Raw genomic sequence first — 1153433 nt, 5'->3', positions numbered from 1 at the left:
CATCCTCTGTCTGAGGCCTAGCACATAGGCAGTAATACTTGCTGGCTCAAAGGAAGGAACACTCTTCAGACCCTTCTTAATCAGGACCACAGTGCATCTGACAGGATGACCATAAAGTAACTCAAAGGGACAAAAGCCCACTTCAGCTTGAGGAACTCTGTAGACCAAAGGAAGGCATGCAGAAGAAGGTCCCACTTTCTTCTAAGTGGTTCTTCCAAAGTTCCAATCATGCTCTTCATTGTTCTATTAAACCTCTCTACCAACCCATTTGCCTGACGGTGGAAGGCAGTTGAGAACTTGTAGGTGACCCGACAGATTTTCCACATGGCTTGCATGTAGTGGGACATACAATTTGACCCCCTGTCAGATACAATCCCCTAAGGAAATCCTACTCTGGTAAGAAAAAACAAGTAGGGCCCTAGCCACTGCCTGAGTAGTAAACGTTCTCATTGGAATAGCTTCAGGGTACCTGGTGGCATAGTCCACTACAATCAATATAAATCAGTTAGTTAAAGTTGGAGGGTCTAGGGGACCAACAATGTCAATTCCCACGCGCTCAAAAGGACCTCCCACAACTGGGAGGGGCACTAAAAATACCACATTCTTGGCTCCACTTTAATCAGATAACTAGCATGTGTGGCAACTCCTACAATGTTTCTCAATTTCTGCACCCATCTTGGGACAGTAAAAGCACAATGATATCCTCTCCTTTGTCTTCTTGTGACCAGTGAGGGGGACTACATGTGCCAACTGTAGGAATATGGATCTCAATTCTTGGGGTACCACCAGTCTCCTGAGGTCCCCTGGAATAGTCCCCAAAAGCCCACTGTAGAGGAGTCCATCCTCCCAGTATAGCCTATGCTTCCCAGGGTCTTGCCCTTCACTCTGGGAAGATGCCTGCTGACGCAGACCTTCTAGAGAGGGACCCTCTCTCTGGCCCCTACTGAAAACTGTCCTTGAGGGTCTACCTTCTGCAAGCAAAGTCTGTAGCTCAGGATGGTCTCTTGGATCCAGATCTTCTAGGCAGGGTTGAATCTCCTCCACATCTGACTCATTAGGAGATGGTTGTTCTGGTGATTCTTCTGCCACCAACTCAGCCTCAGCTGGTGGTGGGGTCATAGGTGTGACCTCTAGGTTTTCTACAGGAACCTTTTTCCTTGATGAAGGTTTGGGCTTCGGGCCCTTCTTTCCTTTGCAGACTCCGGGTTTCCTCTTGGTCTCAGTCGGAAGGTCTCTTAAGGTTGCCTCACTTACTTTCCTGGTTAGCTCTCTTCTCATTTTGGAAGGAGGCTTTGGGATGCTGGAAACTACACCCATGGCCTTCAAGTCATGGCCTAAGAGTACCTTCCCTGGCACTTCAGACTGGACACGTACAGTGATTTTAACAGTCATGTCATTACATTTCATGTTAGCTGGCAGTATGGGACACATTTGGACTGGACCTCCTGCTGACTTGGTAAGCCTTTTGGGAGCCTTAGCAGCTTCCTCAGGTTGAAGGAAACTTTCATCTACCACAGTTATACTGGCCCCCGTGTCTCTAATGGCAGGGGTGTCCTGACCATTTACAAGTACACTGTCTTTATAATACTCAGTATTATCAGGAATGGAATTTTAGACCTCAATGTTTTGTTGTTCCCACAGTCCCAGAGATACTAAAAATACTCTAGCTTGAACACCAGAGGGTTCTTCAACTCGAGGGTGAATGCTAGCCCCTGTCATTGCTAAATCCATATCATGTGTGAATGCTAAGCTGATGGAGGGGATCCCTGAAGGTTTACCCTTAAATCTGGGATCTCTTTTCACATGTTAACCAGACCCACAAAGCACACATTTCCCAAATATCGTTTGGAATGGGGGTTTCTGGTAACCCCCCCTGGTTTGGGCCCAGAGGTTTCACTAGCCCTGTAAGGTTGTTTAGGGGGATAGTTATCCTTGTTATGTGTGTGGCCCTCTTTTGGTGGGGGATTTTTGGAATAATCCTTCTCATCCATCTTATGCTTCTTCCCATCCTCTTTCTTGTGAGGAGCCCCAGAATCCTTGTGAGTTGCCCCGTTGGCCACCCACAAGCCAGCAGCCACTGCTAGCTTCTTGGGTCCAGTTCCTTTAGTCAGCAAGGTGCTGTCTCAGCTCTGGGGAACAGGCATAAAAAATACTTTCCAGCATAAAGAGACACCTCATGACTTCATAAGAGCTCACCTTGTAGCCCTTAATCCAGCCATCTATGTTTTTCAGGCTTTCACGCACCCAAGTGTCCCACAAGTTACCATCTCTCTTCTTGTGGTCCCTAAACTTTTGCAGGTATTGGGAAGGGGTCTTCCCCGAAATTGATATGAGAGCAGTGTTTACCAACTGGTAATCTTGTCTATCAACATCATTCAACTACATCACAGCATCACAGTCACTCTGGGGGAGCCTAGAAAGTACCCATTGAATAAACCCACTTTATCAAATAGCTTGCACCTTACATGTAAATTCAAATGTAACCAGCCAGTCAAGAATATCAGTTTTTGCATCATACTGACTCACCAAATCTTTGGGGAGACAAGGCTTCCTGCTCCTGAAGTGGTCTGGTAGAGAGGACTCTGAAACAGAAGTGGAATCAAGGGACACATTTTTCATGTCTAGCTCATGCTGCATCTCTTTTTCCGAGAGTTGCAGTTCCTTTATCATTTCTTTGTCTCTCATCTCAGACTGAATCTCCAGTTTCCTTAATTCAAACTGCATTTTCATTTTTTCTATCTCTAGACCAGCTCAGCTGGCATGCTAGATAGAGATAGAGGTGAGGTCAGAGGATTGGAAGGTGGATCAAGAATCACATAACATCCATATCATCATCTGTCTCACTTTCTGGAAGTTGAGGGCTAAGGATTAAACTTGACCATCATTATTTTCCAGATCAATTCCGGGGGGCTACAGGCCTACTCACAGTTTGGTTATCCAACAAGTCTGGGAATAACTCTGCTTTTTTTCATTTAATACTAAGACATTTATCCTTACACATTTCTTTCAGTTTTTCAACAGTAAGATATTTAAGAGCTTCTGCCTCATAGTTTTCCTTAGTGGGCATGGTCCAGTACTTTACAGTATAGTAGCCTTGAGGATGGATTATTTGGAAATACAATACAACCAGGAGTCAATGTAATACAACCTGCACAAATCCCACCAGCTGTAACAACAGTCTTAGAGGAGCTTTCCTAAAGTCCTACTTGGCGGTAAGACTTTAGTAAGCTATCCTATTGGTTTGTAGATCCCCAACTCTTAGTATCAGTCTCTACTACACAGAGACATTGGTAGAGTGGCAGAGCAGTCAAGCTAATCTTAAAAGGAAGATGTAAACTGTAGGTAAGTACACTGCACCTAGCTAGTAATGCACCTCAAAGAAACACTTACACATACATTTATATTAAAATATAGATGTATTATATTTACACAAGATTCACTGTTAAATACTTAGCACAATATTCCAACACATATATGACTTTACAATACTTTCAAAATGCCACTTTTTAGTTGGTAATTGCTGAAAGCACACAATTGGTACAGGAGTTTTACAGGTCTACCGTAGTACTATCGGTAATAAAGTGCACTCACAAAGTAATAAAGTAATTGCATTTAGTCAGCACACACATATAAAATAGTGGTTTTTGGGAAGGAAAACTGTTGGTTAGTGTTATCCTAATAGAGCTTCAGGTTCTAGATGTTCTTTCCCTGCACAGCAAGTCTTTTTAAGTCCAAAACGCAACCCAGGCTAAAAAGCAGTTTGGAAAGGTCTTGAAAAGTAGCAGAAATCAAAAGCTCCTGTGGATACTTTCTAGTCTCTAGGAAGGAAGATACAAGAAGGCTTGACCAATGTTTGAGACCCTGTTAAAGGACTTGCTAAAGGGACACAAGCAGCAGCTTGAGTCAGAGTTAAGAGGGGGCTGCCCCGGACACCTCTATGTGCACTCCAATCCTCTGGAGCGACTTTCTGGAATAAGATAAGCAATATATTTTTTCCCACAGAAACTTAGGTTTGAAGAAAACATTTGTGGTGGATGCTCCGCGATGATGCAGCTCTGGACCCGGCCTCCAGATTACTTGGTCGGATGATGAAATGCAGGACACTGGACGGGATCTCTCATCAGCAGTCTCGAGGGAGAACCTGTGGCACGGCTTTCATCAACTTCTTTGGTCACTGTGCAGTTTTGGCACCTTTTCTGCAACACCATCAAAGGACACGATTCACCAGGTCAATCTTCTTTGGTTCCTGCAGTCCCACATGGGGTCTGAATGAGTTGGATTGTGTTTCTGGAATGTCCTTCAGGGCTCAGCAAAGACTTGGATGGATTCAGCCTTTCCACGATGATGCATTCAAAACATGCAGCAGGTCTCTTGGTATAGGTGCTACGCAGCTCTGGAAACTCAAAGGACCTCGGGAGATGGCTCAAATCAAAGTTTGTCTTGAGGCTGGTAGTTCCACCACTCAAAGCAAAACATAAAATAAGCGCTATTGCATCGCAATTCACTATACAATAATGATTAATTGGTTATCATTTTATTAATCATGTTGCCATGAATGCAATGTGATTTCAGGGAAGATTAACAAGTTTATTATTCTGTGCACTAAGCTTCAAAACAGCACAGGGGCTATGCAAAGGAGAGCAGAGATCCAAGCTGCAGGCTGATCCGTAAGCATACTTTTAAATGAGCACTTTGGCAGATGGAAACTGCAGATAATGGAGACTGCTCTGCGGGGAGCTTGTCTTGGTGTGCTATAAATATTGGGAGGGAGCTGCCGTCAGGATGGCACTAAATGAGTTAACCAGTGCTCCAGATAAGATTTTGAAGTGTGAGTATTTTACTCCCTATTTTTTAAAGTTGGGAGTAAAATTATTTTTTTAAGGGTGTAAAAATGAAAGTCCAATTCCCAAAGGGAGTATTTTACAAGTGAGTAAAATTATGTTTTAACTGGGAAACGGAACTGTTTTTGTAATAATGACTCCTTTGTACCTAGTTATTCATACACATGAAAAGATGTGTGCGCGCATCTGAAAGCATGTGGAGTGCATCTTTGTGAAAGGCTGAGTGTGCACATGTGAATCTCTGGTGCGCATGGATGTGAAAGGCTACAGTGTGCGAATGAAAATCCATGCTACATGTGAAAAGCTGGGTGTGTACATGTAAGGCTGAAGTCTGTGTGTATGTGAAAGTGTACATTGATCGTGCAAAGCTGCAGTGCCGTGGTATGTGTTGCTGCGGTTATTGTACATGTTACCATTTGGGCACCATCTTAATTCAATTATAGCACCAAAAGCTAAGATTATGGTCAACCCTGCTATTGCAAGGTTCTACAGTCCGGACCAAGCGTGCAAGGAATAGGCTAGTCTTTTTTTATTAATGTACATGCCATAGGATAGGAACGTGATAGAAAAAGACGTGCATGCTGACATCTAACTTTCATGCCAAATGTGAACTTCGATTTCCATTGAAAGTTGCCAGGTTTATACTTTGTGTGGCAGTGCAAAAAATGTATTAAGCCTACCCTAATTTGCATGATACCACAGAACATTACCTCCTATGTAGTCAGTGCTACTCAATGGGATGATGGTAAATTGCATTACAAAATATCTCTATAAATAAGCAAAGAGACAAATGGCTTTTGATGTTCAGACTAACAAGCAGCATTATCATTATTATTTATGATGTAGTACCGTGTGTGAGATTTTTTGTGTAGGGTAAAAATGTGAGCTGAATAGCTTGGGGCAGTTCTCATTTTGGCAGATAACATACAGTGAAATAAAATTATTTGCCATGGATCACACACTTTAGTTAATTGTGAAGCCGGGATTTTCGACCAGTGTGCAACTAAGGCGCTTAACCAGATCTCTTACCAGCTTTAGTTGGTTGAAATAGTTCCTTGGTTTTAAAGAATACTGTGTTTTGTGGAGATGTCTTGAAGCTTACAAAAAATAATCAACCAAGCTGAAAAATATATAAATCCAAATAGAAATATGTTAAGAACAAATAATTTGGCCATAGCTTTATTTTCCCACTCTTGAATGGAAAACTACAATAACTAGAATGCAAAGTAATGTGAAGATAAATATCCGGCGTATTTGGGAAGTGTACATTCAAGACTTAGACACACATCAAAACGTATTGCAAGGTACGGTCACCTTCTTGTAGTCATTGTTTGACAGACTCATGCTTGCGATTACATATCATGTGAAGGAAAAGTGAAGTGAACACTTGTCAGAAACAATTATTAATCAGTGAACTATCACTGATAAGGAGCTTCTCGTTTAAATACTCTGCCGATAACATAGGGTGTTAACGGTTTGTGAGGCCCTAGTGGAAACCCTGTTGAATTTGCAAGGGTAACGGTGTCCGATCACATGTCGAAGAAAAGGCATCCTCGCATCGTAGCAACTGTGGCGAAGCAAGCCTGCGAAATGCTAGACCTTCTGCTGCCGTCTAGGGGGCACATTTCTTGCACTGGCCCTAATTGAAAGAAAGGCTATACAAATTTGCTAATCATATACATTGGATTGCTAATCAAAATATTTTTGCGTAGCAGTCTCGACTAATGGGTTTTGCACAACTAATTTATTCCTTGCAAAGGGAAGGAGTCGTCCTTTTCAGAGTTCATCTGCCGCACAGAAAACGGGGTCAGGACAGCAGTGGTCGCTTCACGGTATTGAAAAGGGTCTGCAGGCATCACTGGTCGTCTTCTTCTTCGGTTACTTCAGCTTTCTTTTTTTTAAAAAAACTTTCTTTATTGAATTTCAAAGTAAAACAACATACACCTCAACATCCCCTCAACTCTCCCCACCCCACTACCCCCCTACCCCCCAAAAGTAATCGACTTGCACTAACAACACATGTCCCAGCCTCAGATACCATCCATAGCGATGAAAGATGCCAGTATAACAGTTTACCGACAGCACCCTGTACTGCCAAGTCACAAGTAACCATGGAGAGAGGATCCCAGCAGCGGTAAATCACAAATGACTGTCCATCCTTGTAACCGAGTGAGGAGATCCAACCTCTTTTTCAGCTAAATACGTTCGAAATGGGGGCCAGTAGTCGAATGGGCGACTTGAAGAAGGCATGGTAGTAGCATATCTAGTCGCCCTCTGTTCACACATTTTCATACACTTTAGCCAAGCATTACAAGTCGGAGGGTTCGTCCTATACCATTTTCTGGCCACCAGATGTCTGGCCAGGCCAGCTGCCAGCCCAAGCAATTTCCGTTCTGTTTGAGATCCACCCTCAGCCAAGGCCAACAGGCCCACCGCAGGTGGTATACCCATGGCGTAGGAAGCATCTTACACACCGCCTCTTCAATCTTACTCCAGAAAGTTCTAATGCACGGACACTCCCACGCCACATGAAAAAAATCAGCAGGTTCCCCACCACATCTCCTGCACCCCGGGGAGCTGCACTTGTATATTCTGCTCATCTTCAAAGGGGAATAGTAAACTCGATGCAAGAATTTAAAATGAGTCAACCTGTAGCGACCATTCAGGGAGATTTTACGGGTCTGAGTACATATGAGTTGCCATTGCGTATTACTCAGGTCGAAGCCCAGAGATGCAGTCCAAGCAGTTCTGTAAACCCTCCGTTTAGCAACTATTGCACTCCTAATCCCTTTATAGATGGAGGAAACTAATTTGCAGGGAGTTGCAGGATTGACAATGAGTTGTTGTACCGCGTTGGGGACTGGGGCCTGCGGAAAGTGGGGCCACTTAGCCTTTCATACCACCCTAATTCTATAATACAGGAACAGGGACACTGCACTATGCTCCCCTCTACCTCGCAATTCTTCCCATTGTATAAACCGCTGTTCATGTACCTGCACACCTAATTTACACAAGTGCTCTTAAAGACCTTTTCATGTGTAAGCGGTATGCCTGTGACACTATATATTGGCCAGTCTGGATGGAAACAGGGCGTGGCACCCGAGAGCCGACTCACCTGTTCCCAGGCCCTACACGTCACGCTTACTGGCTGAACTTCCCCCCTCATGATCGCCTCTCTATCGCCCCACAACATTCCCATTAAGCTGTTTGGATATGAGACTGCCTTAGCCGCCATTACGTGCGGATGGGCTGAGCTTGGGGAGTTCCAACCCATTACAACTGCGACGCCAAGTAGTACCACTGCATATCAGGAACTTCCAGCCCACCCTGCCCATAGGCTAGCGTCAGAGTATCGTATGCAATGCAAGCATGTTTACCAGCCCACACTAGTCTAGACATCATTGTCCTAACGCGGGATCAGTAGGGACCAGGAGGCCATAAGGGGACATTATTGAAAACATACAACAGTTTGGGCAAAATAACCATCTTACCCAGGGCCACTCGTGCTGCCTGCGAAATGGGGAGGCGGATCCATGATTCCACTCTCTGCCTTAAAACCTCAAGTACATTAATATATATCCCGGTATAAGGACTTCACGTCCGTAGAGACCATGATGCCCAAATATCTCAACCCATCAGGGCACCAACGGAATTCCTTGCCCACGTCAGCCTGTGCTACCCCGGGAGTCAAAGGGAGGATTTCGGATTTGTTCTAATTAATGTTAAGGCCCGACAGCTCCCCAAATGTCATGATCTCTGCTTCCAAAAGATCAGGACTTGCCCGACTCCCTTGGAAGCAGACCCATAACCCCGGTTCCGAGTGCCAGCCAGTCCCAATTAGGACCTTTTGGACCCTGTCCTGGCGCCAGTGGCACCAGGCTCATAAAGATGCCCAGTCCCAGCGCTGGAAGCGCCGGGCTCATAATGCTTGGGTGGACTTACCTGCAGCAGACCATGCTGCTTACTTACCTGCCAGTTGAACCCCTGATCCTCTTCTGTTTGGGACTACTTTTCCTGTTGGGTGGGGCAGGAGCCACTCCCTAGGTTCAGAATACTGGAACTCTTCTGGAAAGCAGGAACTCTTTTCTTACCTAGGCGTGGCTGTGGAAGGAGACACCTAAGCACTACAGGAGGCTATTTAAACCACACCCGATGGATGAATCTTGCTTTGTGTTATTCTGCATTCTCTGCAGCAGAACGCTCATCGTGTCTTCTGCTTCTGATCCTGGGCCTAAGGGAACAAAGGCTTACCATCCTGGAATCCAGTCTTCAGCAGCACCTATAAAGACAAAGAAAGAACAGGTTAGCACTACGGTCTTCAGTGGCAGCGCATTTCTTACCTGGTCCATCGGCTGTCACCAACGCCTCGCGCTGCATTCCGGCATCTGAAAGACAAAGGCTTACCTACTCTTCGCATGCTCCGGAGGTCTTCGCACTGCATTCCGGCATCTGAAAGACAAAAGCTTACCAGCTCTTCGCACGCTCCGGAGGCCTTCGGCGCTGCATCCCGCATCTGAAAGACAAAAGAAGATGCGTTTAAAGACATTGGGCAACTTTATTACTCACGTGCCATTACTCCTTCCCACTCCGAATCCAGTGGGTATTCCAGCACCCTTCAGCTTCTCTAAAGCTCCGAACTTGTACCTGCAAGATAAAAGGGACAGTTAGTGCGCATCGTGAAGGAGGCTACAAGCGCTTACTTACGTGCTTCCAGGCGCTTCTATTCCTCACGCGGGTTCGATCCTCAACTCTCATCAGCCCGCCATCCGCCATCGCCGGAACCCTGCAAAACAAGAGATATCATTACAAAAGACTTTTAAGACATTTGAAGTGCCCAGAACTTACCGTTCGTGCAGTTAACGACGGACAGCAGTCCTCTGAGGTCAAGAGGCCTGCACCCTTATCCAGTGAAGAAACTGGTTACGGCACCCTGCCCCGAGGCAGATGGAGAGCTCGGCGTTCACTTACCTAAGACATCTTACTCTTCGAGTCAGACATACAGTGCACAGAGGTCCAGCCCAAAGAGCCAACCGTGTGTTACACATCACCTTTGAAGATACGGCATTCACCCAGTCAAGACCGGCGCCTCTGCGGGAATCAGGTGAGCGTTACACCAAACCTGATCACCTCCTGAGTGAACGGAAAAAATTCTGTTTTGGATGTTTAACATACAGGAGAACATCATCTGCGTAAAGCGATATTATAGCTCGGTGCGCACTTATGCAGATGCCCCGGTGGGGATGCAGTTCCCGGACGTGACAAGCCAAAGGCTCCATAGCCAAGGCGAACAGGATTGGGGAAAAAGGGCACCCATGTCTTGTCCCGCGCGTGGGGAAGAGGAACTCAGAGATCACTCTGCATGTATATACAGCGGCACGTGGGGCTGTAAAAAGCAGCTTGACCCAGATGATATAGGTAAAACCAAGTCCGGATCGCCTCAGCACCTCAAAAAGAAACGGCCACTCAACCGAGTCGAACGACTTTTCGGCGTCGAGCGCTACCAGTGCTATGGGTACCTCAGGATTGACATTGTGCATCAGGGTAAACAAACGCCTTAGGTTATATTGGGTAGATCGGCCTGGTATGAAGCCGGCCTGGTCAGGAAGGACCAGGGCAGGCATGTGTGGTAATAATCGCCTTGTTAATACTTTTGCCAATATTTTATTGTTGGCGTTAATCAATGATAGCGGCCTGTAAGACGCTAACAGTCGGGGATCCTTCCCTGGCTTGGAAAGCACTGTCACTAGGGCCGTTCTCGTTGACTCAGGGAGCGTTCCTCTAGACTACGCATCCTCGAACATGCCCAGCAAGTGTGGTGTAACAATGTCGACATAAGCCTAATAAAATTCGGCTATAATGCCGTCCACCCCCGGCGCCTTGTTATTGGGAAGCGATTTTATAGCTTCTCGGACCTCCTCATCTGTAATGGGGGCATTTAGTGCACCGCCCTGCTCGCCATCCAGCAACCCCAGCGCAACTTCGTCAAGGTATTCAGACAATTTATCCCGCCCACCTGTATAGCGCGAAGCATATAACTGCTCATAATAGTTATAGAACTCCTCATTTATCCCACGCACATCTTTGATGGCCTCACCATCTGCTCCCACAATCTCCGCTATGGGGGTAATTTGTCTCTCCCTTCTGATAGCCCAGGCCAGAGTTCTGCTCGGGTGATCTCCCTCCCCATACCTCGTAGCCATAATAGGGTCCCCCAAGTATTTTTCTTCACTCTCCACCAGTTGATGATATTCCTCCCGGCGCAGCCTAAGCTCTTCCTGCACCGCTAGCTCCCGGGAGTAACTCTGCTTGTTTTCTAAATCGCAAATAGCACCTTCCAACCTTCTCATGGACCCCCGCAGTGCCTTTAATATCCCCCCTCTCTCGATATACAGCAACCTCTTACATAAACCTTAAACGCCTCCCATATTGTACTTTGACTAGGCCCAGAGCCAACATTAGCCTGGAAGTATGTTCGGATATCTTGCTCTATACCAGCGTGGAAGGCCACGTCTTCCAGAGATGCAGCCCTAAAACGCCACCAAGGCGCCGCTGGGGCATCCTCAATATTATTAATATGGACCAGAACGGGGGAGTGATCTGAAAGAGTACATGGTCGTATCCTAGCCCCTACAGCACTCCTAGCAATGGTGGCAGACGCCATAATATAATCGATCCTGGAGGAACTATTGTGTACCCCTGAGAAAAACATGTACTCTCTTGTAGTTGGATGCTCCTCCCGCCATAGGTCACAGAGATTATGATATGCAGCAATTGAGGCCCAAGCCCTAGCTGCTTGCGGGAGAGCCTGCTGCAATGTGGCCGACCTATCCAGCTCCAGCATCAGGGCTAAGTTGAAATCACCCGTCCAGAGAATTTCATAGGTTGGGAATTTATGTATATGCCTAGCACATTGGTGAAAAAAATCCGGGCTATCTGTGTTAGGGGCATATACGTTTATAATTAGGATTTTTGCGCCACCGATTTCTCCTGCCAGAAGTATATAACGGCCTTCCTCATCCTTGATTTGCTCGTCTAGCCTGTCCTGAAGGGATTTGTATATGTATATTGCCACCCCTCTGGCATGTGAGGAGTAGGATGAGCAGTACCTATGAATGCCCCATCCCGGTAGCTTAGGGAGAAGCGTATCATTAGCCAAGTGAGTTTCTTGTAAGCAGAGCACTTTGACTCTGTGATTCCTGCTAAAATTAGCTATGAGGCGAGATTTATTTTTATTCGTGAACCCTCTAACATTCCACGACATTATCGTGAGCAACCTACCCTGCCCATCGCTCATCCCCCCCTGCTACCATACTGTACTGATTGCTATGTCACCCATCCTTCCACCATTTCAAGCATATACTGTATTAGGGACCAGGACCCAAAAAGGATAGCATTTGAACTGACGCGCATGCAGGCCGATAAAGCAGTGTTGCCAATGCACTTCCCCGATAACTGTGAGCACCCCACCTCCCATCCACCCATCTAGCACCCCCATTCCCACCCACGCCAGCAACCACAACCTACCGGCTCACTGCCCACCCTCTGCCCCCCCCATTCCAACCATGGACGTAAACTTCAACCAAACAAAGCCGCGGTACCCGCAGCAAATGGGGCCTCTGAGGGCAGCTCTAGCTCTAGCGCTCCATATGGCCACAGCTGACACTGACCACTCCTCTCTCCCCCTCACTCTCAACACCCCGTGTTTCGCAAACAAAAGCTAACATTGCCCCGAGCCTCCATTCCCCCCTGTCAAAGGGTATCAATACTCGGTCGAGAAGGATGCTGGGGCCAGCCCCCCGGCCGGGGTGTATTCCTAGCAAATTGCTCTGCTGCATCCGGGGCTGTAAAAAAAAAAAGCCTTCCCTTTATGCTGCACCCGGAGCTTGGCTGGGTATATCATGGAATATCTTACTCCTTTACTCCGGAGGATGCTTTTGGCCGTTTGGAAGGTTTTCCTTTGGACCTGGACGGCCGCGCTGAAATCAGGGAACAGACGTATATTGTAACCTTCCCATTTTAACTCCTTCTTTTCCCTAGCTACCCGTAGTAGCAAAACTACCGATCCCGGTAGCAAAAAATCCTTGCAATAATAGGGCACCCGGAGGTGGCCTGGGAGCCAGCGAGCGATGCCCACGTTCCACCATGTACATGCTAGACAGGGGAGGCTTATCCTCCACATCCACCAACAGCTTCTCAATAAAACTTTCCATGTTATCTATGTTGGTGGACTCAGCAACCCCTGTGATCCTAACGTTATTCCGCCTAGAGCGCCCCTCCAAGTCCTTGTTATTCACAGCTATTGTCTTGACCAGCTGCTGTAGAGCAGAGACTTTGCGCCGCAGCGAGGTGATGTTGTCCTCTGTAGCTCCAATCCTCTGCTCCGCCTCTTCCATACGACCGCAGAGTTTTTCTATTTGGACCACAGAAACATCAACCTTGCAAGTGAGGGTGTCTATTTTCACCCCAAGTGTATCTGTACTTCCCTTCAGCGCAAGTAGCGTCTGGTTTAGTGCCGCAATGTCCACTTGTTCCGCTACAGGAGCCTGCAGGGGTGCCGCCTGAGATTGAGCCTGCTCCGAGCAGGCAAACTGCTCCATCCTTGCCTGCTTCTTCTGGTTACCCATTGATCTGAGAGAGGCAAAATGACGAGCCAGCCACACCGGCCCGGTCGGCGCCAGCAGAAATACGGCCCCCCGGAGTGCCGCAAACGATTGACAGTCCAGCAGTTTAAACAACGACGGCCCACCTCATCTAACATAGTCAAGCAGCAGAGACTTCAGCAGGGCATCAGTGCAAATCTGCTTCCAGGCATGCAGCTCTGTCGTAGTGGTCGCATGCGTCAAACCGGCAGCCAGCAGTGCCCCGGAGTTATACTCCCTTCTTCGCCAGAAGCACTAACGGACGCCCCACACCCGTACAATTTGCGGGTTCGGCGAATAACACCACACCTTTACTAGCTGGACCGCTCCGCTAACACATACACTTCAGCTCAGTATCTTCTCCTTCGCAGGCAGGGGGTCCACAAGTGCCTTTTCCACCACCGCAGCCCCTGCTATCTACTTCAGAGCTGCACCAGTTCTTGGCCCCCACAGAGTCTTCAACAGATATTCACCCAACAGGCAATGGCAAACCCTGTGATCCCCATTGACAGCAGGCGCGCGTGGTACCAGGGAAGTACTTACATAAGTTGTATACTTTAATGGAGGCACATTTCACAGACGCCGACTGGACAACATGTCCATTAATGCATAGCCCCCACTGCAAAGTTGTGCTTGTGGCCAGGGCAGCCTGCAGGCAGAAATGATCCGGTGGTTTATTCAGCGCTGTACAGCTGTTATGCTCCAAGCTCCTCGTACCAGTCTTCACACAGCGACCAATGCCGCTTCCCTTTCCCTCCTCGTGTGACGCCAGAGCCTGCCGAGGGTTCCGGCCCTGCCAGGGCGCCCCAGGAATCGCTGTCTCAGCCCCACAGATACAAGGAGGGGGGGGGAGGGTCACGGCAACACAAGCCGCCAGCCAGCTCCCCCAGACGCTCCGGCTCACCCAAGGCGCTCTGCCTCCTCCTCGCGTCCAGCGATGGTCCCACAAAGGCTGGGGGGGAAATCGCACCGCAAGCCTCCAAATGCCGTGCCCAAGGCCGCAGGTGCCCCGAAGGTCGGCTTGCTCCACAGCCCGCCACAGCCAAGCTCCACCGCAGGGGCTTGCCGACACGGACACAGGCGCGCAGCTCACCACGCCAGCAGCCGCTCCTCCCTCACACTCCCCTGGCCGCGGGCACTCTCCGTTATTGTGTCTCCGGGCGCAGCACACAAACTCGCAAGCCTCGCCGGGGGTTCCACCAATATTGCTGCTTCTCTACAGCAACTGTCAAGGGTGTAGAGGCAGGAATGACAGGATAAATGTAGGATTTTCGTGTCAGCCGTTGCCGGAGCTTTCAGGCAGCGGCCATCTTGATCCGCTGCGCAACAGCGGCCCGGTTACTTCAGCTTTCAATGGTCGACTTGCCACTCCAGGAGCCTCACCTTGTAAACAGTTCCAGCGCTCACTCCTCTGCATTTTGCAGAAAGCAGCGTTTGGCTGTCCAATCAGGACAGCCAGACCCCCAGTGGGAGCTGGTCCCATTCAGGCACTGTGGCAGACAAATGACGGGGGTGGAAAACTCGTACCCCACTTCCTGCTTGCCCAGACACTCTGGAGCCTAGGCGGGGACACCCAGGGGTTCCCGTCAAAGGCAAAAACACACCTAGGCCTTCTCCTTGTAGAATGGTAGAAGAAGGGCTGACCAAGAACAACCACAGTAGTAATGGTGAAAGAAGAAGGGAGGTCCCAAGTTAGTACTTGGGTGACCCTATTGTGCACTACCAGGGCTATGGACATAGCATGCAGTGGGAAAATTAGGCAATAGTTGGCAGAACACGCCCACTGCCACCAGCCATAACTAGGAGATTGTCTATTTGACTACAAACTCATAGGAGCAGAGAGAAGGGGGATGCTAGGTATCCATTTGGCACTCCACATAAGGTGGTGTGTGGCAATCTCCCAGTCTATAAAGTTTTAGGAGATATACTAAGTATCTCTCTATCTTTAAGAACTGTATTACTCTAAGATAATGGAAAAGAATCTCAAAAGGAGGAACCTAAGAGTCCCAGCAACATTGCCCATAAGGAACTGTGTGCTGCAATAGTAAAATACAGATGCCTTTAAGAGTTATGGAGGAAAATAGATTCCATAGGATAGGTACAATACAAAGAACAGAGTTCCAAAAGACAGAGCCGAGAATAATGATGGAGTGTAAAAAGGCTCCACTCATTCAGGATTTCAGAAAAGGTCCAGAAGTCCAGCAAAAAGTGCTGGGAGTCTCACTAGGAGAGGAGATGAAGCATAAACATGATGAATTTCCCTAACAACCAGAAAACTCTATTTACTGAAATTATGGGGGGAGTGTTCCAATTGGGGAAAAGGGCTCAATATTGTGATGGTTACAATAACTGAGGAAAAAGGTAGAGTTAAATTTGTTAGCTAGGATGCATAATATGAGCAACTTGGTTACTATCTGCTGGATGAATATGCCTTAAACTGTTTTCCAGCCTACCTGGAGTCCCTCCCTAATAGTCTGATGCAATCTGAATATATGAGGGTCAAATTCAATGCTATTCTCACATCTCACTTATATAATATGGGGAGCACGCACAGGTATTCCCCGTAATAATAGGACGTGTAGATTTTGTGACAGCATAGAAATTGAAACTGCAAAACATCTTTTACTGTATTGTTCCAACTTTAAGGTTTGGTCAAACATTTGTGATAGTTCCAAGGGATGTTAAATGAATCAGAAGCTGAACGTACCACTATAAGTTGTGTTGGAAGCACAATGTCTCCTTATCCAAAGCATAATGTAGTAACACAGGATTCGTCGAGCAGCGTTCCTCAGCCGAACAGCACTCGGCAGAAGCACTCATGTACTTATAATTTAGAATATAACAGTGCATGATGACTTCCTATATACAAGAGTATTGCTAACTATTTCCAACAGATTGATTGTGGTTAAATAAGACTAATTGATCATTTTTAACCTTAAAGAAATGTCGAAAAATAGGACAACCTAGTTGGTTTGCATATATTTCATACTTGATTATTTATTTAAACTTTTTTTTTGTTTTTCTTTTTCTAAAAAAGGTTTTTTATGGCCCAGAAGAAGCTCATCAATGTGCGAAACATGTTAAACCCATTTTTGTGAAACACCTGTTGGACGCAGTCGTGAAAACGATGAGCATACCCTACACATTTTTCATGAGTTTTAAGTTGTATGTCTAGAATAGGAACCAAAGCATTACATTTTCTTCCTTGGCAAGAGGGATTAAATGAAATTAGTAATGTAAATTAATATATTCATTTGAATTTGAAAACAAATTACACATATAATTGACATGATAGTGTGCTGATTGATATGAGATGTAATTTCATGCAGACATTAACAGGTGAAATGTCTAGGCACTCTGCCAATCTCTGAGGCAATTCATGTAAACTTTGATAGCAAAGATAGCATCCATCTGAGTGAATAATGTATATAAAGGTGCAAGTGACTCTGAACTCCACTGTACCTTTAGCACATTATTACATAATTGTGGGTCCTCTTCAGATGATATCCTTACACATGTTTTTTTAGGAACATTGGAGATTCCTTAGATATTTGTGAAAACAATATGAATTTGAATATGTTGTGATGAAAGAACTTGCTAATATGGCAGTGACACATGTTTCATGAGATGTAACGGTATTAAAAACCTAAAGTATTACACGGACATTGAAAATGAACATTATTGTTAGAGTCAAAGGGTTCAAACAAATAAAGATTTTGGTTAAATGGCAGCATTATTGGGCTGACTTGGAACTGTATCTAACAGATTAGTAACTTTCTCTAAATGAAACTAGTGCATGCAGTATTACAAATGATGTAAGATGTAATACTTATTGATTTTAAGGGGCTATTAAATTACAACACATTGATACACCAAAGAAAATAAGCGAAGGTTGCAGAGAGATGGTAGCTTTAAAAAATAAAAGTGCAACTAATGATGTAGATAAAAACTCTAAGTGAAAACAATTCAATTAATGCACCCTCATATGTACCAGAAATGCAATAGTCTTAGAAACTAGACTCCCCGTTTTCTCAATAATACAGGAGCCCATTTTTATGCTACTGTCACATTTCGTGCACTCCTTGATACAACACCTTTGAAATGTAAATTCCTTCAGTACATGGGGTTAGCTTAGCTATAAATACACGTTTTACTGCTAAGCCTGGCAAAGCCCATTCATGTAATTTTCGTGTAACTGATCATCACTATCAGCAGGAAATGTTTACAAACCAGGAACAACAAGAACCATATGAACTGGTACTGGCTATTTTTCAAGCATTGCAACTGAACAAAAGTATTATAAACTACATAATTGGAGTCAGCTATCCATACCGTGCCCTCTGTGCACAGTAAAGAAACAGCAGCACACCAATGAAGAAAATACTGCACTAATCCCTATACCAAGCAATACAACAATACGTGGGCAGTCCCAGCCCTACACAACTTCATAGTTCAAAACCTTAGACTTCTAAGGGGCCCGCAAGCAGGGCAATGTCATAGTCATAATGTTCTGGAGGACACTTGTTGCATCCGGTTTAGCAGGGTAGCAGACATACGCTTCATAATATAACTGTCAAGCAGTACTCAGGCCACTGAATCTCGTTGACGAGGAGTCTCAAATGTCCCTAAGGGGCTTGAGTGCGGCCATCGGGAAACCGCCAATGGTCGCAACCGCAGCATCACACTCCTCCCTGGCAAAACTCTGCCACGTTTTGGGGATGCCCCCCCCCCGCTGCCTCCAATGCCCACACACAACAAACTCCTATTTACCAATGGTTCAGCTGCAACCTGCCTTCATCAGGGCCCCTAGAATAGCTGTGAGGAACAGATCATTCCCCTTAGTACTTTCCACTTTTGTCCCTCCCTACTGCACTTTCCCCCTTCCCTCTCCCCTGCACTTCCACGTTCTCAATGTCACTGGGCCTAGTAAGATCGGTGTTTTTGTTCTCCCTTGTTCCCCTCCCCTGTCTAATCACGCTCTGAAACACTTATGTATGAGCTTGATACAAATACAATATGAATATCAATATCAATACATCCATTATTATTATTTTTAACTGTTCTCGAATACTTCATGTCGAGAAGTGTGCCCAATGAAGAACACCAATACAAAAAAAGTACTAAGATAACTAATGAAAGCAATTACTTAATATTCATGTTATAGGACCAGTGGAGTTAAACTCCAGATATTAATTAGCAATTACACTCAAAACAAGTCTCAATATCTGGAAAACACTACAATACACAAGTAATATATATCATCATGGGAAGTCAAAAAACAATGATCACTACGTTCTCTGCCTACATATGAAGAAACATCTTATGGTATAAACGCAATGATAACACCATAACTATTAAACAAAGACACCATGGGCCTCCTTACGAGGTTGGAGGTAGCCATGGTGCTGTTATCACCATGGCTACCCCCTTACCGCATTCCGGGTCTGGGTTCTCGGAATAGGGACCTACTGGGTTATTCCAACCTTGGAGAACCCGGTAAGTCCCCATTCTGAGAACCATTCCCCATTCCCATTCGAGCCCCTATAGGGCTCAATGGGAATGGGGATGGAGCTAATAACAAGCCCGCTAATGGCGGGCCCGTTATTAGCTCCCTGGTCCCTTAGCGGGTCCCACTAAGGGCGCCTGGTAAAACCTCGTAAAGCAGCGGTAAGGGGTTAACAGCAACGGCACCCTTACCATTGCCATTAACCCCTTACAGCCGACCTCGTAATGAGGCCCCATGTAACAAACACATATGTGATATTGCGTCAAAGTTCAGAAATGTGTTACGAAAATAACTAAATTGAAGTACAAAAGTGGCACAGTGTAAGAACATGACAATACAATCATAAAAATGACAAAGGCGTGTGCACGTAATGACAAAATGGAGGGCACACCATAATGCACAGATTATGCAGTTAATCAATTCTGGATTGTAATATCTAAACAGTGTTATTGAAATTGAAAAGAAAATACTGTTAAAAGTATCCAGGCAGATGAAAATAAATACATCAACGAGAACGCCTACATTGTACAGCCCCAGAAAATGTGAAATGTAATGTGCAAATCTTAGTGCCTGCCTCTAGCATTCAATTGTTGATTTGCCTGTATGTGTTGGTTACTGTTAATGTTCTTTTTCTGTTTCATAGTAGGTTTAACCTTAACGCTGGCATGTTCAACCTTTATAGTCTCTACCTTTTATTGGTTGGAACCTTAACTTTAAAAAAGAAAATCACAAAGAGATATTGATATACATTAAACACATAGACACATTTGTTAATTTGTGTTCATGTCACGTAGGAACATAATTTGGCACCTTGCGGCCACACGTCAGAGAAAAAGGTTTTGATTAATAATGTTTTAACATCTGAAAGCATACAGAACATATTAACCACAAATTAAGTTATATGCTGCGCTACCTCACATCACAGACACCTTGTCCTCTGATGGCACAGAAATCTCAGTTTCGTGACACAATCTCAGATTTGAGGTAAATACTATTACAGAAAATGGGGAAAAGGAAATGGAGACATTTTCATGTTCACACCACATGCGATTCATACATATAATAATAAACACATAAGAAGTGATGCATAACTTCTTAAGCTGTTACTAATCAGTCCTCAAAAAAGGTGTTTAAAAAAAGAAAGGACATTACAGTTAGCTTACCCTTCAAATGAAAAGAATGTCCATTTAAATATCATGAGAAGGATTGCTGTCTGGACACACCACCTATAAAACAAGAAGACAATGACAGTCGGCACAAAATACATCTAATAATTCTTAATAAAGAATGTCTCAAACATTTTAGTTACTTGACTACTACTTTAAAATTTCCCAGAAGTGATAAATGGGCATGAGCTATCTAAAAAGGCAATGTTACCTCTGGTATAAAGCAGAATAGGTTTAGTGGCTATATTGGAAACTGTGACAGCAAGCGAGCTGGATGTTGACCTAGACTAAGGTTTCCCCACTTGATTATATTTTGTGATCCTGGACTGCTCGCTTCACTTGCTTTGTGGTTTCCTGCCACAATTGGGAGTGGTTTGAACCTGGCCAAATGCCTGAAATAAATCCCTTAAGAAAAGAATATGTAGATTCGAATTTACATTTTGACAAAAAGTAAATCGCTCACACTATGAATGTCCATCATTGGAGAACCACCACAATATTGCCTCAATTGTGTTGCTCTGCAGTAATATTGAATACATTTGCATTTTTTCTCTCAGATTCTTATGATCCATAATGACCTTTTTTGACCAAACTCATGACCCCATAATTTTTTAGGTTTGACGAACCCCACTCATTTTTAAATAGCTGTGGTTTTAAATTTGATTTAGATTCCTGACAGACTTGGTCGAGAAAAGTAGTGGTGGGAGTAGTGGGGTAGGTGAAAGCTGCGAGTGTTGGTTACATTGCAAATTGTATGGATCTGAATGTACCAGTTCAACCATCTCCTGTTTATTTAAAGAGAGGGACAGACCTTCTGTGAAAGCCACCCAGACATCTGTGAACAGCACATAGACGAGAATATGATGCTAGCTGATGGTACATGGTCTCCAAGAGGGAAAAGGACGGGAAGCATGAACATGAATAAACAGAAAGGACTGAAATACAGCAAGAGGAGAGGGCAGGAAGAGCAGGCATGCATTGGTGAGGGACGCCATCCCATAAAGAGTGAAAGAGTTGTGGTGCACCTCATTTTCAGCATGTTTAATAAGTGTAGCAAGCAACAGCCAATGACCGAAGAGTAAGGGGGGCACAGAATTCAGCAATTATTAAACAAGCAGGAACAATAAGACTTCTTCTGTGGAGCTGTCCTGAAGCAGAAAAAGAGCAAGCCAACTGAATTGAATAGCATGGAGTCACAGATGGCATTCACAATGCCCCTCCTTTATACAGCTTTGCGTCCTCACAACACCTTGCTGATCTTACATGGCGCTCTGCCAGAATACACTAACCTAAATACCACATTGACCACAAACCCCATCTGCATATCTGGTTCTGACCACAGGATCCAACATTTGAGAATACATTATTTGATAGTGCCGTGGCACTTTGTATCAAATAGAAAATTAGCTTAAGTCTTTGTTTTCAGCTGAAAATGGAATCCTTCAAATAAAGCCTCAACTGCAGAAAATCAGTGTTTTACAGGCCTTTGATATCACGTACGATAGTAATATTACCAACCACAATAATATGAATTAAAGCGAAAGAGGGATGAATGACTAGGGGTCGAAATTAGGATTTGTTGGCCAGGGGCAAAAAGTAGCTCCTGGGTATAAGGCATTACCGGATGGACAGGAGCTACCTTTGAGTAACCAGGAGCTAGTGCAGAGCAAATCGATCTTGTGCGCATGATGCATACTACCTTTTTTGCTATTATATATTATGGAATACGCTTCAAATGTCCCTTAGGTGAGTCCTTTATTCTTTTTTATACATATTTCCTAACCCTCACAGTTCGTATCACATTGTTATGTTTGTATAGCACAACTTGCCTGTGGAGTCAAACGTAGCTTCTGGTAGCTGCTGATTTCAAGCTAACCAGGCTCCCCTGGTCTATAACCGGGAGCTAAATAGCTCCCAGTTCTTGGCAATTTGGAACCCTGAATGACTGCACCATGCATGCCTGGCATATGGCTGATACTGCCTCGGCTCTATCAGCCTTCTTCGAAGTAAGCGCCTGCCATGAGTGGAGTGCCTGCCATACACTCTTCTTTTTGGAAAATGTATTATTATTTTTTTTAATGTTTTATTTTGGTTGGCTGATAAATCAACCTTTCAAAATTGACAAAATTTACAAACAAAGAAGCATTTTACACATTTACAACATTAATCAACTAATTTAAAATTTTACATTAGTCGGTACAAGCAACATAAAAAGGAGAACACACAGATACCAACACAGTTTCCCCTGGTTTCCCAATCGAGGCAATGACTCCCTTTCATCTCCCCATAATCATCCGATGTTCACTTCAAAAAGCAACCAGCGGGCAGCTTATTAACCACCAGCGATTGTCCCCTTCGATGCCCCGCAATATTTTTTCACCTCTAGAGAGCAGATCAGAAGGCAAACACCGTGCAACTCAAATTAGCTGAGATGGAATTACAGCATTGACAAATTGTACCAAAGCAATCTGTATTGCAGTCTGTGTATTGGTTATTAGGTATGTCCATATTTCCTCGCTAGAGCGTAGCGATAGGAACTGACAACACATATTAAACAATTTATTCCGAATTAATGACAGATCAGGACAGTCAACAACCAAATGGCACAGTGTTTCGGGCTGGAATTGATCCTTACAGTATCTGTAATATGATAACATTGTAACATTACAAACCTCACTATTACTCTTGTAAGGGATCTCAGAAGGATGAGAGATTGCATTATACAAATGTAATGTGCAGCTCACTCTGACCAGCCCCTATTGCCTTACAGATCTAATTTCCTGCATTAACTTGCACTATTGTAATATTGCCATTCTCAATGGCAATCATGTAAACAGCCTCTGAAGGCTGTAAGGCTACATCAAACATACTGGACATGTAGCTGAATTTGCCCTCGCATTACAGCATATTCAGTAGCATAATCCTACTGTAATTTTACACACCTAAATGATATGCATAATATTGCTCGCCGAAATATGAAGAGCAAATGCAGGCATGTTTGGCATGCAATTGAATTTGTCTGAGTCCCACACAGGTGCAGAACTGACATAAAATCTCACAATTGTCCATTTTAATTATACTTAACTAGCAAAAAGTACACATACTCTGCACGGGTTCTGTAGACAGACAGGATAACACTCTCATCAATTGTTAACAATCAATGATGCTTTAGGTCCCTGTTGTGAGTCGCTTATGGAAATCAATGGTCCTGTAGGCCCCTGTTCCGAGTCGCTTTTCGTTTGATGTGCGTTGCACTCTAAAGTTAACTGCACTGGGAATGGGCATATGTGGCTGGCTTTCATACCCCGGAGCAGACGTGGAGTTAAGGTGAGGGTTGGCATGCTGCAAAATAATGGGACCTTCTGTGCGCACTCCCCATCTTTCACCTCACCCCGGTCTGGTGCAATGCTTTGCAGTGCCGATATCTCAGAAACATCGTGCCCTAGGGCCTTGAAATGTGGTTTGGAGGTCCCATAGATACCTCCGAGCTTTGTTCCTGGTGTCAAGACATTTACAATGAGCTTTGTACGGTCCTTCCATGACCACACTGATGTTTCATATGTTGTGGTGCAAATATCTTAGAAATGGTGCGTCTTATATCCTTGAAACGTGGTTTTCATGGTCCGGACCTTTCAGCTTTGTTCCTCGCAACCACACGCTTTAAATAAGCTCTGTCTGGTCCTTCTGCGACCACCATGATGTTTCGCCGCTTCCAGGCAAGTGCCTCATGTGTGCAGGGTCTAAGATTCGGGGAACGGTGTGGGGTGTTCACATGTAATGTAGCCAGCAGAGTCCAGAGGGTCCGAACAGGTAACTATGCAAAATTTGGTGCAGATTGTTGGAACGGTCTGGAATTGTATGAGGAACAAACAGATTTTCACTCTGTCTCTTAAATCTATACTTAGCAGATTTGATTCTTTTGATGCAAACAGGTACTTCCCCCCCTAGGATTGGTCAACTCTCATTTGCATCTCTGTTCTTCGCTGACGACATTATGGTCCTTGACAAGACGCCAATAGGGCTGCAACAACCGTTAAATGGATCAGAAGCCTACACACATGAAAACCATGTGTTGATTAACATCAACAAATCATCTGTGATGATAGGACAGGAGATAAGAAATCGGTTCCATATAATAATGTCCCCGCAAAAATATCGCCATGCAAAAAACATCGCCGAAAAATGGCCGTTTTTTGTAGGGACATTATTACATGGAACATGCGGGGGGACACCCCCGTAAGCCCCAAACCTTTGTTTTTTCTTCATGGGGAGAGGGGGACACCCCCGCAACCCCCGCTGCGCCTGTCCCCATATATATGGTCACCCAAATAATATCGCCACGACTTTTTCCCGGCGATATTATTTACGGCGACCATATATATGGGGATAATATTACCTGATACCAAGAAATCAACCAATTACAGCTTGTAGTTATATCAACAACAAAACAATGAAAATAAGAGAGCATATTGTTTATCTAGGTTTCCTGCTCTTCTCTAAAACAATGCCGATAAGTAGTATGGCCAGGCTAAGGAGTTAGTCGTCCCTCCTTTATTTATTTATTTTATTACTTGAACATTTTTATAGGCCTATAAAGCAGAAAGTGTTCAGACACCACAAGACTAAGGGGGAAGGGAACAGAGGAGGATAAAAACAACAATAAATTATCCTACTGGGCCTTGTGACATTCAGATTGTGTAAGTGCAGCAACAGGAAGTGCAGGGGGGGTGGAGGGGAAGAGCGAGGGGAAGGTAAGTGGAGGGGAAGGGCGAGGGGAAGGTAAGGGGAAGGCAGTGGGATGCAGGATGGAAGGGGGCACAGAGCTGTGTAAGTGCTAGGGGAGGCAGGGTGGCAAGTACCAGGTGAGGCCTGGAGGGCAAGTGCTATGAAGTATGGGGTGAGGGTCAGGTAGTGTGAGGAGTGGGGGGTGTACCAGACTCAGGAGTCTCATCAGGGATAGGTGCTTAAAGGCAAGTGCAGGGTGCTGAGGCAGACTGGGGGCAGGCAGCCATGTGTATCACCGGAAAGGCATTAGCAAGGAAGGGGGAGAGGGAAGGAGGAGAAGAGGAAGGTCTTGAGAAGCTTCCGAAACTTAAGGATATCCGGCTCAAGTCCGAGAGGGGCAGGGAGGCCTTTCCAGTGGGAAGCACCTGTCGAAGAAATAGATCTACCCCACACTTTCAGCTTGGAGAAACTTCTGACCTGCAGAGAGTTAGAGTTGGAGGACCGAAGGACTCTAGCAGGGCAGTATTTAGTGAGAGAAAGTTGAATGTACCACGGTCCCAGGTCCCAGAAAGCCTTGTGGATGATGCAGAGAGTCTTGAATTTGATCCTTGCATTCACCGGGAGCCCGTAGAGAGCTTTTAGGGCTGGAGAGATGCAGTCCCTGGGCTTGAGGCCAAGGATAAGTCTTGCACTCCTATTCTGGTTTAGTTGAAGAGGGCGAAGAGCGGAAAGAGGTAGATTAAGGAAGAGGCTGTTACACTAATCCATCGTGGTGAGAATCAGAGCTCTAGAGACATTGAGTTTCTGGGGGAAGGTGAGGAAAGGGAGAATGCCTCTGAGGAGGTGAAGCTGAAAGTGAGCCTCCCGTTGGCAAGGTCAGCAATATGGGGTGATAAGGTGAGAGAGGAGTCAAAGATGACCCCCAGGATTTTTGCCACTCAAGAGGAGGAGGGCAGGCACAAGGAGGGGGGTCAGAGGGTTGGGGGGGAGAGAGGAGGGGATGTGCCAATGAGAAGAACCTTGGTCTTTCTGGCATTAAGACAGAGATAATTAGTAGCACACCATGCCTGAATAGCAGTCAGGCAGTCGGGAATGAGAGGAAGGAGAGGAGGTATAGGAGGGAAGCTTAAAGGAGTGCTGAGTGTCAAGTGAGGAGAGAAGGTGGAGATCAGATGGGTAAGGGGAGCAAGGTAAATATTAAACAGCCACGGCGATAGGATAGAGACCTGAGGGACGCCACAGGTAGAGAGTGAGGTAGAGGAGAGAAAAGGGCCCATTTGAACCTGGGAGGGCGGATTATAGCGCAGATGGGGAACATTTACATAAAATACTGCACATTTGCCATCCAATCTTTGATCAAGTTTTATAAGGTTAAGATTATACCAACTTGGAGGGACTTGTTCGGATAAAAACTTTTTTTTGAATCCAGCCAAAAAATCCCTCTTTGAAGATCTGCAGAAAGCTTGTTTGACTGGTGCAACTTTGGAACTCACTAAAATGTATATGGAATATTTGACCAATTTGGAGAAGATCAATTCTAATGTTGATGAGCTACTTGTTCAACCCCAATAAAATAAAATCCCAAACTGCTCTTTGGGATTGGATTGAGCAGCACGACACTTTGTGGAAATACAAGGTGTATACACATTATAAATATATAATAAGAAAATAGAACATCTTACCACATTATTTAATAATTTTTCAAAAAGGTCTGCATGACATGCTACGGTTACGTTTTAACATTTTATGTACATTAGATGTCATGCCAGCCCTTAGATGTATTGCTCGCAGTAGTAGAATTTGGCGACTTTGTAAAACATTAGATAAAAAGGAAAATTAGAAACACATTCTGCTGGAGTGTGAGGAAACCTACCTAGTTAGATGTTGTTGGTTGGAAAGATTAATTCCCAATTTAGATATAATAACAAAATGATATGGGAGGCCTTTTGGCTGGTAACCAAACGTCTCTTATTTTGGTGCTGGTGCAAATAATTAAAGTGATATATAATATGTTGGGTGAAATCTTCATTTCAGGATACTCATTTTTAGGCTAGTGTATTAGTATTAGAAAGGAGCGTTCAGATTAGTATTAATAACATTATTGTCTTTGTATGAATTAAATATATAATGTGGATGCACAGAGTTTGATTGTGCTCAATGTTGGTACATTTTGATAATTTGATATTCAATGTGTAAGGTTATATACATATATATATGAGATACATTACTCACCGTAATCGTATTTCTGATGCTTGTATCTGCTTAGATTCACATGCTGTGCATAGGCAGGTGGCTTGAGGCGCCGACGATGCGGACGCCTCAGTGAAAGCTCCGTGGAACGCCCGGCTTAATATCACCAAATGCTCACCAAATAACTTAAACTGCGGCATGGAGAAATCCAAATAGGCAGCGAAACACCCCAGGAGGCTGCAGCTCGACCATGGGCCGGAATAGGATCGGGGAAGTCCCCGTTTCGCTGATTGAGGAGACCCAACCCAGGAACAGGATCTCTTCCCCAAGATGGCAGCCGCGGGGAGATGCAGACCTGGGGTGGTGGGGTCGGCCATGGCGGCCCCTGCAACCTGACATTGAACCTACACCCAGCTCACCAACGCAGACCACAACAGCAAGGGGCCCCGGACAGCCGCAGCAACACAGCAACACCAGTGGGGCGGCTGCGTGCCTGATCGGCCCCGTCAGCCTGCGGACGGTGACAGGGGGAGAGCCAAATCTAGAGAGGTGAGGAGCCGGAGCGCTGTGGCGGCCCCAGGACTGGGACCCAGCCGTGTGGGACACCTGACCCCTCCTCTGCCTCTGGAACTCGGGGCAGTGGAGTGCTGCGAGGGTCCCCCGGCCCGCGCGCATCCTACTGCGGGCCCAGCATCGCCTGGGACCGGCCCTCCCCCTAGCCCGCATCACACCCCACTTCTCTTCAAGCAACGGGCCCGTCGGCCCCAACGCCTGCCGGGGCTGCCTGAGGGCAGCCCAGCCTGGGATCCCCCATCCGCAGTGACGGGCCGGCGGGGCCCTCCTCCACCGCGGTTCCCGCAGAGTAGACAGATCATCTGGAGAGTCCCCTCTTCCCTCCATGCATCAGCAGGACCCACAAGGACGCGGCTCCAACCCAATGCTCCACCTCGTGGGCTCCAGGACTCTGGGGTGATGCAGAGAGCCCTCGGCCAGCCCACCTGCCTCACTATTGCATTCCCAACATCGACCGGGGCTGGCCCTCCCACTGACCCGCATTCCGCCCCTCCACCTACAACAGACCCACCGGCACCAGCACATACCAGGGGAGGCTTGAGACAGCCCAACTTGGGAACTCTTCCACTTGCAGTGACGGCCTCTCGGGGCCCCCTTCACCTCGGTCCCTGGGGACCCCGCTGGATGCTTTGGGTGCCCCTCCCCCTAACACACTTCACCCGGAACCTGTAGCGGCTTGGCACCAGCCCTAACTCACCGCCTCGACCTGGGCCGGCTTTACCCTGGAGACAGCCTAGACCCTGCCACTCGCTCAGCAATCTGGCGGAAGGGTCCCTGACCCACACAGTAGACGACCCCAGAGAACATTGCGACGGCCCCAGAGGACATCGCACTCTCCACCGGTGGTGACCAGGCGGCTCCCTTTGCCAAGGTGGGGTCCTCTACCAGAGCGCTTTGCCGAGACCTGCGCACCCTGCTAAAGTGAAGCGGGATGCCCATCCAGCACCTGCTCCCCACTTTTCGGTGTTCCCCCTCCAGCAACAGCCCCCGGACAACACCAATCTGAACAAACGGCCATCCCGATACCAAAATGTCCAAGCACAAAGGTCCAATATCTGTGGACATAGCTACCCTATTGCAGCTGAAGGAGAAATCCAAGCAGCAGGACTCCCCCTCAACCCAACCCTTATCGCCCACAAGACCTCAGGGACAATGGGCTACGAAAGACGATATCCAGTCCCTCTTAGCTGACATCAAGGTGGAGTTCCGCAACTGTATGGCAGAGGTCACGACCAAGATAGAGGGCCTGGATAACTGTGTTGAGGAGGTGGAACACAGGGTCGGAGACACAGAAGACCAAGTCCTGGAACACTCGGCGCAGATTGCAGAGCTAAAATGGAAACTCCAGTCGTTGGAGGATAACTGTGAAAGTATGCATCGCAAACAGGAAGATTTGGAAAACAGGGCCCGCAGGAACAACATCCGCATCAGAGGGGTCTTCCAAACTCTCCTCCCGGACTCTGATAAATCATTGCTCTTACTGGACCGCACCCATAGACTACGTGGTCACAGAAATGCCCCGACACCCGCCACCCCTGAGGTGATCACGACAGTCAATTTTTACACCACGAAACAAGAAATCAAGGTGACAAGCCACTCACAAGGTGAACTTACCTACCAGGGAGCCACAATTCAGCTTTTCCAAGACATGGCCGCCTCCACAGTCCAACGGCGGAAAGCCCTCTGGCCCCTAACAACTTTCTTGCAAGATCAAAAAGTCAAATATCGATGGCTCTACCCGGCCTCGCTCCAGTTCACATTTGAGGGTCAGACATGGGTGATCCACGCTCTCGAAGAAGCCTGCGGCATCATGAGGGGCGAACCCTTTACCCCTGAGGTGGATTCCTTCACCTCTCCGACGGATCAAATCCGGAGCTCGACACCGAGGCCTCAGCACAGCCGCTGGATGAAAGTCCTGAAAGGAGGGAAACCCCCCACCACACACGAATTGCAACCAACCATCGACTCTCCATGCCGGAACGCACACTCTCGGCTTCCGGGCGTCCCACGTAATGCCTCAGCTGAGTGGATGGACACTCACTCTGGCCCGAGGCCCTCCAGGCCTCAACTAGTTAATTTTGTTTTGTTTTTCTTTTTGCCGGGCTGGGATCCCCCAGCCCTCCTGGTTGTTGGGCCACCCTTCCCGGCCCTTTAAGTTACCGGGCCACGTTTGGCCCTGGTTGGTTTAATGTTGAAACCTGTTACAGCGGACCTGCAACTACAGCCCTCTTCGGAAGTCTCCCGCCAGCGACCGATCAGCCCCCCACCACTGCCCACCTGACCACTGAAGGCGACCAGCACTCTCCCCCCCCGCCACATACCAAGCTACGCTATATCTCCTTGAATGTTTGGGGCCTGAACTCCCCCAGAAAACGCAAATCCACCCTCCGCCGCCGACAGGACCTCCAAGCTTCGGTAGCGTTCCTCCAAGAAACACACCTCCTAGCGGAAGAACTACCCTAGGCTACAATGCCGGGCATTCCCAACTCAATACCTGGCATCAAGACCCAACAAAAAAGGAGGCACAACGATTCTGCTGGCGAGGGGTGTCCCCTTTAAGGAGAAAGGGACCCTGCAGAGCCCAGATGGTAGATTTGTGTCGGTTAAGGGGGTTCTCTATGGCCAGCTTCACACACAGATCGCGGTCTATGCGCCAAACAATGGTCAGGAGACCTTCTTCATAGAGCTGGAGTCATCTCTTCTCCCTTTTCTCGAGGGCCAGGTGGTCCTAGGTGGGTACTTCAATGGGGTCCCCAACCCCCTGCTGGACAGAACGGGCGCTCCATTACCCAGGGATTTCAAGATTGCTTTGAGCCTTTGCCATCTGTTCAGAACCCTGGGTTTGGTGGACACCTGGAGGGTCCTTCATCCGGACACAACAGACTACTCCTTTTCCTCCCATGTCCACCACTCCTCATCCCAAATTGACCTGATCCTGGCAAGCCCACAGCTCCTACAGTTCACAGATGAAGTGGTAACTGGCACAAGGGTTTTCTCTGACCACTCCCCTATCCTTCTTACCGCAAGGATCTTTGATCCGGACCCCCTTGAAAGACATCGATGGACCCTATACGAGCCGATGTTGCACGATTTGGCGGTCCGCGATGCTATATCCAAAGCGATCAAATGCTATTTTAAGGAGAACCCCCCTGAACTCACCTAGCAGCCAAGATCACAGTGTTGCATGAACGGAAAACACAAGAGGGCCCCATACTGCCCCTCTGGTGGATAAAAGTCTGGGAAATACTAGTGGCTGAGAAAGTCACAACAGCAAGAGAGGGGGCCCTCCATCGCTTCACCGACTGTTGGGCTCCAGTGTTGGATTACCATAGCAGCGCCTGGTGACAAACTTTTTAGGGCCCCAGAACCCCAATGGATCCCCAGACCGTCGGAGCAGTATGGACATAGGGGTGGGAGCGATGGGAGCCACCAAAGGAGACTGAACATATTTCATGCATATCGCTAATGATGGGAGCTATTCCACTATGAATAACTTGTTTGTTATGCTGTAACCAACATAAACAAAAGTTGCTAAAAAAATAGCATTTACAGATGCTCATTTCTTTTTCCTCTTGCTAATCTACCTAAATGGTTAAGCATTCAACATGGGGACTCGGACTCAGTGACCAGGCGGAAGCGGTAAGTACAAAATGAAAGTTTGTTCTTTGATCTTTAGTTGCATGTTAAGACAAAGACAGAAAGAGAGGGAGTTTGCATCTTAACAGCTCTAGTCCCATGCTGAAGCCCCCTTTACTCAAAAGTTGACAATACTCCCACTTGGAGATTTACAGAGAGTGGCAAATCACTTTTGAAATATTTGTTCAGAATGTATCACTAGCCACTGTAAAAATGTTGATACACAAGCTTCATCTATTTTTTGTATGGAGAAAATGGCAGGCCTTCCGCATAGCCACTGTGCTCTCTCTGATATAAATGCAAAGATTAATAGAAATCCCACTGTAGCGGAAGGCTAGGGAAAAAGTCCAAAAGGGAAAAACATGTAGGATCTTGAAAAGAACCTAACTGGGGTTATGTGAAGACAAAGATAAGGAAAAACAGGCGAGGAGTCAGCAGAAATAACAAGAGTTGTGCTGCACCTTTCCCATAACCAACTGCATATATACATATACTCTACCAAAACCGAGTGGCAGTAAGAGGGGAAATGCAAATTCTACAACATACCAGTGCAGAAACAGATAACATAACAGTATGCACTCAGGCATATTGGACTAGACTCCCAGCCAAGCTGGACCTGATAACTTGGGTCACCAAGCAGGCCCCAGACTCTCGGGCCGCTGTGCTTGTAACAATGCGACCCCAATACCCCATTGTGGACCCAAGGTCTTACATGGAAAGTACATCCCTTTGGCAAAGTCATTAGTTTAGGGTTTAAAAGCAGGCAGGAAAGTGTGCCCATCATAGATCTCAAGCTGTGCTGGCAGCACCTTATTCTAAAATGTACTGATAACCTCCCACACAGAACCATTTTATTGATAATGATTCCCTGAGGGGGACCATGAAAACGAAATACATCAGTATGAAACAAAGCCAACCCAACCAGTTGTAGGTATGAAGATGTATTTGCAGTACATACTGGACAATAAAATATGCACATACAAAGACAAAGTCAGGAACAAAAATGTAGTCCAATCAAATCCAAAATAGCTTTAACGTATATGTGCCCATCAGGAGCAGTATCATGACACAACCGTAGAATGAACCTTGACCTACAATTTTGTACTAGGTGCAAACAACGAAGACCACAAAATTGCACCACATCCTTCTTATCAACTCTACAGTAGAAGGTAAGATAGACAACTTCAGGCTCTGAAAATAAATTATTTTGCAGTCGAGAATGAAAAGGAAATTCTAATCTAATAATCTGCAAGTATTGTCTGAGGTAGTACAACGTCATGGGCCAACTCATGTACTGTCTAGAAAATATCAGTTTTAGAATTGTGTAGTAAACTATGCCTCCTTCCCAATCAGGATCACCAGAAGGTAAGTAGTTTACATGTAGGTTTATTTCTCTTGTTTATAAGTAGAGAAAGCACTGGGACATCCATCCAGCCCAGCACATTAGGACCAACTGGCACCAGTAGAACCCAGCACTCTAAACATCCATCAACACTCCACCTAGAATCCCAGTGACATCACCACACCAGCACCCCACCTAGAATGTCGGTGACATCACCAGACCATCATAACACTCATAGCCATAATCAGGCCCCAACACAGATTATGACACATCTCCCTCTCTTCCACTAACCAACACTACACCCATAGTAGAGACCCATCACAATAGCAATATTACCCCAAAAAGAATGACATATACATAACTCATACCACACCCAAAACTAACCCACTCACCTTCTAAACCCCACACAGACATGTGGCCACCATGTCTATGTCCAACTCCAAAAGACTATAACCAAAACTTGATCCTACCACCAAACTTCATAACAACACACTATCCCCATCTTTTACCTAGACAGCACCTAACTGCCCCTTAACAAAACATAGGTAACACCTCACTGCCACTTAACCAAAACACAGACAGCACCTCGCTTCCCCTTAAAATGACCAGACAGCACCTCACTGCCCACAAAACAGCACCTCACTGCCCCATAAAAACACCAGACAGCACCTCACTGCCCCTAACAACTATCAAACAGCACCTTACTGCCCCAAAAAAACTACCAGACAGCACCTCACTGCCACTAACAACTACCAGACAGCCCCTCGCAGCCCCTTAAAACCACCTGACAGCACCTCACTGCCCCTAAAAACTACCAGGCAACACCTCACTACCACTTTAAAATTCAAGGCAGCACCTCACTACCCCTTAAAATCACTGGCATCATCCACACATAACCAGGGGACATGCCCCTATGAACAACAAACAAACACCACAGGACAACATATAAACCCTGCAAGAACCAAACCAGATCAAGTCTATGGTGCCAAAGTCCCTGCGCCAACCCCAAACCCACATGACCGTGAAATACAAGCAAGTAAATGCAAAATGACATGGCGCTAAAGTCTCCGCGCCATCCCCACACTCCCATGTCCAATTCAAACATCCTGAAAAAAAAATTGTAAAAAAAATATTACAAATGTCCACAGGCCCCACTCCCACGAGTCCATAATAGAAACCCAGTAAGAGTATCCTAACAGCAGGCCACCAACATATACACGACAGCAGTAATAAAGCTGAACAGGCCTTAAAATACTAACATTGACCCAGGACCCAAACCATATCTGTACTAATCCCAGAGGCCACAACATAAACACAAACGTTTAACATCAGAACCGGCCTCCCCAAACACCTACCTCTATTTAGTCTTCCTCTTCTATGCATGCTTCATCCTGTATGTACCCCCAAGAATCTGGATCCAGCGCTCGCCGCCTTGCCAATCTTCTCGTCTGTTCACCTACTTGTGGCCTCCACCGTCTTCCAACGCACACATTGTAGATGCCCATAATTCCAGAACCAGCCACCGCGCTTGCCAGCAGCAACAATAATAAATGTCTTCTTGCAGACACTTCCTCCGTGCTCTCCAATCGTGCCGAAATATCACTTATTCCAGGATTGCCCGGTCGATTTGCCTCAGCATGTGTCTCAATCCCACAGTTGTGCTTCTCTGGAAAGCAATACCTTCCGCTTCCAGCGCCGGCATAACATTCGTGAAGGACGTTGCGTTCCAAAGGAACGTTGCTGCAGCAGTCAACGTTGCGTGCCAGCTGATAATGCTGGAACGCCTGCCTTTCTCTAATAGACGCCAGCCCTCCTACAGCCGACGTCATCAAAATAAACAACAGCACCAAAGGGGCAAGATCCTGGTCATCAACTGCAGCGTCCTCCACGCCGCTCATCCTTCACTGCGCAGCTCTCAATCCCACTTCTAAGAGTCCACAGTGAAGCGGGCCCCTCCGTGTCCGAGCCCCTTTAACAGTCCTATGCACACCCGTGCGACCGCATCCGGCACCTCCACTTCACCTGCATCCGCCCGGCTTGCAGGGCAAAACGGCCGCAATGTATGACCAGATAGACCTGACCCTTCATCTTCCGCTGCTCCTGCACCAGCCGCACCAAGTTACACACGCCAATTACCTCCAGCCAATGTAGAGCTGGACTCCAATGGACTACACAGGCATCCGCTGCTCCTGCGCCAGCTGCCTTGTGCTACACAGGCTAATTTCCTCTAGCCAATGTAGAGCTGGACCCATTGGACTTCTGCTGCTCCTGCGCCACCTGACAGGATATTCACAGCCACAACCTCTGGCCACCTGGAAACCGGACTCTCAGGATCCCCAACCTGCACCCTGGTTTAGACTTCTGCACCGCCCGGCCTGCAGGATACCTCTGCTGGATGGATGTCTCCCTGGAAGGCAGCGCTTCTCACCTGCTGCCTCTTCCCCGCAGCAAGGAAGACATCCTCGTCACCAGTGTAGTAAACTATGCCTCCTTCCCAATCAAGATCACCAGAAGGTAAGTAGTTTACATGTAGGTTTATTTCTCTTGTTCATAAGTAGAGAAAGCACTGGGACATCCAACCAGTCCAGCACATTAGGGCCAACTGACACCAGTAGAACCCAGCACTCCAAACATCCATCAACACTCCACCTAGAATCCCAGTGACATCACCACACCAGCACTCCACCTAGAATGTTGGTGACATCACCAGACCATCATAACACTCATAGCCATAATTAGGCCCCAACACAGATCATGACAAATTGCTTGAAGCTACAATATAGGTCATTACAAAGGTACGAAATCCTTTAGTCGCTGGATTTTTTTCACTGGGTTTTTACGGCGATTTTTTTTTTAAACCCATCGAATTATTTTAGAAATTGGGGGGGTTGGAAGGGGGGAACCCCCCCAAAAATAATGACAAAAAATTCGATGGGTTTTTTCATTAAAAAATAAATCGCGGTATAAAACCCAGCGAAAAAACATCCCGCGATGAAATGACATGGAAGCCATTACAAAATAACACAGACGAAATAAGTAAGACCATCCTGCTTGATGACTATTCATTGCACTTGATGTAGCACTTGTAGATTGCAATGATCTGTTTGAACCTCAAAGGGCAGTGTTCAACCAACAATAAATGACTCCACTCAGTGCAGGTAACCTCTATCACCAGCGGCTTACGTCAAAAACAGAATGGATTGTTTCACAAAGGTAGAGGTAGAATATAGCATGTTCTGCTAAGTCATCACCCTAAACTTTACACAGAACGGCTTCAATTAGATCAGTCTCAAGAATGAACAGTTACGATGTATTGGAATGGTGCGAAACAGGACCAGGAGTGAAGGCTTCTTTAAGCAACTTAAATCCCTTCTCTGCTCCATCATTCCCTTGGAAATCCTTAACAAAATGCTGCACGAACACGCACACCCACAAACACATATCATGAGAGAACAGGCAATACAAATTTGAAACCCAAGAAGTCAATGGTTTACTGAAAAGGCTTCACCAGAACAGTTGTCATAATGTTCTTTTGATCCACAGACCACACAACTGAAGAAAGAATGAAACCTAAATATTCAACCCTCTTCTTTTTGATTAAAGCTCATGTTAATACACATAGCCCCAGAGAAGTGCTGCTAACCATGCATACAGGCAAATGGGCTTGACACAGACAAAGCCAACAGATTTCACAGAGTCGGACTGGGTGATTGGTAGGTCATGTTGGCTACTTTTCACCTGCACGTTTCACTCTGCTTATGTTCATGCTGTGAAGATTGACTCCTTGCCATAACATGCTAGGAGTCTCATTTCTTTTCTGACTAAGCCTGCTGTTGGATGCAAATGTGCATATATGAAGAGGATACTTTCATAATCTGGGTTTATGCACACTTTATATGTTACTGCCCAGCTGATTCCACTATATTGCTCATGCTCATTATATTTTTGTTTTTAAGTGGGGGTCTTCCCCCAACCCCTCTCTAACCCACTCCCCACCACTTCACCCTGCCACAAACCACTGCCAATCGCCTACCCCAAACGCACAACACATATATCTATTTTAAACAAAAATGTAGTGAAAACGGCACAGTGAAAACTCCACAGGGAAAATAACGTGTGAAACAGTCGCAACGAAAACACGATAAGCTGAAGTTCAAAATCTTTAATAAACAGGTTGAGTTGGGAGAACGTCTTTGGGACCTAGGACACTTCACTAAACTAAAAAGGGACACCTTGGGCTAACTCCGTCAGGATGGAGGCTGAGCAAAACAAGTGTAGGAGCTTTCTGAATGTACTATAAACATTTCCAGGGTTGTAGTGCCAAAACTGCCTTCTTTCCTTCACTCACAGCCCCAAGTGTATAGTGCACAACATGCTTCTTTGGGTGCTCTCCTGCTTCTTCCTGGCTTAGATATTGTTACCTTCTGGCCACGGGACATCTTCCAGGGTCTTTGGCATAGAAAAAGTGACGCCTTGCCTTAGTGATTATTATTCACACTTGCTTTAGGGGATATCTTAGCTACAAGTATTTCATCCCCGTTCCGGGTTTGTTGTCAGACTGAAGTTGTTATTATCCCTCAGACAAGGTTTGTTCTTCTGTGCCCTAACCTTCACCGGGCTCTGGCTTTCTCCTTCTGGACGCCTGCTAATCACTACAATGAAGCCCTCAGTGGGTTCTTTGCTTCCATTCTTCTGGTTCCTGTCTCCTGCAGTGTTTAGGTTATAATCCCCAGCAGACCGTGCAGATTTCTCCCCTCACGCTCTTACTTGGGTCAGTAATTGACCTATAGCTCTCAGTAAGGTGCGGCTTTTCCCCTTCTCTTCTCTGAATACACCTTCTCACTGGACTGCTGTCCCAACTCATTTTAACCCGGTTTCCTCCTGCCTCCTTTTATATTGCTCAGCGCTTTCTAAATTAGCCAATAAGAGAGGGGCTTGGCTGGGCAATCTGAGTTGCTGGTTTGGTCAAGGTGCGTTTTCTCTGCTCCACACCATGTATTGCCCTTCCCCTATTATTCTTCTCCTCAGGTGTTGTGGCTCTTCCTACCGTATATTGAATGACCATCTGACCAACTCGGGTAGAGGATTTAAAGACACCCTCAACTATATTGCAGTAACGCAGACCTATCATGGTGCCTGAGCGGGTCTGTATCCTGACTGCCTCTGAAGGTGGTAAACAGCGTGCGACTCATTCAATGTGAATGGGTTGCTCACAAGCCATCATCTTCTCTGCATGAATCCTTTGGTGAGCGCCTCTTCTTTAGAGCAAGAAGGTTTGTTAGCTACTCGCCGGATTTACAGGGAACAATTGTCCTAGCCGACTTCTCTGCCATTGCAATCCATCAACTGCTGGCAGCAATATCCAATGCCTTCAGCCAGTGATATCTGTGCTATGTTACTGAGGGTCACCTTTCTGAATAGATACACTGGACAATTCTATACTTCAGGGATCCTCATTAAGCGATCTGTGGCCCAATTGTGGCCCTTCATATTGTTTGCTGTAGCCCAACTGACATCAAATCTGCTCTGGCTCTGCTATCACGCCAGGCACAGCAGTGATGGAGCAGCTAATGAGCTGCATACAGAGTTTAGCATTTTTTTAACATTCAATGGGCCCGATGCATGGAATGATTTGAGCGGAAAATAGGGGGCATGCGCGCGACATCGCACGTAAGCGCCAGTTAGTGTATTCATGGAACACAATGCGCAGGGCTCACCAGCGACTTGCGAGGAATTTGCGCCGGTACAACACGTCACTGCGACACTACGAACACCTTGCGCAAGACTCGTAGCGAAGGGGGGTCGGGTTCTGCGGAGTCACTTAAAAAGGGGGTGGAACATGTGGAATGGGGAACAACAAGCGAAAATATGGGCGTAACGAGGGATGTACCAAAGTGAAATCCTCACAACGCCCATACGCATGCTAAAATTCTGTATTCATGGAATTGAACATGGCTCTCCGTCGTGCAAAAAAGACGCGCAAATCTGGAAACACATACGCCACGCGAAAGCTGCCATAAGCATCACCGCACACTAAAACAAATGCATAAAAAGTGCACGCGAACAACAAATGCATGTATACAGCTACCATGAATGTACCATTTTTCGCAGCAGTGATCGTGGGACACCACAGGAGGAGGAGGATGGCCAGGGTCTGGATTTTTCTACCTAGGACCAGCCTTTTTGGGATGCCTGATGACCAGCTCTATGGCAGGTGTAGGTTTCCACCTCATATCATATTAGACCTGTCACGGAGTGGGAAGATGACCTTACAGGTGCTCAATGTTATGCATTTTTTGGCCACTGGGTCATTTCAGCGGACAACTGCCATAGTTGGGCACATTTCACAGCCCACGCAGTCACGCTGCCTACACCACATGTTGGCAATCATGACTTCATGCCCCTCAGTCCGCAAGCACATCTACATGCCCAAAACACCTGCAGAAATGCAGGCCGTGGTCCAGGAATTTAATGGGGTAGTGCACTTCCCTAAAGTGCTTGGTGCGATTGATTGCACCCATGTGGCTCTATGTCCACCTAGAGCCACAGAGCACATCTATCGCAATCGAAAGCACTGGCATTCCATCAACGTGTAGGTTGTATGTGATGCCAAGGGTATCATTACTTCTGCATATGCAAACTATTCAGGGTCCACCCATGATTGCTTCATATTCAGAATGCCACCCCTACACCGGACCCTGGAAGCTGGGAGGCATGGCAACACTTGGCTCATTGGTGAGTATAAATGCCTGTGCACATGCATGCATGTCACACAGACAAATACACAGCAATGACAAATGACAAACAGTATTGCCTATACAGGGGACAGTGCCTAATATGATGACGCCAATACGGAACCCTGCCACACCACCCCAGGTAAGATACAACACAGCCCATATTGCAACTTGAGGCATAGTGCAGCGCACATTCGGAGTGCTCAAGTCACGGTTCCGCTCCCTTGACCACTCTGGTGGTGAGTTGCTATATGCACCACCACTAGTTGCAGGATCATTGTGGCAGCATGTGTCCTGCACAATGCTGCAACACGGCGCAGTGTACCGGTGGGCATGGTGGTGCCCCCACATCCCCAACCACATGCACGTCGCTTGCGCATGGTAGGGCAAAGGGCACGTGGCGAGGCTGCAGGTACCCAGCTTGTGGCACAATCTTTCACCTAAATTCCAACCTCGGTGGATTGCACAAAGCCCTGGCACATTCCAGGTGCCATCCAATGATGACAAAGGGCCAATCATCTGGGCACACCAAATTACCCTGAGAATGTGTCCTTGGAAGTGCTACATTATGTGCATCCCTTAGAACTAAAAGTAAAATGTTTATGGCTTTCCAAAACAAACACATAGATGAGGGAGTATGCCACTATCACCACACCAAACTAGACATGCAATGTCCTGTGTGTCACATAAACCGTCCCATATTTATTTTAAAAATAATTTGCATAGATAAAGCGCACAACAGGCCTTGGCCATGAGAGCGCTGTTACAGAAGGCTCACTCAGTTACATAAGTGCTTGTCAAAACATACATGTTGCATAGCCCCATGTTGCAGGGTGGCAGCAGCATACAAATGCAGAAAGTAATTCCAGGTGGCCGTGGCTAGGAGGAGAGGGAAGAGGGGAGGGGGAGGACAACGAGAGGGGTCGTGCGGGGCTTACACATCACAGGCTACAATGGGGTTGGGGGAGTGGCGGACACACACACAGTGCCCCGTTCCCATGCAAACACCACCGAAGTGTCAGCAAATGCCATGATCTCACCTGTCCGTGGAACTCACCTGCCTTAAATACGATGCACGTCATTGTGAGACTCACTACCTACATGGAATGAAATGCAGAGTAACAGGAACAAATACATGCACATACATGATCCCAGTGTACACCCGAAAGAAAATATGCATACAACACAGAGTGCAGGAGCAACACAAGGTGAATGGCCATTGACATTGATATGTACAGGAGTACAGTGTATCATACCAGAGAGAGAGAGTGGCACAGAGAATTAATAACAAGGAAATGACAGATCAAGGAGTCCATGGCCTGGTTTACCGATGAACAATGACATGCTGCACAGCACAGTCAGTGCGCCCATTGAGGCATCCACATAGGTTGCCAACACAGTGACATTAGCTCCATAGAAATGATCACACTTCCATGTGAGCATGCAAAGCACATATAAGAGAACCGACACATGCATCAAAGATGACCAACAGTGAAGGATGCACAACATACAAGACAGTGCAAATGCTTACCAAATAACTGGGTCTGAATGTTGTAAATCCCACATTACCTTCACCAGTAAGTGTGTTTCTTAATTTGTGAAAAGAACGGCATTGTCTGGTGGAGGGCATGAGGAGTGTGGACTTCGAATGGTGCAGGATGTCTCAGCCGGCACAGCAGTCACCGCCACATCATGGATTACTGGAACAACATGGCTGAACATATTGAAACATACATTGTGCAGGATAATTGACACAGCAGACACGTGCCATGGAAAAACAAAGGTATCATTAACTGCACATGCAACCCGGTGCAACCCATGCAAACATGCTAGAGGAGGCCATTAGGCATGCCTGCACGTGCTACGCTGCACATGTATAGTCCCTGAGGAGTTAATGGCACACCTCAAGGGAAATCAATGCAACAAAAAAAACTAAGACCACAACCAGGAAAGGGCTAAACAAAATATGACATGCCAACATCTGGTCAGGGGGGGTGGAAAAAAGAAAAAAAATGTCCATCTTGGACCGGAGGGTGGGTCCAGCCAGGAGGGGAGAGGAACAGGGTGCACATCAACACCCACATGTGTGGAAGATGAAAAGCAATTCCCTCCATGGGTACATGGACCACACAGCTATCATAGAATGCGAAGGTGGTAGTGGTAAGGGAGGTTGACCACGCATGGCCCTGGCCTGGTCCTCCATGGCAGTGGCCATGCGGGACACAGAGGAATGCATCTGGAACATGAAGCCTCGGAGGTCCCCATGCAACACCTCACGGGATGCACAGAGTTACTCTGAGATAGTATGAGTCACCAGTTCCATCTGCTGTTGGCACTGTGTACTGCGGGCTGCCTCTCGTACTTCCATAGAAGCTCTGAGGGCCAGTAGCCCTTGCCTCAGGGCTGCCCTTTATGCCCAACCCTCTGCAAGCAGGGGGTCTGCAGAGCCCTCAGTTCGGCCCGTCGGCTCCTGTTGCTGGCCTCCATGTGCAGCCTGTGTGAGCAGCATTTGGGCCACAATGCCTGCAGCTGGCGTGCTACCTGTGTTTCTCGTGAGAACGTGGAATTGGCCACCCTATCCATGCCCTGAGCCAACATCTCATAGGAAGCACCATGTTGCTGTGCAACACGCAATATTTACTGCTCCCACACATTCAGCCCAGCCACACCACGTCCGCCACGTATGCATGCCCCAAGGCTGCCAGACCCAAGGGAGCGTGGCCCTTGACGTGAAGCCGCTGTCTGTGGCTGCAAGACTGCATCCCTTCCTTGGTCATCTATCCAAGGACCGGAAGCCAATACAGTGGAGCGTGGCCTTGCAGCCTTAACCACCACAGACGCACGTGGCAACCCTGACCGGCCCAGTGAGGGGACGTTACCCACATGCAGACGCACAGGCTACATCAGCACCATCATCTGATGCACTCACCTCCGACAGCATCGAGGATTGGACATCCTATTCACCACCAGATCCACTGGTATCATTGGAGGTGGACTCATATTGTGTCAAGGCCTAGGTGAACTGTAGCACCAGTGCATTTTCATGGGCTGGCACAACACGTCCTCCACCGGAGATCTGTTGGGGTTCAGCCTCCCGTTCCTCCTCTACCTCCTCCCTTGATTCTGGTGGATCATCACCTGCAGATGGACACATAAAGAATCATGTTAATTGCATCTATTACATACATTGTCATCACAATGCTGTCCTGCAACACATTTACATGCATGAAGTCCCTGGCCATGTAAGCACTGCAGACATTGCCAAAAGACATGTGTGGAGTTGCAGCTGTGTGATGTGGATAGAGTGATGACATGTGCTGAGAGATAGGAAGAGGGGACAGTGACACACAAGAGGTGAACTGTAGCACCAGTGGAATTTCATGGGCTGGCACAACACATCCTCCACTGGTGCTTTGTTGGGGTTCAGCCTCCCGTTCCTCCTCTACCTCCTCCCTTGATTCTGGTGGATCATCATCTGCAGATGGACACAAAGAATCATGTTAATTGCATCCTCTACATACATTGTCATCACAATGCTGTCCTGCAACACATTTACATGCATGGAAGTCCCTGACCATGTAAGCACTGCAGACATTGCCAAAAGACATGTGTGGAGTTGCAGCTGTGTGATGTGGAGAGAGTGATGACATGTGCTGGGAGATAGGAAGAGGGGACAGTGACACACAAGAGGGACAGGACCATGCACCCATGGGGGAGGTGTTGGTGTGGGTGGTCAACATGGATGACTCCAGACACATTTCTTACAAAGGGGTCAGTGCCATAGGTGCGGCAGGGGTTGACACAGTGTAGTAAAATGCTATGTCAGTAATGGCACAATGTCACGCCTGCTGCCATTGTGCTTGGAAGGCATGGGTAGAATGAAACTACCTATGGACATGTGTTGGTTGAATTTGGACTACATGCAGTGCATGATGTGTAGCACATGTTTCACAGACAAGCCCATGGCTGGCATAGCTGAGTCACTGACATATCTGATGTACATAGCAAGATGACACATTGTGTTGGCATGCCGGGAATGTATTTCAATATCTGACAGTTGTGGATGACTACTGTCCCAAAGACATGTAGTACCTATGTGCAGCAAATGGGTTGTATGTACTCTGCAGTACACTAAGCACATGTCAGTACACCATGACATGGTTCACCCATTTCAGTCATACAAATGCAGGCAGAAGTGCTACACAATCATACACATTTATTCAATCTACATACACATAATCGGGATGCACACGCTTTATCACTCACCTGACGTTTCCTTGTAATTTTCCAGGCCTCCCATGCCTTGCACCTGATCCACACAAATAAACTCGCTCATAGCCTCTTCATGTGGCATGAGATCCTGCTCCTGTGGTGACTCACCTCCAGTCACCAGAGCAGAAGTGAGGTTGGCACCCAGCTTACCTTTCGTTCGATGGTGGAGGTCATTCCACCACTTCATGATGTCACGAGCGGTGCGCCTCTCATTCCCCAAGGTGTTGATAAGATCTGTGACTCGCTGCCAGTAGACCATATGGTTAGCAGGCGTATGTGTGTGCCCTGTGTGCACATGTCACGGTAGTTTTCGCACACATCGTCCACAAGGATGTTCAGTTCTTCTTTATTGAAGCTCCTCTTCCTCGATGTGGCGGTCACCTTTGCCTTGCTTTGGGATTGAGCCTTTCCCTGTTCTGCACGCTTTTGCCTCTTGGAAGGTGGTGCAGACCCAGACTGGCTGTGACCACTCAGGCCAGTAGGGGCTGAACCAATAGTGGCCTGGGACATGCCATCACCCATTGATGTTGGGTCAGTATGTGGCCCTGCAGGTCCCTCAACCTGGAAGCTGGAGCCAGGTACTTGGACTGTACGTTCCTTCCCCTTGGACGCACAGACAGAAATTGCCACTGCGTGTACATGAACCGGGGTGGGGGGCCACAGACCCTTTTCTAGCTCCCTGACCCAGGCGGCTGTGGACAGCAGATAGCTCTGCAGGTGCCTCAACCTGGGTGCTTGGAAGAGCAGATGACCCTGCATCTCCCGGGCCCAGGGAGCTGGTGTCATGTGTCTAGCATGGACGTCCCTTCACCTTGGACGCACGGCCATCAGCTGCTCCTGTACCTCTGTGTTCCTGGTCAAGAACCACTACAGACGTTTCTGCAGTTCCCTGACCCTGGGTGTTGGGGTCAGCAGCTGCCCCTCCAACTTCATGGCCCTGGGTGATGGTGAGAGCAGAGAATCTGCATCTCCAGGACCCTGTTGCTGGTGGGGCATAGCTCCCTTTGCATGTCCCCGACCCTGGCCACCTCTGCCACCTCTGCCACCTTTCCTTCTTGTGCCCTTCCCACTCATGGTACAGATGGATTTGTACAATGGGAGTGCAATTGTCATGGGCAATTGTAGTGAGGGGGCAGGGTACGTGTTGTAAAACGTACTACTATGGTCTAGCAAGGCTCAATATTACCCCTAGTAATAGGATTAACGGGACATGTAACGCACAGGCACCCCAAATACCACAAAGCGTGTATGCGACCCCTCGGTAGCTCACGTGAAAAGAAAAAGCGTTACGCGGTACGCTGTGGCACCCAGCAACACAAAAAAAGTATACGCGAAGCCCAGGAAAGCCACTGTGATGTTAACAATGTCGGTACGCGATACACAGGGGCACCCAGAGTATGAATAATGCGTGTACATGACTCATTGTTAGCCTCAGAATAAAAAAAAATACATGGGCAAATCCCCCACCAAAATAAGAAGTACGCTTTGTCACAGTAGTGAACAAAATGCGTGGCACCACAAAATTCTCTGAAGTTCACACATCCGTCCGCTCAAACTCGCACAAGACGTTTGATGTTCTCCTACACACTCCTTTATCCCGAAGAACACCAACGGCCAGCGCGTGTCACGTAACTTACGTAATTAGGCCCTTTCCTCTGATTTCACGTGTATGCGCTAATTTTGCACACGCAAAGTAACCGTCACTCTGTTTCCGGCGGCCTACGCGAGTAACACGGAAGACCCACGCCTGCCTACGAGCCATTTTACCTTCTTCCTACTGCTCTGAGCTGCCTCCTACGAGCCATCTGCTGCTGCTTGCCCACTGTGCGTGTCTGCTGCCCACATGCCCTGCAATTTGAGTGCATGCCGTACAGCCATTGCCAGTGCTCCTGTCATCGGCCCTGTGACCACCTCAGCTGATTTTGAAGACTCCCAACATGCCAGACCACCACTCCACAGCCCAGCCCCAGGACCACATTGCCCACCCACACCTGCCTCGGAGGTTGCCATGTCTGAGCAAACATCTCCAGAGGCAAGTGGCAACACCATGGCAGCGAGGCAGAGGGCTGTCAACTTCACAGCCAGAGAAGTTGACATCCTCGTGGAGCATGTCCTGAGGCATTATGATGCCCTCTTCAACCACACAACGCAACGCGGCAAGGAAGGACGGAAGCTGATCTGGGAGCAGATCGTGGGTACCATCAACGCGGAGGGGGTGGCACCCCGTGACCACCAAGGGGGGGGGGGGGCTGGGCCCGTTTCATTACCACCAGCATGCAGGGGTCCTGGAGAGATTTTACCCGGCACTGCACACCCATGGTCAGAGCACCGTCTGGAGTCGTTCGGTGAGTGTCAATGTGTTGCTGTCCTCCACTGTGCATGTTAATGTATGGTGGGAGTGTGCACCTTGGCCTTACAGCAAGTATGCCTCTTGTACGGATGTCTGTGTGCATGTCCCAGACAGCGCTGCATATGTGTTCATTGAAGCATGCATGATTCCAACGGTGTTACTTTTGATATGTGTGTTGTACTGCAGCATATTATGACGTGCACATGGTTTCTTACATGTTTCTGAGACGTGCCTGTGTGAGAGGTGTGACACATGGGTGTTGTCGTCAACATCATGAACAGGCATGGTGTACATGTGTAGGTGTCTGAGATGTGACTGTGTGACTGGCCATCACTCCTGGATGGATGTAACTGGTGCATTTCTATGTGTGCACTACTCTTTCTGCCTGATTGACGTTTAGGGGACTCTGATGTGATAGCTCAGTGCACTGCTTCAGGACTGTCAGGTGATGTGTGTGCATGACATGTGTACGTCCCATGATGCATGTGTGTGTAGCATGCATAATTTGTAGGTGGTGACAGAGCCATGTCCAAGGATGTGATTGTTGTGAAGGAAAGACATGTATCTACATGTATGTACATTGCATGTACCTGTGTGTTGTGGAGGATGATGATGATGGTTGTGACCTTTGGCAGTGTACTTCATGTGCCTATGTTTTTTGCCAAACACTAATAGGTACAGTACCCTGATGTTTGTGTTTTATGTCTCCTTATCCACAGCAGCGTTGGAAGAAGAGGGCGGAGAAGGTGCTGTGGAGCAAGGCAGCAGGGATGGCTCCACCGGGCAGGGATGTAAAACCCAGTCACGCCCCCTGCCATCAACATCATCTGGTAGCGAGGCGATTGGTGCCGTGTCTAAAACATCAGCAGCAGGGGGGGGGAGGACAGGTGAGCTCACACAGGGGAAATCCACCGCGGAAGATGCTGAGGAGTCATCCAGGTTGGTGGGGGAGGAGGAGGAGGAGAAGGCCACATCAGCCCAGTCCATGAGGTCCGGCAGGAGTGATGAGGTGGGTGTGACTGGTGCAGTCCAGACTCAGGGGCAGGAGGCAGTGCAGATCGCCGTGGAGGTGCCTGTGCCAAATCCTGCCCCTGGGCCTGGGCCTACGCCTGCACCAGTATGCACCTGCCGGCATGCCCCAGGCTGGACCCATCTGCAGGTGCTGGATGTTTCCACACAAACCTACACACCAATGTGGATCTCGCCATTCGAGACAGGGTGCAACCGCTGCTAGCTGGTATCACGAGGCGTACAGCCGTCATTCGTGATGATGTGCAGGCTTACAATCGTGGGCTTGCAGATCATCACAATGCGGTCTGGCATCTCCTGAACTGGCTAGCTACGTTTCTGGCCTCGAATTGGGTGTGTGGGTTAGCCACTTATGGGACTCCCTCCTTGTCATCCTCCTCTGTCTGCCAGTCGTCCTCCCTGGTGCCTTCTGGCCCAGATACCACCAGGGTCCCCTGTGTTCTTGTCCCACCCACGTTAGCCCGTCTGGTGGAGATCACATCCCTGCCTGAGTTGGGAGTCAACGTTGGATCCGCCGAGGTGGTCACCATGCCGATCCAGGCTACAACAGGAGCTGTGGCAATGGAGGGAGAACAGGCACCCAGGAGCAGGGCACGTGTCAGACACCCCCGGGTAATTTCATCAGCCCGGAGGCTGGCCAGGCAACGCAGGCACCGGGCAATAAGGCAGCAGCAGGCTCCGAGTAGGAGGCTTTGTGACTCAGGGCATACCATCGAAAGGGGGCAGGCATCCAGGGTCAGGCAGGACGCAAAAATGGACCTTCGTATAAGGATGTCTTCCGTGTTGGAGCGGTATGGGCAGCAAATCGGGGGGAAAGAGAGGCAGCAGGCTCGAGAGGCGAGACTCACCATAGCCAAGGCAGAGATAGCACTGCGTCGGGCAGAGAGGCAGGCTGAGGTCCTCGAGGAGACTTGCAGGGAGTGGGAGGGGATGGAGAGAACCATGCTGGAGTCCTTGCAAGCCCTCGAGGTGAGAGCGGAGGCCCGCCTAGGTGAATTGGACACAGTGTACGATGATGCCCTAGACGAAACATTGAGGGAGAATGGTGCGGAGAAGGACAAGCCCACTGCCTTTATAAATAGTTATTTAGAAATAAGTTTCTGTTGGTTTTATTTATTATTTGGAGCTTTAGGACATTACTCCATGTTTTTTTTGTACATAGTTCACTTGGGTTTTCTTATTTTGTGTTCACCATGCAGTAATTTTTTTTATCATTTTGCTGCTATTGTATACAACTTCTATGGACATGGAAATGTTTGCATTCTTTTGATTTATTCATGTACATATTTTGAACTATGATTTACAGAATCATGAGCAGAATACAAATGTACAATATAATGTATTTTCTTAACTCACAGTCATTGTTTCTCTGATATTTCTTTTGCAGTGTGCCACTTTGTTAGTCCTTTTAGTGTCTCTGGTACTGACCATCGTTGGTCATGTGTGTGTGCTTACTTGCATGCATGTGTCATGTTTGCTATCCATTTGCGTGGTGAATAAACACATGTGGCCGACCAGTGGAGGAGTGTGAAGGGGGAGTTTTGGGTATGCACGGGCAAGTGGCATTTGCATTCACATGTGCAGCATCACTGTGTATTGGGCCTCACTGTGCTTGTGAGGAAGCTGGGTGGGGTGACTGTGGAGTGTTACATGTTCACGATATTTGCACATGATTTGCTTGATGCTGTGTAACACACATGTCATGCTTCTCCCGTCACCAGCATGTGTTTGTGCAGATAAAAATTGTCTCTGGTGTTGCTCTGCATCTTACATTGTCATGCAATATAGGCATTACTTTGGTTTTACACATCAGCAGACCAATGAAGCAGTCTCAGTGTGTTGCGCACTGTCTGATTGCCATGTACTCAATCAGAACTAAAGTCATTCCTCTTCGCTTGTGCTTTCTGTCCTCCTCTACCCTGCTGAACTCCTGTATGAATATGCACTGGTCACCTGGCTACCCTCTGACCTCGGCCCAATGTCCCCTCGCCCGCCACTTGCACACCTGCACTGCCTCCCTGGCATCTGCCGCACTTGGACTGTTTTTCTATATTCCTACAGCCCCCCCACCTGTACTTGACACCTGATGTCTGCACTTAGCCTTACACTTAAGTCTCTCTCTTCACTCTGTTTCCCCTCCCCGGACTCATTGCGGCTTCAGACACTTGTGTGTAGGCGCATTATGAATGCCATGTCATTTGGTATGATTTCATATCATGTCCTTCACACATGGGAGGAACAGTGATGTGTTCAGTAGGATACTGTTCTGGTAATGGCAGCTCATTGAGGCTCACGCCTGGGCAATGTCTATTCAAATGGCACACATTGAGGCTGCTTTTTATTCTGTCATTGTGTGACTATTTCTCCATGGGGATTAGTGACATGACATTGTGAAATGGCCAGCAGGGCCTCACTTTACCATTAACTTGTCAGATGTGTATGTTGGGAGATGGTTGCAGACAGCAATTGTGTTTGAGCAGCTGCCACACTCAAGGATGTGGCCCTTTTGTATGCTTTTATTTGTGTTTTCAGGATACATTTTGCTGTGGATGTTCAGGGTGGTATCACAACACGGCAGTCAAGGTGCACGACACGCCATCAATGGAGTGCTCATGTGTCACTATGTCAGTGTCTAACTTGCAGGTGATGTCCATTCTGGAGGGGGCTGCCTGCAGGCTGGGGCGATGGTGGCTGTAGTGTCCCATGTGGTGGGGGCTGCCTGCAGGCTGGGGTGATGGCGGCAGGTGTGTTCCATGTGGTGGGGGCTGCCTGCAGGGTGGCGTCATGGGTGATGGGGACTGGGGTGTCCCATGTGGAGTGGGCTGCCTGCAGGGTGGCATCACAGGTGATGGGGGGCTGGGGTGTCTCATGTGGTGGGGGCTGCCTGCAGGCTGGGGTTATGGGGGCTGAGGTGTCTCATGTGGTGGGGGCTGCCTTCAGGGTGGCGTCATGAATGATGGGGCCTGGGGTGTTCCATGTGTTGGGGGCTGCCTGCAGGCTGGGGTGATGGGGGCTGGGGTGTCTCATGTGGTGGGGGCTGCCTTCAGGGTGGCGTCATGAATGATGGGGCCTGGGGTGCCCCAATGTGGAGGTGGCTGCATGCAGGGTGGCGTCACAGTTGATGTGGGCTGGGGTGTCCCATGTGGTGTGGGCTGCCTGCAGGTTGGCGTCACGGGTGATGGGGCTGGGGTGTCCCATGTGAAGGGGGCTGCCTGCAGGGTGGCGTCACGGGTGATGGGGGCTGGGTGTCCCATCGGGGGGGGGCTGCTTCAGATTTCACAATTTGGCTGGGGTGCGGTCAGGGAATGCGCTGAGTTTTCACGCGATTTGGCTGGGGGGCACCCAGGGATTGCGAGGTGTTTTTGCGCGATTACTCTGGGGTGCAGCCGGGGAACGTGTGGAGTTTTCACACGATTTAGCTGGGGTGCGGCCACAGTACGCACATAGTTTTCACACGATTTGGCTGTGGTGCGGCCAAGGATCGCACAGAGCATTCCTTTCTGAGTAGGTGGCCCTCGCCTCCTCTCTCCTTGCCTCTACTGCTCAATTTCTCCTACTCTCAGACCTCAACATCCACCTGGATGCTTCATGTCCTTCTTCTGGACTCTTTCACAACCTCTGTGACTCTCTCTCTCTCTCTCTCTATATTCACTCTATATTCACTCCTCTGGCCGATTCACTCTGCAGGGCACATCTGTTCTGATCTACTCAGACCTACCCCTATCTAACCCTCTCGCCACTCCTCTCTCGTGGAGTGATCACTTTCTCCTTTCCTCTCATCTCTCTCTCTCTACCCGTCAGACCAAGTCTACTCCAGCTCCGACCCATGAAGCGTGTGTCAATTGAGGCTTTCCCTGCCACTTTCTCTCCTCCCTCTGCAACTTTGGCTGACTCGCACCCTGACACAGCCCTCTCTAACCTTCACTGCTCTATCTCTGACACTCTTAATGTACTTGCCCTTGTCATGAGGATCCGCCTGAAACCCACATCCAAGTGCAACTCTTGGTACAACTCAGACCTCGTCACCCTTAGTTCACCCCAGACAATGTTTTAGACAAGTCCGATCTATGAAAGTCTAATCAAAACAGGTTCTTCCCTGTTCTTCCAAAACCATCAAGGACCTCACTGACACCCTCGCTCCAGCCTTGGCCGATTTCTGCAATCACTCTTTCACCACTGGAACCTTCCCCTCCCCTCTGAAGCGCACCCTTGTGCACCCCCTTCTTGAGAAACCTTCTGCTGATCCCCACCTGTCCGGCCAACTACTGCCCGATCTCCATTACTCCTTTCCTGGGCAAACTCCTGGAAAAGTTGGCTATCTCCCAGCTTAACCTTCACACTGAATCAGAAGGTTGTCTTCATGACCATCAGTCTGGCTTCAGAGCCTCCAGAAGCACGGAAACTGCTCTCCTGAACATCTGTGAAGGCCTGCTTTCAAACCTCGATTGTAACCTTCCTTCTGTCCTCTTTCTCCCTGATCTGTTCTCTGCTTTCGATACGGTCAACCATGCCATCCTGCTCAACCGGCTCTGTGATAACCTGGGTATCACTAATGAGGCCCTGGCATGGCTGACCTCCTTTCTCACTGATCGACCCTCCTTGGTCCTTCATCTCCTCTATCTCTCCCTCTCTACCCGTGGTGTTCCCCAGAGGTCTAATCTATCTCCCTGGCTGTACAACCAATACCTGGCCCCTCTTGCCCACCGTATAGCGGCCCTCTGTTCCAACTTCCAGTGCTATGCGGATGACACTCTCCTTCAGGTTCCCCTCAGCTACCTCTACTCCTTCTCTCATTCCAGACTGTCTTTCTGCAATCCAGGAGTGGTGTGTCGCCAATGATCTCTGCCTTAATGCCAGTAAGACTGAGATCCTCCTCATCGGAACACCAGCTCCCTCTGTTCCTTTCACTCACTAGCCGCCCACCCTGGGCCCTCTTCCCTCTCCTACCTATGAAGCTAAGAACCTCAGGGTCATCTTCGACTCAACACTTTCCTTCTCTCCTCACATCTCCGACGTCTCTAAGTAGGGAAACTACCAGCTGCACCTCCTCAGAGGTATTCTTCCCTTCCTCACTTTCCCCAGAAGCTCACTGTCTTGAGAGTTCTGGTTCTCTCTAGGCTGGACTACTGCAACAGCTTCTTTCTAAATCTTCCTGCCTCCATTCTCCATCCTCTTCAACTCATACAGAACAGAACTGTGAGACTTCCCTTGGCCTCAAGTCCAGGCATCGTATCTCTCCAGCTCTGAAATCCCTTCACAGGCTCCCAGTGGTGGCAAGTATCAAGTTCAAGACCCTTTACATTGCCCACTTTCTGGGGCCTGGGACCACACTACCTCCAACTCTCTCTTCCTAAATATCTGCCTACTCGAGCTATCCTCTCTTCAACCCCCAACTCTCTGAGGGTCAGACACTTCTCCAAGCAAAGAGTTTGGGGCAGATCTCTTTCTTCGGATGGGGCCTCCCTCTGGAACAGCCTCCATGCTTCTCTGAAACTTGAGCAGAACCATCTCCGGTTCCGGAAGCAACTCAAGACCTTTCTCTTTGCCTCTGCCTCCTCTGTTCCTCTTCCAAGCTGATCACCTGCCTGATCCATCCAGCACTGGTCACCTTCTGCCTGTCCAGCTGCAATCCTGCCATGCCCCCTGGCTCCTCTGTACTTGTGGTCTGTATCTGTAACCCTACAATCCTCTCCCTTGCACTTATTGCCACCCGCTGGCTGCAGTCTTGATTTCTTCTTTGTCGTGCACTTCTCCATCCTCCCCCTGCACGTCTCCCCTCCTCCCTTCCCTGCTCTTGCGCGATCTGAATGACACAAGGCCTAGTAAGATTGTTGTTTTGCCCTCCTTTTTGTTTCCCTCTCCTTGTCTTGTCATGCCTAAAAACACTTGTGTACAGGTGCGTTATAAATGCTATATCATATCATATCATTAGTCAAGCAGTAATTGGTGGGAACAGATACAATTATTAAAATTAAATAGATTAAGATAAGTATTGAAAAATTAAGAATTGATAAAGCCATATGATCTGGCTTTTTAACATGAAAATGGTTGTGTGTCGTTTCCAAACTTTGTTTTCTAAAGATGAAGCCTTACATGGGCAGATGTTATGATTGTATGATTCAGTCTCCCAATGCATGATTTATTTTATTTCCTGTGATTTGATAAACATAAAACCTTTAACAAGAAAAATAAAGACCTCTCATATATATTACATTACATTAATTAGTTAACTGTAGAATCATCAACCGCATGGTCAAAATCCGAAAAACAATCAGAATTTGATACATTCAGATACATGAGCAATGTCATCAATGCCAGGTAATGCCACTTTGAAAATAAGCTTGGTGTCGTCCGGATAGTTCTAGGATGTTGGTCCATTAATTTTTATAAGCTTCATTAGGGGGGCATTTAAATATTGAAGAGAAGTGGGTAGGGGCTTGATCCTTGTGGTATGTGGCAGTTGATGTTATTAGTGTTTGATGTAAAGAGTGGTAGGTAGGTTCTATCCATGAGGAAAGATTTCAGCCACTGTAGTGCAGAGTTTTGAATACCGGATTCTTCCAGTCTCTATTGGTTTGAGTGCTGTTGTCCACTTTCATCTTTAGGTCGTCCCATATAGAAAGGAGTGCTGATTCGGTTCCTTTCATGGGTCTGAAACCGACCAGGGATTGGTTCTGTAATCCGCGGGCACCCACATGGTTGAGCAGTTCTTTGTACATGTGGTTCTCCAAGATTTGTGTTGGGTCGGGTAGGTTTGATGTAGGCCTGTGGTTGGCTGGATCATCTGTTTTTCCTGTCTCTTTCAGAGATAGGTTCATTACTAGTTGGATGTAGAGGGTTGGTGTTTTATGGGTAGGAGTTGTTTAGAGGAGTGTGTCCGGTGGGCATATGTCACTGTTGATTCTTTTAGATGGTTGGGGAAAGTTTTCTCGCATGTTAGTTTGAATTGGATGAATGTTGCGCTGACCGTAGTGGTTCTGGTTTTTAGGAGGGTGTCATTTGTGGTCCTATCAGATGTTTCTATGGCTTGTTGGATTGAGTGTGCTTTTGCTCTAAGGTGGTCCGCTATGCTGTCACGTAGCAGTTGCTATGGTTGCTTTGCTATAAAAGGTGCAGTTTTGTTGCTGCATGAGGATGGACATTTTATATCCTTGATAATTTTGCACATTTCTTTTTGTGGGATTCTTGCTGATTACATTCTTGCAGCATAGTGTGCTTTCTTAATTTTCAAACCTGCCAATTTGTTTACGCGAATTGTTGCTGGTAGATAATTCTGTGCAATTGGTTGTAGTTTCGTCCTCCATGTCTTTTCTAGCTTGCGGTTTGCTTTCTTGAGTTCTCTCAGTTCCTCTTTGAACCACCTCGACGCAACTTTTTTCAGTGTGTGTTTGAAAGATTGGTGTAGCTGTGACCCAGGTGTGGAAGTTCTCTTCAACGGTGTCTGGCGTCATTTAGTTTATTTGGGAGGTATTGGATTTGGTGGTTTATAGTAGTTGTGTTTAGAGTTTTTAGATCAAGTCTTTTACAGTTTCTTTTGTTAGCCGTCGGATACTTTATGTTTGTGAGTATCGTGTGGATTGTGGTTTTAAAGGTGAATGGGATCGCTGCAAATGATTGGTACCGGTGGAGCAGCAGCCAAGAGTCCATCCTTGCAGGAGATTGCGTCGAGGGTGTGTCCAGCTCGAATCCCTTGGCGGAAAACCTCATTGAGCGGAATCCTGTCTTCGAAGCTGCCCGTTGCTTGTATCCAACGGGCGTCGAGGAACTCTTGTAGAGGACGCATCTGTAGCCTGCAGAGGCGCACCAGGTAGATGCATGTGGACATCATTCCGAGCATGGACTTCATGGATCTCACCCTGGCCACGCCCGTGGTCAGCAGGCGCTGCACCTTGTCCTCGATGACCTTCATCCTCTCCTCCGACAGCGAGGCCAATCGCGCCACTGTATCGAGCTTGGCTCCCAGAAACAGTGCGACCTGCGACGGGATTAGGTGGGATTTCGAGTAGTTGATGGAGAAGCCCAGATCTGTGAGAAGTTGGACGGTCTCCGCTGTGTGTTCGACGGCGAGTTCTCTTGTCCTTGCACGGATGAGCCAATCATCCAGGTAGGGGTAGACGTGGATCCCCGCAGGCGCAGCCGTGCCGCCACTGGTGCGAGGCACTTGGTAAACACCCTGGGTGCCGACTTCAGCCCGAATGGCAGGGCCTTGAATTGGTAGTGCCACCTTGGACTACGAATCTGAGAAACTTTTGGTGTCCTTTTAGAATGGGGATGTAGAAGTAAGCCTCCTCCAAGTCCAGCGACGATAGGAAGTCACCCTCCTCCAGCTGTCCCAGCACGTGCTCGAGGGTGACAATCCTCAACTTTTGTGCCTTGATGTATTTGTTTAGCCGCCACAGGTCCAGGATGGGACGCCAACCGCCTGTCTTCTTTCTGATGAGGAAGTACCTTGAGTATACTCCGGAGCCCCGGAGCCTCTTCGCGACGAGCTCGATGGCACCCTTCTTGAGCATCGCCCTTACTTCTAACAGCAGTTGAGGGATGTGATTTGCCTTCCTGGCCACGGGAGGAATGCGGGGGCACTTTCTTTGAAATTTGAGAGTGTGCCCGTGGGCCAGGGCATCCAGCACCCAACGGTCGGTGGAGATGGACTCCCACACGCTGACAAACTTTGCCAGCCGGCCTCCCACCGGGGTGCTCCACGTGCGTCTTGTCTTCGTGAAGGCAGTAGAGACATCTCAATGCTCATCCTCCTTGAAAACATTCTATAATCCACATCCAGGGCAGTTCCTTGGATCCGGCCTTGGATCCGGGTGTCGGGCTTCCCTTGTCCTGGGCCATGTCCACGAGGTCGGCCTCAGATCTTCTGGAATCCTCCAAGCGTAACTCGACGAAAACTTCGCCCTTGAGTGGCGTAGAAAATTCCAGAACGGGTCCCCGTTGATCGGAAGTAGAAACGGTGGAGCATGAGGCTCGACTGACTGGAAAAATTAGATTAAACTCCTTGAAAAAAATGGCAAAACGCAGTAAAACCTCGAGAGCTATAGCAGGAGGACTCCCAACACTTGAACGTGCGGTAAAAATCTCAGGATGGCTGCCAGGGGCGGGGCTTAGGGAGAGGGCAGTCATTGGCTGGGGGCAGTATGACCCAGAGACCAGTGATTGGTTACTACTAAGAAAGGCAGATCAGAAACGAAACTGATACTGATTTCTTTTCTTTACCGAGGATTCCCAGCCTGACGACAGGAAATATTCATGAGCATGTGAATCCATGCCAGACCCCATGCTGGAGAATTGTATCTTTCCACCTCTGGTTCGATGGGAGCTGCTTTCACCCATCTGCCTCGAGTGTATAGGCACTGTCCTGTTCTTCCAGGTCACGTGTGTATGGACCATGAAATGGAGTTCTCCTGCTTGTAATTATGGGAATTATAAGCTATATTCCATGCAGGTCTCTTATCGCCTCGGTAAACTGGAAACTTTCCGTCTCTGCTTGTCCTTGGGGAGGATGTGCATTGTGTCTGCGCTGGAAGCTCTGTCTGTTGCTTTTAGCTGAATAAGGCTGTCAACCTTTCCCTGTATTTTGAAGTTCACCTTGTTTCCCCATTCACTTCAATGCATCTATGGCTTCCATTTTTGTTCTTATGGAGGTTCACATTTAGTCGCAATTAAGCATGAGCAAGCTAATTGTATGTATTCTTGGCCTCTTGCTATTTCCTCGTAGTTAAAGATTTATTGGCGTAAGTGGGTCGGTCCTTTAATTATCATGAGTCATAAGCATTTGTTTCGTGTCTATCAGCAATAAACTAAAGTGTTCATGGAGCTTTGTGCATGGATGCCTATCTGCTTCATGTCTAACGCATCTACGTCATGATGTCAGGTGTGACATCATCACCTTTTCGAGGTTCTAGTTATTCAACTTGTTCAATCGATGACAACTGTATTTCCTCCATTTTGTCAGTAGGGTATGGCTTGAATGGCTACCTGAGCGAGCAGCGTTTCTCACATCTGCGATACATCAATGATGGCGATGAAGGGACCAGCAGTGATGTACATCTCTCATTTCTCTGCCTTTGGGCTGCGAGTCGGGTGGGGGTCATGAGAACCACATTTAGATAATCCACTTCACATTGGTCTAATCTGATGCAAGAATGACCAGTCTACGAGCACTAGCGTGGTCATAAATAATGTTATCTTTTTCTTCGACAAAGGGTTTACATTTCTGGATTCATGGTGCATCTCCTACCATGGAACATACTTTATTTGTGGGGGTCAATTCCTGGTTACCCATGAACTGGAGTTGTTTTATGAGCTGCCCATGAACTGGAGTTGTTTTATGAGCTGCTATCAGACACTCTCCAAAAGGTTCAGAAGCTTACATTGACAGCATGGGATATAGAATGCCTGGTGTTGGTGTTAAGCCGAAAAGGTATATAGAAATCACCAAATGATCTCTATTGTTAGAGAGAGCGGTTAAGTTAAATTGACCTGCTATGAGCATCAATGCTGCTTAGAATCAGTGGCAGAGGCAGCTTTTGATGCCGGGGGGCGGATATTAGGGTGCCAGCAGGAGGTTGGGGGTGCACTGGGCACCAGTGGGATATGGGGGGGGCTGCCCCCTCGACCCCCACGGTGGCTCTGGCTCTGCGACTGCTTGGAATATTGTTAGTATTTGTAGTTCTGCTATATTGGCTATTTCTTTTAGATAAATGTGTGTTTGCCTGTGTGGGAAAAGAAAATGAAAATACATTGAAAGTATCAGGCATACTGCTTCGGATTAAGACGTCTGAGAAATTATTCAGTTGAGACCTGGTAATATTTGACTTATTTTCCCAGAAAGAGACTAGTGAGATTGTCTCATAAGGGAGCTTTATTGGGGGAAAGAAAACGAAAACGGACTCACAGGATATTTGTTGAAACTTCTAATGTTGGTATTGTTCCTCCGCACTATTATCAAAATGCAGAGGAAATGCCTATAAACCCTATACAATACAAGCTCACTAATCCTTAGTATACTGTCGGAAGGCGCGCCGATTTCAGGAGGTTTTAACACAGAGGCTGCAGCCTCCAGGCACAAGTTAGGGTTGAGTGCAGTAATAGATGGGCTAAGGTGGGGGGGTTTTACGGTATACATAGCCCTGTTTGGGAGGGCAATGAGGGTGGGGGTAAAGGAGGAAAGCTGGGGGTTGGAAAGTTGGGGGGAAAATTGTCAGACAATAACAAAGCTTATAATTACATGTTTATGTGTATCGAAAGTAATACCTGGATTCGCTCACTAGTGGTATACCTTTGTTATTTGCAACGGTCCGGGGACGCTTAATCTTTTAAGCTGGAATTTGCAGGGTTTTGGTAACTTTACTAAAGCAAGAAGGGTGATATCCTACATTAATCGCCATGATGCCCAGATTTTATTCTTGCAAGAAACTCACATGAAGGGAGGAGTGATAATTATGTTTGCAAAGAAATGGGGCCCAAATAGTTTCTTTACCAATTACTCTTCACAATCCAGAGGTGTGCTGATGCTTCTTCATAGAGAAGTGGCTTTCACTCTGTCACACTTGTACACTGACCCAGAGGGTAGATATGCTATAGTTCACTGCAAAATACGTAACAGAGAAACACTATTAGTGAATTCATACGGGCCCAATCTAGACGACCGGAATTATTACCGGACACTGGCCGACATCATTATAGGCTACCAACTGATTGCAGTGATATGGGTGGTGAGACCTGAATGAAATCCTTAACCTAGAGCTGGACCGCACAGAGCGAATGCCCAGACCATTATCAAAGCTGGCTTGCTGCATTATAGACTTGTTGAATACATTTGGTCTACAAGATATATGATGTCTACAACACCCAGCCGAGAGGGGCTACACATACTACTCCACCGTACATGATATGTCATCCAGAATAGATGTATTCTTCATATCGGACTGACTGGTGGGATGGACGGCAGAGGCTAGTATCCTACCCCGCACCTACTTTGACCACTCCCCAATCGGGCTGTCCCTACAATGGGACGATGTTGTTCGTACCCGATAGCCATGGAGGTTTCAGCCACTAGCTCTTCAGGACAGATTTACCAAAATGACATACATAGATATTTCTCTCTGAATGACAATGGGGTAGCGATGCAGGCTATGCTTTTGGCAAGCGGTTAAAGTTTATATCAGGGGAATGGCCATGTCGCGCGAATTTTGGGTGCTGCGAGATATACGCAGAGATCTAGTGAAAAGTGAGAGCGAGCTCCAGAAATGAGAGACTGAGTATGCAGAAAATCAGACCGCACTAAACTAACAGAGATTAAAATGCAATTAGAGGCCTATAGGCAACTAGCGGATAGGGAAGTGAGATACGTTGCTAAACCTGCTATGGCCAGACGCTATGGTGACGGCAAGAGACCGGGAAGGGTGCCATCCGCGTCCGTTAAATTTGGTAAAGGGAGCAGACACATAGTGGCAACCAAAGATAAACATCATACACCACGGTACTCTGATGTAGAGATCAATGAGGAATTCACAACATTCTACACAGAGCTATATCAGGCACAAAATCCAGAAAGCTGACCGGAGCTTGAGACACTACTCAACTCCATTCCGCTATCCGAGCTATCGGTGGAAGCAGAACTCAAATTGGTGCCCCATTTACGAGAGAGGAAATATTTCGGGTGATAAAAGAACTGCCGAAACATAAGCCTGAGGCCTGGATGGCCTCACAACTGAAGTTTATGTGGAGTATGGTACCTACCTGGCACCTCATTTACTAAAGTTGTGGGAAGAGGCAGTTGTGGATGGACAACTCATGCAAGCTCTCTGAGAAGCGGTCATAACGGTCCTGCTTAAACCGAATAAAATACGCGATGAGTGCAGCTCCTACAGACCACCGTCGCTGATGAACGTAGACACTAAAATCTAGGCAAAGATATTAGCTAATAGACTACTGCCACCGATGCCCGCATTAATACATCAGGATCAAGCCGGCTTTATACCTGGGACAGCGACATCCCTTGTTTAATGTTATGGCTCGCATATCCCCGAGACCCACGCAGTAGCTGTAGCTTTAGACACCCAGAAGGCATTCGATATGGTGTCTTGGCCGTTCTTCAAAAGCAGAAAGGAGCAGGGAAACTCTGTAACCTGGACCAGAGTAGTATTGTGAACCACAAATATGGAAAAAGTGTCCAGAGAGCAAAACTGTGTTGCTTACAAAAATGTATCAACATTTTTTTACCATGATACTAAAAATATAAAAAATAGTCAATTAATGGCACATTACTTTAAATACCATCATACTATCACATAACACGACAACAGGGGTAAACATAACACATGGCTAAAATTAGTCCATGATCAAAACCATTCATAGTGCAGTATTCAAACCATACATCATTCATAGTGACATTCAACCAAACAACATTAGCTACAAATAACACAAATGATTAACAATCGGGAGTGAGGTACACATTCCCCACATACAGTCTAGTTATTTTAATATTTAAAAATTGATTAACATACAACAATAGAAACAGTAAAAACAATCTATCACAAGGGTGGATCCGAGAAGAAAGGTGTTGTATAGATCACATCCCTGGTCCATGAACTCAACCGGTTTCGACGTAGAATGTATATTGCACAACGTCTTCTTCAGGAGATAACAGGCGAAAGACTCATATGATTAGCCAATCGCATACACGATGAACAAGAAGGGTCAATGGGCTGGAATCTGACCCCACTAGAGACTGCAGCTGTTCAAGAACTGGAAATGGGGGAGTACTGCTCTTAGTAGCCCCCTACAGAGGTAAATATGATGCAAAAACCTCCTGGATGGTGGATGCAGCAAGGAAGGTTGTGTCATCAGAGAAATGCCCGGTAAGTTCATAAACAGTTCATGGACAATAGGGCAGCGGTAGTAAATTAGAGTAACCCGCTCGCGAATCGAACCGCAGTCACCGTACTGCATTGTAGATGGAAAGGCTGAATGGGTCTCTGCCCGTGATCAAAGTTTACGTCTCTTCGAAAATGTGGACTGGGCAAGGTTTTCATTGACTATGTCAAAATATTATATACTAAACCCATAGCTTCTATCCTAACCAATACAACACAGCCAGCCCCATTTGAACTGGGCAGAGGGACACGCCAAGGGTGCCCATTGTCCCCACTACTCTTTGCTATAGCAATAGAATCCATGGCAGACCTAATCCGGGCCAGGCATACGAATAGGGAGATCATTTCATTGTATGCGGATAGCGTCATGCTGTATGTTAGAAACCTGCAACAAAAGTCGGAAAGGTTTCCCCTCACAGAGGCTACGCCTCGGCCTCAGACACAGACCCCGTTAAAATCGACACCAGATAAACTGGCATATCTAGGAATAACAGTTTCTGGATCTAAAGATGTGCTGTTAACGGAGAACCATGCTGCCCTGATGAAATATGTGAATCCAAAAATATCTGCATGGTTGCAGATCCCCCTCTCAGTAGTAGGCAGACTCCCGGTCATTAAAATGATATTATTACCCAAAATACTATACACATTTGTAAATGTGCCTATCTGGCCAGGCGCCCGCTTGTTCGTAGAACTGTATAATACCGTGGCTAGGTTCTTGTGGCATTCTGTAGGAACTAATAGCACTGCTGCATACTAATGACGGGTTGAACTGACCCAACATAGAGATCTACTAGATGGTGCCTCAAGCACAATTTGCATCCTACTGGTACTATTTGGGAGAAACTCCACCACATGTTAGGCTAGAAAGATCAGCGGTGGAAGGGCTGGGAATGAGGACACTCATAATGGATAACACAAACAGAGATGACTGCCCTTATGACCCTGTCTCCACTACACTAAATGCCTGGAAACTAATCTTTCATAGAACAGAAGTGAAAAATCCATACTATCCCTGGCTACCACTGTGGGACTTTCCACACTATTCCCCTACGCAAGATGTTACTATTCGCAGGCGGTGGGAATCCATGGGGTATAAATGTATAGGCGGCCTGTTCCCTGAGGGGAAGTTCTTGACGACTGAGGGACTCAAAGCAAAGCATGGAGACACACAAGTGGGACTACTACAATATTATAGATTGTGTGCAGCAATCCGGGCTAGATGGGACCTTTATCCTACTAAACCACCTAAAAACAAGCTACTAATTTACATATCAAATTCTAGCAGCTGTAGAGATATACTTGCTACTTTATACAAGGAGATATTACTTGGAACACCGACACAGGGAGACCCCTTTCAGGAGAAATGGATGAAGGAATTAAACCAAGAAATAAATGATGCACAATGGGGGGGAAATGTGTTAGTTTACTATGCCAGTCTCTATGAATGACCGATTGAAACTAATTCAATATAAAATATTACATGTGCTACATTATACGCCATACAGACTTTTCCCTGATCATGATCATGATCATAATGGTCTGTGCCCGAGATGTGGAGCAATGGAAGCAGGATGCCCACTCATGTTTTGGTCCTGCCCAAACCTGTCACACTATTGGACACACATATACAAGGTAATTTCTGAAATAATTGGAAGGCACCTAGATGCTACTCTGATGTCTGCATTGTTTGGGAAATGGCAAGACCTATTGGAAAACAAAACCAGAACCTTCTAAAATGTCTGTAATATAGTAGCGAAAATATGTATACTGCGGAAATGGAAAGCTAGCTGCCCCCCCATCTGTACAGGAATGGTTGAAGGACTTAATTTAGGTGAGTGAAAATGAGGAACTATATATATCACTGACTCTGCGCATGTCCTAACATAAAGATATTTGGGGAGAGTTCAGAACCCATTTGGCTAAGGACTAAATTGTAATGTGAACTGTATGAGAGAACTTATCATTCTAATATCCACATTTCTACTATACTACGCATTGAGATAATGTATGCTTGGTTAATGCACTGGAAATCCTTTTGTTTTTCACTTTTGTGTTTAATTTGTGATTGCTCATCTGAAGAAAAGAAAAGTACACTTTAAAAAAAAGGAAAAATGGTGAACCTACTATATTCCTTTAGCCTAGGTTATGTAATCCTTCATCGGCCTAGTTAGGTAGTTAGTTGCCTACAATATGTGTTTCTGTTCTTAATGCTGTGCAGTAACATTCTTTTGCTCACTAAAGCTACTCAACAGTGCTTTGTTTTTCTAAACTATCTAAATTTACTACCCAATAATGGCTACTCTGCTTCCAAATGAAACCCGATAATGGTTGTAAATCTATTATAATAAGCATGCATCTGCACAATAACTTGTGGGATGGCTAGAAAGGGTCCAGAGAAAGCTACAAATGTATTGCTTGTCTGAAGTCCCTCTGAAGACAGGTTGCCAACTAACAAAGTACCTCCTTACATTAAGTCATTCATTTGGAATTCCGAAATACATTCATGGGTTTTATGTACCAATAAAGGTATATAAACCAAGGCACTGATGAGGAGCACACGGAATGAATTTGTCTGTTTGAAGCAGTCCTGTCGTATTGTTCTTTTTTGTGTCACATAAATGCTTTCCATTGCTTTTCTTGCTGCTATTAAAGATTTGCCTTTTCTACCTCATCCACAATTGGACTCTGGCTAGGGATTATTTTCCTCTACGTGGGGCACCCCAGAAATGTTGTGTATTATACTGGCCAATAACAAGAAGGCACACAGAGAAGGATTTAGACCATGGTCCATAAAGCCCGGGATTAAAATGGGAGAACAAAGGTTGTCTGTCCTGCAGCCTCTTCTTTTCAGGCTGTTTATAGCAGGAATACGGTTGCCTACTGTTACATCACTACAGCTCACTGGGAATTAGTAAAGAATACAGCAGTGGAACCTAGGATCAAAAGCATTACATGTTACTTCCTTAGCTAATCCCTCTGGTGTAATCGAAGTGGCACCCGACTTAACAAATTATGATGAGCTGCCAGATAAGAGACATTGTAGGGAATTACCCTGGATCAACCTGGACGATTTCCTCCTGTATGTGCTTGTATTCTGCGTTCCCACCAATGTCAGGAGTGCACAGGGTAATAGACATATGTTGGAGTACACACTGTAGTTTTGGGGTGATTCAGGAGGTAACACTTAGCATATAACAGTGACACAGAGAGAAAGAGAAGGCAGGCAAATTGTCATGATTCCTGCCCCTCATGTCCCCAGCCCTCCAAGATGTCAGGCTGGAGCAAGGCCACGATCACCTCCATGGCCCTCAAGGGCCTCTCCATCCCTCCAAAGACCCACTTGGAGTCAGACTTGGCGCTTGTGGCACCAAACTCAATCACTCCCATAGGATAACAGTGGGGATTGGACGTGTAGTGCATTGATGGGGACAAGATGGATGCCCCTACATATTTCGGTTCCCAGAACTGCATGTGCAGTCTAGTCTTTTGGGTGTGGTTCAGCCCAGAGACACCTGGGATACCCAGAGACTATTTAAGCCACGCCCAGGCTGAGAAACATGCTTTGTGTTTTCTGCAGCGTGACACTCACCGTGTTCGGATCGGTCTCCAGTAGGCCTGCATCTTTCTTCTACGCTCAGCTCCTGCAAGAACAAGAACACAGTTAGGAACAGCCTTTCGTTGCGGTGCTTCTGCCCATCATTCATCGCTCCTTCTGTTCTGTGGGCATCTTCGGCGGTTTCATTCCCATCCCAGCACGCCGCTCCCTAAGGAAAAAGGAAAAGGACAGAAAAAAGGCATTAGTAAGCATTCAGCAAATCTTCGCTTATTTTTTTAAAGACTGTACGAGCTTCAAACACTTACCTGAATCCCAGCCGCTCTGGGGGAACTCTGCTCCGGAACTTCTCATCCATCTGCAAGAGGGAAAAGACACTCCAGGTTAGCGTGGAAACATCTAGAGGCGCCGCATACCGCGCTTACTCACCGCATTTCTTCTTCATAACCGGCATCCACGCTGAAAACATTGCAGCACCTAAAAGACACAGAAAAAGAACTCAGTTCAATACAAATACGAAAGGGTCGCATCGCGCATCACGCTCTCACTCACCTTCAGCACTACTCATCTCAGCAGCACGTCGCCATCCCCGGACGCCGGCCATCATCTAAGGAAGGAAAGGAACGAAGTTAGAGAACTGTTCAAAAGACACATTATACTTACCTGTCGGACTCTTGCCAGTGAAGTAACTAGGCAGCAACCAGCCCGCATCAATCAACGCCCCCCTGCGCTGAAAGTAGGACGGAGAGCACACTTTCCAAGAAAACAAAGTGAGCTGTGGATCAAAGGGAAGGGTTGGACCCCGGGGAAGAAGGGGTTCAAGCACACAGAGACAATAGGGAGTTAAACTCTACCAATCCTGTGTTTCAGGCCCAGTCTCCAGTCGAGTAGACTCCAGGGAAGGGTTCAAGGTCGTAAGAGGTCAGAACAGGCTGAGTGACGTCCCCGTGGATACCAGGTGAGCGTTACACAAATATACTGGGTAACACGGATTGATCAGAATAAAGGGTGAACTGAATGGAATATGTTACAGGGTCTTTTGAGAGATTAGGAAAAGCCCTTGGGATCCGTACCAGCAGATTACTCTTAAACACAATCATGCAGCAATGTCATGGGTAGGACGTGCTGATGAGATGGTTGAACTCAGTGTAAGGGTAAAGCTGGAGACCATATACTGAGACAGGTAAAACTCCAAAAAACTAGATTAGGCAACAAAAGTCTTTAACAGAAACCAACCCAGGGGTCGCACGGTATAAGGATACAAAGCTGACACATAACAGTGAACCAATTTGTAATCAAGACAGAAAAGCAGAGTAGATAGAAATAACCAAGTACAGGATAGGCAAAGAAAAGAAGCAAAGGACAGAAACTGAAGACAGAGGCTGTAGACGGAAGCTATAGAAGCACAGAGGAAATCATGGACCAAGAATCAGGTGTCAGGGACTTAGGTAAGGAAGGTTACCACACGTAAACTTGGAAACCTAGTGCTCTAGGAATATCATGAAACTTAAAGCATTATTCATAGGAAAGGAAGTAGGCCACTGTCATCTCAGTGAATACATGGTTCAGGAAACTCAGTGCACTAGTCACAGAGAAGACAAGAGGTTGCTACAAACTCAGCAAATACGTGGTTCAGAAAAATAAGTATACAAATAAGTACTCGAAAGAGCAGGTTCTTGGACAGAAGTCCAGTAATATAGCAAGGGAGAAATACACATGAAAGCAGATACAATTCAGGCTGCTTCTAACTTAGAAATTACTATTGGAAAACAGGAAAAAAATGCATTAAACATGAAAGTTGAATTGCAGAGATAAAAAGGGGGGTGGTCACACAAATCAAGGTTTTGAAGTAAGTCCGAAAGGCAGCACAAATACCATCAGATACATGATTAGCTTTAACAGCAAACAGGACAGAAGCAGGAAAACAGCTACAGCTGGTAACATTCAGTAGTCAAAGGTAAGAAAGCATGGAAAGGATCAAAACCCACTCATAGCAGGAACTCCACACACTTGCTACTCCTCAGAGTGAGCTTGTGAAATCCCTCCCATCCCACAGCCCAACAGGGTAGAGCTGATTTCAGTCTCAGGTAGCCCTGTCCAATTAAGTACAGTCAAGGCTTCAGCAGCTTGCATAAGTGGATAGTAAATAAGGCCTATCCAGCTCTTTGTAGCTTAGCCTGCAGTAGCTTGCAACTGGTGAATGTAATCAGGGTATCTTTAGCTCGTAGCTGCTTGTTGCAAGCAAATGTATTTAGTATGCGCCCCCAGTCCTCTGACTTTTGGACAGCATACATTTACCAGAATGCATTAGCTGGTTTAACCCAAAACCTGGAATGGAAAATGAAATTAGTTTGGTCCAAAACTGCAGCAGTACAGCAGGTAAACAAATGCCATGGCCGTTTGTGGGTTTGAACATGGTAGTTTTAGCTCTGAACAAAGTTTATTAATGAGTGCATACAGCAGTGATTTGTAGAAGGCAGATAGATTCCTAACAATCAAACAAAGAAATAAGATTATAGGAATGCTGTGACCTAGGGGACATAATTGTTACCCAGTAAAAAATAACTCAGCAAACATTAAGAATACTAAAAATAGAAAGGTAAGAACAACTTGCAATGCAACTATGCTACCACTGACGAAAGAAAAAATACTTTTAATATTTAATTTTAAAATATCATACAATAGATCAAAACAAAATCTTGCCTGCCGATGAGCAGCATGGTTTTGAAAAGGTGAAGAGGATGAAGAAGGGTTTGAGTGGTGCTTGTGCTACATTGGTCGCCGCTATTTTGAATGTTTAATTGCACACATAGAAACAGGTAAGTACAAATGAAAGAGTACTAAATTTAAATGGGTGGAAGACAGGGGTTTCCGCTTCAATTAATGAACCAACAGAAACCAAATTACAATATATATATATATTATAGGTCGGCAACAGCCGCCGTTAAGGTGATACCCTTGAGTCATAGGAAATCTGAAAATTCTATTAGTAATAACATTTGACTTGCAGGAGAGATATAGCTGATATTTTCCAGACAAAAGGTTTGTCACTGGCCCGCACAGATTGAACATTTGGGGGAAGATCTGTTAAAAAACGATAAAGTTATTAAGAAAGGGAAAAAACACTGTTTTCAACCTACTCCCATAACAAGTCAACATTTGGTAAAGCCGAAGCGCAAAAACTGCTGGGTGGATTTGGACCAAATTAAGAAACAACTTGCGCATGAAGCGTTGACTTAATTTCCCGTACACATTTGGAGTTATTCCATACAGGGATTTTTTAAATATTCGTCGGGAAGGGGTGCTCCTTGCTCCCAAAAAATAGCTATATCTCCCATGGTGCTATGCAGCAGAGAGCCTTTTGAAAAATGAAAATCAGCATTTTGTTTTTTGCTCGAAGCGAGTGATTGCCGGGGTAATACTGGGGTAATGCGAAAACAGAAAGACTCATGAAGCTATTTAGAGGAGGGAAAAGAATGCAATAGCATTAGGCTAGATGTGGGGAGGGGGAAACCATGTGAAATTGGAGTGTTGGGTGTGGTCTGGGGAGTCAGTTACAGTTTGAACGTGTGTGGCTTATCAGGCGAATTCTAGGGGAATCTCGTGAGATTCCAGCAGCTACAATGGAAGACCTGCTCGGAAAAGAAAATACATCACACGAACTTAAGAGTGAAAGGGGGTAATGGGAGATGTGCCATAGAGGAGGGAAAAGGCAGCTGAGGGAAGTGGGGGGACCATGGAGAGAGGAGGGGGAACATGGTGAGTGCCTGAGAGGACTGAGAAGAGTGAGAAGAGTTTTCAATTTTCTAAGGTTTTCTGACTAACATGGGAATGCCGGCAGAATACCGCGGGAATGTTTAGTTAATTGCCGTTGTATGTGTAGTTCATTGCCATTATCGGGGGAATCCTGCTGAAATTGGCAGAGAGTGAAACAAAGGATAGGTTACACCTACAGTGATCAAATCTACTAGGCGGGGGTTAATGGTGAGGCTTCGTGCTACTGGCAATGGCCAAAGGCCACGGCTAGTGGACCCCAAAGACATGTATTAGTGCAACATGTACAGTGGCAATGGCTGAAGGCATGTTTACTGGGCCCCAAAGAAACCTATTAGTTCAGCATGTACAGTGGGAATGGCTGAAAACAATGCCAGGTGGACCCCAAATCTATGGTGCAACATGTACAGTGAGCATGGCTGTAGGCCATGGCTAGTGGGCCCCAAAGAAACCTATTGGTGCAACATGTACAGTGGCCATGGCCAAAGGCCAGGGATAATAGGCCCCAAAGAAACCTATCAGTTCAGCATGTACAGTGGGCATAGCTGAAAACCATGGCTAGTGGACCCCAAATCTATTGGTGCAACATGTACAGTGAGTATGGCCGTAGGCCAGGGATAATGGGCCTCAAGGAAACCTATTGGTGTAACATGTACAGTGGCCTGGCCGATGGCCATGGCTAGTGGGCCCCAAATAAATGTATTGGTGCAAAATGTACAGTGTGCACGGACGAAGGCTATGGCCATGGCCGAAAGCCAGGGCTAGTGGGCCCCAAAGAAACCTATCGGTGCAGCGTGTACAGTGGCCACGAACGAAGGCCATGTCTAATGGGCTCCAAAGAAATCTATTGGTGCAAAATGTACAGTGGCCATGGCCGAAATACTAGAACAAAAAAAGTAAATAAGTTGTGTTATTACCACAGAAGCAAGTAGTATCAGGAACTCAAGACATTTGTATTAGCATGTCAGTCCAGTTGCTTGGTACCAGCACTCAAGGAAGGACTGGGGAAGCTGAAACTCGCTTCAGCAAGAATGGTTTGTTTCACAGTTGTCATGAGGCCAAACGTCATCTTACTTGAGGCTTGGTTAAACAGTATAAATAACTAGTTCTGAAATAAAGTGAAAGCCTGCTTTAAGGCTTCACTAATGACCTTATGTGTGGGGTGCACAGCAATCCTACTTCGAAGAAATTCGGCTGAAAAGGATATATTCAGCTTTCATCATTTCCGTTTTGCTTTTTCTACTCGAAGCAGAATACATTGTTCTGCTTCAGCAAGCGTGTGCTATGTTTATTGCGTGCTTGTGGTACAGGGAGTGGAGAACGTGACCGCACAGAGATCAGTGTGTAACTTGGAGGTCAATTGTTCCAAATTGATTAATATCGCAAAGTGTCATACTGTTCCTGTTGCAGAGATCTGCAGTTAACTTGCAGATGACAGTTTTCAAAAAACCCGGGGTCAGCTCAACCTTTCACACGTCCAATGTTATCAAAATTCTGAAATGGGTACAAGTAACAGCTGCAACTACAGGACTTGGATTCCCCAGAGTGTGTAGGCATTGGAAAACAAGCAATTATTTTAATCAAACATGGCTTCCTTTTCACCTATGTTAATTCGGGAGGTCGAGGTTTTGGGGTATTTTATGGTCTCCCTATACCATTATCTAACAGTACAGCAGTACAGAACATGTTTTCCAAAATTCTAGGATAGAAAAGAGGGTGCATGTGGACACTACAGAGGAACAAGTTAATTTAACCAATTGAAACACATTAGATGTACGAGTTGAAAGAAGTATAAAACATATGAAGGGGGAGGCGTGGGTTGCAGAGGGTTTTTTGGGGTATCCCACTCCTTCCAGTATTGAGCTGGGTTTCTGATGCTCTGTTGGGTTTGGGAGGTTCTGTTCGGATATGTGTGAGCTTATCAATGGCTCACCTGGAGAGCAGTCATGACTTCAGTATCCCCACATTAAAGATTATTGCTGTCTACAAGTCATCTTCAGTGACCCTTTTACATGTGTGCTATGCCAACTGTATTTCAAAGCCATATTCTCACCAGCACTGGTAGTTGAATAATTTACAGAGCAAAAGGCATGATAAGGGATTCAAGATGGCCGCCTGCAGGGAGTAGATGTGCTGGCAGAGCTCCCGCACCCCAGACCTGGGATTGTGCCCACCACCTGGTCTGTGAGCCGTGATTTGCGGGGCCAAGTGGCGCGGAGGGGCCCTGGTGCACTGGCACACTGAGTGACACAGAGAAAACACCCACGCGCTGCCGATTGCAGGGGGCCGTCATGTCGGCCTGAAACGAACTTGGGGCGAGAGTAGTGCCCGAGGCCTGGCAGGTGTGGCTGGCTAGCCCGCGGCTGAGGAGGAGTGCCCGCGGCGGGAGGCAGTGTGATACCAGCTGCGGGGGGACTGCGGCGGCCAAGTGGCTCCGGAGTAAGCCGGAGGGTGCGTGCCTCGGACTGGCCTGGGGGCTGCCACGGCTGGGCAGCTCCGACGCTGGGGACCTGTGTAAGTGCAGCATAGCAGCGGCGTGGGCGGGCGGATCCCCAACCTGCCCCCGCCTGCAAAGGAGTGGCGGCGCCTGGCGTAGCGGCTGGCCGGCTGGAGACGGTGAGTGGCTGGCCACGGGAAGGAGGGACTGCTGCGGGAGCGCCCACACGAGGAGAAGGAGGTGGTGTGGGGCTTGCTTGGCTCGGCAGACAGCTGCAGAGGAGGGCCTGCGCCCATTTAGGAACCACATCTCCCTGGAAGTAGCACGAACGGCTACGGGGCCAGGAGCGTGGCTCGGAAGGGCCAGGTGAGGAGGCCCTTGGGGGAGTCGACCTGGTGAAGGTTGGCTCCCCGGAACCTGCAGGTGGCGGCTGGGGTCGGTGCTGGAGGTGCGCCCCACCGACAGAAAACAAGGCCAGGAAGGAGTGTGGCCTCTGGGGTGGGACCCTGTTTTGCGCCCTGTGGGGGTCTCACTCAACGTGGTGGAAGGGACAAGTGGGCAGTCTGATCCAGGCACTGGGCCCACGGTGGGGGATTCCCTCAGCAGCTAGGATTCCAAGTGACATGCAGTGGTGAGAGGAGCACCTCCTCGGCTGTCTGGGTGCTGCGCCGGGAGGTACCCACGTCTGAGAGGCGCTGGATCACAGAATAGGTGCTGTCTGACGGGGAAGCTCGAGAGGCCAAGGGAACCCTAAGGGGGGCGCGGCAGGAGGTGGAACAAGCGCCCAGGTACAGGCGGTGACGAAAGCAGGCCAGCGGGAGACAGGACGCCTGGTCCTCTGGGGTGGTTGCGCCCGGCCTCAAGGAGGCAACCAACGGTGTGCGTTGGTGAGATCCCCGTACTTGAAACCCACACTGGGATGGCTACCAAACATAAAGGAAAGAGCGGGAGAGCATTGCAGACCTTGGTGGATGTTTCGGGCACTCTCGCCACTATCTGCCTTCTGCAGGAGAGAAGAGAGAGGACCAAAAGTGTGCGGGACGGCACGGTAGACACAGACATGCCGCTTGAAGGGGAAATGGCAGCCATGTTATCAAGGCAAGACATTAGGGGAGAGATGCTCGCCCTGCAAACCAGCCTGATGAAAACGTTCCAGGAACAGTTTCAACTCCTGCATTCAGATCTCAATTCGGCCCTAAGGGAGATTAAGCAGGAGCACAGTACAGTACAATGAACACGATATCGCCTTGTTCCAGGAGTTGGTGAGCAGCACTCTGCTAAAGAGACGCCAAATGGGCCCGGTCCTTAAGGAACTCAATGGCAAGGGGATTAAATACAAATGGACCTTCCCCTTTGGTGTGGTGTTCGAGTGGGAGGGGGCTCAAAAACGCATACTACACTGCAAGAAGGTGTGGACATCCTCCGCCTGGATCTTGAGGAGGCTTCTACTAGTGCGGGGAGAGGGCCCGCGTGCGTGGGGGCGGAGCTAAAACCCTGGCTGTGGTCGACGGTGGGGGAAAAGAGAAGGGGGGCGAGGTTGAGCGAGAAGCCGACCAAGGAGAGGAACATAAGCAGTCTGAATTAGGAGGGGAGGAGTGTTCAGGTGGAAACATAAGCCAAAGGGAGTTACGTGGAAACATAAGCCAAAGGGAGTTACTAGGGTGGTGGGCCTCTAAAGGAGTAAATGGCAAGGGGGGTGGGGGTGGGCGATCATCTATGAATCGGGAAGGGTGGGTATACCCGAGAAGAAGGGTAGGAGGGGGCGGGAAGGGCATGCACTTCGGGGGGCTAGGGGAGGACAGTTAGCTGGGGGTTCTTGGGGGTGGGTGTTGGGGGGGACGTGGAAGAGGGGGGTAGGCAGCAGTGGCTCAACTCGGACCTCAGGCCCGGGGAGGTGGCCTATCGTACCATTGCAGGAGGAGGCAGGAGGGCTCGCGCAAAGACAAGGTAAGCTCCATGCTCGGTGGATCTGGTGTTCGGGGGGAAAGGGGGATGGGAGCGGATTGGTGGGCTGGGGCGGTATGAGTAATATTCAAGTGGCTGACGGATAACGTGAGGGAATTAAATACCCCTCTCAAGAGGAAGAAATTGGAGCAATTTACACGAAAGGAGGGACCAGATCTTCTTGCCCTACAGGAGATGCATCTTAGGCAAAAAGACCAGGGGCGTCTAAAATTGAGGTGGTTTGGCCAGATCCTACATGCCTCGGGGAGCAGTAAGTCGAGGGGGGGATTGCCCTGGCTATTAGAGACTCGGTGGACTTTAGGGTAACTGAAACTATAAAGGACAAGGAGGGAAGGTATATCATAGTTAAGGGATCTCTCCAAAATGACCCATACACACTAGCAGTGGTATATGCCCCAAACTCGGGCCAGGAGCAGTTTTTGAAGCGGGTGTTGGGGGTTTTGGAAGATAAGGCCTGGGGGCAAATAGTTCTGCTGGGTGACCTTAACAAAGCTTGGGAGAGGGATAGGGACAGGTCGGGGGTCCCCGCGAGAGGAGGGCCGCTGTGATGTCATCAGGCCTTAAGGAGAAAATAGGTGGAATAGGTCTACGGGACGTATGGCAGGAATTGAAGGGGGAAAAGGAAGGCTATACTTTTCTATCTGGGGTCCATGGGTCTCAATCTAGGATCGCCTATATATGGGTCTCCTCTAGTCTGGTGGGCAGGATTGGGGAGGTTGTAACGGACCCCATTGGCATGTGGATGCCCTTAGGCCATAGAGAGAAGGGGGTGTGGTCCTGGAAGTACCCGAGATATCTCCTCAGAGATCCCATTATCCGGCAAGAAATGGAAGAAAAGATCAAGGCTTATTTCGAGCTTAATAAGAGGGGAGACACGAGGGAAGGGATGAGATGGGATGCCTTTAAGGCCACGCTGAGGGGGGAGCTCATAGCAGCTGCGGCGCAGAGGAAGAGGCAACTAGCGGTGCTCGAGGCACAGTTAGAGGGGGAAGTCGAGAAGGGTAGGCAACAGGCGGGAGCTACCCCAACCAGGGTGGCTATGAGGGAGTACCGAAGAGCTTTGGGGCAGCTGGAACTTCTCCGCACTAAAAAGGCTGAAGGGGCGCTACTTCGCGTCCGCCGGAAATTTTATGCTAAAGCGAATAAGGCAGATGTACTCCTTGCATGGCTGCTGAGAGGAGCCCAGTCTAGAAACGCAATCACGGCCCTGAAGACGGGCGCAGGGGAGCGGGTGACGTGGTTGGGGGAGATGCAGGAAGTGTTGGTACAATTCTACGAGTCCCTTTACACATCGCAGGGGCCCCGGGCCGACGCACAGGTAGAGTTTTTGGATAGAATGGAGCTGGGGAAGATCGGGAAGGAGGAGATTGACCTGCTTAACTGGGAAATCTCAGAGGAGGAAGTGAGAAAAGTAATCTGTGCCCTGCCACCGAACAAGGCACCGGGTCCAGATGGTTATACTGCAGCTTTCTATAAAACCTTTGCACCCATACTTGTCCCACATTTGACTCCCCTTTTTAACATGTTTAGATCAACGGGGAGAATATCCCCGTCCATGGAGGAGGCGAGACTGACCCTCATTCTGAAGCCGAATATAGACCCTGAAGAGAGGGCATCCTATAGGCCCATAGCGCTAATCAACATTGACGCCAAAATATTCACGAAGATATTGGCCAATAGGAGGGAGGGCCTTCTCCCAGGGTTGATCCATCCGGACCAAGCAGGGTTTATTAAGGGCCGGTAAACCGCGGATAACATCAGGAGGGTGGCCCATTTAGTTGAAAAGGCCGAAAGGACAGGAACTCCCGTGGTACTGTTATCATTGGACGCAGAAAAAGCATTTGACCGCATGGAGTGGTCCTTTCTGTTCAGGACAATGCAAAAAATGGGCATTGATGGAGAGTTCCTGCGTATGGTCCGGGCCAACTATCAGGTACCAACCATGAGAATAGCGGTGAACAGGGTCATGTTGCGGTCTTTTATACAGAGCAGGGGTACTAAGCAGGGCTGTCCCCAATGCTTTACGCAATTTATCTTGAGCCTCTACTGCAGGCAATTAGGGAAACCCGGGTGATAAAGGGCATTTCATTTGGAGGGAGGGAACAGAAAGTCGCAGCATTTGCTGATGACCTGCTACTGCCGCTGACAGTTCCTCTGGAGTCGATCCAAGCAAGCAGGGTTTAATTGGAGGAATTTGGGGAAGCCTCTGGCTTGAAGATCAATCTTGGCAAATCAGAGCTCTTGAACTTGACTCTAAACCCAGGGGACCAGGAGGCGCTTAGAGCGGTTACCCCTTTCCTATGAAGCCCGGGCGGCATTAAATACCTGGGAGTGAAAATTACGCCAACTTTAGCTGACTGGTATCAAGCTAACTATCCACCACTGTTGAGGGAGATTAAGGGGGATTATCGTAGGTGGAGGGCTCTCCGTGTGTCGTGGTTGGGCAGAGTGGCTGCGGTTAAAATGGTGACCTTGCCGCACCTCCTGTCCCTTTTTCAGGCAATACTGCAGGCAGTACCTGTGGGCTTCTTTAAGGAGCTGGGAACCCTGACCGGCGAATTTTTGTGGCCAAGAAGGAAAGCACGAGTTAGCAGGCAGCTGATGATGGCACCCAGACGGGAGGGGGCCTTGCATTACCGAATTTTCAACAGTATTATGAAGCTGCGCAGCTGTGACTAATTAGAGAGTGACTTCGAGAAGGGGGGCTACACGGGACAAACAATGGGTGAAAATGGACAGAGCGGTGGCGCACCATACTCTGGCGGAAGTTCTGTGGCTCCCTAAGCAGCTAAGGCCTCGGCAGCTTTATGAAAGCTCTATAACGAAATTGATGGCAGAGAATTGGGACAAGCTAGTGAGAACAAAGGGGATCACGACCTTCCCGTCTCCTTTCACGCCTTTGTTTGGTAATGGGGATTTCACACCGGGGCTGGAGATGGGCGCGTTTACGCAGTGGCAGGAGGGGGGATGTACGCGGCTAGGCAAGTTATTCTGTGGGGAAAGAATCCTTTCATTTGAGGAGTGCAAGAGGGAATATGGCGTAACTGAAGGGGACAGGCTCAGATACGCGCAGCTGCAGCATTGGGCACTGAACCCAGCGAAAAGGCAGGCGGCAACAAGAGAAAAGGCGAGCTTTGAGAGGTTTCTTCTGTCTAATGATGGGTCCAAGGGGCTGAAATCTAATTTATACAGAATCCTGGACGATGCCACCATTAGAGGCCAATGGCGTTACATGGGTAGGTGGGAGCAAAACATAGGTAGGGAAATCGAACGTGAGGACTGGGAGCGGCTATGGAGGAAAATCCCCAAGTTGGCGAGGGCGTCCCAAATTCAGGAAACGTGGTATAAGATTTTGTTTGGGTGGCATTATACTCCTGCACGTCTTCGGGAGCTTTATCCTGACACTTCGGGGAGGTGCTGGAGGGGTTGCAGTCTGGAGGGCACGGCGCAACACATTTGGTGGGACTGTCTTGCAATCAGACCCATTTGGCAGGAAGCTGGGGAGGCTCAGGAGCAGGCATTTGGGGTGGGGGGCAGCAGACCACCAGAGCTATCCCTCTTGGGGTTGGGAGGGGGAACTGTCCAGTGGGAGCCAAAATCTAGGGAGAAGGCAAGGGTGATTCTCATTCTCACGGCTATGACAGTAATAGCGCAACGATGGAGGAGTGCTGAGGTACCCCTCCTGAGGGACTTGTTGCAGAAGCTCTGGGAAATTATAGCCCTTGAATGGGCAATGTACGCAATGGACGATAAACTCCCTTCTTTTGCAACGGATTGGGAGGAAATTATGGTGTTTCTCAAGGACGATTTCCGAATTGGGTGGCGCCCTCAGCGTTTGCGGCTCCTGGACTTGCAGTAGACTTTTGTGTGTTACCCGTGGAGGTGTTGGGTTAGGGGCAAATGAGGAGGGGAAGAGGGGGCAATCGGGGGGTCGAGCTCGGGGTTGTTTCAATATTACGAACTCATTTGATTGACTTAGGGTGTTACGGCTCGAGGACTGGCTAATGCTGCTTGCGGGGGGAGGGGGGAGTTGGGGCTATTTTACTTGTTTTCCTTGTACTTTTTTTGAAAATAAATAAAAAGAGTTAAAAAAGGCATGATAATAAATTATTGCAAAACAAAGCTTTTCAGTCTGTTTTAAAATAAAAAAGTACCACTTTGTGGAAATGAACACTTTATCACAAAATGTGCAACAAGCCAAATGCCTATTTCAAACAAAGATAAAAGCAAGTAATAACTTTGTACAGACAAATAAAGATGGGATGGATTGAGATATAGACTACTGCTTCAATTGCAAAAGGGCACACAAGAAACATGGGCACAAATCCTGGCTAAAATATGCGATCAACAGAAAACTCTCTGCCTTATTTCCCTTGGCTGTCAATCTGTTAGGTTATGTTAATTGGCTTTTATTCTGTGCACATGACCACCATAATGGGGATCATCTAGAAGTGATTGTCTTTAAAGTATTATTATTATTATTATTATTATTATTATTATTATTAATGTGTAATGCAGTGCAAACCTCGAAGAGGCACCAAAGCGCAGAATAGCTGATACACAATGAGTAGATACATAAAAACGAAATCAGAACAGAACCAGGCAGTCAGGCAAAACATAGCAAAGGATCAAGACAAAGGAAACACCATCATCAGAAAAGGGACATAAGATTAGTGTCCCTCAGATAATTATATGATGGTCCACGTTATGGAGCCCCATTTTGGATTGGGAAAGTGTCACGTATTTGTAAGCAATAACGTGACTATGAGAACAAATTGGATCCTAGTATTAATGGAGAGAAACCTATTAGGCTAATCAATTATAGTACTTTCGTGAGCATGTCATTTATAATTGGAAATAAATGTATTATTTGGAGATAAATGCATTTTTTAGATTTCTGGAAAGTTAAAAAATGCGCTCGGCAATCGAATGCTCATAACCAAAGAAAGTGAACCAAGTGAGCATGGATATGCTCTTGTTTGAAAACAAAACTTTTCTTAGTGCTGAATACAAGATATTTTGTTTTTGTGAACTACCTGATTTTATAAAGATAGACATTTTTCTAATTGTTGGACTGATAAACCATAATACTATTCATAAACATTTTTTGATTAGATGTACACAGTAGTTTAAGAATAATAGGATTACAAGAAATGTCCCAGTTCTGAATCCGAGTTTAGATCTATGTGCCAGCAGTCTAGAGAGCATATCCAAAATGCTTCCCTTTGTCTTCATTTTTTTTTCAATGTTAGCACTTCTGGATGTTATTTCTACTTTTTCCAATCCAAAAAATTAGATTTTGTGCATTTGAGTTTCCACATTATCAGTTAAGAAGTGTAGGCCAAGTGGGAATCTGAGATCTTTATTGATGATGGTTCTTAGATGTTCCAAAATTATTGTTTTTAGCATCCGAATGGTGCCACTCACATAAAGTTTGGAGCATTGGCATTTTAAAGCATACACAATATATTTGCTTTTGCAATTGATAAAGGTATTAGGTTCATCTCTACTTATGATCGAATGTAACCTGCTTATGAAGGTATATTATTATTTTGTACTAATAACGGTTATCTGCCCGATCCAAAATAGCGACTCAGAACGTCATAACACACTGCTGCTATTTCGCACAAACTAAAAATAAAGCAATGATGACAAACTCTAATTTGCTTGAACATATTACGGGGCACTAACAAACTATTCCTAGACCGTAAGGATTCCGCAAGAAGTTCAAAACCTTCTTGTTATGCCAAACAAGGTGAGAATGCTCAAAAGTAGAATCTCTATCATTAACCGATTTCAATCATATTAATGAGTATAATTATCATAGATGTCCCATACACAGTATAAACAGGATCAGCCACAAAATATAATCAACTGAGTTTTTCTTCAATTGAAATGTTCAAATCGTTTTTTTTATATTGTTACATAAGTACACCCATTTGTTTCCAAAAATTATTTTTTGCTCTTTGTGCATGCATCTCTATACATTATATTGAAGGAATTACAATGGAATGCAATTACTATTGTGACAACCTCCTGATGAACCAATGAAATTGGGGAAACACATGTTGAGGGAAACAATTGAAATACCGAATAAATAAATATCTTTTCACCATGAATCAAGTTTCATGAATATCATTAAATATGTGTGAGGACACACTGAAAGTGCGTGTGATTTAGTGACTAGTAACTTCTAACCTTTCTCTATTTCTGATACACTCAGCAGTCTTAGTGGTACTAGTCATCTCTAAGCAGCACCCAACATATCACCAAACAATTGACAATTCTTTATAAAGACCAGCTCACCATCAATTGTATTAAAGACTGCGAAGATAAATAAACTATGCTCTTGCAATAGATAGGAAACTTATTTTTCCATGTCTCGTCTGAGCAGGTACTCGAGTTTGAACAAGAGTAAATAAGGTTTCTGCGAGGGACGGCAGTGTGCCCTACTTCGCAGGGCTCTTGTCAGCTTTTAGCCATTGAAGTTTGCCAAAAATTGCTTACATAGTTTGTATGTTCCAGCAACCTCAAACCGCCTGAAATTGGAGTGGTTTGACAGTCACTCAAACTGGTTCCAGCATGAATAATTATGACGGAGAATAGATCCTGCACATGTAGAGCAACATAATGGAAGACCTGAAGGCACAGCAATTGTAGTAGGATATTGATTTATTCAAGTTACAGTTATATAAAAATGTGCAGGTTCCCGACTCGTTGCACTATCCATTTTAGTTGCTCATGCCCTATTGCTTGTTGGGAATTCTCACAATCCCACTGCGCTAACTGCTCACAATCCCACTGCTGTTAGATCTATCTGCAGCATTCGACCTTGTGGATCATGATAAACTATGTAGTACACTAACTAATGATTTTAGCTTTTCTAAAAATCCCACCCTTTGGGTGAAATCCTTTCTAGCCGAATGCACGTCCAGAGTTTCCATTGGTAAAGAAGCTGTTGACCCCATACCAGTCCCCATTGGGGTTCCCCAAGGGTAATGTCTCTCACAAAATCTGTATAATGCATATACGAAGCTTCTCTTCTCGGCATTAGACGACATGGATGTCATCTACACCGACTTCGCAGATGACACCCAGATCCTCATACCAATCTCAGGGTTTATGGTCTTTCCATCTAATTCTTTGCATCGAGGGACATTTCCATCTATTTTTTTGCATCTACAAAATGTGCATAGAATGCATTTTTAACCCTTTACCCCCCAAAAACATGTGTTCGATGCATATTTTTTCGATGCAAATCCCTTGATACAAATGCATTTCATGGAAAGGTATTTGATGCAAAGTCCAGATACCCAATCTCAGGGAACTTTGACCAGGATACCCTGACCATCAACAAAATGTATGCCATAATTTGAAATTGGATGGCTTTGAACAGCCTTTGCCTAAACGGTGAGAACACGGAGATGCTCATCGTGGGCTCCCACACCAAAATGTGCGCCCTCCACTCGGACTATTCTTCAATCAACATCAATGGCACAGTGATTCCAATAATTAAACAGGTAAAAACTCTAGGAGTGTACCTAGATGCCAATCTTACCATGGCTTAACACATAAGTGCACTCTCGTCATCTGTTAGGCAGAATCATATGCAGTACTCTTTGGGAACACCACACACAATTAAGACAACAAGTGCAAGTACAAATTCACCTTTGGTACAAGCCTGTACTACACAGTAAAGTGGTAGCGATGGCTGAGCAGCCAGACTTATCTCAAGAGTAAAGTGAGCATTATCAGAAGTTACACAAAGGACAGTAGATACTGTGGTTCAAACAAACACTGACTCAGGGTTTCTGAGTAAAAGAATATACATTTATTTACACATTCATTTGTATAACAGTTCACTAAGTAAAGCAGGAGAAAAATCACAATCTTAATATACTACACAACACCCCATCAATTCTGGACAAGTTAAGCTCAAAATGAAGTGTGAGCAAAATGGCACTCCAGCAATTTAAAAAGAGAGGGAAATACAAGGTTATACAAAATTAAGCAGCACCAACAAGTAAGTAGGCAGGGCAATCTAGAAAAGGCTTACTACAATGAGGATTTAAATCAATAGGCCTGGGCCAATGTTAATGGTTAAGACTCTTTGCAGAGGATCACACAGTTCAGAGTTGTTCGCGGTTAAGTCTTTGCCAAGAGTTCAAAACTAAGTTGGTCGGAAGAAAAGTTACTTAAATGAGTAGAGAAGGACAAGCCCTCGTATTGGGGAAAGATTTAAAACACTTTCACCGTGGTCGGACGGAACAAACAACAGGGTTTGAACAGTACCTTCAGAAGAAGAAGCATGCTGTAGCTGAGGCAGAAGTTCCTGGCAGATCCTGCAGGCTCACAGTTCCTGAAGCGACTGTCGGACTGACACGAAGGAGGAAGACTAGAGGGTCCTGCACTGCCCAGGGCAGAAACCAGCAGCAGAGCAAAGCAACGAATAAAAGGTGCACTCCTTAAAATCCAAACAGGGTTCGGTCCTCCTGGTTATCCGGTTCACTGCAGCTGTGCACAGAAAATTCGACCAGGGGAGGGAGGCCTTGCTAGAAATGTGGCAAACTGGTTGGTCCCACCAGCTCAAGGGAAGAAGATTCCTTGCAGATCTTCTCTGTCGTCGAAGTTTAGGAGATTTGGACCTGCAGCAGGGCTTCACCGGGATGTTCAGTCGTGGTAGTGGTCCTCTTCCTTCAGCTTCTCTTCGGTTCTATCGATCCAGTGGCGACTCTGCCTTCCAAGTCCCAGAGACCTGCTTTTTATGCAGTTTTCCCCCATTCACAAAGCCTGACTGTCAATCACACAGCAAGGTGGCTTTCCTGGCAGGACAGTCATCTAGCCAATCAAACAAGAGTGGAACTTAGGTTTCCAAGGGAACCCTCTAAAGGGGTCCTAAAACCCCTCCCTCACATCCTGTCTACCCAGACTCTCAGGCGCCTAAGGAGGGCTTCTGTGCAGAAGCCTGCCAAAGGACGGTGAACAAAGGAACCAAACCTGGTTTGGCGCGCAGAGTAAAACACGAGAAAGACCTTTATAAAAAGAAATGGTGAATAAACCCAGCTGGAACCAAATAAAAGTAAATGGGGTCCAGCGGATTTAAGTTCGAAGTCGAGGCTACTAGCATAGCCTAAAACAGTAACACGTCTATTTTCATAGACCGTGGTAGGAAAAATATGGTAGATACCACTGCCACCAGCCAAATCTTAAAGAAAGGGGAACAAAATAATGTTCCATGAGAGACAGACAAAAAGGAATAACTATTAATCCTTTCCAGTACTCTATGTAAGATAGTTTGTACTGGGTCTGTGAATTTAAAAAGACTAATAAAGTCAATGGCAACTTTACATGTTCAGGGAGACAGTAGTCAGTCCCAGAAAATGGAGTTTAAAGTGGAAAGTCGGAAAAAGACAACCCTGCGTCACTGCACTAAAGCCGCTGTGTGACACACAGTAAAAAGATGATGCCTATGGAGTAGGCGAGGCTCCACAGTCTATGAACACAAAAATGTTAAACACACAGCAAAACACATGTAAGAGTGGGAAAAAAGGCTCACACTCTTACCAGGTTAAAAAAATAAATCCTAGAACCCAGCAAAGCTGCTGAGGGACTCAGTAGGTAAGGGAAATTGGCCATTCTGGAGAATTTTCCCTAACACTCGCCCCCTCCCACTCCCAGACTAAGGGACAGGAGGATTTAATCCACTCCTGGATGAATCTCTTCACTCTAGCCGGTTATAAACATCCTACAGAGACCAGTCACATTTATTGTAAAGGTGGGGCTACTTTGAAGCTCTCCCCCAAAGTTCCAGGATACTAAAGTTTTAATGCTGTTCACACCCAAAATTATCACATTTTCAACAAGGGATGATGAATATAAGAGGCATGAGATCAGGGACAAGTGAAAATATATCAATCAATTTACCAAAAACAAGAGAGGAAAAAGAGGAGGAACGCAAAAACAAAGAAGGTGGACAAAAAGGAATGCTAGCCAGATCACAAGACAAAAGGACCAAGTGAATTTAGTAATACATTTAACTGGACAAGAAGTGGACAAAACAACTAACATAGTATTAAATAAAGGACTAAATTACAGCCCATCAAACAAAGCGTAATACTTTCATACACAAGTGGATCTGTTCAAATTTTGCAGAAAATTGAAACTGAAAAAATATTTTGCTGAAGTAATGAACAAAAAAGAAAAAAAGAAAGAACAAGAAATCTCTTCACTTACGGTTGATATTGTAGAAGGAACATTGAACATCATGAATCTTACTGAGGAAAATTATACTACAGAAATGTTTCTAGAAGAACAAAATATGAATCCTTTTCAAACAGAAGAATCCAATTTGAAGTTGAAATCAAAATTTATTCCAAAAATGACAGAAAACAATGTGATAGATGTTTTTCAAAAAATGGTCAGTGAAGACCTGAGACAAAATTATCTAAAAAATAAACCAACAAAGTTTAAACATAATATATCAATCAAAGAATCAAAAGCTATTGACACCATTGCCAAAAACAAACAATGGGTTACCAAATCGGCCGATAAAGGAGGAAATATTGTGCTCATGCAAAGAAAAGATTATGTAATTGAAGGAAACAGACATTTGAGTGACAGGAATTGCTACTCTATACTCCGAAGAAATCCAATCAAAGAACTTCAGACCCAATGGCATCTGATGATTAAAAACTGGGAAGAAATGGGCTTACTGTCAGAAGATGAATATAACTATCTAGACAACACCCACCCAATAATGCCCATAGTATATTTCTCAACGAAAATTCATGAAACATTTGATCAATTTCCAGCAGGCAGACCGATAATAAATGGCATAGGCTCACTAACAGAGAGAGCCTCACAATATATCGATCTTCATTTACAGCCATTAACAATCAATTTAGCATCGTATTTGAGAGACAGCAAACATGTAATACAGCAGATGGAAGAGATACCCTGGGAAAAAAGTTTTCTTTTCGTGACATTAGATGTGGTGTCCCTCTATACAAGCATTGAACATCTCAAAGGTTTAGAAACAACTGAATTTTTCTTAAAATGAAGATCAGTTTCATTTTTGGAACAAAACAAAATGATTCTAGAAATGCTGCATTTTTCTTTAACTAATAATATTTTCATGTTCAATCAAACAATTTACAGACAGGAACAGGGTACGGTGATGGGGGCAAAGTTTACACCCTCATATGCTAACCTGTTCATGGGACATTTTGAGATTAATCATGCATGGCAACATCTAGCATTTACAGACAGATACATCGTCTAATGGGGACGTTACATTGACAATGTATTAATGATATTGTAACGCTCACCTGATTCCCGCAGAGGCGCCGGTCTTGACTGGGTGAATGCCGTATCTTCAAAGGTGATGTGTAACACACGGTTGGCTCTTTGGGCTGGACCTCTGTGCACTGTATGTCTGACTCGAAGAGTAAGATGTCTGCAGATAGAAAATATGGGATTAATGAACTGGGGTTATTGGGTGCCTCTCTCCTCTTCCCTTTCTCTTCTCCTGTAGAACCCCAAAGGTTAACATCCTCACCTTAGGTAAGTGAACGCCGGGCTCTCCATCTGCCTCGGGGCAGGGTGCCGTAACCAGTTTCTTCACTGGATAAGGGTGCAGGCCTCTTGACCTCAGAGGACTGCTGTCCGTCGTTAACTGCACGAACGGTAAGTTCTGGGCACTTCAAATGTCTTAAAAGTCTTTTGTAATGATATCTCTTGTTTTGCAGGATTCCGGCGATGGCGGATGGCGGGCTGATGAGAGTTGAGGATCGAACCCGCGTGAGGAATAGAAGCGCCTGGAAGCACGTAAGTAAGCGCTTGTAGCCTGCTTCACGATGCGCACTAACTGTCCCTTTTATCTTGCAGGTACAAGTTCGGAGCTTTAGAGAAGCTGAAGGGTGCTGGAATACCCACTGGATTCGGCGTGGGAAGGAGTAATGGCACGTGAGTAATAAAGTTGCCCAATGTCTTTAAACGCACCTTCTTTTGTCTTTCAGATGCGGGATGCAGCGCCGAAGGCCTCCGGAGCGTGCGAAGAGCTGGTAAGCTTTTGTCTTTCAGATGCCGGAATGCAGTGCGAAGACCTCCGGAGCATGCGAAGAGTAGGTAAGCCTTTGTCTTTCAGATGCCGGAATGCAGCGCGAGGCGTTGGTTACAGCCGATGGACCAGGTAAGAGATGCGCTGCCACTGAAGACCGTAGTGCTAACCGGTTCTTTCTTTGTCTTTACAGGTGCTGCTGAAGACTGGATTCCAGGATGGTAAGCCTTTGTTCCCTTAGGCCCCGGATCAGAAGCAGAAGACACGATGAGCGTTCTGCTGCAGAGAATGCAGAATAACGCAAAGCAAGATTCATCCATCGGGTGTGGTTTAAATAGCCTCCTGTAGTGCTTAGGTGTCTCCTTCCACAGCCACGCCTAGGTAAGAAAAGAGTTCCTGCTTTCCAGAAGAGTTCCAGTGTTCTGAACCTAGGGAGTGGCTCCTGCCCCACCCAACAGGAAAAGTAGTCCCAAACAGAAGAGGATCAGGGGTTCAACTGGCAGGTAAGTAAGCAGCATGGTCTGCTGCAGGTAAGTCCACCCAAGCATTATGAGCCCGGCGCTTCCAGCGCTGGGACTGGGCATCTTTATGAGCCTGGTGCCACTGGCGCCAGGACAGGGTCCAAAAGGTCCCAATTGGGACTGGCTGGCACTCGGAACCGGGGTTATGGGTCTGCTTCCAAGGGAGTCGGGCAAGTCCTGATCTTTTGGAAGCAGAGATCATGACAGATATGGAATGGTGATGAAAGGAAACTACATGAATACATTGGACACCTGATCACAAATGATTATAACATCAAATTCACAGAAAAACTAAGCTCAGAGAGCATAGAATTTTTGGATTTACTAATTTATACAGATGGAGACAAAATCTTGACTGACCTGTATATAAAACTGACAGCGGTAAACAAAGTGTTACATGCAGAAAGTAACCATGTGAACCATATAATTAAAAACATACCTTATGGTGAAATTCTAAGAATAAAACGGAATTGCAGCTCTAAAGAAAAATATGAAGAACATGTCTCATCTCTCAAAGAAAAGTTTATAACCAGAGGCTACAAAATTGAAGAAGTTGAAAGATCTATAAAACGAGCTGAAAAAATATCCAGAACTGAATTGCTGAAAGATAAACCAAAATTGAAAAACAAAGAATCAAAGGTAGACTTTATTACTACTTACAATAGTGAGGCATACATTCTAAAGAAGCTTCTGAAAAAACATTGGAATATCCTGCAAAGCGACGATACTATTAAACACCATATAGAAGCCAAACCAAAGATTATCTATCGAAGAGCTCCAACATTGAAGCAAGAAATCAGCCCAAGTCATCTCAAAGAAGAAAAAACAGAGACTCTCAGTCAATTCCTTAAAGTGCCGGCACCAACAGGAACCTACAGCTGTGGGAATTGTGCAATCTGTAATCAAATGGAGAATGGAACTAAAGAAATAAGACTACCAAATAGAAGATATCAAAAAATTAAACAATACATTAATTGTAACACAAAATATGTGATTTATGCGATTACATGCGTTTGCAAAAAAAGATATGTGGGAAGCACTATCAGAACATTGAAAATCAGACTTCAAGAACATCTAAGAGCCATTAAGAATAATGATATAAGATACCCCATGGCAGTGCACTATAATCAAGATCATGAAATATCTGAAATAAAAGAAATTTAATTTTTAGGCATTGAAAGAGTTGACACAATGGAAAGAGGTGGAAATAGAGAGCTCCAGATAAGAAGAAGAGAAGCCAAATGGATTTGTATTCTGGACACGTGTCACTATGGCCTGAATTTGGAACATGAGATGGCCTATTGGCTATAGAAAGCTGAATTATGAAAATAGAATGCAAGGCTGTCCAAAATGTATCCAATAAGTTTCAAGCACTATCATGTTTTGATGTATCTTCTTTTGATCATGTATTATGAAAATATGTGTTGAATTGCAGTAAAATTGCTTACTTTTTATTTTTTCCTAAAAAAATGCCTTTTACCTTATGGTTATAATTTGAAATAAGTCTCTTCTCAAATTTGCTCTATTGATCCTTTTCTTTCCTGGCTTTCCCTTGTTTTTTCACTTTGATCTGAAATAATGGATCCGTTTGATATTACTCGGAAAAAAGGATCCATAGGAAGGATACATTCGAACTAGACAAACGTTATAAAAAGGAATCACTATGGTTTCATGGCAGAAATAGAGAAACAAAATGGCCGCCGTCATCGCGTAACATGCTGCGGTGACGTCACACGTTACGCGATCGCGGCCTTTATAAAGGTTAGAAAAAAGCACTGAAAGGTAGCGTGGACTATGGCGAACTGAAGGCAATCGTACCTAGTAAAAATAAAAGGTAATTCAATTTAATTTATTTTAATTTCTTTGAGATAATTTTGGGTGTGAACAACATTTTAAAACTTTAGTATCCTGGAACTTTGGGGGAGAGCTTCACAGTAGCCCCACCTTTACAATAAATGTGACTGCTCTAAAGAGGGCATTTGAATAAAGTTTGAAAAATGATACAAAGAGTCAGGTTAAACTGATGTTACCCTCTCTCATTGTTTACAGAAATGTACTAATAAAAGAAATCATAAAACAGAGAGACAAAATGAAAGACGAATTATTAATCAGAGATATGTTTACTCAATAAGGAACTTAGGTGGGTACAACTATTAGGCTAATATAATCATAGTTGCTCACCCAACACACCACCACTACTTAATTATTAAAACAATTTTAAAAATAACTCATTCATTTTTTTCTTACTTTCTTTCATATTCTTTTTTTAGCATCTCTCCTGATGAACCACGAGCATAAGACGTGGGGTAAGACGTGGGGAAACACGTGTTGAGAGGCAAAAAAACTATCAGTTTGTGAATTAATGTTTGGAAAAAAGGATATTGCATGCTATTAATGCAAAAAATAAATATTACTTAAAAAGTGAACTTGCTGGTGTGACGGATATATTATTTTGCCAGAAGCGAGCGCAATGCACATAAGTGTTTTCCAAAAAGAAAATTTGAATAAATATAGCAGCAGCCGCAATACTCACTTAAGGGTGCAGCATCCAGGCAAACAACAGTTTACTATTTGCACTTAGAAATCGCCCAAAGAGGAAGTAAAAGCCGAAAAGGACTGCAAACAGTTAAACAAAAATCCTAGAGAGACCATCAGCATTTTGGTGGTAACATCATGACCTGTGCTCAATGGTGAGCAGGCAGATTGACCATCTTAGAGGTTTTGGGTTCTACCCTTTCATTTGCATTAACCATCTCATGGGTTGGTGGTCTGTCTGAATCACAAATGTAGATCCATACAAGTATGGTCTAAACTTCTTCAGAGACCACACACTGGCAAAACACTCACGCTCTATGGTTGCCCACCTTGTTTCTGGTTTACTTCAGTTTCCTACTGATGCTCCCTACCTTTCTCATCCAGTTGACTAAGGAATGCACCTATACCTGTATTGGATGCATCTGTCTGCACAATGAAGGGTTGGTGATAATCAGGAGCTCTTAGGACTGGAGCTTGACAAAGGGCTTTCTTCAGGTTTTCAAAGGCTTGAGGGCACGCCTCATTCCATCTAACCTTTTTAGGGAATTTTGGAGAGGAGACTACATTCAAAGGAGAAGCTATGGACCCATAGTTCTCAATGAAATCACTGGAGTACCTAGTGAGACCTAGGAAGGCTCTCACTTGGGTTTGAGTAGTAGGGGTGGCCCAGTTTTGTACAGCTTGCACTTTGCTAGGCAATGGCCTTATTTCACCACCTCCTACCTCATGACCAAGGTAGACCACTTTGCTCTGATCAATTTGACATTTGCTTGCCTTTATGGTCAGATGGGCCTGCTCAAGAGCCTGCAAAGCATATCCTAAGTGATCAACACATTCTTTCCAAGTAGGGCTGAACACTGCAATGTCATCCAAGTATTCCATGCAGAAGTCCTCCATCCCATTCAGAACTTGATTGACCATCCTTTGGAATGTAGCAGGTGCATTCTTTAATCCAAAAGGCATAACCTTAAACTGGTAGAGGCCTGCTGGGGTTGAAAATGCAGTTTTCTCCTTAGCACGGTCTGGCAGGGCTATTTGCCAATAGCCCGATGTCAGATCAAATGTACCGAGGTACTTGGCTGCACCAAGTTTATCCACCAGTTCATATCTGTCCTTGGTAAAGGATGGGCATCCGTCTTAGTGACTGCATTTAGAGCTCTATAGTCCACATATAATCACAACTCCTTGGATCCTGCCATTGATACTAGAACAACTGGACTAGACCATGGACTTTTAGATGGCTCTATAACCCCGAGATCAAGCATCTTGTTGACCTCTCCTTTTACGTGGGATCTTACATGTTCTGACATTCTGTAACCTCTGCTTTTCAAAGGTAAACAGTCACCAGTGAGAATATCATGCTGAAAGGGGCCCCTAGGGGTCCCTCGTGCTATGGAAACAAGGCAATGACCATACACGAAAAGATGCGCCAGACACGAATTCCCAATGCTAGGGTTTATTGCAAGCAAAGGATAGTATCAATTGGCCAATTCTGATCTCACGCCCTGCGACGTGAGTTTCCTAGACCTAGAGGGACGCAAGAGAGCGAATTACGTACATCAGTTACATATATACAAAATGCATATCATACAATCAGCAAAGTCATGTTCAACACCCCTCTGTATTAAGTTCCTTTGAACTCGGGATGACGATGGACATATCCGACGAGTATGACGATCATAATGCTTTCGATGTCTATTCTAGTAACAATGTGCAATTTAGAAAGTGCGGAGGGATCTTTTAGAACACGGTGGTTCTGGTCTTGGAAGCAATCTGTACACGGGGGAAGAGCCACATTCCAAGCTTTGCTATCTATGAGGTACTATTCGTGTCCTGGGAGCCGACACGTTCTAAGGGGTTTTGCTAAGGGGGGCCGTAAGAGAAGCATAATTCAAGCCTTTAACTGTATTATTCTAACATATTCTACCATCGTACGAGACTGGCTGGCAGCTGTGAAGTGATTAAATGCCCTGCAGCTTCCTCCCAAGGCTACAGAGAGGGAGCGTGGGCATTCCTTTCTGGGCTACTCATGAGGAGTTCAGCAAACTCTTCAGTCCCCCGACCTTGTCCTTTCATATTCAGACAACAATGTTTAACAGTTGAGCAGAGTAAGCAGAATCCGCAAGAATTGCAAACTGCAAAGCAGTTTTTAGACAGAAAGCAATGAGCAATGGTTAATAAGCAAAATGGCGATTCTGCTACATTTAAAATGGCCGCTTTTTGGTCAAGCATAACAGTCTATATTTCTATAATTCGGTGCATAAAACGGTTGGCCCACGGCCATCAAGTTACGTCTGTCATTCAAATGAAGGGTATTCATTTTTCCAGATTGACAAACCCTCCTTTTGGCCATGTGCCAAACGTCTTATTTATTCAATGTATCCTCCTCTTTGGAGGAGGAGTCTGGGGTATCTGCATCTGAATCATCTCCATCATTAATGTCTATCGCCATGAATTGTTTTACTATTTTTGTTTCCTCAGTGTCTCTGTTATTCCGACCATGTGTTTGTTTTCCTCTCAACACCATGTGCATACATCCCTTAGTACATCCATCAGTTATTTCAGTGCATATTACTGGTAAGCATTGTATGCAACAACAGCATGTTATGAATATCCCAAGTACCATCATTAGTATTGAAATTAACTTCCATCCCCAAGACCGCAATAATCCCCATAACCAGGATTCTATCCTCCAACCCCCTGCTTCAGTAGAGAGTGTGGAACTTATGACATATAATTTCCGGATTGCTTTAAATATCGTAGGGGAGTAATCATCGATATACACACAGCATGCAGTTTTTACGAGCTTGCAAACTCCCCCACGATCAACTAATATTATATCGAGAGCCATCCTGTTTTGAAGTGCCATCAGTCTTATTCCTTTTTCTTCTAACGTCATATTCAATAAAATATCCATTGTGGAATCTATTGTTTTTTGTAATATTCCAGACAGTGTTCTTATATTGTAAGAGTTTTCTATTTGGGACAAGAACGGTATAAATGATTTGGCTATATCCATTGCTATAATTCCATCCTCACTACTCCTTTGAGTTCTACCTTTTGTTCGTCTGGCTACTTCTGCTGTCTCCAAGAGGAACACTCCTGGAAGCAGCAGACCTAGTTAGCATGTGCCTCCACAGTTCCTAGGTAACCATGGATATGCTTTTTCTCCACATATAAAATAAACAAGGTCTCCCACGTACACGGGTTCTATTTCATGTTTTAAAACCACTGTGTTCAGGCAGTTACTAAACGTTCCTACTTTATAGGAACCCTTTTTCTGTAGACATAGGGGAGCAGTTTTGGGGCAGTGATCCACTGCATAGGCAGGGGGCACAGCATCTTTGTTCCATTCATCCCTCATCCGAAATGTCATTACTGATGCTCTTTCTGCTGGCGGGGTTGGTCTATTCTGCCTATGTAATCTATCTAGTCTTGTTATTTTTCGTGTATTCTTTCTCACGGGTTCTAGTGCAAATACGCGAGCTTTTTGGAATATGGAACAAACCACAGGTCTCGTGATTACTTCCTCAAATTCATTCATATTGGTCTCATCCAGCTGACCCGTATTACTCTTGTTCCATTTCCCAAAGAACATTGCACTTAATGTTACTTCACAGGAATAAATCAATGGCAATGGTTGTGCATACCATCCTATCCCTTTCCCACCGTGCTGTGGTAAATGGGCGCAAACCCAGCAATCTTTTTTCTTTAACACCGCATGGGTCATGTTCATGATGAGCAACAATGTATTGTTGTCGTAACCTTCTCTATGTCTTTCTTCCATTGGGGACAAGGTACCAGTGATTACATGAACCAGGCTTTCAGTAGCTGTTTTTTGCAAAAGTGTTTCTAATGGGTGTACGTACTCCAGGAACCATAATGTAATAGCTGTTATTGTTGGTACTATCATACTTAAGAAACATAGGACCAATGTCCAAATTAGTACCTTATTCTTCTCATCATGCTTTTTCCCTAAATTTACAGTCTCTAAATCTATTATCTTTTCAGCAGGGGTGCAGGAGGAGGCTGAAACCGGTCTTGACTTGTTCTTCATCGTCCTTCTTCTTGCTAGCGAAGTTCGTTGTGAATGTCTCTCGTTCTTGATGCCAGAAAAGTTCAACGAAAAATATCACAGTTCAATTCTCCCAGCCTTTTCACAGCCTGGATCATTTATCCATTCCCGAGCAAGATTAGTTGTTCTTTCTCCCACTGCTAAGACGATTTCTGAACAGTTCTTTATTGATAGAGTACCATGTGCATCCAGCTTGTCCCGCTCTGGCTTAGGACACAGGTACTCTGATAAGCGCACTGAGGAGCCGTGAGTTTTGAATTGTCCAACTTGCACAATTCTCACACTTCTCTCCTCTACGCCCCTGGTTCCTACTCCATCCGTGAGTAGAACCAAAGGCCAAAAAGAAAAGCACCAAAGATCTGTAGATCACTTTGCCTGTCGAGGCCGCAGATTATATCGATTCACTCCTGGTATTGTATGATCCGTGGATTGTGCCCTTGCATTTCCAGTGTCAGGCTCAGTGTCAGCCTGTGGCACAATGATGGACAGCGATGGGCGTCGTGGAAATGATGTATTTTCTTTCTCTGGCTTTGGTGCATTCGCGAGAACTGGTGGGCGCCAAAGAGGTACACGCGTTGTTTCTGCTCGTGTTTGCAATGCAAGGTTTGTGTCGCTCTGCAGTGATGTTGTTTCCGCTGAGCAACGTTGGGGCACTTTTTGCCCTTCCCCCTTACTGGCAGCCTCCTCAAACTCTGTTTCGAGTTTCACTTCTCGTTTGCGCTTTGTTTCAACTTTCACTTCTCGCTCAGGCTGATGCTGTGGCACTGGACTGGCAATAGTTTCTTTCGTTCCAGAGACCGTTGTCTTTTCCTCGTCGTCTGGATCAGGCAAAGTTTTCAGTAACGCTGGGAACCTTTTGGCATGGGTAGCATGGATCCATGCCTTACGTCCGTCCACTCGGATGGCCGTCTGTGTTGCCAAAAGTACTTGATAGGGGCCACGCCACCTGGGTGCTAGTGCTGTCTTCATTTCAAAGTTCTTGATTAGCACCCAGCTCCCAGGCTTCAGTGAGTGTCCTGGTCCTGTATATCGCATCGGCAACGCCTCCTGCACCTGCTGATGAATCAAACGCAACTTTTGTATTAAAAGTCCACAGTAAGTGCTTAACATAGGATGCTCGACCTCACATAATTTTCTAGGCTGCGGTGCGCACCATACATTTGCTGGTCTCCCCATTATAATCTCATAAGGGGAGAGCCCAGTCTTAGCCTGCACAGACGTGCGCATAAACAACAGCGCTAGGGGTAATGCATCCACCCAACTCAACTTGCTCCCAACGCAAATTTTCGCTATCTTTGACTTCAGGATTCTGTTGTGTCTCTCCACAAGCCCGGCAGAACTGGGATGCCTGGAACTGTGGAATCGCTTCTCTATTTGCAAACCTGCACAGATCTGTAGCACTACTGCGCCCACAAAGTGGGGGCCGTTGTCTGACCACAGGACACGAGGCAACCCAAACCGGGAGAAATACTCCTTCAGCATTACTTTTGCTGTGGACATGGCAGTACAGTCTTTTAAAGGATATGCCTTCACCCACTTGCTGAATGCACAGATTACCACTAACACGTACTTGTAATTCTGGCACCTTTCCATTTCTATGAAATCAAAATGGACCACCTCAAACGGCATAGAGGGTGGGCCGAAACTACCTGCTGGAGTCACGGTTCCCTTTCCTACATTGTGTTGCAGGCACGTGATGCAATTCTGCACTAGCCTTTCTGCATTCTTTTTTATGTGCTCATTCTTCAATACTGTGGATAAATGCTGTACCATTTTCTTTGCGCAAATGTGGCTAGGGCTATGCGCCATTATAACCATTGCAGTTACGTAACAATTTGGCAACATCCAGTTCTTTGTTTCCTTGTCCACCCAACATCCTTCCAAATCTAACTCAGCAGAGCCCTTGGCCCACCCCTGAATCTCTTCGGTCGTGGCCTCAGCCTGCATTTCTTTGACTGTGGCAACTCCATTCTCTATCATACAAGGTACTTCCTCAGTCTGTACTGTCATCATTTTATTCCTCAAATCTGTGGCTGTTTTCTTTGCAATCCTGTCTGCAAACGCGTTTCCCTCTCCCACTCTGCATGTTACCTTCTTATGCGCCTCGCACTTTACTATAGCTAGGCGTTTTGGAAACGTGAGCGCAGACAACAATCGCACAATCAAAGGGCCATGCTGAATCCTGGCTCCATGTGATGTCAAGAAACCCCTCTCAGCCCAAAGTCGGCCAAAATTGTGAACCACGCCAAAGGCGTACTGTACTGGCTGTCAGTATAAATATTTACGTTCAGATTCTCAGAGAGTTCACAGGCTCAGGTCAGTGCTATTATTTCTGCGGCTTGTGCCGAATTGTAGGGGATCCTTCTGCTCTCTACAACTCTCTTTAGGGTCGTAATTGCATATGCAGCCGTTGATGTGCCATCAGGTAATTTAAAACAAGAGCCATCGCAAAATAACTCCCCATCTGGCTCTTTTTGCGGGATATCGCTCAAATCAATCCTTCCCTTTGTTTCTTCTTCAGTGATCATTAAACAATCATGGGGTGGTGATTCGTTGTCACCAATTTCTACTATGGGCAGTGGCATTAATTCTGCAGGATTCAATGCGCTACACCTCATAATTTGGATGTGGGGTGCAAACAAGATGAGCTCATATCTTGTCAGTCTAGCTGAGGTAAGGTGTTGCGTCTGCGTCCTATTTAATAGAACGTCTATAGCATGTGGCACCATCAGAATTAAAGTGTGCCCCAATACCATTCCTTCCGTTTGTTTCACTGACGCAGCAGCCGCTGCGACGGATCGCAAACATCGTGGTAGTGTGCACGCTACACGGTCCAGTGTGCAAGAAAAATAGCCGCACGGCCTATTTCTTCCACCTTGTTCCTGTGTCAAAACCGCCAATGCACATCCTTCACTCTCACTCACAAATAGTCTGAAGATCTTTTTATAGTTAGGAGTCCCTAAAACTGGCGCAGCACACAATGCAGCTTTCAATTGCTCAAACGCTTTCTGACATTCCTCATCCCACAAGCAACTCTTTTGACATAAATTCCGTCCCTGGTGCATCGTGAGGCCACATCGTGAGGAACACCCCGTCTGCCGTACAATGTATGACTGCCCCCAATTTTCTCAACAAATTTAATCCTAGCAAGTTCTCTCCACAATTCTCTGTCAAAAGAAATGGACACTGTTCCGTAAATGGTCCTATTGTAATTGGGACAGCTTCGGACATGGGGTTAATTACTGGTGTACCTGCGAACCCTAAAGAAACATTCTTCTGTCCAGACAGTGGTATCTCCGGAACCAAGTGGTGGTCTATCGAACATTTCTGTGCCCCTGTATCTACAAGGAAACGGTGCTCCTTATTCACGACTTTCATTTCTACTTAGGGTCCTCTCTGATTCACGGGAATAGACACTGGTTCCGACCCCTGTCGCGGGCTGTCCTATCGCGAAAATAACACATTGTCCGATGTGTAGTCACCGCTAATGCTATAATACGTGTTTGGTTGTGTATCAAAAATATTCCCCCTCAATGTCCTCCACTCTGATCATTTCTCTGTTGGCCCTGCTAGCCCTGATTTTGGTTTCAAACGCTTTGGTTCAATGTCTGATTCTGCTGTGCTTGGTTTTGGCCATATGATTGGGTTTGAGTACCTCCATTGGTATATCCCTGCTGCTGCTGCATGTTACTTCTGCTTGGGCCATTCAACCCCTGATGTCCTCTATGAGGCCTTCTCTGACCAAACCCACTTCTATTCTGTAGGTGGGCATTGCGCTCGCCAGTGTCCTTCCTCCTTACAGTACGCACATTGATTTAATCCCAATGACAGCCCGTGCATATTATTCAAATTTCCCCGGCCTTGTGCATTACCTCTACCTCTATTGTATCCAATGACCTGCTGCAGCAACACCCCTACTATTGTTTGCATTGCTTCCTTCCTCATCTCCAATGGGTACCCATTACATATCTCACTTACTTCTTTTACTGACGTTCTTTTGTTCGACATCCATCCCATTGTTTCCCCTACCCATACCTGCAATCTTTGTTTATCGCCTATCTGTCGCGGTATCGGCAAATGCTTTGTACCACCTGGAAAAACTCTCGGCCATGATTTTTTCATACTCAACCTTGACGCCTCCTTCCTACCTTTCTTAATAAACTCTCTACTATACTCAGGTATAGCAAACATTTCAGCATATCTGTCTTCCATTTCATTCTTTACTTCAATCAGTTTGTGCACATGTTCTCTTACATCCTCATCTCTTTGCTCACTGCGTGCTAACTTATTCAAATCTAACAACCGCTGTGGCGAAAATTCCCAAGTATCTTTTTCCACTCTCCCACCAGAATCTCCCCCATGCATTCCAACACTACATGTCTCTCGTCTCCTCTTCGGTACCCATACAATGAGGCCAATGCTGCCGTCTCATCATTTCCTTCTATGTACATTTCTGCCTTTTGCCGTAATTCAATCTTTCTCTCTTTGCTGATCGCGCTTTGAGTTACCCGTCCAAATCCTGTTCCTTCAGCCCCGCCTCTCGCCTCCCCAGTCTCAATCTCGACTTCGGGAGGGGCGGATGGTGCTGAATCTGTCTCTAGAGCGGGAGGTGCGGATGGGACGGGGAGTGCTTGTGCTGTGGGCGGGGCTTGGGTTAACGCTTGCGTGAGGGGAAGTGCTCGGGCTGCGGGAGAGGGTATGAGAGCTATTGGTTGGGCCCGCGCAGTCACTGCTGGCGTGTTTGGTTTCGATTCTGGTTTTGGGCCTCGACCCGTGTTAGTTAACAAATGTTCCATTAATTCATCTGCTATGTGTAGTTCCCGCTGCGGGTATATTCTGTCTATGTTCATCTGGTCCCGTCTCCCTTCCCATCTTAGACTCTCAGTCCACTCCTCCTCTTCCTTCTCTTCTGCTATCTCAAGCTTCGTTTTATGCCTAGGCGCATGCTTCTCTCTACTCCTTAATCGGAGCATCGCTTCCCTCCTCCAATCTTTGACGGTCTCAAAAGCTGCAGGTCGCGCTTTCTTTCTAATCAGCACCCTCTCTAGGTTATCTATCCTCCCCATCTCAAAACTACCATTAATCGGCCACTGATGGTCGGGTTGCTTTCTAGTTTGCATATGCCAAATTTCACAAAATATTATCGCACCCACACCATATTTCGCATACATATCATAAGCTGGCGTTCCCCCAGGCGGTGCACTTTGGCCATATTCCAAGGACTGTCTACCGCAGCTGAAAAGCCCCGCTACAGTGGACAGTACTCCAGGCATGTTTCTTTAACCTTCCCCTTTGGTTAGCCAACTTTACCTGGACGTTTGAGTTTGCAAAATCAACACTCTACCAAAAATCAGGGTTCTCTTTGAATCGGGAAATGACTCACCTGATAAAACAAGTCGCCTGTTCTAACGCACCCTCTCCCCACGTCGTGTCTGCGCTTCTCTGGCTTCTGCCTCATCTCGGGACCCTCGCCTCCTTTGCCCTCTGACCCGGTACGTCGATCAGGGATCAGATGTGTGCAGATCTGTGGAAGGAATCTCTCCTCTCTTCTACAGGGCGCCCCGTACACTTCTTGATCCCGGCTCGACCGTCCCGTCCTCGCCGTTCTTCCGCCTTTACTCCATTACAACGTATACGATGGGGCAAGTGGGGGAGGGTCCCTATTCTGGCGCCATCTTGAAAGGGGCCCCTAGGGGTCCCTCGTGCTATGGAAACAAGGCAATGACCATACACGAAAAGATGCGCCAGACACAAGGTTTCAAATTCCCAATGCTAGGGTTTACTGCAAGCAAAAGATAGTATCAATTGGCCAATTCTGATCTCACGCCCTGCGACATGAGTTTCCTAGACCTCGAGGGACGCAAGAGAGCGAATTACGTACATCAGTTACATATATACAAAATGCATATCATACAATCAGCAAAGTCATATTCAACACCCCTCTGTATTGAGTTCCTTTGAACTCGGGATGACGATGGACATATCCGACGAGTATGACGATCATAATGTTTTCGATGTCTATTCTAGTAACAATGTGCAATTTAGAAAGTGCGGAGGGATCTTTTAGAACATGGTGGTTCTGTTCTTGGAAGCAATCTGTACACGGGGGAAGAGCCACATTCCAAGCTTTGCTATCTATGAGGTACTATTTGTGTCCTGGGAGCCGACAAGTTCTAAGGGGTTTTGCGAAGGGGGGCCGTAAGAGAAGCATAATTCAAGCCTTTAACTGTATTATTCTAACATATTCTACTATCGTACGAGACTGGCTGGAAGCTGTGAAGTGATTAAATGCCCTGCAGCTTCCTCCCAAGGCTACAGAGAGGGAGCGTGGGCATTCCTTTCTGGGCTACTGTCACAATCACTCCCTGGGTCAATCGACTCCTCACCACTATCCAAAGTGACCCTTATGCCCTCCTGCTCACCTGCCGTCTTCTGTTTGGAGTCCAAATCTCCTTCTTCTCAAAGCCTCTTCTCTGGAATGCAGATGGGGTCTGCCTCGAGAGGAAGCCACCCTGCCCCTCTGACTCGGGGCCTAGGGGGGCCCCCGAAACGGGGCAGACCAATGAAGGGGAAAAAGCCAAAAGGCACAAAAAACCCCTCTTGGTTGAGTACGATGACAGGATGCCAGGCCGAAATGATTGGAATGAGAGGACCCAACAGAATGAAAAGCCTACCCAATGAGGGTAGGATGGGAGTGGTGAGTAACAATCAGACAGGGAAAGAAAGGGAAGAAATGTTGGAGCTAAAATTGTAGCGAAGACGGAAGGACTGCAGAGGAAGAGGGAAGCCAGAGAGGAACGGGAGTAGCCGAGATGGCAAGGCTGGACGGCACAAAACCACAGGAGACAGTAACGGGAGAAGGGCCGAACACAGAGGAAAGGACTGGAGCGTACCAACCCGGAAGCCTAACGCGAGTAGGTTGCAATGCGCGGGCTTCCGGGTTGGCGCTCGTAATAAAGTGCGCCGCTGGTCCGACAGCGGAAAGCTGGACCGCGGCTGGAGAACGTGCAGCGGCATAACGGCCATTTCAATGGCCGCTCCAGCGCCAGCGTCTCCACAACTGCCAGCGGCCGCGGCCGCCGTGCGTGACAGTATGCCCCCCTCCAGATCCGAACCCTCCGGGCTTCCCCGGATGTGTTCGGTGAAAACTCTTAAGCAGTCGAGGAGCATGTACATATGACCTGGGTTCCCAATAATCCTCTGAACTGGGATAGTTCTTCCACGAAACAAGGTATTCCAATCTGCCTCTACGATATCTGGAATCTAAGATAGCAGACACCTCATATTCTTCTGGTATAGACTTGGGATTACTCACTATACTTGTAGCTTTTCTAGCAGGGGTGCTTGAATCAACTGGACGGAGGAGGGAGGAGTGAAAGACGGGGTGTATCCGAGACATGGACTTGGGAAGTTGTAATCTATAAGCCACTGGGTTAATTCTCTTGATTATTTTGAAAGGTCTGATAAACCGGGGGGTTAGTTTGGTCGGGTGTACCCATCTAGGCAAATATCTAGTGGACAACCAGACCCGCTCCCCCTCCTTCCAATCAGGACCTGGTAAACGACCTCGATCAGACAAATCCTTATACCTGCGTCTGGCAGATACCAAACTTTGTTGGGCGGTAGTGTGGGCTGTGGTTATTTGATCTAAGGTGGATTCGATGGTGGGTATATTAGTGGGTGAGGAGAAAACCGGTAGAATACCGCAAGGGTGGAAACCATAAGAACAAAAAAAGGGGCTGAGTCCCGTTGCCGAGTGAACAGCGTTGTTATACGCGAATTCGGCGGTGGGCAGAAGACTCACCCAATTGTCCTGATTCTTATTGACATAACATCGAAGGTATTGCTCCAGGGAGGCATTAAGGCGTTCTGTCTGACCATTAGTCTGAGGATGGAAACCGGATGACAAGGCCCTCTCTATACCTAACCGTTGACATAGGGCGCCCCAAAATCGAGAGGTATATTGAGTGCCCCGGTCAGAAATGATCTTATCAGGCAGACCGTGGAGCCTAAATATGTCCCTAAGGAAAACTTCGGCCATTTCAGTAGTGGATGGCACTCCTTGCAGCGCTGAGAAATGAGCCAGCTTGGTAAATGTATCGATGGTAACCATAAGACATGTCAACCCCTGGGATCGGGGCAGGTCTACTATAAAGTCTGTGGATATTTGGGACCATGGCCGGCTTAGCAAGTCCGGTTGCATCAGCAACCCATAGGGCTTGTGAGTGGAGTTCTTATTTCGGGCGCACACCATACACGACTTACAATGTTGCTTCACGTCGTGAGAAAGAGAAGGCCAAAAAAAAGAGCGAGAAATCAACTCTAATGTACCTTTGACACCTCTATGTCCAGCGGTAACATGGTTGTGACCCCATTCCAGAACCTTCAGTTGTAAGGACTTAGAGGGAATGTACAAACGCTGTCCCACCAGTAAAAGACCTTCAGACCAACGAAGTTGAGGATGTAAGCCACCCGGCACAGTGGTTGCCAATTTAGGTTGGGTTGCTGTCTTAACCTCTTGAAGGAATGACGAGATTATCCCCACTATTCGGTTCTGGGGAAACATAGTATGACTAAGTGAAGAAGAGTGATATTCGGAAGACTGACACCTCGACAGGGCGTCCGCCAAGCTGTTTTGGGTGCCTGGAATGTAGGTGATAGAAAAGTTATACTGGCTGAAGAAATGAGCCCAGCGCACCTGCCTTGAGTTGACACATTCCATATTTCAGAGAATTTTCAAATTCTTATGATCAGTACGTAAAGTGAATGGATGTGAACCGCCTTGAAGCAGGTGTCTCCACTCTTCACATGCCACCTTGAGAGCCAGAAGTTCCTTTTCAATAACAGAGTAATTCTGTTGACTTGTAGATAGAGTCTTAGAAAGATATGCGATAGGATGTTCCAGTCCATCCTTGAGTTGAAGAAGTACTGCTCCTAAGGTGCTAGCAGAAGCATCAGCCTCTACTACAAAGGGCTGATTCTGATCAGGTTGGGATAGAATGGGTGCGGAACAGAATCTCCCCTTTAAATCAATAAAGGCTTGATTGGCTGTTTCCGACCATTGAAATGGCTTGGCATCTTTCTTAAGTAATGAAGTAATGGGCAGCACTATCTGCGAAAAATGTCCGATAAACTTCCTATAGAAGTTGGCTAGTCCCAAGAACCGTTGGACATCTTTCAAAGACGTGGGTGGAGGCCAGTCCAAGATGGCAGACACCTTCCTGGGATCCATGGTTATGCCTTCATGGGATAAGATATAACCCAAATAAGGAACAGAAGACATATAAAAAAGGCACTTCTCAGGTTTAATCAATAGGTGTTGAGATTGTAGCCGATGCAACACTGTCTGAAGATGCGATGTATGTTCGGAGGAGGATTTTGAAAAAACCAAGATGTCATCAAGGTAAACTATGATACAGATGAATAATAGGTCAGAAAACAGGCGATCCATGAAACGCTGGAATATGGCCGGAGCGTTAACCAAGCCAAATGGCATCACTCGATATTCAAAAAGGCCAAACGGTGTCCGAAAGGCAGTCTTCCATTCATCCCCATCTCTTATCCGGAGAAGGTGGTAGGCACTCCGGAGATCTAATTTAGAGAAGATGGTTGAGCCCTGTACAGCTTCCAATATGTCTGCTATCAAAGGCATTGGATAACGGTCGCGTACTGTGACCTTGTTCAGACCCCGATAGTCAATACATGGCCTTAATTCTGAGGAATCCTTTTTTGGTATGAAAAATAAAGAGGCTCCAGCCGGTGATTTGGAGGGACGAATGAGGCCATTGGTCAGATGAGAGTCCAAGTAATTTCGAAGCACCCTCTTCTCCAATAGAGACAAGGAAAACATGCGACTAAACGGAACCAGGGCATCTGGCACCAGCTCGATGGTGCAGTCTTCCGGCCGATGCGAGGGAGATCCAAGACAGGTTTGTCTTTAAAAACTCCTTTGAACTTATCCAATTCTGAGGGAATTTTACAAACTTCATGTACTCCTTCTTGTTGGGGGGTAAGGACTTGTACCAAATCTTCTGAGGAATGGAGTAAACAGTTCTGTTTACAATATGAGGAGGTAAAAGCCAGGGTGTTCTGTGCCCAATCGATGAGCGGGTTATGCCTCCTTAGCCAGGGAATTCCGAGGATAACTGGGAAATGGGCTGCTCGAATTAGGTCAAATTGTATCTGTTCCGAATGCTGGAGAATGCACGCCTTCAAGGAAACAGTGGAATGGGTGATAGGCCCCGATGACAGGGGAGAACCATCAACTCCTTCTACCTTCTGGACCTCTTCCAGTTGCAGCAGAGGGAGACCATGTTTGTGTGCCCACTCGGTATCCATAAATACTCCTGCGGCGCCACAATCCAATAGCGCCATGGTGGTGAAGGCTTTTGTCGGGGTTTCCAACAGGATGGGAACAGCCATAAGGCGAGAGTCCATGGTGGTGGAATGAGAAGCTACAGTCACCGTAACATAGGGACTTGTGGTCGGACCTCGGGTACTCGTCCCCTTCAGTTCCGAGGTCGATCGTTTCCCGAGCGTCTAGGCGGGACTTCAGTACAATTCCGAAGCAAGTGGGAATCGGATCCACAATACATGCAGAGGCCCGCATCCCTCCGACGTCTTCTTTCTTCGGGTGTCAAAGAGGATCGTGCGGACCCAACTTGCATTGGTTCCTCCTTATTACTGGTGTGAGACAGTGAGGGCAGTGGGTAGGCACTAGGTAGAGGGGTGACCGACGCTTTCTGCTTCTTCTTTTCAGCCTTGCGTTCACTAAGGCGGTAGTCGATCTGTGTTACAATGGAGAATAAGTCCGACAGGGTAGTAGGACGGGCTATCCTGGCCAGCTCATCCTTTATCTCCTCCTTCAATCCTCGACGGAAAATTGTATACTGGGCCCTTTCTGGCCAACCTGCCTCAGAGGCCAAACGTTTAAAGGTGGAGAGGCATGTCAGCAGGTCACTGGAACCCTGTTGCACATCCAATAGTTCTTCTGCCGCCACATGTGTTATCTCGGGTTGTTCAAAAGTCTGGCGCAGTAAGGTCAGAAAACCCCCATAATCTCTGATAATAGGGTTATTGTTGGTCACAAATGGGGTGGCCCAAGCCAAGGCATTTCCGATCATGTTAGATATCATATACCCCACTTTGGCTTGATCATTAGAGAACATCAGAGGTCTGAAGGCAAAATAAATGGAACAGGCTTCCAAGAATTCTTTTAAGCGCTTTGGGGTGCCGTCATATTTGCCTGCGGATAAGGTCATAGGCGGTAAATCGGAATCTCTAGCTTCCCGATTAGAGATCATCTGCCTCAGGACCGCATTATCTGCCTTTACGTTCTGCAATTCAACATTCATGGCCTGGACCGCAGCCACTAATTCTTGTATCTGCTCGGGGGAGGCCATACTTCTTCTTTGGCGTTGCAAACTGTCACAATCACTCCCTGGGTCAATCGACTCCTCACCACTATCCAAAGTGACCCTTATGCCCTCCTGCTCACCTGCCGTCTCTTCTTCTGTTTGGAGTCCAAATCTCCTTCTTCTCAAAGCCTCTTCTCTGGAATGCAGATGGGGTCTGCCTCGAGAGGAAGCCACCCTGCCCCTCTGACTCGGGGCCTAGGGGGGCCCCCGAAACGGGGCAGACCAATGAAGGGGAAAAAGCCAAGGCACAAAAAACCCCTCTTGGTTGAGTACGATGACAGGATGCCAGGCCGAAATGATTGGAATGAGAGGACCCAACAGAATGAAAAGCCTACCCAATGAGGGTAGGATGGGAGTGGTGAGTAACAATCAGACAGGGAAAGAAAGGGAAGAAATGTTGGAGCTAAAATTGTAGCGAAGACGGAAGGACTGCAGAGGAAGCGGGAAGCCAGAGAGGAACGGGAGTAGCCGAGATGGCAAGGCTGGACGGCACAAAACCACAGGAGAAGGTAACGGGAGAAGGGCCGAACACAGAGGAAAGGACTGGAGCGTACCAACCCGGAAGCCTAACGCGAGTAGGTTGCAACGCGCGGGCTTCCGGGTTGGCGCTCGTAATAAAGTGCGCCGCTGGTCCGACAGCGGAAAGCTGGACCGCGGCTGGAGAACGTGCAGCGGCGTAACGGCCATTTCAATGGCCGCTCCAGCGCCAGCGTCTCCACAACTGCCAGCGGCCGCGGCCGCCGTGCGTGACAGCTACTCATGAGGAGTTCAGCAAACTCTTCAGTCCCCCGACCTTGTCCTTTCATATTCAGACAACAATGTTAACAGTTGAGCAGAGTAAGCAGAATCCGCAAGAATTGCAAGCTGCAAAGCAGTTTTTAGACAGAAAGCAATGGTTAACAAGCAAAATGGTGATTCTGCTACGTTTAAAATGGCCGCTTGTTGGTCAAGCATGACAGTCTATATTTCTATAATTCGGTGCATAAGACGGTTGGCCCACGGCCATCAAGTTACGTCTGTCATTCAAATGAAGGGTATTCATTTTTCCAGATTGACAATGCTGGCCCCAAGGGGTCAGTGAAAGTGAAAACAGGGAGGCAAACTGATTTAACATAAACTTGCACCCATTCTGTTGTTCAGATGTCAGATTAGAAGAGAGATTAACTCCTCCTTCTCATCTAAAGGTTGGCCTCTGAATAGGTCAGGTAGAGGTTCACTCTCCTCCTCCTCTTGAGCTGAAGCTAGAAGCAATGCTCCCACTTCTGCTCTCGAGACATATGCCTTCAAACGGTTGGTGTGAAGGTCCACCAGATAGTTCACCTTTCCAAGTTTGCCCACAACCTTGAAGGGTCCTATCCATCTGTCCTGCAAGGCCCTCTGCCTTGTTGGCACCATAACTAGTAAAAGCTGGTTTTGAGTAAACTCAACCATGTTGGCCTTCTGGTCATGCCAATGTTTGACCAGAGCCTGACCTGCTTTCAAGTTATCACTTTCTTCTGCCATCATGTGTGACATTCTCCTACGGAGACCTATCACATAGTCAGCCACTCTGACTGGCTTGCTTGGGGGAAGGAGCACTCTCCAACCCCTCCTTAATCAGGGCCAATGGACCTCTGACTGGATGGCAGTTCAAAGTTCAGAGAAGAGAAGTTCAAAGGGACTGTAACCAACTCCCCCCTGAGGGACTTCTCTATAAGCAAAGAGGTGGCATGGCAGTAGAAGGTCCCACTTTCTTTTAAGGGGTTCCTCTAAAGCACCTATCATGCATAGTATGATTAAACCTCTCTACCAGTCCATTTGTCTGTGGATGGTAGGCTGTACAGAACTTGTAAGTGGCACCACAGTTTTTCCACATGGCTTGCATGTAGTGGGACATAAAATTGGATCCCGTGTCGATTATCACTTCCTTAGGAAACCATACTCTGGTAAAAAATACCAAGTAGAGCCTTAGCCACAGCCTGAGCCGTAACAGTCCTCATAGGTATTGCTTCAGGATACCTAGTAGCATGGTCTACTACAACCAGGATAAACCTGCTTCCTGAAGACGTGGGAGGGTCAAGGGGACCAACAATGTCGATGCCCACCCTCTCCAAAGGAACTCCCACCACTGGGAGAGGCACCAAGGTGCCACATTCTTGGCTCCACTCCTGCCAAACGTTTGGCAAGTGTGACAGTTCCTACAGAATTTGTCAACTTCTGAACCCATTTTAGGCCAATAGAAGTATAAAGAGAGCCTTTCCTTGGTCTTTTTGAAGCTCAAATGACCAACCAAAGGTATCTCATGGGCCAACTGTAGGAACTGGAGTCTGTTTTCTAGGGGCACTACAAGTCTTATGCAGCCCCCAGGGATAGACTCGGTCAGTTCACTGTAGAAGAGGCCATCTTCCCAGTGCAACCTATGCTTTCCAGCTTCTTGCCCATAAAGCTGAGAAGCTGCCTGTAGGCGAAGACCTTCAAGAGTAGGACACTCTCTTTGTCCTCTGCTGAAGTCTGGCCTGTTGGGTTCACCTTCTGTCAGTAAAGACTGTAGCTCAGGATGGTTAACAGGATCCAGATCTCCAACTAGAGTTATGTCTTCTTCCAGATCTGACTCTTCAGAAGCTGGCTCAACCACACAGGGTTGTACCTCAAACTCAGCCTCAGCAGGTGAAGGAGTCAGAGGTGTGATTTTGGACAATCTTGGGGATGTCCTTGTTGGTAGCACAGGGGTGCTATCTGCTTTCTTCTTGGAGGTCTTGGGTTTCCACTTTGCCTCTTTCTTTCCTGAAATAGCAGTGAGCAATTCCTGTGGACTGAGGGTGATAGCCTTCTCTATCAATTCCCCTGGAAAGCCTCTCAAGGTTTTACTGGGAGGCCTGGGGGTACTGGACACAACTCCAAGAGTTTCCAGGTCATTTCCCAACAGGACTCTCCCAGGCACTTCACTCTGCACACGAACAGGTATCTTGACAGTCATGTCATTGCACTGGATGAGAGCTGGTAACTGGGGAAGCATTTGCACAAGGCCTCCAGCTAACTTGGTTAGGTGTTTGGGTGCCTTAGCAACATCCTCTACCTTGAAAAATGATTCATCAACTACAGTTATGCTGGCTCCAGTGTCTCAGATTGCAGGGGTCCCCTGGCCATTCACAAGAACACTATCTTTATAAAAGCTGCTGAGGGACTCAGTAGGTAAGGGAAATTAGCCATTCTGGAGAATTCTCTCTAACATCATCCACATCATATACATCTAAATTAATTGCCTTAAGCTGCCAGTTCCTCACACCCACAAATGCATTACTTTGGCTAGGGCCTTGATTTTATTGAAGTTGGACTGTTGCAACGCTCTCTTACTAGGGACGTCCAACACCAATCTAAGTAAACTACAATTAATGCAAAATAAAGCATTACATGCAGCGTTAGGAATAAAAAAGTCTGACCATATTTCCAACATCAGGAGGGAGACCCACTGGCCACCTATTAAGGCCAGAATCATCTTTAAAACATTATGTGTCACCTACAAATGCTTTGCCAAAAAAGCCCCTGTCTACATGAATAACGCCATAAGCAAAAAAAAATCCATCAGAACGCTTAAATCCAATAATAACTCACTCCTTGTGGTTCCTCGCTACAAAAGTACTAGAGCAGGGCGTAGCAGCTTCCAAGTTATGGCCCCCAAAAACTGGAATTACCTCCCATTAAGCATCAAAAAGGAGGAATCCTTCCATTGCTTCAAAAAACAACTAAAAACCTGGTTATTTAACCAATTTTAGCTAACTGACACAATGACCAACATCTGTCTGCCTCCTTAGGTCTAGATAGACGCCTACCGAACAGAGGCTCGCTCCAGAATATGTAAATAATGAGGACTCCTGTATTGTTTTATTCTATGTATGCTAAAAGTCTATACAACAATATCTTTTTCTATCACTGTCCATCGTGGGCGTAGGAAATGGGGGGGGGGTACAGGGAGGACAAATCCCCCCGCACAATTTTAAACAGGGGGGATATAATGTCATGTATCCCCCCCACACAATCTTTCCACAGTTAAAATTGAGGGTAAAGCAGGGGTTTATTGTTCCTAGTGAAGCAGGGCAGACGGCCCACCACCACATGTCCTGGGAGGGGGCCCCACTTGAAGTAAAAAAAAAAAAAAAAAATACAAAAATAAAATTGTTTTCACATTTTATTTTAAATGTTTCTTTTTTAATTCACTCTGCATTCATAAAGAAATTATTTCTGTATTTTTGTCTTACTGAGCCTTCAGCCCCAGGTTGAGAAGGTTCCTTCTGTACAGAAATAATTTCTTTATGAAGGCAGAGTGAATGCAAAAAGAAACTTTCTTTTTGAAGTGTGGGGGCTACATGAAGACCGTAGGCTGGAGGCCTCCATGTCATGGGGTGGGGGAGCCCTATGACTTGTTATGGTTCGGTCCTTTACGGAAATAAATTTTTTTATGAAGTCAGAGTAACTTCAAAAAGAACAATTTCTTTTTTTTTTTTTTTAGTATTATGGCTCCGCTCAACCCCATGACGTGTGCGTCTGTGAGTGTATGGTGAAAGGGTGCAAACTTAAATATATAGGTGGCTGCTTGTGTGCGAGTATGGTGATGGGTGCACACAAATGTATGGGTGGCTGGGTGTGCGTGTACGGTGAAAGGGTGCACACTAAAATGTACAGGTGGCTGCCTGTGTGAGTGTATGGTATAAGGGTGCACACTTAAATGAATGGGTGGCAGCCTAGGTGTGTGTGCCTGTATGGTGAAAGGGTGCACACTTGTATGGGTGGCTGCCTGGGTGTGCCTGTATGGTGAAAGAGTGCACACCTAAATGTAAGGATGGCTGGGTGTGCGTGTATATATATGGTGAAAGGTGTGTGTGCTTGTGTTCAGGGGCGCAACGAAACCTACATTTCCGGGGGCTAACCCTTCAAATGTTGGGAGAGGCGCTAACTTCACATGCAGTGGGGGAGGAGCAAACATATTTGTTTGGGGGCATCTAACTTCTTTACGCATTTTAATTAGACTATTCTAGTGCAGCTTCAATGTTACAAGCAGTTAACTCTCTCTTTTAAGTATGAAAGCACCCACTTATGGACTGATGTGAGAATGACCGGCCTCCTGTTGCCTCTCTACACTTCCAATCACTCCCCTGGCATGCAAGTACTAAACCCACATCATGATTTCAATTGCCTAAAAAATGTGGCATTTGAATGCAGTGAAAAGTTAGTAATTGCTGGGCCGGGCCCTTGTTTACAGCAAAACCCAGGTGCCGTTTAACATATGTGTCCTTTTCTGTCCAGCAACTGCTCTGTAGGTCAGCCAGGTCGAGTCAACATAGCCCACAATTTCAGGGAGGGGGAGCGCTAAAGCCCAGTCAGCTCAATGGTGTTGCGGCACTACTTGTGTTTAATGCCTTGATTACCTATTGGTAATCTTCATTACTCATATCCCTATTCTTCCTCATCCCAGAACTTGTGTATGAGGCAAACCTTGTGCACTCTGCCTCATACACACAAGTACTGGGATGAGGTAGAGGTACATGGAGGTAATGCCTTACTTAGCTACCTGTAATCTTCAATACTCCTCATCCCACTCTTCCTCATCCCAGTACTTACCTATGAGGCAAAGAGCCTCATACGTAAGCACTGTGACAAAGAAGAGGGACATGGAGGTAATTCTGGGCAAGGAGCTGATTTTGGAGGTTGGGGTAGGGGATGGGAGGGAGAGTGTGGAGGGGTGGGATTGTGCAATAAATCATAATTGTTCATCCATGTCCAGGCTAAGCAGGCATGATATGTGGTATTAGTGGCTAGAGAGGCATTTTGGTGCAGCTAGTCTAGTCATTCCCCAGTTTGGTATGACTTTTTTTTTAACTGGGCATTTCTGATAAAGCAGTACTGCTAAGTGTAATTACCTGGCTAGACTGGCATTTGGGTTCTGCCAGTCTAGCCGTTTCTTACTGTGGCATTGTATATTTTTCTGGGCATCTGTGATAAAATTATATGACAAGTCATATATAACGTGCCTATACACAAGTGTTTCTAGGCGTGACAAGAGGGAGGACAAGACAAACGATTTTACTAGGCCTTGTGTCATTCAGATTGTGCAAGTGCGAGAACGACAAGTGCAAGCAGGGACCGGGGAAGTGCAAGGGTAACTGATCAAGAAAGAGCCTGGACTCAGTGAGACTGAGGGTAGCCAAGCAACCCGTTGGTACAGCAGTTGGGTAGGTCAGCAGGGGATGGAGAGAGAGAAAGCAGAGGAGAAGAGGGACATTTTGAGCTGCTTCCGGAACTTGAGGCTGTCCGGCTCAAGTTTGAGAGGGGTGGGGAGGCCATTCCAGAGGGAGGCACCTGCAGAGGAGAGAGATCTAACCTCCACTCTCTGCCTGGAGAAGCATCTAAAGCTTAGGGCTTGAGAAAGAAGGTATTTTGGAAGAGAGCGTTGGATGTAGTGCGGGTCCCGGCCCCAGAAAACCTTGTGGACAATGCAAAGGGTCTTGAACTTGATTCTTGCAGCCACCGGGAGCCAGTGGAGAGATTTCATGGCTGGAGAGATACAGTCCCTGGGAATGAAGTCAAGGATAAGTCTTGCAGTCATGTTCTGGATTAGTAGCAGAGGGCAGAGAGTAGAGGAAGGCAACTTGAGAACGAGGCTGTTGCAGTAGTCCAGCCTAGAGAGAACAAGGGCTCTGGAGAAAGTGAGCTTCTGGGGAAAAAGTGACAAAGGGAAGAGTCCCTTTGAAGAGGTGCAGTTGGTAGTGGGATTTCTTGGCGACGTCCAAGATTTGAGGAGAGAAAGAGAGAAGGATTTTTGCCTCACAGGAAGAAGGAAGAGGGCCCGATGCGGGTGGCCAGAGTGAGAGAGGGGAAAACAGGCGCAGGGGTCCCAATGAGAAGAAGCTCCGTCTTACTGGCATTAAGGCAGACATTGTTGGAGGCGCACCAATCCTGAATCGTGGATAGACAGTCAGGAATGAGCGAGAGAGGAGAGGAGGCTGAGGAGAGCCTGAAGAAAAGCGTAGTGTCATCCGCATAACACTGAAAGTTAGAGGAGAAGGTAGTGATCAGGTGGACCAAAGGGGCCAAGTAGAGGTTGAAAAACCAGGGTGAGAGGATAACGCCCTGGGGAACACCACAGATAGAGAGGTGACAGAGAGAAACGACCAAGTTGAACCTAGGAGGGGCAGTCCAAAAGGAAGGAGGTCAGCTACTCCAGAGTTTGGCCTTGTTGTTAGAGGCTGCAGAGACGCAGGCTTGAATGTGTGCTCTTTTCTTGATGAGTGTTATTGATTCGACTGGCATTTTGGTGCAACCAGCCTAGGTATGTCTAAATGTGGCCTGGCATGTTTTACTGTAATAGATTTATTACATGTCGAGACTGGTACATTGTGCAGCCAGTTGTACATGTTTTCATTGTGGCATGGCATTTTTAATAGCAAAGCATTAATGTTCCTGTGCACTGTTAGCCAATGTTTCTCAGAAAGTGTGCTGTATATTGCATCAAAACACATAATTATATCTTTCTCCTAGTGCAGTGTGCGGCATATCCCTTCAGCAGCATGTTTGTATGTATTGCGTAAGCGTGGTAATCTAGGCCGGCCCAGAGTGTGGTGCGACCCGTGATTTGTGGCTGGGTTGGGGGGGGGCTCAGCATTGGTCGCAGGGGCCCCCCCCATTTTGTGTTATACCATTGAATGGGGCCTCTTTTTGTGGAGAAGGATACATGAATGAGCTATGGTTGGCTGCGCTTGCATTCTGTGATCACATTTTTCTTGTTGTTCGTCGTGTTGCCTAATTGAATAATAAACATTCAACTAATGGCCTTGACTTGCCCAGCCCACTTCCTCACTCACTCTCTTCTTAAGCTTATTCAGGCCTGCACAAAAATGCTTGCCCTGGACAGGGTGTCATTATGCCAGCACCTGCGCATTCCATTGGAGCATTTGGACGCACATGCCGTGGCTGACTGTTCTAACAATGCTCAGGCGCTGCTCTTGGCCCATGAGCTGCAGCCTTCTCGAGACGAGACATATGTGACAGGTAGTGGAAGGAGAGCTTTTCTCAGCGATGAAAGTTTGAGGTGAGTCAGGTGACATATAGCTGATCTGGTCATCTATTCTCTCTGTGTGTGAAGCAGAGCTAAAGACATGGTTTCTGCCTTATACTACATGTGAAGACAGAATTATAAGGCAGAACTTTATACATTATGAGAAGTACAATGAATGAGAAGACAACATGGGTAAAACACTCAAACTCTGAATGTTTCATCGTCCAAGCCATTTCGTTTTGGTTCTCAAAGTGCTTGTTTATAATAAAACGTAGTAACTGGCCTGCAGTTCAAAAAAATAAAATGTGTAATTCTGCTTTTGCCAACTGTGGTAGTTCAAGACCGGCGAGACAGTTGCAGGCAATGTGTGTGTTTAGCACTCTCCCACAAACACGTGCAGAAAATTGCAACATGTCATCAAATGTCTGGTTATTATGAGGGGCCCGATTGTGCAGGCGAGTGTCCATGTAGAGCAAGGCTCTTGTGGAGTCGTTGGGAAGTTAAAGTCTATAGCTGGTAACATAAATATTTTCTTTCAGATAGTTAACAAACTTCTTTGAAATATTTAGATGTTTATAGAGTTGCATAATTAATTTTAAAGAGTACTACTGTCGAGTAGTGGTGGGTGTCCATCGCCCAAACAAATTAAATAGGTAGTAGCACAATATGGTAAATTGAAAGGGTGAAAAATCTGAAAGTTAAAAAGTAAACGTTTGTGAAATGGCCACACGTTTACTCTACTTAGCACCTTATTACTTGGTGACATCCGATAACGACATTTCAAGTAACACAATCCACATTGTTTAAAACTTTTGTCTACGCTACCAACAAGTACCACATTTCAATTCTTCTAAAACCGTGATAAACTCAACATGGCACATGTGGTGGACATGACATCATGTTTGCACTGCCTCTTTGACATGTTAGGTCTGCACATCAACTGAGTCCCCGTTTACTGAATCAAATCAGCCACCTCGCATTACATAAAGTTACTTATGCAGCTGTTAACAACTTATTCTTGCCTGCTTCTGTGCTCATGGCAAACTTATGACTCCCACAGGGCAATTATTGTCAGCAATCAGAAAACTCTGTAAGTCCTGGGCAGATGTGCCTACCTTCAAATACATAGGGGACTCAAAGTAGCCACAGCTGGGACCAGCACAAACAATACAAACAAAACACATGTTTGTAGGCTGGATAGTAAAATTGTATACATCTAAACTACTAGAAACATTAATTCAGGGAAAAATGTCATGTTCGAAAGATAGTGGGTCCACAGAGTTCATGCACATGACAGTGTAGCACAGTTAGTGTAAATCTGTAACAATACAAATCTTTTTATATCACAGCAAAATACCTCTGTCACAAATGCTTTGTCCTGTTTTGCTTTTGTCAGTGTGATGCAGCTGAACTGCGTTAAAAGTTATGAAGCTCAATTGATGTAGCAGGTAAAACAAAATAAAAGACCCTGCCATCCACTTTCACAAGCGATGGAAAAGATGCATTCACTCGTAACAATCTTTTCACTCATACAACTGTCTGTCTGCATGGAGCCCTTTACTGGGGATCCCACCATCAATAAAGTGCGAGCAGTGGCAATGACAACAGTTTTGGCATATTTATAGGCATTGCATATGCATTTGCCAAGCACAGCCATACTGGTACTACCTATCAATAACACAGCAACCGCTGGCAAATGGTCTCAGTACCTGGACATATTATAGTGTCTGGCAAACGGCTAGTTAATGCCTATAAAAGAGCCAAAGTTGGTGGCTTTTCCAGAGCTTGTTTTAAGAGGGATTTAGTGCCTGGAATAGATGAAAGAATGTGCCAATTTGTTTATAAATCAAGTGACTGTAAGCACGTTAGGTTAAGGCATTTGTATTACATTGAGATCCAATGTACAGCTCCCATTATGCCAGTAGCTCTCAGAGGACTGACTGATTGGATTAAACAACGGCAGCCCAGTAAAAGCCCATAGTTTGATTTTACTGAGCAATAGAGCTAAAAGTGATCCCAGGAGGATGTGTTTTGTGCAGTGAGGGTAGTGTAGTCAGTGGGAATGACCAGAGGAAATGAGTCTATACTACCCCCCTAGGCGCTTTAAGGTGAGGCACATCCTGTATGAAGTTATGTGGTGTACAAGGGGGGAGAGAACCGCGCTGTGAAACTCAGCACAGATTTAATATTGTGAGAACGATAGCTGCATAGAGTCAGTGTGCGCATAGAAAGAAACACCATTTTGTAGTTGTGGTGGATGCATAGCCTGGCAGGGCCGCGCAGCACAACTTCAGCTCCCTGGAAGGACTCAACTAGGCCCATATCATTAAGACGAGATGTCTGCATAGCCAGTTCTCACTGAAGCTTCCCCTTGTCCCTTCATTGTTGCAATTACTTAGTATCATTCATCACAGCCAAGCTGCCAACAGACCTCTAACCCACCACCCAACCTACTCAGAGCCATGGCCCACACCACTGACCCTATCCTCACACCCCTGCATTCTATTATAGCGAGTGACCCCAGTCATAAACCAAATGGTCATAAAAGATCCAAGCATGTGCGACTGTTTCACCTCTCCGCATAAATACGTCCTTTGTAACACGAGGTACAGGGAAGGATAAATTATAGATCAAAAAGAGGGTGGAGGCCTTGGGTCCAAGGGGTACGGTATCAACAAAGCACAGAATGTGTGGGTCAGTATGACTGTATTTCTTCCTCCCTTCCCCATGGCACTAGTCCTCGAGACTCCCAGGTGCATGCCACAGTGATGTAGTAGTAGGCTTAGTGTATCATAGCGACTTTTGATAATGTAACTTATGAGAGACCTGACCTTCACTCTGCAGAGAGATGCACCCAGCTGACCCACGTGGGGACTGACAGACGGCGAAGTGAACCAATTGTAGCCTGGCATCCCCTATGGAGCAGGCCCATGTATATGGTCTCGCCAATCAGTGATGCCAGTGTTTACTGTATACAAATGACATTTTCTCCCCTTTTAAACCACTGCTTGTACTACGTGAAGCCAGAACGTTCTCGAGCAGCAGAGTCCTTTGTATTTTGTACAATTAAACCCTGTTATCCTTGCCAGCCATTTCTTGGCCTTGTTTCCCTAGAGAGTTGTATTCATTCTGGTATGAGCGTAAACAGGGACTTGCCTTCAGGGATAAGCATTTGCATGGTGGTCAATAGGTGGGTAAAGAGTTGCACAAAATGTACTAGCTTTCTGTCCTTCCTCACATTCCATTGCCCTCCTTTCTCTACTGGTATGCCAATAGTGTTGACTTTACACAGATAAAATGATAATTTTATTCTCAATGTGGCACAAACACTTTTTTACAATTTGTAAAGTCCAGCATCCAATTCTCTGTATTAAGACAGTGTCAGAGTCTGCAACCTGTGGATCCACAGATGTTTTGGACTATAACTCCCATGATTCCTCGCCATTGACTATACTGGCAAGGGTTGATGAGAGATGTGGACCAAAACATCATAAGAGAGAAAGGTTGCAGACACCTGGTTATTACTTTGCCAGCTAAGGACAAGCATCTAAAAAATATTCAGCATTCACAGACATTTTACTCTGCCTGGAACTCATTAGTGTGCTGGAGTTATCAATGAACAAGAAACCAAACCTTTATTCCAGATAAAATCACAAAGTTCCCTACTCTAAAGGCAGTATGTATTCCCTGAGACTGTATAGAATCCGGTTCTGCCCCAACTAGACTCTACTTTCATTCACCATGTCCTTTCCAGCTCTAGCTTGAACTGATAGCTCCTTCTCTATCACTTGCATGCTCTTTCTCCCTGTCACAGACCCTGCTACCCATCACTACCCACCTCCTTCCCAAATGGTCATATGACATCCTTTCAGTATATTTTGCCCCTCCAGTCTCTTGCTTAGTGTCTGTGCATTCTCCCTTTCCTCCTCAGTTTTTCCATTTTACGTTCCTTATCTCCTTCTCTTTGTTTTTTCATTGTATCTCCACAGTTCCTAATGTTTCCCCACCTATCTGCTCATGCCCAGGTTTTCTTGGCTTTCCTTTCCATCTACTGTTGTTACTTTTTCTGTGGGTATTTACTCCCTCCCCTTTTATGCACTAATCAGATACCTCCCATTGAGGTTTTTTGCTGCTTCATCTTCTATGCCAGTGAAAGGATCTTCCATGAACTATCACATTACTTTTTTTCAAACATACATTTTCTTGTATAGCTCACACTACTAATTAAATCACTTCTAGACACTTTAGTTATTTTTACATTGCTGTTTCACTTCTGTGCATGTTTAGTTTAAGTTTCTACATGTTTCCAGATTGAGGAATAGCAATATTCAAAACATGTTATCAAAAACTGTCTTTACAGAGGTCATTTATTTTTCTAGTGATGTCATTTCCTGCGGTGTCATCATATACACATTAGAGGCGTCCCACACTTGAATTGCTGCACTTGGCCCCACAAATCATAGGAAGGGTCCTACATGCAGGGACATAGAAACCACATCTTTCTGGGAAGCCACTCACACATATAACACACATTGACATATACTATCAGGGTAATTTATGGAATTAAATGTGCGCTGAAAACGGTGGCGCAAGCGTGAAAATAGCAATGCATGCGTGCAAAAGCCACGCAAGCAGCCATTTGTCGATTCATGGAAGGCGCTGCGCGTGGCTTACCTGAGATCTGCGCTGAATCCACGTGTGGCACACACATCATTGCGACATCCCAAAGGCTGAGCGCGATATGGCCAGTGAATGCGCACACAGGGCAGCACACACACATAAAAGGGGGCGGAATACGCAGAATGGGGAACAGCACGTGAAAATGTGGGTGTTACGGGGGAAGTACCACTGCTAAATCCTTGCAATGCCCACACCCGCGCTAACAACATGTATGCGTGGAATCGAACAGGGCAAACCTGCACGCCACAAAAGACGTGATAATCCGGAAACACGTACGGCAGGCGGAAGCAGGCGGAAGCGTCCCCGCTCAGCATAAAAGTGTGCGCAAACAACAAACAAGCTCATACGCTACGATGAATATACCGTTCCTCGCAGCAGTGGTCGTGGGACACCGCAGGAGGAGGAGGCTAGCCAGGCCCTGCATTTTTTTTAACCCAGGACCAGCCTTTTTGGGTCTATGGCAGGTACAGGTTTCCGCACCATATCCTAGACCTGGTTGCTGAGTGGGAGGATGACCTCACATCACCCACCCTCTGCTCCCAAGCACTGAGCCCCTTGGAAAAGGTGCTCAATGTACTGCATTTCTTGGCCACTGGGTCATTTCAGCGGACAAGTGCAATAGTTGGGGTGTTTCACAGGCCACGCAGTCACGCTGCCTACACAAGGTGTTGGCGATCATGACTGCACGCCCCTCAGTCCGCAGGCACATATACATGCCAGAACACCCGCAGAAAGGCAGGCCGTGGTCCAGGACTTTTACGGGGTGGCACACTTCGCCAAAGTGCTAGGTGCCATTGATTGCACCCATGTGGCTCTACATCCTCCTAGGGCCACTGAGCACTTCTATCGCAACCGCAAGCACTGGCATCCCATCAACGTGCAGGTTGTATGTGATGCCAAGGGAATCATCATCTCTGTATATGCCAACTATCCGTGGTCCAGCCATGCTAGTTTCCTATTCAGAATGTCACCCCTAAACCAGGACCTGGAAGCTGAGAGGCATGGCAACACATGGGTCATTGGTGAGTACAAATGCCTCTGCACATTCATGCATGTCACACGCGGAGAAATGGCAAAACCCAACTAATGAGAACCATTATCAACTCCCCAAGGGACAGTGCCTACCCTCTGAGCACCTACATGATGACGCCCATACGGAACTCCACCACACTACCCGAGGTAAGATACAGCGCAGCCCATATTGCAACCTGGGGCATAGTGGAGTGCACATTCAGAGTGCTGAAGTCACGTTTCCGCTCCCTTGACCACTCTGGCCGCCAGCTGCTGTATGCGCCCCAAGTAGTGTGCAGGATTATAGTGGCAGCATGTGTCCTGCACAACATTGCAACCCGGTGGGGCGTGCCGGTGGACATGGTGGTGCCCCCACATCCCCAACCACATGCACGGCCGCTGCGCATGGGAGGGGAAAGGGCACGTGGTGAGGTAGCCCGTATCCAGCTTGTGGCAACATTTGTCACCTAAAATCCCACCCCTGCGGAATGCACACAGGTCTGGCACATACCAGCTGACAATTGATGACAAAGGGACAGTCAACTGTCACAACAATACCACCCTGAGATTGTTTCCCTGGAAGTGGTACATTGTGTGCATCCCTAGCTACTTAAACAGACCCAATGCTGTGTCAGTAAAAGGCACACATTCATGCTGCATGAAGGACTACCCCCTTGCAAAACATCACACCCAAATACTGGTATGTCACCCAACCCCTCCCAAACCCCATCTCACCCGCCCAAGACACCATGGCATGGCATGCAATGTGAAAGCAACCAAATTAATGCACAACACATTACACAACTGTCACAAAGTGCACCGTCACAAATGGACCAGGCCACAGTCAAATCCCTCTCACCTATGAAAAAGAAACAGCACACATGGACATATACTTACCAGCATGACAAAACATGAATACAGGACCCAACAGTGGCAAAGTCTGACAGTAACCAATCACAATAGGGCAAGTGTGACAACCTGACAAAGGCAGCACTTCGACGCCTTCCATCTCCAGTGTGTTGCTGGTAGGTAAATGTGGCAGGGTACTGCATACAACATGAACTGCAATGGAGACAGGCAAGGTAAGACAGGAAGAAGCTACATGCAAATATGCATAATGAGCAATATGGAATACAATATACAAATCAACCATGCAGTGGAGAAATCATCAGTAATCCCCACTAGGGGTGTATACACAGTTTGGACTACAGACTGGCCACACAACTGATGGAAGCCCAATGCCTCTGTGTAAGCTACTGTCACACGGTGCCACCCTTGCGAGCCCATGGAAATGGGAAGCAGGAGTGGCATATGTGTCTGGACCCCAAGCTTCAAACACAAACACAAGACAAGCCTGCATGGGCCCAGCTGGAACACACACTGGATGCCTACGGGTGCCACAGAAAGCAACACACTGTAACATGAATGCACATTAGGCAAAAAAAGAGGAAAAAAATAAAATTAAAATTAAAATCTAAATCTAAAAAGCCATGGGTCGACCAGGGGGTGGGGGAGACCACCCAGGAGGGAGGAGGTACATGCGTGGATGTTGAGAAAAAGAAAATACACTCCATGGGCTCATGGCCTGCACGGCTACCCGGTAGTGGGAGAACTGCAGTCGCTGTCGTCACCCTCTGGTGCTACATTAGAAGGTGTGCGTGGTATTGGAGGCAGACCACGCAAAGCCCTGGCATGCTCCGCCATGGCAGCAAGCATGCAGGTTTGAAAGGTTTGGTTCTGCAGGATGATGTTCCGGTTACCCCCATGCAGCACCTCACAGGTAGCACGGTCTTCTGCCTGCAAGGTCTCACGTGATACATGGATCTCCTCACGGGTTAAATGGAGCTCAGCTGAGATTGTGCGTGTTGGCTGCTCCAGCTGCTGTTCTGACCTTGTACTCTGGGACACCGCAAGTGCTTCCAGAGTAGTTCTGAGGGAGCGGTTTTCTTCAGGGCATGCCTGTGGGCCCCTGCCTCTGCCGATATGGCTGTGCGCAGAGCTTCCAGTTCAGCCCATCGGTCCCTGTTGGCGGCCAACATGTCCTCCCTGTGTGAGCGGCACGTGGCCTCTGGTGCCTGCAGCTCCACCTGCCTTTCAGGCGGGCGGGGGGGGAGAATGGAAGTGGCCACCCTAGCCACGGCCTGAACCATTATCTCACATGATGCCCTCTGTTGTGCTGCAATTGCATAAATGGAGTTCTCCCACACAGTATTGCCCGGTGGCGCACGGCCACCGTGTTGCCGGACACGACACCTGTTGACCCCAAGGTGATGTGCACCTTGCTGTGCTGGCACTGCCTGAGGCTGCAGGACTACATTCCTCCTTTGATCTGCTGCCCCAGGAACAGGAGCAAATATTGGGGAGTGTGACCCTGCATCTGTAACCTACACAGGCGGACATTTCAACACTGAATGGGCCATTGAGTGGTCTACCCCCAGTGCAGGTGCGTTGGACAGAACAGCATCCCTGCCAGAAACACTCACCTGCGACGGGACATTTGTCTCAATGTCTGATTCAGCACCTGAGCCATAGAGATCATCGGAGGTGTACCCAGAGACACACGTGGACAGGATGGTATGTAGGACAAATGGATTTTCGTGCACCACCACCCCACGTCATCCAGTGGTGCTTGGTTGGGGCTCTGAGTACTCCTGCCCCTGCGCCATCTCCTCCTCCACAGCATCTAGTGCCTCATCACCTGCACAAAATGAAAAGAAAAGTAATGAAGACACGCATGAAAAGCATAGCCGACACAAAGGCATCACAATGTACACATCCAATACATTAATCGGACATGTCAAACGACACAAACTCAGTCATGCATGCAGTGGCAATGAAGTGGAAGGGGACCCTGAAAGCAGACACTCATGACTCCAAAATGGAAAAGCAACACATGTGCTGCATGGTGCATAGCACCTGCATCACACATTAGCCTGTGAGTGGCATGGACCATCCACAAACATGACACATGCAGCACGCAGATGGCACATAGCATAGCTATGCGAGAACTGACAAGGACACCCAGATGGGAGTTCATCACTACTGTCCCCCATCCATATCAAACGCATATCATCAAACAGAACAGGCAAAAGAGTGGGACAAAGCACACGTGTCACACGCTGCAACAACGCCAGTGTGTTCAAATACAGTGATGGGAGGCACATGGATACATCAATGGTAGGTCACTTGGACATGACACATGTCAATTGTCACGTTCAATATTCAAACAGGGCTCAGAAGTGATCGGGTGCAGTGCATGTGTAGGTGCACAGCAGTCAATCAGCCTGATTGAAGAAATCATTTGTGTAAAAAGTAACATATGTGGGGCTTTGTGGGATTAAATCCCTGTCTGAAGTATGGTGATTTTGGGGCCGAACGGAACACAAATCTGCATTTATCATGCAAATGGTTCCATCAATCAGGCAGAATAAAAAGAAAAACTGTATTAACAATGTGTGGCATGATGGCAGTTTAAGGGCAAGTGCAGTCATCATGTGCAAAGTGTTTGCAGCGTTTGGTAGGGATACAGTGAAACCCAAACCCAAGGGCGGGGGATGTGTTGGAGGAACTACATGGGTCACATATAGCAGTTATGACTACACAGCCTGACCTGGCACTCAATCAGAACACATCACCCAAGCAACATACACATGGTCTGGGCACACACGCATGGGCACTCACCGGACATGCTCTCAAGATCTGGTAGGTCTCCCACGCCTTGCATCTGATCCTCTGCGATGAAACCTCCAGCAGTTGCCTCATGTTCTGTGAGTTCATCCTCCTCTGGTGGTGGCCCACCGCCAGTCACCAGAGTAGAGGCGGAATTGGAAGCCAGCTTGGTTTTGCTCTGCGTTTGAGGTCATTCCAACGCTTTGAGCAATCATCAGCTGTGCGCTTCACAAATCCAAAGGAACTAATCTGGTCCACGATGCACTGTCAGTGGGCCCTACGCTGAGCAGTCATAGTCTTGCACCCTGCCGTCACCATCATGTCGCGGCCATGTGCCCACATGTAGTCCACAAGGGCGCCTAGTTCCACATCATTGAAACTCTGCTTCCTTGATGTGCCGGAGGGGCGAGCCGTGTCTGGGGTCCTAGCCTGTTCCGCAAGAGCATGCTTCTTCCTCCTGAGAGGTGGTGCGGACCCTGAGTGGCTTACGCCGCTCTGGTCTGTAGGGGCTGAAGCGCAGGTGGACTGGCTACTGGAAGCAGGCAATGGCACGATTACCAAAGGTCTCACTGAAGGCATTGGCTGCTGGGTGCTGTTGCCAGGACCAAGCAGCACAACTGCCTTGGTGTGAGGGTCCGGGACCAACACTCTCCCGGCTGGGTGACTCAGAGCCGGGGTGGAGTGAGCTGCAGCTGCCCCTGCAGCCTCCTGACCCTGGCTACTCGGGGCAGCAGATGACATTGCTGCCCCAGATCCACATGGCCTGGTGACAGCAACTTTCACTGCCACACATGGCTTGGACTTCGTGACACGGAAGTCGGCCTGTGAGTCATCCCGTGCCAGTTTGGTGACCAATCCGGGCTGGGCTAGCAGGGCCCGAGCTGGGATGGTGTCAGATGCATCTCCCTGACCCACTAGGGGGGGGGGGGCATAGGTGTCCCTGAATGGTCCTGGACACACTGCCCTCTTGGGCCACCCTGCCCACGTTGGCCACCACTGCCACCTTGGCCACTCTGCTCATCCTGGCCCCGTCCCCTACCGTGGCCACCTCTTGGAGGTCGGCCACCTTTTCCTCCCTTACTACTTGGTCACCTCCCAACCATGGCACTGATGTTCTTGTGTGAATGGGAGGTGCAGAAAACAATTGTCCTGGGCAATTGGGGTGAAGAGGGCAGGGTACTAGATGGAATACGTACCCCTGTGCTCTCGCAAGGCTGTCTGTGATGTGTCACGCAACGTTCAGGCACCCCAAAAACAAAAACAAACGTGCACACAACACCTCGGTAGCCCACATGTGTGGAATGAAGGACCCGCAGTACGCTGTGGCACCCAGAAACACAATAAATGCGTATGCGTGGTACACGCAGGCTACAATGACCTCTGAATGGGTACGCGACACACGGGGGCAACCACAGTGGAAAAAAACATGCGCGACTCACCGTCTTCCTCAAAAATGAACAAAAAAAGGACGCGCGTGTGTGCGTTGGCAACACCCCCGCCAAAAGAAGAATTGAGCTCTGCCTCAGTAAACAAGGAGTACGCACTGTAACCGTTGTGAAGTAATCGCGTGTGAACCGACAAGGTGTACAAGAATCACTTGCTCGCTCTCCACAAAAAGTACGTACAAGAGAATGGCGTCCTACACTGACCTTTAACCCCTGCGCACAGCAACGCCTATGTGTGCCATGTCAGTTACGCGCTTAAGGCCTTTCCTCGATTTTCATGCAAACGTGCAGAATTCTTCACATGCGGATTCACTTTGCATCAAGCTGGCCACGCGACAACACACGGAAGACCACACTCCTGCCCAGAAGGCCATTTTCCTGCCCTCCAGAGCCCTGAGCAGCTTCCCACGAGCCACCTGCTGCTGCCTGCCTGCTGGCCACGTGCCCCGCTATTTGGTGCCTGCACATCAGCCATCTGCAGGGGTCCAGTTGCTGCGACCACCCCTGTTGGAACAGAAGACTCCCAACTGCTGTTCCATCGCTCCACAGCCCACCCCAGGACCCAGTTGCACACCCACACCTGCCTCAGAGGTTGCCATGTCGGGGCAAACACCATCTGAGACCACTGGCAACCCCCAGCCAGATAGGCAGAGGGCTGTCAGCTTCTCAGCCACAGAAGTCGGCATCCTTTTGGAGCAAGTCCTGGGGCATTATGATGCCCTGTTCAGATGACCGTGCCCCGACAAGGATAGACAGAAGAGGACCTGGTTGGACAGCGTGGTTGCCATCAACGCGGAGGGCGTGGCAACCCGTGACTTCAAACACGTCCAGAAGTGCTGGGAGGACTTCAGATCCAGGACCCTCATGAAGGCCCTGAGCCTCTTGCGTGCCTTCGGATGCATGGGGGCGCCAGGTCCAACTTTCCATCGACCAGATGAGGGTCCTGGAACGCATCGACCCAGTGCTTCACCACCAGGTCCTGGAGAGGCAGACCCATCTGGAGTCGAGCAGTGAGTGTCTGGCCTATCCCATTACACACAGTGCATGTTGAGGTGTGGCAGGAGTGTGCAGCTTGGACATATGTCTGACATGGCCCATGTATGGATGTGTGTGTGTGCAGGGACATGCCCGTCCTGCATGTGAGTGCAGTTATGTGTGATTCACATCAATGGTGTATGTGTTCCAATGCATGATGCCCAACTGCATGTGGAGGTCACACATGTTTGCATTTCTGTGTATGTACTATGTACTAATATGTTGGGGTGTGACACATGGATGTTGGTTCCACCTTCATGTACGTGCACGGTGTACATGTGCGTGTGTGTGTTTGACATGTGTGCCGGTGTTCTATCTCTCCCTGTCTGCAGCATCGACTGATGAAGAGGGTGGAGACGGTGCTGTGGAGCACAGCAGCAGGAAAGCCACCGTCAGCCAGAGACGCAAGACCCAGCTCCCCTCCCAGGTACCGATATCTTCCGGAAGTAAGGAGTCTGGTGCCGCATCCACGGCCACAGCTGCCGAGGGAAGGTCCAAGAGGCGGAGGTTGGAGGTGACTCCTCGGCAGCGGAAGGGGCAGCTGGGCCCCCACAGGGCCCTATGGAGGAAGACGGCACAGAGTCTTCCAGGTTGGTGGTGGGTTTGGTTGAGGAGGAGGCCGTGACAGCCCCACGCACAGGGCCTGGAAGGGGGAATTCCACTGTTGCTAGTGGTGCAGTCCAGGGGCAGGGACAGGAGGCAGCACAGGCCGCCGCTGAGGTGCCTATGTGTAATCCTGTCCTCGATCATGTGACTGCATCATCCGGCACCAGAAGGGATGCCTTCATCCAGACCCGTTTTCAGGGAGGGGATGCGTGAACAACAACTGGCCTTCTTCTCCCTGCGGATGTGGCAATCAGTGACCGGTTTGAGCCTGTCCTAGCTGGTTTGGCGTTGCGCGCACGTGGTATTCGGGGTGACGTGCAGGGTTCTCGTCAGGACAATGCACGTCATTTTGAATACCTGTTCGGGCACGTCAAACTACTAGGACAGGTCATCGGCACTGGGTTTCTCCGTGTGCTGGATCTTCTTGCGACCCCCTCCTCAACCGAACCCCCTATATGCCAGTCATCCTTCGTGCCATCTTCCCGCCCAAGTATCACCTGGGCCCCCTGTGGAGTTGCCCCTGAGCCAGCGGCCAGGCTGGTAGAGGACAGATCCCTACCACAGTCGGGAGTCGGAGGTCCAGCAGAGGTGGCCACCCCACCAACTGGACCCCAGGCATCAACAAGCAGGGCACGTGTACAGCTGCACCAGAGGATTCCATCAGCCTGGATGCTGTTGTGGTGCCAGAGGCAGTTGCATTGGAGGCAGCAGCAGGCTCAGCGTGGGAGCCATCATGGCTCAGGCCCATCAACATCCCGGGGGCAGGCATCGGCCGGCGGGCAGGAGGACCCAGGATTGGGAGTGTCTTCCGTGTGGCAGCAGTTGGGCCAGATGCAGAGCGGTGGCAGGCAGAGAGGGCACGGCTCACAATGGCCAGGGCGGAGAACTCCATGCACCGGTGTAACGCTCACCTGATTCCCGTAGAGGCGCCGGTCTTGACTGGGCGTATACCGTATCTTCAAAGGTGATGTGTAACACACGGCTGGCTCTTTGGGCTGGACCTCTGTGCACTGTATGTCTGGCTCGAAGGGTAAGATGTCTGCAGATAGAAAATGTGGGATTAATGAACTGGGTTATTGAATGTCTCTCTCTTCTTCCCTTTCTCTTCTCCTGTAGAACCCCAAAGGTTAACGCTCTCACCTTAGGTAAGTGAACGCCGTGCTCTCCATCTGCCTCGAGGCAGGGTGCTGTAACCAGTTTCTTCACTGGATAAGGGGAGCAGGCCTCTTGACTTCAGAGGACTGCTGTCCGTCGTTTACTGCACGAACGGTAAGTTTCGAGTAATTCTAATGTCTTTAAAGTCTTTAGTAATGATGTCTCTTGTTTTGCAGGGTTCCGGCGATGGCGGATGGCGGGCTGAAGTGAGTTGAAGATGGAGCCCGTGTGATGAATAGAAGCGCCTGGAAGCACGTAAGTAAGCGCTTGTTGCCTGCTTCACGATGCGCTCTAACTGTCTTTTAATTTTGCAGGTACAAGTTCGGGGCGGCTGCAGGGTGCCGGAATACCCACTGGGTTAGATGTGGAAAGGAGTAATGGCACGTGAGTATTAAAGTTCCCCAATGTCTTTAAACGCACCTTGTTTTGTCTTTCAGATGCGGGATGCAGCGCCGAAGGCCTCCGGAGCGTGCAAAGAGTTGGTAAGCTTTTGTCTTTCAGATGCCGGAATGCAGTGTGAAGACCTCCGGAGCGCACGAAGAGTAGGTAAGCCTTTGTCTTTCAGATGCCGGAATGCAGCGCGAGGCGTTGGTGACAGCCGATGGACCAGGCAAGTGAAGAGCTGTCACTGAAGACCGTAATGCTAACCTGTTCTTTCTTGTCTTTATAGGTGTTGCTGAAGACTGGATTCAGAATGGTAAGCCTTTTTCCTTAGGCCCAGGATCAGATGTAGAAGACACGATGAGCGTTCTGCTGCTGAGGATGCAGAATAACGCAAAGCAAGATTCATCCATCGGGTGTGGTTTAAATAGCCTCCTGTAGTGCTTAGGTGTCTCCTTCCACAGCCACGCCTAGGTAAGAAAAGAGTTCCTGCTTTCCAGAAGAGTTCCATTGTTCTGAATCTAGGGAGTGGCTCCTGCCCCACCCAACAGGAAAAGTAGTTCCAAACAGAAGAGGATCAGAGACTCAACTGGCAGGCAAGTAAGCAGCATGGTCTGCTGCAGGTAAGTCCACCCAAGCATTATGAGCCCGGCGCTTCCAGCGCTGGGACTGGGCATATTTATGAGCCTGGTGCCACTGGCGCCAGGACTGGGTCCAAAAGGTCCCAATTGGGACTGGTTGGCACTCGGAACCTGGGTTATGGATCTGCTTCCAAGGGAGTTGGGAAAACCCTGACCTTTTGGAAGCAGAGATCATGACAGTACCCCCCCTCAAGGCCCCTCCCAAACCGGGCTTCTCCGGGGGTTTTGGCTTGTCAGGAAATGTTCGGTGAAATCTTTTGATTAGGCGAGGAGCGTGGACATATTCAGCAGGTTCCCAGGATCTCTCTTGGGGGCCGTAGCCTTTCCAGTCAATTAGGTAGAATAGTTTAGATTTGGAGATCTTGGAGTCCAGAATGCTTTTGACTTCAAACTCGAGTTCTCCATCAACTAGGATAGGTTTTGGAGATTTGGTTAGTCGGGTTTGAGGTTGCACGGGTTTTAATAGAGAGACGTGGAAGACCGGATGTATCTTGATGTGCGGGGGCAAGTCCAACTTGACCGCTACTGGGTTTACTATGGTAGTGATGGAATAGGGACCAAGGTATCTTGGGTTGAATGTGCGTGGCCCTTTTAGAGGTAGATATTTGGTGGATAACCAGACTTGATCCCCTACTTGATATTGAGGGGCTTCCTTCCGATGTTGATCTGCTCCTTTCTTGTATTGTTCTTTAGCCCTTTGAAGGTGAGAAACAGCTTCCTTAAAGGCTTGGGTGATTGTAGAATGCAGGTAGTCTACTGCTGGTGTTTCAAGATCTTGGAGGGGATCCAACTCCGAGGGTGACTGCCGTACAAAAGAAAAAACGGGGTTTTCCCAGTTCCCGAATGGACAGAGTTATTGTAGGCATATTCGGCTATCCAAAGGATGTCTTTCCAAGTTTTTTCAGTTTGTTGCAGCATGCAGCGTAAATACTGTTCCAGAGTTTGATTGGTCCTCTCGGTTTGTCCGTCGGTCTGAGGGTGGTGACTGGTCGATAGTCTCACATCAATTTGAGCCGACCGACAGCAACTTCGCCAAAAATGAGAAATAAATTGACTACCTCGATCCGAAATTAGAACCGAAGGAAAACCGTGCAGTCGGACGATGTTTTCGAGAAATTCTCGGGCCAGAGTTGCTGCTGTTGGCAAGCCTTTGAGCGGAATGAAATGCGCCATCTTGGAGAATAAGTCCACGATTACTAGAATCGTATTGTATCCGGAGCATGGAGGTAGATCGGTGATGAAGTCCATAGAAAGCGTATGCCAAGGGCGAGGTGGGATGTCAATAGGGCGTAAGAGGCCTGCTGGTCTTTCCTTTTGACTCTTGTTTTGGGCGCATACTCCACAGGACATTATAAAGTCTCTGATATCTTTTTTCCAAGACGGCCACCAGAAGTAGCGCTTGATCTTTTCTGAGGTCTTGGCCATACCGGGATGTCCTTCCATTAAAGAATCGTGATAACAAGAGATTACTTTTTTCTGTAAATCTGTGCTGGGTAGGTATAATCGTTCTTGGAAATACAATAAGTTGTCCTTTACTGCAAAGTCCTTTCCCTGCAGATGCCAATTCTGTATGTCTGCTGGAGTTACAAGTTGCCTGGCTTTATCCTTAACTTCCTCTATGGATTCTGTGGCGATTACACCCAGAATTCTTTGTTCGGGAATGATTGGTACAGGTTTAGGGTTGATCAAGTGTTCTTCCACTCCCATCCGAGAAAGGGCATCAGCTTTACTGTTTTTTGTACCAGGTCGATAGGTAATTATGAAGTCAAACTCGGCAAAGAATAATGCCCAACGGAGTTGTCTAGAGGATTGGGCTTTTGCGGTTTTCAAATATTGCAGGTTTCGGTGATCCGTAATCACAGTAACGGTGTGTTGGGCCCCCAGCAGATAATGCCGCCAAGCCTTAAAGGCAGACTTGATAGCCAGAAGTTCCTTGTCAGTAATCGTGTAATTGATTTCAGGAGGCGAGAATTTGCGGGACCAAAATGCCACGGGATGCAACTGATTGGTTACCGGGTCCTTTTGTGATAGAACTGCCCCCATGGCAAGGCTTGAAGCATCAGTTTCCACGATGTAGGGGAGTTCGGGGCGAGGGTGTTTTAAGATTGGTGCAGAGATAAATTTAGTCTTCAAATCCTGGAAAGCTTGTTCCGCCTCGGTAGACCATTCAAAACGTTTGTTTTTCTTTAACAAGGCAGTGATGGGCTGGACTATTCGAGAGAATTCGGGGATAAACCTGCGGTAAAAGTTAGCGAAGCCTAACATGCTTTGCACACCTTTTACGGAGGATGGTGATGGCCATTTGAGAACTGCATCGACCTTCTTTGAATCCATACGCACTCCGCCAGGTGATAATATGAATCCCAAGAATTCAACTTCAGTCACGTTGAAAACACATTTTTCCAACTTAGCGAAAAGTTTGTGTTGACGCAATCTTTCGAGGACCATTTTCACGTGTTTCCGATGTTCAGATTCCGATGAAGAATAAACGAGGATGTCGTCAATGTAAACAACAACACACACATCTATGAGCTCTCTGAGGACATCGTTCATAAAATATTGAAAGGCGGCCGGGGCATTACAAAGTCCGAAGGGCATGACCTGATATTCAAATAGCCCATACTTGGTGCGGAAGGCCGTCTTCCATTCATCGCCCTCTTTTACTCGTACCAAGTGGTAAGCTCCTCTAAGATCCAGCTTTGTATATATGCATGCTTTTCTGACTTGGTCCAGGAGTTCAGGGATCAAAGGTAACGGATATCTATTCTTAACGGTGATCTGGTTCAGGGAGCGATAATCTATACAAGTTCTAAGGTCTCCTTCCTTTTTTGGAACGAAGAACAAAGCTGAAGAAGCAGGGGACTTGGAAGGACGAATAAACCCATTTGCCAGGTATTGATCCAGGTATTTTCGAAGGTGAAGGTTCTCAGGCTCGGTGAGGGCATAAATTCTACTACAAGGAGGAGTAGATCCAGGTATCAGGTCGATCTGGCAGTCATAAGACCTATGAGGAGGTAGAGAGTTAGCCTGATCCTTCCGGAAAACATCTTGGTATTCTAGGTATTCGGGAGGTAACTGGGGAGTCTCTGAAGAAATTGCTGCCAGTGCAACACCAGGTGGAGGGTGACAAGTAGAGACACATTCTGGAAACTGGACCGTTCTTGCTCGCCAATCGATTAGAGGATTGTGTTCCTCTAACCAAGGTATTCCTAGAATAATCTGAAACTGAGGGGCCTTGATCACATCGAACACAATCTTCTCATGGTGTCCATCTTGACTTACTAGCGTCACTTCTTGAGTGGTATGCGTTACTGGCCCGGAGGCTATCTCCGTACCATCCACCGTAGTAATGACGTCCTTTACAGCCTTGGGACAAAGAGTTAGATTCATCCTCAAAACCATTTCATGATCCACATAATTGCCGATGGCACCGCTGTCGACGTAAGCTTCAATTGCATGTAATCGATCCGGATTATCAGGGCTAATGAGGACCGTAGGTATCACGAAATGCAAGGTCACGGAACTGGTTTTCACGCTCGGCAAGAGGACCTCTATTCTTGTCGGGTGAGGTCGTTTCCCTGCTCAGAGTTTGTAACTTTGGTAACTGCAGCTCCTACTGCCTTCTTGGCAGGTTTCACCCGACAGTCTCGAAGAAAGTGCCCTGAGTTTCCGCAATAGAGGCATAATTGCAACTGTTTTCTCCTTTCCCACTCCTTTTGTGTTAGAGGACCTTTCAGACCCCCTATTTGCATGGGTTCCCCGGAGTCTACTCCTTTGGAAGGAGTTGGCGGTTTGGAAAATACTCGAGCATCAAACTTGGAACGATCGGCCTTCCTGTTCTGCAGTCTGTGATCTATTTGAACGACTAAGTCTATATAGTCCGAACAATCTTGTGGGGGATTCACTACTTGGGCTAACACATCTTTGAGCTCTCCGCGTAGACCTCTATAAAACAGCGTAATCCTTTTGTCCTCAGGCCAGTGAGTTTCCACTACCAGTCTGTTGAAAGACGCAATATAAGCCAAAAGGTCTTGATTACCTTGTCGCAACGAAAGAAGCTCATTGTCCAAGGCCTGCCCCTGTGAATGTCGTGCGAACAGTTTTTCCATACTGAGCTGAAAAGCTTGAAAATCATGGAGGACCGGATCGTCTTGATTTACTAGAGGGATCGACCAGTCTGCCGCATTGCCACTAAGGTACGAAAGCACGAAAGCTACTTTAGCTTGATCAGTTGGAAAGGCTGCTGGCCGGCATAAGAAGTGCAACCGGCACTGATTGATAAATACTCCAAACCTCTTTGGGTCACCAGAAAATCGTTCGGGCGGAGCCAGAGGTACATTCCCAGGTAGGTTGATCTGCACTGGATTCATAGAGGATGTAGAAGGAAGATTTCCCCAGATGCGGGTAACGGGGTCTGTCCGGCTTGTGACTGTAGCAATTGTCTAGCGAGGTCATCTGTTCGCTCCTTGGAAATAATCAGTTCCCTTCTTAGAGCGTTCGTTTCCTGACGAGCTGCATGCACTTCTGCCCTTAGTTCCCCAAGTAACTGGGCTAGCTGGTCGGTATCCGAGGTTTCCATAGCGCCTGGACGGGAGTTTTGTGGTAGGCTTTGCGTTCTGTAACGCTCACCTGATTCCCGTAGAGGCGCCGGTCTTGACTGGGCGTATACCGTATCTTCAAAGGTGATGTGTAACACACGGCTGGCTCTTTGGGCTGGACCTCTGTGCACTGTATGTCTGGCTCGAAGGGTAAGATGTCTGCAGATAGAAAATGTGGGATTAATGAACTGGGTTATTGAATGTCTCTCTCTTCTTCCCTTTCTCTTCTCCTGTAGAACCCCAAAGGTTAACGCTCTCACCTTAGGTAAGTGAACGCCGTGCTCTCCATCTGCCTCGAGGCAGGGTGCTGTAACCAGTTTCTTCACTGGATAAGGGGAGCAGGCCTCTTGACTTCAGAGGACTGCTGTCCGTCGTTTACTGCACGAACGGTAAGTTTCGAGTAATTCTAATGTCTTTAAAGTCTTTAGTAATGATGTCTCTTGTTTTGCAGGGTTCCGGCGATGGCGGATGGCGGGCTGAAGTGAGTTGAAGATGGAGCCCGTGTGATGAATAGAAGCGCCTGGAAGCACGTAAGTAAGCGCTTGTTGCCTGCTTCACAATGCGCTCTAACTGTCTTTTTATTTTGCAGGTACAAGTTCGGGGCGGCTGCAGGGTGCCGGAATACCCACTGGGTTATATGTGGAAAGGAGTAATGGCACGTGAGTATTAAAGTTCCCCAATGTCTTTAAACGCACCTTGTTTTGTCTTTCAGATGCGGGATGCAGTGCCGAAGGCCTCCGGAGCGTGCGAAGAGTTGGTAAGCTTTTGTCTTTCAGATGCCGGAATGCAGTGTGAAGACCTCCGGAGCGCACGAAGAGTAGGTAAGCCTTTGTCTTTCAGATGCCAGAATGCAGCGCGAGGCGTTGGTGACAGCCGATGGACCAGGCAAGTGAAGAGCTGTCACTGAAGACCGTAATGCTAACCTGTTCTTTCTTGTCTTTATAGGTGTTGCTGAAGACTGGATTCAGAATGGTAAGCCTTTTTCCTTAGGCCCAGGATCAGATGCAGAAGACACGATGAGCGTTCTGCTGCTGAGGATGCAGAATAACGCAAAGCAAGATTCATCCATCGGGTGTGGTTTAAATAGCCTCCTGTAGTGCTTAGGTGTCTCCTTCCACAGCCACGCCTAGGTAAGAAAAGAGTTCCTGCTTTCCAGAAGAGTTCCAGTGTTCTGAATCTAGGGAGTGGCTCCTGCCCCACCCAACAGGAAAAGTAGTTCCAAACAGAAGAGGATCAGAGACTCAACTGGCAGGCAAGTAAGCAGCATGGTCTGCTGCAGGTAAGTCCACCCAAGCATTATGAGCCCGGCGCTTCCAGCGCTGGGACTGGGCATATTTATGAGCCTGGTGCCACTGGCGCCAGGACTGGGTCCAAAAGGTCCCAATTGGGACTGGTTGGCACTCTGAACCTGGGTTATGGATCTGCTTCCAAGGGAGTTGGGAAAACCCTGACCTTTTGGAAGCAGAGATCATGACAACCGGGCTTTGAGGGTGGCTGAGTGCCCGCCTCTGGAACATCGACATGGACCATGGACCACCCTGACCATGCCCTGCAGGCAGCCCACACCACGGGGGACCACCCTACACCCCTGGGAATGCCCCGCAGGCAGCCCACACCACAGGGGCCCCCCTACACCTCTGTCCATGCCCTGTAGCCAGCCCATCACCCCTGACCATGCCCTGCAGGCAACCCACACCACACGGGACCACCCTACACCCCTGATCATGACCCGCAGGCAGCCCACACCACAGGGAGGACTTTTTCCACGCAATTTGCCTGGCGCAGGCAGAGTACGTGTATTCTAGGGGGTGCGCAAGTTGATTTTCACGTGTTATGTCAGCCGCGAGCAGGGGACGCGTATTGAAGGGGGTACGCAGGGAGATTTTCACGCATTTTGTCTTTAGCGAGCGGCGTACGCATAGTTATTCATGCGATTACAGTGTAGGGCACCTGTAAGCTGGTCCAGGGTTAGCGTGGCCTTTTGCGCCATATTGGGGATTTCTATGGCTTTTCCTTGCGCAAGGGGCGTAACTGGCGCTGCGGGATGTTCGCTGCACCACGGCTGGAAATGGCTTGGGAAATCAATGAATGCGCAGTGCGCCAGAATGCACGCTCCCTCTCTGCGCTGCCCGCGTGTGCTACTTCTGCGCTGAATTCTATGAATTACACCCTATATGTTTATGGTCCTAAAAGAAATAGATCAACCTCTCTGTGCGAGTGTATGTTTTTGTCTAACACTGTTCTGATAAAAACGTGTTTATAATCAGCTTCACATTTTGTGGCATATTTGAGAAATCTGCAACTTGTTAGAAGCGTGACAGTTTTTAAAACTGCCCTTATTGCAGGGGTTTTCTTTTAAAATGTATCAAACATATGTGTTTATCAGAGATATAAGGCTTCAGCACTCGGCTGGCCTTGCCTTATGTTAGTTTGAATATGGATTGGTTTGTGTCTGTAGCAAAGTCCCCAAGGTGTCTGCTGTCCCCCCAGATTGTATGTGTCTCCTACGCCCCTGCTGTCCATTCACATGTATGTACTTGTATTCCTAATCTATGCCAAAATGTCTGTAACTACGCAGTGATACCCCAGGGTTTGGGCGTGTAACAAATGTAATAAATAAATAAATGAATAACATTTAAGGGGAAGCTACGCCTATGCATATGAGCATGCCAATTAAACATTTAAAATCAGGACTGTGCCTCCCAAAGTGGTTCAGCTGAGGGGTATGAACAAGTATATGGAGGGAAAGTGAGATACACCACAAAAATACAAGGATGGTTTCACGTTTTTTTCCTTGGCTTTCATCACCCAAAACAACACAAAAGCTAGCTTTGCCCAAAAGACAAACAGTACAAAAAGAGTATGCGCACAACTGGAATATTAATGGGAGCACTTTTGTAATCCAAACCATTAGAAATTCCTAGTCAGCAAAAGTAAGGAAAAAATCAAACAGAGCTGCAAAGAGTGCCTTCGCAGGAGTGGCAATTCCTATTCAGCGAGACAAACGAAAATCAAAAAGAAAAGGAAGACGAGCTCAGTTGAGAAAAAATAGACCTCGCGTTTTCTGGATCATGGTTCTTATATTACAATAGTTGCAAATGACTCAATTACAGAAATAGGTATAAAATGGAATGAACATATCTGGTTAAAAATGACACTTTTCCTGCAGCCCACCCCAGATAGTTTATTATTATTTTTTTAGCTCTAAATGACGTACTAGAGGGGTCATTTATAAGTGTACTCACATGCTCCTTACTGCGAAGTTGACTCTCCAAGTGCACAGTTCAAATCCTGGCTCTCTTTGTTTCTCCTCTAATCTAAGACAGACAGGTACATTGCGGTCTCTGCTGCCTCTTAGCTGAACACTGTGCTCCAGGTGGCAACTGGCTAAGTCATTGGCAGATCTTCAGCCTTTGGAAACACAACCTTTTTTACTGCGTGCACTTTCGTGATTTATACGCTCTAACCACACACCTTGTGCTTTGTATTGTATCAACAATACCAGGCTTTAAGGGATCTCTAAGTTTCAAGTTTAATGCCAGGAAACGTGTCGAGTTTAGATGCCACGTCACCAGCAGTACTTACCTTCGATTCTATGTCAAGACGGAGGCGAGCATCATAAACAAAAAGAGCTGGAGGGCTGTGACAACGCTAACCCATTTGCAAATAGGTACAACAGTAAAATGGTTGGAAGGTCCTTCTAAAATTGTATTTTAATTTTAATGGATTTGTTGCATAGAGTTTAATACTGCTAAATGGCTGATAGAAAGTGGCTAGTCTGCAGACAGGCATTGCTTCAAGATGTACCATCCTTTTATTGATTCAGGACTACAGCGGTAGGGAATAAGAATCTCCAGGTGCCAGACCCTAGAATATAGGGAGAAATAGGATTGCTGGACCCACTTGATAGTAGCAGGGCCGCTACTCCATTTTTAACAGTTACTTTAGGTTCTCGTACCTCCAGTGTATACTTTGCATCATTTGGAGACAAGCAGTGAGTGGCCATGTCGACACGGGCAATCCTGAAGGATCCAATGTATTGCGGGCTGTATCGGCCTGTTGCATGCACCCAATACCACCGGCGAGGGGAGGATCGTGTAGTGTCCAAACAGTCTATCTCTGGCGAGGCGGAGGGCACCATCCTTATCCATTGATAGTGCTAATGCCTACTACCACAGTGTGTTAGCAACTGCACAACTTGCTTCTTTTGGGCCATTATCGGTCCTCTGTCAATAGCCTGGCATCCAAACAAGCTATTTTTCAGCTTCTGCAATGCCAGTGTGGAACACATGCAGCCATTGTAGATTGTGTGCAGATAGCAGGCACAGCCTGCTCTTTCCTTAGCCCTTCGCCAACACCATTTCAAAACCATGGACCCATCCACAGTATCAGCACTTAACTCCTTAGACATGCAAATCCTGCTCAAGACTACACTGCTGCACCACCAGCCTCAAGAGTCCAGCATGTGAGCCTTAACACATGTCCTTCTGTTCCTGGTCTTGGAGATTGTGATGTCAGAGAGAGGCCTGGCAGCATGCATCATCATCATCATCTGTTTTTTTCTGATATCGGAATAGTCAACAAAGTGGTAGTCAGTAATCTTCAGTAGGCACTAGTCTGCAAGGCTGCACAGATTTCAGAAGAGAGTTACAGGCGAGTGATAATGTTGTTAGCCCCATCACAGTCCACCCAATACATTCCTATGACAATCAGGAAATTACTCTGTATTTATTTAAGTGCAGGCAGTGATGGTTCAATCAACAGAAAACTTCCTTGCAACATGAGGGGAACTGGCAATTCCCTGGACTGAATGCAGGGAATACTGGAAAAGCTGTCTCAATGTCGTGGATCAAGAAACGTAACACTCAGGAAGAAAAAGCCACTGTTCTTGCACAGGCTAGACTCAGAGGAGCAAAGGAAATACTGCAAGACCCCATCTTTGAGAAGAGCTAAATTAGCTGGTGGGAAAGTAAACGTACTTAATAAAGCTTCGAAAACTAGATAATTACTATTTTCCCAAGATCAACATGGCTATCAATTATCACAATTTCTATTCTATGATGGTAAATGTGTAGAGGATGATGGTGGCGGCAGTGCAGTAATTGGCTGTCTCATGTCATTTTCTATCTTGATGAACTTGTCAGGGATCGAGTAATTGTCTATTGAAACTGCAGGGTTTTGATGTAGAAATAATTATGCTTTTGTGTTCCCCCTAAAAGATAATTACAGAAAAGTTAAAGGAGGATCAACAAAGAAGAGGTTTAAAGGAACATTAGAAGAAACCAGACCATAACATTCTAGGAGGGATTAACAAAGTTACTCACAATAGTGACCACCTTACTCCTAGTCCATAGTCCCCTTTCCTCTATACTTTTGTGACATTCCGTCCATCAGTGCGGGACTGGAGCACTTTCGAAGCATCAAAAATTATTTTTTTGTCCTTATTATTCTTATGCGGGGCCACCACACGTGACCATAGCCACGCCTTCCTGAGCTCCAACCCACGCATCCCCCTTCAGTCCAAATAGAGTATATTTATTAGAGACGAGAGCAGGTGGGCATATGGAGGAAAGGGCACTATGGACTAGGGGTAAGGTAGTCACTACAGCAAGTAACTTTGTTATACTCCTATGTCCCGTCCCCTTTCCTCCATACTTTGGGAGATTCCCAAGCACTGACCAAAGAAACAGGAGTATGGAAATTTCCCTTACTGAAACAGGTAGTTAACAGGTAGTTAAGAACTGCCTGGCCCAACTGTGCATCAATAGTGTCTGCAAAAAGCCGATGGGGAAGCCCACATAGAGGCCTTGGCTATGGACTTCCAAGGGACTTATTTCTGGAAGGCAACAGCGACTGCTTTGCCACAAACCAAATGTGCATGAATGCATTTTGGGGGCTGAAGGCCTAAAATTGTGTAGGCCTCTGAGATGCATGAAGCGATCCAGCGTGAGATGACGTCTTCGAAGCCGGTCTGCCTTTTGGGTCACCAAAAGTAACAAAGAGTTGTGAAGAACTTCTAAGTTCACGAGTTCTGTCAAGGTAAAATTTCAGAGCGCGTCTGACGTCTAGGTTATGAATAACCCTCTCTGTATCCGACACCGGATTCAGAAAGAAAACCGGCAAGGATATGAATTGATTCATGTGGAACTCAAGAGACAAATTCTGGGTGGAAAGAAGGATGAGAGCGAAGCACAACCTTATCCTTGTGGAAAGTTAAGAACGGATGTTCAATAAAACGAGCTTGAAGCGCACTTATTTTTCTCGCATTTGTTGCCGCACTCAAGAAGAGCACTTTCCAAGAAAGGAACTTGAGCTCGGTAGTGGCCATAGGTGCAAATGGCTTGTGACACAAAGCGGTAAGCAGAAGAAGAGGAGTGTAGGGGTGCACTGGCTTGTCTGGTCTCAAATTGAGAAACTTGTATAGCTCTGTAAATATTTGGGATGCTAACATTAAATTAAACATGTGTGTGGCATACAGTATCCACTTCCGGTGCAGACGGCTATAGTCACAAGGCCACTTGGGACAATGAGTAGGACAGAAACAGAATTATGTATCACTACACAGTAGGCCCATGTACTCTTAGGGGACAATAGTCCCAATATGGTTAGGTAGAAATGAGAATAGGATACCTCACTATAGGTGAGGACAATACTTAACATTAGTAATAATTTAGTTTCAATTTAAGCAAGGTTAAACTTCAATACATGTTTATCTATAGTTATTCAATAACAAATCACTGTCAGCATTGCAGTTGACAACAGCATTTATTGTCGATCACACAAGGTTTTGAATGTCCATCCCCCCAATTGAACCATCCAATTGGAGTCAAGGACAATAGGGTAATCATACATTATCAACCATCTACATTGTTATCACAAATTTCCTTGTTCATGTATGATGTTATCACAAATGTCCTCATTCGTGATGGGGTATAATCTGAAACAACAATTGCATCAAAGTATGTACAGGTTCATGTGTGTCTCAGTATTAACACATCAACTTTCCACATTATATCATACAGTCCTTGTAGCTTGTAGCTCCAAAAATAGCTCAATAGCGGTGTTTTCTTTCACCAACGCATTTCGGATCCTAGATCCATCCCCAGGGTGTGAGCTACATGTTCCTGGTTATCATGAATTTCATTGGAGTGGCCTTATAGGGTAATCCAGAATAAACACTTAGTCTCGGAATCAGTAAGGTCCTAATAGTGAACTTCTAGAAAAAAGAAAGGTAACACTAACCTCTACAATTCTTTACACAGAACCAACTTCAAAACCTGTAAGGGTAAACAAATATAGTATAGCCATGAAGGCGCTAAAGTACTAGCTGACATTTGCTCAAAGCTAAGGGCAGAGAGAGACTCACCCAGTCCTCAGTGAGAGTCAAGAGGGGATGCTGGGCACAGTGGAGGTGCGGTCCCAAGATAGTCTATAACACAATAGAGAGGCGGTGTAGGTCACGAGGATGTTAGTAACTGTCAACTATCTCAGAGGTAAAGTGAACTAGGTACTCCTAACTATAGCTCCTGTAGAGCAGTGATTCATAGGTATATCTGTGTTACAAAAAGCGTGCTGCTACCCATGAAAATACAGAAAGAGGTATCATAACTTCTTAATCTAGGCGTAATCTCAACCATTGAGTCAAGCCAGTCTGAAGTCTGGATGGAAAAAATGTATATACGACTTAACGGGAGTCGAATCAACAAAGAATATTCAACCAGCAGTATGTGATTTAAATATGTGCATCCGCACTTCGCGTGTAACCAGCAAGCAATTAACCTACATATTAAAACACATGTAGCAGCATACCGTGTGTGTCCAGCATATACTAAAGTGCATATTGGTATTAAGATATATCAAACCGGCACTACCTATGCAGCAGATGTCCTTGTGAATCCGACCGCACAAACACTGGCGGCTTGACTGACGAGCTGTTAGTAACGGTGCCGTGGTGATCGTGCGCATGCGCGCAACACACCACGGCCGCGTCATCCATGTTGGTGTGAGCCTCGGCATAACATTGCCAAGGCAACCTCCCCGGAGTCAGGAATCGCCAAGTGAGAGACCGATTCAACTAATAGAGGGGAAGGGGGGGGAATAAGGGGCAAATATAGTGGAAAATACTGAGCTGAGGAGCAAGACTGGGGGCACAACCACGGTCAAAAATTTGCTGTGGTGTGCCCCCATATCTACGCTCTCAAGCTGAATTAATGTTGTTAATTGTGACACATGCCTAATGTCTGGTCCACTGGTGGGGAGACCTGAGTGTTCACTCTGCACCACTCTGCAGGGTAAGATAAACCGCTCAATGGGTTACAATGATGCCACAGAGGGGACATCACCATTGTCACAATAGACCTCATTCATGACAAATACAAAATATTTTGACCGCAATATAGAGGTGAATACAGTGAAGACAAAGAGTGGGTCACAATTTGATATAGTTTGGATAGATGGTGTATCACAGAGCATAAAGTTTAAACAAAACACATAAGGTCCAAATCAGTATTCATGCCCCTTGGGCTTAAGGAGTCCAGTAGATCTACCCACAAGATTTCTCGCTGCAGTAATTTCCGTAGTATGTCACCACCCCTGCTGCCTAATGATACCTGTTCGAGAATAACACATTTTAATTGTGCGATGGTATGTTGCGCTTCCAAAAAGTGCATAGACACAGATGATTTTTGATTTTTAGTACGTTTGTCGGACTTGTTTTTTTGTCCATCTTATCTTGGCCTTCCTGGTGGTCATCCCTACATAATAGTACCCACACGGGCACTTCAATGCATAGACAACATTTTGTGCATCGCATGTGCATGAATGCATCAATTGAATTGGTTTCCCTGAGTGGAGGTGTGTGATACTATTCCCCACAATGACATTACCACAGTGTTGGCAGTTATGACATGGTATCGTGCCTTTGTACTGAATCGAGACTGGGGGTGGTAGCACTTCAGCTTTCACTAGGCTCTTGCGCAATGATCTTCTGTTTCGATACGCAAAAGTCGGGAGTTTTGGAAATAATTGTTGTAGTTGTGGGTCCATTCCCAACATCGGCCAGTTCTTTTGTATGACCTTCTTAATCCTCATGTGCTGTACCATGTGCGTTGTGACATACACCAAGGAATCACTGGGTTTTGGTGGTTTTGGTACAAGAAGTGTCTCACGGTCGACATGTCTTACTTTCTCCGCAACCTCCGAGGTGAGGGTGGGACTGTAGCCTCTGGATGTGAATTTGGTCCGTAGCAAGGATGATTGACGTTCATACTCAGAATTGTCGGAAATATTCCTTCTGTAGCATAAGAACTGACTGAGTGGGAAACTACCAATTGTTCTTTGCGGGTGGAAACTGGTTACCAGTAATAAGCTATTCCAATCAGTTTGTTTGGTATAAATTCTTGATTCTAATGAATGCTCCACTGCTTATATCTCCACATCCGTTCAGATCCTAATTCAGGTGAGGAGGCCTAACCGGCGGAAATAGGTGAAAAGTGGCTCTTGATTACTTGTTTGCCAGTCAGAAAGAGCAACTGTCTGTAGACAAATAAGCTGCAATGGCTGATAGGTATGTTCTGCACGATAGAATGTGAATGCCAGAGGCCTCCAGGTAAGATATAAAAGACAAAATACAGTCAATAGAAGCCTGTCGAGGATGAAGCTGTTTAGCTAGACACCAATGACAAAACCAAAGCCATTTACCTTTGTACTGAGCCCTCGTAGAAGGTTTATGTGCCACCTGAATTATGCGCATGTTATCCTCTGAAAGATTAAACTGCGCTAAGGACCTGAACTCAGGTACCAGGCCGCCAAGCTGAAGGATTGTGGGGAGGGGTACCACACCCTGGTGATTGCTCTGGTGGAGGAGGTCGGGAATCTGCGGCAACCTGATCGGGTTGCAAATTGAGATGTGCTGCAGCTCCGATAACCAAAACCTGGCTGGCCACCAAGGAGCTATGAAGAGGAGGCTGCAGGTGTAAGCGCTCCTGAGTTTCCAGAGCGACCAATGAATCAACGGCAAAGGCAGGAAGGCATAAGCCTACATTTAGTCCCAAGGAATCTCAAGGGCATCCCCTAAAGAAGATGCTCCGAGACCGTCCCTGGAAGCATAAAGAGGCAGTTTCCTCTTCGTTGACGTCGCAAACAGGTCCACCATTGGAGAACCCAATTGCTGGAACATCTTGGTAGGAACATTGCTGTTCATCTCCCACTTGTAACTCACCACAGACTGGCGGCTCAGGGAATCTGCTGCAACAATGATCTGACCCGGAATGTGCACGGCCTGTAGCCAGACATTGTGCTGGACTGCCCAATTCCAAATCTGGATAGCTAGATCCACCAGAGGAGGGGACCTGGTGCACCCCTGCTTGTTGATGTAGAACATTGCTACGGAATTGTCTTTGAGAAATCGCACCACTCTGTTGATGATAGAGGGCTGGAAAGCATTCAATGATAGAAAAACTGCCAGGAGTTCAAGGTAATTGATATGAGAAATTCTGTCCTGGGGCATCCACAGATCGAAAACAGTGAAAACGTTAGGCTTTCATCTAGATTCAGCCTTGTCTCTAAAGAAACAAGTAAACTCACTAGCATCCTCTACCTCCTACACATGCAAGCTAATCAGGGCAAGTAGAGCTTTCCTCACCCAAGCTAGCTGCATCATCATCGCTAATGGCCTAATACTCTCCACTGTAGAAAAAGGGGGGTGAATTCAGGCTACCTCTTCTTCTGAGACACTTACAGGTGTCGCACAACCATACATGTGAACAGATCCTAATACATGAGATCTGTGTTTTAGTTATAGTAGAACACAAACTTTTCAAGGGTGCACAAACTTATTTATTTACACACAAAAAATGGTTTCTTTTTCTTAACATATAGACATCAAAACTAAAAGTCCATGTTTACATTTTTCGTTTGCATTATATTGTATCATCATATAATGTAGATTATCTCATAGACATAAGCAAAGTGATTGTTAGTACAACATGATTGAGAGTGCAATGTTACTCCACATGCACCTATCGAGGCACCTGAAAGTGTCTCGGAGGAAGAGGTAGCCTGAATTCACCCCCCTTTTTTTACAGTATAGATTCCTCCTCCAGATTCAGGCCCCTCTATAAAACAAAAAGAAGTAACCCCCTTTCCCTCCCTTTACAAACCTAATACTCTCCAGACTTCATTATTGTAATGCCATGTACCTAGGAGCCAACAAATACATAACCGACAAACTTCAGACACTACAAAACAACGCACTCAGAACAGCCCTTAACCTACCTTCCAAGGAACACATCTCCAACAAAAGAAGAGAACACAAATGGCTCAAAGTCTGTGACCGCATCTCACTCAAAACGGCATCACTCACTTTCAAATGTTTAAACAATGCAGCCCCCCCTATCTTGCAGCCAGAATAGTCAAAAAAAAAACTCCACCCGCCCCACCAGAATGATTAACTCTTACTGCCTGCAGGTACCCAAATTCAGACAAAAGAAAGCCGGCGGCAGTAGCTTCCCTGTCATGGCAGCCCAACACTGGAACGCCCTCCCACTCAACATCAGGACAGACAAATCCTACTACAGCTTTAGGCGAAACACCCTCACCTGGCTACGATCCAATGATCCCCATGACTAAACCATGCCATCTCACAATAACAGACCATAGCCAACCTGACTGCATTTATGTACACCATTAACTGACCGTCCGAAATGTAATTAACTGTATGTATATATATATAAATATGTCCTTTCACCAGATACTACGTAATGTAATGCTATGCGAAATGTAATTAACTTTATGTATATATGTAACATGCCCTCTCATCAGATTCTATGTAATGTAATGCTATGCTTTATACTCATGTGTTCCTTATCCTGCAACTAAGTATTTATGTAATCTTACCTTCCTGTTCTCTGTTGCGCCCTGTTACCTCTGGGTTTTGCGCGCCATACTAAATAAATAAACAAAACAAACAAACAAACCTCGAGGCAACGCAGAGTCGCACCCCACCCTAGGAGGGAGGAGTCTGTTGTAACCGTAACCTGTGGGCACGGCTCCTGGAAGGAGGTTCCCACTGAAAGTTTGCTGGCGGATGACCACCATTGAAGATCCGCCATCATGGAGGATGGAATCGGAATCATTTTGGATTCCGGGTCCACAGCCTGGGACCAGTAGTCCCAAAGAGCAAGTTGGGTGCGTCTCATCTTCAGTCTCGCAAAGGAGTAGGGCTAACATGCATGAAGCTATCAAGCCCAGGAGGATCTGGAACCACCAGGCCGACATGTGGGAGGATTCCAGGAAAAGCTGGCATGTGGCCGATAAATCTGCAATTCTGTCCTCCATTAGGAACACTCTGGCATTGACAGTGTCCCAACGGAAACCTAGAAAAATCAGGTCCTGAGCAACCGTCATAGACCATTTCCACCAGTTCACTGACAGTCCCATTTAGAACAGAAGCTGGAGGAGTGACTGAAGATTGGACGTTGCAGCCCATGGGCAAGCACTCAGCAGAAGCCAATCGTCCAAATATGGATAGACATGAACTCTTTGCAGTCTGAGGAATGCTACTAGGACCGCCATCATCTCCGTAAAGACACGCAGTGTCGGGCTGAGACTAAACGGCAGCACGGATACTGGAAGTGTCAGTTCCCACGGAAAACCGAAGGTATTTCCGATGTTGGCCCCAGACCAAGATATGCATGTAAGCGTCCTGAAAATCTAACACACTGAGCCAATCACCCTTCCGGAGAGGGGACCTTATCTGGCTGTGCGTGATCATCTTGAATTTCTCTTGGGATAGGAAAAGATTGAAGTTGGAGAGGTCGAGGATAGTGCGCAGACCAGCCGGTTGGGTTTGAGCACTGTAAACAGACGGGAGTAATTTCCCACCCCTGGCTGCCGCAAGGGAACAGGTTCCACCACTCTGTGAGGTCCATACGTTTCTGTAGCTCGGCTCTGCAGGAGGGTGACCCCATCTGCGTAAGAGGAGGGTGAGAGGGTGGATTGTGAGGGAGGGACAAGCAAAAGCCCACTTGGAAGACAGACAAAACCCATCAGTCTGATGAGATGGTCTGCCACGCCTGCAGTTGAGATCAAATTCGTCCTCCCACCGGAGTCTTAAGAGACAGAAGAAAAACATCATTTAGATAGTTTGTCAGCAGCAGGACCACCTGTTGTCGAAGAGGAGGCTGATGACAGAGAGAAAAACCAGCCACTTTGCCGTTGCTGCTTGCAGCAAGGTCCACCAGAGGAACCTTCTGCCCGGCATGCACTGCACTGCTGGACCATCTGAAACCTGAGAAGGACCTTCTCTGGGTCCACAACCTCTGCGTATAGGTCACTTTAGCTGGGGGTTTGGCAAGGACCGACCAAGATTTCACCGTTTGGGTGCTTGCCCTTTGTTTTATTGAGTTCCTCATCAGTGGAGGAGTGGAACAGCTCGTTACCTCCGAAGGGAAGATCAAGTACTTTGCCCTGAACCTCCAATGAGAACTTTGTAGCATTCAACCACGATTGGTGGGAAATGTCTACTCCAACCATAAGGTCCGAGCAGAAGTATCTACATGATGGGCCGCAGCCTCCAGCAGGTCCTGAGCCAGCACTGGTATACATTCCTGGAATTCAGAAAGCTCCTTCCACAGCTTGAGATTTGCTGCTGCAAGAATGACTTTGGTATTCGCCTGGCGCAGCAGAAGAGCAGAATTGGAAAATACTTCTTTCCCAATGATGTCAAGAAGTTTGTCCTCTTTGGACAGGACCTGAGATGCAGCCATAGAGGATGTTGAGGACAGCTTAGACTGGAGCATAGCTGCTTCCACCATTGTGGACGAGAGGAGGGGACATGGAGTCAAAGGTATGTATTCTGACGAGTGTAGCTCGTAGCGAGCGTCAATTTTCCCATTTACGTGCTGCCCGGAATGAGGTTTTTCCCAGACCTTTCAGGTTTCAGATAGCACATCCTTTTGAAGGAAAAGGCCTGTGTGCACCTGTGTCGAAAGTGTTAAGGCTCCTGAAAGAACACCTTCATGTGGAGCTGGAGGCCCGGGTATCGGAATATCCAGCAACGCCATCATATCCACGCCCGGTCAAGAAAGGCTCTGACAGAGTGGGGAGGGTCCTCGCTATCCTGGTCTGCTTGGTGTTCGTGCGCTGTGGCAGGAACACAAAACTGATCCACCGCACGTGGGACCTCAGACCCTGTGGGCATACTTGACTGCATAACGGGCATCTTAAGCACAGGTGAAAGTGGAGGCAGTGGTGGCAGTGTAGGAGGGGGCCCCACGGGAAGAGGATGGGGCGGCACTACCGAAACCTGCTGAGGGGTTGTAGGAGTAGACTACATCTCGAGAAGCTTAGGATACATTTCTTTGAATAGATCCTTAAAGTATGCCTTCATCGGGTCAGAGTGCAAAAGGGCCGGTAATTTGCCAAAGAACACGTCCTCAGAGGAAGGTCTAAACAGAGGAATGGGTAGAGGCCGCTCTGGAGGGGCATACCCCCAGGATCGTAAAGAGGCTGGTTGCCAGGATGGCCCTCCACCAACTGGATCCCCATAGACTAAGGGAACAAATGCAGGAGGGAGCGAGACTGTGTGTGGCAGCGGAAACCGAGCATGCCAATCCATTGGAGGGCGGAAAGGATTCATATTGTCCACATTCCGTGGAAAATGCTGCTCGGCCCCAAATATAGGCCCCGTTGAGAACGTTGGTGTGAAAGAGCTCGTCAAAATGGCCACCTCAGACCACGTCGGTTGAACCGCCATTTTGCCACTGTCACAGGTGTCAGTGAGGCCATAGTCACCACAGGCGTTTTAGGTTTTTTCAAATCCATTTTAGCCTTGTGACAGGGAACCTCGGCAGAGCCGGTACTGGCAGATTTAGAGAGCTTTTGAGCTCCTTTGTATTCTGCAGAAGAATTAGCCCTCAGGGAGGGAACCTTGGCAGGGCCGGTACTTGAAGACTTGGGGCCTTTGCCCTCCTTCTTTGTCCCCTCAGCAGGATCGGTTCGACGACAAGACTGTTTGTGGGAAGGCTTAGGGTCACCCCCCCGTAGCCAGAGCCCTCGGAGGAGGCCACTCGATCTTGCCGGTTTTAAGTATGGTCCTTATTGGGGATCCTCAGGAATAACCCCAGTGCCTATAGTCACTGTACAGGAAACCTCGAGACTAGGCTCGGTATGTTTAGTTCCAGACTTGGAAACCTCAGCAATAACCCCAGTCAAAACAGCCCCAGAAATGTTGGGCTTAACCTTAGCCCCCAGATGGGGAACCTCTGAATAATATCCGGTCTTGACAGGGGGCCTGTGAGCACATTCTGGAATCCAGGTTATATCCCTTTCGGGACACCTCAAGGAGAACCCTGGTACCAGAGCCCTTGGGCCCCTCCTAGAACCAGAAGACTGTGGGAAGGAGTCTTCTGAAGGGGGTGCCCTAAAAAGGAAGGAACTTACCGGACGCTTCCTTTTTTTAGTCAATGAACTGTAAATGTGGAGGAGGAATACATTGCAGCACCTCCTCCCACCTGACGAGCTGACGCAGGAGTGCCCGAACGGAGAGGGAGTTGAAGTAGAAGCAAGAGTCCCATCGATGTTCCAGGCCCAAGCACTCCAGACAGAGAGAATGGGGATCCGCCCATTCACATGAAGAAAAGGACAAGATTCCCAGACGCTCTGGCATAGAAGAACCGGAGCAGGAAGATGAAGGACAAAGGAACAAAAAATAAAATTTCCCTACAATGCAAGTGCGTCCGACCCAGACCTCATGGAGAAAAGGACTGAAGGGTGATCCGTGGGGCAGAGCCCAGGAAGGCAGGGCTACAGTGACGTGCGGTGGCCCCGCGTAAAATTAAAAGAAGGACAGAAGAAATATTTTTGATGCTTCTAAAGTGCTCCTGATGGACGGAATGTCCCAAAAATATGGAGGACAGGGGACGGGACGTAGGAGCATGAAAGGTCTAAAATTATAATTCTGGGTCACCCCCAAGCAATGATGGTGTTTAAGGGACGCATGGCTATAGCGATAATACTGTGGGTGGAGGGATCAGGCAAGACAGAACATTAAACTGGACCCTAGCAGTGAAGAACAAGTACAGTGCTGGCCATACATCCATCAAAGTAAGGAAGGGAAGTACCTAGAAATGTTCAGCAATAAGATTGGCATGATGAAGGGGTATGTTCACAGGATTATCTTAAGGGAAGGGGGTTTGTATGTAAGTCAAGTAAGAGTTTTTCCTCTTGCCATGAAGAAAGCAGGTGACAAAAAATTTGAACGATTGGTGAATGAAGGGATTTTTGAACAGGCAGAGTCTGCAGCATGGGTGAGTTTCATTGTGGGGGTGCATAAAGTAATGGCAAGTTCAGGGTCTGTGTAGATTCCAGGGATGTGAATAAGCACTTTATATCAGATTCAGGCCTTGCCCTGCTTTTCTTTGTATGCAGAAAACTGAAGAGGTAAGGCCGTCCTTTGTCCATAGTCACCTTGTCTTCCCAGGTATCACTGGATGATAGGCCGCTAGAGCCAAGGCTGCCTCAGGGAAAACAAATAGAATGGTGAAAACCCCACATGTAAGATAGGGAACAGCCAATAGAAGGGAAGTTCCATAGTAGCTGGCGAGTGCTCAAGCTGTTAATCGAGGAAAGTTGAAAGCCAGGATCCGAGTTGGAGTCAGCAGCGAGACAAGAAATTAAGAGAACAGGATCAAGGCAAAGAAATAAGAAGCAACAGGAATGGAGCAAGAAAGGAAGCAGGCAGGTAGAAGCAAAACCAGGAGAGAAGAAACAAGGAGCCAGAGAAATAGGCAGTAAGAAAGCGTCCACATTGGGAAGGCTTACTGGCTACTTTGTGATGCAGAGACAACAAAAACTCAGTAACAGAAAAGGACTTCAATTTGCGCGCAGGAGACAACACTAGACTGCTATTGCAAGCAGAGCTAATGCGGGTTGGTTCAGCACTGCCTCCACCTTCCTGCTGCACGCCGCCAGCGTCTCCACAAGAGATGCCCGACAGTATGCCCTCCTCCAAGTGGTTGAGGTGCCGGCTTTCAGGGCTCAAGCCTGCAAAAGCGACGAAGAATAAGAGCATGAATGTGCAACACTAGTTCACATATACGATTGCAGTATCCTTTCCAGTGAACCAGGTACTGCAGCTTCCCCCTATGATAACGTGAATCACAAATCCTTCCCACTTCATGCTCATGTCCAGCATCTCCCAAAACCGGAGGTGGCGGGGCAGACACCCTGCTAGGAAAACAGCCAGGAACATGTTGCTTTAAAAGGGACAGATGGAATACAGGGCAAATCATGTGCTATGATTGAAAAAGAAGCAACTTCTCTTTGTACACAGAGCAGTGAAGAGGTAAGGCCGGCCTTTGTTCGTAGCCACCTTGTCTTCCCACGTATCACAGGATGTTAAGCCGCTACAGCCAAGGCTGCCTAAAGGAAAAAAATGAGGATGTGGAAAAACCCAGAAGATAAGGATGTCAACACAGAAGTGGTGGGGTCTGAACCAGGTAATGGGGGCGCTTGGGTTGTTAATCAGAGTGTTACAACAGTGAGAGATGGGAACAGCTGCAGACCCTGGCACCAATTAGGCTAACCCCTGCCTAAGACTTTGAACAAGTTTACAAAACACATGTCAAGTTCAAATGCACTTGTTCCAAATTGAGAAGTACATTGATATTGCCACATTATACAAGAAAACAGTAGGTTATTTAAGTGTTAACCTATTTTATTACACACATTCCTGGTTACTCCAGTTTGCCAACACGTGTTTCGACCAGCTCTGTCTTTGTCAACGACGAAATTCTTAAAGTAACCGAATGACCTAATCAGACAGAAGGGAGGCAGGGGGGGAAAAGGGAGGGATATCCTTCTTGTCATTGCAGCAAGAGGAAGGAGAGGAAGCAGAGATGGTGGAGTACATCTGCGCCTATTGTAGGAGAGCCTGAGAGAAGAACAGCCAAGAGAGAGAGAGAGAGCGAAAAGGACCCCAGGTCCAGGACATTGGGAAATGGGTGCATCCGCAATGCTGTAAACGTGGCCGTCCTGACTCATGTAATAAACAGACCATGACCAGAGAGGTGTGGAGTGATCATTACTGACACAAAGCGCTACAAGTGGTGTCAGAAGTTGGATTGCGACAAAGCCATGGAGAACCTGATAAAGACACTCACAGGGGGCCAAAAGCAACTCCAACAGGATTTTCAGCTGCGAAACCAGCAAGCCAAAGCTGACCGAGAGGCCTTACAATGAGCCAAGAAATTGCAGCAGGCACAACTGTTGGATGCCACGACCTTAAGAAGACAATCACAAGTGCCTACTACGGTTTTGCAGAGGTACAGCTAGGGCGAAGACCCATCAAACTTCTTTGAAAGGATGGAACGGAATGCGCTATGGCCACCGGAGAGATGGGTACAGTATATAGCACCAATGATGACCGTAGAGATGCAGAGCGCCTACTACATGTGTGTAATGTGAGAAAGTTACCTTTTTGGTCTGAGTGCATGTTAAATTGTTTGACCTGTGTGTATACTGCCATATTGATTGTGCATTGTATTTGGAGCATTTTGAACATCTAATTTTGTTCTGTGTGTAAACTGCCATATTGTTTATTCACTGTACCCTGAGCATTTTGTACATCTAATTCTGTTAATCTGCACTGTTGGGCAGTTGCAGCATTTCTAAACCTTTTTAGTGATCGCCAGACTGAATGGTCAGCAGCAGCAGCAAAACGCTGCTTGCCTTACATCTGTCAACAAAGAAATCATCATATCCATCTAGATACGAATTATAGTCAGATCACTTGATCAGCTTACCATCTACTTCAGTAACTGACTATTCACACGCATTTATTCTGTTCTTTACTGAACGCAATTCATCTGCGTCTTGATTCACACACTTAGTATCCTCGTGCTTCTGTAGTTAATTGGAACTAAAAGTCCTGGCACAACCAGCCTTAAACGACGTCTAGCGCTGGCCCGTTTGCAATGCCGGTTATCACCGGTTTGCATCAGGGTTGCCAGGGCAGACATCTCCTCCAACAAAGGTACAACCTGGCTGATATTGGCATATATCTTACGCCTTAGCGATGCAAGTGGTCATGAGCACCTTCAAAAAAATACTTATTACAAACAAATATCCACAACACAGGCTGACTCGGAGCGTGAGTGTCATTATAGACCACACACTAGGGGTTGGACCTGTTTCTCTGATCAGTTGGCTATCAGTGGGCTACAGGGTCTCTGAGTCATTTGGCCCTGTGCAAATGTCTGAGATCTTACCCACTTGCATGGGTGAAATGACCAGCACTGAAAGGCCCTGCCAATTGTTAGTGATGAACAACATCCTGACATCACAGAAGTCATGCCGGGTCTAATTAAAATGGATTTAAACATGGCTCATTTCCCTCTGATTTGTACATATATAACCCCCGAAGATCTGGTAAATAGCGGTACTACTGGCTCTACTGGAAATTCCATTACGCTCAACGATGTCGTGTACTCACTACTCATGATTGCCCCCATTATCTCCCCCAACTTCCACACACAAGAAAAGACGGTATGTCTACCAACTAAGCGCTCCAAAGACCAGCTAACTACCAGTACCATCATTATTGGTTCTAGTCAGCAGGTTTCTACAGAGAACTCTCGAAATCTAGATTTAGATTATTACATCCCTGGTCAGTCTGGTACATCCACAGTCAGTGGTGTGGAAAATCTGGAGGAAGGAAAACAGGTAAAAGTGCTCACATACTTACTACTAAACACTAGATCACTATTAAAACACTTGACTGAAGTCGCTGACTTCTTGATTGAGCACAATATTGACATCTGCGCCATAACACATTCATGGCTACAATATGCAGCAGAGCCCTCCTTGATGCTTGCCCTTCCCCAGGACTATATACAATATTAAGAGCAGACAGACCCTCTGGAAGGGAGGAGGCGTGGCGTTCATCTTCCGCAAGTCTCTGAACATCTGCCTTATTAATACCTTGGGTATTGTAGACTGCAAAACTTTGCATACGAAAATGCTGACTGATCCTAATACTACGGTTAATATCTTCTTGATATACCACCCCCCACCCATAGCGTGCCAGACTTTTTAACCCAATTCAGTGATTGGATTTCAGCATCACTGAAACCTCAATCGAATATGGGGTTTAATGACCCTAACAGCCTCTCAGCAAGATCTATGCAAGCGAACCTCAAAGGGTTGAATTTCCTGCAACACATTCTGCAACCATCCCATATTGGTGGTAGAATTCTAGACTGGGTGGCATCCCATGGTTTATCAGTGGATAATGTTACTATTAATCCCTGTCCATGGTCTGACCACGCCCTCATTTTTTTCAGCTGCCCAAGTTAATGCCTCCTGAAAAAAAGAGAAGTACTGTTAGGCAGAAACCTGTGCAGTTCCCTTGGGGAACACTGCAAAAGATTTAAGACTACAGGTAGAGCAGTAAACCCCTTTGGTAGCAGTCTGTACCACCCAGATTTACCTGGTAGCTGTGGCTGAGCAGTCAGACCTCTCTCAAGAAGAGTTAGGCAGTATGTAAAGTATACACAATATGTACCAAAACACAATAGCACAAGCAAACACTGACCAGAGCTTGGTTTCAAAAGTATATAGTTATTTATTTAAAATACACATAAGTTAAAAACACTCTAGCAAAAATATAGTAAAAGTACTTCAACACAGTTATAATGAAAGTAGATTCAATCCTTTCTCCTATCTAGACAACTCTAGGTAAAACACCACTTAATTAAAACAGAGGTGAGTGCTTAACGTTAGATGACACTCTAGTAGTTTCCAAGAAAGGGAGAGAAAAAGTAGAAATGGGTTAGACACACCACTCTAAGGTCCAGAGCACTTGCAATAGGCTTACAGAAGAATAAAGTCACAGGTGAGCAAAAGTCACTAGGCAGGGCCCACTCTTAGAGTAGCCGGAGCGAAAATGTGCCCAAGATCACACTGTTAGTTAGAGATTCAAAGTCTTGCAAAGAGTCAAAAAGAGGTTAGAGTGGCTCAGAAAGTTTAGCCAAAGTGTCCCAGGCACTCCCAGGTTCGAAAGCCGGGGACTAAATCTACCCCGTACAGTCGGTAGCAAGGGAAGCCAGGCAGAACACAGTACCTTAAGCGGAAAGGATCCTCCAGCGGTGGCAGTTGTTCCAGGCAGTGGCAGCAGGGCTCGACGTCGGTCAGGGGAGAAGAAGTTCTCGCTGAAGAGCAGAAGAAGAGGGTCGTTGCACTGCCCGGGAAGAAACCAGCCGCGGAGTCCTCCGGTTAAAGGGTTGGTGCCGACTTTCGCGGTATGGGGGTAAAGTGTGGTATTCCGGTTGCCGGGGTGCTTGGCACAGGCAAGGCGGCCACGAGATACCTCAAAGAACGGAAAGAAGGCGAAAACTGGTTGTCCCCACCAGTCAAGGGAAGGAGCCACTCCGTTAAGAGTTCTCCTCGGTCGTCGGGAAAAAGTGGTGAGACGGTTCAGCAGGGCTCCACCGGGTGGTGTCGTCGAAGCAGGTCGGCTCAGCTCTTCCCTCGTCGGATTCTTGGTCCTGTGGCGACTTCTGAAGTCCCAGTCCCCAAAGCCCTGCTTTTATGCAACAAGCCCCCATTCACCCAGCCTAGCTGTCACTCAAACATGCTAAGTGGTGAGCCGGGCGGCTCACCACTTGGGCCAATCAGGACGGAGTGCGACTTGAGTTACCAAGGTAACTCAGTCCAGGGTGCCTAAATCCCCCTCCACCCCTCCTAAGTACCCCAGACAGAGTGGCACCACTTTGGAGGGCTTCTGTGGAGAAGCCCGCCAAAAGTGGAACAAAGGGCTCCACTTTGGGTCAGAGTTACAGAGGCGAACACCAACGCCATTTTAGAATCAAGTTTTGGCAAAAAGTCCCAACCGGAGTTATAAAAATAAATATATAAACCGGTGGTATGTTTAAGGCTACCGTAAATAAATAATTAAATGTGTTAGCCTAAAACAATGGGAAATCCCATAGGGAAATATTCGCGGTCGAATATAAAAAGTAGTTTCCACTGCCACCAGCCAAAACTCGATCAGGGGGGACGGAGACGTGCCCCCTCGACTAACAGACCCTGGGGCAATCGAATTGCCCCAGCCAGTACGTCCACAATATGATGGTTTGTACTGGTTCTGTTCAGGATTCAAGACTAGCAAAGTCTTTGGTGACTTTACATGCCCTGGGAGACAGTAGTCAGTCCCAGGGTATGGAGTCTATGTTGGGGAGTCCCTAGGACACCCCTGGGTCACGGCACAGAGGGTGCTGTGTGACCCACATCACAAAAATACATGAGGCCCTATGGAGTAAAAGACCCCATAGCCCATTCAACACAAGGTTTAACCAAGAAAACACACTTCAACATGTCCAAGAGTGAGGGTAAAAGAGTCTCACTCTTGGCAGGAGAAAAAAATTAAACCCCAGAAATCCAGCAAAGCTGCTGGGGGACTCACTAGGTAGGGAAATTCAGCCTAAACAGAGAATTCTCCCTAACACTCGCCCCCCCCAGACTAAGGGACAGGAGGATTTAATCCACTCCTGGATGAACCTCATACCTCTAGTCGATGATATACATCCTAGAGAGTCCATCAGCATTTTGATGGTGACACCTTGACCTATGTTCAATGGAGAACTCAAAGGTTTTCTTTTGCAAGCTAACGGACCTACAGACCCTTTGAGGAACATCAGTCTTTTTGTTATAGGGGATCTGGTTGACCAGTCCCTCAGAAGTTGGTACAACTTCTGAACCTATGTTAGGCTTTTTCAAGGGGTCCTTATAAAGGATTCCCTGAGATCTAGAGGGGCCTCCAAGGTTCCTCACCACCTCTCTTGTGGGAGCAGGTTGGGTCTTAGGCCTCTTGGTTGGAGGGGTTGGGGTTAGGCAATGTACCTGCTTCCCCTTCCTCTTAGATCTACCCTTACCTATTTTAGGAGTTTCCCCCCTAATATTAGGATTTGAGTTGGGGTCTTCAGTAGAAGGTCCAACAGTCTGAAGGTTTTTGGCCTTAGACTTTTCTTTTCTGGTTTTCCACCAGCACTGAGAATTACCAGTTCTCTCAGGTCCAGATAGGGGCCTAGTTGGTCTATCCACCTCTTCCTCAGAAGCAGGGGGAGTCAGAGACTCTGAGACTAGGGGAACAATGATGGAGCTTGGTTGGGGCGCCCATGTTCCTAGCATACTATCCTGAAATGTGCCTGGGTTAGAGGTCAACTTACTAACACCAGGGCTTGTAGTGGGGTTCTCAGTAGAGGGTCCCACAGGCTTAGAAGGGTCCTTCAAGGTAGCCTGTCTAGCCAATTTGGTTAAGTTCTGCTTCTCCATACTGGGAGGCCTGGGGGTATGTGACACTACTCCTAGAGTTCTTAGGTCATTCCCTAACAGGACCTTCCCAGGTACCTCAGTCTGAACACTGACAGGGATCCTCACTGTCATGTTGTTACACTGAATGAGGGCTGGTAGGATAGGAACCATTTGGACAGGGCCTCCAGACATCTTAGTGGGACCTTTGGGTGCTTTGGCCACATCCTCAGGTTGAAAGAAGCTTTCATCCACTACTGTTCTGCTGGCCCCAGTGTCTCTCCTGGCAGGAGTATCCTGGCCATTGACAAGAACACTGTCCACATAATACACCTTAGAGTTAACAGGTAGGGAGTTATACACAACCCTATTCTGGGGACTAACCAGACCCATAGGCTCTAAGTTTACAGTTGCTTGAAGACCCAAGGGTTCTTCAGCAAAGAGTTCAAAGTGGGCACTAGCCATCTGTACTTCATCCTCAGGAGTGAAGGCTAAGGAGACTGTGCTGATCCCTGCAGGTTTACCCTTGCACTTGGGATCTCCTTTGATATGGTCAGTACCCTGACAGACATAGCATTGTCCAAATGCTCTCTGGAAGGGTGGCTTGTTCTGACCTCCTTCTGGCTTGTGGCCAGAAGGTACAGTAGCCTGACTAGGTTTCCCATGTGGCTTACCCTGGTTATTTTGTGGTTTGGGGCCCTCTTTGGGATAGGAATTATTAGAATTCTCTTTGGAGTCCTTTTTGGGCTGTTTCTCCCCATCCTTCTTCTGAGTGACCCCAGAATCCTTGTGAGTGGCCCTGTTGGCAACCCACAAGTCAGCAGCCTTAGCTAGTTTCCGGGAATCTAATTCCCTGGAATCAGCCAAGTGTTGTCTGAGCTCAGGAGAGCAGGCATCATAAATAGTCTCCAACATAAACAAATTCTTCATACCTTCATAAGTGTTCACCTTGTAACCCTTAATCCATCCCTCTAAGTTTTTCAAACATTCACTCACCCAGGTAGCCCAAGGGGTACCATCATGCTTTTTGAGGCTCCTAAACCTCTTAAGATACTGGGAAGGGGTCTTCCCAAACCTAGCTATCAAAGCTAGTTTCACACATTCATAGTCCTTCCTATCCTCCTCCCCCATCTCCATTACCACATCAGTTGCAACAGGGGGAAGCCTAGAGAACAACCAGGTGAGTAAGTCATTTCCTGTGATGTTCTGGAGCCCATGATTATATTCAAACAGAGACAACCAATCCAACACATCCAACTTAGGCTCATACATACCAACCAATTCTTTAGGCATCCGGGGTCTTTTAGGACTGGAACTTCTAGAGGAGCCAGAGAGAGAAACATTCTCAACAGATAATTTCTTCATTTCTAAGTCATACTTGAGCTCCATTTCCCTTAGCCTTAGTTCTTTGTCAGTTTGAGCATTAAGTTTCTTATACTCCAATTCTAGCTTCATTTTCTCCAGTTCAAAGTACTGAGGACTAAATGTGGGACCTGGTAAAGGTCCAGTAGGTACAGCAGGTAGAGCAGGCAGAGGCCTAGGGGGGACAGTTACAACAGCCTCACCCTCCTCTTCTGACTCTTCCTCAGAAACATCAACATTTTGCTCCATGTTAACTTCAACACTGTCATCTACAGTCGCTGGAGTGGTAGGTTCCTCTGAACCATCACCCAGACTTTGGTTAGCTAACAATCTTTCAATCAGCTCCATTTTCTTGCCCTTAGTCAGGAGATCCTTATGTTTACAGAGCACTCTTAAACAATCAGCAGTTTTGGCTGCAAGGGACTCTTGACTATAGCTTTCTATAACTGACATGTTAGAGGTTTTACTTTTTCAGTGCTAAGCTTTGTGGTTAGTTGCACTAAGGTATCTAAAGCACAATAAAATGTATACTCAATACAAATCCCACCGCTGTACACCAGTGTTAGGCAGAAACCTGTGCAGTTCCCTTGGGGAACACTGCAAAAGATTTAAGACTACAGGTAGAGCAGTAAACCCCTTTGGTAGCAGTCTGTACCACCCAGATTTACCTGGTAGCTGTGGCTGAGCAGTCAGACCTCTCTCAAGAAGAGTTAGGCAGTATGTAAAGTATACACAATATGTACCAAAACACAATAGCACAAGCAAACACTGACCAGAGCTTGGTTTCAAAAGTATATAGTTATTTATTTAAAATACACATAAGTTAAAAACACTCTAGCAAAAATATAGTAAAAGTACTTCAACACAGTTATAATGAAAGTAGATTCAATCCTTTCTCCTATCTAGACAACTCTAGGTAAAACACCACTTAATTAAAACAGAGGTGAGTGCTTAACGTTAGATGACACTCTAGTAGTTTCCAAGAAAGGGAGAGAAAAAGTAGAAATGGGTTAGACACACCACTCTAAGGTCCAGAGCACTTGCAATAGGCTTACAGAAGAATAAAGTCACAGGTGAGCAAAAGTCACTAGGCAGGGCCCACTCTTAGAGTAGCCGGAGCGAAAATGTGCCCAAGATCACACTGTTAGTTAGAGATTCAAAGTCTTGCAAAGAGTCAAAAAGAGGTTAGAGTGGCTCAGAAAGTTTAGCCAAAGTGTCCCAGGCACTCCCAGGTTCGAAAGCCGGGGACTAAATCTACCCCGTACAGTCGGTAGCAAGGGAAGCCAGGCAGAACACAGTACCTTAAGCGGAAAGGATCCTCCAGCGGTGGCAGTTGTTCCAGGCAGTGGCAGCAGGGCTCGACGTCGGTCAGGGGAGAAGAAGTTCTCGCTGAAGAGCAGAAGAAGAGGGTCGTTGCACTGCCCGGGAAGAAACCAGCCGCGGAGTCCTCCGGTTAAAGGGTTGGTGCCGACTTTCGCGGTATGGGGGTAAAGTGTGGTATTCCGGTTGCCGGGGTGCTTGGCACAGGCAAGGCGGCCACGAGATACCTCAAAGAACGGAAAGAAGGCGAAAACTGGTTGTCCCCACCAGTCAAGGGAAGGAGCCACTCCGTTAAGAGTTCTCCTCGGTCGTCGGGAAAAAGTGGTGAGACGGTTCAGCAGGGCTCCACCGGGTGGTGTCGTCGAAGCAGGTCGGCTCAGCTCTTCCCTCGTCGGATTCTTGGTCCTGTGGCGACTTCTGAAGTCCCAGTCCCCAAAGCCCTGCTTTTATGCAACAAGCCCCCATTCACCCAGCCTAGCTGTCACTCAAACATGCTAAGTGGTGAGCCGGGCGGCTCACCACTTGGGCCAATCAGGACGGAGTGCGACTTGAGTTACCAAGGTAACTCAGTCCAGGGTGCCTAAATCCCCCTCCACCCCTCCTAAGTACCCCAGACAGAGTGGCACCACTTTGGAGGGCTTCTGTGGAGAAGCCCGCCAAAAGTGGAACAAAGGGCTCCACTTTGGGTCAGAGTTACAGAGGCGAACACCAACGCCATTTTAGAATCAAGTTTTGGCAAAAAGTCCCAACCGGAGTTATAAAAATAAATATATAAACCGGTGGTATGTTTAAGGCTACCGTAAATAAATAATTAAATGTGTTAGCCTAAAACAATGGGAAATCCCATAGGGAAATATTCGCGGTCGAATATAAAAAGTAGTTTCCACTGCCACCAGCCAAAACTCGATCAGGGGGGACGGAGACGTGCCCCCTCGACTAACAGACCCTGGGGCAATCGAATTGCCCCAGCCAGTACGTCCACAATATGATGGTTTGTACTGGTTCTGTTCAGGATTCAAGACTAGCAAAGTCTTTGGTGACTTTACATGCCCTGGGAGACAGTAGTCAGTCCCAGGGTATGGAGTCTATGTTGGGGAGTCCCTAGGACACCCCTGGGTCACGGCACAGAGGGTGCTGTGTGACCCACATCACAAAAATACATGAGGCCCTATGGAGTAAAAGACCCCATAGCCCATTCAACACAAGGTTTAACCAAGAAAACACACTTCAACATGTCCAAGAGTGAGGGTAAAAGAGTCTCACTCTTGGCAGGAGAAAAAAATTAAACCCCAGAAATCCAGCAAAGCTGCTGGGGGACTCACTAGGTAGGGAAATTCAGCCTAAACAGAGAATTCTCCCTAACAAGTACACCAGTGAAGATTCTGTGCCGCAATCTGCGCAAACTGACCCCGTGCTCATTGCGCCCCTTCTTCACCCCATAGAGGACAATCTCTCGTATTTTGTCTCTGCATCAAAACTTGCGGCAGCCTGTGAAAATATGATGTCATAGGCAGTTAACAGATTGGCACCTCTCAAGCAAAGGCTGGTAACGGCTCAGATGTCTAAACCATGGTACTCTGTGGAGATCCATAAACTAAAAGCTGTGAAACAAAGCGTTTAAAAGATGGCAAAAATCTCCCACTCTAGAAAATAAGGATAGCTACATAGTTGCAGTTAAAATAGCTATTTGTGTAGCAAAGAAGCGGTTCTATGAGAAAAGGATTAAAAGGGGCCTCCTCTAACTCTTGGAGCTGTTTAGGATCCTAAGAGAATTAAAGGATCCATGCCTACCTTCCTCTTCACTCAAGAAAGACGCACAGTGGTCTCTGAACATACAAAACACCATGCGCCTGAAGGTCGAAAATACTAAAACCGATATTGCAGCTAATCTGACTTCCATACTGGAATATACTCCCGCATGTAGATCTGAAAAACAAACTGTGCATCCACCTCGATTTGATTTTTCTGAAGTGACTGATGCTGTAGTAGTAGAAACACTAGAAAAATAGAAGCCGACCAATTGCAAGGATGACATCTGCCCTGCGGCGACTGTCAAATCCTGTGCTAGTCTCCTTCCCCATGATCACTAAATGTTTTCATCTATCCTTCAAACAAAGCTATGCTCCCATGTCCATTAAACAGGCTTAGATTGCCCCTTTGCTAAAAATAAACCTCCCTGGATCCAACGGTGGATAGCAAATATCACCCCATAACCAACACGCCCATTCTTCTGAAAATCCTGGATAAAATTGCTCACCAACAAATCCAAGATTTTTTGGCCCGCTGTAACATCTTAGGCCCAAAACAGTCAGGGTTCAGAAGCCATCATAGCACGGAATCCACCTTGTTGGACCTGAAAACAACTATCTTGCAACATCTTGCTAAAGGTCACACCACCCTTCTGATGCTTCTGTACCTAACAGCAGCATTTGATCTGGTTGATCATGCTACACTAGTAACCAGACTGCAAGAATCCACCTCTTTTTCCTATGAAGCCTCGAGCTGTGTTCTGCATTTCCTGTCTGATCGAACAGCCAAGGTGTACAGTGACAAGGCAACTGCAGAAGGCTTTGTGCTTACCTGTGGTGTCCCACAGGGATCATGCATGTCACCTATGCCTTTTAAAAAAATATATATATATTTTACTTGATTCAATTGACAGAGATTTTTACAAGAAAATGTTCACAAAATCCTCTTCCGATTAGTAAAACCCTCCTTTTACCGAAAGTATCGTCATCTCCAGAAGAATCACCAACTTTCAAACGAATTAACGAGTCCCGGTCAGGGAAGGAATAAGTGGAGCGGAAGAAAGGGGAGGAGGCCGTAACGATCCTCTTGGTCGCGGCTTGAATAGTGAAGTGCAGGATGGAGCAAGGAGAGGAAGGAAGGCAAGAGGGGAGATAGTAACGACATATGCCTGGATCCTACTAGATGTCCACACACTCGTTAAGCGATGTCAAAAGGATTCTTCCGTTTCAGTTTTTGTCCTGAAGCTTGTGAGACCGCTATTGTGTACAAGGTGTTATCTCCCTCGATTAGGCGGCGCCACCAGTCATCTTCATCACATATCCTCAAGTCTGTGAATATGTGGCCGATGTAAGTCGTTCTTAGCACAGTCAGTACCGTGCATGACAACAGGAGGTGTCTAATTGTCTCTTGTTGTTCTTTACTTCTGCAAAAATGACAGGAATTATCAGTTGTTAGCTTTCTTATGGCTCTGATCTCGTTGGTCATTAGTAAATTCCGTCAAATTCGTAGGAAAGTATTTCTCAGAGACTTATTAGGGAATTTTGCCATGTACATTGGTAGTTCATTTAGTCCCCTTGTTGTCGGTGGCAGATGAGTAGTTTGCTTCTTGTATTTAAGGAGATTGTCTGGATCCAGTCCCATTCACTCAGTTTTTGTTTAGATTTTGTTAGGGTTTTGAATGAGTTCCTCCTCTGAGCTAACTATTTCTTTCAAAGATTTCTAGTTTCTTTGAAACCAGTTTGTCAATAAATTACTTTTTTCCCCCTTGATTTCAGTGTGAATGATAGTCATCACATGTATTCGGTTACTGGTAATTATTTTCCTGTAGAGCATCATTGTGTTGCTAACAACCATGGATTGTAGTGTCAATCTGGAAAAGTGAATACCCTTCATTTGAATGACAGACGTATCTTGATGGCCGAAGGCCAACCGTCTTATGCACAGAATTATAGAAATACAGACTGCTATGCTTGACGAACAAGCGGCCATTTTAAACGTAGCAAGAATCGCCATTTTGCTTGTTAACCATTGCTCATTGCTTTCTGTCTAAAACTGCTTTGCAGCTTGCAATTCTTGCGAATTCTGCTTACTCTGCTCAACTGTTAACATTGTTGTCTGAATATGAAAGGGCAAGGTCGCGGGACTGAGGAGTTCGTTGAAACTCCTCATGAGTAGCCCAGAAAGGAATGCCCACGCTCCCTCTCTGTAGCCTTGAGGGAGAGCTGCAGGGCATTTAATCATTTCACAGCTGCCAGCCAGTCTCGTACTGTGGTAGAATATGTTAGAATAAAGCAGCTAAAAGCTTGAATTATGCTCTTCTTACGGCCCCCCTCACAAAACCCCTTTAGAGCGTGTCGGCTCCCAGGACACGAATAGCACCTCATAGATAGGAAAGCTTGGAATGTGGCTCTTCCCCCGTGTGCAGCTTGCTTCCAAGAACAGAAGCACCGTGTTCTGTTCAACAACTAGAAGATGCCTCCGCAGTTTCTAAATTGCACATTGTTACTAGAATAGACATCGAAAGTGTCATAATTGTCATACTCGTCGGAAATGTCCATCATCATCCCGAGTTCAAAGAAACTTAATAAAAGGGGGGTGTTAAACATGACATAGCTGATTGTATGATATGCATTTTGTATATATGTAACTGATGTACGTAATTCGCTCTCTTGCGTCCCTCGAGGTCTAGAAAACTCACGTCGCGGGGCGTGAGACCACAGTTGGCCAATTGGGACTATTTTGCTTGCAATAAACCGTAGCATTGGGAATTTGAACCTTGTGTCTGGCGCATCCTTTCGTGTATGGTTATTGCCTTGTTTCCATATCGCGAGGGACCCCTAGGGAACCCTTTCAGTAGTGACTGGAGGCACAATTCATGGCATATTGATGATGCTGGTGTTGACGCCAGCAGGTTCAACGTTATTCTCCAAAAGAGACCTTCTAGGCGTTGCCAACAAGATGCTGGCAGCGTCGGCAATGCATCTGCACCCTAGATTAGAGAGGGTACCACCTTTCCTTTGTAAAATTGTACAAGTGGTATTGTTGTGAAACAGCAGTACTTTCTGTCTATGGCTCTTGCCTGTAGTGCTATTCTCTTTGTTCTTTCCATCAAATAGTTTTGCATGGGGCTTTTTTGTTTGTAGTTGCTTAGAATCACCCCCAGGTATTTAGATTATTTGACCTGATCAATCTTGTATCCTTCCAAGGTCCAACAAAAGGTCTCCTGTCATTTTGTTTGTGTTTCCATAATCATAACCTTTGTTTTTGCCTTTTTAATTTGAGGTTGCTTTTCTTAATGTAGACTACCAGTTCGTTTAATTACAGCTGCAGGCCAATTGGGGTGTAATCCAGCAGAATTAGGTAATCTGCATAGAGGAGTCTCGAAATCGCTGTCTTGCCTACAGTTGGAGGAAACGATCGGACTTTCAGTCTGAGTCTTTGATATCCCACAGATAAGAGTTGAACAGAGTAGGTGCAAGGGGGCACCCCTGTTTGACTCCTCTGGCTGTTGGAATTTGGTCTGACAGCATGCCCCCTCTATTTAAACGGACCCTTACTGATGTGTCTTGATGAAGGGCTCTAATTGGCCCCAATATAATTTCCAGGCAATTCCATGCTGTTAGTTTCTCCCACAGTATTTCCCGGTTGACCTGGTCGAAAGCCTGGACCAGGTCAACAAATGCGAGGTAAATTTTAGGACTGCCTTCATGTATCTTGCCCTTTAGAGTACTCAGTAAGAGGATGTTTGGCGATGTTCCTGCATCTTTAACAAATCCAGATTGTATAGGATCTTCGAGTCTGGTGGTTCTTGCCCAGTTTAGAAAGTTGTCAAGTAAAAGTGACCCAAAGACTTTCCCGATGACGCCTAATAGTGCTATCGGGCGGTAGTTTTTGGCTTGGTCTCTTGGGCCGCTTTTGTAAATAGGCACGATTGTTGCTGTTGTCCATGAAGTGGGTATTGCTCTTGCATCCATGCAGTTAGTTATTACTTCATGTCTGAACGCTGCCCATTCTAGTGGATGTTCCTTGAGATCCGCGTTTGTGATGCCATCAGGGCCCGGAGCCTAGAGGTATTCAGGTGCAATATTTTCTTTTTGATATGTTCCATATCCCAGTTTGGAGTCCATGGGTTGTTTAAGTTAATCTGGTTAACAAAGATCTCGTCTCCGGGTTTCTGAAATAGAAAAGTTAAGTAATCAGTCCATACTCTTTCTCCCACATTGTTATTTATGGGATTGTTCTGATTTCGAGATGTGCTTTTGATTAGGGTCCAAAATTCTCTGGATTTTCTGCTACACACTATCCTTAGCATTGCAGCAGCATCAGCCTGATATAAAATTGCTCTTGCTATCTTATAGGTCTTTGTTGCTGCTTTTGCCTGTTCCATGAGCACACAGGAGTTAAACTTTTTCGCTTGCCGTTTTATCTTTCTTAGTTTTTTCCTAGAGTTTGTTGAATTCGTGTTGGTGAGTTTTTAAATCACAGTTGGTCCAGTCTTTTTTTTTGGTTTTGTATATTGTTAGAAGTGGTTGGTAATCAATGGCACATTTCGTGCCTGGGTCTTGAGTTTTTTACAGATGTCGCTGTAAGTACCAGTCAGTTCCACAATTGATTTTGAGTCAATCTGAGTTTGGTGCCCCCTTTGGAGGCCTCCACCTCTGCAGCTATTCTGGACCTGGTCCCCTAAATTGAGGACCACGTTACCTTTAAGCGATTATTGTCGCTGTTATTTGTTCTAATTATCTCAAAGTCAATCACGTTCTCCAACATCTCTCTCGAGACGTAAATGTGATCCAAGTTTGCTCTTTGGTTATTTCTTTCCCAAGTTGGAATTATGAGGGTAGGATTGGATACTGATGTTTGTAGATTTTGTAGGTCCCGAGAGGCCATCAACGACATTCATAGGTGTCCACGGACCATATTCAGCAGGATATTTTTGGGGATTTCCTTGAAATCTTTAGTTTTAGGACAAACAGCATTCAGGTTATGATAAATTTCAGACGGCAGTCTGCATATCCTTCTTCTAAGATGTTTTCTGCTATTTTCAGATAATCCTCCTTTGTAATTACTGCGGGGTTCCAGCATGTGTTCATCAAAATCATGGCATCGCCCTTGTCTTTTTTGTTTTCTGGGTGTTGCTGGATCCAGTTCAAGAGAGACACTTGGAGGTCGATATTCGCTGTCAATGGTTTTATGCATTGAAATTCACTTGCAGATCTAATGGCAGTCAGCAGGCCTGAGAAAGGACATCTTCTCCCACCCCATACTGCCGGTGAGAGATGGGTTTCAAAACCATTCAGGAGTGGCTTTTTAGTGAGCCACGTCTCCTGGAGACATAGGATGTCAAAAGCTCCCAAATTGACATCACTTAGTTCCAGGAGGTGACCAAAGCCTCTTGTATGGGTGTATCCTCTCCTTTGTCGATAGGCCCTTTAAGTGGCTAACTTTTTGTGGCTAGGGCTTTCGAGAACCATGTCCATCTAGAATGGTCGTTTTTTTCACTTTCTCCAGTTTTCCTCGATACCAGCTCCTTGGTTTCTGTGTCTGAATCCTCTCGAGCAAAGGTGATTGTCAACTTCTGGAGAGGGTCTGTCGGGACGCGTCCAATGTCCAGAGGGTCCAAGTATGTGTTCCCATCTTTCCCCACAGGTTCTGCCTCTGGCCTTTGCTCCATCCTCTGTAGACTTCGGTGTGTCTCAGTGTCCAAGAACCCGTCCCCATTTAGTTATTCTTCGTCGTATAGAGGGTTCTTTGGTGCGGTCCGTCGCTGGAGGTCGTTTTGACCTAGGGATGTCCCCGAGTTCCAATCAGTTCTTTAACATTTCTTTCCTATGGTTTTAATTGGAATTCTTTTCTCTGGGCACCACCCCTCCTCCCGTACAACAATCAAGCAAGTCATATCCCATCATTTGGAAACTTTCCTGGTCTGTAATCAGCATGGTTCGAATTATTGGTGATGGAATATGTACGTACATGCAATTCTTTTTGCCACTGGTTCTGAATTCCACAATTTTGATATCTTCCGAGCAGATCTGCCTTAGGTTGGGAATACAGTGGATCAGGGCAATTATGTTTTTTCTGTTCAAGATCAACTTGTCTTGAACATCACCTACACATTCCAGTTTGAAAGTCCTCTCGCTGCCCAGCTTTTTACTGTAGGGAATGTAAGTGTCCTTTTCATTTTCATAGTTTTGACTGCACCCTTCTTTGGAGTTCCAGCCAGTTCTAGTGTTGGATTGGTTTTTCATCCTGTACTCAGGTTCTCAGAGGTTGGATTTGGGTCTTTCTTCGGGCTTGGTTGCCTTTGTGTTCCTTTTCTATGTGGATGGTCTACCCTTGTTGTTTGGAGTGTGAGGAAATGACTTTTTTCAAAAAATTCCTTTTCCTCCACTACTCGTTCTGGTAGGTACTTGCTGTCCATGGCTCTCGAATGAGAATACCTTAATACTTTCTTTCGTCTGTCTTTTAAAGTCCAGTAATGGCTTTCTTGCTTCCCCTCAACGTTTTTCCGTTTTTTTGGAGGTGTTTCCTTGCTCGGCCTCTCTGACGAGTGTGGTAATGGCACGAGTTCTGATTCCGAGTTTTTCTCTGAGTACTCCGACATTTCCATAAGATCAATGCTGGGTTCGGAGTCCTCAATCACAATTTGTTGTTGGTCTAGTGGAGCGTTCTGTCGTGGATTCTCTGGGAGACTCAGCTCTAAGATTGTTACAATCCGCTTTCTGTGGTGAGCTTTTGAGCTCCCTTCATTAACCCTGTTGTTCTTGTTCTTGTTTGGCTCGTGATAATTTTGTGGAGCATCTATTGTTATGACTCTGTTCCCTTCCTTTCTATTTTGCCTCTTTCCATTTGCAAAGAGTGGGTACACCACCGACTCCTTGCCCTGAGAGCAGTTGTGTTTTAAGCGGGGCGGCATAGCAATTGGTTTCCCCTTCGTCCCGCTCTGTGTTTCTTCAAGGGAGCCAGCTTTATGCAGAGGCCGGGCTTGGAATGTCATCTTCGAAAGTCAGGACCACACAGCTGTTTGTTGGTTTTCTTTTTGTTGGTTTCTGTGGATGCTCGGTTAGTGCTTTTGATGGTTTTTGTAGGTTGTCCTCCTAGTTTACACTGACTTTCAGTTTTGTGGGGTTTGGCTATCTGAGGAGCTTGATGGCTCCCTTCCCTTTGTGCTACCCCCTGTAACAGGAAGACTGGGGGGAGTTTTAAGTCCTCGTCAGTCTGGGAGGCAATCAAGACGTTTTTCGGTGGTCCACAGGTTGCTCTTGTTGTTGACTTACTTCTGGTTCCTTTGGTTCGTTTGATCGATTTATATAGTTTACTAAAAGGCGCCAGGGCTATTGTTACAGCCGACATTATAGCAAAAATGTCAGGTTTCTTCAATGGAGTCTCTTTCTCATTGTTAGAAAAGAGAGTCGAAGATCTTCTATTCTGTGGTGGTGATCGCGTGGGAGGGAAATCCATGCGACTTGTTGGGATCTTCTTGCACTTGGTTGGCCTTTCAGCAAATTCCCCACTTGTTCGTAACTCTTTTTCTGGTGGAATCCTTAATTCGTGTTCCACGATGGAAGCCTCATGTGGTACATCCAGCACGTTATTCCCGTTTTGTGATGGGATAGTTTCAGGGAAGGTAGGTGAAATGACTTCACAAAAAGTGGGAGGCGGAATTGACTCTTGATGTATTCCCTTATTTTTTACCATACTTGCTCCATTAAGAATCTGAGGGTTCAGTTGCAGCTCTTTAACTTGACTGTCCTTTTCCAGAGTTGAACACTCTCTAGGCTTATCAGGTGTTAGTGAGCTCAGATTGGCCAGTTTCAAATTGTCCTCCTGGAGAGGTTGGTCCGGGTCTTTAAAGTACCGGATTCCAGTCTTTACCATGGCGAGAGGTGTATTTACTCTCAGGCCCGACCAGGTAAACCTGTGGCACGCTTGGGGACTCCTATGTGTGGATAGAGCTGGTCCTTCCAATAGTTCAGCATCTGAGAGTTCGTCTATCGACGGTTGCTCCAAGGCTGATGATTTTTGAAAAAAGCGAGCCACAGAGTTTGACAGTGTTAATTTCGTAAGTTTTCCTGAGATTATCTTTCGTATTACTCTTTTTTCTGGTTGAGGTTTACAAGTAGTCAGATTTGTTTTTTTTTTAACGTGCATTGATTGCATTTTGATTTCTGCACCTTTGTTTCCTTGAGGCGTGTTTTAATCTGCCTCTTGCCGACGGACTCGGTTCTATTGCCTTTCCCCCTGCGAGATCCGGTGGTAATGCATCGCTTGGGAGACAAACCGTATGGCTGATAGATTGTTCCAGAAGGAGGTCCTTTTGGATCTCTATGTCGTCTTCGACAGAGCTGTTTTGGTCTAGAAATCCCGAAATGTTTGTAGTTTGAGTAATGCGTATTGACTCTGAATTCGTAGGGCTCTTCAAATCCGGCCCCATCATTATTGAGTGTATCTCTATAACAAGTTGTTGGGTGGAGTGAATGTTTGGTATAGGAGCCAGTGTAATTAGAGGGCTGCCTTTGTAGTTTGTGAGGGAGGGGGGGGCCGGGACTTACAAGTCATCTCCAACCACCCCAATTTTGGGATGGTTTTGGCCGGTGTTTTGCAGGGCTTCAATTAAGGGTTCCTCAATTCCATTTGCACAAGAGTCCACGGGGTGAGGTGGGTCTGCAGGGCCCAAAGTGGGCCCACATCGCACCTCGGGGGGCCCTCCGGTTAGAAATTATCCAGTTGTTCTCAGTCTGTCGAGGGCACGGTCCGAACCTGTTGACCGGGCACAGCCTCCATCTCCAGCACGAGCACTGGTATTTGGGAGGGGGCCCTGCGTGTCGGACTTCCATCTTGTTTCAGTTCCGAGCGACTCGCCCCGGCAGAATCTTCAGGAGCTCAGAAGTCATCTCCTCAATTCTGCTCGTCCCATCACGTCTTCATCAGCGGTAACAAATCGGCTGCTCCCGCCTCCCCCAGTACCCCTTCCAGATGGTGAGTGGTTCATTAGTAGATCAAGGATGTTATGATTGATGCCGGCACAAGGTGGTGGTGGGGGGGGGGCAGTTACGGGATTCTCGTTGTTTTCGTTCTCTGGGGAATCTATTACCGGACGTGAGAGGGGTAGTAAGGGATGTATGTTGTTGGATATGCATAAGGTTTGCAGCTTGTTAGAATGTACAAGAACACACAAACCCGTACCTGCCTCCGTTGTTGTTGCGTTGCTCGAGTACGCCGGAGCAGATGCAAATCTCTTTTGGCGATAGGAGTTTTTCAAAAGGCTCCGCAGGTCCATGCCCGTATCCTCACGGGATGCCCGCTGACTCCGGAGGCGTCTTCCCATCTCCTCCATTCTAACTTTTTCGCTCCGCTGCCCGGACGGCTGCGGAATGCTGCAGACTGCTTCCACCTCAGCTTCCAGCTTCGCGGCCGCTCCGCAGCGTGAATGACGTTTTAAAGGCTTTCTCCTCCCACAGGCAGCAGAGAGGCAGCAATGAAGGTAGCAATCAGACTACCAGGCACCAGTACACCAGGGACTGCTGCAGACTGCTTCTACCTCAGCTTCACCTTCACTTCATCTTCACTTTCCGCTGTTTGAAATGCTGGACTCAAAAGGAGTAATTTACGCAAACTATGGAGATGACACCCAGTGTCTTATTCCCCTTAAGGGTAACTATGCAAATGACTCCAGGACTATCAACACCACCTATAGCCATATACACAAATGGATGTTGTTAAATGGGCTAGCACTTAACAATTCAAAAACTGAAATTATGATTGTGGGCACAACACATAGGCTTTGTAATCTAGACCCAGCATAACAATCCTTCAAAGGGGCTGAATGCTTACTTAAATGCCTACCTAGATTCAAGACCTTCGGTGTTTCTTAGATTAGGAGCTCAGCATGAAAGCTCATGTTAGTCATCTAGTCTCATGCGCTTCATAATACCTGAAGCTCTTAGCTCTAATTCGTCCTTTTCTGAACACAAGCAGTTTTGCCACGGTGGCTGGAGCCATTATCGGGTCACGCCTAGATTACTATTTAAACCTATTGCAGGGCTTGGGTCAGGGAGAACTTCATTGTCTCCAGGTGGTCCAAAACAATGCAGTTCGCATGGTTTGTGGATTGCAAATATCTGATCACATATCTATGGCTAGGAAGTCCATGCATTGGCTCCCCATTGGGAAACAAATTATGTTTCGTACCCTCCGTATCGCGCATTCCTGTCTCATTGGGAAGAGTCCTGTTCATCTCTCCTCTCTGCTGGATTGGCTCCCAGTGAGATGCACTTAGGTCTACCAAGTCGGCTAAACTTTCACTTGTACTAGAAGGATGTTTTCCAATGACAGCCTCTTACCTCTGTAATGCATTAGCACCAGATTTGAAGTCCAGCCCCTCATTAGCGTCTTTTAAATGCAAACTCAAGACCTTTCTGTTCGAATGAATTGTTTTTTTCCAACTGACTCTCCCTGAAGATTAGTTCTTGATGACAATTCCACTCTGTGTTACTTGTTGTATGTCCTGTCCTGCGCTTTTATGGCCAAGGGTTATGTTCCAGCGCGTTACAAATAAAAAATAAAAAGAATTTTTAAAAAATAATCCCGCGGGTGACACGCCTATTTTGATATAAACAGGCGGACCTGGAGCAATTAGGGTATTGTAATAAAGATGCAAGTTCAACGCGGGATAAAGGTACGCACTTGTCAGCTGCAAGAGTGGCAGTGTAAAAGGGGAGAGGGTTCTTTTTTATATCTGTGAAATAAAATGCTTAATAAAACAAATCCATAAATACAGGGGCATAGGTAAGTATAATCAAACTTAGTGGTAAAACGAAACACGGAAAATAGGCCTTAAAAGCTTGCTTCCACAGAAAACATGTTTTCGCATTTTGTGTACGGCAAAAGCAGCTGTGGCTGGCGATTTAGTGCACAGTCTGCGATCCCAGGCCAGTGCTGAAAGAAGTATATAGTGGTTGTTATTTTTCGAGGTCACAGATTAGAGCTCAAAGGTTCCGCCAACGAATAATGAATACATGATCATTTCATAATTCAGAATCATCTATGAAATACGATTTTCTAATGAAGCCGAAAAGAACCACAGCGGTTTCAAATTGTCCAGTAGAACATTTTCCCTGGGAAAAGGGTTAGAGTGTCCTCGATATGCAACATTTGTATAGCAGTAGGCCCGTGTTTCAAGGCTCGGGCGGTGACATGGTGGTAAGATATTCCCATGAGAATCAGGATGAGGGGACCAGGGCAGTTGATTAAAGCTCCGCTGGTCGTCTCAAATATTACAATGACTTAATGTTGCAATGTCTGAATTGGGGGTGGATTGTGACGTCACAAGTTGTAATTGAGGGCATTGTGGGAAGGTTTGTGAAACCAATTATTTAATGCAATTTATGCTTTTTTATAAGGGTTCAAATTGCAAAATCCAATCAGCTTTGTGCGGGGAGTTTTTTTCATGTAACACGATCACGAATACTAATTACTTGCATTGCATAAAAGTTCTAACTTTAGGGGCGTTTCTTTGACAGCGCCTTTTAATGCAGTTCTGTTCTGCAATCTGTTTAAATGTGCTGTTCCAGTTGTGACTGGAGCCCTGAATAAAACTGTGTTACTTCTTGTAACGGCGTACACTCCCTTTTGACTACTTTTGGAATATTTTGGTGAGTTTTTCGAGGCAACCCCCGATACATTTTTGGGGTCCCCAGCGAGATATCTCTGCCGTTCGACCAAGGCGTGGGAATTCCAGCTGTGTTTCCTCAGGAGTGCAGGACAGCGTCCGTTGGCCAGTACTAAGAGCTTGAGCCAGAAAAGGTCCACGGATGAGAAAGCATTGAAATATTATATGGAGACATCCTTAAACTCCCAGCACCAGACTGTTGCTACAGAGACTTATACTGGAAGAATCTCCTGAAACGTTTTAGAAAGCATCCAGAGCCTGAGCAGGGCATGAAGAGGTTTCAAATAAATGCTAGATCCTGACAGGGGCATTGAGAGGTTTCATGAAGTGCCTAGAAATTTAAATGACACAGACAACTTGATATGGGCATTGAGAAGTTTTTGAAAATGCTTAAAGTATGAGATGAGGCATAGAAGTCCGAAATATGGCTAGAGCCAGAAATGGTTGATGTGAAGTTTAAATGAAGCGTAGATCCGAAGAGATTTGCTGAGAAGCCTGAAAGTATCTGACCCAGAGAAGGACTAAGAATTGTGAAAGATTGTGAAACCAACCTGAGATTGACAATAGCCAAGAAAAAGAGGTGGAAGAGCAGACTGAGAAAATAACTAATACAAACAGAGCAAGTAGGCACATAACTATATGCGAGAATCTTGGATTTATTAATAAAAAAAAGAACACATTGAGACTAAGTAGCAATGTTGTTAATACCACTGCCACAGGACCCGCACATGCATAAGATTTTCAGTCATGGAAAGTGCCGTTTGGGGCTGTACTGTCCCATCACATGTGTGTTCATGTATGCACTAGGCTACTTGAGATCCTAATGTAGGCAATGAAGCTTTAGTCTGATGTAAAATGCACATTATACTGTGTTACAAATGTACTCTAGCGTCTTCTTTTTCACAGTTCCTCGCCGATATCCGACCAGTTAGGTATGACCTGCCTTTTCAGCAAAATTCCAATTGTATACTGTGTAAGATACTACATAGTTCCCTTCCGTATTAAATTAAACAGCACCCTCCACATGATAACGAAAGCAACTTTTGACCTTGTCGTATGCACTGCCATTCTGCCTATGCATTCCAAGGCATTTCATTGTCACACTTGCTGATGACATCTACAGAGCACTGTTAATTCAACCACTCCTGTAGAGACACACATTAGTCCTCCTGACAATGAATAGACAAACACTGACCTGCTCACTAGTTGTTCCCATGTTCTTTGTTCTTCAAGGAATTAAGGGACCAAAAATCAAAATTAAGATTGTTCGAAAGTGAAGGGCAGGAGAGACTACTACAGACACAAAATCAAACTATTTGTTAGGCCTGTGCAGTTACAAAAAAATAATCTGACAAGTGAAAAAACAATTCTATTGAGAAAGCATTACTAAACAGCCTCAGAAGCCTCTGCTGGATAATATTGAAGCAGCTGGTGGAGTCACTCACATGGAAAAAACTAATTTATCACAATTCTCAGACTCTCCCAATAACTCATGTGAACTAACACATTAAAAATGTCTAGTTGCAAAGACAGCTTCCTTGATTAGACAAGCAATTAATCATTCATAGCAGGAAGACACACTTCATAATCCTGTAAGCAGTGACTAAATCACTTTTAAAAAAAATATATTGGATTGGAATATCTATTAGATTTTCTTTCACCAAAATAACTGAAAAGGAGGTTCTTGTTTAACTGTGAACTAAAATAAAGATCATGAAATGTTGGTACCCCTACAGGGAGGATTTCATCGGGTTGGTGGAATTGAAACAGTAGTACTAGCCATTCTGGATGACATCAGACAGTATCTGGACAGGGAAAGTATTGCCACCCTGATCATATTAGACTTGTTGGCAGCATTCGACATAGTACAACATGACATACTTCTTTTTACTCAGATTACAACAAATGGGAATTGAAAATGTAGCTCTAATCTGTTGTCAATCATTTCTGTCTGATCAGTCAGTGGGGATGCCCCCTACTCAACTACACTTTCCTCAACTAGGTGCAGTGTTCCTCAGGGAGCATCTCTGTTCACGCTCCTTTTTAATGTATACATCCTAACTTTGAGCCCAATAATTTCATCCCACGGGCTTGCTTTTCAGAATTACACAGATGAAACTTAAATCCTAATAAGTCTTCAAGGCTCATGAACAACACCCCAGAATCAATAATAAACTGCCTATGTTATGTAGGCCAATGGATTACCATACATTTGTTAAAACGTAACCCTAATAAAACCCAGGTCATAACTTTTTCTAATGAAGCCCAGCAATAAATGCCTGAATACTGGCCAATATCATTAAAGCAAATCCCTGTTCCAAAGGGTAATGTAAGGAAACTAGGTTTAATCATCAACAGTAAATTGTCCTTTAAGCCCCAGATAACTAAAGTAGTACAAACTTGTTGGTCTTATTGTTGGTACTTTAAACACATTTTTAAATACACAGATACACCTCAATGCATTATACCTATTAAAGCACTGGTTGACTCCCGAATAAACTATGCCAATGGAATATATTTAGGACTCCCCAACTATGCAACAGCCAGATTGCAGGGAGTACAATTTGCAAGAACATTTTCCTTAATCAACCCCCATTAAGTGATGCCCCCATCACTTAAGAACTCAACACACTTAATTTGCTTCCTATTAAGAAACTGGCCGTTTTAGGATGTCCCTTTTCATGGGAGATCAATTTAATCAGTATGTACCAATGTGATCTCTTTGATCGTCAAACAGAGACTTTACTTGTAATTCCTACAGTCAAACTCTCACTCTGGAGGAAGAGTGCTCTCCTGTCTAGGGAAAATGACCTGAAAGTCCCAACCAACAGAACTTACAACATTCACTACCTACCTGACATCACAGAAAAAAGTAAAGACTTACTGGTAAACAAAAATATTTTCTAAAACTCATGCTGTGACTTGGGCCACAGATACAAGTGCCAAAATACCCATATTTGGTGATTATTGTCCTTTAGAGGTTCATGGTAACATAACATAACAATATAATAAGCAACACCCTTATTCTTCCACTGTGAACGTAGACAGTAGAGGTTTAGCCTTTGTCTTCATAGCATTTTGGGGGGGAAACCATGGTGGTGGACCTCAAAAGCAGCGAGAGGCTACACGGCAGGATTATACAGACATGCACTTTTTTATTTTGTGTACTCAGCATGATGCAGGATGTGGGGTTTCGGCAAGGTCTGCTTCACAATGATATATGTCTAGATGTTTCATGATTTTCATGGCCAAACAATGGGCCCTATTTTTAATCTTCATCATGTCTGTCTCCCAGCGCAGAAAGAAAACAGACAGCATTTGATGTATTTGTAAATTTTATTTACAACGATTGACTCATTAATGTTACAATAAATAAAGAAATAACATTGCCATTGCTTTAAAACAGCTAAAATCAGTGGGTTTTGTGATGAATCCAGTGGAGCCATCACAAATTCTCTGGCGGTAACCTCCTCCCATATGGCCAGGAGACGGCAGCCGCTACCTTATCCTGACTCTGGTGGTGGCTTTATGATGGAGGATCACATTGGAGGAAACAACTAGCAGGGAGATGTTATGGCTTCATTGGATGAGGCACGGTATTCCCTCTTTACCCATGAGGAAGAACCCCTGATACCCAATATCCTAATGGCCTATTCTCATGTGTTTGTTCCCTCCTGCTGGAAGAATAAAGTCACCAACAAAACCCTTTTCACCTCTGTTGTCCCTTTATGTGGAACTGATCTTTCATGTGGAATCATTGAGAGAAGTTCTTCAAAAGTTGTGCATCAAGTGACATCAATAAACTCCAACTCCCACAACCATGTAAGTACTGAGACGAGGAGGATGAAGGAATTGGTGCAAAGCAACAGGAGCCTCACGCTCAATGAGCATACTAGTTATTTAATGAAAACACCTGTTTGCGGGACATTTAAAAATGGCAACCGCACTGTGAGAAATGGTTCAGGAGAAGACACAGAGGTCAGCAAACACTGGAGGCACGAACCTGTGTGGCAGAGCAGTTGAGCTCACCAGCAGAGAATGAGGGTTCCAGGGCAGCAGCTCGAAGAGGAAGCAGGAAGCACGTCCTGAAGGGAAGCAGCCGTGCAAGAGCGCAGCCACGAGGGAAGCCAGAGAGACGTTTGAGCCACCTAGTGTGGGAAGCAAGCGGCAGAGCTACAGCGCGTAAGCCTGAGCAAGACCAAAGACGCTACACAGAGCCAGTGAGTCAGCCCAAATCCAGTGGGGACCCTAGGCATTTCAGCGACCATGCCAACTCAAAACTGAACATTTTGAGATTGCCAAGACAGAAACAATAAAAAGATTGTTTGAAAGTAAAGAGGGCAGAATGCACACTCAAACCCCAATAGCATATGAGTGCATGAAATGCAAGTACAGGGAAAAGCTTGAACGAATATTGAAACAGACAGAGATGCCGTACCAAGAGCGGTATATGCAATTTTGGATATAAAGAGGCACTGTAACAGAAGAGGGAAGTCCTAGCAAGAGAAATATACCAGTCAGTTGAAATCACATGGGAAGTCCTGGCAAGAGAAAATATACCAGGCAGTTGAAGTGCAAGAGAAGTCCTGGCAGGAGAGTGCACCTGGCAGTTGCAAGTGCATAAAGAGTCCTTGCAGGGGAGTATACTAGTCAAATTGCAAACATCCAATGACACTTAGCTGGACCTCCCCCTCCCACATAGACACTAGATATCTGCAACCAGCTGAATGACATCCGATCAACTAGACTTAACCCTAGCTCCGCACTTTTCCCCTTTTTCTTTTTTTCTTCTTTTCCCGTTGCTTTCTCACTATACCTACCGTTGATCTAAGGTGAACTGTATAAACTGCACTTTCATGATTTAACTGCGAATGTATAACGTGTATTTCTCCTGTAACTAAGTTCTTAAGCAACCTTGTACTGTTTGCGCCCAGCTACCCCTTCGGGTTTGGTTCTGCGCTATACCAAATAAACAAACAAACAAACAAACAAACAAGAAATGTTAAAGGAGAGTGTTTGTTAAACAAAGCAGGAATTTGTGTTAAAGAAAGATCACTACAGGACTTTATACCCAACAGGATTGTTGTGGGCCAAGGAGAGACACAATGAATTGTTAGACGAAGAGACACTGCCATCCTATTGCAGAATACAGAGGAAGGGGACCACCCTCTCTCTGGATCCAAGGTCTTTTCATCTTGGTGAACATTTTCGTTCAAGCACTTCTAATTTTCCTCTATGAACACTTTTTTTTGCCAATACCAGGTTAAAGACATTTCCCTTCTCACAGCTTTTGATTTCTGAAATCCTGACACAGACAGATTCTTAGTTTTTGTTTTTTAGGTAGGGAAACTCCTCTTTAGAATAGGGTCAGAGAGGCATTTCCCCAACCCATTTCAGTTAAATAAAAGTCTTTAACCACAAACAAGACAATTTTGTGTCCGGCTTTCATTTCTGACCCCCTCACAGTTTGTTCAGTTGGTAGAATGCTAATTTGTGCTATAACAGTAATGTTGAGGTAGTCTTTGAATATTGGAGGTATTTGAGTAAAACAGAGGTGAATGAGGCAAAATCTGGCCCGAATAATTGAAGAAAGAGTCAAGGATTCCACCTCCCCATCCTCAATAACTCATTTTTCTTATTCTTGCATGGCTGGGTGTTTTCACCTATTAAGGTTGACTGGAAAAGTACAGAATTATCTTCAGTGCATCAGACAGCAGAGATGCCTTGTTAATGGTCTATCACATGTAGCCTTTTGGAACAATTGTGAATTCTGTTTGAAACAAACCAAATGTTTAATCTCACCCAGTGTGCATTTGTAGATGCCAACAATGATCTGCTCATTTTTTGCAATAACAGCTCTCTTTGGGTAGATGGTTAATGGGACATTTGTGCTCTTCTTCACTGGAACAATGGAGCACTTCGCTCCTCCACCCACAACTCCCTCATGGTTAGTCGCTTCTCCCAAGCAACAAGTTGGTGATTGATGTTTCTTCTGCGGGTGCCTCACTCTGGAACAGCTTCCGAGCCTCTATCATATCATTTCAGTAACACCATGGATAGTCGACCCTATCCGTTGTCCCGTGACGCTCTGGTAGAAATCACATAGTGTAATGAACTGGACAATACATTTTTCTGATCTAGTGATACTCATGTACCACATACAGTACAAACCTATAACTTTTAATCTGGATAACAGTCATTCTCTGGAAGTTGGACCTTTGGGTGAAATATTACGCTTGCTATTCGGTTGACAGACTAGGTGAAGCAATTACTGCAACTTAGTATAGGCTAACACAGTTACACTTGAGATAAGTAAAACCGATACTTTAAACAAATTAAATGCAGGTGTAACCTAAGACTCTTTTTGTGGCTGTCTAAAACAGACCATGCAAAGCAAAACCCAGTCTAACATTGTATAAATGGTCCAAGGTTATGTCGGCATCAGCAAAGGCAGACTTTATCTCGACAGCCTAACAGAATGTCAGAGGAAGCAAGACCAAGAATAATAAACTGAAACCAACAACATTCATTTTGTGGAAGAGGCACAAACAACTCACATGTGGGGAAAATCATCTCATGTATATGTTGGAAAATAGCATAACATTTCAAAAGGTAACTAAAGTAAACTTGTATACACTTTGCAGAAAGGTGGGAGCATGATTTCTGGTGATGCAAGGACAGTTTGAATCCTCTTTTGAAGTTTTGGTGGCCCTTTCATATCATTTGAATTTTTCATCAAATTACTGTCAATTAATTGCAAAAGAGGATACTTTTGAACAGACAATATGGACCCTAAGGAGAGCTATGTACTCACACCCCATAAAAGACTAAAAAAACTCTGAGAGTGTGTAAAATGGTTCCCACTGAAAGAGGTGTTTGAACAACTAATACACCTGTAAAGCAAAATGTTATTGAAGTAATGGGTGTGACACCCGTCAGGCATTTTTTGTCATTAATATGTAAATCTTACCTACCATAGGCCATCATCGCCAGTGCCAAGCTATGCATGTGTGGATGTGGTTCGGGCCTAGCAAAGGGTTTGTCAGACACCAAGCCTCAGTGTACCTTTGACTGATGGCAAATATCCATTTACATATCAGTGTTTATGCCACTAAAATGGGCAGTGCAGCACTGCTGTACTAGGGACATTCTATTCTGAATTTTAGTACCAATAGCAGCCACAGACATGTGTCTATTCTCGATAGAGGACCAGTAATGAAAATGAATGGAAGGTAAAAGATATACATTAATGAATAGTCCACCCGATCAAATCAGCATAATTAAAAACGTTTTAATACTTTCTTTTGCATTAAAGCTGAGAGTGTAATAGCATTCCATTGTTTATGTACAATGTGCAGAAAAATGGGGATCGTTTTACATGTTATTGCGAGCAGATTATGAAGTCAGCCACAAATCATTTAAATCTGGAAGTCAACCTTTCAACAAGTTCTGCTTTAGGTGGACAGGGCTCACTTGCAGTGTTTTGTGGCATTGTATGAGTCCTAGGAACAAAATCTGTATTGTTTCCATGAGTATGCATGGCCAACACAGTCAATGTAAGATCTTTCACAAATTCGAATTCCACTTCCTGGTATATTGGCTTGGCCACCCATTGTTTGCCTCGTTTTGTAAGGGCCATGAGGTAACGAGGCATCCCGAAGGTTCCTGCAGTTTTTGCGTGTTTCCTCCCAACGTCCTCGTTGTGCGCAAGTACAGCTAGTCTTGTTCTGCCTCCATACCGTCTATGCTAAAATGCAACCTTTTGGGCCTGTACTTTAGGCACATATTATGGAACACCTCCAAATCTCCGGTATGACAAAATTCTGCGATCCCTTCAGGTCTCTTGAAAGTATTTTATCGTACACAATCTTCTCAAGTGCTTTGTGTGGAGGGGAACATGTCACCAACCACTTCTTCTTGTGTTCCTGCTCCTTCGATAACGGTCCATGTGCACATTCCTGGAAATCTTGGTTTTCAGTCCATGAGTGTACGTTGGAACAATGATGCATCAATGAACACCATTTTTCAATTATAATTTCTACTAATCCATCACAAGTTTTACAGCTCCACCAAAGATGATTGCTGATTTGGAAACGTGCCATACATCAAATTGATGCCTAATATGTGGCAACCTTTCTCGCATGACCTTGGCTATTGAAAGGTGCCTGTCGGTGGCTATCAGGTCTATTTGCATTCCCCTGGATTCAAGATGTTCGACGGATTGGATGAAACCATGTTTCTCCATGGCCACAGAAGATGTACATTCAGACCTGCACGATCACTGAACTCACAATTTTTGTTACTATCCATGTCTTGAAAGTGGTATGTGCAGTACTTTGAGGAAAATCCAGGAATGTCACACTTTCCGCCGCCAGCTAGCCTGAAATGTTTGCCAGAGAATGTACTTTCCATTGACATCTGTTTGATTTCCCAGGCTTGACTAATAGCGGGGAATAAGAGTTCCCTTTGAAATTTCTAGTACTGGGTTTTAGCAATGAACTCAACTCCCACAAATTGACAGAAACGGGACATTTTACTGAAAGTGGACCCGCTGAAAAGTAAAGCTGCTGAACACAGTATATTTCCAGCAGGCACCTTGCCCAGCATCGGTTGAGCGAACCATGAAAATGTATTATGGTGGTGGACACAGCTGGCATGGATTTTCATGTTAGTGCCTTGTAATACGCAAGATGCATTCACCAATGGCTCCCCATATATGTTCCCTTTTAAAGTATGGACACATTTCAGCATTTGTACAATCTCGAGTAGACCCCTTGCTCACTATTCTTAGAGTGGCACAGCTCCACCCTACTGATGAGGTCCAACCAGACGGAAACACGTGTCTGGGGTTGCTGTTGGTACTCTTCTTCAGAGGAGAATTGCCTAGCAATTCGGTGCTGGACTGCCCCAGGGCAGGGCAAAGACTGATATGTTTGGGATATTTCTCCTCTGTGAAAGATAGTGAGCTAAAGACTCTGGGTAAGGCTCACGTAACCAGGACTAATGTCTGGCAGAGAGACTCCCAGGATCCCCCCTGTTATTTGAATGTTTCAGACCTGCCATACCCGCCCATCCTGCCCCCTTGTGAGCGCACTAGAATCGCCTTGCTCCTACAGCCGATAGGGCAATAGGCCTAGGGTTTAAACACTAACGCTAAATGCTTGTGTTGGTCTTTTATTGTTTTTGACGGTTGCCTACTTTTTTGGGCCATGTGTGCCAGTTTGTTGAGTTACTACATGAATCAGCTAGTAGTAGTTAACACTGCTGGAGGAACACACACTTATGTGGATTGCAGGGGTGGGGACTTGAAGAGGGGAGTCTGGAGACACTGGGTCTGGGGAGGCCGTGTTAAAAATGGTCCTTGTGCGGAAGATACCTTAGAAGTGTACGTGGGGTTTGGAACCCTGTCCGTTTCCATCCTCCCAGCCCCCCTTGTGAGCGCATGGCCAGAGGTGCGAACTGCCATTGATACTGGAGGGGGGATGGATGGGCATGGGGCGGGCGCAAAAGGCCACAAACACTTCTGGAGGGACAAACACTTATGAGGATGGTAGGGGCGGGGTCTTGAAGAGGGGAGTCTGGAGACACTAGGTTGGGGGAGGACATGTGAACAATGGTCCCTGTGCGGATGATACCTTTGAAGCGTACATGGGGGTTGACACCTTGTCCTTTGACACCCACCCACTCAGTACTGGAGAGGGTTATAATGGAGGGGGGATGGTTTGTTGAGGAGGAGGTGAGCGTAAAAGGGCACCAACCATACTTTCATGTCCCTCATAGAGAAGTGAGCGTGTGCTTGATTCACAGAAAAATTTAAACTATTTGTATAAGCGCATTTGTATTTTATTTGGTTGGTGATGTTGATGGCACATATAAACTACAAATTGTATACTTGAGGTTGCAGCACATCGTGTGTAAGTCCCCTGTACTGTCCGCTGTCACTGGGGAATTTGGCGTGAATAGCTCCAACGACACAGGCGGGTATTACTCGTCGAACGCGGAATCCAAGCCTCCTATGAAGCCACCATGTAAACGAACGGTAGGCCACCAGCCTATACCACCCTAACTGTAAAAAGCACTCTGAATTATATGGAATACTTGTCCTTAAAAAAATTACTTCATGGATAAATGATTTCAGGCTTTGAAGTCTCGACACATTACAACAGTGAACACCAATTCAACTTATAACGGTTTGGGCCACAGAGAAATATTGTTTTTGGTTTAAAGTGAAAGTCACATAAGCGATGAACACTCGTCATAGCTTGCGCACAGAGAACGTTGACACGAGACGTGCATTGGCGTTGTGAAAAGAGCCGTACATGTCTGGCGATGTCAGCTTCAGGGGCGGGCGATATGTATTCTTGCTGCAAGCGCCCTTGTAGTAAATGCGATGCATCAACTGATAAGATTATCACAAGATGGCCGGATGTAAAAGTGAGGAAAACTAAGGTAAAATTAATAGGAAAAAATGGTAAGATCGATTCCCGTATGCTTAAAAAAACATGCCCAAACGATCGGACAATAACATTTTTGAGAGCACTTCCCCTTTAACTGTTTTTCTCCTCTGAGTTCAGCATGAGTGGCGTGAGGTGTTGTGACATTAATACGCGCGTGACCTTCTCTTCACATCCCGTAGAAGCACAGCATGAAAAGAGGTAAAGCACTGGCAGCTACAGCGGGCAGGTTGCAGAGTGATGGGCCAAGAGAAAGCAAAGCACAACATGGAAATGTAAGCCATTTCAAACAGTCAATGGCCTCATTACATGGATGGCGGTATTAGCACATGGACCAAGGTGCTATTAGCACCTTGGTCCATGCCGGTAAAATACCGGCACCGCCTTGGTGGAAAGGGGAATTACCGCCCCATTCCAAGGTTGGCGGGGCGGTAATTCCCCCTTCCACCACTGCCCTTCCCCATTCCCATTTTTGCCCCATAGGGCATAATGGGAATGGAGAAGGTGCTAATTACGGCACCGCAATTTTGCGGTGCCGTAATTAGCACCAAGGTCCCTTAGCGGGTTGGTTTTTAACGCCTGCAAAAAGCAGGCGTTAAAGCACCAACCCGCTAAGGGACCTCGTAGTAAGGCGGTAATGGTTAACGGTCACCGTTACCATTAACGGTGACCGTTAACCATTACCGCCATCCGTGTAATGAGGCCCATTGACTCTCTCATCCAAATCATTTATCCTTCGTATTAGTATATTCATATTAATATACATGGCTAGTGCTTACAAAGGTTTTGTTTGGGTGACTTTTTAATTAAATGAGTACCAAGCTCGTTTTTTTTTAATATTTTGGATGCAATCATACACTCCTTTTTATCAATTACTTATTTGAAATAAAGATATGTGGTCATTCCCAAATTCCCCAAATGCTCTTTGATTTTATGCAAAGCAGCAAAGCACGCTCATTCATTAGTTCTATTTTCCCCTCTCTGTCCCCTTTCTCTCTTTTTAATCAACATGCATGTAGTCTGTGCTGTGCAATTGCTTTGCACACACAAACGTTCATGTTCAAATATAAATGACATTATTTTAAAAAGCAGGATTTTCCTTTCAGAAAACAAAAGGTAAAAAAACGATGCATCATTTTACAATATTAAAAACACGCGTATGCTTCAATCAAATGCAAAGTGGTTCTAAAGGTAGGTTCTAAAGTGGTGTTTAGAAGCAAGCACTACTTTCCCTTGCCACATTTCGAAGGTCTGTGGCTACCCAGAAGATGCAATAATTAAACAGATTGTGTACAAGTTAAAAGGCAAATAGAAAATCTGATAGCACCAAGAAGCATGAAAAATGATACGCAAAGCCACAAACAATATTTCAAAGCAGTCCGAAGACGAGCAGTCTGAAGTTACCTGTCAAGAGATCATTCATCTTTACAGATGCCTATTGCTAAGCATGCACATTATATCCTTGCTGGGTTTATGTTCAGCTGCACTGCACAGTACTATAAGGAGAAGACTGGAAACATTTGCCAGACAATACACAACAGTTATGAACATAAGCAACCCTTGTATGAAATAGTAAAGGCTACAGATTACATTACAAGGTGGGGATTTTACCCTCAAACGGTAGCCCAAATGACAGCAGGAATGTTATATCTGTTTATATAGTCAGTGAAAACTTTAGTTAAAACACAGTTAAGAGTATCACAGCAAAATCCATGAAATTCGGCAGTTGTGGGAGGGGATATCCTCTTAACTCTGATCCCTACCCAAGGTGTCATTTTTTTGCATTTCAATGTTGATCCCTGTTGCAATCTCATATGTGCTCATGGGTGGACTTTAAGGTAAGAAGGTTGTCTGTCACTTCGCACACCTATGGCATGTTATGGGTTTTGCTCCTATAAATCGGATCATTCCAATTTTTGTTAAGCTATCTTTTCAGGGCCCACTGGCTGTGGCCTCAGCCATGGCCACTGTCCATGTTGCCCCAATTATTGAAGGCAAAGGCCCACTGACAGTGGGCCAGCAGACCTATCCTATGGCCGAGGCCCACCCTCCTCCTCCTCTCCCCGTGCCTATTAACTAACCAGAACCCACCAGTCATGGCAAACTCTGGGCATCACAGACAACATTAAATAAATAATCACTTGCTTGAACTAATAAAAGGAGGGAAATAACTGTCTAATCCCCTCAGCCTGAAAAGACATCCTTATGTAACTGTGGAGCCAAACTGTGAACAGAGTTTGGATTTGATGCATAAGGAGAGCATGCCTCTATAACATAGGACTCTTAGACTTTGTTTTGGTCCTTAGTAAAAAACGAAAAAACGCCAAAAAACAGGTAGAACGTATATGTAAAGGTAAATAATGCCAGATTTGTGGCACCAACAAAACGAGGGACCAGAAATGAGATTGGGCACCAGGGGGGCAAAGGACAACAAGAGGAGATTGATATGCAGAACAAAGAGTGCTGGAAGGAGACTATAGAGAGATCGAAGGGGAAAGATAAGGAGGAAACAAAGCCATGAATACCTTTAAACACTATAAATAGAAAATGAAAAAGAATATGATAATGAAACAGAAGCATATGGAGAGAAATAAAAGATGAAGTTACAGATGCTATAGATGAACAATATAAACTAAGTAAAAGACAAGAGCATATGCTGGAAAACTGATCAGTAATCAGTTTTGAAAAAGTGGTAATGAGATATTTAGTATCAAAGAAGGAAAGGGACCATCTAATTCTGGAGATATTATATAAGCAGAAATGTGCCGTCCATGCAGAAAAAAGATAACATGAAAGAGGCCCCCAAATTGTGAAGAGACGTAGAAAGGGAAGGAGAAAAGGCTGAAAGAAAACTGATGTAGGATGAGACAAAGAATATGAAAAAGAAGCAGCAAAGTACAACATGCCCATCATAGATCGGTTAAGTTGTAAAGATTGAGCAAGCATCCGTTTCTGGATGGCCAAAGGACAAGATAAGAGCACTCTCTGGAGCAAGTCAGTGAAAGTAGGAAAAGAAAATACATGTTGAGAGTAATCTGCAAAGAAATGACAAGATAAATTAAAAGAAGCAACACATATCAAAAAGTGATGAGGTTTATAGAGAATTAAGTAAAGCACACAGCCCTGAGGCTCCCCATACCGGAAAGGATAGAAAGAGGATCATTTTCCAACCTAAAATACAGATTAACTTTGTTCAGAGAAATACTAAGAAAACCAAAGAAGGCCAGTAGCATTTAGTACCAATGAGGAAAGAATAGACAAGAAAAAAGAATGTCGAAAGAAGCAAAAAGATCCAATAGCAGAAATAAAGAGGATTGCTAGGCATGGTGGACAGAAAGAGAAATCGTTACATGAAGAACATATGCAGCAGAAGGAAGGAAATGGAAAGCCTAACTGAACAATAGGAAGAAAATAAAGGAGATCAAGCTAGGAAGATAATTAGAGTAAACTATAGTTCCAGAATGTTTTAAAGAAAAGTTAGAAGAGTAATAGTACAGACATTAGAAGGCATTGAATTACCAAGATAAGGCTTCTTTAAAAAAAAATAGGAATGATAGTAGCATGTTTTTAGGCAGAAGGGAAAGTGCCAGAAGAAAGAAAAAGATTACAAATACTGTCAGATTACAAAGGTAATCCTCATTACTCCTGGTTCTCCAGACTCGTCACAGCCCTTACCTCTTGAAAACCTGCATCTTCCCAGACAGATCCCTTGCATATCTCACATGCTGTTCTAACCTCTTGGGAAGTAAGACCCACCCCCTTATCTCCTGTGTTTTGCAGACCATGAATGGCCATGCCACTGAAGAGGAAAGTGGGTGGGAATCGGTAGGACTGTGCTGAGTCGGGAGAACGGCAGTAAATGAGGATTACCTATGTAATCTGGCAATACCTCCCACTCACCCATCCTCATCACAGTCCTTACCTCCTGACAATATAACAGCAGTGTCAGACATAAGTCACAGCAAATACTTCAGGACACTCGGGATACGGGCCAAAAAAGTATTTATAGATCATACTGAACAAGCCTGTAGAACCCTTGACCCAAAATCAGCTGACAAGGATCCACTGGCTGCCTCCTTGTAATGGCGGATTAAAACCCACGATACTGCACTGCAGATATCTTGAACTGATGCTCCTTGCACTGCTGCCCAAGATGCAGACACTCTCCTTGTTGAGCGGCCTTGGACAACTCCCAGGGGAGACCTACCAGCATCTTGGTAGGAGACGACAATGGAGTCTTTAATCCAGTGACTGGAGGTTGCAGTGGAAGATGCTTTTTTTCCCCATCGATGATCAACCCATGGAGACAAATAGGGCATATGTAGTTCGAAATGACAAGTTCTTTCCAGGTAAATCTCAGGACCCTGCCGAGGCCCAGTGACTGGGACATTTCCATTGTCTTTGAGGATAGCAGTGGCAGCACTACCTCCTGATTGAGGTGAAAGTGAGAACGCTTCTAAGTAGTGAATGAAGGGCCAGTTCGTAGAATCACCATATCGGTTCTGAATCTCAGGTATCACTTTGCACAAGAGAGCTCCTAGCACCCACACCCTTTGGGCCTAAGTAATTGCCACCAAAAAGAGGGTCTTCCAAGATACAAACTTAAGTGCCACTGTGTCCAACGGTTCAAAGGGAGGGAGCTTACAGCTGGCAGAGAATAAGAGGAACATCCCATTCTGGCAGGATGGACTTTCTCTGAAGTTTCCGTAATGAATGCAAAACTATGAAGCAGGTGATTTACCATAGGTTCAAATGCTGATAAGGCTGAGAGAGGGTCCCTAAAGGCTCTTATGACTACCCATTGTGTTTGAAGGGTGCTCTAAACAAGTCGTAAGATAAAGCCATCTGCCAAGAAGTCCAGAATTCACCAGAAACCCCTGATGTGGGAGCAAGATGTCTGGATGCACAGCATTTGCAGAATGTGTCTTGTTTGCCTCAAGGTCACTGGTCTACGGGACCTGTGAAGTTCTCCGGCAAAAGCCTCTGATATCCCCATTGACAGAACTATCAGAGAGGTTCGAATTGGAAGGCAGAGAATGTTTGCCATACTCATTGTATGGAAAAGAGGAAACCATTAAAAAAAATCAAATCCTGCTCCCCTTCTGACGCCGTCCCCCCCGACAGTCATGAAGAAGATCTCACCAGACCTCCTCATAGAGATCACGGTGGCTATTAACGACTCATGTCAGTCAGGGTTGGTTCCACAGGAATTGAAGGCGGCGAGGGTGATTCCCCTTTTGAAGAAGCCAACTTTGGACCCGGCTGTTCTGTCTAATTTCCGGCCTTTCTCGCTTTTTTCTTTTCTTTCGAAGCTTCTGGAGTCACTTGTGTCACCCCTGCTCCCTATGTTTCTTGAATCATCTCTTCTGTTACATTCTGCACAGTCGGGTTTTAGACCTGGTAGAGGCACTGAGAGCATACTGGTCGCTGTCCAGGATGACATGGTCAGGCTGGTGGACACAGGTGGAGTAGGTGCCCTGATTTTGTTAGACCTATCAGCGGCATTCGACACGGTCGACCACCCCATCTTGCTGTGCTGTCCCGTCTTGCCCAGATGGGAATATCTGGGCAGGTACTAGCCTGGTTCACCTCATTGCTGGCGGATCGTACCAAGACCCTCTATATGCCCCCTTTTCTTTCTGCTCCATGCCACCTCAGTTGTGGAGTCCCACAAGGCTCCTCCATATCTCCGATCCTATTTAATATCTATATTTGGGCCCTTGTGTGTTTGATACGCTCCTTCAGAGTCAGATGCTACTCATACGCCAACGACACTCAGATTCTGATCCGATTAGATCTCAATCAGTCTGAGGTGTCGTCGTGCCTGCGGAAGTGTCTGATGGATGTGGGGGAGTGGATGAACCGCAATTGGCTCAAACTGAACGGAGACAAAACTGAGGTGATGGTGGTGGGCTGCCCCCCTGATCTCACACTTTGGGTGTCCTCTTTCTTTCTGGCCCTCATTCTTGTGTCCTCTCCCCGTGCCGGTGAGCAAGGTGAAAAATCTAGGTGTAGTCCTAAATGCCTCATTATCCATCGACAAGCAAGTTACCACTGTGTGCCAATCCGGCCACTTCCAGCTTAAGGTATTAAAGAAAGTAATCCCCATGAACCCTGCCCCTTTGCGTCCCCGAGTGGTGACAGCCATGGTGATATCCCAGCTGTATTACTGCCACTCCCTCCATTTGGCACTACCGAAGGGTTTGATTCAAAGGCTGCAACGACTGCAAAGCTTAGCTGCGCGCGTGGCAACAGGCACACCCTATGGAGCTCACATATCTCCGATGCTTCGAGCCTTGCATTGGCTCCCGGTCACCCAATGTGTTGACTTGTTCACCGTCCCTCCATGACCAGGGTGCTGAATACCTCCAAACTAAGTTCTCCCGGTACCTTACCAGCCATAGGCTGAGCTCTGCCTCACCCGACTGGCTGGTGGTTCCTATCTATCAACGGGTACGGGTTGGAGGATGAGCTTTCTCCATAGCAGCTGCGGTGCTGTGGAACAAACTCCCACTGACCATTAAGAAAATATCTAACCAAAACATACCTATTTTAGGCTCAGGCCTTCCTATGGTCCTGGCTGCGGACCCTCTCTTTCAGCGCCAAAATACCTCAGGGTGATCGTGCGCTTTAGAAGTTGCCTTAACATAACATAACATGTCATCCTGGTCCAAAATGGCACCATCAACATCAATCGAGCTGATTCCTTGAGCATTTTCTTGAATACTAAGTGAAGCAGTGGAAAAGGGGGGGCAAGGCGTAGAGCAATTCCCTTGGCCATGGTCTTGAGAGCATCCACGAACTGTAACCTGGGGCACAGATAGACGGCTGCACAACAAGGAAGGAGGTGGTTCTCTTCAGACGCGAAGGGGTCGGACATCGGACACCCCCACTGATTCACAATCCAATGGAAGATGCATGCACATAGGCAAAAGCTCACTGATGAGGGGAAAGCCCTGCTTAGACAACATGCAGTTTGTTTCAGTTTCCCAGGGAGATAGGTCGTCCTCATGTCCATCTAATGAATCTCCGACCAGAAGAATATCAGGTTCGCTACCTAAAACCGGGATTGGCATTTGGATCCGCTGTGGCGATTGGCATGAGTCTGCGCCCCCCGATTGTCCGTCCTGACTAGCTTTCAAGATTGCCATTAGCTCCCTCCAGTTCAAAATTCACTGAGTCTCCTTTGGGGAACAACTTTCCTGACCTGTCATATTCATCCGGGTTGCTCCCCACCCTGTATTACTGACTTCCATTGTCAGTAGGACTTGGGCTTCTGGATGTAATGGCACACCTTTCAACAAATTGGTGTTGCTGGTCCACCAGGCAAGATGGTGTATGAGGTCTGTAGATACTGGAATGGTCGTCCTCATAGTATCCAACATTGGTTGTCAAAATCTCTGTAAATGGTATAATAATGGCTTCAGAAAGAAACGTGCCCATTGCTCAGTCGCTGTGCATGCATCATATCTCCCTGCAATCAAAGCCAGGTCCTTGCTGACATGGAGAGATGTTTCTTGAGAATGGTTTTCTTGCTAGAGGCAACATCGCCTGTCAGATGTGCGTCCAGATGATTACCCCAATAAACAGGAGGTCTTGCGATGGATTCAAGGAAGACTTAGTTCAGTTTATGTGGACCCATGTTTCTGTTGGTGTGAAGCCGAGAGATATATTGAGAGGGGACTTGGACTAGCCCATCGCAGAGATAAGGAAAGATTGCAATTCCCTTTGCATGCAGGAGACCCACCACTAGGGCTAGAACCGTGGTGAAAATCTTGGGCGTCGATGCCAACCCAAATGGAAGCAATTGAGCTTGCTGCCCACCAGGAATCAGAGGCTGATTGGAATGTGAAGATAAGCATCTTCCAGATCCAATGATGTTAACCAGTCTGGTATAGGATGGTGGAAATTACCACCCGAAAGTGATGAAACAGTATGAAGTGGTTGAGCCCCTTTAAGTCCAACACTAGTCTGAAATCCCCATGGCTTCCTGACCTGGAAAAGTAGGGAGAGAAAACCAGACACCTGGATTTCCATAATAGCCTTTTTTGGAGCAACTGGTTGATCCCTGATAGCAATTCCCGCTTTCTCAAGGGGTTCCTTGGAATTGGGGTCCGCATTGTGATGCCCTCGGGGGGTGATGAGTGAATTCCAAAGCATATCCTTTATGAACGACCTCCAATACCCAGCTGTCTTGTACATCCTTCCATGCCTTTGTGAAAAGCAGCAGGAGACCTACCGCAGCGGAAGGCCTTCCAGATAGTCATGCCTATGGAGGGGCTGGAGGGGGCGTCGCTGAACTGGTGGTGTGGCTTCTAGTGGCTGAGAATCATTATCATCTACCCCCAAAGGAAGGCTTTGGTAATTGTAATGGAGGTGGAGCTGGCATGCTCCTGGCTCCTGGTCACGCTGTGAAGGAGTGTCGCCCGCCTCTGTAGAATAAGACATGTTTCTGATCATCAAAGGATTTTTCCAGGAAGGAATACAGCGGAGTCTTCTTGCTGAGATGGATGAACTGCCACCTGATGTTGCCCCTCTCATAACATTGTAACTGACGTCTGTTATATACGCACCAGACGTTCCATCATTTCTAGGAATGGGTAAAGATCTCCCTCCTCATAGGCAGAATATAATTTCTGAATATTGAGTAGGAGGGATTGGCCACATACCCACAATAGGTACCTGCTAGAATAATTAGGTTGACTGCGGAATAAGTTCCCCATCAATCTTCTTATCAGCGGCGTCTGGCCGCGTGGCCTCATCCAGCGTGACATTGTGTTGGCCTATTAATTTTCTGAATTAGTCATCCAATTTCACATTTCCCAGATATTTGGAATCAAATCTACCATTGGGTAATGTTTGCACAGACATCTAGAGAAAGATGGACATTCTATGTCCTTCCATTCTTTCTTTAGGAGGTTTTCCATATCTGCATGGAATGGGAAGGCCATTGAAGGGAAGTTCTTGAACTGCCTGAACAGTTTCTTTTCCGTCTGTGGGAGGAGTCGCAGCAAAATCTAGGTTTTGCCTAACGTGTTCTAGAGCTGCCTTTAAATCTTGTTTTTTGTTGTATTTTCCTGCGAAAACTGCCTTCATTTCTTCCTCCACCCCCTCGGGTACTGCAAAGTCCTTATCTATGTCCGAGGTCCCTTTAGCCTTGTCCTCCTGTAATTGCTCAACCCCTAAAGTTCTTTCAGGAAAGGCGGCTGGAGCCATCACAATGCTTCTGGGTAATGGCCTGGCTGGGACGGCCAGAGCCATAGGAGCCATGTTGGCCTTGATGGCTTCTGCTACCGAAGTCTGAACTAGCTGCACTATTTCAGCTTCTGACATCAATTTGGGAGAAACAGATCGTCTTGCCCTGGGGGATGAGGGACTCGAAGAGCCAGAAGATTAGGATGGAGAAACATGCTACCGCTTCTCTGAGGCCTTCATTAACTCCATGGTCTCTAGACTGCAGGATACAAGAAGGCAAGTAGGCACTCCTTTTATATAGGCCCCAACATGTGGAACCAATCACTTAAGACCCAGCAACGTCCCTCCTCTTTCTCCTTGATTAGGGGAGGCTATCCCTGCCTCTTCCCCTTTGCAAATACATAAATATTCTTAGATATACCCATTTTCCCCCCCCTTTAAAAAAAATGAAAAATGAGAAGGTGGACCTCTATGCCCATATGCTCCCACATTAGCATTAGGCTTTGTGAGGACAACCCTCCCGGCACTGACACCCGCAATAGTGCAGCATTGCAGCCCCAGGACAACCTTGTTTAACTGGACTCTCCCATGCCTAACGTCTGCAACAGTTTCAAAAAAGGTAGCAGGCGCTCCTCTCCAGAAAGAACATGGCATGATAACCTGTTCTGAGATGAGAGTTTGCAGCACACGCTTTTTGCTCACTGTACCTTTCACAGATGGGAAATATCCATTTGCATATTAGTCCTTGTCCCGCCCACATGGGCAGTCCAGCACCGAAATGCTATGGCAATTCCTCTCTGTACATGAGTACCAACAGCAACCCCATACACATGTTTCAGCCTTGTTGGGCCTCATCAGTGAGGTGAAGCTGTGCCTCTCTGAGCACAGTGAGCAGGGAGTCCACGTCTGGTTGCCTCCAGGTAACTCAGGGTGACCAACCCCAGGTTCCTTGCAAATATTTCAAAAAAGGTAGCAGGCACTCCTCTCCAGAAAGAACATGTCCCTGCTCACTGTGCTCTGAGAGGCACAGCTTCACCTCACTGATCAGGCCCAACAAGGCTGAAACACGTCTATGGGGGTGCTGTTGGTACTCTTGTTCAGAGAGGAATTGCAATGGTGCAACGACATCCAACATGCACTGCTCAACAAAATGGACCAAAATCAAAGCCAACCTCAACAACATACCCACTGCCATGCTCCCAATACATAACGATCCAGAACCAGTCTTACCCACACCTCAAAACCTACAACAACCAACACCTTTTACTTTTAGGGAGGTAACCATACCTTAGGTCCTTCTAATCATGAAACGCATAAAACCATCACTGTGCAAGGGTGACATCTGCCCAGCAAGTGTAGTCAAAGACTGTGCAGCAACATTACCGCCATCATTAATCACAGCCTTCATTAACGCCTCCTTCACCTCTGGCATTGTACCCGCCTCCCTGAAGGAAGCCTGGGTCCGGCCTCTCCTGAAAAAACCTACACTAGACCCAGACTCCCCAAACAACTACATGCCAATCCCCACGGTGCCTTTCTTGTTGAAGATCTTGGACAAGGCGGCATACCTACAAATTCAGTCCTACCTTGAAATGCATAACATTTTAGGAAAAAGGCAATCTGGCTTTCGCCCACGGCACAGCACAGAGTCAGCTCTACTAGACCTACAAAATCAACTTTTAGAAAACATGGACAAAGGCAAGGCCCACTCCTCCTGCTCCTCGACCTCTCTGCAGCATTTGACCTGGTCGACCATGAGATCCTAGATAGACACCTCAGACACTCTGCCCACTTCTCCCAAGAAGCCACCATCTGGATTACATCCTTTCTGGAAGGTCGGGCCATGAGGGTTTTCTCAGACCAGGCCTCAGCCAACCCATCCCCTATTGGGTGTGGAGTGCCACAAGGCTCGTGCACCTCTCCCACACTCTACAACCTCTTCACTCTAACACTATTCAAGTACTTAGAAGAATTCGGCATAACCTTCACCAATTATGCTGACGATACACAAATTCTTCTCCCTCTTACAGGTGACTATGAGCAAGACTTGAAAACCCTACAGCATATCCACGCTATCATCCAGGCTTGGATGGCAGCTAACGGCCTCTGTCTCAATGGGGACAAAACAGAAATCTTACTAGTTGGCCCCAATGAGACCTTAAAAAAACTAGACACCAAATACTGTAACTTCCAAATTGAAACTGCTATAATCCCTGCTTCAACCGCGGTAAAAACTCTAGGCATCTTCCTGGACTCCACCCTCTCCATAGGCAGACAAGTTAGCTATATCTCGTCCTCAGCATCATTCACAACTAAAATCATCAATGCCATCAAACCTCACCTCTCATCCAAAAACTGCCTCAATATTGCAAGAGCTACCATAGAGGCAGAATTGGACTACTACAATGTCCTCCTCCTAGGTACTTCCACCAAAAACATTAATAAACTACAAATATCCAAAAACAATGCCCTCAGAGCCGCGCTCAGTATCCCTAAGAGAGAGCATATCTCTCAGGCTAGGCAAGATGCCCACTGGCTCCCTATCAAAAAGCGCATTCTTTTCAAGGCTTTCACAATCACCCACAAATGCCTATCACAAGGTGCACCCCCTTATCTAACCGAACGAATACACCAAGCACCTTCCACCAAACCCAAACGTGACCTATACTCACACCAACTCATAATCCCCGCCTTTAACAGAGCCAAAGCAGGAGGCTCTAGTTTTGAAGTGCTCGCACCTAAATCATGGAATGCACTCCCGCTTAAACTTAGGAAAGGATTATCTCTCATGGCCTTCAGAAAGGCCTTGAAGACCATTCTTTTTAAGTAGACCATGCTCTCTCAGCTGCTATGCCTTATAACCTTACCTTACTGTTTATCTACTTACCTTACTATGTACCGTATAACTACCGCCTTACTGTATAACATGTATGCCAACCAACAATGTACCCAACATGTAAACGCATGTATGTAACAACTACACTGTGTTATGACTTGATGGTTGTGAAGATTATGGGGCCTATTTCCACAAGTTCCACTCAGAAAGATACAAATAACTTCCTGAGCAATCCTTGAGGCCACAGGTTTTTTGAGTGCCGAAGAACGCCAGGAACCAGGAACACACGGTGACCCCTCGACCGCTGTAAAGCAAGCAATGGGTCAGTACAATGGCAAACAATACACTGAATAGCGAGGTAACAAATATCAAGGGGCTTACCAAGGGTTTGGGGACAGGAAGAACAAAGATGAGAATGGAGGTGTTCCGTGTGACTGCAGAGTGTAGCAAGCGGCAGCGGGTAGGCATAGATTGTTGTAGGCACTGCAAGACCTGTATGGAAAGGGTACTCCAAAAGGTAATAGAAGAGGAAATCCGAAAACAGTCCGTTAAGAGTTCCAAGGACAAAAGCCAGCCAAGTTCGTCGTAACCAGGGGGTAATCCAAGGAATCCAAAAATACAGTTCAAAGGTCCTGAAACAGCAGAGCAAAACAGTATCCAAGGGCTTCACAGAGGAATCCAAGAAGAACAGTCCGTAGTCCAGGTTCAAGATGTGGAGACAGGAAGACGCCGAACAGTGCCTAATTGGGTCAGCTGTGAAGCACTGAATGAGAGTTCCCTCTCCGGTTTTAAAGGGGCCTAGGAGTGTCACATGACCAATTACGTGACCGATGATGTAGCACGTTTCCTTGTCACATGACCCAAGTTTTTAAAACGCTGCCTGTCTTCCTGAGGGCGTGACGAAGCAAAGGAAAAAGCCGGCGTCTCCGTCGACTGTCTCCAAGACGCCAGGGCAGCTGCCAACGTTGCAATGGGTGAATATGACCATAGTGCGTTAGATGCCCTCGTGTGCACCGCTGCCGTGCAGCTTGAAGGAGTGAGGACATGAGGTCAGAAGGGGAAAGCAGATCAGGACCTGAGATGGAGGGCTTAGTGACTGCACGGGTATTCGTGTGCGTAAGGTGACCAGTGGATGGTGTAACAGAGCTCCCCCCCAAAGGCCCACGACCCCGTGGGCAAGCAGGGAAATCCCGGTGAAACTGGGCCACCAAACGATGGGCATGCACATCCCGGGCAGGATCCCAAGAGCGCTCCTCAGGATCGCAACCCAACCAATCCACGAGATACTGGAGCTGCCCCCGGAAGGAAGAGACGAGAGCCCAGAATACCCCCAACCTTATAAACATCAGGGTCATCCAGTGACACAGGGGCAGGGCGAGAGACCAGGCGCGTAGGACCAGGGCATGGTTTCAGGAGGGAAGTATGAAAAACTGGATGGACCTTCTAAGTCAAAGGAAGGGATAGGCGATAAGCCACAGGACTCAGGACACCAGACACCCGAAAAGGACCAACAAACTTGGGAAGCAATTTGCGACAGCCAGGCTTTTGTAGATAACGGGACGACAGCCAAACTCGGTCCCCCACACGGTAAACAGGAGCAGCAACCCGTTTCTTATTGGTTGAAGCTTTCATGGCCAACTGAGCTTCCTGCAGATGGGCAAGAGTCTGAGCATGAACCATGGCCATGTCGCGAACACAAGATGAGGCAGCAGGAGCACAAGAGGATGCATAATCGGGAATGGGCAATGTACAGGGGTGTTGGCCATAAAGGGAGTAGAACGGAGAAAAGCCAGTAGAAGGGTGCAAGGAGTTGTTATCGGCGAATTCAGCGAGATGTAGCAGGTGTACCCATGATTTCTGATTTTGTAGTGAAAGACAGCGTAAATATTGTTCCATGGCCTGATTTACCCTTTCTGTCTGGCCGTCAGTTTCCGGATGGTAAGCAGAGGAAAATCGTGCATCAATACCCAATAATTTAGTGAGCGCACGCCAGAAACGGGACGTGAATTGTGAACCTCTGTCAGAAACCAAGACCGTAGGGAGCCCAAACAAACAAAAAATGGACTTGAAAAACAGATTTGCCAATGTAGGTGCAGAGGGTATACCAGAACAAGGAATAAAGCGAGCCATCTTTGTGTAGGCGTCTACTACAACCCATACTGTATCATAACTCTGTGAACGAGGGAGATCAGTCACAAAATCCATTGTAAGGGTATTCCAGGGTCTGAGGGGAATCGGCAAGGGCTGTAGAAGACCCAAAGAGCGGCCTCTACGGGACTTACACTGGGCACAAACTGAGCAGGTGTTGACATAATTCTCAACGTCACGCCGCATCGAAGGCCACCAGCACCAGCGTTTAAGTAGATCTAGAGTATGCGGTTGTCCTGGGTGGCCATGGATGGCAGCATCATGAGACCATTCCATAGCTAGATTTTGAGTGTCTGTTAGGCAGAAACCTGTCCAGTTGCCTTAGGGACCACTGCAAAAGATTTAAGACTACAGGTGTTGGTAGTAAACCCACTTGGTAGCAGTCTGCACCACCCAGATTTACCTGGTAGCAGTGGCTGAGCAGTCAGACTTCCCTCAAGAAGAGTTAGGCAGTATGCAAAGTATACTCAATAGGCACTCAGATACAATAATACAAGCGAACACTGACCAAAGCTTTGGTATCAAAGTATATAATTATTTATTTAAAAACACACAGTTGAAACACTCCAGCACTCTTATTGTAAAATATTCTAAACACAGTTACTATTATGATATATACACACCCCTTTTTCCCTATTAGAAAATCACAGTAAAACACCACTTATTTTCATACAGAGGTGAGCGCTTAACTAGATTGCACTCTAATAAGTTTGTGAAAAAGGGAGGGAAAAAGACAGAATAAGCAGAGGTACACCACTCTACGATTCCAGAACACTGTTAGCAAGGCAGAGAGCAAAAAGTCACTGGTGAGCCAAAGTCCAAAGGCTGAGCCCACTCTTAGAGAGAGCACAGCACAAATGCGCCCAAGATCACACAGTTACACTAGGCTTAGAAAGTCTTGCAGAGGGTTCAGCAAAGCGTTTAGAGAGGCTTAGAAAAGTTTAGCCAAGGTGTCCCAGGCTAACCCAGGGTCGAAAGCCGGGGGCTAAATCTACCCCGTACAGAAGCCAGGCGGGACACGGTACCTTAAGTGGGAAGGATCCTCCAGCTGTGGCAGTTGTTCCTGGTAGTGGGTGCAAGTTGCGTCGTTGTCCAGGGGAAGAGAAGATCTCGAATTGGAGGAAAGATGAAGGTCGTTGCACTACCAGGGCAGAAACCAGCCGCAGAGTTTTCCGGTTAAAAGGTGGTACCTTGGTTTCGCGGTCGTGGTAAAACGTGGTATCCCGGTTGCTGGGGTGCTTGGCACGGGCAAGGCGGCCACGAGATATGTCGGGAAAGCGAAAAGACGGTGAAACTGGTTATCCCCACCAGTCAAAGGAAGAAGACTCTCCGGCGGGAGATCTCTGTCGTTGGGAAAAGTGGTGAGGCAGTCCAGCAGGGCTCCACCGGTGGTGGTGTCGTGGCAGGTCGGCTCAGCTTCTCCCTCGTCGGATTCTTAGGTCCTGTGGCGACTTCAGAAGTTCCAGTCCCCAAAGCCCTGCTTTTATGCAGCAAACCCCCATTCACTCAGCCTAGCTGTCACTCAAACATGCTAAGTGGTGAGACGGCCGGCTCACCATTTGGGCCAATCAGGACGGAGTGCGACTTGAGTTGCCTAAGCAACTCAGTCCAGGGTGCCTAAATTCCCCTCCACCCCTCCTAAGTACCCCAGACAGAGTGGCACCACTTTGGAGGGCTTCTGTGGAGAAGCCCGTCAAAAAGTGGAACAAAGGGCTCGACTTGGGTTGGAGTCACAGAAGAGAACACAAACGCCATTTTAGAATCAAGTTTTGGCCAAAAATACCAACCGGAGAATTAATATTAATTAAATAAACCGGCGGTATGTTCGAGGCTACCGTAAATAATTAAATAAAGGTAGTAGCCTAAAACAATGGGAAATCCCATAGGAAAATATTCGCGGTTGAATATAAAAAGTAGTATCCACTGCCACCAGCCAAAACTCGATCAGGGGGGACGGAGACGTGCCCCCTCGACTCTCAGACCCCGGGGCAATTGAATTGCCCCAGCCAGTACGTCCACAATATGATAGTTACTGGTTCTGTTCAGAGTTTAAGACTAGTAAAGTCAATGGTGACTTTACATGCCCTGGGAGACAGTAGTCAGTCCCAGGGTATGGAGTCTATACTGGGGGGTCACTATGACACCCCTGTGTTACTGCACTGAGGGTGCTGTGTAACACACATCACAAAAACACATGAAGCCCTATGGGGTAAAAGACCCCATAGCCCATTAAACACATCTAGATTCAAAGAAACACACTCAAATCATGTCCAAGAGTGAGGGTAAAAGAGTCTCACTCTTGGCAGGAGAAAAAAATAAACCCCAAAAATCCAGCAAAGCTGCTGGGGGACTCACTAGGTTAGGAAATTCAGCCTAAACAGAGAATTCTCCCTAACAGTGTCACTAGAGGGTAGGAACAACCTGTTGTGAACAAAAGGTAGACCATCGTGATAAACGGGATCCCATTCTGCTAACTGTTGTGGATGTTGGGAAACCCATGTGCGTATGGCTGACAACAGAGGAGGAAAAGGGGTGCATAAGCATACTACATGCCCGTGGTCAAGCACCGTTTCTGGGAAGACCGAAAGTGACACCCCTCCAGGAGAGCGGGATAGAGCGTCTGCTTTACCATGAGACAGACCAGCACGGTGTTTCACAACAAAGTCAAAGGCTGCGAAGAATAAGTGCCAACGCACCTGACGACTGTTGACGCACTTGAGGGATGCGAGATCCTGCAAAGTCCTATGATCAGTGAAAACTGTGACTTGATGTTTGGCCCCCATCAAATGGTGTCTCCATACCTGAAATGCGTCTTTAATCGCCAGGAGTTCCTTTTCGGTAACTGTATAATGGGATTCAGTAGATGTAAACTTGCGTGAATGATACACTACAGGGTGTAAATGACCAGAGGTTGGGCAAGGTTGTGACAATACCGCTCCCAAAGCAAAGGATGATGCGTCTGCCTCGACAATGAATGGCAACTCCGGATCCGGTTGTTGTAGGACCGGAGCTGAGGTAAACGCAGATTTCAAGGACTCGAAAGCGGCTTGATGTTCGGGGGTCCAGATAAATGGGGCACGTGGACTGGACAATTTAGTTAATGGTGCCACTATAGTAGAAAAACCAGGGATGAACCGCCTATAGGACTGTAAAGACTTCAAGTTTACCGGGACCGGCCATTCCAAAACGGCTCGTACTTTCGACTGATTCATAGTCAACCCACCTGGTGAAATGTGCAAACCCAGAAATTCTACTTCTTTGGTATGAAACTTGCACTTCTCAGGCTTGGCAAATAGCGCATTCTTGCGCAATCGGGATAGGACTTCTTGGACGTGAAGGATGTGTTTGTCTAAAGAGGAGGAAAAGATCAGAATGTCGTCCAAAATAGACCACCAAATAATTGTCCAGAATGTCCCCAAAGACCTCATTCATAAACGGCCGGAAGGTGGCAGGGGCGTTGCACAAACCGAAGGGCATTGCTAGGTATTCAAATAAACCCTGTCGGGTGCAAAACGCTGTCTTCCACTCATCCCCTTTGCGGACACGTATCAAATTGTATGCTCCCCGAAGATCTAATTTGGTGTAGATGGAGGCGTGTGTTAGTCTATCCAAGAGTGGAGAGATGAGAGGTATGGGGTATCTATCTTTGATAGTGATGGCGTTCAAACGTCAGTAGTTTACACAGGGGTGAAGATCCTCCTCTTTCTTTGGAACGAAGAAGATAGGGCATGCAGCAGGCGAGGAGGAGGGCCGAATATGGCCTAAACGTAATGCCTCCTGCAAGTATTCTTTCAAGGCTTTATCCTGTACTGGTGATAAAGAATAGATTCGGCCCTTGGGGATCTGAGCGTCAGGGACCAGATCTATGGGGCAATCGTAGGGTCTGTGTGGAGGTAAACTCTCTGCGGTGCCCTTGTCGAAGACTGACAAAAACTTGTGATAAACTGGAGGTATGTTGGAAAAGACAGCACCACCATGTGCGAAGTGGAAGAGTGATGTTCATCAGTCTCGGATAGGGTCAGATGTGCTACTGCACCCAACGCTGCAACAGGTGTATCGATTACCTCCTCTCTCTCGATAAGACAAAAATGTTGACAGACTTCGGATTCAAAACAGACCTGGCCAGTACCCCAATTGTTAGCGGATTATGTTTTTTTAACCAAGGGATGCCGAGAATGATACGAAACTGAGGGATGGTTATGAGGTCAAAGGCAAGTGTTTCCCTATGTGTTTCCTGGATGACTACTTCCATGGGAGCAGTCTGTTGTCGAATAGGTCCAGAAGCAAGGGAAGTCCCGTCCACAGCCTGTACAGGCTCAGGAAACTCCTTGGTAACTAGTGGAAGGTTCAAGGCATAAGCCATTTGTATGTCGATAAAGCAGCCAGTGGCCCTGGAATCAATGATAATCTGAACGGGGTGCATTGTATCAGGAGCAGGCTTTAATAAGGGGTGGACTGTGACTGGTCTAATAGGCCCAAATGCCGGAAGAGAAGAAGAGGGGGACTGTGGAGAACACGTCCTGGCCTACATATTCAGGGACAAGCAGTCGGAAAACCCGGATTCTTTTGCTTTGGGTGGCGTGGACAAGTCTTGACGTAATGTCCATTAAGTCCACAATAAAAGCAAGCGTTGTCGGTTCTCCACCTTTCTCATTCCGTCATAGTTATAGGGCTACGTATTCCACCCACTTGCATGGGTTCACTGGCTACATCAGGAGAGACCGACAACTGTGTACCTGAGAATCTGACTTCTGCCTTGCGCTCGGTGCGTCAAGCGTCTAACTGGAGTGTGAGATCAACCAGATCAGAGTACTGAGTCGGAAGCGACGGCACCACTGCCAAAGCGTCCTTAAAGGAGCCACTTAGACCTCTGTAAAACACTTCAGCCTTCTTGTTTTCGGGCCAGGATGTTTCTGCCGCTAACTGATTGAATCGTGTTATGTATTCTATAAGGGTGCTTTTCTCCTGAGTGAGATCTAGTAATTCCAAATCTCTGGATTGAGCTTTGTGTCTAGTGTCAAAAACCTTAGAAATTTCAGTCACTAGTAGGTCAAAGTCATAAAGGGCTGGATGATTGTTTTCAAGTAATGGGTTGGCCCATGTGGCGGCGACGCCAGACAAATAGGAAAGCAAAAACGCAGCCTTGGCAGGTGCATCAGGGAACACTGAAGGTCTACAAAGGAAATGTAATTTACATTGATTCAAAAATGTACGGAATTTCCTGGGGTCTCCCTGGAATCTCTCGGGGGGTGCTAAGGGAAACGGAGTGGAAGCAATTACTGGTGTGATGATGGAAGGGGTGGAAGTGGTGGCAGAAGGTACAGGGGTTGGAGGTGTGGGGTCCCCAAATTCGGAATCAGAAGGTAGGGGATGGCGAGCACTCTGAAGGGAGTCAAGGTGGTGGTCTAACGCTGTGGTGGCTGCGGCCATATCGGCCCTCAAGGTAGTAACTGCTTGCAGTAGAGCGGCCACGGGGTCCCCAGCTGACGCCTCCATAATCTGAACACCTGTCGGCTTCACAGTCTGTTATGACTTGATGGTTGTGAAGATTATGCGGCCTCTGTCCACAAGTTCCACTCAGAAAGATACAAATAACTTCCTGAGCAATCCTTGAGGCCACAGGTTTTTTGAGTGGCGAAGAACGCCAGGAACCAGGAACAGTGGTGACCCCACGACCGCTGTAAAGCAAGCAATGGGTCAGTACAATGGCAAACAATACACTGAATAGCGAGGTAACAAATATCAAGGGGCTTGCCAAGGGTCTGGGGACAGGAAGAACAAAGATGAGAATGGAGGTGTTCCGTGTGGCTGCAGAGTGTAGCAAGTGGCAGCGGGTAGGCGTAGATTTTTGTAGGCTCTGCAAGACCTGCATGGAAAGGGTACTCCAGAAGGTAACAGAACAGGAAATCCGAAAACAGTCTGTTATGAGTTCCAAGGTCAAAAGCCAGCCAAGTTCGTCGTAACCAGGGGGTAATCCAAAGGAATCCAAAAATACAGTTCAAAGGTCCTGAAACAGCAGAGCAAAACAGTATCCAAGGGCTTGACAGAGGAATCCAAGAAGAACAGTCCGTAGTCCAGGTTCAAGATGTGGAGACAGGAAGATGCCGAACAGTGCCTAATTGGGTCAGCTGTGAAGCACTGAATGAGCGTTCCCTCTCCGGTTTTAAAGGGGCCTAGGAGTGTCACATGACCCATCACGTGACTGATGATGTAGCACGTTTCCTTGTCACATGACCCAAGTTTTTAAAACGCTGCCGGGTCTTCCTGAGGGCGTGACGAAGCAAAGGAAAAAGCCGGCGTCTCCGTCGACTGTCTCCAAGACGCCAGGGCAGCTGCCAACGTTGCAATGGATGAATATGACCATAGCGCGTTAGATGCCCTTGTGTGCGCCACTGCCGTGCTGCTTGAGGGAGTGAGGACATGAGGTCAGAAGGGGAAGGCAGATCAGGACCTGAGATGGAGGGCTTAGTGACTGCACGGGTATTTGTGTGCGTAAGGTGACCAGTAGATGGTGTAACACACTGTAACTTAGCACCAAGACTTTCTCCTATGTAACCAGCACCTAAGCAAATATTCTTGTAACAGCGCCATGTTGCATGAGGGCCGTTGTGCGCTTTTTAAATGTAAATAAATAAATAAATACATGAATAAATAAATAAATAAATAAATAAGGTAAGCCTTCAGTTTAGCACATGACTTTGGCAGTTGTGGAAACAGAGGGGCTCTCATGTCATTATGTTCGCCAATACAAAATCTTAAGTATATGCCTGAGCTTTTAGGTGCCATAATATTACCAAACAATTAGCAATTGTAAAATGTGCAGCACGCCAACCACTTCATTATGAGATTTTCAGAGCAAATGCGTTAGCATATGCAGCTGCTAAACAGATGGCTGTTTCCGGCTCCAATGCTGAATATGTGTTAAAAGTAAAGAGTCAGATACAAACCCCTCATTTCTCTTTGTTGCAGGAGATTGCACTTAATCAAGACACTGCCCTTGAATCAGAAAACGGGTCCTGGTCTGGGATACACTCTTGCATGTACTCTGAAATCTTTTGGCAGGATGGACATGGGTGCTTACTCGCACCAATGGTACTATTATCCCAAGTGGCTCATATTTATCACTGGCTTACCCATGCAGGAAAAGGGGTATAGTTGCCACTCTCAACAAGGATCTATATGCACCAGACTTTTCTGATAGGGCAGGAACTTATTGTAAACAGTGTATTATCTGCCAGCAAAAAATATTGTAAAGACTATCAAACTGTCCCTAAGAGCCCATCCACACACCGGCCCCCCGAGAGCTGTGCATTAATGTTCAGATAGACTTTTACAACTCCCAAAATGCAGTGGATACCAATTTGTTTTAGTAATTGCACATGGGGCACATATTCAAGTTGCAAGCTACTAACAAGCCATAAAAGAGTCACTTGTCCCCTCAATGCTATATAAGCACACAGCACAACATGTCTTACTCGTCAAGAGACAAATATCACTAGCCAGTGGCTAGTGAAGAGAGCAAATGTTGCACCCTGATTGCAGACATCTTCTCAGGATGGGTGGAGGCTATGACAAATCCAGGGGGTTTATCCCTTGTTCTCTTGGGGGAGCCACCCCCTTTGGGACTAGGGAGGTGACCATGCTAAGCTGATTCCTAACTAGGGTTAAGGGCAAGCAGGATCTCATTGGGGTGACCCCCCCCGTTTTGGGGACAAGGAATGCCTGAACAGAAACAACATACCCCCTCCCCTCACTTCAAAGTCTGACCTATTTTTGGAACATGGAAACTAACCAGGCTAACTATGAAAAGGGCCAGCCAAATTGGAGGCTTGGTTTCCGACCTGTACCTGTTCCCGTTTTTTGATGTAAGCAGGACCAATCACATTCTTCCTTCTATCCCTGGGAAGAACTTAAAAAGCAATGAATGTTCTGAACAGGGGTGTCTGTCTGCCAGGAGGAAGAGGCGCAGGCATTCAGAGCCACATAGAGGAGGAGTCAGGTCTAAAGAACCCCATAGCCCAGAAGGGGCAAACTGAAGAATCAACCCGAAAGGGGGCCAACAAAACCGAAGTACCGACAAGGCTAAAGAAGCCCAGGAAGGGCTATTGTAAGGAGTAACCCACAGAGGGTTGAATAAACCAGAGTACTATATAGGGGTAAACATGTCCATCGTCCACCCAGGGCTGCAAAGAATAGGAGAAACCGAACTGGGCTGGAGAAGTTCACTGCCAACCTAAGGCCAGTCCACAAGATAACCAAGGAAGGTTCAGGGGGAAGTATAATTAGTATAATTGGACTTGGGAATACCGAGCACCACAGGTCATGTTGCCTTATCCATGGAGACGGGATAAAAACCAAAAGCAGAGACTGTTTTGAGAGACATTTTAAAGACATTTTCTTTTTGGAGAAATCACAACCTTTTCTTTGAACTTTGAGACATTTTCTTTTTGCTTTGGGAAAACCCATACCCTCCCAGAGACTTTAAGCGTCATTCAGAAAACAATCATCGCTAAGTTCCATCTTTGAAGAAACCCTAAACTAAGCACAAGGCCAGCATAGGATTTGGACAGAGGACTGGACGGGTGTTTTGTTAGCCATCCTGACGAGAACCCTTTTACTGTTTTTTAGCGTAGGGAAAACATCTTAGTGATAGGGCTTAGATGAGGTTTTTCCTTTGAGTTTTCCAATAAGATCTGGTTCAAACTATGTCTTTGTGTCCATCTCCCATCTCTCACTTACCACAAGGCCTAACCACATCAAAAGAAAGACACTGGGCCTCATTACAAGTATGCCGGTGTAGTCTGAGTATCGAAGCCGGTAACACTGATCGCCAGGGACCCTCCGCGTCCGGCAACACCGTTGCTGGTATCTGCGGAGACACGCGGCAGCCGTGCCAGTGATATTGGCATGGCTTAAGTAAGTTCACATTCAGAGGTGCACGGACACGCAACCACCGGCATGGACATGCCAGTAACAACCTGAAAATGATGCCGGAAACACCAGCATCGCGGACCAGGCGTTAAGTGGATTCTGGTGTGTAGAAAACTTCCACAGATGCTCATAATCAGCACAAGTGAACCCAATGGGCTGTGCCACAGCACAAAATGACCACTCCCACACTCACACCCCTTCCAAAAACAAAATGCTACCATTACCAATAGCAGTAGTGGAGCTGGTGGACATGCCTGCAGAGCTACTGATTGAAGAGGCAGTGAGGAGGAAGACGCTGCAGAGGCGCATGAGGAGAAGGAGGCCCATCATGGCCAGCAGATCCCCAATGTGCAGCAGGTTGTACCCCACAGGCAGCCACCAATCACTCGCCTAAGGGCCACCCCATTCAAGCTCACCCCCGGTCAGGTGCACACCATGTACCGGATAGACAGAGACACCATCACCGCTATAGTGGACCCGATACATGGTGACCTGGTGAGCCGCATACATAACTTCCTCGACACAGGCACATATCAGAACACAGTGGGGCAGCTGCATGGTATCTCCCAACCCTGTTTCTCCTGTGTGCTCTTCCAAGTGCTAGATGCACTCCTGTTTCACGTACGTGACCACATAAGCTTACCACGGACTGCGGAGGAGGTAAATGCCACTTGCAGGCATGCCTAATGTAATTGGTGTGATAGACTGCACACATGTGAAGCTGGTGGTCAGGCATGCTGTGGAGGTAGTGTACCGCAACAGGAAGCTGTACCATTCCCTCAACATACAGATGGTGTGTGATGCCCGCCAGCTCATCATGCATTGCTGTGCAAGATTTCCTAGCACTACACATGACTCCATGTTGCCCCGCTACATTGGACGGCACGCTGGACTTTGTACCTGGCTGCTGGGTGAATCTAACTACAAAGCCATGTCGACTGTTGAATTGGGGGGGGCAGTAATCAGCATAGCAAATCTGACTGCTCGGTGAGTCTAACTACAAGGCCATGTGGACTGTTGAATTGGGGGGGCACTAATCAGCATAGCAAATCTGGCTGCTGGGTAAGTCTAACTACAAGGCCATGTCGACTGTTGAAATATGGCCAGGTATGAGATGCATAACCAGTGAATGTGCACACTACATGCATTAATCCATCATTACTCCTACTGCAATTTCCTGTAAATTTCCTGTAACCTTTACCAAACCCCCGTGAAAGTGCACAGAGGCCGGATAGGTCATTAAAAGGCAAAGGTAGATGAGGAATAAGTGCAAGAACCCTTATTACCCACAATCTGCACAATAATAAACCTCACATATTGAACAGGATATGACCCTACTCTGCCTTGTGAGGGCTTGAAATGTGCAAGTGTGTAGGTGTAACGGAAGGTGCAGCACAGTAGTAGCATGCCAAAGTGCAAGGCCTTGACAGCCAGGTCTCCATGTATGTAATACATACAGTGCATACATAACTTTATCTATTTTGGCCAGCAATAAACCAAAACCACATGTACCAGAATGAACCACACCATAGTGACAATGACAAACAAAAACACAGTTAAGGAAACACACAAGTCATGATGCTCAGCCAGAGAATGAAGCTGCCGCACAAAAATAGTTTGTGACTGCACACACATTTCACAGGTACACTGCCCGTTAGTACCCGTGTCATGTCTCCTTAAGGAACACCTTTAAATTGAAAAAATACTTAACTAAAACTAATACATGATTTTAAGGATGCGGCGTAACCCAATTCAGCGTTTCCCATCCCTAAATACACTCCTCCACCCTTATTGCAATTATGTGACCCTTTACCCCTCACACACACATATTCGATCAATAGGTTTTTTTGTCATACGGGTTACGATAAATAAGGATGTCTAGAAGAAGGATTGCTAATAAAGACTGCATTCTGTTACAACCACTAAATCACAAATGCAAATCATTCAAATGCTAAAAGTACCGTTGTACAGGGACAGTCGATTTTTATTTGTGACACATTAATGACAGTCACATCCATTCAGGTTAGTTGTATGAAAATTCTTAGGAGGTCTTGTTGTCTGTGAATGGTCCATGTGAAAGCCACTGCACACCACACCCCCCACACGCATGCTGACAATGTACCCTACGGGTTTCACGAAAAAGAACAGATGCTATGTAAACAAATTTTTGCCTGTGCATGTTAGTCTTCTGAAATGAACACGATATAGCCTGTGTCAACATGAAATGCCCAGGAAATTGACATGTACTCTTTCTCTTGCTCCCTTGCAGGTGATGCTGGGTATCCCCTGATGCCATGGCTAATGACCCCATCAGGCAACCCCACAACAGGCACGAACAGGCGTACAACCATGCCCATGTACGCACTCACTGCACCATTGAGCAGACTTTTGGCCTGTTGGCCTCAGCAGATCTGGGGGAGCCCTCATGTACAGCCCGGTGAAGGTGGCCAGAATTGTGCTGGCATGTGCCATGTTGCGCAACATTTGCATCCGGCGTAACCCCCCCTGACCATCGACATGGACATGCTGGCACCAGAGGCTGAGGACGAGACGGATGAAGAGGAGGATAATACACAGCGACGTAATGGCAATGATGGACATGCCACGCGGCAAGAACTTATACACCACTACTTTTGAGCACCTATTAACACACGGCACTGGACATGAAGCCCATTGGGCACTGGACATGGATCACTCTGGGAACACGACACTGTACATGAATATCTGTACTCACACTGAAAGATCAATGCCGAGTCATGTTTCTTTTTGCAACACCAGATATATTGTGACAAGAAAAACTATTTGCAATTGTGATTGGCCTTCAATACCGCTACGATTCCATCCAACTATCCCCACAGCCCCTCCCTGACTATCCCTCCCCACACCTGTCCCCAACTATACCTCCCGACAGCCCCTCCACAACTATCCCTCCCCACACCCCCTCCCCAACTATCCCTCCCCACAACCCCTCCAACTATCCCTCCCCACAACCCTTCCAACTATCCCTCCCCACACCCTCTCCCCAACTATCCCTCCCCACACCCCCTCCCCAACTATCCCTTCCCACACACACCCAATCCTTGTCCTATTTTCATCCCCTTTTAGTCGGAGGGGGGTGGAGGCCGAGTCAGCCGCTGCAATCTACACAAAGGGCTGCTTGGCAGGGAACTTGTGGGAGTCGTACTGGAGGATGGTGCCAGTGGTAAGATTATGTGACGTTCCGAAATTGCCTGCACCAACACGCCATTGGACTCCACCAGGGTTGAAATTGATCCATTCCCCTCCCTCACACGCCGTGCCAGATGGTAAACTTCCTCTGTGGCTCTGCCCAGCATCCGTGCAGTGTTCCTAGAGGTGTCCTGTAGTGTCTGCCACATGAGCTGGGCCTCGGCCAGGTATTGTTGCACCATTGTGTGCATGGCTTGCTGTCATTCCTCCATCCTAGAGAGGCGCCCCTCAATGTCACGTGCATTGCGTAGGGGTGGTGGTTGTCTGTGTGGGGGCGCCAAGGGCCCACAGGCCTGAAACCAGCAGTATCCGCATAGCTCTGGTTGCTGAGTATTTTGTCGACTCCACCGTCGTCCCCAATGTTGTCCGGTCCACCGCCTTGCGGAAGGGGTGCAGGTCATCCTGCTGGCGGGGTGGGTAGCAGGTGCCTCCTGCTGGAGGGGTGGCTGGGCAGCAGGTGCCTCCTGCTAGAGGGGTGGCTGAGTGGCAGGAGTAGTTGCCCGCTCCCGTCTGCTGGTGGATGCGTTGGTATCCTGGGTGGAGGTGCTGGTTGTCCGTTAGCGGGGCCATGCCCTGGTGTCCCTGGATGTGATTGGCTGTTCGCCGTCATTGCCAGGTGATGTGCCTGTGTGGGACAGTAAGGCAGGGTATCAGTATGGGTATGGATTCATCAGACATAATTGCTAGTACTTTCAAATGTATGTGCATTGTCATGGACATGGTGGTGGCTATGGCATGGTGCACACAGGCATGTGTCGGGATGCTGTGTGGGCGCATGTGTGGTGTGCTGGCATGGTGTGAGCAGTGTCTGTTGCCTGGGGTACTAGTGTTTTCCGGTTTGGGTGTTATTAGTGTGCCACACAAGCTGTATGACATGGTGGTGTGTCTGATTGTGACAAGGATGTGTTTCACATGTAACTGCTGCTATGGCAGTTGCTGCATTGATGGTGATTTAGCGGGATGGGACATGGTGAGTGGGACAAGTGTGCCACATGTATCATTGATGCGTGCATCTTGTCCTCTGCTGGTGGTGGGGGTACGTGACACTGTGGTAGCACAGCAGAAACAACAGCAGCTATGCAGTGTCAGGGGGATGTGTGTCTGAGTGCCTGCAGATGCAACTTGTGGGGGCAATACAGGGGACCTGTGCAAGTGTTGCAGGCAAGTAGGATGTGCATGTGTGTAACGAGGTTGACGGTGGGTGGACTGCCAGCAGGGCCATACTGTCCTCGGGTACAACATACTTGACATATTGGCCTACTCATTGGCATTGGGGCTACAAGGTGTGTGATGTGACATTGGCCTTACGGGGACTCACCAGCCTCATTGGATGTGACCTCTCCAGCCTCCACATCTACAACTCCCTCGATCGCCTCCATGTGCATTATACTGCTGCATGTTTCCTCCCAAGCCTGCAGTTTTATTGGAGATGGTGGTCCCCCTCCTGTGCCGTGCCTTGGGCACGCTGTGCGGCAAGGAGGTTCTGCACATGCAGATGTAGATCGTCCCACCTCTTTTTGCAGTGCCTAACTGTTCTGGGAGTTGTCCCCACTATCGACACCTTCCTGGCAACCTCCAGCCAGATGGCCTTCTTCCTAATTTATGTTTGGCCCTGTAGGTCATTGCAGAAGACTTCTGCAGAGTTCTCGGCCAGCGTGTCTGCCAACATGTTAAGTTCTGGTTCACTGAGCTTTGGCTTGCGCCTCCGTATGGCAGGTTGTCTTGAGGACATATCCGTGTATGTCCTTAAGTGCACAGATTGTGCCTCTGACTCCTGTAAACTGAGGATTGCAATGGATTGTGTTTTTATAATGGCTGCCAGTACATTTCCTGTTCCGGCGATAATGTTATTTCCAAACACGGTAATACCAGTAACATCGGTACCGGTAGGTCTGTGTATGCGAAGCCGGAATCGCAGTCAACATCAGCGAGGATGCTGGTATGGGGGGCGGGGGCGGTTTGGGGCCTTTTGATGGAATTACTGCCATGCCGTAGCTCCCATTTCTGACATGCCAGGTTGTGCGTGCACGCTTACTCAGAATTCCCCCGTTGATTCTGGCAGCAATGCAACACGGGCTCAGTTGCAGCGGCAGGGACAGTACAGAGTAATAATGTAAATACCCAGGTTAAATTAGCCAAGTTGTGTGCTGACAAAGGCTAGACGTGGCCGGAAGCACAGTAGTGTCAAACTTATTTTAGTCACCATGAGATACTGAAGTGATGTCGGATCACGTTAAATTTAAATTGCTGCAAGAAGTTCATATTTTTCATAAAGTGACTTGATATGTAGGTCAAAGAGGTGTTCTGCCAGAAGAAGTATGCCATTCCTTGAAGCCAGGGGACTTCATCTACATCAAAGTGCATCAGAGGAAAATAATGTTGGCACCCAAAGGGATGCATGTTTGCCCATTGTAAAACGGGTGTTGTCCCAGAAAATAAAGTACAGAAAGATAATATTTAATTAATTCATCTTTTATGATAATTGCTGAATACCAGAGACCAGTCTATTAGCGCGGATCAGGATTCAAACCTGTGTTGCTCTTGAGTTGTCTTGCTTCCAAGACAAACGCGTTGCCCCGAGCTGTTCTCACAGGCTTAGGATTCTTTTGGGTCTTTGTGACTTTGATGAATGATGGAAAGGAGAAATTCAATTAGAGAAATGTCATTACCACGCCCAAAATGACGAGCTTGCCAAGGTACGAACAATAGAACGTTATGGCATGATAAGGAAGGGGTTGTGCTTTCCTCTGCGCCTGTCATCGTTGTGTAGATTTTATATGGGGGTTTATTCTACCTGCAGCGAAATGAAATGAGGGATAGGTTATGCCTCCTTGTTAGGCTCTCCCAAATGGATAGGAGATGAGGAATATGCTTTGCAAAGGCACTAGCTGCTACCACTGTCAATATTCTGCTCTGCAAATAAGTCCAATTGTCTGTGCGACTATTTAAAGGACTACTTTTGTACTAGATGAACTTAGATGACCCAAGCCCTTACATGTTAGAGACCTGGTTTTGTATTGTGCTGCTAACTTGTCTGATAGGTTGGTAGCAGCACATATTGTGTTTGCGTGGTGCTTCATATGCCCCATCACTGCGGTTAGGTATTCCTCAAGTACGGGATGAGGAAAATAGCCAAGGAGGTAATGATCAAAGTACATACAGGTAATCCTCATTACTCATAGTCCTACCCTTCCTCATCACAGTACTGAAGACCCTCCTCACCATCCCAAAAGTGGATGATAGAGCATGATTGCATATGGAAAACAGCTGTGGATAGGTGGTGGATGTAGCTGTTATATCGTTATGCAGTGATTTTAACGAATTGAAAACGAAGAATGAACATTTTAACGAATCAAAAAACATTGAATTACAATATATACATATATACACACGTGTGCGTGTGTGTGTGTGTGTGTGTGGGGGGGTAACACGTTAAATCTGGTGAGGGGGGGTTTAAATAAGGGGATATGTTTTCGTTGCTTTGAATTCGTAGAAAAAAATGCATTCTTCTTTTTTAGTTCGTTAAAATCACATGCAACCTTACATCTGCAGGAGGAAGGAGCAGATCACTGAAATTGAAAAGGTTGCCCTCATGGAGGTTGGTGCCTCGAAAGTAAAACATAGCTGCCAAATGACCCCTGACTCAAGGTTTTGGCACGCAATAAAACACCAAACAGGGTGAAGAAGTGTTGTGAAACCTACTAGCAGTGCATGTGAAAAAACAAGGTACCCTTTTAGATGGAAAGCAAGCCTGCTGACAGTGGCATTGGGGAGGTCTGCTTATCTTCTGACAGTCACAGGGCTTTGCTGTCTTCGGGATTTGACCTTCTCAGTGTTGCAGACTTTGCAGCCCAAAAGCGTCTCATAGCTCACATTAGAAAGAAAAGGGGAGTTTGTCACAGGTGGAGGAAAACAGGTTTTAGAAGAGGCGTTTGAGATCAGAATTTGGAAAAAGGTGGATTCAAGCACAGTTGGTGGCCCGCCCATTAATCAGAATAACAAGTGCTGTTGAGCTGTCCGTCTACACCTCTCCCTGGCTGAGCTGTTGGAAGATTCAACTTGTGGTGGCCCCGCCCTTTACCACGAACCACCAACAAAAGCACCAGCATGTGCGCATTTAGCAAATGCTCTACAAGTGCTGTTGAGATGTCTGTCTACACCTCTCCCTGGCTGAGCTGTGGGAAGATTCAACTTGGTATACAGCATTTTAGTTGACTCCCACCTTATTATTGGACTCCGAGCTAAATGTCATTGTATATTTCATTCAAACCACCATACGCTGACAATATACATTTTGTTTTTCTTCTATTTCTTTGTTTTTAGTGGTGGCCCTGCCCATTACCCAGAACCACCTACAAAAGCACCAGCACGCGCGCATTTAGCAAGTGCTTTACAAGTGATTTTGAGCTGTTTAGCTGCTTTCAACTTCAAAAGAGTAACAATTTGGGTGAGCTTGTAGATGTGCATCTTGTTTTAAAATTACACCTCTTGGGCTCCGCAAAAAAAAAAAATGCGTGATTACTGTATTTGTCATCTTTTTTTGACTATTTCAATAGCTGCAAACAATCTACATGTCTGCCATTTATACTCTCACTACGGGAATACAGCCGCTTAAGGAGACAACTAATGCGATTGACAAAACAAAAGAAACGCCTAAACAAACCTCGCATACTTTGCAGCTAACCCGTAGTGGGACAAAACTCTTACAACCATGCTCAGCTGTACTTACCGCGACTTTTGCAAAGGGTCTCGATCGAAACCGAGCATGGCGAACGCTGACGCACATCAGCACACGACGACTACCGGCCGCATACACCCCAGGCCCAGCCGACGGAACCACCGGGCTGAGGCTGCCAACAGCACATCACTGCAATCTTGCACTTTTCCAGCCTCCACCCACTAACCCACCCCTCCCTCCCTCTTTCAGAGCCGCCAGAGCGCCAGGGGACCACTCCGGTGGTGATAGTGCGCGGTACAAATGACCTTTAACATTAACATTAACATTAACTTGTAACCAAGCTGACACCCGATACAGAGCCATGTAGCTCTATCAAGAGCTGTGTTGTTGATCTTTGCATCCCGTCAGACTCCTTGGTCGATGCAGGTGTTTCCTTGTCCGAGACAACACCAAATGCCTCGAACACAACCACGTCCGTCCCCCAGACAATGGTAGTTTCAGCCCAGATTTGCACGGATGCCATAAAGGCTGCCTGCATTACCAGTCAGGCGGATTTATCACATAATAACACAGATGGACCGCATAATAAATCCAACAGTGATATTGATAAAAGCCTTGATGACCCTGCACTAGCAACCCCCGCGATTTCGGCAAACAACAAATCATGCCATTTGCCACCAATCTCACCCCTTCCTCTTCCTAATCCTTCTACTTTATCCCAATCACCAATTATGTTTAGTAATTCTCTACAGGAATGCTCTGTGCTATCCATATCATTCACCCAACCTACCCCGAGAAGAATAATTCCAGCTCTCCCATCGTCTCCCACCTCGCCTAAACCAATCGCACCACCATTTATCGAAATCACGATGCAGGCTATAAATACCGCTCTATTCTCTTTGACCAAACTTTAAGAAGCTTTGGATTCAGAGATTGAACCCACAAACACACATGTTTACACAACTCTTAAGTGCTCAAACAGCTGAGGCATCAAACAAGTGCTGCCACTGTCGAAGTACAAGGAAGTCTTCTGCTGTCACCATGACCGACTCTTTGCAAGAATTCAAAATCACTTCCTAACCAGATTATAGAACTTGGACATCTTAAACAAATAGAAAGCTACGAATTGCAACATGATCAGCAAACTAATCTGCCACCAGAGACAACCATTATGAACAACCTTCTCTTTCCAGAGCCAAACGTGGAACGACCAATAGCTCTGATTGACTCAAAACAAACTTTCAAGATTTTCACTAAATCTAAAAAAAAAATCTCTAATACAACCCCACTACCTAAAAAGACTAAGAATATGAAACAAATTTCTTCAACCAACCGATCAACCTCACGTTATTTTATACACTCCTTAGTCTCACAGAAAAACTCTTCTCAAACGGCCTCAGCTGCAGTGACAAAGAAATACTCCAAGTTAGCACAACAGAAAAAAGGATTGTACCAAAATTTGAAAAACAGCACTGATCCACAAGTCAAAGCAAATGACTTATGTTATCAGCCTCTAGATCACTTGATGAATGAGGTAGAACATACACAATATCTATGTTCTGTAAAATCTATACCTTATATTGACTCCAAAGCGAATATAACAGAGCCTAAACCTCTAGTGGCACAAACACAAGACTATCATTTCCTCACCTTAGAAGAAAGACATGCGGAAATTGCTAAATCAGTTGTCGTATTTGCTGCTAATTCATGTACTCACAAAAACGCCTGTCCTCTGAATCTGGTAGGAACCTCTAAACCGATTAATCAAAGCTCTAAATCCTCTTCTTGGAGAACCACAGCCACAAGCTCTACTTCACCAGCCCAAGCACAATCATTACTCCTTGAAGATCAAGCTCAAATACTAAAAACAAAACGTGGGTTGCCTCTTTTACAAGCTCATCACTATTTAACCTTGCAAAGCAGAGGTGGCAGTTTCCCTATCTAGGATTTAAATAGAACAAGCGTCCTGAACATATTAGGAGATATCCCTCTATTGGAAGATCTTCTATCTTCAGCCATAGCCCAGATAGAGTTTTTAAATGATAGAGGCTCTGTCCCACTGCAGATTTTGCAAAAAGAATGCCACAAATGAAACACTCTTCCATCTCTTCATGGAATGCTCCTCTCTAGATGAAACACAGAGAATCTTTGCAAACATGCTCCCACAAGAACAAACCTTCAAAGACGTAAATAAAAGATGGGAACAGGTCACAAGTGGACCCTCTTTCCCACTCATCTTTAGAACTATGCAATTCTGGGAACACATAGCAAAACAGACACCAAGTTAAACCGGAATCAGAACCAGAATTTGTACTGCACTTGCTAATAAAACACTATTAGACATTCGTACCACTCTCATCAAATATGCTAAAAGTTTGTGACCAAACTACGCAGCATTAAAAAAAAAGAAAAAAAAATGATAGAGACTCTTCCATTGTAAGATTGTGGATGCAGTTGGGGATTGTGATGAACACAATATGGCTAGCCCGAGAAGCCTTATATGATCTAGGCTTCCTGCTATCCCACGAACCCGAATCTCCTTGAAACAAGAGCGCTTAAAACACAATCATATAGAACTGAACCTTCTATCTCAGAAAGGTGCCCATTAAAAATAACCTGCATGAAAGGAGCTTTTGAAACATATCGACAATGATAATTAGACAATCCAAACCCCAAACCCAATATCAGAAATACCAATCCAACACGACTGACATCGATCACTGCTCACTCGCTGGAATACAAGAGGACATAATCATCTTGCACCAACCCTTTCTATCCCACTAAATTCTTTTGATATAGTTGCGCTACAAGAAGTGTGGTTTTTAGAACCACCTGTGTGGGATAATCACACACTGTCTTTATTGCCAGCCAAAGCTCAAAAAAGACAAAGACACATGGCAGGTCTTCTTGTCACGGTTAAGATCTCAACTGGTCTACGATTATATCCGTGGTTCAGCCCCAACATGTATATATAATTGGTGAAAATCAACAACATATATTGGAACCACAGAGATATCCAAGACAATTTTTTATACATGATCTTGAGATGACATTAGATCTCATATCAGAAGACAAGACTGTTGATACGACCATTCTGGCGGGAGACTGAAATATGAACTGCTTAACTGGAAATCTATGCAAATATCCGCTTCTGTCAAAGCGATGAAGAACACTTATGAATGATAGGCAATTTAGCATGGTTTAGCATGTTGAATGGACCAACAACAACGGACAATCCTCCCTTATGCACCCGGAAAAGAAGCCAATTAACCGCTCATATAGATTACATCTAAACTGATCGCAACCTATTCGCTAAAATCAGTAACTTCCAAATTATTCCACAAAATACAAGTGATCATGAGTTATTATCGCTAACATGGTCATGGACCTGCCCTTTTTCTCTACAGTCTCTGGGTTTCTACAGTCTCCACATGGCCATTTCCAACATCAAAAACGGTCTAAAATGGACCCCAAATCAATTGGCAAAATTAAAGTTCCAACTAGAATATCCGAAAGATATCTTAAATCCAGAATTAGTACGGTCCGACAGGCTTTATGTAGCTGCCTTACAGCCCTTCAAGACCTCAAGCACAACAGGCCTACGACATAAAAAACTTTTACATGCCTATGATAATAACTTACACACTAAAAGAACTGCCTATCGAGCGGCCAGAAGAGCTCTAGTGAGCCTTCCCCTTGCAGCGAGATAAGAGAGAATGAGGCAGCTTACAACCAAGTATAAGAACTGGGTTAAATCGAGAAAAGTCATAATCACTCAACGTGATGCAGAATTAATGCTCAGAGCTATTGCTTCCAAGAACTCTGCCCTAATATGGTGTCTCTTGAAAAAGCTAACAATGTCACTCAAAGCCCCACATAAATTAATGCGGTCCCTGAAGAAATCTGGGTCCTATATTATCACTCCTTATACGCAACTACTCTGTTATATAATTTTTATGAAGCTCACCATGCTGATAGTAGTTGTGACATAGCTTTTGACGTGAAAGATATTATCTTCTACGTTTCAAAACTCAGTTCTTCGAGAGCCCCAGGGCCTGATGGTCCCAGCAATGAAATGCTCAAACGACATCCCGAAGCATGGGCAAAATTCTTGACCAATGTATTTAAGAAGACCATAAGAGCTCACCAAATACCTCCTTCCTGGCGTTAATCCGTTATTGTCCACATTTATAAAAAAGGAGACAGACCTCCACTCACCAGAAAATGACAGGCCCATCGCCCTATTCGATGTCCCAGGCCCTTTTTTCACACGTCTTTTACTAAAACACTTTAACTAATGGATGCTTACAAAAAAACTTCACGATCCTAACCAAACAGGATTTTTCCTGGTCTGGGTACTTCTATCAACCTCCAGATTCTGTATATAATTAAAGCACATGAGTTCCAGTTAAAACAACCCCTATACCTGTCCTTCATAGATTTTAAAACAGCCTATGACTCCATATCTAGAGAGCTCCTTATGTCTGAACTTAAAGACGCTGCCTGACCTGCTAATATACAATTCTGGATATGGCAATTCCATAAAAATACATTCATACAGATATGTCTAACCTTGGATGGAAGGTAAACTGATCCCATCTTGACATTTCGAGGCCTCAAACAAGGTTTGACCTTGGCCTCAGCTTTATTTAACTTTTTTTATTTCTGATATGTGACACGATGCACCAAAGGTAGGAACCCATCCTATACCGTGGGTTTTCTATGCTGATGACCTTATTTTGATGGCAAAAACTCCTTAAGGGTTACAGCAATTGTTGATTCAACTGGGCACGTATGCTGATACAAATCTTCTTACAATCAACCTAAATAAAATAAAAATGATATCAGCAACCAAGCAAACCATCAAAAAGATATATTTTAGATGGACGTTGCAAGGAAAAAAGGTGAATGAATATAAATATCTAGGCCTCAATACAAACAACGACAAATCTGAACGCCGTTACCTTCAAGATCTGACTAAAAAAATGCACACAGCATCTGGACAAGCCTCTATCATAAATGCCAAATTTGGCAAAATTCTCTATCCTCCCGGTTCTGTCCTTTAACAGAGCAGAAACTAGAGCTTGGTGCTCCAAACTGTATTGGAGTGTTAAACAGTAATTATATAGTGCCTCCTTAGTATTTATATTGGCCTAAGCCTATTCGAGCTACACGGAAAACCACATTGCAAAGTTCTGATTTTTTTATTTAAACTTTGCCGCCATTTTAAGATTCATCCACCATTTTGATTTCCACTCGTGTGTTCTACCTTCTAAAATGGTGGACTATGTTTTCCACTTGCAGCCAAGCCTTCCGGCCTTTGAGTTCTGTTAATGTTTAGGTTGTCCAAGAGTCGACTGTTTAGACCAAGGAAAGAGACCTTGTGCTTCATATGAACTGTCATTCAAGTGTTGTCTGCGCTCACAAGCCTAATCCTTGTATAAACATTGGGACAACAAACCTCGAGCGTATGCTTTAGCTGAACTACATTGTAAAGTAACTTGGAATAAGGCTTACCGAGGGATCCGAGAACATACATCACCATTGTGTCTTCATGGAAATACAAACCTATGTACTTCTTCGCAGGATATTGTAAAATCTGTATGTGAACTAGGCATGAACTCTAGACCACAAATTATTAACATGAAGAGAGGCTGGACAATATTACATGAATTGTATAAATACGTGAGTGTTTAGATGTTCAGCACTCTCTCACCTCTCCTTGTCGTCTGGTACACACTGGGAGGTGTTGGGAGCCAAATAGCTATCTGTTTTGCTTTGTAAACTGTACAGTTATAAAAAGATCTGTGAATCTTTTTAGCCTGTGATTGGTGTATTTCCTTTGTGGTACTCAGCCTCAATATTTCTTTGTTCTTTCAGATGGCGCCCGAGTAGGGACCCTCAAGATAGATGCCACCTCGTTGAAGAGTAGACGCGGCTATTGGGCCGGGAGGTGAGAAAAAGAGGACCCCTTTTGGATGAGACGCGACACTGCAACAGTACTGCACGATCCGATCCCTGGACGGTGAGCACGCGGTCCGAGATGGCATCTTGACGAGGGTCCATATATCGAGGCAGGCAGTTTCGCTGAAATCACCAACCACGAGGGTCCTTTGTAATCCGATCAGACCTCCCTTTGTCCTTTGAATCAGGTGAGTCATGCCTCGATTCCTAAGTATCCTGATATTTGGTTGTAGAATTGTACTCGCAAGCACAATCAATGGCAGGTAACACCAGTAATCGGACATGCCTGGGAAATTGTCTGCCTGTTTCATGGCGTTATTTCGCAGAGACAGACAATCTTTGGAATGTGGCCGACTGGCACCACAGATGGGGTTGCCGGCATGTACTATGTACTATAAGTACGGCATTGGTAGTATAGTGTTCAACGATATTTGGCACAGACAAACTAGACATTCTTCCGAACTTCAGTGGCCAGTCAATGGTAGTTTTGAGATTGCCCGAATAGACTATTTAGAATCCATATTGTTAAAGAAAAAAGCTAGACCTGCAGCATTTGATGTAGTACAAAATTGGAAAAAGGAAGCTATGCAGCAATTTAAGAGTAAAGAGAAGCATGCACGTTGTCATATGTCAAATTCCGAAAAGTCAGAGTCTGTTAGAAACATGGATAGAGCTTTCCAACTTGGTATACAGAAAATATATCTGTCTAAAGATTTTCATGCCTCAGATGAGCTAATTGATAAACTCTTAAATGAACGTAGGTCTGGTGCCACTGCACCACCTCCTTATGTTCCTCTTCCTGCTGTCTTACCTCTTCCTGCTGTCGTTCCTCCTCCCGTAGCAATTCCTGTTCTTCCTGTTGCTCCTCCGCCACCAGTTATTGCTCCGCTTCCTGTTGTTGTTCCTCCGCCTGTACCTCCACCTTTACCGACTGTTACTGTTCCAGTAAATCCATCCTTGTTGTCAGTGGTAGTGTCTCCACTACCTGTTGTACAGGATTTGTCTACTCTCTCTTTCCCAAGCGGTTCTGCTCTGCTTGTAGCTGATAAAGGGGCGAGTGCTGAATCAAAAGTTGTAACGCGGAACACAGTTTCCAAAGAGAAGAGATTTGAATGCATGGGCTAAGCAATGTATAGAGAAAGGTGAAAAATCTACTGTTTTAGCTACACTCCTTAATCTAGAAATTGTTCCCGATCAGAATGTCTTTACTGAGGGGCTGGAGATACATTTAGCTGCAATGTGGAATTGTTTGACGGACACAGATGTCCCACAAGGGTTAAGGGATTTGAATGTTTGGCTTATTTAAGGGATACTGCGGAGAAAGTGCATGATGACTAATGTTTTTGTAATGAAGGATATTACCGTCAATGATTTGATGGCAATCGATATATCTGATGAATGTGATTCAGGATGTACGGACACTGAAACGTGGAGTTACGAGTAAAGCGAATATTTTTGGTAAGGCTCTTGGCTTAGGCCAAAAGGAGGGTTTGTTAGACTGTAATTATATAGTGCCTCGTTAGTATTTATATTGGCCTAAGCCTATTCACGCTACACGGAAAACCGCATTGCAAAGTTCCGATTTTTTGAGTTAAACTTCGCCGCCATTTTAAGATTCAACCGCCATTTTGATTTCCCCTTGTGTGTTCTACCTTCTAAAATGGTGGACTATGTTTTCGACTTCTTGCAGCCAAGCCTTCCGACCTTTGAGTTCTGTTAATGTTTAGGTTGTCCGAGAGCCTACTGTTTAGACCAAGCAAAGAGACCTTGTGCTTCATATGAACTGTCATTCAAGTGTTGTCTGCGCTCACAAGCCTCATCCTTGTATAAACATTGGGACAATGAAGAACAAACCTCGAGCGTATGTTTTAGCTGAACTACATTGTGAAGTAACTTGGAAAAAGGCTTACAGTGGGATCCGAGAACATACATCACCATTGTGTCTTCATGGAAATACAAACCTATGTAATCCTTTGCATGATATTGCATGATATTGTAAAATCTGTATGTGAACTAGGCATGAACTCTAGACCACACATTATTAACATGAAGAGATGCTGGACAATATTACATGAATTGTATAAATACGCGAGTGTTTAGATGTTCAGTACTCTCTCACCTCTCCTTGTCAGCTGGTACACACTACGAGGTGTTGGGAGCCAGATAGCTATCTGTTTTGCTTTGAAAACTTTACAGTAATAAAAGATCTGTGAATCTTTTTAGCCAGTGATTGGTGTATTTCCTTTGTGGTACTCAGCCTCAATATTTCTTTGTTCTTTCAGGAGAAATTTTTTTTTTAAGCAATTATTATTATTACCACAAAGTCAACCAGTGTGTGGGTTACAGCATGGATTAGGATTGATAGCTCTGTATAGCCAATACATGTGGAAAGTGTTGTCAGTATACAGGAAATTTTTATTGCCATCTTATGAAGGATCATTAATTAACATTTTATCCATTTATGTAAATACTACTGACCACAAATTGATGCTAATCTGGAAACAGAAGATAGCAATCCTAATGAATCAGGCAGACATAACAGTTGAACTGTTGAAACAAAATCCAAGTAGAGCAAAACAAAAATTGTGGAGATATGATTGGGTCTGTACTAGAAACCAATGCATGGAATACAAATATTTCCAACATTTAAAATTTCTTTGCAAAAGTCTCCACTCCATCGAAACATAATTAGCGAAATTTCCATCGGCTAAATATAGAAACCTGTTTCTTCCATTCCACCTCAATTTGTGGAAAACAAATGTCTTTGCGACTCGCAGAATAATTCATATAAAAGAGAATGTATGTAGATTCTGTGTAGATAAAAAACAACAAGAAACTCTCAAACATTTAACTGCTTGCTCAGCCCTATTACCTAATCGTAAGATGTTCTTCCAACGACTATTTGAAGACTATGTAAATGTCATACAGGAATCCTTGTGGATCAAGTTATTTAACTTTGTACGTACTGTGGTGTCCTCACACTCTCATGTCACGTGGGAGCGACCACAGGGAGGCGGGAAGGGGAGGAGCCAAGGGAACAGGGGAATGTTCAGTTCCAGTATTGATGGCTATCAATAAAGACGTGTTGCACCCCAGCTCCTGTGTCCGCCCCTTATTCAGAGTGAGAGTGTGGATTGTAAGTTGAACGTGAGGCGGTCCACAAGGGACTGTACACTGGTGACGAGGCGTGTACGAGAATCCACATGCTGCCCACTGTGCCCGCTGGAGAGGCCGTGATCGCAACGGTGTTGCAGGCCCCAGCGAAGTGTCACGCGGGAGATCACAGTGCAGGCAGAGAGTCCTGCAAGAGGTTCAGCGCAGCGAGCGGTGGAGGCGGAGCCATCCTGCTCAGCAGTACTGGCGAACCAACTACGGGTAAGGGAGCGAACGCGCTCCCCGTTTTCCCCACGCCGGGTGGTAGGAGAAGTCGTCTCCCGCCCACAGGGAACCACAGCGACCGAAAAGGTTAGGCCAGAAGAAAAAACAGGAAAGCTCCCGCCCACCGGCAACACAGGCCCAAACACGCAGGGCCCAATGAGAAGGTGGAAAAGCTTCTGCCCACCAGCATCATAGGCCCGTACACATCAGCCCCCCCTGGGCCCAAGGAAATTTTAAAAAAAAAGAATAAATAAATAAAACAACGTCCACATGCATGGCAATTACTAGAAGAGGCAGAACTGAGACAGAGGACATCAAGACATCCACATGTCCCAAGAGAGCATATCAGGGGAAGACTCACTGACTGTTCCAGTAACCCCTGCAAGAATACTCCCACAGAAAATGTCGGACAGCCTGGTTTATAGTGACATTTTCGAACGTCACATTTTCAAAATGCCATTTTGTCGACACAAAAATGGCGAAAAAAATACATTTCGAATGGTTTTATTTTTTTAATGGGGGTCCCCCCCAACCTCCTGTTTTTTTTATTGACACTTTTTTTTTTTTTACTAACGAAACCAAAATAAGACATATAAAATAAAAAATAATACTAATATAATTTTCTTTTCCGGCATTTTTGTTTTGACAAAATGGCATTTCGAAAATGCGTTTTTGAAAATTTAACTGGATACCAGAGAGTCTATTGTCTCAATTACCCTCAAACTTCAACCTTAGCGACACCAGCACCCTAGGCTCACGGTGGAAGAGGGGGCTAAGGGACTTCGAGGTATGCCTCAAGGCCGTCGGACCCATTGAGGAGGAACAGAAGCATAGCCTACTCAAACATGCAGTGGGCTCAAATGTGAGAGACATATTAGACAAGGTCCCAGAAAGCGACAGACACTTACGCTAACCTGAAAACCACACTCACTGACTATTTCACGCCACATACAAATGTGGACTACGAAAGGCATATCTTCCACACCACCAAACAAACCAAAGATGAGACCATGGACGCATTCGTAATGAGGCTCAGATTAAAAATGAAACACTGTAACTTCAACAACTACTATGATCTGTGACCGAAGGGCTTCTTCATTTGAGCCCTTCGGTCACAGATCATAGTAGGGTGTGAAAGTGCAGATTTCAGGAGACGGCTACTGCAGAAGTCACAAAACCTGGAGGAAATGCTACGGCTGGCGCGTTCAGACGCTGCGCTGGCGGCACAAGTGGAAGGTCTCAATGACATCAAGATCACACACGGAAAACATGAAATACTCAACAAACTTGAGGGCGCCTCAAGAAATAATGCCGACCCATTCTGCTACAGGTGCGGCCACGAATACCCGCATGAAGGACAATGCCCTGCCACGGGCCAAAGATGCTCCGCCTGTGGAGGGGAAAACCACTACAAGGCAGTTTGCTTCATCTTTCGAAGAAAAATGAAGGGAGCTGGAAGAAGCGGCCGGCCAACACCAGAACAGGAGCAGAGGCAATCAAGCCCATTCCAAGCAGCACACCAACCCCTTGAACCTGTACGTTGTAGACACCGAGATGAGCAACCAGACAGGAGATCAGGCAGAAGTGAGTGGAGAGACAACAAGGCTCCCGCCTCCAGACAAAGGAGGAGACCCCGAAGGTACGTCAGGTACCTGGTGGAGCAATCACAGTTTGACAGTGCATCAAGCGCCTCGTCGGAGGACAATGCCCGAAGAGCCATGGAAAAAGGGATACCTGTACGCATTAGGAAACCCCATCGCGAAGGAACAAAGCCCCATGCTGATGATCCAAGTCAATCAAACAGCGGCAGAATTTCTAATCGACACTGGGGCCACCGGTAATGTGATTAGCGAGGAGGTATACAAACGCATACCCAATGCACCCCACCTGGAGCCAGCCCGAGCGCTCATATTCCCGTACGGCGCCACAACACCCCTGGCCTGCAAAGGGTTCTTCATAGCGTCATGTCGATACAAAGACCATGCAAAAGACATACCCATGCACGTCCTGGAAGCCGCCACAGACAGCGGCTGCATCCTCAGCTACAAGGCGGCCATTGAAATGGGACTAGTACACATCCTCTGCCGACTCATGATGCACACACATCTGGACCCCACCGCGAACATCGAATAAGTCTTCCCTGCACTGTTCAAAGGTCTGGGAAAACTGAAAAACCGGCAAATAGAGTTGCACATTGACACCAGCATCCCACCAGTGGCAAAGCACTACAGAGGAATACCCATCAATATACAAAAGCAGGTAGAAAACAAACTAATGAAACTATTTGAAGCAGACATTATAGAACAAGCAGAAGGTCCCACGCCATAGGTTCCCCCATAGTGCCTTTGCCCAAGAGAGATTCATCTGACATCTGTATATGTATGGACATGAGAAGACCTAATGAAGCCATCATGAGAGAACGGCACCAGGCCCCACACATCACCGACATGGTCCACCTGTTGAACGGGGCCACTGTATTCTCAAAACTGGACCTTAACAAAGGTTATCACCAATAGGAACTCAGCAAAAAGTCCAGATACATAACTACATTTGTCACACACCTCGGCCTATACAGATATAAGCGACTGAGCTTCGGAGTCTCGTCAGCTGCATAAATATTTCAATCGGAAATCCACAACATAATAAAACATGTACCAAATTGTCTAAATTACAGTGATGACATCCTCGTATTTGGACAGACACAAGAACAGCACGACGACACGCTCATGAGAATGTGCATGGCCCTAGAGGAAGTTCAACTCACACTGAACAAAGAAAAATGTGAATTCCGCAAGAGAAGCCTCTGTTTCTTTGGTCACATTTTCTCCGAGAAGGGAATGACGCCAGACCCGGAAAAAGTCAGCGCACTCACAAACGCAGAGGCACCAAACTCAACCTCAGATCGTTCTTAGGCCTAGCGAGTTACTGCACATGATACATCAGAGACTTCACTTCTGTCAGCGAACCACTTAGGGCACCCACCAAATTCAATGCCGAATTCATCTGGTCCACCAAGTGCCAAGAAGCATTCCAACTCATCAACGGACCGCATTGCAGATGCCAAAAACATGGCCTACTTTGACCCTAGGAAACCCACAGAACTAGTTGTGGATGTGAGTCCAGTAGGCCTATGGGACATTCTAACTCAACTAGACGAAAGAGAAGGACGCGACAAACACATAGTGTCGTACGCAAGCCGGAGCCTGTCAAAGACTGAGCCGGCCTACTCTGAAGCTGAAAAGGAAGGCCTTGCCGTAGTTTGGGCCTGCAAACACTTTCACCTCTTTCTCTACGGCAAACCATTCACGGTCATCACGGACCACCAGGCACTGACTTTCATCTATGGCAACCCCCAAGCCAAAATGTCACCTAGAATAGCGAGGTGGGCACTACGCCTCCAAGACTATAGTTCAACATAGTTCACAGACCGGGGAAAGAGCAAAACCCAGCGGATTATCTCTCAAGACACCCACGGATTGAACACAGATCTGACTGGTCAATAGCAGACCAGTACATCCGGTACATTGTTCAAGGTAACACCCCCCAGGATCCCAATACAGACCAAATTGCTCGAGAATCCAACGCCGACCAGGGTCTGAAAATCATCTTGAGATGCCTGGAGACAGGTCGATGGAAGCAGGCAAAACACCTCAAGGAAACTGTATGTGAAGACGTAAAGCAAGATATCACATATTTTCTAAACGTCAAAGATGAACTTGCAAAATCAGACAAAGGGCTGCTACTCAAGGGCACAAAACTTGTGATACCACGCACTCTCTGGAAAAAGGTCCTCGAGCTGGCTCACGAAGGACATCAGGGCATAGTGTCCACAAAAAGAATGTTGCGACAAAAGCTGTGGTTTCCCTACCTCGACTCACTGGTAGAGGAACTGCTCAAGAACTGTCCCACCTGCGCAGTCATTAACCCACATACCTGGCCAGAGCCACTATGCATGACCGCTCTTCCAGAAGGAGCCTGGGAAGAGATAGTGGTGGACTACTTTGGACCACTAGAAGGAGGGGAAGACATACTGGTGGCAGTCGACGAGTACTCGCGTTTCCCAGACCTGCAAATAGTGCCGTCCACATCAGCATATCACGCCATTCCAGCCCTAGACAGACTGTTCGTCACATATGGCGTCCCAAAAATTGTGAAGACAGACAATGGGCCACCCTTCACGGGGCAGGACGTCAAAACCTTTGCAGAATACATGGGCTTTCAACATCGCAAAGTAACACCCCTGTGGCCCCAAGCCAATGGGACCGTAGAAAGATTTCTGAGCAACATCAAGCGCACAACCCAAATAGCATGACTCATCAGAGAACCTGTAGAGAAGCTGTTGTATCAACTGATGCGAGACTACAGGAACACCCTGCACAGCACCACAGGGAAAGCACCCTCCGAAGTGATGTTCGGCAGAACTGTCAGGACAAGACTTCCACACGTCGCAGCCGATGAAGACAGATACAAGGATGACCCAGAAATGCGAAGGAGAGACACCCTCATGAAATATGACATGAAAAGGGCCGCTGACACAAGAAGGAGAGCCCAGGAACATGATCTGGCACCAGGCGACGTGGTTGTCGTCAAAGAACACCAAGGAAGCAAGAACATGGCAGCATTCAATGAGGAACCCCTCACAGTTGTCAAGACACAGGGTTCACTGGTCAACGCTGAAAACCACAAATCCACAACAAGGAGAATGCCTGGGATCATCATTGCAGCAGAGAATCCATCACCAGAAAACAGACAAGCTTGAGACGCACCCTACAAAGGAGACAGAGAAGACAATGATAGTGAAATGCTACCATGGGCCTCTCGAGAACCAGCTGACAGAACAGACCTGCGACCTCAGAGAGTTCGGATGAAACCCCACCGACTCATAGAAGAAATGCCGTAAAACAGGACTTCATATTTAGTACCGGGGGCGTGTGGTGTCGTCACAATCATGTCACGTGGGGGGGGAACCACTGGGAGGCAGGAAGGGGAGGAGCTAAGGGAACGGGGGAATATTCAGTTCCAGTATTGATGGCTATCAATAAAGACGTGTTGCACCCTAGCTCCTGTGTCCGCCTCTTATTCAGAGTGAGAGTGCGGATTGTAACCTGAGCGTGAGGCGGTCCACGAGGGACTGTACACGTAGTCCTATTAGAATTGCATTTATAAATTATTTGATCTCTCTGAATATAGAATAAGCCATTTTTGGCGAGCCAAACAAAATGTGTGTGGGGAAATCTATCTTTTTCAATTTTAAGAATGTTATGTAATCACATGATATTACAGGGATTTGTTGTATTTATTTGCTTTTTATGATTGCTTAACTGGATATTCTTAACTCGATGTTATGATGACTAATGGAATGCCAATTCCACCTTACGTTTTATTTCATTGTTATTCCACATTACATGACAATGTTTACATGTTTTTAAAGTTTTTTCTTTAAAAAATGTATTGAAAGGTTGATTTCACTCAACTATATCAATAAAAAAAATTTGATGTAAGTGTCTCTCAAGTTATTGGTGGCGTCACGGTTAAAAATAAAGCAAATTTCTCAAAACAACACAAGTAAACAAGCACTGGGGAACCAGGTATACAACGGTTTACAATTTGCTTAATTGTAAGCACAGTTGTGTTTGCTCTGTTACTACAAATATCAATTAACAATGTTTCAATAAGTCCAAAGATAATGAGATTCTAGAACAGTATTGCCCAAGATCACAAGGCATTTCATTTAATTGCAATTACACTTCTTCTCAACCCCGATTTAAAGGTAACTTATACTCCATTGTGTGATGAAACAAGATTAGCTCGCAGGTCAAACCACTAAGGAATTGTCCATCTATTGGGTACAACTAGTTATGTCCCAAAATTATTCCAAAAGGGTAAATGAAAATGTACTGTGCTGGTTTCTGATTCTAATGAAAGTGTCCTCAATGTGGTGAATTTACGGCTCAGTGTGTCCTCTAAGAGTGGTGGGTGGGGCTATACGAATTAACAACATATCCACATTTTGGGAGGACAAGTCACGGGAGCAACACACAAGTAACATTTGAGCCTAATAGTACTGTGACGAGGAAGAGTAAGACTACTAGTAATGTGGATTACGGTAAGGAATGTGATTAATAAACCTAATAGATTTCGACATAAATCTCAGAGCTGTAAGCTTACCCCTCTAACCAATTTTATAATACTAGACGGAATAACCATGGTGAGGTTCACAGACCATAAGGAACTTCCGTTGCCATGGAGACCATGTCACCCTTCACCCTGAATGTAACCCGATGATAAATCCTAGACTTACAAACGACAGAATTTCCGCGCTCGTCTCATCGTTCAATCAGTGTTGTTTTCATCCGTCCGCCCCAGGAAATGCCTTAGAGCACGGGTTTTCAGTTTCAGCAAAATCCTCCGAAAGTGAAAGCTAGAACAACCATGACATAAAAAGCAAAGTCTATCCTCCTATATTAGAAGATATCGTGTCGCTATCTTAAATGTACAAACCTATATGCTCTCCACAGCGGACATCTGCAACAAATTCTCCGTAATAAAATCATTTGGCATAGTCATGTACAGTCATGTTTTCTGGTACATTTGCCTTTACCCCGCTGATAAACACAGCCACTTCAAGATGGTAACCGTCGTTAGCATTCATCAGAAGAACCAATGCCGTTTCTACTTAGATAGGTTGTGAAACAGTCCCGTCGTCGTCGTCTTCCGCCCATAGGTTTCAATGGCGCTGGGAGTCTCCCGCAAAAGTACAACCTTTTTTCACCTGTCTTTTCATTTGAAAAGGTAGATCATTATGAGATGTAGCCTAGGCCATAGGCATACATGAGCCGGTAATCTTCATTACTCCTAGTGCTACCTTTCCTCGTCACAGTAGTTACTCATACATGTAAACATTCCGACGCACATGGGAGGGTGATTTCGTCAGAGAAATCAGGAGACAACACTGTCTGTTGCCATAGGAATGCATGGGGAAAGAATTATTTTAGGCATGATAACGTGAAAAATAGGAATATTTGTCTCTGTAAAATCAGGAGTCCCCTGAGGCCCTGAGCACTCTGGGCCCCAAACCTGGAGACCAACGGCTCAAATCCAGAACTGAGAACCCACGGCTCTCTGAAAGCCTGGACCATCACCCACTGGGCCTTATGAGAGGCCACCGTGTGACCCAAGTCCCAGCCATCCTGCAGAAACTACAACATCAAAGGCATAGCTCTCAACCATTTGTGTTGCAAAGGTGGGTGAAATCCCCCGATTTTGTTTTTGGCGGGTGGGACGCCCATTGGAATGAATGAGTGTGTAGGAGGCTTGGCGGGTGACACCCGCCAAAAGCGTGTGAGTTGAGAGCTATGTCAAAGGTATGGAACAGCCCAGAGCACGCACCGACTTCATATCGCACCACTGTGCAAAGTTTTTCCAATGCGTCTTGTACACCTTCAGCATCGAGGGACACCTGGACTTCTGAATAGCCAACGCCAATTGTGGAGTTAAGCCGTGTCTGCGTAATCCCTGCCTCTCAACCTCCAAACCCCCCCCAAAGTTGGAATCCGAGAGACAGGAGGGCCCACCCCATACAAAGTGGGCATAGGACGGAGGGCAGTAACCATCTCGGAGCCACAGCCAGGTTGAGAAGAAGAGGGTACCAAGAGTGCCTTGGCCACACTGGCGCCACCAGAATCACCTCTGACCCGGAGTCTCAAATCTTCAGCAGCGACTTCGGGAGCAGCATGATTGGAGGGAAGGCATAAAGAAGCCCACAGTACCATTCCAGTGTCAAGGCATCCACACAAGCCCCCATAGACAGGAACCTGGAGCAAAACCTGAGCAGTTGAGCATTCTTCAGTGATGCAAACAGGTCCAGCACCAGTGATCCAAACTTCTGACAGATCATGCAACACATTGACCTGCACAAGATCCAATCGGACGATGGGAAAATCCTGCTCAGTACATCGGCCTGGTTGATGTCCACACTCTGAGATAAATTGCTTGCAAAGAATGCAGTTTGCACTCCACTAAAACATCTAAACTGGAACCACAGAGATTCCAGGTGATGCAACTTCGTACCACCCTGTCGATTCACATACGCCAATGCTGACGTATTGTCCGTCCCGACTAGAACTGCTGACCCCTGCATGGCACAGGAAAACATTTGTAGGGAAAAGAATATCACCGCCCTCTCCCTCCAATTGGACGATTGAGATGCCTGCATTGGCACCTAGTGCCCCTGAGCACTCTGGCCCCAAACACTGGCCCCAAACACTGCCCCTCACCCGAGGCCACTGACATCAGAAGTAACAATGCTCTGTAAGGGGTGAACCAATGGAAACCCCTGTAACAGATTTTCCAGATCCACTGTAGCTGAACCCTCAGATCTGGAAGAATGGCAATCTGTGACTCGTACATCTGAGAATCCATCCTCCAAGAGGGGTGTAAGTGGGACACCAGCTGTTGCATGTGCAGACGAGCCCACAGGATTACAAAGACACACGCTGCCATGTGACCCTGTATCTGGAGAACTTCCCTGGCCGTAACCCAGTCCTTGCTCAGCAGAAGCATCAACAGACGCTGCAGGCAGACTGCCCAGTTCAGTGGCAGCCAAACTTGCCCCTCCGTGGTCCAGAAATGGGCCCCTATATATATTGTAGATCCTGAGAAGACTCCAAACAAAGATTTGTCCCAGTTTATCAGGAACCCCAGAGATTTCAACACTCCACAGAAAATGATTAACTGCTCCATCAACAGCTCCCTGGAGGAAGCTTGAGTAACCTGTCATCCAGGTACAGAAACACCTGTATCACCTTGGCATGACATGGGTAATATAGCTCAGTGGCAACGCGCTCGTCTTGGAAGCAAAACAACGCAGAGCAACCCATGTTCGAATCCGGGGCTGCGCTTAGAAATCTCTTCGATATTAAGCGCATTATAAATAACCAATTATAATGCTAATAATGAAGGAGTGCCACCACCGGACCCAACACTTTCGTAAACACCCAGGAGCTGTCTTTGGACAGAAGGGAAGGGCCCAGATCTGAAAATGCCTGCCCAAAAAAAGAAATTGCAGATACCTCCGATGTGATTCTGAATGGGTACATAAATGTATGTGTCCTGGAGCTCCAGGGAGGCCAAAAAGTCTAAATCATCGATCAACAGAATGATCCGCTGCAGACTCTCCATCTTGAAATGCAGAGTCTGCACGACTCTGCATTTCAGCCTCTTCAGGTCCATGATCAGCAGGAACTTGCCATTGGGTTTGGGCATTACAAATATAACAGATTAGAACCCCTGACCCTCCCCATCCTGGGAACCTCCTGGATTACTCCTTTCTTCAAAAGTTCTAGGACACTCTGGGTCATGGCCAAACTGTACTCTGCCCTCTTGGGTAGCAGAGTCGTGAATACTCCCAAGCAAGGGGTGGGGAAACAAATGCGATCTGATACCCCCACCGAACAATCCTGTTCACCCACATGTCGGAAGATACAGCATTCAAGGTTGACCAGAACCAACAGAGCCAGGCCCCAACACATTTGGCATCAGGATTTATGGGAAGGTGCCGGAACAAAGGGTTTGCCAAACTTATGCGGCGCTCTTGACCGACTTCCACCAGGAGGCTTATGGAAATTTCCCATGGCCACCACATGATTCCAAAACGTCTTACGGCCATCCGAAGCCCAGCCAAGGGCTTAGCCTCAAAGCGCCAACAATGTTTGTCAGTGTGTTAATCCGCCTTGAAGACACGATTCACCCTGTCATGCAGAGAATCACCAAACATCTTGCCATCTATTGGGATTTTCAAGGCCACTGCCTTTTGATGCCCAGCAGAATGCCAGTGCCAGAGGTGAAAGTGACGTTGGACTGATACATTAGCACCCATGGTAACCACTGCAGCACAAACCCCATCATAGGCCAATTCTGATAGAAGCTCCACCTGCGACTGCATAGCTTGCAACAGGGTAGCACAGTCTGCTCCTTCCTTCATGAGCCGGGCAAACAGCCGAAAAACACTGAAAGCAGTTTTAGCCGTGTAGGAGGCATACGTTGCATCCCAAAAGGCCATGTGTGCCCCTGTGTAAGACCTTTTCGGGGCCGAATCCACTTTTTTAATCGACTGGATCCAGAATGGCCGTCTCCTCAGCCAACATTGACGAGTGATCCACCAGACTCGACAATATAGAATCTACCTGAAGCACTTGAGGAAGTGAACCCTCGTCCCCATATAGGTGATAAAGTTCAGCCATAAAGTGAGGAACCGTCATTTCTTTAGGCTCCCGCCAGTCCTTGAGAACTTCCTCCCGAATCTCAGGACACAATAGCAGGCCCGCCCTGATAGTATGTTTAAACTGGCGTGGAGGAGGCCTGGATCCAGATGACACATCAGGCACAGGGGGCGGTTGATGAAACCCCATGTATTCCGCTACATGCAGCAACACAGCAGCCAACGCCTCCTTATCCAGATACTTCCTTTTAGGATCGTCTGCATCAGCCTGCACCGCAGAGGAAGACGAAGAGGATTGCCTGTCAGAAGATAAAGCGATGACCGCACCAGAGATTTGGAGTGCCCAGACTTTATCCGCTCATCAGTCTCCCTCCTTTTTGTAAATGCAGACCAACAACTTATCCGACAGCACAGGAGTCCACAGAATGCGAAAGGATGTCTGGTGAACTACACCCAGGATAGCCTAAGAAGAGGAAATATGCTGGTGCCCAGGGATATGCCACTGACTTCCTATCCCTTAATATCACTTGGCTTGACAAATTATGACAAGGAGGGAGACTTGGTGAAAGTTAAAAACCAAAAAGGAGATTTTCTCTTCAAAACACAATTTCTAAGATTGCATGAAGATTATTAGTTTGGAAAAAGTATCTGTAGACAACACAAACTATTTAAAAATATAATAAAATGTTCTAGAGGCTTTACTGGTTAGGGCAATACAAGGTGGCTAAGTAGACTTCAACAACCCCAAATACAATCTCTCGGTGGGTGGAGCCTTCGATAATTTTAATGGAACAAAATACCAACTGAGAGAGCAACATTGTAGAAGCCTAAATATGCATCCTTCCTTAATTTCCTGCTGAACTAGGAAGGAGGTATGCTGGTCCGAGTTCATAGAGGAAGACAGGGAACCTGCTGTATCGCCCTCCACATGCTTCAGCTCACACCACCTTTTTCCAGGAGCCATGGCTGCCAGGTAGAACAGAAAGAAACAGCAGGCAACCACCAGCAAACAGACCCACAAAGCGGCAGCAGAGACCAACACAAACTGCTAAGTAGTTGAAAGTAAAAGCACTCCAGTTATTATCACCTTCAATTGGTGCCTCAATTGTTTCTCCCAGTCCGGGATATTTAATTCACAAATAAACAGCAGGGCGCCCTGCTGGTCAATGAGACAATGGTTTCGCTCCTAGGTTCAACACCTCTAGGTTGCCCATGCACTTTATACTTTTAAATTGTAATTGTATGTAACTTGCAATGTGAGGTTTTGAATTGTTACTTCATTCAATTCCAAGGTCCAATTTCTTTCTCTATGCTCCTTTTATTTTAGATATTCATCATAACGAAACATCCAAATGTGTTTTAACAACAATTTCACATGTCACAGCTACTACATGCACATGTTTCGATCTGTTAGGATCATCATCGGGTGGCTAGAAGTAAAACAATAAAAAATAAATCTCACCCTTATAACAATCATATTCGCCAAAATCCGTATGGGCTGCAGTAACACTTCATGCACTGAATGCGCCTATATTACATACTGTTGCTGATAATCTTACGTGTGTTAGAGAAAACACAAGTGCACACAACAACAAACTCATCCCAGCCAAGGCTCTCAGTTGGTAATGTTTGACGAGCAGCCAGGCTGAGACTCTCAGGAGGTGATGGAGGCTGGTTCTTAAGTACAGTGAATCCCCAAGCCCCCACAAAGAAATGTCCACACACTTGGCCATATGCTACCTCAGATGCTTTATATAAAACTAAGGTTCAGATAAATATATACATCAATAAATAACTCACTTTGTACTCGGGTAACACTATCCTAATAATAGTAAATGTATACCCATCTATGTGGTACCACAATATACTTTAGATTCAATTCAGAATGCACCAACTGTTGACTGTGATTAAAAAGCATAGGAATCATAAAGCATTGGATAATGGCATAGACACTACGGTAGAAAGGCAATATAGATAAGCAACAATGGCAGAATGCTTTCCTTAAAGCCCCCTCACCTGGGCAATCTATAAGGGAAATGTTAAGGAGCAGCTTGTCTTGCATATTACAGCCAAGTCCAAATATGTTCAATAATGCTCTGCTTCTTTTTCGACAGGACCCACTGCCCCAAAGTACCTGGAAAGGCACAAGAGAACAGGATCCAAGGCGAATCTGGGACCCCTGATTGATTCCTGAGGATGAAAGATGCTCTTCCTTGTCACAGTACCTTGGGTGCCTTGGCAGGAGAAGTGGTGGAGTTTCTTGGCCTTACTCGACGAGACCCCTTGAAGATGGAACCCCTTTGGAAGAAGGAGTCGCTGGGATGTCAATGGCGAGAAGAAGAAATGAACCAAGCCGTGTCGGAAAGGCAGCACCTTCAGTCTTAGCAGTGGTCTCCATTGGCGGGTTGTTACTTCGGCTGTGGATGTCCCACGAGGGTCAAACTTGTTGTGGACCTCGAGAAAACCTGGCTGAAGAAGATGGCCTTGGATGACTTTCGGTTGTTACTGGTGCAGTGGCAGAAGCAGGTGTCGGGTTTTGGGATTTAATGGTTTACTGCCTTTCAGTTCTATGGTGCAGCAGCCGCTTCTGGCAACCTGGACATGGTCACTGGACTCAACTGCAGACCCTCACCAAGTCTGGACACTCAGGACGTCTTCTCTGGATTTTGGTGGTGGGAAACCCACTGGCAGACACTTCACCGCAGGCAGCGACCCTGGACCTTCTCCAGCATGGACAAGTGGACAGATGTTATGGCAGGGATGCCTCCTTAAGGATTCTTCAAAGATTTGGAAGTTTTGCTGCTCTGGGTGACAAGCAGCAGTATGCCAAGGTACCCCCTCTTCTGGGCGATACTCATCAACCTGGCTTCCTGCGGTCACAAACACTCCTCTGTACCTGGGAAACACAGAAGGACTTCTTGGCTTCAAGAGATTCAGGCACTCCTCTTCTGGACCCACGAATATCCCTTCTCCGGATAGCAGGCACACAGGACTGGCTTCCAGGACACTTCAGGTGAAGAACTGCAGTTGCATGATGTTACCTCGTAGCTTGGGAATAGTGTAGTGACCTAGCACCTCGCAGGATGTTTAATGCATATGAGTATGTGCTGAGCGGATGTGTATTTGGGTGCATGTCTTGATGTTGTTATGCAGGTATAGCGATATATGCATAAAGTTGTAGAAGTTGCATTTTTGTGTTAACGTGTGTGCATGTTATGTAGTGACATACATGAAGTAAGTTGTTTTGAATCCTAAGTGGATAGGGGATTAGTTACATGGGACACTAGGGTAAAGTGTCTTCTGAGATTTTTATGGAGACTGGTCAAATGTATTTTGGCGTGTCATGTGTGGGATGGGCCCCGTGCAGTAGAAAAGATGTGTGGCAGGTGCCCACATCTGTCTCCAGTGTTAGTTGTGGAATATAGTGTTGTTGTAGGATTGATGGTTGTAGCTCCTATTTGAGGTCTGTGTTGCCAGATTCTGCCTATTGAGTGGTAGGGAATAGTTTCCTTGGCACACATCATGTCGCAGAAACCCCGGAGCAGGAGCTCATTCATCTTCTGTGAGCTGCTGGAGCAGCTCATCAACTTCAACCGTCCTGCAGTACCATCAAGGTAAGCCCGTTGGCTTTACTGTAGCACCTGCCGTATTTCACAACGCACTACGATCCACAATCCTGCCTCAACCCTTACATCTGATAAGTATCGACCTTCAAACTGGCCGCTTCACAAGCGTGTTAGGTTACATCTTGAAGTGCCTTTTGTAATAAGCTTTATATCAGCTTTAAGCAAACCGCGAGGTTTGCACATTTTAAGATGGCCGCCACTCCGCATTTTACACTTCCAGAGCAGTAAATGTGCCTCTGGATCCTGATTGGCCAGCCCACTCCCCTTAACCAATCCAGTGCGACAGGCAGGCACAAACCGGCCCACGACAAAGGCACACGATCAAGGCTACTGGCTGAGCTGACTTCACATCACGTCGCAGAAACCCGGGAGCAGGAGCTCCTTCATCCTCTGTGAGCTGCTGGAGCAGCTCATCAGCTTCAACCGTCCTGCAGTACCATCAAGGTAAGCCCGTTGGCTTTACTGTAGCACCTGCCCTACTTCACAACGCACTACGATCCACGATCCTGCCTCAACGCTTACATCCGATAAATATCGACCTTCAATCTGGCCGCTTCACATGCATGTTAGATTACATCTTGAAGTTCCTTTTGTAATAAGCTTTATATCAGCTTTAAGCAAACCGCGAGGTTTGCACGTTTTAAGATGGCGCTGCTGCGCATTTCACACTTCCAGAGCAGTAAATGTACCTCTGGATCCTGATTGGCCAGCCCACTCCCCTTAACCCATTCAGTGCCACCGGCACTGGTGAGGTGTCCGTTGTGGATGATGGGGTCTCCAAAGGTGTGCTTGGAGTTGACGAGTGTGGTGTCAAAGAAGCGGGGATTGCGGGGTGAGATCAAAGCTTTGGGTCAGGCATATGTGGCAGAGAAAGAAGGGTGCAGGGTGTTCACGGATGGTTCAAAGGATCCGGTATCTGGAAGAGTGGGAATGGCGTATTATTTGGAAAGCACTGGGGAGTATAAAGTGGGGCGTCTGACGGATGATGTGTCAATTTGTACGGCTGAGTTGGTGGCGATTGCAATGCGATTGAAAGGGTATACGAGTTGAGGTTTGAGAAAGTAGTGGTATTTTCAGATTCATTGAGTGGATTGAAGGCGATTGTGGCAGGGGATGGTGATAGGAAGGATGTGATTTTGGATATCAGGAGAAAGATTGATCGGTGTGTGCGTGGGGGGATGGATCTGGAGTTGGCGTGGGTCCCCAGTCATAGCGGCATTCTGGGAAATGCGTTAGTGGATCTGGCGGCGGGTGAGGGTATGAGAAGGGAAGCGGTTGATGTAAGGTTGCCTTTGAGTGTGGATGAGATGAAGGCAGTGATGGTGAGGCGGGTCATGGATGAGTGGCAGGAGAAATGGGTGAGTGGGGTGAAAGGCAGGTGGATGTTTGGTATTCGTGAGAAAGTGTCAGTAAAGGTGGATCCGGGAAGTCTAGAATGGAGGAGGGGGGAGGAGGTGATGCTGAATCGATTGAGAATAGGGCATATGGGGCTGAATGACTGTCTGTTTAGAGTGGGGAAGCGAGAGTCGAGGGACTGTGCGGTGTGTGGAGTGTCTGAGACTGTGGAACATTTTCTGTTTAGGTGTGAGAGACATGCTGTAGAGAGAGAATTGATGAGGGTTCGATTGTCTGCGCAGGGTGTGGCCGAGTTGAGTGGGAAGGCTTTGTTGGGAGGTGACGGGGTGAGTGGCAGGAGGAGGAGCAGTGTGTTGTTGGATTTTGTGAGGCAGACAGTGCGGTGGGAGGAAATGTGAGTTTTACGTGGGTTGAATGCTGAATGGTGGATAGGTGCACATCATCCAATTGGATGGGGAAGCGCCTGCGTGGGTCCGCCCACGCCTACACTAATTTAAAGAAAAAGAAAAAAGGCAGGCGCAAGCCAGCCCATGACAAAGGCACACGATCAAGGCTACTGACTGAGCTGACCAAGCGGAACGAGCTTCGAGCAAGCAATTCCCCTAATTCCTCTGCTCTACGCTTCCATTCCACACCCTAACACATCCTGTGGCCCTTCACCATTTGCACCTGACGTACAATCTGCAGAACCAGCCTCGACCCGAGAGGACTTCCTACACCGGCTCGAAAACCTCCAGCAACATGCCAACTTACCTCAGAATGTACTTCTCTGCATCTGCACAGTGAAACTCACACTCTTCACTGACTTTTATGTTCTGTATCTCGCTTCTCCATCTGACTTACTTTCGAACTCGCATGCTGCACACACCCAGTGCTTCCATGCTAACGGTCGCACCAGCCTTTAAGCTCTGCTCCACCTCCAACATTGATTTACGCATCCTGCTTACCTCTCCCTCTAGTCATTGCCACATAATTTCGATACCGACCAGCAACACAGTATCTTGCCCATTAATGTGCTGAGGTGATACGTTGCTCTCTATCCAACTGACCCTATTAAGAAATTTTACCCTGCATAACCCAATGCCATTGTTGATTATCATATTGTACCCAACTTACTCAACAGGGAAATTGCATATTGCTTTATTCCATGACATTGCTGCTACTTGCATCTTATCCAACCCTCCCCAACAGGGAAATTGCACACTGTTTTACTCTTTGCCATTATATTTTACTTAACTATAGAGGAATTGCATACAGCATCACTCTATGCCACTGTTCATTTTACCTTGTACCTCTGACCAAATAGGGAAATTGTAACCTGTTTTACTCCTTGCCATTTTTGTTACTTGCATCTTTCTAACACAGCCTAATAGGGAAACTGTACTTGTACCTAACTCTGCCCAATTGAGAAATTGCATACTGCATCACTCTATGCCACTGTTCATTTTACCTTGTACCTCTGACCAAATAGGGAAATTGTAACCTGTTTTACTCCTTGCCATTTTTGTTACTTGCATCTTTCTAACACAGCCTAATAGGGAAACTGTACTTGTACCTAACTCTGCCCAATTGAGAAATTGCATACTGCATCACGCTATGCCACTGCTCATTTTACATTGTGCCTCTGCCCAATAGGGAAATTGCAACCTGTTTTACTCTTTTTGCCATTGTTGATTATCATATTGCCAACCACACAAAGAGAGGTAGAGGGAAAGAACGACCCACTGCTAACCTACCCTCAATAAGGTCAACAACCGTTAGTACAACACATTAGGGTTAGGTGGGCATCAAACTCTGATTTGAATAAGTAACACCGCGGAAGAAAGCAAGGTGCTTATGAGAGGGACTGCCTCCTATTGAATTAAATTATGAGGCAGTACAACAGATTCTTAGAAAAATATATAAATGCAATTTTTATTAATGTACACAAGAAAACATATTTAAACCAAAACACAGTGCAAGAAATATGTGTTACTAGCATTAAATGCAGGTAGACAAATTCAGATGTAGAGGAGCATAATTTAGTTACACTAAACTGATATACTCCTGAATATCTGCTCAACTATAAAAAAAACAGTGCAGGACTAGCAAGAGAGTAATTAAGTTGGAATACAGGGCTCACTAATGTGTAGCCCTCTAATGTCTGTGGTGTCAGAAAAGTGTTGTATGCTTGTGTAAATACGCAATTTTGTTTTTGTTAAAAAAAGAATTTTACATACAACATTTCACTCACTCTCACCATAACCACTTCATACACATACTCTCAACACAACTCATCCAACATGTTTTTTTCAAACAAGGAAAAGTGAACAATAAGTGCAGGGAAATTCGTCAGGAAACTGTCCAGGGTAGTCAAGTCAAGTCAATAACACAAAATACACTGTAAAGAGCAGTAAGCACCAAAACATCTGCTTTACAAAACATACAGCCCATTTTAGTGGCTGCTTCAATTCTACAATTTGGCAATCAGCATCAATGCAAAAAGCAAAAGGAAACACGACAGCAAAAAGAAGCTGATAGTGTTAGGTTGATGGCGCGTCCACGACGCAACACCTTGTGATCTCACATGTTACCTACAAAAGGGGAGAGAGAAAGAAAGACAATAAGGAACACTGTCCGGATGTCTAGCCAATCGCTGTTTAAATTACTTAATAGCCTTGGGTTGTTTAAAGTAAGTGTATCTTAATTAGCACTCAGGCAAGATGAGGAAATTACAGGAAATGGGGGAAAAAACACTTCTAGGGCACTTCCCCTAGTTACATTTTGCAAAAGCGAGTCTGAGTATGTTCCAAATCTGGACACGCTATATCTAAACATTCTAGTTATGGTATCTTTTAACATGAAGACACTAGACTACGTCCCCAAAAACCACGAAGAGGACACATTACCAATGTCTCAAAAAGAGCGAGGCTTACCCACTGGTTAGTAGTATGTGGAACTATGCCTGCTGGAGAGGCTCAAGGTATTTTAAAGCGGGTTTCACTTATTCTCTCTTATGGTAGAGGCCGAGGGTATCTAACGATACAGCATCCATTGTGGATCTTTCTAAAGAGAAAAAGAGCACACACAGAAAAAGAAGGGGGTTATTTTGATGTATTATCTAGCTGTTTTAACTTGTTCACACCGTTCACTCATTGTAAAAGAAAATGGTGGGGGAAAAAAAGCAAGAGAGAGAGAAAAGGGGAAAAAGAAAAAAACAATTTCCTAGGAGTCTCAGTCGCCCTTCTATATCTCGCTAGTAAGGTTATTATTTTGAATCTTAAGCACGATATCCGGTATGGCTCACAGGTCCCGCGATCCTGAAGCCAGAGTGTAAAACTGACGTTGACAGGCCAGCAAATGTCGTGAGGTTAGTTATCTAAAGATTAGCACTGGTCTTCCAGTCACTGTAAGCGTCGCATCGGTAGTGTGGCCGGCGTTTGGGAGCAGCGTAATGCTACGTGGGAGAGGCAAACACAGAATGGGTATTAGGAGTGCTCGGTGCGCCTGCTATTCAGAGCGAGGAGATGTGGCACAGGAAAGGCTGTCTCACACCTACCCGGCATACACCGTGTGGTCTTGATGCAGTTACTCAAGAGATTCCTTCTCTCTTACCCGGTTTTGCTGCTATCGTCCTCGCGTGTACCGTCTTCTAGAGTGGGCGTGGTCCCAGGATGTAGGGATCATGTGATTGTGGCGCCCTCCTAAAATATGGAAGAGCGCCACACTGGCCTGTTCGTGATAGGGAGGTTCGGGGAAGGTAACGTGATGTAGGGGGTTCTTCCTCTTCTGTCAACAAAGATGTGTTGCCTTATTCGGTGGGAGGTTCTTAGTAAAAGTAGTTTATGGCAAAATAGAAATATATTTTTGTGTTATTTCTCGCCTGGGTTATTTTTGGAATTCGTTGTAATTGTAAAAACAACTAAACAACAAAAATAAGAGCACAACAGGTGAGGTCTATTTCACAAAAGTAAAAGTCAGGTTAAAAGCCTTTTTGCAGTCTCAATTAGTCATGGCTGGGGGTGGATTTCATATTGTCAGTAGCGTTCTGCCAGCATGAGATTATTAGCCATGCAGGATAAGCTCATTATACTGGGTTGTTACACGCTGCTCGGCTGTTATATACTGAGCGAATCCATTTTTTCATTTAGACCCAAAATGGCGCTTTTGGTCAGGAAAATCATCTGTTGTTCTTTTCGTATTAGGCATTTATCTCTATTGGTGTCTGTACTCGGCAAGAGTTTATAAAGGACAGTCCATTTAATATCTTCAGCCGTATGCATGTATTCCACCCAATGGTCAACGAGTGGAGCATTGGTGGTTCTGTTCTTCAGGCAGCTCTTGTGCTCGCCAATTCTGAGTTTAACCTTCCTATCGGTTTTGCCGATATAGAGTTTTTTGCATGGACACCTGTATACTGAGTTAATGCCTCCTCCCAATGAAAGAGCGGGTGAAAAAGAATTCCCCCATGATTGTTTAATGGTTACTGAGCAAGAAACGAAAGGAAGAATTGATCTAACAGATACCCCACAGAAAGAGCCAGATGGAGAACTGTTTTGTGACGGTTCTTGTTTTAAATTACCCGATGGTACATCAACTGCTGCATTTGCCATCACGACACTGAAGAGTATTGTAGAAAGCAAAAGAATCCCATACAATTCAGCACAGGCTGCAGAGATAATAGCGTTAACCAGAGCATGTGACATTTCTGAGAACCTAAATGTAAACATATATACTGACAATTTTGGTCGACTATGGGCTGAAAGGGGTTTTCTGACATCATGCAGAACCAAAATCCAACATGGCACTTTGATAGTGAGATTGTTGTCCGGCCTTGCACTTCCCAAACGATTAGCAATAATGAAATGCAAAGCGCATAAAAAGGTAACATGTAACGTCGGGAAGGGAAATGCATTTGCAGACAAAATTACGAAACAAACTGCCACTGATTTACTTGCAAAAATGTATATTGAGAAGTGGAAAGAGGTACCCTGCATGGTAGAAAATGGAATTGCCACAGTTAAAGAGATGCAAACAGAAGCAACTGCAGACGAAATAAAGTCATGGTCTGAGGGCACCGCAGAATTAGACATAGAAGGTTGCTGGGTGGACAAAAAGAATAAAACATGGATGTTGCTAAATGCCTATGTAAAAGCGATGGTCATTATGGCCCATAGCCCAACACACATATCTGCTAAGAAAATGATCCAGCATCTAGACACAGTATGGCAGAATCCACACATTAGAAAAACTGCTGACAGGCTAGTTCAAAAATGCATGACTTGTTTACAACATAACATTGGAAAAGGAACAGCGACTCCAGTGGGTAGTTTTGCCCCCCACCTCTATGCCATTTGAAGTGATCCATTTTGATGTTATAGAAATGGAAAGGTGTCAAAATTACAAGTACGTCCTTGTAGTGGTCTGTGCATTTAGCAAATAGGTGGAGGCCTATCCCCTTAAAGACTGTACAGCGATGAGCACAGCGAAAGTTATGCTAAAAGAGTATTTTTCCCGTTTTGGCTTGCCTCTTGTCATATGGTCAGAAAATGGCCTGCATTTTATTGCAGCCGTGATACTACAGATTTGCGCAGGCCTCCAGATTGAGAAGAGATTCCACTCGGCCAGACACCCGATGAGTGCCAGTCTTGTGGAACGCCAAAACGGTATTCTGAAGAATAAGCTCAGTAAAATATGTACAGGGAGTCAGTTGAAGTGGCCTGATGCGTTGCCATTGGCTTTATTCTGTATAAGAACATCTGTGCAGGCAAAGACTGGACTGTATGAGATCGTAATGGGGAGACCAGCAAATGTTTGGAGTGCCCCACAGCCTAAGCAGTTACGAGAGATTGAACACCCTTTGCTCATTACTTACTGTAAACTGTTAACTCAAAACCTGCGTTTAATTCATCAGCAGGTGCAGGAGGCTCTTCCTGTCAGATATATCGGTCCAGGGCATTGTCTGCAGCCTGGAGACTGGATCCTCACCAAACACCTCATAATTTGAATATTCGGAATTTCTACCTGGAGAAAACAGATAAGTTCATCCTCCGAATGAGGAAGATCTCAGGTAAATTTTGTAAATTCTCTATCACTCCTCTGATTAGGTTTTATAACCTGAAAATTGTTCCAAAACTGATATACAGCATGGAAATCTTACCGTTTGAAATATATCGTTTGGTACAGAAAATGGAATTGAAGATCTGGCGAAAAATCATTTTTTATCTGCCCCAATGTGTTCCGATACCTGCAATCTGCTACGAATTAGGCCTTATCTCATTAAACATGAGAGTAAAATGGAAAAAAATGGCATTATATTGGAATTTAATGATATCTAAAAATAATTCCCTTTATACTCTATTGGACGGTAGATTAAGAGGGGGATCCAGTGATTCAGTATGGATGCGAAATTTACAAAAAGACTGTGTAAACCTCCTCAATACCATAGATGTTTCCCATGAAATGCTATTCACTAATCCAATGGAAGTGAAAAAACGGCTGCAGTGGTCAGACTGGGCCATCACCACGGAAAAAGTGCTCTCCTCAAAGATCTATAAACATCTGGTCACTGAGGGGAAAAAGCTAGGCACTTTGGAATCCTATTTAACCAAATTCCCTGACCCTGTAAGGCAGTGGTCTTCAAACTTTTTTGGCTCGGGCCCCCCCTGAGCCAAGTTTAGGCAGGCCGGGCCCCCCTTAAAGTGCTGGATGCACAGTATGTAGAAATCGCTATGAACTTTTGCGTGCCGTCACCGCACCCTACTCCCAGTACAGACCCTGGGCTCTCCCCCGCCCTACTCCCACCACTATCCCAGTGCTGCCGCCCATCCTGCTCCCACCACAGTCCCATAACACATACATACACACATCCATACACATTTAAATAAAAAATAAATCACCATAAACGTACCTTCTGCAGGGGCCTGCGCGTGGTTGCTATAATGCCCCGCTCCAGGTTGCTCTGCCCATATGTGCGAGGAGGCGCAGGAGCACCCCCTCGCACATACATACATGCAGTGCCCCAGCCAGCATTTCCAATGAGCTATGCAAGGCTGGCGAAGCAAAACGCCCCCAACGTTGCATGGCTCAGTGGTCATGTGCGGCTGGGGAAATTAACTGTCAAAGGCAAACAGTGTTTCCCTTTGACAGTTCAGCTGGCCCAGGAGCACTCCCTCAGCTGGATAAAGCAGCTGAGGGAGTGCTCAGTGTTTCACTGCGCTGGCTCCTCAGCTCCTCCATAATGGGTGAGGTGGCCAGTGGGTGGATGCCTCCTCACCCATTATGGATGAGTCGGGAGGCTTGGACTGGTCTATAGGGCAATAGGGCGATGACTGTACCAAAAAATGCAAAATGCTAGTGTAGGCCAATCAAAATGGGCCACTTTTTTGGCCAATGTGGGCCAGTTTGAGGAGTTGCTTCACTATGCATCTAGTAGTTTTGACCATTGTTGCTGAATAAATATTCTTTAAATATCACAATTTGTTTACATTTGAATAAAAAACAACCCCTTGGGTACTATTCAGTCTGTGACTAAAGGACTGAATATCCATTTGCAACTGCTGGCCATGTTTTCATTGGCGCCTAAGACCGTTTTATGATCCATGCGATCTTCCCCCTCCCATTTCCTCCAATCTAAAAAAAAAAAAATTTTTTTTTTTTTTACCCATTTCATGCTGGGCTCTGGCGCCCCCCCAGGAGGTGGCCGCGCCCCCCTGGGGGGGCGTGCCCCACAGTCTGAAGACCTCTGCTGTAAGGAGAGCAATCGCTTCAATGTGCTCCCTACTGGGGAAATCCTCGAGATTAGATCTGCCATGAGCCTAAAAATTCCCTGTCACTTTTGTCGTTGTGCTGACATGACCGAATCACTTGAACATCTTCTTTTAAACTGTGCAATGATAGCACAACAGAGGATACACGTGTTTGGAAAATTTGTTCATGACCCCTCTAGGGTCCACACTGAATTAATATGGTGGTACATGTTACACAGAAAGTCAAACACACTAAAGCTAGCAGTGGTCACCTTCCTAGTAGAAGTGTGTGGTTTGGCTACCCTAGAAAGAACAAATTAATAATCTAAAATTTACGCTAGAATTTTAATTACTCACTAAAGGACAAACAAGGCCTTTCTTTTTCTTTTTGATGTTCGACTGTTATTTACGAAGTCTGAAAGATGGAAATGTCGTGTGATCTTCTCTTATATTTCGTCTCTGTTTTTATGGTCTGTAATATGAACTGTATAATATGATTAATGAGTTTTACATTTGGAATAATGTTGTAACTGTATTCTCTTTTTTCTTTGTAATATTGTGAAAAATTCTATTTTAAAATTTTGTGAAGGTTTTAACTTTGTTTAAACCAGATACAAATAAAAAAAAAAATAATAATATTCGGTGCAAATAGAACTATTTCATACCTCATCAGCCTGGCTGATAAGATGTAAGGTGTTGCGTCTGCGTTCTATTTAAAAGAACATCTACTGTGTGGGGTACCATGACGGTTAAAGTGTGACCTAAAACCAGACCCTTGGTTTGTTTTACTGACGCGGCAGCCGCAGCAACAGCTCGCAAACAGAACGGGAAAGCGCATGCAATAGGATCCAGTGCGGAAGAAAAATAACTGCATGGTCTATTTCTCCCTCCTTGTTCCTGGGTCAAGACAGCCAAAGCACAACCATTGTTTGGTGTGCCCAAAACTGGAGCTGAACACAATGCAGCTTTGAGTAGGTCAAATGCTTCTTGACATTCCATGCTCCATGGCAAAGGCAGGGCAACATCCTTCCTTGTCAGTGCCACTATTGGTTTCACAATCACAGCGAAATTTGCGATCCACTGCCTACAATATGAAGCCATGCCAATTATAGCCCTTCTGCGTCCTTCTGCTTTTTCGGAATAGGCATACCAGAGATGCTTTCTATCCTTTCTGGTCAGTCTTCTTCCCTCCTTCGAAAGGAGGTAGCCCAAGTAGGCCACTTCCTTTCGACAATACTGGAATTATTAATGAAGCTTTGTGTCCATGTGCTGCTAAATGTGTCGATAGTGCAACTGTGCTCTCTTTACAAATTTCTTCTGTTTCTGCCGCAATCAGTAAATCGTCAATGTACTGTAAGAATACACAACCTGTTGGTAGCTCTAACATGTCTAGTTGTTCCTTTAATGCTCGACTATAAATACTCAGACTTTCAGTGTAACCCTGCGGAATTCGTGTGAATGTAAATGAACGTCCTCGTAGAGTAAAAGCAAATATATATCTGCTATCGTGATGTACTGGAATGCTGAAAAACGCATTCTTCAAATCTACAACACTAAAATACGATGCAAATGCTGGAATCATAGTCAAAATTGTAGTCACATCCGGGACTAATAGAAATTGCCGATTAACAACTTTATTCAATCTGCGCAAATTTTATGAATCGGTATGGTATGTCATTACCTCCTTTCTTATAAACCGAAAGAATTGGACTATTGCAAGTGCTACCTGAAATCTTTTCAATTACGTTCCTTTTAATCAAATCTGACACAATGCATTTCAATGCTTTCTCTCCTTCTGCCGAGATTTTATATTGAGGAATAATACGCAGCAACGTAATTCCTTTGTTCAACACAATTGTTACTGGCTCTACCTTTAAACAACCAACATCATTATCATTTACTGCCCATATACAAGTTGGTACTCTACTCAATTCAGTCGGTAATGGTTTAGATAAGAATTGTGATACAGGAGTTTTTTGTGGTGATATTGTCAAATATAGGAAGTGAATGAGTGAATAAGGTCATTAGAGGTTGTAAAATAACTTTTTCATTGTAATTAGAAGATCAAGTGGAGAGCTAATTGGAAACTACCATTTTTTGTATACACTACTACTTTATCTACTAGCTGTTTAATAACACAAATGTTCTACAAAACTGTGAACTGCACAAATGAAATGATGGAATAAACTCTCTTTTTTATTGATAAAAAAAGTAGAATTGGTTTGCTGTCTGTAATAGAAATGTATCGAGTACAGGTGTCAGCACGCTTAATGATAAACGGCTGTACACTACTAGATGTTACAATGACGGACACTGGTTATGACACTAAACTACACATGGTTCTACAATGCATGACCTAAAGGAATATTTTGGTTTTTGTATTCTCGTTATATTTTAGGGGGATTATTTCTTTTGGGTCGTTAAATTACCCTCTAGTTTCCACATGTTATTCGGGATTGTCAAATACACTCCATCAGGGGAACAATGAATAACCGCATTCAATTTCTTCAACAAATTTAAACCCAACACATTTTCACCACAATTTTTTGTCAAATGAAATGGGCAAGACTCAGTGAATGGACCTAGTGTTATAGGAACTGACTGTGACACTGAACTAACTACTGGTGTACCTGCAAACCTACTGAGACATTATTCTGCCCTGACAGTGGTATATCTGGAACCTGGTGATGGTCAATTGAACATTTATGTGCACCTGTATCCACTAGAAAAGTGTGCTTCCTATTTCCAACCTTCATTTCTACGTAGGGCCCTTTCTGGTCTACGGGACTAGACACTGGTTCCAACCCCTGTCTTAGGCTGTCCTGGTAAAACAATACATCATCAGATGTAAAGTCGCCAGAGTAAATATGCATTGGACTGATTATCAAAAACAATTCCGTCCCCCGTGCTATTCTGCTGTTGCTGGTTTTGGTTCTGATTCTGGTTGTGATTACCCTGGTTGTTCTGAACTTGTGGCGCTCTTTGGTTTCTATTCTGTCCTTGTGTTCCCGGGCAACCTCTATTCTGTCTTCTTGGGAAAGTTCCATTCCGATTCTGTATCTGCGGGCATTGTGCTTGCCAATAGGCACATTGATTAATCCTAATTGGACCACCTTGCATGTTGGAAAAATAAGCTCTCGTTTGTGCGTTCCCGCCACCTCTGTTATTGTTTGCTACTTGCTGCATTAATACCCTTGTTTTTAAATTCCCTTTGTCCCTTATTTCTTTCTCCTTCTCTGCATTTACTCTATTCTCATAATATTGGGCCCTGTGCAATACTTCACTCTGTGATTTTGCTTGCCATGCACTTTCAGATGTCATTATTACATTTTGAATTTTCAGTAACAACTCTCGGACGAACTTATCAACAAACAACCTCTTCCCGGGTTCAGTACTCAAATCTTGGCCACTGAAATCTGCAAATACTTCTCCAAATCGATTAAAATAACCTGTCGCAGCTTCATCTTTACCTTTAAGCAAGCCGTTAATTTATCCCAAACAATTATTTTCTCGGGTATCAAAATTTTCAATTTTGTACTATTCGCGCTGGTAAGGCCAACATGACCAGCAGTGGTTTTTCTCCCACTTTTCTCTCTGTATCAATCCTGGCTAAATTCTCCCATGTATCCCCCAAAATATCTATGTCAGTTATATTCCTAACCTGTTTCCATATGTCTACAGGAAGAATGACAGGAAACATAGATCAATATCACTCATTGTAAAAACAGAGGAACTCAAAACAGACTCAATTTCCTTATAGAACCGTGCCAGATTTTTCCTAAGATCAGGGAACGTCTGCTTAATATTATTATTATTACGTATATTGTATTATTATATTTCACCTAACTGTGCCCAATAGAGTAATTTCATACTGCACTACTCTATCCCATTATTGTTATTTGCATATCCCCAACACTGCCTAGTAGGGAAACTGCTCGCTGTGCATCTCCAGCCCATTGCTGAATGTTAATCCTCACTGAGCCTAGCGCCAACTAGATACATTTACCTTGCCCAACTCGGTGCTAATGCTCAATGCTATCCCGCACCCATTCCTAGGTCAACCTGCACGAGTACCCAGGCCTGCAGATGAATTCACCAGGAAGTAAACCATGCTCATGCTTGTTAGGGAGAATTCTCAAGAATGTGCTAATTTCCCTTACCTTTTGAGACCCCCAGCAACTTTGCTGGATTTCTAGGATTTTAATTTTTACCTGGAAAAAGTGTGAGCCTTTTTTCCCACTCGTTCATGTATTTTGATGTGTGTTTTACTTTTGTGTCCTTTGGATATGGAGTTTTAAACAACTCCATAGGCATCATCTTTTTCTTGTGTGTCACACAGCACCTTCAGTGCAGTGGCACAGGGGTGTCTTTCAGACTCCCCAAGGTTTAAATACCTTCTCTGGTACTGACTACCGTCTCCCAAAGCATGTAAAGTTAAATTGACTTTGCTAGTCTTTATAAATTCATAGACCCAGCACACACTATTTTCCTATAGAGTGCTGGAGGGGTTGCCTAGCATCCCCTGTGTCTAAACACTCATGTAACTGTCGAATGTTACCCTTTTCACTTGAAATGGCGGGTGGTAGTGGTTTTAGAACGAACTACCATGATTTTTCCCGACCGCGAACACCGGTAGCTAAAAATCGGGTCAGCCATGTTCTTCAATATGGTGCCCATGACCCCTCTGTAAAAACAGACTCTGGTCATCTTCTTTCGCTGTTTCTTTTAGGAAAGGTTCTTCTTGTGTTTAACTCTGTGCGCCAAACCAGGTTTGGTCCTTTGTTCGATGCCCTTTGGCGGGTTCAGTGCTGAAGCCCTCCTCGGCACCTGAGTGTCTGGTGTGGACAGTATGTAAGGGAGGTGCCCGAAACTCCCTGTGCTTAGTCTCCTAGGAGACCTGAATGCACTCTGTTGTGATTGGCTGGCTGAATGTCCGGCAAGGACAGCCACCCTGCTGGGTGACTGACAACTAGGCTGGAATGAATGGGAGAAAACTGTTTAAAAGGCGAGTCTCCAGGAATGGAAGGCAGAGTCGACCACTGGAACGAAAGAACCAAAGACGCGCTGAAGGAAGACGACTGCTGCAACTCCTGGACCGTTGGTTTGCCCTGTGAAGTCCTGCTGCAGGTCTGAATTGCCTGAAACTCCATCAACAGAGAAGCCCCTTCAATGACGACTTCTTCCCTTGAGCTGGTGGGAACAACCAACTCGTAAGCCACCTGGACACCGTCTCGATACTGGTCGAATTTTCATCAGAGTGCTGTTGAAAACCGGATAGCCAGTGAGAAGGATATCAGTTTGTGGACTTTAAGGCACTCACACCTTAAAACTGATGTTTTGCCAAGCTTGTGGCCTCTACCCTGGGCATTGCAGGAACCTCCTGACATCTTCCTTCTTGTCTCCACGACTGAAGCTCAGGAAGCGCGAGATCTGCAGGAACTGCCAGGAACTACTGCCTCAGCTACAGCTTTTCTTCATACTTAAGGTACTGTGCAAATGCGGTGTGGAAATCCTTTCTGCCGCAGTGAAAGTTTGTGAAACTTTCCCAGCTTTGGAGTCTTGTTTGCTCCTAATCCGACATATAACTCTTTCTCTGGCAAACTACTTCTAAGAACATTGGCAAAGACTCTCACATTACTACCACAACTGTGCTATCCTATCCAAGACACTGAACCATTCACTTTGGCCCAGGCCTATGATATGATAGGTTATTTATGACGCGATTAATACCTAGAGGTTTCTAAGCGCGGACCAGGGGATCGAGCCTCTGTTGCTCCGCGTCGTCTTGCGTCCAAGGCGAGCACGTTACTCCTGAGCTATCCTCCCGAGACGATTGAATTGAATTGCCTGTTATAGTGAACTGAAACTACTTGCCCTGCCTATGAAAGTAATTGTGCTTTAATTCTTTTAACCTTTGTCTTTCGACCCCTTTTGAAAGTTACTGAAGTGCCATTTTGCTCCTACTTCAAGGCAGCCTAACTTGTTCAGAAACTTATTGGTTGTGTACTGTAGTGTATTATAGTGTGATATTGAGCTGCTTCTTACTAGTGGAATGTTTTTCAACTGACTGTGTAAATAAGGAACAAGTTACTTACCTGTAACTGTTGTTCTCCAGCATGGGTCTGGCATGGATTCACATGCTCATGAATATTCCCCGTCGTCAGGCTGGGAATCCTCGGTAAAGAAAAAACCAGTATCAGTTTCGTTTCTGATCTGTCTTTCTTAGTAGCAACCAATCACTGATCTCTGGGTCATACTGCCCCCAGCCAATGACTGCCCTCTCCCTAAGCCCCGCCTCTGGCAGCCATCCTCAGATTTGGTAGCACGCAAAGTGGCAGTATGGCCAAGTGAAGAGCCGCAGAGGGGTAGGCGGGAGGGTTCGCATGTGAATCCATGCCAGACCCATGCTGGAGAACAACAGTTACATGTAAGTAACTTGTTCCTTCTCCAGCATGGGGTCTGGCATGGATTCACATGCTCATGAATAAAGAATACATAGCAGTATACACATGCACAACCACGGGAGGTGGCAAAAGCTCAACATTAAGCATTACATCCAAAACTCAACATTAAGCACTTCTTACCTCCTCACCAGGCTCACCTTAGGCGAACAGGTTGCGCAGCACTGCTTGGCCGACCCTGGACTCCTCCCTGGAGTCCCGATCGACGCAGTAGAATCTTGTGAAGGTGTGTGTCGACCTCCACGTAGCAGCCCTAGAGATGTCCAGCAGGGGCACACCAGACAGGAACGCCGTAGTAGCAGCGATCGCTCTGGTCGAATGGGCTCTCGGACGGCCGGGCACCGGTCGGTTTGCCAACCGGTGACAGTGCATGATGCAGCCGGAGAGCCATCTGGAAATGAAAGTCTTCGAGAGAGCCTTCCCTTGATTCACAGGTCCAAAGTTCACAAACAGCTGGGATGTCTTCCGAAAACTCTTTGTGCGGTCCACGTAGAACTTCAGCGCTCTAGCTACATCCAGCGAGTGCAAAGTCCTCTCGGCCGGAGACGAAGGCGGCGGGAAGAAAACTGGCAACACCAAGGGCTCGTTGAGGTGGAAGTCCGATGGCAACTTGGGCATAAAGGAGGGGTGCGTCCTCAGCACCACCCTCGTGTCGTGAAAAGTCAAGTATGGAGGCTTGCAAGATAGGGCCTGAATCTCTCCCACTCGTCGTGCAGAGGTGATGGCCACGAGGAACGCTGTCTTCCATGACAGGAACTTCAAAGGCGCTGAATGCATAGGCTCGAATGGGGCTCCCATGAGTCTGGTCAGCACCACATTAAGTTCCCACGCTGGCGCAGGGGACTTCATCGGCGGGAATGATCGGAATAGTCCCTTCATAAATTCTTTTACCAGGCGATGAGACCACAAGGACGCCCGTCCCGTAGTCCTGGTATATCGGGAGATGGCAGCCAGATGTATTTTTATGGAGGCGTGAGCCAGTCCAGCTTTGGCCAGCAACAGTAAGTACGGCAGCACTTGAGGGGCCGTAATCCGCAGAGGGTTAATCTTCTGTGCACGGCACCAGACAGAGAACCTCTTCCATTTATGAGCGTAACACTTGAGAGTTGAGGACGCCCTGGCCTTTGCAAGAACCTCTCTGCAATCAGCCGGGATATCGTACCCTCCAAACTCTAGTGCTGCAGGAGCCAGGCCTGCAAGTTCAGCGACTGTGGGTCGTGGTGTAGAATGGCGCCTCCTTCTCTGGAGAGAAGATCCGCGTCCGCCGGCAGCCTGACTGGTGGGGACGTTGACAAGTCCAGAAGGTCTGGGAACCAGAGCTGCCTTGGCCACGCCGGTGCGACGAGGATCATCCTGCACCTGGACTTCTTGAGCTGGTTGATGAGGCGGAGCAGCAACGGCAATGGAGGGAACGCGTATAGAAACAGGCCGTCCCAAGGGAACGAGAAAGCATCGCCCATGCTCCTCGGCTGTGGGAACCTGCTGGCGAACCACTGGCACTTGTAGTTCGTCGCTGTCGCGAACTGGTCGATCTGGGGTTTGCCCCATCATTGGAAGAGTCGATCCACTTGATCCTGGCGCAGTTCCCACTCGTGGCACAAGTGTAGCTCCCTGCTGAGTGAGTCAGAGATGGTGTTTTTTATTCCTGCCAGCTGGAAGGGAACCAGAAACATCCCCTGGGTGACGGCCCAGTGCCACAGATCCTGGGCCTCCTTGGATAGGGCTGGGGATCTGGTGCCCCACTGCTTCTGTATGTAGAACATTGTGGTGGTGTTGTCGGTGAAGATCCTCACCACTTAGTCCTTGAGGGACGGGAGGAACGACTTGAGCGCCCAGAACACTGCACGGAGCTCCAAGATGTTGATGTGAAGAGACCTCTCCTCCGGGAGCTAAAGGCCTCTTGCGTGGAGATCTCCGGTGTGGGCCCCCCAACCCTCCAGAGAGGCGTCCGTAGTCACCGTCTCCTGAAACCCCGGGGTTTGAAAGTCTGTGCCCTTTGTGAGGTAAGCCCGGGTGCCCCACCATAGGATCGCCCGACGGAACTCCTCGTCGAGGGGGATCCTGTCCTCGAAGCAGCCCCCGCCTGAAACCAGCGGGCGTCGAGGAACTCCGAAGTCTGCAAAGGGGTACAAGGTAGATGCATGAGGACATCATCCCGAGAAGGGACTTGATGGACCTCACCCTGGCCAGGTCCGTGGCTAACAGTCGGCGTACCTTGCCCAGGATGGTTTTGGTCCTCTCCTCTGAAGGGGAGGCCAATTGCTCCACTGTATCGAGCTTCGTCCCCAAAAACAGTGCTACTTGCCACGGAACCAGGTGGGATTTGGGGTGGTTGATGGAGAACCCCAGCTCCGTGAGCAACAGGACGGTCCTCGCCGTATGATCGACGGCGAGTTCCCTTGACCTTGCCCGGATTAGCCAGTCGTCCAGGTAGGGGTAGACGTGGATCCCCTGCAGGCGCAGCCGCGCCGCCACTGGTGCCAGGCACTTGGTGAAAACCCTGGGTGCCGACATTAATCCGAACGGTAGGGCTCTGAATTGGTAGTGGCGTCCTTGAACCACGAACCTGAGGAACTTCCTGTGCCTTCTTAGAATGGGGATGTGGAAGTAAGCATCCTCCAGGTCCAGCGACGATAGGAAGTCGCCTTCCTCCATCCTTTGGAGGCACCCTGTCTGCCTCCAGAGCTCCGAAAGGGTTGTCGCTGCTGAAGCACCCCAAGGGCCCGGGCCGTCTCCGAGTCGGTCTTGATGGCCTGTAGAGACTCATCCACCGCCTTACCAAAGAGGTTGTTGCCGTCGAACGGCATGTCCAACACTCTGGTCTGGACGTCCTGGCGAAAGTCTGTCGCCTTGAGCCATCCTTGTCATCAGAGGCAAACTCCATTGCCCAGTTGGCGAAATCCGGTATCGGCAATGTCCGTTGCCACCGTAATGGCGTGATCCGACGCCACCTCGCCCTTCTGCAGAATTTCTAGGGCCTCCGCCCTTTTGTCATCAGGCAGGAAATCTAGCAGGGGAGCTATCTTGAACCAGAGCTCCCTGTCGTAGCGGGCCACGATCGCTAAGGCATTGGCCGCCTCGTCGTCGGCGCCGACGAGATGACTCGTCGTCCCATAGAGTCCAACTTCTTACCCTCGCTGTCCGGCGGGGAGGTGGAAGTTGAAGCTGTCGCGCCCGCTGCCTTCTTCTTAGCCGCTGCCGAGACGACCGAGTCCGGCGTGGGCTGGGCCCTGAGGCACAAGGGGGCAGCATCGGGGACTCGGTACTTCTTCTCGTACCTGTCCCTCTTGGCGGGTGTCATGGCAGGGTTCTTGAGGACAGCAAGCCCCTCGTCCCAGATGTCGTCGAGTAAAGGCACCGCAAGGACTGTCTTCCTCTTAGCCTCTCGTCGCTGGTACAGAAACCCCTCCTTTTTCTGTTCTTCAGGGCAGAGCTGGAAGAGCTCGGATGCCCTGGTTATCATGGTGTGGAAAGAGCCAACCTCGTCGGCTGGGGACGCTCGCGGGGGGGTGACGACGGGATGTCCGCTGTGTCATCGCCGCCGTCTTCGTCCGTCCCTGTCGCCGTATCCGTCGCCGTATCCTCTCGCGGCGAGGGGGATGAGGGGTCCACCGGTCTCGCAGGCACGAAGGGTGGAGCGCGGTGGACTCTCCTCCTCTTGTTTGGAGGGCTTCCCGACGGGCTTGGTTCTGGCTCCTCCGTCGGGGTGCATGGTAATCTCGTCCTTATCTCGGTACATAAGGATTGGATTGCCAACAAAATGGCCGCCGAGCTATCCTGGGGCTCGGGCAATGGCTGCGACGGACGGGATGGCCGCTCCAGTGGGCCCTGTTCGTCGTCCTCGTCGCTATCATCGATCACCTCAGCAGGGACTGCCCCCTGGGATCGAAACTTCTCGAACCTCTCGTTGAGGTTTATGAACCTCTCGTTGAGGCCTATGGACCTTTCGTTGAGGCCCCTCTTGGTCTCCACCAGTTACTCCTCAGAGGCTGATTCCGAGTCTGTGACGGCCACCACCCCCCCTCTTTTTTAGCTGGGGGCTTCACGGGGGTCTTAGCGATGGGCTGGAAAGAGGATTCCCTCCGCGGCGGCAGGGATACTCTGGGCCCAGAGGCCGTTTCCATTGGTGTAGTCTCAGCCGGCTCCACCAGGGTCGCAGAGACCACTTCGGTAGAGGCCTTAGCCGGGTGGATCAAGGCCCTCACCACCTTAGGTGCGTCCTGGGCCTTCGCCTTGGCGGCAGGGTCAACGCCTTGCTCCCCCTTCGAGATCGACCGGGTCCGCTCCAGCAGCCTACCCGGGTTCTCGGACTTCCTCTTCCCCGACCCAGAGCGCTGGCTCGTGGTCGAACGTGCCGGGGAAGTAGCACCCTGCTTGGCAACCGAAGAGCCCGACCTTTCGGCGCTCCCGGAGCCCACGGACTTGCGGTGCTTGGCCTTCTGTTGGGCCCCCGTCACCGGGGTGCCCTCAAAGGACTTAGAAGCCCGCTCAGACTTCTTCTTCGCCTTCTCACTTGCTGTGCCCTTCTCCAGCCAGGTGGCGAGGCGGGAACGACGATCTTGTTTGGTCCGTTCCGAAAGGTTCTTGCAGAACACACAGTCCTTCTCCACGTGCGTCTTGTCCCCATGGAGGCAGTAGAGACATCGCGAATGCTCGTCCTCCTTGAAAACGTTATATAATCCGCATTCAGGGCAGTTCCTGAACAGCTTGGATCCGGGCGTCGAGCTCACTTTGTCCTGGGCCATGTCTTGAGGTAGGCCGCAGATCTTCTGGAATCCTCCAAGAAGTGTAAACTCGACGAAAACCTCACCCTTGAGGGGCGTAGAAGAATTCCGAAACGGGTCCCCGTTATCGGAAGTAGAAACGGTGGAGCTTGAGGCTCGATTAAACCGAAAAAATGATAAATTCTCCTGAAAAAACGTGAAAACGCAGTAAAAAACTCGAGAGCTAAACACGAGGACTCCCAACACTTGAGCGTGCGGTAAAAATCTGAGGATGGCTGCCAGAGGCGGGGCTCAGGGGGAGGGCAGTCCTTGGCTGGGGACAGTATGACCCAGAGATCAGTTATTGGTTACTACTAAGAAAGACAGATCAGAAACAAAACTGATACTGTTTTTTTCTTTACCAAGGATTCCCAGCCTGACGACGGGGAATATTCATGAGCATGTGAATCCATGCCAGACCCCATGCTGGAGAAATGTATATTCTTTTACCAAGAAACCTTGAATAGTGTTTGTTTGAACTACTGTGATTGGAAGTCCTTTGTGTAACATCTTGTCCTGCTCACATTCCTCTTGTGATAAGTCTGGCTGCTCAGCCACTGCTACCATATAACTGTGTAGTACAGGCTTGTACGAAAGGTGAGATTGTGCTTACACCTGTAGTCTTAATTGTGTGTAGTGTTCCCAAAGGGTACTGCATGTAATTCTTCCTAACAATGCTCTACACTATTACCATCTACCTTCACATTGCATTGAGTTAATTAATCCATCACACCATGTCCTCATGTGATACCAGCCATCACCTCCCGCTGCCCTTTACTAACAACAACAGCAACGCAAGTATCTTGAATATTCATCAAACTAAGTCTAGGAGGCTATCAGTCTTAGATTGTGTACCACCCACTCCATTCCTACCCCAATTCCTACTTGCAGCCTCTAAACCATCACCTACTTTATTAGAATGCCTAAACACTCCACACCTGAACTCACCCGACCTATGGATTAAACAATTTACAAAAAGACCCACACCTAACCAACCTTGCTCACTAATAAGAAGAAATGAAAGGCTTGGCTCCTGAACTGCCTTTGCACAGCCTTTACTTAAACACAAAACCTCTATGAACTTGCCAGACCCCACCACCAGAACCAAGAATACTCCCAATAATTCCACAACCATAATCAAGGGCGCTCTGATCAATGCCAGATCCCTACCAGCACATGCCCTAGATATTGCAGATACTATAACATCCCTTGACCTTGAATTCTTGGCAGCCACAGGGACGTGGCTGAATGCTGCAGCTGGACCCTCTCTCTCACTCGCCATCCCAGATAAATACCCCATCACCAGACTTGATAGAGACACTAATCGAGCCAACGGCGGAGGAATCGTCTTCATCTCTAAAACAGGCCTTAGGCCCATACCCAACCAATATCTCTCTTCAGCTGAGCTACTGTCTGTCTAACTACCCATATCTGCCTCCCGAACAATCACCATCCACCTTGTATAGAGACCACTAGGGTCAGCATCCACCTTCGAAGAAGATATCACGCTTCTCCTCTCAAACAACACCAAGCTCAACTCACAAATCATCCTATTAAGCAACCTCAAACTAGAATTCCAAGATGAGAAAGATTCCAACTGTTGCTAATTCAATCACTGAACTAGGCTTCACTCGCCGCATCTCTGAAGCTACCCACAATAAAGGCAGGATCATAGACTGGCTAGCTGACCTTAACTGCAATATTAACATCCTCTCAAATACACCTTGTGCCTGGACTGACCATCACCTGATATCGTTCGCGATAAAGGATGATGGTAATCAAACCAACCCCCATAACCTCGCCCCTCCTACCCAAACTAGGAACATGCGCAACATTACAGTGGAAAAACTGCTTCCACTAATGCAACCAATGATCAATGCCACCAATACTAAACACTCAGACCCCACGGTCCTAGTGGACCTGTTCAACCGCAGTATACTTAAGGCCATAAATACCATCGCCGCTCTCAAATTGTGCAAAGCAAAACCTTGCATGCATCTGAACTCGTGGTTCACCCCACACCTCAAATCACTATGCACATCTAAAAGAAATGCTAAAGCACTCGGGAAGAGTCATCCAACAGACACCAACAAAGATACCTTTCTAATAACCTCCCTTAATTATAAAGAAGCAATTCTACAGTCTAAAAAAGATACCTACAATAGCTGCATCTCTCAAGCCAAATCAAACACCAAATAACTCTTTAAGGTACTGAGAGAGATGGAGTCCCCAGCACCACCCCAGAGTTATGCATTAAACTCACCACATGGTGCTCCAAAATTCAGTCAGCTTTGCTGAGCAAAATAACCATGCTCCAAAACAAAATCAATAAAAAAAAACTCATGGTCTTGGATATCGCCTCCAAACCTAGGACACCCTGCCTCCTCCACAAAACTCAGAAACCATTCAACTTCTCTCCTCTCACTACCAAAGAGGTTGAAGACATTATGTCCAAGTGAAAACCATCAAGATTCCAGGGAGACATTTTCCCTGCACCCATCATTAAAGAGGCAGCCAAGGAACTGGCTCCCTTCATCACTTGCTTAATAAATAGTTCATTCAAAACAGACATAGTGCCCAATAACCTTAAAGATGCCTGGGTCCTCCCGCTACTTAAGAAGCCCACTCTAGACCCCAACATCCCCACGTACTACAGACCTATTACTACGATCCCTTTTCTCCTGAAAATTATTGACAGAACAGCTTATCTGCAGATTCAAGAGCATCTTGAAACCAACAACCTCCTTGGCCTCAGACAATCAGGCTTCAGGCCAAAGCACGGTACTGAAACGTCTTTAATAGACCTAAAAACCCAAATCGAGGCGTTAAAGGACAAAGGCAAACTTGCCCTCCTTCTACTACTTGATCTGTCGGCTGCATTCGACTTAGTAGACCACAAGTCCTATTCTCACACCTAACATCAGCAGCACTCTTCTCCGATAAAGCCAATACCTGGATCCAGTCCTTCCTGGATAATAGATCAATGAGAGTGTTCTCCCCATAGCTTCGGCCGAACCTGCACCAGTCACATGCAGTGTACCGCAAGGCTCCTGCGTGTCCCGACCTTATACAACGTATTCACTAAGTGTTTGTTCGATGACCTTGACTATCTGGGTGTCACCTACACTAATTATGCGGATGACACCCATATACTCATGCCTGTCACCTGAGACTATGACACTGATACCAAAGTACTCAATGACATTACAGCTTCACCCAGCCTTGGATGGCTAAAGACAGACTTTGTCTCAATGACGAGACGAGAAAACCGAGCTTCTCCTCCTTGGCACTAAGTTCAAACTAAATAAACTAGACAAACAATTTGACTCCTTTAATATAGATGGTAACTCTATAAAGGTTTCTAAGGATGTAAAAACCCTTGGCATCTACATCGACTCATCTCTAAACCAATCGAGGCAGGTTAACGTGTCAGCCTCTGTAACAGCATACACATGCAAGCTAATTACAGCCTGCAGACCATTCCTCTCACATCCAACTGCATCTCTATTGCTAGAGCGCTAGTACTATCCAAGTTAGACTACTGTAACACACTCTATCTTGGAACCAGTCAACAGAACATGAAAAAGATGCAAGTTCTTCAAAACAATGCCATCAGGGCAGCTCTGAATATCCCTCGATCACAATATATATCTGAGGTAAGGCGCAATCTGAATTGGCTCTCGATTAAGCAAAGGATTTCCTTCAAAACACTTTCACTTATCCACAAATGCCTCGCTAACTTAGCACCAGGTTTATGACTAAGAAATTCTCACGAAATACCTCAGATCGCCCGTCGAAATCAGCGCAGGCACATTGCCTCAAAATCCCAAGCTTCAAGCACCAAAAGGCTTGAAGTAGTAGTTTCCCCGTCCTCACAGCCAAATTATGGAACACTCTTCCGCCACCTCTTAAGATCTGAACCCACCTACCACCCTTTCAGGAGAGATGCCAGAATGTGGCTCCTCGCACAAGAATCCTAGACACCCTGCCACACAACCTCTACCTTCAGTAGTCTTAGACATGTAGATATTTAAGAAATTTCACTATAATTATTAATCTCATTTTGTAAACAATGTAAACTTTATCATGCCCAAATGTATATTTCTGTATGTATATTGTTGTATATTGCGTATCATTATTCTTGTCACTGTACCTTCTGTAATTGGTCTATGTAAGAAAATGCACCCAGATGCCCTTGGGGTTGGAGCACTATACAAATAAACAAAATACAAAAACAAATACACTGTAATTGATAATTAGTTGAGCAAGTTTTGGGGCACACAGGTTGATATGCCAGTGTAATTGAGTGTCTTGAGTTGAGCTGTGTTAGGTGATGTTGTAGTCATGTTGTGACCAGTTGAAGCTACAGACACTGGCAAGTGATTTAGTGGATTATCCATTTATTTTTTGATTTTTTTTAAAAATGTCATTTTTATCAAGCACTAATTTTTCAGCTTGCGTGCAGTCTTGGCACAGGATTTGCCTGAGCATATCCCACGCTCCACGCCTTTTGTGGTTGCGTTATTGTTTTCTTGTGCTTTTTCTTTTGTGAGTCACTTTTCTATAATTTAAATTATTTTTGTGCGTTGGAGAGGTGGTGTTGGTGGCTAGCAGTGTTGGTGCTAATTGGTCTTGTCAAAAGGGGTCCGTTATTTTGAAACCTCTACGTGGACCTCCATGTGTTGTATTGAGTTATTTGTGAAGGAACATTAAGGATTTTTGGACGATAGAGTGCTTGCTTGCACTGCAGAGACTGGGGTGCTCTGTACTGTGGGTGAGGTTGTGCCTGGACGTGGCAGGTCTAGGGTTTGGGTGTGGCAGGCCCTTGCGGAAGGAGCAATGTTTTTTTATAGGTGGTCGAGTTAGCAAAGTCTAATTGCTCATAGAGAGTAGTCAGTGCTTGGGGGTGGCAGCCCTGTGGTCCTGTGGGGCAGACCAGGACAGAAGGAGTTTTAGTTCCTCAGTATGTTAGTTATCCTTGTGCACATGTGGAGAGTTTTCAATTATCTTCTTTTGAAGAAGGAGATGTGTAGTGACCTAGCACCTCACAGGATGGGGGGGGGGGGGGGGGGTGTGTGTGTGTGTGTGTGTGTGTGTGTGTGTGTGTGTGTGTGTGTGTGTGTGTGTGTGTGTGTGTGTGTGTGTGTGTGTGTGTGTGTGTGTGTGTGTGTGTGTGTGTGTGTGTGTGTGTGTGTGTGTGTGTGTGTGTGTGTGTGTGTGTGTGTGTGTGTGTGTGTGTGTGTGTGTGTGTGTGTGTGTGTGTGTGTGTGTGTGTGTGTGTGTGTGTGTGTGTGTGTGTGTGTGTGTGTGTGTGTGTGTGTGTGTGTGTGTGTGTGTGTGTGTGTGTGTGTGTGTGTGTGTGTGTGTGTGTGTGTGTGTGTGTGTGTGTGTGTGTGTGTGTGTGTGTAGTGGAGCTTGGAATGTGGTGTGAGGTCTGGAACCTAGGGTTCATGAGAGTTTGATGGAATGACGATTGGAGAGGCAGAGAGAGAGCCAGAGGGAGTAGAAGTTAGTTACCTGCTCTCCTTACTTACCTTCCTACCTGCAACTGTAACAATAAAGCAAGCTTACCTTTTATACATACCTGGCTCTGGAGTGGTACCTGTGTCCTGCCTGAAGTTAATGCCAATCCAAGATACTACAAAGAGGTTGCCAATCAAGGTCCTCTCTGGTTCAGTCCTTGAGTCAGCACAGCAGTTTTCAGATTGCTTAAAGATTTGCAGCCACAGGCATTTTCCTCCAGCTACACTCCAGGATGCAAGCTTAACCCTTGAAGTGGCATTGGTTTTTCCCCCCAGTGCCAAGGCCTTTTTTGGTGATTTCGGTATGTCGCCATTCAATGCCTTGTAACTTTTTTGTTACATGAGATATCTCGGGCAAATTTGGCCCTTTTTTCCCCACATATAGGCAGTCGTAATGCCACCTAGGAACTCTAGGCTGCTGTAGGGGGTGAGAGAAAATAAGCAAAAAGGGTGAAACCTTTGGGTTTTTTCAAAAAATGGCAATAAAATAATGTACAAAGAAGTCTGTGGTTTTTTCCATGAAAGAGTTGGGAACAAATGGTTTGCTGTGCTGAATTCCCCAATTTCCTGGCTTTCAGGAACAGATAGAGTGGAAACTAAAAAAAAGTATTTTGATGTAGCTATCAACCGTTTTGTGAGAGGTAGAAGATTTTGGCAATTTTTGCCAACTGGACATGCGTGGACGGAATGGAACAAAAGGGTAGGAAAGCCGAATTGGAGGACAGAAAGGCCTACATTTCTGTAAAGTAGACACAATTCCAAGTTTAGGAAGGGGTGATTTGCGCAAGTCAGGCAACAACTAGGTTGGGGAAAATTGCATAGTTTGGGGAAAAAGAGGGAAAATGACCCAAAAAAAAGTATGTGGTGGACATAGTTGGCTTGGTACGGCAATGGCTTCTATGAATTTTGAGAAAAACAATGCTCCGCTACATTCCCCCGACTCTTGCAGTTAGGAAATCACAAATGTTTTGTAGTGTTTCACAAAACAAGCACTACCAGAAGCCAAACACTGAGCCATGGTACACAGGAGTTTTATGCTTATGGCCTCCACAGACGTACTTTGCATGTGTAAATCAGGAAAACCAATGTGGTGAGGAACGGCAAGCATACATTTTTTGAAAGAGCACAGGCAGACCTTTTCAAGGGTAGGTGACTTGTGCAGGTTACAAAAGTGTATGGTGCCTAAAGCAGCGACTAAATGTCGGGCACATGTCGGGCACATTTGGGAAATTAAAGGGTTGTTATGTTATGTTATGTACCTACTTATTACGCGCCGATAGCCCGCAGGCAATAAATGACACCAACAAATGGGTGGAAATGTTATGAAAACCGCACAAACACAACAAATGTCATACCTTCCCGAAATGAGGCGAAAAAAAACCAATTTCCACACATTTCACTAGGCTCATCCACAGAAACACGCCGCCAACAACACATGGCCTACCTTCCCGCGTTCCCACACGTGTCCCAATGAAAACGGTACCTCAAATATGTGGGTGCACCTACGTGGGAGCCAACGGGAAAGCCTAAAACACGGCTAACCCCAAGTCTTTTCTGACAGCTGAACTTCCCGAATTTTTCAGAAGGGCACACAATAAAACAGGGAACCCATGCATTTCTGAAAAGAGGACACCCGTGGGAATCCGCAGAGGTCCGACTTGCGCAAATCAGCCCAGAATTTATTATCCAGAAAGCCTGGCAAAGTCCGAAATGTGGCAAAAAAACACCAATTTCCACACATTTCACTCGGCTCACTGTTACGCTCACCTGGTATCCACAGGGACGCCACCCAGCTGGGTTACTCGCTGGTATGCTTCTCAGCTTTGCCCTGATGTGGTCTGCGGGGAAGGTTCTGCCTGAAAATACAGAAGGACTGAGGACTGTGTTCAAGACTGACCGACTGGGGTAAGTATGCTTTCAGTCCCTTTGGCGCCCTCTCCTCACCTTGTGGTGGAATTAGGCGGGCTCTCCATCCTGCCTTCTTTGCAGGGGCGCGTTGTCTTTCATGGGCGAGTGCGGTCCAGTTACTTCACTGACGCCGGCCCGTTTGATATTGTTCAGGTAGGTCTTATTGCTGTTCTTTAGTTTTGTTGCTATCCTGCATGCATTTCTTTGTTTAAAATGTCTCTTTATTCTCCCTTAGGTATGCAGAGCTTCAGCGCGGCGAACTGGCTTGGTTGAGCCCCGCTGGTAAATGATGGCGCATTAAGAGCGCTATGATGCGGTAAGTAAGCGCTATGCGCAGCGCTGCAAAGTCTTGCCTTTGCTAACCTGTGTTTTCCTTACTTGTAGGTCGCGGTGTTCTTCAGCACGAGTGGAATGTCCGGAGTGGTGCCAGCCGAGAGGCGGCCAGCCAGGTAAGCCTTTTAAGCAGTTCGTAATTTGTAAATGTCTCTACAGCTTTCTTTAATGTTGCCTCTATCTTCCTCTGTCAGGTCATTCTGTCCGGGAGGCGTGCAGATTCGAGGAAGCTGTTCTCAGTAGCTGCGAGTGTTTAAAGATGAAGACTGCAGGTAAGATGCTGCTGCTAATGATGTTCCTTTTGTCTCCTTGCAGGTTCTGCTTCTCCGAGGTTCGAGGGAATAGCTGGACACGGTGAGCGTCACGTTGCAAGCTGCAAAGTAACACGAAGCATGTTCTGCAGTCAGGGTGTGGTTTATATAGCCCAGGTAAAGAAGTACCAGGGAAAGTAGTTCCAGGCCTGCCACACCCAAAACACTAGACCGCATAGCTTGGATCTTAGGAACCAAGCTATGTGGATGCCTCCATGTTGGCCGACAATACAATAAAGTAGTTCCCAAGCACATTGTTGTTCATGATGTATGAGCCTGGCGCCATAGGCGCCAGGACTGGCCCCATGAGGGCTTTTGAAGAGGATGCCAGGCTCTAGAGGCCCGAGTCCTGACTCCACCTGGCCAATGGGTTTGCCAGAGGGGGTTTTGGGCGAGGGTCGTGACACTCACCCACCGAAACGCGCCGCCAACAACACATGGCTTACCTTCCCGCATTCCCACATGTGTCCCGCCAAAAACGTTACGTCATATGTGTGGGTGCACCTACTTGGGCGCCAAGGGGAAAGCCTAAAACACGGCTAACCCCAAGTCTTTTCCGACAGCTGAATTTCAAATATTTTTTCAGAAGGGCACACCATACAGATATGGGCCTAGGGAGTCCAAGCCACCAAGGAAAACAGGGAACCCCATGCATTTCCGATAAGAGGACACCCGTTGGAATCCGCAGAGGTCTGACTTGCGCAAATTGACCCAGAATGTATTACCCAGAAAGCCCGACAAAGTCTGAAATGTGGCGAAAAAAACAAATTTCCGCACATTTCACTCGGCTCACCCACTGAAACACGCTGCCAACAAAACATGGCCTACCCTCCCGCGTTCCCACGCTTGTCTCGACGAAAACAGTACCTCACATGTGTGGATGCACCTACCTGGCGCCAAGGGGAAAGCCTAAAACACGGCTAACCCCAAGTCTTTTCGGACAGCTGAAATTCACGATTTTTTCAGAAGGACGCATCATACAGATATGGATCCTAGGGTGTCCAATCCACCAAGGAAAACAGGAAGCCCATGCATTTGCGAAAAGAGGACACCGGTGGGAATCCGCAGAGGTCTGACTTGTGCAAATTTGGCCAGAATTTATTACCTATTTTTGGGGGCTGAGGGGCTGGGGGCAGATAAAGGGGGGGGCTGTTAAGCACTCCTCCCTGGGGTCAGGTGCCCCTTCCTAGGAGCAGATATCTTCCCCCAGGGAGGACTGCATGACATGGCCCCCACTCCATTGTGGGTGGAGGGGAGATGGCCACCACCCCTTCCCATTAGAAAATTCCCCGTCGGTTTGGGGTGCCCCACAGCCCCCCCCTAAAATGCTGTCTACCATTTTCCCTTGGCGCAGATGGCCCAATAGTGTGTCATTCTGCCCCCAGGATGGTGACCCTCTCCCCCTTCACCCCAAATGGGTGCCAGGGGCCCCTCATGCAGGCCTCCCTGGGCCTAGTACAAACGGCCACGTGAGGTACACCCGCCCTCCATTTGGGGTGGGGGAGCAGAAGGCCACCAAAACATTTTGCCCAGGCCCCCCAGTGAGTGGGGCAGTAAGGTTTGGTCACCCTGGGGGCAGATTGGCACACTAATGTGCCCATCTGCGCCAAGGGAAGTTTGGTAAACAAAGAAATACATTGAAAATGGTACACTACACTTTAGGGCGGGCTGAGGGGCATCCTAAACCTCTGGGGAATTTTCCAATGTAAAGGGAGGTGGCCCTCTCCCCCCCACGCCAAATGAAAGGGGGGCCATCTCAATCAGCGCTCGCATGGGGCAGATAAGAGCGGGCATCTCATGCAGCCCTCCCTGGAGTCAGATGCCCCTTTCTAGGAGCAGATATCGGCCCCCCAGGGAGGGCTACAAGGGGTGCCCCCATTTCCCCTTGGGGTGAGGGGGAGAGGGCCACCTCCCTTTTCCATTAAATAAAACTCTGGTGGCTAGTGGTCCCCCCACCCAAATCTCCCTTTTGTTCTTTTTAATTTTCATTTTGCCCCCTTCCCTGGGGGCAGATGATCAGCCATCTGCCCCCAGGGGGGGCCCTAACCTGCAGGCCCCATCCTTTGGGTGGCCTGCACACTTATTCTTGGTGGCCCTCCCCAATTGGCCCTCCTCCAATTGGATGGGGGGCCACCTCATGTACTCCTGCCTGGGGGCAGAAATCTGCCCCCAGGGAGGGCTACAAGGGGTGGCCCCCTTTCAACTTGGTGTGGGAGGGGGGGGCCAGAAATATCCCTGGTGCCTAGTGGCCCCTCCACCCCCGCCCCCATTGCATTTGTTTATTTTTTTATTTGCCCCCTTCCCTGGAGACAGATGATCAGCCATCTGCCCCCAGGGTTATCCATATGTGCCCCCATGCTTTGGGGGACGGGGGGAGAGGAGCAGCCCCCACCTTCCCCTCGAATTCAAAAGACATCCTTGTTGTCTAATAGCATTGCTAGCCACGGACCGAGCGCTCTGCGCCCGATCCGTGACCACCAATGCTGTCTCACAAGGTGTCCTTGGAAAGGGGAGATTCTCCCCTTTCCAACGACACCTCCCTCGATCTCCGGCTTGAAATACTGCTGGAGATCGAGGGAGAGGGAGAAGGGAGCTTACCTTCTCTTTTCACCGTGGCAGCCTGAAATGGCTGCCGGAGTGTAATTACTTTCACTGTCACGTCGGCGTGCTATACGCACTCAGACATGAAATAGAAGGTAATCCAGCCCCCTGGCAGTGAAGGGGGACCTCCCCCTCACATAGCCCGGGGGTTGGATTACAGTTTTGAACGATCCCTGCTTGCAGGGATCGCTCAAAACAAGGTGCCAAAAGGACGAGCTATCTCGTCCTTGGCACCCTGGAGGTAATCCCAAGGACGAGATACCTCGTCCTTGGCACTTAAGGGGTTAAGATGACTTCAGTTTCAGGTTAGCTTCTAACAAGGAGGTGAGTGTAAGGCTCCCTATTATACTAAGGATTCCCCATTCACTCAGGGTGAGCAAGGCTGAGCCAGCCAGTCACACACAAGTGCATTCATGCAGGCAACAACCAAGCATGCTCACAGGCATTTAGGCTATTCACCAGAAACCAGACACCGACAACAGAGGATATGGATAGGTGCTACCCCCGAGCCTTTCAGTGCACCACACTGCATTCCTTCCAGTTTCATTCAGGGCTGGCTCAGGCATTGTCACACAACCAAAACTAGACACTCACAACACAAATTGAATATTGACTACTCACTCCATTCAGTTAGGCTCCACACCAAGGGTGTACCGACAGCAAGCAGTCCATGGGAAGGCTCCAGTCAGTCTGGCAGGGGCGGCACCAGAGTCATATATGACCTTCCACCCAAGAACCATTCAGGGAAAGGGAACATAGCCAGTGTTTCTCAGGACTTTGAGAAACAAGGGGGAAAGGCAAAGGAAACCAAGAGGCCACCAGTGGTCATCTTGCCTTTGTGTAGGAATCCATTGATTCCTATGGCAGGGCCTGGCTATCCCAAAAATGGAGGATACCTAGAGCCACTGTCACATCAGCATGTAGCTGCCACCAGCCCATGCCCTGCTCTGTGGGTAACACACATGTGCCCAAAAACATACACTACGGGTACAGGGTTGTACCTCTACCCATGGGTACCCCCTCTTCTGGGCGATACTCATCAACCTGGCTTCAAGCAGTCAAGAACACACCTCTGTACATGGGCGACACATATGGACTTCTTGGCTTCAAGAGGCAAAGGCACTCTGTTATGTAGTGTATGTAGTTTGTGTCATGTAAGAGTTGCTCAGTGGAACATCCAGAGCATGGAGACGCCTATTTTGTAGTGAGTACTACTTCCAATTTGTGGTTATTGATGATTCAGGTTTTAATGTTTGTTGTACAGTGAATCACAGAAAGGGGATTGACTCATTCTTCGATCAAATTTTATTCAATTTCTTATTTTTTCAGATGGTCTTTATTCTTTAAAATAACAGAGGCTCTTGCAGATGCATTTCGGACTGTGTCCTTCCTCAGGGCAGGCTCTAGAAAAACATTAACAGTATGGTGTTAACTTCACCCCTGGTTCCTTGAAATTCAAATAAACATAGTGCATCTAAACATTCACATTGCAGAAATCATTATCCATTACAACATAAAGTGACGCATATCTGCCATTGAATTGTATGCTATGCTCCTTGAAATTCAAACAAACATAGTGCAACTGAACATTCACATTGCAGCAATCGTTATTCATTACAACATAAAGTGACGCATACCTGCCATTGAGTTGTGTGCTATATTCCTTGGACAATCTTTCTATTCCCAGTTATATGCAACAATCTGAGTTGCTTCCAAACCAACGTGTCTAGCATTGCATGTGCTGCTTCTGCTGAACCTCATCAGTTTTTTGTTTAGGCCGTTAAGGCACTAAATACGGGGGTGATATCCAACAAAAAAATCAATCAAAATGCCCATGCTTTAAAATCATGTCATATGCCTCCTTGTTTAACTGCTTGCACGGTGCTGTACCCAGTGATTTCAGTGTATTAGCTTACCTATACTTGAAGAGCGTTGGCAGCACTAGTTCATGTTTCAATTAATGGAAACATGTTGTCATTCATGGTAAATCCCTGTTCCGTTTGAAAACACGGAAGGGACCGTAATTCAGTAATGAGCAATCTGACTCGAGTAATCTACAGTGAATCTATAGATTCGGCATGCAGTATTCACTTACTTTGTGCTGGCGTATAGACCTGCTCCGAGGGTCCGCGGCGTTGTAGTTTCCAGGGTAACCGCAGTTCCCCCTGGCAACAGAGCGTCGTGACCCACGAGCAAACATTATATGTAAGACGTCATCACGTGTCAATGCGGACGCGCGTTGGCTATGGTGCTGGGTATAGTTTGTGAAATGCGACATATTGTATAAAGCTTTACAGTACACATGGAACCCACTCAATGGAATCTGCAGCATCTGTGACATCAGTAAGAACTGCTGGAGGTGTTGGAATGTTATCTTTATAAGGGTAGTCAGTTAAGAGCTGATCAAGGGAGAAGGAAGCTGCAGCCCATTTTGTGTGAACTTATTAAAGATTGTTCACTTACACGATTTTGTGTTGGACTCCTTAATATTGGTGAGGAGGAGCAAAGCTGCTGCTTAGGCTGCAGAGAATAAAGATAGCCGTGTGTTTGACCCACAACTCTCTGTGACTTGCTGGGAGTGAAGGACGAGCCCAGGAGTCCCGCTGGGAAGGAGCGCCTCAAGCCTTGCCTGGAGTTGAAGTGAGCCGTGACGTTGTAGTTGGTTTTGAGCCGCTTGACTCCTATGTACATTCAAGCCATTGATGCAGATTGCGAGAGAGTAACAGTGTGGGCCCAGCACACGAACCATGTCGGGGTTTCAGTGTTGCACAGGAGACCAAAATTCACGAGCCCAGCGTGCATGGACGGAGGCTCACTCACAGCAGGCCCAGGGCTTCTGCTGTCTGTGCACAATCGCCTTAGAAATAAGCACCTTAGAGCGTGCCCGACGTGGGGCCATCTTTTATATACGCCGTTGCCATAGTCAGGGACATGGTGCTCACATACACAGAAACACAGAGATACCAATAGCACTGATAACCCTTGCTTCCTTGTACCTGTGAAGGAAGCGAGATAAAAAAAAGAAAGGAGGGGCACTAAAGCGGTGACATGGAACGTAGTGCACACAGAAAGTAGCAAAAGCCAAAGACCTTCAAGAGTCATTATAATAAAGGTAGATCTTAGACAAGTCAGCAAAAATATTGTTACAGAAAGGTTTCATTAACAAAACTGTATGAAAGGTTTACAGATTTGAATGGATCCAGGGTGTATTTGCTGTTGGACCACAAATCTGCCTATCACCAGAATCCAATGCATCCTGCTTCTCGTGATATTCTTACCTTCATTACGCACTGGGGTCTGTTCAAATGTGTCAGAATGCCGTTTGGGCTGATATCAGCTGCCAGTGTCTTTCAACTTGTTATGCACAATATTTTGGGTGGTGTGAGTGGCAGACGATTCTACCAAGATGACATATTAGTATGGGGGAAAGACAGTGAAAAGCATGATGCTACACTAAAGCAAATTTTGAAGAAATTGAAAAGTGTTGGTTTGACTTTGACATTGGAAAAGTGCAAGTTTGGTAGGGCACAGTTCGATTACTTGGGCTATTGTATTTGAGGAGATGGAGTTGGTGGCGATCTTTAACAGAAAGGGTTTGGATGGAGGTTCTAAAAGGATTTCTAAATGGATTACAAGGTTGCAAGGGTTAGAATTTATTGTGGAGCATGTGCATGGTAAGAATAATGTGGTGGCTGATGCGTTATCCAGGCGCCCACTTGTGGAGGATGATGAGTTTGATATACAGACAGATGAGGGCATCAAGGACATTTTTATGGTGGAAGTGTCGCTACAGGAGAATGACTAGAGGCTTGTCAGGATGATAGCTTGAACCCAGAAGTGAGGTGGATGATACAAGAGGGGTGGAATTGTAGTGTTGATCAAAGGTGAAGTGACCAACTCAAGGAGTAAAACAAAGTCAAACCTAAGTTGTGTGTGGTTGATGGACTGGTGTGTAGAGGTCAGAGATTGTTTGTCCCAATGGGTAGGCGTGAAAATGTTGTGGATTTAGGGCATAAGGTAAATATCAAAATTGGTAGAACCAAAGCCCTCATAAAAATGGATTTCTGGTAGCCAGGAATGGAGAGGTGTATTGAGATAAGGATCAAGGAGTGTGAGCAGTTTAAAAACAGTGATAAGGTGTTTGAAATGAGAACTCCCACCCCTCATTGTGATACCTCAGGCACACAGGGTTCACTGGGATGCCATTGTCATAGATTTGGTAGGGCCGTTGAAATTTCGAGGTGCCAAAGACTCCTATGTAGTTGTGGTTATGGATTTGCTTACCAAGTAGCCGGAAGTGGGAGTAATTAAAGATATCATGTGGGAGAATGTGATCAGGTTCCCCATGGGTATCATCTGGGGGGAACGGTGGCCAGCAGTATTGGTCAGTGCCAATGGTCCCCAGTTTATCTCCAAAGAGTTTCAAGATTGGGTGGTGGAGAATGATATTAAACAGAAGAAGAAGAAAACGGCATTGTACCACCCACGGAGTAATGGATGCGTTGAGCGATTTATCAGAGCGCTCATGGATGGAATTCGCTTGTCGGTACAGGTGGGTGGAGATTGGCAACAGGAACTACTATGGAGAGTGTTTCAATACAGGAGTACTCCTCATCCTGTTAGTGGTGTCACTCCACTTGAGCTGATGCAAGTTTGCAAACCCAACACGTTGCTAGTGCCGGGTTGGATGGGCCACGCCAAAATGGTAGACATTGATGTTAAGGTGATCCATGAGAGGATGAAGCTGAAAAGTGAGTGATCAAAGTAATGGTATGATATAAAGCATGGATGTAAATCAGTGAATATGGGGAGAGGTGATGAGGTCAAAATAAGGCTTCCCAGATGGAGCAGGAAAACAGATATTTATGTGCCAAAACTGTATGGGAGGATTATGGGAATGCGGTACAGTTGGAGGGAGGTAAAGTGTGGAATAAGGAGCGAGTAGCTAAGAGATAGTTTTGTACTTCTTAGAGGAAATGGATTCCACAAGCTTCTTTTAGTGCTCGCCTTATGAGGTTTGTGTTATCGCATGTTTGTTATTTAGCAAGTTGGTGTCATCACATGTTTGTCATGTCACAAGCACACCTCACCTTTCTCTTTCATTTATTTGGAAGGGAATGAGCTGTGTTATGTAGTGTGTATAGTTTGTGTCATGGAACATATAGTGTAAAGTTTTACAGTATACATATAACCCACAACATGGAATCTGCAGCATCTGTGACATCAATAAGAACTCCTGGAGGTCTTGGAATGCTATCTTTAGAAGGGGAGTCAGTTAAGAGCTGATCAAGGGAGAAGGAGGCTGCAGCCAATTTTATGTGAACTTATTAGAGAGTGTACACTTACATGATATCGTGTTGGACTCCTAAATACAGTTCTGGATCTGCAAAGATCCCTTCTCTGGACGGTAGGCACACAGGAGCCAGGCAGGGGTCGCTCGGCTGGCCGATTCCACTTTAACAGATCCTACCAGGACAGAACACAGTGGCGAGATCAGGAGGATCAAAGAGGATCGAAGACAAACCCCTTTCTTCTCATCAAGGGGCAGAGAAAGGAGCAGAAGCTGGCGACATGGAGAGCATCAACAAAACAACCCAGGTGAGAGCAAACAACCCACACTTAATTACCCCAGAAGTAGGGGGGAGGATAGCAGAATTTATCCAAAATTGGCTCACTATATTAGGGGATACCTGGATAATAGAAACTGTATAAGGTTTTCACATAGACTTTCTAGAGACACCTCATCAGGAGAACCTGCCAAGGGGTTTAGAACTAAACAGGGAAGACAAATTATTGCTCGAAAAAGAGCTGAGCAGACTAGAAAGCAAAAAGGCCATAAAACCAGTAACAGATTAATCAAAGGGGTATATAAGCAATATGTTTCTCGTGAAAGGGAAACAGAAGGTAAGACCAATTATAAACTTGAAAGGTTTAAACGAATACATGGTGTACAGACACTTCAAGATGGAAGGGATACACCTGTTAAGAGATTCCTTAATTCAAGGGGATTGGCTAGCCAGAATAGGTTTAAAGGATACATATCTGACCATACCCATAGCAGAGGAACATTGCAGATTCCTGAGTTTCATCTGGGGAGAATCGACATGGGAGTTTCGATGTCTGCCCTTCGGCCTGGCATCAGCACCATGGTGTTTCACCAAGATGATGAAACCAGTAGTGACGCATCTCAGGAATCAGGGGATAATACTTATAATGTACCTTGACGACATATGTCTGATGTGTCAAGAGAAAGAAACCTTACTAGTACAAGTGCAGACGACAATAAAATTGTTAGAGGACTTGGGGTTCCTAATAAATTAGGAAAAATCCAAAATAGTACCGGAACAGTCATTAGAATTTCTGGGATTCATAGTGGACTTGGTTCAGGGATCTCTCAGTCTACCCGTTCCCAAGGTGAACAATATCAGAAAGCAGTTAAGACACACTCTAGCGAAGAGAGAACTGTCACTGAGGGACATTGCAAGGTTAGTGGGCCGCCTAGCGTCATCAATCCAAGCGATATTTCCAGGGCCACTACATTACAGGGCACTCCAGAGGTTAAAGATCAGATTCCTCAAGAGGGGCGCTTCTTACGAAACAAATGTTGCCATCTCCCAAGAAGTCAGGGAAGAGTTGGAATGGTGGCTACACCACATGGGTGCATGGAACGGGAGGGCCATATTTGGCTCTTCACTGGACCTGATCATCGAATCCAACGCCAGCAGATGGGGCTGGGGAGCCTGATACGGGAACCTGTCGACAGGGTGCAGGTGGTCGGATCAGGAGACGACTCTCCATATCAACTGCCTGGAGTTGCTAGCAGTGTCCTTCGCAGTGAAATGCTGGACTCAAGAGAGGGCACAATGTTGTGTCCTGCTAAAGATGGACAATGTCTCGGCAGTCAGGTACATAAACAGACTGGGCGGGACAAGATCCAGACTACTGGCAGCACTGACAAAAGATTTCTGGGAACTCTGTCTTCAGAGAGAAGTGACAGTGACACGGAGTACCTGCTGGGCCATCAGAACGAGGTGGCTGATTGGAACCCCAGATACCTCAGCGATGCCAGCGATTGGAAGCTGGATGAGGAAGTGTTCCAAAATCTAATGCAATGAGGGCCATGTCAAGTCGACTTATTTGCATCGAGACTAAACAAAAAGTTACCCCGGTTCTTCAGCTGGAGACCGGACCCAGAGCCAGAAGCGACAGATCCCTTCATACAGCCATGGGGTCACCAAACAAACTACACATTTCCTCCTTTCTCTATGATAGGGAGGACGCTAGCCCAGGTTAGGCGCCAGAAAGCATCCCTAGTACTAGTTACGCCAGACTGGAGGGGGCAAGTGTGGTTCCCCAGTTTACTGGAGTTATCACACCACAACCCAGTGCAGCTACTCGACGACAAATTCATTGTTGAGACCCCAGGGATCTCAGCCATCCAATAGTGAGGTCAGGCAGACTCAACCTAATCGCATGGGCGATTTCAGGAGATCTTGGGTTAGGCCAGGACTATCGAATGAGGCTGAAAACATAATTAACAAATCCTGGGCCCCAGGAACACACAGAGCTTATAAATCTGCATGGGCTAGATGGAGTAGCTGGTGTTTTTCAGAGGAATATTCATCCCAATGGAACGGATGTAGTACGCGTAGCCAATTTCTGAGCGCAGTTAGCAGCCCAGCGGAAGGCACACAGAACTATTAACACGGTCAGGTCCGCGATATCGGCAGGACACCCTAGGATAGAATGTATAGCAATAGGTGAACATCCCTTGATCTATAGATTAGTAAAGGGAGTACAAATGACTAGACCTCCTAGTGAAAAACACACTCAATTGTGGGATGTAGACACAGTGTTGAGATTATTTCTATCATGGCCAGATAATCAGGATCTATCCAGGAAGGCTAATTCAGGGAAACTAGCCATGCTACTATGTCTTTTAGCTTGTAAGAGATCATCAGACGTTAGAGCACTAGAAATCAACAGTAAGGGTGTTTCACCTAACAGAGTGACCTTTCTCATAACGAGAAGGACCAAGACAGGTTTGAGATCCATATCTAACTAATCTTTTCCGGGACAACCAAAATTATGCCCGGTCAGATACTTAACAGCATATGAGGATATGACAAGGGAAGTAAGGCCCCCAGGAGTGCCTCAATTACTGATAGCAATTTGTAAACCCTTCAAAACCATAGATCCGGCTACTATAGCCAGATGGCTTAGATGGGTAATGGAACAGGCAGGCATTGATGTAGTAAAATATGGCGCTCACTCAGCTAGAGGAGCAATGGCTACCAAGGCTTTCAACATAGGTGCCAGAGTAGAGGACATTATGAGGTCGGCAGATTGGTCGAATTAATCGACTTTTAAAACTTTCTATTTTAAACCAACTGAAGGTGTGGCATCAGTGGTGAGTAAGCTTTGAACAAGCATAATCCAAGCCTCCGGTCTTGACATAGAATTCAGATTTTCAACACATTCGTTCCAGAAAGTCATAATTCTATTAAAGACACGGAGGCGAAGGATTATCTCACCCTATCAATCGTAAGAATGTAATGTAATGAAAAAGTACTGAAATTTTTACATGCTTTTCTATTACTACTGAAATTATGCATGATATGTACAATAAGATGGTACAGTTTTGTGAAATGCACAAAAGGATAATATTGATACATTGTGGTTGTATTTACGACTGTCCCACCCTCTTTCGGTTTATAGTCACCATTTTACTTTGTTTTCTATAGGTACGGTGGTGGACAACAAACCATCTGGAAATTGAACTCTTATCGACATGGAACGGACGGAATTACAAAAGTTCAATGGACGCACCCTCGGCTGGACGAAGAAAGAATAATAGTAGAAGGACAAGGTGATTTATGGACAAGGAACAATATGATTGGTTGAAAGTATCAAATGGTCAGTTTGAGGACCGATAAGAACAGAACTACAAAGACTCTAAAAACCATGGTTATTGTAGTTGTTAATTGAGTTTTGTGTTTCATGTTTCATTGGTTATACTTTGCTGCTGATCAGTAAATATGGAAGAGAAACATAATCCTTCGCCTCCATGTCTTTAATAGAATTATGACTTTCTGTAACGAATATGTTGGAAATCTGAACTGTTCTCTAAACCTCAAAACTGATTTACCCCTGTGGATTACAGAAATTATCCCACTGCCCATTCCTCTTTCATCCCGAGTGGGTACATTGTCTGTATTTTGAAAAACCTAAAAGCTTCATGTTGTAATAGTCGTCTTTCTCAACGGCCCCCTCTTGGATGTGGGGCTATCGTTTCTCAAATTCTAATTGTGTCACCTGATGTCCCATCTCTATGGAATTTCTCGCCACTGGCATTTCATATTGAAGTTCCCGATGTCCCTGTTATGTTCAGCAATTGTCTCCTTGGTCATACTTGTGGTTTCTCCAATGTACATCTTTCCGCACTGACATTTTATGCTGTATATGGCGTACTTAGTTATACAGGTGGTATACTGTCTTAAGCTGATATTGTTGCCAGTTTGTGGATGACGAATAATCCTTTGGATGACATTGGGCTTCATTCCGGGTTTGGAGCTAACCATGGAGTAATTAGCTCCATGGTTGCCTCCGAAACCGTCCCAAATCCGGCATGGTGAATGGAGTAATTACCGGTCCATTCCAGGGTTGGAGGGACCGGTAATTCCCCATTCACCTTTTGCCCTTCCCCATTCCCATTTCTGCCCCATAGGGCTCAATGGGAATGGGGAAGGAGGTAATTACGGCACCGTAAATTACGGTAATGTAATTACCTCCAAGGTACCTTTGCGGGTCCCATACTTAACTCCTGCTAAAAGCAGGAGGTAAGGAAGGACCCGCAAAGGGAACTCGGAATACGGAGGTAAGGGATTACCGGCATCAGCACCCTTACCGGTGCCGGTAATCCCTTACCTCCAACCTTGTAATGACCCCCGTTGTTACAATGTATGCAATTAAGACATGGGAAAGTTCCTGATTTAAGTGTCTGTAAGTAGGTTTGTTTTGACACTTTACTCCCAATAGCTGCATGTATCAGTTGTCTCTTAGGTTCTATTGTCTCTTATAAGCAATTTGAGGAAACCTTTACAAATATTGCTCAAAGCCGGATCAGTTTGTAAAATTGGCCAGTGTTTTTTCAAGGATTTGATTAACTTAGTTGTGGTAGGTCCAGATGTAAGTGGTCATATACGTTTGTCGGAGGATTCTTTTGGATGTTCATGGTATGTCAATAGTTATGTGCGACTGTTACATCATGCCTTCTACTTTGCCGTCTTGATTACCTCGTCCGGGTATCTTTATTGTAATAATTTTATCTGTGGCACAGTGGCTTCTTTATCAAAATCCTTTTCTTTTGAACTGATTTTTTGTAATCTTAAGAAAAAATGAACAAAACCTGCAGCAGGGCAGGACGAGCATAACACCAGCACAGCAAAAGACCAGAGGCCAAATGAACTGAAGCAGCGCCCGTTAAAATTAGACAGCAAGGACCACCAGGTACAACCAATTTCAAGCAGGCCAGCCCATGCCATAGCCGCTTCCTCCATGCATCAGGGCCACCATGTGATCAGCTAGCCACGTCAGGTAGCACTGAATCGTGCAAGGGCTCTCCAGCAAGAATCCCGGTAAAACTGGCTACTGTCCTGTCTGCTCACAGCCAAATGCACGGGAGGGCCAAAATGTACATATTATTTGTATATCCTATGTGTGGTGCTGCCCCTTTAAGGGATCAGCACGCGGCGGAGTGACGTTGCATTCCGCCGCGTGCACTATAAATAAAAGGGGCTTTTTCCGTCCGCGTCAGTACGACCGGGGATCCCGAGCCTGAAACATGTCTCTGCTGTGAATCTATGCCACTGGGGGGCTGGCGGCTCACGGGACATCTCTGGGGGTGATCAGGGATTCCCCCACAACAGTGGCGATGAGGCTGGTGACAAACCCAGACCCGGCGGTGATTAAAATCTGCAATTTCTTTTTACATGAACGAGGGACAGATTCCTCTTGCTCCACGCTTGGGGGAGGGTGCGGCCCACGGGGCGGTGGCCATTTTGTCCCTCCTAACGCGGATGTTTCACAGCGCTCCGGAGGGGCCCCTGAATGCCATCCAGGCACAATTTTTGGAAACATGAGTAGCTGATTGCTATTCCTATATGGACATACCTGGAATTTTCATATTTGTGCAATTTTTGAGGTAGAAATCACTGAGTGACGGTGAGGCACTGGCTATTCTGAGACATCTACCCTAGGCCTCCCTGGCTCAATTTTTGGACACTCCTCATTGGACTGGCAGGCTTGGTGACTTGTCACTGGACAACTACCCTTATTGTACTTTCTGGTGGGTGCTTTGGGCAATGGAGCTGCACTGGTGGGGATTTTTGAAGATCAAGGAGGCCTGCAAGGCTGTGGTCCTGGTGTGAAAAGTGGAAGATCAAGGTGGCTGTGAGGAGAAGAACCAAGCTGGGTGAGTTGCGGCCCCTGTACAATCCAGGAGGGGTGCTTGTGCGTTTGACCCATGAGTGATCCAGCGAGCCAGGACGGGGGGCAGGCAGCTGCACAACAGCAAGGAGTGCCCCCACCTCCACTTCCAGCAATGGCCCAGATGAGGGCCCCGGCGGCCCTTCCACCGATCCCCGAGTTGGATATGTCTGGCCCCCCATCCGGCCTAGGTGGAGGTGATGGGTTGATCGCCTTGACATGTACTTTCGGGCAACGATGGAAACCAGTGATGACACAACGCTGGCCACGTTATTGTATGCCACAGGACTGGCCGTGCATGAGATTATTGACTCCCTCCAGTCTGCAGATGGAACCTATGCCGCAGCAAAGACCGCTCTGCACAATTACTTCCTTCCCCTGGCCAACGCGGATTACGAGCGTTTCATCATGCTATCCACTCGACAGAAAGAAGATGAAACACTGGACACTTTCTACGGCGCACTTGGGGGGCTGTCAGTGGCATGCGCATGGGACAACCAGCTCAACCAAGGGTGCTCCTCAGGAAAATTAAGGAGACAAGTGCTGAGAGAACCAGGGATCACCCTTACTAGCATTTTGGAGCTGGCCCGCTGCCAGGAGATATCCGAGGTACGTGCATAAAGGATGGAAGCGGGCTCCCGCACAACCAAATGAGAGGAGGTCTGTGCTGTGGGGGGGTGGCACCAGGGGTGCCAGGAGACTGGCTGGAAACTTCCGCGACAGGGGCGGAAAGCCAGGAAAGGCATGTCTAAAGTGTGGGTACGACCTGCCCCACCCTGATGAATGCCCAGCAGCTGGGAGAAAGTGTGGGCGGTGCAGCCTGGCAGATCACTTTGCACGGGTGTGCAGAGCTTGCCTGCCGGTAATGGTGCCGAGGGGCCCACTGCGGTCTGGGTTCTTCAGACAGTCTTGCCTTCCCAATGTCGCCCAGGTAGACCAGGGGGAGCAAGGCGCTCAACCCGATGAGGAGGAGGAAGAAGAGGAAAACTTTTTCTTCATGTCAAGGATTAACGCCCTCCAGTCCAGGGGCCGAAGACAGCCGAGGTGCACCGTGGCAGTTAATGACTCTCCCGTTTTGGTGCTGGTGGACACCGGGGCGTTGGTCAATGTCATGGCCCGCGAACACTATAATGACATGCACTGCCACCCCAAACTATCAACCCCGAAGGCTCAAATTTTCACATTTGGGGGTTCACATCCTATTCCCATGGACGGTGCATTTGTAGCTCAAGTGGGGATCAAAGCACGATTCTATGTGACCCCCGTCAGCACCAACACCTTACTAAGCTACACTGCGGCTGAAGCCCTCGGACTAGTGAGTTTTGCATACTCCGTGTATGTGGAGGACATACAAACTCTACAGTAGAAATATGCGGGACTGTTCCCAGGGATTGGACGCATGACTGGTGACCCGGTGAGGCTGCACAATGATGAGTCTGTGTAGCCCATTGCCCTAAAGCATTGTAGGGTGCCCTTCAACCTGAGGGAGTTGGTGGACAAGGAGTTGGACAGTTTGGTAAACCTCGACATCATCGAGAAGCTGGAAGGTCCGACACCCTGGGTGTCACCAATTGTGGTTGCCAAGAAACCCAAGCAACCCGATTCGGTAAGAATCTGTGTGGACATGAGGCTACCCAACAAGGCGATCAGGAGGGAGCGCCAGCTCACACCAACGATTGATGACATTATTGCAGAGCTGCAAGGGGCTCGCTTCTTTTCGAAGCTTGACCTCAGGGCAGGATATCACCAAGTCCTCTATCATCCAGAGTCGATATATATTACAATATTCACGACTCACTGGGGCCTGTACCGGTACAAGCAACTCAGTTTCGGAGTGTCCTCCGCGGCTGAGGTCTTTCAGAACATTATCAGGGGTGCACTGGCAGACCTGGTGGACGTGCTGAACATCAGCGACGACATTCTTGTGTTCGCCAGGTCGGAGGTGGACCTCCTGCCGAGACTTTCCAAGATATTTGAGAGACTTCAGTCCTTGGTCTGACGCTCCACCGCGAAAAATGTGAGTTCCTGAGGACGAACATCGAGCTCTTCGGATTCATGTTCAACGAGGGAGGGGTGTCTCCAGACCCTAGAAAGGTAAAAGACATTACTGACGCAAGACCTCCCAAAAATGTGTCTGAAATCCAAAGCTTCTTGGGCATGGTTACATACTGTGGCCGCTTTATCAAAAATCTGGCGTCCAGGTCCGAGCCTTTACGGGCCCTCACTGAGAAAGAGACAGTGTGGCAGTGGGGACCGTTGGAGTAGGCATCATTCGAGGAAATTAAGAGTGCCCTCACAGAGGAAGACACAATGGCCTTCTTCGACCCTGCTCTCCAGTCTGAAATCATTGTGGACGCCAGCCAGTTTGGCCTGGGAGCAGTATTAACACAGGTGGGGCCAGACTCCAGCATTCGCCCCGTGGCCTATGCCAGCAAGGCTCTGTCCGAGACGGAGCAGCGTTACTCTCAGATAGAGTGAGAGGCGTTGGCCATTCTCGGGGGGTGCAGACACTTCTGGCTGTACATCCTGGGGAGACCGGTGACCGTAGTGACAGACCACAAGCCCCTGCTGCCGATCTTAACCGGCTCCTCCTCAAAACCACCAGCGAGGATTGAGAGGTGGATGCTGGCGCTTCTCGAATATGGGGTCTCGTTGGTTTATCGGCCTGGCTCCAACAATGCCGCAGACTACCTCTCTCGCCATCCGGGTGGTCGCCAAGACGGCGAGGTTGATGCCTGTGCAGAGGAGGCCGATGATCACATACAGCTGGTGGTCGAGGCGGCTACCCCAAATGCCCTGCCACTCGAAGAACTGGAGGTGGCAGCCGCACAGGACGAGTGCTTCTGCATCCTCAGAGCGGCATTACAACAAGGGTCATGGAAGAGTGTACTGGAGTCACTTGCAGGGCGCACGCAGCATGCTAAGGTGGTGCTCGAGCAGGTATGGATGGTGCGGGAAGAACTGTCGTTCTCAGCAAAAGGACTGTTACTGAGAGGAGATTGGATTGTGGTCCCGTAGGCCAAAGTCCAAGAGGTGATTGGCCTAGCCCATCAAGGTCATCAGGATGCCGCAAAGACCAAGGCCCGACTACCCTCAAGGTATGGTTCCCTGAACTAGAGCGACATGTGTGTGGTGCCAGGCAGCCTCGCCGGCCCAGAGGGAGCCCGTCATCGAAGCCATGCCCCACGACACACGTCCCTGGGAGGTTGTCCATGCTGACTTTGGGTCCACGTCGCAAGGTACTAACTTCCTGGTGGTGGTGGATGAGTATTCCAGATACCCGGAGGTGGAGTTCATCCAGTTGGTGGCCTTCGAACACGTGGTGGTGGCGATGGAGAAGGTGTTTGCGGCTCATGACCTACCCACAACACTCTGTTCCGACAATGGGGCTCCCTTCCAAAGTGAGCGGTTCGCTGCCCTGATGGAAGACTATGGGGTGCAACATAGGAGGGTCACCCCACTCTGGCCAAGGGCCAATGGAGAGGCCGAGAGGCTGATGCGCACGCTGCACAAAGTCTTCCGTATTGCGCAAGGTCAAGGGCAGTGCTTGGAGAGGGCCCTCTATCAGTTCCTGTGTAGTCTACCGGACAACCCCGCACACCTCGACGGGGGTGGCCCCAGCAGAAGCCCTGTTCAAGCGGTGCCCGAGAGGTCTGCTGCCGGAGGTTGGTGAGAAGGAGCCGGGAGTCATCAATGACCAGCAGGTGGAGCAGGAGCGGCGGCTGCGAATTGAGCAGGAGAATGTGAGGAGAGGCCTTCAGCCTCAACAACTTGTGCCCAGGGACGAGGTGCTAATAAGAAACAGGCACACCCGCAAGAAGCTTTCGTTAACATATGAACTGGAGCCGCTGGACGTCATCGCAGCCAAAGGGTCAATGGTGACTGCCTCGGATGGCCGGGCTTCGGTCACAAGGAACGTTAGTTTGTTTAACAAGCTGGGGGAGCCCAGGACTGAGGCGCCCCTGGATCAGGACGTTGTGGACATACCCGATGAGGGTAGGGGGACGGAACCCCAACCTCGGTCTCCTGAGAGCACAGCGGCCAACAGTGGAACTCCCATCCCCGAGGCGAGCAGGAGGTACCCTCTGAGGACAGGGCGAGGGAAACCTATTTGTCTCAGTGACTATGTCTTGGAGCCATGACTGTGTCTGACCCCGGACGGGTCCACCAAGCGTAGGGTGGGAGGGCCAGTGGGTGGCAGTGAATAAAGGGGCTTATTGTGTACTGTAGTGTTTGTTTACTAGTGTTAGTGTGTTTTGGGGGTTAACCGTAGTTATGTAAGTTTGGGTTTCGTATTTGTTGTCCTTATGAAAAAGGAGGAGTGTGGTGCTGCTCCTTTAAGGGATCTACACGCGGCGGAGTGACGTTGCACTCTGCCGCGTGCACTATAAATAAAAGGGGCATTCACGGCCGCGTCAGTGCAACCGGGAAGCCTGAGTCTGAAACATGTCTCCGCTGTGAGTCTATGCCGCTCGGGTCTGGGGGCTCACGGGACATCGCTGGGGAGTCAGGGATTCCACCACAACACTATGCACGGTCTGCCAGCGGGGGCCCATGGCAACACACAATGGACATACCATATGCGTGTGTGAGCCCCATTTCAAACAAGCTGCATATACATTTATCCAGAAAGCAAGAACTTTGCAGATATACCAGGCCTCGCCTGGACCTTGCGAGTTCCAGCAACAATGCGACCGCCCGTAGAGGCATTCGCATCCACCGGAGCCCCATCACTGTCTCTGCAGAACCGAAAGCAGCGACAGAGACAGGTTCGGAGCAGTCCGGCACCAAAGAGGGCAGGAAGACCAACCCACACATCATATCGGTGCCAAGGGCCCCGCCCCCAGCTCCCACTCACCAACGCCTAGGCCCAGAGCGACTCTCCATCCCATCAGACGAGACCAGTGAGGCCATCCACGCCGGACCTCCAGCATGAGACAGCTCAACCAGGGCCCCTGCTCTGCAAGAGTGCATGGGAGACTAACATCCCACCCCCAAGAACCCCAAAGCCCTCCACCAAGTGCAGGGACAGGGGAAGTTACAGGTGCCCCTCCAAGTCTAGCATGGAGAGGAAACAAAGGAGCAGCAGGTGGCCCAGCCACCCATTCAAGATCCTGACAGGTAGGCAGGAAAAAAACAACTTACATGTTGTGGGGTTGGGGGGTATGAGGGGTCGGGCAGGTATGGTTGTTAGAAAAATGATGAAATGGATTTCTGAGATGGAGGTTGGGAACTACACAAGTAAGCACTGGGACGAGGAAGAGGGACATGGAGAGAATGTATTCTTCCGATGCTGTTACAGCTAATCTTCATTATTGTAAGTCCTCATCTCAGCCCCGTATTTCTCAACCCTTTAGCCTTCAAAGGCGAGTGAAAGCAGATGATTTAGTTTTGGGTGGGTGACAGCCCATTCAATTATATGGGGATTTGGCGTGTGACTGAGCTATTTCCATGGCGGGGGCACCCGCCAAAAGCATGTGAGTTAGGAGCTATACCACATGAGGATGTACCAAACTCAACTTGAACTATGATGACCAACCACTGCAGCAATGTTAACACATAATGACGTCAAAAAGATTGAACAGTGGGGAGGCGCTGTTGAGCAGCCCATAAAATGGCTGTGCTTTGCCAGAGCTCGCTGCTACCAACGCCTTCCGGCCCCAAGCACTCGTTCATTCATCCATATTTCACAGCCTGCCCTGGCGGGCGCCCGAGCTGCTAGGGTCCTGTCTGCACCACCTGATTACTGTGTTGTCTGTTAGGGAGACCCGGCTACTGGCCCCGTCCTCGTACTGCCTGCCGGCCCCAACATCCGATAGTCTTGTGCAGGCAGGATCCCTCCCTCGGGGCCTGGTGTGGCCTCTGTTCTCACCTTGACTGGTCCAGACATGTGAATCTGCATCCTCGCTGGCCTGTGCAGTAAGCAGAGGCCGTCCTTTCCTGGGAGTGGCCAAAACATGGTGTGAGTGTGCCCGATGTCGGCGCTGGATTGGACGCCATATTAGAGGTCCTCCTCTAATGAAATGTATGCATCAGGCGCAACTCTTGCTTGCAATAGGTGCTGCACAGGCTGCGGTGGTTGAGTGGTTCTGCACTGATCCTGGTAGTGCCACCGGTCTTACACATACATCTTGTGAACGTTCAGTGTTGTGAACGTTCCGCTTCATAAGACTAAGGGCAGTGGTACTGGCAAGAGGCAAGGGAAAATAGATGCCTACACCAAGCAGACCCCTAAAGTCAGTGTACTAAGTGGTGGTGCTGAAGGTGGCGATGACCAGCCCCATGATCAAGAAACATCCAGTGCACAGGTCCTGTTGGATTGTATGCAAGCTGGCTTTGCTTCTGTCAACAGTAAACTTGAAATTAATGGAAACATCCACACATTGCAGGCCATACTTGAAAGAAAGATGGCGAGAATCACTGAAGCTGAGGGCAGGATCAGCTTGGTGCAGGATGATGTAGGTATCATGAAGGCAGGTTACACCAAACTTTCGAATGATTTCTGATACACTATGGCGAAGTATGATGAACTTGAATCCCGTTTTTGCTGCGATAATATTTATATGTTGGGGGTCCAGGACAATGCTATGGGGGGGGGGCAGATGGAAGATTTATTTTAGAAGCTCATTCTTGGTCTGCTATGCGACCTGATATTATCACCACATTTCACAGTGGAGCGTGCCCATAGAGCCCTTGCATCTAGACCGAAGCCGGTGTGCCTTTGAGGCCGATAGTGGCCTGAATGTTCAACTCCTTGGACCGTGCCAAAATATTATGCCAAGCTAGGGTGACGGGTGATCCACGATAGGAATCTTCGAAAATATTAATTTCCCCCGACTTCACAGCTGCAGGGCAGGCAGAGCGAAAATCCTTTTATGGAGTTAAAGGATCAGTGACATATGCAATGCTGTTTTCAGCAAAGCTTTGTTTTCACTTCAAAGGCAAGGTCTATTTTCTTACACTTTTAGAGGAGGCAGCTTCATTCATTGAGGCCAACATCCCGTTTTCCGAAGAACGATGCTAACAAATGTGTTGATCTGAATGCTGGTACCAGCGGGCAAGAGTGAACAGCCCCTGATCACATTTTTACTGATCCGCAGTGGACTTTTTTCTGTCTTTCACAAAGACATTCCTACAGGTTCTCATGTGCATTTAGTTTGGGAGAAATTCTTACTGATGCCTGGGAGGCTATAGTGTAGTCGGAGCCCAGTCAGCTACCCCATACAAGTTTGCAGGTGTTCTTATATTTGTTGGTTGTTTAAGGTTCTGATTTGGGTAGACACTGCAGTGATTGGAATGGTGGTGAGGGTGGGCTGAGAGGTGGGGGAAAGGGGGGATGAAGTCAAAATCGCTTGGTTGCTTGTGCATAATACTGTTACTATTGACAAATGTATCCACTTGGTCAATAATCGGGGCAATCGCAGTCCGGGGAAAATGTGCGTAGTGTTGATAGATGCAGGCTGATGTACTAATACTAAGCTGGAATGTAAGGGGCTTGGGGAACCCGGTGAAAGCTACAAAGCTGCTGGCGCATGTGGAAAGGCATAGGGCGAACGTCCTTCTTTTACAGGAGACGCATGTTACAACAGCAACCAATCTCGCCTTTGCTAGATCTTGTGGGAATCATATTCGATGCAATTGAGATGGGTTTTGAATTTAAATCCACAAATCACTGCAGTTCAAACTCATTAAAGAGTGGGTTGATCACTTGGGCCATTATGTGGTTGGTGGTCCTTGGTTTGCTGCAAAACACTGAGGTACTGCTGGTGAATATATATGGTTCAAACATCGATGACCACTCCTTCTAAAGCACCATTATTGATATTTTCAGTTTACACTCAAACATGGCGATGGTGTAGGGCGGGGACATGAATACTGTTTTGGATCTGGGCTTTGATTGCACTAGTGCCTCTAGCAGATCACTGTTTAAGGCATTCGCTATTATATTGTCAGGTATGTATGAGTTAGAACTCACTGATGTCTGGAGAGCTCTGTACCCCTGGAACAAGCCTATGCATATTACTCGTCAGTTCATGATATGTTGTCCAGGATTGATCTATTCTTAATATCGACCTCACTTCTACATAAGGTTCAATCAGTGAATATTCTACCCCGCACAACATATTTGCACCACTCCCCAGTAATCCTGCAGATGATCTTTCACTTGACTGAGAACCCTGGCTGGCAATGAAAATGTAAATCTAAGGCGCTTAGAGACATAGGGCCTCATTACGAGTCCGCCAGTCTGGAATATGTTGTTTCCATGACCGCGGTGACACTGTTACCGCGTCTGCAAGCATGTGGCAATAAGGTGCGATTACGGTTTGTCGGTCACGTGCAGCAGATCATCGTGGAAACAATGAAACCGCCGGTACGGAAACACCCATGGACAAGGTTACACCGCAAACCAAAGCAGTGGTATATCCGTATCCACCTCTGCCATCACGGAAATGGAAATTCTGGTTCCGGAAACACTGTGATCACGAAAACCGGAAGGACAGTGGTGGCCATTACTTAAACCACAATCCACTGCCATCCTCTGAGACCACAGGGCCTACTACCTCTGGGAATTGCTACAATCAACCAGTCCGATGGCATTGCGCATCCCAGCCACCCGACAGCAGAAGCCACGCTTCAGTGAGCCCGAGTTGACTGTTCTCGTGGAGCACCTTGTGGAACATGCCCCTATGCTCTTCAGCGCTGACCAAAGGCGCAGCGCCACAAGGACATCTCGGCGGAAGCAGCACAAAAGTGTACCGCTGTTGGAGTGACTGTGCGCACTGTAAAGGATTGCCACAAGCAGTGGGCCGATCTCCGGCTACGAGTGCACAACCTAATTGCAGCACACTGCCGGCACAGCACTGCTACAGGTGGGAGGCCTGCATCACCCCTGGAGCTCCAGTCATGGTAGGAGAGGTGTAGCAGTGTCCTGCACCTTGAAGGAATCCATGGCGTAGGCGATGCAGAGGCCGGAGTCAGCCCAACTGGCGATGCTGGTAAGTACACAGAGTTGAAATCCATGAGTGTGATTGTTCCCCCCCACCCCCAGCCAGGCCCCGAGTGACCCCATGCATCCACCAATGACCCACTCACCCCCCGCCCCCAGCCAGGCCCCGAGGGACCCCACTCATCCACCAATGACCCACTCACACTCCCTCAGCCAGGCCCGGAGCGACCCCACGCATCCACCAATGACCAATGTGGCGGCACTCTCATCTGTAGCAGGGCAGTATCAGACAGACTCACGGTAGGGGGCCACACGGCCCTGCCCTCCTCCGTGTAGTTCAATCAGCTGCAGCGTCGACGTTTCAGACAGTTGCCGCTCCCCTCCCATACCCCGGATCTGTCCAAAAATGAGTCCACAAGTTCACAGGACCTTTGTGACCACTCGGCTAGTAGCTGTTATTCATATGTGCAGGCACAAACGGATTTATTAACACTTTGGATTTTGCGAGGCTGGAGCACCTCGTTCAGGCGGCCATCACGTTCGGCTGATCAACAGCACCCCCCCCCCTGATGCCTTTATTTAGGCTACATTATTACAGGCTAAGAGCTGTGTTGAGAACAAGATGGACCTCTTTTCCTGCTGAGCACCTTGATGATCCATTCCTTGCATATATCGCTAAATCTCAAGGCTGCAGGCATATGTTTATGACGTTGTGTAATTTATTGCAAACTGCTTCATCAAGAGCTCTGGTCAAACTGAGAAGTAAGTGGGAAATAGACCTGTAAGTGACGACGTAGATTGGCAAAATATGTGTGGGCTCACGAGTAACGTATCCCCCAATTCTAGATTCCGAATCATGCAGTTCAAAAATGTCACAACGGCTATTGTCAGAGCAGTGTTTCTCCCACTAATTAAAGAGTATCAGAATTCATCTGTGTGTAATCAGTTTTGTACATTTACACATTTTGTGACCATTGCCAACCTTTGAGTTTGTAGAGCCGGGTATTTTATCATAATGTGATAAAGGGTCTCTATTTCATTCTTGGTTACACAGAATCTGCAGGTGTTATGTACCTCAATCTTACTAAAGCAATTTATCTCTCTGGTTGCAATAAGATTTAATCTTAGAAAGATATTCCAATGTTGTGCATCAGGGAATTTCTCCAAGTAAGGTGGAACAACCCCATATTGCTTATTTTCACATGCAATATCTTTGTATAATTTATATTGGTCCCTAAAATCATCACAAGTATTACACCAGTCTCACTTATACAATTTGGTTTTGACAGAAACTCGGTACATGCTAATATCATTATATGTTAGTTTTAAGAATCCTAAAATCTTTCCACATTTTTCCTTAAAAACATTCATAATGCCAGGATTGTGATTTTCCAACTGCCGTAATAAATCATGATGTAGTGCATTTTTCAAAGAGATAATATTTCTCAAGAGTTAGCACCCCTCACAGTTAAATAGTATATAACGAGAGCAATCCTAATTCATACTGCAATATTGTAATAGGCACAGTTTGGTAACGTCAGCGCCTTGTGTGAAATATTTCCCTCGAAGCGTGCAAAATGAATTTCATCTGACAATGAACAGACCTCCAGACCATACATAATGGCTGGAATCACTTTTGTGCAGTGAAATGTAATCAGAAGGATTATTAAGAATCAACAGTATTTTCGATCAAAAAATTTGATTTGGATTCCAAATTGATCTGCTCTCTTATCAAGTCTATGCAACATAGCAGACTTGCACGATTTGTTCGTTATGATGAAACCCAGATATTTTATTTTGCTCATAATGCTCAATTTCTCATTCCCTAATTTCGAACAAAACTTTGGTCCTAATTTATGACAGGGAAAATATATGATGTTTATTTTAAGCGTGTTAATCTTTAATTCCTTTTCCTCTGCATAATCTTGGAATGCGTTTATGAGGTATTGCAGCCCCACTTGTTTATGGTCAACAAAGATTATGTTGTCCGCATATGCGAGCCAGCAGACATTACAGCCATTAATCTGAGATGAAATAAATGCATCATTTTTAAGATAATCTCCTATGTCTGAAACAGTTAAAGAGACAGGGTGCCAGCACACAGCCCTGTCCTGATCATTTGTTTGTGTTTATTTCCCTGGATAATGTCCCTTTGTAATACATTCTAACTCTTAGGTGTTATTATGTAAATTAATCACAATTTTTAGAAGGTTGTCAGGGAAATTACTGTTTTTTAATTTCATTCATAATCGAGATCGACTAACCATAGCAAAGGCCTCTAAAAGATCTATGGTGGCGATATATAAAGATGGAGTTTTCTTTTCATGGTGGTGCTCCCCCTTTTCCTGAATCCTGTTCGTTGCTTTGAAAGTCTGTCTGTAAATTCTTCCCACACTACAATTGCTTTCAAAATGAGTGACAAAAAGATTTTACTGCATGCGTCCAAAAGTGTTATTGGGCGGTAACCACGTTTTAGCTCACTGTAGTTTTCACAGAGGAGAAATAACCATTTGCATATCAGTCTGGTCCCACTCACTTTGTCAATCCAGCACCAAAATGCTAGGGAATTCTCTTCTGAACAAGAGTACCAACAGCAACCCCAGTCACGTGTTTCAGCCTAGTCGGCCTCATCAGTGAGGCAAAGCTGTGCCTCTCTAAGCACAGTGAGAAAGGGGTCCACATCTGGATTGGACTGGGAGACCCTCTACCTAGAACAAACACAGCCAAATAACCTGTCCTATGGTAAGTTTCCCACTTGGGAGGGTCTACAACCACGTTTTAGTTCACTCTTCTTTTCACAGAGGAGAAATGTCCCTTTGCATATCAGTCTGATCCCACTCACTTAGTGTCATGATGGGGACCCCCAGGCCCTTCCTGTTACCCTCTGATAGCAGGCACATCTCGCACATGGGGACCAGGAAACATGAGGGACCTACACACAAGCAGCATGAAAAGGAATGGACCATCCTAGTGCATGGATGGCATCAGGTACTCCACTCCTAGATGGCCACAACTAAGGCAACAAGATCCAGCAGATCCCAAAGCACACATGACTTGCTCAAACTCGGATTCATGCTGACTGGCAAGACTATTTAAGCCCCCATATATGCTCTCATGATCAGCGTTCCAACTAACAATGCTGCAACAGTATCTAGGAGCTGCTCTGCTTGAGACTGAAACTTACCTCACCTTTATCTTCCTGCAACGACTCCTTGGCTCCAGTTCTTATCACCCGCAACCTAGGAAGAAGAGCAAAACCCACAGTATTATCTGGTTCAGCTAAAAACCTCCTCTGAGCATCCTGACCCTCTCTTGGTTCCTGAAAATACTCACTGTGCTTTCTGCTACAGTTGATTCCCGCGGCCTCCATCTCTTTTGGCACATTACAGCCTATGGGCCTGCTAGGACACAACTGCATGCACATTGGCCGCATCCCGGACCTGCAAGGACCAAAAGACACAAAGGGGGTCATTACGACCTTGGCAGTAAGGGGTTAACGGCATCGGTGATGGAGTCGTCAACCCCTTATTGCCCCATTACGAGTCTGCTCGCAGGACCCGCAAAGGGCACCTTGTAAAACCAGGTGCCCTTAGCGGGTCCCGCTAGCAGACCATGGAGCTAACAACGGGCCCGTTATTAACGGGCCCGTTGTTAGCTCCTCCCCATTCCTATTGAGCCCTATGGGAGCTCGAATGGGCATGGGGATGTACCGGGTCCGGGTTCCTTGAATGAGGAATTACCGGGTTCTCCAACGTTGTAATGGGCTGGTAATTCCTCATTGAAGGAACTCGGTACCCGGTAAGGGGGTACCCATGCCGCAAATTGCCACATCGTTACCTCCAAGGTCGTAATGACCCCCAAAGTTAACCACGGATTGGACATTTGCTGCAGTAAAGACATCGGCAAAGACATTGGGCATCATTACGGGTCTGGCGGTTACCCTCCGGGTGCTAATGGCGGGTTGCCATCTGACCCGCAGTATTTTACCGGCGCCTGACTTCCCAGTGCCACCAGCTAATTACAAGTCCGGCGGCCCGGGAAGTCAGGCGCTGGTAAATTGTAAGTCCCCATTCCCACAGAGTCCTATGGGAGTGGGGACACAGAAGCACCGGCACTGTTGCTAACGATGCCGGTGCTTCCGTGACAGGTCTGCCTACTGTGGCCGCTGCGCCCGGCAGGGTCAGATCCGTCAGGCACAGCAGCCACGGCAGGCAGGCTAGGAATTTGCTGATCCGGAAACAAGGGTGCCGGTGAGATTACCGGAACCCTTGTTTTTGGACCGGCAAACTCCTGATGGTCTGAGCTGTTGGATCAGTGATGTAACTGATTCATGAAGCATCTTCCAAGCCGCCACCATGCACTACGGTGAGTCATCCGCCCAAGGGTCAGGTTTCTTGTGGGTTGTTGGGGGATGTAAGGAGCTATTGGTGGCAACAGTAAAGGCAAACACAAGTGATCACAGTTCAATGGTATTTATTAAACTGTTAATGCAGAGTGGAAAAACGCCTAAACTAAACGTAAAACGAAGATGGGAGCAAGCGTCAACCATCAAATGAAAATAAGGCAGTCCCAGTGGCGTAGTGTCAAAATAAAGGGGCCTATGCTAAGAAAACCTATTGCCAATTCCTTACGCTAAATACAAAAGAGTGTGGGATAGGGTATTCAAAATAAAGCAGAAAAGTGTTCACAAATAATAAGTCAGGATGCAATTGCTTTGAGGTCTCCCTTCCCCACGTTTTTAGCATTGGACAAGGAGGGACTTTGGAGCACAGGCTCGAGCCTTCCCAGCATGAGCTAACAGTTCCCTATCAGCTATCAGGTTCTTCGATGGTTAAGTCTCTTTGTAATGAAAAGTCTCTTGCCATCGAGGCCTGATTCTCTCACAAACAAAAACAAAGTTATTATTCTATGCACAAGTTGGGTGATGGCTTCACCTCTGGGTCCCCCTATTCTGGACGCAGACCCCTCGCAAGTCGAGTTCAACAACTTTATAAAAACTGTTCCTTTCTCAATGAGCTCTAGGTGGTGACTTTCCACCCCTGGATCTCCCTCAGCCGGGCTCGGACCCCAAATAACAAGGGGGACACTTTCCTTCCCTTTGTTTTGCAATGCTTCTTGCTTTCACAAATCTTCACCAACAATTCCTCATGGGCCTTTTAGACTTCGCCCCTTTCCATTAGCATCGCTCGGCCTCGTTCACTCTTGCTAATCTTCACAAAACACAGTTCATGTGCTAATCTTTCACCATGAGGGATTCACTTCCCTTAACTTTCACAATGATCTGTCGGTCAAAGACTTTCGATGGTACAGAGGATTTTGCAAGACCCCTCTATGACCACTTTGACCTATTTTCGCCTCTTCCCAAGGCCTTCTGGTTATGGTAGTGGGAGTGATATTTTCTTCTATCATCTCCTCTGGAGAGCCTCTCAAGGTTCTCTCCCTTGCAGACCTTGTGAGCTCCTGTTTCCTTTTGCTGGGAGACGTGAGACGTGGGGGTGCTTGACACAACTCTAAGAGCTTTAAGGTCATTACCCAACAGGACTCTCCCAGTCACTTCACTCTGCACACTAACAGGTATCTTGACGGTCATATCATTACACTGGATTAGAGCTGGTAACTGGGGAAGCATTTGCACAGGGCCTCCAGCTAAATTGGTGAGGTGTTTGGGTGCCTTAGCAACATCCTCCACCTTGAAAAATGATTCATCCACCACAGTTATGCTGGCTCCAGTGGCAGGGGTTTCCTGACCATTCACAAGAACACTATCTTTATAATACTCTTTAGTATTATCTGGGATGGAATTATAGACATCTAACTTCTGTTGTTCCCACAAGACCACGGACACTAAAGAAACACTGGCTGAGCGTCTCATGGGTTCTTCAGCCAGTAGGTGAAAGTTTCCACTTGTCATAGGTACTTCTTCCTCTGGGCAGAAGGCTAAGGAGACAGTGTGGACCCCAGAAGGTTTACCCTTACATCTGGGAGCCCCTTTCACATGGTCACTTGACCCACAAACATAACATTTCCCAAATGTTTTGATGAATGGGGGTTTGTTCTGACCTCCATCTGGTTTGGGTCCAGATGGTGCACTAGCCTGATTTGGTTTCCCTTGTGGTTTACCCTTATGCTGCTGTTTGTGGCCCTCTTTTGGATTGGAGATATTAGAATTCTCTTTGTTGTCTTTCTTTGGTTGTTTCCCCTCATCCTTTTTCTGAGTAGCCCCAGAATCCTTGTGAGTAGCCCTGTTGGCAACCCACAACTCAGCAGCCTTAGCTAGCTTCTTTGGATCTGTCTCCTTAGAATCAGCCAAGTGCTGTCTGAGCTCAGGAGAGCAGATATCAAAAATCGACTCCAATATAACAAGATTTCTCATTCCTTCATAAGTGTTTACTCTGTAACCCTTAATCCAACCATCTAAGTGTTTCAAACATTCACATACCCAGGTAGCCCAAGGGGCACCATCATGCTTTTTTAGGGTCCTAAACCTCCTAAGGTACTGGGAAGTGGTCTTCCAAAATCTAGCAATTAAAGCTAGCTTCACACACTCATAATCCATCCTTTCCACCTCCCCCAACTCCATTAGAACATCAGATGCAACAGTGGGTAGCCTACAGAAGAGCCAGGCAAGCAATTGATTCCCTGTGAGACCTTGAATCCCATGGTTATATTGAAACATTGCCAACCAATCTAAAATATCAAACTTAACCTCGTACATACCCACAATTTATTTAGGCATACAGGGTCTCTTAGGACTGGAAGAGCTAGAAGACTCTGGGAGAGAAGCATTTTCAAGAGACAATCTTTTCATTTCAAGTTCATGATTGAACTCCATTTCTCTGAGCTTAAGTTCTTGTTGTTTTTGTTCAGTTTGAGCATTTAAACGTTTGAATTCCAGTTCAAGCCCCATTTTCTCTAGAGCAATGAATTGAGGATTGAGTGTAGGACCTGTGGGGGTCCCAGTGGACAAGGGTTGAGATTGCTGAGCAGGCAAGGGGCCAGGGAGGCCTACATTAATAGACCCATCTTCCTCTTCCAGCTCCTCATTAAATTAATAATTAATAGACATAGTATCATTCGCAATACTTTCCACATTTGCTAGAGAGTCAGGTATTTCAGATCCACTCCCTAGACTTTGGTTCTTTAACAACTTTTCAACTAATACAATCTTTTTGCCTTTGGCAGAGAGTTTCCTTTCTTTACACATGTTTCTTAAATAATCAACAGTGTAACTCAGGAGGGTCTCCTGACTGTGGCTTTCCATATCAGACATGATTAATATTGCTTTTTAGTGATGTTAGCCTTGTGGTTAGTTGATCCAAGGTAATAGCAGCACTCTAAGTGTAATTACTATACTTTTATCCTCACCGCTGTGCACCAGCGTTAGACAGAATTATATGCAGTACCCTTTGGGAACACTACACACAATTAAGACTACAAGTGACAGTACAATTTCACCTTGGGTACAAGCCTGTACTACACAGTTATAGTGGTAGTGGTAGCAGTAGCGGAGCAGCCAGACGTATCTCAATAGTAAGTGAGCAGTACAAATAGTGAAACAAAGGACAGCAATCACTATGATTCAGGCAAACACTGACTCAAGGTTTCTAAGTAAAAGAATATATATTTATTTACTTAACAGTTGTATCACATTTCACTATTCTAAGCAAGATCAAAATCACAATCATAAATACACCACACCACTTCCCTTAAATTCCAGACAAGTTAAGCTCACAAAATGAAGTGGGAGCAAAATGGCCCTCCAGCAATTTAAAAGGGAGGGAAACACAAAGTTATTAGAAATTAGGCAAAACCAACAGGTAAATACTCTCGGCAATTGAGCAAGAGAGACTACAGTGAGGAGATCAGCTAGAAAAGGCTTAAGGCCAAAGTCAGTGGGTCAAAAGTCTTTTGCTCAGGATTACCCAGTTCAGGGTAGTTCACGGTAAAGTTCGTGACACAGATTCCGGACGAGGTTGGTTGGTAGAAAAGTTAGTTCAAAGAGAAGAGAAGGACAAGCCCTCGGATTGGAGAAAGATTTCAAACACTTTCATCGCGGCTGAGCGAAACGCACAACCGGATTTGCACAGTACCTTAAAACGGAAAGAGGGCTGTAGCTGAGGCAGACGTTCCTGGTAGTTCCTGCAGGCTCACGGTTCCTGAAGCGACTGTCAGACTGATCAGAAGTAGGAAGACTGGATGATCTTGTACTACGCAGGGAAGAAACTAGCAGCAGTGCCAAACAACGAATAAAAGATACACTCCTCAAAACGCAAGCAGGGTCTGACCTTCCTGGCTATCCGGCCCACTGTAGCTCTGTACAGCGAATTCGACCAAAGGAGGGGTCCTGGCTTGTAGTTTGGGCGAACTGGTTGGTCCCACCAGCTCAAGGGAAGAAGTTTCCTGGAGGATCTTCTCTGTCGTCGGATTTGGAGATTCTGACCTGCAGCAGGGCTTCACTGGACGGTCCAGTCGTTGTAGGGGTCCTCTTCTTTCAGTTCCTCGTTGGGTCTTTCGTTCCAGTGGCGACTCTGCTCTTCCAGTCCCAGAGACCTGCTTTTTATGCAGTTGTCCCCCATTCATACAGCCTGGCTGTCAATCACACAGCAGGGTGGCTGGCCTGGCAAGGCCAGTCCCCTTAGCCAATCAGACAAGAGTGCGACTTGGGTTACCAAGGGAACCCATGGCAGGGGTCCGAAGATCCCTCCCTCACATCCTGCCTACCTAGACTATCAGGCGCCTTAAGGAGGGCTTCTGTGCAGAAGGCCGCGAAAAGACAGCGAACAAAGGAGTCATCCCCGGTTTGGCGCGCAGAGAAAAACACAAGAAAGACTTTAACAAAAAGAAATGGTGACTAAACCCAGCCGGAACCAAAATAAAATGTATTTGGTCAAGCAGGTTTATGTTCGAGGCTAATATAATAGCCTAAAACATCACCACGTTTATATAAAATAATCGCAGTAGAAAAGGTAGGGTAGATACTACTGCCACCAGCCAAGTCTTAATGTTAAGGGAGTGAAACAAGGCTCCAAGAGGCACAGACAAAAAGGGATACGAGTTAACCTTTTCCAATACTCCATGTAAGATGGGGTGTACTGGGTCTGTGGTTTAAAGTGACTATATAAAGTTAATGGCAACTTTACCTGTTTCTGGGGGACAGTAGTCAGCCCCAGAAAAATGGAGTCAGGGGGAAGTCTCAAAAACAACCCTGTGTCACTGCACTGAAGGTGCTGTGTAACACACACAAAAAGTGGTGCACATGGAGTAGGTGAGGCTCCAGTGCCCAAGATCACACAGAAAGTAGAAATACACATAGCAAAACACATGTAAGAGTGGGAAAAAAGGCTCACACTCTTACCAGGTGAAAAAAATAAATCCTAGAAATCCAGCAAAACTGCTGGGGGACTCTTTAGGTAAGGGAAATCAACCATGTATGAGAATTCTCCCTAACACCAGCCACTGCACTAGTTACCTGAAGGGACAACGGAATGTCGAACTAACAGAGAGCGAGAGACAGACGGCAGCGAGAAGGAACTGGTGAACAAACCAAACGAGAGAGAAGGTCCAGAGCAAGTTCAGGCCCCAGCGACGTTCCCCTGTGATAAAAGTAGTAACAGAGAGAAGGGGAGGACTGGGAGGCTGAACGGGACTCATTATGTAATCTGAGAAGCTTGTCCCAGTGAAATTGAGGAAATCCAGGAAAACCTAGTCCAGAAGAATATACAAGGCCGGATACCTGAATCAACGGATCAAATAAAGTTCACGAAAAAGGCACCTGGAGAGCAACCCCTAAGCATAAGGGAAACCCCAGAAACATTACATTGGAGTTACAAGCCTTGATACCGCAGGTGACCAAAGATGATCACCCCTATGGCGCTGTGACCGATGGTCTGATCCTCATGAAAATCGCAGGTTCTCAGGCCCTTCCCCCTGTCATTACCAGCACCCCCCATTGCATTGCCTTGCGGGCCCCTGCCTGGTGGCCCCACATACCATGTCTGAGAGCTGGTTGTACTAGCACTTAGCCTGAGGTGCTCCTCCTGGCTCCCCTTAGCACTTCCCTCTTGGGCCCTCTTCAAGCACTTTTCCACTCCTCTGCTCCCCCTTTCCATCTCCCTCTGCCACACCTCTCTTCAATGCACTTGCACAGCCGAATTCCACAAGGCCTAGTAGGACCATGACTGTATATATATATTATTGTTGCTTTTGTTTCTTACCACTATTATCTCCCCTATTCCCGTCCCATTTAGCCTTGTGGCGCTTTGAAACACAATTCTGTTGTATAAAGCGCCGTACAAATGATCAATAAATAAAATAAATATGAAGCCATCCTTCAAATGTTACCACTTGCCACTGAACGTTAATCAATTCTCTCTGAGAAAATGGTGTAATGAGGCACCAAAAGAGTCTGCTTTATTAACAATCCATATAAAGCAGGGACAGCAAAAAGTGCACAAGTCTCAAAAGCTCTCTGTTAATTCAATGCAGAGCAACAAGTTTTAACTGAGAAACACGTGTTAATTGACTTCACATCACATTCTTAATCACAAAAACCTACACGGTTGAGGGATTGGTTAGGGGAATTCTCTACATATAGTTTGTATATGGGTTAGTCATTCATTGGATATACCTATCTGATGGCCCCACCTTGGAACATACCAAAATTGATGAAGGTAAGGAAGACATAATTTTAGCAACAATTAATGGGCTAATGCAACAGTAATGGAGCAGCTGTATCATATTGGCAGTTGAGATTGGTTGGCAGTGGTTTTACCAACCTTGGACACTTGGCAGGTCCTCAGCACATGACAGAAATAGTGGTAGGAGGGGTGACACCCAGAAACTGCGTCTTCCAATTAAATAAGTAGCAATCCCTTATTTCCTAGGCCACAAGCCAGGGCATCTATCTTTGAACTTGGCCTTGTCCGGTGTCTCTTGTTCTGAGAATCTGTGGGAAGTGTAGCCTGTCTGTGCCTGGAGTTAATGAATGGACAGTCATCCAGTTATAAATCACGTGTGAGCAGACCACGTTTCGACTTATTTTGCCCTGCTATTACTGTGATTTTAGCTCCTATTAATACAGGTGCTGTTACCCTCGCTGGCCACTGGAGACTTGGGCGATCCATTCTTCATACAGTATTAATCTTCTAATTAATAGGCACCTGGCATTCAAAGGCTGTTTTTTCTCTATTTACGGGGTAATTCATAGATTTCAGCGCAGAGGCAGGGCACGCGAGCAGCGCAGAGAAGGAGCGTGCGCCAGCCGTGTGTGCTAAACAGCATTCTGGCGCACCGTGTATTCATGGAATTGCCAAGCCATTTTGAGCGCTGGCGCAGAGAACATCCCGCAGCGCCATTTACACCCCCAACAATGCCCCTTGTGCAAGGAAAAACCATTGAAATCCCCAATGCAGCACAAAGGGCCGCACTAACCCTGGACCGGCTAACAGGGCCGCTACACTGCAACTGCGCGAGCGGGGAACGAGTATTCCTGGGGTGCGCGGGAAGTTTCACACGCGATAGACCTTGTGCGAGTGGGGTACGTGTATTTCTGGGGTGCGCGGGAAGTTTCACACGCGATTTCGCTGTCTGAGCGGGGTACGTGTATTCTGAGGGGTGCGCGGGTACTTTCACATGCGATTCTGCTTGCAGAGCGGGGTATGTGTATCCAGTGGGGTGCGTGGGGAGTCCCACACGCGATAGGCCTTGGGCGAGCGGGGTACGTGTATTTCTGGGGTGCACGGGAAGTTTTGCACGCGATTTTGCTGTCTGAGTGGGGTACGTGTATTCTGAAGGGTGCGCGGGTACTTACACACGCGATTTTGCTGTCTGAGTGGGGTACGTGTATTCTGAGGGGTGTGCGGGTACTTACACACGCGATTTCGCTGTCTGTGCGGGGTACGCGTATTCTGAGGGGTGCGCGGGTACTTTCACATGCAATTCCGCTTGCAGAGCGGGGTACATGTATCCAGTGGGGTGCGTGGGGAGTCTCACATGCGATAGGACTTGGGCGAGCGGGGCACGTGTATTTCTGTGGTGCACGGGGAGTCTCACACGCGATATGCCTTGGGCGAGCGGGGTACGTGTATTTCTGGGGTGTGCGGGGAGTATCACATGCGATTTCGCTTGCAGAGCGGGGTACGTGTATCCAGTGGGGTGCGCGGGGAGTTTCACACACACGATACGCCTTGGGCGAGCAGGGTACGTGTATTCCTGGGGTGCGCGGGGAGTTTCACACGCGAATCTGTTTGCAGAGCGGGGTACAGGTATTCTGAGGGGTGCGTGGGCACTTTCACACACGATTTCACTTGCAGAGCGGGGTACGTGTATCCAGTGGGGTGCGCAGGGAGTCTCACACGCGACAGGCCTTGTGCGAGCGGGGTACGTGTATTTCTGGGGTGCGCGGGAAGTTTCACGCACGATTTTGCTTGCAGAGCGGGGTACGTGAATTCAGTGGGGTGCGCGGGGTGTTTCACACGTGAATTGGCAGTGTGGGTCCTCCGAGGTGTGCCTTCTACCCCCTCCCCAGCCCCTGCAGGCAGCCCACACCACAGAGGACTACCCTGCACCCCTGGTCATGTCCCGCAAGAAGCCCATCCACCATGTCACCTTGCACTAGTGATCACCACCTCATGTCCCCCTGCACCCCCACCCACCCAGCATTGATGGTAATGGCCCGACTCATGTCCCCCTGCACACCCACCCACCGAGCATTGACGGGCACCTGCCAGCAGGCCCCGACTCATGTCCCCCTGCACCCACACCCACCCAGCATTGACAGGCACCTGCCAGCAGGCCCCGACTCATGTCCCCCTGCACTCCCACCCACCCAGCATTGACGGGCACCTGCCAGCAGGCCTACACTCATGCCCCCTGCACCCCCACCCACCCAGCATTGACGGGCACCTGCCAGCAGGCCCTGACTCATGTCCCCCTGCACCCCCACCCACCCAGCATTGAAGGACACCTGCCAGCAGGCCCCCACTCATGTCCCCCTGCACCCCCACCCACCCAGCATTGACGGTTATGGCCCAACTCATGTCCCCCTGCACCCCCACCCACCCAGCATTGACTGGCAACTGCCAACAGGCCCCCACTCATGTCCCCCTGCACCCCCACCCACCCAGCATTGACGGGCACCTGCCAGCAGGCCCTGACTCATGTCCCCCTGCACCCCCACCCACATAGCATTGACGGGCACCTGCCAGCAGGCCCCGACTCATGTCCCCCCAACACGTCATAAAGATGCACAATCATGGGCCTCATGTCCACCAAAATCCCACAACACGCCACCCCAGTCTTGAGAGGCAATCAAGTCCTCAATCCACCCCACACTGAAATGCCTATTTCATGACACAAACCGAAAGTCAACTATGCACATCAATACATGTCCATCACACACACACTGGGTGCCAGTGATTGTGTACATCCACTTTTTCTCATGCAGTAACCCAATGAGCGAATACCACACATGGAAGTAAGAAATCAAAATGTATTATGAACAAAATGAATGAAATGAAATGAAAGCATGAAAAATATTTCAAACATGAAATGAAATGTATGTCCAAAACAGAATAAAAAAACATATGAAGAACCAATCCAAAGTGATCCAAAAGAAAATGTGTCCAAACTCTCGGTCCGGATATACCGTTACTTCGGATTTACGCGGCTACCCCGGTTGTTTGATGGAAGATAGACACTGAGAATTCGGTATTTTTATGATCACGACTAACTTTGTTGCCGTGGTCTATACCAATGGATTAGAAATGTTCTACCTTGATACGGTTGAGACTCATGCAGAGACTGAAAGGAGTTTGATTACTCTATATAGGTATCAAGTTGCCATCTTTCCTGTACTGAACACAGGTTGAGGCTTTTCCTTCCAAAAATCGGTGCTTGGACGCCGGGTGAATTTTTTGGTGATACGATGCCCCCACTATTGTGATTTTGTGGGTTACCCCTGTCCGGGTTCTCCCACCACATAATTACAGGAGACGTAATGTGTGCTCTGTTGGTGTATTCGACATATTTCCTCCTTTTCCATGTACAATCCATCTGACTCTGCTGGACCATAGTACCCCTGAAGAATTTCTGTCTACTGGATGTCATACAGAAAGAAACATGTCGGGTTGGGGATGTTTTGTTATTTGTGAACAAAATTAGCAGTCAAATCCACCCGAGCCAGGCTCTTAGGTGTTATATTGATGGTCCGCACTAACAATGGATCAGATATTGTATAATTGACGTTTTAGATTGTTGGATGTTTTATTGAGGATAAATTGTTTTATCATTGTACGGATTATGAATGATTTTTTGAATGACTTGTGTATGTATGTGGTATGGTTGTAGTGTGGTTGGATGTGATTTATGGATGAGAAGGGTGTATCGGATCAGTCCAAGAATGAATTAGAGGGATTGATCCACATGAAATATTGTTGATAATATTGTTGATACCAATGTTGTTGCATGTTTTTTTATTAAAATACGACTTTTTCTAGTGATTTATTTAATAAATGTTAATAAATAATAAACACTGAATTGTTTGAGCGTCTACAGGGCTGAATTTAATTGTTTCACCTCATAGAATTGTTACATCATGATAGACGCAGATACTTTATTGTTGTTGTGAGCATTCTAAATTCAGCATGAGTATGTAGGTTGTGTTACTACACCAACAATAGCCACCTGAACACTTTATTACTCTGACCTCTGATGTTAATTTTGTGCATGTTCTATCCAGGCCAGGTCACAGTATTTGGATATTCCTGGTATCCCCTGTTACTCTAGTTTTTGGCAAACTCTCGGTCCACCAAATCAAATCCAAAGGAAACGTAAATTGTAAAATCCATTGATCCATGGTGAGTAAGAAAATCAAATTCTCTCATAAATCCACTGTTCAACTATGTAGACCGATTTCATCCAGGGTCCATGAGTCCAACGAAAGAAATGAAACCTATCAAAAAAACTACCTAAGAAAAGAACTGTATACAAAAGTGTGGGGCATAGTCCAATCACCCCAAAATAAAGGAAAAGGAAAATGAAACCTAACACTACAAACTATATACAATGGGGGCAGGCTAGTCCGACGGGTCACTTTCCGATTTTCCGGGCCAGGGCATCATCGAACTACCGGTCTATGTACTGGAGGCGGGCCTCTTCCATGTCCCAGAGGTTTCGCAGGGACGATGCCATGTTCAACTCCAACTCCCTGTGATTTGCCTCGAGGCACTCGGCCCGCCTCAGCGCCCTGCGCATGGAATACTCCGCCCTGACCATTGTGAGCCGTGCCTCTTCCACCTGCCCCCGCTCTGCATCTATGGCCTGGCTCAACCGCTGCCACACAGAAGACACTTGCAAACCAGGGTCCTCCTGCCCTCTGGCCGATGCCTGCCCCTCTGATGTTGTTGGCCCTGAGACATCATCGCTCCCACCTTGAGCCTGCTGCTGCCGTGCATGTGCCCTGCTCGTTGTTGCCTGCATGTCATCCACCTGCTGGGGTCCAGTTGTTGGGGTGGCTACCCCTGCTGGACCTCCGACTCCCAACTGTGGCAGGGATGTGTCCTCCACCAGCCTGGCCGCTGGGGTCAGGGACAGCTTGAGTGGAAGCGCCCCCAAGTTAGCACGATCCTCCCCGCAATGGGAGACAATAATGGACACTCCCGTAATGGGAATAAGGCCAAGACAGAGTGCGGGTGAGCGTAAGTGGGAGTTTATCCAAAGAATATGGCATGCAAAGAACTCTGCAACCTCCGAGAGCTCTTCTGCCTGACAATCGCAAAGGCAGGCGTATTTCTAATACAAAAAACGTCATCAGAACCTACACACTATAGGGGGCACAAGTTAATTGGGATTGGGTGGCGTCGACTAACTATAGGTGTTGCTGCAGCATGGTTGGTCCGGGTGAGATGTCGTCACTGGTCAGCCTCGTGGGTTGGGTTGGGCCTGGCAGGCCGGCTTGAGGTCATCCGGGCGGTGTTGGTACGCTGGGGCAGCCTGTGACAAAGATGAATGCCTTCCCTGACTTAGGTGCCCTAGATCATGCACATTGCAGTTACTTAAAACCCCATATCTAACTTCTACAGTAAATCTTTCAATCAATACAACACAGGAGGAATGCACCTTGTGAGGGGTCTGGTGGTCATCTGTTGGATTTACCGGTGTTCTGACGTCTGGTATTTCAGGTCGAGGGGCTGGGCTCTGGGGGGCTTGTGCCGGGTGGTACATGTTTTATTACTACGTTAGAAGCTACTATGAAGGGGGCTCTGTGTCTTGTCCCATTGTCGGGGGTCTCCTTGGGGTGGTCTGGGAGATTGTGGGATTTACGAGAGGGTGCTGGTAGATCAGTGGATTCAAACGTGAGTTTATTACTGTGCTGTAAATAACGCAGGTGGCGGCCGGTGGCCTTGGATGCTGTGTTGGGGCCTCTGACTCTCTGAAGCGGTTCCAGCTTGGTCGGGGGAGGTGGGGGAGCACGGCACAGGCCTTAGCTTTTTTCTACTTGGCAGGCTTCGTAGGATAGGAGGGAGAATGGCCTTGCATATATTCACAAAAGGTATTTTCCTCGTGTGTTGTCTAATTTTGAATACAAAACTTTTATATCATTGGTCTTCTTTAAACTACTATACCATACATATATACTACGAGTTCATTAAACATTTCGTTACTATATTCAGTCTGAGTACCTTATCGTTATCTAACATTACATTTACTACAGAGGTTGATTATTTTATGTACATTAGACGTTACATGAGGTAGTTCTAGGTTATGGCCTACAGAGATTGATACTCGCCGCTTGGGGTGATTAAGAAAACATATACGAGTTCAGGTTTCTACATAAAATTGAAAACACACTTATACAGGTAAAGGTTATACGTTTGGTCGACATCTTTCTCTGTGGTTATAGCAGCACTAGTCCAGACCTGGGGTGGCATCATATAACGTTACATCTTTATGGTTGATTCACAGTTTGCAGAATCTGTTTAAACAGAGGTAGTTCGTTAATACCAATACTTGAATTATTTTCTACTTTCTTCAGATAGTGATGCTTCAGCTTTTTCCCCGTCACCCCGGCCTCGCGGACCAGGTCATGCGGGGTACAGTATTACATTGTGAACGATAAAATGTTGCAGTATTGGCATCTCGGGTTTAGCTCATACCCGACTTTCTCATGGGAACGCGCTCGCAGCGGATCTACCAGGGCTACTGCGGCAGGGATACTTGGAAAGCCCTCCAAAGGTGGGGGCCGCGCTGCAGCACGCTGAACTCACGCCATCTTTGCTGGGCAAGAAGGCTTCTGGGCCTGTCTAAACGTTAGTGTGTGTGTATGATGGATACGTGGGGGCAATGTCATCGGCGGGCAAGCCCTCCTCCACCTGGGCCCGGGTGGCATGAGGGGATGCTCAGCGGGCCATGGTCCTCACCTGGGGAGAATAATGCAGGAGAGGGGGGCCTTTAAGGCCTGTCCTCCCCTACATTTCCCCCCTTTCGTTACTTAAAGTAACGAATTCTTTAGGTCTTCCAACCTTCTGCATTCTTGTTCCTCTACTATCGCGTCATCCCATGCAGGTGTTCCCTTGATGGGCATCCATGCCCTACACACCCCCCTTAAGCTCTCTCCTCTTCTAGCATATTCGTCTGGTGTGCACGTTAAATATATACAGTCACCACTTCCCTCCAAATCTACCCAGACCTCTGTGTACCACTCTAATTCCACGGTTCGGGGCTCCTTGATAGTGGTATGCCATAGCTTGTCTACTATGTCCTTGTCACGGTACATAGGCACTAACTGGTACTGGGGGGTGTTATCTATTCCTGTCTGCACATATACTTCTTGTGTTGCCCTCATTGTACCACCAGAGTTGCCCATTGTCACCATCATCATTGCGCCGTTAGGGACCACATTTGCACAACATCGGAGGCCCATCTGGCACAGGCAGAACGCCACGAGGAGGAACACCACAGCTGGTACCAGAAATTTCATCGTCATTCCAAGCCAAGAGGGAACCCAGGAGAAGATATTGTCGAACCACGTGCTGGCTTCTACTCCACCTTCCATCTTCATCTTCTCTCCCAAATTATGTACTGCTTCGATCACGTGGGATAAGGAACCATTTTCCGCGTCTTCAGAAGGTACGAAAGTGCAGCAGGCACTTCCTATTTTTCGGCAAACACCTCCGTCAATCGCTGTCAGTAGGTCCAGAACATACCTGTTCTGCATGGTCATCAGGCGTAGAGCTCGCAGTTCTACTTTTATTATGTTAAACCCTTCTTCAGTGTCATTGGCTAACTGAATCAGTTCCCACCGTGTTATCTGGAGCCATTTTGCATTCGCCCTTGCTTGGACACTTGAAATTAGCGAGGCAAAGAATGTTTCTACAGAGCTGAACAGTCGGTACCTGTCTGGGATCTGTGCCAATAAATCAGACGAAGCTTGAGATATGTAATTTGATGCCCGTCTGTTCCGTGATAGCTCTTCTCCCTTCTCTCCGGAGGACAGGACATAGAGGTGTGATGTTGCAGTGGGAGGAACCACACCCTGGTGCATGTTCCCTGGCATCCTTTTATTTTCGTCAACGTGGCTTTCTGGAATCACCATTAGGGCCGAGTGCAGAGTGGCCATCGAGCAGCTGCCGCTCCATGCCTGGGGAAGGTGCAAGTAGGCCTGGTTCCCACATACCCAGTATGTGTCCATCAATGCGGCTGTTCCTTTTCTCATCTCTGGGATGGTGAGGGTTTTGTTGCAGTTTTTATTCGTCCCTACTGTCACTTTTCCTTCTCCCTTAAAACATAGTTCGTTCTTGATCTCACTTTGTAGCTTGAAGGGCTTTTCCATTGCTGTTACCCATGTCAGTTTGGAAATGTGCTCCTTCCATACTGGTGTGCATGTTTCTTCCATCCATTGCAGTTTGGCTGGTTGGACACCTCTCAGTGCTTCCGCTTTGCACAGTACTTCTTCATCTTTCCATTTGTTTTCTGAAAACAGTGTCCCTTGTATCGCAAAAAATGGTTCTTTGAAACATACCACTCCAGCTGCTTTTGGGTAGCACGTTTTTTCAGTCTGTATAATCTTGAAAGTGACGTTGTGTGCCTGGAAGGTGTTTTTTATACGGCATAGAGTGAGATGAAGGAGACACTGGGCATCTATAATGGGCAATTCTCTGGGCAACAACACTTTAGGTGTGCCTGATGCATGGGGAATGAGCGAGCAGACATAACAGCTCTCATTTGTAGTTTGTTTGGCTGTGGCACTCATATCGGCATACCATTTATTTGCTTGGTGGGGGTGCCGAGGGTCTTCCATTCTGTCTAGACCTAACCCATAGTACTCGTCATACCCCCTCCTGCTTGTCTCTCTTCTCCACCTACTATCCTTGCTTCTCCTTTGTCTGCTGTTTTTGATAGATGAAAAAATGGGCCCCCCTTCCTCCTTCCCACCCCCCTTGTCAAAGTTCTGATATGTTTCCTTATGTTCTTTAATAGTTATAATATTCCCATCTTCCTCAATAAACAACAAGTCGCTCTCTTCAGATGGGGTGGGGAGGGTGTTGGGGCTGTTATATAGTTCAGGTATGGACGTTGTGTTGTTTTCCATTTCTGTTTGTATACCTCTTAAATCAGACCGGGCGACAGTAGGTGGTTCAGTGTAAAAACCCCATACAAAGTGTGATCCATCCCATACCAGAAAATCACCATCTTTGATATTTACACTTGTGGTTGTATTGCTCCCAGGAGCTCGAGTGATGTTACTCCCCCCTCCCCCCTCGGTCATCTCGATAGAGATGAGCGCTATAAACCAATATGTTACCAGGCAAAACATTGATAGGAAAAATGCAATAACATAAATTGACAATCCGCATTCGTATGAATATGTAAGTCTATCTATTACCATTTCTTTAATTCTAACAAATCTATTAGTTGCAGGCTGCCCATTAGATGCCATGGTAATTCCTGTTTGAGATACAAAAGTGCATTAAGTACAGACATGTAAACATTTCCAACGTTGGAAGCTCTTTTTTTTTTTTTTTTTCATAAAACATGGACGTGGGTGGGGGAAGGGTTTGTTTCCACAGACACGGGTATTTACAATCAATACTTTTAGATCATTCTATATCATATAGAAAAAACTTCTTCAACAGAAAGAGAAATTTCAAAAAATGAGAGAACAACAAAAAAAAACATTCAATTAAAGGAGCAAAAATATATTCCTTTTTTTTTTTTTTTTTTTTTCGTACCAATGCCATGTCATCAGTTGCATTCATTGTCAATCGCTGCACATACAGAAAATCACCTTCACTCATTCTGCACAACTCCACTGTCCGCTGTTGCCTGTGCCTCATCCTGTACCTCACCTTCCACGGCGCTATAGGCTCTGCGTACGTCTGTCAAATGCACCCAGTATTTTAGGCCCTTCACCTTTACTGCCGTGGGCGTGCAAAACACTACCTCATAAGGGCCATGGAAACGTGGCGCATTCCACCTTCGCACAAAACTTCTGACATATATAAAGTCTCCGGGCATTAGCTGTAATGGTTTGTCAGGCAGTGTTACTAATTCTGTTGTATTCCCCTCCTCTCTTGTAGAGGGGGGGGCTAGTTGCTTCGCTATTATACGCGCTGCCCGTGTCAGTTTTTTCAAGTACTCTGTGAACTCCTCTCCCAATACCGCTGCGCTTCTGTGTGCATCCGAACGTTCACGGAGGGGTGAATGTGTTGTGTTCATTCTCCTTCCCGTGACGATCTCATGCGGGGACAAATGGTGATCTTTACTTGGCTGATTGCGCAATTCGAACAGGGCCAGAGGTAGACAGTACATCCAGGTCTTTTTGAGGGAAAAACATAATTTTGACAATCTGCCTTTTAACAGGCCGTTCATCTTTTCCACTACGCCATTACTTTGAGGATGATAAATTGAGCATAATTTGTGCTTTATTCCCAATAACGTAGTCACTTCTTTGAATAGTTCATTAACAAAATGTGTGCCGTTGTCTGAGCGAATAACTTCGCAAATTCCCCAGCGCGGAAATACTTCCCGCACTAGGAACTTCGCGGCGCCCTTCGCATCAGGGCGCGCACAGGGACCTGCCTCCACCCACCTCGAAAATGGACATACAACCACAATCATGTAGCGAGCTCCATTACATCTTTCTCCCATGACTACATAATCAATGTGGAGCTCTCTGAATGGGCCATTTGGTTTTGGTATCGTACCTCTTAGTGTGCGCAATGTCATACCTGAGTTATAAATTTGACATGTTGTGCATTCCAATGCTAACCTTGTTATGTGTTCATGGAGGCAAGGTGCAAACCAATCTTCTTGTATCTCTGCCATTATGTGTTGCTTTGCGTTATGTGCGGGAAAGTGTAGTTGTTGAAATGCTATTTCTAACAATGTGACTGGCATCACCGCTTTTCCTGAACTTTCTTGTCGCCACAATAAATCAGTCGGTGATTTGCTGCATCCCCTCTTAATCCACAGCAATTTTTCTTCTGCACTAGCTCCCTCTTGCAGCTCTATTATTTCCTGTGTGGGCATCATGTTGTATCCTGTGGGGACCTCTTGGCTTGCTGTGTGGTGCAACATGTACTCTCCTACTTCACCTTTCTGCAAATATGAAGCTTCTTTGGCAGCGGCGTCTGCTGCCGCGTTCCCCAAAGATATAAAATCTGTATTTGTGGTGTGGGCTTGGCATTTTACGATGGCCACTGCCGTGGGGTCTTGCAGGGCCTCAATCAGTTCTTTCAATAATTCTGCATGTTGAACCGGTGTCCCATCTGCTCGTCGAAACCCTCTCCGCCCCCACCGTGCCAGGCCGCCGTGTACTGTGGTTGTCATGTATGCTGAGTCTGTATATATTGTCACGGCGCACCCCTTGGCGGCATGCAATGCTTCTATTAGCGCTATTAGTTCTGCTGCTTGGGCTGAATAGTGTGATGGGAGGCGGTGTTGCACTAGTGTTTCGTATTCATCTTCCTCTAATCGTACCACTGCCATACCCACATGTTTCTCTCCTGTCTCCATGTCTATTGATGCTGACCCGTCCACGAAATACACCTCTCCTTCGTTCAGGGCATTCTCAAAAACCACCTGGTCCTGACCTTCGTCACCTGTGTGCGTTGCGCAGTTGTGGTTCTGCATGTCTTCTATGGTGCACGCCTCTGTGATGAATGTGGCTGGGTTCACTGTTTTACATCTCACTATATGGATGTTTGCACTGGACAATATTATTTCATATGCTGTGGCGCGTTGTGTTGTCAATGTGCTCTTTGATCGCTCTAATATTGCAAAGAGTGAGTGTTCCACAAATAGTGTCACAGGACAGCCCATTACTATCGTGGCACTTTTTTCAATAGCGAACGCAGCTGCAGCTAGGGATTGCTCGCACGCGAAATGACCTTGCATTACTGCGTCTAGGGTGCCACTATAGTAAGCCAGTGGCTTGTGCCCTAACGATGTCTTTTGTGTCAGTACTGCTGTCATCAGTGTCCCTTTGCAGTGTGAAAATAAGAAGAATTCGCGCCCATAATCTGGATTCGCCAGTACTGGGGCGCTTGATATCAGCTCTTTCAGTGAGTTAAATGATGTGTTCATTTCTTCTGTCCATTCTATGTGTTTGTTTACCTGCTGGGCCTCTTTCAGTGCCTGCAATAAGGGCCTTGTGTATGCTGCATAATCCAATATCCATGCACGGCAGTAGTTGCACATACCCAGGAATTTCTGCATCTCTTTTACTGTTTTGGGCTCCCCAACTGCTCTAATCGCCTGTGCCCTGTCTGGTATGATCCTCTTGCCATCCTTTGATATCAGCTGTCCCAAGTATAGGACCTCTGTCAGACAGTATTGTAACTTTTCCTTCTCCACCTTGTACCCTTTATTGGCCAATAGTGTCAGGAGTGTTATTGAGTCCTTTCTACACTCCTCCTCAGTTTGTGCACACACCAATAAATCATCCACGTACTGAATCACTGTGCTTTCTACAGGCAAATTCCCCAGATCCTCATGTAATATCCTGTTGAAAATGCTTGGGCTCTCACAATATCCTTGCGGTAGTCTGCAATGTTCGAACCTCCTCCCCCCTAGTGTAAACGCTGTTAAGTACCTGCTCTCTTCTGCTAAGGGAATCGAGAAAAATGCATTTTTCAAGTCAATGACCGTGAAGTGGGACGCTGTTTTTGGAATATTGCATAGTATTGTCGCCGGGTTCGGCACTAGAGGGAACTCTTTCTGAATCACATCATTAAGTGGGCGTAAATCTTGTATCATCCTCCAGGAACCTCCCTTCGCCTTTTTAATCGGGTAAATGCATGTGTTGCATGGGGAGTTTGAGGGCACTATTATTCCTTGTGCTAGCAGTGCATCTATTGTCTCTTTGATCCCTTCTTCTGCTTCGCGTGACAATGGATATTGTTTTACCCGGGGTAGAATTGCTCCCTGTTTCAATTTTATTACCACAGGCTGAACCCCATGTAATAACCCCACATCGTGGGGGCCATTTGTCCATACGTTAGTGGGTACTAACCTCATGTCATCATCAAAAAATGTATGTGGTGCTCCTACCACTGCCATTAATTCAACTTCAGCTTTTCTGGCTGTAACTACAATGTCGCACGGCATTGCTAGTTCCATCACTATTTCGCCATCCGTCTCAGTGTCAAAAAATAGCTCCTCGTCCGATAGCTCCCGCAGTGGGATATTTGCATTTGTACACAGCACTGTGCGCCACTCACATCCTTCCATGTCAACGCCAATCACACATATTCTGTTTGCTGACACGTGTACTGCGTGTAAATCCAATGATAGCACTGACCCGGGAGCAGTGTCAGGGCTCACTATGGGGCGGAAAAGGAATTCGGCTGGGATTCTCCAATCCGTCCTTTTTAGTTCTGGTACTATGATAGCCAATGTTCTCATACCCTCAACAAACATCTCCTCGTTTCTTGGTAACCCTCTGATCTCTTGCATGATTGTGTGGCCGTGTACTACTGCTAGTATGCGGAGGGGACATATGCCTGGTGTTGAACATACGATACCGCTTTCTGTGAATGATATTGTCATATTTAGTTTGCTTAAGAGATCCCTCCCCAGCAAATTAATGGGAGAGCGTTCATAGTACAGTAAGGGTGCTTTCACTGTTTTACCCCCCACTGTCACATCCAATGCCTCTGTGTAAGGAACTTCAATTACAGCCCCAGAGAACCCCTGCGTCTCTAACGTTCTATTAGATAACGGGAACCGGCCCTCTCTGATACATGATTTCTCCGCTCCCGAATCCACCATGAATATGAATTGCTTGTCTCCTATCTGCGCTCCTATCAATGTTTCCTCTGATGCATTGTGGGTCGTAGATAGTACTGGACACGCAAGTGTTCTCTGTGGGCTGTCCTATGTGGGGTGTCTCATTGCCCCCCCTTGATCAAAAATGTTCCCCGAAACTACCGACACCTCGCTATAAGGTGCGGGGGCAGGCGCTCCATTAGCTACTGTGGCGAAAGTGTTACCTGGCGTGTATTGCATATTGTCATTATTCTGTGGGTGGTTTTGTGTTCTGTACTGATGTCCGTGTAGTTGTGCGTTACTTCTTTGCCCTGCATTTCCTGGTTGCTGGTATTGTCCCATGGGGAGGCCGTATGGGCTTCCTGGGTGGGGGTGACCGTACTGCTCTGTCTCCTGGAACCCGTTGTTTTGTCCGCTCCTGCACTCCCTTGAGTAATGCCCCCATCTCCCACAATTCCAGCAGCTCCCCTGTGGACCTCTGGGACCCTGCCACCCATTTCCTCCCATTCCTCCATACCCTTGTCCTCCTCTTCGGCCCCTGTACCCACCTCTTCCCCCTCTTGGGGCCCACTCTTGCCTCGCCAGACCTCCGTTCTGCTCTTGCTCGTTCCACTGTCGCTGGCCTTGTCCGGCCCAATTAGCTGCTATTCTCCCTTGTATTGCTATCTGCCCCTCCTCTCCTTCGTCTCCCTCCCTCATGAGTGGGAGTCCGGCTACCGCTGCTGCAACCTTCACTAACTTTGACTGTACCAACTTCGCTTCGTCTGCCAACCTTTTCTGTGCTACTTCCCTCTCTCTTTCTTTTATTCTTTTGCAATGGTGCACTATTATGCTTTGGATCTCCGGCCACCCCTTCGCCTCGACACCTGCTATTTTGTCGAGTGCCTTCTGCACCTCTTTTGGGAGCCCTCTCTTGATGATAAAGTAAAACAGAGACGTTGACTGATGCCAGGGCGTACCCGTTTCCGCTCTCCACATCTCCTGCACCCGGAGAATGTAATCCATAGCATCCTCCCCGTCATTCATTGTACATTGCATTACTGACTGTAAATCAGGGGTATCTGGGAACGTCTCCCGCAGTGCGTCCCACACCCTTGCTCGCACTGTATTAAATGAAGCCCCGTCATGGCGATCACAATTCAACGCCACGCCTGGGAAACCAGCCTTAGCCCATACTCTGTCCGCTTGATCTCCTACTGCGGATACTAGTAGGCTTTTCACATCACCTACTGCCAACGGTATGCCGGCGGTATGTTTCTCAAATGCATATATCCACTTGCTCGCCCCTCCTGACAACGGGGGCAATAATTTCATTAAATTAGCCTTGTCCATCTGGGCCCACGGTATATAGTTTGGTCTCCCCCCCCCTCTGTGTATCAACGGAAGTTGTAACTTCCCTTTTGCAGTTGCACCCTCCCCTACCTTAGTCGCTGCTGACTCCAATGACGCCATCTTCCCCACTCTATTTCTTAATCGTCCCATCCATTCATCATCTATAGTCCCTAGCGAACATGCACCGTCCATCTCCTCGCTTTCCCCTCCTACTGCCATACTCAACCTATCACTCTCATCCAACCCTCCTCTGACATCACATAACAAGTCCTCTCTGATCCCTCTCTCTCGTGATACATCACCAATGCTCCCTTCTACTGCTCCTACCTCTATTATTCGTGTCGGCTCTTCCTCAATTCTGAACAGTATTTCCCCCTTTTTCCATCCTTCCTCAATTTGTCTACTTTCGCTTGACGCTCTAGACGTGCGTCCTGATTGTGTAGGGGCGCACGCTGTGCGCTCACATATGTCTTTTATTCTTGAGAGTTCATCCCTTGCCACAGAAAGCCTCGACTCTAAGTCACTCGTTAGCTTTTCTATATTCACCCTCTGTGTGCTTCCCTGGGCGCGCTCTCTAGTGCTTTCGTATGGCGGGGGGGCTGTTGGTCTCGGTGGTGTAACAGTTGTGGGGGGAGGCACATAAGTAGGGTCGCTATATCCTGCTGCGGGGACTGGTTTGTTCAATATTGGGTACAAGCTAATCACCTCCGTAGGTTGTTCTGTATTTAACTGGTCCTTTTCCCCCCTTGGAATCATGAGTGGGTTGTCTGTTGTGGGCGGCAGATCGACAGTTGGTGCCGGATCTTTGGGTGGGGGTACTTCCTCAAACAATCTCCAGAGGTCTAATATCTCCTTCCTGTTTTGCCATTGTTTTCCCTTATACTTGAGGCTAATGCATGCTCGTACCATATCAAGAACGCTTTTGTCAAAAGATCCTCCCTCTGGCCAAATCTGGGGCAATCCCTCCCCTTTCAATTCTGTTACCCATTGATCGTGATATTTATTTATTCGTTCAGCGTACCCCGGTAAGCTCTTACAAATATGCGACAAGGGAGTTTCTGCCCCCATATTCTAAATCACTAGCAACGACCGTGTCCACCTCCTCTACTTTTAGTTAGGTGTAGATATATTTATCTATATCTTTATGGCACAGACAAGAGCGGACGTCTCAATGATATCACCCAAAGTTATTCACTGCACAAATCCTTTCTTACTCACCACAACTCATCCCCTTCCCATTCCCATAAATTCTCATGTAATTTCACTTACAACCAATCAACTACTAGTTATGACCAACACTCTCTAGCACCCCCTCGCGGTCAACCGTTCCTCTCCACTACTCACACGGTGCGCGCACCCCTCACAATACTTTCCCACTCACACCTCTTCTTTTATCCTCCCTTTCCTCCCTGGCCAGCTGTCCCTGTTTTTCTGCTAAGGTTACTGTGTTCACGTCTGTACGTGCCACTACTTAATCTCACTCCTAAAAAGTGCTCCCTATTTTATAGTTCTTCTACAAGTATGTTTACCTTATACCCTTTTCGCGTTCACCCCTTGCCCCGTGGACTGGAAAAAAAGAAATAGAAAGAGTAGCAATCACTAACAGTATCCTAAGTGTCTCCCTTTGCCAGACACCAATAACTTATTTTTTACTTCTTCATATATTCCCAGTACTAGTTTAGATAGTACTATGCGGCGCCGCCTTCCACCCCCTCTCGGAGCTAGGTTTCCGTCACTTCTACCTCTTCACTTACTTCTTACTCCTAATGGCCATATGCAAAGAAAAGATAAAGAAAGTTTTAAGACCTGTCTTTAGTAGACACCCGCAATTCTCTCCCCTACCTGCCCACGTTCTCCTATTCACAAGTTCCCCTCCCTCCCCCTTTATGATCGCTCGCACTCGGTACTCACGTGCCCGTCTTGAACCGATAGTCTCCGAAACTGGGTCCGTCCAGGCGGTGTCGCCTTTCTGCTCAACAGTCAGCCCCGGCTCCGGCGAGCGGTACTCAAAGGGGATTTTGCAACCGGGATCCCGTACCCCATCTAGTTTGAGTGCGCACTTCTAAGCGTACCGGTCGCCGTTGGCGGGTAGCTTCCTGGAGCCGGCTCACCGTGCGTTTCCCTTTCTGACCGGAGATTCTCGTGCCAAAAGGGGGTCGTTAAAAGGAGTTCAGGAAAAATAAATGTGGAAATATCACGCTATCGGGGTCACCACTGAGTGGAAGCGCCCCCAAGTTAGCACGATCCTCCCCGCAATGGGAGACAATAATGGACACTCCCGTAATGGGAATAAGGCCAAGACAGAGTGCGGGTGAGCGTAAGTGGGAGTTTATCCAAAGAATATGGCATGCAAAGAACTCTGCAACCTCCGAGAGCGCTCTGCCTGACAATCGCAAAGGCAGGCGTATTTCTAATACAAAAAACGTCATCAGAACCTACACACTATAGGGGGCACAAGTTAATTGGGATTGGGTGGCGTCGACTAACTATAGGTGTTGCTGCAGCATGGTTGGTCCGGGTGAGATGTCGTCACTGGTCAGCCTCGTGGGTTGGGTTGGGCCTGGCAGGCCGGCTTGAGGTCATCCGGGCGGTGTTGGTACGCTGGGGCAGCCTGTGACAAAGATGAATGCCTTCCCTGACTTAGGTGCCCTAGATCATGCACATTGCAGTTACTTAAAACCCCATATCTAACTTCTACAGTAAATCTTTCAATCAATACAACACAGGAGGAATGCACCTTGTGAGGGGTCTGGTGGTCATCTGTTGGATTTACCGGTGTTCTGACGTCTGGTATTTCAGGTCGAGGGGCTGGGCTCTGGGGGGCTTGTGCCGGGTGGTACATGTTTTATTACTACGTTAGAAGCTACTATGAAGGGGGCTCTGTGTCTTGTCCCATTGTCGGGGGTCTCCTTGGGGTGGTCTGGGAGATTGTGGGATTTACGAGAGGGTGCTGGTAGATCAGTGGATTCAAACGTGAGTTTATTACTGTGCTGTAAATAACGCAGGTGGCGGCCGGTGGCCTTGGATGCTGTGTTGGGGCCTCTGACTCTCTGAAGCGGTTCCAGCTTGGTCGGGGGAGGTGGGGGAGCACGGCACAGGCCTTAGCTTTTTTCTACTTGTCAGGCTTCGTAGGATAGGAGGGAGAATGGCCTTGCATATATTCACAAAAGGTATTTTCCTCGTGTGTTGTCTAATTTTGAATACAAAACTTTTATATCATTGGTCTTCTTTAAACTACTATACCATACATATATACTACGAGTTCATTAAACATTTCGTTACTATATTCAGTCTGAGTACCTTATCGTTATCTAACATTACATTTACTACAGAGGTTGATTATTTTATGTACATTAGACGTTACATGAGGTAGTTCTAGGTTATGGCCTACAGAGATTGATACTCGCCGCTTGGGGTGATTAAGAAAACATATACGAGTTCAGGTTTCTACATAAAATTGAAAACACACTTATACAGGTAAAGGTTATACGTTTGGTCGACATCTTTCTCTGTGGTTATAGCAGCACTAGTCCAGACCTGGGGTGGCATCATATAACGTTACATCTTTATGGTTGATTCACAGTTTGCAGAATCTGTTTAAACAGAGGTAGTTCGTTAATACCAATACTTGAATTATTTTCTACTTTCTTCAGATAGTGATGCTTCAGCTTTTTCCCCGTCACCCCGGCCTCGCGGACCAGGTCATGCGGGGTACAGTATTACATTGTGAACGATAAAATGTTGCAGTATTGGCATCTCGGGTTTAGCTCATACCCGACTTTCTCATGGGAACGCGCTTGCAGCGGATCTACCAGGGCTACTGCGGCAGGGATACTTGGAAAGCCCTCCAAAGGTGGGGGCCGCGCTGCAGCGCGCTGAACTCACGCCATCGTTGCTGGGCAAGAAGGCTTCTGGGCCTGTCTAAACGTTAGTGTGTGTGTATGATGGATACGTGGGGGCAATGTCATCGGCGGGCAAGCCCTCCTCCACCTGGGCCCGGGTGGCATGAGGGGATGCTCGGCGGGCCATGGTCCTCACCTGGGGAGAATAATGCAGGAGAGGGGGGCCTTTAAGGCCTGTCCTCCCCTACAAGCTCTACAGGGTGCCCGGGTGACACTTGGGCAGGAAGATGGCACGGAGGACGACCGGCGCATAGGGAGTTCAGTTGAGGAGGGGGTCGGCAGAAGCTCCAGCACACGGAGGAACCCAGCACTAGTGACCCCGCCCAGTAGGTTGACGCGGTCTTCGAGACATTCGAAATGACATGCGCTGTCTTCGCGAGAACCCCGCACGTCATTCCGAATGTCACAAACACGCAATGCCATCCCACCCAGGACAGGCTGAAGCCGGTCCCGGATTGCCACGTCTGCAGGGAGAGGAAGGCCAGTTGTTGTGCGGCTATCCCCTCCCTGAAAGCGGGTCTGGACGAAGGCATCCCTGCTGGTGCCGGATGATGCAGTCACAGGATCGGGAACAGGATTACACACAGGCACCTCCGCGGTGGCCTGTGCTGCTTCCTGTCCCTGCTCCTGGACTGCACCAGTGGAATCCCCTCCTCCAGGCCCCATGTGTGTGACTTCCACGGCCTCCTCATCAACCAAACCCCCCACAAACCTGGATGACTCCGTGCCATCTTCCTCCATAGGCCCCTGTGGGGTCTCAGCTGCCCCTTCTGCTGCCGAGGAGTCCACCTCCAACCTCCGCCTCTTGGACCTACCCCCAGCAGCTGCGGCTGCGGAGGCGGCACCAGACTCCTCACTAACTGATGAGATGGCAACCTGGGAGGGGAGCTGGGCCTTGCCTCTCCGGCTGGTGGTGGGATCCCTGCCTGTGTGCTCCACAGCACCGTCTCCGCCCTCTTCATCAGTTGACGCTGCAGACAGGGAGAGACAGAACACAGGCATCAGGGAACTGTACAATGGTCTGATACACACATGACAGTTGCAGATGAGTGGCAGTCTCAAACTTCACACATGGAATCACACTCCCCAACACACATATAATTTCTAGCGAAACACACGTGCAAATGAACGGGAATGTTGCAGCAGCCAGCACCATCCATACACATACAACACCATGACCATCCGAATGTTGGCATGAAGTCATATGCAACACAGGGATTGGCAAGCACATGCACACACGGCACCAGACGTACATGCATCTGTACATCTACACCACCTGTTGCAGTGAAATCCTCAGCATCCATGTCACATCTGCCAATCAGCCTCCTACATGTCAGTGTCACATGCATCCATGGTGTATCACAGTGGCACACATGTCAAATAGCCTCACACACACATGTACACCATGCACGTACATGAAGGTCGAACCCGCATCCATGTGTCACACCCCAACCATGCCATGGTACATACGCAGATATGTAAACATGTGTGCACCCCAACATGCATTTGGCCATAATGCTTTTGTACACATACACCGTTGATGTGCCTCACACATGACTGGACTCTCATGTGGCAGGCTCATGTCCCTGTACATATACATCCATACATGGGCCTTCCAAGACATATTTGCAACCTGCATAGACCTGCCACACCTCAACATGCACAGCATCCAATCAGTACGCATGCACACTTACCGTTCGACTCCGGAGGGGTCTGCCTCCCAAGGACCTAGAGTTGGAGCGCTGGGTGTATGCGTTTCAGGACCCTCATCTGCATGTTGGTAAGGCGGACCCGGCGCCCCTTTGCATGCTTTGCCTTCAGGAGACGCCGGGCCTTGCTGAGGGTCCTGGACCTGAAGTCCTCCCAGCGCTTCCAGACGTGTTGCAAGTCGCGGGCTGCCACCTCCTCTACGTTGATGGCAGCCACGATGTCCGTCCAGATCCTCTTCCGTCCTTCATTGCCGGCGCGTGAACTTCCAAAGAGGGCATCATAATGCCCCAGGACTTGCTCCACCAGGATACCAACTTCTGCAGCACTGAAGCTGACAGCCCTCTGCCTCTCTGGCTGGGGGTTGCCAGTGGTGCCAGATGGTGTTGTGTCCGACATGGCAACCCCAGAGGCAGGTGTGGGTGGGCAACTGGGTCCTGGGGCTGGGCTGTGGAGCAAGATGGTACTCCAGTCGGGAGTCTTCTGTTCCAGCAGGGGTGGTCCCAGCAACTGGACCCCTGCAGATGGCTGACGTGCAGGAACCAAATAGCAGGGCACGTAGCCAGCAGGCAGGCAGGCAGCAGCAGATGGCAGGTGGGAGCGTGCTCAGGGCTCTGGGGGGCAGTAATTTGGCCTTCTGGGCAGGAGCATGGTCTTCAGTGTGTTGTTGCGTGGCCAGCTTGATACGGAGTGATTTGGCACGTGAAAAAACAGCACGTTAGCGTGTAATTCGAGGAAAGGCCCTTAGCGCGTAAGCGCGCCTGTGACGTTACACGCACAGGCATTTCCCACAACACGGGTGCATGTTTATTGTGCACGTGAAAAAACTGCACGTCAGGTGTCACTGCGTGTGATAGGAGGAAAGGCCCTTAGCGCGTAGGCGCCTAAGTGATGTTGCACGTGTGGGCTGGCTTAAAAGGTACGTGTAGGACGCCATTTTCTTGTATGTGCTTTTTGTGGAGAGCGAGCGGGTGATTCTTGTACTTCTTGTCGGTTCACACGCGATTACTTCACAACGGTTCTAGTTCGTACTCCCTGTTTCCTCAGACTGCGTTCATTTCTTCTTTTGGCGGAGGTGTTGCCAAAGCGCACACGCGCGTCTTTTTCACGTTCTTTTTCCAGGCAGACGGTGAGTCGCGCATGTATTTAGCAACTGTGGTTGCCCCCGTGTGTCGCATACCCCTTCAGAGGTCATTGTAGGCTGCGTGTAACACGTGTACACTTATTTTTGTGTTTCTGGGTGTCACAGCGTAGTGCGGGTTCATTTTTCCACGCACGTGATCTACCAGGGGTTGCGTGCACGTTTACTTTTGTTTTTGGGGTGCCTGTGGGTTGCATGACCCGTCATCTTCCCCCAGGGGTCACAGACAGCCTTGCTAGAGCACTAGGGTTCGAATTCCATCTAGTACCCGACCCCTTTCATCTCAATTGCCCAGGACAATTGTTTACTGTAACTCCCATACGCACAACAACATCAGTGCCATGGTTGGGAGGCGACCAAGCAGTAAGGGAGGGAAAGGTGGCCGACCTCCAAAAGGTGGGCGCGGTAGGGGATGTGGCCAGGATGTGCATGGTGCCCCAAGAGGCCAGTGTGTGGAGGACCAATCGGGGCCACCTATGCCCCCCTCAATGGTTGTGGGAAATTTAGCTGACACCATCCCAGCTCAACCCTTCTTAAACCCACCCATATTGTCAACTGAACCGGCACAGGATGACTCCCAGGCTGACTTCCAGGTCACCAAGTCTAAGCCACGTGTGGCGTTGAAAGTTGCTGTCACCAGGCCACGTGGATCTGGGCCAGCAATGTCATCTGCTGTCCCAAGTAGCCAGGGTGAGGAGGCTGCAGGGGCAGCTGCAGCTCAATCCACCCCAGCTCCGAGTCTCCCAGCTGGGACAGTGTCGGTCCAAGTCCATCCCACCGACGTTGGTCCTGCCAACATCACCCTGCAGCCAATGCCTGCATCGAGACCTTTGGTCATTGTGCCTTTGCAAACTTACAGTACCCAGTCCACCTGCGCTTCTGCCCCTACCAACCAGAGCGGCATAAGCCACTCAGGATCCGCACCACCTTCCAAGAAGAAGGGTGCTCTTGCACTACAGGCTGGGACCCCATACACGGCTACACACTCCAGCACGTGAAGGAAGCCTAGCTTCAATGATGCCGAACTAAATGCACTTGTGGCCTATGTGTTGGCACATAGCCGCGAAATGGTGGTGACTGCAGGGTGCAAGACTACGCCTGCTCAATGTAGGGCCCACTGGCAGACCATCGCGGACCACATTAGTGCCCTTGGATTTGTGAGGCGCACAGCTGATGATTGCTACAAGCGGTGGAATGACCTGAAACGCAGAGCAAAGAAGAAGCTGGCTTCCAATCATGCCCTTTACTCCGGTGACTGGCGGTGGGTCTCCACCAGAGGACGACCAACTCACTGAACATGAGTCTGTCGCTGGAACCTTCGTCACAGAGGAACAGATCCGAGGCGTGGGAGACCTACCAGATCTTGAAGCATTGTCCGGTGAGTGCCCATGCATGTGTGTGTAATCCATGTGTATGTTGCTTGGGTGATGTGTTCTGATTGAGTGCCAGGTGAGGGTGTGTAGCCATGACAGGTATGGGTCACCCATGTTGTTCCTCCAAACCATTCCCCGGCCTTGGTTTTGGGTATAACAGTATCCCTTCTGACCACAGTAGCCAACTTGCACCAGATTACTGCAGTTGCCCATCAACTGTCATCTTGCAACATTGTTAAAAATGTTTTCATGTTCATTCAGCCTGATTGTTTCAATCCTTGCATTTTTACGACACATTTTTCTACCCTACTGCCACATATGTGACATGCTTCTGTCATATATTACACCCCACAATGGCCCACATTTATTACCTTGTTATCGGAATGATTTAACCATTCAGGCTGATTGAGTAATGGCCTGCACACAATCATTTTTGGGCCCTGTTTCAATGTAGAACATGACTGTTGTTTTCTGTCATGTTGAAGTGACCAACCATTGATGTATCCATCTGCCTGCCATCACTGTGTAATTGAACACTAGATGTGTTGCAGCGTGTGGCACATGCGTATTTTGTCACACTATTTTGCATGTTTCATCTCATCATCTCCATCTCACATGGATGGGTGACAGTACTCATTCACTACTATATGGCTGTAGTTGTCAAATGTACCATGGCAATGCTACGTGACATCTGTGTGATGGCATGTGTCATGTATGTGTATTGGACATGCCACTCACAGGCTAATGTGGGCTGCCAGTGCCATCCAGCATGCTGCACATGTGTTGTCTTTCCATCTTGGAGTCCTCAGTGTGTGCTTTTTGCCTCTCCTTCCAACTCATTGACAGTGCATGCATGCCAGAGTTATATTCATGTGGGACATATGCAATTTATGTACTGGATCTCTGTCTCGTCAGGCCTATGTGTGTGCTATGGTGCTCATGCCTGTTTCCATTTGTTGTCTTTCATGTTTTTGCAGGTGATAAGGCATTTGATGCTGTTGAGGAGGAGGGGCTGGTGCACACCCAGGAGGGATCTCAGCCACAACCGGGCACCAGTGGAGGACGTGGGGTGGTGGTGGGTGAAAACCCAATCCTCCTGCAGACCATACTGTCCACGGGTGTCTCTGGGTACACCTCCGGAGACCTCTATGAATCAGGTGCTGAATCGGACAGTGAGACATATGTGCCATGGCAGGTGAGTGTTTCTGGCAGGGATGCTGTTCTGTCCAACCCACCTGCACCGGGGGTAGACCCCTCTATGGGGATGTCAGTGTTGGAAAGTCCGCCTGTGGCAGTTACGGATGCAGGGTCACACTCCACAATATTTGCTCGTGTTCCTGGGCCAGCAGATCAAAGGAGGAATGCAGTCCTGCAGCCTCAGGCAGTGCCAGCACAGCAAGGTGTAGATCGCCTTGCCCCAAACAGGTGTGGTGCCTGTCAACGCGGTGGCCGTGCGCCAACAGGCAATACTGTGTGGGAGAACTCCATCTACAGTATTGCAGCACAACAGGGAGCATTGTGTGAAATGATGGCTCAGGCAATGGATAGGGTGGCCACTTCCATTCTCCCCCCTGAAAGGCAGGTGGAGCTCCAGCAGCAGGCAACAGACTCCATTTGCCACTCACACAGGGAGGACATGTTGATGTCCAACAGGGACAGACGGGCTGGACTGGAGGCTCTGCACGAAGCCATATCTGTAGAGTCACAGGCCCACAGGGAAGCCCTGAGGTTAGAACACGGGTTCCTCAGAGATACTCTGGGTGAACTTGAGGCTTCCCGGAATTTTAGGTCAGAACAGCAGCTGGAGCAGCTCACACTGTGTATTCCAGCTGGACACATGCAGGCTTGTCCTGTCTTTGGGTTAGATGCTTGGTGTGTACATCCCTAGTGGGGATTGTTGTTGGATTCTACAATGCATGGTGTATTGATATGTGCTTGTGCATCCATGTCATTCTCCTTATATACATGTAGGTTCTTCATGTCTTCAGAAGGCCGTCTCCTTTACAGATGCAGTTCATGTTGTATGCAGTACACTGACACATTTGCCTGACAGCTACACTCGGCAGTTGGAAGGGGTCCATGTGCTGCCTTGGTCAGGTTGTGAGACTTGCACTACTTACATTTTTTCCTGTTTTGAAACATCTCTTTATTGATTTTGATAATACAGAAAACAAACCAACAAAACCCCCACTTCCCCTTTCCCCCCTCCAGGGAGCCCGTATCCCTACAACCCCCCCCCTCCCCTACCGTTCCCTTCCAACAATTAAACAGACAGGTCCAGGAGTCTCAGTCTGTGAGGGCGCCATTGCTCCCGGACCTCGCCCGTCAAGAAGTCCAAAGTTTCTCCCCATTCCGCGGCAAAGCGGCTCAAATTGTCAGCGGCCGCGAACGAAGCCCATTCCAATGATACAACCTCCCACAACTTTCTCAACCAGTCTTGCTCTGTTGGGACCACTGAACTTTTCCACCTTTGGGCATGGAGAGACATAGCCGTCAGGATGAAGATTACCGCCGCCTTGCGCGGTCCCCCCTACCCGCCTCCCCGACTCCCTCCACCTCCCCGCCAGAATCTCCCGGGGGTCTTGACCCGCACCTCTTCCGAATGCCTGGTCCAGCGCACAAGAAATACTCTTCCAGAAGGGGCTAATGCTGGGACAATCCCACCAAATATGGGCTTCCGTACCCGCCTCCCCACCTCCCCTCCAACAAGCCCCAGAAGCTGTCGGGAAAAACGCCCGAAGGCGCGCTGAGGTATAGTGCCAACCCATTAGATATTTATACCAGGCCTCCTGTAGCTGGGGCGCCTTAGCCACCTTCGGAATCAGTCTCCATAGCCTCTCCCATTCCTCCCGTTCCATCTCCCTTCCCAGGAGCCCCTCCCATCTAGACATGTATGGCCACTTTATGGTGGGGCCGGCGCTTCCTAGAAGCTTATATATATTCGATATCAGCCCTCTGGAACCCTCATTTGTCAAGAGGAACTGTTCGAACTGAGTCCAATGCCGCATTGCCGCCCTTCTTATCTCCCCGGACAACACCCAATGCCTGATCTGGCAATATCGAAGCCGCTCTCCCTCACCCACTCCGAACTCTCGCTTGCAATCCTCAAACGATTTCACTTCATGCCCCCGAAATAGGTCTCTGATGACCCTACACCCTCCACTTTCCCATTTCCGAAAAGCCCCCTTATCCAGCCCTGGGGTAAAGTCACCATTATTAAAAATGGGGGTGAAAGGCGACGGGAAAGAACTGATCCCCAACTTTTCCACCGCCCAATCCCAGATATCAACCAGTCCCTTGGTTATGACACTGAAGTACAGGTGAGCCGGCCTCAGCCTGCGAGGGAGCCAAAGTGCCTCGCCCAAGTGGTGTTGCGCCACCGCTCTATCCATCTTCACCCAATGCTTGTTGTATTCCTCAAAGAACCACTCACGGATCATCCTGAGTTGCGCCGCTCTATAGTAGCGCCTAAAGTCCGGCAATGCTAAACCCCCTACCCCCTTGGAAGCTGTCATAAGTCCTTTCGCCAAGCGCAGCGTCCTGCCCTCCCATATGAATTCCTTCGCCGCCTTATCTAGCTCTTTGAAAAAGGATGCAGGAACGGGCAACGGGACCGCCTGAAAAAGATAGAGTAAGCGCGGGAGGGTCACCATCTTAAGGGCCGCCCATCTTCCCAACCACAATATCTTTAGAGTGCTCCACTTCCTAAGGCCCCTTTTGATAGATGCGAGAGCAGGGGTATAATTCGCTCCATACCATCCTGATAGCCGAGGGGTAACCCAGATCCCCAGATAGCGAATCCCACCAGGACTCCACTTGAACTGAGAAGAGGCTCTCAAGGCCCTTAACTCTTCACCCTGCAGCGACAAATTCATGATTTCGGATTTATGCACGTTCACCCTCAGACCGGAGACCTCCCCGAAGGTGGACAACAAGGTAGTGCATCCCACCAGCGACACCGACGGGTGCGTCAGGGTGAGGAGCATATCGTCGGCAAAAGCCGCCACCTTATGCTGCGTCCCTCCAAAGGGGATTCCCTGAATATCTTTTGCTTCCCGAATTGCCACGAGCAGGGGCTCTAAATATATAGCGAACAGAAGCGGAGACAGGGGGCACCCCTGCCTCGTGCCACGTCCAAGCCTAAAGGGCTGGGACATTGCACCGTTAATAAGCAGCCGCGCGGAGGGGGCTCTATAAATCGCGCAAATCATATCGATAAACCTATGCCCAAGACCCATTCGCTCCATCACCCGGAACAGAAAGGACCACTCCGCCCGGTCGAACGCCTTCTCGGCATCCAGGGCTAAAAGAATCGCTGGAGTGGGGGCCTTCTGTACCTTTTTGACCAAATGGGCAACTCTCCTAATATTATCGGCTGTTTGTCGTCCCTGCACGGCCCCAGACTGATCTTGCTGGATCAGTTCTGGTAGGCGAGTTTCTAGACGCTTAGCCAAAAGTTTTGTGTAGCTCTTCGCATCGGAATTAATAAGAGCGATAGGTCTATACGAGGTACATTCCTTTGGATCTTTGCCCACCTTATGTATAAGCGTGATTTTGGCTTCTTCCATGGAGGGGGTGATACCACTCAAAGGGTCGAATGAGTTAAAGAGTTGGGTTAGATGTGGGACCAATATGGTGGAAAAGGACCGGTAAAAGGAGACCGGGAAGCCATCGGGACCCGAAGCTTTGTTGGCAGGGAGAGTAGCAATGACAGCCTGCACCTCATCTTCCGTGATTGGCTTTCCCAGGTCCTCCCCCTCTTCCCCAGACAGACGCGGTAAAGGCAGGCCCTCCAAGAACTTCTCCTGCAACTGGGCGGTAGGGCCCTGGGACGTGTACAGGGCCTCATAGAACTCGGTTAGACGGTCCCTGATTCCCTCCGAACTAGTGAGCCGCTACCCCCCTTCCCCTTTCAGCGCTGCTATCGCATTTCGTCCCCTGATGCCCCTCAGTAAACGCACCAGCAGGGAGTCCGCCTTGTTGGCCTTAGCATATAGCTTCTGTCTGACCCTCAATAATGCACCCTCCGCCTTCTTAGTCCTGAGGATTCTCAATTGCCCCTCAGCTAACCTGTACTCCCTATATGTTTTCCTTGAGGGGTCTCCTTTAAGCTTGACCCTCGCTGTCTCTACCTCGCCCTCAAACTGGGCCTCTAAAAGCCACAGCTCTCTATTCCTCTCTGCCTTAAGGGCGATGAGGTCCCCCCTCAATGTGGCTTTGAATGCGTCCCATCTCGTGCTAAGACTTGTGTCGATCTCATTGTTTCTAACAAAGAAGGCTTTGATTGCATTCTCTATCTCTTCCCTAATCACCCTATCCCTCAGGAGGTCCCCGGGAAAATGCCAGCTCCATACCCCCGGCCCGCGCCTGCCCAAGCGCATATTCATTTGCACCGCCTTGTGTCAGCGATTCCCATAGGGCCGGTCTCTATCCCCTCTACGCCCCCAGTAAACTAGCCGACACCAAGATATAATAAATCCGGGATTGAGTTCGGTGAACATCCGAGAGATAAGTAAATCCCTCTCCCTCTCCCCTGAGTATCCTCCACACATCTTTCAAGCCTGCCTCCTGGAACCGCTGCTTCAGTCGCGGGGAAGCCACCCCACCTGCGTGCTGTGTCCGATCTAACCTCTTATCCCAGGCTAGGTTGAAATCCCCCATTAAAATGACCTACCCTCTTGCAAAGTCTCCCAGCGTAGTCAGTGTCTCCCTCATAAAGTGATCTTGCCCCGCGTTTGGACCATACACCGAAGCGATCGTGTAGGTGGCACCTATGCATTCCACCCTCACCATGATAAACCTCCCGTTTTTATCCCTCCGAATATCCTGGATTCTAAAATCCATGCCATTTCTAAATGCCACTGCCACGCCCCCCTTCTTTGAAGGACCTGACGCAAAGAGAACTTAAGAGTAGCCCCTCAGGCTTAGACGACGTTGATCTACGCACAACAAGTGAGTCTCCTGTAGCGCTAGGACATCCGGAGCGTGCGTATGGGTGAAGTGTTCTAATTTCACCCTTTTGAGAGGAGAATTTAGTCCTCTCACATTAAGCGTCAGCCACTTGAAGCCGAAAGAAGGAGATATCCAGCCTCTGCAAACCCACCTCTCAGCGACCCTCCCGACTCCCCGTAGTTCCCCCAGCGTCCCCGACCCACCCCACTATACATATGGGCTCCTACCCCCACCCGGTCTCCCTCCCCTCCCCCCGCCCGGACTCCCCAACTTCGGGCAAAAACTAAAACTCCCCCCTCCCGCTCCTACCCACCCCCTTGTCCCCCCCACTAGTCCCATTACAACTCGATCCAACATGTTTAACTCCTTCCCCCTGGCTCCATACGCAGCTCTATAGACCACCACCCCCCTGAAAGAGATAGAAAGACGATGGCCCAACTAGGGTCACCCCTCCCACCCGCATGTTGGCCCCCTTCCCCCGGGGAGCCCCGCACAGCCACCCCCCCACCTCCAAGGCCCCGCATGGCCCTCCTTCTCCTACCTCGCTCTCCTCCTGAGGCCCATTCCCAAGGTCTGCTCCCCTCCCTCAGCTCTCCACCGGGTCCCGAGGCCCCCGCATGTGCCCCCGCCTCCACCTCCACATCCAAGCCAACAATACTGGCTGCTTCCTGAACCGAGGTCACCCTTTTCTGTACCCCTTTCCATTAAAAAACCAGGCCAAATGGGAAGGACCACCTGTATTTGATCCCTTTCTTGGACAGCTCTTTCAGGACAGGACCCATGGCCCTTCTTTTCACCAGGGTGCTCGTGGCCAGATCCTGGAACAACAAGATCTCCCACCCTCTATAGAGAACGGGCTCACTTTGCCTGGACGCCCGCAACAACGCTTCCTTCTGGCCGTAACTGGCAAAAGCAACCACCACTTCCCGGGGCCTGGCTTTCGGACCCAGTGGAGCTCGACCAACTCTGTGGGCCCTGTCCAATGTTATTGAGCTCGAGTCCCCCACCCCCAAGAGCTCCGCGAAGATGTGTTGGCATTCCTCTTTCAGCAACTTGTCCGATACCGACTCAGGAAGCTCCTTTATCCGAATGTTACTCCTCCGGGACCTATTTTCTAAGTCCTCTAACATCGTCTCCATGTTCCTAGTGGCAATATCCAGGCGGTCGATGGCCTTGCTATTAGCTGTAGTGTCCTTCACAGTGTCCTGGAGGCCTCTCTCCAACAAATCGTCTCTTTCCCCGAGTTGTACTACTTCATGCCTAATTTCACCCAACGCTGTATTGAGGTCCGACCGCATGAGCTGAAACTGATCTTGGAAGGTTTGCGCTAGGGACTCCCTCAGGGCTTGTAATTCCCCCCTGAAGTCCTGTCTGGTCATCCGCTCTCCCTCCTCCTCTAGCGCCGCTCTCCTGTTCTCCCTGGGCTGGCCTCCACTCAATTTATCGTAATCCTTGCTCCCCATCGTGGGCCAAAGCAGCGACAGCGATCCCTGGGTCGCCTTGGGAGAGGATCCAGGCTTGCCCGATTTCCGCTTTTGTCTGGAAGACATCCGTGAAGGGCCCAGGAGCGGCCCCCAATGCATCCGGGTAGGAAACCGTTGCACCAGTCGCAACCAAGGAATGCCCGGGGGGCCCCAACCCCAGCCCGGTGCGCACCCACACAGTGGGGGATACTCGTTGCCTCAGAGATTATACAGTGCCGGGCTCTTCTGCGCTTTTAGGTTCCAACATGGGGCCGCACTGTGGGGGAAAACCGAGGCTTCACCACCCCCGCAGGCAGACCTCAGGGCGGGCCCCAGCCCAAGGGTGACAGTCACTGGCGCTCGCTCTCTTGCAGCACCGGGAACAGGACTCGTCCAGCTTCCGCCTCAGGGAAAAGATCCAAGGAGCGGCGCCTCCAGGCCCACCGCTCAGAATGCCCCCCCCAGATCATGGGCACCGGGGGGGAGCCCCCGCGTAGCAGCTCCCAAAATCACACGCTGGGGGTGCGGGGGGGAGCCAGGCGCCGCCAGGTCCTCCTGCGCACCTCCTGCCCGGTGTCGGGCCGATGCCAGCTGCCCACGTCCCCCCGATAGTTCATGCACACTGGGGGGAGGTAAGATGTACGCCTGCTCCCCCTTTGATGCCGATCCAGATAAGGGCTCCACCCTGGCACAACCGGCACAATCCTGCCGGGCTAACACATCAGGGCCAGCCGCTCCACTAATCTTGTGGCGCCGAAGCCTCAGGCTGCCCCGGCGCCTGCCGAATCCACTCCCGGAGGGAGGCCGCCCAGCGAATCCCAAACCATGTCGAGGGGGGGGGCAACCACCTCCACGGCCGACCCCCCGGGCCTCTGGAGGCCGCGAGGTCCCGCCCGACCCCCGCCGGCAGGCAGGAAAGACTAGCGCCGGGGGCGACTCGGCTCCTCCTGCGACGTGGACAGGCCCGCCTCCGATCCTGATGGTGCGTGTTACTCCCGCGAGGGGGGGGCACCAGGGATTCACCGCTTCGCTCCTAGGTCTCCACCGCCGCTCCAACACGACACCGGAGCCAGCCCGCCGAGGGGGTGGTGGAGCCTTCAGCAAGTCTGGGCCCGGGGTCTCGGAGCAGCCGTCGGCACGTCAGTCGTTGCCGGCGGCCATCTTGGAAGTCCGACGGCCATCTTGGAAGTCCCTTCCTGTCTTATATTGCCACGCTTTCTTCCTGTACTGATGTTTTGTGTTGCTGGTAAGTATTTGTTCATGTGTGGTGTTTCTTATTGATTGCTGAGAGCATATTGTCTGTGGACTGTTTACATTAAGAACATTGCACTTTGTGACACTTGTGTCATGTGTTGTGCATTCATTTAATTGCTTTCACATTGAATGCCATGCCATGGTGTGTTGGGTAGGTGAGATGGGGAGGGGTTGGGTGACATGGCACTATTTTGATGTGGTATTTTGCAAGGGGGTAATCTTTCCTGCTGCATGAATGTGTGTCTTTTTGTGACACAGCATTGGGTGTCTTTGAGTAGGTAGGGATGCACACAATGTAACACTTCCAGGTGAACAATCTCAGGCTGGTATGGTTGTGACCGTTGACTGTCCCTTTTGCCATCATCATTGATTGTCAGCTGGTATGTGCCAGGGCTGTGTGCACTCCGCAGGGGTGTGATTTTAGGTGAAGTAATTTGCCACAAGCTGGGTACGGGCTGCCTCACCACGTGCCCTTTCACCTCCCATGCGCAGCAGCCGTGCATGTGGTTGGGGATGTGGGGGCACCACCATGTCCACCGGCACGCGCCGGCGTGTTGCAACATTGTGCAGGACACATGCTGCCACTATGATCCTGCACACTACTGGGGGCGCGTATAGCAGCTGCCCACCAGAGCGGTCAAGGGAGCGAAAGTGTGACTTAAGCACTCCGAATGTGCGCTCCACTATGCCCCGGGTTGCAATATGGGCTGTGTTGTATCTTACCTCAGGTGGTGTGGTGGGGTTCCGAATTGGCGTCATCATATAGGTGCTCAGAGGGTAGGCACTGTCCCCTGGGGAAGTGATAATGGTTCTCATTAGTGGGGTCTTCCAATTTCTCAGTTTCTGATATGCATGCATGTGCAGAGGCATTTATACTCACCATTAGCCATGTGTCTCCATGCCGCCCAGCTTCCAGGTCCCGGTTTAGGGGTGACATTCTGAAAATGAAACTATCATGGCTTGACCCTGGATAGTTGGCATATACTGAAGTGATTATTCCCTTGGCATCACATACAACCTGCACGTTGATTGAATGCCAGTGCTTGCGGTTTCAATCTATGTGCTCAGTGGCCCTGGGAGGACGTAGAGCCACATGGGTGCAATCAATGTCACGTAGCACGTTGGGGAAGTGTGCCACCCCGTAAAAGTCCTGGATCACGGCCTGCGTTTCTGCAGGCTTTCTGGGCATGTATATGTGCCTGCGCACTGAGGGGCGTGTAGTCATGATGGCCAACACCTGGTGTAGGCAGCGTGACTGCGTGGCCTGTGACACACCCCCCACTATGGCACTTGTCTGCTGAAATGACCCAGCAGCCAAGAAGTGCAGTACATTGAGCACCTTTTCCTGACCAGTTCTAGGATTATGTGTGGTGGAAACCTGTACCTCCCATACACCTGGTCATCAGGCATCCTAAAAAGGCTGGTTCTGGGTAAAAAAAATGCAGGCCTGGATATCCTCCTCCTCCTGCGGTGTTCCACGACCACTGCTGCGAGGAACGGTATATTCATCGTAGCGTCTGAGCTTGTTTGTTGTTTGCGCGCACTTTTATGCTGCACGGGGCCGCTTATGCCTGCTTCCTGCTGGCGTACGTGTTTCCGGATTAGCGCGTCTTTTTTGGCGCACGCCTTTCCCCGTTCGATTCCATGAATACGTGTTGTTGGCGCACGTGTGGGCGTTGCGAGCATTTATCTTGTACTTCCCCCATAACGCCCACATTTTCGTGTGTTGTTCCCCATTCTGCGTGTCACGCCCCGTGTTCCGCCCACTTTTGTTGTGTGCGCTGCGCTATGTGCGCTTTCCCTGTGCGCGTAGCGCATGCCGTTTAATGACGTGTGCGCCCGCATGCGCCAACCACGATTTTAGCGCACATCCCAGGATTTACACGCACACTGAATTCCATGAATCGATGTGCGCGGCTTTGGCACGCGTGGGCTGCGATTTTCACGTTTGCGCTGCGATTTTCCCGCTTGCGCTCCCCTTTTCGGCGCACATTTATTCCATGAATCAGCCCGTATATATTTATATTGGTCGTGCCGCGTTTCAACGTACACATTGATTATGTCGCGTTCTTCATGTCTGTCTGGTGCAGGTAATATTCTTCATGTCTAAATGCACGTTTGACCTACTGTTTGTGTTTTTTCTAGGGGAGTGCATATCTGCGTCACGTCTGTTGTACTCTCATGTGTCAGTATGGCAGTGAGGTCACTTGCTCTTGTCATCTTCAGCTGCAGCATGTTCATTTCTATTTGAGTTTGCAGGTTTATTCCATCTTCTATTGTTCCAGGATAAGATCGGAATGGATGCCTTAGTGAATAGTGTTTCACATATTTGTGGTATAGAGGTGGGAAAGGGGCAGACGCCATGAATGATGTGCTCATCTGCCTCTCGCCATTACCCTCTCTGGTCGTGCCCTGGACCACAACTCTTTTAGGGCCCTCACCCCATTAAGGTGCCTTGCAGGTCCATATCTTGGTGACCCCCGTCAGGTCACCTGAATTTTTTTGTATGCTCAGTCACACTCCAGGTCATATAGCAGCACTCCCCATCTGATTTGAAGTAAACCCAGTGTCCCATGTAATTACGACGGTCTCGGGGACAACAAAATGTTGATCCAGGCGGGACGATAGGGATTTGTCTTATATCAATATGAGGTAGATCATCGTTTTTTGTGCATTCATGAATTTTAGTGTCCATGTTATCACTATTTTCATTCCTATTGCCTTTCTAGCAGTCGTCTTACATTGGTTTATGGCTATTCTCAGGATGTAGAATCCTATTAGCACTAATACTAGTATGGCTATTAGTATTTTGAATGCATTAGCCAGCCAGGAAGGGATCCAGGAGAATAGGTAAGAGAGCCTTTTGTAATTTAGGATTTTGTCCACCTCCTCTGTTATTTTAGTCTGTAGATCTGTTAACAAGGTTATGGCCTCTGTGAGGGTCTCATTTTCTTCATCTCGAGCAGGTAGTATGTGCGGCAAGACAGGCCAATTTCTGCGCACATGCCACCATCAATGACCTCTAGCAGATAAAGGACATACCTATTTTGGAGGATCATCAGTCTTATTGCCCTTAGTTCTTCCCTTGTGGCATTATAGCCCTTAACTGTTGTGTTCATTGTTTGCAACAACTTGCATCTCGTAATTTTGAACCATTTCACCTTTGCAGCGGTCTGTATATCAGGGTGGAAAATAGTAGAAACGATCACTGCTGTTTTGGGAAACAATGTATGTTCATCTGGTATGTCGTAATAAACATCCTCTGATTTCGCTGAGAAATAATTTTCCCTTTTCCGGCGGGTAAGGGTGATGGACCTTATCTTTCTCAAATGTACATCCATTTTAGGGAAGAAAGCAATCTGTATATCACTACCAGAGTGGGTATGTTTATTAGCACTATGGAACATACGTCTCCCCAGTATGAGGGCAGCTTCATATATGCTTTGGATCCACAAGCCCAATAGTGTTCCATCAATACTACTGTTGCTGTCTTCATGCCTGGTACATCAAAGATGCGTTTACACCCAGTATTTATCCCACATTTACTGTACCATTATTTCAGAAGCATAGGGTAGCATTTCTCAGGGGTATTATCTGTACTGTCCCCCATCATCATCGACCCATTTCAGTAGCTTTGGTATTTTAGGGTAAAGATCTCCCCATTGATCCAACACTGCTAGTACCTTACATACCACTAGTGCGTCAGTCCACCCCTCAGGTGTGAGTACAGGTCCCTTTATTTGTAATTGGCCTCATTCCAAACATCCAGGTATTTCGTTCCCTTTCTTGTCCTTACAGTGCAGCATTTTATTTTCCTCTATTGTAATCCCTGCTATATTTGTCCCAGGTTGCTCATGTCTTATTACCTTATGCTTTGTGTCAGTTCTTGCCATATACTTAAGATCTTGTATATAATTAACTTCTTGCTGAGATTTAGCTTTATTTACCCACACTAGTGAAGCAGTCTGGCCTTGGAATTGTTCTCTGCTTAGACAGAGTGCAAGGTGCATCAGGTAATGTGTCTTTTTTATACCGTGGATTCGCCCAAAGTGTAGGGAATGAGGGAGCACACATAGCAGCTCTCATCAGATGTCCCTCTCCCTACTTTGCTCATGTGCTGGTACCACCTATTATAAGTCACCTGGACAGAATCAGTGATGTACACATTTATGTGTTGGAAGTCATCTCTCACACTTCTTTTTAATCTTTTCATCTGTTTAGTGGCAGCAGAAAATTAGTGAGTTGCTAATTCATTTGTTATAGTAACTGGAGTTACATTAGGGTACACTGATTTGGATACATTGTAGAGAACCATCTCGCGCAATCCTAGGAGAATAATAAAGTACAGACCGTAAAATGTGAAAAAAGTAGATACAAGCATAATTGCCAATGTATTAACATTTTGTAAATAAGCACGTGCATCAGGTTGTCTGCGGGCCAAAAGCGTATATCTAACAAAATGGAAAAGGCGCCTCTTCTTCTTTTCACTGGATTTTTCATGTTATTTTCAAAATGGTAGTCTCTATGAGAAAAACTGCACAATTATCACAAGAAGAACTCTTTCAAGAATAAAACAAGTTTTTGGGTTTCCTAAAAGAGTGACAAGAGTTGCGGTCCTGACTTGCAAAACATGTAAGAGAATATTGCGAATAACAGCGTTTGTGAAGGCAGCATTGAATGTCTGTATTTTTCTCCTTGTAAAAGTGTTTATCTTTTTATTCATGCATGTAAAATCTTTAGAAGAAATTATTTTGTATTCAGTTTATATCACTTTTCGATAGGAAGATTGGAACTGATTTCTCAGTTGCAGGGCCTAGACTCTGGAATTCATTGCCGGAAAGGTTGAGGAAAATCGAGGATTTCATATCTTTCAAAATTTGGAACCTTTCCTTTTCAGATAAATTCTGCCTCACACGTTTACCTCTGATTTCTTACATCTGTCTTGTTACCGGTTGTTTTAAGTGCCATGATGCCTTGGGTGAAAGAGTGCTATATAAATAGCTGATTGATTGATTGAATTATCAATTGTATTGTCTGTTTCAGTCTGCTGGTTGCTGTCTGCTACTGGTAGCTGATCGTGTCTGCATCCGCGTCAGTTCTTCACCTTCAGATTCAGGGATTTGCGGCAGGGGGGTTTCTCATTTGTAAGGTTTGACGTCACTAAGGTGTAGCCAGGCCTTTCTTACTTGGACTCTTACTGTAGTGGGAGAAATATCCTCGACAAGGTATTGTCCATCAAAATTCATTCATTCGAATTTGGTCACCTGGATACAATACGAGCCAATTTAGTAAAATCTGTGGATTCATTTGTTCGCTGTATTCATTGACCTCCCCTGCCAGGCTCGAAGCTGGTGTTACATAAAAGCCACACTTACTGTCATGGCAGCCAAGTATTCATGCATTTCAGAACCAAGCACATCAGAATGGGCATCAGTTTGCGCTCGAGGAGGAGAAAGAGGTGTCTACATACAGTGTCTCATCACCAGCTTGTGAGGAGTCAGCTGATGGTCTGAGCTGGGCTGATTGCGTAGTGGAAATAGGACTAAAGGTAGGCAATGGAGCCATCCTTTTTTCAGGGTCCCTTTTAATGTAGTAATCCGTTCCTTGAGAAGGCTGTTGAGGCACTCACAAATCTCATTTGCCTGATAAGCGGAAGAAATTGTATGCTTAATACCGAATAGGATTGTGAAGCTGTCCATTATTAGACCGAAGGACTTCGCCCACTCCCCACTTTGGGAAGACCTCATGTACGAGGAACTTCACAGCATATGTGGCTTCAGGATGTGTGCATGGACCGGCCTCCATCCACCAAGAGAAAGGACATACGACTACTAGCATGTAGCCGTTACAAACTTGGGTCATATCTCCATAATCGAGTTGTGAATCCTGGAAGGGTCCAGTGGGACGGGGTATTGCTCCTCTCACTGTTCGCAGTGTGTGCCCTGCAGTTCATTTCTGACAAATTAGGCAATTTGTGACAAAAGCAGCAACGTGCTCCGACAGGTTAGGCACAAGCCACTCTTCCGATATCAGGGCTGCAAGACTCATGTTGTGTGTGCTGGGTAAAGCAGCTGGTCTAGTGCTATGTAAGTAACCCAAGGGGCACCGGTTTTCCGGTATTGTCCTGTCACCCCAGTGCATCAGTGGGGAACAATGAGCACCCCCTGCGCTTCCATAAGTCCTGCTCTTCTGGTTGAGTGCGTCCCTGTTATTCTGGTATCAGTGTAATGGACAATTTATTAAAGACTTCTTTCATTACTATGCTGCGTGTGTATATGTATTTATTAGGTGCTGTGTCAAATTCAGATATATTGGGAAAATACACAGCTTTTTTGGCCTCTATGTTGGCTGCTTCATTGCTGCAGAAAATTAAATATGCACCCTTAGTAGAGGCTGTGCACTTCACCTCAGCAATGGCCGATGGTAGTTGTTCATTTATGAGCCTGCCCAATAATGGAGCATGCTGCACAGGTGTACCATCTGCGCGTAGGAAGCCCCACCTCTTCCAACGTGACAGTCCGCATAGCAAGCCTTGCCTCTTACAACGTGACAGACTTGTGTGTACTGTTGACATCACCTAGTGTGAGGAAAAAGGGTCCAGCTCTAGTAAAACGGCAGCTAATCGGAGCTGTTAGCAGGAAAATGACTGAAAAACTACATTTCTCTATGAGCCTCCTGCCAGTTGGTACAGGCGTGTGTAATTATGAGGGCACTTAAGCCTCTCCCCGGCCCGTGCTGCTTGTTGGTGATTTTGTATGCAGGCACACGTCAGAGGAGGCAGGCTTTGACTTTCATGAGGAAGACTTGGAACTTCGGGCCCGGCAGTGACAGCGTGTTGCTTTATCCCTCATGAGGGATCAGTATCGTCACGCCAACGTTACTGAGGCCAGGCCCGGGCAGTGAAGGACGTTTCCTTCTCACATGGCCTCTCGAAGCATGGAGGCACAAGCAGCGGCAACGCCGCCAACGCTGGTTTTCAAATTGCCTGTGTGGTGCTGCCCCTTTAAGGGATGAAAAATGCGGCGGAGTGACGTTGCACTCCACCTCGTGCACTATAAATAAAGGGGGCGTACCCGGCCGCGGTAGTGCGACCGGGGAGCCTGAACACTAAGGACGTCTGCAGGCTGAGTCTGTGAAGGGTTTTGGGGGCTCACAGGCATCGCGATTGGGGGCACAGACAGACCCCCAACAGTGGCGACGAGTCCGGTATGTCGCCCGGGCCCGGCGGTGATAATTGAATAATTTCGGAAAACGAAGCGGATGAGGAGGCTCGTTCGTTCCATGCCGCGAGCTGGGTGGATACCACACGGCAGGCGGCCATTTTGCAAATCAGGCAGTGGATGATCACAGCGCTCCGGGGGGGCCTGTGATTGCCATCCAGGCCCAATTTTTGGATATTATGATAGCGGGCAGCTATCTCTGCCCACACATGCCCAAATTTAGAATTTTTTCAAATTTTTGGACGAATTACACCGAGTGAAGGTGAGGCGGTGGGGGAAGACTGCTGATGACTGCTTTGTCCCTGGACCTCCCTGGCTCAATTTCTGGGACACACTTGTTGGACTGTGGCCCATCTGCACAGTTCTGCAGCTGGAGATATTAATCTTCATCATCCTCATCATCATGATCAGCTGCTGAGCTCAAGTCAGACTTTCCTGGACTGGTGGACCTTGTGGCCTGCAGGGCTTGCTGGAAATCATCATCATCATCATCATCATCATCATCATCAGGTCTGGCTGCTGGGCTTTGGGTGAATTGTTGGACTGGTGTACTTCAAAGCCTGGGAAGCCTTTTCTGGCTGGGTGAGTTGCGGCCCCTGCTTCTTTCAGCTGGGGTTCCTGTGCGCTTAACCCATGAGTGCACCTGGTGACCAAGACGGGGGACAACCTGCAGACCAGCAATTACCTCAAGTTCAGCCTCCTCCTGTGGCCCAACCAATCATTCAACTGGTGCCTCAAGTCATGGCACAAATGCGGGCCCCTGCGGTGCTCCAGCCCATCCCTGAGTTTGATGTCTCGGGCCCTCCGTCCAGTCTGGGGCCCAGATGGAAGCGGTGGGTCGACCGTCTCGACATGTACTTCAGGGCCACCATGGAGACCAACGAGGACAGTAAGTTGGCGATGCTGCTATATGCTGCAGGGCCTGCGGTGCAAGACATTTTTGAGTCACTCCAGACTGCCGATGCCTCGTACGATGCAGCCAAGACAGCTCTCTGCAATCACTTCATCCCCTTAGCCATCGTAGACTATGAGCGCTTTGTAATGCTGTCGGCTCACCAGAAGGAGGATGAAACTCTGGACACTTTTTATGGTTGTCTCAAATGCCTGTCTCTGGCGTGTGCATGGGGTCACCCCGATGACATGATCAGGACCCTCCTAATCCAGGTGTGCTAGTCAGGGAAGCTACGACGACAGGTGCTGAGGGAACCAGGGACCACCCTTGCTCACATCCTGGAGTGGAAGCGTTGTCACGAAGGATGGAGGCAGGTACATGTCCCATGAAAACAGAGGAGGTGTTTGCAGTGGGGCGCGGCAGTAGAGGTGCCAGGAGACCCAGCGGCAACTTCCGTGACAGGGGCGGTAGAGCTGTAGAAGGGTGGCAGAAGTGCGGCTACGACCTGCCCCACCCTGTAGAGTGTCCAGCGATGGGAAGAACCTGTGGGTGGTGCTGCCTTGCTGACCACTATGCACGGGTGTGCAAAACATCTCTGCCAGAAATGGTGCCCAGAGGCCCGGTGCGGTCTCGCTTCCTTCGCCAGTCTCACCCTCCCAATGTGGCCCAAGTCGACCAAAGGGAGGAAGGCGCACAGGTGGATGAGGAAGAGGAAGAAGAGGAGGAGAACATCTTTGTATCAAGTGTGGAGGCCCTCAAGTCAAAAAGCAGACGACAACCACGGTGCATTGTAGCAGTGAACAAGTCTCCCGTCACGGTGCTGGTGGATACGGGTGCGTCTGTCAACGTGATGGCCCGAGGACATTATGATGCGATGGGCAGTCCACCAAAGCTGGTCACCCCCAGAGCTCGCATATTTACATTTCGGAGGGTCCGAACCAATCCCCCTGGATGGGGCGTTTGTGGCCAAGGTAGAGCATGCTGGGTCAAGGATCACAGCACGATTCTATGTGACACCAGTCAGCACCAAGACGCTGCTGAGCTGCGCGGCGGCAGAGTTAGTGCAGCCCATCATTCTGAATCTGTCATGATTCCTGCCCCTCATGTCCCCAGCCCTCCAAGATGTCAGGCTGGAGCCAGGCCACGATCACCTACATGGCCCTCAAGGGCCTCTCCATCCCTCCAAAGACCCACTTGGAGTCAGACTTGGCGCTTGTGGCACCAGACTCACTCACACCCATAGGATAACATTGGGGATTGGATTTGTAGTGCATTGATGCGGACAAGATGGATGCCCCCACATATTTCGGTTCCCAGAACTGCATGTGCGGTCTAGTCTTTTGGGTGTGGTTCAGCCCAGAGGCACCTGGGATACCCAGAGACTATTTAAGTTACACCCAGGCTGAGAAACATGCTTTGCGTTTTCTGCACCTGCAGCGTGACACTCACTGTGTTCGGATCGGTCTCCAGTAGGCCTGCATCTTTCTTCTGTGCTCAGCTCCTGCAAGAACAAGAACACCATTAGGAACAGCCTTACCTTGCGGCACTTCTGCCCATCAGTCATTGCTCCTTCTGTTCTGCAGGCATCTTCGGCGGTGTCATTGCCATCCCGGCACACCGCTTCCTAAGGAAAAGGGAAAAGAACAGAAAAAAGGCATTAGTAAGCATTCTGCAAATCGCTTATTTTTAAATACTGTACGAGCTTCAAACGCTTACCTGAATCCCAGCCGCTCCGGGGGAACTCTATCTCCGGGACTTCTCATCCATCCGCAAGAGGGAAAAGAGACACTCCAGGTTAGCGTGGAAACATCTAGAGGCGCCGCATACCGCGCTTACCCCAGTGGTCGAAGTGAGCGGGAGCGCCTGGGAGCGGTGCTCCTCTACTTTTTTCAATTACCTTTTACAGCTCCTATACTTTAATTTAAAAAAGAAACCGTTCCGGAATGGTTTCGTTTTAAAATAAAAGTGTAGGAAGAAGTTGAAACTTGCACTTGCAGTGCACTGCACTGAACGTTCCCTTAAACAACAGGTGCAAGTGTTTGGGTGTGTGTATTTTGTGTGGGAGGGGACGTGGTGATGGGGTTTGTGGGGAGTGGGTGCAGGCCAGCAGGGAACATAGTTCCACTACTTCTTTTCGTACACTTCGACCACTGGCTTACCCACCGCATTTGTTCTTCATAACCGGCATCCACGCTAAAGCGTTGCGGCACCTAAAAGACACAGAAAAAGAACTCAGTTCAATGCAAATACGAAAGGGGTGCATCGCACATTGCGCTCTCACTCGCCTTCAGCGCTACTCATCTCAGCAGCACGCCGCCATCCCCGGACGCTGGCCATCATCTAAGGAAGGAAAGGAAAGAAGTTGGAGAACTGTTCAAAAGACTCATTATACTTACCTGTCGGACTCTTGCCAGTGAAGTAACTAGGCAGCAACAAGCCCGCAACAATCAACGCGCCCCTGCGCTGAAGGCAGGACGGAGAGCACACGATCCAAGAAAACAAGGTGAGCTGTGGATCAAACGGAAGGGTTGGACCCGGGGGAAAAAGGGGTTCAAGCACACAGAGACAATAGGGAGTTAAACTCTACCAATCCTGTGTTTCAGGCCCAGTCTCCAGTCGAATAACCTTCAGGGAAGGGTTCGGGGTCGTAAGAGGTCAAAACAGGCTGAGTGATGTCCCCGTGGATACCAGGTGAGCGTTACAGAATCACCATATAGAGTGCCCTTCCACCCGAGAGAACTAGTGGACAAGGAGCTGGACAATTTATTAAACCTGGACATCATCAAAAAGGTTGAAGGTCCCACACCGTGGGTGTCCCCTATCGTGGTTGCTAGGAAACCCAAACCACCCGACTCAGTAAGGATTTGCGTCGACATGAGGCTCCCTAACAAGGCCATACGGAGGGAGCGCCACCTAACACCGACCATCAATGACATTATCACGGAGCTACAGGGAGCTTGCTTCTTCTCGAAGCTTGACCTCAGGGCCGGATATCACTAGGTTGTTCTGCACCCAGAGACGAGATACATCACGACCTTCACCACCCACAGAGGCTTATATAGGTACAAGAGAGTCCGTTTTGGGGTGTCATCGGCAGCCCAGGTATTTCAAAATATCATCAGAGGGGCCCTGGCTGACCTGTATGGGGTATTGCATATCAGCGACGACATCCTGGTATTTGCAAAGACTGAGGTAGACCATTTACGCAAGCTAGCCAAGACCTTTGAGTGCCTGCAGTCGCTGGGCCTTACCCTCCACAGGGAAAAATGTGAATTCTTACCATCGAATTCTTTGGCTTCATGTTCAAAGAGGGTGATGTGTCACCGGACTCACGGAAGGTGAAAGATATCAAAGAGGCCCAGCCCCCGGAGAATGTGTCTGAGGTGAGGAGTTTCCTACGGATGACATACTGCAGACGATTCATTAAGAACTTGGCATCCAGGTCGGAGCCCCTGAGAGCCCTCACTAAGAAAGACGGTGTGGCAGTGGGGCCCTCTCGAGCAGGTGGCGTTTGAAGACATCAAAGGCACTCTCACGGCAGAGGACACAATGGCGTTCTTCGACCCTGCACTCCAGTCTGTGATAATCGTGGTTGCCAGCCTGTTTGGCCAGGGGGCCGTGCTAACGCAGATCGTCCCTGATGACAGCATCCGTCCAGTGGCATATACAAGCAAGGCGCTATCGGACACCGAATAGCGCAACTCCCAGATCGAGCGGGAGGCCCTTGACGTCCTGTGGGCGTGCACGCACTTCAGGCTGTACGTCCTGGACCGGCCGGTGACTGTTGTGACTGACCATAAGCTGCTGCTCCCCATTCTGTCTGGATCCTCATCAAAACCACCGGGGAGAATTGAACGATGGATGCTCGCACGTCTCGAGTATGGGGTCTTGCTGGTGTACAGACCCGGCTCCAACAACACAGCGGACTACTTGTCCTGCCACCCGGGGAGCAGCAGCAGAGACGCACCGGATGCATGTGCAGAGGAAGCGGACGACCACGTGCAGATGGTGGTGGAAGCAGCAACCCCGAACGCTCTGCCGCTAGAGGATCTGGAGGCGGCAGCGGGCCAGGATGAATGCTTTCGCATCCTGAAGTCTGCCATGCAACAAGGATCATGGAGGAGTGTGCTTGAATCCCTGGCCGGACGCACGCAAGAAGCGACAGGGGTGTTGGAACAGCTGTGGAAGGTGAGGGAAGAACTATCATTCTCCACCACAGGTCTCTTGCTGAGGGGCGACCAAATTATTATCCCCCAGACCAAGGTGCAGGAAGTGATAAGTCTGGCCCATCAGGGACATCAAGGGGCCGCGAAGACCAGGGCCCAACTGCGCCTCAAAGTGTGGTTCCCCCAACTGGAGCAGCGGGTGGATGAGCATGTGGCCGCATGCGTCTGGTGCCAGGCGGCTTCCCCGCACAGCGAGAGCCCACTATCGAGGCAATACCCAGAGGTACGCGCCCGTGGGAGGTGGTACACACGGATTTTGGGTCCACCATGCAGAGCACCCACTTCCTGATGGTGGTGGACAAATACTCTCGATATCCGGAGGTTGAATTCATTGATTCGGTGGCCTTTGAACATGTGGTGGTGGCCCTAGAGAAAGTCTTGGCCTCTCACGGTTTTTCCTATACCCTGTGCTCGGACAATGGGGCGCCCTTCCAGGGCGTGGGATTCGCAGAATTAATGGACGGATATGGAGTTCAACATCGGAAGATCACCCCGCTCCGGCTAAGAGCCAACGGGGAGGCGAAAAGACTCATGCGGACTCTGAACAAGACATTCCGCATAGCGCAAGGCCAAGGCAGGTGTCTGAGAAGAGCGCTTTACCAATTCCGGAGGGTCTACCGGTTGACTCCCCATACCTCGACGGGGGTGGCACCGGCGGAAGCCCAGTTCAAGCGGTGCCCAAGGGGATTGCTGCCAGAGGTCGTGGAAAAAGAACCAGGGGTCATTGACAACCAACAAGTGGACTGAGCAAGAGAACGCAAGGAGAGGCCTCCGCATCCAACACCTGACGCCCGGTGAGATTCGAAATAGGCACCCCCATGGGAAGCTGTCCCTCCCCTATGAACCTGAGTTGCTGGATGTTGTAGCTGTGAAAGGCTCGATGGTGACAGCATCCGATGGCAAATCATCAGTCACCTGGAACGTGAGCTTTTTCAAGAGACTGGGGGACACGAGAACTGATACACCCCAGGAGCAGGACAGTGTGGAGGTACCCGACGAGGGTGGAGGTGCTGGACCATTCCCTCTGTCTCCCGCTGAGGGGACGCTGGCCGATGGGTCTACTGTGCCGAGGCGAGCAGGAGGTACCCCCTGAGGACAGGGCGAGGGAAACCTGTTCGCCTCAGCGACTATGTGATAGGACATGTATCCTGAATGACCCAGAGGTCGTCGCAGTCAAGGCGGCTGTGATTAAAGGGGTACCGCTGGGTGATGTGTTTTCATTACATTGTTTGAAGTGTTTGGTTGTTGTGTGATCTTGTTAACGCAAAGTTGTTGTCCTCATGACTTTAAGGGATGAAGCATGTGGCGGAGTGACATTGCAGTCTGCTTTGTGCACTAGGAATAAAGGGGGCGTTCCCGGCCGCGGTAGTGCGACCAGGTAGCGCGAACACTAAGGCTGAGTCTGTGGGGGGTGTTGGGGGCTCACGGGCATCGCGATTGAGGGCACAGACAGACCCCCAACAGCATGGGGAGGAACTAGCAAGCCCCCCAGGCCTCAGTTAAGTGGGAATGTATTTCTTTGGAGTTCGTGATCACATTTCTTGTCAGGTGCGGATGCACCGTTCCTATTTCTTATTTTGCATAAACTGTGCCACACTGTTAGTGTGGGAGACAATTAAGGGCTACGTAAAGGAGCATGTGCATGTGCAGTCTTCATACTATTGACCTTGCTGGGCAGGTCCCGACCTGTTGTTTGAATACTCCATAACAGCACATGCTGATTGAACTTAGTCACGGAGAAAATGGGGCTTGCTGAATTGTTTGTGGCTGCTTGCTTTTGTTGTAAATGTTTTGTGACCAAGTCAGTTCTGTGCAACTTACAAGCACCTTCTGCTGGCTGACATGGCAAGAGGGAGATGCTGGTTATTCATTTGCTCATTGAGCTCAAGTGATGTGCTGTGACCAGGCCTATGTTGTATGTTTTCTATGTTGTTGTTGCACGTTATCCATGGCCATCAATAACGTTCCATGTGCTTATGTTTGTGGCTATGTCAGGGGTATCTAGGAATACAGGAGGCAGGTTGAATCCTAACTAAGAAGGATTCCGATTCAGGTTATGCAAGATATATGTGTATGTATGTCTTTTTCCCCTACTACCCTTCCCCATCCTCATGCAAGCTCCCTAACCCTCTATCCGGTGACCCTAACACCCCCTACCTATCCACAACCCCTCCCTAACCCTCTTCCCCCCTTTCGGCTGCCTCGTGGTACCTGTATTATCAAGATCAGGACCACGTGCAAACCAAGGTGGGAGGGGTCTACTTCATTTGGCTTCTGTGGTTAGGCAGGAGTTGTGCGATACTCCAGGTGTGTGACATAGGAAGAGTCAGAATACACTGTTACTTCCTACTAATTCTGCTGCTTGTGCTGAAAAATGTAAAGGCAATCTCGTACTTGCCACTGTCTCAAAGTTGCCATTTAGTTTTACTTTTATCACTGTGGTCCCCGTGTGCCTTTCTCCTGTGCTCTGGTCAATCATCGAAGAACCGTCAATGAAGAGGACTCCCCCCAATGCATTTTCTTTCACATGGAGTATATCGTCATAATATTCAGTGTACTTGGTGAAGTCATGCACGTAATCTCCTTCCTCCACTGGCTCTGCTATGAATGTTGCTTGATTCACTACTCTGCATCTGACAATTTTGATCGCTGGGTTTGAAATGATCACCTCATACCCAGATGTTCTCTGTGTGGTCAATATGCTTTTGGGTTTCTCAAGAATGACGAACGGGGCATGCTCCATATATAGAATACTGAACAGCCCATTGTAATGCTAGCAGATATCTCAATTGCAAAGGTTGCTGCTGCCAATGATTGTTCACAGGGCTAATGGCGTCTCATTATTGGATCTAAAATCCCACTGGATCCAAAATCCCACTTTAGTAGGCTAGTGGTTTGTGTCCTAAAATAGTCCTAACATAGTCTTTTGTATGAGGACTGCTGTCATTACCACTTCATTTGAATAAGAGACATGGTCGGATTGGGACAAGAAATAGGCCCGGACACCCAAAAAAAAGTGGCCTACCCATCACCTCAAAAAAGTGGCCCACCCCTCGCTTCAAAAAAGTAGCCCACCCCATGCCTTAAAAAAAGTGGCCCTCAAACCATCATCTGACCGTGAATTGTGTCAATTCATGACTTTACAGAAAATCCTACTTATGGAGGGCTTGTGTGTCTGTTACATTACAACACAACTCATAAAATAACATAACGCTGCATACAGTTCTGTGACAGGGTACACATCTCCGAGACGCAGGAGTGGCATGAACACGACCCTTCACCCCTTGATAAAACAGGAAGTGGCATCAAATAGCATTGTTCCTAAGTACACTACGAAAAATAAGTTATGATTTCACTAATGTGATATACATTTTATACAAGAATGGATCACCATATGTAGCATTAATATCTGTGTGTATAGATGCATATTGTCAAATTACTGTGAATGCAAGCAGATGTCCAAGGCCAAATGATAATATGTTATTGTATAGCACTTACGCTTAACTCTTTTTTTATAGAACAAATAAACATGCAATATCACCCAACCTGTGTTGGTACTCATTTATCGACCTCAGAAGGATGGAAGGCTGAGATGGTTCGAACCTGCAACCTGCAGATCTCACACTCGTCACAGCAGCGAGTGCTCAACCCAATGAGCTATCATAACGGATATAGTAAAATGAGCAAAGGTCTTGATATTCTGAGGCACCAACAGGCAGAATTAGCCCAAGACTAATCTATACAGAATTCCTTCCACTGATAAGAGAAATGGAGTGGTGGATTGAGACTTCAGGAGCAATGTCATTGTCCTGCTTAACAATGGATCTGACCAATGTCCTGTAGAAAGGGCAACCCAATCCCCAATTGCTAGCCTGTGTCACCACACATACAGCACACAACGGGTGTAACTATACACACGGAAATGGCCCCGGTTTCCATATCGTATCTGCATCCAATAACAAAACAAACGGTAAATGTGCTTGCTAGAAATGTGAATAGCAGGTGGCATTGATAAACGTACTTATGGAATATGCCTCTTTTTTCATGTATAAAAACAAACAAGTGGGTATTCAGTTGTGACTCGAGCATCACCACCAGCAATAAAATCCATGAAGGCTGAAATGCATGCGAATTTGCTGCACAGAGGATTTGGAGACAGATGCATACTTTACCACTGCACCCAGCTCCATGCTGAAAAGGCACGAAAGTCCCTCGATTCATAAAGTACCCCTCCGCCTGGATCAAAATAAGCAGCTGTAAGCCTATATATGCGCTGCCCTTCTGACAACAGCATTAAGCAAATAAGCACACATTATTTGTGATGCCAACTATCGCTTAAGAACAGTTATTAAATGCAATCATTTTCAACAATATCCAACAGAAAGCACTGCAGTGGAGGTAGGCCTGGCACATTGCATATATTTTTGTGGTGTGAATGTGAATGCTCATAAAATCAGTGTAAATCAGAAAATGTGGGCTTAGCATAAGTACTGGTACCAACACACATTTCTGCCAAAGCCCTACATTCTGACTTAGAGCACTATCAGGAGGGCCCACGTACAGCTTCTGAAATTCACTGCACTCCTGAACTGAACCTATGCTATTTCAGCACTAACAATTACACACAATTCTCAGAACAATGACACATCAAATATGTATGTGAATAAGCGCAACACAAAACGCTGCAAATGCATCCCAATACTGATGGCATTACGTCATGCTATTCTAATACTAGGACCTGCACAGAGCTCTGTGAATACACCTCAGCCATGATCTACAGGCTACAGCATTCCCACTAATCCAGTATTGGGACCCAGAAAACACAAACATCTGTCAGTGCACCTCCATCCCGACCATTAGCACATGTGTCATCAGGCTCTATTCCACTCACGGTGTATAATACACCAGTCCACTATTGTCTTTACTTTGCATTCTGGTATTTGCAGTCCTTGATTTTAGGGCGACTACAAAATCCCAAATTGCAAAGTAAAAACATGCATGCCAACATTATCCATTACAAGTGGTCATTCATAGCCTGGTCTTGTTTTAACCTTGATTCTGGGATTTGTAAGGGGGGGGACATATTGTCATGTATGCTTGTATACATCCATTCTAGGACAAAGACTACACACAGCACTGCCAGTGCCCCTCAATCCAAACCTGCAACAGGCCTTGCGATTCCAATTAGGAAAACAACCTCCAATTGAATGAGAAGGTAACAGGAATTGGATGTGAAAGCAGCAGAAACAAACAGGACTCGAAAATATGCTTTTTCCTCTTGTTGCCTGCTGTTAGATTTTTTTGTTTGAATGTATGTTAGCAACAGTCCCTCTCCAATGTACGGCTCCATGGTCCCGCCCTTCCCACAACAACACACGCATACACACGCGCTTAGGCCGCTACCTCCCACACTGCGCTGCTCCTTACCTGTCACGGAAGGAGGGCTCTAATGGGGATAAACCCTCAGACCTCCTGCACTCACACACCCCCATGGTCCACGTCGGAGGTCTGCTCGAAGCAGATCCTCATCTAGTAAGTTCTCTAGGGGAGAAGTGCGAGGGGATTCATGCTGCGAAGCACAGGGAAAGGGAGGGGGGTTTACACTGAGGGACTTGACAGTGAGACGGGCTGTGCAGTGAGAGGGGTTATTATTGTAGGCGGTGGGGCACGCAGTTGCGAGCAGTTGCAGGATGTGTTACTTTTTTACCAAAAACTGGGAGCGGGCCGGGCTGACCTCAGCCCGGCCCGCTCCTAGTGTTTTGTAAAAAAAGTAACACTTCCTTCACTTGCAAAGTGGCGACTGGCGCCATGGTGTCTCTCGTGCTGACTCACTGCCTGCAGGCCCTGCTCATGCAGAGCAGATCAGAGTAGGCAGGGCCTGCAGGCAGCCCTGAGCCGGCGCGTGACTGGCCCAGGCGTAGGCTGGAAACTGGCCCCTCACCCGACGCCCCCCTCCAAATAATTTCAACCCGGCCACGGGCTGATGGGCCTATCGAACCCTGATTATGTCATGCCAAATGATTGTAGTATTTCATGTAAATACTAAACCACATTTTTATAATGATCATTTTTTTTTTAAAAACAGCCGATAATTAAAAACAAAACGGCCCCTCGGGGGAAAAAACTGGCCCCCAGTTCCCAAAGGTCATCGGCCACTGGCCGATGGACCGATACGACCAGTCCAGCCCTGATAAGAGAATAGGAACAATTCTGCACTGTAATCAGGGATCCCTAGAACAGATGCTGTGCATATTGCCCTTTTTAATTCATTGCATGTTTCGGCCATTTCACCTGCCCACACTATGTCACTGTCATCTTTCTGAGCTTCCTAAAGTCCTTTTAAGAGGGGTCTGGCATATGCACTAGATTCAAAGACTCATACCCTGCAGTAATTGCAAAGGCCCAGAAATTGTTGCACCTCTCTCACTGTCTTTCGTAGGGGTGTCTTCATGATTGCGTCTGCTCTCTCAGGGGTCACTTTTCTTCCCTCTTGAGATATCAACTGTCTGATGTACAAGATTTCTTCCTGGTAATATTGTAATTTTTCCTTGTCTACTTTGTACCCCTTCTCTGCCAAGACTGTCATAAATTGTATTGAGTCTTTTCTGCACTGTTCTGCTGTCTCACTGCATACCAAAATGTCGTCTACATACTGGATCACTGTACTATCAAGGTGTACGTTCCCTAAGTTCCATATGGAGGACCGATTGAATATTGAAGGGGACTCACAGTACCCTGGCAGTAAACAAGTATTTTTCCACTTTTGATTTCTATACGAGAACAAAGTCAAGTCTTGTGACTCCTCATGAAGGGGAATTGAAAAAAGGGCATTGTTTAAATCCATCTTTATAAATTATTTAGCTTTGGATGGAATATTACACAATATTGGGGCTGCGTTCCAGACCAATGGAAATTATGCTTCAACCATATTGTTTAGGGAGCATAGATCCTGAATAAATCTGCACAATTCCCTGTTGCTTTTTTCACTGGGTACACCGCTGTGTTACATGGGGGTTCTAATGGCACTAATAGTTCCTGTTGCACTAGAGTAGAAAAAGTATCATAGATGCCTTCATCTGCTTCTTTTGACATTGGGTACTGTCTCAGTTGTGGCAAAATAGCTCCTGGCTTCAGTTTAATTTTAACTTCCCCTACGCCTTTCAATAGTGTGATGCTGGAAATGCATCGAAGGGACAGGGCCTCTGTATCCTTGTCCTTTACTGCCTTTTATCATGTGTTCTGTCATGTTTTCGACGCAGGAGTTCATGTGGCGGTGCAGCTCTCTTTTTTAGTTTTGGTGAACAGACCCATGGGGTACCCTTATGGCACCCATGGGTAGGAGTGCAACCCTGTGCCCCTAGTGTATGTTTTTGGGCACCTCTGGGTGGCCTACAGAGCAGGGTATGGGCTGGTGGCAGCTCCGTGCTGAATTGATTGGAGCCCTGAGCGTCCTCCATTTTGGGGATGCCCAGGCCCTGTCATTGGAATCAGTAGATTCCTGATCGAGACAAAATGGCCCCTGTGGCCTCTTGCCTTCCATCGCCTGTTACCTTGATCTTCCCGAAGTCCCGGGAAGCCCTGACTCTGTCCCTTCCCGCTGATTGGCTGTTGGGTGGAAGTTCCATATATGGTAGTATGGGGAAGTGCTGACCAGACTGGCTGGAGCCTTCCCAACAACCGTATGTTGTGGGTACGCCTGTTGGGGGGACCTGGGTGAATGGAGTGTGTGACGAATACGCATTCTGTGTTATGGGTGTCTAGTATCTGGTGTTTGACACAATGACTGAGACAGCCCTGCCCGAAACCGGTATGGATGAGGTGTGGAGTGTTGAATGGCTGGGTACTTGTCCCAATACACATAACTTGTTGTGAGTGTCTGGAGAGAAGTGAATGGCCTGAATGCACCATGTGCCTGATTGGCTGCCTGCCTGCATGAATGCCCTTCACCGTGATTGGATGCTTGAGTATGACCTAGCGGAATGAATGGGAGATCAACAGTATATCTGGGGACCTCTCACTGCTAGGAATCGTGTTCAGAAGCTGAAGTCCACTACGACGAGTAACTGGAGTGAAGCTTGATCTTGAAGCCCTGCTGGACGAGAAGAATTGCGGTTGCTCTCCTTCACAATCTAAAAGCTGCTGTGTCTCCAAGGACTGACCCAGGACCTGTAAGGCGCCCTCTTCCCGAGCTACGAGGGACCATCGTGCACCAACAGATCTTTGCCAAAGCTCCCTAGTAGACAGACCTTCAACAGGCTGCCGACTTGAGACGGGGACTGCCGCGGAATCCCAAAGAGAAGTGCCCGGAGGTTGTCCGCCACTGTCGACGACCGCTGTCGCGACCGGAGCCGCCGTGCTCCCGTTTGCCTAAGAACTTTCAGATCCAAGGACGCTCTCATCCACATCGCTGGCGCTTTTTCCTGCTGGAGAAGGCCTGACCGTCGACGCGCCGAAGAGCATCTACCGGCGGGTTTCCCGCCACCCAAAGACCACAGAGACGCTGACGACTTGACGCCCTTGCTGGGCCACAGTTCTTCAAACTCTTTGCGGTCCAGGACTATCAACACCGAGGTGCCCCGCACGCCTCTTTCTTGCAGGACGTTTACGCTTCCCCGTCAACAAGCACCGTTAGGAACGAAGCTGCTACTTCACCGTCGTAGCTCACCCTGTTCTCCATCGGACGTTTGACGACCCGTGACTCCTGCTTTAAAAGGAGGACACTCAAGAAGGGCCGTCGATTCCCTGACGAGGAACGCTACAACGCCAGGTACTTGGGGTTGCAGAACTATTGGGAAGTCTTTTGTGAACAATATATGGACTGGGCTTGCGATATATCTTTATTCTAAAGGTTGCCCATGTGGGGGGATCTCCACACAGAGCTGTGTTTAACGGTAGTGACAGTATTTCTGACAATTGTTCTTATCAACTGCTTTCCTCTTTTCTCTACTGTTGGTTTCCTTTACGACTTGATTTGTGTGCCATTTAACCGTACTTGTTGATGCACTTTAAAGAGATCTAATAGTAATTGTGGTACCACGTAGAACTGTATATTTGCCACTATAGATAACCAAGCACAAAGTGCGTTATCGTGATATTGAATATAACCTTGAATATTAATTATATAAAGACTGTGTTTAACCGATACAGTGTGCGGACATTCCTTTGTGGGTGCTTGGGGACTACACTGTACTTAAGAACCAGCAGGCATCACCTTCCTGAGAAGCTAGGCCTTGATTGCTCGACCACGTACCATAATAGAGAATCTTGGCTGGGGTCCTCAGTGCCTCTCCTCTAACATATAGAGAGCAGAAGTACAGACACCCACCTCCAGTCTTTACAAATAGGCCAATGTCATATGGGCTGTTGGTCCACAATAGCTTGGAACTTGTGCCAAATCTTCCCGAATAAATGATGATGTCTTTTTTATCAATGCCATTCTCTATGCCACTTCTATGCTCTCAATTTTTACCCAATAAGTGAGGCTTATGAAGAACACTACCTTATCATCCGAATCATCATCTCTAAACAGTTCCTCATCTATCAAAACAGTCAGTCTGTGTCCTACATCCAGAGCTTTCACTTCTCTCCATGCTTTTCCCTCATCATCAGTCCTATGAATAATCACTCTCTCCTCTCTCACTATGACTGCTTCTAGTTCTATGGGAATCACCTGTCCTTCCTCCTCATGCATGGGTACTTCTGGTCTGAACAAAAATTCTGCAGGTAGTCACAATGTTTTACCCCTTATCCCAGGAAGCCATGCTAACAGGATCTGTACCCCGTAAAGAAATACTTCTGGATCTAGTGGTGTACTCCACTTTGCTTTCTGGTCTAAAAATGCTAATATGAATTCTCATGCATTTACATAGTGAATTTGTGGAGTGGAGCGTACTCTCCCATGGTCAGTGAAGGATATGGTCATGTTTAACTTACTCATCAAGTCCCTCCACAATATTTTAACTGGTGTTTTGCGGGAATACAATAATGGCATAAAAAAGGTGATGTTCTCCTATAGTGATAGGTATGTCGTCAGTAAAGGGAACTGTGAGAAACCTGAGGGTGTTCTCACTTGTAGACCCCGGGCATCCTTTGTTCAGGTGGCCACGTAATGGCCATCGTACTTGGATACCAACACTGGGGGCGGACAAGCAAGGGAGGATCATCTGGGCAGGAGGTCCTCAGGGATTGCGGGAGGAACACCCTTGGGAGAGACATGGTATCCCCACCTTTTCGACACCTCCCACCCGACCTTTCCTCCACGTTTATAGATTATTGGAAGTCTTGTCCCGTTGCTCCCTCCCATGTTCCAACAGGTACCAACACCAAAGGGAAGCGTAGAAGAACCAGGAAAAGGAGAACAACCACAGCACCCCATATTTTACAACAAGATCATTCCCCTTCTGCTGAGAATATTCGTCCTCCTTTTCCTATCACCACTCAGGAATACTAAAAATCCCATTATTCTTCCCCACTCTTTTCCCCCAAAACCACTGGGACGAGGAAGAGGCAGACTGGAGCATTGAACATTACCCATAGGAATCAATGTGCTATGAATTCCTATGGGCAGTCTCCATCTTGTCCCATTAACAAGGACAGGCAGAGTCAGGCAGGGCTGGGCAACCACTCTCACCTGATTCTGGTTAACTCTCCCAGCTAGTATAAAAGGTGGATCACACAGACCCACTTTGAGTGAGCTGGGAATGCTGGAGGAAGCACAGAAGCCAGGAGTGAAGAATCAGAGCTGGAGGAACCCTGGAAGACCTGGAGCAAGGAGGACTGCCAAATTACTGAGCCTGTAAGTACAGAGGAGGCTGCAGTATGGTGAGGGAGCTCTGACACCAGGGAGCCAAACCAGGGGCAGCTGGGTTCACCTGGCAGTGCCCAAGCCACAGCACCTCCCATGGGCCAGACAGGAAAGCCCAGGCCTTTGAGGGGCAGGTGGTGAGACCCTGACCTCATAAAGCATGCCGTTTACAACCTTGCAGCTCCCAAAACCACTGGAATGTTGTTTTAGGGGAGCTGGTGAAGTGGGAGCAAAATAACAACACTGCATTGTGGGACTTGAAGTCCAAAGATATTTTTTTGGTTGAATGTTTGCGCAAGGTAGTGCACGAGAAAGAGCAGTTCCTCTAGAGGTATGGTGCACCGGGTGAAGGAGAGTGACACACCGAGGGGTTGAACCGAAGGGGCAGGAAGCCAGAGACCCCCTGGCGAGAGAGATAATTATATCTGAAAGGCTGTGAGGATAGCGCACGACAGCCCAGCCTGAAGGGTGATACAGTCTTCCGAGTGCTGCAAGGTTACAAGCCACCCTCTCGGGTGAACAACAGAGATGGGGAGGTGCAGAAGTGGCAGCGGTAACAACCTTGACTCTTACATCAAAGACGGAAAGCATCTTAACACACCCAGTGAGTTGAGGGAAGCAAAGAAAGCCTGGTCTGTGTTTAATTGAAATGTTTGTGACAGTATTCCGAGGGATGAAGGTTATGCGAGTGCCGATAAGCTGCAAGAGAAAGTGAATCCATTGTTAAGAGCTGTGAATACAAAATACAAAGTAGCACAGTGGTCAGGCGAAGTGAGATTGCCCAGTCCAAAGTCTCTGTGAAATGTATTAAAGCTACAGAGGCAGCGTGAAGTGAGCGAAAGAAAGTAACCACAAAACCGCATGAAAGAAAAGTTTGAAAGACTTCTAGGAGCGATTGATATGAAAGCAAATCACACGTAGCAAGTACACTTTCCAAGAGACATTGGAACTAAAGGAAAATATGTAAAATCGAGGTAAAGAAAGAAAGGAGGGTCGAAGTGGTCATGTGGAGGTGAGAGCAAAAATCATCCCAGTTTCAAAAGTCTTCAATGGCTAAAATGTGAAGAGAGTCCGAGCCTGTCTTAGGGAGACCCGTGTAAGAAGTGAAAGTTAAAGGTTTGAGCCCGATTGAGGGGAACATATAGTGTGGAATGTGGAGAAATCTTGGGGAAGGGAACCACACCCACCAAGGAAAAAAGGTTGGAGCCTGACTGGGGGGAACCTATAGTGAACTGCGACCAAATACTATACTTAGAAACCTTTTGTTAAAACGTTGTAGAAGCTTGAAGGGTGACCTGGACTTGGGTGATGGGTACCCAAGAGGTTAAACCTGTGAACTTGTGACTCAGACTTGAATGGCAAAGAAGGCTTGGGAGGGCAGAGCCAGCTACCTAACTGTGTTTGCAAGCCAAATTGTGTTCATCCATCAAGTGTTCCATCTAACCCTGTGCTATACAATGTGGAGACGAGAATTAATACTGATTTATATTGCAAATCTGACATTTCTTTTTACCACTGATTTTTTTTTAGATACATATCTCTGTCACATTACTTTGTATTAGAGTAAGGGCAGGCATTAGGTTTTTGTTAGTATAGGCCTTTGTTTGACTTAGACAGACTGTGACTGTTTCGTTAGTATTTGATGGTCGATTACTCCCACCTTAGTTATAGGGCCAGACAGGAGTTTTTCCAACCCCCTTGAATCTAACAATAAAGGTTTTGAAACTTGCAACTCTTGTATCAGTGTCTACTTGTGATACCATGCCTCCCTTACATAACCACACTTGTAGCCCTGGAAAAACCCTGTGCATTCATGGCAATGCCTGACATTGGGTACTTCCCCTCCCTAACATAGGACCTTGTTGCCCCTGTATCTAGAATGAAGGAAAATGTCTTATCACCTATGTTCACCCCAACCTGTGGTTCCTCTGTGGGTATAGGTTAATCTCTGTCCCAGTAAAAGGGTTTCCTCCCACCACAGTCACATTCCCTATTCCGATGTAGGTGTCTGCGATCCTGCACTTGCGTTCCACGTTGCCATAGTATTCTGTTGTACAGGTACTTGTGTACTTGTGGTTGCATATGTGTTTGTTGTGTCTGCATGTGGGCTTGCTGTGCTTGCATTGGTGCCTGTTGTCCAGGTTGTATTTGCTGTGCATATGTCTGAGACTGTGTGTGATCCTGGGCATAATATTCAGGTGGCTGTGCACTATACAGTGAAGGGTATGCTGCCCCCCCTTGCATCCTGCCAATTTTGCTGCATCCCTCCCATGTTTCTGCATGCTTGAGAAATGTGCCCCATTTTTCCACACGTTCAACACTGTTGAGGCTGTCCTCCGAATCTGGGCTGTCCCCCATTAAACTCTCTTACTTGTGGATTCTGAAATCAGATCCTTCTACCGCTGTGTGCACCCCCACTTTCTCCCGGCCAATAATTGCATTCTCTCCTTCCAGTGAAATTCCCTCCAGCCATTGGATGTGCCTGCTATGTGTCTTGTGTAGCCACTCCATCACCACCCATCAACACAGCGCCTTCCATGAAAACGGACAACTTTTTCTGAAATAACTTTGCTTCCTCCAGCTTTCTTTCCTCAAGTTTCTTTTGAGCTTTCTCTTGCCTTAATCAGCGATGGTGAACTGTAGTTAATTGAATCTCTGGCCATGGTTTCGCTTCCATTCCCACTCATTTTTTGTTTTGGCTATTAGGTGGTGCTGAAAGCACTACCTTTAGGTCGAAACTATTGTCATTAGAATAAGAGCTTTAACATAAGAGCTTCAAATAGGGGCTTTGAATGAGGGTCTCTAATGCTTTTCAAATGCAGATGACATATGAGGATGGATTTGTGTTGTTTGGCTATGTGTCCCACCCATTTTACTCCCATCTTTAAGTCAAATCTATATGATTTTCCTCCCATTCCCTCCCATCTGCACCTAAAACCATACCCCTTGTTGCACTCTTTACCTGCATTTGTATTGTGGGCTCAATTTGCCAGTCATTTTCACTTCCAAAATGGGGGCCACCATGTGTTAATTAATAAAAAGTTATTTGACTTGTTTGATGCTTTAAAGCATATTTACTAGCATTTTTAAGCAATGACATACATTCTAATGTATTTTGTATTAAAAATAATCAACTTACTGTTACAGATACTTTTCGCTGAAAATGGCCATCTATGTCACACTCATGGAGTATCTTGCAACTCCTTCCTGACCCGAAAACCAAATGCAGTTGACCCCTCCCACCTTGGTTGGCACGGGCTCCTGAATAGTATTCACAGGTAACCACGAGGCAGCCAATGGGGGGAAGAGGGTTAGGGAGAAGTTGTGGATGAGTAGGGGGTGTTAGGATAACCAGAAAGAGGGTTAGGGTTTCATGGATTGGATAGGTACAGAGAGTAAGGGGTACCCTTACCGGTGACCGTTAACCCTTACCGCCTTCGGTGTAATGAGGCCCATAGTGTCCCTGACACCTCAAAACATTTGTACTGCCTGAATCTCCACTCTCAGTTCATGAAGACTTAGCCTTTTGTTCTGAAACGCACGTGGCAGCAAGCAGTATACTGTACTTCCAATCTCTGTGACTTTCACTCATGAGTTTGTAAAAATACAACGTTGTTAAGCAGTAAGCACGTAGCATCACACACACGATGCAAGCGTCCCCTGTTCCTTCCAACACCCCGTGTGCACTTAGGGGGGGGAACGGCACTTCCCCAGGCCATCCAGTTTCAGCGTTGAGTGGCCAAGCCGCATTCACCATGTCGTTTCTGTGCCCCCCCTTGAGGGAGTCGTAGCTCCTAGGACTCCAGCAGGATCTGCTCCTCCCTTCTCCTCACCACTGTGGGCCTGGGTCCGCCAGCTCACCATCCTGTTCTCTCCGGCCCATGCCTGTATGCCAACAATCACCAACAAGCAGCACAGGCTGGGGAGGAGTTTAAATAGCATGCGATGGCGTGCGCACACTCGCGCACACAATCTCCTATGTCCTCGTAGGAAATGTAGTTTCTGGGCTCTCTTAGCCCACAACCAGGACCACCGAGCTCCGAACAAGCTGCTTTTCCTCACTTTACCCCCTCCGCTAAGACCCTTCCCAGGCCCTGGCTTAGCACGATGAAACAGTCTTGCCAATCGAGCTGCATGCACTGCCTCCGACGGTTCCCAAGAATCCTCCTCCGGACCACAAGCCATCCAGGAAATCAAATACCAGAGTTTCTTGCCACGCCACTTTAGAGTCCAAGATATGCGGCACCTCAAATTCCTCTTGACCATTCTGCATCACAATCGGAGCCTTCCGTGTCATTACACCAGGAGCTGCGGGTTTAACCAAAGAAACATGACACACAGGATGGATTCTCAGATGCGAAAGCAGACACAACTGCACCGCAGTCTCTGATACACATTTCACAATCGTATGTGGCCCAATGAAATGGGGCAGAAATTTACGAGAACCAAACAACTTGATATGCTGAGTGGACAACCACACTTGATTCCCCGTCACATACTTGGGACTGACTCGTCTTTTTCCGGTCTGCCTGCTTCTTATAGGTCTCCTTGGCTCTGTCCAGATTTTGGCGTGCCTTCTCTCGTATACCGAGAAGCTCCTGAGTATGTTCCGTCACAGCTGGAATCTCATTAAACTCAGTAACCTCCTCCGGCAACATTTTATAATTTTGTCCATACAAGCAGAAATGGAGGGGGGCATACCCAGCAAATCATGTTTGTCATTGTTATAACAAAATTCTGTCAGCCACAAAGACTGGACCCAAGAGGATTTGTCCTCAGCCAGATATTGCTCCACAGTCTGATTAACCCTCATGCCAACATTTCATCCAAATATTCCTGTAAATATCGAGTCTCCTTCGCTGACAATGCATACACCCGACTACAGGGTAACCTAGCATTTGCCTCCGATCAAAAGTAATAGTCTCCTCATGGCCCTCCCCACACCACATTTTCATCTCCTGGTTCTGCCTGGTAACAGGACCAGGAGTCAAACATGACCCATCTACTGCCTATACCAACTCACTCTCCTTATTTAATTGAGAGGGAAGCCCTAACTTTGTTGCCAATGCGATGTCAATGAAATTTCCGGAAGCCTCAGAATCCACCATTGCCGACACCATCTGCTTACTATTAGCAATAATCAGGGTCACCAGAAGATAGATTTGAGGGGCTTTGACCTGTATTGTGTTAGCCACCGCTGATGGGAACTCCGCCTCCTTAAGGCTCGGTGTAGTTGTTCCCCTACTTACCGATCCCCCTCTTTTCCTGCTTCCACCTTTTTCTTATCCAAGGTTCGTACTGGGGAGTTTTTAAGACAGTTCTGAATGTAATGCCCTAACTTCCCACAATAAAGACACAAATTGTTAGTTCTCCTCTTCTCCTTCTCTTCAGCTGACAATGGTCCCCGTATACTCCCAAACTGCATGGGCTCCCCCTTCTCCCCTGTTAGGGAGAATTCTCTTATAAGGCTAATTTCCCAAACCTAGTGAGTCCCCCAGCAGCTTTGCTGGATTTTTTTTTTCTCCTGCTAAGAGTAAGACTCTTTTACTCCCACTCTTAGGCATGATTTGAGATATGTCTCTGACTATTTGTGTGATTTTGGGCTATGGGGTCTTTTACTCCATAGGGTAGGATCTGTTTTTTTATGTATGTGTTACACTGCACCCTCAGTGCAGTAACACAGGGGTGTCATAATGACCTCCAAACATAGACTCCATACCCTGGGACTGACTACTGTCTCCCAGGGCATGTAAAGTCACCATTGACTTTACTAGTCCTAAATCATGAACAGAACCAGTACAAACCATCATATTGTGGAAGTACTGGAAGGGGTTAATTATATTGACCCTCGGTCTGTTTGTCGGGTCCTCCCTTGTCGAGTTTCTGGCTGATGGCAGTGGTTACCACGCAAAATATTCCACCGGAATATTCTCTATGGGATTTTCCCATTGATTTTAAACGCACCACTTTTTGGTGCAATGTTAAAGATACCGCCGGTTTATTTATTTAATATTAAATTCACGGTTGGGTCTTTTTGCCAGAACTCTTTTCTAAAATGGTGTTTGTGTCCGTCTCTGGAACTCTGACCAAGGTCGAGCCCTTTGTTCCACTTTTTGGCGGGCTTCTCCACCTAAGCCCTCCAAATGGTGCCACTCTGTCTGGGTTCCACAAGATGTGTGTGGAGGGGAATTGGCACCCTGGACTGCGTTGCCTTAGCAACTCAAGTCGTACTCTATTCTGATTAGGCCAGTGGTGAGTCGCCCGGCTCACCACTTAGCATGTTTGAGTGACAGCTAGGCTTTTGAATGGGGGTTTTTCTACATAAAAGCAGGGCTTTTGGGACTGAAACTTCAGAAGTCGCCACAGGACCTAAGAATCCGAAGAGGGAAGAAGCTGAGCCATCTGCAACAACGACACCACCGGTGGAGCCCTGCTGCAACGACCTCACCACTTTCCCGACGACAAGAGGAGCTCTTCTGCTGGAAGAGTCTTCTCCCTCTTCTCCCTCTGAGCTGGTGGGATCAACCAGTTCGCCCCTTTCGCCTTCCAAAGACATATCTTGGTCGACTCGCCCATGCCAAGTACCCCGGCGACCAGATAGCCAAGCTTCACCACTTTGACTGCGAACTTTGCGGCTGGTCTCTTCCTTGGGCAGTGCAACGACTACAAAGTTCCTCCTCGACGAGATCTTCTCTGACTTGCCCATGACTTGCATCCACTGCCAGGAACAACTGCTGCCACTGGAGCTTCCCCTCCCTTTCTTCGGATTGCTAAAGGTGACCCTTAAATCCTTGGCTTTCTAACTGGGTTGGCTCCAGACCTTCTAACTTTCCTTTCCGAATCACCCCAACCTCATTTGACACTCTGCAAAGACTTTTAGTGCATTTTAAACCGTTTGATCCTGGCCATATTTCGCTTTGCTTCATTTAAAGTGGGCCTGGCCTATGAACTTTGGCTCTACAGTGTATACTGCCTTCACTGACTTGCTTTGGACTTATAAAAGTCTTGGGAACTGTTTTATTTTTATGCTCTGCCTTTTTCTCTCCCTTTAATCTAACTATTGGAGTGCTATCTAGGTTACGCGCTCACATGTGTTTTAACAAATAGTGGTGTTTTAACTCTGACTTGTCTAATAGTTATCAAGGGAGGTGTTTATGCTTTATCTGACTGTGTTTGAACTTGCTTTTGATTTAGAGTGTTAGTGTATTACCTAAAGTGTGTTTTAAATAAATAATTATATACTGTTGATACAAAACTCTGGTCAGTGTTTGCTTGTTCCACTGTGTTTTTGGCCCTATTGTGTATACTCTATATACTGCCTTACTCTTCTTGAGAGAAGTCTGACTGCTCAGCCACAGCTACCAGGTAAATCTGGGTGGTACAGATTGCTACCAATTGGGTTTACTGCTTACTCCTGTAGTCTTAATCTTTTTGCAGTGTTCCCCAAGGGAACTGCACAGGATTCTGCCTAACATCCCCTCCTGTGCATCCCCTTACCCCCTCACTTCTATCTAGGTGTACGAATAGTACCCCAACAATCCTCCTTTTTCCCCCTTTGCGCTCACTGAATCTGTGATCTAACCGCTAAATCAATCAATACACTACATGACTCTGGTTGTGGTTCCACATGAGCTATCACATCCTTCAACTCCTTTCTCAACCCCTGATAAAACAAAACTGCTTGTTTTGGTTCAAGCCACGTCATCTCTGCCACCAAGTGATTAAACTCTGTCACACAGGTCACCAAATTCTTCGTGCCCTGTCTAAGACGATCAAAAAATAGTGCAAATTCCAGTGAAAATCCCCCCCAGTCATACAGTATGGGATCATCCTTCTGAACTAAAGAGAACTAAAGGGATCGCCCAAGCTGCAAGCATCCCCTGACAAGTCGAGATAACAAATGCTGTCCGAGCTTGGTCGGACTCAAATGCCGTAGACTTACACAAACAATGTAGTTTACACTGGGTTAAAAAGGTGGCAAACTTTCTAGGATCCCCGACAAACCTTTCTGGCGCTGCCAGCGGAACTCCTAAATGTTGTTGCACTACCACTGTACTTGATCGGCCTGATGGCCCAGAGGTAGAAGCCGCCGCGGCATCTCCCTGAAGCAGCATACCTTGCGCAATTAACCAACTAACCTGCATCTTCAATGTGGTGATTTCCTGCCCGAGACTGGACCAATTCTGCCTGAATATCTTGAAGTGCTTTGAACACTTCAGTTAAGGGTGGAGAGGACTCCATATGGCTTAGGTGGCATTATTTTTTCCCACTTCAGGGGTTGGTGATTATGTCACACCCCTGGAGTATCTCGCAACTCCTTCCTGACCACCGAAGCCAAATGCAGTTGACCCCTCCCACCTTTGTTGGCACACGCTCCTGAATAGTATTCACAGGTAAACACGAGGCAGCCAATGGGGGGAAGAGCATTAGGGAGAAGCTGTGGATAGGTAGGGGGTGTTAGAATAACCAGAATGATGGTTAGGGTTTCTTGGATTGGATAGGTACGGTGAGTAAGGGGAAAAACATACATGACATGAAACACATCAAGGTAATTAACTTCCTTAATTTGTGAGTTACTAGATCACCTGAAAACCTTCACCTACTACCAGTGCTACATCCTTCCAGTTTTAGAACATTGCCTCCTAGGACCCCTAGTTCAAACCGTCATTCCCTAAACAAGCGACTAACATAAGCATATGAGTGCTCAGGGATATCTCCTGAGCAGCAATTGCAACACAACATGAAACGAGACATAAACAGGCAATTCAATATGATGCATAACATATATCAGCAGCACCCCAATTGTTCTCCAGGGTACCCCTTCTCACTACTGCCAAGCAGTGATGTCTTCCAGTAAGTGCACCTGTGGCAGGTAAGGTGGTAGAACATGCTCCTTACAGACTCCTGACAAGAGCAAGCAGCACAAACAACATATAGCGTCCCTGATATCTCAAAATGTTTATATTCCCTGAATCTCCACTGTCAGTGGCTCAAGGATTAGAGTTCATGAAGACTTAGTGTTTCATTCGGAAATGAACGTGGCAGCAAGCAATATACTGTACTTCTGCTCTCTGACTTTCACTCATGAGTTCGTAAGAATACAATGTTGTTAAGCAGTAAGCACATAGCGTCACACACACAATGCACAGCCCCCCCTGTTCCTTCCAACACCCCGTGTGCACTTAATGGAGGCCTGGAGAGGCCAACAGCACCTCAGGCAATCCAGTTCCAGTATTCAGCGGCCGAGCCGCATTCACTTTGTTGTTCCTGCGCCCCCCTGTGAGGGACACAGAAAGTGTCGTAGCTCCTAGGACTCCAGCAGGATCTGCTCCTCCCTTCTCCTCAACACCGAGGGCCTGGGTCCACCAGCTCACTGTCCTGTTCTCCTCTGGCCCTGATCTGAACAATCACCAACAAGCAGCATGGCCTGGGGAGTAGTTTAAATAGCATGTGACACAAATGTTGGGGTCTCTTCATACCTGCACTAAGGAAGGTGGGTCCCTTGGAGTCTGCCGGGCCTTCCAGTCCCTGGAGCCCTCTTGAGGCTTGTTCTTTGCACTGATTTATATTATGCCCTCCCAGAAAGGGGAAGTCTCTGTTCCACAGTTTTCAGCCCCACAAGCAGATGGGCCCTTAGGGAAGTTTGCGATAATCCGGACAGGTAGGTAAGTGCTGCACCCGAAAGGCAAGGAGGGTTGGGGAGATTCAGCCAAAGCTTCTTGACACAAAGCTCCCTATGTCCAGGCCTTTCAGAGCACATCTCCCTGCTGGAAAGTTATATTTTTGTACATGGTGCATCACTACCCCATTCTCGGCCCCAGTCTACATTACTTCTAGCTGCACACCAACCCGTAATGCAATCAGACCCACGGGGGCCAAATCAGGGGCATGTTCCAGCTCTCACACTGCAATGCCTGGACACCATACATTTCACTGAGGAACGCTGGGGAGGTGTGTCCTCCTGCCAGGAGGTAATCACAACTAAAACAGGAGCAACTAAGAAGGTTTTAAACATTGAACTTGGTGCTTTCACTATGTTTTTTTTCTAAGGTTCAGTTTGTGTTTCATTGCAAAACGCTGTTGTTCATATCAATTGGTGTGTATGTGCCCACTTTACAATTAAACGTGTGATTTTAAGAAAAATACATTTTGGATCAGCTGCCTATAGTTTAGTCACCACCATATGCCACAACCAAAACCTGTCTTTTGGTGGCAAGTGCCTACTTTTCAACAAGATGTGTGAGAATTCCATCTGTATCGCCATGCCCATAAAAGCACACCCCGTCCTAAATGTTCACACCAGCTGTGATCTTAAACAATTTCATACATGCTACATACTAATACCAACCTATGCCCTCTATTCCCCCATCCACCTACCTTACCTCTTCCCTCTACCCCCTCTCATCTCATCATTCCTCTCTTACTCTCCCTTTATTTCTCACCCTCTCACTCTCACTTTTCACTCATACTTTCTCTTGCTCATTATCATTATCAATGGCACCTTCTATCAATGTCTTTCTCCCTTGCTCTATTCCCCTTCTCATTTTCATGCACACCTGCACAACCCTTATCGGATCCTCCTTGAAAACACTATCCGCATTGCACCCTGGTGTCTATAAATGCATAATGCAAAGAACAACAGTAACGCCAAAACTATTGGCATTGCCAATGTGTGTTTCAATTCTCTCTGTACTTGCTCAGGTAGACTCAATATGTGATACAACATAGATATATTTTTATCCCACGGATCCCTCATCTCAAGACACCGTCTCTCTTGAATCTCTTGAAAGTAAGCAACTGGGTCTTCATCATCCCGCATTTTGCGGGTCATGATTGCACTCATGTCTGACATATTGGGATATTGCACTCTGAGTGCTTTCCATAATTCTGCCCTACAATGATTAAATGGTGCTCCGTCGTGAGTGGTATTCTGAGCTGTCACCCTGGGATATCCTGCTCGCTTCCAAACGTCATCAGCCCTTTCCCCAATGGCGGCACCAAGTAAGATTTTTATGTCACCCACTGCTATCATCATCCCTGCTGTCATTCTTTCTAATTCTTAAATCCACTTGTCTGCTCTCGTTGTCAGAGATGGTAAATTATCCTTATCCATTTGTGGCCATGGTATATATTGCAGCCCTCCTCCCCCTTTTCTAATAATGGGAATTGCGTGAACTCTGTAGTTTGCCTAGTCGCAGTCAGTTCCTGTTTTTTGGGTATTGCCCCTGTAACGTCAGCTTTCTTTAGTCCTGTTAAATCTCTCAATCTATACTAGTGTTAGAGTGGGCACCGCTGCAGTATTTTTTCTTTTTTATAACCACATCTTTATTCGCTCAACATTGTTTACATATATAATTAGCTTCGTCGTTCCTTGTAATATTTTGCATAGCACATTTTCAATCAACATTGTATACTGTATCAACTGCAACACCCCCCTTCTCCCCGGCCCCCCCACCAGTTCCTACAGGGGGCCCCTTAAGTCCTGTTACTTGCGGCACAGTCCTCTTCTTCCTCTAATATACCCAGTACCCTCAGTCTCTTCGGGATGTATAGGTGTGTGATGTCCTTGAATGCGTAATTTATGAAGGGTAACCAAACTTTTCTGAATTGCCTCATTGACCCCCGTATTGTCGCTGTCATCTTTTCCACATCTATCGTGTCCCATATTGCATATTACCATTGTAGAATGGATGGTGGCTCCTTGTATTTCCATTGTTTAACTATACATCTCTTTGCGGCCATCATTGAGTTTGCCCATAACGTTCCAGCACTCCCACCCATATTTCGTTGTCCCTCAGGCATAGTGCACAGGAGCACAGCCACTCCATCCAACTCCATGTACACTCCCATTATTTCAAGCACCTTTGATTTCACCTCCTGCCTGAAATGTTTCCCCACCGGATGTGTTCCACTGTTCCTGCTTCCTCACACCCCCTCCAACACGCAGCTGACATTGAGGGGAACATTTTATGAAGTCTCTCTGGGGTGTAGTGCCACTGGTGTAACAGCTTGTATTGTAGTTCATCATTCTTTAATTTTTTTTTATTTTTTATCATTTTTAAAGCGCTCACACAGCCCACAGGCATCGAGGCGCTGTTACAGGAATTGTTTATTTTTTTAATTGAGTAATTGTTTCTTTTGTCTTAGCTGCGTTACTTATAACGCGCTTAAATGCCCTGAGGTTTCTATGCACGGACCCGGGGATCGAACCTGTGTTGCTTCGAGTCGTCTTGCTTCCAAGGTGCCCACGTTGCTGCTGAGCTATCCTCCCAGGGTAATGCTGTACCGAAGTGTATGAGGTGTACCAGCCCTTTAGTGCTTCGTCCCATTCCTTGTCTGTGAGCGCCCTTACCTTACCCCATTTGTGCCTCAGGGCCCCATCTCCCCCTTTCTCCCCAATTAACAAGATCTTATAGATCGCTGATATCAGTCCCTTGTTACTCTCTGTAGATGACATTAGCTTTTCCCACTCTGTATATTCCCTTGTGGTCCCTTCCATCATTGCAGGGGTTCCCGCCCAATACCTTAGTTGTTGATATGCAAACAGGTCCTCTTTCTTTAAGCCCAGTTCCCTTCTGCAGTCTGTAAATTACCTGAATTGGGTTCCCTCATACAGATCACAACCTCCCTTATCCCTCCTTCCCTCCACCCACCGTTTAAACCTGTTATATTCCCTTCCTGGTGGGAAGGCAGGGTTTAAAAAAATGGGTGTCCGTATCGATGGCCAATGAGATAATTTAAACCTCTTGTTCGCCTGTTCCCAAATCTTCAGGGTATTCCTTGTGATTGGATTTCCCAGTAACCCCTCTGGCCTGTCCACCTTTCTCATCCCTGACACTTTCCAAAGGTGCTCTCCCGCCACTACTTGCTCAATGCACACCCAGTGCTTCTGATTCTCTGCCCTCTCCCACTCTGCCATTGCTCTCAGTTGTGCCGTCTGGTAATATTTCATTATATTGGGGCAGGCCCCTCCTCCCTGAGCCTTGCTCCTGAATAAAATGTTCCTCCCTATCCTCTGCTTTTTCCCTCCCAAGATAAACACCATGATGCACTCCTGAATGTCCTTCATCAATCTCCCTGGGACGGCCAGGGGAATCGCCTGGAAAAGATACAGGGGTCGAGGGGTTACGTTCATTTTGACAGCGGCTATCCTTCCAAACCATGATATGTACAACCCCCTCCATCTTGCTAGGTCCGCGTTTATTTGTTTCAGCAGCGGCGGGTAGTTTAACCCCACTATTTGTTTTATGCAAGTTGTCAAGTTCACCACCAAATATCGGACTGGTCCCGATGACCACCTGAATGGGTTGCTGTTTTCCATCTGGCCCCTTTCCCTCTCCCATATAGATACATTTAGAATCTCTGACTTTCCAAAATTCATTTTAAAGCCTGACTCTGCAGAGAAAGCCCTTATCTCCTCCATTATTGCCGGTAGCAAACTCTCTGTCTTGGTGATCATTAGGACCACATCATTGGCAAACAGGCCTATTTTGTGCTGCGTCTTCGCCCACTTGACCGCTTGGATCTCCCTATTCTCCCTTATCCGATGCGCAAAGTGTTCCATCACCAGGACGAAAAGGAGAGGGGAGAGTTGGCATCCTTGCTTTGTTCCTCTTCTTATTGAGAATGGATTGGTCAAACTCCTGTTCACTCTAATCTTAGCTTGGGGATTCTGGTAGTTAGCCTGTATCATTCTAAAGAAATGTGGTCCTATTCCCACCTTTCTAATTATTTGCTCTATGAAGGCCCAGTTGACGCGGTCCAACGCCTTCTCTGCATCTAACATTCCTTTCATCTCCTGCTGTCCCCTCTGCCGCCCCCGCCTACCTTGCCCGCTCTTCCCCCCTCTTCTGCCTCACCTTGGGCTCCTTCTTCAACTCTGCAGGGCAAACCTCTGATTTGTACCCCTCCCTGGAAGGCCTTTAAGGCTGACAACCTTCTTCATCTTAACAAAAATGAGTTGGCGAGAGTGCACAGCTTATTTGTATGATAATCGGCTATGGTACTGCCTTTTAATAGTTTAGTTTTAATGATAGTTAATAGGGTGCATCCCACTACAAAGTGCCACCGTGCAGGGCAATAGAGTTAACTAATGCGAAAAGAGAGACCTAGGCTAATTTAACCCACGGTGTGGGCTGCACATCCTTGTTACCCACTTCAGGTTAAACCATTTTCTTGAGTCTGTGTATTGATTATAAGCAAACTGTAACGTGTTTCAAATTCCTTTATTCATCCAAACAGGTTTATATTTGCTTAAAAGGATCTTGGTAATTGGTTCTACTTCACCAATTAGGCTAGCGCTGAAATTAGGGCAAACAATAACCCTATGGCTAATGCATTTCGGAACAATTCCTTCCTCAGAGCCGGGTTATATATGCACTGCTAATACTGTAACCATATGTCGTGTCAATACATTTCAATTGACATGGTACCATTCAATTCCAAAAGTTAATTCAAAAACATAATTCAAGAAGGCAATAATTCAAATGCACAGGGTGCCCACATGTAGAGACAAACAGTTAACACAAAAATAGAGAAAGAAAAAGAAAATATAATAAATTCACTTGTTCTTAATTATCACCATAGTTCAACTGCTTATTGACCTGTGGCGTTCAGCAATGTGTTATTATCTGTGCGGCATTCACATATGTCTAATGCTTTTAAATAAGCTCCAGATAATCAGGGTGACACCATTTATAAAAGGCAAGATATAATCATTAGTCTGTTAGCAACCCATGATCAATGTGTCCTCTTCCCATTGCCTAACGCTCTGTTACGGTGCTTTGGTGCTTACATATTCGTGCTGGATACTTTGTTTCAAATTATGAATGTAAGTGCAGTGACATCTCATATCCCAGTGCACCGCTTGTGTCTAATGTTGATGACTAACCTGTCTGCCATAGTAATCCCTATACGGGAGTGAGAAGTCTCATCAGTTTGCTTTGTTGTAATCTTCATCTTGCCACTCTCAACTCTCACTCGGCTGTCAAACTCTGACATCTGCCACCTCCTGGAAGAACTTGAACTCGATGTCCTCGGTCTCACCGAGACATGGTTCACGGCCAGCTCTGTCACGAGCTTTGACACTCTCCTCTCTGACGGCTAGCCCTGATCTTCCCTGAGTGGATTCCCACCTCTATTATTCCCACGCAGACATACTCCTCTTTCGAATGCCTTGTCTACAGTCTTTCTCTCTTTCCAGGCCAGTCTCTTACCGTGGCTACTATCTGTCAGCCTCCTGGTCAGATCACCTCATTTGTCTCATGGCCTCAACCACTCAACTCCTCCTTCTTGGTGACCTCAATATCCATCTTGACTCTCCCTGTTCCTCCTCTGTACTCTTCCTTGACCTCTGCGATTCCCTCTCCCTCTCTATCTTCCCCTCTTGCCCCGACTCATTCTGCAAGGCACACACTTGATGTTTCGATCTCCTCTGACTTCCCCCTCTCTATCCCTCTGACCACTCCTATCTCCTGGAGTGATCACTCACTCTTCTCCTCCCATCTCTCCCTCTCTACCCGCGAGGCCAAGCAATACCCCAACACTGCCACCTACCTTCTCGGACATCCGGCCAATGAAGCGGGTGTCAGTTGAGGCTTTCGCTGCCACCTTCTCCCCCCCCTCCGCCTATGGCTGACTCACATCCTGACACAGCCCTTTCCATGCTCTACTCTTCTTTCTCCGATACTCTTGATGCTCTTGACGCACTTGCTCTTGTCATGAGGATCCGTTTGAAGCCCATAGCCAAGTGCATTTCTTGGTATGACTCGGACATAGCTACCATCAAATGTAAGTGCAGGGTGGCTGAGGGGAAAGGGAGGGCTTCTTGTTCATCCTCTGACAAACTGGCCTGCCGCCTGCTCCAAAGGCAATACAGACTCTCTGTCCATACTAAGAAGAGAGCCCACATCCAAGCCCTTGTCTCAGCAGCATCTAACAACAAAGCTGAATTCTTCAAAATCTTCCAGGAGCTGGCCAACACTGCTGCAGTCTCTACCTCTTCTGTCGCCTGCCAAGCCCTTTTCACGGCCCTTGCCTCTCGCTTCATCTCAAAAACCCAGGATATCCTGTCCACCATCTCGTTCCCTTTCCCTCTTCTCCCTTCTCCTTCTGCAAACTCTGGCCCTCCTGCAGCCGCCCCCCTCACCCTCCTTCTCGTCCTTTCCCCTTTTCTCCCCTGACGAAGTCTCTAGACAAGTCTGATCTATGAAAGTCTTGTCAAAACAGGCTCTTCCCTGTCCTTCCAAAACCCCCAAGGACCACATTGACACTGTTGCAAACCTGGCGGAGTTCTGCAACCTTTCCTTTGCTTCAGGGGCCTTCCCCTCACCTCTGAAGCACTCTCTGGTGCCCCCTCTTCTCAAGAAACTCACAGATGACCCTTCTTGCCCGACAAACTATCGCCCGATCTCCATCACTCCTTACCTGGCCAGACTCCTGGAAATTCTGGCCATCTCGCAGCTCAACCTTCACTCCAACTCTGTTGGTTGTCTCCACGACCATCAGTCTTGCTTTAGAGCTGACAGAAGCATGGAAACTGCTCTCCTGAACATGCGTGAAGATCTGCTCTCCAACCTTGATTCTAACATCCCCTCTGTCGTCATCCTACTTGATCTCTCTTCTGCCTTCGACACGGTCAACCATACCATCCTGCTCAACCGTCTCGGTGACAACCTGGGTATCACTGATCAGGCCCTGACCTGGTTGACCTCTTTCCTCTCTGATCGACCCTCCCAAGTCCTACTTGGGTCCTTCCTTTCCTCTATCTCCTGTTCTGTTCCCCAGGGGTCTAACCTCTCTCCCTGGCTGTTCAACCAATACCTGGCAACTCTCGCCCATTGCATTGCCATTTTCAACTCATTTTCAGGCTTCCCTCATGCTCCCTCTTCTCCTTCTCTCATCTCTGATTGCTTGTCTGCTATTCAGGAGTGGTGTGCCACCAACGATCTCTGCCTGAAGGCCAGCAAGACAGAGATCCTCCTAATCGGCTTCACTCTCCTTTCCTGTCACTCTCTGGCCAGCCTCCCTTGGCCCTCCTCCTACCCCCACCTGCGAGGTTAAGAACCTCAGGGTCATCTTCGACTCCATGCTTTCTTTTCCGCCCACATCTCTGATGTTTCAAAAAATTGAAATTTCCAACTGCACCTCCCCAGAGGTATTCTTCATTTCCTCTCCTTCCCCCAGAAGCTCACAGTGTCTCGAGCCCTGGTTCTCTCTAGGTTGGATTACTGCCACAGCCTCTTTCTTAATCTACCGGCTTCTGCTCTGCACCCTTTGCAACTCATCTAAAACAGGACTGCGAGAATTCTCCTTGGACTCAAGCCCTGGGATTGTATCTCTCCAGCCCTAAAATCTCTTCATTGGCTCCCAGTGGCTGCAAGGATAACATTTTTGTATTGTCCACAAGGCTTTCTGGGGCCTGGGTCCAAAATACCTTCAACTATCCCTCCGTAAACACCTTCCCTCTTGAGCCCTTCGCTCCTCCACCTCCAACTCCCTCATGGTCAGTCGCTTCTCAAAGAAATGAGCTGGAGGTAGATCGTTGTCTTTGTCTGGGGCATCCCTCTGGAATAGCCTCCCTGCCACTCTGAAACTGGAGGAGAACCATCTCCGGTTACAGAAGCACATGAAGAACGTCCTCTTTGCTTCTGCCTTCGCGCCTCCTCTCCCCTGCTGATCTGTTATGCTTCGGCATCGTGCACCTAGTTACCCTCTGTTTTCAGGCCCAAGTACTTGCTCAGCCTGCAATACAACCGCACTGCCTCCTGGCAACCCTTGCACTTGGGTCTGTATCTGTAACCCTACAGTCCATGCCTTTTCTGCACTTATAAAACACACCCTGTCTGGGCCTTGAACCTAGCACTTGCAACTTGATGGCTGAACTACCACTGCTGTTGCTTTGTATTCCTTTGCTCAGCACTTTCCACCTCTTCCCCACCGCCCCTGCATTTTCCCCCTTCCCTCTCCCCTACACTTGCATGTTCTCAATGCCACTGGGCCTATTAAGATGTTTTGTTCTCCCTTGCCTCGTCGTGCTCTGAAACACTTGTGTAAGAGCGCGATACAAATAAACTATCAATATCAAGAAGCGGGCAGGTGCGCCACCCCCCCTCTTCCAGCCTTGTCAATGATATGTAGGACCCTTCTTATATTGTCAAACGTGTTCCGTCCTTGAATAAACCCTGTTTGGTCCTGCATCACCAGACCCGGCAAAATCCCTTCTAACCTCACAGCTAGTACCCTCGTATATAGTTTAGCGTTCACATTGATGAGCGCTATAGGGCGGTATGAGGAGCATAGGTGTGGATTCTTCCCTGGCTTTGGGATGAGAGTGATGTGTGCCATGTTCATGGATGTGGATATCTCCCCCTTCTGTCGAAAGTAATTAAATATTTCCGTAAGGGCTTTGGCGAGTGGCTCCCTGAATGTTGTGTAAAATGTTAGTCCCTCTTCCCCCGGTCATTTGTTTACCTTTAATCATGATATTGTTCTTTGGACCTCTTCGCATGTTATGGGTTTCTCTAGTTGGTCTTTTTGCTCGGGGGCCAGTCTTGGCCCTGTTAGGGTAATATTCTGGAGGTCGGCAGGGCCACACCCGGAGTCCGCGGACCTCCAGCTGTGGGAAGGCGCTAACTCCTTCCGTGTCCCAAAGAAGTAGAAGGCCCACACAAGAGCAATAGGTTACTGCTGTTTATTGTACAAAACAGACAGGGACAGGTTCACGGAGCGTAGGTTCCCAAAAACTTCTCGTCGCAAGTAGGCTCGCGGACCCCTTTTGTAATTGAGTCACGTAACAATGTGCATCATCTGTGAAAGTTCAGCCTCAAACATACCGCTACTCCGGGTTGGCTCCCCGAGTGGTAGGGTCAGTATAGGACAGTATATGGTAAAGGGTTATTGGTAGAGAAGAGGTCAGATGGTACTCTTGGGTTGTCCCTAAAAATTGCTACTTGAAAATAGTTACATGAAGAGAGTTAGTGATTGTTTGTGTTGTGGTGCCGTCGGTGATTAGCCCCCATGTCTTGATTGGTCCATCCACGAGCCCACAAGCCTGGGACCAGCGTCGTTCCCAGCTCGCGATGTACCTGGTGTTGGCAACAATGTGTGACTATGTGTCAGTAGAAGGCAATGGACAGGTCATGTTACTTATTAGAACGCCCCTTTCCCACTACCGCCGGGGTTTGAGTTGTTACTCTTTTGTTGCAAGCTGGGTCCCAAACGTGGGAACCCAGTGCTCCTTCAGTCCTTGAGGCTTGGCATCATATCAGGTCAGCTTGGTCACGTGTGGAAAGACCGTGTTAAAGGCAGAATTATGGGGATTTCATTTGTATTTTGCCTTCTGGCCGCTACACCGGTGGCAGGTGTAACCTTGGCTGGGGGAGCCCAAAATGTGGGTTGTAACGTTGCAAGCTTGGCTGTGGCAGCTCCAGTTTAGGGCCGGTTTTGTGTGCTCAGCATTTCGTGACTCTGTGTCAGCTGATCCAGGCCTGCCGATTCTGGTTTTGAGGCCTACTTTGGCTTTGTTATATCTAGCGGTATGAGGTCCATAAGGCGAGGGGTGTGGGAGTGCGGTGCAGCTTTTTGTGCATTGGTCCATACGGTTGTGTCTTCAGGGTTAGTTGCATAAAGCGTCTGAAAGCATGTACACAAACTCTTCTGACGTCTTGCGTTTCTGCGATGCGGTTGGTGACCTATATGAAAAATAATAACGATGCATGTCTGTGAGTGTGTATGGTCCTCTATGTCGTAGCACTGAGCATGTTCTTCATGTGATTTTGGTGTGTCTGATCCAGGTGTACGGCAACATGCGTGTTTCGGTCCGTTGTGGCTATGTCGTTGTGTCATCTCTAACAATGGTAGGCGTATGTTTGTGGCATTTAGCCGAGCTGGTCCATGAGATCGGTTTCAGCTCCATTGTGGTTCCAACCTTGTGTTCTGGGTGGGAAGCGGCCAGGATTTGCAGGTGGAGCAGGGTCACGGTGGATGTGGACATCCGGGGCAGTGGACAGAGGTGCAAACTCTTCCCGCGGAGGGTGCTTGGGTCGTGACGTCTTCGGCCATAGTTTGTACATGGGTCGGGGGAAGGGACCGTCCCATTTTCCCTCTTCAGTCCTGCCTCTGGTCGACTTGTCGACCAAAAAATTATCCACTCTCCTGTGCACTCGCCAAACCTTTGTAATACCAGCCAGGTGTCCGTACCGGTCCACGTGATCTTCAAACGACCAGTACATATACACACATCCACCGCCGGGTTTACAATAAACTCATTTCCCAACGTAGCTCTTCGGATTCTGTGGATTTTCAACCTTTATTGATGGGGGGCTACAAGTTTGCTTACACTATCTGTTGGCGTAGCCGTTTGCGTTCCTTGATGATGTCTGTGTGTATTTCGTCTTCTGCTGGCATTAGTATGTGCATGCCGATAATTTATTCTGCTGTGCGGTTTGACATCGCCATCTATAACTTTATCCCCATTAGAGATGCCATTCCCAGTACCATGCATCCTGCCAATACCTTGAGACCATCTGCCAGCCATGACGGCATCCATGACCAGATGTAGGAGAACCAGCTGCCATCCTACCATCCTTTTTTGTCCCCTTTGCTTCTTCTTCCATCTTTGCGTGTATCTTGGCCAATTGCGATACCGCTTCTGAAAGAGTACCGTTATCTTCATTGTTCGCGGGAATGAACATACAGCAGGAACTTCCAATCTTCGCGCAAACTCCTCCTTCCATCACTGTAAGAAGGTCCAGCACGTATCTGTTCTGTAAGGCCACCATTCTTATTGCCCTTAGTTCTTCTTTTATTGCGTTGAATCCGTTCACCGTGGAGTTTATTGTCATCATCAGCTCCCATCTTGTAATTTGCAGCCATTTTGCATTTGCATACTCCTGTACTCCGGGATGTATTACTGAGGAAAAGAACATGGCTGCTCTACTGAACAATCTGTGAGCCGGTGGGATGTCGCTGAGGGCTGTTTCTGACTTTCCCCATAGGTGGTTCCCCATCAGTGGTTCTCCTTGCCTCTTGACCCTAGTCAGCATTCTTCCGGTGGGGGTGGCACCCCACGATGTGCTAGCCGTTTGTTTCGTTGATCTTTTCCTTCTCTTGTTTCCTTCATCCATTTTGGGGAAGTTTTCCATTTTAACATGCTTCTGTGGGACCACTAGGGAGGGAACATTTACATGTACCAGGCTACATACTCTGCCCTATGATTGTGGTAGGCTGTGGTATGCTTTTGTTCCACAGGCCCAGTAGTGGTCCATTAGTACTGCAGTTCCAGCTCCCCCCCCTCAGGTAACTTCACTATCCGTTTGCATTCTTCATTCGTCCCTACAGCAGTTTCTCCATTATGCTGGTAACATAACGTGGGGGATTTTACTGGGATAATCATCAATGGTTCCTCCTCCTTGTCCAACTAGGCCAGTAGTCCTGTGCTCTTCCCCCATTCCTTGTAGCATCTGTCATTTTCTTCCTGAACCTTCATTACTGGAATCTTTGCCAATGTTAGTATCTTGCTTCCCACTACTCCGTCCACCTATCCGTTCTTCGTGTATACCTTGCCATATACTAGTAACAGTGGTCTCTCCCAGCATCCAGGCTCACCTCCTACCTCACTTGCTCTCCATTTACACAGCAGATAATCCAGTGTCACTTCTTTCGTTTCTCCTTTGTCTGGTCCGTCCGTCATGTACCGTAGCCCTTGTGTGAGTTGCCAGCAGTTATCATACATAGGTAATGTTTTAATGAAGTTATCTTCGTATGGGTATGTTGACCTTGATTGCCACCGCAGTGTCGCCATTTTCCCTTGGAATCGTCCTCATGTCTGAAACAGTGCTAGATAGAGAAGGCATTCCGCTGTGGGCGCCTGCACTTCAGTTGCCACAAACTTTCTGGAGGCGCTCATGGCGTACAGAATCAACAAGCAACAGTTGTCCTTTGTTGTATCCTTACCAATTTTGAACATATGTTTATACCACATGTTGTTCGAAACGTGTGCGGACTCTGTAAAATATGTGTCAGCCACATGTACATCAAGGGAAATACTACATTTATCTCTCCTTACATTTTGTCCCATGCTACTCGTACCACCTGACATAGTGCTCCTTGCGGTAGGGGAAATGTCAGTATTGACCTTTGCAGTTGCATGCAAAGCATAGAAGGCCTGCCAAACAGCGGCAGCTATCAGTACAGTGGTAAAGAATACCCCTAACATTTTTATTACAGTTGTTAAAACCACTGGCATATTGACTTTACCTTATGCTGCCGTCCTGCAGCTACTTTAGTTCGGATGATATAGGTGCCCGCCTGAAAATGTCTAAATTTTGCGTAGTTAACTGTTAGTATTTGATAATTAAGCCCTGCGTATCAGATGTCGTTCACTGCCCATGAGAAAAGCTCCTCCCACATCCGCCTTACTGTCCTGTCTCTCAGAGCAGGTAAGGGCGCCTGGAGGTGTGGGTATGAGCGCAATATTAGTAGCAAATATGCGTTGTAGTAAACGCGTAGCCGTCTGGTTCTTAAGTACTTTGGCCTCTTAATTATATATACAAATTGGTGTGATAATGCTTCTGGGTGGTCGTCGGAAGGTAGCATTTAAGCCTGGGCAGTGACAGATGTTTTTTATCAGATATTTGCATACAATAATCACAGTGTGCAATACCTGCATGTGTGAGACAAAAAGAGAGAAGAGAACATGCACGTGTTTACACAGTGTTGTGCTTATTGCTGATATCCTTGTCGGGGTTACTTCGGTAGACATTTTGTTGGATATGTTTTAATTCACACTCTACTGTTTTACTCCGTTATCACTTATCACGGTCAAGGTTTTATAAGTAGGGCAGTGGGGACATTTTGTGTTTGAGATTTCGTTACCATGGGGTGTGCTATGGGCTGTTGTTAAGTTTATGTCCTTTGGTGTATCTGATGCCTGTGCGGTGTCCTTTCCGTTGTCTGTTGTTGGTGTTGCCGAAATGTTGGCCCTGTCGCTGTGGTGGTGGGGGTTGGTCTGTGCTTTGTAGGGCTTGATGTCGTGGATATGTGTCCAAACGTCCTTGTCGGTCAATTTGACCACTCTGGGTGCCACCTTTTTCGACGATGTGCGGACCCGTAAATCTAGGGGCGTTCCACTTTCTACGGTAGTTCCTAAGGAGAACTGTGTCTTCTTCTTTCACCGCCCACTGTCCAGTTTGTTCCTTGTTGTCGGTCGTGTCCTGTGGGTTGTTCTCTGAGCGGCCCTGTGTCCGCTGTATCTGTCGAGAGATAAATGAGGCACTAGTAACGAAAGACGTGACATATTCATACATTTCCTGACCAAATATATTATTTGTTCCTTCACAGTCATACATTGCCCTTGTGGGTGGAGTTAGTGGGAGGTGCATTTGGCATCCAGTCACCATCTCGTGGGGTGTGAGGCGGTGGTCCGAACCAGGTTTATTCCTCAACTCAAACAGAGCCAGACCATAAAGCCAACTCTTTTGGTGGTCTGCTGCGTCTTTGCAATTGCTTCTTTTAAGAGGCCGTTGAGGCACTCACAGATGCCATTGGCTTGTGGGTGGTATGCACAGGCAAACTTATGTTTAATCGCAAGCAGGGCAGTGACGTGCTGGATAATTTGCTCACAAAGTGAGGGCCGTTATCTGATCTCAATACTTCACACACCCCCCACCTTGGGAAGACCTTCCTTACCAGGAATTTTACGACCCTAAGTGCATCTGCATGGGAGCACGGACCAGCCTCGATCCATCTCGAGAAGGGGCAGACTACTACAATCATGTATCGGTAGCCTTGGCATACGTTTATCATGTCAACGTAGTAAATGTGCAGGTGCAAGAAGGGTCCTTCAGGCCGTGGTATCGTACCTTTGATCACTTGCAATGTGTAACCGGCCGTAAATTGCTGGCAGGTAAGGCAATTGCTAATAAAGTTTGTGACGTGTGAATTTAGTTCGGGACAAAACATGACTCTTTTGTGCTGAGATTGCTTCCTTTCCTGTATGGGTGGGATGGTTTAGTTGAGCCAGCACTGTTTTAGTAGGGCCATGGGTTACTACTTTGCCTGCGTTATTTTGTCTCCATAGTGCATCTGTTGGGGACATAGTGCATCCTCTTTTTACCCACAGCTCCTTTTCTGTCATTGGGGCTTCCGCTTGTAGTTCCATAATCTGTGTTTCTGGAATTTGTGTGTAACCCTCTTTCAATATCATCTGTCTTGCCCCCCCCCTTCTTTTGTTTTTCTTGGAGGTCCCACATTCTTGTGTGCCTGACATTTGACCAGTGCTAACTTGTGTGGGTATGTTATTCATTCTATCAGTTCACCCAGGAGGAGAGCATGTTGCACTAGAATACCGTCCGCTCTCCTAAATCCCCTTCTGAGTCATTTTATTAATCCTGAGTGTACCGTAGACGGTGACATAGGTGCTGTCAGAATATAATTTTACTCTTTTGCCGTTGCTTTCTTCTAAAGCCAATATGAGTGCTACCAGTTCTGCTGCTAGTGCTGAATATTGTTGGGGTATTTTGACACATTTTACTGGTACATACGTCCAATCTGCCCTTAATCGAACTACAGCTGCACCTGTCCTTCTTACTCCATCACTTTGATGAATTGTTGAGGACCCATCAATGTACAGAACTTTACCTCCCTCTAGGGCCATTTCCTCTACCTTGCGCGTGGATGAATAGTACTCAATGGCATGGGTACAAACCTGTGCATATTCGCCCTCTGTTACTTCTTCAGCTATGAACTGTGCTGGGTTAACATTGGAGCATCTCACCATTTTGAACTCAGATCTTGACAAAATAATCTCATATCCTGTTGCTCTCTGGGTAGTGAGTGTGCTTTTTGGCTTATGCAAAATGGCAAAAAGGGTGTGTTCAACGTACAGCATGGTGGAGCAACCCGTAGTGATGGAAGATTTTTCTACTGCGAATGCTGCAGCAGCCAGGTGTTGTTCGCAAGGGAAGTCTCCCATCATTACTGGGTCTAGGTGCCCGCTGTAAAATGGGAGAGGTTTGTGTCCCATGCTTGTCTTTTTTGTTAGCACAGCTTTCATTACTGCTATATCGCAATGCGAAAACAATTTAAAAATCCCTCTTGTAGTTGGCAGTACCCAGAACTGGTGCTGTTGCTATTGCCTCTTTTAGACCATTGAATGCTTCAATCATTTCTCTTGTCCATTCCAGTTTTCTTCGCCCTCTCTGCGCTTCTTTGAGAGCTGCCAACAGGGGCCGTGTGTATGTGCTGTAGTCAAATACCCATGCTCTGCAGTAATTAAAATAGGCTTAGAAATTGTTGCAATTCTCATATTGTTTGTGACTGTAGTGTATTCATTATAGTTTGTGCTCTCTGTGGTGCAATGTTTCTCCCTTTTTGTGAAATGATCTGTCCTATGTATAGTACTTGTTCCTGGCAATATTATAGTTTTGCTTTGTCAACCTTGTACCCATTCTCAGCCAGCACTGTGAGCATCTTTACCGAGTCCTTTCTACATTCTTCTTAGGTGGTGCTGCTGATGAGAATATCATCTACATACTGCAAAACCGTGCTTTCTACCTCGACATTCCCCAGGTCCATATGTATAACCCTGTTAAAGATGGATGGTGACTCGCAGTAACCCTGGGGTAGCCTAGTGTGTTTCCATTTTGTGTTGTGGTATGTGAAGCTGGTCAGGACTTGTGAGTCAGGGTGCAGTGGTATTGACAAGTACGCATTCTTGAGGTCGATCACAGTGAACCATGATGCCTCTGCTGGTATTCCACACAATATTGTGGCGGGGTTAGCTGCTATAGGGTATTCTGCCTCTACAATGTTGTTGAGTGATCTCAAATCTTGTATGAAACGCCAAGACCCTCCCTTTGCCTTGCACATCAGGTAAACCGCAGTATTGCATGGTGATTCTGATGGTACCAATATACCCCTTTCCACTAGGGCGCTTATTGTCTCATAGATCCCTTCATCAGCTTCTTTTGACAATGGGTATTGCTTCACTCTGGCCAGTATTGCTCCCCTTTTTAGTTTTATTTTTACCCCTCCAATGCTCTTTATGCATCCCACATCATAGGGACTAGTAGTCCATAGGGACGCGGGCACAGGGGCCAAATCTTCCTCACAGAAGTCATATTGGCTTCTAGCGCCATTGCCATTTTCTGTGCAACCTCCTTGTGTGTCACTTTTAACCACACGTAGACGCTCATCTGGAACACCATCTCTCCATCTCCTTTTTTGTCTGAGAACAGCTCCTCATCTGACACCTGTGTTAGCCTGCATCCTTCTGCCAATGTTATCACCGCCCTCCATGCCTTTCCATCCCCTTCCTGGGCGTGAACTGCAATCCAGTCTTTGTTAGCTACAATAACTTCAATGTCTACTGATATTATTGCCCCTTCTTCCTCACTTGTGGGTGTTTCTGGCCTAAAAAGGTAGGTGGCGGGCCTCCTCCATACCTTACCCTCAATTCCCGGTAGCCATGCTATTGCCATGTATGTCCCGTACTGGAAGATCTCAGCGTCAACTGGTTCTGCCCTCGCCACTGTCTGGCCACAGTAAGCCTGAAGTATGTGTCTTGCCGTGAGCATGTGTATGCCTGGTATTGAGCATATTATTCCTTTGTCAGTGAAGGAGATGGTCATATTTAACCTGCTCATGATATCCCGCCCTAGTATATTTGCTGGTGATTGTTTCGAATATCACAAGGGCAAAGATAAATCGTGATCTCCAACAGATAAAGAGATGTTATCAGTAAAAGGAACCACTCCTCGAGCCCCAGAAAATCCTTGAGTGGGCATGGCATTGCCTGAGAATTTGAACTTCCCTTCCCTAATACAGGATCTAGTGGCCCCTGTGTCAACTAGGAAGGAAATTGTTTTGTCGCCTATCGCCACCTTTATGCATGGTTCCTCCGCAGGGTTAGGTGTTACCAACAGGATGGGACACAACAAGGAAGTCTGTGGGCTGTCCTATTGGTGGTACAATGATTGTCCCTTACCTGTGTAGAGGTTATGTCCCAATATTGTTACCCCCCGTTCGTAGTTGATACTGTCGTGTCCATGGGTTGTTGCAAGTTGCCTTGTACTTGTGTTAGTTGCTGTACTGTGTGGACATGTTGTTGTTGTGCCGTTGTCATTTGTTATTGTGTTTGTTGTTGGGCGGGTTCGTGTCATACCTGGTGTGTAGTGGGCATCATGTTTGGTTGCTGTTGTTGTTCTCCAGGGGAACTTAACCAGCCAACTATCTTCCGCAATCTGAGACAAACTCTAGCTACCTCCTGCGGAATACTTCATCTATTCACTGAGCTGAAACACTCAATTTATAGGGATCCTCATCTATTCACCGAACTACAATGCCGACTCATAAGAATACCACAACCCCATACATGTGTTCGCTATCCAGACCAATCAGTGCAGCACTCCGTTCAACACGTGGGGACTCCTTGCCCCATCCACTACGCTCAATAACACAAGAAGGGACTACCTCCGCTCTGTTCCTTACTACAAGTCGCGTGCTGACCACCACCGAAGACCAAATTTTGTGACAATACAAAATCCGCCCACCACCCTATTTTACAATACCTCCCTCCACCCGCACAACATAATTTTGCTGGTTCTGTGGACCATACTCACATCGGGCTTACAACTGCCGGTGCCGCTTGGCTGCAAATTCCCCTCCTAATCAGCTTACCGCCTCCCCTCGTCTGGACCGCGTCTAGACACACGCCAACCGCAGGCGGGATACTTCTGAAGTCGACTACCGATGGCCAATCTCTGGATTGCACAGTCCGGTCGTCTCGCAGTTCCGCGATGGTCATGCAGCCCTCCAAAGGGGGCAACGGCAGAGGGGGCCACGTTGCCGGGCCACCTTGTCGCAAACAGTCTTGCTGTGATCTATCTCAGGATCTCAGCAGTGCCTCCAACATGTTAGGGTAATTTTCTGGAGGTCGGCAGGGCCGCAACTGGAGTCCGCGGACCTCCAGCTGTGGGAAGGACCTAACTCCTTCCGTGTCCCAAAGAAGTAGAAGGCCCACACAAAAGCAATAGGTTACTGCTGTTTATTGTACAAAACAGACAGGGACAGGTTCATGGAGCGTAGGTTCCCGAAAACCTCTTGTCGCAAGTGGGCTCACAGGCCCCTTTTGTAACTGAGTGACATAACAATGTGCGTCATCTGTGAAAGTTCATCCCCAAACCTACCGCTACTCTGGGTTGGCTCCCCGAGTGGTAGGGTCAGTATAGGGCAGTATATGGGAAAGGGTTATTGGTAGAGAAGAGGTCAGGTGGTATGCTAGCGTTGTCCCTAAAAATTGCTTCTTGAAAATAGTTACATGAAGAGAGTTAGTGATTAGTTGTGTTGTGGTGCAGTCAGTGATTAGCCCCCCGTGTCTTGATTGGTCCATCTGCGAGCCCCCAAGCCTGGAACCATCATCGTTCCCAGCTCGTGATGTACCTGGTGTTGGCAACAATGTGTGACTATTTGTTAGTAGAAAGCAATTGACAGGTGATGTTACTTGCCATTAGAGCGCCCCTTTCCCACTACCGCTGGGGTTTGAGTTGTTACTCTTTTGTTGAAAGCTGGGTCCCAAATGTGGGACCCCAGTGCTCCTTCAGTCCTTGAGGCTTGGCATCATTTCAGGTCGGCTTGGTCACGTGTTGAGAGACTGTGTTTAGGGCAGAATTACAGGGATTTGATTTGTATTTTGCCTTCTGGCAGCTGCAGTGGTGGCAGGTGTAACCTTGGCTGGGAGAGCTCGAAATGTGGGTTGTAACGTTGCAACCTTGGCTGCGGTCGCTCCAGTTTAGGGGCGGTTTTGTGTGCTCAGCACTTCGTGACTTCGTGTGAGCTGATCCAGGCCTGCCGATTCTGGTTTTGAGGCCTACTTTGGCTTTGTTATATGTAGCGGTATAAGGTCCATAAGGTGAGGGGAGTGGGAGTGTGGTGTGGCTCTTTGTGAATTGGTCCATATGGTCGTGTCTTCAGGCTTAGTTGCATAAAGTGTCTGCAAGCATGTACACAAACTCTTCTGACGTCTTGCGTTTCTGTGATGCGGTTGCTGACCTGCATGAAAAATAATAATGATACATGTCTGTGAGTGTGTATGGTCCTCTATGTCGTAGCACTGAGCGTGTTCTTCGTGTGGTTTTGGTGTGCTTCTGATCCAGATGTATGGCGGCACGCGTGTTTCGGTCCATTGTGGCTATGTCGTTGTGTCATCTCTAACGATGATATGCGTATGTTTGGGACGTTTAGTCGAGCTGGTCCATGAGATCGCTTTCAGCTCCATTGTGGTTCCCTCCTTGTGTTCTGGGTGGGAAGAGGCCAGGATTTGCAGGTGGAGCAGGGTCACGGTGGATGTGGACATCCGGGGCAGTGGACAGAGGTGTGAACTCTTCCCGCTACGGGTGCTTGGGTCGTGACGTTGTCGGCCATAGTTTGTACATTGGTCGGGGGAAGGCACCGTCCCATTTTCCCCTCTTCAGGCCTTCCCCACCTGCTAGGTATGCCACTTGCCCTTCCTCATCCGTTGGCTCCTCCCCATACAGATCTGCATAGAACTCTCTTACAATCCTTCGCCCTCACTTGTTTGCCCCCCATCCTCCAAGTGTCTATGAACGATTTCTGTTCTCTGGCCCTTATCTGCCGCGCCAAGGCTGTCCCCACTTTGTTACCTTGCTCATAGAACTTCTTCCTGCTCCTTAGGAGGTTGCTATCCACCGACCTGTCAGTCAGCTGTATATGTTGCCCTCTCACGTGCGCTAGTCTCCTGGCCTCCTTATTTGTTCCAGTCTCCTCATGCATCCTCTCAAGTTCCTGTATCTCTCTCTCTAATGCCCCTCTGCCTCTCTCCTTACCTTGCGGCTCTTCTTTGAAGCTCTTATGAAATACTCTTTAATGTGCTGCTTAAAGGCATCCCATCTCTCCCCCGGACTGTTCCCCTCACCCCTCATCCTTCACAAATTTGCGTATCTCATTCTCTGTTGCCTCACCTCCCGATCTCTGAGAAGATATTCCTCTAGTCTCCGTCTCCCAGTCTCCCCCGCATGTGTCTTCCATCCCACTCTATTGAGATCAGAGCATGGTCTGATATTGTCATGCTTCCAACATGTACTCTGCTGGTTGATTGGACCACCACTCAAGTTCCCATAATATAATCTATTCGGGAGTAGGTCTTGCAGACATGTGAATAAAAAGAGTAGTCTCTCTCTTGTGGGTGGTGTGTTCTCCACACATCATTGACCCCCTCTTCTTTAAACCTTCTTAGCAGGGGTTTGGACATTGTCCCCGTTGCATGCCACCTCAGACCTTCTGACCTATCCCAGACGGGGTTCGCTGCTAGGTTAAAATCCCCAGAAATGATAATTTCCCCCCTCCCCGAACTTGCACAGTTCTTCTAAGAACCTTTCAAAGAACCCTTCCTGCCCCTGATCCCCTGATTGGGGGCATAAACTGACGCCTCATAGCCACCCATTTTCCCTTTCTCCATCACATAGGGGAAGCTAGCACAGAAAACCACCCCAGAGAGGCATCGGGTGAGGCACGATCGGGGCCTCAAGGGTGGACCACGAAAAAGGCAAAGAAGTCATGAAGAAAGACAATGGGATCCAGGTAGAGGCTCACTAAAAAAGTACTAAAGAACTAGAATATAGCGTGATGCAGGGTAAGGAATTGGGAAACTGATGGGCGGGGGGGGCCAATACCACGTTAAAATGCTTGAAATTGGGCTTTAATATGCTCTGTCACTGTCACTTTCTTTCACATTGTATCTTTCACCCCTTGAATTGCCTGGGAAGATAATTCCTGTTTTAACTGTCTGGCTAACAGTCTGTCTGCTTTATTTGCTTTTACATATATCCACTGCTTTAGATATAATAAGTTTTGTCTGCGTGTTTAGTTTGTAGTAAATCTAATTTACCCTTTGCTGTTCGATATTGTCTATAAAGACTCAGGGATGTGTCTGATTTCATTTGTTTTAAGATTTCATTTACTTCAGCTCCCAACTCTTATTCCATATTACGCCTGACCCTCCCCCTGTATGCAAGTATCGCGATAAGTTCTCCCCAAAGGGTTGCTTTAAAAGCGTCCCAAACCACTTTTAAGCTTACATTCCCATTCAAATTGGAGTCAAAATATTCCACAATTTTCCCCTCTATTTCTTCACATACAACTGGGCCTGATATCAAATCTTTCGGGAATTTCCAGCTCCAGAGTGTGGGTCTGGCTACAATAACATTAAGATCCATAGTCAGAGGGGCGTGATCTGAAATAGTTCACACTTCCTATCAGCCCAATTGAAGCCCAAAAGTTATCTATCCTGGAAAAGGAATTGTGAACATGGGGGAAAAAAAGTGTACGACAGTTCATCTCCGTTCAGGGTTCACCACACATCCTTAAGGGCCAACTGATCAAATTTCTGTCTAAGGGCTAACGAGGGTGGGGTCGAGCATATATAGTGTTGGAGCTTCTATCGCATGTTGGATCCCAAGCAATATTGAATCCCCCATCACTCTAATTTTGCCCCTGCTCAAACTGTTCCAGGTTAGATAAAGCCGACTTCAGGAAGCCCTCCTGACCTGTATTTGGCGTGTATAAGGCTGCCAGAGTTAAAGACATCAAGCCCATTTGTACTATAATGTATAAGAAACAACCCTCCTTATCAGCCAGCACCTTCCTAATAGAGACATGTACATTTGTCTTAAAGGCAATGAGTACCCCTGCTGTCTTCCCCTTTGCATTGTCCTGTCTAATTATCGGGTATTGCTTTATTTTCAACTTATGCCGATCCTGATGTCTAATGTACGTCTCCTATAAATCTATAAAATCAGGCTGATGCGTATTTAATAATCGTTCCAATTTCCTCCTCTTCACGGGGGTATTCAGCCCCCTTATATTAAGTGTCCAACACCTGAATGTAAAACCTGTACAGCCTGACCTCGCCCATTAATATGCAGTTCCATTCGCCCCTTTCTTTCCCAATGATAATGATACTGTGCACCGTCTGTCCCCCCCTCCCACAACTCCCTCTATCACCCTCCTAATAATGCCCTCCCCAAAAATCCCCCAACCTGTTCCCCTTCTCTCTGATGTAGACCATCTTTGCTATTCTTTCTTTGGACTCCATCCTTAGAGATGGTCCACCACTTACGCCAGGGATATGTGCAGGGTATCCTAAAACACCTATTTTTGTCTTTAGAGAGTTCCAAGATGAGCAATCACCGGGCCCCAACTGTTAGATCAAACAACCTTATTCTGTGAGAAAAAAGTACCTTATTTCTCCTTAACATCCATAATCACATAAGTCTCAAACCTTCAAAATTCTGGAGGATTCTCCAGAGGAGGAGGGCCTTTCTGTTTCCTTATCCGGGTCTTTTGAAAAGATGTCCATTCCCAATATCTTGGTCCTCGGGGGGCGTGTGGTTGCATCCCAGTACTGGGGTCTGGTTGATCTTCCTGGTCCATTCGCAGGATTCGGGCCCCCTCCTCCTTCATTGTAATCTGATATTGCTTACCTTCCCAAGTAAACATAAGGCCAAAGGGGAAAGTCCTTCTATATGATATCTTGTGGGTTTGTAAATGTTGTAGGATCTCACGCATATCTCATCTCCTTTGTAGTGTCCTTCGGGACAGATCCTGGTATAATTGAATATAATTTCCATTAAGTGTAATTTGTGTTGCTTTCCTGGCTTTCCTAAGAATCAGTTCCTTCTGCGGATAGTTTGCCCGTGCCACCAATATGTCTCTAGGACGGGGCCCTGGGTCTTGACGCTTCGGGCCAACTCTATGAATTCTATCCATGGGAATTGTTATTTCCTCATCGTTATTTAGTAAACCTTTAAAGACACCAGTAACTTCCTCTTTCAATGTTGAGTCCTGGATTGATTCAGGAATGATTTGTATGCAAATATTGGAACGCCTGGATCTGTTCTTCAAATCCGTGTATTGCTGCTCCACTATTATGTGTTGTCTGCATTAATTGTTCCAATAGCACCTCAGACTTTGTAGATTCCTGTGCAAGGCCCTGTATTGCCTGCTCATTCGTATCCGTTATCTCCTCCAAAGATGCGCTATCTTTCCTTCTATCCGCCAGGGCGGATTTCAATTCTGCAGTAGAATTGTCAAATTGTGTTTGTTGGGAGGCAGCCAGTTTGCCCTGAAAAACTTGAAAACATTGCTCTATATCTTCTTTGGAGGCCGCCATCGTAATGATTTGGTTATCCTATTGTGCTTTGTCTCGCACTACCTTGTGTTGCAGATTCTTTACTGGTCCACCCGACCTGAGCCTGGAACTACGTATTGGATTAACTCCTTCCCACCCCCTTGGAGTGGGAAGGAGTGAAGCGATACGCGCTTTCCTTCTGCCCTTAGGATCTGACATTGACTGAATGCGTGTCCAGAATTGTCTTGCTGCTGATACCGAAGACCTATTATCCTTTGCTTCAAAGTTCTCACCACTCCCTTAGATTTCCAGGAGATTGCTGTATTAATGATATCTTTGCCTTTAGGTTTGCCCAAGCTAAATGAGAGGATTGCCTCTTCCACAAGAGTTACTCATCAAAGTTCCAAGCTTCTCCTTCCTCCGGCGTTATTGTTTCAGGTGGATCTTTGTGATTAGATCAGAGGGAGTGGGGCGGTTGATATGTGGAATTGTCATATCAGTTGCCACATTGGGCCCTGGCAAACTCTCCCAGCGTAATTTCTAATATGCTCACTAGCTCTCCCGGAGTCCAAACCCCACATGCTGCACTGTGCACTGTCAGTGAGTAATTCGTCACTCCAGCCTCACTGTTTCACTCCTACCTGGTGTTCTGCTTCAGAGAGGCCCATATAAAACTTGCTGTCACAGAGGATTAAACTAGGGTAGCGGTGCAGGTTGCTTATGATTCGGAACTCTGCCGGTTGTGTAATAGTTGGCTGTGTCTTGAGGGAGGAGTTTTGAAGCTTCAAAATGTGCCGGTTAGGGGATTGAGCAAGATGTGTCCCTGAACCATTACCTTAACTATCCTAGCCGGAACCCAAGCAGTCCATGAAACTCCCTGAGCTCCCTCCAGCACAGCAGGCACAGCATGGGCGTTGTCCTTCAGACTCTGCACCATCGTAATTGGGAAGCTCGATCTTCCCCTTGCTCTGCAATTATCCTCCCTGTGATGCCGGTGGCATGCAGGGTTATGCCTGGATCATGCGGGAGGCCGCCGTAGCTGCGGTCACCCAGCACAATAAACACTAAAAAGCTTCATTTGGGGCACATAGCTCAATCTCCCTTGTCCTCACAGCTTGGCGGCCATCTTAGATTCCTTATATGCATATTTCAAAGTGTTACTTTAGAAAAAATTTCTTTATTGTTAATATGAACACATGAAAATATGAAAGATTTAATGGAACAACCCAAACAAATGTCTCTATAAATCTCTCAACCTATTCACATAAGGTATGCCTCCATCTAAACATTTTAATCACATTTTCACAGTCTAGGAGCTTTTAACAAGCTCTGTCGTTGCATGTGCTCCTTCTATACTCATCCACATTCTCTCTTTGCCTGCTGTTAAGTCTGTCGAAGGGACTTGTGTGTCCTCTTCCTCATTTTCACCTTAATTTCTTTCCTTGTCTGAAAACATTGTGTCCCAACTTCCTTCATCTTCTCTGTCTTCAAAATCTAATCTTTTCAGGGGTCTCATCCCATGCAATCCCTTCATAGCTTTTCTCCTCTCTTTAGAGATGCTACTAGACGCCTCCTTATTTTACAGACTTTACTCAGCAGCGCCGTCAGGAGGAGAGGGAAGGAGCCTTCTCTTCCACAAACCTACAGCGAGAGAAGGGAAGCGCCAGCGACTACATCCACAACCACGGTGAGATGTGGCTGCGACCCTGTATCTGCCAACAAAACGTCTGACAATTATTGTATTTGCACCTGCATACTGCCGTGCAAGTTACCGTCATCTTTATCCACCTAAATTTGAAACCTACGTGATTCCAGCTATTTGCCCCATTGCTGAAAGTACGTTCAATGGCCGCCATGTCCTTTGCACACCCACCGCCCTGTTTGCCTTGACCACCCGCCCTCGGCACTGGATTGGCCGATCGCATCTATTTCTGCCGACCGACCCCATCGATAGGTGGAAGGCGGAGTGCAGAAGAAGCTCCTCGTCTAAGGGCCGAGTACAAGGGCCTGTCTGTGCCTGAGAGCACTCAGCAGCGTCGGCGGTAGGAGAGGGCAGGAGCCTTCTCTTCCACAAACCTACAGCGAGAGAAGGGAAGCACCCGCGACTACATCCACAACCACGATGAGATGTGGCTGTGACCCTGTATCTGCCAACAAAACGTCTGACAATTATTGTACTTGCACCTGCATGCTGACGTGCAAGTTACTGTCATCTTTATCCACCTAAATTTGTTATTTTTTTTTTTTAATTCCAGCTATTTGCCACCATTGCTGAAAGCACGTCCAATGGCCGCCACGTCCTTTGCACACCCACTGCCCCATTTGCCTTGACCACCCGCCCTCGGCACTGGATTGGCCGATCGCATCTATTTCTGCCGACCGACCCCATCGATAGGTGGAAGGCGGAGTGCAGAAGAAGCTCCTCGTCTAAGGGCCGAGTACAAGGGCCTGTCCGTGCCTGTCTGATGTCGTGTGGGCCGTCGGCCAGGAACCCTGCACAAATTACCTGCTGAGCATCAGCCTGTAAGTACATTTGGCCCCTGGGAACTATATGAAATTTCCGCTGCCGTAACATGCATTGCTTAGCCTGGCCGCATTCACGCTAACAAGCACAACTAGTCCACCAAAGACTATGCCGGACTAATCCCCCATATTCTATGTGTATTGCACTGATTGTGTATGCCACTGCCAGCCACCAGCGGCTTTTCCATTGTTTATTACATTTATTACGTAGCCCCTAGCGGCTTTCTCCATTGTGCATATCCTTGCTAGCCACCAGCGGCTTTTCCATTGTTTATTACGTATACTCCTGCTAGCCCCTAGCGGCTTTCTCCATGGTGCATGTCCTTGCCAGCACCTAACGGCCCGTGATTGCGTATGCATTTACTAGCCTCTAGCGGTCGATTGCCCCACTGACACCATACTAGTGGACCTGCCCAACTAGCATTGCACTAGCACTATACAGCATTGTTTTCAAATGCATTCCTCAGTTACCCACCCCACAGCGCTTACACCTCTCCTCTCCCCTTCCTCCATTTTCCTCATTACTTTCTCTCTCTGGGCCTCCCGCAGCTTGCTCCCTGCACACACAGACCTTACACCACCACCTAACATCATGCCCCACTCTACCTCATCCACAACACCACACAACACACTTAACCACTGCGCTTTTAACCCACCCGGTACCTCCTTAGGCGTTACAGACTAAGAACCCGCACCAAACCTTCTTTATCGCTCCGCAGCTCCCCACCATCTACTCACAGCAGGAACCACAAGCTTAGCTATCGCATCCACACAACATTCTCACTCTCTCACCTTCATGTCCACGCACACATCCCCCACGCCCCTGTGCCCAAACATACACCCCAACCTCCCTCTCTCATAGGTGCCCCCACCACCTCGCATACTTCAAACACCAGCGCTCATGACCCATTACCAGCAAATCTGAACCTAAAAAGCGCACTCATTAATGCACACTCCATCCACGCCCAGGCTATTGAGATCAACGACCTCATCACCACGCACAAACTAGACATACTAGCAATATCCGAAACTTGGCTCCATGAGGCATCTAACCCAGCCATACATCTTGCCCTCCCTCAGTATTACACCATCCTTAGACAGGACCGGAAAACCTCTAAAGGTGGGGGCGTCGCCCTAATCTATAAAAATTCACTTGCCATCAGGTTGTGTAACCAACAATGGGATAACAACGCTGACCTCCTCTATGCTAAACTAGCTCTCTCCCCTAATTGCACCATTAACCTCTTAGTCACATACAGACCACCAGGCTCTCCTCCAGACTACCAAAAGCAACTCCTCCAAATCATAGGCAACAACCTTAAAAGCTCCACTAAAACCATTCTACTTGGTGACCTTAACCTTGTCTTAGATGACCCCAAAGATAATATTGCCACACACTTAGCCAAGGATCTCTCCCACATGGGGTTTGAACATAAAATCACCAGACCAACTCACTGCAAAGGCCGGTCCATCGACTGGTTAGCAGATCATAACTGCTCATCGACCATCACCTCCATCGCAGCCCTTCCTTGGACGGATCACTAGCTCATCCAATTTTCCATCCCTACCACACCCACTCAAGCTCCAAAAAACTCACTGTGACCAACCTCGCTCCTCTTCTTCATATCCCTGAACTCCAGCATCCCTTTAACCAAGATTCCATCTCTCTCGCCAACATCTATAACAATGCCCTCACCCAAGCCATTGATTCAATTGCCCCGCTGGAAGAAAAGAAAGAAAAAAAATCCATGCACCTAATTCCTGGTTCTCAGAAGAACTACCTGCCCTGCGCATCAAGAAATGTAAGGCCCTATCCAACTGGCAATCTACGCCTAACCAGTCCTCTCTCAACGAGTTGAAAGAAATTTCACGGACCTACAAAAATGCCATTTTCCAAGCCAAATCCAAATCATATAATCGGAGAATTACCAAAGCCAGCTCCAAATCAAGAGAAATCTTCTCTATATTCAAATAACTCACTACGCCCGAGTCCGGCCCCGACAAAATTATCAAGGATGAAGCATGGCGCACAGGCATTCAAACAGCCCTCCTTAACAAAGTCAAAATGCTCCAAGACAAAATAGCATCCCAACGCACATCGCCCCAGATTTTATTACCCAGATAGCCCCGCAAAGTCCGAAATGTCGGGAAAAAAACGCCTTTTCTGCACATTTCGCTCGACGCACCCATCGAAACACGCCCCCAACAACACATGGCCTACCGTCACGCGTTCCCACACGTGTCCCGATGAAAACGGTACCTCACATGTGTGGGGGCACCTACCGGGGGCGCAAAAGGAAAAGGGTAACCGACTGGGAACCCCAAGCCATTCGCCACTGCCCATTTTGTTCATGTGGGCAACCTACAGATTTGGGCCTAGGGTGTCGAAGCCAGCAAGGGAAACAGGGAACCCCATGCATTTCCCAAAAGAGGACACCCGTGGGAATCCACAGAGGTCTGCCTTGCGCAAATTGCCCCAGTTTTTATTAGCCGCAATCCCTGACAAAGTGTGATATTTGGTGGGGAAAAAACACAATGTTCACTTTGTCTGGGGTTCTGGGTAATAAATTCTGGCCCGCTTCGCGCAAATCAGACCTCTGTGCATTCCCATGGGTGTCCTCTTTTGGGAAATGCATGGGGTTCCCTGTTTTCCTTGCTGGCTTCGACACCCTAGGCCCAAATCTGTAGGTTGCCCACATGAACAAATTGTGCTGTGGCAAAAGGCTTGGGGTTACCAGCGGGTTACCCTTTTCCTTTTGCGCCCCCGGTAGGTGCACCCACACATGCAAGGTACCTTTTTCGTCGGGACACCTGTGGGAACACGAGAAGGTATGACATCTGCTGTTGGCGACGTGTTTCGGTGAGTGTACACAGGGAAATGTCTCTGAAATTGGCCGGAAATGAAGACAATTCTCAGACATTTCGCTCTGGCCACCCACCGAAACACACCGCCAACAACACGTGGCCTACCTTCCCGCGTCCCCACACGTGTCCCGATGTAAACGGTACCTCACATGTGTGGGTGCACCTACCGGGGGCGCAAAAGGAAAAGGGTAACCCACTGGGAACCCCAAGCCTTTCGCCACTGCCCATTTTGATCATGTGGGCAACCTACAGATTTGGGCCTAGGGTGTCGGAGCCAGCAAGGAAAACAAGGAACCCCATGCATTTCCCAAAAGAGGACACCCGTGGGAATCCACAGAGGTCTGACTTACGCAAATCGGCCCAGAATGTAATACCCAGAACCACCAGCAAAGACTCACATGGGAGAAGGGTGCCCAAGGCCAGGGATATTACCGCCGACTTTGCTGGAGCCCTGGCTGCCCTGCGTTACAGCTTCTCCCCACCAAGGAGTCTCGGCCGTGTGCCAATACCTCCCCGAAGGGAAAAGCTGTAATGCAGCCCAGCCGCAACTCCAGGACAGTTGGAGGTGATCTGCCCAGACGGGCCATTCCCACCCACACCACCAACAATCCAGCCCCAGTCTTACCCACCCCACTGACAGTGGGCCCTAACCATAGAATAATGAAAAACAGTACTCACATAACGTTGCAGCTGCTCGGGTAGAAAAAGCTGTAAACAAAACAAAGAACATGTGTTACCTATGGTCACACCAGCAAAATGTAGCCCTCCCCGGGGGCAGATAAAGGGGGGGGCTGTCCTGCACTCCTCCCTGGGCTCAGGCGTCCGTTCCTAGGAGCAGATATCTGGTCCCAGGGAGGGCTGCATGACTTGGCACCCACTCCATTGCAGGTGGGGGGGAGGGGGTCAACGCCCCATCCCATTAGAAAATTCCCTGACCCTTTGGGGTGCCCCACCACCCCCCCTAATAATTGTTCCACCATTTTCATTTTTTTCCTTTGGTAACCCAACTCCCCTTGGTGCAGAGGGTCACATTGGTGTGCCAATCTGGCCCCGGGGTGCCCAAACCTTACTGCCCCACCCACTGGGGGGGGCCTGTCCCACCATTTTTGGGGGCCCTCTCCCCCCCCTCACCCCAAATGGCTGGCGGGGCCACCTCATGCAGGCCTCCCCGGGCCTCCTACAAACAGCTGTGTGAGGTACACCCCACCTCCATTTGGGGTGAGGGGGGGGAGAGGGCCACCACAAAAGGTGGGGCAGGACCCCCAATAGATGGGGCAGTAGGGTTTGGACACCCTGGGGGCAGATTGCCACACTAATGTGGCCATCTGCACCAAGCGAAGTTGGGTAAACAAAAAAAATAATACAAATTCATAGGCTGCTTTTTAGGGGGGGCTGAGGGGCACCCTAAATTGGCAGCGAATGATGCACTGCAACGGGGGGTGGCCCTCAGCCCCCCCACCCCAAATGGAGGGCCCCACCTCATGCAACCCTCCCTGGGGGCTGATATCTGCTCCTAGGAAGGGGCATCTGACCCCAGGCAGGGATCCAAGAGGTGGGCCCCCCCCCTATCTGCCGCCAGGAAGGGTTGCATGAGGTGGGGCCCTCCATTTGGGGTGCGGGGGGGCTGAGGGCCACCCCCCGTCGCAGTACATCATTCGCTGCCAATTTAGGGTGCCCCTCAGCCCCCCCTAAAAAGCAGCCTATGATTTTGTATTAGTTTTTTTGTTTACCCAACTTCGCTTGGTGCAGATGGCCACATTAGTGTGGCAGTCTGCCCCCAGGGTACCCAAACCCTACTGCCCCATCTATTGGGGGTCCTGCCCCACCTTTTGTGGTGGCCCTCTCCCCCCCACCCCAAATGGGTGGCAGGGACACCTCATGCAGGCCTCCCTGGGCCTCCTACAAACGGCTGCGTGAGGTACACCCCACCTCCATTTGGGGTGGTGGGGGGGGAGGGCCACCATAAAAGGTGGGGCAGGACCCCCAATAGATGGGGCAGTAGGGTTTGGGCACCCTGGGGGCAGATTGCCACACTAATGTGGCCATCTGCACCAAGCGAAGTTGGGTAAACAAAAAAAATAATACAAATTCATAGGCTGCTTTTTAGGGGGGGCTGAGGGGCACCCTAAATTGGCAGCGAATGATGTACTGCAACGGGGGGTGGCCCTCAGCCCCCCCACCCCAAATGGAGGGCCCCACCTCATGCACCTCCTTGCTCAATGGTCCATGTGCACATTCATGGAAATGTTTGTTTTCTTGCCACTAGTGTAAGTTAGAACAATGGCGCATCACTGAATGCCATTTTTCAAGCATAATATCAACCGATCCTTGACAAGTTTTTGAGCTCCACCAAAAATGGTTACTTACAGACTGTGACCAATTAAAAATGTTTTCTGTGGCCTTTTTTTCCAGCAGCTGTAATATCTCTTTTAATGGATTTTGCGACATGCCATACATCATATTGATGCTTTATGGCTGGGAACTGCTCTCGCATGGCCTTGGTAATTGAAACGTGCCTGTCAGTGGCTATCAGATCTATGTGCATTCCTCTCGATTACAGAAGTTGAATGGATTTGATGAAGCCATATTTTTCCATGGCAACAGAAGATGTGCATTCAGCTACTTGCACAACCTCAGAACTCACAATTCTTTTGGTTTCCATGACCTGGAAGTGGAAAGTGCAGTATTTAGCAGAAAAAACAGGACTGCTGCACTGTCCATCACCAGCAAGCCAGAGCTGTTTTGCCAGCAAGAGCATTGTCCATTGACAACTGTTGGAGTGTCCATGCTTGGCTAATAGCGGGAAACAAGAAATCCTTCTAATATTTGTAGAATTGGGTTTTTGAAAGGAACTGGAGTCCCACAAAGTTAGAAAAACTTGAATGTGTACTGAACGTTGATCCGCTAAACAATTAAGATGAACAAAGCAAATTTCCAGCCGGCACTTTTCCAATCATAGGTTGAGCAGACCATGCAAATTAGTTATGGGGGTGTACACAGCTACCCTTGATCTGCACCTTGATGCCTTTAACTACATGAGTAAACTCCACCAAGGGATCCCCCCCAAATCCTCCCATGTAATTTATGATCACATTTAGCCTTTTCATAATCTCAATCAGGCGGCAGTCGAATACAATGGGCCTCATTACGACTCCGGCGCTGGACCATGGTGCTATTAGCACCACGGTCCATGCCGAAGTCCGGCATGGTGGATGGCGGAATTACCGCCCCATTCCAAGGTGAGTGGGGCGGTAATTCCCCATTCACCATTTGCCCTTCCCCATTCCCATTTTTGCCCGATAGGGCATAATGGGGATGGGGAAGGCGCTAATTACGGCACCGTAAATTACGGTGCCGTAATTAGCACCAAGGTCGCTTAGCGCCTTGGACTTTAACGCCTGCAAAAAGCAGGCGTTAAAGTGTGAATCAGGCGTTAAGGGTGCCGATGGCGCCGTTAAACCCTTAACGCCTGACTTGTAACGAGGACCAATGTATTTTGGTTCCTTTAGTAGCCAATCGTCCAGAGGTACAGTGATTACGATTCCATTGTGGATAAGTCCTTAACACTAGGAAATGTGAAGTCCTCATCATGAGCACTATCGTCAATTAATGGCGAAGATGCTTCAGTTATTTCTGTGTGTGATACTTCTGATATGTCCACATGTATTGGGGAAACAGTGAACATTTTCAGGTTCCTAGAAATAATGTGTTTATAAGGTGTTGAATGTGTGGGCGGTTCTGCAAGCAATTCAGAAACATTTGCTGTGTTGTCTGTCTCTTCTGGGTGACGCTGTGTGGTGTAACAATGACGCATGCGTACTTTCCATGGGTCACTGCTGACATTTAATTCAAATTCTGGCCACTGCGCTGCTGCATCTCGACATTGAATCTTGTGTGAACCATGCTCAGCCTCAACATGTAGCTGCTCCCAAGTCACATCTGTTTGGCAGCTGACATCATTGGTTAGTGTAGTTGTCTGAGTCTTTTTGTTCCTCTTCATCCTAGGCCTCTAATTTAAGAGAAAAAACATGCTTAATTTTTAGCACACATACAGAATAGATCAATTACAACTTGAAAATGTAATATCAATGGAGTAAATCCTAAAATAATAATTCTTTTGAAAAAACATTGTTATGTTCCCTTGTTTTGCGGATTTTCCTTGAAACTGTCACATTGGATTTGCCGACCACCAGACCAAGCTGAAAAACAACATTTTGAAATTGTATAAACCTTATAATTTGCTCTTCCACTTAAAGAATCATATATCCCTATATCCAAATATAACTAGATGTCACTACTCAAGCAACTAAAACATATTAAATATTGCATTACTGTTAAATGGATGATAATTGATATTTTACAATATGTTTTGTATGCCTCTTGTCCATGTGTCTCTTCAATTATGGTCACTTCAGTAGCACAGTCCTTGAACATAATAAATTCAAATGACCATTGAATACATTTTTAAACAATGGGCCTCATTCTGAGTGTGCCGGTCCGGTAACAACGGTGCAGGTAAGCCTCCAGGCACTGTTGTAACCGGACCGGCACACTACGACTATGCGGGCGGGTGTCACCCCACCCAACAGGGTCTGACCTATCAGACTCAATGGGAATGGGAATTTACATTTACTGGCGCCTGAATTCTCGGAACTCCGGGGTCGTAATACCTCAGTGTTACTGGGAAGTCAGGCACCAGTAAGTATTGCAAGTCCAGTGGTAACCCGCCGGTAGCACCGGCAGGGTTACCGCCAGACTTGTAATGAGGCTGAGTGTGATGTTAAAAGCTTTCAATCTCACAAAGTACATCTTGAGAAATTGGTTGTAATGATTGTCGACCTAGCAATATGAGTTAAACTATCTAAATAATTAAGTTTCTTACTCCAATTAACATTTTTAAATTAATAATAACAGAGTTGAACACTGTGTCTATGTGTAACTTTTTAAAAAGACATATATGGTAACCTTCAGAGATGTTGCAGGGAGTGGGTTCGAGTTCACCCTGGAAAACATATTAATTAAATTGTATCCCCTTTAATGCGTTGTAATGTTATTTTGTTTAACCTATTCCATTTTTCGCTAAGCAGCTAAAACAAACACAATTAATGTGATGAAAAGGCTATGTTATTCAGTGACAAAGTACATTTTTCAGAAGTTTTACTTTCATTGTTGCTTGTCTTTCTGCGATAAATACATCAAGGTTGTTGATATAATGCTTTACAATTTGCTGACAGTATTGCACATCACCCCAAAAAATGGCAACTTAAATGTACATTTTTTTAAATCTATATCCATTAGTATAAAGCAGTGCATTTTCACTTCTCTTACCTCATCCTCTGGACCAGTTGCAGTAGAAGAATAGTACGTTGCAAAGTTACAGGCTCCTATTTAATGGTAATTGAAATAAGAAAAATGTAAAAGCAACATTAAAAAAAGAATTACATTAAAAAGGTCGGTATTGACAAAGAAGCCTAAATGTTAACATTATGCATAACAATAATAAATATGCTTTAGATGGAAATTGAACAAATACATATTTTGTGTAGTTGCATCTGAAGGATTATTCTAAAAAATGTACGTGAGTGAGGTCGCTGTTGACTCTCGAATAGATGTTGATGTAGCATCCTGGTCCTTTAATTGATGCAAATAGTCAGAACATAGTTCGTTAGAAAATATACATTGGTATTATAACTTAGACCACATCAAAAACAAATAAAAAGAAGTTTCTGTGCTAGTCGCTTGGCCTCACCATTAGGATGTTGGACGTGTGTGTGTGGTTTCCTCCTGGGTAATGGTCTGTGCTTCCATCTGTGCGGTCTACGTAAAGACAGACATGGTAATTTACAAAAAAAGATTACATCATTTTTATAAGACGCTATGGGAGTGTTTGGTAAGGCTCCCATTGCTCAGAGCTATTTGAGTATCTCACAAAGTAATCTGAAGTTAGAAATGTATAAACCAAAGAAGATTGCGTCAAGAAGAAAAGACATGCAACGAAATATCAATGGAATTATTGCCCAAAAACTGAAAACCGTTATTTATGGTACCTGCCCACAGACTATTTCCATATGAGTGTTCACTTCAAAGACGTATTATACATGCAAAGTCAGAAAATGGTAAAATACATTTAAACATTTAGCGTCCACTACTCACCTGGGTTAGCATGTGCTGGAATTCAGTTGGAACTGCATTGGCCAGTAGTTTTCCAAGTACTGTGGGGCAACGCTTTTTGGTGTACTGTGATTGCTTGTACATATCTTCTGAGAAGTGCATAGTTGAAACGCGGAATCGATAGCCCCTCACGTCGTCGAAGACATCCTTTGCTCTGCTTTCAGTTTCGGACACTGGAAATCTGCATTTCAAGAGCAATTTTCTGATTAAATTTAAATCCTTTGGAAAAACATGAAGGACTGTACTATCACTTTTAGCATGGCTGGTATTACTGCAACCGAAAACGATACAAGAAGGCATTGTTCGATTGCCCTTATGATCTGTTAAAGAACATATAAAAAATGATTACTATTAAAGTATTACAGTGAGTAAACCACTAAGACTAACACCGAGGACGACACAGATAACATCACAAATGCCATGGATGACATCACTGATAACATGGGATATTAAATGAATTTTGATGAGAAGTCTCTACAAGGGGTTGTGTTTACAATGTCGGTAAGAAGCTGTAAGGGGTTATTGGGAGACCTAACATGAACTACTTAATGCATTACAAAATGTACTGATCTAAACAAAACATTTTATTGGAGTGTTGTTAATACAGGAACCTAATCATACATATACATAGGCAATTGCTGCAGCATGCACCATAGAAGGGAAATATTTTTAATCTGGTAATTTTGGCTAGTAAAATAATGAATGTTACCCTATGACAGTTTTCAGTAATGTTAACATGGATTAAATAGCTAACAAGTCAAGACTTACTGCCTCCTTGTGTTACTACAAAAAATACATATGAAGACCCACAATGCATAACAATCAGAGGCACACACAAGAAAATTAAAATAAAGAAGAAAGGAACACCATCACCAGAAAATGCTGATAACATTAAAGTTGATCATCATGTATAAAAATGAATTGTGTGTTTGAGGCCTGTTTATAATCTGCATATATCTGCGCCATGAGTTGAGACCATTACCCCAAGGAAAGTACTCTAAGAACATATGAGAAGGTTAACGTCTAGATAAATAGCACCTTTTCAATTTTAATGTCAGTGACCAAAAACAACTAGCCTAAATATGTTAGTGAACAAAAACGAGTGGCCTAGATATCTGATTTCATCAGAGATGTCATCAATGACATTTGTGATATCATTGATGACATTTGTGATGTCAACTTTGATGTCCTGGGCGTTAGTCTTAGCAGTGCACAGTGGTGGCGCGCGTTATGGTTGTTTAGCTTACCATAACTGGTGAATTTATGGGGGTTTTCGGTTTTACTTGTAACCATAATGTCCCTTTAACCAACAAATGGGACTGAATTTCATTGGTTTTTATTAGTGCAACTTAACCATAAGGTCCCTTTAACAACTTTTAACTGAATATATATATATATATATATATATATTACATGGCCCGCGTTAGCGGCCTTGTAGTTATAGTTAAGTTGCTAAAGAACACTTTTTGGGCAGCTTATAACTTTGTTCCCCCTGGACGAATCCTCACCAGACTTTGTATATGGCCCGCTCTGAATTCATTTGCAAAGTTTGGTGAGATTTCGTCCAGGGGGGGCAAAGTTAGAGGGGGGTCCCACATTTTTTGTTTTTTCCACTAAAGAACACTTTTTGGGCAGCTTATAACTTTGTTCCCCCTGGACGAATCCTCACCAAACTTTGTATATGGCCCGCTCTGAATTCATTTGCAAAGTTTGGTGAGATTTCGTCCAGGGGGGGCAAAGTTAGAGGGGGGTCCCACATTTTTTGTTTTTTCCATAGACTGAATGGAGAAAAATTTTGCTCATGCCTACAGCTGAAACCGCAGGACGGATTTTCACCAAATTTGCGGCAGGAGCGGCGGTTTGGTCCTTTTGTAAATTTGGTGGAAATCCGTCCAGCTGTTTTTTTTAAAACAACCAAAATGTAGATTCAAAAATATTAGTGATATCTGGGTCCGCTCCCTGTTCGCTCTGCGGAGAGGACACAGATTGGCCAATGGGCTTACGTCATATCCGCTGACAAACAATGTGTTCACTGATTGGTTGGAGTGAAGCGTGAGGTGCGTCACATTTTCCTAATGTGCCCTTCCTCCTCTCCAATTAAGGGCCCTCGACGCTTCAGTAGCACCTGTGCTGCTATCCATTCGTCTGGTCCTATATTTGCTAAGTCTAGCTGCACCCTTTTCCGCCTCCGGTGCTTACCTGTGTTTGTTTCGTATCTGCTGCACTTCTCACGCCCACCCCCTTTTGGTAATTGTCTGCCGGCGCTTAGGGTGGTGGGCTGTATGCAGGGTTGGAATATCCCTCGGCTGCTGTTAGTTGGACTTGTGTTGCTTCTCTCAACTCTCTGTGGATACAGCCCCTCTGTTTCTTTCTTTCTTTATTTCTTTGTTTGTGGGTGTCACTTCCTCACTTTCCTTCTTCACCTTTGTGACCACGAACGATTCTTCTGATTCCTCCTCACTCTCCTCAGCACTGGGTTTTTTCCCGAGTGCGCTGCTACCACCCTCTTCACTCACCTCCTCCTCCTTTACTCCCTGCATTGTGAACATTCCTTGTACTCCTGGTGCATACCTCTGGAACATTTTCCAGAGGCCAAAAACTTCTAGGTGGCTCGCCAACTTCTTCCCCTTGTATGTGTTATGTAAATACACTAGTAGTGAATGTTGGGTGGTCATATCAAAACTGCTGTTGGGTGGCCATGGTATCCTTATTTTGTTATCTGACCCTTGTGTCCATTCGATGCTGTGCTTTACTATTTTATCTCTGTGCGGTGTTAGTGTTGCGCAGATATGTTGGAGTGGTGTTGTTAAGTTGCTGGCCCTATACCCTGCCCCTATCCCATAATATGCAGGCATTTTTAAAACTTTACTTTCTCAGCACCACCGTTACCTGGCCCCGTAAACTGGGGTCTTCCGATTTTCCGCTGCAATGAAAACAATTGTATTACAATGCTTTTGTGCTGGGCGTCACCGCCCTCGTTATTCCTACAGCAGTGTCACCTTCTTTTATGCTTCTCCTTCTGGAGCTAGGGCCCCCTTCGACCCGTGGCGTACCCGCCCCCTGCGGCTGCGTGCTCCGCGCAGCATGCTTCTGAGCTGCCCCGCCTTTACTGTGCCACCGCTACTTGGCACACCTGCAACGTACTTCTAACTCTTCCTCCTCTTCCTCTGTCCTCACTGTCTGCACAGTGTACACTCTTCTGACCCCCCCACCCCCGTAGTCGAGCGCGTACTGGCGTTCTCCATGTGCGGTCGCCTCACCCCCTTCACCCCTCCCTTACCGCGTATTCCAGCCCCGATCCCCGACCACTTTGGAGAAAGAAGACCGCGGTATCCTATGCAAGCCCTATGGGTGACATCACCAACCACTACAAAGGGTTCTCGGTACGTACAATTACAACAAAAGGATGAATGCGTGCCATATTTGACAAACTTGTTCCCCATTATCCCCACATCTGTCTTCGCACCACACCTGGAGTGGAGTATCTGTCAATTATTTTGTTATTATAATCAGACTGCGCACGCTGCGTCGCCTCGCGTGTGATACACCCCCTCTCTAGGGGAGCTTAACCAGCCAATTATCTTCCACACTGAGAAACAATCTAGCTACCTCCTGCGGGAATACATCATCTATTCACAGAGTTAAAACACTCAATCAATAGGAATCTCCATCTATTCATTGATCTATAACGCCAACTCATAGTTATGCCACACCCCCTTATACAGGTGTCCGCGATCTCGACCAATCAGCGTAATCCGCTAGTCACACGTGGGAGCTTGAAGCCCCACCCAGCCTACTCTGCAACGCTAGAGGGGACGGCCCTCGTGCCAGTCCCCGTTACACCTTACACACCGATTGCCACTCAATGGCCAAAATCTTATCTTAACACCCTGTAAAAGCCACCCGCCACCCTCTTTACAGTTCCTCCCACCACCCGCACAACATTGTATTGCTGGTTGTGTGTGCCATACTCACATCGAGTTCTCGCCTGCCGGTGCCGCTTGACTGCTGGCACCCCTCCCAATCAGCTCGCCGCCTCCCCTCGTCTGGACCACGTCTGGACACTCGCCAACCATGGGCGGGATACTTCTCAATTTGACTCCCGACGGTCACTCTCCGGATTGCGCTGTCCATTCGTCTCGCAGTTCCGTGATGGTCCTGTAGTCCTCCAAAGGGGGCAACGGCAGAGAGGGCCGCGTTGCTGGGCCACCTCGATGCAAGCGGCCTCGCTGTAATCTCACCCAGTCTCAGCAGATCTCGGCAGTGCCACCAACTTGTCGGGGTAGTTTTTCCAAGGGCCGGCAGGGCCGTCCGCGGACCTCCGGGGTTGGGGAGGCTCCAACTCCTCCCGCGTCCCAACAGAGTATGAGGCACAAACAAGAGCAAAGAGTTACTGCTGTTTATTGCACAAAACAGGCAGGGACGGGCTCACAGGCCGTAGACATCCGAGGCCCTTTTTCTAGCTGTATGGCGCGGTTACGTACGTCACCTGAGAACTAGCCCCCAAACCTAACGCCACCTCGGATTGGCTCTCCGAGTGGTGGGTTTAGTATAGGAACATATAGGAAGGATAGTTAGTGGTGGAGAAAGGGTCAGGTGGTACGCTTGGGCCGTCCCTAATAATCGTTACAAGTGTATTGTTACAAGGGGACGATTAGTGATTGGTTAAATTATAATGGCGTCAGTGGTGTGCCCCTCGTATTCTGATTGGTTCACTCGCGAGCCCCCAAGCCTGGGACCATCGTTGTTCCCAGCTTGCGTTGTACCTGATGCTGGCAACCAAGTATGACTATGTGTCAGTGGCAGACAATGGACAGGTCTGACTATTGGCTGGTGTGCATGTCTTTCCCATCGCTGTCGGTGTCCAATTTTGTCACTTCATTGTTGCAGTCTGTGTCCCAGACATGGGACCCCAGCGCTTCTCTGGTCCCTGGGCTTGGCATCGTATCAGGTCGGCCTGGTCACGTGTTGCAGGACTGTGGCTGGAGCAGAATTATGAGCATTTGATTTGTAGTTCGGCTCTGAGGAGCGCCTAGCAGTGGCAGGTGTAACCTTGGTGCGGGGAGCACGGCATGTAGATTGCAACATTGCGGCCCTGGCTGGGGGCTCTTGTCGAGGCCTTGTTCTGCACGATCAGCACCTTGCAGCCTTGTCTGAGCTGCTATGGCCTGGGCACTCTGGTATTGCGGCCTACCACGGCCTGGCTTATAGGTGGCGGTACATCATCCATAATATAGGGGTCGCGAGAGGCGACGGAGATTCATATGCATTAGTCCATATGCAGTGGTTACGTCTTCAGGGTTTTAGTGGCAAGGAAGCATCTGCAAGCATTTACACAAGCTCTTCTGGCATCTTGCGTTTCTGCGCTGACGTGGGTGGCCTATGAAAAACATAACAACGATGCATGTGTGGGTGTACGTGGTCGTCTATGTCATAGCACTGAGTATGTTCTTCATGTGGGTTAGTGTGTAGGTGTCCAATGTGCTTGGTGGCACATGTTTTTGTGTCCACTGGCTATATCGTCATGGCATCTCTAACAATGGCGGTATTTGTGGTTGCTGTCTAGTCGAGTTGATCCATACGGTCGATGTCGGTTCCACCTGAGGTTCCCGCACGTGGTTCCATTAACTGGCAGGCTCCCTGGCCATGTGGGGCATGGCCACAGTGGATCTTGATGTCTGGTGCGGCAGTGAGCGGGTCAAATTCCTGTCGCGGGGGGGGTGTGGGTCATGACGTCCTGGCCCGTGGTCTGGATGAGAATCAGGGAAAGGGATTCTCCATTTTCCCTCTTCACCATCCACCCTGACCATGCCCCGCAGGAAGCCCATCCACTCTCCCCATGCCCCGCAGGCAGCCCATCCTCCCTGACCATGCACCGCAGGCAGCCCATCCACCCTCCCCATGCCCCGCAGGCAGCCCATCCACCCTCCCCATGCCCTGCAGGCAGGCCACATGGCACCATTCACTTGGGACCCCAGACTCATGTTCCCCCCACGCACCCCCCATTGACGGGCACCTGCCAGCAGGCCCCGACTCATGTCCCCCCCACGGACCCCCCATTGACGGGCACCTGCCAGCAGGCCCGACTCATGTTCACCCCACCCACCCCCCATAGACGGGCACCTGCCAGCAGGCCCGACTCATGTCTGATCCACCCACCCCCCATAGACGGGCACCTGCCAGCAGGCCCCGACGCATGTCATCCCACCCACCCCACCCCATTGACGGGCACTGCCCGACTCATGTCCCCACAAACACCACGCCGTAACTATACAGACCCATGGCCCTAATGCCAATCCAAAATCCACCCCCCCACCCCCCAGTGCAAACACCCAACGATCCACTGCACCCACTCCCTAGTAAATTTCCCATTCCATGATAGTCTGAAAAGAACCAGCATGCCGATCAACAAATGTCCTACAGAGCCACACAGTGGCAACACATGACTGAGCCAATGCTCATGGAGACATGCACAAAAGAAATCATAGTACACCACTCCAATAATGTTGAAATATGAAATGTATTAAAAAGTAAAACAAATGACAAAATGAAAACCACACATGCAAATGAAGAAATAATCAGTGCAATAAGAAAAAGAAAGTCAAATCCAAGGAAAAAAAACAAATCCAAAACATGAAAAAATATAAGTGGTCCATACCCAAAGTCCATATAAAAAAATCATAAGTTGAAAAGCATAAAAAAACATTAATCCATGTGAACATCTAAAAAAGAATGTATGTACATGTCCGGAAAAATTGTAAACGAACATCTGAAGGGTCCATTATCCCAAAACAAAATGAAACCTACCTAAAACCCTATCTAAAATACAACTATATACAAAAAGTGGAGTAAAGTCCATGAACTCCAAATCATAATAAAAACCAAATGAAACCTAAACCTAAATAACTATATACAAAGGCAGCGAGCTAGTCCGATGGCTCACTTATTGATGTCCCAGGCCAGGGCATCATTGAACTCCATGTCGATGTTCAGGAGGCGGGCCTGTTCCCTGACCTCGAGGTCTCACAGGGATGCAGCCATGGCATCCTCTAACTCCCTGTGAGTTGCCTCGAGGCACTCAGCCCGCCTCAAAGCCCGGTGCATGGAGTTCTCCGCCCTGACCATTGTAAGCCGTGCCCTCTCCGCTCGCCGCGGCTCCGCACCTATTTGCTGGCCCAACCGCTGCCACACGGAAGACACTCCCAACCTTGGGTCCTCCTGCCCGCCGGATGATGCATGCCTGCCCAGATGATGTAGAGGGCCCTGAGGCCGCATGCCTCCTACGCCGAGCTTGCCGCCGCCTCTCTGCTGCCTGCCGCCGCCACCACGACTGCCTCCGGGTAGATGGCAACATCCGGGGCCGTCATGTAGATGCCCTGCTTGTATGTGGCTGCACATCGTCCGTTGCCAGGGGTGCAGTTGCTGGAGTGACCACCTGTGCTGGAGTTCCGACTCCCGACTGTGGCAGGGATGGGATCTCCCCTAGCCTGGCTGCGTTGGTTGGGGCAGGTCCACAGGGGGCCCTGGTGGCATCTGGGCTGGAAGACGGCACCGAGCACGACTGGCGTATAGTGTGCACCTAGGAGGAGAGGGCTGCAAGACAGTGCGACACATGGAGGAAACCCCCGACCATGAGCCCTCCCCACTGGGCCATGTTGGCCCACATCTCTTCATGATGACGTGTGTGGACACCCAGGAAGCACGCACGTCATCACGAATGTCATGTGTGCGCAACGTGACACCAATCAGGACGGACTCAATCCTGTCACGGGTCCCCACGTCCGCAGGTAGAGGAGTGCCAGATGACGTGGACCTCCCCCCTACCTGCGGACGGGCCAGGGACGGGGTATCCCTGCTGGTGCATGGTGATGCAGTCACAGTGTCAGGGACAGTGACATGCACAGGCCCCTCCGCGGCGACCTGTGCTGCCTCCTGCCCCTGTCCCTGGACTGCACCACTTTTACCAGTGGTACCACCCCCACCAGGCCCCATGTGCGGCTCTGAAGCGGCCTCCTCCTCCTCCGTACACACCACCAACCTGGATGGCTCTGCACCGTCTTCTGCCGTCGGCAGCCCCTCTGGGGGCTCACCCGCCCCTTCCGCTGCAGCCGTAGTGGCGTACGCGGCACCAGTCCCCTCGCTCCCGGATGATATAATTACCTGGGAGGGAGACGGCCTTGCGTCGCCGTCCGGTGGAGGCATCCCTGCCGCTTTCCTCCACAGCGCCATCTCCGCCCTCTTCTTCACTCGCCGCTGTGTAAAGAGAGACATTGAACACAAGCATCAGGGTACTGTACAATAGTTCCCTAGACACAAAGCAATAGCACATGAGTGGCACTGTGAAATGTCACTTCCATCATGTCCCTCCAGAACACATGGATCAGTGCAGGCAACACACATGCAGAAGCAGGCCTGGCACATGCAAAAGGCATTTGCATCCATGTCCAAGGCATCGTAGAAATATCCAATGGTGGGCTGAAACTCACATGCATCATGGGACATGCTGATCACATGCACACACATCACCAGAGGGTCATGCATCTGGCCCCGTATACCCCCAGAAACAGTGGATACAAGGATGACTAGGCTGTATCAGTGAATCAACACATTGTCACGGACATGTGTCATGCATCCATGGCGTTTACCAGTCACTAACACACTACTCAGACACACAGAGATGTACACCATGCATGTCCATGACAGCAGCGCCCATCTCTCACACACCAAACATGTCCAAGTACAGACACAGGCATGCATACATGTGTGCATTCCGCATGCTGCTCCGCATGATGCATTGTAACACATACACCATCCATGTGGGTCACGCCTGACTGGACTCACATGCAGCACCATCATGTCCCTGCACACACACATCCATACATGACCCATGTCACACATACAGCCAAGTAGCTAACTACCACCACACTGCAACATGCACTGTTTTAAACAGGAATGCATGGACACTTACCGCTCAACTCCAGACGGGCCTGCATCCTGAGGATCTGGTGGTGAAGCACTGGGAAAATGTGCTCCAGGACCCTCATCTGCTGGGTGGTAAGGTGGACCCGGTGCCCCACTGCATCCGCTGTGTCCAAGAGGTGCCGGGCCTTCTTGAAGGTCCTGGACTTGTAGTCCTCCCAGCACTTCTGGATGTGTTTGATGTCACGGGGTGCCACCCCCTCCGCGTTGATAGCACCCACTATGTACTTCCAGATCCTCATCCGTCCTTCCTTGTCGGCACGCAAAGGTGTGAAGAGGGCATCATAATGCCCCAGGACTTGCTCCACCAGGATGCCAACTTCCTTTTCACTGAAGCTGGCAGCCCTCTGCCTCTCTGCTAGGGGGTTGTCACTGGTGCCGGATGGTATTGCGTTGGACATGGCAACCCCCGATGCAGGTGTGGGTGGGCAACTGGGTCCTGGGGCTGGGATGTGGAGCGACGGAACACCAGTCGGAAGTCTTCTATTCCAGCAGGGGTGGTCACAGCAACTGGACCCCTGCAGATGGCTGATGTGCAGGCACCAAATGGCAGGGTACTGTTAGCAGCAGGCAGGCAGGCAGCAGCAGATGGCTTGTAGGAGGCTCCCCAAGGGTCTGGGGGGCAGGAAAATGGCCTTCTGGGCAGGAGCGTGATCTTCCCTGTGTTGTGCAGAGCCCCCGTGGCCAGCTTGATGCAGAGTGAATTGGCACATGAAAAACCAGCACGTCAGCGTGTAATTCGAAGAAAGGGCCTTAGCGCATAAGCGCGTAAGTGACGTAATGCGCGCAGGCCTTTCCTTCTGCATGTGTTAATGGTCCACGCGGGTCTGCAGCGTGCTGTACGTGCTTTCAGTGGAGACCGACGCGTGTGTTTTTCCTACTTTGGGGTTCACACGTGATTACTTCACAGCGGTTACAGTGCCTTTGCGTATTTCTTTTCCACGCAAGGCAGACAGTGAGTCGCCCACGCTATTGCATGCTATTTTTCCCACTGCGGGTGCCCCTGTTTGTCACGTACCCCATTTATTGAGGTCATAGTAGCCCACGTGTTAATCGCTTTTTTGTGTTCCTGGGGGGCACAGCGTACTGAGTGAGGTTTGTTTACACGCACGTGGGCTACAGGGTTTGCGTATACTTTTTCCTTGTATTTTTGGGGTGCCTGAGCGTTGCGTGACCGTCATTTATCCCCATGGTCCACAGGCAGCCTAGCAGGAGCAGAGGGGTGCGTCTACCATCATGTATCCTGCCCCTTTCAACCCAATTGACCAGGACAATTGTTCAGTGCACCTCCCATTGGCATTAGTACATCCGTGCCATGGTTGGGAGGCCACCAAAGGTTAAGGGGGGCTCAGCTGGGTGTCCTACCAGTGTTGGAGTGGTCGGGCATGTGGCAGGGGTGACCAGGTAGTACGTGGAGTCCAGGGTGGCCAAGGTGGCCGTAGAGCGGGAGGAGGCAGGGGTGCACCACAGGGGCAGGATATCCAGCCACGTGCTGGTGCAGCCATGCCACCACCCCCTGCGGCTCCAGGTGATGCTGCTGTTGCATCTGACCCTGGCACCCTTGCGACCAACAGTAAGTAACATGTGCTGACACGGGCCCACCAGGTGCAGCTGTGGCAACCACCACACAGCCCGCCACCCGGCAGTGATACTCGTAATATGGCGGTATATTATGGACGGTGCCAGTGACGTACCGGCACCGTCTGTGGCGTACCGCCATACTCATAATGACCCCCTTTTTATATGTGGGAGATTTTTGCCAAGTGAGTTTATCAGGTTCCATGTCAGGTGTGAATGTCTCATACCTGTTTACATTTCTCACGTTGCACTTAATGAGGATAGTGTCATGTGTTGTGCATTTGGTTGGCTGTTTAGCTGTTGCATGCCATGGCATGGCATGGAGGACAGGGGTCATGGGGGTTGGGAGGGTTTGGGTGACATACCAGTGATTAACATGGCCTGTTTTGCAGGGGGGTGGTGGGACATGCACTTTGCATGTGTTCCTTTTGGTTACACCAGATTGGTTATGTTTAAGTAGCTAGGGATGCAGACAATGTGGCACTTCCATGGAAACATTCTCAGGGTGGTAAGGTTGTGACAGTTGACTGTCTCTTTGTCAACATCGATTGTCACCTGGTATGTGCCAGGCCTGTGTGTACTCCGCAGGGGTGGGAGTTTAGGTGAAAAATGTGGCCACAAGCTTGGTACGGGCTGCCTCGCCACATACCCTTTCCCCTCGCATGAGCAGCGCCTGTGCATGTGGTTGGGGATGTGGGGGCACAACCATGTCCACCGGTACGCCCCGCTGTGTTGCGACATTGTGCAGGGCACATGCTGCCACAATGATCCTGCACACTACTGGGGGTGCATATAGTAGCTGGCTGCCAGAGCGGTCAAGGGAGCGTAAGCGTGACTTGAGCATTCCAAATGTGTGCTCCACTATGGCCCTGGTTGCAATATGGGCTGCGTTGTATCTTACCTGGGGTGGTGTGGTGGGGTTCCGTATTGGCGTCATCATGTGGGTGTTCAGAGGGTAGGCACTGTCCCCTGGGGAGGTGATGATGGTTGTCGTTTGTTGGGTTTGGGTATTTGTCTGTGTGTGACATGCATGCATATGCACAGACATTTGTACTCACCTATGAGCCATGTGTCGCCATGCTTCCCAGCTTCCAGGGCCCGGCTCAGGGCGGACATTCTGTACATGAAACTGTCATGGGTGGACCCTGGATACTTTGCATAGACAGAGGTGATGATTCCCTTGGTATCGCATACAACCTACACGTTGATGGAATGCCAGTGCTGGCGGTTGTGGTAGATGTTTTCAGTGCCCTAGGTGGACGTAGGGCCATATGGGTGCAATCTATGGAACCAAGCACTTTGGGGAAGTGTGCCACCCTGTAGAAGTCCAGGACCACGGTCTGCCTTTCTGCGGGTGTTCTGGGCATGTATATGTGCCTGCGGACTGAGGGCCCGCAGTGATGATTGCCAACACCTGGTGTAGGCAATGTGACTACGTGGACTGTGAGACGCCCCCCACTATGGCAGTTGTCCGCTGAAATGACCCAGTGGCCAAAAAAATGCAGTACATTGAGCACTTTCTCCAAGGGGCTCAATGCTTGGGAGCACAGTGTGGGTGATGTGAGTTCATCCTCCCACTCAGTGACCAGGTCTAGGATGATATGAGGTGGAAACCTATACCTACCATAGACCTGGTCATCAGGCATCCCAAAAAGGCTGGTCCTGGTCTAAAAAATGTGGGCCCTGGCTATTCTCTTCCTCCTGCGGTGTCCCACGATCACTGCTGCCAGAAATGGGACATTCATCGTAGCTGTACAAACGTGTTTGTTGTTTGCGCGCAATTTTATACTGCACGGGGACGCTTCCACCTGCCTTCGTGTGGCGCTTGTGTTTACGCCTGTGCGTGTCTTTTGGTGTGTGCAGGTTTCCCCTATTCGATTCCATGAATACGTGTTGTTCGTGAGTGTGTGGGCGTTCCGTGTATTTCCCAGCAGTTATGTCCTAATTTTTACGCGTTGTTCCCCATTCCGTGTGTTCCGCCCCTTTTGGTGTGTGCGTTACACGTTGAGTGCTTTTGCTGTGCGCGTCGCGCACAGCGTTCGGGATGTCGCAGTGAGGGATGCGCCCATGTGCGCCATGCGCGGTTTCGGCGCAGCTCCCTAGGAAAACACGCGCACAGACTTCCATGAATCGCTTATGTGCGAATCGCACCCGTGCGCTGGATTTTTCACGCTTGCGCCACCGAATTCGCCACACAATTGTTCCATGAATCGGCCTCTAAGTCATGCTGTGGCTTGTTCACACATGGGTAGTGTCATACCGTGCACGTCCAGTTTGTCTGTGGAGTAAATTTGAACTATTGGTTGCATTTCTTTTTTCAACATTGTTTCATTGAATTGTGCACAGCTTGCAAGAGTTGGCATCAAGGACATACAGTTTACATTTTTGTGTGCTAATTGTTCCATGACATCAGTAGCACATGAGTTATGAACGAAGAGAGCATGGATGTGCTTGGTATGTAATATAGATTGTGCTTCTTTAGATAGTACACCTACTCTAATACTTGTCAAAATGTTGGCTTAGGTGAGGTCTGCAGACTGATGCATGTTTTCAGTTAATTCTTTGTAATGGAAATATTGCCAAAGATTGACATTTCCTATGCTGCCAAGAGTTTTATGCCATAGTTTGTGCCCTAAGGTTTTAAAAATAGGTTCACCTTTAACTGGTGTTAATTGAAGAAGATCTCCGAAAACAATAATGGCCCTCATTACGACCCAGGCGGTAAGTTACTGCCTGGGTCGTACCCTTACCACCATGGTGTAAACTATGTTTACACCATGGTGGATGGCGGATTTACCGCCCCATTCCAAGGTGAATGGGGCGGTAAATCCCCATTTCCCATTTTACCCTTCCCCATTCCCATTTTTGCCCCATAGGGCATAATGGGAATAGGGAAAGGCGCTAATTACGCCACCGTAAATTACGGTGGCGTAATTAGCACCAAGGTCCCTTTGCGGCATGGGTTTTAACGCCTGCAAAAAGCAGGCGTTAAAATCACCATCCCGCAAAGGGACCTTGGAATCAGGCGTTAAGGGTCGGCACCGTTTACGGCGCCGTAAACCCCTTAACGCCTGGGTCCTAATGAGGGCCAATGTGTTTTCCTCCAAAGAGTTCTTCTTAGTCTGTTCTGAGGACCTCTTGTAATCTGAGGTGAATCAAAGACAACATTAGGTTGGAGACCATGCTCACCTCATCTATTAGCAGCATTTTCATTTGTTTCAAAACACTGCGTAAATCCATTGCAGCTTCTGGAGAAAGTTTGTAGTAGTCTAATTTGTTTTGGTGTTCTACTGGAAGGAGTAGTAATCGGTGTAAAGAGACACCGCCTATGTTGTAGGCAGCTAAACCTGTGGGGGCAGTTACAACAGCTGACAGTTTGTTGTTTGTCAATTGTTGCAGCAACTTGCTGATGATTTTTTATTAAGAATGTTTTCCCTGAACCAGCTTGACCACTCACATATAGCAGTATAGGTTTGTAGTCTTGACAGGTACACGTTTTAGTTTTGTGCTGCATACCATGTTCAATTTATTTTGTTATTTCTAGGAAAATGCTACGCTGTTCATGGATTAATTGTGATTTGAGTATAGGAAAGTCTTCTGTAGACCCTTCATACTGGTACACAGTGTTTTCTACTTCAGTCATGGCTAATTCAGCCTCATTTGCTATGAGTGGCTGTCCAAGTGGTTGCTGGCTTCTGGTTAGAGAAGGTTGACTGCTGTCAGGAGTGTCCATATTTAGTTGTGCCTGGAGTTCTTCTTCTTGTTGCTGTTCATTGTCTAACATTGTTTTGTACTGCGTAAAGTTTATGGGGGTCATTCTGAGTATGGCGGTAGGGGGTTAACGGCACGGGTAAGGATGCCGGTGCCGTTAACCCCCTACCGCCACATTCCGAGGTCCCTTAGCCGGTCCCACCAGGACCGGCTGGTTTGACCAGCCGTCCTTAGCGGGACCCGTTAAGGGACCATGGAGCTAATAATGGGCCTGCTATTTGTGGGCCCGTTATTAGCTCCTTCCCCATTCCCATTGAGACCTATGGGGGCTCGGATGGGGAATGGTTTTCGAAATGGAGACTTACCGGGTCCGCATAGGTCGGAATGTCCCGGGAAGTCCCCATTCCGACTAACCGGACCCGGACCCAAGTTTGGAGCAGCCATGGTGCTACTAGCACCATGGCTGCCTCCAAACTCGGAATGACCCCCTATATCTATTATATCTGTTATAGTGCTTTCATTTGCTTTGAAAGCATCTTCATATGAGACATAGGTATCTAAAAAATCTTCTTCTTTTCTCCATGGTTTAAAGAGTTGTACTAGGGACATGTAATACAGTTCTTTATGTTTGGGAGTTTTTAATGACAATTTCATATGATTAATTAGGCTGCGTTTGTAAGTTTCACTAGGCTGCCTTCACAATTTTCGACTCTGTATCTATCTTTCTTTTCATCTTTTTTAATATTATTTTTGTATGTGAAGTTTTGGGCTATGTGGTATAGACACATGGTTTCCAAAGCGGTACTCCTGTTTGGGTAGCATGTGTCTAGTAAGTTGTTTTTCAAAATGTCTTGGCTGTTGGGATCAATTTTGGCTGTTGTTTCTATGGGCCTCATTCCGAGATTGGAGGTAGCCATGGCGCTATTTGCGCCATGGCTGCCTCCAATACCGGGTCCGGCACAGGTCTGGTTCAATGGGGACTTACCGGTACATTCCGACCCTGAAGGGACCCCATTAAACCAACCATTCCCCATTCCCATTTGAACCCCCATTGGGCTCAATGGGAATGGGGAAAGTGCTAATTACGGGCCTGCTAGTGGCAGGCCCGTAATTAGTACCCTGGTCCCCTAACGGGACCCGAAAGGGAAATGTGGTCCGACCACACGTCCCTTGCGGTTCCCACTAAGGGACCTCGGAATTGTCTCCTTACCGGTGCCCGGTATCCCTTACCGCCCAACTTGTAATGACCCCCTATGTCTTCATATGATTTGAGAACTCTTTTTCTGGATTTAGTAAGACCAAGGTTTAGCCATACTATGTTTTCAGATTTTCCATACAAGCAGTACTGGTTAAACTGTCTGCGGCTTCATAGCAGCCACATTCCCTATGGGAGAGCATTTTTATACCTGAGCTGCACAATTTCTGTGACAGTGTTTTGTCAGATTATATGTCGTCCCAAAGGTCTTTGAGCTCTGTTTTTTCTGCTTTGGTTATGTAGGCTGTGGAATATCGTGCAGCTGCAGTGGAATTGTCTGCAATGTATTGCACAGCTATATTTGCATTCCATAGGAGGGCAATGATTGCATTGTAATCATTGATGTACTTTGATCCTTCTGTTCTTTTTATGCAGTATGTGTTCTTAGGTGATTTACCTTTAACACTGTGGGCCTCATTATGAGGTCGGTGGTAAGGGGTTAACGGCAATGGTAAGGGTGCCGCTGCGGTTAACCCCTTACTGCCTATTATTTAGCGGGAGCCGATAAAGGATCAGGGAGCTAATAAAGGGCCCGCTATTTGCGGGCCCATTATTAGCTCCTTCCCCATTCCCATTGAGCCCTATGGGGGCTCGAATGGGAATGGGGAATGGTTTTCAGAATGCGGATTTACCGGGTCCTCCAAGGTTGGTGTGACCCGGTAAATCCCCATACCGAGAACCCGGACCCGGTATGCGGTAAGGGGGTAGCCATGGTGCTAATAGCACCATGGCTACCTCCTACCTCTTAATGAGGCCCCATGTCTAACTGAAGTCCTGTTGTTGAAACTGGTCTAGGGAAACCAAAGCGGCATTTGGTGTAGTATTTCCCTTTGTTTTTATATTTGCACCGACAATACTTCCCACACTTGTGTTTTTTTAATTGTCACTATGTGTAATTTGTGAAGGGATTTCACAAGTGACATATTTCTGAATGAACTACAAAACAGTGACATCACTGTCCTGACCAAATTTAGGAGCATCTTTAATCCACAAAATCATGTGGATGTGTGGTGCTCCTCTGGCTTGGTATTCTTTTCTCCAAAAGAAGTGTTGTGTTGCACTTCTCTGAGGGGAGGAACTGTTTTATTACAAATGAAGTGCAGCATGGCAATAAAGCGATGATGGAAATATCTTGATACATTTACAGGATCTAGAGAGCAGAGTTCTCCTGGTGTTTTCATATCTATATTTGTTTTGTTTTTGTTTGCTGTGTGTAGGAAATCGTGCAAATCTTCCCATGCATACTCTGCACAACTTAATGTCACAAACCATGTGGGTGGGCCAAGGTTTCTTATCATACAGCGTACTTCTGCATGTCGTCAGAACCAGTATTCTTTTGTATCACGCATGTTTGCTAAAAGATTTGTAATGCTTGACTGTAATGAGTGCTGCAAACCTTTCAGTTCTTTGACTTTGTTATCCACATTCCTATTAGCAATGTTCTGAATGTACGCTTGTATTTGTTTTGTTTTGCAAGTATGGCAAGTGTCAGGCATTCCGGTTAAATAAATGCATTTTATGTACTTGCAATGCTTTTGTAAGATACAAGCTGGTCTCCAGTTTTCTGTGCATTCTAGGAATTTATAATAGTGTGTTAAGTGGTAAGTGGTAGTGAAAATGACAGAAGGAAATAAGAGAATTATAGGTTGGACATTGCTATGAGTAATATGGGTAAATATAAATTTGGAAAGCAGCAGATTTGTAAGTGAACATGATTATAGGAGATGGGAAAAATTAGAGTATGCTTTTTTTGTAGATTATGCACGGTCAATGGCAGGTACCTGCCCAAATGCATTTATAAAAGAGTTGCAAATTTACTGTAAACAAAATATTCATACCTGTAGTTTGTATTGATGTAGATGTAGTTGAATATGGAAGGAGAAATAATGAAGCGTTTTACAGTAGTTTTAGCTGTAGGTGCTTTGCAATCACAGGACACTTGTACTCAGAGTGATGAAAAGTTCATCTAAAGTGCTGAATTGTAATGACAAAGTTAGATGTAGAGTTTTTGGATGTGATTGGTGGATGTCTGTGTCACTGCTTATGTGTATCCAATGAGAGAGTGGTGCAGACAGTAATGTGCAAAGTGAAAAAGGGCTGCCCCTGTGTTAAAGGGTGTGTGGCTGTTCGCGGACAGGGCGTACCACATCGGGGGTTTCCCAGCACATCTAGCATGGAAAGGGGACTGTGGGGATTAGCCAATCAGGTGTTGAAGTTGTTCTTTGCAGGAAGAGAGGCTGTGTGTGTAGTGAAGCTGGCAGAGGTGAAGAAAGGGAGGGTGTTGGTAGTTGGAGATCTGTTTGTAAGTGTTTTAGAGAGGTATGCTATGTCTAAACATATGGCTGACAGTTTTGGCTTTGAAGGAGATGAGGTTTTGTGGTCAACTGTGCCTGGTTCCAATATGCAGGCAGTGGCTGGAGTTTGTAAGCATTTCTCCATGTGGAACAGTCCAGATGTAGTGGTACTGCATTGGGGTGCTGTCCATTTGGGATACATCGGTGCTCCTAGTTTGTTGAGTGCTCTTGGAAACTTGGTTCAGGCAGTGATGGTGGTTCTTCCAAATGCCAAGGTGATTTTTTCTGAAATGTTGCCTACGGTAGTATGGGACAATTGTAATGTTTTTTCTCCCCAGCAAAATGGTGCAAGGTGTTTGGTTAACAAAGGAATGTCTGTTTTCTTATTTAGAGCTGGGATGTTGTCTTGTAATAATGACAATATTGATTTTGTTAATGGTGACTATTTCAAAGCAGATGGCATCTCATTATCCATATTGGGAAATGCTATATTATTTCAAAATATAGGGAATGCTTTACAGAGGATAATGTGAAGACATCAGGAAGAAAATAAGTGAAAATGAAAGGTGTTGGTTTAGAAAAACTTTTTTTTAAAATGGCTCTTTTCAGAGCCACCATCAAAGGGGAAGTGGAGTACACTATTTAAATTTTCATTCCCCACTCTCAGATTTTACAATTTGTCCACGGACACCGCGGCTGTCCGCGGATCAGGCATGTTACATATGGGGATTTTGAGGCTGAGAGGCATGCACATGAGACTGTGCAGGCCAAGGGATTGATCAGTAAGGTTTACTGGGTGTGATGAGTAAGGAGAGACTTTGGCAGAAAGTATGTTTCCTGAGAGAAGAGCAGATAGCTATGGCTGTGTGTTTCAGAAGGTAGATTGTCTGTATTGTGGGTGACTCGGGGATAAATTGGTTGGAGGTGCATGCAGATCGCTGTGGAGTGGCTGCACATCTTGGATTCCCTCATGTGATTGTGCACTCACATGGAGTCAACAGAATTAAGTGATTAGATTTGGTTCTTCTTTTTCCACTTTGATGACACACTGTCATCCAGACATTATTATTGTGACACTCACCTGTGTCTCTGCAGGAGCGATGGATGAGCCTCCTTTGACCCCGAGTTCTCACTTCCCCTGTTTCACCCGGAGGAACACCTGTCAAATATAAGATGCACACTCAGACCTGAGTTCACCTGATTACCCTAGGCTCCTTCCCTTCTCTCTACTATGTGCTGTGATGTCCCCTAAGGGCTTACCTTGGTTTTTAGTAGGGTGTGCACTCCATCCCGCATTCGCAGGGGCGCGATTCTATGGGAGATTCACAACCTTACACTCGTAGGGATGATGCCAATGTCTGTTTGCCGAGTTCTGATTCCACTCGCTGTTATATGCCTTCACAGCGAGGCAGAGTGTTCAATGTGCTAGTTTCTTCACTAGCAAGAAAGTCCTTTCCACAAGACGAACGTTGTGTGGTGGATTTGAGAGTCTGGTATTGTTTGAATTTGCCAAAGGTATCTTGGGTGAGTAGCGCTGCGTGTAGAACTCAGAACCGCCGGTAGGTATGCGCGGCGTTCTAGGTTCGAGCGCACCTAGTAATGTCTCTCCTTTCCCTTGCAGGAGTGGATTATGGAGTGCTTGCACCATGAGTCTGAGTTCAGCGCTACTGGAGAGCCTCGGAGGTCCGGTAAGTATGCACAGAGGCTTCGATAAGTATCCATAGCGTTACTGGCGCGAGCGCAGTAAGTAATGTCTCTCCTTTCTTTTGAAGGACTTTGGGCGCTTGGACTACGAACCTGGATTCCAGCGTAGCGGGAAGATTCGGTGAGTATGCGCAGCGTTACTGGAGCGAGCACACTAATGAAAGTTCTTCTTTGTGCTTACAGGTGCCGGTGTAGGTTTCACCTCGTGTCTGGGGAAAGCTGCGGCATGGAGAAAGCATGGAAGTTGATCCGGAGCAGGTAAGCAGAAGCAGGATAATCCAGAGCAGGTAAGCAGACGCAGGTTGATCCGGAGCAGGTAAGCAGAAGCAGGTTGATCCGTAGCAGGTAAGCAGAAACAGGATGATTCAGAGCAGGTAAGCAGGAGCACGGTGAGTGTGTTGCTGATGCAGCTTAAAGAAAGCAACACGAAGAACTGGAAGAATCTTGGGTGTGGCTTATATAGCCAGCCACACCCAAACACTAGCGAGCTCATGGACTTTCATGCACTTCCTGTTTAGCAACAGGAAGTGGTAACCAGGAAGTTACTACAAACACCAGGAAGGAATTAAAAGAAGGTATCTGCTATGGTTTTTTTTGTGTGCCTATGCCAGGCCTGCCAATCCTCCACCCAGCTTGCCCCGACTACATGCCTGGTACCCATGACAGTCTTCCCCCTAAACACCCCTCCCGATGGTGTGAGTGTGGGTTTTGGCTTATCAGGATTGTCCCGATGGAATCTTCGCACCAATCGGGGGGCATGCACATGTGTGCTGGGTTCCCATGATCTTTCCTGGGGTCCGTACCCCTTCCAGTCAATCAAGTAATACAGGGTCTTTCGTACTAGTTTGGAATCTAATATGTTCTTTACCTCATATTCTGGTGCTTCATCACCCACTTGTATGGGTGCGGGAGGTGTGGAGGTTCGGGTTCCTGGGTGCACTGGTTTTAATAGAGACACATGAAATACGGGAGGTATACGCATATGTTGAGGTAACGCCAGTCTCATGGCTGCTGGGTTAATCACTGTCTCAATCGTATATGGGCCGATGTATCTAGGCTGAAATGTTTTGGGACCTTTTAAAACAATGTGTCTAGATGCTAGACAGACCGAGTCTCCCACTTGATAGTCTGGGGCTTTTTGTCGATGGCGATCAGCATTTCTTTTTTGTGTTTCTTTGGCTTGCTATAGGTTCTTGCTGGCCTCCCTGGCTGCTTTAATGATGCTGGCGTGCAGATTCTTTACCGCGGGCATCTCAATGTTTTCTGGCGGGTTGTAGACTGATGTTCTGGGGTTTCGACCATATATATTAAAAAAAGGTGTTGCTTGGGCTGATGAGTGTGTTGAATCGTTGTAGGCATACTCTGCCATCCATAGTATTTCTGTCCAGCTTTGACTTGTTTGGTGTAATCGACAGCGCAAATACTGTTCCATGGTCTGGTTCGTGCGCTCGGTTTGACCGTCCGTTTGAGGATGGTGACTAGAGGACAGACAGATTTCTACTCTTGCCAGGACACATTTCTTCCAAAAACCTGATACAAATTGGCTGCCTCTGTCAGAGACGATTACGGTGGGGAATCTGTGAACTTGACGATTCGGTCTAGAAAATCCTGCGCCAGAGTCAGAGCTGAACGAATACCTTTCAGAACTATGAAATGGGCCATTTTGGAGAAGAGGTCCACTATTACGAGGATGGTATTATATCCTGAGCTAGGAGGTAAGTCAGTGACAAAGTTCATTGATACTGTGTGCCAGGGTGCTGGTGGAATGGTGATTGGCTGAAGGAGGCCGGCTGGTTTTTGCCTGGACGCACACACCTCACAGGTGCCTATGTAGGTAGCAATATCCTCTCGCCAAGTTGGCCACCAATAAGATTTGCTTACTTTCTTCATGGTTTTAGCTATACCTGGATGGGCTTCCAACAGCGAGTCATGGTAGTCGGACATAATTGCTTGTTGCAGATCCTTAGTTGGAACGTAGAGACGTCTTTGGTAATATGGTAGTTTGTCTTGAATGGTGAACTGTTCTCCCTTCTTGTCCCAAGCCAGTAGGTCTCTTTCAGACATAATTTCTTTTATTGCTTCCTGCAGTGTGTTTAACGGAGATGGGTCAATGCAGAAGCCGAGAATTCTATGGCTAGGTGTGATCTCCACCGGGTTAGGGGCATTATAGACTTCCTCTCCTGTGCCAATGCGGGATAACGCATCCGCTTTCCCGTTCTTACCTCCGGGGCGGTAGGTGATCACAAAGTCATATTCATTAAGGTTAGGGCCCAACAGAGCTGTCTTGAAGACTGAGCTTTCGCTGAGCATAAGAATTGCAAGTTCGATGATCTGTTATTATTGTGATGGTGTGTTTTGCTCCAAGTAAGTAATGTCGCCATTCGCACAGTGCACTCTTGATTGCTATGAGTTCTTTCTCAGAAACCGCATAGTTCAATTCTGCTGGGGAAAATTTTCTCAACCAAAAGGCAATGGGATGAAGGCAATTAGTTTTGGGATTCTGTTGGGACAATACGGCCCCAATGGCAATGCTTGAAGCGTCTGTTTCCACGATGTACGGTGAATCGGGCTGCAGGTGTTGTAGTATTGGGGCTGAGGTGAATTTTCCCTTGAGGGCTCAAAAGGCTTCTTCCGCCGCTGGTGTCCATTCGAATTTTCGGTGTTTATGCAGCAAGACGTAATTGGATGTACTAAATTTGAGAATCCTGGTATGAAGCGTCGATAGAAATTCGCAAAACCTAAGAAACTCTGTACTCCCTTTACAGACGTGGGTGAGGAACAGGTGAGGATTGCCTCCACTTTTCTATTGTCCAACTTGATTCCCTGCGGTGTCAGTACATATCCCAGAAACTCCACCTCGGTGACATGCAAGGAACATTTTTCAAGTTTTGCATACAGTTGGTTTTCACGCAATTTCCGGAGTACTGCTTGCACATGGGTTACGAGTTCTTGGGGAGTAAATCAGAATGTCATCGATGTAGGCGACTGCGCAGACATCGAGGAGTTCCCGTAACGCATTGTTCATAAAATGCTGGAATGCAGTCTGGGCATTGCAAAGCCCAAAGGGCATGACCTGGTATTCGTACAGACCACAGCGGGTACGGAACGCAGTCTTCCACTTGTCCCCTTTCTTCATGCGTACCAGGTGATATGCGCCATGTAAGTCTAGTTTTGTGAAAATCTTTGCTTTCCTCACCTGGTCTATGAGTACTGGTATCAGAGGTAATGGGTACTTGTTCTTTATGGTGACTTGATTTACGGCCCGGTAATCGATACACGTTCTTAAATCTACCTCCTTCTTTGGTACGAAGAAAAGTCGGGAGGCGGCTGGTGACTTATATGGTCTAATGAAACCATTGGCCAGATATTGGTCTAAGTAAGTCCATAGATGAGTGTTTTCTTCCTTGGTTAACGCATAAATGCGGCTGCATGGTACTTGTGCCCCTGGTAGCAGATCGATCTGGCAGTCATAAACTCGATGTGGTGGTAACGTATTAGCTTGCTCCTTCGCGAACACATCCTGGAACTCCTGGTATTCCGCTGGTAAGGTCCCCACCAAACCTAAAGCTGTTATCTTATTCTGTGAAGCTAACAATGGGCTTCTCTGGGTCCCTTTGTTGTCAAAGCAAGAGACGCATTCCGTGGGAAAGAGTAAGGTTCTTGCTCACCAATCTATCCTTGGGTTGTGCGTCTCTAGCCACGGTATTCCAAGAATCAGCTGGAATTGGGGTGCTGCGATAAGGTTGAATCTAATACCTTCCCTATGATCATCTTGGCAGATTAAGGTGAGAGTGGAAGTACTCTGTGTTACTGGTCCCAGAAGGAGTTGTGTGCCATCCACAGCTGTCACCCTTTCAACAGTGTCCTTATGGTGGAATGCCAATCCCAAGGTCTTTGCAGTGTTTACGTCCAAGTAGTTCCCGATAGCCCCACTGTCTATGAAAGCCTTGAGGGCATGTATTCGGGTGGGTTGTGAAGGATCTACCAGATACACAGGAATACTGAAATGTAAAATCTGAGTGCTCCATTGTTTGCTCGACAGACCGACCTCTACATCTGCCGCGCATTGGAGTTTTCCACTTCTGTGGCTTCCCTTGTGTTATCCAGGACCCCCATTGTCTTCCATGGGGGTTTAACCGTGAAGTTCCAGAGCAAGTGACCAGATTGGCAGCAATATAAACAAAGTTTTTCCTGATGCCTTCGTTCTCTCTCTGCTTTGGTGAGTGGTCCTCTGAGGACACCCATTTGCATGGGCTCTGAGTGTGTTTCGGAGGCCTGTGAATTGGACGCTTCTTTCGGTCGGACATACACAGGTCTATGTTCTGATCTAGTTCGGTCGGCCTTGCGATCCTGTAACCGGTGGTCTAGTTGCATAGTCAGATCGATGTATCCGCTACAATCTTCAGGAGGATGAACTACTTGTGCCAAGACATCTTTTAATTCTCCTCTCAGTCCTCGATAAAATAATGTTATTCGTTTCTCCTCTGGCCAACCTGATTCGACTATTAGACGATTCAATGTGGCAACATACGAAATAAGATCCTGACCACCCTGTTGCAGAGAGAGCAGCTCATCATCCAAGGCCTGACCACGACTCAGATGGGCAAATAGTTTTTCCAGTTCACGTTGAAAACCTGGGTAATTTCTCAACAAGGGGTTGTCCCTAAGCACTACGGGACAGACCAGTCCACCGCGTGTCCTCCTAAATAGGAGAGGACGAAGGCTATTTTAGCCTGGTCGTTCAGAAAAGAGTACGGTTTGCATATGAAGTGTAGGAGGTATTGATTCATGAACGCTCCAAATTTCTTGGGATCCCCAGAGAAACGTTCTGGGAGTGCTAAAGGGATATTGCCTGGAAGCAATACCTGAACGGGTCTGACTACAGGTGCCACGGTAGGCTGCCCAGGAGGGGCTCCACCTGGTAGGGGTGCTAGTCCGGCTTGGGTCTGTAAGAGCTGTCTTGCCAAGTCATCTGTTTTGTCCCTGTTGACTACCAGTTCGCGCCTTAAGGCATTAGTCTCTGAGCGGGCTGCGTGCACCTCAGGCCGTAGTTTGCCTAGCAATAGGGAAAGCTGGTCTACCTTAGAGGTTTCCATCGCTCTGGTAGAGTTGTTGAGGACGGTTTCATGTCACATGCACCTGTGTCTCTGCAGGAGCGATGGATGAGCCTCCTCTGACCCTGAGTTCTCACTTCCCCAGTTTCACCCAGAGGAACACCTGTCAAATATAAGATGCACACTCAGACCTGGGTTCACCTGATTCCCCTGGGCCCCTTACCTTCTCTCTACTATGTGATGTGATGCCCCCTAAGGGTTTACCTTGATTTTTAGTGTAGTGTGCGCTCCATCCCGCATTCGCAGGGGCGCGATTCTATGGGAGATTCACAGCCTTACACTCGTAGGGATGATGCCAATGTCTGTTTGCTGAGTTCTGATGCCACTCGCTGTTATATGCCTTCACAGCGAGGCAGAGTGTTCAATGTGCTAGTTTCTTCACTAGCAAGAAAGCCCTTTCCACAAGACGAATGTTGTGTGGTGGATTTGAGAGTCCGGTATTGTCCGAATTGTCTTTATTTTTCCAAAGGTATCTTGGGCAAGTAGCGCTGTGTGTAGAACTCAGAACCGCCGGTAGGTATGCGTGGCATTATAGGTTTGAGCGCATTTAGTAATGTCTCTCCTTTCCCTTGCAGGAGTGGATTATCGAGTGCTTGCACCACGGGTCTGGGTTCAGCACTACTGGAGAGCCTAGGAGGCCGGGTAAGTATGCACAGAGGCTTCGATAAGTATGCACAGCGTTACTGGCACGAGCGCAGTAAGTACTTTCTCTCCTTTCTTTTTCAGGAATTTGGACGCTCGGACTACGAACCTGGATTCCAGCATAGCGGGAAGATTCAGTAAGTATGCGCAGCATTACTGGAGCGAGCACACTAATGAAAGTTCTTCTTTGTGCTTACAGGTGCTGGTGTAGGTTTCACCTCGTGTCCGGGGAAAGCTGCGGCGTGGAGAAAGCACGGAGGTTGATCCGGAGCATGCATGCAGAAGCAGGATGATCCGGAGCAGGTAAGCAGAAGCAGGATGATCCGGAGCAGGTAAGCAGAAGCAGGATGATCCAGAGCAGGTAAGCAGGAGCACTGTGAGTGTGTTGCTGATGCAGCTTACAGAAAGCAACACGAAGCACTAGAAGAATCTTGGGTGTGGCTTATATAGCCAGCCACACCCAAACACTAGAGAGCTCATGGACTTTCATGCACTTCCTGTTTGGCAATAGGAAGTGGTAACCAGGAAGTTACTACAAACACCAGGAAAGAATTAAAAGAAGGTATCTGTTATGGGTTTTTGTATGTGCCTATGCCAGGCCTGCCAAGCCTCCACCCAGCTTGCCCCGACTACATGCCTGCTACCCGTGACAATTATTATTCATTGTGGAGGGAACAGTTTAGGACATGTCTCTGGAATCGCCTTGCAATTTGCAATGAAAAAAGGACTTTGAAAAGTCAAAAACATGTTTCCAAACTCCAGAGTAATTTTTTCTTGTATTGTGCAGAGACAAATGTGGCTGCGTTCTTCTTCATTTGGTCCACAAATGGAGAAAGTTGGACGCAATGATAACAAGGCTGTTTGTGCTTTTTTGAGAGATGTTGGTATGTCCTCTTTTCACAATGCAAACATTATGTTTCATAGCACAAATATTTTTCGCAGAGATGGAGACCATCTTACTTATGCTGGGAATCAGATTTTTCTGCGAAATATACAAAATGCATTGCTACCCTTTTTGGAAGTATAGCAATCCTTTTTCCAGTAGGTGTTGACCACTTGAACTTTTTGAAACACAAAAAAACCCACAAAAAGGCTCTTTTCAGAGCCACCACTCTCTTCAGGAGAAGAGTGCAATGGTTTTGATAGCGCAGTACCCCAAAAATGTTAATGTCCGCAGACTTCTAAAAATGCACAGGGCCCTGCAGCATTCATTGGCACTTCTATTTTTAAACTGTTAAAGGTGGCTCTAAAAAGAGCCTTTTTTTGTTTTTTGTTGTTTTGTATTATTTTTGGTATTCTTTAACAAGACACACAAGGAAAGGAAGGGAAGGGAGGGTAAGGAAGGGGCACCAACCACAGGGATAAGAAGGGGCAGGCGGAGAGAGGAAGATGTTGCGTGGGCCTTATTCTGGTAGGTGGCAGATATTCTCATGCTCCCGGACCGTAGCCTCGAATGCACTTCGAAGTGTCTCCCCACTGTAGAGTACCGCGTTGCAGTACATACACAATACCGTGACCCTCGAAAGGTAAGGGTGTACTGCGTCGTGTATGGCCTGCAAGGCTGGTTCAGTGATACGCTGACCCACAGGAGTATCTCTTCTGGTGGCAGGAGCAGAAACGAAGGATGTTGTGGAGGAACTCAACCTACTACTTTGATCGAAGGTGACGACACTCAGAATGCCGCCCTGTGGAATGACGTTAGGTGTCGCTGCATGGAAGTGGTCCCGTAACTGTACAAACCAGGTTTGCCACGACTGAGCACAGTGTTGCACTAAGTGCAGCGCACCATGTGTGCACGTGCTTTGGGTACCCCTCCAATGGTGCCAAGGAGCCTCCACACCCAAGACTCACAGTGGCTGGCAGTAGTAGGGACTTCCAATACCTCATTCTTGTCATCCTCTTCATCTCTCTCTGCATCTCCATGCCTGTTCCCCTCTCCAGGCCCTTGGGAAGGTGGTGGTGGAGGGGGTTTGGGGGTGCTGAAGCCGAGGCAGCTGCAGAGGTGGAAGCCATGGTTGTCATCTGGGATGTAGCACAGCAGGCAGAGGAATAGTGTTCTGAAAATGTGACACAGCAGACACAGCACACACAGCACACACAGCACACACAGCACACACAGCACAGCAGGCAGAGGTCAGCAGCCAATGCAATGTAGACAGCACAGCAGGTAGAGGTCAGCAGTCAATGTAATATAGCACACTAATATTGAGCAATGCTCTCTCTGATAGCCAAAAACAGAATGAAGAGCAGCTTGGGGTGTGGCCTTGTATAGGGGTTCTGGGGAGCACTTTGCAGACAGCCACGCTGTCCGCGGTCAATTCAAACTCCAAAAAGGGCTCAATACGTTCCAAAAAGTATCCAGATCAGTAGGGGCATAGTCTGGGACCTCTACAAGGGTGTCTTTTCATTGAAAAACATCTTGAATTGCTAAAAAGTGCTTTTTCCGTGTCCGGGGGCGCGTACTCTGTCTGCGGTCGAGGGCCTACACGTGGGTGCGGTCACATGATGACGTCGCGGACATGTTCGCAAATGGGACGGCTGTCCGTTTGACACCTATTGTGCGGGATTGGTTGTACGCATACACACGTGTTCTACCGACAGGGTTTGGGTCCCCAAACTAATTAAAAGTGTGACACATGTGCGGCGGACAGTTATGGACAGGTGCAATGTTTGTAGGACCCCGAGGGTGGGGTGTGCATGCGCACAAGGGTCCTCCGGACAGAGTTCAGGTCCCCAAACTAATTAAAGGTGCATCACAACTTTCCGGACATGTGGACGGATTGGGCCTTATTAGGACTCCGGCTCTAAACCATGGTGCTATTAGCACCATGGTCCATGCCGGAGTCCGCCATGGCGGAATGGGGAATTACCACCCCATTCCGAGGTTGGTGGGGCAGTAATTCCCCATGCCGCTATGGCCCTTCCCCATTCCCATTTTTGCCCCATAGGGCTCAATGGGAATGGGGAAGGCGCTAGTTACGGTACTGCAAATTGCGGTACCGTAATTAGCACCAAGGTCCCTTTGCGGGTCCCTACTTTAACGGCTGGTAAAACCAGCCGTTAAGGTCGGGTCCCGCAAAGGGACCTCGTAATTAGGCGCTAGGTGTTTAACGGCGCTGCAGCCTTTTACGGCGCCGTTAAACCCTTAGCGCCTGGGTCATAATGAGGCCCTATGTGTTCTACGGACACCTCCATTTTGATTGCAGACAATGCGAACAGGGACAGTGTCCTTAGGACACCTCCATTTTGTTTTGGTTAATTACGGACAGTCAGACAGGTTATGTGTCATACGGACACCCCCATTTTGATTGTGGACAGTACAAACGGCCATAGTGTCCTTAGGACACCCCCATTTTGGTTAATTGCGGACATCCCTGACAGTCACGCCCTCCGCAGACTCCCAAACAGCCTTTGTTTTTTTAAAGAAAAACACAGACACATATAGGAACAATATACATAATACTTTATTAATGTACAAAAATATAGAAATGATGAAAGAGAGGGGGAAGTAGAAATTGAGACATATACAGGATAATTAGGGTTTTCTACATGTAGGATGGTAGGGGAGGAAGGGATTGAGGTCTCATCATAACGTTTTTGGTGATGGGGAATTTGGGACATGGAGAAGGGGTACATGTGCACGAGGGACAGTGTTATTTAGTTTTTTCCATGATATGGTTTTCTACAAAGTTCTTCAAAATAATGAAATTGGTCATTAATTGATCAATTTTTTGTTCTAAATGCTGTAGATGATTTTCCACAGGGTCTGTTTGTTGTTCCATTAGTACATGATGTACCGTTTGAGTATTATTCTTATTTTCTGTATGTGCTGCGAAAGAAAATAAATGTGTTAGGTACATGTGAAATAATGTGTATTACTTGGCTTACTTTGAAAACTGGAGTGTCTACCATTAGTATCACTGTTTTCACTAATTTCATCCCAGGGAACATTTTCTTCACACCACTGCAGAGTGCTAGCCATTTCTGTGTAAAAAAAAGAAACGTTATTTTTTAGTGTATCCTACTAAAGAAAGTTTATAACTATAGGAATTAATGTAGTGTACTTACCAGTTTGTTTTTCAGTTTTGCTGTTACTGCTTTGTAGGTGTGCTGCTGATATTTGCTGTGCATTTTCTGTATAAAGCATCAGTGAGGTAATTCTGATGGAGGCATATGTTATTTTATTTGTTGGTATGTTCTATTATGTTTCATATGCTATGCAATTGGACTGTTGGTGTCTTACATATACATTGTGTACTTCTTATTTATTTTTGAATGTAATTTATTTATATGCTGCTCTTTGAACATGTTCAGTGTGTTTGTTGAATGATACAACAATGTAAGATAACCCCTGAGCTTTTGGACAGTGTTGATGTTGACCGAGTTCAGTGAAAAAACTTTGTTAAAGGGACGTTATGGTTACAAGTAAAACCGAAAAACCCCTGAAATTCACCAGTTATGTTAAGCTAAGCAATCATAACTCGCGCCACCACCGTGCACTGCTAAGAATAACACCCATGACATCAAAGATGACATCACAAATATCACTAGGTCACCAGAAATGAAAATACAAGAGATGCTTCAATACTGAAGAGCCCACTCTGCAGGGTGACCAACACAACCTCTATATGGTGTGCCTGCTCCACTGACTGCTTTCAATCACACCTCCCATGCAATGGCTCTGCACACTTGCACTGTGAATGGGGATCCAATACTGTCCCACCGGATCTGTCATCTGACAGACAAAAAAACAGGATGGGGAGTGGTCAGACCAGAGTTAGATAGCTCGCCCTCCTGGTTGAGGTGAAGCTACTTAGGAGAAGGAAAATCACAGTTTTTTCTTTAAGTTTAGTAAAAAAGGTCGGAAACCAACAAAGCAGAGTATAACCCACATTTTATTAAAAAAAACTGGACCTGACCAGTGGGATCAATATACAAAACACAAATCAACAACAGGTCTAATGCATATATACACTTAATGAGTAAAAATAAAGAAGATTCACTTGTACTGGCTTTAAATGAATTACCAAACTAGGTACTACTCTATGATACCTTGTGTCCAATAAATGTGTGTCTTAATCATCACTGTGATTGTTTAAATGTGCGTTCACCCCATACTTAATCAGTTGACTTATTTGTTTTTGCCAGATAGATGTTAGAAGTCAACTCGCTCCTTCCCGAATTCACACTTGCCCTGATGAAGGCTTGGTCCTAGAAATAGTGTTGGCCACTACAAAGCCTAAACTCGAGTTGGCAGTTTTTCTGGTACTTGTTTTGAGTTGTTCTGACTTTGCCACTGTATTCAGATTGTTGGATTTAATACTGAACACAATTGTGCATGGAGCCAACACACAAGTGTGGCTTGAGGAGTAATATCTAATAGTTTTTTTTTTACTCTGTTTCTTTGATTCTGTCCTTTGGCACTTCTTGATTGTCACTGGCCTTCTTTGGCATCACTGGGTAGGTGTTTGGTCCTCCCTTTCTTAAAAAATGGGCCTCATTATGAGGTTGCGGCCAACCTGTAACACTGTTTCCGCCGCCTGAGATCCCGGTGCCACTGGGACATTACAAGTTCCGGCGGCCCAGGGCATCAGTCGGTGGAAAATGTTAGTCCCCATTCTCGTGGAGTCCAATAATGGGAATAGGGACTCAGAAGCACCGGCACAGTTGTTAATGGTGCCGGTGCTTCCGTGACAACTCTGCTTTCCGGGGCCTTTGGTAGGTATGTTTGAAAAAATGGCATGGGAAGCATGCTGTCTGTTCTTTACGTGTTTGGGGGATCTGGGGGTGTGCGGCCAGGAGTTTGAGGGGAGGCTCAACGGGGTGATGACAAGGATTGCCCTTAGCATGCTTAGAGATGCAAAGCGTGGATCAGGGTATTGTGCTTGCGGTGTTGGGGGGGCGAGTGAGTGTAGGGGTGGAGAGGTCTAAAAATGGGACGGTCTGGTGGAAGGGAGAGTGCTGGGGTCTGGGGAGGCAGCCCCGGTGAGAGGGGGGGATGATCGAATCAGTGTTGTGGGAGGGTGAGTCTCTGCTGGACAGTGGGGAAGGTTGAGTCCTCCCATCTGTGCTAGGTTGAGTAGGTGGAGATGGCAGGTAAGGGTAGGGTCTGACTAGCGGAATGGAGGAATGTCTGGTTCACCAGTATACGCCTCTGATTTTGGAGTTGGTAGCCATAGCGGGAGCAGGCACAGTGTGGCAGTGGTCAGGCAAGACTAGGCTGCACATCTCCACCTGGAAAACCTTAGGAGAGGACCCCAGCACTCACACGTTGGAACCATTAACACAGACACACACTCTAGCCACCTCACTATACGCTCAACCTTATCTCTGGCCTACAACTCCGCCTACGACAGCACACAGTCTCACTACGCTACGTCATCTGCTGCCACCCAACCTAGTCTACCGTGTGCCTTATCAATCAGGAACCAAAAACTAGCATCTAGATGCACACACTGGTCATACCACACTAACAGCCCTGTACCAGACAACATCTGCAACACCAGCTCTCACAAACCACATCTTCCTTCGACACCTACCCCCGACACACAACAAGACAACGCCACTACGGCCCCTAAACAACAAGACAACGTTACACTCAAAGGTGCTCTGATCAACGCACGATCTATCCAAGCTCATGCCCTTGATATTGCTGATCTCATTGTCTCAGAAAACTTGGACTTACTTGCAGTCACGGAAACTTGGCTGCACGCGGCTTCTGGTCCCTCTCTGACACTAGCCATCCCAGACAACTACTCCATAATCAGATGTGACAGGGATACTAATCAAACTAAGGGCGGCGGCCTAGCCGTCATATTTAAGAGCGCGCTCAACATCAGAACCGCAAATAGCCTTCAGTTACTCTCAGCTGAATCTCTTTCTCTTAAACTGCCTTTCTCCCCCAATCATACAGCCACAGTCCACCTCATTTATAGGCCCCCTGGCCCCACATCTTCATTTGTTGAAGACATTTCCTCTCTCCTAGCATCTAGTGCGAAGCCTAGCTCCCAAATTATGATCATGGGTGACTTCAACCTGGGTTACCTGGACAAGAATGACACCAAAGCCACCGATTTAGCAAATGTCCTGTCTGATTTCGGCTTCACACAACATATCATGGAGCCCACCCACATTAAGGGCCGTACTCTTGACTGGGTTGCCGACTTGAACTGCGCCCTCAATGATATCTCTGTATCCTCCTGCGCTTGGTCCGACCACCATTTAATTTCTTTCTCCATTAACACTAGCCCTCTTGAGGACTCTCAAAACCTCGCCCCACCCACGCTCACACGGAATAAAAAAGACATCACCGTTGAGAAACTTCTACCACTCATCCTCCCTTTGTTGAACGCGGCTTCTGAGTCGTGCTCTGACCCCACAGTGTTAGTAGACACTTATAATCGTGTTATGATAAAAGCCCTCAACACTATCGCCCCCATCAAATTGCGTAAACAAAAACCGCGGTCCCATTTGAACTCCTGGTTCACACCGCAGCTACGTGACCTACGCAAAGAAAAAAGAAAAGCCGATGTCTTATGGAAAAGTGTCCCGTCCCTAGCCAACAAAAACAACCTTACGTCTGCCACCCTTGCCTATAAAGAAGCTATCCTCTCGGCTAAAAAGGAAGCATACAATAAAAGAATCACTCAAGCCCGCTCTAACACCAAGGAACTCTTTAAGATACTCAAGGAACTTGAGTCCTCTATTGCTCCTCTCGATAAGTGTATCCCGGACACTGAATGGTGCACAAATATCCAAAAAGCTCTACTAGACAAAATTACCACTCTCCAAACTAAAATCAATGCAAAAAAACCCCACCTCTCGGGCTCAACCAGCGCCACCTTGAATTATAAAATCCAGGCGCCTAAACAAGATCTTAAACCATTCAGCTTCTCTCCCCTTTCTATCAAGGAAGTAGAAAATATTATAACTAAGCTAAAACCTTCCAACTGCCAAGGTGATGCTTGCCCCGCCGTCATCATTAAGGAAGCCGCACCTAAGCTCGCCCCATTTATTACCTCCTTCATAAATGCCTCCTTTGAATCATGTACCGTGCCTGACAACCTCAAGGATGCTTGGGTCATAATTAAAAAAGCCAATCTGGACCCTAGCAACCCTTCAAACTACAGGCCCATCACCACCGTGCCTTATCTGCTTAAAATCCTCGATCGCGCAGCCTATCTCCAAATCCAGGAGTATCTCGAACGCAACAATCTACTAGGGTTGAGACAATCTGGCTTCCGTCCCAGGCATGGCACTGAGACAGCATTACTAGATCTAAAAACCCAAATCGAGGACCTGAAAGACAAGGGCAAAATGGCGCTCCTACTCCTCCTTGACCTCTCAGCAGCCTTTGATTTGGTCGACCACCAAATCCTCTGTCATCATCTCAAAATTGCCGCCCATTTCTCAGACGCAGCTACTTCTTGGATCAGCTCATTCCTTGCTAACAGAACCATGAGGGTTTTCTCTCCACTAGCAGCGGCTGACCCAGCCCACGTCCCTTGTGGAGTCCCTCAAGGATCCTGTGTATCTCCCACACTTTACAATGTGTTTACTAAACCACTCTTTGATATCCTTGACTATCTGGGTGTCTCTTACACTAATTATGCGGATGACACCCAGATACTCATCCCTATCACGGGTGATTTTGTAACCGACTCAAAATCTCTCAATACAGTCTACACCGTCATCCAGGCCTGGATGGCTAATCACGGGCTCTGCCTTAACGACGAAAAAACGGAGTTAATCATCCTGGGCTCCCAAACTAAACTTTCGAAACTCGACACCAACTATAAATCCTTCACTATTTTCGGGAATGACATTAAAGTGGCCAATGTCACCAAAACTCTAGGAATTTACCTCGATTCCACACTGTCCCTCATTCGACAAACTAATGCAGTTGTTTCTGCATCCTCTTACACCTGCAAATTGATCACAGCCTGCAGACCATTCCTGACTCCGGACAATTGCCTGACCCTCGCGAGAACCCTCATCCTGTCCAAAATCGACTATTGTAACGCCCTCTACCTTGGAACCAGCCAAAGAAATCTGGACAAACTCCAGGTCACGCAAAACAACGCCATAAGGGCAGCACTCAACATACCTAGACGGAACCACATTTCCAATTTTAGACGCAACATTCAATGGTTACCTATTTCCCACCGCATATCACTCAAATCACTTGTGCTCACACACAAGGCTCAGAACAATGCAGCTCCTGCTTATTTAGTATCACGCTTCTCGCAACAGCTATTAGACCCTTGAGATCCGCCCAGATTCACACACTGGACATCCCCAGCTTCAAACTACGCTCGGCGGGAGGGTCGAGTTTTCCGGTCCTTGCTGCCAAGCTTTGGAACTCACTTCCTAATGCCCTAAGGAACATTCCGCACTGCCTCGAATTTAAAGCCAAAGCTAAACTTAGGCTAAGAGAACAAGATAACTCACCTTCCACCCCTGCATCCTTCAGCGGCTAGTGTTTGTTTCTGCACGGCTGTCTGCACATTGTCATTCCGGCTCTCACATTTGCCTAACGCGTTTAGGTTCGCCTGCCTGGCGATTCTGCTGTATTTTAAACGGATCTGATGTATACTTATTTTGCTACGTGTAACTGCTCACAGATTGCACCCTTCTCCTGTAACCGGGTGCTGCTACTTTGTTGTTACTATCTATGTTAATATCACCTGTAACGGTATACTGTATCACCCCTTCTGCAACCTGTAACCTCCTTTCTGTAACTTGTAACTTCCTCCTAAACATGCGCCCGCAAGCCTCTGGGCAAGGTGCGCAATATAAATAAATAAATACTAATACTAAATACTAAAGCAGGTGCAGCACCCAAAGCAGCAGAGAGATTCAAGGCTGCAAACCCTAGACCTGAAGCATTCAGAGCCAGAAGCTGCAAGTGTGTCCAACTAAAGTTACAGTGGGAAACACCCACCTGTCATTGCTCTAGGCAGGAGAGATGCAAGTGTGGCAAGACACAACAGAGGCAAAGGTCACAACTACCAAGTCACTCCTCGAGATTTCTGAGAGGAGAACATGCAAGTGCGAATGCAGAGCAGCAGCAAAACGCTAAGCGGGAAGCCCCATTCTTGAACCTTGGGGGAGCCAAAAAGTGCAAGTGTGGAAGTGCCAAACGGCAGCAATTTAGGAGTGGGAAACCTACACCAGAGACCATAAGGGAATAAAATGCAAGTATGGCAGTGCAAAACAGCAGCAAAATGCAATTGGGAAACGCACACCTTGGAACCTAAGGGAACAAAAATCAGGTATGGCAGTGCAAAACAATTGCAAAATGCAATTAGGACACCCATACCCTGGACCCTAAGGGAAGTAAATGCAAGTATGGCAGTGCAAAACAGCAGCAAAATGCAATTGGGAAACGCACACCTTGGAACCTAAGGGAACAAAAATCAGGTATGGCAGTGCAAAACAATTGCAAAATGCAATTAGGACACCCATACCCTGGACCCTAAGGGAAGTAAATGCAAGTATGGCAGTGCAAAACAACAGCAAAATGCAATTGGGAAATGCACACCCTGGACCCTAAGGGCAGAAAATGCAAGTATGGCAGTGCAAAACAGCAGTAAAATGCAATTGGGAAACACACACCCTGGAACCTAAGGTAACAAAATGCAGGTATGGCAGAGCAAAACAGCAGCAAAATGCAATTGGGAAACCCATACCCTGGACCCTAAGGAAAGAAGATGCAAGTATGGCAGTGCAAAACAGCAGCAAAATGCAATTGGGAAACACACACCCTGGACCCTAAGGGCAGAAAATGCAAGTATGGCAGTGCAAGACAGCAGCGAAATGCAATTGGGAAACACATACCTTGGACCCTAAATGAACAAAATGCAGGTATGGCAGAGCAAAACAGCAGAAAAATGCAATTGGGAAACCCATACCCTGGACCCTAAGGGAAGAAAATGCAAGTATGGCAGTGCAAAACAACAGCAAAATGCAATTGGGAAAAGCACAACCTGGACCCTGAAGGAAGTAAAAATGCCTGTGTGGCCAAAACCCGAAAGTAGGCAGAGTAGAGTGGAGGACATGCAAATCATGTTTAAACAGTGGCGAGTTTGAGTGCAATAAACCTACAGGTTGTGCAATCTGAGAAGTACAATGGCGGTGTTGCAAAATCCCAATGGTAAAAATGGCGATGATGTCCCTTAACTGGAAGTAGCTACAGAAGTTGTGGCCTCCGGCTGAGATTGGGCGGCCAGGGCTAACGAGCAAACAGGGAAGGTAGGTACTCAAGGATGGTGCCCTTTGCCTGGGCCCTTCACTGGCTGCCCTGTAGGATCTGCTTAAGTGGATGTTAGCCTCGGTCAGCTGACCTGTTTGATGCACCTATCACGGTGCTGGAGGGTGGGTATGAGGGAGGCTTAAGGGGAGAGTGAGGGAAGGCTGGAAATGAACGCAGAAGTGTCTGTAGGTTTCAGGCTACACAGATGAAGGACGGTACCCTGAAACTCACTGGCAGTTCTTCTGTTGAAGATGCTTTCTTGAAGGAGCAGAGGCAGGCCACAAAGAGAGAGTTATCTCTATCCAGATGGGCGATTTCTACAATCTACGGCAGCCGAGTGCATCTTGCCCATCTTGCACAATGTTTTTTGCAGCTCACGGTTTACTGATGAACATTCAGTCGGACAATGGGGCGCCATTTCAAAGCAAGGCACTTCAGGATCTTGTGGAGGCATATGGCATCAAGCACATTCGAATAACACTGTGCTGGCCGCGGGACAACAGTGATGTTGAGCGTTTAATGTGCATGCTCAATAAAGTGTTTCATGCGCATACTCAATAAAGTGTTCTGAGGTGGCACGGACCTCAAAGAGGTGCTGGTGACATTCATGATGGCATTCAGGATGATGCTTCACACCTTGACAGGGGACTTGCCAGCAGAGGTTCTCATGGGGCAAAAGGTGAGGACGATGGTTGTGGTGGCCCCAATGAGCATGGGACACTGGATTGAGGTTAAGGCGTTTATTGGGACACCTTACATAACAGAAGGGGAAGCTGGTACAGTTCAGTCTCAGTGGATCAATGCAGTTGGCTTCACTTCACTGGTAACCCAGTACCTGGTATTTACAACGTCTCACTTGCTAGAGCTCCCACAAGTCTTACTCTCAACCATGGCATTACATTCTACAAGTGGAGGAACCTGCTTATCTTTGCAGGCTGCTCTTCAGGAGCTTGTTCCCTGCTTAACAGGCAGAGAGCACTGGGCACGACCGTGCTCCTGGTCCCTGCTTCCAGTGCGCTTTGCATGCGTGATCTCGCCAGTTCTCAGGCTGCCGAGATCTCGCTTTACAGGCCCTCACACACCTCCTTTCATTGGAAAAGCTTTGTTCTAGTCCATGACAAAGTCTGTCAATTTAGGTGGCTTTCTTGTTTCTCGTTGGGGTCAATGTTTGGTCAATGGCTGCCTTGGAGGAATGGGTGTTCATGCAAGGTGTGTCGCTTGGGATTTGTTTCCGCTGAGGTCGCTTCTAGGTGTAGGTCTATCACCCTGGGTGTGGGGATCATAAGGACACTCTCACTTTAGCTTTCTTCTTCCCTGACTTCCATCTCTTGCTTTTGAGGTCTGTCGGTTGATCCCCCCGGGTCATTTCCATCTCCCATTCCCATGGAGGGGCGGGCTGTTGATGCCTTTTTCTTGTACACAGCCACCATTTCTAGGTTCCACATTTTCCCGTCACTGGTATAGACGTGATTGATGCCTTTCTGTGTGACTTCTATGGCTTGGCTGTACTTGGAGCCCGTTAGGGTGTCTTTGTGGGGCAGGCGTATCTTCACCAGGTCCCCTTCGTTGACCTCCATGCGATATGCTGCTGTGCGCTTGTCATTCTGTGATTTCATGATCTCTTTGCTCTTCTGTAGTCTAAACACGATTTCCCTCATTTCAATGTCGTCGTCCTGTTTGACATTGTGTAGCCACGGGGGTACCAGTGTGGATGCGGCCCATCTCTCTCTTAGCATATGAAACAGCTATACGCCCGTAATGACATTGGGAGTCAAAATTTGTGCTGCCACGGCCTCTTTGACTGTCTTATAGGGATTCATGCTGCTGCACATGCCAGTTGTAGAGCTCCCTTGACAAATCGGTTCGCCCTTTCTACCAGCCTGTTGGCTTGTGGGTGATACAGTCTTGCTCTCAAATGCTGAATGTGGTGCTTCTTGAGAAAACGTTCCATGTCTCTTGAAACTAATTGAAACCATTGTCCGTCACAATCTCCTTTGGCAGTCCTTTTCTTTGGAAGACGGAGTTTAGTACTTCAATGACCGTGGCTGTGGTGATATCTGGCACAAAATCTACTTCCACTCACTTGCAAAGGTAGTCCACCATGACTTCGCCGTACTTGTCATCGCTCAACATGCCTTCCAACGGGCCTATGAAGTCCAGCCCTATGTTGTGCCACATGCCAACTGGAATTTCTGTGGGTATCATAGGTGCTTGCCTGACTTATAACCATTTGTCGATGTTGGCACATTCATGGCACCTCTAAATCATCATCCTCACTTCTTGGTCCATGCCGGGCCACCAGTACGCATCGCACACTCTGTGCCGTGTCATATTGCTGCCCAGATGTCCCGTATGGGCTCTACATAGTATGACTTTGCGCATACCTCTTGGAGGAATTACTTGGTCACCTCTCATCACTAGACCATCCATTTCTACTATTTCCTTGTTGACCTTTCAATATACGGGTAGACCTTCTGGGATCGCTCTCTCGTTGGGAAAACTCATGTATGCCCATTCTGCTACTCTGCCCAGTGCATCATCGTGCTTGCTCATTTCCATAAAGTCCTTATTTCTTAGGTCTCCTATGGATGCCACCATTCATTCATCTTCCAGTAATCTGGACATGCAGTCCGCTTGGGTGTTCTTGCAGCCGGCAATATGGGTGATCTCGTACGTGTACTCCTGCAGCTTGGCCGCAATTCTTGCTAGTCGTGGTGTTGCTGCCTTTGTGCCCCCGGGGCTCCACATGTGCACCAGAGGTTTGTGGTCGGTGACCAAGCGGAACCTGGTTCCCCAAACGTATGACCTGAAGTACTCCATGGCCCAGGTGCACGCCAGTATCTCCTTCTCGGCCGTGGAGTAGTTTTTTCTGAATCAGACAGTGCTTTGGCCGTGAAGGCAACTATATTTTCGTTGTCTCCCCTTTTTTGAGTGAGGGTGGCGCCCAAGCCGTATGCACTGGCGTCCATTGTTATGTACATTTCCCATTCGGGGTTGAACGGTTTCAAACATGAGGCATGCAGAATTCTCTTCTTGATTTCGGTGAAGGCCGCAACTTGCTGTGAGTCCCATGTATACTCCGCTCTGAACTGTGTATTCCCAGCCCTTTAAGGTGAGTAGCAGTAACCTGGAGATCGATGGGGATGCAGATTTTATTCATACATCAATAATCAAAACGACTCAGGTAGTTTGGCAAAAGGATAACTGTTTTATTTTCAATTGTCTAAAACAGGGAGTACAACTAACATCAACGGACGCGCTCGATCCTCTTACTCAACGCATCTTATAAAAAACTGAGGTTTTATACTCAAAATTCGTAATTAGTGATGTTGACCTGCGTCACTACCAATGTCATCCTACGTGGCAAACTACAAAAACCTATTGGCAGTAGTTATAGGTTCTAAGTGTATATCTAAGCATACGTTCTATACTAGTAAGGAATAGTGAATGGAAGTGATTGGGTACGTAACATCAGGTGTGGCAACTAAGCCCTCCCTTCAAAATGGCCAGTATAAGCGTCACTAAATGTACGACGTCCCATTGGCTACACAAACTATAGGACCCTTAATTACGCGGTCCTCTACAATTGGTTGGCTTCTAACCTCCGTCAGTATTTTTCCACCTACATCTAGCAGCATGCAGGCTGAACACCCAGGTGCTGGTGAGCTTGTCTTAACACTAGCTTCCCACCAATTAGCATACTAATCCATCATCACCCCAATGGTCCACTGTTAATTAGGGCTTTGAAGCTCGGCCTTGAGAGTGTTCTTAGCTCTGAGAAATTCAGGGAGTGAAGGCACGGTCTGTGCTTGTGCGTAGGTTTGACCACCTTGTTCGGCCAACTTCATCCTTCCACATGACTGGAGATCATGGAATCGAGCTTCTGGTGCATATGAAATACTATTTCTAATAGACCTCTGACATCTTTTGTTTTGTTAATGCCTTCTGAACAGGAGTTCTGTTCTTTCACACGATTTGTAGCCAATGTCAGTTTGCTCCGGTTTGATAAAACCTTGGTTTCTTTGGATCATTTAGTTTTGCTTTCTGAGATTCATTTTGTAATTCAAGCTGCTTTTTTAACTGTGACACGTTGAAATGAGGCCTTCTTATTAAAGTGCAGCACTGCTATAATGCGTAGTGGAAACATCCATCCTTTACTTGATCATTTGCATATATGTATATATTGGCGCTTGCCGCAATCTATTTACTATAAAGCTAGCCTCATGATTACTTCGTCTGCTTGTGTTTCTTGCATCTGTACACGTGTAAAATGACTTGATGTCTTCATCAGTTCTGTGGCATAAGCTTCTTCACCTTGATCCCAAGATGTCACTTATCCTCGATACTTTCTTGATGCCTTATAAAATATCTTCATTCTCTTATATCTCATTTAAACGACTATGATACTTCTTTGTGTGCAGGTATGGTTTCCTCAATGGGAATCTTGCTGCTAAGATTCTCTTAGGTGTTGAGATACCTAAAGGTACAGCATACTCTGCCTTTTGTCGTTTTAACTGCTCCGTGTATGTCACATACTCTGGTTTCCAATCTATAGGCAACATAGGTGACGTGGTTGAGGTGGGGGTACTTGGCTCCTCCTCTGCACTCCCCTCTCTGGATGATTCATCGGCCACTCCCACATCATCCTTCACATCTAGGAATCCTCTTCTGAAAAAGAGCTTCTTGGGGATCCATATTTTTATGACTCCTTTGAGGCAACCTGCTGATTTGACATGCTCATCTTTGTTCCATGTCATGAGTTGACATTGATCATTTGGACTGCAATAGATCCATCTTCCCACATATTTCTTATGGTTCCTCTGATACAGGAATTTCGTTCCCTCAGGTGCATGGATACTGGCTTTCACAAAGTCTCTGATTTTTTCATCTGTCAGGTCTTTGACCTTCCATCCCTGCTCAACATCGGTCATAATATTGATCCCTGTTGCTTTCTTTGCTGTCTTCTTGCATTGCGAGATTATCAACTTGATCACACAGAATCCAAGCAATATCATCACTATCAGGGCTCCAAGAAACTTGAAAATGTTTGCCATCCATTGTGGAATCCAAGAGAAGAGGGATCCAAACCAGCTGTCATCAGTAATGTCTTCTACTTCGTCTAACTTCTGACCATGGAGCATAGTCAGCATGTCTATGGCCTCTGTCAAGGTTCCATTCTCGTCATCATGAGAAGGTATGAATGCGCAACATGATTCTCCAATTTTTGCACAAACACCTCCATCCATAGCTGTGATCATATCCAAGACATATCTGTTCTGGAGAGTCGGCAGTCTTATGCCTCTCATTTCCTCTATGATTGCATTGAATCCTTTGATAGTCGGGTTGATCGTCTGTAGCAAATCCCATCTGGTTATCTGCAGCCATTTGGTATTTGCTCCAACCTGGATACTTGGCATAAAGATCAGTGTGAACAGTAAAGCTGTCTGGCTGAACAGCCTGTGCTCATATGGAATGGCATCAAAGACTTCTTTTGACTTTGCTGAGAAATAGTTCTCTCTCTTCATTCTCTTTATCAGTTCCACAGATCTCTTCTTCCTCAGGTGAGCATCTGCTTTCGGGAAACTTTCAAGATTCAGGTCACTTTTTGGAATCACCAGAGCTGGAACATGGACATTTTACTATGGAGCAGAGTCCTCCCCAATTCTCTGGCAACTTTATATATGCTCTGGATCCGCAGACCCAGTAGTGATCCATTATCATTGCTGTCCCAATCTTCATTCCTGGTACATCAAAGATTCATCCACAATTCTGATTTTCTCCCATTTTTATTGTGTCATTATTTCTGAAGCACAATTTTGCTCTCTCCAATGGAACAATCTGCAAGGGTCCTCCTCCATCTTTGACCCAAGTCAGCAGCTTGGCAAGTCTCAGCCATAACGGCTTGGAACCATTCTGTGCGATGTCAATGTCAGGGTTGTAAAAACCAATAGCCACCCAAGCTCTGCAGATTACCACTCCTTCTTCCCATCCGCCTGGTGATAACACTGATCCCCAGATCTGCATTTGACCTCTGTTCTTCCAACTACGAATTTCTTCTGCAGATTTTCCTGGACTGTCAAGTTTTTTGTTCACTTCCCGTCTGATTCTAGCTCCTTTCTCTCCAGGCTTTTCATATCTGATCACATGATTCTTGCTGTGTTCTCTTTCTCTTTTCTTTGTCTCTTGCACATAATCATCTTCATTTGGATCTGCCCATTCAGTTGCCCATTTGAGATAGGCATCTCGGCCTATGAACTGGCCTCTGGCTCGGCAAAGTGCTACGTGTGACAGGCAATGTGCTGTTTGAACATATATTTCGATGGCTATGAAGATCTTGGACTTCCCCATACTGTAAGGCAGGAGTACACACACAAAGCATCCCTCCTTTGAGGTTCTTCTTCCCACTTCCTTCATATGTTAGTACCATATGTTGTTTCCCAAGTGTGCTCTGCTGTACAGGTAATTATTCAGCTCGAAATTATCCTCTTTGGTACTTCTCTTAGGTCTCATTCTTCTCTCATGCCCTTCCATTATCATGGCATGTAGTACTTCAGCATAACTCTTCCTTACTGGACCAATCATAGGAACATTTATCAGCAGTCTGGGTACATTCATCTGTGCTACTTGAGTAGGAGAAAATTCAAAAGGCCTCATCCTCTCAGCATACGTTTTAGGCATGAACATGTCTCGTAAAATCTCCATGTGTGACTGTCTTTTAGGAACTGACCTACGGTCATTTATCACAGGACCAGGTGTGTATGCATGCATTACTTGTGGAGGTTCACTTCCTAGCAAGAAATGTTTCTGTCTCTCCTGCAAAGCCTGTTTCTGAGGGCCAAAAATTATTTCTACGACTCTACTTGCATGTGAATGACTGTTAGTGACATTTATCTCAGACTCAGGCAATGTGTCATCTTACTTTGGAACAGGAATAACGACATAGGGTCTTGACTGCCTAGTAGTTGACACGTTCATACCTTCCTTCTGCTAACAAAGGTTCACAGGAGTCTTGGGTCCATCTACGTCTATGTAGTACGACGTTCGTACTGTGAGTGAAAGCAGTACAATTATGAACAAATGTAAAAGTAGATTATGCACAGGTAGGACATCTTACAACATCTACTTTGTGAACAACATGGACATCTTTCTCTTTCTCGGTTAGGCATGATGACATTGCTACTAATAGTTCTCCTCTTTATTGCCTAAGGAAGGAAAAACCCAAACATTAATTCTGCAACATTATGTACCGCTTCTGGAAACTGTTGACTTGACTCAGCAATTCATCCTTGATCAGCTATCCGCTCACTGGATGATAGGAACAAGACTCTCAAAGATCTCCTTGCATCAGTCTTTATCAGATGAAATGTAGGTGTCTCTCAAGCATGGAGAAAACGATTTCACGATTGTACTTTAGACGTTTTCTCCTGAAAGTCCCTTTTTAGAAAGTTCTTGTTTGTCTCAACTGTCTAGATAAGTTCAACGACATATACCAGTTCACAGTCTATGGTTCGAATCTGCTTCAGACCAGACGACATGATAACTTTCTTTCAGCATGAAACAAAAGTCTTTCTTTACCAGCAAACTCCTGATCTGTCCCTCGAAGGAAAGTTTTACTCTGACCTCATGGTTCGCTCGGAATAAGTGTTCACTTGAATGATTATAACCCTCAGGATCTCGCTCAGAGCTGCATTGTTTCTCGGGTCCCTTAGAAATGTCCTGACATCTGTATGTCTTTTAACAAGCTGTGGGCATTCTTCAATCAGATAGTAGAATACAAGACTGACCAGTCTGTGTGCATTATCAGCTGATAGCGACATTTGCGCTTTCACCACTGTACTCTGGAAGCTGCAAAACTTGCTCAATGATTGCTGTGAGTAGTCACCTTACAATGGGACCATTTTTAGGATCTTGCAGGAAAATAGGAACATTAGAAGTTCTCCCAATTATAGCCGGATAAATGCGCAGAATGAACAGAAAAACTTCAAATATGATCCTTGAAACGTTGTCATTGGGTAACACCATGGGCAAATCCAAACAGGAACTCAGTGTGAAATGAATCAGGGTACTGCACCCTCTTCCAATTGTCGAAAATGAATTCAGAATTTGGCATCGTTTTCTTCTTATCAAGGCTTAAGCATGCCTCAGTTCAAAGTTTAACAAGCTCCTGTGGTTTAAGAACAAAGATTATTTCCTTAATCCTATAATAACTGCACAGATTATTCGAAACAAGCCACAGTCCAATTAACTCTTTATCTTTAGTTGACAGCTTCTGCGTCCTTCTTCCTCATCATAGATCTCGTCTGCACGTGCTGTGGTTCTTCCCCGATGCTTGTACTTGCTTCCGGTAGGGGTGGGGGCTGAGGGGTTTCTCCAGCCTAGATTTTCAAGTCACCTATAAAAGTCCATGCACGTCTGCCTTGAACTCTGACTGCAGATGGCGTGACGTCTTCCACAATTAAAGGACCGTTGAAGCGGGGCTCGTCCCAGTTCTTCCTTGTGTGGTTGCGGATTAGGACCGCATCTCTGGGGAAAAGTTGGGGAACACGAAATTCTTTAGATTTGTTTGTTGAAGCATCTCCTTCTGTGTTCTGTACTGCCACCCTTTCCTACGTAGCTGACCTGAAATGACAGAGATACCTGAAGTCATACAATTCAAATAGTCACGTAGCTCCATTCCTTGCAAATCTGCAGTGGGCTGATCATCACTCTAACTCTGGATGAAGGCATTAGGGGTGTCCTCATTCGCCTCCCTGTCGCTATTTCATGGAGGGTGAGATGGTGGTCAGAACCTGGTTAGTTCCTCATACTAAGAATTTTGCTGCACAGGTAGAGTCTGAGTGTGTACACGGACCAGCCTTAATCCATCTTGAAAAGGGACAAACTACTACAATCATGTATCTATATCCATTACATACTTGTATCATGTCGATATGCAAATGCTGAAAAGGGTAATTGGGTCTTGGAATAACTTCCCTAACTGTGCGCAGTGTATGCCCATCCGTGAATTTTTGACACACTACACAATTCACTACATAGAATGCAACATGCACTAACAGATATGGTACAAACCAATCCCCAGCAATAATTGCAGCGAGATTCTCCCTAGTTGCATGCGCGAGGTAGTGTAGCTGTTGCAGCGCCACCCTTAATAAGGCTACAGGCATCACCGGTTTACCAGTGCTATCTTGTCACAACAAAGCTTCAGAGGGGTTTAAAGAACACCCTCTTCGCATCCATACATTTTTGTCATCTTGAGGTGATTCCCCCTGGACCTCTACTAGCTGTGTCTTTGATAGATTATTGTAACTTTCAGATACGGTCATCATAACAACCATCTTTTCATACACATCAAGCATCTCAACATTCATCATCACTTTATCTGCAACTGCTACGCGCTTGGCATCATTGTCTGCTGCGTGATTTTCTGTCTTATTAGTATGGTCTGCGAATTTAACGACCGCAATGCCTACTGGGAGTTGTAGTGACTTAATAAGCCTGTCCAATAAGTCGGCGCGCTGCACTGGAGTGCCGTCTGCTCAGAGGTAGCCCCTCCTTTTCTAATGAGCTAACCCTGCGTGCACCGTTGACGTCACATAGGCGGAGTCACTGTACACTGTTATATCCTGGTCTGTGTGTTTCTCAAGCGTGAGTATCAATGCCAATAATTGGGCAGCCTGTGCTGGATAATGAGATGGTAATCGAGTACTTACAAGCACCCGAAATTCCCCATCAGCCGTGTGCTTTACCACAGCGGCACCTGTATATCTCTGCCCATTATTTTGATTGATCCTTGAAGAACCGTCAATGAAAACAATCTCTCCTTCTGCTAAAGCATTCTCTTTTATTCTAGGGATCTCATCATAGAACTCTTCATAATTTGCGCAATCGTGTACAGGCTCTCCTTCTGTCATTGGCTCAGCTACAAACATGGCAGGATTCACTATTTTGCATCAGACTATTTTAATCGCTGGATTCGATATGACTGCCTCATAGACAGAAGCCCTTTGAGTGGTCAACGTGCCTTTTGGTTTCTCTAGAATAGCAAATAATGCATGCTCAACAAATAACATCATAGAACATCCCATCACTATGCTAGCAGCCTTATCTATGGCAAACGCGGCGGCCGCCAAAGATTGTTCGCACGGAAAATGACCCCTCATTACTGGCTCTAAAATCCCAATGTAATGTGCAAGGGGCTTGTAACCCAACATGGTTCTCTGCGTGAGTACTGCTGTCATAACAGTGCCATCTGTGTGTGAGAACAAAAAGAATTCCTCAGCATAATTAGGAATCCCTAAAACTGGAGCTGTGCAAATAGCTTTTTTCAATTTGTCAAACCCTTCTTCCATTTCCTCAGTCCACACAATTTTGTCCTGTGTTGCCTGTGCTTTCTTTAAAGCCTGTAATAAAGGACTTATATATGAGCTGTAATCAAAGACCCATGCTCTGACGTAGTTACATAATCCCAGAAACCTCTGCATTATCATCTGTGGCTTGGCTGTTTTTAAAATAGCCTTAGCTCTTTCAGAAGTAACCTTCTTTCCTTCATGTGGTATCAACTGGCCTATATAAAGCACTTCTTGTTGACAATACTGTAACTTCTCTTTGTCAACTTTATATCCCTTGTCAGCGAGTGTAATCATCAGCTGAACAGCATCGTGTCTGCACTCTTCCTCTGAGGTGCTGCAAACTAAAATGTCATCTATGTATTGCAACACAACGCTTTCTAAATCAATATTGCTTAAGTTCATTTGGAGGACTCTATTAAAAATCGATGAAGACACACAAAACCCTTGTGGTAGACGAGTGCTTTTCACGCACGTTTGTCTGAACGTAAATGACATCAGATCATGTAAGTCTTTGTGCAATGGGATTGAGAAAGGAACATTTTTCAAGTCAATCACAGTGACGTATCGTGCCTCAACAGGTATATTACATAGAATTGTAGCCGGATTAGGCACTAGAGGGAACTCGGCCTCTCCAATCTGGTTTATTGGGCGGAGATCTTGAATTAAATGCCACAATCCCCCCCTTAGATTTTTTGATAGTGTACACTGCGGTCTTACATGGTGACTCTGACATCAATAAGATGCCCTGATCCATGATGGCGGAAATCATCTTAAAAATACCTTCATCTGCCTCTCGAGACATAGGATACTGTCATGCTTGAGGTAAAATTGCTCCTGGTTTGAATTTAATCTTCACTGATCCAACCCCCTTCAGCAGGCGTCATAGGGGCCTGTGGTCATAATGAAACTGCCACTTTCGCCATGTCTTCATCAAAATACGCAGGACGCTTTTGTGCTAGCATCATTTTCTGAGGAACTTCTAGTTTAATTGCTCTTACCCAATAAGTAATGCTCAGTTCAAATATTACTTAGTCATCAGATGGACGATCTCTAAACAGATCTTCATCAATGACGTCAGTCAATCTGTAACCCTCCCCAATGGTAATTACTGCGCACCATCGTCTGCCTTCGTCATCATTTCCATCAAGCAAAGCCATTTCTCCTCGCACTATGGCTGCTTGTAGCTCTAAGGGAAAAACTCGTCTCTCCTTTTCAAGCATAGGTATTCTCGGTCTGAACAAAAATTCATCAGGTTTTCTCATCGTTCTGCCTACTAGGTCTGGTAGCCATGTCAACAGAATGCATACTCCATAATGAAAAACCTCTGGTTCTAAAGGCGCTGCTCGCATGGCTACTTGTCCTGCAAACGCCATAATAAATTCTCTCACGTTTAAATAATGCATTCCTGGTGTTGAACACACTATGCCTTCATCAGTAAACGAAATTGTCATATTCAACTTTGTCATCAAATCTCGACCCAATATATTGACGGGTGCCTACCTTGAATATAGCAATGGCACCAACATGTCACACTCTCCTATCGAGACTGGTAATTCTTCAGTGAAAGAAACTCTGCTAGTAGCTCCTGTGACACCTTGAGTATCCATGGCATTGCCAGACATTGAAAACTTCCCCTCTCATATACATGAGCGCGATCCACCCGTGTCTACTATAAATGAAAAACGTTTGCCTTCTATACTGACGTCAATCCTTGGTTCCTCATGAAGATTTGGCATCACGGATAGTATTGAACACATAAGGTTTCCCAGTGGGCTATCCTATTGCGGGTACAGTCTCATTCCATTACCCGTAAAAGGATTCCTTCCATCGACAGTGACACCCCCTATTCTAGGAGTCATCAATTGTCCTGTACTTGTGTTCTGCTGAATTTGCATAGGTTATTGCTGTGACTGTCCTTGTGGCGGATTGACTGCTGTCTGCTGTGTTTGCAAGCCTTGCTGCGCTCTCGGTGCTTGTGTTTGTTGCATTGTTAGATTCTGAGCAAATCCATCTCCACTTTGCTGCGAATACAAGGTGGTTTTGTCATCCCCCCTCTTGAAAACTGGCCATTCTTCATGAACCCTTGACTTCTACAAATACGAGCAAAATGCCCTGTCAAATCACATGTCCAACATATAGGCAGAGGTCTCCTAGCCTGCCCATCTTGCATATTCCGATTATCACTCTGCATATTCTGAAACCCACCCTGGTTATTTTGGAAGCCTTCCTTATTATTCTGCCAATTCCCTTTGTTATTTTGCCAACCTCTTCCTAGAAATCCTCTTCTTCCCCGTGGAGCAAACCCACTATTACCTTGATCAAACTGTCTTTGGTTATTCACCTGCGGCATGTTCCCTGTCTGCTGTGAATTCGATCCATCTACACTGGTCAGCATTGCCCCTTCAATGGCATACTTGGACAATTCTTTCTGCACTAGCTTTGCCTCTTTGCCTTTTTTGTTAACATCATCTTTTTGCGATTCTTTTCCTGCAGGAGTCTGCAATAATGCGCAATGGTCAGCTGAATCTCCGACCACGGTTTCGCTTCCATACCCACTAACTTCTTGAGCTGGTTCTGGCAACCCTTGGCATAATATATGATAAAATACCGTTATAGATTTTCCCCAAGCTTTTGCGTGTCTCTGAGGCCCATACCTCCTGAAAATGTTGAATGTAAACAAGCAGATCATCCCCTTCCTGCATCTTTCTCGTCATTATAGCTCTCACATTGGAAGTGTCCGGATACAGCACTCTAAGCACTTTCCAGACTGCCGCTCTACAGTTTTTGAACGGTGCTCCATCATGAGTAGTGCTGACTGTAGTAACACCAGCATATCCTGCCCTTAACCAAACGTCATCAGCTCTCTCACCAAGTATGGTGATTAGGAGACCCTTAATGTTCCCTATAGCTAGTGTGTTTCCTCCCATCATTTTTTCTAACTCATGTATCCATTTTCCAGTGCCAGAAGTTAGGCTCGGGAGTTTACAACTTAAATTATCCTTGTCCAGCTAGGGCCAAGGTATATAGTGCGGCTTGGCTCCCCCTTTCTCTAGCAAGGGAAACTGTGAAGCCCCAAACTCGTTCTCATTTCTCATCATTTGTCTATCCACCGCTGGGACGATATTCCCACACCGCCTTCTACCTGGCAATGACCTCAATCTGCTCACATATGGTGGCGATTCCCCCCTCTCACCATGGAGTTGCCCTTCAGGTCCATCTCACTGCGTCAGTACTTCTGACGTCCGAGATATGGGTAGGCCCAGATCCGACCATCTTACTTCTTTATCCATAGAAAAGCATCCCTCAGGACCACATGCGTCACCTCTTTCGTCCCCATGAAGGGTATCTCTGTCTTCGTCTGACATTTCCTGTGCCCAACTCGTGCAACTTCTCTCCTCTTCATTTTTGTTCAGAGTCAGTCTATCTAAAGACAGCTCCTTAGGCCTCGTACGGCATGAGGTTCCCTCTGTTTCGTACAACTGTGTACTCTCGAGTGGATAATTGTTTTCCTTCACCTTTGATTCTTTCTGGACTCTCATTTCATGATAGACTTTATAGATTGCTTCTCCAATGCTCCTAGAGTCAAACTCGTCCTCTAGATTTGCTCTAGGTGGGCCTGGTAATGACTCGTATTCTGGAAAGAAATCCTCTGTGTCCTCCCATGCTACTTCTGGATCGGGATTCCTTACTTCCATCTCCAGGTGATCAAGATCGCGTGCTCTCTGCCTTCTTTTTCGTTCCATATCATCGTCAAATTCTCTTTGCTTTATTGCTTCCTCTCTCACCCTGTCTTCCTCTTTTTTCTTCGTATCCTTTCCCTCATTTGCTCTTTGTATCTTGTCATCCCTTCGTCTCTGTATTCTCTTATCTCTTAACTTTTGTTCTTCATCTTCTATTCTTTTCCTTTCTAGCCTTTCCTGCTCATCAATTGCTCTCTGTCTAGTGTCGCATTTTCTTTGCTCCTCTGCTCTCTCTTGTTTTTTCAATTGCTCATCTTGATACAACTGCTCCCATCTCTGTCTATCGTTCCTTTTCACTCCTTCGTCTTTCAATTTTTCCCCCCTTTCTTCATCCTTTTTATCTTGCTCGTCTCGATCTTCCCTTTGTCTTACGTCCTCGATGCCTTTCCCATTGAGTTTAAGAAAAATCTGACCACCCATCCATTTGTTCTGTACATGTGCTAACTCGTCAGTTTTATCTCTTTCTCCCTTCCATCTCTTTATTTCTTCTTCCTATATCTAGAGATGTGCTTGCTCGATCACTTCTCTCCTTGACGCGTCTCTCCTTGTCCCTCGGGACCTTAGGGATTACATCTCTCTCAGTATTTTTCTCCAGACCCTCGTCATTGCTTTGCGCAGGCGACTCGTACCCTGCCGCTGCTTTAAGCTCCTCGATGGGTATAACCCATCGTCTTTCTTATTCTCGCTTTCTTTTTCAGATGGGGTGGGTGGAGCCGAGGGCTCTTCACCCCCCTCTTTGCATACATTAAGTATCCAATCGAAAGGAGGGTGCTCATCTTTCTCCTGTTGGTACATCCTCCAAAGCTCTAAGCTTGCTAGTCGCTTGTCTAGCTTCTTCTTCGTATATGCTGCATGCAAATACGTTGTCATATGCTGTAGGACTGCTTTCGATAGTGACTCTCCTTGCGGCCACAGCATAAAAATGTTGTCTGCGGTTCCTTTAACCCATTCTGCACTGTACTGTCTGAGCTTAGGTGCATGTTTCGGCAACTGCTTGCAGAGATGCACAAGTGGAGTAACATCCTCCATTCTTATCACGTCACTTTTTAAACTTCTAACACTCGTTTGTTTTTATCACAGATTAAAAAGATACGTTTCAGAAAAATACCATAATATGAGCGTGCACCACTTGTCACAGACTCCAATCCCTTTGATCACACGTTTTACTTTAATCCTGCTAAAAAACAACCATCAAATTCAATTCCAAACAATTAATCTATTTTTCAACTTCGCGCTTCTCTGTTTGTCACCAATCTTATTCAATTATGACGTCATCTTCAATACACGAATACAGAAAACAAACAGACAGACAAATAAACTTACTCGACCGGTCACATATATTCTTCTCTACAGTCCTTCTCTGGATCTGTTTTACCCCCTAAAAATGCTCCAAACGGAACTTAAATCAATCTCTTTAATTCGGCTTTTAATCAGACCTACATCATCCACTATAGGACTCTAGATTTAAGATTTCTTGTAATGTATCCTCTTTATCGTGGCCTCTCTCCCGATACTTCTTATTGCTTGGCCACACACAAGTCAAGGGGCCTCATTACACGGTAGGAGGTAACCATGCCGCTATTAGCGGCATGGCTACTCCCTTACCGCATACCGGGTCCGGGTACGCGGTATGGGGACTTACCAGGTCATTCCGACCCTGGAGGACCCGGTAAATCCCCATTCCAAATACCATTCCCCATTCCCATTTGAGCCGCAATTTGTGGTACCGCTATTAGCTCTGAAGTCCCTCAGCAGTTCCCGTCCTTAACTCCGGGTCAGACCAGGCGTTAAGGACGGGACCCGCTGAGGGACCTCGTAGTAGGGCGCTAAGGGATTACCGGCACCGGTGACTTTACCGGTGCCGGTAATCCCTTAGCGCCTACCGTGTAATGAGGCCCAATATCTTATTCAATGGGCCTCATTACACAGTAGTAGGTAACCATGCCACTATTAGCGGCATGGCTACTCCCTTACCGCATACCGGGTCCGGGTAGGTGGTATGGGGACTTACCAGGTCATTCCGACCCTGGAGGACCCGGTAAGTCCCCATTCCAAATACCATTCCCCATTCCCATTTGCGCCCCCATAGGGCTCAATGGGAATGGGGAAGGACCTAATAACGGTACCGCAATTTGTGGTACCGTTATTAGCTCTGAAGTCACTCAGCGGGTCCCGTCCTTAACGCCTGGTCAGACCAGGCGTTAAGGACGGGACCCGCTGAGGGACCTCGTAGTAGGGCGCTAAGGGATTACCGGCACCGGTGCCCTTACCGGTGCCGGTAATCCCTTAGCACCTACCGTGGAATGAGGCCCAATATCTTTAACACTCGTATTCTTGAGTTATGTTTATCCCGCCTTCCTCTGTTACTCTATTTTCCCTTATCACTTCCTTTCATTCACTGCCCATGCATCAATTTGCCACTCTCCTTAGTTTTTTACTCACCATTCGCATGTTCACCTTCCGATTCTCGGGATCGAACGCCTCTTTTACCGCCTCTTCAAACTGTCGTCCGATCAGCTTCTCATAGACGTGGGAGGGGATCTTGTGTGAAACCAGGGTACCCGTCACACCCCAATTGCAAGTTTTGGCAATTACACTAACCACTATCTACGGGGAGCTCACGTCCTGTCAGCCGAATGGCAAAGTGCGATATTTCCGGGACTCTAAAGTTTACTTATGTCAATGGGTCTTTAATAAAGCATAATTTCTCTGCTACCACGTGAACTGGTTATTCCCAGCCCTTTAAGGCGAGTAGCAGTACCCTGGAGATGGATGGGGATCCAGATTTTATTCATACATCAATAATCAAAATGACTCAGGTAGTTTGGCAAAAGGATAACTGTTTTATTTTCAATTGTCTAAAACAGGGAGTATAACGAACATTAACAGACTCGCTCGATCCTCTTAATCAACGCATCTTATAAAAACGCAGGTTTTATACTCAAAATTCGTCATCAGTGACGTTGACCTGCATCACTACCAACATCATCCTACGTGGCAAACTACAAAAATCTACGGGCAGTAAGGATAGGTTCTAAGTTAATATCTAAGCATACGTTCTATAGTAGTAAAGAACAGTGAATGGAAGTGATTGGGTACTTAAAATCCGGTGGGGCAACTAAGCCCTCCCTTCAAAATGACCACTATGAACGTCACTAAATGTACGACGTCCCATTGGCTACACAAACTATAGGACCCTTTATTACGCGGTCCTCTACAATTGGTTGGCTTCTAACCTCCGTCAGTATTTTTCCACCTACATCTAGCAGCATGCAGGCTGAACACCCAGGTGCTGGTGAGCTTGTCTTAACACTAGCTTCCCGCCAATTAGCATACTAATCCATCATCACCTCAATGGTCCATTGTCAATTAGGGCTTTGAAGCTCAGCCTGGAGAGTGTTCTTAGCTCTGAGAAATTCAAGGAGTGAAGGCACGGTCTGTGCTCGTGCGTAGGTGTGACCACCTTGTTCGGCCAACTTCATCCTTCCACGTGACTGGAGACCATGGAATCGAGCTTCTGGTGCATTTAAAATACTATTTTCTAATAGACCTCTGACGTCTTTTGTTTTGTTAATGCCTTCTGAACAGGAGTTCTGTTCTTTCACACAATTTGTATCCAATGTCAGTTTGCTCCGGTTTGATAAGACCTTGGTTTCTTTGGATCATCCAATTTTGCTTTCTGAGATTCATTTTGTAATTCAAGCTGCTTTTTTAACTGCGACACACTGAAATGGGGCCTTCTTATTAACGCTCAGCACTGCTATAATGCGTAGTGGAAACATCCATCCTTTATTTGATCATTTGCATATATGTATATATTGGTGCTTGCCACAATCTATTTACTATAAAGCTAGCCTCATGATTACTTCGTCTGCTTGCGTTTCTCACATCTGTACACGTGTAAAATGACTTGATGTCTTCATCAGTTCTGTGGCATAAGCTTCTTCACCTTGATCCCAAGATGTCACTTATCCTTAATACTTTCTTGATGCCTTATAAAATATCTTCATTGTCTTATATCTCTGCATCCTGCATATACGTCTGCTCGACTCTGTGTGACATCACCATTCATCTTTGCCGTTATCTGCTCTGCTTCTTCAGGAATCTCATTTAAATGACTATCATACTTCTTTGTGTGCAGGTATGGTTTCCTCAATGGGAATCTTGCTTCTAGGATTCTCTTAGGTATTGAGATACCTAAAGGTACAGCACGGTTTTCATACTCTGCCTTTTGTCATTTTAATTGCTCCCTGCATGTCACATACTCTGGTTTCCAATCTGTAGGCAACATAGGTGACGTGGTTGAGGTGGGGGTTCTTGGCTCCTCCTCGACAGCTCCTTTCCTCAGGAGCTCTCTCAAGGGAGATGTGGTCTCAGGAAAATCTGGGAACTAACTTTGCATAATACTCTGCAAGCCCCAAGAACAACCGGAGCTCATCCTTTGAGGTTGGGGCTGGGGCACCAGCTATGGCTTGTAGTAGATTTTTCTTGGGAATCACCTCTTCTTTCGAGATTCAGTAACCCAGGTACTCCACCTCATGCGCTCCGAACATATATTTCCCTCAATACCCCGTTGTGGGTTTTTGCGTCCTTGGCGTATACCAGGATGTCATCCTGGAAATATGACACGTTATCGATGCCGTGGAGCAGTGAGTTCATCATTCTTTGGAATGCTGAGGCAGCTGACAACAAGCCAAACGGCATGCGTGTATATTGAAATGTGCCAAACGGAGTGATGAATGCTGTGAAGGAATGCACAGTCTTGTGCAGATCGATGTGATGATATGCGTCACGCATACTAAGCTTTGAGAAGATTTTTGCTTCCTTCATCATCAGGGTTATTTCGTTAATGCTGGGCAAGGGAAAGCTGTCTGTGACCACCTCCAAGTTGAGGCGGCGTAGGTCTATGCACACTCTCAAGTCATTTAAGAACTTCTTTTTGATAAGGAAAACTGGGTGTAGCCATTCAGGGGACTCAATGGTCTCAATTGTGCCCTCATCAACCATTTTGCGAAGCTGGGATTCCAGAGCTGACCTTGCTGTCACTGGAACGGGCCTGACCTTGAGTTTTACGGTAGAACATTCGGATTTAGGCAAATTTTGTGAACGTCATTTTTTATCTTCCCTTGTGTTTTGGAGAACAGCAAGGGGAAGTCACTCTTCAAATCTGACGCTGCTCCCGAGGAGACCAGCAGCACTTGTTCTTCAGTGCTGGGCTCTAACCGGATACTCAGTTTGTGCTGGTCGTCCAATCCCAGCACCGTTGGACCTTCAGTCGGGAAGTAGACTTTTGTTGTAGTTCACCTGTCCTTAAAACTTTGATGTAGCCCAGGAGGTCCCTGGAAGACTGTGGGCTTTTGCCTGGTGATTCTAATTTCAACCAGGTCACGTCCTACCATGTGTTTGTAAGTCTGGATTGGGAGGATGGTCAGGTTTGACCCCGAGTCAGCCACAACTCGTGTTCTGTTTCCGTCCACCTTCACTATGCAATGGAACTTCTCTGTTCTGGCGCAAGACAAATTTACCACAATCACCATTGGCCTATTGTCTGGTTCCTCCTCATTGCTTGTTCCTCTGTCTCCTTTGATGTGGGTAACTTTCTTTTCCCGCCACGTGCAGGCCACAGCAACGTGACCGAATCACCTGCACTTGGAGCACTCTTCCTTGCGGGACAGTCTGTATCGTTGGCCAGATGCTTGGTACTGGCCCATCTGTAACATTTTTGGGGATCTCTCCCTCTTGGGTCCACCTCTCTTTGGTAGCTTCTCATGACTGCCTGTCACTGCACCCTTTCCATTGCACAGCCGCCATTTCGGGTGCAGGTGAGGGTCTGACACTTTCTTTGGGCCTGCTCGACGTTTCTACTTCGGCTCTCGCTTTTTGAATAGCTTTGTCCAGCTCCAGCTCCTTCTCCTGGATGAACTTATCTTGGACTTTACGGGAATTGGTGTGAACCACCAACATGTCACATATGACCTGCTCCACATTGTCCCCAAATCTGCATCTTGTTTTCTTGTGTAGAATTTGAGTCTGTGTTGGACCATGTTTTCCTTGTTGGAGAATCTCTTTAAAATGCAACAAATCGCCTCCTTGTAGACATCATCGCCATTGCCTGTAGGGGGCTCAGCCTGCATGCCTGTGAACATGCGTTGCCTTTCAACCCACATAGCATGCATGGCCTTTTTACTGGCTGGTGAATAACCTGTGCCTCCCAACGCCTCCAAGTACGTATAAAATAGTGGCTCCCATTGCTGCCAAGGAATGGCAGGCCTGCCGAGTGACTGGAGGAAAGCAGGAGGTGGTGTGGCACCTTGCATAGTTGCAGCGCAGGTTTTTTCTGGTCCTCATTGCCAATTATGTGGTGCCCCCAATGAGCACAGGACACTGGATTGTACGCAGGTAGGAGAAGCAGCCTGCAAGAGTGGGGAGCCTGAACAGGACAGCCCGGATGAAGAAAACAGTGGTTCAGCCATGGGAGAATCAGAGACTGGCAGTCAGGGGTTGGGTGATGACCAAGGGGACCAGCAGAAAGAGAGCCACGCTGAAGTTATCGGTGAGGCTGCAGGACTATGGGCCTCATTACGGGGTTGCAGTAAAACCCACCAGTAGGCGGTAGGCTACTACTGACCCTGTAACACTGCCACTGGGATATCATGTGCAGCGGCGGAACGGGAAATCCCACGGGAAACTTCATGGGAATGGGGTCACTGAAGCACCGGTACCATTGTTAACAGTGCAGGTGCCTCAGTGAAAACACTGCCGGTAGGGGCTCGAATTCCTGGCAGGTGAGACCTGCCAGGAGTTCCATGCCCCTACCGGCAAACTCAAAGTTTGGCGGTCCGGAAAGGGTGCCGATACATTGCTACCAGCACCCGTATTTCTGGACAGCCAAACTTGTAATGAAGCCCTGTGTGGTGGATTGAGCAAACCACAAAAAGAAGTACATTTAAAGTTGTTAGACTGATGTGACACCGTTTTGTTAGGTTATGGGTAATGAGGGATGTGGTGATGTGAGCACGGAACATATGGACCTTTTATCCTAGTAATGGAGTCACCCCTACCCCAAGGAGACATAACGCCTCTCTTCACTAGTCAACACCAGTTAAAATACTCCTGTTTTTTCAGACAGGGACTGTATCCTCACACTGCTGGGATTTGAGGGTCAATGCTGGTGGCAATAGTTTGTTTTAGTCCAGTATAGAGATAACCTGTTAGCCTCCCTCTCTGTAAAGCTTGTATGTAAGCGGATGGGCATATGGGTGAGAGGAGGGGAAAACATCAAACTTGTGTACTTCTGGGCTTCCTGCTTGGGGGGGCCCCGTGGCAGAACAGATCAGACTGTGCAGTCCTTTTTAGGTTGCAGGCGCTTCCGGTGTGTACAATGGACGTCAGGCCTGGGATGGGACTCGCTTCGCCTTTGGCACAGTTGAGGACGTTTGCCATGTTGGTTACATGACCCGCCTGGTTACCATTTTTCATGTGACGAAGACTACAGGCCGAGCGGTCGGGGGCTGAATATTTGCTGTGCACCTCAAGCCCTTCTCTTTGTTTGGGGCTGTGCAGTCACATTTTCAGACGTGTGGCCTGAGGAGGGTGGTCGGTGTCAACACAACGTAGGGAAGGCCTGGAACCACGCCACACGGATAGAAGTAACATACATTATACATACATTATATCCAATTTAGGCGGGAGGCACCTGATTTTTTTTAAACAAAAATGTTGCAATTTTTTTACTTTCTCCCTCCTAAAATAATTCCAGCCCTAATGCAACCTAATGGGAATAATTAATTCTCCCTTTTTCCATGGGAAAATCTCCCTCCCCTCCCAGGTGTTCCAAAATGTTGGCATGTTTACTGTCCAGATGCTGCCCCATCCCGTATCCCTGTTTTCCCGCTGTACGCAGGGTGGTGATTTTCTTTGGGCCAAGCAGAACAAGTCTAGAGTGCTGCACAATCTGGTCTTTTGTTATCACTGCAAAGCTCTTTTGTGGATGCTGTGTGGTGGGAAGGGGCTGACGGGGAAGATGTTGCTGGGTGGTGGTAGGGCCTACCCGGAACCCAATTTTAACTGCTTTATAAGGAAGTGGGCCGAGAGGGTTTGGGTAAAAACCGGTTCGGACCGAACAAAGAAGAGAAAAGCTCATCTGTGGTGTGGCACTTTATGGTTTATTTAAGGTGGTTTGCCCTAGCTGGTGCTAATTGGAGCACTGAGTTATTCCCTGAATGTACACTGTTGCTGAAGGGTGATTAAGTTACTATAGTAGTCTTTGCTATTTGAGAGGTATCAGCAGGCCTGCTAGTTTGTGACTTGATTGGTAGATGTGTTGTTGGTGGTCTCCTGCTGCTGCCAGTGGTATCTGTGTACCTAGTTATGAGTCGTGTGGAGGATTATGGTTCCCCTGTGCCCCTTCCTCCTTGAGCCATAAGCAGAAGAGGCATGGGAATAGGTTTTCTGTCTCTGAAAGGCGACTATAGAATATTGTACTTCAGTCTTTGAAGGATGCTTGATGGTATAAGAAGAGGTTGAAGAAGGTTGTTGTGTCCGCCTCCTCTTTTTCATTCCTCTTCTTTTGAGCCTTCCAGTGAAGAGTCATTTCAGGAGGATGGTGTCCTCAGGGACAAGTACTTGGACAAGGATTCTCTGAAGAGAGTACTGCAAAGGTGTACCGATAGAATGTGTCTCCCCTCTCATGAGGTGCCTGGGACATCGGGGGCCCTATGGTGCAGCAGTGAAGAAGTCTCCAAAATTGAGTTTGCCTCTAATATCTAACATAGGGTACACAGTGTTGGACGTGGTGGAGATTGATCTCATTTTGGCCAGTTTGGTGGGTTGATCGTCCATGACACCTGAGGAGGGAAGCAGTGTGGGATCCGGTGGATCAGAAAGGGGGTGCTGCATTTAGAACATTATATATAGGGCCACATTTGGATTTAAGGTCACATGCCTGTCCTTTCTCTGCTGCTCAGACTGTCTTTGGGGGTTTTCATAAACTGGGGAAGGCAGAAGAGGCTGATTGTGCATCCATTTTAGAGGACATGCCCCTGCAAGTGAAATTTTTGTTGGACCTGGAGTTTGATGGGATTCGACCTGGTGCTATGGGCATGGGAGCAGTAGTTTCGGGCAGACGTCATCTGCATATCTGGGATTGTCCATCTGAAAGTCCACAAAAGGTGGTTGCTTTAAAGTTGCTATTTGAAGGGGCCAAGGTGCTTGGCGACTTAATAGAAGATAAGGTACATAAGGTCTTTAAGGCAGACCAGCACGCAGATAAACCCTACAATAAGGACAAGGCATCCTCTCGCTCTCAATGTACTGTGTTTCACAGGCTAGCCAGGTTTGTATCTTCATACTAGATGAGGTGACAGTGGAAGATGAGGGATGGGGTGGACCAGAGGTCCTCTAAATTATGGCCTCAGTAGGATGTGCAAAAGTCCTTATGGTCCACAGAGATCCGTGTGGGACTTGGCTGACTGCGTTATTTCTTCAAAGAGTGGGATCGCTTGTTGTCTGATGCCTGTGTCAATCAAGTGGTGCAGCTGGGATACAAACTTGACTTCATGGTTTCAACCCCACACTCGGGATCCATTCTAACTCCTTGGCCCAGGAACATGATAAAGAGGTTAGTACTTCAGGAGGGGATCCAAGGATTGTTAGACAAGAGGGCCATCAGGCAAGTGTACCGGGCTGGTTCATCATCCCTCTGCTCCCCCACAACCCCAGTCCTCATCCTGCTAAGGGATCTCCATTACCTCTCAGTCCTCCTGCTCACCATCATCCTGGATTCATTGAGGGCCCTCTTTGAAACTGGGTGTTTCTGTGGAAAGTGGCTGCTCTCCCTAGGTTTGGGATTTCCATGAAGAGGCTCTTCACCACCTACCACCATCCCTTTCCTCCCTGTCTCCTCTTGTGGGATAAGTGGCCTCTTCTGAATGAATGCACCTTTCTGAGCTTCCGCCGTGTACCTAGTGTCTTTTTGGTTTCCCACCCAGTGTCCCATTCTCTCCCTGCGTGTGAGAGAATGTCTGTGAAATGCTGTGTCATGAGTGGCTGGGTGATGTCATATGGAATTTTAAGCCTGGAACCTGAGAGAATACTCAAGCAGCCAGGGGTACACGTTTGAAGTTGCAAGATACTAACCAGCCATACAAAGTCTCTCGCCACCTCAATTTCATAAATATATACAGCACCCGATTTCTTACTCTCCAAGAGTCAATTATTATTAACCGATGGCTAGTGGCAGTGGCGAATGCAGGTTTTGCACCCAGCAACAGCGATAGCTAGACCTTGAGCTGCTGGGGACTGGTTGTACCAATGGATGTTCCCTTCAACCTTTCATAACTTTTTAACCGTAACTATGAAATTGAAGCAATCAAACCTGTTGCAGAATTACTTGAAATAAACCTAATTGGTTCCCAACTGCAGCTGCCTCCCATGTCTCCCTGACCCCCATCTCTATTTCTCTATTTCCCTGGTGATGTCCTTCCTTTCCAAATGAATTGCCTCTGTTAAATCTCTCACCTGAACCCTTCAAGTTCACAGGAATGCTCTAGATGACTATGCTAGTGCTCCAAAAATTGCCCAATTGCCGAACCACAGATGGCAGATGGTCACTATGGGCCTCATTACACGGATGGCGGTAACCATGGCGCTAGTAGCACCATGGTTACTGCCGCAGTCCGGCATGGTGAATGGTGGAATTACCGCCCCATTCCAAGGTTGGCGGGGGCGGTAATTCCCCATTCACCATGGACCTTCCCCATTCCCATTGAGCCCCCATAGCCTCAATGGGAATGGGGAAGGAGCAAATAACGGTACCGCAATTAGCAGTACCGTTATTTGCTCTGAAATCCCTCGGCAGGTCCCGTCCTTAACGTGTGGTCTGACCACACGTTAAGGACGGGACCCACTGAGGGACCTCGTAGTAGGGCGGTAAGGGATTACCGGCACCGGTAATCCCTTACTGCCATCCGTGTAATGAGGCCCTATGTATTATTTTTCTGTCCTCTAACTCTGTCACCCTCGCCTATGAGGATTCATTAATAGCATGTGCATCAGATCGAGGCAATTATTATCTGCCCATAGGGTTTACTCGCTTCCTCTTATTTAAAAGTAAACATAGCTATCAACCTTGGCTGGGTCTCGTGTCTATCGGTTTTAGCTGGGTGTGTAATTACACAGCTTTATTCAGTGCTGTATTTCAAGATCACTATGGTTACAGGGTAGTGAGGCTTATCCGTTCACAGCACCATGAGCCAGCCAGACAATCTTTTATTCGGAAAAAGTTTCCATTAACACAAACATTAAGAACCATCACATAAAAACCATCACATACTGGCCAACATTCTGTGACCAAAAATATGTAGGATTTTTCAAGTTTCAAAAATAATTTGCATAACAATTACATCACAGGAAAATACAAAACATACATTGTCGGCACCAATGAAGCATTCTAAAACACAACTCATCAAACGGCACAACATGAAAAGATGTTAAAATGTTAATTTACCATTCAGAATTAAACATTTTTAACACCAAATTCAATTACACAGAAGGTAATCACACAGAGCTGCTAGGCAACATTTGCCACTGCTCTGTAGCAGTAGTCTGGGCAATACATATGTATTCCTGCAGTGCAAGTTGAACACTAAATAAAATGGAGAGTGATAGCCCATCAGTCTGACAGGCAGATGCTGTGTGATGGTGTTACACTCTGCTGCTTACCTAATCGCCTACCAGCCCACTGTACAGACAGACTAATGTGTTGCATGCTTTGTCCTGCAGCCCGCCTTAGAATCACATAAATGACCTGCCACTGTAAAAAAGCAGTACGATCTGTTACCCAAATCTGTAGGTGGTAGGACTGATTAAAAAGCAGTAGCCTACTGCCTAAATCTGTAGGGTTGGCAAGTATGCCATCATACAATGTAAACAATAAAACACATTCATAAAAATACTCTCAGATAATACATCATAAAATTCTTTGCCATCTACTGCAAACAGCTTTAGCAAACTCTGCCACATTATATAAAACAAAAACGGTTCATTCGGATTCAAATCCAATAAAATGGCATCTGCACCGGTTCTCATTTTGATTCCAATAAAATGTGGTCGTATCCACTTCCGCCTCAAATCCAGCCCATTTTTACAGATCGGTAGAATGTGCATGATGTTTTCATCAGGGCCTTGGCACAGGCACATTTTGTATTGGGGCCTAACCACGCCATGCGGGCTCTCGGGGTAACCCATTTAGCCGAATCGTGAGTTGTATCCGCTTATGCTCTGGCCCTTTGATTTTCTTCATTATAAGTTTCTGCTCTACATGTATAATTTCTGAACCATTGCAAAGAGGGAAGATTTTTGATGCGACTGCTCATTTCATCCAACTCTATTTCTCTTGCTCTCTTTTTGAGCATCGCTTTAGGCTGTCCCCTGGACATACTAGATATCATAACCAGCTTCTCAAACCCCCACCTATTTAGTAGGGTTAGACCCTTCTTATACCAGACGTACCTATTAGTTGCCGGGGAGTCTGTCATCTCTTTTAGGGCATAAGACAAATGACTGTTTGCGCTAATATCCAGGTGTAACCTCAGAACGAAGTACAACAACCACCTCTGAGCCTGATCTTAATGCTAGGGACCCCCGGCATGAACCTCAGGGCATTTCCTGGGGTACAAGATGGCAGACCCGTCACCTTTCGTAGAAAGATGTTCTGAGCCCCATCCAGGCTGCTGATGTTTATGGACCCCCATATCTCGCTGCAGTGGAGCACCAAGGCCTGGGTTTTACTTTCTAAGTCTTTAGAACACATGTCTAGCCTCCAATCCCCTTGTAACCGGTAGAAGGATGACAGTGACCCCAAACCCTTGCGTCGCCCACTTGTGCGCATTCTTTATATGTGGTCACCAGCTACCATTACTTGAAGACACCAGCCTGAGAAAGTTGAACTAGCTTACCACCTCCAGTTTTTTATTATCAATCATCCATTTGTATGTCGGTACCCTTTCTGCAAATGTCATTGGGCCTCATTACGACCTTGGCGGAGGACTATGGCGCTATAAGCACCATGGTCCATGGCGCTAAGCTGCCAACTCCGCCATGGTGGTTGGCGGACTTACCGCCCCATGCCGACCTTGGCGGGGCGGTAAGTCCCCAATCCCCATTTTACCCTTCCCCATTCCCATTCTTGCCCCATAGGGCATAATGGGAGTGGGGAAGGCGTTAATTACGCCACCGTAAATTACGGTGGCGTAATTAACAACAAGTCCCGTAGCGCCATGGATTTTTCCGCCTGCAAAAAGCAGGCGTAAAAATCACCATGGCGCTACGGGAACTCGTAGTCAGGCGGAAAGGTACGCCATGCTTTACGCCGGCGTAAATCCCTTTCCGCCAGGGTCGTAATGAGGGCCATTATCTTGGTCTTATTCAGTTTCAGTTTTAACCTGTGATTTGTCAACAATGGGCGTGCGAACTCTAGACTTGTTTGCAATTCACCTGGCATCAGGTCCATTAGAACCAAGTCTTCCGTGCAAAGCAGGACGCTTATTTGTGTACCATTCAGGGCGGCGCTGAGTAAGCCTGGCTGCTGACCTATGTGGTATAAACCATGAGTACATGTCTTCAAAAATGCATCAATCTTTTTGGAAAGATCCAAGAAAGGTGTAAAGAGGCATACGTTTGTGTCACGTGTTCTCCAATTGAACGTGGCGTTACTATTGTTCACTGATGGTGGAGTAATGATGCTCATGTTCTAGGGCAATTTCTGTGTACCTGGGCCCTTTTATCTGTGCAGAGCCTGCGTGAATGGGTAAAAGGAGCCACAGTCAAATTCACTGATCGACACTCTCCTGTAGACAAATGCAATGTTCACTTCTGATGATTTCATACACGTACATAATTGGGTAATTCAGCAAAATGTATGTATTTCACTCAGTCACCTAATTGCTGTGGTCAAAGAATCACAAGGGCCTCATTATGACCCGGGCGGTAAGGGATTACCGGTACCGGTAAGGGCACTGGTGCCGGTAATCCCTTACCGCCCTATTCCAAGGTCCCTTTGCGGGTCCTCCCTTAACGCCTGGTTTTACCAGGCGTTAAGGACAGGACCCGCAAAGGGACTTTGGAGGTAATAACGGTTCCGCAATTTGCGGTACCGTTATTACTGCCTTCCCCATTGAGCCCTATGGGGCAAAAATGGGAATGGGGAAGGGCCATGGTGAATGGGGAATTACCGCCACCGCCAACCTTGGAATGGGGCGGTAATTGCTCCATTCACCATGGCGGAATCGGTAAGGTTCCGGCGGCAACCATGGCGCTAATAGCGCCATGGTTACCGCCTGGGTCGTAATAAGCGTGTAATGAGGGCTTCCCACGTTATTGCCAGTGTGACAAAGTAGGCATGCTACGGTTTTAACTTTCCTTGGTTCAACTTTGAGAGATATGGTTATTTAATTGAAAAATCTATACCACATGACTGTGAGGGTATGCTGAATATGCACGCACCAACATGAATTTAAATCGCTAGCAGGATAATGGCGAGAAGGATTGAAGAGGACATACAATCAGAGGACTACCTCTTGATCATGTCTACCTTGTCCCAGTAATAACTAAAGTGAGGATGGGCTAGCTAGTAGACTTTGAGCCACAATCCACACCACTCAAGTGCATCATAAAAACACAGGGATTAGTGACTGCATCAATCCTATTCAGTAGCCTCCAGCAGAGCCGAAGCACAGACAGAACCAGAGGTTTCTGTCTCTGCATTGAGAATGTAGTCAAATATAAATGTACAGGAATGACCAGCGGGCTGTCCTGCACACTTATGAGATAGGCAAACCTTTCATTTCTACACAGGAGGCAGCCACCCCAGCCACCCCTATACTTGATCTGCCTTGAACACCAGAGTCGGGACACTTTCCAATTGCTATGCCCAGGTGTTCCCTTGTTTGATCCAACTGCTTAAGGCTGCAGTAAAAGGTTTCACATTGCAAAAAAAGATTTAGGACTGACTTAAACAGAGAATTCTTCAAGGAGAATTTTATTTGAAAAGGTAATACCATACCATTAGGGTTCCAAATAAAACATAGGATCTCTACTATTTAAAGATGATGTTGATAATTATAAGGTAGGATTTATCCACATAGCCACAAAATGCAGCGCGGGTAGTATAGCTCAGTGGCAACATGCTTGTCTTGGAAGCAAGACGACGTAGAGCAACACAGGTCCGAATCCCGGGTCTGCGCTTAGAAACCTCTTTGGTATTAAGCGCGTTATAAAAACCAATTGAACAAGTTACTCTCTTACCTGGTAATGTTCTTTCGATGGGATGGTCCGACACCGTATTCCATATCTATGACATGTAATCACCACAGCTGTGCTGCTTTGGAAAATCTTTGGTGTCTGCGTCCTGCGTCGATGACGTCGATACGCCGCCCTCGAGGACCTCCTCCGACGGCCGACGTCACTGGATGTTATAAGTAGGACTCACGACGCCCGTAGCCTCAGTTGTAGTTTTTTCCCAGAACATGTGGCACCAGTCTTCTGCCAGTCTGACACACAAAGCCTTGCGGAAACGTAAGCTGCAATCGCATAAGAAATTCAGTAGCGGGGAAGGAAGGGAGGGAGCGATATGGAATACGTCGTCAGACCATCCCATCGAAAGAACGTTACCAGGTAAGAGAGTAACTTGTTCTTCGAGGGGATTGAGTCCTCCGACGTATTCCATATCTATGACAGACTCCCAAAGCAGTACCAATGCAAGGAGGGGTGAAAAGAATTTAGAAAACAGAAATTTAGAATGCCCAATCAAATTGCGGAGTAAAGAACCGCCTTGCCAAAGGCCAGATCCTGCCCACGGATGGAATCGAGGGAGTAGTGACGTACAAAAGTATGTACCGAAGCCCAGGTGGCTGCATCACAGATGTTACGAATAGGAACACCCCTCTGTAGGGCTGTAGAGGCAGCCATACCCCTGGTAGAAAGGGCCCACAAGCCGACCAGTGGGTCCTTACCCGCCAAGCGGTAACACTCAGAGATAGCCAAAATAATCCAGCGAGACAAAGTCTGTTTCGTCACAGCTTGTCCCAAACGCTTTCCAGCGTAACCAATGAAGAGTTGATCGTCCACTCTGACCCGGGACATGCGTGAAATATAAAAGCTCAACGCTCTCCTATGATCAAGCCTATGGAGCCTCTCCTCTTCCTTACCAGGATGTGGAGGAGGATAAAACGCCGGAAGAACAACCTTCTGGCCTAAATGAAATTCCGACACCACCTTCGGAAGAAAGGATGGACGAACTCTAAGGACAACCCTGTCCTTATGAAACACAGTGAAGGTTGGCTTAACTGAAAGTGCCTGTAACTCACTCACTCTGCGAGCGGAAGTGATCGCAACCAAAAATACAGTTCTAAGAGTTAAGTCTCAAAGGGCATGAATGCAAAGGCTCAAACGGAGCACCCATCAGAAACTTGAGAACATGGTTCAAATCCCAACTGGGCACCTGGAAAGATGACGGAGGGAACACATTAGTGAGCCCTTTCAGAAACTAAGAAATTAAAGGAATTTTAAAATAGGAACACTCTTCAGACGAGCGCTTAAATATGGACAGCGCCACCAGGTAACCTTTAACGGTACCCACTTGCAAGCCCCTGTGTGCCAAAGAAAGCAAAAAAAACAGAACCATGGGAATGTCACATGCAAAAGGATCCACATTCTTAACCCTGCACCAGTTGCTGAAATTACGGCAACGGTACAGGGACTTTGTTGCGGGCCGTCTGGCCGAGAGCAACACCTCCATCACGTCCTCAAGGAGGTCCCAATCCTTATACCTCAACCTTTCAGAAACCAAGCGTGACAGTTCTGGGATCTGACCTCTGGATGGAGAACCTGACCCCCCTCCTGTGAGAGCAGATCGTCTCGGTAGGGAACACGACGTGGAGGGCAGATGGACAATTTGAGAAGGTCCGGGTACCACGTCCTCCCGGGCTCACGCTGGAACAATGAGGATCATCCGGGAACCGAACCTCCATAACCTCCGCAGTACTTGCGGGATGCCGGGGACTGGAGGAAACACGTACAGCAGTGGGAATGACCACTCCACCACGAACGCATCTCCTAAGGCTCCTCTTGGAGAAAATTCCAGCGAGCACAACCTCTCACACTTCCGGTTGACACTGGAGGTGAAGAGATCCACTTGAGGGGTCCCCCAAAGGGCAAAGATCTCCAGGAGAATCTCCCGAGCCAACTCCCACTCGTGAGAGATTGCGCTCTGCCTGCTCAGAGCGTCCGCCGTCTCGTTTTCATCTCCGGCCAGATGAACTGCCGAGATCGAAACTTCCTGCTGGATTGCCCAGAGCTGCATTGCCTCCCTGCATAGAGGAAGTGACCCTGCCCCCCCTTTTTGTTGAGGTAGTGCATGGCAACCGTGTTGTCCGTCAGGATCAGGACATTCTTCCCTCGCACAGTCGGCAGAAAAGCCTTCAGGGCTAGCCTGACGGCCCTCATCTCCAACAGATTGATATGGAGTCTGGACTCCGACGGAGACCAACGACCGCTGACTGTCAACTCGTTAGCATGAGCTCCCCATCTTGTGAGGGATGCGTCCGTCACGATCGTCACCTCCGGCCAGGGTAGCCAAAATGGAGCCCCCCTTCATCAGATTGTCTTCAATGGCCCACCACAGAAGGTCCTGGGCGACTGAGGACGGCACCTGAACAGGGTCCAACAACCTGCCAGAGGACTGAGCCGACTGGAGCTTGAGTGCCCATTGCAAAGATCTCATCCGCAACCTGGCCTCTGGCACCAGAAGAATGCAGGATGCACTGAGGCCGAGCAACCTCAAGAACTCGAACGTTGAGAGACTCTGGGCAAACTGAAACTTGTGCACCATCTGCTGAATGTGATGAGCCCTCACCTGCGGAGGAAAACACTGCCCCAGGGACGTGTCGAGCACAGCTCCAATGTACTGGAGCCTCTGAGTTGGTGTCAAATGGGACTTCTTTAAGTTCAGGGAGAAGCCCAGCTTGTGGAGGGAGTGGCAGGTGACTGACAGATGATCCAGGACTTGCTCGGGAGAGCGCCCCCTGATCAACTAATCATCCAGGTAGGGGTAGACGTGAATCCCCTTTCCTGAGGTGCACTGCCACCACAACCATAAACTTGGTGAAGACCCTCGGGGCGGAGGTCAATCCGAACGGCAGGACCTGAAACTGAAAGTGCGAGTCGCCAACCGTGAACCTCAGGTACTTCTTGTGCTTTGGATGGATCGGCACATGAAAATAAGCGTCCTTGAGGTCGAGAGACACCAACCAGTCCTGAAGTTGAAGGGCCTGGAGGACTTGAGAGAGAGTAACCATCTTGAATTTGTCCTTCCTGAGGAGTTTGTTCAAACCGTGCAAGTCCATGATGGGTCTCAATCCCCCGTCTTTCTTGGAAATAAAAAAATAAGGGGAATACCATCCCTTGTTCCTCTCCGCTACAGACACCAGTTCTATGGCGCCTTTCTCCAGCAGGGATTGAATTTCCTGCGCAAGGAGCGGATCCAGACTCTTCAAAGAGAGATTCCCCGGTGGATTGTCTTTAGGCCTCTGCCGGAAAGGAAGACAGTAGCCGTGGGTTATGATCTCCAGAACCCACACATCTGATGTAATGGCGCGCCACACTGCAAGATGCTGCGCCAGACTTCCCCCAACCGGCGAACCATGGGACATGGCTTCATGACTGAGCTGAAGCGGCTGCAGCGTTGCCTGAGGGCAAAGAGGCAACAGCCTGAGCGGCCTTGGCACCTCGAGTACCTTATTTTCCACCTCTGGCACTCCTACGGTGGCCCCTTTGACTGGCAGCTCCTCTCGCTTTACCAAAGGATGAGTAATAACGAAAGGAACCTCCCCTCCATTGCTGTCCCCTATGAAGAAAAGGCGCAGGTTGGCAAACTGCAGCGCCCAACGACTTCGCTGCAGCTTTGGAGGTCTGCAACCTCTCAAGGCTCTCCTCAGTCTTGCTGCCAAAAAGATGTTCCCCATCAAAGGGCATGTTGAGGAGCCGGGCCTGCACATCAGGAGCAAACCCCGACTTCCGCAACCACGCAAACCTGCGTATCACGGTGCTCGCCGCCATGGACTGGCTGACGCAATCTGCCATGTCCAAACCCGACTGAACGGCCTCACACATGGCATCCTTGCCATCCTGAACCATGGCAAGGAAACCATCCCGTTCGTCCCCTTCGGGAATATGTTCAGCCGCTAAGGAAACACAGTTCCACAGAGTGTGCGTGAAACGTGACAAGGCACATACGGAGTTGACCGCCTGTAGCGCCATACCCCCTGAAGAAAACAATTTCTTCACCAAGCCATCAAAACGCTTGTTGTCCCTATCAGGAGGGATGGTAGGATACAACGCCTGCTTTGCCGGGGCCATAGCCGCCTGCACCACCAAACTCTCAGCAGTGGGGTGCTTGGTCAAGTAGCAGGGGTCGCTACTGGCTGGGCAGTATTTTCGCGGCAAAGACTTGCCCACTGCCGGGAGACTGTCCGGAGCAATCCAAGCCGCCGCCACCCTCCTCTTTAGAGCCATATGGAACAGCAGTACCGGGTCAGTTGGTGGACCTTGGTCGAGGATATCCATAAGGTCATCCTGAAGAAAATCCCCTGGGGGAGCAGACCATCCCAAGTACTCGGTGACCCTGGACATAAGGCGCCGGTACGAGGAGTCGGCATGAGTGCCAGGCTCAGGCCTACAAAACTCCACCTCCGGAGAGGTGTCCAGCCCACTGGCATCATGCAGGGACTGCCGCAGGTCCTCAATTTGGCTATGGCCCAAGAGAATCTCATCCGGCACCATATCCAGAACCATGCCATCATCAGAGCCCTCATCCACCTCTGAAATAAACTCAAGATGGCGGTAAGAAGGCACAGAATGTGAAACAAAGCCATGATTGACCTTTGCCAGAGCCTTTCTAGGTGGTTCCACCGAGCCCTGGGGAACCCCCATCGAAACAGCCCCGAAAGGCGTCGAGGGCGTTGAGTGAATCGCAGTCGACGCCGAACACGGCGCCGACAGCATCGATGGCATCGACACAGTCCTAGAGGCCGGAGCCCCGAGCGTGTCCCTCGACAGCCTGGGTGCCGATGGTGTCGATGACTTCTTCAGAGGCGGGGCCTCGAAAGAGTCCGTCAACGACCTCAGCGCCACCGGCGTCGACGTCTTCCTCGAAGACACCACAGGTGCACACGGTCTCGAGCGTGTCGAGGACCGGGACCTGGACCGGGCATGACGAGAACGATTCCCCTTGTCCGAGCGGTACCTCTCCCGCGAATCGTGCCGACCACCCGAGCCCGAAGGCGTGCGAGTGGTGTCTCTCGACCGATCACGACCGACCCCACTCGGAGGCGCGGACGGACCAGTGCCCTGCGATTCAAGAATCGCTAACATCTTCTTCCTGAAGGAAGCCCATTCCTCCGGCGTCGCATGCTTGGTGGGATAAGCGACCTGCCGCCGGGCGGAGTCCTCGGAAGAGGACCGGGAAGGCGACCGATGACAGCGCTTCCGGGAGTGCCTCGAAGAGGCAGAGGAGTGGCGGGACCGACTGGAGAGTCGCCCCTCGAATCGTCCTTCGAAAGCCCTGCAGACCTCGACTTCCGTGGCTTGGACACCTTACCTACCGATAACTTCTTCTTGCGCTCCCGCAAGGCTTTGGACGTGAGCGACTGGCAGTCGACACAGTCATCCGTGTCATGGGCCTCCCCGAGGCACCAGAGGCAGGCGTCGTGCGAGTTCCGTCACCGACATCTTGGACCCACAGTTCCCGCACTTCTTAAAGCACGGACGGGGGGTGGAAGACGAGGTAGACATCTTCATGAAGAATATAACTTCACAATACGAACAGGTTCGAAGAACTGAGAAAGAACAGAAACTCCAAGGAGTCGAGGTGCGCCGAGATCTCCGAAGCGAACACGTTCATGGAAAAAACGGAAATGAGGCTACGGGCGTCGTGTGAGGTCGGCCGTCGGAGGAGGTCCTCGAGGGTGGCGTATCGACATCATCGATGCAGGACGTAGACGCCGAAGATTTTCCGAAGCAGCACAGCTGTGGTGATTACATGTCATAGATATGGAATACGTCGGAGGACTCAATCCCCTCTAAATAATTATACTAACATGGTCCACACCGTCAATGCTGGCAGTAGAAGTTCTCCTAAATTACAAGAAGGTATGGACAGTGGATAAAAAGCATTTTAAGATAATTTATAGCAGATGTCAAAGCTAAATTTGAATCCGGAACATCCATCTGCCAATAACACACCTTTTACGGTGTAGATACCTAGATGATATCTTCATGATTTGAAATGGGGTGGGGGGGATTGTGTAACAATTATAACATCTGACTATATTCCTTCCATGCCATTTAAGAGAAAACCTACCATTCGGATAATGGGCCTCATTACGGGTCTGACGGTAACCCTGCTGGTGGTACCGGCGGGTTGCCGCCAGACCTGAAAAAAATTACCAGCACCTGGCTTGCCGGTAACACAGGGGTATTACAACCCCGGTGGACGATAAGTAAGGTGCCAGTAATTCTGATAATCCCCATTTCCATAGAGTTCCTTAGGACTCTATGTGAATGGGGAACACGGATGCACCGGCACCGTTGTAACGGAAACGGTGCTGGTGCTGCCATTACAGTCTGCTTACCGTGGCCGATGTGTCCGGCAGGGTAGGACCTGCTGGGCACAGTGACTCCGGCAAGCAGACCTGTAGTATGCCGGTCTGAAAACAACGGTGCCAGTATGCTTACCGGCCCCGTTGTTTCTGGACCGTCATACTTGTAATGAGGCCAATTTCTCCAGATTAAATTAAACAGTAGTAAGAGGGAGAGCTTTGAAAAAGAGGCCTCGATTCTCAGTGATAAACTACTGAGTAGAGGTTATCCGAAAAAGATAATACAAAAAGCAAGAAAGAGAGATTTTAATAAAAATAGGTACGCACTACTAGAAAGCTGTGGGGAAAATAAAGATAATGGGCTTCATTACACGGTAGGCGGTAACAATATTTTACCGTGTCCGCCTTGGTGGATAGCGGAATTACCGCCCTACTCCAAGGTGAGCGGGGGCGGTAATTCCCCATTCACTAAGGCACTTCCCCATTCCCATTTTTGCCCCCATAGGTCTCAATGGGAATGGGGAAGGAGCTAAATACAGTACCGCAAATTGCGGTACCGTAATTAGCACCAAGGTCCCTTAGCAGGCCCGTTCCTTAACGGCTGGTGAAACCAGCCGTTAAGGTCGGGTCCCGCAAAGGGACCTCGTAGTAAGGCGGTAAGGGTTTACCGGTACCGGTGCCCTTACCAGTACCGGTAAACCCTTACCGCCTACCGTGTAATGAGGCCCAATGGCCCTCATTAGGACTCCGGCGGAAAACCATGCTGCTATTAGCACCATGGTCGATGCCGGAGTGCGCCATGGCGGAATGGGGAATTACCACCCCATTCCAAGGTTGGCGGGGCGGTAATTCCCCATGCCACCATGGCCCTTACCCATTCTTGCCCCATGGGGCATAATGGGAATGGGGAAGGCGGTAATTACGGTACCGCAAATTGCCGTACCGTACTTACCTCGAGAGTCCCTTTGCAGGCCCCTACTTTAACGGCTGGTCTAGATCAGCCTTTAAGGTCGGGTCCCGCAAAGGGACCTCGTAGTAAGGCGTTAAGGGTTTAACGGCGCAGACACCTTTTATGGTGCCATTAACCCCTTAACGCCAGGGTCCTAATGAGGGCCAATGAACAATTGGTTTGTCTACAAACCTTTACAAATCTTTCATACACGCTTGGCTTAAAGTGCTTTATAAATTCCAAATAAAATACAAAAAAATAAAAGAAATACAAGATATATTCTGCTGAAGAATTGGGAAATATTTAATAAGGCAAATAAAGTCAAACAGAAACCTCCATTTGCTTTCAAAAGGGCTTCACGTATTAAAAATCTCATTATGTGAAATTACAGTAAATGTAACACTCAGAAGCAACAAAGCATAATGGAACTTTGGGGTCTACCAGCAGTGAAAGGACATTTTCCTTGTGGTAAATGTGGAGAAGTAGATACAGGTTTAAAAACCAAATGGGTTCAACATAAAATCACAAACTGTGAGTCAACCAATGTGAGTCAACCATGCGCATGTGGTTTGCGGCATATAGGAAAGACCAGAAGAAAAATAAAAACCTGCATAATGGAACATCGAAGCTATTTAAAAAATAAGGTTGAAGAAGCTCCATTAGTTAAACATTTTATCGCAATGACCCTTGGTGTATATTTACAAGTGGGCAAAAAATGTACCTGCGACATGCAGATTAATCAGGTACCCCTTTCACATCTGTGTGGTGATTTGGGCAGCATAAAGGTGTGAGTTGAGGGATAAAGAGTCCAGCACTAACACATTGGGCCTCATACCGGGCTCCATTACCGGGTTCCTGCAATGAGGAATAACCGGGTCATTCCGACATAGGAGGACCTGGTAATTCCTCCTTGCAGGAACCATTCCCCATTCCCATTTGAGCCCTCATAGGGCTCAATGGGAATGGGGAGGGAGGTAATAACGGGCAGATTTCAACTGGCCCGTTACTACCTCCCTCTTCCCCTCGCGGGACCCGGAAAGGACGCCTGGTTTTACCAGGCGTCTGATCCGGGTCCTGCAAAGGGAAGCTTGTAATCGGCGCTCCCGTAATGAAGGGGGCCGGTCCCGTACCAGCCCCCCTCATTATGGGAGTGCCAGGGTCGTAATGAGGCCCATTGCGTTTTGAATTATTCATAGAGTGAAGGCACCAATTTATGTGGCCTACAAAAAGAAGATTTCCCTTATGGAACTCTGAAGAAGCCGCAGGTAATATATTAATAACTGCGCGCTTCCCTTTATATGTAAAGGATCTAATCATAATCAAAATGATTAATGGTAGATATGGGACATCCGGTAGGGCGTGGTTAAGACCTGTCAGTTGTTGTCGTTGTGCAGGTCCTTCGAGAAGAAAGAAAAAAGAAAAATATTGTATGGATTGCATTGAATTTGGTTGTCATTGGTGTTGGGCACGTCACATGGTGCCTTGTTGTGTTCGTGTATTTAACATTTTAAATTGCATAACCTGAAGATAATTGGAAATCCTGAGGAAGGTTCAATATTTATAGAGAGGAACCGAGAGATCTTGAGGCTTGCGATACAGTGCTACATAATGGTTTCATTCTGAGGAAAGAATACATAATATTATAAATTGCACTAAAATATTCCAGAAATCAGAACTGGATTTTGAGTAACGAGAAGTAGTGTGTAGTCTGATGGTATAGAAGTTTAAATAAGAATGTGATACCCTATGTTCAAAACGTTATTGATACAAGATATGTATCCTAAGAAACTGTGGGATGTGTGTTTTATATAAAAGAGTTTAAGAAAAAGACATTTATATTTTTCCAAAATAAATGTTACAGTAAAACACATTTTTTGAAGAAATACTTAAACTAATATTCTACTTAAATTGAATTGTTATTGTGCATCACTGGAAGTGCCAGCAATGACAGAGGAAGACCCATTGGTTTACACTAGTTTAATGGTATATTCCTGTATGCCATTTTGAATGTACTCTGCACACTGACACTAATGCAATAGCCTTTCATGATCGTTTGGTTAGAAAATCATGAGGGGCCTTTGTATACCAATCTATATAAGAAGACTACAAATAGAAACACCCTTATTTGTTACTTTAATTTTCATCCTAAAATCCCAAACCTCACTTTAAGGCGTAATTGTGCCTTTAAATCCGAACACACTAAAGAAGCCAATGTGTTGATCAAGAAATCGATCAATGTATAATACCCTTCACATTTGGGCAAGAGGGAATCCAAACAAGCTTGGTACTGAAATAGGGACAACATTTTGGCACCTAGAATGATGGAATCATCAAAGGAGGATATGTGTAACCACATTCTCTAGCTATACCCTAACAATTAGAAAGGTCACTAAAAAAGCAAACGCCTCGTTCAAACAACTATCACTAATGCCCCTCCGATTCACTGTTGCCTTTAAGGGGGACAAAAAGCTTACGAATAGCCTTTGTCAAAATACAATTAAAACAACTTTGCTTCCCACAGATAGATCTTGCATGAATCTTGCGCCTGTGTAGGCACCCATGTGGATATTGTTCTTCTTGCCCATACACAAGTAAAAGACTCACTTTCGTTCCTGGTGACTTCTGATGAGACCATCGACAATGCACTAATTGGCCAACCAAAAACACAATTTCTTTAAGGTTCGAAATTGCAGGGAGCTGATAGCTATGTAGCTCTTAAATGTAGCCTGGAAGAGCCTATCTAGCTTTACATCAACAGCTACAAGGAGCAATTTTTGGCTCCCTAGGCCAACTGGTTGGATACAAATATACCTATGTGACCAGAGCTCTGTGTATTTGGCATTAAGTATAAAGGAACACCTGTGCACATCTAGAAGACATTGAAAGCATATTGTGTCATGAATAATGTACACAAAATCATGGTTTGTAACTCATTTGGCTGTTATATATGGGCAAGTGATGTACTAGCGCCTCGTTCAGTAGAGCTAGCTCTTGCGTACTGGGTGATGCTTGATACCCAGGAGCTGCTCTTAACTTGTGCTCATCAAATCTTTATTTTGATCCCTGCTTTTGCATCACATCACCTATCCATGCAACAGAATTTATATTGGGACGACAATGCATCCAGTTGCAGTACACATTTGTGACGATAGATCAGGACTTGTGCATACAACTTGCAGGCCCTTAATTTTGGACAATTATCTATATTTGACAACCAGATAGGAGCGATAGGAGAGATTTTCCCGTTTCACTACGCTTACATAAATTAGAACAAAATTGATTAGTTCCTCTATCTTCATAACCATATTACAGTGCTGAATCTGAATGAATCTTTAGAATGATCAGCTTTGATATAAAAATGCATGTTCTATTCTTGCGTTTGCTGTGAGGTCCATTGATAACTGGTCATGAGCAAAAAATGTTTACATCAATCTCAAACTATGCTTGTTTTGGATTGTAGTCATGGACACTATTGTCGTGATTTCCCCCTCTCCTGCTTTTTCAACCCCGAAGCCCCAACAGGGTCCAGACTTTTGGACCTAGCGGCACAGGAACCATCAACGCAGACACTGTGGGGTCCAGCACCCATGAACCCCTCCTGGGCACAGACTACAAGCATCGGGAGCGACCGTAAAAGGTATGTTGTGACAATAAATTCCAGAGAGAAAAAGGACATAAGCACTTATCAAACCCAGAACAGGCTGTCTAAGTTTTTTTTGTAGAGGCAATGCTATTTCACTTATTACATATCTGATGCCTTGCTTTTAACGAATTCCTTTTCTATTCCTCCCAACAAGTACTCTTTGCAGGAAACTTCATCTGTCGTGGGACAATATTGATTTTTGCTCTTGAAATTCTTCCCCCCACCGCCCCCCGAAACTCGCTTTTTGGACATGCACAGATCATACACAATGCTGAATGATTCCAATGTGCATAAATAAAGGCAATGAGTTCTACTTAGAAACTCCAGCATGCTGGCCAGGAGGCAGCTGACCCTAAGTGATGTTTTTGCATAGATGCTGAGGGGAGTGAGAGAGTTTTTACAGTGACAAAGCACGATGCAGGCTTTTTGGTTTTCTCTGGTAATTTGGATAACTGGTCATTTAAGTTTTCTTGTAATTTCTAATTATTTGATTCTGGTAAATAATTGTCTGTATATATATATATATATATATGTGTGTGTGCTAAATAAAATAAAAATAACTAAACGCACCTCTGGTAAACGGATGACAGACAGAAATATGCACTAATATTATTGAATCAGGGAGTAGGCCCATATTAAATGGGGAAAGATTTGGTGGATGTTTACCCCTCCCAGGACCACTTAGAGGCGTCCAAGTGTGTTGTCCTCCTCCCCTCCCAAGGGTGCAAAGAAAGTGAAGTGTGAGTATGCATGTAATAACACAAATGTTACATTTCCCGGTACAACTGCATATTTTATTTACATGCATGGTACATGCAGTATGGCAGTGCCAGATTGAGTCCTGCCACCATTAAAATATTGAGAATCGGCATACTCAGTTTCTGCTCCAAGACTCCTTCCTCTTAGAACGGCTGGCCAATTTAAAGCATGCATTAGAATCAAAGTAAGGGAAAGTTGCTCTAAGGCGTTGGGGTTAGGGTCTTATGCTACTTGGCATTAAGAGGCATGAGAAAGTCAGAATGCATCAAAATGAGGGGATTAAAAGATTAAAATGAAAAACAACAATATAGAAATTGGCACAAGATGATAAAAGCAGCCATAACTCAGAATGAAGCAGCGATTATGCTCTTAGCTCTTCAAACCCAAAACACCAGAAACCTGTGGAGCTTGTTGAACGGAAATTACCAACAAAACGAGAGACTAAGGGCCTCATTACACGGTAGGCGGTGAGCCATGGCGCTATTAGCGCCATGGCTCATGCCGGTAAAATACCGGCACCGCCTTGGCGGAAAGGGGATTTACCGCCCCATCCCAAGGTTGGAGGGGCGGTAAATCCCCCTTCCGCCATTGCCCTTCCCCATTCCCATTTCTGCCCCATAGGGCTCTATGGGAATGGGGAAGGCGCTAATTACGGCACCGCAATTTTGCGGTGCCGTAATTAGCTCCGAGGTCCCTTAGCGGGTTGGTATTTAACGCCTGCAAAAAGCAGGCGTTAAAACTCCAACCCGCTAAGGGACCTCGTAGTAAGGCGGCAGGGATTTACCGGTACCAGTATTTTACCGGTGCCGGTAAATCCCTACCGCGTAATGAGGCCCTAATTCTTGATGCTCCAGAGACTGAGTGGCTGTCCTATTTTTCAGCAATATACATGGAAACTGATGACCAGCAGAAGGCCCAAGTCTGCAGCAAGAGCAATAAATGGAATATACTCTGGGCCGATGATGACATCCTATTGCACATAAAACAACTAAACCCTTCTCGTGCTCCCGGGCCAGACGGGCTAAGCAATGATATGCGCGGGCAAAATCCTGAACTATGGGCAGATTTGTGCAAACAAATATTTGCTACCATCGAGAGAAACAAAGTGGTACTAACGACATGGAAAACAGCTACCTTGGTGCCAATTTTTAAGCAAGGAGACAAGAAATTACCAGCAAACTACCGACCCATTGCGCTTTTACACCCACTAGGAAAGGTATTTGCCTCTTTTCTGTGCCTAGATCTAAAAAAATGGGCAGAAACGGCGGGAAGACTTGATCCCAGACAAACTAGGTTTGTAAAAGATATAGGAACTAACATCAACCTGATCTTGCTTAATATGTTGAAATTCGAAGATGTGAAAGAAAGATCTGTCACGCATGCAGCCTTCATTGACTTTAAGCTTGCGTTTGATTCTGTTAACAGAGCTAAACTGTGGAAAAAACTAGAGGAATGGAACTGCCCAACGGACATCCTTGATCCATCAGAGCCTTGTACACTAACAGTACGATAAGAATTAGGCTAGCACAAAATGGATTCTTATCCTCAGAAATTAAAACGTGGAACGGACTCAAACAGGGATGCCCTTTAGCGGCGACCCTATTCAACTTGTACACATCAGGTTTCATGGAAAGTCAGCAATAAATTGTAGCAAACCCTCCGAAGTTGAACAACATAGCCATACCTTCTGTGATGTATGCAGACAATTTTGTAATTTTAGACAAAACTCAAGTCGGCATTCAAAAAAGAGTGACACAACTGGGAGTATATGCAGCTGCTAATGACCTCAAGATCAACATCCAAAAAACTCAAGTAATGACACTTAGGTTTCAGATCTCAATCTTTTTAGATGGGAAGAAACTGGAGACAGTGAGCACAGTCAAATATCTAGGTGTTTTGGTGAATCAATCAGAAATTGAGAGGGAATGGGATGATCAGCTAAAAAAGAAAGCCTTATCCCTTGCACGACAAGAAATGGCCCTTCATAGCAAATACGGGTCCTATTCAATTAAGCCAATCACTGTTTTTTACAAGCAGAAAATAATGGTGATCCTCACTTATGGCTGTGAGGCAATGTTGAACATGGCATCTAATACGTGGATCTATTTAGAAGGCTAAGTATGGCGTAAAATTCTCTCTTTACCTCCAGCATTTTCAGTTCCCCGTATACGGTTTGTACTTGGACTGCAATCACTCAAGTCCAGTAGAAAGTGGAAATTCCTATCTCTTTATAGGAAGACTCTGGTAAAGGATGATATTCCGGCGATTTCTATATTACATCAGAAAGAGTTCTCATCAAAGCAACATGTCTTAAATCTGTGGAAAAAAGCTTGCGTACAGATAATGAAGAACGAAGAAATATCTAGTCACATGCTTGTCAATCGTCCCCAAGACGAAAAAAAAAGACTCCAAGGAAACTACCGGATCCATACCATGAAGGAAAAAGACGATTACCATCTTACGTTACATTGTCCAATTGATGTGCGAGCACTAAACCAACTCCCTCAATATCTTCAAAAATTCCCGGATCGAGCTATGAGAGACACCTTTTTGCGACTTCGTCTCAATTTACTTCCAACTCGTGAAGTTCTAACCAGAACAGCTACCAGAGTCGATGCTTTTTTAAAGATTCTGTCGAAAGCAAGATCAAAAAGAGACAATCCACCACATTATAATGGACTGCCCGGCATTGGAGGAAAAAAAGAGGGCTGTACAGAGATACGATGGCAACGGATAGAGCTCAACTTGATGTTGACCAGCGATGGGCATTAATCCTAAGTGGCAACGATAAAGTATTGACCTTTAGAATCATCCAATTCTGGAGAAATATAATTGCAACTAGTGTTAATGGCAAAATAATGGACAGGCCAATTGCTTGATTAACTGAGTATAGATATTGCTGTGATCCATAGATTATAAGGATGTAACATATTGTTTTGAAATAACATAAAATGTAAAAGGTTTGTAACAAACTATAACATTTAATTAAAAAAACTAATAAAAAACAACATGGCTCAAAGAAAAACCATAAGAAATGAGGGGCATTCTGAAGGAGAGAAGGGGCCGGCACCCACCTTGCTCTATCCACAACCTTTGCGACCGCAACACCCCAGCAAAAAGTGGAGCCAAAGCAATACCAAGGACCTGTGGTTTCCGACAACACTTAGCTAGTACTCATTATTTCCAAACACCAATTTCTCAAGGGCTGCCCCCCCACCCAAGGTTTTCGAAAATACTCATTGCTTCCCCTTCTACTGCTTCCCTGACTACAATGAGTGCAAACTATCAAAGGGATATAGTGACTTTACAGGACCTGTAAAGCAGGTGCTGGGGGTGGGGGCCACAGTATTCTTGCAGACAAAAGCAATCTGGTAAAAGTGCATGTCAGTACCAACTGTTTGCCCCAAAACCACAACACTGATGTTGGTCCAATGCACATACCAAATCGAGTAACAATGTGTTTAGACATCCTTAATGAGTTGTTGTCAGGCCAGCTCAAGGTGATAGAGTAAATGGAGGATGTGATGGACCAGCTTCGGCAAGCACGCCACTTATCCCCTGCTGTTTGTCAACCATAGGTTATCAGAGAGGACCCATGAGCATTTTTATCAACTTCGCAAGAATAGCTGAGACAGCCACGTGGGCAAAATAACATTGGGGCAAATGCATTGCACCGCCACTGACTGGCAAACTAAAAACTGCCTATGAAGTCCTTAAAGTCTGGTCAAATGGAATATGAGGAACGTAAATGGGGTATCCTGAAGAAACTGGACTTGTAACCCATATAGCATAGGTAAGGACTTTTGGATCAACGATTACAAGCCAAAAAATTGCCTAGTATGAAAAAGTCCCCTGCCTAGCTCTTAGGGTGAAGGTCCAGCTGTATCTGGGGTTTGGGTGCTGCCCCTGCTTAGTGATGCAGGGCTTAGGTTGTATGGATGGATCGCCTGGTTCACCCTACAACTTCCCGATCACATGGAAGGGAGAATCTGTGATGCGGTCCCTTTTGGAGATCATTCAACCCCAGAGGTAAGTGTGGAATATGTCGTTCTCCCTTCATCAGGGACACTTTACAATGAGCCTGACGGAAAGAGAGTACAAATAAAAACACAATATTAAGTCCTAGAAAAGCCAGGAAGTTGTTTGAGGAGTGCTGTGGCACTGAGTACAGTAAGACAGATCGAGCGCAAACATGTGTGAGCCTCTGGGCATACGAAACCTGTTACATACCGCAGTTTACTCACAGGCAAGGAGGGCAATGCATGTGTTGTATTGTGAAAAAATGTTGGTCCACCTTTACAAATGCTCTTTTTCGCAGGTGTAGGGGTTGGGCCTGCAGAGTAGAGATTTGCCAATCCAGTGTTAAAGGCAAAACGTAAATGCACCTGAACATTATTGAGCAAGGGCAGTCTGTGGGGTGGGACCAGACCCTTGCATAAGGAGACCAAATTCTTACAACTTTATGTAGAGAATATTAGGAAGCTGGAGTGAGAAAGGATGGCGAAAGGAGACAATGAAGCTGGAGGAGGAGACAGGCTATTGGAAAGGTAGAAGGAAGGAAAGAAGGCAGTTGTGATTCAGGAGGAGGTGGTGATGATTAAGGATGCAGTAACAACAGAGGAAGGGGCATATGAAATTAAGGAGAGGAAGAATAAGGTACAGAAGAAGTGGAAGGATCAGGAGGTGGGGAAAGTCAGAGAGGAGTGGAATGTAACGTGAAGGAGGTGGAAATTTATTTCAGAAGAAGTGACTTAGAGGAGCATATAGAAGATGGTGGATAAACATCAACAGGAAGAGTGAAGATGATAACATCACATGCCTGACAAAGTGTGGAGGTTGTTTGAAGGTATGAACAAATGGTGAGATTGAAGAGGAGCGGTGGGCACCACAACTTTACTGTTTTGTTTGTATCCTTTTTGTGATCAGTCTTTTACATCTGTTCTATATAGCTTTAGCCTGGAGCAGCCAGCCTATGAATGGTCTTATAGCACAAATACCATATACATATATGAACCAACAAAAAATTATAAATAAGGTGATTTCACCTTACTAAGGTTGACGCTCATAGTTATAAGCCCAGAGGGGATATTACATAGTTACTTTGAAAAGTTAAATCTCTGTAAACAAATTCTTTCACTCATTGTATCTGTGGTCCAAAATGTTTTATTCACATTCCTGATTTTTTGTTATATATATAGCATTTGTTGCCGATAAGCCATTGGGCAGTCTTCTTACAGGAATTGTTATGTACATTAGCCAATGCATTTCGGTATAACCTTCTTCAGGGCTGTACATAGATTATTCATACTAGTGCTCAGTATAGGTATCAATTGCTGTAATTTTGCATTCTACACAGATATACAGTTATTCACGAAGTTAGTAGATAAATACAAAGATAAGTAAACAGAAAGCACATACCATCAATGATCGTTTTATCCGATCAATCCCAACATGAATCAAAAAGGAAATATAAAGAAATCGGGTTTTAGTTTTAAATGTTCTTACTGTATTGGTACCTGTATTCCATTCATATTTTAGCAACAATATTGCACTTCTTACTCCGAGTAACCGCTCGTAAAATGAGCCATCCCTGTTGGAAAGTAAAGATACTATGAACCCATGTCTCCCATCTCAAGATCTCTACCATTGTTGCGCTATTCCCTGAAACACTCACCACGTATTCGTCTATCGGATCAGTCAAAGCGAGACTCGAGAACGCACGTTCGCGCAGGCTCCGTGTGCCTTTATGCACCATCATGGAGACGATGCAAGGCGTCGTGGTCCAGCTGGAGGGCTGGAGCACGTACGCCTCGCGCCCCACTCCCGGGCGTTAGCCAGTGGGCGGGGATGTCTCCATAGTGATGGACGCTGCCAAGTACCCTCTGTAGTTTCTGTAATTAATTAGCCCGATCCGCTGCAGGAAGCGTCGGGATTTCTTGCATAATAGGCACGAATGCTCAGATCCATTTCTATGTCACCGTGGCGACAGACGATGATGTAGCATCTAAATTATATTGATCTGTTGCACTGTGTAATAGCGATTATTCAAACTGACTAACGTTTAAAGATATTTACATAATAAACATAATTTGGTGAATGAGTTTAGGATTAATCCGAATCCTCTGTGTCATTATTAACGCTATATAGATTAAACTAGAGGTAAACAGTGCTAAGCACTAAACATATGTATAAAAACGCAGCAATACATATCACTAAGTGCCCATAGACATACAATATGTCATTTTCTTTATCTGGATGAATTGTCCCAAATAACTAATGCGCCTAAACATTAAATCTTCACAACTCGATGCAGATTCAATACAAGCAAGTCACAACAAACTTACTCGTGTGACATTTCTCTTCTCTGCTAAGTAAGTTTCTTTTTTGAATTTTCATAGCAACACACTATTGTAAATTCCAACCTGCTATCCACTTACTTTTATCATCACTCTAAGTAACATATTAGCCACACAAATGAGCACTTTCAGTCCATTTAGCTAACCATGCAAATGATATTGTTCAGCCCTATCTATCGGGAATATATGACAACATAGCAGAGCACACCAATTTGTTCAAATCAAAGTAGCACAACAACTGACCACCCTACTAATTTCTCTTTCTCCTACTAGCAATCAACTGATCTGTATCTCACTGAGTTGGAACAACAAACAAAGTACATTTCTAACAGAATCAGATTAACAAACTAAAATTACAAAAACCGATCAGATAAACTTTCCATACCCTCCTGAGAAACCAATACAAAGCCATTGGAGAAACACATGTCGAGGGAATCAGTCAATTAGGACCTTACTATGAAGCAACATTAAGGATCCTGAAGATTTAAACAACAACAAGGACCCTTCTTGTGGAACCAACACTAAGGGAACTAATTAGCCATTATTGGACCCTGAGACAATCAAGAAAATTAGGCAATAAGGACCTTACTATGGAGCAACACTAAGGACTCTGAATATATTAGCATAAACAAGGACCCCTCTCTTTGTAGGAAACAACATCAAGAGGAACACATAAGGCAAGAAGGACCTTACTATGAAGTAATATTAAGGACCACAAGGAACTAAGCAATTCCAAAGACCTTTACTGTGGAATCAACAACAATTAAATAAACATCAACTCTTATCTACTTTGTGCTTCTGCTTGTTATTCTCAATATAACTCCTCTTTTTTTTAAATCTGTTGGCGCAACCTATAAGGTAATATACCCTCTCCTTTTCATTTATTTCACACATTAGGCAACCTCAATAACAATATTACCCCGTGCAGCCACAGATACACTACCTCAAAACCTTAAAGCTAACAATAGTGAGCTTGCTTTAAAGATTGAGAATAGGTTGCAAACAATTTTCAAAGATTCATATACGATTTCAACAACTATCGAAGTCTTTCGAATGTGCCCAGGGTTTTGCTTGATCTGTTGCAGGACCACTTTACAATTTGTTATCACTCATGACATTTCCCACCTTTCAGCTGGATACCTAGCAGAGAACTTCGAATGTGCATCCACATGGTGCCGGACCACTCTGCCTACGATATGATAACTTGGCTAGTTCAATCACTCATCAGCTGGTTAATTGTATTTGCGCCGCTCGCCACATATGTTTCATACACTGCTCTCTTCAGTTGTGATTATACAATGTTGCTGCTTGCAAACTTGGCTTCAACATGGACCGGTCTGGTTTCAGTCTCCCCAACTCACTGGCTGTGCTGACTTCACTGGCAATGCTTTGTTGTAGGAGCCAAGGACAGTACCACGGCGGAGAACGATTCTCCCCACCTTGACTATTGACACGGCAGAGCCGCGAGTACCTCAGACACACAATGCAGTGTTCTTCAGCCTCGATTCCTGGTCTTACATTTCCTATTCTCAAAGGTTTCTGAAAGTAACAGTATTTCGGTGAAACGGTCAAGGGCGCTTCCCTCCTCTCCGGTTGAGCTGTCTTTCTCCTTGTATTAAACTGCCATCTTGGAACCGCTGCTTCCTCGTGTGCTTTGCCTTGCTCAGAGTGTGCTTTTGTGCTCCGCCTTTTATGCGTGTGGAGAAGTGCGATGGAAGTCAGGTGTGTCTAATGGTCAGTGATTGCCTGACCCTGCATGACTACTGTATTGGGACATGTCAGGTATACGGCTCGGGTGTTGGTCCATTTTCTCCCACATTGACCTGTCCGTGAGAAAGTATTTGTGTTGGGATAGGGGAGGGGGTTGAGTTCCTAAGTATCCTATCTGGTAAAATGGGGTAAAGGTATTACAGGGAAGGGGGTACCGTGTCTCGCCATCCTGTGTCCCAGTTCCACTCCCTGTGGACCCCTCACCCAAGTGATCCTCCCACACTGGTCCGGCCTAAGGAACTGGATCCAAAAGCGATGGCCGTGTCCTGGCCACCTGGATGACAGATCCCCGGGGACTAGCGGGTGAGACACCTTCAGGTGTCTCACATTGGGTATATTGAAAGAACCTTTCCCAGGTATTATAATCCAGTAAAGAAAACATTATTAGGTGCACTCCCCTATGTGCATGCAGACCAATCTAAGATGGTGCTTACAAGTTAGACGTTGTTTGTTCCTTGAATGCCCCGTGCAACAATTTGTCTGCTATCAGTTTTGTGCTTTGCAGAAACAGACAAAGTCGTCTATCTGCAGCCTGCGCTTTAAAGTTGTGCTGGCGAGTCCCTGCGTTAGGAGTGCCTTGCGTGGCCCAAGATTTGTTTATGGACTAACAGACAGAAAAAAGATATTTCCTGATAACTACACCTGAGCTTGAATGAGAATACGGGTGACATTATCAACCTGGAGGTCAGGATCGGATGGGGGCATTTGGAGGGCCAGGTCCAGATGGAGGCATTTAGAAGCTGACATGTCTCGTTGTTTGTGTGCTGGGACATGGGATATTTTGAAATTCCTGGTGATGGGCATTTCAATTTCAGGAAGGCGAGATTTCTGAAGAGAGAAAAAGATCTGACAACTGCAGGGAAGAAGTGAGTGACAGACCTTCGGAGTTCGGGATGGTTGTAGCCTTGGATTGTGCTGCCACGCTAACAGTCCTAAGGAGAATATAACCAAATGGCCACATTGATTGTTGTTGCAGAAAGTTAGCGATAAAGCGGTTCTGTGTTGACTTCCATGAGAGGGTGTGTTGAGCGCTTATGATAATTAATGCTCATGGCACTGTTTTGGAGAAAAAAACACGTTGAAAGTAGTCTGTGCAGCTGCGCCACACTGCAGCTTTCTGACAGATAATTTGCTGCTAAGTAACTAGACCACAGATTTCAGAGGGTGGCATGCGGGAAACAGTCGAGTGTTTGGCAAACATCAAAAAAGTCTTTTGAGAGCCAAAAGGGGCCATCATGAGGGTGGGCACATGCATTCACAGTGTGTGAACATTCTCCTGCTCTCGCGGCCCCCAGGAGCAGCTAGGCTCCCAGTTTTCAAGAACACGATTCCCATTAGGACCGTGCGCTGTTCCCCATAACTGAGATGCCAAAGTTTTGCAAGCTCAAGGTGGGGCTCCATGCGCTTATGAAGCATGACTGGATTTAAGGGCAGATGTTGCAGCCTCTTCTTTCCCCCACCACATCCAATAGTAAACTCAGGACCAAAGGTCGGCTCTAGCTGAGAGACACGAATCCCACACCACAATGGGGTTGGCTTCTTCCAGGATCATGGTGGATGATTGAAAAAGCTCTGATTTACAAGCCCCTCCCTGACTATGTAACTGTACAGGAGCCGAGGATCACAGGCTGCTAAGGGGAGTCACAAGGACCTAGGCTTCTAGGAAGAATGTGTTTCTGCAGAGGCTTGGACCTGGCACCCTATCGTCTGCCACAGCAGCCTGACAACTGAATGAATTCTGGGGAAAGCTGGAGCAAGGGGGGAAGGAGCGACGTTCTGTCGAGAATTGGGGAAACACCCACTCATTGGGCTCTGCTCACCTTGAACGCATTCAAGTGTGATGTGAATGGTTGAGAGGGGTTGCAAACTCGACCAGGACCCTGCTCTGGTGCAACACTGTTTAAGAAAATAAGCACTGGACACAGAGTCTCAGAAGTGAGAGAGCCATGTAGTGACCCACTCAAACTCTTTCTTGGAAAGGGCTTTGTGGAAGCTTCATTCACAAACGGTCCTGGGGGGGGGTCATTGAATTACGTGCTTTGCACATAGAGCTCTGACAATCGTAGATGCATTGAGCCCCGCTCTTGAGGGAAGTGCAGACCCCTCCCCACACCTCAACCCATTAAAAAAGATTGAAGAAGAGTCATGTATCAAAGCCTAGGACATTAAGGTGTCATGTTCAGCTCTGGGTTGTGGGGGACAACATGTGATTGCTTGTCAGATAACGTAAAGATAAATGCACACAGAGACAGATGGCCTTGGCTCACACCCGCACAATAGGTTTCTTCTATCTTAGTGGTAGCTGACTAAATGATACATTTATAACCAGGGAAATGTTTTGATACTAAATCCTGGTCAATGATTTAATTTTTCAGGCTTTGCTCGTGCAGCATGTTGCTCCTGGGTAAACAGACAGCCCACACCTCCCAAGGGCAGTGCTTTTTTGGCTTCTTTAACACATCAATTCCACAGATAACAAGTACTTCTGTGTCCATTGAGCTATAGATGTTTCATACTCTAGCTGCAGCCTGCGTTTCAGATTTCCCTTACCCAGTTACAAGTACTGCATGATGCATGTTTTACATATAGGCCCCACGTCGAATCTGAAAAATGACATTCCACAAATGTGTGATCATGGAAAAATCACACCTCCCTCTGTGCCTCGGTTTGTTATATCTGGCTGAAATGAGCGCACTTAGAAACACTGTGTTAGATGCATCTGATGGTCGTGTACCATCACTTCCTGTGATGTCACTAGGGGGTGTTGTCAAATGACATCACTTCCTGTGATGTCATCAGAGGTCAAGGGTCGTATGCTTTCACTTCCACTACCCCTGGCATTTTGGCGAAATGACATCCCTGGTGCTGGCCCCCCAACGGGGGCCCAAAGGATCTCCAGGGGGGCACATACTCTTTAAAAAGGGATTTAAATTACTGTTTCTAATATAAAAAAGGATTAAAGGACTGCTTTTAATAGGAAATATAAGCAGTAGAAAATCTGATTATATTTTGTTTATGTTTATGTTTAATCATTTGTATAGCGCGCCACGGTACCCGAAGGCTTAGGGGCGCTCACAGAACAATTATAAAGAAACAATAAGAAATTGACGCAAGACAGAAAATGCAAATCCAAGTATGCGACAATACATTGAAAAAGTAAGCTACACTTAAGCCAAAGTAAAAAAACATAACAGTGACATGAGCATAGCTCAGAAACCTCAGAGAATTAAATTACAACTAGAGGATCCTCTGGGCAGGTATCGACAATGTCTTAAGAATGCAGGTAATGTGCTAGTGCCGCAGCCCACTTAGACACAGTCATTACTGGGTAGCGTACACCAGTCTTTGAGGTCAATCCTGCAGACAATCTTCAGGTCCGAAAGTCTGACCACCCCCGGACAAGTTCTTTGTCTAAGCCAGGCTAGGACCTTATACCGCAAGGCTTCTTTGGATTCTTTACCATTGACCTTAGCAATATTTGTGATGACAATGTTTCTCTGGTCCCACACAGTCATGAGTATTCATGTCCTCAATTTTGGGCATCAAGCGTTTTGTTGTGCACATGTTCAGAGGGGATCCTGGTTTAGGAATAATACTCATCGATATAGGATAGTTGATCTTGCCTTGGACGGATTCTGAGCCAGTTCTGGGGTGGACACTCTTTAAAGAGCCTGGGGACCCATGGAAGTTCCTTGGGCCCCTTAGGGGGGGCCAACCCATAGGTGTGGGGCATAGAAACAATACTTTTACTCAAGGGGGACCCGGTATGAAAACATTTGAATACTACTGTTGTAAGGCCTCGTGTCAGGACTCCCCTGCAGGCATCCCGCTTGGCAAGTACGAGCTATCTAACCCGCGACTGGCATCTGCTTTGGCACTTCACACAATGGGTTTCTCACGGGACCAGAATCCCCATTAACCTATGTGTACACTTACGGAGCATGATAAGGTCATCACGCTCCAACATTGCATGCCCAGTATGCAACACAGGCAGACTTTCTCATGGCGCACAGACGCCAAAAAAGGATAGCAGATTTTTGGACCGGTGCTTCTCAACATACTTCATTTCTGGCGTGAGTAGCTACCTTTGGATTTCTGCATCTTTGCATTTTGGTACTTGATCCATTTCTTCCCTGCTCTGGACTGCTCTTGGATTTTCCTTGTTGGTTTTTGTTAGCCTGGTAACTTTTGGATCTGCTGGTATTTGACCATGCCTGTTCTTAAATTGCTATTGGATCTACCTCTTTGGTCTCTGGTTGCTGGTGAACTTGGATCCTGCCTGTTTCCTGGATTGCTTTGGGTTTTTTCTGCTGGATTTAGTCGCCTATTGGATTTGGAATTTTGCTTTTTTTGGACTGCGTCTGTCTCCTGGTTTGCTGCTGCATTGTGATTTTGGACCCTGCATAATGGAACTCTGTTTTATGGTTTTGTCCCCTTTGGGATCATATCCTTACCCTTAGTTTTCATCATCATTCCGCCAGGCACAAGTCCTTATGTTTGTGTATTTTTTCTTGCGTCCATGTGGTAACTCCTCGTTGGCTGGTTTCCTGGACTATGGACTGTGTATGCTGGCGGGAGGAGTGATTCCCCTATAAGTTTGTCAGAGTTTTTTATTCAGCACCCAGGTATAAGTAGGGAAATTGGGGGACCGGAAGGGGGGCTTCACTGATGTTGGTCCCAGGTATCTGATTGTCTTGTTCTTTCCTTCCCACCGCTTTATTTATCATGTTTTGTATTTATTTATTTATTAGTATGGCACTCAAAACCTGCAGGCATCAGGGCACACAATGACACAAACTATAAGAAACATGAAGAACGGGACATGAAAAATCAAGGGGCTAGAAAGGCCAGTCAGAAAGGGATCAGTTGAAGCGGTGGGTTTTTAACAGTCGTCGAAACACTCTTGTATTTCCTTCTTGTCTTAGGATCAGGGGAAGCAAGTTTCATATCTTTTCTGAGCAGGCATAGAAAGACCTGCCCAGATCATTGGCACGTTTAAAGCTTGGGCAGTTAACTTGTGCCAGTTTTGATGACCGAAGAGTACGTGTTGGCTCTTATAGGGTTATCAAACTTTTCAGGTAATCAGGGGTTTTCCCATAGCAACATCTATGGACAAGATTGGCTGCTTTGAGTTGTGTACGGGCTACAACAGGGAGCCAATGCAGCGCGTGTTTACTGGTGCGGACATGTTCTCTTCTAGATATCGCTTTCACAATGCCGATGGCATCATTCTGTATGATTTGAAGTTTATTCAAGCATTTCTTATTTGCACCAATCAGGAGGGCGTTGCAATAATCAAGCCTCGATAGTATGATAGCACGTGCAATAGACACGCCTTTGTCTTTTGATAGGAAAGTACGAATGCTTTTTAGCAAACGCAGATAGTAGGTACAGTTTTTGGTGACCTGGTTGACATGGGCTTCGGTACTCAGACAGGATTCAATGTAAGTACCCAATGCTTTAACCTTACCTAGTACCTGGATATTACAGTTCTGGATTAAGAAAGACTGGTACTCCAGCTTCAATTTGGCTCTGGCCTGGGAAGACCCGAAAATCAGTAGCTCAGTTTTTCCTCCATTTAAGCACATCCAATTATTAGTCACCCATGATTCTATCATACTGTAGGTGTTCTCAAGGTTTGCTGCATCAAGGTCATAATCTCCAGAGATCTCAGGACTAGCTGGGTGTCATCGGCATAGTTGGTGAAAAAGATCCCCATCTTCTCTAGGAAGCTACAAAGGGGTCTGGTGTAAAGCTTGAAGAGGACTGAGGACATGCAGGCCCCCTGGGGTACACCACATTCAGTGGGGGCTGAGGCAGAGGAAGCCTCCCCCAGAAGACTCTAGACATCCTGCATGTCATGAATGACTGGATATCCTCTGTTGTCTCTTGTGTACAGTGACCTACGCCTGGAGGAGGCGCTCATGGTCCAGGAGGTTGAATGCTGCTGGCATATCTAATAGGACCAGAAGTCCAGTCTTTCCCTTATCTAATATTTCCAGCATATGAGTCTGCAGATCAATAAGGGCCGTTTCAGTACTATGGAAAGGTCTAAACCCAGACTGCCTCTGGTGTAGAATACGGTTTATAGTCAAAATATCGAAAAAATAATGCCGAAATACAAAAATGTCGAAAAGAAAATGTTGAAAACAAATAAATCGAAAACATATACATATAATAGAAAGTCATTTTTTCGAAAAATAAATGTCGAAAAAAAAGTCGACCAACAATGGCAATATACAAATGTAAAGTATCATCAATAGTACCATTTAAATGGGGGGGGGTACCCGCCCAATCCCCCTCACCCCTCACCCAGTCACCCCCCCTCGTACGCAACACATACGAAAACCCCACGGAATGAAGAATAGAAAGGGTCAAGCAAATAGGTGACAACCACGAGTAAAGAACCTTGCCTGAATACCTATTTATTATTTAATATTTATTGTTACAATTAAACTTAAAAAGAGTTTTTTAAAAGAAATAATTCTAAGAACATTATACATTTTGTAATACTATGTTGCAATGTTTCAATATTAAATTACATATGCTTAATAAAATAAATATAAATACTTACCTTACCTTGTATATCCTTAATGTTCTTATTGCATGTATATTGCATGTATTATTATTTTTCGAAAAAAAGTAGAAAAAAATTCGACATTTTGTATTTTTCGACATTTTTCTTTTTTGAATAAATATTTTCGACATTATGACTTTCAAAAATATTGCATTCGAAAAAATGACTGCATACCGTAGAATACTGATGCTTTCCACAAAGGCTTGGAGTTGAGATGTTGCCACTTTATCCAAGATTTTTAAGAGGAAATTACAATTTGAAATAGGGCTTACGTTATTTATATAATTTGGTCAATTTCTTGACCAGGGGGTGACCGTGACAATCTTAATGGACTCAGGGACCTTGTTGTCACAGAACGAGTTGACAAGCCTACCAAGGAAAGAGGCAAAGACTTCTTTATTTTCCAAAATCATTTTGGGCGGTATAGTATTACCTGGGCAGGATGAGCAGTGCATTGAAGCTAAGGTGTTCACCATGTCTGAGGTGTCGATAGGCAGAAATTAAAATTTCAACTGGTTTGTTATTATTGGGGCATAGGGCCTTGGGAGTGTGTTAGGGCTGCTGTCAGTCAGATGTTTTATTATCTTTTCCCGGGCCTTGGACACCTTTGCTTCAAAAGCCACTTGTGCTTTTGTAAAGTCCTGATTCGTTGGCACAAATGAGACTGACTGGGCTTTGGGCTTTTCCAAGAGCTTTAGAATCTTAAACAGTTTTTTGAGTTGTTGTTCGCCTCATCAATCTGTTTACTGTAGTCATTCTTTTTGGTTTCTATTATAGAGGATTTGTAGAGATTTTCTAATTTTTCCAACTAGTTTTATTGTCATCAGTGCAGTTTTATAGCCACGCGTTTCCGCTTTCCTTATATCTTTTTGCAGGTGCCTGAGATGTTGGGTGAACCATTTTTGATGCCCAGCATTATCCCAAATTGATTTTTTCCTGAGGTTCCTGAGCAAAGCCAGTCTGTCCAACATATAACCCAAAGTGGTAATGTAGGTGTTAATCGGCATTTCTGGTGAGTCCATTCTAGATGTAATGGACATAATGTCACCAATGCATTCCTGAAGGTCCGTGCCCTGCACCTTTTTAAAATTACTGCTTGCAACTTTTTTTTAAGGATTTTTGACTTTCATGGGAGGGGCTTGCAGCTGGATGTGTCTATCACATAATGGTCTGACCATATGCATGGTGTGATGTTATTAATACCCACAACTAAGCTTCTTGCAACAATCCGATCTAGTATGTTACCTTTTGCATTAGTAGGTCCACTATTGAAAACAAGGTCATCAGTGTTTTTGAGAACTAGTTCTAAGGCGAGGGCCTCCTTGTCGGTGGCATTGCTATGCCAACGGTTTAGATCACCTAAGAAGAGTGTGGCACTGTTGGGCCCATTGAGTCCGCCTAAGAGCTGGATGATTTCCTCATTAAAGGTGGGCATCTCAGAGGGAGGGGTGATATATCGAGATAGAAATTAACACAACTCCAGTGTGTTGGAGTCATCTTCACATGAAGTAATTCACAATTCTGACATTGGCTGGGGATTTTAAAAAATGTAAGAGTTTTTTGCAATAATTACTACACCTCCCCCATGTCCTTGGTCTCGGTTTTGACAGAAGATGGTGTACAATTTCAGAGTAACCACAGCGCTCATTGGGCCACTGTCCTCAGTGATCCAGATCTCGGTCAGGCAAAGTACATCTAGGTCCATGTTAAGGATACAGTCATGGATATCTAGGGCATGTTTATTAAGAGATCTTGGCCCTCACTCCAAGTATGGTGGCCCAGAAATAAGGGTGCCGGTAGCAACGTATTGGCACCCTTTCCAGACAGCCATACTGCAACAATGCCAGTAGGGGCCACGGATTCCCCGGCTGGCCGAACCTGCCTGGAGTTGAGGCCCTTACCGGCATGGTTGTCATGGAAGCACCGGCACTGTTGCAAACAGTGCCGGTGCTTCCATGTCACAATTTCCATGGAGCCTGATTAACCTTTACCGCCACCGCTTGTGATATCCCGGTGCTAACGGGAAATCAGGCAGCGGTAAGGGCGTTACGGGGTTGGCGGCATCCCGCCGGTCGCACCGGCGGGTTACAGCCAACCTCGTAATGATGACCCTTGCGTTTAGGAGATATGATATATGATATGACATTTATAACGTGCCTGTACACCAGTGTTTCTAAGCGTGATAAGACAGGGAGGGGGGAAACAAAGGGAGGACAAAAAACAATCAAACTAGGCCTTGTGTCATTCAGATCACGCAAGTGCAGGGAAGATGGAGGGGAGAAGTGCCAGGGGATGGTGGGGAAGGGAGAAGTGCCGGTAACTCAATAAGTGCAGCGAGATGGTGGCTCATATTTTCAGTGAGAAGGGACTATAGGGTTGCAGATCCATACCCTTAAGTGCTGGGGGAGTCTGGAGGCAGTTCAAGGGCAAATGGACATGCAGGAACCTGGGCCTGAGTTCAGAGGGTAGCCAGGTGACCAGTGCATGGAGCAGACAAGGACATCCGAAGGGCAGGGGAAGAGAGTAAGCAGAAGCGAAAAGGAAGGTCTTGAGTTGCTTCTGGAACCGGGGGTGGTTCTGCTTAAGTTCGAGAGAGGCAGGCAGGGTGTTCCAGAGGGAGGCCCCAGCCAAGGAGAGAGATCTTTCCCCTACTCTCTACTTGGAGAAACACCTGACCCTCAGAGATTTGGAGGTGTATGAGCGGAGAGCTCCAGAAGGAAGATGCTTAGGAAGAGAAAGTTGGAGGTAGTGCAGTCTCAGGCCCCAGAAAGCCTTTTGGATGATGCAAAGGGTTTTGAACTTGATCCTTGCAACCACAGGGAGCCACTAAAGAGATTTCAGAGCTGGAGAGATACGATCCCTGGGTTTGGGGCCAGGGACAATTCTCGCAGTCCTGTTTTGGATAAGTTGTAAAGGTCGAAGAGTAGAGACAGGCAGATTTAGAAAGAGGCTGTTGTAGAAGTCCAGCCTAGAGAGGACCAGGGCTCTGGAGACAGTGAGCTTCTGGGAGAAAGTGAAAAAAGGAAGAATACCTCTCCAGCTGATAGTTTGACTTCTTAGAGATGTCGGAGATATGAGGAGAGAAGGAGAGGGTGGAGTCAAAGATGACACCAAGGTTCTTAGCCTCACAGGAAGGAGCAGAAAGAGGGCCCAGAATGGGCGGCCAGAAGGAGAGAGAGAGAGAGAGAGAGAGAGAAAGAGAGAGAGAGAGAGAGAGAGAGAGAGAAAGAGAGAGAGAGAGAGAGAGAGAGAGAGAGAGAGAGGAAAGGAGGGAGCAAGTGCCCCGATGAGGAGGATCTCAATCTTACTGGCATTAAGGCAGAGATCATTGGTGGCACACCATTCCTGAATTGCAGCCAGACAGTCTGGTATGAGAGAAGGAGCAGAGGTGGCAGAGGGGAGCCTGAAAGAGAGCTGGGTGTCATCCACATAAGAGTGAAAATTGGAGCAGAAGGCAGCGATGCGGTGGGCAAGATGTGCCAGGTAGTGGTTGAAAAGCCAGAGAGAAAGGTTAGACCCCTGGGGAACACCACAAGTAGAGAGAGAGATTGAAGAGAGTAAAGACCCCAGTTGGACCTGGCAGGGTCAGTCGGTGAAAAAGGAGGTCGACTAGACCAGGGCCTGATCAGTGATACCCAGGTTGTCACGGAGGCATGTCAAAAGCAGAGGATAGATCGAGGAGAATGAGGACAGAAGGAAGGTTAGAGTCAAGATTAGAGAGCAGGTCTTCACTGGTGTTCAAGAGAGCAGTTTCTGTGCTTCTAGCAGCTCAAAAAGCCAGACTGGTGGTCGTGGAGACAATCAACAGATTCAGTATGCAGATTAAGCTGGGAGATGGCCAGCTTTTCTAGGTGTTTGCCCGGGAAAGGAGGTAAGGGGATCGGTCCATAGTTGGCCAGAGAGGAATGATCAGCAGAGGGCTTCGTTAGAAGGGGGTGCACAAGGGAGTGCCTAAGGGGGAGTGGAAGGTTCCAGTGGAAAAGGAGTGATTGCAGAAATCAGCCAAGGCTAGAGCAAGGGCATCGATATTGTCCTTGATGGTTCTGGATGAGCAGGGGAGAACCTGCTTTGATGAGACTTTCATAGATCCAACTTGTCTAGAAACATCAGCAGGGGTGAACAAGGCAATGGAGGAGAAAGGAGGAGGAGAAACGGATGCAGGCAGACCAGGAGTTGTGGAGGAGGAGGAGGAGGTAGAGGAAGAGAGGGTGGACAGGATGTCCTGCGTTTTAGTGGTGAAATGAGAAGCCAAGGCCGTGCAGAGGGCCTGGGAGGCTACAGGAGAGGTAGAGACTGCAACAGGATTGGCCAGCTCCTTGCAGATTTTGAAACGTTCGGCTGAGTTGTTAGATGCTTCACAGACACAGGCTTGGATGTAGGCTCTCTTCTTGGAGAGGACAGAGAGGCTGTACTGCCTTTGGAGCAGGCGGCAGGCCAGTTTGTCAGAGGGTGTGCCCGATGCCCTCGACTTTCTCTCAGCCGCCCTACACTTGCGTTTAAGGGTGGCTAGGTCGGAGTCGTACCAAGAGTTGCACTTGGATGTGGGCTTCAAATCGATCATCATGACAGGGGCAAGGACGCCCATAGTTTTAGAGATAGAGAGATGAAGGTTAGAGAGGACTGTGTCAGGGTGTGAGTCAGCCAAAGTTGCAGAAGGAAGTGAGAAAGTGGCGGCAAAAGCCTCAACTGACACCCGCTTCATGGGACGGATGACCGGGAAGCTAGGTGGCCATGCTGGAGTCGGCTTGACCTGAGGAGTAGAGAGAAAGAGGTGGGAGGAGAGGAGAAAGTAGTCACTCCAAGAGAGAGCAGTGGTGAGAGGGTTAGAGGGGGAGGCATGAGGAGATCAGAACATCCAGGGTGTGCCAGGGAGTGCCCTGCAGAGTGAGTCGGGTCAGAGGGAAGAATAGAGAGTCGGTGAGGTTTGCGAAAGAGTCCTGAACAAGAGCTAGTAGCATCCAGGGGGATGTTGAGGTCTCTGAGGAGGAGAAGTTGAGAGGTAGAGGCAAGGAGGGAGGTGGAGATGTCAGCCCACTCAGAGAGGAAGAGGGCAACCTGACCAGGTGGCCTGTAGATAGTGGTCACAGCGAGACAGAGGCCAGGAGAGATAGAGAGCCTGCAGACAAGGCATTCAAAGGAGTTGTAGTCCTGTGTTGGAATGACAGAAGCAGGGATCCACTCTGCGAAAATCAAGGCTACACCCCCGCCGGGACGGTTAGTTCTGGGTTCGGAGAGGATCTTGTAGCCATCGGGAAGGCGAGTGTCAAAACTCATGACAGAGCTGGCCGTGAACCAAGTCTCGTGAGAGCAAATTTGACTGAGCTGGCCGTGAACCAAGTCTCGGTGAAAGCTAATTTGAGCATGCCTGTTATTTTATACTTGGTGGAGCTTTCCATGTTAGATTTATTTATGGGACCTGGAGTGGTTCAGGTTATCTCCCTCCCGCTTTTTCCCCTGAGCCCCCAGCCATCGTGTATTGCTTTTCCTCTATAAAGGCTGTGCTTTCAGGAGAAAAATCACCCTATATTAGGAAACCTTCCGTTTCTGACCATCCGAAAGTCAGAGACGGTTGGTTTGTGACACCTGGGAATCGTGCAGGCTCCCTAGCCCATCACCAGCCTTAAGGTCATTAGCCCTGTGATGAACCAAAGGGGACCCCGGGATATGGCAAGATAGGACCCTATATTTGTATTTGTATTTTATTGAATTTATAAAACGCTTTAATACAAAGTGCTTTACAAGAGGAACAAGAAAATATACAACAAGCATTAAATGGCAAGTGAATCACAACCAGAAAAAAGTACAAGGAACAATTTACATTATTGCTGAGGTAAGGAGAGAGTAGAGAGGGACCGAGGTGTGAGAGGGAGTGGGAGGTATGAGTAGAGATAGAAGCAGAAGCAAGAGAGGAGGCGAGAAGGTGAGAGGGAGAAGAATGGAAAAAATAAGACTAGAAAACAGCGGGGAGTAGGGTAGGAGGGAGTAGAGAGGAAGAAGATGGTGAGGAAGTACAGAAGTAAGAGAGGGAGTAAGAGTGATGGATGAGGTAGTGGTATAAATAGGAGAGGAAGCAAAAGGTGTTAGGGAGGGGAATGTAAGAGATACGATTTTAGAGAGGAGCGGAAGAAAGGGTAGGAAGGAGAAGAGCGGATGGGAAGGGGGAGGCGGTTCCAGTGGAAAGGAGCGAGTAGTTGGAAGGAGCAGAAGCGGGAAGGGGCACAGGGTGATGGAGGAGGAGAGAGGAGGAAAAGATCAGCAGAGTGGAGAGGAAGAGAAGGGGTATAGAAAGTGAGAAGGGAGGATAGGTAGGGGGGAGCAAGACCATAGAGGGAACTATAGAGAGAAGACTATATGTCACAGGAACCCCAGAATAATGCACAGGAAGGATCAGTATGGAGGCATCTGAGCCACTGAACAAGGAACTCGGTGGACTCAGGCTACCTCTCCCTCTTAACACTTACATGTGTATTACACAACATATTTAACAGATTTAAAAAATTCAACATAGGGTAAGGGGGTAGGTGGCAGTGGTGCAAATGAGGCTAAAATTATCAGAAGGTTGACCTCCAGGCAAATGGGAACCATACATGTAGTCCCTGAAAAAGCAAACCAAGACTTGTTCCATAATAGGTCCTCCACTTGCCCCATAGCTAATACAATAAGACAACAACCAACTCAGATAGCCTGCCACTTAAGTTTATGTGACTATCTTCACTTGCGCCACTGGAGAAAACCCTGCTCCCTTATCTCTTCTAAATCTTGTTCTGATGTTAATCTTAAATCCTCTCTCCACTCCCACTCTGTAAGCTGTTCCTGGCCCTCCAGTCCTGCATTTCTCCCCGACTTTGCTATGTTTCAAACCTCCCTTTCCGATGATGCCTCCTACTCCCCTGAAGTCACATAAATAAGAGATACCATTTTATCTCTCCTTCTCCATCCTTCTCTGTACCACCTTCTACCTCCACCCTATATTCCCTGTTTCACATCTCCCCTACCTGCCCTCATCAACTGGCACTCATCCCCTGCTCAGACAATCCCTCCAGCACTCTTGTTTCGAATACCCCAAGCATCTTTTACCTCTACACCCTTTTCAACCTATCTCGCTATCTGCTGGCATCGTCTCAGCCCGCTACATGGTGGCCATTGTCATACTTTGATGATTCAAGGGATCTCGTCACTTCTCCCCAGAGGGGAGCCCTTCCCTTTGATGCTGTAGAGGTAAGGCTGCTACCTAATAATCCCTGAAGGAGTGGTAAAAGGTGGGAGGACCTTCTGGGGATAGGGACTCCCTTTCCGTTCATGAACCCCCCCCTCTTCCCCATGAGACTTCAAGACCTCCTTAAACTATTATCAACCCATATAAAAGCACTACTGTTATGTATTGTAATTCTCTAACCTATATTTACTCAGAGGTTGAGCACAGAAAAATTTATAAAAGTCCAGGGCATTAACAATTCTTTCCTGAAGCTACTGAGACGAGGAAAATCACTCAAAGAAGCATATCGAGTGTTTACCCACTAAGTACTGAGATGAGGAGGCCGCTAGGAAGGATAAAGAAGGGCCAAGCGAAACAGGAGAAGGACTGTGACCTTATGCTGAGGACGACCCAGCCTATTTGTATAAAAAGAGATGAAGAGACACCTGTGAAGAGAAACACCAGGTGTGAAGCCTGGAGAGTCCGGGAGATTCGAAATGGGAGAGAAGATGGAACGCTGGGAAGCTGATCCGTACTGCTGAGGACACCAGGGGAAAACCGAGGGAGTTTGCTGCAACCCAACTGAGCAAGGGCTTACCAGGAAGATTGAAATTGGAAAATCGTGGCGCGACCTCAGGGAGGTGGACCGGCTGGTCAAAGAATGATGCTGACACCGTAGAGCTGCATATGGCCCGTCGAATTGCTGTGGAATGCGATAGAGCAAGGAAAGCAGTTGCGTAGGCTGCAACAGTGATCTACTGCCCCTGGAAGAACCAGTGATATATCCTGCTTCAAACACAGCTAATGGAGAACATGGGAGACTGGGTAAGGGAGTTGGGCCAGCTAAGAGCAGCATCTAAAGCAAACTCCCTCGTCCCAGTAGTCAAGATAAAGCTACGAAAAGGGGAGAGTGTCCAGGGAGTGTTCTCCCTCGTCTCAGTGACAAATACAGAAATACTATATATTTGTGAAACCTCTGGAGTAATCTCCCTCATCTCTGTGGCTACCGACAGAGAGCCTCAAGTGTGAACACAAATAAGAAGGATCTTCCTTATCTCAGAGGGGCTGGTGAAGGTAAAGCCAGTGTGAGAAGCTACGGGAGTGACCTCCATCCTCAGAGAGACTGTGGTTACACAAACTCAAGTACCAAATACATTGGTACTGATCCCCTTCATCACGGTGGGTGTGATATAAGAAGCAGTGGGATTGGTCTCCCTGGTTTAAGAATCACCCTTAAACTCAGAAGGAAGAAGATCACATCAGGACTGGACTTTCTAGTTCTAGTGGCCCTTGGAATCTTAGTGCTTGTTTGAGAGACATTCAAGTTCAAAAAGGCAACATAAGTAAGTCTCCACAGTGTGGGAGAAACCAGGAAAAGGACGATTTCAGCCAAAAAGGAGTTTGGAAGGATCTATAAGGGTTCTTGAAAAGTATTGTTTGATCTTGAAGAACGTCTACATTGGACTAGGAGAAGGGAGTAATCCTCCTGGCTGTTAAATCAGACACTAAAGCAACAGAATACAGAGTGAAGCCTGGTATTGTTTGATCTTGAGGAATGCCTATGTTGTACCAGGAGAAGTGAGTCATTCTCCTAGCCGTTAAATCAGACACTAAAGCACTAGAATACAGAGTCGAGACTGAAAGGAGGTTTAAGAGCAGAAGAGTGTTGCTTATGTTAAATTACCACCAATTTATTAGAGACTGTCATCGCGGTTGGAACTTGACAAAACAGGTTTAAGGGAGTCATTCTCCTGGCCCTTCATTTGAACTTGAACTATTCTCTAGTTATTTGTCACATGATTGTGGTGCACTATTTCAGTAGGAGGGAGTTATCCTCCGGACCTTCTTCCTTAGTTATTTCTTTTGTTTAATGGTAGGGACAGAAGAGGATTTTTGAGACAGAGGACGGTTATTTTGTTTGGACAGTTATCCTGATGACGAGCACCCAGTCATCTTTACTTTAGATAGGGATTTCTCTTTAGAGCCAGGGAAAGGTAGGTGTTGTTTTGTTATTTAAAATAAAAGTCTATAGCCAAAATGCCATCTTTTTGTCTGCCTCTCTTCTTCTGACCTACCACGTATGGTGTCAGCAGTGGGATCTGGCCCAACTGATAAATGTTGTGAGGATCTATAATTTATGGATAGGTCTTCACACAAAGAATTCCCAGGTAATATCTGCAGTATAAACCTAGCCTGGAAACAATAATGTCCACTTCTCCAACTCCTACACCCCAGACCACATATTTTCCTGACAAGTTAGACCTGACCAGCTGGTTTGAAGAAGCAGTAATGGTGGACCACTTGGAGAGTGGAATAAATATGTCCTCTAATATGAATCCCATTAAAACCCTGTTAGGTCAGTTGGTGGATCATCAGACCCAGGTCGAACAAAGGTTTAAGGAAAGCCTAGCGAGGCTATGGGCTAGTCAGTCATGTCCCCAGTTACCCCCAGGCTATGGGCTAGTCAGACATGTCCCCAGTTACCCCCACGGTGTACAACAACCTTAAAAGGAAGGAAAAGACTTGGGATTTTTTTGTCCTACATTTTGAGGGCTTAGTGCATCAATTTGGGTGGGATGAAGATCTTAAATCCTGCTATTTGGCACCTCTCTCAAAAGGGGAACTACAGACCTGCTATCAGACCCTTAATCCCCAGGATGTCACTCCTTTTGATGGGATCAAGAAGGTCCTATTGGAGAGAGTGGGACAGACTGAAAACCTTTACAGACAAATGTTTTGAAACATCCATTTAGGTTTCAATGAAACACCATTAGAGTTGGGAGCCAAAACAAAAAACATCGTTGTCTAAGTGGCTCGGGAAAAAGACTCCCTGAGAAACTAGAGGTTTTGGCATTGGCACCATTCACAAATGCTTTACCCCCTTATCTGCTGAGACCTATTTTACAACATAAAATCACTTTTGATATAGCCATCCAAATAGCACAATCCGATGCAGAGGCCGCAAAAACAGCTATGATCGCTCTATTAGGCGGCTGAAGGAAAAAAAGAAAATAAAAGTTCCAACAAAAACATAGCCGTGGAGAGGTTGGTTAAAGAAGAAAAGATATACTTGGGGAGAAAAGAAGGTGGAAGAAAATGTGTTTCCCACTGGAGGTTCTGTAGATAGGGAGGAAATTAGTAAAAGCAAGATAGCCCATCCTTTTGTTCCTACTTGTTTCTCCCGTGGGGAAAGAGGAACCCTGCCGCGAGGTTGTCCAAGAAATAAAAAAAGGAGGAGCCAATGGAGGTCGGCTGGATGTCAGCAGACTCCTGGCTGGAGGAAGAGGCGGAACAAGAACAGATGGTTGGGACTATGGGATGCTGTTTCTGCACATACCGTCCCTTTAAAATCCATGAGACCGCCTCCATCAATGGAGTGACATTCCTAGCCATGATTGACTCCTGAAGTAAACAGATGGCAGCCCGGTCTGATCTAGTGTCTCCAAGAGATCTAAAGGTAGGAAAGCTGGTGAAGATAACCTGTGTTCATGCGGATGAGGAGATATACAATAAAATACCCCTCATGTTGAAAGTAAGGGGACAGTCTATAGGGATCAACTCAGCAGTTGTCACAGGGCTCTCTGAGAAATTATCATCGTAACAGATTTTTCAGATTTTACTAATCTACTGGGAAACTCTGACCCTCCTCGGCCTAAATACACCCCACATGACATTTGGAAAAGGGATTCCAACAGTTCTGAATATCCATTGTGGGATTGGGGAGAAAATTGGAAAATTGTATAAACTTGCACCCAAGATATAACCAAACCAACACCACAGGTCTGAGAAGAAAGGGAAGTCAAACCCACGAGGGGAAGGGTATGTGACGATTCATGGCATCTCGTCACTTCTCCCCAGAGTAGAGCCCTTCCCTGTGAGGCTAGGGAGGTGAGGCCACTACCCAATAATCCTCCTAGGGGTGGTAAAAAGTGGGAGGACCTCACAGGGAGAGACTCCCTTTCTGGGGATAGGAACCCCCTTTCCGTTCAGGAACCCCCTTACCTTCTCACCCATGAGACGTCAAGACCTCCTCAATGTATGATCTGCCCATATGAAAGCAATACTCTTATGTATTGTAATTCTCCAACCTAAATTTACTCAGCGGTTGAGCACAGTAAAATTAATAAAAGCCCAGGGCATTTACAAGTCTTTGCTGAAGCTATTGAAATGAGGAAGAGCACCCAAGGGAGCATATCAAGTATTCACCCACTAAGTACTGAGATGAGGAGGCCACTAGGAAGGATGAAGATGGGCCAATGGAAACAGGGAAAGCACTGTGACCTTACGCTGGGGACAGCCCAACCTATTTGTATAAAAAGAGATGAAGGACTACCTGGAACGAGAAGTACCAGGTGTGAAGCCTGGAGAGCCCATGAGATTTTAAATTGCTGGAAAGACAGAATGCTGAGAAAGCTGCTAATTACTAATGAGGATGCCAGAGTTAACCGAGGGAGTCCACTGCAATCCGACCGAACAAGGGCTTACCAGGAAGAATGAAGTTTGTAAATGGTGGCGAGACCTCTGTGAGGTGGACTGGCTGGCTCGAGAATTGCACGACACTGTTGGGCTGCAGAGGCACTCGCGGACAAACTGCGGGACGCGAGAGAGCGAGGAAAGCAGTCACAGAGGCTTGGCACAGTGATCCACTGCCCCTAGAAGAACTGGTGATGTGTCCCACTACAAACACAGGTAATGGGGAACACGGATCACCCAGTAAGGAGGGAGTGGGGCCAGCTAAGAGCAGCATCCAAAGTGAAACACTATACAGAAACACTATACGTTTTGGAAACCATGTGAGTAATCTGCCTTGTCTCTGTGAGTACCAACAGAGACCCTCAAGTATGAACATGAATAAGAAGGATCTCCCTTGTCTCAAGGTAAACCCAGTGTGAGAAGCTACAGGAGTGATATCCCTCCTCAGAGAGACTGCGGTAACAGAAACTCAAGTATCAAATTCATTGGCAGTGGTTCCCCTCATCACTGTGAGTGTGATATAAGAGCAAAAGATATAAGAAGAAGTGGGATTAGTCTCCCTGGTTTAGGAATGACCACTAAGACCCAGAAGGAAAAGGGTGAAGTAAGTAAGTCTCCTCAGTGGGAGAGAAACCAGGAAAGGGAGGAGTTTAAGTTCACCCTAAAAGGAGTTTGGTAGGAAGTATAAGGGCTCTTGAAAAGTATTGTTTGTTCTTGAAGAACGTCTACGTTGTACCAGGAGAAGGGAGTCATTCTCCTGACTGTTAAATCAGACACTAAAGCAACAGAAAAGAGAGTCTAGCCTGAAAGGAGGTTCAAGACGTGTGTTGTTTGTGTTGAATTACAACCGGTTTATTAGAGACTGTCATCACGGTTGGAACTTGATAAACAAGGAGATGGAAGTCATTCTCCTGTCCCTTCATTTGAACTTGAACTATTCTCTAGTTATTTGTCACATGATTGTTGTGCACTATTTCAGTAGAAGGGGGTCATCCTCCTGACCTGTCTTTCTTAGTTATGTCTTTTGTTTAGTGGTAGGGACAGAAGAGGATTTTTGGGACAGAGGATGGTTATTTTGGTTGGACATTCATCCTGACGACCAGCACCCAGTTTTCTTTACTTTTGGTAGGGATTTCCCTTTAGAGCCAGGGAAATCTAGGAGTTGTTTTGTTCTATAAAATAGAAGCCTATTGCCAAAATGCCACCTTTTTGTTCACCTCCCTTCTTCTGTCCTCCCACAATACCCATTCTGAAAAAGCATACTACTGACTCTTTAACAGTCAATCTTTCTATTACCCTTTCTCCATTCTCCATTCTGCCTCACTAGTTTAAAATGCTCAAGTGCTTTGTCTTTAGTTGATTTGGGAACAAACTCATGACCTCTGTGGGCCCGCTTCAATCAGTGTTCCACAGCAGACACTCCACTGAGGCAGCTCTCACTCATGTCTCAAACGTTCTCACTGCCACTCATGCTCTGCCACCTTTGACACTGTGGTTCATCCATTCCTCGGCCAAACTCTTTGCTCCCTTGAATTCAAGGACACAATATTCAAATGGATGGCATCACATGTTCCCTCTGCTCATTCTATATCTCCTGGGACTCTAACACCTCCTCTGCCAGGCCCAACTGCTCATCCCAAAGAAATCCACCTTGGGCCCACTTCTCTTTACTCTTTATCCCTCCTCCCTGAAACTCATCTCATCTTTAGGCTTCTACTACCATCTCTTTGCTGATGATAACTGGTTGATCATCTTCTTTCCCCTGGCATCTCTGAGCACATCACCAACTGTCTCTGTGTCATCTAATATTGAATGGCGCTGTGGTAGGGGACAAAGTCACAAGATCAAGGCAATGCTCTGCTAGGACCCCTCACCTATGAATGGCTTTGTCCTTATAACCATACATCCTTAGAGTGAGGTATTTGGTTGTTGGAGAGTGCTTGCAGTGATTGCGATCCAAGTGTCTGGATCACAAATGTCAGACAGAGCAGGAACGAGAGAATACCTGCACTTGTTTTCCTCAGGTTTTAACCCACAGATGCAATCATGATCTTACTCTGTTCAAGCCACAGAGAGATACAGGCAACAGGCTGGACGGAATGGGTGACTCACACATGGCACCATGATGGAATCAGGTGGCTGCCTTGAGAGGGCTGCTTGATTTTAAAATAATGGATCCCTTATTTGAAGGAGCCACTGACTGACAAAAAGCAATATGGACGTTAGAAGGACCACATGGGCTGGGGAAGGACCACGTGCCACCAGCCAATCTCAGGATGGGTTCACTGTTAGGGCACAGGTGTCACTGATAAGGCGCTCATATTCCAATCCCCATTGGAGTCCAGAGAAAAAGGGGGCAGGAACACGCCCACAGTAGGGGAGTTTGTAGACGAATTGACAGCAACAAAGAGTGTGGAGCAAGCCTTTGGGGAGGAGGTATGGTAAAGGGAAAGGACAGTGAAGGTGAGCAAGACCAGAGAGGAGGAGGAGGAATGAAGGCACAGAGAAAGGGAGGATTTGGAGGAGGGCAAGAACAAAGCAGAAGAAAGGGAGAAATATGCAGGAGGGTCAGAATTTGAGGAAAGATGGAGATTGTAAAGTAGAAGGAACTTGGTGGAGAGCAGTGGAATGAGGAAGGAGGAGGTAATTGAAGATAGGGTCTGGTGGGAAAAAGAGTAGGGGCACTGGAAGCAGAAAGACAGGTCAAGATAGGCCAAGTTCCTCCTCCATCTAAGTTAATTGTTCTAAATATTGTCTGACTGGCTTGTTTCACGATTGTAAATATGCTTCTTTCATTATTGTACCTTGTTGTTATATTGTAATGCGCTTTGGATTAAAGTGCTATATAAACCTAATAAACATGAACATGTCTACAAAGAGACGAGTGGGGCCTGAACTGGGGTGAGACCAGCATACAATGGCTAGTCAAGTGGAAAGCCTAATTAACTTGGGCCCAGAAAATAGTAGGGTAAAATACCCCAAGAGAAGCGGTGAGAAAGGAACAGAAAGGTTAAGATAATCCAAATTGTACGGGAACTGGCAAGCTCAATAAGTAATATAAATAAGACTTGTTTGTGAGAAATAGTGGAGAGGGAAAAATAAAGAAAGCAATAGGCCACACAGAAAATGTAGTCTGGATTCTGGTACGACAACCCAACTCATCAAGGAAAAGAACTATGATTTGACAGAAAATAAGGTAAACCAATGATGGCTTGTTATGGGTCATAGTCCGGAAGGCTCTATATAAATCTAAAACCAGGGAACTCATTGAAAAAACCTGAGTCTGGATGGGTCATTGAACTAAATAAAGTATTTCTTTTACAATGGTTTGTTGATCCCTTGTTCTGTGATTGCTATCTGATGCTAAAGTCATTAAAAACTGAATTAATATTTCTCCCGGGCTCGAGTGCCAACCCTACCTTCATCGTCTATGTCTTTTGATCCTGACCTCCCAATGCTATCACAGAGGGCTTGCAACCTTGGAGTTGTCCTTGGCAGTTAACTCAATCTACATTATTTCATCCCTGCCATTATGGCCAGGATCAACCTTCTAAATATCAAGAACATCTGCCTGCAACCCAGTCACCACTATGCCAAAACTCTCATTTGTAGACTGGTTATCAGTAGACAGGACAGTATCACTGCCATCACCCCGCAACCTTGGTCAGACCACCACCTCCTCTCCTTCACACTTGAAGCGTCCAGCCCAATCGTTAACACCTCCCTGGCCACAGCCATCCCGACTAGAAGCAAGAAAAATATAACTGTTGAAAAACTCATCCCTCTCATTCTACCTACACTGGACCAACTCCCTGCCAACTCCAACCACCACCATCTGGTTGAAAGTTACAACAATAGCATGTGCCTAGCCCTAGATGCCATCGCACCTCTAAATCTGAGAAAACCCAAACCGATAAAACACTTGAATACCTGGTTCACGGCCCACCTAAAAGCCCTCAGATCAGAGAAACGCAAAAAGGAACACATTTGGAGATAAGCTCCCACAGACAGCAACAAGCTGATCCTCAACAAAATTTTTCTACCTATAAAAAAGAAATTCTCCTCGCCAAACAAGAATCTTACAACCTGAGAATACTGCATGCCAAATTCAGCATTAAAGAATTGTTCACCATATTAAAAGAGCTAGAGACACCCATCCCGGCCCCAGACACCTGTGAGAAAGACAACCAATGGTGCACTAGCATCCAAAATGCCCTATCCAATAAAGTTGCAGGCCTCCAAATCAAAATTAACAACAAGAAAGAGACTTTATCCAACTCCAAACCTAACAACACCCCCCCACGCGCCACCCCTCAACACCCTCCCCCAAACCCCTTCACTCGCTTCAGCGTTTCCACGCTAGAAGTGGAAAAAATCATACTCGGACTCAAACCATCTAACTGCCAAGGTGACCTATGCCCACCTCAAATCATCAAAGACGCAGCCAGAGACCTATCATTACCAAACTCATCAACGCCTCCTTCTCTTCAGGTACTATCCCCAACAACCTCAAAGAATCCTGGGTCCTCCCCCTACTAAAAAAACCCACACTTGAACCAACAGTACCCACTAACTTCAGACCCATCACCACCATCCCCTTCCTACTAAGAATCCTCTACAAGACAGCCTACCTACAAATTCAAAAATTCCTTGAACAAAACCACCTCCTAGGAGTCCGGCAATCAGGATTTAGACCCCAACACGGCACAGAAAACGCACTAATTGACCTCAAGGACGAAATTGACACTCTGAGAGATAATGGGAAAACTGCCTTATTGCTCCTCTTAGACCTCTCAGCATCTTTTGATCTTGTTGATCATAAAATCCTATGTAGCCACTTAGACTCGGCTGCCCACTTTTCCCAAGAAGCTATTGGCTGGATCGCATCATTCCTGAGCAACAGATCCATGCGCGTCTTCTCCACCACGGCTCCGCTGACCCCATTCCCATCACATGTGGGGTCCCTCAGGGGTCATGTACCTCCCCCACACTGTACAACATGTTCACTAAGCCCCTGTTTGATGATCTCGACGGTTTGGAGCACCTACACTAACTATGCTGATGATACCCAAATCCTCATCCCGTTGACGGGAGATTACAACACGGATTTGGCCTTGGTGAACAAGGTGTACCTCATCATCCAGGCATGGATGGCCTCCCATAGTCTATGCCTTAATGATGACAAGACCGAACTCATCATCCTGGGATCAGCCACAAACCTAAACAAACTGGACCTCAACTACTCCAGCTTCACCATAGACGGCAACTCTATAAAGTTAGCCAAGGAAGTGAAAACCCTTGGCATCTACCTCGATTCCACCCTCTAATTTCATAAACAGGTCAGCTCCATGGCATCTACCACAGCCTACACATGCAAGCTTATACGCTCGGCCACACCCTTCCTTTCCACCCAAAGTTGCATTACCCTAGCCAGAGCTCTCATACTATCAAAACTGGACTATTGTAACGCCCTCTATGTAGGCGCTAACAAACAGATCACTAATAAAATCCAGATCCTACAGAACAATACTCTCAGAGTAGCACTTAGCCTCCCTAAAAGAGAGCACATCTCGAATACTAGGAGAAATCACAACTGGCTCACTACCTCGGACAAAATCCTGCTTAAGGTAGCCTCCCTTACCCACAAATGTCTTAACAATGCAGCTCCCCGTTATCTTACCGACAGAATAACTAGATACACGCTCAACAGACTCACCAGAAAGAAGCAATGCTAACCTGTTCGCTGTTCCCAGATTCAAGCAAACGAAAATGGGCAGCAATAGCTTCCAAGTGAAAGCAGCTCAACACTGGAACACACTACCACCCTCCGTTAGAGCACCACAAACATACCACCAATTTAGGCGTAACTACATCCAGTGGCTCAAGAACGAAGACCAATAACCGACACCCTGTAACTACTCCAAACTTTTTCAACCTGTAACTCTGTCGTAATTTTTACTCTGTCTCCTTGTAACTGCGCCCTTGTATAATAATGTAAATAATGTACAGCACTGCAACTAAGTTGAGAATATACCTGTAATGCTTGCGCCCTCATACCTTCTGGTCCGGTGCGCCATGTAAATAAATAAACAAACAAACAAGCAAACAAACAAACAAACAAACAAACAAACTGCAGTAGCCTACTTTTGGGTCTCTCTTTCTCTCTGCTCTATCACTCCCTTTAACAGACTTTGCCACATGCACCGTTTACAATCTATATCTTTCCCCAAAATCACTCCCCTTTCATCTTCTACTACTTGTTTTCAAATGTGTTTATAGCGTAGTGCCTCATTAGGCAGCTGATCCATTCCTCCCTACTCACATGCTCAGATTCCCTACCCCATAGCCCACACCAACCTTTCTGTCCCTCATCTATATGTGCTGCCTCCTTCTCCTTTACTTTGCTGGTCCCCCACCACTGTAACTCACTTCCTTCCGACACTGAGGCAGTCCAGTTGATAAAAGTACTGAAGACCAAGTTGATGTTGCTCCTGCTAAAGTGAACTTGCACTCTCCCTATTCAGTCCTGCCCCCAAATATGTGCCTTGTGTAAACCTGATATAAATATGTAATTATTTAACTAATACATTGTTTATTTGGTTATGCCATTTTTTTGTCATTTGTACAGTAACTCTGTTAAGACACTGTCACAAGGTTCCCGGGATCAAGAAGTACACCAAGGCCACAGTTCTAATTAAGTGTGGTCTTTATTTTGGGTAACTGCCACAGGTTGAGCCAAAATAATACATTGGGGAAATAAACATCTTAAAACCTCTGGTCTTTTCCACCCGAGGCTAAACCGCTTCTTGGGTTTGGGCTCTCTTGCCTATTCTCTTATGCTTATCCCCAGGAGGGTCTGAGTCACTGTCCAGGGTTTCCAGCGTTCCCAAACCCTTCTTCACATCCTTCCCATTTTGGGCTTCCAGGGTCCTGAACCTGTATTCTGATTACTGTTCATTGCAGACTTTGGCAGTCCTGAATCATTCTTCTTATTTGCAGGCTTCTGGGGCCCGAACCCCTAATCACAATATCCCTTTTGGCTTTTGTCTCAGATGGCCTCAAGAACACACAAAGGGCCTCATTACAAGTGTGGCGGTCCGGAAACAAGGGTGCCGGTAAGCTCACCAGCACCCTTGTTTCTGGACCGCCACAATACGAGTCTGCCTGCTGGGGCCGCTGCGCCCGACAGGTCTGACCCTGCTGGACACATCGGCCCTGGTAGGCAGAGTCGTCAAGGAAGCGCCGGCACCGTTATCAATGGCTTCCGTCTCCCCACTCAAATAGAGTCCTAAGGGACTCTATGGGAATGGGGACTTACAAAATACGGCACCTCACTTCCTGCACCACCGGGACTTGTGATGTCCCGGTGGCACCGGGAAGTTAGGTGCCAGATTCTGTGTTACGGGGTTGGCGGCAACCTCGTATTGAGGCCCAAAGTCTCAAAGACAGTTCAGTGGTTTTCATTAGAATTTAAAAGGGGGTCGAACTAATGACCATCTTTCTCCCTCGTCTTCCAGTATGCTCCCTCTGCCCTATCCCAGGCCTTCCTAATCCTCAAGATGATGGTCAATAGAGATTGGTAACCCCTACTGTCTAATATCTATGGCAATTGGTGATGGCCTAAAATCAGAAGCCTTACCTATCAGGCTCCCCCGGGGTTCTTCTAGGGATGTCCTAACCTAACACTCCCCAGGTTCTAAGGGACTTGATGGTTTTCTTGTGCCGGTTACAAGCACCCTGGTCCATTTTCTTATTTCCTTGTTCCCTTTCTCTCATTTCCCTGATCTTACTACTCCTCTCTCCTTCATCTCCTGCACTACTCTATAACTCCTTCTCCTTCACTCTTTCGTTCTCTCACCTTCTGTCCCTCTCTCCTGTCCCTCTGATGTACCGCACTGTCAGTCTATCTCCTCCTAGCTCCTCTCCTTTTCACCACTCCTCACTCTTCTACTCAGGGTTATGGTGCCCTACTATCCCTTCCAGGGATATTGTGCCCTTCCCACTCTTCTCTACTAACCTCACTCTTTCTCACCTCTCTCCTACACACAATCCCCTATCTACACCTCTGCACACTAACCATAGCACATTCTCTCTGCCTATCTTTTGCAACTGCGTTTCCCGCTATCTTCCCTCTACCCTCATCACCACTCCTTCTACCAACTTGCACTCTCTCTGCACCCTCCTACCACACATTCTCACTTTTACTCTCTCCCCAATCACCGATTCACTTCTCTCTCTTTCTTTCTCTGCTCACTCACCTTTTACACCCCTCTCCTCACACTACACTACACACAACTGGTACATTTCTTTCCCACAAATATCAAATATGTCACCTGCACTCTGCTCTAACTTTGCCACCAACTCTTCAGCCCCTGCTCTTCTGTCCGTCCTCCGCATGGTCTCTCTGTCCACCTTCACAACTCCTGACCTCAGCCCTGCAACCAAACTCTTCCTTTCACTTGCTTACCTTGTATGCTGTTTGCCTTCTGCTTCTAACCTTTCCCCCCTGCCATTGGTCCCAGTCCTCTCTTGACTTTATGGGCCAATCTGTGTCTGCCTTTCCTCCAGGGGCTGCGTAACACAGGTCAAAGCATTTAAATACCCCTCTAAGTCCCCCTCTTTTCCAGCACAGTTTTTATAACTTTCTTTGATGGCGTTCCTGTTATTATTCTGGCATGCTCTGGGTCTGAAAGTTCGTTTTTCCCCTGCTGCAGTGTGTTGTTTGCCTTTCTGAAGCTCTGGGTGCTGTCTCTGTGTGATGGCTGTGTGATGGCTGTTCAAGTCCATGTAAATTGCCACATTTTGTGTTTCTCTCTCATGCTGCTCTGGAGTTTTCTTCATTGCTCCCGGGTGGTTTCTGGGTGTTGAAGTTCTGTAGGAGAAGAAAGAGAATACTGGCCAGAAACAGTACTGTGAGGCATTGTACGACAGAAGGTGGTACCATCAGTAGCATGCATGCATGCATGACATGTGAGGGGACAGGGACTTGGGCCTCCAAACCCCAACCCCTTCTACCCACTTCTCGGGATACCCTGTTCCCGCCAAATGGGCCATGACCCTGACCCTGTCACACTTGGTTTTTTCCTCCCTCTTTCCAATATCTCATGCTTGCAGAACAAGTGGGCATCTGGCAGAGCCATGTGACCTCCTTACCCTTTTTCATCAACACCTGATCTCTTTTTTCCTTATCCTCCATTCCTTCTTCAACCACCTCCGTTTTCCACGGCCTCCTTTCCAACCTCTGCAGAGCTTTCCGGCACCTGTCTACCCCCACCTTCTGAACATTAACCTCCTGCTGGTTCCTTCCCCTTAACTCCTGATTTTGCTCCACCAAATTACTGTTGTTTTTCCCACCAATCTCCTTTCCTTTTCTGCCAACCCTCTGTTCTTACCCACTAATCTCAATACTGCCACCAATCACTTCCTTGTTCCTCTCCTGTCTCCAACCTCTTCTCCAACTTCCTGTGTACACTCTTGTCTCCAACCTCCTCGATAACACTCTATGTACTCACCAATCTGCTTCAAACTCCTTTCCCCAGCTCTATCTCTGCAATGTGACCCCATTTCTCCAAATACCCACCCTCCACACTGAGATTATGGGATTTTACAGGGCTCTGCTCCCACCCCTTTGCTGGGTACCTTGAGAGGGTCTGCGCCTGTGTCCTCAACTGGTCAGGTGCTGGGTTTGGATGCACTTTACAGGCTCACCTGAGCTTACCATGAGCTTTCGGGGCTGGACAAGGCCTTCACCTGGCCTGTCCACCAGCTCGGAATCCACTTTCCCGTTTTTGTTTCTGCAGAGCACTGTCTTAGTAAAGAAACTGCTTCCTTGCTTCCTGACTGTGCATATCTGATACCTGAAAACCCTTCCACAGGAAAGTGACTGGCTATGCCAATTGCATGCATTATTTATGGCCCTTCTGGCCAAAGTGACAATCATACTACCCCAAAAATGTTCTAATAGGTGGCAAAAAAAAATTGCAGGACGGTGGAAAGAACCTGAGTAAGATCTCAAATAAAAAGAGGGGTGGGTGTGGACAAGGTGTTGGGGCACGCATTCTTAGTGGAAATGTATTTATTTATAGGAATCACAGGAAAGCAATGCATTTTTGGCACAAAACCGCTTATAAAATGTAATATTAATAAAAAGTGGAGGACCTGCATCCTTGACAATGGGGTGAGAGAATGTGACTTGAAGACCAGATGTTGCAGGGGAAGGTGGAAACATAAACCAGGGACGAGAACATAGGAACAAGATGGTGGAGGAAGTGGTAAATTAAGGATAGAGGGTTGATGGAAAAGTGGTGTATGGTTGTCTGTGAGCGTAGGGAGAGAGTGAAACAGGATAATGGAGTAATGTAAAGAACTAGGAAACAGGTTCTTTCGAAAGAAGGAGGGCTTTGTGGTTGGATTTAAATAGTGGTATAGTTGGAGTAGTACAGCGAGGGAGAGGAAGAGTATTTCAGAGTAGGGTAGCGAGTAGAAGGAGCATGTGGAAACGAGAGAGAGCGCAGGGGGCTCTAGCAGTGGCAAGGAAGTGAGCCGAGAATGATCAGAACGAGCAAGAGGAAGATGAGTGAATGAGATGAGCATGTAGGTAGGGTACCACAAGTCCAAGGATAGTTTTGAAGATGACGTGAAGAAGTTTATACTTAGCTCTTTGTTTCATACCTAGATAGCCAATCTGGCAACGGGCAGAGGATGTAGAGGTAAAGCGAGAAATGTTGAAAGGTGTGTGGACTGTGAAGTTGAGGACTTTGTGGAGAGGTGAAAAGGCATAGTTGGGTAGGCCAAAAAGGATACTGCCACAGTAGTCAGATCTAGAAATGACTAAGGAAGAGATTAGCTGTTTAGCAGCATTGAAAGGAAGACTATGAAGGATTTTTCTGATAATGAGGAGGGTGAGTCTGGCTGCAGTGGCGGATTTGGAGATGAAAAGTGAGCAGTTGTGAGATAGGTCGAAGCTGACACCAAGGTTACGAGTGAAAGCAAAGTAAGGAAGGTAGCCAGGAGAGAAGAATAGGGGAATAAATTAAGGCACGCAAAGGTTGTTCATATTGTAGTTTCAGGGAGTATGGGGGGGTGGAAAATTGGGGATAGTTCTCAGCGGCATATGGTAAAGCTGTCAAGGAGTTCCCCCCTTCTCACCTGGGTCTGTTGTTTTCCGGTGTCTTCGATCGCTGCCTTCTTGCGAACGGACCTGTTCTTGAACAGTGCTGCTCGAGTCTCGTCTGGTTCCAGGTTGCGTTTAGTTCCGGGAACGCAGAGTCCAGGAATCCGGGAGTCTGGGAAATGCTAGTAAGGCTCGGAATCAGGAAGGGGGAACGGTTCAGGAGTGGGTAATAGCACTAGGACAAAGGAAACAATGCCGCGAGCTACGAACACACGTCTGAGGGCTACTTTGCAATATCATTGAGACGCGCAGAGCCGCGGAAGGCGTGGTCTATAAATAGATCACGCCGCGTTCAGCGCATGGAGCGAGCAAGGGCTTCAGCTCTGGACGGCCATGTTGGAAGTAGTACGGAATGTAAGCCCCATTGAGACAAGGACCAGGAGGTCCAAAAGGGGCGTGATCTGAAGTTCATGACAGCATGCCTACTCCGAAGGCCTTTTCCTCCAGGTTTGCCCGGGTGTATTAGGTGAAATCTTCTGAGCAACCGAGGAGCCTTGATATTTGAAATAGGTTTCCAGGTCCTTTCGCTAGGAGGCTATCCTTTCCACTCTACTTGGTATTGAAGATGGCCCCGCTTATACCTGGAGTCACAAATCCGGGACACCTCATATTCCAGTTGGTTGTCAACCAGTAGAGGAGGAGGTCTACTGGATTTTCGAGAGGATTGGATATAGGGCTTCAATAGGGATGTGTGAAAAACTGGATGAATTCTTTTCCAGGAGTCAGGTAGCTTGATTCGATATGAGACAGGATTGATAATCTCCTTGATGGGAAATGGACCATAGTAGCGGGGAGCCAGCTTGTTTGGCGCAGGTGTCAGGGGAGTAGTTTTGATGACAACCACACTCGGTCACCAACCGTATAGGAAGGACCTGGTCTTCTCTTGGAATCCGCATACCTCTTGGTCTGTAATCTGGCTTTCTCTAAGTGTTCTTTAGCCTCCCAGTGAATGTTGATAAGAGTTTCGATCCAGGAGTCAACAGTAGGTACTGGTGTAGGGTAAGGAAGAACCGAGGGTAAAACCGATGGATGGAACCCCTGACTACAATAAAAAGGGCTGGTCTGTAGCGCTGAGTGTTCGGAGTTGTTGTAAGCGAATTCCACAACGGGTATCAGGAGAGACCAGTCATCCTGGACCTTGGTGGCGAAACATCGGAGATATTGTTCCAGGGTCTGATTTGCACGTTCTGTGGCTCCGTTGGTTTGGGGATGATATCCTGAAGAGAGGGCACGTTGGATTCCTAAAATCCGACAGAGGTGTTTCCAGAATTGTGAAATGTATTGGGGACCCCGGTCAGATATGATCTTGGAAGGAAGCCCATGTAGTCAGAATATGTGTTCCAGAAATATTCCAGCTAGCTCTGAAGAGGAGGGTAGTTTCATCAGTGGGGTAAAATGGGCCATGTGGGTGAACAAATCTATGGTGACCATGATGGTAGTATATCCTCGGGAAGGTGGCAACTCCACTATGAAGTCTGTAGCGATGATTTCCCATGGTTTAGTGGGTAGAGTGGGCTGCAGAAGAAGACCCGCCGGTCTTTTGTTATCATGTTTATTTTGGGCACAGATCACACAAGCCTGGATGTATTGCTGTACGTCAGGCTTCATTTTAGGCCACCAGAACTGTCTCTGTATAAGACGGAGGGTGTTGGTGATACCTCGGTGCCCGGAATGGAGTGTGTCATGACAAAGGTTTATTATTTTCTGCTGTAACTTCCGTGTAGGAATGAGCAGTGCATTGTCCTTGAATAAGTAGCCTTCCTTGGCTCTTAATTTCCACTGGTTTCTTCTCGAAATGTCCTTCCATATTTCCGAGGATTGGGTTTGCGATCGGACTTCTTCCAGGAGGTTAACTGCTTGGGCTACGAAGATCGTGGGAGAAAACATTTTAGGATATGCCTTATCTTCAGTGGTCACGTAGTCAGGACGTCGAGACAAGGCGTCAGTGATCAGGTTCTGTGATCCAGGGACATGAGTGATGTGGAACAAATACTGGGCAAAAAAGGAGGGCCAAGGTGCCTGACGACTGTTCCTGCACTCCAGTGACTGTAGAATCTGAAGGTTTCGGTGATCAGTACGGATTTGGACAGGATATCTAGCTCCCAGAAGTAGGTGTCACCATTCAGTGAAGGCTTGGCGAATAGCTAACAGTTCCTTTTCCAGGACGGAGTTAAGGTTCTTGAAAGATAAGCAACGGGGTGTTCCAAGTCGTCCTCCATTTTCTGCTTCAACACTGCTACTATAGCGTAATTAGAGGCATCCGTTTCCATTAAAAAGGGCCGACTTGTATCGGGTTGAGCCAAAATAGGAGCTTGTGTAAACTCGGTCTTCAAACGCTGGAATGCAGTTTCTTGTACGGTTGACCAGACAAAAGGGGTATCCTTCTTTAGCAGAGCCACTATAGGTTGTACAATCTCGGAAAAGGTGGCTATGAACTTTTGGAAGAAATTGGCTAGTCCTAGGAAGGATTGGACTTGTTTAACGGACATGGGAGTAGGCGATGCTAGAATGGCTTTTACTTTTGAGGGATCCATGCCAATCCCCTCTGGACTAAGGATAAATCCCAGATAGTGCACAGAGGTAACATGAAACAAACATTTTTCAGGCTTGGCTAAGAGGTGATGTTCCCGGAGTCTTTGTAGAACTGCCTTTACATGTCCTTCATGCTTCAGAGGATCCTTGGAAAAAATCAATATGTCGTCCAGATAGACAATGACGAAGAGAAACAACATGTCAGAGAACACCCTATCCATAAAACGTTGGAATACTGCTGGGGCATTGGCTAGTCCAAAGGGCATGACCAGGTACTCGTAATGGCCAAAGGGTGTTCTAAAGGCGGTCTTCCACTCGTCTCCTTCCCGGATACGGATCAAATGGTAGGCACCCCTGAGATCCAATTTGGTGAATATTACCGCACCTCTCATGGCTTCCAGGATATCCGATATCAAGGATAGTGGGTATCGGTCCTTAAGAGTGCATTGATTTAGGCCACGATAATCGTGGCAAGGTCTGAGTTCCTGGGTATCTTTCTTAGGAACAAAGAACAACGATGCGCCTGCTGGTGATTTTCAAGGTCTTATGGTACCGTTTTCAAGGTTTGACTCCAGATATTCTTTGAGGGCCTTTTTCTCGGGTTCGGAAAGGATAAACATCCTACAGAAAGGGATCACTGCCGAGGGTTCCGTTTCAATTGCGCAGTCTTCGGGTCTGTGTGGAGGTAAGGCCTGTACTATGGCAGTTGAAAATACATCGGCGGATCCTTGGTAGGCCTAAGGAACCTGTATTATATTGGAAACCATGAGGGGAGTTTCTTGCTCCTTAGGTGGTTCCTCAGGGGGTGTTAAAGGAGGTTCCAGGAATAGACAATGAGACATACAAAACTCAGAGCCTAGGAATAGGGATCCTGCTGTCCAGTTTATATATACGGATTGTGTTTTTGTAACCAGGGCATACCCAATACCATGGGGTAGTGGGCGGACTTAATGATATCGAATCTGATTAGCTCTTGATGGTGGTTTATTGAGAGCTGGATTTCCTTGGTCTGTAGGCTTATGGGCCCTGAACTGAGGGGTCTTCCATCGATGGCTTCCACAGGCTGCATGGTGCTTCGTGCCTCATATGGGATTTGATGACTAACAACCTGAAGTGGGAGAATGGAAGACCAGGCTCCCGTCCTTCACCTCTCGCGTCTGGCCTAGAGGGTCACGACCCAGACACCCGCCGCGAGAAGAATTTGTCCATCTACCAGACGACCAGGTACCCTGGTACAGGAACATACGGATGTGTCCACCTGCCTGCCCAGCAGCCCGCACTGGCCATGCCGACACCTGCGGCTCGGATCAGCTAGACTAAAAACCACACGTCGTTAGAGATGCCATGACGACCTAGACAACGGGAAGCACATCTGTATAAAAATACACACTTAACATTCCCACACCAATCTACACGAAGAATATACTCAGTGCTCTGACGTAGGCGACAGGCATATTCACGGACGTGCATCTTTATTATTTTTACATAGGCTTTCAGAATACAGAAACGCAAGACGCATCATGAACTCATCTATAACGCTTGCTCATGCTTCCCTTGAAACCCGTTACCACCGTGAGAGGTATAATGGAAACACGATCTTGGTCACGGAAATATATGCCACTATAATCTAAAGCACCCATGCACAAACTGGATCACTTATGCACCAGGCCCAAGTAGGCCTCAAGCAAGAGTTCCGTGGACATTAACAAAGCAAAAATCAGGTTGCTGATCCTGCAGAATGAGCCTGGTGGAGCACCCAGCCAAGGTCGCAATGTTGCAAACCCACATCCAAGAACAAATCATCAAAGGCACGATGTTGCAACCTCGCACTCCGCGTACCAACGATAGAATCATATCTACAAATTAAACCAGACACACAGTGGAAAAACAATATTAATTGTGCAGAATTCTGCCTCAAACACGGTCCCGCCTCACGTGACCAAGCCGAACCTGACGAGATGCCAAAACCCAGGAGAGACAGGGCGTCTGGGTCCCTCACTACGAGGCACAGGCCGGGACACTTGAAAGGCTCAATGGACACCTGCTACAGTGGGAACGGTCAGCTCCCACCTATGAATAAATCCTCACATTGTCTGCATGTACCCATATTGAAACATTGTTGCAAACACGGGTACACCGAGAGCTGGGAACAACGGTGGTCCCAGGCTGGGGAGCTCACGGATGCACCAATCAGAACATGGGGCTCTTATCTCAGACGTCAGTAATATTAGCCAATCCTCAAGGGTCTTCATGTAACAATTCTTATGTATCTAATTGAAGGGACAACCCAGATATACCACCTGACTACACCTTGACCACTAATATCATTCTCTATATGTATACTATATTAACCCTACCACTCGAGCAACCAATTAAGAGTGGCGATAGGTTTTTTGTTAACTTTCTGAAATGACGCAAGTAGCGCGTCATAATGTAGTAAAAAGGGCCTGCGAGCCCCACGATTGTGTGTGTGTCAGGACGGACGCGTACGCTCCTTGACCCATCCCTGCCGTTTTGCATAAATAAACAGCAGAGTCGCCTTGCTCCTTGTGTGCGTCTCATACTCTATCTCACACCTGGGATATACGGGAGGTGTTGGGGCCTCCCTGCCCGGAGGTCTGCGGACGGCCCGGCCGACCCCGGCAGAATTTCCCCCCCGACAAGTTGGAGGCACTGCTGAGATCTGTTTAAGATCAACTTTTATTTTTAGTTTTCCAGGCACTCCCGTTGCGAGGAGGCCCGGCGGTGCGGCCCCCTCTGCCGTTGCCCCCTTCTGAGGACTACAGGACCATCGCGGAGCCGCGAGAAGACCGGACAGCGCAATCCGGATATTGGCCCTCGGGAGCCGGTTGAGAAGTATCCCGCCCGCGGTCGGCGAGTGTCCAGACGTGGTCCAGACGAGGGGAGGTGGCGAGCCGCTTGGAGGGTGCACGCAGTCGAGCGGCCCTGCATCGAGAGAACTTGGTGAGCATGACACGCACAACAAGCAATGCGAAATTGTGAGGGAGGGGGAGGAAGTAAATAAGGGAGGGGGGAGGTATTGTAGAGATGTGCGGCGAAGGTTCAACTGAGTGGTGCAAATGGAATGAATGGTAGCGAAACGAGTGCGAGAACAGTGAGCTAACGTTACGCGAAAGAGGGGGGCGGGGCACGAAAACATCACGTGCAGCCGCTCGTAACAAGTGAGCTAACGTTACGCGAAAGAGGGGGGCGGGGCACGAAAACATCACGTGCAGCCGCTCGTAACAAGTGAGCTAACGTTACGCGAAAGAGGGGGGCGGGGCACGAAAACATCACGTGCAGCCGCTCGTAACAAGTGAGCTAACGTTACGCGAAGGAGGGGGGCGGGGCACGAAAACATCACGTACAGCCGCTCGTAAGACACTGATGATCTAAATTGCGATTAAGAGTGAGGATGGGTGTGTGTGGTTTCCTACGACTTGACATTTATTGATCAATGAGTAGATGAGGTTCCCTATTGTTCGAGCAAGAAACTCGATAGGTAGATGAGGTTCCCTATTGTTCGAGCAAGAAACTCGATAGGTAGATGACGTTTCCCTGTGGCCGGTAGCTAGTCACATAGTTGCCCAAAACGGAAGATAACTGGCTGGTTAAGCCCTCCTGTTGAGGGGCGTATCACACGCGAGGCGACGCAGCGTGCGCAGTCCGGTTATAATATTGAGGAGATTACCTTGTTCCAGGAGAGACAGGAAGACAGCTGTAGGGTTAGCGGGGTAGATTGTAAGTGTATTTTGAACTTAAAAAACCATAACAAGTATATACCAGTAGCTCTAAGAAATAGGTGACGTCACCAGTAGGGATTTAATAGGATATAGCGAGCACAAGGAATTTTGGATTTCAGAGTGGTGGGAAAGAGAAGCATGATAAAGGAGCTGGTACGGAGATAAACTATAAACCAGTGGATAGAAAGAAGAAGGGGAAAGGGGCGTGGCTGCGCACGGAGAACGCCGGCCACGGCAAATGTAAAAGGGGGAGGAGAACGGAGAAACAGGACGACTGTATAATATCATCGTAAGGGGTACGCAGCCGCAGGGGGCTGCGTGCGCTTCGGCCGCAGGGGGCCGTAGGGGAAGGAATATATATTATAACATCATATCTATTATTATTGCATAATTTGTCAGAGGATTATCGTAAGTCCCCACACTTACGGGGCGAGGTAAGCAATACAAGGTTGTATATTGTAAACTGCTAAGTAAGGGGAAGGGCAACACGGGGAGTGAAATTATGTCATACGGGAAAGGGTCGGGAGGGTGGGGGAACACCCTCACTACCCCACTACAGCACATATGCACCACACTGCCACCACATAGGGAGAAGTTAATTAAGTACAGCATAGAGTGGACCCAGGGGACAGACAATAAAATGTTAACACCATGGCCGCCTAATGGCAGTTTCGATCCATATGCCCAACATTCACTACTAAACCATCTGCACAATACATACAAGGGGAAGAAGTTAGCAAACCATGTGGAGGTGTTTAACTTATGGAGGATGTTCCAGGGGTCTAGACCAGGACCGAATGGAATGTTCACTATGGGGGAAACACCGGAAGAAAAGGAGATTAAGAAAGAAGGAACGGATGGGGAAAAGGAGTGCGAAAGAACAAAGAATACGGGGAACGAAAGACAGGGGGGAGAAAAGATTGATAAATCAGATGACATAAAAAAGGAACCGACAAATGGGATACCCATAACACCGGGAGTGAAAACAGAGGGAGGAGGGTTGTACCCTTTAAGAGAATTAGGAGAAATAGCAGGACAGTTAAAGGCGGCTGAAGGATACTCAAACCCGGCATACAGCCCTCCACCATATGTGGCTCATGGGAAGATACCAATGGGGGACAGGAGGAGTAGAGAAGAACAGACTGTAGAGATAGGAAACGATGAGTGGATAGCTGCACAGATATTGTTGAAGTTACGAGGCTCACTGACTGGAGAAGAAAGGGAGGCGGTAGAGAGAACAAACGAGGATAATGCCAGAGAGAGTGAAATAAGGGGAGGGGAGCTACTAAGGCAGAAGGAAGAGATTTTGGAGGGAAGATTAGCAGAACTAAGGGATGAGCAGAATGAACTGGTTAAACAACTTGAGCGGGAGGAAAGAGAGAGAGTGAGGAAAAGGAAAGAAGGTAAGGACGAATTGGAAAAATTAAGGGAACGAAGTGAGGAGAAAAAGAGAGAAGCTGAAAGGGTAAAAGGAGCAGCAGATAGGATATCGAGAGTAGTGCTGAGAGAGAAGAAGAAGGAAGAAGAAGAAAAGGAAAAAGAAATGGAAATATGGAGGAGGAGGATAATATCAGAGGCAACTAAGAAATACGAAGAGGGGAAGGTAATAGAGAGTATAGTAGAAAGAGAAAGGGTGAAATGGGAAAGGAAGAAAGAGGATGAAAGGATATTGGAACAGATGAGCAACGAAGTAATGGAGGAGTTGAAAAGGAAAAGGGAGGAAAATAGTAGGGAAATAGAGGAGAGGAGTGAAGGAGGAAGAGAAGAGAGGGGTTGGGAGAGTGAAAGATGGGGAGATGTATATAAAAATAGAGAGGTAGCAACAACATCAGCACAAAGGGGAACAGTTGGTAACAACGGAAAGGGAGAAAGAGACCTAATAGACTTAAAAACAGTAACAATAAAAGGAAAAAAGGCAGAGTGGGGGGTGGAATTTATGAATGATTTTTGTAGTGAGGAGGAAGGAGGAGTGGAGAAGGATGGAAGAAAGAGTGAAAGGGAAAGCTTAGATAAACTATACCTTACTAGAACAAACATAGATTCGCCATGGATGAGTAGAAGATGGGAGGAGCTGGAGAGAAGTAAGGAGGAAGTGAAAAGAATAGGGGAAACACAAACCAATGAAACCACGCCACCCACATCACCACCGCGCCCTCCCACGTCACGCCCTACATGTTCAACTACCGCGCGCTCTCTGCACAGAATAAAGCTCGCGCCCTTCATGAATGAACTTACACCTTATGCATGTCGGCTTAGGGACCTCCCTAGTCGTAGGCAAGACAGGCAAATAAACATACCTACGTTGAACACAGGAAATGATGAAAAAAGGGGAAAGGAAGAAGAGGGAGGTAGGAGCAGAGGTAGTAAGGAAGAATTTGAAGTAGTAAACGAAATGGGGGAAGAGGAGGGGTGTGAAGACTCAACATTATGGAGCGTAAAGGGTGACGAAAGACAGAATTTAATGCCACTGCTAGAGAGAGGAGGGGCTAGACCACAGTATGTACCTTGGAAACATACGGATAAGGAAAATATAAAATGTAGGCTCCCATCACTAAGTGGAGGTGCAGGTAAGTGGATATATGAAATGGAAAAACACACCGCAGGACAGAAACTAGCAGTAGGAGACGTGAAGGGCCTGTTAATATCAATATTAGGGGATAGAGCGGATGACATTTGGAAAAGAGCGGGATTCCATGGGGTAACAATAACGAACACATCGCATGATGGGGCACCATTTGCAAATTGCAGACATGCGCTATGGCAGGCACTGAGAGTACAGTACCCAGACACATCAGACATAGGAGCCATTACTTCCCGTAAGATGGGCGAAAATGAGGATCCTGTTGATTATATCCAGGATATTCAAGAGAAGTGGCGCATGGAAACTAGAGAACAATGGGACAAAACACCAGCCATATTTTATCATATACTAGTACAAGGGCTCCCAGAAGGAGTTCAAAAACAATTAAAGAAAGTAGTGGGGATGGAAGTAAAACCATGGCCAGAAATACAACTGACTATAGTACATCACTGCAGAACATGGCAAGGAAAAATGAAACAAAAAGAAGAGGATAGGAAAACAGAAGAGGCCAAATTAGTACAGAAAAAACTTACTAAATACACAATGGAAGGGGCACTAATAACTACGCCCACACCAATGGCCCAAAGCCCAACGCAAGTAGTGGCTGCACAAGATCCCGCTCAAATAGCGCCTCCACAAGGGGTAATAGAGCAAGTGCCGCCTCTGCAATTACACGCACCAAACATGGGAGGAGGGTACCCAATGCAAGGAACTGGGTATTATAGTTATAACAGAGGGAGAGGAGGGTTTATGAGAGGGAGAGGATATGGATATAATACCCAACAACAGGCTGGGGGACTTAGAAATAACTACTCCACAGGGCAACCCGTATACCAAGACAACGCAGGGAGCTTCCCATGGCAAAACAGGGAACCACCCGTGTGTTGGAGCTGCGGAATATTAGGACACATGTCACGTACATGTAGGGTTAGGCCAGGAACACCAGCATGGAATGAACAAGCACAATCTAGGACATCACAAGAACAGCAGGGCATACAACAGCAGCAGATGTCACAACAAGGGAGTGGCCAACCACAACAACCACAACAGCAACAAACCTATTCACTGCCACAACAACAAATAACACAGTATCTGCCACCGCCACAACAACAAGTAGCGTTAATACAACCACCACCACAAAATGAACGAACACAATTGGGTGGGGTGACGGTGTTGGGACACAACCCTTACACAGGGAATGGCCAATCATTGTACCCCCAATAGGCCAGCCCACAGACGGCCTTGGTGTGTCCCATCCTGTCAGTAACACCTAATAGTGCGGAGGAACCACGCATAGAGGTAAAGATAGGTGACAAAAAATTATCATTTCTTGTTGACACCGGGGCAACCCGGTCTTGCATAAGGGAAGGTAAATTTAAGATGTCAGGCGAAGCCATGAACACCCAAGGATTTTCTGGGGCTAAAGGGTTGGTTCCATTTACTGATAACGTTCCGTTATCTATTGGAGATTATGATCTGTCAGTTCCACTTTTGTATTATAGCGCCTCACCAGTAAATATACTGGGGAGGGACATAATGAACAGGTTGAACATGACGATCTCGTTTACAGAGGATGGCATAATTTGCTCTACTCCAGGGATTAACATGCTCGCAGCACGACAGATTTTGCAAGCATACTGTGGACAGACAGCGATAAGGGCGGAGCCAGTAGATGGCGAGATATTTCAATATGGCACTGACATGGCATTTGCATGGATGCCAGGGATAGAAGGGAAAATATGGAGGAGACCAGCAGCCTATCTATTCCGACCAGAAACACCAGGTAATGAACTAGAAGGGAAGGTGTTTGCAGTGGACATTGAGAGCATTATTGCAACAGCTGATTATGTTGCTGTGCACGCCCAAGATAAAGAAGGGAGAGCATGGAGGGCGGTGATAGCACTAGCAGAAGGATGTAGGTTGACCCAGGTGTCAGATGAAGAGCTGTTCTCAGAAGAAAAGGAAGAAAATGAAATGGTGTTCATGATGAGTGTAGAAATATGGCTAAGAGTGGCTCACAAACAAATAGCACAGAAAATTGCCATGGCACTTGAGGCACCCGCAGGCACCCCAGTCCCATTTTTTAAGGAGGATATGTCAAAGGTGCCCAAATCATTATGGACTATTAGCCCTTATGACGTAGGATGCATAAAAAGCATAGAGGGTGTAAGGATAAAGTTGAAAAAGGGTGCCATACTACCAAGAGTGAAACAGTACCCATTGTCAAAAGAGGCAGATGAGGGAATATATGAAACCATAACGGCCCTTATAAACAATGGCATATTGGTCCCCTCAGAATCACCATGTAACACAGCTGTGTACCCGGTGCGCAAGGCTAAAGGGGGGTCTTGGCGCTTCATACAGGACCTCAGACCCTTGAACAACATAGTAGAAGCAGAGTATCCAGTTACAGCAAACCCGGCCACAATATTGTGTGGCATTCCGGCAGAAGCATCACGTTTTACAGTGATTGACCTTAAAAATGCTTTTTTCTCAATACCATTACACCCAGACTCACAAGATTTGACAAGCTTTACTTACCGAAATACAAAGTGGAAACATACCAGATTGCCACAGGGGTATTGTGAATCACCCTCAATTTTCAATAGGGTAATACAGATGGATTTGGGTAACATTGAGGTGGAAAGCACAGTGTTACAGTATGTGGATGACATAATAATTTGTAGTACAAACGAAAGCAAATGTAGAAAGGACTCCTTAAAAATGTTGACGATACTGGCAGAAAAGGGGTACAAGGTAGACATGGAAAAGATACAATACTGTCAGGAACAGGTACTTTACATTGGCCAACTGATATCCCAACATGGAAGAAGGATTGCACCACAAAGAGCACAGGCCATCTCAAGCACTCCCGTGCCACAGACTGTGAGAGAACTACAGCAATTTCTGGGGCTGTGCAACTACTGTAGAGCATGGGTATTTGACTACAGCTCATACATAGGACCCCTGCTTGAGGGTTTGAAGGAAGCAAATAAAGGGGAGAAAAAGTTGGGATGGACTATGGAAATGAGGGAGGCATTTGACGAATTGAAAGACGCAATATCAACTGCTCCAGTACTGGCATCCCCAGACTATGAGCGGCGATTCTTTATATTCTCACATTGCGACTCAGCAGTGATGAAAGCAGTGTTGGCCCAAAAAACTAGCATGGGCTATAAACCAGTAGCATTTTACAGCGGTCACTTAGACCCTATAATGTTAGGCCACTTCTCTTGTGAACAAGGTCTCGCTGCAGCTGCTTTTGCAGTAGAAAAAGCATCAGCAATAACTATGGGGTGTCCAACTACACTATTTGTGGAACATGCACTATTTGCGATATTGAATAAACCTAAGTCCACATTAACGACACAGAGGGCATCAGGTTATGAGATTATTTTGTCTAAAGCTGAACTAGCAATTGTTAGATGTAGCACGGTTAACCCTGCAAGGTTCCTAGCAGAAGTAATTGAAGAAGGAGATTACGCCCACGACTGCACCCAAGTAACTGAACTATACTCATGTACTAGGAAAGTTGAAGAAAACGCACTAGAGGGAGGTGAGCTTTTGTTTATTGATGGGTCATCAACTATTGATCAAGGGGATGGGATACGACGGACTGGGGCAGCAGTAGTAAAAATGATGGAGGCGCCGGTGTGTGTGGCTATGAAGTGTGTACAATTACCACAGCATTACTCTGCTCAAGCGGCGGAACTCGTTGCACTCATATTGGCATTAAAGGAAAGTTTTAATAAAAGAGTAACCATATATTCCGACAGTGCATATGTTACATCCACTGTCCACTCAGGGCTATCAAAATGGAGAAGAAGAGGGTTTAGGAGAGCTGATGGCACTCCAGTACAACATGCCCTTTTGTTGGCTGAACTAATTGAAGTAATAAACGATCCCCAAGAACTAGCCCTAGTAAAATGCACCGCACACACCAATGGAGAAGACTATGTATCAAAAGGAAATGCAGCAGCAGACGCACATGCGAAATATGCTGCATATTTTGGTGAGATATGGAACCCCACCGACTCACAGAGAGGGAGAGGGAGGGGAATAGCGAGGGAGATGTTAATAAGAGAAGGGTACACCCATCTCCCAGCCACACAGATTATGGAGCTACAAGCTGCTGCACCAATGGCCGAAAAAGAAGTATGGGTGAAAAGAGGATGCACAATGTCACCAACCGACGCACTATGGCGCCAGGGTGGCACTGGGAAAGTTGTAATACCAGTGGCACTGTTAAATACCGCCTTGAGCCAATTACATCACCCTGCCCATACAGGCAAGGAAATAATTGCAGCACGAATTAGAGAAGATTGGTTTTGTCCCGAGTTAACCTCCCATGTGTCAAATTTTATCAGCAATTGCCTCACATGCCAACAGTTTACGGCCGGTCATACTTTAAAAGTGATAAGAGGTACAATACCCCGGCCAGAAGGACCTTTTCGGCACCTTCACATTGACTATGTTGATATGATCAACATCTGTCAAGGCAATAGGTATATGATTGTAGTAGTATGCCCATTTTCTAGGTGGATTGAAGCAGGGCCCTGTTCACACCCTGATGCGTTTAGAGCAGCCAAATTCATAGTAAGGGAGGTCTTCCCCAGATGGGGAGTGTGCGAGGTGTTAAGATCAGATAACGGCCCACATTTCGCAAATGAAATGTTCCAGCATATCACATCCCTGCTGAACATTAAACACAAATTTGCATGTGCATACCATCCACAGGCTAATGGTGTATGTGAACGCCTGAATGGCCTGTTGAAGGAGGCAATTGCTAAAATACAACAAACAACAAAGAAAAGTTGGTTGTATTGCCTTCCGTTGGCATTGTTTGAACTTAGAAACAGGCCAGGGTCCGACCACCACCTCACCCCACACGAAGTGGTTACTGGACGTCAAATGCGCCTTCCCCTAACTCCAACGTCAAGGGCATTCACCGATAACGAAAGTTCAGCGAATGTGCTAGGAGATGAAATGTATCAATATGTGTCTTCTTTGATTACTAGTGTGGTGTTTGTGTCTCAACAGCTCGAGCGCACACGGGGCGGGTCCACCAGCAATCAAGAAAAAGACGAAAGTACGGAATTGGGAAAGGAGAACTCCTGCAAACTTGCCAAAGGTGACCACGTACTACTTCGCAATTTCAATAGAAGGTGGCACGAGAAGAGGTTCACTGGCCCCCATCTGGTAGAGGACGTATCAACAAGAGCAGTAAAACTAAAGGATAAGCGTGCCTGGAACCACCTACATGACGTAAAGATCTACAAACTGCAGACCCGCCCCAGCGCCAACGACAGGTCCGTTGGACGAACAGCAACAACATCGCCGACAGCGGAAGAAAGTTCCACCACAGACAACGACCCAATTGTTCTCTCGGAGACGATAACTGACGAAGAAAGGGGTGATCCCCATACTGCCCACCCCATGGTCACGCGCTCAAAGAGTAAAAATACTTTCGCCATCTGAGCGCAAAAACCCCCCCCCATTGACTCCTAAGTACAATTGTAACTAAAATTAAAGGACATTGCGCACACCAATACACATGTAAACACGTGAATGTTCTCTTTTTCTCTCGCACATACAGGAACTGCGTAATATTGTATTGTTAAGAAAAGCTAATTAACAAATTCAGTGTACAGGCGTAGATGGTGCTGCCAGACGATAACTACCCAGAAGAATTGTCACACCAATTTGTATACGAAATAAAGAGGCCAACATACCTAAAAAAGAGAAGGGTACGTGTATACTACACAGCCTTCCTCCTGGCCATAGAATATCACATGCCCCACCTCCACCCATACTTGCCAGTGCTAAGGGACCCATCACTTAGAGTAGCGTGGGAGCAGCTCTTCGCCTGGGCACTGAATGACTACTTGATAGGGAGAGCTTAAAGGTAACAAAACTAACATTTAATAACCAGCACTTTTGAGAATTTTCAGACGGGCAACTGTAACGTCGCAAGAATAAGCTGCCAGGACCGCAGCAAGGTAAGAGCAAAATGCCGGTGAAATTAGCATATGTAATAAAAATAATAGGGATTTTTATGATCACCGGGTTCTTGGCTGCTTCTGTCTGGCAGTACAGCTATGCTATTGATTTTATTGCTGCACCCAACCTTAATATACCCCCGTCCCCTGCTGCAACAGGTGCTACGTCAGGTGGTAATAGTAATTTTGCACCCAAGCAAAATAGAGTTAAACGCAGCACATACTCAGACAATAAAGGTATTGATAATTATGTACAAGATTCAGCACACGTCACAAACAACATATGGTACCAACACATGACCCGCATTGGTAAGCAGACAACTGAGGATAGCTGTTACGTTTGCTCCTTAATACCATACGCCATGAGCGCTTCACGAACATTTGTTGCCACAGAAATAGATGAAAAAACAGCACAGTGCGTAATATATTTGGCCCTGTTCCAAACGAAAGGAAGATTTCAAGGAACAGTAGTGCACATGACATGGAAAACACGAGACTCATACCCATATGAAAACAACTTCCTCAAGACCTATCTGAGTTATCACAAGACCAGTTTACATGCTGAAGCATTCAGATACATAACAAGTGGCCCTGCAAAAGGAGAAACAAAGAAGGTAACACTGCAGTACCTACCATGTGATTGGTACGCCACTGAAGTTCCGGGTAAACAAGGATGCTGGGAAAGGCCGCTACTGACGATAACAGGAAAGGTGTTCCTGGGCAACAGCTGGGAGATAGGAGTGATTGGCAGCAACATGATAACAAAAGAAACTATCTCAACTATCGAGACACATAATCATCGATGTTGGACGACGTGGATCAAGTATGTACCAATGCTCACATGGGTAGAAGAAGATGAAGACCCGATAACTATACTACCATTGACTGCACCCAAAATATGCTACCAGCATAAAGGAGAGGTGGACGTAGGATATAACACCAATTGTGCAAACGTGATGGAGTTACCTGAGGGGGGAGCGGGAACAGCAGTAATAATGGACCATTATTGGGCCTGTGGGGAAAAGGCATATCATACATTGCCTCCCCTGTGGAATGGTGTGTGCACAATGGTGCACGTCAATGTACCATCACTAGTGGTACCTAAGAAGCATGTAGATGTGGCAAAATTTCCTAAAATGGATGAAGGGGATAAGAGAAGAAAGAGATCTGCACCACTCCAGAAGGAGCAAGGAAACAGGACCAACAGCAATGATACTGTCCTAAACAGGAGAAAAAGACAAGGAGAGCCATTGACAGGAAATTACCTGTGGGGAAGGTCGGAAACGGAACTAACATCAATACCGCCAGAACATAGACTATTCAGCAGAGCAGCAATGTTCTTCTCCTCAATAATACATCCGGGACTGCAGGCATACGCAAACGCAAAATGGCTCCAAATAACCAGGTGGGAACTAATGATGACCATCAATTCAACAGTAAATGGGTTCAACGCAATTAAAGAGGAGCTGCGAGCTGTAAGGATGGTAGCACTTCAGAACAGATATGTACTGGACCTCCTCACAGCGATGGAAGGAGGAGTTTGTGCAAAGATAGGACAATCTTGCTGCACGTTCATACCTGCCAACGATGCTGACAATGGTACGCTGACAGAAGCAGTTTCACAATTGGCCCAGATGCACTCCAAAATGATGGACGAAAGTAACGGTGTGAACAAGGATAAGAGCTGGTTTTCACTATTATGGTCATGGATGCCATCTTGGCTGTCAGATGGACTGAAAATAATAGTGGGATGTGCTATTTTGGCTGGAGCTGCCCTGATCGTAATTAGGTTTTGGAAGGCCCGGAAGGCACGCACGACTGACGAGTTGCTGGAAATGGTGGGAATGCACCCCTTAATGCCAGCAGATGACGGCCAGCATACAGGTGTAATAATACAAGAAAGGGAGAAGTTGCGCACCCAAATTATCACCAATCATCTAGACCCACCATCAGTGAAGATCGAAAACCCAAGGAACCCCAGGAGCTACATAGGAAGATGGGTATACTGTACTCCTGGAGGAACATGTGAATACATGTATTGGTCATTTGAAGATCATGTAAACCATTATGGACATCTCGGCGGGATAACTAAGATATGGAGGGTAAGAGGAGATAACGAGAAGGATATGTTTGTGGTCGACAAGTCGACCAGAGGGGGGACTGAAGTGGGAGAATGGAAGACCAGGCTCCCGTCCTTCACCTCTCGCGTCTGGCCTAGAGGGTCACGACCCAGACACCCGCCGCGAGAAGAATTTGTCCATCTACCAGACGACCAGGTACCCTGGTACAGGAACATACGGATGTGTCCACCTGCCTGCCCAGCAGCCCGCACTGGCCATGCCGACACCTGCGGCTCGGATCAGCTAGACTAAAAACCACACGTCGTTAGAGATGCCATGACGACCTAGACAACGGGAAGCACATCTGTATAAAAATACACACTTAACATTCCCACACCAATCTACACGAAGAATATACTCAGTGCTCTGACGTAGGCGACAGGCATATTCACGGACGTGCATCTTTATTATTTTTACATAGGCTTTCAGAATACAGAAACGCAAGACGCATCATGAACTCATCTATAACGCTTGCTCATGCTTCCCTTGAAACCCGTTACCACCGTGAGAGGTATAATGGAAACACGATCTTGGTCACGGAAATATATGCCACTATAATCTAAAGCACCCATGCACAAACTGGATCACTTATGCACCAGGCCCAAGTAGGCCTCAAGCAAGAGTTCCGTGGACATTAACAAAGCAAAAATCAGGTTGCTGATCCTGCAGAATGAGCCTGGTGGAGCACCCAGCCAAGGTCGCAATGTTGCAAACCCACATCCAAGAACAAATCATCAAAGGCACGATGTTGCAACCTCGCACTCCGCGTACCAACGATAGAATCATATCTACAAATTAAACCAGACACACAGTGGAAAAACAATATTAATTGTGCAGAATTCTGCCTCAAACACGGTCCCGCCTCACGTGACCAAGCCGAACCTGACGAGATGCCAAAACCCAGGAGAGACAGGGCGTCTGGGTCCCTCACTACGAGGCACAGGCCGGGACACTTGAAAGGCTCAATGGACACCTGCTACAGTGGGAACGGTCAGCTCCCACCTATGAATAAATCCTCACATTGTCTGCATGTACCCATATTGAAACATTGTTGCAAACACGGGTACACCGAGAGCTGGGAACAACGGTGGTCCCAGGCTGGGGAGCTCACGGATGCACCAATCAGAACATGGGGCTCTTATCTCAGACGTCAGTAATATTAGCCAATCCTCAAGGGTCTTCATGTAACAATTCTTATGTATCTAATTGAAGGGACAACCCAGATATACCACCTGACTACACCTTGACCACTAATATCATTCTCTATATGTATACTATATTAACCCTACCACTCGAGCAACCAATTAAGAGTGGCGATAGGTTTTTTGTTAACTTTCTGAAATGACGCAAGTAGCGCGTCATAATGTAGTAAAAAGGGCCTGCGAGCCCCACGATTGTGTGTGTGTCAGGACGGACGCGTACGCTCCTTGACCCATCCCTGCCGTTTTGCATAAATAAACAGCAGAGTCGCCTTGCTCCTTGTGTGCGTCTCATACTCTATCTCACACCTGGGATATACGGGAGGTGTTGGGGCCTCCCTGCCCGGAGGTCTGCGGACGGCCCGGCCGACCCCGGCAGAATTTCCCCCCCGACAAACCCATTCCTGATCAATGAAGATTCCCATAGCTCTGCAGTCAACCAAGGCCAGAATGGGACAGATCTTACTCTTCGAGCGTGAAAGAAATGCCTGGAGAATGACCAGTTTGTTTTGTCCAGGAGAGTTCAAGGATGGAATTGATGTGGAGCAAACATCTCTCTCCCGAATCTCTGCTCCATTTAAGATCGGGAGCTGGCGTTTCCCGAACGCCGAGGAGGTGCCAGAGGACATTCCCTGACCAAATGTTTGTCTGAAGCAAAATACATACACAAACCCGTATGAATCCTTCTCAACCTTTCTTCAGGTGATATAGGTCCACGAAAGGCTCCAATTTGCATGGGTTCTGGTTCTGGGGCTGGGCTTGGGTTTGCGTCCGTTCTGACTGTGCTCTCAAAGGACGTCTTGGGTGGGTTTCCCCTGGATTTCTTCTTTTCAGCCTTCCTTTCCTGGATGCGAAAGTCTATTTGCATGTCAAGGTCCGTTAGTGCTTGGAATGAATTTGGTCGAGCCACCCTGGCCAGTTCATCCTTGATCTCATCGTTCAGGCCTATCCTGAATAGGGTAAAACTAGCCTCAGAGGACCAGTCTGCTTCCTTAGACAATTGTTTAAATCTGGTCACATAAGTGAGAATATCTTGGGAGCCCTGTTGAAAGTCCAGCAAACGTTCTTGGGCAGTATAGACCTGCTCTGGACTGTCAAACATGCTTTTAAGGGCCTGTATGAACCCATCATAGTCATCTAGGAGGGCATCGCCGGAGTTAACAAAGGGTTTTGCCCAAGTTAAGGCGTTGCCGGAATGGTGGGATATGATGAAACCCACCTTAGCCCTGGGAGTCGAGAAATAATAAGGCTTAAAGGTAAAGTGGACCAGGCATGAATCCAGGAATCCGAGAAGTTTTTTGGCCGAACCATCATACTTGTCAACAATACCGCCCAACAGGACACCCTCCTTTGTGGCAGAATCCCGGGATAAGACCAATTGTTTGAGCGCAGCGTTTTCCGCCTTAAGATTTTGGACCTCGGTTGATAATTCTTGCATGCGTCGCATCAGGTCCTGCACGGCGGCTTCCATCTCGTTTTTAGGTTCGATCGGGTGGCGTCTCAAACTGTCAAGGAGTTCCCCCCTTCTCACCTGGGTCCGTTGTTTGCCGGTGTCTTCGATCGCTGCCTTCTTGCAAACGGACCTGGTCTTGAACAGTGCTGCTCGAGTCTCGTCTGGTTCCAGGTTGCGTTTAGTTCCGGGAACACGGAGTCCAGGAATCCGGGAGTCTGGGAAATGCTAGTAAGGCTCGGAATCAGGAAGGGGGAAAGGTTCAGGAGTGGGTAATAGCACTGGGACAAAGGAAACAATACCGCGAGCTACGAACACACGTCTGAGGGCTACTTTGCATTAACATTGAGACTCGCGGAGCCGCGGAAGGCGTGGTCTATAAATAGATCACGCCGTGTTCAGCGCATGGAGCGAGCAAGGGCTTCAGCTCTGGACGGCCATGTTGGAAGTAGTACAGAATGTAAGCCCCGTTGAGACAAGGACCAGGAGGTCCAAAATGGGCGTGATCTGAAGTTCATGACAAAAGCAACTATTAGATAGCATGTTCACATTTCCATGTAGGTTTGCTACAGAACAGGACAGGTATGTGCCATGAAGCAGAATGGGGTGAATAACATACACAATGGTTTTGATATTTATTCAGGTTTTGTTTTAAGGTGTTTATCAATTGAGTCCCCTATACGAGACATATACAGCCTTCAGCAATCTCCCTTTTAGAACACAGCTACTGAATCCTATCTAATAACAGAAACAAAAATTAACTATATGTATAATCTAAAACTCCCTTTGATGGTTGGGATCAAAAAAGCTAAGGCAAAACACAAATACAGGACGGCTTCTTTGGGGTTCCACGGTGGTAAAAGTCTGTAGGATAGCAAAAAGTTCCCTTGTCAAAACAAAGGGTTTCATCTTGAGAACGGCGATGTGCTAAAAATGTGGACACCTCGGTACAGATACAAATTACAGAAAATGGAGGGCTATCTAGGAAGATCCAAACTTCCCGGGGTATAAAACAGGGATGTGTTCTAGCCCCTTTCCTCTTTGTCCTATATATAGCAGACATGAAGACTACTCAAGATCTGATCCGTGCCTTCCCTCCGAAGATAAATGGAACTGAGATACCATGGATGCTGTATGCGGATGACGCTGTATTTGCAGATCAAACGCCAATAGGACTACAGCGGCGGATAGAGGCCTTCTATAAATACCTAAAAGACAACGACATGAAAATAAATATCAAAAAACCCATGGTTTTAACCATGAGGTCATGCCGTGGAAGAAAATCAGCAGGGAAAATTTAGACGTGGTCGTTGGAAAAGGAAAAACTGGAGGAGGTGGATACCACAATATATCTTGGGATAAGGATAAATAAAAACTGCAACGAACAGGCACACTATGCACTGATTCGAGAAAAACTAACAGCCTTGACCAACCAAGGAATACTCTTACATCGCAGGTACGGTACATTTTCCCTGACGCTGATAGCTACTTTCTACAAGCAAAAGGTGGTGGCCGTAATTACGTATGGAGCGGAGGCACTTCTAGCCCTAAAATGGGAAGTCTGGAACTTATGTGAGTCCTATTTCTGGTGAAAGTTCTTACGCCTCCCCAACTCACTGCCATTAGAGCTCATAAGAACAGAACTAAGGCTCCAATCCATGGTCTCAATCGTGCCATGGAAAACCTTATCCCTCTATAGAAAGTGTATCCTCGACAATCCATCCCAGCCATTCAAAATCCTAGCACGGACCGGGATACCAAATGGAGACAAGATTTTCAATGATTGGAAAAAGAGATGTGAAGGAAATTTGGAACAGTTCGATATCTCGGAAGACACCTTTAATTGTAACCCAGATAAGGCCAAAAGAACTATCCGGGAAAGGGACTGGGAGGAAACACAGGAGAATAGACTGTCACGAAATCTGTGCCATAATATCATCTGGGAACGCAAAGGTCTAAATATGCTCCCACCATACCTGCTGAAATTTCCATCAAATCATTACAGAGACTTACTGATGCGCTGCAGGCTTAACAATGGTATTCCAGAGAGGTAAAATGGAAAAGACGGCTTATTGAAAAATCGACAGCATACTGCAGGTTTTGTAAAGACAAGGACCAACTAGAATCTGTTAGGCATGTGATGCTAGCCTGCCCGAACCTGGCATTGAAACGTCAGTATACATGGGAAGTTACACGATTAATATCTCTGAGGAGACGGAAGAGGAATACTGGGAGCGGCTAATCACAGCTGACAAAGTTGGAAGAACACTTGACGCATTAAAATTTGTTGAATCCTTAAATCTGGATCAGGAGGATGATGGACCCGAACTGTGAGCAAATTTAAGCAGGTTGGATAGATTGACCGATCTGATTTAGGTTTTCAGGAAAACTCTTTGCATTTCCACAAACATTGGACATGTTTCTAATGGTTCTACGTTATTTCGTCGACCACTTTTTCATCGTGGGACTTTTAATCGCCGACCCTTTCATCGCCAACATTTTTATTTTTATTTTATTTATGGGGGGGCTGCGCCCCTCCAAACCCCCCCTTATTTAAATAATCACACCCCAACCCGCACAAACACCCCCCAAAAATATTTTTTTTTTAAAATAACGTTGCCGATGAAAGGGTCGGCGATGAAAAGTCCCACGGTGAAAAAGTGGTCGACGAAATGCGTGTATACCGTTTCTAATAATGATGAACTTGATAATGGAGAAATGTTAAAGGTTTAAATCTGATTAACCAATAAAACCAAAAAAACAACAACAACAAAAAATTATACGTGTTGCTGTATTTTCTCTAGAAATGTCACCAAACTCATACTGAAGCTCAACACCTCCCACTTTAGCGTCCTGGCCTCAGTCACAAACGATATGGGAATGTATGCGACCGTTGACTTCTTTATTACTTCTTGCCTTACTGGGTCAACGGGCCTCATTAGAAGTGAGCCAGTACGGAAATGAAGGTGTCGGTAACAACGCTACCGGCACACTTTCTGGACAAGCTCATTTCAAGTGTGCCGGCAGCGGCTGAGAACTACCGGCAGGCCTGACCTGCCGGTAGTTCAAGCCCTTACCAGCAGGTTTTTCTCTGAAGCACCAGCACTGTTACTAACGGTGGCGGTGCTTCAGGGTTTCCATTCCCGTGATGGGAACTTACCGTTCCTCCACCGCCTGTGATATCCCAGTAGCACCGTAATGTCAGGCGGTTGAAATTGTAAGGCGAGGTTGATGATAGGCCGCTGGTGCGACTGGCGGCCTACCGGCAACCTCGCAGTGAGGGCCAATGTCTACTTCTTCGTGTCCATTTTGTTTGGCCTACAACGTTAAAGGGCCTGGATTTTTCACAGCAGTGTTTCTTAGAAGCCACAAGTGAAATGGATAAGGACCTCAATACTAGGCCCCAACGTTGCTACCCAGTTCTTGGCCTCTTAAAGAGAGTGGGAGGCTGGGTGCAATATCTCAGTCCTTCTTTTTCTCTAGTGGAACTGTCTGTGTTCTCCAATACCGTGCTTTCCCTTGCTTCCTAGCCTCACTGGGACCTCCTGGTTCCTACGGGGGTCCTTTGCTCCTTCCCTTGGCTCCCCTCCCCTGAGTTCCCAACCATGCAGCCTCCTCAACACTTTGTCACATGAGGCGTCAGGGCAGGGGTGGACTGGCCTCCAGGGAACTCTGGAGATTTCCTGGTGGGCCTCTGCACCCTGGGCCACTTTTGTGTGGTTACTTATTTTATTTTTAAATGTTCTCATAGGAAAAGAGTTAGGCTTGCTGAAAATGTGTAATATAGGGCCACTTTGGAAATTATTTCCACGGCCTCTTTTGGTTCCCAGTCTACCCCCGAGTCAGGGCACAGCCTGATGGGGTACCAGTTGTGGTTGCTGGTGTGCCATGGGTGCCTGTGCTACAGTTTGTGCAGCATGCTCAGATGCACAAAGAAATGTCCTGCTCTCTCCACTTTGCAGCAAAGGTGTTTTTCCGCCCTCGTTGTATGTGCTACTCCGCCCCTTTCATTGCAGGGTTTTCACTTGTGTTTGATTTTGTGAGGGCTTTAATTGTGATTCTGGACACCTGTTTTCATGGCAACTTTAATCCTTCAAATTGCACCTGCTCTGAATAAGGTGTACTTTGAAGGCGTAAAGTTGGGCGCAAAGTGGGGTGTAAGCCCATTACATTATTGGATGAGGCAGAATGTGAGGCATAATTGAGATGCGTATACACAACCCGCCGTGTGTTTACGCCTCCCTTTTCAGGCTCAGAACGCACGCAGTTTTTGGACCTTCCACTATTATCGAAAGAAGCATAATAGTGAGGTTTAAATCGGTTTTAGACCTCGCTTTTACGCCTTCGAGACCTTACAAAATGATCCCCAGCGTGCGCTAACTTAAACGATGCAGGTCAATAACCTTAATATGTTCTACAAAAAAGATACCGGATGTCTGTCTCAGTTCAGGGATTCACACATTTCTGCACGGAGAAAGCTCCTGGACTTTAAAAAACATGATTATTCTCACGTTGGTTTTTGAAAATGCTCAGACTCATTTTTAAAAGCTCAATTTCCAACAACGACGTCGAATATGGATGCAATCCCATCACAATGGCACGCACTTATCGTCTGCAAAACTATGCTTTTCACAGCCCTTGTCATTCTGTGATACTCGCCAACCTTTATGCATTAGACCCCGGAGGCAGAGTTCCCAGTCTTATTGCACTGCGGCGTCATGCCGTTTAATTCCCACTGTATGTATCCACGTATCTCCCCCTAGCAAGAACTTCGCCGAGCAACCCCTCCCGATGACCGTGGGATCTGTCCGGATGCCCCTGCCTGTTACCATCATCTCCCCCCCCCCCACCCGAGCATCTGACGTCACAGCGCAGCCTCCTCTATTCTACCAAACACATTTTATTGCAAACATTCTCTCTGCAGGAGGAAGCCCCGCGGAAGCCTCTCGCTGATGCCGAGGTAAGCAGCCAGCTTCTGTAATGCGAAGACGTGCTTTCCCCCGCCGGTGAAACTTTCAGTCTTTGAATGTAATCGCGGTCCAGGGAGGTGTGGGGGCGGGGGTGTGTGATTAACGGGACATGGGTGCCTTTCGTGTCTGAAGATCGATAAGGGAGCGTGGGTTTGTCGGGGGCAGAGGAAGGTTGCAGACAGAGGGCTGCTCTGCACCAAGCTGCCTGCCTGATGTAATAAGAGTGAAACTGGCGATGGGCGAGCAGTGACATAGAAACAGGCTACAGAGTGCCACTAATATCTAGCAAGGCGTCATGACGTGCACGTGACGTGTGAGCTAGGGACTTGGGGGCTCAAACGCGGATGGGTCAACGTGGGGTGTTGAGGGAGGTCTCTGGACTGCGCAGTGTTTGTGGACGGGGGTGTAGTGCTGATAGTGTTTACTAGTAAGGTGCTGGGGCCTCAAGGCCGGAGTTGGGTGCGTAGGTGACCGACCCTGAAGTGATTTTCTTACTGTAAGAATGTGATGTGTGCCAGAAGTTGAGTTGGGAACTGGAAAAAGCATCTGATATGTTTGACGTGATGTGTGGCGGAAGGCTTGGTATCTTGCAGGCTGGTGTCTGGGAACACTGTGAGTAGGGTTTTCAGGGCTGAGCAAGGAGAGTGGGTGCGCTTCTAGTGGAGGAGACCAGAGTAATGTGGGAATGAAGATGTGGGAGGCAACTGAGAAATGCGTGGATAGCTATTTCAGTGTATAATTTAGTCAGTGTTTGGTCTCGGGTTATTAGTATGCTCAACTGGATCAAGGCTGAGTGGGGTTTAGAGGGGGTTTAGGGCCTGATTCACAAACCGTTTTTCACTGTGTAAACTGGGTAAAAACGCTTTGTGAATCAGGCCCTTTGTGTTAATGGACCGCGCGATACGTCATCAGAGATATGTCGAGTGTGGGCATGTAGCAATAATTCAAGTGGGCCATGTTACACCTTTACGGGATGCGCGAGAGATTGCCCGTATCTGTGTTCAGTGTGGGTATAGTCACACAGATGATGGATGCTATCCCAGTTTATTCGGGGGCTGATGAGTTCGAAAGGATTGGGCGGGTTGCATAGTGGTTATTGTGGGCAAATAATTCAGGCCCTAGTGTGGTATGTACCTCATGAGTGAGTAGGACAGGAGAGGCTAGAGGCTAGCATACACAGAGCCGAGAGAGCTTGGGGCAAATGCGTCCAGGTTGAGTGAGATAAGAACAGTAGGGCCAACTTAGTTGGATGTGCTGTAGTATTTAGTGGGTTGGAGGTAGCTTGTTCTTGAGTCAAAGAAGTGTCGACACAATGTTCAGAAATAAAGAGGCGAGGCCGGAGGTGAATGTGGATTGAGGTTTGGGCACAGCAAGGTTTTACTTGATTGCTTAGGTTCTAATGAGGTGAGGGCAGGCTGCCCTGGGCCCAGTGAGCTGTAGATAACCGAGAGTTGCTTGAGGTGAGCGCCAATTGCTAAGAGTAGAGCGAACCCTGACTGAATTCTATACACTGATACTTGAGTGCCCTGAAGAGTGAGGTATGACACCTCAGAGCTGAGAGGGCTATGTATGAGCAGTTCAGGAATGAGCCAGGTGCTGGGTAGAAAAGGGCACTGAGGTGGATAAGCAAGTGTCTGCAGTTTATAAAGAGCGAAGGCTGGCTTTTGGATAGTGTCACATGTCAGTGGCTCCGCTACGCATTTACTGTAACCATCCTGAGATCCTGAAACCTTACCACTGGCATTTTTTCATATGCAGCTAATTACCCGCTTTTGTATATCCCATTGAAACCAGAATGTATGATTCTGCTAATGCATATATGCATGTTGTCAAGGAATACAAAGAGTGTGAAATAAATAAAATAATTGTAGGATGCCATCGTACTTACAGCCTGGAACTTCCTGAATAAATACATTGGGTGCACTTCTGCTTTAAGAATTATAATGCTACCTTGACTGCTAGAACGACGTGCAGCATAACTCTTGAGCAGTTACAATAATCTTAGATACAGCTGTGAGATACATGTGTACTAATAACATCAAATATTTGACACATTTGTACGAAACCGGAAGTATTTGGCGTTGGGTATAGATAAAAATACATATCTATTGGAAACTAAGTATTTGGCATTATACGGAACGTGAGATGAAGAACTCTGGAATTATATGCAGGGTTAGGTACGATTTATTAGAAACGGGTGGTATTTCGCATTATTCATATCATAAAATACATGTAATTTAGAAGCAGGAACTATTTGTCATTATATACAGCGTAACGTTTTTGTTATTATATGTGAAATATGGCACACGATTTGTTAGAAACCGAGTATTTGGCATTATACAAGCCTTAAGATAGATATTTGTATTTGGTATTATACAAAGCTTAAGATACATTTTTATCGGAAGCAAGAATTAGTTGACATTATACATAGATTAAAATATAGACGTAGAAGATACAGCAAATATTTGGCATTATGCGCAGAGTAAAATACAGATTTGTGGGAAACTCAAAGTATTTACCATTATGAATAATATATAGATTTATTAGGAGCAGGAAATATTTGCCAATGTTTAGTCTTATTGAGTTTCAGTACTGTACTTTGTTTAATTTTGTCTAGAGATGTGGGGCTTGCCATCAGTGAATTCTCTTGGTGCTCACAGCAGGTGTTGCTACTGGACAGCTCTATGTTAATAAATGTATTGAGAGCAGAAGAGTGAATGTCTGGGCACGCCCCGCCTCCTCCGCGTTCCGTCTGAGTTAGAATCTTTGAAATACAGCTATTGTAACACATGCCTTCCTGCAATGGGCATTCAATCCACAGAGCGGTTATCCAACTCCAGGCCTGTCGGATTTTCGGGCTACCCCTCATTAATAGTCATGAGAGAAATTTGCATTCATTGATAGTAAATGCATGCAGGGATATCCTGAAAACCTGCTGGGATTCTGGTCCTCGAGGTCTGGAGTTGGACAGCCCTGAGTGATTTCTGACTGAACCCTTTGCTGGTGTTGAAGGTTCTTCTCTCTGTTCTTGACTGGTGGGGCACTGTGTTTCTGTTTGAAGCATGGTCTCCACAGATCATGACGTGTGACTAAAAGTCGTTATGGTATGTTGAAACATTCTGCAGCAGGTTACAACTCTGTGATCCACCTGGTGAACTCATGCATCAGTTTTGCGTCTAATTTTGCCGAACCATTTGTGAAACCACAATTTTAACTGCTATTGAAATTGTATTTTATTCTATTTGTGAATTGTGTTTTAATATTGAAACATTTTTGTAAAGGTTTCTTTTTTAAATTTGTATATGATTCAAGAAAAAACAACATTGAACCTTTACAAAATGATACGTTACAATTCATCTCTAAACTTCTATACTTCTAAAAGACGAGATATCGTTGTACCAACCACTAAGGTGTAAAACACAAACATAATCAAACCTTAATGCCACCACTTACTTAAGATACACCCTCTCAAAAAACAACAACATTCTCTTCATATACATATTTCGAAATTCACAAGCATCAAACATACAAAAGGGGAAGAGAGACCCATACTCTATGTTCCTTCAACTACAGTTCTTATCTGATTCTCATCCAGCTTCAATGCTTTAATGAAGCTTGCCACCGCTATCCCTGTTGGAGTAGATTGTGGGTATAAACATCTTTTCCAAAGGTCATCCTCGTTTACCCATACAATTTTTTGCAACTTCCCAAAATACATAGCTCTTATTGTAGACAGCACCTGGCATTCCAGTAGCAGATACTTGATATTTTCACTATCTCCCCCCCTTTACAGAACCTGCAACTGGTTTTGTAGTCTGCCAGCTGTTTCCTTCTGGACAATACTTCCCATGTAGACACAAGGTTCTATCTAAAACTCATTACCAAATGTGTGTAGGCTATATCCGGGAATTGCAGTGAATAGGGTGCCGCTATACCCCTCCTAATTTATGTTCATGTGCCAAGTGTGCAAGTGAGGTGTAGCTGTGAAACGGTTCTAATGTGGCTATCCAGTCAGCATCGTACAGGGCCTTTTAAAATTTTTTTTTTACCATTAAGGGGTTTGTTTGAAAAATGTCAAAATCTAAACCTTGGTCTTCCAGTAGGTTATTACCATACTCAGACAGTTTGCCCGGTAGGCTTACAGTATTATTGAACAGGATCAACCATTCCCTGTACACATTTAGCTCCCCATACAGGGATCCATCCCTTGGTTCCCGTAATCAAGCTAAAGAGTTAAATCAGTAGTTTCTGTTGCACTCTTACATTTAGAGACAAAAGGCCCAACTGGTATCGGACAGCAATCAGTGGGACACAGTTCGGTACCTTTAACAATCGTCTCCATAAGAATACTTTGATCTTATCTAATTGTCCAAGAGATTCAGTAACCAGTAGTTCCAGATCATATGTTAGTTTAGGCGCAATCTTTCCTTCGTAGAAGGTAATAGCAGGCTTTAATGAAAATCTCTCAGACTTGCCCTCTACTCTTAACATTTGGTTTAATAGTGCATTTGCCTTTTGTTTTATTACAATGGCCAAATTACTGTTACCTTTATTTGCTGCTAATGCAAACCCCAAATAAGTAACACCGTGGGGCCTTGAGATTGGGATTTTGCCCACAGCCATTTAAAGCTACATGCTCTTTTCTTGTTTGAAAATTGTAGAATCAATTTTTTTTCTGGATTTATCACCAGGCCGTTCTCTTGGGCATATTGCTCAAATGCCACCATGAGGCACTGAAGGCCAATCATGTTCTTGTCGAAAAATTGTCAGCCAACCCTTTACCTGCCATAAAATCGCCCACATCTGACACATACAGATTGTATAGCCAGGGGGCCAACACACACACCTGTCTCTATATTCCTCGAGAGGTCCCCATCCCAATTTAACCAAATCTTTATTCCCAAATTCTCATGTTATTTCATTATGAGTTTCAGTAGCCCCCTGGCAAGCCCCATCCGGCGAGTTTTCCCCAGAGTCTCCTCCGGTCCACCTGGTCAAAGGCCGCCGAGAGGTCTACAGAGCTCACAAACGTACACCCTTCCTTCCCTGTCCATGCCGCCTCCTGGATTGCCCGCATAACCAGACCATTCAAGCTTTTTTAGATGTCCTTCCCACTGACTTGGCCCATTTCTGCAGATGTTTCAGGATAAGGGCCGCAGAAATCTTGCTGTCTACGGTTTATAGTAATAATTTTGAAACCAATAATGTCGAAAGTCATTTTTTTGAAAAAAAATGTGAATTTTTTTTTTAATGCATTTTTTTTCGAAATGGGGGGTTCCCCCCAAATCCCCTTTTTTAATGTTTTTTTTGTTTTACCCATTTTTTTTTATCCCAAACCCCAAAATAAATATATAATAAAAAAACCGGAATTCGAATTTTTTTTTTTTCGACATTATTTTTTCGAAAAAATTATCATTCGACATTATTTTTTTGAAAAAATGACCGACCACCGCTGTCTATGTCCAGTAGTGTAATTTGCCTGTAATTCTTTGGACTTTCGCGGATATGGGTACCACTAGACCCGTGTTCCAGGATTCAGGTATGCACCACGTCTCTATCACATCCTTGAAAAGAAAAGTTACCAACACCACCCATTGTTGTGAGTTTGATTTTAAGATCGTGTTTGTCAGACCATTTTTACCTACATTCTCCCCCGTTTCACAGTCATCATATGATCCCTGCGGCGCATATAGATTTCAAAAAAGCACTCGCCAGGCAGCCTCTGGGACAGCGTTCAATTGTGCTAACCGTAGGGCGCCGTCTTGTACATTAACTATTGCCCAAAAAGCTCTGGAGTATTTTTCCCAATCAAGATGTTCAGCATTAATTTGGCATCCTTCTGGAAAAACTTTGCCCGATTTCCCTTACAGAATCTACTGTAAGCCTGTTTCACAGTTTTAATGCTCCCCTCTTTCCATGCGGTGGTATTGTTAGTGTGCTTAAGTTCCGTAATCCTACATCGCATTTCCACCTTTCTAAAGGTCACACATTCATCATATCGGTGTTCATGTGTCTTTTTCGTTCTAATCCCCCCCTTCCTTTGCCCCTGTGGGCTTTGGACAGCAGGTCAGCAATAGTAAAATCGAAGTTTGCAACATTAAAAACGTTCAATTTCCAATCATACGTTGTTTTTTATCAGATCTGTCACGTTATTGTTTATCTTAGACATCAGTGAAGGGTACCACCATATTCTAGTTCAAGCCACATTTGTCATTACATTTCCACATTTACTTGGCTCATCGTTACCCAATGAAACATCAAACACTGCCCGTAGTATAGAATGATCACTCCAAAAATGTTCTGCATGTCCAAACCCTCACACAAAAGTAGTAGCTGAGCATGCACGAAAACATAACCCAGGGTTGACTTGCTGTTACCCCTATACCATGTGGACTGCGTTGCTAAGTCCCCCTTACATTACCATTCAATTTACTTAGACCCAGGGAGGCCAAAGCGACCATCCATTCCCTACCCGCTTCACTTTTATGGTCTCTGTTGGTCATAACCGGGGCCACGTCCCACTCTTCCCCCTCAAACTCAACCTCTTGGCAATTTACGTCAAGGGCCCCAGCTAAGATGATGTTTCCTCCTGGGTTTGTATTTTGCAAGGCCATAATAACCCCTTTCAGCAACTTTAAGAATGTGTGCTGTACAGCAATTTCCCTGTGCCAATAAACATGAATCCTTAGGGCTGGCTTTCTTTTCTCCCTGCCCCTCACTTCAATTGCCATTGCACCAAACGGGAGGTTAAACACTTCTTTAACCACCAAACCGTGTCCTGATTTTATTCCCACTATCAAACCCCCTGCTTTGCACTCCCCCTCACTCGATCTTGCACTTTGGTAGAACACAGTATAACCATATATTTTCAAAGCCGATGTCAACCAGGTTTCCTGCAGCAATATACAACTACTTTGTTGCAGTTGTTCTGTAGCTAACCGATTGGTCAATAAGTGTGAATTTCCTCTGGTGTTCCATGAGGTCATGCTCAGACCAATCCTTTTGCTAAAAATACATAGAGTCTCTTCCTCCCCTTGGTTTCCTGCTTCCCATGAAGGGCTATTTGACACGAGAGGACCAACGGAAGGGTCTCGTACCTGAGTATACCCTTATATATTCACACATTTGAGGACTCAGGTTGATCAATTCTATGGGGGATATTTAATAAGATATTTAATTCTTAGTTTTGGTTCGCCCTCTTTTGCGGTACTTAGGATTTCTTTAAAAACTGCTTAATAGATGACATTTTTTTTATTAGGTTTCTCTATCCATAGGGTATTAAAAGAGAGTACATATAGACGTATTTCTATCGGATATTTGTGTTTATTCGTCTTAAGAAGTAGTATCCAGTTGTTTCCAGTTTTTCTTAAGAGTTCAGTTCTCCCGTATTTTTTCTTCTGTTCTGGTCTTTTTCATTATTTATCAGAATCCAGTTTAGAAGTTTTAGTGAGTGAGTCCCATCTTTTTTAGGGGGAGTCATAAATCAGGATGTCCGGCGAGTTTCAGGTCGATTATCTACTCGTCTGGGGCTATTCCTGATATTTGTGGCTCCAATATCAGGAATAGCCCCAGACAAGTAGATAATCGACCTGAAACTCGCTGGACATCCTGATTTATGTCCCATGAAGGGCTAACATCACTCCCGACCAGTGTGCCACCAACTTCCTTTTTTCTTTCCCCTCCCCAATCTCTAACCTCTCTGACCACTCCTTCCATTGAATTAAACACAACTTTCAAGTGTGTTAGAGCTCCTGCCCCCTCCTTTACTGGCTGAGTCTCCATTTCCTCCACCCGGAACCCTAGCCTGTGCAAGCTTCCGCCTTCCATTTGTACTAGGTCCTTTACCAGTTTCGATTTGAAGGATAATGTGCATTTGCTGTTGTTTTGCCTGTCAGGAAATGCCATCTCCCTCGAGGTTATTGCTAATAGCCTCGGCACCTCCGGCACCTCCGTGAAGATGGCAAGAACATTTAGGCGGTTTAGACATACAGGAGTATTGAATCCCAGGATGCTTATAAGGGAGAGTCTAAACCCTTTATTTCCTCCTTTTTTGTGTTCTGTTTCATATACTTTTCTTCGTTTGTCCCGCCCCCGTTTTTTACCCCCTTCGGGCCTTGGTTGCTACCCCAGTCATTCTTTAGGATGCTATAGGTATGGCCCTCCTGCTGTTCCCTCTGGATGGGTACCCCCGAGAGGCCCTCCTCTCTACCCCCAAAGTTTCTTTTAAACCTTACACAAATAAAGAAATAATTTTGCTGGACTTTCAGATCTGTATTTTCTTTCCATACAGTGCACAGTTTTGTAGGGTTTGTGCACCTTTCAGCATAAATTAACCCAGAAGTGAAAACAACTGTGTAGAAATGTTTGACTAGCAAATATCTTATTTTGCTAATATTGATTAATTGATAATAGTATGACATTTGTTTTAAGAACGTCAAACTGTAATTGTATTTCTTTTCAAATGAAAACCCATTACTTAAATAGAGGATCTCCTCTGCCCTTGCCACTCATTTGTATTGTGCACCATCCCTAACCTTGCCCTTAACGCACTTTACCTACTTGAACCCAATGCTTCCCAATCTCTGCATATTTTGGCAGAAAAACACAACAGGCCTTGCACATTCTTAAAAATCCCACTAGACCTGCAGGGCGAGTTCCTTGGTTAACATACTCGATGTGCACTTACCCCGTGGTCATGAGTGACAACATACTGACCAGTGCTTTCTGTAAAATGGAGCATGTCAACATAAACAGACTTCATAAAGGCCAGCCATGGACAGTGAATCTTTTATTTGCCGTTTACTGTAAACAAAGCTTGTTTGCAGTAAATGTCAAATAAAGGTTTCAAACATCTCATACTCGCCAACAAGGTCGAGTACCATGCCAATGGTGCTCGCCCTTCATAAAATCTGCTTGCCAATGTGAGTGGGCAAGTAGATTTAGCGAGCCCTGCTTAATATTACAAGAGAACCACTAAAGTACGTTTTTAGGGGCAAACTGCGCTGCAGGATTTGGGGGACAAGGGAAGTGTTTGTTTATTTGTTTGTTTGTTTATTTAGTATGGCGCGCAAAACCCAGGGGTAACACGGCGCAACAGATAGCTGGAGGATAAGGTTACATAGGAACTTAGTTACATGATAAGGCACATATGAGGATATAGCATAGCAGGGGGATTATGTTTGTAGCACTAAAGTACCACTGCAGCCTCCAAAGAATTGGTTTGAGGTACATACCCTTTTCCCCCACTCATGGCGCATAGGCAGGCCTGTAGGATTTTTGAAGAACGCTTACCACAGTAACTGGGGCCACATTAAAATGTGGGGAAGAGGAAAAAGGGGTACATGGGAAATGAGTGAGAGACAATGCGGGGAAGAGGAGAAGAGAGAAATAAGGGGTTGAGATGGTAGAAAGACGTCACCTCTGACTGTGTTTTTGCATAGGGCTTAGTTATGAAGAACAGTGTGAAGGGGAGTAGAGCAGAGAGGTACCAGACACTCAGTCTTCTCCCTGCACTGTGACTACAGACACACTTTCTCTTTTGTTGGCCCTCACCCTAATAAATATATGTACTTGTGGAGCTTAGACTGAGACTGTGAGAGAGAACTACCACTCATTTCACAAGGCCAGGGCTGTGTAAACACTTGTCATCCAGATGTTTTAGACTGCAGCTTCCACTAGCCCTAGTCAGTCTATTCAGTGGTGGATTTATGGGAGACATAGTCCAAAACATTTGGAGAGTCACAGGCTGCAGACCCCTGCCCATGGCAGACAATAATTCAGGCAGCACAAGGCTGCCAAGGTTTGTTTGAGGGAGATCACAGAATGCTTAAGGAACGGATGGGACACTCTCCTGGACCTTTGCTGGGTCTAGATCCCAAAGCCTGATGCTAAGCTGTTGTAGGGGCGGGGAACCTCACTTTAGAAGCTCTGCCGGGGCCTGGGCTGTACATCAACATATCAAAAGAAAGGTTTCAACAATATCCTGACATCTATGTTCAGCGTTTGTACCCTCATATTCATTATAGTATAAATCAAAATGTATAAACATTCATTAAAAAAATAGGTCTTTAGTAACCGCTCACGGTGTAACATACACCGTTCTAGCATATCTTAAAGGTCAATATCGGTCGGTAATTCATAGGGTCTCTTCTGCCCCCTTGTTAAATATTGGACTCACCACTGTTCGCTTCTAGGAAGGGTGCGTAGGTCCCTGTGACTTATTAATTGTCATTGAAAAGGCTACATGTATAGGTAACTGTCTTCTTTTGAATTTGGAAGGCATATTTGTATCAGATGTAATGAGAGGCATGCACGATATAAGAACTGTATCTAAGTTCCATCGATTACATGGGCCTCTAAGAGGTGTCTTTGTAGACGTGTAATTGTCAACCGTGTTCCATTGCAAAGTCCCTGTGATGGCATCAGATTGCATAGTAGCATAATTACTTCACCCAGCTCATGAGTAGGCATTCGTCCTACAGCATTTCGCTCTTTAGAGACTAAAATGTTGAGCCAGTAATTGACTGTTCATTGACACTGGAAATGCTGTGCCCTGTGTAAAGAGAAGTGGGTGTGGAAAGAAGTAACTTGAAATTTTTCCAAATGTTTACAAAAGTGGAAGGTGACCGCGTAGAACCATGCTCATTCTGTTTGTTAAAATGATAGCTATTGTTGAAGTGGAAGAGCACACAGGTGCACATTGCCATTTGGACAGCACAGAGCAACCTAACACTGATAAATTGCATCAGCTGAGTATGGAAACATGCCTACACATTTTTATATATATAGATTTCGAAATGATTAAAATCTAAAAGCTTTTTACAAAATCCAATACAAAATTCCACAATTACATTCATATGGCCATTCACACACATACAATGATTTATAGAAAATCACATGCTTCATCTTCATACATAATACCTCATGCTTAGAGCTATATGTCTCAGAACGCTGAGTCTTAATACTCCTAATCCTGGAATATGTACAGATATATGTGTTCATGGTTATCTGTACCCACATACCATACATGTCTATTAGGTGCTCACAACTGCTGGACATTACTCAGGGGTTAAAGTTATTAACTGTGTGATCACCTCAATTCACAATCATCACCTAGAGAAATCTAAGGACACATTTTTATCCAAGTTGACATTCCAACAAAAATGCAATCTTGCACCAAATATTTCATCTTATGTAGTATTCGAAAAAGGGACACAAATAGTGGGAAACCATTTTCTAAACTAATAGTACTTGTGCGCAAATTCATTAATTTAATAACTCCCCACATACATATGATAAAGAGTTTTTAACTACCTGGCACAATTCCCATGGTTACTCCTCTTTAACACTCCTTGTTTCTTTCTACATAACAATGAATGTCCTCTGTATTTTATCAACCTGCTGGCTTGCCTGTAAATAATCACAAAGTCATGCGTAAAAATTAGATACCGCCCATATTGATGAACATTCATAATTTTACACATTGACAACAATGACCAACTCCTAGTGAAAACCAAGGACTTTACAAGTGTAATAAATTGGGTTATTACTGCGGCTGTCATCTCAGTAAGGAACACATTGAGTCGGCTCATGTATTTCAGCCCGTATAGGCATAAAGTTGGACGGTACTATCTAAAATATGAAGGCCTGATTAAAGGTCTGCCCATAAGGATAATGTTTTTAATGAACTGTTTGCACCAGGACAAAACCACTAGTGCTTACCCTAAAGCCAACATTTGGAGTGCCCACTAGTGTATCAAGACACTGCCAATATCTCTGAGGGAGAAAAGGTGAAAAGAGAATGGAGGAAATAAATTTAGAATCTGGCAATGGTATACAGCAAGTCATGATATAAATAAAGAGCTTTGTATATCAAAACGAAAATAAAATGGGAAGGATCCAATGTTCAGAACCTCCATTATGGGGCTTATATAATGCCTAATTTCATTTCTAGGAGCATGGTGACTCAGTGTTCTAACTTGATGGGTCCGACTTGATGGTCGTGCAGTTATGAAATGCCTCCGTCCCCAAGTACCGCTCGAGCAGAATATAAACACTGCCCGAGCAATCTTTGAGGCCACAGGAAGGAGTGTTGTCGTCAGCCTGGTATTGAGAACGCCGGAAGGACCCCTGAGCGCTATAAGGCAAAAGGTTATAATCAGGAATACACTCTATAATGGCAATGGGCAATTGATAGGAAGAGTTAAACAAGATGCAGTGACACCAGCTTACCTAATAGAGATGGAATGTAGGTAGAAAACCTACGCAGGGAAATCCACGGCAAGCTGGAATGGTGTAATAGGCACTCCTTCCCAGTACCTCGTGGAGTGTGGCAAGATCTGTAGCAAGGCTTGAAGCAATCCGAAGGTTGCAAAACAGAAGGGCAATCCAAGAGTAAGTCCAGAGTATACCAGGGGTCGGATGTCCAGAAAATCAGAGAGCACGCCAATATCCAAGGGTAATCCAATAGCAAATCCGAAAAGAGTTCCAAGGTCGAAGCAAACAAGAGCAAGGGTAATGCGTGACAGTCCTCCGTAGAAGTTGAAGTAGCTGTGAAGCAAAGAGTCTTGTTTGCCGGCCTCTTTTGAAGGGGCGAGCGGTATCACGTGACGTATCACGTGACTGCTCGCGTACGTTGCATGGAGCGCAACGTGGCCAGTGATTGGAGCCGCCGGCACTTCCTGGTATTCTGACGTTGCCGGCTGTGCAAGAGGCGCCATGGCAGACGCCAACGCGGAAAAGGGCGAAACGAGGCAGATCCGCCCAACATGGTATTCCGCCTGCCGTGTTTTCCCTGCTGGTGGTGTGAACGGGAAATACTACGGCGAGAGGCGCCTGAGGAGGAGAGATGTGAAGAGGGAAAGGACGTGTGAGAGGGCGTGACAGAGCCCCCCCTCAAAGGCCCACGACCGCGTGGGCTGGAAGGATGCTCCCGATGAAACTTGGCCACCAGGCGAGAAGCGTGAACATCTCGAGCAGCAACCCAGGAGCGATCTTCAGGGCCATAACCCCGCCAATCCACCAGATACTGCAGCCCACCCCTGTGTACACGGGAACCCAGTATTCCCTGGACCTCAAAAACATCAGGAGAAGAGACAGAGACCGGAGCAGGAGGGGCAGCTAATCGGGTAGGACCATGGCAGGGCTTAAGCATTGAGACATTGAAAACTGGGTGGATTCGCCAAGCAGGAGGTACCGCCAGACGCATAGCCACCGGATTCAGAACCTTGGCCACCTTGTAAGGACCCACAAAGCGAGGGAGAAGCTTGCGACAACCAGGAATGTGTAAATGCCGAGTGGAGAGCCAAACCCTGTCCCCCACCTTGTATGCAGGAGCCTCTGCCCTCTTCCTGTCAGCTGTGGATTTCATGGAAGATTGGGCCTCACGCAAATGGATCAAAGTCTGGGCATGTACTGACACTAAATCCCTAGCGCAGGCCGAGGCAGCGGGGGTATCAGAAGAGGAGTGATCTGGCAGAGGAAGAGTACGAGGATGTTGGCCATAGAGAGCGAAGAATGGTGAAAAACCAGTAGCAGAATGCAAAGAGTTGTTATAAGCAAATTCGGCAAGATGCAATAAATTAAGCCAAGTGTCCTGATATTGTAACGTTAGGCAACGTAGGTATTGCTCCAATGACTGGTTAACCCTCTCAGTCTGCCCGTCACTCTCTGGATGGTAAGCAGAGGAATAATGAGCATCAATTCCCAACAGAGAGGTGAGGGCCCGCCAGAAACGAGAGGTGAACTGTGTGCCTCGATCGGACACCAAAACATGAGGCAGGCCAAAGAGACAGAAGACAGACTTAAAGAAGTGCCTGGCCAAAACCGGGGCTGAGGGTACTCCCTTACATGGTACAAAACGAGCCATTTTGGTATAGGAGTCGACAACAACCCATATAGTATCGAAACCCTGTGTGCGTGGCAAATCAGTAATTAAGTCCATTGAGACCGTGTGCCAGGGACGTGGAGGAACCGGGAGAGGAAGAAGAAGACCCAAAGGCCGGCCCCTACGTGACTTGCCCTGAGCACAGACTGGACAGGTATTGACATAATTCTGTACGTCTCGTTTCATAGCCGGCCACCAACACCATCGTTTGAGTAATTCTAGGGTACGATGCTGCCCGGGGTGACCATTGATGGCAGCATCATGAGACCATTCCAACGCCAAATTCCTGGTTTCACTCGTGGGAAGAAAAAGCTTCCCATGTACAAAGGGCAGCCCATCCTGCATAACGGGATCCCATTCTGCTAGTGACTGTGGATATCGGGAGACCCATTGTCGTATGGTGGACTGCAATGAAGGTGATGGTGTGCAAACACAAACTACGTGAGACTCACTCAACAAGGTTTCAGGGAAGGATGGTAGAACTTCCCCCCCAGGAGAACGAGACAGGGCGTCTGCTTTCCCATGCCCTACACCAGGTCTATGTTTGACCACGAAGTCGAACGCGGCAAAGAAAAGGTGCCAACGTACTTGTCGACTATTGGTACATTTCAAGGATGCAAGGTCTTGGAGATTCTTATGGTCTGAGAACACCACCGTCTGGTGTTTTGCACCTAGAAGGTGATGTCTCCAGGTCTGCAAAGCGTCCTTAATGGCCAATAGTTCTTTTTCTGTGACTGTGTAGTGTAATTCACTTGTTGTGAACTTGCGAGAGTGAAATGCTACCGGATGTAGCCGACCAGTGGCAGGACATGGCTGGGACAGTACAGCTCCAAGTGCATAAGAGGATGCATCTGCCTCAAGGACAAACGGGAGTTCAGGGTCAGGGTGTTGTAACACCGGAGCAGTAGTGAACATAGTTTTCAGAGAATCGAAAGCATTTTGTTGTTTTTCGGACCAGACATAGGGAACTGAAGGACTAGTGAGCGCAGTGAGCGGTGCTACAATAGAAGAAAACCCAGCTATGAACCGTCGGTAAAAGTTGGCAAAACCCAAAAACGACTGTAATTGCTTGAGTGTGGTCGGAATCGGCCAATCGTTTATTGCCCGGACTTTGGACTGATTCATGGAGAGGCCTCCAGGAGAGATATGGAACCCCAAGAACTCAACCTGGCTGGTATGGAATATACACTTTTCAGGTTTAGCAAATAGTGCATTGGCTTGCAGACGTAACAACACTTCCTTGACATGTTTGATGTGTTCATCGAGAGAGGAAGAGAAGACCAATATGTCATCTAAATACACTACTACGTATGTGTTCAGGATATCGCCAAATATGTCATCCATGAAGCGCTGGAACGTAGCAGGAGCATTACAGAGACCAAACGGCATAACTGCATACTCAAACAGCCCTTGTCGTGAGCAGAAAGCCGTCTTCCATTCGTCTCCCTCTCGTATGCGTATGAGGTTGTATGCACCCCGTAGATCCAATTTGGTGTAAATTGTGGCATGAGTAAGTTTGTCCAACAACGGGGTAATAAGGGGAATAGGATAGCGGTTTTTTACCGTGATGGCGTTCAAACGCCTGTAATCAATGCAGGGACGGAGATCCCCTTCCTTCTTTGGCACAAAGAAGATGGGACTTGCAGCTGGAGAGGTTGATGGGCGAATATGACCTAGACGCAGAGCCTGCTGTATGTAATCCTGAAGGACTCGCTCCTCTGTTTGGGTTAAGGAGTATATCCGCCCCTTTGGGATAGAGACGTCTGGGATTAAATCAATGGGGCAGTCGTAAGATCGATGTGGAGGAAGGCCTTCTGCAGAGCCTTTGTCAAACACTGCCCGAAATTCATAATACTCAGGAGGTATGTTATTTGTGACCGCCCCTATCATGTGTGAGTCTGGGGAATCGGACCTGTCTTCTATGTCTAATGAAGCGACTATCCCTAGGATGTCTGCGGGACTGGAAACCTGAGGTGCCTCAAGCAGGCAGTAGTATTGACATGTTTCGGATTCAAAGAGTACCTGACCTGTACCCCAGTTAATCAAAGGATTATGCCTCTTTAGCCAAGGAATGCCCAGGATAACACCAAACTGAGGCGTAGCTATGAGGTCAAAAGACATGGTCTCTCTGTGGACTTCCTGTATGACTAATTCCAGAGGGGCTGTCTGGTGTAAGATCTGTCCAGAGGTTAATGACGTCCCATCTACTGCATGAACTGGTTCGGGGTGTTTCTTTTGGACCAGAGGTAAGTTTAGAGCATTGGCTAGCGCTATGTCTATAAAGCAACCAGTAGCACCAGAGTCGATCACTATTTGTATTGCATGGGAAACTCCTGCAGCTAGGTTTAAGGAAGCTTGCACCACCACAGGTCGAACGGGACCAAAAGCAAGATCAGAGGTATTAGGTATAGGACTCGCCCCAACCCCTGATCTCAAGGGCGAGTCTTCGGAAAACCCGGAGCTTTGTTTCTTGGTCGACGGGGACACTCCTTTACAAAGTGCCCATTGAGTCCGCAGTAGTAGCAAGCGTTGTCTGCCCTCCTGCGCTCCCGTTCGGCATGTGTGATAGGACTGCGTACCCCGCCGATCTGCATGGGTTCAGGTAAGGTGCTAGATGAGGTTGAAGGTGAGCTCTGGGATATCCCTGCTTCCCCCTTACGTTCTGCCCGTCTGGAGTCGATTTGCAAGGTTAAATCTACCAGATCAAGATAAAGTGTGGGAAGGGAGGGCACTACAGACAAAGCATCCTTCATGGAACCACACAGACCCCGATAATAGATCACTGCCTTCTTATTCTCTGGCCATGAAGTCTCGGTGGCGAGTTGATTAAACTTGGTAATATACTCAATGAGAGTAGATCGACCTTGAGTGAGATCTAAGAGCTCCATGTCTCTGGATTGGGCTTTATATCTAGTGTCAAAAACCTTAGCCATTTCTTGAGTCAATAATTCGAAATCGTACAGAGCGGGATGATTACTCTCCAAAAACGGATTGGCCCATGTGGCTGCTACACCCGACAAATGGGAGAGTAGAAAAGCCGCTTTAGAGACTGGGTCAGAGAAAGCTTGAGGTCGGCATAAGAAATGTAGTTTGCACTGATTTATAAAAGTGCGATATTTCAACGGATCTCCCTGGTACCTCTCAGGGGCTGCTAGGGGAAATGGAGTCTGAACCACCACAGACGGGACTGGCAGAGTAAGTGGAGTGATGGGGGTGTTATGAGATGAGGCAGCATCGCCGAACTCAGCGTCAGCAGGTAAGGGATGTCGGGTGCTTTGCATGGCATCAAGACGATGGTTCAGTGCAGTGGTGGCAGAGGCTAAATCAGTGCGGAGGGCAGTGGTAGCAACTGCCATATCTGTCCTAAGCGATGTCACTGCTTGCATTAAAGCAGTCACAGGGTCCCCGGCTGAAACATCCATAACTAGACGACCATAAGGCTTCACAGTCTGTTCTAACTTGATGGGTCCGACTTGATGGTCGTGCAGTTATGAAATGCCTCCGTCCCCAAGTACCGCTCGAGCAGAATATAAACACTGCCCGAGCAATCTTTGAGGCCACAGGAAGGAGTGTTGTCGTCAGCCTGGTATTGAGAACGCCGGAAGGACCCCTGAGCGCTATAAGGCAAAAGGTTATAATCAGGAATACACTCTATAATGGCAATGGGCAATTGATAGGAAGAGTTAAACAAGATGCAGTGACACCAGCTTACCTAATAGAGATGGAATGTAGGTAGAAAACCTACGCAGGGAAATCCACGGCAAGCTGGAATGGTGTAATAGGCACTCCTTCCCAGTACCTCGTGGAGTGTGGCAAGATCTGTAGCAAGGCTTGAAGCAATCCGAAGGTTGCAAAACAGAAGGGCAATCCAAGAGTAAGTCCAGAGTATACCAGGGGTCGGATGTCCAGAAAATCAGAGAGCACGCCAATATCCAAGGGTAATCCAATAGCAAATCCGAAAAGAGTTCCAAGGTCGAAGCAAACAAGAGCAAGGGTAATGCGTGACAGTCCTCCGTAGAAGTTGAAGTAGCTGTGAAGCAAAGAGTCTTGTTTGCCGGCCTCTTTTGAAGGGGCGAGCGGTATCACGTGACGTATCACGTGACTGCTCGCGTACGTTGCATGGAGCGCAACGTGGCCAGTGATTGGAGCCGCCGGCACTTCCTGGTATTCTGACGTTGCCGGCTGTGCAAGAGGCGCCATGGCAGACGCCAACGCGGAAAAGGGCGAAACGAGGCAGATCCGCCCAACATGGTATTCCGCCTGCCGTGTTTTCCCTGCTGGTGGTGTGAACGGGAAATACTACGGCGAGAGGCGCCTGAGGAGGAGAGATGTGAAGAGGGAAAGGACGTGTGAGAGGGCGTGACACTCAGATGGATATTTGGCAATAATTTCCAGCGTGACTGGACGGTTCTGAACCTTGAATCCTTCCCATTATATTTTCATATTACTATACAAAGCTCTTTATTTATATCATGACTTGCTGTGGACTTTCATGGACCCCAAATTCACTGACTGCCATGCATCTCTTCCCATCTCTTTAGTATCTGAGCAGTTTCTAGTTCCATTTGCAACCGGCTTGCTTCCTGATCTGTGAAACCTTGGAGAAGATGGATGCCCAACTACCCAAGAAGAGAGATGAGAAACAACATGCTGATTTTAAGGGAAGTTGGAGTGACAGGATGCTATATTGGAAAGGCCAATGGTATATCGCAGCGGTTGGTGTCTATGTCTTAAATAATAGCTGGGGCTGAGGATAGGAGGAGGGCCAGCAGGCAGAATTGCCAAAAAGCAGAATGTTCAGGTGCAAGATTACCAGTGTGGGCCCACTGCAGAGGGTCAACACTTGATGTGTGAGGGTGTGAATGAGAATAGAATTGGAAGGTGTGCTTTCTGTCGATCCTGGCGTAAGCCTGATGGAAAGCTCTTTGAATTTGGGCCCTAGAGACATGGGACACTGATCTGCAAAGCCCAGCTGCAAAAGTCTACCATAATGTTTTGATTTTATAACAAACAAATCATAATTTACACTCCCGACATTTTCAGTTACAAGTGTCATAGTATTCCTTACATGTTTTCTCCTTAATGTCTTCACCCCTCCCTTCCCCGTTAACTCGAGCTCTACCGCCTGTACCTCTGACTTCCGTTACTCAGGGTTAATTCTCTTCCTGGTTCTTGGGCAGGTCATCATCGCTGGGGTCACTTTGGGTGTACCCATGCAACGAGGCTATCATTTGTCTCCATTCCATCAGTGATCCTACTTCTTCCCCCTCCCCCCTGTTTGCCGCCTCGTACCATGCCACTGTCTCCGCATCTGCCCACTTTAAGAGGTCCTTCCACCACATCTCTAGTCTGGGTCTATGAGCGGCTTTCCAGCTCATGGCAATCCTCCTCTTGCCCAGGATGTATGCTAAGTCTTTAGTTTACATATGTGTCTCAAGTTGCGTGGCCTGGTGAAGCCTCCCCAGCATTCATGCCCATATGGATTCCACGTCCAGTTTAATTCCCTTATCAGATAGCTTGTGTTTAATTTCCCCCCAGAACTTCCCAACCTCCGGGCATGCCCAGAACATGTGGATCATCCCTGCTCCCTCCTCTCCACACTTATGGCATTTTTGTGCCTCTGCGTTTCCAAATTTTGCTATCATTTGGGGGGGTCATGTATGCTCTGTGGGTAACATATAGTTGGATCTGTTGCAGCCTAGCATTTCTGGACACCTTCTTGTGATATCTTTGGGCCCTCTCCCATTGCCCATTTTGCATGGCCTCTCCCGCCTCCTCCTCCCAATCCCGCCGTAATTTGAGTGGCTCCTTTCCCACTCTTAACATTGTTAATTCGTATATTCTGGATATTTCATGCCTTCCCTCCGAGATGTCATACATCGTTTCAATGGCAGTATCCGATGGCTCCGCTAGCGCTATTTCGGACCACGTTTCTTTCACCCTTTTGACTATTCTTCTATATGTGATATGCTGTCCCGCCTGTACCCCAGTTCCATCCATTATTGTTTGGAAATCCATAGCCTCCCCCTCCTGCCAGATATCCCCTAGGGTAGCTAGGCCCACTTACTCCCAATATTTCCGGATCGCTTTTCTTAGCTGGTCATCTGCTCCACATAGCGCCATGAGTGGCGCCTGCGGGGAGCACGGGGTCGGGCCTCCTATGGTCCGGCACGCCTTGTGCCAGACCTCCCAGCACAGTGTTACCAATCTCGGCCTACCCCGCATCTCTGACTTGGGTAGCCATATTAGTTCTCGTAGGAAGTATGGGGCACTCTCATCCTTCAGCAGCCTGGATTCTGCTGTCTTGTCCTCCGCCAGCCACCTGGCTACATATTGTAATTGCACCTCTAGGTGGTATATCTCAAGGTTCGGTAGATATATCCCCCCTCTGTCGTACGTATTCTGTAGTTTCCACAGGGCCACCCTGTTTCTTGTGTTGTGCCACAAGAAACCTCTGCACATGCTGTGTATTTTAGTGAAAAAGCACCTGAGCACCATGTATGGGATGTTTGTGAAGAAATGCAATAGTCTACGCAGGACCACCATTTTCAACAGGGCCACCCTCCCTACCATGGCCAGGGGGAGTCTTGCCCAGAACTCCATGCTGTTCTTAACACCCTCCACTGCTTTCTCCGTATTGTGCTTGTGCTCTGCCGCCACCGTATGGTAAATGTTGATACCCAGGTATCTGAACGTTTTGGTCTGCCAAGCTATCTGCAAAGTGGGCAGGTTTGTCTGTGGTATGCCTCGGTATCTACCCAGGGGGACATGTTTGATTTCTTGGGGTTGACCGTTATTCCTGGTAGAGCCGCATAGCGCTCCATCACTTCTGGGATGTATTGTAGGTTCTCCTCCGGCTAAGGCAGATACAGGAGCATATCGTCTGCATATAATGATATCAGGTGCAGTCCCCCTTTGGTGCGCACCCCTACCTCACTGTATTGCTGTCTTAGATAGAATGCTAGTGGCTCAAGTGCGAGGATGTACAGCATCGGAGACCATGGGAACCCTTGTCTCGTGCCTCTGCTTAGTTGCCATCTCTCTGAGATGATTGCTCCCGTTTTTACTCTAGCTGTGGGGGAGCTATACAGCATTTTCACCCAATGCAGGTACCCAGATCCCATCCCATATTCCTTTAAAGCTGCCATCAGAGACTACTGCTATTTCATTTGGTTTGCCCTCTGTCTGCTGTATGATGTGGTGGAGCCTCCTATGGTTATCAGATATGCACCTGCCCGGAACGTACCCAATTTGGTCGGTGTGTATTAGTTTGTTTATCACCAGCTTGAGTCTGTTTGCGAGTACTGCTGTAAGGATTTTGCTATCTTGGTCCAGCATGGATAGCGGTCTATATGACCCACAATCTGCACTGGGCTTGTCTGGTTTAAGGAGGGGAATGATTACCGCTCTAAGTCTCCATGTTGGAATTCTGGCTCTTGGAGGCTGGTGTCGCCACTCCAGGACCAAAGGGGAGTGGTCTGATAATATCCTAGCTTTGTATTCTGAGCTCGCTATTTCTCCCGCTATTCCGGGTGTGGTGAACATGTAATCCAACCTCGTATACAAGTTATGTGGGGCCGCATAGTGTGAGTAGTGTCTTGCTGTCGGGTGCTGCCTCCTCCAGATATCGTCAAGCCCAAAGTCTCTCAGCAGGGCCCGTAACGCTCTTGCTGCGGGGGCAGGTTTATCTAATTTCATATCCGATCTGTCTAATTTGGGGTCTAGCGTACAATTGAAGTCCCCCTCATATGATCGCCCCGCCCATGAGGTGGCTGATTTTTCTGTATAACGATTTATAGTAGGTCACTGTATCTTGGTTGGGGGCATATGTGTTTATAATACTTAGTTCCCTATTCTCCAACTGCCCTTGGAGCGCTACCATCCTTTCATCTGGTTCCAGCATGGTCTGTAATATCTGGAAAGGCACCTGTGGTGCCACCCAAATGATCACCCCCCTAGCATATGCTGAATATGTTGCACCTATAGTAGTGCCCGTCCACCTTTTTTTAATTACCTCCTGTTTCTCCTTAGTGAGGTGAGTCTCTTGCAGCAGGGCTATGTCTATTTTTTGCCTCCTCAAGTACATCATCACTTTATTTCCCTTCAAGTAGGAGTTGAGGCCCCTGACGTTCCAGGTTATTATTCTGAGGTCACCCATCGCCCTTCCGGTCCTTTTCCCCCATCACTCGCTCCATGATCATTAGCCCGAGAATGCGTAATCTGGGTTATGCGCAGAAGCGCGCGGGTGCATGCTTGTTCCCTAACCACTATCACTTCAAACTCCCCAACTCCCTCACCTCCCCCCTCCCGCCCAATTCCGCTTTCCCCCACCTCCCTCCCTCCCCCTTTCCCAACCCCAACTGAACTCCCAACTCCCCACCCGCCCATTCCCCTCCCAACTGTTCCCCAGCTCCATCCCTGGATCTCAGGGTCCCCCACATCTGGCCCCTTTCTCGGCGCTGCCTGTACTTGGGACCCAGTGGGCAGATGCTGCCCTATCAGCGCACCTGCTAATACACCTAGTGGGGATAGAACCCATGTGTCCTGTGGCTCCGATATAACTATGAGTCGCTGCGCTGTGCATCACGTGTCTAATCTACTCGTCTCTATATTCCAGTCCACAATGTTCCTTTGGCGAGTGCGTATAACAGGTGGTTCCCCCTCTTCTACCTCCCAACCTTAACCATCCCTACGTTTTTTACCCCTGGAATGTCTCTCTCCCCCACCATTAGCCCCCATGTTGTCAGATCACCTAGCCTGTATCCAGCCAGTTTGCCGCTTCCTCGGGGGTCTCGAAAAAGTGGGCTTTACCTTTGTGCAAGGCTTTCAATTTCGCTGGGCAGAGGAGCATATATTTCAACCCAGCTTTGCGCAATCTACTTTTGACTGCCACGTAGTTGTATCACTGTCTCTGTACTAACATGGTGTAATCCGGGTAAGCCGTGATCGTTTCTGACACTCAAGTTATTGTTCCACCTTTTCGGAAAAATTCTAGGATCTTTTTTCAGTCTCTATAGTTCAATATTTTGGCAATGATGGCGCGGGTGGGGCCCCTGGTTGAGGTCTTCTCGTCTGGGCCCTGTGTGCGAACCCCTGTGAAAGTTTACCAGCTCCTATTTCTTGGAGTATCATGTTCTTGACGTAATCCGTGGGGTCCGTGCCTTCTTCTCCTTCCGGTAGGCCTACCACTCGTATGTTACTGCGTCTCGTGCGTCCCTCCGCTTCTTCTGCTCGGTTTTCCAGGTTGGCTACCTGTTGTTTCAATATATGGACCTCTCTTGAATTGGCGGCGCTAACCTCCGTATTTGTCCTAACGGTGCTCTCCAAGCCACTTGTTCGGTCTGCCAACGCCCTCACATCTTGCCTTAGTAGATTGACATAAATTCCCACAGCATCTAGCTTCGATTCCGGTGCCTCTTTCAGCTCAGCCATCGTCGTCCCCCACAAGGATTTTAGTTCTGTGATAGCTGCGAGGATCCGTTGATCATCTCTTGGCGAGCTTGCATTCTCTTGCGTCGTGGTCCAGGCCTGTGTTGGCGTAATTGGGGGCTGCTGTGCTTTGGTGAATATGTCCATGGCCGTCTGCTTTCCTTTTGCTTCTATTTTGGTCTATTGTGTGGGCGTCACCGTATGCCTTTATTGCCTCGGTTCTCGTGGCGGTGCACTGCTTCATTCACTCCGCCGCGGGCTCCTGATAATATTGCTCCCCGCCTCACTTTTGCATGACTCGGGTATGTCCCTACTGGGGACCGATCCCATGCCTGGTGTGCAGAAGTCCGTATGTGCGCACTTTCCTTTGATGCGCTTAAGCACTTCTGGTGTCCAGTTCTTGGCTACAACTCTTCTCAATTGCGGTCCCTGGCCTCAGTGATCCCTGCGCAGCCTCTCCATAAGATGCGGTGTCTGCCAGTCATTAGCGTGTAGCTGTTTATTTTGTGCGGTCCTACCACCAGTCTACCCATGTTTGGGGGCAGGTCAGTCTCAGGCGTGGTGACTCGTGGCAGTATGTGGGGCTGCCCTTAAATTGCAGTCTTGCTGCTTGCTGTGGGTTTCTCCGTTCCTCCTTCAACCCTGCCTAGAGTGTCTCCTTCACATAGCGTGCACTATGTTGCCTTCGCCTCCTGGGGTTACCCTGATTCACTTGGGGTTTGGCCCTCGTCCTCCCCTGTTGAGGTCACAGTGTTGCTAGGCCTGTCTATTGTGCTGTGGCTTGTTTCCTGTGCCGCTTACACTGTTTTCCCTGCAGTCTGTTGTTTGTAGACTGCAGGTAGTACTTTGTTCTTCCACAGTCACTGTACTAAGCTGCCTGTGCAGCTTCCAGATAAAGTCACCGCCCCAGGCCTTGTGCGCGTTGTCCCGTTAGGGCTGTTTTGTCCTGCCATGTGTCTTGTGCAGTGGGGCTCTCAGCGCCGGCTACACTTCCATGACAATGCACCCACCGTTGCAGGGCCGCAAGCCCCGGTACCCCTGGTGTCCTCCCAAGCGTCGCTGCCTTTCGCCTGTGTCCGTGCGCTCCTCGTGCTTATGTGCAGTGTTGCACCTGGGGGCGCCGGCCATCGGATTGCTTCTGTTCCACCCGGGCCTCTGGGGCCAGACCTGCAGCTCCACACGCCTGGCTGTCCTCCGCCCGCAGCGTGTATACAAAACGCACACGGCAGGGGGCCTCTGAATGCTCCTTTAGCAGTTCAATGCAGCCAGGGCGGCCAGCTTCACACCACTGGTCTTTTCGCAACACTTTCCTGTCTGCTCATGGGCCAGTGTTGTAACGCTGCCACAGCTGACAAGCTCCCCACAGCGACGTGCCAGCTCCTTCTTTCTCGGCGGCCCACTCCTCCGCTGCTATTGTCACCTTAGAGGGTCCCGTTGTCTCGGGTCTTGTTGTCGGTTTCACGGCCCGCGACCTGAGATACAAAGTATCATATCTCCTGCCACACTGTTCCAATCCTCCAGCTGGTTCGCTTTTCTTGGTCCCTGCACATTTATGCACATTTAGTGCTCTTTTGGGACTGGACTCTGCAGTCAGGCTGCACGGGCTTCCACAGATCGTTTTTCAGATCACAGAGCCCTCAGGAGATGCAGCCTATTCCATGGTGGCCAAGCCACGCCCCCCCAGTGTACCATAATGTTTTTTCTCACAAAACAGAAGGTTGTTTATTGGTGGGGGGGGGGAGGAGGCAGAGAGATTGTGTTTCAAAATATAGCCTACTTTCGGCCTGTAGCGTTCCATTACAATTAAATGAACATTGCCATGTGCCTGACAAAACAATAATTTTGAAGGGTGAAATTATTGCTGGTTGCAATTCTATTTTGTTGAACAAACATTTCTATGTAAATACAGGTTGATATGTTTCAAGAAAACTGTTCACATGTCAATAAGCAGAGCCAGTGCTAGGATTTTTTCTGTCCCCAGGTGAGTTAGTTTCTGCTGCCCCTCGTCCACTGCATCCCACTCTTAGGGCATTGGGGTTGCATTTGCTTCTTATAGGGACTACCGTGCGGCCCCTTACTCGTGACATATAGGGCACCTACCCAGTATTGTCTTGATGCATAAGTCCTTTTTAATGTTACATTTTCCAAGATTTGTACTACTTCCATCAACACCGTATTGGTCTTATGGTGCCCAACCTTGTCAGACTAGGGGGTGTATTAAGACCCTGCAAGGGTGTGGACAGACCTTAGCCTATGAAAAGAAAAAAAGTGCATTGGGGAGAGGTAATGGGAAAGAGGAATTGGACAATAAACAAACAGATTCAGAGGTTCAAACGATTGGTGTAATGAAGAGGGGTATGGTTGTGGTTATAGTGATGCATTTGCCTTTAATGTGATTAGTTATTGTAAGGAGGAGAGAAATGTGCTGCTCTCTTTAGGGCAGGGCTTAATTGTCATGGCAACAATATCTAGACCTCACAAAAGCATGTTACTAGATGAAGTTAGTTGGTGAGTGAGTGCTGTGATGAATAATTACGTGTCATCTTCTCCCCAAGGGGGAACTCCTTCTCATGAGGCTAGGGAGGTGAGACAGCTACTCAATATTCCCCCTGGGGGTGGTTTAATGTGGCAGCACCTCATGGGGAGGGACTCACCTACTGGAGATAAGGACGACTGCAGAAAAATGCAAATTGGAGAAAAGCTGTGAGCCCCTCCTAAGGGTTTTCCCACCTGGAATATAAAACCAAGAATGACACACTATCTCAGAATAACATAGTCACATAGATACATTTATTAACATCAAACAAAGCACTCGAGCGGAGAGAGGCGACAATATATGCTTTGCTAGTGCTCTCTGACTTACTTGCAATTGTCCGCTCTTAAATACAGTTTATTCAGCTATGCTAGAATGACACGTAAATAACAAAATAACACATGATCCTTCGAAGATACATCACTAGCAGGGTGAACAGCTAGTTCAGTGAGCAATCCTAGCGGAGAAAAAATAAAGCCACACAGGGGGAGACTCAGCATGTGTTCCTTCCTATCCTTAGCCTGAGGTCAGGGGGAAGTCACCACCAGCTGGTATTTGTGCGTGCTATTTTGACCGCTAGCTATTTCTTTGCTGCCAGCCTAAGAGCAGTGCCTGTAATTTGACACATAAATATTGCTTTGGGATTTCGCTGTTTGTGGACCACGGGCAAAACTGTTGTGTGACATTTTAACAGAGAAAGAGAATTGGTGTTCATTAATGTATATTTCCACAAGCGGCCCTTTGAACATCAGTTCTACTATATGTGTTATCTTATAAGCGCACGTTCTGATATACAGGTTGGGAAGAGAAAGGAGACTCAGTACTAATATCAATGGCCATCATTTTTTGTATTGCTACATCTTGCATTATCAATGCATTACTAGCCGATACAGATGAAACAGAAGGTTTGAGCAACCAGTCAAGTGCCTGGCAGCAAACAAGTAGACAATGTGGAAGAAAACAAGCCCCTAAGAAAAATAAGAGGACACTCATTAGCAAGGCACCGGTTTCCCAGCCAGAAGAGCTTATTATGGACCAAAAGAAGCTGGTAAGATCCCATGTGCCAATGGGCACGTGGGCTTGTTCATCAAAGCCATGCAGCTTCTTTATTGCTTCACGAACAGAAGTGGAAGTGTCGGGCACATAAGTACAGCAATCTGCCCCTAGATTAATGCATACACCGCCCTTTTCTGCAAGTGTCATATCTAAAACCAACCTATTTTGCAGGGCCACACAGCCCTACAATGATATTACTCAATATTCCATTGGTATCATTAATGGTTGCTTCTAACAATCTGGCCAGACAACGGATATCCCTACAGTTTATGGCAGGGCCAGACCAAGGGATGATTGTTTTAAAGAGATCGCCAACTACCGCTCCCCGGTGTCATCCTGTATGACATTTCTATAATGTCTGGAAAGGTTGCCATCAACAGGAGATCTAATAGACACAGCTGGAAATACAAATCCTAGATGGCAATGGCTGGTACAATGTGGAGGTAGCCAAGTATAGGCGTTAAGCCCACAAATGAAATACACTGAATCGCCAACATAAAGGGGAACATCAGTGTCTTCTCTAGGAATGGTGAATATCATGTTGCAGTTGGCACTATATCCTAGAAACCTAGAATCATTGTTCTCAATACAAACAGCCCCTGTTATGTTGGAGGCCCGGAGATGCAGAGAAGGGATGGAAAATGAATGAGGGCTATTATTCAATAGTCGTGTAGTAGGTAGAAACGGGACTGTCGCAGTCGCTAGGGCAGCCTGGGAAGAAAAAGGAGTAAACACATCTGACAAAAAGAAAGTAGCATTTTGGAGAATGACAAATTCACAGGCTCCTTTACGCAGCACCTGCTGTTGTAACTGAGCGTACAAAGAGGAGGCGGAAGAACTGGAAGGGGAACGGATAATACCTATTCCCTGTGCTAGTCCTTTAAATATAGTTATAGTTTCTACACGTAATATAGCCAAGTGTAAAGCATAACATGACACAAAGAAGAGGAGGGGCAAGTGTTGCAGCAGGAAACTGCAGGCAGACATAGCATTTGCTGCGTTGAGTCATCTTGTGTGTATGAGACATAAGTGTAACAAACACATTTCTACTCATTAATTCACAATAATAATGCTGGTCAGGGGCTAAAGTTGCCATCGTAACATCAGGAAAGGCTACAGGGGTAGGTTTTCTCAAAAGGTGCCAATTCATATCACATAATACAAAAGTGCCAACTAGTACAACCATGATCCAAAAACATAGAAACAGACAGCACAATCTCGAACCTACCATCTTCTGTCAATGTGTAATCCTTCATATGTATAGGAGCAATTGTCTTTTCTCATGAGAAAAACAATGGAGAGGCATGGTAATTTTTTTTGTAGAGGCGGCAAATCTATTTTTGGAGTGTCCAAAATACCTCACCCCCAGGCAGCCATTTTAATATGGCGGTCTTGACCACCGGGAAGCTGCTCTCTCCTGAGATTTTCTTCAAATAATATATTTTTCATTGATAGTTTAATTGGTCTCAGATTATAGTGTGGCCCATCTGTTGGTCCTGCAACACCTTTGGGGCACACTGTAGCTGGAGAAAGCAATCCAAGTTCCTTTTTCCCAGCGGATGTCTATGCAGAAGAAAAGACCAGTAGTGCGGCAGCACAGCCGTGCCTAGGTTGCTTGTGCGACAGGAGGTGCAGAGGTGCTTTCTTCACATTGGTGGTATTTATCCAATGTTTGTGTCTGTCACACTTAATTGCTGTTTGTGTTGCCAGAAGCAACGTCCCTTTCCACCTGGGTTGCAGACCAGAGGTACGTTGAAATTTCTTAGTAAACACCCAGTTACCAGGCGGGATAGAGTGTCCTGGCCCCTCCAAGGGCCGAGTAGACAGTATTTGACCTGTTTATGAATAATGGACAATGCATTATTAAGCTCCTTACAATAGTCAATGAGCATAGGATCGGGCACATCAGACATTGATTTGGGCGAGTCAAGCGCCTCACTTTGGATGGGCAGCCCATAACAACTTCATAGGGAGACAACCCTACTATAGGATGCACAACAGTTCTCATAGAAAGTAAGGCTAGAGGTAAGGCATCCACCCAGCTTAAGTTGCTATTTGCACATATTTTTGATAATTTATTCTAAAAGTGTGGCATTACAGCGTTCTACTAAACCTGCTGCCTGTGGGTGATATATTGCATGACATGTTTGCCTTATGCCAAACGCCTGACAAACCAACTACATCATTTTATTCCCAAAATTATCCCCATTATCATTCCATATTGAGCGGGGCAGACCATATCTTCGAAAATATTCTTTAACAAGGGTTTTGGCTGTACTCAGTGCAGTGTTATCTCTCAAGGGAAATGCCTCTACCCATTTACTGAACATGCACACAATTACCAAAACATATTTGTATTTCTGAAAAGGAGGCAAGTCTGTAAAGTCCATTTGTAGTGCCTTGAATGGTAAATCTGGGGATAAATGAATCATACCATCCGCCCCTATGTGTGGCACTCCATGGGCGACTGATATAATCATAGGTACAAATTTGTTTGGCAACATCCATCTACACTTGTTTCCCCTGTCCACCCAACACCCATCCTCAAAAACTGCATCAATCTCCCATTTGTTCAACTCCTGACAGGTAGCATCTGCTTGGATACTGACAATTATGTCAATTGTATTCTCAAAAGGGGGATGGTCTGTTGTGCGTGGACTGGAAACATAAGTGAGAGAGTAAGTGGTTTGGGTAGTAGCTTTTGCAGTTGCGTCCGCAAATGCATTGCTCTTACCCACGTGGTCAGTTATTTTCTTATGTGCAGTGCATTTCATAATGTCAAGACGGTTTGGCAAGGTCAATGAATTGAGCAATTTGTGAATAGGTTCGCCATGTTGGATTTTGGTTCCATGGGAGGTAAGAAAGCTGTGTTCCATCCAGAGCCTCCCAAAATTATGGCCAACCCCGAATGCATACTGGCTACCAGTGTAAACGTTCACTGCAAGTCCAGAGCTGAGCTTGCATGGTCTGGTTAACAATATAATTTTAGCCGAATATGCTGAATTCTGAGGTCTTTTACAGGTTTCCACAGCTGATTTTTAATGTAGTTATGGCATAAGCTGCGGTGGACGAGCCATTGTGTAGTTTGAACAAAAGCCATCAACATATAAAATGCTATCAGGCTTTTCTAACGGAACATCAGTCAAATCAACCCATCCCTTTGACTCCTTATCTATTATTAGTATACAATCATGCAAGACATCGAGGTCATCAGAAGGGAGGGGCAACAAGGTGGCAGTGCTCAGTGTATTACATCTTTGCAGAGTAATGTTGGGTGTGAACAGGGCCAACTCATACCTAGTGAGCTCTGCATTAGTTAAATGTTGCATTTGTGTATCTGTTGCATGGGGAACTATGGTTTCTGCTTATTTCACAGAAAGGGCAACAGCCGCTACCCCCGTTAGACAATTTGGCAACCCTTCAGCCACTGGGTCTAGAGTAGTCGAAAAATAGGCACGTGGCCTATTTTTTTCCCCTTGTGGTTGAGTTAGGATGGATAAGGCACACCCTTTAAGTTAATGCAAAAACAGAGAAAATGGTTTAGTATAGTCTGGTGTTCCTAATGCAGGAGAGTTACATAGAGCGGACTTGAGTGCATCAACGCTTACCTGATGAGACAGAGTCCAGGGAAGTGGTACAGGAGTCGTGTTAGTAGTAAGTTCCACTAAGGGCTCAGCTAACAAAAAAAAGTTTGGAATCCATTGTTTACAGAATGAAGTCATCCCCAAAAATCATCTAACCTCTTGTTGTGTGCTGGCATTTTAAGTATCATTTGTATTTGTTGAGGCTGCATTCTTTTCTCTCCCTTATTAAGTAAACATACTAGATATGTGACCTCTTGCTGACAAAATTGTAGCTTATTTGGGGAAACCTTGCATCCCAAGGGAACTTAAAACTCTAGCAGGCATGTGGTGCAGTCCACACACCCTTCCTTGGTTCTGCGGCTATATGTCGGTCATCAACGTACTGCAATACCACAGTGCCTGGTGATGGTGTAAAAGCATCCAATGGTGTTGTTAATGCCTGGCTGTACATGTTTGAGCTCTCTGTGTATCCTTTGGGTTCTCTACAAAATGTGTAAGAGCTCCCGTCTATGCTAAAGGCGAAGAGGTACTGGCTGCCTTCATGTATCGGAATGCTAAAAAATGCATTCTTTAAGTCCGCAACCGAAGAAATATGCTTGAGGGGGGAACTATAATAAAAAGTGATGTCATATCTGGAACAACTGGGAACTAGGGCACCACAATTATTACTGATAGCGCGCAAATCCACCACCATTCTTCATTCAATAAGTGAGCCTTCCTTGCCAACACTCTTTTTCTGAACTGACCAAAATGGGCTGTTGCACGGGCTTCCTGCTTTTCCTTTAACTATCCCGTTAACCAGTACATCTTTAATCACTCACCTTATCCCTACTAATCCTTCCTGTGATATTTTGTATTAGGGTATTTGGAGTACGGCATTGGTCTTAATGTGAATTTGAATTGGATCTACTGTCATACATCCTACATCATTTTTACTGGAGCCCCACACCCTTTTATCGACTTTCTCAAGTTCGGGTGGTAAAGTGTTAGTGGTGGAAACATAACATTTAGCAAAGGATTCAGCAGAGCAAGTGAGGTAGATGCTATCCGGTGCACAGTAAATGTTTGCATGCAAGTGTTTCAATAAGTTCATGCCCAAATGATTGAAAGCACATTGATCTGTTACAACAAACAGAGCCATGCAGGAAATGGGCCATATCTGAACGTGAACAGGCTCTGATACAGGACTACGGACTGGATCATTAGAAAATCCCACTGATGTGATAATTTTCCCAGTGAGGGTGAAGACTGAGTTTGTGGGAAACAGAGGTATTGTTTGCTCCTATATCCAAAAGGAACTTCTGCTTCTTTTCAGCAATGAAAACATCCACATATGGACCAGTAGGGTCCACAGGTATTTGTACTCTGCCTTTCCACTCTCCTGGTTTACCCTATGTTGCATAATAATCTGGATATGGCTAGTCTTCATAATAGTCCCTGGCAGAATAATGCTGTGCCTGCCTTGGATCAAAATAATAAGACTCTCCTTGGCCCTGGTTTTCCACATTATTACCATTAAACTGACTCTCACTTCCTCTTGTTATTTCTTATCCCATAGACCTTTCTCTTCCCCTTGGACACATGGGACATTCCTGATTACAATGATCTGGGCTTTTGCAATAATGGCATCCATCATCCACTATTCCTCCTCTGTATGCTGGAGGAGCACTTATTCCTCCCCCTCTATACATTCCTCTCAACATTCCTCTTCCTTGTGACATACCTCTCCCTCTGCCTGGTCCTGGAAATGCTTGAGCATTAATACTTTTGTCTTTAAATCTTTAAATTTTCTTTCCTTTTTACCCTTTTCTTTTGTACGCCTATTTGCATAATATCTGCCCATAGTCAAATTTTGAGCCGCAGGCTGCATGGGCCACGTTGATTCATATGTTTGTCCTTTTTCCAATGTGGGAGTAGTCCTTCCACAAAGTGCGAACAAAAGGCTTTTTGCCCTTCTATGGTACCTAGAGCCATACAACTGTAAGAGGAGAACATATCTTCCTTCCTTGCAAAGTACTTTTCTACCGACTCGCCTTCGTCTTGTCTACAGGTCGTGCATTTATCCCAGTTCATTTGTTTCCTGGGCACTATTTGCTAAATTCTTTTGATAACAGCCCCGGGTAGGGCCAAGATGTACTCACGCAATTGCAGTGCTTCCCCTCTAAAATTCACTGCTTCCTTCTTCTCCAAAACCTCCCCGATTGATGGTTCTTCACTATTCTGTGTTTCCTCCAATGTCTTCATATGTCGGGAGGTAATATGCAAAAAAAATGTTGGTCAATATTCCCTAATGTTAATGGGCCTGTGCGCATAACTTTTTTAGTCTGTTTATACCACTGTTAGGGGTTCTGTCTAATTTCTGGAAAATCTTTGGTAAAAGTCAACAGCTCCAACCTATTCCATTGTACATGTACATGGTGAGTCGGATGGTCTGGGCAAAACCCTGGAACTTCCCTCATAGGGGCCTGATGAGTTGAGATGGGGGCTTTTGCGAGCCACTTACGTGAGATTCAAACTCCCTTTTCACACCCCCATTCATTTAAATTTAAGCTCTTGCTCTTGCAGACTATATCCTCATACTGGTCAGGCAAAGGCCACTGCTCAAGAAACCCCTTTGGACTGCCCTTATGCTTTTTATGTTTCTCCAACACTAGTCCACATATCTCATGCACAATTATATTATTTACCTCTAGGGACTGAGTTTTCATGACTTTAGAGGCAAGGGATGGTGCCTTAATTCCTGCCTTAATCCATTCTTCCATACTCAGAGGGTGCAGAAGCCTCTTTCTGCGGCCTATGCACAACTTAAGACATATTTACTTGCATTAGTATTTCTCTGTCATCCTGTTCATAGTCCTCTTTTAACTTCTTTTAATTGTATACTCTAGCCTTATCGTTTTATGACTGGCTTCCTTTTTTCATGTGCTTCCCTCATTGTTTTCTGCCTAGCATAATCTTCCCATTTACTGTATGTTTCCCACTGAAGTAATCTAATGTCCTTTGGTCCCTTTCCTGACAGCCTTTCCCCGAGGTACCCTAATCTTTCTAAGTCAAACGTCCCATGCTCTGGAATTTGTAAAGTGGATTGTCAGCAGTCTATCATTGCCATTCCTTCAAAAACAAGACCACCCCCCAGTCCTTTTTGTACCATTAATTCCCATCCCGAGGAACCTTCTGGATGAGTCGGAACATGCTGTTCAAGTTTATTTAAGCGTTTTCTATACCCACAACATTTGGTGCTTGCATTCCCCATATTTCATGAGCTTGTGATCACGAAGTTTCAATATGTCTAGGTTTTTCCTAAAACAGTGGTCCCAAATATTGCAATACTAAAGAAAAATATAGCATGTATTCATAAAATTTCTTTATCAATCAGTACCAGTTTCGCCGGTTATTCTGTAGTTCTGCCTTCCATTCACTTAGTCCAGTCTGTACCAGGGTCTCTAAAGCAAAATGCTGTTCTAGGCAGAGACCTCAGCCCGGGCAAATCGACGTGTCAGGAAATCCTGCGAGGCCAGACGTAGACCATGGCTGCAGTAAAACACAGTCCACTTCGTGCAGTGCGCTTCATGTCACTCGTCACCTGTCGCCTTTTCTCAACCGCGGTACACAGCCTGTCTGGATTTACTTCCAACGAGGTCCCATCTGGAGTGCCATTTGCAGAAAAATGCAAATTGGAGTAAAGCTGTGAGCCCCTCCTAAGGCTTTTTCTGCCTGGAATATAAACCATGAGTGAGACCCTATCACAGAATAGCATAGTCACATAGATACATTTAACATCAAACAAAGCACTTGAGCGGAGAGAGGCGACAACATATGCTTCGGTAGTGCTCTCTTACTTAAAATTGTCCGCTCTTAAATACAGTTTTATTCACCTGCGTTAGCTTGACACATAAATAACACATTGTCCTTGGAAGATAAATCACTAGCATGGTGAACAGAAAGTATGGTGAGTAATCGTAGCGCAGAACAAATAAAGACACACAGGGGGAGACTCAGCATGTGTTCCTTCCTCTCCTTAGCATGTGGTCAGGGGGAGGTCACCACCAGCTGGTATTTGTGCGTGCTATTTTGACCCACAAGCTATTTCTTAGCTGCCAACCTGAGAGCAGTGCCTGTAATTTGACACACAAAGATTGCTTTGTGATCCCGCTGTTTTTGGATTACGGGCAAACTGTTGTGTGACATTTTAACCGAGAAAGAGAACTGGTGTTCATTTCATGTATATTTCCACACAACCACTTAGGTGATAGGCGGCACAACACCCAAACTCAAACCTGCCTGAAACCTCTATTACCCTTTCAGCCCCCCATGACTGATACTTTCATGTGCTTTTGTAACATCATGCCAGTTTCCCAAACTGAGATGAAGAAGGTCATCCAGGACATAAAGATTAACACCAGTGCCCATGGAATAGGAGGAAAAATCCTAATGCTCCGCGTGGAGTGTTCAACTAAGCAATATAAAAATAGATGATGGATGCAGTGAAAGAGAGAACAGTTCTGGATACATGCCAGCCAAGAAGGTGAGTAGCACGAGAGACAGTCCAGCCTGGGAAAACCAGGGAAGACGCAGAGGGCGCTCTGAAGAAGCCAAAAGCCGTACTTCGCTGGATACGGGATGCGGACAGCGAGAATGCTTTGTCTGGTGGTGTGGAGCTGGTCGGTAACGTGGCTGAAGGCTGAGAAGCGGTGGCGTGACCTTGTAAAGGTGGACTGTGCAGTCCTGCAACAGCACCTACACTGCCTGCCTGGAGGACGGGAATGAGACTAAGGGAGTAAGAGCAGCGGAGACATCGAACGCCCAAGCACCACTCCCAAATAAAGCAAGACCCCAGGGAGAACCAGCGAAGCGTCCCAAAGCCATTGAAGGTAATGGTGTAACGCTGGACTGGTAGGGGTGTAAAGTTGGAAAAGGAATGCAAGTTGATTGAAAATAACGATACGAGTAATCTTCCATGTGGCAGTACTTGGCAGGAGAGTTAGCGCGGTGGGCCTAGCAATAAGAGGGATCAAGGCAAGGATTTGGAACCTACGCAAGATAACGGTCTGGGCCCTGAAACAGCACCAAGATACAAGTAATCTTCTTTGTGGCAGTACTTGGCAGGAAAGTGAACCAGGTTGTCCTAGCATGAGAGGGATAAAGGCAAGGGTTTGGAACCCAAGCAAGACAAGGGTCTGGAACTCAAACCAGCAGCAAGCAAGTACCAGACGAGGTGCTCTCTAGACATTGGCAGAGATAAGTCCACTGGCCACCAGGGAAGGGTCTGGGACACTGTCCACAATCACAGTGGGGAAAAGGAGGCCACTGGCCACCAGGGAAGGATCTGGGACCCTGTTGACAACTGCAGTGTGGGGGAGAAGGCCACTGGCCACCATGGCAGGTTCTGGGGCTCTGACCACAACCGCAGTGTGGGAGAGAAGCCCACTGGCCAACAGGCAAGGGTCTGGGACCCTATCCACTGTAACAGTGCAGAGGAGGAAACCACTGGTCTTGTAAGAAGGGTCTTGGACCCCAACAGTAAGACATTAATGTTCAGAGGAAATGTTCCTCACTATAGTGGTGGAGATCCTAAACAAGATATGAGACGTTGTTGGAAGCAAGTCACAAAGGCAAAGTGTGCATCAACCTGGAACCTGCAACCTGGAAGCACTGAGGAAAGATGCTATCAAGTAATGTCAGGAGAAGGGAGTCATTCTCTTGGTAGCAAAACTAAAAGGTGTGATAAAGGCTCCAGAGCAAGGGAGTCATTCCCCCTGGCTTTGTGATTGAACTGTGCCAAAGCAGACCAAGAGAAGGGAGGCATTCTCTTGGTCCTGAAATAGGAATTGAAATGGGTTGGAGACACCAGGAGAAGGGAGTCATTCCCCCTGGCCTTGTGCTGAAGACTGCTGAAAACTACCAAGAGAAGGGAGGCATTCTCTTGGCCCTGACCTGAGAGTTAATGTGAAGCAGCCAGGGGAAGATAGTAATTTTTCCTGGCTTTGTTGTGCATTGTATCATAAAATACCAGGAAAAGGGAGTCATTTCTCCTGATTTAATTGGAAGTTGTGCAGAGCCACACCAGGAGAAGGGAGACATTTTCCTGGAGAGAACATTGTGTAAAGACTGTTTTGAAACCTGCAAACCAGAGCGAAGGGAATCATTCCACCTGGGTATTTTAGTTTTTGAAGGAATATTTTGTTAAACGCCATTCAAGAAGCAGCAGAAAGGAGCCACTCCCCTTAAAGAAGGAACTTTATGTTAGTTTACTCTTTAGTTCTCTAGTGTGAGAGATGGAAGTAGGTTTTGACACCGGACAGTGGATTTTCATTGACCGACATTCTGACAGACCCTTTTAGTATTCGTCTTGAGGCAGCAAAACCCCTCTTATAAGTTAGGGGTAGTGAGGACCTTTTCTCCATTTCCAAAAGAAGTCTATAACCAAAATCATAGCACCTGTGTGTCACTCTCCTTCTTCGACCCCCTTACAATGCATGATGGACTTGAGGGGTGCTCAAGCGTGCCTTGGTAGGTTGGAGGCTCGAATGAGCCTGTAGGAAACAATCCATGTGTCAGGGAAGAGAACTGGGTTTGATAAGCTACCGGACCGATATGCCAGCCCCAAAGGTTGGAGTGTACAGATTTATACTTGGGGAAAACATGGGGTAAAGTGCTAGGTGGGGGAAGAGGAGACATGATGGACTTGAATCTGATGGTATTACTTTCTAAAGTTATGTGCTAGGTGTAAGTCCCCATAATATGTCATCCACGGCAAGTAACTGCCTCGCACAACTGGTGCTTCACCACCAGGGAGGCATGACCCCCTATATACAATTACTGTCATCCTATCAACAAACATTGTGGTTTACCCAACTGTAAATGTCCACTGCAGGGTAGTGCCTCAGATACCAATTATCATCACCCTATATAACACAGTCTCCTAAAGCACCATACAGCATTGTGTACCCAACTACCGCCTCATAATCAAAGGTAACTCCTACATACTAAATTATTGGCATTGTACTCTATGTTTACCCATGTGCTGAAGTACTGCAATCCAATGCCAGGCAAATGATTATGGTATGTGCGGCTTTGCACCCCCCACCCCAACATGGTCACCTCATGGTGCCACATATACTTGAGCACACACATATTTCTTTTGTGTGTTCGAGGCAATACTTCTTGATATCTACTGGCTTCAAAGTGCTAATAACTGCACAGCTCAACACACTGCCACATTCCAGATCCTTGAACAAGACAGCATTGCCATGGACACGCTTGTGTCAGTACTAAATAGGGCGTAGTCTTCCTTGGAGGCTCGCCTTGACGCACGTAACCCACTCATATTTATTCTCAGATCGTAGCTTTTTGATTACATTTGCACAGCCAATGCCATAGATATCCGTTCATTTAGTTTGTAGGAGTTTCATCCTTAAACCGATATATGGCGATCTGTACGTCCCGACCCCTCCATTCATGGGGAGGTTGGGACGCGAGGCACCTGGGGCGGGGACACACCCACTGGTGTGGCCAGCGCCGGGCGTCTCCACAGGCGCAATGACAACCGTATATAAGCTTGGATGAGCGCATTCATGCGCGCGTTACTTTTTCTGCGAAATCTTACACACTGGTGAGAGGTAAGCAGCGGTTATAAGCCTAAGGGGAGAATTGAACACGGTTTTTTAACATCCTTCATAAGACCCATACTTATAATACAATTTTTTCAGAACGTTTACCCTATTGTTATGTTCCGCCCTGCGTCCCGCTACGCGGTGACGCAGGGCGTCCTTAATAAAAGCCCCGCCCCCGCGTTCGGGAGGCAGTTCCGGGCAAACCGTTATCCAGCGTGGGTGTGAGTCATTGCCAGCTCCCGCTGGAGCTGCGCCACAGGCCGCGCGGCCTACCCGCGTAACGCCAGCCACCGCGCGCAGGCCGCGAGTCGGAATCGCAACAATGGCGACGAGGAGAGACGAGCTCCACAATAAGCTCGGTGCTCTGAAGGCACCACAACGACATACAGCCATCGCGGCTTAATTTTTGGACACCCGGTGGGGGTGCCATCACACACGTGACCCCCCACCCCAAAAAAAAAAAAAAAAAAAAAAAAAAAAAAAAAATTTTTTTCTCTTTCTCTCATCTATTCATGCGCTCTGCCTCCAAGACCACAACTCTTCCCATCCAACACAGGAGAGCGGCACCACAGAGTGTGGGGAGTGCCAGGCCAGGAGTTGCAACACGGCGCCTGGGCACGGCGGCACCTCCAAGGCAGGCAGACGACGCAGCACAGCATTGGTGGCCGTCGGAGGCACCTACGACAACACGGATCAGGTACACGCCAGCATGGCGGCCGGCACATCCACGCCTGGGCCCTCCACGCCGTCCAGAATTGCGGCAAACCTGTCCATGACGCCGCCTCCACCTCAAACTCAAGGCACTTCGTCGACACTGGTCCAACCGTTTGACCCATTCACGGATCCGTCGTCATGCGGACCCAGATGGCAGCTATGGATCCAGAAGTTCGAGATGGCGATGGAGTGCAAAGAGATCACTGCGCCCAGGAAACTGAAGGCACACCTGCTACTCAGTGTGGGTGATGAGGTACTGCGCATTTTCAATTCGCTGAACGTTGATGATGGCCTGGATGGGTACTGAAGCGCGAAAGACGCCCTCACCGATCACTTCCTCCCTCAATTAAACCCAGACTATGAGACGTTTCTCTTCTGCACCACATTACAGACAGCGGAGGAAACCCTTGATGCGTACCACACCCGCCTGAGGAAGTTAGCCATGTCCTGTGAATTCACAAATGTGGAGAGGGAAATCAGGAGGCAGATCATCAACGGGATTCATTCGGAAAAACTGAGGCGCCTGATACTCAGCGAGAGGGGTATCCCCCTACAGCGTATCCTTGAACTAGGACGTCAGAGGGAACTGGCACACACCAGAGCGGCCAATATGGAGGCCACGCTACACAGGCTGCAACCTGCTCTCAACACGGCTATGGTGGCCCGCATCGCCAACAAACAATCCTCGAGAGACGACAACAGTGGCGGATACGGACAAAACAGGTGGCAACCGCGTATTCCGGGACCCACTGAGTGTGGTTGGTGCGGTGGCCCACGACATGGCCGTCGCAACTGTCCTGCTCAAGGCACCACGTGTGGGGCATGTGGCCGGAAGGACCATTACGCGAAGGTATGCCGATCGACGGACACCCCCATACAGCCTCAGCAAAACCAGCCGGAGAAGATCGCGACCAAGAAAAAGAAGCAAGCCAGTGCCAGAAGGGTCGCAGTGGCCAGCTCTTCCACGGAGGATGAAGGGGACGATATCTCGGCAATGCTGCAGCCCCCCTCCAAGGACACAGACAGGAAAGGAAGGAAGGTATACCTGGTGTCTACACTATGCCAGGACCGTGGACCTCGAGGAAAAGCCACCCGAAGGCGCAAATGCATGGTCACCATCCAAAATCAGTGCGTTCAGATGACCATCGACACAGGCGCTTCGGTGAACGTAATGCCTGAGAGCATCTTCCTGATTCTAAGTCCTCCACCAGAGCTGAAAAGCACCGACACTCTGCTCTATGCATACGGCTGTCGAAAGCCCCTGCCGGTAATTGGCAGGTTCCGCACCACGCTGGAACACGGGGAAAACAGACTATGGTCCAAAATCTATGTTGTGAAGGCAGGTGTTGAGAGCCTCCTGAGTGGGGACGCAGCGGAGGACTTGGGAGTGGTCCAATTCATCTGCCATGTCAACGAAGAAATGGAGATCGAGCAGATGCTTAACCAATACCCTGACTTGCAAGAAGGCATAGGCTGTCTAAGAGGCAAAACCATCAAACTGCATATTGATGAGACTGTGCAGCCGAAAGCCGTCCGGCACCGGAGAACGCCGTTCCACATGAGAGAACAAGTGGAGCAGGAACTCAAGGCACTGGAAGAAGCGGGTATCATTGAGGAGGTCACAGGGCCCACACCGTGGGTCTCCCCAATTGTAGTCACACGGAAGCCCAAGCAGCCTGGAAAGGTGCGGATCTGCATAGACATGCGCCTCCCCAACACCGCCATTAAAAGGGAACGCCACATAACCCCAACAATCGACGAGATTGTGGCTGACCTCACAGGGTCGAAGATATTTTCAAAGATTGACCTAAAGGCGGGGTATCATCAACTCAAACTCCACAGAGACTCTCGATACATAACAACATTCTCTACGCATCTGGGGCTGCGGAGATACAAACGCCTAAGTTTCGGAATATCATCAGCTGCGGAGGTGTTCCAGCAGACCATCCAGGAGGTCATCCGGGGCATCCCTGGTGTCCTCAACGTGAGCGATGATATTCTGATTCACGCCCCCGACAAAGAGACACACATCAAGAGGCTTCACGCCCTACTGGGCCGACTACAAGAGGTTGGGCTCACAATACATCGGGAAAAGTGTGAATTCCTCAAAGCGGAGATCACGTTCTTCGGATACAAGTTTGGCAGCACAGGCATCTCCCCGGACCCGCAGAAGGTCGCAGACATCCGCTCCTCCGACGACAGCCCTCCGATGACACCCACGGAAGTGCGCAGTTTTCTAGGCATGGCCACCTACTGCGGGAGGTTCATCCGAAACCTGGCCACACTATCTGAGCCGCTGCGGGAACTCACGAAAGCCAACGTCAAGTGGGAATGGGGGCCAACATGCCAGGACTCGTTCGAAAGCATCAAGGACTCCCTCTCAGCTGACACCAAGATGGCCTACTACAATACTGAACTGCCCACAGAACTATTCGTAGATGCCAGCCCCGTGGGGCTCGGAGCCATCCTAATGCAAGTCACGAGGGAAGGGGAGAAAAGACCGATCGCGTATGCATCGAGAGCCCTCACCGAGACCGAACAAAGGTACTCACACATCGAAAAGGAGGCCATCGCCGTGCTGTGGGGGTGCCGGCATTTTCACCTCTACCTATATGGACGTCACTTCACGACGATCACGGACCACAAGCCCCTTCTACCAATTTTCATGGGAACCTCAGCACACCCTCCGGCACGAATAACCAAGTGGTTACTGCACCTCCAGCAATATGACTTCAACCTCGTCTACCAACCAGGCAGCGGGAACCCGGCGGATTTTCTATCCAGGCATCCGCGAGAGGCCACTCAACAAGAGATCCAAGTAGCGGCAGAAACAGAGGAACACATATGCCAAGTGGTGCGAGCAATGAGGCCCAGAGCGGTGAGCATCGAGGAAATCGAGGCGGAAACGCACCAGGACCCGTGTTGCGACTTGGTGAAAGATGCCATCCTGTCCGGTGACTGGAAGACTTTCATGAGACATACACACAACAGAACAGCGGAAGCAAAGGGGTTTTTGTCAGGCATATTCACAGTGCGGCAAGACTTGTCAGTCACGGAAGGTGGACTGTTACTTCGAGGAAACCGCATCGTGATCCCTCTCAAACTACAGGACAGAATAGTGGCCCTAGCACATGAGGGACACCAAGGACTGGTAAGGACGAAAGCCCGCATTCGGCACCGAGTATGGTTTCCCCAGATCGAGGAGCGGGTCGAGACACTCATCACCACGTGCCTAGCCTGTCAGATAACAGGGGGGCCGCCAGACCCGGAACCCATCATATCGGCAGAACGGGGCCGCTCTCGCTGGGAGGCCATCAGCATTGACTTTTGCAAGCTCCGGGAGGGCCTCCACTTGCTGGTGGCCGTCGATGACCACTCCCGCTACCCGGAAGTTGAGATAGTTGAGTCCACAGCAGCTGAAGTGGTCATTCCGGCCCTAGAGAAAATGTTCGCAACCCATGGACTACCCATTTCAATCAAAAGCGACAATGGCCCGCCGTTTACGGGAGAGGATTTCAAAAAGTACCTACAGGATCTCAATGTGAAATATCACCACATCACTCCAAGACACCCCCAGGCAAATGGGGACGTAGAACGATTTATGCGGACTATCAATAAGGTACTCCGAGTGTCTAAGGCTAACGCCAGCCCCTGGAAGGTTGACCTCTTCCGATTCCTCCGAAATTACCGGGTCACGCCTCACAGTACAACCGGCATACCGCCTGCGGACCTCATGTTCGGCACCGTCATCAGATCCTCGATCCCGCATCACCCAAGCAGAACCCCGGACACGGTGAACGAGGAACGCACCGAGAGAAGGAGGAGGGATGCCAACGAACACATGAGTGCCAAGCGGAGAGCGAGGCCGTCCCATCATCAAGTGGGTGACCAGGTTATCATGCTACGTAACCCTTCCAAGTCAAAACTTGACACAAGGTACGAGGAACTTCCATGGACCGTCAGCAACCGGCATGGAACCATGGTCACTGTGACACGAGGAAACCGCCAAGTGACGAGAAATGCGTCATGGTTCAAAGCCATACCCCGTACACTATGGACTGATAAGGAATGCCATCGGGAAGGCATGGACAATCCACCCAGCGAAGAAGAGCCGGAGGCCATCCCTGAGGAGGATGGAGCGCGGGATGGAAGCTGGGAACCGGTGGATGAACCTGGCCTCGAGGACCCGAACAGCGACGATGGAACCGAGTCTGAAGCAAGGGGGGAGGACCCCCGCGAAGGACGATACCCACTGAGAACAACGACGAGACCGCCAGCCAAGCTAAGTGACTATGTGTGGCAACTGGTGCAATAGTGCCATGAACCCCAATGGCAAGGTGGCTGAGTGTTGAAGACTGAGCGCTTATGTTGGACTTGGCCGTTGTTCGGCTGTTAGAGTTATGTGTTTTGTTTTGTTTTATAATAAAGGAGGAATGTTATGTTCCGCCCTGCGTCCCGCTACGCGGTGACGCAGGGCGTCCTTAATAAAAGCCCCGCCCCCGCGTTCGGGAGGCAGTTCCGGGCAAACCGTTATCCAGCGTGGGTGTGAGTCATTGCCAGCTCCCGCTGGAGCTGCGCCACAGGCCGCGCGGCCTACCCGCGTAACGCCAGCCACCGCGCGCAGGCCGCGAGTCGGAATCGCAACACCTATCTTGGGTCTGAGACGCTCACAACACATCACGCGGTTATACGCATGTCTAAATTCACCTGCCCTCAAAGACTATGCAGGAAAGCGTTGCCCGCTTCCACACGGATAACGTTTATTTAAATCTACCTCATATTTCACTTACGATATCAAAACAGAACAGCTGCACGTTATTACATTATCCTGTTGTTTGTCTTTTTTCTTTTCTTCTACCATTCTAATACTTCTACGCATTGGAAATGGGGTAGGTACATGATATTTACCTATTATTTTGTATTGACATGTCACATTGGACATTGTTTACTCTTGTTATTGTATTAATCTGGTATATGATTTACTGTATTGACATGGGAAAGGCACTTGCCAGGCACTCGCTTAGTGGTATTAACTGGCCATTGATGGTAGCAGGTGCAAAATTGCGTGAGTACCTGGCATCTAATAGCAATGCCTGGGACAAGCTAAAACTGTTGGCTCTGCCAATGCTTGCTTTCAACAGGGCTTCAGTGAAGGACACAAAAGGGCTTATCAATCGAGGGGCTGAAGATAGACCTGGTTTAGAAATATTTATTAAACCAGCAGTGTGTGTACAACTCCAATTAAATCATGAACTCGCAGAATACTGCTTTGAGAAAACAATGGTAGGCACTTCGAGGGCAAAGTTTGATGCTAAGGCTTGATTAAACCAAGCTTAAAAATGTCCCATGAGGAGGTGTTTTTGGCAGGCGGGGGAAACAACTGGGTGGGAATGGCCGAAAAGGCAGAATTTCTATAATCTAATCTTTTTTAAAACATTTTTATTACTTGATTCAATTGCAGTAAAACCATTTTTACAAGGTTAATTGCTTAGAATCGAGGAGAAAGGAAAAAAAGGAGCTGGTTCCCAGTCTATTGTCTTTGCAGTTGGTCCTGGTCGGGCCAGCCTCTGCAAGTCTTGGGGGATTGTTTATTCCCTTCCCGTTGTCAATTACTGGGATTCAGGGTGTTTCAGTATACCTAGGCCTTCAAAAAAGCCCACCACACGGCTATGGTCCATCAAGTTTTTTCTCCACTCATCAAGTTGTTCCAGCATTCCTCTTCGTCGAAGCAGTATACATTGCCAAAGAGACGGCCCAAATGGAGGGCACGCGTGGTGTCCACTCCTCGGCACCTTAGTAGCAGATGTTTGAGTGTTTCAATCGTTTCTGGTTGGGTGCAGAATCGGCAGAGGCTGGAATTGGATTGTTTCCTTCTGGCAAGTATTTCCTTGGTGTATACGATGTTCCATCGGATGCGCATAAAGTTTTCACAGAGTTTCCTACAAGCGCATTTTAAGTAGGATCTGGTTCCGTTTACTTGCAGGGTTCACAGGGCCATCTTGGATGAGTTTCGAGGCTTGCGCTTCATCTAAGGTTTGAATCCAGTCTCTCTCCATCAAGCGCTTCTTGACTTTTTCTGGGTTAGAGATAAGTTCCTCTTGGGTGCTGCCCACCCAAGCTAGATGTTGATTGTTTTTTGTCACCCAGCGTTGCAGCATCTTGCACGTTCCGGCCTGAATTTCCTGCTCTATTGCCTTCAAAATCAGTGGTGGATGTGGCAGAAGGGTTTTTCTATAGAGCAGGAGTTCATTCTGAGCTACAATGGAGCACAGTGATTGAAGTGTGAGTTCCCTCCTGATTAGCGCAACTGGTGTTGACTAAGCTAGATTTAGTACTTTTCTCCAGTATAGTCCTTCTACTCTCAATCAGAAGGTTACCAGAATGTTGGTCATTGCTTCGGCGCCATAAGTTATTGTAGGGATTACTTTCATCCTGTAGAATGTCAAAACTGGGGATAAGGAAAAGCATCCATATTTGTTGGATAGGATTCTGGTCTGTGTTATCAGAAGGCACACCTTTTTCAGAAGAGTTGCACACATCAGATCTTCTTTATCATTTTTGTTCACTGTGACTCCTAGGTATCTGAATTCATTCACAAGTTCCAAGGTCTCATCTTGTAATATCCAGGAGAAGTTCTCCCTTTTTCTCGTGCATTTTCCCAGGGTCATGATTTTAGTTTTCCGCGGTTCATCTGCAGATGGTTATCTTGCAGCTATGAGTCAAGGTTGGTAAGTTGTCTTTGGAGTCCTATAGGTGTTTGGTCCAGCAAGATTATATCTTCTGCGTAGAGCAGTCTTGATATTTTCTCTTCTCCTAGCCTCGGTTAGAAACGTGCAGACTTTAATCGCTTGTTGCTTGTAATCGGCAATATATGCATTATATAGTGCCGGCGCAAGTGAACATCCTTGTACTTGTGTTATCCGCAATCATGGAAGCCACGTAAGTCTGCGTCAATACAATGATTGCGTTGTCCGAGTATCGGAGGCGGGTGCCGTGGTTGTTGACGTCCAAATTAGTGTTCACTACCCGTTCCTCCATTTTGATTGTATGCCACTCATAGGATAGTAGGTTGTGGTTGCTGTGTATTGTCCTTGTCACTTTAAATGAGTCAGATTGTTTCAACAGGCTTCTTGACACATGAATGTAGTCTATGGTTGCCACCTCCCCATTTCTCTCCCACGTGGGGGTGTAAGTAGACTTGCTGTCCATTATAAGGTGCAGATTGTGCAGGTCTCTTGACTCCATCAATTTTGACCAAAGCTATGCTTGGCCTCCAGGATTTGCGCGACGCACAAGGAAGTCACCTACAATGATTGTGTGATTAATATCTTCATCTACTAAGGCTGAATCAATAGTTAGTTCCAGCTCTGTCAAGAAGCTTTTGTTAGATATTCAGCAAGGGTTCCAATAAATGTTTAAGAGTAAGATATTTTCTTGCTTCTTTCCCCTGGTACTTAGAGTTTGGGTGGTCCATTCGATAATCCAGCCAGTATAAATTCGTTTGCTTTGATGAATTTTCTCAAGGTTAGGCCGCTGCCCGATTTTATCGCTGTTATTAGTGTAGAAGCAAAGAACCAAGCAACGTGAGTTAAACAGATGGTTTATTGCTTATAAGTAAGACTGGGTAGTAGAGACCCCCAACCATCTCCACAGTGTAACATCAACTGACTGGTTAGTCAAGCAATACATTCTATAAGCAATACTCCAGAATTTACATGTCATAACATCATGTCATAGCATCACTCACCAGAGTTCCTCTTAGCACAATAATAGAAGACTATGCTAAGACATCGCCATAACAAGTAGGCCTTAACACGGTCTTCCCTTAGGGCCCTTGTGGGCAGGAGTGTGGGCCAACTCAAATCCATCCAGAGAGGGTTTTACAATAAGCCACGTCTCCTGTAGACAGAGTACATCGAAGATAGATAATTGGACGTCAGTTTTTGTGGTCAAATGGCAAAAAACCCTTGTGTTCCAAGAACCAAGTAGCAATGTGGAATTAGAGGCCAGTCCCCGGGGGGTTTTCCTCACCCCTAACTCTCCCTAACTCTTGTTTTTCTATTAATAGTGGCTACTTATTTCTTAGCTTGTCCACTTGGGACTTGAACCAGTCACTTTTATTTTCCTTTATGGTTGTGTTCTTGTACTCAATGATGTTCTGTCTTGTTTCGCCTGTGGGTGCCCTGGTGTCTTTTGTCGAATTGTGTTGTCTTTTATGCTCAAACTCTTCGAGAGTTCTCTCTTTGGGACGATTTATGTCCGGTGTGTGATGTCTCGTTCCTTTAATCTGCTCTCGAGGAGGCGACTGCGACTTAGTGTTCCAGATTCCCTGCGTTTCGTTTTTTCTTTTATAACCGCGAGTCTCTTTTGATCTCACGGGGGACCCATGGAACTGTCTTTGAGAGAGTCTTCTTGTTCTTCGAAAGGGCGAGGCAGAAAATCTACTTGTGATTCTGCCTCGAATTGGAGAGCATAGTCGTTGTGGTAAGAGGAGGCGCTTTTCCTTTTGGATGACGCTTCGCGTCTCCTCTATCGCCAAGCTTAGGTCTAGACCGAGGTTGCTTAGGTCGTCTTTCGCACTCCAGAGGAGTTTTTGGGCGTTAATTGAGTTGATGTGTAGGTAAGAGCTGTCCTTTCTTCTGTTCAGCTTCGGTTCCAATATGTCGATGATGTTTAGTGAAAAAGATTGAAGCTGTTTGACATGCTTAAAGATGTTTGCCATTGCCCTGTAATTCAGGGTCCAGTTGTCGAGTTCTTCCCGGCGTCTTTGGAGCTTGAACGTGCGGGTGGAAGTTGGTTTGAGTTTGCTGATTTGATCAGGTGGCAAGTTGTATTCTCTCTGGAGACGAGGTCTGGAACACTCGTTGTGGTCGTGAACCCGTGACTTGTAATGTATTTTTGCTTTGCCGGTTGGGGATCGAGTCTCCTTCCGTCCCCTTGAGTGGGGGTGCATTTCATTCTCTCTTACTGGTTTTTCCCTTCGCGCCTCATTGATCTTATTTCTTGGGTTGTTCCGGGCCTTGGATGGAGACTGGTCGTCTATAGTCGAGGAGTGTCTATGCTTGAGGCCTTTAGAGTTCGCCAACTCTAAGCCTGCTCAGCTGCTTTTGTTCTCTATTTCCTCAGCCTGTGTACGGAGAGATTGGGCCATAGGTAGAGTGCTTGTGCAAAGCACCCTCTCCTTGCGGTCGACCGCCAGGCTGTGCTCTGTGGTTTTTTCCTTTTTCGTTGAGGAATTTCTATGATCTCTGATTCAGACTCTAATCTTTTTATTTCTTTGCACTTTTTCCCCAAACAAATAGGTGTGGGGGGTAAGTGAATAAATTACGGATTAAAGTTAGGGGGATGTGAGGGGCTGCAGGGGTCTGCCCCCGCATTTAAAATGGAAAAAAGTGCAAAAAAAGTGCAAAAAAAAAGAAAAGGTATTTCAGAATTCGATATTTTGTTCTGTATTATAACATAGATCTGCTTGTGGTCACACGTTCCTCCCCACTTATTTTTGTTTTATGTTTGTATGCATACCCCAAGAACACTTTCCTTACCATTCTGAATTCCTATTTTCTCTGCCATGAAACAATTCCACACTTTTTTATGCGATAAGGCAGGTTATGGAATAGGGAAATGACTGGAACTGTGACATATCTTGTGTCGTTTTTTTCGCAGAGCACATTTTTTCTTTCTCCTTTTTTCAAGATTTTGGCAAGGCGTCTTTACACAGTGGCTAATGTTTTTAGCTTTTATACAGCGCACATCACCACTGTAGTGGTCTTAAAGCACCAAACCCTTGTCCTTGTAGGTGAACTGTGACCCCACCCAGGGTGTAAACCAGACCGTGGTCTCTAGTGTGAGGAGGAAATGGGTATAAAGGTAAATGGGAATTGGAGAAAGTGACAAAAAAAGGGACGATAACACAAGGATTGTGTGGGAGCATTAGCTGGGATTCATGTACGGTTCTAGGTGATATAATCACTGGAAATAACATCCAAGATGCCTCGATATTTTTTTTAAAGGCACTAAACACCCTTACCAACATATTTTAAGCAATAATATAAACAAACATCAAGTCACCCTTGATATTATTTCCAGCAATTATTTTTATTTTATTGTTTAAAGCGCAGGCCTAGCTCGAGAGCAGCGGAGCGCTGTACAGAGTGTGGGTAGCCAAGGTTTCGGCTGGCATCTTTTTACAGTAGCGCAGTAATGTGAGGTCTGTGCATCGGTATGTGTGTCCATTTGAATTAGTCCTTGGTCAGGTGTTGTTGAAAGAGCCATGTTTTGAGAGATTATATCACTGGATACGTGCATGTACCATAGTATAGGTTTAGACCAAAATGGTAATGAAAAGAATCGGAGGCTGTCTATAAGGACATATCAATTATCTTCTCAGTTAGGAGTGCAATGTGTTGTAGGTTTAATTTTAAGTAAGGTTATGGATGTGTGATGGCCCTGAGATGTGCTCAAGAGTTCCTGGATGTTGTGGAGGCTTAGAGACCCGATTTTCATAGCTTGTCTCTTATGAGGAGTCCTCGAGAGACCTGGTGATACTGAGCTCGCTGACATGTGACTTTAAGAAATCTCCTGCAAGCACCCACGCCATCAGTTCAGTTACCTGGGCAACGCCTCTGGAACACTCTGATGCTGCTGTCATGCACGCATACACCTGAATTAAGTATGCATTTTGTATGTATTACTATGACCGTGTCTACAATGTTAAGCAATATAATGAAGATACTGATCCAGACTTGCTCCTTGTTTTATAGGATATGCAAGCTGGTAAGTAGCTGGTTCCACGATCCAATCTCAGTCTCGTATTTCGCCACAAGTCTAATTAACTTACCCGAGTACAGTGGTAAGTTTAGTTATTTTTGTAATATTACCCAATCAATCAATTGATGGTTCAGTCATGCCACCCAGCGCTAACACTTAGCGACTGATCCCGTGCCTGCCCATCCACTAATTATCCTCTTGACATCTTTTTTTTTAGATCAGTTTTTATCTGTATTTTCCCTCCAGTATGTACACTACTGGCAATTTAATTTCTTCTTGGGGGGTTGATTTAACTTGGAACACTTTTTCCACTTTGGAATGGATACTGAACACTCGGGTCAGCTGAATTTGGATTTCTTATTTATTTACTTACCGAATTACACACATTTAAGTAATAGTGACCTAGCTCCTATTTACTTATCTTGCAGAAAATTATCCTGCTACTCACACCTGATGAAGGGCTCATTAGCCCAAAACGTGTAGTGCACACATACAAGCAGTGGTACTGGACTACACAGATATCTACTTCAGTACAATTGCCTTCTTGAAAGAGATAGTAGTGTTTTATATAAATGGACTTTTCAATTTAAGTATTTCCACATAAATAATGGACTTATTTTGATCTATGAAAAATGTTTCTCACTGTAATCTTTTGTTGAGAAAACATTTGTGTTTTATTAATGTAAATTTACACAAATTGAATGCACCATATGAAGAGTATGTATTAAGTTCTTAATGATTTTGCGTTATTGACTATGTTTCATTAAAAGAAATTGTGTACAATTATACGAGTCACTATTGACACTCAAGAAATTAGTGCATTGTTAGCCCATAGTGTGCCCTGCTGTTATCTCTTAAACCAGGAAGACCACCCTCCTGTTTTGCCATTCGACAATGATCTTGTAGCCAAGATTTACTCAGGAGCACCTGAATTACACTTTATGTAAACGAAATCTTTTTAACCCAATTTAAGCTCTGACTTATACTGAGTGCGCCTCTACTCCCATTGTATTGCTAGCTGACAGAAGTGTCAGAGCCAAGAGTTGGCTGTGCGCTGAATGAAAAGTTGGAGGAAACAAAAGGGCAAAATGACAAGCAAATCTCCCCCACCTGGAGCCATACTCTAATCTCATCTCGTGGCAGGGAGAGAATTAGTGTGACAGTTATGTATCAGTAGGGCCTGACTTTATCCTATGGTATAGGGGGACCATTGGAAAATATAATGGAAATGGTGTTTTACTGTGTCGTGTTCCTGCTGGATGCAGTGGATAATTACGGTTGTAGGTCAAAGGATCAAAAACAAAAGGCTCAAATGCCTTTTTTTCGACACCAAAAGGACCGAAAAAAAGGGTCGAATTATTTTATTTTTTTGTTTTATGGGGGGGTTCCCCCCTAACCCCCTATTTTCTTTTAATAAAAAACTTTTTATGCATACTAAACTTAAAAAATATATAAATAAATAAATAAAAAAGCATTCGAACCTTTTTTTTCCGGTCCTTTTCGATTCAGAAAAAAAGGGCATTCAATCCTTTTTTTTCCGATCCTTTGGCTGGACACCGATAATTACATGGGAAAGCCTGTGCTCATTCTAGCTGTAGGAGTTTTCCCACTCGTAGGCCATAGTGCAATTCCCTTATTAGTATTCGTTGCATTGGCACTGACATAAACACCAGTTGAAGTATAATATAGATCTTTCGCGGGTCACAGCTTTAAAAGGCAGAAGGTTAGGCTAGCCTAAGTTAAGAAGGGACAGTGATGCCTAGTCTTGCATGAGACATCATAACATAGCACTTAGTGTCATTGGACTGGGACGTGAGGCACGAGTGGAGCATGCAAATATGCTAAAAGGAAGTGTGAGGTTGACTGAATGAAGAGTGCTGATGCAGTGTACCTGAGGTTTTGACACGTTGGGCCTCATTACGACCCAGGCGGTAAGTTACCGCCTGGGCCGTGACTTTACCACCATGGCGTAAACTACGTTTACGCCATGGTGGTTGGCGGACTTACCGCCCCATTCCGACCTTGGCGGGGCGGTAAGTCCCCAATCCCCATTTACCCTTCCCCATTCCCATTTTTGCCCCATAGGGCATAATGGGAGTGCGGAAGGCGTTAATTACGCCACCGTAAATTACGGTGGCGTAATTAACTCCATGGTCCCTTAGCGCCATGGATTTTAACACCTGCTAAAAGCAGGTGTTAAAAGCACCATGGCGCTAGGGGACCTCGTAATCAGGCGGTAAGGGTCGGCGCTGTTAACGCTGCCGTAAACCCCTTACCGCCTGAGTCTTAATGAGGCCCGTAGTGTGTTATAACTAAGTGGGAGAATAAACAGAGGTATGTTTCGGTCCCTAAGAACGAGGGTCAAGCCTGAGAGGGAACAAGCCTATGGTGAGAAATCTGTGTAGATTTCTCACCATAGGCTTGTTCCCTCCCAGGCTTGCCCCTCGCCTGGGACACCTGTGTAGGTTTATCAAGGAAACGTAGGGAGTTTCCCGAAGGTCAAGAAGCAACCGAAAAGGCCATTAAACTTTCAAGCAGAGAAATTGGAGTGATGAGGCTTGTCCTCGGTATCCAGAACACAACTGACGGATCACAATTGTCGGCAGGATGAAGAACAAGGATGGTACGTTGCTCAGTGCAGAGGACAAGCACAGAGTTGGGTCACCAAGGACCATGGCCATAATATGTTCAACAAGGGATTCCCACCCTAAACCAAAATCAGTGGCCTCGGGTCTTGGAAAGAAAATGTCTATTCTAAGTTGAATGCTACTTTAAGGGGTTGGGACCCTAATTTAATTGAATAATCCTTCAAAGATAGCACTAGAAGTTGCAGATGTCATATATGCGTTAAATTATTGTGCAGAAATCAGTTGTATTAAGCAAGAATACACAGTGTGCAATTTAGGGTCAAGCAGTAAACTTTATTTGAAAGAGGCTTGTAAGCTACCTATACATATGGTTGGGGTGAGATGGGGAGTGATACATTTGGGAATTAAATGAATCCTGGGTACAGGAATAATATGATAGGCAAATAATATATCGGTAGAGCTTAATGATAATCAAAGTTGTAGAGTACAGCCGTGACATGAAATTACATATATAGAGCAAGGCGTAGCCAAGGAAAACTATCTCCCATTGATTGCAAGATATAGAACTGCTTAGATAGGATAGTGAAAGGAGCGGTTAGGGCGTAGATGCTGTTGAGTGAGAATGACACATGTCATGGTACCAATGTGACCAAAAATTCTATCCAGTACAGTTCTCGTTAAGGCTCATCTTTGGGATAAATCGCTACCTCTTTTGGGTTTCTGTAGCACGTCTAGTATCATAAATCTCATTTGTGCAATGTTATGATCTTTTTCAACAAAATGTGGAGCTACTGGTGATTTCTTGATTGCGTGTTCTGATATTAGATTTGTGCTCGATCCACCTTTCACATGCCTTCCTCGATGTCTGGCCAATGTATAGCAAACTACACATGAATTTAATGGCATATATTACATTAGCAAGTCACAAAATCCTTTAGTCTTAGTCTGCTTCCAGTGCAGGGAAGCTGTATCAAATTCCCTATGATGATGTTATTGCAATTGTTGCAGCTGAAGCAGGGAATGTACCAGTATAAGGTGGTCCTAATACAGGATGCGTAAAACACACAGTAAGAACTACAGCTAATGTTGTGTTTACTTTAGCACTTATTAAATCAAATATTGATGGAAGAAGATCATGAGGTGAAAAAGCAAAACAACGAGAAAAATAGAAGATCCAAAATACAAAACGACAAGAAAAGGAGTTCCTCAGTCTAAAGCTATAAGAAAGACGTGGACAACTGAGACAGTAACATTAAACCACAAAACAGTGCAAAGTAGACAAATGACCTGCACAGATGAGACAGTCTGTACTCAAAATGGACCACTGACTAGCTCTGATACTTTCTGTTATCAGACTCACACTTAAAAGCTGAATGAAATTAGGATGACAATCCGAATCAGTGTAGCAAGGCACAAAGATACAAAATAATAGGATGGTTAGAAGACTCTTCACAAAGTCCATTTTATAATAAAAACATGGTCAAATTTGTTCTCAACCAACAATGACCGATACTTTCCCAGAAAGAGATTCTCCTCCTTTGAATCACACTAGCGTCTTATTAATATTGCGTGAGATCCCTCAATAACAAGTTATAACTACAGAGGACATTGAGCTAGTTGAATTTGTGGATGACTACAATGTCATGTAGTTTAGTTTGACCTCTACACTTATTGTGGCACAGACCTTCGTAAATTAGGGTGTCTGCCTTCTTCTAGGTCCTTCCCAAGACTGAGAAAGGCTGCTTGGGCTGGAAACCTTTCATTTCGTGTCTGCTCCAGGCTTCAGGGGAATACCTTGCATCCGGTTAAAGGGAGTTGGATGGTTCCCTGATTAGGTCATGTGCTCCTGGTCAAGTGGGCTCTCTGGGTTGGCCTAGGGTCAGTGGACATTTAAGGTTTTATACTGGTCTGTGGCGCATTGGTACATCCATCCCCCTCCCCCGAGGTGTCCTCTGAGGCTGTCTATTTTCCTCTGTGTGCACTGGTAGGTCCAGCATGCTCCTTTCCTGTCTGAAAACCCTCCTGCAAGCCTGGGAAAGTGTCTGTTACCTTTGTTTCCTCTACCAAGAGTTTCATGAATGAGAATAGTACACTTGTATCTCCTGCAACCTTTTCAGTTGTGTTTTTGTTCTTTCCTCAAAAGAGGGAAACATTCATACAATATATTCACGCAGACTGTTAGATCATTTTTTGCATGGCTGGTTTTTGTTTTCTTTCTCTCGGCCGAATGATTCTCTCTTTTTATGCAGACAATGCTGCACTCCATGAACAAAGCCAGCGTTAGAGTGTCAATGAACACAGAGCAGTGGATCACAGTACATGGACTCATGATGTGTTGGTAAAGTTACCTTGTTAGAGTTTATCAAGAAATGTGGAACAAATGAGAATTGTGGCAGAGCTCAGAGGCAATCAGATTCCAAAAACAATATCCTTGATCCATAAGCAAGCAGTAATTTATGTGTAATAACTCATTGGAAAGTAATATATTGTGGATCAATTCATTAGTGTTCAAAAAGGATAATTTTTGTCCTGATGAATGAAAGAATTTATAAGGTTGAAGAAACTGGTAGACGAAATTTAGGGAATATGTCAAATTAATATGGCTATTCGAGGGAATTCTATTGTGTTTTCAGGCCCATAATACTCCAGGATAGCAGAATAAAGTTAGATTACTCTCCCTTAGACTGTGTTGGGGTCTAAATACTGACCTAGTTTTGCTTTCTTTGTTTGCTGAATTTGCTGGTTTTGACCTCATTTACTGTTCATTTTTCTTCTTGCTTGTGGAAGGCTATTGCATATTAGATAGGCATTGCACACATTCACCTCCTAGGAGTTAAGTGGCTAGTTTAGTTTTTCGGTCTGATGTGTGAAGAATCTCTGGATTCAATCACTTCTCCCAAGGGGGATCCTTTCCCTGTGAGGCTAGGGAATTGAGTCCGCTCCGCAATACCCTCCATAGGGGTAGAGGCAAGCGGGACCTCACTGGGAGAGACTCCCACCTGGGGATCAGGACTCCTCTTCTGATGAGGAACTCCTTAATCAACCCACATATCACTTGCTCCTAAGAAAACCTACTCGGTGACCATATGAAGAACAAACTGAAATTTGTTATAATCATATAGAATCCATGAGAATTCCTGAAAGGAAACACTTACCTGGTACAGAGGTACTGGTACTGAGATGAAGAAAACAACTGGATTAATACAGAGCACCAGTAAAACAAAGAAAGAATTTAACATTGCTCGGGGAAGCCCCAGCAACGCATCATAAATCTTAGAGGCGGAGACATGAATGAAAGAGAAGCCCGGGAATTTAAAACCCACTGGTGAGCGCAGCTGATGGAAACCGGGGTATGCAGCTGCGAACACTAGAAGGGAGCTGGCATAAGAAAGGAGAGAGAAGAAGCAGGTGGCCCTCCTAGAGACCAGAGATCCGAGAAGCGAGAGGACTAAGCGAGAGGACCAAGGAGGAACCAAGAATGAAGTGGTAGCATGACCAAAGTACATGGGAAACCAAGACCACTTACCTGAATGCACCGCAGAGTGTGCCAAAAGAAGGAAAGAGAGGAGAAGCTGACCTGAGAAGTGGTGGTGTGACTAAGAGTTTATGGGACGGCCAGACCTCTTATCTGAAGCCACTGCGGAGCATGTTGGAAGAAAAAAAGGAGAACAGTGAAGCCAACCTGATGATATCGATGGAGAACCCCATCCTAACTGGAGGCTCAGTGACACAGTCCCCAATACATACAGGTAACGGGGGAGCGGGTGACCCAGCAGTGGACCGGAAATAACGAACCGAATATTCATGGTCGTCCCAGTAAAGACCAAGTATTGAAAGAGAGTGAGAATCATTACTGGAGTCCTAATACTCATCCCAGTAAACAACAAGTATTTAAAGAAAGTGGCAATCATTATTGAAGTCCTCCTACTCGTCCCACTGAAGAACAAGTATTTAAAGAGAGTGAGAATAATTACTGGAGCAGTCCTACTCATGCCAGTAAAATCCAAGAGTTGGAGGAGAGCGAAATTCATTACTGGAATACTCCTAATGGTCCCAATAAAGACCAAGTGTTGGAAATGCACAGGAAGAGTGAGAATTGTAATTGGGGCAGTCTTGTTCATCCTAGTCAAGAGGAAGATTTGACATTAAATAAAGAGGAAGTTTCAACTGTGATTGAGGAGAGGAAAGTAACAGAGCTCCAAGAAAAAGGAGGGTACTAAACATATATGTACATAAGAGAACAGAACAAGAAAGAGAGAAAAGTTGAAAAGCCTGATATCTGAACTGTACAAGCTAATAAAAGTAGTCACAAAGAACTATCTTTGAATATTCTAAAAAGAAACTTGCTGAGAAATCAGTCCACAGGAGACGAAGCCATTCTTTTGGTAGTGACAGGGTCAGGTTAGGTTTGTTTGGAGAGTGGGCAGATCTTCTTTCTGGGTTTCCAGACAACTGACGAACACCCTAGTTAGTTTCTGTTAGGTAGGGAAAACCCTTAGATCAGGGAAAGGTGGTACTTTTCATTTCTTTTTAATAAAGAATAAGTCTGAATATGGAAGATCAGAGTCTGTATTCTTCTGACCCGTCATAGATGCTTTTGCTGAATATTATTAGATACCTACCCTTATTGATATGATGTGAATACCCAGAAGTTTCTAAGCTCACACCCAGGGATCAAACCTGTGGTGCTCCGTGTCATCTTGCTTCTAAGGTGAGCACGTTGCCCCTGAGCTATCCTCGCGAGACCATTATTGTGTTCCTAGACGCTTAACATCCTAGGCATTTTGGGCCTTCAAAATGATCACCACAAACTGTGCTTCGATCTAAGCCTGGAGATTCCCCATCCTACAGTTGGTGCCTAAACAGTTCAGTCTGCAATGCATCCCACTTTCATGGGAATTTATGACATTTCTATCTCAGATCTACAATCTCACTATTTCAATCTCACAATCTCTCTCAGACCATCTTCCCATCACAATAAGTCTTAAAGACTTGAACTTTTACAACCTAGCCTTGGGCTGGAAATACACCCCTCACCTTTACTCATCCGAACAGAAATTGGAGACCTCGAGAACACCTTATTCAAGTCCAAAACATTGAATGACACTGGCGACACATCTCAGCAAATGCTATGGAAAGCTGCAAAAGCAATTATTAGGGGCGTCAAAATCGAAAGATGTTTGAAGATCAAGAAACAACAAAGAGCAAGGCTAGCAGCAATGGATGACTAGACCAAAAACGTGAAAACCTATACAGGGAAATCCTGACTTCAATTTTTCTTTCATCCCTTAATAAAGTGCAATATGAACAAAACGAAATGCATATGTCCAAAGCTAGATTCTTACAAAGAAAACATGGCACTCCTTTTACAATGCTGGAAACTAAACTGGGAATCTATTGACACATCTCATAAAAAAGTAAACATCTTTGGAAAATTTCAGAGAAGTATAAATGGAGTATGGACATTTAGTTAATGACCCAACTGAAATATGCAATGCCTTTAGGTTTCTACCTCTAATCACACTTGTCTGAATCCCCCAAGAACAAGATTGATTATGACAATTTTGTCTGACTAATACCTCCTCCCAAATTATCAGATGAATTTGCCAAGGACATGGTTCAGAGGATGAAGTCTCTCCAGCAATCTCATCCCAGCCCAATGGTAAGACCCCAGAACCAGACGTTTTTTTAACCACAATGTGTTAAATTATTGTAAGAAAAGAACACACTCAACCTTACCAGGCTCTGTAACATGTTTTTAGCACAGCACAAGCTCCCATTAACTATGTATCGTGCTTCAATTTTACTAATTCCAAAATTGGAAAGTGGAAGTTATTGTGCCATTTCTTTACTAAATAGAGATCGAAAACATTTTAATGAATATATTAGCTGCGCGAGTCACTTATAAGAGACTTCATTCACACGGTCAAAGTAGGATTTATTTCTCACAGATCTTCATCAGGACATTTGCGCTGCTTGGCTCATATTATTGATAGGAACGATTCTATAGAGGGAAAGCCTACTCTAGTTTGTATCGAAGCAGAGAAGGCTTTCAATAGAGTCAAATGGCCCTTCCTGTCCACAACATTAAGAGAATTTGGGTTTGATGATATCTTTATTGACCGGATGAAGGCTGTATGCAGCTCTGACAGCATGCATTAAAAGAAGCAGTTTCACCATCCTTTGATCTAAACCAGAAAACCACACAGGGGTGCCCTTGTCTCCTTTGCTTTTTTGCTTTTTGCATTAGCAGCAATGGAGCATCTGGTCTTTTGAGTTAGGGGCGACTCCTTCAGGTCCTTATTCTTCAGTGGTATGAAGAATCAAACTATTCTATAGTTTTAGGAACATACTAGTCTGTTTTAGCACTTCAAGAACAGTCCTTTCCAAAGAAAAGCATCTTAGAATTTGTTTGTACCACATTTCTGCTGCAACTGTATTATTCTTTTGCCACACTCTAGCCAAATATAGTCAACCAATCACTGTTGATATTATACCCAAAACCTCGGGCAGCTCAGTAATGATCTCTTTGAACCAATCATGTTTGTAGCGAGAGACGGTATAGGTCACTGGGCAGGTAGCCCACATATCGGTAAGGATAGTTGCTTCTTGATAGTAACCCTCTTTCACCCAATTTTGCAAGTTTCATGTCCATTTTTGTACGTTGGCAGTGTTCAGAATCTTGGATGGCATTGCATGGATTTGCCGTATACATAACTGAGCCAGAGGATGCTGAGGAGTTAGAGTGAACTGAATACAAATACACTGTTTTCTTCATGTGTACGTCTCGTATACAGCATTGCCACACCATCCTACAACAAGTAACAACACCCTACCATCTTGCCCGCTAACACTTCTCCCAGTAAAAGTCCTACTGAAGATCAAGGGGGTCATTATAAGGTTGGCGGTACGGGGTTAACAACACCGGTAAAGGTACTGGTGCCGTTAACCCCTTACTGCTGCATTACGAGGTCCTTTAGCGGATCCCGCTAAGGGCGGCTGGTTTTACCAGGTGCCCTCAGTGGGAGCCGCTAAAGGACCAGCATGGTTATTAACGGTCCCGTTTGTTAGCATGGTCCCTGTTCCCATTGAGCCCTATGGGGGCTCGAATGGGGGTGGGTTCCCTGAATGGGGAAATACCGGGTTCTCCAAGGTTGGAAAGGCCTGGTAATTCCCCATTCAGGGAACCCGTACCCGGTATGCGGTAAGGGGGTAGCCATGGTGCTAGTAGCGCCATGGCTACCTCCAACCTCGTAATGACCCCCCAAGTGTTGGTATGCGCACGGCCGCATATATAGATTGAAAGGTCTGAAGTGGATCACTGTCAAATTTAAGATAATCAACAATCCTAGTCTAAATTCAGCAACTGTCGTTCTCAGGGTCTCTCACTTTTGGGAGGTCCAGCCACTGGGATATTAGCATCAGAATACTGTACCTTTCTGAAAGGGAGACATCTTGGACACTTGAAAGATGGTTGGCTTTCATGGATCCTGCAGAGATGTTCCCGCTTATTTGCTCATGATAGACTTGAGATCTAACTGAGGGCTGGGAATCCTTGGATGGTGCAGAGGGCAAGGATAGCCTCCTTGTGAGGCTCAGGAGACCCACGCTTAGCCAATAATAGTTATTATTGTCCGTCGATCATTCCCTGTGATACTGTCTAGGCAGAAATTCGGCAAGGATTGTTCTCCCCATGGTTGGAAAGAGGTGATAGTCTGCATTTCTAACCTCACAGCAGTGGTCAAAGGAAGAGCAAGATGGGGCTCATTAACACAGAGCTACCCAGCTCTGAGATGTGTGAAGGCATTAGCCAAGACTCAAAAGCAGTGAGGGTAATGGCGGTTTGTTCTTAGCCACATCACAGCACATGGGTGAACCCTTAGTTTCATTTAGCAGCTTAATTTTAACTGAGAATGTGGCTCTGTCAGGTAGTGACAGCTTACAAATATATCAATGGGCCTCATTACGAGGTCGGTAGTAGAGTTATCAAGGATGAGCAAAAGGTTTTCATGTTTTTGTCGATGCGTAAAGTACTTGGCAGAGAGTTCCAAAACTGTGCTGCTAGCGTGGGAATAGCTTTACCCAATCCCTTGGCTTTCTGACTTTGTTTTGGCTCATGTAGGGTAATGCAAGCCTTCAGATAGGTCGGCGCCTTAACATATAGGCATTTATGCACAAGCATAGACATATCTATCTATCTGTCTCCCTTTTCTTCCCTTGTTTATTCATTGGAGTGAAGTAATACACCAGATATATTTGCAGTAAATTGCAGGAATATCCTGTAACTGACGGAAAGCCTTCATATTTTTTTTTACAGGCAATAGAAAAGTTGGCAATACGTAACATGTCCAATAATACAATTCTGAGTTTTTGTAACATTTACAAACCACTTGGTCATCAGCCTTCTTGATTTGATCATATTCCCGAAAGCCCGTATTGGCTTTATAGGAACAGACAATTGATGTATCCCACAAACGAATACACCTATATCTAGAGTTACCATTTGTGCACTGCTAAAGACAAGTGCATATGGTATTCACTACATTTTTGCTTTGCTGGGGTTCTATAGAAGGGGTTGGATGTGTTCTTCTCCAGAGAAACATTAAAACAAAGCAGGAACATAAAACTCATGTTACTGCTATTATTTATATTTTTAAGAATCTATTTCGTTTAATGGTTTATTCACAATGCAGCATGCCACACACATTTTTTCAATTTGGAGGGTGGCAAATGCTTCGGCCTCTTTTTCACTCTTACAATACGCTGTATGTCTCTCATAGACTTCAGTGTGATCATGCGCCTATCAAACTTTCACTGACCTCGGTGGCTCAACATTTTGAGGTGAAGACCCCTGAATGATGATACAAGGCTGTTCCACTGCCGTTCCTCTTTGGGGAAAAGGTCTCTCACATATGTGCCTTTTCTGCACTGTGCAAGTGAGGGGAGGGAGAGTTGGAAAAGGAGGATCGCATGTTTGCGTTTCTTCTGGTTCCGAGAAGGAGACAAGGACGTGGGATATCTATATGACAACGAGGTGACTTTGCTAGAGTCCAAATCACGACAAATCATTGTCCTTGCAATCTTTCCTAAATATTAGGGACATGGATGAGCAAAACTGGACTGCTCAGGCAAAACCAGAACAGATGGCAACCCCTACCTATACATTATTATGAATGGATATGCTACAAAATGGAGCACTTTGGATAAATGTGCTGTACTGTTAAGCAGATTATACATGTTTGCTACAGTTACTAGAGCACCCCAGAAGCATGTGCTAAGTTATATTGTAGCGTGGACAGAAAATGGCCCAAAGGGAATAGGGTCAGGCATGCGCAGCTCAAGTGTCACATGAGTGCTGGTTCAGTTGTCTTTTTCTGTTGCTTGAATGGTGGTTCATCATTAGCCTGAAAAGGCCTGAGGATGGGAGCGGATGGCCTAGCTTCCAATCACATACAAAGGACAAATTCCACTGACATCTTCCGCAGACCAATGGACACAAAACTGTCAGAAAATCTTACATTCACAATGTGCATCTGCCTGAATCAATACAGTTACTATATTATAAAAAACATAATTACTGATCATTGTCTGTGAGAGTTTCCTTTGCAACTGTCCAGTTCTTAAAATGAGTGTTGGTGTTGTCTAGGCTGAGCACTTCAACATATTTTAAAATAGTGAAACTTAATGACACATATTCTTTGTTGCGTAATCTTCCCAATTGTTTGCTCTCTTGGGCAAACATAGGCCAATGAGGAGTGACAGAGCAGCAGAGTGCTGCTATATTGCCAGCACATATCCCCCTTTACGATGATGCCTGTGAAGCAGTTTGCCATACTTTATTTAGTTTGGGTATTTATTGAGTGTGAACCTAGCTTTAGAAAGCAATGGAGCGCTGAACATCTGTAGGGGTAACAGAAACTTAAGGTGCTTTTTAAGCAAAATAAAAACAGGTGCCTTAGCGCAGTTCCAACATTTCTCTAAGTGATAAGAGAAAAGGACTCCCTCATACTCAGTATAACATTGCATACGTCTTAGCAACTGTTCTTATTATATTTAGCATGCCCTAAAAAAAACTTTATTACAAAATTGTTTGTGTCCAACATTCTACACAGTGTGAGGAATCTGAGGGCGTCTTCACTTCTTTCCCCAATATATCCTCCTCCTGGGAGGCCAGAGAAAGGCCATCTCTCTTGGATCCTGGCCTTTGGGGTGGATATGCTAGGGAGGATCACCTGGGTGGAGGAGACTTGGGGAGTGGAGATCAGGCACCCTTAGGTGTGACATGGTATCCCCCATTTCCCTTTCACAATTACTCTTCTGTCCAGCAAGCCTGTATAGGCTATTGTCAAACCTTTTCCTATTTTTCTCAGTGGTCGAAGTGGGCGGGAGCGGTTGGGAGTGGTGCTCCTCTACTTTTTAAAATGAGGTTTTACTGTTCCTATAATTTTATTTTTAAAAGAAACTGTTCGGGAATGACTTCCTTTTAAAATAAAAGTGTAGGAAGAAGTTGAAACGTGCGCTTTCAGTGCACTGCACTGAACGTTCCCTCAAATAGCAGTCATGTGTGTTTAGGGGGTTGTATTGCGCATGGGAGGGAGCGAGGTCTATGTGGTTTGTGGGGAGCTGGCCAGAACATAGTTCCTCTACTTCTTTTTGTACACTTCAAACCACTGATTATTCCCCTAAAACATTCCCCAAGAAACACCCTTTTGGTACTGGGACGAGGAAGAGACCAAATAGAGAAACACATCCTCACTTTATTGACACACACACATTCAAACACCAGTTCTGTACTGGATGGGGAGGAGGCCAGCAAGAGTAAGCACGACTTGTGATTCAAAAGTGAGCGGTCTAATCCTTTTTTGCCCAATGAAACCGGCAGGAAATTTAAGAGCAAAAGGTACTGTGAAAATTGAGTCAGCTATCGAAGCAGGTCTACAGACTGCTGGATGAGAGCAGACCTCTCCTGGAAGGCAACGTGGCAAGTGGTGCCCTCGAGAACCCCTGGAGGATGCAGAGTGTATGCAGCGGGAAGCGAAGTTGAAGGAAGCCCCAGAGGCCTGTGTCGGACCATGAAAATGGACCCAGCGTGACCAGGCAAAGATGTTGTGCAAGGCCTGAGCTGCGAGAGAAGCATTGGTGAGCGAGGACACAGAGAGTCACTGGGGAGACAGAGCAAGGTGCCACATGAGAGAGAGAGAGAGAGCTTGTGGCAGCTGGAGGCATCGCTGGAACACTGTAAGCTCTGACCAGTTATTCAACCAAGCAAGGGGGACACTGGGATGGCAGGTGAGCACACACATCCAATAAAGAATACTGATTTGAATGAAAGCAATTACTTTTCAAAACTTCCTGATATAAGGAACTGTGTGATTTGAGAAATGAAGCATTGGAGAGCATGCATTGGCAAGAGCCCCAGGAATATAAGGAATTGTATGAGATGAGCAAACAAGCATTGGCAAGAGCCACGAGAATATAAGGTACTGTATGATATGAGAAAACAAGCATTAGCAAGAGCCAGGAGAATATGTAAAATTGCAGCAAGTGAATGGTGGCAGAATGGTGGCAAAACAAGCCACGATACAACAGTAAGAGGAGGTGATGTGAGAATGAATCAAGCACCATTGTAAAGGTGAAACAGTAGTAACGTGCCTGTGAAGAGGAAGCAAGTAAGGTTTGTCAGTTGCGTAACATGTAATTGGAGGACCGCATGGTACGACAACTGCGCCTAGACCAAGTGCACCACTCTATGAAAAAGCCACTAAAAGCACACACAAAGAAGCTTGTGTTTAACTTTTGTGTGTTCTGAACTCAAGGAACTGAACTAAATTTCCCAAAGAATTGTGTTATTTTGAAAAGCTGAAAGACTTGAACTCTTGGGCAAGGGAACCCCATGTGCATTATGAACTATTTTGAACTTGGGGAAAGGAAACCCGTTTACAAGCCAAGAGCAAAAAGAAGCACTGATCTTTTATTTGAACACTACTTATTTTGAAACTGACATCCCTACACATTGTATACAATTAGTTGTGAGGGCAAGTATAGGTTTTGGACACAGACAAACCTTTGCTTTGGACTTCCTGAGACAGACTATCCTTTGTTTTCTTTAGGTATGGAAATCCCACTTTAGCATAGGGCAAGTTAGGCTTTTTTCCAATCCACCTTTTGAGTTAAGTAAATGTTTATAGCATAAACTTTATTTTGTTGTCTGTGTCTACTTCATGATGCCTTTGCAACAGTCAAATATGTATATCTAAGTACCTACGACTTCATAGTTCAAGCATGATTCAGTGTTTCCAATTAATATGAATATAATTCAGTGTCTTTCCGATTATGAAATAATCAATTATGCATTCTAAAGAGCTGTCATGGAATTGAGCGGTGGTCTTCTTATGTAAAGCCCTGCAACTTCTTCAGGACTCAAATAATCAGATCATCTCATCCTATTCTTGTGATGCAGAAGATCTTACTCACACCTGCAATAGAAACTATATAATGATGGGTGAGAGCACACAAAATGACTAATCAACTTCACACTGCTTTTCTTTATCTGATTGCTTAAATGCTCACTTAGCGCCACGTAATGTAATAACTATTTTCCCCAATCGGACCCAAATCTGGATCCTTTAGCTGAGGAGTCTTAGTGCATATATTTAATCTCATATTCAACAAGGACTCTCTTATCTCAATATATTCTTATGCTCCTCCTTATTCTATCATACTGCACATTCACCTAGCATGAACCCCACCCGAAGTCACTCTGTGAATTAACAATTACTGTGTTTATTGAAGGAACAAGTGGAGACGCAAAATTGGAATGTCTGTCTCAACATTCTGATTAAATGCATGACATGCACTAAGCCTATGCTCATTGTCAAACCCCGAAAATGCAGAAGTTGAACATATTAAAAACCAGTCTAATTTAAGCAATGAGATCAGAGGTTCCATTTGTGTATTCAAGTTGTTTGGGTATACTGTCTTCCCCAATGAGAAAAAGCACGCTCAGTTGGCCCATTGTGGCATGTCCCCATCTTGAATACAGAATGAGAGAAAACATTGATACTCTCTCATCCTTCATGTTGTATCTGCGCATCAAAAAGGACAGGTGTCTGAATCGTTGCTTCACCAGCTCCACAAGTGGTCTCCTGATTCCAAAGATCTGCTGCTAATAGTTGCCATGTTGGGGTGAGCTGAAAGCTATGTACTTCTACCTTACATATGGTGCAGATACCATCTTGGAAAAATACTAGATCATAAACTTTTATCGTGTAGTTTGGTATGAGCTCTGTAGGGTTGGAAAAGCTCAATTGGTCAACTATGTGAGATATTATATGATGAACGTTCTCATCATTCAGACACTCGTGAATCATGTGTGACATCTTTATCCAACATGCTTCTCTCTATTTTATTGCTGAATCTGTGTTTAATCTCCATCTAGGCACCATTACTTTTTCAATAACTGTCCATTAAAGGTAGTGGTATTCAAACTATTTTAGGATGAACCCCTCGATAAAAATATTGTTGCCGAGCCCCCCTTCAGTAAAAACATTGTTGGCAGGCCCCACAGATGCCATATCTGCTTATCTTCCATTAAACGTGGTCGCCGTACTCCATATTTGAACAGCCTCAAGCCGCCCCTGGTCATTCTTCGAGCCCCAATGGGGGGTCGGTGGGGCAAGCCCACAGTTTGAAGGTCTGATTTAAGGTCAGTATTTTATGCTGCTGATAAGCAAAATGTTGGTCTATTTTAGTTCTACACTGCCATGAATCCTGGAGCAGTGCTCACCGATTCTAATGGCAGCTTTAAATGACTTTCATCCCACATACATTGAGCCAGAGTGGCTTGGCTCTCTTTTGGCATTTTACCTTTGCATGTGTGAACCTTGGAACTACTCAAGAATGGGCATGCTATACATTTCCCATCTTTACAACCAAATAGTTGCCCAATGGGCTTTAGTTCCTGCTCTTTATATGTTCTCGCAACCTTTTGTCTAATGTTTTGACCCTAAGGCAAACACTGGTGTTTTCTTCATTGGAATTTGGTACTTCACAAAACACAAATGTTCTTTAGTAAGTCAGTACACCTTATTGAACCCTGGTCAGTGTGTTGTAACACATACCATCCGATGCATTTCCTATTCTATTCTCCAGACTCTGGGTTTTATAAAAATGATTGCTTGAAATGTCACACCATTTCCATGCGGTTTAATCCCCTATTTGGTTTACTTACATTCTTGACATTCTGAATTAAGGGTACATATTTCTTTTTCCATTTCCAAGTCCATGATTCAGTAAACTCATTCTAAGTTGCCCCCACGGTAGCCTTCGTTTCAAACTCTGCGGTGATAGCCTTTCCAATGTAGCTGAGTATTTCTGTCTTCAGCAATAGAGATGCATACAGTCTACCCTCTGCATTTTTAACTGAAAAGGCCCAGAAAACCAATTTCTATTCTACCCCATCAAATTGTACATGTTATGTGACGACCCTGCGCATCTAGCCATTCTTTAAACAACTTGAACTTCTGCCCTGTTCCATGTCTCAGCTGCAAATATATACATATATATATACTATTTCTATGTTGTTTTTCCCCACATTGTACATAATCCTCACCCTACTTGCTCATACAGGATTGCTATATTCTGTACATATGTTTAGCCATTACTCGTGCATTTATTCTGAGCAAAACATATTTTTTTAATCGGAAAATATGCGCATTCAGTGTTATTGTGGTCAGATCTCTTAGAAAGTGATTTGGTGCAGTCTTCAGATTCTCTCTCAGCTCTTAAGTGCTATGTGCCATGCTTATGCACTCTCCTGGGGAATGTTTGTATAGGGACTGGTGACATTCAGTGTCACGAGGATTTGCACAGTGCAATCGAATTGTAAATTATGCACAACTTTGATCATATCCATATAGACTCTTGCATATCATGGGATGGCCCACAATCTGGAAAGAAGTTGGAGCATCGAACCAGCCCTGGAAACAGTAGGTCGTCCTGGGAGTTATGTGCGTTTTTGTATCTTTTTGGGAACGTATAAATGGAAAGGATTAGTGGTTCTAGATTCATAAAAAATCTCTTTAAAAAAATATCTGAATTTATCACCCGTAACTACGTTAGTATTTTCGTTCATAATTGCTTGGATTGTGTTAGTTTTGAGCGAATGGTACAACAATGTATTATTACTCAGCTGCCCCATAATGTCTTCTGTATAGGTTCAGGTCTCTAACACGACAATCCCTTGCATGCTGGTTTTATTGTAATATTTTCATTGATGCAAGTTCTTTCAGCCTTTGCCTCTTTCTGTTGGTCATATTGTTTCTCATTCTGGGGTAGGATGTACTCAAATGGGGAGGTATGAAGTTCGAAATAGGTCTAACCCCAATGTGGCCTCTGTCGGAGTCACAGGAAAGTTGAATGAACAAATATTGTAATCAAATTTTCCTCTGATATTCGTTCATTTGATTATGTAGTGTGGTGATGTTTGTTGCCTTGGCCGAGACCAGAGTTATTAGGGCATGCTTCCCACACTCATCCAGTGGGGTACTGATAAGTTAGTAATAGGAACACCACTCATCGTGTGGCTCTATTCCATTACATGGTTACACAGGGTGAGCAGTACTTGTAGCATAACATGTATTTCCTGCATAATGTTTAAGGTAGCAGGGAATAGTTGACATTTAAAGTTAGTAGGGAACAGGTAACAGTGCTGAACTGGTGCACAGTGTACGAAAAGTGGTGGTCTGTAAAGCGTAGTAATCAGGTGAGATACTGGGATGGGCGGGGTTGACGGTGCATCCATCATTGTGTGAAGGAGGTGCTCATTGAAGAGGAGGGTTCTGATTTATTTTCTGAATTGCACGAGAGTGTGGGCTATTCTGATGTTGGAGGATATAAGGTTGCACAATCCAGAGACGTAGATGAAAGACAGAAATTGTGAGGAGCAGGGAACACTGAGCAGAAGGTGAACACTGGTCCTGGCTAGTGGAGCGCACCGTAGAACAGGGGTCTTTAACCTGCAACCGTCTGGATGGTTTAGATTGTGACAACCATGATGGCTCATCATTGGCAATGCCAAAGCGCAAAATGTGAACTCGACACCAGCCATTGGCTAGTAATACTTGATTCTTGGCGTGCTCTGTGTATGTATTTAAAGATTTGAAGTGGTGAGTGACTTTTAATGGCTGGCTAGTACCTTGTAATTTGCATTCGTGCCCTCTGGGCTAGGATGTCTAGGGGTGATGGTAGTTGTAGTTCAACCATCTGGAAAGCCAATGGTTGCAGACCCTTATACAATATCTGCATTAATGTATTTGCACATTTCTGCTGCTATGCTGGTGAAACCAAAGCCAAATATGTGTAAATTCACTCATTTCAAACACAGGGTACTTGCTTGTCAGTTTGTCTTTGAATGCTCATTGGCTCCAAACCTCCTCATCCCATTTTAAACTTATTTTGCTTTTGTGAGTTTGTCCATTACCTCCTTGGGTTAGGGTCCCTGCTGCAGAGCTCTTTATGTCTGGAACAGTTTTGCTTCCACCTTTTGTCATTCTAGATTTGATACATTAATTCCATTTGAGCAAGACCATATTAGCCCATGCAATTTAAGTGACATAAAACACATGTTTGCGGTGTGCACTGCAGATTTTTACACCATCTTAAATATGAGTACATTTTCTACACATAATTGTGAAAATGTACTGTGCAATAATCCTCTACAAATGTGTAAAATGTAAAAATGCTGCAATCCTTGCATGGAAATCGAATTTACAGCACTCCATCCAGGTGAGTTGCTTTGAAGTCTTTTATTGCTCTTTCCGCAGGTCATTTGCCATGACAGGTTTCCATGAACTTGCGCACAGCGTGCACACCCCGCAGTGCTTTGTGTTTCCAGACACTTTTGCCAAGAATCCACACTTAGTCCGTGTGTTGCTGGGATTCTGTGGTGTGCGCACACAGCCATACTAAGAGAACACATTGGGCCTCATTACGACCCTGGCGCTAAGTGTTTAGCGGCGCCGTAAAAGGCTGCGGCGCCGTTAAACACTTAGCACCTTACTACGAGATCCCTTTGCGGGACCCGACCTTAACGGCTGGTCTACACCAGCCTTTAAAGTAGGAACCCGCAAAGGGACCTTGGTGCTAAGTACGGTACCGCAATTTGCAATAGAGCCCCATGGGGCGGGAATGGGTAGGGCCATGGCTCAATGGGGAATTACCGCCCCGCCAACCTTGGAATGGGGTGGTAATTCCCCATTGAACCATGGCGGACCCGTGTTGTAATGAGGGCCATTGTCACTTTGTATCGATGCATCCATGCCGAACGTTTCTTATTTTGAAATAAACAGCAAATGGTACAAAACAATTTCTGTTAAGAACATGAAAGTCATAAAAAGGACTGCATCTGTCCAAATTAATTTCACATTTAGTTAAAAAATGTGCCGATGTTAACATTGGACCTTTAATTTATACTGGATGGCTATGACATACTCCAACATACATTTCAAGACGCCAGGAACTAGAAAGTCCTACCTATTCTGAAATTATTCATTTTTATCGACTGCACTTGTAGGATTCTAAATACAAATGATACAAACTGCAATTCTTTGTAGCTCAATTTTATTAATACGTCAATTATTATTTTAAAACTAAACACACTTGTGTCTGTGTACCTCTGTATTTCATATATACACACACTTCAGGATAGGTGTGACCAACTGTGACATACAAGGATTTTAAACAAATCATCACAATGAAAACATATCAAAACATTTTTTTAAAAATAAACAAGAAAAGTGAAAGCATCTCCCCAAATCACAATCAATGTTTAAGATAAATATATAGTGAAATGAAAAAAAAAAGATATCTCTATTTTGCATACAACATCCTATAAAGCAATACAAACATGCTCCCTTAATCATATGCATTATTTAAATCCAACATGTTTCTGTCCTCTTTGTATGAATCTTGACATTATTCAGGATAAAGTACATGTATATTCCGGAAGTTATTTTCTTTATAGTACAACACCTTCACACAATCTGAGTGTTGTATCCATTGAGGTACACCTAGAGGGATTGCCTATCTTCAAAATGACCCAGAAGAGGTGCCCAAATCCCACAAGGGTGTCATTTTCTTTAAAAAGAACCATGGATAATTTCTCAATTAATACCTTATACACTAGAGTCCAGCTGTACACAATACAGTCTGGCTCAAAGAATAAAAGTTGATTTTTGCCTTAAATTATTTTATGCAAGAAACAGCTTTAAAGATATGCGTGTTCTTTATGGCTCACATTTGCCTGCTTACCACCAGCCTGCCAATACATATCAGGAAAATACACACACCATAAATAAACAGTGTCATTTAATCACATTAGTGATATTATTGCCACTTTATACATTAAACCCCTGACTTACATGTGTCTTCGTTCTTCAGACACAGTGTAGCACTTATGTAGCATCAATGTTCATCCTAATTTAAAGAAGCGAAAAATAAGCTCCTATGTATGCGGGAAGCTAAGTGAGTGTGTAAAGATAGTTTGATGTCCCAAACTTAATTGTAAATAGATGTGACTAGGGGGCCTCAAATCCATACATGCGGCAGTGTCAGTACCACGCAGAGGGAAGAGACAAAGCTCAAATATTTGCATTCCAGCCTCAGAAACTACATACTGCCACCTCTAACACCACTCCATACTAAGGTAGGCTGTGCACAAACAAATCCTTTTTAAATATCACAGTTGCTGTTGAATTTTATGTGCAGCATACGAGCACATTTCAGATTTATTTTGTCTCTAGAATGAATCTGAGTCCCTCCAAAATATGTGTTTTTGGAAAACAAGGACATTTTATATCATGAACCCACTAAAACAGTGCTTCATTTGAGTTTCCACTATTATTATTATTATTATTATTATTATTATTAGGGTATTTATTGAGCACAGACGTAGGTTAGGGAAACAATGGAGCACTTTAGAATTATATGGGGAGGAACGTGGTGAAGGAAGCAGAGAAAAAAGGGAGTTGGGAGCTAACACAAGGGAGGGGGAGTGCGGGCAATTTGTCAGCAGTAGATCTTCAAGCACCCAGGGGTGGAAAACGTGGGGATCAGATCACCCAGTCTCAGCTAGGGTGGGGAATGGAATGTGTGTGGATCTAAGTGTTAGGGAGGAGCTATTCCATGAAGAGGAGGGTCTTGAGCTCCTTTCTGAACTGTAGAAGTAAGGGTGCGAGTCTGATGTTTACGCGTACGAGGTTCCAGAGTCTTGGTGCGTAGACCGAGAAGGCCTGTCTTCTGGTTCTTTGCTTCCTTCACCAGCGGAGTTCAATTCTGCACATGTCCTTCCTTCTGGTGGATTGTAAGCCTCCAGAGATGTTGAGTTTCTCAGTGAGGTAGCTTGGGGACTTGAGGATGACGGCCTTGTAGATGATGCAGCATGATTTGAAGATGATAAAGGCTTGCAGCAGGAGCCAGTGCAGTTCGATGAGGTCTTCAATGAGAACCTCCACTGGAACGTTTTTGAATGATCTGAAGGCTTGTTTGCTGGATTTCCGAAGGGCTTGCTTGACTGGTGCGGTGTGTCTGATGTCAAAGCATCTGTATTTAATTATTTAGGTTTTTATATTGATGAAAAACATTCCTTTGCTGCTCATATTAATATGCTGGTTAAGTCTGCCAATTTTCCACTTTTTGCACTAAAGGCTGTGAAGAACTATATTTCGATTGATCATTTTAGGGCTTTAGTCCAATCTCTGGTATTGTCCAGAAGTGGTTATGTCAATTTTATTTTAATTGGATTTCCACAGATATCATTAGCACCTCTAAAAGTGGTATTTCAGGCAGCTGCTGTTTGATTACGGGAGTCTGAAAATGTGACCACATTAGTCAGATTCTGTTCTGTACTCCCTCCATTGGCTACCTTGAGAGGCTACAATGATTTTTGTATTGCTATGCTTAATTTATAGAGCTATTCACTTTCAGACCCCACATATCTGGCTGCTAAACTAAAAATCTTTGGTGGGCCAAAATGTCTTTGCAGTTGAGACTCTTTACTTCTTAAAGTACATAGGTTTAAGCGTAGATCCTCTTCTAAAAGATCTTTCGCGGGTGCTGCCATTCACTTCTGGAATCTGTTACCGGTGGAGTTACATAAAACCCCTGTGTACCTACATTTTAGGAAGATGCTGAAAGCATGGCTTTAGAAGTCCAAATTAAGTAAGTGAGATCTTGAGAATTGATTTGTACTTCCTTTGCTTTTTAAATAAGTGTTTGTTCTTAATAACCATTGTATTCATTTGATGTTTTTTATTTGCTAGTTACATATTTAATTACTGTGAAATGCTCAGATGCATGTGTGCCATGTTTCCGCTATACAAAAATTGTAATAAATAAATAAATGGGACTGCCAGATGGTCTGATCAGTCGAGTGGGATTGGAGCGCTGAGATGGAGGGTGGGCAGGGCAGTGGTGAGGAGGTTGAGGATATTACCTTTTCTTTGAGTTTGGTCTTTCGTGTGCTGTGTGAGGGTCAGAATGTTGAATAGGCAGTGGAGATCTTTCTTTATTGACTTGGTTGCTGGGTTGCCAGGGATGTTGAAGTCACACATAAAGATGTTATTGGCATGCTTGAGAGACATGGATATGACCAATTCTTGAAGTCTTCGACGAAGGAGGTGTTGGGCTTGGGTGATCTGTAGATGAGCTGAAAAGTGACTGTCTCTGTTAAGGAGAGTGGGAAGTGGCAGGAAAGGATTTCTAAACAGCCAATGGTGGCGACATCCATTTGCGTGCATGGCCATGATACCTTGTAAATGATGGTGAGGCCTGCACCTATCCCGTTTGGACAGTGTTGTTGTAGAATTCTTTAGCCATTGGGGATGAGGACATCTAGGATGTGGGTGGATCTGGATAACATCCAGGTTTTAGCAATGAAGATGGTGTCCAAGTCAGATGTGGTGATTAGGTCGCCAATGTCTGCTGCATGGTTGGTTGCTGAGCGGACATTGGCGAGCATCAGTTTTCGTGTAGTGATGGATGGTGGGGTGCTGATGGTGTCTATGGTGATGCAGATGAGATTTCCACGAGTGGTCAAAGGTGGGGGGGATCAACAGACTTAAGACAATGAAATAGGTTCAGTAGGAGAAAGAGAATTAGTGACACCAGAGAGAAACGCAGGGTTAGTTGAACTGAGAGGGAGACAACGTGAAATACAAAGACAGTGAAAATGGTGAGTCACTAGTGCTGGGGGAAAGAAGGATGGGTGAGCGAGAAGCTTGAGAAAGACAGTAGGTAAACTGAGACGCAGAGTTTATTACATACTGCAAGCTAGCTACACTATTCCAACCCAAAGCACCATGTTTTGTTGCCACCCACACATCCGGCACAGCATTGGTGAACCCATTGTGTGATACAAGATAACCTTCTTATAAAATCTTTGGGCTCATGAACTTACAGGCCGATTCATGGAATAAATGTGCGCCGAAAATCCCGGCGCAGAGGGGCCAATACGTGCGCTGCGCCGAAAATTAGCGAAAAGCGCAGGGAAACCAGCGCACGTCGATTCATGGAAGTCCGTGCGCAAGAAAAGCAGAGGACGTGCGCTGAAAAAGCGCGCGGCGCAGGCCGGCGCACAGGTCAACCAACGTCGTGCGCCACGGCCACTGCGCTATCACTCCGAGCGCAGCGCACAGCTCTAAAGTAGGCGGAACACAGGGCGGGACACTCGGAATGGGGAATAAAATGGGGCACAACACTCGGAATGGGGAAGAATGTGGGCGGCACGGGGAAAGTTTAGGAGGCAAGTGCGCGGAACGCCCACACGCTCGCATACAACACGTATTCATGGAATAGAATAGGGCAAAAAAGCGCACGCTCAAAGCAGCGCACAGGCACAAACAGGCACAAACACGACCGCCACAAGAAAGCAGGCGGTAGCGTCTCTGCGCCTGCAAGAAATGTGCGCTAAAAGGTGCGCCAACAAATAGCACCTATATACAGACATGATCAATGTCCAATACTGTGGCCCTCCAGGACAAATGACGTACAAAGGGGTACCCACAAACACAGACACGCGCTGAGAGAAAAAATAAACGTGTGCGTGTATACCGGGGTGCGCGGGAAGTTGCACACGCGATATGGCCGGGTACGTGGATTTCAGGGGTGCGCGGGAAGTTCCACACGCGATTAGTCAGGGTACGTGGATTGCAGGGGTGCGCGGGAAGTTCCACACGCGATATGGCCGGGTACGTGGATTTCAGGGGTGCGCGGGAAGTTCCACACGCGATTAGTCAGGGTACGTGGATTGCAGGGGTGCGCGGGAAGTTGCACACGCGATATGGCCGGGTACGTGGATTTCAGGGGTGCGCGGGAAGTTCCACACGCGATTAGTCAGGGTACGTGGATTGCAGGGGTGCGCGGGAAGTTCCACACGCGATATGGCCGGGTACGTGGATTTCAGGGGTGCGCGGGAAGTTCCACACGCGATTAGTCAGGGTACGTGGATTGCAGGGGTGCGCGGGAAGTTGCACACGCGATATGGCCGGGTACGTGGATTCCAGGGGTGCGCGGGAAGTTCCACACGCGATTAGTCAGGGTACGTGGATTGCAGGGGTGCGCGGGAAGTTGCACACGCGATATGGCCGGGTACGTGGATTTCAGGGGTGCGCGGGAAGTTCCACACGCGATATGGCCGGGTACGTGGATTTCAGGGGTGCGCGGGAAGTTCCACACGCGATATGGCAGGGTACGTGGATTGCAGGGGTGCGCGGGAAGTTCCACACGCGATATGGCCGGGTACGTGGATTTCAGGGGTGCGCGGGAAGTTCCACACGCGATATGGCCGGGTACGTGGATTTCAGGGGTGCGCGGGAAGTTCCACACGCGATTAGTCAGGGTACGTGGATTTCATGGGTGCGCGGGAAGTTCCACACGCGATATGGCCGGGTACGTGGATTTCAGGGGTGCGCGGGAAGTTCCACACGCGAATTGGCTGTGTGCTCCCAGGCATTACCTGTACACCCTCCACGGCCCCTGCAGGCAGCACACACCACAGGGAACTACCCTGCACACCTGCTCATGTCTCCCACCACCCCCACCCCCCATCCACCAGGGACACCCTCCACCAGGCCCCCACCCATGTCTCCCACCACTCCCACCCCCCATCCACCAGGGACACCCTCCACCAGGCCCCCACCCATGTCTCCCACCACCCCCAGCACTGTGGGGAACCTGCCAGCAGGCCCCCACCCATGTCCAACCCATGTCTCCCACCACCCCCACCCCCCATCCACCAGGGGCACCCTCCACCATGCCCCCACCCATGTCTCCCACCACCCCCACCCCCCATCCACCAGGGACACCCTCCACCAGGCCCCCACCCATGTCTCCCACCACCCCCAGCACTGTGGCCCCAGGTCCTGACGATACACAATCATGGCAGTAATGGCCAGCATACCCAGCACAAACACCCAGGCAAGGATTGCATGCACCCACATAGTGAATGCAATCACATGACACAACCCCAAAGGCAAGTATGCAAAAGAACACATGTCCGTCACACACACATACACAATGGGTGCAAGTGAATGTCAAAACCCATATCATGACATGTAAGAAACCAAAGAGAAAATAACACAAGTGTAAGAAAATATAAAAATGTATTAAAAACAAAAAATAAGTAAACTAATAAAACATACAACTATGTGGCAAAGTAAATAAAAGGTCCATGTCCGAGAACAAAAATGATAAACCAAAAAACAAAGGATTAAAAAATAAATAGAATTTGTCCAAAGCAAAACCATTTAGTAGGAAATCAAAGAAAAACCATTACGTCATGGTGTAAACAATAAGAAAATAAAAAAATGTATCTCCCAAAAAATAACAATATATACAGGAATGTTCCAGGGTCCATGAGCCCAACACCACAAATGAAACCTAATACTAACTAATAAAAGAAATATGTACAAAAAAGTGGCCATTGTCCGAGCGGTCCAAAATAATAAAAATAAATAAAGGAAACCTAGCACTAACTAACTAAAAAACTATATACAAAGGCAGCGGGCAAGTCCTGCGGCTCACTTGGTGATGCTGGCCAGGGCATCCTCGAACTCCATGTCAATGTCCTGGAGGCGGGACTCTGTCCTGGCCCCGAGGTCTCGCAGGGACAACCCCATGTGCTCACCAAAATCCCTGCGAGCCTCCTCGAGGCACTCAGCCCGCCTCAATGCCCGACGCATGGAGATCTCCGCCCTGGCCATGGCGAGCCGCTCCTCTTCCGCCCGCTGCCGCTCCGCACCTATCCGCTGGCCAAACTCCTCCCACACGGAACACACCGCCATGCCAGGGTTGCCCTGCCCTCCGGCCGATGCCTGCCCCTCTGATCTTGATGGCCCTGAGCCATGATGCCTCCCACGTCGAGCCCGCTGCTGCCTCCGACGCCACTGCCTCTGCCAGCACGACGGCATCCAGGCTGATGGTAACCACCGACGCCGTCGTGCACGTGCCCTGCCCGATGATGCCGGCACATCTTCCATCTGCTGGGGTCCACTTGCTGTGTTGTCCACCCCTGCTGGACCTCCGACTCCCAACTGTGGCAGGGATGGGATCCCCACCGAGCTGGCTGCATTGGTCGGGGCAGGTCCACAGGGGGCCATGGTGGCATCTGGGCCGGAAGACGGCAAGGAGAACGACCGGTGGATAGCCTGCACAGAGGAGGAGAGGGCCGTCAGATTGGCCAACACATGCAGGAACCCCCCGAACATGGCCGATCCCAATTGGGCCACGTCGGCACGGTGCACTTCGTGATGACGTGCGTGCTCCTCCCGGGAAGCACGCACGGCATCACGAATCACAGCCATGCGCATCGCGACCCCAATCAGGACCTGCTCCACGCGGCCAGGGGTTCCCACGTCCGCAGGTGGAGGGGAGTCAGTTGACATGGACATCCCCTCTACCTGCGGACGGGCCTGGGACGGGGCATCCCTGCTGGTGCATGGTGGTGCACTCACAGGGTCAGGGACAGCGACATGCACAGTCACCTCCACGGTGACCTGTGCTGCCTCCTGGCCCTGGACTGCACCACTTGCACCAGCAGGGATGCTCCCACCAGGCCCCATGTGTGCACCAGTGTCGGCCTCCTCCTCCTCTGTGCACACCACCAACCTGGATGGCTCCTCACCGTCTCCCGCCGTAGCAGGCCCCTGTGGGGGCTCACCCACCCCTTCCGCTGCAGCCGTGGGGGCATCCCCGCCGCCTTGCTCCACAGCGCCGTCTCCGCCCTCTTCTTCACTAGCCGCTGCGTAGAGGGAGACAAAGGACACAAGCATCAGGCTACTGTACAATGGTCCCCTAGACAGGAAGCAATAGCAGATGAGCACCACTGTCAAAGTACACTTCCATCATGTCCCTCCACAACACATGGGTCAGTCCAGGCAAAACACACACAGTAACAGGCATGGTGCATGCCATGCACATTTCCATGCATGTCCAATTGACTCTTGAAACATTCAATGATATGTAACTCACATGCATCATGGCTCATGCATATCACATGCACACACTTCACCTCAGTCACATCCATCTGGCCCCAAACACACCGAACACAGGCGAAACAAGGGTAAGTTGGGTGTGTCACTGAATCTGTGCATTGTCACACACATGTGTCATGCATCCATGGCATGCACAAGTCACAGACACGCAGGTCAGGCACACAGACATGGCTACCATATATGTACCTGGCATCAGCACCCATCCTTCACCCCCATCCATGTCCAGGTACAGAGACTGGCATGCTCTCATGTCCTAAATCTGCATAGGGCTCCCCATGCCGCATTGCAACACATGCAACAACCATGTGGGTCACACATCACTGGTCGCACATGCATTACCATGATGTCCCTGCACACATACATGCATACATGGCCCATGGCACACATACAGGCAAGTATCATAGAACCAGCACACCGCAACATGCCCTGTCTCACACAGTAATGCTTGCACACTTACCGCTCAACTCCAGACGGGCCTCCCTCTCAAGGACCTGGGCGTGGAGCGCTGGGCGTACGCGTTCCAGGACCCTCTTCTGGATGGAACTCATGCGGCCCCGGCCCCCCTCCACGAGGCGCCGGGCCTTCACAAGGGTCCTGGACCTCAAGTCCTCCCAGCGCTTCTTGATCTTCTGGACGTTGCGGGTTGCCACCCCCTCCGCGTTGATGGCAACCACACAGTCGGCCCAGATCCTCTCCCGTCCTTCCTTGCTGGCGCGGGACGATCCAAAGAGGGCATCATACTGCCCCAGGACATGCTCCACCAGGACACCAACTTCGGTGGCAGTGAAGCTGGTGCCCCTCTGGCCTGGGGTTGCCACTGGTGCCAGATGTGGAAGTGCCCGACATGGCAACCCCAGAGGCAGGTGTGGGTGGGCAACTGGGTCCTGGGGCTGGGCTGTGGAGCGATGTAATCCCAGTTGGGAGTCTTCAGTTCCAGCAGGGGTGGACACAGCAACTGGACCCCTGCAGATGGCTGATGTGCAGGCACCAAATGGCAGGGCACGGTGGCAGCAGGCAGGCAGGCAGGCAGGCAGCAGCAGATAGCACGTGGGAGGCTGCTCAGGGCACTGGGGGGGCAGTAACTCGGCCTTCTGGGCAGGAGCGTGGTGTTCCGTGTGTTTTCGGGTGGCCAGCTTGATACGGAGTGATTTGGCACGTGAAATTCCTGCACGTCAGCGTGAAATCCGAGGCAAGGCCCTTAGCGCGTAAGTGCGTCAGCACGCATACGCGATTCTATTGGACCAGAGTCCCTCAGCGCGTAAGCGCGTCTGACGTGATCCGCACGGGCGTTCCCCACTCAGCACGTGATGACGGAGCACACGTGGAAATACTGCACGTCAGAGTGTCATCGCGTGTAATTGGTCAAAAGTGCGCGTACCCGCGATTGGCCTATGTACGTGTATTTCATCGCGTGTAATTGGTCAAAAGTGCGCGTACACGCCATTGGCCTATGTACGTGTATTTCATAGCGTGTAATTGGCCAAAAGTGCGCGTACACGCCATTGGCCTATGTACGTGTATTTCAGGGGTGCGCAGGCACTTACACACGCAAGTACGTCAGCGCACCTGTATGCCTGCTGCGTGGGAATTTCCACACGCTATTGGAGTGGGAACTAGATTCCAGGGGTGCGAGGGTCACACGCTCGCCTAGAACACGCGCAAAGCATTAATTTGCGCACTTTTCAATAAACAAGCCAGATGCCAGGATGAACATACCGTTCCTAGCAGCAGTGGCAGTGGGCTACCAAAGGAGGAGGAGGAGGAGAGTCAGGGCCAGAATATTCACACCCAGAACCAGCCTATTCGGGATGCCTGATGACCAGGTGTATGGGAGGTACAGGTTTCCAGCACACATCATACTGGACCTGGTCAGTGAGTGGGAGGATGACCTCACATCACCCACCCTGTGCTCCCAAGCACTCAGCCCCCTGCAGAAGGTCCTGAATGTACTGCACTTCTTGGCCACTGGATCCTTTCAGCGGACAAGTGCCATAGTGGGTGGTGTGTCACAGGCCACGCAGTCACGCTGCCTACACCAGGTCTTGAACATCATCACTGCACGGCCATCAGTCCGCAGGCACATATATCTCCCCAGGACTCATGCAGAAAGGCGGACGTGCATCCAGGAATTCTATGGTGTGGCTCAATTCCCCAAAGTGCTTGGTGCAATTGACTGCACACATGTGGCTCTACGTCCACCCAGGGCAACAGAGCACATCTATAGAAACCGCAAGCACTGGCATTCCATCAACGTGCAAGTTGTATGCAATGCCAAGGGAATAATCACATCAGTATATGCCAACTATCCCGGGTCCACCCACGACAGCTTCATCTACAGAATGTCTACCCTATGCCGGGACCTAGAGGCTGGCCAGCATGGAGATACATGGCTGCTTGGTGAGCATGAATGCCACTGCACATGCATGCATGTCAGATACTGGGTCATGACACAACACCACTAATGATACCCATCACCACCTCCGCAGGGGACAGTGCCTACCCTATCAGCCCCCACATGATGACCCCAATCCGGAACCCCACCACGCCACCCGAGGTAAGGTACAACACAGCCCACATTGCAACACGGGGCATAGTGGAGCGCACATTCGGAGTGCTGAAGTCACGCTTTCGCTCCCTTGACCGTTCTGGCGGGCAGCTGTTATATGCTCCCCGAATAGTGTGCAGGATCATAGTGGCAGCATGTGTCCTGCACAACGTTGCAACACGCCGGGGCCTGCCCGTGGACATGGTGGTGCCCCCACATCCACAACCACATGCACGCCCGCTGCGCATGGGAGGGGAAAGGGCACGGGGGGAGGCAGCCCGTACGCAACTGGTGGCCAACTTCTTCACCTAGGAATCACAGTGCTGGCTAGTGCACACTGCTCTGGCACATACCATCTGACAATCAATGATGACACTACCTGACAATGTCACAAAATTACTTGACAATAAACTGTCAGATACACATCAGCCTGAGATTGTTAACATGGAAGTGTCACTATGTGTGCACCCCTACCTACACATACACCAGCAATGCATCACAACGAAAAGACACAACTCCATCAATCAAATATGCATTGCCACAGGCGATTCACTACATGACAACATTGCCATGTCACCCATTCCCTTCACAGTCCCGCCACTGAGGACACCATGTCATGGTATGTGAGAGCAAACAAACTGGCCATCACAACATGACACCGGTGTCACAAATAGCAGTGCCCCAAATGGAACATAGCCGCACTTGAACAGCTAACCGCGCTGGAGCCACTACTACACACCTGTGTAAGAGTAATTTCAATCAAATTACACACCAACCCACCCTGAAGCCCACCCAAACAAGACACAATGCATGTAATCAATGGTAGTCTCAATACCTGATTCTGCTGGTATGTCCTCACCGTCCAGATGTACAGTGATGGCGCCACGCAAAAGTGTCAGTGCACATCTACCGACATGTAGTCTGACTCCAGAGAGTATGCCCGTGTGAAGAACTGTGTGAAATACCTGCAAAACATGAGCAACATATGTAAGTAGAGGCACATATCAAACCATCATGCATAGTTAGGTGCAACAACAATGTACACTATGAATGTCTACACAGTATTGACTATGGACTGGCCAACAGCTCATGGGAGTCCAATGTCACCGTGTAATTTGCTGTCACTTGGGCACACCCTTTGCAAGCCCATGGAAACGGAAGCAGGAGGGGTGTGGATGTCTGGTACCCAAGCATCGAAACCAAACTCAGGACAAGCCTGCATGTGCCCAGCCACAATACAGTGTATGCCCAGGTACCCACACAAGGCAACACTCTTGAAAAAGAAAAAATAAATGAGAAAAAATGGCCATGAAAGGGCCGGCGGGGGGGGGGGGGCACCTATGAGGTCCGAGGACAGGATGCACGCCACAATCCACCTGTGTGGATCATGGGAAAATAAAACACCCCATAGGCTCGTGGCCCACACGGCTACTCAGTTGTGGGAGATGAGTCGCTATCGCTCTGGCCAGACCCTGCAGCTGACTCAGGAGGTGGGGGAGCTGCCTCAGAAGATGGTGTGACAATGGGAGGCAGCCCACGCAAAGCACGAGTTTGCTCCTCCATGGCTGCAAGCAGGCGGGTCTGGTAGTTCTGGTTCTGGGTTATAATCATGCGGAGGTCCCCATGCAGTAACTTCCGGGATGACCTGACCTCCGCACGAGTTGCCTGCATCTCGGCCGAGAGCGTCCGTGTCAGACGCTCCAGCTGCTCCTCTGTCCTTCTATGGGATGAAGCCTCAAGCTCTAACAGGGTCGACCTGAGGTGATGGAATTCTTCCCTCAGGCCTTCCCTGTGGCGCTGGGACTCCATGGAAAGTGATTCCCGCAGAGTCGCCAGTGCCGCCCGCCTGTCCATGTTGGACGCCAACATGTCCTCCCTGTGTGCCTGGCAGATGGACTCTGTAGCCTGCTCCAGTCGCTCCATCAGCCTTTCTGGGGGGACAATGGAAGTGGCCACCCTATCCATGGCCTGTGCAATCATCTCGGATGATGCTGCCTGTTGGGTGGCCATACCGTAGATGGATTGCTCCCAAGCGGTATTGCCAGGTGGCATACGGCCACCACGTTGACGGGCACCACACCTGCCTGGGGCAAGGCGGACTGCGCCTTGCTGTGCCGGCAAGGCCTCAGGCTGCAGGACTGCATTCCCTCTCTGATCTGCAGCCCCAGGAACAGGATCAGAGATTGTGTGGTGTGGCCCTGCATCCGTAACCACCGGAGGCTGAGCTGCCGACACTGACATCCCCATTGAGGGCAATGGCCCGGCTGCAGGTGGGTCGGACAGAGGAGATTCTCTCCCAAGAACACTCACCTGCGACTGCACATAGGTGTCATCCTCCGAGTCTACACCTGAATACTGCTCGGGGGAGGAACCCCCAGAGACACCCCTCGACAGCACGACCTGCAGCACTTGTGGGTTTTCACCCACAAACACACCACGTCCCTCACTTGTGGAAGGTCGGCCCGGGTTGCCCTCCTGGGACGGCTCAACCACCACATCCCCAGCATCAACAAGTGCTTCGTCCCCTGCAAAGACATGAAAGAGAAAAATGGAAACAGGCATTAGCACCATGGCATACAACAAGGGCTGATGAACAACAGAGGCAGTAGTTCTACGACACATGTCCCACATGACTGGGAGACCTCCTATGCATTCACCATCACTGGGTCTGTAGGGGAGGCTCAGGGCATACAATGTACAGATTGGAGAGCAACGCCTGCTCACCATGCTGCCTAGCACTGCCATCACACATTGGCCGGTGATTGCCATGTCAAAGGCACATGCCATCACACACATGGCATGTGACATAGCCACCAAGTGAAGAGGGAGAGGAGGGCAACTTTTTTGGATTTCAACCACTCTGGTCCTGACATTGCATCATCACATCAATAAGTTAACATGTTGTACATGGATCTGCTAGTCCCAATTGGCCACGATGCACAGTGCCTTGTCTACATCAACAAAATGCAGTAAACAATGAGATTCCACCTCCCCATCACCTGTAAAGGAATCATATAGCATTCGTGAAGCACCGGTCCAGAAATGTATGAAGGTACAGCGGAGCACTGAGGGGTGGTGGGGCAGAAGGGGATGCCAGTCAACAATCCTACTGGTGCTGGTGTCATTCATGTCACGCAAGTGCAGGGGTGGGTGGCACAATGAAGTGCAAGGGGAAGTGGCGGCTGGAAGTGCTGTACAAGGTAAGTAGGACTTAACGTCAAGGGCAGATGGTGTTAGGCGCAGACAAGTGCTGGGGGGGTGGCCTATAGGGGTACAGAGACAATCATGCAGTGCTGTGGGCTCGGAGGGGACAGGGGAGGTACACACTGCATCTGGCTCGGCAAGGTCCTTGCAGATTTCTATGTGTCCTGCAGAGTTGTCACATGCCGCAGATATGTGCCCTTGGATTGGGGATCTCATCTTGGTGAAAAGGGTGAGGCGCTATTGCCTTTGGAGCATGTGGCAGGCCAGTTTGCCAGAGGATGAGCATGATGCAGGACATTCCCTCTCTGCCACCCGGCACCTGTGGTTTGGGTTCACAAGATCCGAGTCATGCCAGGACTCTGCATTGGCATGGGGCTTCAGACAGGTGGTCATGACCGTGGCAAAGACATCCAGTGTACCTGACATAGAGTGGAGCATGGAGTGGGCCCTGTCAGGATGGGAGTGAGCCTAAGGGGGAGCTGGATGGGGGGGGAGATTTTGGCAGCATAAGCCTCGACTGACGCACACTTCATGGGTTGGAATACCAAGAAGGTGTGCGACAGTGGTGAGGGTGGCTTTGCCTGTGGGGTGGTGAGGGTGAGCTGGGAGGAGAGGAGAATGTGATCACTCCAGGAGAGAGGAGTGCAGAGATGGACGGAGAGGGGAAAGTCAGATGAGATCAGAGCATCAAGAGTGTGCCCTGCAGAATGAGTAGGGACAGACGGGAGTCTAGAGGGTGAGAGGGAGTTGCTGAGGTCACAGAAAGGTCACGTGGGGGGGTCAACAAGCATGCAGGTGGATGCGTACAGCACCAAGGAAGAGGATTTCTGTGTCTGGGGACATGAGTGAGGAGGAGAGGTGAGGACACTCAGAAAGGAAGTAGTACATTTGACCAGTTTTCCCAGACACAGTACGCACAGTTTGTGAATGTCAAGGTGTGGTAGAGAGAGACGTCACACAAGCCATTCCAGAGTGGAGTAGGTCTAAGTAGGAGTGACAGTGGCAGGAATACCCTCAGGGAAGCCAAGGGCACACCCCCCCTGCACAGTAGTGGCGGGCCAAGGAGAGGATCTCCTGAACATCAGGTAGGAGTGTGTGAAGGATGCAGACAGAGCTGGCCGTCAGACATGTTTCCATGAGACCAAGGATGTCAAGGTGCATAACCTCATGTAAGTGACAGATATCGGAGGAATGCCTGATGCAGCCGCAGTGAAAGGAGTGTAATTGTGGAGGAGGTTGACAGCCTTGTAGGACTTACGGGGAGTGCTAGAGATCAGAGGTGCAGCATGTGTAGGAGTTGGAGTGGGAGGCAGAGAAGGATCATGGGAGGGTGCAGGGAGGCAGTGCAGGATTGATGAGGAGAGAGGAGGGGGGACAGCAGGAGAGGAAAGGAAGTTGATGAGATGTGGGTAGCATTTCTCAAGGAGAATGAGGTTGGCCTAAGGGCCTTGGACTGAGATGCTCCCATTACCATACACATCAAATGTGGCCTCTGAGGATTGGAAGGAGGCCAGGAGTACACCCCAACGGGTCCCACCATTGATGGTGGAAGAGGAGCAAGGAGAGAGGACAGGGACCATGTGAAGGGTCTATGGGACAGGCAAAGGCATGTATGAGCAGATGTCAGTGAGAGTTAGCTTTGAGTAGGCTCAGATGCACTTGTCAGCAATAGGGTGGGTCGCATTGGAGGGCAGGGTGCCCTCATTTGACTGTTAGCAAGCAGGTGTCGTGAGTAGGGCACGATGGTCTGAACTGTAGAAGTCAGGGAAGATAGACCATGAAGAGCAGCATGGAGTGTGAGGGAATGGGGCTCGAAACCAGACGGTACCAAAGCACACAGGTAGGAGGTGGATGTCAAGGCAACATCCACAGTATGACAGCATGTTGGTTGGCATTTATATACAGAGGACGCATTAGCATGTGGTATCATTGCATGTCAGGCATGTGAAGATGAAACTTGAATGGCTGGGGGAAAGTATAGGAATGGTATGTAAGACATCAGATGAATAGACAGGGGAGTATGAGCAACAATGTAGTGACAAAATGACAATTCAAGGGCAACTTCCATGGTGTAGGGCCATATGTGCACTGTTGCCAGTAGGGATAGTGCTGTGGGCAGATGGTGTTGCACTGAACATATTGGATGAGGCACATGGGTGCCACTATCAACTCTGCCACACACCCCCTTGACAGGCACCCAACATGAATGCTTCACACACACACCATGCACATGGATAATACACACATGCATGTGCACTCACCGGATGATGCCTCGTAATCAGGGAGATCTCCCACACCTTGGAGTTGTCCCTCGGTGACGTAGGATCCAGCTACGGACTCGTGTGGTGTGAGTTCTATTTCCTGTGCTGGGGACCCACCTCCAGTCACCAAGGTTGCGGCATGACTTGAGGCCAGCTTATCCTTTGCCCTGCGCTTAAGGTCATTCCAGCGCTTCTGGCAATCACTAGCTGTGCGCCTCACTACTCCAAGGGCACTTATTCTGTCAGCAATGGTCTGCCAGTGTGCCTGGCGTCTGGCATGTGTGGTCTTGGACCCTGCAACGATGACCATTTCCCTATCATGATCTGACACATACTGAACAAGTGCATTCAGTTCGGCGTCTGTGAAGCTTGGCTTCCTTGATGGGCCGGACTGTGCAGCCGTGCCTGGGGCATCAGCCTGTGCCGGACGTGCACTCTTCCTCTTGCGCTTGGAAGGGGGTGGGGATCCAGAGTGTCCTACGCCGCTGTGGACACTAGGGGCAGGAGCCGTGGTGGACTCAGTACTAGGTGTGTGGGATTGCACACTCAGCATGGGAGTAGGTGCAGGCATTGGGGGTAGAGGGATGGGGTCAGGCCTGATCTGAGGTGCATGAACTAGGACCGACACAGTCTTGGCAGGGTGTATGAGAGGTGGGGTGGATGGAGCCACACCCTGGCTACGGGGGCCAGCAGATGACCTATCTGGCATAGATGCGCGTGCCCTGATGACACCAATGTGCACCGGTGCACGTGCAGTGGACCTGCTGACCTGGATGTCAGCGATGGGATCACCCTCGGACAGGTCTGGTGCCACAATGGGCTGGTCCGACAAGGGCTGATCAGGGTTGGTATCAGCCACATGACCCTCAACTGGGGGGGGGGGGCATGGGTGTCCCTGACTGGTCCTCCAGACTGGGGGGGACAGGGGCACCCTGCAAGTCACAACCACGTCCCCTAGTGGATCCTCCACGGCCACCACGTGTGGCTCGGCCACCTTTGCCACCCTTACGGCTTGCACGCCTCCCAACCATGGCACTGATGTTATTGTGCGTATGGGAGTCGGTGTGCACAATTGTCCTGGGCAATTGGGTGTCAAAGGGGTTGGGTACCAGATGGTATTCGTACCCTAGTGCAGAGGCAAGGCTATATGACACCCCTGGGGAAAGATGACGGGTCACGCAACGCACAGGCACCCCAAAAAAGTTAAGGAACGTGCACAATACCCCTCCTAGACCACGTGTGCTGATGGAAAACCCTGCACTACGCTGTGGCATCCAGTAACACAAAAATGAACGTATGCGTGTCACACGCAGCCTAGAATGACCTCTGAAGGGGTAGGCTACACACGGGGCAAGCACAGAAGTTAGATACGTGCGTGACTCACCGTCTGCCAGGTAAAAGAAGTACAGAATTCACCCACTCGCTCTCCACGAAAAGCACGTACAAGGAAATGGTGTTCTACACTACCTTATATACAGGCCCACACGTACAGCGTCACTTACGGCGTGTACGTGCTTGGCCCATGTTCACCAATCACACGCTTTGTCACTTCTGCGTGTGGATCCTTTTTCACTAATCACACGCTTTGACACTCCTGCGTGTAGATCCATTTTCACCAATCACACGCTTTGTCACTCCTGCGTGTAGATCCATTTTCACCAATCACACGCTTTGACACTGCACGTGCAGGTAACTATAGACGCACATATGCTGGTGACGGGTTTTCGCGCGATTCGCTGAGTGTGGGATTTTCACGTGCTAAATCACTCCCTATCAGGCTGTCCACGCGTTCAAACACGAAAGACCACGCTCCTGGCCAGGAGGCCAAATTACAGTCCCCCAGAGCCCTGAGCACGCTCCCACCTGCCATCTGCTGCTGCCTGACTGCCTGCTGGCCACGTGCCCCACAGTGCTGGTGGGTGGGGGTGGTGGGAGACATGGGTGGGGGCCTGCTGGCAGGTGCCCCTGCACTGCTGGGGGTTGGGGGTGGTGGGAGACATGGGTGGGGGCCTGGTGGAGGGTGCCCCTGGTGGATGGGGGGTGGGGGTGGTGGGAGACATGGGTGGGGGCCTGCTGGCAGGTGCCCCTGCACTGCTGGGGGGTGGGGGTGGTGGGAGACATGGGTGGGGGCCTGGTGGAGGGTGCCCCTGGTGGATGGGGGGTGGGGGTGGTGGGAGACATGGGTGGGGGCCTGCTGGCAGGTGCCCCTGCACTGCTGGGGGGTGGGGGTGGTGGGAGACATGGGTGGGGGCCTGGTGGAGGGTGCCCCTGGTGGATGGGGGTGCAGGGGGACATGATCAGGTGTGCAGGGTAGTCCCCTGTTTTGTGGGCTGCCTGCAGGGGCCGTGGAGGGTGTACAGGGTACACCTGTGAGGGCCCACCCAGCCTATTCGCGTGTGATAATTCCCACGCACCCCTGTAATACACGTACCCTGGCCAATCGCGTGTTGAACTTCCCGCTACCCCTGTAATACACGCACCCTGGCTGTTCGCGTGTGATAATTCCCGCATACCCCTGTAATACACGTTCCCTGGCCTATCGCGTGTTCTACTTCACGCGTACCCCTGTAATACACGTTCCCTGGCCTATCGCGTGTTCTACTTCACGCGTACCCCTGTAATTCACGTTCCCTGGCCTATCGCGTGTTCTACTTCACGCGTACCCCTGTAATACACGTTCCCTGGGCAATCGCGTGTTGTACTTCACGCGTACCCCTGTAATACACGTACCCTGCCTAGTCGCGTGTAGAACTTCCCGCGTACTCCTGATTTGAAGATTGCCCGCTTTGCTTTCCTTGTTTGCCTGCCCTGTGAAGTGGTCCAGGGTTAGCGCAGCCCTTAGCGATGATTTAGCGATTTTGATGGCTTTTCCTTGCGCGAGGGCGTTCTTGGGGGTGTTACTGGCGCTGCTGCAGGCTCGCTGCGATTCTCTGCGCCACGGCTGGTTTGGGAGCATGAAATCCATGAATACGCTGTGCGCGGAAATCAGTTTTAGCGCACGTGCCTGGCGCAGACTATCGCAGGCGCACGCTGTGCGCCAGCCGCGTGCGCTACTTGTGCGCTGGATTCTATGAATTACCCTGTTAATGTTTTCAAATATTAAGCACTTCTATACACTCTATAAAGGTTTCTAAAATGGTTACCATTTGATATCCGAATATTAAAATAAGAGCATTTCTGATCTGCCAAAGATACAATAAATGTTAGAAATGCCACATGGAGAGGTCACCTTTTAGTGCTGTGTTGAGCCTTTCAATGTGCTTGGCTGCTCCTCTGAACAGTTTTTGACCTTGTTTGTCCATATCTGCAGGGATGGAAGCAGGATGCCTTTGTAACTTGTACATCTTATGAGGTTATTGTTTTGGTTTGCCACAAAATGGGTAACGGTAATACGATGTTGGAGGTACTTGCTCTATTCAAGTCTCACTTATTGCCCCAATTGGCCTCACTGGAGTCTCACAACTAGGAGTTTTAACTCTTCTTTTAAAGTATTCATTTTTGTTACATTTGTTGCTCTTAAGGTCTTCCCATGCCTCATTTACATCCATGTAGAGTATGCCTTTCATATCTTCATTGTTTGTGTTTATTACCTCTGTGACTCCCATTGATTTTATGCGTTCCATTGTATTTATTGTATCCCAAACTTGTATGCCTTGCATGGCTTTTAAGCCTTCCCTGTCATGTATGCCTTCTTCCATTTTATGACTCCATGGGGCTCATTACAAGTATTTGGTCCGGAAACAACGGTGCCAGTAAGGTTACTGGCACCGTTGTTTCCGGACTGGCATACTACAGGTCTGACTGCCAGAGCCGTCGTGCCCGACAGATCTGACCTTTTCGGGCACAGTGGCCAGGTAGGCAGACCGTCACAGAAGCACCGGCGCCGTTACCAACCATTAGCAGGTTGCTGCCGAACTCGTAACATTTTACCGGCGCCTAACTTCCTGGTGGCCCTGGGGCCTTACAAGTTTGGCGGCCCGGGAAGTCAGGCGCTGGTAAAATGTAAGTCCCCATTCCTGTGGAGTCCCATAGGACTCGATGGGAGTGGGGACTCGGAAGCACTGGCACTGTTGTTAACTGTGCCGGTGCTTCCGTGCCAACTCTGCCTAGCGGGGCCGATGCGTACGGCAGGGTCAGACCTGTCGGGTGCTGCAGTTCCAGCAGGCAAACTCGTAGTTTGCTGGTCCGGAAACAAGGATGCCGGTGAGCTTACCGGGGCTGATGCATACGGCAGAGTCAGACCTGTCGGGTGCTGCAGTCCCGGCAGGCAAACTCGTAGTTTGCTGGTCCGGAAACAAGGATGCCGGTGAGCTTACCGGCACCCTTGTTTCCGGACCGGCAAACTCGTAATGCGGCCCTATGTCTTTTATGCTTTCTACTTTTTAGGGCTCCCATGCTTTCTGTGCCTTTCATTGCATTTACTGCATTCATGTAATGTATGCATTCCTTGTCTATAGGCCTTGCAATGCTTATCTGCCCTTCACGCCTGTTAGGACCCTGTGCTTTTATGTCTTCTATGCCTTCAACAAACCTCCCCACCTGTCATGATACCACTCACCCATTCCCTCACTACTCCTACCTCCAACCCTCCCCTCTTCTCCTGACTGGCCCCTCCCCACCAATGGTACCTCCTATCCCTCACCTATCACTCACCGCATCACCTCCCACTTCCCCAAACCCACCTGCTCTTGGCTGCTCCTCCTGACCTCACCACAACACACACCACCTGCTCTCGACTCCTCTGTTCCCTTCTCTTGACCTTCCCTGACTTTTGTGTCTGTCTTGCCCTTTCTGCTGCCCATGCCTTCTGTGCCTCCATACACTTTCTGCTTGACATGCATTTGCATTTTTTGTTCCCCCATTGCCTTTCAGCCTCTTCGCCTTTTGTTCCTCCCACCCTTTTATGTTTTCCATGAAGTATACATTCCATGTGTTTTTGGGTATGAATGCCTTCCTTTAATAACTGCTTCATGCTCTCAATGCTACCTGAAGCACTTTTATTCCTAATGTTTTTCAATCCTCCTAAACCCTCCATAATAATTTAGCATTTATATAGCGCTACGAACCCTCAGGTATCCGAGCGCTGCTTATTTGCCGCTCATTTATCGACCTCGGAAGGATGAAAGGCTGAGTTTGGCCCTGCCGGAATTCGAACCTGTGTCAGCAGGCTCAGCACAGATGTCAAAGCGAGCGCTCTACTCGCTGTGCTATCGGACCATAAATGCCATGCCTCCTTGTTAGAACTTTCCTATGCCCTTTAATATTTGTCCTGCCTTTAGTGCACCCTTTCATGCCGCTTCGTCCTCCCAAAGCACAATCAAGGCTTGTGTATGCCGCCAGGCCCATTTTAGACTCCCTTTATTAGGATCGCTATGCCTTCCATGATGTCTTCCTTTTTGTATGCCTCTAATGGCTTTAACCCCCTCCACCCTCCTGCCTTTTTTTCTTTCTTGCTTGCCATTCACTCACTTTCCAGGCTTCCCAGGCGCTTTAAGCACCTCTTGCAGCGCCGTTATACCTTACGTGCATTGCAATGCACCTCCCTTTTGTACCCGCATGCCTCTCATAACTTCGAATGCATCCTCCATGACTGCTATGAGTAACTTGGTCATTAAACGACCCCATATGGCGTTGTATGAGTTCCATGCCTTTTTAATGCACCTTTTATGTATTCTATGCCCCTAACACACCTTGTACGTTTTTTGTTTACTTTCCATGCCTTTTAATGCACCTTTCTGCCATTGTTTGCTGTTCATGTCAGCATTGCACCTTCCTCTTAATGTCGTTTCCTATGCAATGTTTAGTTAGAGTCCTCCAGTACCCAAGAACCGGCATGTTGCACGACTAGGCTGACCAAAGCACTACAGGGCCATACCCATGGCAGATGAGCACTCTACAAATGACATACGGTAACATAATTAACCTGGCAGTTCTACGTTCCAATTATACTGCCTTGTGCTTGCCCCTCACAATAGGTGCTGCAGGCAAATCGTGCTCTTTAGTGGCAGGATGGGCCATTAGGCCGCCTAATTTTTTGCTTTCGCCTCCACGCTGATTCCCTCCTTTATCAACTCCTTGCCCTGGATGGGGTCGAGGAGTATTGGATGTTACCGTGGAAAATACTGGTAGTTTCAGCATTTGGGGCCTCGACCAACATCGACGGGGCGAGGGGAGCGCTCAGCATAACCTATTTGAGATCTGCTTTAAGCCGTGAACCTGCATTTCAAACACACACTCAAGACCCCTTTTTCCTTGTTACTCTGTAGTCTTCTTACCTGTTGGAATGGCTAGAAGCCATAACGCTTCCGATGACATAGAATACATCTTATTTCTTTGCCTTATTGCATCCCTTTGAAATAATGTGTTCGTTTGGGCTATTAGGTGGCGCTTGCACCTTCTATAAGCTAAAACTATTGCATTAGAGTACAGATAGGGAGAAATTGCATATGAGGAGGAGACACACAGCTTGTAAATGTTGTTTGGTTGTTTGCCCACCCATTGACTGCCCATGACCATGCTAATCCCTATTGCCATTCCCACACAGTTCCTGCCCCTCCCTGCCCAAAACAACTCCTCATTGGAACTCTTTGAGCTCACTTTAATCAAACCTTAGCATCAAACTTTTCACTTGTAGTGCCTGTATTTTTTTCAAAGCAGTCTTCTGAGAGTTAAAGACTTAATTGGTGCTGTGTACCCCACACTAGTGTAATAAAAATGCCTTAACCAGGTCTGTCTTCAGCCACTCAATTTATAAGCACTATGTGTGTGCTTCACTAAAGTCCTGTTGAAAGCAAGCATTGACAACACCAATAGTTTGGGTTTCTGTAAAAGTGCTGGTACCCGGATAGACTGGCCTAAGCTCAATGAACAGCAAAATTGTTGACCACTTCATGGAAAAATCACAGGGTGCAGAAGATTTGGGATGGAGCATTATTGAAGCGCTCACATTATCGTTTATAACAGGTGATCTGACTCACCAGCTAAAAAAGATTGAAAAGTACTGGATGGCTGTGACCAACTGAATAAAGGATGTTCACAATGAGAGAGATGAATTGGGTTCAGCCTGAAATGTGGTGCCTGGGATCTGAGAGTAACTGTCTGTATAATATATTAGGGAATACAGCTCCCTTTCCTTGACAGTAACCATATTTATAATTTATAATATATAAGGGAATACTGCGCCCTTGCCTTGCACCCCCATTCCTTCCTTCCCTTTTTGATATATCAATACACACCACATATTAACCATCCTTTTATCAAGATGAATTAAATGCACATTCATTTCTCTGTCGAATTGTCATATAGCGTATCCATCAATTGGCTCTCAGTAATTACGAAACTTTGGAACGTCATTATATCTATCATACGTTGAATGCCATGATATATCACTTTAAGTGGATGGCGACTTTCAAGATGGCATCCATACAGATCTGTTTGTCCACGAGGACACAGACGCTAAATCCAAAAAGTAAGTGGAGTGATCACCACAAGTAAATTAAGCAGCCATGTAGCTTTGTTACAGTCAATAATTCTATGACATACCAGATAGTGTTCAGTAGGAGAATCATACCATATTCGTCAAAAAGTAAAACAATATATTCCCTAAAAGGAGGTTTTTCCCTCCTTTAGCCAAACATTTTAATTGAATCGCCTCATTATAAGTTTGCCGGTCCGGGAACTACGGTACCGGTTAGCTTGCTGGTACCGTAGTTCCCGGACCGGCAAACTACGAGTTGTGCTTGCGGGTGCCTCTCTGCCTGCCAGGTCGGACCTGGCGGGCAGAAAGGCACCCACGAGCACAGCATGTCGGAATGCGCCGGCACCGTTTATAACGGTGCCGGCGCATCCAACCTCTCCTTTCCCATTGGGCTCAATGGGAATGGGGAACATTCCGTTCCAGCGCCCGCAAATGGGCAATTACCGGGTCCGGCGGGGACGGAATACCCCGGTAATTGCCCATTCGCGGGGGTGGGGAGTCGGAATTTTTTTGCAGGTTTGGAGGTAGCCTGCTGGTATTACAGGCAAGGCTACCTCCAAACCTGTCCCAAAGTCGTGTAGTGAATAACCAGGACAATGCTTCTTTTGGAAACTAAGACACAGGAAAATACGCGAATGTTTAGGTAAGGCTAATATTTAACTCACAGAATATCAGGAAGGAACTTTTTTTTCGAGAGTTAACCTGACTTACCTAAATATGGATTTTAAGCTAATTCCTTTTTCAATACTTCTCTATAGGCAAAATAAATCTAATTAACAGATTATTCAGAAACAACTGGGTGGTGAGTTATCAGTCATTATATATCAATCTGAAGTGATCTGTCATTGTAAAAAATGTTGTCTTTCTCTTTTCCACAATGAAAAATTGAGAATGACAGGTCACACCAGTGATGACACAATTGGGTCTCATTACAAGTTTGGCCGTAGCCTTGCCGGTAAAACCGGCAGGCTGCCGCCAAACTTTTAGATTTTACTGCACCCGCAAATGGGAAATTACCGGGTCATTACAGCCCCGCCGGACCCGGTAATTGCCCATTCGCGGGTGCCGGAATAAAATGCTTCCAATGGGAACGGGGAGGTAGGATACACCGGCACCATTCGTGAATGGTGCCGGTCCATCCGACATGCTCTGCTCGCAGGTGCTGTTCCACCCGCCAGGTCAGACCTGGGGGGGTAAAAGGCACCTGTGAGCAGAACTCGTAGTTTGCCGGTCCGGTAACTACGGGAATGGCAAGTTTACCGGTACCGTAGTTACCGGACCGGCAAAGTTGTAATCAGGCTCAATTCTTGCAGATGCTGTATTTAAATAGCACACAGAGTTTCTTGTGATGATTTGTCTTTGTAATCCTCAGAGTGGGTTGGAGATACTGGTTATCACAGTGATTGCAAAATTGAGACCTAATCAGTGCAGTAGATAGTGCTAAATAGTGTACATATGACAAGGTACCATGAGGTTTCCGTGTTTAAAAAAAAAGAACATTTTGGTAAAAATAATGCTTTTATGTTGGCACATGGATAACCGATAACGCATTTCCAGATGAACAGTTATGTTTATGATAACATTATGTTTTGTTTGTGAATTATTTGAGGATAGGAATTCATTTGGCAATACTTTTTTTTGTTTAAGAATGTTTGTAATCTTAACCTGAACCCCTTGGGGAGGAAGCATTGAAACAGAATATATTTGCGAATAGAGAATTATTGGATCAGACCAGCCATATAAATCTGTATTTGCAGAACCTCCTGGATGTTGAAACACATGTAGGTTCTGGAAGATGCATTTGGAAGGGTACATTGCGTGCATTCAGCAATTCGCTCCCGTATGTATGGTGCAAACATTCAAACCCCTCGAGTTCACAAATTCAGCAGCTGGCACTGACCTAGATATTGATTGAAGACTAAGCTCTTGAGCGTCTTCCCGAACTGCAAGAGTGTTGGTGCGGACTGGATTGACACCGGGGTAGAGTTCCAGTAGGCAGGGGCATAGTGAGAGAGGTCCTGTTTCCTGTTTTTTTTTCTTTGTGTGCACATTTCGTCTCAAGCCTGATTCTTTGAGGGGTGTGACCCATCTGAGCTACAGAAAGTGCTTTAAGTGAGAGGCCAAATCGAGAGGGGCTCTAACAAGAGTGTTTGTTCACAAGTGTTCAGGGCCTGACCTCGAGAATGGCACGTGCCCCAAACAATGCATCATGCGACCTTGCAAACATGTATTTTGGGTCATTCAGCATGGTCTCTGGTGGCCTTGTTTGCATATTGTAAATACACCTCTTTGTCTCGTTTTGCCAATATATTGTTGATTATAAATAAAAAAAGCCCTCAGTATATAAGCGACATTTTAGCCAATGAGTAAATCACCTTTGTTCTAGAAATAAATCGCCAACATGAAAGAGAAGGAGGAAGACCTTGGCCGCTTTGCATAAAATCAAAGGGCATTTTGGGAGCATAAGAACGTCCACAAATTTATGGGGAATATTTCTGTCATATTGATGTAAGAATTAAATCCTTTTCAGCGCTTGCAGGGGTTGGTTCTCATTTCATTTGTCAGTCAAAGTACTCACCCTAACAGTAAAATATCTGATAACCATGAGCCATATATATATACGGTGTGGCCATGTAGTTATGGTTAAGTTGCTGTTTCCATAGGAAGAGCACTTTTTGGGCGGCTTATAACTTCGCTCCTCCTGGACGAATCCTCACCAAACTTTGCGAAAAAAGTATATGACCCACTCTGAATTATTTTGCAAAGTTTGATTCGTCCAGCGGGGGCAAAGTTATAGGGGGGGTCCCTAAACTTCTTTTTTTCCCATAGACTGAATGGGGAAAAAACTTTGCTTGCGCCTACAGCCCAAACCGCTGGACGGATTTCCACCAAATTTGGACCACGAGTAGTGGCTTGGTCCCGAAAGCATGCTTTTGCAGATTTGGTGAAAATCCGTCCAGTAGTTTTTTTAAAATGACCAAAAACTAGGTCATAAAAAATTAGTGATATCTGTGTTCGGTCCGCGGACACACTTCCCTGTTCGCTCCGTGGACAGTGTCCTGATTGGCCAATCGGCTTGCATAATGTCCGTGGACATGTCGCGTGTTCACTGATTGGACGGCGTAGAGCGTGAAGCGCGTCAGATTTTCGGTAGCACCTGCCATCTTGGATTCACGGACGTCTGCGGACAGCGCAGTGAAACTTGGTTTAAAATTTGTATTAAGTGGAGTGTGTTGGTGTGTAAGAGTGTTTGGGGAGGGTGGGAGAGTATGAGATAGGTTAAATGTTGTATTATTTTTATGTGGCAGACCCTCTTGTTGTGTTCAATTTGTCTGCGGACATTACGGCTGTTCTGAAATGTTCTAAATAACTAAATGGGGGGGCGTTCTGAGGACACAATATGTGTCCGTTTTGTTCGCTGGCAAGTTGAATGTGTTCTAAGAACACTCACGGTGTCCTGAAACGTTTGTAAATAAACAAAATGGGGGTGTCCTGAGGACGCTGTCCATATTGTTCTCTGGCAAGTTGAAAGTGTTCTAAGAACACTCGCGGTGTCCTGAAATGTTCGTAAATTAACAAAATGGGGGTGTCCTGAGGACGCTGTCCGTATTGTTCGCTGGCAAGTTGAAAGTGTTCTAAGAACACTTGCGGTGTCCTGAAATGTTCATAAATTAACAAAATGGGGGTGTCCTGAGGACGCTGTCCGTATTGTTCGCTTGCAAGTTGAATGTGTTCTAAGAACACTCGCGGTGTCCTGAAAAGTTCGTAAATAAACAAAATGGGGGTGTCCTGAGGACGCTGTCCGTATTGTTCGCTGGCAAGTTGAAAGTGTTCTAAGAACACTTGCGGTGTCCTGAAATGTTCATAAATTAACAAAATGGGGGTGTCCTGAGGACGCTGTCCGTATTGTTCGCTTGCAAGTTGAATGTGTTCTAAGAACACTCGCGGTGTCCTGAAATGTTCGTAAATAAACAAAATGGGGGTGTCCTGAGGACGGTGTCCGTATTGTTCTCTGGCAAGTTGAATGTGTTCTAAGAACACTCATTATGTCCACGGACATTAAAAGTTCCCCTAGGCCATAGTTGAAATGTTTGACTCTATGGGTGTGATATGCTGCAGTGGTTGTGGCCAGGGCATAGAGTCTTGAGTGCATGGCCATTTGACCCTGGCCACAACCACTGCAGCATATCACACACATTGCCACAACCACCGCAGCATATCACACTCATAGTGGCTTATAACTTTGGGATCAAAAACAAATTTATAAGGAACAAAGTTATAAGCCACTATGGGTGTGATATGCTGCGATGGTATGTACTTATTATAATATACTTACTGTTTGGTTTAGTAACTGGAGTACATGTATTTCTTTTTCATTTCTGTGATAAAAGAAAAGAGCATGTTAGTATTGGTATTTTGTAATGACTTATTACATTGAATAATGAACATTTCTTTTTTACCCTCATATTTAGTACATTGCAAACCAGAGTACTGTGCAATTTGCTCAGTTTCTGTGTTTGTTGCTAAAATCATTGGGTCTGTGGGAGAAAAACAAATCCATGTTGGATTAAAAAAAAACTTTTTCTGTTATGCTACAGTTTATTTGTTTGTTTGTTTTCAGTGTTCACTTGTTTCTGGCTAATGCTGTATATATTGGCTTGTTGCAGTTTTTTTGGAGCAGTAACATATCATTTATTTGTTTGGATATTGTAAAATTTGGAGCAGTTAGATACCAGTAGGCGTATTTTAACTGTCTATTTTTTTTTATATATTTTAGTGGTATTCATTTATCTGTTTGGATATTGTAAAATTTTTTGACAGTTAGATGCCAATTGGTGTATTCTAACTGTCTATTTTTTGCTCTAATTTAGTGGTATTCATTTATCTGATTAGTTGTTGGAGAATCTTTGGGCAGTTAGATAGGTTTTGGAATATTCTAACAGTTTATATTTTTTTACTACAAGTTTGCTTAAGGTTTAAGTACAGTTTAGTTATTAAATTTTGGTTTTAAGAACATTAAATAAGCGTTTGAAAGATTTGCTGGTAATCTCTGCTTTAGAGTAATGGTACTATCATTACATTCAAACCATCCACATTTCTTTTTTATATATGCAGTGTAGTGCCCTGAATTGGTTGTGGCTCCTGCGTGGTAGATTATACCTATTGCTGTGAAGGTTTTCTTACCAAGTGATACTTGACCATGTGTGAATCCAGTCAGCTTGCAGTTGTTTTTGGTACCATCTGCATTATAACGTAGAAGCATTAGTATTACGGATTTACTATGTGTTTGTATTAGTAACGTGGAGCGATTATCCGAATTGCAGGTAGTATATAATCTACCATGGTTTGCATTTTGTACAAGATGCTGAAATGGAATGGATTCACAATTAGGTATTGATATATATATATGAAGCGTTCATTGGGGATTTGTTCTTGTGTCACATTGTTGCACAGAGTGCATGTATGTTTCCACATGTATGGAGGTATTTGTAACTGGTCTAGGGAAACCAAATCGGCATTTGTTGTAGTATTTCCCGTTGTTTTTGTATTTGCGATGACAATATTTGCCACATTTGTGTCTTTGAAATTGTAAAATTTGTGCATGAAGATCACTATTTGTTGCTTCCGATGGAATTTCACAAGTGACATAAACTGTAACACAGTGGCATCATTGTCTTGACCAAATTTAGGAGCATCTTTAATCCATAAAAGCATGTGGATATGTGGTGCTCCTCTGGCTTTGTATTCTTTTCTCCAAAAGAAGTGTTGCACTTCTCCAAAGGGAGGAACAGTTTTATTACAAATAAAATGTAGCATAGCAATGAAGCGATGGTGAAAATATCTTGAAACATTAACAGGATCCAGAGAACAAAGTTCTCCAGGTGTTAGTATATCTATTTTTGTTTTGTTTTTGTTTGATATGCGTAAGAAATTATGTAAATCTTCCCATGCATATTCTGCACAACTTAATGTAACAAACCAAGTGGGTGGGCCAAGGTTTCTGATCATACAACGTACATCTCCATGACGTCGAAACCAGTACTCTTTAGTACCACGCATATTTGCTAATAGATTTGTAATATATGATTGTAAAACCTCATCTTTTTGTTGAACGTTTTGTAATAAGTGTGTAGCTGTCATATTTTGAAAGTGTGAACCTGATTTTAATATGTGTGCAACTCTGTAACATAAAGTTGCTAGTTCACTTTCAAAGAGTAGGTGGAATATGTATTCCACATTTTGTCTAAATCTGGGATCTTCAGAATACATCCGTAACGAGCAGTATTCTGATGCTGTTATTTGAATAAGTCTATCATCGTACCTTCTCCCTTTGCCAGTAGGAAAGAGTAGAGGAAAAGCACGTGCTTCTATACTTTTTTTCCATATGCTGATTGGTGATCCTTTTGTTTGTCGCATTTGGTACGTTTCTAGTGCATCTTCTACGGTGTCATTAGAGTGTAATGGATGAATTGTATAATGGTCTAAAGTATTGGATACTGTAGCAGGATGTAGAAGCTCAAATTGACCAGCTTTTGGTGACTCTTGAATTATTTCAGTGGTTTCCTTCAAGTTTTATTCAATATTAATTTCTTTGTAGTATTCATTATTGTCTTTTAGATATTGCAAGGCTAACTTTATGTAAATCTACCAGTTGTTGCCAATTTGTTTTTGTCTTTTGTAGGTACACCATTTACTAAGATAATTAAATATTGCTCCATTGGACGTTGCACTCCCAGAGTGTGCACATTTTGTTTTAGATCTAATGGTAAATACACTACTTTTCCACTAATGCCTTTCACCAATTCAGCGGGAGGTAATTTTGCTGTTATTGGTTGAAGGCGTATTATTGCTTTAAAGGAGTGCACTGTTTGAATTATGTTGCTCTCATATAAATTGAGTTGTTGTAAGGGTTTTAGTAGAAAATAATTCCAAATTATTTGTGATAGCACATGAAGGAGTTTGGTTGTTGTCAGGTCTTGTAGTGCAGTAACTGCAACATATTAAGGGGTCAGTTATTTTGTATTTGTTTTCTGCTATAAGGTAGAGAGCTAATTTAGAATCTTCATTGTCTTCTATTTTGTTTGATAGGTCTACAGTTTTTACAGTGGTGGCATGAGTTATGGTTGTTTAACTTACCATAACTGGCGAATTTCAGGGGTTTCAGGGGTTTTTCGGTTTTACTTGGAACCATAACGTCCCTTTAACAACGTTTTTTTAGTGAATATATATTTATATATATATATTACATTGTCTGCGGTATCGGCCATGTAGTTATGGTTAAGTTGCTCATCTCATAGGAAGAGCACTTTTTGGGCGGCTTATAACTTCGCTCCCTCTAGACGATTCCTCACCAAACTTTGCAAAAAAAAAAATATATGGCCCACTTTGAATGTTTTTGCAAAGTTTGGTGAGGTTTGTTCAAGGGGTGGCAAAGATATAGGGGGGGTCCCAAAATGTCTTTTTTTCCCATAGACATAATGGGAAAAAACTTTGCTCACGCCTACAGCCCAAACCACTGGATGGTTTTTCCACCAAATTTGCAGCAGGAGTGGCGGGTTGGTCCCGAAAGCGTGCTTTTGTTAATTTGGTGTAAATCTGTCCAGTATTTTTTTTTAAATGACCAAAACGTAAGTCAAAAAAATGTGTGATATCTATGTCCGGTCCGCGGACTCACTTCCCTGTTCGGTCCGTGGACTGGCCTCTGATTGGCTGCACTGTCCGCGGACTGGCCTCTGATTGGGCAGAAAAATTCACTGACTTTTGCGTGGCCCGTGTACATCGGGACGCGACCGCTGATTGGATGGTGAGAAAACGTGAAATGCGTCAGTTTACCTGAAACGCCCGCCATCTTGGTTTCGCAGACTCTTTTAGAGTCCGCGGACAGTCCGGCGAAAACATTTAAAAAAAGCAGCATTGCACTTGTCAAACTCAACAAACAATCTCTGGGGATGTAGGGGGGATGAGGATTGGATTGAATATGGCCGTAAGAAGCCAAAAAACGGGTTGTTTCACCCCCTGAAAGTCTGCGAAAACTCCGGATGTCCTGGGGCAGTCCTGTGGTGTTCACGGACACTTCAGATGTCCTAGGACATCTGTACCTATTTCTGCATTACAGGGTTGGGGAAAAGCAGTTTTTGGATGGCTTATAACTTTTGCGCCACGTAATGTCAAGAGGGGGCAAAATTAGAGGGGGGTCCCAAAATATTGTAAAGGCATATAAATGTGGTGTCATTTGACGAATCTGCACAACATTTGGCAAAACGATTTTGGATCTAGATATAAATGGTTTTCTAAAGTTTGGTGGGATTTTCTCAAGAGGGGGCGAAATTAGAGGGGGGGTCTCAACATTTATTGATGGCTTATATCTTTGTTGCTATTTGACGAAGGTGGACAAAAGTTTTGAGAAAGATTATAGACCCAACCTTCAATGTTAGTGTAAAGACTGAATGGATTGTGTCAAGTGGGGGCCAAGTTATATGACTATTCTATGTACATACATTTTGACACTTTTTCAAAAATAAAACATGGGCAGATTTCGAGCAAACTCGTGAGGAGCATTGGCAAGGACATTAAAGCATGGTTTTACAAATGCGCCCGTGTTTTATTTTTTGACAAGTGTAATAATGCAGGTACAAAAAATAGTCATATACCTTTGGTGACTGAGGTATAGCCTGTGGCCGTGGGCAGTAGCCAAATTGTCTGGGTCATGGCATAAGGTTATGACACGGACAATCTGGCTACTGGCCATGACCGCTAGGGACGAAAAATTGTGTTAAAGTGGCTATGTCTACCTGTGACCGGCTATGTGGTAAAGTTATTCGAAGGTAGGATAGGTTTGAAAGGGAAAAAAGTGCTTGTGGTAACATGTTCATATGGTTTTGTAGGCTGCCATGGCAAGGGAAGAGGGGCTGTGTACGTAGCCCCGCCTTCTCTTTCCATGTTGGCTGTCTTGGAAAAGGATTTTCCTTCCTACTGGGATCCTTCCTTCCGTCCCGCTATAGAAAGAGAAATCTATGTTTTAGCACCCTGGGTTCCCGCTTTGGAAACCAGGGGTGCTAATGGCCTTTATCCCCCATTTCAGGGGCTGCAACGGACGATAATGGTCTGTAGCCCTCCCTATTTATTTATTTATTTATTTATTTATTTATTTATAACGCATCAATCCCCGCAGACATCAGGCTGTGTGGTTACAGTATTTGTTGAGGAAGATGAGGTGGAGGAAGAAAGCTTACTACTTGCTGAGAAAGGAATAACCTTTCTGAGAGCATTGCGGTCATTTGATTTGGTGTGGCGGCGCATGGAGATGGTCCCGTAGGAGTACTGTCCAGGTAGTCTGCGACTTGCACTCAGTGCATTTCACTTTGGTAGCTTTAACCTTTGGTACACTCCCAACAGTAGCAAAGAACTGGCACACCCATGATTCGATGTTGGTGCTAGAAGTAGGCACTTCCTCTACCTCATCTTCTTGGTCCTCTTCATTGTCTTTGAAGGTACTGTGCTTTTTTTGTTGGGAAGGTCCTCCAGCTGGTGGTGGTGGTGGCTCTTGGGGAGAAGGGATGGCAATAACTGATGCCATTTCTAAGATAAATAGCAGTTTTGATAAAATTCTTCCACGTATGTACTGTGTACTAGATTGGTAATGAATAATGAGTACGAAAAGGTGTAGGGAGTGTGCAAGGGAAATTGTGAAGTTGAAAGTTCCTAGATCAGTAGAAAATGCAGTTCTGAACTGTCCGTGAAGGACGGATCTTATCGTGAAATGTGAACGGTTCTCGGACACATAATAATGCCGTGCGCCAGCGTATGGTCATGTGGCACTGTCTGGAAGGTTTGCAATGAAGTCAGATGTTCGTAGACGTCTACGGATGCAAAACTAGTTGAAACAGTTGCAAAAAGTGTATAGAAGTGTTAAAAATGATTCTAGAAGGTGGGAAAAGGCAGAGTTTTAAGGTGACACTTTGTAAATTGGACACAAATATTGTTATATTTGGTAAGTATGATATTAGTAAGTTGTAGGAAAATAGCATGCACTGGTAAAAACCCATGAAATTCACTGAAAAAACGTTGTTAAAGGGACGTTATGGTTAAGTTGGACTAATAAAAACCTATGAAATTCAATGAAAAATCTTTGTTAAAGGGACATTATGGTTAAGTCGCACTAATAAAAACCTATGAAATTCCATAAAAAAAACGTTGTTAAAAGGACTTTATGGTTACAAGTACAATCGAAAAAACCTTGAAATTCGCCAGTTATGGCAAGCTAAGTAACCATAACTCGCGCCACCACTGTGCACCACTAAGACTAACACCCAGGACATCAAAGATTACCTCACAAATATAATTGATCAGAATATCAACTTTAGAGGTGGTGGAGTTGGTTAGAGTTGTTAGTTTGGGTCCTAGTACTACCAACGGGAAGTCCTTAAAGGAGCGAACCAAGGACATGGTGGACTTACCTTGTTGCTTGTTGGACAGGAGGGTATGTGTAAAGAGGATGCAAATGGCACCATGGTTTGCCCAGTCAAATGGGATAGGGTTAAAACATTGGGCCTCATTACAAGGTTGGAGGTAGCCTTGCCGGTAAAACTGGCAAGGCTACCTCCAAACTTGCAAGAAAGTTCAGCACCCGCAAATTGGCAATTACTGGGGTATTCCGGCCCGCCGGACCCGGTAATTGCCCTTTCGCGTGTGCCGGAATCGGGTGATCCCCATTCCCATTTGAGCCCCATAGGGCTCAATGGGGATGCCTGTAGCACCAGCACGGTTCATAATGGTGCCTGTGCTACAGGCATGCTGTGCTTGCGGGTGCCTTTCATTCCGCCAGGTCAGACCTGGTGGAATGAAAGGCACCCGCGAGCACAACTCAGAGTTTGCGGTCCGGATACAACGGTGCCGGCAAGCTTACTGATATCGTTGTATCCGGACCGGCAAGCTTGTAATGAGGCCCATTGTATTAGGGAGGATGCTGAGAAGACAAGGACACGTATGTTTCCTCTAATGTGGGTGGGGTTTAGTACATGTTGCTTTTTTATTCACAAATCCATGAGGTTGAGGAGAACCTTTGGCCCTGGCAGATTGAATATGTTTGTTGAATTTACAATTCATTCTGGGGTGATGACGTCGGAAATATCATTGAGGAGTGACCCACACCTGTAAGGCGGGCTGTAGATCAGATGGAATTTGGTGGTCTGTTTAGGAGATAGTGGCAAGTGCCATGATATAAGATCTAGGGGGGTCCTGGCCTCTGGAAACTACTAGTAGCCTTCTTTTTGCCAATTTAAATGACTTAAGAAACCTATATAGGTTCATGGCAGTTATCCTATTCTTTAAAATCATATTATTGACAAATGTCTGTGGCTTAATCCTACACCTATGGAGTGAATAGTCCCAACATATAAAGAACTATGAAAATAGCTCCTAATGAAAGGCACATAATTATTACATAGGAACAGAAACATGTTGGGCCCACTTCAGGAACAATTTTTATGAATATAATGTATAATGATTTATATGTGTATGTCTACTGCACACTTGTTTTCACGCAGGTATAATGAACAATAGAGCTCCATATTGTGCTTGTCTCGCTAATGGAATCATTTGATAGGAGGAGATTGTCTGATTAACTTACATTATTCCATGTTCCATGTGATTTCGATGTTCAATATTTGTAATATCTTGTTTCTAAAATAACAGTAAAGATTTTTTATTATTAAAACTCTGTTTTGTCTGAACATATAGTAAGACAGCCCCTGCCTCAGTATTGAACTAAAACGAGGCAGCGTCTTACATTTGTTGTGCTACAAACAGGAAATGTCCTTGTCTTTGTCGTTGCTGAGGGTGGCAGCCATGAGGACGCCAAAGAAAGGCTGTATGTAAGCAAGAACAGATGTGTATTATATTAAATTCTTAGGATGCTTCAGACCAGGGCATCAATACTAAAGTAAAAATGGGAGACTGATGTACGTGCAGCGTTATTCCCAGCGAGCCACAGCAGGGTACATTCTGTAAAGCAGATTATCAGAGCTCTGGGATGGTCGGGGTGATGTCACCGGCCTTGTGTGCCTGTCTCCCATTTGGGTGGACAGCACCCCAGCTCAAGTGCAGTCCCACGGAGCACTGGCAGGGTCCCCATCCCTTCCTGGAGGGAAAAAGCTGTAACGTAGCCCAGCCAGAGCTCCAGTCTGGGTTTGGGGATGTCAACCCACATGGGAGAGAGGTGCCCAAGGCCTTGGACATCACCCCCGACCATCCTGGAGCTATGGCTGGGTTGCGTTACAGCTTCTCCCTCTGGGAAAGGCTGATGACCCTACCAAGGCTCCCTGGAACTGCCACTGGGCTTGTGGACGGTCAACCCACATGAGGGGCAGCCACCCAAGGCCAGGGACATATCCCCGACTTTCCTGGTGCCCTGGCTCAGCTGCATTTCAGAATTTCCTTTTTGGAAGAGATCATCTTGTGAACTTGTGTCCGTCTTGCTTCAATACCATACCTTCCTTACATATGGTGTCAGGTGTGGGATGTGTTTCAACTGATAAAAATGAAATCCATGCTGATAATTGTTGTACCACCAGAAAGGGAAAATAGAATCATTGAAGTTTTGCTCTCTCAACTACATATCTCGACTGCTCAACAAGATCTGTTCTTTAAAACACATGTATTACTAGACACCCTTCCTCTCTCCTACTGTAATATACAACAGTGGGATAGAATAATACTGAAAGTTCGACCAGCCTTTACCTTTATTAGTCCTAGTGCCTTAAAACCCCCCACTCCTGATCCTTTTTTTTTGGTACCCAATTGCATCTGCTGCAGAGCCGTCAGGGCTATAGACCAACCTACCGAAGTCAATCCCTTCGGCAGAATCAGACTCAGAAGAATCAGACAACTTCTAAACTTTATCCAAGGGAGTCGAGACCTGTTTTTTTTCTGATTCAGAAAAAAAACACAAAGGAACCCTTGGCCGACCTGGCTCATGTCATAGCCCAGTTGGTGGCCCATCAAACACAGGCTGAAGCTAGAATCCAAGAAAATCTATCAAAATAGGTTGAGTTGCACATTATATCCCTACTAACATACCTAGAAGGTCGAAGATCTAGGGAATACTTTCTTGAATTTTGAATGCCGAGCCAAACAACTTGGATGGGAAGAAAACCTTAAAAGGTGCTATTTGCTTCCTCTCTTGCAAGTTGAACTACAAATTGCCTATCAACTACTTAATGTTGCCCAGGGAGCCACCTTTGTATCCATCAAAAAAGGATTGTTGAAAAGAGTGGGGCAAACTTGCAATTTTTATCGGCAGAAATTGAGGGCCATTATATTAAACCCAGGAGAAACCCCGCTAGAAATGGGTGAACATGTCAAAAACACAGTAGCCCTTTGTATCAATAACAAATACCTAGAGTTAATAGAGATGATCACCCTAGAACAATTCACCAATTCCTTGTCCCCTTTTTTGCAGTTAAGTCAACCTAACCTAGCAATAGCCATCGAAACTTCACAAAACCACTCAGATGCAGCTAAACACTTCCACTCGGGACATCAAGGGGAGGAACAGAAAGATTACAAACCTATACACTGACCTTAAGCTCGGGGAGTAGACATACAAGGAGGGTCGTGTAGAATGAAGGAAGGGATACCAAAAGAAATCAAGAGATCAGACCCTAAAACCAAAGACAAAAGCAGAAGTGTGGAAACTAAAGGAAGCAGACCACAGCCTCTTATCTGCTTTTCCTGTAGAGAAATGGGGCATTTAGCTAGACACTGCCCGAAGAATTTAAGGAACGATCCTCTGGAAATAGGCTTTTTAAAGGGGGAAGAGTGGGAAGAACCCAAAGAGGATTTATAGACCTTTAGCATATGTTCATGCCAGTCTTCTGCTGACTCACATATGAAAAGACTTGGGTGAATGGGAAGTAAGTAAAGGCATTAATTGACTCGGCTAGAAAACAAACTGCTATACAAGCTGACTTGGTCACAACAAAAGGCCTTGAGAATGCCGCCCTAGTTAGAGTGACCTGTGTACACGGGGACAATGAAGTATACCCCATAATACCCGTACACATTAAATTCCGGGGCAAGACCTGTTTATTATCTTCTGCCATCATTCCGGCACTCCCTGAGAAGGATACCTAGGAACTCAAACCCCCAACCACTTCCCGACACTTTTTTATGGACAGTCCAACATGAAAGAAAACGGACTAAAACCCGAACCGTATACCCGGCATATTCCATCACAAGGGTCAAGCAGAGTAAGGCAATTACTGATAATTGCCCACACCTGACTTCCATAACACTTCCCCACACGGATAAAAGGCGGAGCACGGAAGCACACTGTGAGTGAGGCAAAACACCTGAGGAAGAAGCAGTTCCGAGATAGCGATTAACACAAGGAGAAAGAAGGCGACATCAGAAAGCGTTGCAAGGAGGGAATTTCCCTTGGCCTTTTCAACAAAAGGAAACCGTTACTTTCAAGAGCCCTCGATGATAAACATAAGACTAGGAACTAATGTTGAAGAAAGGCGCATTGTGCGTCAAAGATACACGGGGCTCTTCTGCATTGATAGCCAAAGCAGGGAGGAGAGATTGCCACTGTGGTACTGTCCTTGGCTCCTGCAACAAAGCCATTCCAGTAAAGTCAGCACAGTCAGTGATTCGGAGAGACTGATAGCAGACCGGTTGGCGTTAGACCCAAGGTCGCAAGCGACAGCATTGTATGAAGAAAGCTGCAAGGGACAACGCATAAGGCGTATGTGATAAGCAACACAAAATAAATTGAATATTCAAGGAGTGAGTGAACATTTGAAACAGAATAGATACCATACAGAGTGGTCCAGTACCATGTGGGCGCGCATTCAAAAGTCTCTGTTAGGTATCCAACGGAGAGTGTAAAATCATGAACTATGATTCCAAACTGGCAAGTGTGAACCCGACAGACAGATGCTGAGAGAAAGCTAGGGGAAAGGCACCCCGCTTTCTGATGGGAGTGTAATTGTAAATTGTGAAGTCGAAGTGGTCCCGCATTGGGTCAAGCCAAATCCTGTGCACATTTGAAAGTCTTCGATAGCAAAACTGAAGTTGAGTTTGGTCTGAGCCCAGCTGAGGGAGAATAATTGCAAAAAGGGATCTGAGCCCAGAAGAGGGGAATCCAGGGTGAAGAGTGAATCATCTGAATTGAATATTTGTGAGGGGAAAATAACTTTGTGTTTTGTTTTGATACATCAGGCCCTCTGAATCAACAGACTGATAAGTAAAGAGACTTGGGCACAGAAGGCCCTGATGCTGGTACTGGAACTGTATCCTCGTGCTGAAGAAGCCAGAGTGTGTGCTATGCTCGAGTGAACCGCCTTGTCCCGTGCTGAAAACGTGTGGAAGGGAGGCCCACGGCCTGAACATCCTGACTTATTCTTTGTGAACACTTCTTTATTTTTCTTTAACATTATCCCACACTATTTGTAAATTAACTGTAAGGATTGGCAATATTTTATTTTACTATAGGCCCCTTTTATGTTGACGAGACTCCACTAGGAATGCATTATTATTATTTGATGGTCGTAACTTGCTCCCATCATAGATTTAGGTTTAGATAGGCGATAATCACACCCTTGTTAAATGTTCAATATACACCCTTGAACTGTGGTCACTTGTGTCTGTCTTGCTTTGATACCATGCCTTCCTTACAGGGGCGAGTATATTATGATACAGAGTCTCCCCTTGAAGGGGGAGATTTTATTCAGCTATAGAGCCTCCCCTACAAGAGGGAGAACATATTCTGCTACACAGTGTCCCCCATAAAGGGGGAGAGTTTATTCTGCTACAGAGTATCCGCCATCAAGGGGGGAGTTTATTCTGCTACAGTGTCTGCCCTTCAAAGGGGAGAGCTTATTCTGATATAGAGCCTCCCCCTTCAAGGGGAGAGCTTATTCTGCAACAGAGTCTCCCATTCAAGGGGTAGCATTGAGTATGATACAGAGTCTCCCCGTTAAATTGGGTGAGTTTATTCTGATACAGTGTCTCCCCATTTTAGGGGGAGAGTTTATTCTGATAGTCTTCACTTTAAGGGGAGAGATTATTCTGAAACAGAATCTCCTGTGTCAAGTTAGAGAGTTTATTCTGATACAGAGTCTCCCCTTCAAGGGGGAGGGTTTATTCTGGTACAGAGGCTCCACTTTCAAGGGGGAAAGTTTACTCTGCTACAGAGCCTCCCCCAACAAGCAGGGAGAGTTTATTCTGCTACAGAATCTCTCCCTTCAATGGGGAGAGTTTATTCTGACACTGTGTCTCCCCTTCAAGGGGTAGAGTTTATTATGGTACAGAGTCTCCCCTTTCAATGGGGGGAGTTTATTCTGCTACAGAATCTCACCCATCAAGGGGGGAGTTTATTCTGCTAAAGTGTCTACCCTTCAAAGGGGAGAGATTATTGTGATATAGAGGTTTCCCCATCAATGGGGGAGAGCTTATTCTGCAACAGAGTCTTCCATTTAAGGTGTAGCGTTGAGTTTGATACAGAGTCTCCCCATTCAATGGGGTGAGTTTATTCTGATACAGTGACTCTCCCTTTTAGGGGGAAAGTTTATTCTGATACAGTCTTCACTTTAAGGGGAGAGATTATTCTGAAACAGAATGTTCTCGTAAAGGCAGAGAGTTTATTCTGATACAGAGTCTCCCCTTCAAGGAAGAGAGTTTATTTTGCTCCAGAATCTCCCCTTTCAAGGGGGAGAGTTTATTCTGCTACAGAGTCTCCCTCATCAAGCGGGAGAGTTTATTCTGCTACAGAATCTCCCCTTCAATGGGGAGAGTTTATTCTGACACAGCATCTCCCCTTCAAGGGGCACAGTTTATTATGGTACAGAGTCTCCCCCATCAAGGGGGAGAGCTTATTCTGATAAAGAGTCTCCCCTTCAAGGGGGAAAGTTTATTCTGGTACAGAGTCTCCCCTTTCAAGGGGAGAGTTTATTCTGCTACAGAATCTCAAGGGGGAGGGTTTATTCTGCTACAGAATCCCCCCCATCAAGCAGAGAGTTTATTCTGATACAGAGTCTCCTTTTTCAAGGGGAAGTGTTTATTCTTCTACAGAGTTTCTCCCTTCAATGCGGAGAGTTTATTCTAACACAGTGTCCCCTTCAAGGGGCAGAGTTTATTCCAGTACAGAGTCTCCCCTTTCAAGGGGGTGAGTTTATTCCGCTAGAGTCTCCCCCATCAAGGGGAAAGTTTATTCTGATACAGAACCTCCCGTTCAAGGGGAGAGTTTATTCTGATACAGAGTCTCCCCTTCAAGGGGGAGAGTTTATTCTGGGACAGAGCCTCCCCCACCAAGGGGGTGAGTTTATTCTGCTACAGAATCTCCCCCATCAAGAGGAGAGTTTATTCTGATACAGAGTCTCCTTTTTCAAGGGGGAGAGTAGGTTCTGACACAGCGTCTCCCCTTCAAGGGGCAGAGTTTATTCTGGTATGGAGTTTCCCCTTTCAAGGCAGAGAGTTTATTATGAAACAGAATCTCCCTGTCAAGGCAGAGAGTTTATTCTGATACAGAATCTCCCCCTTCAATGGGGAGAGTTTATTCTAACACAGCGTCTCCCATTCAAGGGGCAGAGTTTATTATGGTACAGAGTCTCTCCTTTCAAGGGGAAGAGTTTATTCTGCTACAGAATCGCCCCCATCAAGAGGAGAGTTTATTCTGATACAGAACCTCCCCCGTCAAGGGAGAGAGTTTATTCTGCTACAGAGTCTCCCCCATGAAGGGGGAGAGTGCATTCTGCTACATAATTTCCCCCATCAAGGGGAGAGTTTATTCTGATATAGAAACTCCCCCGTCAAGGTGGAGAGTTTATTCTGATACAGGTCTCCCCTTCACGAGGGAGAGGTTATTCGGGTTTGGAGATACCCCTTTCAAGGGGTAGAGTTTATTCTGGTACATAGTCTCCCCTTTCAAGGAGGAGAGTCTATTCTGCTACAGAATCTCCCATATCAAGGGGAGAGTTTATTCTGATACAGAGTCTCCTTTTTCAAGAGGGAGAGTTGATTCTCCTACAGAGTCTCCCCCTTCAATGGGGAGATTTTATTCTGACACAGCGTCTTCTTTTCAAGGGGCAGAGTTTATTCTGCTAGAGAGTCTCCCCTTTCAAGGAGGAGAGTTTATTTTGCTACAGAATCCCCCCCACCAAGGGGAAAGTTTATTCTGATACAGAGTCTCCTTTTTCAAGGGGGAGAGTTTATTCTTCTACTGAGTCTCCCCCTTCAATGGGTAGAGTTTATTCTGGTACAGAAACTCCCCATCTAGGGGAGGGTGTATTCTGCTTCAGAGTCTCCCCATCAAGCGGGAGATTTTATTCTGCTACAGAATCTTCACTTTAAGGGGGAGAGTTTATTCTGAAACAGAATCTCCCCCGTGAAGGCGGAGAGTTTATTCTGATACATGGTCTCCCCTTCAAGGGGGAGAGTTTATTCCGGTACAGAATCTCCCCCACCAAGGGGGGAGTGTATTCTGTTTCAGAGTCTCCCCATCAAGAGGGGGACTTTATTCTGCTAGAGAATCTCCCCCATCAAGGGTGCGAGTTTATTCTTGTACATAATCTCCCCTTTCAAGGAGGAGAGTCTGGTACAGAGTCTCCCCCATCAAGCGGGAGAGTTTTATTCTGCTACAGAATCTTCCCTTTAAGGGGAAGAGTTTATTCTGAAACAGAATCTCCCCCATGAAGGCAGAGAGTTTATTCTGATACATGGTCTCCCCTTCAAGGGGAGGAGTTTATTCTGGTACAGAGTCTCCCCTTTCATGGGGGAGAGTTTATCCTGCTACAGAGTCTCCCCCATCAAGATCAAGCGGGAGAGTTTATTCTGCTACACAAAATCTCCCCCTTCAATGGGCAGAGTTTATTCTGACAAAGCGTCTCCCCTTCAAGGGGCAGAGTTTATTATGGTACAGAGTCTCCCCTTTCAAGTGGGAGAGTTTATTCTGCTACAGAATTTGCCCCATCAAGGGGAGAGTGTATTCTGATACAGAACCTCCTCCGTCAAGGGGGAGAGTTTATTGTGATAGAGTCTCCCCTTCAACGGGGAGAGTTTATTCTTGTACAGAGTCTCCCCTTTCAAGGGGAGAGTTTATTCTGCTACAGAGTCTCCCCCATCAAGGGGGCGGGTTCATTCTGCTACAGAATCTCCTCCATCAACAGGAGAGTTTATTTTGATAGTCTCCTTTTTCAATGGGGAGAGTTTATTCTTCTGCAGAGTCTCCCCTTTGAATGGGGAGAGTTTATTCTGACACAGTGTCTCCCCTTCAAAGGGCAGAGTTTATTCTGGTACAGAGTCTCCCATTTCAAGGGGAGAGTTTATTCTAATACTGAACCTCCCCATCAAGGGGAGTGTTTATTCTGATGCAGAGTCCCCCCTTCAAGAGGGAGAGTTTATTCTAGTACAGAGTTTCACCTTTCAAGTGGGAGGATTTATTCTGCCGCAGAATTTCCCCATCAAGGGGAGAGTTTATTCTGATACAGAGTCTCCTTTTTCAAGAGGGAGAGTTTATTCTGCTACATAGTGTCTCCGTTGAATGGGGAGAGTTTATTGTGACACAGCGTCTCCCCTTCAAGGGGCAGAGTTTATTCTGGTACAGAGTCACCCCTTTTTAAGGAGAGTTTATTTTGCTACAGAATCTCCCCATCAAGGGGAGAGTTTATTCTGATACAGAGCCTCCTTTTTCAACGGTGAGAGTTTATTCTTCTACAGAGTCTCCCCCTTCAATGGGGAGAGTTCATTCTGACAGTGTCTCCCCTTCAACGGGCCGAGTTTATTCTGCTACAGAGTCTCCCCTGTCAAGGGGGTGAGTTTATTCTGCTAAAGAGTGTCCCCCTTCAATGGGGAGAGTTTATTATGACATAGCGTCTACCCTTCAAGGGGCAGTCTCCCCCATCAAGGGGAGAGTGTATTCTGCTACAGAGTCTCCCCATCAAGGGGGGGGGGACTTTATTCTGCTACAGAATCTCCCCTTTCAAGGAGGAGAGTATATTCTGGTACAGAGTCTCCCCCATCAAGCGGAAGAGTTTATTCTGCTTCAGAATCTTCACTTTAAGGGGGAGAGTTTATTCTGAAACAGAATCTCTCTTGTGAAGTTTATTCTGATACATGGTCTCCCCTTCAATGGGTAGAGTTTTTTCTGGTACCGAGTCTCCCCTTTCAAGGGGGAGAGTTTATCCTGCTACAGAGTCTCCCCCATCAAGCGGGAGAGTGTATTCTGCTACACAATCTGCCCCTTCAATGGGTAGAGTTTATTCTGACAAAGCGTCTCCCCTTCAAGGGGCAGAGTTTATTATGGTACAGTCTGCCCTTTCAAGTGGGAGAGTTTATTCTGCTACAGAACCTCCCCCATTAAGGGGGAGAGTTTATTCTGCTACATAATCTGCCCCATCAAGAGGAGAGGTTTTTTTTGATACACTCTCCTTTTTTAAGGGGGAGAGTTTATTCTTCTGCAGAGTTTCCCCTTGAATGGGGAGAGTTTATTCTGACACAGTGTCTCGCCTTCAAAGGGCAGAGTCTATTCTGGTACAGAGTCCCCCCTTTCAAGGGGGCGAGTTTAGTCTGCTACAGAGTCTCCCCCATCAAGGGGAGAGTTTATTCTGATACAGAACCTTCCCATCAAGGGGAGACTTTATTCTGATGCAGGGTCTCATTTTTCAAGGGCGAGAGTTTATTCTGCTACAGAGTGTCCCCCTTCAAAGGGGAGAGTTCATTCCACAGCTTCTCCCCTTCAAGGAGAAGGGTTTATTCTGGTACAGAGATTCCCCTTTCAAGGGGGAGAGTTTATTCTGATACAGAGTCTCCCTTTCAAGGGGGAACATTTATTCTGATACATAGTCTCTCCTTTCAAGGGGGAGAGTGCATTCTACAGAGTCTCGCCCAGCAAGGGGGGAGTTTATTCTGCTACAGAATCCCCCCCATCTGTTGCAGAGTCTCCCCCTTCAATGGGGAGAGTTTATTCTGACACAATGTCTCCCCTTCAAGGGGCAGAGTTTATTCTGGTGCAGCAACTCCCCTTTTAAACGAGAGAGCTTATTCTGCTACAGAGTCTCCCTCATCAAGGGGAAGAGTTTATTCACTATGTAATCTCCTCCATCGAGGGCAGAGTTTACTCTGATATAGTGTCTCCGCCTTCAAGGGGGAGCGTTTATTCTGGTACAGATTCTCTCCTTTAAGGGAAATGTTTATTCTGATACAGAGTCTCCCCTTCAAGGGGGAGAGTTTATTCTGGTACAGAGACTCCCTTTCAAGGGGGAACATTTATTCTGATACATAGTCTCTCCTTTCAAGGGGGAGAGTGCATTCTACAGAGTCTCGCCCATCAAGGGGGGAGTTTATTCTGCTACAGAATCCCCCCCATCTGTTGCAGAGTCTCCCCCTTCAATGGGGAGAGTTTATTCTGACACAATGTCTCCCCTTCAAGGGGCAGAGTTTATTCTGGTGCAGCAACTCCCCTTTTAAACGAGAGAGCTTATTCTGCTACAGAGTCTCCCTCATCAAGGGGAAGAGTTTATTCACTATGTAATCTCCTCCATCGAGGGCAGAGTTTACTCTGATATAGTGTCTCCCCCTTCAAGGGGGAGCGTTTATTCTGGTACAGATTCTCTCCTTTAAGGGAAATGTTTATTCTGATACAGAGTCTCCCCTTCAAGGGGGAGAGTTTATTATGCTACAGAGTCTCTCCCCATCAAGATGACAGCTCAACAATATTTCAACAGAGACTCGCCTGACTGGATTTTTCAAAATCTCTCCCTAGAAGAGTAAAGGCACAGTTAAAAAAAGCCAGATGTTGAAGGGTTCAAAATGAGGGGAAATACATTTCTTGTCATGTGGGAGAATTTATTTCACAGGGTATTATGGGGTAGGGTTTATTTTGTGACACTAGCGTTTTCCCTCTGAAAAAATGGGTGAACGTCGTCCACCAGGCCATCCACCTGTTCCCTCAACTTGTGCCCTTCCTCAGACTCATCCAACGGCAGTTGTCTTAACCAAGTGTGCCTTCAGCCACTTGATTTATAAGCAGCGTATGAGTCTTTGCGCTGAATTTATGTTAAAAACAAGATTTGACAATGCCAACAGTTTGGGCGTTTGTGTAGGCTTGGGAAAGGCACTTGCTAGGCACTGTCTTAGTGATATTAACTGGTCAGTGTTGATAGCAGGTGTAATATGGGGGGCGTACCTGTTCATAGAATAGCAGTGTCTGCAAATGCCTAGTACCTATACACAGCTGGCTTTGCCAATTCTTGTTTTTAACAGGATTCCAGTGAAGCCCAGGCAAACGGCTTATAAATCGATCGAGTGATGCAGACCTGGTTGACTTTTTATTACACTAGGGAAGCAAAACAAGCTTTGTCAATGCGTGTTTACTTGCAGCACAAACTCCGCGTTTCTCCAAATAACACGGCATCCTCCTAATCGGAGAAATCATTTACTTGCATCGGTAGCCCCGCCCGACCAGAACATTCTGGGCACGCGGAACCATTTCATTATTTCAAACCTTCAGAACTCGGGTCTCGTGATTCTCACTGGCCACGGCAGCCGAGCAGTCAGCCGTGAACCTTCTCCATGCCTCAGTGACTTGTTTTCTATTTCTTTTGGTGGACGTCGCCTTCATTAATAACAGTCGAGTTTTTTTATTTTTTTTTTATATCCTATGCATGGCATCTAGGTCATGGTGACTTTCCCACACAGGGCCGCAGGCTCATTCGCGCGGACGCTGTTCAAATACGAGCAAAATAACAACGTTGGTTGCCGAGGCTGTTTCTCAGAAGTCCAAAATTACGTGACCACCGGAAAATTATTGGTCTTCATGGAGGGAAAAGACGCACAGATGTGTTTTGAAGTTTAGGAAAAGGTCGCTTTTTCTTGAGGCTGGGTTGCTTAACCAGTTCGTAACACACTTGTACCCATGTCCCTCCCCTCCTGCCTTTAAGCTGGGTGTCCCAATTTGTTGCCCCAGTAAACCAACATAACAATTACATCCTTCAATGCACCCATAGCCATATCCTTCCCTCAAAAAACCTGACAACCTCTATCACCTTCAATAAAAAAAAACAAGCTTTGTCAAAGCCAGAAATGATGGCTTTTCTATACAAAAGGGACAGGCATTTTCCAGGCACTACTTGGCAAATGCCAAATGTCTTTATGAGAGCCAAAACTGTTGATTTTGTCAGTGATATTTTTTAACAGGAATGGTGTGCAAGGAACAGATGCAAGGACATACATATTGCCTGTAAATCAACTGTCTTAAGGTGCAGTTGGTTAAAACATGTTTATTACACCCGTGGCTGGTTTACAGCTGCAATAAACCATTACTTTTCAGAAGACTACTTCAACATGACTTTGGCATCCACTTAAATGAACATACCTAGTTCAAAGATTTCCCAGGAGGAAGAGGCAGACAGTGGGTGGTTATGTAGGGGTGGGGGGAAGGCCAGGCAGTGGGTGGTTATGTACACAGGCACTAGCATAGCCGTTGGTGATGGATCGGTGAGTAAAACGCCAAGAAATAAACAAAGGCTGGGTGTCCCTACTCCCATCCCATCTCTCTTCTATCTTCACTTCCCCTTGCAAATAGTTTGCACTTATAGGCAGCCCTTGCAGTGCTATTTAATATACAAAACGAATTTCCCAGACAAGACAGAAGAAAACAAATGGCCGTGTGTTTCACACACCCAATGCCCTCTGCCCTCCAAAGCCTGCCATTCCTCTGTGCATTTCTCCCTATAGCATTTCAACTGTATTCTTTTTCCTGCCCCTTCCAAACCCTTTGGGCAACAATCGGGGTCCATATAACCTTCAATTCGAGCCACATTACCCTTTCCACTCCAAAAGCATTTCTAATTTATTGAACTTTAGAACCATCATGTGAACCTGGTCTTTCTTGATCAAATGCACTATTTTTTTTATTGTACTTGATTTTAACCTAAAAGGTTTTTACAAGGAAGATCGGTAAACTTTGTCACCGTTATCTTTAGTTGAAGTTTAAAATGAGGTCCAAGATTTTTGCCGTGGCCGTCACCCAAATGGTCTTCTCCCCTCCAATCAACCGAGACCACCGGAACTCTTCCTCGTGTATGGAAGCCGAGGCTAAGATGTTTTTTAGATACGGTTTCCTGATGTGGTCGACCGCTGGGCATGTCAGCAGCAGGTGTCGAATAGTTTCCACCGTGGCCTGGTTATTGCAGAATCTGCATTTGTTGGATGTAGACTGGCTTCTGATTTCTAAGATTTCGTTCATTTGGAAGAGGTTCAATCGTGCTCTCAGGAATAAGTTCCTGAGCTTCCTGTTTGGGTATTTTTCCAGGAAGGGTTGTGGCTCGTGGAGCTTCCATGCCTGCGGCGGTAGGTGGGTAGCCAGTTTATATGTTGCGGCTAAGTCCAACGTTGTGATCCAATCTCGCTCATTGAATCTCTTTTGTGTTTTTGTTGGGTTCTCTAAAAGTTTATTTTTTGTGCTTTGGATCTCCTCCAGTTTTTCCTCCTGGTCTTTTACCCATTCATTTGGGTGGAGGCTTTGGGCGCCTATTATGTCTTTGTGTATGGCGTCCAAAAGTTTTGGGGGATCTTCTAGGAGGATTTTCCTGTATAAAATCAAGGCGTTACACTCTATCACTCCCTTCAATGACAGCTGACTCAGTTCTCGTCTTATGAGCGCAATTGGAGTTGAGTTGGGGAAGTTGAGGACCTTTCTCCAGAAGTAACTTTCTTGTTCTATCCAGATTTTTTTGGCAAGGATGGCATTGCTTCCGCTCTGTAGGAGATGGATGGGACGACCTTTGCTTTATAGAAGTTTGGGACCGGCACTAGGGAGAAACGACCGAATTTCTTGTCCAAGGCTTGGACCTGTGGGGTTAGGCTTCTGATTTTTACTGGTAGGACGGTTTGCATCATCTTCTCCTGGTTTGAGTTGTCCAACATGACTCCCAGATATTTAAATTCGGATACTTTTTCAATAGGAGCACCGTCAAGTTGCCATTTGAAGTGTTCTGAGTTTCCTCCGCATTTTCCCAAGGTTAGTACTTTGGTCTTGTCCTTATTAATTTCCAGATGGTTAATGGCGATGTATTGCGCAAAGTTGGTCAATTGTATCTGGAGACCAATGGCTGTTTGGTCAAGCAATATGACGTTGTCCGCATATAGCAGTCTTGGGATTTTGCTTTTACCTAGCTGTGGAGGAAATTATTGGACTCCTTGCTCCGAGTCTTTGTAATCTCCTATATAGGACAAGAAGAGCGCCGGGGCCAAAGGGCAACCCTGTTTTACTCCACGGTTTGTAGGTATTGCTGATGAAAGTAGCCTTTGGTTGTTTAATCATACCTGCATTCTGGTGTTGTTGTGTAGCGATATAATCGGTTGCAGAATATCTTCTGGGCATTTCCACGCTCGTAGTTTTTTCCACAGAGTGGGTCTGTCAACTTGGTCGAAAGCCTGGCTTAGATCTATGAATGCCGGGTAAATTCGAGCTTCTCTTGCCATCAGCTTTCTTTTTAGGATGCTCAGGGCTAGAATGTTTATATTAGTGCCCATGTTCTTCTTAAAACGTGTCTGGAAAGGGTCGTTGCATTCTGCCTCTTGAGACCAGTTTTGAAATCGGCATAGTAGGAGGGATCCATACACTTTGCCGATAACATATATCGGCAAGACCACAGAGGAGGTCCAAGAATCCGGAAGCTGCTTTGTTTCAGTGCAGCGCTCAAACACCAGGCTGATGAAGGACGCCCATTCCTCCGGGTGTTTTTTCAATTCTACATTTGTCAGGCCGTCAGGTCCTGGAGCTCTGGAGTTCTTGAGTTTGTGAATTACCTCGAGGATGTCCACCCTATCATGCAACTTCACCCATGGTATTTCTTTGCTAGAAGTTCCATGGGTTTTTTAACGACTCCAGGGGTGTAGTTCTTGGGTCACACCTCGGAATAAGATCTTGTAATGGGCTGTCCATACATCCTCAGCTATGGAATTAGTTAGCATGTTGTTTGTTTGGCGGTCGGTGGATCTGATCAACGTCCAGAATTTGTGTGCATTTTTCCTGCAAAGCTGTTTCAACATCTCCTCCGAGTCATTTTGGTAGAGGGTGAGGCGGTAGTTTTTCAACCAGGACTTATCTGCTTGCTGGCGTGTTGTCTCGTGCTGCCACTCTTTTTGCAGTTGTCACTAGTTTTCTTTTACATACCAAGATGTTATCGTACTTATGGGGACGTATTTCAGAGCTTGATCGATTAGTTACCGTCAAATTCTTATATGCAATAAGAAGGGGGCAGTAATCTGGCTTAGCGTTGGTCTGGTTTGAGAGTCCATGCAGGGAATAGTTGGTTGCGAGTTTGGATATGTTTTTGGCACTCAGCTTGAGGCGGTTGAATTTGTTATTTACTTCCAGCACAGATTATAATGACTGGTTTGCTGCCCGAAAGCAGGTCCATGTGGTGGTCAAAAGGTTATGGTCACTTGCTGCAGTTTGTACCACGTCAAAGGAGGTTATCGATGGAATTAAAGTGCAGGAAGTGAAAATGTAGTCGATTGTGGCTGCAGATTTTTCACCTTCCCAAGTTGGCAACCAACTTTTGTTTACATATAAGCTATCCAGGTTGACCAGTTCTCTTGTGCCCATCAAAGTGAGCCAAGCACAACCTCGATCCTCTGCCAATGTCGTTCGAAGAGATGAGTATTTCTTTGTACAGACTGCGTTGAGGTCTCCACATATGAGTATTTGGGAGACCTGGTGTTTGATGTAAGACCGATCTATCTCGTTTTCCAGCAAGTTTATGAAGCTGTCGTTGGAGATGGCCTCCGTGTTCCAGAAAGTGTTGATAATAGTTACTGGTACTGGTGAGATCTTCCCAGTGTCCACGTTCTGATGATTTCATGTAACCAGCACAGTTAGTAGGAAAAGCGACATTAAAAGGATTTCTTTCAATATAATTCCTTTTCCCAGCCGGATTGCTGTTATGAGGCCGGAAAAGGGATGTTCTCTTATTCCTTTGCTTGCTGGTGCATGTGCGAGAACAAAGTCGTCTAAGGTTGGTTTCTCTATAAGCCACGTTTCCTGGAGACACAAGCTGTCCAATGTGGCCTGGTCTACATCACCAGGGACTGTCAAATGGGAGAAGCCTCGGGTATTCCACGAGCCCAGTCTTATAGTTGCTACTTCTTGCCTGTGTGGTGTAGTCAAGTCAAAAGACTTTGGTTTCAAGGATTGCTATTTTTGGTTCGCTGACAAGGCCTTTGGGATCCACGCCCACAGTTGTTGTAACAAGGTCAAGTTGGTTTGCTCTTGTTCGGACCCCGTTGTTGTAGTAGCTGGGACCTGGACCACCGTTCTTCTTATTGCGGTTAAGGGTCCCAGAGGCCTTCTTCTGGCTTTTTCCTGTACTGGTAACAGAAGAACGTCTTTGTGTTTCCCACTTCCTTGTGTTATGGTCGATGTACTGAGTGAGGGACTAGTTCTTCTATCCATCGTTATCCTTGCCCTTGTTGTTTGTTTCGAATTGGAAGGTGGAATCGCTGGGTGGTCATCCGAGTGCAGTTTCGATCTGTGAGTACTACTCTGGATAGAACGCCCAGGGAGATGATCTTCTTCTCTTTTGGATGGCCTCCTCGTGTGGTAGAGTGAGGTCCTCGAGACAGATGGAGGTGAGCACTCTCGTGAAGGACCTGTGATTTCTGTTAAATCGTAGCCCAATTTAAGTAGTTTTTCTGTTGCTTCACATAGCTTTTGTTTAACTTTTCTGGTCGTAATGTAAAGGAGAGTTGTCGCTTGTCTCCCTTCGTGGGTAGGTTTGACCAAGGTTAGATCTTCTGTTCTTAATGAAGTGAGATTTGGAACACTATGAAAAGTTTCATGACTGTTCTTCTGTTTAGAACAACATATTCACGGCTGTCCCTCAGTTGCTCAAGTTTGAATGACGGTGCGGTTTTTCCCACCTGGTGCTGTGTGGCTTCTTTGCTTCTGCCTCGGTTTTCTTCTTCTTGCGTCCGCCTGTTTCTTGGTGCAGGACGCTCTTCCGAGTGTAAGTGGTTGCTGTGTTCCCACGAGGGGAGGTTACATCTAGTTTCCGTAGTGGTGGTTCTATCTGGAGAGTTGTAAGATGTTGATGTGGCCGCCCTTGATCGATATTGCCATGGAGGATCTTTAGGGGGTTTCTCCTGAATTTTGGTGGGGTGTGGTATTTGTCCCCACTCTTTGCATTTAGTGGTCTTCTTACATTGGTTCTCCAGCGTCAGGAAAGATTTGTCCTGTTTCTCTTCTTCCGCCATGCTTGTGTTGAGCATGCTTGCCGTCACTAATGCAGAGTTTGTAGAGGGGAGGGTGGCTTTCTCCAGGTTGTCAGGGGGCGGGTCGTCGAAATGTTGGCTTAAGTTCATTAAGCCTTCTTCCTCTAAGAAGTCCTCTGTTGTTTTCAGGGATACGGGGGAACTTGCTGTTGTTGTTAGGTCCACATAGGTATGGCAAGCTGTTTCCGTAGTCTTCCTTTGTTGGTCATTTTTCTGCGCTTCTCTGTCTACGATCATTGTTCTCGCGGTGGTTAGAGGAGCCAATTTGTTCACAATTTTCTTCTCTGGTGGAGGCAGGCAACAGACCAACTGCTTTTTCCTTGTCAATTGCTCTTTGGTTTTGTCTTTGTCTGGTCAAAGATTGCAAAGTCCTTGTTAGTCGTAGGTTCTGTCTCGAGTCCCGTAGTTCTTTCCTGGACCGCTATAGAAATGGACGGATCCTCTTCACTGACGCAGTTGTTCTGTGTTGGCCGACGTTTGTGCACTTCTAACAACCTTTTGGTGGTCAGGCTACTTACAGAGACAATGCTCTTCTTAGGATCTTTTGGCTGGATTTTTGCAGAGCTGTCGATCGACGTCTCAAGCCGTGCTGGCATCTCTGATGACACTACTTGACATTTGTCTTCGCAGGCCCTCGGAGTTTGACAGGCCACTGACTGAGATGTTATAGACATTCCCATTGGCTTATGGGTGGAATCTTCTTGCCGGTACGTACTAAATTCCGATGATTCGGAGTCAGCTTGTGTTCCTTTCTTTGATACCATCGCTGCAATGTATCCCTCCAGGTATAAGAGTTTGGTGTGCATCATAGCTGATATAGTGCTATGGTCCTTTAACGTATCGTTTATCGACTCGTATAGTTTAGTGAAACGTGTGAGTGCTATGGTTACCACCGACATTGTAAAGATGTCGAGTTTCTTTTTTGGGGAGTCTGGGGGGGCGCTAGGTGGAAGTTCACTCGACCTTTGAGGTCGAGAAGGAGTGACTGGCGTTAGCGAAAACGAGTCTCTTCTTGTTGGTCGCGTGTGAGAAGGTGTTTGTCTTTTTGAGGGCATTGGTGTTTTGTGGTTGGGTTTGCTTTGGGGGTCAGCTTGCGTCAAATCCAAAACGGTACGTTCCTCAATTCTTCCTTTTTTTTCTGTTAGTGTTCCAGGTCTCACATCAGACGGCTGATTGTTGTCTGTGTTGTTTGGATCTGGTTGCTCCCTCAAAAGCTCTCTCATGATATCAGTTTCCTGCAGAGATTCTGTAGTGATGGTTCCTTTGTCTAGCTCTGAGTCTGAGTTCTTTGAGGTAGGTTGTTTTAGCGAATCATTCTGCCCCCGACCGTTTTCAGGTGTGGGCGGATTATTAGTTGATGGCATTTAGGGGCTTTGACATTCTTCCAGCGAATCCAATTGGGGACTTGATGTCGGCCCTGCGTGTCCAAGTTGGGCCATGCCATGGGCCGTTCGTGTACCAGAGGTCACGGCGTCTGTACCTTGTTGTATTTCTATGGCTTCATTCTATGGCTGATTTCGTTGATATTTTCAAATTTGCGTTTGTGCTGCTTTCCAAAGAAGTCCTTTAAAGTGTGTAAGGAACTTGTTTTACTGGGGTCAAGTTTGAGTCAATTTTGTTGTTGGGTAGTTTTCTTTCTGATGCGGGGAGTCAGTGTGCTTGAATTTTTTATGTAGTGCCCCTGGGTTTGACGCTTTTTTATTCCCTCACTCAGTTTCTCAGGTTGTCCCATAGCCTGGGTTTTTTTTGAGCGTTGTGCTTTTTTCCATTTTTTCTTGCTGGGGCCCTCTTCCATTGATGTTTTGTTTATTTTCATATTCGGGGAGTATGAGGAGTCTGAACAATTGCTTTGTTGTTCTAGGTCAACCCAGGCATTACCCAGGCCAGGAGTAATCCTTTCGTGTAGTTCAGGCTCCTGAAGATGTGGTGCTATAGGCACCCAATCCCGTGGGGGGGCGTGGACTTGAATAATCGCGTCGCGGATGGAGTGCTGTGGGAGGGAGTTTGCTTCGGAATCCTCCCTCCTTCCCAAAAGTTCAGTGATCGGTACACCCGACGATTTGTCGTCAGTGTTCCCGAGGCTTTCATCGTCCCCGACTCACAGGGACGGCACCTCTGCCATGGTCTTGTCGATCATTCCACCCCACATTTACGGGGGCCGCCAACGGCTGCGCCCCCCCAAAGTTCCCAGGGCTGCAGGTTTCCCAGCACTCCTCGCCGCATGCTCGAGTCTCCGCCTGCTCCCCCTCCTCCTCCGACCCTGAACTCGCCGAGAGCCCGCCCCCGAAGCTCAATGCCCGCTGTCCTCCGACAGACTGAGCGGAGCCTTCGGCCATGGGAGAGGCACCCATCGGCGTAAGCCCGCCGCGGGAAGGATGGGAAGGAAAAGAAGGTGAGTTGGTGTTTTCTGCGGGCTCTTGTGCCAAATTCTGGCGTCTTGATGTGTTCACGGGTTCCCCTGAAGGACTTCTCAGCAGGCGGGTTTCCCCAGCCCCGATTTTATTTATTTAATATTTATAATGCGCCGGTAGCTCACAAGCCTCGGGGTGTAGATACAAGGACACAAGAACAGACAAACAGCGACTGGACGAGGAAGACGGGACGACCAAATAGATTTACATAGAATTACTCTGAAACTAGGTATGGACTGAGGATGTCGTTTATTTGAAAATATGGGTTTTCGCCAGTTTGCGGAAATGGATGTAATTGGTTTCCAGTCTTATGTGGTCCGGCAGGTTGTTCCAAAGATTGGCTGCGAGGGTCGGAAAGGATCTGCCTAGGCCGCTTTTAAGTTTGTGTGGGGCCACTGAGATTTTACCAAGGTGGGACGATATCAGTGTTCTACTTGGAACATATGGTTTAATCCTAGTTTTTAGGTAAACCGGGGCTTTTCCGTAAATACATCTGTGCACGATGGTTAAGGTCTTGAAGTGTACCCTATGTTCGATTTTCAGCCAATGTAGCTCCCTTCTGGAGTTGCTGATGTGCTCTGATCTAGTTTTGTGCTTAACAATTCTAACTGCATTGTTCTGTACAACTTGGTAGCTTTGCAGACACTGCTTAGAGGCACCCAAGACTAGAGCGCTGCCATAGTCAAGGCGCGACATGATAGTAGCTCTGGCTGTGGTCGCGCAGTTGTCCTCTGATATTAAGGGTCTAATAGATTTAATTAGTCTGAGGTGGCAAAGCACAGTTTTTTTATATACTGTACTTGAGCATCTGCCCCAAGCAATGCTTCTAGCATCATACCAAGGGTTTTAACCTTTGACAGGACCGGTATGGGTGTATCTTTAATCTGGAAAGATGTGTAGGAGGAGGGTAGTTTAGCTCTGGCTGAGAACGAGCCAAATATCATGAGCTCTGTTTTTTTTCCGTTGAGGCACATCCAATTGGAGTCCATCCATTGCTCCACGTTGTTGTATATCATGGTAAATTGCTCACTATCTTTCTGATAGTTGCCACTTAACTCAAACACCAGCTGCGTGTCATAAGCATAGTTTGTAAAATAGGTGTTGATATGGTCACGATCCGATAGTAGTGGGCGAAGATCTTCCCGTTGGTGCTGGCGGCTGGGCGAAACGATGGAAAGTACAGGTGCAATGCACATGGTGATCTTGTTGGTAGTTTGTGGAGCCTTTGAAGGCTCTCTCACCCTTCTGGTCGAAGCGCTGTGTGTCGCAGTCGACATGTCCTCTCTCGAAGGTCTCTGAGAAGGCGGGGGAGCTTGGCTGTCCATCGCCTCTGGGTTTTGAGCTATGAAGTCTGTGACCTTCGGCTTCTGGGCTTAGCGGGTTTAGCGTCTTTGGCGTCCATGTCGGCCATAGACTGCCAAGACTGCTACTCTGCCGCTACTCTGCGGCTGCTCCGCGGCTGAAAGGGTTTTTTATTAGTGCTCCTCCCCAGCACTTGCAGTAAAGACAGAAGGCAGACTGTCAGTTCAAGTCAGGATACAGCAGCAGGGACTGCCAAGACTGCTACTCTGCCGCTACTCCGCGGCCGCTCCGTGGCTGAAAGGGTTTTTTATTAGTGCTCCTCTCCCAGCACTTGCAGTAAAGACAGAAGGCAGACTGTCAGTTCAAGTCAGGATACAGCAGCAGGGACTGCCAAGACTGCTACTCTGCCGCTACTCCGCGGCCGCTCTGCGGCTGAAAGGGGTTTTTATTAGTGCTCCTCCCCCAGCACTTGCAGTAAAGACAGAAGGCAGACTGTCAGTTCAAGTCAGGAAATAGCAGCAGGGACTGCCAAGACTGCTACTCTGCCGCTACTCCGTGCACTATCAATAAATTGGCCTTATCCCTTCCCTTTTGGTAGCCTGCAGCTGTAACGCATACCGTCATCTATGCTTTCTCCTTCACAACCCCCATAATACTAGACCATTATTGTAAAACACTACTAAATTTATGCCAGTATTACAAATGCAAATTACAATTATGCATTGAATTTTTACCAACATTGAAAACAATGGGTCCATTCATTGGAGGTTAGGGCTGTGTGTTATTGTGATGGGTTTCTAGATCCAATATAGCCTTCAGAGTAATAGCTTACAGGTTTATGGCAAACGCGTGTCCTAGAAAATGAACAACTAAGAGGGCACTGCAAACACCTGGAACGACTTCACAGATCTGTTATTCTGATGCTACCTTTGGGGAATGTTATGGTGCTTTTTATTTCTGATTATCGTCTTCACATTGTCTTCGACAGTTGTCCGTCAGGTAGACGTGGCAGAAGTCTGGAGCAACGTTGTGAGATTTTGGACTGTCACACCTACATTTTGCTGTGTATTGCTTCCTACTTTGATGGTGGGTAAGCTGCTGAAATCTGTATTCTTGCTCGAGAATCCCAGTAAAATTGATGCATTAAAGGAAAATAAAACTGAAAATCAGTATAGTGACGTGTCTTTGGAAAATTGTGACTAGCAACTGGATGTATCCCGCAGCTGCATTGAGATCACCCAGCTCCCTACTCCCGCATTGTGACACCCTGCAAAGGCAGTGATAATCATGTAGACCATAGTAGGGATCTTCATTTAGGGTGGGTGGTGCCTAAAATCCTCTGAATTCTTTCTAGGTGCAGCCCTTGGTTGGTGGTCCTTGTGAATATAATTGCACTCCCTTTCCGGGTGCCATGCTAAGTTTCCGTGGTGCTTTTACCTGTTACACTGGGAGGAGCAGGTTAAGCTGCCCCATGCCACTGGACAACCATATCTAATGAGCGATTTGTGTATAGAAAAGTGGAGTGCAAGAGTAATTGTCCCTGTAAAACATGAGTTGCCTATGCCCCCACTTTATTTGTAGTGGGTGAGTCACCTTTAAGCAAAGATGCAGTTAAACAAAGAAGATTCATATTTAAGTACCAAAACACGTTTATTCAAAATTGGAACTTCACATAACACAGGGGCTTGAGGCAAGCACAACATGCTGTTCCCAGGACCAGTGACTGGGAAATGCACTCTACCTTCAAAATAGATATTCCTCATCCACGCTGCCTCATCCTCGCGGGCAGTGGCAGGGGCAACGTTAGGTGCTGGGGGGCAGATATCTGCTGAAGGACCACCAAGATTCTAAACAATTCAAAGGTGAGTCCCCACAGGGGTGGTGATGTTTTCAGTGAAGGGTTCTCAATCTTTCCTCAAAAAGCGACTGAGCGTAACGAGGAAGCCATAAATAATGAAACCGTTTTAAGGGCGTAGGGGGAGGGGGGTATCCTTCTGAGAATTATTTTTAAGATATCGTGCTGAAAAGATACATTTTGCATGAAAATGTTGAAGAAAAATGAGTTGAAACGCACTACAATTCATTATTGTTCCTCTACAGAAACAATACAAATATCCGGTAAATGTAATGATTCATGGGCAGTTCTGCCTGGTGAATATATTTAGTGGAAGGGCCTAAATATTTCCTCAAATTAGCGCCAGCAACCAAACGTAGCGAGAGAGCACAGCATAATTAAGTGGATAACATTTTTTTTAAAATGTGCTGGAATAATGCATTTTGCAGAACAATGTTTAACAAAAGAGGTAACAAGCCATACAATTTATAGTTGGTTCACATGAACAAATCCAGTAAATGCCAGACCAAAAATTATATAGTAGCACTTTAAATTATTTTCATGCTGCCACAGCCTATCTATGTCAGTAACGGTCACTTTAAATCACATACATGAAGTGATTCATATATGATTTAAAGTGACCATTACTGGCATAGATATGGTGTGGCAGCAGCTTCGTGCATGTGTTTCAAAGTGACCATTACTGGCATAGATGGGACAACATATCTAGGCCACAATTGGTCACTTTAAATCACATACAAATCACATGCACGTAGCTGGTTCCACAACCATTGATGGTTGGTGAATTCTTTTATTGGAGCGGCATAAATATTTCCCATAAATATGCCAGTGAACGAGCATAAAGAGGGAGCCTGTACCAACCAATGGGGGCGAGGGGAGGGGCATAATATTGAGTTAAAAGGGTGCATTATACAGCACACTTACTGTGAAAAAACTGGGTAAAAAAGCCAAACAGTTTGCAATTGGTTTTGTAGATGCAAGTCACCAACAGTGCACAGGAGCATTTCACAAATGATTTTAATGTTGTCTTTCGTACAATGTAAGCTAGCACACACACAAACACACTCTTATCCAACATGCAGATACATACATGCACAGCTAGACTCACTCAATTAGTCATTCATGCACAAACACACATACACAATGCATTACATTCAAACACATACATACATATGTATATACAGTTCTGATGCTTGTGAAATCTGCTTATATCACATGCTATGCATAGGCTGACATTTAGTGGAAGCTGCAGAGTATTACAGTTGTTGTTTTCAAAACTCGAAAAGGGACGTCGACAGGACGTGCCAGTAAAACTATCCCTAGTGTGACGTCCACTGTACCCATGGTCCTTCATGCTGCAAAGTCCCTGAGATTGTTTTTTTCTGCCATCTTCGATGGATGCTTAATCACAGAGTTCCTATATCGGCTAACACCATTGATTGAAAAATAATTAGAGTTAGTTACTCTTTGTTAGGGAGAATTCTCTGTTTAGGCTGAATTTCTTAACCTAGTAAGTCCCCTAGCAGCTTTGCTGGATTTCTGGAGTTTGTTTTTTCCATCCTGCCAAGAGTGAAACACTTTTTCTCCCACTCTTGGACATGAATGTGTGTAATTCCTTTGAATGTCAATGTGTTCTATGGGCTATGGGGTCTTTTACTCCATAGGGTCTCATATGTTTTTCTATGTGTGTTACACCGCACCCTACGTGCCGTACCACTGGGGCGTCCTAGCGGACCTCCACCATAGACTCCATACCCGGGGACTGACTACTGTCTCCCCGGGCATGTAAAGTCACCATTGGCTTTACTAGACCTAAATTTACTAACAGAACTAGTACAAACCATCCTATTGTGGCCATACTAGTAGGGGTAATTCGATTACTCCTAGGTCTGTTATTCGAGGGGGCACTGTCCCGTCCCCCCTCGTCGAGTTTTGGCTGGTGGCAGTGGAAACTACTTGTTATGTTCGACCCCGAACATAACCCTATGGGATTCTTCCCATTGTTGGAGATTGATACTTTTCCTCGTTAATCTCTAACATACCATCAGTTTACTTATCTTAAATAAGTTTACTGGATGGTATTTTCTGCCAGAACTCGGTTTTTAAAATGGCGTCTGTGTTCGTCTCTGTGACTCCTAAACCAAAGGTTGAGCCCTTTGTTCCACTTTTGGCGGGCTTCTGTACAGAGACCCTCCAAAGTGGTGCCATTCTGTCTGGGTTACCACAGGGGTGTGGGAGGGGGTTTAGGCACCCTGGACCGAGTTGCCTTGCCAACTCCGGTCGCCCTCTGGTGTGATTGGCCCAAGTGGTGAGCCTCCCCGCTCACCACTTAGCATGTGTTGATTGACAGCTAGGCTGAATGAATGGGGGTTTTCTGCATAAAAGCAGGGCTTTTGGGACTGGATCTTCAGACGTTGCCACAGGACCTAAGAATCCGACGAGGGTAATGCTGAGCCGACCTGCACGACGACACCTCCGGTGGAGCCCTGCGGAACCGACTCACCACTTCCCGACGACAGAGGAGATATCCCTGCCGGAGAGTCTCTTCCCCTGACTGGTGGGAACAACCAGTCCCCTTTGCTTTTTCTTCGCCCCAGGACGCAGTGGTCGAATTGCCCGTGCAGAGCACCTCGGCAACCGGATAGCCACTACCCCTGTACCGCGACCAAAAGGTGGTGCCTTGTGACGGAGCACTCCGCGGCTGGTCTCTTCCCTGGTGGTGCACCGGACTTCACTTTTCTTCGACGACGAGATCATCTCTACTCTTGGCAAAGACCCGACGTGCATCCACCACCAGGAACAACTGCCCCCGCCGGAGCTGTCTCTCCACAAACAAGGTACCGTATCCGCCTGGCTTCCCTTTCTGCCGGATCGAGTGAGGTGTCTTAATCCTCGCCTTTCCTTTGGGTCGCCTCCAAGCTTTCTTTAGCGTGTTGTTCTGAACTGGTCCAAACTTCCGATAACAATTTTCTACACAGACTCGAACGCATTTCCACTAAGAGACTTTTTGGGACATATCGCCTTGCCTCTCTCCGAGTGGGCCTGGCCTCTGAACTTTATGATCTATCGTGGTTCTTGTCTTCTTGCCTTGCATTTATCCGTGAAGTATTGAACTGTGTTCATTTCGTAACCTGCTTATTTTTCTCTCCCGTCCTAACCAATACTAGAGTGCCATCTAGGTTGAAGCATACACCTCTGTCTGCAAATAAGTGATGCTGGTAGAACCTAGACTTGTCGAACTATTGTTAGGGGGATTGATCTGTTTCCTTCGTAGAGTAATTGTAATTTAAGTGTTTGCCGTAATAGTGCCAGAGTGTTTTCTATAGATGTGTCGTTATAAATAAATACCTTTATATCTTTACACCGAAGCCTTGTTGCGTGTGTGCTTGTCTTACTGTGTAGAATTGCCCTATATTGTATACTCCACATACTGCCTAACTCTTCTTGAGGGAAGTTTGACTGTCAGCCACAGCTACCAAGTGAATCTGTGTGGTACAGACTGCTACCAAGTGGGTTTACTGCCAAACACCTGTAGTCCTAAATATTTTGCAGTGGTCCCAGAGGGAACTGCACAGGTTTCCGCCTAACACTCTTTCTATCCTTTGAATTGCCGACTTTCGACAACATCTTCGATGGCGGTGAAAAAGAACAAACGTCAAACAAAGACCTTGATTCGACGCACCCCTTTTCCCTTGGAAGGCCGCATCAGGCCTCACCCTTGACAGTAGGAAGAGTGGGGGGTGGACAATTCTTAGGGCTCTAAGAGAATGCATATTCCCTTTTACCCTCTCAATTTTCACCTTGCTGCCCTTCCATCAAATTATGGAAAATACACCATTTACATTCTGCCCGAGTTGCAATAAAAAGTTCCCCTGGAAAGAGAAGCACTGAGTGTGCGATCTTTTCCTTGCACAGGACCACAACGAGGGGCATTGTCGATCGATTCCCATGTTCTAGCACCCGACCCCAATAGACAGGCCGGCAGTGCTGTTACGGGGATGACACCCGGCGGCAGTTGCACACACAGTGCAACTCACACCAAGCACATACCCTGCGGCCGTAAGTCGACTACACTATCTTGAACATGCCCAGCCACAGCTCCAAGGGGTAAGTCCACAAGCTCCCTGTCCTCTGGGCACTCAAGACCTCGATCACCACATGACAGGCCTCCAAAGGTGCACGACAAACGTGACATTGATGCTGTGTCCAAACCAGTGGCCGAAAGCCGAGTGTCGGGTGACACAGCTTCGGACCTCCCTTCCGCCGAGACTTGACACTCGATAACGTCAAAATTGGTGATAAGCACCAGTTCTTGGAAAAGAGCCCAGCTAGTGCAGAAACATTTCCCGGAGACACTCCTCAAAGGGAGAACGTTGAAGAAACACTCCTCTAAGAGCCATCAATCTCCTCTAAGAGTCACCATTCCCATAAGGAGAAAGGCACACCCCACAGAAAGAAAGAGGGTATTTTAACAGGTGCTATGAGACATAAGCAGCCTACTCCAGAGACAACACAGACTCCTCTGCCACACACTCTTCTACCTCCAAATCCTTTTAATATACCAAGTTGTTCCTCTCAATGGTCCTGTGAAGACATTGGGGGTCATTCCGAGGTGAGCGGTAGGGGATACCGGGCACCAATAAGGAGACGGTGCCGGTAATCCCCTACCACCCAATTCTGAGGTCCCTTAGGGGGAACCTTAAGGGACGTGTGGTTGCCCACACGACCCTTACGGGTCCCGCTAAGGGACCAGGGCGCAAATAACAGGCTTGCCATTCGTGAGCCCATTATTTGCACCCTCCCCATTCCCAATGGGGGCTCAAATTGGAATGGGGAATGGTTGGTGCAATGGGGATTTACCAGTCCCGCCACGTTGGATTAGACTGGTAAGTCCCCATTGCACCACACCGGACTCGGTCCCGTTATTGGAGGGAGTAATGGTGCAAATAGCGCCTTGACTACCTCCAATCTCGGAATGACCCCCACTGATAGGGTAATGCATAGAATGTCTTTCATGGCCAATTCCTTTGACAAAAACCCACATGCATTACACAACCTACAGCATACGCCACCCACTGGTAGCGCATCCACATCACAACCCCCATCAAAGAGGGCACGCCCCAGCACCCTCTTAATTAGTCCTCAGCAAGACCTTGTCCAATATGATCTGTATTATTCCAATTCAGACACTGTCCTCACTGCAGTTTAGCCCGGGGGGACGTGGGGGGTGACCACTATTATGATGAGGATGATGACGAGGACGTTTACACGCAATTAGATAACGATTTCGTAGAGGACATATTAGGGGATAAAAAAGCTGTTACCCAGTTCATACCCCTCCTCCAATCCATACAAAGGAGAATTCAGACCTCGCTGGAGACTCCAAACCAAACGCGGGCTGTGAACCATTGTATGATATGATAGGTTATTTATAACACGCTTAATACCCAGAGGCGGACCCGGGAATCTAACCTGTGTTGCTCAACGTACTGAAAAGATGTTTCGCCCTGCCCCCTCACACCCTCTTTATATAAGAGGACAACTAAAACCAGACTCGCTGGTAGTATCCACTATGGGAAAAAGGGCAGGAACACTGCTAGCTTCATCTGAAGCTCCCCCAGATAAGGAAAGCAAAAAGCTTTACACACTAGGGAGGAATGTGGCCACTTCAGCGGCCTTTCAACAAGGGTTGCAAACAACGCCACATTATTGGTGAGTTACAACTGCCATGATTGGGATGAGGTTGCAACTCTAATGGCATCAACACCTGAACCCCTCAAATCACAACTGTCCCTCGCAGTAGCGGAGGAAAAGGCAGTGTCGAACTGCATCCTGAAAAATAACTTGGATACCTCAGATAACGCAGGCAGAATCATCGCCGAGGGGACAATGTTAAAATGCCATGTGTGGCTTCGCCAGTCAGGATTCAAACTGGAGACGCAGGCAACACTCCTAAACATTCCTATAGAACCAAATGTCCTGTTTGGGAAAGCTGTAGAGGATGCATTAAAATCGTCCAAAGAAGAGTATGACACTTTTGAATTTTCATCACTTTCGAGGACAAAACTCGCAAAAGGGTTCCGATTATGGCCAAGGTCAGGGCTCATCCTGGGGAAACAATCAGGGACAAGCCTGGCAAGGTTTCCAAAGAGGCTAGCGCAGATCTCGTGCCTGGGGGAGGTCCTCCACTTCCAGAGGTGCAGCAACACCTCCTAAACAATGACCACCCGCTTCAGGTCCCCTCCCATGCCTCTCCAGTAGGAGGGCGTATAACACACTTCTCCCACGCATGGGAGGGAATCACCTCGGAAAAGTGGGTGCTATCGAACTTGGCAGGCGGTTATTGCATGGAATTACTTTAGCGACCCTCAAACCATCCCCGCGTCAAAAACCAACCACGAAGGAGGAGCAATGCATCCTTCTGGAGGAGGTCGCAACGCTGCTGCTCAAGGATGCCATCGAAATCGTCCCAGCGAACCAGGTAAACAAGGGTATCAATTCAACCTACTTCCTTGTGCCAAAGAAAGATCTAGCAACGCACCCAGTATTAAACCTACGCCCTGCAAACACCTATATCAAGCCACAAAAATTCAGCATGACAACGCTACATGAAGTAATCCCACTGCTAAAGCGGGGGACTACATGGCAACATTGGATACGAAAGATGCCTATTTTCATATTTCAAAGTTCCCAGTGCACAGAAAATTCTTGCGTTTCAAGATAGCAAACCAGCACTTCCAATTGTAGGTGCTACCCTTTGGCATAGCATCCGCTCCAAGGGTATTCACCAAGGTACTGGCGGTGGTGGCAGCGCACCTGCGCAGGGAGGAAATCCCATTGTACCCCCTACCTGGACGACTGGCTAATTACAGGGTAGTCTGCTGTAATTTGCAGGCAAAATACTCAAAGAACTATAAACCTTCTCTTCCAATTGGGCTTCTCTATAAACGAGAAATAAAATCAAGCCTTGTGGCAAATAAGACCAAACAGTTCCTAGGAGCTGTCATAAACACAGAAGAAGGGTTAGTCTTTCCATCAAAGGAAAGCGTAAAAAAACATGCTACTGCAAACACCTCAATATCAAGCCGGTCACCAGATAAGCGTATGCAAAGCTGTGCATTTGCTTGGCATGATGGCATCTTGCATTTACCTGGTCCCACACGCAGGTTTGTGCATGCGCCCCATGCAGGAGTGGTTGGCGAAACAGTGGTCTCAGGCAATCCGTCAGTGTGACGATCTAGTGGTCGTTTCGCCAACACTAGTACAAAAGCTTTGCTGGTGGACAAAGGAGAATCTGTTGAAGGGAAATCCCTTCCCCAATCTGGCGGTGAAAGCGGTAGTAACAACAGACGCGTCCCTCTCCGGGTGGGGGGCACATCACCTTCATCTCACAGCGCATAGTCTGTGGACTCACATCACAGCACAAAACCACATCAACCTGCTGGAACTTCTAGCAGTATTCAAAGTGCTTCAAGCATTCAAAGCTCAGCGGACAAATCAGTCGGTACAGATCCTAACCGACAGCACCACTGCTATGTTCTATATCAACAAGCAGGGGGGCACACATTCTCCAAATCGGTCCAAGCTAGCACAGAAAATATGGACATGGGCACCCAAATTGGGGATGTTCCTATCTTCCCAACACGTTCCAGAGGAACTCAACACCCTAGCAGACTTGCTGAGCAAAGATACCCTACCAGAGGTACATGAGTGGCAACTAGACACAAATGTCATAGACCACACCTTCTCACAGTGGGGTTACCCCACCCTAGACTTGTTCGCTACAAGAGAAAACAAGCAATGCCCAGACTTCGCGTCCAGGTTTTCCCAACCAGACTCCAAGGGGAACGCCCTATGAATAAACTGGTCAGGGAAATTTGCTTATGCTTTCCCCCAACTTCTCAAATGAGCAGGGTGGTGAACAAGATTCACAAAGAACAAGTGACGCTCATCCTAGTTGCTTCCATGTGGGCAAGACAACCATGGTATCCACATCTGCGCAAACTGGCGATCCCATCAAACTCCTGTGCCAGACCAATCTGCTCACCCAACACGGGGGAATAACAATACACCCTCAACCTCACTCAATGAACTTGGCAGTATGGCTCCTGAGGTCATAGAGTTTGGACATCTAAATCTACCACAGACGTGTATGGATATCCTCAAGGAGGCATGTAAACCAAACACCACACACTGTTATTTCGACAAGTGTAGGAGATGTGTAATTTGGTGCCAGTCAAAACAAATAAACCCCATAGAATGTACTCCATCCCACATTCAAAACTATATGTTCCACTTGATAAACTCAAGGTTAGTATTCAACTCTATTAAAGTTCACCTTGCAGCTCTATGAGTTTACACCACCACTCAGAGTAAAGTATCAAGGCGAAACGTTCCCATCATTAAAGCAATCATGGAGGGAGTAAAGAGACTCCACCCTCAAATTTCAAACCCACCGCCAGGCTGGCATCTCAATGTAGTACTCGCAAAGCTCATGGGACCTCCCTTTGAGCCTATGCACAAGTCAAGTCTTAAACACCTGACATATAAAACTGCCTTCTTGGTGGCTATTACATCCATAAAAAGAGTTAGTGAAATTCAAGCATTGTCATTGCAGGACACATTCTTTGTCATCCACAAGGATAAATTGGTTTTACGAACACACCCTAAATTTTCACCTAAATTCATTTTCAAATTTCACGTGAACCAATCCATTGAGCTACCGGCCTACTTCCAGAACCCAACAAGCCGAGGTGTGAAAAAACTCCATACACTAGATGTAAGGAGGGAGGTCCTTTACTATGTAAACAAGACCAGACCGCTCAGGAAAACAGACCAACTGTTTTTCTCCGTAGCACCAGGCAGAGAAGGAGACCGCATTTAAAAAAAACAAATGCATCTCCAGATGGATAGTCAGATGCATACAGCTCTGTTACTCATTATCAAGCAAAACACTGCCTTTCACACCAAGAGCTCACTCCAAAAGGGGTACATGAGCTACTTTGGCTTTCATCTGCACAGCTAAATTTGTTTTTTTGGCAGGACAAGGTGAAAACACATGCAGCAACTGGGCAGAGCAAATTCTATTTTTGGCAGGACAAGGTGAAAACACATGCACCACTGGGCAGCTAATTTAGTGGGAGTCCAGATGAGATGGAGTTAGAGGTGCGACAGTACCAGCTGTGAAGGAAGAGGATTGATGAAGTTAGTTGAGGGAACTGACTTTCAGAGAAATGTAAGATGCTCCTATTAATTCAGTGTGTCTGGAACGTGTGGAGTTCTCCTCAGCCTCCATTTGCAAATGGGGGGTGTGGTGTAGGAGAGGACCCTCATACCCGACCAGGCAACCGACAGGGAGCAGACAGAGTCTTTGTTGCGGGCCTTAGGTGGACCGGGCCGCTCCCGCTTCATGGTTGCTGGGATTGGTACACAAGGACCCAAACAGCCAATGGGTGGGGGACCAGGCTCCTCAGTCTAGCAGTTCTCCTAGTATGTGAAAGCGAGGCGGCCATCTTTGCAGGGCCTCAAGGTAAGGTGAAAGAACAATTTGCAAACAAAAAAGCCGGAACGACCGGGGTGTCTGCGCAGGATGAGATTTCTGCAGAAGGTTGCAATTCTCGAGTGACGATTTTCTATTGCAAATTAGATTCAAATTTAGATTTTTCATTTGCGTCGAGGTACGCATCGACACAGTGCAGAAAATAAATGCTTACCAACGCACCATGAGCATTGTGTAGACCCATGCAGCCAGATCTGGGGCTACCAGAACCCTGGCAGCAGGTTTTCCTTTGAGGTTCAAAGAGTGGGAAAAAGATGAAAGAATTGAGCTTGCATTTCTTTCCTATATGCCTGCATGTGTGCTTTAATGAATGTATTGTTTTATTAGAATAAATGCAGAAAAATACTGGTTGCGAATGATCTTTTTATATGACAAAAATAAATGTGGATGAATACAGAATAAACAAATATGGATAAATACAGAAGGAAATGGCAAAACTAAAAACCATAAAATCGGAAGCCTTAATTATAAGTTGTTTAGATGTTGCGGGGGGTTGGGGAAGCTGCATTTTCCGTCTTGACAAGCAATTTCACAAGTGTGTACATGGACCTTTGAGTGACGCACACGATCAGACAAGATAAAGTGGTGTGTGCACGGCTCCCGTCCTCACAAAGCCCTTCAAAAGATTGTGTGCGACAAAATGCTTACCAAATGACGCAAATGAAAAATCTAAATTTGAATCTAATTTGCAATAGAAAATCGTCACTCGAGAATTGCAACCTTCTGCAGAAATCTCATCCTGCGCAGACACCCCGGTCGTTCCGGCTTTTTTGTTTGCAAATTGTTCTTTCACCTTACCTTGAGGCCCTGCAAAGATGGCCGCCTCACTTTCACATACTAGGAGAACTGCTAGACTGAGGAGCCTGGTCCCCCACCCATTGGCTGTTTGGGTCCTCGTGTACCAATCCCAGCAACCATGAAGCGGGAGCGGCCCGGTCCACCTAAGGCCCGCAACAAAGACTCTGTCTGCTCCCTGTCGGTTGCCTGGTCGGGTATGAGGGTCCTCTCCTACACCACACCCCCATTTGCAAATGGAGGCTGAGGAGAACTCCACACGTTCCAGACACACTGAATTAATAGGAGCATCTTACATTTCTCTGAAAGTCAGTTCCCTCAACTAACTTCATCAATCCTCTTCCTTCACAGCTGGTACTGTCGCACCTCTAACTCCATCTCATCTGGACTCCCACTAAATTAGCTGCCCAGTGGTGCATGTGTTTTCACCTTGTCCTGCCAAAAATAGAATTTGCTCTGCCCAGTTGCTGCATGTGTTTTCACCTTGTCCTGCCAAAAAAACAAATTTAGCTGTGCCGATGAAAGCCAAAGTAGCTCATGTACCCCTTTTGGAGTGAGCTCTTGGTGTGAAAGGCAGTGTTTTGCTTGATAATGAGTAACAGAGCTGTATGCATCTGACTATCCATCTGGAGATGCATTTGTTTTTTTTAAATGCGGTCTCCTTCTCTGCCTGGTGCTACGGAGACAAACAGTTGGTCTGTTTTCCTGAGCGGTCTGGTCTTGTTTACATAGTAAAGGACCTCCCTCCTTACATCTAGTGTATGGAGTTTTTTCACACCTGAGCTTGTTGGGTTCTGGAAGTAGGCCGGTAGCTCAATGGATTGGTTCACGTGAAATTTGAAAATGAATTTAGGTGAAAACTTAGGGTGTGTTCGTAAAACCAATTTATCCTTGTGGATGACAAAGAATGTGTCCTGCAATGACAATGCTTGAATTTCACTAACTCTTTTTATGGATGTAATAGCCACCAAGAAGGCAGTTTTATATGTCAGGTGTTTAAGACTTGACTTGTGCATAGGCTCAAAGGGAGGTCCCATGAGCTCCACTGGGTCATATACTGATATTCGTGGGTGCCACCCATGTAAGAGGTAATGTGGGGTGTAGCCTGTGGATGAATGGGGGTGTTGTTGTAGTGGTACTCCGAAACGCACAAAATGTTGACCCACTATGAGGCTTTTTGCAATAGCATACACCAAGGCACTGGTTCACCCTGTCTGTTTGCCCATCAGTTTGCGGGTGATAGCTGGTGGATAAGCGTACATCGATTTGAGCCAGGGAGCAACAACAGGACCATAAACGAGCGAGAAACTGGCTTCCTCTATCCGAAATAACAATGGACGGGAAACATTACAGGTGCATGATTTACTGTAGGAACGTTTGTGCCAAGGTGGTAGCGTTAGGGACTCCTTTCAGAGGGACAAAGTGTATCATCTTGGATAGATGATCTACCACCACCAAGATGGTGTTGAAACCATGGCAGGGGGGTAAGACGGTTATGAAGTCCATTGACAATGTGTGCCAATGGGGTGGAGGCAGAGGGAGTGGTTGCAAGAGTCCTTGATATTTGCATTGCGCACAGTACATTTTGCATTGTGTCTTTAGCGAGCATAGGCCACCAACAACCCTGTTGGATCTTTAGCAGATCTTTAGCAGAGTATTCTTGATTCCGGGGTGTCCTACCAGGAGTGTGTTGTGTTAGCTGCCCATGACCTGGTTCCGATAAGCGACATCAGGGAGGTATCGGCGGTCACAGTGATAAGGCAAGCTGTTTCTTGCACTGTATTTTGGGCTGGCGCTGACTCATGTCTATGGGTCCTCCAAAGACAACTGGCGGCAGATGCTGTCTTGTAGTGCGGGCACATTCTTGGCCCCCTTTTCCATTCTTCCTAGGACCTTCTCTTCAGGGATGATGGGAGCTGGTTCTGGAGTTGCATGCACTTGCTCTTCTTCATCTCTACTCAGACCCATCCTGCTGAGGGCGTCAGCCTTCCTGTTGTGAACGCCGGGATGGTAAGTGATGATGAAGTCGAACTCAGAGAAGAAAAGCGCCCAACTCAGTTGGCGCAGAGACTTCAAGAACTTCAGTTTACGGTGGTCGGTAAACACTTGAGCAGTGTGCCTAGCCCTCAGTAGCTGGTGTCTCCATTTTTTGAAGGCTGCCTTTATGGCCAATAACTCTTTATCGGTTATGGAATAACTGAACTCCGGCAGGGTGAATTTCTTTCACGAGAAAGCCACTGGGTGAAGAGAACCTGTATCTAGATTCTGTTGCTATTGAACCGTGCCCATGGTGACATAGGAGTCGTCAGTTTCCACTATGAAGGGTTTTTCTGTAAGGGGGTGTAGTAGCACTGGGGCGGTGGTGAAGGGAACTTTTAAAGCAATGAAGGCTTGCTCTGCCTCCTGCCTCCAGATGAAGGCCTTATTTTTTCATAGGAGTTAGGTGACAGGGTATACTACTTCTGAGAATCCTGGGATGAAGCATCAGTAAAAGTATGAGAACCCTAAAAAGCTCTGGACCACTTATATTGACATTGGAGAAGGCCACTGAAGGATGGCTTTGATTTTCCTGTTGTCCATCATAATGCCCTGGGCGGTCAGGATGAAGCCTAGGAATTTTACCCTTTGTACATGGAAGGAACACTTCTCCAGCTTCTTGAAGAGGTGATGTTGCACAGTATGGTTCGCATGTGCCCAGTTTGTTCTTGGATGGATTTCAAGTAAACTAGAATGTCGCCGATATAGAGGATGGTACAAACATGAATAGTTCCTGCAGCATGTCACTCAAAAGTACTGGATGGCAGCTGGTGTGTTGCACAGCCCAAAGTGCGTGACTTGGATTCAAAGAGACCGTGCTTGGTGCAGACATGTTCTTCCATTTGTCCCCTTCTTTTACCCATATGAGATGGTAAGCCCAGCAGAGGTCGGGTTTCGTGTAGACTGTTGCGTCCTTCACCTGGTCTAGGAGCTCTAGGATAAGAGGAAGAGGGTACCAGTTCTACACAGTGACTTGGTTCATGGCCTGGTAGTCGATGCATGTTCTTAGGTCCTCCTACTTTTTTGGGACCAAAAATAGGGATGAGGCTGCTGGGATTTATACAGTCTGATGAAGCCATTAGCGAGGTATTCGTCCAGATACAACCTCAAGTGTTCATTTTCTAGGGATGGGGGGCATAGTTATGACTGCACAGGATCTGTGCTTTCGGTACCAGGTCAATCCGACAGTCGTATGGACAGTGCAGCAGCAGCCTGTTTGCTTGGTCCTTTTGAAATACATCTTCAAACTCTCCATACTTGCATGGCAGCTCACCAACCACTTCCAAGGTGTGGTTCTCCTGCGGAGGCGTGGCCGAGACAAGTCTCTGGGTTGGGGTCTTGTGTATGGCTGGGTAACATGGTGCCTTATAAGCTGGTGGGAAGGTTAAGGTATTTCCCTTCCTGTCAATCCTGAATATGCAGCTCCAGCCAAGGTATATCCAGGATAATACGGAATTGGGGGTGCTGATGAGGTGAAATGAGATAATTTCCTGATGACCTCCTTGGCAAGGCAGGGTTAGGCCCTCTCCACAGGAGGTTACTGCACCTGAGGTTAGGCGAGTACCGTCAACTGCCTGTGGGGTGGTTTTGGGAATGGGTAGGGACCTGTACCTGCTTTGCTAGCTCTATGTCCATATAATTGTCAACTGCCCCACAATCAATGTAGGCTTCCTACCCAAACATTGTCTGGGCCTGGGTCTGTAGGACCACGGTAACAGGGATAACAAAGGGACTGGGGTTGGTGTGAACACGTGGATGCAGGTGGTGGCCTGATAGCCAGTAGTCCCTCAAATCCCCAGAATGGGTATAGCATAGTGTGAGGGGCCAGAAATGTGATGCAGAGAAGCAGATGAAGTTTTCTCATAAGTAGCCATTTTATTAAATAATAAGGGTGAGAAAAACGCCTCACTTTCGCTAACCTAACAAGGATTTCCCTGCCTGTTAAACTAAGACTATAGGAAAACACTCTAACATCCAAAATCGCTCACAATTATACATACAACAAAATCATACAAGTACCATATGGCTGTTTAAACTCAACAAAGTAACAGTTATATTCAAACATAAACTTTGTAAATATGTGTCCATATAACCTGGGTCGGATCTCCTTCCCCAAGATTAATGTAGACATTTTCCACATCAAAAGTTCAAACCACGAACGTTATTTTCAATAGCCAAGTTCTGTTCCAAACACAATACAAAGTTCTTTTCACTCCATGAGTCTTTCACTTGGCACTCAGATTGTCGTATTGTTAAACATAATTTATCACTCATCAAAATGATTGTCCAAAGTTTTCAAAAGCTCTTGCTCAATAAACCAAATAGACTATGGGTCTCCTCATGAGTTGTGCCATAGCCCTTAAATGCCGCACTAACGTTATTACGGCTGCATTTTGGGGTTGGTCCAATCATGAGTCTAGTGCTCAATTTCTTGGCCGTTTTTGGCGATAAACGGACCAAATGAGAATGGGGATTTACCGCCCTGAGCAAATCAGGATCTGGCGCAAATTACGCTGGATCGAGGTGCGGGAACACAAATAGCGCTGGTTAGTATCCCGGCAGTTAGCGCTGGGATGCAGCCCAACTTCTGATGAGGCCCTTTGTCTTCACACTTCTAGTTAGAATCCAGTATGACTTCTCTTCTTTAAAGAACAACTTTCACATCTTCTTCATAAACAATACTGGCAAGTCAGGATGGTTTTACCACAGTTCAACAAAACATATTAGTGGACTTGGCACTTTCTTTCCACCACAACCTTCCACCACACTACAGTACTTCAATGTCTTCTTCCTGTTCCACTAACCTGCCAGGGCTAACCACTAATAGTCCCTTTCCTGGTATACTCGCCTGCCAGGACAAAACACCTATCACTACTACAAGTGGTGAGGCGTACTTCAAACTTTAGAAAACTCTTTGACTTTCAACAGCAACACTGGGTTAACAACCTCTTCCATAAAGGCACAATACACATTTATGCTGTTTGTTCCACTGATTTGTTTGTCACATGCAATGCAGGTTATGTTCCTTTCCCCCTTGATGATTTCTACAAGGAGGGCTTCTCTCCTGCCACCTTTGGGTTCCTTCTACAACATCATTTAGCTGCTGGTAAGGTCTCTTGTTCAGGTTTCCCCCTTTAGAAAAGCGTGTCCCCTTTTATTCATAATAGTCCCTCTTTGACTTGGGCAATACTGGTTGTCTTATTCCCTTTCAAGTAATCTCCTTTTCTGTTAACTACTAGGGAAACTGTATCCTCTTTGTTCGTAATTGCCTTTCTTTGGCTAAAGCAATGTTGATTTTATTTTCCTTTCAAATAATCTTCCTCTTTGTAGATTACATTCATCTTGTTCAAATATTGCCCCCTCTTTACTTTGGCAATAAATGTTACAGTATTTCCCCACTCAGTCTCTCACAATATGAATGTTGCGCCACAAATAATAAATGTAATTAGTTCGGTAATCAAAAGGGTTACTGGCAGCCAGCGGTCTATTACATATCACCCTGGGGTTGCTTATCGAAGAAAAACAGAAAGGTGATGGCTGGAAGGTTTTGAATTAATCATAACCACGGGCACAGCTCTGGGCAACCCTTCAGACTATCGTTTTTCAGCCTGCAAAGCCATTACAGAAGGGGAAAAATCATATGCAAATCATGCTTAGTCCTACCCCAAAAGGGGCAGTCCAGCCCGAACGGCTAGGTCCCATCCTTTCTGCACGAGAGCACAAGCATCCCCAGAAATGTTTCAGCCTTGTTGGGTGTCATCAGTGAGGCGTAGCTTGGGTCTCTAGGCCTGGAAGACTCGGGACTCAGGTCTGGGTATACCCGTCCCACTTGGGGTGACTTCAGCAAAACAGAAAGGTGATGGCTGGAATGTTTTGAATTAATCATAACCACGGGCACAGCTCTGGGCAACCCTCCAGACCATCGTTTTTCAGCCTGCCAAGCCATTACATTTGTGGTTATAGCTTGTCTCATTATGTGAGAGAGGGTATGCACAGATGTGCGTCCCTTGATCGCTGCACCAAAGGGAAACAAGCTGCACCTCACTGAGGAGGCCCAACGAGGCTGAAACATGTCTGGGGTTGCTTGTGTTTCCGTGCAGAGGGGACCTGGCCTAGCAGTTTAGGCTGGGCTGCTACCATTAGTGGCAGTACCTGACTGATTTGCATATAGCTGGACCCGTTTTGCAATGGCGCAGATGGGCTAAAAATGGTGGAAGGTTGCTCATAGCAATGCCAGTGGTTCAGATTAATTCAAAACCTTCCACCCATCACTTTTGTGGTTATAGTTGCTTATTGAAGGCCAACTCGCCGGTCTTTCCCTGTGCTTCTGTCTGACCCGCTGCTGCTGGTACTTCTTCTTTTCCCGTCTGGTCCGGGATGTTTGACAGCTCCGGTCACACTCCCACAGCCCGGGACTTCTACACAGGGAGCCTGCCTTGCTCCTTGCATACTACAATGATCGCCAACCACCGAAGTAGGATGCCAGAACAGGAGAGCTTCTCTCTCCTGCGGGACAGCCAGCAACAGCATTGCTTCCCACTGTGCGTCATCTGCAGTTCTGAGTCTTAACTTCTATGACTCTCTCAGTACTGTGTCCCGCCTCGAACACAGAGGTGGCTCTGGCGTTTCCTTCTCTCTACTTCTGCTGCTCACACTGCTGCTTTCTAATGGGCTGCACCTGAAGGGGCTTTAAATATTTAAAAGTTCACTCAGAACCACTAAAGCGCACACCACAGTTCTGCACCTCTGAGCCCCTCTTCCTCGTCCCAGTACCTAGAGCATTTTGGGACTTGCAGTACCCAATGTTCTTGTTCCTTTTTACATCCAATGCTTTCATTTTACAGTAGGCCATTAAGACTGTGGGATCATTAGGGAAGTTGGTTAAGGGCTCTCCCAATTCTCCTGACCTGAGTCCCCTCCCATGTGATCCTCCCGCAGAACACCACTCCCACTCCCAGGGTCAGGACCAGGAAGCATCTGCTTTTCCCTGGACACATAAGAAGAGTTCCATGCCAGGGTCTTTGGGATGATCACCTCTGATTCGTCACAGTAGTCTCTTGGTAAGGGGGCTCATCTGGCTTTCACTTCATTGAACTATGTCGCCAGGTCTTCGTTTCTTTACCGATTTACCACCAATTCCCTCCACAACGCATTGGTTTTTGACCTAGCCGCGCGTACCTCAGTCCCCAGGTCCCCTATGAGCCTGCCCAAAGCGCCTATCTCTGAGGACTCCATGGTGCCCAGGCAAGATGATTTTGTAGGCTTAGTGTTCTGCAATGCTCACCCGTGCTACGGTACATCGGTTCTTGTAGGGGCACCGTGGAAGTCCTCACCACCCGCACACTGATCCCAATTGGCATATTCTAAGCCACTAGATGCATCAGCACGGAAGGTGTAGGGTTGTGTCAACCTTGTCCCTCCCTTATGCCCGAGGTTTGAGGTGTGTCTCATAGGTTTGGTGTCTAATCTTCCTTCTTTTCCTTCACAGGTCGAAAGTGCAGGAAACCAGGGCAAAGGTCCAGTGAAGTGCAGCAATGAAGAGTCAGAGCAGGATCATGTAAGTACTGTGGCAATTGGAACAGCGGAAACAAAGGTTCTGGAATCAGCGTTTTGTGCACTGCTTAACCTTTGACCTTTCTGTGCTTCTGCAGGGGGGTTCCGGTTTGACCCTGAGAGACGCTGATGCCCGGGTGCCCTGGAAACTAGATCAAGCTTCAGGTAGGTGCCCCTGCTTATTTCACTGCTTGCAGGTCAAGTTTCAGACTGGGGGCTGGTTTAGGCTGGAGGACTTGGAGTGCAGGACCTGGTGTGGTCCCAGCAAGAGAGCCAGGTGGTGCAGCGTCGCGTTGCCGAATGCTAAGCATCGGCTTGATCAAAATGGAGCTTGAGAGCTCATAATCGTGCACAATTTCAAGTCTCGCATGGATTTCAGAGAACAGGAGTGCAAGACCCTGCGTGGTAATCAGGGGCCATGCCTTGCCTCCAACTTCCCAGCCTCCAACTTCGCACCAAGGAGGTCCATGGGTGGGTACAGATACTGCTTTTAACATTTCACAAAGGCTGACATTGCAGTGAACCGTTTGTGTATCCAAACATTAGGAATATATTCAAGCTCAAAGTCCAAAATTTAAAGCCATTTGCAAATTGAAACATAATTTAAAAATTGACAATAAAATATCTATACCAATATTTCCAAAACACTTCCAGCCTATCATCCCATTAGCAATTGTCACACAAGTTCAAGAGATTGTGTGATCAATTTTTAAAAAATATATATAGTTGTGTATATCTAAACATACATTAATCATTCATTTTTACTACTCACCTGACTGTGTGTAAAGAAATACAGCTGGAACAGCATTGGGAAGTAATTTATGAGTGAGTCGGGGGCGACGTTTTTCAGTGAACTTTGATCTGGATGCTGCAGATGTGGAATCGATTGCCCTTCATGTCTTCCACGCCATCCTTGGCTCTGCTGTCAATCCCGGATACTGAAAGGCCACAATTGAGCCACTGTGTTGGTATTGACGACATATCCTTAGGGAAAATGTGCATCACTGTACCAGGACCCTTATAATGTCTGATATTACAGCAACCCAAAACAATACCTGAAGGCCTTGTTATATGCTCAGGAAGATCTAGTCAAAGAATTAAAAAAAGATAATAATTATTAAAGTATGAGAGTGATTATTTATTTATTTTAATTTTATAACGTGCCAACTCGCCCCAAGGCCTCACGGCGCACACAAGACAGTACAATAGACAAATAAAAGAGAATTCATCAAAGGCAATCAAGAGCTGGGCGAGACCAGTACTTAGCCAAGAGGGCAGTTAAAGGGGAATGTTTTAAGCCTTTTTTTAAACTCATTTGTGGTTTTGATTTTTCTTAGATCAAGTGGGAAAGAGTTGCAGATTCTTGGAGCTTGGGCATCAAAGCCTGTGCCACAAAATCTGACCAGCCTAGATTTAGGCTGGATGAGTGTGGCTTGATCCTGAGACCTGACAGTGCGACATGGCTGATGGACCTTCAGGTGCCCAAAAAGATGTCAGGGGCATGAATCAGGTATTTGTGGGTCAGAGTCAGAATCTTGTGGGAGAGACCATTTTTCACAGGCAGCCAGTGCAGCTCTCTCCTTTCATTGGTGATATGATCCCGTCTGGAGAGACCCTGGGTTGCTTGTACAGCCCCATTTTGAATCACTTGTAATGCTGAAAGGTTAGATTGGGAGGTACCAATCAGCAGACAGTTGCAGTAATCCAGCCACAGGTTTGCAAGGGCTGAGGCTAGAAGATAAATATTTCTATGTTGCGAGAAAGGGTCGAATGTGGTTGAGCAGTTTATTAATAAGGAGGAGCAGGAGGCCCAAATCTGGCCGACATGTTGTCTCATTGTCAGCATCTAGGGTAACGCCCAGAGTCTTCACAGTCGTGGCCATCAGGATAGTGTTGTTAGTGATGATAACGCTTTTATACTTGGGGCAAGGTTTTTGAGCATGTGGCCAAAGGCCACAACAAGGAGCTCTGTCTTATAAGAGTGGAGGGCCAGGGAGTTGGTTGCCATCCTAGCCTGGATGGTAGAATAGATGGTATTAATGGCCAATGTGTCCTGTGAGTAGGTGCCTGAGAGCTTTAGGATGACCTGGGTGTTGTCTGCATAGTTGATATAGAGGATGCCCAGGTCGTCAAGAACCCAGAGAAGCGGCAGGATGTAAATGTTGAAGAGGGTGGGTCGAGAGACAATAGCCTTGTGGGGCTATGCTGGTGATAAATGCTGGGGATGAGCTAGTGTCATTGATAGCAACTCTGTCATTGTGGGGGCCCAGAAAGGAGGCCACCCCCTGTGCTGCCAACCCAGAGCAGCCCACCAAGGAATCTAACCTGGTCACCAGTAGAGCATGGTCGACCAGGTCAAACGCAGCAGAAAGATCAAGCAACATCAGGAGGTTGGGATGGCCCTGGTCCACAATGCCAGCTAGGATAGATTTTAAATCAGACATGGCGGTCTCAGTGTCATGTCTCGCTCTAAAACCCGAATGCCGTGGTCCCAGGATGTTAGGTATCGGGTAATATTATCCCCACCAATAATATTGGCATATATATGGTTGTGGGGTAAGGCCATAGGCGATATTATTAGTGGGGATAATATATGGGGTTATTGGGACCGGGGGTTGCGGGGTGTCCCCTGCTCCATTAAAACAAATGTGGGGGCTACAGGGGTGTCCCCTGCAGGTTCCATGGCTTAATATCGCGCAAAAATATGGCAATATTGTTGTACGGCAATATTTTTGCTGAGTTATTAACACATGGAACCGGATGTTATTGTCTTAAATTAATTTCTGAAACTGGAGATATGCCACCCGATCCATGATTTTAAGAAGGAAGGGCACATTGGTGATGGGACGATAATTTCTGTCAAGCATGGGGTCGAGATTGCCCTTCATTAGTAAAGGGGTAATCCACGCCTCTTTAAGAAGAGGCGAAACGCACCCTTCGGAAAAAGACAGGTTGTCCAATTTAGTTACCAAGGGGCCTAGAACATCCAGGCAGGCTATTAGCAGCCTGGACAGGCAGGTTTTGCTCTTGCATGAGGTTGGCTTCATGCTGGCTACAATCTGGGTGATTTTGAGCTCAGTACTCTGGGAGAAATGGAAGGCTGGTCGCACCTTGACAGGGGAGGAGGTGGGATGTACAGCCTCCTCTGAGATGCCCCCTGGGGAGCTAGGAGACTCCCTATGATCATTAATAGATTATAGGAGTGAGGAAACTTTGGAAACAAAGGTATCATGTATTCCATAGCACCAAGTGGAATCTTTAGAAGGGACGGCTTTGATGCAGGGTTTACCCTTAACTTCTCGCAAGAACGTGAAAAGCTCCTTTGAGCATGACTTCCCCTGTGTTATCCTGTTATTATAATAATGGATTTTGGGCTGGAAAATGGCAGTCTTAAGATTCAACAATAAAAACCTCACAAATACAAAGCGCTTTTGAGTTTGCTAACTGCTCTGTAAGCTAGTCTGACCTGCCAGGTTAACCACCTGCTTTTATGTCAATGGTCTGTCACATGAAGAAACATACTGCTGGTACTTTGATCATCCATTGTGCCACAAAAAGATGAGAGCGATGACAAAACATTACTTACTCAAAAAAAACTATCATGTAATGTAGAAATTCAAGTTCTAATAATATAGATTGAAAGGTTGAGAAGTAATTGAGGTATATGAAAATAAAATGTAAATGTAAATGGATTAAAACGCACTATAAATATACCAAGTTGAAAACGAGAACACTGCAATAACTAAGAGTTCAATTACTTGTAGTTGGGAAAATCTACGAGGAGATTCACCAACAAAGATAACAAGCCATGCAATGATGGTATCCATAGAAGACTGCAGAGATTTTTTCGTGGGTACGATGTTCATTTGCCAAATTTCTTCTCTCGAAAAACTCATCGAATAAACATAGGGGGCATGGGGAGGGAAGGGTATATAAGGGGTGAAGGGTAGGTAGGCAATAGTGTTAAATTAATAGTGGAGGAGGGGTTGGGGAATAACCCCCCAAAAAGAGAAATAAACATTTTCAATTAGTTATTTTGAGAAATTAAATTCAGCAAAAAAGCATCAAAAAAAGACTGTTGATAAATTAACATAGAACGATGTTCTTGCTAAGGATTTGAATGCATTTATAAACACTTTGAAAAGTGGGTGTGTATGTGAATTTTTCACATTGAAGGATTGCCCCTGCATATAGTTGCTTGTTTTTTTGGGGGCCTGATATAGTATCGGTACATTGCCATAGTTTGGTATGTGTAAAGATTGATGGCAGTGAAGGATTGAAGATTTAAAATTTCGTAAAAGAATGTGGGCACATTCCAACAACTATTGCGAGCGCCAGGTGCAAGTGAGAACTGAATTTTGATAAGGGCAGAGGTGGATAAGGATGATGCAAGCGGTATAGGCCTGGCCCCTTGTCAAAGGACACACAAACATGTTGATTGCAGGGATGGGGTCTTCAAAGGAGAGTATGGAGAGACTGGGCCTGGGGTGGCCATGTGGCCATTGGTCCCTAGAGGCAAGACCCCTTTTGAGTGGTACATGATATTCGGGACCTTGTGCACGCTCATCCATCCATCTCCATCGCGGGCGCATGGCACAAGTGAAAACTGCCTTTGATAAGGGAGGGGGGTTGATCTGAACATAGCGAGTGAAATAAGCCTGACACTTTTTCAAAGGACACACAGAGTGTATTGCAGAGATGGGGTCTGCAAAGGGGAGTATAGAGACATTGGGTCTGAAGTGGCCTTGTGGCCATTGGTCCCTAGAAGCAAGACCCCTTTGAGCTGTACATGGAATTCACCATCTTGTACGTGCCCATCCACCCATCCACATTGCGAGCGCATTGCCCAAGTGAGAACTGCCTTTGATAAGGGAAGGAATAGGCCAGGCACCTTGTTAAAGGACACAAAGATATGTTGATTGCAGGGACAGGGTCTTCAAAGGGGAGTATGGAGACATCGGGTCTGGGGTGGTCATGTGGCCATTGGTCCCTAGAGGGAAGACCCCTTGCTTGAGTTGTATATGGTATTCGGCACCTTGTGCATGCCTATCCACCCAACCCCTTTGTGATCATATGGCCCAAGTGAGAACTGCCTTTAATAAGGCAAGGGGGGAGTCTGGACCTAGCAGGCAGAATAGGCCAGGCACCTTGTCGAAGGACACACAAATATGTTGATTGCAGGGACGAGTGTCCTTAAAGGGGAATATGGAGACACCGGGTCATAGGCGGACAAGTGTCGATAGATGCAAAAAAACATTTAGTTGTAAATTCACGGATGCTCTGTTGTACCTGCTGGCACAAAAGCCAACCTCAATGAAAAGGCATGGACAAAGTAATAACAGTGCATTGATAAGGGAGAAGTGTTTGGATAGATTGTGATCGAGTGTGATTAATATCGGAAAAGTATTCAGGGCAGTCACAATACTTCTTGTTGATCTTACTGGCATAGAATACCATTTCTCTTAGTACACTTGGTGTTGGAGACTTGGACAAACACTTTCATTCACTTGTCATCATGCTACTTCATTGCTTTTCTTTCCTATGGCTGCCAAAGTGTGAGGGTTGTTAACATTTATTAGCAGCCTTGGTGGGTGAGGCAGAGGCAGCCAAACAGGTTGCTCCGAAACTGGGCTGAATCTACTGATGCAAGCCATTTGCTCTACGCACCTGCCCTCCACCCGGTGCTGCTGTTTTACCTCCTCTGCCTCCCGACCCCAAATCCAGCCTCTGAACATCTGCACCCCCCTCTCCTTACCTGAAAAGTGCTCCTCTGCCCGGGCCGCACAGTCTGCTTAACTTCCTGTTCAAGCCAAGAAAATGGAAGAGGGGCTACGAGCGGAGCCCTACATTCCATTTCGATGGCAATTATGAATCTCCCCAGCTGCTGCTGAAAACAAAGCAGCGTGGGTATTTTTGCTTTTTTTAATAGCTATTAGCACCTTGAGGTTTTTCCCGAGGGTTCTAATAGCAATAATAATCTATCCTGCAGGCTTCACCAGCTCGGAAACAGCACCGGGCCTCAGCGTTAAGGCTCTCGTTAGGGCCTATAACTTGGGATTTGGGCTGTTACTGGCTGGTTAAACACAGAGAACATTTTATTATTGCTTAAATAAAATACTTGTGTATTCCTAAATGCAACCTACTGAATTTTAGAGTACTTGAAACAACGAAGTAACATGTGAAGCAATAAGAAGAAAGGCAATTCTCCCTATAATGCAACTACTGAGTATTTGGTATTGTGACTTTAGGGTTTGTGCCTTTTTGTATGTTGTTTGGGAACATATGAGAAACAGTTGGAATATGTTAGTAAAACTAAAAACTTGAAATGAAATACACTAACTTGAAATAATTAGAAATTAAACAATTCAAAATGATTAGAGACTTTTTTTATTCAAAGTAAAATATTTTGATAAAAACTGCATTTTTGAAGGTATATGCAAACTACAAATTATACTGAGCTGATAGGAGTACTGTCTATAAAAATCGAGTGTATTGTCTGGAGGCACTGGGAAATTGTTCAAGGATGGCTCGAACGATACAGGCAGATATGACACATCGAATGCGGAATCCTAGTCTTCCATGAATCCACCAAGTAAACGCTTGATAGACCACATGCTTGTACCATCTGTGTAAAAGATAGAGGGCCTCATCAGGAGTCTGGTGGTATCCTGGCAGTAATACCGCCGTGATACCACCAGCGCAAATAGCGTTACAGCTACTCGGTCCGGCACTATTAGCGCCAGATCACGAGTAGCGGTTGGGCAATTATTGCCCATTCCCCATTGCCAGCAGTAATAGCACCCCAACCCCATTATGGACCCAATGGGGTTAGGGGTGCTATTACTGCTGGCAGTAATTGCACCGGCGGTAATAGCACCGACAACAGCAATAAACTGGCGGTAAGTGGACATTTTTACTTCCAGCTTTTTGCTAGAGGAATACTGCAATTTACAGCCCAACTCGGGATTGGGCCAGCCCTTAAATGTGGCCGTAATAGTGTTACCGCTTCATTTAAGGGCTACTACCCAACTCGTGAGGGGGACCTGAGAAATAGTTTTGTTGAATGAATGGAATAATTACATGTATCTTTTTTGGTCTATCTTGGAAGAAATAAGGCATAGGTAGGAATTTAAAAACATACTTTGTGAGTAAAGTATTCACAGTCCAATATTTTTTAAATAAGGGTGTTAAAAAAGTGTGGATAGACACAATACATATGATATGATATGGCTTTTATAACGCACCGGTACACATGTGTTTCTAGGCGCCACAAAACAAAGAAGGGAAGACAAAGGGAAGATAAGACAAACAATATTACTGGGCCATGTGTCATTCAGATCATGCAAGTGCGACTTATTCATTACTAGCAGCACAAGGAGTAACAGTTGCTATATGTTTGTGCATCTGCGCCATCATCATTCTCAACATGGCTCTTGTAAGGCAGGCTGCCCTGAAGTCATGCAGCTGGGTAAAGCATAGTTGTTGAGGTTCTTCTTTGGCTGTGTAGGCCAAGCAGCCATAGTATTTTCGGCAACAATTGTTCTCCATCAAAGTTGGCATTACCTCACAGGAATAGCATATACACCAAATGGAAACATCTTCCATGCATCGAAGATCAGGATCCTGTGAGCGATCGTCACCACTTTCACTCGATTCACCACCTTTTCAGCGACTTTCTCTCTCACCATTTACGCTTCAGTAATGCATGGTTGAATTGATGCCATAATTATTGAGGACTGAAGAAATGTAAAATGAACTGTGGGAGAAAAAAAATATTATGTTAGAAAAACCCATAACGCAAAGACTACAGGAATAGGTCCAAATTGGAAAGTTATCAATGCCGAACTCTGCCCCGATTTTGCTATACCCTTTTCACCAAGATTGCTACCACTTGTGCCACACTGACATCGTGGAAAAATGCAATTATTGTCCCAGTATTCAAAAAAGGAAATAGATCCTAAAGATTACCGACCAATTGCGCTTCTTGATGTACTGGGTAAAATCTATGTGACCATCATCCAACGCCAACTAATGGAATGGTGCTTGACGACAAACTATTTAGATCCTAGACACACCGGCTTTGTTAAAGAGGTTGGATGCTGCTTAAATCTCCTCATAGTGAATATCATGAAAATGGAAACCTTAAGAACTGGTGGTAAGATTTACCTTGCTGTTATTGATCTCTCTCACGTGTCCGACAGCATCGACCGTGAAATCTTATGGTCAAAATTAGTCAGCTGGAAGTGTCCTCCTAGCTTACTTATGGCCATTAGAGATCTTCACATTAATACTACGATTCGAATCAGACTGGATCGTATGGGTAAACTATCCTCCCCCATTTTTACATATAGTGGAGTTAAACAAGGATGTCCCTTGGCAGCAATTATCTTCAACCTCTTTTTGTCTGACATTGATCAGTCTCTTGATAGCACAACTGCATTTCCCCCAAAAATGAATGGTCGCCACATAAGCCATTTACTTTATGCAGATGACCTAATTCTGCTGGATGCGACACCTATAGGTCTGCAAAGAAAATTGAATGCGCTAGAAAAGTACGTCCAGACCAACGAGGGAGTCGTAAAAGTCGGAAATTCTAGTCTTGGAAGATCTAAGAGGCACCAAAAAAAACAGCTAAGTTGCTTTTGATGGCATCTCGAAAATGTACCCTTGAATATTATTACATCAAGCACCAGATACTTGGGCATGTTGATCAACTCAAATCTGAACGACGCCCCGTGGGTCGCGAGTACAAAAACAAAATGCCAACTACTAGCAAACCAAGCTGCAATTGTAAACAAAAAATATGGTCGGTTCTCCTTATTACCAGCTCTCGCCTTTTTTAAGCAAAAGGCTGTTCCTGCATTAATACATGGAGCAGAAAGTGCCTAGGCTGCTCATTCCAATTCTGGAACACCCTTGAAAATATCTTTTGGACAAGGGTTTTACGGTTGCCTAAAGGAACCCCAACAGCATGTATCCAGTACGAACTAAGTTTGATTTGCATACAGGCGAGAGTATGCTGGAACATGCTAACATTGTACCGAAAAATTACAAACAAAGATATTCTTCCACAGTTTAAAATTCTGGAAAATGCAGAAAATGGGGATGAAAATAAGGTTCTAGTCTTATGGGTTAATAGATGCAAGATGATCTTAAAAGACCTGGATACCTGCACTGATACCCTATACTTTAATCCAAATCATGTAAAAAAACTACCATGGCAAAAAGACTGGATATCAGCAGAAGAACAAAGTCGGCACCATAACACCATGAAAGGCATTCGAAGTGCGAAAATATCAGTCAATGTAACTCAAAACTATTTGAAACAATTTCCGGATCCTTATCGCCAAAATCTCAATATGAAATTTCATTTGAATCTGTTAGAAACTGCTGAGCGCAAAAGGTTGTGTGTTCAAAATGCAACTATCCCTAAAACCTGTAGATTTTGCGGTTTATATGAAGAGACTTTAAAACACCTAACTATATCCTGTACCGCCTTCCGTATGGAGAGAACGAGATCTTTGGGGACAATCACCCTGAGTCGACCGAGCTTAACTGCAGATGACTGGTGGCAAATCGTATTCGATGAATCTGTTCGAAAATTAACATTGGCCCTAAGATCCTTTTTGGATGCATTGAACAAACGGATAATTGAGGATCTATGAGGTCTCAACCAATTGAACTATGTATTTACGATACTACAATAGTTTTCTTCTTCTTTTTTTGTTTTTTTATTTGTTGCTCGGTCTTCCTGTTCTATGTTGTGATGTTTAATGGAGTACTTAGTTTTTTTGTGTAATTTTAAATAATGGGAGCTTTGTTTTTTTCCTGAAGACATTATATTTTAAAGGTTTGTAACAAACTAATCAAATTAAGAAAAAAAAAAAGAAAGGAGAACTGATCTAAATATACAACTTAAATCTGGTTTAACAAAGACATTTGCCAATTATGTAATAGTTAATATTATTATTATTATTATTATTATTATTATTATAATATTATTATTATTATTAATGAAATTGAAAGCGCTTGCAGAGAAAAGTCTTGAGTGCTAATGTAAGTACCTTTTAGGTTCTATTTGTCGTAGTTGTTAGGTAGCTGAATTGAGCAAAAAGGAGTTATGGAGGCTCGTAATGAAATAGGTGGACACGAAGACAGCAGAAGCTTCAATGTTGTCTGATCAGAAAGGGTTTGTTGATATTTATCGAGGAATGAGGCATCTTAGAATTTTCATGGAGACACATCACTAAATTGCACACAGAGGTTGTTCGAATGAGACGTGCACTGGCTTGCTGAAAAGGGGTGTAAGCTTAAAGTTAGCATCTGCTGATGTCAGCTTGAGGAGCGGGTGTTATGATGTATTGCCGCCAGGGCACTTGAACTTAGGGCAATTGATCAACAGATAACATTACCACAAGTTGGTGGTTTCCAATTTGTGCAGTTTGCATGTTTAAATGTCAGAAAATCAAAGGTAGGCTGCATAGGAAAACAAATCATCATCGATTGATATATGCTCAAAAATAAATGCTCTATGCATTGGGCCAATAACATTCCTGAGGGAACTTCTCCTTTAAACACAGTGTTGTGCCTGTCTCCCTATTGTTCATGCCTATGAAGTGGCCCTATCTAGCTCTCTGCTAAAAGGTGCAGTTTTCTACATCTCTCCAGGATGTAGAAAAGGACCCTGAGTTTCTTGTAACTCTGCATCCTGGGGAAACATATGCTGTCATCCTACAACTTTTAAACAATTGCTCCCCTATGGTCCAGCCTTGCCCCATATCTGATCTTCCATCCTATTATGTCCTCTGGCCCTACAGGTCTCATGAGGGTCATCTGGATCCACGCAGGGGCTCTGCTCCTTTGAGCCAGCACCTCAAACTTAGCCTTCAAGGTCTGTGACACTTCAGTGGCTTTAAGCAATTCACTGCTCCCTTGCCCACCTCTCATGTGACCATGTACAGGCACGTACCTCCCAAGAGGGAACCAGAGTAAAGTTCCCCTCCAGGAGGGTGTTCCTTGGCTCCCTCGACAAACTCAAACAAGCCAAAAACATGCCTACCCAAGCAAATTCCAGTTGCACCTCTTTGACTGTCCTACTCTGTGAAATCAGCACTCTAAATCACAACAGACACCAACCGATCAACCATGCACTCACCCATCTAGCTCGGGGACCCCACCACTCAAAACTCAAACAATTCTACTGTGACTGGTGCTAGGGGGAGCAGTGTTTTCTCCACCAACTCGGGCAAGACTCGCCTCCCTCTGAGGCTCCCACTCCATCCACCTCTGGCATCCTTCCTACAGCAATCTCTCCAGCCAACACACAAAATGGTGTCCTCCCAGGTTTAAAGCAACTAACACACTTTCCTCAGATAAACGGACATAAAGTCTCACTCAGCCAGACATATATAAGCCATTTGACCGTCACCAAATTTCCTTCAAAGTTGCTCCTCTCACAAAGCTACAGGAAATTGTACATTTCCTCTCCTCTATTGTTGGGCTGACCCATTCTAGGAGTGGCAGTTTCCTACCAGTCGGAGGCACCATTGCGCTACCTTCTGAAATAACAGTTGTTTCCATGGGCACTATTCATTAATTTATTTGAAGTTTTGTATAACGCCAATTTGCATAAAACAAGCCACTTCGAAGCCCATATTCCTGGATAACAGAGCAAACAGGCGAACTAATCGTAGACAAAGGAGTACTATCACTGTTCTTTTCCAAAGACATGCTGCAGCACACTGCTCACACTCATGATCACTCTTGGGCCAGATTCCTATTAAGCTAATACAGGGCGCGACTTGCATGGTAGGAGAGGAGGGATCTCTGGGTTTGGCCAGCTCTGACCTGCTCTTCATCCTTTGTAGGTAATGTAAACCCTTGAGTTGGGCATGAAAATTCCTGCTATCACCTTCTTCTAACGGGGCAAATATGGAGCCACATTCACACAGACTTGATTATAACATTGATATGTGGCATGTGAGTGTGTGCATCTAACAGCTGATTTCCCCTACCACTAAACCCGGGTGTGGCCCCTATGTGCAGCGCTCCGCTGCGCTTCCCAGCTAGGTTCGTACTTTGTATATTCCATACACAAATAGAAGCATTATATATACAATGCTCTTGCCTGCACTTTATAAATAAATATAAACACATAGGGCCTCATTACGACCCAGGCGGTAAGTTACCGCCTGGGCCGTGACTTTACCACCATGGCGTAAACTACGTTTACGCCATGGTGGTTGGCGGACTTACCGCCCCATTCCGACCTTGGCGGGGCGGTAAGTCCCCAATCCCCATTTACCCTTCCCCATTCCCATTTTTGCCCCATAGGGCATAATGGGAGTGGGGAAGGCGTTAATTACGCCACCGTAAATTACGGTGGCGTAATTAACTCCATGGTCCCTTAGCGCCATGGATTTTAACACCTGCTAAAAGCAGGTGTTAAATCCGCCATGGCGCTAAGGGACCTCGTACTCAGGCGGTAAGGGTCGGCGCTGTTAACGCCGTCGTAAAACCCTTACCGCCTGAGTCGTAATGAGGCCCATAAACTACTAAAGAATCAATGCTTACATGGACATATTTACACAGAGATGCTCATATTCTGAATCCCTCCAAAGAACAACACTTTTCCACTGGTGAGGAGGGACGGTGCAAGGAATGTTGCCTCCGTACTCCAAAGTAATAATTCCTTGCATTAGAGCTAATGTTACTGCTTGTGGGGGATATGTACCAACTGGAAACCCTTAGTCTGTGTGACATTAAGTGGATTTCTATTGGAAAATTGGAATGTTGGCAGCTCCGTTGCACAACATGCATTGGCAGATGACAATAATGACTGCTGTAACCCTTTCTTCATAACACTATTGACTTAGGTAACCTGTATTTAGCATAGTACTGTGTCTCTAACATTTGAGAGCTGCATCTAGCCCTTTTGTGCTTTAACTCATGCAACTTGTATCTAGCATACTACTGTGTGTCTAACATTTGAGAGCTGCTTTTAGCCTATTGTGTTGCCAACATTTGAGAGTTGCATTTAGCCCATTGTGTGCCGACATTTGAGAGTTGCATTTAGCCCATTGTGTGCCAACATTTGAGAGTTGCTTTTAGCCTTTGTGCCTTGACTTGTGCAACCCATATTTAGCCTGCTGGGCCCTAATATTTGAGAGGTGCATTTAGCCTTCTGTGCCCTAACTTGTGTAACCTGCATCTAATATAGTACTGTGTCTCCAATATTTGAGAGTTGCATTTAGCCTATTGTGTGCTAACTTTTGAGAGTTGCCATTAGCCTTTGTGCCTTGACCTGCCTAACCTGCATCTAGTATACTATTGTGTCTCCAATATTTGAGAGCTATATTTAGCCTATTATGTCCCAACATTTAGATCTTAGTCCACCGGGCCCCAACATTCCGTAGTCCTTGTGCGACACTATCCTACTACTGTATTGAGCACTTGGCCTATCCCCAGCATGTTTACCTATCTCACTATAGCTGCAACTATACTCCTTGTTTCCAGGACCCTAGACCACTTCAATGGGAACCTGCCAGTAAAGCAGGAGATAGTCCCGTATAGTCAACAAAATTTGTCCACCAATAACTCTAGCCATGCCTCTCTTAAGTACCTACTTGACATGGCTCCAGGAGACTATGTTACTATCCCATGTACTACCTTTAATAGAAATCTTAAACCCTGTGCTAGACTTCCCAAATTGTATGAACCACTTACTAGATCGCAACCACCAACTAATAAAAGAACAAACTGTCACCCTAGTATGAACGCTAATATTACCAATCAGTCAACTCCTTCATCCATTCCCTGCACCACTGTGAATCAGAATAGGACAAACAACCCTAAGCTGAGGCTCCCCAATACTCCTACTCCCTTTCAGATCCCAGCTAAAATAGAGGCTCACTCCCTGAAAGGAGCACTTTTAAATGCAAGATCCCTCGTGGCTCACACCATAGACATAGCTGATTTAATTATCGTAGGCAATCTGGACTTCCTTGCTATCACAGAGTCCTGGCTACATAATGCTGCAGGACGTGCGCTCCTGCTAGCCAGACCAGACGGTTATACTATCTCCAGACAAGATAGAGATGGAACCCGAGGTGGAGGAATAGCCATGATATCTAGAGAGAGCCTAGCATTGAGACTAGTCCCTAACCTAACTCTGCAGTCATGTGAAAATCTCACAGTAAATCTCCCCCTAAACAACTCCCAATCACTTACTAATCTACAGACCTCCTGGGACCCTTGGGACCTTTGAGGAAGACCTACATAGCATACTCACCAACAACCTTAAATCCACCTCCCAACTACTGCTGTTAGGTGACTTTAACCTAGGATTTAATGATCCAGCGGACAAGCAAGCCTTAGAAATAGCCAATACCATCAATGCACTTGGCCTGTCGCAAAAAGTTAACCAACCTACTCATATAAAGGGTAGAACCTTAAATTGGTTGGCCGACTATAACTGTTTAGCCACCATTACCGCTTTTACGCCCCAACCATGGACTGACCACTCTCTTGTGTCCTTCACACTATCTACTACCAGACCCCAACAAATGACACCACACAAGGCTCCACCTTGTCTAACGAGAAAAAAAAAACATTACCGTAGATAAAGTGATTCCTGCTATCCTCCCTACTCTAAACGCTCTACCAGATAACCTTGAACCTAGCACACTGGTGCATGAATATAATAAAATCATGCTTACTACTTTAGATAAAATTGCCCCACTTAAATTAAGAACAAGTAAAGCAAAAGCCCACCTTAACAAGTGGTTAACTTCACAACTAAAGGACCTTCGCCTACTGAAGAGAAGGTGAGAAACAGTCTGGAGACTATGCCCCTCCATCGAGAATAAAAAGAAACTAACAACCACTTCTGTGCATTATAAAAATGAAGTTTGCCTGGCAAAACGGAACTCATATAATGAACGCATTGCCAATTCTAACTCAAGTATGAAAGAACTATTTTCCATACTAAAAGAGCTTGAGTCACCGATCCCTATAACTGACTTGTGCGACAAAAATAAGACCTGGTGCTCAGACATCCAACAGGCACTAGCTAACAAAATCAACACTCTCCAAAACAAAATAAAACGAAAGAAATATTCCCTAAACCTACCACACACCGCTAATACCCTCCCACTTAGCGCTATATCCACTGACCAGACTAATAGATTCTGCTTCACCAAAACCTCTGTCTTAGAGGTAGAAAAAATCATCGTATCCCTTAAGCCATCCAATTGTAAAGAAGATATCTGCCCAGCACAGATCATAAAAGACGTGGTCAGAGATCTTTCCCCTTTTATCTCCAAATTGATCAATGCTTCTTTTTCATCTGGTACTATCCCGGCCAACTTAAAACAATCGTGGTTTCTCCCACTCCTAAAGAAGCAAACGTTCGATCCACTTATTGCTACCAACTACCGCCCCATTACAACGGTACAATTTTTACTCAAAATACTCGATAAAGTCGCCTATATGCAGATTCAGAAGTACCTTGAGCTGCATAAACTCATAGTGGTCAGACAGTCTGGCTTCTGTCCTATACATGGGACAGAAACTGCATTGATAGACTTGAAAACACAGATCGATGAGTTGAGAGATAGAGGGAAGACAGCACTGCTCTTACTACTTGATCTCTCAGCTGCATTCGACTTGGTGGATCATAAGGTCCTCTGTGGGCACCTGGACTCAGCAGCCCACTTCTCCACAGAGGCTATCAAATGGATAGAATCCTTTCTGAGTGAGAGAACCATGAGGGTATTCTCTCCATCGACAGCGGCAGACCCCCTCCCCGATCCTGTGTGGGGTACCTCAGGGTTCTTGTGTCTCCCCTACCCTATACAATATATTCACCAAACCCTTGTTTGATGATTTGGATTTTCTGGGTATCACCTACACTAACTATGCAGATAACACAGATTCTCCTCCCGCTTTCTGGGGATCATTCTAAGGACTTGGCGTTGGTGAATAGGGTATATCTCATCATTCAGGCATGGATGGCCACCCATGGTCTATGCCTGAATGATGACAAGACAGAGCTGATAATTCTGGGTACTCATTCCAACATCAATAAATTAGGCAACAAGTACTCATCATTTACCATCGATGGAAACATTATTAAAGTCTCCAAGGAGGTAAAAACCCTTGGATTCTACCTCAATTCCACAATGTCCTTTGATAAACAACTAAAATCACTGGCCTCTACCACAGCATACACATGTAAGCTCATCAGAGCTGGTAAGCCATTCCTCTCTAATAACAGTTGCATTATTCTGTCTAGAGCATCAATACGCTCTAGGTTAGACTACTGTAATGCTTTATACAGTGGTGCCATTAAAGTAACTATCCAGAGACTACGAATTCTGCAACACAATGCACTCAGAGCTGCACTAGGTATAAATAAAAGAGTACAAATCGCCCCGATTAGACGGCAATACAAGTGGCTCTCGACCCACAATAAAATACAGTTAAAAATGGCCTCTCTGACCCATAAAGCCCTAAACAATGCTTCACCTAGACACACTGTTGAGAAGAACTTCTAGTAGGCCAACAAGAGTTAGTAATTCTAATTGCCTTGTGGTACCAAGATTTAAACTTACTAATATATGTGGCAATAGCTTTCCTGTGAAGGCTGCCAAACTCTGGAACTCACTACCTCACATGTTGATACTAGACCAACCTTAGTTACACTTTAGAAAGAGATATATCACCCACCTCAACCTGACGGAAGGATAGTCAGATACGGTAGCTCACCTATGCTGCCCATCATTGTAAATAATAGTTGCAATTGTGCTTGTACTGTACTGGGACTGTACTTATACTGTATAGTTTGACTTGTATATAACCTTACATTTTTTTCCCTATTATCTGCTTGTAATTAACGTCACTTGTACATCTTTGTGATCATATTGTAATTATTTGAAACTGTGTAAGCTTTGCATCTTCTTTTTGGCTGCGCCCTGTGGGTCTGGTGTGCATTTTAAATAAAACAAACAAAGAAACAAACAAATTCTAATGATTTTTCTTTGTCTATCCCTGTTTTAAATAGACAATTCTATGACCATTGGGTGGAATGTTCTAAGAGTAATAATGCTCCCCTCCTTGGCCAATACCAGGTGTGGACCGACCCCTGGCCCTCGATAAAGACCCTTGCTTCACTTTGGCCTAATAACTCAGGCATTGGAGCTTTACCACCTGCTAACGCCCTTGTAGTGCAGCATTATTGCTTTAGTATTGCCATATTATAGAACCATATCAGTTGGGAGGATGTATGACATATTGTTCTTATCCTCCTTGATCTATCCTCTGCCTTCAAAACGGTCAATTATGCCAACCTCCTTAATCGGCTCTGTGATACTTTGGGCATCACAGACTGGGCACTGGCTTGGCTGACCTCTTTCCTTTCAAATTGGCCCCCCCAGGTTCAAATGCACCCTTTCCTCTCCGCTACCTCACTCTCTACCTGCGGTGTCCCTCACAGTTCCATCCTATCGCTTTGGCTCTTTAACATTTACCTTATTCCCCTTGCCCACTGGATCTCCACCTTCTCCCCTCACTTCCAGTGTTATGCAGATGACACTCCGCTCTCCTTTAAGCTTCCCTCTTCTACATCCTCTCCATCCTCTCTGATTCTTGATTGTCTGACTGCTATTCAGTCATGATGCACTGTCAATGATCTCTGCCTTAATGCCGCAAGACTGAGATTCTTCTCATTGGCACTCCCCCTCTTTCTTCCCCCCTGCACTGTGACCCCCCCCGTCCTTGGGCCCCCTTGCTTCACCCTCTTGTAAGGCAAAATGCCAGGGGGTAATCTTCGACTCCTCTCATTTTCTCCTCATATTGCTGACCTTGCCAAGAAGGCTCACTTTCAGCTTCACATCCTCAGAAATATTCTCCCTTTTGTTTGTACATCAGACTGCCATCAAGAAGAATAACCACAGGAAGTACCTTTGCAGTGTAGGGGATGGAGAGATTGTGGAGTTTGATGTAGTGGAAGGAGAAAAGGGTGCAGAAGAAGCTAATGTCACAGGCCCTGGAGGAGTTCCAGTTCAAGGCAGAAAATACGCAGCAGATCGTAATCATTACAGACACTATCCCCACCGCCGGGGTCCTCCTCACAATTACCAACAAAGTTATCAGAACAGCGAGAGTGGAGAAAAAAGTGAAGGAACTGAGAGTGCACCTGAAGAAGGCAATCCTCAACAACAGCGCCCTTTTCGTAGGCAGCGTTACCCACTTTACTACATGCGAAGGCCATATGGGCGTCAACCACAATATGCTCATCCTTTACAGGGGGGAATTACTAGAGAATGCTGATAATCAGGGTGCGGGCGAACAAGGCAGACCAGTCAGACAAAATATGTTCAGGTGTTATAGACAACGATTCCGCAGGGGCCCTCCTCGTCAAAGACCATCTCGAGAGGACATAAATGCAGAAGATAAGGAAAACCAGGGGGATGGGACACTGAGTCAGCAACCACCTCAACGTCGGTATCGTTGTAACTTCAACTACAGACGCAGACGCCCAGAAAACCCTAAACCACAAGATGGCAAAGAGACCAAAACAGCCGACCTTCCAGCTGAGAACACGGCTGCTCCTGAGGCCGAGCAGGGTGGTGCTGAGTAAATACCGGCTTACCATCTCAACCATCAACCGGTTTAGTCATCAAAAATAATGAAATTCCAGCAATAAGAAATTAACAAAGAATTCGAACTGAAGACCTTGAGTGCTTGCTTTATACAATTGACCAGATAACTAGAACGGTCTGCATTATGTATGCAACATGAATTTTTTATTATTTCTACCAAAGGTCTTTTGGGAATGACAAACATGTTTTTAGAAACCTATTTTTCTCAATACACCTTTTTTAAAGGTTTTTAAAATTGTTTTGTATCTGGTCAAACATATTTTTAACAACCTTATTTTTAATTTGTATGGAATTTTCACTTTTTTCAACGTCAACCAATTGCAAGCATCTGTTATTAAAGGTTTTAAAGTATGAAATAAATAAATAAATAAATATTCTCCCTTTCCTCGCCTTCCCCCAGAAACTCAATGGGCCTCATTTGAGTGCGGCTGTAGGGGGTTAACGGCGCCAGTAAGGATGCCGGTGCCGTTAACCCCTTACCGCCGCATTCCGAGGTCCCTTAGTGGGTCCCGCTAAGGACGGCTGGTTTTACCAGCTGCCCTTAGCGGGAGTCGCTAAGGGACCAGGGAGCTAATAACGTGGCCGTTATTAGTTCCCTCCCCATTCCCATTGAGCCCTATGGGGGCTCGAATGGGAATGTGGATGGGTATTTTGAATGGGTACTTACCGGGTCCTCCAAGGTTGGAATGACCCGGTAAGCCCCCATTCAAAGAACCCGGACACGTGTTTGGAGGCAGCCATGGTGCTAATAGCACCATGGCTACCTCCAACCTCGTAATGACCCCTACTGTCTCTAGAGCTCTGCTTCTCTCTAGGCTGGACTACTGTAACAGCCTCTTCCTTAATCTGCCTCTTTCCTCCCTTTGCCCTCTTCAACTAATCTAGAAAAGGACTGCAAGCCCAGGGACGGCATCTCTCCAGCCCTAAAAGTTCTCCAATGACTTCTGGTGACTGCAAGGATCAAATTCAAGACCCTCTGCATCATCCACAAGGCTTTCTGCAGCTTAGGACCTCGCCACATTCAACTTTCACTAATTACCGTCCTGCTAGAGTCCTTCTGTCCTCCAACTCTCAATCTCTGTAGGTCAGACGTTTCTCCAAGCAGAGAGTGGGCGGGAGATCTCTTCCCTCTCCCCCTTCCTTGCTAATGTCCCCCTATCCCGCTAATACGACTGGCTGCCTGGTCCCTTCTGAGTCATACAGGGGCCAGGCCCCACCCTCAACCAGCCTGCCTCAGCCCCCTGCACTTGCCTTCAGGAACCCTTCCCTGATCAGACTACTGATTCTAGTCCACCCCCCTTTTCGCACAACCTGAACCTTACCTCATCCCCCATAGCACTTGCCCTCCTGGCCTCACCTACCACTTGCCCACAGGCCCCCTCCTAGCACTTGCCCAGCCCCTTTGCCCCTTCCCTCTTGCATCTCCCCTACCCTCCCCTTATCCTACCGCTCCACCACCCCCTGCACTTCCTGTTTGCTGCACTTGCACAAACCGAATGTCACAACGCCTACTAGGACCATGTATTGCTTTTTTTCCTCCTCTCCTCCCTTCCCCCTTAGTCTTGTGGTGGCTGGAAACACTTTCTGCTGTATAGGCGCCATATAAATGAAATAAAACAATTAAAAATAAATTATCTTGGTTTGTTTGATTGCATCCATGTTTCCGCCACTGCAGGTGGCTACCTGCACCAATATCACATAAAACCCCAGAAGATTCTGATTCACTGGGAAGCAGCTGTTGATTCCCAGATCCATGCCAGAGCGAACTTGCAGAGTAATACGACATTTTGAAAGATCCATCTATGCTTCTTTACTTATCTGCTCATTAGAATCTCTTTTGTTAGAGCTAAATACTGAGTGGTCGAAGTGCATGAAAAGAAGTAGTGGAACTATGTTCCCTGCTGGCCGGCCCTGCTCCCCACAAACCCCATCACCACGCCCCCACCCACAAATCCCCAAACAAATGCATCTGCTGTTTAAGGGAACATTCAGTGCAGGACCCTCAAGTGCAAGTTTCAATGGCTTCCTACACTTTTATTTTAAAATGAAACCATCCTGGATTTAAAAAAATAAATAAAAGTATAGGAACAGTAAGTTAAAAAAAAAAAGTAGAGGAGTATCGCCCCCAACCACTCCCACCCAATTCGACCACTGTACTCCATATATCCCAATGTGACAGAATGTAATGTGGTGAGGGCGGAAGAGCCTAAGATTTTTGATTTTCAGCATCAAAAGGATTAGGTTTTCCATTTATGAAAGGGAGGTCTGCTAATCAGAACCCCCTTTCATAATGCTCCCTGTCAAAATTATAGTGTCTGCATGTGCCTTTGCTGTGACAGTCTCCTGACATCTCCAGCAACTTCCCTGCAGTGGCACCATGGCAGGTTCAAAGGTCACACATGCATTCCTGACAGCGGCTTGAACACACAGTTCCAAAAGGCATAGGTGGCTTTTTAATCATCTGCACGTCTGGTTCCAAAAATAATAATTGTGTCCCCTAATCAGCCTGGTGGCACTTTAAACTGTAAATATAAGGCATGTCTGGTTATGGCATGATGGCTACTGAAATTGCACAATTATACAGCCACAGCATTTGGATGCCATATTTGTGTCCGCTCGGTGAAAGATTCAGTCATGATAAGGTTGGTGTGAATTAGCTGTCTGACCTGGGTGTCTCAACAACAACCATGTGAGGCCATACCCAGGAAGCTGCCTCTTTGATCCCCCAGAGGAAGGCTGACACCTTCTTGAAGGGCATAGGAACCCTCCCCAGGAGGTAACATGGTAACTAGTGCTTCAAAGACAATCCTGACATAACAAAGACTCTCTCACACCAGGGTGCTGATAACTGTAGTACATTTGAAGTAGGCAGTCATGGGAAGGTGGTGGAGTTAGAGTAGCACAATGAGAGGTTAAGGCTCAGGGAGGCGTTCCGTCACCTTTGATTATGCTAGGGATCCTTAAACGTGTTGCTCCTCCACATTTCCTGTAGGCAAAGCACTCTGGGTAGGACATCAGAAGGGAGAGGACACTTGTTAAATCAGCCTGAATTGGACCCCTGATAACAGGCTTGCTTTGGACCAATCCACTGTAGCAGTTGTGGGATAAGCCTGCCCTTCAGTGATTCCTCTTTGGACTTTAAGACTTAAGGGTTTACCAGTAACTCTGTTGGGGATAGTCTCTTCCAAAATCTTCTGGTATTGAGGCGAAGACAGAAGTTTCCAAGGATGAGGAAAGCTTTTCTTCCTATCTACCTAAGGCACATATTTGAAGTGACACTGCTGTTGACAAAATCCTTTCTGCTCCCTGTTCACAGAAACCATAATCCTGCTCACTGGACCTGAAGGACCCCCTGGAGGTACCAGGCAATGTACCCGGAGAGTATGTGCGGAACACAGGACTCCCTTGATCCCTGGAGAACCTGGATTAGGCCTCCGAGCAACTCATAAGTTCAGAAGCATCCCAGAATTCTATTTACTGCCTCTAGACATCTTCAAGCTAGTTCACCCTTGATCAACTCACTTCAAGCAACTGTAGAACATCATTTTGGTTACTCTCCAAACTCCAACATTTACCTGCTTCTTCGATCTGTCTCAACACTGACTCAACGCAGTGAAGTGAATCGCTGCTGCGACACGACTACCGGCTCGCCACAGTGGATGCACAAGACTTGCCTCATCCAGTCCGTCTACTCAACCCAACAGAAGCTTCATCCCAACTTGACTTTGAAGCTGAACTGACCCTCTGAAAGCCATCGATTTGCTTGTTTCGGACGCTGACTCAGCCCAATGGACATATCACTTTGACATGACTTGACCGCCCACTCATCCTGCGGGGAACAATCAACTCGACCCACCTCTCCATCCACAAAGAGCCCCATCTGGAAGAAGTGTCACCTCTGACTCACCAGTGGACCAATTCGACTTGACCCTCTGGACACTGGCTAAACTGCAGAAAAGCATCAGGAAGCCTGGTTCACCACTGTTCAGCACCATAGACAAGCAATTACGGTATTTGCAGTGATCCTGTCCCTGGTCTGCCCTAAAGGAACCTAGTGAGTTAGAAACGCACACTCTTTGCCTTGTTAAGGCACTTTGAAGTACTTTTGGCACTTGCTGCTCAAATCAGTTGCCTGAACCCATCTTCGCCCAGAGTACCCCCTTTACTCCAAAGTCTGCATTTTCTGTGTTTCCTTTACAAGGGTGGGTCTTTAGTGTTTTAAAAAATGTGTGTGCATTTCGTTTTTATTACAGTTCTTATTTTTCTAGTACCTTGGTAGGGCATTCTTTAATTTTGGTTCTACTGAACCATTGTTGTTTGTGTTGCAACTATATCGTCTCACATCCCTCTTGAAGAGTATAGACTGTCCACGGTACTAAAAGAGGCCTTACCTGTCTGTATCTGTGGGGTTCTCCTTCATGATCGGGATCACTGCTGGTGTACTAGTGGTGTGGGGCTCAGTTGGCATTTTAGTCTTTACTCAACCCTATACTCCGACAGAGCAGCTGTCATGCTGTAACACCCAGCCACTAATATTAGCTAATTTAAAATAGTGTTTTTGATAAAGGTACCTGGGAAATAGCTGCAGATGAACACCAAACATACCTTGAAACATATATTTTTGGAAATGGTATAAGGGGGACTAAAGTACTTTTTCATAAATATTCTAAGACTGGATTTCGAAATAGTAAATTATCTTTGCCTTAAATATTTTCTTGAGGTGGACTGTATTCTACCAACAAGTACTGTAAGCAGTAAGAAAGCTCAGTGAGTTAAGCACTCACCCCAGAATTCTGTTTTTAGTCTCAGAACACAGACTTGAATTCATTCCACTGCCTAAGGTCCATAAACTGAAAACGATAAAATTGTGTTTTACAGTAGTTAGAAGTGGGAGAAATCCGGCATGATGCGCTACTTAAATCATGCATTTACAGACTGTGTACTGGTTTTCAGTATACTGTTTTTAGGCGTCGCTATTATGTAAGTTTTAAATAAGCTATTAATGTAAACTAAATGTTGCTTATCTAAGTCTGGCCAGTTCTAATCTAGGCCATCCTGCCGTTCGGCTAGTTCATCCACCTAGGAGGGTCTTAAACTTAGGGCCATCGCCCCCATACCCCATGCTTCCATTGTCTGGTGAGGCTGTGTTAACACAATCATCACTGCAAAAATCATCTCATACTTTAGGGAATATCACGATGCTACACGATACAAATCCTTATCCTAGTTTCTTCTCTGACAGGTGTCTTTAGGTCAGGGCCAGGTCTGCAACCTTTGGCTCTCAACATATTTTGGACTACAACCCCCATCATCCCCAGCCAGTGTAGTCAATGGACTAAGGGGTTGTAGTTCACAACCTCTGGAGAGTCACAGGTCGCCGGCCACGACTCTAGGTGTTTACTGACTAGATACTGTTCTCACAGAATTCCTCATCTGATGTCACTGTCCATGCACCGAGAACTGAACTATTTTCTGACAAGGACCTGGTATCTGTTTTGTCTGGCTGGCAGAACTGGGTATCAGAGATAATATGAATTTGGGGTCTTTCCTGCATCTATATCTGTACCCTCTCTCTTCATCTGATACAAAGCTGGTTTTGCTACCTTCAACTGGGACATTTTATACCTTTTCACAAGAGGAGCCGCAAGTTCTACTACAATCTTATGGAAGCAACCTCTAAGTAGAAAAGTGTGAAAACAGTTACATCCCAAAACATCCCATTTACATGAATTGTCACCAAACGATTAACCCTTTCTCTCCACCAATGAAAGCACTTCCAGGACAGATAATGAAAGGAGAGATACTACCTTATACAGCAGATACACGTTTATGAGTCTTTTGCTCTAGACATGCTGATTTTGTACCCTAGGGATTTTTAAGGGTGGACTAATGATTTTTGCAGGGATAAAAGAGTCTCATTCTAACAGTTTAACATTGAATTCAACAGATTATTGATTTTTGTAGTTTTAGAGTTTTTGTAGATTTTTGTTTTGCTAAACATAGTCTCCTTCTAACATCTGAACATTGGATTAAACGGGTTATTAATTTTAGTAGAGCTAAAAATAATCTAATTCTACAGCTGAACATTGAATTCAATTAGAGATTGAATTGGCACTCCTGTTTCAATGGGCCTCATTATGAGTCTGGCGGTAACCCGCTGGTGCTACTGGCGTGTTGCCGCCAGACTCTTATCACTTTTCCGGTACTTGTTATCCCAGTGCCACTGGCGGCCCCTGGATGTCAGGTGCCGTAAAATGTTCCTCATTCCTGTGGAGTCACATAGGTCTCCATGGGAGTGGGGAGACGGAAGCTCCGGCACTGTTGCTACTGGTGCTTCTGTGAAAACTCTGTCGGCGGGTGCCGTTACGCCCAGCAGGTCTGACCTGCCGGGTGTAATGGTCCCAGCCCGCAGGGTTAGGGTGTGGCGGTCCATAAAGGGTGATAGTATGTTCCTACGTGCACCCTTATTTCTGGACTGCCACACTCACAATGAAGACCAATATCTTGTAACCCCGGATTAATAGTGAAACATTTTTTATAGATCGTCCGTGCTCCGAATTAAATAATCTTTTTACTCAACTACGCCTACGTTTATAACTTCTTGGAGCTAAGTGCTTAAAATGCAGATCAAAACTGTACAATCCTTACAGTATACCTGCCTATTCAAATCAAAACAGGTTTATATGAATATGACTCACCCCCCTTCTTTTGTTATTTTATCAGAAAATAATGGCTGCAGTTAATTGTTACAGAGCCAGGTACGAGAAATGTGAAGAAGGCAGGATTACACTGACATCTGGAAAAGATAATGACTGCAGTTATGCAGACAGTTGTCATGTAGAGTGGTGACTCGGTTTCCTGGGAAATGCAGCACAGTGATTGATGTCTAAGATATGCCATTTTTAGTTTAGTTTGTTTACTTGTATAGCGCGACCGAACCCTAGGGTAACTGGGCGCTTTGGGGGTCATTACAAGGTGGGCGGTAAGGCATACCGGGCACCGGTAAGGAGACCGGTGCCGGTAATCCCTTACCACTCTATTCCAAGGTCCCTTGGCGGGGGCCGTAAGGAACGTGTGGTCTGACCACACGTCCCTTACGGGTCCCGCTAAGGGACCAGGGCGCTAATAACGGGCTTGCAAGTCACGAGCCCTTTATTAGCGCCCTCCCCATTCCCATTGAGCCCTATGGGGGCTCAAATGGGAATGGGGAATGGCATGTTCAATGGGGACTTACCGGTCCCGCCAAGGTCGGACTACACCGGTAAGTCCCCATTGAACTACACCGGTGCCGGACAACCCGTTATTGGTGGCAGTCATGACGCAAATAGCGCCATGACTACCACCAATCTTGGAATGAGGCCCTTTGTCTTTAGGATCAGCAATGGTTACAGGAGATTGCTCATACAGTGTCAGGCAAGTATGATACAGTACAATGAAAGGGACCAGGTTACAGAATGGTCTGAAAAAAGGGGCACAGTAGGTTGCGGCAGGACCGGGTTACAGGTTGGTCCACTGCAAATGTGGCATACATTTGAGTACAAGGATACAAGTGTTGGAGTGGCGTACATAATGGCATGCATTTGAGAGTGGTACAGTTAAGTACAGCTAAGTGCAGTTGATAGTCTATTGTTGAGCAGTTCCTTGACTTTGGCTCTAAACGACCAGAACAATGTGTCAGCTCTAATTGTCGTAGGTAGTGCATTCCAGCATTTCGCTGCTAGTACAGGAAAGTTTCCACCCCCAGCTGTTTTCAAGTTGAACTTCGGGATGTTAGGTTGGTGTAAGTATGGGGATCTGGTAGGTCTGGTAGAGTTCGGTAGAGTTCAGTCTCGTAAATTTGTCAGATAAGTATCATGGGGCTGTCAGATACAGGCATTTGTGTGTAATGACCAAGGCACAAAGTTTAATTCTCTCATGGATGGGGAGCCAGTGAGATTCCTTTCTGTGAATGGAGATGTGGGGCTTGCGGGGGAGATTGAGAGCACATCGGAGGGTGCTATTTTGGAGTATCGGTAGTCTGTTCAGGTTGTGGTTAGTGGAACCAAGGAAGAGTGTGTTGCAATAGTCCAATTTGGACAATATGAGGGCCCTAGCCAGTGTGAGACAACTGTTGGTAGATATGAAAGGTTTACAAGCATTGATGAGTTTATTGGTGTATGCTGTAGATGAGATGGTGGCGTTGATTTGCTTTTTAAGGGAGAGAGTGGAGTCAAGATACACCCCAATGTTTTTACTTCTTTTGACACTTTTATGATGTTGCTATCAATGGTGAAGGATTGGTATCTGGGGTCAAAGTTGTTGAGACGGGCCTGTGAGCCGACAATCAGCAGTTCCTTCTTGTCATCGTTTAAGCAGAGGCTATGGGTGGCTATCCATGCTTGGATTTCAAGGTAGACCTCATTAGCTTAGAAACATTCTCGTCATAGCTCCCTGTGAGAGCGATGAGTACCTGGGTGTCGTCAGCTTAGTTTGTATATGTGATGCCCAGGTCATCAAGGCGGTCAAAGTGGAGCTTAGTGAAGACATTGTAGAGCGTATGGGAGATACAAGATCCTTGGGGTACTCCACATTGGATTGGGACCGGGTCAGCCGCAGCACCTGCAGAAGGGGCGAAGAACCTGGTTGTTCTGTCCGATAGGAAGCACCGTATCCAATTGGTGGCATCCAGGGAGAATGCAGCAGCCCAGGTAAGGTGTTTGGTGAGGATTTGATGGTCAACTAGGTCGAAGGCTGCAGACAGATCCAACAAGAGCAAGATGGCCAGATTGCCCTTGTCTTTAGCTTTTAAACCGTTCTTGGAAATCTGTTGCCTTTGGGACGGGAATCCAGGGCTGCTGACTCTGGTGTGGCATAAGCCAACCCTCCACGTTAGTAGGTATCAGGGTACTTTTTTAATTTTAGGCGATTTTGTAAGATCTGATAGCATTTAAAAAAAATGTCTGCTGCTGGTGAAATCTGATAAGAAAATATTGCTGTAACACACTGTTAAAAGCCAAGCATTAATGGGTGTATGTATTTTTCATTTCAGGGTGTGTGTCGGACACTGGCTTTGCCCATGATGTTACAGTGTAGGCACAGCCAGGAATTCAGTTTTGGTCCCCGAGCTCTGAAGGATGCCCTTATCTCTACCAACCCGGTTTTGCAGGAGCTCTACGCACAGGCCTTCTCCAGTGCAGAGAAACTCTTCCTCTCGGAGGCTTACAACCCACAAAGGACTCTGTTCTCTGCTCTCCAAATCAGAACAGCGTTTGATTGGCTCATGAGCCACCCGGATGCTCCTGAAGACTTTGAAGCCTTTTATTATTCCTTCCTTCAGAAGAGAAAGAGTTGCTACCGGAAGCACATCTACTTGCAACCTATAGGTAATGGTTGAGAGGAAGGCGCAATGCAGTGTTCACATCCTCAAAGGAGGGTGCAAAATTGATAACCGGGCAGCTTAAGGGACAGTGGAAGATTTCATATGTTCAAATGTATGCCTTTGAGCTCTGGGTTAAACGATAAAGACTGTTGAAAAGTTGCTAAATATTAGTGCCTTTCCATTCCCTCTTAAAGCAAACAAGCATTGGCAATGCCAATAGTTTGGGCATTTGATATCAGCTGAGTTATCCATATAAGTTCTACTATTCTGGTTAAAAGGGCGTTATGTATTGGGAGACAACGTTCTGGGGAAAAAATGTGAAAGTTTGAAACAGGCTATTTCAGTGGATGCAACACATTACCCTTAGCTATTCTTCGGCTTCCTAGGTTTACAGCTACCAATGCCCCCAGAGGATCCAGTACAGTTTGGCATAGAAGAACCAACGCAGTTTTCTATGGTTTGGACTTCGTGTCCTCCAATTGCCCCAGTACCCCAAAACTATTTGGAGTGTACTTTCAGTTGATGACAATCACAAGACGAGTCCCCTTGTAAGTGGGGGCACAGCATTGTCTTTCTCCTCTGTCTTATCGGAGCAACTATGACATGGCTAGTAATAGCAGAAACATGACAAAACAGCCCCAGCTCGCCTTTGGTATTACCAAACCTATCTATCCGTATTACCAACCTTAACTGGATGAATGGCTGAGCGCTCCAAAGGGACGCGCGCCTGTAACTTCCAGGGTGGACATTGTTTCCTACAGGTACTGCATTAACCCACTGAGCTATCGCCCAGAGGAGGATCTCAATTAAGTTACATAGAATTCCCTATCGGGCATTAGTTCAGGCACATGCAATCCCTGCCTGACAACAGACCGCATAAATGAGATGAGGAAATATGACTTGGTACCAGAGAGGGATTGTAGACTAGTGACCCCATTTTCACCCTTTGGAAACCGGGACCCTTTTTTGAATTACTGGACTCGCCATGTGACAAGCATGTGTGATCCTGGACAAAGAAAGAGACCTCTGCCCGGGAGGCCAGACCCAAACATACCACATTGGGATGCTTTTCAGCAAGACAATCAGCCGCCCATTTCAATGTTGGCCAAACTTCCATCGCATTGATATAGTGGCTACTGGGACAGACATACGAGTTCCAAGCACTGCAAGTGACAGATGGGGGGGGGGGCTATTTACAGATATGAGCAGTGAAAGGAGAGCACCTTCACGTATTCCTTCCACTTCTATTTACAGAATGTTGTGTAGCAAGACATACAGGCCATTGATGGGTGGTGTACTTTAAATGAAGTTGTGCGATGTTTATTTAGGTCACATTAACGATCTTCAAGAATAGCCGGCTTCTAAGATGTTCAGTTCCAACACACACCATCCAGACCAAGAAACTCGCCAGAGCGGAAACCAAAGCGGCTAGAGGTGCATCAGTTGACCGTGCGCGATACACGCACGTGCCACGCAGTATTTGTTTTATTTTTACCCTTTCGTGTTGTACAGCGGCATGCCACAGCGTCATCAAAATCCCTCTAAAGAAATCTAAACAGATGCAAAAGGACATACATTATATCTGGCTTCGTTGTCTCTGGAAAATAATAAGCCCACGGGCCTGTTTTACAAGAGCGTTTTACATAGGCCCAATCCCATTCAAAAACGCAGTGTAAATTAGGCTCCCGTGTCTGCTAACACCTCCAGCACAACTGCTGCCATCCGAGAGTTATAGCGCCTAGACACTAAGCTGATAGAGCAACTCTGCCCCACCATCACAGCATAAAAACATAGCAATGCAGGTCATATCATGTCACAGCGACTAGAGGTAGTACGTTCAGCAAATGTGATTACTCACTCATAGCATAACATTGCATCTAGAGCAGAATCACTACCTCTCTTTTTTAAGTTTCATCTTTTTGTTCTCAGAAGCTAACATATACTTTTTAAGATCCTCAATGAAGGGCCGAAATGTATGACTCTGAACTCCTCCACACCATTGGCGGCCCGACTGTGAAGACTAGACCAAGTGCTAGAAATGTGCTAGTGCGCTATGCTTTCTCTTCACTGGTACAAGTCCCAGCAAATATAACTCGACTGATTCCTGCAAATCCTGCTGCACCAAAGAGCCACTACATATGAAGATAGTCAGCCGGTGTCACCTGCTTTTCGGTTTGGGTTTCTCCAGCACTGCATGTTTCATAGATTCACATGCTGTTTGAATATTCACCGTGGTCAGGCTGGGAATCCATCTAACAAAGCCGTTTAGCTTTAACTTTAGTGCTCTATTAGAGTTGTTGTGGGTCATATTGCCCACAGCCAATTAGATGGGTCTCCCTTATCTCCATCCCTGGAGGCCATCTTCAGATTTTTAAACTGCACGTTAAGTGTTGGGAGTCCTTGGAAAATCTCTGTGCAATCGTTTGACAATTTTGTCTACTTTTCTTCATTTTCGCTTCAATATTCTTTCATCGTTTGGTGCCGAATCGTAAACCTTGCCTACTGGTGTGGAAATTCAGCCCCTTCTGTCACCTCTGGGGTTGCTATGCCGCTTCCATCCATTGAGGCCTTCAAGAGTCTGTTGACTGGGACATCATGGTAGACACTCACAAGAAAAGCATTTTCAAGGCTTGCTCGACTTGTCACTTCAAGAATCGTACATCAAGGATCTTAATGAGGTATGCCTTAGTCGGTATGTGGACCATGACTTGAATAACTGTTCTATCTGTCATTTGTTCTCAAGACCCATAAGGATTGCCACAGGAGGTTAGTGGCCTGGCTGGATGACGGTGCCAAGGGCTCTGACTCCACCTCTGTCGACAGTTATGCTTCTGCAAATCACATCAAACTTCTTGCGTGCACTTCCTTGTCAAAGAGGTCAAGGTCCCATTAGGAATCTTACTGGGGTAACAAAGCAAAAAAAGGAACATGGCTCGCATGCTCGGGCTGCTCCATTGTCGAGGACTTTGTTGACGTCATCATCCATGACTATGGCATCCAGAGGGTCCTCGGCAACTAACCACCCTACTTCTGAGAAGTGCTGCTTGGCCACGACGAAGATTGTCCTGTCCATGCCATCATCGTTGATGACTGCGCATGGTCTGCCCTAGCCTGCTTTGTCAACATCGGTGGCCGCCTTGTTAACGGCCAAATCCATTCCATCAACGGCCACCTCGTTGACAACCAAATCCATTCCGTCGACAACTACCCCCTCGTCAACAACCAGATCCATCCCGTCAACGACAAACATCTCGTCTGCCACCAAGACTTTGGTCTTTCCATCTACGGCTCAGAGAGGGGTTGGAGGAGATGGAGATTCTCTGTCAGCATTATCGTTCCTGTCCAGGCCAAGACGTGCGCAGCCACAGTTCTCACTGGCCCCATATGTGCCACCTGCTATCCCCTGCCCGGTGATGGCCCGCCCAGAAGAAATGTTGCAACATGCAGGGGGCTGAGCCTGACATGGACATTCAAGGTTTTCTTTTTGAACAATGATGATGGCGGTATGCTCCCGCCTATGAACATGCATCCCTCTCGTGCTCCACTGGCATCCGCTGGGCTAAGCATGTTCCTGTTCATCTAAAACCCTCTCCCAATGCAGGTCCCAAGCAGACACCTGGTCGACCAGACACCCCTTCAAGACCAGTTCAAGCCCCTACACCTTCAGGCTCACAGGATGAATCCATGGATATCCTGTCCACGCTGCATATGCTGGTCTTGGAACATCGTCTTCCTGCTCTGTCTTTGCCTCCTCCTTCAGAGCCTTATCCCTTTCTTGTGGAATAGGGCTTAGTTCCTACACTGCCATCTGAACGCCCCTCTCGCATACCAGTCTCTCCTCTGCCAGCCAATCACACTGAGATTGACTCTGTTGCTGATGACTCTCCTACTGATGGCTCGCCACACACCAACTCGACTGACGAGTTTGATGGCCTGGTGCCAAGAGACAGGGAGTCATCCAAGAGACTCCCCTCCCAATGAAACTGTCTCTTTTCATGCACTCATGTCCCGGGGCAGTTGAACGGTTTGATATTCTCTCAAAAGAGCAGAAGAAGGAGGGTTCCCTTTATCAAAGGCATGTGTCTACCAGGAAATCTGGGGTGTCCATCCAGGTGCTGGAGGATATTTGGAAAGATGGTCTGCAGGTGATGCGAAATCCCTTCTCAGCATGTCCAAAGAAAGACTGCTCCGAGAAGAAGTACAAAACTCTGGATTTTGCCCCTAAATGCCTCTGCACACAGCCCAGCCTGGACTCTGTCATATCAATGGCTGCACAGAAATGCTCTGCCAACCCTTCTTCCCCTTGCATGTTACCTCCAGACAAAGAAGGCAAACAGCTGTACACCTTTGGTAAACATGTCATTTCCACCATGCTACCACTATCAAGGTGGCTAACTATGGCAATCTTAGCCCGCTACGAATGGGATCTCTGGTTTAAGCTGGGCCCTATGCTTGACTTTCTACCTGATGTCAAGTGTGAGGAGGCCCTTACACTTCTACATGAAGGCCAGGCAGCATCCGATCATGCCATTTCTGTTGCTGTGGACATCGTGGACACTGGATTCCGCCAGGTGGGAAACAGAGCTTGCTCCGTCAAGGTTGATTCAAGGGCATCAACTTCATCCTGAATTGCAGTCCAAGGCCGTGGACATGCCATTCAGTGGCATTGACTTATTTGGCAAGAAGGTGGCTGAGACCCTCCAAGCCATGAAGGTTGACACTGACAACGCTTGTTGATTAGGGACTCTGCAACAGCAACACCAGTCCTTTCATTCAAACAAATTCTGCTTTTCCAGAACTTGCCTGTCATTTGCTTCAGTCCACTCTCTTAAATCTCTCCTGGGAATTATGTCTTCATCCATCCGATTTATCCCACACTGCAGACTCCTAATGAGACCACTTCAGGAGTTCCTGGATGCCTGTTGGCAGCAGATTTCGGGATCCTGGGTAGACAAGCTTCGTCTGACATGTCCCTTTCATGACACTCTCCAGTGATGGAACCTTCGTTTCTATCTCACTCAAGTTGTGACCTTTTGCCTCCCAGACCATCAGATCATAGTCATGGGGAGCTCGCACAAACTGATTCCACACTAGAGGCTGGAGGCCGGAGCTGCAAGTCCTTCAAGCCTCAACTGCAAAACCGGTGGTATGCGTCTTCACGGACAACACAAACACAATGTTCTATATTCGCAAGCTGGCAGGCACCAGCTCACCGTTTTTGTCAGCAGAGACACAGGCATTGTGATCGTGGCCACAGATACACAATATGTTCCTGATTCCCTTTCATCTACCATGGATCCACAACACAGTAGTAGACTCTCGTAGCAGGGAATTCATATCCTGCCTTGAATGAGAGCTTCTGCAAGACCAGGTTCTCTGCATCTTTTCCAAGTGGGCATTTCCAGAAGCCTATCTCTTTGTGATGGCGACGAACAAGAAATGCACAACATTTACTAGCAGGTTTCCTCAGACGGGAAGTCTGGGAGATGTATTCTCATTCCCTTGGGAAAGAATGTTCCTCTATGCTTTTCCCCCAGTCCTGCTCGTGCCTCGAGAGCTCAGTGCGCTCAAACAGCACTGCAGGATGATTCTGGTAGCTCCAGCTTAGCTGTGACAAATTTGGTACTCAGATCTCCTCCATCTCCCAGTGGCTCCTTCCATCAGATCGCCCCCCTCTCTCCGACTACCTCTCCAGAGACGGTGGGCCTGTGTTAGATCATGATCCGATCCAGCATCCCTCATAATAGTGGGGCAGCCAATTTGGAATGCTGAATCCGAATGGATCAGTGGTCCTTACTGGACTATTATATTACGCACACTGCTTTTTGAGGTAACTGAAACTATGCATGATTGCAACCCTATATCACAATAATTTCTAGTTACACTATCACTAGACATGGAAGCAATACACTAATGAGATGTATAACACTTTTACAGAAACCACCTTTAATCTGTTTAAAACATGAGGCATACTGACCTAATGGAATGATAGAAATCATAAGGGTGAGTAGCCAACAGGCATCTATTTAACTGGTTGATTCTATTACACAATCTGTAACTTTGATAAGCAATATTATCTAAATGTATACAGCAATAATAATTTTGTCAAATTTTCTATTTTCATTGTAGTTCCACATCACCAATATAAATCACAGTTCAAACAAAACCTCCTGATGACCCACAGTTAATTATTGTGGTGAAACACGTGTAGTGGTGGACCACTTATTGAACTCTATAGTAGGATTGAATACTCTGAATTTTACAAAGCGGAACATCTAGACCTGGTTAAGGGCGACTATTTCTGAGGCAGAATTTTTCTTGAAAAAATTTTCGATCTACATTCCAATTGTGAGATTCAACACTTTGGGCCTCATTACAAGATGGGCGGAACGGGATTAATGGCGCTGGTAATGGTGCCGGCGCCGTTAATCCCATTCCGCCCTATTATGAGGTTCCCTCGTGGGACCCGCTATGGATGTCTGGTTGCACAGACGACCATAGCGGGTCCCGTGAGGGGACCAGGGAGCTAACAACGGGGCCATTATTAACGGGTCCGTTGTTAGCTCCCTCCCCATTCCCATTGAGCCCTATCGGGGCTCGAGGGGGAATGGGGAAGGACTGGGTCCGGGTTCCCTGAAGGAGGAAATACCGGCCCTCCAAAGTTAGAATGTCCTGGTATTTCCCCATTCAGTGAACCCGGACACGATTTTGGAGGCAGCCATTTTTGTTGTGTTCTCCATACTTCAATGAACTGTAACTCTTCCATAATTTGTAGCATGGTCTTAGAAGCCACCCTCAGTGGACAAGTGCTTTTGCTTGTGATGTACATGTTTCTGTTCAAATACACAGTTAAAATCACTCATCCATATTACCCAACAATCCCACTGCTGTCTAATAACTTTCCCTATTCATTCAAAATAACCAGACTCATGAATATTAGGCGCTTAAGAGCATAACAATAAAGCCTTCCTCGGATAGAGCCTACATATTCCCCCAACATATCTATCATGCTCATCTACCAGCGTATTAACTACATTAAGGGCAACAGTGCCCCTGATCCATATGATCACCCCCTCATGCAATTAGAGAAAGAAGATCCATACACTTTGCCTTTCCACCTGTTTTTTAACTTCAGCAGCTCAGTGGCGCGCAGCTGTACTTCTCTCAACATTCCTACTGAGACCCCTTGCCTGAGTAAATCTGAGTGAGCCTTATTTGACTTGATGACCCCATGTATTTCCTTTACATTCCAATTTAATAGTTTCAATTCAGGTATATATCATAGAAACAAAGAAAACATTCGCCAGAATAGTTCACATTCCTTGTGGTCGGGGCAGTGACCATTTCACTTCCAACATCAACAATAACATTACCGCAATGTACAGACTCCATCCCTTACACAGTGCTTCTTTGCCCCTCAAACAAGATGCAGGAAACCCATTATCCCTCACCAATAACTATCTGAAGAGCCTATGAATCCTTCAATCTTCCGTGAGGCCTTTCCCACATTAGATAAGGTCCACAGGATCAAGAGTAGTCACAATTCACAAATAGGCCATTTTAGCTGACACTTCAGTCTCGATAGAACCCTCTTTCTAAACCACGGCCTGTTGGGAATTTGCGCATGCTCTTTTCCTCCATTGCCAGCGACAGTCAAGAAGATTCACTCTTCAAGGCCGGCAGCCCAAAGGAGGTAAAAAGTGGGACCGGGTACGGGGTGCTTATTTTGGTGTGGTGGGAAGGCACAAGGGACAGGAAGTAGGGACGGGTTTGCAGGTTTATACCAGGGGAACAACATGGTGGTCAGAGGCTGCATGGATGTCCCCGCCACAAGTGAAGAGGTGGGGTGGGCGGCTGATGGTCCGGCAGCCTGGAGATGTGGTGGTGTACCCAAAGGCATAGGAGGGTTGAATAGAGAAGCAGGGAAACAAGAGTAAATTGCCTGCAGTCACAAAACCAGACCCAGCAAGCCGCGTTTCAGCAAAGTTGGCCTGTGGGCACTTTACAAGGAAACCACAATGCAATGGGAAAAAAATTAAGTGATTTTTTGATGTGTGTTAGTGGAGTCTTAAAAGAATTTTCAGTACTGTGATTCCATGCTAGAAACAAAGTCATATTATGGTTATATTTACAGATACACCACGTTACTGGTGCTCAGTCTCATTTGTTTTGCTTGCTCCCTCACATACTGATTGTGAGTCCATAGCCAGCAATCCATCTTTGCTCACTTTATTTATGTTGGCCATTGATTATAACTTCTCTTCCCAAGTAGAACTGTAGACAGCAATGCCGTCTAGATAAACGCCACAGAAGGCCTCTAGTCCATTCAGGGCATGATTGACTAGCCTTTGGAAGGTGGCAGGGGCATTCATCAACCCAAAAGGGATGACTCCAAACTGGTAGACCCCCTCAGGGGTTGAGAAAGCCGTTTTCTCCTTGGCCTGGTCAGTCAGAGCCATTTGCCAATAGCCTGATGTGAGGTCAAAGGTACTTACAAACTTGGCAGCACCTGTGGTGTCCACAAGCTCATCATCCCTGGGCAATGGGTTAGTATCGGTCTTGGTTACTGCATTGACTCCTTTGCAGTCCTTACAGAACCTCACATATTTGGTACCTGCCTCAGAACTGGCCTTGGTGACAAGGACCTCAGGGCTGGACCATGGACTGGTTGTGTCAAAAGCCTCTTTCTTTCTGACCTTTTCTCCTTGCTTGTGTTCTTCCAGGATGAGGCTTCTTTCTTTTTCACCGACCGTGACTTGTACAGGCTGCAACGCGAATCCTCTGGTTCCAGCGTGGAAGCCGGTAGCGTTCGAATTCCAGGAACAAATGTCAATGAATCCAGGAAGGAAGGTATAGGAAGGTAAGGATTGGAAAGGAGAGGGTTCCAGGAACAAAGAAGGAAGATAGAAATACACGGCAACACAGAGAGCGAACTCGAACAATGTCTAGTAACTCGTAGGGGTGCAGTTGAGACGCGCGGAGCCGTGGCGGTGTGCCGGTTTTCTAGGAAGCTGGCTACTGCACGCATAGGCTAGACCGCAACAGTTCTGACTTGTAGGCCATCTTGGATGAAATGCAGTGTTTATGCCGCGGTGCATCATGGACCATGAAGTCCAGAAGGGTCGAATCCAGCTACTCATGACAGTATGCCTCCTCCTCTGCCCGGACCCACCTGGTTTGCTCGGGTGTATTCGATGACACTTCTGCAGTAGACAAGGAGCATTCATGTTAGAGACTGGTTCCCATGTACGCTCGCTGGGGGGATAACCCTTCCACTCTACCAAATATTGTAGTTGGCCTCGTCTATATCTGGAATCACATATCCTGGAGACTTCGAATTCAACCTGATCATTGATGAGCAGAGGATTAGGTCTAGGAATAGTCTGATTGGATTGTATATATGGCTTCAATAAGGAGGTGTGAAAGACCAGATGAATTCTTTTCCAGGATTCTGGGAGCTGCAGTCGATATGTCACTGGGTTAATGATTTCTTTGATGGTGAAAGGTCTGTAGTACTTGGGAGCCAGTTTATTGGGCCGTAGATGTCGAGGAAGGAGTTTGGAGGATAGCCAGACTTCATCCCCTATTGAATAAGAAGGGCTAGGTCTTCACTTGGCATCTGCATATCGTTTAACAGCTATCCTGGCCTTTTCCAGATGTTCCTTGGCATCCCTGTGAACGTTTACCAACATTTCAATCCAGGAATCAACTGCAGGGACCGGGGTTGGATGTGGTAACACTGATGGTAAAACTGAAGGATGGAATCCTTGACTGCAGAAGAATGGACTTGTCTTGATGGCCGAATGGTCTGAATTGTTGTAAGTGAATTTGGCCACAGGAATCAATAATGACCAATCATACTGGACCTTGCTCGCAAAACAGCGGAGATACTGTCGGTTTGGGAATGGTAACCTGAAGATAATGGCCACTGAATGCCTAGTATTTGGCATAGTTGTTTCCAGAACTGGGAAACATACTGAGGACCTCTATCGGAGATGATCTTGGAAGGTAATCCATGGAGCCTAAATATGTGTTTGATAAATATCCCAGCAAGATCAAGTGAGGAAGGTAATTTAAACAGCGGTGTGAAATGTGCTGTATGGGTAAACGAGTCAATGGTAACCATAATAGTCGTATATCCCCGGGATGGGGGTAATTCAACAATAAAATCTGTGGTGATGATCTCCCAAGGACGTGTCAGTAATGTAGGTTGATGCAGAAGACCGGCAGGTTTTCTATTGTCATGTTTGTTTTGATTGCACACAGCACAGGATTGGATGTAGGTTTTTATGTCAGTAATCATTCTAGGCCACCAGAATTGCCTCTGTATGAGATGAAGGGTAGTGGTAATGCCTCGATGTCCTGAATGAAAGGTGTCATGACAGAGAGTCATGATTTTGTTTCTCAGTTCTTGTGTAGGGATGACTAGTTGTTTGTCCTTGAAGAGATAACCATCCTTAGTTTTCAAGTTCCATTGATTGTTCTGGGTGTAATCTTCCCAGAGATACGAGGAAGGGGTATGAGCATGGATGTCTTCCAGGAGAAATTGAGCTTGTGCCACAAACACGGTTTTAGGAAACATCTTGGGAAATGCCCTGACCTCGACAAATTCGTAGTCAGGACCTCTGGATAAGGCATCTGCGACAATGTTATTGATTCCAGGAAGGTGGTTAGTTTGAAACTGGTACTGAGCAAAAAGGAAGGCCCAACGGGCCTGGCGATTGCTTCTGCATTCCAGGGATTGTAGTACTTGCAGGTTTCGATGATCTGTACGTACTTGCACTGGATATTTAGCTCCCAGGAGTAAATGATGCCAGTCAGTGAATGCTTGTCGGATGGCCAGTAGCTCCTTTTCCAGGACTGAATAATGGCATTCACTAGGTGTCAAGGTGCGGGATAGGTAGGCAATAGGATGTTCCATCTTGTCCTCAAATTCTTGTTTTAAGACTGCCCCAATGGCATAGTCAGAAGCATCTGATTCCACCAGGAAGGTTCGATCTGTATCGGGTTGAGCCAGGATTGGACCTTCAGTTAATTTTCGTTTCGGTTGTTGAAAAGCCTTCTCTTGTTCTGTAGACCAAATAAACGGCGTATCCTTCTTTAGAAGTGCCACGATGGGATGTACAATTTCAGAAAATGTCGGAATAAATTTTCTGTAAAAATGTGCAAGTCCCAGGAAGGATTGTATCTGTTTCACAGTGGTAGGCGCAGGCCAAGAAAGTATGGAATCTATCTTGCCCGGATCCATTCCTATTCAATTATGGCTGAGCACAAATCCAAGTTAATGAACGGTCTGAGCATGAAAAAGACACTTTTCAGGCTTGGCCAGGAGTTTGTTTTCATGTAATCGTTGCAGAACTGCCTTAACATGCTCTTCATGGATCTGGGGATCTTTAGAATAAATCAGTATATCATCCAGGTATGCGATAACAAAAAGGAACAACATATCTGAGAAGACCCTGTCCATGAATCGTTGAAATACCGCGGGAGCATTGGCAAGACCGAAGGGCATGACCAAATATTCGAAGTGGCCAAAAGGGGTTCTAAAGGCAGTCTTCCATTCATCACCCTCCTTAATTCGAATGAGATGGTAAGCACCCCTGAGATCGAGCTTGGAGAAAATAACAGCTCCTCGCACAGCTTCCAAAATATCAGAAATGAGTGGTAACGGATAGCGGTCCTTGAGGGTACATTGGTTAAAACCACAGTAGTCCAAACAGGATCGTAGCTCTTTTGTGTTTTTCTTGGGAACAAAAAACAAGGAGGCACCGGTGGGAGACTTTGAAGGCCGGATAGTTCCATTTGCCAAGTTGGTATCCAGGTAATCACGTAGAGCCCTCTTTTCAGGTTCAGATAATATGAACATTCTCCCAAATGGAACCACGGCGGAAGACTCAGTTTCTATGACGCAGTCCTCAGGTCTGTGGGGTGGAAGAGCTTGGACAATATCTGTTGAAAATACGTCAGAGTATGTCTGGTATGATTCCGGTACATGGATAATGTTGGACACGCTCAAGGAGGATGGTTTGTGGTTCTGGGAGTTTACTGGAAGAATTTGGGACGTGTTCTGACATAGACAGTGAGACATACAAAACTCTGAGCCAAGGAACAAGGAACCTGTTGTCCAATTGATGCATGGGTTGTGCTTCTGTAACCAGGGAATGCCTAAAACCACGGGATAGTGGGCAGCCTTTATGATGTCAAATCGTATCCTTTCCTGGTGGTTGTTTATAGATAGTTGCAATTCTTTTGTTTGATGAGTAATGGGGCCGGAAGACAACGGTCTACCGTCGATTCCTTCCACGGGTTGTATCACTTCTTTGAGCTCTCTAGGGATGTTACGAGTGGTGGCCCATTCGTGATCAATGAAAATCCCCATGGCACCGCAGTCCACAAGAGCCAGGATGGGAAAAGATTCATTCTCGGTGGATGTTAGGACAGTTTGTAGAATCACTAACGTATTCTGTCCCGGAGTATTCAAGGAAGGAATGGATGCGGAGCAGGCATCTTTCTCCCGAAGCTGTGCTCCGCTTAGGATCGGGAGCTGGCGTTTCCCGAACGCTGTGGTGGTGTTATAGGGCATTCTCTAACTAGATGTTTGTCAGAGGCACAGTACATGCAGAGTCCCATATCGATTCTACGGAGCCTTTCTTGTGGAGAAATTGGACCCCTGAAGGCGCCTAGTTGCATGGGTTCGGGATCCGGGGTACGTGGAGCAGCGCTCTCTTTGGTACTTGGGTATTCAGTAGTTGTCTTTGGGAATGTTTTCACCTTTCTTTTCTCAGCCTTTCTCTCCTGGATCCTAAAATCTATCTGCAAGGAAAGATCCATAAGGGCCTGTAATGTTCCTAGACGTGCTACACTGGCTAGCTCATCCTTTACTTCATCATTTAACCCCCTTATGAAGAGAGTGAAACTGGCTTCGTGTGACCAATCTGCTTCCTTAGCTAGCTGCTTGAAGCGAGTCACATAAGTGAGCATATCCTGACTCCCTTGTTTAAATTCAAGAAGTCTTTCTTGTGCACTGTAGACAAGCTCTGGTCGATTGAACATAGCCTTTAGGGCATCCACAAATCCTTCGTAGTCAACCAAGTGCTGATCTCCCGAATTAACTAAGGGAGTTGCCCAGGTTAAGGCATTGCCCGTTAAGTGTGAAATCATGAATCTGACCTTTGCTCGTGGTGTAGAAAAATAGTAGGGTTTGAAAGTGAAGTGCACTAAGCATGAATCTAGGAATGATCGCAGGGACCTAGAGGATCCATCATACTTGTCCACAACGCCTCCAACCAAAATGCTTTCTTTGACTGCGGAATCCCGGGATAAGACCAGCTGTTTTAAAGCTGCATTTTTGGCTTTGAGATTTTGAACCTCGGTAGTTAATTCATGCATACCTCGCATAAGGTCTTGGACTGCCGCTTCCATATCTGTTTCCGTATCAGGTTCTTGGTGTCTCAATCCGTCAAAAGCCTCTTTCTTTCTCACCTTTTTCTCCTTGCTTGTATTCTTCCGGGATGAGGCTTCTTTCTTTTTCACCAACCGTGACTTGTACAGGTTGGAACGCGAATCCTCGGGTTCCAGTGCGGAAGCCGTCTGCCAAGCCGGTAGCGTTCGAATTCCAGGAACAAATGTCAATAAATCCAGGAAGGAAGGTATAGGAAGGTAAGGATTGGAAAGGAGAGGGTTCCAGGAACAAAGAAGGAAGATAGAAATACACGGCAACGCAGAGAGCGAACTCGAACAACGTCTAGTAACTCGTAGGGGTAGAGTTGAGACGGGCGTGCCGGTTTTCTAAGAGGCTGAGCCAGTAAAAGTGGACTGAGAGCCTTTGCTTGGTCTTCTTAGTGCCAAGATGACCAGCTAAGGGCACCTTGTGTGCCAACTGAAGAAAGAAGGGCCTGTATACCTTGGGTACAACCAACCTTTTAACTGTACCAGGTACTGGCTCCTTTAATGGAGCTCACCCTCCCAATAGATTTTAAAAGACCTAGGCACTTCACCTTGTACCTGGGCCTGTCTTCTCAGCCCCCCCAAAGAGTGCATTCTCTTTGACACTTACAAAATTCCCCCCTAGATGGCCCACCTTCATTGAAGGTCAGGGTGATCGTCTGGGTTGAGTACCTCTCCCCGAGGAGGGTCCTCTGCATCTTCTACCTTACGAGTTGAGTCTAGGGTCGTCACTGGTCTCAGTCCCTCAGGAGCTTGGTCCACGTGCGCACTGCTGAAGCAGCAGGTAGAGAAGGAACCCTTCACAGGGGTGGCCTTCTTGCTCTTCCTTTGTGCCTTGGGTTTCCCCTTTGGGTTGGGTAACTGACTATCAGTCAGATCCTGTTTGGTCTGTGACCTAGTGACTGCAGCAGCAGCAGGCAGGGGTGGCCCATCCGAAACCAACCCCAACGCCGCTAGGTGATATCCCAACAGCACCTGAGCAGGCACATTGTCTTGTACAATTACACGCAGTTTGTCGTGCCATCAATCTGGATGGTGACTAAGGCTACAGGGGCATTTTAGGGAGGCCCACCAGCTATCCTGGTGGTTCTCAGAGGAGCACCTACATAGTCCTCTGGCCTGAGCAGGGTTCTGGCCATTAATAAGGACACTTCTCAGAAATCTCTAGGTATTCTGTGGGATAGTATTCAGCACTTCTAAGTACTAATCCCAGGCCTCAAGGGAAACTAAGGGAATCTCTGCAGGAGTACCAAAGGTGATTCCTGGAGAAGAGGTGAGGACAGGGGCCTCCACCTCAGAGTAAGGGTAGGCCAGGCTGGCAGCCTGTACTCCAAGGGGCTCATTACAAGTATGGCATTGTGGGAAAAAATTGGTGGCAATGGAATTATCACTTTTATGGCCCTGGAGTGGGGGATTTATTTCCAGCATCATGCTGGGGGTAAATCCTCCCACTTTCAGCTGAAAATCACCAAAATGTGTGGAATTACTGCAGCAGTAATACCACGGTGGTAATTCTGCCAAAAATGCCCCATAGAATTCTATGGACTCTCAAAAAATAGAAATTAACTCTGCGACTGCCACTTGGAATACAGTGTTAATTCCGCCGGACCGAGTGGCGGTAACGTTAATTCTGTTGGGCGGTATTCTGGTAGATTTATGGCCGGAATACTGCACATCTCGTAATGAGGCCCCAAGTGTCTTACCTTTACACTGGGGGTCACCCTTTCTGTGATCCTTGGCCCCACATCCCCAACAAGTGCCAGGTATGTGAGGAACTGAATTAGGATGACTGGGAGTCTGCTTTACATAACGGCAACCACTACCTTTGCTTCCAGCCCCATTAGACGTATCCCCACTAGATTGGAACGTGATGTTTTGGTTTATTTGACTGCGGGTGCTTTTTGGCCTCCTCAGGTTTCTGAGAGGTCCCTTTTTCTTTGTCCTTGTACTTCCCACTGGGATCATTATGGGAGACCCACTTATGTTCCCTAAACCTTTTAAGGTACTGGGTAGGTGTCTTGCCAAACTTGGCAATCAAAGCAGCCTTTATACCCTCATACTGGCCTCTTTCTTCCACACTCAGCTTCGGAATACAGCCATAACTAGTTTGAGGGACACTGCTCAATAAACGCTTAGCCCAATCCTTATGGTCAACATCATGTATATCACAAGCCATCTCAAATGCCTCTATCCATTGAAGAATATCAGAACCCTCCACTTACACACCAACCAAAACTTTCAGAAACTTGGTAGCCGGAGACCTGACACCCTCAAATGACCTTGCTGAAGTCTCCACCTTAGCTTTCTCAACTTGGAGTCTTTGATGTTCAATGTCTCTGTCTTTGAGTACTACTTGTCATGCCAATTCCTCCTTTTTCAGCGTAGCTTCTGTTTCCAACGTCTTGTACTGAAAGGCTAACTTTTCTCTTTGTAGCTCCAATTTCAAAGGTTCACGTTTCAGGGAATCCCCCTGAAGAGCAATGCTGGCTTTGGGAATAGAAGTGGCAGGAAAGGTTGCAATCCCAGCAGTAGAATCTGCAATAACCCCAGGGGCATGGTCCGCATTGGACTCCCCCAACCCCTTCATCAAGAGTATCACTGTCACTCTGGTGATCAACAAGGGCAGCTGTAAGCTCTGCTCTATACTTATCCTCAAAGTCTAATTCTCTCCCTTCACAAGCACTTGCAGAGCCTCCAAGCTCATTCTTGTCAATTTACCATTAGAAATAGGTTCCATTGTTTGTAGTCATGTCTTTAGTATATACCACTAAACCTTTAAGTTTAGTTATTTTGTAAGTAGCAAGGTTAAACACAGAGTCCTAAAAGCAGTGATCCCACCACTCTGCCACCAATGTAAAGACTGGAGGGGGGTATCTGTACCTCTGCCCACTTTATAGTTGGGGTAGAGCACAGAACACCCTAAGCCAAGGTTCTTTAATGTTAGCTATGGACGAGCTACTAAGGCTGAGACTCAAAGGAGGTGATGCAGGCTGGTTTTTAGGTACAATGAATCCCTCATTTCCCCACAATGGAATGTCCACATACTATGTTAGGTGATAACAGTGTCCTGTTATTAAAGAATAAAAAGCCAGGTAGATATACACAAATAAACAAGACTCCCTTTGTACTAGCAATCTAAACAGTTAACTTAAGATATATTTATACATTTCTATGTGGTTCCACTGTTACCTTTAAATACAATTGTAATGCACCAACTGTTGACAGTTATTAAAACGCATTTCAATTATGAGGCAAGGGTGAACTTCATAAAACATTACTTTAGATAGGCAGGTAATAATTAGAACATAGGCAGGATGCTTTCTTTAGGATACAAATGCAATAGTGTGTGAAGATGCCCCCACCTGGGCAACCTGTAAGGAAAAGTTAAGATGTACTTTAAGCTGTATATTACAGCCCAGACCAAATATGTTCAAATAATAGTCTGTTTCTCTTTCTATAGATCCCACTCCCCCAAAGTACCTGGGACGTGACAGGAGAACTGTTTCCAACAAAAATCTGGGACCATTGGATGAATCCTGAGAATGGAAGTTGCTCTTCCTCGTTACAGTATCTTTGAGGCCATGGAAGGGGAAGTGATGAGGTTTCTCGGTTTCACTCGACGATGTCCCTCGAGGATGGACCACCTTTGGAAAAAGGAGCACTGGGACGTCTGGGTCAAGCAGTTGAAGGGAACCAAGCAGTGTCGGAAAGGTAGCAAGGCAGGTCTGTCGCGGTAGTCTCTGATCTCAGGTTGTTACACCGGCTGTGGATGTCCTACAAAGATAAATTGGATCTCAACAAGGCTTGGATGAAGAAGCTAAGTCCTTTGGTGGTCGTTAATGACTTCTGGTGGTGATGGGTGCAGTGGCAAATGTAGGTGTTGGGTTTTGGGATTTTGGGGTTCACTGCCTTTCGTTTCTTCGGTGCTGCAGCTGCAGCACAGACCTCAGGAAGGCTTATGGGGACCTGGACATGAGCACTGGACTGGACCGCGGACCCTTACCAAATGTGGACCCTCAGGATAGTTTCTTTGTGGATTGGTGGTGGGAAGAAATGCAGGATACCCAGAGCCACTGTCAAGTCAGCATTTAGCTGCCACCAGCCCATACCCTACCCTTTGGGCAACACACAGGTGCCCAGAAACATTCACTGGGCTGCAAGGGTGTACCCCTACCCATGGGTGCTCTAAAGGTATCCCATTGGCACTGTTCACCAAAAGGTAAAGATGAAGAGCTGCACTGCCAGGGGTCCAAACTAGGATCTTCTGCAGATAAACACACATAAAACACTAACAGAAGTGGTAGGACAAGGAGGAGGAGGCCCTGTCCCTCCAAAAGCATTTCCAGCATCACAATGGGCCCTCGTCCCCCCTCCAGCAGACCCATTAAATGGACACTACATCTGTGGACGCCTTCCTCTGCTTCAACCCCTGGCCCCCTGTGGCCTCTCCACATGAAAACACATACTCTCAACCCGGTCCCACGCTTATACTAGACCCCACCGACATCATGGTCAGCGCAAGGTGATCAGCGACACAAGGCCAACAACAACATTCAGCTTCCTCCAGAAGGTCACAGATGCCTCCAAGTCATGGTGAAAAGGAAGTTGGAGGCCAGAAAAGGTACAGACAAATAGTTGGGCAGCATGGACAGCTCAACCCCAACTCCACACGATCCACCACAACATCAGGTCCAAATTCTGGCATCAAAAGATCAGATCAGGCCACTGACCCTTCACTAGAAACATCAACAACACTCTTTCATTTTCCTTGGCAGTAGCATATTAGCAGCATAGATTTTGGGAATGGGAGTGGGGATCACCACAATCATACCCCTGCCACTCACAGCCATTATCATATAAAAGGTTGGTAAGAGTTGTGTGCTGAAGTATTTACTCTCGAAGGCATTGTAAATTCAAAGATCAACTGGGGCTTTAGAATAACATGTTTAGTTTAAGGTGATCTAGGGATATTGTAGGACTTCTATTGGCTCAACCGAGCTTAGTGTCTCATAGGAAATAGTGGAAGGAATGGATTGGCTTTTGTTTGGCTGAGCAGGATACTGGTTCAGATGCTGCATAATCTGCTAATAGTAAATATATGTCCACTGTTAGGGCCAATGATTTTCTGTATGATTTATCGGTATATTGGCATTTTTCACAGTGAATCAGATACAGGAAGTGTTCGCCACACTATAGTTAAGCTGAGTATCAAGATACATAGGAAACCCAAAAATGTATTTGCTTATAACTTTTGACTTGCATGATGGATTTGGCTGCTATATTGCAAACAAAAGGTTTGTCACGCACATCATCCCCTCCCCACCCCCGTCCCAACAGACTGGAAATTCTGGGAAAGTATTGTTAAAAAATGAAAAGGTTATTAAGAAAGCACAAAAACGCTGTTTTCTGCCTAGTCCCTTTAATTTCCCCATAGAGAAAAAGTCCAGACGAAACAACTTGGACACACACGGTTTACTCAATTTCTGGTAGGGGTCTGGGGTTATCCCGTCCAGTAGTTGTTAAAATATTTACCAGAGAAGGAGGTGTTCCGTCTCCCAAAATTATGGCTATCTCTACCATGGTGCTTTGCAGCAGAGAGGATTTTCTGAAAAGAAAAAGCCGCCATTTCTTTTTGTTCAATGCGAGAGATATTCACGAATATTTTTGAAATATTCAGGGTTATCCAAAAACAAAAAGAGGAAAAAAATGCCTTTAGAGGAGGAAAAAAGATGAAATGCATGAAACTAGAGGTGGGGAGCGGGGAAAGAGGACACCCTTTGAAATTTGGGATGTTAGGGAGAATTCTCATTTCTGTGCTAATTCCCTTCAACCTTAGAGACCCCCCAGCTCTTTTGCTGGACTTTAGGACTTTTTATTTTTAACCCTGGTGTGAGTGAGACCTTTTTCTCCCTCTCTCATGTGTTTTGACCTGATTTGGATTATGTGTTTCCTCTGTTTTTGGATTCTGACAAACTCCATAGGCATCTACATTTTGTATGGTGACACACAGCACCTTCAGTGCAGTGTCATAGAGAAATCTTTTAGATTTCTCGTAAGATTTAAATACCTTGTCTTGTGGAAAGTACTGTTCCCAAGATTAGTAAAGTGAAATGGAGTTTACTTACCTTTTCTCTTTGTAGGTCCAGCACACACCATCCTATGTGGAGTGCTGGAGGGTTACCTAGTAGCCCCTTATCCTACATTCTCATGTAAAAAAAAATGTATGTTACCCTCACTACTTTAAATGTCTGGTGGCAGTGGTTTAATTTTCCTACCATTGTGCTTTTCTACGGCAGGCTGAATCCTCAGCTGCAGTACAGCACCCATGGGTGACCATTTTTGTCAAAATGGCACCGGTCTTCATTTTTTGCCATTTTCTGTTTGTGCAGTCTTTCTTGGGTGCGTTGAGCCAGGTTTCAGCCCTTTGTTAATTTTGCCTTTGGCGGGCTTCAGCCCTGAAGCTCTGAGGTACCTTTTCCTTTCTTTTCTTTCACACTCCTTAGGTAGACTACTTGCAAGCCGTTTCAATTGGCAGACGGCTCATTTGCTATTTACTTCTTAGGAATACTTCCTTATCAACATATGGTACGTTTTTTTTTTTATAACAATGTCTGCCCGTTTGTTTATCTCGATTGACATGGGTTTTAGGCTGATTTTTGTCAATAATTCCTTTACTGTTCTCACAAGGATGAACCATATTTGAAATTGAAAATGATGACTTAATAATGGTAAAAATATCTATATGTGTTATGTCTCTCTAATTGTTCTTACCAACAAGAAACCTGATTGGGTTTTATGGAAGATGATTGCATCTGTTTCTCTGACTGCACAATTTGAACTTGGTTAGAATATTAACACGATAAGCTACAACCTTTCTTTGGGATAATTTACATTTACTAATTTGTACTTTTTTGTTGAATATTTGTAGATATATGAAAAATAAAAATGAAAATGTATTCAGCGCACAGCCCCTGATGAAGAGATTGTATCTCGAAACGCGTTGGGCACTTATATTTGGAATAAATCATCTTTGAAAAAGAACAAAAAGACTTTGTGAATGGTGTACTCAGGGTCATATCTGACTGATAGACCCTTAAAGAAGAGAGTGACTTTAATTGTAATATTTACCTTTACTAAATACCTACTTCTACTATTCTAAAATTACTGGGCTACTCTAGCCATTGATAGTGTGCAGGGGACGGGAGTTCCCCAACTGGGAACTTACTTGTGTTCTATTGTATTGACAACCCATATGCCAGGGCTGTTTCTTTTCTCCTCTGCACCTCAAACCAGTCTTGACATTGATCTAAATTCATTTTTGCCAAAATAACATCACACATTTGGAGTGCATGGTGTCCAAATTCGATAGGTTGGCTGTCCTTTCAGGACAGGACAGCCACCCTGCTGTGTGATTGACAGCGTAGGTTGAGCATGAATTGTAGAAACCTGATTAAGAGGCGAGGGTTTTGGGGCTAGAGGCAGAGACGACCACTGGGAGAAACACCTGACGAAGAAACCGTGAACAAAGCTTGCTGCATTCTCCTGTACCTATGAATAGCCCTGTGAACCCTGCTGCTGTACTGAAACTCCTTTTTCAATTCAACAGAGAAGCTCCGGAAGGGACGACTTCTTCCCTTGGGTTAGTGGGACCAACTAATCCTGAGACGAACTCCACTGGACCACTTTCCCTGACTGGCTGTACTTCTTCGCTGCTGCAAGAATCGAGTGCCAGGGGTCGAGAAATCCATAGTTGAGGGCAACGAATGAAATCTGGCTAGAAGCTCCTGGAGTATCCTAAGGACCCTCCAGAAGCAGGACGGCCAGAGCTCAAGTCCCCTCACCAGAGTGCTGGACCCAAGGAGTGAAGAAAGCCCAACCAGTATCCGAGCTCCACAACAGTGCTGTTTACCAAGCGCTGAAACCGTGAAGTGCCGCTGAACAGAAAAGAGCCCATAGCTGCCAACGACCTCCAAAGTGCTGCTGCAGGAGCCCTCCAGACGTCCTCCCTCTTGACCCCACGACTGAGTCTCAGGAACCCAGGGTATGTATCACTGCAACAGGACAAAATCCAACTGGACCCCTCTTCTTCAAACCAGGGGTAATGTTTAGACTTGGGGTACTTACCTCATTGTCTTTTAGCTGTGCTTTTCTCAGTTGGGAATTGCATTGGCTTACCTTTAGAGTTGATTCCAACTCTGCTTTTCACAGGCTTAACAGCTTGTGACCCTTCAAGTGATTTTTTCTTTTTTACAAACTCTCTAACTTTGTGCAAGACTTTGATTCTAAGAAGTGCCTCAGCTCCATAGACTGTTTCAAGTTAACTTTGGCTGTCCTGGCTCCCTGCAGACTCCTCTGGCCCATTGACTTTGATATTGTTTGTCCCTCATAGGTAGTAATATCCATAAAGGAGTCCATGAGAATTTTGGAAAGCTCTTGCACTGAGTCTGTGGACTGGAAGTTTGTCAGATGAGTGACCAGGGGGGAAAATTTCTTAGAAAATTATTATTATTTTTTTTCCAAAGTAAGTAATTTAGAATTACGACCCTTTGTGGATGGTAACATTTTGCTTTTGTGTTTGACTGGAAAGACTGAACAAATGACAAACTTGACAAAGTAGTGAACTGACCACGGGCATGGAGAGCTGGTCAGATCTTTTATGGTCACATTGATTGCTGCTAGCCAGCCAAGGGTGTGTCCAAAATGATTTGAAGGGTAGCAAGTGTGTTGGGTAAACCCAAGGAATCTAGGGCGGACTATTGCTGGGAAAGTCTTGTCTAGATTTCATTGGAAGATTCTAAAGTGTCCTCACATATACTAAGAACCTGTTTAACCTTTTCCTTCCTTAAAACTTTCCTTTCTGCAACCTCAGAATCTGCAAAGTATATATAAATGCCATTACTGTCCTTGTGAATGAAGTAACCTTAGTGGGGTATAGTGTCCTTTTACCAACACCCGTTTATACGACGGGTGTTTTGCCGCTGTAGTTTTTCAAAAAAACTCCATTGAAATGTTTTGGGGGTGGTGGGAAAGGGCAAATAAAGGATTGGGGGTTGGGAAATAAAAACATATTTAAAGGAAGAGGAGCTTAGGGGGTGAACCCCCCAAAAATAAAAAATATAAATTTGAATATGTTTTTTGCTATAACTCCCACAGCAAAACATCTGTCATAAAAACGGGTTTCGGTAAAATGACATGAAACCCTCAGGCGGTAGGAATTGTGTAAGAAGCATATCCAAAGAGTATCAACTAACTTGTTTGATTCTGAAAAGTATTTCAAAGTATATTTACAATGTTACATAATTTGCCTTTTTAAAGAACATTTATTTAAAAATTGATGTGAATTTAATTACTATATATAACTGAAACATTGAGTGTATGTGTTACTTGGTTACTTGTATTTACGAATTTCATTGCTACAGCTCTACAGCTCACATTTACCCCTCTTGGCTGCTCAGTCACACTACCAACTTGTGTAGTACAGACCTATACCAAAAGGTGTGTTACCTAATACCAAGCAGATAAGTGTTGTGTAGTCTCACACAGTGTGACTATATCAATTCTTGCTTAACACCAGTTGCGGGTGGGAGTTCTGGGGATAAAGTTCAGAGCTTGATCGTTTTTGCATATTCTGGGTTATTTTTGCATATTCAGGATTATAGTAGAAAACGGGATCAGGAATGAATGTGCGTCACATGTATAATATCCGTGAATATTTTCAAAATATTCAGGGTTATTTGTAGTCCATTGCATCTGCGGTTATGGGAAAAAAACAGAGAGCAAAAAAAAATAGTTTAATGCAAAAAAATAGTGAGGTGTGTGGTAACCTACTGGAGCAACATGTCAAGGGTGCAATATGGCCCTTGTCAGTGAGCATAAAGACCGTTCTCAATGGCTGGGGCTGAAGGCCCTAGCTAGTGGGCCCAAAAGACAGGCACCTAATGGTTCCAAAAGAAATATATTGGTCGAAACATGTGTAGAGGACACAGCCGAAGGCCATGGCTAGTGGCTCATTGTCAGGAATACCTCGAGCAAGACTCCCTGTTATCTCACACGTAAACGCACGGAGTTCCCACAACGCCAATACCATGGCCAAGCTTCAGCGTCCACGTTGCCCTGGCGTCTTTGGATGCCGCTCCACAAAAAACGCTATCACGCTTTAGGGGGGGAGGAGTCACGCGCTCGTACGGCCACCTGTTAAAACACTTCTGGGTGACCGTGATCGCGGCTTCTGATCGTTTCAATCTTAGCGTTTGCTGGTTTACTCCATACTCTTGTCCTGTTTTGGTTCTTCTTGCCCCTTGTCCTTGCTCCTTGTTCTGCCCATTCTTGCCAATCTTTCTGCCTTAACGACCCGGAATGCTACACTACCTGCCTTTGTCCGCTGATTTGGATACTTCTCTGCCTACACGCTGCCGCCTCGGAACGCTAACTTACTTGCATCTGCCCGCTGATTTGGATACTTCCCCGCCTACACGCTGCCGACTCGGAACGCTGACTTACTTGCATCTGCCCGCTGATTTGGATTCTTCACTGCTCACACATTGCCGACTAGGAACGCAAACTCACCTGCATCTGTCTGTTGATTTGGACATTTCACTGCTCACACGCTACCAACTAGGAACACCACCTTAGCTGATATTGCCTGCCGAATTGGTACTTCGTTGTTCTCTCATCATTCGACTCGGACTTCGTTTCTACACTGCAAACCACAACTGATCATACGCTTGTCAAGCTTTCTGATACAGATTCCGGAGAGAGCCAGCATTGCCCAATACTGTGCGCCCGGACTACAGACTTCCACTTGGCGCTTTACTTCGTGAGGCGTCCTCATTTCGGCGGACAGGTACGGACTAGAGACTGCCTTTTGTACCGTTTAGGCATCCTTGTGCCGTCGGGAATAGGGTAGATTGGGTATTGCTGGGCTCCTCTACTACGTCTCATCGGAGAGCTGTTGGTAAGTGTTAAAAACCATTCAGTTACTGTCCTTTTGATGCTTAGTTTTTCTCCTAGTCATATCTAGTCTATATCTTGATTGTATCTTGTTCTTACTTTCTGAAGTTGCATCTGTAATTCTGTGTCTGAGGCTCAACTCCTGAGCTCCATCCGGGAATTCCACATCTGTCATCATCGGGTGTCCTGGAACCACCATTCGGCTCCTGCTTCTCGGCTGCTGCAGCGATCCTGTCTTTCGGCTGACTGCTATCTTTGTAGTTTTCCTTTTTGGAATACAAAGAGAGACGTTGGCAGGGAGAATTCTACGGCTACACGTCGAGAGTACTCTGATTCAAGATCGGCAAACCTGATAGAATCAGAAGCCTTACTATACAGAGAGATGGAGGTCAATGACACACTGGTTAATCTTATGCAGCTCATGGCAGAATTGCGAACCGATATGACGGCTGCGCATAATGCCACCCAAGCCAGGATTGATGAATTGCAGGCCCGGGCTTCGTCTGGTCCAGTCATACCTCCTCCTGCTAGAACCTCCTCTGGGTCAGCCGCCCAGGCCTCTTCAGGCCCGGTTCAACCTTCACTGGTCATGGCCTCGTCTCATCCATTGGCGCCTCCGGAAAGATTCCATGGGGATCCCAAAGTCTACCGCACCTTCTTGAATCAATGCCGTCTGCACTTTCTGCGTAGAGCTTCTGCCTTTCCCGATTCAGCCACCAAGGCGGCCTTTGTGTTATCCCATCTGGCGGGTAATGCTGCCACTTGAGCTAATTCCTTACTAGAAGCGGGTAGCCCTCTGCTTTTCGACTGCGACGCCTTGCTGGAAGCAATGGGACGTGTCTTTGACACCCGCTATCGAACTCAAGCTACCGAATTGGAGTTATTGGGGATTAAACAAGGCGATTCATCATTGTTGTCATATATCGCTAAGTTCAATCATCTTATAGCGGAAACGGTTGGCCAGAGGATAAGAAGTCCTCTCTGTTCTAAAGAGGACTATCAGAGAATTTGAAGGATGTTCTATCCACGGTTCCGGTGGTGCCAACGGATTATCATGAACTATTGGATTTGGTTCTCCAAATAGATGCCCGGCGGGCGGAGAGGAAGGGTGAAAAGAAGGAATCAATGCCTGTCTTGGTCACCCCCCCCCTGCGGTTCCGTCTAACGCACCCAAACCCATGCAAATCGGAGCCATTAAGGGCCCCCATTAACGCCTAGCGAAAGGGAGTGAAGGCTTGTACAGAACCTCTGCTTCTATTGTGGCTCCTCCGACCACCTCCTCAAATCCTGCCCTAAGAAACCCAAGAAATCGGGAAACGCCATGACTCGGTAGTAGACGGGGTTCCTCTACTGTGTCCAACATACTTGGAACCCCTCGGCATTTCTCCAGTCACGCTTACGGCATTTTTTCAGCCAGCTTCTGGCAAGACTTGGGTTGGGGAACCTATTCTGGATTCCAGGGCTACTGGGAACTACATAGACCTCTCTTATGCTCGTGAGAAAGGGGTCGTATTCAATGCCAAGAGTACTCAGGAAATGGTTAGTGCGGTGGATGGTTCATCACTTTTGTCGGGCTTGGTTACGGAATAAACCGAAATGCTTTTCATGAAGACAGACACGGGTCATACTGAAGCCATTGTATTTGATGTTATTGCTGCACCCCAGCTTAAGCTCATTCTGGGTTTACCATGGCTTAAGAAACATAATCCGAGTGTCGATTGGGTAAAGGGTACTGTATTGTTCCCCTCTGAATACTGCACTAAACACTGCTGCTCCAACCATCAGCCTGAGGTGACTCCTTGTCAAGCCCTTCTTGGGGTCGCTCCCATGGTGGGAGCGGTGGTTACTACGACATTGCTCTCAGTCAAGATGTTTTCAATGCCAAGAGTGCCGAGACCCTGCCACCGCATCGCCCATATGATTGCCCGATCGACCTCATTCCGGGTGCTAAGATACCTAATGGCCGGATGTATTCTTTAACGACCAAGGAAGATGCCATCTTGAAGGAGTATACCGATAAGGCTCTTCAGATGGGGTTCATCCGCCGCTCTCTGTCCCCGGCGGCTTCACCCATGTTCTTTGTTCCTAAAAAGGAAGGGGACCTTCGTCCCTATATTGACTATCGGGAACTGAACGCAGTCACGATACAGAACCAATATCCCATACCTTTGATTTCGGTCCTCTTGGATCAGCTAGGCTCGGCAAAGGTCTTCACAAAATTGGATCTAAGGGGTGCCTATAATCTCATCAGGATGCGCTCAGGGGATGAGTGGAAAACGGCCTTCAAGACAAAATATGGTCTCTATGAATATTGGTTCATGCCGTTCGGCCTTTGTAACGCCCCTGCCACATTTCAGCATTTTATCAATGATGTGTTTCGGGATGTTTTGGATACATATGTGGTGGTCTACCTAGACGATATACTCATATATTCCCCATCCTATAAAACCCATGTTGAACACGTCTCCTCTGTCCTTCAACGACTTAGAGAGAACCATTTGTAAGCCAAATTAGAGAAGTGCGTATTCCATGTGACATCTGTTGAATTCCTGGGGTACAACATTACAGACAAAGGAATACAAATGAACGATGCTAAGGTTAAGTGTCAGGATTAATCAGGTGAGTACAAAGGCAGCGAATATGGCAAGGGAAATGTGCACAAAATCGCACAGTGAATAACCTTGAATCAAACAACGTGCACACAAGAACCAAGACTCATGTATACTAAAACCCAGGAGTGCAGATAGAGTGAAACAATAATACAAATATATGAAAAGGGATGTGGGGTAAGCACTTAGAACCTCCTTATGACTGAAAGGAAAGTCGGCAAACTCCTTACCCGCTATGCTATTACAGATACTGACAGCGCTAAACCCACATAGAGGGCAAGCAAGGACAGGATCTGTGAGCTGACACTCTTGATGATATTGAAATAAAGAACTTAAAAACAGTACTCACGAGGACTGGAAATACCACTAGAATATCAGTAAGCCCACGAACCCGGTTGATCAAACAGGGACCCAGAAGGCTATAACAGCAATGGGTGGAGGATAACTAAATACATAAGACTCAAGACAAGGGGCAAGTAAGAATTGTGATTATAGAATAGTGAGGAAAACAAAGGCACTCACACAGGAGCTAGCTACAACAGCACACCACACCTAATAATCAATGGAAATAAATGCAGAAGTGCAAGGGAAAACATGGAATGGATTCCAATAGAAAGTAAGGAGCAGGGAAAACGATATTACAAAAGGCAAACTTCTCCCACCCCTCCAAGGAATAAAGGCAAGAAGCTAAATCTATAAAGGGAAAGACTAAAGCATCAAGTTTTTCAGTAGCAAAGGACAACATCAAAGAAAAAGAGAACACAGGCAAATTGGGCTGCATCAAAGGGGAAAGCACTGAGAAAGGCTGCCTGCAGACAGAGGAAGACAGAAAGGGAAATCTAGAAAGCAGAAATCAATTAAGCACATAAATTAGAAATCCAGGGTAGAGGAACAAGAAACAGAAACTAAGAACTAGGCGCAAAGCTAAGAACCAGGAAGAGGAACAAGAAACAGAAACTAGGAACTAGGCGCAAAGCTAAGAACCAGGAACAAGGGACCAGTAACAACAGGAACACTGCAACAATGACCAGCGCTGGACTGAAGCAAACTGAGGCTTTTAAAGCTGCTTAACGAGCACACCCCTCAGGTGTGCCGCTTGCTGCACCTGCAGCTACAGGTGTTGCCTATCCTCCACCCAACCTTGTCCTGCAAGGGAGGAGATGAAGCAGTGAGCCAGGCATTCTGGGAAGCATAGTCATTAGATTAAAGAAGCATGCTGGCTGCCAAAAACCTGGAATGGATCCGGAAGGGAAGTAACTTGGAAAATAAGGTTTTAGCGCTCCCAATTCATCACAGCACTGTAGCATTAGGTTTGGAGGAAATGTCCAGTAGGGAATAAACCCCAAAACATGCCCCCAAGTGGCGGGAACGGAAGCGAAGGGAGCGAGTCGTGACATTAATGCAGTCCTAGAGTGGCCAACTCCCTCGAACCTGAAACAGGTACAATCCGTTTTGAGTTTCGCAAATTATTACAGACGCTTCATCCAGGCCTTTTTTAGTATTGTGGCACCTCTTACTGCTCTCACCAGTTCTAAGACTTGTTTTTCTTGGAATCCAACGGCCCGGAAAGCCTTTGAACGCCTCAAATCCTCATTCACTACTGCCCCTGTCTTGATACACCTGAACCCTGACCTCCCGTTTGTGGTTGAGGCGGACGACTCTGATGTGGCTGTTGGTGCTATATTGTCACAGGAGTGCAAGTAAAGCGAGGAACTACATCCCGTAGCTTTCCATTCCAGAAAACTCACGGCTTATGAAACCAACTATACCATTACGGAAAAAGAGCTTCTGGCCATCCGGGATGCATTCCTAGTATGGCGACATCACCTATTAGGAACCGCAATTCTGGTCCGCGTTTACACCGATCATCGGAACTTATTGGCCTTGCAATCAGTGAAATGCACCACGGCCAAAAATGCTCGCTGGCGCAAGTTTTTTTCCATGTTCCATTTCCAGGTTTCTTACCGACCGGGTTCTCGGCCCTCCAAAGCCGATGCTCTTTCCAGGATGCACAGTGCTTCTCCACCTCCTCTGAATGACCATGCTGTCCTTCTTCCTTCACAGGTGGTCTGTGCATGCGGACTACAAAGCCCTCTATACTCCGCCCTTATCAAGTGGGCGAAGGAGAACACCACTACGATTCAGGACCTGGGCCTGACCTTATCACAGGGCATCCCATACCACAAAGGATTGGTTTATCTACCCGATTCAGAAACGCGCTCTGCAGCCATGCACTGGTGTCATGACACCAAGTTCACCGCTCATCCTGGTGGTAGAAAAATGCTAGAACTCTTACAACGTTGGTCATGGTGGCCACGAATGTCCAGAGACGTTCTGGAATTTGTAGCTTCTTGTGCCGTCTGTGCTCAGAGTAAGGTTCCTTCGGTCAAACCCGTTGATTTTTTGCAACCTCTACCTCTACCTAGTGAACCATGGTTAATGATAACTATGGATTTCATACTTGATTTACCCTGCATCCATGGACATGACACTATATGGGTGTAGTGGACTACTTTTCTAAGTTAGCTCTTTTTGTACCTTGCAAAGGACTCCTGGCAGCTCCAGCTCTAGCTAAACTCTTCTTACACCATGTATTCAGGCGTTATAGTTTACCTCACATTATCGTCTCTGATCGTGGGTGCCAATTCACTTCCCGTTTTTGGCACGCTCTGACCATCTCCTTGGGTATACAAGATTGTTTCTCCACCGCTTATCATCCCCAGACGGATGGTCAAATGGAGAGGTTAAATGCCACACTGGAACAATAAGTGCGATGTCTTACGATACAGTATCAGGAGTCCTGGTTATCTCTCCTGGACATGGCGGAGTTTGCCTATAACAATTCAGTCCACACTTCAGCCGGAACTGCGCCATTCTATACTATGTACGGGAGCACCCATGCATGCTCCCGTTGCAACCACTGTCTTCACCGCTTAACCCAGCTGTTACTGCGTGTGTAAGGGATCTGACCAAGATTCGAGACGGGGTGTCTGCGCAACTCCGAAAGGCCAAGTTGCAGCATAAAACCTATGCCAACCTTCATAGGACCCCGGCACCCATGTACCGTGTAGGATCCAAGGTTTGGTTGTCCACCCGGAATCTACACATACCAGGCCGCAGATTCCTTTTACCACACTTTGTTGGACCTTACCGGGTGACTGCCGTCATTAATCCTGTCACTGTTTGTCTGGAGTAGCCTGCGGATTGGTGCATTCATCCGGTTTTTCATGTCTCCCTACTGAAGCCGTGCCTGCCTACCACCAGACTGCCTTGTCGTCCCTTGCCTATCAACGTGCAGGGTTCGGAGGAGTATGAGGTATCACGCATTGTGGACCCTAAGGATCGTGGTGGAACCCGTTTATATCTGGTGGACTGGAAAGGGTACGGGCCGGAGGATCGGACCTGGGAGCCTGCTGGGAACGTCCATGCCCCCTCACTTTTGGCTGCCTTTTGGGCAGAGAGGCGGAGGCCTCCTTTGTGGTGGGGAACTGTCAGGAATACCTCGAGGAAGACTACCCGTTATCTCACACGTAAACGCACAGAGTTCCCACAACGCCAATACCATGGCAAAGCTTCAGCATCCACGTTGCCCTGGCGTCTTTGGATGCCGCTCCACAAACAACACTATCCGGCCACCTGTTAAAACACTTCCGGGTGACCGCGATTGCCGCTTCTGATTGTTTCAATCTTAGCGTTTGCTGGTTTACTCCATACTCTTGTCCTGTTTTGGTTCTTCTTGCCCCTTGTCCTTGCTCCTTGTTCTGCCCATTCTTGCCAATCTTTCTGCCTTAACGATCCAGAACGATACCCTACCTGCCTTTGTCCGCTGATTTGGATACTTCACTGCCTACACGCTGCCGACTCTGAACGCTAACTTACTTGCATCTGCCCGCTGATTTGTATACTTCCCCGCCTACACGCTGCCGACTCGGAACGCTGACTTACTTGCATCTGCCCACTGATTTGGATTCTTCACTGCTCACACGTTGCCGACTAGGAAGGCAAACTCACCTGCATCTGTCTGTTGATTTGGACATTTCACTGCTCACACGCTGCCGACTAGGAACACCACCTTAACTGATATTGCCTGCCGAATTGGTACTTTGTTGTTCTCTCATCATTGGACTCGGACTTCGTTTCTACACTGTAACCCACAACTGATCATACGGTTGTCAAGCTTTCTGATACAGATTCAGGAGAGAGCCAGCATTGCCCAATACTGTGCGCCCGGACTAGAGACTTCCACTTGGCGCTTTACTTCGTGAGGCGTCCTCGTTTCGGCAGGACAGGTACGGACTAGAGACTGCCTTTTGTGCCATTTAGGTGTCCTCGTGCCATCGGGAATGAGGTAGATTGGGTATTGCTGGGCTCCTTTACTGCGTCTCATCGGAGAGCTGTTGGTAAGTGTTAAAAACCATCCAGTTACTGTCCTTTTGATGCTTAGTTTTTCTCCTAGTCATATCTAGTCTATATCTTGATTGTATCTTGTTCTTACTTTCTGAAGTTGCATCTGTAATTATGTGTCTGAGGCTCAACTCCTGAGCTCCATCCGGGAATTCCGCATCTGTCATCATCGGGTGTCCTGGAACCACCATTCGGCTCCTGCTTCTCGGCTGCTGCAGCGATCCTTTCTTTCGGCTGACTGCTATCTTTGTAGTTTTCCTTTTTGGAATACAAAGAGAGACGTTGGCAGGGAGAATTCTACGGCTACACGTCGAGAGTACTCTGATTCAAGATCGGCAAACCTGATATTCGGTAGTGTTTTGAAATTTACAGTTGTATATGCTAAACGGTCGCTTGAATGTGGACATACCAGACTTGCCTACATGGAAAGTGGTACTTAATCAGGCGATGCTTGATGATTTTTTTGCCAATCCAGCTATGATTCAGCGCTCCCTCCAGATGAGAATACAGTCCAACGAGCGTAGTGACCATGCCACATTATCTTTAGAGGTCGATTTGAATATGTCTACCGTTGTGCACCCCCTGTTAGGGAAGTTACGGGTCAACCATGCTGGCAACAGAGTGAGCTGGTCGGACAAAAACATCCAGCTTGCAAATAGCCTCTTCTGCACCAGACACAATATGACCTCTGTTAGCTTAATGACTATGACAGTGGATGAAATCGAGGGCTGGTTCTCAACTACGATTCTAGCCACAGTAAAAGAGAGCTCTCCTTGCGCAGTACTCCAGTCTGCCAAATGCCACCATTATGACAAAAGGATTAGAGACCAGAAAAGGGAAATGAGAGGGGAAATTCTCTGTATACAGACTCCCTGACCATCTCAAAATGATAAAATACTGCATCGACACTGGGTCAAAGGGTGGTGCTACTCTCTAAAACAAGATGGTTGGTGAAAGATGGCTGCAGTGCTGTGCTCGGGTGATATGAGGAAGATATGGCAGGCCCTGAGGGAGGCTAAAGGCAGTTTGGCTGAACAAATTATCAATCCTGTAAGTGAAGCACAATGGATTGCCCACGTTGATACGACCTCTCCTGTACAGAATCAGGTCAGGATTTGGAACTGGGAAGATGGTCGATGCAGGATTCACCGGATAGCCATCTCCCTTAAGATTGGGAAGCTTAAATCATCTAAAGCCACCGGCCCCGATGGCCTGGCAGCTGTGGTGTTAAGAAATGCTCCTGAGCACTGGGTGACAATTCTGGCATTTTTTTTCAAGAAGGTAATGTAAGGAAGGTGGGATCACGATCTCCTGACTATCAGCAATACTTATCCCTGTGTATAAGAAAGGAGACCAGCTGCTACCGGTTAAATATCGTCTTCTGGCTACGCTAAATGTTTCCGATAAGCTGTTTGCCTCCTTCGTATTTGATCGCCTACAGACATGGTGGGATTCCAATAACATCCTGGATCGCTTCCAGACGGGCTTTCACCCGAGTTGCTCCACTATATATAATCTGAGGGCTATGGATTCATTAATCAAGGGCACAAGAATTAGGGGAGGCCATGGTCTGTACACATTGTTAGTGGACTTTGCGTCTGCAGTTGATTTGGTTCCCAGGGAGATGCTTTGGGCTAACCTAGCAGCCAGGGGTTTTCCACCTGTACTATTATCTTTATAAAACTGCTTCACTCTGATAATACCCTGCAGGTGAGGTTGGACAACAAAGGGACACTATCAAGGCCTATGGACAGTTCTTGAGGGGTTAAACAGGGGTGTTGATTGGGTCCATTCTTGTTTAATATGTATTTAGCTGATCTCCCTGAATATCTTGAGAGGCTGGAAACTTGCCCACCCAGGGTTGGCTCAGCCCCATTCAAATACGTTGCCTATGCCGACAACCTGGTCCTTAAGTTCGTGACCTTTGCGGGTCTGAAAAAGCTAGCAGAGGGCCTGTGGAGCTATGCATATGAAAACAAGCTAGTCATCAACAGGCAAACGACCCAGGTTATGTTCTTTACTCGATAAAGAGTACCCTTCTGATGCAGGTTACATGTGTAGATCACGATGAGAGCTATAGGTACCTGGGGGTGGAGTTGGAGAGTAGAAGAAACTATCCCTCATGTGAAGCTGCCAGAGAAAGAAAGGCAATGCAACTAACAGCGCTGATTGCTGCCTTCAGTAAAAAGTCTGCAGGGTTCAGCCTTCATGGCATTCTGAAGCTATACAAACAGTGCTTCTGCCGGCTGGCTTGTATGGTTTGGAATCTCTAACCCTGGATGATTTGTCTTGGATTGCCAGGGCTGAGGCTCGCTTCTGGCGTCAAATACTGCCCACCCACATGTATCCCAATGGAAATCATCTGCCTGGAATTGGGCATTTGCTCGATGGTTACAACGCTCTTACTGAAACGTGTCCTACTATACTTGAAGGTTCTTACCAAGCCACAGTGTGACCTATTAAGATTGTTGGGCTCAGACATGGTAAACAAAGTACAGTCAGGGTTTGCTAATTTCACTCTAAGTATTTTCAGCACTCTTGTCTGAGCCCTTGACTGGGAACGTGGTTACCGGGAACTCCGTACAGAGATCAAGGGAAACATGCTGGATTGGGACAGGCTAAAGGATCATGCCCATCTCCAGAGCCTGAAGTCTTATGGGTTTACATCGTTTGTTCTATAGACCTCTGGGAGAGCGCAGCAGTATCCTATGTTGTGTCCCTCAAAAAATGTCTGCAGGTTTCTACTGCTTTTCCGATTGCCTGTTCTGATGAACACTGGGCCTGCCAAGAAATTCAAACTGCCTGAAAGATTCTGGCGATTATGCAAAAACCATGATTGCCCTGAAACTGAAAAGCACACATTGACAGAGTGCCCGATAATGCTTCCCATGATTTAGCGAAATTTGGGTGCTTATGTCCATAACTTGCCCTCCCTCAGTGAGAGGGCCTTTTGGCTTCGGTGTCTGAATACGGAAAACAAGAGCCTGCAGTTGGCCCTCTATCGTGTTTGGATATCATTTGAACAGCTGGAGGTGATTTATGTAGAACCTCAACATGGTTAGGGTCTTTTCCACCAATGAGGTCTGTCCAGGAAATTTTGCTGGCATGTGTGGTATTGTATTGCCAGGATTATTCTCTTCCCTGTCTGGCTGCTCGAAATTCTAATTCTGCCTGTCTGCCTGTCTGAACATTTGCTTGCGTGCCTGGAATTCTTAATGATTGATTGTAAATCCTGCATAAAATGATGTATGTATGAATTTCTGAATTTAGAATTTCAAACTCTGAATTTTATTTTGTATTCCACGTATTTCAAGAAGCAAGAGTCTTGAATCCAGAATTTTGAATTGTACTGTATTTTAATTCTTTGTATTTTGTATGTGTAACATTACTATGTTTCTATTTTTGATTATGTGTAAAGTCTTTGACTGTATCACATTAAAGTATAAATAAAAATAAATAAATATACAGTAGGCACATGTACAGTGGACACTGGATTAATTAAGCTGAATTAAGCTGAGTTAAGGTGGTCATGACTTCCCACATCGCTGAATTTCAAGCGTTGTGTTGTATCTGTGCAACTTAACTGCACTTTAAGGTTTTTTTAAGTGAAAATATATATTTATTATATATATAATTTGGCAAACTGATAATGCATATGGATATAAATGTTTTTGTGAAGTTTGGTGGGATTTTGTCAAGAGGGGGCAAAATAAGAGGGGGGTCTCAAAATAATGTAAAGGCTTATAAATGAGGTGCCATTTGTCGAATCTACACTTAATTTGGCAAACTGATAATAGATCAAGATATATATGTTTTTGCGAAGTTTGGTTGGATTTTGTCAAGAGGGAGCAGAATTAGACGGGGGGGGTCCCAAAATATTGTAAAGGCTTATAAATGTGGTGCGATTTGACAAATCTATACAAAGGTTTGCAAAATGATTATAGATCTAGATGTAAATATTTTCGTAAAGTCTGAATGGAGTTTGTCAAGTGGGGGAGGTTATATGATGATTGTATGTGCATACGTTTGACACTTTTGAAAAAATAAAACATGGGTGGATTTCCAGCAAACTTGTGGCAGGAGCATTGGCAAGGACCTGAAAGCATGGTTTTGCAAATGTGCCCGTGTTTTATTTTTTGACAAGTGTCCTAATGTAGGTACAAAACATTGTGATATATCTTTGGTGACTGAGGTGTAGCCTGTGGCCATGGGCAGTGGCCAGATTGTCCAGGTCATGGAATAAGGTCATGATGTGGACAATCTGGCTACTGGCCATGACCACGAGGGGCAACATATGGGGTTAGTCCAGTGATGTCATCAATGATATTTGTGATGTGATCTTTGATGTCCTGGGTGTTAGTCTTAGCAGTGCACGGTGGTGGCGCGAGTTATGGTTGCTTAGCTTACCATAAAAGACGAATTTCAGGGGTTTTTCGATTTTACTTGTAACCATAACATCCTTTTAACAACGTTTTTTTTACTGAATTTCATAGGTTTTTAGTAGCGCAATTTAACCATAACGTCCCTTGCACAAAACACCAATAAAGCCATGGAGGGTTTAAAAAGGCTTGGAAAACCCCTGTCAAATGGGAAATTATATTGTACCTCCTATTGCAACGAATATAGGTATATTGGCCTACGCCAAGCTGCTTGTAAGCCACTTGCGAAGAAATCCGTGTTGCAAGGTCCTGTCCTTAGAATCAATGTAAGTCACCATTTTAGGTCAATCCGCAATTTTAGGTCCTCTCTGTAAAGTCACCCTGTGAGTTAAAATGGTGGACGATGTCATTCCGAAATACAACATGGCCGTCTTGACCTCTGTGTGTAATTAATATGTAACTTGCCTGCAGGCCACTTGTTGGGGTCATGAACTGAGACCTTGTCCTTTGCTGACCTGTGTGTAAAGGATTACTTGTGCAATGAAACTAATCCACGAGCATATGTTAAGAACAATGTATCCAAATACTGAACTAAGAACACTTGTTTAACTACATTGTATTAATGTTTGAGAAGACCTGTATGGGAAATCCCAGAATACACAGTTGCCCGTGTAGGCTTGTTGATGTATGTATTAAAGGCAAACTAGTTGCATGTAGATATGCAAACTCGGCATGAATCCTAGATCAGTAATGTATTAGAGGAATATTAACCCGAAGTAGGGTTGGACATCATGTTCGCAAATCATATAAAGGAGCAACGAATTCTCATGTACAGCGTCTCTCACTGAACACACTGAACCACGCTGGAGTTCGTTGTGTTGTACTGAGGGCCGATAGCTATCTGTTACTTTTCTTGGAAAACTGTTCAGTATAAAATAAAGTTCTTTGTATGTTCATTTGTAACCCGTGTTCAGTGTATTTCCTTTTGGGGTACTCAGCCTCGATATTTTGATTCTGTTTTCACAGTTGGCACCCGAATAGGGACCCTCAAGATTGATGCAGGATTATCTAAGGTTGACCCTCGCTATCGGATCGGGATCGGACGGTGTGACAAAAAGGGGCCCCCACTGAACAAGACGTGACACCTCAGCAGCGCTGCATGACCCGATCCCTGGATGATTAGCTTGTGGTCCGAGACGGCATCTTGATGAGGGTCCACTTATCGAGGCGGGCAGATTTGCCGAAATCACCAAACACGAGGTAAGATTAGTTGGGTAAGATTCTTTGTAATCCGATCGGACCTCCTTAGGAATCGATCAGGTGAGGCGTGACCCGACTCTTAAATATTCCTGATCATTTGATTTTGGCGTATTGTATCTGCAGACACAATTATTGACCAGGTAACACCAATAATTTGATATGCCTGGGAAATTGTCTACCTGCTTCAGGGCGTTATTCCGCAGCGATAGACAATCTTTGGAATTTAGCTGCCCGGCATCACAGGAGGGGTCGCCGGCATGTACTATGTACTGTAAGCATGGCATTGGAAGTATAGTGTTTGATGATATTTGGCACAGACAAACCAGACATGCCTCTGAACTTCAGTGGCCAATCAGTGGTAGTTTTGAAATCCCTCGTATTGAGTATTTAGAGTCAATTCTATTAAAGGAAAAGGCTAGACCTGCAGCATTTGATGTTTTGCAGCATTGGAAAAAGGAGGCGTTGCAGCAATTTAAGAGTAGAGAAAAACATGCACGCTGTCATAAAACGAACGCGGAAAAAGCATTATTGTATGACCAAGATGAACATTCTGAGTTGACTAGGAATATGGATAGGGCTTTCTCACTTGGAATTCAGAAAATGTATCCTTCTAAAGACCTTCATGTTTCCGACGAATTCATAGACAAATTGTTAAATGAACGAAGGCCTGGTGCCTCTGCGCCACCTCTGTATGTTCCTCTTCCTGCTGCTTTGCCTCTACCTACTGTTGTTCCTGCTCCTCCTAATGTTCCTCTTCCTCCAGTTACTGCTACTCCATCTATTCCTCCACCCCTTCCTATTGCACCAGTAACAGTACCTCCATTGAATTTGCCTGCTCCCCCTCTTCCAAGTGGTCTTGTGCCGCTTGTAGTCGATCAGGGTGCGGGGTCAAAGGTTGTCACTCGCAGTACTGTACCGCCAGAGAAGAAGCATGATTTGATTGCATGGGCTAAGCATTGTATGGAGAGAGATGATGAAGCTAATGTTTTTGCCACGCTTTGTAATATGGATAATTTTCCTGAGAAAAATGTTTTTATTGAAGGTTTAGGGACTCATTTATGTGTAATGTGGGGTAAATTAAATAATACAGATCTCCCGCAAGGGTTAAGGGATCTAAACACTTTAGTGTTTTCAAGAGACACTTTGGAGAAAGTAAATGAGCATGTCGAGAGGTTATTTGAGTATAGAAAGGAGTTGGAAAGGTTACAGAACGAGGATGACGAGGGGGAAAGTATGTATGTACTACTATGTATGTATGTACTATGTATGAAACGGTTCCTTCCTTGTCGAAAAACGAGATCTGAGGAAGCACGAATTTGTACGAAAGACGCGCTTAGATGGATTTCAGATATGTCGATAACTCCAGTTGAGGTATATGACACATATAGTCAGTATATGCCAGAAATGCAGAGGAAAGTGATACAGGGAATGAAAGAGTACCTACAGGATGATTGAGTAAAAAGAAAGATTAGTTGTCCCACAGAGTTATTGAGTATTTATAAGAGACCTTTTTCACTTGACACTCCTTCGACTGCTTTAGCGCTCGACTTAGCTCTGTTGCTTAGTAAGCGTTTGGAGTTGCCTACTTCTCAGTTGCCTATGAGAGAGGTTCCTCCGTCACTTGTCCAGAAGGTTGAGATTGCGGCTGATCATGCAGCAAATATAGTCGCTGTGAACATTCCTGCACATTATGTATCGCAGTTTGTTCATGTCCCGTTCTCAAGACAGGAAGTGAATACTATTAGACAATCTGTTCCTGATATTAGGAAAAATCCGACAGGATTCTATAAAGAAATAGAGTCCGTCTTGCAGTCTTCAGTGTTCACCTTAGGCGATATTGATTTGTTATTTCCTGTACTCCTGCCCATAGATTTATGGAAACAAGTTAGGACTATAGATGACGTACCATGGTTGGGAGATACATGGGCGAACATAACTAGATTCGATGGAGAAAGGCCAGCTGGTGAAAGATCCCCCCAGGTGATACTAACTTTGCCTGATAGAATCATTGCAAAATTAAAAACCATAATTCCTGAGAAAAGAATTTTTTGGGACAAACCTACGGCCTGTGTCCAAGGGAAGTCTGAGGGTGCTGCCGAGTTCTTTAATCGGTTCGAACAGGTATTCTCGGATTTCAGCGGACAAGACTTAGGCATAGAGTCTGGGAAAAGGTTATTTGTGGACACATTTGTGCGTGGATTGCTGCCTAACATCCAGTCACAAATTATGTCTTCTGAGAGTACTTGGCAGGCGAAGTCCCAATCAGAAGTACTGCACATGGCTCAGTACTACGAGAATCGTGTCAATAATGAAAAAGATAGTGTGCACTTGGGTCCTGTGAACATTAACCAGTGTGCCTATTGTCGACAAGAGGGTCATTGGCGTGCACAATGCCCCGTACTTCGACAGAGGTCGAATAACACATTTGGGAATATGGGTAGACGATCCAGAGGTCGCCCGGGTGTAGGGTGCCCTGGTAGAGGTCAGGTTGCACAGGATCCTCAGCAACCTTTTTCACAGGATAATCAGACTTCGAGTGTGGATACTAGGAACATATTTGATCATCCTTCTGCTGCATATCTATCTGAAGAGCTTCTTTTTGATGATATTCTGTTTCGTTAGGATTGCCCGAAGCAGGGTTTGGAACCTACACCTATTCCCATCAATCAGAAAGGTCCCTACGTTGAAATGGTGGTGGGAAATAGGAAACATCAGTTTTTGATAGATACTGGAGCAGAGAAGTGTTCCATTGATCATTTACGGGTTCCAAACATTCCACTGTCAGGGCAAACCAATGTTTCTGTAGCAGTTTCTGGCACACCAGCTGTTTGTCCAGTTTCTTCTCCAAGACCTATTTCTTTGGGTCCCTTTTACTTTCCACTATCCATTCCTTTTGACTTTGAATTGTGGAAAGAATTTGCTAGGGGTTGAACCTGTTAAAGGAATTGAATGCAGTAATTTATTGTTCTTCCGATGGAGTGCGCTTGACGATTTCACCACAGCAACTTTCTGTCTCTCAATTCTTGACTAGACCTTTACCGCCAGAATTTATTGATGTACCAGAGTGCTTATGGGCAGTTGACGACAATGATGTCGGTGTTTTACAGATTGAGCCTGTTAAGATAGTTTTGAAACATGGAATTGAGCTGCCACGCATTCCCCAGTATAAGATTTCAGTTGAGGGCGAGCGAGCTTTGAAATGCATTGTTTCCGATTTTGTGCATCGCGGGGTGATCGAGGAAATTTCAGGAAGTTTGTGCAATAGTCCGATTTTACCCGTGTACAAGAAGGCGATAATGCAATTCCATTCCGTTTCATAACTGATTTACGTGCCATTAATAAAGTCATCGCTCCGCAATTCCCAATTGTGCCTGATGTGACAAGAATATTGACCATGATTCCAGCTACAGCTACTTACTTTAGTGTTGTGGATCTAAAGAATGCTTTCTTTAGTATTCCTATACACAAGGATAGTAGATACTTGTTCACGTTCACCTTAGGGGGACGCTCGTTCACATTTACTCGTGCACCTCAAGGTTACACAGTGAGTCCTAGAATCTACAGTAGGGCTTTGAAAGAACAGCTTGATACTCTTGAACTGCCCTCTACTTGTACATTGCTTCAGTATGTTGATAACTTGCTTTTAGCTGCAAACTCTGAAAGTGCCTGCAAGGAGGATACTGTGTTGTTGCTTATACATCTAGCTAAAATTGGTCACAAAGCTTCGCTTAAAAAGTTTCAATATTGTTGTCAGGAGGTCGCCTATTTAGGCTATCTCCTGTCAAAGGAGGGAAGAAGATTGACACCTGAACGTATAAAACACATTTCTGGCAATCTGTCCCAAATACACAGAAGGAAGTTAAGAGCCTTGATAGGTATGGCTTCTTACTGTAGGTTGTGGATTCCAAATTTTTCACTAGTGATCAAACCGATGTTGGCTTTGACAAAGAAGGGCATTTCTTCACCATTGCCGTGGAACGCGGAACATCAGCAATCGTTTGATTTGCTCAAGACTGCATTATGCTCGGCACCAGTTTTGGGCACACCAAACTATGAAAAGGCCTTTGTATTGTTTGTGCATGATTGTGATGGATGTGCTTTGGCTGTATTAACGCAGGAACATGGAGGGAAGAATAGGCCGTGCGGTTAATTTTCTTCCGCCCTTGATCCTGTAGCATGCGCTTTGCCAAGATGCTTGCGAGCTGTCGCTGCTGCTCCTGCATCTGTAAGACAGAGTGAGATAATGGTCCTAGGCCATGATCTAACCCTAATGGTGCCTCACTCTGTAGATGTTCTACTGAACCGAACCCAAATGCAACACCTCACTTCTGCACGGTTGACGAGATATGAATTGATCTTGTTTGCTCCTCACATCCAAATTAAGAGGTGTTGTGTTCTTAATCTGGCTGTACTCCTACCTTTCCCGCAAGGTACTACTTGCGGCGATGAAGAGTCACATGACTGTCTGTATACTACCGAACAAGAGACAAAGGGTCGAATTGATTTGAAAGACACTCCTTTGAATAATCCGTAAGGAGAGCTGTTTGTTGATGGCTCCTGCTTCAAACTTCCGGATGGTCCATCCACAGCTGCTTATGCAATCACCACATTAAGCACGGTTGTGGAAACCAAGAGAATCGCGCATAACTCTGCGCAGGCCGCAGAGATTATAGCATTGACCTGAGCTTGTGAACGTTCCGAAGGGCTTACAGTAAACATATATACTGATAGTGGACACTGGATTAATTAAGCTGAATTAAGCTGAGTTAAGGTGGTCATGACTTCCCACATCGCTGAATTTCAAGCGTTTTGTTGTATCTGCGCAACTTAACTGCACTTTAAGGTTTTTTTTAATTGAAAATATATATTTATTATATATATAATTTGGCAAACTGATAATGCATATGGATATATATTTTTTTGTGAAGTTTGGTGGGATTTTGTCAAGAGGGGGCAAAATAAGAGGGGGGGTCTCAAAATAATGTAAAGGCTTATAAATGAGGTGCCATTTGTCGAATCTAAACTTAATTTGGCAAACTGATAATAGATCAAGATATATATGTTTTTGCGAAGTTTGGTTGGATTTTGTCAAGAGGGAGCAGAATTAGACGGGGGGGGGTCCCAAAATATTGTAAAGGCTTATAAATGTGGTGCCATTTGACAAATCTATACAAAGGTTTGCAAAATGATTATAGATCTAGATGTAAATATTTTCGTAAAGTCTGAATGGATTTTGTCAAGTGGGGGAGGTTATATGATGATTGTATGTGCATACGTTTGACACTTTTGAAAAAATAAAGCATGGGTGGATTTCCAGCAAACTTGTGGCAGGAGCATTGGCAAGGACCTGAAAGCATGCTTTTGCAAAGGTGCCCGTGTTTTATTTTTTGACAAGTGTCATAATGTAGGTACAAAACATTGTGATATATCTTTGGTGACTGAGGTGTAGCCTGTGGCCATGGGCAGTGGGCAGATTGTCCAGGTCATGGAATAAGGTCATGATGTGGACAATCTGGCTACTGGCCATGACCACGAGGGGCAACATATGGGGTTAGTCCAGTGATGTCATCAATGATATTTGTGATGTAATCTTTGATGTCCTGGGTGTTAGTCTTAGCAGTGCACGGTGGTGGCGCGAGTTATGGTTGCTTAGCTTACCATAACTGACGAATTTCAGGGGTTTTTCAATTTTACTTGTAACCATAACATCCTTTTAACAACGTTTTTTTACTGAATTTCGTAGGTTTTTAGTAGCGCAATTTAACCATAACTTCCCTTTTAACAACGTTTTTTTCATTGAATATATATATATTGAATATATGTGTATATATATATATATATATATATATATATATATATATATATATATATATATTGAATATATGTGTATATATATATACACACACACACACACACGCACAAAACACCAATAAAGCCATGGAGGGTTTAAAAAGGCATGGAAAACCCCTTTCAAATGGGAAATTATATTGTACCTCCTATTGCAACGAATATAGGTATATTGGCCTACGCCAAGCTGCTTGTAAGCCACTTGCGAAGAAATCCGTGTTGCAAGGTCCTGACCTTAGAATCAATGTAAGTCACCATTTTAGGTCAATCCGCCATTTTAGGTCCTCTCTGTAATGTCACCCTGTGAGTTAAAATGGTGGACGATGTCATTCCGACATACAACATGGCCGTCTTGACCTCTGTGTGTTATTAATATGTAACTTGCCTGCAGGCCACTTGTTGGGGTCGTGAACTGAGACCTTGTCCTTTGCTGACCTGTGTGTAAAGGATTACTTGTGCAATGAAACTAATCCACGAGCATATGTTAAGAACAATGTATCCAAATACTGAACTAAGAACACTTGTTTAACTACATTGTATTAATGTTTGAGAAGACCTGTATGGGAAATCCCAGAATTCACAGTTGCCCGTGTAGGCTTGTTGATGTATGTATTAAAGGCAAACTAGTTCATGTAGATATGCGAACTCGGCATGAAGCCTAGATCAGTAATGTATTAGAGGAATATTAACCCGAAGTAGGGTTGGACATCATGTTCGCAAATCATATAAAGGAGCAACGAATTCTCATGTACAGCATCTCTCACTGAACACACTGAACCACGCTGAAGTTCGTTGTGTTGTACTGAGGGCCGATAGCTATCTGTTACTTTTCTTCGAAAACTGTTCAGTGTAAAATAAAGTTCTTTGTATGTTCCTTTGTAACCTGTGTTCGGTGTATTTCCTTTTGGGGTACTCAGCCTCGATATTTTGATTCTGTTTTCACAGTTGGCCCCCGAATAGGGACCCTCAAGATTGATGCCGGATTATCGAAGGTTGACCCTCGCTATCGGACCGGGATCGGACGGTGTGACAAAAAGGGGCCCCCACTGAACAAGACGTGAGACCTCAGCAGCGCTGCACGACCCGATCCCTGGATGATTAGCTTGTGGTCCGAGACGGCATCTTGATGAGGGTCCACTTATCAAGGCGGGCAGATTTGCCGAAATCACCAAACACGAGGTAAGATTAGTTGGGTAAGATTCTTTGTAATCCGATCGGACCTCCTTAGGAATCGATCAGGTGAGTGTTGACCCGACTCTTAAATAATCCTGATCATTTGATTTTGGCGTATTGTATCTGCAGACACAATTATTGACCAGGTAACACCAATAATTTGATATGCCTGGGAAATTGTCTACCTGCTTCAGGGCGTTATTCCGCAGCGATAGACAATCTTTGGAATTTAGCCGCCCGGCATCACAGGAGGGGTCGCCGGCATGTACTATGTGATGTAAGCATGGCATTGGAAGTATAGTGTTTAATGATATTTGGCACGGACAAACCAGACATGCCTCCGAACTTCAGTGGCCAATCAATGGTAGTTTTGAAATCCCTCGTATTGAGTATTTGGAGTCAATTCTATTAAAGAAAAAGGCTAGACCTGCAGCATTTGATGTTTTGCAGAATTGGAAAAAGAGGCGTTGCAGCAACTGAAGAGTAGAGAAAAACATGCGCGCTGTCATAAAACAAACGCGGAAAAAGCATTATTGTATGACCAAGATAAACATTCTGAGTTGACTAGGAATATGGATAGGGCTTTCTCACTTGGAATTCAGAAAATGTATCCTTCTAAAGACCTTCATGTTTACGACGAATTCATAGACAAATTGTTAAATGAACGAAGGCCTGGTGCCTCTGTGCCACCTACGTATGTTCCTCTTCCTGCTGCTTTGCCTCTTCCTCCTGTTGTTCCTGCTCCTCCTAATGTTCCTCTTCCTCCAGTTACTGTTCCTCCATCTATTCCTCCACCCCTTCCTATTGCACCAGTAACAGTACCTCCATTGAATTTGCCTGCTCCCTCTCTTCCAAGTGGTCTTGTGCCGCTTGTAGTCGATCAGGGTGCGGGGTCAAGGGTTGTCACTCGCAGTACTGTACCGCCAGAGAAGAAGCATGATTTGATTGCATGGGCTAAGCATTGTATGGAGAGAGATGATCAAGCTAATGTTTTTGCCACGCTTTGTAATATGGATAATCTTCCTGAGAAAAATGTTTTTATTGAAGGTTTAGGGATTCATTTATGTGTAATGTGGGGTAAATTAAATAATACAGATCTCCCGCAAGGGTTAAGGGATCTAAACACTTTAGCGTTTTCAAGAGGCACTTTGGAGAAAGTAAATGAGCATGTTGAGAGGTTATTTGAGTATAGAAAGGAGTTGGAAAGGTTACAGAACGAGGATGACGAGGGGGAAAGTATGTATGTACAGAAACGGTTCCTTCCTTGTCGAAAAACGATATCTGAGGAAGCACGAATTTGTATGAAAGACACGCTTAGATGGATTTCAGATATGTCGATAACTCCAGTTGAGGTATATGACACATATAGTCAGTGTACACCAGAAATGCAGAGGAAAGTGATACAGGTAATGATAGAGTACCTACAGGATGATTGAGTAAAAAGAAAGATTAGTTGTCCCACAGAGTTATTGAGTATTTATAAGAGAGCTTTTTCACTTGACACTCCTTCGACTGCTTTAGCGCTCGACTTAGCTCTGTTGCTTAGTAAGCGTTCGGAGTTGCCTACTTCTCAGTTGCCTATGAGAGAGGTTCCTCCGTCATTTGTCCAGAAGGTTGAGATTGCGGCTGATCATACAGCAAATATAGTCGCTGTGAACATTCCTGCACATTATGTATCGCAGTTTGTTCATGTCCCGTTCTCAAGACAGGAAGTGAATACTATTAGACAATCTGTTCCTGATATTAGGAAAAATCCGACAGGATTCTATAAAGAAATAGAGTCCGTCTTGCAGTCTTCAGTGTTCACCTTAGGCGATATTGATTTGTTATTTCCTGTACTCCTGCCCGTAGATTTATGGAAACAAGTTAGGACTATAGATGACGTACCAGGGTTGGGAGATACATGGGCGAACATAACTAGATTCGATGGAGAAAGGCCAGCTGGTGAAAGACCCCCCAGGTGAAACTAACTTTGCCTGATAGAATCATTGCAAAATTAAAAACCATAATTCCTGAGAAAATACATTTTTGGGACAAACTTACGGCCTGTGTCCAAGGGAAGTCTGAGGGTGCTGCCGAGTTCTTTAATTAGTTCGAACAGGTATTCTTGGATTTCAGCGGACAAGACTTAGGCACAGAGTCTGGGAAAAGGTTATTTGTGGACACATTTGTGCGTGGATTGCTGCCTGACATCCAGTCACAAATTATGTCTTCTGAGAGCACTTGGCAGGCGAAGTCCCAATCAGAAGTACTGCACATGGCTCAGTACTACGAGAATCGTGTCAATAATGAAAAAGATAGAGTCGAGAAGTGAAAAGGTGATTTAAAGACTAAAGTACTATTACAGCAAATTGTTAGAGGCCCCAGAGGGGGTAGTTCGCAGATTAGAGGTAAGTATGTTCCACAAGGGAATGTGCACTTGGGTCCTGTGAACATTAACCAGTGTGCCTATAGTCGACAAGAGGGTCATTGGCGTGCACAATGCCCCGTCCTTCGACAGAGGTCGAATAACACATTTGGGAATATGGGTAGACGATCCAGAGGTCGCCCGGGTGTAGGGTGCCCTGGTAAAGGTCAGTTTGCACAGTATCCTCAGCAAACTTTTTCACAGGATAATCAGACTTCGAGTGTGGATACTAGGAACATATTTGATCATCCTTCTGCTGCATATCTATCTGAAGAGCTTTCTTTTGATGATATTCTGTTTCGTTAGGATTGCCCGAAGCAGGGTTTGGAACCTACACCTATTCCCGTCAATCAGAAAGGTCCCTACGTTGAAATGGTGGTGGGAAATAGGAAACATCAGTTTTTGATAGATACTGGAGCAGAGAAGTGTTCCATTGATCATTCACGGGTTCCAAACATTCCACTGTCAGGGCAAACCAATGTTTCTGTAGCGGTTCCTGGCACACCAGCTGTTTGTCCAGTTTCTTCTCCGGTACCTATTTCTTTGGGTCCCTTTACGGACCACTATCCATTCCTTTTGACTTCGAATTGTGGAGAGAATTTGCTGGGGTTGAACCTGTTAAAGGAATTGAATGCAGTAATTTATTGTTCTTCCGATGGAGTGCGCTTGACGATTTCACCACAGCAACTTTCTGTCTCTCAATTCTTGACTAGACCTTTACCGCCAGAATTTATTGATGTACCAGAGTGCTTATGGGCAGTTGACGACAATGATGTCAGTGTTTTACAGATTGAGCCTGTTAAGACAGTTTTGAAACATGGAATTGAGCTGCCACGCATTCCCCAGTATAAGATTTCAGTTGAGGGCGAGCGAGCTTTGAAATGCATTGTTTCCGATTTTGTGCATCGCGGGGTGATCGAGGAAATTTCAGGAAGTTTGTGCAATAGTCCGATTTTACCCGTGTACAAGAAAGGCGATAATGCAATTCCATTCCGTTTCATAATTGATTTACGTGCCATTAATAAAGTCCTCGCTCCGCAATTCCCAATTGTGCCTGATGTGACAACAATATTGACCATGATTCCAGCTACAGCTACTTACTTTAGTGTTGTGGATCTAAAGAATGCTTTCTTTAGTATTCCTATACACAAGGATAGTAGATGCTTGTTCGCGTTCACCTTAGGGGGACGCTCGTTCACATTTACTCGTGCACCTCAAGGTTACACAGAGAGTCCTAGCATTTACAGTAGGGCTTTGAAAGAACAGCTTGATACTCTTGAATTGACCTCTACTTGTACATTGCTTCAGTATGTTAATAACTTGCTTTTAGCTGCAAACTCTGGAAGTGCCTGCAAGGAGGACACTGTGTTGTTGCTTATACATCCAGCTAAAAATGGTCACAAAGCTTCGCTTAAAAAGTTTCAATATTGTTGCCAGGAGGTCGCCTATATAGGCTATCTCCTGTCAAAGGAGGGAAGAAGATTGATACCTGAACGTATAAAACACATTTCTGGCATGTCTGTCCCAAATACACAGAAGGAAGTTAAGAGCCTTGATAGGTATGGCTTCTTACTGTAGGTTGTGGATCCCAAATTTTTCCCTAGTGATCAAACCGATGTTGGCTTTGACAAAGAAGGGCATTTCTTCACCATTGCTGTGGAACGCGGAACACCAGCAATCGTTTGATTTGCTCAAGACTGCATTATGCTCAGCACCAGTTTTGGGCACAGCAAACTATGAAAAGGCCTTTGTATTGTTTGTGCATGAATGTGATGGATGTGCTTTGGCTGTATTAACGCAGGAACATGGAGGGAAGTATAGGCCGTGCGATTAATTTTCTTCCGCCCTTGATCCTGTAGCATGCGCTTTGCCAAGATGTTTGCGAGCTGTCGCTGCTGCTGCTGCTGCGTCTGTAAAACAGAGTGAGAGAATGGTCCTAGGCCATGATCTAACTCTGATGGTGCCTCACTCTGTAGATGTTCTACTGAACCAAACCCAAATGCAACACCTCACTTCCACACGGTTGACGAGATATGAATTGATCTTGTTTGCTCCTCACATCCAAATTAAGAGGTGTTGTGTTCTTAATCCGGCTGAACTCCTACCTTTCCCGCAAGGTACTACTTGCGGCAATGAAGAGTCACATAACTGTCTGTATACTACCGAACAAGAGACAAAGGGTAGAATTGATTTGAAAGACACTCCTTTGAATAATCCGCAAGGAGAGCTGTTTTGTGATGGCTCCTGCTTCAAACTTCCGGATGGTACATCCACAGCTGCTTATGCAATCACCACATTAAGCACGGTTGTGGAAACCAAGAGAATCGCGCATAACTCTGCGCAGGCCGCAGAGATTATAGCATTGACCCGAGCTTGTGAACTTTCCGAAGGGCTTACAGTAAACATATATACTGATAGTCAGTATGCCTTTGGGGTGGTTCACAACTTTGGGAGACTTTGGTCAGAGAGAGGGTTCTTAACTTCACATCCCCTCTTCCTCTCCCACTCTTCACCTCGAGCTGGAGCCCTGCCCTTTGCCCTCCAGCACCCTCCATCTGCGCTGGACTGACAATCACACGGCGCTATGCTGGGGGTAAGGTATCTGGAGACATTATCATTGACTTTGCGTGGCAATGCGAGTGACTTTTCATCTTGGTCGGAATGCTCACGAATCGATCGTGAATTTGAAACATATGGCTGCTGTGTCCAGCATGATGCGTCCATCTCACTAGTTGCTGCCTGCACCTTTTGTTTCATGTGTTGCCCTGCTAAATGCCACCTTGCCGAGGCCCTCCAAGATGGCCGTTCTTTCGTTTTGTTTGCCATTTTGAGGAATATGTGATTTGTTTCCTGCTTTGGTGGGCCAGCCCCTGCCCCCTCTCCCATTGGTTGCAATTGGCCCCTTTAGCCAATGGCTGCAACCGGGAGGCGGGAGCCGGCCGCACCACCTAAGGCCCACAACGAGGCCCTGCCTCCATCCCCTCTTCCTCTCCCACTCTTCACCTCGAGCTGGAGCCCTGCCCTCTGCCCTCCAGCACCCTCCATTTGCGCTGGACTGACAATCACACGGCGCTATGCTGGGGGTAAGGTATCTGGAGACATTATCATTGACTTTGCGTGGCAATGCGAGTGACTTTTCATCTTGGTCGGAATGCTCACGAATCGATCGTGAATTTGAAACATATGGCTGCTGTGTCCAGCATGATGCGTCCATCTCACTAGTTGCTGCCTGCACCTTTTGTTTCATGTGTTGCCCTGCTAAATGCCACCTTGCTGAGGCCCTCCAAGATGGCCGTTCTTTCGTTTTGTTTGCCATTTTGAGGAATATGAGATTTGTTTCCTGCTTTGGTGGGCCAGCCCCTGCCCCCTCTCCCATTGGTTGCAATTGGCCCCTTTAGCCAATGGCTGCAACCGGGAGGCGGGAGCCGGCCGCACCACCTAAGGCCCACAACGAGGCCCTGCCTCCATCCCCTCTTCCTCTCCCACTCTTCACCTCGAGCTGGAGCCCTGCCCTCTGCCCTCCAGCACCCTCCATTTGCGCTGGACTGACAATCACACGGCGCTATGCTGGGGGTAAGATATCTGGAGACATTATCATTGACTTTGCGTGGCAATGCGAGTGACTTTTCATCTTGGTCGGAATGCTCACGAATCGATCGTGAATTTGAAACATATGGCTGCTGTGTCCAGCATGATGAGTCCATCTCACTAGTTGCTGCCTGCACCTTTTGTTTCATGTGTTGCCCTGCTAAATGCCACCTTGCCGAGGCCCTCCAAGATGGCCGTTCTTTCGTTTTGTTTGCCATTTTGAGGAATATGTGATTTGTTTCCTGCTTTGGTGGGCCAGCCCCTGCCCCCTCTCCCATTGGTTGCAATTGGCCCCTTTAGCCAATGGCTGCAACCGGGAGGCGGGAGCCGGCCGCACCACCTAAGGCCCACAACGAAGGCCCTGTCTACCGCTGTCCACCGCGGTACGCCGGATCGCAGGCCCCTCCGTGAGTGCCTGTGTGCCCCCTGCCCCTCCGTGAGTGCCCGTGTGCCCCCTTGCCCCTCCGTGAGTGCCTGTGTGCCCCCCTGCCCCTCCGTGAGTGCCCGTGTGCCCCCCTGCCCTTCCGTGAGTGCCTGTGTGCCCCCCTGCCCCTCCGTGAGTGCCCGTGTGCCCCCCTGCCCTTCCGTGAGTGCCTGTGTGGCCCCCTGACCCTTTGTGAGTGCCTATGTGCCCCCCTGCCCCTTCGTGAGTTCCTAGTGCCTGTATGCCCGTGTGCCCCCCTGACCCTTTGTGAGTGCCTGTGTGCCCCCCTGCCCCTCTGTGAGTGCCTGTGTGCCCCCCTGACCCTTTGTGAGTGCCTGTGTGCCCCTCTGCCCCTCCATGAGTTCCTAGTGCCTGTGTGCCCGTGTGCCCCCCTGACCCTTTGTGAGTGCCTGTGTGCCCCCCTGCCCCTCCGTGAGTTCCTAGTTCCTGTGTGCCCGTGTGCCCCCCTGACCCTTTATGAATACCTGTGTGCCCCCCTGCCCCCCGTGAGTGCCTGTGTGCCCCCCCGCCCCTCCGTGATTGCCCGTTGTGCCCCCCCTGCCCCTCCGTGAGTGCCCGTTGTGCCCCCCTGCCCCTCCGTGAGTGCCCGTGTGCCCCCCTCCCCCTCCGTGAGTGCCTGTGTGCCCCCCCCCGCCCCTCCGTGAGTGCCTGTGTGCCCCCCTGCCCCTCCGCGAGTGCCTGTGTGCCCCCCTGCCCCTCCGTGAGTGCCCGTTGTGCCCCCCCCGCCCCTCCGTGAGTGCCCGTGTGCCCTCCTCCCCCTCCGTGAGTGCCTGTGTGCCCCCCACCCCTCCGTGAGTGCCTGTGTGCCCCCCTGCCCCTCCGTGAGTGCCTTTGTGCCCCCCTGCCCCTCCGTGAGTGCCTGTGTGCCCTCCCTTCCCCCCGTGAGTGCCCGTGTGCCCCCCCTGCGTCTCCGTGAGTGCCCGTGTGCCCCCTCCCCTCTGTGAGTGCCTGTGTGCCCCCCTGCCCCTTCGTGAGTGCCTGTGTGCCCCCCTGCCCCTCCGTGATTGCCCGCGTGCCCCCCTTGCCCCTCCGTGAGTGCCCGTGTGCCCCCCTGCCCCTCCGTGAGTGCCTGTGTGCCCCGCTCCCCCTCTGTGAGTGCCTGTGTGCCCCCCTGCCCCTCTGTAAGTGCCCGTGTGTCCCCCTCCCCCTCCGTGAGTGCCTGTGTGCACCCCTGCCCCTCCGTGAGTGCCTGTGTGCCCCTGCCCCTCCGTGCGTGCCTGTGTGCCCCCCTCCCCCTCCGTGAGTGCCTGTGTGCCCCCCTGCCCCTCTGTGAGTGCCTGTGTGCCCCCCTGCCCCTCTGTAAGTGCCCGTGTGCCCCTCCTCCCCCTCCGTGAGTGCCCGTGGCCCCCCTGCCCCTCTGTGAGTACCCGTGTGCCCCCCTGCCCCTCCGTGAGTGCCCGTGTGCCCCCCTGCCCCCCCGTGAGTGCCTGTGTGCCCCCCTGCCCCTCCGTGAGTGCCTGTGTTACCCCCTGCCCCTCCGTAAGTGCCCGTGTCCCCCCCTGGCCCTCCGTGAGTGCCTGTGTGCCCCCCTGAGTGCCTGCTCCACCCTCTTTGCTCTGCGTTCCACCCCCCTTCCTGCCTCCTTCCCTTCCCACCTCCTCACATCCATCCTCTTCGACTACCTTTCCTACTCCCCACTCCTTCTCCCTCCTCTCAGACTTCCCCCTCCTAGCACTTACTCCTATCTTTTGTTCCGTGACTCTCGATAGCAGCTTGTCTGTCCCCCCTCCTCCCCCCTTGTTCTCTTCCTCCCCCCTTCCCCTACTTTCAAATTTGTCACCGACATTTTTGTTCAGTATTCGTGCCTTGTTCTCCTTTCCCCTCCGTACCCTTGCCCCCCCTCCCACCCCTCCTCTTGTTACCACCTGCACTGCGTAAATTGTCGTCAGACATAGTAATGTTACTGCATGCTTTGTTCTCCTCCTATCCATTACCTCTTGCCTTACTTGTTCTATGCACTTGGACTATCAGAAATGTCGACAGGCCTATTATGATAGTTATTTTTACATTCTGTACTGTTTCAAGGACTTTGCTGAATGTAACTGTATTTTCCTTTGTTCCCCTCCCTCCTTGAAGCGCTTTGAAACATGTTGTGTATAGGCGCTATATAAATAAACTATCATATCATATCACATGGTACCAAGATCCAACATGGCTCCCTAATAGTACAACTGCTCTCAGCGCTTGCGCTCCCTACTCAGTTAGCCGTCATGAAATGTGCAGCACATCGAAAGATTACAGATGACATAGGAAAAGGGAATGCTTTAGCTGATCAGATAGCTAGACAAACTGCTACCGATCTCCTTACAGAGTTGTATGTTACAAGGGAGACTGTAAATGCCTATGCAATGGACGAGGGTGTTGGGTCTGTACGGGATATCCAAGCTGATGCCACGTTAGAAGAATCCAAGAGGTGGGCTGAAGGCTTGGGGAAACTCGATGATGACGGGTGTTGGGTGGTCATAGTTGAAGGAAATGGCTACTCCCTGACGCTTATGTAATGATGATGGTCATCATTGCCCATGGTCCTATGCATATACGTGCCCAGAAAGTAATGAAAATGTTAGAGAAAGTTTGGGCAGATGACAAAATCTCGGAAATTGGCCAGCGCTATGTTCAGGACTGCATGATTTGCCTACAACACAATGTGGGAAAGGGGACAGCAACTCCAAGGGGAAGTTTTGGGCCACCCTCCGTCCCTTTTGAAGTCATCCATTTCGACTTTATTGAAATGGAACGGTGCAACAATAGGAAGTGCGTATTAGTGGTCATCTGTGCTTTTATCAAATGGGTTGAGGCTTTCCCTGTCAAAGATGCTACAGCCATGACTACTGCGAAAACCAATGTTAAAAGAATACTTCCCGCGGTTCGGGCTACCAAGAGTCATCTGGCCGGACAATGGTCGACATTTTGTCGCTGCTGTAATTCTGCAGATATGTGCGGCATTACAGATCGACAAACGGTTCCATTCGGCCAGACACGCTCAGTGCGCGGCACTAGTAGAAAGACACAATGGTATCATCAAGAACAAGCTCGCTAAGACGTGTGCCGGCACTAAATTAAAATGATTGGACGCCTTACCGATCGTGTTATTAGCCATGCGTACAACCCCTCAAACTAAGACTGGGCTCTCTCCATTTGAGGTGGTAATGGGGAGACCTGCCAATATCTGGAACCTTCCTAAATGTAGATCTTTGAGAAATGTTGAAAATGTATTACTTTCAGATTATTGCAGCCAGTTGACTAAAAACCTGTATTTGATTTATCACCAGGTGCGAGAGGCTTTACCTGTGCTATACGAGGGCCCAGGCCACCGCATACGGCCTGGAAGCTGGGTGCTCATCAAGGCATTTGAGCGGTCTTCCTGCCTTGCACCTCGCTGGCGGGGCCCATTCCAGGTCCTGTTGGTCACACAAACGGCGGTGCGGATTTCTAGAAGAAGGAATTGGATCCTCGCGTCACACGTCAAGAAACTTCCTCACCCAGTGCCACACGATACAGAAGAAACAGAACCCCTCGCTAACGTTACAACCAACAATCCCAAAGCAGGAGAGTGTATCGGAGAATCTTTCGCAGCCGGTGAGGCTAGGAAAGCCTGCCATTTTGTCTCCACACTCTCCAAAAGTTTTGCTTCCGGAAACTACTGTTTCAAATTCGGCATCTTCACTTGTTTCTGATATGTTGCTTCCAACGGGAGGTGACGACATATTGTTTCTGGATCAATCAGTACCAGGAAAAGCAAGGTACAATCTGCGTCCAAGAAGATAGACTTACGGCACGGTTCGGCTGTGCATTCGGAGAAGGAAAGGATCATCGAGGGCTTGTTTTTGCCCAAATTTGAGAAAGGGGATTCTGTTGGCTAGGGTTGTGGAAGGACTAAGAAGTCGCGTGGCCGGGAGGTCGCCAGCAACGAACATTCGGGGTTTCCGTTTGAAGACTACAATGCCTGCCACCGCTACCGCTCGTGTGGGACTTGTAAATGATTGTGTGACCAACCGGGACAATGGACAAAGAGCTTTGGCCCCGAAAACGTATTGCTGTGTTTTTATAATAATATTTGGTTTTATAATAGTCACTGTCTTAGGCTTATGGTACCTCGAGGAAACTCATCCTTTAGTGTCCTTGTTACCGACTGAAAATGTACCTACTGTTCCTACTCCCTTTGTACATTTGCATACTCTGTCCCCTAGGGACTCCCAACATAGACAAAGGTACCACAATAATACTCTGCTACTTATCATGAATGCCACGCATGCCATTTTTAATAAGTCCAACTGTTGGGTCTGTTCACATTTACCGCAACACGGGGATAAGGGGCTAGGTTGGTATATTCATCCTTTACCTTTGACAACTGCTTGTTATGCTTCTCTTAGGGCACTGTTCTTTGGCCGTTGGAACGATAGCATCTCGGGGAACTTTGATGGCACTAATTTGAATAGTTTTGAGAAACGTGTTCTGACACCCCTGGCATGCTCGCTTTTCGCCAATAGGAGAACGCTCAACGTTGCTTCTATTAGGCCTTCCGACAGACTGTCTCGTCCTTTCCAATCTTTGATTTCCTTTAAGATGGCTCTGATAGGCAATAAGGATGCCATGCCTCCTCCTAGCACTGTTAACCATAGCCCGATTCAGTTTCTTTCTGCATACAGAGGAATGGTACTCAGTCAATGGAAGATTTTAGAGGTTGTGCCAACGTTGCAAATTTGACTGAGGAAGACAGACCTTTCTAAGTAGGCGAACCTGTCTACTTTGTTTGCGGTAATGTTGCATTTCCATGGTTGCCCAAGGATTGGCAGGGAACCTGTTATTTAGGGATCCTGTTACCTGGGGTATTTATAGCTAGTACAGTAGAGGTTTCAAAGACTCATCCACGGCGGGACGAGAATGGTGACACTCCAGCACAGATCTTGGGAGATGTAGCAAAATCATTTGTGCCATTTTGGGGGCAGATAGCGAATTCCAAAGATATCAGAAGACTAGCGAGAGCACTGGAGAGATCCATCAACCGGACCACGGACATACTCTATAATATGACATTAGAACAGAAAGCGATAAGATTAGTAGCGCTTCAGAACCGGATAGCATTAGATGTCATTCTGGCTGAACGTGGTGGAGTGTGTAAATTAGTGAGGTCTGCTTGCTGTGTTTTCGTGCCAGATTCCTCCCCAACTATCTTCGCAGTCTACGGCACCCCACCGGCATTTTCCTTTCCAGTTTCTGCTCGACTCCAGTCTGCTTACAGTGGCTGCATAGCGTGGAGGAGGAGCCACACAGACTTGAAATAACCAACTCGGCCGCGGAGCGGCCGCGGAGCTGCTCGCTGAGGTGCTCGCAGTCTACGGCAGTCCGCGGCCGCCCCGCGGCCCATCCGACGTCGCAATGCACGAGGGCGAGGCAAGCGGGGAAGGACACTGGCTGCGAAGCCAGAGAACGAAAAGCGAAGACAGTGGCCTAGAGAGACAAAGCCCCTTAAAGCGGACGAGCCACCTGAGAAAACCTCACTCGCTGAAAGACTCGGCAGCCATGACAAAACCCAAAGCACTTAAAGTGCCCTTCCAAATGCCTCAAAACAAAAGCAAAGATGGCTCGAAAACAAATCTAACTGACCAGAAACTCTCACCTGAGAAATCAATGGAGGATATCGAACCACTAAAGAAGGAACCGAATAACCAGCCGCTAAAGGAAGTATTGGAGGCTCCGTCTAAGCAACAGACTCCTCCGAGCCATGATTCATCAACACTCGTCTAATTACGCTATGGTGAAAAGCCAACACGGAGACCCACCAGCCCGCAGGTCCATGAGAAGAAGGACCAGTCCACTCGGTCCCCAGGCGGAGTCGTTGTGGAGAGACGGGCTGGAGAACCCGCGAGCGAAGACGCCGGCCTATGCCCTGGAGACCGTCAGATCACCCAGAGCGGATTTCTCCCCCCTCAACTGGGAGCAGTCTCTGGCCGGGAGCTCGTTGCGGAGGCGACGAGCCCTGCTGCCGATGAGCTGCGCCGAGACCAGAGAAAGGGAGAAACTGCAAAAAAGGTTGAAGAGCCGTGCCGGGAGTGGAAAGAGGAGGAAAGCACAAAATGGACAACAGTGGCCAACGTGCCAGCCCCACGGACCCCTTGGCACTCGGATCCTCCACAGCTCCGGACGCTAGCAATCTTGGAACAGACCTGTAAGAAAGACGGTGAGCCCTCTCAAAGTACCACACCCACAAGGAACATAAAATCCAAGAAAGTACCTAAGCCAAATGAACTCCTAGAGCGGGAGGTGTTCGACCTCAAAACCACCCCCTCGAAAGCTCCAACTCCGCAGAACCCATTGTCAACAACTTTGTCGCCAAAAAAAATAGTTGCCCAGGAAAAAAAAGAGATAGTCAGAGCACAAATCCATCGCCCGCCAAGTTACGAAGAAGCCACCAGCACAGAAACCAACAGACCGACGGAAAACAGCAACAGCGACAATTCGTACTCGACTGTCGACTATTCGGAAGACGAGCTGGAAGAAGCGACTAAATCCTCTACAATTCAACTAAGACTTAACTTCTCAGAAACTCATTCAACCCCGATCGCAGCATTTCCTACAAAATGCACAAATTCTATGAATACAGGTAACACTAAACCTAAGCCTCAGTCATGCTCAACATCAGTCGCCACCTCTACGGTAGAGCCACTGTGCAGGAAACTGCCGATAAAAGGAAACGCACCCCTACGGACCCTTAAAGGAAAAAAAACATTTACAAAAGGATCTATACCCAATTTCTTTGCAATAAAAAACAAAGTCCCATGTGAGAAAGATACAGTGGAAATATCAGACGCAGAACTACTCGAGGGATCCCATTTAGATCAGAACTTAGAAAATGACAAAGACTCCCTACGTAAGCTTGACTTCCTGAAAAGATGGCATATAAAAGCACAAAGACCTAAATCGGGAGACTCCCTAAAAATTACGGACCTCAATCGGACAACGAGAAATGACCCCGCACACTCGGAGCCACCTCAAGGTCTACTTGGCCCGATCACCAGTAAAACTAATGACGCTCGGGCGCCACGACACCTGGACGATCATGAAAAGCAGAGACACCAAGAGGAAGCTTTGAATAAAGCGCAAAAAAACTCTACTATCCTAGAAATAAGGAAAGAGATTCCACCTGCCGAGAATCTACAACAAGAAAACCTCCCAAGTGGCTGTCTCACAACTAACGCTCGTCAATACTCAGCAAATGATACAATCTCAAATCAATCCTTAACTACCAAAACTACAATTGGACTACCATCTCCACCATCAAAAAAGAAAACAGATCTCTTGGCCCTTATGTCATCCTTAACAATAGCACTCGCGCCGTTCACCAAATTGTATGAAGCACTGAACGACTCAACAAAAGACCAAGTATCTATTCTGGCGCACATACAAACGAGACTCACCTTTATTGAAGGATATATAACAGCAAAGGAACGCACCCACCAACCGTTAGAGCAACCCCTACAGCAGTTAGACCATTTTGCAGACCGTCCAAAGTGCTCGAGATCTACCCAAACTGAGGCACCAGTTTTCAAAACCTTTAACTTCACAGGGGCCTTGGCTATACCAATAGCGACAGACCACTCTAACAGTGATGAAAAGGCTTTACTATACTCTCCAACAAGTACAATACAGAATGTCACTATAAACAAGCCTCGGGTTATGAAGCAAAAAGAAAAAACAAACTTCTCGAACATCAAACTACAGTTAGACCACGAAAACAAGCCGAATAATATTATTGAAAAAACAAGACCCGACCTTCACTCAAAAAACGGATGTGCATCTTGGTCAGAAGACCGATCCATTCAAAAAGACGACCCCGTTTTGAGAGGCACCGCAAAGAGAAAAACGAGCAAGCCTACAACCAGACTAAAAACCAACGAAAGCTACCAGCCAGCTTCCCTTAAACAATCTTACCTACATTTCGAGCCAAAACTAATTGACCACACTACTCTCCTACCACCGAAGTCCCCAACAACACCGAGTGAGGAAAAGAAGGCCGTAGAAGATACCGTGTGCTCAATTACTGAAAGCGAGCTGATGGATGTAGCTCTAAACACAAGAGAAATGTGCGAGGATTGGGAAGAGGAAGACCAGACGCCGGTGAAAAAAAGAAAGAGAAACGCAAATAGTCAATCTCCAGCGGTTCTGGCCGACCCCTTGGACGAGAAACAAAAAAAAGAAAACAGAAAAACTACAAGAAATAACAAACCATCAGCTCAAGAGCCAGCAAGTCCAATTTTTCTGACATTGGAGGAAAAAAAACTAAAACTTTTGGAAAAAAATAAACATAGAGAAACTTCCCAGTACTCGCCTACAATGAAAATGGAAACGCCCCGAGCACGGGACAACTTTAGATCACCTCCTTCTAGGAGGACGCAACCGTCGAGTCAGGACGCTAAATACACCTCACAGGAACGACCATTAGCGCTCACCTCACGTTGCCGTTCAAGAGTGCACAAAAGTTCACAAAAAGATGAGCGTCCACCCTCAAAAACAAGAAGTCCAAAAAGATTCCATAAACTAGAATATAGACCGAGATCTTCATCCCCATCAAACCACCACTGTACGTCAAGGTCCAGAGGACGCAGAAACCAGAGGCACCCTCCTACACAGAGGGGCAAAAGTAAGGACTACCGAAGAAGAAGAGACCTCATAAACCAACTGATAGGGTCTACAAAGACTCGCTCCTTCACTCTGAAAAGCATCTGGAAGGAAGATCCATCATTCATCCTAAACAGAAAAATGATTCTAAAAATACTACACCTAGTTCCAGCTTTAAAAACTCTATCCACAGATGATATTACAATAGTGGAATTCAGGGGAAAAAAAAGAGTGGACAGTGTCTACTTACACATTCAATCTGAAACCATCAAATCGGCTTTAACTAAAGAAAAAAACAAACTGAGAGCGCTGGGCTATGACCTTACAGATTACATAAGACCCAAAGAGCGCACTGATTCTAAACAAGACCCACCGAACTACCCAGTGAGATGTCTCCAGGAGAAAAAGACGAAAGAGCACGTAAAGAGTGAACCTACATACCGGAATGACCAGACCCCGGTACTGAAGGACAAGCACCTTTCAAGATCGACTACACGAAAGCAGACAGAGCTCCATCGACCAAGCTCTCTAGAATTGGAAAGGGTACCCTCGGCCCCCAAAAAAATTGGTTCATCACAATTGAGCAAGATATTCCGCTAAAAGGAAAAGAAAAGCTAAACTGGGAGAAGAAGCAACAAAGTACAAAGGAAGAAGTCAATCGCTGGGCATGGCTGCCCAAAGCATTAGCAAAAAACAATAATCAATAGCAATCAAACAAATGCCAGCTAAATAAGAGGCACGCAGGCTATTTACTGAACATAGATTCGGAGATCAACATAACCCTAGGTTCGTGGAACACCCGAGGCTTCTCCCATTTGATGAACTCCTCAGACGTTAACCTAGGATCCGCAGACATTTGGTGTCTACAAGAAACCTGGATCCAACACAAACCGTCGATAGAAGGTTACACGATTGCTTTTTCACCAGCCTTGAAAGGAATATCGGGGAGACCAAGAGCAGGCTTACTCACAGCAATAAGAATCGGAGCTGACCTTCACCTTCTCAAAGTGTTAAAGACAGACCGCACATCCTGGCAACATTGATACAGAGAAGTAACAACCAAAACAATCTGGATAAAAGAAAAAAAACGATATATCTCCTGATCAACTTATACTGGAACCCGGTAGAATGTGAAACAGACACCTTTCTATTGAAAATCGAAAACCTTTTAAAAGACGCCATATCAAACGACCTAGTGGAAAGTATAGTTATTTACGGAGACCTAAACGTCAACATCAAGAAGAATGGACAGGAGTCTTACCAAACAAAACCAAATCGGCCACAATTGCCGGAAAACTCACAAGATAGAAGAAATAAATGGTCAAATCTGATGGAAAGCAACGATCTACACAACGCACACTTCTTGGGAAAAGCATCGCAACCGACTATCCCGACCTGGGAATTAGCCGGAAGGAGCGCCACCTTAGACCATATCTATCTGTCCAGAAATCTCCTCCCGCTGGTCACCGGCTTTGACATCACTAGAACACTAAACAGTGACCACAACCTCCTGAAACTGACATGGTCAGCTTATTGCTTCAAAAAGCACGAGAGTGACGTGGCGCTGAGATCGACCAACATGGAGACCTATGCAAATTCCACGCGCTTAAGGATGAACACCTCAGCAGTAATGACACTAACCTCTAACTACTGCCAAATAAAAGCACAGGCAAATGCTAAAGAAGATAAACTTCTTATGGACTACTGCCCATTACTCCAACCATATTACATTAGAAAGACGGGAAACAGGAATCAAGCAAAGATCAACCATTACAACAACGAAACCCTCAGGAACAAAAGACGGGAGATGAGAAGAGCTGTGAGAATGGCCAGGAGCTCACCATCACGCGTTAACGTCGAAACAGCTTCGAAAGCCACCAAAGCCTATAAGACCTGGTTGAAAGGCTTTAGACTACAACTTCACCAAGACGACTCAGAACAAATGCTGCGAGTGCTGGCCGGTAAGCAAAAGAAATCTTTCTGGTCGCTGGTCAATTCTAACACCTCATCAAGCAAAGACGCCTTAACATCAAGCGTAATAGAAGAAGCTTGGATAACACACTTCGCCACCCTTTTTGGCACAGTGGACAACGAGATAAAACCCAGGAAAAACAGACCTAACCGATGGGCAATAGAACCTGACCCACTCAGCATTGAAGATAAAATTAAGAGTCTTAAATCATCACGAGCTCCGGGTCCTGATGGTCTGTCGAATATGGATTTAAAATCTAACCCAAAAGTCTGGTCAACTTTAATAGCTGAAATTTTCGAATCCTGTTCAAACTCTACATCTGTTCCGAAGTCCTGGAAAACAGCCAATGTAGTCCCCATCTATAAATCTGGAGACAGAAGCGACCCTAATAACTATCGCCCAATAGCATTGTTGGACTGCATTGGGAAACTCTTCGGTTCATTTTTACTGGACAATTTCAAAACCTGGATAGAGTCCTCTGAAGGATGGGATAACTTTCAAACAGGGTTCAGGAAAAACTTGAACACCATGGCGAACATTTTCATCATTAACATCTTGAAAGCCAGAGTGCAGGAAGGAGCTCCTCCCCTTTGCATGGCATTTATCGACTTATCAAAAGCCTTTGATAAGATAAACAGAGAAAAACTTTGGACAAAACTTGCCAACTGGAACTGCCCCGAGAACCTTTTAGACCCAATTCAAGAACTTTACTCGGAAACATCCATGAGAGTTAGACTGAATGGCACTGGGCTACTATCGGCAGTGATAAGAACATCTAGCGGAGTTAAGCAAGGATGCCCTCTGGCACCGGCACTTTATAACGCCTATACTGGTGATTACCAACACGCCGAAAAGAACGTTAAAGCTTTCCCGCCCTCCATAGGATCCGAGAAAGTCAGCAGATTATTCTATGCGGACGATATAATTCTTATTGACCAGACAAGGATAGGGTTACAGCGAAAGCTAGACAATCTGAATGAATATCTCCACATCAACGACCTTGAGAGCAATACTACAAAAACTAAAGTGATGCGACTAATGAAAGCGGCCAAACGCAAAACTTCAAAGGCTTGGTTTTTTAACAACATTCGGCTGGAAGAAGTCGACACCTTCAGATACCTGGGTACGATGTTCAGCAACAACAGAAACGAGCAAACTATGCTAGACCTACTGACCAACAAACAGAAAACTTTACTAAACCAACTGATTATAGTGGACAAAAAATTTGGCCGCTTCTCAATAAAAGCGGCGACAAATTTTTACAAGATGAAAGTGGTGCCAGCACTCACTTATGGGACAGCTGCATTCTTTGGTATTCCCGATTCAACATGGCCCAAATTGGAAGGCGCACTCTGGAAAAAAGTGCTCCGTTTACCACCCTCGATTCCAATAGCCTTGATAAGAAGGGAATTGGGCCTCACTTCTCTACTAGGAATAGTATCCATCAATACCTTGATGTTTTACAGAGAAGTCAGATTATCGGCGGAGAAAATATATGCACTGATTCGAGAGGAAATTGGAAAAGGGTCTAACAAAACTCTCAAAACCTGGTGGGAAAAAAATCAAAAGCTCCTTGTTACAATTGGAAGCTCAGACGAGGAGCTCTTGGCAAACCCGAAGAGAACGGCTAAAAAACTCAAAGATCTAGATTGGTGTGAGACCCAACAAATATCAGCAAACTACAAATCAGTAGCCCACTTGCCGGCGTTTGCCCAAAAATTGAATGACCTATCGGCTACCTACTTCAATTTCCGAACAAGACCCACCGAGCCACCTTCCTAAGAGCAAGATTAAACATTCTAAAGACCAACGAGATACTGAAAATTAGAGGAAAATCCAAATCCGATGGCTGTAGATTCTGCCGAAATCCCGAGCTAAAGGAAAGTCTAAGACACCTGATCATCCATTGCCCAGGGACTGTTAGCAAACGGAAAACCCACCTGGACCACCTTTACTCAAACTTTTCAAAGATGGACGAGGACTACTGGTGGGCGCACCTGATGAACGGGCTAAATCGCAGACCGGTCATCGCGGTGGTAAACTTTATACACAGTCTGAAGTTGGACGCCATCGGGGAAGGTTCAGAGAGCCCTTAAAAGACTTAGCCCGTTTCTGATGAGAACCACTTCACTTTTGTAAAAACTGCTAACAACAGTTTCTGATGAGAATCACTTCACTTTTGTAAAAACTGCTAACAACAGTTAAATACAATAAAAAAAAAAAAAAAAAACTATCTTCAAGGCAATACAGAATCTGCATGCGCACGTCCTTAGTTCAGAAGTGCATGTTCCCGATGGAAATTGGGATCTTAGCCTTGGTTCTGGGACTTCTTGCGATCTTGGGGTTGGAAGGTACTTTTCGGTCTTGCTGATTATTTTGGGAATTCTGTTGTTCCTTTGTTGTTGTAGCCAGTGTCTACCTAGTATATGTTCGATGCTAGGGGGATGTTGCGCACAAGCGATAGGTACAATAGAACATAAAGTGTATGCCCCAGATAAAACTTCCAAGGAATACGTGTTCAAGGAAATTTTAGCGAATGACCTGATGGCAATAGATATTTCTGACAGCGATTCAGGGTGCATGGACGATGATGCATGTAGTTATTTGCAAGGAGATCAGAAGTAGTTTAGCAATTGGCATAGGCCAAAAGGAGGGTTTGTCAAATGGGAAATTATATCGTACCTCCTATTGCAATGAATATAGGTATATTGGCCTACGCCAAGCTGCTTGTAAGCCACTTGCGAAGAAATCCATGTTGCAAGGTCCTGACCTTAGAATCAATGGAAGTAGCCATTTTAGGTCAATCTGCCATTTTAGGTTCTCTCTGTAAAGTCACCCTGTGAGTTAAAATGGTGGACGATGTCATTCTGAAATACAACATGGCCGTCTTGACCTCTGTGTGTAATTAATATGTAACTTGCCTGCAGGCCACTTGTTGGGGTCGTGAACTGTGACCTTGTCCTTCGCTGACCTGTGTGTAAAGGATTACTTGTGCAATGAAACTAATCCACGAGCATATGTTAAGAACAATGTATCCAAATACTGAACTAAGAACACTTGTTTAACTACATTGTATTAATGTTTGAGAAGACCTGTAGGGGAAATCCCAGAATACACAGTTGCCGTGTAGGCTTATAGATGTATGTATTGAAGGCAAACTAGTTGCATGTGGATATGCAAACTCGGCATGAACCCTAGATCAGTAATATATTAGAGGAATATTAACCGGAAGTAGGGTTGGACATCATGTTCGCAAATTATATAAAAGAGCAACGAATTCTAATGTACAACGTCTCTCACTGAACACACTGAACCACGCTGGAGTTTGTTGTGTTGTACTGAGGGCCGATAGCTATCTGTTACTTTTCTTGGAAAACTGGTCAGTGTAAAATAAAGTTCTTTGTATGTTCCTTTGTAACCCGTGTTCGGTGTATTTCCTTTTGGGGTACTTAGCCTCGATATTTTGATTCTGTTTTCACACCCCTTTCACCTGAAATGTGAAAGCTGTACTGATGATTCCTAATAAGGGTGAAACCAGGTATGTAGTTGTCTTGGTAGCCTTGCAAAATGTCTTTCTTGGGTTGATTAAGGTATGTATAAGGTAGCACTGCTCTCTAAGGCAAAGAACATTTCCTGTAGAGAAAGGCTTGCATTTGGGCTAATGTGCATACTCACAATGCCTTGGTGATGTGGCTCAGATCTGGAGGTGAACCTCCAGTGATGGCTACTTAGTGGTGTTGTGGTATATGCGACTTGGCTCAAATGGACTATCCTACCTTCGCATTTTAGGTGAAAGGTTTTTTTTTTTCAAGCTTTTAAAACTCGCCATAACTTTATTGGTGTTTTGTATACATCCCCCAATGCTCCAACAACAAAGCTTTCAAATCTATACTACACTTATGATTCCTAATAAGGGTGAAACCCAGTATGTAGTGTCTTGACAGCCTTACAAAATATCTGTCTAGGGTTGATTAAGCCATATATAAAGTGGCACTGACCTCTAAGGCAATGCACTGGAGACAAAGGCTTACATTTGAGCTATTTTGTATATCCACAATGCTTTGCAGTTGTGGCTTAGACTAGAGGTGAACTTCCAATGATGACTACTAGGTTTCTTTGTGGAGTGTGTGACCTGGCTCAAATGGACTATTGTACAAATATATATATATATGCGGTAGCAGCCCTGTAGTTATGGTTAAGTTGCTCAACTCATAGGAAGAGCACTTCTTTGGTGGCTTATAACTTGCCCCCCCCGGACGAATCTACACAATACTTTGCAGAACAGATAGATATATGGCCCTGTCAGATTGATTCTGCGAAGTTTGGTGAGACTTTGTGCAGGGGGTGCAAAGTTATAGGGTGGGTCCCACAATGTGTGTTTTTTTCCATAAAACACAATGGAAAACAAATTTTGCTCACGCCTACAGCCCAAACCGCTGGAGGGATTTTCACCAAATTTGTGGCAGGAGTGGCAGCTTAGTCCCGAAAGCGCGCTTTTGTAAATTTTATGTAAACCCGTCCAGTAGTTATTTTTAAAACGGCCCAAAAGTAGGATAAATAAATGTGTGATATCGATTCGAAGATGGCGGACGTGCATGACCGTCTATCTCCAACGGGTCGCAGAAAAGCAATGTGCAGCAGAACAAAAATTCCCCTCAATATCGACAAGAACAAGCGGTCGGGGGCTCAATCAGGCGTGCAGCACAAGTAAACAGGACTGCAGGAAGCCCGTCATGACTCTTGCAGAAGACTGGGACACCGAGCCTCGTAACATGGAAGTCCCGGGAGCCGGGCAAAGGAAAGTGAAACACTCCTACCCAGAGGAGCGGAGAAGATCTCCCACAAACGTGAGCAGAGAAGAACCTGGCGCTGGGGGGAACGGACAAAGAGGTGGCAGCGAGACAGCAGTAATAAGCTTGGGAAATGGCTTCCTTCAGAGCAAGGCGGCCAAAAGAGTAGGTGGACTGGAAGGAGGCCCAGACCGGAAATGTCCCCTCAATATCGGTATGAAGAGGTGGTCGGGGCTCAATCAGACGTGCAGCGCCAGTAAATGGGATCATAGGAAGCCTGTCACAATTCCTGTGAAAGAATGAGAGTAGGTAGAAGGGAAGGAGGCCCAGAAGGGTGACGCCTACGACCAGGCTAGGAGAAGCAAAAGAAAGGGGACCAGTGGACATTGGGTGGAACTCCAACCTACCAACAGAAAATGCCTGCAGACGGAAGGTGAGAGTAAGGAGAAGGGGGAACCCACGCAAGACACAAAATCGAAAGGTGAACCCAAGGAAGCCAAGGTCGGCCCAGAAATTGGGGAAAAAAGACCCCCACTGTGGAGGAGTAAAGAAATCTGAAGGGCCAGGCCTTAAAAAGATCCAGGGACAAACCAATGAAACCGAACCCACCCCCCAGGAACCAAAGGGGGTTGCGGAGCAAGAGAACAATGGGGGGGGAGTCACAGAGAGAGCCCCCAATGCCAACACGAAAACCGACCACAAGACAAAACAGCAGCACTACGCTGGAGAAATCACATTTGATCCCATATGTCCAAGACAAAGGGTAATGTGTCTCAAGTGACCCGACAGACCCCCCCCAAACAAGGCAAGAACCGAGTATCAAGCACCTCTGGAGCCCGGACAACGCAACACGCCCAAAGAGCAGAGGGACCAGTCACAAGGCAGAAACACCAGGGGAAAGACCAGAAGGCGTAATGGCGCTACGCAAGGAGGACATGCAGAGTTGGTTTAAAGAGTTCCAAGACCAATTCACTGCCTCCTTCCAAACACAGTTTGAGACCCTAAAGGATCAAATGAAACAGTCAGTACAAGAACTTTAAAATCGATGGAGCTAATTTGGAAGAAAGGACTGACGCATTAGATAAGGTGGTCCAAAATTTTGAGTAGGATGCCCAAAATAACAAGGAAACCCTGGAGCATTTATCTTGCCTATCACACAAAATGGATATACAATGCGAGGACATAGAAAGCCACTCACGAAAATCCAACATCAGGATAAAAAACCTCACAGAAACAGTGGAAGATAAAGACTTGAGAAACACAGCCCAACAACTCTTTACCGACATCCTGGCAAACGACACAGTAGGAGAGGTGCAAATAGATCGCAAACATAGAGTAGGCCCACAGAGAGCAGGAGACGCAGGCACACGCCCAAGGGATGTACTAGCGGCTATATCCTCCTACAGTCAGACAGAACAAATTCTGTGGAAAGCGAGGACGGCGGGCCAGGTTAGAATAAACAGAGAGGAAGTACAACTTTACCAAGACCTCACACAATCCACACTGCAGAAGTGGAGGTGAATGGGCCCAGTGGTAAACATTTTGGTAATGAAGAAATATAATACAAATGGACGTTCCCATTCGGCCCACTCTTCACATGGGAAGGACGGCAACATTTAACTACGACATGCAAACAAGGAATGCAGATTGTAAACCTACAAGAAGAAAGCAAAGAGGAAACAGAGGACACAGAATACCATGGGAATGGAAAACAGTATCAAAAAAAGGGAATAATGGATTTAAGAGGTGAACATAAAACTAGAACTCACGACAAAGAACTGAATCAGTAAGACCGTCAAGAGAAGAAGGGAAACCTACTCAAACATCGCCCTGGACAGGGGGTAAGACTTAAACACGTTTCATTTTCATGTGGCCCAAAGGGAGAAAGGGGGTAAGGGGGAGAAAACTGGAATCACTAGTGGGGTTTAGAACTCCCCACGATGACAGGGCCAGGCGCAGCAAACTCATCGTCCAAGCGGTCATAGGAACCTGGGTCCTGCTCAGGGGAAGGGAAGAGAAGGGGAAGGGGAGGGGCTTTTAAGTTGCAGGTAATTTTAGGATGTTGTGGAAAGAGGGGGGTGGTGGGGAGGAGAATTGGGGAGGAACGCCAGAAGGGAAAAGGGAAGGGATGAAGAATGAAAAGGTGGAGGGGAAAAGGAGGGGAGGCACTCAAATGGGAGACCATAAGTTACTCACATATAATGTAAGGGGTTTGAATACCCTAGTTAAGAGGGAAAGGGTGGAGAACTACTTGTGGGGGAAACATGTGATATCCTCATGTTTCAAGAGACACATATATGCAAGAAGGACAAGTGGAAATTACAAATAAGAGGGTATACCCAAATCTATCAAGCAAACACGGGAGAAAAGAGGGCAGGAGTGCTAATAGCATTCCGGCACAGAGTAAGGGCTTTAGTCCAGGACTTAATGGTCAATAAGGAGGGGAGATTTGTTCATGAACGTAGATATGGGTGGAGGCATAATTGCACTGGCCTCAGTCTACGCTCCGACTATGGGGCAAGATGGGTTCTTGAGACAAATCCTAGCGAAACTAGAAAGCTTTCTCAAGGGGGAGGTTATATTAGCAGGGGACCTCAACATGGCTTGGGTTCCCACACCAGACAGGAGTGGGACTACGATACAGGGTATGCACACCCCATCTAAAGCATTGCGGATGAAGATGGACATTTTAGTCCTTCACGATACATGGAGACCAGTGAGGGGACAAGAGCATGGCTTTACACATTATTCCCATGTGCACTCCACCCTATCTAGGATAGACTACATCTGGGCCTCCACAGAGCTACTGGGGAAGGTGAGGGAAATAGAACTGGGACCAATCCCACTGTCAGACCACACCCCATTATGGATGAGGATTATTACAAATAACAAGAAAACGGGGCTATGGAAGTGGAGGTTCCCCTCAGAACTCCTTCAAGACCCGATCCAAGCAGAATCCATCACAGAAAAGATCGAGCAATATTTTAGAAAGAACAACACAGAAGAAGTGCCACAAGAAACGTATATAGGATGCATTTAAGGCAGTAACGAGGGAGCACATCATAGCACTCAAAGTAAGGAGGGATAAGCAGAGACGTCAGTGGGAAGAGGAACTAGAAGGGAATCTGGGGGAGATCCATGGAGAAATTACAAAAAACCCAAATAACAAATTGAGGAGGGTACTAAGACACGTTCAGGCACAACTGGAGGCGCTAAGAACGAAACGGGCCAAGAAGGGATTACTTTATATGAAACAATGGCATTATGTCAAAGCCAATAAAGCAGACAGACACCTGGCCAGGCAGTTAAGGGATAAAAAACGAACACAGACAATTATAACACTACAAAACAACAAAGGACAGGTAAAGATGACAAATGAGGATATAGGAAAAACTTTGCGGGAATACTATCAATTGCTGTATACAACAGACAACCGATCAGAATATGAGCAGGAGGAATATCTTAAGACGCTTTAACTCCCGCAGCTATCTGAAGAAGAGAAGGAACAATTAAATGATGAGATCAGGGAAGAAGAGGTAAAAAAAAGACCATTACAGATCTATCACTAAACAAAGCCCCAGGCCCTGACGGATAAACAGCGATATTCTATAGGAAATATAGGGATAGCCTAACTCCCATTCTTATGAAATTATTTAACGCATTTGGGATCAAAGGTTCCATCAATGGATCAATGAACGAAGCCAAACTGGTGGTGTTTCATAAGCAGGGTAAAGATCCCAAACTGCCAGGTTCATACTGACCAATAGTATTATTAAATCTTGATGCAAAACTTAGTACAAAAATACTAGCAAATAGATTGATGGGCAAGCTACCAAAACTAATAGGACAGGACCAATTAGGCTTTATACCATTTAGACAAACATTTGATAATACACGTAGAATATCCCGCCTGATTGAGAAGATAGTAGTACTGCAACACTCAGCAATCCTAGTATCACTAGACACAGAAAAAGCATGCGATAGGGTTGAATGGTCCCTACTTTTCCACACATTAGGACACATGGGGTTCGGGGAGAAATTCATTCAGATGGTGCGGGCCAATTATAACTCACCAACAATCTGTATCGGCCACAATAGGACTATTGCAGAAAAAGTCACACTAAACAAGGCTGCCCCTTGTCCCTGTTGCTTTATGCCATATACTTAGAACTCCTACTGGTTAAGATTGGAGAGACAGAACAGCTTAGGGGAATACCAATGGCGGGAGAATCACACAAAGCAATAGCATATGCAGACGACAAGCTAGTAGCATTAATGGTTCCGGAAAAATCTTTGATTATACTAGTGCAGGAACTAGACAACTGCAGGGCGATCTCAGGGCTAAAAATGTATAAACAAAAATCGGAAATGCTGAACTTATCAGCAGACCCCGAAGTGATAGATAGGCTGGAAGCCAAAACACAGCTGAGAATAGCGGAAAAAGGCATAGCATACCTAGGAATAACCCTCACAAAAAGATAGATCAATTATATGACGCAAACTACCCACAGCTCTTAGACAAAATCAAACTAGACCTCATGAAATGGAACCTTCTCACAACAACATGGTGGGTTAGGATAACAGCAGTAAAAATTATGATATTACGGAAGCTCTTCTATAACTTCCAGGCACTGCCGATCAGAGTCTGTAAAACTTGCATTGACACTCTCAATAAGGCTATAATGTTGTATATCTGGAAGAACCCCCACCCCTCCAGAGTAGCAATGTCCATATTAATAGCTCTGAAGAATAATGGGGGTCCAACCCTTCCACACTTTCACAGGCATTATGAGGTGGCTCAATACGATTAATGAGAGAATGGTGGCCAAAGGGCCACTTCAAATATGGGCAAAACAAGATAGGGGCGTAGTGGGAAAATGTTAAGATAAGTGAGGTACTAGGGGTAGTGCTGGAATTGTGGGACGTGGCAATTGAATGGGAGACCCTCATGGTGAGAAATCCCCATTTTATCCAATGTTTGGGAATCCAGAATTTCAGCAAGGGATGGAAAAGGGTGCTTTCATAAAATGGTAAAGGGCAGGCTGCCAAAAGATAAAAGATCCTCGGAACATTCAGGGACTGTATACAGGAAATGGGCATAACGAGAAACGATATGTTCAATTATAACCAACTGAAACATTGGCTGACTACCCCAGAAAAGAGGGATGCAGCGACGAGACAGCTAACACCATTTGAGAAATATATATAATATATAATGACGCATACGGGCAAAGAGCCTTGTGGCAAGCCTTTATTAATTCTTGAATGATCAGGAAGAACTAGCCAAATGGAACTATATGAAAGAATGGGAAAAATCCTTAGGGGAGACAATTCAAGGAAACAATGGGAGCACCATTCCAAAATTAACTCGCTCCATTCAGGTGATATAAATGTGGATTATAATCCTCCTGCAATGGCACTACACACCAGAGAAAATCCATGCAATGTTCCCCCAGGCAGCGGATCAATGCTGGACGGGATGCAAGGCAGTGGGGGACTGGGCACATATATGGTAGAAGTGTCCTAAGCTGCAGCCATTTTGGGGAGGGGTGAGAACCCATATGCAGGGGATGTTTCAGGATGTGGAGAAGCTGGTGGAAAATATCTGGATGTATGGGATGTGGGACCCAGGCTGCAAAATACCCACAAAGGCGCGGAAACAAGAATTTATGGTTCTACTAATTGTGGCATGGCTGGTGATAGTGCAGCGGTGGAAACAGCAAATACCACCCACGCTATAGGACTACCTACAGAAAATCTGGAATTTAGTTTCACTAGAATGGGTAACATACAGGATCCAAGGAGACCAAGAAAGATTTAAATGGGACTGGGGCCCGGTATTGAGCTTCCTACAAAGTGACTACATGATACAATGGTGCCCACATAAAATCAGGATACTAGACATACTGGGAATCTAAAAGGAATCCACACTAACACAAAGAAAGGATACACTTCTGGTGGGGGAGGGGATAGGAAGAGGGGGGAGTGGAATGTTTCTGATTTATTTTGTACTGTACAATAAGAATATTATATAAACATGTTATTAATAAACAAATTGTGATATCTGGGTTCGGTCCGCTGACTCACTTCCCTGTTCACTCCATGGATTGGCCTCCAAATGGCACAGAAGCCGACGTGGGGTCCGCAGACACCAGACGTGGTCGCTGATTGGATGGTGAAGAGCGTGAGGTGCGTCATATTTTCTGAAACGCCCACCATGTTGGATGGGAAAAAGCCTGGGAAACACATTTAGGGTTATTTGGTGGTGCAAAGAGGGACTGGGGAGTGTGGGATAGTGGAAAAAGATGATATGGGGCTCTTTGTATAGGTAGAAAAAGAACATACGGGTGGCGCGTTAGTCTGCGGACAGTCCTGGATGGACAGCTTGAGAAACACATTTGGGGTTATTTGGTGACTGAAAGAGGGCTTGGTCAGGGTAGGGGAGTGGAATATAGATGATATGGGGATGTTTTCATAGGTGAAAAATAGGGTTGGCGGTTGGGGGAGTTGAGGGCGAGTTGTGTTATTCCAATATTAATTCTATGTCCTTATGTATGGTTTAATTATGCTCTGGTGGTTGTGGCCAGTGGCCAGATTCTTGGGTGTTTGGCTGTAGGCCATGAACCCAAGAATCTGGCCACTGGCCCCAACCATTATAATATGTGTATAGTTACTGAATCTAGGCACTGGTTACAACCATTATAATAATATACGTATAGTAATACTAGGTAGTGTAGGGGCAGTATACAGTATTTGTAACATGACGACATAATACAATTGAAGTGCAAGTAGTACTAATGATTGCTGTACAATTGAGGGTATAGGTTGAGTTTGTTGTTCATGGTAATGAAGGAGACACCTTTGCTTCTTTCTCTGTGAAAAAAAAACAGTATAATATGTTAGGCAGGATAGTTTAAAATGTTTCATTGCATACAATCTCACATATTCATGTACTTTTTAGACCCTCATAATTAGTACATTCTAAGTACTATGTTTGGAACAACATTACTGTGTGTTCTGCACAGTTACTGTTTCTGTTCGCATAATCATCAGGTCATTGGGGAAAACAAATCCATACAGGATTAAAAAATACCTACTATATTTGTGTGAGTTTATGTTTGACTGTATGTTTTTTTTAAGTGTGCTGTACTTAAGGGAATGTTTAAAGTGCACAGATAAGTGTATTTGTTGTTAGAAGCAGTGTTGGAGTAAGAATTGTGATGGTGTATTTGAATTGAAGTGTAATGAAGGGTATTTTTTGAAGTAGTTGGATACCTGTTGGTGTATTAAAACTATTTTGCTTTTCAAAGGTAGCATTGTAGTATTATGGATGTAGTTAGAAACCAGTTGGCGTATTGTAACTGTTGATAGTTTACAGGTTAGTGACTAAATTTAGGTTTAATGAATATTAAGTAAGGGTATTTTTAAAGTAGTTAGATACCTGTTGGTGTATTGAAACTGTTTTGCATTTTAAAACCAGCATTGCAGTACTGTCAATGTAATTAGATACTAGTTACTAGTTGGCGTATTCTAACTGTTGATAGTTTTATAGTTCTGAAGGGTATTTTTGAAGTAGTAAAATACCTGTTGGCGTATTCTAACTATTTTGTTTTTCAAAAGTAGCATTGTAATATTATGGATGTAGTTAGATACCAGTTGCGTGTTCTAACTGTTGATAGATTTATAGGTCTGTGATTAAATTTATGTTTAAGTAGGCATTTGTTAGATTTGCTGATAATCTCTGTTTTTGAGTAACAGAAGTGTTGTTACATTAAAATAAACCAATTCATTATTAATGTATGCAGTGTAGTGACCTGCAGTGTTTGTGGCAACAGTGTGGTCGATTATGCCTACTGTTGTGAAGGTTTTCTTGCCAAGAGATACTTGCCCGTGTGTGAAGCTGGTAAACTTGCAGTTGTTTTTGGTACCATCTGCGTTATACTTTAAAAGCATTAGTATCAGATATTGGCTATGTGAGTTTATGTGCATGGTAGAACGATTGTCTGAATTGCAAAAAGTGCATAATATGGCATGATTTGCAGTACAGTGAGCAAAAAGCGATGGCTGCGGACTCTCAAAGTGGGAAAAAAAAACACAGGACAGGTTATCATGCCGTGTTCTTTCTAGAGAGGGGCGCCTGTTACCTTTTTTGTATTTTTGCAAGGAACTTGGGGTTGGTCACCCTAAGTTACCTGGGGGAACCCAGACATGGACCGCTTGCTCACTTTGCTCAGAGAGGCACAGCTCTACCACACTGATGAGGCCCAACAAGGCTGAAATACATGTTTGGGGTTGCTGTTGGTACTCTTGTTCAAAGGAGGTTTGCCTGGCATTTCGGTGCTGGGCTGCCCTTGTGGTCAGGACAAATACTGATAAGCAAATGGATATTCCTCCTTTGTGAAAAGTAGAGTGCGCAAAAAGCGATAGCTGCGGACCCTCAAAGTGGGAACAAACCACAGAACAGGTTATCATGCCATGTTCTTGCTTGAGCGGGGCCCCTGCAAGCTTTCAAAAAAGAAATTGGCAAGGAACTTGGGGTTGGTCACCCTAAGTTACTTGGGGGAACCGAGACGTGGACCACTTGCTCACTTTGCTCAAAGAGGCACAGCTCCTCCTCACTGATTAGGCCCAACAAGGCTGAAACACGTGTCTGGGGTTGCTGTTGGTACTCTTGTTCGAAGGAGGTTTGCCTGGCATTTCGTGCTGGACTGCCCTTGTGGGTGGGACAAAGACTGACATGCAAATGGGTATTCCTCCTTTGTGAAAATTACAGTGAGCAAAAATGGATGGCTGCAGACTCTTAAAGTGGGAAAAAACACAGTACAGGTTATCATGCCATGTTCTTTCTAGAGAGGTGCGCCTTCTACCTTTTTTGCATTATGGCATGATTTGCATTTTGCACCAGTTGATGTTTGGAATGGATTCACAATTTGGTATAGATACATACACAAATCGTTAATTTGGGATGTGCTCTTGTGAAACATGGTTGCAGAGACTGCATGTATGTTTCCATATGTATAAAATCTGGAAGATTTCATTTATAGGTAGGTTTTTGGTTTCCAGTACTTGCAGTAAGTACATTAGACATTTTTGTGGATCTTCCTGTGTGTTTATGGTGAATTTTATTGTTCCTGTACAAAAGTCCAATTCTTGCCTTATTCCTGAGACACTGTAAGTGTTGTCAGGATTATTTGTGGCATTTCTATGAAGGATGAGCATTTGCAAACACAACTGGTCTGAGCCGTAAATGTTTTGAACATTTGGTAGCAATTGGAAGAGAAGATTGATTGCTACATTTGCATAACAATTCACACCAGTTGTGTTGGAAAATAAAAGTCGACCAGAGAGTTCTGTCTCTGTGTCATTTGCTGGACCTCCACTTGTTTTTTAGAAGAAATATTTCCTTTTTTATCTTCTGATGGATTTTCAGTTCTGTTTGCACTAGACAGTTTTGTGGTTGAATGGCTTGATGGAGTAGCAGTTGTTTTTTGTTTCTTTGGTGGTATTGTTGGGAGATCTTTTACAAGTTCTGTTTCCATTAATTTTCTTTTTACAACTTTAGCTTTTTGAGGAACAGGGTGCATATCTAGATGGGGTGCGTAGAGTGTACATAGTCTGTTGTACTGTAGGATGTTAGGAATGTCAACCTTGACTTTGTTTCCATCAAAATTGAATAGGAATAGTCCTTCAAGTGTACGTAGACGTGAAAGTGCTACATAACTCATACCTCATACCTCACACCTTCTTTAAAGACTGTGCTGCTGATGTCAATCAATGCTTGATCTAGGGTTAGACCTTGCGATTTGCGAATAGTGACAGCATATGCAAGAGAAAGAGAGTACTGTTCTCTGCGTACATACATGTCTTTGGAAAGAAGGAATCGTGCTGTTGAGCGCCCTATTGTTTTAATTTCTGCATGTTTGTCAAAGTGGATGTTGACAAACTGAATGTTATTGTCATGTGGATATGTCTGGAAGCCAACAACTGTACCAATTGCTCCATTGACTAAATCTTGTTATGTTTAAAAATTACTCTGCAGTTTAGACACATCATTAACATTTTCTCCAATCCAGCTGTGTTGGAGATAGATTTTTCTAAGCTATTTAGTCGTGCTGTTGCTTGTTGACACATAGGGAGTGTCATGCTGAGTACTTCCAGTTTGTCTGTGGAGTTAATATGCAGTATGGGTTGCATTTGTTTTTTTAAGATTGTCTCGTGGAATTGACTACAGCTTTCTGGCGTTAGCATTAAGGACATGCATTTTATATTTTGTTGCGTACATTTTTCCATGATATCAGGAGCAGATGTGCTATGCCCATATAGCTCATGGATTAGCCTACTATATAAGATGTATTTTGAATCTTTAGTAAGCAGATCAGTTCTAATGCTTTTCAAACTATTAGCATAGGAGAGGTCTGCAGACTAACGCATGTTTTAGGTTAGTTCTTTGTATTGAAAGTGTTGCCAGATATTTACATTTCCTATGCTGCCGAGTGTGTTGCGGCATTGTTTGTGTCCTAATGTTTTGAAAATAGGTTCACCTTTTACTGGTGTTAACTGTAGGAGGTCTCGGAAAACAATAATGTGCATTCCTACAAACAGTTCTTCGTTGTCCGTTTTTAGGACTTCTTGCATGCTGAGGTGAATTAAAGCCAACATGAGGTTGGAAACCATGCTTACCTCATCTATTTTGAGCACTTTAATTTATTTCAGAATTATGCGTACTTCAGTAGAAGCTTCTGCTGATAATTTGTAGTATTCTCATTTGTTTTGGTGTTCTACTAGAAGGAGCAGTAGCCGGTGTAAAGTTACACCTCCTATGTTGTAGGCAGTACAACCTGTGGGGTCTGTTACAACAGCTGAAAGGTTGTTGTTTGTTAAGTTTTATAGAAATTTGCTGATGATTTTAATTAAGAATGTTTTTCCAGAACCAGCTTCACCACTTACATAGAGGAGCATAGGTTTATAATTTTTTACAGCTACAAGTTTTCATGTTAAAACCATGTTCAGTTTCTTCAGTGGCATGTAGATAAATGGTGAGTTGCTTATCATTTAGCTGTGATTTGATTTTCGCACTGACAAGTCTTCTTCTGATTGTTTATATTGATACATGGCATTTTCTACTTCAATCATGGCTATTTCTGCTTCATTTAGAATAGGTGGTTCTCCAAGTGGTTCACCAGTTGGTGGTGAATCCTCAATTAATTGGGTGGTTGCTGTTAAATTCTCCTCTATGTTTATATCTTTGTAGTATTGATTGTTTTCTTTAAGATATTGTAGGGCTTGTCTGACCTTGTTTAAGTTGACGAGTTGTTGCCAAATTTGATTGTCTTTTGTTGGTAGACCATTAACTAGGATAATCAAAGATTGATCTATTGGCCGTTGTATTCCCAGAGTTTGTACATTCTCTTTAAGAGCTAATGGCAAATATACTACTTTGCCACAAATGCCTTTTAGTAATTTAGAAGGAGGCAACTTGGCTTTTTTGTGTTGAAGACGTATTATAGCTTGAAATGGGTGTACTGTTTGGATTATAATGCTCTCATACAAGTTAAGTTGTTGGACAGCTTTTGGAAGTGGGAATGTTTCGAAGTCAATAGTGACAGCACGTGATGGCATTTGGTTATTGTCAAGCTTTGTATTGCAGTATGTGCAAACTATTGAGGGGGTCAGTTATTTTGTATTTATTTTCTGTTGTTAAATATAAAGCTAATCAGAACCATTGAGATTCATCATTGTCCTCTATTTTGTAGGCCATATCTACTATTTTTGTGTTTTTTTTAATAAAAGGTTCTGCGACAACAGAAACATACTTGGGGGGTAATTCATAGAATTTAGCGCACAAGTGGCGCACGCAGCTGGCGCACAGTGTGCGCGTGCGAATGTCTGCGCCAGCCGCGTGCGCTAAAATCCATTTCCGCGCACAGCGTATTCATGGATTGTCGCCTCCAAAACCAGCCGTGGGGCAGAGTGGCGCAGCGACCCTGCAGCAGCGCCAGTTACGCCCCCAAGAACGCCCCTAGTGCAAGGAAAAGCCATCAAAATCCCCAATCCAGCGCAAAGGGCTGCGCTAACCCTGGACCAGTTTACAGGGCTGCCAAACAGCAAACGCCAAGCAGGGAACGTGTATTACTGGGGTTCGCGTGAAGTTTCACACGCGAAAGGGCCTGTGCAAGTGGGGTACGTGTATAACGGGTTCGCGGGAAGTTTCACATGCATTTTCAGCAGGGTACGTGTATTACGGGGGTTCGTGGGAAGTTTCACACGCGAAAGGGCCTGTGCGAGTGGGGTACGTGTATAACTGGGGTTCGCGGGAAGTTTCATATGCGATTTCAGCAGGGTACGTGTATTACGGGGGTTCGCGTGAAGTTTCACACGCGAAAGGGCCTGTGCGAGTGGGGTACGTGTATAACTGGGGTTTGCGGGAAGTTTCACACGCGATTTCAGCAGGGTACGTGTATTACAGGGGTTCACGTGAAGTTTCACACGCGAAAGGGCCTGTGCGAGTGGGGTACGTGTATAACTGGGGTTCGCAGGAAGTTTCACATGCGATTTCAGCATAGTACGGGTATTACAGGGGTTCGCGTGAAGTTTCACACGCGAAAGGGCCTGTGCAAGTGGGGTACGTGTATAACGGGTTCGCGGGAAGTTTCACATGCATTTTCAGCAGGGTACGTGTATTACGGGGGTTCGTGGGAAGTTTCACACGCGAAAGGGCCTGTGCGAGTGGGGTACGTGTATAACTGGGGTTCGCGGGAAGTTTCATATGCGATTTCAGCAGGGTACGTGTATTACGGGGGTTCGCGTGAAGTTTCACACGCGAAAGGGCCTGTGCGAGTGGGGTACGTGTATAACTGGGGTTTGCGGGAAGTTTCACACGCGATTTCAGCAGGGTACGTGTATTACAGGGGTTCACGTGAAGTTTCACACGCGAAAGGGCCTGTGCGAGTGGGGTACGTGTATAACTGGGGTTCGCAGGAAGTTTCACATGCGATTTCAGCATAGTACGGGTATTACAGGGGTTCGCGTGAAGTTTCACACGCGAAAGGTCCTGTGCGAGTGGGGTACGTGTATAACTGGGGTTCGCGTGAAGTTTCACACGCGAAAGGGCCTGTGCGAGTGGGGTACGTGTATAACTGGGGTTCACGGGAATTTTCACACGCGATTTCAGCAGGGTATGTGTATTTTGGGGGTTCACGGGAAGTTTCACACACGAAAGGGCCTGTGCGAGTGGGGTACGTGTATAACTGGGGTTCGCTGGAAGTTTCACATGCGATTTCAGCAGGGTACGGGTATTACGGGGGTTCGCGTGAAGTTTCACACGCGAAAGGGCCTGTGCGAGTGGGGTACATGTATAACTGGGGTTTGCGGGAAGTTTCACACGCGATTTCAGCAGGGTACGTGTATTTCTGGGGTTCGCTGGAAGTTTCACACGCGATTTTGCTGTCAGAGCGGGGTACGTGAATTTCAGGGGTGCGCAGTGAGTCCTACATGTGAATTGGCAGTGTGGGTCCTCCCAGGTGGTCCCTCTACACCCCCCATGGCACCTGCAGGCAGCCCACACCATAGGGGACTACCCCCCACCCCTGGTCATGTCCCGCAGGCAGCCCATCCACCATGGGCATGCCCCCCAGCCAAGCCACATTTCAGCCTGCACCCCCACCCCCAGCAGTCAGGGGCACCTGCCAGCAGGCCCCCACACATGTCCCCCTGCACCCCCACCCCCCAGCAGTCAGGGGCACCTGCCAGCAGGCCCCACTCATGTCCCACACATGTCCCCCTGCACCCCCACCCCCAGCAGTCAGGGGCACCTGCCAGCAGGCCCCCACACATGTCCCCCTGCACCCCCACCCCACAGCAGTCAGGGGTACCTGCCAGCAGGCCCCCACACATGCCCTCCTGCACCCCCACCCCCCAGCAGTCAGGGGCACCTGCCAGCAGGCCCACACTCATGACCCCCTGCACCCCCACCCCCATTATTGACAGGCACCTGCCAGCAGGCCCTGACACATGTCCCACTCATGACCCCTTGCACCCCCACCCCCAGCAGTGCAGGGCACCTGCCAGCAGGCCCCCACTCATGTCACACTCGTGACCCCCTGCACCCCCACCCCCAGCAGTGCAGGGCACCTGCCAGCAAGCCCCCACTCATGTCCCACTCATGACCCCCTGCACCACCACCCCCCAGCAGTCAGGGGCACCTGCCAGCAGGCCCCCACTCATGACCCCCTGGACCCCCACCTCCCAGCAGTCAGGGGCACCTGCCAGCAGGCCCCCACTCATGACCCCCTGCGCCCCCACCCCCCAGAAGTCAGGGGCACCTGCCAGCAGGCCCCCACTCATGACCCCCTGCACCCCCACCCCCAGCAGTGCAGGACACCTGCCAACAGGCCCCGACACATGTCCCCCAGCCAACACGTCATCACAATCCAGATCCCTGGCTCTTATGGCCACACAAATCCCACCCCACGCCACCCCAGTCCAAACACCCAACCAAGCTTTACATCCACTCCAAATTGAAATACCATTACATGATAGATCACAAATAAGCAGTATGCGCAGACCCACACAATGGCAACACATGACTGAGAAAACCCAAATTGTGACATGCATGAAACCAATGAGAGAAGACCACACATTGAAGTAAGAAACAAAAATGTATTCAAGTCAAAATGAAGGAAATGAAATAAAAACACACAATAATGGCAATAATAATCAAAATGCAGCATGTCCCAAAAAATGATAAATAAATAAATTGAGAATCCAAATGAATCCAAATGAAAATGTGTCCAAAGTCACCGTCCAACAAAGCAAATCCAAAGGGAAAGAAAAGCGTAATATCCATTGCTCCATGGTGAAGAAAAATAAAGATGAAGGAGAAAAATCCACTGTAAAACTATGTACAAATAGCAACTCCAGGGTACATGAGCCCAACGACATAAATGAAACCTACAATGAAACCTACCTAATTACTAACTATATACAAAAATGTGGGGCATAGTCCATGCGCCCCAAATGAAAGAAAAAAGAAATGAAAGTTAACACTAATGAACTATATACAATGGCGGCGGGCAAGTCCAACGGCTCACTTGTTGATGTCATGGGCCAGGGCATCATCGAACTCCTGTTCAATGTCTTGGAGGCGGGCTTGTTCTCTGTCCCCGAGGTCTCGCAGGGATAACGCCATGTCCACCTCCAACTCCCTGCGAATTCCCTCGAGGCACTCAGCCCGCCTCAGCGCCCTGCGCATGGAGTTCTCCGCCCTTACCATTGTGAGCCGTGCCTCCTCTGCCCGCCGCCACTCCGCACCTATCTGCTTGCCCAACCGCTGCCACACGGAAGACACTCCCATTCCAGGGTCCTCCTGCCCTCCGGCCGATGCCTGCCCCTCTGATGTAGATGGCCCCGAGCCATGATGCCTCCCACGTTGAGCCTGCTGCTGCCTCCGACGCAACTACCTCTGTCAGCACGACGGCATCCAGGCTGATGGAATCCACCGACGCCGTCGTGCACGTGCCCTGCTCGATGATGCCGGCACATCCTCCATCTGCTGGGGTCCAGTTGCTGTGGTGTCCACCCCTGCTGGACCTCTGAATCCCGACTGTGGCAGGGATGGGATCCCCACCGAGCTGGCTGCGTTGGTCAGGGCAGGTCCACAGGGGGCCCTGGTGGCATCTGGGCCGGAAGACGGCATGGAGAACGACTGGTGCATAGTCTCCACAGAGGAGGAGAGGGCCGCCAGAGTGGCCGACACATGTACAAAACCCCCGACCATGGACACTCCCAACTGGGGCACGCTGCTCTTCGTGATGACGTGCGTGCTCCCCCGGGAAGCACGCACCTCATCACGAATGTCACGCATGCGCAACGCGACACCAATCAGGACCTTCTCCATACGGCCAGGGGTCCCCTCGTCCGCAGGTAGAGTAGTGTCAGATGACATGGACACCCCGCTACCTGCGGACAGGCCTGGGTTGGGGCATCCCTGCTGGTGCATGGTGGTGCAGTCACAGTGTCAGGGACAGTGACATGCACAGGCCCCTCCGCGGCGACCTGTGCTACCTCCTGCCCCTGGACTGCACCACTTGCAACAGTGGTACCACCCCCACCAGGCCCCATGTGCAGCTCAGTAGCGGCCTCCTCCTCCTCTGTGGAAACCACCAACCTGGATGGCTCCACACCCCTTCTGCTGCAGCCGTAGTGGCAGACGCAGCACCAGTCCCCTCACTCCCGGACGATGGTAAATTCTGGGAGGGTGACTGGGCCTTGCGTCGCCGGCCGGTGGAGGCATCCCCGCCGCTTTGCTCCACAGCGCCGTCTCTGCCCTCTTCATCACTTGCCGCTGTGTAGAGGGAGACTTAGAACACAAGCATCAGGGTACTGTACAATGGTCCCCTAGACAGGAAGCAATAGCAGATGAGTGGCACTGTCAAACATCACTTCCATCATGTCCCTCCACAACACATGGGTCAGTGCAGGCAAAACACATGCAGTAACAGGCATGACGCAAGCTATGAAAAAATGAAGTGAGAGAGGAGGGCACCACTTATGAATTAAGTCTTTTTAGTAGTTGTATTTAATGATGAAAAAATATGTTGAAGTATATTCACAAAATATTTTTGCCTGGAGCAGCCAGTCCATAAAAGGTCCAGTAGCACTAGGACCTATTCAAACACAAAATAACCAAAAAACAGAGTGACTACACTCTGTTAGGAAAGGCGCTTCTCAGTTAGCCCCAATTAGGTTGCTTATCTTAGATTCACTGTAGAGTATATCAAAAAATGTTAATCAAAAAATTCTCAAAAAGTAATAAGTTTCATAGCAGGAAATGTTTAATGCACATTCCTGAAGTATCTGCTGTTACAGTATATCTTTGTAAATCACACAATGAGTGTTCATCTGAGATTGCCCATAATACTCTGGTGCCAATGCATTTCGGTTAAAACCTTCTTCAGGGCGGTATTATAGCAAAACAGATGTTACATGACTTATATAGTAACATAATTAACAAAATGTATCGCAATGCACACAAAACGATCAAATAAGAAAGGCATTTACAAAAGCACATACCGGTTCGTGTACCACATCCGCATATATAGATAATGGGGAGAATAAAACAAAAACGCATACTAATTAGTTTACTGTCATGATTATGCCTGTTCTGTATTACATTTCAGCCTTAAAAGGCAAGTCATACCTTAGTCATGCCAAGAAACGTTAGGATCGTGAAGTTGTACAGTTGCACAACGAGTAAATCTACAAGAAAAGAATAGAATTAACTCTAAGTGGCATTCGCGGACATCAAAGGATAAAGCTAATTCAATGCTGTGGATAGCTGTGCTTAACGGGCAGCTTCAAAGACGTGTGTGCCGAGAGAGCTGCATCTAATACGCTTGCGCTCGCAATTACTTTCCTTTTAAGCGTTTCCATGTGCTCAACTCGATGATCACAAAGTAGTGTGTTCCAATGTTTCTTAATAATGCATTTGATGCGATTACTTTGACGTGAATATTTCGAAACAAAGACGAGTGGTGGAGCTTGATCCTGCTTTGTCTTGACTTTCAGTAAGTCTTCTCTTTTCTGGGTGTCTACACGAGCTTGAGCTGTGCTTATCTCTTCTTCCGAATATCCCCTGTCTAATAATTTCTTGCCCATTTCTTGGATGGCCATCTAGTAGTCTTCTGGATCACTTACCAATCTTTTCACCCTCAACATTTGGCTGTATGGAAGGTTTTTTATAAGGCTAGGTTGATGGAAGCTTAGGCGTTGAAGTAAGTTGTTCCGATCCGTTGGTTTCCGAAATATGGTGGTTTGATATTTCATAGTGGTGATTTTAATGTCTACATGCAAAAAATGGATTTCCGTGAGAGAATGTTCTTGAGTGAATTGAATACGGGCATCTATGCTGTTGAGGTATGTAAAGAAATTGAGCAATTCTTCTGTGTCTTTCCATATTCCAAATATATCGTCAATATACCTAATCCAAAGGCCTAATTTGGAATGCCAGTGTTCAATCTGTAGTATGTTCTCAGATTCAAATTTGTGCATGAAAGAATTAGCATAGGAGGGAGCCATGGTGGCTCCCATGGCTGTCCCAGCTACTTGGAGGTAGTAATCATCTTTATATCGGAAGTAGGAGTTATTACTTATGAACTCAAGGAGAGCCATTATGAACTCCTTTTGGGCTGGTATCTCTTCCGCATTCAGTAACATCCACTTCACCGCCTCACTTCCTAAATTGTGGGGGATCGATGTGTAAAGGCTCTTGACGTCGATTGTGAAACAGATGTTGTTACAGTTAAATGGAGTGGAATTCAAAAGTTGTAAGAAATGGGTAGAGTCCTTAATGTATGTATTGGTTTTTTGAATATGCGGTTGTAAAAAATAATCCACGTATTTGCCTAAAGGTTCTAGTATACTGTTCATCCCTGCTACAATGGGTCTTCCAGGGGGTTTTACCGGATCTTTATGCACCTTAGGAAGCGTGTAGAAGTGTGGTATCTTGGGGTGTGGATTAGTCAAAAATTTCTTGGCATGATGATTAATCCATTCCAACTCTTCCGCCTTATCTAGCACAGACTTCAAGTTTTCCTTTATCTCAGGTGTTGGATCATGTGTCAATTTGGCATATGCATTGGCATCACTCAATTGTCTTTCACATTCTTCTTCATATTCTCTTGTGTTAAGAAGTACTAGGCCTCCCCCTTTGTCCGCAGCCCTTATTGTGATCGATGGATCTCCATATAGATCGCGTATCAATTTCAGTTCATGGGGTTTCATATTTCGTGGGGAATGGCCTTTAAATTTAAGTTTTTCAAAGTCTCTTGTGACCTGTTTTTGGAAGATTTCAATGGACGGTATACTTATTGGAGGAATAAAGGTACTTTTACTTCTGAATTCCTTCAGTTCTGCTTCTTCCTTAGCTTGTTGATCTTCCAGCTCATTAAAGAATACCTTCAGCTTCATCTTTCTGATTAGTTTATAAAGTTCTATTTTGGACACAAATAATGTGCTGTCATGTGTTGGAACAAAGCTTAGGCCTTTCTGTAATGTTTTCTTGGATGGCCATCCAAGAAATGGGCAAGAAATTCTTAGACAGGGGATATTAGGAAGAAGAGATAAGCACAGCTCAAGCTCATGTAGACACCCAGAAAAGAGAAGACTTACTGAAAGTCAAGACAAAGCAGGATCAAGCTCCACCACTCGTCTTTGTTTCGAAATATTCACGTCAAAGTAATCGCATCAAATGCATTATTAAGAAACATTGGAACACACTACTTTGTGATCATCGAGTTGAGCACTTGTTTAAGGAAGCTCCTACATTTGCCTACCAGCGGAGCCAAAATTTAAAAGACAGATTAGTCAAAACGAAACCAGCGCTGAAGAAAAAACTCACAGAAAAAATTGGGACATTCCCTTGTTTGAATTGTAGCAATTGTGGCTATGTAACTAAAGGAAAAACAATTAAACATCCCCATACAGAGGAGACAATTAGACTCAAGAATTTTGCTACATGTGATTCCTTCAATGTAATTTATGCCATTAAATGTCCTTGTGGACTGTACTATGTGGGTCAGACATTAAGAGTAGCCAAAACTAGATGGAATGAACACAGATCATGCATAAGGAACCACAATCCGAACTCAGCGGTATCAAGACATTGGGATGAGAGGAAACACAACTTGGCCCAGATCCGTTTTGTAATTTTAAAAGTGGTTTCTAAAAGCGATATGCATGAGAATTTCCAAAGAAAGATGGACCAGAGAGAAACCTTCTGGATTGACCGCCTTGGCTCCCTTACTCCAAAGGGACTCAATGAAGAAATAAACTACATGTGTTTTCTCTAGAACCATTCGGAGTAATTGAATTAACTAAACAATATTGTTGACATTCTTTCATGTAAATGTGGACCCTCTGTTTCTTGTTTCTAAGGCTCCCTGTTATATGCCAGCTGTATATTTTCCTTAATTGCGTTGCAACTTTTGAATTTTCTGATTTAACATTGTTACCTCTGTCACTATGGTTGCACATGTTGTAAATAACTTTTACTCCACTTCCACATATATTTTTATCTACTTGTTGGCCCATTATAGATCTAAGTAAAATATATTAGCTTAATGTATAATTGGTAATATCCATCTGCTTTTCCAGATAGTATTTACATTTACCTAACATTCTCGTAATGGGGCAGACTTAGTTTTGGTCGCTGTACATTGTGTACACAATTTGACAGCTACTTGTCTCCCTTTCACAATATAGCGCACATACCCCAGGCACCTTGATTTGTTCTAACAGGGCCTATTATACTGATAACGCTATCACTGTCACCATTTGAATTACCCTGATGCGTGTATCCCTCAGTAAATTCATTTGAAATGATTCGCGTACGTGTTTCTATCTGAACGCGAATCAGTCACTAACAGCACATGTAGGCCATAGACACGTAGGCTTCGTCCAAACGCCAGTTACCATGGAGACATCCCCGCCCCAGGGCTTACACCCGGGGGTGGGGCGCGAGGCGTACGTGCTCCAACTTGGCCGCGACGCTTCGTACCGTCTCCATGGAAACTCTTAAAAGGAAAGTAATGGTGAGCGCATTAGATACAGCTCTCTCGGCACACACGTCTTTGAAGCTGCCCGGTAAGCACAGCTATCCACAGCATTGAATTAGCTTTATCCTTTGATGTCCGCGAAGGCCACTTAGAGTTACATCTATTCTTTTCTTGTAGATTTACTCGTTGTGCAACTGTACAACTTCACGATCCTAACGTTTCTTGGCATGACTAAGGTATGACTTGCCTTTTAAGGCTGAAATGTAATACAGAACAGGCATAATCATGACAGTAAACTAATTAGTATGCGTTTTTGTTTTATTCTCCCCATTATCTATATATGCGGATGTGGTACACGAACCGGTATGTGCTTTTGTAAATGCTTTTCTTATTTGATCGTTTTGTGTGCATTGTGATAAATTTTGTTAATTATGTTACTATATGTCATGTAACATCTGTTTTGCTATAATACCGCCCTGAAGAAGGTTTTAACCGAAATGCATTGGCACCAGAGTATTATGGGCAATCTCAGATGAACACTCATTGTGTGATTTACAAAGATATACTGTAACAGCAGATACTTCAGGAATGTGCATTAAACATTTCCTGCTATGAAGTTTATTACTTTTTGAGAATTTTTTGATTAACATTTTTTGATATACTCTACAGTGAATCTAAGATAAGCAACCTAAATGGCGCAAGCTATGAACATTTGCATACATGTCCAAGGGACTCTTGAAACATACAATGCTGGTTTGAAACTCACATGCATCATGGGTCATGCCTATCACATGCACACACTGCACCATAGTTTCATCCATCTGGCCTCGTACACCCCAGACACAGTGGATACAAGGATGAGTAGGCTGCATCAGTGAATCTGAACATTGTCACATGCATGTGTCATGCATCCATGGCATATACAAGTCACAGACACGCAAGTCAGACACACAGACATGGACACCATGCATGTCCATGACCGCAGCACCCATCTCTCATACCCCATCCATGTCCAATAACAGAGACAGGCATGCATTAATGTGTGCATTCCGCATGCTGCTCCGCATGTTGCATTGTAACACATGCACCTACCATGTGGTTCACACATTACTGGTCTCACATGCATGACCATGATGTCCCTGCACACACACATACGTACATGGCCTATGTCAGACATACAGGCAAGTATCAGACAACCAGCACCCTGCAACATGCCCTGTCTCACACAGCAATGCTTGGCCACTTACCGCTCAAATCCAGACGGATCTGCCTCTGAAGGATCTGGGCGTGGAGCGCTGGGGCTACGCGTTCCAGGACCCTCATCTGGTTGGTACTCATGCTGCCCCGGCCCCCCTCCACGAAGCGCCGGGCCTTTATGAGGGTCCTGGACCTCAAGTCCTCCCAGCGCTTCTTGACTTGCTTGATGTTGCGGGTTGCCACCCCCTCCGCGTTGATGGCAACCACAAAGTCGTCCCAGATCCTATCCCATCCTTCCTTGTTGGCGCGTGATGTTCCGAAGAGGGCATCATAATGCCCCAGGACATGCTCCACCAGGACACCAACTTCCTTCTGAATGAAGCTGGTGGCCCTCTGCCCCTCTGGCTGGGGGTCGCCAGTGGTCTCAGATGGTGTTTGCCCCGACATGGCGACCCCCGAGGCAGGCGTGGGTGGGCAACTGGGTCCTGGGGCTGGGCTGTGGAGCGATTGTATCCCAGTCGGGAGTATTCTGTTCCAGCAGGGGTGGACACAGCAACTGGACCCCTGCAGATGGCTGATGTGCAGGCACCAAATAGCAGGGCACGTGGGCAGCAGGCAGCAGCATATGGCAGGTGGGAGCATGCTCGGGGCTCTGGGGGGCAGGAAAATGGCCTTCAGGGCAGGAGCGTGGTCTTACGTGTGTTTTCGCGTGGCCAGCTTGATACGGAGTGATTTGGCACGTGAAAAAATTGCACGTCAGCGTGTAATTCGAGGAAAGGCCCTTAGCGCGTAAGCGCGTCAGCGGTTTCATTGGACCAAAGGCCCTTCGTGTGTAAGCGCTTCTGTGACGTGACGGACGCGGGAATGCGCGGGTGTTTCCCCCATGACGTGGGCATAGTGGATTAGCGCGTGCGTGAAAAAAATGCACGTCCCTGTGTGAATGCATGTAATCCGAGGAAAGGGCCTACGCGCGTAAGTGACGTGACACGCGTGGGCGTTTCCCTCAGCATGGGTCAAAGGTGAGCGGGCCAGCAGTTCGCTGTACGTGCCTTTCGTGGAGACCGACGTGTGTTGCTGCTTCGTATTGTATCGTATTCGCGCGCCATCACAACTTCACAGCTGTCAAGGATGTATCTCTTCTTTTGGCGGGGGTATTGGCTACGCGTGTTTTTCTGCATCGCGCTAGTCAGACGGTGAGTCGCGCACGCTATTTTTCCCACTGCGGATGCCCCTGTGTATCGCACCGTTTTTTATGTCATAGTAGCCTGCATGTCCCACGCGTATGCGTTTTTCCTGTTACTGGGTGCCACCGCGTACTGCGGGAGGTTGATTCCACGCACGTAGGCTGCAGGGTTGCGTGCACGGTTTTCCAGCAGTTTTGGGGTGCCTGAGCGTTGCGTGACCTGTCACTACATCACTGGGGTCACATACAACCTTGCAGGTGCAGGGGGGCTGTTAACATCTTGCTTCCTACCCCCTTCACCCCAACTGCCCAGGTCAATTGTGGTGTAAACCTCCCATTGGCACTACTCCATCTGTGCCGGCACTACTACATCTGTGCCATGGTTGGGAGGACACCAAAGGTGAGGGGCGCCTCAGCTGGGCGTCCTCCTCGTGGCGGGCGTGGTCACGGACGTGGCTGGGGTGACCAGGGAGTAGGGGGACCGCAGAGGGGGAAGAGGCAGGGGTGCGCCACTTGAGCATGATGTAGTGCCATGTGTCGGTGCAGTCATGCCACCACCCCCTGTGGTTCTGGGAGATGCAGCTTCTGCATCTGGCACTGGCGCCCGTGTGACCCGGCAGTCCATTCCATCGACTGCCACGGGCCCAAGGGTAGTGGTAGCTGCAGGTGCAGCTGTGGACACCGCCACCCAGGCTCAGGGTCTGCCAGCGCAGCCTGCGTTGGCACTTGAGGAGCCCTTGGAAGATTTCCAACAGGCCAGAAGGGAAACCGAAGGGGCACGCAGGGCTGCCCTGACCAAGACACGTGTCCCTGGGGCAGTTATGTCATCTGCTGCCCCAAACAGCCGGGTGTTGGCAAGTGCAGGGGCAGATGCACCCAACAACACCCAGGTTGTGAGTCTGCCAACCAGGACAGTTGCGGTCAATGACCCTGCCACAGCGGATGTTGCTGCGCAGGGTCCATTAGAGGGCACCCAGCTGCCACTGACAGAAGTCAGGCCTTTGGTTGTCCCTCCACCTGCCACTCCCTTGGCTCAATCCACCGAACCCACTGGCCATACTGGTCAGGGCGGCATTAGCCAGCCAGGGTCTGAGCCACAATCCAAGAGGAGGAAGGTTGCACCTGCAGCACAGGCTGGGACCTCACACACAGCCACAACCTCCTGCACGTCGAGGAAGAAGCCTTTCTGCAACCAGGAACTGGACTTCCTCGTGGGCTACGTGCGGGGCCACAGCCGTGACATGCTAGTGGGTGCCAATAGTCAGACTACGGCTGCCCAACGTGATACCCACTGGAAGCATGTTGCGGAACATGCCAGTGCATTCGGCCATGAGGTGCTCACGGCGCAAGAGTGCAAAAAGTGTTGGAATGACATCAAACGCAGCGCTAAGGCTAAGCGTGCCTCAAATTACAACTTGACTCTGGTGACTGGCGGTGGGCCTGCACCAGAGGAGGAAGTCTTCACTCCGCATGAGTCACTCGTTGCGGAGTTCATACCATCTGAATCGGTCAAAGGAGTGGAAGAGATGCTGGACTTTGATGCCCAGTCCAGTGAGTGTTGATGCGTGTTTGTTGAGGACGTGTGTGTTTTACTTGTGGGATGTGTTGTGCATGATTGCCACTACATATGACGTGTACATGGTTCGGATGTGCAAGTAATGCAATGCTTCCGTGATTGATCTCTGCTCTGCTGGATGGTGGACATGTGGAGCAGACGGGGACTGTCCGCATTAACACTATTGCACCCTACTCACATGCTGGTTACCAGTATGCCCATCCGGTCCATGTTCCAGCTCACTGGCCCTTCTGCATGTAGCGTGGGGTGACCTTCCTCTCAGCCCAGGCACGATGTCATAGCATGACTGACTTGCATTTGGCCTCTGTCTGCATGCGGGTACTCCATGTAGGCATGCTCCCTTGCCCCTCCACCCCCGCTCTGTACCCCAATTCCACCTTTGCACTGGTCTGCTTCAATATTGCCGTTGGGTACTTCCCTGTTAATGCGTCCTGTGTACATGCTAACTTCCCGCAACCAATCTGTCAGACATATGCTGTGTGGTACAGCCATAGTACTTGATGCAGGGTATCTCACTTGTACTGTGCAGAGGTCAGATGCCCCGCAGGGACATGAGTGCCCATTCATGCTCCATGTGCATTGCACTCATGCCCCTATGTGTCCTTGACTGGATGATCACTGTAATACAAGTCCTGGGTGACATACATTGCATGGCATTTCATCAGCCTTCCCATGTCTACTGTGGCTCAGTACTGCGTTGCACACATGTTTAGGGTCTGACAATCTGGGTGGGCCACAGGCCTCAGCCTGTTTAATGGCCAATGACTCTGCCCAACTGGTGTAGTGTCTTCTTCACACGTGGGTGGCCTCCAGACGTTTCATCATGTGTCCTGCTTACTGTCCCATCATCATTTGCAGTGTTGTCACTTGACTCACATGAAGCTGTTGATGCTAGTCAATACTGCCTGTCAATGCACAGGTCTATGGTCAGCCTTTTGATACCATGCTAGGCAGCCATGCTTTTGCACTTGGGTGGAGGGGTGCTTTGCTTGTAGATATGCTACCCATTGAATGCACATTGCACGTGATGCCTGAAGCTGACCTTGCACTGCCTTCACATTTTCTGACACACACCATGAAGTACTTGTACATGTAGGTAGTGAGTAACATACACATTGGCTGAACTGCATAGACCCACTTCAATGCAAACTGCCACCTTTCAACAGGTCTGATCACAGAAGCAATTCCAAGTTGACCCAGCATGCATGCCAGGTTCTATTTTGTGTGTCACATGTCTGCCTGATGTTGTCGGTGTGTGTGTGTGTGTTGTGTGCTTCTGACATGTGTAGTGACCTTTTTTCTATCTATTTTTCAGATGATGACGCAATGGAGCCGGAGGATGGTGTTGTCATGCCAGGCACAGGGTTGGTATCACTACATCAACCCGGCACAAGTGGGGGTCGTGGGGTGGCAGGCCACGAAAACCCCCAAGTGCTACAGGCCATCTTGTCTCTGGCTGCCTATGAGTCCAGCCCTGATGACGACTCTGACGTCCATGTCGAGTTGGATGAGCATCAGGTCTATGTATCAGGGGTGAGTGATTCTGATGTGGACACTCATCTGTCCGCGACACCTGCACTGAGGGGTCAGGCAGTCTTGGAACCTCCGCCCGTTGTGGATCGGGACGCAGGGTCACCCTCCACACCAGTCACTGATGTGCCTGGGACATCACGTCGACGGGGGCATGTAGTCGTGCAGCCGCAGGCGGTGCCAACACGACGAGGACACCCGGTCCTTGGGTCCCGCAGGGGTCAAGCCCAGCAACGTGGTCGCCGCGCGCAACCGCTGTATACTGAGTGGGAGCAAGACATGACTGCCAATTCAGAACGCAGGGGGCAGCAATGGAGAACATCGCTGAGAACATGGAGCGTGTGGCCCGATCTGTGCTCCCCCCTGCTATGCAGGTGCTTCTCCAGCAGCAGGCGGCACAGTCCATGGCCTGCTCGCTCAGGCTGGGCATGGCGGCCTCAGACAGGGCACGCCAGGCTAAAATGTCGTCTCTGCGTCAAGCAATTGCTGCTCACGCAGAGGCACACATGGAGGCCCTGAGGGAGGAGTATGCTTCCCTCAAATCCACTCTGGGTGTCCTTCTGATATCCCAGAGGGAGCGGTCAGAGGAGAGGTTTGCACAGCTTGAGCGTACCATCTCGGCTGAGCTACAGGCTTGCCGGGAGGTGCAGCGGTTGTCCAGCCAGGCCTTGCAGGAGGAACTCTGTGTTACACGTGCTACCTTGCAAGAGCAAGCACGTGTATCACGAGCGGTTCTGCATGCAGACCTACAAGTCATCGCCACACAGAACCAGGCTCACCCGTCTGGCAGACTTGCTGCCGACGAGGGGCAAGCTGTGGCTATGCGTGGCAAGGCTACTGTGCCACGTCCTCCTTTCCAGGATGAGCCAGACTCGGACGACCATCTATCTCCCACATAGGTCGGGCTGTGCAGGCGTTGAGCCCATGGAGGGTTTTGTTTTGGCTCAGCATCATCGCATGTGGTTGTTGAGCAGCACCCTGTACCTCCCCCTTCCTGGGTCCCCCCCCGGGTCGTATGTGGCCATTTTTGATTTTTCTTTTAGTTTAGTTAGTTAAGTTTCTGTTTGATAGTTAGTTTAATTAGGTAATGTAGGTTTTTCATAGTTAGTGTAATTAGTTAATATAGTTTAAAATTGCTTGTCTATTGTGCTTTCATGTGACAGTGTGGTGCTTTGTGGCTTTTGAAAGCATCCACTGTCTGTTCCAGCTGGGCCCTTCAGGCTTGTCTTGTGTATGTGTTTGCTGCTTGGGGTCCTTGACTCACATTTGCTTCCCTTATCCATGGGCTCGCAAGGATGGTTCGGTGTAACAGCCTATTACACAAGGGCTTTGGACTGTCATATCTGTGGCATGTCTGCTGCTGTGGAACTTGTGTTAACACCCCTAGCGGGGATGATTGGGGTGTTATTGACCACTGTTCTGCTTTCGCTAGATGGGGTGTTTCATGATTCATGTGTACATTCATTGCTATGCATTGTGTAGTATGTTTCTTATCTTTACTGTACATGTGCTTGTTGCAATTCATGCCATAGATAGTGTGTTCCACACTTTGGCAGTGAAAGACGGACTGATGGTGTGATTTCTGATGTACGTCTCTGACATGGTCCAGTGATGTGATGCCTGAAGAGACACACACAGATGGATCTAATGCATTAATCATGTGTTTCATGCCCTTTGTGCAGGGGGATGTGCCTCCAGACCACCTTTGCCAGCATACATGGGCCATTGGACGTCTGGAGGAATCTGGACACGTTTGGTGGTGCCCACATGCACATGTGTGCGCAAGCAGAGGCACAGGGATTGCAATCATACATCCGAAAACTGCTGACGTGTTTCAAGGGACTCCAGGCAAGGTGACCAGCACAGGGGGGCCACAACACAGCAAACCTTCCACCAGGCCAGTTGCACATGCATGCTTAGTAGCAGCACTGAGGGTGAGCTTGGACGAATATTGGTGTTGAAGCGCACAATACAGCTCAGATGTGTTGGTGGACTCATGGCTAGTTGATTGTAAGGTTGGCTGGGGCACCTGCAGGGGCAGTGGCACATACCCTCCGGTCCACCATGGTCCATTGAGGCACTTGTATCACCCATGTAGCGTTCCGAGACATGGAAAGAAGCAGCTCACAGGGACAGTCAGCAAGGGACAGACTCGGGTGCAGTGCATTTCATTTCCATGTAGAATTTGAAACATGCACTGCCTACTTTATTTCGGTCATGGTGGAACATGACTTGTTCAGAAGTCATACCTTGCTATATGCATCTGTCTTCTTACCCAGGGAACATTGCATGTTGTGTGAATCGTGACACATTGGTGTTCCATTTGCAACGCGCCCACCGGCGCCTGACTTACTGCATTGACTGTGTATGAACCATCAAAGGGCTAATGTTACGTATGGGTACGAAGCATCCACACCAGATTGTCTGTTTGTAGAGTAGTTTGTTACTTTGGGGCATATTTGGTGGTGTGTTTGTGTGTTATGGGCACGCACAGATTTTTAACTGTGGCTCTCTTTGCAGCATTGAAGTGCTCCTGTTACCGGACCTGAGAGTGCGCAGGCAGGAGGCCAGCACTCATCCCAGAGATAAGTTTCTCTTTCATTTCAGCGAATTTGCTGCTATGTGCATGATGAACAAGTTTGGTATGATTGTGTATGTGTTAATGTGAGTACTACATTTTTGGGCATTCCGTACTTTCCCCTGTCAATCCTACTCCCCTCTCCTGCCCCTCATTCCGGTTATCCAGTATGCCAACGCCTGTCCCAACTGCATATACCTGACCCTCCTTCCCCACCAGGGTCTCAGAGGCCTGTGTGAGTTTGACCTTGCAGCTACCCAGACCACGGTGGGGGTGGTTGGTTCGTGCCACTCCTGCGCCTGTACACGGGAGCAGTGACAGTACACATCCGTTTGTGGTGCATCATTCTATGTTATGTACCACACATGGTACACATCCTGTTGTGACATTGTTTTACTGTGCTACCTTGGTTGTTACGTCATTGTGGTAGTACTTGGCCTTTGTGAGGTACTGCTACTTCAAGTCATCTACTGGAGGCTGTTCTGGTTAGTTTTTCTGCCTGCAGGCTTTTTGCTTGGCTTCTGTGTTGGCCTGCTTTGAGTTTTCTTGGATGTACTGTTTTTGCAAATCAAGGTGGACTCTGAGGGTGCATGCAACCTTTTACACACAAGGTGGGAGATGGTGACAAAGGGGAAGAGTGATCCTGTGGCCAGGTGAAATTCAAGAATGAAGGCTCCATAACCCTGGTGCAGTTGTTCAGTGGGTAATGGTGATTTGTGAGGGAGGGGGGTGCTTTGTTGGTGATAGTTGCCTTGCCCTGCAGTGTGATGGGCACCCTGACATTGTAATTGTGGTATCCTATGTACATGATGTGTTCTGCTGATCAATGCCTGTTCATGTGTTGTGTTTACCTTTCAGGTGTGAGGGGATAGTTGTGGTTTGACATGCTGGGGTTTACACATGGTGAATGTTCACATGTGATGTGTAGAGGACACTGATGGTCACTTGATTGCACATGCATATGTTGAGTGCATGTCCCTACTGACCCACACACTCGCACTATAATGCACTACATGTACAACCACCCTTCAATGTCCACGTGTACACTCTGTTTTCCTTCTGGTGCCCACTGTGTCCCTGCAGCACATGTCCTATGACCAATTGTGGATCCTGTACATGCCTAATTTGCTTTTTGATGTGGTTTGTCGCTTAGATGTGATGCTCAGGGTGTGCATCACACGCAATGGCTGTTAATTGTGCTGTGCACTGAGCAGTGTGTTGCAGGAGGTGGACACGGCACACAGAAGCTGCAGTGTTGATTTTGCAATGCACAATGTGCATGTAGACAGGCATTCATTGTTATGTTACAACTACGACTTTTGTAATGCATTTGGGTATGACCTATTTTGGGTGGGAGGTTGTTGGTAAGTCATTTCATCTGAGTCCATGTCAGGCATCATTGTCTGATGCCAATTTACATTTTTCAAATGGCAATGAGTACCTTATTGTTACTGTGTTGGTGTATGGCTATTGCTTGCCATGTCATGTTGTGGTTTGAGTGACATACCAGTGATAGTCATGGCCTGTTTTGCAGGTGTGTGTGATTCACACCTTGCATGTGTGCCTTTTGGTCACACGGGATTGCTTGTGTTTAAGTATCTAGGGATGCACACAATGTGGCACTTCCATGGCAACAATCTCAGGGTGGTAAGGTTGTGACAGTTGACTGTCTCTTTGTCATCATCGATTGTCACCTGGTATGTGCCAGGCCTGTGTGCACTCTGCAGGGGTGGGAGTTTAGGCGAAAAATGTGTCCACAAGCTGGGTCCGGGCTTCCTCGCCACGTGCCCTATCCCCACCCATGGGCAGTGCCTGTGCCTGTGGTTGGGGATGTGGGGGCACCACCATGTCCACCGGTACACCCTGCCGTGTTGCAACATTGTGCAGGACACATGCTGCCACAATGATCCTGCATACTACTGGGGGTGCATAGAGTAGCTGCCCGCCAGAGCGGTCAAGGGAGCGGAAGCGTGACTTGAGCACTCCGAATGTGCGCTCCACTATGGCCCTGGTTGCAATATGGGCCGCGTTGTATCTTACCTGGGGTGGTGTGGTGGGGTTCCGGATTGGCATCATCATGTGGTTGCTCAGAGGGTAGGCACTGTCCCCTGGAGAGGTGATAATGGTTGTGATTATTGGGGTTTGTGTATTTGTGTTTAGTTTAGTTTAGTTTATTATTTGTATGTGTGTGTGTGTGTGACATGCATGCATGTGCAAGGGCATTTGTACTCACCTAGGAGCCATGTGTCGCCATGCTGCCCAGCTTCCAAATATGAAACTGTCATGGGTGGAGCCCGGGTAGTTTGCATAGGCAGAGGTGATGATTCCCTTTGCATCGCATACGACCTGTACATTGATGGAATGCCAGTGCTTGCGGTTTCAGTAGATGTGCTCAGTGGCCCTAGGTGGACGTAGGGCCACATGGGTGCAATCTATGGCACCGAGCACTTTGGGGAAGTACACCACCCTGTAAAAGTCCAGGACAACGTCCTGCCTTTCTGCGGGTGTTCTGGGCATGTATATGTGCCTGCGGACTGAGGGGCGCGCTGTCATGATTGCCACGACCTGGTGTACGCAGCGTGACTGCGTGGCCTGTGAGACCCCCCCATTATGGCAGTAGTCGGCTGAAATGACCCACTGGCCAAAAAATGCAGGACATTGAGCACCTTCCCCAAGGGGCTCAATGCTTGGGAGCAAAGGGTGGGGAATGTAAGGTCATCTTCCCACTCCCTGACCAGGTCTAGGATGATACGGGGTGGAAACCTATACCTGCCGTAGACCTGGTCATCAGGCATCCCAAAAAGGCTTGTCCGTGGTGAAAAAATGCGTGCCCTGGCTATTCTCCTCCTCCTGCGGTGTCCCACGATCAGTGCTGCGACAAATGGGGCATTCATCGTAGCTGTATATACGTGTTTGTTGTTTGCGCGCACTTTTATACTATGCGTGGGATGCTTCCGCCTGCCTTCGTGTGGCGGACGCGTTCACGCCTGTGTGCGTCTTTTGCCGTGTGCAGGTTTCCCAGATTCGAATCCATGAATACGGGTTGTTCGTGTGCGTGTGGGCGTTCCGTGTAGTTCCCTGTAGTACTTCCCCAGTTATGCCTTCTTTTTCACGCGTTATTCCCCATTCCGCGTGTTACGCCCACTTTTCCGCCTACTTTTGTTGTGTGCGCTGCGCTATGTGCGCTTTTGCTGTGCGCGTAGAGCACGCCGTTTGATGACGTGTGTACCCGCGTGCGACATGCACCGGTTTGGCACACAACCAGTGGGAAACAAGCGCAGCGCCTTCCTTGAATCACACGCGTGCGTGTGAGCTTGCTTTCTCACGCTTGTGCCACCTTGTGCCTGCTTGCGCTGGGATTTTCGGCACACGTTTGTTCCATGAATGGCCCCTTGGTCTGGTATTTCAGCAGATGTGTCTTGAAACGTTGCTATTTCTCTTTTGTATGGGTGTTTTAGGAGATTGGTGTTCATAAGGTTTTGACTCATGTTTCCTAAAGTTACCAAATTTTCTAAGTGATCTTCACTTCCAAAATATTTACTTTGGATGTGCTATATTTGTTGAAGGAGTTCTTTGGCTGTTCTATGTAGGAGTATGTTATTTAAAGGTTGCAGTTGTAAATCAGGACGTTTAGCATAGTATAGTCTCTGCACAAGATTCCGTATAGTGGAATGGTTTGTTACTAACATTTTAATGTGGTGGAAGGTGCTTTTGCAAGAAGTTCCTGAAATGCTGGCTAATGATTGTCCTCACAGTCCAGTGTAGTTGCGCACTGGACAGGAGTCCATGGTTTGTTAAGTTTTTATTCTATGTTTTCTTTTAGTTTTACATACTGAATGAGGAATTGTCGTCAAAATTTGAATGATTGTAGGCGTGTGTTACACATTGAGCTGCATGCTCATTTGTACACTGGACGGATTGTTTGGGTGAAAGGAACAGTTGGTTGAAAATTTGCAGGGGATGTTTTTTCTATAAGGGTTTCTTGAGCCATAATGGTGTCTCCTACCATTTCATACCCTCGGCCATTACTGTGTATGGAAATAGTTTTTTTTTTGTTCTTGTTTATAAGCCTCTTCATTGAAATATGGTTCTGTGCTGCTTGTGGGAATCCATTTACCTGCACAGAAGTTTGAAAAGGTATCTATATTGACCTTGCGCATGTTTAGAAATACTTTTTGTAATTTACTGATTAATTTAGATAGTGGTTTCATGTTGCTTAAAATTAATATAAATAACTTTCTTTTGATCAGAAATGTGCTGTCAATGAGAGCTTTGAGGATTAGTCTAGTCTCCTGCAGTAATTTTTATGGGCGGAGCGTGACTTTTCAGCTGTTCATAAGATTGTGAAGTACTCTAACGTGGAACATTTCTTGTATAATTAATATTTTGGAATGCTTTACTGTGGCTACGATAACATTGTTAGATATAGGTTTAGGTTTATTCGTAGGTGTGCTTTTGTTTATACATTTTTTTATTTTAGTTTTTGGAAGAAGGGCTTTGCTTTTTTTAGTAGTTGCTGTATTCGTTTTGTTGACTGATGTTATTAGCAGTTTTGTTTGAATATTTTCTATACATTTTTTTAGAGGTGGATGACTATGTGGCTTGTGGAATATATATGGATGTATTGTGAATGGGTGTGTGAATGTGATGGTAGACATGAATACAGGACTGTGTGCTTGTGTAATGGGATGTTAGTGGGTGGGAAGGTTTTAAGAGTAACTGGGCCTCATTATGAGTCCCGCGGTAGCCGTGCCGGTAAAAACGGCACGGCTGCTGCCGGAATCATTTTCATTCCGGCCCAGAGCAATGGGCTTCTACCAGGGCATTACAGCTCCGGCGTACCCGGTATATCCTCTTTGTCAGGTGCCGGAAATAATTACTCCCCATTCTCATTGAGTCCCATAGGTCTCAATGGGAATCGGGAGGACGTAGCACCGGCACCATTAATAAAGGTACCAGTGCTACCGTGAAGGTCAGCGGGCGGGTGGCGTTATGCTTGCCATGATAGACCTGGCGGGTGGGAGGTCACCTGCCCGCAGAACTTGTAGTTTGCCGGTCCGGTAACAATGGTGCCGATAGCTTACCAGCACCGTTGCTACCGGACGGGCAACCTCATAATGAGGCCCAGTGTGTGTGCAGAGGTGTGAAGGGCTTGGGGTAGTGAGTAAGAGAGTGGTGGCATCAACAAAAATGTAGGGACATTATGATGTTTTGAGGAGAATAGTGGGTGTTAATAATGTTGTTTAGATCGGAAGGGAAAGTGTGAGCATACTGAAATGTAATGAGTAAGAGTGAAATAAATGTTGATGATTTCAAAGGAATACTGTAGGCTAATGTACAGCAAATGTGTATTGGTACCATAATAAAGAGATTAATAATATAGTAATGTACTTACTTTGTAGGATGTGAAGAGTACTCTTCTGGTTGGTGTCTTTGGTAATTTTCTTTATTCCTGTAATTATAAAAGAAACCTAGTTGGTATATATGGTGATGGTGAAGTACGTTCAGTAAGAGAGGTTGTCATTTATGAATGTAGGAGGAGTTGTTGGGAAATAGACTTAATAAAGTTGTCTTTTGGGTAGTCTAATGAAGTATGTTAATTATGTTGTTAGAACAATTGAAGTATGAGTAGTGCTTCTTAGGAGAGTAGAAGGAAAGGGGAACAATGGGTGCAAGGAAAAGGTGTATTTGAAGGTTACTTTAATGCTCCTGAGTTTAATGAAAGAAGTGTTGTGTTTGTGGTGCAATGTATTTGTAATGTGTTGCAGTATAATTATCAAACAGGGAAACTGTGGCCTAGTGGTAATGTAATGGTGGATTGTTGTTGCAGCAGTGTTTGGTGGCATATAGAAGAGGTTGGAAAAGAAAAGTACTTTATATTTAAGGTGAAGTGTCATATATAGATGCTTTAAGCAGGTTGAAAATGGTGGCACTGCAAGTGTTGTAATGAGTGAGGTTGGAAAGTGTGACATTGATATGGGATGAAAAATGGAAAATGATGACCGTGTAAAAAGGTTTGTCTTTAGGAGCATTTTTATGAAAGATTAAAAATGCACGAGCATTTATAGTAGCACTGTGTGTAACTGTTTTGTAAAATAAAATAAAAGTGGATGTTAAAGATTTGTAGAACATGTTTAAGGGGTACTTGGTGTGTGGAGGTTTAATATGTTGGCAGCGGGTGCATACTTGCAAACATGACCTGTTGCAATATGTAGGTGCTTATCAAGTATTGTTTTTTTGCGTTGGAATCTGGGAGTTGTAGTTGCAGCTTCTTCATTAGAAAAGTTGGACTACAAGTCATAGAATATGGAGGAAAAAAATAGGAATGGGTAAGCATCTGTAGATTGGAACGCGTTATGTTAGCAAGTATGCATGCACTGTCAAAATATCAAACATGCATACACTAAGTGGCAGTTAAAAATTTTGTGGAAATCTTTTGCATCTGCTTTTTGTTTCTTTTCTAGAGACGTTATACATAGTGTTATTTGAAATGCATGCATGCATTTTTCAATTTTAATTGAAATGTTCCTAAAAAGATTTTTTTTCAACACACAGCACTTTCTATTCCATATACATGTTATACTTTTGAATCGTCTAGTGTAGTCCTTTGTTTTTCTTTGTTTGTTTACATTCTGGGAGTTGTAGTCCAGGATATGTAATGGCAGAAGTGGTATTACAAGTCACTGAATGTAGAGAAAAAATACATGATTTCATAACCACACATAGATTGGAATGGGTTATGTTGGTTGGTATGAATGTACTACTAACATATTAAACTTCCACTTAGCTACTGCCATTGTGAAATGTTGTAGAAATCTTTTCAAGCTGCTTTTACTTTTATTTTTAGAAAAATGTAGCACAAGATGCTGCTATAAATGCACATATGCATTTTGTAAATTGCATGGAAATGCTTTTAAAAAGAACGTTTTTACATGTAGAGCATTGTAAGTAAGTGTGCTGAATAATGCAATACATGGCATTTGTTAAAGTGGTTGCGCCATGACTGCCTCCAATAACGGTACCGTCACCGGTCTCGTTCAATGGGGACTTACCGGTGTAGTCCGACCCTGGCGGGACCGGTAAATCCCCATTGAACATTCCATTCCCCATTCCCATTTGAGCCCCCATAGGGCTCAGTGGGAATGGGAAAGTAGCTAATAACGGTACCGCAATTTGCGGTACCGTTATTAGCTCCCTCGTCGCTTAGCGGCTCCCGCTAAGGGCGCCTGGTAAAACCAGGCGCCCATAGCAGAACCCGCTAAGGGACCTCGGAATAGGGCGGTAGGGGATTACCGGCACCGGTCTCCTTACCGGTGCTGGTAATCCCCAACCGCCCAGGTCATAATGACCCCCAATATGTTGATTGAGAAGCTTGTTACAAGGTAAGTAGAAGCAACCCTGTGTATATATTTATGAAGGTGTTGAAAAGCATTACTTATAGGCATGCCTGTACTATGTTTTGTTAGATGCAGATCTTGTTGAATCTGGAAATAGAAGTCTTGGACAGTTGCACAGTAGATTGTGATGCCTTTCATTAACAGGAGATATGTACTCCGAGAGTTCAAGTGTACATTTGTATTGTTGAAGTGAGATGCCAGGGTTAGGTGTAGAGGTTTTGGATGTGATTGGTGGATGGATGTGTGACTCTTTGAAAGCAGCCAATGAGGTAGTTTTGAGAACATGAAAGTGGAAAGGGTCGAAGGGCTGCCACCATGTTACGGGGTCCATGGACGCAGCGGTAGTCCACGGATGGCACATACCACATCTCGGTCTTTTGAGGATGCCTAGCATGGAACGGGGACTGTGGGGATTAGTTAATCAGGTTTTCTGGGTGTGGTGTACAGGAAGAGAGGGTAGAAGGTTTGTTTGCAGGAGTTGTGAGAGCAGTGATAATGACTATGGCTATGTGTCTCAGAAGACAGACTATCTGGATTGTGGGGGACTCTTCAATTCAATCATTGAAGGTACGTGCTGAGAATCATGTCATCCTTGCAAATATTGGATTGGCAGTAGTGGAAGTTTCCTAGCATGCAGTTTGTGGCTCAAACTTGGCAAGCTTGCTTTCGTTCTGTGAGAGTATGGCTCATTTTAAAAGTCCAGATATTGTGATTGTCCATTATGGAGGGGACAGTTTGGGGGTTATGACTCCAGTGTCTTTGAATGTTGCGCTGAAGGATTTTTTAAAAGCCTAATGCAACTGTTTCCTGACGCACATGGAGATGTCCAGCAAACTTTTTCAGTCCTCAAATTGAACAATCAAGACAGATTGTCAATAAAAGTGTATCTGCTTTTTTGTATAGTTCTGGAATGTCATCTTTTGAGAATGATAATATCAATTCTCAGGGTGTGAATTCAATTCACAAATATTGGAAATGCAATGTTCCTTGATTATGTAAAGAATGCATTGAAGAGGTTGCTGTAATGAAAAAACAACATAAATGCAAAAAAAAGGTGTTTGTTTACAGACCCCCACACCCTGAAAAAAAGTTTCTTTTCAGAGCCAGCACTAAAGATTAAATAACGTACATTGTGTTCAATTTCCCTCCACCCCCCTTTCAATTGGTTGATCTATCTGCAGACGCTCCGGTAGTCCGTGGACGGCACGTGCCACGTCTGGGTCTTTTGAGGTTGCCTGGCATAGAAAGGGGCCTTCACAGGCCACAGACAGTCGAGGTGTCCGCGGACATCGGGGGAGCAGCCAATCAGGTTTCCTGGGTGTGGTCTATAGGAAGAGAGGGTAGTAGGAGTTTTGTTAGCAGGAGTTGTGAGAGTATTGAAAATGGCCATGGCAATGTCTTTCAGCAGGCATGGTGTTTGGATTTTGGGGGACTCTTGCGCCCACTGGGTGAAGGTGTATGCTGAGCATTGTGGAATAGCAAAAGATCTGGATTCCCTGAAATGGAACTGTTCTGGTAGAGAGTGCGTGGCATGAAGTGGGTGGACTTGCTCCCATTTTGTGCAAATATGCTTCAATTGAAGCATCCATACATTATCATTCATTGTGGTGGGAACTGGAATATCACTTCGGTTTGCAATGAAGGAGACATTGGGAAAGTTGAAGAAAATGTTCCCTAATTCTAAAATAATTTTTTCACGCATTGCGCAGAGACAGATGTGGATGCATTCCAGTTAATTTGGTCCGCAAATGGAAAAAGCGAGGTGCAATATAAATAAAGCTGTGTGTGCTTTTGTTTGTGATGTTGGCATGACATCGTTTCACAATGAGAACATTAAATTTGATAGGAGCAACATTTTTCAGCGAGGTGGAGTCCACCTAACTGATGTGGGTAATCAGAGTTTTGTGGAGAACATTAAAAATGCTTTGAAGATGTTTTTGTGAAAGGGAGAAGAAATAATGAAAATTAGTGAAATGTTCAGTTTGTAAAATCAAAAATGAAAAAAACATAAAAGCCAAAAACACAAAAAAACTTTCTTTTAAGAGCCACCCTTTTTGAACGCAAAACAATTAAAATGATTTCAACTGTCCCACCCCTTCAAATGTTTAGATGTCCGTGGACTACCGTGCTATCTGTGGACTATGCAGGCTGCACAGGGGCCTGTAACTCTTTTGTTAGTTCTTTTTTTCAACTTTAAAAGAAACTGTGTTTTCGGACTACCGCGCTGTCCGTGGACTATGCAGGCTGCACAGGGGCCTTTGACTTTTTTTATTAGTTCTTTTTTTCGACTGTAAAAGGATTTTGTATTTTAAGTCTTTTTTTGTTGGTTTTCAGGAGCGGCAAGGTAGGGGAGGGAAAGGGCACCAACCACAGTGACAGAGGGACAGGTGGAGAGAGGAAGGTGTTTGGCAGGCCTTAATCAGGTAGGGGGCAGTGTTTCTCATGTTCCTTGACAGTCGTCTCAAAAGCACTCCGAAACTGTTCTCCCCTAAAGAGCGGTGTGTCGCAGTACATAAATAGTACTGTGACTCTTGAAAGGTATGGGTCAACAGTGTTTTGTAGAGCCTGCGAGACGGCCACTGGGATCCTCTGCCCCACAGGAGTACCTCTTGTGGTGACAGAAGCAGATGATGAAGATGGGGTCGAGGGCGTCAGCCTACTCCTTCCTTCAAGAGGTACCACCTTTCTCATTGCCCCCTTGTGGTTCGACTTGGTGTGGCGCCGCATGGAGGTGGTCCCGTAGTTGTACAAACCTGGTTTTCTGTGACTGAGTACAACTTGCACTCAGTGCATTGAACCTTGTGTTCATGAGCCTTTGGTACACCTCCTACGATGGTGAAAAGTTGCCACACCTTTGACCCATGACGAAAGCTGGAGAGAGGGACTTCCTGTACCTCATCTTCATTTTCCTCTTGTTCGTCTTCGTATCTCTGCGCCTGTTCCCCTCTCCAGGCCTTGGAGATGGTGGTGGTGGGGTAGGTTGGGGAGCACAGATGGCCATTAGATAAATATTTTAAAGTTCTGCAGAGCAGGTTCTTTAGAAATGCTCTCTCCTGGATAGCCAGATTGACAGATTGAGAATGAGGAAAAGTAATGGGTGGGTCCTTTCAGAGGGGCTGTTTGGGGACCGCGCAACTGTCCACGGACTATCGAGACATAAATAGGGCTTAAAAGTTATAAAAAGTTGACAATGTCTAAGAGCTCTCCAATGGTAAAGTTTCATCTTGAAACCCCCTAGATTGGCCAGTTTTAAAATGTCTGCGGGGTACCAACACCGTCCGGGAACACTTATGTTGCTTTGCACGGGAGCGGTCACAAGATGCCGTCTCCGGGCGTCCGGAGGCACGACGGCTGTCCCCGGACACCGATAGGGTGGGTGACGATGTGCGCATGCGCACCACTGTTCGCAGGATAGGGGCGGTATCCCTGGACTAATTAAAAGTACGCTACACAAGTGCGGACATGTCCGAACAGGCGCTGTGTCCGAGGACACATCCATTTTGGGTGCGGACATGTCCAGACAGCCGCAGTGTCTGGGGACTAATTAAAGGTACGTCATGCAAAAACAGACATTTGTGGACATCGCTCTTGTCCGGGGCATCTCCATTTCGGGTGCGGACACCCCAGACAGTCGTGCAGTCCGTGGACCCAAAATTGGGCTTTTAAAAAAAACGGTGATTTATTTACAGTAAAAAACATACAAAGAGATGGTTATGGAATGGGAAAGATATATGGGAGAATTAGGAATTTCTGTGCAATGTTCATGAGGGGAGGAAGGTAGTGAGGTTTCATCATAGCGTCTTTTATTTAAATTAAGGGAATTTGAAGGGGATGATTGGTTGGGAGAAGATGAACGGGTACAGGTACAAGTAGAGCAGTGATAGCAAACATTTTCGTTTAGATGATTTTTAACAAAGGTTAGGAGCTGAATAAAATTATTATTTAGTTCATCCATTTTTGCTGATAATTTAATTAGTTCATTATGTAAATTTGGGGTTAGCGGCTCTCTGTTTAATTCTTCTGTGGTTTCTTCATTACAAGTATTTACTGTTGAAAATAATGTTATATATAACAAATGGTAATAATAGAAAAATGTTCAGTTTACTTACTATTTTGTAAGAGCCTCTTATGAAATAAGTGCCAGGTGTCTCTCAGTCTGTAAACTGAGTTGTACTGAGATGATACTGTGAGGTGTACAATTATGCTTTGTTGTTGGTGCATTCCATTACATTGTGCGCTAAATGAAAACATAGTTGTACATCTTGAAGTGAACATTTTCTATGCACACTTATTTTTGGATGTAGAAAATATACCTATTGCTGTTTTATGTATGTGTTTGTTGGTTGAAGGGTACAACAGTGTAAGATGACCCCTGTGCTTTTGGGCAGTGTGAATGCTGTCCGCCGTCCGTGGACATTCGTGCAGTCCACAGACTTTGCGACTGTCATGTGGGGGGGTCAATATGATGGAAAGGATATGCACTAATAAAAACCTATAAAATTCAGTGAAAAAACGTTGTTAAAGAGACGTTATGGTTAAGTTGCACTAATAAACACCTAGGAAATGAAATTCAGTGAAAAAACGTTGTTAAAGGGATGTTATGGTTAAGTTGCACTAATAAAAACCTATCAAATTCACTGAAAAAACTTTGTTAAAGGGACGTTATGGTTACAAATAAAACCAAAAAACCTCAGAAATTCGCTAGTTATGGTAAGCTAGGCAACCATAGCTCACACCGCCTCTGTACACTGCTAAGACTTGCATCCAGGACTTCAAAGATGACATCACAAATGTCATTGATGACATCATTGATGAAACAAATTTTCATGAAAAGCCCTTAGAAGGGGTTGTGTTTATAATGTTGGTAACAACATTGATTGATTGATTGATTGATTTGTTTATTTAAAGAGTGCTTTATGCCAAGGCGTTGTACAATGGAACAACTCATACAGTGAACAACAATAAACAATAAACAAACAATGTGAGCAAAATTACATGATGAATCATTCGACAGTAAAACAGTGCAAAAAGCAGTTAACTGTGGAGAAGGGGAGGTAGAGAGGAAGTAGGATTGGCGAGGGGGAATAGAAAAGAAAAGAACAAGTGAGGAATAGGAAGGTGGGAGAATGGAGGGAGAGGGGATTAAGGAGTCAGAAGAGGGAGAGGGGGGATGAAGAGAGAATGGGAAGATCCTCAAGGAGGAGAGTGGAGGAGAAGGGATTTAAGGGATGTGCGAAATGAGGGAAGGGTAGTGGAAGAGCGGATTGAGAGAGGGAGTGCATTCCAGTGAAGAGGAGCAAGAAGTTGGAAGGAACGAAACCTGGAAGAAGCACAAGGGGAAGGAGGTACAGTAAGGAGGAAACGGTCAGCAGAACGAAGAGGGCGTGAGGGGGAGTAGAAGGTGAGAAGTGAGGAGAGATAAGGAGGAGCGAGACCATATATACGGATTTAAAAACAAGGCAGAGAAAGCAGAATTTTAACTGAGAGTGGAAAGGTAGCCAACGAAGAAGAGAGAGCGAGGAGGAGATGGAATCACGGGAGGTAAGGAGACAAAGGGTACGAACAGCAGAGTGGTAAATGGATTTGAGGGGGGTAAGCTGGGAGGCAGGAAGTCCAAAGAATAAAGGGGAGCAGTAAAATAGCCGGGAAAAGATGAGAGAGGAGATAAGGAGTTTGGTTGCATGGAAAGTGAGGGAGGGATGGATTTTGCGAATGTTGTATAGATGGAAGCGGCAGGAGCGAGAGGTAAGTGAAATGTGTTGTGAGAAGGAGAGAGAGGAGTCAAAAATAACACCCAGATTGCGAGCCTTGGAGGAGATAGGGAGGTCGGAGGGGGGAAAGTGAATGAATGGGGGAGGAGAGGGAGAAGGAAGTGAGTTAGAAGGGAAGAAAAGGACTTCCGTCTTATCAGTGTTAAGAGAGAGGAAGCGGGAGGACATCCAGTTCTTGATAGCTGTGAGACAGGAGGAGAGTTTGAGATGAAGGTCAGGTGTGAAGGAGGAGAAAGAGAGAACGAGTTGAGTATCATCAGCATAAAAGTGATGGGAGATGTCAAAGGAGGAGATAACAGGGGCGATGAGTGATGTATAAAGAGAGAAAAGGAAAGGACCAAGTACAGAGCCTTGAGGAACACCATATGTTAGAGGGAAGGAAGAAGAGGTCTGACCACCCCAAGATAGAGTAAAGGAACGAGAAGAGAGGTAGGAGGATAGCCAATTGAGAACAGGGCCCTTGAAACCAAAGGAGGAGAGAGTGTGCAGGAGGAGTGGATGATCGACAGTGTCAAAGGCAGCAGAGAGGTCAAGGAGAATAAGGATGGATGATTGCTTGGCATGCCGAGCAGAGAGGAGAGAGTTGAGGATCAGAGTAAGAGCGGTTTCAGTGGAATGTTTAGGTCGAAAGCCAGATTGAAAGGGAGGAAGAATAGAGGAGGAGGAGACAAAAGAAGAGAGTTGGGAATAAGCTAGACGCTCAAGGAGTTTGGAAAGGAAAGGAAGAAGGGAGATGGGTCTGTAGTTAGAGGTGAGGAGTGGGTCAGCCGAGGGTTTTTTAGGATAGGGATAATCGTAGCATGTTTGAAGGCTGAGGGAAAAGTAGAAGAGGAGAGGCAGGAGTTAAAGAAAGTGGTAAGGTATGGGATAAGAAGTGGGTAGATTTTGGGAATGAGAACAGAGGGGAGAGGGTTAGAGGGGGCGGAGGTGGGGTGAGCTTTGGACAGGAGAGAGGAGACATCTGACGAAGAGACATGTGATCTCTAATAAACTACTTAATGTATTAAAACATGTACTTATCTGAACAAAACATTATATTGCAGTGTTGTTGTTAATACAGAAACATATTCATACATACACATAGGCAATGCCCCCACCATGCACTATAGAAGTACAACATTTTTAATCTGGTAATATTGGCCAGTAAAATAATACCTTTAATCCTATTAGAATTTTGACTAATGTTAATTATGGAATAAAGAGCTACGAATTGAATACTTACTGCACATCTCTGTTAGTACAAACAATATGTATGAAGAGCCACAGTGTATACAAATATACGACACATACAGGGAAACTCAAGTAAGGAAGAAAGCATCTACATCACCAGATAATGTTAATAACATTAACATGCATATTTATGTATACAAGTGAATTGTATGTTTGAGGCCTGTTCATTACCCTGTGTATGTGTAGCATGAGTTAAGGCCAAACCCTAAGACAATTACTTTAAGAACATATGTCAAGGGTAATGTCTATATATATATTCAGTAAAAAAACTTTGTTAAAGAGACGTTATGGTTAAGTTGCGCTACTAAAAACCTAACAAATTCAGTAAAGAAACTTAGCTAAAGGGACGTAATGGTTCAAAGTAAAACCGAAAAACCCTTGAAATTCACCAGTTATGGTAAGCTAAGCAACCATAACTCGCGCCACCGTGCACTGCTAAGACTAACAACCAGGACATCAAAGATGACATCACAAATGTTATTGATGACATCACATGTTTGGCTCCCCCTTTTTTCCTTTACTGACATATCTAGACCACATGGTTTTGTTCAGTAACAGTCAAGAACTAAAAATTGAAAAGGTACTGTATTTGTAGACTTATCCTTCAAGTATGTTGTTACAGTAATTCCCTTAGGGTCAAGTTACATCATATGAAACATATACGCAGCGGAAGACACAGGCTTGAAAGAGAGAAATCCTTTCTGTGCATGAAGATAATAATTAGGCTTATCAGCACTTTCTCATAGTGTTTTTTTATTACTGTACTTTCCCTATATATACTCATATTTGTATACATTGTACTCACACTCCTTTCCTTAGGGTCCAGTCACATCATGTGATACACATACATAGGGTAAGTAGCAGCTTTGAAACAGCAATCATTTCTCTGCATGAAGATAATTAGTTAGGTTATGAACTCTTTCTGCTACTACTTCTTTTTTTTTGCTTACTTCACTTTCCCTGTATATACTCATATTTGTGTGTGTTGTTGTCTCTTTGTGTTTTGTCTGTAATAATGCAATTATGTATTAAGTGGGTTTTATCAGCTACTTATTACATGTTTCATAGTACGCAAAACTCTAATGAGAAAGCAGTTATCATTTCACTATTGAACATGACAAAATTATGAATATTGCACCTTCATCATGTATACTGCACACACTGCCTATGTTTCTGCATGAGTAGCTTAGTATACTGGATCGAACCTCATGATAGAATGCTGTTTATATCAATGTATTGCTTAATGTACTAAGTAGCTCATGATATTTATTCCAATGATCCTTGACACTTTTTGGTCAACATTATAAGAATCCCTTGTACAGAGCTTTCATGAAAAGTAAATGTACATGTGATGTCATCAGTGATGTCATCAATGACATTTGTGATGTCATCTTTGATGTCCTGGGTGTTAGACTTAGCAGTGCACGGTGGCGGGAGTTATGGTTGCTTAGCTTACCATAACTGGCGAATTTCAAGGGTTTTTCAGTTTTACTTTGAACCATAACGTCCCTTTAACAAAGTTTTTTTTACTGAATTTCATAGTTTTTAGAAGTGCAACTTAACCATAATATCCCTGACTTTATATATATATGTAACATAGAACCTACTGAACCCCCAGCTAGAGATTTTGATGTCCGCGGACTGTGCGAATGTCCGCGGATGGACGCGGACAACAGCAACACTACCCAAAAACTCAGGGGTATCTTAAATTGTTATATCATGCCATATGAACACTGCACACGTTGAAAAACCAATACACAAACATATTATATGTAGTAATAAATAAGAAGTAGAACCTATATATATAATACATCAACCATCCATTTAAATACCATATATACTAAAATGGAATATACCAAAACAAGAAAGATATGCTCGTCACAGAAACTGCACAACTAGGAGCAACAGCAGACCTATAGAACAGTGAGAAGACAACTTACCACAATCTAGTAAGTAAACTTCCTTTTTCTTATATATTTCTAAAATGTCTATATTACATACAATAAAAGTAATATTTTTTTTATCCTCACAGAAATGTCAAATACTTTAGAATGGCTTGAGGAGAATTTCCCACAGGGTGAAATGTCTGAAGATAGTGAAACTAATGGTAGACACCTCTCTATATCACCAAATTAATAAGCATTACTTTATGTGCACTTAATATATATATATTTTTTTAACAGACCATACAAACATTGAAAACAATACACAACAAGATACTTTAGAACAAACTCTTCAGCGCATGGAAGAAAAAAGGAACAAGCTCATGACAAATTTCCACCTTTTGAAAGATTTTGTGGAGGACCATATAAAAGAAAAAATTTGATACCATTGTGCAACATGTACCTGTCCCCCTTCGCCATATCCCAGTCAATTATCCCCAAACCCTCCCCACATAGAAAAAAGTTTTGATGAGACTTCCATCCCTTCATTTTCTCCTGTCCATCCTCTTGAAAACCCCAATTCCCCTGTGTTTGTGTCAGTTTCTGCTTCCCCTTCTCTATCATAAATTGTACATATATATATAATATAATGAAAAATAAATCTTATGTGTGTGTTAATTTAGTCCTTTGTGCTTTTTTTTTTAAAAAGTCAGTTTTGGTGTCCGCGAACAACAAGGGTGTCCTGAAATGTTCGTAAGTAAATGAAATGGGGGTGTCCTGAGGACACTGTACCTGTCCGTACTGTTCGTGGGCAGGTTGAAACTGTTCTAAGAACATATCAAGTGTCCTGGGATGTGCGTAAATTAACAAAATGGGGACATCCTGAGGACACTATGTCTGTCCGTATTGTTCGTAGGCAAGTTGAAACTGTTCTAAGAAAACGTGCAGTGTCCTGAAATGTTCGTAAATAAACGCAATGGGGTGTCCTGAGGACACTATGCCTGTCCGTACTGTTCGTAGGCAGGTTGAAACTGTTCTAAGAACATGTCAAGTGTCCTGGGATGTTCGTAAATAAACAAAATGGGGATGTCCTGAGGACACTATGTCTGTGTATATTGTTCGTAGGCAAGTTGAAACTGTTCTAAGAACACACGCAGTGTCTTGAAATGTTCGCAAGTTGTCATGATCTCTGCTTCCAAAAGATCAGGACTTGCCCGACTCCCTTGGAAGCAGACCCATAACCCCGGTTCCGAGTGCCAGCCAGTCCCAATTGGGACCTTTTGGACCCTGTCCTGGCGCCAGTGGCACCAGGCTCATAAAGATGCCCAGTCCCAGCGCTGGAAGCGCCGGGCTCATAATGCTTGGGTGGACTTACCTGCAGCAGACCATGCTGCTTACTTACCTGCCAGTTGAACCCCTGATCCTCTTCTGTTTGGGACTACTTTTCCTGTTGGGTGGGGCAGGAGCCACTCCCTAGGTTCAGAACACTGGAACTCTTCTGGAAAGCAGGAACTCTTTTCTTACCTAGGCGTGGCTGTGGAAGGAGACACCTAAGCACTACAGGAGGCTATTTAAACCACACCCGATGGATGAATCTTGCTTTGTGTTATTCTGCATTCTCTGCAGCAGAACGCTCATCGTGTCTTCTGCTTCTGATCCTGGGCCTAAGGGAACAAAGGCTTACCATCCTGGAATCCAGTCTTCAGCAGCACCTGTAAAGACAAAGAAAGAACAGGTTAGCACTACGGTCTTCAGTGGCAGCGCATCTCTTACCTGGTCCATCGGCTGTCACCAACGCCTCGCGCTGCATTCTGGCATCTGAAGACAAAGGCTTACCTACTCTTCGCATGCTCCGGAGGTCTTCGCACTGCATTCCGGCATCTGAAAGACAAAAGCTTACCAGCTCTTCGCACGCTCCGGAGGCCTTCGGCGCTGCATCCCGCATCTGAAAGACAAAAGAAGGTGCGTTTAAAGACATTGGGCAACTTTATTACTCACGTGCCATTACTCCTTCCCACGCCGAATCCAGTGGGTATTCCAGCACCCTACAGCTTCTCTAAAGCTCCAAACTTGTACCTGCAAGATAAAAGGGACAGTTAGTGCACATCGTGAAGCAGGCTACAAGCGCTTACTTACGTGCTTCCAGGCGCTTCTATTCCTCACACGGGTTCGATCCTCAACTCTCATCAGCCCGCCATCCGCCATCGCCGGAACCCTGCAAAACAAGAGATATCATTACAAAAGACTTTTAAGACATTTGAAGTGCCCAGAACTTACCGTTCGTGCAGTTAACGACGGACAGCAGTCCTCTGAGGTCAAGAGGCCTGCACCCTTATCCAGTGAAGAAACTGGTTACGGCACCCTGCCCCGAGGCAGATGGAGAGCTCGGCGTTCACTTACCTAAGACATCTTACTCTTCGAGTCAGACATACAGTGCACAGAGGTCCAGCCCAAAGAGCCAACCGTGTGTTACACATCACCTTTGAAGATACGGCATTCACCCAGTCAAGACCGGCGCCTCTGCGGGAATCAGGTGAGCGTTACACAAGTAAATGAAATGGGGGTGTCCTAAGGACACTATACCTGTCCGTACTGTTCGTAGTCAGGTTGAAACTATTCCAAGAACACATCAAGTGTCCTGGGATGTTCGTAAATAAACAAAATGGGGATGTCCTGAGGACGCTATGACTGTCCGTATTGTTCATAGACAAGTTGAAACTGTTCTAAGAACAACCGCCTGTTCGTAACTGTTCGTTTCACTTGTGTCACACTTTTAATTAGTTTCAGGACCCGAACACTGTTTGTAGACTATCTACGCACATGCGCACCACACCCATAAGTCCTACCAACACCACGCCTGTCCTTAGCTGTCCGGCACACTTGTGTCGCACTTTTAATTACTTTGAGGACCTGTGCGTAGAACATCAACGCGCATGCGCAAAACAGTTCTCGTGCATTTTGTGTCCTGCGGACACCCGTTCCATTCGCGGACATGTTCGCGACGCCATCATGTGACCACGCCCACGCTACGCGTATGTTCTGATTGTGGACACTGTTTGTGTCCCCGAACAATTTTAAAGTACCTTTACAGGTAATCCACAATATTTAAGAATAATAAATCACCATAGCACATGTCCCAGACAATCATCCTGACTTTCTACCTACTTTTTGGGACTTTTTGAGCCTTTTTTTGGTGTGTGATCTGTCCGCGGACAGCGTGGGTGTCCGCGAAGCGCGCACCAGCACCTCTATAAAAGGCCACACCCCAGAGCTCATTCTCATGGTGTTTCTGGATACCTGACAGAACACTGTACTTTGGCTGCCAATCTTCCTGATTTTTCAGAAACCTGATCGCAACGATGGATCCTCTGCTTCCACCTGGTGCTACATCTGCCTCAGCACCACCCCCACCCCCTCCACCACCACCACCTCCTCAAGGGCCTGAAGAGGGGAACAGGGTGAGGATGTAGAGGAGGATGAAGAGGATGAAGAGGATGAGGTAGTGGAAGTCCCTACTACCAGCACTCGCCTTGACTCTTGGGTGTGGCGGTTATTTACCATTAATGGTAACGTACCCAAGGCGCGTGCGGACAAAGTCACCTGCAGAGAGTGCAAAATGGTGCTCAGTCGTGGGAGGCTTGGTTCGTACAGCTTTGGTACGACAACTATGAAGCGACACCTAAGGTCATTCCATGGTGGGGCCATTCGCAAGGGTGTACCTTGCGAGGAGTGTAGTAGGTTGACTTCCTCTACTACATCCTCCGTTTCCGATCCTGTCACCACAAGGAACACTCCTATGGGACAGCATATTCCTCCAGCTGTCTCACAGGCCATTCGCAGTGCTGATGACCCTTACCTTTCGAGGGTCACAGTTGTGTATTGGTACTGTGACACAGTACTCTGCAGGGGGGAGAGACTTCGTTTCGAGACTACGCTCTCAGAGCATGAGAAGACCTGCCCACTACCTAAGTAAGGCCCACCCTACATTTTCCTCTCTCCACCCGCCCTTTCTTATCCCCGTGGTTGGTGTCCCCCCTTACCCTCCTTTCCCCTCCTCTCCTAGTTGTCGTGTATAAAAAACCCAAAAAAATATAAAACAACAAAAATAAATTTTAAAAAAGGCTCTTTTCAGAGCCGCCTTTCACAGTTTAAAAATAGAAGTGGCAAATAAATGGAGCAGGGCCCTGTGTATCTATTATAAGTCCGCGGACAGTTGGCGGACATCTAAAATTTTGGGGTGCTGCCCTATCATAACCATTGCACTTATCTCTGGGAGGAAGTGGTGGCTCTGAAAAGAGCCTTTTGGTAGTGTTTGTTTGTGTTTGAAAACTTGAAATGGTCAACACCTACTGCAAAATGGATGGCTGTAATTCCAAAAAAGGTTGCAATGCATTTTGTACATTTCTCAGAAAATTCTGATTGCTAGCATAAGTAAGATGGACTCCATCTCTGCGAAAAATGTATGTGCTACGAAACATAATATTTTCATTGTGAAAAGAGGACATGCCAACATCTCTTAGAAAGGCACAAACATCCTTATTGACATTGCGCCTCGCTTTCTCTGTTTGTGGACCAAATGAAGAAGAACGCAGCCACATTTGTCTCTGCGCAATCCGAGAAAAAATTACTTGAGAATTTGGAAACATGTCCATGACCTTCCCAAGTCCTTCTTTCATTGCAAATTGCAAAGAAGTTCCAGACACATGTCCTAAACTATTCCCTCCACAATGAATTATCATTATGTCTGGATGATGCTCTGTCTCCAAAGTAGCACAGAGAGGTAGCAAGTCCAGCCACTTCATTCCATGCACGCCATGCCAGTGCACTTCCACATGTGGGAATCCAAGATCTACAGCTACTCCACAGCTTTCTGCATGCACCTTCAACCAATGTATCCACGAGTCTCCCAAAATCCAGACAATCTGTTTTCTGAAACACACAGCCATAGCTATCTGTTCTTCTCTCAGGAAAAAGACTTTCTGACAAACGCTCTCCTGACACAACACACCACTAAACTTTACTGACCAATCCCTTACTCTGCTCATTCTCATTTGCATGCCTCCCCACCCCAAAATCCCCATATGTAACATGTGATGTTCGCGGACTACCGCCATGTCCGCGGACATATTGTAACATGGACAGTCCTTCTACCATTTCCACTTCACTCTCTGTGCCATTCCCTGATTGGATATAGCTAAACAGTCACACAACCATCCACCAATCAGATCCAAGACCTCTACATCTAACTCCATCATCATAGATCAGCACGTCAAATGTACTGTTAATCACTCTGAGTACAAGTGTCATATCATTGGAAAGCACCTACTACAAGAACTACTGTACAAGTCTCCAAGATGTCTACTTGCAGATGCATGCATAGTACATGTACAATTCTTATAAATGCATATAAACAGATTAACTGTCTTTTAACCTGTATAACCTATAAAATGAACTTACTGTCATTTTTCCCATGTGCTATAATCGACTGTCACTTCCAAACCTATCTGCTATTTAATTTCTTTTTACACACACATTTGCAAAGCATGTTGAACTAACATATTTAAAGTAAAATATAAAGACTGCACATAGTCAAACGAAATTGCATGCACACACTGTGTTCAGATATCAAACAAGAATACTTCTACAGAAACATAAAAATCAATGTCTAAATTAACATCAGTGCTATAAACACACACAATTACTAACTTCTTTCCTTTACAATTGCAGTGACGACCACTCTCCTGAAAAGCAGCAGCAGAATCTGAAGTACAAACAACAACTCAGAAGAAACCTGCTCATTCCACACAAGAAAGTAAGTTAAATACTACCATAATATTTTTACTGTTACTCAAACACACTGTGGGGTTCTGTCCACAAATCCCCATTTGTTAAACAGGGATTTGCAGGCAGAATGGCGCACAAATCCCTGTTTTTCGGCGCACAAATGACATAACTCAGCTCCTAGAATGTTAGTATTGTAGAACAAAGAACTGTTTTAATTCTATACCATTAGATTTACTATTTGTGCTTCTCCTCACCACTAGCTTACTTTCTACTGTCATCTGAACCCCAGTATAGTAACACACAAATTCAAGAATACCCATCCCAACTAGCTGTAGTTGCCCAATGCACAATAACACACCATCACATACATCTTTACCATCATACTTAGACACTAATGCACACTGCACACATACATTGCAGAACAGCCCAACCCATACCTTCTTTATTTTTTTCAACAGACCCCAAAGAATGCCTGCCAAAAAGCAAGTCCGTAGAAAGCAACGCAGAAGTAGAGCAAATGAAAATAGAAGTGTCCAAAATAAGCATCCATCTCTAGCAGAATTTGTACAAGAAGTTCAACCAAAACAGCTAATACAGTCATTTAGCGAAACAAAACAAGCTTCAAGTACAGAAACTTTGCCTCCTCTATCAAAATGTAAAACGAAACAGGAAACGATTAACAAGAATTCAGCTACCACTACTGCTAGAACTGCTGCTATACATCTTGATATAGTGCCAAGTAAGCATACCAAAAAAAGTATTTTAGCAAAAATGTTCCGCCACAGAGTCCTTCAAAATCTTATAAAAACAGGAGAGAAATCATGCACAACCCTTAAAACCTACCGTAGAAAATGAATCTTCGAAGCTTTGATAGACAGTGCAGTCCTTCACAAAAGAAAGTTATTTATTTTAGTGTTAAACAAAATGAAATCACTAACAAAACTAATGACTAAATTACAAAAAAGACTTCTCAATAAATGAAATGTCAACAAAAATAACTTCTTAAATATCTGTGGAGGTGAGTGGAGTCACACCACTGGCACAGAACCATATTTTTATGAAGAAGCATACAAACAAATGCAAACAAATACAATTGCCATACATAGCAGTGGACAAGGTTATGAAAAAGTTAATAATACCATAATGGAACAAGAAATACTGCTTACAAATATTTCCCCAGAAAACTCAGAATGACCTCTCCATTCGACTGAACCAGTACGTCTAGTATACAAATGGCCATGCACATCAATGTGTAATATTCCCAAAAAATCTTTCAAGTCTTTATGCCAATTCCTCAATCAGTATGTGAAAGGCAAAGACAAAATCAAAATGAAACTACTGCAAAATATGGATACCTGTCCAATGCGCAAGTACACAGGACTACAAGGACAATCATTAGACTGCATTTCAGGACCTATTTGCAAAACCACCTTCCATCATATCAAAATGATATCAACACATCATTCAACTATAAGAAATCTAGTCTATAAACTGTACTATGCTAAAAGTCCTGCTTTAGCACTAGCCAATTTAAATAACATTCTTCTCCATGGTACAGCCAAAGACCTACTCGAAGAAATCGACTATATCCAGAAAAAATTTACAACAGACTAGCAACAATTCTACGCATGGCAACCTTCTACTACACACATACAAAAAAGAAATAATGAAATTTAAAAGTACATCTGCTGAAGTACCAAACCATATGTGTGTGTGTTGCCGCAGAACTTTTTATAAAAGTAACACAAAAACTGTAGACCTAACATACAAAATAGAAGACAATGAAGATTCTAAATGGTTTGAATTATCTCTCTACCTTATAGCAGAAAACAAATATGAAATAACTGACCCCTTAATACTTTGCAGTTACTGCACTATAAAACTTGACAACAACCAAACTCCTTCACGTGCTACCACAAATTATTTGGAATTATACCCACTACCAAAACCCCTACAACAACTCAATTTATATGAGAGCATCATAATTCAAACAGTGCACCCCTTTCAAGCAATAATATGCGTTCTACCAAAAACAGCTAAATTACCTGCCTCTGAATTGGTGAAAGGCATTCGTAGCAAAGCAGTGTATTTACCATTAGATCTAAAACAAAATGTGCACACTCTGGGAGTGCAACGTCCAATAGAGCAATCTTAAATTATCTTAGTAAATGGTGTAGCTACAAAAGACAAAAGAAATTGTCAACAACTGTTAGACTTAAATAAACTTAGACAAGCCTTGCAATATCTAAAAGACAATAATGAATACTACAAAGAAATGAATATTGAAGAAAACTTGAAGGAAACCACTGAAATAATTCAAGAGTCACCAGAAACTGGTCAATTTGAGCTTCTAGATCCTGCTACAGTATCCAATATTTTAGACCATTATACAATTCATCCACTACACTCTAATGACACCATAGATGATGCACTAGAAACGTACCAAATGCGACAAACCAAAGGATCACCAAACAGCATTTGGGAAAAAAATATAGAAGCACATGCTTTTCCTCTACTCTTTCCTACTGGCAAAGGAGAAAGGTACGATGATAGACCCATTCAAATAACAGCATCAGAATACCGCTCGTTACGGATGTATTCTGAAGATCCCAGATTTAGACAAAATGTGGCATACATATTCCACCTACTCTTTGAAAGTTATCTAGCAACTCTATGTTACGGAGTTGCACACACATTAAAATCAGGAAGCCACATTCAAAATATGTCAGCTACGCAATTATTACAAAAAGTGCAAGAAAAAGATGAGGTTTTTCAATCAAGTATTACAAATCTATTAGCAAACATGCGTGGTACTAAAGAGTACTGGTTCCGACATCATGGAGATGTACCTTGTATGATAAGAAACCTTGGCCCACCCACTTGGTTTGTTACATTAAGTTGTGCTGAATATGCATAGGACGATTTACATGATTTCCTATGCATATCAAACAAAAACAAAACAAACATATATATACTAACACCTGGAGAACTTTGTTCTCTAAATCCTGTTAATGTTTCAAGATATTTTCATCATCGCTTCATTGCTATGCTACACTTTATTTGTAATAAAACTGTTCCTCCCCTCGGAGAAGTGCAATACTTCTTTTGGAGAAAAGACTACCAAGCCAGAGGAGCACCACATATCCACATGCTTTTATGGATTAAAGATGCTCCTAAATTTGGTCGAGACAATGATGCCACTGTGTTACAGTTTATGGAAAAATATGTCACTTGTGAAATTTCATCTGAATCAACAAATAGTGATCTTCATGCACAAATTTTACAATTTCAAAGACACAAATGTGGCAAATATTGTCATCGCAAATACAAAAACAAAGGAATACTACACCAAATGCCGCTTTGGTTTCCCTAGACCAGTTACAAAAACAGGTCAAGTGAACAACTTCATGTCTTCAGTTAGACGTAGTGTTAAAGGTAAATCACCTAAAAATACATATTACATAAAAAGAACAGAAGAAGAAAAATATATCAATGATTACAATGCAATCATTGCCCTCTTATGGAATGCAAACATAGATGTTCAGTACATTGCACACAAGTCCATTGCAGTTGCACGATATGTTACAGCATACTTAACCAAAGCAGAAAAAGCAGAGCTTCAAGACCTCTGGAATGACCTGTCATCAGACAAAACACTGTCTCAGAAATTGTACAGCTTGGGCATAAAAATGCTCTCCCATAGAGAATGTGGCTCCTATGAAGCAGTAGATCATTTAACCGGTACTGCTTTGTATGGAAAATCTGAAAATATAGTATGGCTAAGTCTTGGTCCTGCTAAATCTAGAAAAAGAGTTCTCAAATCATACGATGAGATCGAAACAATAGCCAAAAATGATCCCAACAGCCAAGACATTTTGAAAAACAATTTGCTGGACACATACTACCCAAACAGAAGTACCACTTTGGAAACCATGTGTCTATACCACATAGCCCAAAACTTCACATACAAAAATAATATAAAACCCAATGAAAAAAAAGGTGGATACAGAGTGAAAAATTGTGAAGTCACCTTAGAAAAACTCACCAAACCAAGTTTAATTAATCATATCAAATTGTCATTAAAGACAACTCTTTAAACCATGGAGAAAAGAAGAAGAAATACTAGATAACTATGACTCCTACGAAGATGCTTTCAAAGCAAATGAAAGCACTATAACCGGTGTAAACTTTACACACTACAAAACAATGTTGCACAATGAACAGCAACACGAAGAAGAACTCCAGGCCCAACTAGATAAGGACACTCCTGACAGTAGTCAACCTTCTGTAACAGGAAGCCACTAATAGCAAATGAGGCAGAATTAGCTATGACAGAAGTAAAAAACACCATCTGTCAGTATGAAGATAAAGAAGACTTAACTATACTATAATCAAAACTAAACAATGAGCAGCGTAGCATTTTTCAAGAAGTAACAAAAGAAATTGCACATGGTGTACAACATGAAAACAAAGAATGCACCTGCCAAAATTACAAACCTATACTACTGTACGTCAGTGGTGAAGCTGGTTCAGGCAAAACATTCTTAATCAAAATCATCAGCATGTCCTTCAACAATTGACAAACAACAAACTGTCGGCTGTTGTCACTGTCCCCACAGGTTTAGCTGCCTACAATATTTACTACTCCTGCCAGTAGAACACCAAAACAAATAAGACTATTACAAACTTTCTACAGAAGCTGCAATGGAACTACGCAGAGTGTTGAAACAAATGAAAATGCTACTAATAGGTGAAGTGAGCATGGTCTCCAACCTAATGTTGGCTTTGATTCACCTCAGATTACAAGACGTACTCAAAACAAACTACAAAGAGCTCTTTGGAGGAAAACACATTATTGTTTTCGGAGATCTTCTTCAATTGACACCAGTGAAAGGTGAACCTATTTTTAAAACCTTAGGACACAAACTCTGCCATAAAACTGTTGGCAGCATAGGAAATGTCAACCTTTGGCAACATTTGCAATACAGAGAATTGACAGAAAACATGCAGCAATCTGCAGATGTCACTTATGCCAACATCTTAAAAAGTATTAGAGTTGGTATACTATCTCAAGGACCACAAGCAATATTGAAAACCCAGCACATTCATGCACTTTATGGCGATAATGCATGTGCTACTGATTTTATGGAAAAATTAGCGTACAGACATGTTGATTGTATGGCCTTAATGCCAACTCTTGCAAGCTGTTTCAAATTCAATGAAACAAAGTTAAATAAAGAAATGCAACCAATAATGGAAATTAGCGTCACAGACAAACTAGACGTTCATGGTATGACACTACCCATGTGTGAGCAAGCCACAACAAGACTAAATAGTTTAGAAAATTCAATCTCCAACACAGCTGGGTTGGAAAAAATATTAAAATTATCCTTAAATTGTAGAGTAATGCTTAAACGTAACCTTGACGTGGATCAAGGACTAGTTAATGGAGCACTGGGTACAGTTGTTGGCTTTCAAACATACCCACGTGACAACAACATTCAGTTTGTCAATATTCTCTTTGACACACTTTCAGAAGTGAAAAGGATAGGACGCTCAACAGCTCGATTCCTTCTCTTCAAAAACATGTATGTACGTAGAGAACAATTTTCTGTAACGTTTGCATACGCAGTCACCATTCATAAATCACAAGGTCTTACCCTAGAGAAAGCATTGATAGATTTGGTAACACAGTCTTTAAAGAAGGCATGAGCTACATAGCACTATCACGCTTACACTTGACGGTCTATTTCTAATGAACTTTGATGCAAGTAAAGTAAACGCTGATATTCCTTGCATTTTAGAATACAATAGACTTCGTTCACTATACACCCCCATCTAAAAACATATCCTGTTCCACAAAAAGTAAAACGTTGTAAAAGAAAACTAATTCAAACAGAAAAGCAACAGGATGTCACTGCAAATCCTGCAAAGAGAGTAAAAGAAGCTAATACTTCATCAATTACCACAACCAAAGAAGAACCTATTACTCAAAGTAACTTGGATACTTCTTCAAAGAAATAACACACATTCCGAAAAAATGACTTGGACACAGACTTATCTGGTCCATTTAAATTTTCAAATATAAAAGGTGTAAGTTGCTACGCAAATGTAGCAATGAATATTCTATTTCAATTGCCACCAATTGTTGACAACATTTACTTACACAGTACAGACCAATTGTGTTTGCAAATGTTAGTACTTCATAGAAAAGCAACAAACAATCCTGACAACACGTATAGTGTTCATGGAATAAGACAAGAATTGGACTACTGTGCTGGAATGGTGAAATTCACTATAAACTCACAGGAAGATCCACAACAATTTCTAATGTACTTACTAGAGGTACTGGAAAACAAAAACATACCTATAAATAAAATCTTCCAGATTTCATACATGTGGAAACATACATGGACTCTCTGTAACAATGTGACACAGGAACAAATCCCCAATGAGCGCTTTGTGTATGTATCCATACCTAATTGTGAATCCGTTCCATTTCAGCAACTTGTACAAAATGCAAACCATGTTAGATTATGTACTACCTGCAATTTCGGATAATCGCTCCACCTTACTAATACAAACACATAGTAAATACATAATACTAATGCTTCTACGTTACAATGCAGATGGTACCAAAAACAACTGCAAGCTGACTGGATTCACACATGGTCAAGTATCACTTAGTAAGAAAACCTTCACAACAATAGGTATAATCTACCACACAGGAGCCACAACCAATGCAGGTCACTAGACTGCATATATGAAAATAAAATGTGGATGGTTTCAATGTAATGATAGTACCATTACTCTAAAGCAGAGATTACCAGCAAATCTTACAAATGCTTATTTAATCTTCTTAAAACCAAAATGTATTAACTAATCTGTACTTAAACATTAACAAAACTTCAATTAAAAAAACTATAAACTGTTAGAATATGCCAACAAGTATCTAACTGCCCCAAGATTCTACAACAACTAAACAGATAAATGAATACACTAAATTATATAAAAAAATAAACAGTTAGAATATGCCAACGGGTATCTAACTGCACCAAGATTTTGCAATAACCAAACAGATAAATCAATACCACTACATTATAACAAAACATAGACAGTTAGACTACGCCAACTGGTATCTAACTGCCCCAAGATTTTGCAATAACTAAACAGATAAATGAATACAACAAAACTATATCAAAAAATAAACAGTTAGAATACGCCAACTGGTATCTAACTGCCCCAAGATTTTGCAATAACCAAACAGATAAATCAATACCACTACATTATAACACAAAATAGACAGTTCGAATATGCCAACTGCTCCAAAAATCTGCAACAAGCCAACAGATAGAACATTAGCCAGAAACAAGAAGTGAACACTAAAAACAAACAAACAAATAGACTGTAGCATAACAAAAAAAGTTTTTTTTTAATCCAACATGGATTTTTTTTTCCCACAGACCCAATGATTTTAGCAACAAACACAGGAACAGAGCAAATTGCACAGTACACTGGTTTGTAATCTATTAAATATGAGGGTGAAAATAAATGAAAGATGTCTATTATTCAATGTTATAAGTCATTACAAACTACCAATACTAACATGATCTTTTCTTTTATCACAGAAATTGACAAAGAATATATGTACTCCAGTTACTAAACCAAACAGTAAGTATATTATAATAAGTACAACCACCGCAGCATATCACACCCATAGTGGTTTATAACTTTGGTGCTTATAAATTTGGTCTTGGCCATGCACCCAAGTCACTAGGCCCTGGCCACAACCACTGCAGCATATCACACCCATAGTGGCTTATAACTTCGGTGCTTATAAATGTGGTCTTGGCCATGCACCCAAAACTCTAGGCCCTGGCCACAACCACTACAACATATCACTTCCATAGTGGCTTATAACTTCGGTGCTTATAAATTTGGTCTTGGGTACATGGCCTTCGACCATGCACCCAGACTATAGGCCCTGCCCACAACCACCACAGCATATCACACCCATACTAGTTTATAACTTTGTTGCTTATAAATTTGGTCTTGGGTGCCGAAGTTATAGGGCACTATGGGTGTGATAGGCCTAGAGTCTTGGGTGCATGGCCTCCGGCCTACGGTCATGCACCCAACACTCTAGGCTCTGGCCACAACCACCGCAGCATATCACACCCATAGATCACACCCATAGAATCAAACATTTTAACTATGCCATATGGGCACTTTTTATGTCCGTAAACAATATGAGTGTTCTTACAACAGTTTCAACTTGCCTACAAACAGTACAAACAGGTATAGTATCCTTAGGTCATTTCCATTTCGTTTATTAATGAACACTTCAGGACACCGCATGTGTTCTTAGAACAGTTTCAACTTTCTTACGAACAATATGGACAGGCATAGTGTCCTCAGGACACCCCTATTTTGTTTATTTACGAAAATCCCAGGACACTTGATATGTTCTTTGAAGACTATAGGCCCTGCCCACAACCACCACAGCATATCACACCCATTCTAGCTTATAACTTCGGCACACAAGACCAAATTTATAAGCAACAAAGTGTCCATATGGCATAGTTAAAATGTTTGATTCTATGGGTGTGATTTATGGGTGTGATATGCTGCGATGGTTGTGGCCAGGGCCTAGAGTCTTGGGTGCATGGCCTACGGCCATGCACCCAAGACTCTAGGCCCTGGCCACAACCACCGCAGCATATCACACCCATAGTGGCTTATAACTTTGGCACCCAAGACCAAATTTATAAGCAACAAAGTTATAAGCTAGAATGGGTGTGATATGCTGTGGTGGTTGTGGCCAGGGCCTAGAGTCTTGGGTGCATGGCCCTTGGCCATAGGCCTACGGCCATGCACCCAAGACTCTAGACCCTGGCCACAACCATCGCAGCATATCACACCCATAAATCACACCCATAGAATCAAACATTTTAACTGTGCCATATGGACACTTTTGATGTCCGCGGACAATATGAGTGTTCTTAGAACAGTTTCAACTTGCCCACGAATAGTACGGACAGGTATAGTGTCCCCAGGACACCCCCATTTCGTTTAATTACAAACATTTCAGGACACCGCGTGTGTTCTTAGAACAGTTTCAACTTGCCTACGAACAATACGTACAGGCATAGCGTCCTCAGGACACCCCCATTTTGTTCATTTACGAACATCCCAGAACACTTGATGTGTTCTTAGAACAATTTCAACTTGCCTATGAACAATACGGACAGGCATAGCGTCCTCAGGACACCCCCATTTTGTTTATTTACGAACATCCCAGGACACTTGATGTGTTCTTAGAACAGTTTCAACTTGCCTACGAACAATACGGACAGGCATAGCGTCCTCAGGACACGCCCATTTTGTTTATTTATGAACATCCTAGGACACTTGATGTATTCTTAGAACAGTTTCGACTTGCATGCGAACTATACAAACAGGTACCGTGTCCTAAGGGCACCCCATTTTCATTAACTACAGACATTAAGGACGGCGCTGCTGTCCGCGATCAGAACGAACACAATAGGGGTACCTGCCACCTAAATAAATACTACATTTGACCTATCTCTTACTCCCCCACCCTCCCCAGTCTTACACGCCAACACACTTGACTAAATAGTATTTTTCCACCAAGTTTCACCGCGGATGTTCGCGGATACAGATGGCGGGCATTCAGAAAAAATCTGACGCACTTGACGCTCACCGCCATCCAATCAGCAGACACGCTGCATGTCTGTGGACATGTCGCAAGCCGATTAGCCAATCAGGACACTGTCCGCAGAGTGAACAGGGAAGTGTGTCCGCGAAGTGGACATAGATATCACTCATTTTTTATGACCTACTTTTTGGTCGTTTTTTAAAAAACTACTGGATGGATTTTCACCAAATTTACAAAAGCACGCTTTCGTGACCAAGCCGCTGCTCCTGCCGCAAATTTGATGAAAATCCGTCCAGCGGTTTGGGCTGTAGGCGTGAGCAAAGTTTTTTCCCCATTCAGTCTATGGGAAAAAAAGAAGTTTTGGAACCCCCCTATAACTTTGCCCCCCCTGGAACAAACCTCACTAAACTGGTGAGGATCCGTCCAGGAAGAGCGAAGTTATAAGCCGCCCAAAAAGTGCTCTTCCTATGGAAACAGCAACTTAACCATAACTACACAGCCAATACCGTGGCTGTGTAATATATATTTATATATATATATATATAAAACATCTTTTTAATGTTGATATTCTGACTGTCAGTGAAGAAAAACACCTGTCCTAGATATGTCAGTGCGTGAAAACAAGTCGCCAGATATGTGGCTGTGACGGTAAGGTAAAAACAGGCCTTATTTGCACATATCGCCTGTGTTTGCTGCCTGCCACATTGTTGCTCTCGTATTCACTGCAATGCAGTATTCAGTTGTATGAGGTGACTATCGACATATTATGAGGTGAAATACATCATACAGGTCACTCCAATTTTTATCTGCATCCAACGAAGGATGATGTGCACATTTTACTTTAGCTTAAAAATGTTTTTCATATAGTGCAGGAAAGCACAATGTCTTCCCTTCACTGCAGGAAACAGCATTTTGCATGGCGACAACTAAGGGAGGTGAGAAGATAGGCATGTGTGATGGCCACCTTCTCACTCCCTTTGCAATGTAATGTAGAGATGGCTCGATAATAACACTTACCTCCACTTCAGAACATTGCACAGGAGCATCATGATTCACTAATGTATAAAATCCATGTCCATTCTCAAAATCAGGAGGGATTTGAAAAGTTTCAAAAGAGGCATGTAGATTTTCAGAAAATGGTGTCCTTCTCTCTGAACCAATGCTTGTCAGTCTTTGTCGTGGCCAATACTTTTGTTTCTATTCTTGCAGAGAATATAAAGACCAGCATGTACCTGATTCCTAACAAACTTGGCATGGAACATGGATCCCGAGATGCAGTGCCAAACAAAGGAAAAAAGGGATTGCAAGTACCACAATGCTCCCGGGCCCAATGGACAAGACCCAGCCTGGATCAAGAGGAAAGGACACATTTCTGAAATCGGAATGGACTGGTCTTTCCCCTTCCTAATCTTAATGGAACACCAAACTCCCACCCAACCAACCTCTGATGGATTAGAGGGAAGTCGTGGAGCAACAAGAAGAAAACTGGAACAGGCAAGGGACTATATGGGGGCAGACGAGATCCAGGAGAACTCCCCAAACCCTGTTTGAGCAGAGACTCACCATGGACAGGAGAAAATTAGAGAGCAAATGAGCCTTCTGACCACCTGGCTGGCCACAGGAAAATGGAGAATGAGAAGGGGGTGGAGCTAGATGGCTTTTTGAAGACTTCCATGTAAAGTTATGTCCCCCAAGGGTATCGATCAGATAGTGTTTGGAGCAGAGGAGCAGCTGATGCAGAGAACAAATGGGAGCTGCGGAGAACTCTTATGCAGGATGGGGTGGGCTATAAAAAGCCAGCAGTTTCAGTTTAGACTGAAAGATTTATGGGTGAGGTTGAAAGAGGATGCAGTGGACCACAAGACCAATGATGACAGTATAGAAGGTGGAGGAGTTGAAGGAGACAATTGCAGTGCTTTGTGAGAGTGAAGGTATGGTGTTGAGTGTTGAGACTAATGGGCTGGTACCAATCTGGCTGTGAGTGAGTGAGAGAGGAAGAGGGAGGCTGAGAGGAGGTTTGAGAGAGGCTAGATGTGTAAGAGAGAGGTAAAGAGAGATGCATAAGGGTAGAGTTGAGTAGACACAGGAGTAGTGTTGGGAACAGGGACTTTTGGAGGAGGAAGAGACCAGAAGAGGAGTCGGCGGGTGGAGAAAGAGAGAGAGTGAGGGGAGGAGGAGAGGTAGAGCAGGAAACTGAGCATAGGGAGAGTGGAGAGATCAGTTGGAAGGTGGAGACAGTTGAAGAGGGAGAGCGAGGTAAGACCAAGGGACGGAGTGTGGTGAGAGAGAGAGAGAGAAAGAACGAGAGAGAGAGGCAGGTAAGTGTGGAGAGGGCAAAAAAACGGGCATCAGGAAAACAGCGCTGTGAGAACCAGACTACCTCCTTAGGTCCCGTGGGATGTCCTGGAGGGAGTAAGATAGCTAAGGCTGCAGCTTTGTTAGGGCAAGGGAGAGAATTAGACAGTAGGAGTACCCTGATTGTAGCAAACCAACCTTGGAACAGGTCATACTGGAATAGGGAACCTGGGTTATGGAGGTAGCAGCCCCCTTCAAGTTTGAGCGGAATTGTGCAGACTGAACTCCAATTTTCTCTTTTTATAGATATGTTTATAATAAAAGTCTAGACTTATTGGTTTTGGGATTCATTGAACACATTTTCACAGTGGTGGAATGGTGGAATGTGACTCACATGTTATCAATGGGGTTGCAGTGTTGTGTGGTGGCTCGGGCATAGTCTTTTGGTTTCCAGAGAACTGGGTCCAGTGAGACCATTTTTACCAGATGCAAGTGCAAGGATATATGGACCAATTATACCGTCTCATCTTTGGATGCCTAGGTGGGTTTATGGGCTTTCTAAGGTAAATACAGTCTTTTCGGTTCATTTTTGCGTGCCCATTTCAATGATATGCTTTAAAACAGAAATAGAGCCTGAACTAACATTTAGCCACTTTTGACACGTGTGCTCATAGCAACACTTGTATGGTGCGTATTGTATTGCACGTGCCCCTGCATCTCCTAACTCTGCCATTGTGTTTTTAGATCTTGATGAGGGGGCAGCTTCCATTTCCCTGCTGGACTCTCTGCGGAGCTCTGTTGAGGCGTTCTTCCTGGGGCTCTGTGTGAAGTGCCTGCCCTCAGTGCCTGTCTCTGCCATCGACTGCTGCCGCTCCAGGCAAAACCGCACATCTGGCCGGGTGCAGATTCATGCAGGTGAGGACACAAGAAGTAGAGATACCACAAAATGATACATAGCTCCTGCTAACAGCAGTGGAGCTGAACCTCTTGCGCTCTTTGATTGGCTCAAGCAGAAATTCTACCCTTTCCACTGATAAGCAGTGCGTGACCAATCTATTTCATGCTAAAGGGCGGTCTTGGAAGTCTACCATCACATTTATTTTTAAAAAACGAAAATGGTTAGAAAAGTCATGACTTCAGGAAATCAATAACAGATTAATAACACCTTATCAGATCACAGGATCACATATTTTTAAAAATGCAGCCAGGAGAATGTGGACTAGAATTATGTAGAGAAACGTGGAGCGGTTCAGTCATGTTTAAAGGGGGATTTGTGGTCAGAATTTGTATTCAGTTGTCACGAAGTTACCATGCGTTTGCACAGGCCCCGGTGTCCTTACTCCCCTCCCATATACTCACACTTCTCGTTGCCTTGTAACACGGTCCTAGCATATTGTGCTACTCTGTTAAATTCATGTGGAGCAAATATTTACTTTTAAAACGTGTAAGAACAGGCAGTGGTACAGACGGAATATCACTACAGAGTGGGTCTCCACTGAATGCACGTGATACAAGGGCAGGGATCCCCATAAACGTAAGGAGATGTATTTATTTAGTTGGAGACTTTTTTGAGGTTTCATAAACTGTCTCCTCTGCATTATATGTAACAGGTATAACTATTACCCAAATACATAGTACTTATTTTAACTACTTTATAAGGGGGAAAGGCACAAAGGACCCTGCCAGAATTTGAACATACCACATGCAAGGTCCTCAAAGATATCTGGAGTACTGCATATATGGAAACCAGGACCAATGGGACGAACCCTCTCAATTGGTCTGTCCTCCGAAATACCTTAGTTGTTCCTCTCTGTATTGGCACTCTTTTTTGTACAGCACACCGCTGCTTGCTAGCTACTTTTAATAAGTCCTGTAAATATGCATACATAGGCAAATACTTACTTTCAACCGAACAACAATAATTTGAATCCAAATTGACTGCTCGCTGTAAAAATTTGATAGCTAGTAATGCAGACAAATGAGTACCCTTCCTGCCCGGCCATCTATCGCCATATCTCCACAACCCCCTTCTTGGGCAAACTTTTGGAGCAGCTAGTCATCTCCCAACGAATCCACCACACTGAATCGGTTGGAAATCTCTGTGACCACCAGTCTGGCTTTAGAGCAGTCAGAAAACAAGGGGGGGTCCTGGGAGTCCCTCTGTCGGACGTTAGTCCCGATTACGAGAGCCTTACCCAGATTCCTTAGATCACTATGTTTCACAGAGGAGAACTATCCAAAACATATCAGTCTTTGTCCTGCCCTGGGGCAGTCGAGCCCCTAAATGCTAGGCAATTCTCCACTGAACAAGCAGCAAACCCAGACACGTGTTTTGTTCTGGTTGGACCTCATCAGTAGGGTGCACCTGTGCCTCTCTAAGAATAGTGAGCAAGGGGTCTATGTCTGGATTCCCCTAGTAACTTAGGGTGAGACCCAAAGTTACTTAAATTATGCAAAGAACAATGGGGATCCTGGGAGTCCCTCACCCAGACGTTCGTCCTGGTTACAAGAGCCTTACCCAGATTCTTTAGCTCACTAGCTTTCACAGAGGAGAAATATCCAAAACATATCAGTCTTTGTCCTGCCCTGAATAGTGAGCAAGGAGTCCAGGTCTGGATTCTGCTAGTAATTTAGGGTGAGATCCAAAGTTACTTAAATTATGCAAAAAACAAGGGGGGGTCCCCCATCGCATCCAGAGGCAAAGAAACTGCTCTCCTTAACACCCATGAAGACTTGTTCTCAAACCTCAACTTCAACTCCCCTTCTGTTCTCATCCTCCTTGATCTATCCTCTGCCTTCAACACAGTCAATCATGCCACCCTCTTAAATCGACTCTGTGATAGCCTGGGCATCACGGACCTGGCACTGGCTTAGTTGACCTCTTTCCTTTCGAAACAAACCCTCCCAGGTTCAAATGGGCCTTTTCTCTCTTCTACCTCACTCTCTACTTGCGGCATCCCTCAGGGCTCGATCCTCTCACGGTAGCTTTTTAACATTTGCCTAGCTGCTCTTGCCCACCTTATTTCCACCTTCTCTCCTCATATCCAGTGTTATGCTGAGGACACTCAGCTCTTCTTTAAGCTTCCCTCCTCTACCACCTCTCCTTCCTCTCTCATTTATGATTGTCTGACTGCTATTCAGGCATGTGTGCAGCTAGCAATCGCTGTCTTAATGCCAGTAAGACCAAGATCCTTCTCATTGTTAACCCCCCCCACTCCTCCCCTCTACATTCTGGCTGCCCTCTTTGGGCCCCCTACCCTCACCCTCTTGCGAGGCAAAAAACCTGGGTGTCATCTTCGACTCCTATCTCTCCTACTCACCTCATATCACTGACCTTGCAAAGAAGGCTCACTTTCAACTGCACCTCCTCAGAGGCATTCTCAGTTTCCTCACCTTCACCCAAAAACACAATGTATCCAGAGCTCTGGTTCTCTCCAGGGTGGACTACTGCAACAGCCTCTTACCTTCCCTGACTAGACTACAGAGTCTGATCCACCCCACACCCCCCCCCTCACACTAGCTGACCCTTCCCCATGGCACTTGTCCTCCTGGCTCCCCTTAGCATTTACCCAGCCCTCTGGGGCACCCCATGGCACCTGCCCCAACAAACTCCCCTTTGCACTTACCCATCACCTGGGGCACGCTCCCCCCGACATCCCCCTTCCACTCCCCTTTCCTTCCTACGCTCTGACTGCCCCGGTCACACTTCCTGGCTGCTGCACTTGCATGATAAGAATGTCACAAGGCCTATTAGGACCGTTTATTGTTTTTACCCTCCTCTGTTCCGCCCCTCCCCCTTAGTCTTGTGGCACCTGGAAATACTTTCTGCTGTATAGGTATGCTCAATAAATAAATAAATACAATAAATGTGCAACATTAAGGTCTCCAGTGGGATATAGTAGTTTTATTTCAAGATAAGAGACTAAAGTCCTAATTATAATCATAGCAGTGCAGTAAAAAGTAGCGGTAACAAAATTACCACCAATTTTATGGCACTACGATACTGCGAGTTTGGAGGGAAAGTGGAGCCAAATACTTCCTGCACTTGGAAGTGGGTATTTCCTTCGCTTTACCTCCAAAAACTAGAGGATTTTATACAGTAAATTCTACAAATCACCTATGGAGTCCTACGGCCTGCTAGCACCACCCTTCTACCACTCGTAATCTGGTAAATTTTCCTCCACAGTGAGTGGTGGAAATGGTACACAAGTATTTCAATAATTCCCTAAGAAATATCGCCAAACCTGCAATGAGGCCTTTAGTCCTGGAGGACAAACATTTTCAGGTTCACAGTGTCCCCACACTATTGATGTGATTTGTACAAATAAAATGAATCCAGGTGGGAAATCATTGCATGTTTCCTCTTAGAAATATAGAATAAGTGAAGAAAGGCTTGCCAGATATGACTGTAAACCGTGTTGTGTGTAGTTCATCAGCTCTGGTGTGTTAAAGCCCTTATACAGAAATTCCTCCTCCTTCTAAAGTGTCAGAGTTAATATAATTGGTGCTGCAACTAGATCAGAGATTACAGGATAGAAGAGCAAACACACAAAGTTTGACACCAGAGTGTGGTACCGAGGGTGAAGTGGTTCACTGACCAAAACTATGCAGCTTTGCTATGTCAGAGGTTCTTTAGCCATGGAGGAACTACAGTGGTGGCCATTAGGGGACGTGTCTCTATACTATATTAAGAAATAGCACTTTGCAAGGGAATTCAGAAGAAAGAGAACTGCACACTTGATTATCGGATGAGGTAGATTGCTAAACTGATAAAGTATATCTTCTCAGACTTGTGAAGCCAAGCCACATTTCCCCCCTGGTTCTTACTTTAAAATGTTTCTTACAGATGTTGAGACATTTACATTGATGTTCATGTTGGTGGATTGTGGGTCAGCTTTGAATTCATTGGACTGGTGCTTTGAGGCCACATTAGTGCTAATTTAGCATAGTAAAATATATGTTTAACATAAACTGCAGCTTTTCTATGCTCATCGTGATTTTCCCAACATCTAAAAACGGATCGAATACACGTCTTGCTGATGTTACAAAGATGACATTGGGTTTAGTTCATCAGAACAAGTTACTGGAAATGTAGATTAGAACCCATCAGGGAAACTTTATTTCAATATAATGTTTGACTCATATTTAGCATCATACTATGAATTCTCTGTTTATCTGTTCACTGGAGAAATCTGTGAGATTTGTTTTTTCAGAGCATCTTCACGAACGTTTCGACAAAGCTGAAGGATGTGAGACACAGGATTTCTAGGAAAATAAGGAACACTTACAATTTGTGACCTAGAAAAGGGCATAAGCATTCTATAATTATGATCTGAGTTTAGGAAGAGATGAGCTTTAGAAGATGTTTTTTGAGACAACTTTGAAGACGTTTTTATGCAGGCATGCGCATCCTCAGCAGGGGAACTGTTTTTTTATTAAATGGAACACATGTTATCCCAAAGCATGCATTGATTATAGAACCTTGATCATTAGAGCTGGGGTCTCACTGTCTCTTGCCATTGATAGTTTTAGAAATGTATATCTTTGGGGGATGTCGGATCCTGTGCAAATAAGATCTTGTTGAGCAGAAAACTGAGTTAAGATCCTTTTTGGCTTTCTTTTTATAACACACCTGGCTATTTGAATTTTATAATGTGTTCGTAGAGGTTTCACACTTATGACATTCCATTTATAAGTCCATAGTAGGTGTCTGCTTCAAAAAACATTTATCCTGGATCATGTAATGTGATTTGTATCAGCTGTCATTTATACTATATTTTAAAAGATGGTTTATAGTGATAGCATTGAATGCCAAAGCGTCGAATGCCTTAGCATCTAAAAAAAAGCAATGAAAAAAAAGCATTGAATGCATTTTTTTTCTTTTTTTAATGGGCCCCCACTAACCCCCTTTTTTACCCCTTAAAACTCATAATGATTAAAATAAAACCTTTACCTATTAAAACAATGCATTTGATGCTTTTTTTTCGATGCATTTATTTTGATGCTTTGACATTCAATGGTTTGTATTCGATGCAATCACTGGATACCAAAAGGATTGATACTGGAAAAAATCTGGAGATGCACGGAACATCATTGAAATGTGTTTGTGCGAATTTAGTTCGCTAAGAATTATTCAACGGTATGCTTTTGATTCACATACTGTGATTGGATTGTCAATAATTTGGTTGACTGAATTTAATATATATAAATATATTTACAAACATGCACACACACATGTACGTACGTACGTACGTACGTACGTACGTACGTACGTACGTACGTACATACATATGTACGTACGTACTTGCGTACATGAAGAATAAGTAATTTGAGCCAAGTCACATATGCCACAGCACAACCTAGAAGTCATTCCTGGAGGTTCACTCTTTCAGAGGTTACCTCTGCAAACCCCAAAGTGTTATCTTACTTACTAAGGTCCAATCTGGTCTTTAGCACCACTACAAGGAGTATTCAATTAGTATACCTTCCCTTTTTTAAATCCCAAAATCATTCAGCCTAGTACTAGTGCTAGACAAGGTCAGGACACTAACGAATTTCTGGCCCAATTTTGATTCCTAATGGAGTAACTAAGGGAGACAGTAATCAGTGGAGTGGACTGCCAAGGTGAAGGTGTCTATGGATGGGGAAGCCCAAAAAAGAATTGTGAGCGAAGCATATGTGACTCCTGCATCATTGCAGAGTGGATCGGTACTTCTTGAAAATCGTTTTGAAGGGCTCTCTTCAATTGAAGAAATTGACTGACCACCATTACCAATGTTAATTTCTCCACTCACAAAGTTTTATTTGGGAAAAAAGTGCTCCTTGTTCAATAAGGATGTCACTGATACTAGCCCCGAAGCTTTCCCAGCAGTGTCATAGCGCACCCTAAGGAGATTTACAAACAATCATCTGATTCTATCTCCATGCTCTCTTGGAATGTTGATGGTTACAGGGGAAAATTATGTAATTGAGAAATAATGGATGTGCTGGCATGTTATATTGTTTGGCTTGCCCCGTTACAAGGGAATATTTTATGCACTTTTAATTTTTTGGTTCTGTTTATATATATAAAAGGGACATTTGTGGATAGGTGTGTGTGTCTGTTCATAATGTTCAGCATACTTCCCAACATGCTAGAAACCTGAAATTTGGCACGTGGGTGGACTATGTGGACAATGTGGACCATGTAAAAAGCATAAAATATACATTTTTCTAATGTTTTTCTTAAAGCGTTTTTTAAACGGTCTGCAGTGGTTGGATATGTGTGTCTGTTTTGAAATGTTCAGCATACTTACCCACTTGCTACAAACCTGAAATGTTGACATGAACTAAGAACAATTTAGGTTTAAGACAGCTTTTCATATATTACATGACATGTACATATGGTAGCAATGAAAGATGTTCTTCAAACATACAGCACACTTTAACATAGAAGGTTAGCGTGCAACACTTGCTGAACAAATATTTGTAGGCTCTGCAAGATCAGCCAATGTCCAGGAACTGGTTCTTTCCTGTTCTGGCAGATGGGCCGACCACAGATGACAGCTAACAGCGTGTTTTAACTTCACACTATTAGGTGTCAGCTTTGACTTCACACCATTAGGTGTTATTTGAGAGTAGCCGTTTGACCTCACACAGGGAGTGTTATATCTGATAAGGATTCACGAACAGAAGCATCGTGCCCATTCGCAAAGTTAAGGCTAATAGGGTTCCATGTAAAGTACGAAGTAACAAGTGACTAAACGGCTGCAGACATATCACTGTGAGGTCCAAAACCCCACCTAATGTCGTTTCACATAGGTGGTCTACCTCGAACGAACACAGTGACACAATAGCTCTAGCCCTCACTGTTCCAAACAGCGGATATGACAAATGCACACGTGCAGGGCCACAATGTTACTTGATACATATATAGCCCAAAAAAGGGAAAGCAGGAAGCCCATCAGACTTGCGAGTCCATTCAAGAAGGAGGGGCTGGGGAGGAGTGCAGAGTAGAGCAGCATACGAGCCAAACAGCCAGTCTCAGCTAAGCAGAACTCGTCAACCCAAGAAGGAGCTGTTTCATTTGAAGCACACTCTGCTCTAAATGTGAGTGACAGGAGGGATCTTGTTGTGTGAACGGAGACTGATGGCGTATAGTATAGTGTAGCATAGATTAATGAGAGATAAAGGTTAACCATGCGTTTTAACTAAAACACAACCTGTTATTTTATTTACACATTCAAACATGCTCTTTGCCCACATGGCAATCTTGTTCATAGGTGTGATGCTATGTTATGTTATAACTGTTTTTGCTTTAGCTTGTTAAGTGAGAATACGAACCCTCAGAACAGGGGGGTCACATTAAATGTATTAACCTGATAACTCCTGTGTTAAGTGTATAATTCAGAGTAATGCGTCAGAGTGGTATCTCTTTGGGTCTAAGAACTTTACAATTCCTGACTTTATATGTTTAATCATGTTGATAAGCACATGAACCTAGGCATGCCTGTCTTTTAGTGCTGAGACACAGCCTAGGGTGAGTGTTGCCATGAATGAATGATGACCAGGGGTTTATTTTCACAGCCTCAAAAGAGGTGGAGATAAGAGTCTCATGGTCATGCCTAATTATAGGCAATTAGGACTATTTGGCATGTGGGTAGGTTCCATGGTGTTGTCAATGTAAAAAGTATAAAATATACATTTTTTAAATTTTGTATTTAAGCGGTCTGCAATGCTTGGATATGTGTGTGTTTGTGTGTGTGTGTGTGTCTGTTTTAAATGTTCAGCATACTTCCCAACATGCTACAAACCTGAAATGTGTCATGTGGGTACGTTCCATGGTGTAGACAATGTAACAAGTATAAAATATACCTTTTTCGGATTTTATTTTTTAAGCAGTCTGCAATGCTTACCCCTGCCATATGGCTTTTCGCGCCGTAGTTATGCCGTAGTTCTACGGTCATTGTTACTAAAGTTCAGCAGTTCATTATTCCTAAACTTTCCACAGTATCACCATTCTAGCTGACATTATCGGCACTCACTTTTGAAGTCATGCGAGTCACACAAAGCAGTGCTTTTGTAATAATGTGGGTGACAGGAAATGGTGCATGTCTCTTCAATAGTGTCTGCAATGACGCTGTCCGTCACATCCTGGCAAATCTCTCATGATAATTACAGAAACTTAATTTCCCATGCAAGTTGATGAATGTATGGCATGTCAACAGTACAAAGCTTACATGTTTTAGCCATACATGTACAGGTATGGCACTTCAAGCTTCCATGTGTCACCCCTACACATACAGCACTATGTTGAGGTTGCTGCTGCCTCAGCTGTAGATGGGGACACCCATAATGTTTTGCGCAATTTCAACGCTCCAACTCAAAGTAGCTGGAATTGATTAATGGGATTCATGCTTTTCTCTTTGTCAGCTTTATGTGGCTTGCTCAGAAGTTAGAAACATAGACAATGTGTTCACTCCTGCTCCTACAGGAAAGACTAGCAATATTGTCTACAAACCAACACTGGTTTAGTTCATTAAATAAACTTCACACTGGGACTGAAGTAGGAATTACTGTGCAAAGCATGGGTACACCTGCTAGTTCACTTATATGGCAAAATACAATTGTGTCCCTATTTTGTAACTTTTCTTTTGCCCAATGTTGACATGTCTTTCTATATCTATTAGCTGCTGACTCTTCTCTCATGACTTGGACTCTTTTGATATATCTACGGATAGCATTGATGCAGAAAGAGAATGTTTAAAAATATTTTAATAGTCAATGTTTAAGGGTGCTGGTGCAGTTTGGTGCTGATTGGGTAATGATGAACTTTTTTATCGAATTTTACAATATGATTGTTTTTTGTTTTCTATGACGTTATTTTTTTGTCTTGTTCTGTACTTTGATGGGTTTTTTCTTTCCGAATAAAGTTATTGGTGATTATGATATACATATTAGGGGTTAGGGGAGTAGGAGCGTGGGGTAGGCAGTTGAATGGAGCCCCCATAAGAAAATGGACCAAATTGTATACCAGGAAATGATAGTCTATTTGCTTCCTGAAGCTAGATACCCTGAAATAATAATAATAATAATAATAATAATAATAATAATAATAAAACAACATAGCTTGAAGTTGGTCTGGGTATCTGCAGATTTCCCTCAGTGCATGCCTCTTTGACTAAAAGATGACTGCAGGGCACAGAAGATGTCTGTGAATCAGTCCTTGTTTGTTTTTGGGACCACATATGTGTTATGTACTGGCATTTTCCAAAGATGCGTGACAGCTTAATAACATTTTTGACAACGTGTTGAGGCACCTTTGTCAGAATAATTCCTATAGGCCTCGTTGTGAGTTTGGTGGTAACTGAAAAAACAGGAATTACCTTCATTCTTTTCAGCATGTGGCTGGAACTATTACCTAAAACATATTGGGCCTCATCACGACCCAGGCGGTAAGGGGTTTACGGCGCCGTAAACAGCGCCGACCCTTACCGCCTGAGTACGAGGTCCCTTAGCGCCATGGCGAATTTAACACCTGCTTTTAGCAGGTGTTAAAATCCATGGCGCAAAGGGACCATGGAGTTAATTACGCCACCGTAATTTACGGTGGCGTAATTAACGCCTTCCCCACTCCCATTATGCCCTATGGGGCAAAAATGGGAATGGGGAAGGGTAAATGGGGATTGGGGACTTACCGCCCCGCCAAGGTCCAAATGGGGCGGTAAGTCCGCCAACCACCATGGCGTAAACGTAGTTTACGCCATGGTGGTAAAGTCACGGCCCAGGCGGTAACTTACCGCCTGGGTCGTGATGAGGCCCATTGTTGTGTAACTACCTCCAGTGGAATTACCAACTGATGCAATTCCTCCTTTCACTTATGAAGTCCTGTGCACTTCCGAATGGGGATTAATCACAGCTCAGAATCAATTGGAAATTCCACAGTTACCGCTGGGGCTAACTGTAATTCCTTTTGGAAGAATTAGTACCGCTAGCACCTGCACACATTTCGTGAGACCCGAATGTGCTTTAGTTGGAAAAGTGTGCATTTTATGTGGAGTTTGTTAGTTATGCCAAAGCGCCTACAGACGTTGCCAGGGATGATTATTACTTTGTAACAATACCAAATTGACCTATTGCCAAGCACATGATGCATGTCCACAGGTTCATGGGGTTTGCTCCTTTTTATCAGAGCTTCCTTGCTTGAATTCTACCATCACCACTATGTACATTTAACACGAATAGGACATTTTAATAGCATATTTAAACTTGTATGGCATTCCAGGTACGTAAGCATGCTTTTTGCACCACCCTTATGTTACAGCAATAAGATCGTATTTTTTCTGGTACTTGCAATATTGCTCTTGGGGCTGCACTATCACAAAGATACTCTTATAGAAATATATTCCCTGCAAATCATGATGGAATCTTAATATTTTTGGAAAAAATGATTGGATACGAAATCATGTATTCATTGAAGTAAATGTTTAGAATATGCATAACACTATCATTTACCATCGTTATATCTCATCAGCATATTCACCTTCATGAGCATATTCCACCTATGAGATAAGATTCCAAAAGATGACTAACCTTATAACGAAGAAGCTATTGTTCATTGCAGACCAGAATGGAGCTTTCTATATACAACTGCAATTACTGAAAAATCCCTTCTCTAATAACATTATATATTGTATCTCTTTCATCACAGGGACATAGCTCTAGAGGGTAGGGACTCAGCTCTGGCATGGGGCATGCCTGAACATTGCAAGTTCAAATCTCGGTATTGCTGACACAGTCCTTCATTCCTCTGACGTTGATGCACTTAGTCCCATTACATTTTGCTACTTCCAGCAGGCTCAACGGTGTGCTTCTCCTACAAGTTGCTTATACAGCCAGAGTTTCTCAATGATTGACATGAGGGGCTTCTTCCATTTCCATAGCTTTCCAGGAAGCGAAGGTGATGGGGCAGAGAGGAGCTGGGGAACCGGGCGGTGGAGCCTATTTCTGATAAGTAGGTGGGGTCGGGGGATTGAGGGGCTGGGTTTGGGGGTGGAGGCAGGGTTGAAGGGAAAAGCATTGCGCCGGTGGAGGGCAGTAACATGGAGCACTCGGATTGCTCTGAACCAGGGCTTGCATCAGTAGATTCAGCCCAGGTTTGGAGCAACCTGAAGGGTGCTAATTAATCATGAAGAGAGAAAGTGATCTTTAAGCCGGCATTTAAAGAGGAAGAAAGAGAGAGGTGAGCAAAGGGAAAGAGGGGGAACATTTCAGTGCTTTGGGGAAAAAACCGAAAAGGAGCGAAACCGAGAAGGGGCACAGGGAGGACAGTGGACTACAAGAAGTACAAAAAGATTCTGAGCGAAGAGAGTGCATGGGAGGATAAAAAGAGACAAGCAAACAAAGATAGCGAGGAGTTCAACCATAAAGACAGTTAAAAAAAGACATAAGAAATTGCGAAGTTGAACTTCGAAAGACATCCATTGAAGTTTGTGAAAGGAAGCATAGCCCAGAGGGGAGAGAGAGAAAAGAATATGAATAGAAGATGAATAAATAGATCTTAGGGTGCAAGACGATAAGCAGGAAGACCAAGATGTAACTAAGAACAGTAAAAAAGGTGTGAAAAGATGGGAGAAGATATGAGAAGTTTGGAAGCATGGAAAGTAAGGAACCAACAAAACCTACGAATGTTCAAAAGTTGGAAACGGCATAAGTGGGCGACAGAGGAAATATGGGCAGAGAAAGATAATGAAGAATCGAAAAAGACACTAAGGTTACGAGCAGCAGAAGAGATTGAGAGAAGAGAAGGGGCAAAGGAGATAAAGGAAGGGGGAGAGGAGGAGGAGGAATGGCAGACGGAAGGAAGAAAAGAACCTCAGTTTTGAAGGGTTAAGTTGTAAAAAGTGAGAAGCCCTCCAAGACTGGATGGAGAGAAGATAGGCAGAAAGGGAAGAATGAATAGAATCAGAAATAGAAGAGTAAGAAAGAAAGATTTGGGAATCATCAGCATAAGGGTGGTAAGAGAAACTGTGCAAGGAAATAACAGAATCAAGAGGTGAAGTAGAAAGAGGAAAAAAGGGGACCAGGCACAGAACCTTGGGTAACACTGTGTTAGAGAGGAAAGACAGAAGAAGATTGACCTGCCCAAGACACATGTAGCCCATGGCTTCACAGGGCCCGGCTAGTAGGGGCAATATGCTTGTCCCCTAAGGGACCCTAGAAACAAAGATGCAGACGCCAGGGCTAATACAAGTAGTTTATTTAATGTGGTGTTCTTAATTTGTGTATGTGCTTTATGTGTTTGTTATGGATTAAACCGTCCAGCCCACCATGAGGCTGGATGCAATGTTAAGCAGGAAATGAACAAAGGACAGCACTCCCCTGCCCAAGAATTGACTGCGCAGGGGAAAGCGGAGCCATCTCAACGACACTGGGGATGCCGTCTGTAGTCAAAATGGTGATGCAGGCCGCAGCAGTGAGGTGGGGGCCCCCCCCACACCAATGGGCCGCCCCAAAGTTTTTAAAGCAGGCCGGATGTGCGGTAGGTGTGGATGAGCACCCAAGCCAACGGGCTCCACTCAGACACAAATAATACACAAAGCCAGAAGTTTGGGTGTAAATGCGATGTAATGCTAACACACACACCAGGCTCTGGAGGGCTGCTTTCGACTCTGCCCCCTCCCAGGTCTGGTTCATCCTTATGTACAAATCGCAAGAACAGAGAGAGAGAAAACATATTTCGTAACTTCAGATTGTCTTTGCAAGGCAGACTCTTATCGACCTTGGGACTTCAGCCAGCAGCTTCAGAACGGTGTACGTTCTAGAAGAGGGAGGGCTATGGGTACCCATCTCTGAGGCCTGGAAGACATTCCACAGCTCGGCTGGTTGTGCTCTGGTGGTCCTCTGTGACATCTGCTTTCATGATGTTAGATGTTTAGGCCAGTCCTATGCCAAATCATTAGGCCAGTCTTCCTGCTTCAGATGTGATGTATCGCAAAACAAAAGAAAGTGCAGAATCAAAAATGTACTAGGTAACATGTGACCACTTTTTTTTCATCTCTTATTTTATCTATGAATCACTAACCAAATGCCTTGCACTACTTCTACATAAGCCCATTGCAATAAAACTATTCTTACTCATTAAGGAAGTAAGAAAATAAAAAAAAACATTACCAAACTAAGACAGCTTATTTATGTCTTTACTCAATTGAAGCCCTTCACTGTACTGTATTGCATAAATACCCGTGCCTATTAACATCAGCCATAATATAGGGTGTATCTAAAACACCAAAAACAGACATCACTACCTGTCCCGCCCTTTCTAGCTCTGAACATCACTCACTCTCACATTCAGCAACATCCCATTCATGTGTCTGTCATGTTTGTTTGCCCTGTTCAAGTCAAAGTCTCCCATTACTTTCCAGTATATTGTAACCCTCCAGTAGCCCCCAGCCCCTAGATGCACCCACAGTCAGTGTCACCAGCCACTTGTCAGTGCTTGTTATATTTTTCCCAAGCATCTTGCATGGTGAATACCTGGTCGCTAAAAACTCTCTCAGCGATCCATGGAAAACAAATGACAGCCAGTCTTCCCACACTGTGCCTTTCACATCCATCGGTTTGAACTGCTCCTTCTTTGGCTCGTCTTTCTGTTTTTTATTCCAATGAGCCACACAAATGTCAATGTGCTCCTGCCAGCCTTTTTTTCCCATGGGCCACCACACCATCTCTGTCGGGCACTGAAATGCATTGCCTTGCCCTTTCTCTGCATTGATATTCTGCATCATTTGTTCATCCTTTGCTTTCCAAATGGCCAGGAGGCGCTCACATTTCCTTTGATCCTGCTTCTTGCCCTTCTGTAGGATAATCTCCATCACTTCAAGCTGTGGCTGCAGGTCATTTTCAGGTGCCACGGGACACTCTCGCTGAGATGCAGTTATCTTCTTTCTTCCTAGAACCAACACCACTGATTGTGATTCACTGTACTGTGCTCTTTCCCCCCCAAACACTATTAAGTCACGCTGACACTGACCACCAACTTCATATGTGGGCCTGTCAATGTCCTTCTCTGGTGCACATGCCCTGAAAGAGCCCTGTTGTGATTTGACATTCTCTGACATGTATTCACTCAACACTACACCTTTCACTAGCATCTTGTTCACTTCCTCGTCTAAGGTGCACACTCCAGTCACCCATCCTTCTGAACTCCAGTTTATTTATTGCCACTTTGTCTGGACATGCCTCCCCCATTCTGTCAGGACCCCGTTTGCCAAATCAGTCATTGCATCTCTTTTTTCCAAAATGTCCTCCCTCCCCTTTGTTGCACACAGTTGCCTCCTCTGGTACCCAGCCAGCCCATGTCTTCCCCCACTTCCTCCCCTTTCTCGGAAATACATAGAGCCACCCCCACAGCATTGTGCCTCATCCACCCCAAACCTCCACAGGCACTGGTGCTGCCACCTCACATTCCCGCCTCTCTGTGTGTCCTCCATCCTCCCACTCCTTCACTGACACTGTTTTTTTCATTCTCAGCCATGCGTCATCAGCTGCATTCAGAATGTCTGCCCACCCCTGGGCTGATCTTAACCTTTCCTCCACATTCCATTCCACCACCCTCCTTATCTCGTCTTGCAGCAGCCGCCATATTGTGCCCCTCATGAAAATGTGTGTAAGCATTACTGCAAAATCTGAGGGTCTCTGATCACTCTCTACCTCCATCTTTGTGATATATTTGTGCTTTGCTTGTGATTCAGCACTATCTCCCTTGTCCCTTCCCTGCAGTACCCTTTGAGACTGCTGTTCCTGGGCAACCCCCACCCCCTTATTCCTTTGTACCTACTGGGGGACCACATCCCAATTGTCCACCATGCTCTTCAGCCGCTACAGCACAGCCCTTTCCCCCAACATATATGACAGACCCCCCCCCCACCTCTTTCCCTATCAGTGGACCGGCATCTGCCATATTGCCACTGAAACTGTATTCTGTAATCTGTATTCTGTAATCTTTTTTATTCCACTTTAACTCAAGCTTAAGACCTCACACTCCCACTCTGTGCCCTTTACAGCATCGACCCTACACAGCCTTTCCAAGACAGGTGCTCTGACTGTATCACAGGTGCCTAAGAATGCTCTGACCTTATTTCAGTCCTGTAGGTGCCCATGCAACCCTGTACTCTAACACTACAGCACTCTGAGGCACTATCACTATCTCCGTATTATTCCTAGAGTCCCTGAACACGCCAAATTCCACATATTCACAATACAAATGTGTAACAGGTACAGGATTTTTTTTTCATGTACCCTTTGTCATGCACTTGAGGAAGAGGAGCTCCCGGGGTTCCTGGCACCATATATTGCACAGGTTCGCCCTGCTCCCCCGAGACTAGTGCTCATCCTGCTCCCTCACACCGTCTCAGGCATTCCAGGCACTCGGCACTCAGATACAAATAATACACAAAGCCAGAAGTTTGGGTGTAAACGCGCTGTAATGCTAACACACGCAACAGTCTCCGGAGGGCTGTATTCGACTGTGCCCCCTCCCAGGCCTGGCTCATCCTTATGTACAAATCGCAAGAACAGAGAGAGAGGAAACATATTTCGTAACTTATTGTCTTTGCAAGGCAGGCTCTTAGCGACCTTAGGACTTCAGCCAGCAGCTTCAGAACTGTGTACGTTCTTGAAGAGGGAGGGCTATGGATACCCATCTCTGAAGCATGGAAGGCATTCCACAGCTCGGCTGGTTGTGCTCTGGAGGTTTTCTGCGACATCTGCTTTCTTGGCTGTTAGATGTTTAGGCCAGTCCTTATGCCAAATCATTGGGCCAGTCTTCCTGCTTCAAATGTGATGTATCTCAAACCAAAAGAAAGTGCAGAATCAGAAATGTACCAGGTAACAGGTGTGATCAACAATATAGGTTCTTCTATACATTTTTCAAACTTCATTGGCCTAATCTAACCACGTGATAAAACTCACGTGTTTGCAAGTTAGCTCATGTACAGTAAAATCATTTCCATTCTCACACTCTCCTTTTGAACAGTTCCTTTTGAAACGTGTACCTGTCAAAATCAATTTGCTGTTGGTTGCTGCAAAAGGAATAGATGGGAAGAGAACGATTACAGAACTCTTGACCAATCATTATGTGGGATGTGACAGTGTGACACATGAAATATAACTTTTAACTCTCTTCCTATTTCCCTCAGTATTTTACACCATCGTACTGCTCCCATCATTGCAAACTGCTTGCTATCAGTTCATTTTGCTACTCCTCTGTTCTAAAGGTTACTTGCATTCCCTTTCTGTTCTCATGATGTCGGAACAATCGCTCTAAAACATGTGACCAACACGGGACGTTGTTTTCAGATAATCAAATAGGAACCAAGTTCAAGCCGCTCACTGGTTAAGCATCAACCATACTAATAAAGTTTACTAATCGAATCTTGGTGCTAGAATATTACTCTCTTACATTTGGACATCACATTTTAAAATGATTTAGCACGTTTGCGCTAATAAACACGTAACCAACACATCACGTTTGGCCCCATAGTATTATTCAATTAAATACACAGCATTCAACAATGCATTACTCATAAACAACACTGGCAAGTAATGTATGTAAAAAGTTGCAATTAAGCTTGTCTATGTTTTTTGGGGCTTCCGTAAATTGTCAAAACAACAGCCGTGACATGTGACTCATCACATGGCACAACCCAAATAGCATTTTTACAGGCACATCACTGCAGTGCGGTCTTTCCCGGTGCAGGATCAGTACCATCGCATGCGCTATCCTTGTTGAAGCAAGCAATTAGGTTGGAATTCAAAGGTAAGAAATCTCTACTATTACATCTCTAGTTATTATTGCCAGCATGTCACATTTGTTAACGGGAAACGCAGGCTTTCGGCACTATCTTTTCCCCCCCTCATCCTCCTTTGGCTGACTCTCACCTTGACACAGCCCTCTCCACGCTCCACTCTTCTATATCTGATACTCTTGATATCCTTGCCCCTGTCATGAGAATCCGCCTGAAGCCCAAAGCCAAGTGTAACTCCTGGTATGACTCAGACCTCGCCACCGTAAAACGCAAGCGCAGGGTGGCCGAGAGGAAATGGCGTGCTTCATGTTCATCCCCTGACAAACTGGCCTGCCGCCTGCTGCAAAGGCAATACCGGCTCTCCATCCACACCAAGAAGAGAGCTCATATCCAAGCCTGCATCTCTGCGGCATCTAACAACTCGGCTGAACTCTTTAAAATCTACAAGCAACAGGCCAATCCTGCCGCAGTCTCTACCTCGCCTGGCCCTTCCCAGGCCCTCTGCATGGCACTGGCTTCTCACTTCATTTTAAAAACTCAGGACATCCTGTCCTCACTCTCCTCCTATCGCCTCCCTCCCTCCATTCCCTGCTCTTCCTCTGGCCCTTCTGCAGCCACCTCCCCTCCCTCCTTCTCTGCCTTTCCCCTTTTCTCTGCAGACAAGATTTCTAGACAAGTCTGATATATGAAAGTCTTGTCGAAACAGGTTCACCCCTGTTCCTCCAAAACTATCAAGAACCACATCGACTCCCTGGCTCCTGCCCTGGCTGATTTCTGCAATCACTCCTTCACCACTGGAGTCTTCCCATCCCACCTGAAGCACTCCCTTGTCCCTTGTGCACCCTCTCATCAAGAAACCCTCTGCCGACCCCTCCTGCCCGGCTTACTATCACCCAATCTCCATCACTCCCTTCCTGGGAAAGCTCCTGGAGAAACTGGCCATCTCCCAGCTTAATCGCCACACTGAATCTGTTTGTTGTCTTCATGACCATCAGTCTGGCTTCAGAGCTGCCAGAAGCACGGAAACTGCTCTCCTGAACATCCATGAAGACCTGCTCTCCAACCTTGACTCTAACACCCCATGCGTCCTCATCTTGCTTGATCTCTCTTCTGCCTTTGACACTGTCAACCATGCCATCAACCGTCTCTGTGATAACCTGGGTATCACTGGTCAGGCTCTGGCGTGGCTGACTTCTTTCCTCTCAGACCGATCCTCCCAGGTCCAACTTGGGTCCTTCCTCTCCGATCTCTTTTTCTCTACCAGTGGTGTCCCCTAGGGATCTAACCTCTCACCCTGGCTGTTCAACCAATACCTGCCACTCCTTGCCCACCACATCGCTGCACTCTGCCCCAATTTTCAGTGCTATGCAGATGATACCAAGCTCATTTTCAGGCTACCCTCTGCCTCCTCCTCTCCTCCCTCATGTCTGACTGTCTGTCTGTTATCCAGTTGTGGTGTGCCGCCAATGACCTCTACCTTAATGCCAGTAAGACTGTGATTCTACTCATCGGCACACCCGCTCCCTCCTTCCCTGCAGCTCTCTGGCCGGTCTATCTTGGCCCTCTTCCTGCTCCCACCTGCAAGGCTAAAAACCTCGGGGTCATCTTCGACTCCACACTCTCCTTCTCTCCTCACATCTCTGACGTCTCTAAGAAGTCACACTACCAGCTGCACCTCCGCAGAGGTATTCTTCCTTTCCTCTCCTTGCGCCATAAGCTCACTGTCTCCAGAGCCCTGGTTCTCTCTAGGCTGGACTATTGTACAGCCTCTTTCTAAATCTGCCTACCTCTACTCTCCGCCCTCTGCAACTTATCCAGAAGTTATCCAGAACACGACTGTGAGACTTCTCCTTGGCCTCAAGCCTAGGGATCATATCTCTCCAGGACTGAAATCTCTGCACTGGCTCCCAGTGGCTGCGAGGATTAAGTTCAAAACCCTCTGTATTGTCCACAAGGCCTTCTGGGGCCACATTACCTTCAACTCTCTCTTCCTAAATATCTTCCTTCTCGAGCTCTTCGCTCATCTGCCTCCAACTCCCTCGGGGTCAGTCTAGTTGGTGGTAGATCTCTCTCTTCGGTAGGGGCCTCCCTCTGAAACAGCCTTCCTGCCTCCCTGAAACTTGAGGAGAACCATCTCCGGTTCCGGAAGCACCTCAAAACCTTCCTCTTTGCTTCTGCTTTCTCTCCCCCTCTCCCCTGCTGAATTCCTGGCTGAAACTGCACTGGTTACCTGACCACCCTTTCTGATCTCGGGCCCAGGCCTCACCAGTTGCACACCTGCACTGCCTCCCTGGCAACCCCTGCACCTGGGGACTGTTTTCTGTATCCCTACAGTCCCCCTACCAGCACCTATGTCTGCACTTAACTTGCACTTTTTATTTATCTTATTTATACTACTATCCCATGTACTGCACTTCCCCTCTCCCTCCCACCACACACTTTTCCCTTTCCCCCTTCCCACGCACTTGCGCGATCTGAATGACATCTGGCCTAGTAGGATCGTTGTCCGTCTTCCCTTTGTTCCCCCACCCTTGCCTCGTCGCACTTGAAAACACTCTCTTCCGCAGAAAACCTCTGATGTCAGTGTAAAACAAAAGGGGGTTTCGGATCTTGGTTGTTAAGGTTTGCAAGATGTTCCCGGATTCTAATTCGAAGCTCTCAGATGGTGCTTTCTATGTATACCTTTTGTCATACACACTGTATTGCGTAAACCACAAACTTAGTTTTACAATTAATGAAATCAGAGATTTACTTTGTTAAACACAGTAGGTTAGTTCTTTGGATTTATATATATTTTTTTTAATTATTTTTTTTATCCTCATGACCTCAATTAGTTTGGCACCAATGACATATGCCATTGCATAAATCGCTATAATATTACTCAGCAGGAGCTGTAGCCAGGTCAAGGCAACTAAGAAGACCCAATGGCCACACTATTTGGCAAAACATCAACACAATCATCTCATACGGCAAGGGCGTTCACATCTTCTATGTTTATCAATTTGTCAGGTAAATGTACAATACGATACTTATACAATTTTAGAAACAGGAATGTGAGAGACAATATACCAAACATGGTTTAGAAAAGGGGGCTCAATAGCATCTGATTATCTGTAGTGCACACACAACAGCAGGGGCATAATGCATAGTCAAAACATTTCAACACTAACAGTTCTAAACACTCCTATTGACTGTTAATCAAAATTACACACAGCAGATTGCTTGAGTATGCATGTTAAACACAGATTGGATGACATAGGCATATTTCATTTTTCTAAATCTCTGCCTTGTTTACTTTTTCCTCTCCACTCACAGGACCACACAAGCTTTAAAGACTCATTGTATATATGAAAGATTGTACCGTTTTGTACACTGTGTATTGAAAACTCAGCCCTCCTGACGAAACACTTGTCGGCAATCATAAAACATTTGTTTAATGTATACTCCAGAGATTACAATTTATGTATTTATGTTCGCCACCTTTCTGGTTCAGTTTTCAGCTGACAAGTGCAAAAATCTTGTTGTATGTACACCTCAGAGTGTTCAATTTGTGTGCATATGTGCATAACTTTTTCAGTGCATGCTGCACAACCTAATCAGGGTAATATTTGATTTCTAATTCCAGAGGAGAACTCTCCAAGTTTTTAGATATGCTGATGCAAATATTCAATTAAATAAACCAGTACTGACTCACTGCCAAATATCTGTTCAGCACTTTATTATCACTACAGATAACCTTTGAGTGTTTTGCTCAGCAGAGGAGGTGCCCCCCATAGTTACACTATTTCCATAAGGTGATTTGGGGTGAACCACCATCCATCCTTCACTGCAGCATTACAATGTATATATATTACGTCCCACGCCCTTAGTTTTTGGTGAGTACACGCACTCCGCAATAGGCACCCCACTTTGTGTATATTACAGGGCCTGCGGTAAGGGCCCTGTAGTTAAGTTGCTCAACCCATAGGAAGAGCACTTTTTGGGCGGCTTATAACATCGCTCCCCCTGGACAAATCCTTACCAAACTTTGCAGAAAAAGTCTGAATTATTCTGGGAAGTTTGGTGAGATTTAGTCAATGGAGGGCAAAGATGTAGGGGGTCCCAAAATGTCAGTTTTTTCCATAGACGGTATGGAAAATAAATGTTGCTCACTTCTACAGCGCAAACTGCTGGATGAATTTTCACCAAATGTGCGGCAGGAGCTGCGGCTTGATATCAAAAGCGTGCTTTTCTAAATTTGGTGTTCTTTTTAAAACGGCCCAAAGTAAGGTAAAAAAATGTGTGATATCTGGGTTTGGTTCGCAGACGGGCCTCCGATTGGCCTAGAGGGCGACGTGATGTCCGTGGGCATTGAATGCGCCCATTGGATGGTGAAATGCGTCAAGTACGTCAGATTTTTGGAAACGCCCACCATGTTGGGTTTGCGGACATCCGCCAGTGTCTGCCAACATCGCAGTAAAAACCTATTGAAAAAACACAACCTTGTACTTGAGAAACTCATCAAACAATCTCAGGGGAGGTGGGGGGTGATGACAATGGGATGGGATATCGCCATAAGATGCCAAAAAACTGTTTTGTTTCATCCCTGAAGTCTGCGAACAGTCTGGATGTTCGGGTTCAGTCCTGTGATGTTCGCGAACACTTCAGATGTTCGGGGACATCTGTGCCTATTTCTGCATTACTGGGTTGGTGAAAAGCAGTTTCTGGGTGGCTTATAACTTTGGCGCCACTCAATGAAACTGCATGAAATGTTTGCATTTTATTCTAGACCTGATTCTGAATGGTTTTGGAAAGTGTGAAGCTGTTTTATCTAGAGGGAACAAAATTAGAGGGGGGTCCGTAAATATTGTAAAGGCTTACAAATGTGGTGCCATTTGACAAATCTACACAAAAGTTTGAAAAACGATTGTAGATCTAGATATACATGTATTTGTAAAATTTGTGGGATTTTGTTAAGAGGGGGCTAAATTAGAGGGGGGTCTCAACATTTTTAGATGGCTTATAACTTTGCTGCCGTTTGAAGAATGTGGACAAATGTTTTCAGAAAGATTATAGACCCAACTTTGAATGTTTGTGTAATGTCTGAATGGATTTTGTCAAGTGGGGGCTAAGTTATATGACTATTGTATGTACATACATTTTGACACTTTTGAAAAAATAAAGCATGAACGGATTTCCAGCATACTCGTGTAAGGAGCATTGGCAAGGACCTTAAAGCATGGTTTTGCAAATGTGCACGTGTTTTATAATTTTACAAATGTCATAATGTAGGTACAAAAAATAAGTCATATAACTTTGGTGACTGAGGTATAGCCTCTGGCCAGGGGCAGTGGGCAGATTGTCTGGGTCATGGCATAAGGTCATGACCTGGACAATGTGGCTAAGGGCCATGAGCTTGAGGGACAACAAATAGGGTAAAAGTGGCCATGTCCACCTGGGACCGGCTATGTGGTAAAGTTATTCGAAAGTGGGATAGGTTTGAAAGGGAAACAAACGTGCTTCTGGTAATATGGTCATAGGGTGCTCTCTTCGCCTTCTGTAGGTTGCCATGGAAAGGGAAGAGGGCCTGTATGGAGCCCCACCTTCCCTTTACATGGTGGGAATCTTGGAAAAGGATTTTCCTTCCTACAGCAGGACGCCTCGGGCATCCTGGTGTAAGAAGAAAAGTCCTTTTATTCTTAGCACCCCAGGTTCCCGCCTTGGGAACCCAGGGTGCTAATGGCTTTCATCCCCCGTTCCAGGGGCTGGAATGGGGGAACACGGTCCGGAGCCCTCGTTATCCGCCCTCGCTTCGCTTGGGCTGATAACTTAGGCTGCCGGGGCGTTATCCCCCGTTCCAGTCGCTGGAACGGGGGATGAACGACACATTATTCTCATTAGCATAACACAAAATCTAATGGAAATGTTGGAAAATGTTATTGAGTCTATGTACTTTACTGAGAAATGTAAAGTAGATGGAGTCTATGAGATTTTTTTTTTGTTCTATTTTTTATTTGTCCCTGCAGAGTGGTGTGTTGCAGCATATGCAGAGGACTGATGTCTTCGAAAGATATGGATCAACAGCCTCTTTTATTGCTTGGAAGGTAGCTGGTGGGATTTTGTGTCCCACAGAAGGAGGCTGTGTTGTTACAGTATTGCTTGAGGAAGATGAGGTGGATGAAGACAGACTACTACTTGCTAAGAAAGGAACAGCCTTTCTGAGAGCATTGCAGTGGTTGGATTTGGTGTGGCAGCGCATAGAGGTGGTCCCGTAGGCGTACTGTCCAGGTAGTCCGCAAATGATTACAAAGTTGCACTCATTGCATTTCACTTTGGTATCTTTAGCCTTTGGTACATTACCAACAGTGGTAAAGAACTGCCCCACCCATGATTCTCTCTGGGTGCTAGAGGTAGGCACTTCCTCTACCTCATCTTCTTGGTCTTCTTTGTTGTCTTTAGAAGTAGGCCATTTTTTTTGTTGTGTAGGTCTTCCAGCTGGTGGTGGTGGTTCTTGGGGAGGAGGGATGGCAATAGCTGATGCCATTTTTAAGATAAATAGCAGTTTTGCTAATATTCATCCAAGTATGTGCTTTGTACTAGATTGTTAATGGATAATGAGTAAGAATAGGTGTAGGAGTAGGTGTAGGAGCTGTGCAAGGGTACAGTTTGAGCTTGAATCTTGATCAGTAGAAAATGCAGTTCTGAACTGTCCTCGAAGCACAGACCCAATCGCGAAGTGTGGACACGTTCACACACACATCATCATGCCGCGCGTGAGTGAATGGTCAAGTGGCACTGAGTCCGCGATGACGTCAGCCGTTCACAGACATCGACGGACGCAAAAACAGTGGAAAAAGATGCAAAAAGTGTACAGAAGTGTTGAAAATTATGCTAGAAGGTGGGAAACTTTTTAAATTGGACAGAAATTTTGCTATATTGGGGTAAGTACGATATTAGTAAGTTGTAGGTAAATAGCATGCACTGGTAAAAACCCATGAAATTCACTGAAAAAAAATTGTTGAAGGGACATTTTGGTTAAGTTGCACCAACAAAAACCTATGAAATTCAATGAAAAATCTTTGTTAATGGGACGTTATCGTTACAAGTAAAACCAAAAAACCTCAGAAATTCACCAGTTATGGTAAACTAAGCAACCATATCTCACTCACACCACCGTGCACTTCTAAGACTAACACCCAGGACATCAAAGATGACATCACAAATGCCATTGATGACATCATTGATGACATCACATGTGAAATTCATTTTGATGAAAAGTCCCTACAAGGGATTGTGTTTATAATGTTGGTAACAAGATGTCAGTGGTAATGAGGAGACCTATCATGAACTACTTAATCTATTAAAAAATGTACTCATCTGAACAACTTTGTATTGAAGTGTTGTGAATACAGGAACATAATCATATATAAACATAGGCAATGACTGCAGCATGCACCATAGAAGTACATCATTCATAATCTTGTAATTTTGGATAGTACAATAATGAATGCTCCCTTATCAGAGTTTTGAGTAATGTTAAACATGTAATATTTAGCTAACAATTCCAGACTTACTACACACTTGTGCTAGTACAAACAATACATATGAAGACTCACAATGCATACAGATTAGAGGCACATACAGGGAAACTAAAGTAAGGAAGAAATCATAATCATAATCAGAAACAGAAACAAATCATATCTTCATGCATACAAATTAATTGTGTGTTTGAGGCCTGCTTATTTACCCATGAATGTGCACCATGAGCTGAGACCAAACCCTAAGGAAAGTACTTTAAGAACATATGACAAGGTTAACGTCTAGATACATAGCACCTTTTGAATTTGAATTTTGACTGTCAGTGAACAAAAACAAGTGGCCCAGATATGTGATATCATCAGTGATGTCATCAATAACATTTGTGATGTCATCTTTGATATCCTGGCTGTTAGTCTTAGCAGTGCACAGTGGTGGCGTGATTTATTGTTTAGCTTACCATAACTGGCAAATTTCTGAGGTTTTTCTGTTTTACTTGTAACCATAACGTCGCTTTAACATTTTTTCATTGAATTTCATAGGTTTTTATTAGTGCAACTTAACCATAACGTCCCTTTAACAAAGTGTTTTCAGTGAATATATATATAATAGGTTTGAAAAAAAAACTTTCACCTGTATTGTGAAAATAGGAAAGGTTTTCCTATTTTCACATTTCAGGTGAAAGGGATTTTTTCAAACCTTTTTAAACCCACCATAACTTTCTTGGTGTTGTGAAAACATGGCCAAATGCTCCAACCACAAGGCTGTCAGGACTATACTGCACTGATTATCCCTAATAAGGGTGAAACCAGTTATGTAGTTGTCCTGGCAGCCTTGCAAATGTCTGTCTTGGGTTGATTAAGCTATGTATAAAGTAGCATTACCCTCTTAGAAAAAGGCAATTTCATGGAGAAAAAGGTTTGCATTTGAGCTAATTTGAATACCCACAATGCCTTGCTGTTGTGGCTCAGAACTGGAGTGATGTCATCAATGACAGTCGTGATGTCATCTTTCATGTCCTGGGTGTTAGTCTTAGCAATGCACATAGGTGGTGCGAGTTATGGTTGCTTAGCTTACCATAACTAGCGAATGTCAAGGGTTTTTCGGTTTTACTTTGAACCATAACGTCCCTTTAACAAAGCTTTTTTACTGAATTATATATATATATGGCAGTGAACAAAAACAAAGGGTCTACACATGTGATATCATGTCCTGGGTGTTAGTGTTAGCAGTGCACAGTGGTGCGGGCAGGTATGGTTGCTTAGCCTACCATAACTGGTGAATTTCAGGGGTTTTTCGGTTTTACTTTGAACCATAATGGCACGTTTGTAAAGTTTTTTTAGTGAATTGCACAGGTTTTTAGTAGGGCAACTTAACCATAAGGTCCCCTTAAAAGAGTTTTATAAGTGAATTTTACGGGTTTTTAGTAGGGCAACTTAACCATAACATCCCTTTAACAAAGTTGTTCTTTACTGAATTGCACAGGTTTTTTGAAGGGGAACTTAATCATAACATCTTGTTAATAAAGTTTTTTTGCTGAATATACACTTTCATCATGTGATTTTGGGAGATATGTAGTATAATTTCCTTACATGTAACATAGAACATACTAAACCCCCTCGCTAATGATATTTGAAAGGCACGGACTGAGCGTCTGTCTGCGGAGAGGCGCGGACGAGGTCAACAGTACCCAAACATTCAGGGGGTGCGTGGGAAGTTTCACACGCGATTGGCCCTGTGCGAGCGGGGTACGTGTATTTCGGGGGTTCGCAGGGAGTTTCACACGCGATTGGCCCTGTGCGAGCGGGGTACGTGTATTTCTGGGGTGCGCAGGATGTTTCACACGTGATAGGCCCTGTGCGAGCGGGGTACGTGTATTTCGGGGGTTCGCAGGGAGTTTCACACGCGATTGGCCCTGTGCGAGCGGGGTACGTGTATTTCTGGGGTGCGCAGGATGTTTCACACGTGATAGGCCCTGTGCGAGTGGGGTACGTGTATTTCGGGGGTTTGTGGGGAGTTTCACACGCGGTTGGCCCTGTGCGAGCGGGGTACGTGTATTTCGGGGGTTCGCGGGGAGTTTCACACGCGATTTGCCCTGTGCGAGCGGGGTACGTGTATTTCGGGGGTTCGCAGGGAGTTTCACACGCGATTGGCCCTGTGCGAGCGGGGTACGTGTATTTCGGGGGTGCGCAGGAAGTTTCACACGCGATTGGCCCTGTGCGAGTGGGGTGCGTGTATTTCGGGGGTTTGCGGGGAGTTTCACACGCGATAGGCCCTGTGCGAGCGGGGTACGTGTATTTCGGGGGTTCGTGGGGAGTTTCACACGCGATTGGCCCTGTGCGAGCGGGGTACGTGTATTTCAGGGGTTCGCGGGGAGTTTCACACGTGATTGGCCCTGTGCGAGCGGGGTATGTGTATTTCAGGGGTGCGCAGGAAGTTTCACACGCGATTGGCCCTGTGCGAGCGGGGTACGTGTATTTTGGGGGTTTGTGGGGAGTTTGACACGCGATAGGCCCTGTGCGAGGGGGGTACGTGTATTTCGGGGGTGCGCAGGAAGTTTCACACCGCGATTGGCCCTGTGCGAGCGGGATACGTGTATTTCGCGGGTTCGCGGGAGTTTCACACGCGATTGGCCCTGTGCGAGCGGGGTACGTGTATTTCGGGGGTTCGCAGGGAGTTTCACACGCGATTGGCCCTGTGCGAGCGGGGTACATGTATTTCGGGGGTGCGCAGGAAGTTTCACACGCGATTGGCCCTGTGCGAGTGGGGTACGTGTATTTCGGGGGTTTGTGGGGAGTTTCACACGCGATAGGCCCTGTGCGAGCAGGGTACGTGTATTTCGGGGGTTCGTGTGGAGTTTCACACGCGATTGGCCCTGTGCGAGTGGGGTACGTGTATTTCGGGGGTTCGCGGGGAGTTTCACACGTGATTGGCCCTGTGCGAGCGGGGTATGTGTATTTCAGGGGTGCGCAGGAAGTTTCACACGCGATTGGCCCTGTGTGAGCGGGGTACGTGTATTTCGGGGGTTTGTGGGGAGTTTGACACGTGATAGGCCCTGTGAGGGCATTGAGGGTCACCTGCCAGCAGGGCCCGACTCATGTCCCCCAGCACCCCCATCCACCCAGCATTGAGGGTCAGGGCCCGACTCATGTCCCCCAGCACCCCCATCCACCCAGCATTGAGGGTCACCTGCCAGCAGGCCCCGACTCATGTCCCCCACCACCCCCATCCACTCAGCATTGAGGGTCACCTGCCAGCAGGCCCTGACTCATGCCCCGAGCACCCCCACCCACCCAGCATTGGTGGGCACCTGCCAGCAGGCCCCGACTCATGTCCCCCAGCACCCCCACCCACCCAGCATTGATGGGCACCTGCCAGCAGGCCCCGACTCATGTCACTCAGAACCCCCAGGCCCTGACTCATGTCTCCCAGCACCCCCACCCACCCAGCATTGATGGGTACCTGCCAGCAGGCCCCAACTCATGTCCCCCAGCACCCCCACCCTCTCAGCATTGATGGGCACCTGCCAGCAGGCCCCGACTCATGTCCCCCAGCACCCCCACCCACCCAGCAGTGAGCCGCAGGCCCTGACTCCTGTCCCCCAGCACCCCCACCCACCCGGCAGTGAGCCACAGGCCCCGACTCATGTCCCCCAGCACCCCCACCCACCAGGCATTGATATGCACCTGCCAGCTGGGCCCGACTCATGTTCACCAGCACCCCCATCCACCCAGCATTGAGGGGCACCCGCCAGCAGGGCCCGACTCATGTCCCTCAGCACCCCCATCCACCCAGCATTGAGGGTCACCTGCCAGCAGGCCCCGACTCATGTCCCCCAGCACCCCCATCCACCCAGCATTGAGGGTCACCTGCCAGCAGGCCCCGACTCATGTCCCACAGCACCCCCATCCACCCAGCATTGATGGGCACCTGCCAGCAGGCCCCGACTCATCTCCCCCAGCACCCCCACCCACCCGGCATTGATAGGCACCTGCCAGCAGGCCCCGACTCATCTCCCCCAGCACCCTCACCCACCCAGCATTGATAGGCACCTGCCAGCAGGCCCCGACTCATGTCCCCCAACACCCCCACTCACCCGGCAGTGAGCCGCAGGCCCTGACTCATGTCCCCCAGCACCCCCACCCACCCAGCATTGATGGGCACCTGCCAGTAGGCCCCGAATCATGTCCCCCAGCACCCCCACCCACCCAGCATTGATGAGCACCTGCCAGCAAGCCCCGACTCATGTCTCCCAGCACCCCACCCACCCAGCAGTGAGCCGCAGGCCCTGACTCATGTCCCCCAGCACCCCCACCCACCCAGCAGTGAGCCGCAAGCCCCGACTCATGTCCCCCTGCACCCCCACCCACCCAGCATTGATGGGCACCTGCCAGCAGGGCCCGACTCATGTCCCCCAGCACCCCCATCCACCCAGCATTGAGGGTCACCTGCCAGCAGGCCCTGACTCATGTCCCCCAGCACCCCTATCCACCCAGCATTGAGGGTCACCTGCCAGTAGGCCCCGACTCATGGCCCCAATCCACCCAGCCCTGACTCATGTCCCCCAGCACCCCCATCTACCCGGCAGTGAGCCGCAGGCCCTGACTCATGTCCCCAAGCACACCCACCCACTCAGCATTGATGGGCACCTGCCAGCAGGCCCCGACTCATGTTCCCCAGCACCCCCACCCACCCGGCAGTGAGCCGCAGACCCTGACTCATGTCCCCCAGCACCCCCACCCACCCGGCAGTGAGCTGCAGGCCCCGACTCATGTCCCCCAGCACCCCCACCCACCCAGCATTGAGGGTCACCTGCCAGCAGGGTCCGACTCATGTCCCCCAGCACCCCATCCTCCCAGCATTGAGGGTCAAGGCCCGACTCATGTCCCCCAGCACCCCCATCCACCCAGCATTGAGGGTCACCTGCCAGCAGGTCCCGACTCATGTCCCCCAGCACCCCCATCCACCCAGCAATGAGGGTCACCTGCCAGCAGGCCCTGACTCATGTCCCCCAGCCCCCCCATCCACCCAGCATTGATGGGCACCTGCCAGCAGGCCCTGACTCATGTCCCTCAGCACCCCCACCTACCCGGCAGTGAGCCGCAGGCCCTGACTTATGCCCCCAGCACCCCCACCCACCCAGCATTGATGGGCACCTGCCAGCAGGCCCCGACTCATGTCCCCCAGCACCCTCACCCTCCCAGCATTGATGAACACCTGCCAGCAGGCCGCGACTCATGTCCCCCAGCACCCCCACCCACCCAGCATTGATGGGCACCTGCCAGCTGGGCCCGACTCATGTTCACCAGCACCCCCATCCACCCAGCATTGAGGGGCACCCGCCAGCAGGGCCTGACTCATGTCCCCCAGCACCCCCATCCACCCAGCATTGAGGGGCACCCGCCAGCAGGGCCTGACTCATGTCCCCCAGCACCCCCATCCACCCAGCATTGAGGGTCACCTGCCAGCAGGCCCCGACTCAAGTCCCCCAGCACCCCATCCACCCAGCATTGAGGGTCACCTGCCAGCAGACCCCGACTCATGTCCCCCAGCACCCCCACCCACCTGGCAGTGAGCCGCAGGCCCTGACTCATGTCCCCCATCACCCCTACCCACCCAGCATTGATGGGCACCTGCCAGCAGGCCCCGACTCAAGTCCCCCAGCACCCCCACCCACCCAGCATTGATGGGCACCTGCCAGCAGGCCCCGACTCATGTCCCCCAGCACCCCCACCCACCCGGCAGTGAGCCGCAGGCCCTGACTCATGTCCCCCAGCACCCCCACCCACCCGGCAGTGAGCCGCAGGCCCCGACTCATGTCCCCCAGCACCCCCACCCACCCAGCATTGAGGGTCACCTGCCAGCAGGGCCCGACTCATGTCCCGCAGCACCCCCACCCACCCGGCAGTGAGCCGCAGGCCCTGACTCATGTCCCCCAGCACCCCCACCCACCCGGCAGTGAGCTGCATGCCCCGACTCATGTCCCCCAGCACCCCCATCCACCCAGCATTGAGGGTCAGGGCCCGACTCATGTCCCCCAGCACCCTTATCCACCCAGCATCGAGGGTCACCTGCCAGCAGGGCCCGACTCATGTCCCCCAGCACCCCCATCCACCCAGCATTGAGGGTCAGGGCCCGACTCATGTCCCCCAGCACCCCCATCCACCCAGCATTGAGGGTCACCTGCCAGCAGGCCCCGACTCATGTCCCCCAGCACCCCCATCCACCCAGCATTGAGGGTCACCTGCCAGCAGGCCCCGACTCATGTCCCCCAGCACCCCCACCCACCCAGCATTGATGGGCACCTGCCAGCAGGCCCCGACTCATGTCCCTCAGAACCCCCAGGCCCTGACTCATGTCCCCCAGCACCCCCACCCACCCAGCATTGATGGGCACCTGTCCCCCAGCACCCCCACCCACCCAGCATTGATGGGCACCTGCCAGCTGGGCCCGACTCATTTTCACCAGCACCCCCATCCACCCAGCATTGAGGGGCACCCGCCAGCAGGGCCCGACTCATGTCCCCCAGCGCCCCCATCCACCCAGCATTGAGGGTCACCTGCCAGCAGGCCCCGACTCATGTCCCCCAGCACCCCCATCCACCCAGCATTGAGGGTCACCTGCCAGCAGGCCCCGACTCATGTCCCCCAGCACCCCCATCCACCCAGCATTGATGGGCACCTGCCAGCAGGCCCTGACTCATCTCCCCCAGCACCCCCACCCACCCAGCATTGATGGGCACCTGCCAGCAGGCCCCGACTCATGTCCCCCAACACCCCCACCCACCTGGCAGTGAGCCGCAGGCCCTGACTCATGTCCCCCAGCACCCCCACCCACCCAGCATTGATGGGCACCTGCCAGCAGGCCCCAACTCATGTCCCCCAGCACCCCCACCCACCCAGCATTGATGGGCACCTGCCAGCAGGCCCCGACTCATGTCCCCCAGAACCCAAAACACACCCGGCAGTGAGCAGCAGGCCCTGACTCATGTCCCCCAGCACCCCCACCCACCCGGCAGTGAGCCGCAGGCCCCGACTCATGTCCCCCAGCACCCCCACCCACCCAGCATTGAGGGTCACCTGCCAGCAGGGCCCGACTCATGTCCCCCAGCACCCCCACCCACCCGGCAGTGAGCCGCAGGTCCTGACTCATGTCCCCCAGCACCCCCACCCACCCGGCAGTGAGCTGCATGCCCCGACTCATGTCCCCCAGCACTCCGACCCACCCAGCATTGAGGGTCACCTGCCAGCAGGGCCCGACTCATGTCCCCCAGCACCCCCATCCACCCAGCATTGAGGGTCAGGCCCCGACTCATGTCCCCCAGCACCCCCATCCACCCAGCATTGAGGGTCACCTGCCAGCAGGGCCCGACTCATGTCCCCCAGCACCCCCATCCCCCCAGCATTGAGGGTCAGGGCCCGACTCATGTCCCCCAGCACCCCCATCCACCCAGCATTGAGGGTCACCTGCCAGCAGGCCCCGACTCATGTCCCCCAGCACCCCCATCCACCCAGCATTGAGGGTCACTTGCCAGCAGGCCCTGACTCATGCCCCGAGCACCCCCACCCACCCAGCATTGGTGGGCACCTGCCAGCAGGCCCCGACTCATGTCCCCCAGCACCCCCACCCACCCAGCATTGATGGGCACCTGCCAGCAGGCCCCGACTCATGTCCCTCAGAACCCCCAGGCCCTGACTCATGTCCCCCAGCACCCCCACCCACCCAGCATTGATGGGCACCTGTCCCCCAGCACCCCCACCCACCCAGCATTGATGGGCACCTGCCAGCTGGGCCCGCCTCATGTTCACCAGCACCCCCATCCACCCAGCATTGAGGGTCACCTGCCAGCAGGGCCCGACTCATGTCCCCCAGCACCCCCATCCACCCAGCATTGAGGGTCACCTGCCAGCAGGCCCCGACTCATGTCCCCCTGCACCCTCATCCACCCAGCATTGAGGGTCACCTGCCAGCAGGCCCCGACTCATGTCCCCCAGCACCCCGATCCACCCAGCATTGATGGGCACCTGCCAGCAGTCCCCGACTCATCTCCCCCAGCACCCCCACCCACCCGGCATTGATAGGCACCTGCCAGCAGGCCCCGACTCATGTCCCCCAGTACCCCCACCCACCCAGCATTGATGGGCACCTGCCAGCAGGCCCCGACTCATGTCCCCCAGCACCCCCACCCACCCAGCATTGATGGGCACCTGCCAGCAAGCCCCGACTCATGTCTCCCAGCACCCCCACCCACCCGGCAGTGAGCCGCAGGCCCTTAATCATGTCCCCCAGCACCCCCACCCACCCGGCAGTGAGCCGCAGGCCCTGACTCATGTCCCCCTGCACCCCCACCCACCCAGCATTGATGGGCACCTGCCAGCAGGGCCCGACTCATGTCCCCCAGCACCCCCATCCACCCAGCATTGAGGGTCACCTGCCAGCAGGCCCCGACTCATGTCCCCCAGCACCCCTATCCACCCAGCATTGAGGGTCACCTGCCAGTAGGCCCCGACTCATGTCCCCAATCCACCCAGCCCCGACTCATGTCCCCCAGCACCCCCATCTACCCGGCAGTGAGCCGCAGGCCCTGACTCGTGTCCCCCAGCACCCCCACCCACTCAGCATTGATGGGCACCTGACAGCAGGCCCCGACTAATGTTCCCCAGCACCCCCACCCACCCGGCAGTGAGCCGCAGGCCCTGACTCATGTCCCCCAGCACTCCCACCCACCCGGCAGTGAGCTGCAGGCCCCGACTCAGGTCCCCCAGCACCCCCACCCACCCAGCATTGAGGGTCACCTGCCAGCAGAGCCCGACTCATGTCCCCCAGCACACCCACCCACCCGGCAGTGAGCCGCAGGCCCTGACTCATGTCCCCCAGCACCCCCACCCACCCGGCAGTGAGCTGCAGGCCCCGACTCATGTCCCCCAGTACCCCCACCCACCCAGCATTGAGGGTCACCTGCCAGCAGGGCCCGACTCATGTCCCCCAGCACCCCCATCCTCCCAGCATTGAGGGTCAGGGCCCGACTCATGTCCCCCAGCACCCCCATCCACCCAGCATTGAGGGTCACCTGCCAGCAGGCCCCGACTCATGTCCCCCAGCACCCCCATCCACCCAGCAATGAGGGTCACCTGCCAGCAGGCCCTGACTCATGTCCCCCAGCACCCCCAATCACCCAGCATTGATGGGCACCTGCCACCAGGCCCCGACTCATGTCCCTCAGCACCCCCACCCACCCGGCAGTGAGCCGCAGGCCCTGACTCATGCCCTCAGCACCCCCACCCACCCAGCATTGATGGGCACCTGCCAGCAGGCCCCGACTCATGGCCCCCAGCACCCCCACCCACCCAGCATTGATGGGCACCTGCCAGCCGGCCCCGACTCATGTCCCCCAGATCCCCCAGGCCCTGACTCATGTCCCCCAGCACCCCCACCCACCCAGCATTTATGGGCACCTGCCAGCAGGCCCCGACTCATGTCCCCCAGCACCCCCACCCACCCGGCAGTGAGCTGCAGGCCCTGACTCATGTCCCCCAGCACCCCCACCCACCCGGCAGTGAGCCGCAGGCCCCGACTCATGTCCCCCAGCACCCCCACCCACCCAGCATTGATGGGCATCTGCCAGCAGGCCCCGACTCATGTCCCCCTGCACCCCCACCCACCCAGCATTGATGGGCACCTGCCAGCAGGGCCCGACTCATGTCCCCCAGCACCCCCATCCACCCAGCATTGAGGGGCACCTGCCAGCAGGGCCCGACTCATGTCCCCCAGCACCCTCATCCACCCAGCATTGAGGGTCACTTGCCAGCAGGCCCCGACTAATGTCCCCCAGCAACCCCATCCACCCAGCATTGAGGGTCACATGCCAGCAGGCCCCGACTCATGTTCACCAGCACCCCCATCCACCCAGCATTGAGGGGCACCCGCCAGGAGGCCCGACTCATGTCCCCCAGCACCCCCATCCACCCAGCATTGAGGGTCACCTGCCAGCAGGCCCCGACTCATGTCCCCCAGCACCCCCATCCACCCAGCATTGATGGGCACCTGCCAGCAGGCCCCGACTCATCTCCCCCAGCACCCCCACCCACCCGGCATTGATGGGCACCTGCCAGCAGGCCCCGACTCATGTCCCCCAACACCCCCACCCACCTGGCAGTGAGCCGCAGGCCCTGACTCATGTCCCCCAGCACCCCCACCCACCCAGCATTGATGGGCACCTGTCAGCAGGCCCTGACTCATGTCCCCCAGCACACCCACCCACCCAGCATTGATGGGCACCTGCCAGCAGGCCCCGACTCATGTCCCCCAGCACCCCCATCCACCCAGCATTGATGGGCACCTGCCAACAGGCCCCGACTCATGTCCCCCAACACCCCCACCCACCCGGCAGTGAGCCGCAGGCCCTTACTCATGTCCCCCAGCACCCCCACCCACCCGGCAGTGAGCCGCAGGCCCTGACTCATGTCCCCCTGCACCCCCACCCACCCAGCATTGATGGGCACCTGCCAGCAGGGCCCGACTCATGTCCCCCAGCACCCCCATCCACCCAGCATTGAGGGTCACCTGCCAGCAGGCCCCGACTCATGTCCCCCAGCACCCCTATCCACCCAGCATTGAGGGTCACCTGCCAGTAGGCCCCGACTCATGTCCCCAATCCACCCAGCCCCGACTCATGTCCCCCAGCACCCCCATCTACCCGGCAGTGAGCCGCAGGCCCTTACTCATGTCCCTCAGAACCCCCACCCACTCAGCATTGATGGGCACCTGTCAGCAGGCCCCGACTCATGTTCCCCAGCACCCCCACCCACCCGGCAGTGAGCCGCAGGCCCTGACTCATGTCCCCCAGCACCCCCACCCACCCGGCAGTGAGCTGCAGGCCCCGACTCAGGTCCCCCAGCACCCCCACCCACCCAGCATTGAGGGTCACCTGCCAGCAGGGCCCGACTCATGTCCCCCAGCACACCCACCCACCCGGCAGTGAGCCGCAGGCCCTGACTCATGTCCCCCAGCACCCCCACCCACCCGGCAGTGAACTGCAGGCCCCGACTCATGTCCCCCAGCACCCCCACCCACCCAGCATTGAGGGTCACCTGCCAGCAGGGCCCGACTCATGTCCCCCAGCACCCCCATCCTCCCAGCATTGAGGGTCAGGGCCCGACTCATGTCCCCCAGCACCCCCATCCACCCAGCATTGAGGGTCACCTGCCAGCAGGCCCCAACTCATGTCCCCCAGCACCCCCATCCACCCAGCAATGAGGGTCACCTGCCAGCAGGCCCTGACTCATGTCCCCCAGCAACCCCAATCACCCAACATTGATGGGCACCTGCCACCAGGCCCCGACTCATGTCCCTCAGCACCCCCACCCACCCGGCAGTGAGCCGCAGGCCCTGACTCATGCCCTCAGCACCCCCACCCACCCAGCATTGATGGGCACCTGCCAGCAGGCCCCGACTCATGGCCCCCAGCACCCCCACCCACCCAGCATTGATGGGCACCTGCCAGCAGGCCCCGACTCATGTCCCCCAGCACCCCCATCCACCCGGCAGTGAGCTGCAGGCCCTGACTCATGTCCCCCAGCACCCCCACCCACCCGGCAGTGAGCCGCAGGCCCCGACTCATGTCCCCCAGCACCCCCACCCACCCAGCATTGATGGGCACCTGCCAGCAGGCCCCGACTCATGTCCACCTGCACCCCCACCCACCCAGCATTGATGGGCACCTGCCAGCAGGCCCGACTCATGTCCCCCAGCACCCCCATCCACCCAGCATTGAGGGGCACCTGCCAGCAGGGCCCGACTCATGTCCCCAAGCACCCTCATCCACCCAGCATTGAGGGTCACTTGCCAGCAGGCCCCGACTAATGTCCCCCAGCAACCCCATCCACCCAGCATTGAGGGTCACTTGCCAGCAGGCCCCGACTAATGTCCCCCAGCAACCCCATCCACCCAGCATTGAGGGTCACATGCCAGCAGGCCCCGACTCATGTTCACCAGCACCCCCATCCACCCAGCATTGAGGGGCACCCGCCAGGAGGCCCGACTCATGTCCCCCAGCACCCCCATCCACCCAGCATTGAGGGTCACCTGCCAGCAGGCCCCGACTCATGTCCCCCAGCACCCCCATCCACCCAGCATTGATGGGCACCTGCCAGCAGGCCCCGACTCATCTCCCCCAGCACCCCCACCCACCCGGCATTGATGGGCACCTGCCAGCAGGCCCCGACTCATGTCCCCCAACACCCCCACCCACCTGGCAGTGAGCCGCAGGCCCTGACTCATGTCCCCCAGAACCCCCACCCACCCAGCATTGATGGGCACCTGCCAGCAGGCCCCGACTCATGTCCCCCAGCACCCCCACCCACCCAGCATTGATGGGCACCTGCCAGCAGGCCCCGACTCATGTCCCCCAGCACCCCCACCCACCCGGCAGTGAGCCGCAGGCCCTGACTCATGTCCCCCAGCACCCCCACCCACCCAGCATTGATGGGCACCTGCCAGCAGGCCCCGACTCATGTCCCCCTGCACCCCCACCCACCCAGCATTGATGGGCACCTGCCAGCAGGGCCCGACTCATGTCCCCCAGCACCCCCATCCACCCAGCATTGAGGGGCACCTGCCAGCAGGGCCCGACTCATGTCCCCCAGCACCCTCATCCACCCAGCATTGAGGGTCACTTGCCAGCAGGCCCCGACTAATGTCCCCCAGCACCACCACCCACCCGGCAGTGAGCCGCAGGCCCTGACTCATGTCCCCCTGCACCCCCACCCACCCAGCATTGAGGGTCACCTGCCAGCAGGCCCCGACTCATGTCCCCCAGCACCCCCATCCACCCAGCATTGAGGGTCACCTGCCAGCAGGCCCCGACTCATGTCCCCCAGCACCCCCATCCACCCAGCATTGATGGGCACCTGCCAGCAGGCCCCGACTCATCTCCCCCAGCAACCCCACCCACCCGGCAGTGAGCCGCAGGCCCTTACTCATCTCCCCCAGCACCCCTACCCACCCGGCATTGATGGGCACCTGCCAGCAGGCCCCGACTCATGTCCCCCACACCCCCACCCACCCGGCAGTGAGCCGCAGGCCCTGTCTCATGTCCCCCTGCACCCCCACCCACCCAGCATTGATGGGCACCTGCCAGCAGGGCCCGACTCATGTCCCCCAGCACCCCCATCCACCCAGCATTGAGGGTCACTTGCCAGCAGGCCCCGACTAATGTCCCCCAGCAACCCCACCCACCCGGCAGTGAGCCGCAGGCCCTTACTCATCTCCCCCAGCACCCCCACCCACCCGGCATTGATGGGCACCTGCCAGCAGGCCCCGACTCATGTCCCCCAACACCCCCACCCACCCGGCAGTGAGCCGCAGGCCCTTACTCATGTCCCCCAGCACCCCCACCCACCCGGCAGTGAGCCGCAGGCCCTGACTCATGTCCCCCTGCACCCCCACCCACCCAGCATTGATGGGCACCTGCCAGCAGGGCCCGACTCATGTCCCCCAGCACCCCCATCCACCCAGCATTGAGGGTCACCTGCCAGCAGGCCCCGACTCATATCCCCCAGCACCCCTATCCACCCAGCATTGAGGGTCACCTGCCAGTAGGCCCCGACTCATGTCCCCAATCCACCCAGCCCCGACTCATGTCCCCCAGCACCCCCATCTACCTGGAAGTGAGCCGCAGGCCCTGGCTCATGTCCCCCAGCACCCCCACCCACTCAGCATTGATGGGCACCTGCCAGCAGGCCCCGACTCATGTTCCCCAGCACCCCCACCCACCCGGCATTGAGGGTCACCTGCCAGTAGGCCCCGACTCATGTCCCCAATCCACCCAGCCCCGACTCATGTCCCCCAGCACCCCCACCCACCCGGCAGTGAGCCGCAGGCCCTGACTCATGTCCCCCAGCACCCCCACCCACCCGGCAGTGAGCTGCAGGCCACGACTCAGGTCCCCCAGCACCCCCACCCACCCAGCATTGAGGGTCACCTGCCAGCAGGGCCCGACTCATGTCCCCCAGCACACCCACCCACCCGGCAGTGAGCCGCAGGCCCTGACTCATGTCCCCCAGCACCCCCACCCACCCGGCAGTGAGCTGCAGGCCCCAACTCATGTCCCCCAGCACCCCCACTCACCCAGCATTGAGGGTCACCTGCCAGCAGGGCCCGACTCATGTCCCCCAGCACCCCCATCCTCCCAGCATTGAGGGTCAGGGCCCGACTCATGTCCCCCAGCACCCCCATCCACCCAGCATTGAGGGTCACCTGCCAGCAGGCCCCGACTCATGTCCCCCAGCACCCCCATCCACCCAGCAATGATGGTCACCTGCCAGCAGGCCCTGACTCATGTCCCCCAGCACCCCCAATCACCCAGCATTGATGGGCACCTGCCACCAGGCCCCGACTCATGTCCCTCAGCACCCCCACCCACCCGGCAGTGAGCCGCAGGCCCTGACTCATGCCCTCAGCACCCCCACCCACCCAGCATTGATGGGCACCTGCCAGCAGGCCCCGACTCATGTCCCCCAGATCCCCCAGGCCCTGACTCATGTCCCCCAGCACCCCCACCCACCCAGCATTTATGGGCACCTGCCAGCAGGCCCCGACTCATGTCCCCCAGCACCCCCACCCACCCGGCAGTGAGCTGCAGGCCCTGACTCATGTCCCCCAGCACCCCCACCCACCCGACAGTGAGCTGCAGGCCCCGACTCATGTCCCCCAGCACCCCCACCCACCCAGCATTGATGGGCACCTGCCAGCAGGCCCCGACTCATGTCCCCCTGCACCCCCACCCACCCAGCATTGATGGGCACCTGCCTGCAGGGCCCGACTCATGTCCCCCAGCACCCCCATCCACCCAGCATTGAGGGGCACCTGCCAGCAGGGCCCGACTCATGTCCCCCAGCACCCTCATCCACCCAGCATTGAGGGTCACTTGCCAGCAGGCCCCGACTAATGTCCCCCAGCAACCCCATCCACCCAGCATTGAGGGTCACATGCCAGCAGGCCCCGACTCATGTTCACCAGCACCCCCATCCACCCAGCATTGAGGGGCACCCGCCAGGAGGCCCGACTCATGTCCCCCAGCACCCCATCCACCCAGCATTGAGGGTCACCTGCCAGCAGGCCCCGACGCATGTCCCCCAGCACCCCCATCCACCCAGCATTGATGGGCACCTGCCAGCAGGCCCCGACTAATCTCCCCCAGCACCCCCACCCACCCGGCATTGATGGGCACCTGCCAGCAGGCCCCGACTCATGTCCCCCAACACCCCCACCCACCTGGCAGTGAGCCGCAGGCCCTGACTCATGTCCCCCAGCACCCCCACCCACCCAGCATTGATGGGCACCTGCCAGCAGGCCCCGACTCATGTCCCCCAGCACCCCACCCACCCAGCATTGATGGGCACCTGCCAGCAGGCCCCGACTCATGTCCCCCAGCACCCCCACCCACCCGGCAGTGAGCCGCAGGCCCTGACTCATGTCCCCCAGCACCCCCACCCACCCAGCATTGATGGGCACCTGCCAGCAGGCCCCGACTCATGTCCCCCTGCACCCCCACCCACCCAGCATTGATGGGCACCTGCCAGCAGGGCCCGACTCATGTCCCCCAGCACCCCCATCCACCCAGCATTGAGGGGCACCTGCCAGCAGGGCCCGACTCATGTCCCCCAGCACCCTCATCCACCCAGCATTGAGGGTCACTTGCCAGCAGGCCCCGACTAATGTCCCCCAGCAACCCCATCCACCCAGCATTGAGGGTGACATGCCAGCAGGCCCCGACTCATGTCCCCCAGCACCCCCATCCACCCAGCATTGAGGGTCACCTGCCAGCAGTCCCCGACTCATGTCCCCAAACACCCCCATCCACCCAGCATTGGGGGTCACCTGCCAGCAGGCCCCGACTCATGTCCCCCAGCAGCCCCATCCACCCAGCATTGAGGGGCACCTGCCAGCAGGGCCCGACTCATGTCCCCTTGCAACACGAAAGGAAGCTACACAATCATGGCCCTCATGTGCACCAAAATACCACTGCACGCCACCCCAGTCTTGACATGCAATGATTTCACCAATCCACCGCACACTGACATGCCTATGTCAGGACACAAATCAAAAGTCAACCATGTACATCAACACATGTCCGTCACACACACACACACTGTTTGCCATAGATTGTGCAAAACCACAATTTTACATGCATGAACCCAATGAGCGAATCCCACACATGGAATTAAAATATCAAAATGTATTATAAACAAAATCAATGTAATGAAATGAAAGTCAAAAAAATAAAACAAACATGAAATGAAATGCATGTCCAAAAATATGAAAAATGAAATGTAGATGCAAATCAAATAAATCAAGAAGAAAATTGGTCCAAAATCATTGTCCACCAAAACAAATCCAAAGGAAACGTAAAAATCAAAATCCATTGCCCCATGGTGAAATCCAAAGAAAATGCACACATAAATCCAAAGTCCAACTATGTACAATCAATTTTGAAAGTGTCCATGAGCCCAACGAGAGAAATGAAACCTATCTAAAAAACTACCTAAGAAAAGAACTATATACAAAAGTGTGGGGCATAGTCCAATCACCCCAAAAGAAATGAAAACGAAAATGAAACCTAACACTAAGAACTATTTACAATGGCGGCAGGCTAGTCCGACGGCTCACTTTCCGATGTCCGGGGCCAGGGCATCATCGAACTCCTGATCAATGTCCTGGAGGCGGTCCTCTTCCATGGCCCCGAGGGTCCGCAGGGACGATGCCATGTTGGACTCCAACTCCCTGCGAATAGCCTCGAGGCACTCGGCCCGCCTCAGTGCCCTCCGCATGGAGTTCTCCGCCCTGACCATTGTGATCCGTGCCTCTTCTGCCCGCCGCCGCTCCGCATCTATACGCTGGTCCAACCGCAGCCACACGGAAGACACACCCATTGCAGGGTCCTCCTGCCCTCTGGTCTATGCCTGCCCCTCTGATGTTGATGTCCCCGAGCCATCATTGCTCCCACCTAGAGCCTGCTGCTGCAGCTGCTGTCCATGTGCCCTGTCCGATGATGCCTGCACATCCTCCATCAGCTGGTCTCCAGTTGTTGTGGTGTCCACCCCTGCTGGACCGCCGACTCCCGACTGTGGCAGGGATAGGATCTATACCAAGCTGGCTGTGTTGGTCAGGCCAGGTCCACAGGTGGCCCTGGTGGAATCTGGGCCGGAAGACGGCAGGAAGAATGACTGGCACATAGTCTCCACAGGGGAGAAGAGGTCTGCCAGAGTGCGTGACACATGTAGGAACCCACCAACCAGGGCCCCTCCCAACAGTGCCACGTCGCGATGCTGCTGTTGTGATGGCGTGCGTGCTCCACCCAGGAGGCACGGACGTCATCACGAATGTCACGCGTGCGTAACGCAACACCAATCAGGATGGAGCCCATACGGTCATGGGACCCCTCGTCCGCAGGTAGTAGAGAGGTAGATGATGTGGCACTCCCCGCTACCTGCGGACGGGCCTGGGATGGGGCATCCCTGCTGGTGAATGGTGGTGCAGTCACAGGGTCAAGGGCAGCGACATGAACAGGCCCCTCCGCGGTGACCTGTGCTGCCTCCTGACCCTGGCCCTGGCCTGCACCACTTGCACCAGTGGTACTACCCCACCAGGCCCCATGTGCGGCTCAGTAGCAGGCTCCTCCTCCTCTGTGGAGACCACCAACCTGGATGTCTCCGCACCGTCTTACGCCATTGCAAGCCCCTGTGGGGGCTCACCCGGCCCTTCCGCTACAGCCGTAGTGGCAGACGCGGCACCAGTCCCCTCACTCCCGGATGATGGCAATTCCTGGGAGGGTGGCTGGGCATTGCGTCGCCGCCCGGTGGAGGGATCCCCGCCGCTTGGCTCCACAGCGCCGTCTCCGCCCTCTTCTTCACTTGACGCTGCGTAGAGGGAGACATAGAACACAAGCATCAGGGTACAGTACAATATTCCCCTAGACAAGAAGCAATAACTCATGAGTGGCACTGTCAAATGTCACTTCCATCCTGTCCCTCCACAACACATGGGTGAATGCACGCAACACACATGCAGAAACAGGCACGGCGCCTGCAATCAACATCAGCATCCATTTACAAGGGCCTCTTTTAACCAAAATGTTGCCTTCAAACTCACATGCATCATGGCTCACACTGATCCCATGCACACACATCACCGGAGGGTCATGCATCATGGCTTGTACACCACAGGCACAGTGGATAGACACAGTGGATACAACGGTGACCGCACTGCATGAGTGAATCTACACATCATCACAGACATGTGTCATGCATCCATGGCGTTTCAAAGTCACACACACACTTCTCAGACACACACACATGTGCACCATACATGTACATGAGAGCAGCACCATCCCTCGCCCCCCTCCATGTCCAAGAACAGAGACTGGCATGCATTCATGTGTGCATTCCGCATACAGCTCCCATGTTGCATTGGAACACATGCACCATCCATGTGGTTGACACATTACTGGTCTCACATGCATGACCATGATGTCCCTGCACACACACATCCACACATGGCCTATGTGAACCATACAGGCAAGAATCAGACTACCAGCACACTGCAACATGCCCTGTCTCACACAGCAATGCTTGGCCACTTACCGCTCAACTCCAGACGGGTCTGCCTCCGAAGGATCTGGGTGTGGAGCGCTGGGCCTACACGTTCCAGGACCCTCATCTGGATGTTGCTCATGGTGACCCGGCACCCCTCTACATCCTCTGCCTTCGCGAGGCGCCAGGCCTTGTAGAGGGTCCTGGACCTGAAGTCCTCCCAGGGCTTCCGGACGTGCTTGATGTCGCGGGTTGCCACCCCCTCCGCATTGATGACAACCACTGCGTCCTCCCAGGTCCTCTCCCGTCCTTCGTTGTTGGAGCGTGATGTTCTGAAGAGGGCATCATAATGCCCCAGGACATGCTCCACCAGGACACCAACTTCCTTCTCACTGAAGCTGGTGGCCCTCTGCCTCTCTGGCTGTGGGTCGCCAGTGGTCTCAGATGGTGTTTGCCCCGACATGGCGACCCCCGAGGCAGGCGTGGGTGGGCAACTGGGTCCTGCGGCTGGGCTGTGGAGCGATGGTATCCCAGTCGGGAGTCTTCTGTTCCAGCAGGGGTGGACACAGCAACTGGACCCCTGCAGATGGCTGACGTGCAGGCACCAAATAGCAGGGCACGTGGGCAGCAGGCAGGCAGCAGCAGATGGCTGGTGGGAGCGTGCTCGGGGCTCTTGGGGGCAGGAAAATGGCCTTTTGGGCAGGAGCGTGGTCTTCCGTGTATTTTCGCGTGGCCAGCTTGATACGGAGTGATTTGGCACATCAAAAAAGAGCACATCAGCGTGAAATCCAAGGAAAGGCCCTTAGTGCGTAAGCACGTAAGTGACGTTGCACGTGTGGGCTGGCTTAAAAGGTACGAGTATCATGCTATTTTCTTGTACATGCTTTTTATGGAGAGCGAGTGGGTGTTTCTTGTACTTCTTGTCGGTTCACACGTGATTACTTCACAACGTTTCCTGTTCGTACTCCCTGTTTCCTCAGACTGCGTTCTTTTCTTCTTTTGGCGGGGGTGTTGCCAACGCGCACATGTGCATCTTTTTCACATTCTTTTTCAAGGCAGACGATAAGTCACGCATGTATTTTCCAACTGTGGTTGACTCCGTGTGTTGCGTTCCCCTTCAGAGGTCATTGTAGGCTCCATGTAACACGCGTACACTTATTTTTGTGTTTGTGGGTGCCACAGCGTAGTGCGGGTTCATTTTTCTACACACATGGTCTACCAGGGGTTGCGCGCACGTGTACTTTTGTTTTTGGGGTGCCTGTGCGTTGCGTGACCCGTCATCTTCCCCCAGGGGTCACATACAGCCTTGCTAGAGCACTAGGGTACGAATTCCATCTAGTACCCTACCCCTTTCACCCCAATTGCCCAGGACAATTGTTTACTGCAACTCCCATATGCACAACAACATCAGTGCCATGGTTGGGAGGCGACCAAGCAGTAAGGGAGGCAAAGGTGGCCGACCTCCAAAAGGTGGGCGTGGTGGGCGCGGTAGGGGACGTGGCCAGGATTTGCAGGGTGTCCCTAGAGCCCAGTGTGTGGAGGACCAATCGGGGCCACCTATGCCCCCCCCCAATGGTTGTGGGAAACGTAGCTGACACCATCCCAGCTCAGCCCTTGTTGGACCGGCCCATTTTGTCACCTGAACCGGCACAGAATGACTCCCAGGCTGACTTCCATGTCAGCAAGTCTAATCCATGTGTGGCGGTGAAAGTTGCTGTCACCATGCCACATGGATCTGGGGCAGCAATGTCATCTGCTGCCCCAAGTAGCCAGGGTGGGGAGGCTGCAGGGGCAGCTGCAGCTCAATCCACCCCAGCTCTGAGTCTCCCAGCCGGGACAGTGTCGGTCCAGGTACATCACACCGACGTTGGCCCTGCCAACATCACCCTGCAGCCAAGGCCTGCACCAAGACCTATGGTCATTGTGCCTTTACAGGCTTCTAGTACCCAGTCCACCTGCGCTTCTGCCCCTACTGACCAGAGCGGCGTAAGCCACTCAGGATCCGCACCACCTTCCAAGAAGAAGAAGAAGGGTGCTCATGCACTACAGGCTGAGACCCCAGACACGGCTACACACTCCGGCACGTCAAGGAAGCCTAGCTTCAATGGCGCCGAACTTGATGCACTTGTGGCCTATGTGTTGACACATAGCCGCAAAATGTTGGTGACTGCAGGCTGTAAGACTACGACTGCTCAACGTAGGGCCCACTGGCAAACCATCGCGGACCACATTAGTGCCCTTGGATTTGTGAGGCGCACAGCTGATGATTGCTACAAGTGGTGGAATGACCTTAAACGCAGAGCAAAGAACAAGCTGGCTTCCAATCATGCCTCTACTCTGGTGACTGGCGGTGGGTCTCCACCAGAGGACGACCAACTCACTGAACATGAGTCTGTTGCTGGAACCTTCGTCACAGAGGAACAGATCCAAGGTGTGGGAGACCTACCAGATTATGAGGCATTGTCCGGTGAGTGCCCATGCAAGTGTGTGTAAACCATGTGTATGTTTCTTGGGTGATGTGTAATGATTGAGTGCCAGGTGAGGGTGTGTACTCCTGAATGGTATGGGTCACCCATGTGCTTCCTCCAAACCATTCACCTGCCTTGGGTTTGGGTATGACAGTATCCCTTCTGACCACAGTAGCCAATTAGCGCCACATTACTGCAGTTGCCCTTGACCTGTCATCTTGCAACAACATTGTTCTGATTTTTCAGTGTTCATTCAGCCTGATTGTTTCAATCCTCCCATTTTTGCAACACATTGTTCTGCCCTAATGCCACATATGTGACATGCTTCTGTCATAGATTACAACCCACATTGGCCCACATTTATTACCTTGTTATGGGAATGATTTGACCATTCAGGCTGATTGAGTAAGGGCCTGCTCACATTAATCTTTGGGGCCTGTTTGAATGTGGAACATGATTCTTGTTTCCTGTCATGTTGAAGTGACCAGCCATTGATGTATCCATCTGCCTGCCATCACTGTATTATTGCACACTGGATGTGTTGCAGTGTGTGGCACATGCGTATTTTGTTACGCTATTTTGAATTTTTCATCTCATCATGTCATCTCACATTGATGGGTGACAGTACTCATTCACTGACATATGGCTGTCCTTGTCAAATGTACCATGGCTATGCTACGTGCCATCTGTGTGCTGGCATGTGTCATGTATGTGGATTGCCCATGCCACTCACAGGCTAATCTGTGATGCCAGTGCTATCCAGCATGCAGCACATGTGTTGCTTTTCCATCTTGGAGTCCTCAGTGTCTGCTTTTTGCCTCCCCTTCCAACTCATTGCAGTGCATGCATGCCAGTGTTATAGTCGTGTGGGACATGTGTTATTCATGTACTGGATCTCTGCCTTGTCAGGCCTATGTGTGTGCTATGGTGCTCATGCCTGTTTCCATTTGTTATCTTTCACGTTTTTGCAGGTGATGACGCATTTGATGCTGTTGAGGTGGAGGAGATGGTGCAGACCCAGGAGGAATCTCAGCCACGACCGGGCACCAGTGGAGGATTTGGTGTGGTGGTTGGTGAAAACCCTATCCTCCTGCAGACCATACTGTCCACGGGTGTCTGGGTGCACCTCCCCAGACCTCTATGATTCAGGTGCTGAATCGGACAGTGGGACTTATGTGCTGTCGCAGGTCAGTGTTTCTGACAGGGATGCTGTTCTGTCCAACCCACCTGCACCGGGGGTAGGCCCGTCTATGGGGATGTCAGTGTTGGTAACTCCGCCTTTGGTGGTTACGGATGCAGGGTCACACTCCACTACATCTGATCCTGTTCCTGGGCCAGCAGATCAGAGGGGAATGCAGTCCTGCAGCCTCAGGCAGTGCCAGCACAGCAAGGTGCAGAACGCCTTGCCCCAAACAGGTGTGGTGCCCACGACACGGTGGCTGTACGCCACCAGGCAATACTGTATGGGAAAACTCCATCTACAGTATAGCAGCACAACAGGGAGCATCGGTTGAAATGATGGCTCAGGCAATGGAGAGGGTGGCCACTTCCATTCTCCCCCCTGAAAGGCAGATGGAGCAACAACAGCAGGCAACAGCCTCCATTTGCCAATCACACAGGGAAGACATGTTGGCGCCCAACAGGGACCGACGGACGGCACTGGAGACTCTGCGCGAAGCCATATCTGTAGAGTCACAGGGCCACAGGGAAGCCCTGAGGTTAGAACTCCATTTCCTCAGGGAGACTCTGGGTGAACTTGAGGCTTCCCGGAATTTTAGGTCAGAACAGCAGCTGGAGCAGCTCACACGTTCGCTCTCAGCTGAGCTGCAGGCAACTTGTGAGGAGATCCAGGCATCATGCGAGGCCATGCATGCAGAAATGTACCCGTGAGGTGCTGCATGGGGATCTCTGTACTATCATCCTCCAGAACCAGTCCTTCCACACCCGCATGCTTGCTGCCATGGAGGACCATACCAGGGCTTTGCGTTGGCTGCCTCCCATAGCACCGCCACCTCCTGATGTAACAGCAGAGGGTGAAGAGAGCGACAGCAGTTCTCCCACATTGGCGTTGCCGTGCAGGCCATGAGCCCATGGAGGTATTTTTTTTGTGCAACATCCACGCAGGTGGGTGTTGGGGTGCACCCTGTCCTCAAACCTCCTGGGTGACCTCCCCCCTCCCCGGCCCCCACATGGCCATTTTTAATATTCTTTTTTTTTTACAGTGTGTTGTCTTGTGTGGCTTCGTGGGCATCCACTGTGTATTCCAGCTGGGCACATGCAGGCTTGTCCTGTGTTTGGGTTAGATGCTTGGGTTCCTGGCACACACACCCCTCCTGCTTCCCTTTCCATGGGCTTGCAAAGGGTGTGACCAAGTGACAGTGACTTACACAGTGACATTGGGCTCCCATGAGCTGTGTGGGCAGTCTGTAGTCAAAACTGTGTGTACATCCCTAGTGGGGATTGTTGTTGTATTGAACACTGCATGGTGTATTGATATGTGCTTGTGCATCCATGTCTTCCTCCTTATTCACAGGTACCTTCTTCATGTCTTCACAAGGCTGTGTCATGTTGTATGCAGTACACTGACACATTTGCCTGACAGCAACACTCTGCAGTTGGAAGGGATCGATGTGCTGGCTTATTCAGGTTGCAAGACTTGCACTACTTTGATTTTGTACTGTCTTATTTTGCCACTGTTTCATCCTGTGTTGCTGTATTGTGTTGCTGGTAAGTATTTGTTCATGTGTGCTGTTTGTTATTGATTACTGGGAGCATATTGTCTGTGGCCTGTTTCCATTTGGGACAGTGCACTTTGTGAAACTTGTGTCAATTGTTGTGCATTCATTTGGTTGCTTTCACATTGCATGACATGCAATGGTGTGTTGGGTAGCTGAGATGGGGAGGGGTTTGGTGACATGGCACTATTTTCATGTTGTATTTTGCAAGGGGGTAGTCATTCATGCAGCATAAATGTGTGTCTTTGTGTGACACAGCATTGGTTGTCTCTCAGTAGGTAGGGATGCACACAATGTAACACTTCCAGGTGACCAATCTCAGGCTGTTATGGTTGTGACAGTTGACTGTCCCTTATGTCATCATCATTGATTGTCAGCTGGTATGTGCCAGGACTGTGTGCACTCCACAGTGGTGTGATTTTAGGTGAAGTAATTAGCCACCAGTTGCTTACGGGCTGCCTTACCACGTGCCCTTTCCACTCCCATGCGCAGCGGCCGTGCATGTGGTTGGGGATGTGGAGGCACCACCATGTCCACCGGCAGGCCCCGGCGGGTTGCAACGTTGTGCAGGACACATGCTGCCACTATGATCCTGCACACTACTGGTGGCGCATATAGCAGCTGCCCACCAGAGCGGTCAAGGGAGCGAAAGCGTGACTTCAGCACTCCGAATGTGCGCTCCACTATGCCCAGGGTTGCAATATGTGCTGTGTTGTATCTTACCTCGGGTGGTGTGGTGGGGTTCTGAATTGGCGTCATCATGTGGGTGCTCAGAGGGTAGGCACTGTCCCCTGGGGAGGTGATGATGGGTATCATTAGTGGGGTTGTGACATTACTCAGTATCTGACATGCATGCATGTGCAGAGGCATTTATACTCACCAAGCAGCCATGTATCGCCATGCCGCCCAGCTTCTAGGTCCCAGTTTAGGGGTGACATTCTGAAAATGAAACTGTCATGGGTGGACCCTGGATAGTTGGCATATACTGAGGTGATGATTCCCTTGGCATCACATACTACCTGCACGTTGATGGAATGCCAGTGCTTGCGATTTCTATAGATGTGCTCAGTTGCCCTGGGAGGACGAAGAGCCACATGGGTGCAATCAATGGCACCTAGCACTTTGGGGAAGTGTGCCACCCCGTAAAAGTCCTAGACGGCAGCCTGCCTTTCTGCAGGTGTTCTGGGCATGTATATGTGCCTGCGGACTGAAGAGCGTGCAGTCATGATGGCCAACACCTGCTGTAGGCAGCGTGACTGCATGGCCTGTGACACCACCCCCCCCACTATGGCACTTGTCCGCTGAAATGAACCAGTTGCCAAAAAGTGCAGTACATTGAGCATCTTTTGCAAGGGGCTCAGTGCTTGGGAGCACAGGGTGGGTGATTTGAGGTCATCCTCCCACTCACTCACCAGGTCGAGTATTATGTGTGGTGGGAACCTGTACCTCCCATACTCCTGGTCATCAGGCATCCCAAAAAGGCTGGTCCTGGGTGTAAAAATTCTGGGCCTGGGTATCCTCCTCCTCCTGCGGTGTCCCACGACCACTGCTGCAAGGAATGGTATATTCATTGTAGCGTCTGAGCTTGTTTGTTGTTTGAGCGCACTTTTATGCTGCGCAGGGCGGTGTACGCCTGCTTCCTGCAGGCGTACGTGTTTCCGTATTAGCGCGTCTTTTTTGGCGCACGCGTTTCCCCTGTTTGATTCCATGAATACGTGTTGTAGGCACGCGTGTGGCCGTTCCGCGCATTTACCTCCTGTACTTCCCCCGTAACGCCCACATTTTCACGCGTTGTTCGACATTCCACGTGTTACGCCCCTTGTTACGCCCACTTTGTTGTGAGCGCCTCGCTATGTGTGCTTTCCTGTGTGTGTAGCACACGACGTTTGATGACGTGTGCACCCACGTGCGCCATGCACGATTTTAGCGCACATCCCAGGATTTACAAGCGCACGGACTTCCATTAATCAATGTGTGCGGCTTTCGCACGCTTGCGCTGTGATTTTCAGCGCACATTAATTCCATGAATTGGCCTGTTTAAGTACTAATAAGTAAATAGGTAAACCTAAACGTCTGAAACAATAACCATGCATTTAATGACCATGTAGAATTAAATGGATTATACCATAACATAAAAAGGTATGCCTCCAACATAATTACCTCACAGAAACTGTGCAGCCAGGAGCGACAGTAGACGCACGCAGTACAACAAAGACAAATTACAACAAAATAGTAAGTGAACTTCATTTTTCTTATATGTGTGTGTACTTTTTTGTTTGAGGGGCAGAAAAAATAATTTCTTTCTGTTCTTTTGACACAGAAATGTGCAGTACTTTGGAGTGGCTGGAGGAGAATTTTCTGCATGGGGAAATGTCCGAAGATAGCGATAATAATGGTGCACACTACTTTGCATAAGCAAAATAATGGTCAGTATTTTATGGGCATTTAACATATATATATTTATTTTTAACAGACCAGGAAAAAAAAGAAGAAAGGCCAACAAACGACACAGAGGATGACAGGCTGAAAAGGATAGAACTTAAAATGGACACAATGAATGACAATTTTAACAGTTTAAGACAATTTTTGGAGGAATTTGTACTCTGAAAAGAGCTTTTTTTTTTTGGGCAGATGCCTTACAGACCTGTAATTTTTAAAAAAAAATATTTTTTCTTCTTACTTTACTCCTACAACCATTACAGGACCTTCTCCAAAGCAAGCCTTACATTCCAAAAAAACATGGCATTTCCTAAAGAAGATAACGCTACACCATCTGCTTCAAAATAAGCCGTATTACTTGGAACAATGTTCTTGTGGCTGAAGAAAAAAACATTCCAGCTCGTAAAATGAAAGCACACATGCCGCGATTGATGTTACACCTCCCAATACTTTGAACAGGACAGAAAACAGAACTGTTGTCCCATTTTCCTCTAGCGAGTAACCCAGAAAAAATTACTTTCGCTGTTGGAAAGATGTTCATGATTGCTTGAACCAACTGTTCCAAATCTTCCAACAAAGTACGTGAACTCACGTAGCCCAAATGGCAAGCACTGTAGTGCAAAAGTACCGCATGAGGAGTGGTCATCGTACGCATATTTCTGCAAACTTGGAGAATTGCTGCAACATTGCGATCAGTCTCAGCGCTCCAGACCACCTCCACTCCTCTCACATCGAAATTGTGTGCCACATGCCTACTTTCGGCATAGTGCTGTAAACCATGGACAAAAATATCTCCATGCACCAAAACCCTGACCCTCTCCACCTCTGCCATCTTTAGTGTACGCATCGTCTTTCGAAACAAAAGAGCAATGTGAACATCTGATTGGCTGATGCCTACAGTCCCCTTTCCATGCTGGATTTGCTGTAGAACCCTGTATGTGACACGCCCTACCCGCGCACAAGCATTGTCTACGTGCGGCACGGAACTCTTAGCCAGTCCTTCTACACTTTCCACATCACTCGCGAATCCATTCACGAGCTAAGCAGTCACACAACCATCCACCAATCACATTCACCATCTCTACATCTAACTCCGTCATCAAAATTTCGCACTCCAAATGTACTATTGATCACTCTGAATGCAAGTCGCATATCATTGCAAAGCACCTACTTCAAAAGCTACTGTGCAAGTGTCGCGGATTTCTACGTACAGCTCTATGCATGCGCACATGCATCAGTATAAAGTACAGGTATTCATATTTTAATCAGAGAAGATGTGCAACCCTTATGATTTCATTTAAACAAATTAATGCCACTAAATCTGCATAGCCAATGCATACCAACGCTCCTCTTTAAATGCAAGATGTCTGATTTTTCATTGACAAACCGCACTACTTCTTACTGTCTGGCGCATAACCTATACGTATGTTACAATCCTCCCTATTTAGCTCGACACTCGATTTTTTATTGGAAAATGTCACAATTTTTTACTGTGTACCGCCTACATTAATGCTACTTCCAATGCGATCGTATGAGAAAAATAAACGCTCCCGATTGCTGTGGTGACATCTCCCTCTGAGGGTCTCCCGATTTTTCGGATTTGTACTTATAATATGAAAGTAGTGAAATTTTTCCCATCTACTATAATGACCTATCGCTTACAAACCTCTCTGCTATAGATAACACTGCTTAAAAAAACAAGGCATTTTCATAACCTAAAAATTGTACTCATTTCTGAATCACATGCAACTAACATACTGCAAATAGCATACAAAGGCAGCACATAGTGAAGTGAAATGCACACATGCACTGTGTTGAAATATCAAAGGAGAATACAGTGACGAAAGATGCAAAATGAACATGTACAGTAACATCACTGCTTTAAACACACAAAGTTACTAACTTCTTCTTTTTACAATCGCAGTGAAGACTACTCTCCTGAAAAGCAACAGCATCTACACTGCAAAACGACATATACGAAGAAACCTTGTCATTCCGCAAAAAAAAAGTAAGTACAATACTACCTTTATATTCTAACTATTTCTCAAAGAGACTGTGTGGGTTATTTATTTAATTTGCGCACCAAAGCAAACATTGATTTCTGAACCATTCTACCCACAAATCCCCATTTACTAAACAAAAAATAACAGGCAGAATGGCTCACAAATCCCTGTATTTTTGGAACGCAAATAACATACAGAAGCCTTAGAATGTTAGTACAAGGAAACAAATAGCTGTTTCAATTTTATACCATTACGTTTACTATTAATGCTTCTCCTCACCACTAGGCCACTTTGCACTCTCATCGGAAGCACACTGTAGTAGTATAGAAACAGAAAAATAGCCTTCCCAAATCATTGTAAGAGGCCAATGCACATTCACCACCACAAAGAGCTTCCCCATCAAACTCATGCACGCATGCACACAGCACACATACATTGTACAACACACCAAACCATGCCTTCTTTTTTCAACAGACCCCAAAGAATGCCTACCAAAAAGCAAGTCTGTAGAAAGGAACGCAGAAATAGAGCAAATAAAAATAAAAGTGTCAAACCTAAGCATCCATCTGTAGCAGAGTTTGTAGAGAACGTTGGAACAAAAAAGCTAATACAGTCGTTTAGCGAAACAAAGGAAGCCTCAACTACTGAAACTTTACCTCCTCCATCAAAATGTGGCACGAAACACAAAACTCTTCACAAACAATCGGCTACTAGTACTGCTAGCAATGATCCTATTAATCCTGATATAGTAACAAGAACCTATAGTAAAAAAAATATTTTAGCAAAAATGTTTCGCCACAGAGTCCTTCAGAATCTAATAAGAAGAGGACCGAAATCATCCTCAACCCTTAAAACCTACCGTAGAAAATGAATCCTACAAGCTCTCGTGGACAGTGCAATCCTTCTCAAAAGGAAGTTGTTTATATTAGTGTTAAATAGGATGAAACCACTAACAAAACTAAGTACCAAACTACAAAAGAAACTTATCAATAAATGGAATGTGAGCAAAAATACCTTCTTACATATTTGTGGAGGTGAATGTCACACAACAACCACAGAACCATATTTTAATGAAGAAGCATACAAACAAAATCAAACAAACACAATTGCCATCCATAGCAGTGGACGAGGGTATGAAAAAATCAATAATACCATCATGGAACAAGAAACACTGCTTAGAATAGTATCCCCTGAAAACTCAGAATTACCTCTCGATTCGACTGAACCAGACCGTCCAGTATACAAATGGCCGTGCACGTCAATGTGTGCCATTCCTAACAAATCTTTCGAATCTTTACGTCAGTTCCTCAATCAGTATGTGAAAGGTAAAGACAAAATTAAAATGAAAGTGCTGCAAAATATGGATATCTGTCCAGTGTGCAAATACACAGGACTACAAGGACATTCATTAGTCTGCATTTCAGGACCTATTTGCAAAAGCACCTTCCATGATATCAAAAGGATATCAATACATCATTCAAATGTAAGAGATCTAGTGTATAAAATATAATATGCTAAAAGTCCAGCTTCAGAATTAGCCAATTTAAATAACACTCTTCTGCATGGTACACCCAAATACCTACAAAAAGAAATTGACCGTATCCAGTGAAAATATTTTGGAAGTGAAAGCCACTTACAAAATGCAGTAGTTTTGGAACAGACTAGCAACAATTCTGCACATAGCAACCTTCTATTACACACATACAAAAATGAAATACTAAAATTTAAAAGTGCATCGGCTGAAGTACCAAACCATGTGTGTGTGTGTTGCCGCAGAACGTTTTACAAAAGGAACACAAAAAATATAGACATAGCATACAAAATAGAAGACAATGAAGATTCCAAATGGTTTGAATTAGCTCTTTACTTTTTAGCAGAAAACAAATATCAAATAAGTGAACCCCTTATATGTTGCAGTTACTGCACTACAAAACTGGACAGCAACCAAACTCCTTCACGTGCTATCACAAATAATTTGGAATTGTTCCCACTACCAAAAACCCTGCAACAACTCAATTTGTATGATAGCATCATACTTCAAACAGTTCACCCATTTCAAGCAATTATACGCCTTCACCCAAAAACAGCATAATTACCTCCCTCTGAATTGGTGAAAGGCGTTCATGGCAAAGTAGTTTATTTGCCATTAGATCTAACAGAAAATGTACACACTCTAGGAGTGCAACGTTCAATAGAGCATTCTTTAATTCTCTTGGTAAATGGTGTACCAACAAAAGACAAAATAATTTGGCAATAACTGGTGGACTTACATAAATTTAGACTAGCCTAGCAATATCTAAAAGACAATAACGAATACTACAAGGAAATAAATATTGAAGAAAGCTTAAGGGAAACAACTGAAATAATTCAAGAGTCATCAGAAACTGGACAATTTGAACTTCTGGATCCTGCTGCAGTATCCACTCTTTTGGACCATTACACAATTCATCCATTGCATTCCAATGAAAGCATAGATGATGCACTAGAAACTTACCAAATGCGACAAACCAAAGGGTCACCAATGAGCATATGGCAAAAAAGTATAGAAGCATGTGCTTTTCCACTGCTATTTCCTACTGGCAAAGGTGGAAGATACGATGATAGACCCATTCAGATTACGGCATCAGAATACTGTTCATTACGAATGTACTCGCAAGATCCCAGATTTAGACAAAATGTGGAATACATATTCCACCTACTCTTTGAAAGTGAACTAGCAACCCTATGTTACGGAGTTGCACAAATTTTGAAATCTGGAACCCACTTTCAAAATATGTCAGCTACGTAATTAATACAAAAAGTACAAGAAAAAGATGAGGTTTTACAATCAAGTATAACAAATTTGTTTGCAAACATGCATGGTACAAAAGAATACTGGTTCCGACGGCACGGAGACATACGTTGTATGATCAGAAATCTTGGACCACCGACTTGGTTTGTTACACTAAGTTGTGCAGAATATGCATGGGAAGATTTACATGAGTTCCTACGCATAGCAAACAACAACAAAACCAACATAGATATATTAACACCTGGAGAACTTTGCTCTCTAGATCCAGATAATGGGTCAAGATATTTCCATCATCATTTCATTGCTATGCTACAGTTCATTTGCAATAAAACTGTTCCTCCCCTCGGAGAAGTGCAACACTTCTTTTGGAGAAAAGAATACCAAGCTAGAGGAGCACCACATATTCACATGCTTTTATTGATCAAAGGTGCCCCTAAATTTGGTCACAACACTGATGCCACTGTTTTGCAGTTCATCCAAAAATATGTCACTTGTGAAATCCCTTCACAATGGACACATAATGACCTGCATGGGCAGATTTTACAATTTCAAAGACACAAATGTGGCAAATATTGTCGTCGCAAATACAAAAACAAAGGGAAATACTACACCAAGTGAACAACTTCATGTCTTCAGTTCGACATAGTGTTAAAGGTAAATCACCTAAGAACACGTATTACATAAAAAGAACAGAAGAATCAAAATATATCAATGATTACAATGCAATCATTGCCCTCTTAAGGAATGCAAACATAGATGTGCAGTACATTGCAGACAATCCCACTGCTGTTGCACGATATGGTACAGCCTACTTAACAAAAGCAGAAAAAACAGAGCTTCAAGACCTCTGTGATGACCTATCATCAGACAAAACACTATCTCAGAAATTGTGCAGCATAGGCCTAAAAATGCTCTCTCCTAGGGAATGTGGCACCTATGAAGTGGCAGATGGTTTAACCGGTACTGCTTTGTATGGAAAATCAGACAAGATAGTATGCCTAAGTCTTGGTCCTGCTAAATCTAGAAAAAGAGTTCTGAAATCATATGAGGACATAGAAACAATTGCCAGAAATGATCCCAACAGCCAAGACATTTTAAAAAACAATTTACTGGACACATACTATCCGAACAGGAGTAGCACTTTGGAAAGCATGTGTCTATACCACATAGCTCAAAACTTTGCATACAAAAATAATATAAAACCTGATGAAAGCAAAGGTAGATATAGAGTGACAGATTGTGAAGGCAGCTTAGTGAAATTTACCAAACGAAGCTTAATTAATCATGTCAAATTGTCATTAAAAACTCCTCAACAGAAAGAACCATATTACATGTCTCTGCTACAACTTTTTAAACCATGGAGAAAAAAGGAAGAGATACTAGATAACTATGACTGCTATGAAGATGCTTTCAAAGCAAATGAAAGCACTATCACCGAGGTGAACTTTACGCAGTACAACACAATGTTGCACAATGAACAGCAACACGAAGAACAACTTCAGGCCCAACTAGATAAGGACTCTTCCGACATAGTCAATCTTTTGGAACAGGAAGCCAAGAACCACTAGGACAGCCACTAACAGCAAATTAGGCAGAATTAGCTATGACAGAAGTGGAAAACACCACGTGTCACTATCAAGAAGATATAGAAGACTTTACTGAACAACAAGCAAAACTTAACAAAGATCAGCACACCATTTTTGAAGACATAACAAAACAAATTTCACATGGTGTACAACACGAAAGTAAAGAATGTACCTGCCAAAATTACAAACCTATACTGCTGTACGTCAGTGGTGAAGCTGGGTCAGGAAAAACATTCTTAATCAAACTCACCAGCAAGTTCCTTCAACAATTGACAAACAACAAACTGTCAGCTGTTGTAACTGCCCCCACAGGTTTAGCTGCCTACAACATAGGTGGTGTCACTTTACACTGATTACTACTCCTTCTAGTAGAACACCAAAACAAATTAGACTATTACAAACTTTCTGCAGAAGCTGCAATGGAACTATGCAGAGTATTAAAACAAATGAAAATGCTACTAATAGATGAAGTGAGCATGGTCTCCAACCTAATGTTGGCTTTGATTCACCTCAGATTGCAAGAAGTACTTAAAACAAACTACGAAGAACTCTTTGCAGGGAAACACATTATCGTTTTCGGAGATCTTCTACAATTGACACCAGTGAAAGGTGAACCTATTTTTAAAACCTTAGGACACAAACTCTGCCGTAAAACTGTTGGCAGCATAGAAAATGTCAACCTTTGGCAACATTTCCAATACAAAGAATTAACAGAAAACATGCAGCAATCTGCATATCTCACTTATGCCAACATCTTAAAAAGTATTAGAGTTGGTGTACTATCTCAAGAAGCACAAGCAATATTGAAAAACCGGCACATTCATGCACTTTACGGCGGTAAAGCATTTGTTACTGATGTTATGGAACAATTAGCGCACAAAAATGTCAATTGTATGGCCTTAATGCCAGCTCTTGCAAGCTGTTTCAAATTCAATGAAACAATGTTAAATAAAGAAATGCAACCAATAATGGAAATTTGCGCCACAGACAAACTAGACGTACATGGTCTGACACTACCCATGTGTGAGCAAGCCACAACAAGACTAAATAGCTTAGAAAATTCAATCTCCAACCCAGCGGGTTGGAAAAAATATTAAAATTATCCTTAAATTGTAGAGTAATTCTTAAACGTAACCTTGACGTGGAGCAAGGGCTAGTTAATGGGGCTCTGGGTACAGTTGTTGGCTTTCAAACATACCCATGTGACAACAACATTCAGTTTGTCAATATTAGCTTTGACAAACTTTCAGAAGTGAAAAGGATAGGGCGCTCAACTGCTCGATTCCTTCTCTTCAAAGACATGTATGTACGTAGAGAACAATTTTCTCTAGCTCTTGCATATGCAGTCACCATTCATAAATCCCAAGGTCTTACCCTAGACAAAGCATTGATAGATATAGGAAACTCAGTCTTTAAAGAAGGCATGAGCTACGTGGCACTATCACGCTTACGTACACTTGATGGTCTATTTCTAATCAACTTTGATGCAAGTAAACTGGATGCTGATATTCCTTGCATTTTAGAATACAATAGACTGCGTTCACTGTACACCTCCCATCTTAAACAATATCCTGTTCCAGAAAAAGTAAAACGTGGTGAAAGAAAACTAATTCAAACAGAAATGCAACAGAATCTGACGGCAAATCATTCAAAGAAAAAAAAAGCTAAAACTTCATCAATTACCACAAGCAAAGAAGAACCTATTAGGGAAAGTAAACCAGGTACTTCTTCAAAGAAGGAACAGAAAGTCCGAAAAAAGCACTCAGATACAGAATTAGCTGGTTCATTCAAATTTTCAAATGAAACTGGTGTAAGTTGCTATGCAAATGTAGCAATGAATATTCTATTTCAATTGCCACCAATTGTTAGCAATATTTACTTACACAGTACAGACCAATTATGTTTGCAAATGTTAGTCCTTCATAGAAACGTAACAAACAATCCTGACAGCACGTACAGTGTTCACGGAATAAGACAAGAATTGGAGTACTCTGCTGGAATGGTGAGATTCATTATAAACTCGCAAGAAGATCCACAAGAATTTCTAATGTTCTTACTAATAGTACTGGAAAACAAAAGCATACCTATAAATGAAATCTTCCAGATTTCATACATGTGGAAACAAACATGCACTCTCTGTAGCAATGTGATACAGGAACAAATCCCAAATGAGCGATTTGTGTATGTATCCATACCTAATTGTGAATCCATTCCATTTCAGCAACTTGTACAGAATGCAAACCATGGCAGATTATGTACTATGTGCAATTCAGATAATCGCTCCACCTTACTGATACAAACACATAGTAACTACATAATACGTATGCTTCTACGTTATAATGCAGATGGTACCAAAAACAACTGTAAGCTGACTGGATTCACACACGGTCAAGTCTCACTTGGAAAGAAAACCTTTACAACAATAGGTATAATCTACCACACAGGAGCTACAACCAATGCAGGTCACTACACTGCATACATTAAAAAGAAATGTGGATGGTTGGAATGTAATGATAGCACCATTACTTTAAAGCAGAGATTGCCAGCTAATCTTACAAATGCGTATTTAATCTTCTTAAAGCCAAAATTTAATACCTAATGTGTACTTCAACATTACCAAAAAATCAACTGAAAGACTATAAACAGTTAGAATACGCCAACAGGTATCTAACTGCCCAACAGTGTATAACGACAAAGATAAATGAATACCACAGATCCGTAACAACAAATGCACAGTTAGAATACGCCAACAGGTATCTAACTGTTGTTAAAAATCTGCAACAAGGCAACAGACATTTAATTAAACAGAAAGAACATGGAAACACTCAAAGGAAACAAAAAAATAGTTTGTAGCATAGCAAATAAAGGGTTGTTTTAATCCAACAAGGATTTTTTTTCCCCCAGACCCAAGGATTTGAAAAATAAACACAGAAACTGAGCAAAATGCACAGTACACTGGTTTGTAAACTACATATGAGGGTAAAAAAAAAAGCTAAACTGTGTATTATACAATGTAATAAGTCTTCATAAAATGCAAAAACTAACATGTTTTTTTCTTTTATCACAGAAATTAAAAAAGTACTAAGGTCATGTAAGACATATATGGATTCTGAACAAAGTAAACAGTAAGTATAATTACAGTCATGTCATACATATTCAAATCTACACGTCTAATCTATGGCAGTAATATGGTGCAGTGGCTGTAGGCTGGGCCTAGCGCCTTCGATGTATAACCTAGCACCTACATCCTACGGCCAAGCAACCAAGACTATAAGTCCTACCCACAACCATCGCAGCATATGAAAACCATGGTGGTTGTCATTTCACTACTTATAAGTTTACTCTTGGGTGCATGGTCTGCAGCCATGCACCCAAGACGCTAGGTCGTGCACACAACCAGCGCACCACAGAACACCCATGTTCACTTATAACCTCACTGCTTATGACTTCAGTCTCGGGTGCATGGCCTTTGGATCCTGGCCATAACCACCACAGCATATCGCACCCATTGTGGCTTCTAATTTCACTACGTATAAAGTTGGTTTTGGGAGCATGGCCTTCAGCCATGCACCCAAAATGCTACGCCCTCCCCACAACCACCTGAATGATGTTTGATAGTATGAGAGTACCTATACCTGTGAAATGCTGCAGTAGTTGTGGCCACAGGCTACAGACTTGGGTGTAAGTCCATAGATTTTTCAATGTATGGGTATGCAGTATGCAGTATGCAGTATATAAAATTCATAGTGGCTTACAACTGCAGTGCTTATAATTTTGTTCTTGGGTGCACCTGGCCACAACTACCACACCATGTCACACCCATTGTGGCTTGTAACTACACTACGTATAAATGTGCTGTTGACTGCAGGCCCTCCCCACAGCCACCTGAGTGATGTTCAATACTATGGGTGTATCTATAGCTGTGATATGCTGCAGTGGTTGTGTCCAGGGCATAAAGTCTTAGATGTATATCCATACATATTTCAATGTATGGGTGTGAAGTGGCTTATAACTCCAGTGCTTATAACTTTGTTCTTGGGTGCATGGCCTTCAGCCATGCAGCCAAGACTCTACTCACTCCCCACAACCATCTGATCGATAATGAATACTACAGGTGTAACCATTGCTGTGACATGATGCGGTGGTTGTGGCCAGGGCCTAGAGTTTTGGAAGTATGGCCTACGGCCTAAGGCCATGCACCCAAGACTCTAGGCCCTGGCCACAACCACTGCAGCATATTACACCCATGGTTGCTTGTAAATCAGTAGCACACCCATAGAATGAAACATTGTAACTGTAGCATGTACTCAATTTGTACCCAGGACTCTAGGCCCTGCCTACACCTATCAGATACATAATCGATTGTATGGGTGTGATGTATGAATGTGATATGCTGCAGTGGTTGTGGGCAGGGTGTACACGCTTGGGTGTATGGCATACAGCCTGCAGCCATACACCCAGAAGTCTACGTCCTGCCCACAACCACCGCACTATATTGGACCCATGTTGGCTTATAAGGCAAGAGGTTATAACTGTGTTGTTGGGTGCATGGCCTTTGGCCATGCACCCAAGAGTGAAGGCCCTCCCCACAACCACCTGAGTGATGTGCGATACTATGGGTGTATGTATAGGTGTGGTATGCTGCAGTGGATGTGGCCAGAGTATAGACTCTTAGCTGTATGTCCATAGATATTGCAATGTATGGGTGTGCAGTAGCTTATAACTCTAGTGCTTACAACTTTGTTCTTGGGTGCATAGCCTTTGGCCATGCACCCAAGTCTCTACACACTCTCCACAACCATCTGATCCATAAGCAATACTACAGGTGTATCCATTGCTGTGACATGCTACGGTGGTTGTGGCCAGGGCCTAGAGTCTTGGAAGTATGGCCTACGGCCTACAGCCATGCACCCAAGACTCTAGGCCCTGGCCACAACCAACGCAGCATACTACACGCATGGTCGCTCGGCCGTAGGCCATACGTCCAAGACTCTAGGCCCTGGCCACAACCACTGCAGCATACTTCACCCATGGTCGCTTATACATCATTAGCACACCCATAGAATGAAACATTATAACTGTGGCATGTTCTCAATTTGTACCCACGACTCTAGCCCCTGCCCACACCTACCAGATACATAATCGAATGTATGAGTGTGATGTATGAATGTGATATCCTGCAGTGCTTGTGGGCAGGGTCTACACTCTTCAGTGTATGGCCTACAGCCTACAGCCATGCACCCAAAAGTCTACGTCCTGCCCACAACCACCGCACTATATAAAACCTATGTTGGTTTATAACTTTAGAGCTTATAAGTGTGTTCTTGAGTGATGTGCGGTAGTACAGGTGTATCTATAGGTGTGGTATGCTTCAGTGGTTCTGGCCAGAGGCTAGACTCCTAGCTGTATGTCAATAGATAATGCAATGTATGGGTGTGCAGTGGTTTATACCTCCAGTGCTTATAACTTTGTTCTTGGGTGCATGGCCTATGGCCATGCACCCAAGACTCTACACACTCCCCACAACCATTTGATCGATAAGCAATACTACAGGTGTATCCAATGCTGTGACATGCTGTGGTGGTTGTGGCCAGGACCTACAGTCTTGGAAGTATGGCCTTCGGCCTATGGCCTATGGCCATGCATCCAAGACTCTAGGCCCTGGACACAACCACTGCAGCATGTCACACCCATGGCGGCGTACTAATCAATAGCACACCCATAGAAAAAAATAATGTTATTACGGCATGTAGTCAATTTCAATGTTCGCTAACACCACGCGTGTCCTTAGAACAGTTTCAAGGTGCCTGCTCACAGCACGGACTGAAATACTACCCTTATGAAACCCCTCATTTTCTGCACTTACAAACATCCCGAACAAGGCGGGCATAGAGAATACATCATTAACACCTACCGCCTAAACAAATACAGTTTTTCACCCATCTCTTACTGGCTGAACCTCCCCAAGTAGTGTGACACAGCAAAATAGTTTTCGCAATAGCATGCTGCTGCTGGTCGCCTCTTCGCTGTCGGCTAATCCAAGATGTCGGGTGCATCCAAACAATCTGACGCAGAACACGTCTCACTGCATCCAATCGGCAGAGACGTTGCGTGTCTGCGGTCATGACGCCAGCCCCTTAGCCAATTGGTATCTTGTCCGCGGAGCGAACAGGGAAGTGTGACCGCGGAGCGGACATAGATATCACTAATTTTTTTAGACCTCCTTTTTGGTCATTTTAAAGAAAAGTACTGCACGGATTGTCACCAAATTTTAAAAAGCATGCTTTCGGGACCAAGACCCTGCCGCAAATTTGGTGAAAATCCATCGAGCGGTTTGGCCTGTAGCCGTGCGCAAAGTATTTTCCCCCATTCAGTCTATGGGAAAAAAGACATTTTGGGATCCCCCCTATAACTTTTTCCCCCTCGGACGAATCCTCACCAAACTTTGCAAATAAATTCAGAGTGGCCCATATACTTTTTTTGCAATGTTTGGTGAGGATTCGTCCAGGGGGAGCGGAGTTATAGACCGCCCAAAAAGTGTTCTTCCTATGGAAACAGCAACTTAACCATAACTAATGTGGCTGTGTAATGTATAGTGTTCATACAATGTACATCGTCATGCAAGTGTCTTTATATTCATGCATGTGAATTAGGTGTGAGTTGCTGTACCGATCACTGAATCTGAACTAATTCTATTGTATGGGCAATGGTGCTCGGGTGAGGTTTGGCTTCGTGAGTTGTCCCTATCACCGTTATATTTAGGTGGAGCAAGTTATGTGCAAACTTCTGCATTGTTAATTAATTTGTAAATAGGGCTACTGTGTGCATAACAAGGTTTTGCATAACTGTTTCTCTATCAAGGAGAGATCTGCAAGTGCAATTTACCCTACAGGGGCAGTGTTGTGCTATGATTATTCTATTTCTACACTCATGCTTCTTCATGTCTTGCTGTTCAGCTTCTCCCAACTTATGACCTTCATTAAGTTACGTTTGGTTGCTCTGCCTAGGGGCATACATTGTTATAACTCTCTGGAACATGGCTATGGGAACTCAGCATACCTGATGTGTTCTGACCAATCAGTGTACAGTGTCTTGTCCTTAAGTTCCAAGGTCTAGTATCTTTTCTTGTTGCTCTTTTATGACTTCACTACTGCAAACTAAACCCCGGGAAAGCATTCAATCCCCTCGAACAATCATTGCGCGGGATTCATCCTTTGGCTATGTGAGTGTTGCAACTTTGAATGCATTTGCCTTTCTGCAAGGGTCTGGTTAATATTCACTACTGTGGGGTGATGGGGAGTTTTCATGCTTCATGAAAAGCGAACTAAATCTTGAGGCCTACGTGTATTGTGTTCAGTAATCATTTGTTGGTCAATATAAACACTTCTTTATTTCTCTAATTAATGTCAGATGCTGCTGAATCTAGTTAAGGGTACATGGTTATGTTCATCTGCAAGGTGTATGTTAGGGTCGTAATTAAAACATGGCTACTGGTGTCTTGTTGGTCCTATGCAGGAAGCCCTTACTAAATGCAGCTGCTCGTTTCCATGTGGTGTGCCTTTTCAAAGTGGCTTTCGCAGCTTTGTGCACGTTTGGGACGTTGAATATATGCTCCCATATTTTCATACTCATCTAAATGTAATGTGAGTGTAGATTAACGAACGAGGAGATTTAACCATAGACAATGCACTCTAGTAAGTTAGTTAAGAAAGGAAGAAGAGAGATAGGGCGAAACATGGAGGGAAGAGAAGAATCAAGAGATGGTTTCTTAAGAATAGGAAGAATGAAGGCATGTTTGAAGGAGAAGAGGCATGTAGAAGAAGATAGTGAAGGTAAGTTAGACGATCAGTGAGTAGAGGCAAAGGGAACAACTGAAAGAATACCCATGCCACCATCACAACCAGAGGAATGGAGGTATGAGAGAAGGAGGAGTTTTAAGATAACAAAGCATATGGGGTGACACTATTGAAGGGAGAGAGACATGTTTCAGGGAGGCAGAGAAAGAGTAGCTGAGAAAATATATTAAGAACAGCATGAAGGTGGAGTGAAGGTGTTCTGCAGTACCAGTGCTGCCGTCTTTCTACTTCTTCTACTTTGGAGGCGTGTCTCCTGTGTCTGAACTCTCTGAAGCTGCTCCTTAAAAACCCACTCCGCCGCGGAACGTGGAGCGGAAGGTGGAGTGAAGATGTTCTGCAGTGTTCTCGGGGCTTGAGGGCAACGGCGCCGGCTGTTGCAGTGGATTCAAAATCAAGCACTAAAAACCTCTCTAGTAATTGAACCTCCAGAACGACAACTGCTACGAAAACCGCTGCGACACGAAAGGTTAGTCAAGCCCTCTCCCAACATCAGCATGCACCCTAGTACGCATCCCGAAGCACCTTTGGAACCTTCTATCGACAAACCCAAACACAGAGACGAAACAGAGGGTCATCGGCTAAGAAGCCACCAGAAACCCTCTAACAGCACATCTCCGGTCCGAGGAACCAAGCGACCATCTGCGATGCCACCTGTAGTCCTTAAAACCCTTGACAGGTCCATGTCATCTGAACCGACTAAATCTTCGACTGTCCTTTTGATGACAGGGGGTGTCCCCCCCACAGACAAAGAGGTCGAGGCAGCGAGCCCTGACATGCCGGATGACTGCCTTTTGTCCGCGGCTCCCCCTGCTCTGAACTCAAAAGAATCATGCCCACTCTCCTCGCTCAGGACCAAAAGTAGCAAAACTCACGATACCTTCTTGGAGCTAAGGCGGCTCCCAAATGCTGACGACGATCTGCAGAGTGGTTTGGCAACGGACCTCTCCATATGTGACATTGATCACACTGGGCGCATACAACACGCCCAACATGAAGTCGGCCCCTCACGATCAAGGTCCATTACCCACCGTCAGAAGGCAAACAGAGTCTTGACTACGGAAGAAGGCAACCTTAGTCCGAATAACAAACACCGGCATCTGCTCAGTAAAGGCACATTGGAAAGGACAATAGGGAGCTCAGTGCTGCTCACTATACCGGACTCCTCAAACCCTCCTCCCACAATGAGTGGTGGCGATCCGGCGACTGACTGTTCTCATCCTGAGGCCCGGCACCACGGACCAAGACTGACGATCGAAGCTACGATGCGTCCAGCACCTCGGGACCCAGTCACTCTGGATCTTGCCATGCCACCGGTCTTTCCCCACTGGACCCCAGATGGCTCTAACGTGGCCCCTCTTGAGACAGGCCCTGTCATCCCTGAGCATGGCACCCTACCCGATGGTATCTTTTCATCTATTTCGCCCAAAACGAAAAGCCAGTCCCTATAGGTCCCAACAAAAGCGACTGCCCTTAAAAAAGCAAAGGAGAAAGTGTTTAGTCAAGCCCCCTGTATAAAGAAGGAGCCCGCACAGGAGCCGAGGCTACCCAAAAAGTTGTGCCCCGGACAAACCCTGCGCCGAAGAAGCGGGTTGCAACCAACATGAAGGCCCTTCCTATTCCAATGTTGTCTAACGCACTAAAGGACTTTTTCAAAAAGCAGTGTGAGAGAAAACTTGATCTATCGACTGAACTATCTGACGCAGAAATTTTGGAAGCCGTCCAACCACTGCCCTCGAACAAAGCTCAGCAAATAGAGCAGTCTGAGTTCAACCTGTGCCATCATTGTTACAACATCCTCGCTCTTCACCGACGAGTCTGGATTTATCCAACCGATCGACTGAACCCTCTAAAACCCCCATGGAAGGGCTTGAAGAACAAGAGGCAATGCATGTAGAAGATGGTTGCCCTGCAGGGTGTCCAATGAAGGATTCATTGTTAAACCCTCTGTGGCAAATGGCCCATCGATTGTCTGAATCCTCTAAAACCCACACGGCAGGGTCCGAAGATCTAGAGACTATGTACGTGGAAGATGGTTGTTCCACAGGATCTTTACCGGAAGACCTACTGTTAAACCCTCTCCGGAAATCAGCCCAACCGCAAGTGGTAAGTCCTCGACTAGAGAAAGAGGTGAAATCGAACTCAGGCATCAGACCGGAAACACCTTGCCACCATTAAGAAACTCAATCAATGCCTTACCTCGACCGCTGGTGTCGACCCAGCCAAAAGGTCCTGTCTTGGGCATCGAGCCATCAGCAGAATAATCACCTGATAACTCGCAGAGTATCCTGCCCCGCTGTGCGTCAAGAGAAAAAGACCTATAGAATAATCGCTGACCGTTGGCAGACAAAAGCTCTGCGACTTGTTAAATCCAATCCTCAGCCCTAGCCACCAACGTAGTTCGGTGTCAATTAGTCCAACCAACAAGCGTAGACTGAGCGACTTTCCTCGTTCAGCTCCCAGAGACACCCCCTCAAAGAAACCGGACCTTATGACTATCATGTCAACAGTGACTATTGCCCTGGCCCCCTTCAGAAAATTGTACGAGGCAGTTAACGATTCACTGAAAGATAAAACCACCATCATAGCGATGATGCACTTGAAACTTATTTTCTTAGAAAGTTACATCACGGCCATGGAGCAAAGAGTGGTGGACCACCAGGGGCAATTAGTAAATAAACTCCAGCACTTGCAACAAGAACAGAACTTGAATTCTCGCATTCTCTGCAAGGAAACAAAACAAGCCAGAGAGTGAAGGAGAGCCTTTAACAGCACAAATGGAGTCCAGACCACACCATTTCCACAAGTCCTCAGCAAGCAGAGGAGTTCAATACAACCTGATCCCAGGACCCCAGCCACCTAAAGGGCCCGGGATCACGACCACAACAAAAGCACTGAAGCCCCAGAGCAGGCACTTGACCGCCGAGAAGCAAGGCAAGACCACGTCAATTAAGACCCAAAGTTGCAAAGAAAGTCAACCTTCCGACCCTAAGATAGGGTTTAAAGTCACAGTGGAGTCGACCTTAGGTTACTCGATTTTCGAAAACTCGAAAACAAAAACGAAAATAGTGGACCACGAAAAAAGACATGTACTGCTATCTTTGCCAACAGAGGATTTGCAGGAGATAGGTGAAGACAAGCGGTCTAAAAGGGGCACGAGAGTGAATGTCGACGAGGCATGCATTCCTATTCAAACCACGGCGAAAAAACCCAATTCAGAAGGTGAAGTGGTAGACTTAGTGAAATCCCCGATCACTGCCAAGGACTTCATGGATGATAAAGTACTCATGGATTTATCACAACACCTGGACCATGAACAAGACCCTTTGGCCCTCCCATCTTCCTCACCGGAGAAGAGAGCTACAATCAATCTTGACCGGTCCCCTGTAGTCTCCCGTATAAAACGAATCCTCGAAAATGATCATAGCGGGACCACAGCCACACCTCCCCTAGTGGGAAACAGAAACCCTCTAGCACTGACGTCAGTTGGTCACCAACCCTGGACTCGATGAGATCCAGAAAAGAGCAGAGGCAGGTGGTACTGGATCAAGTAGATGGCAGTAGCCATAAGGCTCCTCGGAACCAAGACAAGAACTCGGACAAGAGCTCCATTCATTGAGACTTGAAAAGTGACCACAAATCACCTGTACCCACAAGAACCTTCAAACTGGAACAAGCATTAGCTGCAAAGAAGCTATCGGTAGAAGTGTACAAAGACCTGGAAAAAAAGGGCTTCCGCCTCACCAAAATCGAAATCGAACCACCAAAGCAAAGCCAACTGTCCGCCTTGACCGCGAGTCCATCTGCGCATCGAAAGAATCGATATACGTCAAGAACTGAAGATATGTATAAAGACTTGCGATGGGGCAGGCATCCCCGTTCATTAACGAATCAAGCAGCTGGCTCGTCAACTTGCAAACCCAGCAATTTGTTGCACCATCATCACGCTGAACCCTACACAAGACGGCCCAGTCCGAGACGGAGACACATTGGCCTTCCACCAAGATTAGAGAGCGACCCTGTATGCCGTCTGAACGCCAATGCGGTCTTTAGCTTGCCACGATCAACTTCCCCTAAGACAAGTGCACAAGAGTTTGTTACCCTGGAGACCAACATATCAAATAAAGACAAGCCTGCAAACGTTCGTAAAGGTCTGTGGGCTTGGTTACCATAAGCCCTGGAACCAAGTACCAGGAAATAACAACCACAGAATACACCATCGAGTTTCAGGGACAAAACTGTGAATGCGATACCCAAGGTCAGCTACTCCCCGCTGACATTGGGTTCATGGAATACTAGAGGACATCTCCACCTCAATCGATCTAGTGAAACAAACCTGGGTGCCTTCGACATCCTCTGTCTACAGGAGACCTGGTTGGAGGATCGGCCAGCTCTTGATGGGTTTACAGTGATCATTTCTCCTGCCCTTAAAGGTTTGCTAGGCCGACCTTCATCTGGACTGGTCCGAGCCGATTCCGGTATTAACATCATAAAAAAAAAATCCGAAGCATACGGCCACCTTGCGGTTCTCCTATCTTGGGAGTATAGCAACGCACAGAGTGCGAAGTCCAAAACGTTCCAACTTGCCATTGTGACGTTATACTGGAATCCTCAGCGTACTACGGTGGCCGACTTGATTGACGAGCTCCTTGTGGACTGTCAGCAACACAACGTAATCATACGCAGAGACTTGAACACTAAGTGCATAACATCTATAAAATCTCCCCAATGAACCGCGCAAAGCTCAGGTGCGGAGGATCGAGGATCGGCGTGGTTGGATGTGATGAACTCTCGAAACGTCCACAACGCTGCCACGTTCTTGGACAATGGGCCTTGCATCACGACTTGGGAACGAGATGCATCATCTGCGACTTTGGACTTCATCTTTGTGTTGCACGGTATGGTACCCTTAATCATAAATTTCGCGGTCCAAAGAACTGAAGCCAGCGACCATAACTTGTTATCTGTCTCTTGGAGCCCTTGCCGATCGCAAAAATCTTCCTGGAACTTGAACGTTGAGCCGAATCAACAGCAAAATCGTTTAAGACTTTCGGCAGAGGACATACTTAACCTCACTAGAAAGTATAATCAACAAGTTATGTCTACCAGCTTGGAAAATTGGTCGCCAAAAGTCAATTACCAACCTCTGCTACTTAAATACAAAGTGGACAGAAATGCAAGACCTTAAATGACCCTGCCGGCGAACACGTCTTTAACAAAATGCTTGTGATCAAGAGGCGACATTTAAGACAGCTGCAAAGGGCAGCAGCGAAACACAACTCGCCGGAAACAAGATCAACCCTTGCTACTGAGACCATAGCCTACAAAACCTGGCCAAGAGGCTACTGCGTGACGTTATACCTGCAAGACTCAGAAAATATGCTCAAAACCTTGAGTAGTAAGAACACCAGAGAATTCTGGAATCTCATTCGCCCATCTGTAAACCAGTCGAACGAAGCCATTACAAACTCGGTCACTGAAATAAAATGGGTAACGTACTTTACAGCACTTTTCAAAGCTCTGTGTGGCTCAAACCAAACAGAGAACAATCCCAACACCAATCTATGGGAAGATCTCTCCGATAAAGATGACATCCGTAAAACCATCAAGAAGTTAAAATCGTCTAGAGCACCGGGCCCAGATGGGCTGACGAATATAGACTTAAAACGCTACACAGAGAAATGGGCATCGCTAGTGAGTCCGATTTTTACCCGCTGTAATGGTGGAAAATCAATCCCATCGTCCTGAACCACGGCAGTGATCGTACCAATCTTCAAGAAAGGCGTCATAGATGATCCGACCAACTGTCACCGATAACCCTGCTGGATATTATTGGTAAGATCTACGCGACCCTCCTCCTGGAAAGATTGCAAGCCTGGGCCAGGTTGGCGCCTTGCACAGATCCCTTCCAAACGGGATTTAAAAAAAATGTCAGTTCTTTGGTCAACATAATGGTACTGAACATCATCAAGAGTAAGATCATGATAGGTGCCCCGATAGTGTACCTGGCTTTTGTCGACCTCACCCAGGCCTTTGTCTGGGGTAGATCGAGTGAAATTGTGGAAGAAACTTCGAGCGTAGAACTGTCCAGCATCAATATTGGGCCCTCTCATCGCCCTTCACTCTGGCACAAGTATGAGAGTAAGGCTTAGTCGCCAAGGTATTCTCTCCGCGGAAATTCCCTCGAATCGAGGAGTAAAGCGGGGCTGTCCGTTGGCCCCAGCCCTTTTTATCGCGTTCCTGGGTGACTACCAAGAGACCACTACAACGGTACAAGATTTCCCCCCTAAACTGGGGAATACTGAAGTCCCTCGCCTACTTTACACCGATGATCTTATTTTGTTGGACCAAACACCAGTTGGTCCTCAGAGACAGCTAAATAATTTAGTCCAGAACATCGAACAGAACAACTTAGAAATAAATAAAGACAAGACCATAATGCTGATCTTGGAGAAAGCGTCAAAGAAAATCTCGAAGCCCAGCTGGTTCGTGGACGGATCCAAGCTTGAGCAAGTCTCCCACTTTAAATATCTTGGAGTAACGATTGACTGCTCAAAAGTAGACGTACAAATGCAGCAAGCTCTCAGGGACAAAGTTTGCAATTTAACAGCACAAGCCCGACTAATTGACATGCCTATGTCTGGCTAAACACAAGTAAATTTAAAAAAATGTTTTAAAAATGAAGAACAGCATGGCCTTTGTTTTGAAGGGACCAAGAGTACCAAAGGGCTACAATAAAAAGAAAATGAGAGATCAGCAAGGGGAGATAGAGTCCCATCTAAGAACTAGACGCCATTCTCAGGGGTGAAACCTACCAGCCAATCTCTACACCAGCAGCCTGAAGAGACACACTTAAGTTCCTTTATCCCAAAGAGAGGCTGGATGGCAGGGCAAGGGTGTGGCAGGCAGAGAGAGGATAGCCAAAGGGAGAGTGGAGTCAATCCTACATCCTGCACCAGGGCTGTTAGCAATCCGCAGGGGCAGAGCAAGGCAGTTAATCCTCCTTCTTGCTAAAAAAACACCAGAGTCCCCTTTTTCCAGAGAAAGGTTTGAAGGCGGGTCCAAAGTCCCATAGAATACCACAAGATAATTCTGGTAGTGTAGCTGTTTGGATTATGAGCTGGACACCAGAGAGTCAAGGCAGGAGTTTGTTTGGAGGAGAGAGCAAGTGATTTAGTAATACCCCAAAAACTGGAGGAGAGGTCCAGGAAGCTGGGCAATACTGAAACCTGGAGGCGAGACCCAGCAGAACAAACCAAGGAGCCAAGTTAGCTGTAGGAAGAGACAATGAGCAGGATAGTGATGTCCAACTAGCCTATAAACTCAGCAACCTCCGCCACACGCCACTTGCCACAACACATCTGTGAGACATCACCACATGACCTAGAAACACAATGTCACAACGTCACAGTGTTCTGGCTCACTCCTCGTTTACACACATTCTTGATGCCCTCAGTGCCTCTAGTTACAAAATACAGCCCACTGACCTGCTCGCGCAAGACCTCGCGCAAGACCTGCAGTACCTTAGCATCCTTTCCCAAAACAAAATGGCTGTGCAGCCCCTTTAAATGCCCCATGGGGTAATGAAGGTGACCAGAGGGATCGGGAAGCTGGGAGGGTCCTAGAACGCCTTGAACATGAACATGAGTGCAGGAGCGTGGTACCCAAAGGAGTGAACAAGGGGAGATTGGAAGTAGCCAGCGAAGAGTGATGCCCATATACGTAAAGAAGTAGAGGCTGAAAGTAGCAAACAAGAGTGTGGTGCTCAAAGGAGCGAAAAAGGGGCTCACATGGGTGAGAAAGATGAAAGAGGTATATATTATTAAGAGAATATAAAGGGAAAGGGTGGTGCTAAGAGGAATAAAGAAAGTACCCACAGGGGAAAATAAGGCAGGAGAGAGAAGAGAGACTTGTATAGAAATTACAGTAGTACCCTTAGAGATTTGGAGAACAGTGGCCATAATGCAAAAATGAGTGAAGAAGGTCAGAGACAGAGACAAAATATGACTAGCATTGAGAATAGTGCACAACGGTTTGAAGACTGGAGGAGCAACGTTGCCAAAGGAGGTGACCAAAAGAGTGGGGAATTGAAATACAGATTCGAGATGGTTACAAAAATAGAATGATCTGAAAGAGCAAGACCAAATGTGTAGAAATAATAATTGAGGAAATTGGCACCTTGAACAGAGAAGTACGAGCAGATAAAGCAGAGCTGGCATATGACAAAAGGGGGCAGATAGGGAAGCAGGCTCCTGGACGAAAGGAGGGCAAAGGCAGTAACCTGCCAAGCCCAGGGGCTGAGATCTTAGTGAGCAGAGCTTTCGGCATAGTAGTTTGCAACCCTTTCATCCTGCCAACCTCCCCTGATCTAAATCCAGTACTGTGGTAGGTGTTACGCTCACTATCAATGCCACGTATTCCTTTGTAATGGAGAACTGAGAGAAATCGCCTTGAGCAGAAGACAGTAGGAATTCTGTACAAAGGTAGCTGACAATAAGTCGGAAAGACTAGTAAGACCAGATCACAGAAGAGAAGGGATAGAAATGTCTCTGTTAAACCAGTACTCATCTGGAATCGACAAAGAACCCAGAGGAAGGCAAGTCCTGAAACAAACACCTTTTCCTGGCAAGGGAACCTTGGGGGACACCGAAGACTGGAGAGAAGACATTTTTGAACTTTTAGTTTCCCTGAAATTTTAGCTGGTCAAAGCTATGCTTGCTATTCAGTGCAGTCCTGCAGGACACACATTCCTGATAGGTGCTTATAACAAGTTGTACATGGAGGGCTTCTCTGTAGGTAAACCAGTCATTCAGAGGCACTTCAATGCCTCGTTATTTGATTGGGATAGGAGTAGATTTGGTTTAAGGCTTTTTAGTCTAGGGCCACAGTTTATATGAAATGGTAAACATGGAAGATCTCTTTTGTTGGGGCTATTACCCCTTTGTTTGTGTCAGCGAGATTCATGTCCTTTTCGCAGTTCAACTGTAAGTTTTTCACTGGGTGGTTTTGCCCACGCAGTGCACATTCCTGCCTATAGTCATGCCCGATTTGATTTCAATCAAGTTATTTTTTTTCCTGACCTTTATTGTGAACCTTTCCTCTAAGGCAGTAATGGTCTTGTGTAATATAAACGATTGTAGATCAAGGAAGTTGAGTTCTTCCAACAGATCTTGGGTGATGAACAGTGGCCCTGAGTCTGGCAAGCCATTGTCTAAGGCCCTACCAGTGGCATAGCAGGAGCCCCACAGCTCCTGTGGTGAGGGGGACCCATCACCCCAGGATGAGGGGAGGGCCCCAACTAAAGTCAAGGTGAGGGCCGGGCATGACGGCAGCTGGGTGGCGGCGTGGGCAGGGGTTGCTTGGCCTCTGGTTCCCCTGTACATGTCAGGACACTCTCCCTGCTTCTTGGTTCCTCTCTGAGTGGAGCCGGATGCCTGGAGTGACTGAGGATTGCTTTGAGAAACGAGTAAGAATTTGTTTTAATATATGTGTATGAGTAACGTGCGTAACATATGTGTTTATTATGAGTATATGCATGCGTGTTGGATGTGTATGTATGTACATGTATGTATGTACATGTGCGCACATGCATGTGAATGGTGTCTATGCATGTGTGGGTGTGAGGGCCTGTGTCATCCTGTGAATGAGAATGGGGGGGGGGCGGGGGGCATGTGTGTGTGTGTGTGTGTGCGTGTGTGTGTGTGTGTTCTGAGTGGGTGCACATGTGGACAATGCAGTGTGAATGTTTTGGGTGGGTGTGTGTTGGGATGTGAGAGAAGTACGGGTGAATGGGTGAGAATGTGGTGTAATGGAGCCATCATGGATTCCTCTTTGGTGACCTCCTCCCATGTGGCCAGGGGATAGCAGCCACTACCTGATGCTGACCCTGAGGGTGGTTGTATGAGGAAGGATGACATGGGAGCAGACAACTACCGGGGAGATTTCATGACTTCATTGGAGGCATCCCAGTGTTCCCCCCTTCCGCGTGAGGAAGACAATCTGATACCTACTTTTTTGATGGCCTATTGTCATTCTAGTCAGGCCCCTACCTTTCACTCAAACACACATAACTCACACCTAACACCTTTTGGTTTTTGATGTACCTTTTTATGAAATCCATGAGAAAAACATCCAGGAGTAAAAAAGCCCTAAGAAAGTTATGGACTTCAACTCCCATAACCACTCAGGTACTGAGACGAGGAGGAGGAGGACAAAGCAGGCTGTGCAAAGTGACAGGAGCTCAAAATACAACATGTAGATTAGTTGTTTTTCCAAACCTGCAATGAGCGGGACATTTAAAATGGCAACTGCATTATGGAGCAAAGAGGTGCAGTGAGCAGTGCCGAAGGGGACGTTGCCATCCACGCTTGGGCTCCGAAGCGCGAGGCACATGGAGAGAGATGCTGCCTGTAAGCAGGAAGTACCGCAGAGAGTACCAGAGAGATGCAGGGAGCAGTGCAAGTTCTCCTGTAGATACAGTGGCTCGACAAGACAGCATACTTTATCCTGGGCCAAGAAGGAGAACTGGAGTGTGACTGCCGTGCCGGGTGTTGGGGGAGCATCTGCAAACTCCAACCAGGATGGCATAAGAGCAAACCAAAACTCTGAATTGCGAGCAATGTCAGAAACACTGGTCAGAACCTGTGAGTCTGCTCAAAGCAGCTGGGGACCCATGGGCGTTCTGACAACCGCGCCAACAAGTGATTGAATGGTACAAGAGTGCTAATGCAGAAATATACAAAGGCAAAGTTTGTTTATATGCAGCCAAGACAAAGTATAAAGGTAAGGTTCAATAAGAAGAATGTTTGAAATGCAGACAAGACAAAGTAGAAAGGTAAAACCCCAATCACATATAGATGCAGGAGATGCCAATGTGGGGAAGAGGATTGAGCAGGTGAGTTAAATATTACCACAGGCGAGTATACTAGGCAGTTGAGGTTATACAAAGATTCTTGGCAGGAGAGTACACCAGGCAATCTGAGAGAAATTGTATGAGTATTCCTGGCAGGGGAGTATACCAGGTAAACTACCGAGATACGAGCACTTTTATAGAAAGACTTATTAAACTTTTTACTTGAACTTAACTTTTTAGTTAAACAAGAACTTTGTGAATCTATTGAAGATACCAAGAACTATTAGCTAAAGAGACATTTTGCCATCCTAGTTAAGAATCCAGGGGAAGGGAACCATCTTCTGGTAGGGTCTTTACCTTTGGAGAACATTTTTGTTGGAGTCATTCTTAAGCTTTTGGTTTTGTACACTTTTTCTAACATCAAGTTAAAGACATTTCCTTTCAACTTTTGTCATTTGTTTAGAAGTTTGAGTGTCGGGATAGGTTGTTTTGGACACAAAGGCGGCTTTTCAGTTACTTTCATCCTGACACAGACAGATCCTTAGTTTTAGTTTCTAGGTAGGGAGTTTCCTCTTTAGAATAGGGCTAGATAGGTGTTTTTCCAACCCTTTTTTGTGTTAATACAAATGTCTTTACTTCAGGACATAACAACCTTGTGTCCGTCTCTCAATTCTGACCCTTCACAGTGGTCTTTCACCTAGCGCAGTGCACTTGCCCCTGCAGTGGCATGATCAGCATTGCACATACTTGGTGGTCCAGAACTTTACAAAGGGTGGCTGGCCCTGTGATTTTTTGAGGAGTTTGTGGGCTTGCTATGTTGAGGAGCTTGGGGGTGCCCTCAGCATCGCTCACAGAGGGGCCCACACATTTTGTTTTATGCCACTGAAACCGACCCATCACCCTTCTGATGTTTTAGCATGCAACTACCATGGTCCTTTACCGCTGACTTTTCCAAGTTGTGAATGCTGGAAGTTGTTACTGCACAACCTCTTGAGATGCACCTGCTCTGAGGTCTCCATCACTCACTGGATAGTGTCTTCTATTCCAGAATTCCTTGCCCTTTAGGGTATTCCTCCCCCAATAAGGATGTGTAGGGCTATCATGGGTTTCCCATGCTACCTTCTCACTCTGTTTTGGATATGCCCTATAATGTCCCACAAGAAAGCAATTTAGGAGAAGTACAAGTTACCCGCCTTAGAGACTCTTGTTCTCCGAGTTCATAGTCACTCTACATCCATATGGTCATGCCCTCTTATCTCCTGATAAGTGTGCAGTCTCATTTATATGCCTAAATTGATAGAAAAGTATGATGTACAATGAGGTGTGAGAGGGATTGAGTGGGGGTGCTGGTGCATGCACTCTGGTTTCGCATTCATTTTATTTTTTTTTGTTCTCCAAAAATCTCTCATGCGATAGTTACCCCATAATGGAGAAAAGAGGAGTATAAGCTATGACATGGCTCTGCAACCTTTGGCTCTCGACTCCAGCTCCCATGATCCTTCACACTTGTCTAAGCTGGTTATAGATCCTAGTCCAAAGCGTCTTGCGAGACAAAGGTCGCAGACACCTGAAGTAAGGGTAATCGAGTCACTATGGTGAGTGAATTGCAATCGTTCTCCGTTGACAATATTCAGATCACATTCTGGTTGGCTCAGGGCTCGAGCAGTAACATATCTCATTTCAGGATCCATATGGCGGCGTGTGCTGAGTGGATGGGCAACAATTGACTGCGTTTGAATAAACTACATTCTTGATTGAGGGTAATGATTTAGAACTGTGCAACACCTGCTTTATGGCCACCTGCCATACATCTTCCCCGCTTCTGCAACCAAGATTAAAAATCAGGCGTTTAGAATTGACTCTGAACCCTCTTTGCTGTGTCCTTTGCTTCCTTTGGCTGATGGCCACCCTCCCACTGCCCTCTGCCGCTGGCCCACATCATCTGGAATACAGGAATGACATTTTTCTAGGCCGACATAGACTGCAAAGTAAACAGACTCCGAAAGTGGTTGCATAGTTTTCATGGGAGCTCAGCGTGTGAACACATTGCTCACAATCAGAGACAGCTCACTCGGTTTACATTAAGTTAATCACTAGTTCATCACTATGGACCTATTATGGATTCAGTTCCCTTTTTCGCTGTGAAGGACATCAACGCTGTACTCCAGGCGTTTGAAGGCTCTCTGGCTCACCCAATGTTTGAGCTGCTCTTTCATTTGAAAGAGCAGAAAGGGTGGCAGGGCTTTTTCTGTTCTTGCCCTTGTCCACTGGAATGCAATCCTGCTGTCCATGCAGCAAATTCGATTTCCATCTTGCTTTTAAGATCTAGATTTCTCCAAGATAGTCTTGGAGACCTGCTTCTTGGTATATTCTTGTCCCTGATCTCCCAATTTCCTGTCTACAAGTCTCGGTGACAAGGCACCTTCCAAGCATTTGTACGCCATTGAAAACCGCACCTATGCCAGAGTCTGTTCTCGCCCCACTTGGAATACCCTTACTTCCAGGAAGCTAATGTTTGATAATAATGGATATTATGATTGATACTCTTTTTAATATGCTTGCATGCTTTTCTATCCTTGCTAGACAGCATCCTGACCTACCTGAAGAAGAACAAGCCCGTGGATGCTCTCTGCATTCTTGCGCTAACATTAAGAGACCTCTACCCGTGCAAGACCTGGAACTATACCTTCAGCAAGTCTCTCGTACGACAAGGTGAATTTCTGCCCCTCTCTTCCGGTTTTACTGTGGGAAGAAAATGAATACAACTATTGCTTGAAGGATGTTTGGTAGGCAGCAAGTGAAAACCTTTCCTTTACAGAAAAAGTGACAACAGATCTTAAGACCTAACATGCTGGTTCCCAGAAGAAAAGTCTTTCCGCAAGCAATAAAATATAGCATGTTCTGACCAGAGATTTATGGGAAAGGCTCAGAGCCAGACACTCTGCCTTCTTCTAATTCCCCAAAATGGAGAGTATGTCCTTGGATGATATTGTTAACTATTGCAAATTATTACATTGGATTCCAGTAAAGTATGATCAAGTTCAGAATAACTGGCTGTACCTGGCGCAACATATGTTGATGTAGCGTATTCTCTACTTGTACCTCTGCGTGTGCTTAATTGTGTGTTCCTCATGAGATCCTCTTCACCCCATCTCCCTGAAGGCATCCTGGGAAGCAAAGGAAGGCGAGGCTAAGTGGGGGAGCAAGGCAGTAGATGTCCACTTGTGATGTTGGATGTGAGGTAAGGTTCCTCCCTGACTTTAGGAAAGGAGGGGCTGAGACATGTCGCTAAGGCCGTGGATGTAGGGTGACTAGATTTTCAAAATCAAAAACTGGGACAAGCCACCTGCATAAAAGTAAGGCTTCATTTTGATAGTAACTGTCCCAACAAAAGTAGGACTAAACCTCAGTAGCACGGAGGTTGGGTGGGGACCAACAAAGGATGTTTCCAAGTTTGTAATGCCATAAAATTGGCAGTGATTGCATAACTTGGAAAGTTAATCAAGATAATCTGAATTAGCAAAGCTATTTGCCTAACTGCAAATCGTGCAATTATAGCATTCTTTCAATGAGCTGAATTTAAAGTGCTTGAGTGCACAATTCTTTCACCCTTCTATTCGGGAGATGTGCTGCCAGAGAACCACTCAGAGCGGTAATTTGATGTGGTAGTTCCTATCAGGATACCATGTGGATGAAGGTTGTTTCCTGAGCCCCCCGCCCCCTGCACCTTGTTCTCTCTAACCCACCCCGTTTCCCTTCACACACTGCTTGCTCGCCCTTTGCTTGTCACCACACAGGGCACCTGGTACCAAGAAGAACACCAAAACCTCAGAGTCAAGTTCACAAGTTCTATTTAGCGATTGATTACACAGTGAGTCAACTGAAAGTAAAACAGGGTTTCTCCAGCACAGAAAAGGGTCAGGATGTTCTCATTAATTATCACAGGGTCTTCGCCAACCCTGTGTGCTCCCACTATGTCCTCCCTGGTTCATTCCAGTGTTCTCAGGCCCTATAGTCTTCGGTTAAAAAGTGTTGCCATGTATACGTTTACGAGTGGTTCTCTCCACCGTTAAGTCACAGTCCATTAGTATGGTTCAGGGATCCGGTGCCCTCTTCCAATGACTCCCTAGATGCAGGATTCCTGAGGTCCCGAACCACAAGACTATGTAGCGCAAAGTCCTACTAACACTGAGTCATTGGGAGGAGCCACTGCAGTGACAGTCAGGGAGCAGCGGAGAGGTAGTCTGTCAGGCCTCTTCTTCCCTGAACCTCTCCTTTTTCCTCCCCTCTCACCTCTCTGTTCCTGCGCTGCACTGTAGCCCTGTTAAAAACACACTCTGGCAAAGCCAACAGTTTCAGCTATTAGCTTCCTGGCTCCCTGCGTTCCTCCTACTGTCTGGTCCTGCCTACAGCCGTCCTGGCACACTGGAACCCTCCTGCTCTTACTATCTAGGAACGGGTCTTCTTCAGGCTCTTTTTCGCTACTGGTGTCACTCTCACTAACCTCACACTACTTGCGCTACTACTCTATTGCCTACAAACAGTGCTACTTCCTCTCTTCTATTAATTTTTCTCCCTCTGCCTTCCACCACAACTCCTCAATAAATTCTATGGCCCTCAATATAGGTTTGCCAGTTCGGAAATAAGGTGAAGGTAACAACGTTACCGGTTTTCTGGCCCTGCAAACTACAGGTCTGCCGGTAGGGGCAGTGACCTACCAGCAGGCCTGACCTGCCAGTAGCTCAAGCCCCTACCGGCAGGTTTTTCACTGAAGCACCTCAGTGTTCCCCCACGGGAATGGGAACATACCATTCCACCGCAGCCCGTAATATCCTGGAATTAAGGGGTTATCGGTGGCGTTAAACAGCAACCTAGCACCGGCAGCCTACCGGCAACCTCGTAATGAAGGCCTTTGTCTCTTCTTTCAAGCCTGCCTTCACCATCCTCAGGGCACCTTTCATGCCCTCATCCGGAAACTAATCCTCCTCCTCATCAATCCACCAGCGGTCATTCCTCACTTATTTGGCGGTGAAGTGGAGGAAATACCTCCAGTAAAATGCTGGAGGTATTTCCTCCACTTTTCCTCCAAAGTCGGCTCATGGTGCTGCGGTAAAAGTGGAGGTATTTCGTTGCTGCCACTTTTTTTTTAGTGAATCATCACACTCGGAAAGAGCCCCGGTGTCTCTAGTCTACCGAAATGACAGGGGGGTCACCAATTCACCAACTAGTATAATGCAGCCAGATAATCCCTCTAAAAATATTTATGAGAAGCCCTCACATACAAACAGTGCATTTCAGAGGAGATGATATTCTGAAGAACCGACTTCATTTCATTACTATGTGCGCCATTGACGCCAGCCCTAATGGAACACACAGAACACCATTTAAGATGTGTTTTTATGTATTTCTTTACAGAGGTTGGCGTGTGCAGCTTTGCCAGGATTTCAGAGGATTTCCCCCAGGCGGATTCAGAAACCAGGAATGAAGCTGCAGAGGACGCGCAGGATCTTGCGCTGAGTGGCAGCGACGGGACTCTGACCTTCGGTGTGGTGGGAGTTATCCAATGCTGCAAGGTGGGGTAAACAAGCTCGAGCAGCGTCTCTCAGAGCAACACAAAATAGAACTTTAACCCTCACACTGTCCTACCTCATACATGAGCTCGGCCAACATGCTCTGGTCCCGATTCATTCAGAAGTGTGAAACCAGGAGCAATTTGCGCCTCCACCTGCGTGCACGTGCGCATGTTGATTCGCAAAGTGTCCCATGTGCCCAGGGAGCCCTTTACTTACGTTGAAAATTGTACCTGAAATATCACACTGATTTGGAGAAAAAGGAGCATGTTGCATTGGAGCGACAGAGAACATGTTGATGTTAAGGGTGAAATCGGGAAAAAAAGAAATTGCATATTCAGTGTTAAATGTGGTGTCAAACAGAGGGTTAAGGCAGGGAAATAAACACGTTATTGTTTTTCACTGATGTATGCCGCCCGTTTAGAGCAGGGCCAGATGTGATCAGGAAAAAAGATCGAGTGATTTTCGCCTGCAATGTGTATCACCATGCTTTAGGTGTGCCTTGTTGTGTGCCCCTCCTGTGCTTTGCTTGAGCATTGCCTACCATCCAACCACCGCCATTTTGCATATGCAAATTGTGGGTAATTGTAGGTCTATCACGTTCCCGCCCGTCCAGTCCCATAAGCAGTACACAAAATGCACACCTGTGTGCTATCTGTGCGCAGGCACTGCAGGGATCAGCCCCCAGATTTACTTTTATGAATTAGCCAGTTTACCTCTATGTGAAATGTGTACTTTTGCAAGCACAAATCCACTTGCGCTTAGAAACATACGTTGTGAATTGGACTGTATCTGGCTCATTTTGTAAGTTCACATAATTTGTCGGCGAGAAGCCGTTCCGTGAGCACTTCAACGTAAACGGCTCTGTGCCGCCAAATTTTTGTAATTTGCATGGAGGGGTACAAATGTGCAGGACAAAAGACATCATACAAGTGTGTATTCTGCCTTTCGTGCTGCACTTTTGCACTCCGCTGTGAGCAGTCAGTGATTACAATGGATCCCTATGGAGTCTACCTGCTTTATGCTGGCACTTAAAGCCAGAGGACCCTATAGGGAGCCCTAGCATTTGCGTCAGCATAAAAATGCATGCCAGCGCAAATGTTAGAGTATTTTTATGGCGCAGAGGACAAGAGGCGACGGAAACAGAAGTGGAGTTTCACCCCTCCTCTCCGGCATGTAAATGGACGAAAATGAGCTGTGGCGTCTATGCAAGGTGCATATGAAAGTAAGCCACTGTGGAGCTCATTTGGTGCTCATCATAAATCGGTGGTGAGGACCCATTAAGTGTAGACATATATGTAGGCAGGTCCATGCAGCCTTTTGCCCTGCATATTGAGTAAACATTGCCTGGCATGTAGGCATGGCAGGCAGCATTTACAATGGATCCCTATGGAGTCTGCCTGCTTTATGCTGGCACTTAAAGCCAGAAGACCCTATAGGGATCCCCAGCATTTGCATCTGCATAAAAACGGAGCATATGCTATATTTATATGGGCGAGAGTAGGGGAGTGAGGGATAAGCAAGTTGCGCTACTCTCCCACCCTTTCCGCCATTCAAATGCAGGATAATGGGGCATGCCGTAGGAAACGCGCGTACAATCCTTACGCAAAGGCTTTTACGCATGTTTCTTACGTTATGCCCCTAAGGAAAATGAGCTCCCTTGTGTTTTTACTAATTTTACTTTCTGTAAAAGTCTTCAAATTGGAGCAACATTTTCCCTGGACTTTAGTGCCCTGTAATAAGTAACAGAGAAGCATAGCTTGCAAGAGGATAGAGGTAATATGTTTTGGTGCAGGGTAATGAATGGAAATAGTCCCCTGCGGACACACAAAACCATCACATTTCACAGCAAGGGGTAGGACCCGCACTTTCAAATCTAAAAAATCCCTTCGTAGTAAAGAAACTTTACATATTTGGTTGGCCTGACTGATCTGTAGGCACGAATGTTTCTGAAGATGGCAGGTCTGTCAGCAGTGAGACAACTGTGTCGATCACATGCGAGATTCCATCGAATTTGGTGGGACACTATTTGGCACTATGAGAATAATAACAACCGTTTCCACCTCAGAAGTGAGTGGTGGCCGACATTAGGAAAGTGTTATGTTTAGATCCAGACATAGGCAGTGGCTCATGGCATTCTTATGTGGGTCTGGGGCCCAAGGTTGTGGCTCCACGCCAGGTCACGGAATACATTGGGCTCCATTACAAGGTTTGGGGTATCCCGCCACTAAATCTGGTGGGATACCTCTGAAACGGTAATAGCGTTCTCGCCACTTGGTCTGCCGGAATCACCAGCAGATTACAAGTGGATGGAAGGGTTGTTAACCCCCACTCCATGGAGTCCTATCACTCCATGATGGGGGTAATGCCGGAGTGCCGGTAATATCGGCTGTTTTTCGCCAGTAGGGTGCCCAAGTTACCACCAACTCTTGCCTGGAGGTAAATCTGACCACCCCACCAGCAAACTTGTAGTTTGGCGGTGCAGGAAAAGTGGCAGTACCGGAAGGCTCATTATCTCTTCATGGAACCAAAGTCTGGTGATTTGCATAATAGCAAAGTCCAGAGCGGTAAGTGGAAAAAGAAATTGATCTGGGGCTCTTAGGGGGCATTGCCTTAAAGGGCCATGGCCTAATGGCAGCATTTGGGTTAGGTTTGTTTATACTCTGGATTGTGGTGACGAACCACCACCAGTCACCCATTTGCATCGATCCTCACCCTCTCGCCTCAGGTGGAGAGTGATGATCCCTGCATCTCTAGTTGTGGGTACCTGGTGGAAATCGGCTCCACAATTCAGAAAGAAAAGGACTTATGCGCAAGAGTTTCAGGCTTTAGAAAAAATGTGTTGGCTCAGGAGACTTTAGAGAGCCCTGTTGGCACCCTATCTTAGACAGAATTTTCGGGAACTGCCAGGGCTCTGTCCTGGATAGCCCCAGCCCACTTAAAGGCCTCCCAAAGACCATTTTGGGAAAACAAGCATGTCCACATTTTTTATTTTAAATTATTCTCTCAGAGTTCCTTCTCAATGTAAGATTCTATGAAGAATGAGGCAGGCGCACGTGGAGAATGGCACGGAACAGATTTTTTCCATGCATTTTCTCTGCCTGTGTCTCAATCAAAATAAGGCTGTTGGGGAATAGAAGAATGAAGCAGGGCCTCGTTACGAGTTTGGCAGAAAGTCAGTGGTAAATCGGCCATTTTCCTGCCAAAATCATTTACTGTTACTGCCACTGTTACTGGTTACTGTTACTGGTATTACCACAGGATTGTGAGTGGTTGTATGGCAATGTAAATCCCCATTTTCTCAGTACATAGCTCTCCATGTGGGTGTTTGGAAGATTTACCATGAGCAGTAATTCCGTGTGGTAAATCTGCTGATATTTGGTCTTAAAGTGGACAATTTACCTCCAACAATATCCTGGAGGTAAATCCTCACCACAAGGTGAAACCTGTAATTCTGCAGTGTATTAAAAGCCATAGGGCCTCATTACAACTCTGGCGGTAGCCGTGCCGTTAAAAACGGCACGTCTGCCGCCGGAGATGCATTTTTTCTGGCACCGTGAATGGGCAATAACCGGGTCATGCCGAGTTAGGCGGACCCGGTACTTGCCCATTTTCAGGTGCCGGAATCAAGGGCCTCCTCATCCCCATTCTGCCCCATAGGGCTGAATGGGGATGGGGACGTTGGATGCACCGACACAACTCTGCATGCTGTGCTCACGGGTGCCGTCACACCCGCCAGGAAAAACCTGGCGGGTGAAACGGTTTCCGCGAGTAGAGCCCGTAGTATGGCGGTCCCGGTACCGTACGTCCCAGACCGCCATGCTCGTAATGAGGCCCATAGTAATTATTTCAACGCCAAAGTAAGTGGTGGTAACGGAATGACTGCCACATTTTGCATTGCACTGCCAAACTCATAATGAGGCTCAAAGTATAGGCCACTTGGAACCCATAGCATTCCTACATATTTTATAAAAGGGCCTGAAGAGTAACTGTAAGTTACAACTGAGTTCTACAGAGGTGTCTTAGCGATCCATTACCTCAGTGGTCGTTTCGTACAAATAAAGGCCACAAAGGCACTTTGCTGGTGTATTGCAGGCAGAATCTAGGGGCCATGCAGTAGCCTTTAGTTTGAAAAGGGTGGTCATTTTGACAGTGAATGAGTGAAGGGTTTTGTTTTGGCCGTTAGCTGTTGCTACAAGCACAGTTTATCGCTGGAACTGTTGGCAAGGGAAGTGAAGACAGTTGCGAGATGGGATGTGAGGAGAGACATACAGTTGTTTGGCTTTTTACTCACCCACTGACCGCCGATCGGCATGCTAGTTCGTATGGGCAGTCCCACCCACTGTATGCCCCATCCCCCCCAAACCCCTTTTTTAGCTATCTCTGTGCTTTTACGGTGATGTCACTGTTATTACTAGGTAGTCTTCTGAAATGTAATAGCTTAGGTCCAGCTGTAAACCATCCACTGGTGTGATCAAAAGTCTTAACCAATTGTGCTTTCCGCCATTTGATTTATAAACAATATATTTATAAACAATATATGTATCCGGGCATCTGTTCCTTGCTCGAACTGGCAAAGCCAACAGTTTAAGCTATTGTATAGGCATTAGCTAGGCAATTTCAGGGCACTGCCAGAATATGCCCAGGTACTAACACCATTTGCTCATTGTAGGCATCTCATGGCTGGGTTGTCCTTTTACGGCAATTCCTGGAAAATATGTATTCCTTGCCTATGCAAAAGCCGAAACGGTTGGCTTTTTCAATACGTGTTTATTAAAAGAACTACAAGTATTAAATGACAGACAGAAAAGATAAGGTAATGTTTTAAAAGTTTGAAACAATGGAACGATGGATAAAGGCCAGTCATAGCTTCCTTTTGATGTTTGCACCATTTTCACACAGATATTTAGGCAACCCTGGCCACTCAGGCTGCTTCGAAAGTGTTTTTTATTTCATTTCTCACAACACCATCCCAGTCAGCTCTTCTGATATAACTTGTCCCTTAGTTCAATGCTTTAGAACCCCTGTTTTTCCCCGCATGCATGGGATGGTGTGCTAAGAGTTACCCTTGATATGTACGAAAGGAAATTAGATCCAGAAATATACTACAACAAGCATTGGCAAAGCCAACCGTTTTGGATTTTGTGTAGGAATGGGAAGGGCATTTGCAGACACTGATATAATGGTGCCTCATGGCCATGAAATGGTAAAAGGTGGAAAATGCCTTGGTTTATGACATCAGTGCCTAGCAAATCATTATCAAATACCTAGACATGAGCCAAAACTGTTGGTGTTGCCATTGCTTGTTTTGTACATGATTTGGTGCAAGAAACGGATGTGAGGTTACACACATTGCCTATAAATGAAGTGGCCAAACGCCAAATTGGTAAAGGCATTTTTTATTAGACCAGGAACTCGTTTAAAGCTGCAAACAAGCCGATAACACTCTGAAGACTGCTTAGCAACAACACTGGCAGGCCCCATACAGCGGAAAGTTTGATGTCACTGCTCAGAGGAAGGTGTGTTTTGGGTCGGGAGGGCCTGTAGTGGGTGGCAGTGGCCATGGGTATTAGCATGGCAAGAGGCGGTCAATGGCTGACTAAAAAGCCAAACACCCAGATGATGTGCGTCCCACCTCAGCATCCCACCTCAAATCCCATCTCCCCCCTATCCGTATTCCAATGCAATAGTTTCTAAATAATAATCCATTTTAAAAAGCAAGTCCTTTATACACTTCTGTTAGTAATAACAACAAAATGGATCTCTCAACAAGATTTAAAAATGTATCAAACCCACAAGCACAAACAATCCAAACACCATCAAGTCAAGTCCCTACAACAGAAAGGGTGAGAGTGATTGTACAAATATTGGAATACAGGTATCAAATGCCTCCATTAAATGCAGTGGCAGCTGGTGATTTTTTTAACTGTAGGCACGTACATATTTCCACAAATACCCAAAAGCAACCAAGCATAGTGAGACAGCTAGACCCATCCACGCAGAGTTTGGGAGGGTTCTCCCGACAAAAAAACAGACAGTTTGAAATCGTTTTTTTTGGGAAACTCACCAACAGTGTAAGGAGCATCTTTCGCAGTTTCTTTCCTTACAATGTATGACGGTACCAAAACATTTTCACACTGGCTATTGCCCAGACCTTGCCATGCTCGTTGCACCAATATATGCCATTACTCCCATATAAGAACATACTCATGTTTGCTTTGTGCATAATGCCAGCAAGTGCATAATGCCAGCAGTGATACTTTAGGAAAGCATGCCCCAGCTGGCTCTGACAATATATGCAATTTTTCTAATATAAGAACATATTTTTGTTGGCTTTGCCATTGAAAATGTCATGCCATGACACAAAAAGGAAAAATGTTTAAACTGGCTGCACCAATGTAGGCCAGTCTATTTGCTTTATCATAGATGCCCAGAAAAAACGGCATGCCCCACTAAGAAATTCTAACCAGACAGCTGCACCAAAATATGCCAGTCTAGCCACATAATAACACTCATCATGCTTGCTTTATCATAGATGCGCAGCAACAAATGTCATGCCACAGTAAGGAATTCTAGCCAGACTGGTTGCACCAAAATATGGCATCCTAACCATTCAATACCACTTGCCATGTTTACTTCATCATAGATGCTCAGTAAAAAGAAGTCATGCCACAGTATCAATGTATAGCGGGACTAATTAAAACAAAATATGTCAGTCTAGCCCTGTAATAGCAATTACCCTGATTGTTTTACTGTTGATGCCCAGTAAAACGCGCCTTACCGCAGTAAGAAAATATACCTTAACTGTCTGCACCTAATATGCCAGTCTCGCCACGTAGTAACACTTATAATTTTTGGTTTATCATAGATGTCCAGTAAAACATGCCATGCCTCAGTAAGAAATGAAAGCTGGATGAGCTGCACCAAAATATGCCAGTATAGACACATAATAATACTTATCATGTTTGCCTTATCATAGACGCCCCCAGTAAAAATGCTATAACACAGTAAGAAATTATAGCTAGACTGGATGCATAAAAATATGGCAGTCTAGCCACATAATAACACATCATATTTGCTTTAGCATAGATGCCCAATAAAACATACCATGCCAAATTAAGAAAGCATATTGAGAGTCGTTGCACTACAATGTGTAAGTTTAGTCAGGTAATAACACTTATCATGCATGCTTTATCACAGATGTTCAGTACAAAATGCCTAGCCATATGAATATCCACTCACCCCCTGCCAAGATCAGTGGCTGGCACAATTTCAAGTGCTCACACATTCATCTAACATGTACTTTCTCATTCACACACACATTCACACAGCAGTCACTTGCTCACTCACATGCGCACCCATAGACCATTCACTTGCTCATTCACACGCTCACCTAGCCACCCATACATCATACACTCACTCAGTAACACAAGCATATGCTTACACATACACACTTAACATAGATTCATATAAAGTTATTTGCTTACCTTCAGCCCAGGTCCAGACACTGATCCTCGCCACCCCCCACACAAGAACAGGAACCAGGAAGCATAGAGCGCATACTGGATCCTACACATGAGCAATGGAGCTGGAGCGTTCCATCCCCAACATCCCAGACCGTCTGAATGTGTGGAGAGATAGTATAACATCTTTTTGCAAAAAAACTCACATGCAAGGAGAGTGTGAACCGTTTCTGCTGGTAATAAAGGGAATACATAAATAACTACACAGATGGCCACCTTGAAAATGGCACTGATCTTTTTGATTTTTAGACTGACGTGTCTTTAAAATGAAAGATTACACCGCACATGGTGGAAAACTGATGGGGGCTATGAGAATATTAGCACTTCTCAATTTGGAAGTGAAAGGTGACTGACAGTCAATTCGATTGTACATCTGGATTGTGGGAAAAGCCATGCATTGGCAGTTGCCATTGGCTTTTGTTTTCCATTGATAGGTCTCCTGCACAACGAGGGACTCAGGGATCCAGGAGCTAGGAGAATTGCCATTTGATTGGCATGCAGAATCCTAACCATGTAAAAAAAATGTCACATAATCCCTAAAAGTTTCAAAAAAGAAGCTCAATGCTCTGACAAACAGTAGAGTGCCCTGCAGGCATTTAGCAACCACAGGCGTAGTAGTTGTGGAGCACGGAATAAGTGAGGCAGAGGGGAAAGCGTCAGGGGGTGTATGGTGAGGGAGGATGACACCCCCTGAAGGAAGCTACCCTAATGAGGGTCTGAGCAGGAACAGGGGTTGGGGTAGCAGAGGCTAACTTACTGGGAAACACCTCTAGAAACTGGGCCAGCGTCACACTTTGGAAGAATATTGAGGCCCTGGACACACAGAGGAGGTGGGAAGTGGATTGAGTGAGGCAGGAAAAGCAACTTCCCAGGCAGGCACAGCAGCACAACACACGGCAAGGACACCAGGAAGGAGCACTTTGACCTGTTTCTCGTAGAGGAAGTGTGAAGGGATTGAGGTCGTTCTTTTGTTGTTATGGCAGACACATGCATCAGCGGAAACGGAGGAGTTGTTCAAAGAACAAAGATACAGGCGAAATAAGTGTGCTGGAGGCAGCTGGAGGTGGAAGGAACCAAGGAGGGAAAGGGTGTGGTGATCCGTGGCCGTGCGAAAAGGGAGTGGAAATAAGTGAAAATGGCGGCATATGAAAGAGGTTCCGGCAGTGGACATGGAAAGCAGACTTTCGCCGGTGAATAAACCATGCATTTCTAGCCAATTGATTTGGTGGCGCCTCTCCTATGGGTGCTATTGAATGGCAAATAATCGACTGCAACTTAACCTTAACCAAAAAGAAACCATGATCTGACCCACCAAGTTAACAACCCTCAGACCAATCCCATGGCCTGAGGAAATTGGAAACTGCCCACAAACATCCAAGGTGGCCAAGAACCTGAGAATGACAGATACCCAATAAACCCTCAAACTTGAAATCAAGAAATACTATTTTTACCCAAGATTGAATAGACATATCTTTCCTTTCCTGAACTTCCCACACAGAAAGCTCACAATCACCTGTGAAGGGAGGGAATGTACCCAAAACAAAAAAAGCACACCTTAACACCCAACAAGGCTATCAAGACCCAGCAATTTCACACTCTCGACCGCGCGCTGCAACATCAAAAGGTGCCATGAAGGCTCATCAGTCGCAATTATGATCACCAAAATCCAGAGCACATTACCAGATAGGACGACGCCGTCTTCCGGAAAGCACTCAAGGCCTGGCTCTTCACCATAACTTAAAACCTACTCTATTTAGAAAAATCCAGCCCAGCTACTGAAATGGCTTCTCCGAACAAAACAAAGAGTGGAACATTGCTGCCTAAGCAGGGTTAGCTCAAGCCATGCCAAAAAGCTCCTAAAGTACCACGATAAGAAGCAGGCTGCCGGGCGGATTTAAAGCAACCTTACACAATACCAATCCAGCACCTACCAATGGGACGATCAGCACGTCTGTGGTAAAAAAAAGGTTCTGTTTTCTCGGAAGACATCTTTCAAAAACAGCTCGTCCTAAGGTAACATTAACTCTGCTAATATCCCAAATCCCCACATTAGCCAACATCACAAAAAACAACTCTGTAACACCCAAGCAACATCGACCAATACAAGGCCTGGCATCACCTCGTGACACTGCCTCTACACTTATTCTGCTGCAACATCACCCCCACCCCCACGGATGCACCCAGATAACTGTATATATTCTTCTTTACGCGGTTAGAGCCACAGAGGGTAGGGGTGCAACTTGCGCCTCTATGTAAGAGCTGGCAGGAGCCACTCTGACAATTCCTTCTCAGGAGGGCCAGGAGGCCGGTTAGCCTATGGAATTCCTTGTTGCCCAGCTCTGATTGTACTGCCAGTGTGAGGCAAATCCCTGCAGGTTGCTGACCACAGGGAGGATTGTGGCGGTGGGCTCCTCTTGCTAGCTTCAAGGTGGTGGCCCATCACCCTTTGAATAGCCAGGCAGCATTACAAAGCCTCTTGCAAGAAGGTGACGCTGTCAGTCGAATCTCCAGCCAAGGGTCACTGACCTAGGCCCCCTCTCTAAAGCAGTTTGAGGTACCAGCGAAATGAAATGGATCTGACAGTGCAAGGGAATGCACTCGAGGTGTGTACGTCACTGACTGGGCACCGAGATCCTGTTGTAGAAAATGAATTACTCCGGGGCATGATCTGTGGGTTGCATTGCAATGTTACATCTTACCCCAGCATACATATTCATCTCATTTCCTTTGAATGACATAAAAGGAATCTTAAAAGTCATGCCACTAGCTTTTTGGATTTCCCTCAAAAAGGAGGGTTCTGATGTTGTGTCTGCATGGGAAGGACAAGATCGGATAGGATTTAGCTGGGGAAGGTGGGACAGAACCAGATAGAATATAAGATAGTTTAGTGTAGGAGAGAGTAGAGTAAGATGGCACACAACAGAATGGGCAGCACTGGGAGGGTAGAACAGTATGGAATGATATGGGCCAGGATATAGTAGGATAGAATGGGGTATGATATGATAGGTTATTTATAACGCGCTTAATACCCAGCGGTTTCTAAGCGCGGACCCAGGGATCAAATATGTGTTGCTCTGTGTCGTCTTGCTTCCAAGGCGAGCACGTTGCCCCTGAGCTATCCTCCCGAGCACGTTTGGATAGTATTGATAGATGAGGGTAGGACAGGGTAGAGTGGGGTTTGTGTAGGTAGATGGAGACAGGATCGGATCGGATGGTACGGACAGGATATGATAGGACATATGAGGAATAGATAAGATGGGAAAGGGGAGGGTAGAATAGGCTAGTATAGGAGAGAGGAGGGAAGGGGCACAGAGAGAAATGTATGACCCGATTTGGTAGGGTTTAGCATGGTGGGTTAGGACAGGAGGGAATACAACGGGCTGATGCAGAATCAACAGGCAGGCTTGTGGTTTCTCAGATGGATACCGCCGAGGTTTTTAATTATGCAATTAGCCAATATCAACATGGCAGAGACCCTTCTGAACAGTAGCCAAAGACATATAAACCAGTGACATGTGTCTTTTTAAGCTCATGATTGTTTTTTTTGTTTTTGTTCTGTAGGTCACATGTCATGAAATTAGCCTCCTAATTGGCCTGGGGACCTGCCGCTGGCTGCGCTGTCTCATGCAGGGAGTCCTGAGTCTGGACGAGGTGTTAATGCGACCCCAGGATCTTTGCCCAATCTGCCTGAGGAAATTGCAATATATTCTGGGATTCAAACTGGTTGAACGCTATAAGGTGAGAATTATACTGCTACTGTTAAAGAAACTGCAAGTTAAATGTCTGGTCAATTCAGCACAATTTCTATATCCCATTATTTAATCCAATTCCTTCATAGCTAGTCTAAATTACCCTTAAAAATATTCCTCATTCGCTCCAACATTATATCTTTATTAATAGGTACTTTGTTCATTACAATCCCGTTTGCGAAATCCACAGCAAAACACAACCAGAGAAAGCAAAAAAGCCACTGACATCCACTACCTCTTTCACAGCAATCCCCAGTGTACGGTCCTTTCGATAAGGGATCCATCCGAGGCCAGCATTCCATGCACCCTATCACTTAACCCAATGAAGTTTAAACTGAAAATGCCTTTTCCATGCCTACTCAAAATCCCAAACTGTTGGCTTTGCCAATGCTTGTTTCACTATGAGAAAGAACCACCCACTGTGTTCTTCTTTGCCACTCACTTCACTCTGCACCATCTGATGAAGAAGTCTATGGGACTCAGAAAGCCAAGGCATTGTTCCAGTTCTGTTTCCATGCAGTCCAGTAAAATGTATCAAAACCTGCATTTTGTGTGACACCAATCCGCAAAATAAGCCCTTTGATCATCCTTGAATGTTTACGCAGCCACTCCTCATCCAGAGACATCTTACTCACCAAACTCCGTAAGGAGTGATGTGATGACGATCAAAACACACATCACTGAAAAAAGACAGTGTTACTTGTGTTTATAGTTTTGTCAGGTGTGTTTGTAATAAACTCTCTATAGGGGTTTGGCCAACATACATGACGTCACTTCCCTTGATCCCAAGGCATAGCCAGCTAACTTCATCACCACTGATCAGACCTAGTCTTCATACTACTAACTAATTCCATAAAGTGGTCCTTTAATGAAGGAGCCTTCTAACCACTGTCTCCTCGGGAAATCTACACTCGACCTGTTCAGTCACAATAACTGTAGGGACATCACTGGCTTAACCGCCCCATCTAACGAGTCCTTGTGAAAACTGTTGTTTCTCAACTTCTGGCTTACCATAACAATAGCAGCTTTCTTTACCCATTAAATCCTGATATATTTAGACCACAGCATAGTCTTCAACATCATAAACCATGAGTTTTGATTTGATTTGATTTTGAATTTATATTGCGAATATCAGTGAGGAACCGGACAGAAACTGCATCTAGGCGCAGATGTTCAGTAAGACCTTAGGGGATTTAGAAATGATATTTAAAGAGATTGGACTAGATCTCTGAAACAAGTGAGTGTTCAACTTTTTCTGGAATAGTGCCAGAGATTCTATCTTCAGGAGTTCAGCAGGCAGCGAATTCCAGAGGCGCTTGCTGCTGATTGAAAATAATCTGTCTCCTTGATGCACGAAGAGAGAAAAAGGAATATTCAAAAACATTTGTTTAGAAGATCGAAGAGAGCGCATTGGGTGGCGGAGACAGATTTTGGAGGCCAGATAACTGGAGGCAATGACACGAATACATTTAAAAATCCGGCAGAGGTCCTAAAAAAGATCCTCTGTTGACCAGGCAACCAGTGAAGGTTCCTGCAGTACAGAGAGACTGAGGCGGACCAATATGAGCCTAACTGATGCGTTCCGAGCAACTTGGAGACAGTGAACCTGACCAGATGGAATGCCCAGGAGAAGGGTGCTGCAGTAGTCCAATCTGGAGTTGATCAGTGTCTCGACAACCACAGAGCGATTGGTTTTGGCAATGAGAGGCAAGACTGGTTTCAGCAATATGAGTTGATAATAGATGGATTTGACGACTTTGGTGACATGGGAGTCACATGCCATATCGAGCCTACAAGTTTTACTCTCGTAGAGAAAGTAGTCGGAACAATCGAAAAGGCTGGACACGGAATCCTCAATTGAAAGTCAGTCAATCGAATCTTTAGACCAAATGCAATGACCTCAGTTTTGGGGGGATTAAGTTGGAGTTTTTTTTCAAGCATCCAGAGTTTTTTTTTCTGCACATACCAGTATCCGATTGATGACTTCCGATGGGGTCTTCAGCCTGGCATAGATTTGTGTGTCATTGGCATAGCGGTAATAGTTCAGATTGAACTCAGAAAAAGAACAGAACCACCTCAACAACTCCTCAGATACCAGAGCCACCCCAGAAAGCCTAGAGATGAGAATGCCGAAATCAACTGTGTCAAAGGCTGCTAAGTCCAGTATGACTAGCATCCTCATGTCTCCCTCATCAGCAGCCATAAGAATATCATCCCAAACCGCCCCTCAGGTGGTTACAGTACCGTGACCAGGCCTGAACCCAGATTGATAGATGTCAAGAATTCCATTTTCCTCCGCAGAATTCTGGAGTTGTCGTTACTGTTTTTTCTAGTATTTTAGACAGCAATGAGTTGATAGTTAGAAAACATATTGTGATCCAAAGATGTTTTTTTACAAATGGGGTCAAGAAGGATTTTTTAAGGTCTGAGGGCACACAACCTTGAGTCAGTGAGGCATTAACAAAAGCAGTGAGGAAATCTCTCAGGAAGGGTGAATGTTGTTGAGCAAGGCAAACTGGAATGGAGTCATAATCATAATTTGTAGGTTTGAGTTTTAAGATCAGTGTTTCAATAGCTTCCATGTTAACTGGTGTAAATGTGAAGTTAGAGGATCCTGAAGATCACACCTTGCACCCCCCTAAAGTAACAGCAGTCACACACAGCCATCAGCAGACACCCACAGTGGGTGCTCTGGCCAATCCTGATGCCTCGTCTGGCCCTCTTGCTATCTAGCTCCTAATATGTCTTGTGTGGAATCCACTAAGTGCCCCATACCATCTAACTCTCACAATCCTTTAAGGTCATAAGCAACTATAACTTCATGTACTACGTTTATGCTGAAGAAAAGGAACATTACAGATGCCATATCTCGAAGAAACTATTGGCAGTTTCTAGAAGCATTCATCTCTATGTTATATTTTTTCATTCTATATTTATTTCTTATTTCCTTGTTTTTGACTTATGGTTGGCAGCAGCTATCATAGTATGGGTTGGAAGGACCGCTTGTGAGGGTGGTTGTTGTATAGTTGGTCTATTTTTATCTCTGCGATTAATAGCCAGGTTTCTAGTTGTTTCCTGATGGTTAGGTGGTCTTGAGTCATTCTTATTTCCTTTGGGATGGAGTTTCATAGTTTTGCTATAAGAAAGGAAAAGGTGGTTCCTCTGAATTTTCTTTTCTTGTGATGTCTTGTTTCTATTTGGAGGTCGATGCTAGAACTTCAGTCTCTTCTCTTATGTTATTGGGTGATTTTTGCTTGGATGAATTTGACTCCTTGTCCATGTAGTGATTTATGGGCAATGCGTAGGGCTTTGAAGTTGATGTGTTTCCTTACTGGTAGCCAGTGTTATGTGTTATCTTCTAGTTAGTCTCAGGAGTAGTCTCGCTGCAGTATTTTGGATGTGTTTTATTTTTTTGGTGAGGCGTTCAAGTATTCCTAGGTAGAGACTAACTGCGTAGTCTAACGTAGATGATACGAAGGAGATGATCACCAGGGTTCTGTGTGTGAAATTGAGGTAGGGGAGGACCCTTTTTATTAATCGCTGCAGGTAGAATATTTTTCTGCTATTGTCTTGACTTCTGGTTCCAAGGTGAGACTGTTCATGAGTATTCCCAGATTTGTTATCACTGTTGACATCTCCGGTTGGGTTCCCATGCTCAGGGGCCAGGTGAGGGGTGTCTGTGTTGGACTGTCTTCTCGTGGGAAGATCATTATTTCTGTTGAGGTTGGGTTTAGTTTGAGGTTGTTGTTTGCCATCCAAATGTTTATGTAGGTGAAGCATTAATTGAGGTTTTTCTCAGGGTTGTTGTTGTTAGTTATCTTGAATATGAGTTGGGTGTCATCTGCGTAGTTGTAGGCTGTCAGTCCATGGGTTTGAACTAGCTTCGTAATGGGGGTCATATAAATGTTGAAGAGGAGTGGGGAGAGGCTTGATCCTTGTGGTACACCACAGGTGATTTTTTTGTGTTTTATGTACAGGTGGAATGTGAGGTTCTTTCAATTCGCTCGATGAGGAAATCTTTTCAAGCATAGTAGTGTGGATCTTTGAATACAAGATTCCCCCAGTCTCTTGATAGTGTTGTGTGTCATATCAAAGGCAGCTGGGATGTCCATTAGCATGAGGGCCAATTGGGTGTTGTTGTCCATGTGAATTTTGGGGCTGTTGCATGAGGAGAGGAGTGCTGATTCTGTTTCTCTCATGGGTCTGATGCCAACCCAGGATTGGTCAAGTATTATGTTGCTTTCTACGTGATTCAGTAGTTCTTTGTACATGTGGTTCTCCAAGATATTTGCTGGGAATTATATGTTTGATATGGGTCTGTTGTTAGTAGTCTCATCTGTATTTCCTGTCTAATCTTTTATGAGAGTTTTGATGTATGCTGATTTGAATGACTTTGATACTATTCCTGTGTTTGGATTCGATTCATTAGTAGTTGGATGTAGAGGGCTGGTGTTTTGTGGGTGAGTAGGTTTTTCTAGATGTGCGGTGGACATGGATTCACAAATTGATTGAGTCTTGTGTTGATTGTTGGGGTGATGGTTTCTGGCAGGGTGAAGTTTGTAGTCCTGCGGGAGGTGTCGATGGCCTGTTGTATTGCTTCTTTTTTTGCTCTTAGGTGTGCTGTGATGCTGACGCATAGGGTTTGAGAGGGTATGATGCATGAAGTTGTTTTTTTTATTTCCTTGATGATTCGAAACATTTCTTTTTGTGGATTGTTGCCGATTGGATTCACACAGTCTTGTATGCTTTCTTGGCTTTATGGACTGTCGATTTGTCATTGGTAGTTGATTTTGTACACCTGGTTGTAATGCCTCCTTCATCGCTTTTCTAGTTTATGGTTTGTTTTTCTGAGTTCCCTCAGTTCCTCTGTGAATCATCTTGTTGTGACTTTTTTGGTGTGGGTTTGGAGAGTTTTTGGGGTGCTAGTTGGCCTAATGCATCTGTGATTTAGGTGTGAAGTTTCTCTTCAACTGTGTCTGGTGTCATTTAGTTTAGGTGGAAGGTGTCTGGTTTGGTAGTTTCTAATAGTTTTGTTAAAGTTTCAAGGTCAAGTCTATTCCAGTTCATTTTTTTTGTCACTGGGAGTTTTGTGTTTGTGGGCATCAAGGAGCTCAAGTTTTGACGGTGAAAGGGATCATATTTTGGTTACTCCAAATAATTGGTACAGGTGGGGCGGTGGTTGACCGTTCATCCCTTGCATATAGTGTGTGTCCCGCTCTGTGAGTGGGTCTGTTCCCTATTTGTTTGATATTAAGAGTTTCCAGTAGAGCACTGAGGGAGTCTGTTGTGGTTTCATTTTCTCTTTCAAACCAGATGTTGAAGTCTCCCAGGACAAGTATGTATGGTGATTTGTGGAACGGTTGGATTTTTCGTGCGATGTTGGGGTTAGAGGTGGGTGCTCTGTAGAATTACATTCAATTGGTCATTGAGCTTGAGGTTGACTAGGAGTGATTTGCTGTCTTCTATGTCTGTTGGAGGTGGGGACGAGGGGCTGATGTGATTTTTGTGTGCTAGAGCGATTCCTCCGCCTCTTCTGGTTTCTCAGTTATATTGCAATAGTTTGTATTTATCTGGTATGGCTATGAGCGATTACTTTGTAGTTGTCTGAGAGCCATGTTTCTGTGTAGAATACAGTGTCCATGCCGCCTTCACTTAGGAGGTCACACATTTCTGTTTAGTGCTTTGCCATAGATAGTACATTGAGTAGGCTGCAGTGTAGTCTGAGTGATTTGGCTAGTTCTTGGTTAGGTGTTATTTCTGACGTATTGGTGGGGGCGGTGTCTGTCAGTCCTATGACTCTCTGTTGGCCTGGCCTGTTAATTGCTAAGTCTGCAGTTGTGTCATCTGTCCCATCATTGAGGAGTTCAATTCGGTTGCACTATGGGTTTCTCTCTTCTGTGTCATTGTAGTTTGTTGTTTGGTTTTCTGCTTCTTCTTTTTCCAATCTCTGGTTTTGTAAGAGTATAGGTGGTGAGGATTTGTAGCCTAGGTCAGGTTCTTATAAGTGTCTTTCCAAAGGTGTTCTCCATTGTCGGGTTCTGAGTGTTGGGGTCGGTGGTTTGGTAATATAATGTGGGATCCTCTAGTATTCACTGGGCCCTTTGTTGTGGGCTGCTTGATTTCTGGTGTGGCTGGTATTTTAGATGGAGAGGTAGCAGGAAATGTATGATGTCTTTGTTCTAGTCTGGATCTTTAGTTCGTTAAGAGGGGGGGTTGATTAGAAGAGTTTTGAATTCTAGTAGGTAGTTCTTGTTGTTTGGTAGGGGTATGTTTTTTTTGTCTTTCTTGTCTGGTTTTTTATCCAAGTTTGTTTGTCCTTCTTGAATCAGGGCATATTTGTGGTTGTGGATGTTTTGTGATTGATGTGGGTCGGTAGTCTGTTGATGTCATAGCTGTGTGCCAATCTTTTCTGGTGGTCGGCTCTCTTGTTTGGAGGTGTGCTGATGTTGATAGGTCCTGGAAAAATAACCAAAAACTGTGATGATTTCTACTTAATTATACATCTGTTTTTTTAATGCACTCCTGAACAGCCAACACATATTTCAACCATGGGTCTTCCTCTACGCTGTTAGTAAAATAACATAGCATATCCAACATTTTAAATCCAACCATAGACCATATGTACAACAGTTGATCTTAGGTTACATTTGGAAGTTACATACAGTAGGTTGTATTTTACAGGTACAATACTTTGGTCTGCAAACAGTAGGTTGCATGATACAGGTACAGTATAATACAATGCGTTAGGCTGCAGGGAGAGGACATGTATGGGACGAGGGGATGTGAGTAGCTAATTCCCTTGATTGAAGAGCCATGTTTTGAGTTCTTTCCGGAAGGACCATAGAGATGGGTCTGATCTCAGTTCTAGAGGCATGGTGTTCCAAAGTTGCGAGCACAGGGAAGCTGCAGCCACCTGCTTTTTTGCGTTTGAAGCAGGGGATGTCAAGGCGGAAGAAGTAGGCAGCACGGGTGGATCTGATGGACTGAGCCTTGGGGAATTGGCTAGATAGATAGCTGGGGGCACTTTTTGAGAGACATTTGTAAGTAAGGGATAGAGTTTTAGATGTTATGCTGCCCCGAACCAGGAACCAGTGGATTTTGCATCTAGCTGCAGAGATATGATCCTTTTTGGGAATGTTGAATGCTGCTCTGACTGGATTATTTTGAATGATTTGTAGTTTTTTTATGTTCTTGGTGTTGGAGCCTGCGTAGAGGGAGTTGCAGTAGTCAATCCTCAACAGTATCAGTGTTCTAGTGAGGATGACGCAGTTGTCCGTGGTCAGGAATGGTCTGCTGGCAGTGTTCAATTTGGCAGTGTAGGCTGCTGCAGATGCAATAGCATTGACTTGCATAGTCGGGGTGAGTGATGAGTCGAGGTAGACACCTAGGCCCTGATTCACAGAGCGTTTTCCAACTGGGTTTAGCCATTATAAAACGCTTCTGTGAATTAGACCCCTAGTGTTTTTACATCTTTGGAGTTGGTGATAGTGTTGCCGTCAATGTTGAAGGCTTTGTAGACGTCAGGCAAGTTGCTAACCTGAGAGTGATTGCCAGTGAGGAGTATCACAGTATCACAGTGTTGTCGTCGTTCAGACAGAGCTCATTGTGTGCCATCCAGGTTTGAATGGTTAGGTAGATTTCATTTAGGGCATTGGAGTCTAGGTTATGATTGCCCGTGATGGGCAGGAGTATTTGGGTGTCATCCGCATAGTTGGTGTAGATGACTCCCAGTTTGTCTAGTAGGTAGAACAATGGCTTGGTGAAGACATTGTATAGAGTGAGGGGGACGCAGGATCCTTGGGGAACTCTGCAGGTGACTGGGGCCAGGGGAGCAGCTACTGTGGTTGAGAATACCATCATGGTACGGTTGGATAAGAAGAATTCAATCCATTTTATGTCGTTGTCCGAGAAGTGGGCGTCTGCGGCTAGGTGTCTGGATAGAATCTTATGGTTAACCAGGTCAAAGGCTGCTGAGAGGTCTAGTAGGAGGAGTGCAACCATATTGCCTTTGTCTTTTATCACATCCATTTGGATTTTTAGGTCCAAGAGGGCGGTTTCAGTACCATGGCCGGGGCGAAGCCCAATTGTCTGAGGCCCAAGAGGTTGTGTGTTTCCAGGTATTTTTGTATTTGCACATAAGCTATTCTATCTAGTATTTTGAGGAGGAAGGGTACAGTGGTGATTGGCCAATAGTTCGTAGGAATGTTCGGGTCTAGAGTGGGGTTTTTGAGTAGAGAGAACACAGGCCTCTTTGAGATTTACTGGTACATCGCTCGTGGAGAACGAGTTGTTAATCAGAGTCGTGATAAAAGGGGCTCATTCTTCGGCAGACTCTTTTATGAGAGAGTCTGGGCAGATGTCACCTAGACATTTGTAGGGTTTTAGGTTGTGGTATCTGGGATGGTTACAGGGGTGAATTCGAATCTGGGCTGAGATCTGGGCAGAGTGGGTTGTGCATCACAGGTATGGGATGGAGGCGCTAACATAGATTTTCCTGGCGTTCATTGTGTCTTGGAGTAGGGACATTTTTACCAAGGAGAGCCTTTTGATATATGATATGATATTTTATTTATATCGCGCTCTTACATAAGTGTTTCAGAGCGCGACAAGGCAAGGGAGGGTAAAAAGGAAGAATAAAACAACGATCTTACTAGGCCCAGTGACATTAAGAACTTAAGAACGCGCATGTGCATGGGGAAAGGGAAAATGGGAAAAGTGCATGGAAGGAGATAGAAGTGGAAATGTGCTGGACAGAGGAGAGACGGATAAATAATAATAAATAAAATAAATAAATACATAAAACGATAGACGGTGTTGGTGCAGCCAGCAAGTGGCGAGTGTTGGGTTTAGCCAACAGGGAATATCTAATAAGTGCAGGAGAATAAGTAGGGTGGGGGACTGTATGCTTACAGATACAGACCCCAGTGCAAGGGGTGGTCCGGAGGCAGTGCAGGAGGGTGGTAGGGTGAGCAGGTACCTGGGCTACACAGAAGGTTGTTTTTGGCAATGAAGGCTACTCTCCCTCCTTTTGATGACTCCCTGTCTTTTTTGAGAATGGTGTATCCCTCAGGGATAGCAAGAGTGAGGGCAGGGCCAGCTGCTCGTTGAAGCCAGGTTTCCGTAATTGCTAAGTCCAGGTTATTAGAGAAGATAGTGGCTGCAATGTCCAGAGCGTGGGCTAGGAGGGATCTGGCATTAATAAGGGCTCCTTTCACCTGTATAGTCTTAGGTGCTGGGGTTGCACGCTTGCAGGTTTTGTCCTTGGGAGGTGTTTTTTGGCTTGAGGTCAGATATTTGGCAGGAAGGTTACCAGGAAGGTTACCTGACGTGTTTTTGGGTATCCTAGTGATGTGGCCTGTAGTTGTTTGGTGCTGCTTGTGGTCTGGTCCTTTGTGAGGACTACATATTCTCTGTCGGGTGGATTTCCCTGTAGGTATTGAAGGAGTAGTGGTTTTGAGGTTAAGGCATTAATTCCTTCTTGTGATAGATGGCGTGTAGCTGGTTGTAGATATGTGGTGTTGGGCTGGGAAAAGGTGGGAGGCTATGTGTTTGTTCCTTTTTTCAGTGGAGCAAGGTTTTCTTAGGATTGGCGCTAGTCGTGTCAATGGTTGTGGGGTATGCGAGATGCTAAATTTTTGTTCCTGTGCTTGAGGCAACAAGGGATTTTGGTGAGGAGTAAGGTCTGTTGTACAATGGTTGAGGTGGATGTCTTGTTGTAAGTGGTCAGAGCGCTAGGAAGGAATGTAGTTGGTGCGATATTCCATGCATTAGAAGTATGGGTGCCATAATGAGGCTACGGATTAATCTGTCTGAGGGTTGGCAAATACCGGCAAGGCGCCATTATTAGGCGTGCACCAGGAGTTGGGCCAGTTCTGGGCTTGATAGTGGGCAGGACGCAAGCTGCGACTGCATTGAGTATTACAGGGACAGTGCACATTACGCAGGCAGCATGAGATGGCAGATTCCAAAGGTATACTAGGGCCATGTGCGGGCATAGCATGAGGGGGATTTTAATGAGTGCAGTATACAGTAGTGTTGTAAGACAGTTGGCTGGCTCAGCAATAGGTTACATTCCACATTACGAAAGGCATTGCGCAGTGCACAGGCAGTATGCTTGAGGTTCCAGCATTCAAGCCCTATGCATATTTAATTCTAAATGTAAATGTAGATTATAACATTGTTGTATTTGTAAATACTGCAGCATTTACAAATACAACAATGTTGTATTTCTGACTGCAGCGCCTTTCGCTTTCAGTCTCCTGGGTTCCCCCGACCCGGGGAGCCCAGGAGACTTAAAGTGAAAGCCGCCGCAGTCAGAAATACAACGTTGTTGTATTTAAATATGCTGCAGTTTTCTTTCTACGTTTCTCAGGCTCCAGGAAATGTAGAAAGAAAACCGCAGTATTTTTAAATACAACAACGTTGTATTTATGTATTTATGTTTGCTGTGGCTTCAGCTTTGAGTCTCCTGGGCTCCCCCATCACAAAATGGATGCCTCCTAGTGCTTTAAATCTGTGACTTTGAGCCTCGTTTGCTCAAAAGTTTACATAGCAACTTTCTTAATGAGTATTTTTATATACATTTTTGATGATGCCCATCTTTTGAGCCAATAACATTTTTGATGTCACTACCCCTTTAATGCTGCAAAAAGAAAATAACAAGGATATTAGAGGTCAAAAATCAACAGTTCAAACAGTTAAAATAAGTAACTGCCCCCCATGGCAGGATTTGGGCTGTTGGTGGCCCTTGCCTCTATGAGCCATCCTTTTGGGCTCCAGGTCTGTGGTGGCTTTTCAGAGGGTGTGCCTGGTGGGGGCAGGAGACTTTAGTTGGTGACACTGCCAAAGGAGGGTGTGTGTGTGTGTGTGTGTGTGTGTGTGTGTGTGTGTGTGTGTGTGTGTGTGTGTGTGTGAAAGACATTCAGACGTATACACTTCACAGAGACATTCAGAACCCTTTTCATATAAACAATTCTGACATCTTTTTGTAAACCATAAAGCAATTCAATAGTTGCCTGTATGTGGTGAATATGAAGTTATTACTTCTTTCACTCCTACGAAACAATGTTTTTGAAATATTTATATGCACACATTTTTCTGGTCAATGACACATCATCGCTCAGCAAAGCCTGTTGCCCAAAGTTGTACCCTTCAATTCTAAAAAAAGGCACATGAACACTCTATCAGATTTGTTACAAAACAGTACATTTACAACATATATCACTTGTAAAAAACAATATCCATACAAAAAACGGACTATTCGTAGTGCGTACAGTGTCATTCCAATATAGCGTTTGTATCTTTTCAGTCCTTGGGCGATTCTCGGAACCTTCTTCCGGGGGATACCAATCTGCTGTGGCCAGGATGCGGACACACCTATCTGTGGATATATCCACAATGGAGTACAACGAGTCGCTAGTTATTACTTGAGATGCATATAAACATTCAGCAAAAGGGGGTACTGTTTAAGAGATACTAGTCTTATCTCCCTCCTTAGGAGGCCAGAAAAATTAAAATACTTTTTCTGGCCTCCTAAGGCTGCTTACGAAGGGGCAGGTCCTAGGGGGTGAGGGAGATGCAACAATGACCACTGTGTAGAGATTAAGCGATTGAGCCAGTGGGGTGGAAAATCACTCACATTGCACATACTTTTATATAGGTCCTCATTTTTAAAACCAGAATGGGGTTCTTTTTAAAGTGCCAGAGGGGTAAAGCAAGCTGTACAACCAAGGCGTAAAGTTGGTTATGCCTTACTTTACAGCTCCTGGAGGCTTTCTTTCCATTTGAAGGTAGAGTAGGCGCATGCCACTGAAATACATTTTCCACCGTGCATTCGTCCACAGCCTTCAAATTCCCTATGGTTTAACGATAGCATGTTTTTAATGCTGGTGATAAACCAATTGATTCTTATGGAAGTCATTTTGTATTCTTCAGTTTGATTACTGGGAGACTGATTCACAGAGCGTTTTCCTATGAGAGTGCGCCATTATAAAACGTTTCTGTGATACAGGCCCACAAGCTGATGGGTAAGGCTCCCGGTTTTATGGTATTTATTTTTGTACCATTTCCGTCTATATTTACCCATAGTTATTTTCAGTCATTTTTCCTGTATTTAGCCATATTTATTTTTTGCTATGTAAAAAAAATAAGTGGCAACTAATATGTTCCACATTTACACAGAAAAAATACATTAGTTAGCACTTGGATGCCTGTAACAGGAAGCGCCTAGTGCTGCGTTCTTGCACAACACGTCAAGGGCTAAACAAATTAACAAGCAATCGAATTCCTTTTTCAAGCTCTCTGTTATGTTACTTTGTACAGACATTGACCTACAATGCATGTTTGCAACTTAAAGACCCAAACACGAAACATGCATTTTGTTATCCATCATTTTCAAATAAATACTGAAAGTAAAAAGAGTGATTTCCGTCTGTATTTATGTATAAAATTCTGTAAAAATGGTAAACAGGCAGTCTTACTCATGGGCTGGGTTCTTTTAACCACTTCATTAACTAAGAAACCCATATTAATGGCTCTCGAGTAAGTGTAATGTGTGTGTGTGTGTATACGTGAATGCATGCGTGCATGTCTGTGTGTGTGTGTGCGCGTCATCCTCATCCTCCTTTCTTCAAGCTACACCCTGGGTTCTCTCCTTTTACCCTCCTCCTCCCTGTGCCCTGGCATTTCTCTTCCTTCTCGCCATGCCCGGCGCTCTATGTACCTTCTTATCTGTGCTCCACGTTTCTCCTCTGTGACCCACGTGTATACGGTGCTCTCTTCATCCTCGCCACGCACGGCGGTACCTAGACAGCAGTGCTTCCAGACATGCTGAGCCCTTTGTGTTTAGAGGGGAAGCAAAGTCAGCTGCAGAAAGTACAGTAGAGACTCCTCTTCCATGAGTGTTTTCAAATAATAATCTTTAGTGAGTGACCTAAATACTGCACAACAATAAACAAACAAGCATTGGCAATGCCAATTTAGGCTTTTGTGTAGGCATGGGAAAGGCACTTGACAGGCACTGCTGAGGTGGTATTAACTGGCAATTCATGGTGGAAGGTGTAAAATGGTGCGAGTAGCTGGCCATCTAACAGCAGTGCCTGGAAAATTCCTAATACTAATACGCCAAAACGGTTCGCTTTGCCAATGCTTGTTTTTAATAGGACTTCAGCGAAGAATACACATCGTGCTCACAAATAGAGTCGCTGAAGGCAGACCTGGTTAAGACATTTTTATTACACCAATAGCAGTTTAGAGCTCCAATTAAGTCAGAAGACTGCTTTGAAAAAACACTGGCAGACACTTTGAGTGCAAAGTTTGATGGTGAGACTTGATTAAAGTGAGCTCAAAGAGTTCCCATGAGGAGGTGTTTTGGGCAGGGAGGGGCAGGAACTGGGTGGGAATGGCTATACGTATTAGCATGGCCATCAGCAGTCAATGGGTGGACAAATAAACAAACAACACCTACAAGCTGTGTAGCCCCCTCATTTGCCATTTCTCCCTATCTGTACTCTAATGCCACCTAAAAGCCCAAAATAAAAACTGATCGATAGAAATGAGAAAAATGCACCACAGAAACTTGCTAAAAGGACCTTATATAGCAGATAGAAACCAACCATAAGACTTATACTAATACATGTGTCCTTCCTGAAAAACATTAAGGTATTAGCTATGTAAAATATCATGTTTTATCATTTCTTTTCAAAAGAACAATCCTTATTGTTTGTCTGTCTAGCAACGACATACAACCACTTTTTGAATGAGCATGCATTATTATGGTTCCCATGTTGGCCATAGAGTTGCGAAATGTACGAAGGACGTTAATGCAAACAGCAGATTGTCAACTACTAAAAAGCTATCAATGTGCACCAGATGGTGTTCATCGTCTTAATAAGACGTATGCAACCCTAGTATGTATGTCTTGGCTCCCCTGGTGCCATTTTGTGGCAACAGTGCTGGCATGAGAATGGCGCACCGCTGCATCGTACGCAGGCTTAACTTCGGGTTAATAGTGAGCCAGTTTGGCAACGCTCTTAGCAGTACCCCACGGAACACTGCTCTGGCGGCCGCACGTGCTTGGATGCAGAAGATACAAAAACATGAGCTTCTGAGTCTCGCCCTGCCCTGTACATTTCTCCGACAAGATGCCTTTGCCTGCACTCTTACTTTCCCAGGTGTGGGTCGTTTTGGTGGGCCAGAGGGACCAATCAGCAGGCCCAGCACCGACATGGACCACCATACATCTCATGCTGCGTCAGAAGGTGATGGCCCAGGCAAGAATCTCAAGCAACAGGCGCTGCTCCTGACCACTCAGGCTGTTTCAGCAAAGGCGGAGGGGGTGTTACACCAGGCCACGCTGTCTGTAGCCATTTGTGTGCTTTCAGATTTAGCTGGGCCGGCTCGGTAGGGAGGGGCAGGAACTGGGTGGGAATGGACATAAGGCTGGCTGGGTACTTAATGCCTTAGAGACACGTAATGAACACCAGCCTGCAAGTGGACTATATCAAAGTACTGGGATCGCTGTGAGGACTAGTGAGTCCACTGTTTTGTTATTTCCTGCTGTATTTCAATGCTTTCTTGTTTACATTGTGATTAGACAACTCCGTCTATGGTTCCCTCGCCATAATGTCCCTGCAAACAATACATGTTTCTGCAGTGTATTAGCCAGCATGGGGGTATACACTGAGTGCTATTAATAAGCAAACACTTATTGGAACCATGGCAACCGCAGGCCTTCTCTCTCCATAACAGTGATAGAAGAACTTAGGGCATTCAGAAAATGGTGTACATCCATGTACTTATACAAAGATCATGATCCCACTTTCATTCTTGTCTCGAAACAATGCACCTGCTCTGTATACCACAAAGAACAGAAGAGCAAAACCAATACTCATGTATTCATTCGTTTTGTATACCATTCTTTTTGCAACCAAAGAATGCGCCAGCTCGCTGAGAGGGAAAAGTGAGGGGTCAAGGGATTGGCTACAATGGGGGAAAGATAGGTTCCGGAGAGGGACATAGGATGGTAGGAGACAGCAAAGGGGGCAGCCATGTACTGTGACAATTGTCAGTGATGTTAATAATAACTCCTAAAATAACTTTTTTTTCTTTTTTTCTTTTCTCGTTCTTTTTTCTTTTCTTATTTTTTTCTCCTTTTTTCTCAGGTTGTTATATGGAATTGTTAATTATGTTATTGTAAAAAAGGAATAACTCCTAGGAACTCCTGCAGCAGATGTGGTTGGGACTTTGAACAAATGTACACATGCTACATAATAATTAAAACATTATGACATAAAATAATACATTTAGCAAGAGGAAGCCCCATCTGGACGTTGCAGCCTTCTTTGGAGGGTAAAATAACGGTCATATAGTTCTTGGCCAACGTGGTTTGTTCCGCAATTAGTATATAGGGAGGCTCTTTGGAATAGGCCAGTTTTGAGGACCTTTCTTTAACTACAAGTCATTGGGTTGGTAGGAGGTTATTCCACACTCCAGGGCACGGGGTGGCTGTCCATTTTTGTTGCTGAGTTTAACTGAACAGCTCTTTTGTTGGAAACCCTGATCACATCGTTCAAGTCAGAATATTTATGGACCAACTTTCTGATATAATCTGGGCCCATGCTCCAGGATGCTTTGAACAGGCAGCCAATGAAGGTTTTGGGAGGGCACCAGCTCTGTGGTTGTAACTTTTCCAGCCTGGGACCATATGCCGCCGCCCTCCCCTCCCTTGTGTCTAATTGGGCTTGGTGCCCTACTTATTCAGGTTCATAGGGCAGCCCACTACGGCAAAGGACCCAGAGGCAAAGGACATCCCCCACAGAAGCAGCTCCAGTTGGTGTCTGCCTGTGTTAGCCGGGGAAGCAAGAAGCCTGCAGCAGTCAACCTGCTGTGACTGTCAAGGTACGTGCAGTGCGGACAGGGGGGGTAGCAATCACTAAATTGACCCACCCCTCCAATTACTCCTATTTCTCTTATCTCAGTCAACTTCATTGTTTAGCCCTCTCCCATATGTCTCCAGGAAAGTTGCATTTCTTGCATGGCTATTGTGCTAAAACTAGACCCTTTTCCCTCCTTTTAGGAAAGTCCAATCTGGGTATTTTTGCATTTCTGTTGTGTTAAAACTTGGCCTTTTTTTTTCACCTTTTAGGAAAGTCAAATCTGGGTGTTTTGCAGTAAGCTGTCCTCCCCTTTTCTTTCGTCCTTACTGTTCCTGTGTTCCCCTGTGGTGTGGTGCCTGCTTGTTGCCTCCTGTGTGCCTGCCTCTGTAAGACCTGTCCCCCTTTGGTGCTTACTGCGGTGCACTGCTGTGGGCTGTGCTTCTTTTCCTCCCTAACTCTTGCCGCCTTGCACCCCCTATGGTGCTCTCAACCTCTCCCATCTTCTCAAACCGCTACTCTATCTCCTATCCTATCCCTCTCACTAAGTCTGGAAGGACAATGTTCAAGAGGGATATCGTGGTCTCAAACCCAGGCCTCCCTATTGCTGATACCCACATCTGCGCTTCCTCCACACAGACTCTCACAGACATCCTCTTTGTTGTTCCCTCTCCAGACCTCCTCTCCCATTAATGGTGGCACCCGGTGGGAGGTCCTCATGGCCCCCTTCCTATCCTCCAAGACCATCATCAATGTCTATCTAAATCAGACCGTCTTGGTCCAGGGCTCTCCGCCCAATCTCCTCATGTCTCATCAATTTCCTCCCTTCTCCTGCTAGTCCTTCTAACACCTCTCACCCATCTGCCATCTCTTTCCTCACAGAGACATGGTTCATGGCCATCTATGTCACGAGTTATGATACTCTCTACCTTGAGGGCTACAAGATCCTCTCCAAGCCCAGAACCAACCAGCCCGGAGGTGGAGTGGCCCTGATCTTTCTGAAGTGGGTCCCTGCTTCTATCATTCCTATGCAGGCCTACTCCTCATTTGAATGCCTAGTCTGCAGGCTCTCTATCTCTCCTGGCCTCTGAATGTGGTCACCATCTATAGGCCACCTGGCCAGGTCACCCTCTTCCTCTCAGAATGGGCTGACCTCGCTTTCTCTCTCCTTGCCTCAACCTCTCAACTTCTCCTCGGGGACCTCAACATCCACTTGGATGTTTCGAATCCATCTTCCGCAACCTATGCAACTCTCTCTCCCTTTCCATTCTTCCCTTGGGTCCAACACACTCTGCTGGACACACCTTGAATGTTCATGTTCTCATCTCCTCAGACATCCCCCTCTCCAAACCTCTCACCATTCCTCTCTCTTGGACTGACCACTTTCTGCTCTCCTCTCTCCTGAAACATCTTGCCCCGCAAGCAAAGCCTTCGCCAGCACTGCCACCTTGCTTCTTGGTCATACGGCCCATGAAGCAAGTGTCAGTGGACGCCTTTGCCTCCTCCTACTCCTGCGGCGGACTCGTTGTCTGACACAGCCCTTTCTATCTCCAACACTCTGGACATCCTTGCCCGTGTCATGAAAATCCATCTGAAGCCTACCCCCAAGTGCATCTCTTGGTACAACCCCAACCATGCCACCCTGAAACGCAAGAGCAGGGTGGCTGAGAGGAAGTGGAGGGATTCGGGCACATCCTATGACAAACTGGCCTGCTCCCTGTTCCAAAGACAATACAGACTCTCTGTCCTCTCCAAAAAGAGAGTCCATATCCAAGCCTGTGTATCAGCGGCCTGTAACAAAATCAACACAACTCTTTAAAATCTGCAAGGAGCTGGCCAATCCTACTGCAGTCTCCAGCTCTCCCATTCCCTCCCAGGCCCTCTGTATGGCTCTGGCCTCTCATTTCACCACTAAAACTCAGGATGTCCTGTCCTCGCTTTACTCTTCCTCTCCCTCTACTTCCCTCAGGCCCCCTTTGGTAACCTCTCCCTCTCCGCTTCATTTTTCCTCCTTCAAGCTGACAACACCTGACAATGTCTCTAGACAAGTCTGATCAATGAAACGTGTGTTCCAAGCACGTGTTCCCCTGCTCCTCCAGAACCATCAAGGACCACATTGGCACCCTGGCTCCATCCTAAACCAATTTCTGCAATCACTCTTTCACCACTGGATCTTTCCCCTCTCTCATTAAGCATTCCCTTGTACACCCACCCCTAAAAAAGCCCTCTGCCGATCCTTCATGTCTGGCAAACTATCATCCGATTTTTATCACTCCATTCCTGGGCAAACTCCTGGTCATCTCCCAGCTTACTCTCCACACTGAATCTGTTGGCTGTCTCCATGACCATCAGTCTGGCTTCAGAACAGCCAGAGGCACGGAAACTGCTCTCCTGAACACTTGTGAAGATCTGCTTTCTAACCTCGACTCCAGCTATCCCTCTGTCCTTATCTTCCTTGACATTTCCTCTGCTTTAGACACAGTCAATCACACCAACCCGATCGACAGACTCCGCGTGAACCTGGGCATCACTGATCAGGCCCTGGCATGGCTGTCCTCCTTCCTCCTTGACTGTCCCTTCCAGGTCCAATTTGGGTCCTTTCTCCCCACCACCTCTCTCAACATGTAGTGGCCCCCAGGGCTCTATGCTCTCACCGTGGCTCTTCAATGTCTATCTGGCCCCTTTGGTCCACCTGATCTCCGCCTTCTCTTCTAACTTTCAGTGTTATGCAGGTGACACGCAGCTGTCTTTCAGGCTTCCTTCAGCCTCCTCTCCTCTATCGCTCATTCCTGAATGTCTATCCTTGATTGAGAATTGGTGCACCTCCAAAGATCTTCTTTGTCTTAATGCCAGTAAGACTGAGATCCTTCTCATTGGGACCCCTGCTCCAGCTTTCCCTCACTCACAATGGCCTCCCTCCTTTGGACCTCTAACCTCGCCTTCCGTTGAGGCAATAAACCTTGGCGTTACCTTCAACTCCACTCTCTCCTTCTCTCCTCACATCTCAGACCTTGCCAAAAAGGCCCACTTGCAGCTCCACATCCTCAGAGGTATTCTACCTTTCCTCACTCTCCCCCAGAAGCTAACTGTCTCCAGAGCCCTTGTTCTCTCCAGGCTGACCTGCTGCAACAGCCTCTTTCTCAATCTGCCTACCTCTATGCTTCGCCCCTTCCAACTAATCCAGAACAGAACTGCAGGACTTAGCCTTGGCCTCAAGCACAGAGGCCGTATCTTTTTTTAAAGAATATAAAAATTTTATTGGCTCAAAATGGTTTACAACATAGGAAACTTCGGCATATAAAATTTAAACAAATAAAATTTAGTGTTTTGCAGAATCATAAGTACATTGTTCAAAGATACATTAATCGACCTCATTTTGTGTAAATCTGACACTTCTGGATGGTTGGTTGGTTATTCCGCTTGAGATTTCGTCAACTATTTTCTTAAATATAATCAAGATGAATTTGATCAAAGCCAGGCTGATGTGGGTTTTCTCTCCTTCCACCAAAATATTCCAGCAATCATCAAACGACCTGGCGCTGTACCTTGACATAGCCTCTTCCAAGACGAGGTCTCTCTCTCCACTTAGTGCCGGACAGGAAAGCGATAAATGTTTCAATGATTCTTTTGAATCTTTCATTTGACACAGTCTACTAACGGTGTCCGTGATCAAATTTGGCTCTTACTCAGAACTTCTCTCATAGGAAAGATGTTTAGTCGAAAACGCATATATTAAGATCTAAAAAACCAGCTCGGGAAGATTCTCAAGTACGCAGGTAAGACATTCACCTTGCGCGCTCCAAGCCAAAAGGCTTCATGGTGTTAGTATTTTAGAATCCCCTCCTGTGTCTCAATCCAATCTTTTATGTACAGTTCTTTTCTTAATTTTACTGGGATCTCTCACCAGCATCTCATCTGACTCATTCAGGTCCTTGATAATGGCTTGGCAGATGTTTTGCCACTCATTTAGTGTTTTTTCAAGGTGTTAATTCATCGCCTTTTTCAGGACTTGAAACCATCCACCTGGGTTTTCTTTGATGCATTAACGGTACAATGAAATCGATTTCCATGTTGCTATTGCATTAAGGGAGGTCAGGGCGAGTTCTCTTCTTACGATCTGTATTGGGATGCTCTTTGGTAACCTCAGAACCGATTTCCAGGAGGTACCTTCTATGAGGGACCACATGTCTTTTGGTAGAGAAAGAGACGTCTCAGCACCTTAGGTCAAGATCGGTATCACTTAAATTCACTAGAATGTCACTAAAGGGAATAGCGTGATTCGACAGTACCGTTTTAGCAGAATGCTTCCTTGAGGTTTTTCTCATTAGGTCAGCTCTAGACGCTTCGCACTTGCTGGTGTTTATGCATACGGCTAAGTAGATGAATGAGTTGACTTCCAAGATCTTTTCCCCCTTCAGTGACCGAGTTAGCTTCTTCTTTATTCTCCTGCCATTTGGGGCACCAAATATCATAATCTGTGATTTTGCTGGATTGATTTTTAAATTGTTAGATTCAACATAACTTTGTAGGGCCTCTAATTGGTGCTGTAACCCTATTGGAGTCTGATCAATGAGTGTGATGTCATCCACATGTAATAATCTCCACATGGGAATGCCTGCGATCTTTGGTGGAAAAGATCGAGTTTGCAGAAAGGCATCTTCCACATCAGAAAAAAAGAGGTTAAAAAACTCTGGTGCCAAGGTACAGCCTTGTTTCAAGCCAACCTTAATTGGAATAGCGTCAGTTAACAGGCCTGATTTATCTAGCTGTATTCTGATTGATGTGTCCCGATAGAGGTCTTTGATGTTTTTCAATACCTTGCTTGGGCATCTCCAGTCTGCCAGGTTTAGGTCTTCTGATCGTATCGAAAGCTTTAGAGAAGTCCTGTAAAAGCTAAATATACTTTTTGTCCCGTTCCTCTTTTAGACTTGGATTTCAAGGGTTATCAGGAATATATTTAATGCGGTTCCAATCCCTTTGATGAAACCTGATTGCCATCTATCTCTGTGGCCCGTCTCCAAGCTCCAATTGGATAAGGATTTTAATAAAATTGTTTTTTGCCTGATTTTTCTTTACCTACCATGCCTACTTCCTTACCCAACTTTATTCTCTTTTCCTTTTGGCTCTTAAGAGTGTTGGGTAAGTATGGTGCCGCGGGGTGCGCCTCCTGCCCTGCGTGCCAATCTCAACGCCCACTTCAGTATCGAAACAATTTTTACTTTTTGTTAGTGCTCCCGTCTTGCTTGTGTCACAAGATGGCAGTCTTGTTACCAGGGCCGGGCTAGTGTTCTGAAGCTTGCCCTTTGCCTCCTTCAGCTCATTGCTCACTAGTTGCTGGTTGCACTGCCGTGCCTGTCCCACCACCTTTACGCCCTCTAGCAAAGGTCTGTTCTCTGAACTTGTGGACTCTTCTTCTGTGGTGTCATTTTTGTTTTCTTTCTCATGGTGTAATGAGCCACACTGTGCTACTGTGCAACTACACCCCCTGGCTCCGGTCACATGCCGGGTGTCTGCCATATTTCTATTGTCTATGGTTTTCTTTGGGGGCAAGTTGTCCATGTAAAGCGCCGTGCTTGCCCCAATTTCAACTACAATGTTGAAAGAGCAGCCAGCGTTTATTGTACCGCTACTCGTCCTTCCATTGGGGTTGGCTTCCATTTCGCTTTCATTTCTATTGGAGTGGAACACCGCCCCCCCCTCGCTCCCCCTTGGTGTTTGATGGGCTATTTCCATCTGGTTTTTCGGGTGTATTGACTTGTCCCGACTCTGGTCCTCCTCCGTTACCCACTTGTCTCAGCCACAATAGCCTCAATGGCTTTAATGCTTCAACTCAACTCAGGGCTAACCCTCTTTCCAGCAAACCTCTGAGCCGAGCTCTGGGCCACTCAGACTCGCTTTGCACGCTCTTTACTCAGTAAAAGGGCTGAAAGGGCTGGGGATGTTGGAAGATGTTGGAAGGTATTCCAGTGCTTTATGGGCAATATCCCGTTTAGCAGGCCCCCCGTAGCATATGTCACTAGAGCACAAAGACCGCTGAGCCCCCCCATGCAGAGTCCCCAGGCAGAGCCCCCATGGCTCGCGCCAATATTTTTTCCACAGCCACGGCAACCTCAGGATGTTCTCGGGGCTTCCCGATGTCGGCGTGCACCTGTCCAAGGAGGTCTACCTTCCTCCTTTCCTCATTCCTCGTTCGTGCTAGAGGAGAGGACCCATAAACAGGATTCAACAAGTGTCAAGCCGCACTGCAGAGCGTCTCATATCACAGAAACACACATCTGCATCCGACCGTGTCTTACACAATGGCACAAAGCATTCTCTGTATCTCTCCAGCCCTGAAATCTCTCCACTGGCTCCCGTTGGCTGCAAAGATCAAGTTCAAGACCCTCTGCATCGTCCACAAGGCTTTCTGGGTGCGGGACCCGCACTACATCCAACTCTCTCTTCCGAAATACCTTCCTTCTATAGCCCTTTTCTCAGCTACCTCCAACTCTCTGAGGATATGATACGATAATTATATGATATGATAGTTTATTTGTATCGCGCTCGTACACAAGGGTTTCAGAGCGCCACAAGGCAAGGGAGGGGAGCAGGGGAGAATACAACGATCTTACTAGGCCCAGTGACATTGAGAACGCTCAAGTGCATGGGAAAGGGGGAAAGTGCATGGAAGGGGGAGAGTGGAAAGTGCGGAGCAGAGGAGAACAGATAAATAATAATAAATACAAATAAATAGATAATGTAGACAATAAACAGTGGTAGAGCAGCCAACAAGTGGCAAGTGCTGTGTTTACGGCAGCAGAACTGGGTAAGTCTGATAAGTGCAGAAAAAGAAGAAAATGGGGGGGGGGTGATGGGGGACTGTATGGGTACAGATACAGTCCCCCATGCAAGGGGTGGCCAGGAGGCAGTGCGGGAGGTTGGCATGGTGAGCAGGTACCTGGGCCCAGGGGACAGGGGGTGGCCAGGTGCACAGTGCCAAGAGAAAGAAGATCAGCAGGGGAGAGGGAGAGCAAAGGCAGAAGCAAAGAGGAAGGTCTTGAGGTGCTTCCTGAACCGGAGATGGTTCTCCTCAAGTTTTAGAGTTCCAGAGGGAGGCCCAGCCGAAGACAGAGATCTACCCCCATCTCGTTTCTTTGAAAAACGACTGACCCTGAGGCTTCTCCGGGCAGAGAGTGTGGATAGATCTCTCTCCTCTGCAGGTGTCTCACTCTGGAATGGCCCCTCTCAGACTTGAGTCAGACAACCTGAAGTTCCTTAAGCACCTCAAGACGTCCTTTTGTCCCGTGCCTTCTCTCTCTCGCCCCATTGCTAATTTACCTGTCTGCTGCACCGACTGGTTGCTTGGTTCCCTCAGAGTCCCACTGGGTACCAGGCTCCTTCTCGACCAGTCTTCCTTTGCAATGCCTCTTGGACTACCGCGCACTTAGGGGCTCTAACTGTAACCCCTACAGCCCCCCTGCCTCCTTACACTTAGCCAGAGCCTTGCTGCCCTGATCACACTTCCCTCTTTCCTCTCCCTTGCACTACCCCCTCTCCTTCCCCTTGTACTTCTATTGTCGTACTTGCACGATCTGAATGACACAAGGCCTAGTAGGATTGTTTGTGCTGTCCTCCTTTTGTCTTCCCTCCCTTGTCCTGTGGCACCTAGAAATACCTGTTTACAAGCGCATTATAAATTTCATATCACATCATGCGCTTCTCTGTTCAGGCCATCTGGGACTTCAGAGAGCTCTTTTCCAGGAAAGCATAGGTGCAGACCTTTTACTTAATTAAAGTAAGTAGAGTGGATCATAACTCTTTGGTGGGTTGGAGGTACTGGAGAGTGGATTAGGCGTGCTGGCTCTGAGCTGTGTGAGAGGACGGCCAAAGCACTGGAAAGTCTGTCCCAGGGCACCCACACGCTGGTGGCTTCCTGACACATGGCTGCATGGACAGGCCAGAAGAGACGGATAAACTGGACAAAACTCTTTCCCAACCAGCGATGTAAAAACAGTGTTTGAGGTGGGTGGAGAGAGCAGATAAGGAAGCTGGCACTGAATACACAGGAATATTGTATTTGGTTTGTTTTTGGTGTTTCATAAAGTGCCCGCATGTATGACAGGATTCTTCATAGCGCAGAAACTTGCAACCGTAGCCTCTGTTATTTTATTGCAAAAAGGACGCCATACAATCCCATGTCTAAAGTCATGCAAGCCAGTAGATTTTTGGAAGTCAAAATACTCCCAAATAAAATGCACATCAACAGTTGGGTAATAGGTTGTGTTGAATATTCTGATGTTCTGTGTTTCCAGGTCTGAAAACAAAACCAAATGCCCATTTGTAAATGTCCAAGTCTGGCCATAGCGAGGGCCTGGAGCGACTGTGGGATATGTTCCAGTAACATAAATATTATTATCAAAGAAAGTTCAGGTAATGCTAGGATTATGGCAGTATCAAGGTAATTGAGAGTATATGAAACTGAAAAATGTATTGACATTTTTTAAATAAAAATAGATTTTATTGGACAATTACATGTACGTCTTAAAAATGTCATTAAATCAAGTATCAAAAATGTATCAATGAACATGCAAAATCAATAAATCAACACATTATTTCTGTATATTTGCTAATTCAATAGGTCAACACATTATTTTGCTTGTGGTCATACAGAAAAACCTAATTGGTAGACTTAACAGGTGACTAAGATGTTTTTTCATAAACCCTTTCCTATATTGGGAGATGATTTGGGTAGACAATACATTCTAGATCTTATAGAACAATCTATAACCATCTACACTACATGTTTCTGTTCTAGTGCTTTTTGCTGAACATTCCTCAGGAGCTTTCTTATTATCTTCTGTCAAGTTTTCTAAAAAAGCAGTGCATATATAATAAAATACATGTCTTATCAAACAGTCTGTATATCCTTTTCATAACAGATGCCTGATTTTCTTGACAATGCAATAAAACCATAAAGAATAGCCATTAGTGCTTTCCATTGGTTAGTATCTACTACAAACCGCCTTCCCTATCCATGGTAACTGAATATACCTAGTAGGGGATATTTGCAAAAACTTGGTTCCAGATGAGTGCTCAAAACTCAACTGCTCAGCTGAATATGTATAATTCCTATACATATACACAAAAAGATATATAGTGTATTTAATGATCATTCACAAGATGATAGCATGTATTTACATATGGTTTGGAGTTTATTTAAACTTTGGATTCTCACCAGGTATCTTTTTATAGGCCACATCATATTTTGAAACAGGGTAATTCCTGTGTTCGCTATGTCAATCTAAATTTACATTTCTTGTTGGCAGGGTGGGTATGTCTCCATGGAGACAAAAAGAGAACAGCGGTGTGGATTAATGTATTCCGCTTTCTATATTGCTTAGAGTATCCTCTACCCACGAACAGAGGAAGAGGAGGCATGAATAGACAAAGGGGGCAAGGAAGAAGGAATAGGAACAACCAGGCTTTTTAAGATCAGGGCTGGAACAGGAAAGAGTGGGTTTACAAACAGAGGGAGACAAGGAGCATGTCTTGCTCATAGTCAATATATCTAACTACAAAATCACAGAGATAATAATAGTAATTCATAATTTAGCATTTATATAGTTGATGGAAGAACAAGTACTAAACAAAGATCTAGGCTTTGTCCTTACTAAAGAACATAATCCCTTTGAATTCCGTAATTAATTTAAAGAGTTCATGAGGAAAATACACATAAAAGAATGTTTTTCTCAAAACGAAACTCCACCTTTCACTATTGCTGTTATATATGCACCACTTTTATTTTTTAGAAAACTTGACTATATATACTATGGGCCTCATTACAAGTCAGACGGTAAGGGGTTAACGGCGCCGGTAAAGGTGCCGGCGCCGTCAACCCCGTACCGCCTGATTACGAAGTCCCCTCGCGGGACCCGGTCTGCATGTATGGTTTCACCAGACGTGCAGACCGGGTCCCGCGAGGGGAAGAGGGAGCAAAAAACGAGCCGCTCGTAATCGGCCTGTTGTTTGCTCCCTCTCCCATTCCCATTCAGCCCTACGGGGGCTGAAATGGAAATGGGGAAGGCCCGGGTCCGGGTTCCCAGAGGGAGGAATTACCGGGCCCTCCAAACTCGGAATGGCCCAGTAATTCCTCATTCTGGGAACCCAGACCCGATTTTGGCGGCAGCCATGCCACCAATAGCGGCATTGCTACCGCCAAAATCGTAATGAGGCCCTATGACTAAGAAATAGCTCCCGAGGGATGTCCAGCAAAAAGCACTGGAAACAGAAACATGCAGAGTAGATGGTTAAAGACTGTTCTATAAAATCTAGAATGTATTGTCTACCCGAATCACCTCCCAATATAGGAAGGGTTTATGAGAAACATCTTAGTCACCTGATAAGTCTACAGATTAGGTTTTTCTGTATGACCACAACAAAAATAATGTGTTGAACTATTGAATTTGCAAATATACAGAAATAATGTGTTGACCTATTGAATTTGCAAATATACAGAAATAATGTGTTGATTTATTGATTTTGTACATATGGACTTTATTCATTGATACATTTTGATACTTGATTTAATGACATTTTTAAGATCTTTTTCTTTATACATTTTTGAATTTCATATATGCCCAATTACCTTGACACTGCCATAATCCTACCATTACCTGACCTTTCTTTGATAATAGTTCTTTGGAGGGCGGTTTTGGGTCAGGTAAATACACTATACTCTACTAGTGTTTCCCCGGGATTCCCCCTTTGTGTTCTAAGGAAAATAAATACCATCAGCCGTTTTGAGATTACTTCTAAGGCCCCACAATTGAAAAGTTAGATTTTAAACACACTGCAATCTGTGGACGTCTTGAAATACTGGCTACACATTATTTGAGGATTTTCAGCTTTATATACATTTAAAAACATCGAAATAAGGCTTTAGTTTCTTACTGAGGAACACAACCAAGCGGCCGACCACCAGTGGGTCCCATTTAGTATAATGAGGTATTAAAAAGAATACAGTTTGATGGAGCCCGTCTCTGGATAGTGTAGGACAATATGTCCAGTTGGAGTAAACTGTGGTGAGGGATTTACTGTGGATGGCCTGTACCTTGGGGGACATCTCGCTCCATCATTTTTTTGCTGGCCTGGCTAGGCCCACATTCACAGGATGGGAACATTGAGAGTAATATGCCTTAGTCAATTCAAGTCAAGACCACACATTCACAGGATGGGGACATTGAGAGTAATATGCCTCTAGCTAATTCAAGTCATGACCACCTGAGAAAATTGCTACCTGATTTTTGCCAGTGGGAGTTCATCCACCGCTGACTTAGATGAAAGCGCCCTTTGGGAAACAATTGGGGCACTGCAGCGCTAACAAGCATTTATATTTACATTTTTAAAGCGCTCACACAGCCCTCAGGCATCGAGGCGCTGTTACAGGAATAGTTTGTGTTTTTTTGTTGTTTTTTTTAGTTGCACAATTGTTTTATTTTGTCTTAGTTGCGAGCGGGATCAGCAACAAATTGGCACACACTTGGACTGAATAGAGATTTATTAAAGATAGATACGAAGTTGGACAAAAATAAATAAAACATCTCCCAAACTCTTCCTGGATCCATAGAGGCTTTGTTTGAAGTGACTAATACAGGGAATTAACTGGATAGTTTATCTTGGTTATACAACTGTAGGACGAGCAACCAGAATAGCTTCTCCACAGATTCAAACAATACTTCTGAGCCCTGTAACCCTGTATCCATGGTTCCTCCCAGGGAGGTGCTGTCACTTTTCCCTCAAGGAGATATAACTCAGCATTGGAAGGTCTTCACCTTGGGGTTTCAAACAACAACGTCTCTGGTTTCCATAATCATCAATCCTGGGTCCCTTCAATCACTCACAGGCCTGGGGGTTTGGGTGTCCCCACACTTTTTTCTTGGCTGTTTGTTCTATAAACCTGGGCATTCTGTGGCAGAACCCCTCGCCTGAGACTCTGGCACTACATACACATGTGCGCCAGGCCACGTAGGGCAGCTATATTGCGGTTAAATCATGCCAGAGGAACCAGCAGAGTGGCCTCCAAGAGTCAAGCAACATTTGGCTTTTCAAAGGTTTGACAGAGCCTTGACAGAGAGTCTCCCCACACTCTCTTCTCATCTACCCACTCAATGAACTGAAACTGTTTCATACCTACAGGGGCCTCTAATGCTTCTCCTGCCTGTTCCCCTCTACTTTCTGCGAGTACTTGAACTGCTCAGTTAATCCAGAACACCAGAAGGACTCTTTTCCCTCATGAGAAGTTAAGCCTGTGTTATTGAGGACGACCCAGGGCCCTGCTGGACCCTCAGAGAGCCACCCTGCTTTGCTGGATTGGGATTGAGTAAAATGTTCACGTTCCATTGCGTGCCATGCTCCATTTCTGCTCCTCAGGCCTCTAAACTCTTACCTACATTCTTCCACTCCCTCATCCCACCATCCCAGGCCTTCCATTGGTGCTTGAACAGGTCACGTGTCCCAGCGCATGTTACACTTAATAGCGCTCCTAAGGCAGCCTCTCCTCGGGCAGCTCGTGAATAGCGGAGGCAAAGGGGGCCTTCTGTTTGCCTGTTCACTTGGTACCCAAGCCCTGTCCCTGCTATCTCTCCTCTAGCAAACTTCTCAACAGCCTGAAAAGAAGAAACACCAGTTTGATATCTTTTAATCTTGATACCAAACCCATTGTGCTACTGTGCTACTAGTTGAATCCACTTCATAGTCAGATTAATGTATTGCTCCATTCATTGTACTGGTGAATGCAGTGCTTAGTTAGAATAACTCATCGACTAATAGTAAATCCACTTTTTAGCTAAATCAATTCACTGTGCCATTCATTTTGCCAGCAGTGAACACAGCATAGCTAGATTGCCCACTGCAATTGGTCACTGCTCATCTAACAACCAGTGAATCCCTGTATAGCTAGATCATTTTATTCTACTACCAGTGAATACAATGCATATTTAGATTAATACGTGTAAATCCTTGCTTATCCAGTGTAATGCCGCTGTTGCATTCATTGTGCTACCATGGAATTCATTGCATAGATACATACATTATTTTGTGATATAAGTGAATTTATCACATAGCTTGGTTAGGTGTATTGTTCTACCAGCAAATACACTGCATAGTTAGTTAATGTCACTGGGTTACCAGTTGAATCCATTGAACAATTAAATTAAATTATTGGGTTACCAGTGAATCGATTGCATAGTCAGACTAATTTCCTTGTGCTACAAGTTGAACTGATTGCATAGTTAGACAAATATTTATGGGTATACACCAAATTGTTCGTTCACAATTGTTCGAATGAACAATTGACCGATTTTAAAGGGTCACAATATCTATGACAGTAGTCACCACAGCTGTGCTACTTCAGAGAATTTTCGGTGTCTGCGTCCTGCGTCGATGACGTCGATATGCTGTCCTCGAGGGCCTCCGTCGAGCCAACGTCACTGGATCTTATAAGTGGGACGCACGATGCCCGTAGTCTCAGTTCCGTTTTTTCCACGAACGTGTTCGCTTTAGAGATCTCGGCGCGCCTCGGTTCTACTGAATCCTGTTCTTTCGGTTCTTCGAACCTGTTAATTTGTGTATTAAATGATGTCTTTGGCTTCTTCCACCCCGCGGTCCGGTTTTAAGAAGTGTCAGGTTTGCGGGTCCAAGATGTCGTTGACGGACACGCACGCCGCTTGCCTCGGGTGCCTCGGGGAGGACCACGATACGGATGACTGTGTCGACTGCCAGTCGCTTACATCAAAGGCCTTGCGGGAGCGCAAGAAGAAGCTGTCGGTGGGTAAGGTGGCCAAGCCCTGGAAGTCGCGATCCACTGGACTTTCGACGGACAATTCGAGGGGCGACTCTCCGCATCGTCATCATGAGTCCGGGGGGTCTCAGTCCAGGAGTCAGTCTCGCCATTCCTCTGCCTCTTCCAGGCACTCACGGAAGCACCGTCACAGGTCGCCTTCCCCGTCCTCATCTGAGGACTCCACCCGTCGGCGGGTTGCTTGTCCCAACAAGCATTCCACTCCTGCGGAATGGGATTAGTTCCGGCAGGAGATGATGGTGATTTTTCAGTCGCAGGGCTCTGTTCCGTCCGCGCCGTTGAAAGACGCCGGCCGTGAGCGTGCTAGAGATGCCACTCATACGCCTTTGGGCTCGAGCGGTCGTCGCGACCACCGGGCGCCTTCGAGGTCCCGGTCGGACAAGGCTGGTTGCTCTAAGCATGCCCGTTCCAGGTCCTCGACGCCCTCGAGACCGTCGGAGCCTGTGAAGTCTTCGAGGAAGTCATCGACGTCTTCGGTGCTGAGGAGGTCGAGGGACTCTCTCTCGGCTCTGCCCCGAGGAAGCCATCAACGCCATCAGCGCCCAGGCTGTCGAAGGACACGCCCGGGGCTCCTCCCTTGAGGACTGTGTCGACGCTGTCAAAGTTGTTGGCAGCAAGCTCGACGTCGACGCCAATTCCGTCGATGCCCTCAACGCCTTTCGAGGCTGCTTTGTCGGTGGTACCCCGTGGCACGGTGGAACCCCCCAGAAAGGCTCTGGCCAAGGCAAAAAATGTCTTTGTCCCTTTTTCTGTGCCCTCCTTCCAACCTCTGGATTATATTTCTGAGGGGGATGAGTGGTCTGAGGAAGGTATGGTGCATGAGGAGGTGCGTGATGAGATTTTGTCTGGTCATAGCCAGATTGAAGACCTTCGTCTGTCGCTGCACGACACCAGTGGTCTGGACACCTCTCCGGAGGTGGAGTTTTGAGGGCCTGAGCCTGGCACCCATGCTGAGTCCTCGTACCAGCGCCTTATGTTGAGGATCACGGAATACTTGGGGTGGTCTGTGGATTTTCTGCAGGATGACCTGACGGACATACTCGACCAAGGTCCTTTAACTGACCCGGTACTGCCATTCCATATGGCTTTGCAGAGAAGGGTGGTGGTGGCTTGGACTGCTCCGGCAGTAGGCAAATCTTTGCCGCGAAAATACCGCCCAGGCAGTAGCGACCCCTGTTACTTGACCACGCACACCACTCCGGAGAGTTTGGTGGTGCGGGCGGCTACGGCCCCAGCAAAGCAGGCGTCATACCCTACCATCCCTCCTGATAGGGACGACAAGCGTTTTGATGGCTGGGTGAAGAAAGTGTTTTCTTCAGGGGGTATGGCTTTACAGGCAGCCAACTCTGTTTGTTCCTTGTCACGTTTCACGCACACTCTGTGGAACTGTATTTAATTGGCAGCTGAACATATTCCCGAAGGGGAGGAACGGGATGGATTTCTTGCTATTGTACAGGATGGCAAGGATGCTATGTGTGAATCCGTTCAGTCGGGTCTGGACATGGCGGATTGTGTCAGCCGGTCCATGGCGGCGAGCACCGTAATATGCAGGTTTGCGTGGTTTGCGAAAGTCAGGGTTTGCTCCTGATGTGCAAGCCCGGCTCCTCAACATGCCCTTTGATGGTGAACATCCTTTTGGCAGCAAGGCTGAAGAGAGCCTTGAGAGGTTGCAGACCTCAAAAGCTGCAGCGAAGTTGTTGAGCGTTGCAGTTCGCCAACCTCCGCCTTTTCGTCCTAGGGGACAGCAATGGAGGGGAGGTTCCTTTCGATATTACTCATCCTTTAGTAAATCGAGAGGAGCTGCAAGTCAAAGGGGCCACCGTAGGAGTGCCAGAGGTGGAAAACAAGGTACTCGAGGTGCCAAGGCCGCTCCGGCAGTTGCCTCTTTGCCCTCAGGCACTATTGCAGCTGCTTCTGCTCAGTCATGAGGCCATGTCCCATGGTTCGCCGGTTGGGGGAAGGCTGGCGCAGCATCTTGTAGAGTGGCGTGCCATTACTTCAGATGTGTGGGCTCTGGAGATCATAGCCCACGGCTACTGTCTTCCTTTCCGGCAGAGGCCTCACAACAATCCACCAGGGAATCTCTCTTTGAAGATTCCGGATCCGCTCCTTGCGCAGGAAATTCAATCCCTGCTGGAGAAAGGCACCATAGAACTGGTGCCTGTAGCAGAGAGGAACAAGGGATGGTATTCCCCTTATTTTTTTATTTCGAAGAAAGACGAGGGTTGAGACCCATCATGGACTTCTGCGGTTTAAACAAGCACCTCAGGAAGGACAAGTTCAAGATGGTTACTCTTTCCCAAGTCCTCCAGACCCTTCAACTTCAGGACTGGTTGGTGTCTCTCGTCCTCAAGGACGCTTATTTTCATGTGCCGATCCACCCCAAGCACAAGAAGTACCTGAGGTTCGCGGTTGGAGACTGGCACTTTCAGTTTCAGGTCCTGCCGTTCGGATTGACCTCCGCCCTGAGGGTCTTCACCAAGCTCATGGTGGTGGTGGCAGCGTATCTCAGGAAAGGGGGGATTCACGTCTACCCCTGCCTGGACGATTGGTTGATCAGGGCGCGCTCTCCTGAGCAAGTCCTGGATCATCTGCCAGTCACCTGCCACTCCCTTCACAAGCTGGGCTTCTCCCTCAACTTAAAGAAGTCCCATTTGACGCCGACTCAGCGGCTCCAATACATCGGAGCAGTGCTCGATACGTCGCTGTGGCAGTGTTTTCCTCCCCAGGTGAGGGCTCGTCACATTCAGCAGATGGTGCACAAGTTTCAACATGCCCAGAGTCTCCCGGCGTACAAGTTCTAGAGGTTGCTCGGCCTCATGGCATCCTGCATTCTTCTGGTGCCGGAGGCCAGGTTGCGGATGAGATCTCTGCAGTGGGCCCTCAAGATGCAGTGGTCGCAGTCCTCCGGCAGGATGTCGGACCCTGTTCAGGTGCCGCCCGCGGTCGCCCAGGACCTTCTGTGGTGGGCTGTCGACGGCAATCTGATGAAGGGGGCTCTGTTTTGGCTACCCTGGCCGGAGGTGACGATTGTGACGGATGCATCCCTCACGGGATGGGGAGCTCATGCCAACTAGTTGACAGTCAGCGGTCATTGGTCTCCGTCGGAGTCCAGACTCCATATCAATCTGTTGGAGCTGAAGGCCGTCAGGCTTGCCCTGAAGGCTTTTCTGCCGACTGTGTGAGGAAGGAATGTCCTGATTCTGACGGACAACACAGTGGCCAGGTCAACAAAAAGGGGGGGCAGGGTCACTTCCTCTGTGCAGGGAGGCGATGCAGCTCTGGTTCTGGGCCATCCAGCAGGAAGTTTCGATCTCGGCAGTTCATCTGGCCGGAGACGAAAACGAGACGGCGGACGCTCTGAGCAGGCAGAGTGCGATCTCTCACGAGTGGGAGCTGGCTCCGGAGAGTCTCCTCAAGATCTTTGCCCTTTGGGGGACCCCTCAAGTGGATCTCTTCGCCTCCAGTGTCAACCGGAAGTGCGAAAGGTTCTGCTCGCGGGAATTTCCTCCAGGAGGAGCCATAGGAGACACGCTCATGGTGGAGTGGTCCTTCCCACTGCTGTACGCGTTTCCTCCAATCCCTGTCATCCCGCAAGTGCTGCAGAGGTTACGGAGGTTCGGTTCCTGGATGATCCTCATTGCTCCGGCATGGGCTCAGAGGACGTGGTACCCGGACCTTCTCGACTTGTCCATCTGCCCTCCACGTCGTCTTCCCTACCGAGACGATCTGCTCTCATAGGAGGGGGGTCGGGTTCTCCATCCAGAGGTCAGATCCCTCAACCTTCACGCTTGGCTTCTGAAAGGTTAGGTATAAGGATTGGGACCTCCCTGAAGACGTGATGGAGGTGTTGCTTTCTGCCAGACGGCCGGCAACAAAGTCCCTGTACCGTTGCCATTGGAGAAAGTTCTGCGACTGGTGCAGGGTTAAGAATGTGGATCCTTTTTCATGTGACATTCCTGTCGTTCTGTCTTTTTTGCTTTCGTTGGCCCACAGGGGCCTGCAAGTGGGTACTGTTAAAGGTTACCTGGCGGCGCTGTCTATATTTAAGCGCTCGTCTGAGGAGTTTTTCCTATTTCGAAATTCCTATAATATCTCAGTTTCTTCAAAGGACTCAATAATGTGTTTCCGCCGTCACCTTTCCAGGTGCCTGGTTGGGATTTGAACCTTGTTCTAAAGTTCCTTATGGGTGCTTCGTTTGAGCCTTTACTTTCTTGTCCTTTGAGGCTGTTAACCCTTAAAACTGTGTTTTTAGTTGCGGTCACTTCCGCTCGCAGAGTGAGTGAGTTGCAGACACTTTCAGTTAAGCCACCCTTCACTGTGTTTCATAAGGACAGGGTTGTCCTTAGAGTTCGTCCTTCCTTTCTTCCGAAGGTGGTGTCGGAATTTCATTTAAGCCAGGAGGTTATTCTTCAGGCATTTTATCCTCCTCCACAGCCTGGTAAGGAAGAGGAGAGGCTCCGTAGGTTGGAGCCTAGGTGAGCTTTAAGTTTCTACATTTCATGCATGTCCCGGGTCAGAGTGGACGATCAGCTCTTTATTGGTTACGCTGGAAGGCGTTTGGGACAAGCTGTTACTAAGCAGACTTTGTCTAAATGGATTATCTTGGCAATTTCTGAATGTTACCGCTTATGCAATTACAGCTTACGTTTCCGCAAGACTTTCTGTGGTCATACTGCAGTGGTTTGGTGCCAAACGTTCTGGGGAAAAAACTACAACTGAGGCTACGGGCGTTGTGTGTCCTACTTATAACATCCGGTGACGTCGGCTCGACTGAGGCCCTCAAGGACAGCGTATGGACATCATCGACGCAGGACGCAGACGCTGAAAATTTTCCGAAGCAGCACAGCTGTGGTGATTACTGTCATAGATATGAAATACGTCGTCGGACCATCCCATCGAAAGAACGTTACCAGGTAAGAGAGTAACTTGTTCATCGCTTTGGTAGTATATATATATATATATATATATATATATATATATATATATATATGGTGTTGGGGGGTGTTGGGTTGAGTGGGGGGTTGTGGGGGGTTTCCCCCCCCGCATATATGTTACAATTGACCTTCACAATTCGGTCAATTGTGAAAAGGTCAATTGTAATTCGAACAGTTGTAAAACGAACAATTGGTATACAACCGTTTATATGTGATTCAAAGGAATCCAATGCACATCTCAGTTTAATTTCATTGGTCTACCAGCAAATACATTGCATAGTTAGACTAATTTAATTGTGCTATCAGTTGATTTGATTTTGATTTGATTTTGATTTGATTTTGATTATTTATACCACGCTCAAAGACAGACTTAACTGTATCGAGGCACAGATGGATAAAAACACCTGTAACCAAGGTGCCACAGAACAAATACCATGTTGTCTCTGAGTTGAACAGACTACTTGTACAAATGAGTTTTTAATGCGTTGAGTCCATTGCATAGCTAGCTTAATTGCACTCTGCTACCAGTTGAACCCATTTCATAGGTAGATCAACTCATTGTTTCGTTCATTGCGATACAAGTGAATCTATTACATAGCTTAGTTTAATTTGTTTGTGCCATCAACTAATACATTGCATAGTTTCGATTAATGAATTGTTCTATTGATATGCAGTTGATTCACTTGTGTTCTAAATTTCAAAATCGCCAGGTTCTAACCGTCCAAATCTGTCATCATGCCTCTCGGATATTGACTACTGGATGATGACCAACCACCTCATCCTCAATCCTGGGAAAACAGAAATCCTGGTGTGCGGGAAAACAGTGTTCATTCACCAACCGATTGCCTGGCCTGAATCCCTAGGCCCCCCCCCCCCACCGGCAACCTCCACCTCGGTGAAATACCTGGGATGCACACTGGACACAGATCTATCCCTCTCCCAATACATCAACTCGGTATCCAGAACCTGTTTCTTACATTTACGCATCCTTAGGAGTATCTTTCCATGCCTCACCTATCCTCACCGTTTCTCTGCCAGCATCTCATTCATCCTCTCCCGCCTACACTATGCAAACTCTCTTTAACTAGGAGCACCAGCATTTCAGCTAAGGAAACTGCAAAGAATCCAAAGTGGTGCGGCATGCCGCTCATTAACCTACCTCCCAGAGAACACATCAGCCCTACACTAAGTGTCCTCCATTGGCTCCCTATTGGTTGATGCAGTGTCTAGTCAAATGGATCGACAGACAAAGGGTCGACAGTCAAAAGGTCGACACAATTTGGTCGACAGGTCAAATGATCACATTTTTTTTTTAGTTATATATATTTTTGTAGGTTTTCGTTTAGGGAAAAAAGTGGTTTTTAGCAAAAAAAAAGGGGGCTGGGGGAACCTCCCCCCCCCAAAAAAAGAAATGTGAAAAAACAAAAAAAAAAAAATTGATCCTTTGACCTGTCAATCTTTTGGTGTTGACCATTTGTCCTGTCGACCATTTAGATTCGATCATTTGTCCTACAACCGGTTGATGCACTGCTTTTAAAGCCGTGTGCATAGCTCACCGGGCCACCCACAACAACAACCCAGAATTCCTCCAAGACAAAGTCACCTACTACCACCCTTCAAGGATGCTGAGATCTGGCACAGCATCTCCCCCAGTTGTGCCACATTATAACTCCACCAGACTGGGTGGATACTCCTTCTCCGTCCAAGCGCTGATCATCTGGAACTCTCTACCTCTGCAAAATTGACAATCACTTGGAATTCAGAAAGGTCATTAAAACCTGGCTCTTCCCTTCCCCCTCTTGAAATCCTCCCACAACTTATACTGACGATAAGTGCATGGCCATCTATCCATGCACGTAGAATGCAGCTATGGCTATGCTATTCTGGTCTATCAGCACACATAGCCGTCCACACTGAAACCCCTGATGTACCTCAGCACCTCTCCCATTAGTATGCAGCGACAACCTATGAAAATGTTTGGTCTAGCTGGGCACACATCGATTCTCTACCAGTTGCGTTCTATCCTAAACCACCAACGGCACCCACCCATGTGTCTGACCTCCGGGTTGCTTACTGGAGCCTAGCCAGCCACCTAAGTCCTAACCTGCCAAAATACACACATGCATCTTTAATTTAACTCTTAGAACCTCCTATAAATGGATTCTGATCACTGAGGGTGGTCCAACTACAAAGCGCATTGAGGCCATACAAATGGGGAAGCGCCTTATGAATGACGAATAACAAACAAGACTTGGGAATCCACTGCAAAGCTAATTCAATTTCACTGTTCCATTCAATATGTTACCAGTGAATACAGGGCTTAACTGGTTTAATTCATTGGGATACCAGAGAATCGGTTTCACAGCTAAATTAATTCACTGTCCCTCTCATTGGACTATAAATGGACACACATGCAGCTAGATTGACACTACCTCTGTTAACTGTTCACCTAGCAGCCAGTGACGCTCTTGCATAGCCAGACTAACTTCCATTTACCTCATGTGAATCCATAGCATAGCTAGAACATTTAATTCTGCTACCAGTGGATAGTTAGATAGTACATAGTGAGATAAATACGCAGTGGCATGAATTAATCCTTTGCCTACTAGTTAAATTCAACTATTCCATCCATTGTGCTATGAGCAAATCCATTGCATAATAGATTGCATTGTTAGATTCATACATCATCCTAACAAAAAATCTATTACTTAGCTAGTTTAATTTCACAGCTTCTTTTCATTTTGCTTCTAGTGAGTTTACTTCACTGTTAATTCACTGTTCCATGTGTTACCAGTGAATGAATGTATCGATTCTTCCATTCATTGTGCTACCAGTGAATGAATGTATCGATTCTTCCATTCATGTGCTACCAGTGAATGAATGTATCAATTCTTCCAGTCATTGTGCTACTGGGGAATGCATTAGATAGTTACACTGTTCCACTGCTTCCTTTCCCTGCCCACTCTGGCGCAAGTGAATCAATTGGATGGCTGCTAACCCTTTACACAGCCGGACAAACTCATTGTGCTACCAAGTAATCCATTGCAGAGCTAGTCTAATTTCAATTGAATTCTGCTGCGTGTGCCTCCACTGCATAGCTTGATTAATTTCATGTTTCCAATAGTTTTGCCACTAGTGAATCTACTGCTTAGCTAGTTTAATTGTCTTACCGGCGAATCCACGGCAGAGCTAGTGTAATTTCGTTCTGCTAGGCGTCAATCCACTGCATAGCTAGATTAATTAATTGATTCCCAGGGAATGCACTGCACAGCTAGATTAATCTCACTGTTCCATTCATTGTGCTACCAATGAGTCCATGACATCACTAGTTAATTCATATCTCCTTTCATTATGCTACCAGTTGAATCAATGGCATAGTTAGCTTAATCCAAAGAGCAACCCAACTGTTTTAAACCCAGGACGTCTCTTATAAATTGAATCACTAAAATGATCTCACTGTCCATCTTCAAGCAAAGTACACTAATTAAACCATTTCACAGCCCTGATCTCTTACAACTAAACAACTAGGTACGCTTTATCCTTTCCACCCAGTTACCTTGCTCTCCCTCTGTCTCTTCACCGCCTGCAACTGCACCATCCAATCCTGCAAAAAGACATGCAAATACCAAAAAACCTAAAGACAGTAAACTCAGAATGGAAAAAAACGACAAGGAAAGTGATTTGATTTGATTTATTTGTATCGCTCGCTGGACGGACCAAACCGCATCTAGGCGCAGATTTTAATATTGTAGATCATTTGCATGAAGAGCGTGCGCCATAAACCACTGACATATATCGCTGACAAAGAGACGTGTTCAGTGCTTTCCTACACCCCATGAGAGGCAGTGAGGTGATGGAATACTTAGCAAGTTAAAATGAGTTGAACACAGAACACCGGTTGGCTGATAATGATCACATTTATATGAGCTAGATAAGGTGCAGCCAATCAATTAAGACACTTGAATACCAGGTACACAATCTTAAATTGTATCCTCTGCCTGACAGGCAGCTAAAGCAGGGATATCAGCCTGGAATTAACCAGTGAGCCTACCAACATATTTTGATTGATGGATGGAATATATGGGTGTGCTGGAGCAGCCTCAACTTGCAAAACATGGATTGTACTATTCCTCCAACCTCTAGCTCTCCCCCTAAATGTGCCTGCCAAATACACCCTAAGTCAAGCCTAGGGTGTATCATATAGGCAGAACCAAATAAGAAATAATGAGTCATTTGTAGGGGCACCCCTATAATATGTTTGAAGGAAGTTGCTTTAGCAATACATTTATACCAGTCACCCAGAGACATAGCAGGATCCCTCTTCCACAACTCAAAGATCCCCTACAATTTAGATACCCAGATGCCTCCTGAAGCATCCACCTGAACTCAGCTACTAGGAGCAACCCACCTGTCCACAGACCGAAACAGTAAACAGAGAAACAGGACAAAACTCGAACCCATCGACCTTGCCTTTACCCATGCCACTAAGCAACCTATAGACTATACAACCACAACCGCAACAACCATTGCATACTACACTCTTCATCACAAGACAAGTTACAACTGCGACAACCACCCCACAAGGATGACAGGAAGTTGACCCAGAGCCCTGAAAGAACTTGCTCATCCTTTTCAATTCTGAAACATTAACGTAGAGAATTGGGAAGCTAATGAAAATAGCAACGAAGCAGCCATGCAAACTTTTTCCATGGCCTATCCCCACCATGGAATAGTGTGCATCAGATGCCTCTTGATCAACACATGGTCAATCACCAAACACTGAAAGGATAGTCCATAGGCGCCCCTCTGCAAGAACGAACACGGCTAAATGATCTGTTCTTTGGGAAGGTACCCACTTGAAAGTCCGCAGCCACACTTTAGCTCACTGTACCTTTCACAGATGGGAAATATCCATTTGCATATCAGTCTTTGTCCCACCCACATGGGCAGTCCAGCACCGAAATGCTATGGCAATTCTCTTCTGAACAAGAGTACCAACAGCAACCCCATAAACGTGTTTCAGCCTTGTTGGGCCTCATCAGTGAGGTGGGCGGGACAATTGTATGCAGTTATCTGCTCCAACTCCTACAATTTATCACTATGTCACAGGTGTGGGGACCAGTGCAGCTATTGTTCAGAAGGTCACTGTTGGCCATGGTGCGAACATGCTCCTGACTGTAGCAATGGCGAGCAGCAGTGCCCTAAACATGACCATGGTCAGGAGAGATACCTCCATTAAAAAGACATTAAAAAAGAATACAATGGCATGCACATGCTGAGATACATAGGAGTCTGTTGGTCTGGCCTCCAGGTGATACACCACTGCAGCCACAGTGTGGGCAAAGCCATAGAGGTGCCCACATCTCGGGCGCTTAACTTAAGTGGATAGGCTGGGGTTACATGACACAGGGACATGTTGCAAATACTTTTTTATGGGATTATTGGTTTGGGTTGTAAATATGCTTTTAGGAGGTACTTCTGCAAATGTTCCAGTCTTGCATCTACTGCTCGATGAACTGGCATCCAGGAATGGTTGAAGCTGATTTGCTTGGAAGATGTAAGGACAGATGATATCAAGCCTGGCCTCACGTGACTAGACTAGCCTTGACCTGTTCAGAAGTAAACACCTATAAATAGCAGGCCATAAGCTGTAGAGGAATGGAATTTTATGTGGTTAACCAGATCTATGATTCCGGAGAAAGAACCACACTTGCATTGTGTGTGTGTGTCAAAGCTTTCTCCTGAGTGGCAACCAGAATCAAGTTGCTGAAGTCCGGATGGAGGCATATCCCTTACTCATGAAGGAGACTGAGTGGAGTCAGCGCTTTGGTTACATGGTGTACCGAATACAGGCCAAATGGGAGATCCTCAAACTGGAATATCGAAGACCCAGTGCAGACCTGGAGTTGACTCACCAAAATTGGAATCAAAAACAATCACCTGGCTAGATTAAAGGAATAACATGCTCTGGAGTGTCCCGCTTCAAAGGGTGGTGTCTTATAAAACACATGTATCCGCTTCAAATCCTGGAGATGTTGAAGGTCTCCAAATGGTTCTTGAATCAGAAAAAATGATCGACAAAAATCCTCTGGGATCATTTGTCATGGGAATTTCCATGAGGACCTTCTTCTGCAGAAGGAGTTTAATACCTTATTCTAGATCTCTCTGCTTTGTGAAGCACTTAGAAGGTGGGTTGATGAGGATCTTGGAATCTGGAGGTGCATCCTAAAATTCGTTGCTTTTGGAAATGACTCCCTGCACCCAGGAGTCTTCAATAACCTGTCATCTTATTTTGAAGATATTTTGTACTACAACTACCATCAGGCCAAGCCAACATTGCTAGAGGCTAGGGATCATGGGATCTGTAGTCCAAATATCTGGCGACCCACACGTTACAGTTCAAAATGTATCTCTGCCTCACTACAAACCACCAGCGGAGCCCAGTAGGAGCTATATCACGCCCATCACTGATTTCATCAAACCTGAAAAGAGAAAAAACAGGCAGACAATGCAGCGCCGGAAGGCCAACAGTGGTGTCAAGCATGCAGACAAGATGGGCGTGTCTTTCCACAACTACAGTCAGTCATCGCATGGAAAGTGGATCTTTGTATAATCAGCTTATCCATAGGTTAGCTGTCTTTTTACTAAAACGGCTGTAAGGGGAAGCTGGAAGCCACGCAGAGTAGCATTTCAAAGGCAATTTAGCAGCCAGCATGATGTGAAACCCACATTCTTCAAAGTTACACCATTTCCAAACGACTTTCTTACAAACGGAACTGAAATGAAACCCTTATCACTCATCACAGAAAACAGGCCTGCTTTCCCAAAATGATCATAAAAGACAGTTTCATATCTCAGGAATCAAGGTCTAGAAAAATCCATATCATCGAAAGGAAGGAAGGATGGATCAGGGCGGGGCAGCTAAGTGCAGAAGAAAATACTGATTTGTAAGTCAGTAGAGAAAAATAATACATTTGCAAGAACTGCCTCAAAGGATAGCACTCGAGCAATTGGAATATTCTAATGAGAGCCGACTACACAATATTATAATCCTCTATCGGGTATGAAAGAAGACTAATGATGCGTTATGATGTGTTTTTGTTTATCAAAAGTTAAACAATGCTGCCCTCTACTGACTATTTAGCAACATGCACGCATAACCAGGACATTTCAGTTCATGAATGTTACACCAAACAAAAGATTAAGCAATGGCATGCAAATAGATGTTTTAGAACAAGAAAACTACAATTATGCAGAGCAATTATCTGTCTCCATTTAGAAACACCTATTGTTCAGGTTACGTACATTTTTCAAAGTGTCTTCTTTGGATGCAACGAACGCAAATCGTGTTAATTTCCGTGCTGCCTCCAAATGTTGACTGGACAGATCTCCCACTTGTAGCGTCCGTTATGTCAGCAACATATGCATGTTGCATTCCATGAATAGCAGAAGGGTTTATTATTTAATGTTTCACTTTTTTAGTTCTTTGATCAAAGGGGCCAGATTGAGCAGTTTAGTGTATTGAAATATGAGCAGTACAGCATCTTATTTAGGTCAGAAACAGAAGTGACACATTTTAGAACATTCCAGTTTGCAAGTGATTGAAGGTTGTATTGCATCCAGTTGCTGCATAATGTGTTTTTGAACACTGGACTTTATACGCACCAGTCTGTGCAGACACGAAGGAGTATTTTGCCCTTACTGGGCCCACTCTCAGCCCCACCATGCATATTTTCGTGTTGGGTGCATTCAGGCCCATTTCTAGGGGCGGGCATACCAGGCATCGGCCCGGGGCACAGTTGTGGGTGAGGGGCACAGCAGGCAAAATCTCCCCTCTGGCAGAGCTGGGAGATAATGCATTTAACATGGCGGAGCACTACACGGGTACAGGTAGGGGATATAGATATATATAAATCCCATCCTATTTACAATACATAAAATCATCTCTTAAACAATGAAATACTCAGTTTCATTCTGTTATAAAACAGATAAGGATATACACATAAAATAGTAATATAATTACCTCATTATACCTAAGCGTTATAGCATGTCCTCTATCTATTTTGTTTGTTGTTTTACTGGTTAAATAAGTTAACCTTTAACAACGTACATACATAATACATTTGAAAAAGAAGAAACATACATATAACAAAAATAATACTTCAACCTATTCTCTCAGTCTAAACAAATTAAGCTAATTAAAATACAAATTTTAAAAAAATGAATAATACAAACATGAATTAGGCAACACTAAACATCAAAATGAGTATCCACATTCAAAGCTTTAACGAAAGGTCACAACTGCTATAACCACATAGGTGGTGGATAGAGATAAACAGTAATTCCATATGGCGTCTGAGCCACTATTATTGAACATGTGTGCACATTTTCTGAAAACATTCCCTCTAAGTGCTTGAACAGCAATGCATTGAATTAACAAATGTTTCATTGTTTCTCGCTGCTGGCCATCTTGACAATGCCTACAAAAGAGCCACTATTCATTTACCAGGCCATATTGAACCAAGATCTCCTTTGTATAAAGCAAGTTGCACCTATACCTTAAAAAGAGATGGTGGGTGCCTTTGTCAGGGTAAAGCGACAAGAAAGGGGCCGGCGGGCCTTGCTTTTTATGGTCCCTCCTAAGGTGACCCATCAAGGGGTATAGATGAAATTCCTCTACAGTGTGCACCCAATCTAAGACGTAAAGAGCGTGCTTTACCCTGCATGGATTTCCCACTAATTCTGCCAGGTCACAGCCACAGTCCACCAAAAAAGCAGAGCACAATTCCTCCAATTCCTTCAGTGCTCCCCAGCCCTTCTCCCGGCAAATTACTCTAAGATCTGCATATAAAGTTTTTGCAAGTAATATCTGAAACGCAGTTTCGGTGTTGCCAGAGCCTTTGGTTGTAAGAAGTCTCCTATGTCTGCCATGTACAAGTTGAATAAGCAGGTGGCCAACACGCACCCTGACCTAACCCCCACAAGATGAAGAAATTGGGTGGGACAACTGGCCCTCCTGATTTAGGCAGACTTGGATAGTGGAATGTGCGTATAGGCCGACTATCAGCCTCAGCAAGCCAGGAGGAATGCCCCATCTTTGCAATGTATGCCACAGGAATTCTCTATCCACAGCGATGAACGCGGCTGTGATGTCCATGGAATCAAAGTAGACAGGGTTACCTCCCTTTGACCAAGCCCTCTATTGAAGGCATTTAATCTTAACACCATTAAGCGAGGTCCCCATCTTCTTTCGAAAAGGTTACTTGCCACTTCGAAATCCTCCCACTTTCAGCCGCCCATGACTCCAGATGCCACAGCAAGATGCAGGCAAAATCTTTGCTGTCGGCACATTGCGGTTGGCATCCAGAATCGCTATGGGCTTGTCATTAGAAGGGTTCGACCTAACCCCCTTCTTGTAGATTGGAATTACATGGGCCTGTGACCAGGTGAGGGATAAGTGCTCTGACCGTAACACGTGGCGAACATCCCCACCCAATCTATCGGGTCTGCCTTAAATAGATCATTTGACAGCCTATTCGGCCCTGGAGCCCAGGAGGAGCTAATGCCCCAAATATCCCCCAAGACAACCTCCCAGCCGACATTGATGTTATCTGTCGTGTGACCTTGTGAAGGCAAAGTTGACTCCACCACCGAGGACCGCACAGGGAGAGCATAAAGAGATTCAAAACGGGCCACCCAGTCATCCTCCGCTAAGCCATTTGCCATCCTCCCTGACCGAAGGCTATCTGTTTCATTCATTAATGTACAACAAGCCTGGGAGTTTTTATTTTAAAGGGCTGTTAACATAGCCTCCAGCTGGTACCTACGTGAGCGCGAGGCACGCTGCCAGTTTTTAGATAATTTCCACGCTTCAAACAGACGTTTCTCTCTAGGACCGTCAGCAGCATATTATTTTGAATGTCTCTGACCGTCCTTCTCACCTCTCTTTTCCTGAGAACAAGTTCTTTCCAATATGAGTGGCTGTGTTTCATGAGACCCGTCCCGCTCTTGCTATTTCTCGGTAGCATAGCCTCAATTGTTTCTTCCACAAAACAATCAAAGTTGTTCCCGAGAAGGTTGCCCGCTGCCATTTCTCAGATGATCGGGCAATACCTGTACTAAAAGCCTCGTTAACTCGTTGGGCCAGCAAGGGAGACAACAACATTCGATTACCCTTGCTATTAACTTTCATTACACTCCGACCATTGGGGTAGCAGTCCCCCAGACAGTGAAATGTCAAAATAAGCTGACAGCTGGGCATGGTGACTTAACTCTGTTCTCATTATTTCCCACTGAGAACATTTCTCGGATAGCCAACCTCCCACAAAGATGTAATCAATAATGGATATAAGAGGACTGTTAGTCCAGGTAGAATGCAAAGGTATGGCCACAGGCACCGTCCCGTTTAAGGGGACAGGCCTAATCCTAATGGGCCCTGCAACCACCCCTTCCCATTTGCCCCCTTCATGCCTTGGTGGGTCCTACCCTCCCTCCTATCGGTTCGACGTTGGCTACCAATACAGTCCGAATTCAAATCTGCCACCACCAAAATGTGCCCCCTGGGAGATCTATTATACCACTCAGTGACAAATGTATTTATGAGTGCCAACTCATCATCCAAAAAACACATGCCTGCATGCCAATAACATTGATAATCAGGATATTTAGTGGCCCCCTGTGTCTGAATCTCAATCTGTCTAGCCATCATTCCAAAGGAGATCTCACAAGGGTCAATAAGCCACCATACGGGCACGCCTGGTCACTTTGCCATGCTCCCTGGAAGGACACCTCATGGCCATCCAGGGAGGGAGGCGACCTGAGCCAAGATTCCTGAAGAGCAATGATAGTATAGGTCCTAAGCTTCTGGCACATCTGAATATTATTAATTAAGGGAGTGTGCCCCACTCCAGTAGACCATAAAGAGACCTTTCGGGCCTAGCAAGCCAGGTTTCCCCACCTGTGGCAGAGCAGTCTATTTTGAAGGTGTGCGCAGTAGCCAAGACTAATCTTGGCTTTCTTCGGACGCCGTTATTATTCTCTTCAAGGACAAAACCTGTTCTTCAATAAATCTGCCTCCTTTATTTTACTTTTACATTAGACTATTTGTTAGGCGCTTCAAAGTTGCCCGGAGGCATATGGGCTCCCGAAGAGGAAGAGCAGGAGACAGCATCAGGGAAAGAAGGCTAGGCAAACCCAGGGCCAGAGGTTTATCCAAACAGGTGTGTTTTGAGCTGTTTCTTGAAGCTCTCCAAGGACGCACAATTTCTTAGTTTGACCGGCAACGCGTTCCACTTGTAGGGAGCTGCCACCCAAAAAGCACCTCTTTTTACTAGTTCCATGGAGACTTTTGGTATATGTATCAATTTAAGACTATTTGAGTGTAGGACGCAAGGTTCAACTTTATTTTTAATTCTTCGGGCTATATATTCAGGAAAGAGCCCTGACAGGGCGTTACACCTAATAGTAGGAAGCCTAAAGTCTTTCCAGGAAGCAATAGGCAGCCAGTGCAGACTTCTCCGCACCTCTGATACATGCTCACATTTACGCATCCCCATAATCACTCTGATGGTGCTATTTTGCACCACTTGAAGTTTAGCCATGTCCCCTTTACTAATAACTACGAGAAGAGAACTGCAGTAGTCGATACTTGAAGAGATAATAGCCCGTGTTACTGTTTCACACCCCTTTTGGGAAAGAAAAGGGTGACTGTCGGACAGAAGCCATATATAGTAGGCTAACACTGATACCAGGCTGTTGACCTGTGCTATCATTTTGAGTGTCTGGTCAAATACCACCCCCAATATTTTTCTTTTTTCTTTCGGTGAGATGTCAACATTCGCAATCCGGAAATAAATCATATTCCATATTGAGTTCGAGTAGTTTAGGGCTAGAACCTATGATCATGATTTCTGTTTTTTCGTGATTCAACACCAGACCACTCATATCCATCCACTCCTGTATCAATTTATAGGTTTCTGAAGCCAGTATGGAATCTTTCTCATAGTCACCTGTCAGCGGGATGAGACATTGAGAATCGTCTGCATAATTAGAGAAGCATATCCTTTTTTGCTCCAATAATTGAAAGAGCGGCATCAAAAAGATGTTGTAAAGAACGGGGGATAAGGAGGCTCCCTGTGGGATGCCATAGCGCATTGGAGCAGGGTCAGCTTCGGCTTGCTGGCTACACACCTGCATAGTCCTGTTGCTTAGAAAAGACTGCATCCACTCTTTCGCATGCTCACTGAAATTGACTACCTCCTGCAGTCGAGTCAAAACCAGAGGGTGGTCCACTAAATCAAAAGCAGATGATAAGTCCAAGGACATCAACAGCATGGTTTTCCCTTCGTTGAAGTTGGACATCATATTAGATTTCAGCTCCAATAAGGCTGACTCTGTACTGAAGCCTGGTCTAAAGCCTAACTGACCACCATTCAAGATAGGGTAGTTCTTTAAATGGCTCAAAAGTTGTTCGTATGCCACTCTGTCCATCATTTTCAATAAGAACAGCAAGTTAGATATTGGCTGGTAATTGGGGGCAACTTTGGGGTCCTGCCCTTGTTTTTTTAACAGGGGGCTAATCCAGGCACTCTTCAATCTTGTGGGCACCCGTCCTTCTTTAAAGGACGTGTTTACAATTTTTCGTGATGGAGCTAATTAAAAGGTCCCAACAGACTTTAAAGGCTGTGGGAGGGAATGTGCCCCTTTAGAAGAGGAGGCCTTAAGTTTGGCCAGGATAATGCGCAGCTCGTCTTCGGTTATGTTCCTAAAATCGAATTTCGGTATACTCTGAGAAATCGAAATATCACAATATTTTTAGCTTGCTTAATAGGTCCGCTAATTTTATTCTCTTCGATAGCAGTTTTTATCTTCTCAGTTTTATTCACCATGGCCTTTTAAATATGAGCAAACCACTCCTGATATTATTGAGTAGGTTCCTGAAATGTACTGTCAGGTTTCTCCAATTCCTTAAGAATAGTAAAAATCACGTTGGAGTCGTGTTGAGCCTCCTCTATGCGTGATTCGTAAGAGTTTTGTCTTTGCTGGTAGTGGCAGGCTTTGTGGTTAACCGATGTATGGTCTCCGCTAAACCGCCCTCACCTGGTGGCCTCTTGTCTATAAAAGGTCAAAGCCCAGCATCCTTATATTATCTCGTTCATTCAGGAGGATGTCCAACACTATTCTTGACTTGACATAGATCACAGCCCGATCAGTTCTGTAATGTTCGCCAAACTAGATACGATCCACGTCTTTAGAACTGATATCTGACAAGGCAGGAATCTCTCTTAATATTGCTAATATATTCATGTGATTCAGCATCACTGGACGAGTGTCCGGAATCACACTTTCAATCAGGATCGTCAGGAGATTAGGTGGAGGGAACACTTCCTGACATCTATGCTTATTCTGCATGCCAAAAGTGGAAACTCTGCCCGGACCTATTGGATACCGATCCTACGGTCTTGGATCAAATATTTATAAAGAATATCTAGTAAAATAGAAAAATCACATCAAGTTTGTTCAGCACTTGGCATTCCATCAAACTTTTAAAACATAAGATCATATCAAAAATTCAGCATAAAAACTCCCAATGTAATGCAATATAACACAAGAGACATATGAAAAACTTTAAACATTTAAACATGCATTATGCCAGTCAATGCAGGATATCTCTTATTAGAAGAAGACCCATCTTATTCCTAAAATGTATTTGTGTCATCGCCACGACAGGCTTAATGCTGTGCTCAGAGGATTTTTTAAGAAGGTGCCCAGTTTCCAAATTAGCATCTCCTTGTGGAACTAATCAATCTTAAACAGTGCGATCATTTCTGCATGACACTGGCCTGCCAGAATAGAGGGTTGGGCAGTTATGGTGGACGGAAAGGGCTGCTTTTTTTGCCGGCTTAATCATAAGGGCCAGAGATAGCCTGCAGGAATATGCAGTTGTGGGGCAGGAGTTGGGGACCAAAGTAAATGGCGAAACAAAGGCATAATATAAGGAGGGGAGGAATTGGCATTCATTTATGGTATTGTAGCAGGTGACTAGGCTCATTCTCTTGTTTGTAGGATGTCTTTTGGCAGTGAGTGACTCCATGTCATATGAACACCACAGGGGATTCTTTTGAAAATCATTGTTTTTCTGGTATGTCAATCCAGTTGCAACAAAAGATGACAACTTCCAGAATGCATTGCTCTGCGTGGTAAATCAGGAGGTGGATAAGAGGTCATGGCAAAAACTTGTGTTTTATTTAAACAAAGAGAAGAAGGCCTATTCTTCCCCAATCTTCCCTTATCTAGATGGTATATCTTGACCCAATCCAAAAAGAAAAAAAAAGAATATATGTGCTTGTCAGTAAGTCTTACAAAACTAACACACAAAACTAACACAGCCCTCTGTCTTATATAACATATATTCTGACCCAACTCCTAATGAAAAGGACTAACATAGTTGACCAGAACAGGTCTCTAAAGTGTTTCCGCCTCAACAACTGAAATGGTGGCTGGCTTCTGATCAAACCCAAATGTTTCTCTGGATGTTTCCAGGCCATGTACTGTTTGGATAATTCAGAGTTCCAACAAGAAAGTATTTAAGTCTTCCTCGTTTTCTATATAACAGCCCTTGACTGTAGCACTCGAATTGTGATCCCTCCAACTTGGAGTATGGCCTTTCAATCGACCTTGGAGTCGTATGTCTTTCTCTATTCACCTTGTTGTATTGTGTCTTTCACCCCTTTTTTGGGCTGTTGTTTCTCTCACCCTCCCTTACGGTCTGGATACTCTCGCATGGCATGGGTTTTTGGGTATCTTACCCCTTGTTGGGGTCATTTGACTACCCCCCACTTGTTGTTCTCTGCTCTCTCACCCCTCTGTGGAATTTCATCTCCCGATCTTGGGTTGTGTAACTCCCACCCCAGCTGTGGTCCTTTGGCTTTCACCCCCTAGGGATCTTTGGCCTCTCATCCCATCCTGGGGTTTCTTTACACGATCTTGGATCTGTGTATCTCTTACCCCAGCTTGGGGTCTTTTGGCTTTCACCTCGCTTAAGGTTATCGGGTCACTCACCACGCTGTGGTGTTTTGCCGGGTCTCTCTGCCCTACTCCCGGCTCCGAGGAACAGCTGCTTACCTTCTTTGTTGTGGTAGCGTTCCTTGGAGGAGGCAGTCTCCTCGGCTGACGGAGAACCATGGTTCGGCCTCTTCCTGGCTTCTCTGTGTTGGTTTATCACATCTGTATCCTCTTTGGCCGGATGCTTGCTGGTTCATCGGTGCCATGGTCTGTAGGAACCGGTCAACCGCTTCTGGCTTGGGCAGTGCTTCTCTGCTTGTTTGGTCAAACCCAGCTGTTGTCAGACCATTTTTGGAGGAAGCAGCATTCCTTAGGCTCTTTGGTGTTCTGCGCAAGATGCCTTCTACGTCGAACTGCTGCCTGTCTCCGCCCTCCAGGAGGATGTCCCTCATGCTGCTCATTCCGCGGGACTTCCTCTTCCCTTTCCTTCTCCTCTAGTGTTGCTCCTGCAGCGTCTTTATGTTTCAAGTTCGAGAAATGAGATTGGATGGTCCATTGATTCTGTGTTTCTTGTAATGAGTGTCTGTTAAAAGGGTCAGAAACCGCACCATCTGTTTCTTTTAAAACAGGGGGATGGAAATGTTTTTCTTTTTGGGGGGCATTTCACCCATTTAGATTGCACTGATAGGCCTTTAGACAGGTCTCTCAAACTTAGCAGGGGCTTCTGTGTCCAAATTTCACTGTGTGATATTCAGATCGTACTGATAGGCCTCTCTCCCACTATACAGGTATCTCAAACTTAATAAGGGCTCTATCTCCATATTGCGTTGTGTGATATATAGATTGCATTGATAGGCCTCTCTCCCACTATACAGGTCTCTCAAATTTGGGAGGGGCTACATCGTATGATATTCAGATTGCATTGATGGGCCTCTCTCCCACTATACAGGTCTCTCAAATCTGATAGGGGCTCTATCTCTAGGCTGCATTGTGTGATAATCAGATTGCATTGATAGGCCTCTCTCCCACCATACAGGTCTCTCAAATTTGGTAGGGGCTCTGTCTCCATATCACATTCTGTGATATTTAGATTGCATTGATAGGCCTCTCCCCTACTGTACAGGTCTCTCAAGCTTAGGAGGGGTCCTATTTCTAGACTGCATAGTACGATATTCAGATCTCATTGACAGACCTCTAGACAGGTCTCTCAAATCCTGTTGACCAACTCACCCCTAAAGTGAGACAAAACCCACCAATGAATACTGTGGAGTGACACCCCGATTAGAGGCTCACACCTCATAAGGTGTATGTCCTAGCTGCGCCCCTCCAAATCACCCTTCAACTAGTAGATATCTTCCTTAAGCCCACACTGCTTGCTCACTGCAGTGAATCACGTATAGGGAGACGGACACTAAAGAGAGCCACCGAGAACACCTAAGTCTACAACCCCTAACACCTCGCCTACCCCTCTCAAAACAGCAACTGAACGAGTCGGCAACACCAGCCGGAAATACCACCCGCAGACAGAGCCCTAACTGTTAGCGGACAGCCCTCCACACCCATTACTACACCACAGGACAAACAGAGCAAAGCAAAACCAACTGGGCATCAGCAAACAAATAAAGAATAAACAACATCTTATAATGCCGCGCAAACGACCCATTCCGAGGGAAAGAAAAAGAGAATAAGCAACAAACACTCCCGAACAGCAACAAAGAACCACAACTACAGAACACACCACTGCAGTCAGGAACAAGAATCGAACCAACACTGAGAGAAGAGACAAATCCCTCTACTTAACTCCTTACCTTGCTGAAAACTGGTCACCAGAGCAAACCAACCCAATACTAGAAGTAGCAACATCAAATTACCCAACACAAACGCGCAGAAGAAGGATAAACAACACAAAAAACAACAAACACACAACCGATGCGATAACACCTTGCATCACCAAAGCAAGAAGAACTTCCAATCGACAACCACAACTCATGGAAGACGAACCTGATGAAAACAAAAACCCAAGGCAGAATCTAGAAGAACTCTTCGAAGAAGCTGACACCCCAAAACCTACACCTCAGCAAGAGATCGACCAGGAAGGAAACCAAAACACTGATCAGAAGACGACCTCTACAAGAAGGTCCAAGCCAAACAACACCTCCAAACTCCACTGCAATCTTATAAACGCAAGATCCATGTCAAAACACTCAACAGAGATCTTCAACCTACTCGATGACAACGGCATTGACATCCTGTTCATCACAGAAATATGGCTGGACGACAACTAAAAAATCACACTCCAAAGCTGCCTTCCAACCAACTTCAAATGCCTTCAAATAAACAGGAAAAACAAAAAAGGAGGAGGCATCGCAATAGCATTCAACGGACACCTGAAAATAAAAATAGACGAACTGCTCAACATCCTCAAATGCGAAACCATGGTAGTACACCTAACAACAAGCCCAAAAACCAATGTCACATTCATCCTGGTGTACAGACCACCGACATATGATGCAACCTTCGTTGACAACTTCATAGAAGCCATCACCAACATAGCCATCAACCACAAACACCTAATCATTCTGGGGGACTTCAACATCTGGTTTGAAGACAGTCACGCCAACTCCCAAAACTCACGGATTGAACAACTCACTACCATGAAATTACGACAACTAGTCAAAGGAGCAACACACTAGGCAGGACACACCCTCGACGCAATTTTTGCCAAATGTGCAGTGATGTGTAGCAGTAGATGAGCAATTTAGGGGTGTATTCTGGTGTTTGTTCCTGGGCGCGATATTGTCTAAAAACTGCCCTTGGTACATTCCAAATACTTGTTTATGCATTGGGTCACTAACCCCATGTGGGTGGGTGCCAGGGCCAGCCTCTTTGTCACTCTTATTTTAAATTATTTTTTGTCATTTCCCAATGAACAGTAAACAAAACCATCAACACATTGACATTGCATAGTCTTTTCCACCCCACCACCCCTTCCCTCCCCCTAATCACACCCCTCTCCCACCTCCCTGGTCTGAAAGCCCTTTTGTCACTTGATGGCTCTGCGCTGCATCATGCTCAACTCTTCAAAAACAGAAGTTATCTTTCTCCTGGCGTCTAAGCTATCCCTAAACTCCCCTCTCCTATCTCCTTCGCACCTGACCTTCTTGCTCCTTCACTTAAGGCCTGCAACCTGGGAGTCCTCTTTGGTAGATACCCCCAACTTCGACAATTCATCAGTACCACCAGCTCTGTTGCTCATAACCTTCCCAATGTTCGGAAAACATGTCAATTAAGTACTCGCCACACTGTGAAAATTCGAATCTGATCCCTTATGCTTGTCAAACTCAACTACTGCTCATTCCTACTCCATGACCTTCCTCACGTCTCCTTCCATCCCCTAGACAAAGTCCTCAACTTTGTTACCTGCACTATCTTCTACCTACCCAGATCTTACCAGACTTCTACCTACCAACAGCATGCTGGTTGTTTCCTCCATACATAACCGCTGCATTCTCAAGTTCCTTTTCCTAGTGTACAAAGCTATCAATGGTCTTACTTCTCAGTACCTGTCTGACTGTATCTTTGCCTGCTCGCCACCCTTTTCCCTCCACTCCTCCTCTGCATTCAACCTCTCTGTCACATGCACCCCCTGTGTCTCCTCTCACTTCTGCTCTTTCTTTCTACTCAACCCACTCCATTGTAATGCACTGCCCATGACGATAAAAGCCAGCCCAGCTGTGGATATCTTCAAAGCTTGTCTTAAACTTCATTTACTTGCCAAAGTGCTCTTCCTTCCCCTGTCCGCCACCCTTCATACCCCATCCAACCACTCCCTCCAGTGCCATGTAATAATGTATTTTTGTTTATTTGTATAGTACCTCTCTTTAGTTTGAAGCACTCGCCCTTATAGGCTAATGTTACCTTTGTAACTCGCCTATTTCGTACCCTTCAGGGGAATATCCTTCAATCTGCAAATGTGTTATTTTAAGTCATTTCCGAGCAATAGTGAAATCCAAAATACAGATTAAAGAAAAGCTTGAGGTAAGTAAATGCATTTTCAGTGATGGGCAATGTAAAATGTATTAGGAATATTCAATACATAGCACAGCACACATAGCAAACAGTGCTCCTATTACAACATACTAAATACAACACACATCATAACACACATACAACGTGCACATACAGTGCACATACCACAATACTGCATACATCCTGCCACAAAACACCAAACACACATACTAAACAACGCATAACATGCTGCACATAAAACACACATCACATATGCAATACAGTACACATAACACAACGCACAAACCACAACATACAATGCACACATCGAACATGCCTCCAATGCATCTATACTTGTTTTTATTCACCTGTAGGTCTGTGAGGATGGAGAGAAACCTATTGGAGGTGAGGCGGAAACGAAGTAGAGCAGAGAAACCCTTCTACGCAGTGTGGTCAGCTCCCTGCTTCCCCATGAATGTATTTGTCCTATGCTTCTTAAAGGTTTCGCTTTCCAAGCGGGCATCAGTGGCATGTCCAGACTCTTTTGAATGGGGTGGCACTGACTTATGCAAGAGTGGCATGAAGTATGAGCGCCCACACACACATAATGATCATAATTTAGGATAATGGCATACCTCTCAACCCACACGCTTTTGGCGGGTGTCACCCACCACTTAGGCAGCTCTCTCACCCGCCAAGCTTCCTACACGCCCATAGGAATCAATGAGAGTTCACCCGCCGAACACAAAATCGGGTGTTTTCACCCACCCAGGACCAATGACAGGTTAAGAGCTATGATAATTGAGGGCCACCTGAGGTGGCCAATCAGATTCCAGGGGTAGCACGTTCCACCCCAGGTCACTCCCTGGACACGCCACTGGGGGTTATCAGTTTCATGGATCCCGTCAAGAAGTGGCCCTCCTTGGCTGTCATGGTGGAACCCTCTGCCTTTGTGGTGCCCGAATCAATGTCCCTAAACCTGTGGTCCTTACTGCCCACAGAATCAACTTCCCTAAACCTGTGGTCCTTACTGCCCACACGTGTGTGTCTTCTGGGTTGTGATACTGCAACAGCCGTTGCTGTGGTTCAGTTTCCACGCCTTAATATCTGGCTTCTGGAGGAAGAGGACCGAGAGGCATAGAAGTTTCTCTCCAGACTCTGACTAGCCATGCCAAGGCCTCTGACTCTGGGTGCAACTAGGAATCTGTTTGCCTGTGTTTATGATGACCTCTGCTGCCAGGACTGCCTTGCGTCGCACGGTGCCTCTCCTGGTTCCTAGCAATCATGGTCCTTGCTTTCTGCTTTTTCATTGTTAAATGGCACCTCCCGGTAGCCTCCTTTCCGTGGTCTTCTCGGCTGCCACAACTGCATGTACGTTATTATTTCGAAGACAAAATGTTGAATTCTAAATGTTCGTATTCGAAATAGAAACACCACAGCTAAATTGCCTTTGTATACCGTGCTCCCCCAAGCCCTTTACTTACCTTTTGGCGGCAGAGGTGCGGGGAACACCCCCGCAACCCGGCTTCCCTTGTTCGCTATAATGAAAACCGAATGGTTGAAATGTTCGGCATTTTCAACTGACTTTAATTTTGGTACAGCCGAAATCCGATCATTTCAACCATTCGATTTTTTTAATGGTATTTTCGGGCAATACCGCCCCATCCATCGGCAGCTACAAAGTCCATCCATTTGTGCCAAATGTCTCTCTGTGCGCGTTTCCTTTTTCTGGTCAGGTTTAAGGTGCAATGTGCAATTAAGGGAAACTTAGACATGACTTTCAGCAACAAGTAACATTTTTGTACTTCATTTCTTTTCTTAGGCTGTTTATCTATTGCTCGTCTGTTTTTGCCGGATTTATGCAGACCGAGATAAAATGAGTTGGGGTGTCATATTGCCAACCTCCTGCCCATGACCCTCCGCTCACTACCCCTCTGACACTGACCATGAGTAATACCCCCTATAGAACTCTTCAACTGGCTGATCACTCACAGTTTCATCCCCCATATCAGAATAAACTCCCACTTTACTGTCGCACACTACGATCCTCCATTGAGTTGATAGGGGAATACTACAGGCACCCCAGCCCATATCTCACACATATATCATAGGCGCATGAAATCTGGACTGGAAGGTGATGGAGTGGGCAACTGTGTTCTGATCTCCTTTGAGGACTACCCCGTCACAAGCGGCAGACTAAGAAGTGGGGAGTGGGGCCTTTAGTTTTCTGCCCTCCCCACCCTATGGCGGAACCAACTCAGTGCTTTAAATACATTGGGAACAAAATCGAGAGGGATAGTGGCTATGTTGTGCTGGGTGTGGCCTAAGAAAGGGGCAGGTGACAGGCAAGGGCAGCCTGTCCGAAACTAACAGTGCATCAGGAGGCCCTGAAAATATGTACTTTGGGCTACACAACATGGTCTTGGGTGGTCTTGTTTGCATTCGGCCAGCATACTATAAATAACACTACCTCTGGTTCCGTTTCTAAATAACCTGCTGTCTGTAAATAAATGCCTTGATCATTCAGGATACAAACAAGGCAATCAGCAACTAAATCACCTTCATTCTGTAAATAAATGATCCAGGCCCAGTTTGCTTAATAGCTCTTCTGTGCTCATTTAGGGCTTTAGCTCCCCTGCTGCTGTCTGCCTGCCCTGTGTTAATCTGTTACTATGAACCCCCTGCAGGGAAGGGCTAATAGTATGCACATATTCCTTAGGGAGGCACCAGTCTACACAAACAAAATGATGTGTCACCTTAAATGTGCTTTTGCTGTCCAAAGATAGAACTCCATGCATTAACTTATCCCATCAGACCATCATGTCCGTGGTTACACCTTCCCGTCGCTGAAACAAGCTCCAACCCAACCACCTCCACTGCCACCCACGTGGGATCGCAGATCCAAGAAAATCTCCAAAGAATCGATCTCCCCCCATATCGCGCCCTTGGCCTTGGAAAACCTAGCCTCATCAGACCCTCAAAACCTAGCAGATATCTATACCAGCACCTTGACTAAAGCAGTAAACCGTGTGGCCCACTCCTCCCTAGAAGGTCGAAACCCACAGACCACCATAACCCTTGGTTCACTGCAGACCTCCAAGCACTGCACTTCAAGAAAAGACAGGCAGAAGCCACCTGTGAAAAAATACCTTCGACAACTCCTAAACTAGCCTTCAACAAGATTGCAAAAGCATACAAGCAGGCCATTTCGGCAGCTAAAGCAAAAATATACAATGCTAGAATAGCCACTGCCAACTCGAACTCGCAAGAATTATTCAGAATCCTTAGGGAGCTTGAGACACCCAGCACTCCACTCTTCACTATCAATAAAGATGAAACATGGTGTTCAAACATCCAGAACGCCATGCAGGCAAAAATATCCCTACTACAGCAAAACATTGGGGAAAAATGCTAAGACTAGCCCCACCAACCTCCTAGCCCCCACCAATTCACACACTGCACCCCCTTCCACTTTAGAGAAGTCTCAGAACCTGAAACAGACAATATTCTCAGAAACCTAAAACCATCTAGATGCAAAGGAGACATATGTCCAGCAGCAATCATTAAAGATTGTTCAGTAGCCCTAGTCCCTTTCATCACAAAATTCATTAATGCCTCGTTCTCCACAAATTTGGTACTGACATGCCTTAAAGAATCTTGGGTTCTCCCATTGTTGAAGAAACCATCACTTGACCCTTCGGTGCCGAACAATTACTGCCCCATCACCATAGTGCTTAACATCCTAGACAGAGCAGCTTACAACCAGATTCAACACTATCTAGAATCGAATCACATCCTAGGGATGCGCAATCAGGGTTCAGACCTGGATATGGCACCGAGTCCACACTACTAGACCTGAAAATTCAAATGGATTCATTAGGGATGAAGGCAAGCCTGCGCTACTCCTCTTACTGAATCGCTCAGCCGCGTTCGACTTAGTAGACCATAAAACTTTATGCCTCCACCTCATGTCCACTGCTAATTTCCCCAACAAAGCCTCACTATTGATTGCCTCTTTCCTACAAGGCAGATCCATGAGAGTTTTCTCAGACACAGCAAGTGCCTCGCCTATCCCAATTCATGTGGCGTCCCCCAAGGTTCATGTGTGTCCCTCTCCCTATCCAATATTTTCACTAAACCCTTATTTGATCTATAGGATGACCTTGGCATTTCCTATGCACACTATGCTGACGACACCCAAATCCTCCTACCCCAGTCAGGCTCTTATGATAAAGACTCCCGTATGCGCAACAAAGTATACTCCACATTCCAGTCTCGGATGGAGACCAACCACTTGTGCCTGAACGACGACAAGACCGAGATTGTGCTGTCGGGCTCCTCCGCAGTGCTAAAAAAGCTCAGCCCGTAATTCACTTCATTCTCGATTGATAGATTCCAGATTTTTGTCTCAGATGTGGTAAAAACTTTAGATGCACACCTGGATGCCTCCCTTTCCCTCAACAAACAAGTCAGTGCTGTGGCGTCCTCAGCAGCTTATACCGCAAAGCTCATCAATGAAGCTAGACAATTCCTCACCACACAAAGCTGCGTAACTATTGCCAGAGAAATCACGGGTTCTAGACTGGATTATTGCAATGTCCTATTTGCGGTAACCTCCAAACGGAACCTAAACAAATTACAGGTAATACACAATAACGCCCTCCGAGCACCACTGAACATCCCAAAAAAGAACCACATCACAAACGCCAGGAAAAAGGCCCATTGGCTCCCTATCAGGGAAAGGATTATCTTCAAGACTCTTTCGATTACCCACAAATGCTTGAGTAAGATGGCCCCACAATACCTGTCTCCGAATATCGAGATATCTAAGTCTGACAGACCAGTAAGATCCCTCCATGCCCACAAATTAGCCATACCGAAAGTGAAAAGAGCCAAAGGAGGGGGGTAAGCTTCTCTGCAGTCGCAGTAAACTACTGGAATTCCACAGGACTAAGAGCAGAGGACTCATATTGGGCCTGCCGCAAAGCTCTGAAAATGTGTTTATTTGCCTAACCTCCCCTCACTTGGGAAAGTAAGCTGCATGAAAGTTGTCTCCTTAATGTCTTGTGCCCGTCTTATTGTCAAGGCACCATCGGCACTGTTGAAAGTTTGTATCATGTAACCGGTTGTAACAGCGCCCTGATGCCGGAGGGTTTAGGCGCGATACAAATGGAAAAATAAATTAAATAAATAAATCCCTGACATCTTCTGCTGGTCCTGAAATTACCCTGAGGAGCACTGGTGTGAAAGGGGTGGCGGACAAGTAACAACAATACAAACTACTTTGTGATTTGTATAAAATTGAAGGGCATTTTGGGAACATAAGAACGAACATGAATTTGTATATATGACAACATTTGACATATCTATGACAGTGATTGAAGTCTGCAACCCTTATGTGCAAGTAAATAAAATAAGCAGAAAGGCCAGTGTGCATTATGATAACACCCTACCAGTAAAGTGACGGCAAACTGCGCATCATATATACACATTTAGAAGCATTGTACTTTGTGAGTCAGTCGCTGGTTGTCCTCCTTTACAGGGCAGACGACTTCACTGCGCATTTTGTTTCCACAGTGTTCAGCATGCCACATCCCTACCACACTCACATCCCCGTTTTTGATGACCATCAGACTGGGTGCTACTCACTGGGGACTGAGGGAGCCCGAGCAATACCCTAGCTCAAGGGGGGTTTCTGGAGACTTCCGGGGGCCACCCAAAGCCCTGCCCATCTCCCTCCTATAGATATAAACTATAATTAACTAAAGGATACACAGCGCCAAGAGGTCGTGCGTGTGCTATAGACATCTCACACTACATATCTTGGCACGTGCTTGGGCGGGGGGTTGTCTAGGTAGGTGTTTTCACTATTGAATAAAGAGAAGTATACTTATGTCAACGATGGGTATCTCCCTCATGAAGTGCAGTGGTACTTTGGCCAAACACTAAGTGGAAAAAGATGTCCACGGATGATCGGCCGACCTCGCTTCTTATTGGCTGATGCTTCGCACAAACTTCAATCGCTGCAGCATTACTCAGCCAACCTCCGCGTTTAAGGAGCGTCTATAAATAAAGATGAGTCAGGCTGCACAGCTGCGTCTGTTATCTCTGTAATGGAGGGAAAACGTTCTACTGGAGATTACATGTACCACTAGCAGTAAGCGTCTTAACGTGAGGGGACACCCAGCTGAGAGGCCGAGGAAGGCCATTGCCTGTTTTGTCTTTCAGATACTGTAATCCATTTTTGCCAACAGCGTCTATTTTTTAACTCTTTCAACCGCAGTGAAGACGTTGTAACTTTCTCAGAGAGCATACTATGTACGTACAATTTCTTACGAAACCACCCAGAAAAATCAGGGTTCAGAGGAAGCAAATAAGAGGAAAAAAACTGCACTCGATTCAAATGTATGTAGGGAAAGAAAGAAAACCTGGTTTATAATGTTAAATAACAATGTGCATATTATTATGTTATGTGATTGCGATGTGTACAGCGCACCACTGGCATTTTCCTGGTCTCTTGGCGCCCTGGCGGATCTGAAAAGAAAGAAGGGCTAGGAAGGCTTAGTGGGATTGAGAAGACAACGCGCCCGAGAGCTTTGATGTGCTGTTGGCAGCTATAGTTTGGAAAAACCAGTCACTCACTACATGCCGGTTTGTTTTTAGTTGGTAGATGTTATGTGGTGTTTGGTGTATGGGGGATGTGTGTGTAATTGGGTTAGTTTCTTGTTGGGTGTTTGCGTGGTATGTGCCATTTGTGGTGTTTTTAGGTTTTTGCTGCAGTAGAGGCATGAGTGTGTTTTGTTCTGTGTTTGTGGGTGAGTATGTACAATATTGGAGAGTTCTTGGCAGGGTTAGTGAGCAGTTGCATCATAAGTCACTTAGCTGCAATACAGTGACTGCACCCAAAGGTTCAGCACAATTCAATACAGTGGCTATGTTCAAAATTCTGCTAGATTCAAAACATTGAATATACCTACGAATACAGCTAAATTCAGTACATTCCTATGCACAAAATTTCAGCTAAATAAAAAAAAGTGAAAAAAGGTACTGTTTGTTAATTGTTGCTCAATCATTTATTGTTACCCAACAATATCCGTTTTGAGTAAAATGAACGTGCTCTGTTCTCCAGCATGGGGGTCTTACAGGGTTTCACATGCTCATGAATATTCCCTTTTGTCAGACTTGGAATCCTCAGTAATATAAAGCAATTTAGCTTTAAGCTAAAAACTGCATGTAACTTGTATGGACTATTGCTGTCACTTTGAATCATGTTGCCCCATCCAATGACATTCATCCTCCTTAGCTCCATGACTGGCAGCCATCTTCAGATTTTTACTGTTCTCGTGTCAGGCATCCTAGAGTTTCGCTCTTCGAAGATCTCGTTGAATTTTGCCTATTTTGATTTTAAAAAATGCCATCAGTCACTGTGTGACTTGCAACAACGGGGATCCATTGCCGGTAGCTCTCACCTGTATCACCAGATCTCAAGATTGTGTGTAGCCATTGACTTGGGCCTACTACACAGGGATGACGGACGCTTTGAAGAAGAGCCTCTTAAGGGCCTGTTCGAATTGTAGACTGAAGAACAGCTTTATGGAAGATCGCTATCAAAAGTGCATTTATTGCCTTCATACAGACCACAACGCGGATGGCTGTTCGATCTGCCAATCTTTCTCCTCTAAGATGCAGAGAGACAATCATAGAAGATTGGTGGCATGGATTTCCGAGGGTAGAGCCCCTGACTCAGCCCAGTGCGCAGTCATTACTCTGCCAGGACCAGCAGACCCAAAGAGTGCACTCCCTCTGACAAGTGTTTGAGGTCCTTTGAGGACACTTCCAAGGGTAAGATACCGAAAAAGGCAAAGTCGTCCCACGATCCGACTTCTCCATTTACGAGCGCTGCAGTTGCAGTGTCTCTGTCAACCGGTTCATCGACGACCACAAAGACGATCCCTCCATCTGAGGGGCGTTGATCGTCAACATCTTCACTGTCCACCGGTCAGGCACCGTCGATTGGCAAGACTCCGTCTGCGAAACATAAGACTTTGTCCACCAATTTTTGTTCAGTCAACGGCCTCGTTGACAACAACGGTTACCCTCTCGATGGTGACTACAACTGCATCTAGAGTGGCACTGCCTGTAAGACCTCTGCCAGCTGCAGCTGTGGTTGTGCCACTGACGCTTGCATCACCAGGTGCTCCAGTGATTGCCTTCTTCCCTAAAGGATCCAATATGGAGAAAGAGTTGCCTCTGGCACACTCTTTTCTCTCCTAGGCATACCAGGCCTGGCAGCCCCTCACTGTGTCTCCAGTGAGGCCTCCCAGGGTGTTATCCCCTGCTCTGGATAGTAATTTCGACACTGCTCTTCAGACTTGCTGCAAATCAAAATGTCATTTACGTACTGAATGACGGTACTCTCCATCTGTATGTTGCCGAGATCCACTTGGAGGACCCTATTAAAGATAGAGGGTGACTCACAGGTTCTATACAGAAAGGGAGTCAAGTTCTGTGACTCCTCCAGAAGTGGTAGAGAAAAGAAGGCGTTCTTCAGATCTATTTCTGTGAAATGAGTAGCCTTCGGCGGGACGCTACATAGAATCGTTGCTGGATTGGGAACTAGCAGTCATTCTGCATCAACATTTTCATTTAAAGGATGCAAATCCTGAATAAAACACCATGATCCTCCTGTCGCCTTCTTCACCAGATACACAGCTGTGTTACACTGTGAATCCGAAGCTACCAGAATACTTTTCTTCACTAACATGGCAATCGTCTCATAAATACCCTCGACTGCTTCTTTTGATATGGGATATTGTCTTTCCTCAGTAAAATAGCCCCGGCTTAAGCTTTATTTTGATAGCTCCTTTCCCTTTTAACAGACCCACGTCATATGGACTGCTGCTCCATAGGATGCTTGGTACCCGCCCTAAGTCTTCCTCAAGAAATGGTGGTGGTGCCTTTTGCAACAAAACCATTCTCTGTGGCCCTTCCCTATAATGTATCCTCACCCAATGCGTAATGCTCATAAAGAACACGTCTCGTGATCTGAGCGATCGTCACAAAACAATTCCTCATCTGTCCAATGAGTCTGTCTGTGCCCTTCCTATACTGCGATTACTGTCCTAAATGATCGCCCTGTGTCGTTAGTCCCATGTAACACTATTCTCTCGTCTCTTACCATAACCACTTCTAGTTCTATCAGTATCACTTGTCCTTCCTTCTCATCTACATGAATCTCTGGTTTAAACAAAAACTCACTGGGTATGCGTAAGCCATGCTATCAGCATTTCCACTCCATATTGGAAAAACCTCTGCACAGCCTGCCCACAATATGCCTGGATGAGTTACCTCATGTTTATGAAGTGAATTCCTGGTGTCAAGCACACTATCCCTTGGTCTGTAAATGAAATGGTCATGTTGAGTCGGCTCATCGTGTCCCTACCCATTTTGTTAATTAGTCAGCGTCACCCCTTCCACCGTATAATTAGATAATTTTTTCTGCACTTACTTTGCGTCTTCCTGTTTCCTCTCCTCATGCTTCTTTCTTGGATTAACCAACAATAGTGCACTATAGTTAGTTGGATTTCTGACCACGGCTCAGCCTCCATCCCCACTAACATCTTCAGCTGTTTCTGTACCTGTTCTGGCAGTCCTTGACATAATATGTAATAAAAAAAAACACTGTTATATACCACTGCTCTCTCGTCTCGAGACGCCAATGAATGCTCTTGAATCTCCTAAATATATAGAAGTGGGTCTTCATCTTCTCGTATTTTATGTCTGATGTGTCTGGATACTGTACTCTTCCATATGGCCCCTAAGCAGTTATTGAATGGTGCGCCATTGTGCGCCATTTTTTTTCTTTTATCTCCAGGGTAACCTGCTGTTTTCAAACATCGTCTGCTACCTCCCCAAGAATGGCTGAAAGTAGGCTCTTCATGTCGCCCACTGCAAATGTCGTCCCTGCTGTCAGTCTTTCAAGTTCGTAAATCCATTTTCCAGCCCCTGCAGTCAGCAAAGGTAGTTTACATCTTAAATTGTCCTTAGCCATCTTTCGCCATGGTATATACCAGAGTCGTCCGCTACCCTTCTCCAATAATGGAAACTGTGTCAGTCTCATCCCTCTGTCACGTCTCCCTATGTCTGTAGTGGCTGTAAACGCTCTTGTCATCTCTGCCCGCTTCCGTCCTGGCAAGGCTCTGCGCATACATGGTAATTCCTGGTGAGGCTCTGCGCATACATGGTAATTTCATCTGCACTGTGTGACTTGTCCCTGGGATGTTCCAGTCGCCCCTTGCATTCTCCCTCTTCTCTTCCTGTGTCTTTCCCTTCTCCCCACACTGTGTCTCTGTCAGGGCTTATTTTCTATGAGCAGCGGTGAGGTCTCTCCCCCTTGTCATCGTCGCTTTCCTGTTGTTCTTTATCTGATCCCTTGATCCCAATACTAGTGTCACTGTCCACTTCTCTTTCGTCCTCAAAACTAAGCCTCCTTAACATTGGTTTCTCCCATTGTTTTGCCTTTGCTTAGTCTGTAACACTGCATTCCCCTCACAATGAGGGTCCTATTGTACCCCTACTCATCTGTGTGGTGGCAGAACTGTCTCTCCTGCTCCTGTCAAGATTCCCCAGTCTTCTTCATATGTCTTCCCCGTCATCGTCATTCAGACGTGTCAAGTCCACCTTAATGTCCACCATTTTCTTAAACCTCCTCTCCCTACTTTCGTCTCTTTCCCGCTCACGTCTCCTATCCTCTTCTTCTTCTTCTATGCGTGAGCACTCTTTAACAACTCGCTCAACTTCCAACCCTCTTTTCTCCCTTTTTATTTGTAATTGTCTCTCCTGCTCCTCTTCAGCCTTCTGCCTCTCTGTTTCCTCTAGCTCTCTCTGCTTTTTCTTCTCTCTATCCTCTTCCCCCTTTTTTATGCTCGCTCTCTTTCTCTTCTCAACTTATCATACTCTTCCTTCTACTTCTCTTCTTTGTACTTCCTCCATTATTTCTGCCCATTCCTTTGCTTCCTCCTCTGTATCTTTACGATTTGGAGCTTCCTCTCCCGTATGCCCCATCTCGCTTGTGGGCTTCCTATCCAGTTTAAGCAATAGCTGCCCACCTACCCATTCATTTGGCGGGATTATCGCCTCATGACCTTCTCTTTGTCCTTTCTTTCCCAGGTCATTTTCATTCAGTTTTGATTGCATTTCGCTGCACTTCCTACATTCGCCACTGGTATTCTGCGCTTTTTTATTCACCTGTTTTGCACCACTAAGTGTGCCCTTGCTGCTATACGCTGGAGGTGCAAAAGTAGGATTGGTATATCCTGCTGCTGCTTTCTATTCCTTTAAGGGGTACATTCCCTGACTTTCTGCTCTTGGATTTTGGTCTGCGGTTTGAGGAGGAGAGGGAGTCGAAGGTGGTTTGCCTTCCATTTCGCATTGAGTCAACATCCATTGCTTTAGGATTGAATCCCGTTCCTCATCCTGAAACATTTTCGATAGATTTTCCATAGCTCTAATATAGATAACCAGTTACTTAATTTCTTCCCCTTGTAAGCTGCATGTAAATACATGGTCGTATGTTGCTGCACACATTTGGAAAAGCTTCCCTCTTTGGTCTATGGCTTTGCCAATTTGCCCTCGGTATCGCAAGTCCATTCCGCGCTATACTTGCGTATTTTGTCTTGATATCACGGCAGGGACTTGCACAAATGTTGAATGGGTTTATCTCTCAGTTTGTCATGTTATTCAGTACTTGTACTTGACAATACTTACTTGACCTCAAATCAGGATTTCGACACATCCAATTTACCTTGACAATTTTCAATTCACCCAATTAACAGTACTTTTTAATCACATTTCTGCTAACCATGGCAATTGTAAAGGATTTTTCAACAGCCTCTCCGGCTCACCACCCTCAACAAGAGTCTGCTCAATGCACCACCCACACTGCTTTTTCCGCTCTCAAAGCCCAAGCCACAACTCGACTCATATGCTCCTCGAGCACCGCCAAAATGGCATACCACTTTTCACTGATTCAAGCAACAGCCCGACAGATGAATTCCAACACCTTCTGCACTGCTCAAGTCCTATTCAACAACCTCACGGGTGAGGTCACCAATTGCCTAGTGGGAAGAACCCCTTGATACTTAATACTTCACTATATATACACGCTTCAATCACCAAAACACAATGACAAACATGATGTAACATACAGCTGTCTTCCTGCCTGACAGGCTATTCATAAAATCACTTGATCCCTCTTCTATACTGCCGCATATAGGAATAAATCTCCAAGAGATAAATTAGGAAACCACCCTCTGTGATATAAGCTACCTTCTCCTGCTAATACCTATACACAGGTAACAATAATCCATGAACCAAGCTAAACTGCCCAACACACAGGCATACTTTTTTTGTCTTTCTAATGTTTTTCATCCATAAACCAAGCTGACGTCTCGAATATAAGTATGCTTTTTATAATAATTGGATCTTTTTTATCTGTAAACCAATCTGACCGTCTAAGCTTACCACCTAAACTGACTGCCTAAAAACGGGTAACCTTTACACAAAAACATAAAAACATAGAATTACAACACTAAGAGGACATTTCCCTTCCCCCATATTTGCCATATAGTTGAGTCTATACTTACACTCCATGGTATACTGAAGCCCCTCGAGCACAGACTCTCCCACAATCTGCCACTCTGCCGTCTGGGCGGGTTGGTGTCCCACAGGAATTTCCTCCAAAGTGGCTCCTGGCGACCTTTTCAATTTTTGCACGTGTGGTTTTGGATGTCGGTCTTCGCGGGTCACTGCGCAGCCCTTCAGGCATGCGGCAGGACAAGGCGGGCTTAATAACCAAAAGGTCTTAGCAACCATCCTCCTGGTAGAACTTCTAAAGGAGCTGCAGGGGCTCTATAGCAGTTATCTCATTTATCAGCAAGAGGATACTTGGGCCCCAACAAAATCCCTGCCGCAATAACAGAAGACTCCACCATAGGGCACATTTTAGTTTCTTTTTTTATCCATCAAAACAGGGATCACACTAGAAAAGCATATAGTTTCCAAAGCTATTGTCCTCCAAAAGTATGTGACGCTGTTTTAACCATGGGTGACATCACAAAAATAGGTGACGTCCCCCGAAACCCATCAGGGATGTGGATTGGTCAGTTTATGGAAACTACATATTTAATATATAGGAGTTAGCTTGGTTATTGGATTGCCATATCTGGTGGCTCCTCCCAGGATCACCACTACATACAACAAATACAAAGTTGCAGGAAAGTAAAGAAGCTATTGGTCACTGCAACATAATATGGCTTAACGTGAAAGGTAACTGAGGATTGGACAGAACGTGTCTTCCCAATGTTGGGACCTTGGACAGCTACCAGACTGACTGGTGCTTTTCAAGGTGATGGGAGCGAGTACAGATGTGCTGTATTTTTCCACCATGTGGTCATCTCTGATCACCTAAGCCTGAGAGAGTACATTCAGTTATTAACCTTGTGCAGCAATTGTATCTTTCCACTTCTGTTTCGGTGGGAACAGCTTCCCTCCATCTACGTTGAGTGAATAGGCATTGTTCTGCACTACCTGGTCACATGTGTAGAGTCCACAAAATAGAGCTCTCCAGCTTGTAATCATGAGGATTTTAAACTGTATTCCTTGCAGGTGTCTGGTTGCCTTGTTGAACTTGGAAACCTTGCATCGCTGCTTGTCCTTGGCTAGGGTGTGCACTGTGTATGTGCTGGAAACTAGGCCTGTCTGCCTTTAGCTGAATCAGGCTGTCAGTCCTTTCATGTGTTCGAAGTCTGTCTCCCATTTCCCATTCACTTCAGTGCACCTATAGCTTCCACCTTCGTTCTTATGGCTTTCCACGTTAGTTGCAATTAAGCATGTGCAAGCTGGATATATGTATTCTTGGCATCTTGCTGTTTCTGCTTTGGCGAAGGATATGTATACTTATACAGATATATGTGTGTGTGTGTGTGTGTGTCCGTCATCTATCTGCGTGAGTTATAATCATTTGTTTTGTCTCTTTCTGCAGTAATCTAATGTATGTGCGTGTAGCTTCGTGCATGGATGCCTATGTGCTTCATGTCTATGTGCACCTACTTCGTGATGTCAGAGATTATGGGCCTCATCACGAGTTGGGCAGTAACGCCGGCGCTAATAGCACTGGCATTATTAAGCCCTACCGCCAAACCCACCGGCGCTATTAGTGCTGGATCACGGGTTTGGCGGAACGGGAAATCCCCATTCCCCATTGAGCCCATTTGTGAATTCCCCATTCCCCATTGGGCTCAATGGGGAAATTTTGCACTTTTACAGCCAGCGGATTTCCCGCCGGCGGTAAACGCGCCAAAAATCGGCAAAATCTCGCTGGATTTCCCCCCAGCTCAAAGCTTGGTGGAAATCAGCTGAAGACGTGATTTGGCAGACCCTTAAGTCCGACGGTAACAGCGCTACTGCCGGATTCAGGGGCTACCGCCAAACTCATGATGAGGCCCTATGTCATTATCTTCTCAAGTTATACAGGGTAATTCATAGAATTTCGCACAAAAGTGGCGCACGCGGCTGGCGCACAGTGTCCCTGTGCGATACACTGCGCCAGCCGCATGCGATAAAATCCTTTTCATCGCACAGCGTATTCATGGATTTTAGCCTCAAAAACCAGCCGTGGCGCAGAGTGGCGCAGCAACCCTGCAGCAGCGCCAGTTACGCCCCCAAGAACGCCCTCGCGCAAGGAAAAGCCTTCACAATTCCCAAATCATCACAAAGGGCTGCGCTAACCCTGGACCAGTTCACAGGGCTGCCAAACAGCAAACGCCAAGCGGGGAATGTGTATTTCAGTGATTCGCGGGAAGTTTCACACGCAAAAGCAGCAGGGTACGTGTATTTCAGGGGTGCGCGGGAAGTAATACACGCAATTCCATCAGGGTATGTGTATTCCAGGGGTGCACGGGAAGTATCACACGCAAAAGCAGCAGGGTACGTGCATTTCAGGGGTGCGCGGGAAGTATCACACGCGATTCCATCAGGGTACGTGTATTTCAGTGGTGCGCGGGAAGTATCACACGCAAAATCAGCAGGGTACGTGCATTTCAGGGGTGCGCGGGAAGTATCACACGCAATTCCATCAGGGTACGTGTATTCCAGGGGTGCGCGGGAAGTATCACATGCAAAAGCAGCAGGGTACGTGTATTTCAGGGGTGCGCGGGAAGTATCACACGCGATTCCATCAGGGCACGTGTATTTCAGGGGTGCGCGGGGAGCACTACACGTGAATTGCCCGTGTGGGTCCTCGCAGGTGTTCCCTCTACACCCTGCACGGCCCCTGCAGGCGGCCCACACCACAGGGGACTACCCTGCACATGTCCCGCAGGCAGCCCATCCACCATGCCCCCAGCCAACCCACATGTCACCTTGCACTACTGCCCACCAACGCATGTCTCCCTGCACCCCCACCCCCCAGCTCTTTGGTGCACCCTCCACCAGGCCCCCACTCATGTCCCCCTGCACCCCCACCCCCCTGCATCCAGGGGCACCCTCCAGCAGGCCCCCACTCATGTCTCCCTGCACCCCACCCCCCAGCATCCAGGGGCACCCTCCACCAGGCCCCCACTCATGTCTCCCAGCACCCCCACCCCCCTGCATCCAGGGGCACCCTCCACCAGGCCCCCACTCATGTCTCCCTGCACCCCACCCCCCAGCATCCAGGGGCACCCTCCACCAGGCCCCCACTCATGTCTCCCTGTACCCCCACCCCCCAGCATCCAGGGGCACCCACCACCAGGCCCCCACTCATGTCCCCATGCACCCCCACCCCCCAGCACTGTGGGGCACCTGCCAGCAGGCCCCCACTCATGTCCAACTCATGTCCCCCAGCACCCCCAACCCCAGCACTGTGGGGCACCCTCCACCAGGCCCCCACTCATGTCCCACTCATGTCCCCCTGCACCCCCACCTCCCAGCAGTGTGGGGCACCTGCCAGCAGGCCCCCACTTATGTCCAACTCATGTCCCCCAGCACCCCCACCCCCCAGCACTGTGGGGCACCCTCCACCAAGCCCCCACTCATGTCCCCCGGCACCCCCACCCCCCAGCAACCAGGGGCACCCTCCACCAGGCCCCCACTCCTTCCTACCACCCCCAACCCCCAGCATTGCGAATCGCCTGTGTACGTGTATATCAGGGTTGCGCGTGTAGTCTGACATGCGATATCAGCAGGGTACGTGTATTACGGGGTTCGCGGGAAGTTCCACACGCGATTGCCCTGAGTACGTGTATTTTGGGGTGCGCGGGAAGTTCCACACGTGATTTCAGCTGGGTACGTGTATTCCAAGGTGCAAGTGAAATTCCACACGCAAATCCAGCAGCCAACGTGGATTCCGGGGGGGGGGCGGCCAGTCCTACACGTGAATCTGCCGTGTGGGTCCTCCCAGCTGTTCAACCAACACCCTCCACGGCCCCTGCAGGCTGCCCACACCACAGGGGACTACCCTGCACATGTCCCGCAGGCAGTCCATCCACCATGCCCATGCCCCCAGCCAACCCACATGTCACCTTGCACTACTGCCCACCAACGCATGTCTCCCAGCACCCCCACCCCCCAGCATCCAGGTGCACCCTCCACCAGGTCCCCACTCATCTCCCCCTGCACCCCCACCCCCCAGTACTGTGGGGCACCTGCCAGCAGGCCCCCACTCATGTCCAACTCATGTCCCCCAGCACCCACACCCCCCAGCACTGTGGGGCACCCTCCACCAGGCCCCCACTCATGTCCCCCTGCACCCCCACCCCCTAGCATCCAGGGGCACCCTCCACCAGGCCCCCACTCATGTCCAACTCATGTCTTCCTGCACCCCCACCCCCCAGCATCCAGGGGCACCCTCCACCAGGCCCCCGCTCATGTCCAACTCATGTCCCCCAACGCATATCTCCCAGCACCCCCACCCCCCAGCACTGTGGGGCAGCCTCCACCAGGCTCCCACTCATGCCTCCCTGCACCCCCACCCCCAGCACTGTGGGGAACCTGCCAGCAGGCCCCCACTCATGTCCAACTCATGTCCCCCAGCACCCCTACCCCCCAGCACTGTGGGGCACCCTCCACCAGGCCCCCACTCATGTCTCACAGCACCCCCACGCCCCTGCATCCAGGGGCACCCTCCACCAGGCCCCCACTCATGTCTCCCAGCACCCCCACCCCCCTGCATCCAGGGGCACCCTCCACCAGGCCCCCACTCATGTCTCCCTGCACCCCCAACCCCCAGCATCCAGGGGCACCCTCCACCAGGCCCCCACTCATGTCTCCCTGCACCCCACCCCCCACCATCCAGGGGCACCCTCCACCAGGTCCCCACTCATCTCCCCCTGCACCCCCACCCCCCAGTACTGTGGGGCACCTGCCAGCAGGCCCCCACTCATGTCCAACTCATGTCCCCCAGCACCCACACCCCCCAGCACTGTGGGGCACCCTCCACCAGGCCCCCACTCATGTCCCCCTGCACCCCCACCCCCTAGCATCCAGGGGCACCCTCCACCAGGCCCCCACTCATGTCCAACTCATGTCTTCCTGCACCCCCACCCCCCAGCATCCACGGGCACCCTCCACCAGGCCCCCGCTCATGTCCAACTCATGTCCCCCTGCACCCCCACCCCCCAGCACTGTGGGGCACCTGCCAGCAGGCCCCCACTCATGTCCAACTCATGTCCCCCAGCACTCCCAACCCCCAGCACTGTGGGGCACCCTCCACCAGGCCCCCACTCATGTCCCACTCATGTCCCCCTGCACCCCCACTCCCCAGCACTGTGGGGCACCCTCCACCAAGCCCCCACTCATGTCCCCCTGCACCCCCACCCCCCAGCATCCAGGGGCACCCTCCACCCGGCCCCCACTCCTTCCTACCACCCCCCCACCCCCAGCAGTGCGATTCGCCTGTGTACGTGTATATCAGGGTTGGGCGTGTAGTCTGACATGCGATATCAGCAGGGTACGTGTATTACGGGGTTTGCGGGAAGTTCCACAAGCGATTGCCCTGGGTACGTGTATTTCGGGGTGCGCGGGAAGTTCCACATGTGATTTCAGCAGGGTACGTGTATTCCAAGGTGCGCGGGAAGTTCCACACGCGATTTCAGCAGGGTACGTGTATTCCAAGGTGCAAGTGAAATTCCACACGCGAATCCAGCAGCCTACGTGGATTGCGGGGGGGGGGGCGGCCAGTCCTACACGTGAATCCGCCGCGTGGGTCCTCCCAGCTGTTCAACCAACACCCTCTACGGCCCCTGCAGGCGGCCCACACCACAGGGGACTACCCTGCACATGTCCCGCAGGCAGCCCATCCACCATGCCCATGCCCCCAGCCAACCCACATGTCACCTTACACTACTGCCCCCCAACGCATATCTCCCAGCACCCCCACCCCCCAGCACTGTGGGGCAGCCTCCACCAGGCTCCCACTCATGCCTCCCTGCACCCCCACCCCCAGCACTGTGGGGAACCTGCCAGCAGGCCCCCACTCATGTCCAACTCATGTCCCCCAGCACCCCTACCCCCCAGCACTGTGGGGCACCCTCCACCAGGCCCCCACTCATGTCTCACAGCACCCCCACGCCCCTGCATCCAGGGGCACCCTCCACCAGGCCCCCACTCATGTCTCCCAGCACCCCCACCCCCCTGCATCCAGGGGCACCCTCCACCAGGCCCCCACTCATGTCTCCCTGCACCCCCAACCCCCAGCATCCAGGGGCACCCTCCACCAGGCCCCCACTCATGTCTCCCTGCACCCCACCCCCCACCATCCAGGGGCACCCTCCACCAGGTCCCCACTCATGTCTCCCTGTACCCCCACCCCCCAGCATCCAGGGGCACCCTCCACCAGGCCCCCACTCATGTCCCCCTGCACCACCACCCCCCAGCACTGTGGGGCACCTGCCAGCAGGCCCCCACTCATGTCACCCTGCACCCCCACCCCCCTGGATCCAGGGGCACCCTCCACCAGGCCCCCACTCATCTCCCCCTGCACCCCCACCCCCCAGTACTGTGGGGCACCTGCCAGCAGGCCCCCACTCATGTCCAACTCATGTCCCCCAGCACCCAGCATCCAGGGGCACCCTCCACCAGGCCCCCACTCATGTCCAACTCATGTCTCCCTGCACCCCCACCCCCCAGCATCCAGGGGCACCCTCCACCAGGCCCCCACTCATGTCCCCCTGCACCCCCACCCCCCAGCACTGTGGGGCACCTGCCAGCAGGCACGCACTCATGTCCAACTCATGTCCCCCAGCACTCCCACCCCCAGCACTGTGGGGCACCCTCCACCAGGCCCCCACTCATGTCCCACCCATGTCCCCCTGCACCCCCACCCCCAGCACTGTGGGGCACCTGCCAGCAGGCCCCCACTCATGTCCAGCTCATGTCCCCCAGCACCCCCACCCCCCAGCACTGTGGGGCACCCTCCACCAGGCCCCCACTCATGTCCCACTCATATCCCCCTGCACCCCCACCCCCCAGCACTGTGGGGCACCTGCCAGCAGGCCCCCACTCATGTCCAACTCATGTCTCCCTGCACCCCCACCCCCAGCATCCAGGGGCACCCTCCACCAGGCCCCCACTCATGTCTCCCAGCACCCTCACCCCCCAGCATCCAGGGGCACCCTCCACCAGGCCCCCACTCATGTCCCCCTGCACCCCCACCCCGCAGCACTGTGGGGCACCTGCCAGCAGGCCCCCACTCATGTCCAACTCATGTCCCCCACCCCCTCACCCCCCAGCACTGTGGGTCACCCTCCACCAGGCCCCCACTCATGTCTCCCAGCACCCCCACCCCTCTGCATCCAGGGGCACCCTCCACCAGGCCCCCATTCATGTCTCCCAGCACCCCCACCCCCCTGCATCCAGGGGCACCCTCCACCAGGCCCCCACTCATGTCTCCCAGCACCCCCACCCCCCAGCATCCAGGGGCACCCTCCACCAGGCCCCCACTCATGTCCCCCTGCACCCCACCCCGCAGCACTGTGGGGCACCTGCCAGCAGGCCCCCACTCATGTCCAACTCATGTCCCCCACCCCCTCACCCCCCAGCACTGTGGGTCACCCTCCACCAGGCCCCCACTCATGTCTCCCAGCACCCCCACCCCTCTGCATCCAGGGGCACCCTCCACCAGGCCCCCACACATGTCTCCCAGCACCCCCACCCCCCTGCATCCAGGGGCACCCTCCACCAGACCCCCACTTATGCCTCCCTGCACCCCCACCCCCAACCAGTCAGGGGCACCCTCCACCAAGCCCCCACACATGTCCCCCAGCCAACATGTCATCACAATCTAGATCCCTGGCCCTTATGGTCAGCCTCCAAATGCAAAACACCCACCCGAGTATTGCATCCACCCACAGAGAAATGGCAATAACATGATAGAACCCCAATTGCAAGTTTGGAAATGAACACATGTCCCTCACATACACACAATGGGTGTCAGTGAATGTCAAAACCCATATCATGATATGCATGAAACCAATGAGATGATACTACACATTGAAGTTTGAAGAAAAAATATGTATTAAAAGCAACATAAATTGAATCAAAAACAAACAAACAAATATGGGAATTAAAAAAAAAAACAGCATGTCCGTGAAATAATGCAAAACCACAAATCATAATCCAAAGGAAAGGTGTCCAAAGTCACAGTCCACAAAAGTAAATCCAATGGAAAATTAAAATCGAAAACCATTGCTCCATGGGTAAATCATAAAAAAATATGAAAATCCAACAGTCAACTATATACAGATAAACAATCCAGGGTCCATGATCCCAACAGAAGAAATTAAACCTATCTAATAACACTACCTAATAAAAAAAACTATATACAAAAATGTGGCCCATTGTCCAAAAGGTCCAAAAAAAATGCAAAACCAAAGGAAACCTAACACTAACTACAGAACTATTTACAAGGGCAGCGGGCTAGTCCGACGGCTCACTTCGGGATGTTCTGGGCCAGGGCATCATCGAACTCCTGCTCAATGTCCCAGAGGCGGTCCTCCTCCATGGCCCCGAGGGTCCGCAGGGACGTCGACATGTTCACCTCCAACTCCCTGCGGATTTCCTCGAGGCACTCGGCCCGCCTCAGGGCCCTCCGCATGGAGTTCTCCTCCCTGACCATCGTGAGCCGTGCCTCTTCCGCCCGCTGCCGCTCCGCATCTATGGCGTGGCCCAACCGCTGCCACATGAAGACATTTCCCATCCTGGGTCCTCCTGCCCTCCGGCCGATGCCTGCCCTTCCGATGTCGAAGGCCCCGAGCCATTATGGCTCCCACCTCGTTGCTGCTGCTGCTGTGCCTCTGCCCGTGCCCTGCCTCCTGCTGCCTGCACATCCTCCACTGGCTGAGGTGCAGTCGTTGATGTGGCCACCCCTGCTGGACGTCCGACTCCCGACTGTGGCAGGGATGCCTCCTCCACCAGCCTGGCCGCACCGTCAGAGGCAGCTCTACAGGACACCCAGGTGACTAATGGGTGGGAAGATGGCACGGAGGACGACTGGCGCATAGGGGGTTCAGTTGAGGAGGGGGTCAGAGCAAGCCCCATCAAACGGAGGAATCCAGCCTGGGTGACCTGTCCCAGTAGGCCGACACGGTCAACAAGCCATTCGAGATGACGTGCAGTCTCCTCATGAAAAGACTGCAGGTCACCTCGCATGGCCCGTTGACGCAACGCCACACCAGTCTGGACAGGCTCAACCCGGACCCGGATAGCCACGTCTGCAGAGGAAGGCCAGTTGTTGTGAGCTCATCCCCTGCCTGAAAATGGGTCTGGACGTAGGCATCCCTGCTGGTGCAAGATGATGCAGTGACAGGATCAGGGACAGGATTGCACACAGGCACCTCCGCGGCGGCCTGTGCTGCCTCCTGTCCCTGGTCCTGCACTGCACCACTAGCACCAGTGGAATCCCCACCTCCAGACCCCGTCTCTGTTGCTTGCACGGCCTCCTCCTCCACCAAACCCCCACCAACCTGGATGACTCCGTGCCATCTTCCCCCGTTGGGCCCTGTGGGGTCCCAGCTGCCCCTTCTGCTGCCGAGGAGTCCAACTCCGACCTCCGCCTCTTGGACCTCGCCCCGGCAGCTGCGGCCTGGGACGTGGCACCGGAATCCTCACTCCCCGACGAGATCACAACCTGGGAGGGGAGCCGGGCCTTGCGTCTCCGGCTGGCGGTGCGATCCCCGCCGCTGTGCTCCACAGCACCTTCTCCGCCCTCTTCATCAGTTGACGCTGCAGACAGGGAGAAATAAAACACAGGCATCAGGGCACTGTACAATGGACACATACACACATGACAGTTGTACATGAGTGGCATTGGCAAACCTCAGACATGGCATCACAATCGCCAACACACATGTCATTTCAACTTGCACACATGAGCTATACCACAGCCATATCGCAACTGCCAGCACCATCCATACACATACAACAGCATGAGCAGGCAAAGGTGAGCCAGGCATCACATGCAACACAGGGAGTGCACTACACATGCACACACACCACCACACTTGCATGCATGTGTACACCTCTGCAAACTGTATTTAGATGGACATCCCTGTCACATCTGCAAATCAGGCTTCCACATCCCGCTGTCACATGCATCCATGTTGCATCACTGTTGCACCCTTGTCAAATACACACACATGCACATGTACACGGTGCAGAAACCAACATCCATGTGTGACATCACAAACATGCCCACTTACATACACATTCATCCAAACATGTGTGCCCACATAACTGCATTTGGCATGCAAGCCTACACACACAAGCACCATCCATGTCTCAAACAATACACCCCCACCCATACTCGGCCCCATACAAACAGATGTGCAACCTGCACACTACTGGCACATCACCACACGCACAGCTTACATTCATGATGCATGTACACTTACCGCTCGACTCCACGCGGGTCTGCCTCTCAAGGACCTGGACATGGAGTGCTGGGGACATGCATTCCAGGACCCTCATCTGATCTTCCGACAAGTGGCCCCGGCGCCCCTTAGCATCCGCTGCCTTCAAGAGGCGCCGGGCCTTGTTGAGGGTCCTGGACCTGAAGTCCTCCCAGCGCTTCTTGACATGTTGGAAGTCGCGGACTGCCACCCCCTCCGCGTTGATGGCATCACTATGTCCGTCCAGATCCGAGTCCGTCCTTCCTTGTCGGGGCGGGAACTTCCGAAGAGGGCATCATACTGCCCCAGGACTTGCTCCACCAGGACACCAACTTCAGTGGCAGTGAAGCTGGTGCCCCTCTGCCTCTCTGGCCGGGGGTTGTCAGTGGTGCCAGATGTTGCAGTGCCCGACATGACAACTCCAGAGGCAGGAGTGGGTGGGCAACTGGGTCCTGGGGCTGGGCTGTGGAGCGATGGAATCCCAGTCGGGAGTCTTCGGTTCCAGCAGGGTTCGTCACAGCAACAGCACCCCTGGCTGATGTGCAGGCAGCAAATGGCAGGGCACGTGGGCAGCAGGCAATCAGGCAGCAGCAGATGGCAGGTGGGAACGTGCTCGGGGCTCTGGGGGGCAGTAATTCGGCCTTCTGGGCAGGAGCGTGGTCTTCTGTGTGCTTACGGGTGGCCAGCTTGATACGGAGTGATTTGGCACGTGAAAATCCAGCATGTCTGCGTGTAATTCGAGGATGGGGCCTTAGCGCGTACATGCAGAAGTGACGCTGGACGTATGGGCATGTTTAAAAGGTACGTGTAGAACGCCATTTCCTTGTACGTGCTTTTCGTGGAGAGCGAGTGGGTGAAATCTGTACTTCTTGTCGGTTCACACGCGATTTACTTCACGGCGTTACAAGCGTACTCCCTGTTACTTCTGACAGCTTTTTCTCTTCTTGTTTTTTTCCTGGGCCTGTTTCCTCAAACAGCGTTCACTTCTCCTGTTGTCCTGTCTCCTCAGGCAGTATACAATTCTTCTTTTGGCGGGGGTGTTGCCAACGCGCACACACGTGTATTTTACACGCAATTTTTCCTGGCAGACGGTGAGTCTAGGAGGGGTTGCGTGCACATTATCTCCCTTTTTCGGGGTGCCTGTGCGTTGCGTGACCTGTCATCTTCCCCCAGGGGTCACATACAGCCTTGCTAGAGCGCTAGGGTACGAATTCCATCTAGTACCCTACCCCTTTGACCCCCAATTGCCCAGGACAATAGTTTACTGCAACTCCTATACACACAACAACATCAGTGCCATGGTTGGGAGGCGAGCACGCGGTAAGGGTGGCAAAGGTGGGCGAGCCACAAGAGGTGGCCGTGGTGGATACGGTAGGGGATGTGGCCAGGACTTGCAGGGTGCCCCTAGCCCCCCATGTGTGGGTGACCAGTCAGGGACACCCATGCCCCCCCCTGGTTGAGGGTAACGTGGCTGACACCATCCCTGCTCAGCCCTTGTTGGACCAGCCCATTGTGGCACCAGACCTCACACTGGGTGACTCCATGGCTGACTTCCAGGTCAGCAGGTCATGTGTGGCGGTGCACGTTGGTGTCACCAGCCCACGTGGATCAGGGGCAGCTATGTCATCTGCTGCCCCGAGTAGGCAGGGTGGGGAGGCTGCAGGAGCAGCTGCGGCTCCATCCACCCCAGCTCTGAGTGTCCCAGCCAGGACAGTGTCGGTCCTAGTCCATCCTGCTGACGTTCCCCCTGACCACATCACACTACAGTTAATGCCTGCACCAACTCCCATGGTGAGTGTTCATTCCCACACTCCTAGTCCACAGTCCACCGGGGCTCCTGCCCCTAGTGTCCAGAGCGGCGTAGGACACACAGTATCACCACCACCTTCCAAGCGGAAGAGGAAGAGTGCTCGTCCAGTACAGGCTGATGCCCCAGACACGGCTACACAGTCCGGCCCAGCAAGGAAGCCCTGCTTCAATCGGGTCGAACTTGATGCACTTGTGGAGTATGTGTCCGCACATGACAGCGAAATGGTGATTACTGCAGGATGCAAGACCACACCTGCACAATGTCAGGCACACTGGCAGACCATTGCGGAACTCATAAGTGCCCTTGGATTCGTGAGGCGCACAGCTAATGATTGCTACAAGTGCTGGAATGACCTTAAGCACAGGGCAAAGAAAAAGCTGGCCTCAAGTCATGCCGCAACTCTAGTGACTGGAGGTGGGTCTCCGGCAGAGGACATATAACTCACTCCACATGAGTATGTTGTTGGGACCTACGTCAAGGAGGAACATATCTAAGGCGTGGGAGACCTGCCAGATCACAAGGCATTGTCCGGTGAGTGCACATGCATGTGTGTGTCATCCATGTGCATGGCGTGTGTGTGTGAGTGCTTCTGATTGAGTGCCAGGTGAGGGTGTGTGTGCCTGAGTGGTTTGGGTCACCCATGTGCTTCATCCAAAACATTCTGCGCACCAGGATTTGGGTGTTGCAGTATCCCTTCTGGCAACAGTAGACATTCAGCCCAACCTCAAGCCAGTTGCCCTTGAATTGTCATCTTGCCACAACATAGTTGCATGTTATTCTGTGTACATTCAGGCTGATTGTCTGCATTCCACCACTTTCACTAGGCATTTCTCAGTCCTATTGTCACATGTGTGACATGGCTAGGGTACATGCCATCTGTGTGATGGCATGTGTCATGTAGGTGTATTGGACATGCCAATCACAGGCCAATGTGTGATGGCACTGCTAGACAGCATGCAGCAAATTTGTTGGTCTTCCATCTTGGTGTCATCAATGTGTGCCATTTGCCTCCCCTTCATACGCAGTGACAGTGCATGGATGGGAGTGTTATAGTCATGTGGGACATGAGTCAATAAAGTACTGTTTCTGTTGCTTCTCAGCCCTAAATGTGTTCCATGTTGCTAATGCCTGTTCCCATTTCTTTTCTTTCATGTCTTTGCAGGGGATGACGCACTTGATACTGCTGGGGTTGTGGAGATGGTGCAGACCCAGGAGGGGTCTCAGGCCCGACCGGGCACCAGTGAGGGACGTGGTGTGGTGGTGGGTGAGAACCCACACTTGCTGCAGGCCGTCATCCCAAGGGGTGTCTCTGGGTGCACCTCCCCCGAGCTCTATTCAGGTGTCGATTCGGATGATGAGACCTATGTGCCGTCGCAGGTAAGTGTCTCTGGGAGGGATTCTGTACTGTCCAACCCACCTGCACCAGGGGTAGAACTCTCAATGGGGATGTCAGTGTTGGTAGGTCAGCTTTTGGTGGTTATGGATGCAGGGTCACACTCCGCTACAACTGATCCTGTTCCTGGGCCAGCAGATCAGAGGGGGAATGCAGTCCTGCAGCCTCAGGCAGTGCCGGCACAGCAAGGCGCAGTTTGCCTTGCCCCAGACAGGTGTGGTGCCCGCCGACGCGGTGGCCGTACGCCACCTGGCAATACCGCATGGGAGCAATCCATATACGGTATGGCAAACCAACAGGCAGCATCAACTGAGATGATGGCTCAGGCCATGGATAGGGTGGCCACTTCCATTGTCCCCCAAGAAAGGCTAATTGAACAACTACAGCAGGCAACAGACTCCATTAGCCAGTCACACAGGGAGGACATGTTGGCGTCCAACAGGGACAGGTTGGCGGCACTGGAGACCCTGCGGGAAGCCATTTCCATTGAGTCCCAGGGCCACAGGGAAGCCCTGAGGGTGGAACTCCGTCAGCTCAGGGCAACTCTGGTTGAGCTTGAGGCTTCAGCTAACACGAGGACAGAACAGCAGCTGGAGCGGCTCACACGTACGCTCTCAGCTGAGATGCAGGCAACTAGGGCGGAGGTCCGGGCATCCCGTGAGTTGTTGCATGGGGACCTCCGCACAATTATCCTCCAGAACCAGACCTTCCACACCCGCATGCTTGCTCCATGGAGGACCTGACTAGGGCTTTGCGTGGGCTGCCTCCCATAGTGCCACCACCTCCTGATGCAGCTGCAGAGGGTGAGGAGAGCAACAGCAGCGATTCTCCCACAAAAGGGTAGTCATGCAGGCCATGAGCCCATGTAGGTGTTTTTTTTCTCGCAAGATCCACACAGGTGGGTTTTGGTGTGCACCCTGTCCTCAGACCTCCTGGGTGGCTTCCCCCAACCCCCGGTGGCCATTTTTGAATGTATTTTTTTTTTTTTGATTTTCTGGACAGTGTGTAGCCTTGTTTGGCTCCCGTGGGCATCCGCTGTATTGTGGCTGGGCACATGCAGGCTTCTCCTGAATTTGGGTCAGATGCTTGGGTTTGTGTGACACACACCCCTCCTGCTTCCCATTTCCATGGGCTTGCAAAGGGTGTGCCCAAGTGACATTGACTTACACGTTGACGTTGGAATCCCATTTGATGTGTGGGCAGTCTGTAGTCAATACTGTGTATACATTCCTAGTGCATATTGTTGTTGTATTGTACACTGCATGGTGTATTGATATGTGCCTCTGCATCCATCTCATCCTCCTAATTTGCAGGTCCATTTCTCATGTCTTCAGAAGGCGGTCTATTTTGGGACTGGAGTCCATGTTGTAAGCAGTGCACCTACACTCTTGCGTGGCGCTAACACTGTATACTTGGAAGTGTTCGAAGTGCTGCCATTATCAGGTAGTGAGGCTACCAATTTTTTAAGTCCGTACTGTCATGTTTATGGTAGGTTGGAGGTTGTGTAGGTGATTGGTATTCTTGGTAAGTATTTGGTAATGTGTGTTGTTGGTCCTGCATTACTGTGAGCATTTCATGTGTGGCCAGTTTCCATTAGGGACACTGTAGTTGGTGACACTTGGGGCATGTTGTGGGGATTAATTTGTTTGCTCTCACATTGCATGACATGCTATGGTGTGTCGTGTGGCCGTGCCGGGGAGGGGTTGGGTGACATGCCACGGTTCTCATGTTGTATTTTGCAAGTGGGTATTCATTTTTGCTGCATGGAAGTGTGTCTTTTGATGACACTGCATTGGTGGTGTTTGTGTACGTAGGGATGCACACATTGTGACACTTCCAGGTGAACAATCTCAGGCTGCTATGGTTCTGACAGTTGACTGTCCCTTTGTTCATCATAATTGTCGGATTGAGTCATCATTGATTGTCAGATGGTATGTGCCAGGGCTGTGTGTACTCCACAGGGGTGTGCTTTCTATGTGAAGTAATTAGCCACCAGCTGCGTATGGGCTGCCTCACCCTGTGCCCTTTCCCCTTCCATGCGCAGCGGGCGTGCATGTGGTTGGGGATGTGGGGGCACCACCATGTCCACAGCCAGGCCCCGGCGTGTTGCAACATTGTGCAGGACACATGCTGCCACTATGATCCTGCACACTATTGGGGGAGCGTATAACAGCTGCCCGCCAGAACGGTCAAGGGAGCGAAAGCGTGACTTGAGCACTCCGAATGTGTGCTCCACTATGCCCCGTGTTGCAATATGGGCTGTGTTGTATCTTACCTCGGGAGGCGTGATGGGGTTCCGAATTGGCGTCATCATGTGTGTGCTCAGAGGGTAGGCAATGTCCCCTGGGGAGGTGGTGATGGGGATCATTAGCGGGGTATTGGCATTACTCTGTATCTGTCATGCATGCGTGTGCTGTGGCATTTCTACTCACCAAGCAGCCATGCATCGCCATGCCGCCCAGCTTCCATGTCCTGGTTTAGGGTTGACATCCTGTAAATGAAGCTGTCGTGGGTGGACCCTGTATAGTTGGCATATACTGAGGTGATGATTCCCTTGGCATCACATACTACCTGGACGTTGATGGAATGCCAGTGCTTGCGGTTTCTATAGATGTGCTCAGATGCCTTGGGGGGAAGTAGAGCCACATGGGTGCAATCAGTGGCACCTAGCACTTTGGGGAATTGTGCCACCCTGTAGAAATCCTGGCTGAGAGCCTGCCTTTCTGCAGGTGTTCTGGGCAGGTATATGTGCCTGCGGACTGATGGGCGTGCAGTGATGATGGACAACACCTGGTGTAGGCACCGTGACTGCGTGGCCTGTGACACCCCCCCACTACGGCACTTGTCCGCTGAAATGATCCGGTAGCCAAGAAGTGCAGTACATTGAGGACCTTTGCCAGGATGCTGAGTGCTTGGGAGCACAGGGTGGGTGATGTGAGGTCATCCTCCCACTCACTGACCAGGTCGAGTATTATGTGTGGTGGAAACCTGTACCGCCCACACACCTGGACATCTAGCATACCAAATAGGCTGGTTCTGGGTGTGAAGATTCTGGCCCTGACTATCCTTCTCCTCCTCCTGCGGTATCCCACGGCCACTGCTGCTAGTAACGGTATATTCATCCTGGCGTCTGAGCTTGTTTGTTGTTTGCGCACTCTTTTATGCTGTGCGGGACGTGCGCCTGCTTCATGCTGGCGTACGTGTTTCAGGATTGGTCCTTTTATTTTTTGGCGCGTTGTAGGTGAGCGTGTAAATCTTCCCGCCCACCCCAGGAATACACGTAACACGCTCTCCCAGGCCCAGACGCGAGTAAATAATCCCGCCCACCCCTGGAATACACGTACCCCACTCTCACAGGCACAGTCGCGTGTGTAACTTCACGCGCACACACCGAAATACACGTACCCTGCAAATTCGCGTGTGAAACTTTCCGCGTACCCCGAAATACACTTACCCTGCTGAAATCGCATGTGGAACTTCCCGCGAACCCTGTAATACACGTACCCTGCTGATATCGCGTGTCAGACTACACGCGCAACCCTGATATACACGTACACAGGCGAATCGCACTGCTGGAGGGTGGGGGGGTGGTAGGAAGGAGTGGGGGCCTGGTGGAGGGTGCCCCTGACTGGTGGGGGCTGGGGGTGCAGGGAGACATGAGTGGGGGCCTGGTGGAGGGTGCCCCTGATGCAGGGGGTGGGGGTGCAAGGAGACATGAGTTGGACATGAGTGGGGGCCTGGTGGAGGGTGCCCCTGGATACAGGGGGTTGGGGGTGCTTGGAGACATGATTGGGGGCCTGGTGGAGGGTGCCCCTGACTGGTGGGGGGTGGGGGTGCAGGGAGACATGAGTGGGGGCCTGGTGGAGGGTGCCCCTGGATGCAGGGGGTTGGGGGTGCAGGGAGACATGAGTGGGGGTCTGGTGGAGGGTGCCCCTGACTGGTGGGGGGTGGAGGTGCAGGGAGACATGAGTGGGGGCCTGGTGGAGGGTGCCCCTGACTGGTGGGGGGTGGGGGTGCAAGAAGACAAGAGTTGGACATGAGTGGGGGCCTGGTGGAGGGTGCCCCTGGATTCAGGGGGGTGGGGTGCAGGGAGACATGAGTGTGGGCCTGGTGGAGGGTGCCCCTGACTGGTGGGGGGTGGGGGTGCAGGGAGACATGAGTGGGGGCCTGGTGGAGGGTGCCCCTGGATGCAGGGGGTTGGGGGTGCAGGGAGACATGAGTGGGGGCCTGGTGGAGGGTGCCCCTGACTGGTGGGGGGTGGGGGTGCAGGGAGACATGAGTGGGGGCCTGGTGGAGGGTGCCCCTGACTGGTGGGGGGTGGGGGTGCAAGAAGACAAGAGTTGGACATGAGTGGGGGCCTGGTGGAGGGTGCCCCTGGATTCAGGGGGGTGGGGTGCAGGGAGACATGAGTGGGGGCCTGGTGGAGGGTGCCCCTGACTGGTGGGGGGTGGGGGTGCAGGGAGACATGAGTTGGACATGAGTGGGGGCCTGGTGGAGGGTGCCCCTGACTGGTGGGGTGTGGGGGTGCAGGGAGACATGAGTGGGGCCTGGGGGAGGGTGCCCCTGACTGTTGGGGATGGGGGTGCAGGGAGACATGAGTGGGGGCCTGGTGGAGGGTGCCCCTGACTGGTGGGGGGTGGGGGTGCAGGGAGACATGAGTGGGACATGAGTGGGGGCCTGGTGGAGGGTGCCCCTGGATGCAGGGGGGTGGGGTGCAGGGAGACATGAGTGGGGGCCTGGTGGAGGGTGCCCCTGACTGGTGGGGCTGGGGGTGCAGGGAGACATGAGTGGGGGCCCGGTGGAGGGTGCCCCTGACTGGTGGGGGTTGGGGGTGCTGGGAGACATCAGTGGGGGCCTGGTGGAGGGTGCCCCTGACTGGTGGGGTGTGGGGGTGCAGGGAGACATGAGTGGGGGCCTGGTGGAGGGTGCCCCTGGATGCAGGGGGGTGGGGGTGCTGGGAGACATGAGTTGGACATGAGTGGGGGCCTGGTGGAGGGTGCCCCTGGATGCAGGGGGGTGGGGTGCTGGGAGACATGAGTGGGGGCCTGGTGGAGGGTGCCCCTGACTGGTGGGGAGTGGGGGTGCAGGGAGACATGAGTGGGGGCCTGGTGGAGGGTACCCCTGGATGCAGGGGGGTGGGGGTGCAGGGAGACATGAGTGGGGGCCTGGTGGAGGGTGCCCCTGGCTGGTGGGGGGGTGGGGGTGCAGGGAGACATGAGTGGGGGCCTGGTTGAGGGTGCCCCTGACTGGTGGGGGTTTGTGGGTGCTGGGAGACATGAGTGGGGGCCTGGTGGAGGGTGCCCCTGACTGGTGGGGGGTGGGGGTGCAGGGAGACATGAGTGGGGGCCTGGTGGAGGGTGCCCCTGGATGCAGGGGGGTGGGGGTGTTGGGAGACATGAGTGGGGGCCTGGTGGAGGGTGCCCCACAGTGCTGGGAGGTGGGGGTGCTGGGAGACATGCTTTGGTGTGCAGTAGTGCAAGGTGACATGTGGGTTGGCTGGGGGCATGGCCATGGTGGATGGGCTGCCTGCGGGACATGTGCAGGGGTGCAGGGTAGTCCCTTGTGGTGTGGGCCGCCTGCAGGGGCCGTGGAGGGTGTAGAGGGAACAGCTGGGAGGTCCCACACGGCCAATTCACGTGTGGGACTCCCCGGCACCCCAGAAATACACATAGGCTGCTGGATTCGCGTGTGGAATTTGCCGCGCACCCTGAGTACACGTACCCTGCTGAAATTGCGTGTGGAACTTCACGTGCACACCGAAATACACGTACCCTGCTAATTTGCGTGTGAAACTTCCCCCGCACACCGAAATACACGTACCCTGCTAATTTGCGTGTGAAACTTCCCGCGCACCCCGAAATACACGGACCCAGGGCAATCGCGTGTGGAACTTCCCACAAAGCCCGTAATACACGTACCCTGCAAATTCGCGTGTGAAACTTCCTGCGCACCCCGGAATGCACGTGCCCAGGCCAATCTCGTGTGGAACTTCCCGTGAACCCCGTAATACATGCACATGCTATTTTTCATACAACGGGTGTCCGTGTTTGTCGGTACCCCTTTGCACCTCATTTGTCCTAGAGGGCCACTGTATGGACCATTCATCATAGCTGTATATGGGTGCTTTTTGTTAGTGCACATTTTGGCGCACATTTATTTCAGGCGCAGGGACGCTACCGCCTGCTTTCTTGTGGCGTACTTGTTTGGCCCTGTGCGCGTCTTTCACCGTGTGCTGGTTTGCGCTATTCGATTCCATGAATACGTGTTGTAGGCGAGCGTGTGGGCGTTCCGTGCACTTGCCTCCTGTACTTCCCCCGTGACGCCCATATTTTCACACGTTGTTCCCCATTCCGAGTGTTACGCCCCGTGTTCCGCCTACTTTTGTGATGTGCGCCGCGCTATGTGCGATTTCGCAGTGGCCGTGGCGCACGCCGTTGGATGAGCTGTGCGCCGGCGTGCACCGCGCACTTTTTCAGCGCACATTCATGTTTTTCTCGCGCACGGACTTCCATGAATCGATGTGCACTGGTTTCCCTGCGATTTTCGCAGTTGCACTGCGATTTTCGCACTTTTACTGCGAATCGCACGTTTTGGCACCTCTGCGGGGGAATTTTCAGCGCACATTAATTCCATGAATCGACCAGTTGGTCTGTCGACCTGCTCAATTTATGACAGCTCTACCTCCTCCATATCGTCAGTGGGGTATGGTTTGAATGGCTGTCTGGGAGAGTAACGTTTCTCACATTTGCGATACATCGACGATGGTTATGAAGGGCCTAAGAATGATGAGCATCTGTCATTTCTCTGTCTTCAGGCTCCGAGACGGGTAGGGGTCACAAGGGCCACGCTTGGACCTCCGTCTTCAACTCCCAGCCTGATGACAGGGAATATTCATGAGCATATGAGTCCATGTGAGACCCATGCTGAAGAACAAAAGTTACAGGTCAGTAACGTGTTCCTTTTGTGTATTTTGTGTGCTTTTACTATATCTGATTGCCGGATGGTAGCACCTCTTTTCTGATTTGCTGAAGGTTGAACACTTTCATAAATCAGAAAAGTGGCAGACTTTAAAAACATTGCGCGTAGTGAATCAGGTGCACACACGGCCACCACAAAGTTAGATTCATATAATTTGTGAGTGAGGTAGGAGGGTTTTAGAACTGTTTTATGCACAGAGTTTAAAAAGGGCTGAAAACTAAATGTGTTTCCTAATTTTGTGCGTAGGTGTGGCCACTGTTACTTGGCACCTTGCTTGTTTACAGGAGGTTCCTGCAGGTTGCTTCTGACACTCCAGGTACAGGCACACCATTTCATCTTTGCTTTTCAGGCTTTCCCTTTATGTGCTGCACCCATACAATGCCCAAGAGCAATAAATAACACAGTGGGGGGACACCTTATGAGGTTTCTTTAGGACAGCTCCTGTTTCCAATATTACAGCTTGAGCTGCTCATTGTTCTTGTCATTACAGGTTGCCCCACTCTCCAGTTTCTTTTCAGCAAGGACCCACGCATCTTACAGCACAGCGCACATCCATCCACCAGGGTTACTCTATGGACAGTGTCGAAAACAACCAAAAGGGAGGCTAGACTTAATTTATGACGTTTTGCTCAATCACATTCAGTAGCCTACGACTCATGCGTGATGTACGCTTTGAGGCTCATGTTGGTCAGGATCGTAAAGTTAATGGATGGCGTAAAAGCCTTGTGTAAGGCCCATTTTCATCCATTTGTATGACGGAGAGGAGGGGGGAATGCAACTTGCATTTCCGCCACCTCCTGTCGTACAGATGCCCGAGCATTTGCGCCGGTATGCATTTTCATGCCCATGCAAATGCTGAGGATGCCTATGGAGCATGCTGGCTTTATCCACCCGCATAAAGCAGGTGGACTCCATAGGAATCCATTGAAAACATTGTGTGGCAGGCGGCATTTACAGTTACAAGTAAGATAGCTTAGTGGGTTGAATGCTGGCTGCTGCGATCTGTGTGCGATCTGCAGTTCGCAGGTTCAAATCCTGGCAAGGCCAACTCAACCTTTTATCCTTCCAAGGCCGATAAATGAGTACCAACTTCAGTTGGGTGATCTTGTATGTAAATATGTTCTGTGTAAAGTGCTTTGGCGAAAGCGTTATATTATCGACACATTATCATCATTAATTAAACACTGCCTACCATGCATGGCTTGGGCAAATGTGCAGGGCCTGTATGTTGCCTTTCGTCCTGCTACTTTGTACTGCGCCATGCAAATGACAACAATTTGGCGCCATATACCTGTGCGTGCCTAAGTGCATGCGCCCAGGTCCGTCCAGCCGAATTACAAGGAGACTCGAATTTGAGCTTTTTTGTGTACTGCGGTTCGGTTCCACACGAACTAAATCATAGGCAGCCAGCTGCCTAGGGTGCCAGTAGCTGAGGAGTGGGACCAAGTGGTGCCATATTGTGACTTAAGACGTAAAATGTGTCCTGGTTGCGGTGGGGTCAGCTCGTGCTGGGGCATCATCAATCCTTACAGCTGGTTTAAGCACTTTTCCTGCATATGTGTATGGCATTCCTGTTAAATGATGGGTTTTGCCTATTTCCCTAACCGTAACATAAGGAATGCATAATGTATGACGGGTTAGGGAAATGTAACTATTCCAAAATAATTTCCAGTTTACATTTTTTCCTCAGAATTTTCATTCATTTTATTTTACTCTCATTGGACTATTTCCCACCCACATCTGACAGCTACTATGTAGCTGGGAGTGCTAGTTGCAAATATACACCAAACATGTATTGCATATCCTTGGCCATTTTTGGACTTTTCCCTGAGTGTGCCAGCTTTCTCATGCAATGCTTGACGGCATAAATTATGTCTGTATAAAAAGTATTTTCTGCGAACATTTCAATTAAACTTTGTGAATCATACAGAATCTGTGCATGTAAACATTATGGACATTTCAAAACACAAGCCTGGCTTACGCCTGAAAAAAAGCTGTGTTGCTTTGCCCTGCCATGCTTAAGTAGGCCTTAGACAGATTTGGTATAAGGCTACTCGGTACGCAGGACATTGAAAGTAATGTAGTCTCGTATTTACTGACAAAAACTGGTTAGAGGAATGCCCGATCGTGCTTGTTGGCATTGTAGATTCTTTCAAGTTGTCTGGAAACTATATTGTTGTGCAAAACTAATAACTCCTTTTATATCTTAGAAACTTCTTGTGTGGACCGAATCTGTACAATCCGCTGCAGCCAATCAGATATCAGCTGACCATTCCATATCCGAGGACATCCTTCCGCTCAGCTCCGATTCCGGAATTTGTGGTGAGAATGAATCCGACATGTTGACCTCTCTGTCGGAAGCCTTATCCCTGGATGCCTGCAGTCATGGCTTTTCCTCTGGGCAGGAGATGGAACAGACTGAGCCAATGTGTTCCCTGGAGGATGTGAGCAGCCCTCGGGCTGCCTGCGGGGCTGGCGAGTTCGTGGACACCATTAAGCGGTATGAGACGTGGCTCGGGCACTGCATCGCTGCGCTGGAAAAAGAGGCTACTGATGACGACCTTTCAGCACTAGACAGGAGCGTGGACGCCTTGGCCAGGCGGGACATGTTCACTGGTCAGCGTCCTATCGTTAAGAAGGAGCTACAGTTGACCAGAGGCCGGGTGGGGTTAAGAAGAGCACTTGGGGACAGGTTCTCATCCTTGCGAAGGAAGCTAAGCTCGAGCAGGCTAACCAAGGATGAACCTTCTCCTCCTCGATGGAGCTGGGAGGACAGTTAGGCAGGCCTCTCCATTCCAACCCATTTGGAGCTGATACAATATACATCCGGAATCTGATGTATGCATCCCCCTGTCAATTATCCGGTAGTCTTGAGAAGACATTGGACAGGAATCTTCCTTCTAAACTACCACATCAGATGTTGGTAATTAACATTTGCACAAGATGCTGAACAAAATGGCCGATGCATGTAAAATAATTCTCCTGATTATCAATGTAAAAGAAGGACATATTATTTTTAAATAACCTGTAAGTATGACACGTTTCACTCTTTCGGCTCATGAGTTTGCAAACTCACAGAAATGTAAGAAAGGATTTGTGAAATAATTATCCCTAGAAATAACCAAACTTCGGTACATGAGTGCAGTTGATTTACAAAATGTTAGTGTGCTAATGCATTTCGGACTCGGTCCGTCATCCAGGCTCTAGAGCACGTAGCCTTTAACTGTCACGTTGGCATATAGGTCTCAGAGCGTCACATGTCTCGTTACTCGTCTTCTGTTTGCCAAGACGTAACGCTTTAATACGCTTTGCATCTGCATAATGCGCCGCTCCAAGAAGCTGGTGTTCCCTGCAGTGCTTCCTAATATCTTTGTGTTTGGTCGTTGCTCGGCTACGGCGCATTCGCCTCCTAGCTTGGGACGTGGCAGTGTACAGAAGACATTGGCACACTAACATTTTGGCACTGGACTGTTTGGTGCACTTCATGCCTCTGAATTAAATATTGGCTATACCTACAAACCTTTCGTCTATTCTGACTCAGACTGTGATTTTGGGACAATGGACATATAATCACAATCCCACAGCAACTCCGTAGGAGAGCGTAAAGTGAGCGCGCTTAGGACTAGATTCATTTCTAGTTCTCTCTTTACTGAGGATAAGTACCCTTGTGCCAAGGTCTCAAGGTGCGCTCCGATACCAACCACTCTACTTCCAAAAAACCTTGAATAATCTAGCAGCGCCCACCCTTACCTTCCTGCAGATAATTTATAGTCAGTCCCTATAAGAGTGGTTACAAGAGCAAACATGTGTCATGCTTGATCCGAAAAACCGAGTGTGGGAAGATAATTCTGCCCTGGCATTGATGTTGTGGCCTTCTTATATCATTTACTCCACACTAGTGTTCAGAACAATCTTTGCCATGACTCATAACTACTGCATTCACAGACATGTATTCCATGTGAACTTCAGTGATCTGCCTGATGCAACTTGTTTGAAGCACTTTTGCCTTTGGCGTGCTAACTAGTGGTTTAGTTTAGTTTAGTTTATTATTTGCTCTATGCGTCAGTGTGATAGTGGAGTTGATGTTGGGGTGATGGTGTAGTAGCTGGTGTAAGGGCTCAGTAGCCACCGAGACGACAATCCAAGCAGTAGCCCAATAGTAGAGTATCTAGTATTAAGATAACTCTGAGGCCAGAGTGGCAAGTTAAAACCTTGTGTTGTCGACCAAGAACCAGTGTTAAGGCTCAGAAATTAGTAGGATGAAAGGTGAGGTGCCTGTACCATAGTGCAGCAGCCAATGGAAAAATAGCGCAGAGCCAATGTGCTTGCCAGTAAATAGTGGCTCTTGTGCCAGTGGCTTACCCCAGTAACTAGTAGGATGGGGAGTTAGGGCTGAGTGTGTTACCTCAGTTATCAGTGGAATGACAGCTAAGGGGCCTGTGGGATATCTGCGAAGCCAGTGGGTGATCGTTTAGGAGCTGGTGTGATAGCACAGAAGCTGGTTGGTCTTGCATCCTGTGAATGAGCACACTTGGAACATCTGACAGGCCTCCATGGAGCTCAGTGGAATGATGAGAGAGTTGCCTGGGCGAGTGTTCTGTGAGAGTCAGTTGGTGCCTGGGAGCTGGATATGATGGTTTGCCGGGTGTGTCTGTCTTTCCAAAGTACTGATCCTGATGTCTACAGCTGGGACATGGACCCTGAAAAAGTCAATAAACCTACGTGGATCAAGTACCTGCGACTCCTGCCTCATTTGTCTAGAAGGTCACTGTGTGGGATAGCTATGTGAAAGGTTCAATGGCCAGTTGAGATTGTCCTGTACATTTAGGGGTGGTTCAGGAGCCACTGGGGTTGTTCTCCAGCTAGGCATAGATTAACACCCAGCGGGATAGCTCAGAAGAAATGGGATAGGTGAGAAGTCACAGTTGAGCAGCTGCTGGAACAGATCAATGCCTGTTACATCAAGGCCAAATAGTAGATCACATGTCGGAGCTGGATGTTCATTCTATATAAAGAGAAGTGTGTTCAAATGGTAATATCAGATCATGGTGCTAACATTTCACAACTGTAGTTGTAATATGAATTACACTAATGTTAGCCATTCAGTTCATGAGGTTTGTTTGTAAAAACATCAGTCAAAATTAGGGATTGTTTTACACGAAAAAAACACCTCATGTTTTAACGGAATCTCCAGAAAACGGTGCGCATGGAAAATTACAAACGAGTGTAGGCTCTGCTAAGACAACACATTGGTTGTATGCAGCTGCCAGCCAGTAAAGATATTCCCTAGAACAGGAGTCTCAATCCTTTGGCTGTTTAAGACTACAACATCCGTCGGCCCCAGGCAGCATATTCGATGGTGAGGAACTATGGGAGTTGTAGTCCAAAACCTCTGGAGAGCCGCCTGTTGCAGACCCCTTCCTTAGAAAGAAGTATTTAAGGTGCTGACAATTGTTTCAGTCTTTGTTGCAGGATAGTACAGCGTGGAAATCTTCTTCCTGAGCTGTGTGGAATCTTGAGGAAGTGAGTTATGCAATCTGGCAGGCATGTGGTGTGAATGTTCCGCCATTGGCAGTGGGAGGCTGGATGCTTTTCTGATGGGACTGCTGGTGGAGGCTCTCTCTGAGCCCAATTACCTGAACCTGACTACATACTGAAATTGAAGATTTAACTTCTAAATAAAATAGATACTTTATGCTAGCTGTTCCCGGCGTAACATACGCCTTCTAGCATATCTTAAAGGTCAGTATACATTGGTAATTCATAGGGTCACTTCTTTCCCCCTTCTTAAATATCGGAATTACCAATAATTGCTTCCAGGAAGGGGGCATAGGTCTCTGTAACTTATTAATGGTCATTGAAAAGGCTAAATGTGTCAGATGGAATAAGAGGTATGCACGGTTTAAGAACAGTATCTACGTTTGTATCTAAGTTCCATCGATCACACGGGCCTCCATGATGTGTCTTTGTCGACTGGTAATTGTCAACCTTGTTCCATTGCATAGTCCCGGTGATGGCATAAGATTGCGTAGTAGCATAATTACAGCACCTACTTTCAGTTTTAGCTCATGAGGAGGCATTCGTCCTTCAGCGTTTCATTCTTTAGAGACTGAAACGTTGAGACAGTAATTAACTCTTCATTGACACTTGAACCGCTGTGCCCTGTGTAAAGAGAAGTGGGGGTGGAAAGAAGCAGTTTCCGAATGCCTGCAATAGCGGAAGGTGAAGGTGACCGCGTAGCACCATGCTCATTTTTTGAAATGGTAGCTGTTGTTGAAGTGGGTGCACTTTGCCATTTGGACAGCAGAGGGCAACCTAACACTGATAAATTGCATCAGCTGAGTACAGAAACATACCAAAGGGTGTAATGTATGTAGATGCTTTCCTAAGTGGACCTCCATCATTAGGCAGTCTTGCTGCCAAGGGGGGGTAGCTCAAGTCAACATTCTCCTCGCTCAAACCAACTTCTGGCCTGTCATCACCCTGCTCAAGGAATGCCATCCTCCATAACTAATTTACTGCCATGTTGCACCCCGTTCAGGTCTTCAACTGACTGCAAGTACAAAACATCTCTGCCTTTACATGCTGTATTGTGAAGGAAAAGGTCCCTGCCTGCCTACTTTAGTTCAGATCTTTACACATATTTGCCTGCATGTGCAGCAATTGACTGGGCACTGCAGAGGGCTGTTTCAAAACCCTACTTGACAATTAGTAATGATGTCAGTGTTTAGAGAACCACCTATTGTGGGACTGCTTCCACTGCCTACGTCTTCAGCGCTAACCCTGCTTCTTTAGCGTTTTGTTAAATTTTCTGGGAGTTCCCAGTCACCCATTCATGTGGTGTTTTGTTTGTTTGTTTTATTTATATGGCGCACCAAACCCGGGAGTAACTGGGCGCAAGCAATAAATAAATGACAACATTAACCTTAGGTTACAAGATATGCCATTAACAAAGTTTCAAATTACAATATTCAAGATTTACAAGGTACAATGTACATAGTTGCACAGAGCGCAGAGATATGCAATAATTACAGAAAGTGTAAATTGCAGTTAGTCAGCAGAAAAGGAAAGCAGGCTAGGTTCTAGGTACAAAGTATGAGTCCACGAGACATTGTTGTTCATAGATTTGAGCTGGGGTAGGAATTAGGTAGCACAGTGTTCTTGAGAATCGGTCCCAGGATGATTATCGTTGGTTCTCAACCATTTCTATATGTTACGTCTGAAGCTGGGGTAAGTTTGATTAGTGCGGAGTGTAAGAGGGAGTGAGTTCCAAGTTTGAGCTGCCAAAACTGGGAAGCTTCTGCTGCCAGATTTAGTTAGGTTAAAGCGTGGTACATTTAGGCAGAAGGAATTGGGAGTCGTAGAAGGGCGATTAGATGTTTTTCTGACAATACATTTAGTGAAACAGATTGCGGCGGCGTTGCTCAGACATTTAGAGGTCAGGGATGTGGCTTTAAGCAGGATTCTGTCCTCAATAATTAGCCAGTGATTTTGTCTTCTCTTTTCATATATATGTTCTTTGTTTGGAAGGTTTAGGGCTGTTCTTAAGGCATTGTTCTGAAGTGTCTGAATCTTGTTCAAGATATACTTATTAGTGCCCCGATAAAGCGCATTACAGTAGTCTAGTCTTGAAAGTATTAGGGTGTTTGCTAGTGTAATGCAGCTGGGTGCGGATAAATATGGTCTGCAGGCCCTGATTAATTTGCATGTGTATGCTGATGTGGAAGCCAGTCAGTTGACTTGTTTGGTCAAGGTTAAGGTAGAATTGAGGTAAAAGCCTAAAGTTTTTACCTCTTTTACGACCTTGATGGTGTTACCGTCAATAGCGAACGAGGAGTAATCGCCGTTAAGTTTTTTAAGGTTGGCCGGGGTTCCCAAGATCAGAGGTTCAGTCTTGTCATTCAGGCAGAGGCCATGGGTGGCCATACATGCCTGTTTGAGGAGATAGATCTTGTTCACAAGAGCTGTGTCACTGACGTAATTGCCCGAAAGGGGCATGAGGATCTGGGTGTCGTCTACATAATTGGTGTAGGAGACACCCAGATTATCCAATTTGTCGAACAACGGCTTTGTGAAGATATTGTACATGGTTGGCGAGACGCACGAGCCTTGTGAAACGCTGCATGTTAGGGGGTTCGGATCTGCTGAGTCTGAGGGGGAAAATACTCTCATGGTTCTGTTGTTGGGGAACGATTGGACCCATGCTATTGCGTCCTTAGAGAAGTGAGCTGACAAGCCAAGGTGATTACATACGACTTCATGATCCACCAAGTCAAAGGCGGCTGACAGGCCAAGGAGGAGTAGCATGGCGGTTTTCCCTTTGTCCTTCAACTCCTCAATTTGGGTCTTTAGTTCGATTAGGACCATTTCAGTACCATGCAGTGGTCTGAAGCCTGATTGGCGGGTGCCTAAGAGATGGTTAGTTTCAAGGTATTGCTGTATCTGGAGATACGCAACTTTGTCGAGTATCTTCAGAAGGAAAGGTACAGTCGTAATTGGCCTATAGTTAGTTGGAATGGATGGGTCTAATGTTTGCTTTTTGAGTAAAGGTAATACCCATGACTCTTTCAAATTACTTGGGACGGTGTTAGAAGAGAAGGATGCATTTATGAGTTTGGAGATAAATGGAGCCAGGTCTCTAGTTGCATATTTCGTTAGGGTGTTTTTATTTTCTTCTGAAGGAGTGTGGCGCCATGTGGCTTCCAATTTTCTCTTTTCCTGTCTGGGGGCTTTTAAGTGTGGTGTGAACAACGCATTCAAGTGAGCCCGAGGTTTACTTTTACGTAGCTTAAGAGGTGCAATATGGTCTAAAGCTTTGGACATAGTGTTACTGTATACTTCGACGAGGATGTCAGGCTTGGTGGTGGATGAAAGCAAATTCAATGTAGGGAGCATTTGAGGGAGTAGTTTGTCACTAGTGATATTTTTCTTATTCCTTGTGCGCTGTGGAGGGGCTATGACCAGATTAGGTTGTGGCTGTTAATTTATTGCAATTGTGAAAGAGATCACATGATGGTCAGTCCACGGTAGTGGGGTGGAGGCATTAATGGATAATTCACAGTTCTAGTCGCCCACCCAATCAAGGGTCCTGCCTTTGCTGTGCGTTGGCTGGGTCACTTTTTGGGAGAGTCCCTGTTCTGAAAGCATGTTGGTGATCGCCTTGGCATCTTTGTCAGATGGATAATTTAAGCCAAGGTTGAGATCCCCCAATAGGAGTACCTGTGAGATCTCTTTAGTGTTATTGGATAGAATACTTGAGTGTGAATGTGTGACTGGGCACTTACCGTGAAGTGCTGGCGTTTTAAGTTTGCCTTGACATTTTTGTTACAGGTCTCCCTCGTAGTGAACTTCGGGCTATGGCATTTTGACACGGTAGAGAACTGTGCAGATCTTTGAGTCTGCTGTATGGGATTCATGGAGGGTGGCAGGAATGTGGCGGGTGAGAGCATGGCAGCGCTGTGGAGCTGCAGTCCCTTTAGGGCTCCTGCCACAAATGATGGAGTGTGAAAGGCCTTCAATCTGATATTGTGTGGTATCTCCTTTCAGAATTTAAAAGCAGTTTACTTGCAAATCACACGTTTTTCTTGTGTTTTGCACTAGTTTTCAACAGGATTTCCATTTAGTTCACTAATCTCATTAGTTTGGTAATTTAGTATAGTTGTGCTTAGTTTTATGTGTTCTACTATGATGAGTGTGAACCAGTGCTTTGCTCTAGATTTTACTACTACTTCGCTGATAAGTTTGTTACTTTCATGGACATTTCTTTCTTATGCACTACTTCCTTGATGGGCCAACACCTTCTTCATGTCACTGTTATTGCTGCCGAGTTTCATTATTGAAAGCATAGAGAATGCTGTCATTGTCTGCCTGTTCACTTGCTGGTTGTCAGTGCTTCCTTACCTGCGTGTGCTGCTTGCAGAATACGTGTTCCCCCGGTATTCATTCCGAGGGCTTGTTTGGCAGTTTTATGGAGGGGTGTACATTTCAATCTGGCAAATCAAAATATGCAACACTGTCAGATGGTGTATTTGCATAAGTGAATGCAATTACCTGAGACTGTATTCAATGAGCCCATTCGTGAGATATGCTATACAAGCTATTGCTTGACGCTGCTCAAGGATTAAATAATGCATGTAATACCTTTATGTTTGTTCAGAAGATGCACCCAAAAGTCATATCAATCCGATGTTGTGTGGTGAGGTAGAGGGATCCTTCAGAAGGTCAGATCACAGGATAAGGAGGCATGTGTCCCAGGATGGACATCCACTAGGGTGGGTTGCTTTTCATCTTTCTGGGAAAGAGGTGTGATACATGCATTTATTTATTCAGTGTTTTTTGATGCACTGCATCTTTGCAAGATATGGGGTGAAGGGATGAATGGCAAAAAGGGGGAGTTTACCAGCCTTTAAAAGTACACTAGCAACAGGAGATTCTTGCCTCGCAGATAAATATCGATCACGCTACCATATGTGCATGCATCAAAGCAACACATGCAGTGTTTAGGATGTGTCAGAAATTCACTGGGGATCAAGATGCAGGCGAAGAGGATCTGAATGTGCTTACTGCCATTGTGTCCAATCCGCTAATTTTGGAGAATTTGGAAATGCGGGTGCCTTACTACCAGCATGTATTTTCATGCTTGCAGTAATTAAGGGGATTCCTACAGTATCCACCTGAAATTACCGTTCTAGGTCAAATGATCTTTTTTCATCGACTGGAAAAAAAATTGATTTAGAAAGACTGCTCCGTGACCGGGGCTGACAGGCTCACCAGAACCCAGAAGCATAGTAGGAGGAGAACGGGTAAGTGTGTTTGTATGTTGGGGTGTGTGTGTGAGGGGCGGGGGCTGAGAGAGTAGGGTTTGGGGGACAAAACCCCCAGTCTTTGAGATAATCATGCTGGCGAGAGCTGGGTGGGGGGGCCGGGAGGAGTAAAGGGTGGCTCAGTGGGGTGAAAACCCCCGAATAAAAAACCACAGGCATGTCCTTTTCCGCTTTCTGAGGGCCGCTCAGAATCGACCAAAAAAAATCGGTCTTTTTTATGTGCGACCCTCAGAAAGCGGGCAAATGACATAGAACCAAAATGACTACCTGGTGGCAGGCTTATTCCATAGGAAACCATTGTAAATGCAGCCGGAAATCATTATGTGTGGGAGGCATTTACACCTTTACAAAGTAAAGTCGATGTGCCCTGTTTTACTTCTTACTATTCCACTACGTCGTGTAAAGGAAGGAGAATTGCAAGGAAGCCGGAGCAATACTGAAAATTCATCAATATGACTGGTGTATGACACAAAACCAATGCCTAAAATATAAGGACTTTGATCGAAGCTTATTTGGTCATAAACGCTTTAGAGTCATGGCTGACTATTTGGCCAAAGCTCCTTGTTCAAAGCTCCGAAAAAAGTTTCTACGCTTCCGCTTGAACCTCTGACCAACCTTAGATATTTTGGCGTGCAGGAAGCAAATTCCAAATGTTGAAAATCAATGTTGGTTTTGTAAAAATCCTGTTCAAAGGGAAACATTGGAACATTGTCTAATCTATTGCCCACTATTATCTATTACCCGAAAGAAGTGTTTCAAAAATTTCTTTGAAAATCAGAATGTGTATCCCCAGAAAAATATGTGGCAATGTATTTTCACATCTACTTCTCTTTCAGTAAAAATAGCCACTGTACAATTTCTGGATGCAATTTTTCCTGATTCGCAGTAATACTGTACTCTACTTTCCAATATCATCATTTATTATTAATTTGCTTTGGCTTTTGAATGAAGTCATTTTGGAGGTGAAATGACTTGTAATGGATTTTTATGTTGTTATTCTCTGCTCTGTTGTGTGGTCATGATATTCATGTAAATATTACGTAATATGATTTTATATTTTCTAAACATGCTGTATTGTATTGTATTGTTTTGTACTTGTCGTAAAATTTGAAAGGTTGATTTTATCAACCAAACAAATAAAAATAAAAAAATTTTAAAAAAGAATTGCAAGCAGGAGACCTTTTGCACAAAGGTGGAAAAAGAGCCCGTCCCCCTTACAATTATTATGGGGAACCATTTGGCCACCAATGACCGTGTTAAAAGACAGGAAAATGGGTGGGCACTCTTTCACTCAATTTAGGGCTGCCCTACCTAGTGCAAAATTATTTAGCCGTGTATAGCGTGTGTTCTACCATACGCGTGGCTCTGTATGTGTTGGTTGGAGTATGGGTAAAGTCATGGACAGGGTAGGAGTGGATATTTGTTATACTTCAAATGTAGAATGGAGTCAGAGGGGGATGGTGGCTGCTAGGAGTGAGGGGTCAGTTTATTGTTCCAGTGTAGAAGAAAAGAGAGTTTGTTGGGGTAGGAGGAGAAGTGTTAAATGTTATTGTCTGGTAAGAGAGTCCTTGTAGGGATCAGTGACAGTTCATTTGATGTGAGTTGGACACAGAACCCTAAAAGCTAAGGTGTTGCTCAGTGGCGGCTGATTAATTTATTAACTGGAGGGGTGTCAATATTTGTCCATGATATGCCACAGCAACCGAGCGTAGCTAGGGCGCCCGCACCAATCAAAGAAGGTTTGGGTGACATGTTTTGAAATAATGGGTTAATTTTTAGAAAAATTGGGTAAAAAGAAAAACAGTTCGCAATTGGTTTTGTTGAGTAACCCATGAAAAAATCCAATAGATGCAAGTCGCCAACAGTGCAACGGAGCATTTCTCCAGCACATTTTCATGATGCCTTTCCCCACGATATGTGCGAGTATAAAACATTTTCACACTGGCTGGGCCCATACATTTCCATGCTGACTGCACCATTATACCCTAGTATGCCCATATAAGAACATACTCCTGTTTGCTTTGCGCATAATGCTAGTAATGATACTATAGGAAAACATGTCCACATTTGTTCTGCCAATATATGCCAGTATCCCCACATAAGAACATACTCCAGTTGACTTTACCATTAAAAATGCAGGCCAAAGTATGAAAACATGTCCAACTGGCTGCACTAAAATGGCATCAAGCTTCATAATAACACTTATGCTTGTTTTAACAAAGAAGCCCAATAAACAATGCCATGTCACAGTAAGAATAATAGCACTCATCCTGCTTTCTTTATCAAAGATGCACACTACAAAATGTCATGCCTCAGTAAGAAATGTCTAGACTGGTAGCATAGAAAATGACAGTCTTGCTTCATAATAACACTTTTCATGCTTGCTTTACCAAAGATGCCCAATAAAAACATCTCAGACCACAATAAGAAATGTTAGAGAGATTGTGAGATGTATTATACAACTTGGTTTTAATATCCTTCCATGTAAAGAATACATAGGGACCCAGACAAATATACCCCATGGAGAAAGGTGGTGTCGACATTGTAACACCGAGATAGAAACCACCAGACACAGTCTAAGTGTACAAAATTATATGAATGGTATGCTAAGGGATATGGTAATTTGGTGAGTGAGTTAAATATGATAACAACTGACCAGTTTTGGTCTATTATTTATGAAGCTGAAATCATGGTATATATTGGGGCAGCTTTTTATATATGGATGAGAGAAATTTTAAATTGAGAATATTTAAAAAATATATATTTTAATAGGTATCTGGGTGCTACTGTTACTCTTTTGATATATTGATATATTAATTAATTATAAGAAAGAATCTATGTGTAATTCCTGCCCCTAAGCTGTAGAATAGTATATATGAATTTTATGATCATGAATTTATTTATGAAGACTGAATTATTATGGTAATAATGGCTTAATCGGTGAAATTCTGTAATGTATTTGTATTTGTATAATTGAATTGGAATTTGTAATTGTATTGTATTTTGATAAGTTATAGTGTTTAAGGTTTTAATTAACCAATTTGCACTTTAAGCTAATAAAAAAAAGAAATAAGAAATGACTAGACTGGCTGCATTGAAATGCCAGTCTAGCTACATAATAACACTGATCATGCTTGCTTTATCAACCATGCCCAGTAAAAAATGCCATGCCTGCTCCATGGTGTGCCAGCGCCTTGCACTCAGAAATAATCACATTAATGATGAATGTGATTATGTGTCAGTGTGAGGTGCTGGGGGCGCAGGGGGCAGATGCGTGTCAGGAGCTGGGGTTCCAGGGTACAGCCAAACTGCCATGCTCGCCCCATGAGGCCCTGAGTGCCTCACAGGCACACATTAATTGTGTGCATGCGAGGTGCTGGGGGGGGGGGCCAAGTCATGATATTTTTACTGGGCATCTATCAGATGCCCATTATTAAATTTCATTCCTTCCCCCATTACCCTCCAGTGCCGCACATGCACAGACAAATTATGTGTACATGTCAGGCACTTGGGGGCTTAGGGGTCAGGCATGTGAGGCGCTAGGAATCCCAGCAGACTGGGCTGGCATTCTTTACTGGGAATACCCAGTTAAACATACCATACCTACCGCCTGGGTCCCAGTACCTCAGACGCACACAGTGAATGTGACTGTGTGTATGCGGGGTACTGAGGGGCGCAGGGGTCAGGCATGGTATTTTTTACTCAATATCTATGATAGATGCCCAGTAAGAAAAATGACAGCTCCTCACACAGGCACCTAATCATTGTGGTTATGTGTGTATGCCAGGCACTGGCAGTCTAGTAGGTGGGCATGGTATTTTTTACTGGACATTTATCATAGAGGTCCAGTAAAAAATTCCATGCCTGACCCCTGCACTCCACAACACCTACAACACACACACACACACACAATCAACGTGATTATGTGTGTATGAGAGGTGCTGGGGGGCCCAGAGAGCAGGCATGGTATTTTTGACTAGACATCTATGATAGATGTCCAGTAAGAAGAAAATGCCATCCCTGTCCCCTGGGCCCCACAGCGCCAAACGCACACAGAGTTCAGAAGGAAATGGTTACTAGTCACACAGCGCTCAATGTCTGTGAGACATACTGCTAGGTCAGGGTGGGGATCAGAGGTCGATTTGGGAATTCTCAGGATTCTTTGTGTGTCATCAACATAGTTATAGCAAGTGAGGTTGTGAGAGTGGATGATCCCTGGCAGAGGGGTCAGGTAAAGGTTGAAGAGAAGAGGTAGAGGCAGGCGCCTTGGCGTACTGCAGTGTTCACTGGGCATGTGGTGGAGAGGAAAGGGGGGAGGAAAATGATTTGCTGTCTGTTGTTGAGTGAGGCGATCCCGTTGAGAGCTGAATCTCAGATTCCTAGAAAGTGCAGTCTTTTAAGGAGGATTGTGTGGTTAATGGTGTCAAACACTGCCGAAAGGTCAAAAAGAACAAGTGCTACGCATCCTTCAGTATGCAGACACTTTGAGGTCATCCCAGATCGAGATCAGTGTGGTTCCTGTACTGTGGTGTGGGCAGAAGCCTGATTGCCTGGAGTCTAGGAGGTTGTTGGATTCCATGAAACCGTTGAGCTCAGAATATGCTGAGCGGTCGATAAGCTCTGCCAAGAATCGGGTGTTGGAGATGGGCCTATAATTGATTGGTTGGAGAGGGTCGAAGGATGCCTTCTTTAGAAGTGGCTTGACATGCATGATTTTGAAGGGTTCTTGGAAGATGCCGGAGGTGAGGGAGTCATTAAGTATGGACCTCACCAGTTCTCCGGCACAAGTGGAGCTGAAGATTTCTTTGAGGAGAGGCAGTACAAGGGCCAAGGGGGGAGGTGGTCAGAGAGGGGGCGCAAGAAGAGTTCAGGAATTATGTGATGATCCTGTGGAGCTCTTTGCTGCTCTTGCGGCAGTTCAGGATTTCTTTGTTGTACTAGACTTTTTTGGCCATTTGGATCTCTGATTTGTAGTTTTGGTGATGGTGGGTGAGCACTGACTTGCTATGAGGGGTTCTTGAGGCTCGCCATTTGCACTTGACGGAGCAATTTTGGGTTTTCAACGCCTTGAGGTGGAGGGTGAACCTCTTGGGGGTTGGGTCTTTGGGGGTGGGAGCAGTGCTGGAGGGGGTGAGAGGAAGGAGTGAGTCGTTTAGCCAGAAGTGAAAGGGCTCGATGGGTACGGGTCTTTCTGTGGCCGGGAGTGAAGGCAGGGTGAGTAGCAGGGCTTCCATCAGGTCAGTTATTACCTTGACCTTGTTCCAGCATTTGAAATCAGATGGAGGCACAGAGGAGGTCTTGGGATTCTGGGGCGGTGTGCAGAGAGAGAAAGGTATGGCTGAGTGGTCTGTCCAGATGAGGGGTTTTGGGGTGAAAGCCGAAACAAAGTTGGAGGAGCTGAATATGGCATCAAGGGTGTGGCCTGCAATGTGTGTGGCTCCTGTGATATGCTGGGTGAGGTTGAGTGCCTCTAGACTATCGACCAGGGGTTGACTCATGGAGTTGTTGGGCACATCAAACCAGATATTGAAGTCGCCCAGTAGGTTGAGTGCTGGGTGGTTAACTAGTGTGGGTGCTAGTGAGTTGCAAACGCTGTTGGCAAAATATCTGTTCTAACCAGGTGGCCTGTAGACACATAAGAAGCTGTGCGAGAGAGTGAGCAGCAGAGAGAGTTTGACTAGAAGTGATTCGCAGTTAGCTGTGCAGGGCTAGGTTTCCGGGAGTGTGATGGTAATGTGTGATTTGTGGAGGATGGTTACTCTGCCTCCTCTGGAGGGTCTGTTGTGGGGGATGAGCAATTATTCGGGAGGGAATGCTTCATGTGCGATTGGTTTTAAATCGTCCGAGAACCCTGTTGGTGTCGGAGCTGTTTATACCTGGTGGTTATACCTGGTATGAAAGCGATAGATAGCTCTCCTAGTGTTTATAATTCTGGCATGCTTGTAAATACCCTAATTCTACTAGCCAATGTATACTAAAAATGTACAATCGGATTTCAAGCAAATCCTTCGTTATGCTGAAAAATGTAGATAATAACATTTTGATGCAACAAATCCAGAGCACAGTGTGACAAAAACATCGCTCGGATGGACAGGAATTACGCATTTCAGTACAAAAGAACATGTAATCAGATAATGTTCTGCGTGCTGCTGGCATTATTACATTAGATTGTTGAAAGTTTGGAGCGAGTCATCACTTCCACTGTTTTCAATGTGGTTAAATCAAACTGGCAGTGACAGATATGCTGCCCATGTTTTGTTGAACACATATTATTCTCTCTATTTCTATGTATTGCCTGGATGCCTATGCAGGATGCACTGAAGACTGACACAGGAGAGCTTGTTTGCAAGACTTTAATCTAAATGTGTATTTTTACCAAGACGGATAAAGGATAAATAAAAACTTAAGTCTCTTGAACTGGGTTGAATAGCCTTTCACCTCCAGTGGCACTGCATGTTTCCCAGGGATTTTTCAAATCCTTTCTTCCAGACTCTTTTCTCCAATAGGCAAAGTCTCTCAGTCAAGTAGAAAGTCCCTTGAACCAGTTATTCGTAATGTTTCAATATCTCCATTGGGAAATAGATGGCCTCTGGGTTATCCCCTTTCCTGGATGGTGATTGGCTCTCCGTTAACTCTGACTCTGTATCACCTTCACATCTCTGTTCCCCCTCTTCAACATTCTGACTACTTTTTATTTTTATTTTATTCGCATTTGTAGAGCGCGCAGGCAGTCCGGCGGCATCGTGGCGGCTACTCTTTCCCTTTCTTCGCTGCCATGGTCTTGTTCCTCCTTCCACCTTCAGAGTGTGTCTTGGGCCAGCCGGACTTCCTTGTGCTTCCTGTTCGTGCATTGTCTGGGGCTGCCCTCAGCACTCACCTCAGTTCTTGTTCTTTCTGCCAACCCCAAAAACCTCTCAGGTGCTACAATCTCCTCAATTGTTACCACTGCTTCTTCAGTTATTACCACATCCTTCTCAGTTGTTACCTCGTCAACTGTTACCATCTCCTCCTCAGTTGTTGCTACCTCTGCCTCATTGTTGCCACCTTTCCCTCAGTTACTGCTACCACCTCATTAGTTCTTACCTCATCCTCCTGGTTGTTACCACCTCCTCCTCAGCAGTTATCATTACCCCCTTAGTTGTTACCACCTCCTCCTGAGCCGTGACCACCACCACAGCTGTCTTCCCCTCTTGCTTCCAACTCCTCCCAATCATTTCTCCTATCACATTCCGACACTCTCTTACTGCTCGTCACAAGCTTCTTCAACAGTTTGCACGCCGGGAATAAACCTTGTGGCTTGTTTAGGGTGGGAGACATTTGCCCGGCGTTGGACTTCCTGGGAGGACATTTTTATCTGAATGCACTTCCACTAATTTACAATTTAGCATGCATTGGCATTTCCCTGTGTTGAGGTATCAACATGTGTGCTCATTTATGTCTCCCGTTCCTCCTTGTTGTTTCTTCCAGTGTTGCTCAGTCACCTTCTTTCTTCCTTTTCCTGTTGTTTTCCCATCTGCCCATCAGTGTGTCCTAGTTATTCTTTCAGCTGTTTCTTTGCTCATCTTCTAGTTTGCTCTGCTCATTGTTGTTCTTGCGCGTTGAAAGCAAGCATCCTTGCAGGAGAAAGACGGCGACGTCAGAGCTACTTTGTGTTGGATTTTGTAACTGAAATAATCCAGGAAGTTATATCAAGGGGGTTCTTTTGTACACCTATTTAACTGCATCTATGTCAATAGTTGAGGTGAAAAATCTGATTGGTTAAAATCTAACATGCTGAGGTGTTTGTATTGGGCTGCAACCAGGTTCGGCCAAGCTTATCCGTCATTTTGAATTTTAAACTTGTCTTTGGTGGGCTATGAGGGCCCTGTGTCCTCACTTTTGCAGTGTTCCCCCCCTATATAATGTCTGTTGTGTTATTTGATTTGATTGTGTCTCATGTAAATCAATTAAATGCCTCTTTCCACAAGCGTCGCTGGCACGAGGCTACCAAATGCACAGCAGTGGCGAGGAAGTGGGCATGGCATCCTTTTATTTGCCAGTGTTTTTGTTTCGGGAGTTCTTTTGAATCCATGCCAGAATATTACAAAATGTACTAACCACACATTTCCATGTTTTCTGAATCATAGTATGACAATCCGATCTATTTCCTTGATTTTGCACAGTATCTCAATATAGAGAATTCCAAGAAACAGCTGGTATTTACAACAGCAATATGTTCCCAGTTTGCACAAATGCATAGACTTTGGTATACTCCCACTGTTCTATAACACAATCTCACTTTACTCCAAGTTCATTATAAACCAATTCTTTTAACCCGTCAGTTTACAATTCATTTTGCCCGATTCCATTTTTTAGGAAGTCTGCACAACCCGACTATACTCTCAGATTGACAATATAAATGCTCCCAATTTGCTATTTCCAGTTTTTTAAAATCCCACTATATTAAGTGTGACCATGCCAACGGAGCCCGATTTTGACAGGCCAAGTATATGCAGGAGTCCAATCCCTGTATACTAAAAGTTTGAGAACCCCATTATATTCCATGTTTGCACAAACATACTTACTTCCCATTTTGACTATTCCAAAACCCCAATTTATTTATCCCAGTACACTCTCAGACGATTGACAACAAGGATAATCCCAATCTGCAGAATTCCAGTATTGTCCCTAGTTGACAATTTTAGACTTCACCAAGTTTGACTAACGCAGCATGCTCTGACATGACAACCGCAGTATATTGCCATTTCACACAAACCCAGAAAACTCCAAGTTCAACATTCACTGTGCACTTCCAGTTTGACAATCCATGAACACTTTCATGTCATACATTCAAGGTATATACTATGCGATTGCCAATACCATTATATTCAAATATTTGGTAATCCCAGTATCCTCCCAGTTTGACAATTCTATAGATAACCGACATTTCTACTTACTAAACACATACATATATTCCCAAAACAAATAATCAGCAATAAATAGGCAATACAAATATTCCCAACTAAGCATTGGAAACCACAGAAGCATAGGAGCTTGCCCCTATTGCTTCCACCCAGATATCTCCTTTCTTCAGTGATTTGGGAGTGCACAGTAGTTTGTGCTGAGTTGTTCCCCCTCAGCTTTACCTCTCTTAGGGCATGTTGATCTTGGTAGATTGCAGGCGACAGAGTTTTCCATTGGTCAGGTCCGGTACTCGATCTTTGTATGGACTAAGATTATGACCTTCCTGTATTTGTCCATCAAATTCATGCAGCATTTCCTTTTCCTACTCTGTCCCAGTTTGGTTGTTTTCAACTTCATTGCCTGCTGTTGTCATTATGCATTCCACGTTCTTTGCTATCCTGACTCATAATATTCCTATTCTTCCCAGTTCTTTTCGTACTTTTTCTCATTCTTCTTATTGTAAAAATCATGCAAGCCTTCTCTCTGCCCTGTTGTTTATTCTTGTCTCACTCCATCACTTTCGTTTTCATTTTAGAATGCACGTTGCTTGTGCAAAAAAAGTCTTCTACTTTGGATCTTTTTTTTCACCTCAATCTCTAACTTCGCCACTGGTGTAGAAGGGGCCCCATAGCCCCCTGTGCTCGAGGGCACGCAAGGAAATTTAAGGCTTGAGCTCTGCACTGCCTTTAAAAAAGCATTTGGCCCTACAAGCACCACTTTCCTTTTCTTTTTAAGCAGCGCGGATCTCTGGCCCTTCTTTCCCTTTGCGCAATCCATTGGTTCCTAGGCAAGTGAGAGCCCACCTGCTCACCAGCCAATGGGAGAAGGAGAGGAGCCCCTCTCTGACAGCTAACGCTGTCATTATCCTGTCCAGGCCCTGCACTGAAGACCAGCACAGCAGCAAAGTAGAACCAGCGCTACGGTAAGTGTCATAAAGTAGTGTTAGTATCATGCATGTGCAAGAAATTGCCATCTCACAACGGTGTAGAAACTCTGGCTTTTTATTTTTATTGGTTAATAAAATGATTGGAGGAAGGACAATCTGCTGATCAGATTTCCCTTTCATAAACTCCGTGGCAAAAGCTTAGTGTACCCAGCTGCATCAGTAGCCTGATCTGCAGCGCCAGCTCTCCAGTGGCACAGAGCAGGTTCAGAGGTCACGGGTGACCATTGGCAGTTGCAGTGACAACCAAGTCTCTGCAGCGCAAGGGCTGCATTTGAGATATGCACCACTGTTCCAAAAACTGCATAACTTTGAAATTGCTGGCCTGGTGACAAGTAAACTGTAAATATAAGCCACACCTGGGTTTTAGGTATCGTGGCCAGCATCTCTTATAGTTATCCAAGCCACATCAATTTGATATCACAAATATGTCAGCCCTGTGAGCCTGGTTTAGCTGTGGAAGGGATTAGCATATTTTCTCCCAGACAGGCTGGCTTTACTGCTGCTAGCAAAACTGTAGCCTTTGGTGGCTGCCTCTCTTTGTTGTTTTGTGAGGGCAGGTAACACAGTCCCCAGAGAGACAGCCACTCCACGGAAAGCTGTCCTGGGAACAGGAATAAAAGGGAAATTCTCATCCTCAAATGGAGTAGCCTCACACCACAGCGCTGCATATCTAAAGGTTTTTGATGCTATTGAGAAGGGAAGGGATAGTGTAGGCAGACGGAGCCCTTTGCAGCAGAGGAAGATGCCACCATCTTGGTCCTCTCTGCTTCTTTCTTTTCTTCCTGTCTTCTCCACTTCCTGTACCACAAATCACTTTGGGTGTGATGTCAGAAGGCAAAGTCCATTTGACCCTTGAAAAGGGATTGGACCACTAAAGCAGACCGCCTTTAGTCAATCACCTGAGTGCCTTTGCCTTTAAAAAGCGGTCTCCCACAACTTCTTTTAATCATCTTCTGGACTTCAGCCCTTGATGATTTTGTTGGATCCTGTTGGGAGAGCAGTCTTTTCTAAAGTCCTCCAGTTGTGAGGTGAAGACAGGTGGTCCAAGGCAGAGGCAAGCTCTGTTCTCTAACCATCCCCAGGGACCATTAGGGTGAACCGACTGCTGGAACAAGACCTGCCGCTCTGCCAGCCACAGCAGTACTCTGCATCTCAACATGTTGAAGGACCTCTAGAGTGGTGTGCCAGCCTCCCCTGTGTTTGGGAGCCTGAGGAACACGGACCCATCTTGTCCCTGAGTCCGTGGAGCGGGACTCACAGCAACGTGAGGAGTGAACTGCTGTATGAGCAAGACCTGCCTATGTGCCTGCCACACCGGTACCCAGGACCTTACTGTGTTGAAGGACCCCTGCAGTTATGCACCAGCCTCCCTGGTGTTTCGAAGCACAAGAAAATGACTCATCTTGTCCCTGAGCCCCTGGATTGGGACTTGCAGCACCCTGAGAGCCAAGACAGCCAGCATCTCAATGTGTTTTGCTGTTGAACTCCTTGGAGTCATGTGTTGTGAACCGTTAGACACATTTGAACCACAAGGTTGCTCCGGTGCTGCCTTTTGCACTCTCCTGATCTTCAAACGTCTCGCACAGCTCCAAGATGTCTGGTTCGTCGCTGCCGTACATCCAAGAATCTCAGAAAAGTACTATAGACTGCTAACTGTCCTCCTTTGGCCCTAGAGACTGTTTAGGCCACTTTTATCCCTTTTGCACCCAAGAACATATCCCTTTAAAGCACATTGTGTTTAATACTTGCCTTACACCCCTGATTTATTACTCAGTGATGCATTTTGCTATCTTTGCTTATTCTGTGTTCTTTCCTCAGGGGTTTTGTGTAGTGTTTTGCTAGTTCATTCTTATTGTACATGATGTGTTTAATCAAAGTATATATATATATTTTTATTGAACCTTAATTGGCCATTACTTTATTTTGGACTGTTCTACTTTGCTGTTTGGGTTGCTAAGGACGACATTCACACCCCTCTTGAGAGTATTGCCTTTCCTCTGCCCAGATTACCACAAAAGGCGAAGGAGGAATATCTCTTAACTGTGCCTATTTTACCTTTATGATTGTGTCGGCTCTTGGTTTGGAGAAGTGTGAGGGCAGAGTAGGCGCTTTAGCCTCTACTCATCCTTGTACTCCTGCACGATAGACATCCATTCCTCACAACTTCCTCCCCTCTTTCTCTCTCTACCTGATTGCCGTCTCCCTGCCTTTCTGCTCTGCCATATTATCCACTCTTTCCACTCTACCTGCTTGCTCTCCACCTCACCCTTCTCTGCATCCTCCTTGTCTCACTGATTTGCCACCTTCCTATTGCTGAGCCTTCAACCTATAACTGACACAGTCCCTACTGTACAATCAGCTTTTATACCTGTGTACTTTCACTCACAGAGCCTGTAGTAGAATGAGTATGTCCCGATGGGGAGCAGTTGCAAGAGGATCTAGGTCACCTGGCCTAAGCCCCATCCACCTGGTGCCTTCCTGGTTGCCGCTCTTGTTCCCTACTTAAGCAGCCCTCCAGCCTCTTTTCCTTTGCAGATGGGGAGCAGGTGCAAGTGGATTTAGGTCACCTGGCCTAAGCACCACCCACCTGGTGTCTTCCTGGTTCCTGCTCTTTTTCCCTATTTAAGCAGCCCTCCAGCCTCTTTTGCTTTGCAGATAGAGAGCAGGTGCAAGTGATCTAGGTCACCTGGCCAAAGCCCCACACACCTTCTTAGCCCTGCGTCTTCCTTCCTGCTCTCAACTCTTAGATCAAGGGCATCTCTCGTCCGGGCATCTGAAGCGAAGGGCAAATGAAGAAAAGGGCAATTCCTGTTTGGACCTGTTCGGATCAGGAGGACCCAGGACCCGAACCCCTACCCAGACAGCAGGTAAGCATGTACCAACATGTGTTTACTCCCTCTGTGCCCACAGGCCAACCCCACCATCATCAGGCAACGCCAACTTCTCTGGTGCTGGGGTGAGGACAGGTGCTCCTTGGCACAGTAAGTTGTGCATTTGTAAACATTTATTCTCGCACTGCAGCGTGTGTGTGCCCACTCCCTCCTCTCTCCATCCCACCACGCTCCTATTGGTTGGAAAGCCCTTTACATCAGCCAACTAAGTCACCCCCTGCTGTGGCAGCCCCCTCAGCCAAGTACCAGAGGCTACTCTTCCCTGCATTGCCCCTCGCATTCCTTGATCACGTACCCAACCACGTCCCTCTATCCCGGCTTGATACGCGCATGCCCTCGCCACCTCCATCCTCGCACCACTGCCACTTCTCCTCCCTTACCTGCGTGGCCCCTCGCAATCTTCCACTGCATTGCCTCCACACACGCTTTGTGTCCCCTGACTTGCGTGGTCCCTCGCAATCCTGTGATCCCATGTGCTCTAGCGCCCTCTCCATCCTGGGCCACGCTCGTGCCTGCGCGCCTTTAGTCTGCGTGGTCCCTCACAATGCCTGACCACGTGTTTCTGGCAACTCCCAACCATGCGTTCCTTGCACTTTCCATCCTTGGTTTGTCAGATTGCGCGTCCCTGACCACGTGGTCCCTCGAAACTCCCTATCGCGTGTGCCTCGCGCCCTCCCTTCTCCAGCCTCCAGCACCCACCCGCCCCCTTTGCTCATCCTCATTGACTGGGTTATCATTTGTCGACTGCTCTGCTCTTTGCATATAGTTTTGTGTTATTTCCTCACTGACTGCCCTGTTTTGCATTGTATTGCTTTGTGTTCTGCTGCATTCTTCCGTCTTCTAGGTTCACATTTGTCGACTGCTTTGTTCTTTTGTATATTGTATATTGTATATTGTGCTGTGTTCTGCTGTGCTGTGCTCCACCCTCCTCTAGGTTCTCTTCTTAATGACTGCTCTGTTCCTGATGCCCTGGTAAGCTGATTTGCTTACTGGACTGCCTTGTTTTCTGCCTGCTCTTCCATCTGAGTTCTTGTCTACCTATTCAATCATCCACTATTGTCTTGTCCCTTTCTGTCTCATCTGCTTACACCCCTTCTTGTATCCTCCCCTAGTGTCTCCCCTCCACCTTTCCCCTCCACCCCTCTTCCCCCACCTACTCTATGGTGCTCTCTGTTTCTCCTATCTTTTCAAACTGCTTCTCTATCGACTATCCTGCTCTCCACATTAAGTCTGGTAGGAATAAGTTCAAAAAGGCTCCTTCTACACCTCTGCACGGCGTACCTCCGATTGTACCCCTCCCCGGAAGTCTTTCAAAGTGTGCAACCTTCTCCATATTGTCACTCTCAACTCTCGCTCAGCTGTCAAACACTCCTCTGACATCTGCCGCCTCCTGGAAGAACTTGATCTCGATGTCCTCGGTCTCACCGAGACATGGTTCACGGCCAGCTCTGTCACAAGCATTGCCATTCTCCTCCCTGATGGCTACAAGATCCTCTCCGTGCCCAGATCCAACCGTTCCGGAGGGGGTGTAGCCTTGATCATCCCGGAGTGGATTCCTGCCTCTGTCATTCCTATGCAGGCCTACTCCTCTTTCAAATGCCTTGTCTGCTGGCTCTCTCTTCCTCCTGGCCACTCTCTTACTGTGGCTACTATCTATCGGCCTCCTGGTCAGATCACCTCCTTACTCTCTGAGTGGGCGGACCTCTCCTCCTACCTCCTGGCCTCGACCACTCAACTCCTCCTTCTTGGAGACTTTAACATCCACCTGGATGCTTCCTGTTCCTCCTCTGCACTCTTTCACAACCTCTGCAACTCCCTCTCTCTTTCTATTCTTACCTCTGGCCTAACTCACTCTGCAGGGCACACTTTGGATGTTCTGATCTCCTTACACCTCCCCCTCTCTATCCCCCTCACCACTCCTCTCTCCTGGAGTGATCACTTTCTCTGTTCCTCCCATCTCTCCCTCTCTAGCCCGCTGGCCAAGCCAACTCCAGCACTGCCACCTACCTTCTCGGTCATTTGACCCATGAAGCGTGTGTCAGTTGAGGCTTTCACTGCCACTTTCTCCCCCCGCCTCCTCCTGTGGCTGACTCACATCCTGACAAAGCCCTTTCCATGCTCCACTCTTCTATCTCTGATACTCTTGATGTTCTTGCCCCTCTCATGAGGATCCGCTTGAAGCCCAAAGCCAAGTGCAACTCCTGGTATGACTCGGACCTCGTCATCCTTAAACGCAAGTGCAGGGTGGCTGAGAAGAAATGGCTAGCTTCTTGAGCATCCTCTGACAAACTGGCCTGCCGCCTGCTCCAAAAGCAATACCGGCTCTCTGTCCACACTAAGAAGAGAGCCCACATCCAAGCCTGCTTCTCTGCAGCTTCTATCAACTCAGCTGAAGTCTTTAAAATCTGCAAGGAGATGGCCAATCCTGCTGCAGTCTCTACCTCTCCTGTCCCCTCCCAGGCCCACCGAACAGCCCTGGCTTCTCATTTCATCTCTAAAACCAAGGACATCCTGTCCACCCTCTCGTTCTCTCCTCTACTTCCGGCCCCCCTGGGGCCACCTCGCCTCCCTCTTTCTTTTCCTTTCCTCTGTTCTCCCCCTGACAAGGTTTCCAGATGAGTCTGATCTATGAAAGTCTCATCAAAACAGGTTCTTCCCTGTTCTTCCAAAACCATTAAGGACCACATTGACACCCTTGCTCCTGCCCTGGCTGACTTCTGCAACCACTCCTTCGCCACTGGAGCCTTCCCTTACCCCCTGAAGCACTCTCTTGTGCATCCTCTTCTCAGCCGACCCCTCCAGCCCGGCTAACTGTCACCCAATCTCCATCACTCCTTTCCTGGGAAAACTCCTGGAAAAGCTGGCCATCTTGCAGCTTAATCTTCACACTGAATCTGTTGGTTATCTTCATGACCATCAGTCTGGCTTCAGAGCAACCAGAAGCACAGAAACTGCTCTCCTGAACATCTGTGAAGACCTGCTCTCTAACCTTGATTCTAATCTTCCCTCTGTCCTCATTTTACTTGATCTCTCTTCTGCCTTTGACACAGTCAACCATACCATCTTGCTCAATCATCTCTGTGATAACCTAGATATCACTGATCAAGCCTTGACCTGGTTGACCTCGTTCCTCTCTGATCGACCCACCCAGGTCCAACTTGGGTCCTTCCTTTCCTCTATCCCACCCTCTACCTGTGGTGTTCCCAAGGGGTCTAACCTCTCTCCCTGGCTGTTCAACCAATACCTGGCACCTCTCGCCCACTGCATTGCCACTCTCTGCTCCAACTTTCAGTGCTATGCGGATGACACTCAGCTCGTTTTCAGGCTCCCCTCTGCCACCGCTTCTCCTCTCATCTCCAACTGTCTGTCTGCTATCCAGGAGTGGTGTGCCAACAACAATCTCTGCCCTAATGCTGGTAAGACGAAGAGTCTCCTCATTGGCACTCCTACACCCTCCTTTCCTGTCACTCTCTGCCCAACCTCCCTTCGCCCTCTTCCTACTCCCACCTGTGAGGCTAAGAGCCTCAGGGTCATCTTCGACTCCACACTCTCCTTTTCTGCTCACATTTCTGACATCTCTAAGAAGTCAATCTACCAACTGCACCTCCTCTGAGGTATTCATCCTTTCCTCTCCTTCCCCCAGAAGCTCACTGGGCCTCATTACAAGTTTGCTGGTCCGGTAACTACGGTACCGGTAAGCTTGCCGGTACCGTAGTTGCCGGAGCGGCAAACTATGAGTTCTGCTCGCGGGTGCCTTCCTGTCTGCCAGGTCTGACCTGGCAGGAATACCGGTACCCACGAATGCTGCCGGTGCATCCAACCTCCCCATTCCCATTGAGCCCTATGGGGTTCAATGGGAATGGGGAGCATTTCATTCTGGCGCCCGCCAATGGGCAATTACCGGGTCAGAATAGGGCCGTAATGACCCGATAATTGCCCATTCGCGGGTGCCGGAATATTTTGCGAGTTTGGCAGCAGCCTGCCGGTTTTACCGGCAAGGCTGCCGCCAAACTTGTAATGAGGCCCACTGTCGCTAGATCCTTGGTTCTCTCTAGGCTGGACTGCTGCAACAGCCTCTTCCTAAAGCTGCCTGCTTCTACTCTCCTCCCTCTGCAATTCATCCAGAACAGAGACCTGTCCTTGGCCTCAAGCCCAGGGATTGTATCTCTCCAGCACTGAAATCTCTTCATTGGCTCCCAATTGCTGCAAGGATTAAGTTCAAGACCCTTTGCATTGTCCACAAGGCCTTCTGGGGCCTGGGTCCTCAATACCTCCAACTCTCTCTTCGCAAATACCTTCCTACTTGTGCTCTTAGCTCCTTCACCTCAAACTCCCTCAGGATCAGTCGCTTCTCCAAGCAACAAGTTGGTGGTAGATCTCTTTCTTCAGCTGGGGCCTCCCTCTGTTACAGCCTCCCTGCCTCTCTGAAAGTTGAGGGCCATTTCCGGTTGGGAAACACCTCAAGACCTTCCTCTTTGCTTCTGCCTTCTCGCTTCGTCTCCCCTGCTGATTTCCTGTCTGATACGGCACTGGTCACCTGGCTACCCTCTGATGTCGGGCCCAGGTCCCTGCTTGCCCAGTTTCACACCTGCACTGCCTCCATGCAACCCTTGCACTTGGGTCTGTATCTGTAACCCTTCAGTCCCCCTACCTGCACTTTTGGACACCTGCTGTCTGCACTTTCCCTTGCATCTGCCACTTGCTGGCCGCACTTCTTGTTATTGTTTTGATCCCATCTACAGCACTGTCCCCATCCTCTTTCCCCTGGCACTTTTCCCCTTCGACCTTCCCCTGTGCGATCTCAATGTCACTTGGCCTAGTAAGATCGTTGTCTCTGTCCTCCCTCTGTTCCCCCTTCCTTGCCTCCTCGCGCCTTGAAACACTTGTGTATAGGCGCGTTACAAATGCCATATCATATCAGCTATGTCTTTGTCCCAGGCAAGCGTAGGGATAGGTTCTTCTGGTTTGAATTTTGTATTACAGCTGATTCTGGTTTGGCTCCACATCCCACGACTGATTCCAGAACTACTAATATTTTTCACTTGTAGATTACCTCTCTTTAAGCATGCCTGTTACTCAGCCAAAGCTTTTTCACCTGCTGCTCTCGAGCATGGAATTCCCTGCCTTTACAAATGTGTCTTTTGCCTTACCATTGTGAGTTCAGAATAAGCTTCATAGCCCATGCATTTAAAATTGCCTACTCCTAAATTAGTTTACATTCTGATTGCTGATTTACTATTTTTGTATTGTTATTGTATATGGTTTTTATTATCTATTAAGTTTTATTCTGTAAATTGTAAACTGTACTTGTTTTATTGCTTTCTATGGTTTCATTGTACAGCGCCCACTGCCCTTCGACCAGGGTTTCTGCACTTTTTAAATTTTTAAATAAACAAACAAATAAATAAAGAAGTCCCACATTAGGTTGGTCTGCCGTTTTGAAAAGTTGTTTGCAGTTGCTGCTGCTGTCGCTTGGTCCAGAAAGCAGCAAGTACACTGATGGTGAGAGTGTACTGTTGCTGTTTCATGCTGACCCATGCAAGCATAGAAGCTCTTGGCTCGGGTATGGGTGTGGGCAGCACTGCCTTCCTGACATCTCTATTTGGCAAACCAACACTGAATATTGCAGTTTGTGGGTGTGGTGGGACCTGCATTTGTTTGCCTATGTGAGGGCCCAGCAAAAGCCATTCTCCTGGCACAGTCCCACGTTTATGTTGTTGCTATCCATGGTACAGTGACTTCAAAGGGCAGTGGTTGCATGGGTGAAATGAACACATTGACTGGCAACTTAGAGTCATTACCAGTAGCTGAGTTCTGGGAACCGTGGAGATATACCTGAAGCTTAGGAGAGAATTTGGTGATTACTGAAGGCTCAGACTCTGTAATATGTCTGCTGGACTTGATGTTTGGGCTACGTGTTGGAGTGGTTCCCCTAGTTCAGAACAAAGTCTACTCAGCTGAAAATTAGGGGACCTCTTCTCCCTAAGATTTTTTGTACTGGGATCAGCTTCTCTTCAACAGCTATTGTCCGCTATATCCCTGCTGTCTATGAGCCCCTCGCTGTTGTATCGAGAGTGCACTGTTCTGGGTTCCCACACCTATTAAGGTTATGGGGCTGTTCTGTTTTAGGATATGTTAGGGCATAGTAGCGACCCTAAGGCAAGTGAGGCACTGCGGTATCCTATGTTTTCTTCCTCAAGGAAGCAACATGGAGTGGCGGAAGCACCCAATTCTCCTGGTCTCCCCAATTCCATTACCCAACCTACAACAAGGAACTAAATCACAACACCCAGTTTACAAAATCCCTAAGAGGCAATCCCAGCATCCTTCGCATTTGATAATTCCAATATAGTCCCAGTTTTAAGCACCCAGTATAATTCTAGTTTGACACCTGTGATGAATCGAGGGAACTCATCACTTCACCCGAATGGGGAGCCCCCCTGTGAGGCAGGAGGTGAGCCCGCTCCCTAGGGGTTGAGGCAAGAGGGACCTCACCGGGAGACACTCCCCCTTAGGGGACAAGGACTCCCATTCCTGTGAGGAACTCCCTGAACCAAATCAGATGATAGAATGTATGGGACTGTCTCACATATCCAATCCGTCCAATCGTCAAGACTTGGCAGAAGAGCAAGATGGCATATGCTACCAACAAGGGAAAAGAACAGATGGCTCTTTAAGTGAACGAGTGGATTTAAAGAAGAGTATTTGTTAGTCCCAGGGAGAGAGACAAAATCGAAGAGAAGGGATAGTATGCTGGAGCTGGGGAGTTCCCCTGGTTATGTTATGCTAGTTAGAGGCAGAGCCAGGGACGAGTGCGGAACATGCAACGTCCAAAGTTGCTGGAATCCAGCAACGAAGTGGCTTGCTGTTTGAGGTGAGAAGCAGAAGAAGATCCGATCCAACTGGGGCCGGAGAGCTTGTGGTGGCATGACCACGAGAGCACAGTGGTGGGCAGGCTGCCTGCGTAATGACGCTGAGAACACTGAGGGGAAGCCGCTACAAGTAACACAGCCCCCCCCCCAGCGAGAGACACCGAAGTCGAGAACGAAGCTGAGCAGCGTCTGGCAAAGACGCCAGTGAGAAGATGGTGAACGTGGAACAGAGAATGCCTGGAGATGCTCGACCTGTAAGCACCCCAGAGTCATTCCCACCTGACAAAGAAGGTAACGGGCAACCCGGGAGGAACAGGAAACCAAGCAGGAATCATTATATGAACATTAAAACTCATCACAGTAGAAACAAGAAAAGTGTGAAAGCCAATCTGATAAACTTGAACTGCATAAGTGAAAGTGTAGTGGGGCAGTTGTTGGCTAGAAAGCAGGTGCCCCCCTGCCTTACCCAGAAAGCACAGAATTACAGAATCAGAAAGAACACATTTGAAACTGCACTTTAAATTCTCCTGGAAATGCAGCTGGCACAAAGAATAGTTAGCTTTGCTACACATGTAGGGACAGAGGAGGCATTAGCTTGCGCAATTAGTGTGTCTTTTTAAATAGAATAGACTAGGTAACAGGAAAGCGTTTACCAAGATAGGGACTCACAACACTAGTAGGACAGTATTTGTATAGGTAGGGTCATGTTGCAGCATACCCATATGGAAAAATGCCATGTGCCAGCCATGTGCCAGCCATGCACCAGACCGGTAGGCAGCAAATAAATGAATTAATGTGTGTTGCAGAAGAAACATAAACGTGACAAAATGCCATTTTATAAATTGCACCAGCAGAGAAGTCAACCTTGCCACTTTAAGAAAAGCCCAGTTGAACACGCTTGAACAAATCAGGGAAAATGCTGTAGCCGGCTTGATGGTGACTAACCCAAATGCACATGGCGGAGTAAGATATTATTGTGTTCCGTTAGTTGTCAGATAATTTCAGTTACAATGTCACAGCAAACTGTTTCAAGTTTATAACATCCTGGGAAATCAGAAGGAGGTGACAGACTAATATATTATGCGCCCGGCCAGGCGTGAAGGGAAGACGCAAGAAGCGGCTAATGAAAGAACAATTAAATGCTGCAATGAAATCTTAACAGGGTAAGAGTAGGATGACTCGCAGAAATAATTATTCATAAATATGTCAAAAATAGGATGGCGATACGAAGGCCTTGAGCATGGTATGGGAGGTAACATGGTCTATTTGATTTAATTAAAATAAAGCAACACGTTTGTCTCTCCCTCTCTCTTACCTAGATAAACATGTCATGATTCAACCAGTTCATGGATAGTGGGACCGCATTGTACCCGATAAGCACATGTCTTTTTTCACCGCATAAGTAATTTAGGGCCTACTAATTAATTTCCATATATGATGAGGTAACACTTGTTTAGGGGAAGGTCGATGGGTGGGGTCTTAGATAATGATTGTCCAATCCCTAGGTGCACACATATAGGTGTCATATGTGTGGTGTCACATGCCCTGTTACGGCAAGGTCACGTGACACGCTGTAAAAATAAAGGAATCACCGGAACTGGCAGCATGACGTCAGTCCGGGTTTAAGCACCACCCGAATGAGTTGTGTCCTTTCTGTGCTGCGGCCCGCCCCTGCGCAGCGTCGTCGGGCAGGCCTGCCCAAGCTTCAGCGCCAGGCGGGGAACCGCCGCACACAACATCACACTGGCGACAAAGGCCGGTAGAAGAATCTACGTGAGACCGCGCATCCTCCGCACACGGAGCCGCGCGGCAACACGCGCACCAGCGCAACGCCTCCAACGATTAACCCCGCAAAACCACGTGACAGCCCCACGGCCCGCCGGCACCTCAACCGAAAGTCCAGGCGAACCGCGTATTACGCATGTCTGAATCATCACTCTATGGGGCTACACACCGCGAGTGTAACCATCTGCCGCAACACCTCGCATGCATCTCCCAGAGAAGACCCTACAGGACAGTGCAGGTACAGCGCAGGCACCCTATCTAACACGTGCCATTAGCACTGCCCCAATTGTCTTGAGGAGACACTTCTGGCACCGCCACCTAAAGACTGCGCCCGGAAGCTGCTAAGAACATGTCCAGCCCAAGTACCAGCCCTGTGAGGGCCAGCACAAGTTCATCCTCCAGGAGGAGTCTCACCACGGATCACCCTGACCCAACACAGACAACATTTATGCCACCATTCGACCCATTCACCACAGGAGCTGCTATCAGATGGGAAATCTGGCTTCAACAATTCGAAATGCATCTCGACGCCAGAAACATTACAGTGGCGAAAAAGAAGCGCACTTTCCTCCTACTCAACATCGGAGCAGGGCCTATTCAACGCTACCCCGAACCGCGGAAATTACGACAACTATGACGCAGCCAAAACCACGCTCACTAATATGTTCAAACCCGATCTCAACCCAGACTACGAGCGCTTCCATTTCTGCATGGCAAGGCAACGGGAGAAAGAAACATTAGACAAATTTCACGCTCGCCTTCGTGAAATGGCGGTAGGCTGTGAATTCCCGGACGAAGAATTTGCGATCCGTCTCCAGATCATCAACGGGATATCCTCTGAAAAACTAAGAAGGGCCATACTATCTGAGAGAAACATACGCCTGTCCCGTATCCTCGAGATGGCGTGCCTCCGCGAACAAACAGAAGACCAGGTAGCGATAATGGAAGCAGCGATCCAAAGACTGCCAATGGACAGCCCCGGACCCACAGAAGATATCGCAGCCATCTCCAGACACCAGAGCAATCGCACGAAACAAGGTCAGAAGCCCCACCCATCACAGGGGCGAGACAGGAACTGCAAATGGTGCGGCGGTCCATGGCACAGAGGCGAATCCTGCCCCGCATGGGGATCCACGTGCAGAAAATGCAATCGCCTCAACCACTACGCCGCAGTCTGCCTAAACCCGCCGAACCGGAGCGACTAAGACACGGCCCCACGACCAACACAAGAGCACCGGAAGAAGTTCGCACCCAGAGAATCTTCTTTCCAACAAGCACGAAAAGGGAAAGCCAGAGCCGTTGATGATTCCCAAAGGTCCCCAGACATGAGCGACAGTGACGACAGCGATAGTAGCACATCCCCCGAAAGGAGAGACAAGGGAAGACGGAAAAAAGGAAGTAGACAGGTACATCATGTACACCTAATATCAGCTGTTGAACCACATCGGTCTCGACGGAGGAAGAGACCATCGTGCACAGTCCTCTCCAACGGGGAACCGCTAAAAGTAGTCATCGACACTGGCGCAACTGTGAACGTCATGCCAGTAGCAGCATTCAACAGACTTCGACCGAAACCCAATCTCCACGAGAAAAAAGTCAGGCTGTATGCCTACGGATGTAAGAGACCCCTGCCCGTGCAAGGATCCTTCAAGTCAGACTTTACCCACAAGAACACCAACTGCCGTGCACGCATCTATGTAGTGGATGCCGGATGCGAGACGCTATTGAGCTGCAAAACAGCGGAGAAGTTGAAACTAATACACTTCGCTTTCGACCTCAAACACGACGAACTCAGCAACCTACTACAACGACACAGGAAACTATTCCAGGGCATTGGATGCCTAAAGGGGAGAACCATCAAGCTCCACATAGACCCCACCATTGAACCGAAGGCAGTGCGACACCGACGGATTCCATTTCACCTGAGAGGCGCAGTGGAGAAGGAACTAGCCAAGCTCGAGGAAGCAGGAATCATAGAAAGAACATCTGGACCAACCCCGTGGGTTTCGCCCATGGTATAGCCCAGAAACCCAAACAGCCAAACGCGGTAAGAATATGCATAGATATGAGGCTTCCTAACGTAGCCATCGGAAGAGAACGCCACGTAACCCCCACAATAGACAAGCTTATCGTAGACCTCACCGGGGCAACAGTCTTTAGTAAGCTTGACCTCAGATCAGGCTATCACCAGCTAAGATTGTCCAGAGAATCAAGGTACATTACTACTTTTTCCTCTCACCTCGGCCTGATGAGGTACAAACGACTCAATTTTGGGATATCATCTGCTGCAGAGGTGTTCCAGCACGAAATCCGCAAAGTTATCGCAGGATTAGAAGGCACCACCAACATCAGTGATGATATCCTTGTATACGCACCGAACAAGAAAGAACACCACAGACGACTAGCGGCAGTCCTGAAGAGACTAGAAGAAGCAGGCCTAACCCTCAACGCAGAAAAGTGCGAATTCAACAAAGATGAACTATGCTTCTTTGGCTACATTTTCAGCGCAGAAGGCGTGTCCCCTGACCCGTCCAAAGTACGAGACATAAAAGACACCAAGGCACCGCAATTAGCCTCAGAGGTGAGGAGTTTCATGGGGATGGCGACTTACTGCGCACGTTTCATTCCTGACCTCGCCAGCATTGCAAGTCCACTCAGAGAATTAACGAAGAAAGACCAGAAGTGGGAGTGGACCGCGACTCATCAACAAGCGTTCCAACAAATTAAAGACACTCTGTCCGCCTCCACCACCATGGCTTTCTTCAACGTAGAAAGGCAGACTGAACTCCTCGTTGATGCCAGCCCGGTTGGCCTGGGAGCAGTGTTAACCCAAACTGACAATGAAGGGAAGGTGTTCCGCATCGCGTTTGCCAGTCGAGCACTCACAAAACCCGAACAGAACTATGCACACATAGAAAAGGAAGCCCTAGCCATCTTGTGGGGGTGCCGTCACTTCAAAGTGTACCTGCTAGGCAAGCAGGCGAAAGTTTTTTCAGATCACAAACCTCTGATACCGATCTTCCGAGGCTCTGCCCCTCATCCGCCTGCACGCATAGAAAAACGGATGCTGCAACTACAGCCCTACAATATCGAAGTTGAATATCGCCCAGGATCAGACAACCCGGCGGATTACCTGTCCCGCCACCCGAGGCCCGCTACGGACAATGAACAACCCAATGCGAAGGAAACTGACGAGCATGTCTGTCAGGTAGTCGCCTGCGCGAGACCGCGAGCCCTGACCCTGCACGAAGTGGCGTGTGAGACAGAGGCGGACACCGTCCTACAGCACACCACTGCCGCTGTCCAATCTGGGAATTGGAAGAACTACCTCACGTCGATGGCCGAAAAGCACAACACCGGCACAGGTCAAACTCAGAGCTCTGTTCGGGATCAGGCATGAACTCTCGGTGTCCCCGGAAGGACTACTGCTAAAAGGACACCGAATCATATTACCAGAGTCTCTTGAGGAGGGAGCCCTCCGACTAGCTCACAGTGGACACCAAGGCATCGTCAAGACTACCGCGTACCTTAAGTCCAGGATGTGGATGCCGAACATGCAGCAAAGGGTAGTGGAGCTAGTGGAGTCCTGCGCGGCCTGTCAAGCATCCAGAAGACCAGAAAACCCTGAACCGATTAGCAGTGTCCCAAGAAGCTGCAGACGCTGGGACGAAGTCAGCATGGACCACTGCACAATCGCGGGCGAAGGATACCTACTCGAGGTGATCGACGAGTTTAGCAGATATCCCGAAGTAGAGCACGTAGCATCCACTAACGCCAAAACCACTATCCTCACGCTAGAGAAGATATTCGCCACACATGGAATCCCGAGGAAGGTGAAGAGCGACAACGGACCATCATTCACCAGTCAAGAACTACACAAATATTTCAAGGAAGTAAACGTCAAACACCAGCGAATTACCCCAAGATGGCCCCAAGCAAATGGAGACGCTGAACGATTCATGGGGTCACTCAATAAAGTCATCAGGATCGCCAAGGAGCAAGGTCGCCCTTGGTTGAAGGCGGTATATCGGTTTTTGAGAACACACAGGCAAACCCCGCACTCTGCCACGGGAATCAGCCCAGCTGCCCTCATGCTCGGGGTACTCATACAAGCGGAACTTCCTATACACCCCCAATGGACGGCCCCAGAACCGGACATCCCAGCAATAGATGCCACGCGGCTGAGGCGAAATGAACAGGAAAGTGTTGCCAGACGAGCTTGCCACAGGGAACTGACCCCAGGGGACACCGTCATCGTCAGAAACCGAGCACCGCCTAAGAAAATGTCCCTCAATTTCGAGCTTCAACCATGGACAGTTAGTACCACCAACCACAGCATGGTCACCGCTACCCGAGGGGGAGAGACAGTAACAAGAAATATATATCACACTTCAGGAAAGTACCCCCGGAACTGTGGGAAGAACATCCAACGCCTCCGAGAGGAGAAGCGGGAACACCACACACACCTCAAATACCAACATCCCCGGGTAGTTTTGCCACACCAAGAGTCTCGGACAGACCACACCTGCAAGAAGAGAGAGCTGAAGCAGAGATCCCCAAGGGGGACACTCCAAGGGAGAGAAGCACCCGTTACCGTCTGAGAGAAAAGCCCAAACCATCGTCCCGCCTCCAAGGGAACGTAGTAGACGGAATCTACCGTCAGAAACTCACGCCAAGATGAACCCTGAATGCAGTAAGCAAGACCATGTGCATATAAAATGTGTGTCAGTTCATATGTAATGCCAGCTCGAAATGTTTGTTGTTGACAGCAGTGCAAAATATCTCCAAGTTGGGGAGGAATGCGGTGTCACGTGCCCTGTTACGGCAAGGTCACGTGACACGCTGTAAAAATAAAGGAATCACCGGAACTGGCGGCACGACGCCAGTCCGGGTTTAAGCACCACCCGAATGAGTTGTGTCCTTTCTGTGCTGCGGCCCGCCCCTGCGCAGCGTCGTCGGGCAGGCCTGCCCAAGCTTCAGCGCCAGGCGGGGAACCGCCGCACACAACATCACAATATGTAGCTTAGTAGAGGGAGCCAATGAGCAGGAGCAATAGGTTTTCATAACTATGACATCACAGTGATCCTTTGTACTATATAAACTCCTGTTGTCTATTCAAACGTTGCAGAATTCTGGAGTGAGAGCTTGGCTTTTATCTTATATTATGATATGATATGATAGGTTATTTATAACACGCTTAATACCCAGAGGTTTCGAACTGGGGATCGAAGCAGTTAGTTAGTTAGTTAGAACATGTGGTGCTCCGTGTCATCTTGCCTCTGAGCTATCCTCCTGAGACAACTTGATTTTTCCCCAGGATATTGCAATAAACTGGTTACCCTGCATTCAGCATACCACACTCTCTGTTGCCTCTTTTTTCTTACAAATGCCAGCAAGAGGGCAGTTTGGCCTTTTCTGACCTTTTTATCAAAAGAAAGGGAATAATAATTAACCCTGAAAAGGAAACCAATTGAATTGGAAGTGAGAAGAGTTTGTTGATGAACGTAAACTGGCTAAATTCTTCTGATTTGCCACACAAGCCTAGCATGCAGAATTCTGGTGCACTCCCATAGTGACCAATTCACTTCTAGTTTGCCCAACAGCAGTATATCACAATGTTGGCACCCCAAATACAAAAAATATCCTTTATAATATCAGAGTATTTCCAGTTTTACAATACATGTTGTTCACAGTTTGCATTGCTCTGCTATGTTCCTACCTTTACCCAAATATGTTTACAGTTTAATGCATCCTAGGATTTTACTGCAATCCTGATTTTTACCAATTTTGAAGAGTGTTTGAGTATACACATTTCCAGTATACTTCCATTTATCAAAATCCAAGTTGTCACAACCAGAGTGCAACAGACGACATATGGCCAAGAAATAAGACTTTTATTAAGAATAACATAAACTAAGGGATTAGGTTAAAATGAGGTCACAGGTTGGGGGATCAAAACAAAATAAACACTGTCAGGATTTACATAGGCCTGTGATACTTAGTCCTTCCATTTCTCCCATGAAATACGTGGCCCTCTCAGTGGGAAAACAGCCACTCACAGTCTCTGGGGTTTTAGAGCCCCACACGTTTTTCTTGGCCTTGTATAGCGTCTTCCTTGTCTGCTGTTGGAGCCTTCAAGATATTGCAAGGATTCTCCTCATCTTCTGTAATACCTGGCACCGCCACCCATGGATACTGGTCTATTCTGAATCTGGCAAAAAACAAAGGGGGTCCTGAGAGTCCCTCTGCCGGACATTAGCCCTGGTTACAAGAGCCTTACCCAGATTCTTTAGCTCACTATCTTTCCCAGAGGAGAAATATGCAAAGCATATCAGTCATTGTCCTGCCCTGGGGCAGTCCAGCACCGAAATGCTAGGCAATTCTCCTCTGAACAAGAGTACCATAGCAACCCCAGACAGGTGTTTCGGGCTGGTTGGACGTCATCAGTAGGGTGGAGAAGTGCTTCTATAAGTATAGTGAGCAAGGGGTCCACGTCTGGATTCCCGTAGTAACTTTGAGTCAGACCCAAAGTTACTTAAATTATGAAAAAAACCAGGGGGTGGGTTGGGAGTCCCTCTGCCAGACATTAGTCCTGGTTATGAGATCCTTACCCAAATTCTTTAGCTCACTATCTTTCACAGAGGAGAAACAGCCAAAGTATATAGGTCTTTGTCCTGCCCTGGGGCAGTCCAGCACTGAAATACTAGGCAATTCTCCTCTAAACAAGAGTACCAACAGCAGCCCCAGACGTGTGTTTCAGTCTGGTTGGACCTCATCAGTAGGGTGGAGATGTGCCTCTCTAAGAATAGTAAGCAAGGGGTCCACATCTGTATTCCCCTAGTAAGTTAGGGTGAGACCCAAACTTACTTAAATTATGCACAAAAAAAGGCAGGTCCTGGGAGTCCCTCTGCTGGACATAAGTACTGGTTACGAGAGCATTACCCAGATTCTTTAGCTCACTATCTTTCACAGAGGAGACATATCAAAAGCATATCAGTCTTTGTCCTGCCCTGGGGTAGCCCAGTACCGAAATGCTAGGCAATTCTCCTCTGAACAAGAGTACCAACGGCAACCCCAGAAGCATGTTTCAGTCTGGTTGGACCTCATCAGTAGGGTGCAGCTGTGCTTCGCTAAGAATAGTGACACATGCAAACACGTTGACTCTTGCACATGCAAGGGACCCAGGGTTATCAGACTTTTCCCCCTTCTCCAGGATGTTTGACCCTGGTGTCTCCATGCTCTTAGGCCTAGGACAACCCCTCCTTGTCCCCTTTCATGGGCACCTCCTCTGCTTTTTCGATCTTCCCCTCCTCTTTCCCCTTCTTGTTCACTCCCTTCCTTCTCTCCTCAGCATACTTCCATATTTGTGTCTCCTCCGCCTGACCTCTTCGCTCCTCTCTATTCCTCTAGTCTGGAGTTTCCCCCTTCAATTCTGCTCTTGATTCTTTCTCCTCCACATTCACTCTTGATTCTGTCTCCTTCACCTTCACTCTTGACTCTCGCCCCTACACTGCTGTACTTAAATGTCTCTTCCATGCTGCTTTTCTCACTCCTTCCACTCTCTCCTCCTCCAGTCAACCTTCTCCCATCTCCCACCTACAGCTCCAATGTCTTTTCTTGGCACCATTCCTCCTCACCACATTATCACTCTTTAATGTCCATCTCACTCTCGGTACTCTTGACTCCCATGCTTCCCATTTACTCCCATTCCCATTTATCCCTGTGCCAGATGGGCCATGGGATACTTGATTGCCAAAGTGCAAAATGTATTGTGATTGGGAGCTGGGCATTGAGACTACAGATTCAGCATGTAATTGGCTGGCCAAGGCTATATTAACTCATGCTATGATATAGTTTTTTTATAAGGTGCTTAATACCCAGAGGTTTCTAAGCACGGACCCAGGGATCGAACCTGTGCTGCTCTGTGTCGTCCTGCTTCCAAGGCGAGCACGTTGTCACTGAGCTATCCTCCCGAGACAAACTTCATTGTTAAAGCGCAAGTTGTGGTCATTATCACCATCTGTGAGCACTGGGCTCTCATTTCTTCCACAATTGGGTAAGACTTCAGTTTCCAGATATATGTGGGACCCTGCAAACAGAGCCTGAATTTGACTGAGCCAGTGACACTCTCAAGCTTGCACGTTTCAACAAATAAGCTTTCCTCATTGGTATTACTTGCTGTGTGGTCTGACAACTGCAATGGCAGGTCTGAGGAGGACCTGGGTCTATTTATAACTTTCCCTTGCGTGTTCACATTATGACTTCCTCTCATCGGGCCACGTGTTCCCCAGGAGTATTATGGTGGGTGACACACAGAAGGCTCGGTATGGATTGAAGAGCTTTGCGGATCCACCATGTACCCCCTCCACAGCCTGCATCACAGGGCAAGTGGTGATTGCTGACCCCTGGGATCTCCCCAGTCTTATCTTTTAGCCTCAGCATAGTCACATAACTTCCTCCCTTCGATCAAGTCGTTGCTTGGGATTGACCTGCTGGAATGGTTTCTCAGGTGGATCCCTCGCCTAGAGTTGTAGAAGGAAATTTACAGAGAGGATTCCTATAAATAATCTGCGACAATTCCCAGGCCCCAAATTCCCACTTTGATACCCAGAATTACCCACCCTCAAGGCTGTTCTTTAGAAGTTGAGATGATTCTCTTACATGGGATTGTTGTAGAATGATTTGTTCATGGCTGATCCATTCAATGTAAACATTTTGGGAGATTGGTCACTAGGCTATGTTGTTCTCAAAAAACGTGGATTATGGCAGTTTAACTAGGCCGACCTCTCCTTCTATTTTGATCACCCTTTGTGTCTTTGGGTGAGTCTCTTGTCCATGAGTACCTAGGTGTCAGAGAACTTCCTTTTCTTCATCCGTTGATTAGAAAGATCTGAGTCAGCTGGACTAGAGGTCTAGCAGTTGCTGGATCAGACTGTGCATTTACACAATGGTATTCCACCTTAATGGAGATGTAATAGATGAACTCTCCTGCTGCCTGGACCAGCATATCCAGGTGATTTGTCAGACTTTAAACTGTCTTGTTTTCTTCATGCCACCATCCACCCTGATCAACTGGCAGTGGGCTTAGAAAATAGTGACCTGTATTCATGTGTGTGTTCTTAATTCAGTCTGTCCGTACAGAAGCAGGAAATGTGCCTGTATTTCCCACAAGCATAGCACTAGATACAGCGCTTTCAAATCCTCTGGCTACAGCTGTTGGCCATGGTCTTTAACACCTCCTCGGAGATGTGTTAAGTGGCTCTAGATGCGTTTTGCTGATTCCTGTAATGCCTGGCTCTTGTCTGGCTGTTGTTGGTATAACACTGCCCCATTGTACTTCTTCAGGCCTAATTTATTCACGTTTTTAACTGGACGAAAGTGGTATGTCAGTTGGTATCCTGTGGCTTTCTGGAATGCCTGATCCAGGGTGAGTCAGTAGAGTAGTCGGACGGTACACTGGAGGAATGGTGGCAGTAACAGGCAGAATTGCTATAGAGTTAGCCTGTCCTTTACTTCATCTAATTTCATTCCATCTATCCATTTGGCCAAGGCATTCTGCATCAAATTGGATAGCTGTCTTGGGGCTTCCATTGGTTGTATCTACAGATCACTAAGTCACTGGCGATGGTACTCTGGGCCATCTTCAAGACTCAAGACAATATACCTTTCTTAAGGTCTTCATGTCACGATTTACCATCTGGATTCAGCACTTGAAATGCTGCCACAACTCAGCTGTCAAGAGTGATGGGATGAACCAGGCAGCGTGTTCCATTTCCCATCCATTAGTCTTTATAACTCATTAACAATTAGTAAAGAATGTTCTCAGTTCATCTCCCTAACAGTACTTTTTAAATACCACAGGTGGTGGATGAGGCGCATACCAAGGTTAGGAGATGGCTTCTTTCAATGTATCTATTAGGTTGTACTGGCCAGTGACATGCTCTGGAAGTTCGCCACGGATGTTTTGATTTTGTTTTTTGGAGTTGACAGGGATTTTCTTCTGAATCGCGCAGGTTTATGCAGTTGACCTAGGGCTCTGGGTCAGGGCTTGCACAGTTTTGGCCTCGTCCACTTTTCCACTCTCAAGTGTGGTGTCTGCTGGATAGGGTCCAATGTTGACCAGTCTTTGGCGGGTAACAGGTGAGCTAAGGGGAGGACCAATGTGTTTGTTAACTTTTGATCTTCTGAGTTGGACTTCTTATCTTGGCAAAGCCTTTGTTGTCACCCATGGGTAGAAAGAAGACTTTCTCTTCAGAAGAGGAAGATGTAGCTAGGCCTAAGTCGGGAGCACCAGAATCGGCTTGGTCAAGATCTGAGATCCCACTTTTAAGGGTTCAACAGATGACTTGAAGCCAAGAAATAGGATAGTCGTCTTTTATTATGAACAACAGAAGATATGAGAATATGTGCAAATGAGATGAGTTGTGGCTTTCAAAGCAAATGGCAATCGTACAGTGTTTGTCAGTCCTTTAAAAGAAGTGTTGTTGTGTTAATCAATGTTTAATTGTTTTGTTAGAAAACATAGCTAACTCGAGCGGTGTGGGTTCTTTTATTTGGAAATGTCCTATTATTGTGCCAATTAACTAAACACTTCTGCTCAAGAAAGGCCTGTTAATGGAAGCCCTACAAAAAACAGAAGCACTTGACTTCTGTAAAAATAAATCATTTTCCGGACGGGTGCCTCAAACCATGAACTATCCAGTTCTTTCCATTCAGCGTCTTTGCTTCTTCCCATCTCCTTCCCCTGTTGTACCCCAATCCTCTCACTGGTCTCTACCTTCTGACTCTATGTTCACTCCTACCGCCTTTCTAGCATTTGCTTCCTTTCTTCATTTTTCCTTTCCTTCCCTTCACTCTTCTCTTTCTTGCCTCTCACACTTATCTTTCATCAACCTGTTCATCCATCACTTTCTCTCCACATCTGCTTCTTCTTCCATCTTCCTTCTTTATTTTACATGCGCGTCCCTCTAACCATCCTGTCTCTTGCATAACCATCTACATCACTGTAACCAAGCTTTCTCTTGCACCCAACACTCTCACACTACCAGCCTGATTCATGTAATCATTTGCGTGAAAAACGCAGATTTGCGCGTCTTTCTGCCCGAAAATCCCCATACTTCAAACCAGGATTTTCGGGCAGAAAGGCGCGCAAATCTGCGTTTTTCACGCAAATAATTCCATGAATCAGGCTGTACCTGTCACCTGCTCTCTCCGCTATCTCTCCCAGTTTTCTCCTCAACGTTAGGTCTCACTCCCACCTGTTCCTCTTTCTTGCCCTGTCTCCTTTACACCTCCATGAATACACCAAGGGGCCTGTTTCCACTAGGAATAAATGTCAATTGCCCTCATTACGACCTTGGCGGAGAACCATGGTGCTATTAGCACCATGGTCCATGGCGCTAAGCTGCCAACTCCGCCATGGTGGTTGGCGGACTTACCGCCCCATTCCGACCTTGGCGGGGCGGTAAGTCCCCAATCCCCATTTACCCTTCCCCATTCCCATTTTTGCCCCATAGGGCATAATGGGAGTGGGGAAGGCGTTAATTACGCCACCGTAAATTACGGTGGCGTAATTAACAACGAGGTCCCTTAGCGCCATGGATTTTAACACCTGCTAAAAGCAGGTGTTAAATCCGCCATGGCGCTAGGGGAACTCGTACTCAGGCGGTAAGGGTCGGCGAAGTTTACGCCGGCGTAAACCCCTTACCGCCTGGGTCGTAATGAGGGCCAATGAGTAATTAAATATAAATGGCCCTCATTACAACCCTGGCGTTGGACCATGGTGCTAATAGCACCATGGTCCATGCCGGTAACTTACCGACTCCGCCATGGCGGAAAGGGGAATTACCGCCCCATTCCGAGGTTGGCGGGGCGGTAATTCCCCATGCCGCCGTGGCCCTTCCCCATTCCCATCTATGCCCCATAGGGCTCAATGGGAATGGGGAAGTCGCTAAGTATGGTGCCACAAATTGCGGCACCGTACTTAGCACCAAGGTCCCTTTGCGGGTTGGTTTTTAACGCCTGCAAAAAGCAGGCGTTAAAGTCTCCAACCCGCAAAGGGACCTCGTAATCAGGCGTTAAGGGTTTAAGGGCGCCGCCACCTTTTACGGCGCCGTTAACCCCTCAACGCCTGGGTTGTAATGAGGGCCAATGTATTATAAATGAGCTGGGCCATAGCCTCCCCTCACCTCTCACAATGGTGCCAATGAAGCTGCAAGGACCCACCAATTGATCCTATACATGCATCAACCAATCTGAGCAATTAATACAACAGCAAATAATGTAAAACAGAAATGTGTCTAATTTTATTTCATCATAATTTAATAACGAAAGTAATGATAAGACATCACACAAAGATATGGAATGGAACTGAATTCCATGAAAAAATAGTAAAACAAAGAAACAAGTAATTTTTCTTTTTGAAGGCAAACAAATGACGTGTAAGAAAAACAGAATGATGCAAATACAGTGAAGAAAACCCTACAAACTCAAGCCTGAATAGATGGGTTGGTAATGTACGAAGATCACAAGATACCCTGGGGGTATCTACAACAAGTCTAAGTCTAATCTAAGGTCTTGCGCGATCATAAAGCAAAGCAATGACTATTACCAAGCACTTCACAGTTCTACGTATATTTCTCTCTCATACGTCCGCTGCTTTGCCCAGGTCCATTAGCTTTCTGTTTCGCCCCCCTCTTCAGACCCTCTGTAGTGTATGTAATCCACCGCTTTGCCCATCTCTCCCCCTTGATTTTTCTCCCCGTTTTGCATTTTTCTGTTTCTTTCTTGTCTGCCAGCCCATCGGTCATTTCACGTCCCTTTGTTTTTCTTCAAGACCGCCATTTTTCTACACCTGTGCCCTCCTTGTTGTACATATTTGCTTTCCTAGTGTTGGCTCTTTCCTGGTCCCATTTCACAGCGCGGTCTTATTCCTACCAGCGGCTTCTCCCTCTTTCTCTCTTCATTTCTTTTTCATGATTCCACTCTTCATTCCCTTTCGTTTCTTGTTTACTTCCCGGCTTGTCTTTGCTTTTCCCCATCTCCTGCCGTCTTTCTTATGGGACACTTCCTTTGCATTCTCTCCTCTCCAATGACTTTTTCACCCCATTTTTTCTTTCTTCCCTCTCTCATTTCTTTTCTTTAATTGTTGCATTCATGATTATGTTGTTTTCTTCTTTCATAACGTTTATTGGGCCTCATTCCGAGTATGGCGGTAACGAGACCGGTGCCGGTAATCCCTTACCGCCACATTCCGAGTTCCCTTTGCGCCCTCGTCCTTAACGCTTGCTTTTAGCTAGCTTTTAGCAGGCGTTAGGAACGAGGGCGCAAGGGGGCTTTTAAGCCAATAACGGTGACCGTAAAGTACGGTCACCGTTATTTGCAATTTCCCCATTCCCATTGAGCCCTATGGGGGCTCATTTGGGAATGGGGAAGAGCCCTGGGGAATGGGAAATTACCGCCCTGGTCAACTCGGAATAGGGCGGTAATTTCCCATTCCACCAGGGCGGTGCCGGTACGGGTCCGGCGCCGACCAAGGCGCTAATAGCGCCATTGGTTAGCGCCAGACTCGGAATGAGGCCCATTCTCTTTTTTTGTTCTTTGCTTTTCCTTCGCCTGTCACTAACCCTATCTTTTATTTCTTGCTCTCTTTCTTTCACTAATTCACTTCAGTCCCTGAACCCCTTTAACCCCCTGTGATGTCGTTATGTTAGGCTGACTCCCACATCACGTGGAGAGGGACACAGAGCTACGGCAAGGGGAGGGGCGGGAAGGGCAGTGCATGGTTAGGAGTTGAAGAATATAGACGTGCTTTATCCTCCTCCTGTCTCCGCCTCCTCATTACCTCTGCGTGTGAGAGTGAGGCTGTGTGGGCGATCCTCCAGATAGGGAGAAGTCTGGATCCCACACCGCCCACCCACCATACCATCTCACTCTGCCTTTCTCTTTAGTCTAGTTTGGTTTTTGTTGGAATTATCTGCCCATCCCAGTCTGGCTTTTTAGCCCCTCCTCAATCCCATCCCTGAGACATGGCAAACCTTGACCTGGGAATCTGTCACACATTGTCTAAAGGCAGAGGCCTCCATGAAAGTTGAGACTCAGCAAAGAGGTGCTAATGTTTGAGATAGTGGAAGAGACCCTGTTGATAAAAGGCTATGCTCCCTGAAGGAGGGACAGGGAGGGGAGGCATTTCTATGGCATTGCTATGGCCAATTTAGTGCAGGTCTCTATTCTCTGCTCACTCTGTGCGCCACTGATCAGCAGCTACAAATAATGGAGTCGACTGAACTTTGAAGCAAGTGGGACATAAGTACTATGCCCAACCTCCCCCCAGCATGTCATCATAGCGGGCAAACCCACATTTTCCCAGGTGTTGGATCAGATAGCATAAATTTCCAGGAAAGTGGAAATAAAATCCATGGGATTATGCTATTACTAAAGGTTTGACACACCCCCACATTAGGAAATGATTTGAGGCGCTGAGTTTAGAGAGAGGGTGCCGGGGGAGGTTTGGTGGGGGGTTGCCTGGTGTATCTCAGTCTTGTGACCACAGAGTCATTATTGAGGGCTATTAAAATGAGTAGTAACATCTATTTTGCAGGATTTCTAAATGAGTAGGTGATTATCGGTGGCTATGAATATTAAAATGAAATAATCTTTGTTGTATATATGTATGGCTCTTGCTGCCGTGTTTTTGTAGTGTGCACAACTGATGTCAGTAATGGCACTCAGCAGGCGGATCACATATCACAGAAGTGAGCTCTTAACTCAGTGCATTATCTGACCAGGTAATTATGGATTAAGGTGATTTTGGTGGGATTGTACCTGTAATATTATATGCAAAGAAGACAAGAGGAACATAAAGTCTAAATATAACAGATCATTGCCTGGATTCATTATACATGTTGGCAAGGGACAGAGTAGTGGCCTCTTTATCTCTCCTCCAGATTGACACACAAATTGAAAAGTAACTGTGTTTTATTACAGGCAGTGCTTTAAGTGCGATTGGAAATCGAGGGGGGCCTTGTTAGGGGGTGCGGCCTAAGGACTTTCCCCCTAACAAGTGCTCCCCCTTGATTAAGGGTGGGTGAGGGCAGCTCTTAACAGTTGGAGCTGGGGCACACTTGACATTATTACCTTTGATGCGCCCAGCACCTCCTTTTAAACAAAAGAAGGGACTGGGCGCATCAAAAGGTGTGACACCAATGTGCCCCAATTTTGTTTTTTCATTGAATTTCATAGGTTTTTATTAGTCCAACTTAACCATAACGTCCCTTTAACAAAGTTTGTTCAGTGAATTTCATGGGTTTTTACCAGTGCATGCTATTTTCCTACAACTTACTAATATCATATTTACTCAAAATAGCAATATTTGTGTCCAATTTACAAAGTGTCACCTTAAAAATGTGCCATTTCCCACCTTCTAGAATAATTTTTAACACTTCTATACACTTTTTGCAACAATTTCAACTAGTTTTGCATCCATAGACGTCTAAGAACATCTGACTTAATTGCGGACCTTCTGGACAGTGCCAGATGACCATACGTTGGCGCGCGGCATGATGACGTGTCCGAGAACCCATCCGCACTTCACAATAAGATCTGTGCTTCGCGAACAGTTTGAAACTGCATTTTCTACTGATCTAGGAACTTTCAACTTCAAAATTTCCCTTGCACAGCTCCAACACCTATTCCTACTCATCCATTAACAATCTAGTACACAGTACATCCTTTTAGCAAAACTGCTATTTATCTCAAAATTGAATCAGCTAATGCCATCCCTCCTCCTCAAGAGACACCACCACTGCTGTAATCAAGGAGCATGAGAAACACTCCCCCCTACCTTAGAAATAACACAAGCGCAACATTTTCCCTTGTCCACCTGCCCCACCATATTAGTGTTTGGTGCCTCTTCCCTCATTTCCCTCCCCACCTTTCGTTCTAAGCTCTCCTGACAAAAAATAAATTACATCCAAAAACAATAAAAGCAATGTTCCTTTAGGAACCACATTTCACAGTTAAAAAATATCTTATAGACTCCATCTACTTTATATTTCTCAGTAAACTACAGGGACTCAATAAGATTTTCCAACATTTCCATTTGCGTTTTGTGTTATGGTAATGGAAATATTGTGGCGTTTATCCCCCGTTCCAGGGACTGGAATGGTGGATATGAGCCTGCCAGCCCAAGTTACCAGCCCAAGCGAAGCGAGGGTGGATAACGAGGTCTCCGGACCATTATCCCCCCCATACCAGCCCCTGTAATGGGGGATGAAGGCCATTAGCAACCTAGGTTCACAAAGCGGGAACCTGGGGTGCTAAAAAAGGATTCTTTCTTTCTACACCGTGACGCCTGTGGCGTCCCGTGTAGGAAGGAAAATCCTTTTCCAAGATGGCCACCAAGGAAAGGGAAGGCGGGGTTCCGTACTGGGCCCCTCTTCGCATTCCATGCAGCCTGCAGAAGGCAAAAAGAGAACCCTATGACCATATTACCACAAGCACATTTGTCTTCCCTTTCAAACCTATTCCAATTTCGAATGACTTTACCACAAAGCCAGTCCCAGGTGGACATGGCGACTTTAACCCCATGTGTTTTCCCTCATGGTCATGGCCAGTAGCCAGATTGTCCGGATTATGACCTTATTCCATGCCCCGGACAATCTGGCCACTGCCCATGGCCACAGGCTACACCTCAGTCACCAAAGGTATATCACTATTTTTTGTACCTACATTATGACACTTGTCAAAAAACAAAATCCATTCAGACTTAACGAAAACATGTGTATCTAGAACTATAATATTTTTGCAAACCTTTGTGTAGATTTGTCAAATGGCACCACATTCATATGCCTTCACAATATTTTGGGACCCCCTCTAATTTTGCCCCCTCTTGACATAATCCCACCAAACTTCGCAAAAACCATTTATATCTAGATCTATTATCAGTTTGCCAAATTAAGTGTAGATCTGTCAAATGGCACCTCATTTATAAGACTTGACTTTATTTTGGGACCCCCCTCTAATTTTGCCCCCTCTTCACAAAATTCCACCAAACTTCGCACACACATGTATATCTAGATTTATTATCAGTTTGCCAAATTAAGTGTAGATTCGTCAAATAGCACCTAATTTATAAGCCTTTACATTATTTTGGGACCCCCCTCTAATTTTGCCCCCTCTTCACAAAATCCCACCAAACTTCGCACAAACATTTATATCTAGATCTATCATCTGTTTGCCAAATTAAGTGTAGATTCGTCAAATAGCACCTCATTTATAAGCCTTTACATTATTTTGGGAACCCCTCTAATTTTGCCCCCTCTTCACAAAATCCCACCAAACTTCGCACAAACATTTATATCTTGATCTATTATCAGTTTGCCAAATTAAGTGTAGATTCATCAAATTGCACCTCATTTATAAGCCTTTACATTATTTTGGGATCCCCCTCTAATTGTGCCCCTCTTGACAAAATCCCACCAAACTTCGCACAAACATTTATATCTAGATCTATTATTAGTTTGCCAAATTAAGTGTAGATTCGTCAAATGGCTCCTCATTTATAAGCCTTTACATTATTTTGGGACCCCCCTCTAATTTTGCTCCCTCTTGACAGAATCCCACCAAACCTTGCAAACTCATTTGGAATCATGCCAGGGATAACACTGCAAAAGTTCATGCGGTTTCATTAAGTGGCGCCAAAGTTATAAGCCATCCAAGAACTGCTTTTCACCAACCCTGTAATGCTGAGGTGTCCGCGAACTTCCCAGCACTGGCTGCGAACATCCAAACTGTTCACAGACTTTCGCTGCAAAAACACCTGTTTTTTTGCTTCTTGCAGCGATATCCAATACCGTCCTCATCACCCCTCACCTCCACAGAGATTATTTGATAAGTGCAAATTTGTGTTTTTTTATATGTTTTTACCCCAATGTCTGCAGACAGTGGCCGATGTAGCAAAACCAAAATGGCGGGCGAATCGAGAAAATGTGATGCACCTCATGCTTCACTCCAACCAATCGGCGAACACCTCGTATGTCTGCGGACATGACGTAAGCCAATTGGCCAATCCATGTCCTGACCGCGGAGCAAACAGGGAAGTGTGTCCGCGGAGCGGACATAGATAACACTAATTTTTAAAAAACTACTGGATGGATTTCCACCAAATTTACAAAAGCACGCTTTTGGGACCAAGCTGCCGCTCCTGCCACAAATTTGGTGAAAACCCGTCCAGCGGTTTGGGCTGTAGGCATGAGCAAGTTTTGTCTCCATTCAGTCTATGGGAAAAAAGACATTTTGGGACCCCCCCCTATAACTTTGCCCCCCTTGACCAAATCTCACCAATCTTTGCAAATAAATTCAGAGTGGGCCATATATTTTTTTTGCAAAAGTTCAGTGAGGATTCGTCCAGGGGGAGCAAAGTTATACGCTGCCCAAAAAGTGCTCTTCCTATGGGTTTAGCAACTTAACCATAACGACATGGCTGCTACCGCAAGCCATTTAATATCTCAATTTTAACGATATTGTCTATTGATTTTGAAAATACATTGATATATCTCCAAACCTCTATATATCGCCCAGCCTTAAGCCCCAGACGCAATTGTGATCTCTATGACCAGTGATATGCTTAGGCTCATGAACACAGATAGTGTTGGGCCCTTATACTAATGGATTTATCTTTGGCCTTCGATGCTGCCAACCAAACAATTCTCTCTGGTCACACAGCCTAGGGAAGAGGGACACGATCCTATAGTGGCTCAGTTAATTCCATATGGCACCTTATGAATCATCATCGTGTAAGCTCACTCTGCGATACCACAGGGTTCTTCCATGTTAGATCTGCCTTTTGAGACACCACTCCGCCCAGTTTTACACCTATGCTAACACCTGAGTCCTGAGGATGGATGGTGACCTTGAGCAGTTAGCTCATGTGAATGTTGGCGGTGGCTCAAATTTAAGTCAGCAAAGAAAGAGTTAATGCTCTGTGGACCAAACAAAGGGAGATAGTACAGGTGATCCTGGCCACACTCGCTGGGTGAGCGTCCCACCCCAATCAAGGAGGGTCAGAATATGGGTATCATGATGGGCAAGAGTTTGACGTTCGATATTTAAAAAATTCAGTCACCAGAAGTTGATTTTTCCGTATGATAATACTGAAGTGAATTTTATAGCTATTGCACTTGCCCTCTCAGGCAGCCCGGGCCAGTACCTTTGTATACGCAAGGCTGATTTATTATAAATCAGTGTGCCAAGGGCTCCTCAAAACTACTATTTTCCAGCTGAAGTTAACTTAGAATGCCGCTGGGTATTTGCTTTTACAGCTCAACAAAAGAGGCCATATCACGCCTTCTCTAAGGGTATGTATTAGCTTCCAGCAGTCAACAGGATTCTCATGAAAGCATCTTGCTTGGCTTACCGTAGACACAGGAAAAGGCCCCCAGGTGATATTTGGATATCTACGCCAGTATTACCCTGCCAGACAGTTGTGGTGAGCCAATTCACGACTATTGGTAGTCCCGCTTATCAAACTAATCAAGGGCGTCTTTTTTGGGGCGTGCAGTAGTTCTGTGCAACTCTCTTCTTTAGCCTATAAGACTTGTGGACATTCATTTGACACCATACTATTTGCCACTGTGCAGTCTCATCCCGATACTTCAGTAGCTACCTCTACATGCTCATGATTATGAGGGCCGATGAGCCTTTCCAGTCTGCTCTAGAAACTCTTATATAGATATCCAGTCAAGATATTGTGCCATTCTTTTCGCTTACACACCTATTGCGGCTGCATGATACCGCCGACTCAATTTTGTAGCCAATCTCCATCACGCGGTGCAGGCACTGGCACTGAGGTGCAGGGGGGGGATGGGGTCAGGAGACGGTATTAAGTGAAGAAAGTGGAGGTGCAATAAATTGTGTGGAAAAGGAGAAAGGCGCCGGGAATGGGATCACCACAAAGTCTGGGGCTGAGGTCAGTGATGGCAACAGAATGGGCGCAGTGCCTCCCCGAAAAAACAAGTGAGAGAAAAAGAAAAAAGAGAATGAGATGGGAGCTGCATGGAACCACAACCCGTGAAAGAAAGCACTGCAGAGTGAAAACTCGAGGTCAGAGGACCCTGATTCATTAAACAATACAATGTCACTTCACTTGTTCTACGCATCATGTATAATAAATTACACACTGCATGCCTGTGTCAAACAAAGTCTATAGCATGTGCCCTTATTGCACAGTTTTGATTTCTGTGTGGCTTCAAGTCTTGAAAGTACAGTTGAAAAACCCGGAAGAGATTTTCAGCCTGACATTGTTTGAATACTGGTGCTTGGGTGTGTTCCATTCTGGATGTGGAAAATAATACCAATCTTTTTGTTTAACTTAAGGATTCATGGATTTGTCAGGGTGGTCTTTAGTGTGATTTGTGTATTTTGCGAATCACCTCTCTATGAAACAGAGTATTGTTTTACCTATTTTAAAACAAACATTAACACACATGTGTGTAATAATACAGAGCTAAAGGAATATGTGGTCAAGTGTCTAAAGTGCAGACTCGACCCAGATCACGGCTTCACTTCTTCCTTAAAGTGAGTTATGTTGGGAGGAAAAAAGTTATCTTACTGTGCGGTATCTGACAACATTGAAACATCCGATGTGGGTTTTGTATGATGAGAGTGGGAGGCAGGGTGCCGGCAGGCATGGATTTTTGTTGTCGGGTCTGGGCAGGCACAATGCCTGGTGCCGGTCTTTTACCAGATTGCCTCATGTCTGTTAGAGCCAACACAGGCCCCTGGCTTGGTTCCGGAGCCTTGTACCCATCAATTCCCCGGGCCCCACCACTTGTAGTTCGATCTGGTGCAGATTTAGTTTAATACCGCCGGTGAGTATAACATTATGACAATTCACTTGATCAAGCAAGGCTGAAAGGTGTGGCAGGTCTTCTAGTCGTACCACAATTAGCCATGTTGCATGCCTGTCATGTAAGCGCTCCCTGGGTGTAAGTTCCAATGTGTCTTTATGCTAGAACTTTCTTGGTAATAGCAGACATTATGGTGACTGGGGAATTTGTAGCCTTGCAAATAAAGGCTATGCATACCTTTCTTATGTCAGGATAAGGGCGAATAACCAGCTGCAGCAACACATGAAAGACCAGCGCCCTTTGAGTAGTTACCTCGTTGCCAGTGCTAGAGTCCAAAACAACGAAGGAGTAAACTACTTGAACTTAGCAACAAGCACATAACTCTATTACTCGCCTCCATTCAGAATATGGAGAAAAGCAGATCTCCTGGCTTCACTACTCAGAGTTCATCTGCCCAATTAAGCGCACGGGCAATTAGACACCCATGACCATTCTACAGATTCAACGCTCTACAATGTCCACATAAAAGGACACATGGGGAGCCCTGTCCAAGTGCCACAGCTTTTGAGAAAAACACCTGGACAGCATCGTTCTCAGTGGAATGCCTGATACAAAAAATGGATGGCTGTGTACGCCACCGATAGCCAAGGGCCTGGAAAAGCCCCATTTGGGTTGCAATGCATCGCTTTGTTACTTTAACCACCATTGGTAAGCAGGGGTGTGGCTAGGTCTGGAATAGATCCCTTAAGTGCTGGGCTAAAATGCATGTCTATGCAAAAAAAGGACGAGCATACTTGTCCTTGGCACTTAGCAACATTGACACAATCCCTCACCAATTTAAACAGCTCCACTCTCCCTTGCAAATTGGGCAGGATGCACTGGTGAAGCATGACCGAGCAGCTGACCGACACCAGAGCCCTACACATTATGTATCTTAATTTGCTCTCCCTGGCATTTAACGAAGCTCACTCCAGCCAGACCTAAAAACTGCAAGGTTGAAACACATCTGCTACACAGTTCCTATAACCTGCTCCACAGAAATGCTGCAAATTCCACGCCCCAACCCCATCAGCTTGTAGCCCCTGACTTCCTCAGTTTAGACTGCCATTCTATGACAAGACTGGAGGCGAGCATTATGCTTCACTTCTTTTATTCACTACTCTTCACAGCAGTTTCAACAAACTTAAACATATAACAAAAACGCTGAAAAACCGTCTGAACAGACTTTTTCTTCCATGAACTACAATCCCCATAGTCTCTGTAGTCCAATCTACTCCAGCTCAGCTATGACCATATCCTGTCCCTGAGCTCCTCCTCTTCTTTTACTGCTCTTCAAGCAGATAAGTGGCTTTCTATTTACCTCTAACCTAATGTGGGTTTATGTACTTTAGCGCAGGTTTTAGGCTACCTAGCGGGTTGCAGAGACCCAAGGCAGGCCCAGGCTGAGTAAGCAGTATTTAGAGCGATACTTATAAAAGCTTTTTCTCTTTTTATTGCGTAACGGACAGCGCGTCGAATCCGGAACTTCCCCCCTTTCTTTTTCGTCGCCCTTTACGGAGCGACCTACACAGCTGCTTCACAGCAGCTCCGGGAGCCCCGGCGCCCTCCAGCCCCGTGCCACATTACCAGCACTCCAGGGGTATTCCGCCGGGCTCCGGGGCTCCCCGAACCTCCCTTGAACGCGGCGAGGAGCGGGCACGCAGCTGCGAGCCCCCTCCCTTGGGAGGGAGGAGCCGAACGCCGAACGCGGCGAGCCCTCGCAGAGGGCCAAGAGGAGTTCTTCCCCCCCCCACCTTTGGGGGGGCGGAGCTCAGGAGCGCGGAGCCGCGTCGCTCTCATTACGCGACGCGGCTACAGCACGAAGCGCTCGAACAGTCGGAGCGTTTAGAACTCCGAGAGCGAGAGCCCTAGTTTCCACACGCGAGCGTGAAGCGCTCAGCGAGCGGAGCCTGCATTACCCCAGAGGAGGCAGCAGGTTCAAGCACTTAGTCAAAGAGGCAGAAACACAAAAAAAAAAAAAAAAAAAAAAAAAAGTGCCCCATACAACCTATGGACAAGACTAACAGCCACCACAGGCATATTATGTGAGAAGAGTCCGGTGCAGCCACATAGATATAAAAAAAATAAAAAAAAAGAGGAAAGAAAAGAAAGAGGATCTAAGATATCTGGAGACTGAGAAGAGGTCTCAGAGGAGCATCTATCAGGAAGTGGGCAGCAAAAGACACCTGAAAGCAGGTACCGAGGCACACAGCACCCCTTATCATGTCTGATTATGAATGGAGTGAGGAGGAGCAGTCCCTGGATCTGGCAGCAAGCTTTAAGGAGGTGCTGGGGAATTCCCTGATAGATGCGGTGGCTCAAGGGGTGAGACCCCTACAGGAAAGGCTAGAGACACTAGAAGCTATGCTTCATCAGCCTAAGGAAAGCACCAAGACGACTCGCAGCCTGCCCATGGAACCCTCTGGAGCAGGGTCAAAGGGGAGTACTCAGGCCCGCAAGAGGAAAGCCTCTGCAGACCCCCAGGGCCCATCGGATGGGGCAGAAGACAAGGCCCCGGAGGTCGCCGACGCCTTCGCGAAGCTTAAGAGAGCATATTTGCAGCGTCAGGCCGTGCCGGACCTCATGACCCCCTCTCCCGGGGAAGATAATAGGGAAGATGATGACCCAGGCTCGGAAGAGGAGCCAGAGGGGGAAGAATCTCCCCCTCAAGAGCCAGAGGAACCAGTCGAGGAGGAGTGGGCAACGCCCAGCGGGGGAAAGAAAGCCCGCAAAGAGAAGCACCTCGAGGAGGAGCAAGATGATATGTTCGATCCGGACGCCATCAGGAATCCGAGATCTTCCGACTGGCAGCCTTCTCCGAGAGTGGCTCAATATATGACAGCAAGGCTCAGGAAAGCCTTGGATAAGGAAGTCCGACAGCGACTTCGCGCGGAATGTCCCAGGCCAGACCTACCTGGGAAGGTGGCAGAAGCCCCCGAATTGGATCCAAAGATGCTCACTTTCGTTTCAAAGACCAGTAAGGACCCCCGTAAAGGAATTGATAGATCATGGAAGAGCTGCCAGGAGAAGGTCCTGGACTTAGCCGGTCCGCTCGCTAAGATCATGGACCTGGCGGAAAGAGCGAAAGACACGGGCGAGGAGGTGGACCCGGAGGCCCTAGCTGGATGGGCGCAGAGGGCGGTCTGCCTCCTAGGTAACGCGAATTGCGCTATAGCCTCCGAGAGGAGAAGAGGATTACTTCTGAAGATAGACTCGAAGCTCAGCGACCTGGCATCCTACGAGGCCGGGGAGACAGCGCAAGGCCTCTTGTTTGGAGAGACTTTCGGGAAGGAGATGGGCCGTTTCGTAGGCACATACACATCACTGGAGAAGGCGCAAGCGTCAATCCGTAAGATCTTCCCGCAGAGAGTTTTTGCCGGGACCGGTCGTTACAGGGGTCGCTCGACCGGTCGCCAACAAGGAGGAAGAAGACCCCCGAATCACAGGGCCCAATACTGGGAGAACAGACAGCAAGACACGTTCTTCCCAGCCAGAGGCCGTTATAACAGAGGACGTCGTGGAAGAGGCTTCGGACGAGGCCAGGGGTTCACACCAGGTAAGAGCGATAACGTACCCTCCGGTGGGAGGGAGAACAAGGATGTTCTGGGGAAGCTGGCGCGCGCTTTCCAGCGATGCCTGGATTTTGCAAACCGTCAGAGGTCTGCAGCTAGAGTTCATCCAAGACCCAGTGCAGACAAGAGCCCCCCCAAGCCAGCAGCTAGCGAGTGGGGAGCAGGCGGCCCTCGAGGCCGAATTGGAGCTCCTTGTGAGGAAGAGAGCTATAGAGAGATGCCCCAGGGTCCCAAGATTTCTCAGCAACATGTTTCTCGTCCACAGGAAGGAGAAAGTACGCCCAGTAATAAATTTGAAGGAGCTGAACGGATGGATAGTTTACCATCATTTCAAGATGGAAGGAATCCATCAGCTCAGAGACTCCCTGAGGGAGGAAGACTGGCTAACCAGGCTAGACCTGAAGGATGCATACCTTACAGTCCCAGTACAGGAGCAGTTCAGGGGATTTCTAGCTTTTCGCTGGAAGAGACAGTTCTGGCAATTCAGGACGATGCCATTCGGGCTTGCGTCGGCGCCTTGGGCGTTCACGAAGTTAATGAAACCAGTAGCCGCAGCCATCAGAGAAAAAGGGATTCGGCTGATCATATACTTAGACGATCTATTGCTGCTAGCGGAAGATCAGAAGGCACTGGAATATCAGACGCAGTGGGTCCTGGATCTCTTGCAGTCACTGGGGTTTCTAGTGAACACAGAGAAGTCAGATACGAAGCCAGCCCAGAGATTGGATTTCCTCGGCTTCATCCTGGACACGAGGAAAGCCACTCTAGAACTCCCAGCAAGGAAAATTCGAGATATCAAGAGAGAGATCAGAGCATGCCTAGGGAAAAGAGTTATATCCCTGAGGATCCTAGCGAGGATTGTAGGCCTCCTCGCAGCCTCAATACAAGCTATCTTTCCAGGTCCTTTACACTATCGAGCTTTGCAAAGATTGAAAATCAGACACCTGCAGCAGGGACTGAGATACCATCAATCGGTACCGCTAGATCAGGAATCGATCACGGAACTGGAATGGTGGTTACAGAATATGGACGCTTGGAATGGGCGTGCCATATTCGGAGACCGGCCGGACCTCGTGATAGAGTCAGACGCCAGCCGTATAGGATGGGGAGCGCGCTGCGGAGAGCTGCAAACTGGTGGAAGATGGAGCGCAGAGGAGCTGAACCTGCACATAAACTGTTTAGAGCTCCTAGCAGGCTCCTTCGCGATAAAGACATTCACGAGAGACAAAGTGAAGTCTTGCGTACTACTGAAGATGGACAACATATCAGCAGTGCGTTACATAAACCACTTAGGAGGGACGAAGTCCAGGATGCTAGCCGAACTAGCGAAAGATTTCTGGCACTATTGCCTGAGGACAGGGACATCAGTGACAGCGGAGTACTTACCCGGCACACTGAATGTGATAGCAGACTGGAACTCCCGATACCTCACAGACTCCAGCGATTGGAAGTTAGATCCATCAGTGTTTCGGAAGATAGCTCAGAGATGGGGCCCGTTGCACACGGATCTATTTGCGTCCCGGCTCAACGCCCAGCTACCCAGTTACTTCAGCTGGAGACTGGACCCAGACGCAGGAGGTACGGACGCATTCCTGCAAGACTGGACAGGCGGTACTCACTACGCCTTTCCCCCGTTCATGATGCTGAGCAGAGTGCTGGCGAAGTGTCGGAGGGAGAGGGCAGAGTTAGTGCTAATAGCACCGTTGTGGAAAGCCCAAGTATGGTTCCCGACGCTGATAGAGCGGTTGGTAGACCTGCCGAGGATCCTCCCGGAAGGGGAGCAATTGCTCACGGACCCAGCTGGGCAGTGTCATCCTCTGAGAATGAAGAAGACACTCCCGCTCGTCGCGTGCAGGATATCAGGAGACGATGGGAACTGCCAGGCATTTCGATGCAAGCGGCAGAACTTATTGCCGAATCATGGGCTCCATCGACTCGGAGGAGCTACGACGCGGCTTGGGCCAGGTGGTCGAGTTGGTGTAGAGGGAGAGGTTTTCATCCCATTTCTGCGCCTATAGTAGCCATACTGAATTTTCTAGCACACCTGTTACAAGATGGGAAGGCTTTCCGCACTATTGGAGTGTACAGATCAGCGATTTCCGCTGGCCATATGCCAATTGAGGGTACACCAGCGGGTGAACACCCAGCGGTGTGTAGACTCATTCGAGGAGCTAAGTTTAAGGTGCCACCAGTTCCCAGATATACAGTGTTATGGGACGTTACAAGAGTTTTGAAATTATTAGAGAGTTGGCCGGTGAATAGATTTTTGTCGCTCAAGCAGTTATCAGGCAAGTTGGCCATGTTGTTATGTCTCATATCCTGCAAGAGGGTGTCGGACGTTAGGGCTTTGGAAATCAGTAGGAGGAGGTTCGGTCCCGAAGGAGTGACCTTCGTGGTAGTGCAAAGGACGAAATCTGGCACATCCGCAGTGCACTATCCCTATTTCCCCAGTAATGTCAAATGGTGCGTTGCTAGTTGCATTAAGGAATACGAGGCCAGAACGGCAGAAGATAGAGCGAGTAGTACAAGTCAGTTGCTGATAGCGCGTAGGAAGCCCTTTCAGGGAGTAAAGACAGCTACCATAGCGAGATGGGTCAGAGAAGTAATGCTAGCAGCAGGGATCGATTTGCAGCAGTTCGGTGCTCATTCAGTCAGAGGGGCCATGGCATCTAAAGCATATAAGACAGGGGTACCCTTGCAAGATATTATGGCAGCAGCAGACTGGGCAAACGATCGCACATTTAGAGAATTTTATTTTAAACCAACAGAAAGTATGGCTAGTACGGTATTGGGACAGCTTTGAACAAGCATAATGCTCGCCTCCAGTCTTGTCATAGAATAAAGATTACCCCTGCTAACTGCGCAGGGAGTATTAATTCTATTAAAGACTAGGAGGCGAGCATTAAATTCCCACCCGAGAAATGTATTGTATATATATTATTGAATGTTGCATGTGATAATATTATGAGGATGATAGCAATACATGGACACCTCCCTGATTTTCTGCTTTTCTATTATTTCTAGGAGAGGAGCAGAAGAATAACTGAAGTGAGAGGCTAGTACAAGTGGTTGTCGGAGTTGAGAGAGGGCGATTTTCGTTTGGAGTGGTTCGAGTCATTGCCAGTTGCAGGACTAGTGTGGAGTTTTCTCTGGGACTTTCAGAGCGAGTAAAAGAGAGGAGGAGCTCAGGGACAGGATATGGTCATAGCTGAGCTGGAGTAGATTGGACTACAGAGACTATGGGGATTGTAGTTCATGGAAGAAAAAGTCTGTTCAGACGGTTTTTCAGCGTTTTTGTTATATGTTTAAGTTTGTTGAAACTGCTGTGAAGAGTAGTGAATAAAAGAAGTGAAGCATAATGCTCGCCTCCTAGTCTTTAATAGAATTAATACTCCCTGCGCAGTTAGCAGGGGTAATCTTTATTCCTTACTGAATACTGTCTAGTTCTTTTTTCGAGCTCGGGGGGTAGCCCTCTTCCAGTGGCGGCTTGCCAATTGTTTCGGCAGATTGTGAGACTCGAGTCAGCATGGAGATATTTGCCACCAAGGTCTCGGGTTTTCATCGAAGAGGGTCCGTGCCGGTGTGACCTGATGCACTCTGTGTTTCCTATTGGAGCTGACATGCTGAAGGCAGCCTTTTTGTTTGATAGGAAGCTGCACACAGGCTGAGACATTGTTGCAAGTGATATCCGGGCTGCTGCTGCGTAGTCATTTCATTTCCGATTTCCGGGGAGTTGCACACAGACCAAGACATTGTTGGCAAGATCATTAGAAATGCTACAAACGAGAGCAATTCAGAGAAGGACGTACATTTTACAACACGACAATACCCGCTAGAATATGTTTTCAATGCATGCATTGCACATTAAAAACATCCCTACAGATGAACTATTTAAAAGAAGGGATTCCTGCTCTAACATTGACCCCAGTTAAGTGGGTGGGCCAGAAGGGAAAATGCATGTATCCTTACATAAAAGCAAAAGTGTGGTATGCTTACACAAAACCTCAACTGAAGAACTATTTGGCCAGGTAGCGCAAGCGCCACTTCTTGGCCAAAACTAAAAATGTACTTGTGTGCAGTTAAATCTACAAAGATGAGAACATCACGCCAGTGTAGCATGCAGAAAGGCTAATGAACGATCACTCAATGGTTGCACCTTGGTAGGCCGGGTACTGACAAGACGTTGCAGGCTCTTTGCAAACTTCTCCATTGCCAAAAACGATGCACCCTTAGGGTGCCCCAAGTCTGTTGATTAATAAATACCTTTGTATGCTCTGCAGCCTCAGAAACATCGCAAATAGGCAGTACCCAGCTATACGGTTGGCAGCGTACAGCACCGCTGCAATCTTCATACAGCAACGTGCCTTGCGGGCTCATTACAACCCCCAAAGCAGTCTTCTTCCTTAATCACCTGAGAAACTCCTTCAGTTCTGAAAGGGCTGGCTCAGAATCCTTGCCACTACCCAGAACTCCAAAGGTGGCAAGCAGATTTGAAAGGCATAACTACCCTGTAGACAGTCTGCCCGCAAGAGCTCCTTCAGTCTTTTTAGTGACTGAGGAGTAAGGTAAAGAAACGAAGGAAAACACATACAGTGACACTTCGCTTAATGTACAGGTGGGTGCCATCAGTGAAAGGGGACTGTTGGACATTCTGCACGTCGCCTGGGGCCCCTCTGATTTTGCTCATCCTTTTGTAATGATATGATATGATATTTTATTTATAGCGCGCCTATACACAAGTGTTTCAAGGCGCAACGAGGCAAGGGAGGGGAACAAGGGAGGACAAGTCAACGATCTTACTAGGCCAAGTGACAATGAGATCGCGCAAGTGCAGGGGAAAGGGAAGGGGAAAAAGTGCCAGAGGAAGGGGAGGAGGAGAAGTACGAGACATAGGATCAAGACATGCAAAATAAATGGTAGTATGCACAAGTTAAACGGGAATTCCCTGGTTTACATGTAGAATGTTCCTTGGCAAATAAGGCAACATCCCACCACAATGCCAAGGTGCAAACTTTCCCTCCCCTCATACTACGGAAGGGGTCAAGCCACTGCTTGCAAACCCATCTGTACTCCCAAATAACACTGGAAGCAATAACAGGTGCAAACGCTCTTTGGGCCACAGGGCACGATTTGTGCAATACAGCAAAATGGCACCATTTTCATACTGAAGTTCTCACACTTGAAATCAAGTCCCTCAATGCATTCTGGGATACGAAGACCCGAGGGTGCTACAATATTGGCAGATCCTAAGAATAGCTGCCTACTCTTCCATTGCGCAACATTGCCACTACACTGAGTTGTCTATAATTCTTGCTCAGTGCAGACTCACAGGGCAGATTCTCAAGCAAAAAGTGGCGCAAGTAATGAGATATGCAAACGGATCTCGTCGCTTGCGCCAATTCACAAATAGGATGTGCTTTCAAATGCACAAAATGACATGTCATCACTTTGCACCTGTTTGAGACAGGGGCAAGGTGTGGGCATTGCATGATAGGGGGTTTCCAGACCCTGTCATGCTTTTCTTAAAAAAATGTGTGGCACTTGCATTTCTATCCCTCAAATAGAGATACACATGTTTTCTTGCATTTCACATTGACAAGCCCCTTAAGGTTCGGCCTCTGTGAAATGCGCTTCCAGGTACCACGCGTGTGCTAGGAGCCAGCCATACATTTTTTGCTGGAATGCGCGCTCCTAAAAGTAATGAATGCAATTGGGCTTGTGAGCGCATCTTTTGCGCATCTCTCCAGCTCCCCTAAAATGCATAAATCCCCTTTGAGAATAAGGTGGCCTGCACATTTCTGAAATGACCGGAAATGAATCTGCTCCATTGCCCCTATTCGGAACATAGCAGCTGATTCCTTAGGAAATGACGCATCCAGATGTTGAAAAGAGGCAATCCATTGAATTTCATGATCTAATTCGTCAAAAGCTTCCAAACCCAAAAGAGCATGTTTACAGAAGTGTTCTTACAGCGCATGTATTTCATAATTGCTGAGGATGACCGCCTGCTTACTCTCACTGACAGCTCATACTAGTAAGAAAAAAAATCCAGACGAAATCCAGCCAAATATGGGGGTACAACATCTTCCCACTAAGCTTTTCCAGTTACTAGGACATGAATCACAATTATTAGCAGCACCAAAAAAAAACATACAGGGCTCCTCAGCCTCTGGAACGCTCTTGTTTCGAGAAATTCAAAGGCAATCAAAGGTGTCGCAATTCTGTAGTACTCATGTGTGTGTTCCTTGGAAAGATTCCACCTAACAATTTCAAAAATGAATTCCTACTTCGAAAATGTACTTTTATTACTCTCACGGCCTGTTTAGCAGCAAGACAATAACTAAGCAGCCGCCTAGCATGTCACCAGCAGAGGGTGCCAGACTGCAGTGGCACTGGACCTGTTTTCATAAGGGGTGTGCTGGCCAGTAGGGTCGCCTAGCCAATCGGAGTGAGCTTGTGGATAACCTCAGTCATTCTGAGCAAGCAAGTCTAGTAAATGAGCTCACCTCTTTCAAGGAAAGCCGGTTTGGGGTTGTATTGACATCTAGAATTGTTTTTAAAAGAAGTCCCTTTCTCAGAATGAACTCATTGCTGAGCAGTCATCAGAAAATAAATCAAATGAACAGCCAACTGACTTAGAAGCCCTGCAAATCTGCATGAAGCGCTATATTGGAACCTGCTACCTGATATTGTATGTTAACTAGGGAAAGCCAAGTGTTTATCACTTTGCGCAACCTATGAAAGTTGCAAAGAAAATTCAGATAGAAACCCTCATACATCAGTTCAATAATTCACAAGTGACCATAGTACCCGGCTGCCTCGGGCATCTGCAGCAACACAAAGGTATACACACATCAAAGTATGGGATTTGCACCTTGGGAACCATGGACATGTGGCAGAAAAATGTTTGTGTAATAGCAGGAATTGTTTTCATATAAAACATTTTTCCACAGTAGAGGGAAGGCTCTTCATAGATACTGTGTCATGAGCTATAATATGCTGTGCCTTGCAAAAATACTGTCATCATGGGTATTTTTATGATAGCGTGAAACTTATGGTGTTCCTCTGAATGCTCTGCCATGGGGCAGTGTTCCGCAGAATGTTGTGTCCAAACCATGCCCACAGAACGTTGTGCCATCGAATGCGGCCTTGAAATATTTTGCAGTAGAATCAGGAGCAAAGCGGTCCCCTCACTGGGGAGACTATCGAAGAAGTAAAAGAAAAGAAACAAACACCGCCATTATATGGCTTCACAAAACATCGCACCCCACTAGCAGCTCTTCGCGGCACAGGCTGCAATGCAACGACTAATCGCTGACTGCATGAGTCTTGAGGGTGGTGGGCGAGGTGGAGTGCGTTGGTTGAGGCGAGCAGGGAGGCTGCCGTGCCAGCTCCCACATAAGAAAGCACAAAACAAGATTGTGCAGGTTGTGGCACAAAGGGGGTATGTAGAGGATGTCCCTCCTTCTGAAAAAGTAGGGTCAAAAACTGAGGGGATGAATTGGAGCAGGAGGGAGCGGATATGGGGGAATGCTAAATTAAAAAAACACACTTACCTGTGCATCATTCGAAACCGCCTCCCCATTAGGAAAGATGTGGACGGTTGACTCCAGAACACACTTGTAGACAGTGGTGGAAATGGAAAAAATGTGGTGGGGATACCACAAGGGCTGGGGTGGGGGAGGAGTTTGGGGTGCAGGGTTGGGGGGGTAGTGTCTGAGGGGGCGTGGTCTAGATCGGGTGGGGCTGGTAGTGGACCTCTGATCAAATGAATCTTTGGGCCTAATTCACAGGATGTTTCCCACGGGGGTTTTGACATTATAAAACGCTTCTGTGAATCGTGGTATTTATTTGGTTTATAACTGTTCTGATGAAGAATTGTTTAACAGCCATGCCATAGCTCTCAACTATTTGTGTCACAAAGGCGGGTGAAATCACCCGATTTTGTTTTTGGCGGGTGAGACGCCCATTGGAATGAATGGGCGTGCAGGAGGCTTGGCGGGTGAGTCCACCCTTTACAAGGCGGGTGACACCCGCCAAAAGCGTGTGAGTTGAGAGCTATGGCCATGCCTGGGTTTCTAAAAAAAAAAAAAAAAAAAAAAACACCCTCGGGTCTGTGAGGGGGGCAGACCTCTGACGGCGGGAGGCTTAAGCACCCGGTAGGAAAAAATCTAAGTAGACAAAAACAGACCTCTATATGCAAAATGAGTTGCAGAGACCTAGCAAAGCTCACTGTGTTAGCCAGTGATGCAAAGAACAGGAAGAGTTGTGATTAGTTTTGTTTTCTGCCAGTCACTTCTTTTGTTCTGCTCTAAGATTTGCCACACGACTCAAAATGATAGCTTAGAACCTGAAAAATGCAAAGCAGTGCAACAGAATAGTCTTTGCATCCAGCAATGCTGGAATACTTCAAATAAAAATGTTAAAAAGCACCTGCGACCGCTGCATTGCCTTTTACCGCTGGATTTAGCACTGGTGTGTAATGCACTGGTGTGTAATGCACAATGCTCGCTACATGTACAATTGAAAGGAATATAGTTCAGGATAGACTGGGAGTGGCTGACTCTGGCTGGATCCCGAGAGCCGGCCCAATGACCAGCACTGCTTGTAGAGTGATAGAAGCACAATGGGACCAAAATGGGATCCTTAAAAAATCACCCCTAGGGGCAACCGTAGGACAGCAGATGATGAAGGGTTGCATTGACAGGTGTACTTTAGTAGAAGTTACTGTGTTCCCAAAAATGAAGTCAAAGATCCAGGAAACCCAACAGCGAATAGCAAAACATTTTGAAAGTCTCATAAAATGGGACAAAAGAACCCTGTAAATGGAAATCTGTGCCAATAGTAAGCCTCACAAAAATGTATGCGTCCTTGGAGAAAGGGGGATTCAATGCTAAAGCTGTCTCATTTGTCGTCAGTACTGCACCAACCAGCCTGCAGGGAGAAGGATCTAACGTCAGAAATGTCAAAACGAGGTTGGTTTGAGAGAGATTAAGCAGGAGCCTTGATGGCTGAACTCATTTTATACACAAAACAAAATAAAAACCATGCCCTAGGCTAACCATGACACAATTTGCTAAGAACAAATGCCCCTCTTTGTCGTGAAGCTACAAGAAAGACCCCTTGATCCAAGTGGACGCTTCAATCCCAGGGAACCTACAACAGAAGTTAAGTAAGGCTGCGCCAACTGCCAGCAGCCCTTAGAGAGAGTCCTAAGAAACTGAAGGAGTTGTGAAAAGCCTCTGGATTTGCCTTCCCATGTGGACATTACATTGGGATTTAACATCCCAGGTGAAGTTACCAAGTGGATCATAGAATTTGAAGCTTTCAGCAAGGGTTACATCATTGCATGTCTGGTGTACCAGAGAGAGATGCGGCAGATCTAGTGTGTGACTGCAATAGCATAACTAAACCTCAGACACATGTACCATTGCAACAGGGCATATTGCAGTATGGTTTAAGTTACTTACCTGTAACTATTGTTCTCCAGCATGGGTCTGGCATGGATTCACATGCTCATGAATATTCCCCGTCGTCAGGCTGGGAAGCCTCGGTAAAAGAAAAAACTGTTTTATATTCACTTTAAAACTGTATCTCTCCGCCTGAGTCCAGTTCGCATTTGAGGGTCAGACAAGGGTGATCCACGCTCTCGAAGAAGCTAGCGACATCATGGGGGGCGAACCCTGCACCCCGAGGAGGATTCCTCCACCTCCCCGTCGGATCAAATACGGAGCTCGATACCGAAGCCTCAGCACAGCCGCTGGATGAAAGTCCCTAAAGGAGGGAAGCCCCCCCGCCACACATGAAATGTAACTGACCATTGTTCTCCATGCCGGAACCCGCACTCTTGGCATCCAGATGCACCACGTAATGCTCCAGCCGAGTGAATGGACAACCACTCTGGCCCGAGGCCTCTCAGGCCTCAACTGGTTCATTTTTGGTTTTTTGGTGGGCTGGGACCCCCCCCCAGCCCGCCTGGTTGTGGGCCCACCAGTTCCGGCCCCCAAGTTGCCAGGCCACGTTGGGCCTTGGTTGGTTTACTGTTAAAACTTGGTTACAGCGGACCTGCAAGTACAACCCTCCTCTGGAAGTCTCCCACCAGCGACTGAGTAGCCCTCCACTACTGCAAGTCTGACCGCTGAAGGCGACCAGCACACTCCTCCCCCCACACACCAAGCTTCGCTATGTCTCCATGAATGTCTGGAGCTTGAACTCCCCAGTAAAACGCAAGTCCATCCTTCGCCGCCTACAGGACCTGCATACCTCGGTGGCGTTCCTCCAGAAAACACACCTCCTAGCGGAGGACTTCCCGAGGCTACAATGCAGGGCATTCCCAACTCAATACCTGGCCTCGGGACCCAACAAAAAAGGAGGCACAGCGATTCTCCTAGCAAGGGGTACACCCTTTAAAGAGAAAGGGACTTTGCGGAGCACAGATGTCAGATTTGTGGCAATTAAAGGGGATCTCTACGGCCAGCTCCTCACACTGATCGCGGTCTATGTGCCAAATGATGGCCAGGAGACCTTCTTTGCAGAGCTGAAGTTAACTCTTCTCCCCTTCCTTCGAGGGCCAGGTGGTCCTAGGCGAGGACTTCAATGGGGTCCCCAAACCCCAGCTGGACAATACGGGCACGCCATCACCTAGAGATTTCAAGATTGCCCTGAGCCTTTGCCACCTGTTCAGAACCCTGTGCCTGGCGGACACCTGGAGGGTCCTTCATCCGGACACAACAGAATACTCCTTTTTCTCCCATGTGCACCGCTCCTCATCCCAAATTGACTTGATCTTAGCAAGCCCACAGCTCCTACAATTCACAGATGAAGTGGTAATTGGCACAAGGGCTCTGTCTGACCACTCCCCGATCCTCCTCACCACAAGGGTCTTTGACCCAGACCTGCCTGAAAGGCACCGATGGTCCCTATATGAGCCGATGTTACACGACATGGAGGTCCGTAATGCTATATCCAAAGCGATCAAATGCTATTTCAAAGAGAACCCCCCTGACCTCACCTCTACAGCTACGAGATGGGAGGCCATGAAGGCCGTAATCAGAGGAGAATTAATAGCCCAGGCAGCCGCATACAGGAAGAGGCAGACCGCAAGGAGGGACCAGATCGAAAAGGAGATGGCGGAGGCAGACTCAATCCTGAAGGGAAAATGGTCTCCTAAAGCGGTCAAAGTGGTGAGGCTGGCCCGCACACAACTGGAGGCTCATTATGCCGAGGACACGGCGCAGTCCTTGATTAGGACAAAACAGTGCTATTACGTAAACGGCAATAAAGCCAACAGGTATCTAGTGAGCAAACTAGCCATAACCCGCCAACGAAACCATATCATCGCCCTGAAAGACCCTAAGGGCAGAATCTGATATGGAGAAGAAACTAAACTCCAAATAGCAGCGGCCCATCTAGCCAGCACTCTGTCCGCCGCCCCCCGCCCACCGGCTCTCCAGGAACAATTTATAGCAAACGCCAATCTGCCGCGGCTCTCCGAAACAGTCAGAACCACCCTTGAGGCCCCAATCACAGCTGAAGAAGTAGAAGAAACCCTCAAATCCCTGAGTCCCAGGGCCCCAGGGCCAGATGGATTCCCGCCTAAATTCTACAAACCTTTCCGCCCCTTGCTTCTAAATCCACTGACAGAGCTGTTCAACTCCTTCCGAGACACAGGTTCCATAGCCCCATCCAAGCAAAAATCCACCACAATCATGCTCCTGATGCCAGGCAAAGATCCAAGGGAATGCTCATCGTACAGGCCGATATCACTTCTCAATGTGGATGCAAACGCATATTCAAAGGTCCTGGCGAACAGGCTGGCCCAGGTCCTACCATCTATCATAGACCAAGACCAGGTGGGATTCATTAGGGGCAGGAGCACTGTGGACAACATTCGCTGAGCACTTAACCTCATCGATGTGGCGACCCAAGACCAACAGCGACTGCCAGTGCTGACCCTGGACGCCACCGAAGCCTTTGACAGGGTGGACTGGAACTTTATGCGGTTCACATTGGCGGCATTCCGATTTGGTCCCCTATTCCAAAGGATGCTGCTAGCAAACTACAAAGCCCGAAACATCATTACGGCTTAACCAAAAAACCTCCACACTGATGCCTCTCTCCTGTGGAACAAGACAGGGCTGCCCGCTTTCCCCACTGATCTTTGCTCTGGTCATGGAACCTTTCGCCCAAAGGACATGAGCCAATGACAAAATCTCTGGGCTGGACATAAACGGGGAGCAGTTCAAAACATCACTGTATGCCAACGACGTGATGCTGCCCATCACCAACTGCCAGACCTCGCTGCCCGCCGTTCTTACCGAATTGGAGGTGTTCAAACAAGTAGTGGGATTCCATTTGAACTAATCCAAGTCGGAAGCACTGAGCATCAACTTGGATGGCCCACTCATAACCACTCTTCAGACGCTCTGCCCATTTCGATGGAACTCCGACTCTTCAGACTACCTCGGGATACGCCTCACAGCAGACCGCAAAAAACTCTATGCAGCCAATTATCCCCCCCTATTCAAGGAGTTGGAGAACGATCTGCAATACTGGGACAGCCAGGAAATCTCCTTGTTGGGGCGAGTCACAGCATGCAAAATTGACTTACTCCCAGATTGCTGTACCTGTGCTCTGTGCTCCCGGTGCCCCCACCGAAACAGGGCCTGGAGCAACTACAGAAGAAGCTCACGAAATTTGTCTGGAAAGCACGTAGAGCCAGAATACTAATGAAAGTCATGACAGGGGCGGCTAAATGGGGCGGCCTAGGTCTACCCAACCTCCCAAAATATTTCCTGGCGGCTCAACTGGCCAGCGCCTCTGCCTGGGCAGAACAGGAGTCCCCCCCGAGATGGGCCCAGATTGAACAAGCTAAGTCCCAGCAGTAGCTGCACTCCCTACTGCACATCCCAGGGGTCCTCCAGAACCGCAGGCCATGAATGCTCCTAACCACCAAGGCGACCCTAGAGGCATGGGCTTGGGCCAGGTGAAGGAAAAAGCTGCTCAAACTGCCCTGCTCTCCCTGATCATCTGGAACCCCGACTTCTCCCCGGGTATGGAGGCGACGAACCTCAGCCGATGGACTGCAGGAGGCCTTCGATCCCTCTCGCAACTCTACGAGGACAGCTCTCCGCTCAGCTTCGAAGAATGCAAAAGTCGCCTACAGATATCGGAAAAGGAAAGGTTCACATATGCCCAACTACGCCACTGGATCTCGCAACAAGCGGTCCGCCAAGGGGCGACCCGAGACCTGCACCCCCTTGAACACGCACTGGAAGAAAGCCCACAACACGTGCGGATCACTAATATGTACCGTCTTCTTCAAGAAGACATATTACAAGCCATACATGACCGGATGGGAGACAGACCTAGGACACCCCATCAAGGACCAGACATAGGTGGAGATATGGACCAGGATCAACTCGGCCTCCAGATGTGTCACAAATAAAGAATGTGCCCTTAAGCTCCTCCACCACTGGTACCTTTCTCCGGCCCGCTTACACCATTGCAACCCATCCATAGACCCGAGTTGCTGGAGACGCTGTGGGGAACGGGGATCCTTCTTCCATATGTGGTGGAGTTGCCCGACGGAGCAGGCCTTCTGGAGGGAGATTATACAATCCATTGAAGACATCACCCAACGTAAGCTTCCAATGGATCCAGAGCTAATCCTCCTGGGGGTGGCGAATCCGGACTCCTACCCTAAAACAGGATGCACTGCTAAACTGCTGATGCAGCTACTGTTGGCAGCCAAGATTGCAGTAGCACATAAATGGAAAACACAAGAAGGCCCCATACTGCCCCTCTGGTGGATAAAAGTCTGGGAAATGCTGGTGGCCGAGAAGGTCACAGCAGCAAAAGAGGGGACCCTCCATCGATTCACCGACTGTTGGGCTCCAGTGTTGGAGTATCATAGCAGATTCCCAGCATTGACTTTCCAGCCGTGCCTGGTGACAAACTTTTTGGGACCCCAGAACCCTGACAGATCTCCAGACCGTCGGAGCACCATAGACATGGGGGGGGCAAGAGGGGGGCCACCGAGGGGGGGGATTGAATTTATTTCATGCATATCACGAATAACAGGAGCTGGTCCATTATGAATATCATGCTTGTTATGCTGTAACCAACATAAATAAAAGTTGTTTAAAAAAAACTGTATTTCTCCTCTAAACCAATTACTGTTCTCTGGGTCATACTGCCCCCATTCAATGAAAGTGCTCTCCCTAAGCTCCATCCCTGGTGGCCATCTTCAGATTTCTTACAACCCACTTCAGTGTTGGGAGTTCTCAAGTTGCTCTCTGAGCTATTTTTGTGTTTTTTGGATTTTTATCGAAAATAGTTTAAAATTTTGACAGATTTTTGCTTAAATATCTTGGACGAAGGACGGAGGCCGGCAGCGGGGTTCAGCTACCGGCGAAGTTCTTCATCCACTGTCGGATCAGAAAGAAAGCCGAAGCCTCTTCAAACTCTGCGTGAAGTGTGGATTAAGGAACGTCTTCATGGAAGATCGGCGTCATAAATGTTTGTATTGCCTGATGAGGAGGGATGCGAGGTGTGCCGTGGTTTCTCGAAGAAAACCAAAAAAGACTGCTACAGCAGACTGTTGGTGTGGCTCAAGTCGAGCAAGGCCACTGACTCAGCCGCGTGGCAGAGTCTGACCTCATATAGGATCGGCTTGTCTGAGGAGGAAACTCTCTCCGAGAGGAGGTCTAGATCCTTTAAGGATCCTTTTAATCATTATTCAAGAAGGCAAAAAGCATTCCCAGTAGTGTTAGCTCATAAGCCAATTTATTTCGGAAAAAGTTTCCATCGTCAGGGCTGAGCTCTTTGTAATAACAGCACATACATTGCAAGTATGGTGCATATGTACATGATAACATGTGCATTATATTTGACATTTAGTGGTGTTCAAAACAAATGATATACATACCGCAATCAAGGCAATAGGAAAACAAAACAAAGTAAAGAAAACAGAAAAGTTGGACAACACTAGTGATTAGGTAGTTTACGTACATATTAGTATTGATATTAGTATTAGTAGTAGTCCGATAGAGATGGTCGAAATGCCTTAGCTGGTGAAGCTGTATATCTGTAAACATAATGGTTTGGGTCAAAAATGTGTATGATGGAATATGCAGTTACATTTGAGGGATAGGTACGCCTTTACCTAGGCGACGATGCATGCAGTCCACAGGTGAGTTCTACGAAATTCGGAATCTATAAGGAATTGTGTCTATTTGTAAAACAGGGGATGCACATTCCAGACCAGCAAGATGCATCATGATTATCCATTGGTAAGTTGTGCTCACCTTGTGAAACTATCGGTCAGTTTGCAGGAGAGGGGACCTCTCATGTGGACGCCAGTTCCATATGTTTGCAGTGTTGTCCTGGAAACCTCATGGGAGCATGATGACGCATCGGCGCCTCACGTCCCATTCTCTCTGTGTGAGCAGAGAGGCCGGGATGGGGGCAGGTCCAGGAAAAAGAGTGGCATGTGGGTATATGGCATCTCATGCACCGATAGGATGCATATCCTATTCAAATTGATGTTGTTCCGGCACATGTTGAGCAAATTACAATGAGTAACAGTAACAGTATAATGGAATTAAACATTACTTTACGTGCGATAATACATTCACTAATCAAATACATGTTATAAGAGCATATGTGGGGCAATATGAGTTGGAGTCAAAAAAACTAGAGATAAACCAGTATCATGTTTTAGGTACACATAATTAGGCACAGTTATTGTATGAGGTAGATTCACAATAGTGTATAGGCAATAAATGAATAAATTAACTTACACGTGGTGCACACAGGTACGTGTTGCACACAGGATACAATCAAGTCCAGCTCTAAGTAGAGTGATCTCTGTAGTTGCTGAGCAAATGGTTGTAGGGTGCAATCCAAAGTACAACTCTGAGGTGCAGAGTCTCTGTAACTGGTAAGCAAATGGATGTAAATTGTCATATGTAGCACATACAGTTGATCTGTTCGTTAATGCCATTTGGTGTCAATGTGCCAAGAAGTTCGATCCAATAGGTTTCTCTCTGACATTTCAGACAGCCATAGTGACCGAAATGGAGACCCACAAACCCATTCTCTATATATTGCAGCCAATGGCAATTGTCCAAAGCTTTCACTGTTGGTCAGAAACAAAGGAAGGTAAATATGATTCAATTGGTGACATGTTGCTGGGTGGAGTCATGCAGGGAATGCACTGTACAGAGGTTAGACCACCCCCCCTCAATCTGAATGTATAGGAGATAGACCCCCAACCCCCTCAAACCGAATGCAGATAACTTGTCGGGTTGATCAATGACTCTAGTACTGCAAAAATCAGAATTGTAGTGCCAGGAAGGCCAAAACAAGCACATTGGAGGGTCAGAATGCATTGTGCAGTGAAGGGCATGTTGGATAGCATACATTTGTCATAGTTACAAAAATCTAGATTCAAATCTGAGCATGCACCAAGTTCTGATAAAAAATCAGTTGGTCCACCATTTTGTGATAGCCAGGCATAGTCAGTCAATTTCTTAGATGGTGGACTTTTTCAAATCATGATGATGGCACTGAATTATTTTTTCATAGATGTTCATGGAGAGTCCACTGGTGTAGAATAAGCTAGGAGAAACCTGTTTAGACTTGTTCTGAGTGACAGTTAAGGCAACCAATGATTGAAAAATGGATGGTCTTCAAGTGCTAAGGCCAATCAGGGTGTTTTATGTTAATTACTAAGTTACCTCACTTTTTAAGACTGTATATAAGGGACTGAAGTCAGGAGAGAGTTGGGAGTTGCTGACTTTTCTGCTGTGTGCTGTATGCTGCGTCCTGCCTTTCTGCACCCTGTTTTCATACTTGGTCTCAAGTATGCCTTCCCTGATCCAGAGATGCCAAGACCCTAGGGAGGGCATTGGGCCCTCCTGTACAACACCCATTCGCCTTTGGGTAGAAATGTACACTTACCTACTGTTAGAAACAGCATTAGTGTACTATCCCTTTAAATGTACCCCAGTGCTGCTGGCCGGTGCCTTTCATTCACTTTAAAAGTATAGCAGTCCTGCTGGAGAGTGGTGTTCTGGTCTTATGTAGAATTTCATTTTCCTATGAGCACCCAGCCCAGCTAACATTTGTTCTTATGCCTTTTTTACAGTATTGCATCTCTTTTTATTAGTGCCTGTACACTGGTAAGGAGGCTATGTTATGTTGTATATCTATACGCTGAAACTAGGTCCTGGTTATTTGGCATGCAAACTGAGCTTTGGACCCGAGGAGTATCTAGTATCTTGCATGTGACCACCGTATGCAAGGGCCTTTTATATTAGCTTTGGAATGGGCACCTTACACATTGCAAGTTTTACGAAGACTTGGTCCCTAGCGGGGTAAGGTGTGTGCCCCCTTTGTGGTACGGGTGAGAAGACACTTGTACATTTTTTGCTACTATGCGATGTGTTGAAACCTATAAGAGTACGGTATCTGAGACCACTTCTGAGGAATGCAGTCCTCCGTAATTTATAGGTTGCATTGGAATTTTGCAAAAGCACTGCAGATAGCTCAGGAGTGACTTGTGTAGCACAATATGTCCATCGGGCTTGGTTATGTCGAAAAAAATTGTGCACTAGGGCAACTATTATTGGCTCTACCTCTCTAGGTCTGAAGAAGGACAAAAAAATGGTACTGGGGCTGCCAGTATAATCTCCCTACTTTCTTTTATATTTCTCTTTATATATATAGTTTGTCTTAGTACCTTTTTTAAACAAACATGTTCTTAACTTGTATGTGTCCTGTTTTATGATTGTATGATGAACTTTGGTGACTTTTTTTAATGCCGAATAAAGTTTATTGATTGATTACGTTGTATATTTTTTAAATTTCTTTTATTTGAACTTTTTCTTATTTACAATAAGATTTATCAAAATTTTGCCTCATCTGCAGCCGAAAGAAAAGAGAAAAAACTTCACCAACTACATAAACCTCCCACACTAACTGGTACATAGCAGTGGCTGTTATATGAGAACAAGGAATTAAAAAATAGCCTTTTGAAATCGACGCCCTACGCCACACCACCCTCGGGCCCTTGGCGATTTATCTGTTCGAATGCGAGTTCAAGTAGTTTGACCAGTGCAATGGTCCATCTTGTTTTTTCGCCAGAGATCAGTCTGTTCCACATATCGTCAGATTTGAATATCCATAGGTTTTCCACCAGCGATGGGAGGTAGATGTTTCTGTTTGCGTTGGTTTTAGAGCAATCAATCACCAGGTGTTTAAGTGTTTCAACAGATGAATCCTCCTTACATAGGCGACATCTCTTATCGGTTGTGGTTCCTCGAGTTGCTATGATCTCTCGGGTCAACAAAAGGTTCAATCTCGCTTTCATGGCGTATATTCTCATCTTCTTGTCTGGAAATTTTTGGCAGTAGTTCATCGGTTTTCTCAGTTTATTAAAAGCCAGTGGCAGGTGGCTTAAGAGTTTGTTCCCCACCGCTTTCTCTATTGTCAGGATCCAGTCCATCTCTTTCATTTTTCTTTTGATTCAATCTGGGTTTTCCTTCAACTCTACTTCTGTAAATGCTATTAGTGCTAGATCGGCCGTTCTGGCCTTGACCCATTTTTTCAAAGCCTCACAATTGCCTGTTTCAATATCCTCCTTCATGAAGTTAAAAATGGGTAATGTATCCGACATGATTATTCTCCTGTACAGTCTCATGGCGCTTTGATCTACCATCGACGCTAGTGAGACTAGCCCCAGCTCTCTCCTGATGGCTGGCATGGAAGTTGATTTCGGAAGGCCCAAAAGTGTTTTCCAAACATAGCCCTCTAGTTTGCTCCAGAGATGGCGAGGTGTATACAGAGAAGCTTCCATTCCATATCTCATCGCGGGAATGACTTTAGCCTTGTAGAAGCTTATCGCTGGTATTAAGGAGAACTTTCCAAACTTGGAGTCAACCACTCTTGTCTGGGAGGTTAGACATCTCACTTTTTCCCACAGTTGGTTTTGCGCACTCATGTCTGTTCTTGAACTGTCCATCTGGACCCCTAGATATTTGATATTTTTGACAATTTCAATTTTGGTCTTGTCGTGAAACCAATTTAGTTTTTTCATTGCTTTGTTGGTTACTTTTTCAATTACCAAAATTTTGGTCTTTGTTTTATTTATCTCCAATTGGTTTTCAGCGATGTATTTCTCCAGGTTTGCTAGTTTTCTTTGAAGCCCCACTTTGGTCTGATCTATTAAGATGATGTCATCGGCGTACAGAAGACGTGGGATTTCCATTTTCCCGATTTCAAGAGGAAAAGATCTTATTTCACTTTCTGAGAGCTGGTAATCGCCTCAAAACGCTATGAACAAGGCCGGGGCCAAAGGGCACCCCTGCTTGACCCCTCTATTCACCACTATCTCCTCGGAAAGTGCGTCTTGGGGGTTTAGTTTAACTCTGATTTTCGTGTGTGAATTAAGAGCTTTTATGGGGTCGAGTATTTTTTTCGGACAATTCCAACCTTGAAGTTTCAACCACAGTCTGTTCCTGTCAATCCTATCAAAAGCTTTTGAAAGGTCAACAAAAGCCAAGTAGATCTTTGGTGCACCTTCTTTGACTTTGGCTTTCAAGATGTTTATTATCATTAGGTTGATTGTTGTACAGCCATTTCTTTGAAAGCCCGTTTGTAGATGGTCTTTTGAAGGGCTGTCTTTTTCCCAAATTCTGAAGTGAGCTAGCAGGAGGGTTGCATAGATTGTCCCTATTATGTCCAATAGGGCTATTGGCCTGTAACTCTCAGGTTCGTTTCTAGCTCCTTTTTTGTAAATCGGGACTATCACCGCTTTCTGCCATGACTCAGGGATCATCTTTGTTCTACCGCATTCAGCGAAAATCTTGCTGATAATTTCCGACCATTGCTTTGGGAACATTTTTAAGTCCACATTCGTCAACCCATCAGGACCTGGGGCTCTCGATGTTTTAAGTTTCCTTATGGCTGCTTCAATGTTTTCTGCGTTCGAGAGGTCTTCCCAGGGTGTGTTGAAAACCTGGTTGATCATTGCTGGGTCTTGATTTACGCCTTCAAATTCCATTGCAAAATAGTTGATCCACCTTACTTCCGCCACGGCATTACACTGGACTGCACTTTGAGGGCTATTCTTTGCTTTTATCAGAGTCCAAAATTCATTGGATTTTTTTGTTTGAAGTTTGCTCATCATGTTCTCGGCATCGTTTTGATATTGAGCTGCTCTGCGTTGTTTGCGCCAGGTGTTATAGCTTTTCATTTCCAGTTGCCATTTTTCCCAATCCTCAAGGGCATTTGATTTCTTCGCTATTCTTTTCAATCTGCGGCCCACCTTTCTTTTCGCAACCAAGTCTTTGTCATAGGTATGGTTCGTATGCTCAGGTTTCGTTAATTTCTTCTTGCCCCTTACTTGGAATGACAATAGTAGAGGCAGGTAGTTCGGTCGATCATTTGTTGCGTTCAAGATGTCGCCTTTGACCCTCTGCTCCGAGGCCTGTTTAATTAGTACGATATCTTGTTCAGTCAATCGTAGAAGGGTCTGTTGGAGATTTGTTTCAATGGCCAGATCGTAAGAGCTTGGCTTCAAAATTCTTGTTTGCCACATACACATCAATAAGTTATGATCACTGTGCACCGTTTTTTGCACCGTGAAGCCCATCAGGTCTTGAATCAACCCGTTAGAGACAAAAATGTAATCAAGAGTTGCTTTTGAAGAATCACGTTCCCATGTCGGGATGTTCACTTGGTTTGGGAACAAGGAGGCGACATTTTGGATGTTTCTTGGGGCAATAACTTCGTTCCACGCCTTGCCTCTCTTGATGTACGATCAGAGCCTCCCAGTGGTTGGATGGGTCTTTGTTGGTCGACCGCCGTCACCGAGCATTCAGCGTTGAAAACACCACAGATGATAAGCTCAATTTTGTCAAATTCAACGTAAAGCTGGTCTATCATTGCACTCATGTTGGAACAGAATGTTTTTATCGACATCCGCTGTGGATTCCAATAGCAATTAGCTATAGCCAAGGGATTTCGCAGACCGTTTTGGTTCTTGTCGTTCAATTCTGGCTGCGAGGTCAGAATGACCAGCATTTCATAGGACTCTTTCCACTTTATGGGTTCACTCAGACCCGTTCCTGTTTTGATAGCAGTTAAAAGACCCGATGATGGTCTACCTAACAGGCCTTTCACTGCTGGTGATATCGTCACTGAGAAGTCATCGAGAGCCGGTTGGTTCAACAACCAGGTCTCTTGCAGACAAACTATGTCGAAAAGACCGAGATTGACGTCTCTAACTGTTGTGAGGTGAACATGTCCTCTCGTATTCCATGAGCCCAGACTATCCTTTTCCTTTACGGGTCGCTCGATTTCTCTCTTGCAGATGTTGTTGTCGAGTCAGGCTAACCCTGGTCGTTGCTATTTGCCAGTATTTCTGTTCCAATTTGACATTAGCCACTTCCAGGGCCCTTTAGGTTGTCTCGATCCTGATGTCTCTTGAATATGTCCATATGAATTTATCTTCTTTTCTGAGTATTTGGGACATAATTCTGTACAGGGAGAGGTCTGCTGGTGTTCCTCTCTTTGGGATCTAGGTCCCTTGCAACCCGATTCAGGATGCTCCTGGTTGCTGGGGCTTTGCCTTCATTTTTTTTTTTTTTGGAGAGTCCCTCTTAGTTGCCTCAAACCAACGCTTCTCTGCCCCACCCTTCCAATGAGATCTTCTGCTGGATTTATCAGACTCCTGAGACCTGTACCATCGATTATTACGTTATATATAAAAAACAATAAACTGTCTGAAATCCCTTACCCGAAACGTATTTAGGCCTTGCTGAGACATATACAGGCTTCTGTCTCAATTAGCCTATACCACCACTGATTAGAAACGTCAGTAGGAAGCACACCACACCCTGTACTTTAACATTTTGACTTTAGGATTGTCAAGGGTGTTCCTTTTTAACATGTTGATGTATTGGATTTGAGGAGTACCCAAACGCAGCACCTGAGGGACCCACGGGGGCAGTCTGTAACTGTAGTACAGTAAAGTAATTTCCTTGGAGTCCTTGGTTGCTAACATACTTCCCTTCAAAATGTCCTCTTGCCATAGTGCCAAATGCCTTGTTCCTGTGCATCAAACACCCACCAAGACAGCAATGACACCAGCAGCTTTCTTCCCCTAGAGCCCCAGTGAGATAGAGTTGGAAAAGAAGCCCAGTTAAATGGATGCAATGAATGCCACCTGTTGACCTTGTTAGAGACCAGTGCTTGATCAGCATCATGAATGGTGTCAGACTGCTGCTCCAGCCTCCCTGTATTCAGCTGCAAAGCATGAAGCCGTGGTGGTGTTGCAGGAGGACACACGCAGAACCCCGAAGCCAAAGGCATTTGCAAAATGAAAACTTTGAGTTTTCCAGCTATAAAATGACTATGCTTACTTTGGCTTCCGGGAGTTGAAATACGCCATTTTCATTCAGTAACAGAACAGTCAGATACTGCAATGCGGTCTCCATGGAAAGAGATTCCTTGAAGACAGCAGTAGGCCTCTGGATGGCTGCAGGTTGCCCACCAGTGCAGTATAGGCATATTTCTCACCAATACATGGCAAAACGCATACAGTGGCCTATTCTCTCTGGAAAACAGTACCATTAAAAAATGTCACCCTCATTTGTGCGCCCCCACAGTCACTGCGACTTTGGAGGCGCACAAAATGAGGGTGACATTTACTGCGCCCAAGCAGAGCGGGGGTTGCGGGGGTGTCCCCTGCTCTTCCTGGGCACAGAAATGGGGGTCGGGGTTGCGGGGCTGTCCCCCGCTTACCATTTTGCAAAGCGGGGGACATGTAAAAAAAAAAAAAGCACCCTGCGGCGTCAGCTCCAACCCACGTTAGTGGGAAGAGCTGACGCTGCAGGGATCACAGAGTGCAGGCGGCACCCGCAGAAGTGTGCCGCCCTATAGGTAAGTGGGGTGGGGGGTAATGCAGGCCAGGGGAAGCAGGCACAGTGATCCATATGATCACTGCGTCGCACGTAACTGCCATCAGCATTTTCGGCCTCGCAGTTGCGGGAGTCGCAGTGATCACATAGATCCCTGGAAAACCTAACCAGTGGCTTGAACTCATATGATGCTTGATATGGAAGTGGTGGAAGACGTCTGTGGTCATTGGTGAAATATGTGGAAGACTATGAAGTGACTTTTGAAGTTATAGCTGATCACCAAAGTACAGTGTACATTATGATAGCGAAGGGTATGAACAACGTCAGGCAAGATAGAAGTATGTGCTTTACTGAATTCTATTGTTTCATGCCTATTTGCCATTGAAACACTGATGGCTCGGCCTGTCCTACATGTAAGTATGCCCCACCTTTGCAGGCCCCACTCATTTTCCAACTTGACCATTTGATTGCTTCAACTGGAGACTTGGATTGGTATTATGAACGCAAAAGGGCAGCTGTGCCAGCTGCAGTTATTAAACAAAATTCACATGGAACCTGAGCAATGTAAGGTGTGCATTAATTGGTGTCGAAGTACAAAGTACTTTTGATTTGCTAGCAAGCAAATGCATGATGTTGTGCTGAAACGGGGTCACAATCGGCAAATCCAGAGGTGTGAAAGCTGCTGCCCTACAGATGGCTTGGCCTACAAATCCCATGACCCCTCACCATTGACTATGCTGTATAGAGCTGGTGGAAGTTGTTGATCAAAACATATGAAGGGCTGAAGGCTGCCCACCAATGGTCTAGCTGCAGGGCATGCAGGCAAATAGGAACCTAGGAACCCATAAACAACTTATGCTGGTGGTTTTGGGTGGAAAGGAAAGAATTCTGAAATTCCAGTGCAAAGGAATTGCTGTGATGCTTGTGTACATCCAAAGGTCCATACCAAGACCACTGGGTTAGACGTGCCAAGTGCCCTAACATCTAGTCTACTCATTTCTCCAACTTGTCAATGAGGAGATATGTGCACCAATGACAGTATGCAACGAGAGGCAGCAGTTTGACCAGTTGCCAGTGGCAAACCATTGTGGGGAAATGGTAAGATTACATCAGAGTTTTAATGAGTACAATTACTGAAAGGTTTCACATGAAGAGGGCAGGCCTATCTTGGACCAGCAGGCATTGGAGTAGTAAAACGGCATGGGAAATATGCAATAAGCAACCTTCTTATGAAGACGGGGGACCACACAGGAGGTTATGTATCCATATTTCCCCTCCATCACACCATATTACTCTGGGGTGCTGCTCTGCATGCTTGGGCCCTGAGCCCTTTGTGAGCTCTTCCTGCAGGCAATTATGAACCTTGTCCTTGTTGCAATTTACATACACGAACAAATGTACACTCACCTTCAACTCGACCCGCAGGTGATGTCCACAGAAAGATATTTCATTTAAAGGGGAAGCTATAGGCTAAATGCAGTGTATGTGTAACTTCAGCTTGTCTGTTAACACTCTAATTTACCTTCAACATAGGCACTTCCTAAAAACTAACTTGGCTAGCAACAGAAGAATTCACTAAAAAGGTCTGGGAGCCCCTCTACCAAGAACGAACACGGACAAATAACATGTTCTATAGGAAGGTGCCCACTCAGGAGGGTCTACAACCACGTTTTAGCTCACTGTCCCTTTCACAGAGGAAAAATAGCCATTTGCATATCAGTCTGTTACCACCCACCTAGGCAGTCCAGCACAGAAACGCCAGACAGTTCTCCTCTGAACAAGAGTACCAACAGCAGAACCCTAAGATGTGTTTCGGCCTAGCCAGGCCTCATCAGTGAGGTAAAGTTGTGCCTCTCTACCCACAGTGGGCAAGCAGTCCATGTCTTCTGGAATACCCTGGGTAACGTAGGGTGAAACCCCAAGATCTTATAAATTCACAAAAAGATCAGGGAGATCCTCTACCGAGAACGAAGATGACCAAATAACCTTTCCTATGGAACGTGTCCACTCGGGAAGGTCTACATTCATGTTTTAGCTCACTGTACCTTTCACAGAGGAGAAATAACCATTTGCATATCAGTATGATCCCACCCAGGTAGGCAGTCCAGCACCGAAATTCTAGGCAATTCTCTGCTGAACAGCAACCCAGACACGTGTTTCGGCCTAGTCAGGCCTCATAAGTGAGAAGAAGCTATATCTCTCTAAGCATAGTGAGCAAGTGGTGCACGTCTGGATTTCCCTGCGTAACTTAGGGTGAAAGCCCAAGTTCCACAAAATTCACAAAAAGGTCTGGGAGCCCCTCTACTGAGAATAAACACTGCCAAGTAACCTATTCTATGGGAAGGTACCCACTCTGGAGGGTCTACAACCATGTTTTATGCTCATCAGTGAGGTGAGGCTATGCCTCTCTAAGGCGTCTGGATTATCCTGGGTAATTTAGGGTCAAACCCCAAGATCCTAAACATTCACAAAAAGCTGGTGTAAGTGAAAAGAGGCAGGAACTTAGACTCCTGGAAATGGGGAAGGAAACTGGTGGCAAGGAAACTGTTTTTCCTCAAGCAGAAATAGAATGAAAAAGGGGACAAGGCAGACATGATGTTGGCAGTGCGGGAAAGTGCGCAAAGGGTTGGAAAGATGGATAGAAGAGCTGTCTGATTCAGAGGGCGGTATGTAACAAACAATAGGGGTGCCCCTGTGTGCAAGCGTGAGTGGGGGCAAGATATACTTCTTAAACAGAACCGACAAACGGGTACTCACACTGTAGACAGTCCTAAATTCTGTCAAAAATTTGAATTAAATCTCCATATCAATTTGAGGCTAGTGCTGGCAAAGGCTAGTCACTAAGGATAAACCAAAGAAGAAGTCTAGAGTATGCTGACAATAAATTTATTGTTGAAAGCACAGTTCTTAATGGATCAGAATTTTTATACTTTTGACAAAAATGAATAAAAGCAATTTGAAAACATTGAAGAAAAACATAAGACATAACATTCATCATGAATACATAGAGTACAAAAGAACAACATATTCATCAAATCGCAAACGTGGATTGTTCAAGAGCATTTAATGAGAAGAATAAAACAATCCTTGCAGGATACCAATTGTTCCTACAGCATGGGGCCTTCCAGGGTGTATAAAAAATTACCCTGGTAGGTGTAGAGAAAAAATTCAATTAGCTAAATTCGCATGTTTATCTGCCAACGTGTAGGAGGAAATCATAAACTCGTTCCCAAAGGGAACAACACACATAGATATCACGTTTCGGCATGCCAGACTGGCATCAATAGTAGAGGCCTTCCTCAGGGCAGGATTAGAGTAATTTGATAAAATCACCGTAAAGGGGGCAGAAATAGAGGGGACATAGATTATACATACAAGCTTCTTTTGGGACAACTTCAAAGGAATTTCAAAGTTCAAGAGTAGCTGTCTTTTAGTATGCAGAACACTCACCCAGAACAGATTGGGGAAGGCTCAATCTGGAGAGCCAATGAGAAGAAAAGGGGGGGCCATATTGAGACAGCCATCTCAGGTCGTGCAAGCTTCAAAGAGCTTGAGTCAAAGAAACTGGAGGAGGTAGAGGCCCATAATCACATGGGCCCAATTAAAGATTACAGTTTGTTATATTGGAGGTATGAATTCCTCATTGAGGCCATTGCGGAAGGTATCAAGTCGATGGATCCATCTGGCCTCTTTGGACAAAAGGCTTGTCAGGGCATTGGAGGAGTTGACAACAACATCAACCATCCACCTAATCATGTCATCGACAGAATGATGGAGTTCCAGGTAGTGACTTACCAATGGTGCACTCATGGTTTTACAGTGAATCCTTGAACAGCGTTCGGAAATTCTTATGTGCGCAGCACGCATAGTCTGACCCACATATCTAAGACTACATTCAGAGGGCAGGCCTGAAGTCTCATCTGTGGGGATTGCGAATAACTTTGCATCATTTTATAAGACCCTCTATGCAGAAGAGGTGGAGGTCAGTGCTGACAGAGGACGTGCAAATCTACCTTGACAGGATAGTGATTCCGGAATTGAGCAGTGATGAGGCATGCAGCATAGATGACCCTTATAAGCCTGCGGAGATCACGGCTGCTATTGGGAGGATGTCGGCGGGTAAAACTCTGGGTGATGATGGATTCATGGTAGGAATATATAAAACATTTGCACCTGCATTAGTTATTTTCCTTGTGAAGTTGTTTAATCTTATTTTTGAGATTCGTATGGCTCCGTGAACATTCTGCCAAGCTCTCGTAGCTGTAATTCCAAAAGAGGGGAAAGACGCATGGCTCTGTATGTCATAAAGGCCGAATTCTCTGCTTAAAGTGGACGCCTAGATTTTCAGCAGGGTGATCACCACCAGATTGGACCGTCATATACCTTGATTAGTTAATTCATGTCAGGTGGGGTTTATCCCGGGTAGGCAAGGTGCTGATAATCTAACAAAGACTATGAACCGCATGGTTGTAGCTAGTGGTAAGGGGGGGGCTGTACTCCTTAGTCACAACGCTGAGAAAACCTTTGATAGTGTGGGATGGGCCTTTTTGTACACAGTTCTTTGCAAATGTGGCTTTTGGAATCTATTTCTCACCGGGAGTAAGGCAGTTTACACAAGGGCATGGGTTGCAGTGAATGGGACGATCTCAGAGGTATTTGGACTGCAGTGAGGGACCTGACAGGGGTGCCCCCTGTCTCCTTTTCTATTGCCCTCTGCATGGAATCTTTGGCCGAGAAAATACAGACTTTGCCCAGGATTGATGAGATACGGGTGGGAGAAGGAGATTAAACTGGGAATGTACGCAGTTGATATACTCCTCCACATGTGTAACCCACACACCTCAGTTCTATCAGCCTCTGAGGTGATAGGGGAATATGGGGCCTTGTCGGGGTTCAAGATGAATTGTAAGAAGTCTATTTTGTTGCCGTTTGATGTGGATGAGGATAGTGACTTAGCCATTCTTCGGCCGCTAGGTTTGGAGATCCAACTGGAGAACATTAAATATTTAGGAGTGGTGATTTCTAGGACCCTAAGGGATTTATGAAGTGCCAATTACCCGCCTTTATTGGGGAAACTCTATGGTGAAATGGCTTCCTGGAGTAAGCATACCATCTCATATCGGCTCAATGCGTTGAAAATGAACTTTCTACCAAGGGTTCTCTATCTCTTTCAAATGTTGCCAGTTAGGGGCATGGAAGCAGTTACTATAGGAGGCGAGACCACGAGGCTACACAGCGCAGACCATGAGAATCCTGCACAGTATTCTGGACCCAATTATCTTGGAGAAGGACAAGCAGAGACTCGAAAGAGCCTTACCATCTACAGCACCACTAAACAAATTGTATGTGAGCACAAACTTGGATTATTCAACCTCTGTAAGAAAGAACTTGTGTAAAAGAAAAACTTCCATGACAGGCCCTGAGATCGTTAGGAAGCCTCCGGCAAAAGAGATGATATCACATGGCAATCACAGAGATTGCCTGGTCACTTACCCTACATCGACTATAACCCAGGAAGATGCAGCAATCTCAGAGTGCATTGACGACAGTGAGGTTGAAATAGACCTCGTCAGAGACGGCAGTTGCTCTAGTTAAATCTGGTAGTGGTCTTGGAAACAGCAACTGCCATCACAATAAAACCTAAACACGTTGATTGAGGATTCACATCCAAAGACCCCACATTACACACAAAAGAATATGATCTATTTACCAGGAAGCCAGAGGCACTGAATTCGAGCTCAAGTGATCAAGCCAAAATTTCCACCAAGGCAAACGCAATGAAGAACACCATGGTGGTTGGAAAACTACAAGCAAAAGAACTAATATTGGAAAAAACTAAAATGCTAAACCTCCATCTAAAGCCAGATTGAATGTTAGCAAATTGTTCATCAGAAACCTGACTTTACCGACAAATACCGGAACTTCAACTTCAGACAAGGGGTCCCCCTTAAGTCTTCGGAAACAGGGACGAGGCTCCATGCAAAATAAATCTCCTTCTCAAGAAGTGGTCTGCTCGCCCTCTCCTCTGTTAAGCCCAGATACAGCTGAGGACTTAATAACGTATCTACTTACCCAATATCGGACAATGAGGAACTTGAAGACCACAATAGCAACCTAACTTCAGGTGACAAGGAACGAACAAAGTGCGACTCACGCACTGGCACCCAATCCGACGAAACAACCCATGGAGAGCAGGATAGAGGTTCGCCTTCAGTGGCACCTTCAAGCACAGGATACATCAGTTCACCCAAGATCATCTCAGTTGCTAAATCTAAGCCTGAACAGCCAAGGAGGGAAAATCACAACACAAGGAACAAAGAAAGAGATGATCCTGATGAAAGGGCCTGTAAAATAAAGACTACCCTACTCTACCCTGGAAGGCAAAAGAAAGCGGCTTCTACAGATAGATCAGAGATCACCAAACAACCCAAGCAGCCAAGAGTCAATGAAGAGTGCATGACCGGTCATGAAAGCGGTCAATCTGGAAGCTGTCACCGAGCTAGAGAAAGCAGAATATAGATCACCTTTGCGAACAAATACTTTGTCTTGAATGCTCCTAGCTCTGGCTGAAAAGCCATCCACCAGAATTGTCACCAGTTGTCAATCGGTAATGAAAGAGGACCAGCGGGAGAGGCTGATTGAATATACGATACACTTACATTTAAAACCTTGGAGCAAAATCTAATAGTCCTCCCACAGGACGGTGAACAATCTACAGTGGAAATTCTAGATAAAAGAAAGCACCTAGGAACTCAAAATACTTTTCAACGTGATAACCCTCGAGACTGGTACACAGAGGAAACCTGTCTCTTTCTGCAACGGATACTTCACATGAATGACGGCCCGATAATGAATCACGCTAATGTGCTGAGGTTGTTGCATCACATCCTAAACCTCAGACTGGTCACAACAAGTTATCTGAAAATCATCGAATTCCCGGAGAAAGATAGATTGGATATGGTAATCATTCATCTACCCTCCAAATTCGTCAAATATCAACTAATAGATTAGGCATTGGGCCTGCTAAGGATGGGTTTTGCCTTACGGGAATTAACAGCGAACGAGGAAGGGAGGAAGGGCGGTCAGAAGGTGAACATTGGAGATTGGGCTCGTCAACTATGGCTACTTAAGGAAGGAAGAGGCCCTTCTGCAGCCTCCCCTCCTCCCTCCTTCGCTGCCTTTCCCCTTTTTTCTGCTGACGAGGTTTTGAGACAAGTCCGGTCTATGAAAGTCTTGTCTAAACAGGTCCACCCCTGTTCCTCCAAAACTATCAAGGACCACATCGACACCTTGGCTGCTGCCCTGGCTGACTTCTGCAATCACACCTTCGCCTCTGGAGTCTTCCCATCCCCTCTCAAGCACTCCCTTGTGCACCCCCTTCTTAAGAAACCCTCTTCCGACCCCTCCTGCCCAGCAAACTATCGCCCAATCTCTATCACTCCCTTCCTGGGCAAGCTCCTGGAGAAATTGGCCATCTCCCAGCTTAATCTCCATGCTGAATCTGTTGGTAGTTTTCATAACCATCAGTCTGGCTTCAGAGCTGCCAGAAGCACGGAAACTGCTCTCCTGAACATCCGTGAGGACAAGCTCTCAAACCTTGACTCTAACACCCCTTGTGTTCTCATTTTGCTCGATCTCTCTTCTGCCTTTGACACTGTCAACCACACAATACTGCTCAACCGTCTCCGTGATAACCTGGGTATCACTGGTCAGGCTCTGGCGTGGCTGACCTCCTTCCTCTCCAATCGACCCTCCCAGGTCCAACTGGGGTCCTTCCTCTCTGACATCTTTTTCTCTACCTGTGTTGTCCCCCAGGGATCTAACCTCTCCCCCTCGCTTTTCAACCAGTATCTGGCACTTCTTGCCCACCGCATCGCTGCTCTATGTCCCAACTTTCAGTGCTACGCGGATGACACCCAGCTCATCTTCAGGCTACCCTCGGCCTCCTCTTCCCCTTCCATCATCTCTGACTGTCTTTCTGCTATCCATGAATGGTGTGCCGCCAACGACCTCTGCCGTAATGCCAGTAAGACTGAGATTCTACTCATCGGCACACCCACTCCCTCCTTCCCTGCAGCTCTCTGGCCTGCCTCCCTTGGCCCTCTTCCTGCTCCTACCTGCAAGGCAAAAAACCTCGGGGTCATCTTCGACTCCACACTCTCTTTCTCTCCTCACATATCTGATGTCTCTAAGAAGTCACACTACCAGCTGCACCTCCTCAGAGGTATCCTTCCTTTCCTTCCCCCAGAAGCTCATTGTCTCTAGAGCCCTGGTTCTCTTGAAGCTGGACTACTGTAACAGCCTCTATCTATAGCTGCCTCCCTCTACTCTCCGCCCTTTGCAACTCATCCAGAACAGGACTGCGAGAGTTGTCCTTGGCCTCAAGCCCAGGGACCGTATCTCTCCAGGACTGAAATCAGTACACTGGCTCCCAGTGGCTGCGAGGATTACGTTCAAACCCCTCTGCATTGTCCACAAGGCCTTCTGGGGCCTTGGGCCCAAATACCTTCAACTCTCTCTTCCTAAATATCTTCCTTCTCGAGCTCTTTGCTCATCCACCTCCAACTCCCTCAGGGTCAGCCACTTCTCCAAGCAACGAGTTGGGGGTAGATCTCTCTCCGCAGCAGGGGCCTCCCTCTGGAACAGCCTCCCTGCCCCCCTGAAACTTGAGGAGAACCATCTCCGGTTCCGGAAGCACCTCAAAACCTTCCCCTTTGCCTCTGCTTTCTCTCCCTCTCTCCCCTGCTAAAACCACTGAACCTGCACTGAATCTGCAACTGGGCGACTCACCGATCTCGGTCCTTGGCCCAGCCACTCTTCCTGCACTGCCTCACTGCACTACGGGACTGTCTCTGTATCCTACAGCCCCTCCTCCCGGCACTTACCTTGCACTTGCCACCAGCTGGCCCTATTATTTATCTTGTATTCTACTAACCCCGTACGGCACTTTTCTCTTCCCCTCTACCCTTGCACTTGCGCGATCTGAATGACACCTGGCCTAGTAGGATCGTTGTCTGTCTCCCCTTGTTGCCCCCCCTTTGCCTCGTTGCGCCTTGAAACACTTGTGTATAGGCGCGTTACAAATGCCATATCATATCATATCATAAGAAGCCCGGTGATAAGGGAATTGGATGGACAGCCTGAGAAATCGACCCCCAGAGATAAGCAAGTAGGGTTCTGAAGGAACAACAGAGACTTATGCGTCACCGGTACGCTGGATAATGGCTACTCTAACTATAGCCACCATCCACACAAAGACGACAAGAGAGCTACGTTAGAGGAAGAAAACTGGAGTTGGCCGCAGTGCTGGCAACTAAACCCAGAAGATCATACAGTCCAAGCAAACAGGTCTGCAAAACCTGGACCCTGACGCATATGATATCATCTGTCTGCAGGAAACATGGATGAGGAGTGCACCCACCATAGCAGGATATACAGTCTATTTCACTCCTGCAGTTAATGGGCAGAAGGGGCGGCCGATGGCAGTTTTACGAATAGCATTGAAGCATGAAGCTAATCTGTAAATACTGACCCTGGAGAAATATAATCCATGCATCCATATTCTTACGATCAGGATGGGTGGGCCTAACCACACAAGGTCGAGCATACTGATCGTGCTAAACCTCTATTGGAATATGACTGCTCCTGAGGCTGTAACTTTCATTGGCACAAAATGTGTCCCTAGTCTAACTTGCCCTTCAATCATGCTAAACTATACCCTTGTGTGTTTCTTGCCCTAGCTTGCGCTGGTTGCTCCGCTTATCTACGGTTAGGGGATAGCAGAGAAGAAACTTGACCTATCACTAGCCTTCTAACACACTCAAAAAAGAACAGTGTGATTGTTCTAGTTTATTTAATAGGCACATGCCATAACCCTGCGGGCATGTGTCGTCTGCCTTGCAAATGAAGAAGTTCATATATTTTATTTGTTTTCTTTGTTCGGCAGAAAGAGTAAAAGATTGATGAAAATTTCTCACATTTTTAATAATAAAAACAGGGTGTTATCCCCTTTCAAGAGAAGCTGTTCAATTTGTGTCCTTGAATATAGTGCAGGACACACAACTGAGCAGGTTTACTGTCAGATATTTCTAGGAAGAATTGTAGTTTTTCAGTAGTACAACCCCATGGAATCCACAGTATGGCCTGTTTTGTAGTGTCAATTTTGAAAAAAGGTTCTCAATCTCCCAAGAAGTACCCCAATTCAGGCTATAAGAATGGAGCTTGGCCTAACCTCCATGTACGAGATGGTGGTTTGGAAGTCCTCGGCCTTGCTCCGTAAATGCATACTACCACCGCCGCCATTGGGCTTCAAACTCCTGCAGGATGCTCTTTTTCAAAGGTCAGAAGGCACTTCATCGATTCTTCTGTGTAAATGTTAACAACCAATCCCAATGGTGTGAAATGCAAACAGTGGGCTCATGAGTGGATCAAAACACAGCAGGAAAGACTGAGTTTCAAGTGCTATGGGAAGGCCCTCTTTGAAGCGCGCTCGCTCAACTCACTTCCGAAATACCTGTTCACGCTCTTGTTAAATTAGCAATAGAAGAACCTTGAAATCCTTGCAAAAGTGCTAAAACACACTAACATTTGGCTTTTCTTGACCAATGTCATGGTGGCCTAATACCTCAATGATCTAAGCTGCAAGACATCTGTGCTCGTTATACAATGGCAGGTTTCAATGAGGTAGATGGGGTGTCATGTGAACCACAGCATGACGTGCTACATCATGACATGGAGGGATCAATAAAGAGGCCCATTTCACGGCCTTGTGGCAGACCGTAGCGGGGCCTGTTAGCCACCAGCTGTGTGTCTGCCCCTCATTGCGCACTGCACTGCGCCATGCGCCTGAGGGTCGTGGACCTATGCGTGCGCCTGCCGATTGAGGAGTCTGTCACATTCGAGCCTCCGGTCTGCACGGTGTACTGGCCCTCAGCCTGCGACAGAGCCTCATTGTGCTCTGGCACACCGGTAAGGGATCCCACCTTACATACAGCCTCAAACTGTCTATTACTGGCTCCGGTCCGAATTTTTGGAATACCCAGGGCATTAAACTCATCTCCAGCCCCACAATCAATGAGGGAGAAAGCCTAGTAACCCAGGGGACGCGCGTGGCTCTCACAGGAGAGTGTGTGTGCGCTGCCACCCTGATTTGTCTGCCACATCACGCCATACAAGGTGGCGTAATACTGAAAAAGTGCCGGCACACCCACCCCACCAGGGTGAGACGACCTACAGTCCTCACAGGGGCAGCGGCTCCCCAGGAGCGCCTGTGCACCCCATTGAAGGCCTTCCCATCAGCCAGGGAACAGGGGCAGTGGCTCCTTTCGGAGTGCCTTTGCACCCTAAATCAACAAGTGTGCCAACACCTCACACCAGGAGTCATGTCGGCTGAAGACGCTGAAGCAGCCCTCACACCACCACGCCTGCAGGGAGGGTCAACCCAACAACTTGGCTGGCTTGCTCCCCTATGCAAATTCGACATCGACGGGGCCCCAACATCACTGGGACCTCGATGGGAACTGTGGCGGGGGCGCTTAGATATGTATTTCAACGCAACAGGGAAAAAGACGACCTAACTAAGAAGTGCACCCTGATATATTCAGCCGGACCCGCAGCCCACAAGCTCTTCAAAATCATGCGCCCCGCAGTAGACTCATATAACGCAGCTGTCAAGGCACTGACGGACTACCTCGCCTCTATGGCGAACACAGACTACGAGAAGTTACACACAGCCATGCAGCAGAGTGACGAAAACTTGGACAAATATCACAGTCGGCTCAGACACCTGGCCTCGAGCAGTGGGTGGGAAAATGAAGAAGAGGAGGTGAGACTCCAAATTATCATTGGATGTCACTCGGTAAAGCTCTGGTAACAGATTCTGCGAGAACCAGGCATCAAACTCCCCAGGATCCTCGAACAAGGATGCTCCCGCGAGCTGGCAGAGGTAAGGGCCTCCAAAATGGAGTCGACCCTGAAATCGGTAAAGCTAGAGGAAGTATGCCTAGTAGGGCGACAAACTCCAAGGAACCAAGGCACAAGAAATGCATGGCAGAAGAATAAACAGTGAAACACTACCACTCCAGACGCCTGCCTGCATTGTGGGTATGATTTTCCTCATGAAAAAGACTGCCCAGCGAAGGGGTACACCTGCATAAGGTGTGGAATCCCAAACCACTTCATAAGTGTGTGCAGAGCCTCAGCCTCACAGTGCCAAGAGGAAAGGAACGCCCCACAGGCTTCCTGCAGGAAAGAGCGAGTTAATCCACCAACACCACTTCCACTGACCCACAAGGGGACCCTCCTGGTGCGGGTTTGAGAGAAGATGAAGATGTTTTCTTCATGTCAGCGGTGCTCACGGTTGGGGGTGAGGAAAACGCCAACCCTAAATTGCAGTGACTATCCTGAATACTGCAGTTCACTTACTCCACGGGAGCCTCAGTGAATGTAATAGCCGACAAACACCACCGGACATTACTAGGACCCCCTGCACTTCAAGACATGAGTATTTTCATCTCTGGTGGCAAACTCCTCTACCACTGGAAGGAGCCTTCATCGCCACCGTCCAGCATCACGGCACATCCATACGAGCCTGGTTCTATTTCACTGAAGTCGCAACCCTGACACAACTTGGCTGCGTCGCAGCCGAAGCCCTAGGTCTCGTCCATTTCGCCCATGGAGTTTTCGTAGAATCACTAAATTAGCGATTTATAAGATCGACAATTTACCTGTGGAAGAGGGCAGCAAGTACGGGAAATATGGAGATCCCTCACATGATGGGCATCTTAGCGGTGCCTTTATGATCTTGTCCAGCAGTAAACTATGGGTATACCATTATTTCATGGCTGGAAATTGCTCCAGGTGGTTGCTATCAATGCTATAACCTGTCGTAACCACCATGAAGACTGCCTTGTGGCACACTCATAAAGCAAAACAGGTTGTCCAAACTCGGCATTTGCGTTACTTCAGTGCTTGTGACTAAGGCCCATCTTTGGACCAGTGGCTAGTACAGGGATTACTGTGGGGGCTGTGAACTGCCACCCGCTCCATGATACAGGCCCCGCAGGATATAAAAGGAAGATTCATGAAGGGCCCCAGTACATCCATAGTCTCATATGTGCTGCCCACTTTACTAGTGCCAATCACCCATGGCGGTGTAATGATAGGCTACAATCTCTGCACTCTAGCAGAATAGCAGACAAGTGTCATGTAGAAAGATTATAGTGTCAGGAACACAGTAGAGTGAGACACAAGGATCATACTGTTGACTCACCGTAGGGTTTTGGGAGAAGCTCCAAACAGTGCACTGCAAGCAGGTTCCTTCCCCAATCTGCTGCCTTGAAACAGGAACAGGTTTTCATTCCTACCCATTGGGAATTGCGTGAGTCATAGTGCTTAATTTATCTTTCCCGCTCTAGTCTGCATGACTTGGTTTGGGGAAACGGCTAGTCTCAAGGGCCTAGGCACATCACCTCAAGGTCCTAGTGGTGATGGCCATGCAGACGCCTTGTCACTTTAACCTGCCTGTACACAGAATCCAAAATAATTTGAAAAGAAATTCATATATCCAATTAGCACTTTCGTTCAAGATGTGTGCTATGAGGATTTAGTATGTCCTGCATTCCTATATGTATAATTCCCTGAGGATGTCTGTGCCTTGTGGACTGGGCATGCACACAACCCCATATGCACAGACATCCTGACCATGTGCCCCAGCCCCTCCTCTTATAAAATTCTGCAAGAAGCACCTTGACTGATATTGCAGCCATTCTATCCTTACATACAAGATCTGAAGCTGCATGAATGTGCTCATGGTTACAAACAAATTAGGGTGAGCGTTGTAAAAAATGAAATCAACACTAAGCTCAGTGTACATTGTGTACTTAGTGATTCACGCATGCAAACCCTTTTATCACAAACATATTTGCCAGTCATCCTTATGTTCCCAAAATACTCTATGATTTTATAATGTGCATTGCTCAGTGAGACAACTTGACTGTTCCTATCATGACTAAAATACCAGAAACCCTCATTGGTGCTATTTGTCCCACTTCCCCTTTCTTACAGAGATTTTTCAAAAGAGATTAATAGGATTGTACCATAGCTATTTTGGAATGAGAAACCTCTATCAGAAAATAACTGATACAGTTATTTAGGATTTGATCATGTGTTTTGCTTAGTGAGACAATTGTAATGCTCTTGATGTGACTAATATTTATACTTGAAGTGATCATTAGAAATTAACAATGTTCAATTTTAAAAGGAGTCAGTTTACAACATAAGTACAAATGTTCCTTTTTAACAGCTTATTTTGCAGATAATACATACAAGTGTGCCTCTCAAAATGTATATGCTTCTTGGAATGGGTTGTGCTCAGATTAAAACCAAGAGAGGCGGAGTTGTGAGCTGAGTTGGAGCAGTCTGCTGCAGTCCTGTGTTCTGACCACATCGTTGTTTGCAGGAAGTGATTATTAGCACCTAAAACCCGCGGAGCGGAGCGGAGTTGTGAGCTGAGTTGGAGCAGTCTGCTGCAGTCCTGTGTTCTGACCACATCGTTGTTTGCAGGAAGTGATTATTAGCACCTAAAACCCGCGGAGCGGAGTTGTGAGCTGAGTTGGAGCAGTCTGCTGCAGTCCGCTGCTTACGCGGAGCCGCAGCAGGATGGACCCTGATGTGAGACCGCGCCGAGCTACTCCTACGTGGCTGTACCCTCCGGGAATAAACAAAGAACAAAGTCCGATCCGACAGCGAAATCGACAAGTGAAGGTGCCAGACAAAAGTGCTTTGGGCAGGTCTTTCAACCGTCAGCAGCCCGAGTGCATCTGCGAGTGCATCTGCCTTCGGAGGGAGAGGGAAAGGTGAGTGATTCTATCTCTGTTAACCCTCACACTCCACCTGTTTCCATGACCGAAATCTCTGATCTTTGTCCTCCCAATTCTTGGACGGAGAGGCCACAGCATGGGTCCAGCGAGCATAGTGCTATGACCACACCTGGGGGTAGTTCAAACGGGGTCTCACCCCCCCCCCCCCTGGGAAAACCTAAGACACCCGAGAAAACACAAGCTGACCTAGATGCCGACAAAGAGGTCGACGCGGTCGCATCTACTCCCTCCATACCTTCTGAGTCTGAGCCCCCCGCACAGTCCTCAGGGAGACTAAAACTCCCGGACCCAAAGCTCCTTATCTCCGTCGTGAGTTCGGAGTCTCCCGTGAGGCCGGTGGACGCCGCCGAAGAGTGTCTGCAGTTCGCCAGAGACGTGAGGGCAAACGGGGAAAACACGACGGGAGAAAAGGCCCCGCACGCAATCGAGACCCATGGTGTGGTGGGGCAAAGGGTTACAACTCACCCGAAGGAGGTGACAATTGACCATGAAAGGGGAGACCGCCGGGCGAGCACCAGAGAACCAACCCAAACCCCGGGGGTCCCCCCTCATGCAAACACAAGTCGGCTGATCGCCGTTACAAATCCAGAATAAGGAGAAAGAGCTAGGGGGGAAAATCAAAATCCCCCGCTCAGCACTCCGCAAAAGGAAGGCCCACTCGGCAGACCCAAGGCTACTCAGGTAATGGCAATGATTCATACAAACCCTAGTGGATCGTCCCCCATCTTAAAACAAGCTAAAAAAGCAATCAAAAGGTCTAAAAGACGATCAAACGAACGCAAGCGCCTCTTGGAGACGAGCAGCAGCGAAACGGATTCAGACCTAAACATGGACTTAACCAGGGATCAAGAATCTCAGCTGGGATCTGACGAGGGGTCGGATGTGGCAGTGATAGAAGGGGACTCTGACACTGAATCTGCCGAATTGTCGGTCCCGATAAAGAAATCGAAGACCTCGAACTCGAACGCAGAAAACCTGGAAAAGGGGGGAACTATAAATCCAACTAACCATACCCTCTTAAATCTAGGAAGAAAGAGGATATTGCAAGACACCAAAAAAACTGCCTACAAAAGAGCGAAGTCCGTCTCAGAGGCGATAGACCTAAAGGGTAAAAAAGAAAGATCCAAAAGAGAGGCTCACTCAAAGGGGCTCCCCAACCCCTTAAACCAAAACTCTTTAAAAGCCTTCTTTACACGCCACCAAAAAAGAAAAAGTCAAACAGAAGATGAAGTATCGGACGCTGATATGCTGGAAGCTGTAGGGGACCTCCCACAAGCCGCTAATTTGGGCAAACCTGACCTGCATCTAAATCACATCCAGAGTCAGGAGCAGCTAAACGAAAAAGCAAAAGCCCAAAACCCAAAAGATAGGGCAAAGTCACTAAAAATCGATACAACAGAAGAGAGAATGAACAAAGACGAGAGGGGAAACCTGATGGAGCCGCCACTTAGTCACCCCACTTCACCTCGAAAGAAACCTGATCAAGAGATGACAAGCCTTACAGAAGACCCTAGTACGGGTATAGAGGAGAGTAAGGAACCAGAAAAGCAAAATACCAACGACCCAATCCCTGGGAAAAATCAAGAAGTTGACAGGGAGCAGCGGGTGGCCTGGACTCGACCACACTTGACGCTGGTTTCTCCAACCAAACAAGCCCCAGAGATAAGGGACTCATCCAAAACCCTCTGGGACCAGATTCTAGCGAACAAAGGGCGAAGAAACCCAACCATGCTAATCAATAATGGCCACAGTCCGAGACGAGACTCCCTGTACAGTGACCTCCCGGCAACTACACGAAGAAAAGAACAAATCTTGGCCTCTCCGAAAAAGAGAGTGATATAGCAGCAGCAATGCAAAAGGAGTCGCCGAGCAAAAAGCCTGACATGATTGCGATCATGTCCGCTATGACGATCGTGCTGGCCCCATTTTGCAAACTATACGAGGCGATAAAAGAAGAGGTGAAAGACAACACCGCTATTCTATCTAACATGATGACCAAAATGTCCAACGTCGAAAGCTTTATCTCAGCCATAGAAAATCGTGCCACTTCTCATTGCAACTGCGAAAGTAAAATCATTAGACTTGAGAAAAAGATAGAAATTATGGAACAAATAAACAACGAGTTGAGGGCTCAAATAAACAGCCAAAAACCACAACCCCAGGTATCACAGCCGTACCAGAAGGGCACAAGAAACTCCATATCAACGCTGTTTCCGTGGAAAGAGTTACCCATCACAAACAATAACGTAGTCAAAAGGCCTGACGAAATCCAATACCAGACAGTGGATCTAAGTAGCCCCCCCAAAGAGGCAAGGCTGCCCAGAGCCCTAACAAACATCACAAAAGACAGGGCAAAGCCGCAAGAAAGGGAAATCCATAATACTCAATATAGATCGGCAAATGAGGCGTCCTCTCCCAAATCACCGCAAACGGCAGATGAATTTATGGCAAACTCTGACCTAATAAACATGTCGGTCTACAAGGAAAACGAGCAAACTGAGAAAAGCAGAGTCACAGAGCAGATCGGGCAAACTGCAGGAGTAGACATACACCCACTGGCCCAAAACGGAGACAACAGAAGGGTGGAAAAGGAAAATGGAAGTAAAGACGCCACAGCGACACCGCAGCAAAATCGGGTTGTCCGCTACCCAAAGGAGAGACCTCAGGCATCTCCAGACAAGGCAAGCATCGAGCCCAAAACACGCAGAGAAAAAAACAGCCCACTGAAACAAAGTGCCCAAAGAGGCGTAAGGGGTGACCAAAAAACAAACAAAGACAAGCTAAGAGTGTTCAAGCTAGAGCAAAGAAAGCCAGAGAGCGGCCACCTTATTTTGAATAGATCCACGGTTATGAAGATTATGAAGAAAACAACAACTCTAAACAAAATCCGACCGGAAGAAGTGGTGTTAGTGGAACCATACCACAGGGAGAAAAGGGCTAAATCCTACGTCCACATCAAAGCAACAGGTATAGAGCGGATTGACCAATTGTCATATGAGGTACTAAAGTCGTTGGGCTTCACTTTGACAGAGATAACAAAATCAAGGGAGTCAGCTCCCCCGAGTGAGAAAAAGGCAGATACCGTCGCTATATCAACACACTGTAAATCAAGGACGGAAGAGCTGTACCGCCAAACTCGAAGGCAAGAGGCAGCCAAGAATGACGGACGCCGAAGGGCCTACCACGACCATCGTTGGGATAAGGATTCAAAGAATACCACAAGAAAGAGATACCACGACTCTCCTGCCGAAACCCGGCAGTGCTACAGAAGAGAACAGCGGGACAGGGTGTATAGTCGTGTAGAAGGTAGCCCGCCACGTGGAAGAAAGATGGAGCAACGGAACGAGGTAGACATCGAGCCAAGGAGGAGAGATGAAAAAAGCAGCCCACAAGAGCTCAGAGACGTCGCTAAAGCTGCTAATCAAGAACTAGGCCCCTGGAAATGGTTCAGCCAAAAATGGAACAAAAACAGAAAATAGCAACGACCAGGGCCGTTCAGCGTTGGCGATTCAAAACTATGCAGCGACGAGGAGCGGCCAGAAAAGGAGGCCTTCACCTTGTGCTCGTGGAACACAAGAGGGCACGCCCACCTGACGAAGGTCGGCGAGACAAACCTGGGGATTTATGACATGATCTGTCTCCAAGAGACATGGCTGATGGCCAAACCGGCTTTGGACGGCTATACAGTCGAAATCTCAGCAGCAGTAACAGGCTTACTAGGCAGACCATCGTCTGGCCTCCTGGTGGCGATTGAATCTGGCCAAGGCCTATCGGCTCCAATCAAATGGAAGGAGGCATACAAAGTACTGGTGGTGCTGACTTCATGGCAAAAGACAAGTAACAGAAGTGATACCAGGCAAATAAGAACTGTAGCAATTGTCAACTGCTACTGGAACCCTCAACGGATGTCCACGAAAATATTCTGTAACAACATGAGAAGCACTATCGACAAACTGTACGAGAACTTTGACCTGATTGACATTATAATATGCGGCGACTTCAACGCTAAATGCTTTGACCCAAGGCCCCTCGGTTCGGCAAGTGAAAAAGTAACCAGGTTAAAAGAAGCAGCTTTCGAGCGAGGTAAAGCCTGGCTACAAGTCATCAAAGCAAGAAATATCCAAGACGTCGCCAATCTTTTTCCTTCACAGGTAAACCTCCCTACATGGGAACGAAATTCGGCAAACGCAACCCTCGACTACATCTTTATCTCAGACGGTCTCATAGCAGACATCACCAGCTTCACTGTCATAAAAACTGAACACAGTGACCATAACCTACTCACCTGTGTATGGCAAGGCAGTAGACAACAAAAAGAAACTTATGGTACGGCGCTTGACCTAAACCCCCAAAGAACAAGGCTGAGGATAAGCGAAGTGGACGTCGCCAAAATCAAGCAAGGTTGGGTCGGAAATGTACACAAAATGCAGGAGTTAAACCGGATGGAACGGCCTAACTATCTGCCTTTGCTATTGGCCTACGAGATGAAGGCTAAAAAGTCCTCCAAGCCACCGGGGGCTGAAAGACACGCCTTTAACAAAGCCCTGGTAGACAAAAGAAAAGAGGTTCGCAATCGAAGAAGAATAGCGAAAAAAACAAACGCTGCTGCCGATTGGGAGATATTGAAGCAAGTATCTAAAGGATACAAAAACTGGTTAAGACAGCAGAGAGCTTACCAACTACAACTAGACGCTGAGCTGATGATGTCCAAATTACAGACAAAAAAATCCAGCGATTTTTGGGGCCTTATAAAAGATATGTCAAACGTCCCTGGCTCAGCTCAGACAAACGCGGTCGCCGAATCAAGCTGGATCACATACCTGACCGCGGAATTTAAGAGTCCAGACAGTAAAGTGTTTCCGGAGACCAAACGGTCGAATTCATCTTGGGTTGATGTATCTGATTCCAGCGACATAGAAGAATCAATCAACAAACTTAAAACATCAAGAGCCCCAGGTCCCGATGGCCTCACGAATATGGACCTCAAGCGGTACCCAAAAAAATGGTCAGAACTGATCAGTGAAATTTTCAAAGAGTGCGGCAGAAAAAAGATGATCCCCAAAACATGGAACAACGCGGTCATTGTCCCGGTGTACAAAAAGGGAGCCCCCAACGAGCCCGTCAGCTACAGACCCATCGCTCTCCTTGACATTATAGGTAAGATCTTTGCAACGCATCTATTGGCCCACTTCAAATCGTGGGAACAAAACAGCCAGTCGAAAGACTTCCTACAAACAGGCTTCCAAAAAAACGGGAGTACTACGATCAATATCTTAATCCTCAACATTTTGAAAGCCAAGGTAAAGGAAGGGGCGCCCAGGATCTTTCTAGCCTTCGTCGACCTATCGAAGGCCTTCGATAAGATTGATCGTAACAGGTTATGGTCGAAACTCCATCACTGGCACTGCCCGGACGAGGTGCTGGAGCCAATAAAAGCCCTCCACGAGAAGACGAAAATCAGGGTCAAATTGAATCACCAAGTGACTCTATCTGAAGAGATTGAAGTTCATAGAGGCGTAAAACAGGGTTGTCCATTGGCCCCCGCCCTATTCATTGCATTTTTGGGAGATTACGGCCAGACAGAAAGTAAACTCAGGTCATTCCCCCCTAAAATAGGGAATACAGAGATCCCGCGATTGCTGTATGCAGACGATGTCATACTAATTGACCAAACTCCAGTCGGTCTCAAGCGCAAAATTACAAACCTGGCAAAGTATATCAGCGAAAACAACCTGGAGATCAACGAGTCCAAAACCAAGATTCTGGTCTTCGAAAAAAATAATAAAAGAACTAAACAACACACATGGTTTCTTGAGCACACCGAAATCGAAACTGTTAAATCCTTTAAATACCTAGGTGTTCTGCTGGACTGTTCTGGAGGAGACTTGGCTTGGCAACTGCAACTATGGGAGAAAACCAAACGGCTGACCGCCCAAGTAAGAGCTGTGGACAGAAAATATGGCAAATTTTCACTCACGCCAGCCATAACCTTCTATAAAACAAAGGTGGTCCCGTCAATAGTATACGGCGCCGAGTCATCTCTGTGCTTACCTCGGCAGCAATGGTCCAAACTAGAGGGTTACGTGTGGAAAACGGTCCTCGGTTTACCCAAATCCACCGCTATGCCAGCAATTAGGCGAGAACTGGGCCTAGTTTCCCTGGAGTCCATGGTGGACCAAAGCGCGATGAGGCTATTTAGAAAAATCATCATGTCTGACACCCTGCAAATATATGAAACCCTGAGGAAAGAAAAAGAGCAAGGTAAATGTACCACCTTGACCAACTGGGCGAAGAAAAGGGAAAACGACCTAGCCCAAATAGCCTGCTCCGAACAAGACCTGAAGGAAAATCCAGACCGCATCAAACGCAAAATGGAAGATTGGGATTGGATCACCACAGTGGAAAAGACTAAAAACAAACTTTTATCCAACCTACCGCCCACGTTTAACAAATTAAAGAAGCCACTAAACTACTGTCTAAAATTCCCTGATAAAAAATTGAGAACTTTACTTCTGAAAGCCAGATTGAACCTACTCCCGACACGGGAAATTATGGCCATTCGTGACCCAAAGACCATCAAGACTTGCCGCCTCTGCAAAGACCAGACTACGATTGAATCTGTTAAACACCTAGTGATCGACTGCCCTACGACCAGGGAAAACAGAATAGCCTACCTTCGCCCTCTGATCGAGAACGCCTGGATCTTGGAGTCCGACGAGTGGTGGGACAGACTAATCTCAGGAGAGAAAACGAGTTGGGCAGTGGCAATGGCCAAGCTAATTGAACTAGTGATGAAAGAAATAAACTCCCAAGGAACTCCAGTGCATCCACAGCAAATGACAGATTCTCTTTCTTCACCCTCCACCGTAAGTCGCAACGCACGAGAGGTGTCTCCGGAGTAAGCATCCGTTGGAGAATAACCTGCGGTGGCGTTGCGTGAAGCCATTCCCTCCATAATTGAAGAAAGAGGACAAACTCTCACAACCTTTGATAAAACTCAGTTCCTTAAAAACTGAGTCAATATTTCAATTAAAAAAAAAAAAAAAAAAAAAACAATGTTCAATTTCTTCTGTGAGCACCTGGACAATGCTTAATTTTGTGCTGTGACATCTGATTAGTTGATATTGTCATGGAACCCACGCATTTGTTACTGAATGTTCAAATACTAATGATTAACAAACAATATAAACTAACTAAAGCAATTGTAGATGCTGAAAACTGGTAGTTTGGCCCCTTCAAAGGTCTCTCAGGACCCAAGCACCTACCACAGAGCCTATCCACATGTCACTCCCATCCACCCATAGAGACAATGTGCCCTCAGTGTCATGGTGACATTCCTGCAGGATAAGAGATGACAATGTATGTCTCCAAATACCAGGACAATCCCCAAATCAGCGGATGTCTCTGTCGCTGTCACTCATATTATACTTTTCACCCTTCAAGATATCTGTATTTATTCTCTGGTCGTGATGTTGTTAGCAACAACTTGGATGGCTCAAGCAAATGTGCACCTGACAACGTGCCTCTGGCCTACAGAAAGCGAGTGACAGAGACAAAGACATCGAGAGAGAGGCAGATACTTGAAGCGAGACGGAGAAAGGGGGGAAGAGGGACAGTGGGAGCAGAGTAACAGGAGAGAGAGGGAGGTGATGGAAAGAGAGGGACAGAAAGACTGATAGAAAGAGCGATAGTTAGATGTATTATATTTCAGGTACACCTAGCATATTGATAAATGTACCATACATGAAGACATATATTATAAATGAGATAAAATGACCCAACAAGTGTTTTGTGGTTCAATCAGTGATTTCTCAATCTAATGTGATGTAAATAGAACTATTTGTTTTGGAAAAATGGCGTAATACTGAAAGTATATGTTTTACCAGATTTTGTAACTGGGGTATGAGTGTGACAAAAGGACTACTGCTATTTGTGAGTTCAAGAATGAGTAGTGGCCAAAGCGGCATGTTGACCCAGATCCCTTTCGGTGCTGAGCCAGGGTCGAGCTAGGGAGCAGCAGCAACGGGTTTTAACAATGCAGTGCTTGTTCAGCAGTGGCAATGATTTGTGTGGCGAAGACGATGGTATGGCTGGTGATGTCGGGTTGGCGGCTGCTGGAAGACTTGGTGGCTTGGAGTCCAGCAAAGTGGGTACAGGCCTTCAAAACCCTGTGGACTCAGCTGGCTCAATACAGTGTCTGGGTACTGCAGCGGCAACAACTTCGAGCTTGAAGCCGGTAATCAGGCAGTCGGTGTCAAGTTGGGATGCTAAAAGGCTCTCCAGATCTCGGTGTGGAGATGGTGGATCTTCAGCATCCGTGTTGAGTGAAACTCAGAGATGCCGAGGCGACTAAGCATAGAGGTTGAGGAGGACTCTGGCGGTTACATTGCAGCAAGTGGACTGTGCCAAATGTTCCCAAACTCACATCGAAGCGGCTCGGAGATGCAGGGTGAGCCAGGGGTCCCTTCCTTGGTTCTGTGGTTGCTGCAAGATCCAGCTCAGTGTTTCCGGGGCAAGGTGAGTCCTTTCTTCTGCCCTTCACAACCAGGAAGGTCTTTAGAGATTGAGAGCACTTACAGAGTTCTGTAACATCCAGTGAGCGTGGTCCTGTGTACCAGTGTACCAATTGCAGTAGGCCTTTCACACAAAGCAGGTTATCCCAAATAGGCCCTTTGCATGATGGGAAGAAGAGCTGTCCCCTTTCCTGGAGCTCTGTGTCTTCTACTCTATTGTAGAGACCTTTAAAGCAGACTGTACCCCCAGTAAATCCTTCTTTGATCCAAAGATGATTCAACCAAGAGGAATGTCTTCCCACTTTATACAGGCAAAATGCTACAGCAAAGTGGTCCAGAGCAAGCCTGTTGTCAAGGATCCACTTCAGGCTGCTTAACAAGGTTCCTTTGCCTGCTGATGCAATAACCAGGGTGCCTTCCCTGCAAAAGGTAGGGAGGGGAGGCAGGAGGTTGTGGGATGTTGTAACCCACTAGTCTATGCCCTGCAACATCACTGTGCGTTGTTTGCATCAGAAATGGCCGCCAAAAAGATCCATGTGCCAAAAATCTTTGAAAAGGGCGCAGGGAAACGTGAAAAATAGGCCGCCAATCCATTTTGCCTATGTCAGTGGAAACACAGGAGACCACTGCCAAAACCTATAATTGGGCTGCCCACAGAGTAAAATGATACTACTTGAAAACGCAGTGCTGCATTGCAAGGGAAACACAGAACTGCTTTAAAAATCAATTTTTCCTTGGCTGTTAAATTTGCAAAATAATGATTCTCAAACAGCACAAAAGATCCAACATCCTTGTTGGGTGTTAAACATCACTTTATTTAAAGAATCCATTAAGCACAATGTCAGCAGGAGCACATTTAATCAGAAGAAAATCCACATTCAAAGGTGCTTGCATGGGAAAAATATGTCAGAAATGGGCGCAGTACCGCCGCTCGCCTGTGTCAGAAGCTGGCATTTATTTATACTGTCATGTAAAACTTGTACATTAAAATCAAAGCGTGGAAAAGAAGAGACTTCCCATAAAAAGCAATATATGTTGATACAAGTCAATCTCTATATTTTAAAAGGGCTGGAATTAAGAGATTTGGGGCTATATTTGTTAAAAATGTAAATTGTATTTTAGAAAAAGACTATTTTAAACAGTGTTTTAAAAGTGAGTTAAAGCCAGCCACACTGGGCTTCAAAGACATTCCTCTCCTTCTCCCAAACAAAGGAATCTTCCCCCTGCTCTCTGCTGAGGAACTGGAAGGGCGTTGTGAAAGGAGGTGGGAGGAGGACTTTGGCCTGTTGCTCTGACGGGAGACAAAAGACTCCCTTGACTGAAAGGAAATGCAAATTTGGGCGTCAACAGAAACCAGCTGTTGGCAGGAAGAGGCTCAGGTTGCTCTTGGCTCAGCCAAACCTTGGAGGCGGGGCTAGACTGAAATGTGTATCTGGAACTGAAGAAAATATATTTTTGAGAAAAAGATTCATAGAAAACTGTGCCAAACTGGTAAAAATCGGGAATTTATAGGTTGTTAAAATGAAAATGTTGCTCACAAGTAGAAACTACTCTGGAATTTGTGCGATGTTCAGAGACTGAACCGCTAAAATGTTGACTTTGCAGCAATTGTGATAATGCTAGGAATATGAAAATTTACAGGATTATGCCCAGATGCTATGCGCATGTATGTGGACAAATTTGTACAGATCTGACACTGGGTAACCAACCAAAAGTGCGAAAAACTGTCAATTGTGAACCAAAACTCTTAAGAAGATGGGACTTGGACAGATATGTGCTTTATTAAATATGTATTATTAACAAGTTGGTGATATTTTAAATATGTTTTATATGAAAAATATATTTTCTGTGTAGAAATAAAGGGGGGGGGTTCCCTGGACCATAAACACAGCGTCATCATGACACATTAGGACACTCTGGTTTCCTTCTCAAATCAGGAGAGAGGGAATACTTTGACCAATCAGTTTCCTAGATGGTGTGCTTAGTATAATTAGCCTACCCACCCCCTTGGGAAATACATAAATAGGGACTGTCGAGGACCTAGAGACAGACACACATTCATCCATCAACTGATTTACTGGCGAAGCAATCTGCAGGAAGAACCCAGATCCAGACTCCAGAACTCTGAAAGCAGAAGGCCCAATCCAAAGCTGAACCCTTCTCAGCTGGCCTTTAAAATCTTGCAACCTGATTCTAACCCCAAACTTCCAAGGGGCACAACAAATTGAACAGCCTGATGTGCTGTTTTTCTGCTTCTTGCCAAGAACTCTTGCTAGAACCCAGAGATCCAAACCAGTAGAGCAGAGCTCTAACCCAGAACCAACCCGTCAGATCCAGAACCAGAGGCCGTGCAGAGACAGAGTGCTGTGCTGAGAGCAGAACTAGGTGCCCTGAATCCTGTCCGGTGGCTAGCAGATTCCAGTCCAAAACTCTTGACCAGATCTCTGACGGGCATATTCCAAAACCATAGTTGTGAGTATTTAGCATACAATTGTCCATACCAATCTCTTATCCTTAAGTAATCCTATCCAACCCATTCTATCATATCCAGACAGCATTGTAGAATCTATTTTGTCTGTCCTGAATCCTTCCCTCATCCATATAGTCCTGTGATAATTGTAGTGATAAATCATCTTAGCGCTAATATATATTTGCCGAAGAAAGGCAAGTGTCGCAGCGGGCAAAGATCAGACAGAGGCACCTCTGGACTGGTGGCTGTACCATTGGTATCTCGCATCTTCATAGCCTCTTAGTGTAAAGCCAATCCTTGTTTGTAATATTCAAAAGCGCATCTTTCATTTGAAATCTTGACTCTTTTTGAGAAAAATCAACCTTTATTAAAACCTTCATAACTTCTGAACCGTACATGCTATAAACGGAATTTAAGTGTCAGATTGAAGCTCACACCCGCAGCTTTCAAACGAATTGCATTACAACTCCTTATAGTTTGCAGCAATCGCGCTTAATGCGCACGGAAAGGTTTGCTGCGATTCTGCATTTGGCTCAATTTCATCACATGTAATATAGCTATTTCTCTGCACTCAACCTCTGAATTCAGTTTCCTATCTGCCAGTCATTCAACCATCATTGCTAGTGTTTACCTGAACCTATCCAAAGCGGCTCCCACTAGTTCTGAATCCTATTTAGAGATTTAAAGTAATTTTTAGCATTTTTCCCATTCATTTAAAATCACCTTCAAAAGCAATTGAACTGTTTTAAAATCATTCCTGTTTCTGTCTGCTTGCTGGGGGAATTGGGATTGGAACTGCATTTGTAGAGTGTTTATTCCTGAATCCTGTTTTCTCTCCTTCCATCTCTATATTGCATATTAGGGGGGGACTGAGTAGTATCAGGGGGAAAGAGTGATTACATTGCATTTGATTGAACACACAAAAGTATTATTTCTGTGCTGGATTAATTTCCTATTATTGCATTTCATTGAACCCACACAAAGTTTTCTTCTATGCTACATTATTCTTCTCATCCATACTCCTACTGATTAAAGAGATTGTGATTATTGTAATATCACCCAACGCTGATCATTGTATAAATATTAATAGTGATATCTAGACATTGTTCAAATTCATACAAGTGTGATATATATATATTGTTCAATTCATAAAATAAATCTTTTAATTTTGCAAAACAACCTACTTCTTGGTTCAGTGAGACAGGGGCAGATTCAAAGAGAGGGGCATGATATAAGGGTACATCATTCAGAAATAAAAACTTTAGACATAAAAATATATAATTAAGGGTTCCAGCTGGGCATCTCACGCCAGGCATTGACTTAGGTGGAGTGCTGGGTTGAAACCACTTACAAGGTTTGGGTGCTGTATCAAAAACCAAGATGGTCAGTCCCGTCTGGCTGAACCTCTCCTGGTGCTAGATGGCAATTGTTATGACAGGACTGTCTTTGAAGCCTTGGTTCGCATAGGCCCTGCTGGGGAGAGTTTCTGTAACCTGGAGGAAGGTGTTGACCCTCCTCAGAAGGATCAAAAAGAATAAAAGAAGATTCCTGGGCTGAATCCAACATGGTTATTGTGGTTACACCCAGGCCGGACTGTTACCACTCCTGTCTTGCATATGTCGCTGTTCACGAAGCTGACATAAGCATGACATTCAGTGCTTGTGGCTATATAATTGTGTAATATCAGTAGCCATCATGTCAAAACCAGACTTGTCTTATATTCAGTTATCAATAGCTGCCACAAAGCTATCTGGGTTACACAATTATCATGGTTGAACCAGAGGTGCCAACAATTAAAATGCCACCTCTGTCTATTGGAACTTTATGTTCAGGAAAACGCACATGAACATTGAATCTGCCCTACTGCCCCTGCACAGCAGCTGCTGGACGTGTCAGGAGACATTCATAGTAAGGTACATACCTTGCTAGTGCAAGCTCACTATGAGTGCACATGACAATAATCCCATGCTATGGCAGGCAGATATGTTGAGTGGTTTTCCTTTCCTTCTCTATTCAGACTTCTTAGTATATAGGGAGGACGCAGTCTATATGCAAGCCATCACCATATTAGGGTCAAGTACAGCTGCATGGCACAGCATGGCTCGGCTGTCAAATGGAGGCAGTCAGGAACAGGATGCAGATATAGGCGGCCGATCTGCATGCCGTTGGTCTCCTCCCCCCACCACCAGTATACAACATGCTTACTCCTTCCAGAGCCCCTTGCAGTGCTGCACTTGCCGAATATCTGGTTGACAGCATTGAACCACTCCTCAAATATTTAGTGACCCAGATCCCACTGCTGCCCAGCACCTTTGCTACTGTCACACGTGCCTTCCTCTTGTCCGCACTACCACTCCCCGATCGAAATCGCATCGCGCTTTTGCTCTCCAGCAACCTTTGGCAAAGAAGAGGTCTTAGCACTATAGGTCTTAACATGTTTTTCCTGCAGTAGTTTTAAGAAATAACAAACCACAGTTCTCGATCCACCAAAGTATCAGAGGAAACTATTAATAATGGACAAATTGCACCAATTGTGCAGCTCAGATTATCACAAAACAGAAAAACACTGGGCCTGATCACGAGTTGGGCAGTACCCTGCCTGGGACACTGCCCAACTTTAGTAGCGGTAGTCCCCATCTGTCCTGCGGTATTACCCCCTGATTACGAGTTGGGCGTTAGCCCTTAAATGCGGCAGTAACATTGTTACTACTGTATTTAAGGGCTAGCCCTATCATGAGTCTGGCGTGTTTAACCGCAGCTCAGAGCTGGAGGTAAACATGATGAGAAAATACCAATTTTCGGTACAATTCCCACAGCTGTATTACCGCGTGGTAATTGCACCGAAAACTCCCCATTCCATCCAATGGACCCAATGGGGAATGGGGGCTTACAGTAAGTGCCCAACCTGTGATCTGGCGGTAATACTGCCGGACGGGTGGGTGCTACGAGTCTGGCGTGTTTAACCGCAGGTCAGAGCTGGAGGTAAACATGATGAGAAAATACCAATTTTCGGTACAATTACCACAGCTGTATTACCGCATGGTAACTGCGCCGGACTTACAGTAAGTGCCCAACCCGTGATCTGGCGGTAATACTGCCGGACAGGTGGGCGCTAACACTAATAAAGTTGGTCAGTACCCCAGCCAGGACACGCCCAACTCACGATCAGGCCCTACGTCGCCATTGGGTCCATTGAAACCAATGGGGAGTTTTCGGCACAATTACCTCTGGCGATAATTGCGCCGAAAATTGCATTTTCTCTGTGTGTTTACCACCAGGTCTGAGCTGGGGGTAAACACGCCAGACTCATGCTAGAGCCAGCCCTTAACTCGTGATCAGGCCCAAAGCGTTAAATGAATGGATGCCTAAGGGTTAAAGTTGAGCACAGAGCGGATAAGAGTCCATTCATTTCTTCATGTATTTATGAAACATTGAACTAAAGCTAAAGAGAAGGAAACAGTCCTCATGACTAAACGGTGAGAAATGTACGCACTTGACATTAGAGCAGAACAATAATCCGTCTCATGAGGGAGAGCATTATAGTCTTGAAGCTGCTTTGGCTCAGAGACAGGAAAGAACCTGGCACCGGGAGCTGGGAAAGAACAAGGCAGTGCTTTGCTGGCGTTAATTAATCCTGCAAGTCAAGGGAGCCGCTTCAGGATGGATGTTAGCCACACAGCCTGCAGCTTGTTTGCGCAGTCTTGCGGTCCTTGGCTTGTCTGCAGACATCTACTCCACGTCTGCAGGTGTTTTAGGCAAGACGTAACAATTTGTACCTCGTCTTGCAGGTCTGCTCTGGAACTGGGTTTCTGCAGTCAATGGTCTCTCGAGCATGCATGCATGGAAATAGAAATATGGAGCCTCATTCTGCTTCGGCAGCAAATATACATGCATTCTGCGTTAGGCAGTATTGGAGCAGAACTTCCACGGAAATACTGCCAAACTGAGTTACCGCTAGAATCACTAAATCCGGCGATTGTATCCCCCGGATTGCAAGTGGTTAATCCCCAATTTTAGTGTCCATTGGACTGGGCCTTTGGCACATTTTCAGCAGGTGGTAATTGCGCCCGCAGTACCGCAGCTGCTTTTGGGCATTGAAGTGATGTTTGGGGCAACTTGCTGCAATATACCCTCCACTTCAAACTCAAAATCGGAATTCGCCAGTGCTCAACTAGCAGCAATTTTGTTACCACAAAAAAAGTGGCGGTAATACAAATACCACCAAAAATTGGACGCAACCCCGAACTCGCCAAGAGGCTCATAGTGTTATCAGTTTCCTTTTCCGAATATGGTTGTGAAATTAATCATTTTGATTTAAAGTAAATTAAATGATTTTTGTGAAAAGGACAGTTCCCCATAACGTGGGCCTGTGTAAAAAAAATGTATAATCGCCTGTCAGATAGTAAATATCAAATTCCAAACTGTCAGATAGCCAATACAAGATACAATAATAGCAAACAGAGCATCTAGATGCAGCAGGTCCTGAAAGAAACCGCCAGCTTTATATCCGTATAATTGGTTATTTATTAGGGCTTAATACCGAAGAAGTTTCTAAGCGCAGACCCGGGATTCGAACCTGTCTTGCGGGCCCTGAGCTATCCTCCCGGTCAAATAATTATAATTGGTTAAAACTGAGAAAAGGGACCCAATCGTGGCAATGGGGGTCATTACGAGTATGGAGGTAGCCATGGCGCTATTAGCGCCATGGCTACCCCCATACCGCATACCGGGTCCGGGTTCCCTGAATGGGGACTTACCGGGTCATTCCAACCTTGGAGGACCCGGTATTTCCCCATTCAGGGAACCCATCCCCATTCCCATTCGAGCCCCCATAGGGCTCAATGGGAATGGGGAGGGAGCTAACAACGGGCCCGTTGTTAGCTCCCTGGTCTGCTAGCGGGATCCGCTAAGGACGCCTGGTTTTACCAGGTGCCCTTTACGGGTCCCGCAAGAAGACTCGTGATAGGGCAGTAAGGGGTTAACGGCGCTGGCACCATTACCGGCGCCGTTAACCCCTTACAGCCCAGCTTGTAATGATCCCCAATGTCTGTGATCATGTTACTTCGCCTTGGCCACCTGTATACATGGAGCTCTGTGTCATGGCAGACCTGCGTTGGGCGGTCTTTGGAATCTTGTTCTGCACCACTGGGCCCATTTAGTACACTCTGCAACTTGGACAAATGAGGAAGGATTTTGGAAGCAGAAAACAAAAGAGGGCATGGACAACCATTGCTGCGCACATTATGTTACTGCCACAAACCTGGCCACAGTGGCAGCTGTACAGATCCTGGGAGTGTGACTAGGCCCTCTCAGTTTGGATTTGAACAGAATCCCTGTCCACCATCTGCGGACCCCATCACGTAATGTGAGCTGTAGGGGCTTCACGGAGTGGCATGTGAGATTGCTGTTCCATAAGTGTTCCTCAGCTTCTCTGCCCACTAGGCTTTGCCATGCCCCCACACCTCTCAAGCTGAAGCATGTTCAAACTCGTCATGTTCACACATGGAGCAATAATGCAACAGCCAACACAATGGGTAAACACCAAATAGGTTAAAACAGCATGATCGTAAAAGATATCCATAGAAATTGAAAGAAATTACATATATAAAACCCAAACCATAAAGCTATCAGAGGTTGGAAAAGGCTAGTGGATGATCCCAGTGACTTTACAGGCTTTGCCCGGCTAAAATGATGATAGAACAGGCACAGATGTAAACAAGCAGCATCTGCAATGACGTCATCTGTAAAATGTAATTAACAATAGCCAGCCTTCTCAATGAGTTGAAGGATTCAATAGATGGACACATGAAAGCAAGAATTAAACACAGACCTTCCAAAACTGCACATCAACAAAACATGGCAGAAAATCAGGCAGGCCATGAAGCAAGACTTGAAAGAAGGTGAGATACTGGTGAGGACCAGTAGGACAAGTATAATTATATAAACAAACTCTGGTTCCAGAATATATGAGCAAAGTGCTGGATAGTGGGAGAACCCCCACCCCGTTCCTCAATGGTGATGTTAAATAGGTGCAATATTTTCACATGCAAAGTCATAAACAACTGCAGCAGAGCTGACAAGAACAGGATCTAAACGGCAAAGCATAAATAGGGGCATTGAAATCACAGTGTTAGTGTCAAGAACAAGGGTCTTCCAGCTTCAGAGGTGTTGGACTACGACTTCCATACTCCTTCATCATTGACTAGCCTGGCTAGGTGTAACACCTAACAAATATAGGCCAGAACTAAGACTGGTACCTGGTACCCAGGGCAGTGATCTGTGCACACCCATTCTCTGCAAAGTTGGATTTTTGGGCAGTCACCCATCTGTACTGTGTGACTTACAGACAGATAAGAACTATCCCAGGTGCAGGTGAACCATTAGAACAGAAATGACTGAGAAGCAATGCACTGCAGAACTGCTTTGGACTGAAATACAAACTTTCATTCCGAGTATGCTTTTTTTTCATTGCTTCGTATGCACAGCCATTATCTGCTATGGGCCCTGATTGTGGCCAACGGGCTGCATTCATTCCAATGGGCTGGACATTTCCAGTGCACTAGATTGCTGCTCCGCCCATCCCCTAGACCCCGTTTACCAGACTTTTAAGTTGTGATAGTTAGAAAGGGTTACATTGGCCCTCATTCACAGTCGGACTCAATGGGAGTGGGGATCATGGAGGCAGCGGCATAATAATAACGGTGCCCGTGCCAGTGCTTCCATGAACGTCTGCGGCTGGGTGCCGTTCCGCCCTCCACGGCAGACCTGGCGGGCGACACACGGCACCAGGCACCAGGCTTGTACTTTGCCGGTCCGGTTGTAATGAGGGCCATTGTTTTTCCACTCTCCATATCCCTATAATTGATGAAGGCTCCAGGCCTCCTTCACCCCTCAGGACGAGACAGCGGATCTGTGACCAACTGCAGGATGTCAGTTAGAAACTTTCTGGAACCTGCATTTAGTTATTTAATTTTATGAACTCAGAAAACATTGTGTAATTTCATTAATTGTTAATTTTATTGCGTCATTTTAATATTCAGAGTGTTCTTGTAATGTCTATTATTCAACTGGTGCTTTATTTGCATGCTCTTTATGTATAGGGTTGTTGATGCCACATCATAGACAATGGAACTGTCCCGGTGCCTCCCCGCCAACACATTGCACTTGGTCTGTCCTTTTGGGTATATTAGTCCAAGCTCTTAGGCTTGGGTATGTCTTTTTCCCTGGAGACCTTCCGGAGAGTTGCTCTGCACGAGCCTGTGTTCTGCTGTCAGATTTGCCTGTGGCCAGAGTCCGTGACGGGCTCTGAGACCTGGAATGTGCTGTCTTGCTGGTGCTGCTGGTCACCCTGCCATTGCTGAGACCACTGCAGGTGTGGTGACCCATTGACTTCATCTGAGCACCCGAGCTCCACATGAACCACTTACTGTTTGTATTACTGCTGTATATACATTCCTCTGGGTTCCATTGTTATTCATTATGCTGTTTATGCAAACCTGTCACTAAATGTTGTGCTGATTTCTATGCTAGTGTCATGTTGGTTCTTTCTGGAGTTCAGTATTCATTTTTGCATTCACTTTGATTTGCATGGAATGTGCATTCTGACCAGTCTTCCTACCATTCCTTATTTGCGCCCTGTTACAGGATCAAAGATTTGACCCTGTCAAGATTAGACGGGGCCCCCTTTCATCCTGGGGCAGGAGGTCTGACATGGTACTTGGCAGAGCTAGTCCTGCCCCAGAGGAGGGGTGAGGGAGTTTGGTGGTTCTTAGGCTCTGTCCCCTGTACATGTGCCTGGCTTATTGTACACTGTACGTCTATCAATCCCCCATACCTGATGTGCAACATGCTGGTCAGTGATTCTCTATCCCTCCCATAGGACTGTATCAACCAGAGGTCCTTGTGGCAGAGACCAGATTACGGAGCTCATAGATATGAGAGGTGACGGTGAGCGGAAGCCATGGAACGCTGTTCAAGTCAGACCTGCAATGAAGAAGCTGCAGTCAAAAAAGTGCACAGACTCTAAAATGTACTTTGTTTGTAGTGGGCTGCCATTTCAAAGAGCCGACGAACCTCTGTACGAAAAAGGGCTGGGGTGTACATATTTTGTGCTCAGTAACCAGGCCCATGGTGAAAAATAAGATAGCAATTTGCCCAGAAAACCAGCTGGTGTGGAGGACCAATCAAGGAGGATGGTGGAGGATGGAAGAGGGTCGAAAGGGACATTGCAGTGTGTTTTGTTTGAGGTGAGGGAGGAGAAGCTGGATCAAGAGACCAGGTGGAGGAAGGAAGGTGCAGTGGAGCATGGAGGAGAAATGTAAAAATCACATGGAAGGTGAGTTATTTGTTGCTGAGAGAAAGTGGTACTTGAGTGTGAGAGTGCGTGGGTGAGTGAGACTAGGGAAGAGTGTAGGGGTGTGAGTGAGAGTGGTTGGGAAAGATGACTGGGAGTATGAAAGTAGGGTGGTGGAGGGAGAATGAGAGGGAGAAGAGTGTAGCGGAGAGCAGTGGGAGGAGAGTGTAGTGGGGAATAGTGGGAACAGGAAGTGATAGAGAGTGGTGGGAGGAGAGTGGAGTGGGAGAGAGTAGCAGGAGTGGAGAGAAGTGGTTGGAGAGAGATGGCGAATAAAGCAGAGGGTAGAATTGTAGAGAAGAGAGAGAGAGAGAGAACACCTCGGAGGCATAGGAGAGGTAGCGAGAAGGGGTCGAGACGGTGGGAGGAAGAGCAGTGAAGAGAGTAGGAGGAAGCAAAAGGAAACACAGTACAAGGGCATGCAAGGGACGGACAAGGGAAGGACAAGTGGAGCCTGGGCAATTAGACGACACCTATTCCAGTTGTTAAGAATCTTGCTATTCTTGTGCAATCCTTGGATAGGATCCATGTAGAAAATCCCAGAGGGGGACAGTGAGATAAGGCGTTTGCCTTTGGGCCATCATGCCAGGCCGCCAGTCAGCTGTTAGATTTATTATTATTTTTTTATTTCAAGTCATACAGTGGTATATAATAACAGCTTTTTGACAACAAGATAAAAAAGGAAACAGATTTGAACGGCTACTGATCTCTAGTGTGCACCTTGTGATTTAGGGACACCTGGGCTAGGGTGGGGAAAGCCCATTGGAGGCACGTGAGAGAGAGAGAGAGAGACAGCCCTTAGTAAAGCCCTTCTCCAAAAAAGACCATATGTGACATCCCCATTACATGTCTGTCAAGAACTCGGGTAGGGGATCACAGGTAACCCATACATCGCGTTCTCCAGCACTAAGTTTGTGGAAACACACCATCATCATTATCCTTGAAAACTACAGCTGCTGCATTAGGTTGATGGGAGCTGCAGTCCAAGGCATATGGAGAGCTAAAGTTTTTTTTTTCCACTTTATTTTTATTGAGCTTTTCAACAAGTGACAAACGACAGTTCCACCAGCCAACCACTGGCATTAATCAGTAAATAACCACAACAAACGTTTAAACCCACCCACTCTGCCCCTCCTCCCCAACCACAGGCTTACCAGGCTTCCGAGAACAAAAGGTCCAAGAGGCAAAGAGCAAGAACCAGACACAAATAACATCTGAACATATTGGCCATGCTAATAGTGAGGTCCCCAATAACAATTCAGAACATGGCAACCAGGCGGGAAACCACCACCCCGCCACCCCCGAGTACAAGGCTTACCAAACCCCTAAGCAATTCACAGCTTCAAGGCTTCACAGTCCACACTTAACAGAACCACTGTCCAATCCTGTAGAAAAGATGACATAGTATCATTGGTGATGGCCGACAGTTTCTCATATGTGAAGATAGCTATTAGCTTATTAAGCCATTCCGTCTTGGTGGGGGCTACGGAACACTTCCACTTTTGGGCCAGAGCCAATCTTTCCACTCTCAACATCGCCCCCATCAACCCTGTAAAAGAAGTGAAATCACTATCCTGCAAGGGGGTGCCCAAGAGGACCTCAAACGGGTGGAGGGAAGGGCACGATCCAAGAATGTCTTTAATCCAACTGAGCAATTCCGACCAGAATACCTGGATGATCGGACACTCCCACCACATGTGAAACCATGTACCCGACTCACGCACAATCTAGGACACATTGGAGACACCTTAGCAAACATCTTGGCTAGAGAGACAGGGGGACGATGCCAGGAGTGAAGAATCTTAAAGTTATGTTCCATGGCTGCCGTATACAATCTCCCCGAAAAAACGGACTTGAAAACAGACTGCCAAGACTGATCATCAAGGGTATTGCCCAGCCATTCCTCACAGGTATGCTTGAATGACTGTCTACCGGTTAGGTCAGCTGTGACTAGCACATTATAAATCTTAGAAAGGGACCCCTTCCTAGACTTGTCTTCTGCAAAAAATCCTTTCAAAAGGAGTCAAAGGACGTGAAAGACCCCGCCTAAGTGAGGATTCCCTTGAGCCGCAGGTACTCAAAGACCGAAAGCGGCTTATCCCTAAGCACCTCCAACAGCTGATCATATTCAATAAAGACCCCCTGGTGAAAGAGCTGGGCTGCCCTTTCCAACCCCTGATTAGACCAAGGCGGCGTCTCCCAGAACCCCCTGGCTCCCAGATTAATCGGGGGACCCCATAAAGAAGAGAGGGGGATGGCCAGGAAGAGAGGAGCCTATTATCCTTATCGGGTTTCCAAGATGCCCACAAGACAGCAAGGATTGGATGCGATCTAATTGGCCCAGGGATAGATTTTGGGGGAGCCCATAGGAAATCTCTGACCTTTCTTGAGTGGGCCTGAACATCCTCCACAAAAGTTCAATATGTCCTCAGGTCGTCTCTTAAGTGTTCTAACATCACCCCTAACTGGGCTGCTTTGTAATACAGTCTAAAATCTGGGAGACCAAAGCCCCCACAAGACTTGGGAAGGGTCAGGGTGGAATATTTCACTCTGACTCTCTTGCCATTCCAAATGAAACAAAGGAGACGGGATTGCAGTACTACAAAAAAGGAGTCCGGGATTTTGCAGGGAAGGGACGCAAAAAGATAGAGAAGCCGCGGGAGGATGTTCATCTTAACTGTGACCATTCGTCCAAACCATGAAAGGGTAAGGGGGGCCCACCTTAACAGATCCCCCAGGATCTTTTCCTGAAGCGGGAGGAAGTTTAGTTCAAATACTTTACTTAGATCCCTGGGGATATTAGTGCCCAAATACCTGGAAAACTCCCGTTCCACTCGCATACTCTGCACTTCCGTCCTCGCCCTGATTTCGTCATCCAACCCCCAATCGGCATTATGCAGGATTTGGATACATTGACCTTTAATCCAGAAAAAGACCCAAAGTGACGAATCAAACCCAGCAACTGCGGGAGGCAATCGCAAAGGTTGGTCAGGTATGCCAAAACATCGTCTGCAAACAAAGATTGTTTGAATTCGCAGTCCCCGCAGAGCACCCCTAAAACTCCCTTATCATCCCTGACCGCAATGGCGAAGGGCTCCATCGCCAACGCATACAAAAGGGGAGAGAGGGGACACCCCTGACGAGTGCCTTGAGAGAGCGAGAAACCCGCCGAAGTGCAACTATTAACCAATACCTTAGCCGAAGGACCATTGTACAGGGCTGAGATCCACCTAAAGAATTTCCGGAGTACCCGCCCCATGTAAGGCCATTCGACACGGTTGAAGGCCTTTTCGGAATCCGAGGAGGTAAGCCTCCTTCCCCCGCCTCGACACCTCATGCATAAGACCCATGGTTTTCCTTACATTATCTGAACCTTGGCGACCCGGAATGAAATCGACCTGGTCGCCGTGAACCAGGGAGGGTAGGAATTTCGACAGCCTATTCGCCAAATGTCTGGCCAGAATTTTGACAATTACATTAAGAAGGGAGATGGGCCTGTAAGACTGACATCACGAGGGATCTTTCCCTTCTTTCGGGAGTGCCACGATTAGTGCCGACATCATAGTACGGGGAAGGAAGCCCGTGTCTAGGGCAGAGTTAAACACCTTAGCTAGGAAGGGGGCTAGCATGGAGCGGAAAGTCTTATAGAAGCAAACCGTGAAGCCATCATCTCCTGGTGCTGTACTGCTCCTATAGTAGAAATGGTATCGATTATTTCCTGGGGTGAGATAGGGAGCTCTAACAGGTCTGAGTTCTCCGACGTGAGGTGAGGGATGGGGAGGGAATCCAAGAACCGGTCCACATCAGCCCCGTCTCCTGAATACTCTGACGTGTACAGACCTTCGTAATATTGCCTAAACTCCGCTGCTATTTGGTCATCCTGCAGAACTCTTTCCCCAGTCTGACGTGCGATGAAGTTCACCCTTCTACTATTCTGAAGCTCCCTCAATCGCCATGCCAGGATTCTATCCGCCTTTTCCCCCTTCTCCATATACCGTTGTTTCAAGAAGGCTAACTTTCTCTCTGTCCCACAAGCAGGGCGGACAGTTCAGCCTTGAGATTCTGAAGCTCCTCCCACTTGCCCAGGCACATCTGCGATCTCAATTTCCCTCCCGGTTGAATGGCAGCTATTTGCTCCCTCAGCTTTAGCTCCTCCCGACCCCTCTCTCTCTTCTTCCTCACACCCATCTCCATCAGGGACCCTCTAACCGTGGCCTTGAATGCGTCCCAAACTCCCCTAACCTCCACATACCCAGTGTCGTTGAGCAGGAAGTATTCCTTGATTGAACCTCCCCTGCCCCAACCCAGCCCCAACAACAAAACCCCCCGCTCCCTCCCACCCTCCTTACCCCAGAGCGCCTGGAAAGCCCGCGACATCCCACCGCCGAGCCACCAGGCCACCAAGGATCGCCTCCACCTGGGCTCCCTCCACCAAAAAAGTAACACAGCATTTTGAGCCCCCCCCATTTTAGAAACATGCCCCAATCCCAATAAACTGTTCCAACCCCCCCTCAAATTCCAAAGACCACCCTACTAAAAGAAACACATATGAGGCGGCTACGACCAATACGGGACCAGACACCTGACCCCTCCATTCCACCGCCCACAATCATCACAAATGTCTCTGTCATCCAAGTTAGGGCGTTGGCTGCCTCGGGGATGGCGGCGCCACCTTCCTGAACTTCCTATGCCCTAGGATGCGACATCTTCCTACAGATTCCGAGGATTCACGGTGGCCTCCGTCCTGCCTATTCCCACTTCCCTTCGCCTCATTTGCAGAGGAGTCCCCCAGTAGTTCACCAGTCACTCGTTGAATGTCGAACTCCGAGGTAAGGGAAAACTTATAGCCATCCACCTCAAAGGCGAGCGAGAACGGGTGGTCCCACCTATAACACACTCCCTTGGACTGTAGCCACCTCGTCAAGGGCCCACAGAGTCTCCGGCGAGAGAGGGTAAGCGCAGAAAGATCTTGGAAAATCGTTATTTTAGTATCCTTCCAGTAAATAGGGCCTTTCTTACGCGCCAACTCCAGAATCTTAGTTTTCTCAGCAAAATAGTGAAATTTCACCAGGACCGATCTAGGCCCACTGGCACGACCTCCCACTCTATAAGCTCTATCAATTGTGGGTTCACTGGTGTTTTCGCCATCAAACAGCTTACTTATGATTGCCTTGACCCCTCTGGCAATGTCCGACTGCATCTCCCCTTCCTGCTCCAGAATACCGAAAAACCTCAGGTTAGAGCGTCGCTCCCTATTTTCTAGGTCATCCAGTTTAAGGATGACCTTCTCCTCCCGCCTCTCCAGCTCAGCAAGCCTCATGTCAAACTGCGTCTTGAAGAGGTCCGCCGAGGTTTGATTAGCCTCTAGGGCCTGGGCGCGATCCTCAACTGCATCCACCTTCTTATCCAGGGAGTCCAATCGCTTGCTAATGTCTGCCCTGAAGCCCAGAATCTCCTCCAATAGGGCTGCCATATTCCGGCTCATCGATTGGACCTCCATCGCCTCTGACTGGCCCGCGACCTGCATGAGGACCTCCTCCCCTGGCCTTTCCGGCCCGCACCAGTCCATCCAGGGAGGCGCAGATACACCCTCACAGCAGGGGAGCAAGGGGCCCGCAGCGGAAGCAAGACCCAGGCCAGCCCGACGGGCCTTCCCATGTCACACACATCTCCCCCCGCTCCCTCTAAGCTCTGATGCTGGAATCCACACTACCAACAAGCCACTCAACAGTCCAGTACCAGGACCACCTCTTCTCTTTGTTGTTGAAGCAGGGTTTGTGTGAGTTAGATTTCCCCACCAGGCGCGGGCGCAACAGATGCCAAGGCAAGTCTCAATCCTCAGGCCCGCAGAAAAGAACCCTCTAAGGGGGGGCTCTGGCACTCCACCCCTCCTCCCAAATTGCAGGCTGGAGCGCCGTTCGAGGGGCAGTAGAGGCTCCGGGGGGCAACCACCCTGCCAGCAAAGTCCAAGGAGTACCCAGGGGCTGTGGGCCCGACCGCGGTCCACCCCTGCCGCTCACCCGCTTCCAGAGTCCTTGCGAGTGGCAGCCAGCAGACCCACTGGACAGGCGTCCGGGACAGGCCGTCCACCCGTAACTCGCTCACGAGCAGGGCAAGATCCCCTTCACTCCTCCCTTCCTGCTCACGACAGGTCCTCCGGCAGGTCCTCCGCAATCAGTCACGGGGGCGAGGGTTTTCCCACAGGCCACTCACCCCTCAGCCACTCCACCACCTCAGCCCAACTTCCAGCCGCCTGCAGGGGGATGCCGCCCACGCTGGGGCTCTTCGGCCGATCCAACACTCCACACTGCTGGTACTCGGCACACTGGACCTCCTGGGGGGGCCGACTCCAACACCCGCCACCTCCACCCGGGTCCCACAGTCTAGACCACAGGCGCCACCCAAACAGAGCTCTCTGGGTGCCAAGCTCACGGGGAAGGCCACCGCCCCTCCCCCACCGCCAACCAGCCAGCCACAATGCTGATCCCCAGCAGGAAGGCAGCCACACTCCTCTCGCCTCCGGCAATGGGGCAGTCGAACACCGGTCTCCCAGCGCCCCGGACTCCTGGATCGCACTCAGCCACCACACGAAGGATTCAGCCTGCCTCAGGGGGTGGTCAGGATACACGCCCCACAGGGTTGGGGGGGCTCAATTCCCCTTATTAGGCACCCCGAAGAGGAGACCGGCTGAGGCACGTCAGCTTATCTCAGCACCCCCTGGTGGCTCCCTGAGCTAAAGGTTTTTAATCCCTAGCCTAGAATAAGGAGACAGAACTGGCAGAATGATTAGTATACTATGCTTCCACAGAGCACAGGTAGAATATTGCAGGAAATAAATATTGAGCCTACAAACTAAAGCATGAATTTTTGACCTCCAAGGTCTTCCTGAAAGCTCTAGAATGGTAGAACTTTGGATATCTCTGGATATTCAGACATTCCAGCCTACACAATGGATGGACACTGTGGAATTCTATTCTACAATATATCTCTGGAAAGCCACCATGTGTAACCACCAGAGGTGGCACATAGGGAGTAGGGTGACATGAAGGCTGAAATAAGCAGGGCTAGGATTTCAGGAAACAGAGGAACATGACTGAAAAAAACACAACAGAAATATAAGTACCACTAGCCATTTCCAGCGTAACATACACCGTTCTAGCAGATTATAGAGGTCAATATCAGTCCGTAATTCACAGGGTCACTTCTGACCCCCATCTCAAATATCGGTATTACCACCGATCGCTTACAGGAAGGGGCGTAGGTCCCTGTGACTTATTAATGGTAATTGAAAAGGCATATCACATAGGAAACTGTCTTCTTTTGAATTTGAAAGGCATATTTGTATCAGATGGAATGGGAGGTATGCACGGTATAAGAACAGTATCTAAGTTCCACCAATTACATGGTCTTCTATGATGTGTATTTGTAGATGCGCAATTGTCAACCTTGTTCCAATACAGAGTCCCTGTGATGGCAAAGGATTGCACAGTAGCATCATTAGAGCACCAACGTTTAGTTTTAGCTCGTGAGGAGGCATTCGTCAGACAGCTTTTCACTGTTTAGAGACTGCAACGTTGAGCAGGTAATGAACTATTCATTGACACTGGAACCACCCTGCCCTGTGTGAAAAGAAGTGGAAAGAAGTAACTTCAAATTATTCCGAATGTTTGCGATACTGGAATGTGAAGGTGATCGTGTAGAACCATGCTTATTCTGTTTGTTAAAATGATAGCTGTTGTTGAAGTGAAAGGGAACAAAGGGGTGCACTTTGTCATCTGGACAGCAGAGGGCAACCTAGGACTAATGGATTGCATCAACAGAGTATGGAAACATACTTATGCATTTTATATACATAGATTAGATTGTGTTCTAGGGAGATACAAATTAAATACAAATGAATGTTGATGTTACTGAAAACACCATTCTGACACTGGTTTGAGGCACCAGTGATTTGTGACTATTCCTAACGGGTTTATCCAACGTTTTGTCTGATGAGTCCACACCTGAGACACCATCAGAGAACCAGTTATGTCCCTAAAGGACTCCAACAACCTCAGTGTCAACGTATACATTGTACTCTACTTCCCCTGTGGCTGTCATCTTGTACTGCTCACTGTGTAGGCTTGAATGATCGGTGACAGCCTTTTTGTGATGCTAGTTGGATACTGATTGATGTATCCCAGGGTCTCTCTACCAGCAACTTCATGCAAAATCCAATATTGAATGTAAGGGTCAGACATAGCCAATATGAGTTACTAAATTGCACATGGATGCAACCACACATCCGCATATGGTCATGGCTACGGCTGTGGCCTGCCTCAAAGAGTGAGGGCTCTTATTTTCAATGTCAGAGAAGATCAGTGAATGGTGTTCATGTTTGAAAGCTGAATCCATACTAGATTCATACAAGCCCTAGAAGCATTCCCCACATTGATTGAGTGAGAGTGTAATTTTTTAATGGATGTAATAGAGTTTATTTTCCAACCCAGTTCTCCCAAAAAGTGGCAGGTCTGCTCCCCTACCTTGAAGTAACTAGGGTTGAATCTTGGCACATGGAAGAAGACATCCTGATTTGTGAGGTGGTCCTGCCTAAAACAGCAACATGCCAGGACCCCTCCTGATGTCAAAACTCAGCTCCTTTACCAGCTATACTGGATGTTGTGTTACCACAAAAGAACAAGTTACTTCTTACCTGGTAACTAACGTTCTTTCGATGGGATGTTCCTCCGACGTATTCCTTATCTTTGATAGATCATCTCCCAGCTTGCTGGCCTCGGAAATTATTTTCAGTAGAGAGCGCTGCGCGTCGACGTCCCTCGAGCCGATGTCCCTCGACAGCCTCCTTATCAGCGCCGACGTCATCACGCGTATAAATAGACTTGTGCAGCGTCCGTTGCTCAGTTCCGTTTTGACGTTAACAGTTGTTTTACATGAATTGGTTATTGACCTTGAAGGAGCGTAAACTGCAACCACAAGGGAAGTATTACTGCGGGGATGGATGGGAGGGGCGATAAGGAATACGTCGGAGGAACATCCCATCGAAAGAACGTTACCAGGTAAGAAGTAACTTTTTCTTCGAAGGGATTGTGTCCTCTGACGTATTCCTTATCTTTGATAGACTCCCATAGCAGTGGTGTGTAATTGGAGGTGGGAGTAAAACGCCATGTTTCCTTTTAGGAATGAACAGAATGTAATACGGCTTTGCCAAACCTAGTTTCTTGACTAGAGGAGGAATCCAGGTTGTAAAATCATGTGAAGGTATGTGCGGACGACCATGTGGCAGCCGCACATATGTCTCGAACCGGAACCCCTCTTTGGAGGGCCGAGGAGGCTGCGATACCCCTGGTTGAATGAGCCCTAAGATTTTGAGGAGGCTCTTTCCCTGCTAGTTTGTAACATTTCAGAATGGCCAAAATAATCCATCTGGAAATGGTTTGTTTTGTTATTGGTAGTGTCATGATGCCCGCTCCCGGGGAGCCGGTTCAAGCCCTGCGTCCCCGAAAGCGGACATCCAGTCCCCAAGGAAGGACCCAGCAACCCCATATAGGGGCCCTTTGGACAGTGTCCTGGCGCCTATGGCGCCAGGCTCATAAAAGACATCAGTCCTGGCGCCATAGGCGCCAGGCTCATTATGGAAGTGCTTGGGTGCACTTACCTGATGCAGACCATGCTGCAGGATCCCGGCCTCCTTGAGGCCTGAAAGGAACTACTTTACCTGTGGGACTAATTTACCATCCGGGGGTGTGGTCGGGGAAGGATACATACCTGATTGGAGGAAGGATACATACCTGGAACTTCTTCCAAGGCTATTTAAACCCCACCCGAACAGCCACACGTGCTTCGCGTTGTTCTGCATCTAGCAGCTGGACGCTCACCGTGTATGCTCCTGCATCCTGACTTCTGCCACGCCTGCCAGCATCCTGGATCACCTGCAAAGGAAGAGAAGAAGAGAACAGAAGAAGGAAAAGTCCTTACCTGCTAAATCCGCATCCCGGAGACATCTCCCCGACAATCCTGAAAAGGAAGACTTTTATTTAAAAGCTCATCGCGTCGATCGCTGCAGCGCCGCATTCCATTCACCTTTACTGGGCGCCTCCATGTTCAGCAGCGATCATCCGGATTCGCAGTCACGCCCCAGCGCCTAGGGAGAAAAAGACCAGAACAAAAGGTGAGAGAGAGAAGGGAATAAGGAAAGCTAAATCCACATGTTAAGACTTACCTGTTGATTCATTCCCTCTTCATTTCGGGTCCGTGCCGCATCCTGGCATTTCCGGACCCCGGCCCCTAAGGGGAAAAACAGACATCAGCGTTAATGAGCGAATGAAAAGACATTACCAAAAAACGCTCATTAAAGACTTACCTGATTTCTACAAGGATTTCACCTCTCATCTCGGGTCGGTGCCTGTTCCCCGGCATTCCGTACCCCGGCCCCTATGGGGAAAAAGACACTAGCATTAGTACATTAATGCATGGACACAAAGGGAACCTCTTATCAAAAAACTTACCTGGAAGCCAAGCAAGTTTGGTTCTCACCAATCCGAAAATCCAGTGAAGTAACTGGATACCAACACGCCCCTGCATCAGAAGCAGGATGGAGAGCTCGTCCTTCCAGACCCTAAGGTGAGACGCTACGAGGAATCATAGAAGGGTTTCGAGGAGGGTGAGAGGGTAAAGTGGGAGGCTGATTGCATTACCCCGCAGACAGTTAATCCCCTATTTTCGCCTACAGAAGGATACTTCTGCGAGCCAGACAAGCCAGATTTGGGGGCCCGGTCCAATCCGTCTTCCGAACCCTGCGCATCACCTTAGAAGAGGTCACAGCAGCGCGAACCAGGCCAGCGCCTCCGTGGGAGTCAGGTGAGCGTTACAGGTAGTCCCAATTTGTGTCCTGAGTAACCTGCGAACAGTTGGTCTGCTTGCCTAATCCTAGCAAGTCTGCTGATGTAAAAGCTTAAAGCCCGCCTTGGGTCCAGCCTATATAGCCTTTCTTCCTCTTTCCCCGAATGGGGAGGCGGATAGAATGAAGGTAAGGTCATTTTCTGAGTGATGTGGGATTCAGAAACCACCTTTGGGAGGAAATTAGGCTTCACCTGTAGGACAACTTTGTCTTTATGAAAACTTGTATGAGGGGGTTTACAAGCTAGAGCTTGTAATTCGCTCACCCTTCTAGCAGATGTTAAAGCCACTAATAAGACAGTTTTAAGGGTGAGAAATCTTAGCGAACAAGAGTGGAGTGGTTCAAAAGGAGTACCCATCAGGAAATTTAAGACTAAATTTAAGTCCCATGAAGGAACCTGAAACGGTCTTGGAGGGTAAACATTAGTTAATCCCTTTAGAAATTGTATTACTAAGGGTAATTTGAAATACGATGGCTCCTCTGCAGTGCGCTTGAAGATCGATAGCGCTGCGAGATAGCCCTTGATAGTGCCAACTTGAAGGCCTGAATTTGCCAAGTAGAGTAGAAAGGATAACACAGTTGGTGTACCACATGAAAAGGGGTTGATATTCTCTTCTCTACACCTGCTGCAAAATGTGTTCCAACGGTAGCGGTATAAAGACTTTGTTGCTGGCCTTCTGGCCGAAAGCAACACCTCCATGACGTCATCAGGGGGGTCCCAATCCTTGTATCTCAACCTTTCAGAAGCCAGGCGTGAAGGTTGAGGGTTCTGATGTCTGGATGGAGAACCTTATACAAGAGCAACGAGCACCACTTGCTACCCAACTTCCCTCTACACTATCAAAGGGGTGGTAGTTCCTGTGGGTGATGCTTATTTTCGCTTAGCTGCAAAGTTCACGAGAACATGAATGTTTACAAAAATACAACAACTTTTAATTCATACTCAAATTGTTAAAACAACCATCTGTAAGGCCAGTACAATGATGGTATGACTAAAAAATAGGTCACAAATATACAGACAAATCGATATTTTCTCGGAGAGATTCACAGTTTGGATCAAGGCATCATCCTTGTACATTTTATAAAGATGTATTGAAAACGTCTCATTTCAATAAGTAGATCTTTCATATCTATTCCAACAACTGTGATGTTAGTATCAAAGTGATTTGAAAACAGCATGACATCCTATCTTTTATCATGACACGTCTGGATGGAGAACCTGACCTCCCTTCTGTGAGAGAAGATTCTCCTTGAGTGGAAGACGAATTGGAGGGCAGATGGACATGTCCAGAAGGTCCGGGTACCACGTTCTCCTGGCCCAGTCTGGGGCAATTAGGATCATGGTCCTCCGGAATCTTCTCAATCTCCTGATTATTTGAGGAATGACAGGGACTGGTGGAAACGCGTACAGGAGTGGAAACTCCCAGTCCACTACGAACGCGTCCTCTAGAGCTCCTCTCGGGGGAAATTCCCTTGAATAAAACAGATCGCACTTCCTGTTGGTACTGGTGGCAAACAGATCCACTTGAGGGGTTCCCCAAAGGGCGAAGATCTCTTGAAGGACTTCCTGAGCTAGTTCCCACTCATGGGAGACTGTGCCCTGCCTGCTCAGAGCATCCGCCGTCAAGTTCTTCTCTCCGGCTAGGTGAACTGCTGATAGAGAGATTCCTTCTTGAATTGCCCAAAACCAGAGCTGCATTGCCTCTCTGCACAGTGGCAGTGATCCTACGCCTCCTCTTTTGTTGAGGTAGTGCATGGCCACTGTGTTGTCCGTCATTATAAGGACATTTTTCCCCTGTACAGATGGCAGAAAAGCTTTCAGCGCTAGTCTGATTGCTCTCAGCTCTAACAGGTTGATATGTAGTCTGGACTCCGATGGAGACCAACGACCGCTGATGGTCAAGTCGTTGGTATGGGTATTTCCTGTGTTTGAGATGGATTGGCACATGGAAATAAGCATCCTGGAGGTCCAGACATACCAGCCAGTCCTGGAGCTGGAGGGCCTGAAGGATCTGAGAGAGAGTTACCATCTTGAACTTGTCCTTCCTGAGGAACTTGTTCAATTCTCGTAAGTCCAAAATAGGTCTCAGTCCTCCGTCTTTCTTCGGTATGAGAAAGTAGGGGGAGTACCAGCCCTTGTTCCTCTCCGCTACAGGTACCGGTTATATGGCACCTTTCTCTAGCAGGTCTACAATTTCCTGCAAGAGGAGCGGATCTAGAACTTTCAGAGAGCTGTTCCCCGGTGGATGATTCTGAGGGATGCGTAGAAAAGGCAGACAGTAACCTTGGGCAACTGTCTCCAATGCCCAAGCATCTGACATAATAGCCTGCCATTGTGTCAGATTTTGAGTTAACCTGCCCCCCACTGGTGTCTTGTGAGGAGAGTCCTCAGAGCGGTTTGGAGGCGGCTGATGCAGATGCCGAGGGTAAAGAGGCACCTGCTGCTGCTGCGGCTTTTGTATTTTTATCCCGTCCACCTCGGGTGAATTTTTTCTGGCCCCTTTGAACCGGCTGTCCTCTGCCTCTTCAGAATGCGGAATAGAAGCAAAAGGACTTACCTCTCCAAGAGGTTCTTGAGGGGCGATATGGTGTCTGACGGATTGCAGCTCCCAGGGATTTTGCTGCTGCCTTTAATGTTTGTAGTTTTTCTAAAATGTCATCTGCCTTCTTACCAAACAAAGAAGAGCCATCAAAGGGCATATTCAAAAGTCTGCTTTGCACATCTGGAGCAAAACCAGACTTTCGCAACCAAGCAAATCTCCGGGTTGTTGTACCTATCGCCATGGCCCTGCTGATGCTGTCAGCAGAATCGATGCCAGTTTGAAGGGATTCGCACATAACGTCTTTACCATCCTTGATGATGTTTAGGAACGCTTCCCTTTCTTCTCCCTCCGGGAGGCAGTCAGCCGCTGATGAAGCACACTCCCAAAGTGTGTGGCTGAACCTTGCGAGCGTACAAGTAGCATTGATGGATTTCAACGCCATGCTACATGCAGAAAAGACTTTTTTGGCCATAGAGTCATATCTCTTATCATCCCTGTCCTGTGGAACAGTAGGGTAAGCCAATTTACTACCTGATGAAGTAGCTGCCTGAACAACCAGACTCTCCGGAGTTGGGTGTTTGGATAAATATTCAGGGTCAGCAGAAGACACCCTATATTTAGCTGATAATTTTTTGTTCACCGCCGGGATTACCTCAGGTGTTTCCCAGTTTGCCAATATTCTCCTTTGTAATGCCGTATGAAACACAGGATCCTCCTGTGGACCTTTGACCAAGATGTCTGTGAGGTCGACTTGCTGAAAAACAGGTGAGGGTGTGGACCACCCCATAAACTCTATTATCCTTGCCATCAAGGTTCTATAAGGGGTTTCAACATGTTCCCCTGGGTCTGGTCTGGCAAATTCCACTTCTGGGTAAGTGTCCAACCCACTTGCTTCCTGTAAGGATTCTTGGAGGTCTTTCAACCGACCTTCCTCAGAGGTAAATTCCTCTGGTACAGGAATTGCAGATCCCTGCAACTCAAAAGGTCTTTCCTGATCCGAATCCTCCCCTTCTTCATAAATATATGATAAGACTCTGGATTGATCAGGTCTTGAAAATGGTATAAATCCCATTTCCAGAGCAGAAGGGGCCAAATTCGTCATGATTGGCTGGGAAAATGTCGACGTCGTCGACGCGGATGTTAAAGGCTTCGAAGCCATCAAAAAAGGCGTCGAGAAAGGTGGTAGAGGCCTCGATGAACTCGAGAGTATCGGAATTCTACTCGAGGTTGTCGACGACATTCTCGATATGGAGGCTCTGGGTATGGCCACTGGCTGTGAGGTGGCCGTGGGTTTGTCCTTTCTCGGCTTCGATGTCGGCGTCGAAGACGGCGTCGACTCGACTGACCTGTGCGTCGAAGAACCCTTCGATAACGGCGATGAAGATGCCGATCTATGCGTCGAAGGGATCTTCGACGACAGCGTCGAAGACGCGACTTTGACTTTACTCGAGGGTTCGTGACGCTCTCGAGTGGCTTCTTTCGCCGGGTGCTGCGACTCGCTGCGTTTTGATTTTTTGGGACTTTCACCCAGGGCATCAGCCTCAGCAGTCTTCGAGGGGGTCGAGACCGCTTTCTCGAAGACGCTCAGCATCTTTTTCCTGAATTCCTCCCACTCAGCCTGACAGCTATGTTTTGTGGGGCAGGAGACCCTTTTTGGGGAAACGGAAGAAGAAGAAGACGAGGAAGGGGATCTTCGACGTCTCTTTTTTGAATGCTTAGATCTCGAAGAGTGATGGGAACTGCTTTGAGACCTAGAACGAGAATGTCTTTTGTGATGGCGAGGAGACGAATGTCTCGACTCCGCCGAGGAAACTTTCGAAGAAGTTTTAACTGCCTTACCTCTCTCGAGCTTCCGCTCCTTCAAGGCTTTCGCCGTCATGGACATGCAGTCCTCGCACTCCGAACAATGGTGCTCGATTCCCAGGCACCACAAACAGATCCTGTGAGGATCCGTCAACAACATTTTCTTTCCACAGTCTCGACATTTTTTGAAGCCGGACCGTGGAGTCGTCGGTTCGGGTGAGGAAGCCATCGAGTACGAGTCGGTATTCACGAGGAATAATGAAGTATATCTGACTGAAGAACTGAGCAACGATATTCCGAGGCCCCACGAAGCACGGAAAAACGGAACTGAGCAACGGACGCTGCGTGAGTCTATTTATACACGTGATGACGTCGGCACCGATACGGAGGCTGTCGAGGGACATCGGCTCGAGGGATGTCGACACGCAGCGCCCTCTACTGAAAAAAATGTCCGAGGTCAGCAAGCTGGGATATGATCTATCAAAGATAAGGAATACATCGGAGGACACAATCCCTTCGAAGTTGGTGTTTCTTCCCCTGGCCTGACAGTATCAGTAAAGTTACAAGACTTCAACAACACCTGCCCTAATGAAGTCTTGCTGCCATCCCTGTGTAGACCTGACATGAAGAGGCAAATGCACCAGCAACCAATAGCATCCGAGAGCTGTGGCTTCTATAGACCAAATGAACTTTCGAGAAAGAACCCCAAAAAGAAAGTGAGCGCTACACCTGAGCTGCCATCCCTGTCCGCCGACCCCATCTATCTTTAGCAGTTGTTCTCTTCAGCAACTCTCCATCTTCAGTGGCTCCATAGCTATAATGTGTGATAGGTAAATACTTGACATCTCCTTGGAAACTGCATCTGAAGAACTGGAACAGTTGGATAATCCTGCCACTGGCCTATCATTTGTGCTGGGCCTCTGTGTTGACTGGCCTTTGGTGGGAATTGGTGAAGACACCTGACAGTGTGGTTCTCACCCACAGACTCATCTTCAGAAAAGCTCCAGAGTGCTTCTGAAGCAAAGACATGTCTGTAATGTTAGCTGTATATACAACGTTGGGCCTATTCCTAGCACTGGGAGACTGTGACGCATCAGGACCACTATCCCACTCAGCCAGTCAGAAGCCTGTCCGTCTTTCTTAATATTTCCTATTAGAGACTAAATTGTTGCTAAATCAATACGGACATACACTATGATAAACGTGTATTCCCATGTTTACCTTTGACCTTGTGGCTGATACTAAACAGATCAAGTTTAAAGAATGCACCCCTCAAATTTGTTTGGACTTTTCAAACCCAAATTAACTAACTTTAGCTATTTCTGCACTCTTACCTACCCTTTACAAGATTTAAACATATTTTACACATTAAATTCTGGTTTGACCCACCTTAAATAGATGTATATCCTGCTGCCCTGTATTCTTCCTTACTCTGCCCACTCCAGAGAGTTAGCCTTGATTGCTTGGCCACTGCTACCCCGAGTGAGCCATGGAAACTGAGAGATAGCCATTTGCCTAGATTTGAGAAGGTAATGCCAGCTCCTCACTGCAGGATGGAAGGGTTCCGTCTACCATCTGGTGGCAGCATGGTGGTACAGTGATGGAAACGAAGTAGCATATGTGCTTCAGCCCTCTCCGAGCCCTGTGCCTGCGCTCAAATTTAATGAGATGCCTAATGATTCTCTTATTGTTTTCTTAACAATTATTTATATCATGTGATTTCATCACATTTTAATACGCATTTATTATTTTAGTTGAGGTAACATGGAGGGCAATAAAATAGATGAAGGTACATAACAATACAAACATCTATTGTTTTAATCATATTCTAACAGGGTCTGCTGAATAACCAGAACTTACATAGAACACTGCAGCACTTGGTTGTTTTGGGGTAATACAGTGGCACAGGGAACACTTCCTGTTTGTTACTTCCTATGATGAAAAAGACGTAAGGTGTTCTGTTCATGGCCACCTGGCCTGCCAACATAGCAAACCTATTAATTTCTGTAAATTAACAAGTTCTCAAAAATGAAGGGAAAAAATCATACTGTTCTCCAGGTGATTTGATGGAAGCGTACAGAATGAACAGCTTAATTATGGCTCCATAATAATTATAAATATAGGTTGTAATCTTCCAAGATGCCCATTTTTTCTAGTGGGCATGGTCTGAGGCCTTACTCAATGTTCGCCTAGCCAAAGGCAAGGCCACAGGCATCCAAGACACTTATTTTGCCAATTTGGCATGACCTGTGGCCATCTAGGCCTAGGGGAGACTTTGCCCGGGCATGCCCCGAAGACCTTTAGTTGGCATGGCCCACAGCCATGCCCAGTGGGGACTTTGCCTGGAGCATGGCCTTTGCCTTGGCTATACCGAGTAGCCACTTTGTCTTGGGAATGGCCGCACCTCCAAACCCCTACCCACACCCCTCAGATTTTAGCCACTGTGCGTTTCCTGCAACCGTGCCACATACAGGGTACTTCACACACAGGGCTTTTCACGCTTTAGGTCCTAGTTTTATTCAGGATAATGTCCAGACATACTGCTCTGACCGTTCGTTGCAGTCCTCTTCTCTTCCTGTCCTGGACGACCCACTTTTAGAATAAAGAGGAAAGGCAGCTCTGCCTTTTAACTCCTAACCCCCAGCTATAAAATATCCTCCAGTTTAGGATTTGTCAAGCCGTGGAAACTGTATTTCAGGGTTGTCCGGCTGCAGGACTGGAGGGCCGGAATCCTGAGGGTTTCCAGGATATCCCTCATTAATATTAATGAGAAGAAATGTGCATACATTTAGAATCATTGTATGCAAATGTATCTCATGAATATTAATGAGGGATATCCTGACAATTCGACATGGTTCCAGCCACCCAGTTCTGGAGTTGGACAACCCTTCTGTATTTCCTCTCTGATTTCCCTCCATTCTACATCTATTTGACGTCATCTACAATTAACAGCAAGAAACCATCATGTGCATGTACTCTTTATAAATACATCGCTATAATGTAACATAACATATCTGGTGGACACTTTGGCCATGCACGGTGGAAGTTTTTTCCAGGGGCTTACCTTCTAGCCATGTCTCAGATGCCTACAAGAAAACCATTTTGCACTCTTGGCATGGCCCACAGCCATCCCCAGTGGACACTACCCAGAGCCTAGCCATTGCTCAGTATCCAAGAACACCCAGAACCCTGTTTAGCTCCTGGTACATGGCCTATGGCCATGCCCGTCCAAATTATACTTTGGCCATTCCCAGTGTCCACTGTCATTGGCCTTTGAAAATTACTCACGCACACTCAAAAGACTATTTTCATCCAACTGGCTATGGTCTGTGGCCAGCCGCTGGGCCTGTGAGTTGGCCTTTTACCATGTCCACAATGACGCCTGTGCCCAGGGCAAGACCATTGGCCATGCTCATGTCGCCTCAAAGAGGTCACCTGCAGCCATGCCCAGTGGGCAGTTTGCCCATCACAGCCTTCAGCCATGCCCAAGGCTTCTCCAAGAGCCCCAGTGGGCCCACTGTGTATAGGTAAAGCCCATGCCCATTAGACACGGTTCCCAGGGCATGGCCCTGTTCTCTTCCCGGGTTGCCTCAAAGAGATTGATAAGCAGTCTAGGCATGGCCTACAGCATTGCCCAGAGAACATTGTGTCGTGGACATGGCCTTTTGCCATTGCCTGGCACCTCCAAGTCACCCAATTTGCTCACTGGGCTTGACCAAAAAAGCCATTGTGCTGATTTATCTGAGGCATGGCCTTTGGCCACGCACTGGTCTCCTCCAAGAGCCTCAATTTGATGTGACAAAGCAACATTTGGTAGCTGGAAGATTTTATTTGATTCATATGTAGTGTGCATGTCCCTCTGGAAACTGACAAGTGAAGCTGTATCTGGGTGAGCATGAAAATACAATTGAAAAGTGGGAGTATCATCTGGGAGATTCCAATAATTGGCAGAGAAAGATTTTTATATTTTTGACAAAACAGGGATAGCGCATTCATTTGATGGATATCCAAGGGGAGGCAGCATCAAAGTCTAGGACCCATTATAGTGAACCAGCTATGCCTCTCGATAAACATCTTGAGCCAGGAATGACCAGCAAAATATATATTTGCATAGATCAGTGATCTAGCACGGTGGTGGAATGGAACATTAGAAATAAGGTGAACCTGGTATCAATTCTTAAAGATGGTGGCTTAGAGAAATGGAAATCAAAGGAGAAGTAGGTGGAAACTTGAAATGAGCGAAAACTTTGGTAGATTGAAAAAATAAGTTGGATGGCTGCATTTTTTGCACCACCTGAAGGCAGTTTAGCAGTTTCTCCAGTAGACCTATACCACTGGATGGTCTTCTCTAGGAATAAACTAAAACATTTTCTTAAGTAACCAAAGGAAAGAAAATGCTGTTCTCTCAGATTCCTGACCATGCTAGACAGGGAAGTGGGGATTCCAAAGAGAAAGGGGGCACGGAGGAGTCATGGAGGATCTATAATCAGATGTTTGGGACCAGCAACATGACTTCGGTTTTAGATTTCATTTGAAGCCCATTGTTGATCATCCATATGCAAACCTTGGATAGAACATGCTCTAACCGACTGAAGTTGGAGTCTAGACCAGAGACTTTGAAAACAGCTGCATGGAATCGGGAGGTCAAAGTTAAGGAAAAATGATCAATAAATATTGCAAATAGGTGTTAAACAGCTACTGAGACAAAGATGTTTCCTGGGCACTCCACAGGTTACTGGACACATGCTAAAGAGAGAGAATTGTCTTTGAAATTGCCAAAAAGAAAGCTCCTAAACCAGGCTAGAGTCTAGTCGGATATCCCAAGTATGGATTTTAGCCACGAGAAAAGAATATTATGATCCGCAGTAACAAATGGTGCAAACAGGTCCAACTTGACCAACAAGGACAGATTGCCAGAGTCTATCTTAGCCAGAATGTCATCCAAGACTGAAAACCACAGCGGAATCTTGGGTAAGAAACCTGATTAAAGTGGTTGCGGGATTTGATTCTGTTCAACAAAGTTTTGCAACTGAATAGTTGCTAACCTTTTTATTATCTTGGATATCCCTGCTGACACAGCAATTGGACCATCATTGTTCAAGAGCAAGGGGTGCAGACAGGCTGTCTTTAATAAGGGAGAAATCAACATTGTTTTAATAGGGGCAGGACATTTTCCTTCTTGGAAAGATACATTGGCCAAATTAGTGAGGGCATCAGAGGAACCAGGAGCAAGTGGTGAGCCAAGATAGCAGGAAGAGAATGTAGTTTGAATTGGTTGGGTATGTGGCCCACCAATAATGGTAGAACCATATCACCTGTGACTTTCTGAAATCCAAAACCGAGGGCTGACAACAGTTTTCGGTCCACTACCTTGTATTGGGCCGATTGTGTGTTGGCTTGTATGGAAACAATAGGCTTTTTATGATACAATTGGGAAAGGCCAACAATTTGACGAACAAAAGAAGCTCCTTGGGTTTATTGAGTGACACAATTAAATGGTTACGCAAAAAGGAGGCTTTAGCCTTAAAGATAGCTTTCTTGTATTGACGGAAGGTGTCGCTAACTTGATGAAAAGTACTTTATTTCCTAGATTTGTCTCCACCGATTTTCCTTTTTTCTGGCCTCTTTTTTGGGCCCTTAGTTCTGAGGATTACCAGGGAAGTGATGACATGCCAGATGTGGAGTTAATTAAGGGTGCATGGCGGCAAACTATTTGTTTGGAATACAATGGATAATTGATCGAAGAGAAGTTCTCATGGGATGCCTTGGAGGCAACAAGGCAAATTCTCATGACAGTCTTCCCATAAAAGGTTCATAAGGGCACGTTTAGAACTTTTGCAGTGGGTAGGCAACACCTAGGTGACATAGGGGCCCGTGGACCACCACCCGTTCAGTGATGAAGGCCCAAAAGGGGGTATACAGAGGATTCCCAAGGTTCTGTACTGCATCTGCAGCCATGTATGTAGGAACCATTCGAATAACGGGAAAACTGTGGGGATATGTGTAAACCATACATATACTGCTGAAACCCAGAGGGCTCGAAGAGGAGGCAAGTAGCCCACAGGCACCCAGGAGATATTCAGAAACGTCAACAGGTTGAGTTGTTAGAAGGCCCGATGTTAGGGAGAAGATCTGCACACACCACTTGTTTCTATTTGCGAGGTCCTGCAGTTGACAGCATGAAGTCAGGAATAGTGGTTTACCAAGATTCATGCCAGAAAAATCAGTGGGTCATCCAGAGTGTTACCTGGACATGACTGTAACACAGAATATTTCCAAAAAGACGTATGCCATCTTTGTAACCTCAGCCAGCGGGAATGTGGATGGGTCTTCTAGCCAATACTTTGCAGCTCAGGAATCTGTCATACCCAGGAACCCATCACAGAAAAGACTGTTTAAGCACACAACTGAATACAGTGAGACAATCTTATATAATGGGTCAGCCCTGTTGAATTATACAAAGGGAACATCCTGAAGGGAGAGAGTGTGTGCTAGGAGTCAGGATACAGAGCTGTAGAGTAGAGCATGGCAGTGTGGCGAGGATTGAGGGAAATGGAGATGGGTGATATAGGAGCTCAGGAGGTGGAGAAAGAGAAGA

At 46.7% G+C, this 1153433-nt stretch overlaps 2 protein-coding genes and 1 pseudogene across 4 annotated transcripts in view; 2 read left to right on the top strand and 1 right to left on the bottom strand.

The window, feature by feature from the left end:
• Positions 1–227375, bottom strand: part of LOC138569537 (uncharacterized) — a 1144950-nt gene extending 917575 nt beyond the window's left edge. Inside the window, exons 1-2 of one of the 2 annotated variants that reach the window (XM_069647595.1) lie at positions 227200–227375; positions 20150–20212 (exon numbers count right to left, since the gene is read on the bottom strand). In XM_069647595.1, the coding sequence (XP_069503696.1) occupies positions 20150–20212; positions 227200–227252 (116 nt within the window). In that variant the 5' untranslated portion in view covers positions 227253–227375. Of the gene's footprint in view, positions 1–20149; positions 20213–226999; positions 227061–227199 lie in introns of those variants that run through there. The other variant, XM_069647596.1, reaches the window with a different exon arrangement.
• A 308531-nt stretch (positions 227376–535906) lies between these two features.
• Positions 535907–1022466, top strand: AMZ1 (archaelysin family metallopeptidase 1). 2 transcript variants are annotated; one of them, XM_069647592.1, is made up of 8 exons: positions 680883–680952; positions 681047–681113; positions 708639–708972; positions 838257–838427; positions 916714–916842; positions 919546–919703; positions 930785–930961; positions 1019943–1022466. In XM_069647592.1, the coding sequence occupies exons 3-8, from the start codon at positions 708666–708668 to the stop codon at positions 1020510–1020512; spliced, it is 1512 nt and encodes a 503-aa protein (XP_069503693.1). In that variant the 5' UTR covers positions 680883–680952; positions 681047–681113; positions 708639–708665; the 3' UTR covers positions 1020513–1022466. The 2 variants fall into 2 exon arrangements, with proteins under 2 accessions (XP_069503694.1, XP_069503693.1); XM_069647593.1 differs by lacking the exons at positions 680883–680952; positions 681047–681113 and adding an exon at positions 535907–535948.
• LOC138568765 (Y-box-binding protein 1-like) lies at positions 669294–699796 on the top strand (annotated as a pseudogene).
• Positions 1022467–1153433: the final 130967 nt, after the last annotated feature.

The sequence above is a fragment of the Ambystoma mexicanum genome, chromosome 2q (genome assembly GCF_040938575.1).
Source record: "Ambystoma mexicanum isolate Mex_15411 chromosome 2q, UKY_AmexF1_1, whole genome shotgun sequence".
Taxonomy (NCBI): domain Eukaryota; kingdom Metazoa; phylum Chordata; class Amphibia; order Caudata; family Ambystomatidae; genus Ambystoma; species Ambystoma mexicanum.
This window is presented reverse-complemented; position numbering and strand designations above follow the sequence as displayed.

What these genes read in the sequence shown, in the direction of transcription:
- AMZ1 (XM_069647593.1), top strand. Translation starts at nt 708,666, where the DNA reads ATGATGTTACAGTGTAGGCACAGCCAGGAATTCAGTTTTGGTCCCCGA. An exon ending in CATCTACTTGCAACCTATAG is followed by an intron (nt 708,973 to 838,256) that starts GTAATGGTTGAG and finishes TTGTGTTTTTAG; the next exon opens with ATCTTGATGAGGGGGCAGCT. An exon ending in CCGGGTGCAGATTCATGCAG is followed by an intron (nt 838,428 to 916,713) that starts GTGAGGACACAA and finishes TATCCTTGCTAG; the next exon opens with ACAGCATCCTGACCTACCTG.